The sequence below is a fragment of the Ceratotherium simum genome, chromosome 9, assembly GCF_057802395.1.
Source record: "Ceratotherium simum simum isolate JZ-2026a chromosome 9, ASM5780239v1, whole genome shotgun sequence".
NCBI lineage: Eukaryota > Metazoa > Chordata > Mammalia > Perissodactyla > Rhinocerotidae > Ceratotherium > Ceratotherium simum.
The window spans coordinates 42606688-43760120 of NC_141908.1; the positions used below are offsets into that span (position 1 = coordinate 42606688).

Sequence of the window (1153433 nt, forward strand, 5' to 3'; positions counted from 1 at the left end):
GGTGTTATGAGATGAATTGTGCCCCCTCCAAAAAAGATACATTGGGGTCCTAATCCCCAGTATTTCAGAAAGTGACCTTATTTGGAGATAAGGTCTTTAGAGAAGTAATCAGTAAAAAGAAGTCATTAGGGTGGGCTCTGATCTAATATGATTGGTGTCCTTATAAAAAGGGGAAATTTGGCCACAGAGACAGACACACATAGAGAGAAGATGATGTGAAGAGACACAGGGAGAAGATGACCATCTACAAGCCAAGGAGAGAAGCTTAGAACAGATCCTTCCCTCACAGCCCTCAGAAGGAACCAACCCTGCTGATCCCTTGATTTTAGACTTCTAGCCTCCGGAACCATGAGACAATACATTTCTGTTGTTTGAGCCACCCAGTTTGTGGTACTTCGTTACAGCAGTCCTAGCAAACTAATATGCTTTCATTCTCTACCAGGGCTCTGTAGAAAGAGTAGAGTTGATTTTCCTATAGTGAATAGTCATTGACTGTTGTAGCCAGCATCTAAGATGGGCCCCAAAGTTTTGTGGTATTTTATTATACATCAATAGATAACTAATAAAATTGGTAAAGAGGGCATGAATTTGTTCTGGAAACCCTAGACGTTTTCTCTGTGATTCTTCTATTGGGGCTTGCCAGAGGCTTTGTACAGTCTCTCTGGCTGTCACCAGCACTTCTACTATTGTGTGTGCTAGGTCATTAAGATCCAAGTATCAGGGCAGCTTGCACTATAGCCTAGACCTGGGGATCCCTCTCTTGCTCTAGGCTTCATTCGAAACAGATAACCTTAGAGGCTACTGAGCAAATGGGTTGGAGAAGCACATCCAGTTGTGGTATATGGTGCCTCCAGAATGCAAAGAGTTCTGGCAAACATTGTTTCCCTTTGTGATGGGCATGGAACGGGTAGTGACTTATCTTTTACTGTGGAGGGGATATCCTGACATGCTCCAGACCTCTGACTCCTTTGAAACTTTGCTTAATTTTCATGGGATTTATCCTCTACTCTGTGGTCACATTTTGTTTTACTAAAGCATGGAAGGAACTTGCTACTTACTGTGCTTGAGGTGCAATTAGCATAATGTCACTAATGTAATGGACCAATGTGATGTTCTATGGGATATCAAGATGCTCAAGGTCCCAGGAGACTATATTATGACAGAGAGCGAGAGAGTTGACATAGCCCTGAAGTAAGAGGGTAAAACTACACTCCTGACCCTTCCAGGTGAAGGCAAACTGTTTTGGATGGTCCTTATTAATTAGATTCAAGAAAAAAAAAGTGTTCTTCAGGTTAATAGCTCCAGATATTAGTACTGACTGTGTTGTTTGATCCAGTAAAGTTACCGCACTGGAAATGGCAGCTGAGATTGATCCATAATTATTTTCCATAACCCATCTTACTTTTGCACGGGCTGAACAGGGAAGTTAATTGTGTATGGGATAGGGAACCAGCATTCCTGTATCTTTCAAGTTCTTAGATAGTGACACTAATCTCTGTACTTGCCCAAGGATGCAGTATTACTTTTGGTTTATCGTATGGATGTGGAGGGACAGTTCAAGGGGCTTCCACTTGGCGTTTATATACCATAATCTCTCTCTGTGGATCAGGGGATAAATGAGCCAAGGAATGCAGGCAGACTCTAGAAGCTGGAAAAAGCAAGAAAACGAATTCTCCCCTAGAGCCTCTAGAAGGAACGCAGCTCTGATGACACCTTGACTTTAGCTCAGTATGACCCATTTCAGACTTCTGATCTCTAGAACTGTGAGATAACACTTTTGTGTTGTTTCAGGTCACTACGTTTGTAATAATTTGTTACAGCAGCAATAGGAAACTAATACACCACTGGACCACAGTGGTGTTTTAACTCTATAGAAATTAGAATAAGCCTCTGACCAGTATTTGAAAACTCCTGGGAGGTCTGGGCATATCTCTTTTCACAGGGTGTTTTCAAACTTAGCTGTATGTCACCCATCCTTCTAAAGAAGATTTGGAAGAAGATTTTAAGGTATGTACTGTGGCAGCATTGCAGGTTCCTTCCTCTAAAAGATCTGGCCTCCATTTCAAACAAGGCATTCTGAGTCCCTGAACTGATTTGAGCCTGGAAAGTGGATGAGAGGCCATGAATTTCTATTGTGGAAACTTAAGTGAAATTTCTGCCCCAGATCTAGAATTTTTCTGATTGCCTAAATCAAGCCATGGTTTAAAATGCTGCTCATCCACTTCATTCTTAGGTATCCCGTGATAAATGAACCACCACCAATGCAGATTAAACACTCTGATCGCCATGTTATGCCTGCAGCTGTTTAGGTTAATAGCCTATTTTAAGAACCTGAGTCTTGGAGGTGGGGTCACCTAGAGTGAGGTGTTGCCCTAGAAGGATGCAGCCAGTGTTAGATTGCAGCAGAAAGCAGATAAAAAGCAGAAGCAATAAATACTTTGGTCTCTTTCTCTTATTTCTCTTTAACATCTTGCTTGTGCCTCACACTGGCTGAATCCAACTAAAGGCAGAGGGTAAAGGAGCCTGGGTCATAGAGGATGCTATCTGCAGGGGTCAGCTTCCTAAGGCACTGGGCAGGGAAGATAAGGGCGAAGAAAGGATGGGAAGGCCCAAATGAAAAATAACCAGGGGCCAGCCCCGTGCGTGGCTGTTAGGTTTGTGGGTTTGGATCCTGGGCACAGACCTACCCATTGCTCATCAAGCCATGCTGTTGGGGTGCCCCACATACAAAAAATAGGGGAAGATTGGCACAGATGTTATCTCAGGGACCATTTTCCTCACCCCTCCCCCCCAAAAAAAGAAAGAAAAATAACCAAATAAGCAGCCCAACCTGGTTGTAGTATGTATTATTTGCTTAATTGTCTCCTCATAAAGATTGGAAATGTTCCATTTGTTCTTTTATCTTTCTCTTCCATCCTTCTCCTTCCAGTGTCCAGTAAAATACCTGGAACACATCAGTAGGCAATAAGTGTTGGTTGAATAAAGGAAAAAATGAAATGATAAACGAAGAAAAAATAACATCAGACCTTTCTTTGTGTTCTTGGGAGCTGGAACCAGAGGTGTGGAAGAAATGAGATCTCACATGTAGATAGAAGGGAGAGTGGGAGGATGGCGGAGGTGGGGGCGTGGTGATTTTACTCTCGCCCACGGCTCTGGAGGCTAAGGGAAGGAAGTACCAAGGTATTTATTTGTTCTTTTGCTCGGTGGACACCTGTCCTCCACCTGATTGGGGAACTTTGCCCATCTATGTGGGAATGACTTCCTGCTGCCCCAAAGCCAAACTTCACATCTCACCTCCTTTGAAGTCCAGGTCAAATCTCACTCTTCCTTGTTACCTTCAACATTAACCCCAGCTGTTTCTGTTCGTTTTTCTGCTTTCCCTACCAACTATAGTTTGGAATATTATTCTTCTTGAGGTAGAACTTATTTACAACAAAATTCATTTCTACCAAGAGATACATAGGTGATAGACAGATAGCTGGCTGGCTAATCCTATGAATTTAGATATATGGAAAGAAGAAATTTCAGGCTGAAGGAATAACTATACACGAAGGCTTGAGAGGAAAGCTGGAGGAGCTTTAGGGAATATCTGTTAGTTTCGTTTCACCAGAATATAAGGTATTCTAGAGAGTATATGGAAATAAAGGTAAGTCATGGATGTGTTCTTCAATTTTAAATTCAATATTCGGTATGTACTAGGGAGCCACTGAAAGTTTTTGCCAGAGAAAAGAACCCAATCAGACTTAAACTGGTTTCTGCTGCTTGAGTTTCTCTTCGTGAAGGGGATTTAGGATGGAAAAGAATAACTACACGGGCAACTGGATCTTCTTAGTGATATCACATGGAGGTCTTTGCTATGGGTGTGTCCAAAGACCTTTATTCTGGTAATATTCCTTGTGCTTTGAGGGAAGAAAGGACAGTAGTTCTAATCTTTCAAATAGAAGTGAAACCAAGTGGGAAGAAGTTTGAAGAGCCAGAAACTACAAGGCAAACACAGTCCAACAGGGATGGTCTGATGCTCTTTAGCTTCCTGGCTAAAAGCATAATTTTAGTGGAGGTATTTACATAGGCTCTACAGTGTCTTTCTCAAACTTTTTTTCTTTATTCTTTACCTTTCCCCACTCTGAATCTATTTTAGATACTTTTTTCCTAACCACTCTCCCATGAAATTTTTTTTTTTTCGTGAGGAAGATCAGCCCTGAGCTAACATCGGATGCCAATCCTCCTCTTTTTGCTGAGGGAGATTGGCCCTGGGCTAACATCCATGCCCATCTTCCTCTGCTATATATGGGACGCTCCACAGCGTGGCTCGACAAGCAGTGCGCCGGTGCGTGCCCGGGATCTGAACCGGTGAACCACGGACCGCTGCAGCAGAGCGCACGCACTTAACCGCTTGCACCACCGGGCTGGCCCCTCTCCCATGAAATTTTAATACCACAGATATACTCTATGTCTGTTTGTGTACTATATGTACTATATATATATATATACCTGCACTTCATACTAAGAGTAATATTTTTTTGCCCCCAAGAACCACTCCCTTGGAGGCAATATTGCCTTCATTGATAATGCATGCTCTATAGTCACACACAATTCCTACATGAGCGTGGCAATTACTCAGGATCAGCAGAATACCATTACTCTTTTAGAGTACTGTTTCCAGCATATGACAGAAATACTGAGTTCACTCTGGGAAAGCTAACCCCTGAAATCTTAATGCTGAGAGACTGAATATGCAAACAGACGATGGCCAGACCATATACGTCTATTGGATTCTGACTCACAACCTCTACAGCAATCTGCCCAGAGTGGTCAGGACTTGGTCAATGACTGTCAGCTTTCCTGTTTTTACCTTTGCTTCCAACTCAGGACCAACCAGAAAAAGATTAATATGCTCCCCAATCCAATCTTGTAAGATGCTCCCCTTCTACTTAGCCTGTCTCGTGTTTTCCCATGCCAATAGTCTCCAATCAGCATATTTGAAGGCTCTCCTTTTCACCATAAAGCACTCTTACTCTCCTGCCGGCCTTTGAGACCAAATGCCAAGTGATGCTGGCTGATCCCTTTGCTATAGCAAGCTCTGAAGAAGTAGCCTTTACTTATTCTCATTTGGGTGGTCATTGTTTATTTCCATAATATGGAATGGGGATGTAGCCATGGAAGACCTTACGCATTTAAACAGATACTATAGATAATAATTCTCTCATTTATCTGTTCCAGTGTTTCAGCAGCAAGAATGACTCATTCACTGATCTCTGTTTTCTTTAAGTACTCCAAAGGTTACTATAACATTATGTACCTTGTTCTTTATCAGCCACAGTATTCAGATGATGTGTCCACATTTTTTGGCTGACTACAGCAGTCATAATATTCAAAGATGCTTGGAAATGCAGGCAGGTGCTAAAAGACTTAGATAAGTCATTCAGTAGGAGTCTTATACATATAAAGACACTATTACTGAGTTTATTGAATTCTTATATGTTAACTTTGACTTTGATGTGGCCCAGAAAAATGCTCAGTGCTCAAATGACTACTTCTTGAGAATTTTATCACAAATGTTTGTCTCTTTAGAGTTAAGACTTCCTGTCACATCCACCAGTGTATTAGCATTAATATGTTGACAGTTAAACTAAAAATGATTTCAAGAGAAGCTGAAGGATGAATTGTGAATTTGATTAGAAGATTGATTCTAAATCAGGTCAGGTAGTTATGAGTAGCAATGCAAAGACCACCCAAAGTCTTTTGGATACAAACTAGATGATGCCATGAATATTGAGAAAAAAACTTCATCAGAGGCTCCTGAGTGGGCAGCTCAGGACTCTGGCTTCTACTAATGGAAAAACAAAAAATTTCAACATGCTAAATTCATTGTGTAAAATACAATATATATTTTAGACAACTATATTTTAGAAAATATAAAAAATATTTTGAGTATAACTAATTGTGTATTTACATTTGGCTTTAATTTAATCAGGGTTCATACTTATTGAGACACTGCTTTGCCAGGCAGTGTACTAGGAATATCATGGTAAACAAGTCAGGCCCATCATGGGGATCACAGTATTTACAAACAAGTTTATAATTGCTAATCCATCCAAGTTTCCCAGCAAAACTCAAGACCAAATCTTAGAGACGATTAGTCTTTACTTTAACTTTACTAAAAAAAAAAAAGCTTTGTTGGGGGAGCTGGGGGAGGATATTAGAATTTCCAGAAGACACATGGATGCACTGGGCTGTGGACCTGATGTTTGGAGTGTGCTAGTCCTCTTGGCTCCTTCCTGTAGGTGCCCATCCTTCTGTTTCCCTCCTAGGTCTTGCCGTCTCTTCTTTTTTATTGTCTCTTCTATGCCGAGTGTCCCCTTCAGTAATATCTCCTTCAAACCAGTCCCTTCAGGCAAAGGCCCCACCTTTCTACATCTTTCTCCTCCCTCAAACTCCATTTATTCTGATGAACAGACTAGATTGGAGGTTGACATATGCGTTTATCAGGACTTTTGAGGCCAGAAGCCTTTCCTGATTCTTAACAGTTGTGCCAGTGTTCCTGCACATACTTCCTTCACTGCCCTTACCACGTCACGTTGAAATGAACTCTTAACATTCTGTCTCTCCTCCCCTGCTTTGACTGTGGCAGACGTGTTTTATTAATATTTGTATTTCTAGGAACTACAACAGTGTTGGGTTGGAGTGAACTCAGCAATGTATCAAAGCCAGGAACACAGAAACAACTGCTTTTTCCAGCCACTCAACATACCACCTGGAACGCAGCATAAAGAGCAAAGATTTTAAAGTCCGAGAAGCCTGGGTCTGTCATCCAATTATTATGTGCTTCTAGGTTTTTTTTAACCTACTTCACAGAGTTGTGAAGTTTTAATGAGATAATAACCCAGTAATTTCAGCTACTCCCTGAGGCTTTCAAATTTATCTATATGTTGATGATGTGTCCACATATCTCTTAGTTGGGATCCCTCTGCTGGATTCTGAGCCACCGGGATGTCCTGGCCTGATGACTCAGAGGCCTATCAAATGCAAGTTAGCCAAGAGTAAGTTAAGCATTAATTATTGCTGGTATTATCCCTCCTCACCCCCCACCACACACACCAAGTTTGATCCTTTTCCATCATGGCCTACCTCAGTGAAGGTATCACCTGCCACTTTGCCCAAGCTGGAAACCCAGCCTAAATCCTAGTTGAGCTTCCAGACTCCAGTGCCATGTCCTGTAAGAGGCCTTGCCTACCACCTGTCCAAGTGAGGTGCTTTGCCTCTGTGCTCCCAGAAAACCTCATGCCTCGATTCTTTTTAACAAAGCACCTATAATTCTGTAATGTAATTTTCTAATGTAATAATAGCTAAGATTTATGGACCCCTGTGCTGGACATTCTTCTAAGTCCTTTATTTGTATTAGCTCATTTGAGCCTCCTAACAACCCCATGCAGTAGGTACTGTTATAATCCCTGCTTTGCAGATGAGGAAACAGAGGCACAGAGAGGTAATATTCCTTCCAGTATTACACAACCACCATTTGAACCCAAGAGGTCTAACTCCAGAGTCCATATAATCATCTACTATGCATTTTCATATCCAATAATCGCCAAGGATTTTGTCTGTGTTATTCGCTGATGTACTCCTAGTGCCTAGGATAAAGTCTGGCATGCCATAGCTGCTCGTAAAGTGTTTACAGATTCACTGAATGAATAAATGCTAATTCATTTGTGTCTCTCCCTTCTGAAGGGCCAGGAACTGGGTTTTATTCTGTTTATTCCCAGCAGCTAGCCTGGGACCTGGCACATATAAAATTGTTAAGCTTGTCTCTCTGCATAGGTTCATTGCCACTCTGAGTTCCAAGATTACACTTTGCCTCTGTGTTTTTTTGAGACCTTGCATCCACCCTACCATGCCATAACACACTTTACTGCATGTCAGTTTTCAGTGTGTAGGAAAAAATCTTGGTCAGATGCTGCTTGACAGCTGCAAAAACAGAGCTGCACCGGAGCCAAACAATTTTGTCCCTTAGAGAAGCAAGGAGGAGAGCCTCCTGCCACCTGTGGGTGTGTGGGTGGAGGCCTGAATCATCGAGTTCTTTGCATTCCTTACAAAAAGATAACTCAAAGGAATATTACACAACATGGAGAAATAGGAGGAGAAGAAGCAGAGACATAAAAATGACTAAAATGTTGAAAAATATGATCTACAGGACTAAAAATAGTTGTGATCAAGTTTGGAGAGGAAAAATCTGTGGATCAATGTTCCAGTGCCCTGAAGGGCCGTGCATGAATGGGCTCCAGTTTGATAGAGATTGAACAGATGTTCACAGGCCTCATGGAGGAGAGGAATGTGCAAAATGCCTGGACTGCCCTCTGAGGAGCTGAGACAGGGGAAAACGGACAACTTTACTAGGGGAAAGGCAGCCTGAGCTTCAGCAAAACCTTATGAAAGAATATCCTTGAGTCCACGTTGACCCAGGCAGAGCGGAAAGGGGTGCACAAGTAATGATGGTATTTCCTGGGTAGTAGGTGTATTTTACATTTTTCTTTTCTAAATGAGCCCTTTAAAAATCCCAATAGAGTTTTAAAATGCATTGCAGAATTTCTCTAGAAACTCTGAAACCTTTGGGTGACATGGGGTTGAGGGGGCAGGTCAAACTTTCGTGGTCATGCAAACAAACAAACCATTCTCATGTTCCAATCTCCGGCTCATTTGATGGCTAGCATTTGAGAGACAAGTTGTTAGAGGAGCCAGAGCGTGGGTGAGCTGCTTACTCAGGCTGTGCCTCATTGTCTTTTTTGAGCAGCACTTTGCAAGCAGCATTGTGAGGATCAAAGAGGTACAGAAAATAAGCCACACACTTACTAAAGGGCTCATAGTAGCCTCCACAAATGGCAGTGGATTTATCATTAGTATTATTTTTCACTAGCATTATTTTCTTAATTTTCCAGCTAGGATTTCTGAGGTATTGCCCCATCATGACAAAGGTTAATTAAGGAAGATCCCAAAGTTAGAAGAGCTTTTGACTAGAATGAAGGGACTGAATTTGTTCCCCAGATGGACTCACTGGCTAAAAGGGGATTGTGGAAAGTATTTTATTCAACAGTTTGTTCCACAGCCAGTGTTTGGGCTATTGAGAAGGGGGGCTGCTATGTAAGTGTATTGTGATAACGAATGCCCTGAGGGCAGAGGGGAATTGTGTAAGAAGATGTATTCTCTCATTCTTTCATGTATGGTCATCTTTTCTGCCCAAGAAGAATGTACACACTTTATGAGCAGGAACAATGTCTTCTAATTTGTATTTATAATCTTTTTTTTTCTGTCTCAGAGTTTTCAAGAACTGAGAATGTGCATATGGATAAAATAAATCCAGAAATTCAAGCTACTTGTATTGCTAAACACATGTAGAGTTTCATATAAATATAATTCATAAAAGGTATAAATGGCAAGAGTTTCTTTCTATTCAATGATTTTGTGCAGCACCTGGTATACTACCCATAGTGGCCAAATACAACAACCCTCACCTTGCGGAGACCCTCTACCCAGCAGATGTGACCTCCTTCCTGGATCTCAGAGGTTCAAGGATGCAATGTGCCTGCATCTGTACCCTTGAGGTCCTGCTGTCTTCTCCAGGCCTTACAGCTGCTTTGAGAGAGGAGTGACCAAGGCATTCTCAGTTTTGAGGGGAGTGAAATAAAACCACCTGGACAAACCAGGTTCTCTTATTAAACTCCATGTTTTCCCAAGAAGAGCCTCTATTTTTTTTCCCTATACACTATTGAAGGCATTGCTGGTGGACAATTTTCAGTAGCTTTCTCCTCCCTATTGTTTTGAAAGGCACTGATTAGTAAGTAGATCATTTATATTTAGCAATTGACGTTTGAAATTTTATTCAAACACAGGATTTACTGTAGAACAAATCAGTCTTCATTATTTTAGTGAAAGCCATAAACTTAACTGAAACATAACACAAAGTCAGATTTCTGGACCTCTTATCTACTCAGTCATCCCTGTGGGAGGTTAATTCTTATGGATGGGTGAACTACTTTTGGCAAATGGTTAATGGGATATATGTTAGATGGGTATTATTTCCTTTAGGCATTCACTTAATGGTTGGGTGACCATTTCTAATTCCTCCTGATAATAGAAAGGGGTAAGAAAACATGGATGGAAAGATTAGATTTGAACCATATGAAATTGCTGATCCTTGACCATTTTTGACCTACAGAATTATAATTTGTTACAGTACAACTTAATATATCTAAGGTTTGTTGATAAAATAATACATTCTGTACTATGTCCAGTATAAAATTGACATTGGATTAGTAACATAGTACACTTAAGAAGAAAAGTTCAAAAATTCTTTTAAGTACAGCTGCAAAATAGGAACATGATAATATGTTCCAGACTGTAATAAACCAGTAATTGATGAAAGAAGACATCATTATGTTATTTTGTACCCAGTAGTTAAATATGATTCTTATAATTATAAAAAATATGTTAGTTTACTATAAACCCTAAAGTCAATAACATTTTGTGAAACAACTCTTTATTGTGTTATTTGAGTTGGAGGTAAATTGTCTTAAGGAGATTTAGGAAATCTTCCTTTATCTCACTGATGACTATGTATTTCAACAAGAAATGCTTTAAAAATTTTTTAACTACTCTGTACATGAATAAATTGTGCTAACACATAGAATTAAATATGATTGATAATAATTTTAATTAACTTATAAAGAGAATTTCAAGAAAAAATGAAAAATTTTGGCTTGAAAAGTTCTGAATAATGTCCTAAAGTAACCTTGCTCCTTTATATTTTGGTCTCAGATAAAGTAATAATTCACAACTCTAAATTATACAAAAGAACTAATGCTCTTCTTCTTTTTGTGTGCACCTAATAGACAGTCTTAATAAAGGAGCTAATGAGCATCTGATGGCATGGTGCAGCATAAACAGAAGGAGGAAATTAACAGCCTCACTAATCATGGAGTAAATATTTTTATATGGAAAACAAGAAAATGCGAAATCATAGAATGGCTGCATCTTTGACTAGAGAGGAAAACATGGCTTCTCTCCTATCAATTATAGGAAGTTAGGTGATGACCCCTAACCTCTTCAAAGATAAATACCTTAAAATGCTTGAGTACTTTCTTACTAGAGATTTTCCCTTTAGATGCTGCAGTTTAAGATTCTTAAAGGAAGAGTTATACTTTAGAGCTCATGAGAAGTGTCCCTTTTCATCAATGGGGAGTGTTCATTTATAATTGTTTCCCAGGGAGTTCCATGTGATGGGCTATGACCAGTATTAATTGTTTTAGTGCTTTCCTCTCAATATTCCTGAGAAACCTAACAAAGCTTTATGGACAGCCCACAATGTGCTCTCCCTCCCTCACATCCAGTCCCCAGAACCACTCAGAGTGCAGGCCACAGCCACTTCTCTCGGTGGCTTCTCCTTGCTCCTTGCCCTCCTTGGTCCTACCCCCAGTCAGTTCTCTGTACTCTGCTCGGAGAGATTGTCCTCAAATGCAAGTGTGGTCCTACTGTTTCCAATCCTTTGAGCATGTCTATAAATTCCTTTGTAACGTTGCCTCCTTTCCCACCGTTCCTGCCCGCTACTCAGGCCTGCTCTTCATTCTAGGCCTCTGTTCATTCAGTACCCTCTTCCAGGAACTCTTTCCCCAGCAGCATCCACCATTTCCTGTACCTGGATAATCCCTGCTTGTTTGTGACGTCTCTGCTTAGATGCTGCTTCCTCCAACTCACCTTCCCAGATCCTCCAAATCTGAATTCCCCTAACACCTCTACCTCCTCTCCCTGTAGCAGTGACCATGCTATATTACCATTGCCCTTTTGCTTTTCTGAAAACCTCTACAGTCTGCAAGCAACTTGAAGGTAGGGCCTCTTGTCTGTCTCATTCACCGTTGTATTCCCAGGGCCTAGCACAGTGCCTGGCTCAGAGTAGCCACTGAATGTGTGTTTGTTGAATGAATGAATGAAGACAGACAGACAAACAGGCGTACAGATACACAATGGTGCTTTGGGAAGAACTCCTATCTTTGAAGAGCTTATAGTCTGTTTTACTTTCTGTACATTGGAAGACTATGTGGAAGAATAAAAAGAACACAGTTTTTAATTAGATCTGGATTTATACACCAGCTTTAAAATCTACCAGCCCTGTGAATTTGAGTAATTTATCTAACCTTCCTGAGACTTAACATATGAATCAGCATAGGGATAAAAGATGTCTACCTCATGGGGTTCTTGTAAGTGCTAAAATAAGATGCATTAAACACGTGCTATAATAAGCATGTGATAATGTTGGCTTCCTTCCTTTCCAACACGCAGCTCTCCTTCTACTTAACACAAATCTTGGCTCACCTTTCCAGTGGACTAGAGATGTTCCTCCCTCATGTATGTGATCACACAATTTTAAAAATCATATTGAGAAGAAGGTAAGAGTTTACATTTATTAAAAATAATATAAATAAATATAACACATTAAAAGAATATGTATATATCAAGAATTTTTAAGTGTTTAAAGCATTGTATGTCAAATATCCTATCCTGCTATATAAAATAAGTAAATTTAAAATTAGATTTCAGTGGGCAGACTCAGTTTTATGGTGTTGGGTTCAAATTTTAGGCTGCTGTGAAATTTTATAGTGCATCCTTTTAAATATTAATTTTTTGTAATTGAATAAACTCAAAATTTAAAATTTTGAATGAAAATTAAAAATAGAATTGTATTTTTAAACTTGGTGATAATGCTACAAATTTTAGATCAAAATTTTTTTCTAAATAATGGTAATTATTTATTTTACTTGACTATGTAATGAGTTAAGAGATATGCAGAAAAAAGATCTAAGAACTCCTTCATTGCTATTATTTTTTCAGTGAAAGCATATGCCCTAAACTAGGACACAAGAGAGTCGGCTGAGATAGCCTTCCTTCCACAAAATTTACAACCCAAAGGCTAGTTTTACATGTTTTCTTTGCCGGCTGGATTGTGGCTGATCATGGCCAAGTGTTTTGTTGCTGTCGGTTTGGCTCTTAAAGGAAACTGGATCCTGACAACAAAGTTCAAGAATTATTGTCGGCTTCTCTGCATAACTTAGAAGCATCTCCAAAGGCATATGTACTATTGCCCTGGCAGACATATATACACGAGTACAGTGTAACACCTCCATCCTCCATGCTTGGCAAGTTAATGTGGATGTTCATTTTTATAGCCGCTAACTTATTAGCTGTGGATTACGTTGTCACTTTGTGTGTTACATTTCCAAGCATAAGAAGTGTGAGTGAGTTCTAAGACATGTGAAATGAAGGATCAACTCGCAAAAGCTGGTCTTGAAGGCATCAGAGAGTAGGGATAAAGACTTCATCATGCGGTTCATAGAGCCTGCCAATTCTTTGATTGACAGCTCTCTGTATGGCAAGTCTTGAGGGATTGGGTATTTAAATCTTAATTACAAAAAAGTGTTACAGAATACTAAAAATCATTCAAGAAAACTGGAAGGCGTATAATGTAGCATTCCTCTATTAATCTCTTATACAGAATTAAATTTGATTGACAAGATCCATACAAATTGTGTAAAGGAATTTAGGAAATCAGTACAAAACTGAAGGGAAAATTTTAAGCCATGTGCCATGAATGTGTCCTATATTATAAATGAAATTGCTCCACAATTGTATACACAAAAGTAAAACAGACTAAAATAAGCTTTAATATAAGATATAATCCTAACTGGCCTAGAGAACTAAAATCTCAGTAACAGGATTGAAACAAACAAACATAAAATACAAATAGCTGCTTTGCTTAGGAAAAAAAGTCACAAGAAATTATTATAGAAAAAAAATTGGATTCCAGAAGATAAAAGTAAAACAACTGTAGAGAAAACATTTTAAAATAAAAATAGAACATTTAAGAACATCGTTTACGCCCTTGGTGTTCTTATCTATGCCATTCCCTTCTGAATTCGTAATTCAATAAATACTTATTAATACTTATTACTCTGGTCCAAATCCTTTGCTAAGTACAGAGAATATGTAGATAATGATGGCAGAGTCAGAGTCCAGTGGAAAAGCACTCATGAAAACAGGTCATAGCAATAGAATGTCATTCAAGTATAAATAAAAAGCCTGGATATCTTCTGTTCCCCCTGCCCCCATATCCGCTCTCCACCTTGCTTTTTTCCCTGGGAAGGCTGATCTGTATGGACTGTATCAATTGTTCCTTTGCCCTTGGCTTCTGGTTGGGTTCAGCCAATGGGGACCCCAGCAACAGATCAGAGGAAAGGTTAAGCATGAGGTGAGTTATCAAATCCCCCAGCTCCTTCCACAGTGGGCTGTCTGCATCCATTGACCAGTCACAGTTCCTTTCAGGAAATGTCCTCAAATTACCCTTTTGAATGTGCCAGCTGTTCCCTGCCAGGCCCTGACTGATATGCCGTGAGAAAGTAGAGGAAGGAATCCTTTGGGGAATCCAGAAAGACTTCACAGAGGAAGTGGCACTTGAGCTGAAGAATAGCATTTCCTGAGAAGATAAGGGAGAAGATCAGGGTGGCTGGAACATAGGGCAAATGAATGAAGTGAAGAAAGAAGCCAAGACGATTTTGGAGTGGATTGTGAAGTGCCTTGTGTTTCCTGTAGAGGTGTTTGTTTGGACTAAATCCAAAGGCAATAGGCAGTAGACAATAGGGTATTTTGGTGGGCTTTTAAGTAGAAGGTAGATGATAACAGTATAAAGGAGTGTTTCTCAAATCTAATTATCACATGCTTATCACATGCATCCTTTTAATGGAAATATTTTTTGAGGACTTTTTCAGGGTTGACAAATTATTTTTATTATGATATGTATCCTATATATATCAGCTTTAACTCATTATATATAAATTTCTTTTGCTTATAATTTTTATACAACTAAGAACCAAAATTAATTTACATAATAAATAAAAACTAACACATATGAATTCTAAAATTCAAATTAATATTAATTTAGTGTGAAGGATTATGTTTTGCTGAGATAAAACCATGAAAAAAAATAAAAGTTCAATCAACATGCCTACAATAAAACTTGTGTTTTATGATGATTCAATTCTTCTACTTTTTGCTGCTCAAACTATTGTGCATCTTTCATCTATACAACATGCTGTCAAGTCATTTGGCCTTCATTTACTATATTGTCTCCCTCAAAACTTAGCTGCTTAAACAATCATTTTATTATGCTTATGGATTCTGTGAATCAGGAATTCAGATGAGCACAGTGGGAATGGCTTGTCTTTTCTCCACAATATCTGGGGCTCAGCTGAGAAGATTCAGTGGCTGGAAGTAACTCAACATCTTCACTCTGGTAGTTGATGCTCTGAGCTCAAAAGTGTCCCAACTCACCAAGTAGAATTTGCCTCACATTTTCTGACCTAGCTTCAGAAGTCATGCAAAGTCGTTTCCATGGTATTCTATTGGTTACAGTGAGCCACAAGTCTACTCAGATTCAGGGGAAGGGGGCGTGGACCCCATGTCTTGATGGAAAGAATGCCAAAGAATTTTCAGCCACTTTGTACAACTGCCACAGACTATGCTAACTAATCTTATTAAACATAAACACAGATGTGGGACACTAAAAAAGCATCTTTTTTTGTTTATGTGGCAGTCATCTGGATGATCCAGAATATGCTTGTTGATGGAATAATAACTGGAGGGTTTTTTCCTTAAGCTCTAAGATTGGCAATTAAGTTCCAAATCTGAGGACAGATGGGTGGTAAGTATCTCCCATTTTAGAGGGCGTACTGTTAGGCATTAGATATACCATTTAGGATTTAAGAAATGGCCAAAAGACTTTGCTTTCTCCTTTCCCGTAGGAAGACAGATGCCATGAGGTCCCCATGGAGAAACATATAGGACTTGTTACTCTGACACCGTATTGCATGCTCAGCATGGCCGACGTGGCACTCTACCATCTGGGCATCTACCTATCTACTTCAACAGCCAATTACAGGCTACCATCCTGGACAAAGGGTCAATATTGAACACCACTTGTAGATCACTCTAAATCGTCTCAGTTCACCTCTTCACTGTTGTGGTGACCAGTTTCCACACAGACTTACCAGCTTCCCACAGGTGCAATCTGACAGCACCTTCCTCGAGACTCTTCAGTGTGCCTCTGGCTTACTTCTCCTGGGCTTCTCAGGGGCCACGGCTTTGGGTTCCTGTGAGAATCAGTTTGGCACTTAAGCATGCACAACCTGGTGGTGTGGGAAGATGAATGTCCTTGGAGCAGTCTTTGACCAAGTGAGTGGGAACTGATGAATCAACGCTTGCCTTGTTCATCACCTGGCATCATTCTAAGATGCATTTCAAAAGGGTCCCAAGAAGGTCCTATGTGATTAAACACCAGTCACTGATAATGCTGGTCAATTTGTAAACATATCTTTTCTTAACTTTCCCACCTTTTTGCTTCACTCTCTCAAGCCCTAATCTGGACTCATTTCCCAAATAAACTACCTGTATGTAAGCCTTTGTTTCAGGCTTTGCTTTCAGAGACCCAGACTATGACAAGGTTCATAGAACTGCTGGATGAGTTCATATGGCAGGTGCCCAAGGAACATTGTCCTAATCCAAAGCCAGTAGTTGGGTGAAAAGAGGGGTGTTGGAGAAGCCAGGCTGAGTATCCTGTGATCTAGAGGCCCCAAACTCTGTTGTTGCCTGTATTGGTCGTCTGTCCATTTCTGGCTGATGTGTTCTTTAGTGGCATGGAAACTATACTCTTTCAAGCCATAAATGTGTCTGTAAACTAGAGCTTCATTATCATTTAAAATACTTGTGTGTGCTAACCAGATTCCAAGATGGACCCTAATAATTCTTGCCTCCTCAAATACATGCCCTACATAGTCCTCTCTTACCTTGTACAGGGCTCACCTGTGTAACCAGTAGGATGCTGCAGAAGTGACGGAGTGTGATAACCAAAGCTAGGTGATGAAAGATATTGTGGCTTCCACCTTGTTCTCTCTTGGGTCACTTGCTCTGGGAGAAACCAGCTGCCATATCAAGAAGACATTTAAGAAGGTCTATGGAGATGTTCATGTGGCAAGAAATTGAGACCCCCTGCCAATAGCCAGCACTAACTTTTCAACTGTAATAGTTTCCTATTTCTGCTCTAACAAGTTACCACAAATGTAGTGGCTTAAAACAACACAAATTTTCAGAAGTCCAAAAACAGTCTCATTGGGCTAAAGTCAAGGTGTTAGCAGGGCTGGTTCTTTCTGGACACTCATAGGGGAAAATCTGTTTCCTCACCTTTTTCAGCTTCTTGAGGCCACCTGCATTGGCTCATGAGCCCTTCCTTGCATCACTCCAACCTCTTTCTTCGGTCTTCACATCTTCTACTACCCACCTCAATCCTCTTGCCTCTCTCTTATACGATAACCCCCTGTGATTACATTGGGCCCATGTAGATAATCCAGGAGTGGTAGATAAAGCCGTGGAGTGATGTGGAATCTATGGCTTGTCATACATACAGGTCCAGTGTTTATGTCCAAATGAAGACCAGCAGTTTCTGTGAGGAACAAGCATCAGAAGTAAACACGATCTGAAATGCCCACTAGCAAGTGGGCAAAGAAAACGTGTCTACATTTGAGTAAAATTTCTATGCAGATATTTTTCAGTGATTCGACTGCAGGAAAGAGCAGAAATTTCAAACACACCTGAAGTCTTTTTACTCATTAAGTATGTTGTTCAAGAACCACTGAGGTGCATGATTTCTGTACATACTGACTGCTCTACGTTTACAGAGCCAATAGCCCACACGGGTACCTGGCTACCTGTGTGCACGTGACGTGGTTGGGGACCAGGAGGTAAATAAAGGATCTTACTGAAACCAAAAAATATATATATATATGTATGTATGTTTTAAAAATAAATTATTGTATTATGAAAGAATAGGGTACTTTGTGGGAATGGTAAGTAAACCTCATCTCAAGATTCTTAATTTAATCATGTCTGCAAAGTCCTTTTTGCCATGTAAGGTAGCACATTCACAAATTCTGGGGATTAGGACATAGATACCTTTGGGAGGCCATTTTTCAGCCTACCATACCAACTATATGAGTGAGCCACCTTGGAAGGAGATCCTCCATCCCTAATCAAGTCTTCAGATGATTGCAGCTTCTGCTGACAACTTGACTACAACCTCATGAGAGACCTGAGGCAGAAATGCCCGGCTAAGCCATTCCTAAATTCCTGATCCACAGACACTGTGTGAGATAATAAATTTTTATAATTGTTGTAAGCCACTAAATTTTGGGATAATTTGTTACTGAGCAATAGCTAATTAATACAAAATGGAAAAGTTCAGTAGTATTTAAAAATCCATTCACATTTTCATAGGAAATAGTAATATTAGATTTGTTAAAGGAAAAAATGCCTTTTAGATTCTTTATAATTTCAGCTGTTGGAAATATTTGATTAGTTGCAAATAAATTATTTTAATTTTCTTGTCATCTATTTAAGTGAATGAAGTTTTTGTTGATGTCAAATCCCAAAGAATGTAAAGAGATAGTCATTTAAAAATCTTATTCAGGGCTGGGAAGGAGAGAGGAAGAATAGGGGATGACTGCTAACAAGTATGTTTCTCTTCGGGGTGACGAAAATGTTCTAAAATTAAATTGTAGCTATAGTTGCACAACTCATCAATATATTAAAAAACATTGAAAACTGCAATTTAAATGGTTAAATTATGTGGAATGTGAATTACATCTCAACAAAGCTGTTTTAAAAATTTTATTCAAGCATAACTAATCTATGAGGTTAGAAGTCAGGATAATAATTTTCCTGCTGTTGGGGGCAGTGAATAAGAGAAGGCACAACGTTGGCTCTGATGCTGGTTTTTTGATCTGGCTGCTGGCAATATGGATGTATTTTATCTGTGAAAATTTATTAGGCACTTACAATTTGTATGCTCTTCTGAATGTATATCATACTTCAATAAGTTTTACTTTTAAAAAAGCACACAAAGGGCCGGCCCCATGGCTTAGCGGTTAAGTGCACGCACTCTGCTGCTGGCGGCCTGGGTTCGGATCCCAGGCGCGCACCGACGCGCCACCTCTCCGGCCATGCTGGGGCCACGTCCCACGTGCATCGGCTGGAAGGATGTGCAGCTGTGACATACAACTATCTACTGGGGCTTTGGGGGAAAAAATAAATAAATAAAAAAATTAAAAAAAACAAAAAAAAGCACACAAGAAAGCCAAAATGATATTATATGAACCCTAGTTCTCAGTGATGTGTACAGAAGTTTGTAATTGTCATTGCTGTATCAAACAATGAAAGGGATGCTTAGAAATGAGAATTGGGACAGGGACAATGACTTTTTGATAGAATGTGGTTTACTTACCATTCCCATAAAGTACCCTATTCTTTCATAATACAATAATTTATTTTTAAAACATACATATATTATTGTGACATTTATAGAAATATATAATTATAATAGTTATGATAAAACTCTTGTTTAAAAAGAGCATGAGGCCACTTCATTTAAAAAATCTGATATGAAAACTGTGTTCAAGGAAGCAAGCTCGAGTTTCTTATTTAAAATTTTGGGAAGATTTTATTTGGACATTTTATGGAAATTCAATATTTGGTATCCTCCTTCATGCGTTGTGTTATGTTTTTGTCACAATTCAATGGCATAATATAAAGAAAATGTAATAAATTTTGCACCAATCCCCAAAACTCCTGGAGTTCATCCATGATATTCCTGAGTTTTATGAGTTTATGAAATATTGAGAAATCTCTAGGACCACGGTTTTCAAAATGTGGATGTCAAGAACTAGGAAGGGTATGGGATTTATCCTACTGCAAGTTAATTCGTTAGCCTGCTGCAGTGTCATAGATGCTGGCGGAAGACATGAGACTCTTTGGTCAGAGACAAAGAACAATCTATTATTCACAATCATAGTAGCAGCCAGAGTATCATCATTTTTGCACTATTTTTACCAAACCTCAGTTCCCATAGAGCAATGTGAAAAGTGTAAGGTGACGTTTGCACATGCAGTGGACTGTGTTACAGGAGAGGAAAGCAAATCTCTTATAATGGACATTATGATCTTTTATAATAAACTTTGCCCAAGAGGGAGACGTTATCTTCATTACATTTGACAGTAAACAAACCTGCACTTTTCTCTGGAGGGAGACGCTGTCTCTATTTTTCCAAGGTTGTTCACAATACAAACATCCTTGAAAAGACAGTGATCGAAGGTAGTTGGTGCCTATGCTTGCAAAGCATGCAGAAACACAAGAGACTGGAGAATTGTCTTCAACAACTGATGCAGAACTCTAAAGTTCCCTGAGATGTTTACCTGAGGGGTCAATGAGGCCAAAACATTTATAAATTATACTAAAACATTGTTTGCCTTTTTCACTCTTATCCTCTCATAAATGTACAGCGGAGATTTCCAGAGGCTACATAAAATGTGTTGATGTCATTACTCTGATGGCTAATAGAATGTGTGCTTCTGTATTTATGTGTTTTAAAAATTTTTCCACTTTAATTTCTAATACAGTCATTTCAGTAGACATAACCCACATAAACAAAAGCTCTTTGAGGTTCTCAATATTTTTTAAGAGGGTAAATGTGTCCTGAGATCAAAAAGTTTGAGAATTGCTGCCCCAGGAAAATTATCGGGGAGATAAGACCTTGGGAGTGCTGTTATATGTGATGTTAGTTCTTCCCCTCTCTGAGTGAGAAGGAGACTCCAGAAGAATTGCTTCCAGACATTGAAGATGCCCTAAGAACAGAAGATCAATATTTCTTTCCTGAGCTGTACGCCTTCTTAGGCAGTTGATTGCTGAACTGCTACTATCCTAATTTGAGCAGAAAGAGCAGAGATTTGGAGAAAGATGACAGGGTAGAGTGAAGAGCCAACCGTGCAATTGTTGGCACTCACACCCTTCAGTGTGGCAAGGGTGCATGATTTACCTCTGAGTCACTTGAACAGTTCGTCCAGTAGTCAGGCTTCAACCGTTTTGTCAGTACCCTACCGAAAAGGGCTGAGATGAAGAGGTTCCAGCAGTAGGAAGCTGTGGGGTAGATCACTGGAGAGAGGAGATGAAAGCTGCGGACGTGCTGGTAAATACTAGTAAATGTTTAACAACTAGCTCTCCAAAAGAAAAAAAATAGAACTGATCTGTAGTTTTTGCCAATTTGTGTAGTGTGAATTCTCCCACCATGGCTGATTTCAAGTTACCAATGGATTAACAACCAGCTCACAAAATTTCTGAAAATTTAGCGATTGGCCAGTATGAGCTGGCTCTGGAATACAACTAAAGAGATTGGAATGAGTTGAGCTGGATCAGATCTCCTATACCCAGAACTAAATAGTGAGGTGGGCTCTCCCACAAGAACAAACTATGTCCTGAACTTACACTGTGCCTGCAAAAGAGGCATCAACTAGACTTCTCCCACACAAGGGAGTAAATAACCAGTGTGGCCAAGAGAGAACCATAACAGCATCCTTTAAGTAGGACCCAATTATCCCTATTCCCCCACCCAACTCCCCTCACCTGAGTAGTGGAGATGCTCAAAGAAAGGTGAGGACTACACCTCTTGTGCCCTACAGGTTTCAGGCCATGCATCAAGCAGCATGAGCTGGGGATGGCAGGGGGAGGGAACCCTGTGAGAATGAAGTTTTAACAGGATTAAAATGGACTGGACTGGAAGTAATTTGAAAGTAACTGGAAAGGAGGGTTTGTCCTAGCGCAAATGAATGTGGCAAGTGAAGAAAAAAAACTGTTTCAGGTTTGATCTCCCACCAAGTTCAGACTGTTCGATAAATCAATTATGCTCATATTAAATTGATTTGAAGTTTATTGAAATAAAAACCAAAAAAGTTAATCTTCTGGATAACTCGCAGAAAGACACTGTATGAATAGACTGAAATGAGGAGGTGAGTTAGGAAAATTTTAAATGTCCAGAATTCGAAGTTGAAAATCTGATCTAAGGAAGTGGTAGATGGGAGGTTGAATGGAGATTGGGGCCAGATTGAAGAGGCAAAGTTACCTGACTGGGTGACCAGTTTTATAAGATGAACAAGAAACAAAAGGTGTCAAGATTGACTCCTATTTTCCAACTTGGAAGGCTAAACATAATTTTGTGTTTTTGGAACTAAGAGTTTTTTAAATTGGCATGAATTTAGAAGACATTATTTTACATGTATATTGAAGTTGGAAGGGTCCTATCTGAATAATAAACTAAGATAAAGATGATGAATATGTCTCATAGTGTTAACATTTATTAAGATTCATGCTAATAACATTGTTTTGCTTGTTTCAGAGCTTTCTATAAATGGTATCATATTCTGTTTGATCTTCTGAGACTTAATTATTCCACTCATTATGTGTGGTTGTAGTTCATTCATTCATTTCCACTGATGAGTATTCTATAGGGTGAATATATCGTAATTCATTTATCCATTCTTTGTTTGATGCATATTTGTATTGTTTTCAGTTTTGTACTATAATTATGTTTACTACTATGAACATTCTCCTGATGCACATATCAGGGATACAATGAGGAAGACAACAGGGTATTTAAAATGTTTTAATTCTTAAGTTGTGGTGAACTTCATAGGTGTTTATTTTATTATTATGATTTACAATTTACATATATATTATGTATATTCTTTTGTATGCATCAAATTTTACATTTTAAAAGAATAAAATAGTGCTATGGAGAAAATAAGTGGAAAGGGGAAATACAGAATGTCAGTGTCTAGAGGGAAGGGCTGCAACTTTAAAGGGGGTGGTCAGAGAGGACTCACTGAGCAGGTGACATTTGAGCAAGACCTGAGGGAAGTGAAGGAGCGGCCACGAGGAGATCTGGGGAAAGAGTGTTAAAATACAGATATCACGTAAAAAAGTAAAAAAGACGACTTTAACAGCTAGTAAAAAGACTCTGCAGGAGAGGTGAGGGGTGGAGTATCAGTTATAACAGCTGCTCCCATCCTTCCTCTGAAGTTCTCCCCTGGCTGTCCAGTTGAAACAGCTACTGCCAGTGGGATATACGGCCTCTAGAAGCAGATCTCTTCAGCTAGCTTCACCAAAGTGAGGAAAATCCCCTTTCCTCTTTGCTTCTGGGAAACACACGCGCGCGCACACACACACACACACACACACACACACACACACACCCTGGACTTTACCGGAATACATAAACATAGAAATGGATCCATTTACAAGACACATTCAATTTGTTCTAAAGAAAGTAAAATATAGCCTTAACCGACCTTGGTATCACTTCTGTTCTACAAGTCAAACCTGTCTGGCAAACTGTACCCAAAATTTCCTCCGTTGAATCTTTGGGCAATCCCCTGTCTTCATTTCTATTCTTCCTCATTTTCCCTCAGGCTTCACCTCTTTTTTTTTTTGTTTTGTGACGAAGATCGGCCCTGAGCTAACATCTGCCAATCTTCCTCTTTTTGCTGAGGAAGACTGGCCCTGGACTAACATCCATGCCCATCTTCCTCCACTTTATATGGGATGCCGCCACAGCATGGCTTGACAAGCGGTGCGTCGGTGCGCGCCTGGGATCCCAACCGGCGAACCCTGGGCAGTCGCAGCGGAGCGCGCGCACTTAACCGCTGCGCCACTGGGCCGGCCCCAGGCTTCACCTATTTAGGACTGGGACAAATAGCTAAATTGTGGGCCCCTCGCTTAGGTGAACAGGTGCTTAGTGAGTTTACAGATTCCTTTCTGAAGAAGGTATCCTTGTCCACAAAAAAACAGGAGAAATTTATCCTGGCATTTCCCTACATCTCCTTACATCACCTGCCCTGTGGTAAAGACGTTTTCTTCCATCCAGTTTACTCTTAAAAGTTTGATAATAAGCCTTACAGGAAAAGAGACTTTTAAATAAACTTTAAAGGGAGTTACTAAAATCATAATTGCTCCGAAAAGAAAGACCTAAGGATAAATGATTTTCCTTAAAAATACTGTAACTGGTACAGTTTTGTTTCCTTGTGCAGTCACGTGCCACATAACGACATTTTGGTCAATGACAGACTGCATATACACTTATCCAATGGTGGTTCCAGGAGGTTAGTACCATAGGGCCTACGTGTATAGTATGCTATACCATCTAGGTTTGTCTAAGTACACGCTACAATGTTCACACAACGACGAAATCACCTAATGATGCATTTCTCAGAACATATCCCCGTCGTTAAGTGACACGTGACTGTAGATGTTAAAAACTTCCCCATTATTCTCTTATAGCAACTAATATTGCTTCTATTGGTAATAAGACACGGGAAAGCTCATGCAACTTGAAGTCATCATAAGGAGCCCATGCATTTGCTGGTGGTGGAAAGATACTTTTGGCAAGAAAGCACCTGCTATGACAAATATAATCAGTGTATTATGCACGTGAAATTTAAACTGTACTTTCTCCAGCCACACCAATGGTGGAGATGGTCACCAAGTTGTGACCCATCCAGTGGGATTTCCGCAACCCCCAAGCTTTTGTCCCCTAGCTCCCAAGCTGATTCTTAACCTTGCCGTGAAAGCTAGTGAACTCAGGGCTTCCTTGGCAGCCATGACAGCCACTGTTGATGTCCTGGTACAGCTCTGGCCTGGATATTAGTTTTCTCTGTGATGGCTGCTGTCCTGGTTGCACTTGGACAAGACATCTGTTGATCTCTCTTCTTTCATTCAGCTGAGCTATGAGTAGCCTGTTCCTTGAGGATTGCCGAAAGCCTTCTGTCTTAGAACTACCACAATATACCTAATTTCAAAGCTTTTTTATTTTCTGTCTCACTCTTACAAAGCTGAGGGATGGGAACAGGGAAGAGGGGAAGAGGGAAATCTCCAGTGAAACTCTCTTTGTCCTCTGGATCTGCCATGGGGTCAGAAACTGGGGTTTGGTGACAGTGAAAGTGAGAACTCATTGGTGGGCAGAGTAGCCACCATCCAGCTAAGGTCTGCAGCAGTCAGGAGCATTGGGCATCATCCAAGAACAGTGCTGTGTGTTGAGTTGTAGCTAGAATGGCCTGACAACAGGCTATCTGGGACAACTTCAGTGCTGGCTAGAGATAACAGGTTGCCTGGTTCAAGTAGCTTGGAGAACTTCCTACCATGGGAGAGGGAGGATGAGGTTGGGAGTGGACAGTTGCCTACAATTCCTTCAGTGCTTTGGGTCTTGCTGGAACGCCAGGGGTACTAAGCAAATGCTGCATTGAATGGGATGATCTTTCAGCCCCAGGCTTTCCACTCACTTAATTTGTGCATCACTCACCTTAGTCTAACTTATATGACGGGAATAAGTGAACATAAAATAAAGACAGTGTTATTTCTTGCTCAGCTTACATGTTCATTGAGCATCGGCTATGGCTCAACTCGACATATTTTATCAATGACCCAGCTTCTACCTGGGGCGTGCAGGTCTACGGCAGGGAAAGGAAGGTAGAAGAATCATCCTTAAAGCTTGTGTTTAGAATTGGCACCAGGCCCTTTACTCACATTTCATGGGCCCAAGCAAGTCACATCGCCAAGCCTGATGTCAGTGTGACAAGGTCTGTTCCTACCATGGTAGGGGGAGCCAATATTTGAGAACAATAATACAGGTTGACATATTATGTGAACTTGAGCAAGGCATTTCACTTCTCTGAGCCTCAGCTTTCTCCTGTGTACAGATGATGGTGATAGCATTTTACCTCTCAGGGTTGTTTAGAAGGTAAAATGAAGTAATGCATTCAAATGCCATATAAGTGTGAGAGCTAAAAGAATTAAAATGCTGCCCCAGAATTGCTCTTTCTCAAATATTATCATCTCAAAAAGCTGTAGAATTTTTCTCTCTTCAATTTTTCATTCAATACAGGAAATAACCATAAGGAAAAAATACACATTTTCAGTAAAGCTATCTGTACATGTAAAAAGGTATCTTGTCAATATTGAAATTTTTTCTTAATTGTTACACTTCCAAAAGAGTTGTGTGATATAGCAAAACTTATTAATGTATGAGTCTTTCCACAGCTTTTGGCCCCGTCCCCTTCCTCCTAAAGAGAGTTTTGACTGAGATTGCTTGGTTTCCTCCCCTCCTGCCTTCCAAAGAGGCCCTGCTGTTGCCCACAGGTCATGTGGAATGTGTGTTGCAGAATCTGAGAATGAGGACAGGCAGCTAGAGCCTCAGGGTCGTAAGGAAAGCAGGTGAAATGACAAGGGCCTTGTCACGGGGAGGTGAGATGTTTTTCTCTTGGGAAAGGAAAGAAAAGCCTCTTGGAGCTGCGATCCTGGAGACTGCAAGTAGGGAGGAGTTTTTCTAGGTGATCTTAGAAAATGAGGGTATAGAGATGTGGAATGTAATGAATTTGACTTTGAATCAGTGTAAGATTACGTTTCCCTGCAAGCAAAGAAAACCTCTAAATAATAGCTTACGTAAGACAGACTTTTATTCCTTGGTCACTTTAAAAAGTCCAACGTAAGTAGTTCATCACCCTTATGGAAGTTCCATGACCATCAAGGACTCAAGATCCTTTTCTCTTCTTGTTACGCCATCCTCAGCGTGCTCTCCCATGGTCCAAAATAGGTTTTTCAGTTCTAGCCGAATCTTATGTGTTATCGCTAGCATAAAGGAGGCCTGCTGACACCCTTTAAGGAAATTTCCCAGGAGTTGTACCCAACGCTTCTACTTAAACTCATTGCCCAGAACTTAGTCACATGGTCACACCTGGGAAAAGTTTTATTTTATTCTAGGTGTCCAACCAAGTTAGGGGTTCCACTTTTAAGGAAGAAAAGGAAAATGGATAGTGGGGCAGATGACTAGCAGACGTCTCATATAGAAGGAAAATTGTAAGATGATGTTGTGTACTATGTACTTCAATATTTTCAACAGTCCTTGAAGTGGAGAACTTGAGTTATTTTGAAATAAAATCTTGGTTTTTGTACTATGTTTCATTGACTGTGACATAGATTTGGGGCTGAGTCACGTGAGCCATGGCTCAGTGCTCATCTGGCCACTACAGTCACTACTAAGTTCTTATTTCTACTTACCGCTCATGGCTCCTCCCACTGAAATCCCTTTCTGTTCCTACCTATATAACCATCTGTGAGCCAGGAAAGGACTTTCTCCCTATCATCCTTCCAATTTATTGAATTCCCCAATGGATGGCCTTGATTTCTTGTTCTCATACACTATGGAGACATATATATTTGATTATATTTACTCTTTCACCTTGTTTTATTCTTATACTCCTTTTTGGAAACTTGGGAAATAGATCAAATGATAGCACACAAGTATCATGGCCAAAAGCATTTCTCTGTTAAGAACCTCAGTGTTCCAGGAAAAAGCCCAGGGACCTCAGACTCTTTCCTATGTCAAGATGTGGTTTCTGCTCATAGGAGAATTTAGGAAATACTCTGTATCCTTACTCCTCTTATATAAGATTGTTAACATCGAAGTCCTGTGAACCTTACCCCTAGCCACCGTGGGGGAGGAAGAAATTTTCCTCTACCCTTCTAGGTTCTTCTGGCTGGTCTAAGAATTAAATTGAGACAGATTAGGAGAAAATCAAATTTATTTAATTTTGTATGTATAGGAACCCCACATACATGAGAGGTTCAGAGACAAAAAGGTAAAATGGGGTATGTATGTTATCTTGAGCTGAGGAATGGGATAGGGGCATGAGGCTTCAGAGGGGTGGAGGATAATTCATAGGACGATAAGAAGAGTAGATACTCACTCCTTAGAGGTTTGCGCTGTCATTCAGGTAGGTCATAAAAAGTTATTTCTGGTAATAACTCTTATTATGGGCAAGGTTTCCAATTTAAATTTTCTAAGGGAGAGGTAAAAGTTTCTCTTGAGCCTGTAGGGACTCGATTGCCTTTAGCTCAAAATATTCCACATGCCGAGTTGCATGTCTTGGGGAGGCCTATTCTGAACCCCTGCACCACCTTGATGTCTTCATTTTCATTTTTACGAAGTATCGTATTAGGACTCAATGCTAATATGCCATTCTTTTATGGTTGTCTTGGAAAGCCCAAGTTCCAGAAATAGGTGTAAAGATTCACTGTTCACTTTCCTTTCATCTCAGGATGTTAGCTATAAATATACTATATTATAATATAATTTTGTTGTAAAAACAATATATGTTCATTGTGGACATTTGGATAAGCATAAAGAAGAAAAAAAATTCCCACTCGTATCCTAACCATCTCAAACATGTTAATGAGATTTTTTCTATGAATTTCTGTGAATTTATATGTGTTTGTATATATGTGTGTATGCATGTGTGTTTTAAGCATAATTGGGAATATTCTACAAACATATACTGTTTATATGTTCTGCTTTCCACTTGAGCACTTTCCATCCACAAATATTCTTTGAAAGCATGATTTTTAATTGCTGCATGATACTTAGTTTTATATACTATTAAAAATCCATATCAGTAGAGATTTCAGTTAAGCTTTTTGTTGTTGTTTGTTTTTTAAAGGTGAAATGACTTTGGCAACCACTCGGCAAAGCCAAAATTAGTCGTCAGAACTACAACTCTTAGTTCAGTGTTTATTTAACTACTGTAAGTTTCTTGAGGTAGGGACTATGCTTGTTTATCTTGGCTAGTCTCAAAGATGGCCCCCTAACAAACGACACCTCCCTGCAGTCATGGCCTTGGGTAGTCCTCTCCTAGAGTGAATCTGGGCTTGTCCTGTGTAGGCCATAGAATTCAGTGGAAGTGAGGCTGCATGACTTCTGAGGCTAGGTTGTAAGAAGCTTTGCAGTGTGTGCCTTGGTCTCTTTGTGCTCTGGGGGAATTCATAAGTCTGACTACTTGGGGCTGCCTGACTGTAAAGAAGCCCAACTTGGCTTTGTGCATAGGCCACATGATGAGAGAGAGAGAGAGACTGAAAGAGAGAGAGAGAAAGAGAGAGATGTCTGGCCAGCCCAAGCTTTTCCAGCCATGCCAGGTGTAAGAAAACAAGCCAACTTGGGCATCAAGACCAGTCAAGCTTTCATATGACTTCAGCCCCAACCATTGTGTGTAAATACATAAGAGACCCTGCATAAGAACTGCCCAGCTGAGCCCAGTCAATCCACTGAACTATTAGAAATCGTAATGAGTTGTAGTGTTAAGGCATTAAGTTTTGGGGTGGTTTGTTATACAGCAATAGAGAATCACAACACTGTTATATTAACTCCTATATCTTCAGCATCTAGCCTGAGTTGTCATACTTGGTATATTGTAGACGATTGGAGAACATTTGATAGATGAGTAAATAAACTTACAAGATAATTTGTGCACAAACACACACGTGTGTGTGTATAATTGTGAAATTTCCCTTGGAATGCTAAAAAATGCCACTTTGTATTTTCTTGTTTTTTTGGTCTCCTTCCTCACTGGACTGGATCAGTGAGGACTGATTTATTATTTGTAAAACGGAGTAAAGCCAAATGTCATAAATATTGGATTGGAAAATTTTCTTTCAAAATCATTTATTATTTGGTTTGAGAAACTTGTTTTTTAATAAGTACAATTTGGTTTTGCTTTGAAACTTCAGAATTAAAAAAAAGAAGAATTGAACATACAATAGTCCCCCCTTAGCCACAGGGGATATGTTCCAGGACCCCCAGTGGATGACTGAAACCTCAGATAGTACCAAACCCTGTATATACTATGCTTTTTCCTATACTGTACATACATACCTATGATAAAATTTAATTTATAAATTAAACACAACAAAAGACTAACAACAATAACTAATAATAAAGTTGGCTTTGGGACCGTTATTAAAATAAGGGTTACTTGAACACAAGCACTGCGATACTGCTGCAGTCCATCTGATAACTGAGACGGCTAGTAAGCAACTATTGGGCGGGCAGCACATACAGCGTGGATATGCTGGACAAAGGGATGATTCACATCCCAGGTGAGACAGTGCGAGACTTCATCATGCTACTTGGAACAGCATGCAATTTAAAATTTATGAATTGTTTATTTCTGGAATTTTCCATTTAATATTTTGAGACTACGGTTGACCATGGGTAACTGAAACTACGAAAAGCAAAACCATAGATAAGGATAAGGAAACCTACTGTACACAAGGCTGTGGAAATGGTGTTGTGTCCTGGCTCATGTTGCCACTACAGTACAGGGAGGACAGGTGAGGTGTGGCAGTGGAGCCGTCATGGAGCCAGCGCAACCATGGCAGGCGCTTAGGTGGGTACATTGGACATGGGAACAAGTATGGTTTTACATGGTGTCTGGGACTTGAAATAAGAAGAAAAGAACTAGAATTGTTTTCTAACTTTCTTTGCCCAACCCTGTTCTTTACGCTCTTGTGGCAAAAGATGGGCTTTAGAAAAAAGAGCCAAGACAATAAGGGTGGAGGAGGATAGATGTGGAAAGAGGAGGAACGGGACACTCTCCTCAGTTTGTGCTTTCTCCAGGGAAGAAGAGATGGCAGCCATCACATGAAAAGCAGAGCACTGTTTCCTTTGTTCCCCTTTTCTCCCACTCCCCCCTCCCTCTGTAACCAAAGCACAGAATGTACTCCAAGTGAGATTTGGCAAAATAAGAAAGGACGTTAGCCTTCCTAGGAGTTGCAGAAAAGAACTGGGACCTTGACTGAGGCACAGAAGTGTGTTCCTGCTATGTCCTGAGACAGGTGCTGTGGGGACAAATTTGCAGGCATGGCAATGAGGGTGTTGGTATTTCAGAATCAGAGAGCCCTACTTCTTTGCTAAGACAGGAAATAATATGAAGAGGCCAGCACAGAGCAAACGCTCAACAAATCTTTGTTACCCCTTGTTGGTCAGACTGCAGCACTGAACACAGGCAACCTGCAAAATGTCCAAGGAGTGATTTGTAAGTACGAAGTATCATCAAAAATAAGGAGCATCTTGGGGCTGGCCTGGTGGCGGAAGCGGTTAAGTGCACGCGCTCTGCTGCCGCGGCCCGGGGTTCACCTGTCGGCCGCGCACCGACGCACCGCTTGTCAAGCCATGCTGTGGCGGCGTCCCATATAAAGTGGAGGAAGATGGGCAGGGGTGTTAGCCCAGGGCCAGTCTTCCTCAGCAAAAAGAGGAGGATTGGCAGATGTTAGCTCAGGGCCAATCTTCCTCATTAAAAAAAAAAATAGGGAGCCTCTTGTGCTATTGAATATCAAAGCGCCTTTAGGTATTAGAATAGTAGACCCCGAGATGGGCCCTGTCATGTTGTACAGGGCATCCTTTCCATCCTAAACTTGTACTATCTTGCTTCAAACAGTTAAAAACATGGCAAGCATAAGCAAACCTTAGAACTCCTACAAAGTAGTACCATGACCACGAATTTTATCCTGAGGGAAAATTTTAGTGGAAATTACTAGCACCCATTTGAGACTTCTATAAAAAAGACATGAAACACACTGAAAAAGGTGTGCCTACTTAGGTTGCTGCTGAATTTCTAATTCACAAAGGGGTATGCTTTTCTCAAGGTTGTTACTGAAGCCTGGCTACTTGCTGTGTACAGTTGGAGATACCTGGAGAGGCTCCTTCTTACTTTAAATTTTTTTTGAGTAACCTAATTCTGACTTCAGCTTCCAACATGACTCTGCTCAGATTATCCGCTTTAAACAGACAACCCACTGGCTCTCTCCTTTGTTCTCCCGAGAAATGAGAGCTCTGAGTGGCTTTCTGTGGTACGTGTTACTTGATCTCACCATAGAGCAGAGATAATTTTGCCTTATACAACTTCAAAACGCTCCTTTGATAAGTTGATTTTGGTTTCTTACTTAAATATTGAACCATCCAGCTTATTATCACTTCTAGTTTGTTTTTAAAATGGATTCTTTTTTCTCACACTCACTAAATTCATCCAAAGAGTGTCCGATTTCTCCTTAAGCAATTAAGAAAAGCCACCCAGAGTATTAGCTACAGGAAGGCTGAGAATTATGGTGTGATGCAATGACCTGTCCCCTCTGTCCTGGGGTCTTGTGCCTCAGTCCTACCAGGTCAGAATATTCCACTGTCAGGCCACCTGTGTGGTCTTATTGTATAAATGAGCCAGATTATGTCAGACCAATTCTAAGTGATCAAACTCAGCAGGCTCATTGGTGAAACAGTGGGCCAACTTACATAATTTACAATGAAAGAAGTGCTAGGTCAAACCACAGAGCAACTGCTGCTAATTGGGATATTCCATCATCTACAGAATATTTATTGGTATTAAGCCAAACATTCGTGTTGCTTCAAGCATAGCTTGAGAAGTGCTGAGTTAGACAATATGCACTGAAGCAATTTTATTAGCTTATCTCTACTTTAGGATTCAGCTAAGTATCATCTTCTCTGGGAAGCCCTCCCTGATTCTACAGCAGACTCCATTGTACCACTTACTCTCAGGGCAGTGTTTGAATTACCTGACTCTGTTCCCCATTGGACTGGGTGCTCTTCAAATATATTAACCACAAGTTTGGCTTTGAAGAGTAAATGAATGAGCAAATGAGTAAATAAATGAATGAATGAGTGCAGTATCAGATGTGTGTAATATTGGAAGAGCATTGCACGCAACAAGCTGGTAGCTGTATAATCCCATGACTTTCCCCGAGTAACGATGATAGAGGTTGTTGAGGAGAAAAAAAGGAGATAAGCTATCTTATTTTATTTAATAAACTTAAAATTGAGTGTCTACTTGGAGCCAAATGCTGTGAAAACATTACAAAGTGCTTAAAAATGATATCATTTCCATTTATTTCATAACAGAATTTGGTTGGCCAATTTCTCCAACTGTACCCTAACCCTAACCCTAACCCTAACCCTAACCCTAACCCTATACGCCACTAGGTAAGGCAGCTTTCCATTGTTCTCTAACATTCTGTTTTTGGATTTTCCAGCTAGGAGCTCACATTCTTTCATAGCTTACTGCTGTTACTACTTTGTAGCACTAGAACAATATGAAGGGTCCCTTAGGGAACCCGAACGTCATGTATTTTGATAACGTTACCTTATGATCATGCTTAGTTTAATTTGGACATAATTCAGGAAAAAGAAGAGAGGAAACAGAAAAAAAAGCTTCACAGATTTGTTTTTTAATAATTAAACATAATCCCTTAAGGAGAGAATGCAATTTTATTTTAATTTCTTATTTTAATTTTTATTACGCTATTATACAAATAATCAGAGTGCAATTGGGGTATAGAAAACAAATTTATTAGAAATCTGAATCTAAGTTGGTTTGGCAACTGGATACCAAAGAGAAATGTATGAAATATTTTCAAGATTTGGGAATAATCAGATTTTTTAAAAGTATGTATTATGCAAGTTAATGTTGACATGGCATTTGAAATGGTACATGTACTAATATATGACTTACAGGAAAAGTCAGGAAAAAATGGCGTCTTCACTTAGGAACAGCTAAATTTGGGAACTAACAAGAGTAGAGCAGATAATTCAGTTAGTTGTTGCACGGAAGAAACTTACAATGATAGAAACGCCATTTTCTTTGATAACCTTCCTATATTTTTCAAAATAACCCATAACATCATTTTGTATAATGGATGAGTTTCCTTCAGTGGTCACGTTTCATAATTTGTAAAACCTAAAAAATGCCTAAGCTCCTAGTTAGAGTTTTTGTTTTTGTGTTTCTTTTCTAGAGTGCCATGGCATATTAAATTGCTTTGGGTTGAGTGTTTTAAATTCCAAAGGATATGGCCCCCAGAGGCACTCAAACAAATAGGCAGAAAGACAGAGTCATTGGCCTCCAACAACTATTTAAGTCAAATAATGGATCGTACGTGATTCTGGATGAATTGTGGTTCTTAAGTGGTAAAAAGATTGCGTTTCAAAACTTTGAGGTGTTGGTGTCACACCTTCATTTTCACAGAAACCCTGATATAAATGGTGCATAAGTTCTGAAATCATTCCATCAGGCCAATTTAATGTACGTGGTTGCTGGAAGGGTAGCCCCAAATGTGAAATCAGGGAGCTTGTCTCATTGGTGAGTGTACCTAAAGTGTTGTCCGTGGTATCAGGGCTGGGTAGTCTCAATGTTCCTCCAGTCCTGAGGCTGAAGCCCCAAAGGGAGCTGCAGAGCCTTATGTGAAGAATGATAAAGGTTTGACACTGGCAAAAGTGCCAAAGTCAGGGCCTGTTTCAGGTGAAGAAGGAGGTTTGGGGTTCTGTCACTAAGGTGTTGTGGTGGCTGCAGTCCAGAGCGTTGGAGCTTTATCAGCAACACTAGGGAGGACTCTGGTGTCCAAGGGTACAGATGGTGGGCAGATGCTCACATAGCAGAAAGAGGACAGATGTGACTGGGGCGCATGTCTTTCAGAAGCTGTGTCTATAAATCGTGTTGTTGTAGTTACCACGGCTGTGTAACAACCCCAAACCTGGTGGTGTAAAAAACTCTTTCATTATGTTCATGAATTCTTTTTTTTTTTCCCCCAAAGCCCCAGTAGATAGTTGTACATCATAGTTGTACATCCTTCTAGTTGCTGTATGTGGGACGCGGCCTCAGCATGGCCGGAGAAGCGGTGCGTTGGTGCGCGCCCGGGATCCGAACCCGGGTCGCCAGCAGTGGAGCGCGCGCACTTAACCGCGAAGCCACGGGGCGGGCCCTGTTCATGAATTCTTTGCACACAGCACAGCAAAGGCAGCTTGTTTCCATGAGGTCTGAGGTCTCATCCAGAAGACTGGAAGGCTGGGGGCTGACATCGTCTGAATGCTTGTTCACTCACATCTCTGGTGGCTGATGTGGCTGCTGGTTGAGGGTCTTTCCTGGACTGTCAACTGGAAGATCTACACGTACCTGTTTCTCCGTGTAGCCTGGGCTTTCTCTCAACACAGTGGCTGGTTTTCAAAGGTAAGCATCTTCAGCAGAGCTGGGTTCATGGGCTTGTGGCCTGTGCAGTCACACAGGGCCCCACACTCAAAAGGACGCCGTGCTTGGTTTTGTCTGGATATTTTTAATTTTTGAATAAGGGTCTGCTCATTTTCATTTTGTGCTGGATCTCACAAATTATTTAGCTGGTCCTGATTGAGAGACAGAGAGAGAAAGAGAGAGATAGAGAGAGAGAGAGCTAGAAGCTGTATTGCCCTTTTTGACCTAGTTTAGAAAGTCAGACTTCCACTACATTATATTTGTTAGAAGTCAGTCACTGAGCTGTCTCATATTTTAAGAGAGATGAATAGATTCCACTGCTTGATGGGAGGATGTCAAGGTTCTGGGAGAGTATATGGGAACATAAATATTGCTATGGCAATTTCTGGAAAATACAATCTGCTGCAAATGCTCTGCATATATTTCTGTAGGTGCCACCTACTGGGTAGAGTTTTTATTTTGGATAATCTTGTGTAATAGAGTGTTAAAATTAAAGTTAGAGACTGAGACACCAATGTAATGTTCCATGGCCAGATCACAATATGCAAAATTTACATTCCACGATTTGAATCCCCTCAACCACTTTCAGATGCAAAGAGTTGATATGGAGGAGAATTTAGAAATGATTTGTTTGGAAAGAGCAATTGCTCCATCCTAGAGACTTAGTGGGATTATCTTCTTTACCCCACCTTTAGCAAGAGGAGACCTCAACAGGTCCATTTGGAGAGTTTTGAACCATGTTCCCTGCAGTTGGTATTCTCAGAGGACTAGTGCCCAACTTATACCTTAGAAAGTCAAGGAGGTTAACAGCAACAAGAGAAAATGTTATCCTTATTTTTTATTAAAAATCTGATTTTATTAAAATTTATTATTTATTACTATCATTTTATTTAAAAAATAACAGTTTTACTTTATTTATTATTTTATTAAAATTTACTATTATTTTTTAAAGATAACTTAATCAATAAGGACTTTATTATCCCACCATAGAGAGTAAACAAGGTAGGCGGCTCCAGGTTAGGGTTGCCTGGGCCATCACCAAACCCTCTCAGAGGCAATAGGAAGGAATCTGTTCCAATGGTCCCAGGGAACACTTGATTCTCTCCAGGAAAGGGGAAGACAGGTGCAGGGAGCTGTTTTCTCTGTGCATTTGGAGATGGTCACTGCAAATATTTGGATTCAGGAGGGATGGAGAGCTTATACCCCCAGATTTTAAAGGAGCAAAGGCATATTTTCTGTGGAGCAGATATGTGGGTCACTGGGGTGAGTGAGTCAATGTGGGTTTCTCATCGGTTTAGTTTAATAGGGCCCTAAAGGGGTAAAGGACCAGAAGCAGAAGTTGGAGTTGATACCAGATTAATTAAGGGCTGTAGACGCACCCACAACTAGGGTGACCCACCATTTTGGTTTGCCCAGGACTGGGATTTCCCAGGACACGGAACTTTCAATGCTAAAACAGGGATATTACCTGACAAACTGGGATAGTTGGTCACCTTACCCTTGACAACCCATAATAAGATGCATCTTCTGCCGGAGACAAGGGAATTGCAGGCGAGGGGTCCAGGAGAGACCCTAGAGAACACCTGTGAAAGTGTCCGAGAAAGACTCACTTGTAAACATTGTAAATATTTAAACAAAGTCAGTTCATGGAGGACATTTCCTAGCCCCTTACCATTTCTCTCTTTTCTCCTGCCTCTGACTCCAACCCAGAAACTGGCTGGCGAGCTGCAGGAAGGGCACTGGGAGGGAGGAGAGAAACCACAAGGCGGAGAAATTGAGAATAAGCCACCCACAGAGAAGCAGCCCAAGCAAAGGGGAAGGAGAAGGCTTAGTGCTAAATCAGTTCTAGCTTGTGATTATATAAGGTGTTCTAATTACCCAGTTTAACTCTATTTGTACTAAAGTGACTGTAGGATGTCCTTGTCCTGACATAAATACCTGAGAGTGTCTAGGAAAGTCCTGGGATGTGCCTGAGTGTTCACCCAGGGGCAAGGGACGGTCAACTCCACTGAAACATGTGTAGAGGGACTGGATCATAAAAAAACAGAGGGGCTGTGAATTTGTCATGGCCCACACTTGTTCAATCTCCATTACACTTGAAATTTCAAAACTCCTGCTTTAACAAAAAGGAACAAATTGCACATCAGAGAAATGATTTGTCAATTCTTTTACTCCATTTTTTAAGGATTATACATTTTCCATGAACTGTTTAAAATTCTTCAGATTCTGATCTAGTTTGATATAGGAAAAATTTCTACCCTTCACACCCCTTGTTCAGCCCCCAATAGTACCCAGCGGCCATCCCACTAGATGCCAAATATTTGCTTCTTCCTTAGGTCAAAGGATTCCAGGAGATAAACATTAGATCTTCCATGGAGAATTGTGGGTTCATTTATTCTCCGGGATGATTGTAAGAAATGACTCATCTTCCTCCATCTCCACCCCACTCCCTCAAGTCGGGTGAAATCACCTGCTCCTTCCACCTGGGTTCAGCTCAGTTTATCTGCTTCTACTTGAGTTCTGGTACCAAGAAAGTTCCCCTTTTTGCTGGCTTGTCAATATTGCTTCTTATTCCCACCCCATCCCTACACTCACCCCATCCCTACACTCACCCATTTCTAGTATTCAGTTGCAAGACGTGATGTTGATTCCCTGGTCATTCTGGATCAAGCCATCTGAAGCTTCTGACTCTGTTGCCCAGGATTTCTGTGTTAGCGCCTTGGTTGCCGCGGCCTAGACACTGCTTGGTTTTCTTGGATCTGGGTTCCAGTCTCAACTCTGTTAATAACTTTCAGTATAATTTTAGATAATTGTTTTGTCTTCTTGGAGCCTCAGTTTCTTCTGTACAATTGGGATAAAAATAGCTGTATTTCCCGGGGAAATTGTGAAGAAACAATAGACACAAAAGCCCTTTGTACAAATTAGGTAGTAAATATATGAATGGTACTATTATTAGTACAATCCAGTTACCCAGCTGGAGTTGGGGTTTCTAACCCTGCCTTTATCCTTATTTGTCTTTACTGCATCCCTTGCCCCTTTGCCTGGATCCCTGATCTTTAGGACCTGATGTCCTGAACGCAAATATCCACCTGCCCACCTAGACGATCTTCCTAGGGTCAGTGCCCTCCTATTGCATCATGCAAGGATCAATAATTCTCTCTCCTTCAATCCCGGATGAGCCTCCTGGGCCTTCTCTGTTTGGCTATTCTCTCTAACCCAGTGACTACAGAGACCTGTACAATTCCAATTCAACCAACACTCTTCTCCCTTCTGCCCTCATAGCAATCCTCCAGAGGAAAATGAGGAGAGCAGAGTGTTCTGGAAGCCAGATGAAAAAAGAGTCGTAAGAAGGAAGGAGTGAACAACTTTGTCAAATGCTGATAATCAAAGAAGGTGAGGCCTAAAAATTGATCATTGGATTTAGCAAAGTGTAAGTTACTGGTGAGCTTGATAAGAACAAATTTGGGGTAGTAACGGTAACAAAAGTTGGATTAGAGTAGGTTCAACAGAGAGCATAAGGAGCTAAATTAGAGACAGCAAGTATAGACAGCTCTTTCAAGGAGTGTTGTTCTTCTTGTTAAGGGAAAGAGAAGAATGGCCAATACCTGGAGAGAGAAATAGGATTAAAAGAGTTTTTATCAGTGAATACAGAAATAAAAGCATGTTTTTAGGCAGATGGGAGAGACCCAGTAGAGAGGAATCAATTGATGAAGCAGGAGAGAAGGAGAATTGCTGAGCAATGGCTTGAGTAAGTTAAAGGGGAGGAATTAGTGCACCATTGGAGGGGTGGTCTTTAGGAACGTAGATGGCTCAACCGTAGTGCAAGAAGGGAAGTGATGCACGTGCACACAGACAGGTGGGTAGGTGGATGTGAAGGGACTCTTCTGATTGCTGTAGTTTTCTTAGTTACATCAGAGGCAAAGTCATCCTCTGAGAATGAGGCTGGAGGAGGTGTTGGAGCTTGAGGAGAGAGGAGAAGGTAAGACATAGTCACTTAGGAGAGCAGAAGTGTAAATGATCTAAGGAACTACAATATAATTGCTGGACAGGGTTAATCATCCACATAACGTTGGTGATTATGAATCTAGATTGATGTCATCAGTGGATTTTTCTCTAGATATGTTCATCTGTGTGGGTGTAGGCACAGAGGAGGCAGAATGTTGCATATAACCAGGATTGGGCTTTATCCAAGAGAGTTTGATGAAGCAAGAGCAAGGCAAAGGGGCTGGGGACAAATTTAAAGGAGGATTATAATAAGTGACCATGGAATTTGAACTGGACAGTGGCGGAAGTGAGTGAAGATACAAGGAGAACCAGTGAAAATGTTGTAGAATCAATGGATTGAAAGTGTTTGTGGAGTTGAGGGATTGGTGGAATTGGAGTAGAGGAAATGATCTGGAAAATAAAAGGTAATTTTGGCAAGAAATTAGGCTGTTTAAAATTGAGATTATGGAAGGTTTACAGTTACTGATATAAGTCCAAGGGTATATCCATGGGAATGAGTGGCCAAGGTAAAGAGAAGGACAAGATCACTGAAGAGGGGAGGGCAAGGAATTGAGAGGACAGACATGGGAAGCACTGTCTATATGGATATTGAACTCACTGAGAAGTGTGAGAGGAGTAGAATTAGAAAGAGAATTAGAAAGCATTTTCAAAGAATAACAAGGAGTAACCAAGTAGTGGTGGGGGCGGTGGTGGGGTGGAAGTGTAGATGACTTCAACTGAATCAGTCACCTCTCAATGACATGCAAGTCTGGCTTAAGATGTTCTCCTAGTTTTTCCATATAGGCAAGTGGATAATGAGGGACCATTGTTTTACGCTAGCATTCTTATTCTCATCATTTTTCAGTTTCAGTTGCGTGGGTACATGAGTATTACAAAAGAAACAGAGAGAAGAGAATTTGGAGTAATAATAATTCAGTTACTTTAACCCAGCTAAGTAGTTAATCTCAAAGTGTTGTCTAGGGGGCCCCTGGATTTTCCCAAGACTTTTGTCAGGTCACAGCTATTTGCATAATAATGCTAAGATGTCATTTGCTATTTTCACTTTCTGTCTTAAGAGTGTACAGTGAAGTTTTCCAGAGGCTACATGACATATGATGGTACAACAGATTGAGTGCAGAAGCAGACATGAGAATCCAGCTGTCTTCTATTAAGCAAGAAATTAAAGAGATTTCAAAAAATGTAAAACAATGCCATTAAAAATTTTTATCTTTCTGTCTTGGAAAATATCAGGGTTTTTTTCCCCCATAAAAATTGTTATTTTTGTTAACTTGTAATGGGCTTATTCTTTTATTTTATTTATTTATTTTAAAATCCAATCATTTATTAAACAAACTTACTGTGTGTTTGCTATGTAATAAATGTTGAAGATTCTGAGATAATTTGTACAGCTCACTGGATGATGGAGAAAACAGATACAGAAACAAATAAAACACAATGTTATAATGGTGTGATATTTTCTGTCTAGGGTATAGCTACATTTCCCACTTTCTGTTCCTTCTTCCCAGAATGCTTCTCACCTCTATCCCCCATCTTCTCACAGCTGGTTCCTCATCATTTGAGGTCTCAGCTAAAATATCCCCTCTGCAGAAAGACTTCCTCACTCTATCAGATAAATTATCTGAAGTATCCTACAGCCAGCCCCCTCCACGAACACGTTTGAAGACACTAACGAATAGAATATGCCAAATGTGGTGGCTTATACATGATGACATGGTTCTCTTACCTAGGACTGTAGTGCCTATTTTGCTGGAGTTGCTCGCTCTCTCCTTTCCTGGCTTTGAAGAAGCAAGTGGCCATATTAGGGAACCCCACGTAGCAAGAAACTACAGGTGGCCTCAAGGAGCTGAGGACAGCCTCCAACCCACAATCAGCAAGACACCAAATCCCTCAGCCCTACAGCTGCAAGAAACTGAGTTCTGCCAATAGCCTGAGTGAGCCTGAAAACATATCCTTTTCCAGTACAACCTCAAATGAGGCTGAAGTCTCAGCCAGTCTTTTTTTTCAGCTTTATTGAGGTACAATTGACAAAATTGTAAGTCTACAATGTGATGATTTGATATACATATACATTGTGAAAGGATTTCCCTTCAAGTAAATTAACACATCCATAACCTCACATATTTACCTTTTTCTTTTTGTGTGTGTGAGAATATTTAAGTTCTAGTCTCTTAGCGAATTTCAGCTATACAATACAGTGTTATCAACTATAGTCACCGTGTTGTACATTAGATCCTCAGATCTTATTCATCTTATAACTGAAACTTTGTGCCTTTTTACCAACCTCTCCATATTTTGCCCACACCCCAGCCCCTGGCAACCACTTCTCTACTTTTGTTTCTAAGAATCTGACCTTTCTTTTTTTCCTTAAATTCTGCTTATAAGTGATAGCATGCAGTATTTGTCTTCCTGTGCCTGGCTTATTTCACTTAGCCTAATGTCCTCCAGGTTCACACATATTGCAAATGACAGGAATTTCTTCTTTTTTAAAGCTGAATAATATTCCATTGTGTACATATACCACATTTTCTTGATCCATTCATCCCTTGACAGAGACTCAGGTTGTGTCCATATCTTGGCTATTGTGACTAATGCTTCAATGAACATGAGAGTACAAATATCTTGTTGAGATATATTTTTGTTTACTTTGGATATATACCCAGAACTGGGATTTGTGGGTCATATGGTAGTTCTACTTTTCATTTTTGGGGGAAATTCCATAGGGCTTTCCATGGTAGTTTAGATTCCCACCAACAGTGTAAAAGGGTTCCCTTTCCTCCACATCTTCATCAACATTTGTTATCTCTGTCTATTTAATAGTAGTCATCCTAACAGGTATGAGGTGATATCTCATTGTGGTTTTGATTTGCATTTCCCTGATGATTAGTGATGTTGAGCATCTCTTCATGTACCAGTTGGCCATTTGTATGTTTTCTTTGGAAAAATGTCTATTCAGGTCCTTTGTCCATTTTTTACCTAGGTAACTTGGCTTTTCTGCTATTGAGTAGTATGAGTTCCTAGTAGATTTTGGCTATTAACCCCTTACTGGATATGTGATTTGCAAATATTTTCTCCTATTCCTTAGGCTGCCTTTTCATTTTGTTGATGGTTTCTCTTACTGAGCAGAAGCTTCTTAGTTTCATGTTGTCCCACTTGTTTATTTTTGCTTTTGTTGCCTTTGCTTTTGGTATCAAATCCAAAAAATCACCACCAGGACCAATGTCAAGAAGCTTACCCCCTGTGTTTTCTTCTAGGAGTTTTACTGTTTCAGGTCTTACATTCAAGTCTTTAATTCATTTTGAGTTGATTTTTGTGTATGGTGCAAGATGAGTCTGGTTTCACTCTTTTGCTTGTGACAATCCAGTTTTCCCAGTACCACTTATTGAAGAGACTAGCCTTTCTCCATTGTATATTCTTGGCTCCTCTATTGTAAATTAATTGATCATGTATGCGTGGGTTTATTTTTGGGCTCACTATTCTGTTCCGTTGGTCTATCTGTCTGTTTTTATGCCAATACCATACTGTTTTGATTGTTATAGCTTTGTAACGTAGTTTGAAATCAGGAAGAGTGATGCCTCCAGCTTTGTTCTTCTTTCTCAAGATTGCTTCAGCTATTCAAGGTCTTTTGTGGTTTCATACAAATTTTAGGAATATTTTTCTTTTTCTGTGAAAAATGTCATTGTCATTTTTACAGGAATGGCATTGAATCTGTAGATCGCTTTGGGTAGTGCAGACCTTTTAACAATATCAACTCTTCCCATATATGAGATCAGAATATCTTTCCTTTTATTTGTGTTTTCTTCAATTTCTTTCATCAATATCTTGTAGTTTCAGTGTATAGATCTTTCACCACCTTTGTTAAATTTATTCCTAAGTGTCTTATTCTCTTTGATAGTTATAAATGGGATTGTTTTATTAATTTCTCTTTCTGATAGTTTGTTGTTAGTATATAGAAATGCAACTATTTTTGCATATTGATTTTTGTATCCTGCAATTTTATTGAATTTTTTTTATTAGTTATAACAATTTTTTGGTGGAGTCTCTATGATTTTCTATATACAATAAAATGTCATTTGTGAATAGAGACAATTTTACTTCTTCCTTTCCAATTTGGATGACTTTTATTGCTTTTTCTTGCATAATTGCTCTGGCAAGGACTTCCAGTGCTACATTGAATAAAAGTGGTGAGAGTGGGCATCCTACAGGGAGGATCACAGCCAGTCCCTAAACGTACGTCAATTAGAAGCCTGACCCTCCAGCAGCAGCTTTCAAAGTTTGCAGATGGACCCCTTTTAGGGAAAGACTGGGAGACAGGCATTTTTCTTTGCTCCCTCTGTGCTGAGCCCTTGAGGGATAGCTGTCGCGGGTGCTTGAACACCTGTTAAGAACTGTTTATTTGTTTGCTGTATTCTTGAGAGTCTTGTGGATGCAAGCCTCGTTGGCTGTCAGAACTAGGTGTGTGTGGGCCCATCCATCAGATGAGAGTCTTAAAAGCCGGAGCACTAAATGTGGGTTCCAAACCCTTCACTTCTTGGGGAGAAGCTGGGAGGTGGGAGCACTCTTTGGAGTAGCCAATAATTTTCAAGAGGATAAGGGGGCCCTGAGACCAGAAGGTTTTAGACTCACTGATTTTTATCACTTACTGGAAGGTGACGACTTGCTCTCAGGGCAAGGAGGAGAGGTTGGACACGTGCAAAAGAAGCTGAGGTGGAGAGTCCTTTAGCAGTAAGCTTGCTGGTGACCGCAATCTACAACTTGAGATGTCACATCACCTCTCTGAGGGAACAGCAGGGAACATATGTAGAAAAAGTATCAGAAAGGTACTTGTTGAGCTCTGAGAGGCTTCCTAACTTTGAATAATACAAGAGCATTTATTTAATAAGTATCTTTTATGAAAATTGAGCAGTAAATCAATTTTTATATATAGGTATATGTCTATCTTTATACAAGAAAATGGTTTATCTTTGCAATCTCCATAAAGCCCATTTGTTTTAAAGGTTTAGAAGTTTGTTTTTTCTTTTCTGATTATGAAAGTAATACATGTTCACTATAGAAAATTCTGAAAAGTCTCAGGGAAATATGAATTTGTTGTAATTCCACCATCCAGAGAGAATGAGTTAGCGTATTATCTATTTCCTTCTGTCTCTATTTTTTAAACAAAATTGCTATCATATTGTATATATAATTTTACATCTACTGTATTTACTTAACCTCTTATTATGAGCATTTTCTCATTTGACAGTCATTTGAAATCATTATATGTAGTGGAGCAAAATATTCCACTGAGATTATACAATAATTTATCTAGCCAATCGGCTACAGTTGAACATGAGTTTCCAGCCCATTTTTCCTCTTTTATCAATGATATTTGAATGTGTCTCTCTCCATATACTCATTTATTCTGTACACATGCACACACACTCTCAGGCACATGCCAAGAACTTTGCATATGTTCTTGTCTACATCACTGGTTCAAAAATATTCGTTCTACTGAAGGAAATAAATATTGCAAAGATATAACCTCCTCTAAAATTAACTTATAAATTTATTGCCAATTACAATAAAATTGCCAGTGGATGTTTTTTTAGGATGATGAAATTAGCCTAAATTTCATGTGGATAAGTTAAAAGATAAGAAAGATTTTGAAATTGAAGACATAATTGACGAGTAATGGTGCTGATAGAAGATATTAAAATGTATTGTAAAACTAAAATAATTAAAACAGCATGGTTTTGTAATAAGGATTGACAGAGAAAATAATAAAATTGCCTGGAAATATAGTGTAGCATATATAGAAATTTAGTATATGATTAAAGATAGTATCATAAATAAGTAGTGACTCTGATGAATAGTCAATAAATGGGGCAAAAAGTACCATTAACTCTTTGCAAAACTATAAACAAAAACAAAAATAGTAAATCCCATTTCTAAAAAGCTAATTTGAAATAAAATTAGAAGGAAAGATTTATGGTGCCATCTAGTGGTGAAATGGGTAACTGCATACGTATTTCTTAACGCAGCATCTACTGGCAGAAATTTAAAACGCGTGGAGATTTGAGGGAGGTAAACTATTCATTAATAAAAAGATTTATACCTCACGCTTCACAAATATAAGGAAAGTTTTGTTAATCCTGATAATATGATTTTACTGTTTCAGAAATATTATAAATGGTAGCCTATATAGTGATGCTAAGTTAACATGTAAGATATTATGGTTGCAGACATTCACATAAACAAGCTTGCCAACCTATCATACATTTTTTTAGTAACACGATGAAACAAAAGAACTGCTTGAGAAAACGCATGCTGATTGGAAATTCATATATGAGAGTAGAACCTGCCAGTAGTTATAGCTTTGAATAAGAATACTTCCCCAGAAAACTGTTCTCTGGATTGTGGAGCCTGATGGAGTCCAGAGCTTGCTCTGGGCTTGTGGCTAGTGTGGCTGAGTGGTTCCTGGGCTTAATAGAGGCTTCAGCTCTCCTCATTGACCCCAGGTACAAGCTCCACACATGCAGCCGTCTCCACATTAGCTCTGCCTCCAGGCTCTCCATCAATCCAGCTAAGTTGCAGCAAGGACACGCAGGCGAGTCTGCAAAGCAGCCCTTCTATTTCTGGGAACAAGCCCTCTTTCCTCATCTGAGCGGCTGCAGCACAGCTATCCTGTTGTTGTGGACCTTTGCTCCCTGGCATGGTTCTTTGGTCAAGAGATGAGCTCCTAGACTGGGCCTGGAAATCCCCTCCATTGGCATTTTGGATTTAGGAATGAGAGAATTGGACCAGTCTGTCTCTGGGTTGTCAAGACTGAGAGCGTAAAATTCAGGAGCTCTGCGGGACCATTGATGGAACTGGAGAAACAGAAAGCACAAGTGGAAGGGACAAAGCCTGAAGGAGCAGCAATGGGAGATGGACGGAGTGGCACGTTGCTCCCATGCCTGGCTCTGTGGCTCCTATGAATATGTCTGCCCTCCGCTTAGCATGGACGTGCAGTTCCTCCTTGGATTCCTTATATGCCCAGTAGCCTTCTGATAAACTCTTCCTTTTGATAAAACAAATGTAATGTTTTTCTGTCCCTTAAATTCAAAATTGTGCTAATATATCTTTCGAAAGGACAAACCTGACCCGTAACTTTCGACGGCTGCTCGTTACCCTCACATCAAGTCCAAATTTTTTAGCATGGCCCATGAGGCCTCTGCTGATCTTGCCGGCCTCATCGCTGACTTTCCTTTGCTCTCTCCTTCTTCCTATCCACCTTTTGCCCTTCTCCTCCCCCCTCCAAGTTGCAGCCATATACAAAGACTCTCACTTCCCATACCAAGGAATTCTACCAGCCTCTGAGCCAGGCTGTTCCCTCTCCACGAACTACACATCCCACCCTCCTCCCCCAGCAGTTCCCATTCACCCTTCAGCTCCCAGCTTAAACATCACTTCCTCCAGAAATCCCCTTAAGTCCCCCAAAACTGGGTTGGTTTCTCCCCTTCTGTTAACACCATGTCCCTAACCCCATTACAGCTTTTATTGCTCTGCATCAAAATGGCCTGTTCAAGGAACTTACTCAAAGATGTAGGAAACAAACTGGTGGATATCAGAGAGGGGAGGGAATGGGGGGCAAAATAGGTGAAGGGGATTAAGATGTACAAACTTCCAGTCATAAAATTCATAAGTCAAAGGGATGTGAAGTACAGCACAAGAAATACAGTCAATAATATTGTAATAACTTTGTATGGTGACAGATGGTAACAACTTATTGTGGTGATCATTTCATAATGTATACAAATATCGAATCATAGGATATACACCTGAAACTAACAGGATACTGTATGTCAATTATACGTCAATTAAAAAAATGGCCTATTAATTTGTTTGTCTCTCCTAGGAGACTCTAAGCACTGTGAGGGAAGGGCAGAGTCTGCCTCACTGTTGCATCCCAGTGCTTTGTACATAACCTAGAATACAGTCAGCTCTCAAATATTAGTTCAATGAAAAAATGCATATACATGGAGAACCATATCTGTCATCTAAGTGAGAAACACTAAAGTCCGAGTGAGCTGTGAATCTTTTCAGAGCAAGGTGTCCGATTGGCCTCACTTCTGCATAGATGAGGGTCTGTAAATTTCTAATAACATTTTTGAGAGCTACTGCCTCCGATTTTAAAACCACACAAATATTTCTAACATATGAAACTTTCTCTTTTGCTAAATCGAAGCTAAATGCACATGAATCAATATAAGGATTATCTGTATTTTGTGGACATGGGTGGTCCAGACACCCACGAGGAGATAAATAAATGTTTGAGGTGGGTCCTTCAATGATTTTTACAACTGATGCCAATTTGGCAAGCTTGACCGGGCCCTACCAGTGTGAGGAACCATGATTTTGGTATGATGTTGGGGAATTTGTGGCTTCCATCTGCTGGTTATCTCACAAAATGTGGAGCTGAGAAAAATCACATACTGATTAAATCATAGAATCCCACACTTGGAAGGGACTTCATGAGATGATCTGGGCCCGCCTCCTGAAGGTCAATGCATAAATCATCTTGTGCAGATGGCTGTTTATACTATTTTTAAAGCTCTTTAAGGATGGAGATTACACAGCTTCCCTTGGTAGTCTGATCTTCATGGTCAAGAACTTCCTTTTTTAAAAAGCTCAGTTTCTTACTGCAGTTTGGCCCATTTCCTCTTTTTTTCAGCTTTCTGGGAATATGGAGAGTACATGATCAACCTTTACTGCTAATTATCTTTGGCCCACATTCCATACTCTTGCAATTAATTATTAAGATTTATGCTACCCACCCCAAGCTACACAGTTACAATTCCTTTATTTTTCAAAAGACTTATTTTTCCCTTCTACAATGATTTCTGTAATTAAAAATTTTTTCCTTAGAATCTATTCCGTTGCTCACTATATAAAACCGGTAGTAGCATTTCTGCTCAAGTCCTAATCAGCTGTAAACAAACAACAAAATTTTCTTCTTATCTTATCCCAGTATCATATCTGCTGTTTAAATTACAGCATTTCCTTTTTGTTTCTGGCATAGATTATGTTCCACAATAAATCTCAAGCCTTTTACTGTCAAACTGCTACTTTCTACATGTCGTATGTGTGTAATTTGCTTTGGGGATTTGTGGTAGGCTAAAAAATGGCTCCCCAAAGATGTCTACATCTGGATCCTCAGAACCTGTGACTATGTTACCTTACATGGAAAAGGGGACTTTGCAGATGTCATTAAAGCTCTTGACATGGGGAGATGATCCTGGATTATCCGGATGGACCCAGTGTGATCACAAGTGTCCTTATAAGAGAGAGATAGGAGGATTAGGGTCAGAGAGAAAAGAGACAATACGATGGGAGCTGAGATTGGAGCGATGCACTTTGAAGATGGAGGAAGAGGCCGTAAGTCCAGGAATGCAGGAAGCCTCTAAGAAACTCGAAAAGGCAAGGGAATAAATTCTTTCCTAGAGCGCCTGGAGGGAGTGTGGCCCTGTGGGCACATTGATTTCAGCCTACTGAAACCCATTTTGGGCTTCTGACCTGCAGAACTGCAAGGTAATAAATTTGTGTTGTTTTAAGCAACTAAGTTTGTGGTAATTTGTTACAGGAACAATAAGAAACTAATACAACTTCATTCATGAAAATATCTGTGCTCGTCTTGAACTTCATGGTTTTATTTATCAGACCACTTTCAGATTTATAGAGGTTTCATAGTATTATGTTCCCATCCTCCACAGCCACAAGAAAACCAGTGGGTGTTTACTAGGCTATTGATAACCTTAACTTCTTCGCGATTGTTTTAATATAATTTATGTAATAGAGGATTCCATTTAGTGAGAAGGTTTGTTGTGCCAGGTACTGCACTGTGAGCTTGGAACGTGCTGTCTCACTTAAGTGTCACAACAAAACCGTGGGACAGGGATTCTCATCCCCATTTTACTGGGGAAGTGAAGCAGCTCGGCCAGCCGCTGACAGAGCTGACAGTTAAGCCCCTGTCTGCCTGATTTTAAAGCCCATCTTCTCTCTCCCCTGCCAGTTAGCCTGCCTCTGCTCTGCGCTCAATTTCTCTAGCTGGGGTGTAAAATTGTTAAGAATCTGAAGCACCATAAATTTTCAAGGAAGATGTGTTACTATAAGTGTAACTTTCTTGGGGAAAAAAAATGCTATTTTCCTAGAAATGCCATGTATTTGTTCCAGATGTCAGAAGGAAATGATTTCGAACATCAAAATTGAAAGTATAATTGTTGGAAAAGTGAAAGAGATCACTGAAAAACATTGGGAGAAAAATAAGAACTCTCTCTGTCTTGGCAGGAACCTGTAATTTCCCTGGGAAAGTATCATTTATAAAGTGCAAAACTTCAGATTTAGTTTCCAGCAAAGTTATGGTTTAAACTCATGTTCTGCCCTGTGCAAGTTTCTGAAATTGTGTTGTTCTTCAGTCAGTTTTTGTTACCTAGGTAATTCGACAGGTTAGGTAAGGAAGATGCTATTTTATCTCTGTGCCCTTTTCCTTCTCTCAGTTCTCTCTGTTTAAAAGAGAAGAGAGTACAATTTCATTTTCATACCAACTATTCCCAACTCTGCTTGTCATGTGATCTGCCCAGGCTGGGAGGAGATACAAATTTGTTCTCAACTCCTCTCATCTTAACAAACCCCACCAACAAATATTCAATCAACCAACAACCACCCCCTGGTTCTACTAATCAGGCCTCTCCTTTTGCCTCTTTCCATCTGAAGAATTAGTAAGTTTTCTAAATTTTATATAAAATGTTCCACAAATATAGTGTCAAGTCCTACCCCTCTTCCAACCATACTGCTCCTATGTCCTTCTAAAGTATAAACCTTACAACTGCCCCTACTCCTTTTCTCTCGGGCAGAACTTGAAAGACCACAGTGGTACACTTATCTGTTCCCTTCATTTTCTTGTCTCTTCTTAATCTACTATAATTTGAGCTGCTTCATCATTCCTTTGTGGGACAAGTGTATTGGGTTCTTGTGGGGTAAGGGTGGGTATAGAAGCCAACTGGATATCTGTTATATGCACCAAAATAAACCTACTGTTCTCCCTCCAGCCTCTAAAATCTGCTCCTCATCCGGTATTTACTCTTAAGCGAAAGATACCATCTAGATGCCAAACCAGAAATCGAGGAAGCAACCTCCATACTGCCGCCTCCTATCCATGCCGCCCTCTTAATATTTTGCCTGCCTCTTCCTTTCTGTTCACTCTCAGTTTTTCAACTCAAGTCTTCATCATTTTTTGACTGAATTACTGAAATACTCTCCAAACTGCTGCTTCCTTCCACTCTTTAAAGTTGTTTTATGAGATTAGTAGTTTATTCCAGGTAAAAGAAGAAAGAAGAAAAGAGAAGGGACTGCTCAGGTGGAGGAGACCCAGATATCCATGTCCAAAGCAAAAGACATCCAGAGCAGTAAGATGGCCAAAGGAAGAATTAAAGAAAATGATAAGAAAAATTGAAATTAGAAGACAATGTGAGCATCACAGTGACTGCCCTAAAATGCATGTGGACTCGTGTGCTCCTAACACTCCCCATCTCCCAGAACACCATGGTATAATTGGACATGAGCAGATGAAATGTAGTCTATGTACGCATCTATTATGCAATGAGAGTTGTTAGGGTGATGAGAGGAGCTGAGTTTATAGAAGCATGACCAGAGTCACCAGCCATGGCTACAAAATAATGCATTACTATTACTACTATTATTATTCATTATTATCATTATTTTGTCTTCATGGGTATTTTATTGGGAAGTTGGAACACAGTAGCCTTTCCTTCTCATTCTCTTTCCTTATCGTCACTTCATTTATAATTTATTATGACACATTTAAGACATTCAAAAAGATATGAAGAATAATTAAATGAACACCCATATACTCACCACCCAACTTAAAATATAAAATTCCAAATACCATAACGATTGAAACACTGTGCTCAGTGCCCCCTTCTCCTCCTGACTCCCAACCAGAGGAAACCCGCTGTTCTTTCATTCCCACATGTATTTACTCCTAATGCCCAAATTACAATGGCTCTCACTCACCTAATGTGATATCTCCGCTACACTGCCCAGCTGTTGAAGATAACTTAGAAGTAATCCTTGATTCATCACTTTTTCTCATCCTGTGGAATGATGATGTGGGCTCACATACTGGGGAGAGGCAGTAGTGCACATTTCTTCCCAAATCTATGTCCAAATCCAAGTGTGTGATTGGCCACGGTGGGAGTACTCGCACCATGAACATTGGCAATAACTACAAAGCAAAGGTCTTCCTCCTATCCCCCCAGAGAACGAGTGTTAAATATTTACCATCACACTGCTGCTCACCTCCCGTATCCAATTAGTTCTGTTAGTTCTCCCTCCAGATTACATTTCAGATCTGCTGATTGAGCTAAGATTCAATATATTTATTGCTGTTATCACTCTCCCCAAGTTAACAATTATTCCTTTATATTATTTAACACCCAAATTATTTTCAAATTTTCCCAGTTTTATCAAAATGTCTTTCTACTGTTTGAATCAGGATCCAAATGAGGTCCACAGTTGCCTTTGATTGCTACGTCTTTACTGCGTCTCTTTTATTCTGTAACAAATCCACCCCCCCTTTTAAACAATTATCTGATAGAGAAACTGAATAATTTGTCCTATAGAATGTTTCACATTTTGCATTTGGTTCACAGCGTCCCCCATATTTCTTACTAGCTGGTATTTAGATTAAGAAGTTTTGTGGATTCGGGCTCGATTCTTTTTTTTTTTTTAAAGATTTTATTTATTCATTTTTTTTTCCCCCCAAAGCCCCAGTAGACAGTTGTATGTCATAGGTTCACATCCTTCTAGTTGCTGTACGTGGGACTCGGCCTCGCGTTGGACGGAGAAGTGGTGCCTTGGGGCGTGCCCGGGATCCGAACCCGGGCCGCCAGCATCAGAGCGCACGCACTTAACCGCTAAGCCACGGAGCCGGCCCTGGGCTCGATTCTTAGTCTAGTTCAGGGTAGTGTTTTCTACTGCATCGCTTCACGATTACTGGGTTTGGATGTTGTCAGCCTGACCCGTGCGTTACACAGTTCCTCATCAAATTTTCACCTAATGGTTTTTAGTATCTTTTGATGACGATTGTTGTCTGGATCTGTTATTTTATTAAAGACTGAAAAAAGGTGATTTTTCTAATTCTATAATTTCCTTTTTATTATTTAACTAGAATTCTACAAAAAATTTTTTCTCTCACCAACCATTTAGTTACTCTGAAGAACAATCTGTGCAGAAAAAGTATAACAAATACTTGCTTCTTTCTTTATATTTATCACTTTCTTGGAGTAATGGGTTGATATCCCAGCAATCTTCAATGATAATGAATATTTAAAAAAATATTTTACATAGAAAAAATTGTAAACCTACAAAACAGTTGAAAAAGTAGTACAATGAACACTCAGATACTCTTCACATTCTAGGTACACCGATTGGTAGTACTTTGTTACATTTCTACACTCTCTCCGTCAGCCGTTGAATATTTCCTTGTTTTCTGGCACAGGATGTTCCAAGCTCCCCTTACAATTTACATACTTCAGGGAAATCAAGCATTTCTCCAAAGAGCTCTTGATTTTTTAGTGGGAAATGGTATTTAAAATCATGCACATGCGTGCGCGCGCGCGCGCGCGCGTGTGTGTGTGTGTGTGTGTGTGCTGTGACCTTGTTAGATTAACATTTGTTAAGTAAAGCCCTGGGATATGGGATGGTGAGCCAAGATTCAACAAAAGACCACAAGAAAAAGTAAAATAGAGAAGTTTATTACTCATATGTCCTGGAGCAGGTACACGGCATGCCTCGTGAGGCCACACAGGGAGGTCAAGGCAGGGTTCAGGCGGAGAGAGAGTGCCGGAAGACCTGGGGCACATGCCTTTATTAGGATCCGAGAGTGGAGTGCTTTGGGGTTCCTGGGCTAAAGCCAGGTTGGTCAATTCAAACCAAAAGAGTGGGATTTTGGTAAACTTTGCGGGGTCTTATTTTAAGAGGCGCACAAGCAGAAGGCCTGGGAAGCAGGGAGAATGCTTATCACAAGGGCGGTTTGGGGAGTCCTATCAGGGAGTTACATTTACTTGTGACTCTGTTGGCTGTTATCTAGGGCATGCGCTCCATGGAGAGGCTAGTGTACTATGGAGTAGTTTTGCTAAATTCTCAACATATACATGTATAGGTACACTTATATATGTATATAGACACATATATGTATATAACATACACAAATATATAATTCATGTACGTGTATGTACACAAACACACATATATTCACGCACATATGCACTTGCTAGTATATCCACTTCAAATCCACATAGTACTTCCTCACCTTCCTATTCCATGTTTGCTTCTCTTTTCTCATGCAGTGTGAACCTGATCCCTAACAGTTTCAGAATTATTATACTAATAATACTACTAAAAACAAACCCATCTTTATGAACTGAAACTCATTCTTTTTTAATTTTTTGAAGGGCTATATAATTCCCCATTCTGTGGATGTATCTTGATTCATTCAGCCAGTATTCTATGGAGGAGTACTCAGGTTGTTTCTGATTTTTTGCAAGGAATGATCAATATCCACAAAGATTGTACATATGTAATTTTTTATTTTTGAGTGTGTATCTTCAGGGTAAATTTTTAGAACAGTGACTGTTGAGTCAAAGGGAAAATGTGTAAGTAGTTTTGGTATACTCTCAAATTCTTCTCCACAAGAGGTAATAAAATTTTGCATGCTCATCTGCAGTGTTTGGAAGACTGTGTACCCACACGTTTGTCAACAATGTATTGTCAAACTTTTGAATTAGAAAACATATCTCAGTATAGTTTTATTCATATAGGTTTTGCATATTTAAATTTATTTAAGGCACAATTTATACACAGTGAAATGCACGGATCTTACGTGTACATTTTGATGACTTTTGACAAATGTATACACTCATGTAACCCACATCACAATCAAGAAATAGAACATTTTCGTCACTTGAGAAAGCTCTCTTGTACCCTTTTCTACTCAAATTCCATACCTCCCTTCCCCAGAGGCAATCACTAAGCTATTCAACCACCATTGCTCAGTTTATACTGTTCTTAAACTTCATATAAATAGAATCCTGTAATATGTTCCATTTTGTATCTGGCTTCTTTTGTGCAACATGCTATTTGTGAGATTTATTCATGTTGCTGAATGTATTAATAATTTGTCCTTTTTATTGCTGTGTAATATTTCATTTTATGAATATGCCAGTTTTTCTGTTCATTCTTCTGTTGAGGGATGTTTGGGTTGTTTACAATTTTTTGGCTATTGTGAAAGCCATTAAGAGCATCCTATCATATATATACATATACACACACTTTTTTTAATGTCTATGTAGTTTTCCATTTTGTTGACATAACTTAATTCATTCAACCAGTGTCCTGTGGATAGATATATGGGAATTTAGGTTGTTTATAAAATCCGTTTCTTTTGGTTAATGTATATTGGGTAGGTGTATGTTTAATTTTATAACAAATTGCCAGTTTTCCAAGTGGTTGTCCCATTTTATCCTACCACCAGGAATGTATGAGACTTCCAGTTGTTCCACAACTTTGCCACAACTTTAGTCTACTGGATTTTTCAAATTTGATATAAATATATAATGCATTAATTCCATTTTACTGAATTTTTGTATGAGGATTGTATGTTGATTTTTGTCCAAGGCCCATGCAGCATGGGTGGGGTTAATGATAAAACTTTTTTTAGATCTCTTAATACGGTATATCACATTAAAGATTTCTTAATATTGAACCACCCTTGACAATTTTGCAATAAATTACATTTGGTTATAGTGTATTAATATTTTTAATGTGATGTTGAAGTCTATTTGCTGATTTTTTTAGGATTTTGAAATCAATATTCATAAATTAAATTAGTCCATAATTTTCTTTTTTTTCCTTCTATCTTTATCAAGTGTAGGTATCAAGGTTATACTCACTTTATAAAAAGAATTAGGACATTCTTCTTCTCCTTTCCCTCTAATTTCTGGAATAATTTATGAAGCATTATAATTACCCACTCTTTGAAAGTTTGATGGAAGTTCCATGTGAAGCCATCTGGACCTGGTGCCTTTTTCTGAGATAGTTTTTTGATACTATTCTCCATTTCTTCTATGGAAATTGGTTTATTTAAGCTTTTTTTATCTCTACTAGTGTCAATTTTTAAAAATTACATTTTCTTGGTGCTGGCCCAGTGGTGTAGTGATTAAGTTCATGCATTCTGCTTTGGTGGCTCGGGGTTTGCAGGTTCGGATCCCGGGTGCAGACCTACACACCTTTCATCAAGCCATGCTGTGGCGGCATCCCACATACAAAATAGAGGAAGATTGGCACAGATGTTAGCTCAGCAACAATCTTCCTCAAGCAAAAAGAGGAGGATTGGTAACAGATGTTAGCTCAGAGCCTATCTTCCTTACCAAAAAAAAAAAAATTACATTTCCTTTAACATTTTATGCATCTCTTCTAGACTTTCAAATACAGTCACGTATTACTTAATGACAGGGATACATTCTGAGTAATGCATCATTAGACAATTTTGTCATTGTGTGAACATCATGGTTTATAGTTACACAAATCTAGATGGTATAGCCTACTACACACCTAGGCAATATTGGACTAATCTTATGGGATCACTGTTGTAAATGCGGTCTGTCATTGACTGAAATGTTGTTATGCTGCGCATGGCTGTATATTTGTTCAGCATTTACAATAGTCTCATATCTGTTTTAATTTCATCTGTTTCAGTGGTTGTTTCCCAATTTGTTTTATTTTATATATTGTTGTTTCCTTTTTTTTTCCTTTTGCTGAGGAAGATTCGCCCTGAGCTGACATCTATTGCCAATCTTTCTCTTTTTGCTGAGAAAGATTTGCCCTGAGCTGACAACTGTTGTATTGTAATATTCCTTTTATATATTGCTAGATTTGATCCATTGATGCTTTCTATAGCATTTTTCACCTATGTTGAGTCAGATTGGTCTGTCATTTTTCTTTTCTGTAAAATCTCTGCAAGATTTTTGTATCAAGGTTATCCTGGTCTCATAAAATGAGTTTGGCAATATTCCTTATTTTCCACTTATTTATAAAGAGTTTATGTAATATTGGTGTTTTTTCTTCCTTAATGTTTAGAAGAATTCACCTGTTAAGCCATCTGGGCCTGGAATTCTTTTTTGGAAAAATTTTTTCAATAACAGATCTAATTTCTGTAATAGACAGAAGACTATTAATATTTTTCTATTATTTTTGTCTATTTTAGTAACATTTTAAAAGGAATTTGTCCATTTCATCTAATTGTCAAATTTATCAGGCATATAATTTTGTATAATATTTTCTTATCCTTTTATTGTCTATTACATCTTTAGCAATGTCCTCTTTTATTATAGGTGTTGGTAATTTTTCATCTTTTCTTCTTACCTGGTCTTGCTAGGGATTTATTAATTTTGTTAATCTAGTCAAAGAACCAAGTTTTGGCTTTGCTCATTTTTATTGTCAATTTTTCTCTCTTTCATTATTTTCTCCTATCTTTTTTTATTTCCTTTCTTTTACTTTTTTGAGATTTGCTGTCCTTTATTTCCAGTTTTAATAGGTAAATTTTAGGCTATTGATTTTCAAACTTTCTTCTTTCCTAGCAAATGCATTTAAAGCTGTATTGTATCCATAAACACTGCTTTAGTTATAGTTCCAGTTTGTATTTATGGTTTCTTCATTATCACAGAGTTCAAAAGTATTTTTTGGTTTTCTTTATGATTTCTTCTTTGACCCATAGTTTATTTAGAAGTGATTGCCTAGTTTCGAGCGGTTGTGAATTTTTAAGGTATCTTTTGTTTTTGATTTCTGGTTTAATTCCACTGTGGTCAGAGAACATACTCTGAATGATTTCAATCTTTGAAATTTGTTGAAATGTTTTGATCCAGGATAAAGTCAATCTTCATCAATATTCTATGTGTATTTGGAAAGAATATTCATTCTACTGTTATTAGGTGTAATGTTCTATAAATGTTAAGTTTATTTTATTGATTGAGTTTATCAGCTCTTACTGATTTTTCTGTTTGCTCTGTAAACTATTGACCAAGTTATTTAAATCTTCCACTATGATTGTGAATTTGTCTACTTTTAATTCAGTCATTTTAGACCTCATCTATTTTTGAAGCTATGCTTTTTGTTGTATAAAGATTTAGAATTGTTATATATTCCTGATGGATTGATTCCTTTATCATTTTTAAATGCCCCTCTTTATCCCTAGTAATGGTAGTTTCTTTAAAGTCTACTTCCTGCTATTAATATATCTATACAAGCTTTCTTGTGTATTTGCATATTATAAACTTTTTTAGTGTTTTTATTTTAACTTCATTTGTCTTTATATATAAAATATGTCTCTTGTAATAGTTGGGTGGATTTTTTTAATCCAGTTGGATGACCTTAGTCTTTAATATGAATATTTAGTTCACTTACATCTAGTGTAAAACTAGTATATTTGAGATTATATCTGCCATTTTACTCTGGTTTCTATTTGAACTGTAGTTGATCCTCTTTATTTGCTGATAGGGTGTATGTAAATTCACGTACTCACTAACGTTTATTTGTAACTTCAAAATCAATACTTCTAGCAATTTCACGGTCATTCGTGGACATACACAGAGTGGTGAAAATTTAAGTAGCTCTATGCGCACATTCCCAGTTGAGGTCAAAAAAAGTGATGCTCTGCCATCTTGTTTCGGCTCTCATATTGTAAATAAGTGTCTTGTCTGTGGTCTAGTTAGTTCCATGTTTTTCACATTTTTGTATTTTTTGTTGGTGATTTCCTTTTACATTTCCACCAACAGTGCACAGGGGTTCCAATTCTCTACAATATATTATTTTTAATAGACAGTCGGATTCTCTTTTTAAGATATTTGCATCAATGTCCATAAGTGAAATTCATCTGTAGAATTTTGTGCAATTTGTTTTCATATTTTGATATTAATGTTGCACTCATTCATTTCAGAAAAAAATTTACAAATTTTTATTCTTTCAGTATTCTGGAATAGCTTAAATATCATTGAATTATCTGATGTTTCAAGGTTAAGTAGAAATCCACTGTGGAACCATCTAGTCCAGGTGTTTTTTTTGTAGAGTGATCTTTTAAAACTCGTTCTATTTCTTGAATGGAAAATGGTCTCTTTAGTCCATCTATATTGGGGACAAGTTCAGTAAACTATATATTCCTATAAAGTTACTTTTTAGAATCTAAATTTTTAAATGTATTAGCATAGACATGTTCAAATTAGTCTCACTAAAAAAGAATTCCTTTACTTTGATAATTATTTCCTCTTTTTCACTTCTTCTTATAGTATTTGTGCTTGTTCCCTTTTAAAAAAAACTGGGTTTTTTCAGTCATTTGTCTATTTTCTGGTTTTTCTCCCAAAGAATTAGAATTTTTATTTAATTATAAGTTTGACTATTTGTATTCTATCTCATTATTTTTTGCTTTTTAATTAATTTATTTCTTTCATTTTACCTTTTATTTCTGTTTACTTTTAGTCTTTTTATAGCTTTTTGAGTTGCATGTTTAAACTATTTTCAATTAAATTTTTTATATATTACAAATATTTCATAGTAGGAATTTTCCTTTTAGTTCTACTTTGACAATATCCTTTAGATTCTGGTGTGTGATTGTTTCATTGTTGTTATTTTCTATAAACTCTGGAGATTTTGTATTATAATTACTTTTTGACAAAAGAATTATTTAACATTGTGTATTTTAATGTCCAGGTGAAAAGAAAGCTTTTAAAAATAATTTGTTATTCATTTCTAGTTTTATTGCATTGTGGTCAGAGAAGACTATTCGTATCATTATTGAGGTTTTCTCTGTGGTCTACTATGTGGACAATTTTTGTGAATTTTCCATGTGCTCTTGGAGAACGTGTGTCCTCTTTATCAGAATTCATAGTTCAATGTAAATCTCTAAGATCTACCATATTGATTATGTTGTTTAGGTCTTCTGTATCCTAATTTTTTGCTTCATTGGCTCTGTCTTGGGCTAAGAGAGGAGTGTTGAGATCTCCTATTAATAGTGTATTTCTGACTACTTCTCCGTGAATCTCATGTAGCTTCTGCTTTATGAAAGTGGTTGATGTGTTATTAGGTGCATAGATACTAATAACTGTTATATATCTTCACTATGATTCATAATTTTAAAGTGTCCTTTCCCTTACTTAATCTTTTTTGCTTGAGTTCTACCTTAGGATGCCAAGAGTGCAACCCCTGCTTTCTTTTATATGATATCTGCCTGGTTCATTTAACCTGACTTCTTTACCTGTTTATCTCCATTACTTAATCTTAGCTGTATAATTAAAGATATAAAATGCTTGTACAAGTCTTATGCTGAATATTCTCCAGTAATTGCTTTGTTGAGTGTTTTACTTTTATTGTATGGAATTCAGAGGTAGTCCAGAGTTTAGTAAACCTGCTTGAACTTAAATTAGGCCAACAAAACTCTGTACTACAAAGGTGACACTCAGTAAAATGAGCCTTGGGCATCTCAACCCTAACCGTGGTAATACATATGCCTTTTGATTTTAATTCCCTATGTAATATTCGTTCTTTCCCTTTTCCTTACTAATAGAATCCTGATTTTATATGAACTGCAATATATCCAGCTAAAGGACAATGTTTCCCAGCCTCCCTTGTAGCCAAGATGTGATCATGGGACACATTTCTGGCCAGTGAGACATAATTGAAAATCTGCTGGGGATTTCTAGGAATGTTTTGCTTTCTCAAAATTGGTGTATTCTCTTCCTGATTGTCAATTCTCTTTTCCTATGCTTCTTATTCTTGTTTTCCTCCTCCTCTTCCTCTTTCTTCTCCCACCCATTCTTCTCCTTTTTCTTCTTCATCTTCCCTGGAAGATAGACAGAAAAATGAGAGATGAACCAGCCATCTTTCAATCTTGAGGTGACTGTGAGAGGAAAGCCATTTGTTAATGATGGCAAAGCAGAAAGATAAAGACCATGAGCTATTACTGACATGTTTACCTTTGGACTTCCTGCCTCTGGACTTCTTGTTTTGTAAAAAATATAACCCCTTATTTAGTTAAGTCTCTGTGGTTGGGTTTGTATTACACACAGTTAAACATAATAGGTAACTAATATCTTCCAATTTATTTCTACAGTTACATGGCTTCTTACTTCTTCTGCTTCATTTCCCATTGTCATCCCTTAGTCTGCCTCTTGAACTTAAGGTAAGATTCATCTTCTCACGTTTTGATCTTTGGCATTCTTTTGGGCTTGATTCACATTCACTGTCTTATGCTTCCTTTTTTCCATTAACTCCAGCCAGGTACCAGTTTTCTTAGATGACTACCTCCCCTCCTTTGTATGAGCACATCCTATGGTTCTGAAGGCTGCTGCTTAGCTGGAATGTGCACAGAGATGTTCTCAGGCTTTTGACTTCAATATCATGGAACACGTATCTATTCAGCTTCTAAACCAAATTTCAGTTCCAAATGGAGCCCGTTGGGTCACCGGTGTGTACATTGTTTTCAGAGTGGAAAAGGTAACAATTTGCATAAAAGAAAGCATGGTGGACATTATGGAGTTGCATTGAGCTCCTTAGATCAGAAATGGGAAAAATGTAGTACTTTAATCTTAATTAAATACCTTAACAAAAGAAAACATGGTGGACGTCAGAGAGTCACCTTGAGCTCCTTTGATCAGAATTGTAAAACATATGATACTTTGATCTTATCAGTTGAATGCTTTAACAATCCACAAAGCCATCTCTTACCTAAAAAACAAGCAAATGAACAAACAAAAACCCTACTCTGAGAAAATAGTTGTGTGGCCTATGAGCCTCCCCACTCAGAGGCTTTGGAGGAAAACATCACGATTTTGGTTCTGGAGAAGCTGACAGACATAATCTTGATACATACAAAGGTAACTTCTGCCCGGAGTAGCTCTTTAACAATGATCTTAAGATGAGTACTTCAGGATCCTATTATTACTCAGACCTCATTGTAAGGTAAGTACAGAGTTATAAACAAAGATTTTTGTAAGATATGATAGTGATTAGACAATTTTAATCTTATTTTTTCACATGAAGCACTTAGGCCCAGAGAGCTTAAATTACCTGCTAAGGGTCCTACAGCTAGCACTAACCTTACTTAGATAACTCTAGTTTTAAATTTTCTATCCAACTCAGGAAATCTCATCATTATGTGAATGGCTGAGAGGATTATTACAGGTATTAATTCAAATTCACTCCCATTGATCAAAATATATAAATAATTTTTAAACTTTGGAACCTTATTAGTGGGTAATTGCGAACTTCTAGCTTACAAAAACACTTTAGAGATAGAGAAAGAGGATCCAACTCAAAGTGATATCAGCATCATGGTGGTGTAAGACATCCCTCCTTTTCATCTCCCTTTTTTTTTTTTTTAAATTTTTTGTTTATTGCAGTAACATTGGTTTATAACATTGTAAAAATTTCAGGTGTACATCATTGTACTTCTATTTCTGCATAGATTACATCATGTTCACCACCCAAATACTAATTACAACCCATCACCACACACATGTACCAAATTATCCCTTTCACCCTCCTCCCTCCTCCCTTCCCCTCTGGTAACCACCAATCCAATCTCTGTCCCTATGTGTGTGTTTATTGTTGTTATTATCTACTACTTAATGAAGGAAATCATACAGTATTTGACCTTCTCCCTCTGACTTATTTCACTTTGCATTATACCCTCAATGTCCATCCACGATGTCACAAATGGCTGGATTTCATCATTTCTTATGGCTGAGTAGTATTCCATTGTGTACATATACCACAGCTTCTTTATCCATTCATCCCTTGATGGGCACTTAGGTTGCTTCCAAGTCTTGGCTATTGTGAATAACGCTGCAATGAACACATGGGTGCATGTACCTTTACAAATTGGTGTTTTCAAGTTCTTTGGTAAATACCCAGCAGTGGGATGGCTGGATCATATGGTAGTTCTATCCTTGATTTTTTGAGGAATCTCCATACTGTTTTCCATAGTGGCTGCACCAGTTTGCACTCCCACCAGCAGTGTATGAGAGTTCCCTTCTCTCCACATCCTCTCCAACACATGTTGTTTCCTGTCTTGTTAATTATAGCCATTCTGACGGGCGTCAGGTGATATCTCATTGTAGTTTTGATTTGCATTTCCCTGATAGTTAATGATTTTGAACATCTTTTCATGTGTCTGTTGGCCATCTGTATATCTTCTTTGGAGAAATGTCTGTTCAGGTCTTTTGCCCATTTTTTAATTGGGTTGGTAGTTTTTTTGTTGGGAAGATGCATGAGTTCTTTATATATTTTGGAGATTAAGCCCTTATCAGAAGTATGGTTTGCAAATATCTTCTCCCAATTGTTAGGTTGTCTTTTCGTTTTGTTGCTGGTTTCCTTTGCTGTGCAGAAGCTTTTTAGTTTGATGTAGTCCCATTTGTTTATTTTTTCTATTGTTTCTCTTGCCCGGTCAGACGTGGTGTTTGAGAAGATGTTGCTAAGACTGATGTCGAAGAGCGTACTGCCTATGTTTTCTTCTAGAAGTTTCATAGTTTCAGGTCTTACATTCAAGTCTTTAATCCATTTGGAGTTAATTTTTGTATATGGTGTAAGGTAAGGGTCTACTTTCATTTTTTTGCATGTGGCTATCCAGTTTTCCCAACACCATTTGTTGAAGAGACTTTCTTTTCCCCATTGTATGTGCTTGGCTCCTTTGTCAAAGATTAGCTGTCCATAGATGTGTGGGTTTATTTCTGGGCTTTCGATTCTATTCCATTGATCTGTTTGCCTGTTTTTGTGCCAGTACCATGCTGTTTTGGTTACTACAGCTTTGTAGTATATTTTGAAATCAGGGAGTGTGATACCTCCAGCTTTGTTCTTTTTTCTTAGGATTCCTTTAGCTATTCGAGGTCTTTTGTTGTTCCATATAAATTTTAGGATTCTTTGTTCTATTTCTGTGAAAAATGTTGTTGGAACTTTGATAGGGATTGCATTGAATCTATAGATGGCTTTAGGAAGTATGGACATCTTAACTATGTTAATTCTTCCAGTCCAAGAGCACGGAATATCTTTCCATTTCTTTGTGTCTTCTTCAATTTCTTTCAGCAATGTTTTATAGTTTTCAGTGTACAGATCTTTCACCTCTTTGGTTAAGTTTATTCCTAGGTATTTTATTCTTTTTGTTGCAATTGTAAATGGGATGGTATTCTTAATTTCTCTTTCTGCTACTTCGTTGTTAGTGTACAGAAATGCAACTGATTTTTGTATGTTGATTTTGTATCCTGCAACTTTACCATACTCGTTTATTAATTCTAAAAGTTTTCTGGTGGATTCTTTGGGGTTTTCTATATATAAAATCATGTCATCTGCAAATAGTGACAGTTTCACTTCTTCCTTTCCAATTTGGATCCCTTTTATTTCTTTCTCTTGCCTGATTGCTCTGGCTAGGACTTCCAGTACTATGTTAAATAGGAGTGGTGACAGTGGGCATCCTTGTCTGGTTCCTGTTCTTAGAGGGATGGCTTTCAGTTTTTCACCATTGAGGATGATCGTCTCCCTTTTTAACAACTAAAACTCAACATCTATCCATGAACAAAAGTACCTCTGTGGGAGTTGTGGGATCCAGAACCCTATGCCAAGAGACCTGGGAGGAGTCTCACCCACCTGTGTGTCTGGTAATAGGCAGACAGACTTTGGTATAGTCTATGGAACCAGCAGGAGCCAGTGTCCTGCCCTTGGCTGTGATTGGAAAAAACCTGGAGTGTGCTGACTTGGGCAGACACCCTCAGGTGAGAGAGATTTTGTAGAAGTCCAGCCTTCTCAAGGGGAGCTTCCAGCACTCCATTTCATAAAAAATAAATTTAGACTCACTGGAGAGGGTAACAGGAACTTTTCTAACTCTGCCCCTGTTCTAAGGTGACACAGCTCCGGGCTGAACTAGCTGGTGGCAACCTCTCCCATGGGAGAAAGGGAGAGTGATGAGAGAGTGCCTGGATACCCTAGCTGTGCAGGACGCTTCTGGAGAAACCCATTTCTCATCAGCACCCAGAGTACTGAGGTGGGACTTCCATGACTGGGAGGAGAAAGGAGATCAGGAAAGAAGCAGACAAGAATATCAAAGGGCATTAAAGGGACATGGTTCCTGTTGATTGCTTTCAGGACTCTGGCAGAAACCCACCCTTAAGCCTTTGGGAGAACTTTACCCAAGGATTCCTTTATCAGGCCCACAGATACCTTCTATGCCCCAAGGGCTAAACCCATACCTCTCCCCACTCTGCAGCTGGCTCCTCATGCATGCTCCTGAGTGTGGTGGTAGGAGTTAGCTCCAGTAAATGAAATGCACTCAGAAATCAGATCAGGGTCTACGGGCAAGGGAAAAACCACAAACTTGAGCTGTAATGCCACCTTTTGGAAAACAAAAGATAAGTTTCCAGCAGCCAGCCTGGTGAGTTATAAGAACCAGAGAAGACATAGAAGCTTAAGAATTCTGCCACAAAAGAGAGCAAAAAGTGTGGAGCGGGTGTATCCCTACAAGGTCAGAGAAACTCTCAGATATATCAGGATCAATGAACAATATATCCCACCTGAAGTCAACTAGTACATATTTGAGGAGACATCTGCTTCTTCAGTCATGAAAGCAGCAATGCAAAACTGAAAAAACATGAAGAATTGAGGAAACCTGTCATTACCAAAAGATAATAATTCTCCAACTACTTAACTCAAAGACATAGAAGTTTTGTGATTTAGCTGGCAAAGAACTGAAATAGCTGTTTTGAAGAAACTCAATGAGCTACAAGAAAACACAGAAAGACAATTAAACAAAATCAGAAAACAATATAAAATGAGAAATTTTACAAAGAGATAGAAATCATAAAAAAGAACCAAACAGAAATTCTGGAGCTGAAGAATTCAAAGAATGAAAGATAAAGAAAAAAAGCCATAGAGAGCATCTACATCAAAGTAGACCAAATGGAAGATAGAATCAATGAGCTGGAAGGTAGGAACTTTGAAATAACCCAATCGGAGGAGAACAAAGAAAAAAAGAAAAGAGGAAAGAAAGCCTTTGAATTTTATGAGACACCATCAAAAGTAGAAATATTAGAATAACTGAAGTTCCAGAAAGAGAAGAGAGGGAGAAAAGGGAAGAAAGTTTATGTAGAGAAATAATAGCTGAGAACTTCCCAAACCTGGGAAGAAACTTGGACATCCAAGTTCACAAAGCTAATAGATTATCCTATTATTTCAATGCAAAATGACCTTCTCCAAGACACATTATAATGGAACTGTCAAAAATCAAAGACAAAGAAATAATCCTAAAAGCAGCAAGAGAAAAATAAGATTGTAACCTACAAAGGAATCCCCATTGGCTATCAGCAGATTTCTCAACAGAAACTCTACAGGCCAGGAGAGTGGAATGATATAGTCAAAGTGCTGAAAGAAAAAAATTCCAACCAAGAATACTCTATCTGGCAAAGTTATGAAGGATATGAAAGAGAAATATGATATATCAGTTCTCAGATTTCAGATTTCATCAGATATAAGAGAGAAATAAAGATATGAAAGAGAAATAAAGACTTTCCCCAGAAAACAAAAGGTGAGGGAGTTAATCTTCACTAGATCTACCTTCGAGAAATACCAAAAGGAGCTCTTCAAGCTGAAATGAAAAGATGCTAATTAGTAACGTGAGAATATATGAAAGTGTACAATGCACTGGTAAAGGTAAATATACAGTCAAATTTAGAAAACTCTAATTCTATAATAGGATGGTGTGTTAACCACTTAACTATAGTATGAAGGTTAAAGGAAAAGATAATTAAAAATAATTGTAGGTACTATAATTTGTCAACAAATACACAAAAAGAGGTAAATTGTCACATCAAAAATACAAAAGGAAGGGAGTAAAAGGGTGGAGATTTTGTACGTGATTGAAGTTGACTTGCTATCAGGTTAAAATGAACTGTTTTATCTATAAGATGTTTTATATAAGCCTCATGGCAACCACAAAGCAGACACCTAGCGTAGGTTCACAAAAGATGAACAGGGAATCAGAGCAGAAAATTAGAAAGGAGAATTAGAGCAGAAAAAGAGGCCAAGTCTTGGCTAATCCAGAATGGCTACTCTGATCTTTGTTGTTAAAGAAAATGGAGAACCAGGCACTCATGTGGCTCCTAAGGATGGGCTGAAACTGGGGTCTAAGACTTCAGTCAAAGCCTTAGATGAGAGATCTCCGGTTTCAAAATCACATGTTGGCAAAATGTTTGCTGCTCCATCAGCCTTACCTACAGCTGCTAGAAAGGCTTTGGGAACTGTCGAGAGAGCTATAGAAAAGTCAGTAAAGACTAGTGGACCCCTCAAACAGAAACAGACAAACTTCTCTGCCAAAAAGATGACTGAGAAGATTGTTAAAGCAAAAAACTGTTCCTGCCTCAGATGACACCTATTCAGAAATAGAAAAATTCTTTCCCCTCAATCCTCTAGATTTTGAAAATTTTGACCTGCCTGAAAATGCCAGATTTCACACATCCCCTTGAATGGAGTGCCTCTCATGATCCTCAATGAGGAGACGGAACTTGAAAAGGTATTACACTTGGGCTCCCCTTCACCTCTGAAGATGCCCTCTTCACCATGGGAGTCTTATCTGTTGCAGTCTCCTTCAAGTATTCTATTGACTCTGGATGTTGAATTGCCACCTGTTTGCTATGACTTAGATATTTAAGTTTCTTAGCACTTTACAGTTTGTGTGTGTATGTTTTTGTATTAATAAAGCAATTCTTTTTTTAACAGAAAAAAAGGGAAAATCACAAACTGAAAAAGGTAAGGAGAAACAGAGGAAAAAAGAAACAATTGAAATATAAAACAGCCATAAAGCAACTAATAAGATGGCATTAGTAAGTCCTTACATATCAATAATTACTCTAAGTGTAAATAGATTGAACTCACCAATCAAAATGTACAGAGTGGCTAAATGAATAAAAAAACAAGACTTAACTGTATGCTGCTTTCAAGAGACTCACTTCAACTTCAAGGACACACATAAGCTCAAAGTGAAGGGACGGCCAAAGATATTCTATGCAAGTGGAAACCAAGAGAAAGCAAGGACAGCTATACTTATATCAAACAAAATAAACTTTAAGTCAAAAATGATAACAAGAGACAAAGAAGGTCATTATATAATGATAAAGAGGTCAATTCATCACGAAGATATAACAATCATAAACATATATGCACCCAACATTAGAGCATCTAAATATATTAAGAAAATACTAACATATCTGAAGGGAGAGATAGACAACAATACAAAAATAGTAGGAGACTTCAATGCCCCACTCTCAGCAATGATAGGTCATCCAGACAGAAAATCAACAAGGAAATGCTGGACTTGAACCATACATCAGAATAAATGGACCTAACAGACTTTTATAGAACATTCCATCTAACGGCAGCAAAATACACATTTTTATCAAGTGCACATAGAACATTCTCCAGAAAAGGTCATATGATAGGCCACAAAACAAGTCTTAGCAAATTTAATAAGACTGAAATTACATCAACTATCTTTTCCAGCCACAATGGTATGAAACTAGAAATCAACAAAAAGAGGAAAGCTGGAAAATTTACAAGCATGTGGAAACTAAACAATACATTCCTAAACAACCAATGAGTTAAAGAAGAAATCAAAAGGGAAATTAAAAAAATATTGAAACAAGTAAAAATGGAAAAACAACACCCAAAACACATAGGATACTGCAAAAGCAGTTCTTAGAGGGAAATTTAAAGTGATAAATGCATACATTGAGAAAATACAAAGATTTCAAACAAACAACCTAAATTTACAACTCAAGGAACTAGAAAAACAAGAACAAGCTAAACTCGAAGTTTGTAGAAGAAAGGAAATAACAAAGATCAGAGCAGAAATAAATGAAATAGAGACCAGGAAAATAATAGAGAAAATAACAAAACTAAAACCCGATTTTTCAAGAAGGTAAACAAAATTGACAAACCCTTAGATAGACTAAGAAAAAAAAAAGACTCAAATAAATAAAATCAGAAAAAAGAGACATTACGACTGATACCACATAAATATGCAGGATCATAAGAGACTACTATGAACAATTATATGCCAACAAATTGGATAACCAGAGGAAATGGATAAATTGCTAAAAACATACAATTTACCAAGACTAAATCATGAAGTAGTAAATTTGAACAGACCAATAACAAGTAAGGAGATTGAATTAGCAATCAAAAACCTCCCAACACAGTATAACCCAATGGCTTCACTGGTGAATTATACCAAACACTTAAAGAAGAATTGACACCAATCCTTCTCAAATTCTTCCCAAAATTGAGGAAGAGGAAATACTGCCAAACTCATTTTAAAAGGCCAGCTTTACCTGATACCAAAGCCAGGTAAGGACACAAGAAAAGAAAACTATAGACTAATATCCTTGATGAATATAGAGACAAATATTCTCAACAAATATTAGCAAACCAAATTCAACAACATATTGAAAGGATCATACACGACGACAAAGTGGGATTTGTCCTTGGGATGCATAATTTAACATATGCAAATCAATAAACATGACACACCATATTAATAGAATGAAAGAGAAATATCATGTGATCATTTCAATAGATGCAGAAAAAGCATTTGACAAAATACATCCTTTTATGATATAAAAAAACCTCTCAACAAATTGAGTATAGAAGGAATATACCTCAACATAAATAAAGGCTGTGTATGACAAAGCCACAACTAACATCATACTCAATGGTGAAAGATTGGAAGCTTTTCCTCTAAGATCAGGAACAAGACAAGGGTGCTTACTCTCACCACTCTTATACAACATAGTACTGGAAGTCCTAGCTATAGCAATTAGTCATGAAAAGGAAATAAAAGGCATCTAAATTGGAAAGGAAAAAGTAAAATTATTGTCATTTGCAGATTATATGATCTTATATATAGAAAATCCTAAACACTCAACCAAAAAACTGTTGGAACTAATCAGTGAATTCAGTCAAGTTGCAGGATATAAAATCAACATACAGAAATAAGTTGCATTTCTATACACTAAAAACAAAATAACTGAAAAAAAAAATAAAGAAAACCATCCCATTCACAAGAGCATCAAAAATAAAAAAATATTTAGGAATAAATTTAACTAAGGAAGTGAAAGATCAATACAATGAAAACTGTGAGACTTTGATGCAATAAATTGAAGAAGACGTAAACAAATGGAAATACATCCCATGTTCATGGATGGGAAGAATTAATATTGTTAAAATGTGCATGCTACCCAAAGCCATCTATAGATTCAATGCAATTCCTATCAAAATTCCAATGGCATTTTTCACAGAAATAGAAAAAACAATCCTAAAATTTGTATGGAACCACAAAAGACCCCAAAAAGCCAAAACAATCCTGAGAAAGAAGAACAAAGCCAGAAGCATTACACTTCCTGATTTCAAGCTATACTACAAAGCTATAGTAATTAAAACAGTGTGGTACAAGCATGAAAACAGACACATAGACCACTGCAGCAGAATAGACCCCAGAAATAAACCCCCACACATATGATCTTCTAATATTTGACAAGGGAGCCAAGAACACTCAATCGGGAAAGGATAGTCTCCTCAACAAATGGTGTTGGACAAACCAGATAACCACATGCATAAAAGTGAAATTGGATGCCTATTTTACACCACCCACAAAAATTAACTTTAAATGGATTAAAGACTTAAACATAAGACCTGAATCCATAAAACTCCTAGAAGAGAAGATGGAGAAGCAGCTCTTTGATATTGGTCTTGGCAATGATTTTTTGGATACAGTACCAAAAGCATAAGCAATAAAAGCAAAAATCAACAAACAGGACTACATCAAACTAAAAAGCTTATGCACAGCAAATAAAACCCCAAAAAACAAAGAAATCAACTTAATGAAAAGGCAACCTAAGGAATGGGAGAAAATACTTGCAAACAGTATATTAAATAAGGGGTTAATATCCAAAATATGTAAAGAACTCATACAAGTCAATAACAACAACAACAACAAAAACAATCTAGTTAAAATATGGGCAGAGGGACTGAATAGACTTTTTCCAAAGAAGACATCCAAATGACCCACAGTGATATGAAAAAATGCTCAACATCACTAATGATCAGGGAAATGCAAATCAAAACCACAATGAGATATCACCTCACACCTGTTTGAATGTGTATCATCAATAAGACAAGAGAAAACAAATGTTGGCAAGGATGTGGTGGAAAGGGAACACTTGTGCTCTGTTGGTGAGAGTGTAAATTGGCGCAACCACTGTGGAAAACAGTATGGAGGTTCCTCAAATAAGTAAAATTACAAATACCCATGATCCATCAATCCCACTTCTGGGTATACATCCAAAGGAAATGAAAACAGGATATCAAAATGATATCTGCACTCCCGTGTTTACTGCAGCATTATTCACAATAGTCAAGACGTGGAAACAACCTAAGTGTCCGTCGATGGATGATGGATAAATAAGATGTTTCTATACACACACACACACATATATGTAACACACAAACACGTGTATATACATATATATAACGGAATATTGTTCATCCATGAGAAAGAAGGAAATCCTGCCATATATGACAACATGGATGGACCTTGAAGGCGTTATGCTAAGTGGGATAAACCAGACAAAGAAAGACAAATATTGTATGATATCACTTATATGTGGAATCTAAAAAAGCCAAACTCATAGAAACTTAGAGTAGAATGGTGGTTACCAGGGCCTGGGGGGTGGAGGAGTTGGGGAGATGTTGTTAAAGGGTACAAACTTGCAACTAGAAGATGAGTAAGTTCTGGAGATCTGATGCACAGCATAGTAATTATAGTCAACAATACTGTATTATATACTTCAGAATTACTGAAAGACTAGATCTGAAATGATCTCACCACAAAAAAGAACTGACAGTTATGTGACGTGACAGAAGTGTTAGCTAAAGCTACGGCAGTAATCACACTGCAATACATAAGTGTATCAAATGGACACATCGTACACCTTAAACTTACTCAATGTTATGTTTATTTTATCTCAAAAAAAGGAGGAGACAGAGAAAGAGAGTTGGCAACATTGCATACAGCAAAGAAAAATCTCCACCATGGCAATCAGCAGTGGACTGGCCCAAGATACTGGACATTGCAGGACGGGGAGATAAGAGTATGACAGACAAACTTAAATGTCTGCAGGTGCCAGGCAAGTGAGGTGTATAAATAGAGTGGGCCAGGGGAAAGTGCCTACATGTGTGTATTATGTGTGTGGGGGTGTGTGTGTGTGTGAGCATGCACAGGTGTGTCTTCTGCACACGTGTGTGTGTGTGTAGGGGGCACGATAGTGAGCCAGAGAGCATGTGAACCTTCCGAAGGAGGCAGCCGGTACTCAGCTCCGGAAGAGATTTGTTTTGTGTGTCTAATAGGCCTGATGGCCTACATTTTTAAGAGAAGTCAGAAATCAATATGTTTATGTAAAATACTTTGATTTTTCAATATTGGCTCAGAATGTCAAAGCATTGTACAGCCGTTCAAAACATGAAGTCATGTCTGGATACCAGATTTGGCTTGTTGGCTACCAGTTTGGGAAGAAGGGGTGTTTGGAAGGAATTGGGGCATGAGTAAGAAAGAAAACAGACAATGGTGAAGAAGCTCGAAAATTTTATTTAAGTCTATCTTTGATACATTGAAAGCGAAGCATTTTTATGACAAAAGTTTTAAGAAGAAAGTTCTCTTTCCCATGTCACCACTGTGGCTACCAGTCCTTCCTTATCTATTATTATAATGCAAATATGTTGTGATTGGAATAATTTATATGTACAAATCATATCATAGAAAACCCATTTCATTGCCAAGTTAAGCAGGTTAAGGTACTTCATCCAAAATAAGAAGAAAATAAGAGAATTCTGCACTTTCAGATTTTAAAGCTGACATTTTAGCAATATTTTGACAATGGTTTATTCCATTTACAATCTTTGGCTACATAGTATTAAAAGAAAATTTATTTATTGGCATGCAAAGCAATATGGCTTCAGAATACACCTCTTAAATTTACAGAACTTAAAATTTGAAACATCCCACGTGGCTGGCAGGTGATGTTGTGAAGATGATCTTGAATAGTGACATACTTACATCCTAAAAAAAAAAAAAAGATAGTGATTTAACACAGCAATAATACCAAGATGATGTAGTTAACCTATCCAGGAAATGTTTCAATGATTTATTTCGATAAAAGTTGTTTATCAATCTTTTCATCTTATAAATCTCTTAGTGTTGTGGACTTTTCAAATATTTGCATTAAAAGACAGCTTATCCTCAAGTTCTCCTATCAAGAAATATAAAGTGTATGAATAATTATAGAAAGCAATTATAAGCCATCAAGATAAGTGGTTAATTTTTGGTGTTTAGACTTTTACTACTATTCTTATTACATTAAGTATATAATACCATATATCCTGGTATTTAACTTTGTGCTAAAATGTATAGCAATTTGTAATGTGACATTAATATGTGAATGACTTGACATCTCCATGTTTTATTCATATCTGTGTTCCTAATGCCTCGTCCTGTATTAACAATCAGGAAATGTTTTTGGAATAAATGGGTGAACGGGTAAAACTGTAATGATCAAAAAGTAATATAATAATGTACTCAAATGATTCATCATGTTAATTATATGCCAAGAAAGTAAAGACTCTCTCCCTCGCATAGGGAACAACCTATAGCAGTATGATAATATTTATAAAAGTTTTGATGGTTTTCATAATGAATTAAAATGCAGTCACCTGTCAGTAATTTTGGTCTGAAGCAACCAGTTTATAAAGTCCCGGGTGGCAAGATTATCAAGAACTGTGTTCATCTCATCAGAGAAGGAGCCATCAGCATGTCTGCGGCGGAGTTCTTCAACGATGGTGACTTCTTCTGGGAAACTGAGAAAAAGAGAGGTGACATTAGTATTGGGTTAGACGTTTTAAATAAATGCTTATTGATTGCCTATCACTGGTAATATGTGTGCGGGTCATTGAGAAAACAATAAGTTTCTATTTACAGAGGATCTACTGTGAAAAGCCTCATAGAAACCTGCATGAACTGGTGCATGTTGGAAGGGAAATTATGTAGACAGTAAAAAGCAGAGCTGGGATCTGAAACCAACCCTGTATAATTTCATGACCCTTTCAAGATTCCAGCTGCTTCAAAGATTTTAGTATATTGGCCACACAGAGGTTTTTGAGACACTTCATTTGTCTATAATTCAGAAAAATGTATTATATCCTATAAAACTAGTGATTATCAGAACAGTCTTGCAAAGTGCAGTATTAAGGAATTAAACCTTAGCCTATAATAGATTTTCTCTTTGGTTTAATTAGCAGAATTTTTGGTATTTTTTAAAAATCCTATAAATATCCTCAAATGTGATTATTTTACCATCGATTTTGTAATGTTTTTAAAATCAGCAATAATACTAGTTCTCTTTTGTCTTGAGATCTCTTTAAGTCTCAGTAAGCTTGTTTTAAATCTCACTAAAAAAAAAATAGAGTTGAACATGAATTTTCTGCTTCTTATAATTCAAATGTCAATCAAAATGGTCATGAGAAAGTGGGGTGGTGGGCTGGCCCTGTGGCTTAGCGGTTAAGTGCGTGCACTCCGCTGCTGGCGGCCCGGGTTTGGATCCTGGGCGCGCGCTGACGCACCGCTTCTCTGGCCATGCTGGGGCCGCGTCCCACATGCAGCAACTAGAAGGATGTGCAGCTATGACACACAACTATCTACTGGGGCTTTGGGGGAAAAAATAAATAAATAAATAAAATTAAGAAAAGAAACAGTTGCCTTAGAAAGTGGGGTGGTAATTAGAAAATGGGTTTGGTTGTGGCAAGATTCAAGAAAGTACTAGAGGTATTACCTTCATTTTCAACTGTAATAATTTTATGGTTATCTATATGATAGTCCCACAAAAAAATGGGTATGTTGTTAAATATACAGATGCTTCCACATATCTGTATTGTGAAAGTCATTTCATTAAACATCTTAAGTTTAGTTCCTTTCAGTCTTCATCACATTTTTACCTGAGTACTTACTAAAACATAAATATATGTTAATCCTGTATGTAAACGTTTAAAATCAAACTTTAAGTTTTCAGCATTATTTCTTCTTTTTCCTTATTCCTGGTTTTCCTGGGACAGCCCTAGTTTATGCTTGTCTTGGTGTACTTATCAAAAGCACTCTATTTATTCTCAAAAGTGTCCTGGATTGACAAATTAGTACCGTAATTATAACACATCTAAAATGGGTGATAAAAATGTAACCTGTTTGACTCTATTATTAATACTCGCCACCAAAGAGAAATCAGACTAGACTTTTGTAGACTGTCTCCCACCACTAGGAGTTATTTCTTTACTTTGTGAGACTATACTAATTGCTTCTGTAATCCAGATCCATATATAGATAACTGTAGTCTAAGTTTTCAGCATCAAGTGGAAAAAAAAAATGTTAAATAAGAATGTACAGACTTACTCTCGCCTTCCTCGGCCTTTCACCAGCCAAGCAATGAATTCCTTGGCAGCTTGGCCTTCCAAATAAGAACTTACATCACTGGTAAAGGTCCCTTCAGCATGTCTCTCAAATTCATCATGACGTTTGGCAATGTTATTCCTGAAAGAAATGTGAAAGTTAAATTGAAGATCTGTCTCTTTAGCAATATGGTTCTCACCTATAAGCAGTGGCAGCTTTGGGTTCAGGATTCTCTGTAGAAGGGGCTTAGGGAGATTTGGGAGATGAGGGTGGCTAGGGGACTCGTCTTGAAGCTACATTAATTATCTGGATTGAAGGTTGATGGGAGAGGACTAACAACAACTAAGGGAGGCTAAAGGTCCACCCAGCACACCCATGTTCACCTCCCCTGCTTATCTGTGCCATTGACTATTAAAGCTGCATTTACTCCATGATCAATATACGTGGGCTATCCATTGTGCTATACTACTTGCAAAAAAGCAGCTGTTTGTTATCAGTACCTATGGGGTCAGATTTAGTTAATTGATTCAAGAGAAAACAAAGGACTATCTCAAAATGTCATCACAAGGACCACTTGATAAAAGATTAAAGGAAACGTGTGAAGGACTAGCCATGAGGAAAGCTAAGAAGATGACCCCATATCACCCTCAAGTGTGGGCAGAAGGCTCTGTGGAGGTGGTTGGCCAGCTGCCCTCAGTCTTCCCTGCATATATTACCCCTGGAAGGCTTCATCTTAAACACACAACAGAAACCGCCTGAGAGTGAGGATTGTTTTGCATTAGTTTACCAAGTTGTGGCATTTCCTTTCTAGGAATGAGGACAGTTGTTTTCATTTTTTCAGATTTGTGATTTCTCACATTTTACCAATGGCCCCATCTGTAGTCCTTAACAGGGACTCCTCCCAGTGTCTTCTCTGACCACGACCACCATCTTCTCTGCAGTTGTACCCTCCACTTTAAGAACTTTTGGTCAACCACTCTCTCTCTCCTATTCCTCCTGCTGGCTCATGTTCTCTTGCTTTCACTCTCCCTTCTCCATTCTATCCAGATAAATCTATGCCCTTTTCCTAATTTTTAGATTCCTTCAGCTACTTTGTATGCATAACTCCCCCTTGTGGGCCACTCTCCAAAGAAATTGTAAAATCCCACCATCTCTGTGAAACCCTTGCGGATGATTTCCTCCAGTAGCCTAGATGCAGCAAAAAACCCAACACTGTCAAAGTAAATCGAACATTAAAATGTATGCCTTATGATAGGCTTGTGTTCTTATTTGCCTTCTTCTCGCTTTATGCTGTGCAGCTAGGCTGTAATTTTAAATGTGTATCTTGGATTGTATTCTACAAGAAAAAGACTGCATCTGTTTCCATTCCTTACCATGATTAACTTGGCTAGAGGATACTTCGAATGTGATCACAGTCATGAGTTTGAACCCTACAGGAGAATGTTGAATTTGCTCTTATCTTTTGGTCAGAAATTAGATTCCAAACCTTGCAGATCCACAAAAGTCAGCTTCCAATTTTAAATGAGAATGCTCAAGAGAGTAAATATTGCTAAGAACACAGTTGGGAAAATAATTTAAAGTCTATGTCCCATTGGAAGGTGGGTAAGGAGTTTGGAGGGGTGAAAGGTGGGAAATCAGAGGCATAATACAAAAGATAGCATCACCAAGCCTGAAAATCATCAAAATTGAAACAGCTTATGGACACTATTTGGCGAGCACGATAACTTAAGAAAGTCCGGAGAAACTTTAGATATATTTAATTAATACATTTGTGTGCAAATTTTGGAACAGGTTCAGACTCTTACTTGTTCCTCTTGGTGTTCATCAACCATTGCACAAAATCCTGGGCACGCCTGGAGTCCAGGTACTTGCTGTAGTCGCTGGTGAATGTGCCCTGAGAATGGCGCTTGTCTTCATTCATTTGATCCAGATCATTGAGTGGGTCTGTCTGGGGAGCTGGGAATGATCTGTGGAGAACAGTGATTGGTGCAATTAAATCTCTCCTCAAGAGTAGACTCACTTGAGGAGCATCTTCTCTAAAAACATAGGACCATATCAAGCTGGAAGGCAGGTGCCTTGAGTATTTCCACAGGTTCAGAGAGACCTTAGCTAGCTATGGGAATGCCATAGCTTTATTAGAGTTGAATACACTCTGATTCTGAATTCTAATAACAGATTTTTCAACTGGCTTCTTTTTTTCTGAAAAAAGATTAAATAAATCTTTTTTATTTATATATAAAAAGATTTTTATTTTCATATAAAAAGATTTATTTAATCTTTTTCCAACTAATACATATACTCATGATTTTGCTAATAATGACAGAAGAGAACAATAACTTAAATATTTTAAAAGAGTAAAGAATCCCACGTCATTTGTTTGGGCAGCAAATTTATGTTTCCAATACTGTTTTGCATATATTAATTAAAAAAAGTAGCTCAAATACCTGATTATATGGTAGCTAATGGTGGAAGAGAAACAATTAAAATTTCAAAGAAAGACAAGAAAAAGCTCACTTGGTAATTTGAAACTGTATAGTGAATAATCCACATGCCAGTAATCAACAGTTGTTTGGCACGGTAAATAAAGGGAAATATTCAATGTGATTAATATTCAGAAATAGAAATGAGATACTATTTTTCCCTGTCAAATTAGCAAAGATTAAATACCGAGGAGGATCGTGTGAGAGGAGTATTTCTATATTGCTGATGGGAGTGTGCATGTGTACAACTTTTCTGGAAAGCAAGTTGGCAAGATATTATAAAAGATTTAAACTCATTCAAACCCTTTGACACAGAAATTCTACTACTAGAAATCTATCCTCAGAAAATAGTCAGAAACGTAGGGAAAAATGTTATTTGCAGCATTCTTTGTGGGAAAATTCGAAGAACTCAAGTGTCCAACAGAGCTAAATAAATGCTGTACATTGATGAGATGAAATAGTATGCAGCCATTAAATACATTTAATAGATATTTTTAATTATATGAGAAAAAGCTAACAACACAATGCTGAGAGAAAAAGCATGATACAAAGCTGCATAATGATCTGAGATATATTTATATACAATACAAATAAAATTTTTTGCATCATGAACATGTATGACTTTTACAATTAGCAAGAAATGTTATTTTTTAAAAGGAATAAAAAAAGAAAAAGTCGGTGTGAATAACTAAAATAATCTACTATGCAGTGTGAGTAATGCATGGATAGATAGGATCAGCTGAAGATTTCAAAGAGCTATAATTTCCCATGTAACACATTTTTCAACATTGCCCACCCCTTTGGTTATGAAACAACATACTCTGATCTATACTCCAGAAAAGGCTTTATCTCAATGATACTTTAAACATTTGAGAATTACGCAGAGTATTTACTCTAAATTGCCTAGACCTATTCACTAATCATAGTTTTCACAGGCTATATTCTAACCACAGTGCTATGCTAGTTCAAGTCTAAAGATTTAATACCTGGATGTCTCCTCTGTGTCCTGAAGGGAACGTTGCCAGCTGCCCTGTACCAGCATCACAAACAGTCCAGCCACAAAGTAGATGCTTTTCATTTTTGCTGCCTGTCAGAACACAGAGTCAAGGGCAGGTGAGGTGGGGGGAGACAGGCAACCATGTTTAAACATGTCAGGCTAAATTAGTTCGATTTTGACTCCGTAAATATTACAAATAGAAAGAAAAAGCCAGTTATCAATTTTATTCTGATTGTATTTCCAGCTTAATATTAAATAGTAGATTACATTTTTCCCCAGTTTTTTTGGTGGCAAAAAAGGATACAAAAGATGTGTACCACCATTAAGCTTTTTCATTAGTGTGGGACACTTCTGCTAATGATTAGAAGGCTCACTTCCAGACATGAGATTAAAAATGTCCATGATAAACATTTAAAATATCCACTCTAGATGATATGCTACATATGGTTAGCCTGAATGGCACCTTATCCATAATGCCACCCCCTTCACTATCAGTCTGGCTTTCAATTAATAGTCCTTCACTTCCAAGCATTTACATTATACTGCATTTCAACCATCTTAAAGCAGCCTCAGGCTACAACTTGGCATACCAGCTGTCGGTTCAGATGTATTATTCATTTATATTTTAAATAGTGTAACTTGGTCTAGACTTTGTAATTATAAAGCGGCCAACAGATTTGAGGTATTTTAGGGTGCTTTGACCTGTTCTAAATTAAAGGAAAAAAATCATTTTAAAGACAAGCAATTTGCAACAAGAACTAATGCTTCTGGCAACTTGAACAATCACAACTAAGACACTAAGAGATCACTGTCATAACGAAAATTAATTCTTGCTTCTGAAGTCTTGGAAGTCCTCAGGTTGTTCTATAATTGGACTTAGTCCAGGACATGTCATTCATTGCTATTGACACCCTAGACCTGGTTGTAGGATACACCTGGTTGCTTGTCCTTGTATCACAAGCAGATGCCCCGTGAAGACACAGGATGCCAATGACATGATGGTGCAGTGTGGATGGGGCGGGGACCAACACGAATGTGGGGCAGAACGTCCCCACAGGGCTAGCTCCTCTATTTTCTGAATGGAAACCTCAAGTCCAGTATTTGTCATGGACTTTTCTTTGCTTCTTTCAAGTCCGACCATGTTTACTTTGAGAAGTAGGGATTTCAATCCAAGTTTGATCATGCTTATCCATAAACAATTTGAATGAGTATTTTTAGCAAATGGCATTTGGTTTCAAATAAGGATTTTATAAATATTATCATTTTAAACTATCAGTCTTTTCTTTAACTTGCTAGCCATATTTATTATCTATCTTTGGCACTAAAACATGGAAACTGTAATACCTGCAATGGTTTTTTTTTTCTTTGAAATATTAAGTCCTTTTACATTAAGTGGTCAATTAGACAAAGTAATATAATAGGAATTACATGTTCATCCTTCTTCGTTCAGCAACATTAAATTAATTGTTTGGTGTTTTGCTATTCCTCAGTTTATCTAGTCAGTAAACTTTAGAAACCTTGTCATATATGTAGGTAGTGTCTCATGGTTATAATTCTTAATTATAATTCATCCTTTCAGGAATTTTGAAAAATTAAAGCAAACATTTCTTTTTGGGATTACATCGCTGTTGGAAAGTCAATTTAGTCCTAAATAATTCCTTCAATGCAAAGTCCCTAAAGGTTTTTGTAATGTCTTCTATTATGTTCTACGTAGGCAGATTTAGAGCAGGTGGTATTCTGCCACTGTGGGAGCTGATGGAAGAAGAAACAACAAAACAAAAGTGAATATTTGAAGTCCTCTACAGGCAGTAAGATGAGTTCTACTGAAAGAATGAACTGATTTTTAAAATTTCATTTATTTATTTTGTGAAAGTCTACAGAATTATGAAAAATTTAAGAATAAGTCTGGTTGTTTGAATACCACTACTGAGAAGGCAAATATTTATGTTATTTTAGTATCAGAATCTTATTTAATAGGGGAAGAATTATTTCCAATTACTTTCCCTCCCCTTTAGGTAGTTTAAGGAGAGAATCTCTGGTTTTGTAAGAACCACACAGTTCCACTCAGATTTAAAAGGAAAATGTAGAAACACTAGTATTACCTGTGTAGAAGGTCTCTTAGAAAGTTTAATCTTAGACCTAGGCAAAGTGACATTATATTATATCCCTATATATTGGTGTCGTAGGCCAAAGAAATACTTTTTAAACTGGTTAGCTAATTTCCTCTCATGGGTCCTTAGTATACGTGGGAAAAACACACCACTTAATCATTTACTCTATTGAAGATCTTTGTAAAAATGTTCTTTATCCTTAAGAGCTTAAAGAGGTACTTTAGAACAACTGATTTTTTTTCTAAAGAGATTTTCTAAAACTTCATTTCAGAATGTGAACATTTAGATTTTTATTTATTCCTATTGGTCCTCAATACACAGTAAATAATTATTAATATATAGTTTTACTCAATTCCATCCAAAGAATTCCCAATAATGGATATTTGTTCTCTGCACCAAATACGCTACGTCTTATTTACAAAAAGCCAATTTCATGGACTTTGATTTTTTGATAGACTCATTAGAAATTTGAATATTTGAAAGACGATGTTGATTCTGCTCTTTTGGAAAATGATAAGTTTTCATTGGTAAGGAGCAATTGCTGTTATAGCCTCTCTAAGGGACACATTTCTGCTAAATTTCAAAGCCGCCTTCTGTTCAAAGTAATATACACATTTATCAAATCCAAGGAAAAATATTTATTTTTTAAAATGTCACCACTTATTTTTAAAATGCAGTTCTCATAACAGTTAAATCTTGTAACAAGTACATTGATTTCAATCTTTTTTTCTGTTTTATACCTTGCATTGAATAATTTCTCCAATTCACTTTGCGGCTTCACTATGTTGAAGCATATGTAAATGTATTTTATATCACTTTTTCTTCTCAATTCTGCTCCATGTGTTATTAGTAATAGAGTATAAGATGAGAGAACGACGCTTTAATTCATAACACTCTGTCCCCGTAAAAATATTTAACTGTACCCCAAACAGGGTTTGCGATCTTACAGTCACTCAATGTTAATCTTACCTTTTGACACTGTGACGTGGAGCAGAGCAGGTGGAGAGAGAGCGAGCCCTCCTTTTGGAACTTTGGATGTGCTGTATCCTGAGCTCTGTACTTCTGCACAAAGCGCACTGCTTTTATATACTCTACCGCGTTGTTTAGCCTCACAGATATTATGCTGACAATATAAATTTCTCATCTGTGAATAATGGGTTTTTGTTACAAACGATTTCACTCGCCCACTCACTTTGCTCATCTGCATTCTACGCTTTTATTGGGTGGGACCTCAGAGACCAGGAAACTTTTTATTTACTCTCGTGCCTTTTTTTGTTGGGAATGGAAAGGGCAGTTTGGAAATTCACCTTTCACTCTCAGTCAGGCATGAAAATCACATAAGTACTCAGAAGGGAATTTTGAAGCTGAAGACTAACGAACTTAAAATTACGTAGTCCATGACTAACCCCACTTTCAGCCTGGGCTTGTTTGAGGGTCAAGTCCTTCTGTTTGCTATCGTCCACGCAAATAACCAATAACCATTCTATAGACAGGAAAGATAGGGCGCATTTTACTTGAGCTGGGAAGGCAGTCTCCACAGAAGGAGAAAACATTTCAGAGGAGTGTGATTTGCGGCACGATTATATATCATTTCAGAACAAAGAACATACATGAAGCATGACAGGATACATTGTTTTCCTCAAAGTCACAAGGAGATATTCTGCTGCAGTTTAGCACATATACAGCAGGTCAACATGACCCTGGTTTCTGGGAAGAAAAATTTACCTTCAAAAGAGTACTGATATTGACGTCAGAGGAAGGGAGGCATTTATCCCTATCTTCAAAGATTGCATCCTTTGCTTTGGGATAATGTTTGAAGCAGATGTACAATGCATGCTTGACAGGCTATAAGTCAGGCTGCTCTGGGAAAAACAACTTTAGGCCAAATCAGGTCTAAACCAGAATGGCTTCCCCATATACCTCAATATGTGAAAATTTATTATTATTTTCATCACTATTTACTTATGATGAATTTATCTGAATATAATCAATTCATTCTTTCATCTACCCAAATAATGTCAACACATACTTATTAAGAATCTTCTCACCCCCCTATATGGAATTAATTTGTATTATTTTGGTGGGGAATTTTAAAGAATATCAATTAAGAGCTAATGTACCATGTTGTAGTAAATTGGATTCAAGCAGAAATGATAAAGCAAAATGAAGATCAAACATCCAAGATAAGTGACGCTATAAGACAGGCTCTAGTATTTCTTTTTTCTTCTAATGGATATTTAAAGGCTACCTCTACTGATAAGAGAACCGGACACTAATTACAAAAGAATGAGACGTGAGGAAAACTGTTGTGATAAGATAAATACTGTCATATTTCCTGAGTTTTGTGATCTGCCACTTAGGACCTTAATGATCTATAGGATTTAGCAGATATGAGTCCAGTCGCATTAGAGAAAGAGAAAAATGGGATATAATCTGGACAGACAGCATGAGAACAGTGTCAGTGTAATTAGATTTTAGTCTGGCTGCTATCAGCAAGCTGTGTGACCGCGGTCAAGTCACATACTCTCTCTCTGCCTCAACTTCCTGATTTGTAAAATCAGAGGGTTGATTAAATGACTCTTCTAAAATAAAAATCTGATTCCATATGACAAAATCATCACAACATGTCCTAACTAGATTCCAATATCCTAATACCATTGACTGCGTGCAGAAGCTGATGACTTGTATAGAAGTAAATCATTGAGGCAGCTGGAAAAACATTCCCAATGAACTTAAACTGTTCAGTGGTGGATGGGACCCATTGTTGTATGTAGAGCTACTTAAGGGTCATAGAGATCAGTGCTCTGTGAAATTGGGAGACCTCAGGAAGGGGTTTTGTGCTGGTGATTAAAGCCTTTCTATTTAAAGTGTGGTTCAAGGACCAGCGTCACCTGGGAGCTTGCTAGAAATGCAGACTCTCAGGCCCAAGCCCAGAGTTACTGAATAGGAATCTACATTTTACCGAGATTCCCAGGCAAGTTGTATGCATATTAAAGTTTGAAAAGCATGGCTGTACAAAACACCCATCTCATTTTCTTCAGATCCTCCCTGGTGCTTGCTGGTATCTTGACCTGAGGACTGTTTTTTAGCACTACCAGCAGAGGGGGTGAAAAAGCAGAGAACGGTGGCCCGCCTAAGGGCCATCTGGATTAACACCTATAAATACAGTAATGACTTGAAAATGTGGATTAGTTTAATATACGATCAAATTCTTCTGCTCTCTTGCCTCAATCCTCATGAGTATGTTGACTATATTTTAGTCAATTGTTTGGCATTCAGTTCTATGTTTTTCCCTTTGCCTATTTGAGTAGATGTTTCTTCACCTGTCTGTCAGTCTCTGTCTGTGTCTGTTTCTCTGTCTCTCTTTTCTTTTCAGATGCTACCTGTTTGTGAAGCAGTCCTAAGATGGGAGGTCTGTGGATGGTGTATGTAAAGCCCTTAACACAGCGCCCGGCATCTCAGTGAATGCCACGCCACCCCTCCCCCCATATCTCACTACAAAACTTGTCTCTTTCCCTCTACTCCACTTGCTTTCTATTATTTCAGAAGTGACTATCCCAAGTTCTTTCAGGAAATTTCCTCTAGCTTCATCTCCAGACCATCAACACTGATGCTTGGGGGTCCCCAACACCATAATGGTAACCATTCTGAGAATGCAGAAGCACTAAGATCGCCACTGTATAAGGCACCGCTCCCCTCTCTAGGAGGGCAAAGTGGGCTCCTTAATGGATTTTGTATGATCAGAAATTAAGACAAACATCAAGTGCAGTTTGGACTTACGGTTCTTCTTCCAATGACTGTCCCAACACTATCCTCCACTTGTTCTTCAATTTCCATCATTGCAGTTATTCAGTTATTGAGATGTGAGGCAGGGAAAGTGGTGGCCCTGTATTTATATGGCTAGTGTTAAAAAGCTTGTCTGGAAGCAGGGAAGTTCTGCGAGATGTTATCTAGAGTTCTCCCATCAGGCTGCGTGTGGGGTGCCTGGTGGTTGCCGGGGGGGTATTGCCGCACGATAATACAATATGCCTTCCTGAAAGAGCAATTTAACTTGATATAAGTAATATAAAACATAATTATTATGTGAAGTGGAGTGCAAAGATGGGTATCGAGTTTAAGATAAAATAAGGTACTTGAAGATTTCTTGCTTTCTTTACGATGTTTAGGACCAGGGACAACTTCCATGGACTTACAACCTGTGCCATTGCATGGTGCTGCATGCTTAGAAGGGACCCCTGCTTGGCTTAATGCTCTACTCTTACCATCTTGAAATCCTTAATAATTTTTGAACAAGGGCTCCACATTTTTGTTTTGCACTTGGCCCCATAAATTATGTAGCGGGTCCTGCTTAGGACCTCATCTCACAAAATCATGGCATGTGGGGTTTTTGTATGTTTATTTTCCCCAGGTGTTTAGGATACTTGGGTTGAAATGTTTGAGAATGGCAAAGATCCAGATTCGCAGTGCACTCGGGTGGCAAGACTATGGGCAAGGGATACTCTTATGCATTGCTGATGGAGGTACACATCACAACACATTTGGGGGCGCAATTTGGCAATATTATCAAACTTACAAATACCTATAACCCTTGGCCTAGTAAGGCTAAAACACCATTCTGAAATTTAGCCCATATATATTCCTATATATATATGTAATGATGTAGGTACAAGGTTCTTCATTACAGCATTCTTTATAACAGTAACAGGTTGGAACCACTCCAAGGGTCCATCAATAGAGCAGTGTTTAGAAAAAGAATGAGGAAGCTCTTTATTCACCAATATGGAAAGGCTCTAAGATATGTCCTTAGGTGAAAATAGAGAGATGCATTATGGCTATATAGTAGGCCGCCTTTTGTGTTAGGAGAGGGAGGGGGACAAATACATATTTATTTACTTATCACTGCATTTCAAAAAATCGGGGGGCCAGCCTGCCCAGTGGTGTAGTGAAGTTTGGTGCGCTCTGCTTTGGCGGCCTGGAGTTCTTGGGTTTGGATCCTGGGTGTGGACCTACGCCACTCGTCAAGCCGTGCTGTGGCAGTGTCCCACAAACAGAAATGGAGAAAGCTTGGCACAGATGTTAGCTCAGGGCCAATCTTCCTCAACAAAATTACATAAATAAATAAAAGAAAAAATGGGAAGAATACACAAGAAACTAATGGAAGTGCTCACCTGTAGGAGGCAGTGTAGGAATGGGGTGCAAAGAATACTTCTCAATATGTACTTGTTATGCTTTTGAATTTTTTGACCACTTGATTTAATTATCTATTCAAACCAACAACAAAAAATGCAATTTAAAAACAAGTGACAGTACACCTACTTTGGGAAAAGGTTAAACTTGAAAGCTGAACTCACAACTACCCTTTGACCTAGTAATTCCACTTCTGGGTATTTTACCCAGGAGAAATAAAAACATATATTTACAAAAAGACTTGTACAAAAATATTCACAGCAGCTTTATTTGCAATAGCTAAAAGCTGGAAACAACCAACTATCCATCAACAAGAGAAAAAATAGACAAATTGTGGTATGGAGTTCATACAGTGGAATCCTACTGAACAATAAGAACAAAAAAGAACCTATAACTGATACTGGTATGAATTGCACAAATATTATGCTGAGTGAAGGAAGATGGGCACCAAAAACTGCATACTGTATGAATCCATTTTTAGAAGTTCAAGAACAGGCAAAACTGAGCTCAGAAAAAAAAAGACTCAGAACTGTGGTTGTTCCTTGGAAGAAGAAGGGCGAGGATAGTCTGGGAGGGAACTTTCTGGGGAGATGGAAATATGTATTCTATATTGTGAAAGGGGTGTGTGTGACCCAGGCATGTCCAATTGCCAAAATAGTGCAGCTAAAATATGTTATTTCAATTTATGTAAATTTTAACTAAAAGAAAAAATAGTAAAGTTAAAAAAGGGAAAAGGAGTGTGGGTAGAGGTATAAATAATACAGGCATGGCAGAATATTGATCATTGTTGAAATTGGCTGGAGAAAACAGGGTTTATTATGCAATTCTGCTTACTTTACAGATGTTTGAAATTTTCTAAACTAAAAAGTTAAATTAGAACTGTAGTAAAATAAGTGTGGGGGAGGGGCATTAGCACCAACTAATCAGTCACTTTGGAACTTAAGAGTTTGACCCTTCAGTTACTAACTAAGGCTAAAGTAAATGTAGTTGGGAGACAGGTGGCAGCAACAAGCTCGGAGGTCAGAGGGTAGCACAGGAGAGCGTGGGTAAGGGGAAAACTCTAATGAAGGCAGGGTGAGGAGCCACCCTTCGGAGGTAATGGGATAATAATTACAGCTCCCTTCTCAATCTTCTTCAAGGCCTGCCTGAGGGTATGCCCCTACTCTGTTACAGAAGACTCAGTATTAACCAGTAAAACTTTCCTTTTGAGTTTGAGGTCCACTTATGTTTCTCAGAGATAATCCTTCCACTATACCTTGCTCTTCCTAGGTTAGAACAGTATTCTCCATAACAAGGGTCTTCTGAAATACGTATGAGCCTTCAAAAGATAACAAAATAAATAAATAAGTAAAATAAAATAGATCATGTATAGCATCATGAGAGAAAAGTTGACATTAATTGAGATTTTTTTTAGCTTTGCAGAAAAAGTATGGAGTCATTTAACAATAGCCTTTGAAAATTTAAAAATTGAGTACATAGACTGTCATAATCAGATGCCCTTTAGCTCTCTTTGAGCGACTTAATGGGCTCAGGGGTCCAGGGGCAATAAAACTTCCTCCGGAAGTTCCGAGTTTGCCAGAGGATGTGAGAAATATCTTTACTGAGAGATATTTAAAAAACAGTTCGTGACCCATCCATCTGGAATGATTCTCAGGAAGCCTGCTGGGTGGGGGGACGATTTGGTAATAAGTTCAGTGGACAGTCTTCCCGCCCTGAGGCTTTGAGACCCTCTAGACAGCCCCGCTCACAGTCTGAGCAGGGGACCGTGTGGCAACATGGCTTTGCATACGTTGATTTTATCTTTTGCTAGGTCCCTGGTATAATGAGATGTTTAAAATTGTTCTAAGTTTCGGTTGTTATTTTTGTTCATAAAGGGAACAAGAAAGAGAAAGAAAACAAAATCACATTTGTACAAAATAATCTTATCTCATAATTTATAAGCAGAATATATATTTATATGTATAATACATATATATCATTGAATACATGTGTTATACTTCTATTTTTCGCATATTGTAGCTATAAAAAACAAACCATATGCCATTACATTTATCCAACCTCTTGCTCATCTGGAAAGACTTTTTCTTCAAGCTTCTAAGTGTCTTTAATGTAAACCAATTAAAACATTGCAATTTTTCAAAGGCTTCTGTAAAAGGAAGTAACTTCAGCCATTAGAAAATTAAAATTTGAAATCTATATACTAAAACAATGCAGAAAATGCAAAATGGTGTTATAAACGCTTTTTCCTATTCATTATGCCTTGTAATCAGACTTGCCCCCTGCCTGAAACTTGCTCAGTGTTGGCAACTTGTACTTTATTAGATATATTGTAAAGATATGCCCAGTTTTTTGGTGATATTGAAATGATATAATTATAGAGTGGAGAATAATGTATAAAGCCCTCTAGGCTATTGTCCTATTTTTTTTTTAATTTTTTGTTTATTGCAGTAACATTGGTTTATAACATTGTAAAAATTTCAGGTGTACATCATTGTACTTCTATTTCTGCATAGATTACACCATGTTCACCACCAAAATACTAATTACAACCCATCACCACACACATGTACCGCATTATCCCTTTCACCCTCCTCCATCCCCCCTTCCCCTCTGGTAACCACCAATCCAATCTCTGTCCCTATGTGTTTGTTTATTGTTGTTATTATCTACTACTTAATGAAGGAAATCATACGGTATTTGACCTTCTCCCTCTGACTTATTTCACTTTGCATTATACCCTCAATGTCCTATTTTTAAGTAGAGTTCAATTTATTACAATTCATTGTTTGGTTATTTTATTCTTCAAACGTAGAGAATTAATTTCTACAATTTCTTTTTGTAATACATTACCAAAAATAATTTATTTTTTCACTTAGAAATGATTCTACGGCCAGGAAGTCTTCAGTACTGTGTTCTAATCCTGACTCTTTCTTGCCGAAAAGTATATCATTTCTTTGTTGCCATGTTGTCAGAGGAAGTCAAGACTGATTTTTTTCACTTCCATTTTAATAAAAATCTTTTTCTCTTCATAGAGCACACTGGGGTATTAACTATGAGCCCTTTCTATGCTGAAGAAAGGTAGATTCTCCCTTTCTTTCTCATAAACCTGGTCCCTGATGATCAGCATCCTCCTCCATAAACACTGATCAGCCAAAGTCTAGAATTCAAAGACCATGGCTCTGATGCCTTATTTTTGTATCCCTTCCTCTCAACCCTCAGCATAATGCGCAGCAAAAAAGGTGATTCACTGAATATCTTAAAATTTGGGTGGATTTATTAAGCACCAATTTGAATCTAATGTTTTTATGGACACTTGTCCTACATAAATGTATTGTTTAGAACAGTTGACATTGATGAAAAGAATCAAGTATAAATTATAAATTCGGGGCTATATTTGATGAAACACCTGGATGAAAGCATAACAGCCTTTCATTCTAGTGGTTAACACAGAGTACCAACCACCTGATTAGGTGATTACTTTTTTTCATTTTTCACCTGGAATTCATATAAAGACTTAATTATAGGCAATAGATTTAGAAAATAATAATAATTTGAATGGAATAGAAAATATTTCTATTGTTTAAGGCCAGATTTTTTTGTACTTCGGAGATGAGGAGCAAGTCCCCTAAGATAATACAAATAGCTGCCATTAATTGAATGCCTACTAAGGAAAAAGCCTTCTGAATATATTATTGTCTAATTCTCGCAATATACAGTAAGTTAAATATTTTTGTCTTTGTTTTACAAATAATGAGACAAGGCCTTATAACAGGCAACCAAGTTGCTTAAAGCCACATCTGGGTCTGAATCCAGACCACAGTGCTTTTCTAGAGTGAGGCTCTGCAAAGCAGTGATGGGAGTCCAGGCAAACTCTCCCAATCTCAGAATCTGCCTTGACTGCTGTCTGAATCCACTCACAATCACCAGATGGCTAAGATAGCAAGACATCTAATGATTAAACAATTGGCAATTCCAGGTATTTTATAGTTTAGCTTTTATTTTTAAAGTGTATGATTCAGTGGTTTTTATTATATTCACAATGTTGTATAACCATCATCACTGTCTAGTTCCAAAACTTTTTCATCATCTCTGAAAGAAACCCTGTAACCATTAGCCGTGACTCCACATTGCCCCTTTCCCACCCCTTCCCAGCCCTTGATGACCACTAATCTACTTTCTATTTATATACTTGCATATTCTGTTTATTTCATAGAAATGAAATCACTCAATATGTGGCCGTTTGTGTCTGACTTCTTTTACTTCAGCATAATATTTTCAGGGTTGCTCAATATTGTAGAATGAATCAGTACTTCATTTCTTTTTATGATTGCATAATATTCCATTATACGTATATACCACATTTTGTTTAACTATTCATGTGTTGATGGATATTTGGGTTTCCACTTTTTCGCTATTATGAATAATGCTGCTATAAACATTTGAGTATAAGTTTTTGCCTGGTGTATGTTTTTAATTCTGGTAGGTAAAGTAGAATTCTGGAAGAATTCTAAAGGAGAATTTTAGAAGTATAATTACTGGGTTATATGATAACTATGTTTAACTTTTTGAGGGACTGCCAAGCTGCTTTCCAAAGTGACTGTGGTGATTCCATTTTTTAAGAATCAGATCCATGAGTTTTGGATATATCACACAATTGACTTTTCACTTTCTGCAGATTTCACTTTCTGCTGAAGAAGCTGGGGATATTAAAAGAACATTGGATTCAGAGCAGGGCATGGGAGTGGAACAGTTCTTGGCAAGAAGGAGAGCCCATTCTTATTATTTTCTCTAGATTGATGTGAAGACAGAATGGGAGGGACAAAGAAGGAGGCAGCCTGAGGTTGGGTATTTGAGAAAGTCACTTTGGAAGAGCTGCTGTCCTGAGTGCAGCTGAGCAGGAATTTAGAAGAACAGAATTTAAGAGTCAGACAAGGGAATTTCTGATATTTGAGAGGTCTAAGTGTTTGGAATGCTCATGAGGTATAAGGGATGGATCTGTAATGACTGAGGGGGGTGAATCCTCTGAGTTTCCTCTCTTCTGTGTCCAGAGTTGTTGTGGTGTGAATGGCAACTGATTAAAATAGGTATAACAAATTATAATGTTTTCTTTAATTGAGAATGAAAATATTCCTTTTATTGGCAAATGAAGATGGGTCAAAATAAATATTCATAAAGCACCCAAGAGCCTAATTTCCTGGAATACACTCTTCTTTTATATCAAAAACTTGAGTCTACTGATTCTAGAAATGATGCCATCATTATTATAGATTACTTTTACTGAAAATCATTACAAATGAAGTTTTTTAAAACAGATTTTTAAAAAATTTATTGAGATGAAATTCACATAACAAAATCAAACCTTTTAAAGTGAACAATTCAGTGGCATTTAGTATATTCACAATGTTGTGCAACCACCACCTCCATCTTGTACCAAAACATTTCCATCACTCCAAAATAAAACACCCTATCCAGTAGGCAAGTTCTCCATTTCCCCTCTCCCCATCCTCTGGCAAACACCAATCTGTGTTCTATCTCTATGGATTTAACAATTCTGGATATTTCATATAATTGGAATGATACAATAGCCTTTTGTGTCTGGCTTCTTTCAGTTAGCATGTTTTCGAGGTTCACTCACATTGTAGCATGTATCAGTACTTCATTTTTTATGGCTGAATAATATTCCATTTTATGTATATACCACAATTTGTTCATCCATTCATCCACTGTTTGGACTGTTTCTACCCTTTGACTATCATGAATAGTGATGCTATGAACATGCTTGTCCATGTATTTGTTTGAGAACCTGTTTTCAATTCTTTTGGGTACGTACCTAGGAGTGGAATTGCTAGGTTGTATGGTAATTCTATGTTTAACTTTCCTAAGAGCTGCTAAACTGTTTTCCACAGTAGACTAACTGTTTTATATACCTACCAGCAATGTACGAGAGTTCCAATTTACTCACATTCTTTCCAATGCTTGTTTCCTTTCTTTTCTCTTTTTTATAGCCATCTTTGTAGGTGTGAAGTGGTACTTCATTGTGGTTTTGATTTGCATTTCCCTAATGACTAAGGATATTAAGCATCTTTTTATGTGTTTCTTGACCATTTGTATATCTTCTTGGGAGAAAGATCTATTCAAGTCCTTTGCCCATTTTTTAATTGGCTTGTTGAATTGTAAGAGTTCCTTACATATTGTAGATACCGGACCCTACAAATAAATTTTTATATACATATATAAAATATATATACACACATATATATGCATATATATGTAAATATGTTTATTATACATATAAAACATATATACAAAATATGTATATAACATATATGAAATTCTTTTCCAAAAATGAATACAATTTAAATGAAAAAATTATACATTTTAATAAATTACACATCTTAACAATTGCATTCATAGTTTCCATGACTTTACTTATTTTCTGGGAAATATGACACAAGGATGATGTGAATATTGAGTAGCTATTTATAAAGTACCACAAATTTTTAACACTTTGATAATGATAAATTTCTAATATTTGTTAAGAGGAAATACCATGTAAAAGACTAAGTCTTTGCCAAAAAACTGATACTAGGGTTTCCTATAGCAGGTTTCAGTGGGCACGGCTCTTTCATCAAAGAAGATTATGCAAACAATATTTTATGGCTCCTGATATTGTAACTTGAGAGAGTAAATACTAAAAGTACTCCGGATATGTTGAAAGTGCTTTGGCAATCTGGAGGCACACATGATTTTTTTTTAACTCATACGTTGATAGGCCCTAACTAAAAACAAGAGAGAGATACAAAATGCTTATTTAACATGGAATCTTTTAAATTTTACTTTTGTTTTTCTGAAAGTCTGATTTGGAGAAATAAAACCTCAGGTTTGCACTTTCATTTTTCTTTATTTCTGGAGCCTCTGCTTAGGCAGCCGGAGTGCTGTTGGCAAGACACACCGAATGCCAATTTGGGGACCGTTCTTGTGTGATATCTTAGAAGCTTCCCCTCTATCTTGCCCCCTTTTGTAGCTCATGGCCATGGTGTGGGAGTTGGTAGGGGAACAGGTGTGGGAAGATACAGAGCAGGAGTAATGTTAGAAGATATCCAGAAGAAATACTGATAAGTGGAGAAGAGGTGATGGGAGATTGGAATGCTAATATTATTTTGAGTCCAGTCACAAAATTGGATTTACGTATTGGATGGTTTGCCTGTACATACACACAATTTTGTTGAGGCCAGAAACAAGGTGCATATCCTGTAGAAGTCACCAAGTTATAAGGAGGCATAAAATTCCATTTTCAAAGCCACTCTACAAATGTTTATTTAAGCAGTCACTTAATGGCTACTTCATTAACTGTACTTAAATCCTAATAATGACTGATAAGGGCCTGTTATTGGGGTTGTGTTTATTTATACTCTTTATTGAGCATTTGATTAATGACGATAATATGTAACAAAGCCATCTGAAAAGGCATTCAAGATACTCCTTCTGGAATACCTGACAAATCATACTGCCTGTATTACATGGAGGTGTGGTGGTGGTAGGAAGATCATGGTCCAGCAGACCTGAACCTATGAAATCTTAGGTAAGCTCCAAACTTGTAGCTCTTGTTCCTAATCAGAAATACACATACTTTAACTTCTAATTCACAGAGTTTGGAGAATTAAATGGAATAATGTATATGGAGTATTTGGTATGTAATTGACATCCAAAAAAAGGCAATTAAATTATTACTTAAAATAGAAATTGAAACCCGCAGGCCAAATCTGGCAACAGATGAGTTTTCTTCACTCATAAATTAGTTGTCAAGTGTTCAAAATTGAGACAGAGTTTACACTTAAAAATCCAGTTTTCTGGTTTCTCTTGACAAAAAACAGGCCAAGAAACAATAGGCCCATATTTCTACATGGCCACAGTTTGAACTAGTAGTTGCTATGCCTTTAGATGCACTCACCAGCTCACCAGAGTCCCACACTTAGGTTCCTGGAGACCTTGCTGAACCCCTCCTTGGTTTGCTTCATTCCTTCTGATTGCCTGGCTGGGCGTAGCAGTTGCTTGAGATTGGGAGCTCTACCCCAAAGAACCTGTTACATTTATTCAATACAAGATTCTCAGCTATCAATTTAATTCATATAAAATCCATTTCATCAAGGAAGATGGTGGATGGTGATGGTGATGGCAATTCCTTTGAGAATGTTATCATACCAGCATCAAGCAAGGTGTCATGGTGGGTCCTTGGACCTCACTTTTATCCTCTAAATCAGGGAGAAAACTTCAACCTTGGTGTTTCTAGGAGATATAAGATTGTTATCCCACCCCATCTTTACCAATAGAGCCTCAAAAGAGACCCAGGAGAGCTCTATATTGAGAGGAAACAGAAATCCTCAGTATAAACACTATAATCCCAGAAGATGATGAGATGCAGAGGAGAGAAGAGTGAACTAAAACATGAGGTTGACTCCTATTATCCAACTTATGGGCCTCAGTTTTTGGAAGATGATTTAGGGCTTAGGAATTACCTTGTGATATCCCCTAATGGAACACAGAGGAATTCTTAGGGCTTGCAAAGCCATGGATCCAGCCCTAACTAAAAACCTCTCTGTGGCATACAGAGGGAGAATGGAATCTCAGGAAGAGAAAGAGCTTGCCACATCACAAGAATTAGAATTCAGTTCTCTTGATTCTGTTTGGCAATTTTGCAGACACACAAGGCCACACTCAGCTGCATCCATGGGATCTTAGACAGTTCAGTTCACCCATGTTGAATGGTCAACGAGAAAAATATGATATAAAATGTACAACTTTTGGAAGATGTATTTCACTGGTTATTTTTGATGACTCCAAATTTATAATCTGCATTTAAAGGAACCAATCAACTAAACTTTCGGGGTTTGAACTTATGACCTACCTGATCAGGAACTGGAAACAATGTAAGGCATGGGTATCCTTGTTTCATAATGTGAAAGAAACCGTTAGTGATGGAAATATATTTATTAAGTAAAATATATTTTGAAAACTACTGTTTTTTTTTTTTAAATAAAAGCTTCTAGAGGAATGAACAGCATTGGAGAAATTTATTTGACTTTTTCCAGTCTGAACATTTTGTGCCAAACTTCCTTAGTCTGTCGTGTCCTGGAGATTCACCTAGAGGCAGTGAATATTGGAGGTAGGACAGCGCAGTGGGCTGTGTTTCCGTTTCCTAACCCAAATTATTTTTGTTTCAAAGACCAATCTCTTTTAGATCTCTAGCTAATATTCATGTTCTCCCTAACTCCATTCTCATGACTGTGGGCCACCTGCTGCTCAGGGATTTTTCTTTCTCTTCACTTTGAGGAGAAAACAGTAAGTTCCTATTACATACTAAGTTCCAGAAAGGGCAAGATCTGTTTCCACTTTGAGATCACACATCAGGATTCTAGTTTCATGGGCCCTCCTATCCACAGAACATAGGACTACATTCAGCAAATATTTATCAAGCTCCTCCTACCTTATTCCAGGGACTGTCTAGACCCTGGGTGCAGAGATGTGAAAAGACAGATGGGGTCACTGCTCACAGGGAGCTTATATTCTAATGGGGAAATAGGTAACAAGAGAGCAGGTACATAAATAAAATAATTTCCAATGTTTATAAGTGCTTTCGAGAAAACAAAACTAGATAATATGGCTGGAAGTCTCTGGCTGTGGTAGAAGCAACATTAGACCCAGTGACCAGAGAGGTTCTCTCTAAGGTGGTGACACCTGATCTGAGACGTAGATAACAAGGACACAGCCAAGTGAAAATTTGAGAAAACCACATTCCAGGCCCTGAAACAGGAATAAGCTTGGCCTGCACACATACATACAAAAACCAGAAAGGAGACCAGCGTGGCTAGAGTTTGGAGGGACGAGAGAGTGATGGAGAGAGGGCCAGAGCAGAAGGCCTGTGTGGTGCTTTATAGGTTGTGTATGAAGCGGGGTGAGTGAACTGTCCAATTCCTTCAACCACGCATTTCCCTGGCAGTCTGTCTTCCCCAAAGATGTTTCCATCACTACTGTCAAATGTTCAACTCCTCAGACAGGTATTGAGATACGGGGATGAATGACTCATTTAAGATAAAGTTGATGAGCTTCCTTGGACACTCATGACTTCTATATTGATATTCCTAAAAGGCCACGTTGTTTCAGGAAAAGACAAAGATTCATTTATAAAGTGATTGGTGATTCTGAAACTTATATTAAATTCACTGATATGGGAAAGAAACTATTGGCTTCAGATTCAGACTATTAATTTCTTGAGAATTAATTTATTGAAAATGCAAACTAAAAAGTAGTTTGCTTTATGTATCTAGCAAAGCCCTACCAAATACCTACTATATGCCAGACACTGTTAGCTCTACAAAGAACAACTAATTTAAACCTTCAAACAACCCTATGGGGTGGGAACTATTATTATCCCCCATTTCACATATAAGGAAACTGAAGCAGAAAGGACTTATGAAAACTGACCAAAGTTATGCAGCTGGTATGTCACTGAGCTGGGATTCAAACCAAGTAGTCTGACTTTAGTATCCATGCCCTTACCTATTACAGTCCACCACCTCTAAAATGAGTTATGATGAACATAGTATATTGAAAAGAATTGACATATGAGCTATCTTATATTTCATGTGAAAGGAAGGAATTTGCAATATTGCAAAGCATTACTTTAATCTTCTAAAGAAAATGAGAGAGTAGTATTGTTTCCTATTGGTATACAAAGCACGTGTATATATTAAAACGTCATTACTTTTTGTCATCTCTTTTTTCTTTTTGTTTTTGTCTTTGTTTTGTGAGGAAGATTAGCCCTGAGCTAACATCTGACGCCAATCCTCCTCTTTTTGCTGAGGAAGATTGGGCCTGAGCTAACATCCGTGCCCATCTTCCTCTACTTTATATGGGACGCCGTCACAGCATGGCTTGACAAGCGGTGCATTGGTGCGCGCCAAGGATCCAAACCTGTGAACCCCGGGCCGCCAAAGCGGAGGACATGCACTTAACCGCTATGCCACCAAGTCGGCCCCCTTTTTATCATGTCTTAAAGCTGGAAATTTAGCTTAATGCAATGTGATATAAGCAAATTTTATGACTTATCTAAAATTTCTATTATGTCCATGAGTATCTGAAAGGATATTTCAATAGCAAACTGAATATGTGTGAATGGATAGTAGTTTTTGAACATATAAATAATTTTTATATTATTAAAAATGTTTCATAAAGACCTTTATTTCAAAAATTCACCCTCTGTAACAGTGAGAAAAATTCCTGCCCCCAATGATGAAGGATTAGCAGAGATGCTCCTGTCTTTGCTTGTCAATGAACAGTACTTACGAAAGAAAGAAGATGAGTTGTCAAGCATTGTGGCATGACCTTAGCTTGATTACATCTCTCTCCTATTCATAGGGTACAGACTTTGGATAACCACAAAATGAAGGACGTAATGCTCTACCAATGAATATTTATTAAACATATACTATCAAAGCAACTTTTTAAGTAAGAAGAGTAAGTAATGGAGTATTAATTAGAGGCCAATAGAATGAAATCTTACTGCTCTAGTTTGCCAAAGACATTACCTGTATGTCAAAAAGAAGTGCTTATGACCAGCATGTTAGTATTGCATGCCGATAATCTGAGCAGGTGGTCATTAGAGACCTTTCCTAGGAGCCAGATCATTTGCCCCATGAATAGCTCGGTAAGGTCCAGGCACTTATTTCTCCCTGAATTCAAAATTATTCCACTTCAAATTGCCAAGGTACCTGTCCATAATGCCAAGGAAATGTTTTAGCAGTTCTCCTTTCACAAGCTGAGAATAATTTACTGTGTTCAGAATTTTTTTGATCTGTTTTATTGGATAAACTCAAAATATCTGCTTTATTAGATATATTTAAAATATCTGCTAGGTGCCTTCTTTCTTCTTTACAAACAGCATAATTGAAAGCATTGTTTTGGTAGAATCTTCTCAGAAGACCACGTAATCACCATTTAAATTAGCTCTAATTCATTTTACATTTGCTTATTTTACTGTTAACTTTCCCAGAATTGTATTTTTTTTTTTTTTTACAATTAGAACATCTGAATTTTAATTACATTACCATCAAGAAGCTCATTAAAGTCACTTAATTGGCAACATTTCCAAAAAAACCTTAGCTGGGTTTAATATATTTTAAAGAGTTACTGTCAAAGTATAATTTCACCATTACAAACAGCTTGGCAACAACATTTGCATAAAGATCTGTCAGTTTCTGAAAAATGCTCAAATGTTGGGAAAATCAGATTCGTTAAGTCGCCGTTGCTGAAACAGTCTAGATATGGAGAAATTGTCACATATATTCATCTTTGTAACCCCTGCAGTACCCACAATACTGCCATACACAGCATAGGTATTCCAAAAATGTTTCCTAAAGAAAATAAATCATACATTTTATACTTTGGGATACCTTAAAAAAAATTTTAAAACCTCAATGAAAGTTTCCTCATTTGTGGTAATTTAACAAAATACCCATTTTCTTGCTGCTTCTTTCTCACTCACTCTAAGAAATATTAGATGATGACTTAGATTTTAAAACAGATCTAAGGCCAGCACTGCAGGACTAGAATTTGAGATTGTTTTGAGATGGTATAACCTTTTGTGATTTCCCTCTTACACGTACTAGAATCCCGTCCCTAGAGTTCTGATCTCACTTGAACTTGCATTGTAGTTACTCATATTCATTTCTCACCTTTACAAGACTTTGAGCCCTGGCCTATAGACAGACATCCTGTTTAATATACACGTCTTTTTCTGGGGGGTGGGGGGGTCACCTCTAGTACCTAAAACAGTGGCTTGCAATTGCATTTGATGAATGAATGAATGAAAGTCTCAAGTTTGTGATATATGAAGGATGATTATACTTTGCAGCATTCATTAGGGTGTTGGGATATCCTACTCCCCAAATCTCGAATGCAACAATAAAATGTGGTAAATGATAGTTATCATTACAATTTGCTTCCTACAAATAGAAAAGGTAAGACATTTTTAAATCATCCCTTTTAGTTTGGTATTTTCTACTAAAATCTTTCCCCTTTGCACTTTATGTACCTTTTTTTTTTTTAAGATTTTATTTATTTATTTATTTATTTTCCCCCCAAAGCCCCAGTAGATAGTTGTATGTCATAGCTGCACATCCTTCTAGTTGCTGTATGTGGGACGCAGCCTCAGCATGGCCGGAGAAGCGGTGCGTCGGTGCGCGTCTGGGATCCGAACCCGGGCCACCAGCAGCGGAGCGTGCGCACTTAACCGCTAAGCCACGGGCCGGCCCCTTTATGTACCTTTTATCTTCCAAGCCAGAAGAAGAATCTAGTGAAGCTGTACAAAATGTGAGCATTTTTTAAAAACTGCCTCTCAAATTGCTACTTTGCTCTTCACTGCATCCTTCAAGTCTTGCGCAGTGTCTGGTAAACAAACAGACTCCATAAATGTTTGCTGAATGAATGAATAAATACATAAACACATGCTGACGGTCCTGAGGAGCACCCGGATGATTCTACTGGGGGTCAAGGAAAGCTTTATCAACAGTCATGTAGAAAAACTGAGTCTTCCGTGAACACAGAGGCGTTCACTCATTTGCCAATTGGTGAGCTTCAACCATATGCTAAGTTCCAAGATACGGTCTGTGAATACTCCTCTAGGACAGTACCATCCACTAGCACTTTCTGTGACGATGGAAATGTTCTACCTCTATATCTACAATATTATTGTAGACCGTGGAGAACCACTGGGGGTTTCTATAAGGGAAAATGATGCAATTAGATTCACCTTTTAGAAGTTGCCTCTGCGGCAGTGGGAACAGAGGCCTGGGGCTGGAGACTACTTCTTACACATTGCTATTAAACGCCAACTTTGCATATTCCACAAAGGCAGAAAATAAGTTGGAGTAACAAGATTTTCTTATTATTTGTTATTGCCCTGTTGTCTGCCTTGACGGAATACTAGGAAATGACTGTTGGTTATTCTCTTCTGCCTAGTGGGAGAGAGTGAATGATGAGAAAATTAAGAGGAAGTCTCCTGGGCTTGCCACAGAGGCTGCTGCAGGCAGAACAGAAAGGGAAGGTAGGAAGGAGCTTCTCTCTGACCCTCAGGGCAGCAGCATTTGCATGGATGTGGAGAGGAGGGGCTGTGGCCAGTCCCGAATCTGTGAGGGTGTAGCCCAGGCTCCCTGACTGCCACAAAGCATCCTTTCCTTGACAGGTGGGGTGAGGCTATGTGGCCTGAGTAGGGGGCACAATTTCAGAAAGCAGTAGTGGAAAGAGTGCTGGACTCAGAAATGTCTGAAAACTCCAAAGGAGTCTGTGGTCTGTGATCTTCGAGGTCCCTTTCTGCTGTAATGGTCCAGGCCCGGATTGGTTCTTCTGGCTATAGAGCATGAGAGAAGGCATGAGGGTCTTCTACCTACAACTGGGAAGAATCAAGCTAGAGATGGGGAGAAATCATCCAGGGCAATTCAGGGCTGGGAAACATGTCAATGAAAAGTCCCCTAGGTAGTGGCTTCATGGATACTTCCAATCTTCATTTAAAAAAATAGGGGCCGGCCCGGTGGCCCAAGCGGTTAAGTGCACGCGCTCCGCTGCGGCGGCCCGGGGTTCGCTGGTTCGGATCCCGGGCGCGCACCGACACACTGCTTGGCAAGCCATGCTGTGGCGGCGCCCCATATAAAGTGGAGGAAGATGGGCACAGATGTTAGCCCAGGGCCGTCTTCCTCAGCAAAAAAAGAGGAGGATTGGCGGATGTTAGCACAGGGCTGATCTCCTCACAAAAAAAAAAAAAAAAAAATAGCTTCTGGTCACCTGGTGTACATCTTTTTAATTCTGTGGCAATCACAGGGATGGCAAGTTGCCCATAAGTTTCTTGTTGACAGGGACAGTTACTGGCAGAGCATTGCCTTTGGGATTACAGGCATTATGGTTTTTTTTTTTTCTTTTTCAAAATTAACTCTATAATGTAGAATTAAAACCCCAGAAAAATCTCATAGATATAACATTTTTCCTCTCCAGCTACTGATGTCCATTTTATTTAATCTCTTGCGTTGTTTAGTTTGGTGTGGTTTAGCAATCTGAAGGCAGTTACCATTACTAATTCTAAAAAGGGATACAAAAATAGGAACATATCCAAATTTGGAGCATTTCTTAAAAGGAGCCTGAGTTCAAAATTCTGACTTTATCCTTATCAAATGCTTTTGGCAATGTTGAAGAAATCTTCTGGGAGAAATTTAATAAACATTTCTTGGAGGGACAGCATAGAGTGCAAACATCAGGGTGCCTCTATAAAATGCAATTCAAACTTGATTTCTGAACAATGCTTTTGCATACTCTGAGCTGTTCTTTCCAGCATTTGGAGTTTTAATTACAGAAATCCAAACCTGCTTCTAGATTCTTCTCCTCCCTGATCAGCCTAATATTATTCATGTACTTGCCTAGCACAAGCATTTCTTCCCGTGATAGAAACTGGAACCTGAAATTAATGCACCCAGACGAATTAATAGCACTTTAACTTCTGACTTTATTTTTTCCTCATATGAACAGGTGATAAAACACTGTCTGTGTCCAAAGCAGAAGGTATGGTTTCCTGTTCTCTTCTTTCACAGAGTACCAGAAAATGTAAACAATATTCAGGTTGAAGTTCTGAGTCCTAATTTTTTGCCAGCCTTTCGAATAACATTCATTTGTTTGTTTATACCAACATTTAACAGCATAAAGAATAAAACAAGCAAATGGTCTGAGGCATTTATATGAAGTGTTCAGATTGTGACAAGCTAGGATCTGCGTCGTTTTTAGTCTGACAAAGAAAAACATTGCTTTAGGAAGTGGGTCATGTGGGTGTACAAGTGCTTCGTGGACAGGCCGGATATGCCGTGGTTCTGGTCAGAGTACCACTGAAACACAAGGGAAGAAACCCGATTTATTCCTGCAGCCACACAGTGCATCTAGCTTTGACTTTTTTAGGCTTTCAGGACCTGATAATTTTTCTAATATTATGGTTGAAATTCTACCTAAGAATACTTAAATAAATAAAATAGTTATCATCTAAACATTTAGAGCAGGAAGATTTAAAGACCTTTTGTTAACCTTCACTACTGTTTCATATTCTTTAAACCGCTATTTTAGATCTTGGTGGCTGAGTTTTCACAGCGGCCAGCATCCTGCAGGATCGGGAGGCAGGCCTGGGGTCTAGGGCTGGTGCGCTGGGTCTGTTCCTTTGCTTTTCTGGAGCTTGGTTTCCTCATTTAAAAAACAAGGGGGTTGGATTCGATTTTCGCTAAAGCTCCTTCTGGCTCAAACACTCTATGAGGCTCTTAGCCTCTGAATCTAATTCCTCTCCGTTGCAGAAAATCTACAACACATATAACCATAAATACTCTTTATAGGAGTTAAAAATAGTATCATTTAAAAAAAAACCAGGAAGATGGTATTATGGATTTAAGCTTTATAATTGGAGAGATGCCGATAAGATTATTGTTTTCACTGAATAAAGATGGCTAGTGGTTAGGGTGTAATGCTCTGTGCTTATAAGTTGAATTTACTTTGGGGGTCACAATTAAAAAAATCAGAAAAATCTCACCTCACGCTTTGTAAATTATTTTTAAAAACACAAATTTCCAAAAGATATGGGTTTCCTTTTCTGGGTTCTTTTTCAACATAAGCAAGTGCTGGAGAATTTATGCTCGCTGAAGAGGGGGAAAGGCAGCGATCAGGGATTGTCTCCCTTGCCTTGGCTTTCGCCTTATTTTCCTCGCTGTTTCCATTTCCCGTTTCTTATGCAACCTGGATTTTACAGCTAGCTCATTCATTCATTCACTCAGTAAAAATATGAGCTTCTGTGGCGGGCCAGGCATGTGCCAGGCACTGAGAAAACAGAGATGAAAGAATTCTGTGACTCTGAGTGAAGCTGCATGACTTTAGGGAGCCTCTGAGGTTTCTGATAGCATTCTGCAGTTGCTTCTTACTGAATAAACAGAATCTTCTAGTTGCTTTGGGACTCCCAGGTTTTGCATCCACAGGCCACACTTATCCACATAAGATCACAGAGCTGTTGGATGTTTGAGCTAGAAGACCTTTTAATCTTGTGGACCCCTTTATTTTATATATGACTCAGTTGGGATCCCCAGTGGTGACATGGCTTGCCTAGTGGCCTTCAGGGAGTTAATGAAAGATCCAAGATTCATTTGCTAATGTTCTGCCTACTCTACCCTATAGCCTCTTTGTTAGATTTTAGTGAAAAAATAAAAAATAAGATTCCTCCTTTTAGCTTAGGGGTCTAAGGCCGTGAACATAAGTAAAACGAAATTATGTACCATTGCTTGGAAATCCACTTGTGCATTAACCAGAGCTTTAGCAATCTGTGCTGAGTTTTGAAAGTGCACATTATCTGCAACAAAGAGAGAGAGTTAAAGTGCTGCTAAATACCAGAAAGCATAGAGTGACATGTACTGCCTGGAAATGAACACCAACAATTATCTAGTCATGCAGTTGACATTGTCAGCAGTGAGTAATCACACTCATTTATGGAAATGTCCCTGACTCTTAGGTACTGACCCTGAGCATAGGCATAGGAGGATGGTTAATGTTTCTTAAACAAAGTGATGCTGGCTCAGTATTTTTATGTGTAAGAGTCTTGCTTAAACCTCACCATCTGCTGTTCCGTGGATGAGAAGATAGTCTACATTTCTGAAATATTCTGCTCTTGCCATCACAGTTGAATTCTGGAAAAGAGGAAAAATTAACATTTTAGTTGCTGCAAGTTCTAATAGAAAACTAGCTAAATCATTGTGCAATGGACTTAGCACCAATACCGAAATTATGTATTGCTTTGCTTGATAAATATTTAAGAGTCAGAGCAACACATTTTCATCATCATTTGCATTACTTCCATCTGATTCTTAGTTCGAAAAACTGAAAGTTTATGTGTCATATGTTACATATGAGTGAGACCTTAGGCATAAATGATGCCCGCTCAAGCTGTGTAGGGGTTGGCGGTGGGGAGGAGCATGGGGAAAAGGGAGGTTAGGGAAGACAGGATGGGGAAAGAAAGAATAGAATCCAAACGGAGTAAATTCCTTTCTAGCGAGGTGTTTTGCAGCTAACAAAAGATCATCATATTTGCTTGGAGACCCAGCAAATGTGTAAACTCTGAATGACTGCTTTAAAATTATTTAGCATATTTGAAATAAATTAATGACCTAAATAAACAGAAAATGCTTACTTTATAGTGCTTGAGATTATCATCCTTTGTTGGGAGACCCATGAATCGCTCTGTGTAGATAGATGCTATAAAATATATAAACATATGTTGTTTGCATGTGATATGTCATTTCATTAACCAACAAGACCCACTAGTTTGATACCTGCTCCTCAGTTCTCCCATGTGGAGCTGCTGAGGAAGGTTCTTCATTTCCTTTCCTGTAATGCTCCACGAAAGTCATTTGCTCTAAAATTTCCTTCACTAGGGCTAGAAGCAACGGAGGAGGAGATTATGGAAACAAGAGCACCTAACACTGGAAAGGGTTGATCTTCAGCTTTTTCACTTATATTCAGAGCCCTTCAGCAGGGAGCTGTTGAGATAGGAATGACCCCATGGAATGACCTCATTATATTTTAAAACAAATCACAGCCACCTCTAGTACTTTTACTGGTATCTTAATTAATCTGGGATGGAAAGATGTTCCTCAAATCTTCCTCCTCCAACATACACACATTTTTTTGTCCGAATAAAGATCCTCTACAAGTCACAATTGTCTCGTTTCTACACCAACACAGGGAAGAGGATCTGATGATAGCTAATTTTTGAATAATTATTAGAGATAATTCCAAAGAATCATCCTGCATTGATGTTAATCATAAAAATAGGCACACACAGGAGGTTTACTTCTCAAACAAGTTTTTTCATTCTTTGATTTCTGGAGCAATGGAGCTGGCAGCTGCAAACTGCGGTGTGGAGGTAAATTGCTTGGCCCCAGCCTGACTTTGCATAAGATGTACTTAAAAGCCAGTTATACTGCAACTATACACTTGCAAAAACACAGACTTAGCTCTGATTTTAAAGCTTTGGTTCAGCAGGGAGCACGAGGTTTCTGGGATATATATAAGATATATTGGATTTTGGAAGAGTCCTTCCTCACTCTTAAGATTTCTTTGGTTGTTGCAACATGATTATAATCAACCACATAAACAACCTTGTTTATACATTATATTTTCCCTGGTGATGCTGGGGTGAATTTTACTGCATAATTTGTTTTCCTAGCAACCTCAAATATAGAGTAATTATGTGTTAAATGTTTTCACAGCAACATTTATGAATATTTCCATACCGTAATATTCCCAGCTGGAGACTGGAGCCACTGCTATCCCACATTTGAAAAGACCAGTTCCCGAAGCAAGGGCCAATGATGAAACATAACCTCCGTAGGACTGCAGAGACATTGTTATGAGTCAATCCCAGATTTACTTTCATAAACTCTCCAACATATTTTTACAGCAACTCTAATCACGATAAGTGCTTATGGGAGGTGGGGGATACAGGTATGGTAGATTAAACATCTATCTTGCACCCGTGGCAGCAAGCTCCACCAGACATAACAGTAATTTCACCACTAGTAAATTATACATTCTTGGTGTGCTGATCAGAACATGGTAGGGGCAGTTTAAGAGATAGATATAATTGCAATTTTTCTGCAAAAACTTCTTTTTTTCTCTATATTTTTCCAACCAAAACCTTGCTAGAGCAAAACAGGATTTTACTTGAAAGAAATGCACATAAAAAGATTATTCCCAAGATGTAAAGCAAGATACTTCCCACAGTTTGCAAAAGTTCTGTGAGGCAGAACTTATATCTGTGTATTTACTTATTTACTTTCATAACAGAACAGCGGGGGAAGGACATAAGAACCTTTTGAATAGTTTAAGGCACGGCCAGAGTTTGTGTATAATATAGTGTTACGTATTCTATTTTGAGGATTCCTGGCATAGCAGCTCAAAGGAGGAAAAGCCATTGGTGTCTTTAAAAATCTTATATACCCTCCCACAAATTTAATGGAAAAACAAAGAAATATAAAAGGGGATACAAAACGCAGAGTCAGGAGTAGGTTTAGCTCTCATCGATTTTCTTCTCCAAGGAATCAATAGGTGATTCAGAAATGTGACCCTGATAACAGAAGGAGATGTCCACCCATGTCCCTTGGAAATTTGAACCTTTTCCTAAAAATGAGGAAATGAAGAGAGCAGCACAGCAAGGCTGCATCTGCCCCTGGAAGATGAATTTAGTCTGTATAAACATGCTGGGAGAGAGATGCTTCTCCTGAGAACATTGATTAAGCAGTGTTCTGGGACATGGATCCCCACAAAGTTGTGCCCTAGATTAGGAAGTGATTCGCAGTGTCTATTCTTGCCCCAACACAGGAACATCCCTATAAATTATAAGAGGATGGTGTGACTTTCCAACTAAGGACATGCCATTTTTTAGGATCTTCTTATCACAAACTTCTGGGAATCATTTCCCTCAGGTCAGGAGAGATCCTATCGCCTTTGCCACAGAAAAGTCAGTCTTTAAAGAGTGTGAAAGAATGAGAATGAGCGTGAGAGCTCTACAGAGCAAGCAAGAGACAGACAGACAGACAGACAGATGGTGATGGCAGCAGGTCAGTGGCAGGGGTCTATTCTTAATCCATGAAATACACGCAACGGGGAAATAAGATAAACAATCTTGCTGAATTCAACAGTTAAAGGAAGAAGTCTCTAACTAGTTTTGTTTTATGTTTCCAGCTCTGGGGAATTTTATTGAGGACCCTTGGCTACAAAACCCAGAATAAAAGAGGCAGCTCTAATTATACGTGGCCTCCTTTTATCATATTTGAAGGAGAACTAAAACATGTTTTAATAGGGGAAAAATATATTTAAAAAAAAAAAGGAACATTTGGGTTTAAAAATCATTTTGGTAAGAGAAAATTTTCTATCACATTCAAACTTTCACTTATCATATAAAAATAATTTGTTTTGATGAGTAGATTAACAACTATTACTGAAACAGATCTCTCCTTCCTTCTTAATTTCAGGTTCCAATGGAAGTAGAGTAAGCGTTAAGTTTTCGAAATATTATTATTGTTTACGGTTTTATTGGAAAAATGTGCTCCCTGCAAATAGCAATCCTGGCTCCTGCTTCTCCTCTTCTATGCCCCAGAACAGGAAAAAGCATGAAGCGAGATTTAAAGTAGAAAGCATTTACACGTAATAAAGAGGATTTTGGACATTCCTCTTCAAAATCTTAGAAATTGTTTATCTGTATCAACTCAGCGATTAGATGACAGTGCTCTATCTAAAGAAAATTCCATGTTTTCAGGAGGAATACAAATTGTGTCTAGGAATTTGTAAGAGCAAAACTAGTGCAGCAGTAGCACAACGAAAGAAGGTGTGCTTTAAATTCTCAGGCAGCTTAGAAAAGCTATTCTTATTGTAGAAACGAAGAGAAAAAAAAAAAAAACGGAGTTGACTTTTTTCTGCTCTCCCATGGGTGGGGCTCCAAGGCAGAGTGGGTGGCTGCTGCAAGAAAAGAACCCACGGAGCAGATTGGTCATGAGAATTCTAGAATTTTGTCCTTTGCACTTAGATGCCTTGCCATTTTGTTTAAATGAAGGGTATCTTTAAAAACATTCTTAGAAGGGCACAGAATTTCAAGGGGTTTATGGAACACTCTTGTGTGAGCCATAATGCATATCAAAACATTTTACCTACAGGCAATAATAACTAGCTAACGTTTGTATGGCCAAGGTTATTGCAAGGTTCTTTGTGGTCCCACACAATCTGTCTCGCTTCTCCTACCTCATACCTCCCCCTTGCTCACTGGTTCTCTTGAGGTTCTTTGAACTCTCCAAGCATGATTTGGCCCCAGGACTTTTGCAAATGCTGCCACCATCTGCCTGGAATGCTCTTTCCCCAGAAATTGGCATGGCTCACTTCCTCCCATTTCAAGGCTTAAGTCACAAAATAGTCTCACCTGTCCTTCTAATCTAAAATTGCACCAACCCTGCACCAGGCTCCTGTCATTTTTTATTTTGTTTTTCTCCATGGCACTTATCATCCTTTAACATCCTATACATTTTGCTTACTTTTCTTCCTTATTATCTTTCTCCCCAACCATTCCCACCACCATAAAGGTAGAGATTTTTGTTTGTCTTATTAATGAATGTATCCCCAGCACTGGGAATATGGCCTGAAACACAGAAGGGAATAGAATAAAAATTTGTTGAATATATGACTTTCCTATTAGCTCACCTAACCCTCACAATGACTTAGTGAGGAAATTATTGCTCACTTCATGATGAGGAAACTGAGGCTCAGAGTGAACTGAGAGTAGTTACAGAGTCACTAATCAGCAGAGCTGGAAGTCAAACCCAAGACTCCTGACTCTACAACCCATGCCATTTCCTCTATTCCTCTACACTAGGGCAACCTCATTGGAAAACCTGAAGGTCAGAGTCTAATATAGTCTCATTCGAGGTGCATTTGCCCTACTTTTACATCACTGATCACACATAGCAATTCAAATTGCTTATAATTAGTCACTGGAAGAGAAAGGAACTAAGATTAAATCATGAACTAATGCTTATTCAACACCACCTGGCTAGGCCTATATCAACAAAGCAAAGCCCATAAATGAGGTTGTTATTCTAATAATTTAGGCAAAACCCCTGCTGCTCTTCAAGTGTCAGAATAATTGCTTCAAGCTTTCTTTGCATAAACCAGGGTTTTGCAACTTCAGCACTATTGACATTTTGGTCTGGATAATTCTTTTTTGGGAGGGGCTGTCTTGTGCATTGTGGGATATTTAACAGCATCTCTGGCTTCTACTCACTAGGTGCCAGTAGCACACTCCCAGTTGTAACAAACAAAAATGTCTCCAGACCTTGCCAAATGTCCCCTGAGGGGCAAAATTGTCCGGCTAAAAACCATTGTCATAACAGACACTTCCTAGGCATGGTGCTGAGTGCAGAGCGGCTATCCGACAAGCAGCTAAAAACAGGACTCCTGGGCTTTGGTTTGTGTGAGCCAGAGAAACGAAAGGGTAAGATGAAAATGCCTCCTCTCCCCTTCTTAATCTGGATAAGAGAGGGAAATGTAGGATTTGCTGCTTACTGACCAATTAACTACAAAAAAAATTGTGCAGTTAGCTATAGTGTATCTCTCAGACCACTAAAGTGCCTAACACTTCATGGAAACAGACACTTCCTTGCCTGATATGGAACACGATAACAGCTAAATAACCCTCACGGTCATTCTCAGTGTCGTCTTCCTTCCCATCTCCAGTTTCCCCGTAGGTCCCTGCTTATTATGCTGTAAAAGAGGACTCAGAGCTGTAACCTCTTCCCACCCCCCTACTTCACGGCCTAAATTCAGGCCCTTGGTATTTGTTGCCGGTATTGCTGCTCTCCTAGCTCCTTGGCGCACTCCTCCTCCACCTCAGGCCATCCTTCACTCTGCAGCCAAGAGTGTCTTGCTAAGACACCAATGCCACTCCCTATTGACTTCTAGAGCGTTTCTCAAAGAGGTACTCATGGAATCAAATACTTTTTGGTAATACAGTATTAAACAAAATTTAACAGGAGTCTTTACTATTCCTTCAAAGAGCCTATACACACTATTATACAGAATTCATGATTTGTCTAATTATTATACCAGAGAATCTTTTCCCAAAAAATTTCCTGGTGCTAATAGAACACATTTGGGAGAATGTTGCCTTATAGGATTAAATTCAGTTTAAACAACATCATAGATTGTGAGATGGCCAACTATTGTGCTAAACATTTGAGAAACAAAGCTAAAAAAAAGATAAAGTCCATTCCCTTGATGAGCTTACATTCTCATGGGAGAAACCAATAGACGGACAAGATAGAACATGGTAATTCCTATAAGAGCAGTAAAAAGAGCTATTGGAAAACAAACCAAGTCACATCTGAGCTGGGTCTTAAAGAACAAGTACGAGTTTTCCATTTTGGAGTGAGAAAGAGGTGGGGAACGGAAGAAGAAGATGGACACTACAGGTGCAGGACACAGGACTTACAAAATCATGGGAATAAAGAAGCACAGACATAAGTCAAATTATTCACGAGGTGGAGGGAGAAGTGGAGAGAGATGAGACTGGAAAAATAGGTTGCAGCCAGACTGCTAAGGGCCTTGCATGGAAGGAAATATGTTTGGGCACTAGGTTGAGGTCAATGTGTAGCTCTAGAAAATATATAAGCAGAAAAGCAACATGGTAAGAATTGTGTTTTGGAACCATAACTTCATTAGCAAGATTGGAGCCTATGAGGCCAAAGCAGTGAGGCTAGTTAAGAGGCAATTGGAATAGTTAATCCAATACCACCCAACCTGTGATCCATGGACCAAAAGAATCAGCATTACCTGGGATCTCATTAGAAATGCAAACCTTGGGCCCCACCATGGAGTTCTGAATCAGAATCTCTGATGGTAGGGCCCTGGAAACTGTGTTTTAGCAAGTTCTCCGGGTGATGCTTATGCGAGCTACAGTTTGCAAAGCTCTGGTCTAAATTATATACTGAGACTTGAACTAAGGCCATGTCAGTGCAGATGACGAGAACAGATTTAGGTGTTTGAAGGTTGAATTAACAGAATTTACTAACCAATAAATGTCGGAGTCAGGGAGCAGTGGAAGATGCAAATAGCTCTGAACTTACTAATTTGGGTGCCTAGGTGTGTGGTGGGGTCCTTAATAAAGAAGAGGATTGTTTTAAAGTAGACTATAACAAGTTTAGCTTGGGCAAGTTAGGCTTGAGACCCCTGTAAGATATCTAGGAGAGATGATTAGTAGGCATTTGTAGTGTGGAGCTCAGAAGAGAGATGCGGGCTGATGGCAGGGATCTGGCAGTCATTATCATCTTTGAAACTACATGGATTTCCCCAAGGAAGTGAAGACTAATGAGAGTCAAGGCCAGACCCAGAAAAAGATTGACATTTAAAGAATAAATGGAGTGTAATGATCATGGAGATATAGAAAAATGAGAAGAGAAATATGTCACTGAGCCATGGATAAAGGCCACTCTCCTTTAAGTGGCCTAAAAGCCCTTCTGTTATCTGGCTATCTACCTACCCAGAGTCATGTCTTACACTTTCCTCACCATACACCGTAAGCTTCTGAAGTTTCAGGCATTCCCAACCAACTCAGAGTCCCCACACATGCCATATACTGTTACCTCAGGACCTGGGCAATGTTGTCTTCATTCTTCCTGGAATGCTGCATTACTAACCTATCTTCACCAAGCTCAAATGCTACCTAATTTCTGAATCTCCCTTCCGCTCTCACAGCCGGAATTAACCACTGTTCTGCCTGGTGTTCTCCACAAGTCACATCTCTCTTCACACATGAAACATTGCTAAACAATTGCTTTTTTGCTCTGCTAGAAGGTCAGGGCTATAATTTACTTTATTTCATCCCCTATAGAACCTAATGTAAGACCTAGTTAAGATCCAATAAAAATTTACTACGTTCATGAAAGAATGAATGAGTCAATGGTCAGATGGGTGGATTAATAAATATGGATTGGTCTTAAACTCAAAGAACTTATAAAAACGGTATGGCATTAAGGTGTTTTTCCTTCAGGACCTTCCGGGTCCTCTTGATGATTTAGGAGCTCTTCAAGTGTTGTTTCCATTGGCAGCCCACTTATTACTTTTTTCTCCCACACATGCTGTTAAAGTTTACCTCACAATCACTGCCATCTTGGAAAGTAAGCAATAAAGGGGGCCTAATATACTATTTCTTCCAGAAGCATTTGCACAGACATGGTGAGAATCTCTTATTGAAGAATTTCAGACTGATATGAATGTATTTTTGGGTGATGAGTGGGTTCCTTAAATCATCCCACATAGATGATTCTCTACCAAACTAATACCTAGAATGTTCTATAAATGAAATTAAAAGTTCCACTTTATAGTTATTTCAAAGCCTACAGTAAAAGCAAAGTAAAACTCTTAAGAGAAATGTTAATGATTATATGTAAGTGTTCAGCTTGAAATTTGAATCTTTCAAGGGTTTACTTTAGGAAATTTCATAAAAATGGATGGTGGGTCTTATCTGAAATATTTCACTATGAAAATATTTCATTTATTCTCACCCATTTGAATTCCATTCTGTTTAGATATTTAACATTTGATAGTTTTAAGAAGGACCAAATGGCTTGAAGTAACAACTTTCCACAAATTTCATAACAGCTCTTCATCTGGTCACTGAGCTGAGTTGAGCCCAATCCTGCAGATTCCCTTCAATATTGGGTTTCATTCCCTCCATCTTGTGCGGGCCGCTCTCAGAGAAAACAGCCAAGAAAAACAACCCAAGCACAAACGGCTGCAAATTGACTTGCAAATGTACAAATCCAGACCAAAAAGTGAAAGAGGAAATCTTCTTTGAAGGGTAATTATCATAATTTATAATGGGCAAATCTAAACTCTTTCCAATATTTCTCCAAATTTTCCAAGGACTTCATTGCCCATGACTGATAAGTTTTGCCACTTCTTTTTAATGCGTTTTTTTTTTTTCCCCCCAAAGCCCCAGTAGATAGTTGCATGTCATAGCTGCACATCCTTCTAGTTGCTGCATGTGGGACGCGGCCTCAGGATGGACGGAGAAGTGGTGCCTCGATGCGCACCCGGGATCAGAACCCGGGCCTCCAGCATCGCAGCGCGTGCACTTAACCACCAAGCCACAGGGCCGGCCCTTTAATGCGTTTTAAAAATCTGCACAGCTCCTCAAACATGGGAAATTATCTCCATGACCTATCATTCGGAAACTAAATAATACTTCTCTCCAGTTAGTACAAATTAACACTAGGTTTGGTAAAATAACTTGATTACCAAAAAAAAAAAAAAAAAAAGAAAGAATCGCAACAGCCAAGATATGACTGGGATAGGGTAGGTGCTAGGGAATCTTATTCTGAAAGTTCTTGTAATTTCAAACTTTAGTTTAGCTTTTCATAAAAATGAAATGATAAAATACAAAATAAAAGGTATATATTAGCTCTAAAGTAACAAAGAAAATTAAACCTCTGATGAATATGGTTCAGTTCAGTTTACTATAACGGCAAAAAATTAAGTAAAAATGTATCAATTATGAGTTAATTTGCTGTACAGAGAAGAAACTAAAAAATTGAAAAAAGGAACAAACACTTAGAGCCACCACTTTGAAGCCCAGATTATCCAAATTGACTGTTTCCATTGACAGATTAAATTATGTTGCAACATGAACATTTCATGAGAAACCTTACAAGCGAACACTTTAGAAAATGATGATTGCTGAACTGAATAACAGGCATAAAACATATAAAACAACTCACCCAGCCCCATATGGCTATTCTTTTTTCATCAATGAAACCCATTTCTATGAATTTTCTAAAGTAAAAGAAACAAATTTTTAGAATTTTAAGTGTGTAAACATGACATTTACTTCATTACACAAGCATATTTAATCCAAAGATTTAATAGAAATGCTACGTTTTCTTTGTTTAAACACATGCATAATAAGGCTGCATTTACAAATAATTAAGGGAGTATTATCATGTTTTCTGCAAAGGATAAAAGAATCCTTTAGTCTCCACAGTACCTCTACTGAGAGTTCTTTCAGGGCTGTAAGGCCGCGTATCCTCATTGTGTGGGTGAGTTACTTGGGACTCAGACAGGTCAAGAGACAGGCTCGAATATAACACAAGAAGTAATAGCACCAGGACTAGGAGCAAATTTCCAAATCCCTGTCTTTTTGGAAAAAGGTTTTTGTTGTTGCTGTTTTAAGTTTTATTAATTTCTTATAACTTTGCTTAGATGTTAATGATAATCGCCATCTCATTATTGGTCACATCCATCGGTGGAGAAATATCCATCCCTCTTCCATTTCATGGTACTCTCAATTTATCATGGTATGGATAATTATATATATCTTTTAAGATATAGACATGATTCATTTGAGCTCCACCACGGCAGAGCCTCCATTTGAAAACTATTTTGAAAATAAATCTCTCCTTAGGAGCAAGAGGCCATGCTAAAGGGCAACCTTTAAAAAGTCCTCAGGGAAGCCCTCAGAAATGTAACTTTGCGAAGTTGGTACCAAACAAGAATGTTTTAGGCTAATTTATTCCATGTCCCCTTGAGGGCTGGTGTTCTAGAGTATTGTGATTTATTTTGAGAATGGTTTGATGAAAACTCAAGAAACTCTCAGAGAAACAGAGGCAGTGGAATTAAAAAGCAAACTGGATGAGGCATTGCGGAGGCCTGGATGCAACAGTAACAAGAAGGAGGGGAGGAGACCAAAGTGACACACACGGCCCCAGGAAAATCCTATTTTTTTGTTCCTTTCAGTTATGTGAATGCCCTTTCTCATTCTTCTCTGGAAGTAGGATGGAGTGATTTTTATTAGTTGAATAAAGGAGTTTCTTAAAGGGATTTCACAGCAACCATTTTGCTCTTTGCATTGATTCAACAAGCACGTTTCTGATGCATAGAGGAGTTGGGCAAATGCCCGGGACAAACAGATGGGAAGAAGCCCCGTCAGTCACAGCTTACCCGACACTGATTCTGAGGGACACTGAGGAGTCTAGAGGGAAGAAATGCAGTAGCAAATGGAAAGTTGCTACCTGTGTGGATGCTGTTCATGGTAAAGCAGAGAAAATGTGCAGCAAATTGTGGCATTTCGGCAATTCTTCCACAAACTTCAAAAACCAAACGAAAGAAGAGAAGGTTCACTTTCTTTGCAAAAAAAATAATCTTGCCAGTAGTGCTTGAAGACAGTTCTGAGCCATAAAACCAATCGTGATTTTACGATCTCCCAGAAGCTAGCAATCATATTGCCTTGCATCTGGGGTAAAAGCAAATAACAGGTGATATATGGGAGCAGGAAATTCTTAACAACTCCCTTCCTAGGTTCATTCTGAAAGGATGACATTTACAGGAAATGATAGTGCAATAGTTAACAGGGAAATGAAACATAACACTTAATGTGGTGGGACGAGGTTAAAGGTTAGCTAGATAATCTGAGCACTTTGAGACCAATCAGGCTCTATAAAATTTACCTCCAAATTCTGAAGAGCTTTCAGGAGGGTTATCAGGAATACTGTAGATAATATGGTTAAATCAACCAAATGTTAGTAACAAATGAAAAAGCATGTTTTTCTAATTTGGGAGGCTGGACTGAACTTTACAACTTTTCTCTCATAAAAATGGCCCTAGACCCCGGCCTGGTGGCGCAGAGGTTAAGTGCGCGCGCTCTGCTTTGGCAGCCCGGGGTTCACAGGTTCGGATCCCAGGCATGCACCGACGCACCGCTTGTCAAGACATGCTGTGGCAGTGTCCCATATAGAGTAGAGGAAGATGGGCAGGGATGTTAGCCCAGGGCCAGTCTTCCTCAGCAAAAAGAGGAGGATTGGCATCAGATGTTAGCTCAAGGCTAGTCTTCCACACAAAAAAAAAAAAAAAAAAATTGGCCCTAGACCAAAAGTCAGTTTGGAAGCCTAGTGATCAATTATTATTCTATTTTGGAAATGTTCTTATTGATATCATGTATAACAGTATAATATGATATTTTTTTCTCATATAATTCTTCCTTACCATTAACCCTCAAGTTATATAAATTTCAAAGTTGTGGATATGTCAAAAATGCCAAAGATACCCCAAATGAGCAGAGTTGACCCGATAACTACTGTAGTTTTATGAGTCCCACACATGTACCATTTGCAGAGAAACCTGAATAAAATAGGTCCCAGGTTCACCTATGCTTTGACCTCACAAGCATCTCTGTGGAAGGATTCTCTTTTGTGTAGTCAAAAGTCGTGAAGTTGTATGGCTTCTTTTTTTTTCCTACTTTGCATTATTTGAATCTATTTATTGACCCTCACTAGTATTTACTGTTTCCAAATATGTACATATGATTTTATTTTGGTATGTAGAAAATTTAGACAGATTGCATTTTGTAAGAGATTCAACAGGACAAATTTCATTCTTTGGGAGGTATTTGAAGGCTACCATAGAGGGATTACAATTTCAATTCCCCAGGCCAGACATTCAGTGTCTGATTCCTAAAACACTTCTTGGGGAGACATATGGTTGAATTATTCCCAGTATTATCATTATAAATCTATGCCTTTTAACTTTTGTTTTCTCAAAGCATCAGATTCCAAGGTTTTCCTTTCACTTTTGCAGAATAATGGTTTCAAGCAAAGTCAAGGCCAGCCCCAATTGGCATCTCCACTATTCCATATGTGTGCTGCATGGGCCACACAGCTGCTCCTTGTTCACTAGAGTGTTTACTAAAAGCAATGCTGTCCCTTCAGAATGCAGGTAGTTTATCCACTTTGCAAAGATTGTAAGTGCACTGAAAGTAGAGATTGTAAATTGCACAATTTTACACAGAGTATATTGCACTGGCATGTATTAATATTTGACCAATTGTTGTTAAATGACTGACTAAATGAGTGAATATACGCCTGCTATAAAACAAGAAGACTTTCTTCAGGCTCCAGCCTAAAAGTGGCTCAGAGAAGGTAAAGGTAGCCAATTACCATGTCTGGCCCATCTTCAATTCTAAACACGAAAGACATTTATGTTATTGTGAAAATCGGTAGAATTTGTGGCTTCATGTCCTATACGTTGAACATCAGAAATAACAACTTTTGTTAAGGTCTGTACGCGGGTTACAGGTTTAAATTTTCATTCCATCCAAGGAACACATTAATAAGTGATCTGATCTGTTTCTAGAAGTATTCTTCTTAAATTTGAATTCTGCATTTTTGGCGGTAAATAAATGCATGAAAATATAATGATGTATTTTGTTGTTATGGGTGGTGGGTTATGACGATGAGATGATGATGATGATGAGATTGTTTTTCAACCAATGGCAAAACAAACCACTTTTCAGCTCTACCAACTTTGGAAAAGACCTAATTGAATTACAAATGAGGCATAATTTATATCTTTGTCTTTGATGTAGTCCCAGGATTACACGTCCTTGGGTTTATTGCATGGTTTAAATACAAATAGATGTGACCTACAGTGCCAAAACAAAAAACAAAAAACAAAAAACCCATAACCCCACAAAACACAAATTCCTTAAAGAATTAAGTCTATAATGCTGACAATTGTGTTAATATTCCCATTAAGGCACACCACAGTCTTTATGTGAGATCTCTTGGTGGAGTTTTTCTTTGAATTACCTTTTCTACATCTCTCTGTCAGGCAGAAGACTCTCCCAAACAAGTTAACAGTGTGGAAAGGCCAAAAATTTGGATCAGTAAGAAAGATGGAGCCTCCTAGAAGTTATGCGTGAATGATCCCCAATTTGTGGTTTCATGTCCTGTATGTCACTATGTATCTCGTAGTGTTATTTAATAATCTATTGATTTGTCATATTTTAATCAAATAGGCTTTGTTTTTAATTGACTATTTTGTGCATAAGTGTGTGTATATTACCGTTCACAGAAAGGAAGAAAAATTTGAAAACATATGGGTTATGATTACTTTTCTATTTTTGAGAATAATTACTTGTGAGTCTAACTAAACTCTTCTGCTTTGATCAGAGACAAAAATACAGAAAAGTGTTGTCTAGGCCTGGCTCCTAGCTGTTGAATACAATCTGTGTTGTGTAGGCTGCATTGAAATCTATAACTATTAATAGTATTAAATGGCATTAAGATGATAAAAGAAATGTACTAATGCATTATCTAATTTGCTACAGTGTTTGACCTTTAGCTGTCACATATGTATATACATCCATGACTAAGAGTGCAATTGGCCTGTGTTAGTTTTTACATTTACAAACTGCTATTCTCTAACTTCACTTATTCATATCGTAATAACAGAGACCCAATAACTATAGAGAAATATCCAGCAGAATCCAAATGTTTCCAAATAAGCAATAATTTTGGTGACTATATTCTTTATGTTTCAGGAAAAAATGACTGAGCCATAAATTGTAGTTGAGAAGAAGAACTCAGGTTATGAATCTGCCTTGCCTCTAAATGTTTTCTTAATATAATTTCTATTATGTAAAATGAATTTTTTCGATAATGAAAATAGGAAAACATTTTCATGCTAAAATAACTGAACTTCACAGCTAGCTTAACTACAAATTAATGCCTAACATATATAAGCATATAGTGCTGATAAAATCTTGAGCCATTTCTAAATTTAAAGGTAGAATCCACAGCATCAGCAAGTTCAGATATTTGGTTTCCTACAGACCATCCCTAGAGTTATACAAATTTTTCTGCTAATTGTGAGCCATGTTAATAAGTGAAAGGATATTATAATGACTGAAACATCAAAAAAAAAAGTATTTGTCATTTATCACTATAAGTTATTTTCTAAGCATTTATTAGCTCTTTTCCATGAATAAGTTTTTCTCATATTGGGCAAAAATATCCCTTTAAGACTAACGATAGCTTTAGATGAAGTTAGGAAAATAGACAAAAAGATTTAAGTCATTAAGGATGAAGAAACCCAATAGTGATTGCGTGACTTTTGTTGCATGTCAGTTTCTGTTTGAATGAGAAGGTGCTCACCTGACAGCTGTGATCTGGTCCTCAACTTCATAAACACCCAGCTTTCGATATACTGCATAAAGGAGTTTGTCACCTTGGAAAGCTGTTCCTCGACCATCCACCAAGGCAATGACTATCCCTTCCTTACTTGCAAGGTAAGATATCCAACTAATAGCGAATACAGACCTTACGCTCTGACTGCAGGGACCACCATACCTAAAGGAAAAAAAAAAAAGAATCTCTTATTCCTTTGTAAAACTCAACTTCCCATCATGGCCAAGAATTGCTTTTAGTATTTCTCAGTACATTTGTTTGACAAAATTTCAATAACAGCGGCATTAGAACTGGCTCAAAATCAAGAGAGGACCAGGCTTTTCCCAGAGGTTTGCTACAAGGAAGTTGTTTTGGGACACAGCCTCTCTTATTCCCCAAAACGGATACATCTAGGGTTGGCATTTCAAGGAATATGTGTGGGTTTTTCGTCATTTCTGCCACCTGCCACTTGCTAAAAGCAGGCATAAGATATACTAAAAAAATGCATGGTGTTTTAAGCAAATTGTGTGTAGGTCAGCACTGATTTTGGGTGTGATTCCACTAAATGCATTCCATTCCCTTATTTCATTTCTAACTCAATTACATAAGATGTTAAGATGATTTACAATATTTTTTTGGCTGCAATTTCTCTATCTCAAAGGTATTCTGACACATTCGGCAATTTGCCATACAAAGGAAATTCAACACAGCAAATGCAAGCAAGTCCATCTAAAATCTCAAAACTTCCTCAGTCTATTTTAAATAGCCATATTTTATTTACTCTGATTAGTTGAGGAATATATAAAAACAGCATCAATAAGAACTGTTACCAAGGAGAATGGTTTATTCTATCTCATAAGTGTGTATTCAATTCAACATATTTTCAGTAAATAGTTTTTACACCAAAGAAAATATTACATACACTTGAATTAGCAAGGGATACTTCTTTGATCTGTCAAATTGAGGAGGAAGAATCATCTTGTACCATAAAGCTTGAAAAAAAAGGAGAAAAATCTTCATTCCACTATACTGATAGCATTATTTATTTTCTTTAATAACAATAGAGAACACAAAATCAATTCATAACCAGCAAATTTTTAAGAATTGAGAATGTTTTAAATTCATTTTTATTACATATTTTTGTCTAATTTACAAATTACTAGAAATCTTGAATTATTGTTTTTCTAGAAGCACACACTCTAAAATTAAAATTAGTTAAGCTCTTTTTAAAAAATATCAGTGTTAAAATGGAGCTATGGAAAAGTATAAGATTAATCCTATTCACAAAAAATATTAAAGGTATTTTGTGAAACTCTACTGTTACAGTAAAATTGTTTTGATATTGTAGGATTTGGATTATAATATTTACCCTATAACATTTTTTAAAAAAGTAAGATAAATGTTCAGCTTCACATCCATAAATAAGAAATTTTTTAAAAATCTTACTAATTTCATCCACTTCAAGTTTCTTTATTTCCTCTTTAGGCAGCTGGATATTTTTCAACGCATTTTCCAATTCCTTGTTTTCTTCCAGGATTTTAATTTCTTAAAAAAATAAAATGTTCATTTTTAATGAACAACATTTCCATAAGAAAATTCCTTTCTTAAAATTCCTCTGGCTTTAATGTGGATGAAACTGAAACTGTATAAAGATTGCTTAAGGAGTTTCATATTGACAAGCATATTTTTAAACGAGTTTATGAAGTACGAGCTTATGAAGGACATCAATTATTGTCGCCTAAACTGTTCCTTACGGTATCGAAACAGAATCACAAGAGCAACAATGTTTTTATTCAGCCACATTTTCCCATCTCCAGCTTTTCTTTTTTAACGCAAAGCTACAACCTGAGTAGGTGACATTTTTTTATCATCTACTAAGAAAAAGAGTAATAGAAGTAAAATCTATATTGCTGAAACCTCAAATTTAAAATAATTATGTAGTTACAGAGTTTGTTTATAAATTTTCAATGTGGGAAGTCAAATATCATTTTTTTAATTTTTATGTCTATTTCTTTCTTAATCTATTCCTGTTGTACTTGGTTAATATAGGATATTCTTCCTTTTTTTTGGAGGGAGGGCAATTGAATTACTGTGTATCCTGTTCCTTTGAATCCTTTCTTTCACGGTAGTTATATATCTTAGCAAAACAAAAATATATCCACACTATGATCTCTTTCTCTCTTTCACCTTAAAAGATCTTCTAAAAAACTGTTGTTTATATTTGAGCTCAGTTATGTTTCACACTTTAATCTTTGAAACTGAACAAATCCATTAATCTCCTGATGCTGTAGATTGGTGGTATATGCAAATGAGTTTCTAGCAATGGAGGGAGGGCTTATTGTAAGCTTTATTTTAAACTAGAATTGATACCAGGAATCTTCTAGAGAAAAGTCAGACTTTCATATAATACGTGGAGTTTTTACCTTTATTTTTACAAGAGACTCTGGATGACTTCTGAGATATGGCAATTTCTACAAAAGACATCCTGTGGACTTCTCGTTTTTGTGCCTTTTTAAAAAGTGGTCCTTGAAGATAGGGAACTGGAGGAGTACTTGTAACTGCACTAAGTTTGCCAAACCACTTCCCTTGTAACTCTCAGTTTTCATATACTCATGGCATTTTGCTCCAACATGTTATATTTAATCTTAGAACAAATATAGATGTTTTGGTATGAGTTGTATAAGATACATAATAAATTTCATTTTAACTTTGGATAATCCATCGGGAAAGAGATACTTGTGGCATCTTAAAAATTAAAACCAAAAAAATAAAATGAATACACAATTCTAAGTACAATGGAGCCAGCTCTTCATTTTCTTTGTGCGAGTTCTGTATGCGGAGCTGTCGTGGGATAAAGGGAATCCTGTGGGGAGCCAGCACACACAGTGGTTATTTACTTATTTGGTACTATTGTTATCATTTTACCAACAGGTTCTGGAAGTCAGCGACAATCTGCAGGTGTTGTCAGATTGATTTGACTTTGACTCCTTTTCCATTCTGTTCCTAGCTGTTGAACTTTTCTGATTCATGACTTGCTGAAATGCCAAATTTAATTTAAAAGCTTACTAAAGCTTCTACATGTTTTTAGATGATAAGTGGGCAAGTTTCCCACCCCTTGGAGCAAAATGGAATTTCATAGGGCTGGGAGGAGAGGAAGGGGTGGCAATTGCGTTACGTGACTGCGTTAAAAGTCTATGACTTGGCAAAGGAGCGCCCAGTCCAGACTGCACCTTTTACCTTCTTTCCCTTGTCATTATATATTCAGTACTCAGCATACTCAGTACCTCGTGACTGACATGTATGTGTATGTGTTGTCTCTATATTTGTAGACTCTTCCTCATGATGAAATCAAGTGGTAAGAATGATGGATCATGTATGAGATTTTTGTTTAAATCATATTAACCACAATATATTGCTCATTAATTAAATTATGTGAAGAATCTATGGAAAAGCTGATAAATGAGTTCAATCAGTCGGATAATTTTAATGAGCACCTGCTGTGCCTGAAGTAACTAAGCCTCAACTGGCCCTCACTGTCAAGTGTCAACTCTTCTGGGTTTCCATAGCGCCCAGGGCAAGTCCTCTCAGTTATTTTCAAATGCCGTTACCCCACTTTGCAGAGAAAATGGAGCCATTGCATTATTTTCTGCAATGTCTACAAACTTTCACACAATTATGTCGTTAATTTCTTCATCCTGTCTCATCACAATGCAAGAAATTAATCCCCTCACCTGTCTCTGGACTCCGTCTTTTCCCAGCTTCTCAAGGGCCTCCCTCTTTTATATCCTCAACCCCTTTTGGTATCTTAATTTCTTCCATCAGCATTTGCCATGCTCAAATGTTTATCATCTTTCAAAAACAAAATTAAACCTCTACCAATCCCTTCCAGCCATCCTACCTCTTTCCTCTTCTCATTAGCCAGACCTATTGAAAATACTATCTCTTTTTATTCACCTCCTATGCAGGCCTTAATTTACTGCAATCTGGCTTCCACGTCCCCTGCTCCACTGAAACTTCTCTAACCAAGGTAACGCTAATCTCCTTCTTGCTGAGTGCATTGATTTAGAGCAAGTCTCACTTCGCTCTCTGAAGCACTTAACACAGATGACTACTCCCTCTCTCTTGAGATCCTCTCCTCCCCTGCCTTCCATGACACCACACTCTCAATGTTTGTCCTCCTCCTTCTGTTCCCTCTCGGTCTCCTTTACAGCTCATTTTTCTCTTTCTATTTCTCATGTTGGTGTTCCACGTGGTATTTTTTTTATTGAGGTATAGTTTACATATAACATTATATTAATTTCAGATTGCAATATAATGATTTGATATTTTTATATATTGTGAAATGATCACAACAATAAGTCTAGTTTACATCCATCACCATACAGTTTTTTTTCCTTGTGATGAGAACATTTAAGATCTACTCTCATGGCAACTTTCAAATATGCAATACAATGTTAACTATTGTTACCATGCTGTACATTATATCTCCATGACTTATTTATTTTATAAATGGAAATTTGTATCTTTTGATCTCTTTCACCCATTTCACCCACCACCTGACCCTCTTCCTCTGGCAACCACCAATCTGTTCTCTGTAACTATGAGCTCAGTTGTGTTTTTTTAGATTCCACATATAAGTGAGATCATATGGTATTTTTCTTTCTCTGTCTGTATAATGCCTTCAAGGTCCATCCATGTTGTCACAAATGGCAGGATTTCACTCTTTCTTATGGCTGAATAATATTTCATTGTGTACTTGTATATACCACATTTTCTTTATCCATTCATCCGTTGGTGGACACAGGCTGTTTCCAAGTCTTGGCTTTGTAAATAATGCTGCAATGAACATGGGGGTGCACTTATCTTTTAAATTAGTGTTTCGTTTTCTTCGGATAAATACCCAAAAGTGGAATTGCTAGATCATGTGGTAGGTCTATTTTTAGTTTTTAAAGTAACCTCCATACTATTTTCCATGGTGGCTGCACCCATTACATTCCCACCAACAGTGCACAAGTATTCCCTTTTCTCCACTTCCTTGCCAACACTTGTTATGTCTTGTCTTTTTGGTAATCACACAGCTTTATTCTAGGCTCACTCTCCACGCTCACTCTCCACTACCATCACCCACCTTCATTTTTCCCATTCTGCTATCTCATTCACTTCCATGGCCTTAGTACCCATGTCGTTCATAAACAAATTACTTCTTGATCATCATCTTCAGTCCAAACTAATCCTCAAACATCCAAATCCAAAACTATATCACTCCAGGACAGCTCTACTTGGCTATCTCATCAGTACCTCAAATTCAACATTCAAAACAAAATTCATCATCTCCCCAAAAACCGTCTCTCCACAGTGAATCTCCTCCTTCAGTAAAAAGCAGCAATATCGATCCACTTGACCAACTCGGACATCCAAGCAGCATCAATCCCTCCTTCATTTTTGAGTCTTCAGTTTGATGTAGCTATCATTACGAAACATTTCCCAACCCAAGAAACCCAGATGAGGTGCCCTGCCTATGTGTTTTCATGCCTTATTTCCTCTATCTTAATACTTTACCCCACTGCAGTGGGACTGCCCATTCACATGTTTGCTTTCCCCACTGATCTATAATCTCCTTGAGGACACAGACAATGTCTAACCCAGTATCTGTTGATTTTAAGAATCTAGTATCCAGCACAGTGGCTGACAATGCAGTAGGTGCTCAATAAATATTTATTGAATGAAGATTGCTGCATCAAATGCAATGGAAAATGGGTGAAAATAGTACAAATAAATAGAAGACACAGTATCCGCTCTAAAACCCAGCTCAAAACTTGTCTGGGCATTTATTAAAAATACAGATTCCCTAGCGCAATCTAAGATCTACTGAACTAGAATCTCTGGGGAGGGCCTGAGAATCTGTATTTGTAATAAATATCTCCAGAGAATTCATCGTCAGGCAAGTTTGCAAAACTGTGCTCTAAAGGGATTTGTAGTCTATTTCATGAGTTAGAAAACATATAAGTACATACGACATATATGAAAGTGACACGAAGACTGTACCTATTTTGTAAGTACTGGGTGAACTAATAAAGCTTTGCAAGCAGTACAAAAATTGGTATCTGGCAGGAATGTGAAAAGGATAGTAAGAAAGTGGAAATTCATGCTATAGGAAAAGGAAAGCTGACCTTTATTTTGCAGTCATGATAAAATGGGAATTATACATTTATGGTGATTTCCATTACAACAAAAGCTTACAGATTTGAAAGTAGTACTGCTTTAAAATTTCTCTCACTGAAGGTTGAGATGAGCCAAATTGAGAAATACAATCTGTTATTCTTAAAAGTATTTCATTATCAGACACAAGGTAAAAAAATCTTCCAAGTGAAACTAAATTCACAGTCCCATTATTATGAAGCCTGTCCTGTCCAGAGCTCCTGAGCTGACTCTGTTTTTGCTCATTACCTTATTTTCACCTGTTCTTGAGCCATTGAGCTGGCAGCCAAACTAATCCCAAAGCAGTCTCCTGACCTGTCACCAAAGCTGTCCAGGGATGATCGCAGGCACGAGTGTTGAAGTCCCGCATTGTTCCTAGTCTCCACCAACTTCAACCCTCTAATGCTGTTTAATAGTAAATCAAAAGATAACAGAGAACTGCAGGAAGAGTATCAGGGCGATTACACACTTGGATAACTCTGTCGAGAGCAAAAACAGTCGTCTTTGAGCTGTGAACTATTTTGAACCTATATCGCAAATACGGAATGGAGGACTGTCTCAATAGCAGTTGAAAATGGAAAGAACCTCCAAATTTCAAGGCTTTCATATGTGGCAATAGTGTGATGTAGCTGTTAAAACAAAAAAGTTAACATGAACTGGAGTTATATCTGGAATTTGTCTCCAGTTTGGGATGTTACAAAAAAACAGGAATTCCTACTTGGGAAGGAGGTAGTACTAAATATCCTAAGTTTCCTTCTAATTCTAAGCTGCTTTGTTTTTTATAAGGCTGATTAGGGAAGACAGGATTTATCCCTCTGATATAACTTATCTGTGATATGCTAGATTCTTACTGCAAATAATTATTAAATTTCATGTGATTGGGTTTGACTCAAAGAATATCCAAATCTATGTCATAATAAGCTATATGATAACAGGATTCCATCATAGTTCCCCTTGTTGGTGTGGGGAAACTGTCTTGCTTCCTCCGGTGTAGTGTCACTGAGAGTTCAGGATTTCTTTAGACAAGACAAAAGCATGCAAGAGAGAGTACCTTGATCGGTTCTGCCATCGTGAAGGGTGGAAATGGGGAGGCCTGGGCCTGTGCACAGGATGAAAACAAAAACGTGGCTTAGTTTTAAAATAACACCGTTTGCAATAACAACTGCTGGTAGCATTTGTGATTAGCGTCAACCTCAAGTACATCTTTTAATTTGGCAGCTATTTTTTTTCCGCAGAGAAGTAAATATCGCCTTTTAAGTCACATTTAAACAACACACGAGATCAGAATCCAATCAAAGAACAGACATGAGAGAAGAGCTGCTTGTGCACTTTTCCAAGAGTGCTCCTGAATAGTCAGGATCTAATTACACAAATGGACCCCAGATATATGGGATAAATGGGACATCTTCTGGGAAGATGTCATGTTATTTGGGCCAGTTTTAGCTGTGTCATTATTATCAAATAACCTTCACTGGTACCCAGATTGTATTTTTAATCTGGCTTCTTCGTTCCATGTTCAGTTTATTTTAGTAGGTAGAACCCAGCGTCTTTTTTTCATGTAATTAATATATGCAGAAATACATTTATATAGAATATGTTCCCTGTTCAAATACGCTGCAGCAGGTCACATTCCCCAAAAAACAGACCCAGAAGGAGTGCTGTGACCAGAAGTTTATCTGGGGTGGATATTAGGAGGCACACCCATGGGGGAAGGAGAGGAAGGGTGGGGCAGTGAAGGAGGGTGGGCCTCTGTACAGCCACAACACAGACATCAGCCAAACCCATAGGGAACTCTGGAGATGGACGGCCTGCAGAATTGCCTTGGATGGGACCAACGGGGCCAGGTTTTATACCCCAGACTGGAGTGGTCATTGGATGTGGCCTAGGATAAGAATAATCTCCAGAATGGGGGCTCAGCCACCAGCACTCTCAGCAGCTGGAGAAATGTTTGTGCAGAAAGTGGCTGTTTTAACAAGATCTAGAAATAATCAAACGCTAATTATCTATCACTTACTTGAACTATAGAGTAAAATAATACCTGGAAATATACTTTTAAAGGATAAATTTGCTCAGGTAGTCAATGGGTTAAAAGTAACAAACATGCAGGTTGGGAGTCAATGTTCATTTGTACTCCCGATGCTTCCTTCTATGTGGAGGGAGTGTCCTCAGAGTAGCACCCTTGGTCTCAAGCAAACGGAGAAGGAATGACCTTTCTGGTGAGTCCTGAGAAGACCCGGGTATGAGTAGCTCCTTCTGCCTTGTTCCTGGCTTCTTTCTTCCTGTGGAGAACAGGCTTTTGATCTGTTCCTCACTGCTATAAGTATGACAGTGCCAGGCCCCACAGGAGAAGCCAGTGGCTGTCCAGTTGTACCCATATTTGTGTGAGTAATTGTAGTTCCAGGGTGCAATATTAGGAAGCCCACACCTTAGCCACATTTTCGAACTAAAAGATAATAAAACTAATATAATGATTTCCTGCCTGACTCCTCAGTCCAACTTGGGAGTGAGGAGAAGGGATATTATTTATTAGGCTCCCTCAAAAACTGGCAGTTCTTTGTTGTGTGGATTCTCAGAATTTTATAGAATTTAATTTCAGAGATTTTCATTTTGGTCAGCTTTTCTTCAAAGTTATTAAAAGGGAAAGCACACATCACATTTTGGGTTAGAATGTAAGGAAATGAGACATGGATCTAAATTTCTAGACTTTAGTCAATCAGCATCCGCTCTATGGAATTTTCATGGATGTGCAATTCCACTAGTGACAATTGTCATATGTTTTGTGCCCAAACTATGAAACAAACTAATGATTGACTGCCCTTGACACAATGGCCCGAGGATGTGGTCCTAGAGGCATAAGCATCAATTATCTAGAATCTCTCCTTTGCATTGCTTTTGTTCCATCAGCATCATCAATATCCTTTTATCTATTTTAATTCTATTATCTGGAATTTACTTTCTCTCTTGGAGACTTTGAAGTTACATAATGAGGCTTTACTCTTAGTCCCAAAGGGAAAGATTTCAAGGTTTTTCCTATGATGGCTCAGTGACTCATTTTACTGGAGCTTCAAAAACACCAGACGATGTGATGCTTCCCACACAGTATATTTTTTGCTAAATGGGAAATTACCATACTGCCGAGGAAAAGTGAGTGTGGAAAAGTCAGGCGATTCAAGTTCTAGAAAGGACTCTTCCATCAACTTTTGATAAGATCTTAATCTTCACTCACTTATCTCTTCAGTGGGCACTTAGGCTCAAGTAGCTATTAGGAAGACAGTTATATAAAAAGTGATACAGTGATTTCAAAAAGCATTAAAGGATTGTACAAATGCAGAATGCATTTAATGCATGTAAATATAAATATAAATCCATGTTTGTAAGTGTAGGGTCTTTGATGTCTGTATCAGTAAATATATCAGCGTAAAAATTAGTTTTTTGGTAGACTTTGCAAAAGGCAGCAAAACTTTGATCTTCTCTAGTACCTATGTTCATTCAGCAAACATTCAATGTCTGTTGTTCAATAGCCATTCTTCTTGGCCTTATGATTATAAAGATTAAAAGAAAGTAGCCTTTGTCTTCAGGAGAGAAAGACAGACAACCAGATGACTCAGTACACTTAGTTCAATGATACTATGTTCCAGGCATGTAAGCTTACAATATATGCTGCATAAATACATAGCGTGGGTTGAAAAATGTTGCACATAACTTGAGAGGGACATTTAACGTACACCTTTAAATGCCATAACCACAATCAGCACATATGGTCATGAACAACAGTCTTTTGATTTTTCATAGATGCCACTGACCAAACATTTGTGAAGGCGTTGTATCAAACCGACATCTTGTGTCAGTTTGATGGGAGCATTTGGGTTAACGTGTTTATTCATTTCCTCATAGTCAAATGAGGGGGCTCAGGTTCTGGGGCCAGGTGACTGGACTGAGGGAAGTGGCATTGTCAGGGTGGCTTTCCTCTGGGAAGTTAAAGGGAACCTCGTGGTCCTCTGCAATGAGCAGGGATCTCAATCAGTCAGATTCCATTTATTCTGTGAGCTGCCCACCTCTACATGGGGAGTAGATACCAGAAACAGGAGAGTGGCATGTGTTTTGTTATAACCCCCTCTGTTTTCTGTTCCCCTGACAGGGAAATTCAGGGATTAACTGGGGAGACAGGACAGACAATGGAGGGTTAGATATTTCCCAAGTCAGTTTTCCAAATCCCCATGATGACTACCAAGACCCCAACATATCTCATGATCTACCGATCGCCTAACCTAACCTGTTTTATTGCTTTCCACACGTTCAAGATATACATAAAATGTTATGCATAAAATAAAATTATTTGGATAGAAATTATTCACTAAACGTACACATGGCCTAAACAACCAGGAAATGTTTAGTATATTTTATTGCCTATTTTTTAAAAATATTTGGATGAATTACTTATTGTTTTCCATTTTAGAAAGGACATACTAGGTGACAAAAGTTTCTTTTCCATCTCTACTGAAACTACATTTCAAAGAATTATTGGCCTCCAAGGGAAGGAGCTCAGGTTTCTAGGCCATTGTTCTTTCCCCTGGCTGTAGGACATTGACATTTCTCCAGGAAAATGAGGCTGAAGTCCAGCAACCATCTTATCAGAGAACACTTCTTTTTATAATATTGTTTGAATCCTGCTGTAGATAGCTGGTAGATAGCGTTTGCACACAACGTCATGGTGCAGTGTCACGTGGTGGGTAAGAGCTTGAGAGTTACAGTAACTGATGCTTATTCCCATCCCGGCTCTGATGCTTACCAGCAGCATGGATTTTTTGCAAGTTACTCTGTTTCCTCAACTGCAAAAAATAGAGATAATAATGCCTTCCTATGTTCCTTTCATTTTTTCCATAAGCATTAGATAAGATAACGTAGATAAGATGCTCACATATAACTAGGGCTCAATAACCTGTAGCTAAGGATTGATCAGATGGTGGTGACAAGGACTACGACAGTGGCAGTGGGATGGTAGTGGCTGTGCTATGTCCATGACCTACCGTAGCAGACAAGTGCGTAGTACTTGGCGTAGTCACTGAAACTTGCTGTGTAGTATTGGCACCTTTCTTTCCTTAGATGGCAAGTAATGCACTTCTTGCTTGGAGGATAGCTTCCAATGCTAATTCTAGGAGAAAATGAAAATAAAACTAAACTGAAATTTTGAGATTGTAGTTATCAAAATGTACTACTCCACGTAAAATGACTAATTTACATATTGACATCAAACCCACTTTATTTTTCTGATGCCAATGTCACTTAGAGTAGAGGGGAATCATTGTATTTTGGTGTAGCCTGATTTTCAGTCCATCTTTGCCCAAAAAGGCACAAATCCTGAGGGAGAAGCCCTCTGTGTTTTCCTGGAGTGGGAGAAATATTTAACACCTCAAGTGGGAGTGAGGGAGTCACTCCTTATAGCCATTACTCTCTTACACTTAACAAGTGGTTGTCAATGCATAGTTGTGCATCGTCCCATCTCTCTTTTTGTACTCCCACAGCAAAATGCAAGGAAAATCTGGCCATTTCACCAAGAAAGGGGTCCCTATTCTTATCATATATCTGGAAGGGGAAAATAGTAATAAGCAAATTGGAAATAAGAAACCATAGTTCTATGTGGCTCCTGTGTCTTTCATTCCTTTTGGCAGGAAATTTGGGCTCATGGTAGCTCTTCCTGGGAATGCTCCCTCCACACATTCTTACACAAGCCAACCTGCACCTATTACGTTGGGCCCACTCTCTGCTCAGCAGAGCCCTCTGTGTGGTTCCTGAATGGGGTGATTGGCTTTAATACACACACTTCCGGACCTTTGCCCAAACCCTCAGAATCAGAATCTCATTTGGGGCAGACTAGGTGGTATTATGCCAGGGTGGGGCAGGGTCGAAGGCCCGTTATGGCTGGTAAGGTTACCTGTCACACTGCCGTGTTCCTTCTGCAGCTGCCCCTGACCTTGCCTTGGGCATGGTAGAGGGTAGCCAGAGAGGAATTCTCCCCAACAGATAAGAAGCCATGCTCCAGGAGGGAAGAGAGGAATGCAGCAGAGGGAAAATTTATTTTCTCCATTACGCTTGGTATTCATGTTCATATTTTGGTGTTATCTTGGAAACATTAGGTAGGCAGTTAAAAGTAAAGAGTTGAGGTCAGCATGCCTGGGTACAAACCTTGACTCCAACAATATCATCTGCCTCGTAGAGTTGTGGGGATTGAATAAAATTACGTATGTAAAGCAGATAAAAAGGTGCCTGGCATATAGTAGACTGCTGGCCCACGGTAACCATAGTTGTTTTTTTTTTTTTTAGATTTTATTTATTTATTTTTTTCCCAAAAGCCCCAGTAGATAGTCGTATGTCATAGCTGCACATCCTTCTAGTTGCTTTATGTGGGACGCCGCCTCAGCATGGCCGGAGAAGCAGTGCACCAGTGGTCACCCGGGATCCGAACCCGGGCCGCCAGCAGCGGAGCCGTGCACTTAATTGCTACGCCACAGGGCTGGCCCACCATTGTTTTTATTTCCACACCCAGAAGGGGCTATTGAGGACCCTGTTCCAATCTCCAAGTGGACCACTGACTGAACTTAAACACTAATTTAGGTCTAGAGATAAGTTACTTTCGATCATAATAGACTTATATCAAAGTGAGCTGTACTAAAAGCAATCACACATTATGGGAAAAAATACAATGCTCAGTAAAGAGTAGGTATTTAATAAATGTGTGTTAAATGAATGAATGTCCTCAATTGCCTCTAAATTTAGTTGAAGGATTTAGTATCATGTTTGTACCAGCATTAGAATTTCTTGGTTTTTCTTTTTGAAAACGAACATTTTGAGTTGACTGATATATTGGGGGTGTATATTTTTTATACTGATGTGGTGTATAACATTCTCTGAATGTTTTATGTTAATTCATAAACTATTTTTATTATATTTCAGGCTTTTAAAAAGTATTCTACATCTCCTGAGAACCCTGACAGATTTTTTTTATTCAAATATCAACGTATAAAAATATTAGAGTGAATTGACATAAATTACCTATAGATATTCCTTCTTCCAGGGTAGCCTTCAAACTCGTTGCTAGAATAAAACCTGAAAATGTATTCAGAAATTATTAAATAAGTATTGATAACTAAAGGTGTAAAAACTGTTAGTACTAATACTGATGTAATAAACAATATAGTCCAACATTCATCTAATGAAACTATTTATTAATTGCCACTTATGTACATAAATCCCTGCTGTTCATAACTGAATTTTGTGTACTTACTCTGACTTTCAAATCACAGGAGAAAGATTAAATTATGCAAAGTGCTCTTTTTGATTATAAATATATTATATTCTAATTCATTAGTTACGAGCCACACAAAATAAACTAGGATATTTGACTAATATTACCCTTTTCCTTTTCAAGATTTGCAGTTTATTGGTTTCTCTACGCTGTAGTATTCAATTTTGTCTATGGTTTTGAACACATTTTGAATCTATTTTACAGAAGCCCTGACAGTAGATAAATTTGCTATAAGTCAGGAAACTCACCCACACTGGGGTACCACACAAAGGGGCATGTTAATTTACCCAAATGCAAACCAAGTCACAAGAAAACATACTGTTACTTACGTATCCGGGTCCCAGTTCTAACCTGTCTTAATATAGCCATGAAGTGGGAAATCCAATTTAGCGACATAATTTTCACTCCTCTGTTGAGTTCATCTGAATATCACAAAAGTAACTGTCTTTTTTTTTTCTTTCTTTCCTTTTTTTTTTTTTTTTAGGATGAACATAATAGGGTGTGAAAAGTTTGGAATAGAAGAACCAAAGTTTGGTTACCAATTTTTAATTCTCAGGTCTGTTCAGCAGCCCAGGTACTTCTATGTCCTCACTGACTTAAAAACATTGTTACTCGGGGCTGGCCCCGTGGCATAGCGGTTAAGTGCATGCGCTCCACTGCTGGCAGCCTGGGTTTGGATCCCGGGTGCACACCAACCCCACCACTTGTCAGGCCATGCTGTAGTGGCGTCCACATAAAGTGGAGGAAGGTCAGCACAGATCAGCACAGATGTTAGCTCAGGGCCAGTCTTCCTCAGCAAAAAGAGGAGGATTGCCATGGATGTGAGCTCAGGGCTGATCTTCCTCACAAAAAAAGAAAAAAAAACCTTGTTACTCCAAAATGAAAAGAAAACGAAACGGAATACAACTATTTCCTGGTATTAAATTTATCTTCTTAAGTGGCATCCTTCTGCATTTCTTTACTAACTTCACCTGACTCCAATCATCACTTGCACGTGCCTTTTCCACATTATCCCAAACCACCTGTGAATAAGCTACTCAGTATCTTTTCCAAACAGCCCCCTGCAGTTTTCTTGTTATGTCAAAGGTTTCACTGTCTTCATCTCTAACACTTACCTCAGAAGCCACTATCCCTATTCCCTCACAGCCACTAATTCACCAGTCTTGTTCAGCCTCCATCTGTCTTGCCGTCTACCTACCCTTCCTCTCCTTCGTTTAGTAAATATTTATTGAACTCTGCCTCTGTGTCAAACTCTATGTCAAGTGCCAAGGAAGCAGAAAAAGGAGGCATAGCTTTCCTCTCAAAGAGTCCATATTGTATTGCCATTATTCTAGTTCAGGCCTCTATCACCTCAGGTCTAGATTATAACCATAGCTGGGTCTTCCTGCCTTCAGTTTTCCTCTATGTCCTAAACACATTATGCCTGAAATTAATCTCCTCTCTGTCTTTATCTTGTCACTTAACTTACACTGGTGACTTTTTTTTCTTTTTGGTGAGGAAGGTTAGCCCTGAGCTAACATCTGTTGCCAATCCTCCTCTTTTTGCTGAGGAAGATTGGCCCTGGGCTAACATCCATGCCCATCTTCCTCTACTTTATACGTGGGACCCCTCCCACAGTATGGCTTGATAAGCGAGTGTAGGTCCGCGCCTGGGATCTGAATCTGTGAACCCCGGGCCACCAAAGCAGAGCACGCGAACTTAACCACTATGCCCCCAGGCTGGCCCCTACACTGGCGATTTTAATGGCTGCTCCATAGAATGTCCAAACTCCTTTGCTGACCATTCAAAAAATTCCATGGATTGGCAATAGGGTTCTGAGCAGTCCAGTGAGCCTAGACTATTGATCTTCCCCTCTTGCTCCTAGAATTCCAGCTAACGGTGGGTGGATTCTGAGCATTAAGAGCGTACCCTGGGTTTAGACTTTATTAGAAGTCAGGGAAAGGAACTGTACATTCTTGATTATAGAAGTTTGATCATAAAAGATTATTTTAAGATGGTTTATCTGGACAGTATACAGGATGGACTGAAAAGGGAAGAACTGGAAGAAAGAAGTCCCATGTTGAGGTTAACAATAAAAACTTTAGATTTAATGTGTTTTGGGTTTGAATCCCAGTTCTGCCACTAACTATGTGGCCTTGGCCATGTTAATTAAATTTCTGAGTATCAGTTTTCTCCTCTGTAAAACTGGTATAATCATTTCTACTTTACAAAATGTGGTACACAGTAATTGCTCAATAAATGATAGATGTTATAGATAATACTCTTCAACTTATATAACAGTGAGACACTACAAAGAAATTTCCATATCTGTGGACTTTTGAAGGTCACTCATTGCTTCAAATGCTGAAGAGTAAAATTTACCTGTACAAGTTACTATTTTAAAAATTTTATACTTTTTATATAATTACCTACCAAGTATCAGGAGAGAAATGACCACTTACTAAATATTCTTTCCAAAAGGAAATCATGCTGACTAGTTATTAAAGAACACGGAATCTTAATGAAATTATAGATGTCTGAACTAAACTATAGAGTAAGTGGCAAAAATGCTCTTAATGAAAAGAGCTGGTGCAGCATCAGTTGTACGTCCATCAGGGCCAATTAAAACCTGAATGGTGCATTAAGCTTCATGCAATACTTACAGTGAATCCTGCGTTACTCTGAATATATTTATGGCCTCCCACTTGCCACTTGTAATTTGAATAGCATTTTCCTATAAAAAGACAAACATTATGTTGTGTGAAGCCGAGCGTTATTTGAGCAACCTCAAGTGAATGATCTTTGAGGAGATAAATCTTGGAAGGAACGTACCACAGTGTCTTTGATATAGTGAATATGTTTGTAGCCATCCTTGTCACTAAATATTTTGTAGTATGAAATAGCATCATAGCTGAAAACTGGTGTTGAAACAAAGAACTGAAAGAAATTAACAGAGGTTATGTTCAAAAGAAAAACCAAACTAAAACTACAGATTTTTTTAAAGCAATGTCTAGTGATAATAATAGGAACCAGAATGCCTTGAATCCCCTACCTTCCATCACTCACATCTGAAATTCCATTCTTTCAGATAAACAGCTTTTCTAGTAATTCTAACAGGCACTTGCGCATTCCAACTACTGCTTGATCGCTACTACATACCCCTGGGTTTATCATGTTATATTTGATTGAATTTCTATGTTCTGATGTTATGTCATTTGAAATAGAATTAAAAGAATGCCAAATGAACGTTGAGATTTAACCAAGTCCAACTTCAAAATGTGCTATTTTACCAAAGTGTAACTCTCATTAAGGCTCCTAGCCCTTTAATTTTTGATTTGTCTGATGCCAAGCACCTAATGCCAATGATTCAATGAAGACATTTTAAAGATTAAAATATCATGGCCTGCTAGCCACAATTTTTAATGATAGGGAGGGACTTCTGGACTCAGAAAAAAATGTTAGCCAGGACAAGCAAGTGGGAGGTTTCCTCCTTGAGCTCAGGGACCATAGCAGACCTCATTGCTTACTCTGACCTCTTCCCAGTCCCCCACTGTCCCCCTGCTGGGAATCAACTTAACGACCTAAGAAGTCCCTGACACTCAGCTGTAGCGTGATCTGGAGCAGAGCAAGCCACGCCTCAAACATCCTGAATGGTGCAGATAACTAAAATCCTGCAAATGTCCTCACACCAAATTTAGGTAACAGTTTCTGTCATTAAAAAAAATAGACTCATCTTACATTTGTTGGCTTCTTTTTTTACCCTGGTCATTGGGTTGTGAAATGACAGTAAAGTGGTGAAAGACCTACATGAGGGAAGAGCTACGCTACATCATGCAGAGTAGATATTCCCATAAACAATCCCAAACCAGCTCTCTCTAGCTTGTGAGAGAAAGCTCTAGAGTGCTTTCACATGACTGTGAAGCAAGACTTCAGCTCCTTTAGAACTGACCAAGCGACAACAACCAAAACAATACCAGTATCTTTTAGCTACAAATACCTAGCTTGCTGGCATCAAGTCTGAGACCTACTTTTGAGCAAGAAGAGGGCAGGGGAACTCTCTGTAGGCCTCCTTAATTGGGGCCCCATGTGTCATCTGATACTTGATGCTTTTTGATAAAATTGATGATTATGATTGTGTGATATTAAACTGCAATTTATTTGATATGGTGTCTGTAATAATCCAAATAATGTTCCCCAAAATTCATTTTCTCACAGAACCTCACAGGTGACTGTTGTGGACTGAATATATCCCCCCAAAATTCATATGTTGAAACCCTACCCCCCAATAGGATGGTATTAGGAGGTGGAGCCTTGAAGAGGTAATTAGGATTAGATAAGGTCTTAAGAGTGGAGCCCCTATGAATGGGATTAGTGCCCTTATACGAATCACCAGAGAGCTCACTTCCTCTGCTCTGCTCTCTGCTATGTGAGGATAGAACAAAGAAGTTGGCAGTCTGCAACCTGGAAGAGAGCTCTCACCAGAATCCAACCATGCTGGCACCCTGATCTCAGACTTCCAGCCTCCAGAACTGTGAGAAATAAATTTCTGTCATTTATAAGCCACTCGGTCCTACGGTACTTTGTTACAGCAGCCCAAATGGATTAAGACAATGACCTTATTTGGAAATAGGGTCTTTGCAGATGTAATCAAGGTAAGAATCGAGACATGATCTTATTAGCTTAGGGTGAGACCTAAATTCAATGACTGGTGTCCTCATAAGAAGAGAAGAGGACACGAGGAGACACAGAGAGATACAGAGAGGAAGGCCATGTGAAGATGGAAGCCGGGATTGGAGTGATGCAGCTGCAAACCACGGAAGTCCTACGATTCCAGGAGCCACTAGAAGCTGGAAGAGCCAAGGAAAGATTCCTCCCTGGAGCCTTCAGGGGGAGTATGGCCCTGCTGACATGTTGACTTTGGACTTCTAGCCTCCGAATAGTGAGAGAATGAATTTCATTTGTTTTAAGCCACCAAGTTTGTTTGTTACAGCAGCCTCAGGAAATTAATACCGTGTCCGAAGTCTTATCACTTTGGCACAGAACTGATAAGTCTTTAACAAAATGAAAAATGGAATAACGAGAAACTGTTGTCTCCTTATATGATTCCCTTATTAGTTTGGTTAATAATAAGACCAGACTTGGTAGAAGTTTGTGTATTGAGACTAATGCCTCTAAATGAAATTGAGGACCAAGAGGCCCAGGAACAGGAAATTCTGATTTGCGATTTTGCAGATGGAATTTCATTAGCATAGTTCTGGCAAATCATTCTTTCGTTTTAGAATGAAACTCTGCTCTCTCAGCCAAATGATGATATACTTACTAGTAACCACATTACAATGCCTCCCTCTCACTTCTAAGGGTGAAAGACAAAAAACTGGCTCTCGCCGTCTTAACCACTAACATGGAACTGAGGTCACAAAATATTTTAAGGTGCCAGAGTGAAAAAATATTCTCCTCATATCTGCAGTTAGTTAAGAAACTTTAAAAGAGGTTTTGTTCTAGATTAAAACTTAAAATTTCATTTCCATGGAAAATAAAAAGATAACAGGGCAGAGTGTTATGTTTTAAGATATTAGAATCAGGCAAACAGGAAGAATATTTCTGCTAAGCAAAGACTGTTATCTTCTACCCTTTTATTGCACACGTCGAAGACAGCTGCTTCGGATGCGCAGGTAACTCGGGTGAGGTAAAGAGAGTGTGAAATGTTTCCGCATTCACTTTGCCAGAGCTGGGTCCCTAATGCACTCTGAGTTAAACGCTTCTTGCTGCAAGCCACCCTGGGCCCCAGATAAGCACACGTGACTAGGTCGTCCTCAGTTTTAACAAGGCCTCTTCACGGGTCCCCTTATCACGTTTAGATTTTCTGAGAAATTACTCATCTATGTGCAAAGCCATTTAAAATATTTTACTTGGAAGGTAAGATTATTTACCACGAGATAATTTCTTGCCACAATTGATAAATGACCTGAGGACCTACTTATCTAAGGCTGAGGCCTAATCCGAGTCCACATTTAGTCAAAAGCACAGACTTTCAGGCATCCAGTAGAAAATTCATTTTTCTGAACCACGGGATTTTTCCAGCCACCTAAAGGAGGTGTAGCGTATTGCTTAATTATTTTAAAATAATTTAAATGTAGCTTTGCCATCTAAGCATTATGCTTTTCGTGTTTGTTCTCCAAATTTTAGTGATTAAATACTAGATCCTTTGATGAAATTTCTCTTTTTGTCTGTTCTCTACAGGGCAAAAAGCAATTTATTTACTGCGAATTTGTTGTTATTCTTCTGATCAAATACCAAAGAAGTTAGGCTATTTTCCCCAAGTGAAGACACTGAATATCTCGTGCTGGAGGAAAGCGTGATGGGTAAAGCTCTCAAGAAACTATTTGCTAGTTCTGTGCCTACAACTAACAGGTCAATTACTCTTAGCGAGTCATCTAATCTCACTTTTCTAATTCATAGGTGACCTGCAAGGTCTTTTTCAGTTTAAATCTCTTTGATAAATTCTAAAGGAATAACTGCTCTAAAATTACTCTTTAAATTTATACTAAGATGACTAGCTTGTACACTTTACCTAAAAACCTCATAAATACTACTTGAACAAATATCTGAAAGACATTCATGTTTCTAGGTTGTTTCTGGGTAATTTTATTAAGTTACAGCTTTGATTATAGGTCAAAGGAAGCTATACAGCATATTATGACATATGAATTATGACTATATAAAGTTGTGGCCTGACTTTTCCAAAGACATATCAGAACTTATAAAATCTAATGAATGTCCTCTTCAAAGCCAGTTGCCTTGGGAGAGTGTGAACCTACTTTTGAAAGCTATAATTGCAAAGAGTTTTTGACAATTCCTTTTCTGGTATTTAGAGACTTTACTGACTATTGGATAAATTTTAAGAGCTTGAGAATAATACATAAGAAAAATAATTTTTCCCAATAGAATTCTAAAGCTACAGATATTACAATGATCTACAGCAAAATCATATGTTGCAGATAAATAATTCATTTATACACCAGATTTATTTTGGCATGACTTTTCATTTAATGTAGGGACCTCATCTTCCCTCAAAGGACACATATGTGCCTCCACTGAGAGTATTTAAAACAATGTTTTACATCTTCAGAAGACAATTAATGAATTTATTCATTCATCCATTCATCTAGCTATTGTTTGCTGAAATTGCAAGGCTGGTGCTATACAGACTGTAAAAATTGATAAGACACAATTGTTGACCTCAAGATGCTTAAAAATAGGAGATTTCAAAAGATGCATTCCAAAATGTTTCAGTGTTTTCAACGCTGGCAGCATTTTCAGAATAAATGTACATGGATTCCTAAGATCATGTCTTTGAGAAGATAGTTGGTATCATTGTTTATCTATTTATAAAAGCACATAGTTTATGATACTTTATATAACTCTAGTTATATTATCATCATGGGGAATACAACTAAAGGAAGTTTTCGAGTATTCTTTCTTCTCCTCATCCTTTACTGGAAATCTTTAAAATGGGAGTGATTTTCCAAGTTAACTTTCTCCTTTTCTCAAGTTTTCAAATGCTGATGTAGAAATTACTTTTCTGGAAGGTGAGCTTCTGATTGATCCAGAATCTAAAAAAGTCAGAAAATTCTATTCTTTCACTGAATACTCTTAATTTTTCCTATACAGTGGCAAAGAGTAAATTCAAATAGTACATTCCCACTTTTTTTCTGAATTACACTCCTATCCTTGTTACCTTGTTATTTTAGAATACAATTTACGTTTACTGTATATAGTTAATAAAGTAATAACTATTCTCTAGTTAATAAATAAAACCAAAGTATCTTTCACTGAAAACAGGGAGTAAATATATATAAACTAAAATTGCTGCATCCAGAAAACTGTACAACAAAGACTTTTTAATATCTCATGATTTTTACTTTACAATTTACTTTCTCTGTACCCATCTTAACTTTGAATTTTTACAAGACTTTTCACCTTAGAATTGACTTCTGAATTCTTTATTGTTCTCATATTATGGGTTAATGTGTTAAACCAGATCCTAGGAGTTTTCTTTTTCTTTGCATGTGTCCAAATCTCAGAGAAGTAGCCTTTTTTTTTTAACCCAAATGTTAGTTGAATTCAATCATATGGTTGTGATAAGTGGCAGCATCCACACAGCATTCACTTATTTTCTTTCCTTTTTTGTATTCTTTCATATAGGATATAAGATACAATTGATATTTCCCTAAAATATGATTTTTTCTACACTAAAAATCTTCATAAATAATTGAATAAACCTATTCAAAAAATTCAGATATAAATGATCGCAAACCATAACAAAACACACATTTTCCCATTTGATACCACTTTACTTAAAAACTAGAATGTATATATATATAATTCACTTATTCATTTCAGTTTATATAAAATTTATTATGAGGTAGAATGTCTCAATTACCAAGGATACCCAATGTATTTACTTTTCCTGGATTCAAGTGGCTAATAATTATTATTATTTTAGTCAGATTAGAGATTGTGTTCCCTTTTGAAAAATTATCTTCCTTCGTGTTTTTTACCTTGATATTTTTTCTATGAAAATTAGTGGCAGTTTGGACACATTTCAAATAGCCCTTTGATAGCGGAGAATCTGTCAAGTTTCATTAAAATATAAGGAAAAGATAGCAAAATCATACTCCACCAGCCCATCCAGTTCTGCTTTCTTCTATATGTTCCTGGGTCTAAAAGAAAAAAAAGATCACATCAAGCATGTTATTAGGAGGACAGTTTTTCCTAAATATAATCTAGGCATTTGAACCAGTTAAGCTGCCTGGTCAGAGTTTACCATTTCTAGTCAACTAACTTCACACTTGAGTTTAAGATGACTATATTCAAAATTTTATACAACAGCACTATTGCACACACATGTGTAATCTAAGGGCTGGATTTTATTGCAAACCTTTAACAATTCTGGTTAAATTTTCCATAAGGCAGTGACTGGAATTATCCCAGCATCTATGGAGGCCTGGCACAACTCAAGCATTTGGAGTTGTACAGGTAAAAAGGCATTTCACAGTGGAGTTTAGGTTCAGTTCTTTTCTTCATCTTATGAAGTAGCTAGGAATGTTAAAATTTGCACTGAATCTTACTTTGGTGTATATTTTAGCATAACACAGTGAATCACTTATTGAACAGATATTTAGTAAGCCTAAAAGGATGAATAGGCTTTTCTAGACAAATAATTAGAGAAGGAATATTCTAGACAGAATGAGCAGCATAGAGATCAGGCCAGTTTAGTAAACCACAGGTGATTGAGCATGGCTGAGTGGAGAGCACCTATGAGAAAGAGTTAGAAGATGAGGGAGAATGCTGACGTATCAGCAAGGTCTTAGAGAAGCTTTTATGCCACCCTAGGAAGTTTGAATTGCATCTATAGTAAATCCTTAGAAGTATTTCAAAATCACCATTTAGAAAATGTAACTGTGAATATGATACAGAGAAAGGATTAGATTTGGTTAAGATAGAAGGAGGCAGAGGAACCAATTGGAGGGCTATTGTAATGTTTGGAAAAAAGAATGATCAAGACCCAAATCTAGGTAGCCGTAGTAAGGATGGAGCAGAGAAGATATAGCCAGAGATATTTAAAAGTTCGCATCCTCAGAATGAATTTGAGGGGCGAGTTGAAAGCTCTGGTATAGACAGAAATCACCTAAAGGGAGCAAGTAGAGAGTAGTGACAGAAACCGTAAGATAATCAGCAACTATTTCCTCTTTTTGCTATGAATATTAGGCTGCATTTCCCAGGCCCCACCATGTCCAACTGGATGTGGTCATGTGATAAGTTCTAACAAATGGTGTGTAAGCAGAAGTGACTCATGCTACTTTTAGGCCTAACCTATAAAAACCTCTTGTACATGATCCTTCATTCTTGTTTCCATCCCCCAGCTGGATGTCGATGCTCAGATTTGAATAATCTTGGACTAGCCTTGGAAGCCACTGGATGAAGAAAGCAGAAATGCCATCAACTTGGGCTCTGGAATGATGTGTGGGGGAGAGCACTCCATCCCCCACCCCTCACCAATCCCCACTTACCTGGACTCACTATTGGTTGGTTACATGAATGTGCAAAAATTTTCTACTGAATTACCCCACTGAATTATTGGAGGGTTTGTTGCTGTTGTTGTTGTTATAGTAGTTAGCCTACCTTGCAAATACATTAACTTGGAGGATAATAAGATTTCTAGAGAAGTCAGAAGAAGAAGAGCTGGAAAGGAAAAGAACAGTCAGTGAAGGAGAAAGAGATCTATGAGAGAGTGTACGGTCATAAAAAGCAAAGAAATGATAAATTTTAAAAACACAATTTGGAATTTCTCCATAGAGATAGGCCAGTGCTTCAGAAAGAACAAGTTAAGACAAGACTTGAAAAAATAGTGAAACTTTTTTGGTTCATTATTTTTAGCCATAAAGATAAAATTAATTTTAATTTCCTTTTCAGAGAAGGAAGAATAATATGAAAAGTATTTCTTCTCCAAACTACAAATTTCTTAATAAATCTCATTAATGTAGCTATATTACAAGTAACTATTGCCAATTTTGAGTGTGACTCCCAACATGAATAAAATGTTGCCAGGTCACTTAACTTTAAATGTCATTTGATTTCAACACACACACACACACACACACACACACACACCAATCATGAGTACCGTTGCTAGAAAATTCAACACTCTGTTGTTCTTAAATCTGAAAATATGTTCTATGTATTTATTAGATTATTTTGAAATAAAGGTTGTTTTGAAATCCTAAGGTTATTCAAATCTGGTATTCTAAATTTAATCACTGTTTTGGGCCATGAAACTAAAGTTTGTATTCCAAGGAATTCCACATCTCATTGAATGAGCATCTTACATGTTCTGTCAGTTGAGATTAAAGTTGTCTCAGATTTTGACAAATTAGAATTTCAGATTCCAAAGCAGTCACAGTTTCTAAGTGCCTAGTTTTAAGAGCTAAAATTTGTATCTAAATGACTAATCTTGCAGTTTTAAACTAATAAACTTAAAGCAATAATTTCTAATACATAGATTCAACAAAAATTAGGCCAATGATTTCTAATTAACTAGCATGACCAAGATTATTCTGTATTTTTTTGCCTATGATACTTCGTTAAAGCCAAAATATTTCTGCTTTGTATATTAAAATATAAATAAGATAAAAACAAGCTTCTAGAATATTCCTTCAAAATTAGTCAAGCTTCTTCCAGACACAGTAGTGACTTACAAAATATTTTTAGCCTGAGTAATGTTGACTATTATAGTCCTGATATATTTCCAAACAGATTCATATGACTTTTCCCTTGCAAAACATAATGTTTTAATTTCTAAATGGAATTTAGTGATTTACTTTGATTGCTCTGTGCTTTTGTTCTTACTTTGTAAAATAGGTTTATTCTATATTTGGTTTAATGAAACATTTCTTCATAATTAGAAGTCTCATGAAATGTACCCATCAAATTTCCTATTTAAAGAAAACATTTCGTATTTCTTAGTCTCTAATATGAGTACTTATGAACAGGCTTATTTTAAAGCTTTTAGATTGGTGAAGTAGTTTTCTGACTCATTAATTCAACAGATTATGTTTGGATTTGAGCGATAAAAACAATTAAAACTCAACAATAAATCTGTGCCTAGTTTTCAAGTTTTTTCTCCCTAAAATTAGCACAGTATGGAACACTCTCCTAAGATAATAGGATAACAGGATAATTTGATCTCATATTTCAAGTCATGTTCTCAGTCATCCATTTTTGATTTTAAAATGGGAATATTTGGCTTCATTTTGATAAATATCTATTTCCTTTGGAATTTTTATTTTTCAGTTTTGACATTGAATAGAACACGCTGCCCTTTGCATTTTTTTCTCTGGTTCTTTTGTATAGGACTTGTCTATTTCCCTAATAGACCCATCTTATCTTTTCATCTTTATTATTTTGCTTTTTCTGACTGCCAGTTTTGTAATCTTAAAAAGATGGATTTCCATCCTAATTGAGAACTGGATATCTGATTTTCCCATTGTTTCATTATTTCATTTAGTCTTTTTCTCTGTTCGATTCAAAGGCAAAGTCATTCACGAAAACAGGAAATATCTTACTTATTTAATAAAAGTAATGGACCTGTGAATAAAGAGTGTTCTTTTTTTTGCAAAGAAATCAGGAGTTGAATGCAGTAATTCTGGCTTTATAATATAAAATATTAGCTATAAACAAGTCCCCACTCTTGTACTTTCATCTTCAAAAATACACCTCTGTGGTTTTAATATAACCTACCTTTGGACAATCCCATATCTGCCAGTCTTCCCTGAAATCACATATAGACAAGACTGAAACATTCTGGATTCTTTTTAGCCACTGCAAACATATTCGATCATCAGTAACCCATGTGAGCCAACTGAAATAATAATCACTGCAAATAATGAAAACAGACAGTCACAACCATAAACCAAGTTCATATTCAAATAATTTCTTAATTTCTGTTTTCTAAAAGATGTATTTTATTATTATGAAATAGTTATTCCTTAGATAAGGAAGGCGGAACTTTTCTTTCTCTGCAGAGAAAGTTTATACCTGCTGACTTTTAGAGAATATCTATAAGAGAGTTCATTCAGTGAATGAAATTATTTTATATTTGACTTTTCCCCCCATTTTGGATTTTTACATCCTAGGAAAGAATTTAAGACGTAAGGCCAAAGCTACTGGTCAGTCTAGAGGGGAAAAAGCATTAAACTGGTTATTTTGAATAGGTAAACTCAGTTTTTCATTTTTTAACTAGTTGAGAGAGAGCCAAGTGTTGGTAAAGGCCATCTTTCTTTCCAGGCAGGTTTGCGTTGGAAGCCGAGATTTAGTTGCGACCACAGTCAGGGTTTGAAATTCGGGTTAGTACGATAATGTGAGATGAGGTACATGAAGTAACTCAAATAGAGCTTGGCACCTAGTAGGTGTCAATGAATGGCAGCAATGATTGCTCAGCTCTGAGGATGAACTTGTAGATAGAGAAGATCAATGTAATTGAACCACAGATTTTTGGACATCAACGTAAAAGAAATCACAGAGCTGGAAGGGGTCTCAGGCTCAAATTCCGGCTTTATCTCATACTAGTAGTTATACTAACTTAGGCTAGCTACTTAACATATCTACGCCTCTGTTTCTGCATAAAATGAGAATAATAAGATTACCAATTTTAAAGGTTGTTGTAAAGATTTGCTAAGAGTGCTTAAGCGCTTAAGAATTATGCCTGCTACATAGTGAGTGCTCAAAAAATGTTAATTACTATTATATTGTTAGTATCTTACAGATGTTCAAACAAGCCTCTTGACTCCTTATATGGTGCTCTTTCTATCATTCCACTTAAAAAAACATGAATTTAGTTAAGTTTTCATCAACTAGATTGGGGTGGAGAATAACAGATAATTCAAAAAATTAAAGCCACTTTTGATTATTCAAGAGTGAATTCACCTTGGCAAGGCCCAGCAGAGGCCTCTGATGAGGTTCTTTTTCTTGTTAGTGATCAATCATTCAGCCCTGGCTGACTGTCCTTCATGAGGCAGGAGGAGAGGAGCCAAGCCTTGGCCTGCTAGGGATGGGAAGTGGTAAGTCCCATCAGGCAGGGCTTGGGAACTTCTCCCTTTTATCTCCCTTCAACCAGAATGACCATGGAGGACTGATGTGGGGCTGAAAGGTTGTGTCATCAGGACGAATCAGACAAGATCTACGTAGGGCACCGTTCTGGGGAAGTAAGAATGCTTCACGGCCACCTCTGCCTATAGTTAATCCCCAAACAGGTCGTTCTACAACCAGATTATTGAGAATAAACTGTATCCTAGTGAAAAATGCTAGTATTTGGAGAGTGTTGGCTTATCTTCTCTTGCTATGCATATGTGATAAGCATCAATCCACAAACCCCAAGTTGGAGAAAAAGTAGGCCAGACTTAAAAGAAGCCAGGCTGAGGACATATATGAATTTTACGATCCCTACCGATTGGTCCCAAATTCACATTCATGCATCTGTGCAAAGTATCACTTAGACTGACCACTGTGGTCATCTTTATATATATGAAAAGGGTGGCTATTTTAAAACCACTTTAAGAAAATTATTTGTCATTTTAATTTTGCTTGTATTTAGCTTTACCTGCCAATTTTATTTATTTATTTTTGTTTATAGTATACACATCATAAACTCACTAGAAAAGAAGTGTAAACCCTGATTAAGGAATTTCAGGGCCGGCCCCGTGGCTTAGCGGTTAAGTGCACGCACTCCGCTGCTGGCGGCCGGGGTTCGGATCCCGGGCGCGCACCGACGCACCGCTTCTCTGGCCATGCTGAGGCCGCGTCCCACGTACAGCAACTAGAAGGATGTGCAGCTATGACATACAACTATCTACTGGGGCTTTGGGGGAAAAAAATAAATAAATAAAATTAAAAAAATTATAAAAAAAAGAAATTTCAGTGTTAAAATTCAGTTGAAAAGGTGGGAAGGGTATGATATTAATATACCTCGAGGCTATCATTGCTGGAACTGGCACTTCTCTGGGACCTACATAGTCAGGGTAAGTGGCATCAATAATAAATACCCGAACAACAGGATTCTTAGCTCCAGCCTGCCAAGAAAATGGAGATATATAAGCTCATAAAATTCTAATTATCACCAACATCTTAAAGACACATTAGGAATTTAGGTATATTTTCATAAGCTAATAATGTTAACTATATTACCATTGAAAAAATTCTAATTATAACATGACCAGGAATTTCATTTCAATTTTTCTTGCAGGGCAATTGCAAATATTGTGTCAACCAGAGTGAAAACACATACTTTAAATGATTAATGAGGGAGCTTTGATTCATAGAGAAAAATATTTTAGATATGAAAATGCAGTTCTGTAATCAATATTCTGTTTTCTGACTTTCAAGACAGATATTTCCCAACATTATTATTAGGATAATTATAATAATCATTTCTCCATGTGCTAGGGGAAGTGCAGAGGGGGATTGATTTTGGGAGGAGAGTGTAAAGAATAAATAATGAAAGATACTTTTTGCTTTTACCCCTATAATTTGGTCGAGGACAATCACCAAAGACTCAGTCTCCTAGCCAGTTACATTACTACTGCTACCATTCCCAAAAGATTAGGGAAATTTCACCTCCAAATAAAGTGTCCAAGTGATTTACACTTTTCTCGTTTTGTGCTTTCTGTGCTATTATTCGCCCTAAATTTACATGACGGTATAGTTTATGCCCAGACAACTTCTTAGAGTTCCTGTTATTTTACCACAGAAAAAGAGAATCTTATAATTGCTAAAAAATTTAAATCCACAAAGTTGAGGGACATTGTCTTAAATGACTCCATGCTGTTTGAATTTCTCTGAAGAATCTCCTCCGACCTCCCGGTTTCACTCCAAGGTTTCGCTGGGACTCTTTTCTCACTTATCAGTCCAATGTCAGACATTTCAGCTACTTGAGTCTTAAAAGAAACATGCGAGTTTGGGCACCAACTTCTCTGTCAGTGTCAGTTACTCCTCAGCTCTGGGTTTCTTCATCTCTTCCCGCTCCCTTACACTCTCCCAAAGATCCAAGTTCCTTTACATCTTGGGTCCCAACTATCACACCTCTCACTTCCAAACATCTCAAGCTTTCAGATTTTCTACAGAGCCCTTGTGGGGTCTCCTACGTAAACACTCACGTCCTATCCATTGCCTTCTCTCAAATGACTTTTAACACAAGTATTAGACTATTTGGAATTTCTTTCTCTCACTATAGCCACTTTGACTCACTTTGGAATCCGCTTGTGCGTATGCACATCCATCTCATCTTTGTCACATATAGGGACCCTCTGGATCCATCTATGACAGTGTTCCCCTTGGCAAGTAAAAACAATAGGAACTAAAGGACAAAAAACTGCGTTCCCAAATCACTTGTGCAAGAGGAGTATTTATGCTTTGATCTTCCTCTTTCAGATTTCTTGTCTAAATTAAATTAGGGTACAATGCTCCTCCACTGTGACCTGGCCATTCTCCTACTGCACATACAAATCTCCTCTCTTCAGATACAGGACTGAATGAAAAGTATGTGCATTAAGAATTCTAGAATGTTTATGCCAGAAATTTTACAATCACACCGTGTCTGATTTCCTCAAGGAAGAATCTAGACTCACAAACCTAAGCTATCTTGTGTGTCCAGGAAAGATCATAACTCATGCCTACTTCTACTTGACAGGAACATTTGTATTTCCCAATCTAGTTTGCATTTACATGAGAATTCAAGAGGGAATTGCAAAACAGAACTTTACCCTGAATTTGGAGCACGAGATATGAAAAAATTAAAATTAAGTTAAGCTTGTTTTTCCTCCATGATCTAGACCATATGTTTTTCAAAGATTCTGCAATGGATTTTGCAAAGACTACTTCATCCAGCACAACCAGATGTCCAAAGCAACAGATGTCCACATAAATAATAGAACACAGTACAATGTTTGCCTCACAATGCACAAGGATAAGAAGCTCTCCAAACTTGTTGATCCCACCTCTATTCATGGTATTGGTTGCTCATTTTGATACCAGGAAAATGAAAGCATCTACTAAAAGTATTCAACATACCTTTGGGTATGGAATATTTATCGTTCTGGGATATTGTTCATCGCCATAATAGGAATAGGCAATAACTGGTATCTCCATATCATTAAATTCTGCATACGCCAAAAATTTTCCATTAGGAGACCACCAAAGAGCATATTTTGTAGCAAGCATTTCCTCTGAAAAATAAATACTAGCATATTAACTACAATTACAGCCTACTCTTAAAATCATTCTAAATGCTTCAAAATACATTGTATATAGCTATTTATTGACTGAAATAATTTCTTTAATGTGGATGTGACATATGTCATACTTTGATTATTAAAAGATAAATAATCTGGGTTTAGAGGAATAGTTTAACCTTATACCCCATATCAAACATCAATTAGTCTTGTTAGGATTTGACATTAATCAGAAATGTAATTTTTTAAATAAATTATAAACATCTCAACAATAATTAATTTTTCCTTTAGAGGCAGCTTCTGGTTTTTATAGTCACCTAAAATAGCCAAACAATGAAAACTGTAATTATACTACAGGGTGATACAAACATTGAAAGTTGACTTTGTCTCCTGGGAATATTCTTTTTAAAAAATCAATTCAGTTGTATATTTTTTAATAAAGGCAAGGACTAGAAGACCCTTAAAAGTCTGGTTAAGTCCTGGATCCTACACAACCTGAAAGAGGAGAAAATTCATGAAAGTATCAAAAAACTAACAAGATTTTCTCACAAAATAATATGGAAAGTTGTTTAGTTTTGGAAAAAAGATTTATTTCTCTAGGAAAAAAAAAACCTGAGAAAATGTGCTAATATGGCATCCAAGGACCATATATTTCTTGGAATATAAATTATTACTACCACTTTATAATGCTTATGAAAATAAATTCTACCAGTCTTCCGATAATAAGAATTTGTTCTTTCAAAACTCGTATGTCCTGTTCAGAACCTGGAAACAGCTGTCAGAAATGCCACCATTCATCGAAATAACATATCACTCATCTAAATTTTACTAAATGTATGCAACTATTTTCAATCAAAAGCCTAAAACAGCAGCAGTAGAAAAAGAATACAGCTTACCTTCATAAACCCAGTCTGGGATTCCATTAAATATTTTATTTTCTTTTCCATTATATGTTATTTGAAAAGGTGGGTCTCCTGGTCTTTGTTTCAAATAGATATTGTTTTGATAGACATATGCCTAGAAGTGGTGGCAAGTTAGTTAATAAAGAGAAATTCCATAAGAAATACAATGAAGTCTGTATATTTGTGTTAATTATTCACCTAATATCTTTAAAAGAAGTGGTAATCCAGATGCAAAAAAGACTCACAACTAAAATATCATTTTAATAGGTCAAAAAAACCAACACATTAACATCACTAATGATTTTTAAAGTCTATATCAAATAATTAATAACATCTGCTATTACATTAGTTGTTTTATTATCCAAATAAATAGTTATGTACATTGACAGAAAGTCACATAAATCTCTGAATATTAATAGCTAGCCAGATCTAATCTTTATTTAGAGTCCTTAAATAAGAGCTTGGACAAAATTTCATGTTGTCTGAAGCTAGTCTGGGAAACTTGTGAAAACCATATTTTTCCTGAGCTTTCTGGCACAACGCATCCTGGCTGAGTATAAGGATAAAGTTTTTGACTGCGATATTTAAAGAAGTCTATCCATGAGCTTGAGTTTTTGCTGAATTCTCAGATGGGTTTCAATTTATCAAAACTCGTCCCGTTTTTAACCACTAAAATAGTCATGATTTTTTTTTCTTTCAGGCAAGGAAATTTAACAAAGGCCAAAATCAAGTGGCTCCTCTTTTATTTAAATGATTAAACACTTCTATAATTTAAACACTTACTAATTTACTCCCAACAGGCGACCAGCATAAATACTGAATTGGACGAGGAAGCTCATTTCTTCTTACAAACTCTCTAGAAGGAAGAAAGACAAACAAATAAATAACCCTTGCTATTAAATGTCAAAAAAAAATCAGTATAAACAGAAAAGATAAACAAAAAATAAAAACGAAGGATCATCCTCTCTGCTTCTTCGAACCTAATGGAAAGAATGCAGCATCATGAGACTGGAGACACGGGATAGTAGTTACCGTTCTTCACTGGTTACTTAAAAGTCCCTTAACTTCCCTAGGTCTGTTTTCTGACCTTTATAGTGAGGTGAATGGATTAAAGATTTATAGACTGTGAAAGTGGGAATACCTCTAGAAATTATCTAGTGGAACCTCCTCATTTTATAGAAAATAAATGTGAAGTTCGAGAGATGATATGACTTTTTAAAGTCGCATTGCTGGTTCTGGGCACACTCCTAATTAAATCAAGTCTTTTAACCCTGAGGACTGTAAAATTTGTACACACCAGGCTGAGATGGTCGCTGAAGTGCTTTCCAGCTCTGAAATTCTATAATTGTGCTGAAGTTTAATATGTACTCTTCCACAGTCTCATTCACAAGCCCCATCGCTGTGAATGCATATGCATTTCAAATTTTTGAAAATAAGATGCCATTTGACAATCTCCCCAGGGATCTGACTCGAAATCAGAAAAGGAAAGGAACATCTGATCTCAAGCTAAACTGAAAAGCAGATCATATCCTGGGCAGTATGCCTTAAGCTTACAAAGTCTTCCTCCCATGGGGAAATTTCAAATATCCTATTGGCCAAAAATCTCACTTTGATGCTTAGGATCGGCCTACAAATACTCGATTCACTGACTTGCACTGTGGAGCTTTCGTAGTTCTTCAGCAAGAATGTGTTCAGATTTTTATAAGTGCTAAAGAGTCATAGAATGCCATGCTTAAGTTTTGACTATTATCTTCTTGAAGATTGTATTAATAGTTTCACGAAGAACGCTTTTGTGCAGACGCAAAACAAGACCCGCCTCCAGGGTATAATGTGAGGAGCCTGAAGAAAGTCTCCCTGGCTTTCCCCTCTAAAAAAGTCTCTCCAACCTGGACCTAACATATGCCTGACATTTCTATTTTTCCCATTCTTTTAAAGTCAGGACACCTGTGAAGACTTGTAACACACATTGCTTTGATTTAACTTAGTTGGTCATGCAGCATGAGGCCTAGTGAACAATGAGGGAACATGGCACTGGAGAGATCGGTTTTGATTGGAGAAAGAGTAATGCCCCTAGAGGAAGGAGACCATTAGTGCTGCAGTGGGAATCCTGACTGCCAGAGGGCAGTAGATGAGGACAAGGCCCCCGGAAGGTCTGGAACATATTGAAAGACATATGAGGGCACAGGCAAAGGAATGACCCAGAAGGAAGACATTCTTCATCTGGTTTACTATTCTGTTTCAAGCCAGCGTTCATGTTACCTTTGACATTGTAACACTGCCTTAGGTTTCCACAGGACTTGGAATCCTCTATGCAGTCACGTAGACAGCGCCAAACTGAAAATCTCAGGGCACAGTCTCTTCATGACTGGCACATCACCACAGCTGCCATTTTCTATGTTTTCTAAATAATTAACAGTATGAGAGAAAGTGGAGGAGGCTGCTTTACAAAGCAGCCTCTCCTCAGTATTCCTTTCCTTGCTTGAAACCAGAACCATCTTCCTTTTCTTTGTGGTAGATTTTCATAGACTCTCCAGAGGCACATAGAAGACTTGAAATTAGTGGTATTCAGTCTTGCCTTGAATCTTAACAAATTTGTCTTTCCTTACTTCCTAAATTATGCTATATTTACCTGATAAAAAAAAATCTGGCAAGTTAGATAGATATGCAGGAAAAACAAAAAACAGGGATTTGATTAAATTCACTGCACAAAAGCTAAATAATTAAAATGATTCTAGACCATAAAGCTTATATAACCTATGATTAAACGATTTGTTTTGTCATCTTCTTGGAATGCTGTTTAATTTGGTGAACCTCAACATAGGTAGGGTATGGAGAATTTCAAAATGATGAAAAGAAAAACAAGGAAATGATCAAAATCTAAAGAAATTGTACTGAAAGAGTAAGGTTTCCACCTCACTAGTCTAAAGGTTTCTTGAGAGTGGGGTTGGCGCCTCGAGCTCATTTGTATCTTCCCCGTACATGCTTTTCCATAGTAGGTGCTCAATAAATACTTCTTGAATTTGCTGATGATGTGGTTACAGAGAAGAGAAAGACTCCGAGTTCATTAGATGGGTTTAGATTCTACTTTACAAAGCAGTTTCTAATTCATAATTTGACGGTTTAAAGAGATCAGAGTTATTCTTTTCTGAAAATTTAAAAGAAGTAGATAGATAAATTTTTTTGAATTGTTGTGCTCTTGCTAGACAAAAGGGGAAATAGACCATAAGATTTTTCAATACCTCTTCAAGCCATATAATTATTTTTCCCTTTTATATAACAGCGAATAGGATATCACATTAAGATGAGTAACTAAACCAATTCATTGTCCATACTTAGCCAGAGTAATTTTTCAAAAGTGCAAATCTGATCACGTCATTTCCCATTTAAAACCCTTCAGTGATTCTCTATTGTCGTCAGAACTGGATCTAAACTCTTTGTAACGGTTTCCATATTATTATTTGGCCCATGCTTCCTGGTCCCAACTCCTTCTCAACCTTACACCACCTCCCACTAGTCAGTGTGCCCTCCTCCAATTTCAACTCAATTGACGTACTTTGAGTTTCTTGAACACTCCATGCTCTCCTTTCCCTTTGGGGCTTTACATACATTCCCTTTGCCGGGAATTGTCTCCCTCAATCTTTCATCTACTTACCTATTAATTTAATTTCTTTCTTTTAAATTGTAAATATTTCAAATAGTTAAACATACAAATAAAGAAAATAATACAATAGATGACCATTTATCCACCATCTAATTTGAAGAGATATTAACATTTTGCGATTTAAAAAAATTAATTTAAAATCAACTAATGGAGTATGTGTTCAGATACAGCTAATGCTGCATCTTCCTCCCTTTCGCTTCCTTCCAATGAAGTAGCCACTCTGCTAAAAATAGTATATCATTCCTATGCATGTTTTTGTTCTTTTACTATGTGTCTACCTCCATAAATTGTATATTTATAATTTGGTGTTCAAAAGTAGGGAAAATAAAACTATATTATGTATAGAAATGCAAAATATTAATCAAATAAAAAAACAAATATCCCCTACAAGTATTTCCTATAATTTCTTAAGTTTTATGGGTATACATGTATTGTAAAGAAGTAAGAAACTAAGATCTATAACAAGATAATGTAGTCTTAACCTCAAATAAGAATCAGAATGAAAAAAGTTTATATATTAGATTTAAATAGTATTAATAAACAAACATGAAGTTTTACCCATTTGTAAGGTCATAGATGTGATATGTTGCTGTGTAAGAATATCTCCAAAGCTGTCAGAAAGAAGAGAGGCAAAGACAAATTATGACTCTTAAAAATCTTATATCAATAATGTATAATCATACATTATTCATCATTCAACTGAAGGTTCAGAATTATAAAAGGACTATTTTCACAAGGCATTAGGAAGGATATGTTTCAATTCCAAACAAGTCTTCATTTAAAGAGTTTAACTGTGAACTTTTGTGTTGTTTGTCCAAGTTCCAGAACTAATCTCAGCAGTGATTCAACCCTCACTCCATAAAAAGCATATCCAAGACATTTCTTAATATAAAAAGCTTTCCTTTTACACAGTCTATCCTAAGAATTTTCCCTTTATGCTTTACCTTGATTAAAATAAAACCGCTATGATTCCCATGGCTCATAGGATTACCCTGCATCTGGGTAATTCATTATAATGATGCCCTTTAAAATTAGGTAAAGAGAATTTCATTCAATGTATAGTTTTGTTACAAAATGCTTGCCTTTCTTTGAGTATAGTTTTTTGTTTTTTAATAATGGAAATTAGAAAAATAAATAGGAGATATATAACTTACAACGACTCCCAAAAAAATCTGCTCTTTTCCTCATTGAGTATATTTCTGCTATGGTTAGTGAACAATGCAAGTATTATTTTGGATTTTGTTTCTTTTCTTTTTTTTTTTTTTTGTGAGGAGGATCGGCCCTGAGCTAACATCTGCCAATCCTCCTCTTTTTCCTGAGGAAGACTGGCCCTGGGCTAACATCCATGCCCATCTTCCTCCACTTTATATGGGATGCTGCCACAGCATGGCTTGCCAAGTGGTGCGTCTGTGCGCGTCCAGGATCCGAGCCAGCGAACCCCGGAGCACGCACACTCAATCGCTTGTGCCACCCGGCAGGCCCCTAGATTTTGTTTCTTAAAAAGTCTTTCAAACTTTTGGCAAAGAAGCTCCAGCAGGTTGAAACACGTCTTTCTGAAGATTGCTGGTGATCAGGACTTGGTCCATTGGAAAATAATCAGCTGACTGAACACCTGAGAGTGAAGATTGACTTTTCATTCTGTATATTAAGGGAAATTTGCAGATCGAGTAGGATATGAAAAGTGGCAGTTAAAACAAAAGGTTTTTGGTCTAAAATTAATTATTAGCAGTTTAATTTGATAGGAAATTCTTTTGTTCTTTTGCAAAAAAATCATCTTGAAGATGTGTAAGTAGAACAATAAGATGATTAATTTCACTCTATAATTTCGAAAATTCAGGAAGGGGAAGTTAAGTAAGGCTAAATGGTCTGGCTTGGTGCATACTCCTACAGTAGATTTTTGAAGACAGATTTAAACCCTGCTCAACCACTGACTGTATATTATCTCACTTGAGCAAGTGAGTTAAATGTTACATCTTGATTTTCTCGTTTTCAATAATGTTAAACATTCACAAGGTTAAAATACGTGAGAATTAACTAATGATTTATAATGTCAAATAGCTTTAAAAAATATAAGGATAATTCTCTCATTTCTGATGAATATAAGTGCTTCCAAATGAAGGTTTTTTCCTCTCAGAGAAAAGTAGTTTCTACTACTTGATGATAACCAGACAAGAATGCCAAATTCTGAATTATTTGTGTACATTTCAGTTATGCTTTTTGGGCTCATCTAGAATCCACATTAGCTTTTTGAATATTTAGAGATATAGATAGACTCTTTCTTCCTCTTATGTTTATAAACCAATCTGTGGGTTAGTAGGAGACATAATCAGATATACCCAAATTAAATAGTCAATACCTTTAAATAATCACTTTCTAGATATGCAAAGTGTCGATCAGGTGATAAGCCATAATTCGAAGCATTCACAGTTTTCTGAAATTATGAAGTTGATTAGAATACAGAAAAAAAAGAACACAAAGCCATATAAATTTGTAGTTCTAAAAGAATATTATATCATTGATATACTCTTATATACACATACTTTCAATGAAATTCAAAAAACGTTTATGAAGTACGTACTGTATACAAAGAAATTTGTTAGATACTATGGGAGGAGAATATGATAAGATATACTTTGTGATTTCAAGAAACTTAAAATGTTAAACTTGTAAATAAGTAACTTGCATTACGAACTAGAAATCTGTAAAAGAGGTATAAATCTAGCACTGCAAAAGCGTAAAGGAAGAAGTGCTCGAATCCACACGAATGGATCATTAGTTGCACAGGGGAGGGGAGTATCACTGACTTTAAAAGACTAGTAGGCTCTTGAGGGTGGAAAAAGTAGGAGGATGGAGAGGCCAGGAGGACAGACTAGCATGGCCCATATATCATAACTACCATTTATTGAGCATTTATCCCATTTTAGTCACTGTCCTAAGCATTTTCTAATGTTATTTCATTCAATTCTTATATTAACACAAAGAGTATTATTATTCCTACTTGACAGAGGAAGAAAATGAGGCACAGTGAAGTTGGTGTAGTGTAGAACCTTACCCAAGTTTCCATAACTAGTAAGTGACAGAGCCAGGATTTGAACCTCAGTTTGCCTGACTATAAGGACTGAGTTCTTAACTCAATTCTCAATCTCGTACCGTACTGCTTCCACAGAGGAGGGAAGATGCTAGCCGATTTAGAGGAGGCATAGACAGTAGTCCAGTGTGACTAGAAGAAAGAATTGGAGGAGATCTACAGTGGGGGATGGAGCTGAGAAGGCAGGTTGGGTCCAGATCTGGTGCTAAGAGTTTGGATTCTGTCCCTTGGTCAGTGAAGAGCTGGCAAAAGTTTTTGAGGAGGAAGATGGTGTTGGATACATACCATGGTGGTATTACTCAAAATGGTATATGATTCTCCTGTTTCAATATTATAGAGTATTATATTATCATCTGTGGATTGATGAAGATATTCTTGTCCTTTAAACAAGAAGGAAAACAAACCATGAAATGATCTTCCTTAACATGAAATACATTTACAACAAAGAGAAACCTCTTTTATTTTACAGACCTACTTTGTTTCTTCTCCCTGTCCAGTACATGTTGTTTTTTCAGATTTAAATTAATAAGTTGAGGGTGCAAGGGAATAAAGGATGCTTTTTTCTACTTTACACAAAGATGCCATATTTGCTAGTAGCAGCCTATTCTAACCAGTTCAGGGTGCTCAGGAATAAAATTGGGTTTTATCTGTGTTGCAAAGAGGATAAACTAGTTAAAAATGGTACATTTCTTTTGTAATAAAAAAGTACGTTTGGGTTGGGTTTGATTTAGTTTAAAACCTATTTTGTGTGCATTTTCTTTTCTAAAGAGAAAAATGAAAATATTCAATGTTTAGTGGCACTTTAGATATAAACTATAATGTCATAAACTATTTAGTCGACCTTACCATTTGTTAGATTAGACTTATTTGGCGACATCTTATTTTGAAAACCTGTATGCAAATATCAATTTTATGGCCTTAAAGGATTTGTTGTCAGAGTGAGATTTGTCCATTTCCCAGATTAACAATGGGATTTCTCTTTTGGTAAAATTCTCATGACCTCTCTTAAATAGGTGCGTATCTCGCATTCTGAAAAGCTATACCATGCACTCAGATTATTCCAACAATGCATTCTCAACTTTTACTTTTCTGCTAAAACTCCGAATGGCATCATTACCATTGGGTAAATCCAGTCTAAACGGTTCTGTCAAAAGCGCTTTGGAGGCCACTTGGCTTATCTAAACGATTGCTCTTTTTTCCTATTTCAACTGATATGGCTTCTGTTACCATAGAGATGTATTGGCACTAAAAACAAAAAACAAAAACATACATTTAAAAAAACTCAAAAGGTGAAAAAATAATTTACTTACCTGAAATCCAGTTTGGAAAGAATGTTTTATAAGAAAATGTCCCATTTAAAATATCCTTCAATGTGAGTGCTCTTCTTGTACTTTTTTCTGAGTTCTGAACTTCAGGGGAGGAGGAAACATATTATTACTAAAAAGGTTAATAACTCAAATAAATTCTAAGCCTGTCTCGATCTGTTCTTTCTCATATAATGAAAAGATCTGCCATTTGCTAAACACTTGTTTAACTCCTGTCTTAATAGCTACTTATCTCCCTCTTTATAGACAGGGTAACTGAGGCTTAAAGAGGTAGTTTGATTGCCTGGAAGGGAAAACTGCTTGGGAAATGTTGAGGAGTATGAAGGGTAAACAGGAGCACCACGCTGAGCAGTAGAGATGTTATTCTTTAGGCAGTGAAGAGATGTCAGAGATTTTGAAGAAGGAAAACGAGATGAGGTTCCAACAACTCCAGGCCTTGCAAAGCTGGGATTGCAGGCCATGCAGGTTTGACTGGAAACCTAGCCTTTTAAGCAGTTCACTGTATTCCCTCATTTCCTCACATATGTTTGCCTTAGATTTTTACTGATTTATTAAGGATGAATTTTAGCATCTCAGTTGGTCAGATGAGATCAGCCAGAATCTTTTCCTTCAGACATCTCAAGAGAGGCATTAATGAAGATTGATAATTTCTTATCTTGACAAAGGAGTTTTATAAAGAGAAAGAAAAGACCAGGAGAAAAGAAAACCACACCGTCTAGACACATAATCTTAGAAATTCCAAGAGTGGAGGTTTTCCATATAAGAGCTAACCTAATGTATCTCACAAACCACAAGCAAACTTCACCTATATTTGAATCCTCCAAAACAATTGTGTTTTTCAAACATGACTGTATTCTCAGAACAAACTCATTCTAGAGCCCTGAAACAGTCAGATCCGCCAGATGGGTAGTATAACAACCAACTTCCAATCCTCCTTCATATCCATATTGCCACTCTCCATCCCTCCCTCCTTACCCCTTCTCCAGGCCACCACTTCCAGAACCAAAACTGAGAAGAATGTCCTATACCTTAAATAGCATTTATGAATCTGGCTTTTGCCCATGTGAAAATAAAACTGTCGAAGATGAGAGCTGTAGCTTTCTCCTCCTGCTAAACTCTTCTATAGCTGTCCATAACTCTTAGGATAAAGGCCAAGAATGTTAGTCTGGTCCATAGGCCCTAGGTGGTCTGGGACAGCCTACCCCTGTAGCCCCTTCTTGTCCTTTTCTCACTACTTTCTAGTCTCCAAACACGCTGGGCTTTCTGTTCCTTAAACACTCATTTCTTTCTCCATGGCTTCTGCCCCTCTGTCCACCCTCTCCCTTCTCCTTATAACTTGTATTCAGCCTTTAGTGCTCAATACAAGAGCCACTTCCTCTCAGAAGCCCTTCCTGACTCCCTGGTGTGGGTTTGGTTCCTTTGTTATACATTGCTATATTCCATGTTCTTTTTTTTCTGAGCATTGGTCTTGGCTTGTAATCATGTATGTATTCAAGTGGTTATTTTATTAATGTTTCTCCACCTCCCACTGTATTCTCAAAGCAGTCACCAGAAGACCAGGGGCCATAGCTAGTTTTGCTCACCATCACATCCCCAGTGTCTAGCACATAATAGGCATTTAATAAATACTTGTTGAATGAATGAATACATAAATGTAGGACAGATGGATGGATGGATGGATGGATGAGTGGGATTTGTGCCCTCTTCTTTACAGAATATTCCACTACAAATTTTCTGTATGGCTTTGCTAAGTCAATCTCTGATATCACAGCTTGCTCACCTGTAATACAAAAGACTGGACTAGAAACTGCTGATAATCCCTTCTAGCTCTACCATACTAGATTTGAAATTTGAGGCTCAACAAGCTATAGCAACCTTGTTGTTACATAAAGGTACTGCCTTGTGATAAGAGCCAAATAACCAACTGGATAATAGCATCTTCTGTTATTTTAACTGATTTACACTGATGTATCTATGATCCACACACTTGATTAGGACCATGGATTTTTTTTCTTAATTTACTAAAAATTATTCTGGTGGCTATAAGAACACAAGTTACTGGTGAACCCCTTTGCAACCAGACACTAAATACTTAATAACATTAAATTATTCTATTTTTTTAAATAATCATCTTCTTATATTCTCTTTGCATCCTAAGTAAGGTTGTATGTCATGCAATTATTTATAATGAAAGTTCTTCTATTTAATTAAATGGTCTTGTGCAAAATTCATACCACTGATTTTGTAATTCTCATTCAATGAATAAGGGGCCATTTTACTACAATAGCTTTAGAATAATTGCTAAGTATTTTAATTCAGTTTTATTTAACTCTCCTAAGAGCAAATTGCAATCTGTTTCTACTGTAGTCAAGAGGAAACTCTAACACTATCTATCTATAGTGGAAATTATTTTCCATTTGAGATATATTTAATTTGCGTCTACACAACCCTGAACATCTAGATGAAAAATCTTACCATTTAGTGAATCCCTTTATTGTAAATATCAAAAAAACACTAGATAATTGTTTTTTTAAAAAACTTTTTTGAGATTAGTTTAATAAATGAATATAATCTTGGTGATGTCTTTTTTTGTCTAGTGTAAATAATGCTTTGATTATGGCTAATGACTTATATAATAGACTTTCCTATTTAATTATCCTTGCATATAATTTTCTTGACTTACAATTATGCTTAATGGAGAAATTCATAGCTACAATTAGTCTTCATTTTTATAGAAGATTAAATTAAGTAAGATAATTCAAGTGAAACATTTAGCTCTTGCTTGACACATGGTAAGCAGTCAATAAATATTAGCTTTTGCTATTATCATAGCTTATCAGGATTCTTCAAACGAATATTTTTAATCAATGTTTGCCAAAATAATCTGACCACTGGAACTTTCATTATTTTGTTTTTGTTTTTGAATATCTACAAAAGTCATGATTTGGAAAATGCAGTTTCAGATTAGACTATTAGTACATACAATTAATGTTTAATTTTATTCAAATATAATGAAATTTATCAATTGTACTTGGAACATTTTGGTTATTGTATAGCTCCATAACTGAAATATCAGTTATGATCATAAATACAGATAGTACTAATATTGCTTATATGGATAAATAAAATTTATTAAAGTCAAGAGTTTCAAATTATGTTTTAAATACCTACTGATTTTCCTTTTAATAATATTAATAATCATGCTGATCCTTATCAGATTTCTTTAAAAGATTTTAAATGTTAGTTATTTACTCTTTTAGAACCTCTAACCTAGATTATCCAGTAAAGTTACATGACAGTATATCTTATATTGCTTCTAGTAGTCATTTATTTTAAATGAGTATACAGTAGCTATAAATGCCAATAATCTATATAGAGAATTTAGCATATGTTGTGTTATGACTCAAAATACCTATAAAGCAATTTTAAACATATATTAATTGTACTACTAATTACCATAATGATAATAAGCCCCACTGGCACCCAAGAAGTGATGAGTGGATATGCAGAAAACATATCCAGAGGAGCCAGATGTATTTATTTGGAAATAGGGTTCATGGCACAGATTTGGGGTAGATGATTACTCCTAACCTCAGATGTGATGTAGCCAGGGCTTAGAAGGTATGATTATGCTGGAGTCAGTCTTGGCTCAGAGTGAAACCAAATTAAATGGGAAGAATTTAAATTAAACATTCTTCTCTTTCTGCTGAAAATGATCACGTGTTCATAAATGTAATGCAGTAATGTATCTGCTCTGAAATGTTGCATTAGGTTACATACTAAGAGATATAAAACATAAGGTTTACTTAGAATTTCCAATCCACGTTCTGGTTCTTTGTACATCTAGAAAGATCATAAACGTAATAATGTGTCTCAACACCATCAGTATTGACCCTATATCAGCCACCAAAAGAAATGACCTTCCATTGGGCTCTATGAAAATTCCATTGGCTTATTGCTATCTCAACACTTACCCAAATTTATTGAACATGAAACTTTTTTGTCTCTCTATTTATGTGAATTGCATAAGTCATAGGTCTTTACCCTTGAGAGTAGAGTGTGTTAGATTATTCTTATTATTATATGCCCGGCAGCTAGGACAGTGCTTGGCGTATAGTGAGAGCACGAGAAATATTTGTTGAATGAAGAAACAAATCAACTGGACAGATTTTATGTTAACTTGTTTTCACCAATTCTCTCCCAAAGATACACATGCCCTTATTCTCTACCTTCCTGTCCATGTTGTAAATTTCATGTATACACTCTTCTACTTGGACACACCTTCAGTTAAATATGTATCAAAATTTAGTCCTTGGAGTCACTTGGAATTCTTATTTGAAAAACAGATTCCTAGTCCTTATCTCCAACCTCCTGATTCAGACTCTCTAGGGATGTGGCCCTGATAGTTCTCATTTTTACCAAGCCCCCTGGTGATTCTTCTGCAAAGAATTCAAATTTAGTTATTTCACTGAATCTACTTGGTTCAGTGTACTCCTGTGTTTCTCAGTGGACTTGCTACTTGCCTATAAACCCGTGGTAGGTGGGTGGCGCTGGCCTGCTTAGGAATCCATACCTCATAGACATAGACTCCCCACATCTAAGTGTTGATCGTGGCTTTTAAGGAATGTTAGTGGTTTCCTTTAATGTTTATGCCTCTATTCAGTCCTCTTGCTCATTGTCTTTTGAGGCTATGTCCAAATGAACTCCTTTTTAGGTACATTCTCTCTGTTGATCCTTGAGGAATGGAGAAAGGGCAAGGGGATTAACTCTGCTCCAGATTAGATTTAAGCAAGATTGCAGGAAAAATATTGGGGGGTCATTGTTTTCTGGTGTTTTGAATGTGTGTGTGTGTAAATCAAGTATACAATGCATCTTCATGGCATCAATCACACTAAACAAATTCCAGTCACCTGAAAAATATTTCACTGATAATTATTGAATGAATAAATAGATTTTCATGCCCCTTCCAAATCACGTTTTAATGTTGAAATCTAATGTTTTGATTATTTTGGAAGTTTAGTATTGGCATCTATAATTTTTAAACTCTAAATAGTTGAGCAAATGTAGAAATGAATTCTGAAAGCATCTCTCTCTTCCATACATACTGACACTTACTTGATTAACACTTAATTCCTGACAATGCCCTTATATTCAATTTGGCCCATCTTTAGCACAGTTACTCATACACTGCTTATACATTCTAATTAACTATACTTTATTTGCATTTTCAACTTAGTAAAGCAAAGCTGAAAATTATTTCAACTACGAATCCAAGAAATTATAATTCACAGAAATAATTCACAAGTAAGTAGTGATTCACTATTCTCTTAATTCCTTCTTAAAACTTTGTGCTTCTTCTTTATTAGGATTCTGATTCTATTTCTGCCATTTAATTTTCTAGTCCTGCAAAACTGGGAATAAGTGTCAGAGCAGAGACATCTGATGTTAGCTCTAATATTCATCATAAACTAAATGAGAAAATGTGGTGCATTAAGTGGGCACACAAATGGCTGGCAGGTCCTTTTGTTCTCACTTTCATATTTGATTAGGAACTGATGCTTGTGAGGCCACCCCAAGGAAAATGACATGGACTCCCAGGCACACTGTGCCTGTGTTTCTGCTGTCTCTGCAGAGATGCTGTCTATGAGGAGGCATGACCTCCAGCCACTGCATCAGGCAGTGTTTGTTTCTGGAGTGAGCACCACAGGGTCAGGTGTGGAAATTATTGGGGTGGAAAGTATACTATTTACAAACTAATATTATATTTGGGCAAAGGCTGACAACTTTGAAAAAAATGGATCTGAGATAGCTTTAGACCAATAATAGGAAGTGTCATAGTTTACTAAGTTCTTATAGGTATCAAGCACTCTACATACATGGTCCCGTTAAATCCTCACAGCAACTCTCTGAGATAAGTACTACTGTTAACACCATTTTACAGGTCAAGAAATGGAAATTAGAGAGGTAAAGTCATTTGCCTAATACATAACAGAGCTGGGGTTTAAATCCAGCTCCATCTGATTTTAGAGGCTGGGTCCTTTATCACTATACTATGATTTAAAGTGAAAGCACATGTAATAAAACAACAACAACACACAACAAACACAAAAATAAGGTCAAGAACCAACCAACACACAAGGGTGTAGAATAATCATACCTAAAAATGTAGGTTAAGAGAAATGAGGCAATTTGAGCTTTGTCAAAGCAGAGTTCGCTATAAAGCTTTTAAGTCTGGTTGAAGAATGTGGTGGTTCCCAACTCTGAAAGTGAGTTTCCTTTGTTCTCTCTACAAACAACACTGAAAAATGTAAGTTATTCAAAGGAACTATCAGGTTTTTTTTTTTAAAGTCCATTTGTGTATTATGTTATTGTTGTGCTACATTATTTTAATTAGGGTGATTTTTTCATGCTCTAGAAAGCTTTGGAAATTATAGGATATAGACAACATAATGCATAAGAACATGAATGGTAAATGCCATTTCAGTGACCCTGAAGATGGAAGCAAACCTTGTCTATTTTCGAAGGCCTACTTTGTCTCCTCTGCTAGCTCATCTTCCTCTAATCTCTACTTTAATGTTTGGTGTGGCTCATATTGGTGTAACTTGGGGCCTGAGGAAGAGCCACTTTCCCCAGTCATTTCATTCTCCCAGGGTTTCTGTTTCATATCCCCAGGCTGACTCTCTCCCCGCCCCCACCACTGCCACACCTGACCCCCGCTGCATTTTCTTCTCTGTATTCCAGACCTGCATATTAAACTTCCTCCTTATCATCTCCACTTGCATGTCTCATAGGTACTTCAAAATCAATATGTCCAAAGCTAAGAGAAAAAAAATTCCCATGCTGCCTTTCCAGATTTCTCCAAGTCAGTGGCACTATCATCCATGTAGTTCCTCAATTCAAATACTTGAGAGTCATCCTCGACCTCCCCCTTCCACCACTGCCTTTATCCAACACCCAGGCCTAAACACTCTATCTCCAAAATCTCTCTGTTGTGTCTGCTCTTCTCCATTTCTACTGCACCCCCAAGGTAAAGCCATTACTCACGAGGTGGGCTATAATGGACGCCTAATCGCTCCACCTGTGACCTCATTCTTGATGTTTCATTTTGGTTTTGATTTACATTTTCCTAATGACTCATGATGTTGAGCATCTTTTCATGTGTTTATTGCTCATCTTTGGGGAAACGTCTATCCTATGCCCATTTTTAAATTGGGTTATTTGCCTTTGTATTATTGATTTGTAAGAGTTCTCTATATATTCTGGATACAAGTCCCTTATCAGATATGTGATGGGCACACATTTTTTTCCCATTTTGTGAGTGGTCTTTTCACTTTTTTGATGGTTTCCTTTGCAACTCAAAAGTGTTAAATTTCAGTAAAGTCTGATTTATGTACTTTTTGTTTATCGCTTGTGCTTTTGGTCATATCTAAGAAACCATTGCCTAATCCAAGACATAAGGATGCATTCCTATGTTTTGTTTTAAGAGTTTTATAGTTTTAGCTCTTAAATTTAGGTCTCTGACCCATTTTGAGTTAATTTTTTATGTATGCTGTGAGGAAGGGGGTCCAACATCATTTTTTGCACGTGGCTGTCCAGTTGTCCCAGCAACATTTATTGAGAAGGCTTTCCCTGTTAAATTGTTATGGCATTCTCATGGAAAATCAATTAAGCATAAATGAAAGGCTTTATTTCTGGACTCTCAATTCTATTCCATTGATCTATATATGTATCCTTATGCCAGTACCACACTGTTTTGATTATGTAAGCTTTGTACTAAGTTTTGAAATAAGGAAGTGTGATTCCTCCAACTTTGTTCTTTTTTTTCGAGATAGCTATTCTGGGTCCCTTGCATTTCCACATGAATTTTAGGATCAGCTTGTCAATTTCTGCAAAAAAGTCATCCAGTATTTGGATAGGGATTGCATTTAACCTGTGGATAAATTTGCAGAGTACTTCCACGTTAAAAAATATTAAGTTTTTTGATCCATAGACATAGGATGTCTCTCTATTTATTTAGTTTTTTTGTATTGTTTATTGCTAATGTATAGAAATACAATAGATTTTTACATGTTGATCTTGTGTCTTACAACTTTTCTGACGTTGTTTATTAGTTCTTGTAGTTTTTTAGTGAATTCCTTAGGATTTTCTATAAATAAGATCATGTCATCTGCAGATAGAGATAGTTTTACTTCTTCCTTTCCAGTCTGGATACTTTTTATTTATTTTCCTTACCTAATTGCCCTGGCTACAACCACCAATCAAATATTGAACAGAAGTGATGAGAGCAGACATTCTGCCTTGTTCTTGATCTCAGAGGGAAAGCACTGAATCTTTCACCAGTGTGATGTTAGCTGTGAGTTTTTTGTAGATGCCCTTTATCAGATAGAGGAAATTCTTCCTATTTATAGGCTGCTGAGTGTTTTTATAATGAAAGAGTCTGGGATCTTGTTAAATCCTTTCTCTGTGTCTATTGAGATGACCATGTGGTTTTTGCCCTTTTTTTAACTAATATGACTTATTGTCATAATTGATTTTCAGATGTTAAACCAACCTTGTGTTCTTGGGATAAATTCCACTTGGTCTTGGTGTACAATCCTTTTTCTATATTGCTGGATTTGGCTTGCTAGTATTTTGTTCAGGATTTTTTAAATCTATATTCATACGAGATATTGGTCTGTAACTACTATTTTCTATAACTTCTCTTTTTGTGACATCTTTGTATGGTTTTGGTATCATGGTAATACTGGCCTGATAGAATAAGCTGAGAAGTATTCTCTTCTCTTCTATTTTTTGGAAGGGTTTGTGAAGGATTGGTAATAATTCTTCTTTACATGTTTGGTAGAGTTTACCAATGAAGCCACCGGGTTGGGGTTTTCTTTTTAGGAGGTTTTTAAATCACTAAATCCATTTCTTTAGTTGTTATAGTTCTATCCAGGTTTTCTATTTATTCTTTTGTAAATTTTGGTAGTTTGTATCTTTCTAGAAATTTGTCCATTTCGTGTAAGTTATCTGATTTTTTGACATACAGTCTTTCTATCCTGTTCCTTTAAATAATCCTATTACAGTTTTTCTACCAAGTATAAAAGCATAATCTGTATTAAAAACATTTAATTTAGATACTAAGCAATCCTATTCTTTTTTAATTAATGCAATAAAGGTTAATAAGGATTATAAGTTATTCTGTTATTACTACATAATTTTTGTTACTTCACAAGGATACTGAAATGAAAAATAAGTTCTTTGCTCTACACATAATAGGCAATAAATTTTAAAAAGACTGATTAGTATTTGATTATCCTATGGAAAGGGTAGGATAATTTATGTCTATTTTCAATTTGTGCCTACTGTGTTAATTATTGCTGTATTTTAAGTCTCTGTTTGACTGTCTCTCGTTCTTAAAAACTTTTAGCCCTGATTCTACATCCCCAATTTGAGCTTTAGAACATGTAGTTCTCAAGGTATATTTATGACTAGATATTCTTATATAAGTTGTAACACAATCACTTCGGAAATCAGAGACGGGTGAACTCCTCTGCATTATGGGAATCATCTAAAGACTTGGATTATTTTCTAAATTATTTAAAAAAAAGGAGAGAGACTTTGCCAAGATTTATCTGCTGTGATTTTAAAATCCAAGTGCAAATTGGAGAAATATAATCTGCAAAGTTGATCTATTTACACTCAACTCAAAAGCTCTTTTATGTCCATGAACTTTCTGAACCTTTTCCTCAACCCTCTAGACTTCCCCATATTTCCTCCAAAGGAACAGTGAATAAACAAGCTTAAAACTCTTAAGATGTTTGAGGGAGTATGTTTCACAATTCTTGAATACTGGGAAATTTTCAAGCCCTGAAAACATATTCACATCTCCTTTGAAGATGATTTCTTCTCATCTTATTTTACAAAAAGTGATTGTTGAGGTTATAGTAGTAGTAACAGAATTAATAATGATAGTAATAATAACAACAATGGATTTCTGCCTAAAATATAGACATTCCAAATGACATTTCTTCTTACAAAATATTGATTTCTGTTCTATCTAAATTGTTTGTGACTTCGGATATCTTCTGAAATAAATTATATAAGACAATACTTAGCTAAGCAAGCAATCGCTATAAATTTTATATATGTGTGTGTATAATCATAAATACATATGAATTATACATATTTTACTATGTAAATTTGTTTTCATAATTTTGGCTTCATAGAAATCAGTCTCCTTTTGGTTCCCTGAACTTCCTAAAAACTTTCTTGCTAGTTGGTATCTGCTTTTCCCTCTGTGTTGAGGATTTATCCCCCAGCTTGTGTCCTCCCTCTCCTTAAGGTCTCAGCTCGAATATCATCTCAGAGAAGCTTTCATTGACCACTTTGTTATGGACTGAATTGTGTCTCCCCAAAATTCATAGATTGAAACTCTAACCCTGATGTGACTGTATTTGGAGATAGGGCCTTTAAGGAGGTAATTAAGATTGCATAAGATCATAGTGGTGGAGCCCTAATCCAATAAAATTGGTGTTCTTATAAGAAGAGGAAGAGACACTAGGAGTGTGTGTACACAGAGAAAAGGCCATGTGAGCACACAGCAAGAAGGCAGCCATCTACAAGCCAAGGAGGGAAGCCTCCCGAGAAACGAAACCTGTCTACCCCTTGATCTTAGACTACCAGCCTTCAGAACTGTGAGAAAATAAATTTCTGTTGCTTAAGCCACTCGGTCTGTGGTATTTTGTTATGGCGGCTCTAGGCGTCAGAACCCTCACTCCAGTTGTTCTCTATAGCACTTTTAGGAATTTGACATATTCTGTAAACTTGTTTGTTTACTTGTTTACTATCAAACTGCCCTTCCCCAAGGGCAGAGACTTTGTCATTTGTGCCCTAGACCAGTGCCTGGTATTTGGAAGGTGCTTAATAAATAATTGTTGGACAAACAACCAAAGTGTCCAGGAGCTACAGTGGACTGGACCTTGTGCTAATCTCAGTTTTTTCATATTCAGTAGATTGTTATTTTTAATCCCAGGAGGAATCCTATACCTCTTTCAATCCAAGGGTAAAAATCCAAATGTTATAGAAGTCAGGCAGATACTATAAATGAATATGGTACCCTGTGCATAATAAAATAGAAAGTTGTAGGGTCTATGACAAACTGGAGAATGCATTGCCCATCTAAAGACAGCAGCTGCATCTCAACTAACTATACCATGGGCTCGGTGTTGCCAGATCTAATATTTAAAAAGAAGCCAAAAATCTAAATTTTTATGTGAAATCTTCTGAGTTTTAAAAATTGGCAACTAATACCAATCTGTGTAAAACACTGCAGGCCCAAAACAACAACAGTAAGAGGAAACGTGTTTAAAAGTAAACAAGAGGACTTCAGGGAGATCCGAGGCTACACTAACAATGGTTCTCCTTTCAGTGAGAGGTGCTGGAGGCACCGCCCAGGAGAACTTGCAATTTCTCTGCACTGCATACCCCCTTTCTTTTTTTTTCTTTCACTCAGCTTTATTCTCCATGCCCCCTCAACTTCCTTTATCTTTCCTCTTCCTTTCTTCTCTTTTGCTTCTGCCTCAGAGCTGCCACTGTCCTGTATGAGTATCTTGCACACAAAAGTTTCTGGAAAATATCTGTTATTTTTGATCCAAGGAGGTGGGAATAGGAACAAGGATGATACCCAGACATAAAGATTTGCTACACTCAGAATTAAGACGAACTTTGTTGAAATTGAAACATATCACACAAGACAGTCTAGTCGCCATCTTTGTGTGTATATGTATATTAGGATGAAGAACACAATAAAATTCTAGCTATCACTTATAAACAGCTACCATGTTAGAAATTGTAGAAAAATAATAGCTAATATTTATTGAGTGTTTGCTCATCACTATGTGGGAACTCTACACTCAATAGAATTCAAGGAGAGAGCAGATAACTCCTATAATTCCTTTCACAAATGAATATCACAAATTTAGGTCCAGGAATTCAGAAACTATAAATCATGAAGCAAGGCCATATAGAATTTACTTTTGAAAGTCTGGAGCGTTTGTTGCTTTCCAATTCTAGTTTTTTGTTTGTTTTTTGTTCTTCTCACCTCTGTAAACCTCTTGAAATGAGAAGGTCTGTGTGTTTGTCTTTGGGCTCGGCAAAAATGAAGAGAAGGTGTGGAGCTTAGTTTCCACCCTCAGCCTCATTACATCTTCACACAGGAAGAGGGGTGATGTTTGGGAGGAAAAGAAAAAGTGAATAGAAGCAGGAGAATAGAAAAGGAATCAGTTGAAGAGGAGTAGGCTGAGGCCAAGGCGGATAGCCTGGGACTAAGGGACTAACCCACATGTGTTTCCCATTTGGTGAAAATAAACATGGGAAATTTCACAAGTTTCAAAAAGAAAATTGTCCCTTGTTTTTATTATTGTGTGAGTGATCTAAACAAATTTTTTTCATTTCACCACTACATTTTCCTATTTGTTCCTAAAATCCTGCCTAATTCCTCCACAGCTCTTGTAATCCTGAGGCTGCTGTTCCCGGGAGCCCCTCCCTCCGTGGAAAAGCCCCTTTCTTTTCTTCTCTCACTTAGAGCTGGTGGGAAACGACAGAAATCCTTATCCCTTATTGGTGGTGATGACCATGCATCCATACTGGGTTCTTACCCTGCCCCTCAGAGGGAAATCTAGACTACTGTACCTTTGTTTCAACAACTGGCACAATGATGGGCAGGTAGTTAGTGGGACTTACTTTATTAATATATAAATAAATGAATGAATGTTTCTTAATTGGGTTTTTAAGTTTCTCAAAAGAAAACTGTTCTTATGCTGGCGCATAAATCCTGGGCTACGAGGGCACTTAAGGCAAATGTGAGGTAATGGGATTTCTGAGGAAGTATGAGAAGGCCAACTAGAAGCTGTCCTTTCCAGGCACTGGGCAGACGCGAAAGTGAGAACTGGACCTGAAGCTCCAGACTGGGGATGGTTATGGAGTGGGGTGTGAGAAGAAAGGAGTGAAGTCAGAAGAACACATATAACAACAGGGCTGCCTATGCCACCGACTTCAGGGAAGGAGGGCTTCACTCTGGTCCTGCTCAGGAAAGAAGGGGAATGAAGAGTCCCATGTACAAGTTATTTAAGTGACATTCTAAGATCTTCAGCCAATTTAGAATAGAAAGTGAATGATACTATGGTAAAAAAAAAAAATTAGTTCTCAGCTTTTTCATGATTTTTCTGTTTTTGAATGAACAATAAAATTTCATCTAAAGTTTAGTTTGATTATTTCATTCCCTCAGGAAATTACTTTGCTCTGAAAGTTATCCTGTTAGTTGAAACAGAAAACTATGTTCTAAATGACATATGACTTTTATAATACATATTAGTTTATAGCATATATTTATGTGTATAATATACATGTCTAAACTTAGGAAGAGGGTAAAGATTGCGATTATATATAATTACACAAATGTCCACATGTGTGTATATTTATACACTATTTCCAAATGTATAAGTATAGTATATTTCTTATTAGAAATTATGGCTCAAATTCCAAAGTGCAAATGCAATCTATCCTTGCCTGTGGACACGGAGGCAGGTTCACAATAAAATCCACACGCTTTTGTTCTCCAAATATTTATTTCTGAGGAAGTGAAGTGTCAATTTCAAGTACTAAAATCAGAGCTAATTTTGAATGGATTAACATTCAACAGGACAATAGGACCTAATCCACCACCTGACAATTGCTGGTATGAGGTAAATATGTCCCCAAAACCACTGAGGTAAAACATTGGTCTGAAAATAATTTTAAATTGAAAAAGTATGAGAAATATGGTGCATAAAGCACATCTCAACAGCCTAAGAATAATTGTGTGCTAGCAGAGAGCAGGAAAAAGGACTGAAGATTAACACTGAAGATAAAAGAGCATTGCTTTCATCTTATTGGTTAATCTCTTCATTTTGTAATTCTGTGAAAATCTTATGAGATTTTGAATTTTTCAAAATATTTTTCTATATTTCATTTTTTTAAAGCAAAAGATCAAGACTCACACATTCTTTAGCTAAAGTCTTATCATTGATCTTCCTTTACTGTCAGTTGATTTTAACCAAAGATATTTCCCACCTTAGCTATCATAAGCTTTTAATAGTTATTAGTACAAACTTTTCCCCCTTCCCTAGACCCGAAGGCACATGACCTGTTATTACCGTATTTTTTTTCCTGTTTTAGAACTTGAGCTTCTTCTCTTCATAAATAGTTTTATAAAAACGTAATTCTCATAATGTCACCAGATTATTTATAGCTAGAGTCTTAATCTAAATTTAAACTAGCCACAATATCAGTCCATACCATCTTCTACTTTTCAGCAAAGTGAAATCAGTGTTAATCTAAGCCTTTTTAAAAGGATCGATTTATCACTAAACATAATGCTTGTTTAATAATATTTAGTCTTCTACTATGATTATTCATTGCTGCTGCATCTAGAACAGCAATTTCATTTTTCTATACAGCTATTCCTGAGATCTCTGTCCTTGACTGCCTTCCTAAATTTTTGGAAAGACTCCTAATAAAAAAACTCCGTAGGTTCTGTTTTAACTTTTCAATTCTTACTCATCTTTACTTTCCATGAGGCAATCCAATAATGAGAAGCGAAGTTAGTTAAAAATATTGTCTCTAAAGACCTTTCAGAGCTTGTAATTTAGCATGTATTTTGGGAGGATGTGGGGGTGATACAGAATAGTGCTTAGGTTTTTCTATTGCCGAAATAATACTGGAAATCCCTTCCCACCCTCGCCTTAAATTCCTCAGTATTTCTGGTTGTTCAACAACATATCTGTGTGCTTACATGTCTTCTTAGAAATAACAGACTTACTTCGGAAAATAAGCACTCAGGAAATGTCCAATCACTTGTGACCCTGTATTAGTGCACTTTCCAAGCTTTTCTAGGTAGATAGAGCAAATTAGAGTAAATTCTTACCTCTTAAAGGACGTAAGACAATGCACATTACCAATAAAGCAAGCACGGCAGAGGTGGCAACTCCAAACACAATTTTCAACCATCTCTACATAAAATTAAAAAAAAAAAAATTAGACAAATACACAATTTCTGCTAAATAGCAGAAATGGCAAGATTTTGTTTACACCCAAATCCTGTCTCTCCCTCCCCATAAAGCTTTTGATTGTCTTCCACTGATCTGGCTGTAATTGCTGGAATTCCTCCAGCTCTGCAAGGACAAATGTTTCTACAGTATATTTAGAACAATTCCCCAATCCCAACCCACTCCAGGAAGTACATACTTATGTACAAATCCTTACCTTCTAAACAATAGAAAACTTTGATTGCACTCAATTCAACTCGCCCTCATTCTTTATCGATACCTGAGGCCGCATGTACTAACCTTCATTTTTCCAGATGTTTTTGAAAGTTAGCTAATTCTGACTTCAGAGCGTGGGTCACCAGATCTGTGAAAACCGTTGAAAAGAAGCAAGTCTGTCTTCGTAGTTGGAAGCCAAAGCTAGGACAAGGTTTTTTCCTTTTTTTCCACGGACTTTTGAATACCGTGCCAAATTTCAAAAGATTTCTGTAAAATTAGAAACAGATTTTGGGGGCGTTCTTGGCCTTGAAACGAACTGCGAGTGGCTCAAGGGAGGTTTTATAGCCTTCTCATCCTTGTAAATTCTACACCAACATCTGCTTACGTTGACATACGGAGGTTTTTAACTTGTTTTTTTTACAAGTTCAAGTTTATGTTTCATTTTCTTCTAGAAATCACTCACAGATCACTTTGGCAAGCCACTGGGTTTTGTATAACCTTTCTATTTGCAACCAAAAGAAGAATTTAAAATAATACAAACTTCCAGGTATGTACAGTATACATATATCTAATTTTTAGCAGAGGGAGAAAATTAAAGCCACATAAGATTTCGTGAGAAATACACCACATAACTGCATTTTTTCTTCCTCCAGGAGATTATGAGGTACTGCAGACAGAAATGTTTTTCTTTCAGCACAATTTCTTTGTCCATATAGCACCATATGCACTTTCAGTAAATACAGAAGTTTAAAAATTCAACTGTCTAAACCCACGACTGCTTTACTTTAAAGAAATAAAATGCCATCTGGTGAAATTTAGTATGGGTTAGGTGTGTATGCACAGGCCAGAAAGATAGAAAGATCAGTAAGAATAATTTACCAGCAGACCTTTGGAAGAATGGAAATGGCTTTGCAAAAGTGATATTTTTCTTCCCTCTCAGAATATCTTCTGAGAACATTTAGTAATTATAAAGCCTTTAAAATAAATAAAAAAGCATTTGAAAAGAAAAGTAAGTCCTATGTACAATTTCATTTGGCTAAAGCTACATAATTCCAAAGCAATTGGTCAACTTGACAGATCAGTGAAATGGTTGACTGAATTAAAAAAATATATACACACACATACAACAGTTTCTTGGAGTATTCTGGCTGGTTCAATGCAATTCACTTGGATAGATTCTGTGGTTCCACATACACACAGTTGTTAACCCACTGTGTCTTTAGTTTTTCCACTAATGTTTTTCTTCTTTGGAAGTTTATAATATTCTCAACCTGACTGAAACAAACTTCATGGTGATCTTTCATGAATTGTTCATGAAAGGTAATGAGGAAATGTTACTGAAATCTGTTGCTGTTTATTTTAGTCAGCTGGTCTGGCTATCCTGGGAGGTTTTCTCCGGCAAACGGCAGGACGGTGGCTTGTGAACTTCCTCTCAGACATTCTCCAGACATCCCTCCCGGAATTCCAGCCTTATGAAAATTCTGTTGAGGAAAATGAGTCATTAAGCACTTACTGGCAGAGACATGTAGCCACTCCAGCTTCTAGATGAGCCTCCCTCCTTCGCTGTTGATGGGGCCAGCTTTTTACAAACTGAAGCAACCATTAGGAGTAATGTCCAAGTTATGCTATACACTTGTAGGCATCTCCGTGTGATTGTGAGATCCTCAAATCCAAGATAAAAGCCACTAGCCGGGTCCCAAACGAACTGCTCTCATGTGGGTCCTCTCACATTGATTGCCTTCTTTGGAAAATTCACACAGTGTGTTCTCAGAAGTTCTGTCCCAGTCTGCCAAAGCTGCAAAGTCCACGAGTACTTCTTAGTGGTTTGCTTCCAAGACATCTTTATATTCTGAAGAGAAACTGACTGTAATAAATGATTAGGGTGTAATTAAAATGGATACTACTCGCTTTAGCAATTAAAAATGCCCCGTCATGTGACTGGTCTGTGTACCACTTAGGACTGCAGCCAAGTCTGGGCGTCCACAAGAGACTCATTTGCCAGGTTCTGTGGAGAAATTGGGGTGCTTTAAGATGGACAAATTTAAGTTGAAACTATTAGTAAGGGGGAAAAATTATGAGACTGAAACATGTTTATTTAGTTTTGTTTGTTTTTTCGTTGGGAGGTTGGGTGATTCAAACTGTAACTTCTGGAAAATTCTTACTGGTTTGAACTGTTTTAAGAAAAATGAGACTGACTACAGAAATAAAGATATTAAGAGTTTTTCCATCCAATTTCATGAGTTTGGGATATATTGCTTATAACAGAGCTACACATGTCCATCCCTTTGAGATAATATGTAAATTTTCCAATTTTCATCCAAAGAGGGACTCCCTCAAAAATTTGGATTCTTTTAATATTATAAGGTCTTTACTGGCTTTTTCTTCCTTTATAGTCGAAATGAAAATGCTTATGCTAACACTTTTTTTAAACTTTAAGGAAATTGGTTACTGTTCTTATTTTGTACAGTTAGGTTAGTGTCCAGTCAACATTTTTGCTGGAAAAACAAATATGAATAAGCCACAGTCTGTGTCCTCGGGGAGATTTTAGTACAAACATGGCAGGTAAGTTCTTACATATTTGTTTCTTTTCCCTTCCTAAAGCTCTTGCTGAGAATGAACCTAAAGCTGGGTTTGTAGGAAAACCATCCTTAGTAGGAAAAAGCACCCTGACTGGTTGTTGATTTCTGCATGGACTCAGGAGGAGGGACAGAAAGTACACATAACACATGTTTGTACCCATTAATTCAAATCTAATTTTTGTCAGGACCAGGACTTTTCTCAAAAAGCAACACTGGATCTATTCAAATGTTACAAAAATGAAAAGTATGACTTTGGCTTGTAAAAAATTAAGAGCAAAAATTAGCTTTTTCCGATGGACCTTATAAGGCTTAATTTGGAATATGACTACATTCTTGTAATCCCACTGGGTAAGTTAAATATAAAGTAAATCCTTAGCTTACTAAGAGAGCTTTCTAGAACTATGTAGTAATAGTCATTGTATGTCCACCCAAAATGATTTTGATTTAGATGCTTTCCAGAAAAAACATTCAGCTATACATTCCTAGAGTGTGACGGTAAGACTATGCTGAAAGCATAAATAAGGATGTCGTTTTTTTTATTGGTGGTTAGGGAGATAAAGAAAGAGGGATGCATTCATTAACCAAAGTCTAAAACAGATTATTTAAGGACAAGTGACAAGTAAGGGGTGGGAGGGCAGGAGTGGAGCCAACATACGCCTTGATTTTACACTCTTTAAAATAAGAATTTTCTCCTAAGAAGGCCATGACTGCCCATTTGATTCCTCAGATTCAATAAACATTTCCTGTTCACTGTTATATACAAAGTGCTTTAATACATTATATATTTCATTTAACTCATACCAATATTCATTTTACTGATTAGGAAATGGAGCTCAGAAAAATTAGATAACTTGCCCAAGATTCCAACAGGACCCAGTGTTTTGGGTGAATTGAGTTTGAATTAAGTTTGCCTCTTTGTGATACTTCCTGAAGCTGATTCCAAAGAAATAAATATTTTTAAAAATTTTTAATTGATATCTCCCTGATTTTTCTATTGAGAGACATCTTAAGGGTGTGAAGGTGGATCATTAGAACTAAAATATGCACAATCCTCATGTCTTCAGAGGACATTGTTACACATCTCAAAAGACCACAGTCTCGGGGCCAGCCCAGGTCACCTAGTGGTTAAGTTCAGTGTGCTCCACTTGGGCAGCCTGGGTTTGGTTCCTGGGTGCGGACCTATACTACTCTCTTAGTGGCCATGCTATGCTGGGAGCCCGCACACTAAAAAATAGAGGAAGATTGGCACAGATGTTAGCTCAGGGCGAATCTTTCTCAGCAAAAAAAAAATAAATAAAAAAAAATAAAGACCACATTCTCACTCTACAGGGACATGTCTGAAATATTAACTTGGTTATCATTTTCTTAGAATTGGGGTCTAGTAATCAGAGTTATATAATGCCTGGGATTAAAAGGTCTTCCTCTGGGGACTTGTTTAAACTAAGGGATTCATCAGAATACCCATCATCAAAGAGATTTAGAGATTCAAGCTAGGAAGGGTCCTCAGATAGTAAAAGCTCATCATAACTATCACATCTAGAGAAGTGGCATAACATAGCATCAGTGAGAAATGAGACAGTTTAAACTATTTTTTGAATCTGGTCTATTTTCTAAAACCACAATTGTTACATAAGGGAGCATATGAAGCAAGATGCCTCTCTGTTTCTAATTGGTATCTACTACCTTAATAGATGTTATAATTAGATGTCAGTGGTTCATTATCCTATAATAATTAGGGCAAGTTCTCCTTGGAGGTGCAGAGTTAACTATCAAAGTTGAATTAGAAAAGCAACACTAGAGAAACAACCTGTTTTTTTGGGTGCTTTGATGCAAAAATGCAAATATTATATCTCCTTAGAAGTGGTTAATTCATAAGAAAACTGATTAAAGAGTATAAATTGAATGTTGAATGTATAAGTACCTTATACATTTTGATATAACTTATTAAAGCACATTGCTATTTCACTAGTATTTTTAGATTAGAGAGTATTATTACTACTAGCTAATGTTTATTGAACACTTATACTGAGCCTGACATTTTTCTAAGCCCTTTACATATACTATCTCATTTCATCCTGAGAACATTAGTACTATTATTATCCTCTTTTAAAGATGAGATATGAGTGCACAAAAAATTGAAGTAACTTCTGTGAAGTCACATACCTTATCACTATGTATTCATATGCTACGTAGGTGGTAGTGATGGGACAGGAACCCAGACAGTCTTATTCTAGAACACAATTTGATTGGTCTCCATGTTTAGGGTTCTGACAGGAAGGTATTTATAGGTACAGTGATGGGATGTGCAATCAAGGCTGGATCAAGAAGGAGGTGAAACAGAAGGAAGAAATTAGACGGGCTAGTAAGCTGGATACCTTGATGAGGCCAAAAGCACAAGTTTTAGTAGTAACCGAGTGATGGAGTGGGAAGTAAAAGAAGTTGTTGCCAGAAAGCAGCAGGTTTCACTTTAAGATTTCAGTTCAAGGAGCTGACAAGGCCTAGAGAGTGGACACAGAAGCGGTGGCTGAGGAAGAGGAAAAAAGTGAAGGTAGCTAGAGATATAGTTGGCAAAACAGTGAGAGGCTAGGGTGTCACTTGGGATGTCCATCTGGAAACTTAATTCACCCCAAATTATAGTGATACTTGGGGAGGGGGAGAAATACCCCGAGTTACACTCTAAACTCTTTACAAAAAGAGTTGGAGAGATTTTTCAGTTCAAGATGGTAGACTGAACATATATATTAATTTCTTTGCCTTCTGAAACTCCATTAAACTGTAAAGGGAGGAAAAGAATGAGACATACAACAGTGGAGAGAAGGAAGAGAGTATCATCAGTGGATAAAGCAGAACAGAAACGCAACTGTCTGGGACACATCTAGAAAGGAACTTGCGTGGAACAGTTCCAGAATTTAGATGGCATTTACCACTGAGGGTAGGCGAGAGAAATGGGGCTGAAAAAAGAGGACTAACTAGACATGCATATATGGACTCTCTACCTCTGGATCCAGAACAATCTGTAGATGGACATTTATCTAAGGCAAAAATAGGAGATTTAATTTTAAAAGATATTAAACTATTACTGGAGAGTACTAGAGGAGCTAGCTGGGAGTCAGTGCACCCGAGTTAATCCAGTCTGCCAGCTTAATGGCTTCCTGACCTCTTACCCTTAAGCAAAACCCATCAGCCAACAAGCCCCACCTGTGTACTAGATTCTCTCCATTCTTACTTCTGCTAGAAAACCAAGAATCAGTAGACAAAAATAGTAATTTTTTCTAAAAAAAGAATCAAAACTCTAAAACATGAAAGAAAAAGTAAAGATACTACAAAGAACTAATAAGAAAAAAAAAAAAAAAGACACTCAAGGAAAATAGAAAAAGTGACCATGGAGAAAATTCTGAGAAAAGACAACGTTTACTTTATTTTATCTTTTTTGATTGATTCAATTGTTAATGTATGCATATAATAAAATATTTGTAAATAATATTAAAATGCAGAAATACAGTCTATGATGTTAGTAAATATTCACAGTATATTGTAGCTAAGAAATCAGATTATGCAGCACACTCTCTTTTTGTTTTCCAGGAATGATTGCATTTGTACCACGTAAATCTTGAAAGACAAACACAAAATGTTAATGATGGTCACAATTTTTATCCTCCTTTGAGTCTGTATTTTTCATCTTCTTTATTTTTTTTTTAATTTTTTGTTTATTGCAGTAACATTGGTTTATAACATTATATAAGTTTCAGGTGTACATCGTTATACTTCTATTTCTGCATAGATTACATCATGTTCACCACCCAAATACTAATTACAACCCCTTACCACACACATGTGCCGAATTATCTGTTTCACCCTTCTGCCGCCCCACTTCCCCTCTGGTAACCACCAATCCAATCTCTGTCTCTATGTATTTGTTTGTTGTTGTTATTATCTACTACTTAATGAGGGAGATCATATGGTATTTGACCTTCTCCCGCTGACTTATTTCACTTTGCATAATACCCTCAATGTCCATCTATGTTGTCACAAATGGCTGGATTTCATCGTAGTATTCCATTGTGTATATATACCACATCTTCTTTATCCATTCGTCCCTTGATGGGCACTTAGGTTGCTTCCAAGTCTTGGCTATTGTGAATAACGCTGCAGTGAACACGGGGGTGCATGTATCTTTACACATGGGTGTTTTCAAGTTCTTTGGATAAATACCCAGCAGTGGAATAGCTGGATCATATGGTAGTTCTATCCTTAATTTTTTGAGGAATCTCCACACTGTTTTCCATAGTGGCTGCACCAGTTTGCACTCCCACCAGCGGTGTATGAGAGTTCCCTTCTCTCCACATCCTCTCCAACACACGTTGTTTCCTGTCTTGTTAATTATAGCCATTCTGACAGGCGTGAGGTGATATCTCATTGTAGTTTTGATTTTCATTTCCCTGATAGTGAATGATGTTGAACATCTTTTCATGTGCCTGTTGGCCATCTGTATATCTTCTTTGGAGAAATGTCTGTTCAGGTCTTTTACCCATTTTTTACTTGGGTTGTTAGTTTTTTTGTTGTTGAGATGCATGAATTCTTTATATATTTTGGAATTAACCCCTTATCAGATGTATGGTTTGCAAATATCTCCTCCCAATTGTTAGGTTGTCTTTTCGTTTTGTTGATGGTTTCCTTTGCTGTGCAGAAGCTTTTAAGTTTGATGTAGTCCCATTTGTTTATTTTTTCTATTGTTTCTCTTGCCCGGTCAGACATGGTGCTTGAAAATATGTTGCTAAGGCTGATGTCGAAGAGCGTACTGCCTATGTTTTCTTCTAGAGGTTTCATAGTTTCAGGTCTTACATTCAAGTAGAAGACAACCTTTAAAAAAGCTTAAATTCAGCAATCCCACTTCTGGCTACATATCCAAAGGACATGAAAACAGGATAGCAAAGAGATACCTGCACCCCCATGTTCACTGCAGCATTATTTACAATAGCCAAGATATGGAAGCAATCTAAGTGTCCATAAATGGATGAATGGATAAGGGATCGTGGTATATGTATATAATGGAATATTATGCAACCACGAGAAAGAAGGAATCCCATCTTTTGCAACAACCTGAATGGATCTGAAGGGCATTATGCTAAATGAAATAAGCTAGACAAAGACAAATACTGCATTGTATATATGTGGAATCTAAAAAAAAAAAAATCAAGCTCATAGAAACAGAGTAAAAAAGTGGTTGCCAAGGGGAAACAAGGAGGAGGTTGATAAAGGGTACAAACTTTCAGATATAAGCTGAATAAGGTCCGAGGATCTAATATAAAACATGGGGACTATAGATGATAGCACTGTATTGTATAACTGAAATTTGCTAAGAGAGTAGAACTTAAACGTCCTCACCAAAAAAAAAAAAAAAAAAGATAAAGATGTGAGGTGCTGGATGTATTAGTTAACTAGATGAGGGGAATCCTTTTGCAATGTATATGTATATCAAATCACTACAATGTACACTTTAAATATCTTAACAATTGTTTTCAAAGTTCTGAGAGAAAATGCTTGTCAAGCTATAATCTACTTAGCCAAGAAACCAGTCAAATATGAGGACAAAATAAGTATGTTTTCAGATGAGTAAAAACTCAGACAGTTTACACTCCCAATATCTTTTCTTAGAAAGGAACTTGAGGGTGTATTTCAGCAAAATGAGGGAATAAAGTACTGGAGTCATCATTCAGAGGAGAGCAAAGCTGAGCCCAGAAGTGAAGAATCTGGTCTTTGGAAACCAGAGACTAACATATGAGCCCCTGTCTCCAGCCATTTCTTAAGTCAGATCTATTCCTTTGATTAACTAATTTTTTTCTAAGTTTAGGTTGTTTTTCATTCGACTTGGAAACAAGAGTCCCAATAGTCACATAACTGATGGAAGTAATTGATAGAATGTAAAAGTAGAACCTTAAGAACATTCTCTACTGAGTAGCATGAGAAGTACTATTGGACCCACAAAAAATGAAATGCAATCTTACCAAACTGCTTATCTCAAAAGAATACTTACATAGTCACAATAGCTTAAGAGTGTTTATTGGTCTTAAATTTTTATAATTCACTATGGACAAATCACAAAAGACTTCCTTCTAGTCAGACATCATCAATCAAAATTATTTATTATTTATACATCAATAAAATTAAACTTATATGCAACAGAAGTTGGAAAGTGGAAGAGGATAAAGAAACACAGACAGAAGGGCAGGAAAATTCATGCCTTCATTTCTCAAAGCAGGTGGTCAAGAGCTCTCCTCTGTGATGGACAGAATAAGAATCGGGGCACACGTAGCAGTCCACGCCATGCCATCTCCAAAGGGTAGAGGGGAAACATTGTAGGAGGAGAATATTTACATTAGTACAAATAGTCAGTCCTATGATTTTTCACATGATTTCAGAAGTGTAAAAATTAAGTCTGCAAATTCATATCATGGATATTAGCTGGTCTTCTCCACTAAGCAGTCTCATACGGTAGGTGACATCTGTGCTCAGTGTCTTTTCTCCCCCTTTTGGAGCATTTGTTCCACAGCACAATAGAAAAAATGAGTAAAGGGCAAAACCAGGCAGTTTAGGCCAATCCACAAGCTATAAAATATAAAAATTTTATTAGAAAAATATAAACATAATGTTAAATGTTGCTAGAAATCAAAGAAATGCAAAATAAAATACCAAAATGGGATATTCTTCACTCATTGGATTAGCAGAGATTAAGAAATGGTAGCCCAGGTGCAGAGAAACAGGCACTCTCATGATTATCTGATGGTAGAGGAAAGTACTACCAACTTTCTGGAGGGCAATTTAGGAGTAAATATCAAATCTATGCGTCCCCTTTGGGATAGCAATTCTACCTCTAGGAATGTACTTTAAGGGTGACATTGGATAAGTGTACAAAGATGCAAATACAAGAGTATTGTTGAAACTCAACTTATGCTACCTAGAAACTGAAAACTATCTAAAAGTCCATCCAGAGAGAATTAGACAAATCCATAATGGAACATATAAAAATGAATGATATAAGTCTAAATTTGTTGACATGGAAAACTTCCACAATCTATTCCTTGGTATGTATAGTATGATCCCATTTTTGTGGAGGGATTTGGTGGAAGAAAATCTTCATGTAGGTATATACATAGTAGAAACTCTGGAAATACATGCCTCAGAGTGTTGGATCCCAAGATGGGGTATGGTGGGTTTAGTCTTTCCTGGAAGCAGAAAATAAAGGGAGTGTATTATCTATAGCATATTTACAAACAATGATATACCCACTAAAGTAAGCCTGCTTTTTGTTTTCACTACGTCCAGCAATTCTAAACAATTTTAGTGATTAAATACTCCTTCCTTCTGAAGCAGCCCATTCTATTCCCACCATATCCCACCCATTCCATCAAAGGCCAAAAGTGGTACCCCAGTGAGAAAATAAAATTAGATCAGAGGGCCAGTTGGTTAAGAAAATTGTATGAGAGCATATTTCTTTGTGGGAGTAAAGAATATTCCTCTGCGTATATTATGCAAAGTATATGAGGCCAAGTTGAAGACCTTACAATCTTTGTCTTTCTCTATCTGTACTCTCTCTACTTCTCCTGCCCCCAATTCAGCCTCTGATCTACTATCAGTGTAAGCCTGGGACTCTCCATTTACAAACCCACCAGCCCACGCCACAGATGCAGCCTTTTCCCTCTATCAATGTGCATGTTATTTTCTTGAGTCGTATTCTTATGGCAAATTTTAGTTTTAAAAGAGAATTGCTGATAATGCTATACTTTAATTTAAAATAATGAATATCTTAATTGTGGTGAATTCAGGCAGTTTGACAGACTGATGGGAAGGTTATGTAACTTTAGGAAGTAGATTTTAAAACAGTAAAGGAACTGGGAGAAGAGGAGATGGGACTTTTGGTAGCACATCTCATTCATATCTTTTAGGTGCCTACCTACAGCTAGGTGTAAGGCAGGCCAGGACGCTTAGGTTTTCAAGAGATAAATCATATGCTATCATGAAAAAAATTAAGTGGCCTGACCTGAGGTCTATGCAGTCTTATGTCAACACATAAATAATTTTTCTTATGAGTCTAGTAGATGGCATCCTGAAAGACAAAGAGAATGATAACAGAGTAAGATTTATAGACGAGAAAATAGGGAAGACATTACCAACACTGGCTCAAGTTCTCGCTCAAATGTCACCTTCTCAATTGAGGCCAAATCACTCATTTAAAATTGAGCCCTCTCGGGGGCCGGCCCCGTGGCTTAGCGGTTAAGTGCGTGTGCTCTGCTACTGGCAGCCTGGGGTTCGGATCCCGGGCGTGCACTGACGCACTGCTTGTCCGGCCATGCTGAGGTGGTGTCCCACATACAGCAACTAGAAGGATGTGCAACTATGACACACAATTATCTACTGGGGCTCTGGGGAGAAAAAGGGGAAAAAAAAAAGGAAGAGGATTGGCAATAGATGTTAGCTCAGGGCCAGTCTTCCTCAGCAAAAAAAGAGGAGGATTGGCACAGATGTTAGCTCAGGGCTGATCTTCTTCACAAAAAAAAAAAAATGACCCTTCTCAATCTCTAGGTTTTTTTTAGCTTCTTCTTCTTTTGTCCCCATAGATTTTACCACTTCCCAATATCCTGTAATATTTGTTTATTTATTTGTTTGTTATTTTTATTGCTTATTTCTCTTTCCCCCACATAGAGCTCCATTTTTGGTTTGTCACTCACATATCCCAACGATATATGGGAACAATCCTTGACATAAAATAGGTGCTTAATAAACATTGCTGTAAGAAGGAAGGAAGGAAGGCAGGGAGGGAGGAAGGGAGGGAGGGAGGGAGGAAGGAAGTAAGGATATAGACGATACGGAGCTCACCTGCAGCTCACTGTGGGCCCAAGCTAGATAATGCTCAAGGAGAGTACCTGCAGATGGGACCAGTAAAAGGCCAAGCTCACTATTGTTAAACAATCAGATATTAACCATTGATATCTAACGATGGTAATTTAATCCTTGTGCTTCTGCTTCAGGTTGCCTTTCAACATGAATTGCAGTTTTGTTCATTATAACATGGAGAATTAGTAATAGGGGACTTTGCTGCAGCTATTCACTTATTTTTTCCTGAGAACTAAGGAAAGAGTACCAGCTATTTATGAGAAGTATCTGTTTTATGGATTAGTGAAGTGAGAATTAGTTGAACTCCGTGTCTACTTCCTTTTGACATTCTAATTAGTGAAATTTCTTTTATTTATTTATTTATTTGTTTGTTTGTTTGTTTGTTTATTTTGTGAGGAAGATCAGCCCTGAGCTAACACCCATGCCAATCCTCCTCTTTTTGCTGAGGAAGGCCAGCTCTGAGCTAACATCTATTGCCAATCTTCCTCCTTTTTTTTCCCCCAAAGCCCCAGTAGATAGTTGTATGTCATAGTTGCACATCCTTTCTAGTTACTGTATGTGGGACGTGGCCTCAGCATGGCTGGAGAAGCAGTGAGTCGGTGCACGCCCGGGATCCAACCCGGGCCGCCAGCAGGGGAGCGCGCACACTTAACTGCTAAGCCACGGGGCTGGCCCCTAATTAGTGAAATTTTGATGAGTACCTAATCTAATCAATGCTGTGTTCTACTCTGATAATTTTTCTGGCAACTGTATTTTTAATATATATATACTCATATACACATATAAAATAGTATCATAATATTATAATTAGTTATAAGAACCATCATTTGATTAAATTCCAGAAATGCCAGAAATCTAGAAAAATCTTTGTAATGGGGTTCATGTGCCAGAATTATGGAACTATTTTTTTGACAAGTGATTTGCCATGCTCATGGTGGATGACTTGGTATAACCATCAATTCGAATGGCAAAGCTAAACTGACATAGTGAAAGAGTTGCACGGAAGCTAGTGGGCTCTGACAAGCCTGTGAGGCTGTCTGGACCACCAGGTGACAGAGGGATTGGGCTTTTCTTGTAATTGATGCAAATTCTGACGCAGCAAGTTCTCCCTTTCATGCTGCCTCCTCCTCCAGGCTCATACTGATGAACCATCACAGAGGAGGGAGTTGTGAAGGGTGAGGGAATCAGTAGGCAGGAGCAAGGAAGAGCAGGGGAAAGCGGATTGTGTGGAACCACACAATCTACTCAGGCCTTAACTTATTGTCCTACAATGTGATACCACAACAACTGGCCACAGTGAGGCATGAGCTCAAACCCCTGATTTCTCTCTTGGTGAACACCCAAGGCTAGAGAGACTAATTGTCTATGATACTTAGGCATGACCGTCTGTTCTTTTCTAACTTTGTTCCTACTTTCAAAGGAAAAAGGAACAAGAACTTTCCCTTCTCTGCCATTTCCTGATGGAAAGAAAAAAGAGAAAATATCCTTTGTTGAATGCAAGAAGGGCCATGCTTGACTACAAGAGGGCTCCCCCTAGTTTTGCTTATACTCAAATAATAGAAATATCTAATATGCACTATTGGATATTTTCACACATATTCTCAGAGCCTGAAGTATTATTTATGCCAGAATCTCTTTATCCCTACTATTCTTGCGTGTTTGTCCATCACTAATGGTAGAGTCTTTCTTTTGAAAAACCCTCAGTCATTGACCCCTCAGTACCATTACAGCATCACCATAGTGGTGTAGGGGAGGGGGAAAATCCCCCCTTCTACCCTTCTTGTGTTCTTATGGATGGACTAATAATAAAATTGACACAAGACCAGATTAACTGGAGAAAAACCAAATTTAATTAGGTGGACAGGAGAGAATCATGAAAATGATGCTCGGAGAGCGATTGAAGCAGGCAGTATATGTATCTTTTAGAGAAAGAAACAATAAACTTGTAAGGAATTGACAGGACAAAGAAACTTAGCTTTTGGGTACATAATTAGTGAGTAATTTAGACAGAGCTTAAGTTTGAGATAGTAAATTAATAAGGTTTGTTTATGCAGGCTTCTCAGTCCAGAATTCCCTAGCTCTGGAGATAAGATTGCAGGGAGAGCGGCTTTCACATGGGAGATTTATTTCCCGCTTTCGGGGAGAACAGAGACAGAAAGGGCAGGATGCCCTTTTTGCTTCTCAAGTAACTTTAATTCAAAATAATCAGTATGCCATTGTGGGATATTTTGGGGTGGCCTGCCCTGGGCCCCAACAGTGGCAAATCTAGTGTTTCATAGAGGCACAGAAACTTCCATGGCTTCAGTATTTCTAACATAGTCATATCTTAGTTACAGCCACAATAAAAATACCCAGAAAAAACATATTTTTCGTGACACCTCAGGAAAATATCCACCTGCTCTAAAATTCTTTTTCATTACGCTTCTGAATTTTACCAAGACCAAAGATGCAGCAAGTTTTTGAGGAAAAGAAACACTGTCTACCTTGCGTAAGATTTTATCCAATCTTTTCATCTGAATTTATAGACTAGAAAAGTTTTTCAGAAACACAAACTACTTTTAATCATGATGTTGCTACAGTCTATGCAACAATTAGGTAGTAGAATACTCCAGATATTAAACCAGTCATAAAAACTTCAGTAAGAGACCAAATCAGATACAGAATCAATGTCTCCTAGTTCTCAATTCAGGTCTAAGGACGGTTATCTCAGCCTATTTAGGAGACTTGAAGTATAGGGGAGGGGTGGGGAAAATAATGGGAATAATGCCTTCCTTCTTCCTGTTCCCTAGGTTTTAATGGTCTTAGCTATAACAATAATCAATTGATTATAACTTTGAAATGTCTAAAACAGAGCCATCAGAAGTGTTGTGCAGAATGAATTGTCATTAACCTGGCTGAGTATGTGTACATGTGTGTGTGAGACAGATGTAAAATCATCACAGAAGTCTAAAGCAGTAATAGTAAAAGCCAACATCCTCCCAGACAATAATCTCAGATGCTTGAGAGTCAAAGCTCTTTGTGTGGCAGACAAGCCCAAGTTTTAAGATGAGAGGGATCTTGATGTCCTCCCTTCCCATTCCCTTAAAGTTTTAAAGGCGTGGATCTGACTCTCAATTGAAGGCGTTCGGGTGCCTGGTGATGAACCAGAGAAGTTCTGGGAGGGTAGAAACTCAGACACTAGCATAAGGATATAAAAATTGTAGAGGAGGAAAATTTTTCCCTTCTAGGTTCTTTGGCTGGTCTAATTATCAAATGACATAAGACAGATTAACAGGAGAGAAACAAATTTAATTTTGTATGTACAGGAGCCCCGAAGATATGAGGCTCAAAGAAGTGACCAAAGAAGGCAGATTTTATACCTTTTTGACAAGGAAACAATAAATTTGTGAAGAATTGGCAAGACAAAGGGGTTTGGGCTTTGGTAGTAAATAAGTGAAGAAGTAACAAGGTTTGTTTATACAGCTTTCTTGGCCCTAAATTCCCTATCTCTGAAGATAAGGATGCCTTCTACCCTCCTGGTACAGGGAGGGTACTTTTCACACAGGAGGTTTATTTCCTGCTTTCAAAGGAACAAAGGTGGGTCAGAATGTCCTTCTAGCACCAGCTGTTTCCTAAGTAACTTTAATTCAAAATAATCAATATGTCAAAGTGGCACACTTTGGGGTGACATATTCTTCTCTCCTTCAATATAAAGACTAGAAAGGTGGGACTTCCCTGAGGAAGAAGAAAGAAAAGGAAGGCTAAAACTGCCTTAGAAGATGAAGCTACTGTACACTGCAAAACTGTTCTGCATCTCCACCCATACAGGCAGGTGCTGGAGAGCCAGGAAAAGTAAAGACTGCACTCTGTTGATGTGAATAAATGCATGGGCTATGATATCATGCAGTTGGGATAATCTTCTCATGCTTCAACCCAATGCTGTCGATGAATCCCCGTTTTGATCATACCACTTACACAGTTGTCACTTTGGCCTTTGTGAGAGATGCGATATAGAAAAAGAAAAATAATGAGAGTGAACAAACATGAAGAGAGGGAGGGTTAGAGAGAGCTCTGGCCTTGCTCACCTGTGGGGAACTATAATTATAATACACAGAAATGAGTCAACACCTGGCTCTTTCTTTTCCATCTCCTTGTTTCAAACACTGCCTATAATCTTGCCTTGGTAGAAGAGAGACTACTTGATATTCTCTCTTAAACTGAGTTGCCTGGAAACAGACTCTGAGATGGAGAGATACAAGCAGGGTTTATTTTTGGGGTGAGGTGGAGGGTAGAGAGGTTGCTCTCAGGAGATACACCTGTAGGGAAGTGAAGAAGGTAAGATGGGGCAGAGGAAGACGCTGACCCGCAGTACAAGTGCAAAGGCCTCGGTCTACCCTATAGGGACCTCAGGAGTGGGACGGCCCTTCAGAGTTGTCCCAAATATAGTAAAGGAAGACAGGCTTGTGTCCCTCATCAGTCAGTCATTTGGCTTTGGATAACACTTAAGAGGGCATAAGGTTAGGGAACGCAGTTCCCCTCAGCTCAGGGTAATACCCAGTGAGGGAGGCAGTTGTAAACTGTCAGCAGCCATATTCCCAGGCCCAGGGCACGCATGTCTTGGCCCTGAAGAGGGGATCTGGGCAAAGAACCATGGTGTCCATTATATAGTCTCACAATTAATTGTTTTATAAGATATAAAGATATGCTCAACCAGAAAGATAAGAAAACTTCAGAGAATTAAGAGAAAATAAGAGAATTCAAAGGTAGGTAATAACTTGTAAGACTATTGGAATTTCATGTTTAAACTGAATTTTATCTATGTCTTGAAAAATAAAATGTCTAGAATTGCACTATCCACTACAGTGGCCACTAGCCACATGTGTCTATTGAGCACTTAAAATGTGGCAAGTCCAAATTAAGATGTGCTAGAAGCGTAAAATACACACCAAATTTTGGACACTTAATAGGAAAAAAATAAGACGAAATATCTTATTATTCACTTTTTTTTTTTTTTTTTTTGGTGAGGAAGATTTTCCCTGAGCTAACATCTGTTGCCAATCTTCCTCTTTTTGCTTGAGGAAGATTGTCCCTGAGATAACACCCTTGCCAATCTTCCCCTATCTTTTGTATGTGGGACACCGCCACAGCATAGCTTGATGAGTGATGTGTAGGTCCACACCCAGGATCCTAACTGGTGGACCCCGGGCTGCTGAAGCAGAGCACGTGAACTTAACCACTATGTCACCAGGCTGGCCCCTTATTAGTAATTTTTATATTGATAACATGTTAACAGGATATTTTTGCTATATTGAGCTAAATAACATAAGTTATTAAAATTAGTTTCACTTGTTTCTTTTAACTTTTTTAATGTAGCTATTAGAAAATTTTAAATAAGTTATGTATATCACACCACGGTTTTGTTGGACAATGCTGGTCTAGAATAATCTCAAAGTCTGACAAAGTTGTTGTCTCAGCCTGCAGCCTTGTCAGACTGGAAAGGGCCACAGAAGGGGAGTGCAGAAACCCTCTCTCCACAGTCAGAAACTCATTTCCTTGGCCTTACTAGAATAGTAACCCAAAAACATCTTAGTTCTTGAAAGTCCAAGATATGACCTGGGCCGTACAACCAGTCTGCCCTCGTTGCTAGAGTGGGAATGGATGTAGGAAGTGCCAAGATTCATTGTGCCATCCTTCTTGGGAACCAGAGCCTCTGGGAAGTAAAGGCATTTGCTTTAACCACAAATCAATAGATTCTGACTCATTTTAAACCTTTGCCTCAGGACAAGGGAATTGTAACCATCACAGCTCAGTGATCAGTATGGGTCTACTAGGAAACAGCTGGAGTCCAGTGAGTAAGTCCTTGGGTGTAACGAAATAACTACCTCATATGCCAGGAGTCTGACCACATGTGGCACTAGATGAAGACCAGGCAAAAACATGAGTCATGGATCAAAAATAAGGTAATGTAAAAAATTACTTGTATTTATTTCTACCACCAGCAGGGCTGTACTTTTGTATTTGTTTTGTTTATTGCCATCACTTACATGCCAGCCATGTTTTCTCCAGCTCATGATTTTATTTCAATATCATCCAGAACCACTCATTCCTTCTGTCTCACTGCCAATGACCAAGTCCAGACTTTCATCACCTCAGCGCAGAATGACTGCAACCAGTTTCTTCCTTGATCTTTTTCCTCCTAATTTTTTTCTCTTCAATCTATGATTTCACCTGCTAACTTCTTGTAGATTATCTTTTTAAAACACGTCACTCCTCTGCTCAAAAAACTAGAATGACTTCATGTTGGATACCCAATCAAGCCCAGACTCGGTATGGCTTTCCAATAGATAGGCAAAATATGTTCATTTTTCTTTTTCTTTCTTCCTCATTCCCTCCATTTAGAATGTGCTTCCTACTCTTCTTCCCTTTTTAAATCATTTTAAAGAAATATGAATTGAACATCTAATATATGCAAGATATTATTCAAATTCCTTCTTCACTTTAATTCATAAGCTTTACTCATTTGATCCTTGACTTTTCTGAACTTATAATACCTATAATTTGTATATTGCATGATTGCTGTATACTCATATTTTTTCTGATAATTTTATGCTCATAATCATTGAACTCTCAACCAATTTGTTAACTCCCCAAGGTCAGAGATCACATCTTATACCTCAAATCAGAAAATGAAATGAATGTTTATTGAATGCTTTCTCTGTGTCAGTCACCATAAGATATCTTCAACATTTTTTATCCAGAATTCTCTGTATCCACTTTTCCTTGTGCGTGTGCTCTCCTTTCATCATTTCCATATGGCCCTGCCAGACCGCCTCGACTCCCGACGCCAAATAATACCGACTCAAGTATGTGAGTAGCAGATTTACTGGTGTTTTGGGACAATGATGGTGGAATTTCCACCGGTAATTACTACTTGGGCTGCAGCCTCCTGCTTGCTCCTGGGACTCCCTCTCTCTTCAACGTTTTCCCCCTTCCTCTCTAGCTCCTTCTAACTGATCCTGTTTTAGGTAAAAACGGTTTGGTTATCTCTTTGATTCGTGACCAATGGAGCCCTAAGAAGGCCTCATCTTCAAAGCTAACACAGCTGATGGGGGTTCTAAAACAAAGAAAGTTCTCTCTCTCTCTCTGAGAGATATTCTATGAGTTTTAAGTAATTTTTTTCTGTTACATACAATTTTCTCATTTAATCCTCTCAACAATCGATTTTACAGCAGCTAGCAATTAATATTTATTGAATGTTTACTATACACCAAGCATTGTTTTAGGTGCATTATCCATATTATCTCATTTAACCTGTACTATAAACAAAAGAGGGAGGTATTATTATTATTCACATTTTACAGGTTAGTAAACAGAGTGAAGATAAGTTAAATAACTTGTCACAGAGGACTCAGAGAGTAAGTGAAAGAGCCAGAATTAAAACTCAGGCAGTATGATTCCAGAGCCCAAACCCTTAACAACGTTGCTGTTCTGCTTCACAGAAAAAAGAAACTGAGACTTGAGAGATTAAGTGACCTGCTGTGGTAACACAGAGGTGACTAGTGTGGCTGAAATCCTTGCTCTGTCCACCGGGGGATGGTGTTCCATTCTCTGCTTTGTTTGGGAGAGGTTTGCTCTCATCCTGTTGATGTTTGTTTGTTTAATTTCAGTATTGTTTGGGATTTTTCAAAAAGATTCTATTTTTTTAGAGAAGTTTTAGGTTTACAGCAAAATTAAGAGGAAGGTACAGAGATTTCCCATACACCTATTGCCCCTAGACTTGCGCAGCCACCCCCATTATCAACGACATCCCCCACCAATGGTACCTTTTTTACAATTGGTGAAACAACAGTGACACATCATAATCACCCAAAGTCCATAGTTTACCTTAAGGTTCACTCTTGCTGTTTTACATTCTATGGGTTTGGGTGTTTTATATTCTATATTTGGACACCTATCCGTCATTACAGTATCATACAGAGTATTTTCACTGCCCTAAACCTCCTATGCTCTGCCTGTACAGCCCTTGCCCTCCCATGGTCCAATCCCTGACAACTTCTGGTTTTTCTACTGTCTCCATAGTTTTGCCTTTTCCAGAATTTCGTAGGGTTGGAATCAGACAGTACGTAGGCTTTTCAGATTGGCTTCTTTCACTTAGTAATATGCATTTACGATTCCTTCATGTCTTTTCATGGCTTCATAGCTCATTTCTTCTTAACACTGAATAATATTCCACTGTCTGGATGTACCACAGTTTATTAATCCACTCACCTACTGAAGGACATCTTGGTTGTTTCCAAGTTTTAGCAATTATGAATACAGTTGTTATAAATATTCATGTGCAGGTTTTTGTGTGGGCATAAATTTTCAACTCCTTTGGGTAAATACCAAAGAGCCATGATTGCTGAATCATATAGTTTGATGTTTTCACTTGGCTTCCCTAACAAGTACACAAAGTGACTTAACTGTGTATATTATATTCACTGAGATACAAAAGACAAGTCAGTCCTTTTATAAGATTCATCCTTAATTCTGCCTTTTTTTTGATTCCCCCATATCCAGTCCATCAAGAATCTCCTACCAATGTGCCCGTTTCCAGTTCCTTCCATTTCCATCATCCTAATCCATGCCAATCAACTAGTCTGGTGCCATCTAACTGCTCTTTCTGTCTTTATTTTGTCTCTTCCAACCACTTTTTCAGAGTAGCTGGAGAGTAAATCAATTCCTGTCACTCCCCTCATGAAAATCTCAGATGACTTCTGATTTCCCTTAGACTGAAATCCAACTTTAGATCGTCGCCAACAAGGCCCTGTATGACCTGGTGTGGGCCTCCTTTCCAACATCATCTTAGGTCACTCTCCTTACTCATCACATTCAACCACACAGGCCTTTTCTCAGTTCCTTGAATAGACCAAGCTCTGCTCATTTGGGACTTCGCCTTTGTTGTCGCTTTTGTCTGGAAAGGCTCTTCCCTCCACTCTTTAAGTTGGTTGTCTTCTTGTTTTCCAGGTCACCTCCTTAAATTTCACCTCCACTCAGAGTCCTTTCCTAACCTTTTATTCTCTATTATGCCATATTTGTTTCCTGTGTAATAGATTAATGAAAGACAATGAATACATCCATTGGAGAATGGATAGATGAAATAGATAAATCTTGAATACATGAAATGAATAGATCCATTGGAGACATAAAGCAAAAATACATCAAATAACTAGAAAACAAGTCTAAAGTAACATGTAAAACATGTTTACTAGTGTGCTAGATTAAATACATAATCTGTGAAGGAAGTCAAAACAAAGGAGAGAAGATTAACATAGGAGTTAGAGGTTTCTTGGAGGTAGTGAGACTTTGAAACACTGCATGGTTTTGGATTGGCAGAAATATTATGTGGGGGAAACTAAGAAATTCAACTTGATAGAAACAGAGAGGTTTTGTAGGAGAATAATAATAATAACAATCTGAGATCAGTTTGTGATGGACACAAGAAGTGACATGTTCATATAGCAACTGTAAATTGATGTCAGTAATTGTTTTTTAATGGAATATAGCAGAAATTACACTTAGTCCAATATTGCTGCCATTGCTCAAAGCTTCTTTGAATTGTACCCTGTAAAATGGCCTGGAGAGTATAATATACATTTTTTTTCAATATTCTGGCAAATATTTGCTCTTTTAGATTAATGTCATTTTTGAAATAGCCAAAAGTCATCTACAGCCAACTCTAGTGAATGAAATGGTGATATGTTGTTGTTGATATCTGGGGTCAAACATAAGGTCTCACTCTAAAGTAATGATCCATATCTACCTCTCTCTCTCTCTCTCTCTCTTTCTCTACCTACCTATCTATCTATCTATTAATCCTTGTATATTCTGAAGGTTTTACAGTTGAAGAGATCCCAAGACCTTGTCAGGAAGTATAGCATAACTGGAATTGGATACAGCTTCCTAAGGGGGAAAAAAATTATTACTTACAAACATGGGCTCTCGTGGTTTCTTTTAAAAAAAATCATTCTTCTGGCTTTTTTAGCCACATTTTTTACATAAGAATCTAAGAGCTTAGGTCATAATATTCTAAGTACTTTTATTGCATTTACAATAGGCAGATTACATAAAAGAAAAATGCCTTATTTTTAAGAATTGGCTATGTTGGCTAAGTTAGCCCTCTATAGGGGGTTTCTGTGCTCAGAACCAGAGTGTAGTGATTGTTTGTAAGAGAACAGGGCCTTGTTTGCTTTGGGATCCTGACAGTAACATTAATATGTCTTGGTGTAAAAATAAAGCAAACAAATAAAATAATTTGTGTACAACACTAAGGATTGTGCCTGGCACATAAAGTATATTCAATAAATGTTTATTCCCTTTCCATTAGTCATGTTTTGAAAGTTTAATATCCTCAATAGTTTTATTTTACTTTTTTCCATGGTAAACCATGTTTTGAACATACAGGAGCAGTGGAAGTGGTGGGCCTATAGGTAGAAGTTTAGTAACATGATCTTCCATGTAAGATAAGAAATTTTTGGTTCAGTTATTGGTATCACAAAACTGGCTGTTTGGATTCAGAAAATGAAATTATCTAGTTACAAAATACATTTTGTCCTGTTTCTAAATTATTTGGCTAAAGAACTTGTCACATGCATTTGAGTCATACAAAGCTTATACACAAAAGCAGTTGGATATTTGAAAATAAAACATCTTATGAACTAACTCTCATATTTCTTTAGATATTATTGTATGAGTCTGAGTCCAGTCTGGTGAGAGAAACCATATAACAATTTGAACAGGTAAAATTTAATACAAATAATTATTAACTATAATGAGATTGGAGTAACAGAGGATTAGCTAATAAAAAGTAAAAACAACTCTAAAGAATATGGAAATAGTAGATATATGAATCAGCTGCTTCCCTTGTGGCTGAGATAGAGCATCCAAGGCTGAGATGCAGACCTTATTGGAGAGGGCAATCATAGCTCACTGAAAGCAAAGAAGTGGTGGTGGTGCCCCTGGAACTTGCTGGAAGTCCACTTTTTGGAGTTTGCTGGAAATGTGCCCTCTGGGTACCAGAGAAAGCTGCTCATGGGGAGCTGTCTTACTGGAGGCACTCTACACAAAACTGTCTGAGGAGGCGCAGCTGCTGGCCACTGAGTCCTGCTGGCTGCCATGCACGGCAAGAGCCTGGGGCTGGAGAAGCCACCCATTCTGCAGAAGCTTGCCAAGAAAGCACACCAGAACCAGGAAGCAAAACCCTTTCTTTCCGCACTGTCTCTCTAGCACCCTCTACAGGCAAAAGTTAATGCACGCCAGCTGGCAAAGTAAAAACATTTAAAGGTTGTTTGATTTTAGAGAAATCATTTTGAGTTTTGGAGAGAGACAAAGAGGTGGTAAAATAGTTCTCATGTATAACAACTTGTTCTTTGGGAAACACAGAGTTAAAAAGATTTGAAAATATTTGTCTAATATGCAATTTCCTTTTAGACTTTTTTTCCCCATGCTAGAAATAAATATGTAGATTACTTTTTAGTTAATTTGGATGTTGATGTTGAGTTTCTTCTAAATTTAACAACCCCATCCTGAGAGAAGCCACATGCTTTATTTGGGTTACACTGACCGTAACATTTTAAAAGCATTTTGAGGCCATCAAATTTTTAAACATTCAGATTTTTTCCTTTTACATGTCAAAGAATAAATAAAACAGAACTTAGCCTAATATCTTGCACATAAATATTTATTAAATCATTAGCTTTATATTTATTATTTCTAATTCAGTCAGTCCTAATACTGCATGGGAATACTCTTATTAATTTCTAATTAGCCATTTTGCATTCATTGAAGCAAGTTTAAAAATCTTTACTGCTTTCCTTATGTCCCTATGTCCATCCTCATGTCCAAAGCCGAACTCAGCAGACAGCCTAGTGATTGATCCAGGAGAATGAATTCCATTGGCCTCCTGCTTTGGACAGTTACACTAAGCTGTATCTTTCATCTATATTTACTTCTCTCCTGCTTTAGTAGCAGCAGCAACAGTAGCTATCCTTCTATCTAAACTTAACTTTTTCCTCTTCATTTCATCCCATGCATTTTGCCTCAACACTTCTGCCCTCCTCTCTCCTTCTTGAGACTTGAATCTCTCCCTGTTTCCTGACTCTCACTCCTCAGCCTGTAAGCAGGCTTGAAACTTCGGATCGATCCTCTTTCAAACTTTTCCTCTCATCTTTTTCTCTCTTTTTCACAATGCCCATTTAAAGATCACCTATGCTTATTACATCCATTTCCTCACCTCCCAAAATTCACTTTTTGTTGAAGAATATCTAGCAGGCTCGCTTGGTATAGGTCGGTTTTCCTTAGCCCAATCACACAGTTCAATTGAGCACTAATTATAAAGCATATTAAAAAAAATTTTTTGGGCCGGCCCTGTGGCTTAGCAGTTAAGTGTGCATGCTCCGCTACTGGCGGCCTGGGTTCGGATCCCGGGCGCGCACCGACGCACCGCTTCTCCCGCCATGCTGAGGCCGCATCCCACATACAGCAACTAGAAGGATGTGCAGCTATGACATACAACTATCTACTGGGGCTTTGGGGGGGAAAAAAAAAAAAGAGGAGGATTGGCAATAGATGTTAGCTCAGAGCCGGTCTTCCTCAGCAAAAAGAGGAGGATTAGCACGGATGTTAGCTCAGGGCTGATCTTCCTCACAAAAAAAAAAGAAAAAAATAATTTTTTTTAACTATCCTAATAGTTGGACATTGTGAACAAAGATGTACATGGCACCAAATATCCATCCACCCCTCTGCTACCCTGGTTCCAGAGCACATTGTGATTGTCTGGGCATTCTTTTCCTCAGAATCCTTACAAGGTAATGACCTGACCTTCCCTTGTCCAGAAGATGACGCTTCTGGGCCACTTGGTGAGGCCTTTGTCTGGGAGAATGCAAGAAAAATAGGGTTGGCTCTCAAGGCATCTTTGTGTGTGTGTGTGAGGAAGATCGGCCCTGAGCTAACATCTGCCAATCCTCCTCTTTTTGCTGAGGAGGACTGGCTCTGGGCTAACATCCATGCCCATCTTCCTCCACTTTATATTGGAGGCCACCACAGCATGGCCTGACAAGCTTTGTGTTGGTGAGCGCCCGGGATCTGAACCGGCAAACCCTGGGCCACCGCAGCAGAGCGCCTGCACTTAACCACTTGTGCCACCGGCCCAGCCCCTTTCAAGGCATCTTTTGAAGAGGATGGCTGTGATAGAGCACAGGTATCTCACAGCCCTCCTCCCACCTCTAGCTCCATTCAGAGAAGTCCTGACGTCTCCCCACGATTGTTGTATCAGAAGTTGGCATCCTCTTTCGTTACTTTATTTCCTTCTCAGACCTTACAGAGGAGTTGAATCTTATTAATACTAGTTTAATTACTGTCTTGACATGAGAGCAGCCATGTTTGGTGGTTCCATTAACCTACAGCCACCAGCAGACAAAGAAATATACAGCTGCTTTCTGTGTGGCGGGAACTGGCCTTTCTCCCACGGAGATAGTTGCAATTTGTAAGAATTTCAACGTCCTTTGGGCGTCATGGCCTGGGGCAGACTGGCCATCTGTGCTGGGCTAGGACGATAACCAGGGAAAACAATGCACATACACACACACACAATTCCCGGGCTGGGACAATAGCCAGGAGGCTCAGTACACGTATGCCACTGATAACCATTTGTGCGTGGGAACACTGAATGCTTGCACTGTAAACTCTGTAACTACTTCTATAAACTGCTGGAAACCGAGGCGTGGTGAGTCTCACCTGTGGAAGGGACGCCTTGCCCAAAACATGTGATTCCCGCCCAGCCATGTTGATTGACAGGACTCTCCCACCAGTGGGGCATGGATGTTGTGAGTAACCGATCTAACGTGTTCTCTTTTCAGTCAACCTGGTGTTTTTCTTTCCGATTGATTTGTGTTATTTCCCTTCAGTCGATGTGGATGTTTTCCCTTTCCAGTCCATCTGCTGTTTTTCCTTCTCGTTATATGACCTTTCGAATCTGCTGTTATCTCAGCCAATGTGGATGTTTTCCCTTTCCAGTCGAGCTGATGTTTTTCCCTCTTAATATTTGACCTATTTGGATCTGTTTGCGGACTATCACCTTTACTCTCCTCAATATAATAAAATATACCTTCAGTCCATTTGTTTGGAGTGGAAAGTTTCTTTTATGTCTCCGATCGAAGCCCCGAACAACTCATAACAACTATTTTATAAACACTTGAGTAAATAAAATTTAGGGATATTTTTAAATCAATGTTTATATTATCTACAAAATTTTCTCAAACTTATTATACACTTTAAATCAAAAAATATTTTATTCAAACCATAGTTAGAATGACTTTTCTTTTTCTAACAGGAGGTTATCATAATATTTGATGGTAAAATTATCTTTTATGGATTGTCATGTGTTCTTTTTTCTTATCTCCACACTATCCATCCGCAACATCCCCACCCCCAAGATGGAATAACCCCAAAAAGAGCTTCGAGACATCTCCTGGACACTCCACAATCCAATGCAATCTTCTATCTCCATCCCTATTGGAAGTAATCTCTCCTTCCCCTCTCTTATGGCATTGATCGTTGTCTTCTGTATATTATCTTCACTATTGGGGAGAAGATCTTATGGACAAGATCATTATTTTACTCACTATTCTCTGTGTCCAAAATACAGTACCTTACAAATAGAAGGACTGAAGGATGTTTGATGAATAAAGAAATAATTGGTCATTTATTAGATGTATGTATATCCCTCAGTTAAATTTATTTTTCCTTCTTCCCTTCTCATTTCTTTGTCTATGTGTTTTAGTGTGGGTATCTTTTTATCCTCCTTGTCTCTATTTCATTTTGTTTCTATTTATTCCCTATAAACCTTCAGTTTCTCTTCTTTTTCCTCTCCTGCATGGAACACAACATTTTACATGGAATTAAACCTTTTGTTTGTTTGTTTCTTGCAGTTATTTGAGTTTTGCATTTTATCTCAAAATAAATGAGTGATAAAAATAAAACACTGAAATAAGTTGTTTATTACAAAATTTATGGAAACTTAATTGATCTTTCCGCATGAGATTAGTGGCTTTCAATGTAAAAAACTGTTTAGTCTAATTAAACACAAGATAAATCAATGTTTTAGAGAAAGATTTGGGATTCACTTGTTAAATGAGATAAATTTTTGAGAATTATACTAAATTGCAATTTTGAACTCAACATGTTATTTAACATGAATTGTGTAAAGCAAAGCCATGAAAATATAAACCTAGGTCAAAAGCTAAGGAAAAAAGTAAATTTAGTAGTAGAAATCTTGGTGTGGTACTAAATTGATACTAATGTTAGGTGAGAAACCCTGTCCAAAATAACATTAAATCAGTTGTTTTGGGGGTCAATTTAGTATTATACAAATCCTTACAGCTTGATAAACTATAATCATTTCCATGGCCTGTTAAGGGATTCAAAAAGAAAGAACTAACCACCTAGCAGTCCATTCATCCTGTGTGTATATAATAAAGTACATAAGCTTATAAAGACAACAGAAGACAGGGTTTGAAGGAGATATTTAAATTGGAAAAATGCTCACCCTTGGTTCATTGTTATTTTATATATGTAACTGAATTAAAATTTAAAATGTTTTTCATGTGCTAACATAATGTCCATTTTAAAAATTCGTATGTAAAATATTAATATATTTCATCAAATATATTTAGCTTAAATAGTGGCCCAAATGTATTTTAACAACTGCATGGTTAAATACTACTTCTTATGAACAGTCTGTTCCTCTTCCCATGGCCCCTCTAGGATTTGATCTTTAACTTGGATTTAAAAACTATGAACTAATAGGGCTCACCAGTGTTCACATTTCATCTTCAAATGAGATGCTCATGGAACGATTAATTTCACATAAAGAGAGACTTCATAATACTCTATGTGGAAAATATCTAAAAATTATCAAGACTATCTGCAATGCTTTCCATATGTATTTGATGTTTTATAACCTATGACCTAAGAAAAAAGTTTAGGGATTTAGAAACAAATAAAAGACAACCACCATTTATGATGGACAAAAATTACTGTTGACATGCTACAACCCAACCTCTCTCTCTCTCTCTTTTTCATGCAATTGCTGATCATGTCACAACAATATTATAGTAATATTCTTGAAGATGAAGACAGAATCTAATTAAAATTGTATCTACATAATAGACCTAGGCGAGTCCTATAGCCACTTAATAAATAAATGTTGATATTTATGTTGATATTGATACCTATCTTTCTGTTGCACTTATAAAAGATCTGGACACTAAATCTTCCCTCCAGCTACACTAAGTAGCATGTTCATAGAAACCATGTTTCATTACAGCTACTACTTTCTTCTTGAAATAAGCTGTCTAGGCTAAACATTGGACATGGCGGGCTCCAACCCTATTTATATCCTCCTTATTATTAAACATAGGCCTAAAATTTACTATTATTATGCTATACCTATAGCTGTGACTACTACAACTGCTCCTGCTACTATATTCTATCCATTAATTCCTACTATGCCAATTGCTAGGTATGTTCCATATAATATATGAACTCTCATGGCAGTCCCTCAAGATTGGTATTAATTCCCTAGAGTCTCAGAGAGAGTAAGTGACTTGCCCAAGTCACAAAGCTAATGAGAACCCAAACCCAAGTTTGCCTCACTCCACGCTCTCACCATAAAAACAAAGATATAAAATTGTCTATCTAGTTTGACTCATTAAGGAGACATGGACAAACTGAAGAAGACAGAAGCAGCTTGTAGCTATTTCAAATTAACTTCATAACTCTTAGAAGGAAATAAAGTAATTTTTATGTGTTTTTCTTTATTGCTATGACTCATGTAATTGTTTACCAGATTTTGGAAATGGGCATTTTATTATGCTCAGGGTGAATGAGTGTTACTTTCCGTCTATGTTCTCTCCATTCTGGTTCTGGAAACGTGAACTGTGCTAGATGCTGGGAAGTGACATTTGGGTTTTGTCTTTGAAGAATATAAATGATGTCTGCTGAAGAGGTGGTGAAGAAGGGCTTCTAACCGTGGGCAAAGGCACACATTTGAGAAAGGTTCAGGGTGACCAGGAAAGACTTTAGTAAGAGCGTTTGGTAGAAAATATCAATAACACCCAATAAACAATTTACTTAGGGATTGAACATTGCTAATATTTTCTCACTCTCTATTGCTCTTTCCCATCAGCTTATAAATGTGTTCGAGTCTCTTACATCTTCAAACCAACAATGACAATAATCCAAATTAATAACCAATAATTCAAATTCTTCTTGGCTTTATGTTCAATTGAATTGAAAACAACACCAGAAGCCTTCTTTTCTCTAAGAATAACACTCTGCCGTAGGGACTATCAAATTGCAGAGAGAAAATAATCCCCTCTTTTACAGCATTTTTCAGTTTCAACAGTCTGTTGTGACATGCACTAATCATCCCTTGGAAAACCATATCTTGTCCATTTTTGTATTGTCTCAATGCCTTACATTCAAGATATCTGTATAAACTGTAAATTACTGTATTTTAATTTCATATGGTCTGAAATGATCTCAAACTTTTTGTATAAAACCTTTACATTTCCTACCCACAGGTTGGCCAGTGGTCTTTTGGCTTGGAAATGCTTGTATTTTTAAATTTCCTGATACTTTCAGGCCTTTTGAACCTGCCTTAAGACATGACTGCAGCCAGTGTACCTGTTCTGTGAGACCCCTGCAGTGCCCTGAGCAGATATGAGCTCCCTTCAAATGCGTAATGTACTCGGCAGATATTTAGCACACAGCTGATATTACCATAAGTCTTTACACAAGGTCTTAAAATGAAAGCAGCCAGGGATCCAGAAGCGTGGACTATGAGAATGCTAGAGTTCTAAGGGACCTTTGATATCATTTAATCTAGTCTCATTTTCCAGGAGAGGAAACACAGGCCCTGTGAGATGAGGTTGCTCAGTCACTCAACTAATTGCAGGTTTTCTGGGGACTAAAACTCGGGCATTCTAACTGCAGACTGATGTCTATGTGTCATGAGCATATTTTATAAATGACTCTAAAATGTTACAATTATTAACCGTTCAGTAACTACCAATCGAAGTGCTGCAATTATTACAATTGTTTGGAAATGAAATACATGCATCACAGTTGGAGTTTTCAGGTACCATCACATATTAAATTTTATGCTATTTGAAACACGTACTTTAAAACTTTGAAGTATAAATAACTCTTCTTTATTGAAAAAAATTACTGGAAAACAGACGAAAAAACCTGATATTTGTTGACAGCTCAAAAACAGTGTACATATGTTACAGTAGTACATTTAGCTATTTTATACATTTAGTTTCTTGCATAGTTTCCAAAACATTCTAGAAGATAGCAATACTTTAAATGGAGTCAGCTGGAGTTTTAAAAAGTATTTTAAAAAAACTATAATCTTCTTTTGTCCTCTTGCATTCCCAAGAGCTCTGAGTGGTTAGTAGTCATCTTCGCTTAGGTCTTATCAAGTAAAGATTTGAAGCTGCTGTTAGATTGAACTTAATTAATCCATCAAACCACAGAAGAATTTTCTTTTCATTCCCTCCAACATTTTGCTTCCCCTAAGTCATAAGAGGTAACAGTCTCCCTGGAGCAGGCCATCTGTGAGACTCGAAAAGTATGGCTTAAAATGGTCAAGTGTGGCTCTGTCTTGATCATATGGCTCTTCCATTCCAAAAGAGGCTACTTGTCTACTTGGGAGAATGTTCTGTAATGCTTGACCCTGTGTCTATCTCTAAATGATCATACTTACTTCAGAAACACTGAAAATGTCACAGCCACAGAGAAGTTACTCTTCTGCCTGGAGAGGGGTAGAGGTTGACATTTTCTCTTTATTCTCTAATAACACCCAGCATCTGCTCCCAGCTAAATCCTGTGTGAACCCTGGACATCTCCACTGACACAGGTAATCTTGTACGTGTTAAAACTAGTCTAGATTTAGCCACGATTCCTGTTGCTAGGTAGTTTTTGAGCATAGTGTAATGTTCATGGAGGGAAGCCTGAGGAAGTCAGCCTTAAGCTACCTGATGCTGCTGCCTCATAACACCTCGCCTTTTATGGTGCTTCATATTTTTCAGAGTGCTTTCAGATATACATATATATCACTTAATCACTAAAACTGGGCAATTGGTGTGGGAGGCAGAATTCTAAGATGGCCCCCAGGATTTCTGCCCACTGCTGTATATGCCCTGAAAACTCCCCTGACCTTGACTGTGGGCAGGACCTATGAAGATGACGGGACAGTCGCTGCTGTGATCACAGTTAAGACTTCATCTTAGACTTGAGATATCACAGACTTGAGACAGAAACTCTCCCGTAGGCCTTGAAGAAGCAAATAGCTGTGCTGTGAAAGGGCCTGTGAGCAGGCCACACGGTGAGGGCAGCCCTAAGAGCTCAGAGTGATCCACAGTGGACAACTGGCAAGAATATAGGAATCCCAGTCATACAGCTGCAAGACAACAAATTCTGCCAACAACTTGATAGAGCTTGGAAGTGACTTTTCCCCAAGTGCATCCAGATGAGAACATCATCTGGCTGACACCTTGATGTCAGCCTCCTCAGATCCTAAGCAGAGGATGCTGCCCGGATCTCTGACCTACAGAACATGCGCAATAATAAACAGGTATTGTTTTAAGCTACTAAGTTTGTGGTAATTTGTTATGCAGCAATAGAAAACTAATAAAAGCAAAGGTAGATAATACTAAAACCATTTCACCAATAAGGAGACTGGTTCAGAAAGATGAACTGACTTGCCTAATTTTATTCTGACAATCAGTGACAGGACTGAGATTGGTACCCTGGATCCTCATTTATACTCCAGTATTCTTCCCACAGTACTATATTGCTCCACACTAATGAGTATTATTGGTAGATTTTCTTTACCCTTGCCAACAACCAAGATAGATAACTGAAAGCATAATATGCTGTCTTCCTCTATACAGCTCAACACAGAGTAAAGCAATGACTTTATTAATTCTCACATCAGTTCTGCAGTACAATAAAAACATTAAGCAAAATCATATTAATGTTCAGTTGATAATATTTTAAAAGAAGCTTGAATCAAATGTCAATCCTCATCACTAAACAAACAATATTCTGAATAGTCAAGACTGGGAAATACGATAGGTAATTCTACCCACTTTTTGTATTGTTTCTTTGGTGAATTATTTTTGAAAACCACTACAAAATTCCTTATTTTGAGACAAGGCAAATCTAGCCCTTTGTGCACCATCATCGTCCCCCAAGCCTGGAAAACAAAAGAGACAATGAGAGGAAAAATTAAATGCACATTCGATTAAGAATTCATTTTGGCGCAAAGTAAAATTAAGCCCACAGTAATTTACTCACTTGGCCACAGTTTTTGCAAATAATCTCGCCATTTGTTTGATAGTCTGCAAACTTGCTTTTCAGTGCTTCGTTTTCTCTCACAATGTAGAGTTTCCTAAAATTATCAAGGAGTAAGAAACATCCCTGAGAATTTGCAAAGAATCCAAATGCAGCCCATGGGTACGTGTTGTTGGACCTGAAGTGCATCCCCATGCTGGCATTATCCTACACCTCATTCCTTCTCTCCTTCCTGCCTCCCCAGATCATCAGGCAGATGCCCCCTTTCCACACACACCTCTCAAGGGGCATGCTGCCTTTTGCGGCTTCTTCCAAGACTGTTGATTATTTTAACTAGACTTCAGTTCAAAAAGTTGAGAACAAATATGAGTATACAGCAAACTGATGTGCCTTGGATCAAAATGACTTTGGGTCTTACACTTCTCCCTCCCTGACCCAGTGCAGTATATTTGAAAAACTGACATTTGAAACAGGGATAATATTTGGGGACTAAAAGTGGGGAAGTTCCGAAAAATAATGAATCTCATTTGTATTTTTTTGCAAGAACATTTACAATACAACCTGCCTCTCCCCTTATAAAGAAACTTAAAATTGAGTCTTCCTGGACTTACTTGAATTCTTGTGTCATATTGACATGGTGCATGTTTTCAATTACGTGGATATCTTCTCCAGTGCAGGCCTGCATACTGCAGTTTTTGCAGAGGAAACTTATTAATGATGGGTTATCCTTGTAATGCTTTGCAATACTTCTCCTGTTTTTCATTTTATTTTCCATTATACTTTGCATCTGTAATTCCCAAATCTGCATTGAGAAAAAAATATTCAATTTTTTTTCATAGTTTCACTGAAATAAGTCTCCTGGGATTCAGAGCTGTTAGACAGTTATGAAAACATACACTTGGTCCATGGTCTAGAAATAAAATAGTGAGGTAATGCCCCCTCAAAGAATTTAGTAGACAATCTCCTATAATCATGGAAATGTGGAACCCCTAAGTGTTCAAAAAACAGCCCATTCCATTTTAGAAAAGTTCTATTGTGAGAAAGTCCTTAGCAATATTCAACAAAAAAAAGTCTCTCCTTCTAAACTCCCCCCACTAGTTTTAATTGTGTCTCATAAAATAAGTCTAAATTTTCTTCCACATGGAATCTCTTTAAGAACTAAACACCGTTATTACATTACCTATAGTCTTCCCTTATCTGTGATAAGCCCTCCAGTTTCTTTCATCTTTCCTCATACATTGTAATTTCCAGACCCTTTCCTATCTTAGTCCAGACCCTTTCCTATCTTAGTCAATCTCCTCTTTACATATTTGTGGCAGAAACCACTAGTTCCCCCCACCCCGAGTATCCTTTCTTCCTAGGAACAGAACTATAATTTTATTTCTGAGTGGAAATATGCTAGCTAAATGACTACATTTCCAAGCCAGTGGCCTTTGAGACATAAGGAGATATTGAGTGGAATGTCCAGAAAGTCTCCTTACGTATTAGATAGCTGGCATGCGCACTTTTTGCCTTCTCCATCTTCTTCCTCCTTCCTGCCTAGAATGAGCATGCGGCAGTTGAAATTCTAAAAGCTATCTTTGACTTTGAGAATGGAAGCCAAATACTAAAAGGGCAGAGAAGAGAGAGAGAGAAGTCATGGCTTCCTCATGACATCATGGAGCTATCCTGTGGGTCTAGATTGCCCACATTCTTTATGTGAGAGGATAAGCCCTTAAGCCCCTGTACGCCAGGTTCTGTGGCTAGTGGCCAAACTTATTTCATAACAGAAACAATGCAGTTTATGAGAGACATAAAACTTGAGATAGACACTGGCCAGTTCTCACACCTACATAACATCACAGTAGAAAAACCTGCTTCTTAAATAATTTACCTCCAAACTGAACCTCTCATACATGACAAATTTATATTAAATTGTAGAGGAAGCCATTGTTTTCCTTAAGACTGAAGGGAAATTTTTGGTAAATTATCAGTGCTGATGAACAAAGCTGAATGGCCCATCTCTTTGGCTCTTGCTTCTATGTTTTAGGCCTTGATTCAAGGCAGTCATATTTAGCGCAGAAAAGAGAACAAAACCTTGCAAGCAAAACTGTGGGCCATATCATAGGTTAATCAGATAGGTACAAAGAATAATTTCCTATTTAAATTATAACAACATAATAAATTGAAGTATTCTGTCCCCTAAAAGTTTAATTAGGTTGTTCTTGCAAGATATTTATGGTTCAGTGAGCTGATTAAAAGATGATTTGGCATAGGACCACACACATGTGGGCAATTAAGAAACACCTATGAGTGCAACAGAAAAACTAAAAATAAACCAAGGTCAGTGTAGGGATATGTAACCAGAACACCAGAAACTAAAAGAATAGCTCTAAGATAGCGAAGAAGATAAAATAACTAGAGGGGCAAAAAAAGAAAAGAAATCATAATAAATACATGGAAGGCACGGCTATAATCAGTCTAAGTCCAAATAAAATGTAATAATGTGGCAAAAGTTGTTGGGTCAATGCCAGGGAAAATGTGTATAATCTTCAACTTGCTCCTGGAAGTCTGATTTGATTTTAGAAGATTTTAGTTATGTATAAACTCTGTATATGACGTGGAAAATAGACCTCACTCTATGTGTCAACTCTCATCATTTATTAGCAGTTGCCAGAACCTTGTGTTGAGAAGGATCCTCAGATCAGAAGAAAAGACTGCTGTGACCTGGTAGCAATGTGTGCTGGGGGCTTTGAACAGAGCAGTGGTGGCATGTACCCCACATTATTGCTATCCCTGCTCTCAGCCTATCTACCTGGAGTAGTTTTAGGAGTATAGGTCTCTTAGCCAAAGGAGACCTAAAATGGTAGTCCATTCTGGGGCCCCCAAAGGGACTGTATCTTGTTCTAGAGATTATCTGGAAAAATTAAACTCATAAACTCCAGAAACTATTCTAGAGTTTACCCAAAACAACTGGTTTTGAAACATCAATCTTTGAAAACATCCACTTGAGTCATTCATTTAGGACATTAAATGTAAAGCAATAACTTTCCAGTGGTATTGCAAGGCCACAAATGTTTGATTTGACACTACAAAATGTTTGGTTTGCCTTATATTTAAAAGGGTTTTAAAATATAAATTTGTGTAGAAACCTGGCCAGGAAACCTTGGAGTTGGTTATAGCAATGCACACCAATTTGAAAGCATCCCTTTCGTGAAACTCTATTTAGGGTAGAGCCAATTCCAATGTTAAGAAACTAACATTCACACCCATATGCAAGGGTGTGAATTTTCTTCTAAATGGATTGTTTGCTATTATAGTAGTTACAGTCTTTAATTCAGTGGTATGGGGGATTTCCTGAAATATTGTAGAAATACATTCTTCCTTCACTGCATTTCTCTCACAACTCAAATAACTGTTAGTAAATTGAGATGCAGCTACACGACATATTATGTATTTTCTTATCATTCAGAGCTAACCTCAATGTCACTCCCTCTAGGAGAACTTTCTCAACCACCCAATCTAAAGTACCTATCTAGTGACTTGTTTCATGTCGTCCTAGTCTAATTCTCCAGCTCTTATCTCTATATAATGTATTTCTTGCTTTATTTCTGTTTATTGTGTCTCCTCCTCAAATCTCACCATGTACACACAAGAATATAAGCTTCATACAGCAGGAGTCTATTTGTGTTGTCTGCCACCATGTTCCCTGTTTCTAGAACTTTACCTGGCATATAGTAGGCATTTCATGAATATTTCTGGAATGAAAAATTGGGCCTGTACAAACAGATTGGACCAAACCAAAATTACCAGATTGGGTTAAGCGGGTAAATTGCACTAGTCTTTCTGGATCAAGGGCAGCCTAATTTTATATTACCAAAGTTTATGGTTGGTTCCACTGGAATGGCTCCCTGATGATTTCTGCCCACCGAGGATCTTGATTCTTTGTATCAAGAGAGAGAATCTGGACTAAGCACAGCTCATCAAACTGGAACTTATAATTCAGCACAATTTTTGTCTGAAGACTTAGCCACAAAGATATCAATGGCAACCACAGGCAGACATTTTAAAGTGAAGACTAAATTCCAAGAGGGCTAAAAACAATACCTTATGAGCATACTCCTCTGGTCTCATATTTTGAACATGGTCTATAGCTTTATACATCATCTTCTCTCGGAAGTCATTAACTGTCTCACGTTCAACAACTCCTGAGCCGCTGTGGGCAACCAGGACGTAGGTGCTCTCATCAGCTCTGGCTCGACCACGGGCCTGAGAACATAAAGAAATCAAGTAAATGAAGGGCTGTCTTGCTGTGAACTCTCTCATTTTTGTCCTGGAATGATATTCATTGATCACTGTCCAAGCCTTCAAATGATCTCTCTATTTTCAGTGAAGTTAGTTATTATCCATTCTTTACAAGTTGGCTATTTGAAACTCAAAATGCACTTCAATGCAGAAACAATGTTCTAGAGTGATGATGGTTAGGTCCCCACACAGGCCCTCAAAAGCCTCAGTAACACAATACCATTCTATCTAGCCTTTTTGTTCCCCAGGACCCCTCTCTCAAACCCTGCGAACTATAATCAGTGACTTGCACTGGGGGACCCCACTCCCCTTGCCTGGTAGGAGGGATGAATGAGGAGAACGGGCATCTCTGACCTTGACACCAGGGCTGTGGAGTGTGCAGCTCCGTTCCTGGCATCCTACATTGGAATTTGAGCACATTTTCCCTTGAAAACATGCTCAACATGGTGATAAATTTCTCTAGTCCTCATTAGAAAATGATGTTTAGTTACCTTTTGAGTAACAGAAAATTTTGTGGCCTGGCCCAGGAACCTAACTATTAACTATAATATTATCCTCATGGAAAATGCACTCAGAGTAATAAATCACTAACAAATCAACTCCTGAAATACAATTACTTCCTAATTTGGTGACTGTCTGGTTATCTTAGTCTTCCATGACTTGCCTTCTATTGGAGGATGCAATTTAAAGTATTGAAGAAAAAATCCTTTAGTTAATTTTACAGGAAGAATATTATATCTATAAATCACAGAAATCCTGTATATACTCAACAAAAGGTAACAATTACATTGTAATATAGTGTGGGTAAGAGATAAAGTGAAATTGAATGAAAACTGGGACATCATGCTGTTTTTTCTCTTTTTGCATGTATACATCTCCCCCCCTCAACATTTTATTATGAAAAATTTCAAATATATAGCAAAGTTGAAAAAATAAGGGAAGAAAATGTAGAAAGAACAGAGCTCCCTAAGGTTTGGTGCGTCACTTTGTCAGACATTTGTGGGACCCTGTGCTTCAGATTCCTGGTCCAGCTGTGGGCTCACAGACATCTTAGGAATAAGGAGGCTTATTTTGATTCTTGTGGATGGAGCCAGTGTCATGTTCCTAAAAATCTTAGGACACAGACATAACAACCAAAGAAGAATTGTTTAAAAATACAACAGGTATCTAGTTGTCATATGAATTAAACAACAACATAAAAGGCAGTAATGCTCAGCTCTTTGAGATTTCTCTTTTTATTTTTATTGTTATAATTGACATATAACATTATATAAGTTTCTGTTGTGCAAAATAATGTTTTGATATTTGTATGCATTGCAAAATGCTTTCTCTTTTAGTAGGAAAACAGATACATTTTTAAAAGTGTGTGTGCTGTTTTACTAAAAGAAAACAATTAAAATAAGAACACAAAATCAAAAATTAACATATTAGAGGTATTTCAGTGTACCTGGACCATGGCTATTTCGTTAGTGACGAGACCATAACGGATAACGATATTACATTCTTTAATATCCAGACCTTCTTCTGCCACTGTGGTAGCGATAAGCAGATTTATTTGTCCTGTGCGAAATTTACTAATGACTTCTTTTTGTTCATTCTGTAGAAACATGTTAATAAATTAAATTTTGTGATGCTAAACACATTAAAATCTTCTAATTAGGAGAAGAAATAATAAATTACAACTGGTCAGTGTAAATCAAAGGATTAGCTCATACACGGATTTGCTGCCATCTGTTTTTGGCATTGAACAAAGACACGATGGTGAGACAACATTTGATTTCCAATCTGGGATTACCACACAATAACAAAAATATTTCCATCCTCCAGTCTGGAGGTGGGAAGATCATCATTTATGCCAAGGAAATAAATTGATGGGTGACTTGGGAGGAAAAAAGGAGGAGATGCTTTTAGTTGAAAAGAGGATAAGGCAAGGAGAAACTAAAATGGGCTTTGCTTTTCACTACATTAACTTCAGAATCTTTAACATTCAGAGAATAAGAGGCAGTGACACTTTTAAAGATTGTTGAGTTTTGAGTCAACAGAGTCATTCAAGCAAGAAACGTATGGAATATTCCTGAAAGGACATGTAGAAAACTGAAAACACTGGCTGCCTCCAGGGAAGGATGCTAGAAGACTGGAGGACAGTGGCGTGCCCTGCACCTTATTAATTTTGAAACAAGTATATATATCATCTGTTCAAAGGGATGATATAAATAAAAAGAAAAGAAAAAGTTATCAAAACAACTATATCTAAATTTAAAAATCTGAATTTTGAAAGTTAATATAAGCAAAGAAATTAAAATATGGACTCTGGCCCTTGTATAGGAAGAACGGGTGAGCATAAACCTAGCCTGATATGGCAAGTGTAGTTTTATTTTCATAACCACTCTCATCAAAGCTGTTGGTCCAGTCGGCCTTTGGCGCACAGTCACACTATCTTTTGCCCCCGTATATTAAACAAAAATAAACACGTCAGAATAACAGTGTGTTCTCCTAGCCCCTTCCCTTTCTTCTCAGAGGCAGTAGGTGTCTTTATTTGACTCCTAAATGCTGGGAATCCTGCAGAAGACCCCCTCTCCACTCTTCTCTGAGAATTTCTCCCTCTTGCACTCACATCCACTGATAAAAACTTATATGTCCTTGGATTTTAGTAGAAGATGTCTATGCCTTCATTCAAAGGAGTAACTTTAATAATGAGAATTTCAGACACAGCATCAGACCCTGAAGTCACATCAAGTAGATGCCTAACTCCTCTCCCAATGAGTAAGTCCAACTGAGTTTACAAAGTGAGGATGTGGGGAGTAAGAAAAGGGGTGTGTTCTATATTTTGGCATGCAAGCCCCAAGTCTGAAATGGATAAGGAGCAAAACGCAGCTTGAAAACACAATTTCCATTTGACCCTGTCTCTTTTCAAAGAGGAGCTGAGGCCACATACAATCAAAGTCATAACACTAAAGCTAACATAATAGAAACTTAAAAACAAAACCAAAAGTGAAAGACTATAGATGTATTACTTGTAAATATTAACACAGAGGCTGTGAGGCTGAACTTCAATTTTGCCTGTGAGCTTCCTGGAAGCTAGGACAAAAAAGCAAACATATTAAGTAAACTAGTTCTCATCTCAAAGAAGAAAGTAAGCTCCTTACCCAAGGAAAACAATACTTTCTCTGGCATAAATTTTAGAGGCAACTTTAACAAGAGTACATGTAGAGAGTATAACGAGAATTATAGTGGACAATTTCAAGAACTATTTCTTTTCAGCTAACACTAAAATAGATTTAATTTGCTCCATTGGACTGAATGATGATGACCATAACAGAACTGAAGTGCCCCCTTGTCCAGCAAGACTCAGGATCAATATGACTTCAGAAGAACAGTTTACTTTAACAAGCCATCATTGTTTCATCCATGTTTGTAATGTCTCCAAGTGCCCTTTTTCTCTCCCAAGTGTTTTTTTCCGTGCACACGATAAGCAATATAACGAAATGAAAACAAAATAAAACTAAAAATCTTAAAAAGGAACAGAAAATCTCTCATAGTTCCAAATCTCTAACATCAAATGTCTTAATTTTTCCAAGTTTCCTTACAGATCTCATCCTATGCAAACATATTTTACATAGCTCTAATTACAATGCACACATTTTTATGGGGATATGATTTTTCCACTTGATATTATATTGTAACTATTTTCCATTTTGTTACTAAGTTTAAATGTCAATAATTTTTGCAAAGGAAACTCAATTTAGAAAGTTCCTCCAAATATGTGAAAAAAATGACTCCTAGGACAATGCTTAGCCTGTCAAATACCACAGATTAGATCGCTGGTAAACTCATATTTTTTTCAAGAACAAATGTTTCATTATGTAAAATTATTTGTGGGGCGGTGAGAGAATTGATGAAAAAAAGACTACAACTAATTTGCGAAGAGCAGTAACAGCATAAGAAAAGAAATCCAGAAGGATGTTTATACCTGTGTCATGGGCTTGAACTCACTGCTGTGTCCAGCTCCAATCAGATGGTGGGCTTTGACTCCCACTTCTGCAAATTTTTCATTTTCAGTAATCCACTGGGAAAGGGCATATGCACTCTGTCGTGTTTTTGTGAAAATTATTCCTCGTGCTGATTCGTCAGTCCTTGTATAATGTTCCATTATGGTGTTTCTTAATTTGGTCAGTTTTTCATTTTCACGTTCTGTGTTTTCAGCCAACTTTTTCAATATTTTCTTGTTGTCTTTAAGAAATAATTAGTTTAAATTAGTAAAATACTATATGTGAATAATAATTACACTGGAAGATTTTATGTAATGATGGACTAAGATGTGGCTCAACTACAGTTAATCTTGTGCTATATCTAATGATCAGACTAGTTTAATAAATTTATTGCAGTCATCTTGACAATAAAACCAGATGACCAAATGATTGATTGTGATCATGCAACTTACAGCTAATCTGATCATATCAATTAGAAATGGCCCCAATGAGTGGGATTTCTTCCTTCAAAATAAAAGATTAAGAGGGCCTTTTGAAGAGCTCTTGAGAAGCAGTGGGTTTATGTCAAAGAGATAAATGCATGAGACCATGTAATAAATGTTACATAGATTCTTACCAAAAAATAAAGTCATGAGAAATCTATCTGTCTCTTCCAGTTCCAAAGGTTTCTTTTCATCACCATCATCACCACTCTCATCACTAGCATTTTCTAGGACTGCATACTTCTTTTCTTTCTCATCATTATAGAAACTTTCAAGGTGGTTATATGCATCAATCATTCGGATTGTGTCATTAATTTGTAGGGCCTCATTGTACTTTCTCAAATGTTCTGCACAAACACGGTCTTTGCGATTTCCTTCTTTTGCAGCTATGAAAGAATATATTATGTACAGTGAAATAATGATCAAACACACCCCCAAAAATTGTGCTGTTGACTTGAATATGTTTATGATACTGACTCCAAAATAGGCTTTACCTTGTTTTTGAGATGGGCAAGTTAAGACTTAAAATGTTTCATGAGCTCTAAGAGGGGGCAAGTTTTCCAGCTCCTAGACTTGTTGCTTGAGTTCTGCATCAGTAAGAATACATACCTGATCCATGCTGACTCAGAGGAATTGCATGAAAAACATATGAGTTGAGTTTGTGTTTGGAGATAGAGCTGTTAATATTTATCTTAATAATCTAAATATATAATAAGTGAAAGACTCTGGAGATAAAGAGAAAATGGATGAATTGGTGCTTCTTTCCTTAGAAAAGGAATTGTAACATGTTTATCCTTTTCCTATTTAAAACAGAGAAATTCCATTTGATGTTACATTTGCTTTCAGTTTGCTTGGGAATATGTGATATAGTCATCTGAAATCTTGGCATAAACGTGGGATAAACTGTTAGGTCAAAATCCAAATTACCTTTTTTTTCCATTTTAATGGCCCATTGTTCATAGGGTTGAGTTCCAAAATCTGACATTGGATTCATTTGGCAAAAAGTTTGAATCTTTGTCATTATTTGCAGAAGTTTGTCTTTAAATGGATCCTAAAAATAAATTATATACTTATTCTCACATGTTTATATTGTTAAAGGAATCATATTATGTTTGTGAAAATAATTTCCATGTTACAATAAATTTGATTTAGAATCTTTGTCTAGACAAAGTAACCAGTTAATCTCTGATCATCTCTTTGTACATTTATTTTTTATTAGTTTCTCTTATACCTCTACTCTCAAACCACACTCACACCAACACTGTAAACCCCTTCTGAAATTTCCAACTGAAAAATTTTACCAAAATAAAATTAATGAATGATATAAACCCGGAATGTTAATAATAATTTTTTAAAAAAAACATATTAAAGTAATGCCACAATTATTTAGAAAGCCTGCAATCCAATTTAAGAAACATTCCCCAGGGGCCGGCCCGGTGGCGTAGCTAGAGGTTAAGTTTACGTGCTCTGCTTCGGCAGCCCAGGGTTCTTGGGTTCGGACCCCTGGGGCAGACTGACGCACCGCTCATCAAGCCATGCTGTGGCAGGATCCCACGTACAAAATAGAGGAAGATGGGCACAGATGTTAGCTCAGAGCTAATCTTCCTCAGCAAAAGGAGGATTGGCAATGGATGTTAGCTCAGAGCCAGTCTTCCTCACACTACACAAAAAAGAAACATTCCTCTTCGAAGAACTGGTTTCAGTATGATTTCTACCAAAATAGAAGTTAAGTGGTAGAGTTTTGAAAAAAGTCAGAAACAGAAGAGTGCATACTATATGATTTCATTCATAGAAAATTCAAAATCAGTGAAAACTCAGCTTTGATGTGAGAAGTCAAGATAGTGTCTATCTTTGGGGGATGGTGACTGGAAAGGGCACTGAGGGGTTTTGGAGTGCTGACAATGTTCTGTCTCTTGATCTGGATTTTGGTTACACAGATGTGTTCAGTTTATGAAAATTCAGCAATCTGTATACTTATGAATTTCTACTTTTCTGTATGTGTGTTATACTTATTAAAAAGTATACCAGGGCCGGCTCCGTGGCTTAGCGGTTAAGTGCGCGCGCTCTGATGCTGGCGGCCCGGGTTCGGATCCCGGGCGCGCCCCGAGGCACCACTTCTCCGTCCAACGCGAGGCCGAGTCCCACGTACAGCAACTAGAAGGATGTGAACCTATGACATACAACTATCTACTGGGGCTTTGGGGGGAAAAAAATGAATAAATAAAATCTTTAAAAAAAAAAAAAAAAAAAAAAAAAGTATACCAAAAGTTAAGTAAGTTAAAAAGGAAGATGGCAGATTCTTTTTAAAAAATATCCTGAAAGTGTTGTGTTTAGTTTTTTTTTTAAGGATTATGAGCAGAAACATGCATTTAAACTTATCAAGTAAACATGAACAAGTATAGGAAAGGAAACTGAAGTACATTCAAATGTGCCAGTTCAGCTGGAATAGATACTACTTTTTTTCAAAATTTCAAGAAAAATCTATGGAGGTTGGTCACTAACATTGGTTTAGTGCCTACTACATTTCAAACATAACTACTATCCATTACACATGTTTCTTATCATTTAATCCTAGAATCTTTAGGAGATTCAATGATTTCAATAGATTTTCTTTTCTTTTTCTTTTCTTTTTTTTTTTTTTTTGAGGAAGATCAGCCCTGAGCTAGCATCTGTGCTAATCCTCCTCTTTTTGCTGAGGAAGACCGGCTCTGAGCTAACATCTATTGCCAATCCTCCTCCTTTTTTTTTTCCCCCAAAGCCCCAGTAGATACTTGTATGTCACAGTTGCACATCCTTCTAGTTGCTGTACATGGGACGCAGCCTCAGCATGGCCGGAGAAGCGGTGCGTTGGTGCACGCCCGGGATCCGAACCCAGGCCGCCAGTAGCGGAGCGCGTGCACTTAACCACTAAGCCACGGGGCTGGCCCCAATAGATTTTCAATGATTATACTTTTTATCAAGTACATATAGCTAAAATTTATCATGCTCTTAAAATTTTACGAAAGAAAGTATCAACATAATGTCCTGGCCATAACGTTCAAACTAACTCTGTCACAGTTTTTATACACTGTAGTTAAAACATTCCTTGCAAAAGCACAATTAAAGTAAATATTTCACTTTACCATGTAAGTATTTTCCTAAGAAAGTAAATAGGTAAATTAGGTAGGATTCCCACTATCATTGTCAGCTGTAATCTGGTAACAACAAAATGGATCTGTGGAATATCAGAAAACCAATCCTGGAATTCACCAAGAAAGCAAAAAAAGAATAAAACAATCTCTGGTAACCCATCTAGCTTAGCTGTTCAACCCTCCCACCCTCATCCTCCAAGGCTCATATATAGTAAACCAATTACTGAGCTACTGTTCATATAAACCAGAAGATTAAAAGCAGGATGAAAGAGAGAATTCACAGTAGTGCTTTGCTGCCTAATATCAATTAAAAAAAAAAAAAAAAAACCCTGCAACTTCTTTGCTAAAACTTTAAAATAATATTGTTTAGATAGTAGGTATAAAATAATCTTTGCTTCTTTCAGTTGAGTATGGTATCACCAATTAAATAAACATAAAATTTTAAGCACATACTTCTCTGGTGTCATCTGCAATTGCAAACTTTTTGCATGGCTCCTTTATTTGATCTTTGAGTTGATCAATATTTTCTTTCACGGTTTTTATGGTAGATGCATCAAGATTGGCACATATCTGGAAAAGAGACATTTTTCGATATTCAAATAATTACTTTTCCCTTTCAATTGATTCAATGTAGAATTCTTTTTCATGTAAGAAACAGACAGCACGACTTGCTAAATATAACATTTTAGTATTGCTTTACTGTGGATCTCATTAACCAATAACGTTTATCCTGATAGAGTAAAAAGGACCTTCTAAATCAAATTGGTAGATAATTCCAGAAAAGAAGTGTATTTATTTTCATTCCCTAAATTCCATTTTCCAGCTGGAAAAACTGACATGGAAAGAATATAGCAAATTGCAGAGATCAGCAGAGAATGGTTATGAGATGACCATATTACCTGAGGCATTTTAAAGGTCATCTTGACATCACTGGATTATATTACCACCCTCTTCTACACATAAAGTGTGTATGCTAGGAGTGCAATGCTAGGAGCAGCTGAAGCTCCTGTGCCTGGATCTAGATTGGAGTCAGTTCTTAATCCCAGTAATAAATTGTATCTTGGAACCAAAACTTGTACCTTTGTCTACTCTGCATGATTTTTACTGAATTCAACTTAAAGAAAGGGACTTAAAATACAAACGCAATTGCCTTGGTGCCAACACACATCTTAGGTTACTCTGAATTCCTTTAACACTTGAGATCAACAATAGCACTTGATGTGGTGTTATCATTTTGGGGCAGCTGACAAGTAATAGATCTTTAATAAAGATTCTCATATCTCCATTTTCCCATTTAATTTGAATACACAGAATATGAGAATCACACAGAATAAAAAAGACACGGTAGAAAATATGCAATTTTGAAACTCATGGAGCAAGTATGAAAATTAGAAACTTTCATAGTTTATGCATATTTCCATATCAAATAGATCGAGTTTAACAATAGGAGTAAATATTTAAAAGAAAGTGTTTCGTTTGTCCCAACTTTTCATTAATTATATCTGTTCTCCATAATTTTTGTGATATTGTTCCATGGCATAGTTATTTATTAAGGTATGTTACTGTTCTGTAGAAGATTGAGTATATTTACTTTAACTAAAGCAAACAGATTTCACTTCACTGATGATCACTGAATACCTTCTTTCATGCACTGCATGGCACTTGGACCTAACCTTACTTAAAAAGCCCAAGTAGCACTGGCATGTGTTTTAGCTTTGGTTTCTTTGGTTACACATAAAGCTAATGACTTACTTTTAAAATGTGTTCTTCAGCTTTGGCTTGCTTGTTGGCTGCTCCAACACCAGGCGAAGCTGTTAGTCCCAGGATCTGAGGTAGGGGAATCACTGGTTTGTTTTCTTTCTCGAGTCTATTGTTTTTCAACTTCTGTTTCAAATAACGCCTCATGATGTTATTATAGACTCCTTCTTTGTTGGTGTGATGGCATTCATCGATGATGATGAGGGAAAAGTCTTAAAAGAAAATTCAGATGGTTCATTCGTCCATACCAGCAAGGTACGGTGAAAAAAGTACCTTTAAGCTAGTCAACTGAGCTGCTGTGGGGATGTCATTTCTTGGGCAGAATACTGGCACAGCCCTCTTCTACTGTTTAAGAGGGGAATGTACCTATCCTAGTCACCTGTACATACAGAGTTCATGTATATCAATGAATATGATATCTAATGATATCATATTCAATCATATTCAATGATATGATAATATCTAATAGGAAATGATATTTCCTATTAGATATTATCTCCGTTTAATAGATGAGTTTCGGAAAGTTTATAGATCTAAAGAGTGTTATGGGATGGAATTCAAACCGTGGTTTATTCCCAAAACTCTCAGGATTATACTTTTGTTCTTTAATAAAATATTTAATTTTAAGTTAGTAAATTTTAATTTTTACTATATCAAATGAAAACAACACTATTTAAAGAGGGATTATTTTGCCTTGTTTTAACATTGCATTTCATTATTATGATTATTTATACTTCTTTCTCTTCCTCTCGCATACCTTCTCTTCCCATCCCCCTCAAAATAGAAAGCATTGTATTTTTATTCTATGGAGAAGAAGGCAGATCTAACAGGATCCACTAGCATATAAAAAAGAACATGTCAGTACCTACAAATAAGAAGTAAATGAAAAGTCCAGTGAGTGCTTGATTTAATAATGATATTCTTATGCAGAATAAAGTGATCCTATAAAAAAACTTATCAAATTTTTTGTTTGTTTCTTTCCCCAAGGAAGTAGAAGGGTTTAAATGAAAACTCAAGCAACGAAAGACAATCTAAACCAAAGTTCATCTTTTTTTAATCAACATGTAGAGAATTATTTAACTAATATAGCCTCTGTTACAATCACTAATATTATTACTAATTCTTCCTTTTCCAAATATAAACATTTCAACCAACCTGACAACTGGACACCAGCATCTTCTCCTTTTTCTGAGTTTAAAAGGGAGTTTTCAAGGATTTGAGCTGTACTGATAATAACGTCATGGGATTTGACAACTTCTGGAAATGATATTTTCAATTGAGTATCACCACTTAATCTAGTAATTCGATACCATTTCTTCAAAAATGGATTGAACTCTTCACGGAAGAGCTGTTCAACTAACGGTACCTTTAAAAATACCAAAATTAAAAAAAAAAAAAAAAGAGCAAGGTCAAAGCAAAAGAAGTATTGACCAAAGGCCTACTATGTATCAAGCATTATCAGAGGTGTTTACATTATCAGTTAATTAGGCATAACAACCTATCCATCATTCCATTCATTCATCTGTCAATAAGCATTTATTGAATGCCTATTAGATGTAGACATCGTATCTGGAACACAAAGATGCTTAAGATATGGTTGATAATTTTCAGGAGCTCAATCTAATTGAGCACATAGACTAAGACTAAACAAAACAAAACACATTATTGCAACACAATATAATAATTCTCCCATAGAAACATACAAAGCGACAGCAAAGAGGAAAAAACAACTGATTGCTCAAAAGACAGTTTTAGAAGGAATTTAAATCTTGTAAGCTGCAAGGAGATAAATTGAAACTAAGTCTCGATAAGAAATAAATTTTGAATTTGTAGAGCAGGGCCGAGCTACAAAGGGCTGTGAACACCAAGCAGAGTATTTTAAATTTTATATAACAGTTCACAGGACCCTTGTGAATTGTGTTGTAAAGTTGATTAATTCCTGTTTGTTTTGGGATCAGGCCAGAGGCAACATGTCTAAAGGATTGGAGGGAGCTGAGAACCAAAAATGAGGAGGTAAGGCATTGCCTAGGAGAACGGATGTGAGGTGAAGGAATGGACTACTGGAACAGCTTTGGTGGCTGAGAAAGAACAAAATAGCAAACAGGTTTGGCAAAAGCAGTGGAAACTGTTTCAGAGGCAACTAGCATTGTCAAGTGAGAATGTGTTGGTGTTGAGGTGCCTTGACCTGATTGGCGATTCACAATGTCTTGGCATTTGCTAACAGGTCAAAATGCAAATCTTCGTGAAGACTCTGACCTGCAAGACCATCACCCTGGAGGTGGAACCCAGTGATACCATGGAGAATGTGGAGGCCAAGATCCAGGATAAAGAAGGCATCTCCCCTGGCCAGCAGAGGCTCATCTTTGCAGGCAAGCAGCTAGAAGATGGCCTCACTCTTTCTGACTACAACCTCCAGAGTCAACCCTGCACCTGATCCTCTGTCTGAGGGGTGGCTGTTAATTCTCCAGTCTCGCATTCACACTGCCCAATGATGGCATTACTCTGCACTCTAGCCATTTGCCCCAATTGAAGTTTAGAAATTACCAGTTTCAGTAAAAGCTGAGCCTGTTTAAAATGTTAATAAAGGTTTTGTTGCATGGTAGCAAAAAAAAAAAAAAAAAAGTCCTTATGTCATAGTGTCTGCTGGAGGTGGCTGAGTTGACACCTCAATGCTACACATTACCAGTCATTCAGAATACCTCCTGGATTAGGGGAAAGGAATAAGCAAGCCATCTTGAAGGTCATATCCTAGAAGAATTTATACAACGGAAGCCCAGGGGTGTACACTGTGACAAATAGAGAGTTGGCAGGAAGAGTTTCAACAGCAAGTATCAAAGAATACGCATTAATATTCCTCATAATGTAACTCTCTGATAATGTGATCAGCAGTTACTTTTCCACTGGTCCGTAGGGTATGTGTTATTCACCTTTTATCTTGAGGCAAGCCTCACTTATGTGTAAAATGAGGGCTGGCTGATCCCTGTGGGTGAGGAGAAAGTGTATGAAGAAGTGTATTATTAGTAGAAATGACTAAGGCTTCCAAGATTGAAAGTGGGGGGATTGTAAAATGGAATCCATGAATTTCAAGGAAGCAAAGTGGACTTACAATCAATAATCAAGTTTGATAAGTGAAAGAAAATAACACAGGGTGGACAAAATAAAGAGAGAAGCTTTCAGTTAGTGCTTTTTTTTTTTCAAAGTAAAGTCTCTGATCTACCTGCCACAAAATCACATGAGAGATTCGGAAAATGCACAGTCCTGAGCCTCACCCAAGAACTACTGAATCTAGGGACCATCTCTGGGGACAGAGTCTTGAAACCTGCACTATTATGAAGCTTCCCATGCAACATTAAAATTTGAGAACCACAGCTCCTCTCTCTTTTCCACAAAGTCGGATTCATTTTTGTAGAACTATTCTTTTCATTCCTCTTATATAAGCATTTTTCACAGAACTAGAACAAAAATTCTAAAATTTGTATGGAACCATAAAAGGTCCCGAATAGCTACAGCAATCTTGAGAAAGAAGAACAAAGCTGGAGGCATCAAGCTCCCTAATTTCAAACTACATTACAAAGCCACAGAAGTTAAAACAGTATGGTATTGGCATAAAAACAGACAGATAGATCAATGGAATAGAATAGAGAGCCCAGAATTAAACCCACGCATAAATAGTCAATTAATTTATGACAAAGAAGTCTAGATTATACAGTGGGGAAAGGACAGTCTCCTCAATAAATGGTTTTGGGAAAACTGAACAGCCACATGCAAAAGAATGAAACTGGACCATTTTCTTACACCATACACAAAAATTAACTCAAAATGGATTAAAGATTTGAACATAAGACCTGAAATCATAACCCTCCTAGAAGAAAACATAGGCAGTAAGCTCCTTGAGATAGGTCTTGGTGGTGATTTTTTGAAGCTGACACCAAAAGCAAAAGCAATAAAAGCAAAAATAAACAAGTAGGACTACATCAAACTAAAAAGCTTCTGGATAGCAAAGGAAACCATCAACAAAATGAAAAGGCAATCTAATGAATGAAAGAAAATACTTGCAAATCATATACCTGATAAGGGGCTAATATCCAAAATATATAAAGAAGTCATACAACTCAATAGAAAAAAACCCAGCAATCCAATTAAAAAAAATGGGCAGACGATGTGAATAGATATTTTTCTAAAGAAGACATACAGATGGCCAACAGGTACATGAAAAGATGCTCTACATCATTAATCATCAGGGAAATGTAAATCAAAACCACAATGAGATAGCACCTCACACCTGTTAGAATGGCTATTATCAAGAAGACTAGAAATACCAAGTGTTGGTGAGGATGTAGAAAAAAGGAAATCCCTTGTGCACTGTTGGTGGGACTGTAAATTAGTATAGCCACTATGGAAAACAGTACGAAGGTTCCTCAAAAAATTAAAAATAGAACTACCATATGATCTAGCAATTCCACTTGTGGGTATTTATCCAAAGAAAACAAAAACGCTAATTCAAAAAGATATATGCACCACCATGTTCATTGCAGCATTATTCACAATAGCCAAGACATGGAAACAACCTAAGCGTCCATCAATGGATGAATGGATAAAGAAATATATACATATAAATATATATATATACACACACATATATAAAGGAATATTATTATCAATAAAAAAGAATGAAATCTTGCCATTTGTGACAACATGGATGGACCTCAAGGGCATTATGCTAAGTGAAATAAGTCAGACAGAGAAAGACAAATACCATATGACCTCTCCTATATGGAAAATCTAAATTTTTTTTTTTTTAATTTTAAAAAACTGAGCTCATAGATACAGAGAACAAATTGGTAGTTGCCAGAAGCAGGGGCTGGGGGTGGGAGAAATGAGTGAACTGTTTTTTTGTTTGTTTGTTTTTAGTTTAAATGAATTAAATAATAAATAATAATAAAGATAGAAGAAATAATCTGAGAAAGAAGTCAGAAGGAAAGATTCTGAGGAAGGGAATGGAAATCAAATTTAGCAGAAGGAGATAGCATGACTCAGAGGAAAGAAAGTCAGCCCTGAAAACAGCCACTCCAGCTACTTCTTGTGTGACTTTGGACAAGTTACTTAATCATTTCAATCATCTCAATTTACATGTTAATAAAATGAGCATAATGTTAACCTACGACAGAGTCGTTGTGACAATTAAATGAAATAGAGGCTAACATATTGCCTGTACTCAGAAAACTTCCCTGATATCTCACCTATCCTTTTTTCCCTTGCAGTAGAGTATGGCGGAAGGAGAAGACCAGCTAACCTCAGAGGAAAAGGGTTCAAGTCTCAGTTCTGCTGCTTATTGGCTGGATGATCCCTGACAGGCCAATTAAAGCCTCAGTTTTCTGATGGGTAAAATGGGGATAATTATGGTTACGTGATAGAGTAGCTGTGTGGAATTAATGAGATACAATAAAAATAATTATTATTATAAAGAGTAATACAATACTAATTATTATATTATTCATACACATCTCTAATTTCCTAGACTGTAGATCCTTGAGGACAGGACCTGTATTTGATTTGTCTTTAGATACTCTCACGTTGCTGAATGAAATAAGAATTTCTAAACCGTGAAGTGACATAGAATCCTGAGCTTCTCCCATAAAGGATGACTCAAGACCTTCCAAAGAAGCAGCATCTTCTGGTCTACAGAACAAGAAGAAGTTGTCACAGGAGGTAGCAGGTGTAGGAAATCCTGATACCCACTCTCGGTGGTGCTGACTTCCTACTGAAGCACACAGAGAAAGCCAGCTGCAAGTCTGACATGGCTAATTGGGAGGTGTGTGGTCCTCTTGGAGCCTTCTCCTGAGATGTGACAGAGTGCCTGCCAAGACTAATCAAACCCAACTGTACCCACTTCTGCTGAATCATATGGGGCTGCATTACAGCATCTGAAGGAACCTGGGATTCATCTCTCGTGATGTTGAAGCCCTAGATAGGAAACAGAAAGTCTGGGAACACAGGTGGTGTTTTCATTTCTCCTCGAATTTGAAGGCGATAACTTTGGAAAGGATGGAGGAAGGGAGATGAAAGTAAATGGCGTTAGGGAACAGGATTTCTCTTTTCTAGATCAAAGGTTATAATACCATGCTATTGGGCCAAACACAGAATGCAGGTTATGTAGACTTACTGAGCCAGAGATTCCCGACTCAGTCAAAAAGAATTAAAGCTGAAATTACCTTAAAATTCAAAGAAATGGGATAATAAAGTAGATAATTACTTTAGTAATTAGTAAATAATTACATAGAAGAACTAGTGTAGGGATTTCTAGTAATTCTTAGGGAAAAATAACAGGAAAGCAGGTCAGGAATTAGACTCATGTCCTTAAATGTCTACACAATAATGTAAAGAATATGAATAATTAATGAGGATAATTTAACATCTAAACCTGGCTGTAAATGTGGACTAACAGAATCATCTACATGCAATGGGATGAAAGATTTGTGACAAGAATATAGAATTGAGAGGAGAAGGAGTGATTACAGAAAGGAATGTGCATTAGACACAAATAAAAACATGAGACCTGAAATGATCATCAACATGAATGATATGAAGAAACAAACATAAGTATTTACATTCAGGCTCAAAAATTAACTGCACAAAAATCACTCAAGAGAGTTCTAGTTTAACAGATTTTCAAATGAAAAGGAACTGAAGCTTTTTAGTTCATGGCAAGCTCAAGAAGAGTCTGTGGGTGCCAGCACCGGTGACAAAGGCAAACCAGTCATGGGCTAAGTGTCACAACTCGTCTTTCCTACATTGCACTGATAAGACTATATCTATAGTATTTTTGTCCAGCTCTGGACACTGTGTTTTAAGAGGGGTCTAGATAAATGTCTTGAAAAGTAGGAGCACTCAGGATGATGGAAAGTCTGGAAACCATGTTATACGAAGAACAGTTAAAGCAACTGAGAATATTTATCCCATAGAACACAAGGAAAAATATCTTAAGAGCCACATGACACTGCCTTCTCTGTGAGAAGGGCTGTCATAAAGCAAGAGAATTAAGACTTATTCTGCATAATCACAGAGGAAAGAACTCCAACCAATGTGTGTGGATTCCAGAGAAACAGATTTTGGTAAATACATGTAGGGCTTTCTAACAGTGTCAGTTGTTCAAAGAATGGATCAAGCTGTCTTCTTAGAAGGGAGACCTCCTTTATATTAGAAGTTTCTCAGCAGAGGTGAGAGAACCACTCTGCAATGGACGAAAGCTGGATCCTGAGGGCCTCTTTTCAACTGTAATATACTATGATGCTGTGACCTGATAGGGAAAGTAAAAGAAGCAGACGAATAAAAAATAACTCCTAGGTTTTGAGGCTACATGCTTTGGAGGAGGTGATAAAGAGACAGAGATAAATAGGGAAGGAGAGCCCTCTGGGAGGTGATGAGGCTGAGTTTGAGGATATAGCAGAATATTCAAACGGTATTAAGAATGTCAGCTTAAGTGGTTTTGAATTCAGTTAACTTTGTTCTTTTTATGGATCTGACACTTAAGACGCTGTTCACTGGTGAGGGAATTCCATTTCCTTCGTTGTGAAGGTGATGAGAAAGGAGTGGGAGAAGAAACTAATATTTACTGAGTTATTCCTAGATTAGATAGATTATCTGGTTTAAACTTTAGAACAACTATATTAGATAGAATTATTTTGTTCATTTTACAGATGAGGAAACTAAAGTGAGAGACATTAGTAATTTGTCCAAAGTCAAATTACTGGTAGGTAGAAATAGTAATCAAAGCTAGATTTGTTTTATTCCAAAAGATAATATCTTTAATAAAGGGAACATATGACAGGCTATAGACAAATAAATTCTAATCATATGACCATTATCACAAAAGAAATAATAGTGGGCATACGAGTATAAAGGAGAGGACTTCAGACTCAGTAGACACATACAAAATGCATGTGGAAATACATGATGGAAATCATTCAGATCACGGATTCTGAGCACATTTCTTTAGTACTGAAAAGCAGGTTGCAACTAAAACTTTTAGCATAATAGAAACCCACAAAATATAAGAAAGGTGTGTAATCTATTACTATATTTTCTGTAAAGGAATAGATGAGAATCTAGTTACCATAAGTAAAGGAAAAACGATTGTTTCTGGTGATAGAAAAGTATATTCAATTTTACTCCATAAAATGGTAAAGATTAATATCTCCAATTTACAAATTTATAAATTAATAAACTCTCATTTATCTTAATAAAGCTCAAATAACCAGATTTTCTTTTACAGTGAAGGAGACACATACTTGTTTATGAAGATTGGCCTTCAAATACCCCAAGACATGAATTATTAAAGAAAAATCATAGTTGCATTTAATGTAACTAATATATATATCTTTATGATATATATACTGATATATGTAATCTTGAAAGTTAGTTATCTATTTTTCTATTTAACTAGATATAGATCAGTCAAATATTTACTTAATTTTCTCTTTATCTTCAAATCAAATTACATATATTCTGGACAAAGAGTACTTGCCACCTTTGACCAAAGGTCAATGGTTAAAGAGACTCTAAATGACAATATTTGACCCCCGATTCCAGTAATATTTTGAAATAATTTATCTTTACATGCCATGATGACTTAAATTAGTACCAGTTAACCTTAAAGAATATCTGAGTAAATATACTCTTTATACGTAAGTTACAGCTATTTGATTTAATGTTCTGGTCTTACGGAAAATTTTGTTTTAAAGGCTAATAACTTAGATATTACATATAACTGGAAAAGCAAAGATTTAAAATAAAATAAATTACTTATTTTGATATTACTCCTAATTAAACTAAATCTGTGTGATCCATTGTTCCAAATGTCATTATACAAATGCTTCAGAATAATAAAACAAAAATAAACAATGTTATATTATGTGCATTTTGAATACCTTATTGGCAAGGACTATAATTTTTCCAGGTTGGGATGTTTTTTTCTTCTTGTCCAGGTGATCCCTGGCAATGTAAACAGCCACTCTGGTTTTCCCACTCCCTGTAGGGAGGCATATAATGACATTCTTCCCCTCCAAGGCTGGTTGGGCAACTTCCATTTGGTAAGGCCTGAGCTGCAGTTCTGGCTCAGGGGATGCTCTTTCTGCCACATTCTCTTCATCTGAAGGAAGTTAAAAGGAAGAAAAATAAGGGAATGGACAACATAACTAAGGCTAGAAAGCCTGAAACTCTACACAGGCCTCTTGTGGTTTAAATTCCTTTTCATGTGTGGTCCAAACCAATCCATTTTCTATTTTCCGCACCAAATGGGTGTCAGCTCTCCGTTTGCATTTGCTGGATACAACTCAGGTGGTCTATCATGGAAGCAGCCTGGGGCATGAGGGTGCAGAGGGAGTGAATTAATAGGATAGAAGACTGAGAGGGGGCAACATGAGGGAGACTTCACAGAGTGGGCAAAGCCAAGGGGAGATCACAGAAATGGCTGTGGTGCAGGATTGGCAGTTAATGGTTCTTAATACATCAGACTTTCCATTCCTTTGTTGAGCCATTATGCCCTACTTGTTTCTCTTAGCCCTTCCACCTACATGTCAAGAGGAACTGGGAAAGGAAGAATCATTAGTCCTCCTTGATCTGTATTCTCTCTTACTTTTTATGGCAAAGATATTATAGCTGATGCTACTTTCCTTCATTTGAAAAACTCTGTCAGACAAACAAATACCAAAAAGCATATCTGTCTGTCTGTCTGTCTATGTATCTATCTTTCTATCTATCTCAAACATCTAAAAATGACCCAAAAAAGTCTCATTTTTGCCATTTGAGGCAACCAGATTAACCAGAAGCAATATTTAGAGAGAGGGGAAAAACTCCTCCCATGCTAGCCTTTAATTGGCAGGTTTTCATTGAAAGATGAAAAACAATTTTGTTGGTTTAAACTGAACTGTGACTAATTTTGCCATTTAGTTGTGAATTGTGATCTTTATCACTTCCTTATACGTATATATCCACATATTCATATTTTCCTGAAACTCAAAGCACAATAGATTAAAAACATTTCCAATTAACATAGATTTCTATATTTAAAATAATACTGACAAAGTAAGTACTAACATACATTAATTTTATGAACATTAGAATAAAATCATTATAATATATCTTGGTTTAAATATATTTTGTTTAGAAGTGGCCATATTTATCTATATTAGCCCAGGGGAAAAGATCTAAAAATGTATAACTTATCATGTGGAATGCAGTAAAATAAATATTATAACAATTTAAAAGCCCATCTTATGATTTATGTAACCACAAGAAAAAATGGAATGACAGCACTTATCAGTATTTCATTACACATGAAGTAAGTGTTCTTTCTCTTATCACTGATTGCAATAAAACTAAACTAACATAATCCCATTAACTTCAAAAAAGTTGCTGATGGTCCCATTTCAGCAACTGGATGATTCTATTTAACTGGGTTTTAACTTGTTGTGATAGTACTATCAGAACAGGTAGGAAAATTCACACCAAATACCACTTAGTAAGAGTCATCTACTAACCTGGCAGGAAATTTGCCTTCCATATGGATGACTAAGCAGAGATGCAATACATTTAAGTTATCATTAAATCAGCTGCTGATTCATTTAATAAGATTTTCAGGAAAAACTCATTGAAGATCATCAGCACTTAAAAACATACATTTACAAGTTTTCTTTCCATGCTTGTTTTGAACTCTACAGCAATTATAATAATTCATCTTCTATTTTATTTATGTAAGGTTCAAATTTATTTAAGAATATCGTTACTTCTCTCTTAACTGGCTTTTATAGATTATCAAAATCCTAATATTCCACCTATAAGCAACCCAAGTGCCCGTCGACTGATGAATGGATAAAGAAGATGTGGTATATATATACAATGGAATAATATTCAGCCATAAAACAGACAAAATTGTCCCATTTGCAACAACATGGATGGACCTTGAGGGTATTATGTTAAGTGAAATAAGCCAGACAGATAAAGACAAACACTGTATGATTTCACTCATATGTGGAAGATAAACAAACACATGGACAAAGAGAACAGATTAGAGGTCACCAGAGGGGAAGGGGGTTGGGGGTGGGCATAAGGGGTAAAGGGGCACATATATATGGTGACTGACAAATAATAATGTACAACTGAAATTTAACAATATTATAAACTATTATGAAGCCAATAAAAAAATCCTAATATGCCACCTATATTAGGAGAATTTATCACCTAACTTTTCCAAAAGAGCCATAATAATTGCAAAGGAAGATGTATTTTAAATTGTGTTTAACACCAAGATCCAGGAATTTACTTTTGCTAAGTTGCTACTTGATCTAGGAAGTTTGTTAAAAGTTATTAGCAAATTCTCTTTGTTTAACTTCACTCTAGGTACATTTTTCATAGATTTAAAAAATAAAAATAAGGTCCTGCTTTCCTCATAACAGTTGCATGTACTTTTTAAAATAATAATTTTCTTCTTCTGCTTTTCATGCTTACTGCTATATCCTTGGGTAAAAGAAAAAAAATAAAAAGAGAAATTGAGAGCAATTTTCTAAGTCTCTTTCCCAGGAATCTAAAACAAAGTCAAACGAGTAAAACATCAATATCACTTATGCACATTACATAGTTATTGTATTAATAAATTTAAGAAGAGTTAGAATGTTGAAAGGGCTATCGTGTTCAAAATTTAATTCTAGAACCAAATTCATGATGTTTTACTGCTACTTAACTAGTTAAGTATCACTAATTCATTCTGCAATAACTATTTACTGGGTGCCTATATGCCATGTCCTCCCAAGAATTCATCCTTGTCCTCAAGGACTTCAGAGTCTAGGGCATTATATTGCTGCCACTAAAAATATCTGGCTGTTAGATAGATAGGTAAATTATCTTCCATATTTTCAAGTCAAGTCTAGGAAACTTGATGGGTAGCCCCAAGTTTAAAAGAGAAGCACAGAGTGAATATGGAAAAAATTAAAGTTGGATTCATTGTGAGAACAGCATCCAAAGAAAAAGAACTGGGTGAGTGCTAAATATTCAGCCTGATTCTTGCCTTATCACATCCTCTGACATAGGGATGGAAGAATTTATCCACATAAGCAATGAGAAGAGAATTTTCTCTTCTCTGTCACCAGAAGGAGAGAACTGGGCTGATGTCAATGAGCCAGGAGCCAATTTCCTTTATGAAAAAAAAAATGTTTGGGTTTTGTTTGTTTGTTGTTTGTTTCTTTTTGGCTCTCTTTGAAAAGCTAAATCAATCAAATGCAATAATGAAAATGATATTTAAAATATGCACAGGTTTTGAATAACATTGTGCTCTTCCTCTACAACAAATATTGATTCAAGAACTTAAAATTATACTGTATCATATAAATGGTCAAAAACTGAAATCAAATAGGGCTTAAATAATAACATTCTATTGGAACTACACCATGTGGCAAATTTCATTCTCACATTGATTTTGACAGCTGAGTTATTCTTGGAGAGAAAAGGTCTGTCACTGCATGTGTTTGAAAGCGACAAAGTATTCCTTTACCTATAGTATGTAATCACGAAAAAATACACCATTCCAGCTGGACAAATATTAATAGGTATTACCTCAAAATAGTAAGAAAACGCTTTCTACATATCAGGTCAATGTGTATTGCCAAGAATATTGCCACTTTGTGAGAAGCAGTATATCTCTCTGAAAATGAGAAACAGAAAAACAAAAAAGCCTTCCATGGTATAATCAGAATATTTAAACTATGCAAGTACCACTAAGTCTATTTTACAAAGGCTCAATACTTCCACAAAGGAACATAATGTTATGGTATTGGGTCATGTCCATGATCTTTATGGCTCATATGTTAAATCCTTGAAGGTGGACAAAGGACAAGTGGAATAAAGTCCCTTTCATGTCAACCTCAAAGGTTAAAATACAATCCCAAACACTGTAATGCTTTTCAGTGATTCAATACGTGTTTAACAATTCACAATTTATCTAAATGTTTTTTTGGTTTGATTTCTACTTCATCCTATATCATGTACCTGAGGGAAAGGAATTTCAGCATTTTATAATTTCAGAATTTTACTACTCACTATGCAAAGTAATTCTTTGTTCCTAAGCACTGACCCCATCTAGAACGTCAATGGGTGCCCTTTGAAACTGTGTTTGTCTTCAAATGTATTTGCCTTTGAACATGTATTTGCTCTTTAAAAGTAGGTTGCGTTTAGATTTATCATGTCTTTCATGACACATTGAGGACTGAAAATCAGTAAATAGTTACATTTGCTAACAGCTCTAAATAGACAAAATGCCCTGCACATAGAGGATGTCCATTAAATATTTATTGAATGAATGAATATTATTGAAAAGCCCTTACTTAGACAAACAAAAATTAGGATGAGGTCCAGAAGCTTAAAGCAACCCATAAAAATGTTAAATATTAGCTAGAGTACATTTTGAGTTCTAGCATCAATAGCATTTAATAAAAATGTTAATGATTAAATTTAACAATTGTATAACAAGCATAGAAAAAACAAATACAATCCACAGAAATAAACACATGTCAAGAACTTAATAAACACTGACTAAATTAAACAGAAAATGAATTAACCCTTTTTAATTAAAATTAAAGTTATGACTGACATTTGGTGAATTGTTTCCTCAAACCAACTTGTTCTAAGGGATTTAGGAGCATTTTTGTGGAAAAAAGACATTTAAATAAAAGAGGTGGTACACTCCAATTTGGAAAGCTTTTAGGGCAGATGATCATCTTTATGTAAAATATTTTGCTCCTTTAGGCCTATCGTAGATCTAAATTTCTCTAATTCTTCTGACGGTGCAGGATAACCTGAAGCACACAATATTTTTTAAGTGTTTTCTACAACTCAATCACAGAACAAACAAAGAAGAAAGTAATTTGTTTCTTAATTTGCCAGTTTTCTACTGCTTCTTAGCTGGCCATGTTGCAAACATATTTTTTTGTTTGTGATTCATTAATTTTAATTATGAAATATTTTAAACATACAGACAAATATAGAAAGGCGTATAACAGACATCCAAGGACCCATCACCCATTCTTAAAAGGTGTTAACATTTTAGCTTAGTAATAATAATGGAAATGCACATTCAAAGAACAGAAAGAAGAGATTTGAAATCAATCAGACCAACAAAAGTTAGGAAATCTGATAATACGAAGTACTGCTGAAATGTGGGGATTGGGAAGAGGTACTCTCATTTACTGCTGGTGGAATATTCAACTAATGTGAAGAGCAATGTGGAAACACCTAGTAAAGTTCTCATTTAGTGATGGAAATATTTTGCAAACTCTACTCCTATGTAAGAGATATTTCTCCATATTGGAACTCTTTTAACTATATGTGTAATTTCTAGTTATTCATTTTAAAAAGGACTTTTGTCATTTGCAGTTATCTGCAGAGTCACACTCATCTTATTGATAGCATTAATTTTTTATTTAAAATGTATTTTAATTAAGAAATGAGGGTTTGGAAATAAATGTACCAAATAGGATACAGAATTTAAAAGCAGTCAGATTAATTGAAATAGATCTCATAAATAAAATAGATGACATGATTCTATGGAATATGGCATATGCCAGACCAAAAAGATATGTACTGGATCAAAATTAGAGAGCTTGATTCTAAGACTTTTGTAAGTTGTACTTTTAAAGAAAAGTGAATGGCAAAGTTCCAAAACTACTTCAACTGTAGAAAAGAATTGCTTTAATTGCATAAATACATTAGGGAGGGTATGAACAGCCCCCATGCTTTCCACTATATGGTGTCTTATTTCACACTTTTTAAGGTTTACACAACAGTTAGGCAGTACCTGAATCACTTCCCATGGTGCCTGAATCACTGCCCATGTTGCTGTTATGTCCAAGACTTTCATCTAAGCAGCTGACACTTCCTTCTGCCAAACTTGTGTCTGATTCTGCAAAGGAAAACATTTTAAAATATTTTTAAAATATTTCTGAGAATAAACGTATTTTAACTGCACACCTCTACAGCACACAGTACATACAGTTCAATGCAAGTGGGGAAGGCACACCCAGACAATTATGAAGAAAAGGTAAGAGTTTCTGGCAAGCTACATTTAAAAACTCCACTATGGATGAGCAGCTGCCGGGTAGTGAACCAAATACACATACCTACTTAAAGGAGCATACGCCCAGTATGAGAGCTAATGCAAATTTGTGAGGATTTTGACTTTTATCGTCTCCCTATATGTAAATTTTGTCCAAAAAAAGAAGATCGAGGCTTGATAATGTCATTTAAACAAAAAGCATAATATAGAAACCATTGAGTTAGTTGGTAGGGAATAAACAAAGCAAAAAAAATAATAATAATAAAGTACATGGATTTACTGATTAGTTATGAAAATAGCAGTTCAGTGATAAACATAACTTAAAATCTCATAAAGAATTTGCTAAAAAAAAAATCATTAAAGCCTGGCATTGCAACTGTACTAGAAGCTTATGCGAGGTTGGAATTAATTTTTTTTTCCTTATTATAATTAAATTAAGCTTCCATCAAAAAGTTACAGTTAATATGAGTGCCAAGGGCACACCTTTACTTGTAGTTCCCGATTTTCTGTTTTCAGTACTCAGTATCAATTCCTTTTGAAAATCTTTCCCTCAAGGGAAGACTTCTCTCCTTACAGTTTTTTTCCAAGGACTTATACAATCCCATCCTCAAGGATCAGAACTATTGCTAAACTGGTAAAAATAAATAAGGGATGGTTACAAATGTCGGCTTTGGAATCAGAAGGACTTGTGAAATTTGCTGTTAATGTTGCTCTGTGCCTAACTTCTTATTTAAAATGGGGCTGGTACAATTTATCTCATAGGATTTGATAATCATTAAGTAATATGAGGCACAACAACCTCTTAGCACTTTAGCTTAATTGCTCGTGATTGCAAAATAAAATAAAATTCAAGTAGTTGGTGTATTACTAGGGCAAGAGTTTCATTCAACAATGTTCTTCTTACCATTAATAACATTTCATAATACTTATATTTTTTAGATAACTATTATTTCTTGCTAAAGCTGCCAAAGGCACTAAATAAAGTATATTAAAGTAGTCTTTATCTATTTAAAGTTAGTCTGAGTGTCACACATTTAGGGCTGGAAATAGAAACGGGTGAAAAACAGACACACAGCATGTTATCAATAAAACTTCTCTGAAAAGAGACAATATATCACTCTTTAAAACTACAGCTATCTTCTCTTTCTTTAACTAGATATATTTCTTAAGTCAGGTATATTGAGGTATAATTTATATACCATAAAAATCACTCTTTTTAGGTGTATAGTTTGACAAGTTTGATGAACGTATACAGTTTTGTAAGCACCATCACAATCAAGATTTTTCCATCATACCAAAAGTCCTCCGAAGCCCCTATTAGTCAACTTCCTCCTGCTTTCCCCTGGTATTCAATGATTTGGTTTCTGTTCCCATAGTTTTATCTTTTCCAGAATGTCATATAAATGGATTACTGCAATATGTAGCCTGTATGTTTGCCTTCTTTAACTTAGCATAAGCCGTTTGAGATGCATCCATGTTATTATTTATATCAGAAATTTGTTCCTTTTTATGGCCGACTAGTATTCCCTTGAGTATCTGTGACATCTACGATATTTCCCTTCCAACTTGGATAAGCCTATGTGGCTTGGGAAATATAATGGAACTACAGCCAATGCCAATCAAATATGTAAGATATCTTTCTTAAAAGTTAAAAGAAAGCTGATAAGAAATTTGTAGAAAAATTCTCAATGGACATACATTCTGTTTAAGTATATTAGCACAACATAAATACACTAATGTGAAAATACTGTGCTTATCAGTTGTCATAGATTAGCTGTAAAACTCAGATTTGAGGAATCCCTTATGATCACACAGGAAAACCTGCATAACTCACTGAGAGATTTTAAATATGGCACTTTGCAATTCCCAGAGGTAAGCCTTGTTAGAAGCTCAGTGGCGAGTGTGGGATAGAACTGTCAAGTAGAAGAGCGTTTTGGGCAGATGTACTGATGAAAGGAGAATATGATTCGTAAGGAAAGGGCAAGGTGTAAAATGAGATGGGGAAAATGTCATTGCAAGGATAATTCTAGATCTAGAAATACAGGCCAAGCTTTTTGAGGCAAAAAAGTAAATTTTGACATGCTTTTCATTTATTGTTCTAAATGTAGAATTGAGAACTGAAGATAATACCAAAAATACTAAAAAATACTAACAAATATCTAAAATCTTACACTGTATCTCTAAGTTTCCCACTAAGTGTAATAAAAATGGAAATTATATTTGATTTTCATTTTATTTTCTAATCACTAGCAGTTAAGCCATAATCTTAAATCTACTTCATGCATATGTAAAGCCAAGATTTTTCCCAAGCTTTGTTCCAACATACATAAGGTTCAGGGAATTATTTAATGCAATGTGCACGAATAATTTATGAATATTAAAGTGGTTACCCAAAATAGGGCATTATTAATTAAATTTATTATCTGGATTATTTTGATCTAACAAATAAATATGCAATGTGTCAGAAAGACACTGAGCTCAGTGTTTTCACAGATATAATGTAAATTATATTTTAATCTGTCCACATCCTATGTGGTAAAGATCCATTATCATCATAGTTTTATAAGTGAGAAACCAAGGCTCAGAGAGGTTAAATGGTTTATCCATATCACACAGCTAGAATGAGAAAGAGCTGGGAGTCTCCATTTTCTGAATTCAAGTCCAGTATTCCAGTGTTTTTTACTCAACAGCACACATGGCTGATGACCTGTGTGAAGCTTTGTAAACAGGCAATCCAGTATCCATAGTGTTAAGTGAAATGAAAGGTTTTTTTTAAGCATATAGACATATTCACAGTAATGTCAAATTTTCTATCAATCTTGAAACAGCTTATCTTTCCAAGAAAAAAAGTTGGAGAGATTGTTTTATTTTGCTAACATTTCTGATTTCATCAATAGACTTTCGTTTACTTTACATTTAAACATACACACTTACACTGAAACTTTTTTTCTGCACACAAAAGAGAAACAATGCTATCTTTGTTGGACAAAATTAATTGCAATAATTCTGCTAGAGATCGTTATGAAAATGAAAGTGAACATATAGAGGTCTATTTCTTTGTCATTTTATGGATATATAATTCTCCAATTTCTCAACACAAAAATAATTTTGTTTCCTAGGCAGCAAATCCTTACACATTTGATATATTTTTTTGATTTCATAGAAATAGAAATACTAAAGGAAATAACTTTAATAATAGAAGAAAATATATTGTCTCTTTTATACATTGAGAATGTCTTCCGTGAGATTTTCTTCCTGTGTTCACTTAAAAAAATCACGTTACACACACACACACACTAAAAAGCCAGATCAAGAAAGTGCTTATGTGATGCCAAAATTAAACCAACTTATTGAGTTTATAAGCCAAGAATTCCTGCAATTGGTCTTATAGGATTATCTTGCTTCATTCTTTGTACTTTTCACAGTGTGTCAAACCGGACTTATGTCCTAATGAATAAAGTCATGTGTCTATGATTTTAAAATAGATCAGATAGAATAGAGTCAGTTGGAGGCAGGGTGTCGCCGTGAAAAGAACATGTGCTATAGAGTCAAACAGATCAGTCTCCAGATCTGAGTTCAGCCACTGCCAATAAGTGACTTAACCTTTTAAACATTTTTTAAATATGGGTTGTAGTTTCTACTTTCTCATTTATTGCAGGAATGATTCTGTTAGATCAAGGAAATAAATCTTGAAATGAAACAAGTCTTAAATTCTTGTGAGGTTGCTGCTTAAAGAAGCTTTGAATATTGGAGTTACGTTACATAATAAGTTTAGTTAACTTTTATATAGGTGTTATTTCCTCTAGGGAAAATATCAAAGCTAGCTATGAAACAGATTAGAAAATGCTGGAAATTTCTAATTGTTGAAGAAAAGCAGTTATTCAAATCAAACCCTATTGGAATGAAGGAAAACGATACTCATCCAGTCAAAAGACAGGATTTTCTGTAATAATTTTGTAAACAACACGAGAAAAGAACAGCTTTGCTTACAGTGATAGTAAGTGTCCAAGACCAGTCCATAAGCCACGGAAAAAACTGCCTCCTTTTGCAATCACATCTTGAATATCTTACTAATAAGACAGAAATATTAACTGAAATCTGAGAAATTTCATATTTAACATCTTATGGAACCTTAAATACTTTAAAATATTTTTAAACCATTTAGAAACCAAAAATATTGAAGTTAAAATTCAAATGAAAACCTCTCTGTTGAAGGCCTTTTTAGATTTATTCCAATGGAAAGTGTGCCCTCTGCTGGAAAATGCTATTATAACAATTAGTTGAGAAGTACATTGTTTATTCACCCTAAGAGCTAAGCTTTATCAGGTAAGATAGGACTTGGTTCTTACTTCTATTCCTGCCAGGTAGTATTCCTCCTACTTTCAGCCTAGATGCATTTCTCACTTCACAGAATATTTCTCCTTTCCTATCCCTTTTCCTCACTCTCTCTGTGGGAAACTGGTTTTGCATTACAGCAGGAAGCAGTGCACGGGGCCGGGCCTTGTGCCTATTGAGAAAGAAGAAGGGAACCAACGGATTCCATTTTCCTGAGAGGGAGCGCTTACAGGGTCTACAAATAGTCTACTTTCACTTGTCACGGTAATTTTATGTTTATTCTAGCTCTGATCTCGTGAGGCATTTTAACTTTACCTCTTTAGCTATGCCCATCTTCCCTCTAGTTGCATAATCCCCACAGCCTGGAATATCAAAGATTACCCCTAAAACTTCAAACATGTGTGCACGCATAGGCACATACATAAAGACTGCATAGGCTTCCTAAGCGTGCTTACTTTCTTACTACTAATAATACAAATTTCCTTTTCTTCTGAAATAACTTAATCCTTTTTGAGAGGAAATAGATGACTTTTATTTTCAGCTCTATGTATATGGATTTGTGCGTGCGCATGCACACACACACGCTCACATTTTGGTCTGTCAGATTTTGTTCTCTGTGCCAGGGAACATGTGTTCCGGCAGAATGGAGACAAGCCACCTCCACCCACCTTGCATATTCTCTCCTGGATCCAAGCTTCTAGGAAATGAGTTCCCCAAAGAGAAAAATCTCTCCTAAAGCCACAGGCCCACATGGCTATCCATGGAGCTCCTCTGCTCCTGTTTATAGAATTCATACTGCTGAAATGTTGCAGCCAGAATTAAATTTGAATTGTGTGCCATGATGTTCGCTTAAATTGGAACATCTATGCCGTTTGGCCTTTGGACCTGGGTCTCATATAGAAAGATAGTTATTAAAGTCTAGGGTTGTAGGGATAACCCATACCCACTAGAATGACCCATTCATTCATTGCCAGTCAGTAACAGAGGCAAAGAGTCCTAGAGTGGAATGAGTTACGAGTGATAAGCCAGATGACCACATGGGAGGTAAGTGTTGGCAGTAACAAGGTTTAGGGATGACAAGACAGAAGATGAATTGGAAGCCTCTTTGGCTGGTAGGCACACTTCAGGAAGAGCTATTCAAGTCAAGCAGACTTAAGCAGACCTGAGGAAAGTATAAGGAGCAATACATTTAAGGGTACCCTGGTGAATGTTCAACAGTCAGCTCTTTGGGGGAAAAAAAGCCACAATTGAAAATCGTGCCAATTTCATGGTGTAACTATTCCCACCCCGGCTGATTTCAAGTGCCCAGCGTGATGTCACCGAGTGGAGTTGGGAAGAGATGTGCACACTTGACTCTTGCAAGCCGCTCTGAGCCAGTTCCAGCACCCCAATGGATACCTTCCTCTAATGAAGGGCTTTCCTACAAACATTGTCTGAGATAATCACACATGCATTGTGCTAGTATTTCATAATTGTCCAAACAAGGAATGACAAATTTTTAAGAGCATTTTTTCACCTTAGGACAAGCATTTGTAAAGGTCATAGTTAGAGAAACCTATTAACTCTCATTGATCTTAGAAGACTTATCTCCTACCACTTTCCTCCACAAATATTCCCCTTAATCAAGCTGTACCTCTAAATCTTTGACAGAATTTTGCTGTGTTTATTATAACTTGATTGATTTTTATAGACTTTATTTTTCAGGGTAGTTTTAGGTTCACAGCAAAATTGAGCTGAAGGTACAGAGATTACCCACACAGCTCTTCCCCTCACACATGCATCGCCTCCCCCGTTATCCACATCCTCCAGCCTAAACTCTCTTGAACGTTCCTATACCTGCACTTTTGCTCGTGGTGTTCACGCAAGCTGAAATGCTGCCTGCCACTTCTGTTTACAAATCCAACAGAGGGCCTTCAAAGCTCAGACGAAATGTCTCATATTCTTCCTCTGGTAAGCTTTCTCTAAGTCTTCTTTCTTTCACAAGTCTTCTCTCTTCATTCTTTAATACTTGCACTTTTGCTATAGATAGATTACTTTTTCTCTTTGAGGGCGTGTAATGTATTTTCTTGAACTGGATTATAATTATAAACTCTTTGAGAGTGAGGACAAGACCTCAGTGCTTGATTCTCTCAATACAATAACATGACCTGACCACTCATTCTCTGATTTCTAGTCCTTATTCACATGCCAAAATAGAGAAGGTAAGGTCTAATAATCAAATTAAAATTAGAATCATCACCTTTGTTAAAACCCTGCTAAAAAAGCTTTAGGCTTGTAGCCATAAAAGAATGGCATGAAGACACATCTAGCATATCTTAGCTGCATATCAGGGAGATTTCTTTCCCCAAAATACCTATGTTCTCATTCCTGAGATATGAACAGTAACCCTCCTAGAACGACTGTGCAATTGTAGAACTATTATGCATATAACTGACCTAGTAGGTTTCAAATAAAATACAAACCTATATTATCCTTTAACAAACACCAATAGCAGCAGCAGCAGCAGCAGCATCTCTCTCTCTCTCTTTCTCAGCTCAAATTAGTATTTGCCTTTTGGATTGCCTCAGTAGTATTTCTAGTTCCCAATAATTAACGTAACTAAATTTAGAAAAATACAGAAGTAAAAGAGAGCTATCTTCATTCAAACCAATCCTGTAATAGTATGGCTGATTCTCTCACAATATTATTGTACACTGCTGTATCAATTGTCTTTCCCACTAAGGTCTCAAGTGCTATATGCTATTTACTTCTAGAGATTCTAAAAATCTCTAAATTTCTAGAGGTTACTGCTATAGAACATTATTTTGGTCCTCAAGTGCAAGGATAAATTTTGTAGCATTTTTACAGAAATTAGTATGGACCAAATCTAAGATTGGACTTTGGTCTATAAAAAGGCAAAACAAAACAACAACAACAAAAGTGCTATAACAGATTGGGCCAGGGAGAAGGAGGCTGTTTTATAAAGGTCAATGTTTAAACCCCTCCTACAGAACATGATCTATGCAAAATATATCCACAATATATTCCAAAGCATAATGTCACCGGATAAACCTCAGGAGTGGAACATATGGGGGAATATGAAAAAGAAGGTATTAAAGTCTGAAAACAAGCAGGTTGGTAAGCTCATTAGCTGGGGTGGAATTTTAAAATCTTCACGTGAACGAATATATAAATCAAAATATACACATGCATTCACAGTCATGCGCACTGCATATTCACACATGGCACACTCTACACTGTTACATTATAATCTCCACACTGGAACTGCGAAATTCTGTTTTCTTTATAAATGTAAAAGCGCCCTCTGCTGGCCAACCTGTGGTATTTGCATTTTCTAGTTTCACAACAGGGAGATGTCAACATCCAATGATGAAGTTCGGGGGATTTTCTGTGGAACTCTGCATCCAAGTAAGTTTATTCCAAATACAATAAATTTTATTCATTTTGAATCTCATTTACTTTACTTTTATTTTCTTATAGAGCATTAATTCCTAAAGCAGTATAATAAAAAGTTCAGTGTAAAATAACTACTCACTCACTGTGACAAAGCAACATCAGCCAGACAACTAAAAACGACTGTACAATCAATTTTACTTACCTCATAGAATTAAAATAAGCCATATAATTAAGTATTTGCTATAATTAAAATACTTTTAGTAAAAGAAAAAGAATGTGGGCTTTGTGTCCCTCTTTTGTTTTCTAGGGAAGTGTGTCCTAGAGAAATACTGAAGTTTTCCAATATTTTCTTGTTACAGAATCATCAGTGACTTCAGAAAGCACAACTATAACATCCAGCATTAAAATCCTACTAATGTGCTGAGAACTATTCAAATACCCTTTAGAAATTATTGTGCTAATCTGGAAAAAGGTAAAATAAAAAATCTTTTTGGTATACCTTAATTATTAACCACTTTTTTAATAGGAAGCATTTGGAGGGAAGAAGAAAGAAGAAATACGAGCCCCCAGTGTGGAGACATGATGAACTCACTCTCCAGAACTATCCACTGGGGAATTCTGATATAGCACTCCTAGGATGAAGGAGAGATGTGATTAAAAGTGGTTTCAAGGTGGGCCACTGTTATTAATGGTAGTGTGTCTCACCCATCAGGTGTGTTAAGGAGTAAAATGGGCTGAAAAACAGTATATAAAGAATCTTTGCATTAAAACTATAAATAATTAACATTGTGTGCACCAAGACTACCATGCACTAAAAAAAATATTTTAGAAATTGGTTCAGAAATAAAAAATAGAGAAGTCAATTTAAAATTATAAATAATTTGAATCGCATTTTTTTCTTTCTGCATATGAAAATTCATATTTACAGAATGTGTGCAGCTGAAGTAACAAGTTTCTTTCAATGCCACTTTGGTAACTGTATTTGAAATCTTAACCCAATATATTAGAATTCAAAATAAATGTTATATATTATCAATATCAATAAGATACACAAAACAAAATTATGCAAATGCATATTAGAGACTATGGAATACTTCCACATTTGACTGTTAATTCTGTCAAAGAATGCCTATGCAAGCAAAATTCTTCTACAGTAAATTTTGCAACAAAAATTTCAATCAAAAGAACTCCAATAACTTCTTTGGGCTAATGGTGATTTACAAGTTACTTATATCAGTAATTCTTAGTTCTGAAGAGCAACAAGAAAACGAACAGACACTTGGAATGATCCATAGCATCTCTCAGTAGCAGTGTCTAACCCCTAAAGCAAAGGCACCACGTTTTCATAAATAAGTTACCCTTTGTTACTGCTCTGGAAAGGGCCAGAATGGATTGGACTAACCTGCTCCCAAATCCACATAAGCAATCCAGACATCACAAGGATCTTACAGACTAGAAGATCATTAAAGTCTGTGAATTGGATGGAGTCCTCAGATTACTGTACAGCTTACTGTACTCTCACACGTTCTCAGACTATTATATATTTTAATAGTCTGTACTTGTCTTTCATAGCACTTAGTGTATGACTATTACAAAGCACTTACTGTGCAGCTATATAGTGACTGGGCTGACACACCCAACAGTTGAAAGTGCCGGGGGGCAGAAGTCATTTCTGTTTGCTTCCCCCCCACCACCCCCTGTATTTACGGTACTGAGCACTGAACACTACATGCCTGGCATAGGATAGGAGTTTGATAAAGACGTGGTAAATGAAAGAAGAGAAAGGAAGCGAGGGACGGAGAGAAGGAGGGAGGGAGGGAATCCAGGAGGGAAAAAAAACCCTTTCTGTCCCCTAAGGCCATTATTAAGATCTAGATTTTATTTTTTCCACAAGATACAGCTTTAAGTTTTATATTAAATAGTAGGAAAATAGAAATTTTTTAAAGTTTTGCCTTTAATTTTGTCCACTTGGAGACCGAGAATCCTCCATAGATAGATAAACTACAGGCCGACAAGACGCATTAGTCTGGCAACTTTCGATGAAAAACCCTCGTAGGAGATGCAGGATCATCTCCCAGCCTCCATCGTGTCTTCAGTCCTTTCTAGTGTGGATTTAGAAAATAGCCGGTAACCCACAGAGATGTCAGGTAGTCCCCCAGGGAAGTTTATTAAAAAGTGAGAACCCCACAGTCAGCTAGCAGATTTTGGCATTCCTATAGAATCACGATTTCTGAAGGAAAGCATAGCTGCTCAAATTGGAAAAAAAAAAAAAAAAAAACTCCAGAATTCAGGGTTAAAAGCTTCGCTGTTCTACACATTAAACCTTGCTACTTAAAGTGTGGGCCAGGAGCAGCAGTAGCTGCATTGCCCGGGAGCACGTGAGAAAGGCAGACGCTCAGGCCCCGCATAGGACCTACTGAATCAGAATCTGCAATTCAACAAGACCCCCTCCTCCGCTAGATTCCTAAGCGCTTCAAAGCTTCAGAAGCGTTGCATTTAAAAACAACAAACACCATAAACTAGGCCAAATAGCAGGCAAACTATCAAAAATATTGGTACTATTCATGACAAAAGATTGTTATCCTAAATATTTACGTAGTTCATATAAACCAGCAAGAAGAATATAAATACCCTAATGGAAAAATAGATAATTAACAACAAAAAGGAATGAACTTGTGAAAGATGTTTTTCATTAGAAATCAAAAAATTCAAATTGAAGTAACAAAATGCCAAATTAGAAGAGTTTGAAAATAACATCACCCACTCTCGTAGAAGAGACTTCTGGGCAATAAGCACTGTCCTACACTGCTGGAGGACATGGAAATTGGTACAAGTTCCTGCAGCGAAATTTGATATTAATTATCAAATGTATTAAATTTATAGAAATCATTTGATTCAGCAATTCCAATTAGGTAACATGTTTTTAAGAATTAAAGTGAGACATAAATTCACAGAGTTGTTGTGGCATTATTCACGTTGTAGAAATTTGGAAACATCCTAAATGTTCAACAATTAGTTCATCAATTATAATGCATCCAATGGATGAAACTATTATTCAATCTTTAAAAACCATGCTATAGGGCTGGCCCCGTGGCTTAGTGGTTAAGTGCGTGCGCTCTGCTGCTGGGCGGCCTGGGTTCAGATCCCGGGTGCGCACCGACGCACTGCTTCTCCGGCCATGCTGAGGCCACGTCCCACATACAGCAACTAGAAGGATGTGCAACTATGACATACAACTATCTACTGGGGCTTTGAGGGAAATAAATAAATAAATAAATAAATAAAATTATAAAAACCATGCTATAGAAGAGTATCTAATGAAATGCCATTACATATAAACAGCCAGGTACATAAAAAGACCTGAAGGATACATACCCGCTTGTTAAGAGTAATATATCTATGCTGGGGGAGTATGGGTGACTTTTTCTTTGTGTGTTTCCATGTTTTGCAAATTTCCTGCAATGCAGACGTATTACTTTTCTGAGTAGAAAACAGTAAACTTTGCAGTGGTGTGCTGGAGTCAGCTTATACTGGCTCACAAGAGCCAACTGTTAAATTTTCGGGAATTTTGTGAGCCAGCTGTTAAGCACAGCCATATAAAATGATTAAATTACATAAACTTACAATTAAATAAATTATATTAAAACAAAGGTAATAAATATTTAAAGCTCATCATTTCCTGATCATTTTACTAGATTTTACTATTATCTATGATGTTGAGACTATTTATGCCTGTGGGATCTGTACGGTGGAAATGCTACATGACAGTGTGCACGTCTCTTCCTACCTTTGTGTTCAGTGACATTACGTTGGAGGCTTGAAATCAGCCTTAGTGGGAGTAGTTACACCATGGAGTTGGGCAAATCAGGGCTTTTTTTCTTTTCTCCAGAGAGCTAGCTACTTGCTCAACATTTACTAGCACACCACAGACTCTAAGTATCTCTTGAGAAAACAGAATGTGACCCTTTTGGGGAGAGAGGAGAGGAGAGGATTCTCCTGTTATGAGCAAATTAGAGAGGGGAACATAAATCAGCTTGATTGTTCAGGGCTGTTTCACATCAAAAGGGTGGATGCGGCGGCATCTAGCTCGCACATCAATTAATTACTGCAATTCAAGCCAAGCCCAGTTTAGCATCTATTCATCGTCCTTTCTACAGCCTTGGTTTTGGTCTCTACAATCCAGCTGAACCTCTCTGAGACACCCCAATGTGGAAAACAGGGGAAAAGGTAGTGGCCTTATTTAATAATTAGACCTTTGGATGAGTCAAACTAATTAATGTATTTGAAAGTACTTTGACAACCATGAAATATAGGGCATGCTTATGATATCACATTACAAGGACCATGGATATCTTATAAAGTAAAATTAGAACCAAATGTGTTCATATTCATAACATATTAATACTGCATTACTTTTGAAAACATTTGTAGCCACAAAGAGGAATTATTTTAATTTAATCTACTCTAGAAAATTTATTTTAATAAAAATGTTCACAAAACCCGAAAGCCCCAATTTTTTCCCTCTGTTTAACAGATCCTGATGTCATCAATGCACCAACTGATTTTTCTGGAAGTAGCAATTAGCATATGTGAAGTATGTACACTTTCCAAGTACCTGAAACTACAGAAGAATCTGCATAAGACGATTCCAATGCATTATTCTCCATGTCACAGCCATCCTTCTCTGGACTTGGCTGATCTGTTGCTAGAAGCACTGGCTCTTTAACTTCCAGACCATCTTCTTGTAATAAATTCTCAGTTTCTATGAATAAAAATATTAGAATGTAAACAATAGTGCAGTGCAAGTTTTTATACAGTATACAGAATTGTTATTCTTATTTTGACAACAAAATGGGGGTTCCTAATAGATATTTACCTGAATACACTTAAATACTTAGAAATTCTAAACAGAATGTAAACTGTATTGCAATGCAAGTTTTTATACGATATAAATTGCTGTTATTGTTATTTTGAAAATCAAGTGGGGGTCGCTAGTAGAGATTTGCCTGAATATATTTCAACACTTTGACATTTTGAAGAGCTTGGAACATGTTTTTTGTTCTGACACAGTATTTTTATTTTTAATATGGACACAGTGAGTAATTCTTTTGTAATGATTAAATTTTATCTAAAAAGACAATATGATAAGTATTATGCTAATCACAAGAAAAGTGCGATGATTTCCTCTCTGACCCTCACCTTTAGGAAGGAAGCCACTCAGTGATACAAAGTCACATTTAAGGCTGAATTAATGAAAATGCAAATTGGTGATGGTTTTTCTTTAGCTTGTGTTCTTGCCATTTTGTTCCCTCGCTGTGCGTTCCACACAAGATGTACATATGCTTTAATGTCAGCCGAAATTCATGTATTCTGAGTTTCTGGAGATTTTTTACAATTCAATGAAATATTCTGCACCCTTCCTTTCTCCATCCCTCCATTTCTCCCTTTCAGCCTTTCCTCCTTCAACCAACACGGATTGAGTGTTTTCTTAAGGACATATGTGGGTTACAAAGGAAAACAAGAATTTCTGTCCTTGTGAAGTGACAATCTGTCAAGGAAGACTGATGTCATAAAGAAAATTTCCTCAAGTATCATTTGGGACTAGTCTATCTTAAAGAATAAGGAGAAAATGTGTCCTGGGTTTGGAGAATTTCCTGAAGAAAACCGTTATGACTTTGGACTTTTGTCTTTGGACAAGACAACTTGACAATATTTGCAGCTACATGTTAAGTTATTTTCGGGGCTTATAATCATAATGGTCAACTTATTTTGTGCTTACCATATGAGCACTTTACATATCTTAAATCATTTAATCCTCAAAATAACCCTAGGTAATAAGTAATATTATTATCCTCATTTCACAGAGGAGTAAACTGAGGTACCAGCGCTGGGAGGGCAAGTACCCGGCCAAAGTCACACATCTAGGGAAGTGAAGGAGCCAGGATCCAACAAGCATCAGGATCCAGAGTCTAGGCTTCTTCTGTATAGTCAGCTCCAGTCACCATAACAAAATACCATAGACTGAGTGGCTTATGGCACAGAAATTTATTTTCTCATAGTTCCAAAGATTGGAAGTCCAAGATCAATATGTCAGCAGGTTGGTGTCTGGTGAGAGCACTCTCCTTAGGTTGCAGAAGGCCACCTTCTCTCTGCATCTTCACATGGTGGAGAGAGAGAGAGACAGAGATCTCTCTCCATCTTCTTATAAGGCCACAGTGTTATCCAATTAGGGCCCACCCTTCTGACCTTTCATTTAACCTTAATTACTTCCTAAGGACATTATCTCCAGATATAGTCACATTGGGGGTTAGAGCTTTAACATATGAATTTGTGAGGGGAGGGACACAATTCAGTCCATAGTTCTTAACTACAAGAATAATCACAGCTAACTTTGTTCTGGTCATCAAGGCCTGCCAGAAAAATGCTTAGATTCCCATAATAAGATGTACCCCTGACTCCTCTGATTGGATTTTCTGAGGAAATGAGAAGTAAACTGTACTTATTTGGAATTAATTGGTCAGGAGCAACCCGACTGTTGGGAGGGGTGGTGAGAGAGTATAAGAACGCTGGGCCCCAGACAGAGATTGGCATTTGCCATCCAACCTTCAAAAGAAGCTAAGAGACCCCTTTCTACTCTGCTCCTGCTCCCTGCCCTCGGAAAAGCCTACATATCGGAGTCAACAACCATCATCACCCACTTTAGTCGAATGAGGGAGGAGCCCCAACTATGAGAGGACCCTGCCATGGGATCAGGGAGGGACAAAAGGGTGGTGGATAATTGGTGTCACTTGTTTTCTTTTCAGAAGGCCTTTCCCTGTTTATAAAGTGCTTGGCTTTGGCCAGTCAAAACGTGTGCATGGGCTGGGAGAATTTGGATAAACTAGTCCCTAAGCCATTCTGAAACACACACATAAAGGGCTAATCATAATACAAAGTTATGGCATACAATAAGGAAAGTAAAGGAGAAGGCATCTGACTACTGGATGTACGTGATGAGGTGTGTGATAACACAGGTATGATGGGATTTACTATATATACTGTATCTAGATTACTATTGTTCAAAGAATTATAATTTGAAAAATCACATTAAACTTCTAACAAGGCACCTTGTAAAGTGGAACTTAACGATATCTTAGAAATATGGCCAGACATGTTGTCAGGAGAATCTAGAAGACACTTTGAAACAGATCTTCTAGACTCTTTCTAAACAAGTATTCCACTGTACACAACTATAAAATGGGTAGGTACCCTCTATTTGGGGGGTGGATATGACAAGATCTTTTGTGATCGAAAAGGCTGCCCTTTCTAATATCCCTTGATACACTGAGGCCAAAATTTCCCAGGGAACAAAAAAATCTAGAGTGTAGCCATTTCCCTTTGAAGTTCAAGTCCTAGAATGTTTGTCATGGATGGAAACGGTCCCATGAGGTCATGAAGGGGAACTCATCATGAGAGGGTGTGGTCTGGACTGGGCTCCAGTTCATCCTTGAGGTGTGTGAAATCTGGCCCCATCATAGTATGTAACTTCGGCTGCAAGTCCCTTCAGACGGAGCAAACTGGCATTAGAGTTATGCTGTGGAAACAATGGCTGGGCCACAATGTATAAACGAAAAAAACCATAATCTTGATGTTGGAAGCAAGTGGTACCACTATGCACCCTCCAGAGAAGTGAAGCAAAATAAAGATGCTTCTGACCGAGAAGGACTTTTTATACAGTTACACTTCGCTGTGGAGACAGAAGCAGTAACAGTAGAAACCTCGGAATCTGCTGGTGGACAGATCATGGAATTACTGCCTGGCTTTTGAAAGCTAGATTGACCACCTTTGGCTGAGTAAGCCCCCCCTCCCTGAAAATCCTTAAATAATTCCATAGAGAAGGGAGAACTGCAAGGCCTCTTGAGCTTTTCACTTGTGGGGGGCTTGAACATATAACACCACACAGCCTTTGTTTTGGGGTGAAGTAAAAAGACCTTGTCCAAACATCTTAATTACATTCACTCCCCATAGTTCATTCGCACACAGGTCCATTAATGCCAATTTATAATATTTCAGGGTTTTTTAATACCTCATAGTAAAAATATTTGACTCTCTCTCTCCATATATATATATATATATCGATGTGTGTGTATTTCTAACTACTGGGCAAAATTAAGCTATTTCATAGAGTATAGTATAGCAACATAATATGCTGTTTAATAATTTAGAACTATCTGTTTTTATTTTGCATATGTAACTTAGAAAATTGTTTACTATGTATCTTACTCCATTAGAAAGTGTGGTATAGGGGCCAGCCTGGTGGCGCAAGCAGTTAGGTGAGCCCGCTCCGCTGAGGTGGCCCGGGGTTTGCCGGTTCAGATCCCGGGCACGCACTGACACAACGCTTGGCAAGCCATGCTGTGGCAGCGTCCCATAGAAAGTGGAGGAAGATGGGCATGGATGTTAGCCCATGGCCCGTCTTCCTCAGCAAAAAAAGAGGAGAATTGGCAGATGTTAGCTCAGGGCCGATCTTCCTCACAAAAAAAAAAAAAAAGTGTGGTATATGAGAATAGGGACTTTGGATGTCTCATTTAAGTCCATATCCCCAGCACCTAGAATAGTGTCTGGTGTAACGTTGGCACTCATTACATGTTAACTGAATGACTGACTGACCAAAGAACTGAATGAATAGAAGTGAAGTAAGCTTGAAATGATTATAATTCATTTAAGTCATTCATTACCAATTAACTTGCGATTTGTCTTACATATGCTATTTTTGAAAACATAGGATATATACTCTGAAAAGAAACATAAGATGGCAGTTCATATTAGCTTTACAAATAATATATGTGAAAGGGCTACAGAATGTTACTTTTATTATTATAATTAAATAATTTAAAAAACTCACAGGAGGTAATATTGAGGAATGTTGGCAATTACAGACCTTTTACCAAATTTTCAATAAATTCCTTAAAAATGTATATAAATGTCCAGAAGACTATACAGCAGAGTTGTAATAACCATTAACATATTTTCTTCCAGTTTATTTGTGTCTATTCAATGTTAAAATTATCTTGATAAAAATTTTAGGCAATTACTTTGTTTCTAAAATAAGATGAGTAGTGGAAAGTTTTGAACTAGGAGTCAGCTGCCAATATTCTGGCCCAGTCTGCTGAATTTTGAGATCTGCGGGAAGTTAATTTTTTCCCAGGCAGCAGTTTCCTCATTTGTAAAGGGAATAAAATCGATGATCTCTCAAATTGCTTTCAGTTTTGAAATTTTGATTCTAAATATCCTCCTGTTTGGCATTGTGTCTACGGCCTTCATTAAACTGTAAATCACTAGGGGAAATATACAAACGCATCCTTAGCAGAATTAGAAATACCTGCATTGCTTTCGAAGCCATTGGCGCCTGTTAGCTCTTGGACAAGTGCATCGTTTCCTGTTTCACTCAGAACAGTCAGAAATGTAGAAAACCAATTTTCTTTCTGCACGATCCTTTTCAGCAGCTCTCTTACACCTGATTCATTTCCATTATTTGCTGCAGCAGCAATCTGTTTTAAGAGAAAAGTAGAATTAGAGAAAATCAAACATCTCCTGAAGAAATTTAAACAGAAACTAGCCTTTAAAAAAGTTGAGCAATTAAGCATTAAATATAAATAAAGGCTTATTTTTCAAATACTAAAGAAAACAGCAATGCCACTCGTAGCAATTCTGGATTCTAGGGGGAAAAAGTCTCTGGGCCAGACCCCTTTTAAATATGCACCATTTTTTTAAGCTATTGAGATATTCAAACCTGACGCTTAGGAAATAAACGTTTTACCCCTGCCACTCAGAACAAGGGGTGCAAAGAAAGTGTCTTGAATTTCTAGCCATGCTATGTCTATTTACATCAATCTCTTTCTGTATTTCTAGGGCTTGCTTGCTTTTTTCTTTTAACCCCTGGAGTCTATAAATGGAAAATCAAACATTTCTTATTTGACTCCTCTTTCTTTACTCTGACCATTATGGAATAAGTAATTACTATCACAGATTTATATTCTTGCCTATTTAATATTTGCACTATTATAATTGCTATAACAAATTTTTCTTAAATTTGTGTTTACTTAATATCATGAGACAAATTTATTTCTATACTCCTTTTTGCATGTATGGGGCAAAATTATTTCTATATCCATTCATTACAATCTTTAGCCTTTACTTAATTTCTCTTTTAATCTAGTAAGTCTTTTGAAATGTGGATCACTTGTGTAATCATTACCACAGTGCATCTCCTCAGTTCTTAATACAGCACCAAACATTTGGAGAAAAGACTAATATAAGCCACATTTATACCAGAATGAAATTAGACAGGACATCACCAGCTTGCTGTGCCATTAGGCAAGCCACTTCATCTCTCTGGGCCTCAGTTTCTACATGTGTCAAATGAGACAACTGAAAATAAATTCAGGAATTCTCCATCCTAGCTGCACATTAGACTCACCTGGGGGAGCTTTAGAAAATACTGGTATCTAGGATCTACCCCCAAAGATTCTGATTTGTCTAAGTTGGGAAACCAGAAATTATTTTTTAAAGCATCTCATGATTCTAATCAGCAGCTTAGATGAGAAATACTGACATATACTCTCAAACGTCCTTCTCAACATTTGCCCATCTTCTACATGTATAATTTGGATTGTTTACCTAGATTAATTGTTTTCTAAAAATTTGTGCATTTTCTAGTCCTATAAATATATCCCATAACCTTTTAATGTCAGAAATTTGTTTGCATTTTTGGAACAACGTCTGGCACAAATTCAGTGTTAGCTATTATTATAGTTGACTAGGAAAAGCACCTACCTTTACTACTACCTTTCCTAAGTGGACACTACTCAGTACAAGAATATACAGCATGATTTCTACCCAATGGATATATTAGTCTTAGTTAATAATGTTATTATAAAGGCTTTGCACATATTAACCCAGAAACCCTGAAGAAGGTACCAATATTAACCCATTTTACAGATCAGAAGTCTAAGGCACAGAGAAGTCCAACAACCCCCCTAAGGCAATAAAGTTAGTAAATGGCAGAGGTAGGATCTGATCCCAGGCAATTGGCTTCAGAGGCTGAATACTGCCTTTTGAGCTATAATTATAGCTAATAATTGTCTCCAATTTTAAATTCATTTTCTGGCAAAAAGTGATTAAAATGACTACTTGACTTAATAAAATTTAAATGATTTCAATCCATCTCCCCCACAACATTTTCTAAGCAGATTCTTGCTCATTTCCTACCTTTTCTCTAACTTCATTAATCTCCTAATGGAAATTCTTTGTCTTCTCTGGTGTTTGTGACATCTTTATTATTATCTGCTAATTTAAGCAATAATTGCTAAAGATGTTAAATAAGACTGGTTTGAGCTCCTTCTTTTAACTCAACTATTCTCTGTCTTAATTACGCCATCCTTTAATCAGCTTTAAATCCATCTGACAGAAGTAATCAGAAAGAATTTCTCTAAAAAGAACAAGTGAGGCACTGTAATGAACACTTTTATTAAAAACCTAAGCATAATTATATCCACTAAATTTTCTTCAACTATTAATCAGTTAAGTTGATTTTTACTGTAGAATTACATTTGTCAACTTGCTTTGTCCTTATTGAGTTCAGGCATTTGAGGATCCTCATGCCATTATTTCCTACAAGTATTTTCATTATTTGAATGTGAAACTATGTATAATATTTGTGCAATTTTAGCAACTTTATCAAGATTGAATTTTTAAGAAATCTTCCCAGTTTGGATGCTAGAAAGTACATCAATTCCCTTTGAAGCAACCACACAATTTTTTTTTTACTTAATCTGTTCTCCTAAAGCCTAGTAAAGATATTAGATCCCAATATATAAACTCGATTACTGAAATTCTTCAGAAGTGAATATTTAGACTTGAGACCGCAACAGGACATATAATGATTCCCACTCATGTTCCTCCCCCACTGAATGTTTTCTCTGAATATGAAGTCATAAATGTCTATGGATACATTGTTAACTAGTTTATGGAATATAAAATAAATATGAATTTGTGGAGAATACAATTTAATGTTTTCATATTCTAAATTCTTTGACCTATGGGGTTTCTTTCCAATAGAAATCAGTGAAGAAACCAGTGATCTTTCCATTAAGCACTGACTTGCCAACACAATTGTCAAGTTTGATAAAAAAATGTTTTCTCTCCCTCATTACAACCTGAGATAGCTATTTAAATATAACAGTGATTTTTTAATACAGCAGAGCTAAATTCTCAGTACCAGTAAATCAAGAAGTAAAGCTCACATGTTAAAAACAAAGAATTTCAAAGAACTAGTTCCCCACAAAGAGTTGATGTCTTACCAATGAATATGTATTGTCATATTGACATAACTAATTTCTCATTAGTACTTTTTCTTGCTAATCAAATTCTTATCCATCCTAGTTTACCTGACCATACGATGAGCTGAGGGAAACTGACTCAGGTACACAACTTCATGTAGGGAGAACTGGACTCAGTTTCTAGCTGCACTGGTCCTAGTATCTCTGGTTCTTCTATGTAAGTGAGAGGTATATGCTTTGAACTGGCCAGGGCTGAAACATGCACCTCTCTTCAGCTGTTCAGATTGATATTAAGACAGTATGGAAATGTTTATATGATCACTTCTTTTCCAGAATTCATGGCTGTCTAAGTCAATGGATGTGCCAAGATGTCACTAAGCATCCTAAAATAGAGGCAGGTCTGTACAGGGGCACTCCCTTACTGTTAGGAGTCATTCTATTATAATGGTCTATAAAGCGATTCTTGTATTTATTGCTGAGTCTCCAGTATTTACAATAGTGCCTTGCATACACTGGACATTCTTTAATTATTTGTTAGAATAATGAACACTGATCAACACTACAACATAATCTCTGTGAAAGCAGAGACAATGACTGCATGATTATCCAATTTTTTCACCACTAGCATGGTGTCTGGCACAAAGATGTCACTCCATCAATTTACAAACAAAATGAATGAATAATCAATCAGTTAAATAAGTTTTTTTGGGTACATGTTGGACACAAAACTAAATCTAGGATCATGTTCAGAAACTCTGATGTATGGGGGGCGGGGACTAGGTGGTAGATGTGGAAATCCTAAACTAAAATAACAGACCAAGTGGAAAACGTCTACCTGAAAACAGGAAAAGAATTAAAACAAAATATTTTTTAGAAGTCCTGATTTCTTAGTTAAATGCTACTTTACACTGTCAAAAAAGCAAATTTGGAGATCTTATGTCCATCATTCACCCATTTCCAAATGCCTGGCAAGGCAATTCATTGTATCATGTGTTCTTATCTTTTATTCCAGACAACATTTTGGAAATAAATTCAATCAATCAATCCTTATTAAGCGCCAACCCTATACCTAGTCTTGGATAGGTTCTGGGAGCTTAAAGATGCAAGACATAGGTTTTCCTTCGAATCACAGTTTCATCCAGGGACTTTAAGAAGCAGGTCTCAATTTCAACATGGGAGATTTACCTAAATCCCTGAAACTTTAAATTCACAAGGAAATGTAACCAAATGAATGATAATAAAAGTCATCGTCATCATATTAAAATAGCTCTTTATTATTTATAAAGGTTTTTCATAAACATGATTTCTCATTTGTGTTCACTAAAACAAGTAAGAGGAGAAATTATTATTATGTCCATTTTCACAGTCAAACTTAGGATCAGGGAACTTAAATAATTTGGCCCAAAGTAACACATATAGTAGGAAACAAAGATAGATCTCAAATCCAGGTCTTGCATTCCAAATTCCCATTTGCTGTTATAAGATAAACATTCATCAATGACCCCCATATCAATATAGATTCTTCTAAACCTAGTGCTTCCTTCTCAGTGTCCTCCATAGCTTATTTTTGAGACTGATGATACATGTAAAATGACGGGTAAAAAATTATTCCATAATTACACAGAGATACTCTTCCTCTTTAGAGATCCTCAAATACATAGCTCCTCCATCTTTCAGAGCCTCCTTTGAAATATGAATCTAAGAGTTTGGGTTGTTTTAGCTTTAACTGCTACCAGTACACAAATGTCCCTTTACTCTATATCTTCTTTGTGTCAAATCCCTTGCATTACTGCTAGCTGCCTCCAAGCTTGCCAGAATCAAGAACTTGGATAAAATCTAGCTGGCGGAAATTCAATCCAGGCAAGACAAAAGTGATGCTGATAGGCAGAAGTATTTAGAGTAAATAAGGAGAAGTGCTGTTTCGCTGGCAATCGGGACATCGTACCCACCAAACATAAACAGCTTTGTGGTGTTACTGGACTCTGTTGCTTCTGGACTTCCTAACAGCTACTGTGGCTGGAAATGCCATCTTCCATCTCCAGCTGGCTTGAAGGCTGCATACTGTCTTCCAAATTAAGATTCTGCCACAGTGATGTACACATTTGTCATATCCAGCTGGACTACTATAATGCGTTCTAGCTGGTTCTCAATACACAAAACTACATAAACGTTACAGACAACAGCGTAAAGTAATTTACTTGTTGGGAAAACCAGCCATCAAAATTAGACGCATGCTTGGGTCTTTGGACAGGCCCCATGGCTGTCAAGTATACAAAGGAGCATTACGTTTAGTCACTAAAGACCAAGCCACATCATAGGCTGATGTGAGACCAATGCCCAGAACTTTGTAATGAGGATACAAACAATTGATGAATTAAAAAAAGAGAGAAGGAAAGAAAATTCAAAATCATAGCATGTTAGACAAAGCCTTTGACTTTTAGTCATGGGTTTATTTGCCTATATGCCTTTCAAAATAAGACTTATGACTTACAATCTTGAATAAGTCAGATTCACATAGGTCAACATTCCTACACTTCACAGTACATCCTCACTCATAGAAAAACAACAAACAATAAAACATTACATTAAAGTGTAAAGTCATCTGTAAAATTTACCCTGTCAAAATGCCACCAAAGGGGCCGGCCCAGTGGCGGTGTAGCGGTCAAGATCGCACGTTCTGCTTCACCAGCTGGGGGTTCGCTGGTTCGGATCCTGGGCTCGGACATACTCATCGCTCATCAAGCCATGCTGAGGCTGGGTCCCCCAACTACAAGGACATACAACTATCTACTGGGGCTTTGGGGAGAAAAAAAAGGAAAAAAGGAGGAAGACTGGCAACATATGTTGGCTCAGAGCTAACAATCTTCCTAAAAAAAAAAGATGGCTTGTGAAAAGAAACACTATTCCTTCACTAATATGAAAAACTGCAACCGGTGGCATATTTTTTTAACGAATTATCTCTAACTTTTGATTTGCAGAGAATGTTGAAACTTTGACTAAAGGGAAAAAGAATGTGTGTGTGTGTGTCTGTGTGTGTGTTCGTGTTCGATGTAATTTCCCCATTTGGACCAAGACTAAATGGCATAATGTATAATATAGACAAGATGTTGGCAAATTTTTTCTCTAAAGGCTAGATAAATATTTTAGGCTTTGCAGGCTATACAGCCTCTCCTTGGAGTACAAAAGCAGTCATAGTATGTAAATGAATGAGTACGGCAGTGTTCCAATTAAACTTTCTTTACGAACTCTGGAAATTTAAAAATCTAAAAACCATTCTTAGCTTTTGGGCCCGCAAAAACCACTACCAGGCCAGATTCAGCCCATAGGTTATGGTTTGCTAATTCTTGTTCTGTGGAACTATATTAAATAAGACAAAATTCCACACCATCAGGACCTAAATCCCTAGCTCTGCCACTGTCTTCTTGGGAGAACTTGGGCAAGTTATTTAACCTGCCACAGTTTCCTCATCTATAAAACAGAGTTAATAACATTAAAAACCCCAGTGAATTAGTGGGAGTATGAACTGTGATAATACATTTTGCAAATGATACTAATCACACATAATAAGTGTCTAGTAAATGTTATCTGTCGGTGGACATTATTATTCTAGACTTAACTCAGTTTAAGCCTATTCAGTGAAAAGATTAGAAAAATAGCCCTTTTGTGTTTAAATTTTCAAAATTATGTTTATAAGTGCCTAGACAGTCTCTTCTCAAGAAAGGAGGAAACCAAATTTACCCAAAGATGTCAAAGAACTACTGGGGCTTTGGGGGGAAGAAAAAAAAAAAATTAAAAAAAAAAAAAAGAACACTTGGAATGCAGCAAATGAAGAAGCAACCCCAAGTTGCAAATTTTGTCTAAAAATTAGGCTGGATCTGAACTGACACCTACCCGATTTCCGTCTTCAAGTGTCAACAGCTCCACTGCCACACATTTATCCAAGACATCTCTAACCAGAAGCTTGTCCACCAGGGTGGGCTGAAGGAGGTCCAGCAGTTGGAGACACTCATCATGAGCGTTCTCAGAGGATGGAGAGGGCAAGTCGGTGAGCTCGGGGTTCATGTAGCGGGCGGCTAAAGGGCTGCCTGCTCGCTGCAGGGCCTCCACAAATTCCCTAGCCCAGCCCGGGGGCCAGACCCCCTTCTCCAAGGTGCTCAGAAGCCCTTCAACTGCTTGCATGTTCCCGTTGGTGGCGGCCATCGTCTGAATCCGCTCCTTCACCTCTGCAGGCAGAAAGGTCAGGTAGTCTAGTACCGGCTCCACCTGGATGTACCTTTTCATCCTGGCCCTGAAGCACGAGATGAGAGAGCGGAAACACTTGTCTGTGGAATACCCATTCGCCATCTTTCGTTCTCAGAGAAGGGAGAGGATTCTCCCAAGGAGAGAGACGGGTTGCTGTATTTGCTCAACAGGTGGGATGCGGCGCCGCTGTCCGCGGCCTTGGAGTGCCAGGGTCTGCCGCGACGTGCGTGACAGCGCCGCGGTCGGCGCGGGGCCCCGCCGGTCGGCGCGCAGAGGCGCGGTCGCACCTGGGCAGGGGGCCGGGGGCCGGGGCGCGCCTGTGGGCAGCTGCGGGTGGCCGGCACGGCCCCTCGGGCTCTCTGCAGGGCTCAGCGGACGCGGGGACCAGGGCGCCGCCGCTGCACGCTCGGGTGGGAGCTTTGAGTCCAGCTTTCTGCGGGGCAGTTCTTATAGTTTGCCTGACTTTGGTTTCTGTTTCGATTCTCTTCTTCAGGACTTTGCAAACGTAACCGCCCGCCGGGCAGGGAGTGTCTGTCTGATCCAGGAGGAAACACCCTTTGGTAGGTTCTGGGAAGGAGAGTACTTTGGCCAAGGGCACTGTGGGAAATGGAAAAGGAAAGCGAATTCTCTCTCCCACCTAGTCAGACAGCAAGGCTCCAGCAACGCCAGCAAGTATTTTGTCCAACTTGCAGGGTTCTGCCTCCAAATTCAGATTTCTTTCCCACAGCTGCCTGGAAACACCCCTTGTCAGCAAAAACGTGGAGGGCGTGAAAGCGCGTGACTCGGGACTTCCCAGGCCAGGAGTAAAGAGAAAACTGGCACAGACTCTCCTGCCGACAGGAAGGAGTTACCCTTGGCTGGTGAATGCAGACAGGTTCTGGCCCAGCCAGAGTGGTAAGACTGCAGGGGACCAGTGGAGAGATGAAGCTAAGACATCTGTCTAGAGATGTGTAACCCCAGGACCCCAGGATGAAGTGGCCTCTGCACCTTTCTAGAATAAATCTGACCTCTTGTGGGTCTCCAAGAACTAACTCTTTCCCCCGGGAATTTGTGGGTGGGTATGAAAAAGAGTGACTAATGATCAACAGTTAACTTTACTGCCTCGTGCATAGATTGTAGTGTTTATTTGTGTTTGACCAGGGCCTGGTGACAGATGCAGAGGACTTTAATCACCAACTCAGTTTAGGAGGAAGCCAAGACTGAAGGTTTCTCTCTCTCAGCATGTAAGTTTCCCATATTTTTAATATACAACTTTCCTTTAATAAAACAAAACAAAATCCCCAACAACTTATTTTTGATATAACTGCCATTCTTTTCTTGGATTCAGTACAGCAAGTTTTGGCTGAAGCAGCTAAGAACTTAATTAGCAACTAATGTACCAACTTGTAGTAAACATCAACATTTGTCTATGTCATGAGGGAAAAAAAGACACCCACACTGAAAAATGGCAGCTTCATTTCAGAACAGGAGCCACATAAATGTGAGTTCTGCGGCCCTGGGTGACTGTGGGTGGTAGTGTGTATGCTTCATAATGAGAACTTCATGGTCCAGAATTATAGGGAGGTTGGAGCAGTCATTAGGCTATCAAAAAGATATATGTAGAAAAAGTAATCTATTAGCAAAGCACATTCAATGAAGTTTAAATAGGCCAGGGAAGCCTGGGCTATGCTGTGGACTAGATAAGAGAAATCTAGTCTTTGTAATTTTGGGGGCATACAAAATATCCAACTGAGTACTTTGTAGCATGTTGTCTAATTTTATTCTCGAATTGTATTATGTAGCTAAGCCTTTTTCTTCCCTGAAGGGTTGTAAACTACTTGAAGAAAGGACATATTTACACAGTAACCAGTACAATACTCAACAAATAGTAGACCCTCGCTGATTTTCCCCCTGAATGGGAGTTTTATTTGCCTTGACTGGAGCAGGTGGCCTAATGTCACAGACACAGTGAAAGTTGTTGAAGGAAATGGAACCTTGGCCTTGCAGGTTGGCCTAATTTATGCTGTTATTTTCTGTCTCTTCATGAACACTGCTATATCTTTACCGACTTTTGGGAGTTTACTTGGTACCTAGGTAGAAGATAATCATACTAGATGTTTCTACATAAGTATTCAAATTATTAATTTTAGTTATTGTATCTATGAAGATATCTAGAATCTCTCCCTCACCCCCTCAGGTGCTGGCAGGTTTCATTCAGTAGGTTAAAGCAGAAACAAACAAATCAAAAAAACATTCTGTGCCGTGGTACCCATTCTTCTATCCTTTAGTTTCAAACACGGGGGAATAAGAAGGGTTTGCTAGGTAAATATGGGGAAATGATGTCATCTTCTTAACACCTTAACAGGAATTGCTGTCCTGGTGAGAGGGGTTTCAAAGTAGAAGTTTAAATGTTTTGTGGTTAGATTATATCATTCATTCATTCAATCATTTAAAAAATATTTATATATGACCAGTGTTGCTCTAGGTGCAGTTAATAAACTAAACAAAGTTCCTACTTTTATGGAGTGCACATGCTAATGGGAGTGGGAAGACAGATAATAAATAATAACTAGAAAATATACAATGTGCCGGGTGAGGATAAGTGCTCTGAGGACTATGGTGAGATGTAGATAATAATACATACTAGTGTTTCCCTGGTTGATTTTCCATATAGATGCCCTCGCCTCACCCTCTCCATTAGCATCACTCAATATCCATCAGTAACAATTCATGTTTACTCTCAAGTAAGAGTCACTTTGATGATGAGGATTGAGTGATGAGGACTGAGAATGAGTGGGAGCACACGAGTTTTTCCTCAGAAAGGGAAACCTCTTTTCTAGGAGTCTACCATAATCTTGATAGGACCCCTTCTGGAGGAAAGAGGTTGAGGAAAAAAAATCCAAGCCACAACCTCTCAAAATGTATCCTTTTTCTTCACCTATATTTTTGCATTATGATTTAGTTTATTTTCTTCTTTTTGTTTGAATAATATTTTCCTCTGTCAAGTTTCTTCCCATAACTTTCATTTTCATCCTCCTTATTGTTTTCTAAATGTAAGTTTCTGTTTCCTTTCTCCTTTGAGATAGGAAATCTTGCTGATCTATATCTTTTCCTTTTTCTCTAGACCTACCTTTTTTTTTTAAACCTAAAAGAAACATTTTAGTGTTCATCATTTTTAAAAGTCACCCTTTAGCATGTTATTTTTTAAATAGTAATTCAGGAAGATACTAGATAACAGATTCCTGCTGTTATCCAACTTTTCGTTTGAGTTTTCTACAATTAACAAGTAGTACAAATCATAGTTGTCACTTCTTTGACAAACTAGAACTACAATTTAATGGCCACACATGGCAGTAATGTCTTTTCCAAAGAAAATGACAATAAATTTAGTTAAATGAGGAAATCCTTCTAGAATTGTTATTCTGTTTCTTCATTAATTTACTAAATTGCATCAATAAAGAGCTTACTCTGTGGCATTTAAAGTTAGATGCCCTTAACCTAGCAGTATAGAGTTGTGATTAAGCGTAGAGATTCTGAGCTTAGGATGTCAAATTTCTCGGTTGTAAGATGAGAATGATACCAGTACCATGTCTTAAGATTGTTCGAAGGATGGACTGTAAAGCACTTAGCCCCAGGCCTGTAATGTTATATGTGCCCAGTGAGTGACCACCAACATTCTTACCAACAATGAGTAAGAGATGACGCTAGTTCTCAAAAAATGCACAATTTCCAGAGGAAATAAATTAGTCATGCACATAAACACTATATAATAATTAGCCATGTAACTCAGTTTTTAGACAGCGTTGCTTTTTGCAAGAAACGGAAGCTGATAGGCTGATTTAGCAGAAAAGTTTATTAAAAGGATACTGTCATAGCTTTATATTTCAAAAACATAAGTAGTTCCAAAATAGAAAAATAAATTCAGAAATTCTGGCTGTTATTAGATCATGATACTCATTTCTTAATTACTTCCACCAATTCAGTTATAAAGTTCTGGTTTTAAATGTGCACATGTAAAAGCTTTTCTACATAACAAAACTGTTTTGACAAAAAAATAATCAGGTGTCAGTGGAAAATTTTTAAACATCCCTTTTTCCAAATGCTTCTTCTGTAGCTTAAGTGCTTTCAAAAACAGTTACTTGCACACTTATACATATTTTTGTTAAAACAGCACCTTTACCTCAAAGGCATAGATTGACTGTGCTTCTTTTACTTTATTTTAAAATAAATGCTTAAGAGCAAACTATAGTCAAATGTAGTTCGAGTTCCATTGTCTTTGCCTTGAAGTCATGGTTGGCATTTGGCTGGTAGATATTTGGGGGTTAGATGTCTCAGCCTGTGTCTGTTCTAACTGAGGGGTGGCTGTTCCAATTGCTTAATACTCACCCCCTACAATTAGTTAAAATATCTTTATTTAACCTCTGTTCTATTATAACCGGCAAAGTTTTGAAGTAGGATTATTGTCAAATGAGTTATTAAAATCAAATATTGAACCAATCTTTTGACTTGCTAAATCATAAAAGGTTAAACTAAGATTTTTAAAAAATAATAAAGCATTGTCAATTACAAAATATTTTTTATTATTAATGCACTAGATTGTATCAATTGTATTTAACAATCTTATTTTATCTTCATCTGATCCCTTACTGTTGAATTTTGTGAAGACTTTCTAAATAAATACATATTCATTTATTGGGGTCTCTGTTCAAATATTTTTACTGATAGGGATCAAGAATAAATTACTTGGAGACTACAGCTCTAGAGAGCCTCCCAAGGGGTAGAGGTTTGTTTTGACGTGAATACAGCCATGTTTGGCCGTTCATTGACCTACAGCCACCAGCACACAAAAAAATATAAAGCTACTTTCTCTGTGGTGGGAACTGGCCCTTCTCCCACGAAGAGAGTTGCAAGTTGTAACATTTCAAGGCTCTTTGGGCGTCATAGCATGGGTCGTACTGGCCTTCTGTGCCAGGCTGGGACGATAACCAGAGAGAACAATGCATGTACACAACTGCTGGGCTGGGACGATAGCCAGGGGGTTCAATGCACGTATGCCCCTGATAACCATTCGTGCATGGGAATACTAAATGCTTGCTCTGCAAACTCTGTAACTGCTTACTCTGAAAATTACTGATGCTATAAAAACTGCTGGAAACTGAGGCCTGGTGAGAGTTCCACCTGTGGAAGGGACGCCTTGCCCAGGACGTGTGATTCCTGCCCTGCCGAGTCTATTGACAGGACTCTCCCGGCAGTGGGGCATGGATGTTGTGAGTAACCGATCTAATGTGTTCTCTTTTCGGTCAACCTGGTGTTTCTCTTTCTGGTTGATTTGTGTTATTTCCCTTCAGCCGGATGTGGATGTTTTCCCTTTCCAGTTGAGCTGATGTTTTTCCCTCTCGTTATATGACCTATTCGGATCTGTTTGCGGTCTATTGCCTTTACTCTCCTCTATATAATAAAATATACCTTCAGTCCATTTGTTTGGAGTGGAAAGTTTCTTTTACATCTCCGATCGAATCCCCCGAACTTCTCAAAACAAGGTTGTAACGAATTTGAAAAGCAAAATTAACAAGAGTGGAGGAGAAAGATGCATAGGTGCAAAGAGAGAGAACTCTGGGAAAAGAAGGGCAATTTACTATTGGGATTTTGAAGTAGAACGTTTCAAGTTACTAGTATTGTTATTGCTTTGTGACAAATGTCAGTATACTAAGTTAACACATGGACAAGAATATATTTCATATCCTCTTGCAAGACATGCTGTCCAGCAGATTTTTTCTTGAATGGAATATTTTAATAAAATTCATTTTTTATTTAAAAAATAGTTTGTGTTCACTGTAGAAATTTTCTGGGGAAATCACATAATATTGAAGAAGGTTATTTGAATTACTTGTAATCCCATCATCCAGAGATAGGCATTTTTAATAGTTTAAGTGTATTTACTACCAATATTTTATTGTGTAAATATAACGTTTCAACGTTTGTTCAATGGAGAGTGAGCTGAGATGGTCTCAACTTGGGGAAGAGATCTCCAAGTAAGAGATCTCCACAGGGAGATCATGTTGACATGCCAAAGGGAGAAAGAGCCTATGAGAGATCCCCTGGCAGAGATGGCCAGGATATTTGGGCAGCCTAATATTGAATAACAAGTTCATTTCTGTGTTACACTTGCTGTACTGACCCTTCTTAGTCCCAGATCTTTCATAAAAGTCTGCCAATATAACAGGCTTATAGTTGTGGTGCTTTGGGTAATGAAGGAGAGGCAGTGGCCCCATGTGGTGGGGCAGGGCTGCGTAGAAAGAAAGTGTATCTGTAGAAAGTGAGACAAGGAGTATGGATTGAGAATTCCATCCAAGGGAAATTATGAGAGCATCAGCCCTGTAGGAATCCTCAAACACCTTGGGAACTGTGCCAGACTTACCGTGCTCTGCAGGATGGGAAGGGCCATCTCAGTAGGCATGCTTTCAGCTGCAAGGTAAAGAATGCCTGAATAAATGTGACCCAGCAAGAGGGATTGATTTTTCTGACATAATGGGAAGAGTCAGTGATTCATTGAGGTCAGAACTCTGGGATGTGTTCTGTAATTTTCTTGGTTTTATTCTCATGGTTGCAAAACGGCTACAACAGCTCCAAGCATCATTTCTTCCTCCAACTGCACTTAAAAGCAGGTTGTAGGGGGATGGAGCATAGAGTTTCTCCCATTTGCTTCCCCCCAACAGTGAAGAAAAGAGATGTCCCAGGAGTCCCCCCAGCAGAGTTTCTCATATATCTCATTGGCTGAAACTGGGTTGTGCCCACCTCCCCTAAAATAAAATGATACATCAAAAAATTCTGATTTCTAATAGTAAAGCATTGTTTGTCACAGGAGCTCAAGCCATTTTATTTGAATATTAAAATATAAAGATGACCCAAGGAAGGCTAGAAAACTTGTTTTCTAGGTGCTTTCCCTGTCTGAGCACACACATGACCCTTGAAGAACATCCCCAATAGGAAGTACCAAAGCAGCCACTGAGTTCCTGTGGTGGCAGCAGCGTGAGCTAGGAAGTTGTTCTCAAGTCTAGCTGCATATTAGATTCGTATGGAAAGATGTATACATTTATCCATTACATCAGAGTTTCCACGATTGGAACTTTAGTGTCAGTTATTTTTCCTTTCAATTCGAATTGTGACTTCACTCTCCGGCTGGAGTCAAGAACAAGAGATTAGACTGCTAACCTAGACCAACTGAGAGTACAGTGGATTCTCATTATTCGCAGTAGTTACATACTATAAAGTTGTTGTGAGCACTGAATTAACGAATGCTGAACCATTCTCCTGGGGAAATATAGAATTAGATTCCTGCGAGCCTCTGGTCACAACATTTCGAAAACCGATCAATACATACCTTGTTTTGTGTGTGTTTCTAAAGGCATCTTATTTAATATATAGTTGATTCATTAACATTGAACTCACAGTCAATAACACTATAACTCATGCCTGAATGAAGCTTATCTAACGTATTTTCTCTATGAGGCACATCATAGCCTTCCTGTGCTTAGAAGCACTAGATAACACTTCGGGGGGCCATGCTTGGGGGCCATTTTAAACAGTGAAATCACCAACAAAAAGTGCAAAAATGCTGGAGCCAGCCTGTTGGCTTAGTGGTTAAGTTCACATGCTCTGCTTCGGTGGCCTGGGGCTCGCAGGTTCGGATCCTGGGTGCGGACCTACTCACAGCTCATCAAGCCATGCTGTGGCAGGCATCCCGAATATAAAATGCAAAAAATTGGTACTAAATACATCATGAAAAGGACACTTGTTTACAGTATGAGAACTGAAACAAGAAGGCAGAGATTCACCTTGTTTGACCCCAGCTGGGAACATGCCCATCGGGCAAGTCAGCTTTTTGGTGCTCTGCACATGTCCACCAATGACTGTGAAAGCACCAATACTAATGATTTGGGGATAACAAATAAATTTTAGCAATAGTTAATAGTGAATAGTTAATAGTTAATAGTGAATAGTTTCCTTGTCTAACCAGGAGAATTTGGAAAACTCGATTGTGCTTTGAGGACATATTCCTCAATCATTTGTACTAATTCAGTGTAGCTAAACCTGTGATATAAATGAACATATATTTTCAGCAATTTAATAAGAGCGATGTTGTAGTTTGGAACATTCATCTGCCAAATCCATTGACCTAGGCATTGTCAAGCATTTGCTTAGAACAAATAAAACCTATTATGCATCATAGAAAATAAATATCTTCATGGCAATAGCCACCTTGGACACGACAGAATGTAAATCTCTAGCTTATATTTGGAAAAATTGGATCACATATGAATTCAACTAAAAAGGTCACCTAATGTCTGTAAATTAGAGAGAAAATAACAAGGACAGGAAATCTGAATCTGTGGGACTGGAAGAATTTTTGTTTACCTCGTACCTAACTGTTACCTGATGGTAGTTTTCCAACTTATTGGTTCAGCAAAGAGAATGAGGGACAGAGGGGGGTACCCCTATGTCATTAAAAAAAAAACTCTTGCTTACAGTAAATAACTGTAGTTTCTTCTACTTTTTATCAACCGTGAAGAGTGAAGTTAGGAATATTATCAGGAAACTCAAGTTCCACACCAAAATAAGCTCCATTGCATAGGCACTTTTATTGCAAGTTTATCATACCCTAGGTGACTAATATTTAAACTACTTTGAGGAAACTTAATGTGATTTAGTGATACCTTAGAGGGTGATGGAGAGAGGCTCCATGGGTGAGGCTCTGGGCCCCACCATTACTCCAAAGAGAGCAGATCGACTTTTATTGGCTTTACATTTTGGGGTTCCATGTTTTTGGACAGGTATTTGAAAACCTCTGTGGTGAGAGGTCAGAACATCGTGTATAAAGAATTCTTATAAAAATAAAAATACTGTATCTGAGCCTTCTTAGACTATCTCACATTTATATACACCCAACCAGTAGCAATATGAGTTTAGGCTGGGCAGCTGCCTTTACCCCATCAATTTCTCATAGAACCAAATATTAGAAAAGTTGGGCAAATTCTGGAACCAGTATACCATATTGTTGAAGGAGGGAAAGGGACTTCGATTATATTATGCCATTATTGTTATAAGTGAAAGAATGCATGAATAAAATCAATAAATGAATGAAAAGATGACATACCCATTTATTCAGACTGCAAATTATACTACATTTTACAAAGTAAAATTGTACTAAATTTTATAATTTAAATTTATAATTTTTAAATTAAATTAAATTTAAATTTTATAGTATTTTAATTAAAATATTTCCTGATTACTCCTAAAAGAATTAATTTTTTTCTCCTCTGGATTCCTAATTAGAATGTGTGTGTATATGTGTGTTGCATTTGCACATCTGTATGCTTATTTGTATTGAGGGTGTATAGATTTATCAGCTCTAGGAAGCTTGCATACTCCTTCCCAAACCCTTAAAACTAGTACAAAATTTTAGAACTTATTTAGCACAGATGGCCTTATTTCATTGATTCTTTCTCCCTTGTATGCAGTGAAAACCTCAAGAGGGACATATTATACTATGTGGGAAATTTTTAAAAAATCATAGAGTGGTCCAAATAATTGCTACAAATGATCTATTTAAAGATACTTCAAAATGAAAGATTTATGATTTTAATACATATATGAATATAAATAAAGCTGCAAGCATGGACTGGGAGTGATATCTGATTTTATACATTTCAGACATGTGATGTTTTTCAGGAATAGACTGCTTATGTACACATAAGTGGGCTGTGTGTTGTTAATTAGGAATTAAGGATGATATTAACATTTAATATTTGTGGAACACCATAACGAACTGTAGAGAAAACCTGAGCTTCCTCACAAAATGAATTCTGAAAGCTGACCCAGGTTCTCAGATGGGGCCAAGCACTGCCTGTGGCTCATTATGTTCCCTGAAACTTCAATGACAGTGTCTCTGAGGAGCCAGCAGACACAAAGCAGCTCAGGCCAGGTCCTAGACATTCAGCTGTGCCCACGCCTTTCTCAGAAAGGTACTAAGTGGGGAAGCCTTCCCTTGCTTCCTTCCTTAGGCTCCTCTTTACTGCTACCTGCCGAGGATGATGTTGCCTCTGCTGCCACCTTGTGGGGTTTTCACTATCAAATCTTAACTGTGTCAGAGCTGATTTGGCTGGTATTAAGTAAAATTGTAACTATGTACAATTATAGATCTTTTGACAGATAGCAGAAAAGGGAGGTAATCTATATTTCCCAATGGGAGAATAAAACCATGACTATAATTTAGCATAAACTTAAAGTATTTTATTTTATAAAAGCGGAGAACAACATAAAGAGAACTAATCGATCTTCTAGTAGGGAATATCCCCATTTTGCAAAGGAGGAACTGAGATTCACAGAAGTTGTATTATATTGCCCAATGTCACATTGTCGGCAGATGAACTTGGAGTCAATTATCAATCTCTAAAACATTTATTGCACATTTCCCTCGAGAGTTAGCATAGAGAATAATGACTAGAACCAACTGTTTTAAAATGTGGATTTTATTATTGTTACGGTATGATGAGGACAACAGATCAGGAGATGATTACCATTGAAAAAACAGTTTGTGGGCCTGCCCAGTGGCATAGTGGTTAAATTTGCACGCTCTGCCTCAGCAGCCGGGGGTTTGCAGGTTTGAATCCCAGGCGCAGACCAATGTACCGCTCATCAAGCCATGCTGTGGCGGCATCCCACATAAAAAATAGAGGCAGATGGGCACAGATGTTAGCTCAGGGCCAATCTTCCTCAGCAAAAAGAGGAAAATTGGCAACAGATGTTAGCTCAGGGCCAATCTTCTTTACCAAAATAAGAAAAAACAGTTTGTTACAGTTTGCAAGAGGAGGGGGCACAGCACACCATGCAGAGCCTTGCGGGAAAGCACCAGGGTCATTCAGGATGCAGAAGGAGCAAGGCAGAAACATGGACAGGAGCCTTGATTCTGGATTCCATGGGAAAGGCAAGGCAAGGCAGGGTAAGCAGGGCTAGAATTGACAGTCTGAATAATTTCAGTGGGATCTGGGACACAGGGGCTGCCCCTAGTTGCCTGGTATCTGTCCCTGGGAAGATTTGTGCAGAGCAATACTGTGTCTTGGAGTGTAAGAGCCAGAGAGAGGAGGTAGTTCAGAGCATGGGCTCTGGATTGGCTGGTTTGCCAATGAAAGGCACACTCCCTGGTGAGTCGTTTGCTCTCTCTAAGAATTGGCTAGTCCTGGGAGGTGTAGTCTCTCCCTGGTCAGCAAGTCTCCAGATACTAGAGCATCAAGAATACAGAAAATAGGAAAACATAGTTAATACACCAATTAACATATTCTCTTGAAATCAGAGAGTGTGTGTGAAAGAATGAAATCAGTAGAGTTAATAAACAGAAATTATCCTAACTCTGATATTGGTTTTAAATTATTATCTGCATAATATGGTTAGCTGATAGATAGTTTTCTATATGAATGTCCCCAAATATCAATCAGGAGGAAATATTGATCTAAATATAAATAAAATTGATCTAAATATCAGCTAATTTTTTTCATTATTGTAAAACTATATGATAGAGTTATAAGCTTGAAGATATATGTTTTGCTTAGTTAGTACTTCAAGGTTGAGATCATAATCGTTTAATTTTTCAAGTTTGTACTGAAAAAGCTAAATTTTAGGCACATGCTTTTACAATAGAAGTCAGTTTTCTTTCCTTCTAAACCGTTTTTACTTTATGTGCACATTTATTTAAAATAATGTACAGAAAGATATTTTACACAGGAATTTTAATTTAAATAAATATTTGATCTTTCTTACCCATATACCTAGATATTTGCTTTCTGTGTCCCCACCCACCCCTTTTCGGTACTTTCTCTTCATTTAATTATGTTTTCTGATATCACTAACTACTATTTCGACAATTAATGAGCAAACTGTAGCCCGAAGATTCTGTTGCCAGGTTACATCCTCCTTGCTCCCTGCTTCCCTTCTCCTGAGCTGGTTGCCATAGTGCCTCTTGTAATGGGGGGCTCAAGTCCATACTGGAATCACCGTGGCTGAATAAAAACCTAGGTTCCCTCTCATTTCCTCTCTCTCTTCTACATAGCCTAGTTGTTTGATCAAGTATTTGGATTTAATTAAAGAGAGATTCACCATTCAATATAATTATTCTATAAATACTTTATGTAATTTATCTGGATTTTTGCCTCACAGAAAAATTACATAGGCTGAGTCTCTAATTGAAGAGTTGTTAATTTTTGGCAGGATTGTAAGTGTAAGTTGTGGAATTTCTTTTTCTTCACTGTCTGGCATTTTCCACTTGCTTCTGAAGGTCCGTGCTCCACCGTCCTCTGCTTTGAACTGTTTCCTGGGAGGCTGACCTTTGTGGACTGCATCCATGAACTCCCTTTTCCTCTGGCTTCTGATTAGGATCAGCCAATGGAAGCACTGGCAGGACAGGGAAGAGTCATGTTGTAGTATTTGTTCCCTCAGCTCCCTTCCATCCAGTACATCATGCATCCTCTAACTAACAGTCATACATCGGATGGCCCTCTCCATACAGCTCTTCTCTCTGGGTTTTAATAATGGCTTCCTTGCCTTGCCCCTCAGCCTAAAAGTGGTAATGGAGCTTCACTGTTGCTTGCACTGAGATGCTATACCATCCCTTATTGGTGCCTGTTAACTATGTTAACACCTTTGTAAATAGTGACTTTGTATTACAATCCTTCAGTTAGTATGTTTGAGTGTGTCATCTGCTTTTTTGGTGGTTGGGGCAGCAATTGAGTTTTATGGCTAAAGGCCAGAAAGCAGAGCAAATATCCGAGGTAGGCTAAATTGAGCAGATCTTGGATGGTGCATTAACTGGGCTTGTTACACCCACCCAGGTTACTCCTGGCACCATCACTGATCATGGTTCCCCATCTATGTTAGTATATGTCATAATTCCTATCCTCAGGAATCTTACCAGGAGAGTGCCAAACTTTTTTCTTTTTCTTTTACTTCAATTTCTAATTTGGGATAACTCAAGCAATAAAGTGCTTTGTAGCTTAATTCTTAGATTTTAAGCAACTTAAAAAGCTCTAAGCATGGAACTTTATTCATTCATTTGTTCAAAACTACAGGAGCGCTGTGGGTTGTCAATTTCCAAACATGAAAATTAATCAGGTCATGTTTTGTTTTAAAAATATTTTGCAACTGTTTTGATCTGTGTCTACATCCACATTGCAACTTATTACCATCTTAGTTTCCTCTTAGAATGTAATTGGTGCTACTTATTTCACAAGGTGGTTGTGAAGATCAAATGTGATAATATTCAGAATAGCTGTAAAAAGCATCATGTGCTATATAAATAAATATATTGTATCATTTTAGTTTGACATTGACTGGGGAGGTGGGTAATCTTATCTTCACACATACACAAAATACCTAAGGATTAGTGTGGAAATGGGATTATCTCAGCTTTTAGCCAGTCCATCATCTATTTAAGAACTAGACCGCTTTTATGTTTTTGATTAAAGTATTTTTAGTTTTTTGTAACATGACTACTCTACCATGACTACTCACATTATACGCAATCAAGTTACGAACCAAAGGAATAAACATCAGCAAAAAAAGTATTCAATCAACATTATTTCATTTATATCTTTCCAGAAAGTCAGTTTTCTGAGTGTATGATCCCATGTTACCAATACAGAGTCGAACTGATATTCATCAGCATGAAACCTGCATTTAAAATTTAAGATAGGTATTTTTCCAATACTGCCTGAGTAACAGACTACTTTATTGAGGCTATTAATCATAGCGTTGCTGCTTTTATTGAGCATTAGTTGTGGACACATATTGTAGTCAACATTATATACATGGCATTTCTAAAGAGTTGCATTGAATCCAAATTACTTGAAGGGCTTCAAAATCCAAGTAAATATGTATATATTCAGAAACTATATCATTTGTCACCTTTCTGAAGAGCCCTGTTGACACCTTCATATATGCATTACTGTTTATTAAATTGCTTTAGAGTTTGTGCTTCTGCCAAAAGAGTACTTAATATTACTGGAATTAGAAACAGAAAACTGTGTTGTTGAAAGCTTAGCTGAATGAGGTCAGTTTATCACGTGGCAGGTCTCAGTGATAAATGATAAATAATATTTATTTTTGTCTTATTTAGGAAGCTTATTATTTCTCTCTCTTCTCACTAGTGGGCAGTAACCCTTAGGCATTTGCTGAAAGAAACAGTTTTGAACTTATAATGAAATTATTACTGGATGGCTTCATTTTATACTGTCATATTTTTATGCCTTATGCAAATAACACATATAGAGCCTTTACTATTCCATATTAAAAACACAATAATTTCTGGAGAAAATATGTTAGTTATCGCATGTGTATCAATTAAAACTATGGCATGAAATCTATGTGAATGTATTTTTGCATGAAATAGATAGATAAATACTAGGGTGGATCCAAGGTAACAACACAATAGTAGACATTATGACTAGGTGTCCCCTTTTCCTCACCTTTCAGATTTTGTGTGCTGTAGCCTGAACTGTGTCCCCCTAAAATTCATTTGTTAAAGCCCTAACTCCTAGTGTGATGGGGTTATTTTATGGTAATTAGGTTTAGATGAGGTTATGAAGGTGTAACACGAATGATGGGATTAGCGCCCTTATAAGAAGAGACATCAGAGAACTTGCTTCCTCTGTCTACCCACACTCGAAGAAGAAAGGCCATGTGTGGACACAGCGAGAAGGCAGCCATTTGCAACCCAAGGAGAGAGTTTTCACCAGACACCGCCCCTGGACCCTGCTGGCACCTTGATCTTGTGCCTTCAGTCTCCCGAACTGTGAGAAATAAATTCCTGGTGTGTAAGCCATCCAGTCTGTGGTATTTTGTTATGGCAGCATGAGCTGACTAAGACATTGTGTATGTAGTTTCTCAACCTACATGGATTTAAAGGTTGCCAGAATCATTTGCATATATAATAAGCCACACGTTTAGTCCACTAGATCATAGAGCTATTTCTATTATTCATTAACTGTTATGGACAATGATGTCAAAGAGGCATTAATTGCTGGGACCCCTCTAACTTTCATTACCAGCATTAGCAATTAATTTTCATTTTAGGGCCATTTTGGAGAAGCACCTTCCACCTCACAACCTCCCACCTCCCACTAAGTTCTTTGCTACTTCTCAACAGTTGCTGAATATGTACCAAGGGGAGCATAACAAGGTTCATTAAGATGCAGGTGCTGGGTGGTTGGTAGGCACCCTTGCTAGCTAAGCTGTTCGCTCCAGCCAGCCTCTTAGATCAACAACCTACTTGGCATTGTTACTTAGTCTCATAGGCATCTCAAATCTAACATGCCCAATATTGATTTCTGGTTTGCCCATTTCAAACAGCTCTTCCTCCAGTCTCCATCATTGGCAGAGATAAAGATGGACACTAGTTAAAGGGGTAAGGATGATTTTAATTGGTAATATACTATTAATAATAGGGAAATAGTAATAATAACAATAAGGAAAAGAGGCTGGTGTGAACTGAACTCAACTTTGATTCATACAGAGGTGACTGGGCGCTTTAAATAGAGAATGAGGGAATAAGGAAGGAGTAAGTGGGGTTCTGTGGAGTCAGGGTAGTGAAAAATTACAAAAAACAGGAAGAGGGTTTAGTCCATGTGAAACCCATCCAGGTTTGCTAACTGGTGCTTACTGAAGTTAGGCTCCTACCCGCCCACAGAGACTGGGAGACAGGGGCCCTGTCTTCAGGTGTTGGCTGGAACAAATAGTAAATTCTTTTGGCAGCCTTGAGTTTTCTCAGGTAGGCACTTTAAGGAGGGCTAGGGTCATCCTAGGGATGCCGCCTTGAGCTGTCAGAAACTATGTTAATATTTGTTCAAGGCTTTATAGGCCAGGATTAAGGCCTAGTCAGGCAGAGGGCTCAGAAGAACCTGACTAGAGTTTGGTCAAGGAGAGAATCTTTGTCACCACGTCATTAATGGGAAAATCCAAAACATCAGTAAATCCTGAGGGCTCTATCTTAAAAATAGAAAATAATCTCACCACTTCTCACCATCTCAACTGCTACACCCTGGTAAGTCACCATCCTCTCTAAATTACCAACAGATTGCTCACAGATCTCCTTGCTTCTACACTAACCCCCTTCAGTCTATTGTCAACGCAGCTGAAAGAGTGATCCTTTAAAAATTAGGTCATATCACGTCCCCCTAAGGCTCCAAATCCTTCAGTGACTTCTCATCTCACCTTATACCCAGAGTATAAAAGAGAGTCCTTACAATGGCCTGTAAAGGCCCACGTGATCTGCCCCAATGGCCCTGCTTTGTAACCACGCTTACAACTTTCCCTCTTGCTCAATCCACACCAGACTCTCTGGCCTCCTTGCTGTTCTTTAAACAGGTCATCAGCCTTCTGCCTTAGGACCATAGCTCTAGTTCTACCTGGAATATTCTTCCTACAGATAACTACATGTCCAACTCATTCATGAACTATAAGTCTTTGCTCAAACCTCACCTTTTTAATGAGGCTACTTTGAGCCTCCCATTTAGTACTACAACCTACTCTGTTACCTCCCTAGCCCTGCTTCTGTTTTCCTTTTGTTCCACAGCATTTATCATCTTCTAATATACTATATATTTTATTATCTTTACTTATTGACTTTTCTCCCTGATAGAATATAAACTCCAGAAGGACAAGAATATCCCTCCCCATCTTGGTGCAATTTTTTCTGTCTAAACTAGCACTACTTTATAGATGCTCAATAAATATTTGTTGAATAAATGAATTACTCTTTGTAAGTGAAATTTCTTAGTGATATAAAATAAGCTCCACTGATGTCTTTTATTAGCTGGTATGTCTTTTTATAGTATTTGGCATATAAATGATTTCTATGAGAGAGGAAGGCTCTGGCTCTGGAACTGAAGTTTGCTGAGAAGCAGTAAGACTTTTACTCTTCTTTTTCATGTTCCTATCTCCCCACCTCCCCACCCCCCTATTCATATAGACGGAGAGAGAAAATGAGGTGGCAACAGACAGGAAAGGGAAACATAATTAATTTAGTGTTTAGGTAAATGTACTGGTTAATTGAATATCTAAATTTATGAGAAGACCAAAGGCCTCCAAGATTTAGAAGAAATACCATAAGTAGACATAATCATGAAAGCTTTATGGTCACCAGAAAGCATGTATCCTATGTAAGATAAGTAACTAGATTGGCTAATCCTACTCAAAACCATGCATTTCTTGTCTATTTCTCTAGTTATTGGTGTGCAATTTTTCTACTTCTTAAACCCTTTCCTCTTACAGTGTAAATAATTTTTATTATACTTTGAAATCCTGTGGTTAGGGGTGGGAAGAAGGGGAAATGCATTGTTTAAGAGACCACATTCTGCAGCCAAACTGCCTGGGTTCTAATCTCAGCTTTGCTACTAACTCTGCAACTATGGGTAAGTGACATACAACTCTCCACCTTACTTTTCACATTTGTAAAATGAAGATAATAATAGTATATATATGATAGAGTTGTTTTGAGGAATAACACCTTATAACATACAGTGCCTGTTACATAGGATTCACTCTATAAATAGCTATTTTTATAGAATTATGGAGTATTTTCTGAAAAGAAAAATATATAATTTAAAATTGTTTTTTATAGAATACATTTTCATAAAATGATATTGTTCAGAGCCAGCCCTGATGGCCTAGTGGTTAAAGTTCGGTGCACTCCACTTATGTGGCCCGGGTTTGGTTCCTGGGCACGGAACGACACCACTTGTCTGTCAGTAGCCATGCTGTGGCAGCGGCTCACATAAAAGAATTAGGAGGATCTACAACTAGAATGTACAACTGTGTACTGGGATTTTGGGGAGGAAAAAAAATGATATTATTCATACAATACTTAATTATGGAAGCAAATTTTCATTACTATTATTAAAAAAAACCTATTTATAGGCTCATTTTAACTTTTAAATTCCTATATTTTTTATATATAATTTATAATTTGAAATACTAGGTTTAGAGAGGGAGAAACGCTGCAGACTGTGGTGCTGAAAGTTCTCTCTGTATCTCATATGGTAGTGTACAGGAGGTAAAATAATTTTCCCTTTACCATCTAAGTTCTTGCCTGAGAGACCTGTAATAAAAAACAGATTCACAAGAGAAAAAACCCAGAAGTTTACTATCATGTGTTCTCATGCATGCATGGGAAATACCCAGGGAAAAATGAGTAACTCTCAGAGGTGTCTTTGAATTCCAGCTTAAATACCATCTTCAGATAAAGAGGAAAGAAAGAAAGGTATGGGGGAGACTAGCTATGGGGAGGTTACCTGGAAAAGCAGGATAAACAAATGTAAGGTTTGTTATGCAGATTTAAGTCCCTGCCTTCTCCATTAATAAGGGTCTAAAGTTGTCTCAGAGTATTAATCTTTGTCCTTCCTGGTAGAGAGGGTTGGAGGGACTTGTAAATTTATGTCTTGCTTTTAGGCAAATAGAGGGAGAGCAGAGAGCTTTTCTTGTATCTGCTTCTCAATTGCCTTCAGGTCAAATAATCTTTATGCAAAGTGACATATTTTGGGGTGGCATATTCTGCTACCCTTCAGTAGGAACTTCCCTGGGTAGCTCTCTCAGAAAGAGATACATTGCTAAGAACTGTGAAGGATCTGATATTTTATCCTACTTGCATGCTAACAAGTAGCCTGCCACAGTTTCATAGAAGTTGACAGAAGGAATGAGATTCATCTGTCAGAGACAAAGAACTTTATTATTCACAGCACAACAGGCAGCATGAGCTTCAGGCTCTCATTGATTCCCCTTGCTCCCAAGTCCCACAGAGAGAAATGGAGCCACTAGGCAGGTGCTGCACAAGCAGTGCGTTTGTATCAGAACAAGGAACTCTGAGCTTATGAAAGTCCTGCTAGCAAACCTACCCAAACTTTGCCCTGGAGCGAGAGATTTTTTTTGTTATCCTGCAACAAATCTCTCTGCCCTTGAGGGAAATACTATCGCTATCTTTGAAACTATATGTGTAAAAATGCAAAAGACCCATAGAGACTTGACTTCCAACAAACACAAATGTAATGCATCAGTAAGGCTATTATGATGAATGGAAGATGCACAAAAATTCTGACCAGAGATTTAGACTAACATTCTAAATGTAAAACTCTCAATCCTCTCTGAGAATTTCTTTGAATATATAGTTAATCAATTAGAATAAAACTTTGCAACAATTTGTTTTGCTGTGTAATCCTTTATCCCTTGATGCTTTAATGAGTCATATATTCTTTCCTCTTATCAAGTAGGTTTTACCATCACCCTCCATTTATTCATTTATGCCAATAATTTAACCTTATTGGCTAAGGTATTTCTTTTTTTTTTTTTTTTTTTAAAGATTTTATTTATTCCCCCCAAAGCCCCAGTAGATAGTTGTATGTCATAGCTGAACATCCTTCTAGTTGCTGTATGTGGGACTCGGCCTCAGGATGGACGGAGAAGTGGTGCCTCGATGCGCACCCGGGATCCGAACCTGGGCCACCAGCATTGCGGCGCGCGCACTTAACCACCAAGCCACAGGGCCGGCCCTGGCTAAGGTATTTCTTATCATGTTAGAGGAACTAACGCACATTTTCTCAAGAGTGGCTTGTATGTTAGCAATCTTCCTTTTTCTCTGCCTCTTCCTGATAAAATTAGGTTTCACAAGGTTCAACATGTTCTTCTGTAAGGTAGCTGAGCAATAGTTACTCAGCTTTGCAAGGTTGATTTCCTCTGCAAATAGGTGGTTAACACTTTTTTCCCACATCTTTATTTTTAAAAAATGTTTTAATGGTTGTTGTACTCTTCAGAGATAACTCAAAATAATATCATCCTGGTCTCTTTAAACTAAAGTTACAACTCTCCTACCCTTTGGGGTGTGTGTGTCTGTGTCCTGTCTTTTCAAAGCTGATGCTACAAAATTCATTTGAGTTCTAGAGAAAAGCAGAACTACTTATTTACTCAATTACTATTACTTAATAAATCAAAAAAACTGAGCATTTAACTTTCCATCGAGTGATAAAAACCAAGCTGTTCTTCTCCGTGAGTATAATCAGGAGGCACATCTTAAGAGTTTGCCCAAAGGTTGAATCATCAGCAGGGTGATTCAGGACTCCTGTATATTACCAGCGTATAAATAGAGAATCATTTTTTAGCAAGTGCATGTCTCCTGCTATATTTGAGACATGCTTATATTAAAAAAAATGCATTGTTCATTTGAAAATGAAATTTAATTGGACATCCTGTACTTTTATTTGCTAAACCTGGCTACTCTAGACACCATTTATTTACCAAACAAACCACAAATAACCTTTCGGTAAAATTTAGCGTCAAGTAGGTTTTATTTGGCTCAGAAGCACTCCCCTGGGGGCAGAGGTCAAGGTTTCAGTTTTGATGATGTGACATCAACGCCATGCAAAAACAAAAAGTAACAACAAAAAGTAACTCTGCAAGTTTTGAAATGTATAGATGTGTATTTGGAAGTCCAGCTCAAAAGAGCAGAGGGGTAGGTTAAAGGAATTCATGGATGGGCAGTTTCAGGTTTCTAAAAGGAGAAAAGAAACCTTGGCTTGCAAGGCCTTTCCAAAGAGGGTGGAAATTACCGCGGCAAAGGCTTTTTCGCGGTTTAGTGAGGAGAGAGCGCGAGACCTGAGCGAGCCAATAGGAGCCGAGCAAGAAAGGTTTGGGCGCGTAAAGCCAATCAGAGACGAGATGGGTGGGACTAGACTCCGGGAAGCGGTGGCCTACGGCAGTGTGGGCGTCGAAGGGCAAGACTCAGCCAATAGGAACCGAGCAGGGCGGGGCCGGACTGCTGGAGAGGGCGGTCTCGGGGAAGTGAACCGTGCGGCAAGCGTGCTTTCAGCCCCACCTGCAAAAGCGCCTGCGCCTGCGCCTTTCTCCCAGCAGGGCAGACGCGGACTCGGAGGGTGACGGGAGCTCGCTCGGCTCGTCATGGCCTACCCGGGATACGGAGGAGGGGTGAGTCCCGAACACTGCGCCGCGGCCTCCGCCCCCTCAGGGAGTGGCGCCCCTACCGGCGGTGCCAGCGTGCCAGGTCCCTGCTTCCCTCGCTGGCCTCTGGTACCCGGCGGCGCCGGCGCTCCGCGCGGTGCTGGAAGCTGGGTCGGGGCCGAGCGGGGAGCCTCAGGTGTTCTGGTCCCTGAGGCCCCTTCCGCGCGTCCTTGTGGAGCCAAGGGTGTGGTGCGCTTTTAAAAATTTCTTTCCTGGAATGGAGGAGCAAACACTCTTTTCTTGTTCCAGTAATGTTTTGTGGTCCACTCCCCCCCGCCCCCGCTCCGTTTTGCTAGAGATCCTCTTTCAGAATTTTTGACCACTTCTTGTTTTCTGTCCTTTAAGTTACATACGAATAAATTAAGATATGCTAAATGTCTCCTTATCTTTACTGTTCTACCAAGGGCAGTCTGTTCTAGACTGTTTTGGGGAGGTGGGGAGGATTATTCTTCCTTACATAACTGTTTATCTGCATCACCTTTGAGAGGTGGAAGTCGTAATTGTAGTATCGTAGTGGCTTGCTTTTTCTTCTTAGAAAAGAGCCCAAACCGTCAGTATTTATGTCAGTGATCTCCAAAGTGGGATGAGCCCAGTTTGTTTACAAAATGGGCGTGCGGGATGATCCATTGGGGGTGTGGGTAGAAAATAATATATTTTCTATTTTTATTTCTATTTGTTTATACCTAGAAAGAAAAATTGAACTTTACTAATATTTAATATAGGACTTAACACTGTCATATGGCAGTGGTCTTCAAAGAGTTACTCAGAGCCTTGGGAGTACTTGGGAATTTTTTTTTTAAGAGAATGAATTTCCAGACCCTCAACATCCACACATACTCGGTCCTAAAATTATTTGCTTGAAAACTTGCCAGAGTTTCCCCTGGAGTCTTCCACTTTACAAAGTCTACCCCTCATCAGTCCTTAAACTTACTAAGGAAGTTTAAGATGCCTAAGGAAGATAAACCCTCCCTCAAAGATTAGTCAAGGTAGCATAAACCCAAGGGGCTTTTAAAATTTCCCTATCTTCTACATATTTTCACTAGGGTGAAGCTTGCTGTTAGAAAGTAAGTATTTTTATAACTGTTTTATGTTCTGAAGTCATATAGGTGGTAGAATGGGGTGGTGCAAGTAACAATTTTTCATTTGAAGAAGTTGCTACTTCTTTACCCACATTTTTGTCAGAGTGCTTGTATCTGATGGCGACTTCCACAACAGCAAAGAGTACGCCTGTATGTGTTGTGAACATTTAAATACCCTTTACCATTTATTTAAATGTAGCAGCTCTTTTCAGCTGTTCTCACGCTCATCGTTAGTAAATAGCTGGAAGGAAGAGTACCCTCAAACAGCTGAAGCATATAGATTAGTGAGACTGATTCTTTTAAATGTAATGGAAATATTTTCAGATGTATTGGATAAAATTTACAAATAAAACATATGATTTCTTTACTAGGAATATATTCATGAGGTACTTAGAACTGTTTTATAAATCACATTAATTATAGTCAGTCTGCCTCTTATTGTTTCCTAGGTTCTTTTAACAAAATATAAAATATGTTAGCTGATGGACCTATTTATTTTGATAGTATACTTTTATCTAATTAAGTGCATGATTCATCTCATTAGGAAATGCATTTCCAATAAATTTTGTCTTTCTTGTTTAATAATTGTTTATCAAAATTGTAATATATATATATTTACTTATTGTGTACTAATAAAAATTATAATCTAAGGAGAATTTTTTTCTCTGTTTCTCATGGCCACAGGAAATGAAACAAAATTCAAAATTTCAATTTTTATACATAGTTTTATTTTAGGTAAGTATGACAAAGTGATCAGTATTTTCAAACATAAAAATACATTTTAAGCATAAAAAACTTACACGGATGAGATATTCATGGAAGAAATAGAATAAAAGATGAGTTCAAATAGTAAAAGGAAAAATGTAAAATTTCTAAATGTTACAGAAGAGCCTTTTCAAAAATGGATGGGAGCAGGTATCAGATCATTATAGTGTGTAGATAACAGAGGATGCTTTCCAAAGAGTGATGTAAAAGTTTATTTGTAAATGTCAAGATTTACAGTATGTTGGGCATTGCATTTTTTATAACTGTTCCAACTTTAGATAAAAACTTCATATGTCAACATAAAATACGAGGAAAGGTATATAATGTAAAAAAAGTTTTTAGGGATAGGGAAGCAAAGTGTTTGAAGAACACTGACATAGGTACAGATGGTATCCTGAGGGATGAAGTGGAATTCGTACATTGGCCTCTCGTTTCCTTTCAGCCTATAGTGACTTATTCCAGTTTATATGTGCAGAGTTCTCTGGGGTTACAGATTAGATGATCTAGTTTAAAATAACCCTCACAAAATGGACAAGTAGTTTGAAAATTTCTGGGAAGAAACTAGGGATTGAAGGTAATACTAAAGATTTAAAAATGTGCAAAACAACATGAAAATGACATCACTGATACTTTTTAAGTCCAAGCTTTTCTTTAGTCACATCACCAGGTAATAACAATGATGATCTAATGATCAGTTTTGACTCATTTGAAACTATCAAGAAGACAACCTGAAATATGAATTTATATAAACTATTTTTAGAGGTTAACCTTGTTGGCCGGAGGCCCCAGTTCCCCTTCGCATGGGCCCTTCTGCATGGGTCTTGGGCTTTGTGCTGGCCGTGTTCTATGAGAGAGAAACAGAAGCTGCCAGTCCTCTTACAGTCTTAAGCCTGGAACGGACATGGTGCAATTTCTACTCCATTCTACCAGATGAAGCTGAAATAGGCCCAGCCCAGGTTCGAGGGAGTGGAGAAATAGTCTTTGCCTTTGCATGGGAGAAGTGGCAAAGAATTTCCAACCGTCTTTAATCTGCTCACTACTAGGCTCTCACATTTTTGGATTTTGGGGAAGTTAATGCTGCAAGTCAGGGAGGAAAGGTAGGTAGAAGGTCAATTCTAAAGACAGATTCTTCATATAATACAGCTTGCCTGACTGATTAAAAAACAAGTGTGTTGAACCCTCAAGACACAAATGGAGATGCCACAGTAGAGGATCCATACCGAGTCATTTGATACCACCTCCACATTAACTTTTCACAAATATCGTTCCGTTTAGTTTGGCTTCCCTTCTTATAAAAAGTTTTTCAATTTTTCTTTCTTATGTGAAGCTCAAGGTGGCAAGAGTCTCAATAAGCCTTCAATTCTTGGATATGTCCGTGGCCTTGATTACTTTCTGTGGAGGCCTGGGACCTCCATATAGCAATAGCAGAAGCCTCGCTGTTTGTTGTTGCTGTATGCTCTTAGAGCGAAAGCTGAGCTGGGAGTTTTGCTAATCTGGGTTTAGATTTGTTCTCTAAACAAAAGGTTTTGGCCACCTCGTTGAGCACATTTCCTGGCGCTCCAGTACTTCATACGTTTGCCTGTGACGACAGCCCACGCTGCAGCTTCTCAACCTGCTACAAAAGGCTCCCACCTTTTGTCTCTTCCCCCCCAGCTTATACTTAGAATTCTTTTCTCTTTTTGCCTTCTGGCAATCTCTGCTCATCCTTCAAGGATGCAGGTCAAGAGGATTTTTGTTCAAAATTGGATAACGAACCATTTTGATACTTCTTCCTCTCCAGACTCATAAAAATACTGAGTAAAATGCCTTTCTGCAGTATTACAAATGTGTACGAAGTTCCAAAGTGAAAAGAAGGGAGAAATGAGAGCTCTAGCAGGAAACAAAGGGATCAGCCTCTGAGGTCAGAGTCTATTTGAATCATGGTCTACTTCTTACTAGTTATTTGACCTTAACCAATTCAGGAAACTTCTTAAAGTTTCAGGTCCTCAGCTGCAAAAAGGAGGTAGTACTTTCGTACCTCGGAGAGTTGTTGAAAGATCAAATTACATAATAGGTGGAAAGTACTTAGAACGTACCTGTACCTGGGATATGAAAAGCTCTCAATAAATACTAGCTGTGTGTTATTGTTGGTATTCTTGTGTTTTGAAGAGGACCATTGTTGGAATTACCACTTTATTGATCTGTTCATTGTTATCTTGCTGTTTTAAAAATAAATATTTCCTGGCGGAGAGTGTTTTTCAGCCCTGTGCAGCTTCCCACAGTTAGGTCACAGTTTCATTGTATTTACCATGTATTCTTCAAATTATGTGCCTTGAGGTATACTACTACTTAGTTTTACTGTAGGTGACATTTTCTTATATTTTTTACTTTTGGTTTATTTCAGTGATGATGATGGTAAACACTTTTTAAAATTGTGCCTCATGTTCATCTGTTAGGTTAAGTGCTTAGAGGCTAGAGACTTCTTTTTTCTTTTACAGTTCTTTTAATGCTGGATAACATGTTACTGAACTGAATTATGTCCTAACGTAGGACATCTAGTATTTTGTAGCTAATAGCTTTTGTGATAGTGAATTTGGAAGCTTTCAGTAACACTGTTCTTGCTTTTCAATGGACTTCTCATAAATATTTTCTTTTAAGCCAACTTTAATGGGTAATAGGTAATATTTGTATTAATAACCTTCTCCTTTTTCACTCTTATAGTTTGGAAATTTTAGTGGTCAGATGCCAGGAATGCAGATGCAAATGGGACAGTCAGTGCCAGGAACAGGGCCAGCTGTGCCCCCTGGTGGATACCCCGGATACCCACCGTATCCAGACAGTTATTCCTCAGCAGGAGATCCCATGTGGACGTACTTCACTGCTGTTGCTGGACAGGTGAGCTGCTAAATACATTGCACAAATATTAGTTTTAAAAAATGATTGCTATTTAAAAGAAATGTCAACTCTTTTACTTAGTGTTTTATTTTAAATGTATATGAAATTTGTATTTTAAACTTATCTAGACTAATTTTCTTCCTGAGATCAGAGATGAGGGTAGTCATAATTATTTCATTTTTAAAAGTGTATTAGTATGATGCCTGACACAAACTAAAAGAGGAAACAGGGTGGTGCGTGGAGACTGAGCCAGAGAGGATTTGGACAAAGAGATCTACATGTAAATCTCCTTGAGGAAGCTGGGCCAGAGTACCAGAAAGGAGACTTGTAAATCATGGATGGGTCTGGGAGAGGGTAGATGGTGAAACAGATCAGGAAGAGGTAAAGAAAACAGGCCAGAATGGAGGTTCAAATACCAGACTAATGAGCAGAGATGGAGAGTCACACGTGAGTCCTAGTTACCATCCATATCTTCTTTTTTACTGGTCAAGAAAAATTTATTGAGTACTTAGAATTTTGTAGAACTCGGATAACATTTTTCCTTCATTATTCATTCACTTAAGTGTTCACTAGGTCCCGTATGCTTAGCTAGCAATAGAGCATATGCACAGAATTATTACATGTGGCAGACACTGTGTTTTGGCTACCCCAATTCCATTCACAACCTCCCTTTCCCTTTCTTTTCTGTGGTAGAGGTGGAAAGCCCAGTGCTCACCATCACAGACACCTTTGTAACTAGTAAAGGTAGCCATGTGCTATAGGACTGACCATGAGGTGTAGGTGCAATTTCTTTGGGATGCTTTCCTTTACCAAATGAGAAAGTCCTTCCTGAAAACTAGCATTGCCCTTTTGCTCCTTCAGTCTTCCTGCCTGGAAAGGGAACTTGAGGTATAGAAGTACAGCAGCTATTTTATGACCTTGAGGCAACAGACTTGAGATAAAGGCCTCTGGTTGGGGAATGTGGAAACATGTGAAGAGATTGATGGCATCATTAAATTTGCCATACAGTCCTGTTCTGCCTAGCCCCAGACTTCTTGTATAAAACAGTAAACGTTTATTGGTTTAAGCCTCTTTAATAGCATTTTCTATTTTTTGAAGCTAAATGCAATCCTGTTAATGTTATACCATTCTTATCTGCAAGGAACTCTTAAGTAGTATAATACTGGAAATAAGTCTTTTATCTATAACTAACTATATAATAAATCTATTTTATAAAATTACAATTTAAAACATAGGAACTGGATGTATATATTTAGAGACTTTTATTTGACTTCTAAACTATTTCAGTGTTAGCAGTTGTCAACAAAAATTTGCTATGTTTATACTATTTGACACTTTCCTTAAATTTTCCATAGTCTCATGCTTTTGAATAATTAAATGCCGTGAGGACATGGCCCTTGTTATTCTGCCTTACCAACTAGACACTAGGAATATATTAGTCATTCAGTAAATGTGTTGAATGGATGCATAAACTATCTAGTTGTCCATTTTTAGTCTAAATATTTAGACAATTCTTTTATATGTTGAATTTTGCTTAGCTTTAAAGAATCAGGTATAATATTAGACTTATGCATTATGATCCTAGAACCCAACTGTGGAATTCACCTCTGCAGCTGTATTCTTTTTTGATAGGCCTCATAATTAATGATGCTCAATGAGAAGGGTCCAGTTAAAGGTTTCTGCAGTGTCCCTTTTTATAGGATGACGTTTTCTGAACAGTAATGATTCAATCATCAGATGGTTTGGGGAAATGCTCGGTTGTGCATTCATAAATAGACACACACACACATACACACACACACACACGCATCTCAATAATACCAACAGCTTTAGCTTGAGTGTGCACACTGCTTGCTGTTTTCCACCCAGCAGCTCTATGAGGTAGGCGGGATGGATGTACCATAGATGGATCCATAGATGGATCAATGGCGATTAAGATTAACTGAACAAATAGAACTTGAGTATCATTTCAAAATGTTGCTGCCTATCAGTTAACCTTACCAATGGCATTGATTTTTTGTTAGTTATCTACCTAAAGCTCTTATTATTTAATTAGAAATTGCAATTTTCTACCACTAAATGCTATGTAATTTAGTTGAAGGTTTGTATAGTTGATCATGATCATCAGCTCAAACTGCAGGTAAAGAGATCCAAAATGATCACTTGGATTTTCTCCATATAGTTAGGAAGACATTGCTTATTAGTCAGTCAGTCAATTAAGATAACATGTTTTCACAAAATGTATGAAATTTGAGTATGAAGTAGTGTACTAGGAGAATGCTTTCTGATGGTGATAAATAACTTTTAGCAAAGCTATTCAGGTAGTTTTTCTGACTTCAAAAATTCTGTAAAAAGCACATATAAAATCAAATTTCATTCATTAATTAGATTTTAGATTTTTAAGTTTAATTCACACTGGAACGAGAAATTGTAATATTTTCAACCTTTTGAAATAGTAAATGAACATGAGCAGAAACTTTCAGAAATGACTGTAGTTTAACCAAGAACCAGTGGTAATTGTCTTCATTCTACCAAACAACTAACGTGCTTTGTACTAGATACTGTGCTAGGGTTGGGGATGCAAAGATGAATGAAACTCGAACACTGACCTAGAAGATCTCTGTCTAGTCAGGGAGGAAGACAGGTAGGAAATGATAATAATATAGGGAAAGAAGTGCTGAAGGTGAATGGGTAAAGATTATAGCAACACCAGGAACGTCCTCTGACCTTCACACTTGTTCTCTTTGCCTAGAACAGCACTGTCCAAAATAGATATAATGTGAGCAACAAATGCAAGCCACATGTGTAGTTTTAAAGCCTCAAGCAGTACACTTTAAAAAGTAAAAAGAAATAGGTGAAATTAATTTTAATCTATATTATTTAACCCAATAAATCAAAAAATACTAACATATCAATATAAAACTTTTTAATAAGATAGTTTACCTTTTTTCATTACTAAGTCTTGGAAATCTGGTGTGTATTTTACACTTGGAAGAACATCTCAGTTCAGACCAGCCACATTTAAGTGCTCAGTGGAACATATGGCTAGTGGCTACTGTATTGGACAGCTCAGGCCTAGAACACTCTTCTCACATGTCTGCATAGGTTGCTCCTTCACTTTCTTTCGATCTTTCTCAAAATTCACCTTGTCGGTGAGGCTTTTCGTAGCCATCTATATAAAATGGTATTTGCCGCCTCCACAACGCCCATGCAATGCTCCTTAGCGCCTTCACTGCCATGTTTTTTCCCTTAGCACTTACTACCATCAAATGTAATTTCTGCCTTATTGACTCTCTTCCACCACTGAAATGCAAGCTCTGTGAAGGCGAGGGATTTGTTTTGGACACTCTGATACCTAGTCCATTTAATGGTGCTTGAACATAGTAGGTTGCTCAATACATCTTTGTTAAATGAATGAATTTGTTATTCTTTCTAAATGAAAGATATTTGTTCATTTATATCTCTACATTTTCTTAACATACTTATTTTAATGATTGCTATATAAAATTAATTTCATCTTGTATGGATTTGTTCTAAAATTGTTGATTTCTTGTTGGCTGTCTTTCTGAATATTAGATTTTTCCACAGATTTTGGAATTTTGGTTTGTAAACTTATTTCACGTGGAGTTTTTGTTTATTTCCAACCTCCCTCTTTTTGTCTGCTTCCATGTCATCCCTTCCTCTCCTCATGCCACCCTTCCCTATTTGGTGGTTTTGTGATTGTCCCCACCTGGATAGTGTCCAATCAGAGTTCATCATAGTTCAGGGCTCCTGCCCGGTGGCGATGATGCAGATCCCATCAACAAGCTGGGGGCAGCCTGGTTTAGCATTTTAGTCCTGCTTTCCTGAGCCTTCAACTTCTCAGAAGTGATATCATCAGATAGAAGTCCGCAGTATGTTTTGCTTGTTTCGTTTTGCCTCCTGTCATGAGTAGGGAGCCCCATCCCACTTCCTGCATTCCAGCAGTGAGACACATTCCTGGATGTCGTGTGAAGTCCTTCGAAGCAAACTCCTTGCCCCTACTGCAGATCTGCCCTCCCTCTACTTCCTAGTTTTTGCTTCTATGTAATGTATCCAAACACAATTTAGGGTTGGAATTTAGTATATATAAATTAGCTTCATACCTTTTTTTTTTTTTTTGATGAGGAAGATTGGCCCTGAGCTAACATCTGTTGCCAATCCTCCTCTTTTTGCTGAGGAAGATTGGCCCTGAGCTAACATCTGTGCCTGTCTTCCTCTATTTTATATGTGGTACACCTACCATAGCATGGTTTGATAAGCAGTGCATAGGTCTGCGCCTGGGATCTGAACCTGCGAATCCCGGGCTGCTGAAGTGGAGTGCACGAGCTTAACCACTACACCACTGGGCTGGCCCCAGCTTCATACATTTTAAAAAATAAAAACTATTCCAATAAAGCAATGAGCCTCAGATATATTTAGAGAAATAAGTATATCTTCTTCTCTCACAATTATTTTCCTTCTTAGTTGCCACAGAAGGTCCCTTAACCTGCTGTTGTATTGCTAAGTGACTTAAGGTCTGGCTTGGGTGAGGCAAGTGAGAGACTTGCATTTAAATTTAAGGGGATTTAAAAAAAACTCAGTAATCACAATAATTAATGTTTTAATGCAATATTTAAAAAAAAAAATGCAAAAAAATCTGTGGTGAAAAATATTCAATTTTTAAACAAAAGATCTGACCTTGTATTTGCACCACTCACCTCATTTGCCTCCTGTTGATATTGACCCTGTTTAAGTCTATAAAGCCTGTTTGGCCTATATGACAATTTTATGTTTGTAAGATATTAAAGTATATACCAGTTTACTTATCATGTTTCAGTCTGCTTGTTTGGGGATAAACCCAAGTATTTAGTAGAACAACTTAAGACAAAGGATTTTATATTTCAGTGACTTTACTTATATCTATCATGAAAGTTTTATAAGATGAAGGGTTTATAGAAGATCAGAACTTATACTGCTCTGGGACTTTTTGATGAATTTAATGGAAAATTTTCTGAGTTTTATAGCATTTAATTCTCAACTCTGGTAAAATAATAAACTTGGTTTTTCATAGAAAGATTATACATTCACTTCTGAAGTACAAGGCGTATAAACAGACCATCATCCACCTGGTAGTGGTGCAGAGCAGTAGGGGGAGGGAACATGGGCCTTGCAGATAAATGAGCATGTAGGAATTTGATGCATGGAGTTTAGAGCTATTTTTTATTTTGTAGAAGAGGAAATAGTGACATGTGTTTCTTAGTTTCATTCCATTCATAAAGGGTCAACAAAGACTCTGAGTTTTATACTTGTTAACTCAAATTTATAATCACTTTTTCTGTGTATCTTTTGAACCTACTACTTTTCAATTTTGCTTTCTCTGTAAACTTTGTTCTTTCTATACAAAAGAACCTTTATTCTCTTCAAAGTTCCTTCTTCTGTCTCTCTGGAAGTATAGAATTAGAGAAAGGTCCTCTGTGCACTAAGTGGACTTCTGTATGAAATGTTATAGAGGAAGCTCATACTTGAACAGAAATTATCACCAGACCACATTGGATTAATTTCTCCTCAATTTAATTGGATTGGTCTAGAGTTTTAGTAAATTCAAATTTCTCTTTTCTAGACAGTTTTAGGTTTGAGCCTGTTGTTTGCACAATGCTTTATTTTGATAAATGAGAAAAAATTGATGAAGCTTAGTAATTCTAATTAATTTTATCCTCAGGTAGAATACGATTTCCCTACTTAAGAAAAGTTAAAGAAAAAATAATTTGTAACCATGTTATCTTTGGTGTACTGGAATATGGAAGATATTTTTTAAATTAAAAAAGAGAGAGAAAAGTCATTTTCTACCTTTGCCTTCTGTTTTAATAATTTGTAAATATTGTCTTTTAAAATTTCCAGTAATTAAAATTCCAGTAAAGTAAACTTTCCAGTAATTGACAACGACCTGGCATTTGTGTCATCATTTCACTGAGATACTATTGATAGTGGCAGCTGTAGACTTCATTCACTGTGTTTTTTTTTTTGTTTTTAGTGATGATTTCTTCTGGGGTCATGTTAGAAGTGTGTTTGTAGCTTTTAGTCGTGAAATATAATAATGGTTTGATATAATAGGGAAGTAGGTAATTGTTGGTTAAGTAAAAATTCCTTCTAAAGTCTTTATCATTAGAAGAAAAATTTCTAACCTAGCTCCTAACCTAAAAATATGGCTGATTTTTTTAGAGTATAATTTTCTACCTACAGAATTTAAAATTTTGTAAGCAAAATTCCAAAAATATGCATGACAGAGAAAAGGGCACTTAGCAACTCTGTAGGAAATATTACATGGATGGTCCGTTGAGAAGAATGCTTCTCAGTATTTTTTAATTCCTGTTAGAACCATTGGAATTTTTGTTATAAGGGATTCCTTACTAAAGATCCATAGAATATGTGTGTTTATAATACTTCGTAGAAGTAATTTGTGAAAGTTTTTTTTTTGTTTCTTGAGTCTCTTACAAAGTACATATTTTAAATTTACCTCCTTGATCCTTTCTCAGAGCTATTGTTTTGCATTTGTGACAATGTATGTGATATTTCCAAATAAATTACTCTGTATTTTTGTAGAAAATAGGATGAGGTACTGAAACATAATGAGAATATTCAGTCTGTTTCACTTCTGTTGTGGTTTCTTGTTTGCATTAAAAAATTTTATTTCCCATAATAAGTTCAAACAAGAATGTTTGGTCAATAATCAGAATAGCAGCAAAATGCAGGAGGACTCTAAAATTTTGCTGGGGATAATGGTGGGGAGGAAAAAGATATTTTCTCTTTCCAGTTAAAGCTTCAATATCCTTTAGAAATAATCTCCCCCAGAATGGACACAAGGGGAAAGTTTTTGAGACATTTCTGAACACATTTTAAGCATTTTTCTAACTATTTTAACTAGAGGTGCAGTGATTCTCTCAAGATATTATTTTGAGCTATTATAGGACAGAGTGATTATGCTGTTTTTCAGAAGTAGAGGAAATATATATGAAAGGCTTGAAAAATTAATATAATATAATTTGTGAAAAAATTATTCGTGTTGTGTGATGTTCTTTGCTGTCAATATTTATTTCTATAATTTTTAGTTGATAGAGTAATGTTTTGAAGAATGCATATTTATTGATTGGCCTAGAACAGCCAATTAGCATTTTACTATGCTTTTTATACAACTGCGAATTAAATCAGCTTATAATTATTTTTTAACAGGATGGTGAAGTGGATGCTGAAGAACTTCAGAAATGTTTGACACAGTCTGGAATCAGTGGAACTTATTCTCGTGAGATCTTTTTGTTTCCGCCCCCCGTTGAAATTGGAATAGAAATTCATTTTCAAACTTTTTTGTCCCCATACTTAAAATATTTTTAAAACATTATCACAGATATATATGTGCATAGTTTAAAAAGTCAAATAATTCTGCAAAGCTTGTTATGAAAATAACTATTCATTGGCCCTTCCTATCTCCCAAATGTTAACCACTCATAGAAGTATCATATTTATTTCTTCTTCCTTTCTTCTCCCCTCCCCTAAGGAAAAACAGTTGCTTCAGTTCAGAAGCTCATCTTTTTCTTACTTGGTCCATTGCCATTAACTACCAAATGATTTACCTACATCCAGTTTCATCTTACTATAGTTTGTTCATTGTAAACTAATGTTTCTGAAATGGACATATTAGAATTGCCCCTCTGTTCCTGAAAATCCTTTAGTGACTTCATTGGTCTAATCTTTAGGGTGACATTCAAAACTTTCATGATCTGGCCTTCATCTGCCTTTCTGATGTCATCATATGCCACTCCTTCACATATACCCCAAGCTTTAAGCAAATCTCTTACTCCGTCAAGTTTTGTGATCATAGTATATGCCAAACTTCTACTTAAACCCAACTTGTCATTTGTGTTAGGAAGCCCGAAGCTCGAAGTAATTGTCAGTTATTTTATAATTGCTTATCTAATTACCTAAATCCCCTTACTAGTTGTGAATAGTTTGAAGGTAGTAATTTTTATTTTAGTCTTTTTTTTTTTTTTTTTTTTACTGTGGATGCCTAACATTTGGTCAAAGTTTGTTGATGGAGTGATTGTGTATTTTTGGCAATTTTTAAATGTTTTGTCTTGAAAATAGAGATTGTCATAATTTTACATAGATAAAAATTGGGCAGACTCCAATTCAAATAATAGATATGTTTTATAGCCTTCAGTTTGGAAACCTGCAGAATTATGATTGCCATGTTGGATGTATCCTTGAATAAAAATAGTAAATACTAGAATGTAGAATAATTGCTTTCTGAATATTAAGGCAATTCTTGGTTGTAAATGACCATAGTAAGCCAGAGAGTTTAAAAATACTTTGTAAGATTCTGTTTGAATTCCATACTTTTCCTTCTTTATACAGAAGTCTATTTGTATGCTAAATATGGCTAACTCTCACAGAAACATACCAACAATTTTTTAGTCAATGATTTGGAGTTTTGGGTCAGGAAAATTCTCTTTTTATCAAAATTTATTTTTCTTAATAAAACTATCAGAGAGATTACACAGGAAAAATGGGATTTAGTGAATTCAAAGAACTTTGGGCAGCTCTTAATGCCTGGAAACAAAACTTCATAGCTATTGATCAAGATCAGAGTGGCACAATAGAGCCTCATGAACTGAATCAAGCCATTGCTGCTATGGGTAAGAATCTTAACATTCTTTAGAATCTATCCAGGTCATCTTTGTTCTTTGATCAGATGAATCTTAATTGTTGCAAATTGCTGAGTAGTAAAGAGATATATTATTTCACAAGCTGTTAACCTAGTTTGATTTCAGGGTTGTAGGTAAATTTTGACTTAAGACCTTTAAGAAAACCATTTATCTGTGATTTTTTTAAAGGTGGTCATTCATACATTCTGCTTGCTAAAATAGTTTATGAATTTCCTCTGTTGATATTAAATTTATTCCTCCCACTTAGTATTCACTTACCATTTATATATTCTTTGGTAACTTGGTAAGATCTCTAATTTGACAGCTGAGGCTTATCTCAATCAATTACAGGTCTCCATATAATAGTCTAGCTTTTCAGCAGTAAAAACCATGTTTTTTGTTTTTCTTCTTTTTCTTACATGGTATAGAACACACAGTAGACACCAAAATGTCTCAAAATGGGAAGTCTGCATTTTAGAATATTTTAAAAGAATGTATCTTTATTTTTATCATATCTCTGATAAGGTTCTCAGTCTACTTTCTTTCAAAAAGTGATAATATACAATGGTGTTTAATTTATTTACAGTTAATGCAGTTTTAAGTAGTTTTCTTAATTGTGTTTACCTTTGTGATTTTATTTATACTCATTTCTAAATAAAATACATTTGTAGGAAAATTAACTATTTGAAAGCTAAAATCTGAACCCAGTGCAAATTATCTTAAATTCCAATTTAAAGAAGTCAAAACTAGTGATTTGTTTTGTTTTATAAGTAGATATTTTAATTTACTAGATGGTCATTTTAGGGGCAATCCTGGCCATATAAACATATAGAGCCTTAATACCCAATGGATTAAACTTGGTCCTTAATTCAGCATAATGTTGGAAAATTAATATAACCTTTTGCAAAAATGAAAACCACCAAAGAGTTCACTTAGGCAGTTGAGTGTGACAAAGAGGTATTTTGGATTATTCAAATTGAAGATCTTCAGATATATTTAAAAATATTTATATTATTTTACTGAGAATGCTATGGGAAATCTTAAGAATTTTATCAGTACCACATCCAGATGATAACCCTCTATTCGGAAGCTCAAAATACATTTGCATATAATTACATTAGTTTGCATGTTTTACTTCTATTAATTTATATCTTTCCTTTCATTTACTTTTAGCTAGTTTCCTGAATTACATTTTATTATAGCTACACATAGAATTTTCTCCTATTGCCTTTAATTTTTATTGTTTTCCCCTTTGAATGAATTAGTGTCTTTTGTCTAGATCTACTAATCCAGTGATATATAAAGACAGTACTTCTTGGCCAACATTCTTCACAGTAAAATGTACATGTCTCATTAAATGCACAGGACCATCTATAGGGGTGCAGAAAGTAGAATATATTAATTTATATTTCTAGTTATTTTTATTTTATTTAAATTTCAGTTTTATGTATATTTTAAAATGTAAATAATCAAACAGTAGTACATGTATAGAATTTAAAATTAAACTAATACACCTGTTATGGGAGTGAATGATGCAAAATGCTTTACTGATAGGAGTACACAATCAAAAACTTGGAGACCACAGGCCTAGACAACAAAGAACCAAAGAGACAGTGAGAAGGCTGTAGTTGAGATGAAAGTCTGTGAAGAAACAGAATAGGGGATATGGGACAAAAAAGAATAACATTTTCCTATTTCTTGCCCTTCTGAATAACCATGTTGGTCCTCAAATTTTCTTTGGCCACAGAAGACACTTGTAAGTAACGAGAAATATAGTATTTGAATGATAGCAAAGATCACTGATAATCTTTGCTTTGATATTCTTTAAAGAACTATAAAATTACAGAATTGATGAGTGAAGGGGATCAAAAGGTACAAATTTCCAGTTATAAGTCAGTCATGGGGATGTAATATACAGCACGGTGACTATAGTTAATAACAATGTATTGCATGTTTGAAAGTTGCTTGGAGAGTAGATCTTAAAGTTCTCATCACAAGAAAAAAAATGTTCGTAACTGTATGGGGACAGGCGTTGACTTATTGTGGTGATCATTTCGCCAGTTTGGTCATCTTGCCTATTGATCATTTGGATCAATATAAATTTTTGAATCATGTTGTGAAACTAATATGATGCTATATGTCAATTGTACCTCAATAAAAAAACAAAAATAAATAAAATACCTGAAGAGTAAAAAAAATAAATAAAATTTCAGAATTGAAATATTGAAGCATTAAAACTTATGAAATACCCTAGGCATTATTTCAAAATCAAAATATCTTTTAAAAACACAAAAGGATAATTATTTTCTTTTCCTTAGATTTGACTTTATTACAAAGCTAGAATTGTGACATTTATGTACCACTTAACTATTAGTAATGAAGCTTTTGTCTGATCCATTTCATTAGGAATGTTTTTTTCCTAACATATTTTTATGGAATGTATTTTGAAAGTTATTTTACAACTTTATTAACAAGCATGCAATATTTGTCGTGGCGGTCTTATGGTGTTTAGTTTTAGAAGTTTTAATTTTATCAATCCCTTTTTTTAGGTTATAGATTGAGTCCTCACACATTAACTGCTGTTGTTAAACGTTATAGCAAGAATGGCAGAATCTTCTTTGATGATTATGTTGCTTGCTGTGTAAAGCTTCGAGCATTGACAGGTATTGACCATTTAAAAATGGGTACAGTATTATGTAGCTATTTTTCTTGAGTAATGTCTGTGGTTTTCTCCAGCAAGTTTATAATATCATGTGTTTTTCCCCTGTATTCACTATTAAATCTAATGAGAGTTGTAACGCTTTAATAGTGAAAAATTGTTATAGCTCTGTTTTGGAAAGTTTTCTTGATGTCTCAGTTGCCTGGGATATAAAATCACATAAGACTGAATTGAGTATGAAATTATTCATTTTTTTAGTTCCTGGGGACACCAAGTATTTGAAACTGTAGATTTTAAATTATAATAAAAACGTAATTTTTTTTGTTTAAAGATTTCTTTAGGAGAAGAGACCACTTGCAACAAGGGGTTGTGAATTTCGTATATGATGATGTAAGTAACCTGATATTTTGGTATTTATATTGTATTTTGATATTTATACTGTGATCTGGATGTGTTCATAGTTATCAAAAAAATTTAAGTGATCCCTAGTACCAATACTGGGAATAATATATTTTTATAGACCATATTCTTTTTCCATATTTTTCAACTGAATGCAAATATAAGAATCAGTTTTGGTACAAATACCAACTTGACTTTATATTAAACATAAAAATACTTTTAAATTTTATGACAGGTTTTTGACAGTTTATCTTCCAAAGCATTTTTAAAGGCAAAACTACTATTATTTTTATAAGGAGTAGTTTACTTGTGGTGATCTTTCTTCTAATAGAGATAGGAAATTTTCATCTATGATAGATTATGAAGCTGTTCATTTCTCATTTCAAATGGTTGCTATTAACCTGATTCCAGTGGTTTTCTTTTTTAACTGAAGCTATAGGAAAGTTATATTTCACATGTACTTCAATGTTTCATGGTTTTCGTTTTTTGTTTTGTTTTGTTTTTCTTATGTGGAAGTTAGAGGGTCAACATGACCCTGCTAGTATATACTGGTTTGAATTCTAAGCCTTGGAAACTTCAAGTTTCCCCTCCTTTGAAAGTGCTTACAATTAAGCAAAAACAAAAACCATTTTATTGTTACCAGCTGATGATTTTGCTTATGTATTAGTTTTTGCAGTGCACTATGACAATTTGAATATCTGGAATTTGAAAGGTGAAGAAATACTGTGAATTTTTCTGCTTGGAAGAAATGAACTGGATCCCTTTGAATTAACACTTTTGGGGCTTTTCCATATTCCTACCTGTTAAATCTTTTCCCTTTCTATGTGTTTTTACTTTAGCACACAGTTCAAAGCAATAAAAGAGATGTTTTTGTATTTGAGATATTATTGCTTTTAGAAAAGTTATTGCTCTATAGATATCTGCATAATGTAATAAAATATTGGTATGATTAATTGATATAAATATCTCCTAACCTTAATTTTTAATAATATAAACCTAGAGGAATGTACTTAGAAGATAGATTATATAGGAAGCCAAATGATGAAAGCCTAGATAAAACTAATGTATACTTATCTGAAGGTTGCAAATTATACTTTGAAATTTCATTTGTAGTTGGTGTTTCAGGGTGAGCTAGAAGGGGAATCCTGGATTTTGTGCTGTATTTGTAATAGGGTTTGTTCTTTGATCACATAATCAGAAAGCAAAGTCTTCACAGGTCTTTGCCTGTGAAGAAGAAAATTATAGTTCCTAAGATTTTATTTTAAATCACCTTAGGTGGACCATAAAATAATCTATATAGTGAAATAAGACTACAGGAGGCAATATTTTTTCTGTTTTCATTTTTGCATTGTATATTTTTCTTCAATGTTTTGTTGTCTTCTATGGAAAAAAAATTCTTAATAAACAACTTTTCTCTCTGCACTTTATTTTGTTAGTGAAGACATAGAAAACCTAAAATGGCATCTTTCTCTAAATCTAGGTTTTCTGGAAATGACACATATTTTTAATGAAAGGTCAACATTTAAATTTGTTCTGTTAAATTGAATTGTTCTTTATACATAATGTCAACTGTTTACAAAGTAAAAAAATCAAGTAATCTACCACTTTGTTTAAATGTTCAGAAATGATAAATTTGACTTTCTTGACAGCATTAACTGGGGGTTTTGGCATTAGTAAACCAGTAAGTCTTCTGAGCACGTCTGTGTAATGTGGGGTACAAGCATGGTAGGCACCACAGCAACATTTCTGAGTGGTATTACTATGGAAATTGCAAAGGGGAGTCACCAGGTCCTTGTCATTTAAAATCCCTGGTATAAGCTGTTATAATTAATCCAGCCCCTTTCTTGGCAAACATCTTAAGTCTGTCTTAATGAAGGTTTAATAAACCACATGTTTTTCTTATACTTTAACTGAATATCTTCTGGCTTAGAGGTGAATACAAATTGACATAATTTTAGTATGGCTGATGACCACATTAATATACAGTTTTTATAAAACTCTATGTTTCTTAAAGAATGGAGGATGAGTAGCAGTGTCAGGGAAAGGGAAACACTCCCTCTACTCTTCCTGTGTTCTTATCGCTAGACTAATAATAAAATTTACACCAGACCAGATTAACAGGAAAAAAACCCAATTTAATTGCATGTGCATAGGAGAATTATGAAAATGATGCTCAGAGAGTGGACGAAGCAAGCAGTATATATATATATATATATCTTTTTACACAGAGAAACAATAAATTTGTGAGGAATTGACAGGACAAAGAAACTTAGATTTGAGGTACGTAGTTAGTGAGGAATTTAAACAGAGTTAGGCTTGAGAGAGTAAATTAACAAGATTTGTTTATGCAGGCTTTTGGGCCCTGAATTCCCTAGCTCTGTTGATATGGATGCAGGGAGAGCACCTTTCACATGGGAGATTTATTTCCTGCTTTCAGAGACACAAGGGAGGGTCAGAGTGCTCTTCTTGTACTGGTTTGCTTCTCAAGTGACTTTAATTCAAAATAATATGCCATTGTGGAATATTTTGAGGCAGCCTGTCCTAGGCCCCAACAGCAGTATTTTGAACAAAACCTTTGATAAACTTATAGAATTTTAAATCAACCTTCACTTTTAAAAATTCTGGAAAGGAAGTAATAGTAATAGCCATTTTGACATTGATAATTTTATAAAATTAGCTGTCAAATTCATTTGGTCAGTTTTATAAAAATATGTGAATAAATAAGCCATATAATTTTGTCCTCTGGCTGTTAATTTTTTTTCACAAACATGTATTTGATAATGTGGGAGGATGTTAACTGAGCCATAAGAAAATACAGAATTCTGATTAGAAGTGTTGTAGGCAAAAGCTAATATAAACACACTGTATATCGTTCATGTTGAATAAAGGTGATAATGTGACACAGCAGCCTGGAGTCTTAACATCAGTTTATAGATGGTCCAGTTACTATACTGTTCTGAGGTCAGTTATAATTTTCCTTACTAAGAGGCTCATGGTTGGGGTAAAACTTTAAAAATGGCATATGGTGGGGCTGGCCTGGTGGCGTAGTGGTTAAGTTCATGCACTCTGCTTTGGCAGCCCAAGGTTCGCAGGTTCGGATCCCAGGTGTGGACTGATGCACCTCTCGTCAAGCCATGCTATGGCAGTGTCCCACATAAAGTAGGGGAAGAAGGGCACGGATCTTAGCCCAGGGCCAATCTTCCTCAACAAAAAGAGGAAGATTGGCAACGGATGTTAGCTCAGGGCTAATCTTCCTCACAAAAAAAAAAAAGAAAAATGGTATATGGTATTGTTCATATCAATTTCTGCCAAATGACACTTTGTATTAGAACTCTTTACACAATTCTCTAATTCATCCTTTTCTGAAGGTGTTCCTATATGACTTTTGGTCATATGAGGTCTGTGAAGGAGTTTCTATGGCCAAACATATCTGGGAAATTCTCACCCTCAGGGAGCTTAATAAAGCCTAAAGTACATAAAATCCTATTTAATTTTACTTGACCAAATTTTTTCCAAACTTTTTGACCACAGAACCCCTTTCTCTAGCAAAACTAATGTTCCGTGCCAATCCAACTTAATTGTCAGGCAGTTTTTTGCACTTTACGTTAAATAGATAATCTTATAAAAATATTAGGCATAGAGCATATTTTACTGGGATTTTTATACTGAAATGCAATTCACTTTTTTGATGCTTTTAAGATAATTGTTGTAACAAACATCCATTACTAAAGTAAAAATTAAACAGTTTTGTCACGAACATGACTAGAATATGAATATAGTGTGGTAGTTTGTACTGGTTAACTCATATCCACTTATGATGATGTAAATTATTGAAAAATGTACACTCTTAATGTTAAGTGCTTTTATTTATACAGTAAACATGTTTCCATGTCATTTTGAGAATTTTTTTAAATAAACATTCAAATAGCTTGCTGTAAAGTTTTGTATCATACAAAATCTGTTACATATATATGAGATGCTTCAGTTCAAATAACAGTGCAATAATTCACCTATGCCTAAAACTCTGCCAAATGATTAAATGTCACGTGTTGCACTTCTGTTTTGAGTGGGAGTTTACACATTTTAAATTACATCAAGGGGAAATCAATACTGTTGGAATCTTAATTTGGTCCACTTTAAATGTAATTTCAAGGACTGTGCTCATTTTATTTATAGGATGCATTCAGAAACAAAAAGTAATAAAAAGGTCGTGATATGTTTATTTCCAGAAAAGACATTTACCCTGGAAGAAAGTAGAATTTATTAATGTAATTTAAAGCCTATGTAATTAAAAAAATAACAAAAGTTAATTTGTAATTATTTAAGTAAAATATACAAATCAAGTTCACTTGTAATCTTATAGCATTACTAAACTGGACAAACAATAAATACTATTTGTCAGAAATGTGCTTTTCTTTGTCCTTTTATGTTTGACAAACTTATAGATGATATGTTTTCTATTTCCTTGTAGCAGTTTTCTGGGAAATTAATAGGAATAAATTTGTGAAAATATGATAAATCTAGCCAGTAAAATCCAAGACTTCTTTCAGGTTAGCATATTTTTCTTTTAAATTTTAAAATGCAACCATGGGTGTTTTATTACTTTGAATATTATATTAAAAGATCACAATTTTTTTGGACTTAATTCAATCAAATTTAGGTAGTGAATTAAGCACTTGAAATAAGTATACCATGCTAAGTTATCATCTAAGAGTATGTCTAGACTTCATAATAATATTAGATGATACCAAGAAAAAATAAATATTTAGAACTTCTGTTATTATAATGATGAATGCAGACAGGATTTTAAATGAATACTGTTCAGATGATTTGTAGTCTAGAATAGGGTCATAACATCACATATGTCCATTTATTAAATTAAAATTTTCCTGTAATTTAGAATACTGAGCACAAAACTACTTTCTAGCAAAACACTGGGAAACTTATGAAAAATTTATGTTTGACTCACTGTCAGCTCATTTGAATGCTGGGAAATTTTTGCTTTTAATTGTTTCTTGCCATGTCTTTTTCTACTTGTTTTAAAAACATATTTTACTGGCATGTAAAGGAAAGATCCTTATTTAACATTCCTTTTACCCAAGTAGCTTAGTAATACGCAGATTTGTGTTTTGGTTTGCAAGCATTCAAAACTTGGGTGTGCTTCTATACATCTGAATATACAGTAGGTCAATATTGGCAGCACTTCTATGCTACTGTGATGTGCTGTACAGTTAGGGAATGAGTAAGGTCCTTGCCTATGTGTTACATATGTTTTCAGGTGTGCCCTTTCTACAACGTCAGAGATGGCAATTTGGAAAGCTTACAGAGAGTGAGAATAATTGGGTAGGTCATCATTTAATAGCTATATTCAGACACAAGTATGCCAGGAATTAATTAGTACCTTCTGATACATGTGTGTGTTGTGGGGGGAGGGTCCCAACCCTTTCCTTTAAGCATAAAAATATAAATATGTCCTTTAAAGTTACATGCATACAGTCATTTGCAGTTTTTAGTTCATTGTATTAATCACATTTTATCTTGTTATGATTATTGCAATTTCAGAGGATAACCTGAACAGTGCTAGTTTGAATGCTCCAGAAACATACTAAAGATCCATACTCTTTTGAAAATCATAGGTCATTTGAAATGAGGATTAACTGAATTTTTGGATGGATATTTAATTTCCCAAAGCTGTCTAAATGCATTACCCCCAAATTTATCTTATGGCAAGAGACTTGAAGTTGTTAAATATTTAGCTTTTTCATAGTTTGATTCTCATTTTCTAATCGGCCTCACTTATAGCTATCAATACAATGCTTTGGTTTGGTTTTTCGTTTATCAAATAGGGAAATATTCTCTTGGTTTTTTAAACCATAAAAATGAATGGTGGAGAATCCAAACCACTAAACAGACCAAGCAGTCCCTAGCTTAGAAAATGCCACATTATGACCGACAAATTTTATTTACAAGTTTTCTTTGAAGATGGTTTGATTTTTTTTTTCTTAAATAATAGATGAATGATTTTAGGGGAGCAATTAAGAATGTATGAAACTTAGGAAAATGAAAATAATGTTATCTGGATATTTTCATTCTTGATGGAAAAAAAATGAATCAAGCATACATTATAAAAATTAGTTTCACATGTAAGTTAAAGCCTGTTTAGCCATCAGAAATTTTAAGTAATCAAACAATAAATATTTTAATAAATTACTATTGTGTTCTCGACAGGCAATAATAAAAAGTGAAATGTTTTTATGTTTCTTTAATTTTAGATTTAGTGCTTTTTACCACTCAGTCCAGCTTGCTAGTGTTCCAGTGGAACTCAGTAAAACTGTAGTAGCACTGTTACAATTATGTGATTTCATGAAATACATCAGCACCACCATGCCTAGATCTAGTACTGTACTTAGCAAAATGTTGGAAATAGTTGGCTTCTCTAACAAAAGTATCCTAACTAGCTAATGAGATTTACTTTCTTTTTCCCCAAAATAATTTCTTTTACAAATTCTTGAATTTTCATGTATAAATAGATCAGAAATTATATGCTTCATTCTTAAATTATGTATATATACTATATTTTAAATACAACTTGTACACTTTTAGCTACCAAAAATTTGCAACCATTTTTACATGAAATTTACATTTTTCTTATTTACAGTTATTTGTAGAAGGTTATTGCAAAACTAGTTGTGCAAGTAGATTAAACTGTCAATACCACATACCAATCTTTGAAGAAAATATTTGCTAAAAAATAAATATTTCTGCACAGAGTATTTCAAAAGCATCATGATTTCATGCTACATTATGTGCATAAAGACTAGGAAAAAGTATGTGTTTTGGTAGATTGTTTCATTACTTTTAAAGCATTCCAAGGTACTTACTACTTAACCAATGTGTGTGAGCTTCTTTATATCAGATGACTGACATTTTCAATTGATTACACATTATTTTTTGAAATGTATTATTCTTTAACTGGCAAACATTCTAATATACATTTTCCTATCAAAATTATAGAACGCAAATTTCAACTAAAAAGAGGTAATGTGCCTTTAATTAAAATCAATAGGTGCCTAGGAGTTTTAACTCAATATTTTTATATTATTTCTTTAATATTTGGAAAAAGAGTGCCATATAATTTCAATGCTATTATAGGGACATTTTGATGAGACTATGTGGAGGAGTTAATTATAAGATTAATGATCGTTGAATTTTACTCCCAAATAAAATAAGGGTGATGGAATGGTGTGGAATTTTTTTATATACTCAAACACTATAATGTCAGTATGAAAAAATAGAGTTTAAATGCTAACAGTTGTGATTATTTTCAAGTTAAAAACAATAAAATACACACAGAGGAAGTACAAAGAATATAAGTTAAACGTATAGTGCTTTAAAACCACAAGTGTACTAACTTATTTCGTGACTCTCAAAATACAAATTAATTAATGGAAGTCACAGATGTCATGACTATGATTTAGGAATTCATCTAAGTTTTGACATTAGCTTTTCAAGAATAACCATGTCAATATTGCCACTTATAAAAAAGTTTTATTGGGAGCATTTCTGTAATACTTCTTGCTATTCTCATTTTAAAGTTTGATTATGATTGATAAAACAATGAAATTGGTCAATTGATTGTATGTTTCTGAGTTCTTAACATTGCATTTCTATGGATGTTTTATTCTTCTAATCATAGTAATAACGTGGTAGTTTTAAATAACTTTTTGTTAGTCATCTCTCTCAACCTCCACTTAATAGTTTATATAAATAAGCCTTGTGATAATGTCTTTTCATGCCGTCAACTATTAATAATTCATTTCTTCCTGTGAATTTTCTTTTCTGTATTGCATATTCTTAAAGCAAAGTGTATTTGTACCACAAGAGCATGTAATGAATTATTGTAAGCTTGGGCACTGATCAATCACAATACCTAATACTTTATACAGCATTTTAAAACACGATCCTTTTAGTTTTTGAAAGGTTAACATCACTTCATTATAAGTTAAGTAGAACCACAAGAAAACAGCTTTGAATGAGAACACTTAAGAAGTGAGGGGGATGGGGGAAGCTATTGCATACCTAGAAAACAATTGCAATGCAAATGTATAATTTTGTGGATGTTGGACAAAGGCAATATTTGACAAATGTTGGGATACTATAGCAGAAGAAGTTTCCCTAACACTGGTGTTGTCCTACTCTGAGCAAATGGATCTTTGAGAGTTGTGTGAGGATCACTTTATAGATTTTTGTCACAGAGTGTAAATGGGGTCGGTGTTGGGTAGGGGAAAGAACAATGGAAAGTTTTTAGAACACCTAGGTAGTGCTTCTGCACTTCCGCCATAATACTACCATCTTGTGTGATGATGCGAAAGTCACATGATGATCTGACAGTTTTAAGTACTTTATGATTTACAAAGCACTTCCATATATATATTTCAGAGGCTTCTCCACACTCCTTCAAGATATTTAAGATGTTATCTCCATTTTTTGTAGTTTTGAATAATGGGGCTCACTTGAGGGTTTGCCTGGAGAGTAAGTGGAGAAGGTAGGATTTGAATTCAGGTTTGCCACATCAAGTCTCCTGCCATTTCCATCGTTCCACACTAGACCTTAGGCAGTTAAGCTCTTAGCTTAAGATCTGTATAATCTATCTGTGCAACGAGGGAGTGGGCCTCGATGCCTGAAAAGAACCGATACAACTGGAAAATCTATTTTCTGAAGAAAGTGTATTTTCTTTCAAAATTGTATTTGGAAAATGTATTTTTAAACTATTCGGGCACTATATCATGGATCTAAAGAGGGGCATCCACAGTGACCCAGCCTTTACAGAATACATGCCAGTAGTACTGAAGTCGACAGATCACCTTTGCAGAGTTGGCATTTAACATCGATTCAGAGTAGATATGTTTGCACAGTGAGATTCAGACTCTCACTATTATTATTGTAAATAGTATCACTTTAAAGTTATAAACCTAACAGTGCAAAATACAATTAAGAGAGAGAAAGCATTAGCTACACTTGCATTTTTCTGAATCAAAAACTTTAGTCTTGGTAACAGCCAATTGGTTGGAGACAAAGCACATTATCCCAAAGCTAAATTGCGGAAAATTGTTTTCCTGCTTCTTTTTAATATCATGTTCCCAGATGAGAACCCAAGAATCTAGCATTTTTTGAGTACCTAGTATGTACCAGGCACTTTACTATATGTTATCTCATTTCCTCCTCAAGTTCTTTGAGGCAGGTACCGTTATCTCCTTTTTATAGATTCAGGAAGACTCAGGGAGGTTAATTAACTTGCTTAGGGTCACACAGCTATTAATGAAAGAACTCGTCCTGAGACCCAGGTTGGTCTGACTGTAGACCAACATTGGTAAGTCTACACTGGAGAGTCTCAGAGTTTTTGTGTGCATCAGGATCACATGGAGGAGGGCTTGTTAAAAGATGATTACTGGGCCCCACCCTGAGTTTCTGATTCAGTAGGTCTGGGTGAAACCCAAGAATTTGCATTTCTAGCAAGTTCCCAGGTTGTGTTAGAGCTGCTGATTCTAGGACCACACTTGAGGACATCATCATCTTGTCTTCCAAGTGCCTCTGAACTCACATGATAGACACATTTGTTTTACTGCAAAAATATGGTTAGAAACCTAATAATATTTGAATTTTTATGTAATTATAAAAATTTTGATTAGCAGTAAGAAATCTACTTAAATATATTAATCTAGTTTGGGTTTTAACTGTGGATAAGCAATTTAAAGACTCCACTATATTATAAATTAGTCAATGTTGCATTCACTTTTAATAACTAGATCTACCGAATTCTTTTTTTTAACCATGAAAAGCATTCAGAGGAAAGATACTGTTGTTAATAATTATTATTTTAGATATGCTGATGAGGTGATAAATTTTATCCTTTGATAGTCAAATTTATGATGGGATTTTAAATAACATTTGGATAAGGTCATTGTTCTTTTAGGTATTTTGGAATCATTGCTAAAGATCAACCTCCAAAAGGACCTGGTAAGCAACCCTTCTACACACGTATTAAACCTGACACCGAATGCTGCTATGTGCTGACTTAGTTTCCATGTCTTCTGACTAGAAGAGTTGGAAAGTTCAGCTCTGATGACCAATTCATTATAATGGACTTAAGAAACTATGCTGTCCCAAATTTGCCCTGGCCTTCGCATGTTTGTTGAATGAGTGATTATTAATTTAAAAACCCTGCAAGAACATTGCTTCAGCATTTTTTATTCCTGGTTTTTTCATCAACTAATTAGAGTATGCGACGCCCCTCTAGGGTAAAATGATAAGTCTTAACTTTCAGCTCTCTGCCCAGCAATTAATAACAGCAGCAAAACATCTAACCCAAATAAACTTTAGATTTTAGATGGCGTTTTATTTAGGCCTGGGGACCGGGTAACATTTTTCGGTGGAAGGCAAAAGGTGTTATGTTAGTGCTTATAATTACCTAGGAGAGCAGTTGCTATACTGCCGTTATTGGCTGCAGCAGTTAAACCTGGCTCTCAGCAGGATCTTTGATGGAGGGGTCAGACTGTTTTTGCTACAGCCCATGGGGAAAGTGACAGTGATTTTAGGCATTAGATCTTCAGCTGGGACAAGGGAAAAATTTTGTAAATTAAGATAATTGCTTTGGTCATCTATAAGTCATTTTAACCATGGAATCTTCTGACATTTATGCCTGACTAACTGCATCTTCATATTGCTCAGGCTTTTTTTAAGCTAATATCCTGTAGGAAGAGATCTTCCTAATCTTGTCCAACCCTCTGAGACTTAGATTTTAATATCAAGCAATTATTTTGTGTCAAGGAATTAAGAAGAAAAAAGGCCTTGTTATACTAGAACATAAACAAGCTGGGTGCTTACACAGCATTCCCTATCTTCCCATTCCTTCGTGCTCAGTTTTTATTAAAAAGTATGGATGCTTTTATAGAAGTTTGAATTTTATGCATTCCATACCAAATGTCGCAGCTGAAGCATTCACTAATCAATCAGATCTAAATACCTCACCTGCCAAAAGCTCGCTCCCTACAAATGAACAGTCTCTGGTGAATTCATTCGGAATTTTCCTGGAACTTAGGCTGGCAATCCTTATGAAATTTGTTGCAGCTGCAAAAATGTGCTTAAATGTGGAAATAAAATCCCTACTTCGTCCTCTGAATCAGTTAGCCATTTCTGTCTCCCCTGCTAGACACCCATAAATGTTTGTTGAATGAGGAAAAGAAAGCATCAGTTAGTCCCTAGATTTGTATCTGCACAATACCAAATGATTGGGGAAGCTGATTAAAATTATTATACTTTTACTGAATTGACTGGTCATTTTGCCATACATACTTGGTCGCTTATGTTTTGGCTTTTCAAAAATTAAGCAGGGATAAGAACATGCCCATGCCTACAGATTGCCTCCCACGCTGATTATCAATTTATGTGACCATTTAAAAATGTATAGGGAGCAATTTAAGGTCACTTGAGTCATTTTAAATAGTGCAAGAGTTTTTGTAAATTTAAACAAATCGCTTGGATTTGAAACTAATATATTAGTGTCAAAGGTAAAGGTAAGTCAATAGATTATATTTCTATCCTGGAGAGATAGAAATTAATCCATTTCATATTGTGCACAAATATAATGTTTCTTTAAAAATACATGTGAGTGTAAGTATTTGCAAAGGATGAAGAAACTTTCGAAAAACTTCAAAATTTTGTTCAGAAGGAAAGGATATAATGGAGCAGTCCGTAATAAGTTTAAAATTGTACTCAAAAAGTAAAGCTTAACTAGAAACTGACTAATCAGAATCTTAACTTGCAATTTTTTCAATACCCTGATTTTATGAGACACATACACCCACCCACCCCCAGTCTAACAGTTGAAGATAGTTGAAGATATTAAAATATATTTCATTGTATGTTCCAGTATTCTGGGGTCAATATATATTCAGCCCAATCCATATATAAAAGATTTTCATTTAATCTTCGATTAGCAAACATGTTTGATAACCAAACAAAACTGAAATTTTATTGGAGTGTGTGCATTTCCTTTATAGGCAGGTAAATGCACATTGTTTTTCCACAACTGGGATTAGAAAGCCATAGAACAACATATACTTAATGGAAGCTAATTTTGCCATGCAAATTCATTAAAAATGCACATTTTTTGAAAAGAAAACTATGTGCGTCCATTCTTTTGATCAAATTCAGGATTGCCCTAAAATATGGATCAGAAGAAAGCTGTGGCTGTCAGTTTGTGACAGTCACATTTTAGCAGTTCTTAAGGAGACTCCATCCCACCCCCCCCAAAACAGAAAAATTAGAGAAACTTGTTTCTAAGCATTCAAGGAAATGTGCCAGTGGAAAATATTTTAGGTAGTTTGTGAATGCAGTTAGAGACAGGATTTAAATAGAAAGGCCTTTTTGTCCTCATTAATGCTGGCCTACATTCATGTATTTGGAGATGGCTTCCTATACTGTCAGAGCTTTATAACTCTAAAACTGTTTTTTTCCAGTGTGGTGGAATGAATGTAATTAACTATAAACATCTCAATACAGAAGGGTATCTGTTCTCAAAAGTGACTAAAGTTCTCTTTCTCCCCCTTGAACTACCGTGAGTTGAGGATCATCTGAGTTGCATCCATGAACAGTTTTATCCCTTAGTGTCTTATTTGCTTGGAAGGCATTTTCATAACAAAGTACTGGTTTAGTAAAAGCAGTAAATAGGAGTCTCCATGCAAGAGAAATTGGAGTTTCCTAACATGCAGATGATTTAAAAAATAAAAAAAAATAAGGTGCCTTGAGATGCTGGCAGTTTTAACATTTGGAACAAAAGAATTCTTATGTATATTTACATCCTAACTGCTCAATTATACCTTACAAGCTTCAATTTAGGAAAATATACAGTACTTTTGCATATAATGGTACCTTGTGAGCCCCTGAGTCAAGTAGAGAGGATTTAAATACAAAAAGGAAAACAGCCATTAAAAGCACTTACATTGTATGTGGAGTAAATGGTACAAAATGATTATTTCCCTGGAAGACCAGGATCAGAAACATGCCTATGAAGACCCAAGATTCCTACAGTGCTTAGGGATGAATCTGTCAAAGAAGGATGCCTAATTGGAGGAAGGTAAGTTTTTCTTTGCCTCGGGCGAAGCTCTAAAGAGAGATCACTGTCTTGTTTTACAAGTGAAGTCAAGTTGTCTTCCGAAGCTGTGTTCAGATGCACCCCACTTGAGAGGGATTCTTTGGATTTAAGTTTAGATTTTTCAAGGTCTAGAAATTCAGGGCACTGATAGAAAGAAAAGAAAAGGAAACTCGTTTTTATAATTCATTTGGACACATTTCTAAAATTACACTTATGAAATCTAAATATGTTTTCTTTCCCCATAAATCGGTATTTGATGAGTGGTGTTAACCAACCTTTCCCTCCCAAAGATGGGTCAAGACATTGGAGGTCAGGTATCAGTTAAATAATCCTAAACAACCATTCCAAGAACTTTAATTTTACTCTGAAGCCAGATCAGATTCTTTTTTTTTATATATACATTTTTTTTCACATTGAGTTTTCCAGATGAGTTTTAATTCAAAATTCAAGACAAAACTGGGATCGGAAACGTGGGTCATTTGTGAAGTAGGGAGTATAAGGAGGAGAGAAAAGAAAAAAAGAAGAAAAATCACCTGTCCCTAGTCAGAAAATATAATCTAAATCTACTGAAAACAAAGGACAAAGTACATGGTTTTGCATATTTGCCAGCCATTCAAAACTAGAGATAGATAAATTTCTACTTTCATATTTTAGAAAGATTTCATTATTTTTCTTCTGCACATTCCCTCCTGTTATTAATGTAGTTTCATTTCCCAGAACATTTTATACTAAATTCCCAAACTTCTAAAAAAGTTTTACAAGATTGTTCTGTAAATCCTAATTTAAATCGTCATTCACAGGTCCAATTTGGCCAGTGTTTAAGTAACTAAGAATGATTCCCAGGATAGAATTCCAAAGGAGTTAGACTTTTCATATTAACATAATTCAGAAGGGCCCTCTTAGAGGGCTTCAGAGGCAGGTTATAAAGGACACTTCAACATTCCTCCTCTTACCATCCTCGGGGTGAGAAAAGTTTATAGATCTCTGCTGATGGGTAGGGCACAGATGAGATTACCAGTCTGATGGCACTGGACTCTCAGGTCTTCTCTGGCCAGCTGCTATTTCTCCTCCCCTTCCTGTCTGACCCTGCCCAGCCTCTTGTCATGTGAGCAAATTACAGACCTTTCTCTGAAGCGCTTTCTTCAGAGGACCCAGGGCTATTCCTTAGCTTTCAAAGCTCTACCATATATAAGCTTAAGTAGATTGATCCTTGAAAAAAACTTTTTTCTTAAAAAATGCTAACATTTTAAGATCATTCTTCTATGTCCATTGTTCTCAAACATTAAATGAACATAAGAATCAGGGAGCTTGTTTAAAATGCAGATTACTGGGTCTATTCTCAGAAATTCTAATTGAGTAGAAACAAAGATGGGGATGAGAATCTGTATTTTCCACAGCACTCCTGGTGATTCTGATTCAGGTAGTCCCTGGAAACACACACTTTGAGAAACACTCTTGGTTGTACACTGTCTAAACTCACTTGTGAGGAAGGACTGAAACTTCGATGGGTCTTGATGGATGCTACCGGATGACTGGTTCTCATCAGGCCGATGACCGGTCTCTGATACTCTGCTCCTGCAGTTACCATACTGTAGGCTGGGGGGACCACAGTAGTTTGTTTCTGCAGTAGCTGTAAGATGGTCTGGATGTCAGCAGTCATCTGGGATTCAAGTCTGCAGGACAGACAGAAATGGGGGAAGACAGGCCTAAAAATAGTCCAGGATTGCAAAGCATTTGAGAAAATTCAGCACCACCCACAAACAGAGTTATAGCCCTGCTTTAAACAAGAAGGGCAGGAGAGGGAGCACGGAGATTCTCTCCTGGCTGTTGCTCACTTTCTGTCTCACTAATGCTTCTGATAAAGACCATTGCTTTCCTGTTCATTTAATAAGACCTTAACAGAAAAACAGCTGAATGGACTAGTTTACATTTTTACAATGCACATTGTATTAAATTTTTACAATTGTTTTATTGATTTCAAAATGTAAAATGCACTGGGAATCTATTTTTAATCGATAATTGTCTTTGCTTTTTAAGAAGGCTTTGCTCAGTTTCTTGTGAACATTTTATTTACTCTTTAGAAAAGAGATTTGGTAGCACATTTCTTTCTTAGTTGCAACAATTGGATAATTTCTTTTGTGTTTCTAATTTATATTACCTTTATTTTACCTTGCCTCTCTCCTATTCACATCAAGTATTGTGTATTAATCATTGTATTCTTTCTTTAATGTTAAGTACTGTTAAATGTTAAATTCCTTTCTCATCTACAGTTCGGGGCCTTTGGTATTTAAGAAACAGATCAAATGTAAAAGTTCACTTGCTTCTATGACCCACCTAGCTTGCAAAATATCAGTCTGATCATTTTTTCCCCAAAGCTCACAAGTAGCCAACTGGCCTGTTAATTTCATGCTCATTTTTAAGTTAAAATTCAAGGGAAAATAGCAAAATACAATAGGTCTGATTCCCCTCCCTTGCATGTGTTAACATCATTAAAAAAGAGAAAATTTTGTGGGCATAAGAACAAAAAATTTGGACCATATGCCTCTTGAGAAAAGTCTTCTTTTAACTTTCTACTTATTTGTGCTTACTATTTTTGTCTTTGAACGAAAAATGCAAAGAAAGGTAAATCTTACCAAAAATAGTAAAATCATAGAACTAATTTTGCCCAATTATATGCATGCTATATTTATGGAATTCAAAGTGGAGAGAACTTAGCCTTTGATTTGAAAGAGAACAAGAATAAACCTGAAAAACATGAAAAAGATCATTTAAAAATTTTTAGTTCTTACTATTGATACTACAAATCTTCCTTCTGAGAATCATAAGGACACATTATTCTTACAGGTTTTCTATATTTGATATATATAGCCATATAGCCTAGTATCTTCTAAACCAATAGCTATAAATTATACATGATTGTTCCTTGTAAATGTCAGAATCACACACTGAAAAGGGAAAAATTGAGTTATCAACTAGTTTATTTATCTACTTGTTGCCTGTAGGTCTGATCTCATTTTTTATGGTGCCAAATAAACTGAGCAGACTTGTTATTTTATGGTTGTGCATCAATTTTTCCTTTCACTGTTCAAGGCCCAGCTCAAATTTTATCTGCACCCAAAAATCTTCCCTTATTTGACCCAGGCAGAATTCATTTCTCTTTCCTCTGAGCCCTCAAAGAAAATTCTATGTTCAGATTTCATCATAAATATTTCTGAACAAATTTATCCTATCATTAACAGCATTTAATATTTAGTGAATGGCTTATACTTGTTTATTACATTGAATGTAAAAGGATTTGGGGATGGGGAGTGGAATAAAAACTTTATCAACAAATGAGATTCAAGAACCAATAGAGAGTCAAAAATTATCATAATGTGTTTGAGTCCTATAAAACCTTTGTCAAACAGCGTGGTCTCTGAGAAACAGCATCTGTATGTCATGGATTCTATCTATTTGAATAGTGTCTATGAGGAAAAAATCTGTTGCAAGATGGGGCTTCAGTAATTGCTACATGCTTCTGTGAGTGGGACCCACTTCACCTTCAAATGTGCAGGTGAAGTAACCGGTGCGGGGTGAGAACTGAGACTGTTTGTGTCAACATGACTTAGGTAAGACTGCAGACCACCTTTGTCAACATGACAGTTGTTTGTTCCGGGAAATCTTTGCCTGAGAAAAATAAGACTAAACAAATAAATAACTTTACTCCTTCAGGAAATTTCTATAGATGAACTCATTGGAGACAGCTGTCCGCTCATCGGAAGAAATAACTTGCTTATCAAACAAATTTTATTTATGCAGACTTGTTTCAAGATCCTCACCTCACTGTGTCCATCAATCTTGAACTATTATATCATAAGCTTTGCCTAATTCCAATCAGCTCCCCAGAAAGGCCCCCAGAAAGGGGACTTTGAAATGCCCAGACTCCGAAATGCCATAAATATCCTACTTATTTCCTTTCTGAGATATCACTTAGACTCTGTTAAGATGGCAGTCTCCCTTCCTGCAGTGATTTTGAATACTTAGTTTTGTTTTATTAATTGCTTATCTGATATTTTCGGTAGTTCGATGCAATGGATTAAACATTTATGCCCCCCCCCCAACTTATATATTGAAGCCCTAACCCCCAATGTGATGGTACTAAGAGGTGGGGCCTTTGGGAGGTGATTAGGTCACGAGGGTAGAGCCCTCATGAATAGGATTAGTGCTTTTATAAAAGAGACCCCAGAGAGCTTCCTTCCTTCTTCCACCATGTGAGGACACAGTGAGAAGACAGCCATCTATGAACCAGGAAGTGGGCTCTCACCAGATACCCAATTTGCTGGTGCCTTGATTTTGGACATCCTAGCCTCCAGAACTGTGAGAAATAAATATCTGTTGTTTATAAGCCACCCAGTCTATGGTATTTTTGTTACAGCAGCCTGAACAGACTAAGACACTCAACAAGTGGAAGCTTTAGTGAAGAATATTTTTACTATGCATAGATTATATTTTCATGTTTTATGACTAGGGTCTATTGGCTTAACTGGAATGGATTCTTCTGTTGAGACTACATAATCTACTTTACTCAAGAGGAATTACAAATAATTTTTTAACGTCTAGCTTGGTCTTTAAAACAGAAAAGAATAACCCAGTTTTATAACTTATTATTATTTTTTTTTGTCAATGAAGCTTACCAGAATACGCCAGCCGAAAATATGCCACTTGGGCACATTGATAATTTTGAGCTGTAGGTGCTTGAAAAACAGCATATGCAGGGAGAGGCTTTCTCTGAACACCCCTTATCTGCCTAAAGGCAGATCCTCCAAAAGGAGCACAAGTGTCATAAATCCTCTCCCCGAGAGCTTCATCAAGCAGGGGAGATTGACTCTTGTCACAAGAGAGGAGACTAGAAGTTGACATCACACTCAGGCAAACTTTGTCACAAATTATCATACCTCCCATCTAGTCTTCTAAGGGTCCACTCATCTTTCCTAAAAATCATTTCCTCTCCTCTAAGAGGCCTACATCCCTCTCCCTTTTCCATATTAAGATGGTATTTAATCCTGAATTCTAAGCCACCTTGGGACTTACTCATTTTTCCCTGGGCATCTCCCATGTACACATGAGGTATACATGTTAATAAACTTTTGTTTGTTTTTCTCTTGTTAATGTGTCTTTTATTACAGAGGTCTCAGCCAAAACTCAGAAGGGTAGAAGGAAAATTATTTTTCTTCCCTTACATCAGCATAGCTATACAACTGAATAAAATGAAGGTTTCATCCACTTATTCAAAGACCCACAATGTACCAGGCACTGTGTTAGGTGGGAAAGTGAGGAGAGAACATGATGATGAATAAATATGGACTCTGATCCCAGGTGCTGACAGGAGCTGACCACCTAGAAAGGAAAAATGAAGGAAGTGCATAAATTACCATAACACTAGGTGAAGCAAGTGCGCAATGCCGCACTGAAGGCACACAGAATAATTGCTCTGCGTGTTCTGCAAGGGATGGAATCATTACTAAAAGCTTTCACCTTCTGTGGGGCCTCCCTACTCAAAGTGTGGTCAAAGCTGGGAGCTTGTTAGAATATGGAATCTCTGCCAGACTCCAGACCTACCGACTTAGAATCTGCATTTTAACAAGATCCCCAGTTGATACAAATGCACATTAAAGTTTGAGAAGCACTGCTTTGCTATCAAGAGTTAATGATTTCTCTAAATAGGTATATCTGTAGGCATAATATATAAACATATAAGAACATTTCTTGTGTAAACCTTTAACCCTATGTATAGTTTAATTGGCCATTAAAGCAGAAAAGCAGCAGCAGCAAGGATGGTTCCAGATCCACCATTTATATTGTTTTTTATTGAATTGTGTACTTGATACGTGTATTTGGATGAGACAGATGGGATAGAAATTCACAGTTCTGCATTAGAACAGAAAGCTGAAGCTAAACAGGGTAGACCCAACTCTAGAAAGTGTCCCAGGATTCTCGCTCTGCACAGTTGAAGTCTGAACTGAGCTGCCCTCATCGTACTTGTTTTCTTTACTTTTGCTTCTAAAGTGGAGGGAAGAGGTTGTTGGAGATGACAGTACAGTAAAAATGTAGTATTTTTGATTTTAAATCTAAAAGAGGCTAAGCTGAGTCAGGCAATAAAATGTTTGTGAAAATATCAGAGATAAATAGAAAAAAGTTAGTCAAAAGAAAAGAAGCATGTCAAAGGACATACAGACGCTGGGAACATGCCAAAAGAGCTTTAATTGCAGTTTGGCTGTGGAAAAGTTTCATATAATAACAATTTGAAAAGCTAATGTCATAAAATAACGATTATTGTTATTAGTGGGCGGTTGCAAACCAAACGAGTCCTAGATGTATGTGCCCTTAAAAGTTTATATTTTCAGCCCTGGGACATATTGAAAACAAATGTTTTCAATAATCTTTGACTTATGCTAGCAGCAACGATTGGTACCAATGACAAGGCCACAAGGAGATCCTAAAAATCTCAATTTTAGTCCTGAGAAAAGGTCCAAATCATGAAATACAAAAATACATGTGAAGAAGGAAAATACCGTAGTCTTCCCTTATCCGTGATTTCACTTGCTGCAGTTTCAGTTACCTGTGGTCAACCATGTTCTGAAAATATTAAATGGAAAATTCCAGAAATAAACAGTTCATAAGTTTTAAATTGCACGCTGTTCTGAGCAGTGTGATGAAATCTTACACTGTCCCTCTTTGTTGAGGCTGGGACGTGAATCATCCCTCTGTCCAGTGTATCCACACTGCATACGCTACCTACCGTTAGTCACTTAGTAGCCATCTCGCTATCAGATAGACTATTGGGGTATCGAAGTGCTTTTGTTCAAGTAACACTCATTTTACTTAATAATGTCCCCAAAGCATAAGAGTAGTGATGCTGGCAATTCAGGTACGCCAAAGAGAAGCCGTAAAATGGGTCCTTTAGGTGAAAAGGTGAAAGTTCTCTACTTAATAAGGAAAGAAAAAAATCGTATGCTGAGGTTGCTAAGCTCTATGGTAACTTTTATTACAATATATTTATAATTGTTCTATTTTATTATTACTTATTGTTATTAATCTCTTACTGTGCCTAATTTATAAATTAAACTTTATCATAGGTATGTATATATAGGAAAAAACATAGCATATATAGGTTTCGGTACTATCCAGGTTTCAGGCATCCACTGGGGTCTTGGAACATATCCCCTGTGGATAAGGGGGGACTACTGTACACTCAGATGAACACCAATAATAGAAGTGAAATTCATTGTTAATCAAATTTTCCCTAACTGCAAGAACAGCGCTTTCTATTTGTATAGCATGTGGAGTCTCCACATTTGTTATCTTAGTCTTTACAACAGCAATGCAGGCAGGTATAAGTCAAAGAAAGAAACTGATCCTGGAGAAATTTAACTAACTTGACTCAGTCATCCCATAAGTAAAGTAGCAGAGTTATGACTTTAATCTAGGCTAACCAATTGCAAGTACTGTGCCAGTATTGTGCTAAAGAAATCACTGCTGTCCCTGTCATTCATCCATTCATTCACTCACTTTTTAATTTACTCAACAAACTGAATACATACCAAATGTCCTGGCAGTAAAGAAATGAGCAGTTATTTTCTCTCAGTCACAGGAATGGAAGAAGTTCAAGTTCAAAGACTACACATATCAATTCTTATGTGTTACACAGTATATATATTTATATATGTTATAAGAAGATCAATGTGGCTTGGTATAAATAGCAGGGGAAGAAAAAAAGCAAATGTATTAATTAACTAACTAAATATGCTTCTCTGACCAATAATAATTATCATGGCATGTTCTTATACTTTACTTAGGAATTACTGACTCTAAGTAAATGATTGTTTAAATTTTCTCCGGTATGTTTCAATTTTACAAGACTTGAATTTGGCACTTGGGAATGAGATATGGACCTCAGCACCAAGCGATTTTAAATTCAATTAAATTTCCTGGTAACATATATGTGTGTGCACACTCATTTTAACGCGTTTACTGTATTGTTTGAAACTGTTCAATTCTGGCATAAAGATTTAAAAAAACAATAAAAACAACAAACAGCATGCATAAAACACATAAGAAATATTAAGCAGATAGTAAGTAAACCAGTAGCTTATGTGGTATAGGCAAAACTCATAGGATGTAAGTATAGATAAGGAGTAAGCTAGTAGCTTGTTAGATATGGGCAGAATTCATAAGATCTATTAAATACAGACAGCATGCTAATAACCTGCAAGACATGTCAAAGATAGAATATAAATATGATGTAACAAACCAGAGTGTAGCATATGAATAGAAAGAGATGGAAAGAACAAGTTTTTCTCACATCACCTCTGGGTAGACAATTGTCACCCCCAAATTTGGTCACCCACTGGTGACATACAGCATAGGCTCATTCTGGCTCTCCATATGCTTAACTTACAAAAAGCCAATAAAACACATGGCTGTTCAGCAGGCTAATTATAGAGGCATAGCTGAGGCCAGGTGCACTTGCCTTACATCTTTGTGGTAGAGCAAGTATGTGTCATTGGCACAGGGGATTTTTTGTCTGTGGACCCCTTTGTGCAAACCTCAGCTCTGGTCCTCGTAACTACACCATCGGCAGAGAAGGCTGATGCAGCATATATGAACACTGGGTAAACTAGGATTCAGGGAATGTAGTACTTTTGCCATGCTTACATTTATAAGAAATGTGGTATTACCCCATTTGGCTCCCCTCATCTCTCATTGTGTGTTTCAAATTGATTTAGTAAATCCTGTGATTTGAGCATTTTAGGTTCATCCATGCTATCGATGTGACCAGTGGAATACTTTGCCTGGTGGTGTACCTGGATGCTACCTTTGAATCAAGATAAATTCCCACGTGAAACATAACTAAAGCAGCTAAATCATATTCATTCATATATTTTTTTCTGTCTTATTGACCAGTTTAATTTTAAGGAATCCATGCAGATTTGGGTTAAGGAGTTCCATCCTAACCAAAAACAAAATTAAAAGGGGATAGATTAAAGATGGGGGGAAAATGGGGAGGATCTGGACTTCAACTCTGTGGGATTTTCAATTCAATCACATTTTTGACAAGTTGACTGAATAAATGTTTAAATAATTTCATCGATACTTTTATTTTTTTTTAATTTTTTTTTTAAAGATTTTATTTATTTATTTTTCCCCCCAAAGCCCCAGTAGATAGTTGTGTGTCATAGCTGCACATCCTTCTAGTTGCTGTATGTGGGACGCGGCCTCAGCATGGCCGGAGAAGCAGTGCGTCGGTGCGAGCCCGGGATCCGAACCCGGGTCGCCAGCAGTGGAGCGCGCTCACTTAACCACTAAGCCACGGGGCCGGCCCTCATCGATACTTTTAAAAAAATGCCATTACACATGATTAAGTTACCAGAAACAACCAAAAAGCTTAAAAGAAGGATAAAAAGAGGAAGGATATTAGTCAACAAGCTAAATAAGAATTATTTTGAGGAAAAAAAAGGAGTTTTCTTAGGCAGCTGATGTGGTTAATACTAATTTTATGGCAAGTCAAGAAAAAAATAGGATTTATGTGGCCAGAAGTTTGAAGTGTTCTAAATAAATGCTCCTTGCAACACAGATTAATAATTCTGTCAACTTCTAGTCTTATTTTAAATAAGTCAGCATATGAGGAAACTATGAGATCTATTGCAGGAAAAATTTGCTATTTACAAAGAGTCAAGCTAAACCCAACTAAGGGCTTGGGTTATGTTCTCTTTTTGTCTCATCATTGCTTATACCTGTTAAGTTGTTCTTGAAGCAAATCTAGTCTTTGCTCCACTTCTCCGTATGTGAGGTCACTTTCGGTTTCAGAGATCCCCCAGGCAGCTCGCTGAAGTGCTGAGGGACTAGACTCATCAGCCTGAGTCCGGGCATTTTCTCGTTCCCAGACTTTTGTGTCAGAGATATCTGTGGGAAATAGCAAGATGAATGTCAACTTCTTTAGGTGCCCATTTGCATCAGAAACACAGAGACGTCCACAACACAAGCAGGAAGGGATTTTGAAGTATAACCTGAAGACAGAGAACCAGAGTGACTCAGAGACCTGTCCAAGGGCCACAACCAATTGATAGCTGTGTCCCACCCACCCTGACCCTGCCTGCTGTCTCCCTCACCATTTCCATATGAATAAAAACATATAGCCGGTTATGAGTCTTGAATACAATTTTGTCTTCTTTCTTTTTGTGCTAAGAGGAGACACGGATGGCCAACTCAAAACTCTGAGTAGAGAATAGTGATTTCGTGCTTTTATATTTAGGAAGAAACAGCACCATTTGTACTGCTTCCCCTCTGGTTTAAGATTTTAGGGCTCTTTCCTGCAGGATAATTTGCATACTTCATGATTCAAAATGGGCCCAAGGAGAGAGCCATGGAGAAGTACTGATCTTCAGGAACATTCCCTTAGGCCAAACCAACTCAAAGTAGAGCCAACGAACCATAAGCCGTTAAAGATGGGAAGGTCTTGAAAGTGCTCTAGTCCCATGACACTCTTCCTTTACATTCCTCTGCACTCTCCTTTAACATAGTCACATTAATTTCCAATATTCTTTCTTGTGGCTCTTTTATTTAAAATATTTTCATGTTACTATACTCTAAAGCATATTGCTTATCTCTTCAAGTCCACTTTTCAAATGCTCTGAGTGTCTGTTACGTGCTAGGTACTTTCCTAAATGCAGAGCAATTAAAGACGAAGAAGATATAAGCCCTGCACCTGAGGAATTCAGTCTAGCAGGGTTTAGGTAATTTTTCATACAGAGATTCATTTTCTGAGCTTCTTTTAATTTACTGCTTCTGCTGCAATCTGTGTTTGCAAGTTATCAATATTTGAGGGCAAATAATCTTACTTTTTCTCTCATTTTTGTCATATACTTTTGATGGCTTTTGCTATGCCTTCCTACCCTCTACATTTTATGTATCTAGAAAAGGGCTTAAAATGAATAAAAGGTTGGAAAACAAAACCCATGAAAAAGTACTAATGGAGTTTGGAGTTTATTTCAGAGATAAAGAAGGAGCGACGTCTTTTTCTCACTGGGAGGCTAGTAGGAGGAAAAGACTATCTGAAACTGGTCTTCATTTTCACATGGAAATAGATTTGAATTACAGAAAGTGATTTTGGTTTGATAGAAAGACTTCTTTTTTTTTGGACAAGTAGCTATAATTAAACACTGACAAAAGTTATGTAAACTCAAGGAATTTATATTCTAAGCTATTTAAAAAAGTTGGATAGGAAGTAACCAATTTGAGGAGGATTAGCTATGATTCTAAAAGCAGGGAACAGGATTTGTAGGACTTCTTGAAGTCCCCTCCTTTCCTGCCTTTCTACAGTCAGATAGCTTAAAAGCATCCTCTTTCTCCAAGTAGCAGACAAAATTTCCTTTCTTTATGGTTTTTCTATCACTATCCTTTTGTCATTGAATACACAGAAATTTCTCTAATGAGGTGCCTACAATTTCTGCCTCAGTTGGATGAAGCTATAAGAAAGAAATTAGCATATCCAAAGATAGCATTAGAAAAATATAAGGTCAGGGTTCCCTGTTCTATGGAAATGGCTAACAGACCTCAGAAAGCTTGCTATGAATTCCAAATGGTTCTTTGTGATGAAGGCTTCCTTAGCCTATAGGATCTTGGTGCTTTGTTTTAAAGTGACAGTATATAATTTCTTTTGATGTTTTACCAAACAGAACAAGAGGAAAATGAACACAGAAAAATGTTATTGCTGGAATTTCAAGAAATGTATCAGCAGATTTTCACTGAAAAGTATGATTTATTATTCACAGATATGTAACTCTATTTAAAATGCAAAACAATAATACAATGTTTTAGCACACTAGGTTTCCAATTTGGGAGCAGCAATGCCAAACAAACATTCAGAACACACATATAAATGATTTGATGAGACCAATGCTTGTCCCTGTCTAACCTCCTGCTAGCCGTTTCATGTAGGAATCTTTAAAGAAGAAGATCATAAGAACTGATAGGGAAGTTACATATTATGCTCAGAAGTTCTGTGCCAAGAAAGCTTACAGAATTTCTGCCTATGCTTAACAGCTCTCTCATTCTCAAATCATATATAATAAATTGATTTTTAAATAACAATGGTGAATCACATGCAATAAATTATGTAGGATTATATTTTTTCTTCAGTGCACAATTATGTTCTCCAGCAAAAATGAATAAAATGTAAACTATTAGATAGAGACTTCCTTGATTATAATTTACTCTTTTATTAAAATCTGGATGTGTGTGATTAGCTTGTTTTAACAGCAATATTAAAAAAAAGGCGTTCAATGGGGAAATCCTGGTTAGTGGTCTTAATCAAAACGAACATCCTTGTAGACACTTTCTAAATATAGCTCAGAAAGAATCTGCACTTGGTTGCCTTGGAAAATGTTGCTATAGTTGCAAGACACATTTCTGGGAATGTATGAACAGAAAGAAAACTTGCACTGTGCTCTGGATACATAATTTTCCTAGAGTCAACTTTCTACCTCAACTTAAGTAGAATCAGAGTCCCATTTGTTTTTTTCTTTTTAGTTTTGTCTGAAGTGCTTTTCTGTTGGATTCAGCATGACAAATGCCAGGAATGTGAGTAACTGAAATTTCCTATCCATGATCAAACTAACATTTGTGGAGATTTAGTCGTTCAAACTGCAGCAGCTACAGCCACACACTTACATTATTCAAATTCTCGAACATTCCACAGTACTTGACCTTAAAAAACCATTAGGGAATGAAATTTGCAGTGACTGAAGTTTTAGAATTCTCCATTGGTTGGTCCTATTAATAAATCAGGTTAACCACGTGTCACACTGATTGATGCTATATGACATCGATTATGTTTATTCAATCATCATGCATATTTAACTATGCATTTTCTAGGTAATTGTATATATTTGAATAGGGTTTGCATTGTAAATCTTGAATATTAAAAATTTGTAGATATTAAAATTATTTGTTAGAATACTATTTATTGTGCATGTAGAACAGCTAATTAAAAATAATTGGAAAAAGTGGCAAAGAAAAATATAAGATGAAGGGCATGAGAATTCACTGTCAGCGAGTCATTATAAAGTCTAATAAAATCCAAAAAATATATCTTTAATGCCTTGTCACTTGAGAATCTAAAATTCAAGAGGAAAACAACAAAAAGTACTTTTTAAAAAATCAGGGCCATATTAGGCTGACTTGAGGAGATAGTAGAGATGGTTCAGCAAGCTCTTCAGAACTTCTGACTTCCATGATACAACTTTTTCTATTTTTAGCACTTCCCAGAGTCTGTTTCATAAATAACTAAAATGAGACATTTGGTAATCATGTCTAATATTCCATTCTTCCATTGTGATAAATGAGGTACTATTTTCACTCACTTCATCAAGATTTTAGATTGTCCAGAGAAGATTTGCATATATTCTTAGCTTACTTCAATGTGAGGTCATGGCAGAAGCTGATTTGATAAGATAGGGAAAGAAACTTTGAAAAAAATGTAAAGCCTAAACATCCTAGATTCAATAAAACTTTTGTTGTCAAATATAGTCACTTTGAGTAATGGTGACGATGATAGGTAATATTTCCTTTGTGCCAAAATTTTGCTATCCTGCCAGGCCAAAAACATCCTATTTTTCCTTCATTTCTGTTATATTCTTTTGATTTTTTTGCTATACCTTCTTTATTGCTATGTTTTTATATATCCAGGGATATATTCAATGATTAAAGGGTGAGCAAATAAAACCTGAGAAAATGCTAAATCGAGTTGGGATGTTATTTCAGAGAAAGTAATTTATGCATGTTAACTTGTTTAATAATCGCAATTGACAAGTTGGTTAGAAAATATTATTTTTCTTTTAAAGATGTGCAAACTGAGTCTTCATGAGGTCTGTCAGTCACTTATCCAAAGTCATAAAGGGAGCAAATGATAGAGATGGGGTTGAAACCCAAGCAGTTGACCCACACCTATTCTCGCACCCACTTACTAGATAAATCTGAATAGATCTATAGATCTAGCTCCTGTTATGCTAAGTTTATTGTTCTTCTGTGTGACAGTTCTCAAGTTTTCCTGAGTTTCTCATCCTTTCACATCAAATCTGCATACATTAATCAAGCATTATTACACATCTCATGCATATTTTCTACCATAAACCTATATATTTGGGTATTCCTTTTGGTAGAGATGTTAAACAAATGTGTTTAAATGAGTTGGATCAAGAGAATACTTTATTTAGGGGCATTTTTCCCTATTTTCTGATAATTCCCAGTAAAATGAAATTCTTTTTGGGATTTACTGTAGAGTTATTGCATTGGCCTTTCGTGCTATAAAATGACAGGGTTCAGGGTAAGGAACAAGCGAAGAAGATACATATAAGAATCAACTGGTTAGTTCTCTTAAAATACTCATTGATCCCCTCTCTCCATTGGAATCACTACAGTAGATATTACCACAATGTTCTATGTGGCATTACATTAAGTCTGACTGGTCACAAAAACTCTCTTATGATATTGTTTGGGCATAATCAGTGTTCCAGAATCGTGCAAACACTTTGTAGATGATCTGAGATTTGAACTCTTTGAAAATATTTAATGAAATAGCAAAAGATTAGATTAATATGTGTCAGTACAGTTCTTCATTTGTGAAAAGTCACCATTTAGTACCGAAGAGAGAAAACCTGATTCCTGAGAAACTCGATTACCTTTGCAAGAGTGACTTCTTTTATCTATGTGAATTCTTCCCGAGATGGGCACTGTTTCTTCAAAATCGAGTCCAGCTGCTTTCCCTATTCTTGGAGGAGAATCTACTATTCCTGAAAAGAGAGGCTTTTGTTCATCGTCAATGGAGGAGATGAAAGATGAAGATCTGCTTTTTTTCTCTTCAAAGTGTTTCTTGGAACTCTGATAATTTCTTATGGTATCTACAGAGTCTTCAGGATCATTTGTACTGTTTGCTTTGCCAAAATCTATCAAAGAAAAGTTATTTTATAGAAAATAATCAAATGTGAGACTCTATGCATATTATACTACCTATATATAAACTACCTTTTTTTAATAGTGATGTTCTTTGAATAACTTTAACGTAGAATTTTCTATAAAACCATAAGAAAAGTTGTTCTCTTTTTTCCTATTGAAATTGTAGCTACTTAAGGAGACTTTTTTTCTTAATTCAAGGGACATTAGATTATCTTAATGAAATACATTATTCATTTCAAGATTAAAAGGTTATCTGTGACAGTAATAATGCTTACATCTCAGAAAAAAAGCTATAGGATAACTTACAACCTTATACATGCTCAGCAGTCAATTGTATTCCTAAAATCTGCTGCACTCTCTCTTTAAGGAAATGGAAAAGGGAGGGAAAATGTGTCCCAATTCTAAAATATTAGCACTATGCACGTTGTTGTTTGTTTTTAACCTTCGTGTCCTCTCCTCTGTGGCAGCCATTCACACATTACACAGGTCAAAACTAGAAGCTTCTGGTAGTAAAGGCTGGTAGGCTGAATTTCAGCCTTAGTTCCATGCATGTAATGGCTTCGACATTCCAGGCAGTTTAGTTGTGTAGCATATTGTGAAGAATATAAAGCTAAATACAGTAATTAAGGTAGATTTACCTAATTACAGTAAAGCCAGTAGTGCATATTGGCTGTTTTATACTGAAATGTCAGGATAATTTCAGCCCTGAAGGTTATGTTAGAACATATTTCAGTGAGAAAAACTCAGAGACAAATCTCAGAACTTGTTTCCATTAATGTCCTGGGGAGACGGTATAATTCTCCATCTGGTTACTGCTAATAACTAACCAATATACTCCAGAAGGTATATCATTTTCTAGAGACGTGGTTAAGATAGTGTCCCCATCTACTCTCTGCCTGGTTGTGCTTACTTTGTTATTTATAGAAGACCAAATGAACTGATTTAAGGCCACTCCAGAGAAACTTCCAACTGTTTTTTAAAATTCCCATATGGCAGAGAAATTAAACAGAGATTTTTTTCCTTCATTTTTTTTAACTATCGTAATTTAAAATATGAAAAGCCAGAAAGCAGCCCAAGGTAAAAATGGATAGAGTTTAAAAATCGGCTTCACGTGAAATTGTTATTAAAGAGTTAGTTTATGTTCTGTCAATTAAAGTAAAATGTAGCAAAAGCCGATTGCTTAATTTTTTCTTTAAGGTTTCACACTTGCTCAGTGATTTCATCATCGCTGAGAAGACCATGGACCTTTCCAACCTCAAGCATTGTAAACATCACTCATAACTCAATGTCACTTATATTTCTCCGCTCAACCACTAATCTCATTGGTTGAAAATATTCAGATCAGCCCTTCCTACACAAAACCTTTCCTCTCCTGTGTCCTTGACACAGCTCGTTAAGCTCCTAAACTTCATTCTTGTCATCTTTTTTATTTTAACTGCTCTTTTTCTGAAAATTTGATCAACACTCCCCACTTTATGAACATATTGTTTCACTCCTTAAAAAATAATAGTTTCCAATTTTATGCGAGTAAATTTTTAAAAAAAGAAAGGCTTCACTTTTCTAAATTATCCTCATAGCTGCTTCGTGAATTGCATCAGTCTGCCGCTCTAAGTAAATGTTTTTGCAGTTTGAGCACCAGTGGGATGTGAATCAGCTCAGGTTTCTCGTCTTCCCGAAAATGCTTTCCTTTTTTTTGGTAAGGAAGATTGCCCCTGAGCTAACATCTGTTGCCAGTCTTCCTCTTTTTGCTTGAGGAAGATTGTCCCTGAGCTAACATCTGTGAGAATCTTCCTCTATTTTGTATATGGGATGCCACCACAGCATGGCTTGATGAGCAGTACGTAGGTCCATGCCCGGGATCCGAACTCTCGAACCCTGGGCCACCTAAGCCGAGCGAGCAAACTTAACGGCTACACCACCGGGCAGCCCCTGCTGTCCTTTTAAACACGTTCATGGAATCTTTTCCAGCAGAATCACATGTAAACGGAATTAATCATTAATTCATATTCCTCCAATCTAATTATAGATAATGCTAACATGGATATTTGTAATGAATGTACATCACAAATTGTTAAACCACTTTGTCTCTTTGGCTTGAGAGGTCTTGGGAGTTCTTTGTAGATTTTTAAATCCTCACACTTGGTAAAATGTTCTGTCCCACCTACTACATGGGCCTCAGTCTTAGTTTACTAATTTATGGCTTGATTTTGGATGTTTAGGCACAAATTAATCAATTAACATATATTGTAAAGTTGAATTATAACTTGCTGATTTCAACTCAGGATAGGTATTCATAAAATGTTGTGAATGAGGGATTATTATTTAGTCCTGTAGTAAAATGGAGCAAATTATTTCATATATGTGGTATCTAAATCCTTTAGCAAAAGTTCCAGATAAAAGCAGGATCATGAAAGAAGAAGAAAAAGTTTGATATCCTTGCATTTTCCAATTCATAAGAGGAATTACTCCACATTTATCTCTGTGTTCATTGCCATTGGATGATCAGCCAGCTGCTTCCAGGAACCCAGGCCATATGAACAGTTTCTTTGATGCACTCCAACTACAACAATATTTTTCTGTACCTTACTAGATAAATCAAAGCTTCATACGCTATCACTTAAAATGAAAGGTGAAATGACCATCTATTTGTGGATTAAAAATGGAAACTGCTCAGGCTTAGGCTGGAGGTTGGCTGATGGAATACAGGAGATTGGACTGAAATGCATTATAATTAGCCTCCAGGTACCTCTAGATTTCCTTTTTTTTTTCAGGGAATGATTCACCCTGAGCTAACATCTGTTGTCAATCCTCTTCTTTTTTTTTTTGCTCCCCAAAGCCCTAGTGCATGGTTGTGTATCCTAGTTGTAAATCTTTCTAGTTCTTCTATGTGAACCACTGCCACAGCATGGCAACTGACAGACAAATGGTGTGGGTCTGTGACCAAGAAACAAAACTCAGGCTGCTGAATCGGTGAGAACCCTGAACTTGAACCCCTAGGCCATCAGGGCTGGCTCAGGTACATCTAGATTTTGATGGCCTGTTCCATTCCTGCCTTTTTCTAAACTGGACTATTGATAGACATTAAATAGTATCAGTTACTATTTTTTCTTAATGCTATTCTTATTCTATGTAGAAATAGTATTCTGAGGGAATGTTACATTTTCCCCTTTGCTAGAAGTGAGATTGTATAATCACTCCTGTTACCATCATTTTACAAAGAAAAACTTGCCCGTTTAATTAAGCCTTAAATTTGTTTTCCAATTTAGATTACTGAAAACCTTTTTTTAATCCCTTGTTTCTGCAGGCTGACTATTCATCTCCTTCCCTTTTCTCAAAGGACACAATTCTAAAGCATTTCTGATTTGTCTTGTGGGTGTCTCTCTGGGTTCAGAATGAATTGAAGAGCACAGAATATGAGTGTCCTGATGGAGTGGTTGATCCCATCCATCTTAAGAATGATAATATAAAATTCTTCCATTTCAAACAATTTGGGAACAAACTCTTGTGCTAGCTCCATCTTTTATGGAGTCTTTCTCTCAGATTAATTACTATTTTTATTTGTCAGACCCAACAGGTAGACCTAATTTTTGGTCAAAGAAAGGCATTTAATGTGCTGTCTCAGTATGTGAGTTTTAGATTTCCTGCTGGTGACAGTTTTGAGATAAGCTGGGCATTTTCCAGCCAGATGCATTTAAAAAATTCATTTCATTGGAAAATTGGAGTCTAAAATTAATTTCTTCATTTGATTTCAAGTACCTTAGTTTCTCTCTTTAAAGAATGTTGAAAGGCAACTAGTGTCATTTTCGTATACAAATATAAGATAAAAAATTTTAAACTATTTTAAAAATTAAAACAAAGATACATTTATATATTACTAAAATGGATAACAAGAGCTAATCATTTTTTGTTATTGGAGAAGATATTCCAAAGAGATGCCAAAATATAATACCAATACATTTAAAGGCTTAGTTTAATGAAATTGGAATTAGACCATTCCTATTCTATAAAAATAAGTTTAAAAAATGTATATATTTACTCCTTACTTCAATAACTTTTATAGAATTTAGTTTATTTTAGAGAAACACTTTCAAAACTCTGACTCTTAGATGACAATGTGAAATCACTAAACCAATATTACAAAGAAATAAAGTTTATTGCTATCCTTTGAAATGCAAGGTGTGATGAATTCAAGACATTTCCACTCTTATTTTCTGGAATATTAGATTTTTCCAGTTAAAATATATAGAAGTGTTCATTTCAATAAAAATTATATGGGTAGGGAAATGAGAAAATTGCAATCTTTCTTCCTTACTCTAGGGATATACGTATGTATCTATTAAAATGGGTTTCTATTTTTCATGACATGCGTGGCACCATCTAAGTTCAGTGGAAAGAGGATACTGAAGATTTTTTCACCTTAATTTCCATCCCTTTGGTTGGCACAGGCACATCTTTCACACTATTTTAATTTTTTTTTCCTGTTTTTTGGGCCTGTTACATTGCTATTCTCTTTGGCTTATTCTCTGCCAAAAGGTCATTAGCTTCCTAAATCAGCCATTAGTAGCTACTTTGGTACTGCATTTTCCGTCCACAGAAAGAGTTGAGCAGAATATTCCAAATATGTGGTCACAAAAGTGCTATCAGCAAAAACTATACGTGTGTGTGTGTGTGTGTGTGTGTGCATCTCATATGCCATTATACATGCTATTGTACTAATATATTATGTATATTATAAAATCCACACAACATAAAATTAAAAAAGAATATATTATTCCATAACCCAATGGATCATATTGGCACACTCTGAAGTAAGCACAATCTAACTCTGAAGACTACTTAGAGACTTTTTTTCAACATGTTCCAAATGGCTATACGTCATTTACTTCTGTTCTGTCCAACTATCTTACCAATGCTCATGGCCACTGAATAGGTCACTGAAGATTAATTTTTATTCTTTATTTTCTGTAACAATAACATTTACATTTCTATATCAGGAACTGTAGCACTTCATCCTCCAGTGACCCTAGTCAAGTTGGGAAGATCCTGGGCACCCCTATGCCAGAATTTTAGGAAGGAAAGAGAACTACTTGAAGATACTTTCAAAAAATACAAGGTGTCCTCAAGTTCGTACCTGAACTGACAACTCTCTCTTGTTGAGAAGTGAATTTATGTCCTCAGAAGAAATGTGAAGTTCTTTCATCAACAAATTCATTTTAAGAGATAAGTGATCCAATATGTTAAGCTTCTATTTTGTTCAAGTGAACTTGCCAGAGGTTCTATATATATCTTTTCTTTTTTAATATATCTTTTTGAATGTAAGCTCCTTAGCACCATGTGGTAGGCATGATTGGAAGGTTGGGGTGGGGGTGGGGAGTGGAGGACTGAAGGCTGAAGAGTTCCAGTGCCTCGTTGAGTAGGCAGTGAGAGGCAATGCAAGAGTCAACCTCTGACTGTCTTCAATGCCCAACCACATGTTGCTCCCTCTGGTTCTTTTTGTGTGTGTGTGTGAGGAAAATCAGCCCTGAGCTAACATCCATGCCAATCCTCCTCTTTTTGCTGAGGAAGACTGGCCCTGAGCTAACATCTATTGCCAATCCTCCTCCTTTTTTTCCCTTTTTCTCCCCAAAGCCCCAGTAGGTAGTTGTATGTCGTAGTTACACAACCTGCTAGTTGCTGTATGTGGGAGGTGGCCTCAGCATGGCCGGGCAAGCGGTGCATTGGTGTGCGCCGGGGATCTGAACCGGGCCGCCAGTAGTGGAGTGCGTGCACTTAACTGCTAAGCCACGGGGCCGGCCCCTCCCTCTGGTTCTTGATGCCTCTGCTAATTAATTCACAGTCATTAGTGCTCTTGGATGTCTGCCTTCAAGGTATTGTTTCACATGAGCAGTAAACTAACTCTAAAATAACCAATGCATTTTACAGGTAGCTTTCAGTTTATGTACCCCCATAATCATTTAGCATCAATTATCTTACAAAAGTTCTCTGTTCTTTATACTTACTTATATGTGTGCTTTTCTCCTAGATATTGATTCTACATCAAGAAGTATAGAATGAGTGGCCAGCTTTAGAGTATTAGATTGGAGTGATGGGGACTAAATTTCTTTCAGCAAATTTTACACTCACCTCTAGCACCTTGAAGTCCTAAATACTGGAATAACTCTCAGCCTCTGAATAACTGGAGTTAATTGTGTTTTCATATTGACCAAATCATCCTTACTCACTGATGACACACCAGGAAACTTCAAAAAGCTGCAGGCAGGCAAATCCCTTACCATCTACACTTTATATAAAATGGATCTCATAGACTAAGCCTGTGATTAAAGGAAAAATTTTCAGAATCAATAGAAATGTCTAGTTGCATGAGCACAATCTAAATTGTGACATTCTCTCAGGGCCTTATCAGGAGATAAAAACGTTAGGTTATTTAGCTTCAGAATGAGGAAACTAAACAAGATTGAAAGGAGATTTAATAAATCTTCAACTGTATGGGAAACATTATTATATAGACAACATTCTCAAGCTGTTCTTCATTTCCAGCGAGATCAAAATAAGAGATTAACTTCAGGATAAGAGATTTAGATTAAGTCTGTGGAAGAACAGCTTGAAAGTAATGGTTCTGATTTTAGAAAAAGTCACCGATATGGTGTGGTTGCATGTGTGTGTTTGAAGACAGGGAGATAAATTCCAATTGAGGGAATGATATGAACGAAAACACAGAAACAATTTATATGGAAGAGAGGGCAAGTTAGCTCACTTGAAATGTAGAGCAAGTTGAAACTGATAGATGAGCTCCTTAGGGAGAGAATTCAGGGATAAGAGAAGAGGGCCAAGAAAAGAACTTGAATTAAGAAGGCAAAAGGAAGAAGAGAATCAAAAGAATGATGCTCAAATTCTATTTAATTAATTCATTCTTTCAACAAATATTTGTTGAATACCTGCTATGTAGCAAGCACTGAAGCTACAGGTGACTAAATATTTCCCACTTCCATGGAGCTTATAAATCTAGAGGCAGACAACACTGATTAAATAATGATGCAAATGAACACAGAGGTACAACTGAAATAAATGCTGCAAAAGAGAGGAGCTGATGCGGGAAGGCCAGGTTAGGGTGGTTAAGGGAAGGGTGGTATGAGACAAGACTGAAGAGGTAGGCATAGATCCATCCTATTAAGGATTTAGGGAATGGGAAGTCCCTAGAGGGCTTTAAATATGTGGATGACGTAAACATAACTGCATTTAGAAAAAAAAAATCACAATGGTCCAGTGGGGAGAATAGGTGAGAGAGGGGCAGGTTCAACGTGGAAAGGGGAGCTGGGACGCTGTTTCAGTATTACGGCTTACAGATTATGGTAGCTTGGCCCAGAGTTGTGGCTATAAAGATGGAGAGAAGTGAACCCAAAGGGACCTAGTTTGAAGGCTAAACGGAGATGTATTGGAGGTAGCAATAACAAGATTTTTTGCCAGAGTTGATGCAAAGGTTGAGAGAAGGGTGCATCCTACATAGATATCTGGTTTGTGCAATTGAGTGGATTGTGGTGTCATTTAGAGACATGGCAACTCATGGAAAGACAGGCTTCCAGAGGGACATTATGAGTTCAATTTAGGAAATGTTGAGTTAGAGCTGCCTTTGAGATTTCAAGTAGATGGTTTAATATGCAGTTGGATATATGAGATTGAAGCTCAGATGGTCTGGGATTAAGATGTAAATACATACATCTCCCATGTGAGAATATAATTAAAGTATGGGTATAAATGAGATCACCCAGGGAAAGAGTATGATATAAAACAAGAAGAGAAGAGGACCTAGGACCACACTTTGAGAAACTCTAATAAATAATAACTGTTTTAGAAGATAATGATCCTGCAATTATCTTCAGGGAATTGGTAAGAGTAGGAGGAAAATAGGAAGAGTACAGTGTCACAGATGCCAAGAGAAGAAAAAGAGGGGAATTGGCTCACAGTGTCAGATTCTGTTGAGAGGCCAAATACATTGAAGACTAGAATGTTTTCTGGATCAATATGGGGCAAGAGTGGAGGCTTCTTCAGGAAAGCCTTCTCCCATCTGCCTAGGAACAATTAAATGTACCCTCATCTGGGTTCCCACTGAGGTGTGCTTATTCATGTTACAGCACCATTTGTATTTGAAATGATAGAGGGCGTGTCATCTCTCTTCCTAGGGAGGGCAAGGGCTGTTTTACACAATTTGTTTCTGAGAAATTGAGTAGCTCTTTAAAAATGTGAAATGTTAAATAAATATTTGTTGGATATATGAGTACAACATAAAGAATAGTCAGAGGGGAAGAAAAACCAAGAGAGGACAAGGAGTGAGTGGCAAGTAACTCAGAGAATTTGAGGATGAAAGAGATTAATACCACCTTCAACCATATCATATATGCATGTGAGGATTGAGCACTAGGCCTGTAACAAAAGTCTTCCCTCTAGAACACTCTGCTCAGAACTCTGAGGGGTAGTTATACAATTGCTATTGAAGGAAGTAAAAATTATATTAAAAATTAAAAAGTTACTACCTTAGAGACGGGCACCTCCACACCCTAAGGATTCCTGGTATAAGGGGGAACGTTTATCGATCCTGACTGACTCTATTCATGGAAGACTTGCCCTAAACTGTTCGGGGAAAAATTGAGAACAAGAGAGTGCTCCAGAGGGATAAGTTTGGGAGGGTTGGGGTGGAGGGGGTCCAGATGGGGACGCGTGTGTGTAACCTGATAATCGCTTCGCGCCATAGCAATTCGCGCCATAAAATGTAACTGTTTAAATGTTTTAAATTAGCCAATCATGTAAGACCGCGCCAACCTTTTCCCGCTTTGTGCTCCCAAACCCTATATAAGAATTTGCCCTTTAAGGTCCGGGGTCGACTCCTCTGTCTCCTGCGAGAGATACGTGTCGACCCGGAGCTCCGCTTAATAAACCTCTTGCGTTTGCATCAAGCTCGGTCTTCTGTGTCTGTGGGTCCGCGCCTTCCCGAGACTGGAGTTGGGGTTTCCTTTTTGGGACCCTACACTATTAATTGGCTTCCTTTTTTTTTTTTTTAAACCCATCTGCTCTATTTCTTTATCTGTGATGTCCTTGCAGATATCAGATGGCTTTGTTGAATGACATTGTTGAGAGCTATCAATCAAAAACCATGTTAGCTACTGAAAAAAAGCAAAAGATTTGCCTTCCTAAAGCCTGAATGAAGTTTACCCTTGAAATCAGAAGTATCATCAGTGTTTAAGTAAGAGCAAATAACCACGTGCTCTACATTTAAGCTTTAGAAATAGAATGAATTTACCTTTTTCTCCTTCACTATCAAATGACAGTTTCCTTCTTCGTAGTTTACAGTTGTCTCCTTCAGAGTCATTCATGGACTGGGATCGTAGCAAGAGATCAGCCTTTGTTGATGGAATGTGAAGATAAAATGGAAGATTATTCAATTTGAACATAATGTATTATCAGTAAACGCTCTACTGTTTCATATCACTTCAACCACTTTGAGACTGTATTAGATTTCAGGCAAATAGCTACAATACTTTGGTTAATAGTAGTCTCTAAATTATAAAATAGACTGATAGAATAATTCTAGTAGTTTGACCGTCTGATGGGGAAATCATAGTTGTAGAAGTTATATACCAGAAATGTTTGGGGATGTTGTTGTCAATACTTAGAGACAACATATAGCTACATGTAGAATGTATTTTATGTAACTTGGTAAAGTTAAAATAAAAATAATAATTTTAAAAAATTTGCAGAATCTGTATTATTGCAGAGAAAAAAGTGTAAACTAATTATAATTAGCTATGATGTTTAAATTACAGGGTAATGATTGCAAGGTTAAATTTCACAACAGTAAATATAAGGTTGAATTCAATAAACACTATGTTTTGAACCCTTTATTACTTTTTGTTCCCCGTTCCTCCTTTTCCTCCCTCTGGTTCACTGTGTAAAATATTATCCGTCTTGTAAATAAAAATGGAAGCTCTCAAATAAAACAAATGGAAGCTCTTGTTTTATTAATTTGGTTGCTGCCTAAGCTTTTTATGTAAAGAAGTTATCTCAGGTAGATATCTGCTGTTTTCCAAGGCAAAATCAGAATGAGGTTGGTGACATTAAACTGGGATTTGATAAAGTGCTGAATTAAAATCATTATAAAAAAACATATGCTCTTGATAACTTGAACCTTTTACCACCCAAATATTTTTCAACTTTTCAGTGTTTTGAAAAGAAGTAATTATGAGCTGCTACTTCAGGTTATTAAATGGTACCCTGGTGACCTTAAAAGTTTCCCTTTCTCTTTAAGTCTTTCACAGTACCTGGGAATAACTATAACTTCAGAGAGAATTAAATCTACTACCTTTTACCTAACTATTAACTTGAGGATCTTTTTTCCAGAGAGTATATTAGTTACCGTTAAAATACACTGACAAGTGTCAAAAGTCCAACATCTGATTTCTGACAAAAAAGTATTTAGAATTGGAGTTGGGGTTATGGGGCTTGAAGGGAAGGGGATAGAGGAATAACCTAGTGATAAATTGTGGGCTGCAACATAAAGTTCTACTTTCTTAAAATAGTGGTAGGTCACAAGGCCATGTTTTCATAGTGGAAGAGAGTGAGGGATAAAAGAGCTACACTCTCAAAACTCATTCTAGGTTAAATTATATATAGAATAATTTAAAATATTATTTCTATTAGACCATATGTTTTTCCTTCTGCAGCACAAATTTTGACTCAGGTATAAGCCTGATTAATTTATACTTCTATGATTTGGAAATTGTGTTAAATATGGACCTATACTTGAATGAGTTTAATTTTTTCATTATTATTGAAAAGACATTGCTAACCAATGTATGGTGTAAATAATAGCTGAGAGAATATTTTAACCTCTGTATAAGATAAACTCTTTTCGGAGATTTTCAATTGTCTAGAATCACCCATTTCTTACAAATAATTGGCACACTCAGTATAAACCAACACATTTTAAATAAAATATGTCATCCAAGAGTTCCTCAAAGGTCAAATTTAATTGACCTACTTAAAGTTATTCAATATATTTGAAACTAATTAGACTGATTTTCTTCCCTATAATTTAGAAATTCCAATATTAAATTGGCTTTGTCTTTCATATATTCAGAATTGGTCAAGTTTTGCTACAATATTTCACTTGATCTTTCAGAAGTATTTGTGCCATCCCAGAATAAAGTAAAATGTCACAAGTACAAAAATAAGCAGACATATACCTTTGCACTCTCATGCCTGAGGTTGAAAGTCAGCTCTAGGTTTGTGAGAAAGTGATCTGAGAACTCAGGGTACATATCCAAAACCTCCAACAAGTCTTCTCTCTGGATCTTATGCAAATCACAGTAGGTGAGAGCTCTTACATCTGCATTAGACTTTCCAGGTTTGGCATAAAGATGAACCATTTCTCCAAATATATCATTTTTTCCTACCAAAAAAAAAAAAGAAAAAAGAAAAAAGGAAAAAAAAGGAAGTAAAAGGAATCTGAATGTAAACTTTTCTTTCTAAAAGTAGAAGGGGACAACTGACCAATCCCTGAACCAAAGATTTCAAATATAAGACCCCATAGCCAACAGCCACTGGGTAGCAAAATTCTAGTGTCCAGTACTGACTGCCCCAGTCATGTTTGTTTGCTGACTGGAATTTTGCCTCTTAGCGCACTGGTCCTGGTATAATCCCTATTATTTCCTTGTTTTGATTCTTTGGCTAAGCATCTAGAATACAGCAAACATGGCTTTAGTCTGCTATGCCCTACATTGCTAGAAAAGGGTTTTGCCATGTGTTAGGTGTAGTCTGATTTTGTCAATTCAGGAATATGAGAAAGGCTGCGGTGAGTCAGATGCACGAATTTTCTATCTCAGGATGGTTTCTGGAGGTGACGCCCAGCATGGGGTTATGGTGGAACACTTTCAACACCTAAAGGACTAGGGGTACAATTTGAAAATGCTCTGTTTCCTTTAGTAACCACTGTTGGATTTGCCCTTAATGAATTTGTCCAATTGTTTAATAAATCTAGTTATATTTTCTCAACATATATTGTCACACTTTTTAACAATATGGCCTTTATTCTAACAATGTGTCCTTGCTCTTCTGCCACACCTGGGGTTATTTCAGTGTTTGGTCTCTGATGGGCCCTTTCCACCCCCTCTGCCTAGCCACAGGCCACCTGCTTTTCCAGACCTTGTTCAATGACAAGGATCATCATGACAGCACAACTACAAATGCTTCTTGAAGACTAAGTAGGTGCCAGGCACTGGGTCAAATGCTTTGGTGCATTAAGTCATTTAATCCTCAAAATAATCTCATGAAGAAATTACTAATTATTATCCAAATTTTGTGAATATGGAAAGAGGATTAAAATGGTAAACTGATTAGGTCAAGGTCACCTTCTCAGTTGGGTGAAGTGAAGGGAGGGAGAGAATAGCTACAATTAAATGCCATGCATTCTGACTCCAGTCAAAATCTTTACACATCTGATGTATTTAATCTCCTCCCAGTATTTTTCCTGCATGTCAAGGCCAGTTAGATTTTTCTGTTTCTAAATGTCAAGAATCTTAAAATTAGTACCTGTGGAATACTTATGATTAATAACTACTGATAGATTATTGATTATATTATTTTTAAAAATTGTCAATGGCAGTGTAAAATAGTGCTTTCTTACATATATCTTGAAGTTTCTTTTCAGATTTAGAAAAAACTCCCTGGATCTGTTAATTTAGTTTTTGGTAGACAAGTTCATATATACCTGACTATGGAAACTATCAAAGGCTGTTAAACAATAAAGTTCTAACTAGTCAAAAAAAATGCTGTAATGTTCTGATTTTGAATGCGAATTTAATGGAGAGAAATCAGATACCATATCTTTCCAAGAAAAACTGATATTGGAGAGAACGCATTAACTTTAGTTTAAATAAATACTTAGTTTTTCAAAAATAGAATGAATAATCATAATTTGGGAGGATTTTTAGGTGAAGATTTACATGGAAATGGGAACAGAAAAGGAGAATCTCTTGAAGTTATTTACAGTTTTAACATTTCCATATAGATATTATCAAGGAAAAGCTCTGCACTAAATTCAGCATGGGCTTTGTATTTTAATTAGCTTACATGACTGTAAATGAGCAAAGAGTGAACCAGTCAGCAAGTACAGCTTAACTACATTCTAAAAATTACTTATTTTGTGAAGCAAGAAGGCTTATTACCTTCCTGTAGAAGCTAGGGCTGACTTATTTGAAGATCAGGAATTCAATGAAGCATGCCCCTTCCCTCCAGAGTGAACTGTCAAGGCCAAATCTGGTGAAAATCCAACTTTACTGTGGAGCTGCTAAGTGATTTAGACTTTGTTTTGCCTGCTCATTAGATTGTAAATCAAATTGTGCATAGAGACAACTTGAGAAAAAATTTTTTAAAAAAGCTGTCATTATAATAAAATCATCAGAATATACAGGAATCATTCCAGCATCTTCATTCATGTATCGGGTCCCATGCTATGCTGTACTCCGGTTCTACACAGCAGTGAAGAAAAAAGACAACATCCTTGTCCTTTTGGATGTTAACATCAAGAGCTGAGTGAAAGGAAATCATTGAATTGCATGCTCATTATTTAAATGGACCTGAATTTAAGCTACAGGAAAAAAAGAAGCGCAAATGCTCACAAACATTGGGGTGGGTGTTCCCATGGGGAGACTGAGGCTTAAACCTACTGGTTTTAAGGTGGTAGGAGAGGAGAAGAGCTGATCTCATTTTTCTCCCTTGTTTTTCCCCATTGTCCTAATATTTGAAAGAAATGCTACAAGTTTGCACTGACTAAATTTATTTTTGATGAGGTAGCTTGGACAGATGGACTTTCTTTTGCACCCAAATAAGTTTAATTTATTACTAATTTTAATCTCCTCATCACCTTTATCCTTGGGTGTTAAGTTTATAGCTCTGTATTACCTAGGTAAGGACTCGTATAATTCTGTCTAATAGGACACAGCAGCTAAAAGGGCATGGCATACAGATGAAACTCATCAAAATACAAACTCAGTTCATGATAGGGCATTGGCACATGCCAGTAATTATGCTTGCAATGTATACATTTTATTAAAGGTGTTAAGGGATGGAGCGTGAATCCAAGACCCTCTAACATGAAAAGGTTTTTGTTTTCATATATTTGGCCTCAAATGTTTAAGTAGCTGCCAAGAACTGAAGAGAGTCATGGAAGTATTTACACATCAGAGAAAAAGTGAGACAGTCAGGAAAACATATTTTCTACAAGGTTAATTTGATTTGAATTGAATTTTAAATAAAGCTTTAAAATTACCCATCAATCTTAAATAGTACTCATAAATAAATAGATCAGTCTTCTTTTCTGTCTTTTTAAACTATGCATTGCACCAGCTAGTAACTGAATTTGTCACCATCCAGTTCTAAAACACTCACCCAGAATAGCTACCACAATGTCATCTTTGAGGATTTCGATGGAACCTCTGGATAAGAAATAAAGTGCAGTGAGGACATCCCCACAGTGAACCAGGGTGTCTCCTGGAGGTGCATGGGTGGTCTTGAACTTCATTGCCAAAGCTCTAAGGCAACCTTTACTTGCCCCCCGAAAGGCTTTGCAGTTTTGCAGCAAAGTCTGGTTGAGATGTAGACAAATATCAGCTTGTAAACACTCTGGGAAACCCTTTAGGACCTGAAGAAAAAGCATAAAGAGTTTCATACTACCAGTGCACAGGGTACCTCCACCTGAAATAAAGTATATTTCTTGCTCACAGAACCACAGGTGTAGTAATTGTCACCCAGGAGTTCTTACAATGTTTCTACCTTGCCTACCTTAATGAATACTTGGTTTGCTAAACATGTCAGAATTTTAATTCAAATACTTTTCTCTGAATTAACTGCAGGCATTCAGACTCAACACAAATGCTGTCTCATTAAAATGTAATGCCTACAACGTTTCACACTGCTTCTCGTTCCCTGCATTATGTTATGTAGCATCATACTGTGCACAGATATAATGCAATGTGACAATTAATAAGACATAACTAATGAAAGGTGGTACAACTAGAAAGACAACCTTTTGAAGGAATCTCAAGTCAATTGGATTGCTATCTGTGGTATATATCTTAGTTATAATTAGTAAAAATGATGATCCTGAAATAGCCATGGTATTTGTAAATGTCATATACCAGAGAGTGCTCTTAGCTAACAGTACTTGGAATACTGACGTTTAATATGCACATTATTAATACTAAATATTTTGATAAGCATTGGAAATAAAGAAAGGGAAGGAGAACAGCAAACATAATTTAAAAGTATAGTTCAGTTTTCAGAAATGGAAACTGTGCCAGAATTTACAATGCATACATGAAGCTTCTACCAGCACTATTGTTTTGACAACTTATTCAGTGACTAAATTAAAACTTGTATAAAAGATTAAACAATAGCTTCTGACAAGTGCTACTCAATTTAAACTGTGTAAAATATTAAGTTATTTTATAAAATTCCCAGTATACGGTGGGTCAAATACACTCATTTCTTGCTTCTCTGTATGTGTCATAGCTATTTTCGGTGTGGTATATAGATTTTAATTCTCATGGTGATTTTCCTCTGTCAGTAAAAATAGATCCATTTAAATATGCTTTGGGGTAGAGGGAGGAGGGATGATATAGTGCCTAATGATGTAATTTTAGGTTTTCCTACCGTTTTGGGTCAGCCTTGCTATTGCTGTCCAATATAGCTGAAAGTAATCATGAATTATTTTTATAGATAATTCAAATGTATGTGGTCCATAAAGGAACTTCAAATTAGATCATATTTGAATTAACTTGCAATTATTACTATTTTAAATATGAAAGCAGCCACAAGGATCTTGTTTCTGTAGGACCACTGTGTGATGCAATCCATCAAACTGACTGTGATATAATATAAAAGGATCAATGAGAGACCTGAAACACAACAGCCATAATTCTGATCTTGTTTCCTTCATTGTCTAGACACCCACAGAAATGGGTCAAGGGTGTTTTAGAAGAAAATCCACAGAATATGAGTTCAGATCACAAATTTGCCACAGGTTGACACTTGTACAAGTCACTTTATCTCTCTGTGTTTCTTTGCCAGAGAATAAGAGCCTTTATAATGTTGAAATTTGTTGTAAGTTACCAATAAATAGTGTGCCAACTAGTCAACAGTAAGACACTGCTCACCCAGCTCTGTACAGATGTAAATACTCAGATTTTTATCCTGAAGTTTCTGTATTACTTGGCTCAGACCCAAAAGAAATGAGCCTTCCTCTGAGTTCCTGGGCATTCATCTGAAACCTCTCCCCTTAACTGTAACTTACAGTCTGCGTCTACACAACTGGACTCTAGCCAGATTTCCTACTTGGACTAAAGATCTCTCAAAATAATAACTTTCCTAGTCTTTGCACATTTCTGCCTTTGGGGGCTGGAGTTCCTTTTCCTACTCTTTGTTGGGATCCTAAACAATCCTGCTCCTCTCATGGAACCAACTCTCTAGGTCGCTGATCCCTTCTATCTGTCTAAACTATCACATTGGATTCTTTGGCAGGTGATGCTAGACTGGAGTTAACCTAGGTTTGGACACTGTTTATTGAAATGGGGCCACTTTATTTGGGGGTACTATAGTAGGAAAAAAACCCAGTCCACTGGCCTCTTTGCGTATGATTTACTTTTTCTCCCTGAAGCCCACTGTTACGGCCTTAGTATAACTCTCAGATGTCCCCACGTAAATAAAGATGTAAAGAGCAGTACACCAAGTGACAAATTAGATACCCCTGTTTTTCTTTTAAGATTTGGCAGTAATAAGGTACAAAAAGGCATTTTATATTTCACGTAAATGGGGGAGATATTGCTACCATTTTAGTAGTTGGAATAAGAACATTGAGCTTGTAGCTGCTGCTTCTGGCATTTTCCTGAAGTTCATCAGTTATACTTTCTGAGTATAGCCTGGTTATAGAAGGAAAAATGGTGCACTTGTGTGTGTGTGTGCGTGTATGTACATACACATGGGTGTATATGCATGCTATGAGTTGGAAAATGCAGATGAGATAGAGATAGGAGTTCATTTCTCTGAGTGTGTTATACGAGCTACGGAATCAGATAAGCATGAGCTGAAGTCCTAGTTCCATCACTTACTTGTTGTGACTTTGGTCAAGTCAATGAACTTTTCTTGAGATTCGGTTTATTCTATTGCAAAAATAATTAATAATATCTATCTCACAGGGTTGTGCCCACAACTAAATGTGACAATGTATGTAAATTATTCCATGCATTGTAGGTGTTTCAATAGACAGTTTATTTCTGACTTTTTCTGTGCGTGTGTGTTTTTTTTGTCACACATATTTATTGTTCCTGAAAAACTGGTATGTTCTCCGTAGCTAAAAATTGAGAGACACAACACCGATTGTGTTCTCTCTTTGGTCTCTTTGGTGAATAGGAAATTCACCACTAAGTTTTGTGTTCCATTGTGTCAACAGAGTTTAAATATTTTGTGCTCCTTTGCCTCAACAGAGTCTAAGAATTCTTTTTCCTCTTATCTCTCTAACTTTTGTTTCCTGTTTCTGACTTGTGTCAAATTTTTTGGCTCTTGCACTTCAATTTTGACTGTGAGTTATCTTAAATTCTTTTTAAAAGTTGGAAGTTACTAAATCAATTTACGAATGTGTTCTTAGAATTCCAAAATTCTTAGAATCAGTCACAAAACTTTAAAGGACACTTGGGAAAGTTTTTCAACATCATTCTCTTCTCAAGTGTCCTTGTTAAGTGTTATCACCTCCTAACATTCATCCTATTACAGATGTGACACCCACTAGAAAAAATGACTTCAAGTTAGAGATATAATAAAGTTCCATGAAGAAGCCTCTGTTTGTACACGAGGGAGATACACAGATCTTGGCATGAAGAACTTGTCTAGATTAAGGAATTCTCTTGTGGTGTTAGCCCTTAATTGACTTTCTTAGTTTTCTTAAGTCAGTTACATAGATGACTCAAGTAAAACTCAATAGAAGTTAATATTCAGTAATTGAATCTCTTACTAGCCCAGAGGTTTAGATGCCCTAAATGAGTTAGCAGCTTTGGAATCTGGGTTATGCCTAAGTAAAGGGACTTTAAAAGGGGAGTTAAAAGAGAGGGAGCTGTAGTGGAATAGAGGTAGAAGAATATTGAAAAGAGTGGGAAGAAAGGAGTAGGTTTAAGTAGATATATATCCAAGGCACCGCTTTGCATTGATCCCAGTTGTTTTGCCTTCCTTGCTTCCTACTCATTGCACTTTTTTGGTCAGGTTTGGTTCCTCTCCTAAACTCCTTGACTTGGAACTTCCTCATTTAGCACTCGGATATTGGCATTTCACTGGACCTAACAGATCTGGCTACAAAGAGTAGCTATGTCAAGTACACAAGCTGGTTTACTGATTGTTATAATCATTTCCACTACACTCTACACAACCTTCTTGTCTGTCAAGTTCTGAAGCTCTGAGGGTACACAGCACCTTTCACTGTGCAGCTGGAGCCATTGTTTTGTTGAGTTAATCTGATTTCAAAGACCAAGGAGAATCGCCCAGAATCAGTTTCATGGGCGGCACCTTGGAAAAGTAATCCTTATTCTTTTAGCAAATCTTTATTAAGTATCTACTATAATCCAGGCACTATGCTACACATGGGAGCATAACAATGAATAAAACATGTTCTGAAAAAATACCTGGCCCTCAAGCCTTTCTCTAAACGCCCAGATTAAAAAAACTTTTAGTAAGTTTAACCAGAATTTTCCACACTTTGCTTTTCATGCCAAATTTGGACATTTATAATACTAATGGTTGTTCAAATGAACCCTCAAGGTAACTGTCAATTTAAGGTGAGTGAAAAGCTCTAATTTCACTTTTCTAATATTGGCTGTTATGGGGGCAGAGTTTTAAAACTTCCAGAAGTTTCAGAAAATTTTTTCAAGGCTGGCAGAAATCCCATGTCTTCATTACGGTAAAAGGCCACTCGAATATTTTATAAATGTAATACTAACTTTCCTTTACTTGAATTTATGTAGATAAAACTGTTTGGGATTCTCAAATTATGTCAGACAACTGAGACATTTGTTCTTTTAAGTGAGCATGAAATGCTTTCTGTAACTGTTAAAAGGAATCAACCCCATAGCTTAGTGCTAGAGGACACAAAGTTTAAGGACATTCAAACAAGAATAATCCAACAACTACAAAAGGAGATAGCAATGTTAAATCAAAGTAAAACTCTTTGAAGAAATCACACAAAGAGAGAGCAAAAATGGAAATAATTAGCCATTGCATAGTAAGCATCTATCAAACATGATCCGACATTAATTCAGAAATATTCAACTTTATGTTAAACTTCCCTCAAGTATATAAGCCAACACACACCTAATGGAATAAATATTACAATATTGTTAATATTTGCAATTACGGAGTGTGAGAATTCAAATTTTCTCTATACTGAGCAATGAATATAAAATTTAGAAATGAATGGATGCTGAGTTAATGTAAGCCTGCAAATTGTGACTTCATGTATGTGTGCACATCAAAATATTAGTATCATTAACTTTTTAATCAGTAAATCCTTAAATTTAAACTTACATATTTATGCTAATAAAACAAGTATACCATCCATTTTACGTATTGGGGCCTAAATGAAAAAGAAGTTTGGCCTAGATCTATGATAGACTGTAATTAAAGAAATGTGTCCTGGGCTTCAGTCAGCGGAGTCTGAGTAGAGGAATATCCTAATTAATGAAGATTTTTCTCTTTTTTGATGTGACATTATGTCAAGCTTCAAGGTGAGGCCTGCTTTATATTGAATTTTACTCTGAGAATAGTTCTTTATAATGAAATTTCAACATACTTTTGTCTTTTCACAGTAACTATATGTCCTGTGGGTAAGACAGGTGACTTACAGTCTCAAACCCATAATTCTCTTCTCCAACCACCAGTTTAAGGCTTCCCTTTGTTCCTGTGAGATAGCGTCCGTGCTCCTGGCCCCACCTCCATGTGATTAAAGAAAGGTGAGGGTTGCAGAAATTTATTTCCTTATTCAACTTTTACCTGGCTGCTGATAGATAAGGATTTCTAAATGAAGTTATATATTCACGATATATTGACAATAAACTCTATTATTTCTTCCTCAAATTTAAGACACAGGATTCAATGTTTGTTGTTTCTTAGTCTGGATTGCAAAACACTCTCTTAGGGTGGGTACACTTTCTAGGTTCTGTTGGAAGAGCATCAGCAATTGAGTTTTTACTAAGACTTTCTCCAGACTCCTTCCATAGTGTTTTAAATCCTTGTATTTGCTTTTGAAAAGAATCGAAATGTATTCTTTATTAGGTGCCCTCATCCAGGTAGTATTGGAAAGTGGATCTATGTTGTAATGAATGGTTTTTGATTTGTTTCACAGTGTAGCTGTGGAGGGGGACACTCCTCAAGGCAGGCTGAAAAGGGCATATTCAGAAAGACAGCCTGAGGGTGGTAAATGGTTCCTCTAAATAGTAAATTAATCATATGAACAACTTTGGTAACTGTGATGACTGACATTAGGACATTTTCTGGGGATATTCTCTGGGCTGTTAAATATACTTAAATCTTGACAAATTGGAATTAATCAAAACACAAATTAATAGTCCCTATGAAACACTAAACCTCAAGCATGATTATCAGATAGATTATGCAAGAAATATATTAAATCTTAAGTCTCTGCCCTAGAGTACAGCCTTAATATTTTACAGCATTTTCTGATTCTGATAGAATCAATGCCTTGTGGGCATTCGGCGTTTAATAAATCTTGAGCAGTTATAAGATACTAAACCTTGCTATTTGCTGTTTCTAGAAGCTAATGTCCTTCCTTAATGGATTCTATAATTTGGAGGTCATCCCAGATCATATTATTTCTATGGTTATGATTTATCATTAAGGAATAGGAAACACATAGTTTTCATGTTTTCTTGGTTATTACAAGTTTAATACTTCATGTTTAATCACTGATCTGACAGGTGGATTCTTTTAGTAGTTTTAAATATACAAATATACATAGCCCTAGTCTGAAGTTCAAATTGCCTTGTCATCTACTTTCTTATTTTACTTTCACATGGCTGATGAGAATAAAGAATTGTTTTATTGCATAAGACCATCATATCTGGCCAGATTGTTGGCAAAGCAGAGCATTGTGGAATCCATGACTAGGGGCTTTTATAAGTCTTGGGAAAATTAACTAATTTTCTGCATGTAACTTTTCAACATTTATCATATGGTTACACTATTTAGGAAAAATATATGAACAGAACAAAAACTTGCCACACATAGACAAGGCAAACAACATCATAAATCCTGAACCAGTTTTGGTACAAGTAAACGTTCCTTGAAAAATAAACAGAGTCTTCCCTCCTGCATCTTCCTCTTCCCTCTCCAGCAGCTCCTGCCCCTAGTTAACAGCGTAGCTGTGAGATGTTCCTTTGCTTTCAGAACACTTAAACTTTAACCTCACCCAAATGAAGTCTGAGCCAAGGATGAGCTGGAGTGTGGGTGATGACGTGCAGGCACAGGGGATTTATTGCTTTTACATACATGTCCTTGTTACCATGACTCTGGAATCCTTCTGCTAATTCAACAAAAGCCTGACTTAAAAAGGTGCATTAGGATTTCTGAAATCAGGTCTCAGGGGGAACCCTTGGATCCCACTAGGGTTTCTAAAGATAAAAGGAGAGATCTGCATTCTGAGAAGCAATTTCAGGACTCTCTCCTCAACTCCTCAGTTACTCAAGAGAGGGAGTGAGGAAAGGGATAAACAAAATATAACTATAGTGGAGTCTATTGGTTGCTTGGAAATAGTTCTTCCCAAATGGGTTGATTGTAGACAACCTAAGCTTGCTTGCAATGTAAGGAAAAGGAAAGTGTAATCTGCTAGGTGTTGAAAAGAATGATTTAAGTACCACCTTGTGCTTGATATACCATCTTGAGCTTGAATCTAGCTTTATGTTTCAGAAACATTTCTCATATATAATATTTTAGAATCAAATCTTTTGGTTGATTTGTCAACTTTGTATAAGAAATATAGAGTGGTGATTACCCCATTCTCATATATGAAAGCTGAAATACAAATGCATTAAGGAATTTTTATTTGTGGAAGAACTAAGACTCCAAATTTAGTCCAGGATTTCGTCAACTATTGCAACTTGCCATAGCTGTCTATCAAATTGGATTTCTAAAGTCGCTCCCAATATGTTGAGATACAAAATGTTTCCCATTCATTTTATTTATTGAGTTTTATCAATAAGTAACAAAGAATGGAAATATAGCATAAATGTCATTTTCATTTTGTACCACTTAGGGTTTTTGTTCCTCAGAAAGATTATCGCTAGACAACAATTCAATTGTTTTCTAAAGAAAGTGATGGCTGTATCAGCAATTGCATAACCTTTTGCAAAATAGCAAAAGCTTTCAAAATAGTAGAAATTCTCTTTCTCCACCTATCAGATGCCCCTCTGTAATATGTATTGATTCTTTTTACCCAGCCCTCTGAATGTTCCAGATACTGTTTTATCCTGGCACATTTCTACTTCCACCAATTGGCTTATAAACCAGCTAGCTGTGTATGTCCTGAAACCTATTTGGGCCAACTGTCCTTGTTAACGGAATTATATAATTCAATTATATCGCACATAAAAGAATAAAATATGTGTAAAGAAAGAGAGCAGGGGCCCCTCACCCTCTGAAAATAAAGCTAAATGGTTTGGAAAACCTTTATAAAGGTGAGTTATTTTAAAAAATGCAACCACAGATTGCTTTTGCATTAGGCGTGGGTGCTTAAACATTTATAAAAGTAGAAATTTTATATAGTCCATTAACTCTAATTATAATCCAAAAAATAAAAAAATTATTAAAAAATGACCAGAAAATCAGAAGCATATGGAAATTAAGAACCATGCTCTATGAGAAACTTTGGATTAAAGAAGACATAATTTAGAAAGCTACAAAAGGAGAACATTCCATACTAAAACCCATGGAACCACAGAAAAACTTGCATTGAAGGGAAAGCGTATAGTCTTAATGCCTTTGTTATTACAGAAGAAAGACTCAAACAATAAAAGACTAATACAAATGTTAAGAATAATAGGACAATAAAAAGAAACAAAAAAGAGAGAATTAATGAAAGCAAAAGTTGAAAATGAAAAGAATCGTAGCAAGAATAAATTAATCTAAAGGCTAGTTCCTTGAAAAAAATCCAATGAAATATATAGAAGGCCTTTCAAAGGCCTGTAAAGGAAAGAAGACAACAAAAATATACAAGTTTAGGAATGAGAAAGCAGATGGACCTACTGACACAGGAAAGACTAGATAAGCTAAAAGAATCCTACATACAACTTCATAATAACTTTGAAAACCCAGATAAAATGGATGAATTCTTCACAAATAGACATTACCAATATTGACCAAGGAAGAAACAGCTTAAGTAATTACCATAGTAGAGTTGGAATGGTGATTAAAGACCTGCTATTAAAACCACTAGGACCACATGGTTTTACAGATGATTTCTAACATTTAAATAGCATATAACTGTACACCCATATCATTATAAAATAGATGCAAAATTCTAAATAATTTACTAGCCAATAAAATCAATGAAGTATCAAAAAACTATGACCAAGTAGGATTTATTTCAAGAATGCAAGGATATTCAAAAATATTAGTCTTAATGGTGAAGCTATTTTCATTAAAATCAGTTATTACTATTCAAAACCGTTTTGGAGAATCTAGTGAACTAAAAAAAGACAATAAATAGTGTTTAAAAAAGAGAGAATAAATTTATCTCTCTTGTTGCTGATATAATTGCATACCTAGAAGATCCAAGAGTAAATCCTCAAGGGAAAACATCCCAAAACCAAACCAAACCAAACCAAGCTAAACCAAACTAAAGAAAAAGTCCTATCAGAATGAGTCAGAGAATTCGTTAAGGTGGCTATAAAGAAGATAAATAGTTTCACTCCACATTATCTATAAGCAGGTAAAAATGGAAGTGTGTAATATATTTCATTTGTTCAACTAACTAAGCTACATAAAATTTAAGAATAAATTTAATAAGAAAGGTAAGAATTTCTAAGAAGAAAATTATAAAATCTTATTGAAGAAGATTTTACTTTTTAACATCTAAACCAGCAATTCTCAATCCTGGCTACGTATTAGAATAGACATATAAAAATACTGAAGCTCAGACTTCACTATAAGCAATTCTGATTTAATTGTTGGAGGGTGGATCTGAAGCACTGACATTTGTTTAAAGTATTTCAGATGATTACAATGTGCAGCAAGGATGAAAACTTAACATTGAAATCTCAAAATTACGTAAAAATTAATGTGAAGTTCATAGGAAGGAAACGGTTAGCAACAGGCTTACAATCCATTCTCTATCTTTCCTGAAGAACATCCAGAAAGAAAAGTGACCATCTAGTGATGAGCATTTATGATCTGCTCCCAGCAAACACACTTAGGGCGTGGGGTAGTTCCTATCTATGGAGTGTTTTGAGCAGGATGTATCTAGTCTAAATTGGTTTTGGTAAACAAACTTTTTATCAACAGATTTATAGGACATGGCTTTCGGGAAAATGTCACGTAAGTTATGTAACTTCCGTACTATAAAATGTGAATGTTTAATGACCAAAAGAGTTTCATTCTGCTTAAATGTTATGTCATCACCTACATTGTTTAGGGACCTTCTGTGTTATATCTGAGCAAGGATACATGCTAATATGACAAGTAAGTATCTCCATTCTTTGCTTATGCCTTATGATTATAGATATTCTTGAAATTATTAATAAATCCTGATACTGGTTATAATTTCTGATTCTTGTGAGCCAGATTTGAGAATCTGATTTTTGGGTTATTTCGAAAGTCCAATATGGAGTTTGTTGTAAGTGAATAAAAATAGTTATATATTTTAAATGGAAGAATAAGTACTCTCAAGTAGCCAAGAAAACTAAGAAAAACAAGATTAGTAAGGGTTAACCTACCTTGTCAGACATTAAAGCATGGTATAAAACCACTAAGTACCAATTATTATTATATTGCCATAGGAAGGGACAAATGGAGCCAACTTGCGAGTAAAGATATGTATCTCAATAGATCTGATAATTCAATGTGCAGATAAGGTGGTATTTTAAATCAATAGAAAAAGAACGACCTTTAAATTCTACGAGTACTACCTTCTACTAATGTGAAGGAAATAGTTTACAAAACTACATTTCAAACAGATTACAGAATTTTCTTTCTAATCATATAACAAAATTTAGAAGAAAGTCTAGGAAACTACTTGTATAATCCATAGGTTTAGTGGGACCTTTGAAAAACAGGACAAGATCTCTGTTGACTTGTTGACCATATTTAAAAGTTGACTAGTTGGACCATATTAAAAAACAAAAGGGACTTTTACATCCAAAAGATGTCTTAAACAAAACCAACACATTGAAAAGAGATTAGGAATAAATTGCAATATAGATGACAGATAAAGCATTAATATCTATAATTTACAAAGAGTTGTTATAAAATGATAAGAAAAAGGTAACCAGAACTATGCAAAAATGCTATGAATAGGTAATTCATAGAAGAAACCTCTTGATTAACCATTTTAATTAATAACCTTGCTTTATTATAATGTTCTAGCTTCAGTGCTGCTGTTACCTACTGTTAAATATTAAGCTCGGCTCTTTGGTAAAGCAGGTAGAATTAAAGTTAGACTCTGGACTAAAGCTCCCATCTTAGAAAACACTCCCAAGGCCCCATTTTCCTAGCATCCACACATTGTGATTCACAGTGAGAACTAGATGATGGCTAGAAATGGACCTGAATGATTCAAATATAATAATTATGTGGTGGGAGTCTTTGGCTTATCTTCCCACCGTGGGATGTGTTTCTAACTACTGATAGGTTTCAGTTCTGTGTGTGTTGTAGAGCATTCTGATCTAAGAAGATTACCAATAGAGTGGGAAAAATGAACTACAGCACATATGTAAATAATTTAGTATAGCTCCCGAGTGTTAAAAAGGTACCATCTGAGGTGCTGGACCCCAAATAACGAAGAATCTTATCAGATGGTCCCTAAATTGAGTGCAGAGTTCTGCTGGAGGTGGCCCATCTTACCAATAGGAGCCCAAGATGCAAACTAAAAGGTTCTTTAGGAAAGAGGTGATTATTATACATTTTTTTTCATCCACACTCATCCCCATGGATAGCAATATGTCTAAACCAAGAAAAACAATTAAAATATATGTAATTTTCCTGAGTACTACTGGCTTAAAGCTATATGATCAATTGAGTTAGATGAACTACTTGTGCTTATTTTCAGCCTTAAAAAATGATTAAATGGCTAAAAAAATCTGACATACTGGGTGGAACATTTACATATCCATTTTTAATATAAATTCCCATGCCACTGGGAATGTCTCAGACAATTCTTCCACTGAAGAAATTATTGGACTTGTATTTTGGGAGAAATTGTAAATAGTTTGATTCCATTAAGTTTGATAAATGCAGAGTTACTTAATATTTGAATTAAGAGGGACTTAAAGTCATATTTTCAAAGAATATTTTAAAACTGAACTTGGATGTCTCTATATTTTTTATTATTGGCCAAATCTGTGTTGAATATTAAGTGATCTTAAACTGAATTGATTTTAAATTACTCCTGTGCTCCTATCACTCCAAAGAAAGTATTTGGAAACACATCACACTCTTCAACATAAGAAATTGTATTCTAGAGTCCTGTTCGAATAGTATCACTATTTTATTTTATTTTTTTAATGTTTGCAACTTTTTTTTTCTTTTTTTTTTTGTGAGGAAGATCAGCCCTGAGCTAACATCCATGCTAATTCTCCTCTTTTTGCTGAGGAAGACGGGCTCTGAGCTAACATCTATTGCCAATCCTCCTCCTTTTTTTTTTCCCCAAAGCCCCAGTAGATAGTTGTACGTCATAGCTGCACATCCTTCTACTTGCTGTATGTGGGACGCGGCCTCAGCATGGCCGGAGAAGCGGTGCGTAGGTATGCGCCCAGGATCCGAACCCGTGCCGCCAGTAGCGGAGCGTGCGCACTTAACTGCTAAGCCACGGGGCCGGCCCAGTATCACTATTTTAAAGAGTTAAAAAATGATTTGAGACATCATTTCCACCTTCCTACTAATGGAAGAGGAACATTATTAATAAATGGAGAAACTGAAGCACAGAAACATATTCATTGTCTCAGTGTGGTATTTCTGCAATGACTGTTCATGTGTAAAGCCTCAGGCCATGCTGTCACTATTTGTCTTGGCTCAGGAACCACTAAAGATCAGATCTCACTGTTGATGAGAACTCGCTTTGTACATAAACAGCATGGTGTCAGCTGTAGGTAAGTCCTTCTGGATGATGGGTGGAGACCAGGATGAAGTGACCATCACCATTTGTGAAACATGATTGAGCACATACCATTTGTGACCTGAAAATACCACCTGCCTGTCTTAAGCTTGATATTGTTCATGTCAGGGGGCTTCAGATGGTATTTATTGCTCTCTGTGGTATTTTTGAGACTTTAGGGTAAATAGCCTTGGTGAAAAACAGGAAGGGCGTGCGCCTTACCCTTTCTTAAGCATCTATTGTTCAGGCGCTGGTTACAGCAGGCAAGTATGTGTGTTAATAGATTTCTTGCTAGTGCAAAATTTTAATACCTATCCAGTTTCTGCAAAGCCAGACAATTTCTGTCAACTAATCAACATGCAGATGAAAATATCTTTTAAAGTGCATTGTAGACAACTACTATTTTAACTCAACTCCTAAATGGTAACTAGGTATGTCTTTACAGAAAATTAAAAGATGTCATCAGTCCTGAGGGTCATTATCATTTAAATGCAGGTTTTGGCCAATCTCTATGCCCCCTTTGCAAATATGTGGATTTACTTGTTAGGTCCCTTGGACTCAAGTGTAGAGAATGGGCATATGTCTTTCAAATTAGGCAATGTTTGCAATGCTTTCTGCACCTTGACTGCTAATTTTGAACCTACACTTTTTTGTTAGAATATTACTGGTCAAACAAAAAATATCAACCTAAATTGTACAAGCTCACCTAAGCAAAAATTGTATTATATTGTTGATATCTTTAAAGGTGTGAGTGATTTTATTTCCTGAAGAATTCTTAGATATAGGATCCTTGCCCAGTGGAGGGGTAGCCAGATATGAAGGCACCATATTTTTAATTATTTTACTACAGCTCTATGACTCTAATCAAGGTTTTTCATTGATCATATTTATCAACTTCAGTATATAAAGGATCACGAGGAAAAGGTAAGGAGGGATAAAAACAACATGGTGAAGACAAACCATGCTATTTTGTAAATGTTGCTTTATATTTCTGATAGAGTTTAATGTCACAAGGATTGTTATCTGAGTTGCTGAATCGTACATAACTGGAAGAGCTCATCATTACATTTCACTATGATATATCAAAACAGCCCATGGGTGGAGTAGATTTGAATGTGAAGGTCTGGCACAGATGAAGTCATTTAAATAAGTGGAGAGAATGGGTGCAACAAAGTTTTTGATGGAGTAAAGTGAGATCGTGGATGAGGATATATGGTCAGTATTAGCAGTTAGCAGTAAGTAGTAGTAGTAGTAGTAGGTGATGGTTAGTAGTTAGTAGTTAGGGTAAATAGTTAGAGTTAGACTACTCTGACAGACAACAGAGGAGCTGGAAAAGAGTCATGGAAGAAAGGAAAATCATGTTTTCATTAGAATGCTCTTTAGAAATCACATCAGCCCAAACAAGTACAAATTTCTACTAAACAATACGCCATTCTTCATTATTTTCTTTTCCAGCTTTGATTGGCTCTGTTTGTCAGGTCCATATAAGGGTGTGCTTTGTCACCCAGAGTCCTACTGTGATAGCAAGCATTTTTACCCTACTAGGTGGACTCTTGATTGAAATCTCTAAATTCTCCACCTCTTCGATTCTGCTCCTAGCCCACACCTCCTCCTCTCCGAGGACTTCATTTCGTCTCTGCTTGACCAAGAGTGAGCCATGGAGCCCAAGTGCCATCAAGTTTCCTCCTGTACTCCTCAAGGTCAACACTTTCACCCTTTCTCTTTTCTTTCTTGCCTATCTTGAAGGAAAACTAATCTCTCTACCCTGCTGAACAATTTATCCCTCTTCCTAGGTTCTTATTCCAACTCCTTTCTACGTCTGTCTCTCAAAATTTTCTCTATTAATGACTCACGCTAAGAAATATTCAATTGTTCCTCTTTCTTCCTAAAATAAGTTAAACAAAGTTGCTTCTGGCTTCCCTGCCTTAATTCTGCCTTGTGCTCTCCTACATATGAGCCTCTACTCTTGTCCTTGTTTTTACCTGAAGTGGTTCCCTTCCATTCTCTGCCATCAACAATTCTACCACCCACCTAGTCCAGTGGTTTTTTGAATAACACCCAATGCAGAAGCAGATGTTCTATAAAGGAGACTCAGAGGCCCACTACAGGGAGCAAGAGAGTGGGCAGCAGATAGGCTAGAATCTCCATCCTCAAACACAAAAACTCCAATAATAATAGTTTTAAGCATTTAGCATATTTGAATTCTGGTGCTTTAAAAATATTTGAAAATGACAATTTTAATAAAATTGCAGAGAGGTTAAGTGACTTGTTCAAGATTAGCGGCAGATTGAGGGCTAGTGCTCGAGTCTTCTGAATTCCTATTCCATATTTTTTAAATATTATTCAGGCATTACTAGGGCAGCATTTATAGGTAAGGGATAAAATTCTTCATTAAATGTTCATAAAGGCATTTCTTCCATGCCAACATAATTTTAAATTATGGAGTGATTTCTGTTATAAATGATTTATTTCTCTCCATCTAGAGTGACGTATAGACCATGGTTATCGGGGCCCTTCTTCATTCAAGCTAGGTTCTTGCATATCATGTGAAGAAACTTGATTCTACACTGACATGGAAGAGGATTTCCAGTTCTTGGAAATGTTGTAACTAAAATCGATGTTAGATAATGTTGGAAAGTTTCAGATTGGGTCAGAAGATAGCTTTGATTTGGGGAAATTCCTTGAGATTCTGTTCTAATCTGAGAAAGTATCTCTTCTTTCCTAACTAGTTAAATTTCTGGAAGTAGAAGAGAAAAGATCTTTCAGAATTGACCTATAGACATTTATGAGATAACTTTTACTATTCCTAAACCTGACATCAGATGCAAAACAACTTTCCTTTCACTATCTTCATTATCCTAACTCTCTTCCTTTTGCACTGTGAACCATCTGGTTCAACTGAAAGGGAGCCCATAGTGTTCCCAGAATGCTTTTGGTTCTGAAACATTCTGGCAATAGTTGTTTCATAAAAAGCAAATGATTCAGGGAATAAGGAATATGGCTGCACATTGTAGGTTAATTCTTTCCTATATTTCGTGATTTATCCAGGAATCAAATGTTTTGGGTTATGAAAAATAATTTTAGATCAATTAATACAATGTAATTGGAAATCTTGTACCTCATTTGGACATGGTTGAACAGTAAAAATGACCTGAAATGTTTCATGAGAAATTATATTTAAGGTTATACTTAAATGAAATAATGTGGAATGCTGATGTAAAATACAACAGTTTGATGTACTTTTATGTATCACAATACATAAATTTAAATCAATTTAGATTATTATGAAATTACAATTTAGTTAACAATAAACTAACAAGACACAAGGATTTTAACAATGTGGTTTTGGAGGTAAAAAAATCCACTGGATTATTTTTTTTTACCTCTTGATAAGTCTAAGAGTACAGTTGCTTTTCTCTAATCAGCTTTGTTTTGTTTTGCACATTGTGCTTAATAAGCAAGCATCTTCCATTTGTTGAGTTTTCAGAGTTATCTTGCACTTTGATTTTTTACTCACTTTGCAGTCACAAGATGAGAAATGTAGACACTGTGTACAAACAAGAAGGTCGTGCAAAGTCAAGCTCTCAAAACCACATGCAAGACTCAGTGGCACATGGTTTAGAGCTCACACACTCCAGGATCATGTAACACAGGCATGCAGATGAGAGGAAAGAAAAGCACCTACATCATGAAAATAGAGGATGATGAAAGAGAATGACATTTTCTTTGTGACAATTATCTAATGCAAACCGTATACCCATAACCTTTGCCAGAGTGGAGGAAGGGGCAGATAAGTGACTTTTTGTGGGGATGGGGAAACTGCATATAAATATTATTAGAGGTCAAGTCGTTGTTAAAGTTAAAGACTTCTATTCTGTACTCGGCCTCTTCCAGGGTATCTTCCCCATTTTCTTGCTTTGTATTTCCTCTGCTACGTCATGCAAAAAAGATCAGAACTAACATTGGAAATCATTTAACAAGCTCTAAACCTGACAGATAACAAGAGTGTTCTCCACAATTTACACGAGAATTAAATTGGATATAAATACCTCCTGTTCTTACCGGTGGGTGTTGTGATTCCATGTATTAAGGTGTGAAGCAGACAGGAAAGAGATAAATCTTTCATAAGTACATTGTAAATAGGCAAGTGGTATATAAACCATATTCATAGGTAATAGAGTCAAACAATGAAAGGTAATTAGTTGTCACAAAATAGACTTTATCACAAAAAATGGTCACAAAACTAGAGTTATATGAGCAGGGGATGTACAATAAATAATTGTTTTACTACTGCTATTGAAATAATCTGGCAGTACGGAACAAAAAAATTGAGTGACATGTGTTTTGATTAAAAATTCTTGACATTGCTTCTGCCAACCCAGCATTAGAGGATCCGCAACAGTTTCTGAATGCTGATATCTTTTTTAAACAATAATACAGTTGGGAATATATAAAAAGGGTCAATTTGTAGGTGCTTTCTCGTGAGATTAAAGTGATACGTTGGTAAGATCAACTTATCAAATGAATTTTCATGAGTAACTCTGAGATAAGTAGAAATAACTCATGGAATTCAGTTATGGTTTTATATGAAATGTGATAATTGATTAGCTCTTAAAATTACAATTTTTATAATGGCATGCCCTTAATTCTCAGTCAAATAAATCATCAACGGCTATGATAAACTTATCTGTATATAAAAACGTCTTTAAATTGGGCAATAGTTGCAATGCTTTCTGCACCTTGACTGCTAATTTCAAACCTTTGCTTTTTTGTTACAATGTTACTGGTCAAATTAAAAATGTCAATCTTAATTGCACAGGCTCGCTTATACAAAACTTGTATTATGCTGTTGATGTCACTAAATGTGAATGATTTTATTTTCTGAAGAATTCTTAGAAACAGGGTTCTTGCCCAGTGGAGGAGAGCTAGATGGGAGGGTACCATATTTTTAATCTTTCTTTAATAGGTCTATGATAAGCCATAGAATTTGTATTTATCATATAATTTGTCTTTAGTAATCAATCTCTGTAGCCAAACAGCTATGTCAAAAGAATGTGTGCAATTCTCCTAATAATAAAAAGAGCTCTTTGGAACACATTAATATTATTAATTGTGTTGATTTTTGAGCATTGATGGAGGAGGGAAGGGTTATGAAAAGTGATTGTTGATGTTGAATTTGCTTAAAAGTTATGAAGGAATCCATATTTCCCCCTTGAAAGGAAAGATGCATTAAACCAGGTACAGTAAAAGGGCAGGTAGTTAATTGTTTAAAATATAGAAAAATTGTCCTTAACAGAAACATGAAACTTCCTATCATAAAATCTTTATGACACACTTAAACTCCCTAATGTTTCCTACAGACCCTCAAAATGTCCTATTTTTTTAAAAGATTACTATTTGGGGGCACCATAGTTGTTACTGTTTACTTGCCAAATCTTAATGCACATGGGTCCTACTATTTTTTTGGGTGCTGGCAGCTAGAGCACGTCATGAAAGCCCAAGTCTCAGCTTAGCAATGTTTTCTAATCACAAGTGGGAACTCTAACACACACAGTTATATCAGTTTGCATCATGTTATAACGCCTTTGCCACACAGTGTAACTAGATATAGCACCATGCAATGCCATGAATTGAGAATGAGAGACTATCTCCAGGGGAGAAAATAAACATCCGAGGGAGAAAAACAAAAGCAGGGGGTTCAAAGCTGGTGAGACTGGCTTTTCCATTTTGGCTGTAGCTATAATGTCTGAGGTGCTTCCGTTTTGGAAAACAGAAATACATACCATGTTCATGTCAATGCCATTGGTGTAAGTCCACGCGTGCTGGAAATATTCTTCAAGTCGTTGCCTCAGAGGGTTGGGGATTTGGTGAAAGCGAATGAACTCTTTTACTCGCAGCATCTGCATGTGGTACCTGGCAGTTCCCGAGTATAGTCTTTGGATAATTGCAGATACATTCCCAAAAATGCTTGCATACATTAGTGCTGGATTGGATAAAAAACAAAGTTATGGGAGAAGAGTGCACTTGGGCATATTGTATCTTGACAGAATCTCAAGTATTAGATTTTTGATTATCTCAATCCAGTTGTGAGGATTTACCACTAGCCCATGGGGAAAAAAGAAGTTTAGCCAATACTGTTTTAAATTTTATAATTTTGATGATAAATATGGAGAGGGAAAATATCTAAGTTCACCATGGATTCTAAATTAAAGTAAAAACTCAGATTGTTTACAATATCAATCTGTAACCTGGAATTTGACTAGAGATAAAAATGCATTTAGAATAAATATTTTGTTTGTAATGTAATAAGAAGGTATGTCATGGGGTTATCGTAGATATGTTTTCTGGAAGTGGAGTTAAAATGTAAATTTTTAAATTGTCATTTCTCTGCCTCTCAACCTCAAACCTAACCTTATAATATTAAAACTCTATTATAAATCTTAAGATTATTTTGAATGCTGTGGATTTGCTAAAGAATGATAAATTGTTTTAAGAAACTCATAGTTTCCCTAGAGTATTTATCTGTATATAATTTTTAATCTATTAAAATTTATTTTTATAGTATTTCTGCATGAGAAATAGATATCTCTAGTTTAGAACATAAGACTATAGTTTTATTTTGTACAGAAAAATAGAATACATCTTCGTTCTTTCATCCATAGAAGGAAGGAATTGCTAAGACAACTCTTGCTATATAGTCAATACTTAGATAGAATACCGTTTTTAGTGCTTCCTGGGCTAAATCTTTATGATTTAACATAAGCTTTTTAAGCATCTTCTCTTTCTTTTTATATTTGTATTCAATTTCTAATAGCCCTAAAAAAATGCTATGCCCTGTACAGAAATTCACATCATGATACATCACCTATGTCTTGATCTTTGGGAGTGTGCCAGAGCCTTAGAGAGGAAATGACATGTTTAAGGCATTGCAACTGCAATGCACCAAGCAGGTGGGAAAAAAATAAACAGCTTGAAGTGTTTGGTTGGACTATATTCAGTCAACACATTTTTTTCCCCCCAACATATTAGCTCTATAAACCACTTAATCATTTTTGAAGTAGATTTTGGCCAGATTCAGGCTAAGTGTTTTAAAATGACTTAAATTCTTGGTCATCTGGTTTTTTTCCCATCTTATCTTTGTCTCTTGGTTATTATGGTCCTTGTTTATCGTAGATGTCCCAAGTAAGAGAATGTCCCAGAGAAGGGAGTGGCCATTTGTTTTTATCTATTTAAAGGGATGAAACTGGGGGAGATCTGTAGTGAGGCTGAATTGGGATGTGTGAAAGACAATAATTCTCAGTAAGATACACAAGGTGTTTAGTTTGTATCTTCCACAGAGAAAAGACTCGAGCCTAATTTGAGTAAATGAATAGTTAATTAATAAGGGAGTTAGCAATACTTGCCTGAAAGTAATTCCTGTGCTCTAAGGAGATTCATGTGAAAAATATATTTTACTCTCCCTAATTGTAGTATTGGAAATATTTATGCATACTTCTATGTCTCCAGAGTACCTATCATGTTCTCAGGAAATAGTTTAGTTAGTATTAAGTTCACTTGATTTAATCAGAGGGCACATAATCAATGCTAGTTATTTTACCTAAACCACATAATTACCTGGAGAAGAGTCAGGGAGAACATTCTTATTTTGTTTTTAATAAATACTGTGGTTTTATATCCATACTGACACAAAAATGAACCAAAACGTTAGTTTGGGTCACAAATAGGTATTTCCACTCATTGACAAGATGGCAAAATCTAGATTATAAATTCATGGTTGTATATATGAATGACATATATTTCTCTTAGAAAACTCTATGCTGATGGCTTTTTTTTTTTTTTTTTTGGTGAGGATGATTAGCCCTGACCTAACATCTGTTGCCAATCTTCCTCTTTCTGCTGAGGAAGATTGGCCCTGGGCTAACATCCGTGCCCACCTTCTTCTACTTTATATGTGGGATGCCTGCCACAGCGTGGCTTGATGAGTAGTGCATGTGTCCTTCCCTGGGATCTGAACCCATGAACCCCGGGTCGCCAAACCGGAGCATGTGAACTTAACCACTACATCACTGGGCCAGCCCCTGATGGTTTTTTAAATTATATAATGAAGGCATTTTTTTTTTTTTTTTGGAAGCACATGGAGCTAAAGGCTGTAAGCAAGAGAGAAGCACAAAATGATAATATTCTGTATACATTATTTTGTTAATGTATCATCTGGCATAAAATATGAGTCAAAAGCAAGATGGCAGACTATATATAGGTGTTTCTTTCCTCAACTCAGTATTTTATTTAGCTTTCCTTAATAGGGAGTTCTTATTTCATCAAAATGATTTACTTTAGGTTTTAATATTATAGAAATAAAATAGGTTTATCTTAAAACATCAGCATACCACACCCAAAATCTGATATGTTCACCAAACTCATGAATTTAGTTGAACATTGGGTATTAGCTGAAACATGCTAATAAAACAAATACACTTGCTTTTCTACCTATTAAAAACATTGTAACAAGAAATAAATTTTATTAATGTGTAATTTACATATAATAAAATGAATCCATTTTACGTATATAGTTCAGTTAGTTTTGACAAATGTATACACTTCTGTAAACGCAATCAAGATATACAACATTTCCATCACCCCAAAAGAGTCCCTTGTGTTCCTTGACTGCCTGCCAACTCATTTCAGACCCTAGACAACCACTGAGCTCCTTTATGTCTTTACAGATTAGTTTGCATTACCTAGGATTTCATATAAATAGACTCATAATGTGTATATTCATTTGTGTCTGACTTCTTTTGCTCAACATAATGTTTTTGAAATTGCTGTATGTATCAGCAATGTGTTCTTTTTTATCGCTGACTAGATTTGCCTCACATGGCTCTACCACAGTTTATTTCTCTCTTCTATTGACAGAAATCTCACTGTTTCTAATTTTTGGCTATTATGAATAAAACTGCCACGAACATTTGTGTACAAGTCTTTGTGTGGGCATATATTTTCACTTCCCATTTAAACACCTAGGAGTGGAATTGCTGAGTTGTGTGCTATGTTTAACTTTATAAGAAACTGCCCAAGTATTTCCCAAAGTCGTGTCATTTTACACTCCCACTAGCAACATACGAGAATATCAGTTGCTCCACAACCTTTTCAACATTTGATATTGTCAGTCTTTCATTTTAACCATTGTAGTGAGAATATAATATCTCATTAGGGTTTCAATTTGCATTTCCCTGATGACTAATAGCATCTTTTCATCTACTTATTAGCTATTCATATATCTTCTTTTGTGAAGTGAGTGTTTAAATCTTTTGCTCATTTTTAAATTGAGTTGTATTCTTATTAGGGGGTTGTAAGAATTCTCGATATAGTCTCAATACAAATCCTATTTTTAGGTCTAAGTATTGAGAATATTTTTCTTTCAGTATATCATTTGCCTGTTCCTTTTCTTAACAGTGTCCTTTGGAAAGTTGAAGTTACTAATTTTGATGAAACTCAATTTATCAATTTTTATTTTATGGCTCAGGATTTTTTTTTGTTTGTTTCAGTTTTGGTAATTTGTATCATTCAAAAATTTGTCCATTACATCCAAATTATCTTATTTATTATCATAAAATAATTCATTATATTTTTTTATCCTTTTAACGTCTTTAGGATCTGTAGCTATATCTTTTCTTTCATACAAAACATTGGTAACTTCTAACTTCTCTCTCTCTCTTCAATCTGATTGGAGCTTTATCAATTTTATTGATCTTTTAAAAGAGCCAGAATTTATTCCCATTAATTTTCTCTATTGTTTGCGTGTTTTTCATTTTATTAATTTTTGCTCTTATCTCTGTTATTTCTTCTACTTATGTTAGGTTTAATTTGCATGTCTTCGACTAGCTTCTTAAGATGGAAGCTTAAATCTTTGATTTTAGATCATTCTTTTTTAGTAAAAACACTTAAAGCTATAAGTTTATCTCTGAACACTGTTTTAGTTACTTCTTACCATTTCTTATACATTTTATTTTCATTTTCATTCAGTTAAAACTATTTTATAATTTTCCATGTGATTTTTTTTCTTTGAATCACAGATTATTTGGAAGTGTGTTAATTTCCAAGTATTTAGGAAGTTTCTAAATATCTATCTATTGTTATTTCATTCTTTAATTTTTCTTTTTTTACTAATTTCTGGTTTCTCTTGTGAGCAGAGAAATACTCTGTATGATTTAATACTTTTAAATCTATTGAGATTTCTTTTTGGTCCAGAATTCGATCTGTCTTGGTGACTTGTTCTGTAGTCCAGCATAGAGTCTGTCTTGGTAAATGTTCCATATATGCTAGAAAAGAATGTGTATTCTGCTGATATTCTATAATTGCCAATATAAGTTAATTGATAGTATTGTTCACGTCTTTTATATCTTTACTGATTTTCTGTCTACTTATTTTATGAATTACTGAGAGAAGAGTGTTGTAATTGCTAACTATAACTGTGGATTGTCTGGTCAATTTGTCTGTTTCTCCTTTAGGTTCTGTCCGTTTTTGCTTGATGTAATTTAGAGCTCTGTAATTGGGTGCATACACATTTAGGATTGTGGTGTTTACTTTATCTCTGGTAATAGTCCTTGTCCTGAAGTCTACTTTGAAATCAGTACTGCTCCTTCGATTTTCTGATGATTAGTGTTTGTACATACATATTTTCCATCTTTTTCTTTTACCTGTGTCTTTATATTTTAAGAATGTTTTCTTTAGACAGCATGTGGTTGAGCCTTGTTTTTTTTTTTTTTTAATGAGAATTTCTGCAGTTCAATGAGAGTTTAGATCACTTACATTTAATGTAATTATTAACATGGCTGGAGTTAAGTCTACCATCTTGCCATTTGTTTTCTGCATATTCCCCTTTCTCTTATTACGTGCTATCTTTTGGATTTATTGTTTTTTATTATTCCATTTTATCTTCTCTATTGGCTCGTTAGCTGTGTTGCAGGATTGACAATATGCATTTTAACTTACCACTATCTACCTTAAGTAATATAATACCACTTCATATATAATGTAGGAATCTTACAATATGCTTCCATTTCCCGTCCCATTTTTTGTGCTACCATTGTCATATTTATTACTTCTACATATATTATAAATCCTACAAATTCATTCTCATTATTTTTACTTTAAACAATTATCTTTTGAAGACATTTAAAAATGAGGAAAAAATCTTTTAAATTTACATACAGATTTACCATTTCTAGTGTTCTTCGTTCCTTTTTATAGATCTAAATTTTCATCTAGTATCATTTTCCTTTCACCTGAAGAACTTTAAAATTTCTTGTAATCTGCTCATGATGAATTATGTCAGGTTTTGTTTGTCTGTCACTTTTGAAGGATACTTTAATTGAACAGAAATTTCTGTTAATAGATTTTGTTTTTCTTTCAGCACTTTAAAGATTTTATTCCATTGTCTTCTGGCTTGCATTGTTTTCAATAAGAAATCTGTTACCAACCTGATGTTTTTCCTCTGTACATGATGCATCTTGTTTTTTCTCTCTGTTTTCTTTTAAGATTTTTTCTCTTTATCATTTGTTTTCAGTAATTTGATTATGATATGCCTTGGTGTGAGTTTTTGTGTATGTGTGTTTAAGGTCTTTCAGAGTCACTGAATTTCTTAGAGCTGTGCTTGACAGTTTTTATAAATTTTGGAAAAATTTCGGCCATTTAAAAAAATTTTTTTTTTCTACTTCCCTCCCCCATTTTTGGGAGTCCACATACACATTTGTTCAAGTGCTTGGGATTGTCTGCTAGCTCCATCATCCTTGTCAATTCCAGTTCTGGGTTTTTAAATAAACTAATATGACAACATCATATTAGTTTCAAGTGTACAACATAATGATTTGACATTTGTATGTATTGCAAAATGATCACCATGATAAGTTTTGTTAACATCTGTCATCATCGTTACAGAATTTTTTTTCTTGTGATGAGAACTTAGCCATTTTCAAATATGCAATACATTATTATTAACTATAGTCACCGTGCTATACATTACATCTCCATGACTTATTTATTTTATAACTGGAAATTTGTACCTTTGACTCCCTTCACTCATTTCTCCCACTCCCCCACCCTTAGCCTCTGGCAATTACCAATCTGTCCTCTGTATCTATGAGCTTGGTTTTAAAAAAAAAACTTTTTTTTTAGATTCTACATATAAGTGAGATTATACAGTATTTGTCTTTCTCTGACTTATTTTCCTTAGGATAACGCCCTGATGCTAAGGGCATACTCCATCCATGTTGTTGCAAATGGCAAGATTTCTTTTTTATGGCTGAATAATATTCCATTTTGTGTGTGTGTGTGTGTGTTTGAGTGTGTGTATATATATAGCACATCTTCTTTATCAGTTCTGAGTTTTTAAAAAAAATTTTCTCCTGCTTATGAGTTACATTTCCCTGTTTCTTAGCATATCAATTAATTTTTTAATGGATACTGGGCATTATAAATTTAACATTGTTCCTCACTGTATATTTTTTGTCTACCTTTAGAAATGTTGTATGTTGTTCTTGCAGGCAGTTAAAATACTTGTAGATCAGCTTATATCTTTTGAGTCTTGTTTTTTAAACTTTCTGAGGGCTAGACTAGCCCTAGTACTATGGCACTATTTTCTGAGATTTCTACTGAATACTCTTAATATTCAATGAACGCTTTCCACTCTGCTGGCAGGAACTTGAATATCTCCCAAAACTATGTGAGCTTTGAAAGTTGTTCAGCTTACAGTACTTCTGGTATTTAAATGCCAGACCTCATACATTTGTGACTTAGTATTCATCAGTAAACTCAAGGGGATACCTAAACAGGTTTCTGGAGTTTTTCTTTGTCATAGCTGCCTCTTCTCTGGTTGTCTTGCAAATTTTAGCACCTCAGCCTCCATAACCTCTGATGTTGTTTTCATAACACAGTGAGATCACTGTCATCTGTTTAGGTCGCTTCTCCTTTCAATATGGTTCAGAAAGTGCCTCCAGGCAGAAAGCTGAGGATACTATGGGGCCCATCTTGTTTGTTTTTCTTCTCTCAGGGATCAAACTTCTCTACTGTCTGTTCTCCAATGTCTGAAAACAGTTGCCTTATATATGTTGTTCAGTTTTCTGTTATTGAAAAAAAAATTTATAGGGGTGTCATAAGGTTCCAGTTACTCCATCATGGCTAGAAGCAGAAATCTAATAACTCTTTTTTTTTTTTTTTTCTGGTGAGGAATATTGGCCTTGAACTAACATGTCTGCCTGTCTTCCTCTATTTTGTATGTGGGATGCCTCCACAGCATGGCTTGATGAGTCGTGCGTAGGTCTGCGCCCGGGATCTAAACCTGCAAACCCGGGGCCGCTGAAGCAGAGTACGTGAGCTTAACCACTACGCCACTCGGCTGGCCCCTAATAACTTTTTTCTACATGTTATAAAAACAAGAAATTCTCCCAAGATGTTTGTGAAGCAGGTCAGAGATGGAATACATTTGCCTTTATTTACTGGATTATGTGTTTTTGAAATTAAATGTGTATGGTCACAATTATAATAGTTGAATAAAAATACAAATGTATATATTAGAACACAGATATAAATATACGAGCATAACTTGTATTACACTTATTTAATGGATGCTTAAATTTTATTTTAGTTTTCATCTTGAACTGTGTATACTTTTAAAATGAATTCCCTGGTCACTGTTCTCTGTACACATTCAACAATATAGTTGGTAACTGTCTTTGCAAATAGCAGCTTTTAAAACTGTGTCTATAGGCATTTGAGTTATCTGCATTTAGTTAGAGGACATTTTTTTTTTGATGAGAAAGATTAGCCTTGAGTTAACATCTGTTGCCAATCCTCCTCTTTTTGCTGAGGAAGATTGGCCCTAGGCTAACATCTGTTAGCCTACTTTATATGCGGGACGCCTGCCACAGCATGGCTTGATAAGTGGTGCATAGGTCTGTGCCCAGGATCTGAACCTGTGAACCCTGGGCCACGGAAGCAGAGCACGTGAACTTAACCATTATGCTCCTGGGCCAGCCCCAGATGACAGTTTTTAATGTTTAATTTTTAGTTTCCTTGAATTATATTGCTGTAAGAGAGAGGGTAGATTGCTTTGTTTTCTACAACTTGGCTCCAAATTTTTCTTTTAGAATGAAGATTAGATTTAAAGAAGCTTAGGGATGATGAGAGAGTTCAACCTGGTAACTAGACAAAATAGACTATAACTAGGATTAGTACATATACAATATTTTACATTATATTTTTGCATATTGTATTTTATTTTTAGGTTTAAATCAGGCTAGTCATAGAGCTAAGAAATATGTACTTGGTGTAGAAATATAACCAAACAAAGAAAACCAAAGCATTGTCTAACACAATTAGATATAAATGGAAATATCATGCATAGACATATCCATATCCATTAAATGGCTAAGCAAATTTCAGGGCATTCTCATTATTGTTAAATTTCAAGTCTTAATTTTACCTTTTTTCTGTATTTATGGCATAATAGGTCATGATAGAATTCTCCAGGAATATCTATAATCTTTTTCTGAGTGACATTAAGCTTTACATAATCCCATTTTGATTAAAGTTTGTAGGACCAAGTCTGTTATTCAAATAAAGGATGTTATGTGGAATATGGATGTATCTTACTCTACCCAATTAACTACAGTGTTTTCTCCTTTCTTAAAAGATGAAATTCATCTTCAGGAAACAAATATTCTTCTTAAAGAATCAATAGAAATGGCCTAGTACTGCATTTACAAGAGAAGGAAGGAAGGAGACAGGAAGAAAGGAAGAATAAAAACTGCTAATAATCCTCTGATTTAGGGATTAGAGATTGGGTATAGAGCAAGTAAAGAACTGAGTTTTCTTTAATTTAAAATAATTCACATGATAAACAACACTATGTCTATCACTTAATCCTCACAGGTGGTAAGGATTCCCAAATGGTGAACAGGTTATACTTCAGTTTTTAAAAAATTCTTTTTTGCAAATTCTAAGTTTCAAGATGCTGTTTTTGTTTTCTTTAAAAAAAATGATATGTATTTTTTCTACACAGGTGTTTAAGTAATTAAGAACAAACTTTTTTTTCTTTTCTTTGTTTGCGACCTGTGCCATTCAAATTGATAATCACTATAAAGTATTTACTAGCAGATGCAATCACAGAGTGGTTGGGACTGTTTGCTCTGAGAGATTCAATCTCTCTGGAATGAATTTTTCTTTTTTTTCCAGTAGGCCTTATTTCCATTTCCTTCTGGGTGCAACGCTACTTCTGTGTTTATAGCCAAGATTCAGCCTGAATTTGTAGAATATCTTAGGAGTTATTTAAATATAATGTTATTAAAAATACCAAGACGTATACGAAAAGTAAATTTTAAATACAGTGAAAAATAAACTGGGCGAATCTATTTAAGTTTTGTATATTAAACTTATCTAAGCACATTTCATTAGTCAATATGTTAACATTTAAAAATCAATTATTTGGGGGCCCGCCCCGTGGCGCAAGCGGTTAAGTGCGCGCGCTCCGCTGCGGCGGCCCGGGGTTCGCTGGTTCGGATCCCGGGCGCGCACCGACACACTGCTTGGCAAGCCATGCTGTGGCGGCGTCCCATATAAAGTGGAGGAAGATGGGCACAGATGTTAGCCCAGGGCCGTCTTCCTCAGCAAAAAAAGAGGAGGATTGGCGGATGTTAGCACAGGGCTGATCTCCTCACAAAAAAAAAAAAAAAAAAATCAATTATTTGGATCTATTCTCAAATATGTACACAATCTAAAGATGATGATCTTATTTAAGCTTTAAAAATCCATCATGCTTTTGTCAACTGTTGACTGCTATCAGCAAGATTATCGTTAGTGGTTCCACAGTGTGATTTTAAAAAAATATTAACATTAAAATATCTTTTTTTTAACACAGACTTTTTTCTTGTTCCAAAGAATATACCTTATAAATGATGCTCATGTTATTACCCCGTTATAGGGTAAAGGGCAAACACTTAGGCTTTGGCATGATGTCACAGGGAAAGGAATTTTTAGTCAATGACTGGGAAAAAAACACACATATAAGAGTACATATACATGTATGTATTGTGTGTATATATATACACATGAAAGATTAGCTTACATTTGATATCTACATATCTATCTATCTATCTATCTATCTATCTATCTATCTATCTATCTAATGTCTAGTAATGTAATATAAGCTAATCTTTCCCATTCTAATCTGGCTTCTGTTTGAAATAGAAAATAACCATTGGTAATAAATTACAGACAATTTTTTACAGCAGTAAAAGTGAACTGCAAATCTCACTCCAAGACTGATGTCACTCCAGTTTTACTATCGTGGTTTCCTGAGATCCCAAAAGAACTTTGTTGTCTCCCTTTCACAGAAAGAATCAGAACTGATAGAATATGATACCCATATATGAAATCCCATTCTCTCCACAATTTTCTAGAACATCTTTTGTCTTATTCTAAATGTTCTAGAGTTATCAATTTTGTGATATTATTTTACCCCAATAGATATCAAAAGAGAAATCTACTTACAGCCAATCAACATGACACAAATTGAAAAGATTTTCTCCGAATTGGTGTTAGGAGACACATTCCCGAATCCTACACTGGTTAAACTGCTGAAGGTAAAATAAAGTGCTGTGACGTATTTGTCTTTAATGGATGGTCCAGAACTTGAGTCACTGTCATTGTAACGTTTCCCAATTTGTTGTCCTAAGGAATCCAACCATCCAATTTTGTCAGTCAGGTAGGGCCTTTCTACATTCCCAATCGCATACCAAATGCAAGCCAGCCAGTGAGCAATCAGGGCAAATATGCACATTAAGAGCATTAGAACAGCAGCGCCATATTCCGAATATCGATCAAGTTTCCGGGCCACTCGCACAAGACGAAGGAGTCGAGCTGTCTTCAAAAGACCTATTAATGTTGTTGTCTGTGGAAATAAACACGGCATGGTCAGAAACAATTGGTAAACATTTCAGTGTATGTTCCTGTGAAACAAAGTAGGTAGAAACAGGTTAAAACAATATGGTAGCATTGAGGGTAACTGTATATTTGAATTAAGTATTAAGGTTAGTTTTTTTTTTTTAAATTTCATACTTGCTTTGGAAAATACTTTGAAAGTGTGTGGCACATTGATTCAGTATCTTGGCATACAAGACCCATGAGACAGAGATTCTATCTGTCTAGTTTTATGCTCTAATCAAGTGCCTTGCACATAGTGGGTACTCAGTGAATCATGCATTCACCAACAAACACTCCAGTGTGTTACTGATGTGCCTAGCTAGTGCCACACACTGGGATTATAGTGTTGCGCTAACAGACATGGTCACTTTTCTAATAGAAAGAGACAGTTGTGGGGCCCGTTGGGTTCCGTCACTCTGCTACGGCTGCAGGGGTTCACTGGTTTGGATCCTGGGTGTAGACATACACACTGCTCATCAAGCCATGCTGTGGCGGGCACCGATATACAAAAATAGAGGAAGATTGGCACAGATGTTAGCTCAGGGCCAATCTTCCTCACAAAAAAGAAAAAAAAAAAAGAAAGAGACAGTTATTTACTAGACAAACTGTCTTCTCCAACGAAGAGAAACAAGGTCTACTGTTATTGCAAAGAGATAGACATTTTTAAAATAAATAAATAATAAGATCATTTCAAAGAGTGAAAAGTGTGATGATGATAATAAAACACAGTGATATGATAGGGGGTCTTTGGGGGAATGGATTGGGATGGGTCCACATTAGAAAGGAAGGCCAAGGAAGGTCTTGCTGGGGAGCTGACATTAGAGTTGAGAAAGACCTGCATAATGAGAAGGAGCCAGTCAAGCAGACAACTGGGAAACTGATTGCATGACTGCATACATTCATTAGGCACTATATTTAAATTCATTTTTTCTTCCTAAATGTGTTAAATTGGTAAATTGTTTCTTGATATCCCAAGATATTACGTATTTTGCTTTGGGATGTGATATGTGTAACTAATTGCATGATTATTACTGACCAGGTATCTAATGATAGGACATTTTTTATATAATAACAGGATACTTAACTGGTTGTTTGGATTTGAAATCTGATAAGTACAAATTACAAGTTCATTTCTTAGGATTCCTACATAATGTCAACTATAAGTACCATATAATTCACAGGGCATATAATTATTCCATAGTTACATGGTGTTTACCAATCAATTATTGAGTCATTTTATGTGTTCATTGTTGGTGTTTATTTTGCAAAGTACCTCCAACTGTGTTAAGAAAACATATTTTAATGAAAGAAATAGCACAGAGCATAACTATCACCCTATATCTATTCATATTGACTTGGTGAAAAAAGAGCACTAAATATTAAGAAAACTCTTCTCATTAAAATTCAATGATAGGGGCCAGCCCCGTGGCTTAGCGGTTAAGTGCACTCACTCCGCTACTGGCGGCCCAGGTTCGGATCCCGGGCGTGCACCAAGGCACTGCTTCTCCGGCCATGCTGAGGCTGCTTCCCACATGCAGCAACTAGAAGAACGTGCAACTATGACATACAACTATCTACTGGGGCTTTGGGGGGGAAAAAAAAGGAGAAGGAGGATTGGCAGTAGATGTTAGCTCAGAGCCGGTCTTCCTCAGCAAAATAGGAGGATTAGCATGGATGTTAGCTGAGGGCTGATCTTCCTCAAAAAAAAAAAAAATTCAACGATAGGTGTTGCGGTTTTTTTTTCTCTTGTGTCAGAGTGGTCACAAGGGAAGGGGAGCTCCCTCAGCTTCCCCTGAATTCTTTTGTTAGTCTTGGAACTCCCTAGAGGTAGGAGGAGCTTGTGTAGTTGAGATGTGCTTATTATAATTAGACTCTGGTCTGCTCATTTGGGGAGGTGTAGAGAGATGAGTCTTCTGTTTCCAATGCTGAGTTATTATTTTTTAGTATGCAATAAAAAAAAGAGTTTTTTTTCCCACAAATTTAAAAGTATATCTCATCTCAGTGAATAAATGGAGAATTTAAGGTGGTATTAGGTGGTTCCCTGAGGGAAAAAGCTAACTTTCCACTGTTTGCATTATCAAAATTTTAGCTTAGTAGTTATGTGCTAGGACTTTGGAACAGACAAACTTATGTTTGAATTCTACTTCCATACCAGTGTGTCCCCTAGGATAAGTTATTTATTTAATATGAAGCATCAATTTCTTCATCTGTTAATGAGCATAGTAATGCCTCCTCACAGGATTGTAGATAATACCCAGTAAATGGTAGCTTTTTGTGTTTTTATTTGAATATCCCATATGCTTTTGTTTCCATCAGTAAGCAGGAATTTGTATTGTGAGATGGGTTGATAGAGCTTACTTATTTTCCAAATGCATTACTTTGATATCCAGAATTCCAAATGTAGGCTTTTCAACACTGGCCTTTCAGCCTCCGCAGGAAATGGCAGGGGTTTTAAAGACAAGAACATCATCTAGATGCTCTGACTGCTCAGACTCTGGAAACAAGAATTACCCTGGTTCAGTGTGTCTCCATTTCTACACTTCACAACTTAAGTTGTGTGTTTATTTTTCTTCCTAACTTTGTTACCTATTTACTTGTGTTTAGAAATCAGAAATATTTAAGGTTATTGTTTAAAACTTCTTGTCTTTGGAACAAAATTTCTCTCTGACCTCAAAATAAATGAAATGTAATGAAAATTCTCTAGATATTTGGTTAATGAAGTGAAATGCTTCTAAACAAATGAGCTGTTTTAATAACATTGGGATGAGAAGTACTAAAGACTCTTCTGGCTGCAAAGATGGTAGAGTAAAAATGATGTTATGAAAAGAAAAGGAATCAAATCTGCTGTGCATGCGACCTCCCTCCTTTCTGTCCTCCCCCCAAAGAAATTTCTGATGTTTTTTCTAGGATTATATCAAAATGAGGTAAAACCTAGATGACAGTAAGTTCTCTAAGCAGATAAATAAATATAATTTATACAGTAACATGCAAATGACATCTTTTCTGGGAAAAAAAATCTTAAGAAATATGGTACATGATAAACTCTCAACCCACTTGACATTATTCATACAAAATAATTGCAAAGGGAGATAGAGAGGGAGAGAGATTACTAAGCAATTGTTTTATCTCCCAGTTGCATCATAAGGATGAATGAATAATGACTTCAACGGTCAAAGCTATTCTCTTGTGATTCCGTAGCATGTACCCAAGCATAACTACATATGCTAGTTTGACAATGTAACAAATGACTTGGCCTTATTTCTGTTGTTATCAAGATGCTGCTAACACACCTGGGCATTCTTCCCTAGCTACAATTGCGTACAGCACATCTTGTAGATGACACTTAGGATTGCAATAACTCTTTTCTTCTTCATCTTTAAATATTTATTTAAAGATTTTAGTGCTTTTGCCTCAGATTACAGAATAGAGAGAAGAGATTGCACCAAAATCTCAGAGTAGACTAAAGAATGATCAATCTCCCCTTGCTTCTTTGTTGGAGACTATTAGTCCCCATTGTTTAGTTCAATTGACTATTTTTGTGTTATTTGCAAGTGAAAAATGGGACCAACAACTACTTTATAATATAATTGTGTTAACATCAGAATTTGGTTGAGTAGAATGTTTTCAGAATGCATGTTTATCTCACGGTATATCTAATTTCATGTAATATCCAGACATATTACAGAAATCTGTCTTTGTGGGTTTTTTTCAGTTTTGGAAAAATTGAAATAAAACTATCTTTAAACCCATCACAACAATTTAAAAAATAGTAGTGGTAAAAAATTTTCTCTTACATGTTATTTCTTGAACTTTTCACTGGTATTAGAAAAATACTATTTATTGTTGCTTTTGGTAGAGACTAAAAAAGCATAAAAGATGATTAGAGGTAAGTGTGACTGTTATTACGAAATACAAAGACATCATGATAACAAATAAGATACAGAAAGAGGTGAGCCATTTTGTAGTAGATTGAGGCAAGGTATTTTGTTTTCTAGTCCTGCTCATGAACTACATAAAGGAGACATAATGAACTTTAACAAGTCAAGTCTCCACTTCACCAGTACTCATGCCATCTCAGAACTTGACTCCTTTACTGTGATTGAATGATACTTCAAACTCTTTTTGCCTGAATGCCACAGTAAAGAAAGTCTACTTATTTAAGACTTTTATTTTTAATGCACTTTGTCAGAATTTTTTTTATGTAAAATGACTCTTCCTCTGGAAATTCAATTATTCAAATTTCTGGGTGGCTGATGAATATCATCCAATTTCAATTTTTTAAAAATGAGTCCACATCCAGAGTTTATTAAAGCTCTAGATACTTTTTTTTTTTTGTGAGGAGGACCAGCCCTGAGCTAACATCCAATGCCAATCCTCCCCTTTTTTGCTGAGGAAGACTGGCCCTGGGCTAACATCCATGCCCATCTTCCTCTACTTTATATGGGACGCCGCCACAGCATGGCTTAACAAGTGGTGCGTCGGTGCGCACCCGGGATCCGAACCGGCGAACCCCAGACCGCCGCAGCGGAACGTGCGCACATAACCGCTTGCACCACCGGGCTGGCCCCAGCTCTAGATACTTTTTTATACTGAAGTAGAAGTTAGTTTCTTTTATTAAGTATGACTTTCTTAACTAAACTTTATTTAAAAAACACATACTCTAAACAATTGCAATTTTGTTAGTATGTTAGATACTAGACCCAGACCCAAGAAGACTATGTGATTTTTTTTACTAGACATTTTACAATGGACCAGACGATATTCTCTCTCTCTCTCTTTTTTTTTTTGTGAGGAGATCAGCCCTGCGTTAACATCTGCCAATCCTCCTCTTTTTTTGCTGAGGAAGACTGGCCCTGGGCCAACATCCGTGCCCGTCTTCCTCCACTTTATATGGGACACCGCCACAGCATGGCCTGCCAAGCAGTGCGTCGGTGCGTGCCTGGGATCCAAACCGGCGAACCCCGGGTCGCCGCAGCGGAGCGTGCGCACTTAATCGCTTGTGCCACTGGGCTGGCCCTAATATTCTCTCTTAAAGTAAGTGGAATTCTTCTTGAAGGCTTGAAATTAGAATAGGTAATTTCTTATTAGTATTAAACAACTCTCTACTCAAGAATAAATTTGGCTACAGTTAAACTGAGAAAGCCTCATCAATAAGAGAAAATCTTATGCTCAAGAACTTTTCAAAATAATTTTGAAAAATAATTCTACTATTTTTTTAGTAAGCGTTTTCAAGAATCTTGCATTTAAAATACTTTATTTCAGAGGTTTACTCTCTAAACCTTTGCCTTTGATAAGTGGATAGAATTATTCTTTTGTAAGTGAGGAAATATAATTATGTAATCTTTGGTTTTGTCTACACTGTTGATAGAATGAATTGTCACTGAAACTTTCTACTTAATCCATCCTTCTATCCTGTTTGTCAAGAAATATTTAAGTACAAGTGGGGAAATGGGAACACTTAGTGAGTAATACATTTCATAACTCCACACTCCTGTTTTGCTTTAGATTTCATTTCAATTCTCTCTAAGCTCTGGTACTTGTATACACCATTTAATGAATTACTTACTGAATAAAACCCAATAATGTTGAACCTAGTTTCTAGTCTTTTGTTCAGCTTGAGTCACACCATTTCAATATTTCTAAGGATACATTCACTGATACAATCAAAGGGCTATATTTTGAATGTGTAAAAAACTCTTGGGGAAATCACCTACCTTGTCCTTCCTTTATTCATATCAAATCTCACAAGTTCCTTTACAAACTGTGGGTTTTAAAATGAAGGAGATTTTACAACTCCCTGGGAAACTCACTCCAATATTTAACAGCCTTTACTGTTGAGACACTTTTTATTTTGTTTTATAATTAAGATTCTATTTTGCTGCAATTTGAACTCACTTTCTCTTTCTTTAGTTACAGTAACATGGGAAACTTGTCATCAAATGATTCTAAATTGTAATAGGGAAATGTTACAGCAAATAATTAAGGATATTATATTTTTAAAATGGGAATTAGACTTGTTTTGAAAAATACTTAACTAAAACTTGTATCGTATGCCATCTCTAGCAAATTGTAGTCAATAGATCACATGTAAATGATGAATAAATGATCAACTTAAAGCAAAATATTTTTTTTTGATTAAACGTTCTTCTATTTCCTTAGTTCAAAAATTATTACACTGGGGATCCCATGTCCCTCATTTGTCACACCACAGATTTTTGGAGGCTGACCAACAGCTTCAAATACAAGCCAATGGAAACTTCTGCCTTAACTCTCAAGAATGATCTAGAGAGAGACACAGTTACTTTATGTGTAGACATAGATATGCAAACAGGTCTTCAAAATGTGCTTTGTTATTTAAATTTGAACATGAGTATGTCTGATATTTTAGAAATTTACTTCTAGCAAACTAATGACAGCTATTGTAAAGATCGCGTTTAGAAAGAATGTTGACAAGATGATCCGAGTTTCTATATGGAGGCCTGCTAAGTTTTTCCTTGTCCGTTCCATGATTCTTCTATCAGACTAGTGAAGCAAACATACCAATAGGAGCAGAAACTCCTCTTTTCTGTTAGAACTTTCCCTCAAAGAACACTGTATTTACTTAGGTTTCAAAGCCCTGTCTTGCCTGTATTCAGGATTCATGAAAAATAACAGTATAGTGTGAAAGGAGAGAGGTCAACAAAACAAGTAATTAATCAAAAGAATATTAATTTTCAGGGGAGGGAGAGGTTTTTGAAGCATGTAACTAAACAGTAGTCTAGATTATAACTGTTAATATCTCTGAAAGTAAGATTTGACACAGATAAGCAAAATATGGGAAAATTTGAGGCAGATAATGAAAAGTTGACTTTCTGGAGACTGAGCCAATAATATTGTTCCTTTGCATCAATGATATTGAGGTAATTGGCTATGGATGGCATGATGTTTGATGATAGAAAAATTAAGAAATAGAGAATCTTTCCCTGGTCTGTCTGGATGGCATTAACATCAGGAAGATATTAATGACATAGGTAAGCCCAGTTATTGCCAGTATTCATTTTCTTCAATATGTTTTTTTAACATTATAGAAGATCCTCTAGTTATTTATTTATTTATTTATTTTTTTGTGAGGGAGATCAGCCCTGAGCTAACATCCGTGCTAATCCTCCTCTTTTTGCTGAGGAAGACCGGCTCTGAGCTCACATCTATTGCCAATCCTCCCTTTTTTCTTCCCCAAAGCCCCAGTAGACAGTTGTATGTCACAGTTGCACATCTTTCTAGTTGCTATATGTGGGACGAGGCCTCAGCATGGCCGGAGAAGCAGTGCGTCGGTGTGCGCCTGGGATCCAAACCTGGGTTGCCAGTGGCAGAGCGCGCGCACTTAACCGATAAGCCACCTGGCCGGCCAAGATCCTCTAGTTATTAGTAGGTGATTTGCATTTACTTAAACTAAAAAATGATTATTTTGAAAAAATGAGCAATTCTGCTCATATATCTCCTTTAGTAAAAATGTATATGCCAAGCTATGCTCAGTGTTGCTAACATATATGTTTTGTAGATAAAACAACTAGATCCAAAATTTGAATATTTCTTCTTCTCCAGAGTTGAATGTAAATAACATTAAAATGTTACAGTACCTGCCATTTAGGGAAATTGGCAAGGAAGACATTAATGTTTAATTGACCTTGACAAAATTATTTTCTCTAAGGTCATCCACGATGCTGTGGTGCACAGAAGAATTCAGTTAAAATTAAGCAATTAATAAATCATGACTGTTTTTATGTTTAGTTGAAAGTCACTCCTTCACTTGTTTGTTTACCTATTTATTTTATAGAAATGTTCACTTGTGAGCACATGAAAATCCTCCCCTGGACTTCCTCTTCATCCCAGATAAGGTCTTACACCCAGATACCAGATCTTGTATATCTAGGCAGCAGAATCATTCCTGCCACTTTTAAAACTGCGAGTTTCAAGACTTTACCTCAGACCTACCAATTATGAATCTCCAGACTCTTTATAAGATTTACACGGAAATTGGTGCATATTCCTGATGTAGAAGCTTTGATCCAAACCAACGTTGCCATGATTGTATCTAATTTATAATTCAATAAATAATCTCATTTCTTTTTCTTAAACTCACATATATATCTTTCTAGTTGCTCATGCAGTGGCCAACTTGCCTACAGGCCATCTGTACTAGGATGACTAATAGGCACCTCAAATTTAACATGGCCCAAACAGGAATTTCTTCCCCATAAAGCATCTTCTCCTCTCTAGGTTTTTCCCACCTGAATAAATGCGTGACCATCTATAAAAGTTGCTTAATCCCCCTCCCCTCCAAATAGAATGTTTCAAACACGAAGAAAGAACAACAATAAAATCTTTGAACCATTGTTAATTCTGCTTTTTTTCTTACTCCTCCAACAATATTTAACCCATCAGCAAGCCCTAACAGCTCCCCTCTAATATATTCCTAATGTATCTACGTCTCTTCACCTCTATTGCTACCAGGCAATCCAAGCTGTCGTTGTTTTGTTCCTCTTACATTATAGCAAAGGCTCTCAAAGTAGTTACCCCGCTTCTACCCGGGCTAAGCTGTCTGTAGACATCAGCTGTGGGCTCTTTCAAAATGTCAGTCAGATCGCGTCATTCTCACCCGGAAGGCTACCATTACAGCCAGAATAAACGCCAAACCCCAGAGCTCCACGTGCTTTAGTCCCTGCCTCTATCCTCATATCTTAGCTCTCCATCCCTCACTCACTGCGGTACAGCCCAGCGGCCACTGGCTTTCTTTCTGTGCTAACATGCCAAGCTTGTTCCTCAACTGGGCCATTTTCACGAGTGTTTTCTTTTGCTTAAAATGCTCTGCATGTGGTTTCCTGAGGCTGTTTCTCCTGGTCAAGTCTCGACTCAAATGGCACCTCCTCAGTTGTCTTTCCTAATCTCCCCATCCAAATTAGCCACCCACCCAAGTCATTCTGCACCACATGCCTCTTTCTTGTCAGCTCACAAACATCTGGGGAGGGAAAACAAAAACAAAAACAATAACCCTTTCCTTCACCACCTGCAGGATTCCAACACTGCCCTTTTTCTGTCCTTTTATTACCAAGATTCTAGCAAGAAGGGGCCCCACTCGCTTCCTGTTAATTTCTGAAGCCACTTCAGTTTAGTTTGTGGCCAATATTTGATCCAATTAATGCCAACACATACTGAACTGACATATCCAATGACTTATTTTCAGTCCTCATCGTGCTTTATGTTCTTACAGCATTTGACATCCTTTTCCTCAATTTTCCTTTACTTCTTAGTGGAGTGAGGTAGGTAGAAGTCCTATGAGGCCTAGAGCAGTCTCCAACAACAACAAAATGTCTTGTGTATTATGTAACTTTTCAACGTCCCACAGTCATTTGTACAGGGGAAAAACAAATTTATAGCTGCTGAGCTTTGAAGCTGGGTTTTACATATAAACAGAAATTCATTTTTGCACATTTTAATATCGATTAAAATTTCCAGGAATTTAGCTACCATGTAAATTGAGAGATGATCACCTTTTTTAGTTTGTGCCCTCACTAAGAGTTGTTCACTGTTTGAGAAAATTACATCTTCAGTGACAACAGGTCTTGTGGAATTTGTATACTGTGTGATTCACAGCACGGCCATATCAGTCTACATTCGTCGTTATCACAGTCACAATGTCTCTAGGTGTGTATAAATGTTAATATATGCATATATATGCATATATACATATCTACCTCTATATATGTATATACATACATAAGCACACACATACATATATATTCAACCCTTGTGTTAAATACAAATATAAAGAAAGCTAATAATATTCAGTTTAATACTGGATGTATTGTTTAAATGTGGACTTCTTCATTACAACTAGGTACAAGCATCTGATAACTTCATTATATCATTTAATGTAGATATGTCTGAATCATTTATATATTCAACTAGATATTTTATCATGAACATTTCTTTTATTTCTCTTTTATATTAAGGATGGGTATTATATATTATATTTGTGAAATTATGTGTGTAAAAAGACTATATTATCTGCGACTTTTATTTAACAATAGTAAAAGGGGGCACTAATAAATTACCTGTTATATTGGGTCTGATGTGGCTGGGAACCAGCACTTTGTAGCTCCATGCCTCTAATGGGCTTCCCCTCTAACCAGCATGACCTTTCTATCTGGAAAACTTCCACTGGTAATCAGGAACTCCCCCTTCCATGCTTACATGTTCCCTTGTACACGGCACTATAAAAGCACTCATCAGATAGTATTCTATCTGCTCATCCACTGCTCTCCCAGCCGAGACTGCAAGCTCTCAGACAGTGGGGTTGTTGTCTTTTTTCTGTAAACCCAGGGTCTAGAACACTGGCACATAGTAGGTTCTTAATAAATGCTTATAGAATGAATGAAAATACTTGAGGAGGGCGTTACCATACCCCTTTCTGGAAATGGCAATATGAATTAAGTCAATTTTCATTAAAATTTGTAGAAAATTTACATGAAATTCTGGTAAAGCAGATAAAATCAAGCTACTCTTTTTATAGCAGAGGTGGATGGCTCTGAATCTTATCGGACTGTCTTGCTGTCAATCCTTGAGTGCCTCTGAGACTCTCTCAAGCATCTCCATGAAACCTGAGTTTGAAGAATATTGGACTAGATGATATCTCATCAGAGTGACCTCTAGCTTAATGATTTTGAGATTTGTCAATTAATTTTGGGTCAAAAATCCCAAAGAGATTTTTTTTCCTGCATATTTATATGATGAAACTTCCCCAATCAGCCCACGTGAATATAAGATCTCTTTTCTCTGAAACTATTTCTTTTCTTTTTTTTTTGTTAGAGACAAAAATGGATGCTGTATATTTTTAATACTCTTGTTACATGACTTATTATACACTTTTGGAAAAATTCTAATCTGAAATATCATTATGTACTGAAAAGCCTGATTATAGTTATATAATATAATTTGCATGTAAAAGGAGTATCTTTGTTGTCAGTCTTGAAAAATGTATGAAGTAATCCAATCCATCACTGGTGGTATTGTTATCCATCAAAGCTGACCCAGCCCAATATCTGATTCCTTATGCCCCTTCCAGACCCACCCCTCTGCTTGCTATCCTTGATGCCAACATACTTCCCCCTTCTCACTTCTGACAGGTGTGAGGTGATATCTCATTGTGGTTTTGATTTGCATTTCCCTAATGGTTAGTGATGTTGAGCATCTTTTCACGTGTCTGTTGGCCATCTGTATGTCTTCTCTGGAAAAATGTCATTCAGGTCCTATGTTCATTTTTTAATTGGAATATTTGTTTTTTGATATTGAGTTATATGAGTTCTTTATATATTTTGGATATTAACCACTTGTGGGATATATAATTTGCAAATATCTTCTCCCATTCAGTAAGTTGTCTTTTGGTTTTGTTGATGGTTTCCTTTGCTGTGCAAAAGCTTTATAGTTTGATGTAGTCCCATTTGCTTGTTTTTGCTTTTGTTGCCTTTGCTGAGGATACAGATCCAAAAAAATATTGCTATGACTGATGTCAAAGAATTTACTGCCTATTATTTTTTTCTAGGAGTTTTATAGTTTCAAGTCTTACATTTAAGTCTTTAATCCATTTTGAGTTTATTTTTGTATATGGTGCAAGAAAGTGGTCCAGTTTCATTCTTTTGCATTCAGCTGTTCAGTTTTCCCAACACTATTTATTAAAGAGACTTTTTTCCATGGTATATTCTTGCTCCTTTTGTTGTATATTAAATGACCAATTAATCGTGGGTTTATTTCTGGGCTCTCTATTCTGTTCCATTGATCTATGTGTCTGTTTTTGTGCCAGTAGCATACAGTTTTGATTACTATAGCTTTGTAGCATAGTTTGAAATCAGGGAGCATGATACCTCCAGCTTTGTTCTTTTTTTCTCAAGATTGCTTTGACTATTTGGGGTCTTTTGTGGGTCCATAAAAATTTTAGGATTATTTGTTCTAGTTCTGTGAAAAATGCTGTTGGTGTTTTGAAGGGATTACATTGAATCTGTAGATTGCTTTGGGTAGTACAGACATTTTGACAATATTAATTCTTTCAACCCATGTGCATGGTATATCTTTCCATTTATTTGTGTTTTCTTCAATTTCTTTCATCAATGTCTTATAGTTTTCAGAGTACAGGTATTTCACCTCCTTGGTATTTTATTCTTTTTGATGTGGTTATAAATGGGATTTTCTTAATTTCTCTTTGTGATTGTTCATTATTAGTGTATAGAAATGCAGCAGATTTCTGTCTATTGATTTTGTATCCTGCAACTTTACTGAATTCATTTATTAGCTTTATTGTTTTAGTGGAATCTTTAGAGTTTTCTATATATAGTATCATGTCATTTGCATATAGTGACAGTTTTACTTCTTCCTTTCCAATTGGATGCCTTTTAGTTCTTTTTCTTGTCAGATTTCTGTGGCTAGGACTTCTACTACTATGTTGAATAAAAGTGGCAAGAGTGATCATCCTTGTTTTCTTCTTGATCTTAAAGGAAATGCTTTCAGCTTTTCACTGTTGAGTATGATGTTAGCTGTGGGTTTTTCATGTATGGCCTTTATTATGTTGAGTATGTTTCCTTTATACCCAGCTTGTTGAGAGTTTTTATCACAAATGGGTGTTGAATTTCATAAAATGTTTTTTCTGCATCTATTGAGATGATCATATGATTTTTATCCTTTATTTTGTTAATGTATCACACTGATTAACAGATATTGAACCATCCCTGCATCCCTGGGATAAATCCCACTTGATCATTACATATGATCCTTTTAATGTATTGTTGAATTCAGTTTACTAATACTTTGTTGAGGGTTTTTGCATCTATGTTCATCAGGGCTTGCAATTTTCTTTTTTTGTAATGTCTTTGTCTGGTTTTGGTATCAGGGTGATGACCTGTAGAATGAGTTTGGAAGCATCCCTTTCTTTTCAAGTTCTTGGGATAGTTCGAGAAAGATAGGTGTGAAGTCTTCTTTAAATGTTTGGTAGAATTCAGCTGTGAAGCCATCTGGTCTTAGACTTTTGTTTGTTGGGACATTTTTGTTTGTTGTTTTTTGTTTTGTTTTTCTGTTTGTTGATTATTGAGTCAATTTCATTACTAGTAATCAGTCTGTTCATATTTTCTATTTCTTCCTTATTCAGTCTTGAAAGGTTGTATGTTCTGAGGAATTTATCCATTTCTTCTAGGTTGTCCAATTTGTTCATGTATAATTGTTTGTAGTAATCTCTTATGATCCTTTGTATTTCTGTGGTGTCGGTTGTAATATCTCCTCTTTTATTTCTGATTTTATTTATTTGGGTCCTCTCTTTTTTTTATTGATGAATCTTTCTAAGAGTTTACCAATTTTGTTTATCTTTTCAAAGAACCAGCTCTTAGTTTCAACAATCTTCTTCTACTGTTTTTTTTTTTTAGTCTCTATTTTATTTCTTTCCACTCTGACCTTTATTATTAATTTCCTTCTGCTAACTTTGGGTTCTATTTGTTCTTCTTTTTCTGATTCTTTTAGGTGTAAGGTTAGATTGTTTACTTGAGATTTTTCTTGTTTCCTGAGGTAGGCTGTATTGCTATAAACTTCCCTCTTAGAACTGCTTTTGCTACATCTCATAGATTTTAAAACATTGCGTTTCCATTTTCATTTGTCTCCAGGTATTTTTGTTTTTTGTTTTTTGCTGAGGAAGATTCACTCTGACCTAACATCCACTGCCAGTCTTCCTCTTTTTGTATGTGAGCTGCCACCACAGCAAGGCCACTGACAGACGAGTAGTGTAGGTCCACGCCTGGGAATGAAACCCAGGACACCAAAGCAGAGTGTGCTGAACTTAACCACCAGGCCACTGGGGCTGGCCCTGTCTCAAGGTATTTTTTGATTTCCTTTTTGATTTCTTCATTGACCCATTGGTTGGTTAGTAGCATGTTGTTTAGCCTCCACATGGTTATGATTTTTCTAGTTTTCTTTTTGTAATTGATTTCTAGTTTTATACTGTTATGTTATACTGTTATGGTTGGAAAAGATGCTTGATATGATTTCAATCTTCTTAAATTTATTGAGACTTGTTTTGTGGCCTAACATGTGATCTAGCTTGGAACAATGTTCCATGTGCACTTGAAAAGAATTTGTATTCTGCTGTTTTTGGATTGAATGTTCTGTATATATCTATTAAGTCCATCTGGTCTAATGTGTCATTTAAGGCCAGTGCTTCCTTGTTGATTTTCTGTCTGGATGATCAATCCATTGATGTAAGTGGGTGTTAAAGTCCCCGCTTATTATTGTATTACCATCAATTTCTCCCTTTAGGTCTGTTAATATTTGCTTTATGTGTGTAGGTGCTCCTGTGTTGGATGCCTGAACATTTACAAGTGTTATATCCTCTTGTTGGATTGTTCTCTTTATCATTAAGTAATCCCCTTTTTTGTCTCTTGTTGCAGTCTTTGTTTTAAAGTCAATTTTGTCTGATATAAGTATTGCTACCCCAGATTTCTTTTTGTTTCCATTTATATGTTTTGTATGTTTTCCATCCCTTCACTTTCAGTCTGTGTATCTTTAGATGTGAAGTGAGTCTCTTGTAGGCAGCACATAGATGGGTCTTGTTTTTTGTTATCTATTCAGCCACCCTATGTCTTTTGACTGGGACATTTAGTCCATTTACATTTAAAGTAATTATTGATAGGTGTGTACTTATTGCCATTTTAAAAATTGTTTTCAGGTTGTTTTTGTAGTTCTTCTTTTCTTACTCTTTATCCTTGTGATTTGATGACTTTAGTGTTATGTTTGTACTCCTTTCACTTTATTTTTTGTGTATCTATTATAGGTTTTTGGTTTGTGGTTACCAAAAGGTTTATATCTAAGAACCTATATATATAGCAGTCTATTTTAAGTTGATGGTCTCTTAAGTTTGAGTGCATTCTAAAAGCACTAATTTTGACTCACAACCACATTTTATGTTTTTGATGTCATATTTTACATCTTTTTATTTTGTATATCCCTTAACTAATTATTATAGATATACATGATTTTACTACTTTTGTCTTTCAACCTTCAAACTAGCAATATAAATGGTTGATCCACTACCTTTACAATATATTTGCCATAACCAGTGAGATTTTTTTCTTTCATAATTTTCTTATTTCTAGTTATGGTTTTTTTTTTTTTTCTGTTTAAAGAAGGTTCTTTAACATTTCTTATAAGGCTGGTTTAGTGGCTTGTCTGGGAAACACTTAGTATCTCCTTCACCTCCGAATGATAATCTTGCTGGGGAGAGTATTCTTATTTGTAAGCTTTTTCCTTTCAGCACTTTGAATGTATTGTGCCACCCCCTTCTTGCCTGTAAAGTTTTTGCTGAAAAATCAGCTGATGGTTTTATGGGTGAGGTTCCTTTGTATGTAACTAATTGTTTATCTTTTGCTGCTTTTAAGATTCTCTCTTTATCTTTAACTTTTGACATTTTAATTATAACATGTCTTGGTGTGGGTCTCTTTGGGTTCATCTTATTTGGGACTCTCTGTGCTTTCAGGATTTGGATGTCTGTTTCCTTTGTCAGGTGGGGGAACTTTTCAGCCATAATTTCTTCAAATAGGTTTTCTCTCCCTTTCTCTCTCTCTTCTCCTTCTGGGACCCCTATAATGTGAATGTTAGTATGCTTGATATTCTCCCAGAAGTCCCTTAATCTATCATAATTTTTTGAAATTCTTTTTTCTTTTTGCTGTTCCAATTGGGTGATTTCTACTACCCTGTCTTCCAGATAGCTGATCTGTTCTTCTGCTTCATCCTCATCTAATCTGCTGTTGATTCCCTCTAGTGTATTTTTCATTTCAGTATTGTATTCTTCAGCTCCGATTTGCTCTTTTTTATATTTTCTAACTCTTTGTTGAAGTTCTCACTATGTGCATCCATTCTTCTCCCGAGTTCAGTGAGCATCTTTTTGACCATTACTTTGACCTCTTTATCTGGTAGATTGCTTATTTCCATTTGTTTAGTTCTCTTTCTGAGGTTTTTGTCTTGTTCTCTCACTTGGAACATATTCTTTTGTCTCCTTATTTTGCTTACCTCTCTGTTTCTTTCTATATTAGGTAGATCAGCTATCTCTCCTAGTCTTGAAGGGATGGGCTTATGTAGAAGGTGTCCTATGGGACCTAGTAGTGCAATCCCTCCTGGCCTGGTCACCAAATCCAGGTGCTCCAGGTGTGTTCTCTGTGCAGGCTGTGTGTGCCTGCCTGTTGTGCCTGGGCTACAATTCCTGCTGGCATGCTGGTGTGCAGCACTGGCCCCCTGGGGCAGGAACCACTTTGGAGGAGTGTTGGCTGGGGCCAGGCCACAGGGAACACTGGGATTGGGTAAGTAGTGCTAGCAAGGTAGATGGAGAGGGTCAGAAATGGCTCCTGCCAAGGCTAGGCCAGCTAGGTAAAAGGAGAGTGAAAAAATGGAGCTCATTTGCACTTCTGTATCTGGAGAAATTTCCAACAGATCCCTGCCCCTCTGGCACATGCTCTAAAATTAGTCAATCAATTTCCTTCACATATAACCCAGACACTTTTCAAACTACTGCCTGTGCATTAGGACTCAGAGTGAATGAGTTTGTGCACACCTCCTTTAAGAGTAGAGTTTTGGTTTCCTATAGCCCTCCTGCTCTTCCTGACATAACCTGGTTTTCAAAGTTAGACATTATGGAGACTCCTCTTCCTGGTGCAAGTCCCCCTGGTTGGGGAGCCCAGTTTGGTTCTTGAGCCCCTCGCTCATCTAGGTGGACCTCCACAGTTGTGATATCCCTTCTGCTTGTGGATTGTGGCACTGAGGTTGTGGGTTCTGACTAAACTGCGTCTCTGCCCCTAATACCTGTCTCAATGTGGCTTTTTCTTTATATCCTTAGTTGTGGAAAATCTGTTCATCTTCAGGTCATTCTCAGTAATAATTGTTCTATATGTAGTTGTAGTTTTGGTGTGTATGTGGGAGGAGGTTAGCTAAAGATTTTCCTACACTGCCATCTTGATCTAATCCTGGTTTGATTGCTATTGATTAGATATCATCAGTAAATCAACTTCCCCTAGCAATTCTATTTGCCTATTTATCAGTTTACCCAGTCTTTGACTTCACTAAGCTGAAATTTAATTTGCTGTTGGTTTATATACTTTAAAATTTAAATGAGTGAGGTTTTACTCTATTGTTTATCAGTAAGAACTTATTTGGTGTGATTACATGGATTACTCGTTGTAAGAGACTCATAGAGATAAATATCAATAAAGAAGTATTTCACTTTCTTGCCTTTGAATTAAAAATCAAAGTTGAGTATCTAACATTAAAAGTTCAACTAGTTTAACAGTAGCCGATTTTTCTTTTTAGTATTTTCATGAGTTTCACATGTATTATCTCATTATAGTCTCAAATTAAAAAAACAACTTAAGAGGGCAAGGTAATATTATCATCATTACAGATGAGGAGAGTCAAACTTGAGATTTTGTCTAAGGTTTGCAGAATCTAGGACAAATGTATTGTTTCATTGCCCTCCTCTTAATTGACTCACAGTTTGACAGGCATGTTCTATAGGAGAGGATATACTTTTAAGCCTATTGGTTCCCATTGGTAAAGTAGGATTCTCTTGTCCTGAAGCCTTAATTGGTCAGGAAGCAACCATCTGCAGAAGGAATCTTTTATATTTGATCTCTTCTTGAACAACAAAAAAAGAGATGGTGAGGGGCTGAGAGATTCTCAGGTAGAAAAGGACTCTGAATTTTTAAAATTCAACACATTGAGGTTATCTTGCTCAACCTATCCCTAGAACTACTTTCACACCTTCTGTAAATCTTTCCACTACAAAATCCAGGAAACTTATTTACAACAAAAATTAGTGGCAATTAAATGGAGGGGACTTCAGAAGAACTTAACTTCTTTTGGATCAAAGAACCCTTTGAGAATCTGCTGAAAGTTATGGATTCTTTTTCCAGAAAATGCATTATACATATACCTGTTGGATTTCCTTAAAGTTTCCAACTTTATAAGGTATTGGGAACACAAGAAATATTTTCCAACCTAGATGTTATTTAAGAGAGTTTTGAACAAGACATTTCAGAAGATGCCTCTTCCATCTAATTTGAACATAAAACCAGTTCCTGCTATCTCAAACCACAATTATGAGTCAAGAAAGAAAGAAACATCTTCATCTTTGACAGTTTTAAACCCATGAAGTTAATATGTAGAGATTTTACATCCTGGGAATGTGCTATGTGCTATGAAACACTTGTTTCTAAGTTTAATTTGTTGGTCAAAGGATGAGTAGTTTTTAACATCTCTTGGCAAAAATAGAAAGAATTGTGAATTATTTGCAACATCAGATGGTTTCATTTCATTTTATAGCATTTCCAGTTAAAAATGAATTTCATCTGTGAGATATAGGAAGTTTGTAAGGCAACCATTTTTTTTTTTTTGCAGTTAAAATAGATTCACTTTCATAATTGCAATCTTTCAGAAAATAAGATTTTCAAACAGCTCTTACCTCATCAGAACCAGATCCAAAAATCAGCAAGTCGAAAGGAATTGCTGCAACCATGTCAATCAGGAACCAGCCTTTGAAGTAGTGTATTGCTATTTTGGCGGGATCACTTACCACTTCTTCATTCTGATTTACGTATGTTGTTCTGAAGTTTATTAGAATATCTATGATAAACATAATATCCACAATCAAGTCTACCACATTCAAAGGGCTACAGGAATAGCCACATTCTCGTCTTTTCTGTTCTTCTCTGTCATTGAGGAGAAAGGCTGCAGAGTAGGGAGTGAAGATAGCAGTGTATATGACCAACAGCAGAATAAGCCAATCCCAGACTGCCTTGAAAGGACTGTAGTGTAATATTGTAAACTTGTTGATGCGTGGCGTCTGCAGTTTATATTCGGGCAGGACATCTGCTCCTAAAGAGAGAACCTGCATACAGAAAAGAAAATCATATACTACATAAAAATGCCATTCATTAATTTCCAAACTTATAAAAATATTAAGGTAATTATACAGTAAAATCTATTAGAAAGGATTCATGTAATTGTGAAAGTATGTGTGAAAAACACATATATTCAAAAGAACCCATATAAACCCTCACTATGCAATAATATATTTGTCCCCAGAAAATCTTAGTGGTATTTCTTGATAAATATGGTTTTCACTGAAAAATAGTGAATGACACTGAGATACCAAGGAATGGTTACTAGTTCCTTTGCAACATGCTACAGCTAAGAAATAAAAATACATAGCTCTTTTTAGAAAATCATAAAATCAGTTTGATACATGAGTAACTAAGTTTTCAAACCTATGAAAGGATTGGCTGTAATGAATAGAAGCAATCTACTTGGATCCATGGTCATATTTAATTTACATATATTTAATTTATAATTAAACCTAGATGAATTAAACCCAACTCATTCAAATCTTTAATTAAAATTTTCCCACCTGCAATCTGTTTTTAACATTAGAAAAAGAGGCACAAGAGATTAAAATAAACACAAAGGAACCTTTTTGCTAAAAGCTTGAGAGAGTATTTTATATTCTGGGAGAACTATACTTTCACCCAAACTCCTCCAATACATTTTGAGAATTGTGAAGAGAGAATGGTGCAAGGAGATTTTCAGAATATTGATCTGGGAATGTTGCAAGATTTTTAGACACCGAGGAATACTTAAACTCTAAGATTTATTCTACTTAATAAGGCATTGGGTGGACTAAAATAGTTCATCTTTTAGAATCTTAGTTTATCTGAAAAAAGAACTGAACATTGTTACCCTACCCAGTAGCAAAGTTCACGAGCTTGTGATTTTAGACCAAGTTTCAAGAACAAAGGTCAAAACAGAAATGTCATCTAGGTACCCAGAAAATGTAATTAGCCTTAACATACAGGTTTTAAAGAAACATAAATTTTTGATGGCTGCACAAATGACACATAAAGACATCTTTTTCAGGGAGTGATGGGCTATAATCTTTTATTATGAATATCTCACATATATGTAATGTCCTTATTTCAAAGTTAATTTCACTGAGTAAATTTTTAGATTAGATTCTTCTAAACACAGCTAATACATTACCATCTTTGCATCAGAGATCTCAGGTAATCCCTCCTTGGCTAGTCAAAGAGTGTTATTTCTACATTCTTGGTAATTCTATCCATTTACCCTGATTATAACAATAAATTATCTCAGGCAAGTTTTAATTTTAAATCTTATTTTCGTTATCACATCTCAATTTTTTTTTCACTGATAAAGAGTTATGATTTCTATTTTAAAAAGAACTTGAGAAGTTAAATAACAAATCCAAATGAGATACAATATGACTTTTAAATATAAGAAAAGAATTCAGTTAAAATAGGCAAAGCTGTTTTTAGATAACAGCTAAACTGATTTAACTAGCTTTAAAGAAAATAATAAAGAACCTAACCATTTTTTCAGCCCAGAGTAAATTTGAACTACCAGTATATGGAGGAAACAGGGCTTTACTTGAAGCTATTATGAGAAATGACAAGAATTAATTATTAGTAAAAGAGCAATCTGGAAAATAAAGTGATTTCACTATTTAAGAAATACTAAAAATCCTCAGAATCCGAGATCTATATCTAAATCTATATCCATATCTATATCTATATCTAACTTCCAAAATCCAAACAGGAATAATATTTGGATAATTTATCAATTGATAAGTGCAGACTGATAGAACCTGGATCCTGTTATGCTTAGTACAGAAAACCAGTGTATGACATTTTGGTCTGGAAAGAGTGGATAATCTCAAGTTGTCATTATGTAATGTCCCTTTCTCATAAGCCAAGGACTACTCAGAATGTAGAAAATAAAATCCAAAACCTTATTTTGGCTTTTAAAATCATCTAAAATATGGACCCATTTTATCTTTCCAGTTCCTTCTCCCATTAGATTCCTCTATGCACACAGTGTACTCTGGCAAGACATAACTAAAATTTTTGAGCTGCTGAGATCTTCCCAAATCCCTAAATTCACAAATTTCTCACATAAAAAAAGAGTATACAGTTATCCAAAGAGAACAACAACCACAAAAAGATTATTTTTACAGATAGGGATATCTGTCTGAGCATCATGCTCCCTGCTTAATTGACATACTTCTGATGCCAGCCTCCCACATGGAGCAATTTGAATCCTTGTTTTAGCAGAAATATAAGTTAGAATGCGTACAGCAACTTGGAACTTCACCTGAGAAGTAAAAACTGTGGATGAAACTCTTTCCATCCCACATATGCAGACATTCATTTCATATGCAGACACCCATTTAACAGTTAGATGACTACTGTGCTAAGAGCTGGAGACTGAAAAATTGGGATGACACTGTCCCTGACATCACGGAGTTTATGGTCTATTGGGAGAGACAGACGTGCAGGAAAATGGAAGCCCTGCTGAGATCCACTTGACTCAGTTCCTGGGGTTGGTGGTGGTGCTGATGGGCGGTGGGGTGGTCTCCTTAGAGGACTTTTGGGAAAAAATGGCGCTTGAACTGAGACTTTGAGTAGAGGTAGAAAAGAATGCAGCTGGGGCTGAGGAAGTTAGAAAGGGAAGAATATTCCAGGTAGAGGGAACAGAATAAACAAAAGTAGGGAGGCACGAAATAATGTGTTGTGTGTTAAGGAATTAGAAGCTGCTTTATATTGCTGATGCATAAAACCCAAGAGAAGTGGTGGAGGACGGCAGTGGAGAGGACAATGACAGGCTGTGGAAGATCTAATGTGACACGATAGGGAACTCAGGCTTTCTCCTTTAGGTCAGGGTTTCTCACACTTGAACAAAATACAGGTTTCCTTTAAGGGAAAGACACTTATTGCAGAACCCCAATGATGATTTATATTATTTTTATTTATTACCTTAGGTAAATATGTACAAAAATAAAAATAGGTTAAAATGTCTTATGCATATATGTCTTAATATGACTTAGGGGTTGAATTGTGTACCCCGAAAAGATATGTTGAAGTCCTAACCCCAGTACCTGTGAATGTGAACTTATTTGGATATAGGGTCTTCGTAGATGTAATCAAGTAAAGATGAAGTCATAGTGGATCAGGATAGGCCTTGATGCAGTAACTGGTGTACTTATAAAAAGAGGGAAATTCAGGTACAGAGACACAAGGACACAGAGGGAGAATGTCATGTGACAATGGAGGCAGGTATGACTGCAAGCCAAGGAACACCAAGGATTGGTGGCAGCCACCAGAACCTAAAAAAGAAGCATGGAAGAGATCTTCTCTCAGAGTCTCCAGAAGGAACCAACCTTGCCAATACCTTGATTTTGTAGGTATTACCAATACCTTGATTTTGTCCCCAGAATTGTGAGAGAATAAATTCTGTTGTTTTAAGCCACCCATTTTGTGGTATTTGGTTACGGCAGTCCTAGAAAACTAATACAATACCAAAAACGAAAACAAATGAATTACAAAAGTATTTGTAAAACCAGCGAATTCAAACCATCATCACTAATTCAATATTTGGCATATCTGTAGGTCAAAAATGATTGCATTTTGGCTATTATGTGTGGTTTGATCTAATAGGGAAAATATTTTTCTGTATTCTAACCTCAATGCCTTTTTGTAAAAGTATGTTGTCAAAATAGTATTATAAACTTCAAAGACTTTATTACTATTTTAGGATAATCTAGTCTAATCTTTAATTCAAATTTTGCTCCTTCTAGGCTTTAAAAGCCAACTTAAACGGTGTTACTTGGTACTTTATAAAAGTTTTTATTTGAAGTTGAGTTTAGCTTTGGGGCATTATTGAATTCTACATTAAGTGATTATCTAATCAAATTAGCTCTGGAACTAGGATCAGAAAGGTAGTTAATTTATTATATACCTATTGATACCAAACCATTGAAATTGGGTATGTACAACAGTGGAGTGTGTTTTGATAATGCATTTATAGTAATTAGTATGGTACCAAATATTACAGTTTAAGTTCTTTCGACTTCTGCATGGCCATGCCTGTGTTATATGATCACTCGCTCATGAATATTACTAGCCAAAGGACTTCAAAATCTTTTATTTATACAGCATGCTTTAGCATCATGGGGCCTCATTGTAAATCCAAATGCAGTCATAGGCACTGAAGTCAGGTAGATGGCAGTACTCTATCATAAGGTGCCAGGAGAACTCACAGCCCTTTGAGAATATTCCTTTCCGCGGATTTTGGTTTGAGAATTGTTAAAAGTTACTAGGAGAGAAGTCAAAGTGGCCCAGTTTAGTTTTAGATAAATGCATCTGGGAATGGAATGGAGGAGAAACCAGAGGAGGCAGGACCAGAGGCTTAGAGATCAATTAGGACTTTGGTACTAAGAAAGATAGATAAGCGAGATCAGGAAAGCCTGTACTGGGAACAGGTGACAGAGATGGAAAGAAGGGACACATTTGAGAAATAAATGCTTCTCAGGGTGTAAGGATAAGGAGTGGGGAAACATTTATTTCTTTATGGTTCCAATAATGAGTCTTATTAGAGCCAGTCGTGGTAATATAAATCTCTGAAGGCTCAACCACATTTGGAAAATGGGAAAGAGCCCTAGACTTTAAATCTGAAGACCTGGGTTTGAATTCCAGATACGATTTTTCTTGGAAGTAATTTAATCTCTCTGGATCTCAGTTTTTTTTTTCATCTATGTGCTCGGGATAGTAATCTTTGTCCAAATTACCTATCTATACAGAGCTACCATACCACATCACATACTTTCTATAAAAGTAATTGATAAAATGGGAAATATTTACATAAAGTAATTTCATTATTGTTTAGAGTTCTAGGCTTAGTTGTTTAAATTCAGATTCAAACAAAACAACTATAACCAAAACATTTATGAACCAATTGGAGAAAGTTGAACACTGACTGGACATTGACAATATTAAAGAGTTGTTTCAGTTGTATACTCATTGGAATAAACTAAGCCAAAACACAGTGACTTAAAAACAATAATCATTTTATTATTCCTGATTCTATGGATGAGAAATTTAGGTAGGGCTTGGCTGGGCCATTCTGTTCCACACAGTGTCAACTGGGGTCACTCAGTGATTATCTGGTTGGTGGCTAAGCTTGTGTGGAGAATCCAGGAAGGCTTCACTCACATGTCCAGTACCTTGGTGGGGGTAGTTGAAAGTCTGGGCTCACTTAAGATGCTGGAACACCTGGGTCTTTCTATCTATCTATGTATCCGTAGATTTATATCTAGATCTACAGATATAGAAATAGATATATATCTTTAGATTATACTATATATCTATGTCTTTCTCTAGATATAGTTTCTATAAAAATGATATATAGTTTCTCCATATAATTTCTTTCCAGGAGCTTCTCCATATGGTTTCTTTAGCACTGTAGTAAGATGTTTTTTGTGGAGGTTCAGTACTCCCAAGAGAGAAGTGGAAACATCCAATCCTCATCAAGTCAAGGTCTGGAAGTAGTATAACATCATTTCTGCCATATTCTATTAGCCAAAGCAGTCAAAGCCCAGTCTAGATTCAAGAAAGTAGAGAAAGAATCTTTACCTTTTGATAGGGGAATGGCATGCGTGTAAAAGAAAAGAAATCTATTGTAGCCATCTTGGAGACAAGCTATCACAGGAATTATTGACGATTGTTATTTTTAGATGTGATAAAGATATTGTGGTTATGTTTTTAAACAATAGTCCTTACCTTTTAGGGGTAAATGGGGAAACAGTTATGGATGAAATGCTATAATTTTGGGGGCTTGCTTCAGCATAATCCAGAATAGGTGAAAGAGAAAAGTCTGTTTATATACAAAATTAGCTTTATGTTGATTTTTATTGAAACTGGGTGATGGGTAGACACTACTCTCTTTATTTTTATAACATGCTAAAATTTTCCATAATAAAAACTGAAAAAAAAAAGAATTCTAGAATCTCAGCAAGAAAGGTCTAAGATATTTGAAGGTATAATTTTTTCAATTATTTTATTGAGATCATTATGGTTTATATCATTATGTAATTTCAGGTGTACATTATTACTTATCAATTTCTGTATAGACTGCATAGTGCTTGAGGATACAATTTTTTGATGGAAAAAAGAACTGGCTCTACACACATCACAGGGGCTCACTCCTATCAGAATTGAGTTGATTTCTTATCAGGCAAGTTTAGATTCCTTTTTCTACAACAGAATGTTTACTTTGCTCCCTGCACACCTAATTCATATTATATTGACCTCCATTCAGCCACACAGACTGCACACAATGCCAGCTTTGCCCAACCTTGAACTGTTTGCTTTCATATTTCCATCAAATTGGTGGCTGGAACAATCAAGAAGATAGTCAGGCATGCTAAGTCTGCAGATGGTCATTTCTCTGAGTATACTTAGCTACATTGCTCAGCAAGTTAGATTAATATACGGCCGCTTTTCAGAGAATCATCAGGTTAGGCCTTTTATTGAAATACTTTTACTTTGTTAGCATTTCATATTCAAACTTCAAGTTTTCATTCTGGATTGACATAAGAAGTGTGTTTTTGCATTTTTTCCTCACAAAAATACCACTAAACACAATGTTTATGTTATTTAAGGTCATTTTTGTAAATATTTGCATTACATATCCCTTTTATAATTCATTTCTAGAAAACAATTGAGGAATCAAAAAGTTTCATCTGTTTATTTTAAAAAACATGACAGTAGAACAGACTATTATTATAGTCTCTTTTTGCTTTCTTGCAGAAAACTATATGAATTTAGAATTTCAGTACAATTATTTCTATTTCTCTTTACATTATTTTAATTGTTCTATTTCCATTTTAATAGTCAAAATACATGTATCTTTTATAATGTCACCTCATACTTCTTTGGAAATGGGATAAATGTATAAATAATAAGTCTCAAGTAAGTTAAAAGGAATCATGACAGAGCTTTAGAGCCATTCTGTTGGAAATAAAATATTAAATAAGTAAATATTTATTTTAAAAAGGTGAATAGGATTCTAAGGGGCCAATGATTAAAAAGAAAAAGGCTGCTACACAGTCTATTACGTTTCCTTAAAAGAGCCAACTTCTCCCACACATTTGGGAAATAACATACTTTAGAAAGATAAAACATGATTAATTGAACTATTATAAAGATTTTCTTTTAAGAGAGAAAGAAAAGAGGGGGGAAAAACCCTCACTGTATAAAAAAAGGGGAACTCCATGGTCTCCAAAAAGATGTTTCTATTTTCTCTTTCCTCAAACCACCAATTAACCGTACAGTTTAATACAGCCTACAATATAGTTATCCTTACCAAATACAGTTTTTCTTCTTGCCAGCACAACTGCTATTTGTTTAACCTCTAACAGTTAAGTGTTGTATAAAACCAAAATCTTTATATGAAACTGCACTATTTATTCAATGAAGATCTACTGTGAAAATTTTGTGCGAACACCAGGATTAATAACCACTCTTCTCTTTTGAAAAGTGCAATAGGGAACTATTAAGCCTTCTAGAAGATTACACAGTAGTTTTGGCAGTTGTTAAACTCCATGCTGAGGTGTTGGTAGAGACTACTCATCTGTTATTTATCCTTTACTAGGGACTTGCAGTTAACTAATAGTATTTTTAACTATTGGGAAGGGTAGTCAGTAACCAAATGAATCAGATAGATTGTATAGCATCAGGAAAGATGTAAACTCCTCTGGCTTTTCAGCAGATGATTTGGGAAACACAGCAAAACCTGGCAATTATCATTGAAACAGGCAACCCCAATGATGATTACTCAGATATTTAAATTAAAAGATGGAAAAGATTCACACAATAAATCAAATCTCTCACATAAGAAGTTTTTTTTTGACAAAATATTAAAATTAGGTAGTAGAATCACTGCAGTATTCCGTATTCAAATAATTTTCCTTTATCTTTATTTAAAAGTTGCTCTAGGGGCCGGCTGGTGGCGCAAGTGGTTAAGTGCGCACACTCCGCTCAGGCGGCCCAGAGTTCGCTGGTTTGGATCCCGGGCGCACAGCGATGCACCACTTGTCAAGCCATGCTGTAGCGGCGTTCCACATAAAGTAGAGGAAGATGGGCATGGATGTTAGCCCAGGGCCAGTCTTCCTCAGCAAAAAAAAAAAGAGGAGGATTGCCAGATGTTAGTTCAGGGCTGATCTTCCTCACACACACAAAAAAATTGATCTAATTTAAGAAAAAATGGAATTTAGGAAAAGGAGTATTTAGCACACTAATTCATAAGTAAGCCTTTCACGTGTATTCCTCAAAAGTACAGATGACTGAAGAACAGGCTTAGAGATGGGAGAGGGAAATAAAGGGTTTGGCTGGGATAATTTGAATTAGACGTGCCAGGTGCCAATAGGAAGAGGTGCCTGGCAGACAGAAAGTTTGGGACAGAGCTCCCAACAGAGTTGGAGCTTGATATTTCATCCTGCAGAGGCAGTGGCTGAAGTTCTGGAAAGTGGATTCATCTGCCAAGAGAATGTAAAGAGACAGTAAATCCACTGGAAATAACTAAACTGTGGGATGGAGAAAAAAGGCAAGGCAGTATTCCTGGGGCTTAGCACAGTACCTGGAATATACATAGTAAGCACTCAAAATAGTGGTTGAATGGGCATGTTTGTAGCTTAAAAAAAGAGACAATGGAGATGGCAAAGCTGAAAATTCATGAGAAAAAGAATTCTAATAGAGACAGCTGCTGGAATCAAAATTTGTGGTTCTCTCTTACATGGAGTAGAGTTGTTCCTAGAACGTGTCTACCTAGCCAAGAACTATATAAGCAGCCCCATCCGTATCTAGGTATTGCCATGTGACTGATGAGTAGCACTTCTTGGCCAAGCCTCCAAGAAGCAGGTATGTCTTTCCCTGCTCTTTTTCTCCTTCCACTGCATAAAGTCGGATGCTTCCAAGGCCTCAGGTCCTTAAATCCTGTAAGATGGTGGAGCCTTCAAATGTAGGAACTCTGGGTCACCAAATTACCAAGAGAAAGAAAATCATTCCCTGACAAAAATGCCAGCTTCTGCTTTTGGTTGATCATGAAATATACTATTGGGATAAGCCACAGTGATACAGGATTCATTGGTTCCAGCAGCTGTCATTACCCTGATTAATACTTGGATCTTTGATAAGACAAAGACCTCAAATAGGCAGAAGAGAAACATCAAGTCCATAGCTTATCCCATTCCTTCCCCTGCTCTCCCTTGAGGTTTAGTTTAATAAAGTCACATAACTGGTGTTAACAATGCCATGTGTCAATGTGTAAAAGATCAATAGAGCTGCATCTAAGTCCAGCAAAATCATGTGAACTAGCTTACCCATCAGTTTGGTGACTTTTTCAAGGGTGGGGTGAAGAGAGATAAAGAAGCACAAAGGAATGGATATATTCATGCTTATTTTGCTTAATCAAGCTCTTTCTGCCCAAGTGTCCCCAGAACCACTACCACCAAACCAAATGTAAACAGAGAAGATGCTCCTTTGGAGAGTGATGTGCTTTCTCCAACACCTCCTTCCTTAGGCTGCCACTGCCACCACTGATACTTGGGAGAGGAGATGAGCTGCCCTCCTCAGTGTCCTCTGTCAGTCTATTTTGGTTCTTTTCTCCTTTTTTACTTGAAACTTGGTGGATGGGATAACACTGTGACTCCTGAGAGTGCCTGCTTAGCTCATCAAAGCTTTGTCTTGGAGAAAGAGGATGGTTAATACCAAGTATCTTTCATGTTATTTACCAGGACCAGTATTGAATTATGACATTCAATTCTCACAACAGTCATTTGAGATAAGCATTATTATCTCTATTTTTATAGAGGAGGAAACTGACTCAGAGAGGCTGAATAATTTACCTGAGGTCTCAGAGCCAACCTTGGTATTATTAGCCATTATATTCTCTAACTTTATTGAATGACTATTATTTACTGAAGTCTTGATGGGCATTATCTCATTTAAATGCTACAATTTTACAATGTAGGTGTTTTCTGTGGGTTGAATTGTGTCTCCCAAAAAGATATGCTGCAGTCCTAAGCCCCATACCTGTGAAAATGACCTTATTTGGAAACAGGATCTTTGCAGATGTAATCCAAATTAAGATGAGGTCATATTGGATTGAGGTGGGCCCTAATTCAATGTGACTGTTGTCCTATAAGAAGAGAGGAAGAGACATAGAGACAGACACACAGAAAGAAAGCCAAGTGATGATGGAGGCAGAGATTGGAGTGATGCGTCTATAAGCCAAAGAACACCAAGACTGCCAGCAACACAGAAGCTAAGAGAAAGGCATGGAATAGATTTTCCCCTAGAGTCTTCAGAGAGAAAACATGCCCCTCCTGACACCTTGATTTCAGACTTTTAGCCTCCAGAACCATGAGAGAATAAATATCTGCTGTTTTAAGGCACCTAGTTTGTGGTAATTGGTATGGCAACCCAGGAAATTAAGACAGTGCTATTGTTTATTCCACTCTACAGAGGTGAAAACCCAGGTTAGTTAACTTCCCAAGACTGTCTGGTCCCATAGGGCCTGTGTTCTTATCTACAGCAGCATACCAGTATTCAATTCATTTCTTTACAGGGATAAAAGCCTGTTTTTTCTTACTATACATACTGCTTCCAGAAGAAGAAATTATTTTATAGGGTCTGTGTGAAAGTTTTCATAGTTATCAAAATGCTTTTAATAAAATCCTAATCACTTATGGCAAAACAGTGAATAAAGAGAATTATGTAGAACCACTTCTTGCCAAGAGCCTAAATGCCACTTGTTTAGATGGACACACATGTGTAGGACATAGAAAGAACAAAACACAAATGTTAGTTGGCCATGATGAGCACCAAAAATAGAAATAAAAAAAAATTTCTACTAGTTAGAAATTCACATTCTGTCAAATATCGCTGAATAGGCCAGAGTCTGGACTGAGAGAGCCATGTTATGTATCTCAGCTCTGCCATGGCATTTAAAAAATCTCCCTGAGCATCAGATTCCTTAGCAGCAAAATGAGGACAGCAATGTCTACCTCATAGGCAACTGTGCAATAAGTAAGATTGTATAACCCCCGTCTCCCCATAAGCATCCAATAAGTAATAATACTTTTATAATTTTAGGCATATTTAACTTGAACAGCTCAAAATGAAATTTAGATGAAATAACATCAATGTCAATTATAATATTGACTGAATCCAATTCTCTGGTGTGACCCTTAGAGCAAGTCAATTATGCAAAGACAGAAACCGCGGAAGACAGATGGTGAAGCCTCTTGGTTATGTATGTTTACTGGTAAGATAACAATTTTTCTTTGCTTATGAACATCTCAGTTATGCTATATTGGCCTGTGGGCCATGTGTAAAGTGGTAATGTAGGGAATCAACTATTTTTTAAAAGCCCTAAAACACTTTGAAAGTACTCAATTTAAGCAAGTGATACAATATTTTCTTATAAAAGCGTGTGTCTTGGAACTATGGAACATTTAGTTGGCCTGTCTGGAATGCTTATCATAAAGAAAATCAAACATCTGACGGGTAGTTGGAGAAAATTACTCTTGAATATCTTCGGAGATTGTGTGTATTTCTCTATTTTGCTGCAAGTAATGAAATTGTATTTCTTTAACATGAATTTGTAAGTATTTACGGAGTCCTTGTCAGTTTTAAATTTCGAGTATTCTTTCAAAGGGTACTGGAGAAATGATACATGCCACAAAATCAGTATAGATGATTCTGAGATTCTGCAATTCTATTATTTTTCTTATGTCACCAAGGTTGTTTACTCAATTACACTAAATTAGTGTGGTTTTACTGTGTTTGTATCATCTATAGGTCAAAGATTAATGTATTTTAAGGAAAGAAATCAGAAATATTCTCCATAAAAATTCCAGTATAGAGTTCTTATCACAAGGAGAAATTTTTTTCTTTTCTTTTTATTGTGTCTATATGAGATGATGGATGTTGACTGAACCTATTGTGTAATCCTTTTGCAATATATGTAAATCAAACAATCATGCTGTCCACCTTAGACTGATAAAGTGATATATGTCAATTATTTCTCAATAAAATTGGAAAAAAATTCCAGAATGATGGGGAAATGTAAATTTGTGTGTGTATGTGAACAAACACATCGTTATCTATCACAGTGTATTATCTTGGGATGTACAGGTAAGCTTTCGTGAAATCCTTTGAAATTATTTAAAAGAATTTAAGATGTGTGGTGCTGTTTGTTTCTCAGGAAATATGTTTTCATGTCATTTATTGGATTCTCAAAGTCATCTATGACCTACGAGTAGTTAAAAACCCTGACTTAGGACATGGACTTCTATGGGTTTATAAATCCCTTAGAATCACAAATACATTTATAATCATCAAGTGAGAGAGAGACAGAGGCAAAAGAATAAGAATAGGAAATGCTTAGAGAGAAGACGAAGCATACAGCAATGGAGTGGCACTAATAGGAAATGTCCTCAAAGTTACAGTGAAGCCAAGGATTGCATCTTGACTGAAGCACAGGTGAGCTGTTTGTCCATTATTGACGGAGATTTTCTGAGTATTTACAAGATGTACAGTCTGCTAATTCTAAGGCTTGTGCTTTGCTTTTAAATAACTTGGCTTCAAGGACAGTTTCTCATTCCTGCTAAATTTCCAAATGAGAAACGTCTTCTTGTCGAGGATTGAATACATTTGTTTACTAAGTAGCCTTAGCGACTGTGACATTCCTAGCAAATTTGTAGTTGACAATCTTACTTGGTTAGGCCATGTCTGATAATTAAGAGTCAGTAAAACCTGACTCTCACTGCAAGAATCCACTCAAGTCATTTATTTTAGTAGCAAGTTCTTGGAAGGCCATCATTTACCTCCTGGATTCGTTCTTTTTGGAGGTCTGACGAGCTTCATTAGGGACCCAGAAGAGCAATGAATAGAAAATGCCAGAATATCTATACGCCAACTCAATACAATATAAGAAGTAAAACAGGATGCCCTCTACAGAACCAGGTGTTAAATTACCTATTTTTCTTTTTTTTCTTCTTTCTTCCGTCCCTCCCTCCATCCTTCTTTCCTTCCCTTTCCTTCTTTTCCCTTCCCTTCCCTTCCTTTCTGTTCCTTTCCCTTACTTTCTCTTCCCTTCTCCTTCCCTCCTTCCCTCCTCCCATCCTTCCTTCCTTTCTCCCTTCATTCTTTACTTCCTTTCAAAATGAAAAGGTTTAACAGAAGTCAAACTTATGCAAGGAGGAATTATGAAATAGGTTATAGAGTTGTTTACTAGATTCTAAACTGCGTGATAGCCTTAATCATATTTGCTATTTTTTTGCACTTCAAATCACCCATGTCCGTTGTTGCCGACACAGTTAAGTACTCACTACATATTTTCTATTGGATGACTAACCTGTGACCCAAGTGGTCAAAAATTCATGAGAAGAAGGAGGCTGGTTATGTGATAAATTATTTTCTGTTGTTTTAAATTCAAAAGGTTCTATGAAAAATGTCTTGCCAGCACTCAGAAAAAGCCCTTAAATACGGTATGGGCTACCTGATTACTAAAAATCTAAATGTCTCTTCCATGTTCAAATAATAACAAAAAAACAAACAGTAGCAACAATCAAAAATGTAAAAAAAAAGCATTCCATGTTCAAAAAAATTACTGAATAAATCTGCACAATAAGAAAAAAATCTGAAAATGACATTAGATTTAATTGTGATATATTATCAGCTCTTCCAAGAGAGAAAATACACCACCAAATATTCTACTGAAAACAATAATGAATCTTGGAATTAATCTGACACTGATGTTCTCATAGTCAAAAAAAGTTATACCTGAACAATGGTTAGAATTATCAATGAGATAACTTTCTTTCTTTGATAACCAACTATCAATCAATTTTCTCTTTCAGTCATGCAGAAGAATCTAGAGTTCATTCAAGAAAATCACCTTTGATCTTTTAAGTACCTTAAAGCAATGGGCATATGAATCATCTGAAATAAATTTAAAGAAATAAATATGATATTCTTGCTTATTTAGAAGACTTGATGTAGAAGCATAATTTTGTACCAAAGATTCATTAGCTTCCTATTTTTTGTGCGTCACTTCACGGGGATAACTTCCTAGGAGGTAATTTCTCTTGATTCTAAATGGTCTTGAATTCCATTTTGGCTTATATTATACTTTTTACCTCATTAGAATTTTTTTACTTTGACATTTAAAAAAAAAAAAAAACTACTAAGATTTTTGACTCCTATCCATGTCTCCTGGGGGGAGGTATGAATCTGATAACACTTATCTGACACAAAAAGTATTATGCAAGGGACACAGAACAAATGAAAATCAAGCCAGTTTATGCTTCCTGATGACAATAACCTCTAGCCTAATAAATGTGCAATAATATGATTATCTCTACACTTCAATCTCCTTGATTTCTTCATTTTTGCAGTTTTTACACCTCACTGATTGATAAAATATGCCAGTTGTTTCAAATACAGCTAAAAACTGTTACACTTACTCTCTTGTTAGAGACATGAACACAAAAGATATGTGTTACTTCCTTTGAGACCTTTTATCAAATTTTACAGGGTAAACAGGAGCAATGTCTTTTAACATAACTCATTTCATAAATAACCCTTTTTACTAATTTTGCCTTATTGATACATTTGTTTAAACCTCTTATATATAGAATAGTCAATAGACACTCTTCTATACTGGCATCTAAATCAGTGGTTTCTCAACTCATGGATTTCACAGTCTGGTAAAATTAAAAAGCAATGGGGTGTATCACAGGGTTGCCAAGCTTTTATTTAATCAATTACAAATGTTAGGAAAAGCAACTATCTTTCTCTAGCACTATCATTTCATGAAAGTATGTTAATATAAAAAATCAGGAAGGATAAACTCTTAGAATAAAAGGCAATCATCTCAAGTGTGTAAATTCAGCTTTATGAAAATTTTATTATATGAATTCATCTTTCTCATTTTGTTGTGGACAGTATAAACTATGTCACCAGCAAGCACTGCCCTGCAGACCAGGGTTTGGAAATATTGTCATACACATTATCTCAATTATAAAATACATGGGTTGAGTTAAGTGATCTCCAAAATCCCTTCAAGTCCTAACATACTCTAAGTTTCCAATTGTTACTGCACTTTTTGTACTGTAAATTACTAGTCAAGAGTGGTTTCTGTGTTGGTGACATTGAATTCAAGCTCTATTGCGAAAGGGAAGATTTCCAATTTGTAAATTTATTTTTTTAAAGCATAAGGATGTATCCTATACACTTATTAGATAGGCAATTGCCATGGTAGTGTAGGACTTAATGGCGGCAGACCACTGAGTACTAAGATTTCTGCCCAAGTGTATTTCATGTTTAATCCAACTGTCCTTTAGTGAAAGCTGCCTCAGATCAATCATTTTGGTCACAAAGATATTATTCTGTGCAGGGACAATTCAGTGAGTCATGCTGAGTGCTAATGTGCACTGAAATCTGGTTAAGGGTATAGTTAGGACCTGACTATAATTCACCATGTCTATTAATATTATACATTGATCCAAAAATCCACTAAGTATCATGTAAACCTGCATTCTGCCATCTAGGCATGCATCTCTTTATCCCATTTTCATCTTTTTCTCTATGCATTTTAAGTAGCTATGGATCCGGAGGAGGAATTTACTTTTCTAGATGATAGGCTGTCCACCATTCAACAATTTTTGAAATCTATCTTCAATATTTCTTTTTATAGAGTGTTTTTTTGAACTAAATTCAACCTCTGAAAGTAATCAGAATTTACCCAGCATTACACAAAATCAAATTTAACATCTCATTAGTGTGCTGTCTTATCTCTTTAATTGAATGTATCTATTTCCTTGCCACTATAGGCTCAGTCGTTAGGGGCTAAGCTTATAACTGTGTCACCAACGAGTGTACAAATATAATATAGATGTGTGTATGTGTGTGTGTGTGTATATATATCAATGTTATATATATATATATCAATGTTGGGATATTGGCTGGAGTCTGAAAATAGCAAGGGAGAGAGACTACATGTTAAATGTGCTACGGAACTCTTGTCTGGCAATATTGTATCAGGAAAGAAAACAGAAGATATCAAAAACACATTTCTGTGATTAACTATACATGTTGTAGATTAGGAATGATTAGCTCTCTAGTAAAGCAAGTGGCAGCTCAGGCTGCCACCTTGAACAGTGTTACTTCACTGGTAACTAGTTTTATTTCCTCTTTTAATTTGAGGACTGATGATGGGCTTTAAGTGATTGCAGCTCAGCTAAAATACTCAAAATTTATCTACTTGCCAATAAATTTTAGAACAATTTAACCAGGCACTAATATTATAAATAAGTTGTTGTGGAATGAGGAGAGGTGATTCTAATACATTAAATGTCAAATAGAGTAATAGTGAATGATTTTAAATGGAGAAAGAATTACATACAAATGAAGAGATGCATTGTTTTATCAATCTTTGCTTATGTGTGCTCTTAAGGGAAAGAGGAGAATTACCATAACCAGCATGTCATTTCCAAATAATTCTGTTTGACTTCAGGATGGATTTCAGTTCCTTCCTCTGTCAGTAGGGGCTTTGTTCTGGAAATTCACAACATACTAAAAGAAAAACCATACAGTTTAAAGGATCCCACACTGACTGAGGGCTGGAAAGCTATGTAAATTGCCTGTCTTTAGGGAGGAGTTCAGTCAGCAGAAGAAGTTATCATGTCATAGAAAAGGTGGAAGCGATTCTTTCACCAAAGGTTGTGAAATCAGGATGTCAGCTGAGTTCTAACTGTAATCCACCATGCTCGATCAGCTAGTGAACTTGTATATTTATGTGCCAGGAGCTAACTCTGTCAGCTGCTGAGGTGTTTGGATGCTCACATCTCTTGGTCCTCTCTGTCTTGGAGTAGCCACTTAGGTAGTGGTGGGCTCAGCAGTGGCTCCATTTAAATGTGTTTGGTTATGACTCTTGGTAACTGTTTATCTTAAGGTGGAGGAGTCTGATTACTGGCCACCTAATACACTCAAGTTCCAATTAGAGAAGAAAAATTCAGCAACAATCTCAAAGCATTAAAATAATTGGGACACCAAAATATAAATAAAAATATCAACACAATCTGATCTTATGCCTTTTACTAAAGAATATAAAGCTAGTAAGCCAACACAACTGAAAATTGTACATTATCTAGCTTGCAGCTAGCTATTCCAAATTATGCAAGATTATCAACAAAATGTCTTGGCAGAAGAATTTAATTTAATGTCCCATTTATATATCTTGGGCTAGCTATTTATTCTTTGTTATAATGTATTTGAAAAGTTAAGGTGGCACGTAATGGCTAAATACTGTTATATTTTGTTCTGTACTGAAAAAGTAAGGTCTTGAGGACTCATACAAGATAACAACTTTGAGAGCAAAAGCATATTTTAATGTAATAGCTAAAATTTCAAGACATACTAAATGAGTAATGACTATTTTTGACCTTGTACCAGAAGCGCTGTCAGAGGTGGATCCTGCACTCAAGTTGCTCTTGAACTGACCTGGGGAATGAACGTGCAAACTAATAATTTTCATAAGATGTGCCAAGAGCCAGGCAAGCAGAATCCCTCAACTGCTGTGGGGCCATCTACGGACGCATGACAAGGGTGTTATTAGAGTAAATCTTAAAAGGTAACTGGAAATTTTTTTCAGGTGGAAATGAGATGCTTTTCAGGAATAGGCCACGATACTAGTAGAGCTTGGAGACACACTCATCAAGATTGTTCAGCAGGACAAGGGCTGTGGTCTTCAAGCCCTTCTATGTATAAGGACTACCCAGGAAGCGTGTCAAAGGCTGATTTCCTCTCCTCTGCCCTCTGAATCTAGGTGAGACTCAGGAATCTGAATTTTAACAAGTATCTAGAGTGAATCCAAAACAGTCTCCTGTGTATATATTTGTGTGTTTGTGGATGTGTGTGTATGTATGCTTGTGTGTGTGTTTGGTATGTGTGTGTGTTTTTCTGCATGTATGTGTTTGAGAGTGGGCAAAAGAAGAGGGGGCATGGAGATAGTGTGGATGGAGAGGTCTGTAGGGAGCATATTATGTGAAGTTGTAAATGCCCTGCTGAGGAATTTGGCTTGTGAAGCGATACAGTTACTACGAAGTTGTAGACTTCAAAATCCCAAATAACAGGAAGTCAGTGAAAGAAATATTGACTTTTATCTAAATTGTGTCTGAAGAACTGCAAGTGAAGAGAAGCATGTTCTTTGATCTAAACCACTCTTGTTTGAACAGCAGTCTCTTCAAAGCCGTAGCTGAAATATTCTTATGGAACCAGGACCTGGGGGTGAAGAGAGGAGTAAGTGAGAGTGAGAAGTAGTATCAAGAAATGGAGAAGAAGGAAAGAGACTGAATCAGTAATCTCTCAAATCACTCATTCGTTAAATCACTCAATCCACATGTACTGGGGACCTACTCTGTGCCAGTCGCTGAGCTGGGCTGTGTGGGTGTAGAAATGTAAGATTCATTCTTTCTCTTGAGGAGCTCACATTTCAATAGGGCCATAGAGAAATAAGCAGACAATGACAACACAGTGTGATAAGTACCATAACAGAGTTAGACATGTGAGTTAAGAGAGTACCAGAAAGGCCACCTAACTCAGAATTGTGTGTGTGTGTGTGTGTGCGTGTGTGTGTGTGTGTGTGTGTGTGTGTATGTATGTGTGAAGGTTTCCTTAAGGAAAGCTGAACTCCTGAATTGAGTATTTAAGCGGAAATGAAAGTTCTTCAGAAAAAGGAAAATGAGGAAAGGCTTGTAAGAAGTCAAAATCGCCTCCGTACTGTGGGTTGGTATAGTTGCACTATATTGTGTGACATGGCTCCAGACAAATTGGGGAAATTATAATAACAACCCACTCTTATTGAGGTCTTACTATGTGCTAGACACTGCAAAGAGCTGCACAAGGATAACCTTAATTAATTCTCACAATAATCCTATAAAGTAGGTATTGCTATTGTTTCAGGTTTCAATGAAGTAATTGAAGCCCAATGAGGTTGATAAACTTGCCAAAGGGCATAAAACTGATACACTATGGAGCCAGGATTAGAACCGAGGCAGCCTGGGTGATCTTACAGATCATCTAATACTGCCTTTATGCACTGTATATATAGGATCTTGCATGTCATTTTAAGAAGCTTGGACATTCTCCTGAGGACAATTAGTTGTTAAATGAAATAATCAGATTGTCAGTTTTTAAAGACCACTTTGCTCCAGCAAGGATAGTTTGATTGGAGGAGATCAAAATCAGTCTCTGAGACTAATTAGAGGTGGTTGTCATAATTCCAGAGAGACACGCTGAGGCTTGAATTAAGATAGTTTCTCAATGTGGTAGGCAGCCTCTATGATGGTCCCCAATGATTCTGCCTCCTGGTATTAAATGTTCTTGTGTAATTGCTTCCCCTTGAGCATGGGCTGGACTTATTGACTTGCTTCCAAGGAATAGAGTATGGCAGATGCGATGTTAGGTTATATAAACCTAACCTTTTTATAACCTCAATGTTAGGTCATAAAAAGACTGTAGTTTCAGTCTTGCCTGCACTCTCTCTCTTGGACTGCTGCTCTGGAGGAAGCCAGCTGCCATGGCATGAGGCAGCCCCACGTGGAGTCCCATGTGAATGAGCTCAGAACAGGATCTTCTGAGGCCAGCCACCAGCCTCCTAGTGAGTGAGCTTGGAAGCAGATCCCTCCCCAATCTAGCCTGGAGATGACTGTAGCTGTGGCTGTCACCTTATTGCAGCCTTGTGAAAGACTCTGAGCAAGAACCACCTAGCTAAGCCTCTCATCCAAAAAATTGTGAGATAGTAAATATTTGTTATTTTCAGTCACTAAAATTTGGAGTAACATGTTTCTCAGCAATAGAAAACTAATACATCAAGAACTGTCACCCTAATCATCATATATATCCCACAAGCCCCTGGAGACACTTGGTATATATGTGGCAGTTTGACACTGTATAATGATGCTATTTGTGTACAGAATACTATGTAGCAGGATTTTTCCAGAAAGGTATTACTACCTCTAATTGACAGTAAAGCCCTGATGAATTCAAATTGCCTTATAATAATCTATTTTTGTCTACTTTTTTCACAAAATATATTTTTGGCATTTTTAGTATAATGTTGGAAGATCTAGTAGTCAGCCCTCATGCCAGCTAACATGGTATGAGGTCAGAGAACGGGACTTGCATTCCTAGCCTCCACCCAGATTGCCCCTCACTGTGGATATTAAGCCAGGTATTTATCCCATATCTGAGTGTATGGAAGAAACCACAGATGTTACAATATAGTTGTCATTGTAACACATACTGTAGAGCCAAGTAGGTGACTTGAGATATACAGCAAATGCTTTTTGATATAAATGAGATTATGATGCACTCCTATAGCTGAATTTCATGACTATATAGGATATTTATAACCCTGGAATAACTGCCTTTCATTACGTGTTCTCCCCCAAATAGTTGACAAAGAAGGCAAATTTAAAATGGAGTCCTTGAAGACCCCCACCCACCCCTGGCATGTACTTTCTCATCCCCATGAGTCATGGGCTGTGTGCATACAGTTGGCTTAGATGAGCTGGCACCCTGGAAATTGCAGCAGCTGCACTAAACAATTACCAGCCTCTGACGGAGAAAATTTCCCATGGGGGACAAAGAGCCAGCTGGGCATTGCTAGTGCTTGTCTGGTGGACGTTTGTTAGTTTGTATGAACACTGAAATTCCCAGGGCAGCAATCAATGGATGAGATAATTCAGCCTAGAATACATTAACCCAGAAAACTGCAACTGGAGAAGACCCTTTCATGGGGGAACTCTGTGCCTTCAGCAAAGCAAATTGGCAAGTGTTGTCCTGAACATTTAGAACCTGGATGAAGCCTCTGAAGCTTGGCATCTTATTAAAGGAGTCTGGCGCCCACTAATGAAATTCAGTCTATCCGTCCTTAGCGTTCTCAGTAACCTGCTGAAATAATGTCCTTAAACTTTCCGTCCAAAATTACACTGAGTTTTATACACAGAACAAACTTCTAGTGGTAATCTTCCAGGACATATTCATTATACCAGAGGCTGTATCAAAATATTAATATTTGCCTGGATTACTCTCAGATAAGAATATCTCAGAGCACCTTAATACATTCAGTAATTCAGAAACGCTCATTATCTTGAAATTATCATTTACCTTGTTATAAAGACAGATGCTGAAACAAGGTGATTTTTACAGCGGATTTTATATCTTTAATGTAATATATATTTAAAATAAAGGTTATGAATCTTAAATTAATGAAGAGTTTTCTTACCAGTTCATTTTAAATGACTTCCATTTTGCTAAGCTATATATCATTTGCTCTGTATCTTTAAGATTATAGATTCAGTAGTACATTTTATTAATACATTTTAAAACATCTTTAAATACAACTAATCTTGAGATAATCGATGATACAGAGGTTAACCCCTGTACTACCAGTAGTAAATGATAATGGAGATAACATCATGTATCATTTCCTTAAGAGCTGAAGAAAGAATAACTTTCCAGAGAATATTTGCAAATTTGAAGCTTCAAAAACAATCCTGTTGTTACCTCTAGTAGAAACATAGCTTCTCGATATGTTAAAAGTGGTTGTGCATATGATTAAGTCCCACATTTGCAACACAAGCTTTTATCATAGCAATAAAAATGTGCCTTGGTCAGGAGCAGAAGATGTACCCCTGAACATCATTTACATTTCATTTCCCTTAGGACCTAGGAGATAGGACATCTAAGATAGGCTAGCTACAAAGACCTTATCATTCACTAGCGCCTATTAAAACTGATTTTTTTTTTTTTTGAGGAAGATTAGCCTCGAGCTAACATCCGATGCCAATCCTCCTATTTTCACTGAGGAAGATGGGCCCTGGGCTAACATCTGTGCACATTTTCCTTTACTTTATATGGGACGCTGCCACAGCATGACTTCACCGCGCTTCGGTCCGCACCCGGATCCGAACCTGCGAACCCCAGGCCGCCACAGCGGGTCGCGCGAACTTAACCCCTAAGCCACAGGGCCAGCCCCTTAAAACTGATTTTTAAAGATAAATTTCTGATGTCGAAGAGCGTACTGCCTATGTTTTCTTCTAGAAGTTTCATAGTTTCAGGTCTTACATTCAAGTCTTTAATACATTTTGAGTTAATTTTTGTGTATGGTATAAGGTAATGGTCTATTTTCATTTTTTTGCATGTGGCTTAGCAACATATTTTCAAGCACCATGACTGAGCAGGCAAGAGAAACAATAGAAAAAATAAACAAATGGGACTACATCAAACTAAAAAGCTTCTGCACAGCAAAGGAAACCATCAACAAAACGAAAAGACAACCTAACAATTGGGAGGAGATATTTGCAAACCATACATCTGATAAGGGGTTAACCTCCAAAATATATAAAGAATTCATGCATCTCAACAACAACAAAACTACCAACCCAATTAAAAAATGGGCAAAACACTTGAACAGACATTTCTCCAAAGAAGATATACAGATGGCCAACAGGCACATGAAAAGATGTTCAACATCATTCACTATCAGGGAAATGCAAATCAAAACTACAATGAGATATCACCTCACGCCCTTCAGAATGGCTATAATCAACAAGACAGGAAACAACTAGTGTTGGAGATGATGTGGAGAGAAGGGAGCTCTCATACACTGCTGGTGGCAGTGCAAAGTGATGCAGCCACTGTGGAAAACAGTATGGAGATTCCTCAAAAAATTAAGGATAGAACAACCATACGATCCTGCTATTCCACTGCTGGATATTTATCCAAAGAACGTGAAAACACCAATGAGTAAAGATACATGCACCCCTGTGTTCACTGCAGCATATTCACAATAGCCAAGAGTTGGAAGCAACCTAAGTGCCCACCAAGGGACAAATGGATAAAGAAGATGTGGTACATATACACAATGGAATACTACTCAGCCATAAGACATGATGAAATCCAGCCATTTGTGACAACATGGATGGACATTTTGGGTATTATGCAAAGTGAAATAAGTCAGAGGGAGAAGGTCAAATACCGTATGATTTCCTTCATTAAGTAGTAGATAACAACAACAATAACAAACCCATAGAGACAGAGATTGGATTGGTGGTTACCAGAGGGGAAGAGGGGAGGGAGGAGGGCGAAAGGGATAATTCGGCACATGTGTGTGGTGATGGGTTGTAATTAGTATTTGGGTGGTGAACATGAGAACATGATGTAATCCATGCAGAAATAGAAGTATATTGATGTACACCTGAAATTTATACAATGTTATAAACCAATGTTACTGCAATAAAAAATAAAAAAAAATAAAGAACAAACAAAACAAAACAAAAATAAAGATAAATTTCCTAACCGCAATGAGAAGAATAAGAGTGGAAGAAAAATGTGAAATTCTTGCCTAGGACTTGATAACAACTAAAGACAGTATCTTGAAAGTTTAGGAGCTTATGATCATTCCTGACATTCTGCAGATTTTCCTGCCATGATGTCTCTTCTTTGGGGTTGGCAGCTCTCATCTCCTAGCTTGGCCTCACCCTGCAGGCATAACAAGTGTTCAAAGCGTAACATGCATTTGAAGAGTAAAGGAGCAGGGGCACAGGAGCAAAGCCAAGACCCAGGGTTTGTGGAGCACAAAGTTGCCTGGCAGCCTCACCAGCTGCATTCTTATTCCTTTGGCTCTTTTTCCAGTTCCAAATCTATCTTCCCTGACAAGCAGACTTGAAAAAAAAGAGTCAACAGGGTTTTCCCTGTAGGCTTCAGAGATAGGATAGAGAAGGAAAGAATTTAAATGGAGGAAATTTTACTTTTTTTTGGCAGTCGGCGGGCTCTGAAAAAAAGCAGACTGTCCTTTCTATCTTCACAGGGAATAATATCGATGCACACACAAAGCAGAAATATTATAAACTCTACAACAAAATATTTTGTTCTAATGCTTCCTTATTTTCAGTCTCTTTCTATTACTGGATGAAATTTTGTTCAGCTCTTAAAAGCCAGATTTCATAATAGATTTAGGAAGGAGTTTGGCTCTACCTTGCCTCCTCAAACTATGCCTACTCTTCCTATATGGCCATCCATCCATCCATCCAGTCATCCATCCATCCATCTATTCATCTATCCATCCATCCATCCAATGTCAGCTGGCATTTATTGAGCACGTTCAATGTATCAGACACTGGGAAAACCATGAGAAACAAAAACACAGCCTCTGCCTTCATTGAGCTTACATACTAATGGAGGAAGGCAGGCAAGACACAAATAACTACACAAAGATTTGATGGCAATTGTGATGTGTGTGATAAATGATAAAATGAAGGCACTATGAGAGTGTAAAACTGGATGAATATAACTTAGTCTGGTAGGGGTGAGGGTGGTTAAGGAAGGCATCCTTGAGAAAATGGTATTTAAGCTGAAGTGGGCTAGGTATGGTGGCGGCACCTAGAGGTGAGACTAGAGACAGGTAGGGCTCACAACCTGGAACGGCCGTGAGGCTGCCATTCATTCCCTGGACCTAGAAATCCAGGCTTCTGTAAGAAGCGATCTCCATCTCCCTTTAATACTCCATCTCTTCCCATTTAGTTGTTCTTCACAGCTTTGGGAGCTTCGGTGGTTTTCCCATGTGGATGATAGTATTGTAGACTATTAGAGATAGAAGTGGGCCCACAAACTGTCCAGCAAGCAGCTGTGACCTGCTTAAGGTCACAGAGCACCATGTGTTACCTCAGTGGTGAACATCTTATAGATTTAATCTACTTGTTTGTCATAAAAATTTTAAGTTTAATAAGAATTATTTGCAATTAGCACATTGATTCTGTGACTCTTCTAAAGTAATCCTATAGCATATTTTGTTGGTTTCTACTCTCATAGGCTAAATATTTCCTTAAATCGTTTTGAAAATTCTCCCCTCCACCCCATCTCAACTCACTTTAGAGAATGTGTAAAACTGTTTCGAACCAGGTCACCATCTGAATTAATTCAAATTCAAAATTGCATAAGTCTGAATGAATTAGCTTTTTAAGGCTATATTACACACTGTAGTTCCCCACTTTCCAGTCCAGTATGAAGCCACAGAATCATGAGTCATTGCAATTTCTGGTGCTAATTTAATTTCAAACCTCCTGCTTGCCTTTGGTTTAAGGTAGGCCCTTGGGCAGTTTAAGCTCCTGACCTACTTCAGAGTTTCTTTTATACTCTGGAATGCAGCTCATTTTATAGAGCAGGTTAAACTCTAGAACAGGTCATTAATCATTGTAGCTCCCTGGGCTTTCCTGGTGCTTTCGAGAAGGAAGCAGAGCTGATACAAATAAAACATGTGGGGAATTTTTATTTTGAAAGCTTCAGATCTGTTCACAGAAATCAGGAGGGAGGGGAGAGAGGTACTGCTCTCTAAATTTAGGTAAGTGGGGATGACTCAATTACTGGAAAATGTTATGTTCCTCTAACAGGAATGGGAATTTGAGGATCTAAAAGTCTTCTTTTAAATTATATAAAAGGTCATTCAGTATTTTAAATTTATATCATATTTATTGAAAAATTGAATATAAATTATTTATCTTTTAAAACTAATGCTAATTATTTATTAGCTAAAGGATACCCTTACACATTGATGAAAGGTTTTATTTTATGTGATAGGACTATCAGAGCTTGAATTTCTAGTGAAAAGGCAGGCTTATGAACTTTATATATTCTTGTGGATTCCGAGCAAGCATATTTATTTATGACAGCAAATGATCAGTACCCAATGCACAACTCAAAACTCAACTGAATGAGCAATTAGCTTTCGCTATTCAAGTATAAATCAAGTAATAATACATATTTTGCTCCTTGTTCAATTTTTCTAGATTGGAAATGAAATTTATGTGTATACTCATAGGATAAATAAGCACTCAAGGGCATTCATCTGAGGGAACTCAAAAGGATGTAGCATAAGTTGGTATGGAGATAAAAAGTGTGAGGTCATGATGGCAACTTTTTTGAGACCAGGAGTGATGTTCTCATATACTCGATTCTTAGTTCCATTGCTGGGCCTTGGCTCAGCCTCATCCTCATCCTATAGCACCTTCTCCACTATTCTAAATGCTGCTCATCAGTCAACGCCCAGAACAAGTCTTCTCTTTTCCATGAAGTTTCTCCTGACCATGCAGATATAACCTTTACCTGAATACAAATAGAGTCTGGCCCATACTTGTCACCCTTTAATTATATACAGCTCTGTAGTATATTTACTAATTATGTCGTATATTAGAAATAGTCTCCCTACCTAAATTCATCAGAGGAAGTCGCTGTTGCACACTGCTTGTGCATAGCAGGTAGACAGTGTTTCATGTCACAGGTACACAATAAAGGATGTCTCCAAAGGACAGAGGCAGCGGAATTAAACTTGAGAAACGACATTAAGGAATCGCGTGTGTGTGTATGTGTGTGTGTGTCTATGTGTTGTGAAGATTGTTCCTACTTGCATGAAGACTGAAGTATAGACTGGAATCAGATCTCAAGAGCTGGAAAAAAATATTTTTACCTACCTGGGAATGCCTCTGTGGAGGTCTTGCTAGAATCCCTGCTAATGCCCTTTTTAAGGTTCTATTAACTCATGGCTTTTCATCTTTCTTAGAAGGGAAATAAGTGCAGGCTGATCCTCAAGGTAGAGAGATGGAATTTATTTTAATTTCTACTTCATGACAATGTCCTCTTAGATTTTATTTGAAGGTATTGCAAATGCAGCCTGATATTCTGTGAAGAATGATTTTGCCAAGGAGACCATAATTTCTCAAGGGTTTAATGAAGCTATTTCAAGACCTTAGGAGAGGGAAAAAAATCTCTAGTTGAAGGTAGGTATTACGCTAAGTTATAAAAAATGGAGTTCTGCTTAGTTAATATAAGAATTCTGTTTTTTAAGATATCTAGGCTTATTGAAATGCTACTGTTTTAAATAGACACCTGTGGTATATGCATTTTTCTTAGTTTTCCTGACCAATTACTACATTGAAAATGACTCAGTCTACAGTAAACACAGGAAGCCCACTACATTCATAAATTTATTTTGAATCACAATTAATGTTTCTTCTTCAGGAGAAGCCTATTTTACCAAGCCCCTAACATCTTCTGAAGGTGAAGAAAGGGGAATGATTACGGCAGTGGTGGTACATGAGGAAGGTGGGGAGGCAGGAAATTTGGGAGGACACAGATAGAACCAGCAAGTCTGCTTCTTAAATATATCTTTTCTTTCAACTGCCATCCCTTCACCTCCTTCCCCCATGTTTCCATCAATAAAAGATTTGATTTAACGAGTTTCTCCTTCAAGATGCAAATACATCCCAGTGAGAACAAAACTTCCAGTTTTCATGCAGCTTTTTACAAGAAACACTCTAACCAAATTAGCAACATTCAGAAAACACAGATTTTTATTACAAGAAGAAGTGAGGGAATTTATTTTTAAACAAACTCTATTTATAATTTACTTTAGAACATTTGGATAATCTATTAGATAGTCATCCATGATATGGAAGAAGCATTATTGAGCAGAATATACCCAGCAGAATAGTCTACCTTATAGAACTGGAAATTACTAGGTTTAAAAATCTCTCTGCTGGGGCTGGCCTTGTGTCTAGTGCTTAAAGTCACACACTCCACTTTGGTGGCCTGGGGTTCACAGGTTCAAATCCCTGGCGTGGACCAACACACTGCTCATCAAGCCATGCTGTGGTGGCATCCCACATATAAAATAGAGGAAGATGGGCACAGATGTTAGCTCAGAGCCAATCTTCCTCAGTAAAAAAAGAGGAAGATTGGCAACAGATATTAGCTCAGGGCCAACCTCCCTCACCAAAAAAAAAATAAATAAATCTCTGCACTAATGTTTGTGTGTGCCTTGTGCCTTCACTGCCCATGTCTCTAGCTGGCTAATATCCTCTACTTTCTTGCCTCCTTCATGTTTCAGTGTAGGCATTTCCTCCTTTGATGACTCCAGACTAGGTTAGATGACCCTTCTGTGTTCACAGATCACCCCTTACTCCACAGTATAACCTTGATTACACTTTGTGATGGGTTCGGTTAATCTTTGTATCTTTGCCCACTTGACTAGATGGCAGGGATGTGTTACTATTGTAACCAGATTTTCTAATACAGTGTCCTGTCAGAGTAGGCACTCCATACATATCTGGAGAATGAGAGAATTGTTTGCTGTTTTGCCTTGGTCCTGACACTGAGCATTTAAAGAGTGCTTACAACAAAGAAGATATTATTCCTGCTTGGATTCTAATTAAGGATCTATGACAAAGAAGGAACAAACAGTGTAGCCAAGAACACTGGCATTATTAAGTGAAAGGGGCTGGAAGTTGAATCCAGGAGACATTCTCTTATCTCCATTTAGAAGGTAAATATAGCAGAGTCTCAATCTCTTACAGTTCAGCCCAGGCTGGAACTCAAAACGTTAAAGGGATGGATATATGATGTCCTTATTCCCTCTTAGCAAAGAAGTATTATCAGAAGTTAGAATCTTCTCTTGTGGAGTGTCAAGAATGTACTATATGAAATGGCATTTTATTTAGCCTGGTTACCAATTGATGGGTGAGCACTGTGATAGGTTCTTTAAGGAATATTTTAAGAAGATGTTATAATCCTATTTCTCAAGTCATGGTTAGGAAGATGAAAGAAACTCATTATACATTCACACATACACAGAAATTATCTGTCTCTCTCTCTCTCTCTCTCTCTCTCTAATCTATCCATCTATCTACTGTCTATCTATCTATCATTTATCCATCTACCAAGAGATACAAAGCTACCTGGAAATAAACTGTTTAGTTGTGTGAAAAATAGACCAAGTATCCTTAGAATGTAAGGATGGGAGAGGTCAATGCAAGGTGAGAAGTCTGAGAAATTTACCTGGAGATGACATGGATCTCAGAAACGGGTAGGATTTGACATTCAGAGAAAAGAATGGCAATTGGCAAGTCTAGGGATCACTGTGAGCAAACCTCCAGGTCTTGTCATAAGCAGGACAAGTGGCACTTAAAGGACATCGTTTGTCCAGAGCAGCCAGTATGTGCTGGTGCGGAGTGAGAATACAAGAGGTAGGGAAGGGGGAAAGCAACCCATAGTGTAAGAGTGCTTTGGGAGAGGAAATAGTCAAGTGTCTTCTGCTGTGTGTGTATATGTGTATTTGTTTTCCAGGAAGATGAGAAGAGTTGATTCCAAAGTGTTAAAGTGAGTTCATGTGGGTTCTAGTGCAAAAAAGGAATTAACCCATTAAAATAAAGTTTTCTCTCTAAGATAGTGTTGGGAATAACTGTTTCAAACAATGCCAGTACTTTTAAATAGCTACGTTAGTCTCACTGGGTGAACCAGAATCAAGGCGTGCAGCAGGTCACTCAGGTTAAGCATTAAGCCAAAGCAAGAGAAAAGAATGATATTATTGATGTCTGCTGCTTTCTACAGCTACAGAATCTTGGGAAATTGAGAATATTGCAGAAGCAGGTTCTCATAGATTAACCAGGAATCTTTCCTTCCTCTACTGGATAACCACACTAAAAAAAATGTTTCCCTGCAAACTTCAAAGTCTATTCTTAATGTTTTCTGGAACACAAACCGAATGTCAAGTGCCAACAGAATATAATTATATCCCAGCTATTAGCAGGTTAATTTCACATGTTGTAACTAAAAATTCCTGGAACTGTTATGCAGCAGTAATTGTGTTCTGAGTTTATTCTTAAGAGTTGAGAATGGGGAAGGACTCCTTTTAATAAGAAATTAACTCTTCATAAGCTATGGAAATAAAAATAGAATGCAGAACAAGTAAAGTACATTTCTGATCTTAATATCTTCTCAAAATTCATTCTTGAATTTCACAAATTCTAAAATAGCTAATTTAATATTCCGTATGGGTGAGAAACAGATATGTGTGTTAAATACATAGAAAATATTTTTAAAAGTCTTACCTTAAAACCAATAATTTCAAAATTCTTCAATTACTGTGAAGAAGACGCCATGTTGGCTAAATAAGGTTATTTCCTTCACCCCTGAGACATATATGTCTGTATTTTGCAATATGGTCTTTTGACATGGATTTCAATTTTACCTTCAATGAAAGAGGGATTCTGCAATGTGGAATTACTGTTCTTGACAACATTTAGGAGTTCTACTTTTCAATGATAAAAATAATTTCCTAAGAAACAGAAGTTCACTGTTTTCTTTGTTACTGTTTTTTATGTTCTTGTATATTGTGTCTCTTTTTGACAATTAATATCAATTCTACATTTGAACCTGTTCGTACAAAAGTAGCATCAGTTTCTTTTTTCTGAGAATATTCTCAGAACAAATCAGTAATAGCCTAAATTTTAGTGACTGTGTTAAAAAAAAAAAGTTGTTTGCTTTCCCACAAAGTTAATTTTCTGTCTATTCTTGAGGCAGATAGTAGAATATTCATCTTCAAAAAAATAGCCTGTTTGATTACTTGGTTTTAGCTAGTTATGAAAATTCACTTCTGCTAGCAACTCTGAACTTTTTGAGCAGTTTATCTTGTGGAGAAGAGGAGGTTAGGAGGAGTTGCATCAGGATGCTGATGGAATTCTGGGACTCGGCAGTTTATATGGAAAAGAGAAGATACAGGAATTAAAATGGCCCTGCTCCCAAGTGGGAGTGCCAAGTGGAAAGAGCACTGGACTCCAAGTCCAGAAATGAGGATTCTAGTCTTGGGTGTGCAGTTAACAACTTGTGGTGCTCTGGATAATTCACTTAACTCAAAATTCTCTACAAAAATAAGGACTTGATCAGCAGAATCAATGAAAAACTTTAAGTAGTTTTGGTAAAGGAAAGCACAGAATAAACAACAGAACTAGAGCAAAGTTTAGAGTGCCTGACCCTTTCAGGTTCTTCAAAACACACACACACACACACACACACGCACACATACACACACACTCTCTCTTAAGAGAAAGCCAATATATAAAGCCACTTAGAATGAAGTTGGTCTTACTGAATCTGGGGGTGGTGTGGAGGTCCCAATGCTTCATCCCTTTGGGCCTCATCCTGCTTACTGGTACCTAGTACCCAAACAAGCGCAAGTTTCAAAACTATTGGAACAATTGCATTAAGACGGTTTTAGATTTTGTAAAAGAGATCTCCTCGAAGACAGCACTAGGGTATTTCTCTTTTTTTTTTTTTTTTTAATTTTTTATTTATTTATTTTTCCCTCAAAGCCCCAGGAGATAGTTGTATGTCATAGTTGCACATTCTTCTAGTTGCTGTATGTGGGACGCGGCCTCAGCATGGCCAGAGAAGTGGTGCGTCGGTGTGCGCCCGGGATCCGAACCCAGGCCGCCTGCATCGGAGCGCACGCACTTAACCGCTAAGCCACGGGGCCGGCCCAGAGTATTTCTCTTTATTACATCCTTTTTTTCTTTATCGTTGTAGCAATAACATGGTAAAAAAACCAGAGAGACCACAACTGTCAGAATGAATCCTAATCTAGCCATAGCGTGGGTGATAATTCTTTCCTTGGCGGTTTGATATGCCAGGGAAGATCACTGCATGGAAACGAAATAAGAACTAAGGAATCTGTGTCTCTGTTGTTCTCCCTGAACTTAAAAAAAATAGGGTTTAAAGATTCAGGATGGAACAAAACTTCCTCCAAGGTAAGACTCCTTCTACTTCCTTGCTCACTGATCTCTCCCCCTCTCTACCTTAGTGATCTAAAGGAGCAATTTGGTTTCAAAATGCAGACAAATTTGGGGGAATCTCTGTAAGAAACATATTTAAAATCTTAAAATGACTAATCGGAAGTCTGAGCTGAGGGGTCATTTTAATTTATTATATAAATAATATAAAATAATTCTAAAATGCAAAAATATGATAATGATCTCTAATATCCAGTAGTTTTAATATCTCTTTAGCTTTTGCTCACTTTCAAATACTAGGTTATGTAGAATGGACAGTAATACTTATTCTTTGGGAAATAATTTTTTTTTCAGTTAAATTTATACTGAAATCTCATGCTTGCAGTTGTCCATTTACTAGAACTAAAGTGCTCTGTTCATCTGGATTTATTCATTCATTTCTGTGGAAGGAAATGTAGGAAAGAGAAAGAAGTCCTTCTTCATTGGAAACACCAAGTAGGCTGGTAGGATCTGACCATGGTAGAAAAAAAAGGAGAGGGAATGAGAGGTAATATGGTAGTCAATTTTGGAAGTAATTCAGGTGCCTGCAGGTAGGAAAATTTAGGGGCCTGAAATCACTATTTTCCAATTCCAAGCTATGAATAATGGATATTGCTACGGGCATCATTTACAAATGACAGCATATCATCTGAAACAGGATTGTACAGCTCAACTGGTGGCTGCCAGTCAATCAAGAAATAGCCCTAGAATATGTCTCTCTTTTACATCCTATTTTTCTTTTGATTTACTTCACTCAATTTCTCCTATTGTTACTGTGACCTGAAAATTAAGATTGTATTTCTAACAATGACATGGGGATTTGTCAGCTTGACTCTTCACTTCAAATGTGAGAACGATGAACAGGCACCAGAGACTAGACCTGGCTGCGGACCATTTTTTAATATTTTCTGCCACATCTAAAAAGGAGAACTGAGAGACCAACAGGGCATAGAGGAGCCAAGGAAGTGTGGAAAACAGCATGGTTATGTGACCTGGTTCTCCTGGTTCACCTCATGCCACAGGCTACCTCATCTCTGTCCTCACCATTAAAGTTACATCCTTAATACCACCAACCTCAGGACATTGGGACAAGAGGCAGAAAAAGAGGGTTCTCCATTCTCTCTGTGGCCACTAAAATACTGCAGAAGGTCAGCTTTAACTACAGCACTCTCAGAAGAAAGACCTAGACACTTTTTCATTCTCTTCTCCATGACCCTGCATCCTAGGTTTTTTTCCCTTGCTACCAAAGCAATTCTAAAGGAGTAGGCTTTAAGATACAGGTGTACTTGTGACAGATATATTTAAAACAGAAAAGGAAATATAGATGATATTTAAAACAGAGAAGGAAATATGGATTGTATTTTCTCCAGCTCCTCTAAGCTGAGTTCTATATTTGGTACATGGTTGGAAAAGAAACCTAAGTGGACTTCACTAAAACAAGGAGGAAAAATGTACTTGCTGTTATGTACCGTCCCCTTCCTACCACTATTACCTCAGGCCTATCCCAACCTTCTTTCTTTCAAAAGTTTAAAATTTCTAACACATCCATTTGGGTTGAACATACAGTGCTCACAGTTATCTGTGAAAAAGCATTTTGTCTAGGCTAGTATTTTCTAAAGAATCTTCCCTCACATATGAATTCCTCAGAATATTAATAGGTGTTGTATATAAACAAATTGACAATTAAAAATGGGTCTGTCATTAAAAAAGTTCAAGAAATACTGAGTAAAGCAGAATTTTATAGATTTCTTTAATTTAGGGCTTCTCACAACTTTTAATGTGCTAATTTGCCATGTTAATTTCTGGGGACAGGAGAAGGTATTATTTGACTAAGAAGATTTTCTTCTAGGAAACATCTGTGAGACCAGTGTTCTGAAGAAGATACTTTGGAGCACTCCAGCCTAGGCAAACTCTTTTAAATGGTGATTGTTTCTTAGAGGGTTTGCACAGTAATTCAATATGGCAGTACCTCCCCCTGGACTCAGTAGCTCCCCGATGAAAGTAAGCCTGTCTCTCTAAATGATTTGTGTAAATAAGAATTAACATGTCTTTTTTAACAAAAATATTATAATTAAAATATCACAAGAATATATAACTGAACCAATAATCTCATTAAGAAACCTACAGAAACAGTTACAATGTACAATAACAATGAAGAAACATAAAACCTAGGTCTCTACAGGATTCTCTTTCCAGCTTCTTTACCTGCAGAATGAAAGAAACATGGGCTACATCCATGTTTCCCAAATTTGCCTGATCTTAATAATGTGGGAGTAGAGGTTGCAAATGGAATGGGGATTGCTAAAAATTCAGAATCCTCAGGTTCCGTTGAAACTTATTGAATTTCCAGAGGGTAGGAGGACAATGAGAGAGAGAGAGAGGTGTTCCAGGTGATTCCATTGATCAAGAAGTTTAAAAAAAAAAAAAAAACCCTGAGGAAGAAGATATCTAAGGTTCTTTTGAATTTTAAAATTTTTCGAAGATTAACTGCTTTTTAATGAACTCTTTCAAAGCAATTGAGTTTTAGAGAGTTTATTATCTAACTACATATTTTCCATGATAAATGTGATTTGCACAATACAGAGAAGTAAAGCTAGAAGGGAAAATACATTACCCACAATTTCACCACCCAGATAACCAATGGGAACTTGTATTTTATTTTATTTTATTTTACTGTCTTATTTGGGATTTTCTTCTAAATAAGATACCATGGTTGAATTCACTTCCCATCTCAAGAAATAGTTCACAGCCTCTTAACATTACAAGACCTGGGGTTGCTTGGGATTTAAAAACGCCGTGTCTTCTCTGGAATTTCTGTTTCTGATAAAAATCCTTTGCCTAATTCCTATCCTGTGAAACATGAACAATTTAGTGCTTCTGCCCACTCTCACTGGGCAACCTGCCGTGAACTATGTTTATCCCAGTCCTTAGGCAATAAGGGCAAATGTGCAAAGGAACTCTCTCCAGTGCTTCCTTTCTGTCCCTGGGTCTGGCTTTAACCCAAGGCTCACTACCTGGGGGGATAAAAACTGAACCATGCTGGCAACAGATAATCTGTAATCTCCTGTGTTTTGGTTGCCATAGCAACCAGCCTACTGCTATGTACACTAAATTATTTTTACCTGCCTCTTCTAACCATTTGTATTTTACTTCTTTACTTCAAGCATCTAGTTTCAACCTGGTTTCTTTGGCTGACAAAACTTTTAAAGGAGGCAATATTTTTTCCTCCCTTCATTCTAAAATGTGTAATGAATGTACAAAACCAAACAGATACTTTTTAAAAGTAATTATACAGAAATGCTTGCTCTATGGCTCTTAGTGCCTACCAGAATTTAGTACTGATATTGTTCCTTCATCATCTAGACTATGGAGAAGTATGACTTTTAGCTAATGAAGATGTTTTAAACTGAAATGAAACTGTAATTTACAATACGTCAGCAAGTGATGATCAGTTTTGACATACATATAGTATTTAGTGAAAATAGGTAGAAAATTAATTTGTTGCTTTTTTATTTACTTTGTTTATTTATTTTTTTTGGTGAGGAAGTTTGGCCCTGAGCTAACATCTGTTGCCAATCTTTCTCTTTTTGCTTGAGGAAGATGGTCCCTGAGCAAATATTTGTGCGAATCCTCCTCTATTTTGTTTACGGGACCCTGCCACAGCATGGTCTGATGAGTGGTGCATATGTCTGTTCCCAGAATCTGGAACTTAACCACTAAGCCACTGGGCTGGCCCCAATTTGTTGCTTTTTTAAATTACACACTTTCCTTTCCAAAATGGTGAACATCTTTAATTTACATTTAATATGTATATAGTATACAACATGCTTGCAGTAGTCAATTGTTACTAAGATATCTATAGTTACTTTTCATCTTTTCCTTATCATTGACTAGATTACAGAATATATTTATTTGCCCATAGATTACTAGAAAACATAATCCAGGATCTCAAAGCTTTGTATTCAATCAAAGACTCTTGAAGGCAAAGACCTTGACATATATTTTTGTATCACCATTGCACATAACACTTTGACTTACATTTAATAAGCACTCATAAAAATTGAATCAAAATTATTCTGATGTGTGCTTTACTCCTACTTGCAGCATCTATGTATATTGTTTTTCATTTCAGTTTGCACGTATAGACGTAGACCAAATCCAGATTACGGGGAAAACATTGGATGGGGATTTCTGTTTTGCTGCAAGTTTGATGGTATTCTACATATAACAGTAAGGTAATGGATACAAAACTAATGTCATATTAAATTAGAAGTGTTCAGATGCCATTTTGGATGCCTGCATTACATTTCAAATTTAATTTGGAATTTTGTGATTATTACTATTTCTGGCAGTTCAAGATGATCTGTACAGTTTTCTTGAGGTTTGCATGATGTTTATATTAGTTTAGGCAAGAAATGAAGCTTAGGAAAACATTTAAATCATATGTAGAAGTATTGTGAATTTTGATTTCTGTAATTTCAAAAGTGAAGAATCAATGAGGCTTTATAAAAATAACTACTGAAAAATAGATTCTTTAATTAAGTGTAATTTTTAATTCATGACCATGATATTGTGATTTATAATAAGAAATATATATTTGGTTTTAGTCCCTGTTCCTGGCACAGAGCTCTTCAACCCTTGATTTATTAATTTCCTGAGCGATGAGAACAATAAAGGTGTCTTTAGTTATGCTGATGAGGTGACTTTTGGAAAGGCCCTAGGTCACCTAAGGATGGGGGCTGGTCCAGAGGAACCAACCATGGGATTAGAGAGTTGGAACTTTTAGTCACACCCCAGCCCCGAACCCCTGGGGACAGGAGAGGGGCTAGAGGTTGTATCGATTGTCAATGGCCAATGAGTTCATCAAGCATGCCTATGTAATGAAGCATCCATAAAAACCCAAAAAGGTGGGATTGGAGAGCTTCTGGGCTGGTGAACATGTGGAGGTGCTGGGAGAGGGCGTGGAATCTCCACACTCCTTTCCCCGTACCTTGCCCTATGCATCTCTTCCACCTGGCTGTTCCTGAGTTATATCCTTTTATAATAGACTGGTAATCCTAAGTAAAATTTCCTCTGAGTTCTGTGAGCCACTCTAGCAAATTAATCAAACTCGAGGAGGTAATTGTGGGAACATCCAATTCATAGCCAGTCCGCAACCTGGACTTGGAGATTGGTGTCCGAAGTTGGGGGCAGTCTTGTGGAACTGAGCCCATAACTTGTGGAATCGGATGCTATCTCCGGGTAGATAGTGTCAGGATTGACTTGAATTGTAGGACACCCAGCTGGTGTCAGAATCTGAATTGGAGTCAGAATTATAACGACATTATTGTTGAAAATTATTGCTATATATAAAACCACTTTTAATTTGCAGTTGTGTTTGGAAGACATTTTTTAATACTGTCATTGAAGAAAGATTAGGACTAAGTTTATCCAATTTGAGGGAAACTACAGAAAGTGTTAAGAAATTTTGCATTATTAAGCCTGAGATGATAAGTAATTTTTTTAGCTTTATCGAGGTGTAATTGACATTAAAAAATTACACACATTTATAATTTTAAATATTAGCTAACAAAATGAAATCAATATTATCCCTCCACTATAAATCAATCTCCATTTCGAAAGAAGTACTGAATTACAAATACTGTTTGGATTTCTGTCAAAGTAAGTATAAATTGAGAGCCATCGAATCACATGAAGAAATAATGAGCATATTTACAATGGACAGAGTTCAGTGGAAGGTAAAAAGCCGTAACCTTTGAGCTCTTCTTTACGTCAGTAATATCAGTGTAATTTTGCTTTTCCTGAAACTGAGTGGCATGCCACTAACAAAAAACAAAATCCCTCCATACTAATCTAAAATCAGTATAAAAAGTGAGATATAAACTTAAATAAAAGATAATGCTGAAATGAAGCTCCCCTGTTAAGGATGAGTTTTTTCAACTTTTTCAAGAGTTTGAGGAGTTTTGGAGAAAATCTACCACAGTCTTTTCCTTATTTGTGTAGACTCAATTTTCTGATAAGTTACTACTAAACTTTCAGATTAAGACTTCCGGCTGTGCAGCCAAATGTTATGAGTATGTCCAAATGCTATGCTGACTTCTGAGTAGATTTAGGGGACAAATAGAGAAACAGAATAGAATCACAGAAAGGGTGTACTGGAGAGATTAAGAACTTCACTTTTGTAGTCCAATGACCTCAGTTTGAAGGCTACTGCTACCATTTCCTATGTGACCCGGGCAAGTTGCTTCCTCTCTCTAAGCTTGATTTCTCTTCTATGAAATGGAGATGATAATAATAGTACCAACTCATAGCACTGTTACGTGAATTAAAATTGATTATCTGTTAAACCCTTTAGCATAGAGCCTGGCACACAGTAAATGCTCAGTCAAGGTCAGCTAATACTAAATCTATCCTAATTCTATTTTCATGCCAATATTATACTTAAATGAATCCTAAATAATGAGAATCTATTCTGGCTTTAAACTTCTTTGCAGATTTCTAGATTCTATGGCAAATGTCTTTCCTAAGTCTCTGTGATTACTCCTAAATTTTCTTGAGAACTCTCCTTAGTGAAGCTATAGGAAAACTATACTTGTGGACTAGTAGTAAATCTCTGTCCCATCATCTGTTCTCCAGATTAAAATCTTCTGGTTCATTTATGTTCCTTCTTATGTCTTATTTTTTTATGATTATGCTATGAGTATCTATTAAATGCACCAGATTATTTCTCTTAAGTAACAAAGTAATAAGTTGTAGAACTATTTGGTCATTATTTGACCAGCACTGAGGCTAAAGGAAACTCAAACTACCTTTAGTTTCATAATATGATTTTGTAGCATTTATTACATTAGCACTTGTAAATGCTATTACTATATATTTTTTTGTTGTGTTTCTCCAAGTAGTTTATAACCTCTTGAGTATTGGTGCCAGGTTTTATACTTCTGTGTCTCTAGCGCCTACTCAGCACATACTGTGCATTCAGTGTGTGTGTGTGTGTGTGTGTGTGTGATGCTGTTAGTCTGAATGCCTATCTTCATCTTTACAATGAGCCATTATTGTTTTGTTCTCCATTTTTAGAGCCTCTCCTCCCCCACTGCATCTTTCTGGTGTGGTCACCAGTCACAAGGCTGCACTTCTTCCACCATAAGGATGACCACAGGACTCAAGTTGGCCAATCAGAGTCCACTTTCTCCAGAATGATATGGACACTGGAGGAGAGGAAGCCCTTCTCATCAGATCACCGACTGTGAGTGCTATGTGAGACAGAAGAATCTAAGGGCCTTGCTTCCATCAGAAGGGCAGCGAAGTCAATACAGAAGAAAGCATAGTGGAGAGAGGGAGAGAATGTCATCAGCTGTTCAAACAGTGAATGTAGCCATGGCCCCAAGCAGATCCACCCCTGCCCTTTTCAGTTATGTGACCCAATAAACTGCCCCTCTTCCTTTTATTTTTCACTTATGGTGGTACGAGTTGGACTTGTATTACTTGCATTCTGTTACAGCATGACTGATACAGTCTCACATGACTGGCCAATAAAGATTTGGAATCCACAGTGCCATCTTCTTAAACCCTCTGATATTCATATGCATACCTAGGGAGAGTGATCTAACACAAAATTTGTAAAAGTTGAACATGACAACAAAATAATACATTTTATCCTAAAAATTAGCATAACATTTGAACTAGAACTAGCCTTAAGAATACTGAAGTCATACAAGAGTGCAAAAATTTGGTTTACTTTTATTTAAAAGGGGACTGATATGCCAAGAATTGGATTCTCAACAGAACCATAATTGTATGATAAAAGCAGATCTTTGTTCTCCACCCACCCAACTTTTCTTCCAATTCATTGTTTTCTCTCCACCACTCCACTGGAATTTGGTAGGAATTAGCCAACCAGGGCCCTGCCTCTCCAAGGTGGATCCTACTACACGTCAGCCTATACCAGCTGGATTGTAGTTAAGGAAAAAAATCCACACCTTCTGAGAGTTATTTTCTATTTCTTCCAGTCAATAAAGAAGGTCAGATGGAATTTGACATAAGGAGCTGATGCACTCCAGAAATTTGGCCTGTAAGACCAGCCAATAAAAGGAGTCTCTGGACCTGAAACAGCAAGAATTAGAATCTTGCCTAAAGGGAGAATTTGGAAGGCAAGTATTTGCTTTGGGGATTTTTGATCAGCAGATTTACTCTTGCTTAATTCTCTCCAATACCTTCAGCCCTCCATTTCTGAATCTTTTAAGATCCTTCTTATGTGTTGTGTATTACTCTAAGCACTAGTGATACAGACCCCTCCTGCTTCATTCATTCATTGGTACTCACAATTCCCCAAGTGTGTCCCACACCAGACCCTGATTCCTAACCAGAAACTTCTCAAGCTGCAAAACTCATCTAAGAGTATATATTCCTCATCTACTGCCCCAAACTCCCAATATAGGGCATGTTTCCTCTCCAGGCACCCTCTGCACTCTGAGTTTACCTGTAGTGTAGTACTTCACACTGCATTGTAATGCCCATGCACTGTACTTGGCTGTTTCCCTCACTTCTCAAGGCAGAGAATTTGTCTTTTACATGAATTCCTACAACCTAGCACTGTACATACAAACTCTCGATAAATGCTTGTTGAGTGAGTAAACAAATATATGAACAAATAAATGAATAAAAACATGGTTCCTATTCTGAAGAAGCTCACTCTAGCTGGGCAGGCAAATAACCAATTGGCTAATTAGTGATTAGCCAATGTATAGTAGATAAGATCCAAATAGTGAGAGGGCATAACATGAGCAGTGATTAATTGTTCCTTTCATTTACGCCTTTTTTTCTTGATGTCTGCTCTATTGTTTATGCTCAGAAGAGTGTTTAAAACTCATTGTTGAATGATATATGAACAAAACCCTTATATCTTTTGAAGAAAAGATTACTATACAAATCCATTAAGGGAATAACACAAATAAGAACATTAGATAAAGAATACACTGTTGGCTGCCTATAGCAAACACATTGAGAATATCTTGACAAGGAGAATTTCCACACCGGCCTAACAAAGGGAATAGTAAAGTCTTTGGGTTATTATCAAGTTATTTTCTGTGACTAGGGAACAAGTGTGTTATATGTTGTGAATATGGGCATTCCAGAGATGGCTATGATCAGGAAACTAAACAAACACTACATGAGAAAATAGTTACAGGATCACCCTGCCTTCAAATACTTAAACAAAATTTCCAGAGGCTATGTCTGCGGGAGGAATTTCTCAATATTTGATCTCTACCTTATTTAGTCTGACTTGTGGACCATTGGAAGGTTTGTTACTAAGAGCTGAAGAGGGTGCTAAAAAGAAGATAGAGCATTCCTATTGATCCTCTTTCTAATTTCTGGTCTCAGCCTTTTTCCAGTCTGTCATCATTTCTCGCCAGAACTATAGCTGCATAAGTGTTCTATCTGTCTCCAGAATCTCCTTCCTATCACTGTATCTTTCACATTGTAAAAAAAAAAAAGTGATCCTTTATGAAACAAGATCCAATTCTAATCTTCCAACATCTTAAAAAGACTTTTTGCCTGCATCATACTTCTCCAATTGGGGTACTCTGGAGAGGGTACTTCACGATTTGGGTGAAGTATGAGAAGCTGTAGGAAAACTATGGGGCCTTCTGTGGGCCTCAGCAGTAAGTAGTTTAAAATATTTCTTAAAATGTTAAAAGAAATATTATAATATTGTGGAGCTAAATATAAAAGTCACAGGGATTTTAAAGAAAAAGCATGAGACCTTAAAAGAATGTCAAGCTTTTGATGGGAGCTGTTGCATTTACTCAGACCCCCAAGGCACTTATGTGAAACAGGTAGTGAAGAACTATCTAGAAGGGAGAGTTCTAGCAGCTCCCCAACCTGTTACAAGCCCCTGCCCAGCCTTGCCTCTCCCTGGCCCAGGAAACCACTTGTTCTCAGAAGACATGTAGACTTTTGTGTCTCTACAACTTTGTTCTTGCTATTTTCTCTACCTAGCATTCTCATCCTTTTCCTAGTCCATTTGGCCAACTTCTCTTTCTTTCCTTCCTTTATTCATTCATTCGTTCATTCAGTAAACATTTCATGAACTCCACTCTGCCAGGTGTCCTACTAGGCCCTGGCAGTATAGCGATAAAACGATCCTGCAGAGATGGTGAGGAGGGTAAGGGGAGGTCATACAAGAACGTTAACAAACAGAATAATGTTTGACTTTGCTTGTTATGTACTTAGCACTGTGATGAACAATTTCCACACATCACTCTAGTTAATTCTTTTTCCAACCCTGAGAAATAAATTTTGTCATCACTAGAACTTGCTTCTGTCACACAATAAATGGCACTTGTCTCCAGGGCGCACAACAAAATTACTTAGCCAGAATTAAAACACAAGTGCTGTGACTCCAAGTTATGCTCTTAAACTTAGTACCCGGTTTGATAAGTAACCTTCTAGATCCAGCTTAAATGTTCCATCCCACCTCTTTTTCTTCTCTGAAAATTCTTCCCTAACCTGCATTCCTGTATTCTTTATTAACACGGTTTCATTATGGCTATTTGTATATATGTTTCCTCTCACCAGGCTCAGAAAGTCCCCAGAGCAGGTGCCACCTCTGATTACATGTGCATCACCCTCTCCTGGCACAGTGGACCTGCCAAATGTGGCAGGATCTGGTGGGCTCTGTGGTGGACCAAGGGCATGAAAGCTTTCCAAAGATCGTACTTGACTGCTCACAGCCCTTATTGTGTGTTTTGTTTGGCCTAAAAAAGCATTTTGATTTAGTTTGCCAACTTCTAGAAATTAAGAGTTTATCTTAAATTCTGCATTTCCAGCTTCTTTTTAAAATTGGAAGATTTGGAAACATTGGTCAAGCATTCCTACAGGACCACAATTGGCTGGAGCTGAGTGGCAGCCATCTGCTTTGGAGGGGTCTTGCACTCTACAACTCGCTATGGTCCCCACTACTCCTGCTCTGCTACCATGCCTGCTTTATCACTTATGCTACTGGCAGGGCCCTAACCCTAATATTTTTAGCCGGTCTTCTGTGCAATTTCTAAAATCTCTTAATTTCTATATACCCATATGACAGTTACCATCCATAGATAACAGAGTTTTTAAGGTAAAAACAATTGCAAGTAAAGTTCAAAGCTATCAAAATGGTGCCAATACAACACAAATAACAGTAGATTATTAATTTACCACTGTTAAACCCAGTTTACTAAGTATAAATTAGGGAAAACGAAACGCCAAGGGTAGAAAGCCTCATTACTACATAAATATCAAAATAGACATTAGAGTACAGCACATATAATTTCTCATCTCAAATAAGTAGAGACTACTCAGATCCATTTACAATTGACTCATGGTCGTTACATAGCTATTTCAGCTTACACATAAGAGGTTATTTACAAACTACTATAGTGTTGTTTATAGTGATTATAATTACAGAAAAACTTTATTAATTCAAAATCTTCAACGCTTGGGATAGAGATTGGGGTCCAGTTTACCTTTATATGACAGGTTTTGAAAAAATTCGCTAAGCAAAAAATACTAGGTAAGTTGTTTGTAAAAATAACTATTTACTTGACACATATTTTAGAGTCATGAATTCCCAACAATGTAAGTGCATTGTAAGCGAAAGCTAGGTACTGCTTAGGTTGGTATTTTGCTATAATAAGTACAAATCATTTTTATCTACTTTTTTAAAGCAAGAGTCCTGCTAGACAGTGACAGTACCTTTTTACCCTAGTTCAACTTGCAATATTTATTTGAAAACAATAAAATATTGTTCTTATGAAACGTAATTGTTTTACTCTGACTTTTCATCATCTCAGAAAACTTTTTTCCCAAAGTCAATGGACTTATATCTGACTCTACTTAGTAGAGTAAGTGCCAAAAAGGAGGCTATAGTTAAGAGTAAATCCCAATTAGTCACCTAAAGCTGCAATAGACACATCCATTATATTAAGAAACCATGCTTTAATAATGCAAGAGTTGGCAGCAAAACAATAAATATCCAAACAAGATGAATAGCAGGTTAACCATCTCTGCAACAAAGGGAAAAGTACCTAGTTAGTCCATTTTTGCTTAGTCTTGTAATAGACAAGATCACACTCTATAATTTTATTTATCTGTTACATCAGAGGGTCGCTCAACATCTCAAGATATATTTGAGTATGAATAAATAGCTTACCTTTCTTGATAGTCATTCACAGGAAAAACAATGTGTTTTATGACACAGAAAAGAACATTAAGAACCGTTGAAATTGATAGTAAAATCGTGTCCTACCTGGGTAACTTTCTCTGTCACATTGTGTGTTCGATCTTTAACCTTGGGTGCAATAATGGTTTTATCTGAAGAAGGAGGGGATGTGTTCTTTTTTTCAGTTTTGACATCTGAAAAATTCAGAGTAAGCTGTGGAATCTTGTTAATGGTGCTGTATTTGTTGAGGTTTGAATCCGACGTGGATCCCAGGAGACTTGACTTGATATGATTAAAAGGCCCTAAAAAAATTGGAAAGTATTTGTAAAAGCAGTATCAGGAGAAATAGAAGAAGAAAGAGATGGTCCTGAATGACCTGCTGGTGATCCATGACCAATGTGACCCTGACTCAGGTGTGACTAAATGCAGCCAGCTGATACCTGAACACAGGGTTTAGGGTCACCGTCTGCCATAGGGAGTGGCATGTAAGTATCTGAGGATAAGATGGGGTCCTAAGTTCCTCCCAGAGAGCAGATGGCAGCTTTAACTGCTAATCAGCTTCTTTCATTAAAGGCTGGAATAGAAGAAAGGACTTCACTCCCTAATATTGGCCAAATTCTACCTCAAAGTTTCTCAAGAATTTCTTTTTATAATTCAGTATTACTCAAGGAAGGAATGGCCTATGGTTAAAATCATGTTGGCCATGAAATTTCTGAATGGGGTGTCTACCCTGCTCCAATATGTATTATTTCCCTGTCTGTGCAGTGACAAATGACAAGCCAGCTGGGTTCTTCATATGCTTCTATTACCTGTACGAGATGCTTCTAGAGCTTCTAGAAGAGTTAAGGCCAGATGGAGGAATTTCAGGTAAGGCTGAGAAGAGCAAATGTCTTTTTTCTTTTTTTTTTTTTGTGGACTCTAGTGAAAAATCTAGGATCCTGTGACAGATTTTTAAATCTATCCTTTCTTTTCTTTTTTTCTTTCATTTATATTTAAGACTGACTACTTTTTGAGAAAAAAAATAAAAACCATAGCAGAAGAATGCATTGGCAAACATAACTTGCAATGGAAGTGACCACAGCTAGGTAATAGGACATGTCTGGAGATGGTAGTACCTGGTTACCTTTTTATTTTTCTTCTTTTGTCGTGCTGTATATGAGATATCCAGAACTTGTTCATTTTATAGCTGAAAGTTTATACCGTTTGACCAACCCTAGTCATTTCTCACATTCCTTTTCTACAAAGACAATTTGGCAAGGTGCCAGGACTCCAGGCCCCCTTGGTTAGGGTGAGTACATTGACCAACTACATCTTCTTCTGAGATGAACCTATTGTCTGCTGCTTATGGAGAGTCAGAAAATGCTCCAAAGAGTTTCTTGTACAATGGGTAATGTTACTTATACCATTATGTAGCTCTTAAAAATTAGCATCAGGAAGAATTTTGTAAAAATCCTGAGCTCATGAGGGTTATACAGCTGTTAACTTTCAGCCTTAGAGAGTACTTAAAACATGCAAACTGTGTGAATGAACTTGCTAGTCAGTACATTTTGCCTTATGCTATTTTTTTCCCTGTTCAGAATGCAACTGATACATTTTATGGATCAAAATGTACTTTATGCACCAAGCAAGCTATAAACACTTGAAAATTATATTTATAGGTTGTGTATTTTGGACCACAACAATCAGTAAACTCAGTTCAAATATAATGCAAAGAAAAATATACTCTTCATAGTTCGTAGTTACCTTGGAGAAAAATCACACTATATTTGTTTATAAAAGTTTATATTTGCTTATTATAAAAGACTGAAGTGATTTTAAGAGAATTGTCACCTATTTAACAAACGCCGTGTTTCTTGAGTTGCATTTCTGTTCGTTCCCTGAGTTTTCTCCATGATGATGATGAAGTCCATCCAGGTGAAAAATGTCACTGAGCTCTCTGGGCATTTACCGCCCAGTAGGTTCTTATTTGCGTATAGATTCTTATTCTCTTTTCTATTTCTTTGACAAGGATAGAAATAAGAGCCAAGAGTGGCATCAAATTAATTTAGCCTTCAGCTAGATCTCTGACAGAAACCCTATTCTTCAGGTCTTGGTAGAAGTCTCCACGACACACAGCTAATTTATTATTATAACATATCCTAGATAGTGTTTCTTTTTTGCAGCTTTCTATGGCTACATTCCAGGCCTAAATCTTAATATTTAAAATTTGTATATTATTCTACGACTTCAGACTTCTTAGATACTGTCTTTTCCCCAACTTGAATGCCATATTTTCACTCCTTAAGTAATTTTACTGCACACAGGAACCTAGACAAGAGATTATAGAAGGTTGAGCTCAGGTATATAGTTAAACTGTGTTTAAAACCCTTAAGCCCATCTTTCAATTCTCTTTCTATGTCATCCTTCTATATGTTAGATTTCTGTAGCAGATTATCTACAGAGTTTTTTAAAAAATCAGATAAAAACGTGAATCATCTGTGATGTTAAGGCAGAAAGGCACTGTTAACATACTTTGTCCTTGTGACCAGTTCCAATAAACTCCACTGAATTGGCTACACCAATAACCATGTGGTCTCCACTATGTCGGTAGTTCACTGAGGGGGATTCGTGGAGGCATTTTTGGTTGTCACAATGATGAGAGGTGGCTGTTTTCTCACCTTAAAAAATTGTCCCATATGTCCCAAGGAGACATAGGTGAAAAGCCTTTTTATAATGATCTGAGTCTTGAACCTAACAGTTTCACATTTAAAGAGTATAATGTACTTTTAACACGATTTTAATATACACTGAATTCTACACAGCTGCAACTACCATGTAAACGGAAGATTTTACATTGTTTTGTTCAGAACTTTACTAAAAGTTGTTCACCATCTTGGAAAATCATGTCACGTGGAACTACACTACTTGTGGCATTTGAGCTGCCAATACAAAATTTCAGACTTCAGGTTACAGTCTGTGTTTGTAGCTGTTACATGGAAACATGTAAGCAAAGAGATTTGAGGTTTTTTTTTTTAATAGTGTTGGAACCAAACATTACTACATTTGTAGAGAATTATAGGAATCACACTAAAAATCATTAATGAAATTTATTTCAAAATTGTTTCATATTATTGTTCTTCTATATATGTAAAATGATGTGATATAATGAAAAGAAATCTATCTGGTAAAAACTAAACACTTGAAATTATTCGTTTGGGGATTGCCTACTGGTTTTCAGTCTCACTCTAATTACTCTCTAGAGATCTGCTACAACTTCTCCACCATGTCTTGATTGTCATTTCTTTTCCAATCTATTTTCTATTTCCCTTTGCTTATGCAGGCATACAGTCTGCAGGGTCTTATTTGAGGATGAATATATGTCCTGACGTTTAGTAGGATTTCTTTCTTCTGTGCAATTCATTACTATTGCGTGTCATCACACAGGGAATCATTCTGATCTTACGTTTAAAAGCAGGGGCCAGCTCATTGGTGAGAATGTCATACTTCCTCATTTTCTCCCCAATTTGTCTTGGTAGATTATTCATAATTCAATTTTAGTTATTTCTCACTTTTAAAATTCATGTATAAATAAGTCTCATCTGTTATTATTTATTCCAAGGATGATTTTTATTTCCTTATCTATCCATATTGCTGTTCTATCATTTTATCCAGCACGTATATGGACTGTTTTCTCATGTCTTTAATCCTCTTAAAGCCAAATTGTTTTCTTATGTCTGATTATTGTACTACGTCTTTTGGTGTAGCTATATTTGAACATTAATATATTGAGAGAAATATCATTTTATTATAAGCTGCTTTCATTTCTCCTTTATATGACAATTAAGGAATCATGTTGCTCTTTTGGGAATAGGTTAGAACGTCCCTGAATATTGTTTCATGTTAGGAAAAAGAGTATAACAAAATATTTGTTGAAACAAGGGGACACTGGGTCTGATAGGGCTGAGAAACCACTGGTTGACACATCATACTCAGATTTGGCCTCAGAATATTATAACTTCATTGCAGTCAGTATTTTCACTTTTCTTGTTTACTGGTGGAAAACCCTTTAAACTGTTACTCTACTCTATTTTCTTGTTAAGCTCTTAGTGTTAGCAATTTAATCTAGATTTTCTTTTAAATCTATACATTTAAAGAATTCAGCAGAACTTAAAATATGACTTAATAATTCACGCATGCTACTTAGATAAGAAACTTACAATTTATTTCAACCTGTATAACAAAGATCATTATGCTCTTTTGCACTGATTTTGAAGCAGATGTTTATATGCAGAAGTCTGTTGGAGTCTGCAACATGATCAGTGTTGGCTTAGTTTCCTCTAAAACCTATCTAAATTCTAATGAAAAAAATTTCCAACACTTTAATTAAGATGGGTATTAGCAATATCCTCATTTTACCAATTGTAAACCTAAGCAGACAGAATATGAGGCCAAAAGGGAACAGGAATCAAGGACTACTAATCAGAATACAGGGTTTCCTACCTCCTAGGTCTATATTCAGAGAGGCCTTGGTTCAGGTTTTAAAGGTGAAAGGCAGCCTCTCTGAGAGTGATCATGAACAGATGGGATTTAGGATTCTAATGAAAGAAAGGAGAACAATCTGAAAAACAAAGTAAATGAATTTAAAGAAAATAAATGGGCAGAAATAAAGGGAAATAATAGATTCAATAGAAAGGAATATAAAGCTCGAAATTATGTAGGAGGACTTAATGTTCTTTAGAGAAACACTTGCAAAATGGATAACTAGTTTAAATTTTCTAATATACTAGGAGGAGTGGAAAACAGGTAACCAAGTAGACTAAACCAACAGCTGGATAAAGTTCTAATATATTACAAGTGTCTGATTAAATATAAAGTAGGCCAGGTGCCAGCTACAAAGAAATACTCTGCATTTGGAGATAAAGCCAGAGGCTAAAGCAACAACTGGGAAGAATTTTAAAGATATTTAAAATTTTTATGATGAAGCTATTTAAATTTATCATGAGTTACAAGATGCTGAAGGAGAATATATTCTCTTTCAGATGGTGCTGGAAATATAGCTAAGGACATCTGACAAATTTTTTTTTAAATAATGCTATGTTTTTTAAAAGATCATTGCTCTTGAGGGGCAAATGGGACAAGAGAGAAGAAAACCAAAAAGATTAAGGTTACTTTCAAATCATCAGGCCTTTATACAATATTTCTTAGGGCACTGAGTTTATCTGGGTCAAGTTTAATAAAACCTAAATTGCTGAAGTGCTTTAACACTAAAGAAAATGCAAATGCAGTGCTTAGTAATTGGGTTTTATAAGAGAACACTGTCAAGAAGCATAAGGCAACCAGTGTAACACTTAGAAAGATATATAAGAGGTGATCATCAAATTATTTGTAGTCAATATCCATATTGTCTGTTTCAGTGCATGACATAATTTACAGAAAATAATTGTCACCATTGAAAATCAATTTGCAAATTCTTTTAAGATCACAAATACTTGGTAACAGCCAATGTAGCTTATGAGAAACAAGTTATATCAACTTTGTAAAAGCTGTAATAAATCTTGAGGGTAGTTTTGTTTCTGACTTACATGCCAGATTCATAGACAAGTTGGAAACTGAACATGCCATTGTCAACGGCATGCAGAGTTACTTGGGATAGTAAGGAGGTGGAAGCAATAGAGGGGTAAAATGATAGTAATGACTTATTTACCAATTTGGGTAAGTGGGGTTAATTTTTATTGATGACTTGGGAAGCAGAATGGGAAGAGAAACCACTAAGTCTGAGGTGAAAATCAGTTTATGAGTGATTGAGGTAGGATTAGGTTCACCTCTCACATATTAGAGAAGTTGTTAAAAAATATTATGCACACACAAACATATAAAGAGCATATGCAATCTATTTGAATTACTGTTCTCAGTCTTCGAATATGGGTTACACTTTTAGATCTCTAAAGTCTTATTTTAAAGAGTTAGAGTGCTAAGGGGATTTATTTAATTGAAACAATACTGATCCTAAGAAAGAAGGTTAAATGGAAATTATTCTGTTTTAGAAGAAAAGAGTGACTATCAATTTGCTGTTTTTGGACTGTGATATTATGTCAAGATTAGACATAGCCAGCTAGTATCCCTGTCCACTCAGGGTAGATGAAGGGAAAAAAATTACATTTCAGCAAGAACTATTTAGGCTACCTCTTTGTGTAACAGGCAGTAAAATGTATTTCCCAAGAAAGTCAAAGAACAGGGTGCTCTGGAGATAAAGATGCCTCTACCACCTGCGCAAGGGATTTAGACAATGCTCTTGTCTGAGGAGAACAAACCAGACGACATTGAAAACCTTTCAAATGCATTCCTAACTTATTTATTTTGGCAAAGATATGATTTTTCATTGAGTTAGTGAAAAAACTGTAATTACGTATTTGTATACACAGAAGTGCAGAAATTTGCTTTTTCAAATGAGTTTTAAAAACAAAGCCAAAAATATTTAAAAAGCACACAATGTATTGTCCCATATCTAATTAGTATATTAGTTGCTCTGTGAAAGTCTTAAAGAGCCAGACACTTCACTATTTTGTTAATAGTTTTCAAAACCAGAGCCTGAACAAATAATGGAGATTTTGGAGAGCATACTTACATTGTTTTGCACGTGTTATATCTAATTTGGGAACTTAACTTCATAAATATTAATATGTGAAAACTTTCTACAATGGTTTAGAGTTTTCTAATCCCAAATCCTGTCTTTGATGATTCATTTTTATTCAAAGACTAATGCTATTAAAAAATGGAGGGTTGAGGAAAAAGGGTTGGAGATGCAATGGATTAGTTTATGAGACAAAACCAAAATTACCGCAGTTTGAATGACAACTATGTGGACTACTAGTTTGGGAGATAAGCAAACTCATTTTTCTATTTATTGAGAAAAATTAGATTCATTTCTCACTGCATTTAGAAAATCATTGGAAAATTAATGTTTAATAATTTATTGCTAATCATTCCGTGCTAAAACCCGTCACATTTCACACAGGCAGGTTGGTGAGAACTGTCTGTATTCTATTTCTTGAAGTTATATTCTGAATTATATCAACTCAAATCACCACCCACAGCTGATACTAATTTGCTCCCTTTTAGAAATCTCCGTGGACGGGCCAAGGATAGGATAATCATGTAGATGAAATCCCATCCTGCTATTGGAGGTCACCTGCATAGACCCTTTTTGAAGTGCTTACAAAGTAAAGTTGGGATGGGGAGAAGATGCCGCAATTGCCCTTATAGTCAAATTACCCTGGACTGCTGACTAGAAAACATGTTGAGTTTCTAGTGCTACTAATTCATAACTATCACCAGCTCTGTATTAATTAACGAAGAAATTGCGGAATCAATGTACAAAACTTCACAGTGATCAGAGTAGCACTGACATATAGCAGAGGCCAAAACAGTGAATTCTAAGTAATGATGGTTACTGGTGGAGACGTGTCCATGCAACACACATGCACAAAATGAGTCATTGTCACCATATGCACACCCACAGCAGCCTGTATGGCCTATGTTAAAAGACTAAGCCTCAAAAGTTTTCAATTTGTTGAGAATAATATGATTATTATATTTTGCATATCTACTATGATATAGTAGAAAAGCAGAAGTGAATTTCAAATGTTATCCAAATCCAAATTTATCCAGAAGTATTGCCAGTTAAACATTACCCTGCAGTAGCTGTAGGTCATGCCAGTGATTTCACACTAATATAGAACACAATTAAAAACGATTTAAATGTAATATAGAAAAATAGAACATGACTATCATGCATGTACAGTTTACCACTACAGTAAGCTTAAAACCATACCCCCTGCCATCCAGGAACGTGAAACTAGTTTTAAGGAAACAAAAGAGGAACAAGTGAAGTAATGCTGTCATGTAGCACTTTGCTTATTTTATTTAATCTTGCACTGAAAAAAATTTTTTTTGGTTGAAACAGGCTTATGTGCCTCTTTCACACTGTAATATATTTACCTTGATATTTGTTTCTTTTCAAATGATTTAAATATTTAGGAAATGTACATTGTCAACCTAGGTTTATACTTCTTCCAGGAAAAAGGTGTTCATAATCATTTTGGTGACTCAGCTGAGAAAGTAACAATGTCTCCAAGAAAAATCAAGCCATGATGTCTCCACCAGGCACCTGGACTAGCTAAGGGCGTGTGATGTTGCATTGAACAGGGCATACAGCAGGCAAATTAACATGCCGAGTAAAGGGGCACTTGGAGCATCAGATGATGAAATTTGAGTTTATACATTACCTTTGACACTGCGACCATTGTCTGTTTTGAGCACATATGGATAAAAAAAGAGAGAAATACAAAAAGAAGACTAAAATTATGTTATATACACTGAATGACCTCTGTAAAAACAATTAGAGAAAACAGGATGTAATGATTGAAAATTTATCTTTGAAATTAACATTTTGTACAATTCAACCAAGTAAAATGCATATACTAAAAATAATACCTGCCATCATAAGTATTCATGTTCAAATATGTGAAACATTTATCTCACTTAATTTAAATGGATTCTAAGATACAGATTTTATAATTATGACAGTTTGGAGAAAGACATCCCCAGCTGCCTGCAGTTGTGATAAAAACTTTCAACCTTGTCAGAAGTCAGTTTTAGCATCGTTTCAACCATCACTTACAAAGAAAGACTACAGAACATTTTGCATGTAAAGTAATATTTTTTCATATAATTTAACCTAGTATGTTAATAAGGAAAAATGTTTCTAAGGCAATGGTTTACTTTAATAAACCAACTTGTGTTATGAATCATAATTTTATTAACTGTCCCTCCTACAAATGTTTTTCAATGTATATTTTGAAAATACCAAATAATACTCAGAGAGTTATTCTTAAGCAAAAATAATTGTAAGAAATCAGTGAGAGACTTGACTGTTCAAACGTAATGTGAAGTTTCTAAATTTATTCAGTGTAATACCTAGGATATTTAGGAAATTTATTTATATTAAAATGGGTTGTTTTCAAATCTCGGAATGGAGTGTTTTCAGATTTATTTTGAGATTAGCAATCTGACTCTGTTGCATATTTACTACTAACAAAATATGCATTACTAGTTTTGAAACAAACAAGCTTAAAATAAATGAAGTCATGTCAAAACCATTCAAATATATCCAAGATTTGAAAAATCTTTTCAACATTTGTTGACATCTATGCTAATGTATGCATATTTAAAATCTCGGGATATATCCTACTTGTTTCAAAGCTTACAACTGAAGCAATTTCAATAGTGTGGTATATTGAATTGCTGGTGTAGACATTGCCTCGGACAGAGATACACAAATAAAATTGTGACCTTACGTGACAACACTCCTCCCTCTTTGAGGGACCATAAAAAGCAAATAGAGGTAATGGAAGAGACCTTGATTACACAGAATTAGCTCCATCAGAAGCTGGGCCCGGAAATCACTAGTAAAGTAACAACTGCTTGCAAGTAGTGAAAAATTATAACTCTACTCATGAAATTACGTATAAAGATTTGCAAATTCCAACAAAACTGACCAAAAGTTGCATTATATAGTTAATGCTGCTTTGCCATTCTGAGGCAGGGCATGCAGTCTGTGTGCTGGTGACAGCTGAGACCTGCTTGTTACTCCTCCCTGACAACGTAAGTGCAGAAATTAGAGTAAGCATCAGCAGCTTAATAGAGTAATTTTGTCTGTTCAATCTAATAATGAAACAATTGAGATTTATATTTTGTATGTCTATTTATTTTATTTTATTTTTCTTGTAGTGCATTTTTATTGTATTTATAAATGTGTTAGTCCATGACAGGTTAGAAAAAAAATTCTGGTCCTTTACCACAAATGGTTTGAGAAGTACTGTTCTAAGGTACTTAATGATGTAGATTAAATGAAAGGATAATGTAAAATATTATGCACTAATATATTTGCAAATTATTGAAAGTTCTGTAAAGATAGCCTATAAAAAGGAGAAAATTTCTCTTCTTGACTGAAGAGACGAGATCTGAATTCAAAATCTAGTGCCTGTGTGATTTAACGTGTTAACCAGTTACGTGGATTCATAAAATTAAAACCAGTGTTAAAAGTTTTCCATCTTCCCTTATCAGGGGCGCGGTTTCTAAAATATATCAAATTATATAGCCTTAGAAAGTGTAGTTTCTGCTATGCTAATCAGTGATTTTGTAGCTGAAATCGCTCTAAGTCTGAAGTACAAAATACGCTCTGAATTTACCAATCGATAGCCAGACATTGACTGTAGCATCTGCAAGAAAGTGATACATTTTTTGGAAATAACATAGCTTGCATGGAGGAAGAAAATTGAGGATGATCTCAACGCCAGTGTTCATGTGTATAACCTTTACTTGGAAATCCAACAATATTAAATCATTCTTTCCCATAATTATAACGGTAGCTGTGTACTAAATGGAGACCACACAAAATCGAAAACAATAAAATTAAATCATGAAATCTGATCTAACCTACTCAGCACCACTGTCAAAACACAGGCTAAGTCTGTATCATGCACAGATTATGTTTCATTTAATATTCAAATTTACTGTTTCTGAATGCTATTATACTGTAACTCAGCTTCTAGGGAATAACGCCAATCTCTGAAAGGTCAATATAATTCCTAAAGACGACTACACTAACTGGACTAACTAAAAAGTATGCTAATCATTTGAATCACTGTACTGGATTTATTGTTGTTCGGTCATAGGATCTATTGCTCCAAGGTCAAATTTCAGAGCTTTCCTTCAGTCAGGAGATATTCGAGCTTGCCATTACTAGATGGTATAGGGCCTCAGATGATTAACCAGTTTGGGAATTGTCCTTGATTTTTTCTTTTTTCCTTTAGACCTTCTTTGGACTACGGATTAACATGGGTATATTAATTGCTCTTGTACCATATACAGCTTCTCAAACCTATTTCTTATAGAAAACTGTTCCTTCCATTTCTGTGATATTGATTTATCTCTCTTTGAGCTTTTTCCTGCCAATTCATTTTCTTTCACCATTTCTGCCTTCTCTACTTCAGGTGCCCTTTAAATAAAGATCCCCTACATGATTCAATCCTAAGATTTTGGTTTAAATTTCAGAGTGTCGGGGAGCAGATAATTCATTGTTTTCTGATGTGTGTGGTTTTGGAACATAATTCATGAGCACAGTCCTCTCAATGTCACATCAACATTTAACGAGTCTCTGCCATGAAATAGGCAATTGTGCTGGATACTAAGGCTGCGGAGCTAACTATACCAGAGCTAACATGCAAGAGGAGCTTTCAGCAACCTAATTATTTGTTTGTACATCTAATAGGAGTAACAGACAGATATATAATGTGTAATAAATGTAGAATGTAATAAATGCTATAATATATGTAAACACTGCTTTGCGCACTCAATGTGTGATATCATTTAATTCTTCTGGTTTGGGAACGGGAAATGAGTCCTTATAGCTATGAATAGTAGTGTGAGGAGGGAAAAGAACAAACTAAGGAAGCAAGAAAATGCGTGATACATTTTTGGGAAAAGGCAATTATCTTTGTGCAGGTTTAGAATAGAGTACATAGTAGGGGAGGGAGTCTTGCAGAGGCTTGAAATATAACTGTGGTCAGCTGGCAAAGTGCCTAGTACCCTATGCCAAGGAGCCCCGTGATCAGATTTTTGTTTTAAAGGGAAAATTAGCAGCAGCATGGATGATGATGAGCACTCACAGGAATAAATACCACAGAAAGGACGTTGGGCCTCTCCAGAACCCAAATCTATAGGATTCAGAAAAGTGGGACTGATGTATTCATGCAACAAGTACTCTGAATCTCGGACACCTGGGGAAAGTTCAGTGACTCAACAGAGCCCTCCTATGGCCAGGTTTCATGCAGCAGGAGTGAGGGAAGAAAACCATTGCATGGATGGATTGTGGATTCTGGAGAGAGGCAGTGCTGGGTTTGAAGGCTGGCTCTGGCACTCTGTAACTTTGGGCCAGTTATTTATTTAATATATCTATGCCTCAGTTTTCTCATTTATAAAATGGGGCTTAATGACAGTTCCTAACTCATAGGGTTGTTATGAGAATTGAATGAGAGTTAATGTGTGTCAAGCACTTACATTGCCCCACACACGTAAATACTTAAATGGTTATCCATTACCACGTTAATCGTGAATTGTTTTTGTCATTTCCTTTAAGCATCCCTACTTTCAATACTGGCTAGTATAAGATTGCAAACAAAAAGAAGCCAGGGAGAGGGGCCGGCCTGGGGGTGCAGGCAGTTAAGTGCGCGCGCTCCGCTGCAGTGGCCCGGGGTTCGCCGGTTCGGATCCCGGGCACGCACGGATGCACCCGCTTGTCAAGCCATGCTGTGGCGGCGTCCCATACAAAGTAGAGGAAGATGGGCATGGATGTTAGCCCAGGGCCAGTCTTCCTCAGCAAAAAGAGGAGGATTGGCAGATGTTAGCTCAGGACCAATCTTCCTCACACACAAAAAAAGAAGCCAGAGAGAAACAAATGAATTCTGAATTTGCTTTTCAAGTTGGTTTTGGTTGAGATTACGACTTTTTTCTCTAAACCTTTCCCTTCCCGCTACCTACGGCCCCCATCCCCAATCAGTTTAAAGCTTTCTGACCACTCAGTACATCATATTTCATACACCTCTTCCTTTTGGAAGAGTTGGTCAATAGAATAGTCCTGTGATGGTACACCACTCTTTCTGCCCAGGGCTTGACTATTTGCTGAATGCGTCAAAACTATTTATGCTTGATAGTGTCATCATCTAAGCATATCTTATATTAAGCATTAATTAATTAATACTCCATAAATTAGGCAGACAATGGTTATTATACTATTTCGGAAACAGATAAAGAAGCCAGAAGAAACCAAATTATTTATTAGGGTTCAAAAAAGAAATCAGTAACAAACCTAAATGTAGGACTCATATTTTTAATAGACTTTATTCATATTTCTTCCCCCAAGGCGTAAAGATTAATGTTGAAATTAAAAACAATATGGAAATTACCTTCCTTTACCCATTAATACATGTTTTCATATTTTAAAAAAAACAAACATACCTTCACTGGCGTGTCGGTCTCTAAATATGTTCTTGGGGTGGATGCTGAATCCTTCTATGTCATGCACTGAAGAAGCCCTCCGTATACTACAAAGGCTCTCCTTGGATCTGGAATGAGTCAGCTGGGAACTTGACTGCAGCATGTCAGGGTAGAGCCGGTCCCATTGTCTTTTGGGAGAGGAATGGTCAAGAGGTCCAGATATATTCACCAAGGGGGAACACTGGCTGGGCTGTATCAGGGCTTTCGTATCATCTGCTTCGGAGGGGCTGCAACTTTCTTTTGTAGGAGACTTAAAGTGCTTCATGGCTACTGAATCATCACTGTGTTTAGAAGAATCGATTACTACCACATCGGGGTCTTCTTGTGGTAAGGATTGCTTTCTGTATGTGAGAACTCTCAGACTAGGGAACTTGAACCCAAAAAGTTTCCCTACAGATAGAGAGGAGAGAGTATTATTACAAGACAAAGGATATATTCCTTAAAACAAACATTGCTGACTCATATATAACACCAAGTAAAAAGAATTATTAATTAATATTTAAGGCATTTATAGTTGGAATGTGAGATATTGTAGAAAACTTCTCTGAGACCAATATGAATTATCATATAAGTAGAAAGAAAGTAATCAAATAATTTTACAGTGTTTCTGATGGTTAGATATACTCCAGTGACATGAAAGCATTATTTGGATCACAGGAGGTTTTTTGTTCTAATAAATTAAAAACATATATCCACCATACATCCACTTTTTAAGGGAATTTGAAGGATGGAGCTCAGTTTAAAAAGGAAAAGAAGGGATAGAGCACCGTGTGTAAAAGGGACGGACACAGGAAAGATTGTGTGTGTGTGTGTGTGTGTGTGCTGGGGGCAGTTATTGTGTTGGAAGTAGGAGCGAAAGGAATAAGGTGGGGTTAAGGAACTGGCCTGACATACCTAGAATGTTTGTATTTTTGATAACATTGCTAGTCAAGTGTGGATGGGAAAGTGGGGTCAACTGTGTATGAGATGTTCCTCATTACATTTGGAATTCTTGAAAAGCTTTTGGTTTCAGAGAGATGTATTGTAAAGATAAGAATTTCTTTTTCCTGATTTTTTGTTTTTAAACCTGAGAATATGGCATGAAATGTTACACACATCTCAGAGTGGATGACATAGAAGGGCAATAAGTATAAGCATTAAAGGGTGGATAGTAAAAATTAAAATATTAGCTAATAAACACATAAACTCACTGGTAGTAAGAAATGCAAATTAAAACAAGAGGATATCATTTTCCGCTTTTCAATTTAGTAGTAAATGAGAAAAAGAAGCATAAGATCTAGTGCTGGCAAAGAATACTGGTGAGCATTCTGACACTTTGCTGGTGGGATTGCAAATTGCTACAAATTCTTTGGAAAGTCATCTTACAGTATGTATTAAAACAAAAAAAATACACTTTTCATTTGACAGAGCAATCCCATTTATAGGGTATTACAAAGGCAAAAAACTAGACAATCTGAATATCCATTAGGAAGAGGAAGGTTTAATAATTTATGGCATTTTTATACTTTGGAATCTTATGATGTTCTTTAAAAAACAGGAATATATATATGTTTTGATTAGAAAGTTATTAAAATATAAAGTGAAAAAGCAAGTTTCAGCTTAAAATGTTTATGATGATAGTATTTCATTAAAAATAATAAAAGCCTATATTTTTCCATATAAGTTGTATGGCAGTAGAGAGATGTGGAAGAACATACTCCAAACTTTTAATGTTGATTGGCTAAATGTGTTTGGAATTGGGGGAAGTATCATGTACTGCGTTCTTCTTTATATATTTCTATTGTTTGTTACATCAAGGATGCGTTCTTTTCTAAATTAAAGAAAACACTAATAAGATAGAACTTCTACCCCTAGAAGAACTAAAAAGAGAAGAGAAAGCATCCAAATAATATTATGTAATTCAAAGCTTTTCTAGGTATCATCTATAGGAAAATGCAGAGTTCCTAATTTCTATTGCCGGTGCAGTGGCTAGGTCCACATCTCCCCATGGCTTTACAATTACAGATTGCCCTTCTAGTCAGTTGGTGTCTTTGGGCTACAATATTATCTACCTTTTATATTCTTTAATTGCCATGGACACCATTATCTTTAATAGATTCACTATGAACTTTTCCTCAGTGCATTGAGGGTAGTTTTAAAACATGAAAGAACACTTAAAACTCATGAACCTTTCTGAATTTTATTTGACTATACTCTTCCAGTATAGTCTTATCTACACACATATTTTAATTCCACCTTTAACCCAATGACTCATAAATCTGTATCTCCAGCCTAGACCTCTTCTCTTAGTTCCAGACCTACATATCTAATGGCCTCATCAACATCTTCACTTAGACGTCTTAAATACACCTCAAAATCTCATAACAAATCCAATTTGGTGATGTATTCCTCCAAGCCCAGCCCTTTTTTTCAGTGAATGGCATTACAATCCATCTAGTCGTATAAGCCTGAGACTTGAGAGAACATAGTTACTGTTCTTTCTCACCTCCATCCCCCATATCCGATTAATCCACTAATTGTGTTCATTTAACCTCCTGAATGTCTTTTTAATGTTTTCACTTCTCTCATCTCTACTGCTCTCACTTTTATCTAAGCTACTATCGTGGTTCACCTGATTCTTGCAATAGGATGCTAATCACTTTACACATTTACATCATATTGTCCATGCTTTAAATAAATAATTTTTATCCTTTAAAAATCTCACTTCTGATCATGTAGACTATTGTTTAATCTTTCGCTGCTCCCAGTGACTTCCTGCTTTGGGGATGAAGACAACACTGTCTCCACTCTATACTTGCATCTTTCCTACCTTGCTCTCTAGGATCTAGCCATATGGACTTTTATTCCTCTGGAGGCCTATGCTTCTTTCAGATTGAGGGCTTCCTTTGTTTGATACTTTTTACTCTTCCTACTTAGCACATCCTTTAGGTCTGATCTCCAAAGTAATTTCCTTTGGGAAGCTTTTCCTTCCTTCTGAACTAGATTAGCATTCTTTTCATAGCTTTCACTGTAGTTAATAATTATACGCTTGTTGATTTTCTTTTCTTTTTTTACTCCTTTTGCCCTCCCCACTTCTCCTCCGGTAACCACCAATCTAATCTCTATATCCATGTGTCTGTTTGTTATTGTTGTTGTTTTTATCTTCCACTTACAAGTGAAATCATATGGCATTTGACTTTCTCCTTCTGACTTATTTCACTTAGCATGATACTCTCAAGGTCCATCCATGCTGTTGCAAATGGCAAGATTTCATCTTTTTTATGGCTGAGGGGTATTCCATGGTATGTATATAACGAGTCTTCTTTATCCATTCATCCGTTGATGGGCACTCAGGTTCTTTACAAGTCTTGGCTATTGTGAATAATGCTGCAATGAACATAGGGGTGCAAATATCTTTTTGAAGTAGTGTTTTCATTTTCTTTGAATAAATATCCAGAAGTGGAATAGGTAGATCATGTGGTATTTCTACTCTTAATTTTTTGAGGAATCTTCATACTGTTTTCCATAGTGTCTGCACCGGTTTGCATTCCCACCAGCAGTGTATGAGAGTTCCCTTTTCTCCACATCCTCTCCAACACTTGTTACTTATTGTCTTGTTAATTACAGCCATTCTGATGGGCATGAGGTAATATCTCATAGTAGTTTTGATTTGCATTTCCCTAATAATTAGTGATGTTGAACATCTTTTCATGTGCCTGTTGGCCATTTGTATATCTTTTTTGTAAAAATGTCTGTTCAGATCCATTGTCCATTTTTAATTGGGTTGTTTGTTTTCTTGTTGTTGAATTGTATGAGTTCTTTATATATTTTGGATATTAACCTCTTGTTAGATATATGATTTGCAAACATCTTCTCCCAAGTGTTAGGTTGTCTTTTTGTTTTGTTGATGGTTTCCTTTGCTGCATAGAAGCTGTTTAGTTTGATGTAGTCCCATTGTTTATTTTTTCATTTGTTTCCCTTGCCTGGTGATACATGGTATTCAAAAAGATACTACTAAGACTGATGTCAAAGAGTGTACTGCCATGTTTTCTTCTAGGAGTTTATGGTTTCAGGTCTTATGCTCAAGTCTTTACTTCATTTTGAGTTGGTTTTTCTATATGGTGTAAGATAATGGTCTACTTTCATTGTTTTGCCTGTGGCTGTCCAGTTTTCCCAACACCATTTATTGAAGAGACTTTCCTTTCTCCATTGTATGTTCTCAGGTCCTTTGTCAAAAATTAGCTGTCCAAAGATGTTTGGGTTTATTTCTAAGCTGTTGACCCCATTCCATTGATCTATGTGTCTGTTTTTGTGCCAGTACCATGCTGTTTTTATTACTATAGCTTTGTAGTTTATTTTGAAATCAGGGATTGTGATACCTCCAGCTTTTCTCTTTTTTCTTAGGATTCCTTTGGTTATTTGGGGTCTTTTGTTGTTCTATATAAATCTCAGGATTCTTTGTTCTACTTCTGTAAAAAACGTCATTGGGACATTGATAGGGATGGCGTTGAATCTGTAGATTGCTTTAAGAAGAATGGACGTTTTAACTATGTTAATTCTTCCAATCCATGAATATGAAATATGTTTCCATTTCTGTGTCTTCTTCAATTTCTTTCCACAATGTTTTACAATTTTTAGTGTACAGGTCCTTCACCTCTTTGGTTAAAATTATTCCTAGGTATTTTATTCTTTTTGTTGAGATTATAAATGAGGTTGTATTCTTTACTTCTCTTTTTGCTATTTCCTTGTTAGTGTATAGAAACACAACTGATTTTTGTATGTTGACTTTGTACCCTGCAACTTTACTGTATTCATTTGTCATTTCTAATAGTTGCTTGGTGGATTCATTAGAGTTTTCTCTATATAAAATCATGTCATCTGCAAATAGTGACAGTTTTATTTTTTCCTTTCCAACTTGGATCCCTGTTATTTCTTTTACTTGCCTTATTGCTCTGGCTAAGACTTCCAATGCTATGTTAAATAAGAGTGGTGAAAGTGGGCATCCTTGTCTTGTTCCTGTTCTTAGAGGAATAGCTTTCAGTTTTTCACCTCTGAGTATGCTGTTAGCTGTGGGTTTGTCATATATGGCCCTTATTATGTTGAGATACTTTCCTTCTATACCCATTTTATTCAGAGTTTTTATCGTAAATGGATTCTGTATTTTGTCAAACATTTTCTTGGCATCTATTGAGATCATCATGTGACTTTTATTCTTCATTTTGTTATTGTGGTGTATCACACTGATTGATTTGCAGATGTTGAATCATCCTTGCATCTCTGGAATAAATCCCATTTGATCATGGTGTATGATCCTTTTATCCAATCCTTTTATTGTTGTATCCAATTTGCTAGTATTTTGTTGAGGATTTCTGCATCTATGTTCATCAGCAATATTGGCCTATAATTTTCTTTTCTGTGTGTTTATCTTTGTCTGGTTTAGGTATCAGGGTAATGCTGGCCTTGTAAAATGAGTTAGGAAATGTTCCCTCTTATTCAATTTCTTGGAAGATTTTGAGAGGGATAGGTATTAAGTCTTCTTTGAATGTTTGGTAGAATTCACTGGGGAAGCCATCTGGTCCTAGACTTTTGTTTTTGGGGAGGTTTTTGACTACTGTTTCATTCTTCATAGCACAGATTCTTCTCTTTAGATTCTCTATTTCTTCTTGATTCAGTTTTGGAAGGTTGTATGACTCTAACAATTTATCCATTTTTTCTGGATTATCCTCTTTGTTGATGTATAGCTTTTCATAGTATTCTCTTATAATCCTTTGTATTTCTGTGGTGTCTGTTGTAATCTCTCCCCTTTTGTTTCTGATTTTATTTATTTGAGCCTTCTCTCTTTTTTTCTTGATGAGTCTAGCTAAAGGTTTGTCAATTTTATTTATCTTTTCAGAGAACCAACTCTTAGATTCATTGATTTTTTTAAATAGTTTTTTTAGTCTCTATTTCATTTATTTCCTCTCTAATTTTTATTATTTCCTTCCTTTTACTGATTTTGGGCTTTGTTCTTCTTTTTCTAGTTCTTTTAGGTGTACTGTTAGATTGTTTATTTGAGATTTTCCTTGTTTCTTAAGGTAGGCCTATATTGCTTTAAACTTCCTAGTACTGCTTTTACTGTATCCCATAAATTTTGGTATGTCATATTTTGATTTTCATTTGTCTCCAGGTGTTTTTTGATTTCTCCTTTGATTTCTTCATTTACCCAATTGTTGTTCAGTAGCATTTTGTTTAATCTCCACATTTTTGTGGCTTTTCCGGTTTTCTTCTTGTAGTTGATTTCTAGTTTCACACTTTTGTGGTCAAAAAAGATGCTTGGTATTATGTCAATCTTCTTAAATTTGTTGAGACTTATTTTGTGGCCTAATATATGATCTATCCTGGAGAATGTTCCATGTGAATTCAAAAAGAATGTGTATTTTGCAGTTTTTGGATGGAATGTTCTGTATATTTTGCTAAGTCCATCTGGTCTAACAGGTCATTTAAGGCCAATGTTTCCATATTGATTTTCTGTTTGGATGATGTCTCCATTGATGTAAGTGGAGTGTTAAAATCCCCTACTATTATTGTGTTACTGTCAATTTCTCCTTTTATGTCTGTTATTAGTTGCTTTATATATCTAGGTGTTCCTGTGTTGGGCACATAAATATTTACAAGTGTTATGTCCTCTTGTTGAATTGTCCTCTTTATCATTATGTAATGCCCTTCTTTGTCTCCTCTTACAGTTTTTGTTTTAAAGTCTATTTTGTCTGATGTAAATATTGCTACCCCAGCTTTCTTTTTGTTTCCATTTGCAAGAAGTATCCCTTTACTTTCAGTTTGTGAGTGTCTTTAGGTCTGAAGTGTGTCTCTTGTATGCAGCATATATATGGGTCTTATTTTTTTATCCATTCAGCCACCCCATGCCTTTTGATTGGAGCACTTAGTTCACTGATATTTAAAGTAGCTATTGATAAGTACATACTCTTGCCATTTTGTTACTTTTTTTCTAGATGTTTTTGTATTTCTTCTCTTGCTCTTTTCCCTTGTGATTTGATGGCTTTCTTTAGCATTATGTTTGGGTTCTTTTGTCTTTATTTTTTTGCATATTTATTATATATTTTTGGTTTGTTATTACCATGAGGTTCATCTATAATAACCCATGGAAACAGCAATCTATATTAATTTGATGGTCTCTTAAGTTTGACCTCTTACTAAAAGTCTTACACTTTTACTACACCTACACATATTTTATGTTTTTGATATCATATTTTACCTCTTTTTTGTGTATGTATTCCTCAACATTTTATCATGGAAATACGTATTTTTGGAGCTTTTGTCTTTTGACTTTCATACTAGCTTTATAGGTGGTTGATCCACTACATTTACTGTATATTTGCCTTTACCAGTGATATTTTTTCTTTGATACCTTTTTTTATTCCTGTTTATTTCCTATTCCTTTTCCACTTAAATAAGTCCCTTTAACATTTCTTGTAAAGCCTGTTTAGTGGTGATAAACTCCTTTAGTTTTTACTTGTCTGGAAAACTCTTTATCTCTCCTTCCATTCTGAATGATAAACTTGCTGGGTAGAGTATTCTTGGCTGTAAGTTTTTTCCTTTCAGCACTTTAAATATATCATGCCACTCCCTTCTAGCCTGTAAGGCTTCTGCTGAGAAGTCAGCTGATAGACTTATGGGGTTTCTTTTGTATGTAACTTATTGCTTTTCTCTTGCAGCTTTTAGGATTCTCTCTTTATCTTTAATTCTTGACATTTTAATTATAATATGTCTTGGTGTGGGCCTCTTTGGGTTCATCTTATTTGGGGCTTTCTGTGCTTCCTGCACCTGGGTATCTGTTTCCTTCATCAGGTTAAGGAAGTTTTCAGCTATTGGTTCTTCAAATAGGTTCTCTGCCCCTTTGTCTCTCTCTTCTCCTTCTGGGACACCTATAATATGGATGTTAGTATGCTTGATGTTTTCCCAGAGGTCTCTTAGACTGTCCTCATTCTTTTTGATTTTTTTTTCTTTTTTCTGTTCAGCTTGGGTGATTTCCTCTACTCCTTCATCCAGATCATTGATCTCTTGTTCTGTGTCATCTATTCTACTATTGATTCCCTCTAGTGAATTTTTCATTTCCATTATTGTATTCTTCAGTTCTGATTGGTTCTTTTTAATATTTTCCAATTCTTTGTTGAAGTTTTCACTGTGTTCATCTATTCTCCCAAGATTAGTGAGCATCCTTACAACTATTAGTTTGTGTTGTTTAACAGGTAGATTGTTTGTCTCTGTTTCATTTACTTCTTTTTCTGAGGATTTGTCCTGTTCCCTTATTTGGAAGATATTCTTTTGTCTCCTCATTTTGCCTACTTCTCTGTGCATATATCTATGTAGATCAGCTACATCTCCTGCTCTTGAAAATGTGGCCTTATGTTAGAGATGCCTTTTGGGGCCCAGCAGTCTACTCCCCTCTCTTCACCCATGCCAAATGGTCCAGGAGTATCCTCTGTGTGAGCTACACGTGTCCTTCTGTCGTGGCAGGGTTGCTCTTGCTGTAGTCACATGGGGAGGTTGGGCTGGCATCTGGGCAGGTTGGTTGTAAGGCTCAGCCATGTGTGGCTGCTATGGTCACTTTAGTGGGTGGAGCAAGCCCCAGCATGGGTGGTTTCAAGATTTAATGGCACACAACTACTGTTGTTTTGCTGTTAAGTGAATCAGGCTCCCAGTGTGGCTGGTTGCTAGGCTCAGGGGCTCACAATTGATGCAGGCCTCCAGTGCAGCTCCCTACTCACTCGACAGTGCAGATAGGTGGGGCTGGCCCCGAGTGTGGCAGCACACAATGGTTTTAGGCATTGGAAGGCAGGGCAGATCCCCTGTATGGCTGTTTGAATTGGCCAATGGCACAAGTCTGCTGCAGCTGACATGCCCCACCATCCGTGGACCCCACAGCAGAGTTCTGACACATCCTGGCTACATTGGCCTACAAGTTCACCGTCAGCTTGCTGGTGGGTGGGGCCAGTCCCTGGGGTGGGCTGCCTGCCCTGGCTGTGCTTGATTACCTTGGGTGCTCTAGTGAGTGGGGCAAACCCCTGGGCTAACACGATGGAATCTAATGGCGGCTGTCCACATCTGTGTCAGCACGACTGAACTAGGTCACAATAACAACTGCTACCAATGTTTCAGTCCTTGGGGGTGGTTGGCCCAACCACCTCCTGTCTCTCTGAGATGCATTCTGAGCTCAGTAAGTGATTCCCTTTTACCAATGGACTACGCGCTTTTCTTTCTGGTGTTTTTGCATTGGTTTCTGGAATGGATGAATCTGTGCTTGGGCCCTTTAAGAACAGGTTTTTCTTTCTCCAAAGTTCAATAGTTTGTCTGGGTGTATTCCCCACTGGTTTTCAAAGTCGGCAAAGCCACGTAGTAGGGGATCTTGTCTCGGTTGTGCTGAATCTAAGGGCTGGAATGCCTATTGTGGCATAGATCCCCTGCTCAGATCCCCCACTCCTCTGGGAAAAGCTTGGTACCTTTGAGATTGCTCCTGGCCATGAAGTGCCATGGCCAGGATATGGTTTTGTCCTCAGTAGAGCTATGTTTCTGCCTATTCTAGCCCTGTCAGTGTTGTCCCTTGTTATAGGGGTTCCTTTTATCCAGTTTCCAGATCTCTCTCAGAGGAAATTGTTCTACAGGTAGTTGTAGATTTGTTGTATTTATGGGAGGAGGTGAGTGCAGAGTCCTTCTATGCTGTCATCTTCCAAACTCTCATCAGAAGTCTAAAATCAAGGCATTGGGCAGGGCTGCATTCCTCCTGGAGGCTCTAGGGAAGAATTTCTTTCTTGTCTTTTTCAGTGTCTAGAGAATCCTGCAGTCCCTGGCTCATGCCCCTTTTTTCATATCATTCCAACCTTTTGCTTCCAGCATCAATGTCCCCTAGTAGTGTTATGAGCAGCCTGCTTCCCTCTTATAAGGAACCCTGTGATTACATCCACTTCGATAATCTAGGCTAATCTTCCTTGTTGATTTTCTGATTAACATTTCTCTCCTGTAGTGGACTGTAGGCCTCATAAGGGCAGGGCCCCTGTCTATTTTGCTCACCAAACCCCAGCTATGACACAAAGCCTGAGCATGGTAAATGAATTTCCATGAACAGATTCTAAACTGATAATGTGCTTCAATTTTGACTGTGGAAAAACTAGAATATTTAATTACTCTGACCAATTTAATTAGAGAATCTTAGCTTCCTGGAATTGTATTGATCCATATTTACCAAAAATGATTGTTTCAATAGAACTCAGTAGCTCATAGAAATGGTGAACTCTATACCATGCTCTATATACCTGATACAACTCTTATTGTTAATCTCATCTTTTTTCAGAGATTACTAATTACTACCATTCTGATTCTAGAGGATACACAGAAATGTTTTCAAACTCATCATCTAGTGAATTTTATGTACAATACCCATTACAGAAAATTTTAGAATTAAGCAGACTAATTTATTATTTTAAGTTTTAATTTGTGGGCTAATAGTTAACAGTGTAAAATATAATTGAAATAGAATACACCTTTCCAATAAAAGACATGACACAATGCACAATCTCCAAGTGCATTCAGCATTAAACTCTGGATTAATAAAATATAGATGAGAGTAACCAATCTGTACAAATAAGATTAAATAACAGTGCATCACGTTAACTGTTTTGCAAGCATTCTTACATAAATCTACTAACAACTTTTATACGCTCAAGTAAATCGCCAAGTTAAAAATCAGTGAACTGCATCAAAGTCATTTGATTAGGTTTTAATGCACATGGAATTGAGTTATAAAGCAGTTTACAAATCAATTCTGTAAGCTTATTACAATGCACTGAAGGTCAATGCCTACTTTTATTCATTTTTCATCAATTACATTACCCTCCTTTAAAAACAATTCACTGCCTTTCTTAATTAATGACCGTACAAGGCATTTAGTTTGCTCCTATAGTTTAGTCATATCCAAGGTGGTACAGATGGTCTTTTCTGCATCACTAGGTTCATATGACCATGTTATATTGCATTATAGATTTAGTTGTCTAACTGCAGTTCATCCGGAAAGAATACACATTGAGAATTTTGCTCAATGCTAGCACTTTCAGGCATGAAATACAAAACACAGATGAGTGTAATCCTGTTATGGTTCTTAACACTGAAAAACACCCTGTAAGTTAAGTCTCCATATTTTACTGTATTTGCTTTCTAACTTGAATAACCAAAATAGATACTATTTTTTTTGATCTACTAAATGTTTGATAAATCTGAAATAAGAACAATAGAATAAGCTTTTTTACAAGCTTTTTTTAACACATTCCCAAAAATAATTGTAAGTACCGATAAACTACTTACACGGACATGATTGTGTTTAAATACGCCATTGTCATCTAAGAGGATTTATGGTTTCTAACATAATGAACCTATAATTAACTACTACTACAATGTCTTTCTCAGGACATGTCACTTTTGTGAAGCTGCTGAATATATATTTTGAAGCTGTATCTTCACATATCCTGTGTCATATTTAACTAAGAGCTTTTAACTTCTCAACCAAGAAGACACGGGGACATTTCCATCATCTTTCTCTTTAAAAAGCCTAGAATTATGACTCAAATCTATATATACAAAGACATTAAATACTTGGCCCGAGGTTAAATAGGAAACCAGGGTAAAGTCAGAATAAAATAGCAGTTTCCTTGATTTAATTTCACTTTTACCCAAAATTTGGTCTTTTCTTGGGCCATAAATATCCATATGAGAATCTAATGAGAATCATAATTCACTCCTCTAAATAAATGTAGACGAATGCATCCACACGATTTTGTTTATGATCTCAGAGGTTGCATAACAAAATCCCTCTTCCCCAACCAAAACCCTTCCACTAACCTTCCCTAGGATCCCCTAGGATTACTCGACTCTTAATTTCCTTCCAGCTTTGAGTTTCTTTGCTTATATATTTACGCTAATCATAGTTCTCATAAAATTCTAATGACCATAACTACATTTCTACCCTATCTCCTGTGGTAATTGGACTTTAGAAAATGGTTTTACTAAACTTTTCCAAATTGAGAAGACCTCATCAATCTGAACTGTCATTTCTCTCTCTCTCCCTCTCTCTCTTTATCTCCTCTAGGAGCTGGTTCTCATCTACTAGAGTTTGGAATAAAACTACTGTGCCAATTTTGACCGCAAACAATTCTTCTAACTTAGGAATGAATATACCTAGGAATATTAGAAACAATAATATTCCTTGCAGAAAAACAAATATTTCTGAAAAATTCTCCAGGCATTCCTAATCATTGAATTTCTTCACAATTACAAACTTCTAATCATTCCTTTGGTTCAATGTCTCATCATTTCTACAAACTCTTAGAACTTCGATTATCTAATAATTTGATTATCTAATAAAACCCAGTTAAATATAAATCAGGAGCATTTTACTCTTGCTTGGTTCTGCTTAGTTGAATCATGGACTGAAAAGTAGAGAGAAACTTAAGTTCAAACGGGCATGTGGACTAGAGAATACAGTTGCAAAAGGAAAGGATGTATGTGTGATGTTTGGGGAAGTGGTGGATATTGTAAAAGCCATGAGCAGAGATATTCCTCTCACAAAGGATTAGGGGTTGTGGGAGGTGTCTTAGGTTAGATCTCTGAAAACAGACTGTGCAAAAGGTTTTATGGGGACTGTTCTCAGGAAGGGAGGAAGGCAGGATTGGGCAGAGGAAGTTAAATTGTCATGCAAATGCAACTGAAGCTTCAGCCAGTTCTGGGAGCTCTGGAGCTGGGATACCCCTGCAGAGTTATGCCAGATTAAAGTTAGGGTATCTGGCCTTTGTCTTTCTGTATCAGTCAGGCACTGGCTACAGCCACTCCATGTGAAGGGCCATAACCTTGGGTAAAGCAGTTCTCTGCCTTTGACTACAATTTCCAGTGGAGGGCAGAGCTGTGTACAATCAGCAGCCAATATTTCCAGCAGCAGGGCTGTCCCAACCCTGAGGAAGAGGTCTAGCTGAGTGGCAGAGTGTCCACTGTACAGATGGGGAAGAATAGCCAGCTTTTGATCTGAAAAAGACTATGATCTGAAGTAAGTCTAATATCAGCTATTAGCACACAAAATAAGGATTTGTGAATTAATGTCAATGCACCTTTCTAAAATCAGGGAATTCACAAGTCTGACACTTAAATTGGGAGCCTTAAAATTACTATGAGACTTTTCTCCAGCCAAATAGCTCTGGATGTGCAGAGAAACATGACTTTAATCTCTGAGTCAGAGAGAGCAACAGATCCAATTTGACAGGAGAAACAGGAAAGATAATTGACATATCTGCCTTTTCTTTTTAGGTAGAAATATCCAGAGAGACACCCTGCAAGGAGATGAGTCTTTCTTACTCCTAATTATGTAAGGAGTATATGATGTTGCCCATGGACTGCCAGAGTAACCTATAATATTGTCAAAGAAGGCAGTTAGACTGGGAAAAAGGACCATTCAGTGTGAATTCAGTACTGATCTGGCTAACCCGATTAGTGGGTGACAAATGGGCCAGTGCAGCTAGTGTGCTCCTGGTATTAGTGACAACAAAAGATCACCAGGGAGTCCATTGACCTAGTAAACCAGAGGACTCTTTAAAGGAACAGATGTGGTCAGTAATGCCTTGAAAGACTAAGACTCCTAGGCATTTCCTAGGGCACGAGATAGTAGAGAAAAATCAACATCTTACAATAAGGCAGTAAGTATAGGACCAAATTGGAATCTCTAAGAATCGTTGAGTCCTGACCCAGTAGCTCACGGCACACGGGTGTGGTTGGGGGAAGTTAGTGCTGTAGCAGGAGTGAGAGCAATCACAGGAGCTGCAGCGGCAGCAGAGAACTTCTAGACGAGGATCACAAATGCTGATGATATCTGAGTGACACTGCTTCCAACCTGGCTGGGTCATCACGAGAGCAAAGAAGCCGAAAACACAAGTTTGGGGTAAGGGAGATAAGGCAGAAAATCGGACAGGACAGTGGATTGCCTTTAATCACCCAAGGTTAAAATTCCCCAGTTAGGAGGGATTGGAAATGAAAGTAAACACATCAGTATTACATATACCTAGTTAGGTTTCTATGTTATAACTGCTTAATAAATCAGTGTATGACTTACAAATACTGTTATTTAGTTTCTCTTCAGTAGATTTCTTCCTTTTCCAAATGCCAAGTTGAAGAGTCCTTTAAGTTGTGTGAAAGTAATAACATCTTAACCTCTATTGACCCGGGATGACATGTAGTCGTCACATTGACAGGGACTCTCATGATGGAATATTCCAAACACAAATGGTACAAACACCAGTTACCCAAATACTGTGTGAATAGGGACTGTCCTTGATTTGAGTGTTGCTAGGTAGGTAACAAATTCTTCTAAATGATAGCAGAGTGCATGAGGACTCTCTTGTGTGGAAATGCTGATTTAGGCAGTCATTAACATTCATTGTTAATGAAGGGATAAAGCATAATTTTTTCAACTACTAGAAATTTTCTTGATCTTAAAAATATGTATTTTGCCCAAATCCTAGGGGTGCAACATGATATAAAGTTGACTGCAACCTCTGACTGAACTTTTCCCAGATTTCTTTTAGCAATCATGTCATGATTCATTTTTCTATATCAAATTTAATTGTTAAGAAGAGGAAACTTCCAAACACATGATAATAGTAAACATTAGTTACGTTGTAAAACCTTTAATTAAATCCTCCTGAATAACAGATTGTTTCTATAGTAATGTTTGCTGAGTGGGAAACTCTACATTACTACCGCAGCTCTTCATCTTTGAATTAAAGAATGACTTTCAGTTCCAACGGAGAACAGTACAAACGCTGTGAATGCCCGTTAATAAACCAGCTATGCAGAATATTTCTTTTTTCCTTAGCTTGAGTCTGAAAACTAAAATATAAATTTGAGAGAGTAATGTAGTTATTCAGACAAGTTTATATTTTATGTGTCAATTATTCAGAATATTGAGTCCAAATCATACGAATACATTTTTAGTGGCTTAAATTAGCTAGATAGTTGCCTAAATTACCAAATGTATTTTGTGTGTATAGATTTAGCTTCAATTGAAGCTTTTAGAGTAATTCAAACTTTTATTTTACTAAGTATAAAATAAAAATTCTCTTTTGATTTGGAGAGTATAATTTTAATCATTTTAAAGATAATGGAATCTCCTTTATAGTAGCCTAATAAAATTAAATGAAAAAGTTCACTTTTGAAAATAACTGTAAGAATAAGAAACTAGAGGAATGTAACTTTATTTTGTTTTTACATTTAGTTTCATCTAAAATTTATCTTTATAGTTTTATCTAAACATTAATTAACTTAGACCAGTAGTTCTCAAACTTTAATGAGTATCAGAATGACCTGAAAGGTTTGTTAAAATACAGATTGCTGAATTTCTGTAATAAATAAATCAGCTGTTCTGGTGCAAGGCCCAAGAACTTGCATTTCAAACATGTTGCAAGATGATGCTGATGGTCTCACACATGGAGAATCACTGACTAATGCTCATTTAGTAGGAAAAATAACAGATACTCAATATAAAAATAACTTAGTAATTCATTTATTTATATATTCTACAAATAGGTATTGAATACTTACTATTTGCAAAATGTTGGAGACACATGGAAGATACATTTCTGTATGGAGGGATATAGGTTGGAGATACATCCCTACTATAAACTAGTGCTGAATGGTTCCTGGCCACTTTAAATGAGGTAAGCATTCTCTAGTTTTTCACAACCCTCACCTCTCTCTATTTTTATTCCTGGCCTTCTTCAGTCATTTATGTTACTTGTCTACCAGGCAAACAGGTATGACCAATGTCATAGTAGAGACAGGTGTGCGGTACCATGATGTCACAGGGGCAGGAACAGGTAAATCTGTCTGGGTGAGTTAGGAATGCTCCACAAATGAAGGTCTTTTGGGGAAGGTATACCAGAGGAATGAAGTCACTCTAGTAGAGAGGATACCAAACAAAGTGGTATAAAATGTATGATGGTTTCAAGGAACCACCACTGGAATATGGAATGTGATGGAGCTGTGGGGTTGTAATGGGAGATGAGGCTAAAGAAGATGAGGCCATATCATGGGTCTTTGTATAATGCACAGGGTTTTGGAGTTTTATATTTTTAGGCAATAGAGAACCATTGTAAAGGATATAGATAGTGGAGTATTATGATCTGATGTACAGTGATATGACATGTGATCCTGAAGAAAGAGGCTGAAAGCAGGGATAACAACAATGAGATCATTGCACCAGTATAAGAAAGATGCGTTGAGGGCTTGAGTAGGCAATTACAGTGGGCTGTATGAAAGAGATGTACATGAGGTGTACTTGACAGAATTTGACCACTCTTTGGTTGGGAGAAGAGAGGATTAGAGAGAAGGAGAAGTTTAGCATGATGACCAGGTTTCTGGCTCAGGTGGCTTGGATGATGTCACCACCACGATGTATGAAGACAAGAGGTTTTGATGGAGGGGTGGATGGTAGCTGGAGATGGAAAGACAAGTCTTAGCTTGAAATGCAAAATCTTCCAGAAATGCTAAAATCTTCCAGACAAGACGTCCAGCAGGCAGTTGAATATATGAAGTTCTAAGTAATGAGAAAAGTCTAGAGAAAGGTATGGGCTGGAGATACTGATTTGTGAGGGGGTCTTTACCCTGTAGGTCACGGATGAGTCTGCCCAAACAGGTTGAACGGAGAAGATGACCAAGAAGAGAAGAATGCTAAGAGCAGCTTCTGGGGGATAAACAAACAGCATTAAAGAGTAGAGTAAGAAGAACAAGAAAATGGTGCTAAAATAGCAGTCACAGAGATCAAAAGAAGCAAAGATACATGGTGTCACGGAAAATAAAAAAACGGAGAGAAGGAAATCACATTTAGCAAGGTACATTCAATCAGAGGGCAACATAGAGAGCACAGCATAGAGATGTCAATTATGGTGGGCAGAGCAATGAAGGAAATAATGGAAACAAGAGAGTAGGTGTGGAAAATCCAAATGCTGATATGAAGAGACAAGTAACATGAATGAAGAAAGCAAGGTGTAAACAAACAATGAGAGATGAGGACTACAGCAAACTGGAGAGTGCATTCCCCATCTAAAGATGTGGCCAATATTCTGTTCCAGCTTGTTGCAAACGTGTGTCCAGATACTCATATTTTTCCAAATTAAGTCAAAGGTCTTAATTTTATGTATAATCTTCCAATTTTTAAATTTTGGCACAAATTCAACTAATTAAAACTTTGAGAAAATATCATGTGATATACACAGAATGTGTCTGTCGAAGTATAGGCTCTTCTCAGCAGCACGAGGATGAGCAAAAGGGAAAGAGCCAGTAGAAAATCTTGGTGAGGAGAGATTTTGAAGGAATGAAGGAGGGAATGGATTTCAAGTGGAGATTTGAACCTCAGTTAAGATTTGTCCCGAGGCATTGAGATACATTTGTTGAGGTTGGGCTGATTAAAGGGGTCCTGCCCGGGCCCTCCCCTCTGCTCTGAGGTGTGGGAGGTGAGGTTATCTGTGGGGACAGAGGAGTGGATTTGAGGTAAGAGTCATGAGAAGCCTAATGAAGGTTTGAAATGCTTGCTAAGGGAAAGAAGTGAAGGATTTGAAAAAAAAATTAGGATTTCATGTATAGTTTTGACATGTATAATCATTTATGAATTAATAAATGATAAAATGCATTACTTGTCTGTGAATAAAAATAACTTAACTTGGGCCTGTTTCCTTCTTGGGAAATGTTTCAAGTTTAGTAAAATGAGAATACTTCATGGATTTTTGAGAGTGATGGCAACAGTAAATTAAGTAGATTTAAATTTAAACAAAAACTTTTTTAAATTGAAAGAGGAGTGAAAGTGTTATTAGTTAAAATTTATTTGGGGATATGAGCTTAAGGTCAACTTTTATAGTGGCTCAAGCTGAGTCTGTTTTTTAAACAAGATAAAATCATAGAATGCATTCATTTTATGTTTGGATGTATATATATGTTTTTTAAATATTTATTTATTTGTTTATTTAGTGTGTGTGTGTGTGTGTGAGGAAGATCGGCCCTGAGCTAACATCCATGCCAATCCTCCTCTTTCTGCTGAAGAAGACCTGCCCTGAGCTAACATCCATGCCCATCTTCCTCCACTTTATATGGGACGCTGCCACAGCATGGCCTGACAAGCGGTGTGTCGGTGCGCGCCCAGGATGTGAAGCCGGGCCGCCAGCAGCGGAGAGCGCGCGGTTAACCGCTATGCCACGGGGCCGGCCCCTGGACGTATATTGTTAAATAAAGAAATTTTTGTTTAATTTAGAATCTCCCAATGTCTTAGAGAAATTTTTAACAAATTAAAATGTGTGCATGTGTGTATGAACCAGATTGGTGATCTTAGATTCCTGCTATAAAATAGAATGAATATAAAATTCAAATATACTTGTAAATAATTTAAAATGAAACAAAAATATTTTATTTAAAATAATAAAAGTAAAAGTCTCTTAATCTTGATGATAACTCTGAAATTAATAGTGTAAGAAAGAACACACAATTTTATCTTCCACATTATGCAAATATTTCATAGCAACAGATATTAAAGGAGAAAAAAATAGGACATTTTCCCATTGCTTTTAGTTCCTTTAAATGTGGCCCCTGGTTAGTTGGTAGGAAAAGTACAATTTTCTCTTCTGCTTGGTACAATTTCCGTCTTTCAGATTGCAGAGTCTTACAGAAACCATTAGTGAGAAAAAAATTTAGTTATATCTTTTATTTGGTATTTATATTTATTATGTAGCAACTATTGGACTCAATTGTGCAGTATTTATCAATTTGATAGTTAGACCTATCATAATAATACTCTCTCCTGTACTTGCTTCATTCGAGCGGACATCAGTCAGCTATTTGTGGCTGGTCCTATATCTTTGGCAGAGAATAAGTTTGTGAAAAATTAGTTCTTCCCAGAGAAAGCTGCTCACTTTTGTTGTGTAGGGTTCCTGATCCAGAAACTAGATATTTGTACTGAGAAATGATCCACTGCTTCATTCAGTACAAAACAAATCTCTAGGTTCCCAGAATTTACTCAGTCCAATTTATCATAATCCCTTTTTATAATCTATCCTTTCTATTGTGTATTTAGCTCCTTTTCTATTACTTAATCTTCTCAATTTAATAGTTCACTTCTTTTTCATCTGTTTCTTGTGTTGTCACATCACATTTTTTCTTTTATTTTGTCTACATTTCAGGAAAGGCAGTTAAATTTACAGAAACCCATATTTTCTCAAACAAATTTATCCTTTTCCCTGTTACTCTCACTTAAATCCCGACACTCAGGGGCACACACACGCACATATACTTACACATTCCTTACGTAGATAAGAAATTAATCATTTTAAAGGTTAAGGTGTTTCTGGAAATAAAAGGTATACCAAAATTTGATTTTATTGTATTTCTTTGTTTGTTTGTTTGTTTTAGTGGTCACCACTAGAACAACAATGTTTGAAATAACCAATATCACTATTTTACACAGGTAGTAAAATTATATTTAAGAAAAAAAAAATTAGCAGGAGTTTGCCAAAGATCAGAAATAATACAAATTAGAAATTGGATAGTATCAGAATCTACCAAGTCTAATTTGTCTTTCTATAACTTTTCTGCTTGATTTAACAGTCAACTCTTCAAAAACTGACACCAAGTAAAGGGAAATTTAGAGCATATAATGACAGAAGGGTATAATCAAAACCGATACACTGGTTGTAAATAATGGGCCTTGGCAACGCTCTGGAAACAACTTTATCTGCATGTTTGTACTTTCTCCAATGATTCCCTATGTGAGTGACAGCTGCAGTGTAAGGAAATCACTCATGTTCACAAAATAAGAAACAATCTCTATTGAATTTGCTATGACTTGTGCATGAGATGCTATTTTAATCACAGTATAAAGTTGCATAGATTACGTATTATATCCTGGGAGCCTACTGTATAGATTATCTTCCATTCAAGAAATCAGTTTCAATTCTCCATTTGTATTTCAGTTTGAAATGAATATTTTATTTTTAAAAAATCCCCTTTTTTGTGCCATGCTGCTGATACACCATTCCCCTTTTCACTTCCATCCAATTTGATGGACCATGCAAGACAACTATTCTATGAGAAAAATGAAGAATTTGTAAAGACAATGAAAAAACAAAACTAGGCATCCCCCAAAACAAATTATCTTATTGACATCTATGACCAAAATACAGGCTGACATTACCTAAAGTATACTCCCAGGAATCATTCAGTAATGACTGAATTTGTTAGTGGAAAATGTAAAGAAATCAACTTAAAGGAACAAGACTTTGGTATTACAATAGTTTTTTGCAGTGCTTCAATTTTGTTTCTAAATATGTCACCTGGGGGAATGACAAATTTGGTGATTTTGGTAGAGTTTTCCCCAAGTGTGAAATTGTTCAGAGTAAAATATTCAGAATATTGGAATCACACTACATTAATATATTTGTCCCAATATTGCTTTAACAGAATATTGTACTGTCATTTAGACATACCTGAGAAGTAACTGATCCTATAAAAAATTCTCAGTGAGGCATACATTTGATTTAGTTTTACACTTAGGTTCACAACATAGGCTTTTGGGACTGTGTTTTTTATTTTATGTGTATTTTGCTATCTGAATTTATATAAAATATAACCACTTCATTTTTCAAATATTAAAGTTTTGTGATAAGCCTTCTAGCTTCCCAGACAGATTAGGTATCTGTCTTCCCAATGACAGATACCTAAATTTCAGTTTCCTCATGGGTCCTCCTAAAAAGAGGATCAATATGGGAGGCAAATAAAAATACCCATAAACTATGGCTAAAGAGTAATTACAGAAAGAGACATTACAAACTTTAATTTACACGTAGGCAGGGAAATAAATGCCCAAGACCAGCAGAATTGGCTCAGGAGAGCACACTGCAATAGAGAATCAGGCAGAAATGAAGTGCAAAAGGGAAGTATAAAAGTTGTCTTGGAGTGATGAACACATATCAAATAGGGTTTACCCTCAGAAGAACAGGGCTCTGCACTGAGTATTTCTTACTCAGGTCTATGACCTGAATGGACAGGGCACTGGTTACTAGAGAGACAATAGAAAGTGGTTTGAAAAGTGCACAAGACCTCAGATAGCAGCCTTGGAAAAGCACTACTTCTTGGAGAGGTGGAGGGAACTCCAAAGGCGGAGTTGTCTCTTGGAGGCTGGGAAATAAGGAGGCAGCTGAATGTAAGCTCCTCTTACTGATAGAAGAGGGAATAGAAGAAACAGAAGACACAGTAAAAACAGGGAGCAGCATATATTTTAAAGAATAACCAAAAAAAAAACCCTCCCAAATGTGCAAACTCCTTGCAATGTATGAATGAGCCTTTGAATTGAAAAACTAAGAAAGCCACTCAAATAAGTCCCATTCTCTTTGCCCCTCACCAGATTTCCTGTTAATGCTGGCCCAGGAAATTCATTCATGAGTAGATATAAACAAGAAAACACTCGTATTTGTACAAAGATATAATAAGAGAAAAACAGAAAATGGGAATAAAAACATACTTTGTAGAGGAAATTATGCTAAAAATCTAGTTATGACATAGAAGAGCTATATATCATCCCAAAATGAATTAAAAAAAATTTAAACACATAATTGAAGATATGAAATAAGATTATGAATCAAGAATTCAAAAACGTGGAATAAAAACTGGACAAGAAGAAGAAAATGCAAAGCAAGAACTGAAAGAATATAGGCAATAAATTCAGGGAAGAAAAAGACAAAATCCTGTAAAAAATTAAGACCACATTACAAGCCAACCACAAGAATAAATGTTGGAAATGAGAGAAGTCAAGAAAATAAAACAGAAATAAAGAGAGAAAAAAGGACAAGAAAGAAAGTGATAGATATGAAAGGCAGGCAAAGAAGGTCTACTACATATTATTTGAGTCCTTGAAGAAGAAAAACAAACAAACAAAAAGAAGTAAAATAAATATTTAAAATTATAATTCAATAAAATTTCCTGAAATAAAAGATAAATTGAATTTATATATTGAAAGGGCCCGTCACATGTCTGGAAAAACTGACTTAGAATAGTCAAATCCAGATATATGCTGGTAACAATTTGAGACTTTAAAAGTCTGTTTTCGTTTGAAAGAGGAGTAGTATTAAAATCTCCTATTATTAGTTTATTTCTGAAATTTTCTGGGACCCTGGAAAAAATATCAAAATCACTTACAAAGGCTGATCAAGTAGGTTGGCATCAGATTCCTCACTGGCAACATTTGATGCAAGAAAAGAGTGGAACGATATCTTCAACGTTCACAGCGCAATAAAGTGTGGGCCAAATATGTTGTATTTACCTAGGCTGTCCTTCAAGGGTCAAGGCTGAAGAAAAATAGTGTTGAACATGAAAAAACTCTGAAAATATTTTACCCATGAACATTTCCTGAAGAGGATGAACTTTATCCAAGAAGTTATGTTTGGGGAAACTTTGGCAAAAAGACTAGTGGTGAAAAGACTAGTGGTGAGCACTGAATACATTTTGCTAGGAATTTAAGACCAAAACAAAAATGAGAATTATGTAAACGTTATATCTTCTGACAAGCTAGAAATACCACAACCAACAAAATAGGAGGAGGAGAAGAAAGAAGAAAATATAAAATAAGGTCATCCAGGGCCTTATTGGTAAAACTTGGGAGTCAAATAATATAATTTAAATTGACAAACTGAACGATAGAAGACTAAGATACTTAGGAGTGCAAAGATAAGCATTAAGACAGATAGTATTATTAACTAAAATTGCATGGTGGAAAAAAGGAGGAAAAGAATTACAAGTCAATTTTATTCTTGCTTATAGTAAGGAACTAAAATGCAGTGTCTGGGGAAAACGGAGAGAGATTAAGGACATTATATAAAATTTTCTTAGGAAGATAACTACTAGAAAAAAGTACAAGTGCTCCTGAATATCAAAATAAAAGCAAAAACAGGGCAAAACAAACCAAAAACAATAAAAAGAGAAAAGAAAACATAACATGATGAAGTACTTTGAGAGTGTATTTAAAATAGAATACGTTACTACTAAGAAAAAATGTTAGTTATATCAATAAATGTAAATACTTATTGTAGTTTCAAATTAAAAGAGAAGTGTTATTTTTTCTTACAAAAAACAAAGGAAAACCTAACTCCACAATGTACAAAAAAGACACAATTAAAACAAAGAAAGATAAAAAGGTCATTTAAAGATACAACATGAAAACGGAAAAAGAAAAAACTCGCGTCATGATTTAAGATACAGTGGAATTTAGATGGAAAATTATTAAGTAAAAAAGAAGATACCTTAGAGTGCTACAGGCTAGCTTACAGTAATAATATAAAATGATTTATATGACTATCTATGAAATGTGATTGTCTATGAAAAAGTGAGACAGCAGCAATATTCATAAAATAAGAATTACAAGAGATAGAAGGAAAAATAGAGAAAATACCCTAATAACAGAAAACTTTAATACACTTATTTTAGTCAAAGACATATCTAAAAGATGGAAAATAAGTAAAAATTTAGAAGACTTAAACAACATAATAATAAGGTAGAGTTTTCAATATACATATATCAACTTTTGTACCCTAATATTCTTGAATATCACCTTTTCATGTTCGAATGGATCATTCAAGCAAATTGATCAAATAATAAACCACAAGGCAAACAGTAAATTACAAAAGAGAAATAATACAAACATCATTTTATGACCACAAGACAATAAAACCAGAAATTACTAATAAAATAATACTTAAAAAAACAAAAACACACCTTTCCTACTGGAAAATTAAAAACTCTCCATGCAAAAAAACTCCAGTTAAAAACTATGAAAACAAAATTTGCACATTTTCTAGAAAAAATATAATAATATCACATATCTGAATTCATAGGGTACAGCTTACACAATGCTTAGAGAAAAATTTACACCCTTAAACTCGTGTATCAAAAAAATGAGACAATGAAAAAAAATTAATGCAACAGAAGAGAGGGAACAAAGTAAGCTGATAAAAAAGCTGAATTAATAAGGATAAAAGCAAAATTTTATGAGTTTGTAAACTAAGAGGATTAATACACCAATAAAATTTAGGTCCTTGGAAAGAAAAGTATCAGCAAATCAAAAATTTTAAATGCAGAAAACAAAAATAAACGAGCCGAGAAATGTCAGGAAGGAAATAACTATAGGAACAGAGGAAATCTGTAAAACATAAAAGACTACTTTGTATAATTCTGTTAAAATACATTTTTAAAATCTATATGAAATAAATAATTTTCTCAGGAAATAAAATTGAACCAAACTGATACTAGTTGAGCTGGAAAATTTGAATAGTCCAGTCTCTGGAAAAAAAAATTGTCAAAAACCTACTCCAGGGCCGGCCCCGTGAAAAAATTGTCAAAAACCTACTCCAGGGCCGGCCCCGTGGCTTAGCGGTTAAGGGCGTGCGCTCTGATGCTGGCGGCCCGGGTTCGGATCCCGGGCACGCCCCAAGGCACCACTTCTCTGGAAAAAAAAATTGTCAAAAACCTACTCCACAAATAAGCAGCGAAGCTAGATGCGTTCGCAGGGGAATCGCACCTAACTTCTAAAGTCCAGATGATCCCCAAGCTATTCAGATGGTTCTGTAGCAAAGAAAATAGAGAAGAAACTCCTAATTAGTTTCTGAAGGAATTATAACTTTGATACCAATACCTGATGAAATTGCACACACACACACAAGAATTACAGATCAGTTTCCCTCATGATCATCAATGCAAAAATCCTAAATTAATTTTAGGTAAACCCTATTGCATATTACAAAATGAAATACACCATGTTCAAATGCAGCTCCTTCCAGGGATGTAAGAAGGGTTCCATGTGAGTAACTCCATGAATGAAATTTACCATACAGATAAGAAAACAGAATAACGCACTTATATCCACAGATACTGAAAAGGCAATTTACAAATTTTAACACCCATTCTTAATAAATATAAGTCAAGGAAAACGTCCTTAAAATTATAAAATATGTACAACACAACTCACAGGTCATCATTTGAATTAATGGTGAACACTGGTGGCATTTACATAAAAATCAGAAACAAGGCACCAGGTTCACCATCAATTTCTTTTTAATGTCATGTTGGAGGTAATAGCCTGCACAATTAGACAAGAGAAAACTATTAGATGTTTAAGAATTGGAAAGGAAAATGTAAAACAATGTCTATTTGGTATAATAGAACACTTGAAAAACTCATGCGAGTCAATGTATAAACCACTGCAAATTAAGAAAACTTACTAAGATGGTAGGACATAAAATTAACATACTCAGAAAAAATCAGGAGCCTTAAAAATAATCAGAAGACATAATGAAAGAGAAGATTCTATTTATAATAGCAGCACAACAAAAAATTAAATGCCAAGTAGCAAATTAAAAAATACAGAAAAGTTTAAAACACTTCTGAAAGACACAAAAATTAGACTTAAAAACGAAAATACATATAATGTTCTTGTGCAGAATAACTGAACATCATAAAGATGCTAATTTTCTTCAAATTTACTTATAAAATTAATGCGAATCCAATAAAATACCAAAGAATTTTTTTCTATATCTAGATAAGTTGATTCTAAAGTTCATATGGAATATTCTGCAAGAAATAACCCCAAACACCTGAAAATTAATATCAAAGGGAGCATGTCATATCAGAGATTAACTGTATATTTAAAACAGTGTGATTTTGAATGATAAATAGACCAACAGAACAGAATAGAAAGTCCAGAAATATATTTAAGCACATAAGGAAGTTTAGTATGTGTTAAAGGTGGCATCTCAAATTATTGGTGAAAAGATAGACTTTCTAAGAAATGATGTTAGAACAACTGGAAAGCCATTAATTAATGGCTAAATGATAAATTAAATTTATATCTTGCACTATAAACCAAGCTAAACCTAAAATGGATCAGAGATCCTAAAAAGTAAAACCAAATAAGATCTAGAAAAAAACCCTGAATTTCTTTACAACCATGAAATGGTGAAAGCTTTTCTAATTATGACTCCAAAATTCAGAATCAATAAAAGAAAAGGTTGATAAATTTAGCCACATTACCAAAAAAAAAAAACACCTTTACATGACAAAAGTCAGGAAAAAGATAAAGGACAAATTATTTGCTGGGGGAGCTATCTACTGCTTACTCTACAATTTGAAAAAGACAAAAAAATTGAAAATGTATATGAGAAATGGATAGTTGAGAGAAAAAGAAATGTCCATAGTGCTTAAATATATGAACTTCACTCATAATAAGATAAGAGTAAACTAAAACTAGTTGAGGTACTACTTCTCACCTATCATAAAGACAAAAATCAAGAAAACTTTCACTCTGTTGACATGGCTTTGGGGAAAAGTTCTAATACATTGCTGGTGGTAGTGTAAAATTGTTTAACCATACGGAGGGGAGTTTGGCAGTATCTAAAAAGATTACATATACATTTACTCTTTGACCTAGGAATCCCACTTAAAGAACCCTACCCTGAAGATGCTTTTGTCTAGGAATACACATATACATGTATGAAAACACACATGCACAATTCATTCTGGCATTACTTGTAATAGTCAAAGTTTGGAAATAAATGTCCGTCAGTAGGCGACTGATTGAATGAACTATGGTATATCCAAGTCAAATGGCTTTGAAATCAGCTGATCAATTGTGTAAGGCACCAAAGGGTAACATCAGCTATGGCTTTATTTTACATAAAATTATTTTACTTAAAGTCAAACATATTTTGAGAAATGAATCAAAATGAAAAATGTATTAAAATTACTACAGTAGCAGAATATCAAGAGCATTATGTGTATTTTGCCTTTTACTTACGGTTTACAGTTTTGACTGGTAAGATTGGGTTTACCCTCTCTGGGGAGGCAGCATTTTCCTCATCTGTCACATATTCAAAATTAATGATGAACATCATGGCCACGCCCTCTTGGTTTTTCACTGGAATTATGTGAGTGTTACAAATGAAAGTAGATCCTAAGTAAATGAAAAATAAGTGTTAGGTCAAAAATATGCCTTTATTTTGAAGTATCAGTAATATTAAAATTCTAATTAACCCCTAAGAATTTTCTATCTTAAATGACCTCTGAAATTAAATAAAAAATAATTTGACTTTTTATTTTATATTTTATTCCATATTTATTTACAAAAAAGTGCACAAATTTTTCCAGAAAGACTTTACAGGAAAATCCACGTGCTCGCCAGGGAAAAGCAGAATATCAAATCTTATTTGTTTTCACATCCACCACTATAAAAATTAGTATAGAAAAAAAAAGACATATTCTTTAACTTTCTAGGAAAAACTCTTAGCTTTTCCTTATGTATTTTGATTGTCTGAATCTATATAAAATATAGCTGTATAAACAATGAAGATAACTCATCTTGTGTCATCTTGATTTTAGCGTTAAGCAAATTATTTCTTTTTTCTCCTTTTTATTTCTTGGACATAAAGTAGTAAATTATTGACTCTGTCTTAAATATATTCCAATAATTCTTTCCTTTTTTGTGCAAAATTGATAGTGCCCAAATTATAATGATTTTGTTTGGTTTGTAATCTGTTAGAAAATAAAAACAAAATAATTGTCTATGTTATTGTGTTAATTTGATCCCTTCAACTAGGAAGATGATATTCTTTAAAAAGCACAATTATAGGTCTAATAAGATACATTTTATTATAATCTTCTGGAAATGAAATGAACAAAGGGATGACTTAGTTTACAACTAACTACCACCACCCATCCTTGAACAGAAAACCTGACATCTAAGATTTTGAGAATAAAGTCTTCTTCTTTTAAAAGAAGCTGACTTCTTTTAAATCAACCAAGTCCTGACTTCTTGTACCTGACTTCTAGAACTGAGTATTCCCGCAAAGCGTTTTTCTCACATCTTTATCCCCTGAATATTTTCTTTAGTCATGGTGACAGAAATTTCACAGGTTAGGGATGTGTTTGGATTCAAAAGTACAGTAGTCCCCACTATCCGTGGAGGGGTGGGAGGAAATATATTCCAAGATCCCTGGTGCATGCCTGAAACTATAGATAGTACCGAAACCTATATGTACCATTTTTTTTCCTATACATACATACCTATGATAAAGTTTAATTTATAAATTAGGCACAATAAGAGATTAACAACAATAACTAATAATAAAATAAAACACATAAGATACTGTAATGAAGTTACAGTAGATCTTAGCAACCTCAGCATATGATTTTTTTCTTTCCTTATTAAGTCAAGAACTTTCACCTTTTCACTTAAAGGAAGCACTTTAGGGCTTCTCTTTGGCATATCCAAATTGTCAGCATCACTTTTCTTGCCTTTTGGGGCTATTATTAAGCAAAATATGCGTTACTTGAACACAGGCATTGTGATACCGTGACAGTGGATCTGATAACAAAGACAGCTAGCTACTAAGTGACTAACTGGCGGGTAGCGCATAGAGTATGGATATGCTGGACAAAGGGATGATTCACATCCCAGCAGGGCTGGAGTGGGATGGCATGAGATTTCATCACACTGCACAGAACAGTGTACAATTTAAAACTTCCCATTGAAATGGAATTTTCCATTTAATGTTTTTGGAGGCAGCTGACCACGGGTAACTGAAACCACAGAAAATGAAACTGCAGATAGAGGGGACTACTGCATTGTATCTTTTAAATGCAAAAACTTAAGGAAGAGTTCTCAACCATTTGGGCAATAGAGTGTATTTTGATTGCTTTCTTTTTTAACACTAGCTGGGACCCTCTGAATCTTGAGGAAAGTGATAGTTCAGTGTAGAGGCAGGAGCAGGTTGGGAGCGAGGTAAGTCTGCCATGAAACTTCAGAGGGAGATGTGGGAGAGTGAGAGGACACCAAGAGACTGGGGACAGGGGCATGGGCAAATAGCAGAAGAATGTAGTAGGAAGCCTCAGCATCCGCAGAGGCTGGTGGATGGCAGTATTCCAAAATGGTGTCCAAAGTCAGCTCTATTAAAAACAAAAGAAGTATGAGAAAACTCCTTTCTTTCTTATCCTTGCAACATGGCTCCTGGTTGCCAGAGCTGAGAACAAAAGCTATTGATAATATTGCTATAGACTCAGATATCACAGGCTGAAGGGCTTTTGAGGGTGGGCCTGGAGATCTAATTATTATTTATGAAATTATTTCTATGAGCGAACATGTTCTAGTTTCCAAGGAACTGATTTACAAATACACTTTTAGAACATAGACTCTTTGTAAGTTGAGGATGCTTATGTGCTAGTTATGATTCAGATTTTTAAAAGTGGATAGCCTCCCAGATTTGAAATTTAGATCTTATTTATAAGTAATTTCATATTTTCTATAAATGGGGTCATGTTTTTACAGATGTTGGAAAGTATGTTTTAAGAATGACATGCTGTACCTTCACAGTCTTCAGCTATATTTTTAATTCATTTAATAAAATAGTTAGCTAGAGCACGTGTCATAGTTACCATGGTAACAAACGAGATGACTTTAGTAAACAGAAAATAAGCAATTTAAGACTGTTTCATTAGAACTAAAAATAGAAGTGCTTTAGGCCAGGCATCACAATACAAATTGGTTAAACAGAGAGTCTGAGGAGATGCTAGAAATAGCCATTATGTATTTTGCTAATGAACCAAAAAGCATATTGATTTTTACCACTTAAATTGACATTTCCAGGATCATTTAGAATATCATTGTGAATTCACAGATTTGCTGCTTAGCAGTTTCAAATCTTTCAACGTTTGAGGTATACCGCCGATTGTACAACAAAACATAAAGCACAGATTTTTGAGAAATCAATAGATAAAAGATGTGGGGATAGAGATCTCAGGTTTGTACTACAGCAGAGTAATTTTGCTTTCCGTTAATAAGGGGCAAATCCATGTCTTTCGATATTATGCTTGTAAATTTACTGTCTAGTGCTAAAAATCATAAAATTATAGTGCTTTATAAAAAAGTTCAGCTATATGCATTGGCTCCATAGCATATTGAATAAGTATAATTAATCTGGGATTTACTGCCCGCTATCATTGTTTCCTGCACGTTTCTATTAAGCATATATCTCCTGTAAAGTCAACTGAAGACTCATATTTACATTTTTTTTCTCTTTTAGTTTTTGGATTTAATGTCTCCATCAATCTTCCATAGTCTCCTGGAAAGCAGATATTGAAAGGAGATACATGGAATTTAGAAGAGGAGAATCAAATACATTTCATAGATCAAAAACATTTTAGCTTGCAGAATTCTTCAAAATCTAACTTCTGTTAAGTCACTACTTTTGTAAAGTAACATTACCCTAAGAAGTTACTACTGTGTGCCCCTAAATGTTTTTCTTGAATGCAACATTGGGAACAAGAGAAATGGAAACATAAGCCATAAAATAGTAATCTAGCAATGAGAAAAGAATAGACACGTTCAATAATATGTAAATAAGGGAACTAAAAAATCTAGAAATAATAAGTTCAGAACTTGTTAAAATAAATCTTATATTCAAATGAAATTAATTATGTTTGCTAAGAAGAAGCTTATTTACAATAACATTATCCAATAATTATAAAATTATACATGCAATTATACTAATATTAGTTAGACTCAAGTTAATTTCCATGTTTTGTCTCTGGAATAAAAACATTTTCAAAGTGGAAAAGGCTGCTTAGAGGAACAGTGCTCATTTTAATAAAATGTCTAGAATGTTAATTTTTAACTGTAGCCACAGAACAAGCAAACTCAGAGTAATCTGAATAATTACTCCTTTATTAATAAATTAGTGGCATACTCCCAGCTGCATTTAAAAATAAAAGACCAGGCGGCCCCGTGGCTTAGCGGTTAAGTGCGTGCGCTCCGCTACTGGCGGCCTGGGTTCGGATCCCGGGCGCGCACCAACACACCACTTGTCCTGCCATGCTGAGGCCGCGTCCCACATACAGCAACCAGAAGGATGTGCAACTATGACATACCACTATCTACTGGGGCTTTGGGGAACAAAAAAAAAGGAGGAGGATTGGCAATAGATGTTAGCTCAGAGCCGGTCTTCCTCAGCAAAAAGAGGAGGATTAGCATGGATGTTAGCTCAGGGCTGATCTTCCTCACAAAAAAACAAAAAAATAAAAAAATAAAAATAAAAGACCAGGACTCTTCCCTTTGAGCCTCTTTAAAGACTACTGTTTGTATTCACAGGGCATCCTTATGTTCCCTGAAGTCAACAAATGTTTATTGAGCACCTAACATTGGGTGTTCTGGGTTCTCAGACCAGGTGAAGAGAAGACAGCAGTGAAAAAAACAAATCAAGGTTCTGCACTTATGGAACTTGTATCCTACTGGGGAGACGTAATAAACAAACACGTAAGTATCTCATATATCAAGTGAAAATAAGTACCATGAAGAGAAAGAAACCAGAATAAGGTGGTAGACAATAGCAGTAGTAAGGGAATGTTTCGCAAATAAAATGACATGTAATCAAAGACATAAAGGAAGTCATGGAGTGAGCCACGTGGCTCTGTGGATAAAGAGTGCACCTGGCAGAGAAAACTGTAAGTGCAGCATGAGAGCCAGTGTGACTAGTGCAGTGTGGTGGTTGTGCGGTAGGATGGGGTTGGAGAGTAGGTAAGGTCAAAGGAAAAGGAGAGCGCCACACCATGTGGAAGGCCAACGTATGGATTTGGAGCTTACCTCTGAGTTAGACAGGAAGGCATTGGAGGGTTTTGTGCAGACGTTGGCATGATTTGACTTCCAAGTGTTCCTCTGACTTCTGTGTAAAGAGTAGCTTGTAGGGGATGCCAGGATGGAAGCAGGGAGGCCTATTAGGAAAATTTCCCGATAGTATTGGCAAGCCGTGAGAGTGGTTTGGATAGGGTGGTGTTGCTGAAGGTGATGAGAAGGGGTCTGTTTGAATATTTTGACAGTAGAGCTTATAGGATTTGCTGATAACTTGGAAGGGATGTGAATGAATGAGAGTCCAAATTTGGAGGTTGAGGAACTGGAAGAATGGAGACGCCATTTAGTAAAATGAGGAAGACTGTGGGAGGAAGTGATCAGATTTTGCTTTTGTAAGTGAGAGATATTGCAGCATATTTATATACAAGTAGATTAATCTTTTTCAAATGATTCTATTCCATGTTTTGTTGCATAAAGTCCCATCTTTTAGTAAGGCTCAATAAAAGTCTAACTCTATTCCAAAACATAGTAATTTTCTTTGTTTGGCTTCTTGGCCAACTGCAATTCACTTCACTGTGAAATGATTTTCCATGTACTTAGTATTCATAGGTAATAGTGTATAGCTTATTGCTTGAGAATACCAGCTCTCCAATCAGACTGTCTGAATCCGAATCAAGATAGATTCAAGGCCAAGGCTCTATCCTTTACCTGATGAGTAAAACTTGGGTGATTTACTAAATGTCATGGCACCTCAGTTTACTCATCTGTACAATGGGGATAATTCCTACTTCATAGAATTTTTTTTAGGATCCAAATGAGTTAGTATCCATGTACTAGGGTATTAGAATAGGTTTCTCCTTGTCTCAGTTTTCACTGATATGATATGCTAATATAATAGATGCCAGAGAACTAAAGTGAGAATGACCCCATTCCATCCGACACATGCAGATTTACAAAGGTAATAGCTACAGAACCTTTATATCAAGAATGTAAAACAGCCAAGGAGTGGAGAGGAGAGTTGTGTGAGAGGATTTGAGAGGAGATTTCTATGGATAGTACTGGCCCATTGCTGTGAGTTTCCCTTCTTTCCAACTCTAGGAGCTGCCACCTTCTAAGGCCAGGCCTGATGAGGGCATCTTGAGGGTCCACTCCGGGACCTTTGAAATGTGCTCCCTGAGATTGGGAGACAGAGACGACAGGTATTTGAAAGCTAATGTGGATAAGTGGTAGGCCATAGTGGAAACTTAATCCTGGGGGCATAGAGGATTAAGAAGAGACAATCTCTCAGCTTCTGTGGCAGAGACAGTGGGCATCATTATTGGGACAAGTGGGTGCACCCAAATGTTGTTGGAAGGGCAGTTATAGTCAAGTCTCCTCGACCAGGAATGGGCACAAGATCTCCCTGGGATGAGAGGCAAGCGGACTCCAGAGGAAGAGATGGGTGGTTAACTACCTGATGCCAGAGGCCAAGGAGGGAAAAGGCAAGGAGGGATAGCATCAGTCGGGGAAGGGACCCAAAAGGAGGCAGAGTCCCAGCAGTGTCTCTGAAAGGCCCATCCTAGTGTCCGGGAGAGACAGTGTCAGCTCTGCCCATCTGCCAGACCCAGGCAGGGCACACACACCAGCCAGGTAAGAACTGTCCTCCTCCGTAACCTTCCTCCCTCACCTTCTACCTAGAGAGGAGCAAATAGCAACTGGGGTGTGGAAGAGGGCAAAAGGTAGGAGGTTGAAGCTGGCTTCCTATCACATTCTGACCTGAAGCAGAATGGAAATCGTAATTTTGGAACTGAGACTGTTTTTACAACAGAACATGACCAGAAGGGAAGAATCTGCCAAATCACCATCCGAAGGCAGTGGTCAATAACTCTAGTGAATAAAGTTCAATGAGTTGACAAAAAACAAAAGTAAGCTGCATTTTGTCCACAGTCTGAGTTCACACTCTTCAGTAGAACTCATACATACAAAGCTCTTAGATCAGTACATGCCATGGAGCAAAACTCAATAATGTGAGCTATTATTTTTGCCTCTTGTTGGAGGTTCTCCAGAGGGGCAAGTTAACTCTCAAGGCTGTCTATGCAATTTCCTCCAACCCTTTACCATTCTTGGAACCACAAGCTACACTGTTTGTTCATATTTTGGGGCACCAAAATAGCTGATTGGTTTAGCAAATGCCTCAGAGTTTTTAATTCCCCCCTTTCTAGTAGACTGGGGAGCTCTTTTAAGATTAAAAAATACCATTAGAGACCTGCCCTACAAGAAAAAAGAAACATAGCAACCTCAGGATACAAAGCCCTCATCAAAGAGGTAGCGTTGGTCATCTCGAATTGAAAAGCCTATCAGAAAAGCAAAGGAGAATGTTAGACCTTCTAGAAGGAGAAAGCTACCCAGTCACGAATGACTTAAGGTGTAGCCAAGTGGAGACACAAGCGAGGAGAAAGCAAAATTTGTACTTGGCCTTTCTGTATGTAATGTTTCCTTTTATTTCTTTCTTTCAGCACCTCTTCCATCTTCCTCTGCTCTCTCCAGGCCTCCAAGGTGAAATACTGTGAACGTCCTCCTATCAAGGAGGAGCATCACAAGATACATTAATTTCTCACAGAACTGTTAATGATATAATGTTACCACTTTCAGGAGAATTTTTTTAAGAAGAGTAGTGAAAAAGAGCAATTATCCAAAAATGAGCTCTAACTCAGCCTCTACATAGAAAAAATATTTTGGTTGGGTGGGTAAGACCTTCTAGATATCCTCAATTCACACCATATAGGTAACTGCCTACTGGTATCAATATCGCTGCTGAGCAAGTTGTGATCTAAAGAACAGGAGAGGACCACTGTGGAGTGCTGGAACAGGACTAGAAGAAATTTCTCTGATTAGAGAGTTTATCTGACATTGTTAAGCCATTTGATTATTTTTTAACAGATGTTATCCTACTTCTGATAAGAAAACTAAACACAACAGAGACTTCATCTTCACTCATGATTTACTCTCAAAATTCATCCCGAGATTTGCAGAAGAAGAGAGCAGTGAAAATATTCCATTTTATAGTACATTTATAACTAGACTGTAAGCTCCTCAAAGAGAAGATATTTTCAATCTATGCACATAGGCCTTAACACATAATGGGAAATCAATTAGTATTTGCTGAATTAATAATGACTCCTTTTAGTTCTCCCTAAAAGTGAGATAGTTCATGAAAAGCTGTCCACAGGAGGTGACCCTTGAGCTAGGCCAGAGCTGCATTTGTGACTGTGGTGGGGAGTAACCTGCAGTCTTAAGAGGAAGGACTTTTGAATTAAAAAGAGACCTGGGTTCTAAGTTTGACAAGTTATTTAGCTTCTCTGTGTTCTGGCTTCTTTCTCTGTAGACTTAGGACAATGTATTTATGCTTTAAAGTATTTGAACACTGAGAGAATACATTTAGAGTATGGTGCCTAGTACATAGTAGACATTCAGTAAAAAGTAGCTCATGGGAATGGAACATTTTAGCATGGTAGGTATAGAAACTGAATATGCCCAAAATGTTACTCTTGTAAGAGGCCAGGAAACACTGAGCCTAAGTTTTTAAGAAGGAAGTTCCATGGAGAAAAAACGCATGCACAAATCAAACCACTTTCACTTTAACAACTGATTACTCAGAAACCACTATGTGCTAAGCATTGTTCTAGGTACTAGGAGTTCAGCAGGGAACAAACCAGACTCAAATCCTTGCCACTGTGTAGTTTAGAGTCTAGTAGGCTTGGAGGAAACAGAAATAAACAAGTAAAATACATAGTAGATAAAATGATGATAGTACATAGACTATTGTGGAGAAAATAAAGAAAGGAGATAGTGAGTGCCAGGTGTAGGGGTAAGTTTATAACTTTTCTTCTCTGAGAAGGTCACATTTGGGTAAGGAATTGAGGAAGATGAGAAATGAGTCATGAGGATATCTGGGAAAAGAGGTAACAACACACGTACAGGCCCCGTTATGGGCTGAATTGTGTCCTCCGAAATTCATACGTTGAAGCCCTAACCCCCAACGTGACTGTATTTGGAGACAGGGCCTACAAGGAGGTAATTGAAGTTAAATTATGTTGTAAGGGTGGGACTCTAATCCAATAGGACTAGTGTCATAATAAGAGGAAGAGACACCAGGAGTCTGCACACACAGAGGAAAGGTCACGTGAGGACCCAATGAGAAGGCTGCTATCTGCAAGCCAAGAAGAGAGTTCTTACCAGAAGCCAACCTTGCTAGCACCTTGATCATGGACTTCAGCCTCCAGAACCGTGAGAAAATAAATTTCTGCTATTTAAGTGGCCCAGTCTGTGGTACCTGGTTATGGCAGCCTGAGCTGATTAAGATGCCCTGAGGCTGGGGCATGCCAGGGCAGGTGGCCAGTGTGGCAAAAACAGATGAAGCTGAGGGAAAGTGGTAAGACACGCAGGTCAGAGAGGCAACAGAGCAATGAAGTGGGGCAGGGGGTGCCAGAGGAAGTAGCGCCTTGTGGGCATTGCAATGACTAGGGCTGATGAGGGGAAGCCATTGGGTGGATTGAGAAAGGGAAATGTTAGGCTCTGGTTGCTGTAAAGACATGGACGAATGAAACATTTTATGTTAGTTTTTTAAGCAACTAGGTTTAAATAGACTAACAGTATACTAGATCATATCATATGAGCTAGGAAGCATGGACGAGGCTTGATCAGTAGGAGGTCATGTCCTGATGGCCTTCTATGTTCTTGGAATTCAGTCTTTTCGTGTTAGGGATATAGTGAATTGCTTTATACATGAGAGTATTTTCAGAAGAAGTATTTTAGTGTTTAGACTGAGGACATGGGTCGCTTTAGGAACTAATGATGTCTTAGAGAAGAAAAGTAATTTCAAAAGAGATGGGAGCTATTTGATTGAAGAGACGGAAGGCACATTTAAAACTACTTGATAACTCTCATACAATATCATATCAACAAGAATAAATGGAACAGGTATTTCCAATGAGCACGTATAGTCTACTTGGCTTTCTGGATTGGGTCAAACTTGACTGCTTGAGGGAGGCAAGTATCCTAATACCAGCCTATCTCTCTTATTTCACCAGCCACCTGCTTAAGCCTAAAGGAGTGTAGTGAAAGCAAACAGGAGGAACACATGTGAGCTAATAAAAACACTTTATACAGAAGCATTATTAACAAAAGGACTGAGCTGGCGAATTTGGCAGTGCATCTAATAATATATTAGGTCTAAACAAACAACTTTACCATAGTAATCACCAACATATACGGATTTAACATAACAATCACCAACATAACTAAATCACAACAATTAAGAACATACTTAGATAGTTGATATAGTTGATGGAGTAACATGGGACTAGAAGTACCCTTTCAGAATTTCCAGGAGAGATTGTATATATGCATTTCATTTGAAAAATGAAGAACTAACCTAATTTACACAAACCTGGTTGCCATGTTTACATTCTATGTGGTAGTATTAGCACTGTCTGAGACCCAACAGTATGAATATATTATTTTTAATTACTTCTTATTTAAAATGATTTTAAACACTCAGAAAATGGTGAGGTAGAGCCAGTGAGTAGCAAATTTCTTGGATGCGGATAGCCCCTGGAACTGCACAGACCTGGCTCTGCTATTATTCACTGAGGGACATTGGGCAGGATATTTCATCTCCCCAAGACTCAGATCCCTCATCTGTAAAATGAGGGAAGGAAGAGAGAGTACTCTGATTTACAGCATTGTTGGGAGGGGGAAACTAGATAATCCATGTAAAGTACTTAGCATGGAACCTGGTGCATAGAAAGGGAGCAATAAATGAGTGTTACTGTTATCGACTGGGGTGGGAAAAATCAGTTTCTCAACTTGAAATGGTGGTTAAATTTCCTTCAAAGGTTCTATGATAAAATGGAGTCATTCATCTCTTAAGGAGCTTCAGAGACGAACTCATCAGGTCAATTCCCTCGTCTTCAGATGAGAAGGTGCTTCAAACAGCATTTTGAACAGGGTGGGGGCTTATTAGAGGGAAGATCTTTTGATCACCTAGTGTCTAAAATATGTCTCCTTAACTTTGCAGTGACGAGGCCCTTGGTTTATTTCCTATATTTCTCCTGTCCCCGTGGACTCTTCTATTGCCTTTAAAAAGTATACTGTATACTAGATAACTTTTATGATAGAACTCAACATCTTTGGCAAGCTCCACAGTTAGTGGAATTTGGTATACAGTAGAAATGTCTGAAACAATGTTTATTTCTGGATTCGCTCTAGGAGTACCATGGGATCAGTATTTGAAAGCACATTTTAAGAAGAAGGATGATAATAGTTAATATTTATTGGGTGCCAGCCACTGTTCTAATGGCTTTACGTACCTTAATATCAGTTGCATCTTCACAAAACCTTAATGATGGTGGCAACATTATCATCCCTGATATGCAGATGAAAAGCAACTGTTCACATTTTCTCCTTTCCCTTGATCTTGAGGGCACTTCTTCCCCTTTGAATGATTGGGACAGAACGCTTGGGTTCCAATTCCTTCATTATGCCAAGACCCTGAATTCCATGATTTTTAAATCAGATATATTCTAAGAGATTTTTATCTTTTATAAGCAATGGCCTGAGAACTAAAACTCTTCCCACTTCTTTGTCTCAGTCTTGCACATTTCTGCAGCCATCCTGGCTTAGGTAGAATTCCCTTCTCCTGCCACCAGGGAGGCAGGAAGGCACCATGTACTTGCTGAGCCTGCCCCAGCCCCACATTTCATTTTAATCCATTCATTCCTATACTGCCTTATGACCATTTTCCATCTCCCCTCCTTCTTATCAGCTCTGAGCTTTCTAAGAATAAGGGTGCCCTACCGTGCTGCCTGGATCCCTATATATTATCTTTACTACTACTATCAGCAACTACATAACTGAATCATAGCTATTATTTTCTGAATGTCTTCTATGTGCCATATGTCTCTCATGAGAAAATTGTATCTCAGAGAAGTTTCTCAAGTAAGTAGTAGAACTAGGGTTTGAACTCAGACATTTCCAGCTTTCACTCTTTGTCCTACATCAATTTTTCCCAAAGAGTGAGATGTTAATAGATGTTACTGGAAAGGGCTTTCTGTAATTAATCCAATTCAGGAAATGTCCTCCTCTAGGAGATGCTCAGTGCACATTAGTGTATTAGAGGTTTGAGAAGTTCTGCAAAAACAAGTATATCTCTTTTGTTTAATGCAGCATTTCCCGAATTTATTTGACTCTGAAATCCTATTTTAGAGAAATTTGCGATAACATCTAGCTCCTTGGAATGTCATTGGAAAACAGTGAATAGTGTTATGCTCCCTTCCTGTTTCAAAGACATCCTTCTGAGAGGGAGGTAGGTAAATATCATAGGTCACCTAGATGTTTATTGGAGAAGGAGGAACTACAGGGAACGAGAGGCTGGGGCAGGAGAGAAAAGAGAATGCCAGAGGCCAGTGTCACCTATTCAATGTACTTTGCTTGGTATTGGTCATGGTCTCAGCTCTCAGAAGCCCGACTAAAATAGCCTTGTCATATTTGATCACAAATCTTGCAGCAATGATTTCCCCATAAGCTAACTCTAAGTTGAAAGATTATTGCTAAATATTAAAATACGATAGAGTGTTTCACATCCTAGGTCCAGTTCATACTGTTTGACAGAGGTCAGTTTTAGAACATAGCAGTCCTAATTCAATCATCCATTACGATTCTGCACCAGAAATTTCTTGAGATCACTCTGACATCTGCAAGGAAATATTTTCAACTGTATTTCCTCAGGAGTCTTTCCTCTTCATTTTCAAAATGTGGACATATGTGAACTTATAATTCTTTGTTGACTCTCCTTTCCATTGACACATTTCTGTTAATAATGTTTACGCTCAGGTATTAGGTTCTCTTCATACTTACAAACTTGATCATTGAAAAAAAGCAAGTTCAGCTGTTTTTCTATATGTGATAAACCACTGATAAATTATTTGTGGATTGAAATTAGAAAGAAAACTCGTAGATCTTGTCTGATTCATAAATCAGATTGCCTCTTACTATGTACTATTATGACTACCCACCTCCCAGCCCTGGTTCCTGTTTAATTGTGGAGATTTTTGGACTGAATTAGTGTATTAGAACATATGAGCTAGAGCAAGCTAAGGCAGATTTGTAATGCTGCATTCAGTATCCAGGCAAACCAAGTCCACATTTGTAATCAGGAACTTTGGAGCATGTGTGTGAAAATTTTCAATACTTTGTGATTTTTATGCCCAAGTAAGTATTTGGTTATTTGGTTCGATTTTTTTTCACAAGACATATTTATGTTACCACGCCTCAAGTTTACCGAAAGCCAGCCCACCCCACTAAACTGCCATTTGTTCAGTAAAATTACATCAACACTCAACTGATTGGGCTGACTCAGAATATGAGCAAATCTGCACATCGCCATGGTATGTGCACACTACTGTCAAGGTCAAACACAATTAGAATCCTGAGGCCAGCTACCACTGTGTGGATGTCATTGCTAACTGAGGCTGTCCGTGGCCATATGCATGGTATGCTCTGTTCACAGTGTATTCCTGATTGCTGAAAGGAACTGTATATTTTTTGCTCTCCCTATGTTTGCAACTTTGGAGCAGGAACAAAAGGTATGAATAATGTGAGTCTCTTCATATCTTAGAATGAGTAAAATATATTTTAAATTAATAAAATTTAACAAGAATTGGGTACCTATGGTATACAAGGTACTGAACCAGAAATTGTAGGGACATTTTATCAGAAGAAGAATACACTCATGAGAGTGTGCCTGAGAAGAGAACAAGTTGTTCCTCTCAGGGATGTGGAAGGTTTCACGGAGAAAGCATCATTTAAGCTGGGTCTAAAATGAATGTGATAGGTAGAAATTGGGAGTGGAGGCATCTCAGGCTGAGAAAAAAGTATGAGCAATGAAGAAATGTGGGGACTCTAGAGTGAAGTGAGTGTGATGTGTGGCTCCTTCCTGGGCAACAAATTTTATTACCCTCATGCCTGGCATTTCTTATTTTGATGACAGCAACAACAGCAACACATAGCTAACTTTTATTAAACAACTGCTATGTGCAGTATGACTCAGTTATGGTGCTGAGTCCTTTACATGCTTTATCTCATATAATCCTCATAAGAACCTTAATGAACTATATACACTAAATATCCTCTTTTTATAGAAGAGGAACTTGACTTCCCCCAAGTCACACAACTAGTCCGTAGGAGAGTCAGGGTTCTAATCTCGATGGTTTAAACAAGCCGGGGTCTTCACACCACACAGTGAAACTTTTATTTCTACTTATTTATAGGTGATACAAATGACCTCTGTCACACAGAGCTCTACATTTTTCCAGAGTCCGACTTCAGCACGTCTCTGCAAGATTCTTAGAGACACCCTCTACTTCATTCGACACAGAAAAAGGCACGTTTTAAAAGAAAAATCAAATCATTGAAAGTGGCTTAGGCTTCTTCTGAGAGTCCTCTAGGATGAGTGCAGACATTTATGGAGTTAAAATTAAGCTCTGTAGGCATGTCTGGGACAAAAAAGTGATAGAAGCAGAAAAAGGTGAAATGGAAGGTATTTCTCCAGGTAACTTAGCCCTTCCCTCTTCTCACAAAAATTCCTACCCTGTTTGACCACTGTAACTTGCAATTTTCCTTTTTATTTTTTAAATACCTAGACTATTTTTAGAGAAGAGCAGAGGGAGAAGAAAGGATGTACTGGAAACTAGTGACAACTGTGCTTCTTCTTCCCATTGGCAATGTTAGTGAGGAACACCTTCTCCAAGGCTTTGACATCAGGCTTTAGGGCATGTGGCTACTATAAATGTCCCCTGTCCCGAAGGCTGCCGCAAGTATGGGGCTGCAGCTGATGCAGCTGACGCCTGATGGCAGGGAGAGCTTTGCAATGGCTCATCTTTCCTGGATATATTTTTCGAAATACAGCTACACAGGAAGAGGGAGAGATGTTTTATTTCAAATTCACCCAGACCACATTTATTGTTGTTTTTATGTTTTACCCACACCAGGATTCGTGACCTATCCTAGTGCTTTTTCAAAGTAACAGAGTAGTGACTGCTATGGTCCAGCTGGACTCTGAGACCACAGAGAAAGATGCAGGATGGCAATGATCTGATTTGTGCACGTGGCAACATATGTTTATCTGAGGGGCAGGATGTACTCTCTGTGTCCATTAGAGGTTGTGTAGTGCAGTGGTTAAGCATAAAGCCTCTGCATCAGATAGTCAGGAGTTACTTCCTGGATCTTCCACTTTCTAGTGTTTGACCTTGGAATAAGTTATTTAACTGCTCTGAGACTCAGTTTCCCCATCTGTAAAATAGGGATGATGATGTTACCCACTTTGTGGAGTTATTGTGAGGATTAAATGAGCCAACATCTGCAAAAATCTTAAAACATTGCCTCGTATTTTGGAAAAAATGCTAGCTATTATTATCACAAAGGAATTATCAAAGGATTATTTTGAATGTCACAGCTGATAAGTCATTGACTAAAAGATAGAGCCAAAAAATTTTTTAAGTTGAGAGGAGGGGACAAAATGTGCTTGTAGTATACCCATTTCCCTTGTAAGCATTTAACTACCCATCCACACCCTATATTTCTGGTCCTATTGGCCTCTAACCATGCAGTTGCCTCACCAGAACTTGCCTTTACTTATAACCTTCTCTTGGGTCTTATCATTTATGAAAATCTACCAGGCCATATATTTACCCAAGGGTCTTGCCTAAGCACTTATTGACAGAGATACATGGGGCTTAATTTTCAGATAAGGGAATAAATCTCAGTTCGGGTGTCTGAAGAGTTTTCACAGATAAGGCCTATGCTCATTTAGTTTTACCCATGCCCAGAAATATCTTGGACATAAAAATGGGTTAATTCTATCAGTTGAAAGTTAACCCTTTAGCTTCTCTCAACAGGAACCTCCAATAACTCCTAAATACCAATCACTCCTTCTTTTGCCTGATGACTTTGAAGCTTATCAGTGACTCTATGTCAACACGTTATCTCTCATAGTTAATCTAATCCCACTTGATAGGAATTTCCTGGAGATAAAGTCCTATATCAGAGAAGTTTCTCTAAAGACGAAAATTTCAGGCACTATGGTAAGCTAATGGGAGAGAGATTTTAATGGCAATGAAGACTTGTATCACCCCTCAAATGGTAAAGAAGAACTGAAAGAAATAATTAAATCGAACACACTGGTGAGATTTCGATAGATATAAAATCACTAGCAAGGCTGATCTGTCACATATTATATTTTAGAAGAAAGAGATTAAAACTTTTAAGTTGAAAAGAATTAATTTCCTAGATTTCTTTCCCTTACTGTCATTGTAAATTGCTAGGAACAAAGAAAACAGGCAGTATTATATAGCAATAATGCTAACAAGAACAAGCAAAGAGTGAACGTTTTGTCATCTACTAACAACACTGGAAACACATAGTAAGAAGCTCCTGTACCAAAATTTCTATCGACAAGAAGAGATTGAATTGATTTCATTGATATTCTTTAAAGCTCAGCTCCTTCTAAGAACTGCACCTGAGAAGCAATCAGTATATCAGTGTCTCCGTGTGCATTTTCTGGAAAGTGTCCCAGAGAGGTGACATCAAGCTGCATATTAACGGGGAATGCATAAATATTTCCAAACTCATTTCAAAATGCAAGGTGATGTGGAATGCTTGGCAAAATATATAGACAGTAAGTGGTATTTCAGAGCCTAGCTGGAGGGAAAATAATTGAACAATGGCATATGCTGCTCCTAGGCCAAACCCTCTCTAGGAAGATCTTAATATGGGAGTGTAAGTAGTGTTGGTATTTGTGCTGGATTTCTTCCGTTTTGCTTTTCAGACTCACTCTCCATCCTTCTCCTCTTGCTCAGAATGGAGAGAAGGTGTTGAATGGACTCCCTTATCCTCTGGCTTCCAGTTGGGTTCTAGCCAGTGGGAATTTCCGGCAAGAGATTGGAAGGAGAGAGAAGAGAGATGGAGTATTTTTTCCCTAGACTCCAGCCCTACTGTGTTGTAGAGTCTTGGATTCATCCCTCACTTAATTTCATAGTTCCTGTCAGCCTTCAGCATATAGTTCTGTCTCAGGGTTCCAGTAATTATCACTCTCTGTGTTGCCCCTTCTAATGGCTCTCCACTATTATTAAGCCGGGTACACGGCACCATTTCTTATTGCTTCTCATAAACACTACCCACACATTTGTAAATTGTACTTTCATTAACTGTCCTCAAATTATCCAAATTGAGTGTTCCAAAAATATTCAGATACTGATTCATACAGGATAAAAATATTACTGGACAAGGAAAGTAAGTGGAAACTTGGTAAGCAGACATTCCATATTTGAAGAATAAAGATGTAGCAAAATACTAGGATCCTGAGAATCAGATGGGTATGTTAGATAAGATAAAAAGAACCTAAAAAAATAGGCCAGATAATAATAATATGGTAATATGGCACTACATTTGTCCCCACATAGATTGGCAAAAATCTTAATCAGGACAAAATATGGGTGTCAGGTATTTGGATAAGATAAATGACTTTCCAAAATTAAATTCCCTTAGAACTTTGAGGAGGATGAAATATAATAGATATAGTTCTGAGCAGTGGTCAGAAGAATGGCAAATTCTGCAGTGGTAATAGCATGGTCAAATTCAACATTTTAGTGAAAGTGAGGGGAACTAAAAATATCCATCAGAAGAGAGTGCTTAATGACAGAAAAGAAAACAAAGAAACAGCAAAAACTGACAGAAGATTTAAAACATTAACAAAAAATACTTATTAATATCCCAGGGAAAACTTTTAAGTCATTTAAAAATACCACAATATATTTCCAAGAAAATAACTCAACCACAAGCCCTGCATGACTAAGTGGCAAAACAATAAGCTTGAACGAAGAAAACAAATAAACAAAAAATTAAAACTTTTTTCCAAAACGAAGAAATTGTGAAAGATAATCAGGGAACCTAGTAAGAATCAAAGGTCAAGTGTAAAAAATTAAGCCAAAAATAATTTGAGGGGCACCTACAAAAAATTTCTAAGCAATTAATTAAGTTAAATAAGTTATTGGAAGATTAAAAAAAACAGAGGAGATGAACTGGGGGACAAATTTGATCACTGAAGGTATATTCAGTGTAGAAAAGGAGACTCAGCTAAAAATTATTCTACTAGTTATGGAAGAGTTCTAGAATCACCTTATGTAAGGAGAATGCATTAAATGTATTGTACAATAACAGTATAAATAAATCACCTCCCATGATCAATATTTAAAATACTCAAGTATGGTGCTGGTGCCTGAAGAATGTAATTTATTATTTTGATGATCAATGTGCTGGTCAATGTGATCCCCATTATAAGCATTTAAGAGGGATCAACAGATTAAAGCAGCGCTTTCATAACAGGCAAGCTGTTGGTAACAGTAATAAATTGTGGGATACTAAAACCTTGTCGAGAATAATGTGTTGGTGGAAAGGTGACGTTTTTCTGTAAGACAAACTCTGGTCTGTTTCATCTATTGGATATTTTTGAGTTTAAATAAAAAACAAACAGAACCAAAATGAAAAGAGAAGAGAAATAAAACAAAGGAATTGGAGAGAAATTGTTAGCTGGCCACCTCGGACCTAGCTTTGTGATAAGAATTTTAACACACCCATTAAATACTGACAGTGTTCAGGGGGCAGGAATTATTGTCTCCATTTTACAGAAGGAAAAAGAATAAAAGGGCTTCACAACTATGTCACTAACTGGCTAAGGCGGAATCCCCACAAAGAAGCAGAATCCAGACTCCTGCTCAGGTCTGTCTGGTTCTAAGTACCCTGTTTATTTCAGTAATTCATTTAGACTTTTTACTTTTTTGAAGAAGGTTAGCCCCGAGCTAACATCTGTGCCAATCTTCCTCTATTTTTTTGTATGTGGGTCGCTGCCTCAGCCTGTCTGACGAGTGGTGTAGGTCTGCGACCAGGGTCTGAACCCAGGAACCCAGGCCCCTGAAGCAGAGTGTGCCTAACTTAACCACTACACCACAGGAACGGCCCCCATTTAGACTTTTAAAAAATTCTTAACAGATATTTATCAGAGATTTTAGAAGGTTTTAAAAATTGAATAACAGTCTGATTTGCACAGTGTTTTGCAAAGATAAGGAGCTGATTGAAAACTAGGAAAGAAAAAAAGGATAGGAGCGATCTGGCATTTCTATGCCTAGGACTCATTAACGTGTTTGCTAGGCAGAATTCTAAGATGGTCCTCAAAATTACCTGCCTCTGGTGTACACACCCTGCATAATTCTAGTGACAGTGAATGTGATGGATTTGACGCTCACAATTAGTTTATGTTATACGGCATAGTTGACTTTAGGAAAGGGAGATTATCCAGGTGCACCCAACATAATCACTTGGGACCTTTAAAAGCAGAGAGTTTTCTCTGGCTGGTCACAGGAGGGTCAGTATTCTTTACTGCCAGCCTTGAAGAAAGCAAACACCCATGTTTGAACTCCTGAGAGGGGAAGCCCCTAGAGGCTGAATGGGGTGCTGAACTGACAACTAGCAGGAAAATGGGAACACAGTCCTACAACCACAGGAAATGAATTCCACTATCAACTAGTACACTTGAAGAGGACCTGAACCCAGATGAGAATTGCAGCCCCAGAATGATAGCTTCATTTTAGCCTGGTGAGACCTTGAGCAGAGAAGCCAGTCACACCATGCCCAGAATTCTGACCTCCGGAACTGTGAGCCAATAAATGGGCATTGTTTTAAGCTGCTAATCTGTGGTATTTAATCATGCAGCTATAGGAAATTAACACACAGCAAAAACTTCTTCTGGAATTTGTCTTATCTGACATTTTTATAAAAGTTCAGGCTATGGAACAGTAAAATTACAGGAAGCTTGTGCATATAGTAAAAGTTTGATCTGTGGGGAATACACTGAATGGAGATTGAGTTATGTTGATTGTGTGAAATGGCAGAAGTTTCAGAGCGGGTTTAAGGCAAGGCCTTTTAGGAAGAATTAATCTGGATGATATTTGCAAGATGATGAATGGGCCTCAACCAGCAATTATGATTCATTAAAGAGCTACAGTGAGCATTTTCATTGCTCCCTGAAGACATGGGCTTAACATGCTACTGTTGAGAAGAGCAACAACATTTCTGAGCATCCTCCAGAAGGGTATTGGAAACGAACTAGAAACAAAAGGTCTGGAAAAATATATATGGTTAATGTGAAGAGTTACCCTTCTTAACTAGACATCAGGAAACATGTAAGTGAAAGACAAGGTTCTCAGATGAGCAACTCAAATGAGCAACAGTTTTTCCTGAGGAAGTACATTTTACAAATATGCTCTTTATCTGGAGAATTAAAGATTGAGGAAATATTCTCAACATTTATTTAAAAAAAATAAAGGGATGGGGAGGACCCTGTGGCGTAGTGGTTAAGTTCGTGCGCTCCGCTTCGGTGACCTGGGGTTCGTGGGCCTGGATCCTCTGTGCAGACCTACATGCTTCTTATCAAGCCATGCTGTGGCAGCATCCCATATATTAAAAAAAAAAAAAAAAAATAGAGGAAGATTGGCACGGATGTTAGCTCAGGGTCAATCTTATTCACCAAAAAAATAAAATAAAATAAAATAAATAAAAGGACTGCAGAGAAGTTGTGTTGGCAACAATCTGAGAGTACAGTTTGTGAAGGGGATGCTTTTTCTTTCCTTTTCCAGATGCTTCTTTCCATATCCAGGAAGTTAGATTACTATAACACTCTATCCCTTTGGTCACCTTGCCCTTGGGAAGGCAGCATGATTTATCTGGTTGGTAAAATTGGGATGGTATATATGGGGCATGCTTGACTCAGCTCCTCCTTTTTATCTCTTAAGAATAAGCCTGACCGAAGAGAGCACATTTTCTCCTCCGTGTGTCTCTAAATGGGTAGATAAGGCTGTTTTGTTCTGGGGCTTACTGTAAGGAAGTTTAAACCTCCCCAAAATACAAATACAGTTGTAAAAGACTTTTTTTTTTTACGTAATAAAGGAGAAGTTTTGCTACAGCAATCATATTCTTTTGCCTTATTTTCCCACTAGTTTAAAGTTTGGTGTGTGGTAGGAAAAGAAGTGCTATTTATTGGGTCTTCTCAAAAGTCCTAACAATTAGAACAAGGTAGCTTCTCTGAAAGTTACAAAGAGAAATTCTAAAAATTGAAACTAAAACAAAGTGTAATTTTATGCATAATTGATAGTATATTTAAGAAATTTATTACTTCAAGAAGTTGTACAGGATGATATTAAAAAGGACTTCAGGGGCTGGCCCAGTGGTGCAAGGGGTTAAGTGCGCGCGCTCCTCTGCGGCGACCCGGGGTTCACAGGTTCGGATCCTGAGCACGCACCGACGCACCACTTTTCAAGCCATGCTGTGGCGGCGTCCCATATAAAGTGGAGGAAGATGGCCATGGGTGTTAGCCCAGGGCCAGTCTTCCTCAGCAAAAAGAGGAGGATTGGCAGATGTTAGCTCAGGGCCGATCCTCCTCAAAAAAAAAAAAAAAAAAGGACTTCAAGAAGGGTTTAATAAATATAATTATCATAAATTTAAAAAGGATTGGAGCTTTGAATACATCCTCACATTTCTGAGGTCATGTAACTGGGTTATTGTATCATTTTGTATAGTATCCCTGGTATATTTAATTAATTTGCTCATTATTCATGCAATGAGTCATTTGCATGACTAAACCCATTTGCATGACTAAACTAGTCTAAACCCATGTGTCATTTTTAATATTGAAGAAATCTAGCTTTGAAAAGACTTCTCTAGTCAATATATAAAGCATAAAAATCACCTTTAAATCTCAACAAGGAAGATTTACAATCCTAGTTCTTTTGTGTATTTTCCTTTATTCACTACTATCTTACAATTTGGATTTTTCAGTTACCAAATTCTTGATACAGAATGTGAATTTTACATTTCGTGATTCTTCTAGAAGTCGTTACAAGCACTTTAACAAATGGAAACAAATGACAAAGAGTAATTAATCTTGTAAACACAAATCTCCCTAGCAAGACAGGGAGGTCTAAATGAACAGCCTGACTAATTGGCCATGTTTGACATCTCATTCTCATAGTTAGCTGGACCTAGGAATGAGAAAGAAGCATGTTCTCTTCACTTAGAAAACACAGTTTAGAAACAATTGGTTTTCTTTTCTCTTTGCAGGAATTTGAGTGAAGGGCAATGTATTGGACATTTCCAAAGGACTCTAGCTACCCTTTTACCTGGCTCTCCTCAGCACTTTAAAAAGGATTCTGCTCTTTATTATACCACGGTACATTGATAGTCTATTTCATAGGATTCTATTGCATTATTTGCGTATGTTAACTTCCCAATTTGATATGCCACTCCTTCTGTTTGTTTATGCTTATTAATACCACATAACCCTTCTGTGCACAAAAGTTTTAATTCAAGGTTAATGAATAAATAAAGTTCCCATGGTTGGTTCTACCACAATCTACACGGCTACGATTCATACTGGGGTCAGACCTAAAGTAACTACATCAGTTGCATTTGCCTACAGCCTCCAGGTGTACTGCTGTATGATGTTTAGGGTATTTTGGGTTATCAGTGACTTAGGGATCCTAGCTTCAAGAAGCAAGTCACTTCGTCCTTGGCATAGCTACAGAGATAGTTCAAAATCATTATTAGAAAAAGCAATAGAAGGAAGGTATAGTTTACTCTGTACCCTTTGCACCATTTTGGAAGAATACAACTGGACTGAAAGCTTATTCAGGAACACCGAGGGAAAGGAGTGAGGATGAGGATTACAAAGAGAGAAAATATAATCATGTTTTTGTTCTCATCATAACTTAACACATTATGAATATTTGCATAACAAATGTTTCTAGTTAGTCACACTCTTCTTATCAAACTTTACATATTTGGCTACTTTATTGTGAAGAAATAAACTATGGGATTCTTCATCAGAACATACCTTGCTGGGAGTATATTTGTTTCCTATTGCTGCTATAACAAATTACCACAAACTTAGTAGGTTAAAACAACATAAATATATTATCTTAAAAATTCTGGAGGTCAGAAATCCAAAATGGGTTTTCTGGGCTGCGGTCTGGAGGCTCTATGGATGAATCCGTTTCTTTGCCTTTTACAGCTTCTGAGGTCACCTGCATTTCTTCTTTATGATGGTTCATGGACTCTTCCTTCATTTTCAAGCAAGCAATGTAACATCGTCAAATTTCTCTCTGACTATGTCCCCTACTTCTGTCACCACATCTTCCCTCCCTCTGCTTCTGGGGTCACATCTCCTTCACTGACTGTGACCCTCCTACCTCCACGTTATAAGGACCCTTGTGATTACATTGAGCCCACGTGGAAAATCCTGGAGAATCTCCCCATCTCAAGATCTTTAAATTAATCATCTCTGCAGAGTCTCTTTTGCCATGTAAAGTAATATATTCACAGGTTCTGGGGGTTAGGGCATGGACCTCTTTCCAGGGACATTGATCAGCCTACCATAGGGGATATCTTTTAATTAGGTGCCTTTGTCTGACAATACTTCTGAAAAAAGAAGAGTTCATACGACGTTGAGAATTCAAAAGCTTCTGGTAAAACATTTTATATGTGTATCCACATGACACCACGTACAAGATTTGTTGTGCAAAAATTACTAAAACAGCTAGCTCTCAGTGGGGACTCCAGAACTGCCAGATGAGAGGAGCTCACGGGTGGCAACTTGGTTGGAAGGTGAGGGCTAGGAAATTTATATTGGAGCTGTGTTTTTGTAGCAAGCTTGACATTTTTACATGGATTGTATGTTTATTTGGGGGCAGATCGAGGCCAGGGGCTAAGGAAACTATTGGAGTCAAATTCTTCCCTTCCTCCTCCCCTTCAAGCCAAACCCCTTGGCTCTACCACTGATAGTGTTAGAAAATTCTGCTTAAAGGAATGAAGGAGAAGAGACAAGACAGGCAGTTTGGTCCCACTGTGTGGAATTTCCTTGGAGTTAACACTGATTAAATAAGTCCCGCTCTCTTTGACATTTTATTTTATTCTTTAGGTCAATTCAACGTTAGTATGCCAATGTACCTCAGTTTCACTCAGTTTCTCAAGATCTATGATTTGATACCCTTTACCCAAATTCTGTCTGCCAGGTACTCATGTATATTTGGAATTTACTTAGTCTTTGATTAGAATTTTACACGACATAATACAATAAAATTTCTCTTTGTGACATGCTGAACTTAACCTTAATGTAGGCAGCTAGAGTTTTGAACTAAATTTGATTATTTAGGAGGTCTAAGCTTGACAATATTATAGGAATTTTAGGTTTTTCTAGTTCTTGTTGTCTTTATATATTGGTTTCAATAGTATTTATTATCTGCATGTAAATTGGCAGCCTCATGGTGTCTTTAAGGATTTAGAGGTAATAAAGCACTTGCCATACGATTATAAAATATTCTGATCTATTTGAGTAAAAATTTCCATACATTTTAGGATAATTATTTTCCAGTCTTCTTGTTTATAGGATCCTATGTGAAAGATGATTTTAAAAACAAGGAAGTTCGTTGCAGTGTTTTATATGCTAGCTCAAATTGTAAAATGAAATAAAAAAGTTAAATAGAATGCTGAGTATTTTTAACATGTATTATGTTGTTGATAAATTAGAATACAATGTGGCTGTAATATGAAATGAAGCATATTGCTATGTATTGTTATGAAACCATGTCCACATGATATAGTGAAGAGTTCAAAAATCAGCTTGAAATCTGAGCATTTATGATTCCATAAATTTTTGCTAAAAATGTATACATATAATTATGCATGCTTAGAATAGAATCTGGAAGGAAACACATTTATACATCAAACTATTACTAATTAAAACTAACACATTAAATACTCATCATATTCCAGGCTCTGTTCTAAATGTTTTATAAGTATAATCTTATATAATGCCACAGGAAGCCTATGAATTATTATTATTATCTTGACTTTATAGATAAAACCGAATCACAGAGAGATGAAATAACTTGCCAGTCATTTGTTTACCTAACACTATCTTTGGGATGTAAATATTCAGAGGACTCTTACCTCTACTTTGCTCACAGAGTATGCTGGAATTCTCAATAATGAGTATGTATTACTTTTAAATTATGAAAAAGAAGAAAGACATTTTTCATTTGGGAAAAAAAAATGATCCTCACAAACAAGGAAATCAGTTGCAAATACCTGGCTGCAATTTACCTGACATGATACATTATTTAAAATGTAAGAAAACTGATACTTGAAAACCTCTTATGAGTCTTCAAAATTCATTACTTTTGAAAATAAATTCAAATTAGATCCCAAAATCCCCACACAAATAATTGAATAAAAATGCAATGATTTTTTAGTGTGTGCATGCATGCAAATTCCTTCTTTTTCTAAAAATTAGTTTTCACAGTAAGCTTTAAAACATGTGGAATAATATCTTCATTTTAAAATTAGTTAAAAGAATTTTAAAAGCACATCACATCAATATGATGAAACTACTAAAGGATTTTGTTTAAAAATCATGCTGGGTTTAGTCAAATTGTATTAATGGATTCACAGAAAGAAACAAAGAACAAGTTATGCAGCAGATCGGTTGGTATTCTGGTTATCTATCGCTACATAACAAACCACTCCAATAATTAGTAGCTTAAAGTGACAACTATTATTTTTCATGATTCTGTAGGTTAAGTTCTGAGTTGGGTGGTTCTAGCTTAGGCACCTTCATGTTGCAGTTACATTTTGGTTGTGGCTGCAGTCATCTGAAGGCTGATAGTATTGGATGGGATATCCAAGATGGCATACTTTATACGGCTGGCAGTTGAAGCTGACTGATGGTTGAGAATTTACGTAGAATTATAAACTGGAATGTTTACATATGCTCTCTCCAAGTGGCTTGAGCTTCTCACAGAATGGTACCCTGGCTTCTTGAGAAAGCATCCCAAGAATGAGTGTTCAGTTGTGAGCTTTACAAGAGGCAGAAAGTGGAAGCTCCCAGGCCAACTAATGGCTGAGCCCAGAACCAGCATAGCATCACTTCTTTCATATTTTGTTGGTCGAAGAGGCCACAGGGTCCACCTATATTCAAGGGAGTAGAGAAATAGACTCCCCCTCTTGATGGAATGGCATCAAGAGAAGGGAGATAGGGGAGATATTGGTGCAGCTGTCTTTGGATAACGCAACCTGCTGCAGTTGATTAAAAAGCAAATTTCATCTAGTCTTTGCAAAATATATTTGAATTAAAAAAGTTACCATGTCACTGAGAGGGAAGGGTTAAATTCCTAGATATAGGAGCCTGGTTACCACAGGTGATCTCTTTCCCTTTAATAGTGATTATTATAAATAATTCTGGATATGCCACTTGAAATTTCTGACAATCCATTTCTCCGTCTCGGTTGCTTTTTTTTTTCTTTTGATTGTTGGTGATTGGGAAATGCAGATGTGCAGTGTAGGAATCAAGATTGGCAGTAAAGAGTGAATTCATAGAAATCATAAAACCATAAAAGATGTTTGAGTATAATTGCTGTTAATCTACAGAGTTAATAACAAAAGAGGGAAAATCATTCTTTCTATGTAATTGTAGTAATATAAATCTTTGTACCCAGTAATTTATAAAGACCTTTCATGTATATTTCCTGTTTTGAGGCTGCATCAAACTTTTTATGGATCAGGAACTTGAGGGATATGTAAGTTAAGTGATGTTCTTAAAGTCATATAGCTAGTAATGGGGATTAAAACACAGGTCTTCTGTCTTCAGGACCCTTCCCTTTGCATCACAGTACATTTACAGGCTTTTCTGTTTGAAAAGTAGATGAAGGAACAAGAATGAGAAGCAGCAGTAGGTGGGAGCGAAGATAGCCATGTAATTTTGGGCAAAGCTATTTACCTTTTTCACCTGGAAAAGAAATAAAATGGAAATGGTAATAACAGTACTTAACTTGTACAATCGCTGGGAAGATTAAATGGGAAAGTGTAATAAAGTCAAAGAAAATGTTAGAGGTTATCTCATACTCCTATTATGGCAATTATCATTAATACTACACTAAAAAGACAATATGGTACAGCAGAAAAAGCATGGAGTCAGACAGATCTAGTTTTTATTTTTCAATGTAATTGGTAAAAATTGCTACAATTTTTTAAGGCAGAAAACCACTTGGTGAGAATACCTTTCTGACATTAAAATTGCCTGGAAAATATTGTTGAATTTGTCCATATATTAGTCACCTTTGGTGACACTATGGAAAAAGCAACTTCCCAAATCTCAGTAGCCTACTCCAGAAATGGATTATTTTATGCTCCTGTTAAATGTAGACTAAGGCAGCTGAGGGTTGTCTGTGGCTCTGCTCCTAGATCCTTTATTCCAGGACCCAGGCTAAAGAGGCTGTCACCATTTGGGCACCTTATTCTTATGGCAGAGAGAAAATGAAATGACTGAACCACATACTGGCTCTTAACACTTTTGTTCAAATGTGATATATACTACTTACAGGCCCATTTCATTAGCCCAAGACATATTGTATGGTTAAGCTCAACATCAATGTGGCAAGGAATGCTTGATCTCTTATAGGAAGATGATTAAATAATTGGAAATAATAAAATAGTCTGTTATAATCAAAGATAGGGATCATGTGACTCTACACTGAAAGTTCCTGGAGGCAAAAAAACATATCTGAAATATTTTACAATATTTGTTTCTCACTGCCTAGTACACAACTTCATACACTGTAGGTACTCATTAAATATTAATTGCTGAATTCATTATAGAGGGAAAGATGAACATGTAGCAGAACCTTGCACTGTGACCCTTTATCTCCTCATGCTCCAAATTGAAGAAGCAATGATTAAAATTTAAATTTCTGTTGTTAACCTAGATGTGTATTCAAACATACTCAGAAAACGAATAAAGTGCCCTTTATATAATTACAATCATAATGAAGGAGAGCAAGCTATTACAGGCAATTAGGTCAAGTTAAAGTGGTTAATTCATTCATTCAACAGACTGGCTATCAGAGCCTTCTATTTGCCAGACACTGAACAAGGAACAGATGAATAAGATTCAGGTATAGTCCTTGCCCTTAATGATGTGTAGCAACACCTAACCAGGTCCACAGTAAGTTTTATAGTGAAAAGCTTTGTGGATTAATTTGTTGTTTTGATTTTAAGTGCCCAAACTAGAGTGAGGGAAGTATGTCTGTGTGTGGGTATGTAATTATTTTAGTAAAACTACTTTCTTTGAATAGTCCACCTAATCTAAAGAATATGGTAACTTTTTCTAATGTCCTTAAAAATAAGAGGTAGCATTGCACACAGAGATGTCTTGAAAAAGCCTCTTTTTTTTTTTTTTTTTTTTTTTTTGTGAGGAGATCAGCCCTGTGCTAACATCCGCCAATCCTCCTCTTTTTTTGCTGAGGAAGACGGCCCTGGGCTAACATCTGTGCCCATCTTCCTCCACTTTATATGGGACGCCGCCACAGCATGGCTTGCCAAGCAGTGCGTCGGTGCGCGCCCGGGATCCGAGCCAGCGAACCCCGGGCCGCCGCAGCGGAGCGCGCGCACTTAACCGCTTGCGCCACCGGGCCAGGCCGGCCCCGAAAAAGCCTCTTAAATCAGGAGCAAAATTATCTTCATATATTATGGAAAGCAACTATTTAAAAGTGTATTCATTAGTACACAGAGTTAGAGTTCAACCTTCAAACTTTACATCGTCTTGTGAAGAGGATTTTAAATGCTAAATTATTTTGATAAGACATATGTATGTGCAGACAGAACTACATATAGTGCTTTAATTGGCATTTTCTTCTGCAAAGAGACCATACTCAAGACTTTTCGTTTCCTTCCTTTTCTTAACATAACAAGACATATCTCAGCTACCTACCCAAAAGATATCTAGAAACTAGTGAGGGTGTAGGAGTACTGGTGGAAATAAAAAGAACGTTTCCAAACCTAACTTAAGCATTAAGCAAATATTGAATGTAAATTAATAAAACAAATTAGAATTTCCAACATCTCTTCCCAATTAACAACCTGTTTCATAAAACAGGTGAGGTTTTTGATGTTCAAATTGTTTAATATAATAAGTTATTAAAAATCACAAAAGACATATTAAGTCCTTGACAAAGCAGTTTTACATTTGAAAAGCATTCTTAAAATTGTCTTATTGCTTTAACTGTGGGATCTGTTTCTGTGGTAAATTGACAAGACGTTTGATTCTTATTGATAAAAAATAACACATGCTAGGCCTTTTAAAGTTACTAAAATTTGAGGTTATTTACCTAGGTTGATGTGGATGTCATTTCGGGAAGTTTACATGAAGTGCCTTTAAAAATAAGTGTTTTTCCTCCTCATATGCTACAGAATAATTTTGGAAATAAATATAAAGAAATTAAGTTATTCATCCTCCTGCACGCCCATGACCAAGTGAGGCCTATGCTGGTGGCAGTGGTCATAGGGACGCCCTTAGGATGCGTGCTACCCATGGTTCTCTGCTCCACAGCAGCTGAGCTGGGACTGTTTTTTCTCCCTAGTGTATGGGAGCTGGGTTTTACTCTTTCCAGTTGGTTCTCCCATCTCTCTACCAACACAGCAGTGCTTTTGATCTGAGTCACTTGCCTACCTTCTGTGGCATTTTGAAAGGCTTTTAACCCTGTCCTTCCTTCTGCCTGTCTCTCCACTTCCTCCAGAACTATAGTGAAACCCAATTCAGGTGACAATCAGAAGAATCCATTTTCTCCCTCAAGTGCAATTACTCACTGCAGCATAAAGCACTGGGTATTACACATATTGTGGGCTATGGTGCTATTGTATGTTTGGAGTCCAAAACTAAAAATCTGAAAAAGAGCCTTATCAAACTATATTAATTAGAGAGTGCACAGATCACGCATTGCAATGTATAAAATGTGATTAAAAATAAAATATATCTTTTTAAAAATCCTACTGAAATTTGAGTAGGATTTTGTGTGTCCCACTTTTTATGTGTCCTACTCAAATTTGGTGTTTTCTAAAAATGAAGTTTGCCTTGAAATTCTGATAACTTTAAAGCTCTGTCAAAGAAACCATTTTATAGATGTTGTGAGGTCTTGTGAATTATTTTAGATAAATTTTAGTCTATACACAGCCTAAAATAAATAAATAAATAAAAGAAGTGAATGGTTGGAAATTTATAAATGAAGATAAAACTAGTCATGCAGATATATATTTTTGGGGAATTCATACTTAACCTGAATTTTTTCTTTCTGGTTTGATCCACTAAAGGAAGATATACAAGAGAATCAGAAGAAAGTACATGAAGTTCTGATATAAAACTAAAATACAAAATAAAGTTCTTTCTTAAAAGAGTTGTATGAGTCTAAAAGAACAAATAGATGATTTACAGCTGGGAAAGGCATAAATGTCTTTTGACATCAAATGGTTTAAAAGTCAGAGAACTCTAGCATTTTAAAAGTCATTAAATTTAGGCTCCTCAATTAACAGATGAGGAATCTGAGTCAGAGAATTTAAGGAACTGGACTCCAGAGTAATATATAATTTCTAAAGAACTCAATTGCATGACCACGTGTAAAGAGCTCTATATCAAAGACTCTTAATGAGTCATTTGGAGAAAAATCAACGTGAAAGTCCACTGTGATCAGTAATAGCAGAATTAGTAATGAAAGTGCTGAATTATGCCAGAAGCTGCATAAAATATTCTCAATATTTACTATTATTCCTAGTACCAATAATACTATTTACAAAACTATTGTATTTTAGAATGTTTCAAAGCAAGGATGGATATAAAAAACAAAAGCCAATCTCTCTCTTAGTTTACCATTTCTATGACTTCACACTATGCAACCAAGACACCTATAACTATTTTATACTGTTATTTCCAAGTTGCCCAATTGGTTCTTTTGAGTCATTGTCATTTGTTGTAACTACAGTAAAATTGAAGCTTCAGATATGAACATAGAATGTGACAAGAAAACAAGTGGAATCAATGAAATGATGATGATATCTATACTGATGGGGTAAGGTAGCCTCCTAAAATGTGTCTGCATGGACTGTATAGCTGAGCTATGGTTATGTCTATATGAACAATGGGCAGGTAGAGGGTGTAGGTGTGTGCTTGAAGTATGTTTGTCACAAATGATATTTAATAGATGGAGTTTTGAATTATGTGAACACAATTTACAATGTAGAGTTGAATCACAGAAATGTATTAGTTAATAAAACAGGATAGAACTTGTTCTCATTTTTAAAAACTGATACCCACTGTAGGCATTAGTTATAGCTTTCTAAAATATTTATATTCTGACATATAAATTTGACCTTTATGTTAGTCTGTGATGAAGTTGATACTCTTTGGGGGTAAACGCCAAAAAACAGTGAGGATGCCAACTATAAGAATAACTCTTGCATGGCAAATAGCCAGAACATTGTGTTCCCAAAATAAAGTAAATGCCAAATTGCATTGCTACAAAATTTATGAATCAGTGAACCAAATTTTTCTGTGTTTGGAAGTTGACATTTCTGAAGCGTTTCTCTGCCATGTCAAAGTTTCTTGTGAATATAAGGCCTGGTCTTTGAGATGGCTGTGCTGAAAAGCTCTTTTCACCTCCCTGTAAGTAGCTAACTTCTAACCACAGCATCAGAACAGGAGCAAAAATAGCACACCAGTCTGGCCTTGAGGAGAATTCAGGAGAGCGGAGAGACTGAGGCTGAAAGGGAAGGGCCTGCTTAGCCAGGCCAGAGACAGCTGGGAATCAGCATGTGGCTGGGTAGCCAGCAACCAGGATTAAAAAGGGGACAGAGACAGAAGAGAATGTGCCATGCCCCAGCTCTAACCGTTAACCCTTGTGTATAAAAGGATACCTGCGGTATTCAATGTTAGGAGTGTTAGGCCTTTGAACTAGTGAAGCCAGTCAACTATGAAACAGAATTAGACAGCCTTGGAACATATAGTTGTAATGTCTATATCATACTTCCAACACTGAAACTGAAGAAAAACCAGATGAAACTAACGTGCTTTCATGAGCCGTTTGAACTAGAAATAATTTTATTTCCACAAATACTTGCGATTTAAAAATATTGCAGAGTAACAGAAGATTAAAGGGGTTGTAATCAGACTCTTTAAAAGGTGACTCTTCAGGCAATGGCTCATTCCATGATTCACCCTTCTTGAAATAAGTATGAGGCCATTTTTCCAGTATGTTAGTCTCGCAAGGGTGTCTGTTGTTAAAATGGAATGATTCTTATACAGCAACAGCTGTATATAAGCCAGCTTCATACTTAAAATATAGAATTAGAATAACATTTTTTTTACACTCTGGAAATATTGTTTTCACTGGCTATTGGATTTTATAGCATCAAAAATTTTGCTCAGTAGGAGATTTCTCTCAGATCTGTAATTTTTGTTTATATTCTTGAAAGACTATAATTATGCACCTAATTTATATTGAAAATCCATGATGTATAATGTGTGTGCTCCCCTTTTCTTTTTACTTTAAGCACTTTCCTTATTTTTATTCGTTTATATTTTTGCTATGGCTGCTGCTTTTGCTATGAAGTGATAGCAGTAGTTGCCATTGTTGCCGAAAAGAATCAGCATTTTTTATTTTTAAGTAAAAATGAAAACTTTGCCTTTGCCTTGCAATATACAGAATTTTAATCAAATTTTGAATTAAAATTTATTATTGATTTATAGTATGGAAAATTTTATTAAAATATTGTTCACATATAATTAAAGAGTTAGGTAATTGAGACAGGATTTAGTTGTAAGGATATGGATTTGGCAGTATACCAGACAGCTCCTTCTATATGTGCATATGCTGCTATATGAACATGGTACATATGTCTCATATGGAGATTGCATGTCCTCTGAACTGGCTGAGCAGAGACTCTGAGATGAGTCCAGGCTGCTGCAGGGAAGGCTAAGGACAAGGAAGTGGATAATTCTGGTGTTAGCCACCCAGGAAACAGATGTCAGTCCTTAGCTCAGATGTTAGAACATGGGAGGTGAACTTCTCTGTCTCTGGGCCCTGCTCACTTGAGCTGGGCTTTGAGGAAGCTGAGGGTGTTGCCAGGTAGTTGGGGAAGCGTGGCTTCTGCCAAGCAGAAGCAGCTTGCTGGGGAATCCCAAATGCAATGGGATCTTGCAAACTGGCTCTTCAACGTCTGTACTACTTTCTTTGTCTTTCCCATGTTGCTGTTCATGGGCCCTTAGCAAAGTCTGATTTAAATGGTCTAGCACAAAGTCAGCTCTTCTAGAATCCATCTTCGAGTTAGGTATCCACACTTGTGCCATACAGCCCAGTGTGACCATGGCAGTAAGGAAGAATGCTTGCCCTTGTGGAGATCCTACTGCTGTTGCTAATATTTGACGATGAGGGTAGGGTTTTGGTCTTTCTTCAAGCTGTCACTTACGTGACTCAGAAATGCAAGGTCACTTTTCATAGGATAACTATTTTCGACACTTGTAATTTAAGCGACTGCCACTAAATGAAAGATGGCATATTCACTGAGTTTAAATGTGCAGTGATAAGCACCTCCCAGGCAGGGACAACTGCCAAGGGTTTGAGTTTGATCTCTGCCACACACTATCAGAGGGAACTTGCTTTCTTCATGTGAGAACTCAGTTAATACCAGCTCCCTCGTGGGTGGGTGTCAGCATGAAATCATATGATGATTTACATGAAAGTGCTAGACATGTAAATGGTAGCATTTAGTAAGAACAATTGATAACAGTTCTAAGGTATGCAGGCATTTACATTTTAATTACTCCATCCTGTATTGTATTTCTTGATTAACACAATATGGAAATTTGCACACACACACACACATGCGCTCTTCTCAGTGGTGGTTTTATTTGCATGGCTTAGAGCACAAGGTGATTATGATTTTTCTAGCTAATCTAGGATGAAATGGTATAAGTCTATCAGAAAAAGAATGGCTTTGCAAAGATTCAACAACTTCTTGTGCTGTGTTCTTGAATTTCCAGATATGACTGCTTACCTACTATTCTTTAAAAAAAGAAGTGGGGCCGGCCCCGTGGCTTAGCGGTTAAGTGCGTGCGCTCTGCTGCCGGCGGCCCGGGTTCGGATCCCGGGTGCGCACCGGGGCACCGCTCCTCCGGCCATGCTGAGGCCGCGTCCCACGTGCAGCAACTGGAAGGATGTGCAGCTATGACAGACAGCTATGTACTGGGGCTTTGGGGGAAAAATAAATAAATAAAATCTTTAAAAAAAAAAAAAGAAGTGAAAACTTCTTTTCAAAGTTTATAAAGTTCAAACTAGAAAAACTAAACCTAGCATGCTGACTGTTGGATGAAAGTGTATAATTAGAGTTCTGCAAATAAGATCCTTTTAGATATTAAGAGATGACTTCATGGCATTGTCTCCTTATGGTTATAGGCAGTGTCTGAATCTAACCCTCTGTCAACTTACAAAAAACATTAATTCCTAGTTCACTCTTTTCTCCTTAACATTTTCTTGCGCCTGGTGTTTACAGCAATGATTTATTGTGGGATTATTTAAGAAATACATTTTCCAAATTAAAAACACAGCTATTCCTATAAGATACTTAAAAATTTACGTAGAATAAAGTTTTCATTGGGCATTCATTCTCTAATAGCAATAAACCAGTAAAATCCAAAATTACTTTCTTTCAAAACTTAAAACACATGTATTACTTTTTCTCTTCTATATCCTCCTCCTCATATATAATTCATTTTAAAACAATTGTTACCACATGTATGTCGCTTCTTTGATCCTATTTTTCCATTGCTCCTTTTTTATTTTTTTTTTAATCTCTGTTTCCAGAATTCCTGTGCTGCATGGTTAGGACTTGTATTTTTTCTACCTGACTTACCGATATGACCCAGAGAGTTTAAATGACTTGACCAAGGTTGAGAAACAAGGCAGAAATTTCACAGGGGCTGAGTCCCAGTTAAAAGCATTAGTAGAGGCCTTGAAAGATAACGCTATATTTACAGAATTCTCCTCAATGAATTTTCTTAGCTCTGCCAGCATGAAGCAGGCCAAACACTCTTGAGAAAATTGAGGTCCAGAGAGGTGAAAGAGAATTCACTAACCCCTAAAATTGCTTATACAATTGATCTGGTCTGCTTTCCTTTCTTGGAAAACCTTAGGAAGACCCTTTGTGGTAATTTAAAGAGACATTTACACAGGTTAATTTCCCTTATATATTGCATAATGTTTTATGGGTGACCTTGACCACTAATACTTTGTAACACTAAGGATGAGAAGGATTATTGGTTTAGGATTAAGGAAGTACAAGATAATATTTTTGCATCTGTAAAATTGCTACATGAGTCTACTTCTGAGGTTCGTTAAAGGCTAGATCCCCATTCTATTCATTTTTAGCATCCCCAGGTCAATATATCTTCTTCTGCATCAAACTTCTTATTCCGCATTTCATGAGCTAGAAAATTTATAATAGGCTTTTACAGTCTCTCCAAAACCCCACCTGGTTAAAATAAATTTAGCATTAGGTTAGACATGTTATTGGGAGCCGTTTTTATTTCTGAAGGCTAATTCAGCTCAGCGATGGATTAGTGATGGCACAACCCCTTAACCTCCAAAGTAATTTGTTTTTATGTTCTTAGCTTGGAATTGTGCCCTCACTATTAATATTTCATACCAACAAGTAGGGGCTTCAATATGTCCATCTGCTAGACTGGCATAATGCCTGCCACCCGTATCTGCATATTGCTGCTAGGAATTTTTTTTTTCATTTTGTCTTTTCTAGATGATCCTTAGACTAGAGTAACGTAAGATATATTTCTTTCCTGATCATCATTTAAGTAACATGTGCAACTAAATTACTTTGGGAAAAAAAGCAACTAATTAGCCCTAGGAAACATTTCCATTTACATAAGTTAGACAATATAGGCTATTTGAATAGATTTTAATTATTTAGTATATTCCCCCACTGGGATATAATGTATTCTATAAATAAATGTTGAAAAAAATTTGTAGCATACAAAAATATCATGATAGGAAGTACCAAAGGATGATAATTTTTACTGAATGGTAAAATAAGATGGAAAGGAAAAAGTCAGCATTACATTGCTGTATGAAAGATCTCAACATGTCCCATTCCATAGTCACCTGTTGAGTGGGGGCTTAGTGATCCCGATGCCATAGAGTGGAGACTTGTTCCCATGATTCTAAACACACACTAGGACACTGCAAATCTGAAGTCAGTCCTTAGTCTTCCAAGATCATTATAAGGCATGTGAAACTGTATTTATAAAATTTCATCGCCTGAAAAATTTTCTTGATATAGTTTAAGCTTGAAACAGTATAGTGGTTAGGAATGTACTGACATCTCGGATTCAAATATTAGCTTCTTTATTCTGAGGTGTGTGACCTTGGACAAGTTACTGAGCCTTTTGTGGCTCTGCTTCCTCATCTATGAAACACAAGGATAATAAAGGGTTTTTGCAGGGCTAAATAAAATAATGGCTATAAAATGCTTAGTATATTAAATAATTAATAAATATTAGCTTATTAGTTATGACTTTAAGTATTTAAAAGTCACTTTCATCTATCTGGGAACCATATCCTGCCATGTTAATGTTCAGAGTGAAGGACTGAAAGTCTTCAAAAAACATTGACCGAAGAGGCTACTGCTTTCTGGGAAGTCTACCAGCACCAACCCTTTCCTCTTCAAAAGAGGCATCTGTTGTTGGTTATTCTGTGTTTTCCCTTTCCATCATGTTTCACGGAGTTCACAAGCCTCATAGTCAGAACACTTACCTGGATGTAATGTCTTTTCTAAATCTATTTTTCTGTAAAGCATGGTCACCTTGTCCTAGTCCAATTTTATTTAGGGAGAGCATAATATCCGGGGACTTGCAGGTGCTCAATAATTGCTTCGTATCCATTTTCAGCTCATTTATTTATAACAAAATGAGAATGAGTCTTCCTCACAGACTCAGTTCCATATGGCTTACTCTGTGGCCACAAACTTCCTGCCTAAATTGAACTAGTTGTCTTGAAAATATGATCATTAAGTAAAAGGAAGAAAAAATAAGAGATTGTCAATTTACCACCTTATGTAAACAATATTTGTTCATTAATTCACTATTCATTTAACCAGGAAACACTTATTAAGTATCTAATAAAGACCAGGTACTTTTTCTTGAAGCTACAAAGATAAATAAGGCAGAGTCATTGCCACTGAAGGGCTTTAATTCTGATGAGCAAAGGTGAGGGTCAGGGAGAGATCATATCTGTAAACACCGAAGTGTAATGTTTTTGTTTTAGCAGCTATGAGAGAATTATATACTGAACACAGGGATACCCAAAGGAAAAGTGAAACAATTCTACCTGGGTGAGTGCCTTTGTTGTTCAAATAACGTTTGGGGAACATCGTCTTAAAAGATGAGTAGGATTTCATCAGCTGGATGAGGATGGGAGGATTCAGGCATTCAAAGGATATAGTCTGTTGATGACATGTCAATAGTGTAATTTTTCACTGAATAAAGGCAGAATTTATTATTATATCTGTATATGGCATAAACCCAATGCATACAAAAAACCAAGGTAACTGAAAAATATGGCCATTCCTTAGAAGGAGGATGATAATTACACTAAAATTATCACTTTAGCTATGTATGATACTCCAAAATAACTCTTTACACTCTGAAGTCAAAATGATATTTTTTTAATAAGACTGGAATTTACAAAGTTTTAGGGACAAGTGAGACATCTTCTTTCAACCCTCCTTCCTCCTTCCTTTCTGAATAACTCAGTCCAAAAGCCATTATATGAGGCTAGGCAAGCTAGGCATCTACATAAAATCGGGAGCTAGAATTAAGTAAAAGTGAGAATGGTAGGTGTTACCACTATCATACATGTTGATTGCCTGTACCCTCCATGAGGACAAGTCTTTTTTAGGCTTCTTATCCCTCATCCTCTCCACCCCCGGCTAAAAACAAGTATGGCTTAAGTGGAACATCCTAGTGATATGGTAGGAAATGTTATAAGTTATACACACTGTAAGTTTTACTTATTCATTTTTATTGTTGACCTCTCTTCTCTAGAAAGTAAGCTTTATAGGGTAAGTATTTTTTACTATTCTTTTCCCTGGCTAGAATAGTGCCTGGCACACAGTAAGACCTGAATAAATAATTTTCAAATTAAACAAATCAACAGAATGATTTGGACAATACAAATATATGTATGAAACAATGTCATTTATTTTAAGACCTGTAAGATATTACATTAAATACTTTGTATAATTTCCATTTCTCATTCATTAAATAACAGAAATATTATAATGAAGGAAAGGTTAGTAACATTTTAATAAGTATTTTCTGTTTGTTCAAAATTTATTGTTGGGTTGCATGATGAGCAGAGTCAATATTTAGGTATCTATGGGTAGAAGAATGAAGTTAGAGCTACTAGATAGTATAGAAATAAGAAGGAAATCTAAAAGTATATAAGAAATATGTAAAGGAAAGAAGTCTAGCCAGAAGTAGTGAGAAGAATGTAAAATTTTTAGGAATTTTTCTGAGAATTATTTTAAATAGAATCAAATGTAAATAGAGCTCAAACAGCATAAGAAATATGTATCTTTTTTGGCTTCTTATAGTACTTTATAATTTTTCTCAGATATTGCACATATGACATAAGTACAACTATAATTTTAAAAGAAGCCATAACTTTGGGTTAGGAAAAAATGTCATAAAAATACAAATATAGCCTAATAATTTTCAGACTTGATCTCAATAAACTCTGAACCTAATTCCTTTAAGAAATGTTGTGAAACGGTAGGGAAAAAATCTTTATATAAATTAACTTAAATATCTTAAGTGGCATCATCTATAGAAAGGTCAAAAGGAAAATTGTGATAGGAGATGGACAAATTCTGAAATCAAGCCATGATTGAATGAGAGGTAGGAATAATAGTTCATTCCTCTTGATCGTGGCAGTATCTAGCCCCCAATGCCTGATAAAGAAGAGCCAAATAAACATTTTATGAAGAAATAAATACAAGAATGAATGAAAGTTTCAGTTTACTAGAGGCACTATTAATAAAATAATTAAAACATAAGTAAAAAACAGGTGAAGATATTTAAGTTGAAATACCTTAGAAAATAGCAAGCTATACAATTACTTTGGTTGGGAATTTACAAATATTGTATTCATTAAATGCATGTTCACAGAGTTGTTATAAAATGTTTATTATTTTAATATGTCTTCAGAGAGGATTATTATTTTCTTCAGTTCACTAGATTAGTATAAGTATTTCTGTTACCTTTTGTTTTCTGTTTATGTTGTATAAATTTAAATTAAGATTAGCAAAATTATTCTGTCTTACTTTGGAAGAATTATTCAACATGTTATCGTGTTCAATAAGATTACTTAGCTGTTTTACAGAAATATTGCTATATATTTAATTGGCAGGCACCTTCTATGTTTCAACTTTTTAAGGAAAAGAGATACTTGTATCATAGTTCAATACATATGCAAGTACATTGGTGCATATATTCACTAGGAAAAAAGGCTGGTGAGGACGGGTTGCTATATAAATTATGCATATGTTATAAAAGAGCAGAATAAGCATATTTGTGAATTATGACTTTTCATTTCTTCAAATTATCATCAAACCTCTTACTCTTAAGTGGGTAAATGTTTTTAAGAATTTGAAATTTGTCTTAGATATTGGTATTTAATTATCTTCAATCACATAATTCACTCACTATTCATTGAACAAGTCTACAGAACACAGGTAGAACACATGGCATGGATATTCATATTTTTCATTGGACACTACAAACTGTATGCAATAGAGATTAATAAACGTGAATGTTTAATACAGTGCAAATGTTACTACTTGAGAGAGCTTGGGCTGTATATTCTGACTGTTCATTAATCATTCTTCAGGTTGACAGAAGAGCCTGTCTCAACTCATTATTTCAGGGATTTAATGGTCTCTTTTTAAATTTGGCATTTTTTTTAAGTCTTAATTTGTTCTCTTTGTAAAAAAAAAATAGAGGCACAAAAACTCAATCATATACCTGTTAGAGAGTTGGCTCAATAGAAATGTAATATTCTTTTATTATGGTCTCTTAATACAGTTGTATAAATGCACTTGAAATGTAAGCTATTTACTTAATAGGTTGTAATGACTTTCTGAAGCTACTCAGGGCAAAGTACCTTTTTTTGTTGTTCATGCAAGCATTCAATGCTTTGAGTGCCATGTGAACCCTCTAGAAGAAAAATCCCTGGATACTTTAGTAGTGTTTATCCCTTTGAGTTTTGGAATGAAAATATGGAAAGCTGGAGCTGAAAGGAACCTATGAGCTCCTCTTGCCAGTGTGCACATGATGAGAACAAAGCTGGGTGGTTGCTGTGATACCACAGCCAGTCCCAGCAGGTCCATGACCTGAAGCCCCCTCTTTGGAGACTCAGTTCCATGTTCTTTCCTTTACGTAGTGTTGTCAGGCTGAGTTTACAAAAGTAAAACATTGATTGTTTCTTCTCATGGTTAAACCGTTTTCAGGTAGAATGCTAAATGCTCAGTTAGATGAGAATGGTAAATATTGTATGAGCTATCCTTGGCATATAACATTGAAAGCCAGTGGAAGTGTTAGATATCTGAGGTTTTCAGTCCTTTGATTTTTCAGTTATTGTGGCAAAATTATAGAGCTCCTACCAGGCATTGCCTCTGGCAGCCCCAGCCCCCTCCTCTCCAGCTAAGTCACTTGGCAGGCAGGCTTAGCCCAGGATCCAGAGCTGGGGCTCTGACTGTGCATGGGAGGGTTTAGAGCTGTAAAGCCCTCTATTCAGGGACACGGGATCAAATCACACCTGCTGCTAGTTTGCTCCTGACCTTGAAGATCAAGTAGAATAGCTGGCTTTCTGCCTTATTCCTCAACCCTGGTTCCCTTTCCACGTTTACTCTACTCTTGCTTTCTTGTCTGAATCTCAGTCTTTGTAACTTGCTTTGGTGTCTCTTCCTCTAGGATAGTCTTCCACGGGGACTTCAGTCAGCCTCCATCTACTGTCTGGGGCTCTGCTACTGATAGACAGATTTGCCAGAGACTAACTGCCCACCTGCCTGGCTGGAATTCCTGACACTGTGCTTTGCTGCCTGTCGAATCACCCTCTTTACTTCTGTTGGATCTCCTCATGCCAAATGACGTCCAGGGCGGCCAGCTCTTGCCTACAGCCATGTTTCCTGCATGTTTTATTCCGTTGTGGGCTAGGCTTTCTCCCAGCACCAACAGCTGCGTCTGACACCCTAGACACTGATTTTCCCAGGGAATAGATAAAATTTCAGATTCTGGCCACTAATATCTGCCCCCTTCTGCATGTAACTACACTGCCTGACTACGTCCCAATGGCATTTCCAAATACATTCTTATGCCTTTTTTATGCAATAACATCTATTTGAGAATCGACTGGGAGTACAATATTTTACCCTGAAACTAAGGAGGTTATGCTTATGTGAGTTGGAATGCGAGAAATAACTATACTCAAAAAAAATCTTAAACAAATCGAATCACTACTTTAGTTTAAAAAAAAATCCAAAACCAGCTCACAGAGACATTTTACTTTTTCAGTTAGCCATAGAACTGTAAAATTAATTTAAACCAAACAATTATTTTTGCAATGCTTGAAGCATTATGAATGATCTTTCAGACAGCTGACTCACTTGCAGGAAATGGGGTTTTGCCACATAATTTGGCTTTGATTTAAAACTGAACCTGTCAGTTTCAAAAGAAGTCTGAATTTGGCAAAAGTGCATCCACTCTTTGCATAAAGAGAGGTCGTGGCTGCACACCAAGAAACTTCTTTTTTTTTCTTAATAGATGTGAAGAATTCAAATTCTCTCATGGAATTTTTTTCTCTGACTTTCACTAACAGTTGTTAAACTTTTTTACTCCAACACTATTTGAGGTTAAGGATTAGGAATTCTTGAAGCAAAAGACAAGAAAAATTGCTGCTCCTATGGCTTCTTTGCAAGTTCGCTTGAGCTGCGTAAGCTCTCTGGCTTTCATTTTCTCAGTCTGTAAAACTGGGGGGTTGGGGACAGTGAGAGGAAGGAGATGAAATGTCTTCCAATTCTAACATATCAAGATTTAAGCAGTCAGGGGACTCGAAATGGAACCTATTCCTTAATGGAATCTGTTTCTGAAAGGCAGAAAACAGGAAAATCTGGGACAGTTATTGAAATGAGCCACTCCTCCTTTCTATCTTGTCTTAACCTTTTCCCATCTCTTGTTTAAATCTATTTTTCCTCAACAATGTGCTCGTCCCATTCCTCCTGAAAAGTCTATCACAACCACAAAGATATTTCTAGTTTTTTTTCTTGTTTGCAAGAGGGTATAAAGAAAAAAAATGATGAATTATAGATTTTTAGAGCTAGCAGAGACTATGATGATGACCAAAAGAGTATTGCAAATAAAAGATAGAGTTGAAGAGAAAAGTGATGCAAAACAGAAAGAAAAGGTCAGTTTGAATTTGATCTGGTAGAAATAGGAAGAACAGAAGCTCTTTCAACCAGGATAATTTTTTATAAACTCCTCTGGCAATTTCTGTCCTCACTCTCCCTCACTTAGGGCCACATCAAATTATATTAACATCTTTATTTTCATAGATTGCAAAGAAAGCAGAAGGAGTCTTATATTGAGGACCCTGAAGAGGTTTCAAAGTTTCTTGCTCTGGAAACTTCTCTGGAAGCTAGCCTAGTATGGTGAAAAGAATTGTGGGTCTTAGGTCAAAAGCCTTGAGCTTTGGGCTTTGGACTCTGGACCCAGCTTCCCCATTCGTATGAGTTTTCCTGAATCCTAAGCCAAGGCGCTTAGCCTAATTTCAGTTGCTTCTGTAAAACTGAGAGAATATAACATATTCCTTTCCTCACAGAGTCATGTTAACTTAGGTGAGGAAGATTTCTAGGGAGAGTATTTTATAAACTTCAAAAGACTATATCAACACAAAATATTTCATTTTTTTTTCTCCTTAAAGTGAATTTGCCCAATCCTCACTAAGATAGCACAATTTTATTTAAAAGATGGTTTTCTAGAATTTTCTGCAAGTTCCCCATTAAATAAATCGAAAAAAAAACCTTCATATATTTATATTACCAATGTCAGCTTCTTCCCATGTAGACATTGCTATTTCCATTTCACAGTTGAAGAAATTGAGCTTAACAAGATTAAGTCACCTGCCCAAGGTCACAGAGCTCGCAAGTGGCTGAGCTCTGACTCCAAGTCAGTTTAATCTATGATTCTTCTACTAGGATACTGTGCCCTTTGTTCCAAGGAATATTGAGATGAGTCCCTATGCTACAATACATACCCAAGGCAATTGTGCCTGCAGTGATTCAGGTCATTTTCCACTGCAAGTGTTTTTGTGACATCTCCAAAGCATGCCACTCATTGGATATTTTCTTCTTCAGGCCTTTTCACTGATTTATTTGGTGCTGACTCAGCTCATCTACCAGCACTGAGTGAAATCAAGATTGGGAACAGACCAGCCAAAAGGCAGAGACATTTTTAAAAAGGGCTGGCTAGATTTTCACAAAATTATCAAGAAGGTAAGCATGGTTTTTACCCTCTTGCCCAAGGCCAGTCTTCACCTTTCTCCCTTTAGGCCTTTCTTTATTTTGATCTGTCCCTTTGAGAAATGATTCTCATAAGGCATCCACTTTTAATTGTCGCATCTTAGTGGGAAGAAATTCAGTTGATAAGCACTCCTGCCCTGGGAATATTCATTATCTATATATCTATAATTTTGATTGAAATAATTTGTCTCTAGATAGAAGAATTTCATGAATCAAATAAGTGAGAGAGAGCTTTTGATTGATGTGTGTGTTCATTCATTTATTGATTCACTCATTCAATGAGTGTCTTCAAAATGCCAGGTCCTGGCAAGACAAAGGTGAACAAAATAGACGTAATCCTTGTCCTCACAGAGCTTAAAGTCAAGTAAGGAAGACAATAAACAAGTAATTACAAATAAAATGTGATGAACGTTATGGCAGAATGTCATGAAAAAATACTGACCTTGCAAGTCTAGGGAGTGTGTGTGTGTGTGTGTGTGTGTGTGATTTTTGGAAAACACTGAGCCCTTCAACACTAGCTGAGGCAATAGCAAAGGAGGTGAGATGAAAATCACATTGACTGAACAATAACTTTATTAGTAAATAAATGTCTATTGAGTCAGGCAGTTAACATGTTATTTCAAGGTGTTTAAATATTTATATTTGTTCTGTGCTTTAAGCTTTCAAGTGTGTTTCCACATATATATTCTAAGTCCTCATCATGCCCCTGTAACGTAGGTATTATTATTCCCAATTCACAGAGGTTAATGACATGTCTAATATATGACAAACTAGTTAGTGACACAAGCAACGCTTCTGACCCCCAGGTATGGGGTCTTGCCAGTGTCTGAAGGTCAATTCAGTGCCCACGTGCGGCAGTCAAGATAGAGCACTGCACCTAGGACCTTAGGAAGCCAGAGCTCAAGCTTAGTTAGATGACAGTGGAAGAAGCAACTACAGTGCTTTGCCAACTTCAGGGATTTTCCGTGGGCTGACTCTGAAGGTGGCACCTGGAGAGGTCCTGCTGTCTCATTCATGGCTAGGAAGTGAGGGTTAGAATATATCCATTTACGAATGGAAAAGAGAAAAGTAACTCGTGAGGGTGGAAGTGGGAGCTACTTCCCTTGGTAAGCATCCTTTGCTATCATTGGGAAAACAAACGGACTTCTTATAAGTATGGTTCTTCCAAACTATTATTATTTTCAGTTCTACTAAAAACAAAAATTACATTTTCATTCAGGCTTATGAGATTTTTATGTATGGCAAGGTAAACAATTTTATGTTATGTCTACCTGTCTACTGCAATACCTACACTTGGACTCATTGGGTAATAAAATAATTCTATTTATTAGTAAAATCCAGCCATAGCATGAAGAAAATATATGTCAGGTTTATTTTTTCTGGGATAATTTATGAGACTTATGGTGGCTGCGTGAATTCTTGAGAGTCATATAAATTATTCAAGCAGAGAGCCAAGGCATTTTTCATTTGTGCTGACTGAGGGGGAATGAGGCTGGAAGGGGTACTTCACTGCTTCTGGGTGTGAAGCTCATCACTCCCAAGAACCAGGATCATATTCAATTATTCAACCGGTCACTTAGCTCCTTTGTGGGCTTGAGTCACTCTTTACTCCCTCCTGGGAAATAGAAAGAGAACATCAGTCTAAGTGCAAGGTTATTCAACTTTACTTTCTGTAGAGGGAGATGCAGTATTTCTTGGCTGATGGATGTGTATGGAAAGAACTGGCGCAATCCCATTTCCAAAGAGATAATGTCCTTCCTGTTCCTCTGCTATGTCAACATGAAAGTTCTGTTTTCCCCAGTTTCGGTGAGCAGCTTTAATCTCTCTAATGTCTGACATATCAGTTGCAGCACAGAAACCTGTAGGGCTTCTGGTCCTTGGTACAGTGAAACAGTTGGGGAGCAAGTTCAGGGATGTTTACAGATAAACTGCCCCTACTCAGCTCACTCCTCACACGGTGGGCACATCTGAAACAGGTTTAAGCCTTCCTGAAAGTCTATATATCTTATAATGGCAACAGAGGCAGTCATCTAATGAGGAACCCGAGCGAAGACAGATACATAGTGATTAAAGTATTTAATTACAGATAGAAAACATTTTTTCTCCAGAAAGGGTAGCAAATGGAAGAGTAAAAAAAAAGACAAGATTTACATAGAAATAATGATTTCTTATTTGTGAAATATTATGATAATGATTTTTAAATGATTCTTTATGGAAAGATAAAACTTGGTTTCTGTGGATGAAAAGAAAGAAGATAACTCCCTCATGAAGAGCTGCTGCCACTTCATGTAGTCGTTCTCCACCTTCATTCAAAGCAGGCTTGACTATAGATTAGTCACATGTACTCCAGGCTATTCTCTTGAAAGTATTCGGATAATGCAACTCTGTGACCTTTCCTGGCTTGTGTTATAGGCATCACAGCTCAAGGCTATGGAAGGTCTTTCTAAGTTATAACTGAACTCTTGTCCTCTGGCAGTGCTAACCTGTTTACATTATTTATAGCTCACTGTCTATGTCCATCACTTAGAAATGGTGTAAGTTGGTTTTCAGACAAAAAACATTATCAAGTGCCTACAAGGAATGATAAGACCCAGTTTCTGTCCTTCAGGAAGATATAATATCTCACAGGAGTGATTTTTTAATAAAAATGGGTATAAATAAATCCAAAACATGGAAGGAACTGTTACCCCAAGAAGTGAACCTTGAGCTCACTACACAACTAGAAATGGGAAGGGGTGCTTCAAAGAGGAGGGGTCCAGCACCAAGGTATCCCATTCCAGTCCCTCCCATCATAGTCCAATCCATTCCACTGCATTCAAGTCAACTTAATTCACTTCTATTTTCTTCGATACAACTCAACTAAAAAATCTTTAATTACAACAAGAGTTTCATGTGCTGCTGTAGAAACGAGGTCCCCTCTGTGAATATCAAGTATCTGGGAAGAGAATGAATGATTTTGGTGAGAGAAAGGGGACCTACTAGGTGAAGAGATCCAGCCATCCCACGATGATAGATGCTGTTGGAGAACATCTTTAGCAGAGTAGCTCCAGGAAGGATGAGAAGAGTGCTTGATGGGGGTAGGAGGCAGAGAGCACAGCCCCAAGCAGAGGATCCCTGTGGGCACTGAGGAGCATAGAGGAGAAACCTCTAAGATTCCTATGTAGAAATGGTCTCAGGGTGTCAATAGGCCTGGGTGATATTCTCAGGGAGAAAGAAGAGAGTGAGACTAACAGATTTTTGGAAAATGGTAGAATTTTTTTATATTGGCTGTGCACAATGAGAGTCATAGAATGTTTATTGATATTACCTCACTATAATTAAAGCTCAGGGACAAAAAGGATATACAGTAACATGATTTTCCCAAGTTTTGCAGAATGTGGAGTGACAGGATGGGTAATTGTGACAGGCTTCAGGCACTGTCACAATTTCGTAAATCCCTGGATATGTTCCTGATTTATAAGCAGAACTTCCATTTGATTTCAAATAATAGCGTTAAGGTCCTTATGTGTGACAGATTCAAGTCAATAGGCAAAATAAACCCAAACTTTAAAACCTGTTTGTTTGTTTGTTTTTTTTTAAAGATTTTATTTATTTATTTTTCCCCCAAAGCCCCAGTACATAGTTGTCTGTCATAGCTGCACATCCTTCTAGTTGCTGTATGTGGGACGCGGCCTCAGCATGGCTGGAGGAGTGGTGCTTCGGTGCGCACCCGGGATCCGAACCCGGGCCGCCGGCAGCGGAGCGCACGCACCCAACCGCTAAGCCACGGGCCGGCCCCTAAAACCTGTTTTTTAAAAAATTCCAATCCAAGCGTGGCGTACTGCACAACTTACTTTGCTAATTTCCTTTTTGTAAGTGAGGGAAGAGACTTTAATAAATCGAACAACAATGGATCACTATTTTCAAAACTGCATGAAATATATGAATGACTGAACAATACAACAATCACTACTATAACAGCTCAGCAAAAATAGAGCCATTGTTTTATTATATCCATTACCAAGGTATTTGAAGCATATTCTTTTGGAAGTGAGAGCTTAGTTTTTACTAAGAAGAAGCACTGCAGGTCATATCCCCTGCTTGTCCTTTCTAACCATGGAAAACTACCTTTTTGTCTTATTGCAGACCTTTAAGGATTTTTTTAAGTATATTTAAAGGCAGATTTTTTTTCCAAGATGAAAACTTTATTTTACGTAATGGTATCTTGTTAGATCACTAGACTGATTGAAAATTACTGCTTATTTTGTTGAGTACTATTTACGATTGTTAGGAGAAAATAAAACACCAAATGCTAGCAGTAATGTCATATATCTTAATTGATTGGAATTTGGTTTGATTTATAATTAAGAAAGCTGCAGTCGTCCAGAGATGCCTCAAACCTTTTTACTACAAAGGGACTCACTCGACCTTGAAAATGACAAGCAGTGATGAGATACTCACTGTCAAAGAATAACCTGCTGCGTTGGAATCTCTCTCGCTCCCCCTCACACTTCTCACTTGAGGGTGATGAGCACAGTGTCTGATTGAAGGACTGAGGAGATCTCCATGGACAAGCCAGCTTGCAAAGCAAAATGGGCAGGATAAACTGAAGGGCCACTTAGACATGGCTGGATAAGCATGGCTGCACAATCCTTCCCTTTGCAGTTTGCGATTTATGACAAAGGTGATTCTAAAAGGTCGAGATGATCTCTGCTGGGATAGGGTGTCAGACTCCACTTGGCCTTGCAAGTAGTTAGCTGGTCTGGTTTGGTTTTGGGAAATGTTAGGCTGAGATTTGCTGCCCCAAACAAGCTGCCACTCTTTTTTCGGACTGAAGGTCTTCTGGAGTCCCTTATTAAAATAATAAACCTGAGAAGCAGTATCCTGAGCTCTCGGATATGGTGTGACACTTTAGCGTTTAATACTTTAGTAAGGATTAGTAGGGATAAAACTCAAAATAATCCCTTTACGACTGGCAGGAAGCCCTGAGAGGAGCTCCCCTGTTTCACTATTTGGTTGAGGTTTCTGCCTTTTTACTTATAGAACCAGGCCAGGAACGCACAGCACCACGGCTGTGCAATCTAATTTTCCGTGACAGCTTCGAAGCCAGCCCTGCTGAAGGGGGTCTGGCTGAGTCACGCTCTTTGTTCCCAGGCTCCACTACTGCCTTGGCACTCTGAGACAATTGATTTGCAGGGTTTGGGGCAGATAAGGTCACTTCCTCCTTAGATTTAGAGCATAGCATTTCAAATGATAACAAAACTATTCAAACAATTGGACTCAGTTAGGGGACATGACTCTGACACTAATTAGCTGCGTGACCATGCATAGCATATGAAGCCTCGCAAAATCTCCTTTTCTTCCTCAGATTGAAGAGATTGAAGAGAATGTTCTATGATCATTGCCTTGGATATTAGCTGACACCTGTATCTAGAAAGTAAAACCAGCAACAACTCAATGTGAATTTGCTGTAATTGCTTGCTCATAAATCTTCCCACACTGAGTAGCATTTTAAATGTTACATTTCTGTTGCTTAGTAAGAGTGAGATATTTATTATCTATTTTTGGCATAAACAATGGAGACAAGTTCTGTCATAAATGATAAATTTCAAAATTGCATTCCGGGTTGTATTTTTGAAGTTTTAAATCACCCCAACTATTTAAACAAGTCTGATTGACTAATAGCTTTAAATTGTTTGTAATTAGTTACTACATATTTAGAGAAATTTTCATTTCCCAGAATCTACAGATGCTTCAGATAGGTGACTAGATGGTTAGTAGCGAAGATAGGCCAGATATTCGTTTGTTACAAAGAGAAGGTGGAGCTTTCCTACAGTAAAGAGACTGGGATTTTCATCATGCTTTCCATGAGGGGGAAAACTTAGATATACTTTCATGAGCATGTTACAAGTAGTAAAAATTGTTTTCCTTGATACATAGCAAAATATCAGTCATATTTTAGACATAGCTACATTTTCCCCAGAGTAATTTTGTCAGTATACAAAGCTTAAAGAGGTTGCAAGTCATTCTAAACTACCAACTTGTTATCCTTGTTAGTTACTAAGTACAATGTTAAACAAAATTCATCGACTATGATTAATATACTTGTTTTTAAACAAGAAAAACACCTAGTGAATTATCCAGTGTTGCCCTAAAATACTTTATTAAAATAGTATGAAAAACGTATAAAGACATAAAATTCAGAATTAATTTCAAATGTCCACAATTCTTAACATATTTACAACCAAAATGCATTTACAAGTTTAATACCAAGAAAAAAATAAAAAACACAATTGAAATGAATACCAGTAATTTAATATGATGGTTGATATTGCCTTGCTAGAACAAACACTAGCAGCAAGAATAGGACACTAATGTCTCAAGAAAGCTGTCATTAAAAGTAAAGAATCTCGCACTGGCCAGCTGATGCACATTCCTTTGTGGCATCACCCCCTTATGGGTCCAGAACCCATTGTTTGATACCACTGGGGCAAGATCTATTTTAGAATTCAAGTCTTTCATATTTTAGAAACAGGTAGTACCCAGTAATCAAGCACAGTAATATCTTTGCATCATAATATATACAGTAAAAGACATAAATAAAAACTATAAATAGCCTCATGTCCATACAGGTCAAATTCGCTAACAAATGAGTCAAAAGCATTTATATTATTTTTTTTGGCTTTCAGAACTTACTACATTTAGAATTATGGATACAGGTCTACAGGCCTCTACTGCAGTATGCTGTGTGATTATTTTTCATTCTGTAAAACCTTCTTTCACACAGAAAAATGTGATATCTTTTGATTTTCAAATATCATATATGTACTGAGTCCATCTCCATTGTTTTTTTATTAGCAATTTCAATATAGTTAAAATAATTTTTGTAGAGCATTCGCTAATCCCCAAGAATGCCCTTGAACTTCCAAGTTCCTCAGACCCTAGTTTGAGAAATGAACCAAGATCTAATACATTTGAGGGTGAAAAAGGTGGACCTCAGATACCACTTAAAGGTGATTTAGCTCTTAAAATACCAAAAGGAGCTCCTTACAGAGCAGTGAGAGTTGGTCTTGTGACCTAAATCCGAGAGCTATGGAAGGTGGGGGTGGAGGTATTTGAGAAGGTACCACATGCTGGAACCCATCCTTTGGTCTTTACATACATCACCTGGTGGGAAACCTATTATAGCTGAGGAATCAAGATCTCAAGTTCATACAGTGTTAGATCTCAGAGCCACTGCATTTTGCAGTGTTCGTGACCGGACTAATAGATGCTATTGCAGCATCAAGACTTTACCCGTCAATTATGCTTCTAATTTGCTCTATATAGAAAGAAAGGAGTAATGGGATGAGCATAAGGCCTAGGTTTTGCCCTAATTCTTTCTCATTTTAACTTTTTGTTTAGCTCCGAGCAAATCACTTTCCCTAATTCATCACCAGTTGCTTGATCGGTAAAACAAGGGCTCTGTCTCCTCGAGTGTTGCAGGATTTACTGAGAATATAGATGTCCACGAAAGTGCATTGTAAAGAGATGTGCTGTGAGAATCTAAGTGAATACTTATCAACCACCACCCTCTGGGCATGAGCCGAGATGAGGCTTTTCCACCTGGCCTGTGGGCTTAAGCTGATGTTGAAAACTACTGGGAGAAATCTTTTTCCTTGCTCTTTCCCTTCTCAACTTGTACTCACTCGGGGATTTAAAAGTGGCCAATTTGGAAACACATATATGACGACTTTCAAGTTCACACGTTTCTCGTTTTATATTTTCTTAACGTCTTTGAATTTTTTGTGTGGTTAGATCTTCCCATTGGTAGATGTAAACTCTTTTGGTCAGAATCTGTTTATTTACCTTTATATCTCTCACAGTATAACTTCTGCCCCATGACTGGCAAATTTCTTTCGTAAAGTAACAGTTGAGTAATTGCCTCTGTTTAATAGAATACAAGAAAATGAAATATATACAACTTTTAAAAATGTAGTATATCTAAAGACCCACTTTTTTCCAAACTGGGATATGTCTAATCACACATAGATTTTTATTCTAATAATTCAGAGATTTTGGAAGAAAATAAAATTTAAATTAATCTTTTGATAATGATTAATAAAGCATTTCTAAAATATCCTCTAATATATAACACACTAATAGTCTCTATGGAATATAAATGGGCACAACTGGATAAATGATTAAATAAAAAAGATAGAACTTGATAAAAGATTAAATAATGCACAATTTTATATGCCATATCTCATTGACCCACACAGAGCAAAAATTTTCAGGAACATTGTTAGATTAGTATTAAGCAAGTTAGAATTGTGTTGGAATTGATCATGTTGACAAGTTTATATCTATACCTATTTAAAAGAAAGGAATTATATGTATTACAGTGAAATGCAACAAATGTGTGAATTCATAGAGCCATAGAATGATTTGTCCATAATCTCAGAATATTTAAAAACGTTTCTCAGGAAATAAAATAGATTTTTACCTAACAATAGCTTTTCTTTTTAAATAAAATTTTTAATTTTCAGGATTTTCTTCCTATGTGTTTATGATTGGATAACTATTAATTCATCAAAGTATGATTCCTCTTTTAATTTGATGATTGTGGTAGATTGCAAAATACGGCCATAAATTCCTCCTGGCCTTATTTACACACCCATTTGCAATGTAACATCCCTGATCCACTCACCGAGGGGTAGATTCTCTTTCCCACCTCACCCTCCTTGAATCTGGGCTGACCTTGCAACTTGCTTTGACTAATAGAATGTGCAGGAGGTGACACTGTGCAACTTTTGAGGTGAGACCTCAAAAGGCCACATAGCGTCTGTTTTGTCCTTTTGGAACTCTGAGAGCACCAGGCTCTGAAGAAGCTTTGGATGAGGAATCACCTGAGGCGAAAGGTCCAGCCTCCTCAGCTATTCTAGCCATCCCAGCAGAGGCCTCAGACCTCTTAGACCTCAGACCTGGAGCCATCTCAGACGTCCTGCCCCCAGTCAATTGATCCTATGACTGTAATCCTGTGAGTGATGCCAGGTGAGTCCAGCCAAAGAACCGCCCAGCTAAGCTGACCCAAATTGCAGAATTATGAGTGAATTAATGGTTTTTGCTTTAAGCCACTAAATTTGAGATGGTTTGAAATGCCTAAATAACTGATGAAGTGAATAACTGATGTAATGATAATGATTTCCTTTCTGTTTTCATTTTCCCCCTAGAAATAGAAATTTGGGCTTTGAAATCAATACAAGACAAAAGTTGTAAGTTAATTTGAAATTAGAAATAGAGCAATATATATGGATTTCTTGGTACAAAAAATTTTCACCGTGTCATAAAAATCCAACGCAAACAAGAAACATGTGTATCCACTTTATTTATCAAGTCATCTATACTATACCCGCTTTTGCATACTTCCATCATCATCACAACCAAAATTTAGTCAAGACTGCATGTCCAATTTAAACCCTAATTCATACACTATGCACATATTTTTCCTTTCCGTGGAAGGAATAGCTTCATGCTCTTGCATCTCAAATTCTACTGCTTCAATGTTACTTGTAAGTAAGCTTTCAGTTGATATTGAATGAATTCATATACATGAATACTGTCATGGGTGGCTATAATCTTTGGCCTGTAATTTATGTATTTAATTTTCTGCTTGTTTATTATGCTATTTACTTCCTATTTATGAGTGATCTGACAGTCACATTAGGGAAACTCGTATAGGCTTCATCAAACACTTTGACTACAATGGTTTTTTAGCTGGGAAATATTTTAAGTCCAGATTTTTTTTTCTGGGAAACCGTCATTGAGATGTTAGACCCAAAGAAAACTTTCAGAATACATTATAATAAGGTTTCCTTTAAAATATTTTTTTACCTCCTCCAGTCTGTATGATATGCACTCATAATAACTTCCCAGAGCTATCACAAGCTTGCTGTGAAAGAACTAATACAGAGCTCATGTTAAAAAATTACTCAGATTGTTTTTAGCATCAATTTTGTTGTGCTTATAGCATTTAGAAGTTTTTTTTTTTAAAGATAAGGTAGCAAAAGCAGCAGCAAAAACACTTTTATTTTTAGTTATACGCACACACGTGCTGTGTCATCCGTACTCTCTCTGTGTTCCTGTGAGTCCATTTTCGTTTATATATATATTTTATAAATGAATATCTGTATATTCCTTTTCTCAGCTTTGTCCAGAAAAGACATTAGCGTGTGTAATGATAAATAGCAAATAAAAATGCATATCCTTTTGCACTGTAGTGACTGGTTATATCTATGGAGTATTCAAACATTTGCTTCTTACCACAATGTATGTTACTCCTCATTTGCCTGCCTTTGTATCCATAAGATGCCAAATTCATTCAGCTATGTCTCTATGTTTTTTCACACCCTAAGAGCACATGATGAGTCAGTATATATAACAATACTGGATAGCACAGCTGAGATGCATAGATGTTCTGCTGTATACACCAAAAACAGCATTTCCCAGGAAGCAGCTTTACATCTGTAATTGCTGCCAAGACAAGAAAACCAGTCACTGAATAGCAACAATGGTGCCATTGGCAAACGCTCCCTTCTTCCTCCCACTGCTCCTGCACTGAACGAGCTATTAAAAGACCATGGAACATACACAACTAAATCACTGTTGCATATGTATCTTATGAAAAGAGGCATTGGTAATGACGACTCAATTCCTAACCTTCTCACCTCTGAATGTTACTCAAATTATGACGCTTGGAAGAAAACTTAGAAAAAAAATTTAGAGACAGCACAAATCTGAATTTAGTTATTCCTCTGGAAAAAAAAAAGACAATAATTTTATGGTATCTTAACCCAACAAGTAATCTCTGATATAGATCCTGCTAGATTCATTATCACATATAATATGAAGCAGATCTAAATGTTTATGAATTTGTTACTATTAATTAACTGATTAATTAATTATGTTACTATCAATTATGTAATTGTTATTACTACAGTAATAGTAGCAGTAGTAATATGTTACTACTATATCACATATAACGTGAAGCAGATCTAAATGTTTATGAATTTGTTACTATTAATTAACTGATTGATTAATTAATTAATATGTTACTATCAATTAATATGTTACTATTACTATAGTCTTTTCCATACACTCCCAAAAACAAAAGTTGAGTGTTTATCAGATTGAGATATGTCTAATAAATTAATGAACATCTTGTTGAAATCAAAGTTGGCTTTCTTAATCCATTATTTATTAGGTATATTCTAGATTAATTTCTCCAACAATTATGATGAATTGTCAGTTAACTTGTTCATCCTTTTGCTTCTCCCTCCATGTGATCAATGGTAGCTATAATCCTAAACCTGCATTACTATGGTTAAGGAGTAAAGCTTGAGTATAGTAAAGAGAGTAACGAGAGAGTAGACAGGAAGTAAAGGACGCATGTGATAGACCATGTGACTTTTCTGACACCCTGCCTCACCCCAATCACATTTTCATGAGTAGATAATCTGGAGAGTTAATTTGGCTCCCTAAATATGGTCTAAAGTCTTCACATTTGAAGCTGTATGAAAGATTTCCTTCCTGTTTACCTCACAAGGCTGATGTAGATGTAAACACAACAAGAATTGTAGGTCGAGTGGCAATGTGGCCATGGAGCCCTAGAACTTTCTGGGCCAAACAACCCACTGTGGAGGCCATAAAATGCATTAGTCAGGAGAGTGGTGGGGAAGGTCCAGAAAGCTGGCCTCATTATTTATTAAACAAAATTTCACTTCTGAAGAAGGCCATCTCTTTGCTGTTTGTCAAATAGCAGAGTGTAAAATATTCTTCTCAGTAGCTTATATCCATTACTGTGATTAAGAGGAGTGTGTGTGCGTGTGTGTGTGTATGTGTGTGAGATACACATCATCAGGATTAGTGAACTGTGGTCATAACAAGTAAAACAAGTAGGAAAGTTCCAAAATCTTATTTTAAAGAAACAGATTCAGAATATTTTTTTAGCACTGAGGTTTCAAATTGCATTTGTAGAGCACAAGACTTCATATGGATAAATATCTCAAGCATAATATCAGGGAACATAGAAGAGACTGAAAGGGTGGCTCATCCTCTTCCAGTAGAGCAGCTCTCCTTTTATCTGTCCTAAACATTACGGGTTGGGGTTCCACATAGGATTCTATCTGAGGAACAGTTTCATGGATAAAATATGTTTTAAAACCATGCATATAACATAAGAAGGAATTAAATTTTCAGATTTCATATTCTGGCAGCTTTTGATACAAAAGATATCAATTATTGATTTGTAATACTATTACCACTATTACCTCTATTATTTAGCTGTGGTATATCTATGGGCACACCTAATCCATTAAACACGCAGTATGTTTTTGTTAAAGTATTTGTACATTAACGTAAGAACTGGTACATTGATGAATGAATGGAGGGAAATAAAATGCAAAATAAAGAAGAAAACCACACATGTGATGTGGATAGCTAGATTAGCTTATTCAATGCAGAAGGCATTAGTTAAATGATAAAACCCCAGATGGGCACTAAGTGAATAGCTTTGGATGGAATTGAGAGTAGAGGAAGAAAGGAGATATTCAATTACAGAACATGGAAGTGACTCGAGAGAAACTGGCTTTTAGACTTTTATGTAGAAGTACACTTGAAGATAGTTTCATCCCATCTAAATCAGAGATTTCGAAAGTTCCCAACCACAGCACGGCAGGAAAGAAGATGCCTTGTATGAGGCATTTATCCTAGTGCATTTGTGAGTGGGAGGAGAGCCACATCTCCTGAAGTTCTGGCAAGTGCAATAGCTGTGAATAGGAAAGAGCTAGCACAAATATTTTAAAAACTGCAATCAGAGACAAAAACAGAAAATGCCTCTGAGATTCATATTTTAGCTCTAACATAGGAGAGAGACTGGAGTTAAGGGATTCTTGATGGATCAATGCCTAACCCGACTTGGACTGGAAGGTGACAACCTACTTTCTTCGCACATTTGCCAGAGTAATTTTTAAATATGTAAATCAGAGCATGTCAGTAAAGTCCTCCAGTGGTTTTCCAATAAATCAAGAATAAAATTCAAACTCCTGACCCCAGCCTGCAAGAGCCATGATCTGGCCCTAGCCTGCCATTCGACCTCATCTCAACCACTCCCATCCGCACTCACTATTTCAGCCACAATAAATTTTCTGATCGTGGAACATGCCCAACCCCAACTCCTGCCCATGGGTATTTGCTTGTCCCTTTCCTTTGAACACATTTCCCTAGCTCTTTAATGGCTGGCTCCATGTCCATCTTCAGGGCTCAGATAATCATCTTCTCAAGGAGATCTTCCTGGAACAACCAGTCCACCTCCCCCAACAAGGTTATTTTCTTTATACATCACCCATTTATTATCTATATCAAATTATCTGAAATTATGTATTTCTTTTATTTTTACTTTTGGTCTATATTCTCACACTAGAATGTGATTTCAACAGGGCAAAGACCTTCCCTCACATGTGTCTCTGCAGACGTTATAACCGTGTCCAGCATATTACAACATACAACAAGAGCTCAATAATTATTTATTTTAAAAAATCAATAACCTCTAGTCACCTTTAACTGTTCCTGTTTTAGAATTCCACCTTTACAAGTTAACTTTTTCCCCAGAAAATTAAACAGCTGCATATATTTGTGGAAGACACAAAAGCAAAATGGCAACCATGTATGGCATGAAAAGAAATAGCCAGTCTTCGTAGTGATACAACTAACCTACATGCAGCTACTGGTAAGTGGCTGAACAATGAACTAACTCTCAGTGAGTCATCAAGTGACTTAGGTCTCATAGTTTTGTTATGTCACTATGTCAAAAATGGGTAACTGCAGGTATTTGTCACATAAAATCTATAGACTATCTTTTATCATTAAAATTAAAATTGTGTTTGGAACTTTTTTTATACTATAGAAGTAATTAAGAATTTTAATTTTCATTTTTGAAATTTCAACCCTCATTGTTAATAGTTTCTTTTCTCCTCAGTTAAGAATCAGCACACCTGTTATTCTCGTTAGCGCTCCTTTCTCTTCCTCTCACAGATTACACTCAAGTTCCAGTGTTCTAAGGCAGCTGGGTACATATAATCAGTCAATAGCTTTCTGAGAAACTTGTTTCAAGACTTGTGAACATTGAGATAATGGTGCAAGTCCCATGCAGAATCAATGGATTTTGCTCCACTTCTACTTTTTCCTTCTACTATATTGAACAAAGACAGAGAGAGACAGAGAGAGAGAGAGAGAGAGAAAGGCAGTCTTCGACTTTTCCATTTAACAAAAGCACTGACAAAGAAACAGTTAAGAATAGTGTGTGAGGTTGGTGGGGTGATTCAAGTCTCCCACAGCTGAAAGGTTACTTAATTCAGAGTTGTGCTGTTTCCTGATCTATTCCTAGTCTCCTGATAGACAAAAGTTTCACCCACAATCTGCACTCATCACTAGAGTTATATTAAGGCGAGGAGGCTGATGCATTTGTAAATACATAGGCAACGAAAGAGGTGGAAGCCATCAGAGGCACAGAGCACATAAGAACGGGAGAGTCCAGCCTAGTAGATATAGTCCCCAGGTGTGCGTGGGGAAGAATGGAAAAACAGTGAGCATACTCGTTTATTCAGGTCTTCTCCACAACTCTTCTTCCCACAAAATCTGGACTGCTTTGGGAAAATGGATGCTGAGCTAAAGGCAATGGGCAGGCTTAGCGATTTAACAGCAAGAACAGGTGTCAAGACTTTGGTGATCTGGCTCAACAGAGCCAGATGAAAGCTGCAAAAATTGGCTGCAGCTAATACTTACAATCTCTCCCTACAGTGACCCTCTGAGCCTTTATTTACTTACCAGAGAATTTAACACTACCTTATTTGTATTTCTGTGTTATTATAATAATGTTAATGAACTATATATGTATGTGTATATATGTACAGTTTTTATTTTATGACTCCTATTTATTGACTGTACTGGCAAACGTTTGCCTTGTCAATTTATTTATATTCTGTTGAGCTGGCCAAATCCACAAATAGAAAAGCTTCTTTCTTCTTGATATCAAAATATTGATGTTTCTGACATCTCATCAACTAATTCTACATCAGAAGCATATCATAGCATTTTGTAAATGAAATAAGAATATCTGCATCATATTTTCATTTTCTAGGCTTAGATAGATACATTCCATTTTTACCTAAATCATTTAATTTACTAATAATTAATGACTTAAGTTATATTTAAAGGAACTATATTATTAATAGTCCTGTAAAAGGCCAAATAGTAAAACTTTTAGGTTTTGCGGGCCACATAAGGTCTCTGTCACTGCATAATATATTTTTTTAACAATCCTTTAAAAATAATTCGTAGATCCAGGGTCATATAAAAAATAGGCTGCAGGCTGAATTTGGCCCATGGACCTTAATTTGCTGACCCTTGGCATAAGTAATGGAAATTATATTTAAGAATCTGCTTTGCTTCAACCAAATAGCTTCACTTTTTCTCTCCAGTATAATGGGCATACTAATGTAGGCAGACAGGATTGACAGGTCTTCTGTATTATGGGAGAGATGGCTCACTTTGAGAGTAGAGAGTAGGGATGTTAAACATTTCTAAATGCCCACAGCACTGTAGTCAATCTTAGTCTAGTCTAGTCCAATTTTAGAAAAAATGTGACCCAATTTAACATTGGTAGCAAAAATTTTTTTGTTTCCAGAAAAGTCACCCTATGTAATTCTGAAATGCCATCTTCAATATTGTTCTTTGGTTATTTAAGTTGGAGCAGGTTGGGCAGGGATAAGAATCGCCACTTTTTTCTGTGATAATATGATTTTCCATCTCTTTTTCCCTGCTTTCAGGCCAAATCTTCCGTCTTGATAACTAATAACAATAACAATAGGGCCATGTGCCTATTTGACATTTTTCAGTTTGCAGATTCTCATTTCTAAATGAAAATGAAGATTATTTCTCTCTGTTTTTTGTTTCTAATAATACCTGTCAAAGATTCAATCTCATAACCAAGGAGAGATAGTTGAATCAAATTACCTTCAAAACAGACCAATTTATTGACTCAATATATCCACAGATAAGCACTCAGATATTGCACACACTCATTCAAATGTTGCATATGCTTGTTCTAGTGTTATCTTTCCTGTCTTGTGCTTGCACTTAACTGGCTAATCCTATGGATGAAGGATGAAGGAAGGACTATGACCTTAGCAGCATCATTTTGAGCAGGCAGTCCTGTCTTCCACGACCTGTTGGGCAGGTCTTCTCTCATCTGGTGGCAGTTTTCTCTGGTTATATGGCATACATCTAGTTCATCACATTCCTAATTAGACTTCTAGTTTGGTGAAGGCCTTGAGGGGTAGGAGGGGCCATATTCCTATCACTGTCTTTCAGAAGAACTTTCCAGTTTATCTCACAGACATGCTAGTTTATAACTAGTGAATATTCCTCTCGGAACCACAGGCTTCATGCAATTGCTTCAGCCACTTTTAGTCTTTGTCAATCTCTCTCTCGTTCTCTTTCTCTCATACCCCACTCTCCTCAAACCAAGCAAGATTTCTTACTGGGGATGAGCACTGAGATAGGGCAAGGGAAAGGGAATATAGCCAAACCAAAATAACATTTTGGAAAATTCATTTTTTCCTACTATTGGAAATGGGAACATGTTTGTATATTCATTGTCGGATATGTAAATCGGGAAATCTAAGTTAGAATTCTGTTTGAGCACTGTTTCCCAGAGAAATATTCTAGTCAATCTCCAGCCTGTTTGTTCCCCCTGTACCAGTATTCATTCTCTCTTTTACTCCCTCTCTCTTCGTACTCCCATGGCTTGGACACAGTCAATATACTACAGATACCAACATGTCTCTCATGGTAAACAACAAGCTGCTGAAACCAACACTGAGCACACAAGTTAAGCTGTTCAGAGTCTAGCTGCGTGCTGAAGAGACTTTGAATAATTCCTTTAGAACACCTATAATGTTAATGTAGAAGTTACCGTATAATTTTTCTCTCTTCATAAGCTGAGGATATAACAACAGTGGTGGAATCTTGCAGAAAACTGACATTTTGATGTAAATTAAGAACACAGTGAGAATAATTCCTTTAATTACATACAGACTCATAGGAAGGATGTTAAATGTAAGCTACAGATATCCAAATGCATAAATAGTCTTTTAAAATAGCTAAAATTATTTTAGTATTACATGTGACAGAAAAAATCTCACTAGGTATTTAAGAAATGCAATAGTTTAAAATCATGGTAGCAGCTATAAATCAGCATATAGGCTATATATTTTATGTGCATCTAAACAGATTTAAAGGTTCCTTTACTGAATGATTTGGTCAATTTTTAAAAAAAAATGTTACCGCACACTGAAGAGTACCATGTGGCTATCGCTTCAGGTATTTATAATAATTAATGATGTTGTTACATTAAATTTGCCAAATGAAATGATTAATGGGTTTTGGTCAAAGGTCCTTTCTAGCATTAAAGTTGCGTGGATAATATAGACGATTCCCACACCAGTTTTTCTTGCTTTACACAATAGAGATATTATGCGGTATCAGCATTACTAAAGAATGTTACATATTCTTTGTGATGTTCTATATCAAATAATAGTAAAGATTTTATAAAAGAGTTTTCAGAGAATTTTATAATTTCTCAATAGCTGAAATAATAGCTTTGTAATCACTTATTATGAAAGGTTATATGACTCAAACTATTCTCACAAATTAGCATTTCTTCAAGGAGAGAAATTAAAACTCCACTTAAATACTATGCCCTTACAAAATCACAGAATCCTAGTTCTTTTGCACTGTTGGATCCAGGCAGAGCTGTAAGTCAATAGCCTAGATGGACACTATCTCTATGAAATAATGTTTCAAAATCAAATCAGAGTTTATAAACATACAATATCTTTCATCTTTTCTTATGTTCTAGATCCTTTGTGGTAACATATTTTCTCTTCATTTCTCTTTGTACATTAACCATCTTTGCACTCTCCACATTTCTAAAGCCTTCCTTTTATTAACATTTCCTAACTTTTTCTACTTTCCTTGTAATTATTTCCATCCTAGGTTTCCAGTTCTTTTCCAGGGTTTCCAAGCCTTTCTTAATTTATATATCTCGTTAACTTAAAAATGTTACTTACTGATTAATCTACATTTTCATTAGTTTTTTCACAAAATTATATATTATATTAAGTGAAATATTAGGTTATACATTTTATGAAATGTTACTCTATGTTACTCTGCTTTTTTTAGTTATACAATTCAGAATTATGCTAACTTTCTAATCAGCAAAGCAATGCTGATCGAAGTACAGCTTACCACTCACTGGGTAACCAGCAGCATCTGCTCAACTCACCCGTTTCAAACTTGAATTTGTGCAGTGTGAGGTCTCTTTAGTAGGTATGTTGCTGCACAGTTGATTAGGGAACTCAATTTCATTTGCTTGTAATCATTTTTCAAACTGTCAAGGTCATTTTTAATTCTAATCCTGTCTTCCAAGGTGCTCACCCATCCTGATGATGTGATGTACTTGGCAAATTTAATGACTACTCTCTCCAGCTCGTAATCAATCACATACAGAGATGTTAAATGCACCCGGGACTGTTCTCTGCAGAATATCACCTGTTACATGCTTAGGGGCAATGGTTCTACACTGCGTTATTTTTAAATTCTGGTGATTGCCTTATTCTTCACACTGGGCCTCCGAGAAAGACAAATAGAAGTCTCACTGAGTTAAATGAACCAAGCAGATACAGGAAGGTGATCACCCTTAGGTGGCATGTTCCCTCAGAGCACTTAACAAATTACGGCTCCCTGCCTTGACATTATTTCACGGACAAACCAGATAATTTGAGGGTGGAAGATTTTGCCTCCACTAGATTTACTGTTCTTATATTGCAAGACAAGCAGCATGTTGCCCAGTATTTAGGAAAATTTTATTTTGTCTTTATGAAAAGAATCGCTATCAGTGACAACTCCAGAAATGCTCTATTACTTTTGTGTAGAATAGAAATTGTAAAAAAAGTGAGCATTTCAAATTGTCAGCTCAGTATGGAGCAGGTCTGTGTATATGTTTTGGTTCAGGAATTTGGAATACAGGGCAAAGGAGATTAAAGTTTTAGTTTTGTATGGATCAACTTATTTTCAATAGAGAAAAGCTTCATTTCAAGATTATAGGCTAATCTTGAAATTAGCTTTGTCATATTTAATATAACTTGTGAATGAGTTCTGGGTCTCTGTTTCCTTAAATGTGGAATGGAAATTTGGACTAGATCAGGTGTGGCAGGTGGGTTTTACCTGGAGTACCAATTGACCAGAAGTGGTTGCTTTAAGTGCTCTCCCAGAAATTGTGAGGTAAATTCTATGTTTCATGGGGAAGAACATTCCACGGAGTAGTGATATCTCCCAGGGGGAGAGAAAAAGAGGGAAGAGGCACCATGTATACTACTTATTTTCCCTGAAATAGATGGTTTTAAAAGTCTCCTTTTGCTCTAAGATTCAATGAGAACTTAGCTAAATGGAAAGAAAAAAAAAAAAGAGTAACTCACACTCTTCACATCAATACTCCTGAGAACAATACCTGTTGGAGTTCTGTTCCACTAGCTAGTTGGAGAAGAGTACCTGTGTTCAATATAATCCAGTAAAAGTTTGTGACACATTGGTGGCCCTATTATCAAATAATAGGGCAAATGATGTCAGTTGACCAGAGGTCCCTTCATTTAAGATGAGTCTATTAGTCCACTCTTGTAGGTTCTAGGCATTTGACTCTAACTTTTTCCCCCAGTGCTCATTTGAGTATAATGCATCTGTCTGACTTCTCAATTTTTTAAAAAATATACTTCTTGCTGTTTTTTTGGTGTTTTTAACATTTCTCAGGCTAAATTTCTAAATCAGGGTACAAGTGTCCTCTAATGATCTTGCCATTATTCAATATGTACTTAAATGTCCCATTCCTTAACAAATCATACAATTAATCTCTTAACTTCTTGTTTGGATCATCAATGGTAAAGTTTATTCTAATTTGTCTTCTTTGAAGGTTAATAATTCATACAATTATCTGTGCAATAAAGGAGGCACGCAGTCATAGCTGATTAACTTTAAGGATTTTGGAGGACTTTATCTTATCAAGTTATATTAAATATGACAAACACTTGGGTGTGTGGATGCTCCCTTTGATGTGTTAAACATGGACTGTACTTTATTTTTCCTAATAGCCTTTTCACGACATGCATCTCTTTAACTTTTACAAGGAATAAACAGTTTGCAGCATTTTCTTTTTGAATTCACATTCTCTGACAGATTAAAGTCAAATTTAAGAAGAAAAGTGAGAATAGTTTTGTTGTGAATTTTCAAAAAACAACATTCTATTCCAAAATATTAGTAATCTAGATATTAGAAAATTAAATGCTACTGAGTGCAACTGGGAGAGGAGCTAGAACGGGAAGCGTCCACTAGAATGTGAGGGTTGTTGCAGAGAAGGGGCCTGGAGTCCAAGAAGGGGAAGGCACACATGGGAGAACCTAGTACAATATTTCGGAATAAAATGCAATTTCATTTTATTTTATTCCCCACCTCCAAAGTGAGTGAGGAATAAGGTCCAGTAAGTTTAATTAGAGATAATGAGTATGAGGCCTACAAAGAAATTTACAATGAGAGTCTCCTGAGTGACAGCCAAACCCTGACAGGCAAGCAGGCAGAAAGGTTATAGCTGAGGGCCCAATTAAACTGAAAGGCTGTTTCTCAGGTTTATCCAAGGAAACCGAAGGTAAAGTAGCTGGTGGGAAAACCCAAACCATGTTTGAAAGCGCACCAAGCTAACAGATATGAGGAAAGTCCTCCCCATGGCCTACAAAACCTTGAATGACCTGGCCTCTGGCTACCTTGTGAACTTCATTTCCTTTTTTTTTATTTATTTATTTATTTATTTATTTATTTATTTATTTATTTATTTATTTTTTTTTTTGTAATCTATGCAGAAATAGAAGTACAATGATGTACACCTGAAATTTTTACAATGTTATAAACCAATGTTACTGCAATAAACAAAAAATTTAAAAAAAAAAAAATAAATAAATAAATGAACTTCATTTTCTGCTCTTTTCCTCCCTCACTGAAATCCAGCCTTCTCTCTATTCCTAAACACCCAAACACATTGATGTCTTCGCAGGGCCTTTCCACTTCTCTGTTCCCTCGGCCTAGAGGTTTACTTGGATGACTCCTTCGATTTCTTCGGGTCTCCACTCAAATTCCATTGTTTAGAAAGATTCTCCCTGACCACTTGATCCAAAATAGTCCGATATCAGTTAGCCCATTACTCTGTATTGTTTTTCTTTATAATTCTTATCACCATCTGGTGTTTTTTAAGTTATTATTTTATATCAATGAATGAACGAAGAGGCCAGAAAAGGAGAAATTAGCAATGAGGGTAAAAGCTGAGAGTGTCAAAAGCTCAAGGAAATGTTGTAAAGTGAAGGGTTAAGTCAATCTTTCAGAAGTAAGGCATTGCAATGTGAGGAGAAGGTGCTGGGGTCCCTTTTTGTTGCATTCCTGTGGAATGGCATAGGGTTCAATCTGGAACCACAGCAGGGACAGAGTTGGACTAGTGCATCATCACATTCAAGAGATATTTTGAGAACAAGACCGGTAGAATTTAGGAGTTTGAGACTCTTTTAGTGTCAACTCTGTGATTTTTGACATGTAGAGTCTTGTTATTTTTTGTTTCTGCTGATTCTAGGGCTCAAGAATACAAATAAAGTAGACTATAGACATTACCAGTATGAAAATGTATGCCAAATTGTAATTTGACTTTATTATAATTTTGGGATATATAGATTTCAAGAAGATAAATTATGATGCAATAAAATAAAACATGGTGGTTTTACTGTTTATTTTTAAAAAATCTATACTCTGTGGGGGCATTGGTGATGCTCCCAAATTCTCATTTTGTTCTTAGATTTGTAGTATTTCTGGAAGATTAGTTTTTGTTTCTATATAAATGTTGTACTTTTATTATTTATATGGTCAAGTAGTTCTTTCTATTGTATATTTTCAAATATTTAATGAAAGATGCAAAAAGTGGTTGTGAAAATATTATTTTCATTATCCTCAAGAACGATAATAGAATCACAGAGTTTTGACATCTAGAGAAATATTTTCCCACATACTTCCATTTAAGAATCAAATAAACTATCAGCCTTCAGAAGATGTCTATCTCCTCCAAATCACTTTTTTTCCTACTCTCTCTGTGTTATATGCTTAAACTTTGTCCTTAGTCTGTTCTTCTCCTAGAATGGAAAGGTTTGGTCCCAGAATTCATAAGCTAACTTAGTACCAATTAATAATCTATTCTAGTATTGTGTTTACAAAAATATAAAACATATTTGCAGTGTTGCCTGTATTTCTCATAGATGATAGCAAAACACTAACAGTGTTAAAATGTATACCTTAAAAATAAAATCTCAATCCATATAGTACTGTAATTTAAATTATTAAGGAAGCTTGGCTTTTTAATTCTTCTTTCATTGACATTAAAATATATGAGTGGTAAACACATTCATTTAACTAGAGAAAGTTCTATTTTACACTAGGAATTCTCTTCCAAATTTGGTTGTTTCAGGAAGAAAATATACATTTTGCCTTATTGTGGCTGTTGACCTCATTATCTCTTTTAAGAATTTAATAAATTTATGTTGATTATGTATGGTCATGATTGGTGAACAAAAAAGATTGTAAGGAGTAGATGTGAATATTCTAGAAAATCTACTCTTTGGTTCAGTAATGGATTTGTTCATTGGTCCTAAAATTAAGAAAAATTGAGTAATTTTCCATTGAGAGAATGGGCATTGATTTATAGACTATTGCCATTCTACTTAGCTGATCCCACTCAATTCTATGGATTCAATGACCGTTTAGGTGTTAAGGATCCCCAAATCTATTTCTTAAGCCCAGACTTCTCTCTCAAGCTCCCATCTGCATATCAGACTGCCTATTCCACACATATTTCATAAACAGTATAGCCAAGCTGAACTCTTTGTTTTCCCTTCTAAATCTCTTCCTCTTTCTATATTTCCTATCTTTATGAAAGATGCCCTTAGCTGCCCAGTGACTAAAGCCAGAAATAGGGGAATTATTCTGGAAGCATTCCTTTTCCTCACCTTTGCCTCATTTCAAATCTATTTGATGTTTTGATTTTACATTCTCTAATCTTTCATATCTATCCCTGTTCCCTTTTTTTCAAGCTAAGGTATTAGTTGAGATTTTTTTGCCTTAGAAAAAAAGAAAATAACTATCACCTTGACCTGTGAAGCGAGAAAGAATCTCCTCTCCCTAATTTTTTATATTAAAAGATGAGTTTCAAGAGTAGTACTGATGAACAGCTAAAAATATTATTTTTATCTATCTGTACTCAAAAGTAGTAGTGCATAGGGAAAAAACACCCTCTAATACTTATTATTTCAAAAAGTAGTCCTAAAATATCATCAACTTATTATCAATGTTTTTACAAGCTACCATAGAATTCCTGATCAATTCTCTTTTTCCCACTAGAAAAGAGAAACATGTCTAATCTTACATGAAACTGAAATGAAAATTGCAAAGAAGAATTGCCTATGAGAAGCTTCTTTTTTGGGAGAGATTCAAAGTGTGTAAACATGCCAATCTCTCCTCATCCTGTGTGGCTGAAATGAATGAAGCTCAACACAGGCTTTCCACATACCTAAATTATTACTAGGTTTCTTGGGCTGAGCATGGAAAGAAAGCTCATGTAGCATTAATTACTGTCACAGAGTACATGATAGGGTAGAGTTCACCTTTATAGAGGCAGATTAATTTTGCTTTTCAATTTGGTCTGCTCTGTAGCTATGAAAAGATAAATCATTTCAGAGAAGATTTGTTAGATCTGATTAGGATTCTTGTTTTAGCAGCTATCAAACTTATAATGGTCCAGTGGCCAGCAGTAAACAGACACCCAGAGAGTTACAACTAGAAATCATTGGGAAAGGAAAATAGAATGCATTTTATTTTTCAAATCTCTAGGAAAAAGTAAAATCTCCACTCTTTTGAGAGAATTTCATTGTTGTGATTTCAGGATGCCTAGAAGGTGATAGATGTGAGCAATAAATTCTGCTTTAACGTGAATTTCACAATTATCATTTCTATGATGGAAAATATTTTAAATGTAAGAAGACATTCTGGTTGCTTAAAGTTTCAGTTTTCAGTGTTGACTCTTTCCCCTTGAAAGCTTGCACCAACCCTGTTACTAAGCTTTATAATTTGCTTTCCTCAGTATTGAAATAGACCCTGGCAGTCAGTGAGAAAAATTCCACAATAGTCAAAAAATCTGTGGTTCCATTTACAACTTAGACACAACTAGGATTCAGGATAATTATTTAAAGTTTACCACAGTTTATCAAGACTTTCATACTTCTCTGCTTACATATTAGGTGGACAGATTTTGTGCCACCTTAGTAAATTCCATGCATAGTATCTTTTTTTTTTACTTTATTTTAGTGTACTTTAGAAAGATTACTATTCTGTTCAGGACAGATTTTATAAGTAATGGCTGACTACATGGTAGAAGATCCCATTATGTATAAATAAACCTCTCTCACTACCTTTAAATTCTGTTGTTAAAGATTTATTTCTCTGGTCCATGAATTTTTTTCCAGATCTTTCTTAGCTGCTACTAGGTAATAGGTTTGAGCACATGGCATGGGATATGTGGCCTGGGAGAAAGAGCATACAGCAAGTGAAATAAAACTATGACAATGTACAAGTCTTTAGTGAGAAAACTGATTCAGGATTCGAAAGTAAAAGCCAAGCTTAAAAAAAAAACCAAAAACTGAATTGAGTTAAAAATTATTGTGTTAATTAAAATCCTCATTGAGTTAACTGACAGTAAATTAAAAGTTGATTAATTTTTGTCTTCATTTAATTACAAGGTGACATTTAGTTATCATTTTTTAAATTATTTTTTTCAACTCAGTGTTTTAACGCTTAAGAAATATTCAATTAATTGAAAAGAGATGGAAATGTAGTTGAGGATATGAACTGTTACTAGAAGCAGTGCAAATGGCTTATAAATGTGAAAAATGTTCCACCTCACTATTAATCGTATCAATGTAAATTTGAGCCGTGGACTGTTTTCTGCCTATCATGATAACCAAGATAAATACACAGTGCTGTTGAGAATTTCAGGCTCATACACCTGAGTATAAATGTTTAAAAATAAAAAAAGAAATCTTCCTGAGAAGAAAATGTGGAAAGATCATTTTTCAAGTTCATACATTTTGATTCAATAATTCTCCTAAAAGTCTATCTTATTAAAATAATCAGAACCTTAAACCAAAGATGTAAACAAAGACATCCATTAAAATGTTACTTTTAATAGGAAAAAAGCTGAAAACAGCCTAAATGTATGGCAATCAGAGAATGACTAAATAAATTATGGAACATTCATAGTTTGGAATATTATGATACTACCAAAATTGGCATGTTCCAAGAGTACATATTGACTTGGAATAACGTTTAAAAAGGATGATACTAAACCAATGTTACCTCAATATAAAAATAAATTTAAAAAATTAGAAAGGATGATACAACATTTAAATATAATGGCTCCAATTTTTAAAATATATACATAGATTAAAAATTAGAATAGAAATGAGTATATCAAACTATGAATAGTGATTATTTGTAGCTGGTGAGTTTAGAAATTATGTTTTATTCATGTCTTTATTTGCCTATGAACAAATATTCATTTTACAATTAGGAAAATTAATGATTTTGAAAATTAACAGAAGAATGGCTTGTATATTAACAGAATGCAAGTTGACTACATAGTTGCTAAATTTTGAGAAAGTGAAAACACTTTTGGAATAAAGAGAAAAAGTCTTGCATTATTATCTAGTTTTAATTTGTATCAAATGGACTTTAATGAATAATAATGTAAACTGCATAAAATTATTCTCTTTACTAAGAATATTTTAATGCTCTAATTATATACTTATTTAAGTTGAATGAAAATTCTAAACACATTATAGTTTATATGAATTACTTCCAGAACACATAATAATTACTATTTAACATTTCACATATCTTTGAATGAAAGTATAAAATTTTAAAGTACTAGATTTTATAAAAAAATAACATTTTGATCTCCTCCAAATCTAACAAATTCAGCCAGCTGGACAATATAAATACAATTACAGCATTCGAAAAATATAGACTGTGCTGCCTTACCAGGTTTCTTAATTCAGAAAACCTGTCTTACTCCTTTAGCTGTTTCTAAACCTAATAAATATTCCATACCTATATTTCTTAGACAGATTCATTCTATCATGTTACATCCCAAAGCTAGTTAGTATTTAGGGTTGTAATTGGTCTGGAGTGTTTACGACTCCATTAAAAAGGAGCCATATTTTGAAGATGGAATTTGACTTCCATGTGTTGACCATATCTATAACAGGGCACAAAAATGCATAGCTCAACCAGTGAGACTGCTTGGCACTGAGCAGATAGAGATTCTGTGTGAGGGGTTGATGGCATGATTAGCTGACAAGAAACACACAGGGGCATAATTAGATATTTTCAATTCCAAGCAAAATTTGTTTTCAATAGTGTTAAAGTTTGTGTTACAGGCACAGGATGATGCCAAACCCTGGGATTTAACAAGCACACCTCTAGTACGGACTGTAGCTGGGCATAATGTGGCCACAGTCCTGTACTCAGAAGCCATTTCCCTCTGATTTTCTTAGTGCAATTTCCCATCCCTCCCAGTGTACAAGTGGGGGACTCTGTGGAACTATAAAAATTCTTTTTTTTTGTTCAGCAATAGGAGGAAGGTATATTTCAACATGGCAGATTTTCCCTGGTGAATTCCTATTCATATCCTGACTTTAGTCAAATGAGCCTACCTACCGTCCACTGAAAATTTCATGCTTTCTTCTAACTCTGCCTTTGATCACACTGTTAACTCTACCAGGATTTATTTAACATCATACCCTCCCCACATGCGTTAGTGTAGCTAATTTTAAGTCACTCCTCCTAATCAACCTCTGAAGTTTTAGCATTCTATTTACCTTATATAACTGGCAATTCAGTTGTTACTTTCTGTGGCATCTTCTGAGCTGTATATTACTGTATGGTTTTACTTTGCTGTTTAAATGTTTTCCAGCCAGACTGAACCACTATTAGTTTCCTGAAAAGGAGGTGCACGTACTCTAACTTGTGGACCTTTACAAGCGCTATTCCCTTTGCTCAGATCATTGTCCCTCTTATTTAATCATGGCTGCACCACACACACACACAGAGTCTTCAAATCTCAGGCGAGACATCTCTTTTTCCAAGAAGACATTTCTATCTTCCCATATGGGAGGTGGTTGAGTCCCCTTTCTATATGAACCCCAAGTATCCTCTACTTTCCCTACTGTGGTCCCTTGAATTGCTTATTTCATCTTCTGTAAGTAAAGCCAGACAAGACTGTGAGTTCCTTTATCATTCATGAATAAATGAATGAATGAATAAATGAATGGTCTCCTCCAGTATTATTTAACTTTTCTTGTATGTCTTCTACACTTAATAATGAGGTTATAGGCTTGTTGAGGCTAGGGAATGTACCTTTTATTTTTTTTGAGTTGGCTATCACTCAGCATTTCACACATAATGAATTTTCAATACTTATAGGATTTTTTTGGATTGGATTTTTCCTTTGCATTGTTGTCCTCATATGAAGTCATAGAACTCTTCCCTAGAAGGGCCCTTAGAGATCTCTTAGTCCAAACTTTTCATTGATATTTCTTTTGGATTTCACTGTGAAGGTATTTTAGGTATTTTGGCCCAGAGGCAAGATGAGTTAGTTAAGGGAGAAAGTGCTAAGTGTGCATAAATGAAGTTAAGGCAAACTTCTTGCTGCTTTTTCCTTATTTTGAAGGGAGATTTGGCAGAAAGTAGAGAAAAGAGAGGGGAGAATTGGGGACTGGAACAGCAGCTCCCAAAAGAGATCCAGACACTAATGGCGAATCTGAAAGAGTCAAGGATTCAAATGTGTGGAGGATCAGGAGGAGGGTGTCACAGTGCTGTACGACTATAGGGACTGGCCTGGGGCTGGGACAAATGTGCCAGAAAGTTATAGTCTGGAAGAGTCTGAATCCAAATCTAATTCAGTCTAATTCTGGCTCAAAGTGGACCGTCCGTAGGAATGTTCAGAGTCTCAGCTATCCTTAGGAGAATGGGTAGCTCGGGGATGATTACACTCACTGTGTGTGTCTTTCTCTCACTAGCACTTTTATATAACAAAGACACGTTAAACTGAACGTCAGAATGAGCTTGGAAAGGGAAACAGAAACACGTCACCCAAAAGCTGGAAATAAGGTCAAGAGAGTGTGACATGTCCTTTCAATGTCATACTGGATCATTGTTCTTAACTGTTTGAAAAGTATATCATAGTAATATAACTTGAGAAGTTAGGGAGCCCAGACAAGGTCTCAACTGATTGCTCAGGATGGCATTTAGGTTTTTATTTTATGTACCACATCTCCTTTAGTAAACAGCTAAATGAGTTCTTTTTCCCACCAAGATCTGGCTGCCCACGTCATTTTCAAGGAACATTGCCTCTATGGAGTGCTGGTCTCCCAAAGCCTATGATGCAGGGAGATCATCTCAATTCACTAAAAGCTAAAACTATTCTGCCATTGAGCCAGAAAATTAAAGCAGCTAGAGAATTGTTTTTATATGTGTATTTCTGAAGACAACAAAGTTTCTCTAAGTTTTTATTTACGTGTGACCCACAATTTATCAAAACATCTTCTACTTTCCTAGTCCTGGTTTTATGCCAATATCATGCAAACAAAGCATAGAACTGGTGATTTAGCTATTTTTATCTTCATTCATCTTGTCTCTGATAAGGTATTGCTATAATAGTTGGGTTAATATCCTGAAAATTAGTAATGCGTTTTCTCTTTTGCCTTTCTGAGTACTAGACCTTCACCCTGCTTATGTCAAGGTAGAGAGTGAGAAATATGGTGAGAATTAGGATTTTTTATAGAAGGTATTAATAATTAACAAAAAAAAAGACTGTTGTGTGAGACAATAGGTTTAAAACCCAGGCTCAGTGAAAATACAATATTGATCAAAATGGGAAGATGCATTAGATAAATGAGGCAAAGGAAGACTCGAGATCCTACTCCCTGTGGGACCCCAAAAAGAAACCACGATGTCCTTCATCAATGAAGGTATAGCATATGAAAGTAAACTTGGAGGCACAGAAAAATCAGTCAGAGGAAGGCCCTGAGGTTGAACTTTTCCAACCATCTTCAGTCACACTTGGCATTGGTACAAATTTGAGAGCCAGGAGGCCTACCATGGGGCTCACTGTGGTGGCATTGGGGTGGACCACCAGGCAGAGGGACAAATAGAGATTGTGGCAATGATGCCAAGGTCCCCAACCAGAGTAAAAAGAAACAAGATCTTGAGTTACACAGGCCTTATTCATTACCTAAGGATTCTAGCAGGGTGAGCTACAATTAAGTGAACAAGAAATCTTGTTCTGTGATATGAGTAGCCAGATAGTATCACACCTCTTGACCTTGACTCTTGCCATCTGATACAAGGTTGTGTAAGACACATTCTGCTTTCCAATGCTTAGATGCCTTTCTAGAGAGAAACCAAGAAAGGGATAATGAGCTAAGAAATATGAGATATTAAGACATGTTGTTTTCCTAGAGAGAGTAAACATTACTTAAAGGGACTCATTAAAACAGCAGATCTAAAAAATAGCTGAATGGATTAGCCCTTATGTTAATGTTCTAAGACTAAGAAGTGCTTGAGGTTAAGGGGAAAGATAGTGATAGTAATGGGAGAAAAAAGAGTTATATTTTCTTTGCACATTTGAGCATAGTATGAGTTAAACCTGCAATTTTACCTCACAACAATGTATGGGATGTATACCAAGGAAGAGTAGCACCATTTCCTCTCCTGAGACACTTACCATTGAGTAGAAATCTAGATGGTGTTATTGTTTCCCTGATGTCAGACTTCTATCCCATATTATGCATTTGGCTTGGGAGTGGGACCATCAAGGAATGCTTCAAAAAGGAGGCAAAAATTGAATTGAGTCTTAATTTATAGGTAGGACTTGGGAAAATGGAGAAAGCTGTTACAGGAAGAGTGGAGGTTTGGAACAGACCTGTGATCAGGAGCACATATAGTGTGGCTAACAGAGAAGATAGAATTTTGCTTCCATTTTCAGTATTATGACATATTAGATAGTTTGAAAAACCCTATGAATACAAAATACCCAGAAATGTCCCATAAAATATAGCAAACATTCATTTAGACTCAGAACTGAGCTTCCAAGAGAGGAAGAGAACCAGAAATCGAAAGTGAAAAGTATGCTAAAATCCAAAGTGGAAGATGATGTAGACGTTACGGCTGCCTTGGAAAGGTTTTCCAATCTTGGTGACTAAGAGGACTGAGTATTAGTAGTTATGCAAGTTTGCAGCAGAGAGCACCACACAAAGCCAGGATCCATGAAAGAATATACCGTTGATGAAAAGTGGACTTGAAAAAAGAAAAAGAAAAAAAAAGAAAAAGGAAAAAAAAAAGAAAATGTCTCCTCTTGAAAATCTGTAATCATCAGCCTACATTCACATGGGTTTAAAGTTTAAATTCACACTCTGTAGGTGGTCTTGGAGACCCTCAATAGAAAATTACCATAAGTAATTGGTATTGATTGATATTTTACCAGGGCATCTGGCAGAAGGAAAGGAAATTTCTCAGGATTCCCAGAGTTAAAGCTCTGCCAAACATGAACTCAAAGCACACAATTACAAAACACAATAGGCTGAATTAGAAAAGTGCTTAATTAAAATTAGATCCACACGAATGCCAAATAATTTAGTTACCGAATATATAAGGTAAATACATATATTTAAAATGCTTAGAAAATAATATGTTGAAACATGAAAGAGAGCAATATCTTTTGGAAAGATACTCATAAATTTGAAAAGCACTTATAGAAATAAGAAATAATAATTAAAATTTAAAATCCAATGGAAAGCTTAAATAACAAGCTGCTCCAGGCACCAGCTGAAGAGATAACTAATAAGTAGTATGTATTGAAAGAATTACCCAGAATTTAGCACAGAGACACAAGATTAAAAATATGACAGGGAATTTAAGGGATGGAAAGAATGCATGAGAAGATTTAATATGTATCTAATTGGGCTTCTGGTAAAAAGATTCTATATAATGAGAGAAAGGTACTAGAGGAAAAACCACAGATGTTTTCTAAAATTGAAAAGCATAGATCTTCAGATCAAGGGAGGCTAACAAATCTCAATCAAGTAAATAAAAAGGAGTCCACAGCTAGACATATCATGTCAAAGTGAAACCGCGGAACACTAAATATAAGAAGAATATTTCAAAAGCACACTGAGAGAAAGGCAGATTTTCTCCGAAGACTATAATTAAAGTGACTGTAAACATCTCAATAGCATCATTAGAAGTCAGAAGACAGTAGAACAATTCTTCCACATACCAAGAGAAAATTCCGTCACATAGAATTTTATTCAAGAAAAGAATGTATATTTTGCTCAAAATAGCACTAAGAATTTGCCATCAACAGACTTGCAGCGAATGAAAAGACTTCTAAAGCACTGAAACTTCTTAGTTACTAAGAATAACATTATTCCAGAAGGAAAACAAAAAGCTCAAAAGGTATCAAGGCAAAAAAGTGGTTAAAATTTAGGTGATCCAAACAATCATTGATGGTATAAAACAATAATAACTATTAATTCAAATCACAAAAAAATGAGATGGAAAAATATACTAGATAAAAATAACATGTACCAGAGCGGAGAATGATTGCAGATAAGTATACATGTTCAATTTTTGAAGGGTCATCACTAAAAAAACAGAAACAGAGCATTTAAATTCTATAGTAGAGGGAAAATGAAATAGAAACTGAATAATCCCTCTGCCAAAGGAAAGTTTTAAATATAAGCATAGAAAAAGCAAAGTAAATAGGACACAGGAACACAAAGGAACAAAGACTCTTCCACACTTCTGGTGGGAATCTAAATCAACACAACCATTCTGAAGAATAATTGGCAATATCTTACAGATTAGATCATGCATACCCCATGACAAAACAATTCTATCCCAAGGTATGTAGACTAGAGCAATATTACTTAAGCTATCTATGGTTGAACAACTTGTTAAACATGTAATCCACTGCAGAACAATAATTGTGCAAAATACAAAATCACATGCACAGATGTAGCAATGTCAAATTGGTATAAAAGTTTTCAAATGCTCACTCTTGGTGGTTGTACTTACTTCATCATAGATAACTAGTAAATCACTGATTGACACTGGTCCAGACTACACCTTGAGTGGCACTACTCTATAGAAAGTTTTAAACACATACATAGGGAGACTATACCAGAGTAATCATAGTAGTACTGCTTGCAATAGCAAAACAAAACAAAACAAACTAAAACAAAACAAACTAGTTAAATGCTCCCCCAAAAAAGAATGGCTAAATAAATTGTGGAATATTTATACATCTAATAACATTTAGTGATGCAAATGAATGAACTAAAATTAAATGTATCAAAGAGGATAGCTATTAATAAAAACATAACATTGAGTGGAAAAAGCAATTTGCAGAATAATTTTTATATGGTAGTATTTTATAATACAGAATGATGCTATGTTTTCTTGAGGAATACTCATATTTGTAGTGAAGTACAAAAACGTGCATAGTAGTGACAAGCACCAAATCCAGGAGAGTTACTACTTCTGGGTAGTGGGAAGGGAAGAAAATGCTCCTGGGGAGCGTTCTTGAACTCTCTTTGTATTGTTCTACTTCCGGTGAGTAGCAGTTTCAAGTGTGTTCATTACAGTCATTATATCTTTTTGTATGTTTGAAACATTTCATAATTAAAAAGAAAAAAGATACATTGATATAAATATTTCTTAAATTGAGAGTTAAAAATTAGAGCGATGTGGTTTAAATGTCAGCAATCATTCAGATCTGACATTCTCTAAAGTAGTTGAAGAATTTTGTTTTTCACAGTTTACAGAACTTCAAATTGTGGACTGTTAATAACTCAAGCTGGCATAGGTATATTACCTGTGGTTTTACTTTGACTCATTGTCCTGAGTCCTACCCCTACACAAAGCAAGTGTTTTCTAGGCAGCAGTGTGCAGGCAGCCTGGAGCCCATCGGGGAGATTTTTACCGGAAGATTCTGATAAACAGAAAAAAGCACTCTGCCTCCCACATGGGGATGCAAGCTTAACTACTATACCCTTTTAATTTTCTTATTCAGCACTTCAAACATTGTCTACAGATGTGTTAATTGTAAATAAACAGGCAATTGCCATACTCTGCTGACTGTTTACACAAAAGAAAAGATATTAAAAATATATGGCTCAAGGGACTCAATTAACAACTTAAGTCTAGGGAGGATTTGCCTCAGTGGTCCTGGTGACTTGTGCATTCTTTGTTAGGATCTCCTGAGGCTTAAAAAATTTATTAAGGTTCTCAAATGTCAGGTATCCAAGCAAAGTCATATTCCTACCTTAAGAATTGTATTACCACTCTGCACACACAGAAAGTATTATCTATTGTTACTTTTAATTATAATTACTTATCATTTATGCAGCCCTCTCAATGCAGAGTAACTTAGAGTCATTTTATTTATTGTTAAGGTAGTAAAACAATGAGGTCATTAAACTCTCCCATTGCTTTATTGTATTTTTTTTCTTTTTAAAAGATTGTGATCAGCAAAAAGTTTTAGCTCTGGGAGAATGTTTATGAATGCAATTATAATTATGAATGTGCATGCAAAAATGTACAAATGACCTATACTTTAAATACACTGGCCAAAAAAAAGTGTCACTTCTTTTCTGGATTGCTTATAAGTTAGTTTTCAAGTAATTAACAAAATGATTTTCTATTTCACACTAAATTAGAAGTTACTAAATTAGAGATAGGAAAGTTGCTGACATGAGTTTCTAATACTATGGTTTTCTAAACTGCCTTCAGATCCAAAATGTTTAGAGTGGAAATCAGGCATAGCTCTTTAAAAATGCCAAAGATTCTGATTGTGTCCTGGCTTTGACAGGCGTGGCCTATCACTGAATTTTTCCACATTAATCAGATCTCCATTTCCAAAATTTCAGTTTATGACTTAGGGGGATAAAAGAGTGAAATTCAATTCCACTCAATCAATTCTAACTCCTATATATCAAATAAACCCTATGTTCCTTATATGCTAACCTATGTGGAGGCTGAAAATGGAGTGGGTGACTTAGCCCTCCTTACCTAGACTCTTGAAGCTTTCAGAGGAGACAACACTTGGAAATGCTAAATCTTTTAAGTGAAAAAATAATCACACAATGATGTGTCATATCTGGTGAAGGAGAAAAGTAATCTGGACTGCAGAAAACTTGGATTATTGTCCCTGTGTGTCACCAGTTAACTGTACAACTTTGGTCAAGAGTCACTTTTTAACCTCCCTGCATCTTGGTTTCCTCATCTGTAGTCTATACAGAAGTCGAAATATAATGATGTACACTTGAAATTTATATAATGTTATAAACCAATGTACCTCAATAAAATAAAAGAAAAATGAGAAAATCAGATTATATGATGTTTCAATTCCCTTCCAATCTTCCTACATCATCAATTTTCCTGGCCATCTTTTCCTTACATAGGATTAGTCGTTGGCCTCAACCTCACCTTCACACCAAGTTAGTGTGGGTGGCAGTTTGAAGCACTCTTATCTCTGAAGACAAAGGGACACTGAGAGGAATCTGAAGGAATAGGCCTTGCTAAGTTCCCCCCAGTTTACTACACTTAGCTCATACTCTTTGTCCTATCACATCCTTCTACCACTCTCGACTCTTCATCAAACCTGGCATAAAAACACTCAGATGTAACCATTTCTTCTGGTCTTCATTTCCTTGTGAAGTCTGTGGTGTCACGTAAAACTTATGTTAAATGAAACTGTATGCTTTCTCCTGTTAATCTGTCTTCATCAGTCTAATTTTCAGACCCAGCCAGAGACCGTAAGAGAGTCAAGGAAAACTATTTTTCCCCCCTACATCCCTAATACTGAATTTTATAACACAGATCCTACAACATCATTAAGATAATTATTATAAAATCTGCACTTGAAAGATCATTTTAGAGGACTCACACACACATACACACAAGCTTACATAGAATTTTAGTTTAAATGTATAGAAAGAAATCGTTAGTTAAAAAAAAAACTCAAGTACTGATTTGGAAATAAAACTATATCTAATTTTACTTTGGGAAGACAAAATAATCTATCTTACTTTTCAAACTCTAATCCTTTATAAACTGCCACATTTGCTTTAAAAATTCTTTTGTATTTTGTTTTTCATTACTTGTGGTCTGTAGTAATCTATGAGTTTATGGTTGCAGACGTTAATGAGTTGATGGGATCAATTAAATCTTCTCTCAAACTAACTGAAGTAGCTTGGTAAATGTCTCTGATTCTCTTCCATATGCACTAGAGGAGGTGTGGAAAACTGTCCAACACAGCAAACTGATTTTAATTAATCTTACATATTACTAATTCTAATTAATCGTACATAGATTAATTAAATGGGAACGCAAAAGAATAGAGTAGCAAGCTTAGGAGACCTCAGACCAGGCAGTGTTGCTATAGCTCATTAACATATTCATTCACACATGCTTTGATTCATTCTTTCAGTAAACATTTGTTAAAATTCTGGCATAGGTAAATCTCTCTTCTAGGCACTGTTAGGGATACAGAGATGAAAAGGAAAAAGTTCCCATCCTTAAGAATGCTATAATCTTGGCCAGCTTTTGCTGAATGTACACCTCATCTGTCTATCCATTCATTTATTCATTCATTCAATTATTCTTCCTCAATTATTATGTGTCAAGAACCATGCTAGGCTATTCCATCACTAACCATGGAAACTACAAGGTTACTAATTATTCACCTTAATAAATATGATATATTCTACTTTATTAAGAAAAGACCCAGACAAATAACAAGGCCTGAAAAGATATTGCTAAGAGAATGAGGACAAAATCAGGAAATATTAAAATTTCGTTTGCTGGGTATATCCTATGGTAGCACAAAAGATCAAGGGTAATATTGAAAAGTTCTTTGAGAGGAATTAATTAAATCTTTTATAATTCTCCCTAAGGATGGAAAAACAAGCAGAATTAGCCCTTTGGTCTAGAATACTCAATTCTTCCAAAAAACCAAATCCCTTTCCCTAGTCTCCTTCTAGAAAACCCTCCAAAATCAATGCCAGATGACAGCGGATCTATTAATGTTTTCCTCTGTGACAGCACCACCTGAAAACAAAATAGAAGACAATTATGACCTTCCTACAAAGGGATCCTGTTTATAGATAAGCCAATATATATCCTTATCACTGAAAAAATAATTCTTTTTTCTCTTAAGAATTTGCTGACAACTAAAGACTTTATTGGCAACTGCAAATTAATCTCCAGATCCCAGAAAATGCTAAACAGTAATTAAACCACCTTGTCCCAGAGATTTTGTTCCAGAGCATATAACTTGGCAATCTAATTTGTTATTTAGTAGTCGCCTTTTATTTATCCTTATACCCTATTTTTAAAAGAACATAAGGAATTTGCATAAATATCTAAATTAAGTATAATACTTCTGAACCTTTAAGCTTTTGGGATTTTACCACAGTTTGTTCTATGGAGGCAGATTAAACTATGAAGTGCTGAGTCCAAAGTACTGGGAGACCTGTGGCCAGTCCCCAGACCCACTGCTTTATGGTCAGCCGATCTTGCATTGAATCATTATATATTCTCGATAGATAGATAGATGATAGATAGAAATATATAGGTATAGATATATAGAAATAGATATTGGATTCCATGTTGGACACTATATCAGTGAAGATGTTGGCCTCCATGATCTCTAAGGTTCCTTCTAGAGATTTAAATGTCAACTTGATCCAGAAATTTTAAGATCCGTGCAAAATCACCTATGTGCTGTTGATTTCAAAGGTGTATTTCCTGTTTCTTTACACTCCTCCTTGTTGATTATTATGGGATGACACAACTTCCTCGGCTTGGCTTTCTTGACCCTTGAAAATGATATTTTAGATAGTGGGCTCCTTCTCTTTAAAATATTTTTCTGTCAATATTTAATCCCTGTAATTGACATTGCCATTTCCTAAGTTCTCTAGATTTACAACTCATATCTACTTTTGAGATCCTCTATCCATCATAATTTATTTTAAATCATTTAAAAATTCTGTCAACTACCACTCTGTGAGATTCTATGGATCCTCCTCGTTATTTGCATCCTAATCACTTAAGTAATTGTCAACTCATGTATATACAAATAGGAATACCTCTCACACTTTTTCCTGCCTCCCTTTACTACAAGAGTCCAGAAATCATAGAATAATCTTCCTGTTACAGATCCTCTGTCACATAATTCCTTTGCACAGTAATATACAGGAAATCTCTAATACCTAGCCTTAGTATGATGTATTATTTGAGCTGAATATTATGCTGGAACAGAAGGCATCAATTGAGATTGCTCCCAGTCAATAGGTACCTATGGTCACTCTAAACAGAAATGATCCAAACCTCTTTCCTTGCCTTCCAAATGCTTCCACCAATGAACTTATCCCACTCTCTCTTCCATTTCACACATATTTGTGTGTGTGTGTATATTGCTCTGATTAAGCAATTTTTTAAGTTACCCCCATAGGACACTGCTAATTTTGAACCTTGTAGCTTCTATAGAGGCAATTCTATAATTTCACTTTGTGATAGTTTAGTTTTTCCTCTGCTTTACATCCTGGGTAAAATCATTGTTAAAGTCAGAGTATATGCAAGGATGATCCATGGCATGGAGGACACTAAAGGCATGCACCTGCTGGCAATAATCTTCTAGCTAATGAAAAGCCGAACACATAGACATCCCTCTCGTCTGAGAATACTCCTTTGCTCGGCCACCCTTAGGAACCTCTGAATGTATCTCACTTTGTCTTCCAAAGTGGTGAAGAGGGCTAAAACATTTTTGCAGGTGTTCTAATCCTATATATGCTTCTCTGGGATTTTGAAAATAATTCGTGCTTAATACATTTGTCTTGACAACTGATTATACACTCTTAACTGTGTGGCTGGATAAAACCACACAAAATTATTATCTACATGTATATTTAAATCACAAACTTCAAATCAATTCAATAAGTATATATTCAGTACCTGCTCTGTGCCAGTGGGTGTAGGTATAGAAAAAGCAAAAAGATGAAATATTATTAGCTGGTTAAATTTCTCCAGAGGCTGAAATTTTATATAAAACCTTGTTTTATATAAATGTTGTTCAGTATAAAGGTTGTTTTAGCAAGATAGAAGTAGTTTATTTAGTTGGGTTTGTTAAAGAATGAGTTTGCATTATTCTCTGTATCATCACTAGTTAGATGCATAGTGCAAATACTTCTTTTGTGAGAAAAGTCACCAAAATACCAAAAGATAAAATTGCTACTTGAGTATTTTCCTTATGCTACTTCTCATGTGAGTCTTTTTAAAGAATATTCAGTCTATTTTCTCTCTTGATATATAGTTTGCTATTCTATTTCTGCAAAATGAGAACATTCTGTTCTATTCATTCTCCCACTTACTTTTAGAAACTGCAGAAAGGCTTAATTTAAACTCCTGAAGAAATTAACTGCCATTCTTATGCATAGTTATCAAATATATAACACTCCTGTGTCGACCGCTCACAGGAGTAGTGCTGTGCTGATGAGAGTGATCAGCTCTGCATTCATATAAAACATCAAGGGAGGGAGTATCAAAAGTGAGTCAGTACCATCCCTTCTTGTGAAGATATTCCGGCTCCGCTTCTGTGAGCCAGCGAGGGAAAAGATATTGGCCACCTGATCACAATGGGATGTACAGAACAGAATGGTTTCTTTGGGTCTGACATAACTATATTGGTCATTCTTCTACTGAAAATCAGTAGCAAGTGTCATCAGACATATCAAGGTTTTTCAAGGCTGGCAGATGTCAAATGAAGTTAAATTAGTTTACTCTTAACACAGGATAGTTATAGTTAAACACCTATGTGCCAAAGGAAGCTCTAGTGCCCCCATTGGTTTCAGTTTTGTTCTTTACTGGGGATGGGGTGAAAGATAAGCTTGATCTCTGAGTTTTCTTCTAGATCTAAAATTTTGTCTCTTAATGCCTAGACTTCTGGAATGCAATAGTAAATTCTCCAATTTATATTTATGTGTGTGCCACTAAGAGCCCAGTTGTAATTGGGCATAAAGCCTGGTTGTAGATCTCCTAAGAATAAGAAGTCCTGATTACAGAGGCCCAGAGAATCATGAGCTATCAGGGGAGGTGATTAGGAAACAAATAAAGAGGACTGTATGGAATTAGTGCACTGAGTCCTGGCTTTGTTTCTCATACATTTTGTTTCATGGATTTGTGTTGTTGTTGTTCCATAGATTTCTATTCTGTAAAATGAAGGAGTCTTAGGAGAATGTTTCACATTTTTATCCTATGATCCTAATTACTAGTGAAAAACATTAGTCCCAAAATGGAAAAGAGCAAGCAAACTTCTACTTCAGAGAAATTCCTGCATTATTTATGGCTGAATGGATAGAATACATAATATGATTACATAGAGTTTTTGTGCTCAAAAACTTCTTTCACATTATTAATTGTAAAGCAGTTTTCACAAAAAACTCCATGGATTATCTAGCTTTGTATTCTGTATTTGATAAGAGGTGATTTGTCCTAGGGCATGGTGATTTTCCATAACATTATCCTAGAAAAGTTGAAGATGTCTTCTCATATCTCTAGCTTTTTCTAGAAGCAAATATTTGTCAATCACTTACAGCTTACTACATTCAAGTTTTCTAAAATGTTTGTATTTCACTGAATAATTTGCATAGAGATACTACATATCCTAACTTGCCTCTCGTTTCCATTTTTGTAAATCTAAAATTGTTGAATATTAACAATTTTATATAGTTTAACTTAATGATGATAATTTACACCTGAGTAAGGTTTATATTATACATTTCTTTTCAAAGGATCTGATACGTCGACAAAAATATAATAAACTGGTTTGACTACAGAACTGCTTCTGTGTGTGGCTTATTAATACTGTGGACACACACTGAAAAGCACTGATCTAATTAAAACTCCTCTTACTGTGGTTTTGTGTAGAGGTCGTGAACATGGATCCCAGAGTTTGACTGCTTGGGTTCAAAGCCCAGTTCTGTGAATCAATCATATCACCTTGAGCAAGTTACATAACTTCTCGGCACCTCAGTATCCTGTAAAATGGAGACACTACTACCTTTTGGGGTTGTAAGAAATATTAAATGAGCTAACATTTATAAAATTCTTTGAATAGTGAGTGTACCTAGTTTATACCATGTATGTATTAGCTAATATCATTATCTTTTGACCCAATAATTTGAAGAGTCTTTGAGAGGCAGGATCACACATGGATTAGGAACAGGGATGTAGGATCAGAGAAATCAAGATTTGAATCTTTAATCCATATAAATCTGTTTCCTCATTTGAAAAATAGGAAGCAATAGTGCCTATAAATGCGTAGCATAAAACCTGGTCTATCATTCGCTACTGTGCAATGTTCTCCTTTTATTTATACATTCTTACCTCTCTAAACTTCCAGAGTCCTCTTCAAATTCTGATGTTCCAAAAAGTTCTTATTTATTTTAACTAGATCGTCTGTGATTTTATGGACTTCTGTCATACACATCTTCCCAGAATAAGGAATTGTAATTATTTTTAATAACTCCTTACGCGATAACCTTTCTATCCCCCTTACCAATTTCTAAAGCTTTTCTCCTAATCTTCTCTGATTCCATTGTCAGTGGTACAGTGAATCTTTTCATTGTACCAAAGCAAGTTTCAGATAGTTTTAAGCAGCATGGTGGTTAAACATGTAACTCCTAAGTTTAACTCCCTGGGTTCAAATCCTGGCTCTGTTAGTTACTCGTCCCATGACCTTGGGCAATTTCCTTAGCCCTTGAGGTCTCCATTTTCTCATCTATAAAAGGAGAAAAAAGAGTACCTGCCTCATAGCATCGTTGTGAAGTTTAAAAGAGTAAATGCAGGTAAAGCACTTAGAACTTTACCTGACACATGATAAGCCTTCAACAAATGTTGCCTATTAGTATTTTCTCACTTTAGGCGAGTAGGAGCTAGTACAGGGTGAGTGGAATGGTGGGGAATGAAGAATTTTAGAGGTACCTCTGGGTTAGGCAGAATCCAGGCATAGGCAGCAAGATCCCCTTTTAAAGAAAAAGATGCTCTATAGTTATTACATAATTAAAAAAATAGAATTGGGTAACCAGGAAAAAATTAATGTAAGAATATTCACAACTCCACCCCCCCACACACAGGGTATTGTTTAGCTTTCTAGTATTCCATTATGCGTTAGGACAATAAGCAGAAAGAGCTCCAGGATTGAGGATTACATTGGATAGCTTACACTGGAAAGAGGAAAAGCTATAACTAAAGGAAAGAATTTATCAAGAAAGGCAGGCGTAGGAGCTGAAATAAAGAGGCATAGACTGAGTAGTGGGCGAGGTGAAGGAGGAGGAGAGTCTTTGGTCACCTGGGGGAAAGAGGCTTCTAAAGAGTCTTGCTGTGGCAATCTTAGTACATATCTGAAATTACATAAGAAAAAAATATTCTTGTTGAACAAGTGGAGTGCGTTTGAATGTGAGCCTGCCACAGAGCTGGGACTTTGGGACAGTCTAGTTATATTCTGGTTAAACCTTTGACATATCCACTCTTAACTGTGGAGTGCTATGGATATGGGGAAATTTTATTTATATTAATTGTAAGTGTTTAGCTCAATTTTTGATAAAAATATACTATTCATATGGTACATAGTTTCAGTTACACTCTCAAATACAAAATTTTAATTGTGGGAAAAATGACTGAGCAAAAATGTCAGCAAACACAAGCCATTTGTTAATTAAGATAATAAACATTTAGAGACACAGAGTACCCACAGAAAGCTTTGACATATTTGGATGAAGGCCTTATACAAACCTTTAGTTTTATAGCTTTTGTAATACATGTCCAATGTCTCATAAAATAATTATAATGCTAATATTAATCACAAAACAAATTTTAAAAATGGAAGATCCTGCTATTTGGTAGAAAAGAAGAGTAGTTAACATAATAAAAGAAAATGGGAATTCTGAATGTCAAGAAGTAGACTGATATATTTGTTGTAATGGAAGATTCAAAATTTCTTTAACCTACAAAAATAAGTGATTGGCATTTGTAATATATGGTAATCTAAACACAGTTTAATGAGTAATGGATGCTGTGGCATAACAAATTCAGTCATAATGTCTGAGCTGAGATTAAATCACTGATTTTTCTGAACTGTAGGCTAGCAGCACTGTCATTAGAAATAGGTGCTATCTATCACTGCATAGACGAGTTCATTCTATACCCATTATGAATCATTATTAAAGATTTATATAATTATAGAACTTTAAAAAAATGAGAATTAATAACTTAGCCTGTATAACACCAATTGTAGACAGAAAGGCAATTAGTTGAAAAGTCAATTATCAATATAGGAAATACAGGGGAAATAAGCTGATGGAACTTCAATTTTTATGCTGGATTATTTCTCCAAAACCTCAAAAATGAGCTAACTTTTCTTTTGCTCTATGTGGTACAAATCAAAGAGAAGAATTTTAAAAAAATATATTGCCATTGAGCCCTGCACTGTGGAAAGCTGAAAGATCATGTTCATAGAATGTACTCAAATAAAAATATTTGTTTGAATGAGTGAGTGAATTCCCTCATAGTCCTGAGAGAGGCTTCTCAACCATATGTCCTCTTTACATCTTTGGGAAAGTTAAAGTCTAACCTCTTACATTTTGCCAGAGGCATTCAGCCTGGGGGACTTGATTTCTCCAGCATCTAAGAACATCAAGAGTGCTTTGCAATATAGATTTGCTCAAGGCTTCAGATTCAGGTAACAGCAGTTATTGTAAAGGTCTGTGATTGGTGGCTGATTTCCGCATCTATCTGTACTGCAATTGGTATAACAGAGAGGGTGAGATGGTGAATAAAATAGCATGTCTGACCCAGGTGAACATTTACTTATCCGTGCCACATTTAAATATAAGAAAAATATAAAATCTATGTACACTGAAGCTTAATTAATATGTATTTCCTTAAATAAATTATTTTCTTTTTTTTTCTTGCTTTTTTTTTTGTGAGGGAAATTAGCCCTGAGCTAACCTCTGTTGCCAATCCTTCTCTTTTTGCTGAGGAAGATTGGCTCTGGGCTAACATCCTTGCTCATCTTCCTCTACTTTATGTGGGATGCAGCCACAGCATGGTTTGATAAGCGGTGCGTATGTCCACATCAGGAATTAGAAGCTGTGAACCCTGAGCCGCCAAACCAGAGCACGTGAACTCAACCACTATGCCACTGGGCTGGCCCTTAAACTGTATTCTGAAACATGCATTGAAGCAAAAAATTTGAGATAAACTGCAGATTTTAATTTGTTTATGCACAATAAATACTTAGACAATCCATAGTCTATAGAAGTAATTTGAAATTCATGGCTAAATATTTTTTTAATGAAGTAAAAACTGAAGGATATGAGACTACCAGTGATTTTCATATCTCATTGCTTGTATAATGAAATTTTAATGTCTTTGACTTGGAATTACTCAGGAACTTGTGGTTACTTAGCGGTTGGCCTGGACTTTGAAGTAATCTGGCCATGACATCTGTCCCTGCATGGATAGATTTGGCTAATTGAATGACTGACACGGACAACACTTAAATTTTTCTAGTAAATAAAATCCTTGAGAGCAGAAATTGTATCTTTTTTGCCTCTTTAGTCTCAGAGTGTAGTAGTGACTCAGATATAATGATAATCAGAAGTTTTTAATCAAAAGAATAACTGATGTATTGACTTATACAATTTAGGGTAGTCACACCTGCAGTTTCTATTGTCCTTGCAGTTTCTATTGAAAAACTTCTTTGCAGTTTCTACACTGTGTTGGTAGCTTGAAATTGGCCATGGTGGGAGTATTTGCACTACAGAAATCAGAAAATGTTATATGTAAGGGATTTGACTTTCCAGAGCTGGTTATTAAGCATTTACCAGCACACTGCATTCTTTATAAAAATAAAGAATGATGAATCAAAGTTGTTATAAAATCAAGACACACATATGTGTGTACACATATTTCTCTGTGCTTCCAAATTTTAGATGATAGAGAATCTCTTCATGAGAGTATTGGCATTAAGAGGAAAATACATTTATTTCTTTTAAATGGCAAGCATTGTGTTGTAACATAAAGGGTCTTGAAGAAATGTGGCACTAGAATAAAAATCTTCTCTCCCTTTTTGAAACATGCCCTACCGGGATTACACGGAACAAAGAAACTAGATTACTGAAGCCATAGAAGAACAGGTTTTTCATCCTTCCCTTGCTCCAGGCAGAGATGTAATATTAACCAGAAACAGGGAGACAGTCTTCAGGCCAAAGAGCTTTTGTGATTCTTTAGTTTCTGGTGCCTTATCCCATCCTTGCCACACACCCTCCTTCCTCTGTGTGGGATGAGAAACACTCATCCTCTTTCTTTATGAGGAATCTTTATTCCCAGAGAGACTCCCTCACAGCCGCTTGTAGGTATTTCTGAACATGGGGACTAGTATACATTTTGGACCTCAAGTTTAATGAATGGCAGAACACATAAGGTTATCATCACTCTTGGGGTGTGGGATAGGGTCAGTAGCCATACGGCATTATAGCATGGAGAGTTGGAACAAAGTAAAAATCAATAACGCCAACTCCCTCCCTGCCCACACCCACACCATACACACAGGAATTTTCTGTAATTCCAGGAACTGTATGATGGTGTGGTGATGTGGTGGGAATATCAATTTCCCCCATGAGCCTAGAGAAGGTGGCTGGGCCAAAGCTGACTTGACTGTCTCACCAATGGGCTGCTGAATAAGGAAAACACTCTCATGCGAGGGCTCTGGTGAGTGTTCCCAAGTGGTTATGCTTCCATTAGATCGCTGACGTAAGACACTATGATTGAGATGCTCTAGTAGAAACACAGAGAGTCACATAACAGAGTTGGTGGCAGGAAGTGGCCATTGGCAGAGACTAGACTGGGCAAGGACACCAGCAGAGAAGTAAACAACTTGCAATTTCCGTGTGATCATTTGTCAGTGGATTCTTCTTCCCTGCTGCCCTTGCTGTTAGATGAAGTGTAAATGTAGGGCCTAGTGGGGCTTAGAATCTGGCATGAGCCAGAAGGAAGTGGAAAGCAAAGTTTAGAGGCAATGAGTGATGTGCTGGAGCCACCTTGGCTCTTTCAAGCTCTTGAGAGCTGATTGTGCACAGCTTTTCCCAATAGTGCGTTCAGTGACGTTGTGTTGGTAGCTTGAAATTGGCCATGGTGTGAGTATTTGCACTACATAAATCAGAAAATGTTATATAGAAGGGATTTTATTTTCCAGACCTCATTATTAAGCATTTACCAGCACACTATTGTTTAGAGTGAATTCTTAAAGACAGGACATTGAATTTTGAATAATGATGGAGATAAAAATACTGAATCTGAATTTACCCAAGAAAAGTTAAATTATAATCTGGAAGGGAAAGAAAAATTTTAGATTGGACTGATTTTACTGATTGAGATAAAATAAGTTGTCATTTGGGGTTTCAGGGGTAGAAAATGTCCAGGTGATGAGAACATCCAAGCTTGGTCATGGAGTGAATTACCAAAATGGAGTGGACCTGAAGGTCAATAGAATCGAGGCAATCAAGTATCTTCAAGGATTAGGGCCTGGAAAGGTCACCATGTAGACGTGAAAAATCACTCAAAACGGGTAAGAACACAGATATATGTAAAACTGAGTTAAGTTTTCCAGACAGTGCATTTAAAGTCCCTATGGGGGACCCATGTGTAAACAGACAAGCAATAGCCATAGGATCTGTGGATATACAGCTTGAGGGAACATGAAGGTTCAAGATACAATTCTTGGAATTACATTCATTGTTATGACGGGCAAAGGCATGGGCCTAGATGAGATTATCCAGGAAAAGATACGCAGTTAGAGAGGGAAAGAAGTAGGCTAAGGACAAGACCTGCAGGAACAACTAGAACTAAGAGGTGGGAGGAGGATGGAAAGTCAGGAAAGAACACTAAAAAGAGACATTAAAAAAGAAAGGTGCAGGAAAAGAATTAAGAAAATAAGTCACAGCCAAAGGTGAAGAGACTGACTTTAGCAATTAGAATTCTTTTTTTTCTAAGAAGGTGGCTGTTTCAGGCAGTGGATTGAGAAGATTAGACAATAAAAACACTGAATGCAGAATATCTTTTTAATGAAATGTAATGAATGCTGTCAAAGCAAAGGAAATTATTGAACATAAATTGGCAGTATTGGTGTAGTAATAGATTCTAGGCAGGTTTAAAGGTTGGGTCAGTCAAGGATAATGGCACTAGTGGGAAAATGATTTTTAAAAATTGAAGTTTCCCATCAGGGGTGAAGCTAGGCTGAAGTTTTAATCTTCTGGAAGGGAGAAGGTACAGAGTTGAGTGAGGAACCTATAAGCAACTCGATCTTGGTATCTGCAAGTCTAATTTCCAGATCAGATTCCTGAAACTGGGAGAGTCCTGGCATAGCTGCTGTGATTCTGAAGATCCCCGCCTGCCGCAGGACCTAGAGTCATCCCCATTCATGTTGAACCTAAGGTGAAAGACCACGACCAGATGGTGCCAACTGCAGTTGGACCAGGCAGACTCAGGTTTCATAGCTGGGCCTCAAGATCATTAGACTGGCAAACTGTGTAGATTTGTCCTGGTATTTTATTCATCTCCAACAAGTGCATTTTAGACAATTGAATTTTGTGGGCTGCCACCTAACTGTGTTGTGACAGAGTTTTACCGCACTTTCACCTGGTGGGGACTTCTAGGCTGGGAAGCTTGGCCCCCACCCCACCTCATTCCGGGTGCTACTATGTTACTAGTTCTGTGTATTTACATTACATTTTTTGTTAAACATTGAAGGAACTTGTGTTTTTTTCCTTTGTCTCTGGGTATCTTTCTATCAAACCACAGCTGCCTGTGATAATTGTCTGCGATAGAAATAGTTAAGATACGGTGGGCCCATTCTAGAAACTGGTCTAACAAAAGTCCAAAAACCTAAAGAAATAAAAATAAATAGCCTCAGGGCTGACCAGGTGGCATAATGGTTAAGTTTGTGAGCTCTGCTTCAGCGGCCCAGGGTTCATGGGTTCGGATCCCAGAGCAGACCTACACACCACTCCTCAAGCCACACTGTGGAGGAGTCCCACATATAAAATAGAGGAAGATTGGCATGGATGTTAGCTCAGGGCCAATCTTCCTCACCAAAAAATAAATAAATAAATAGCCTTTCATAAAAATTTGGAGAAAAATATTTCTGAACTGTTTTTTATCAATGGATAGATTCAATATCTAACTCCTAAGTAAGAGTGAAGTTGAAATAAATTCATAGAATTACTTAATTTTAATTTATAAGATTTTGTTAAAATATTGAATTCTCTAAAGAAAAATGTGCAAAGGAAAAAAAAATTTTTTTAAATCATCGAATAACATGAGTTCATTTCAGTTTCATATAAATTGGTAAATATAGCTATAAAACACCAGAATGTATCTGACACAGAAAAAAAACAAAAAAAGGAACTATAAGAAAAAACACTAGATCACAAAGAATCACAGAATGAATAAAATTAATAGCCCATTGAAAGGAAAGAGTTTGAAGTCAGAGAGAGTGGAAAAATAAAAGAGTATTAAGAATGTAAATGTAGTTTGAAAAGAGAAATATAAAATTAAAGCATTGCAAGGAATTCTGTTTCAAAATGGTTCTTTTTTTGTAAAAACATTGAGCAGAGTTTTTCTATCTATTTTCTACCACCCTGCTCCACCCATTTTTCAGGCATTTATCTCCCAGGCAAAAATCATAATTTCCCTTTTCCAATTGAACGGCCCTGGTGGGGAGGGCTCCCTAACCCTGATGAAAATTATTTATTAGAAAGAAACAAACAAAAAAATCATACTTAATGGTTAAATATTAGAAAAATTCCCAGTAATAAATATTAGGGATAAAACCACTATTCAAAACCATACATAGATTCTATTCATTTAAAGAAAAAGAAAGATAAGTAAATGAAGGTATAAATATTAGAAAGAAAAGGACAAAGCTTTTACTATTTGCAGATGATAAAATTATCTAACAGGAAAATCCATATGAATCAACTGAAAATTATTGGAAGTAATAAAATTATTCAGCAAGATAATAAGTTCACCAAATTCAATAGCTTTTCTATAAAGCAGGAATACTAAATAAGAAAATTTAATGGAAAAAATAATATCATTTGTAATAGCAGCAACAACAAAACAGAAAATGCTTGAGAATAAATTGAAAAAGGATTGTGTGATGACTATGTGAAGAGAACTGTGAGTTTATTGAATCTCACAATCTCTATTAATTAGAGAAAGATATCAAATCCCAGGATTTAAAACTCAATTTTTTTAGGATGTCAATTTTCCTCAAATTAATCTATAAATTTAAAGCAATTCCAATCAAAATCTCAAGATTATAATTATAGAACTTGATGAATTATTCTAAAATTCATATAAACAAATTCAAGAATAGAAACTCTCTTGTTTTGTTTGTTTTTTTGTGAAGAGGACTAGCCCAGAGCTAACATCTGATGCCAATCTTTCCCTTTTTTCCTGAGGAAGATTGGCCCTGAGCTAACATCCGTGGCCATCTTCCTCCACTTTATATGGGATGCCGCCATAGCATGGCCTAACCAGCGGTGCGTGGGTGCGCACCTGGGATCCAAACCCACGAACCCTGGGCCACCACAACGGAGCGCACATTTAACCACTTGCACCACTGGGCCGGCCCCAAGAATAGAAACTTTCAATAGAGAACAATGTCCTAAAAGAGATCAAAACATAAATCTATGGTAATTAAGACAAGGAGGTTGTCTGAAGGGTAAATAAACAGGTCAATGGAAAAGAATAAAGTCCAGAAAAAGAACTATGAATAAATATTAATATAGCTTGAGTAAATGGCATTTAAAACTTTTTGAAAAGGATCGAGTATTCAATAGAGTTATATAATCAATTAATCATTTAAAATGAAATAAAGTTAGATCATCTACAGTGCCCCATGCTAACAAATAAATTTTACATGGATTAAAAGTCCAAATACTAGATAAAAATGTGGAGAATATTTTTGTAATCATGTGGAGGAAAGTGAAAAGGAGAGGAAGACTTCCTAAGTAAAATGGAAAACCCAAAGCCATGAAGGAAAAATCTAATAAATTTGACTAAATAAAAATAAAAAATTTCTTTCTTATAAAAGATAGGAAAAATAAAATTCAAAGCAATAACTATCTTGGAAAATATTTGCAAGATTCATATCAGAAAAAAGTAATATTAATATTTATAATCTACAAAACTACATAGCAAGGATATTGACCCATTCTTATTTTTAAGCTACCATTCATTGAGCATTTTACTATGTTTTAGGTAATACGCTGATGTTTTACACATTTTCAAATTTGTCATGTTAACCATATGGGATATATTATTTCAAATTTTCATTTTAGAGATAAGAAAACATAAATTTGGGTTAAAAAATCAACCTAAGATTGTATAGTTATACATACCACAGCCAGATTTAACCAAGGTTTTTCATTGAAGAATTCCTAACTCTATGAACTTCTCTTTGATTGTGCTTATAAAACTTTTTTCACGGTTTTTTATTTATAATTTAATTTGTTCATATGGTTATAATGGTAAAAAGTTGAAAGATTCTATAGAGATACAACTATTAATTGTTACCTATCCAATTACTTTCTTCAACGTTTAGTATGCCTTCCCTGAAAAGGATAGATAACATTTTCTTCTTGTGTCTTGGTGTCATCTCATATAACCCCTTAATCCATCTAAAATTTACTTTCGGTATACAGTATGAGGTGAGGTGAAATGCTAAAGTGATTTTTTTCCATGCAGGGGGCCCTTTTCCTACGTTAAACTCTTATTTTTACTAGGGACCATTTTGAATTTGTTCATTTTATTCCACTTATTATGCATCTATTCTTGTAGCTAATATTACATTGGTTTACTTATTTCAGCTCCACAATTTCTTTTAATATTTGATAGAGAAAGCTCATTATTCTTATTTTTCAAAAATTTCCTGGGAATTCTCCACAAACCATTGATTTTGTAAAAGACTATGCTTTTCTACAATGTTTACTCTTCCCATCCAAGAACAAGGTATGCTTTTGCATTAATTTAAATCTTCTTAATATATATGTGATAATTTATATCAATTTGATAATTTTCTTCCTATAGATCCTTCACATTTATTAACTCTTTTCCTAGATCACTGATTTACCTTGTATGTGCGTGTGATGGAGTTGTGTGTGAGATGAATATTACTGTAGTTAAGGGGAGATTTTCTGTTGTATCTTCTCTTTATAGGTATTGCTGATTGCTGTGTATTACAAGGACATTGTTTGTTTTTCTTTAGTAACAGCAGTGAAGACTATATTTTTATATCATTCACATTCAATAACCATTTTGAGCACTAAGTACCAGGTTCTGTTCTAGGAGTATGAAGATATAGGTAAGACAGGAATCACTTCCTCAAATGCATGCAGGGCCTGGTCGAAGTGCCTGTAGTATTTATATCAGGGGCTAGGATTAATACACTTTGATAAGGGACAGAAAAATTATTGGTACCTAAGTAGAGTAAATGAAAAATTTTAGGAAATTACTCTAAAAAGCCAGACAATACTATATCCTTCAATATCCTCACAGCACTTAGCACATAGTCTTACCCTTAACAACAATTACAGCAGTAACAGCTACCATTTATCTCTTATGTATCAGGCATTACAATAAGGACTAAGAATAGTGTCATTAATCCTCCCAACAACCTATCAAGTGGGTGTTATAATCCCCATTTCACTGATGAGGGAGCTGAGTCTCAGAGGGTTTAAGGAACGTATCCACAGATACTCTGCAAATACCTGACAGACCCAGGATTCCAGCAGGTCTGTGTGCTTAGTGTTCTTCCATGATGCTCTGCTGTAGACACACAGTCAATGATTATTAGATAGATAAGTGATGTTTTGTCATTCCAAGCCAAGAAAGAAAAGACTGGTCACTTTTCACTAACCTGAATATGAGACTATGTTTTTTCCTTCGGGTTTCTTACTTGATGAAAGATGATAAATTGAGAGGGGGGATAGATAATAGTCAAGAAGTATTAAAATAGCAAATAAGAAAATTAACACCTTCTGTTCCTTTTACTCTTTTGCAAAATGTAGCACCACACTGTCCAATATGTGGCTACTTAATTTTTACATTTAAATTATTTAAAATTAAATAAAATTAATAATACAGGGCCGGCTCCGTGGCTTAGCGGTTAAGTGCGCGCGCTCTGATGCTGGCGGCCCGGGTTCAGATCCCGGGCGCGCCCCAAGGCACCACTTCTCCGTCCAGCGCGAGGCCGAGTCCCACGTACAGCAATTAGAAGGATGTGAACCTATGACATACAACTATCTGCTGGGACTTTGGGGGGAAAAAAATGAATAAATAAAGTCTTAAAAAAAAAAAAAATTAATAATACAGTTCCTCAGTCGCATTAGCCACATTTCAAGTGCTTAATAGCTACATGTGGCTAGTAGCTACCAAATTGGGCAGTGCTGAAAATTTCCATCATCACAGAAACCTCTATTGAAGTGTCGATTTAGCACACCGGCCCAGAGACCATATTCTGGAATTGTTCTATAATTTCATTTCCCCAGTGAATATTTAACATGCACCATGTGCCATATCATGCTAGGCATTGGATCAAAAACAAGTAAGACACAGTTTCAAAAAGTTTCTCAAAATCCAGTGGGAGACCAATGCAATGACATTGCGCTCCTTGGGAATAGTAATAACAAGTATAACAGTAATAATAATAATAGATCTCCAGGGATTATCGTATTTTTTCTGGTGTTGTTCTCTGCACAGATGTATAATTGTTGCCTATTCCAGGTTGATCTGGGTGCTATGAATTATCTATTGCCCTAAGATTCTAGGAGTTTAGTCCTGATTTTTGGCCTTAAAGTATTGCAAATCTTAGTGCTGACTTTATACCCACCCACACAGGCCCAGAACTGCTGCCTTGGCAGCATACATCTGAATCACAATTTCTGCTAATTCTTTTTAGATAATAACTGTGTCAGGAGTGATCTATTCACATCGTCTTTGTCTTTGTTACCTAACGAAAAATAGAAAATCTTGACCTAGAATTCTCCCCATTTCATCTTGTACAAAATAATCGCTGATAAAATTATCAGCAAAACAGCCCAATTCTTTACTATTAAGCATTTGAAATTTCTCTCTTGCGAGAAGCTGCTGGAAAGCCCTGTTCTCTCACTGTGTGTGAGAAAGCTTGACTTCCCTAAGAGTTTTCATCTGCAAGCCAGAGGGGCTTCTGGAAACATCTTGCTGTTAGAAAAAGCTATCAAATATGCCTCCTATGTAAGCTCTTTCTTTACGCACAGTTAATAAGAGTAATTCTGTTTCTCATTTTAAAAAATACAACAAAGATTCACTTCACTTTTGTTGGAAGAACCATGTCCATTTCATTATAGCTTCCTTTTTGCACTTACTTTGATTTTGGGTATTTTAGAATGCATGCATAAAATGTCTCTTTTCCAAACTCATGTTTAGTAGTATTTATTTAGCACATTTTCCCATTTGGCAACAAGAATATTTTATGGGGCGGCATTATTTCATAAAGATAGCCTAAAATTAGCCCTATCAAATAAGGGGTAAATCTTAGCCAAAGATTGAAACAAAGAAGAAATGATTAAATATATCTAAAACATCCATCTGCCTCTGAGGAAAGATTTGTCACTCAATGTTGTCCAGCTTTTACCTGAACCTTTCTGTCTGTTTGTAGGGCATTCATTACAGCTGTTGCCAAGTGCTGTCAACCAAAGGGCCAACACCGCGTTGATTGCTGCTTCCTGCTAGGTGTTAGACCCTCATTGTGTTTCCTAATCCATGCAAAATCAGCCTTGGTTGGTTTCTCATGTTCTCTTTTTCTCACTGTCTAAACTAAAGTTTTCTCTTTTGTTTCCAGGCATGGATGGTTCAGGGCTCCAGTATTTTAATGCCAAACAAACGACTGTTCGGTGAAAGCTCGGTGATGTGATCCAGTCATTACATGTTAGAGATATTATATCACACAGCACATTTTCAAATAAACTGACCGTGGTCAGTAGGTTTTTAGGTATTTTTTTCTTCACATAAATGGAAACAATGTATCCCTTTGACATGAATGGAAGCAAATAATCCTATTGGATTAGGCTATACATTCCTTGAGGGCAAGAAACACATCTATTCATTCTGATTTCCTCCAAGGGCCCGAGTCTTGCACTGTGCTTTGCAAGGCCAGCCTGATACACACTACTGAGTAACAGAGTTTGTCTTTGCCATTTGCAATTTAACTCTCAACCCTCCACCTTTCCCTAATCTATTCCTCACTTAATCTAGGGCCACCAGCTGCCCTCCTCCTCCACCCCCACTCCATTCCTCTTAATTATAGATCTTACAGAAGGGATCTCTTTTTAGAGAATTTATTAAGGCTTCAGTCAGGAGGACTCAACATTAGGACTTTCTTCCTTCTTTATTCCTCACAATCCCCCATCACTTTGTTTACATCAAGACATACCTTCTCTGTGCATTCTGTTCTGGTCTCTCATAGTTGATAGTGCCATTTTCCATGTTAACGGTTAGGAGGAACCCCAACCTTATGTTTTCATTTGGAAACTTCCCACATTTATGGCGTCTCTCTACATCACTTAATCCTTCCTTTATGTGACCTGGTCCTCTTGTCCCCTTGTGCAGGGCCTGTGGGTTGAGGCAGTGATTCCCCTTGCAGCTTGCCGGATAAGTATCTGCTTTATAGAATATCCCTTGGATTGTCTTGCACAAGTGGAAGAAATATATCAGAGAGTTCTAAGTGGACAAATACCTAGACCCTATTCTGTAATACATTTAACTAGTTAGAAAGCTCATGTGTTAATTCCCATCTGATCTTGGAGGAGAAAAATATGGTTGTAACTTATTGGTCCCTTTAGGCTCAAACATTAATATACTAGTTTATATGTAAATTGATGAAAAGTTTTAGTGTGTTACGTCTCTTAGTGCTTATATTTGCATTATCTTTAGATAGTTCCATGTGAGAATGTTTTAATTCAAACAGGTTACTGTGATGAAGGGAATTTAGACTCAAGGCAGCTTTATGGGAGAGCATTTTTAGAATAGGATGCACCTTTTAAAACATCATTTAAAGAGAAGTACACTCTAGCTACAGGTATGATACTTCAGAATAAAGTTCTTGGCTGGGGTTTATTTTTTATCTTGAAGTGGTAGTTCTAACATGATCTGGAGGTAGATCTGAATATTTCCACGTCCCTCTTCAAAGACCTAGGGTTATGCTGTAAAAGTGCTTATGGTCAGTAGAAAACCTCACAGGTGGCCAAAACAGTCACTAAAGGTGCATAAGTTCAGATTCTGCCTCACACTGGTACCCTGGGGAAAGGATTTGCACTCAATCATCACTTGAATCTTTTCTACTGATTTTGAGCACATTTTTCAAATGTTGATTTAAAAATCAAGATGAAGTCACCTTATATACATTGCTATTTTGGGTGCTTCTAACAGAAAATATGAATGACTTGAACATATAGCAAAATAGGTTTCTGCATTTTGAAAGCAGAAGAGCAACAACTTTTTAGCACTGTTACTGAATCATTGGTAGACAAGGTGTCATATCATTAATTAACTCTGAGGAGTTGCTGAAATAGTATAAAGAAAAGCATGAGTTTTAAAAGTAAACAGAGTTCAAGACCAAAAAAACAAAATCAAAGGAAGAGTTATTAAACATATTTGATGACTATCAGTAACGTGTATTAGCAAAGTGGAGTTACTCCCAAAGAATATGTGGTTCCTGCATACAAACGTTCACTCTCTGGTTGGTGACCCAATTTAGATCTAGAAGTATAAATTAATATGTTATTGAAAGGGTGCCAGATTAAGGTAAGTTCTGAATTTGAGGGGCCAATAAAAGGAGGGGTCCTAGAGAAGGTGGGTTTAGGCCAAGGGTTAGAGGAAGTGTATGGGAATTCACTGGTAATCTGTAAGCAGTTTTTAACATATTCACACATAGACATCTATTATCCACCTAAATCAGGTTTTCTTAATCTTGACGCTATTAATATTTTGGGCTGGGTAATTCTTTGTTAGGGGGGCTATCCTATGCATTACAGGATCTTTAGCAGCATCGTTGGCCTCTATCTACCAGATATCAATAGTACCTCCCTCCCCCAGCTGCAGCAACCAAAAATGTGTCCAGAAATTGCCAAATGTCTCTTGGGGTGGGGATAAGGTCATTCTCCTCTCCCCCATTGAGAACCACTGATCTAACTACATTATTACAGGAAAATCTTTCATTTGACACTTGTGGTCTAATAGTAATGGTAACAATAGCTAAAATTTAAATTCTTACCATGTATTACCAAGTATTTTGCCAGCATTATCTCATTCAATTCTCATAACTCTGTGAGATAGGTAGGCACTTTTATTATCAACTTTTTAAAATATGGAATTTAAATTTATTGAATGAATAAGTGTATTATACCATTTTGCAGATGAAAAAACTGTGTCTTACAGGGGTTATGAAACTTGCCCAAGGTAACACTGCTAGGAAGGGATAGAGCATGGAATCACACCTAGTTCTGACTAAACTCAAAGCCCATGCATGTAAGCAGTACATTACAAGATCTTTCAGTACAGCCTTTACTTGACCTGTTATGAAAACATAAAGAACTGACATAATAGCCAACTATAATGCTAAGATTTAAATATCAGAGGTTCTGAAAGACTGAATGCTTTCTGCCTAACATCAGAAACAAGGCAAAGATGTCCATACAGAACTGTTATTTAATATAGTGCTGCAAATTCTTGCCAGTGCAATAAGGTAAGGAAGGAAAATATGAGGAATCCAGATTGGAAAGGAAGAAATAAAACTCTCCCTATCTGTAGATGATATGATTGTCTACGTAGGAAATCCCAAAGAATCTGCCAAAAAAATCCTGAATAATTGAGTTCACTAAGGTCACAGGATATAAGATAAACATACAAAAATCAATTTTATTTCTATATACTAGCAATGAATAAAGATTAAAAATACAATGCCATTTCCAATCACCAAAAAAATTAAATACTTGATTAGTATTTCATGTAAATCTAACTTACATGTTTTACATGTAAATCATGCAAATCTAAACTTACATGATTTATAAATCTAGCAAACATGTATAGAACTTGTATGCTAGAAACTGTGCAATGCTGATGAAAGAAATCCAAGAAGATTTATAAATATAAATCTATATAATATGTATATATTATATACATTATATATATATTATTATAATATGTATATATTATATAGATTTATAAATATATTATTATAATATGCATATATTATATAGATTTATAAATATTTGTTAAAAATTATGAATATACGTAAATGGAGTGACATATATGGTCATGGATTGGAAGAATCAATAGTAAAGATTTCAATTTTCCCCAAATTGGTATAGAGGTTTAACATAATTCTTATCAAAATCCCAGCAAGATTTTTTTAAGTAGATGTAGGCAAGATTATTTGAAAATTGATATGGAAAGGCAAAGGAAGTAGAATAGTCAAAACAATTTTGAAAAAGAAAAATGAAGTAGGAAGGATCAGTCTATATGATTTCAAGACTTATCATATAGCCACAGTTATGAAGATCATGTGATATTAGCGGAGGCATAGATGAATAGATCAATGGAACAGAACAGGGAACCCAGAAATAGATCCACACAAATATGCCCTACTGACATTTTACAAAGGTGAAAAGCAATTCAGTGGAGGAAAAGTAACATTTTCAACAAATGGAGCTGAAGTAATTGGACAGACATCCCTAGGCAAAAAAGAAAATGAACCTCAACCTAAGTCTCACACTTCATACAAAAATTAACACATAATGTATTACAGGCTGAAGTGTAAAATGTGAATCTACAAAAATTTTAGAAAAAACATGGGAGAAAATCTTCAGGCAAAGAGTTCTTAGACTTGATACCAAAAGCATGATCCATAAAAAGAAAAATTGATAACTTAGACTTCATCAAAACTAAAAACTTTTGATAAAAAAGGCAAGCCACAGAGTAGGAGAAAATCTTGCAGACCACATATCCAACAAAGGACTAGTATCTATTACATATAAAGAATTCTCAAAGCTCAACAGAAAAAGAAACGAACAATCCAATTAGAAAGTGGACAAAAGGCATGAGGAGACATTTCACCTAAGACAATACACTGATGGCAAATAATCACGTGAAAAGATGTTCAATCTTACTGGTCATTAGGGAAATGCAAATTAAAACCACAATGAGATATCACTACAGATCTATCAAAATGGCTAACATAAAAAATATTGACAAAACCAAATGTTAGTGAGAATTTAGAGAAACTGGATCACTTATACGATGTTGGTGGGAATGCAAAATGGTACAGCTTCTCTGCAAAACGGTTTGGCAGTTTCTTAAAAAGTAAACATGTAACTACCATGTGATGAAGCAATTGCATTTATGGGAATTTATCCCAGGGAAATGAAGACTTATGTCCACATAAAACCTGTACATGAACGTTTATAGCAGCTTTATTCATAATAGCCAAGTCCCAGAAATAACAGATGTCTATCAACAGATGAATGGTTCAACTGTGGTATATCCGTACCATGGAATACTACTGAGCAATAAAATGAACTACTGATACATACAAAAACCTGGATGAATATCCAGGGAATTAAGCTAATACCAAAATGTTACATACTGTATTATTCTATTTATGTAACATTCTAAAAATGACAAAATTATAGAAATGGAGAACAGATTAGAGATTGTCAGGGATTAGGAAGGTGTTGGGATGAGAGGCAAGTAGCAGTGATCACAAGGGCAACCTAAGAAGTTCTAGTTGTGATGGAAATGTTTTCTACAGTGATAATATCCTGGTTGCTATTTTGTAGTATAGTTTTGCAAGATGTAACCATTGGGGGAAACTGGTAAAAGTTACATGGAATCTCTCTGTATTCTTTCTTAGAACTGCATTTTTTACAATTATCTCAGAATAAAAAAAGCATAAGTAAAAAATGAGAATAGAAAAAATGTCAGAGAGTCTGGAACATCTGAATAAGTTTAACAACTGGAAAGCCTTAAACATATTTTTTAAATCATTTCTGTTTCAGTGAAGCCCCAGTGGTCATTTTCTTTTATTCACTCATAAAGAAGAAGGACAATGATGTGGCCATGAAGAGTAGATCTTTCAAGTGGAATTAAAGACTCCTGAATCCAATAAGTTCCACTGGGTAAGGTATAAAGTATGGGATGTTTTGCCTTGATTAAATTCACTGTCTCAAGACCTACCCATTTTTACCACAACAAATCTGTTCGAGCTTCCTAAATAGCCATCATCCACAGTGATGGCTCCTGTCTGGACTCTTAAAGCACTCATTTATATGCACAACTCGGCTAGTATATTAATCATAGCAACAAATATGGATTGACTCTCCCTATACGTAAGGCACTGAACTAGAACCCAACCTTTTCCTTTTGCATTATTATCTTGTCATTTAGTTTTCAAGCTATTTAATTTTCATTGGTACATGCCTTTTTTTTTTTTTTTTTAACAAATAGATTGTGAGGCCCTAGAGGTTAATTCTTGTCTCTGAATCTTGTCTGTGTATCCATCATGACCATATTACAATGTCTCATACAGCATTTATTTTTTAATTATGTGATTAACTGAAAGATTCTCAATTTAGTCATTTGAGTTCTTTCTCAAGAAAAGGCATTGCAGGCTTTTGAAGGAGTGTATCATTGTCAATATTTGTATGATTCAGACAGGATCCGTTCTGCTGCCAGAACACTTCTGTCATTTGTATCATACTTTGGTGACTCCCAGGAACAAGAGAGCACCTGGCAGCAGAAACACCTGCATCAGTTTGCTGGAAAGCAAAATGTGCTTTAGGGCTGCAGTGTCACTTGCTTAATTTTAAAATCCACATCAGCAGGCCGCTGTTGTCCTGCTATTCTTGTAGAATGGAGAGTGGATAACCAGGAGGCTGGAGGACATTAAGTAACCAGAAAAGCACTAAGTAATGTACCAGAGATTCCAGTCTTTGTTTACTGTTATGCTGAAACAATTTACAAAACCAAGAATAGTGGTCAAATTATGGGCATTTGGGGAAGTGTAAGATGAAAGAATGCTTATGGTTTGAGAATTTTAAAACTACTTTACGGAGTGCCATAGAGAGAAAATAGAAATATTTATGCAATTAAAACTTGAAACTGTACACAGCCCAAGCTATTACTGAGAGAAACCTCTGAGTTAATGGAATTTCTTCCTTTGAAATATTTTAATGACTCTAAGAACTGCCCTTTCAGTGTTTTAATGGTGATTTTTATCAAATGATTCTAAACCAGCTTACCTTTCAAACATTGTATCAATCAGGGCAGCCAGCTGGCTCAGAGCATCCCTAACTGATGATCATTCAGACTACCGATTTTGTTTTAGAAACCATATTGAGCAATTTATCAGAACTTGTTTGCAAAAGATCTCTCACAATATGTTGTTTCATCCCAATTACACAGTACATACGGGTGTAAATTTTAGGGAAAGTATAGGTGAAATTTTATAGCTGAAATGAACATTATATTTACAGTATGGAAAACAATGAAATGGATTTAATTATTTAAAGAAAAATGCTTAATGAAGCAGATTGATATATTATCCGATAGGATTTGTCTGGATCTTCAAAAATAGTGGTTTTGATTCTCAGAGAATTATAGGGACATAATAACGGAAAGTTCTAACTAGTTCTTGTATGGCAGATAGTATGATTCCTCAGTTTATGGGCTTAGAGTCACCACTATACTGTTCTTTTTTTCTACTCACTACCTCTGCTACTGTACTTTTCTTTCTTGTCTGCTTCTCCATCTCCCCCATCACTTGTCCAGGTTTTAAGGAAGTTTTTTGGGGGTGACTTCAGGAAAAATAGACTTGAGAAAGTGCATGGCATCTGTGCTATTTACAACCACTCATTCAGTATCAGCAGTCTTTTGCTCTGAAAGGAAACTGTAGCAAGCTAGAGGTCATTTACAGAAGAAGAAATTGGTGGTAGTGTATTGTTTCAGTGTGTTAAAGTATTTTTTTTCAGTAAAGTAGTCCATATTAATAAAATAGTTAACAGTGAGTAATGATTCCAGGACAGTATCCAGTACTTTTATACATTGGATCTATTTGTTTTTATCAGCCAGAAAGTTCCCTTGGTTTCTATAACAATATATCTACAACGTGTTCTCACCAAAAGGGTGAGTTAAGCCATTCTGTCCTGAGAATGACCAAAAAGGCAGTTCAGTGGTTTGAAATATGATGAATATTATGGTTTATCCAAAGCAAAAATATAGGATTTTATTTATTTATATCTCTATAATTAAAGATAATAAGCATTCATTTTAATAATAACTTATAGTTAAGCAAAGTCACAATTCAGAATAAGTTACTTTTTTTTGTACTAATGTGTCGTATACCTGGGGAGAAGGAGCCACTTTGCTTTGCTTTTCTAAATAAACTGACACTAATTGCTTTCCTCAGAGGTCTTATTTCTTTAATGATTTAAATTCTTCTTCTTTGAAAACCTTTAAACATCTTTACAGCAAACACAAGCTACACCCAATGCAGTGTTTTATTAAAGGTCAAATACTGCTAAATATAGAGAATGTCTATTTGACCAGGGTTTCTTGACCCTAGAAAATAATCTTATAAATACAACTTAGTTGAGATGTATATATATTTCTAAAAATCATTACCATTTTGCTTATTCATATTTAACTTGTGGCTCTCTACAATTAGTAAAACTTTTTTGCTCTGTTTTACCAAAATCAATCTATTTAAGAAGATTTACCTAAAAAAGTCCTCACGGCATTACTATGCTTGATTGAGCTTTTATTTACTGAAGCATTTTTATAATCTGTAATATATATACTCAATTTCACCATGGAACAGGAGAACAACTCTCTGTGGCTGGGGTCATTTGCAATTTTCATGAGCATGTGCTGCACTCCATTATCTCTGTGACTGTTGAAGATGACATTACTCTTTTCAGATGTGTGAAATCTTAGAAAACTGTATCTAGAAAACTGAAAATTGATGGCATGCTATAGCCATGCACATTTCTCACCTATTCTCCTGGAGAGTGAGTTCGCTTGCAAAAGAAGAAGTCAGTTTGTAGGTTTTCCTTATGCATTGAGCATGGGTAGGATGTGCAACAGTATTTCATTGCTTTGAGCTGTCTGTCCTGTCTCCCAAATGAGGTCATACTGAGAGTTTCTGGTAACATCAGAGAATGTATAGTTTTCTGAAAAGGTTTTTACATTGATGCCCAATGAGTAAACTGAAACTTCTTGTATGACACATCTCTCAACTCACATGAGACATCTGTTTCTCAGGTTGACAAGCCAATGACAGTTATTTGCCCATCTAATTTTGGAAAGGCATAAATGAGTGGTTTCTAAACACCATGAAACCTCCAGAGGTTTAATAAAAAGATATGCAATCAGTGAGGTCAAAGTACACAAGGACTGGTTTTGTCAACTCAATGCATTTAGCAAAATATGCCATTTTTTTGAGGTTTCAAGCCCTAAAAAACAAGAGAAGGGTCCCATAGCGTTCCATATTTGCAAATCTACTTTTCTATGTTTTATGCTTATAGCTGGTGAATGAGGATTTCTGTGTGAGAGAGAGTAAAAGGTTTTACATGATCACATCTATTTCTCAGATATTTATATGATCCACAAGACTTATCAGAGAGGAGGATAAATTTAGCTGGTGTATTACATACTTCACGGAGCCCCAACAAGTAACTTATAGTATTCTCTCTTCCTCCTTTTTGCTTATTCTTTTACTGTTTGTTTTTTCTAGTGTCCCTTTGCCCCCACCTCACTCTATAGCAGAGTAGATAGAATTTCTAAAATGGTCCCTCCCCTCGAAGATGTCATGCTCTCATCCTTAAAACCTGGGATATGATGAGATATCACTCCAGTGACTGTGTTATGTTAAATAGCACAGTTGACCTTAAGATAAGGAGTTTATCCAAGGGACTGCTTGGTCTAGTCACATGAGCCCTTAAAAGCAGAGTGCTTTCTCCAACTTGTGGCAAAAGGGGAAAGCAGAGAGATTCAAAGTGTAAGAAGGACTTCATGGGCCTGGTTTGAAGATGGAGGGGCTGTGAAAGAAGGAGTAGGAGTGCCCTCTAGGAGCAGAGAGCAGCCCCCAGGGGACAGCCAACAGGGAAAGAGGAACCTCAGACCTACGACCACAACAAAGGAGCTTGGAAGAGGACTCTTTCCCAAAGCCTCCAGGTAAGAGCCCAGCCTGGGTGATATCTTGATTTCAGCTGTGTGAGGCCTTGAGCAGAAGAACCCAGCAGAGTCTATCCAGACTTCTAACCTACAGAACTGTGAGATAATAAATGGGTGTTGATGTAACCTGCTAAATTAGTGTTAATTTGTTACATAGCAAGTGAAAACATATGGCCTTTGTCTCAAGACTGTCTGTAGCATCAATAAATACAGAGGGGCTTCAATTGTAGCTTCCCAGAGTCAAAACACTCCTGGTCCCAAGTAAAAAAGATGGAGAACCTCAATCTATGTGTCTACCTGAGGCACATAGGGCGATGTGAATTAGTTAAGTAGCTCTGTCCCAAGCTCCCTGACTTTGCTCTAGTCTCCTAAACTCCCTTCTCAACCAGGACTCTGACAAGCATGTGTGTGTGTGTGTGTGTGTATTTGAGTGTTTTGGAGGGATAGTTATACATAATGCATACAGTAGCTACTCTTCTTACATAAAAGATTTTCTGAGTATGTTTGATGATGCTTTTAAACTTGTGAGAGGTCATTCCTAAATTTGTGTTGCCACAATTTGTACATTCTTCATATTGATACCCTTTCAATTTATGGTTTATGGTACATAAGACTATAAATGCCTAAGGAACAAGAACTAGGTTATATGTGCTATCATATCCTTGTTAGCTGGTAGTAGACATTAAATAAACAATTGTTGAATCAATGATGTTCATAAGGAGCAGTAAATCAGAGGTTAGAATGTAAGATTTGGAGTCAAACTCCAGAAGGCAGATTATTGGTCCATACTAAGTGTTTAATAAATGCTACTAATAAATTACCTATTATAAACCGGCAGTATTTCCCATTAACTAAACTTTAACACATGATACTAAGCCCTCCATGATCTAGCCTCTAATATATTTACAACTTTATCTCTCTCTCCTTCCTCTCATGTTTGTTCACATTCAAGAACATAGATCTCTGTGCTTTTGCCTATGTTTTTTCTCGGCCCAGAACATTCTTTCCGCCCAATTCATATCTTAAAATCTCAGTCATACTTAAAGTCAGGGGTCAACAAACTATGACCTCAGCCAAATCCAGCCCTCCACCTGTTTTTGTTCAGCCCACAAGCTAAGAATGGTTTTTAAATTTTTAAATAGTTGCATTTTAAATGGTTATATATATGCATACATAATATCCTTGATTTTGCCTCTTGGCCTGCAGAGCCTTAAATATTTACTAACTGGAAACAGGAAAAGTTTGCTTACCTCTGTTTTAAGTCCAGGTCAAATACCACCTTCTCCGTGTAGCCTACCTATATTCTTCCAACTGGAGGGGAAAAGTCTATATTTAAGTCTCTTTAATAGATTGCTTACTAACTTTATTAAGCAGTTACTTCACATTGATTTGCTTTATGCTACACATAAAATGCTCAGACATGTTTCTCCAGGTTTTGGCTGGACATGATTTTCACATGTCATTTTTGTCAATGAACAATTAAACACATAGGAACCACTTAAATATCAGAACTATTAATTCATAAATGCTATTGGTAGGTGATAGGCAGGGAGTGAGTGTTTATAAAATCTCTGTATATATCTGACATTTATTTGCACAGTATTGCTAAAACTAGGCCTGGAATTTCAGTACTTGTTATTAATATGTTTTACATATTTTTAATGTAATAGTGTATTAAACTGTAAGAAATGCTTGCATTTATTAGTGTTTAATGATTTTGTGTGCATTTGAGAATATATAAGAATTTTAAACTCTACAGTTTAACTTAAGAGTTTAAAAGTTTTAAAGGTGTAAAAATAGCTGAACCGTTTGAAAAAACTTTGAGAAACCACATAAGGAATGCTAACAATATATTAAAAGGAATCCAAATAGACAATGACTCTGAAATCCTGTGCATGGTAGGATGGGAAAGATGGATGAGAACTCTGAAAAAGGAATAAGCTAGTTGAATATGAGAAGACACAGCGAAACTCCTTAATATTGATCAAATAGAAGTATTGGATGTCAGTAGTCAACAAATTATAATCATCATGCAAGGCTGTAATTTGGAAAGTAATGTTACAACTAAGACATGTTGGAGTTGAACACATCAAATAGATATATGAAATCCTGTGATGACCAAAATGTTTTATTTGTCCTGCTGTCTCAGACATCTACTCTCCTATATAAAGATGCTTATAGGAGATACACTCAAAGCAAAAACTCGGAGGGAACCTAAATGGGAGAGCAACTGAGAAATGGCATTTACATGTGTGGCATCAATATTCATTCACTGCCTGGAAATGGCCCATATGGGTTTCAAATACAAAGCTAGATAAAGAGAATGTGTTAATATTTTATTAACAACAGCATTTATTACTAGAGGGTCAGTAAGTGTTAGAATTATTTGCTAGGCTGTCTCCTCCGCCATGATTTTGAGATTTTCTTGGACAGATAATACATATTATCTATCTCCATAACCTGTCTTATCATCGTTGCATAAAGTAGGTACTTAATAGGTATTTTTTAAATGAATGAAAGTATGAAAAATTAATTAATGAATTTTGAGTGAAGTTCTTACCACCCTTATTCTCAAACTGAGGTATGCATGTCCTGTGGGTACATGGAAGTAAGTAACTAGGGCATAAAATTCACATGGTGCTTCTTTCCAAAGCTTTAATTTTGATTAAAAAAATTGGATTAAAAACTCATGTATTATGCAGTAAAGTATAAAATTTGCATTAGTTTTGAAGTTGGAAAACAAAACTTTTGAGAAATGTATAGCTTGTGCAAGGGACTTTTTTTCAATTACATTACAAAGATATATTTTCACTATCTTCTGGCATGAGGAACATTTCGATGGGAAAGTTTGAGATGCTTTAACTTAAGTTATGGAGGAGAAGAGAAATAGAGAGAGATCAAACTGTATGTTGGTTTCTCTGAATTCCAAAATATGAAGTCCAAATAGAGCTAAATGTGATACGTAGTTTAGAACTCTGGGGTCTCAACTTTGCCAGAGCAGTGTCAAAAATTCAGAATCCTTGCGTGTTAGTTAAGATCTAGCACTTACTAGTTATATTAACATCTTTGAGCCTTGTCAATGTTAGGTGCAAGTTTATTTTAATTAAGTAGGTAACTAAGTAATGTATGGATGATGCAAAGTAGTTAAGAGCTTGGTTGTCAGACATACCTGGTTCAAGTCTTATCTTTGTCACTAACTAGAATTATGATCTTTGCCAAATTATTCTCTGTAACCTTTATTTTTCCTCATCTGTAAAATGGGTTTAACAGTAGTATATAATTCAAAACATTGTAAGAAATAGAAGAAATAATACATGTAGAGGATTTAGCGTGGTGCCTGGCATAAAGTAAGCACTGAATTAATCTTATTTATTAGCATTAAAAAATTACTTGATGAGGAAAAAGTAGTCACTCCTAAATAATCTGCTAATAAATATTGGCATCTTCTTTACAAATGTATGGTTTCCTTAGAGCAGCAGTGTTTTCACATAATGTTAATGAACGCTTAACAGCCTTTGAGATGCGTCCAGCTAATGTCTGACCTACTTATTAGGAAGGAAGCTCCAATAATCCGGCCATTAAAAAGCCTCTGTTTTCCTGGGCTGAGAAAATTGAATAATTGCTACTTTATACATTGCTATAGAATGATTTCAATTATAATAAAGTATTACAATCCTTAAAGTAGTTAATTGGTTATTGTTGCTAAATTTATCCTTTCTAGCTCATTGCAAATGTCTCAAATCCCAAGAAAAAAATATAATAAATGAATTTTATAAAATGTGCTTGTAAAGTGGATATTATCATTAATAATCATACTTTAGAGTATCTAAGATCAGCTTTAAAGAAATGCTACAAATAAGATAACATTAAAATAAGATAATATAATATATATTATTTACATATTATAATTGTGATAACATAATATAACTGTTATATAAATTTTAGTGGCCACACTAAGAATGGTCATAGCCTCCCTGAACTCTATAGTGTCCAGTGAGATCAAAATCAGATTATCATTGGCTTCCATGCTAACTATCACATTTTGGAAGGGATGTTGATAGAATAAAATTTTCAGAGAAAGAGGCCACAGAATATTTAAAGTTTGAAGGAAAGTTTAGATGAGAAATGGGTGAAAGAATTAAGAATGGGCAGGAGAGAAGATTCCCAGAGGGCCATGAGAGCTGCTATCAGAGTTGAAGATAGTTGTGGAAGAGAGAAGAGAATTAGTGTGATTCCAGAGGACAGAATAGGGATCAATAAAGAAAAGTTACAAATAGCATTGTTCAAAAATGGAATGGACAATTTGGGAGCAGCCTGGGGCTCCCTGTCCTTGGCAGAATCCCAGCAGGTACCAGATGCTCACCTGTCTGTCATGTTAAGTTGTTACTTCATTCGAATGGTGGGCTGTTAAGGACACTGTTCATTTTTTATAGTCTCTGATTTGGTGATTTTAGAACATTAGACAATTGAAGTTCATTTCTTCTGTGCTTGAGTATCTCAGATTTGTAAAATAAAAAGTGTTGGTGGAGTGGGAGTGGCCCTAATATTTGAGAATTCTTTCCAAATGTTACAATTCTATGAATGATTATTTTGTGAATTTTATTTAATGAAGGTGTAAATTAAACCACTTTCAAGGTGATTTTTTTTTTTTTTTTTGTGAGGAAGATCAACCCTTGTGCCACCGGCTAGCCCCAAGGTGGTGGTTTTGAGTTTAGATGATTTGACAGAACACCTGCAAGAATTATGTTTCAATGAAATAATATTACCATTAATAGTGTCCAGTCTCCGAAATGAAAAATAAATACTCATTTAAATTAAAATTTATTGAGCTGGGCCGGCCCAGTGGCATAGCTGTTAACTGCGAGTGCTCACTTCGGCGGTCCACGGTTCGCAGGTTCAGATCTCGGGCGCGCACCAGCGCGCTGCTTGTCAAGCCATGCTGTGGTGGCATCCCATATAAAGTAGAGGAAGATGGGCACGGATGTTGCCCAGGGCCAATCTTCCTCAGCAAAAAGAGGAGGATTGGCATCAGATGTTAGCTCAGGGCTAATCTTCCTCACAAAAAAGAATAAATAAATAAATATAAAATAAAATGTATTGAGCAAGAACACATGCTTCTATCATGCGAATTTTCTCTTCACCACTATTCATATAGTTTTATCTGAGATTAATGGAGAGATATTATTGCTTGAAAAATTTCCAATACTTTACGTTGCTAATAGGGAATTTCAGCCTCGCTATGTCAGATAACTGCACACATTAGTATTAGGTAATAATAAAAAGTAATAAATACAGAGTTCATGTTTCAGGAAGATGGAAATTTCATTAAGACTCTATTTCCATTATCAATTATTAAATAAATTCACCTGAGTGTTTTCTTCTCCTAACTTATTCAAGACAAAACCTTCTCAGATAAAGAGCATGTTCTTTGTTATGCATGAGTGGATTTTGAAATAAAAAGCACCAAAGCCTTTTCTTGTATGCTTAAGATTTCTTAGAGATTATATCTAAATAATTATGTCATAAGGCTTTTTGTCTCGAGAAAAGCACAAATCTCCACAAATGGTAAATGATCAGAGAATAAAACTACGCCAGAAAAACTTGAAAATGATTTTTACCTTTAGGTTTGTAATAACAACAGTCTAGTACTATTTTGCATTCAATGTATTTTTTAATATTCACTTATTATTTTGGAGTCATTTAAATATTAACTTTCTCCTGAGAAGTCACCTTGCCTGTGCATAGTAGTACAGCCTGTGTTTCCTTCTTCCGGGCACTGGCACATGAGAAGATTCCTCATGAGAACTCGATGAGACAATGGCAGAACCCAAGAACAAATCCTGGGTCTCAATTTCCCAGTTCTGCATTGAAAGTGTTCTTTTATTATGTGTTGCCATCAAATATTCGAACCAAAAAAAGGAAGGTGGAATTTTCAGAGGTTATTTGCTACTCAGAATATTTACTTCAAATTAAAAGGGATTCTGCTATCTCTCTTTGTTGGATTAGTAACAGAGCATAATTCAACATAGCTGCGTTTATGTTCATCTATACAATTATACAGCAATAACAATATATCCTTATGTTAATGACACAGGGTTATTTGACTGCATATTTATTTGTATAATATAATTAATACATTCTTAATATATTGGCCCTTTAGGTAAAGCCAAACAATGCAGTAAAGAGTAAAGGCAAAAAAGTAATTGCTCCCACCGTAATGTTCTTATAGCACTTAAATAACTAAAGAGTCTGACCTTCAGCATAATTAGATGATATTTTGCTCATTGCTCTTATGGATCTTTGGTTTGATTGTGGGCTCTCAGAGCACGGGGGCATTATCTTAAATTTCTTTGAGTCTCTAAAGCCTAGCACAATTCCAGGCCCATCGTGGTAATTTGTGAGGTCTTTAATGAATTTCTCATTTGGCTAAAGCTTGTGCACATTTCTCTACCACCATAAAGCATATAGGATCATTACCTCATATGTCAATGGAGATGCTTCATAATTGTTTCTATTTTTTTCCATACTATTATGGTTAAAAAGTCATTTTTTGTGTGTAAAGATATGTATGAAATAAAGACTTTTTTTATGACTTAAGCAGTTCATTTATAAATCGTTAGTGTGTCTTTTTCATAATTCAGAACCCAGGTGTTCAGTTATATTCTTAAGGGCTATGTTTCAATATATGACATCTATTCAGTATGAAAGAAACTAACAAGAAGCCTTGGCATATGCTGCTACCATGAGGGAAAACTTTTTCCTCCCTCTTCTCTTGGTCAACGTCTATTCATTCCTCAGACCTAGATTCAAACGTCACCTCTTCAGCAAAGCTTTCTCCAATCTTCCTGAGAAGATTAAATTCTCCTGTCAGTTCCTCTCACAGCACTGTGTATGTCTCCCTCATGGAACGTATCTCTGTTGCTGGTTTTCACCTTTTCAGTGTGATTGTTTATGTGATAACTATGTCCCTGTTAGGCTCTCAGCTGCACCAGAACAGAGGCCATGCATGCTTTTGTATTCACTCTCTTAGCATAATACCTGGCATGTGGGAGGCCTTCCATCAATATTCAATGAATGAGTGAATAAATAAACAGAGGAGCCTGTGACTACTCAATTGAGACTCTGTCACTTAGCATATGTAGGAACATATAACTAAGGCCATATCCTTCTCCCCCACAGTTCAGAGAAGAACCACACCATGAATAGCATTCAAAGACAACATTGAAAATTACAAACCATTACTTATTATCTTGAAAAAATGCATGATTTCATACTGAAGAAGGATGGCTGAGTTTTGGAAACTTTTTTGGAGGAATAACATGGCTCAAATGCATATTAAACATTTTCTATTTATTACAAAGTGAACTATGGCAATTTTTTTCCTGTATGCTCAAGATCAGTTCTGAAATATGAATACCTATGAAACGTGGGAGAGAAATAACTTAGTACGTGATTTTTGTCTACAGAATCTCAAGCAAAAGAAAATGTTTCCTAAGCACTTCATAGTTATATCTAGTTTTAATTAGGAAAACTCAAAGGCGGTGAGCATTAAGTTTTTGATGTGGTGGAAAGAGTTGAGACTTTATAATCTATCTGAGTGGATTTAAACCACACACTAGCTGTGTATTCTTGGGAAAATCTCCCACATTTCTAAGCCTTCAACTTCTCATTCTCAAAATGGAAATAATAATAATTCCATTTAGCAGGAGTTTTATGAGGATTAAATGAGATATTTTGAATAAAACACTTTGTATTGTAGGTACTTTATAAATACTAGTTCAAATTTTAATACTTTCATAATAATAAGCATTTATCAAAAGATTGCTTTTCTCTATACAAGAAACATTGTTTTAAGTCTCTTAAAATACACAGACTATTCAAAGAACTATAGACATCAAGGAACCTGGATCCAGGTAGCACGTTTCATTGTGTCTTTGGAATTAATGTAGCTGTAGATACCATTGAGTGATTCTTGTATGCCAACAGCTTTGCTTTATCTTATTGAATCCTCACAAAAACCCAGAGTTGTAATTCCAATTCACTTGGAAAAAACTGAGGCTTACGGGACAAGCCTGACTCCAACATCACAGACCCTGATCTTGTTGTAGTAAATTTCAGGCAAGCGCAATGCCGAAAGCTCCGAGTTTAGAATGTAGCGTGTTGAGCAGAGTAAAGCCATGCAACCTTAATACGTGTGCCTGCTGTTTGTGTATTTACACAGGTACTCTGTTGAACTCAGCAGAAGTTATTGATGGAATTTTTATGTTTTGAAAGCACCAGGATTCAAAGTCCTACAGGCCCAGTATATTAGGTTATAATCCCAGCTCTGCCATATATTTGCCATGAAACCTTGGATAATCTAAAGCTTCATCTGTAAAATGAGGATAAAAATATCTAGTTCACAGAGTTATTATGATTACTATTCAGATATTGTGTGTAAATTCTTAGCATGGTGCCCGATACATAGATAGTTCTCAATAAATGTTTGTCTTTAATAATGATAATAACAATAGCAATTGTAGTATATATCGTAATAGGAACAATTTCTTGATCAAGTAGTTAGCATAAATAACAACAATATAACACATAGAAAAAGATACACACACATCTACAAATGCACACCTGCAATCACATAAAATAACTTTATGCGGCAAGCTCTTCAAAAAGGATTCTATTGTACTGTATATATAGTTCTTAAAATATGAGACTCTACTGTATTTTAAATATTCCTCCTTGGAATTTGAAAAACCTGTGTGGATAGTTTAGTCTTTTGTAAACACAGTCTAGGAAGACTAAAATGATGCCTGTTTTGTTCCTGACAAATTTCTCTGGAGAAACAGAAACACAAACAATAAATTCACTGACTCAAGTTTCTATGAAAACTTAGTGTCAATCTTTTTATTAAAATGTTATATAAAGTCTACATAAACCATAAAATAGTATATGTAGAACATAACATTATCTATCTATCTATCTATCTATCTATCTATCTATCTATCTATCTATCTATCTATCTATCTATCTATCCATCTATCTATGTATCTATCTATCCATCTATCTATCCTCAGCATTCAAGGAGTGAGCATTCGGCGGTGGGTTTCTTGAATCTGATTCTTTTCTTGCTCTCTTGCTTGGCTTCCCCTTCTTATCCATCATTTTTATGAGAAAAGAAATCATAGACTGAAAGCATACAGGGCATACATAGAAGGATGAAAAGGCAGTGCTTTGCTTTAGTGATAATGATCAGGATGGAAAGACGAGCATAAGAGCTACAAATTATTTCTTTTCTCTTCCATTTCTTTCAGACTGTCCAGGCCTGTTAGTAGGACACTGCACTTTGGTTGGCACTTTGGGTGATATGGCATAAAACCAATAAATGAGCAGATTCCAATAATGGCGAAGCCTGTGGGATGTTCATTATGGAGCATCAAAAGCGAGGGTAAGGAAACACACAGGAAAAATGCACTGATTTGTTTGGCTAGATTCAGCTTAAAAGAAATCTGAATATTAGAGATGATTAATCGTAAAACTCAAGGGTTGAAAATTCAAATGACTAGAGATGAGAAAAATGGGAACAAGCCGGGAAGGACTATGGCAATTTGGAGAGCATGTGTCCTCTCTAAAGGTGCTAGGCAGCTCTAGCAGATCACTGCTAGGAAAAGGGATTCTTGTGCAAAACTTCCAATTTTTAAAAATATACTTTATTTTTTAGAGCAGTTTTAGGTTCACAATAAAATTGAACAGAAAGTACAGAGAGTTCTCATATACTCTCTGCCCCTACATACACACAACCTTCCCCATTATCAACATGCCACACAAGAGCAGTACATTTGTTACAATCAATGAACCTACCTTGACACATTATCATCCAAAGTCCATAGTTTACATTAGGGTTCACTCTTAGTGCTGTACAATTCATGGGTTTTGAGAAATGAATAATGACATGTATCCACCATTATAGTATCATATAGAATAGTTTTACTATCTTAAAAATCCTCTGTGCTCTGCCTATCCAGCTTTCTGTGCCCCTGAACTCTTGGCAACTACTAATCTTTTTACTTTGTCCATAATTTGGCCTTTCTCAGAATGTCATATAGTTGGAATTGTACAGTATATAACCTTTTCAGACTAGCTCTTTCACTTAGTAATATGCATTTAAGATTCCTCCACGTCTTTTCATGGTTTGATACCTTGGTTCTTTTTAGCACTGAATAATATTCCATTGCATGAATGTACTGTAGTCTATCCATTTACCTACTGAAGGACATCTTGGTTGCTTCCAAGTTCTGGCAATTATAATAAAGCTGCTATAAACATCCATATGCAGATTTCTGTGTGAACATAAGTTTTGAACTCATTTGAATAAATACCAAGAAGCACGATTGCTGGATCTTATGTAAGAATCTATATAGTTCTGTAAGAAAATGCCAAACTGTCTTTTAAGGTGGTTGTGCCCTTCCTACCAACAATAAATGAAAGTTCCCATTGCTCCTCATCCCTGCTAGCATTTGTTGTTGTCAGTGTCTTTGACTTTTGTCATTTTTAACAGATGTATGGTTGTATTTCTTTGTGTTTTAATTTGCAATTCCCTAATGCCGTATGATGTAGAGCATCTTTTCATTTGCTTATTTGCCATTTGTCTATCTTCTTTGGTGAGATGTCTAGAACTTTTGCCTGTTTTTTAATTTAAATTGCTTAGTTTTTCATTGTTGAGTTTTAAGACTTCTTTGTATATTTTGGATAAGAGTCCTTTACCAGATATTTCTTTCGTAACTATTTTCTTCTAGACTGTGGCTTCTTTTTTCAATCTCTTGACAATGTTTTTCACAGAGCAGGTTTTAATTTTAAGGAAGTCCAACTTCTTAATTATTTCTTTCATGGATTGTGCCTTGGTGTTATGTTTAAAAAGTCATCATCAAACCCAAGGTCATCTACATTTTCTCTTATGTTATCTTCTAGGAATTTCATAGTTTAGTATTTTACATTTAGGTTTCTGATCCATTTGGAGTCAATTATTGCAAAAGGTGTAAGATGTGTGCCTAAATTCAGTTTTTTGTGTGTTGTCCACTTGCTCCATCACCATTTGTTTAAAAGACCATCTTTTCTCCATTGGATTGCCTTTTCTCCTCTGTCAAAGATCAGTTGACTGTATTTGTGTAGATCTATTTCTGGGCTCTCCATTCTATTCCATGGATCTTTTTGTCTATTCTCTCACAAGTACTACACTGTCTTGAGTGCTGTAGCTTTATAGTAAGTCTTGAAGTTGGGTAGTGTCAGTCCTCAGACTTTGTTCTTCTTCCATATTGTACTGGCTGCTCTGTGTCTTTTGCCTCTCCATATAAACTTTAGAATCAGTTTGTTAATATCCACAACGTAATTTACTAGGTTTTTATTGGGATTATGTTGAATCTATAAATTAAGTTGGAAAGTCTTCCTATCTATAAACATGGAATAACTCTCTATTAGTTATTTCTTCTTTGATTTCTTTCATCAGAATTCTATAGTTTTCCTCATATATATCTTGTACATATTTTGTTATATTTATACCTAAGTATTTCATTTTTGGGGGAGCTAACATAAATGGCATTGTGATTTAATTTCAAGTTTCAATTATTCATTGCTAGCATTATAGGAAAGTGATAAATTTTTGTATATTAACTTTATATCTTACAACTCTGCTGTAATTGTTTATTAGTTACAGAAGATTTTTTTGTCAACTCTTTTAGACAGATAGATATTCATGTCATCTGCAAGCAAAGACAGTTTTATTTTTTCCTTCGCAATCTGAATACCTCTTTTTCCCCTTGTCTTATTGCCTTAGCTAGTATTTCCCATATAATGTTGAAAAGGAGTGTTGAGAGGGGACATTCTTGCCTGTTCCGAACTTAATGGGAAAGCTTATAGTTTCTTCTCATTTAGTATGATGTTAGCTGTAGTGTTTTTGTTTTTGTTTTTGTTTTTTTTGAGCAAGATCAGCCCAGAGCTAACATCCGTACCAATCCTCTTCTTTTTGCTGAGGAAGACCGGCCCTAAGCTAACAACTATTGCCAATCCTCCTCCTTTTTTTTCCCTTTTTCTCCCCAAAGCCCCAATAGATAGTTGTATGTCATAGTTGCACATCCTTCTAGTTGCTGTATGTGGGATGCCACCTCAGCACGGCTGGACAAGCGGTGCGTAGGTGCGCACCCAGGATCCAAACCCGGGCCGCCAGTAGTGAAGTGGGCGTACCTAACTGCTAAGCCATGGGGGCCAGCCCCTAGCTGTGGGTTTTTATAGTAATGCTTTATCAAGTTGAGGATGTTATCCTCTAATTCCTAGTTTTGTGAGAGTTTTTATCACAAATGGGTATTGGATTTTGTCAAATGCTGTCTCTATATATATTGATATAGTCATGTGATTTTCCTTCTTTAGTCTGTTGATGTGATTAAAGTCATTAATCAGTTTTTGAATTTTGAACTAGCCTTACATACTTGGAATAAATTCCAATTGGTTGTTGTATAATTCTTTTATACATTATTTGGTTCAATCTGTTAGTATTTTGTTGAGGCTTTTTGCATCTATGTTCGTAAGAGATATGGGTCTGTAGTTTTCTTTTCTTGTAATATCTTTGTCTGATTTGGTATTAGAGAAATACTGGCCTCATAGAATGAGTTAGGAAGTATTTCCTCTGCTTCTATCTCCTGGAAGAGATTACAGAGAATTAGTACAATTTCTTCATTAAATGTTGCAATTCACCAGTGAACTCTTCTGGGCTTGGTTCTTACTGTTTTGGAAGGTATTAATTATTGATTCAGTTTCTTTAATAGCTATAAGCATATTGTCCATTTTTTATTGTGTGAGTTTTGGCAGATTGTATCTTTCAAAGAATAGGTCCATTTCATCTAGAATATTAATTTTGTGGGCATAGAGTTGTTAATAATATTCCTTTTAATGTCCGTGGGATCTGTAACGACATCTCCTTTTTCATTTCTGCATTAATAATTTGTATCTTCTTTTTTTCTTAGCTTGGCTTGAGGCTTATCAGTTTTATTGATTTTTTTCAAAGAAACAGCTTTTGGTTTTGTTGATTTTCTCTATTGATTTCCTATTTTTAATTTCATTGATTTCTGTCCTAATTTTTATTATTTCTTTTCTTCTGCTTAGATTTAATTTTCTTTTCTTTTTCTATTTTTATTATTTCTTTTCTTCTGCTGTAGATTTAATTTTCTCTTCTTTTTCTAGTTTCCTAAGCTAGAAACTTAGGTTATTGATTTTAGATCTTTCTTCTTTTTTAATATTTGCGTTTAATGATACAAATTTCTCTTTAAACATTGTTTTCATGATTTGTGATTTTCACACATTTTTATATGTTATATTTTTATTTAGTTCAAAATTATTTTTATTTCACTTGAGATCTCTTCTTTGACCTGTGTTTTATTTAATCTCTAAGTGTTTTGGAATTTTCCAGTTATCTTTCGGTTATTGATTTAGCTAAATTCCATTTTGGTCTAAGAGCAGATATTATATGATTCTTGTTCTTTTGTGGTGCATCTTATGGCCTAGAGTATGGTATATCTTTGGTGCATGTTCCCTGAGAGCTTGAGAAAATGTGTATTCTTCTGCTATTGGGTGAAGTATTCTGTAGATGTCAATTATATACAATTGATTGATGGTGCTGTTGAGTTCCACTATGTCTTTCTTGATTTTCTCCCTGCTAGATCTATCCAAAAACTCTCAATTTTTCACTTTAGAAATTTATTCAATTATTTTTTACACACTGGGAAGCTAAAAAATACATGGTGTGAAACATGGTGGGCCTAAATCTAACACAACCTTTCAAATTGTCTATGTAGGAATTAAGACCAAGAGAAGGTTAAAATCCCTGTGTCCTAGAACTATTTCATAGTAAGACTAGGACAAGGATTTATTTCATTAGACACCAGTAGACTCCAGCCTCTCTCCACCACGCCAGGCCTCCTGACGATTCTTAACAAAAAGTTCTGCATAACAATATAACACTTTTTTTTGGCAAAGGGTCTATCTTACAGAATATTTTATAATTTAGTTTATTAATTTTTTAAAGAAACTATGAAAAATTAAAATTATTCTCACAATGCTTTGAAGAAAGACATTTTCCACAGACAAGATTGAATGCGACAATGCTATGATCTGAATGCCCCGAAACATACAGTGTTAGAGTACTGTTGCTATCTCCTGCCTACACCAGTCCACACGGAGGAGTGTTCAGTCAATGGAAGCACTATGGATCTTTACCTGCTAGTAAAACAAAATCAATTGTTACCCTCTACATTTGCAGAAGGTTACAAAAATGCTAAAAGTTTCTCTTTGAGACAAGAACTTGGAAAGGTAGAGCATTCAGAGTTGGAGGAAAAGACAGTAAAGAGAAATAAAGTTTATAAAAGATAAACGAGATATTAAACAGGAACCAGATTATGGCATCTTTAACAAAATAGAATGCAGAAATAAATAATCTTTAATTTTTTCTGATAACGTTATTTATATTTAAGAACATAAAAGGCCATTGTGTGTAATAGCAGATTGTTTATTTGAGAATTTAAACATCTCCATTCATCCAAGTCATGAATTTCTGGGTAAACTATGAGTGTCGATTATCGTTATCATGGAGGCTCAATGTCTGTGGTGAGGACAGGAAACTATGAATTGTAATAGAGAGATCAAAATGACTCTGTAAGAAGCTATTTCAGGTAATGAAAATCTCATAAATTTTATGGAACAAAGATCATGTACTACTCAGAAGGAGATGCTCCAAATTTAGAAAGGAAATGAGAAGCGAGAGTGCTCCAGCGACACTGACTGATGTTTCCAAAGAACTATTGCATCATTCCTCCTTTGGTTTCTGTATACATTGCTATAACAAGTCCTGATACTAAGTAGTTTTGGTTCCAGGTAATAATGATTGGAAAAATTTTATTTGTTATTGTTGTGTTCTTTTTTTACAATTTTAAGGAAAATTGGTATGCACTAAAATTCTGATTTTCCATGTAAAACTTGATAACTGAGTAAAATGTATTCCACACACACACACACACACACACACACACACACTATGAATTATATATATCTATCTATATAGATAGATATAAAATCTCCATATATATTTTTTTTTTCCTATTCTCAAATAAGCTTGTTTTCAGGTAAGGTAAATTGATGATGTATACTTGATATACTGGACAATTGATTCATGCGACCTCTTTATTTAATAAGCATATTTTATTTTTTATGCAAAAAAAAACGTTTGATCATTGTTTTCATTTGGAGTTAATAAATCCAGGCTCTTTCTTATCTCAGAGCCTTTGCACATGCTCTTCTATCTGGCTGGAACGTTGTTTCTCTCTTCACAGCTGATTCCTGTGGAGGTCCTCTCTGATCACCTCCTTTCTTTACTCTTAATAAATTATTCTGTTTTCTTTATAGTCCTTGTTTGCTTGCTTATTTAAAATTTGTTTCCTGTAAAAGTCTATAAACTCCATTAGAACAAGGACCATGACTGTTTTGTTCAGCATGATTGCATGTATAGTGTTTAACAACATGCCTGGCAAATATTAGGTACAAAATTAATATTTGTTCTGAGAATAAGTAGATACATAAATATGACAGAGTAGAAAGAGCACTGAATTTGATGGCAAGAGACATGGGTTCTTCTTCTATAATACCTTTCTATCTACACAGGCAAGTTATTTAATTTGTCTTGGCTTTAATTGTCATTTGCAAATATAAATAATAATAATAAGACTTCTCTTACATTGTGCTTATGAGGATTAAAGACAGTGGGTGAAAAGTACTAGCACATGGTAGGCACTTGATAAATGTAGCTGTGGGTAGCCTTGGGTAAGTCACAACATTCAGAGCTGCCATTTACTCATCTGTAAAATCAATAAATGAATTATTGTGAAGTTAAAATATAATTCCTATAAGCTCCATGCTTGGCACGGAGTAGACAGGCAGTAGATGTTTGTTGAATATGCATTTTCAGAAACTATATTCTCTAATATAGATTCCAAGACTCCTCATATAGCTTCATTTTATATTTTGGAGGAAAAATTTTACATTTGAGGGAATTTTTCTTGTTATGGTTTCATCAACATTTTTGTTATCTTTTCATATTTAGTTTTATTCCAAGATATGTTTTGATGACAATTTTGGATGATTTATTAATGACAATAAATTCAAGCAGAATTTATCTTATTCACTTTCAGAGTAACACATAATTTTGATTATCTCCAAATCCTCCTTTTTAATAGAAAGCTGATTGGTTTGCTCTTCCAGAAAACCATCATTAACTTTTTTGCCCACTCTGAAAATGTTCAAGAGAATCCAACAGTCAACTGTCAGAGAGAATAGAAATTGCAATGCAAATATAAACATTTAACGTGTGTAAGGAAGAGCTCTCTGAATAAACTTCGTCAAACTCTACGAGAATAACATCAGACAATATGATAATATAACAGAGATGAGATGGCTTAAATGTCTCAAAATGGGGTAGAAATATCTATGCGAAACACGTAATACAGTCAACTGAACTATGTAAATGGTTTTGAGCAACAAGGAAAGACAAAACAGAAGCAATATGAAATATAATAGCTTCTCAGGAATCTGTTAAGAATCACTCCCCTTACTGCAGACCCCATACAAAGCTGCAATGTTTTCTACCTGGCTTTATTAATCCTGTCTGACCTCATCTACTCATTTCTGCTGACTCTACCTTCTCTTCAAGACCATATCAGTACTATGGCCTCCTTTCTCTGCAAATTCTCCATATTGGTCCCCCTGTTTACAGTTAAGACTCCCTATTCAGTTGTGTCCTTACTCCTTGTTCTTAATCTTTTTCTCTTTCCATATCCTTCCTCTTTCCGCCAACTTTTATTCAATCACTTTTTCTACTTGACTGTTTTAAATTCAAAACACCCTTTAAGGATCTTACAAAAGCTATGGACTCTTTCCCCAGAGGAGTGTGTATGGAAATATAACCTGTCTTACTTGTAATTTTAGGGGCTTCTTGGACATCCTAACACCCAAACATGCATAAATTCCAGATGAAGAACACCTAACTTTAGCAACCTCCTTCCAATTCTCAAATCGGTAGCAATGGTTACCATTTATTGGGTAACTGTCATGCACCAGATGCTGTGCTCGATGCCCTCTATTCTTTGTCTCTCAACTTCGTGATCCCCATTTCACAGAAGATGAAGTTGAATGATAAAGAAGTCAAATAATTTGCTAAAAATTACACCATTAGTTTATAGTGGAATTGGGAGGTGAATCCAAGTCTAATTCTAAATGTGTGCTTTTCCCATGGCACCCCACTGCCTCATGACACTTGATGAGAAGAAGAATGAGACACAAAGAGGAAAAGTAATTGAAATACCACTGACTTACAAGTAATAAATTGGAGTTTGTGTAGGCTATTAGTTATTCCATATACAGTAAATAAATTCCATATAACTATTCATATAACATATCCATATAAATATGGAATACAATTATTCTGTATACAGTGTATAGCACCTTTTTATATAAAGATGTTAGGTGGTGATGGACGATATTGTTTTGCAGCCAGTATGCAGTGGAATATACATACTGGCTGTTAAATTTTGAAAACAGTATTTACGAATCAGAAAACATTCGGCTTTAAGTTTCCTAAATGCTTTTCTTCTGGATGATCTGGTTCCCACTCCTTCTAAAAGGACACCCAGCAATTAAGGGGTTGAAGCTTGTCACAGCAAGGCCCCAGCTATGACCAGTTCAGATTTGCAGATGTTAAATATTTTGAATATCACTCTTGGTTATGGACAGAACATCAAGAAGATGCCCAATTCCTCCCTCTGATCTTTCGCCATTCTTTTTCTCAGGTCACATTCAACTCATATTTTTCATCACCCACGAATACCTTTGAAAGTGTACTTCTATTTTTAGAAAAGCATTATGAAAAATGGAAAAAGGCCTTTGGATTTTGCTCATAATTTTGATCTATGTTCCAATCTCCTAAATTCCTCATTTCTTTCCTTAAATTCTATAAGAACATAACTGATTTGAAATAGTATTGAAAAAAATCTTAGTTCACACAAGTCTTGCCAAACTATAATTAGGTTCTTCCATTTTCTTATCTCTATTGTATGTAAAAATCAAACAAACAACATCTTTATTTTTATTATAGGTATACTGAATAAATCCAGTTACAATAAAGTATTTGGTCATGTACAAATCAGTTTATCTGCAACTAAGAATTTTTAAACTCATTTAGACTTTAATAAACAAAGTCCATTTTCTAATATCCGTCTAAAAATTTGATAAAGAAAAATATTCCAAATACTCACTGGAACTGTTAGAAGCTAGAAAAAGGGAGCCATCTCTAACATTCTATTTTTACTGAAAGCAACTCATTTTTGAGTTCTTATTAAGAAAATCTTTTATCTGTTTTCCTCTCTACTTTCTATTTTCCAATGTTTCAAAATTCAAGTGTTTTGCTACTTGGATCCCATCTCCTGATTACTTTCCTTTATTCTGATTCAATTAAACTATAACACGCAGGGAGCCTTCTTCACTTCTTTACATACTTTTCTCACGAACTTTAACTGGCTTCCTTACTCTGCCTTAGTCTCATGGAATTTGCTGCCTCAAAACTTTCAGGAATGTGATAGTGTATGTGGAAATCAGTATTTCTCAATGCATGGTACAAGAAAAACAATAATGGTATATAAAAGGTGTAAGAAAGAACAGTTTTCATTTTGACAGTTTTATCTTTATTTTAGTGTAGATTAAAAAACAAAAAACAAGAACTATCACATCAAGCATTTCCTTTCATGGAAATTATTGCTTAGAATGAGTTTAGGATAACAGCTACCCCTAGATTCTCCATTGCCTTGTGCTCCAGGGTACAACTAGACTTAAGTCAAATAGGGAGGTGAGCTACCCTTTGGTTTTCAATCACTGTTGTGTGCTCCAGCTTCCAACACTTACATCATCATGCCTCACACTTCCATTCACCTCCAACAGCATCAGAAGCCCAACCCTCTTAGATTCTCTGATATCTTATTGATGATCATCTTCCAAATCTTCCGAATGCTCTGTACAATCCCTAATAAATTCTACCCTTCACTCCTCCTCACTACTACTATCCTAAACCATTCCACAGTGCCTTTTAGAATTCTCATTGCATCCAAAGGATACTTCCCTCCTTCTTCAAACTCGTCTATGGTTTCCTTACTCTTAGTGAAACCTCACTCTTTCCTGAGAATATTGTTTCCCTCTTATGTTCAAATAGTATCCATTTTTTCCTCCCCACAACCCTTCCTCCATGCCTCATGTGCCTTAGGAACTGCCTTAGTAACGATGGGTGGACCTGGAGCTACAGTGGGTGTCCTCTTTGTTCTCTACTGTTACTTTCTTTCTCCGCTCCTTCCTTCTTAAAAAACCTTGACTCTTTTAAAGCACATCGTCAAACTTTACCATCCTTTACTTCTCCTCTTTATTGTCATCTATTAACTTCCTAGTCATTTTGTATCACTTACTGATGATGTCAGCAGCCAACTCCTGACCTCTTCTTCAATGTCCTTGGAGATTTCTACTGTCATAAAGATTCATTCTAAACTAGGCCTCTTATTTCCTAAAAACATTGTTCTTGAAAACATCGATCTTTTCTCTACTTTGGTCTTTAGTCACTGCCATGTCCCCTGACTTTTCAAGTTGAAGCTATTCATGTCTCACTTCTCCATTCACCTCCAACACTTCATCCACCCCACTCTTTTAGAAGAACTGTACCCTAGATCTTGTCATTACTCCAATAGCTACATCTCCTTCAGTATATGGGCTTTGATATCCCTCTCACTGACAATCACCTCCTCTCCTTCCAGCCCTTCTTCTCTAGCACATCCAATCCAACGGTTCCCCGAGCACAGTAAATCTCCCAATCCTTGACCCTACTTCCTGCAAGTCCTTCCTTACCTAGACTAGATTCCATGAGCCAGTACTATAATCACTCCTTTGAGAACATCATAACTACCTAAGCCCTTACTACTGCTGTCAAAATTGCCTAATAAAATCCCAACTCTTGTTAATCCAATTACTTGCTTACTCTACACCTGTAGGTGTACCACTACAGCTGAAAGTTGCTAGAGAAATTATGCAACTAGACTGACTAGACTCACTTTAATTTTATAAACACTTATCTGAAAAGTATACTCCTCACCTGGTTTTCTTCCTCATTTCCCTTTGCTAGTATCTTCTTCTCTACCAGGTCAATAATTGGTGAATTATTCCTGCTCTTTGTCCTTAGTTTTCTTCCTTTCCCTATGCTCATTCTCTTTGTAAAAAATCTCACCCAATTCAATGGCTTAAAACACAACAAAACTTTGATAATTCTCAAATTTTATCTTCATCTTAGACTTCTCCTTAGTTCTGGACTATGTGACTGCCTCCTTAATATATCTAACTGGAGATCTAATAGGCAACTCAAACTTAAAACATTAACAAAATAACTACTGTGTTTGAAAAAAAATGCTTTCCTATAAACTTTCCCTATTTTAGTAAATACCATCCTTGGAGTCAGCCTTTATTGTTCTCTTATTCACTCAGTCTATTACTTATACTTCCACATATATTCCAAGCTAACCCTCCTTACTACCACCCCTTCTCCAACCCTAATGCAACATTTTCTATGACCTTGTGTGGATGACAAAAACATTCTTACCAGTTTGCCTTTGTTCTTGCACCCTCCAGCCCATTCCTTATACAGCAGCCAGGAGGATGTTTCAGAAGTATAAATCAGATCATGTCACTCCCATACATAACACCCTCCAATAGTTCCACATTCTACTTATTAAAATATCCAAATCTCTTGCCATGGCCTGCATATTTTATTATTTGTCATGTACCTTTACCTTTGAACTTCTTGCTCTCTACTCACCTCTTTATCGTCTGTACTTAGTTCACCTGGCCAGCTTTCCTCAAACACTCAAACTAATTTGCATCTCAGGACCTTTGCAATTGTTATTCCTTCTCAGAAATCCTTTGCCTTTGAGTAAGTATCTGGCTCTCATCATTCAGGCCTCAATTAATATGTTACTTTCTCAGAACAACTGGTTCCAATCCCAGATAAACCAGGTCCTTTGGCCCAGGTAACTCTATCACATCATCTACTTAATTTTCATCGTAGCACTCACTGGTGTCGAAAGTTATTCTTTATACTTATTCTTCTTTGTTTTGTGTTTATTACCTTTTTCCTCCCACTAGAATGTAATAATTTACTTGAAGGCATGGATTCTGTCCTATTCACATTGTACCTTTAGTGCTTAAAACAGTGATTAGAATGTTATAGATACTCAATAAATGTTTATTGGATGAATCAAGTAGGTAGCATTCTTAGGCTTGAGTTTACTTATATAAGCCCAGTTTATTTATAAACTAGTATTTAAAAATAAAATAAAATTGACTTCCATTTTCAGTGTATATCAGAAAAATCTTATGATTAATGTTTGTTCTTCAAAACAATTCAAAATCTTCATTAAGTTATTGTAAAGTATGTTTAATTTTATTGCTGAGCTGTCAAGAAAGTAAGAAAAATACCAGAAGGCCAAATTAAGGGAAAGCAAGAATCCAGAAAGGTAACAATTATCTGAAGTTTGCAGTTACCTTGAGGGCATCTACCAATCCTGTTGATGGTGGGCTTAAGTTTCAACATTTGCTAAGTGTGTGAGGAACCAGAGATAAAGTCTAGGGTTTACCAAACTTTCAAAATCTGAAAAGACGGAATGCAGAAACTCAAAGAACTGTACTCCCAGTAAAACCTACTCAACAGAAGTAGAAGCAAATTCTACTCCACAGTAAAGAATTTGCCTTAAACTTGCTACAATTGGTGGGGGGAGGGGAGAATTTCCTTGAGGATTCAAAACCACAAGCCATGTCTGAAGTAGGGTTGGATCCCAAATTAATTGTTTTCTAAGTCATCTGGAAAACCCCAAGTACAGTATTAAAGAGATAGCAGACTTACATTTTCAGATATATTAAGTATTAGAACTATCATATAAAAACTATAAAACAACTATAATTATTATGCTCAAAAAGGAAACAAAGCATCATAAATGCATATGAAAATCCAGAAAGCTTAAAAATGGTTGATAAATTTAAAAAAAAACTTATAGAAATGAAAAATGTAATACTTGAAAGTAAAAACTTGATGTGTTAAACAGTAGATAAGAGCAGCTAAAAAAATTTTCTTTTAATTAGAATATAGATATGAAAAACGTAACTAGAAAGTAGCCTAGAGAGTCAGAGGGATTTAAAGTCTGAAAAAGAGATTAAAAATTATAGAGGATAGAATGAAAAGTTGTAATATATGTTCAGTTGGATATCCAGTAGGAGATAATAGAGAAAAATGAGTAGGAAATAATTAAAGAGATAATAGTTGGGGGATTTTCTAGAAGCATTGAAAGATGTAATTTTTTAAAAAAATCAAAATTAATCTAATGAGGGCAAATAAAAAGAAACCTACACTTAGATGCATCATAGACAAACCAAAGCCAAAGCAACCAAAACATATTATCTTCAGAAGAATGACAATAGTTTCAAAAGCAGTGATACAAGCCAAAAGTCCATGGAATGCATCTTCAAATTGCTGAGAGAAAATAACCTTCAATCTACAACAAGTATACAATCAGCTATTTCAAGAGCAAGGGCAAAATAAAAGGTTTTCAGAAAAACAAAATCCTAGAGTTTAATATTAAAGACACTTTGAAAGCAGTGGTTCCCAACTTGGAGTAATTTTTAGTCCCCCTCCTTGTGCTTCCTTCCCCCTCAAGAATATTTGGTGTGTCTGGAGCATTTTTGATCATCATAACTAGAGGCTGTTACTGGCATCTAGTAGGTAAAGCCAGAGATGCTGATAAATGTCCTATATTGTACAAAACAGCCTCCCACATCAAAGAATTATTTGGTCTCAAAAGTTAATAGTATTGAGGTTGAGGAACCCTGCACTAAAATAATGTTTAAATGTGTGCTTAAGAAAGAAAGACAAAGGACCCCAGAAAGAATGCCTACAATGCAAGGAAGAATCATTAGGAAAGGTATGCAGTCACAAACATTGACTGCACAAACAATATTTCAAATAATAAAACTGAATTACTGGAAAAGAATAGCATATAAATTAGAAGTTAATTAGCTTTCCGATGTCCTATTATTGCTAAGGAGGTAGGTTAGATGTTGATTTGTACATACTTCATCAAATTATGTATACATGTTTCATTTTCAAGGATAATCATAGATGACGTGTTCCAAAAACTAATGTAGAAAAAAGTGAAATAAGATAAAAAAACTAAAACACAAAGAAAGGATAAAAAGTCATCTAAAAAAGTGAGAAAAATCAAAAACGTAAAATAAGTTGAAAGAAATAAATCAAATATAACAGGAATCATGATAAATTTTAAGTGTAAAGACAGGATTTTCAGACTGATATACAGATGAAAGTACAGATGAAATTAAAAATATATGAACCAAATCAACCAGAAGAAAACTATCTGTATCATCGCAAACAATAAAGACTTAATATACAAACTGTATCTAAAGGTATTAGAGATAAAAAAGATCAATATACATGTTTAAAATTTTAATTCACTAGGAAATTATAAACATAAATGTAACTAATAGCATAGCGCAATAAACATAAAGCAGAAATTTATAGAACTCTAAGAAAAAATTATATATAATTAATGTTACATAGCTCACAAATACCTCAATAAACATAAAACAAAGAATAACAGAACTACAAGAAAAATTTGATCAATCTTTTATCATTGTGAGAGAGTTTAACATTCAGTATTAATATATCAAGCAGACAAAAATGCTATGGAGGGCCGGCCCCGTGGCTTAGTGGTTAAGTGGCCCTCTCCGCTACTGGCAGCCCGGGTTGGATCCCGGGCGCGCACCGAGGCACCACTTCTCCGGCCATGCTGAGGCCGCGTCCCACATACAGCAAATAGAAGGATGTGCAACTATGACATACAACTATCTACTGGAGCTTTTGGGAATAAAAGGAGGAGGATTGGCAATAGGTGTTAGCTCAGAGCCGGTCTTCCTCAGCAAAAAGAGGAGGATTAGCACGGATGTTAGCTCGGGGCTGATCTTCCTCAAAAAAACAAAACAAAATAAAAATGCTAAGGAGACAAAACATTTGACTAACACAAACAAACTTGATTTAATGAAATATGTAAAACATTGCACACATCCCTTTCAAGCGCACATGAGATATTTACAAAATATGACTAAATAGTAGGCATAAAGTAGGCCTTAGCAAATTCAGGAGGTTGAGGTTATGTACACCACATTTTCTGATCATAATGTAATTCCCTGAACAATCATTAGTAAAGAGATAACTTGAAAATGTTCATATATTTGAAAACTTTAGAAATTCACTTGTAGATATAAGTTATGGGTCAAGAAAAGAAAAAATAATGGAACTTAGAAAATACTTAGAAATGACTAATAACAAAAATAGCTAAAAGTGAATGGGATACAGCTGAAGTGATATTTGGAGGAGAAAATAATGCTTTTGTTAAAAATGAAGATTAATAAATTGAGCATCTAACTTAATTTATGAAAGTGCAACAGTTGCGAATGAAAAGAATAGAATAAAAAATAGTAATACTAGTATTAGTTCACACTCGTATTCCGATTATTGTATCTTGGACATTGTACTAAGTCTTTTATTTTTATTAACTTTATATTACTTTTGCCAATTGTGTGATGAATTATTAAATAGAATAGCAAGATATGATGCATATCAACAACAAACTCAAAGATCCTTCAAAAATAATAAAATGAAATTGACAAATTCTGGTGAGGTGTTTCAAGAATAAAAATATAATAATGAGCAGAAGAATGAAAAACAGGACAAAAATACTGATGCAATGTCTAAATAATAAGAGGATAGACCAAACAACATTTTGAAAACAAAATACAAATTTATATTTATCGAACTAATTCACAGTAAAATATAGCTTACTCAAATTGACTTAATAAGAAATGCAGAAAAGACAAGACTATAATCATTAAAGTGTTGTATCAATATTTCCACATGCAATGCAGAATGTTTTATAAACAATTCTACCAAACTTTATTCTAAAAACGGATTAATAAAATATTTGTTTTCTAGGGCTACAGTAATATTGATTCCAAAATGAGACAAGTACAGTAACAGAAAGGAAAATTATAGATCAATAACACTCATGAATATATATGTAATGATTCTATATAAGATATAGAAAATCACATCTAGTAATGTATGAAAAAGATGAAACAACATTATCAATTAGATTTATCCCCCAAATAAAAATTTAGTTTAACGTTAAAAAAATCAATATAATCCACCACATTAGCAAATTGTATTATCTATTTACAATTATTCACTCCCTTCCTACCCTGCCATACTTCCCCATTCCAGGGTCTAGGATTTGGTCATATGATTTATTGTGGCTGATAGAACGTGAAGAGATGTGACATACCATGTCTAAGAGGAAGGTTTAAATGCACTTGTATGATTTGGTTTTCTCCCTTGCATTTTTGCTCTCTGCCATGAGAACAGCATGTCCCAAAGAGGAGATGCTCATTGAATATGGCCCTGGGATTGCAATGACATTTGGAACTTAATCGATACACATTTGACCCACAGCAGTCATGTAACATAAGGAAGATATGAAAGTTTTTGTGGAATGCCACAGAGACACTGAGATTCTTGGTTAAAGAAGCAAAACTCTGTGTTAATCTCTGATAAAGGAAGAAAAATAATTTAATAAAATGTAAGACCTATTTATAATTTTAAAAAATCTTAAATTAGAAATTGAAGAAAATTCTTTTAAGATTATCCTCAAAAATTACATAAAATACTTATCATATTTTTTAATGATGAAATATTGCATACTTTAAGATCGGGAGCGAAAAAATAATGTTCACTATCACCATTTCCAGTAAATGTTAAAAAAAGTTTACCTAACCCTCACAGGAAGGCAAGGAAAACACACTGAACAGAAAAGGACTGGAAAGGAAGAATTTGCAGGTGATATACTTGTGTCCAAAGAAAATCCAAAGAATGTACTGATACATTTTTAAAGTTAATAAGAAAGTTTAGCAGGTTTACTGGATACAAATTAATGTAAAAATCAAGTAAATTTATATACACCAGGAAAAAATGTTAGGATATATAGCAAAAATAATAGCAACAAAAATATCAAATATTTAGATATAAATCTAATGTGATATGTGTGTGATCTTTATGGAAAATATTTTTAGACTTTAATGAAAGACATTTAAGAAGATCTGAGAAAATGGAGCAATATGCCATGTTCTTGGATAGGAAGAATCAATATCCACAGGATGCTCCTTCTACCTAAATTTAAACACAGAATCCATGTAAGTGCAATAAACAGCCTAACAAGTATTCTTTGTGGAATTTAAAATACTGATTTTAAATTTTTTATGGAAATGCAAAATCCTAAGAATGGCTTGGACACTGAAGAAGAAGCATAAATCTGGGGGAATCTATCCATCAGATCTCAATATTCATTACAGAGTTATACTGATTCAAAGATATGATAGCAGAGGGATAGACATATACAGCAATCCAACAAAATAGAAATTGCAGAAACATTTTCAAACATAAGGAAAATACCTATAGAATAGAACAGGCATGGCAGATCAGTGCATAAAACAGCAGATCATTTTCCTGGGAAAAATATGTATACCTACTTCAAAGTATATTCAAAAATCAATTCTAGGTGGATTAAAGGTCACATATGAAAAGCAAACATAAGAGATAATGTGAGAAAAAATTTTTATGAACTTGCGATAAGGAAAGATTTCTTTACCAAGACCCCAAAAGCATTAATCATAAAGAAAATATTGATCAATCTGATTACGTTATAATATAGACCTTCTATTCATCCAAAGACAGAGCAAAGAAATTAAAAGGACAAGCTACAAATTGGGAAAAGATATTTATAACAAATAGCTAACAAAAGACTGGATTGCAGAATATATACTAGTCTCCTACAAGTCAGTAAGACTACAATAAACAGCCTAATTTGAAAAATAGGCAAAAATGAGCATATATTTTACAGAACAGGATAATTGATATGTTAAGATATACTGTATATAAGATATATTAAGATATTAATAGATGATCAACACAATTAGTGATAAATGAGATGCAAATCAAAGCTACAAGTTAGCATTTTATATTCATTGAATTAACAACAATCAAGAAGTCAGATATCGCCAAGTATTGATAGTGTTTGAACCTGCAGGAAGACTTTAGACTTCTGAAGGAAGTGTAAATGGATGCAACAACTCAGAAAAATAATTTTGAAATAGCTAATAAAATTCAAACATACAAGATTGTTTCTAACAGAAAAAAATTAGAAAGAATAAATGTGTATTAAATGAATACATTTAATATATATATTAAATATATATAAAGTATAAATATATATAAAGTATAAAATATATATAAAGTATAAATAAATTGTTGTATATTCATACAAAGGGGCACCACTTATCGGTGAAAATGAATGAACTATATAAATCTAACAATCATAATTTCGAGTGAAAAATATATAGACAAAAGTAACATGAAGTATATTTCCACTAATATGAAATTCAAAAACATTCAAAACATAACAATGTATGGTTTACTGGTATCTTATAACTCTAAAGAAAATTAAAAGAATGAAAAACACAGCTGTACTATGGTGGAGGGGAGAAGATACATTTAAGTAGACTTCAAATGTTCTATTTCTTAAGCTGTGTAGTGGATACTTGGGTGTGTATTATTATTCTTGATAACTTACACTTTAAAATACTATTTTATACTTGTTAATCATTTAATTAACTAATAAAACACAAAGTTAAGCTAAGTTTTATATGGCAGAAATTATGAAGGTAGTATGCAAAGTTTTATAACCAACAACATATATCCATCAATTCTTTGAAGTTGTCTTTTACTTGTTCACTACCAGGATTCTATTACTGTATTAAATGTATCTCCAATAGCTCTTCATAATGGGATATATGAAGAATTGCATAGATAGAGATGTACAGATAAGAAAGCAGTACTTAATCTTGTATTTAATTTCAGTGTCTTTTCCTAAAAGACAAATTTTAAATTAACTTGAGTGCCTAAAAGTAGACACTGTCGGCTTGAAGATCTTATAGTAGTGATGCTGCTAAAAGGCTATCTTTCATTCCAGTAAGATGATTTATCTCCAAAGCTCTGTTCCACTCACAGGAAAGCATATTAATATTTAGAAAAAGTTCTTAAAGTTTTGAAGACAACAATGGATACTATCAAGGAATCCAGTAGGAAATCTCATTGAAGTCACCCCCAAATCTCTGTTAGACTGAAATAGAAAGCAACCTTATAGTAAAATGGATATACTTCACATTCTTATCCAGTTATGAAATAATTATCAATTTCAGAGCATTTAGAATGTAGGACTTAGGAAACCAACCAAGAGAAATGCCAAACGCTCCAGTTCCTCCTCTTTCACTGACATAGTTGTATAAGACAGTTTCTAACAAAAAAGACATGAAACAGGGAGGACAAAATTGAACTTTCACTAGCAAGCAAGGCACTTCCAATTTCTATTTCTGTGTCTAGGAGATGTGCAACTGCCAGAGCTGACATCCCCTGGAGTTTTTGAAGTAATTTTAAAAGAAATCCAGAACTAAATGGCTCAAATAGAAATACCTTGGAGACCTCCAGTAGTTACTACTGTCATGAGTTTTAAATTTGAAATAAAAATGAAGTCTTCCGAAGTAACTTCACAGAAAACCTTTCCTATTCTGTACTACCACATAAGGCTTCATTTTGTGATAGAATATTCACTTTCTTGTTTCATGTGTCTGATGTTTCCCTGAGAAAAATTACCCATTCCTTAGAAAATCTTCTAGGATATAACTTATGAGAAAACAAAAACAAACAAAAAAATCCTTTGGTATTGTTGCTTGAACATAGCAAAAATTTTTTATGTAAATGTAAAACATTTTCTAAAACATTACTCTATAGCACAAAATTATTACTTTAATCTGTTAACTTGTTTAACTGTGCCAAACAACTTAGTCAACTGAACATAAAAATCTTTGTATAAATGACTGAAATCATTGCACTCCGTGGTTCTTGTGAATTTTGACAGACTATATAGCAGAAAGTATAGAGGTCTGGGAATATGTACTCTGAAAATGTTTGTTTAACTGTTTGGTCATTAATTAATTAATATTCATTTTTGCAATATCATCATGTTGTTTTTTAACATTATATTGAAGTGTATAACACAAAAGAGTAAGCAGATTATAAGTACACAACCTAATGAATTTTCACAAATTCATTAAGAAACAGAATGTTACCAGTACTGCAGAAGCATATCCATTCAAGATATCTTCCCCCTAGATACTCTTTTATGCCTAGCTTCTTTCCCTCAATATTATGTTTGTGAGAGCCATCCATGTTGTTGCATGGAGTTGCAATTTGTTCATTCTTATTGCTGTGCCATATTCCACTGTGTACCACAACATGTTTATGTGTTCTATTCTGTTTTTTCGTGTTTTTTTTTGGTGAGGAAGACCAGCCCTGAGCTAACACCTGTTGCCAATCCTCCTCTTTTTTTGCTGAGGAAGATTGGCCCTGGGCTAACGTCCATGGCCATCTTCCTCTACTTTATATGGGGGACGCCTGCCACAGCACGGCTTGATAAGTGGTGCATAGGTGTGCACCCAGGATCCGAAACTGTGAACCCTGGGCCACCAAAGCGGAGCGTGCAAACTTAACCACTACGCCACTGGGCTGACCCATTTCTGTTCTATTCTTGATGAGCATATGTGCACTTTGCAATTCCAAATCATTATGAGTAACACTGATGTGAACACTCTTGTAGATTTTAGACAAACATATTATGTGTTTCGTGGAATTACTGGGTTATAAAGTACACATGTGCTTGGTTTAGTAGATACTACCAAACAATTTTCCAATCTGGTTTTACCAATTTATAGTCACACTAGTAGTTTTTGGGAGTTCTAGTTGCTCCACATTCTCTCCAAAACTTGGTATTATCAGTCTTTTAATTTTAGATGTTCTGATGGGGGTGTAGTAGTATCACTTTACGGTTTCAATTTGCTTGTCCTGATGAGTATCCATTCAATTATTGTCCATTTGGATATCCTTTTTTTAATGTGCCTCCTTAAGTTTTCTTGCTCATTTTTTATTGGATTGTCATCAAGTTATTTTGAGGATAACATGAGACACTATAAATGAAAGATCTTTATAAATTTGCAAGTGTTAAACAAATGTAAAGCATTTTTTATTAATTAATTAATATGTGTATATACATACATTCCATTAATGAAAATAAAAGACTGTATTTGTAAGTTTCCAAGAGGAGGATACGGCATGTTATACAAGCTCAATAAATGATAGCTGGTCTCAGTATAATTACATTATTTAACTTGAGTTTGAAGCATTGAGAACATTGCTAAGGATTGATGACACCTCTGAATGAGATGGATCTCAATATCCAACCAAGTGAAGGAAAAATTGTAGTTGATCAAAGAATTTCATCAACAATGAAGAGCTGTTTCCAACAAAAACCTCTTCATGATAACTCTGCACACATTGGGGAGAAGTGGCAATGTCTGAAATCTACCAGTAACCTCAGAGTGCCCTGGAAAGGCTGGCAGCCTGAGGATTATGGCTTCATTGACATCATTACACAACATATCAAACTCAAACGAGCATATTCTCAGAGCTTTGTCTGTCTGGATTTTCTTTAGAGCCTTAGAGAGTAAGAAACTTCTTTAATTCTTAATTTTAACAGATTTTGGCCATATATGCTGGAGTTAATTCCATATTGATTACAGCCAAGGAACTCTTTCAAAGTTCTTGCGGTAGGGCATATTTTCCTGGCACGTACTGGGCATATTTAGGGATGGGGGCAATATTAGGCTTACGTAGGATATTTATCCAAATGTGGAGTGAGTATAGTCTGGAGCCTTGAGACTGAATGAAGATGATGATTACACATTCACTTGACAATTGACCAAAGAGTTTGAAGTGAATACAATAGGCACTGGATGCCTTTGTAGGATATTTGAGTCCAGGAGTTTTATGTTCCAACACTGAGTTTAAGAAGTGTAAATACATGTTGAGGCAAAATTTGCAATAACAGGTCATAGGTTTGAAATTGGAAACAACAGCAGCATATAGATTATCCTGGAGTGCGAGCTTTCAGAAACAGAAGGGCTCTTTTTAGCCAAATTAATAAGAAGCCCTTGAGATGTAAAGGGAAGAGAAGAGTTCCATACAATAGGATTAGCAAACAACAGTTTCCTGGAACAGAAGTCTTGCTTGTACAGTTCTCAGTGTAAAGAATTCTCATGTAGCCATATTTTTAGTTATCTCAGAGAAACATTCAACAAGTAATATTGCAATATTTTCGGGTTTGCATGTGTAAGCTAATGTGTTTGTGTGTGTTTAATATATTAAACGCATTGGTAGATGATCGAGATATATTGTTTTAATTTAAATTATTTGCATGTTGTGCTTTGGGGAAGGGAGATTTCTAAAGCTTAAAAAACTCCCAGAGTTAAGACCTTCATTCTATATTAATACATCCCTGATGTGTTAATTACTGAAACACTCTGAGCAGTTGTTTAAAATATAGAAGCAATTTAGAGAGCTAAATACAGAACAACAACATCAAACTATAAATTTTCTTGCTTTTAAGTTATGAGCCTCACATTCAACTTTTTCTTTATGTCATTATCTTTATTTCATGCCCATTCAGTAACCCAGGAGTCATATGAAAAATACTTCATAGTGTTATTTTTAATTATCTTTCTTTCAGAGTGAAAACCAAGGCAGGGTTCAGGTTTGTGTTAATTAATCTTATGCCTTATTTATGTCTGCACCCCATATTTCTCAATTTTAATGACCTTCTAAAAGATCTTTCTGAATTTGATTTAATTTGCTTTTGAAAAGCCATTTTAAAAACTTAGTTGAGAACATTTAAAGTTTGTGGTATCTTTGGAATTTACATAATTTAAGAATATGGAAAATTAAAGTTTTGTTTACAGAGGTAGAAAACATGCCATAGTCAAACCTACTGGAGAAACAAAATCAACAAAGAATATAGCATCTTTCTAGATAAAGAACGGCAATATGTAGCTAATTGACATTATGCAATTTTAATGGCTTTTTGGTATTTGGTAATTTGACATTACAGTCTCATTATTTTGTGCTGACTCACTTTTAAGGATCAAAACTGAAAAGGAAGCAATTTTCACTAGAACTGTGCCATGACTGTTCCCAGAAAAGTGTGGAAGACAGGGTGGTGATCACATAGTGGGCCACCCTCTCTCTAACAATATTTTTATTCATTCAAGTAAAAGCAGTCTGGAAGTCTTGAGGAGGAAGAGAAGACAGGAAGGACATGATGAAAACAGCAACCTACAATCAGAGAAATGTGAAGAAATAGAAATAGAAGACAGTTGCTGTACAGGCTACTCATTGGTGAAGTGAGTAGAACTTGGGGAGGAATGAAAGGAGTTAGATTTACATGTTTATATATATACAATATAGGAGAAACTCAAGACTTCTTTATTTTTTTCCATAGCACCAACAGGATGTCTATGAAATTAGTAAACATATAAATAATCAGCCCCCAGTCCATCTATCCATCCCCTCACTAGCTATATATGGATCTGCAGTAACTGGGGGTTACAATGATGAATAAGATATGTCTGGATTCTACCCTCATGGAGCTTACAACATAGCAGGAGACTGCCATTATGCCAATAGGTATACAAATAATTATGTAATTATAGTCATGATTCTTTCATGAAGGTGAAGTTCTAGATTTCATGACAGCATTTACCAAGATTTATCTGGAGTGGGAGTCCAGGAAAAACAGTGTGGAATAGTGGTGAAGAGCCTGAGTTCAGAGAATCTTGGGTTTGGTTCACTTACTGGCTTTGTGACTCTTGGTTTTTAAACGTTTTAAGCCTTCGTGTACTCATTTTTAAATGACTGTGTTACTAGTATCTAGTTTACACAATTTCTGTAAAAATTAAAGAGACAATAGTCTGAAGAACGAAAGTTGGGAGATAAGATCAGTGAAAAGCCCATAGGACTTCGGTTTTGGTAATGTTACGTTCCCTAGGTTACGTAGTGGATCATGACGGATGACTATCATATTGATATATACCACCTATATTCTTTTGTAATTATCAAATTCTTTATACGTAATCTTTAAAAACAATTTCTAGAAAAGTTAAAGATAGTAAGATATCTGAAGACTTGTACATGTTATCTCTGCGGTGTAGGTTTATGGGGAACTTGCACTTTCTCTTTTATTCACTTCTGAGTAGTTTTAATTTCTGAAAATGAACATATAATATCTATTTTTAAAAAGACATAGAAACGAAAGAAAGACAAATAAAGAGGATAGGAAGTATAAAATGCTCAGCCCAGAGTATTCCTGTGAAGGGCTTAAGCAAGGGTGCTTGGACCACGTAGGGAACTTGAAAAACCAGAGTGTGGCTGAAGTTTAGGAACACGAGAAAGAGTGGCCAACAGTGGGGCTGCAAAGTAGAGAGAGGGCGCATCATGAGAGCCTTGTTGGCCAAGTCAAGTTCAGAAGAGGTAGTGTTTCAAGCAGAGAACAGACAGTTGTAAACACGTGCTAAATTGATTAAAATTAACTGGCTGATAAGTGCTGTACAGAGTAGACGTTCAGATCTATAAAAATTTCTATCAACTCTATGGTTCTCTAAGTCTGGAAGTCACTTTTTTTTTTTAAACACCATTGCTTTTTAAGTAAACTATGAAGTTTTCATGTATTTAATATCAGCAAACTCTAGGAATAATTTTCCAAGGGGGGAAAAACCCCCAAATTTTAAACCAACATAGGAAGTAAAAACAAAGGGGAACTCTGAGCACCATCTTGTGGGGTGACCCTAGCACCATCACAGCAACTTGGGGTGGTCCCCAGACATCCATCATTTCATCTCTAAAGTTATGCATGAGAACCACTGCTATAAGCCAAAGGACAGAGCTCAAAATTGATCCAGAAAGATGGGGCTGCCAGTACCCAACTGAAGGTACCAGTAGGGATAGAGGAGAGACCAGATGAGTTAGTAATTTTCACTAAAAAGAAGAGCAGATTGTGCTTCTCAAGATACCTTATTAGGGTCTACTTCACATTTCTCAGTGACATTCTGAGGTCACTCATCTGAAACTTTGCTCATTCATAATATATTCCAGTAACAATCCTTGTAAATCATAGTCATATTGGACAAAAGAAATAGTCAATTATACTTGTTACTCATTTTTGTGTCCTGTAGGTGCAACACATCTAAAATCATCTAACAATTATAAAATAATATGGAATGATAACAGGCAGTACCTGTCTTTAGTTACTCACTTGTTTTACTGATACTTGGTGAGTTGCTCTGTAGCGGGCAAGGATTAGGGATAATTATTCTATGTGATTATACCCTGGTCAATTGCCCTTTATAAGGAAAAGATTAAGTTTTTTATTTCTAATACTCAGTTTTTCGCAAGCAAGCGTCACAGATATATTTGTTTGTATATGGGAAAGGGGGTGCTTCCAAAATTCCTGTGTGAGAGTGTTTTCTAAAACTGACTTTGAATTTCACTGATAATCTGAAAAATTAAAATAGGTCTATACTTGATGATGTGGATTACCACTTTATAACTGGTACTGCCAGGGGATGTCCATGCCTCTGTTTATGCTTGCGTTTTTCATGAAGTTGATGCCACATGGTACTTTTGAAAATCTTTAAATTTTACAATTTGAAAATGGCGTAGCAGGGTAGGTAATTAAGGGCATGGGCACTGGAGCCCAACCTTTGGGCTTGAATCTTGGAACCACAATTTACATGCTGAATGACCTTGAGCAGGTTACTTACCCTCTGTGTGCCTCAGTTTCCTCTTCTATAAAAAGAGAATAATAATAATTCCTGCTTTGTAGTCTTATTTGAAGATTAAATAAGTTTATTTCATGTTAAGCATTAGAACAGTGGCCAGACATAGTAACTACATAGTAAATGTTAGCTATCATTATTAAAGGGAAAAGTGTGGACTTAACACATAAACAATAAATTCGTCAAAATAAAAAGCCAAATGGTGTCACAGAGTGCTATAAAGACAAAGGTTTCACAATAGTTCAAAAAGAGAAGAGGGTAGAAGTTGGGTAGTCATGGGGAATGCAGTATAAACATGCCACACACACAGACCAGGTCTAGGTGGCCTTCAGGGAGGAGGGTGGGATGGGGCACAAGAGAGGTGTCTGAGTTGATGGTGGGTGATATTCTGTTTCTTGATGTGGGTGATGACTATGTGGGTGTGTTCATTTTGTGATAATTCAGAAGGCTTTACACTTATGATTTGTTTACTTTAGGTATATTTCAATAAATAAGTTAATTTAGGTGAAAAAGAAGGTTCAGACTTCTCTCTCCGATCCTCCCTCAAAACTCATGCTTTACTAGTTAGCACCATATTAGTGCTGTTTATGCTGTGAAAGTGGTTTAGTTTGGATAAAAAAAGAAACCCCCAGAGGCGTGCCTGCTGGCGTAGCAGTTAAGTTCGAGCCCTCTGCTTTGGCGGCCCGGGGTTAGCAGGTTTGGATCCTGGGCGCGGACCTATGCATCACTTGTCAAGCCACGCTGTGGCAGCGTCCCATGTAAAATAAAGGAAGATGGGCACAGATGTTATCCCAGGGCTAATCTTCCTCAGCAAAAAGACGAGGATTGGCATCAGATGTTAGCTCAGGGCTAATCTTCCTCACAAGAAAAAAGAAAGAAAGAAAGAAATCCCCATTAGTGTTGCTGACTGAAGTGTTACTAGTTTTGTAGTTTTGTTTGGAGTTAATGTAAATTTAGATTTTATAACTACATGTGAGCTAAAAGCATAACAGGAGTTTGCAACTAGTTTTAAGTGTATACACGTTTAACATAGAGTTCAACTCAAAACTGTGATATTTTTTCCTTTAAAAGGAGTCTTTAGAAAATGAGTTTAGAAAGAAAAAGCACAAGAGATGAAGAAAGTTATGAAAATATTAACTCTTTAGCACTTGTCATTTGCTTTTTGTTACTGGAAATTAATTTTTCTTCGTTTTTTTTTTTTTCCCCCAAAACTAATTTTCTTCTTATAGGGATTGGCTGGAAAGAATTTATCCCCATGATTTATTCAGAAATATGAAGTCATAAAACTTTTGACCCTGCCAAGTGATGGGTCAGATCTCAGAATACAACACCGATGCCAATGCCCAGGGATTATGTGAAGCCAGAATGGAATGGCCAAACCTCCCTTTCTTCCAATTCGGTATGTATCCATTCATTGAAGAAATATTTACCTGAGTACCAACAGGTTCCAGGTACTATCCTAAGCAATGGAGAGTCAGGAGTGGTAATACATACACGTGGTGTACATAGCAATGGAAATCTGTTACTCAAGGGACATTTTTTATGTGTGTGAGGAAGATTAATTCTGAGCTAACACCTGTTGCCAATCCTTCTCCTTTCTGCTGTGGAAGATTGGCCCTGGGCTAACATCCATGCCCATCTTCCTCCACTTTATGTGGGGGGCCTGCCAGAGCATGGCCCGATGAGTGGTGCACAGGGAGTGGGGCACAGGTCCACACCTGGGATCCGAACCTGTGAACCCCGGGCTGCCAGAAGCAGAGCACACTAACTTCACCACCACGCCACTGGGCTGGCCCCTGAAGGGCCATTTTTAGAAGCATAAAGACTTGCTGTTGCTATTACCCACTTCCTGCCAATTGTAAGAACTGATTTAATAATAAGTCTAGTTGTTCTGAGAGGGAGAGAAGGGCTATAAGAATTTGGGAAATTTTGTACCAAGATACTTAGATCTAATATACCACAGTCATAGTTTAGTCAATCTGTATTTCAAGACTTGTGGAAACAGCTCTGGGTTGATAAAGTGACATTTATTTATTTTTCAGAACATATAGATATTATAACATAAATACTAGAAGAATGTTCAACAAAATATTCTCTATAGTTATTTCTGTGATGTGGGGTTATATATGATTTTATTTTCTTCTTTGTACCTTCTGTAGTTCACAATTTTAGATAAAGAGACATTACTTTTGTAATCAGAGGGAAACAGTAAATTGTAAATTACAGACCTTGAAACTAAGTTTAAAAGTGTCCTATAAACCTGCTTGTATCTGCAATGACCAATATCACAAAATTTAGGTAGAATCACAGAGAACCATCATTTCCTGAATGTTCGTTCTGGAAAAACCCAGACAATAAATGATTCGTCACTCAATACATTTCAGCTTACGAAAGACTTTCTTACATGGTGTCATACACTGAATTTGGCTTGCTTAATATATGAAAGTATAGATTTTTCGCATTCCTCTTCTCAAGGGCATGGATCAAAAAATAGTCACAGAAGAAAGATGATATTGAAACAGGAAATGTTGAAGCACACAGTTAAAACTTTAAGCATTGTTGGTAGGACAAAGTGTAGAAATGGTTTTCCTGCTGAATGAAGCAGAACTCTCTATTGCAGGGCATGACAAAGTGATGGTGTCTATTTATTTACAGGGAGACACATTACATTTCAGTATGTAGAGATTTACATCCCTCTCTGTGAAGCAAATTAGGATGTCAAGTTTCTTAAATGTATACCTGCCATTCGATATTCAAATAAAGCATGTAATTCCCTACTCAGTGCAGATATTTTAAAAATTAATATAATATCTTTAGATCTCAAAGTCAAAAATTCCTTATTTATAAAAATTTCTCTCTTAGAAATTATGGTATTTTACAGCTAAAAATAGCAAGCTTTCAAGTAAACTGCCCCAGTATGTCAGAATTCACAAATGTGAGACAGAGTCAAGACATGTCTAATAAGAGGCATGGGGTCATATAAGGAAACTGTTTAATTTCCTAGTATAAAAGGACCTTTCCTGCATGTCTAAATTCATTTAGACATAATATTTCTCTAATTCAATCATAGAATTTTCTGGTATTAACAAGTAATTTTTTAGTAACTTCTGGGTACCTAGAAAATTATTAGACAGTAAGATCAATATAAAAAATATTTGTTGACCATACCTTCAGTGAAGCAAGTATCTTATTTAAGAGATAAAATGTACAATTAGAAAATTAGTATAGTACAAGGTAATACACAATAAAAGGCCAATGGAACACATTCTAGTGACAGATGTATAGTAAGAAGACGATTTGTTATGGATGGTCAGAGGGAAATGCTGGAATTATTGGCAATGGCTCTGTGATGAAGCTGGAGCGGAGGTGGTGCTGGGAGGCTGGTAGATTTTCCAGGTGAAAACATTATATTAGCAAGAAAATAGAAGCAGAGGTTGGGGGGCAGAGATAGAAGTGCCTGGTGGGAGGGGGTATTTCAGATGCATTAGGACAGGTAAGATGAGGCCAGAGTGGAAAGTTAGCAACGCATACAGGAGGCTACTGAAGTCATTCAGGGAGGATTGTGCCAGGGCCTGGCCCACAAAACAGAAAGAAAGGGACAAAGCTAAAAATCAAGGGAAAGGGAAATTAATAAGCTGTGAAAACATATCGATTTACTCAAACTTTAATAATGATTCATTGTCACTGTCCAGTCAGGGAAGATGAAACAAAGCAGAACAAAACAATAAAAGAGGTGTCCCATGCTAAAACGAGAAGTCAGCTCACTAAATCTCAGCCTTTTCTTTTTTCTAATCAGGTGATTGATAATCTAACTACAGTGCAACAAAAACACTTCAGTTTAGCAGTTGTTCTCTGACGTTACTGCCCAGACTATAGCTCGTTTAATGGAGGAAGCCAAACAGGTCAAGGAGACTAAGACCTAAAGTGGGAAAGTACATTCATTCGAGATACTGGGAAAAGTTTTGGTATCTGGTAGCGCGATGACTTTACCTTCTGATGGGCATAAAAACGACCTTAAAGTTTTGCTGTCACTCTGTATACTCCTCTTTTATAGCAGAGGAGTTAAGCACTAAAACATTAAAAGCAATCTCCCAATTTCAAAACCCAAACTTAAAAGCATGTTCGCTTTCTTCTGTAGCTGGGGGTTAAAAAAACAAATTATCCAAGGTGGATAACATCTCTGCCAACCAGAGGAGTGAATATACCAGTTAATTTTTAACCTTGAGTTTTTGCTAATATCATCTCACAAACAAAAAATAATAATTTTTTATTAGCCAGGATTAGTGAGTGCAAACCGTACTCTGTTTCATTACCAGAGACAATATTACCAAACTTGGCTAGTCGTGCTGTAAATGTGTGTCATGGTTTGCTCATGAGCTGTAGCCAGGGAGACAGTGTGGGTCAGATTTTGCAAATCTCACTCTAAAGAGATGCAAATCAGTTCGGGCCTTAAGAAAGGTCTGGGAGAGGTTCATCTAAATATCCGAACAAAGTTGCGTGCTTTAAAAGAACAATCTCTACTTTTCTCCTTCGAAATGTTTCCCTAAATCCCTTCTGTAATTTCATATTTTTCTTCCCTAGTCCACCCTTTTCTAAATGTGCCTATGCCTTGTAGGTCCAAACCAGTTTCACAGACAAACCTGCCTAGGCTAGTACAAATTCTTGAGGGTCACCAGCCTGCCTGGCATACAAACAGCCTCAAATGAAGTTTCAGCAACTGCTTCGTTAGAGATGAACAATTTCTATTCATTTGAATCCTCTAGATCCCCAGTAAAGCCCATGTTCAGTATGGGAATTTTTTTTTTCCAGAAGAAAGTACTTCTATTAGAGTAGATGTGGTTATTAGCCGTTTTTAGGATTCCTTGTCTACATTTATCAGGGTCATCAGGGACAGGAAGAACCAAAAAAGTAGCTATCTTTCCCTGGTAATGAAAATGCCCATTTGGAAGAATACGGCTGGTAACAACCTCAGCCTTGAAACTGATTCTTTGGACCATTTTTCAGACAGTACTCTCTTCATTCTCCATTCTTATTTTCAAAACTGTGATGCTTTGCATTGCAATGTAGTTATGGGGGAAATGATGTGCAGGGCCAGCTAACACCGCCTAATACTAGTTCACGATGACTCCCAAGAAGTGAGGCTACATTTTCAGGACTTTTGTGAGACAGCGGTTAAACATAGCTATTATTAAACATTAATTTATATAAATTTACAATTAAATAAATTATATTAAAAACAAAGGTAATGAATATACAAAACATTTTCTAATTATTTTATAACATTTTATTCTTATCTAAGCTCTTGAGGTTATTTAGGCTGTTGCATCTGCATGGTAGAAATACTTTATAAGGTGTATTACTGCTCATTTCTTCACAAGAACATATTCAGTGATGTCACGTTGGTAGCTTGAGATCACCCGTGTTGGAAGTATTTACCACAAAAATTGGCAAATGTGACAAAACAGAGCTCTCCCCTAGAAAACCACTTGTTAAACATTTACTAGCACACCACTGGTAAGGACCCACTATTTTGAGGGCTGAGCCATGGGGCAGAATAAAGAATATGTTAATTTAAAATTCAGCTTTTTCCTGCGTGATAATTGGCAGATTGATTTTCTCTTAAAAGAGTACATTCAAAAGATGGGTTTCTAAGTAAAATGGCCTAGAAGCCTTTCTAGTAAATAAAAACTACTTGTGTACACAATCAGAGTTACTTTTATTGACCATTTCATTAAGAAATTTTTAATTAGAGCCGCCCCGTGGCTTAGCGGTTAAGTGCGCGCGCTCCGCTGCTGGCGGCCCGGGTTTGGATCTCGGGCACGCACCAACACACCGTCACTCTGGCCACACTGAGGCCACGTCCCACATACAGCAACTAGAAGGATGTGCAACTATAACATACAACTATCTACTGGGGCTTTGGGGGAAAAATAAAGAAAGAAAGAAAGAAAGAAATTTTTAATTAAAGCATATTTCACTGCATAGGGAAACAAATAAAAAGCAAATTTACTAGTGATAATTTATAATATGTAGGACTAATACTAAAGTTTTGAGAATGAAGTAAAAACTCATTAAGCAATTAGGAGTTTTAGAATTCCTAGCAAGCTATTTCATTGCATTTAGATAGGACTAACTCTATTTAGGACACTCCATTTAAAATCAATTCACAGTTTTCCAATGGAGTTATGGCTTATCAAGCAATTCAGTGCAACTCATCCTTTTTCTGTTATGAATTTTAAACATCATATAGGCATTCTTTAGGTAATTCTCTGCTTCTATGTCATTGTCTCTTTAAGTGCTAACATATTCGCTCCCAATTATGGTTTTTTTTTTCCATCTCAGCTGTCTACATTGCTATTTAATGATATGCTGTGTTTCACTGTCATTCAACAGGTGAGTGTAGGCGTCCTATCTCCCAGTTCTATAAGCTGTATAGTACAAAGAGCCCAGAGATGGAGTCAGAAAGATCTGGAATGAATCCTTTCTTTCCCATTTATTAGCTGTGTAACTTTTGAGCCTCCATTTTCTTATCTATAAAATGGGAACATGACCTGCTGTCTTGCCAGAGTTGCTGTAAACCTAGTAGCTGTAGTAATGCAATAATGCTCCCCAACTACCCAAGTCAATGTCTGGCACATAGTTAATTTTCCGTAAATAGTATCTATTATTAGACTCCTGTCATACTAAATACTGAAGACAATACTTAATTATTGCATTAAATTTAATCATTACGGTTATGTAGGCTTCTCTCTTATTCAGTAGCACAGGAATCTTAAAAACATATTTTCTTCTAAAAAGACAAACAGGATGCCTACTATAAGTAAATTCAATTCAAGAACTACGATATGCAAGGTTCAGTTAAATATGATTGTATTGTTTCCAGTTAATTCCAATTTAGTGCCCTTGTAAAGGAAACAGTGGTGTTTATCCAGCGGGCATTTCTTGAGGATTGTGGCATGTACTATTTAATCTAAAACTAAATGGTTTCTAGAGCTTCTATTTTATAGAGGAAATGTATAAACATTTCAACATGCCTTCCAAATAAAATATCTGAGGAGGATAAGGAAGATAAGGAATATGAGGAGGATAAGCATTACTACCTTATTCATAAGCAGGGGCTCTATGAACATTTGCCTTCTACAGGCATCCTAGGACTTTTTATTACACAATCCAACAAGACAGAAGAGGAGGAAGGAAAGCATTGTATGTCCTTAATATGGTAGAATTTGGTTAATACTATCTTCTCAAATAATTGGCATTTTAACCACACTTTTATTTAGGGAGAGGAAACTTTCACAGGAAAGTTCGGTTTTTATTATTACTACAGAGGAAGCCAATTGCCTATCCCATTTTCAGCACTACCCATTTGTTAGAATTTCTTGATTAGTTGTCTGCGCCCTGCAGTTAGTTGATATCAGGTCAATTTCAATTATTGTTTCTGCTACTTCTCACTGTTAATGGAGATATAGAAGCATTTGCCTGTTTCCTGAACAGACTTCATTCAGTGGTATTGTTTCCATCCATGAATGATAGTCCACAGATGGACTTTATAGATGGACTATTAAATCAAACAGCAACAACAGATTTTAAATCTCTCTAAATATCAAACTTGAGATGAAGTGAAAATACATCTTAACTATAGTAGAAAGCATGTTGATATGCCAAAATACATAGAGAAGATTATGTGGAGGTTTTCTCTAAATTATTTTGAACTATTTTATTTTTCTAGTACCATTCTTAGTCATTTAGCTTCCTAGACAATTGCTACTTACTTTGCTAAATTTCGTATGCTGTTTGTTATCGCTCTAGGCTAGTTGTTAATTTTTTTTCCTGCCTGTAGAGACCTTATTTTGAGTAAATTTTTACCTCTACGCTCAATTTGAAAACAGATCGAAGAGGCATTGTTCAGCAGGTAGAGTAAGAGTCCTGTCCCATCCCTGTTGAGGTGATATATGCACAATTTTCACTAATTCAATTTATTCTCCTATGAAAATTTTTGCAGTAGAAAACTCTTAAAAAAGATGAATTATGGGGAAAATAATAAATATTTTATATGTAATCCTTTATAACTGGAGTCAGTCCACTATAGCAAGTTCAAAAGTAATATGATCTGTTAGGTTATAGCTACATGTGGAAACACAGTAAGAGGTTATGTTTTTCATATATAAGTGAGGTCCATTTTAAAATGCCATTGCAATAAAGCTAAAAACTGTTCCTTGATCTTACATTTTCTTCACCCACCCTTTAATTGAATAGTAAACCAAGATTACTTGTACAATTTGGCAATCGCCTCCAAAAATACCCTTTATTTAACAGATAATCTCACATTTTCTCAAGTCAAATATTGCTATTCTTCTACCAGTTAATTAAAAATATTAGCAGTCATTTGAAAGAGCAAGAACCAATTCTGGCTTTTGAAGAAGATGTCAAATACCAATGTCCCTGAGGTTGTTTAGATTTGATAATATTCTCTTGATAACCTAAAAGAAAAATCTCACATTTTTTCCTCTATGATTTCTACTACTGCTGATTTATTGGAACAATGACATGACCAATTGTTTTTAGTTCTGCTAATATGATAGCTTGCATATCCTTATTATTAAGACCATGGCATTGGCATTGTCTAAGGGAAATTAATGTTGATGTGAACAACATTAGATTTTGTAATCAAAGTTGTACCATGGCTACAATGAATTGTGGATCTTAGAATCTATGTCAGACTTCTCTAAATAAAATCCCTTAGTGTAGCACATGCACACTCACATGCACACATGTGTGCACACACACACAGTTTTGCATCTGAAATGTCAAAGTGTTTGAGTACTTTAATAAAAATACAGTATACCAAGTTTTGAAAAGTTTGTGTGACAGTAAGGAACAGATTGTTTATTGCTTCATTTTTCTACTGAAGGCAGAAAAATTTTTCTACAATCTAGTAGGTACAAGGGAATTTCTAGATAATTTGATTTTTTTCTCTATTGATAATTTAGATTATGTGCTGGCATAACACCGTTAAGGACCAAAGCAGTACTTGAGGTGAGCTGGTAAGGGTTGAGAAAATTTCATATTTGTGCTTTATTTTCTGTCATCGGAAAAGAAAACAAATATTGGTGTTCAAGAATTAGGGGCCACATGGGAGAATTTAGAGGCCACTTCAAAAATAAATGTAATCCAATAAAAGTAAACATTGTAAAGTAGCCAGAACACTGCAAGTAATCCAGCAAAAGAAAGTGCGAAAGAGAGACATCGATAAGGAAAGATGTGCTAGAGTTCCAAAGAACTTGCAAATAATCCAAAGAAAAGAACTAAATAAGAAAATGAAAGAAAAACTGCATGGTCATTTATTTTGTTTAATTTGTAAAAAGGTAAATGAGCATGTTTAGATTATATCTACATAGGTAAGAATGACAGTCCACGTATAAGTATGCTAAAGGAGCGGCAAAATGATGTTTTTGGAAGAAGAGATTTTCTAAATAGTTTATCTCCATGGACTATTTGATAAAGGTATTTTACTTGTTAAAATTGTTCATTGAAAAACACATCCCAGAGCCCTTTAGCTTTACTCTGATTCTTCATTTTAAAAGAGCTCTTGAGGGCCAGCTCCGTGGCTTAGCGGTTAAGTGCGCGCGCTCTGATGCTGGCGGCCCGGGTTCGGATCCCGGGCGCACCCCAAGGCACCGCTTCTCCGTCCAGCGCGAGGCTGAGTCCCACGTACAGCAACTAGAAGGATGTGAACCTATGACATACAACTATCTGCTGGGGCTTTGGGGGGAAAAATTGAATAAATAAAATCTTTAAAAGAGCTCTTGAGTAAACTGACAACAAAAAATGACCACACTGGGCACACCTGCATCTGTAACACCTAGCAATAGCTTAAAGAAAAAAAGTTATAAAGGAAAGGAAGTGGCTAAATATTCAGGAGGGATATGGTTTGGTTAAATCAGTAGTTTTCAACCATAGCATGAGATTTGTGTTTTCTACAGGTCCCTTCTTATCACACATCAGAAAAATGTTATATATTCAAGAAGCATTAAAAGTGAGTAAGGTAACACTGAAGAATGTTCAAACCATATCAAGTCAGTGGAAGGTCATTTTCAATGTGTTATGTGCATGAACACATACATCCAATTGCAAATCAGAATAGTTAAGGAAGAGAAAAAACATTGATGACAGGAGGTAGATGGCCTTATGGTGCTTGGGAGATATTGGCAGTATATCTCATAGGAAAAAAGTTGGCTGAGGGGCAGAAGACTGTTGAGCATGAGGGGGAGAAAATATGACACAAAGACCTTATGAAGAAGATGACATTTCTGTTTTAGTGAGTGAAAAGAACAAGGACAATTTCCAAATCTCTGAAAAATATGTGGCAATATAAGGTGAACACGAATATTAAACTTTTCTCTTGTTAATAAATAAAGGAAAAATAAAGACTGGCTATTATCTCGGAGGAAATTACAGATAATAATGAGTCAATTAAGATATTATGGGTAGAAGAAACAGTATTCTATTGCTGTTAATTTTGAATGGTGCAGTGATTTCATAATTTAAAAAAAGCCTGTGAAGATTAATGAGATAGTGTTTTCAAAGTCCCTTAGAGAAAATACTATAAAGCCTAGCTGTTAACAAGTATCTGCATATTTTAATGATATATACTCTGATTCTGAAAGCATATTTGAGGAGCTGTAATAAATCATCTCCATTTTAACTCTCTTAATCTTTCAGTAATTTGTATTGTGTGTTATGAAGAACTCTCATCAGCATGTCAGAACTTGGGAAATAGTGGACAGACCTCTGGAGTTTGGAGGCTGTGCTTTTACAACTGATAGAGAAAAGGCATCTGATGTCATTGAGAAAGATATCCACAATAGGTCATTGATACATGAACTCAGAACTCAGATTTGCTTCTCCACCCTAACAGGAAGGTCAGCTTTCTATAGGGGTATTTCACTCTGGCAGACAGGCAGTGGGCACTCACAGATGTTTGCAACGTTGAACACTCAGAAACCCATCTGGTGTGTGTGTGCATGTGTATGTGTGTACTTGATACTCACATAAGGAGTCTGGGCTCTTATGATTCTTTAAGTCCCTCACTCAAGAAGCTGATGTTACAGTCCTTGGGAATGAGGATGTATTAGAGGCAATATTGTGGGTTCTTGCTCTTTCCAGGGATGCTCTTCCCAGGAGTGGAGGACAGGCTATGACAAAATAATTTAGAGCAGGTATGGAAGTAGAAGCCCACCTCCCAAACAAGAGATTGCCTGGAACCCAACTTCTGGCTAGCTTAGAGTAAAAAACCCTGTAATTCTTAAAGTTATTATTTCTCAATTAGTGGAGAAGATTTTTACTAAATCTAAGTATGCTTACTTTGCAGTGTTTTTAGATGCTTAATGATATTTGAAGGAATAAAATTTCATGTTTTTCCTTAGGAAGAAACTTGTGATTCCATTGTCTGTGTTATTTATGTAAGTCTATTAATTTTCTTTTTGCTATTAACTGGGGTATTTTTATGCCTCTATTTAATAATAATCAGTTATTGGATTTGGGGAGGATGGTGATGTCAGCAGTAGCATCATAGTTTTCAAATTTCTCTGAATTCTAACACAAAATTAGACATATTAACAAAATAGAAAAATCAAAAATCTGTGGACATTTATAACAAAACCAGGTGACAAGATATTCCCATGAACTCCAAAATACAAGTTTCTGAGGACAAACCACTGCCAGATACAGCCTATGGACTACTTGAATCTTTGTGGGAATAAGAAGAGGGAAGAAATACGGCATCTGAGGGCCCTGAGAACCCCAAAATAGTCAAGACATTTTTGCTAAAAGCACAGTGGGCCAAGTTGAGAAAGCAGTTGAAACTGAGAGTGGTTTTGCCTAGTACAATAGTCAGTGAGTGCAAGAAACTCAGGCTAGGTATGTCTTCAGAGCATAGCGGGCTGCAGCAGTCTAGGCCCTATATCTCTTGAAACTGATATCCCAGCGCCATACTCTCGGGAAAATTATCAGAGAAGAATCAAAACTGGCCTGGCTATTGATGAAGGGAATTCAGGACAGAGAAAGTCCATTAAAAGCAGGTAAGGGGAACAGCTCTAGGAAATCTTGGACAGCGAGCCACTATATTGTTTGGATCACTACAACAAAACAACAAATAAAGGGCTCTGTGTAGTCAGAAAAGATACCTTAACTGCTACCTCTTCCTAAAAATCTAGAAAGACAAATTTTATATAAAGGAATATTGTTCACACAATCTCTTCTTGAGGGATCTACCATAGAATGAGTTTCAAAGAAGTCAAATGATTAACAGAGGCAAAGAGATAAAGACTGAGGTGATCATTAAGCTATGGTTCCTTGTAGAACTAAAGACTAAGTAACAGTTAAAAAGGAAGCCAAAGGCTACAGATTTAGGTAATGTAGATATAATATTACTTAAAAAGGGAAGGGAGAGATAATATGTTAAAAAAATTTTATAAATGTTTTTAGGAATTATAATTATAGTAATATATATATTTAGAAAGCATTTATACATGTAGTACTGTTATTTTGAGTCAGTTACATACATAATGTGGTATAATCTAAATAAGTAATTACAAGTTATTATAATTCTATCATCTCCTGAGTCCTTTACTACTAGAATTTTTGATGTGGAAGATACAAAAGAGGTTAAGTAACAAATAATAATAATACATCCTAGAGTCCTGACATGAATGGGAAATACCCATAGAAATTCATGAGATATTTTATTTTTACAGATATATTTTCTAGTGCTGTCTACTGAGGAAGTGAGGAGACAATGATCAATGGACCAGTAATGAACATCCCTTGCACCCAAATTGTGGCCTTGAAATACCCGTTCCCACAAGAAGAAACCAAGACTTTTTAAGTAAAAGGCTGACTCCAGCTCTGGGCCAGGGACAGTATAAATGAGCCTGAGAAATCTTGGCATATCAGATATTGAAGAAGCTACCAACAACTATAGGGTCATCTCAAGAGGACTCAGGAGCCAAACTAAAGATGCCTCTTCACCAAAAATGGGACTATCTGAGCTTCAGAAAGAATAACAATTGTGATTGATTGAAATATTTCAAATATGTTTAAATTCATAAGATCATAACTATATTTAAAAAATCAGGGGCCAGCCCGGTGGCGCAAGCAGTTAAGTGCACGCGCTCCGCTGCAGCAGCCCAGGGTTTGCCGGTTCAGATCCCGGGCGCGCACCAACGTACAGCTTGTTGAGCTGTGGCGGCGTCCCATATAAAGTAGAGGAAGATGGGCATGGATGTTAGCTCAGGGCCAATCTTCCTCAGAAAAAAAAAAGAGGAGGATTGGCATCAGATGTTAGCTCAGGGCTGATTTTCCTCACACACACACAAAAAAATCTAATTGGCATTTGGAAGATGATAGGAAACCAATTCATTTTATCTTGAAAACTGATAAATAAATGGAAAGAATCAAGTATTTAGTCTTGGTTTTTTCCATTTAGTTTGTCTTTTCTATATGAACTGTACCACAGGTTAACTAAATAGAAAATGGGGGAAGTGTCTCTTCATAAAATTATTTCAATTAACAAATGAAAAAGAAATGCCAGAAGTTTGTAACTGCCAATAAATCAATGGATTTAGGCATTGAGCATCAATGACTGTTAACATCCCCAAAAGAGAGGCAACCAGACATTATGTGCCTCCTGAGAAAAGAATATACCACCACCCACAGTCTTGCCAAAGGGATAGAGCTGAGTCTGATCAAGCCTCTGAATCTAGCTGCCAACTTGCAGGAAATACAGAGGACAGAGAATCATATTGTACTGTACCATGAGTATGCAATCGGCAAAATGCAGACTGTGGGAATGCTACACGTCAAATGCCCTGGGTACTAGTATAAATAAACTATAGGAAAAATCAAGAGCTGGAGAGAGAACTTATAGATTGAAACACACTTTAAATTGAAAAAGAATGGACAAGGCTAAATAAGCTGTTTTCTGTGGATACTTGGACAATAAATCTAAAAAGAAATTCTAGAAATTGATTAATTATTAAGATCAGGGTAATGATTACTTAGGGGGGAGGAAAGGGAAACGGTTGATATTGGTGCAGGGTATGAAAAGAGCTTCTGAGACAAGTGATTATAGTTATATTTCTTATTTTTTTTTTTTTTTGCTAGGAAAGATTCACCCTGAGCTAACATCTGTTGCCAATCTTCCTCTCTCTCTTTTCTTTTTAACTCCCTAAAGCCCCAGTACGTAGTTGCACATTCTAGTTGTAAGTCCTTCTAGTTCTTCTATGTCAGCTGCTGCCACAGCATGGCTACTGACAGATGAGTGGTGTGGTTCTGCACCTGGGAACTGAACCCGGGCCACCGAAGCAGAGTGCACTGAACTTTAAACACTAGGCCATCAGGGCTGGCTCTATAGTTATATTTCTTGACCTAAGTAGGGGTAGAAGAATATCTGTCTTATAATAACTCATAACACTATACATTTGTTTTGTGTGATTTTCAGTACTGGCATTTTATTTTATAATAAAATGTTAAAAATAAAAGTAATAACTACTTGTCATTTTACTGTTGAAAAGATTTAATGAGTGGACAACTAGTTTTAGTTTACCTCAACTGCCTCATCTTATATTCCTGTTGTTTCTACTTTTAATCTCTTATCTCTGACTTTCTATCTAAGAAAAATAACTTCATATTATTTGTGTCTCAATCTCCAGGCATGACAAATAAGAATATTAATTTTCTCAAGGTAGTGCTAACAGTTTGAGTGTAAGATTTTAGTTTCCTAAAATTAATGCCACCCCATTACTCTCATAGCTTTCACAGCGCTTACAAATTAGATTCAGAGCTCACACTTGGGACAGGTGAACTGAAATCACAGCCTCTAGCTTGTCTTCTCTCTAATTCCCTCTCCCCAACCCTTGAGCCTGTTACTCTTCTGTTTTTATTTCAGACCCATAAAACATTTAATTCCTACAAGATGGTATTTTACACATATGAATGGAATGCTACAGATATCAATGAGAGAAAGAGTATTTTATCCTGTTAAACTGATGCCTCTGTCTGGAAACAATAACGTACCGTAGCACATAAGATTGTGGATGGAAAGCCATGACAACTTGTAAGCACTAAATCTCCCTTTTAATTATCCTTTCAGCCTGTGATTCTCTTCTGTGGGTCAGTGAAGACAAGTTTTTGTTTCATAGGAGAACTGTAATCTACCTTTTTTTACTTTCATTGCGTAAATTGTTCTTTCCAAGACTTATTAATATGCCATATTTTCTCAAAAAATCGTTTGTATTTTATATAACTCCCATTTCTCTTTATAATAGTTCAAAATTAGACACTCCTAAGAATCAATTGTATTTGAGCAAAACTCAAAGAACTGGATGTTAGAAAGAGCACTAGCTTTGAGTCAAACAGATCTGTATTTCATTCTCAGGTTCTGCATTTAGTTAGAAGGGAAATTACTTTATCTCCATGAGCTTCAATTTCTTCATCTATAAAATGGAGACCATAAGATCAACATCCCAAGGTTGCTGTGAAAGTCGAATGAGAAAAGGCATCTAAAATATTTCAGATACCCTCTAAATGATAATTATGCTCCTTTACCTGTTAAGTATTACGTTCTCAAGTTTATGTTTTATGCTAGAGTAGATTTAATTCTGAAATAGTTACTGGGCAGGAAAATATTTTCTTTTCCAGGCATATTTGCAGTTTTAAACAGGTTTAAACTTCTTCCTATCCTCATTCCCCAACAAATTTATTCTGATCAAAAAGATACAGTGGAACTGTATTAGATATGCATTCAGTAATCTACAACTTACATCCCTAAGTGATGGATTCCTTTCTTTATTTCAGATTCAATTTCTTTCCAAACATTTATATTTTTAAATTTGCTATATTTGTGATCTGTTTGAGATCTGACAATCTCTTTTTTATTTGCTTTTAACTTAAGACAGGCCGACTGACAAATGGATAGCCAATATTTACCTCTAACAACTTAAAAAAATGGTCTTTGTCCTGTTTCTGGTGAACACAGCTTCCTTTCTCTCATAATGGTCAAAATAAAATGAAAGGCTTCCCTTTGAACAGCACAGAAAGAGCCACTCGGTTCTACTTCTCTATGAGTGTGTCCCCCCTCCCATTGCCTCCACAGACCATTTTCTGAAGAAGTATGAAAGTGATAGGGAAAAGAAAGGAAGGCGAACAACATAACCTAGGAAACCAAGAAAAGAGAAATATATATATATATACACACACACGTACATATGTATATATATATTTCCACTGAAAACAATGGTGATACCTTGTCGCTATGACCAGTTTTTCAAGTTGGTATCTCCCTCTGTGCTATAATTCTAGGGGTGATGAAAAAGAACCCCAAACTTGATAAATACACACATATTTCCTTTCTTTTTCAAAAAAAAAAAATTTGAGAGTTCCTAGTGAATAAGTAAATACATCAAAAGTTGAGACAGACTTCCCCTGGCTGGAGCAAGTGTTGTATGGTGAAAGTGGGAAATGGTGAGTGTTGGGGGTAGAGGCATGATGGGGTACACCATCTACGAGGGCCTCAAGAGGAAGAGAAGAGAAGAGACATTTTAATATCACCGTAGGAAAAGATCAAAAGCAAACACTTTTCATCTATTTACAATTTGGCTATGGAGCCATGAGATGCTATTCTGAATCCTTGCTCATGCCGCAAGCTGAACAACCTCGCGAGTAGAAATTCAGAGAGAGATCCCCGTGGGCCAGCTTCTCTGCTGCCTTCCATGGGAAAGTTTCTAGACGGTAAGGACCATGAGTTGAAATACATATTTTGGTGTACATGGGAAAGGAAAGAGGGCTGAATTAAATGTGATGGAACTGCCATTCTTTGCTCTACCAGACAACCACTCCAGAGTTCTACATGTAAAAATGTAAATATTTGCAAGGAGTCTCTTCTTTTAAAAAAATCCATTACTTTATGACTGTCAGCATATTTGAAAAATAAAGATCCTTTCCAACTTCTTTGAAGCTAACAGAATCTGTTTCTTAGTGATTGTGTCAGAGGTTTAAAAACTGTTGCTCTCAGTTTTTTCCTTAACATTTAAGAATCTGTTTCTTTTTTGAGTCTGTCAAAGGCTTTTAACAAATTGGAAGATTGTTGCTCATTCAGTTAGGTTTTTTTTTTTCCCCGGATGAACATGATACAACAAATCTGTTTTGGTATCTTTAAAATCAGAGTTTTGGCTTATTAAAATAGTTAAATATTGGTTGCTCTCTTTAAGGCTTTGGGGTTGTTCTTTTGAAATGGAATTGTTATTGTGTTTGCCCTGTGTGCCAGGACATTGGTTTCACAACTAACTGAACCAACAGTTTTTCATATAAACAGATGCTCAGTTAATAAGAAATGACAAGCATATTGCACTCCTGGCCCCTTCAGAACTATTATAATACAGTCAATGAATTGTTACTAAGGACACTGTCAAAATATAATAGTTCTAAAGGAGTCCTTGGGAAACAAGAAAAAAAAAGCCATTCTGAATATTGCCAGCTAGAAATAATTAGGACACTCTCTTTCCTGTGGTTTAGCTTTTATTTATAGTTTATCTAATGTGAACACCTGAAATTATTTTTTCTGTGGGACATGCATAATAAAAATTAAGAAATAAAAAAAAATACACCAATAATCTGGTGTATCATTGATGAGTTACCTGGAGAATTATTATATTTAACAATTATATAAATATAATTATATATATTTATATATAATATAAATATATTTGTTTTTCATAATCTGTTTTACATCTTAGAAATGCTCTATAAATGCTTACAGACCACTTCCAAAAATTTAGCCTGGTTGAAATCCTTTTATATAATATTTTAGTCTCTTTAAAATAATTTTACTTACTATTTTCAGCACCAAAGTGTCCAGAAAAAAATGATATTGACAAAAGGGACCTGATATTCTAGATTCTGCTAGAAATGGCTATTTTGAGAACACAAAACATTGTCTTCAAAATTATAATCTCATAACCCCTCAAAACACCTCTAAAAGCCAATTTAAAATGAGACTTAAGGATTAGAGTTTAACCTCATAAACATTTAAGATCAAATTAAAGATTCTATCATGGTGCTCATTAGTATTGTATAATTCAGCCAATTTCAGTTTCTAAATGGCATTTCAAAGAGTTAAAATGTTATTTTCAAAATGTTAAGTCCCTTTAAAGAACAGCAAGAACAATGAAAAATATCAGCCAGTGTGAATCATAAACAGCATTCAATAAATTATCTTCGTCGTCATTGTTATTTCTGATTGTGATAAGTACAATATTCTCTTCGGAAATCAGAAAAAGCTAGATCTCTATTTGGTATCTCCCTCCTTCCTGCCAAAGTGTTTAATTCTGAGGCTATTACACTATATTATACATAGATTAACCACAGTAGTAAAATAAGTTGTATGATATCAATTCGTTCTGTCAAATAAATGACACACCATCAGGTAGAGACATCTGGTTCCCACCTTGAATATAATGTATCGCTTTAGTGCAATCAATGAAATACTGTGCCTTAAATGACATTACTCATCATTTGCTTGAATTGCTTAAAAATAGTCTAAAAATAATTGCAACAATTATCCCATGATAATCTGTCAAATAGTTAGTGCACTGTAGATGTGACAGGAAAGAATTCAAGACATGTGTTCCAATATTTTAAGGAAAAGAAGTCAAATTCCAAGTTAAATTATTCTTCTTGCATTTAAGCATTGCATCTCTAATTTTCCTTTCTCTCTTAGCACTCTGGTCATTAGAACAAGCTGATTTCTGTGTCTGGAGTACCCTCTCCTAACTATACTTTTGCCAGGTTAGTTTTCTTTGATTCTCTTTAGTCACACTAATTATAAATCTCTGCCTATTTTCTTTCTTCCTAATTAGCCTGAATGTTTCTTGAGGAATAGTTTTTGATTCAACTTTGGAAATCTAGGGTTCCCAAAACGCACTAGATCTTTGGAGAAACTCAATCGATGCTTGTGTAAAGAGTGCCAAAGTAGTGCATGAAGGCAGCAAGGATCTGGACTATCAGCAAGGTGGTATGAATGATAAAAAAAAAAATGCTGTATGTGATAGATAATAAAAAGAAGGAGCAGTTTTTATTCTAATTATGCATAGCAGTTGGAGGTAAATAATAATAATAGCTAATAATAGTTGGTGGTAGATATTACTATACACCATGCATTATGCAATATCTCATTTGATCCCCACAACAACCCATGGAGTGGCTACCATTATTATCTCTACTTTATATATGAGACAATTAAATTACAGACAGCTTAAGCAAACTTCAAGGATTTAAACATGAGAGAATATAACTGGCAGAAATATGAAATATTGGAGGAGAAAATAATTTGGATAAATATGTAATATCTCTATCATTATTTTATAGTAGATGTTTGCATTTAAAAAAACAATTTCAAATGATACTTCTATATTTAAACACAGATAATGATAACCTTACATATAATGTCTATATGATAGCAACCTCTTTTTAAGGAATAAGTGTTTTAAAACTGATGAAAGAAATAAAGGAGCATAAAACTTAAACTTTACTTCACAATTTGGCCTAGGACTAACATTGACTTTTTCTAGGAGGTATTACCTGTCACCATAGTCATCATGGTACTAGAAGGTTTACAGAAATCATTTGAAATGATAACTCAATTATCTTGCAGCTAGAACTTCTAGCACTTCCTAGGCACCATAGATGATCTGAAGAAAACGACAGAAATGGTAGAAGGTGCTTTAATCAAGTAATCAACCTGCCAACTGTTCAAAAACTGTATGTGAGTTTCTTGGAAAGGGGCAGATAAAGGAATAATAAAAAGCTTTTTATTAACATGGAAAAATATAAAGCTGCAAAATCAGTTTATAGTAATACTGTGACTTCTGCTACTGAAATATATTTTAAAGGGTTACCGTGAAAACTATGTTAGCAAATAACTATATATGTGAGCTTTTTGAAAAATATTGGAATAATATTTTCCAGAGTGGAAATATAGTCTTAGATATCCTGTTATGCCTCACTCGCCACTGAAATTATGTTGACTTTGACTAAAATCACATAATATTTCCTGTACTTTTGTTCCCCTCGAGAAATGGACCTGTTTACAGGGTAGGCAAGTGTTGCCAGATTTGAAAATTAAAAGGTGCAAAATAATGGTAAAGCATTATTCTTACCTTAACATGTTCAATCAAAAAAAAAATTCACTTAGAGAAGCAATCAAGTTATTGAAATCTCGGGGAAAGACATTATGGACATTACTTTTTCTTCCAGGAGTTTAAACTGATTTGAAATGCAACATTTGGTTGTACAGAAATTATAGCCTATATTTTGTGAGTTGGTTTGCGTTGGTTCAGGGTGAAAGTAAGGGTCGAGATTTTAGAAGCTTTTGTCTTTTGGAAGAGTTACTATTTTTAAATATGTGATTAAATCCACAGCCTCATGCAGCTAGAGTTTCTCTTCCCAGCTCCATAAGACAGGAAAAGAACCCCACTCCCTACTCAGCAATGGGAGAGACAATTTCTTTCAATCCTCCTTCCAGATTCCCCGCTCCTTTGGGCCTGAGTATTAGTCAGCTGTCTCTGAGATCATGACCCCCACCTGGCATCTCTAGATGATTGAAGCCAAAATGGCTTTATGGCTAGGCAAAGTATCCAAAGATACCAAAAACCTATATGGATATTTTTTCCTCTGCCCTCTTAATCAAAGTCTTATTTGAAGTAGAGTTGGAGGTAAAGAAGAAGTAATTGAGGGGGAAAAAATCTTATAGCAAGAAAGATTCTCATATTTTTGAAAATCTGTGTTTCGACAAAATTAGCATGAGTAAAACCTAAAATAAATGAGTTAAATTTCTTAGCACTTTTAAATAGTTTGTCATTATGGGTTTTTTTGGTAAATCACTATTCATTTGTATTATCATTCATTCTATTCACAAACTAAAGCTATATGGAAATCATTAAATCACATAAGAATCAAGGGAAAAATGGATGAAAACATTTCATAACAATTAGGAAATTTATCCCAAAGTAATCTAATAACTAAAAATTGATGAATATATTATAGAATTTACATACAGATTACATAGCATATTCAGTAACAGGGTTGTACTGGAACCATGACGTGCTCTATGCCTGTTCCTTAATCTAGAAACTAGAGATAATATCTAAGTGAAACCAGTTATGGGGTGGCATATTTTTTAAAAAATAGCAACTTTGAGAAACTAAAGGGTGTAGTAGCAATTCTATTATCACTAGAATCATTTTCAAAGAGATAAGATTTATAAATCTTGAGCTATCCTCCTCACTTGTGAGAAGATTGTAACATAACATTTGCTTTTTCAGAGCACCAAAACAATAAGGTGGATTCAAGTTCTTTGCCTCATGCCTCGAAAGGAAATTATGTCTAGGCATAACTCTTTTGTGTCTCATCCGGTATAAATCTGTTACAGTGTAAATTGTGAAAATGTGCTAGTGTTCAGGGATGTGTCCAATTAATGATCCCATTGTTATCCTTCGGCTGATAAAATGGACTATGTTGTATTATGAACGACTAGTAAAACCCAATTCAAATAATTTCAGATTTTAAATTAGCCTTTGGCCATCTAAAATCTTGCTGAGAGCATCCAGCAAGAAGTTGGTATTAATAATGAAGTCAGTGAATCGTTTTCTTATCAATGAATTTTGGGGACCAAATTGGAAAAGTCGTAAAAATGCATTAAAAATTAAGTTAAAACATTCTAAACCAACTGTCAGCCAATGTTTCCAGCTGGAACATTCATGATGCAATAAAATTAGAACATTGGAAAGAAAACACACTCTATACAAATGTACTTGATTTAAAAGTAAGACTTCCCATTTCAAAGTTCCTGATACTTTAGCCGAGCTTCTGCTGTGCGTACCCACAGAGGTCTACTTTCAAGTCACAGAAGAGTGCTTTGCTAAATGTAAAATCTTTTGTGCTTCATTATCCAAAGACGGGAAGGCTTAGGGAGCTTTGCTTGAGACCATGGTGCTTTGCTGCAGTTAGGATGACTTAGCCAACCAGTAATCCTTGGAAATATTTAAAATTCACATTTTAGCCTACAGAAACACTAAGAAACCAAGAACTTTTCCAAAAATGAAAAACTGGGGGAAAAACTATAATCTCTTTAAAAATGGCTTTAGGAATTTTGTAGATGATCATGATGATAATATGAATGATGATGATGCTGGTGTTGATGATGATGATCGGAACAGTTATCACATACTGAATGTCTGCTCTGTACTTCATATGCATGCATTCAATCCTCATAAAACTCCACAATAGACACCCCTGTCATCTCCATTTTATAGAAGGGAAGAGTAAAATTCAGAGATGTTAAGTAACCTGACAAGGTCACAGCCAACATATGGTTGAGCCCAGCTGGGAGCTGAGATATGCCTTACTACAAAGTGTTTACCCTTAATTATCCTACCATTTTACAAAATCGAGGGTGTTCAAGCTCCTCCAGAAAGTATGCTATCTGGTATCTCTGCAATATATCTTTATTTCAAAAGCCTTCAGAACTCTTCATAAGCTATTTGCCTCTAATTGCCTCCACGCACTGGAAGGCATGTCAGCCACCTCTGAAATGCAGCTGCCTGTAGGAGGCAAGAGGCTTGGAATAATGCTTGTCCACACAGGAAATAAAAACTGCTTAAAATTGCCTCTCATACTTAAAAAGGTAATAACCACAGTTAGAGGTTGGTCTGGTCATTTAAACCAGCACTTTATTTTTTACAATGTGTGTTACTGAGCTCTTTAATGAGCACAGTTGGAGTGGGAAAGCTTTCTATTTCTGAACGCCATGGAACATCTCCAGTTTCGGGGTGTTCCCTCACAGCACACTAGAATATGCATTCACTGAAGCCCAAGGACACAACTTATTAACACATCTTTTGACAGTCCATGTTTTTTCCCCTAAGAGGTTTCACTTTTAGAGATCATTTCTTCTTGTACTCAGAAAGGAAGAGAATCCAAATCCATGTGATTATAAAAACATCTAACTGATTTCATTTTTCTTTAGGTTTTTTTTAATGTTGGCTGTAAATTTGAGGTTACATTTGAAAACTCATTTGATATTCCTTTAGATTTAAAAGAGCAAGCACAGAATTCGTAAGTTCAAGAAAAGTAACAAGCACTAGGATCATGAACCTTTAAGAAGGCTTTGCCATTAGTCGATAATGGCCAAATTTAGATATCATTCTGCTTAAAATGGGAAGATATGGATTAGATAGTCTTTACCATAAACTATGTAGCTAGCACCCAACTGTCATCTGAAAAAATTTAATTGAAATAATTTTAAATATGTTTAAAAAAAAATGCTTCATTTTTAAAGTCATAATTTATTTCATTTAATTCCATTAAAGAAACATTGATCAAGCACATCTGTTGTACCAAAACAACAAAAGTAGGGTCTATGAAGGATGCAAGGATGAACAAGATTATACCTTGATGTAAAGAAAATGACATGATAGTGACATCATCTGACTCATCTGACATCATCTCCTTCTCTTCCTTACTCACTCTGCTCTGGCCAGACTAACCTCCTTGTGGTTTCTTGAAGAACCAGGTATTCTTCAGTCTTGAGGACTTTACTTTGCACTTACTTTCTTCTCTGTCCAGATATCACTTTCATTTAAACTTTCTTCAAACGTTGTTTTTCAGTGACACCTTCCCTCATTGTCCTCTTTAAAATTACAGCCTCCTTATCCACTTCCCATTGCTCTTGCCTACCTTATTTTTCTTCTTAGCTCTTATGGATTTTCAAATATAGTATAATATTTTCTTATATAATATATTGTTTGTGTACTTTGTATCATGTAAGAGCCACAGGGACAAGAACTTTTATTTTGTTTACTATTAACTTACTAGAACTTGGAGTAGGTTCTTAGAATATAGCAGGCATTTGTTCAATACATAAATGATGCATTGACTAGCTCAAGGTGGGGGTCCTTGGGAAAAAACAGTTAAAGACTTCAGATAGTAGCTAGACTATTATCAGGGTCCGGAGAAAGTCTTGGTTTACTAAAACTAAGGTAGGTCTAAACATATTTGTATATCAAGAAATATGAGGTAGGGACTAGAGAAAGAAAAAAGAATTAAGAAAAATGAAACCACTGATGATTAATTAAAGAATCAAAGAACACAGGCTCAGAGGCATAAGTAGAGCAATTAGCTTCCTCTCTAGGAGAACACTTCATCCTTTAAGATAGGATCAAAGGAGGAGAGAGAGATAGGTGAGAATAAAGAGGAACTTGTAAATGTTAGAAGAGTGGAGCTAAGGAAGCTCATTTTCTCCAAGGCCATTTGCCAAGGGTGAAGGATGTAGGGACAGAAACTGGGGACTTCTGGGAGGGTAAAAGATGGGAATAGCTGTTCAACAGAGTGCAAAAGAGAACTACTAGGGATAAGTAGAATGGCTTTTATGGGTAGTGAGATTTTGCAAGTGTATAATATGCACCTATAGAGGAGTCAATCAGCCACCTTATATACCCTCCCTATCATCCTGGAGAAAGACCAGAGAAAGAATATTGTGGGTGTCATCCAGGCCTAGGGACAGGGAAGATCAGAGTGACAGAATGCCAGATGGGACAGCTATGAAGTAGAAAAAGTGAGTATATCTTTAGAATTACCTAATATGGGTTTTAGCACATAGTATGGAAGCACATGGTAGGCACTCAAAAAAATGATTTTATGTTGTTATTGCTACTATTTAAAGACTCATACAGAGGAAAGAATCAAGGTTAGACTCAGTAATAGTAGCGTGGCAGTAATATACTGAAGCTCGTCATTAGTGTAGCCCTGATAATCCACGTGGTTCGAAATATGCTTCAATTTTATTATTTATAAAACAGGGATGATATTAGCGCCTATCTCATATGTTTATTGTGATGATTAAATAAAATTAATTCTAATTCTGGGGAAAAATATATGAAGAGTGATGAAAAACTGATACAAGTTTAAGATAAAGTATCTAAAACAGCATCTGGCTTTAAGTAAGCACTGTATAAGTATTGGCTTGAAAAAAAAGGGAACAATACATGATAGTGAAGTGTTGAGAATATCTGGATGCAGATGCTGATTCCTTGTTGTTGGTGATTTTCTGAGCAAAATCTTGAAAACCAAACTTCTCAATCCAGTGGTTACTAGCATTTTCTTCATGCCCTAATACAACTGAGAGAGAAGATGGGTAACCATCTGTAACAATGGTTCACTAAAGCAGAGGTTCTTTACTGCTCATGTAGAAGGTGAAGTGAGGATGTCAGAACACTTCAGTATGGCTGAAGAAGAGAGCATGGATGGAGCGTGCATGTGTGTGTGTGTGTGTTTGAAGTGTACATATATGTAGTAGCTTTGTATCCATAATAACAGACTAACTAGTTTTCCTGGTTTTTACTTGTTTCTTCTTTGATCGATCTACATTTTGATCACTGTGTTCATGCTTATATTTTCAGCACCTACAACAGTATGTGTGCCATATAACATGTACTTAATAAATATTTACTGAATGAATAAACTCTGTTGCCTGATTAGCTGTCTACAAGCTATGCCATCATCCCCTGGTCTGAGTCTTCTGTGTCTATTTCTTGTTTATATAGAATAAAATTTGAGCTCCTAAGCTTGGAATTCAATGCCCACCACATTCTATCCCTAACTTCTCTTGCAAACCTTTACTCCAGTCAAAAGATCTGTTCATACCTCTCCTAACGTCTCAAGCTCCCTATCTCTACGCCTTTGTTTTTCTCATTGTATGTGTTTAGAATACTTTTGCCTAGCTTACTAGTCATGATTCCCTCTGCTAATGCTCTAGTCATGCCCTTCCTATGCACTTTTCTGTCTGTCTCAATGCTTAGAGATAACTTTCTCTTCTGAATGTTTGTTGAACTTACAATCTGTACCTCTTCAGACTGTTCAATACATGCCAAACACCCAAAAATATGCGTTGCTACTGAAATTATGAAGGCGTACAGCTTGGTCATTCAACAGTGGATGTTGAAGGAATAAAATTGGGTCATTTGAGAATGGATTTTGAAGGGAACTTACCCTTCTGCACATGCATGATCATCAAACAGGAAAGATAATAAAAAAGAAAGAAAAGAATGAGTAGGAATATACTAGTTTCCAAGAGTGACAGCCAAGGATTTGCCAATCATGGAGCAGAGATGGTCAGATGTTTAAATAGCTTTGCTTCATAGTCACATGAAATAAATCTGAAGACAAGATTACCTCCAAGACTCAAAAGGAGCTTTAAAATTCAGTTGCTCAGAGTTAGCCCGATAAATCCTTTACAGACTCTAATACACTAAAATGGCTATTAGGATCACCATAGTAATTTGAAACAAAAACAATGTTAACCTGTAAAATATAAAACATGCACATAAGATATAATTAGACTAGTTTATTTCTAGATATTTTGACCAAGATTCTGGATTAGTTCAGAACTTTCTGTTTTTGTTTCCTTCTGATTTGCTGATGATTCACGCCTATCGTCAATCCTTTGACACTGGTACTATGGAGAAGCTGAGTGTGCCATGCGGTAGAATTGCACAAAGTGTCCTCATAGTCCAGTGCTTACATACACCCACTCAAAAAGTGCAAACATGTTAGCACTATAATCCATTAATATTTAGGAAAAGACACACGCCAATTTTAGTGTTTTGTCGGAATAAGGGTCATACACTCAAAGTCTTCAAGGCAGGGGACATGCATGAGCGCAGCAGAGGAGGGCAGCTACATAACACCTGCCCTGTATAAGGATGTGGACTGGTGTCAGGGATTCTGGAAAATGCCGTCAGAGCTGCCCTTCTGGAGCTGCTTTTACTTAGCTCCGGCCAATTTTGCCATTTGAAAATAGAGGCCTAGTGTAACTAGATCTTTCAAGTTTTCAAGAGAAGCTGGAAATCCCAACTTTTTCATGTGAAATTTAAAGATTTTAAAAGTTGGCTCAAATTCTTCTAAAATATCATGGATCAAACCAAACACGTCTGTGGTCCTGATATGGCCTGCAAACCACCATTTTTGCTTTGGATACCAACGGTGATCCTCTTTAGCATCACTTCAATTCAACAACCACATAAAAAACTTACCTGTAAGATGTTGAAAATAACCATTATACTTTTTATGATACATTTCCACATGCCTGAAAAATTCTTTATCTCAAAATAACAGGAAAGGCTTTGAAATGATATGTGAAAACCAAGAGGCCAGGGGCAGGAATTTTTAAGGGGAAAGATAAATTGCATGATATTCCTGCCCCTATTTCTTTCAGCACATGCCCTCTGGGCTGAATATATTCCTGAAGCAATAATCCAGATGTCATCTCTAGGCCTCCTGTATCAGCAGAGATTTTGAAAGGCACTGTATTTTTAGAAGTCTTGCACTGAGGCTGCTATTGACACCATTAATCTGTTGGTCTCTGCCTTTGCCAGGAAGGTACTGTGAAAATGGTCCCTGAGCATCAACACCTTGATACAGTGTAAAGAGGAGAAACTTCTGGCTTCTGAGAAACGGGTTATACAGGTAAAAGCCTTTTGCAACATGTATTGCTCAGCAAAAGTCACAAAACATTGCCACGCCTCCACCTACATCTTGCATTTTCAGTAACAGATTTCAAAGGGAATTTCATTCTTATTTTTTCATTAAAAGAACGACTTTGGGGGCCGGCCCGGTGGCTTAGCGGTTAAGTGCTCACGCTCCGCTGCGGGTTTGGATCCGGGCGCGCACCGACGCAGGACTTCTCCCGCCACCACGCTGAGGCCGAATCCCACATACAGCAACTAGAAGGATGTGCAGCTATGACATACAACTATCTACTGGGGCTTTGGCGGGGGGGAAGGGAGGAGGATTGGCAATAGATGTTAGCTCAGGGCCGGTCTTCCTCAGCAAAAAGAGGAGGATTGGCATGGATGTTAGCTAAGGGCTGATCTTCCTCACAAAAATAAATAAATAAATAAAAGAATGACTTTGGTGGGGCCGGCCCAGTGGCGCAGGCGGTTGGGTGCGCGCGCTCTGCTTCCGTGGCCTGGGGTTCACAGCTTCAGATCCCTGGCGCCCACAGACAGACAGCTTGTCAAGCCATGCTGTGGTGGCGTCCCATATAAAAGAGTAGAGGAAGATGGGCACGGATGTTAGCCCAGGGCCAGTCTTCCTCAGCAAAAAGAGGAGGGTTGGCATCAGATGTTAGCCCAGGGCTGATCTTCCTCACAAAAAAATAAGAACCACTTTGGAGCTGTGGTGTGGCCATGCAACCCCGCAGGACCTTTTCCTAATGACCGAAAGTCATGTTACTCTTCAGCACTTACCATAACTCAAAAATTGGAAAAGGGAAAATGTACTCTCAACTTAGAAGTCAGACAGCCAGAGTAAGTTCTGAATGCTTCTCACAGTAAATGTGTTTTTGTTCCTATAAAAGAAGGAGCACCCAGCAGAAGCCTCCGTTCCTGCAGTGAGCCAGGTTTACAATCGCTATTACCTTCAAAAGGAGAGGGAAAAGGGAAGAGACAAAAACAAACACACAAACACACACATGCTAAAGGCAATAAATACGAAAGGGTAAAGAGCCAGGAGATGACAAAAGGAAAGCAGTTCCTCACCCTCTCTGCCCAACTGTCTTTGTCCCTTTTCATTGTAGTGCATGTAGGTTGTTGCCTTTTCTCTTCAAAGCTTCACAACAGGGCATGAATACTTGGATCAAAGGGTGCTTTGCCCTCAAGTACAAGAATTTTTACTCAGCACCTTGATTGGCTAAATTTTTCACTCTATTGAGGCTTTTCCCATCATATTTTTAGTCTGTGAATTGTTGACATCTTTAGAATTAAAAAGCAAAGACAACAATTTTAACGTCAGCTGAACAAAAGCAGATTTTGAGAATCACAGAAAAGAGCGTCTGTGCTGCACACTATTTCCTCCGCAGTTCTAAGTGCACATGCTGGTGTTCTTTGTGAGACTGCCTCCCGTGTTACTTCATCATCAGTCTCGAAATCTACCCCCCCCCCCAACTCAGTGAAGCAGTTATCTACACTGGCAAAGAGCTCTAGAAGAGTCCTTCTCTGCAGCGCCCCCTACTTACTGCCGCCTCTCAATTTTCATGAACAACTGTCTTTTTGCTTCAGAACGGAAGAGTGGATGAGATACAACTATTTAACTGCACTCAGAGCGGTTTAAAATAGTAAAAAAATTGAAACAGACAGCTATTAGATTTTAAAACAAAGGAGGATGAAAGATTAAATGAACAAACATTCTCAAAATGTTCTTGAAATAGGTTAATACTTTTTAAAACGTCTAAATTGGCATTTTGTAGTACGCAAATGCCTTAATATTTCTCTTCTACTAAATTATTTGTTATCAGTTTTCAACATGTATGATTTAAATGACCATTTAAAAAGTATTCGAAGCTAACTTCAGCTTTTACATTTCAAGCTTCACTTAGCAGAACAGTTCCCTGAATTTTACCAAGCAAAAGAAAGATATTTCCTACTTTTTTTAAAGTAAAGGGGAAAGATGTTCATTCATATTTGATGCCAGTGAAATGCCAGTTGAATGCGGTTGTTGCAAGATGAAACTACCTGGTTGTAATCTCTCTCTTTTTCAGTATGTGGAAGGAAAGCTGTGTTTAGAGTTCAAATAACTGATTCAAGATGTTGGAATGACAATTCCTTATGACTAGAGCAAGTAGTCATAGATAAGACATCTGCTGTCAAGAGAAGGAATAAGATGGAAATTTCTTATTTTACCAGTTGAGATAAAGTGACTGGGAAGGCAAATTCTGAGACAAAGAAGTGCTAAGAAAACTGCTGTCTGAGCTGGAAAATCTCTGATAGGCAGAGGACATGCCTTGTGGCTTGTAGCTCTGGGCAAAATTAATGGCATTTTGATCCTAAAATGCACTGAACACCTGGAATCTTATGTTAGCATTGAGGATGAGCTAATTCCAAAGTAAGAAATGGAGGTGAGTTAGAAAGGAACTTAATAATTGAGTGTGAGGATAAAAGCAGAACTGTATAAAATTACTCATGCCAGTTTAGTGACTATTCATAAAATCAAATACAGAGATAAGTGAAAGCAGTTAAAAATTGAAAGACAGTATATACAAGCATAATGTTATGCTTGAACGTAGGGTTTAAATTCTGATGTGTAATTATTTAACAAAACATTATTTATTTAATTTCTTAAATAAGGATGAAGTGGAAAATGTAAATGTGAGCTAAACATCTAATGAACCATGCCTATAGAGTGATATAGCACCATTCTAATATTTAGAATCAGAATATCTAAGTTCTGCATGAGGCTGTTCCTTTTACTAACTATCTACTTATTTCTGAGGGGTTCTGTCTAATTGGAGCCTAAAATGTTAGGTTACAGCCAGCAGGCTCCAGCTGGGGGATTACAGCCTTGCTGCCTCTGACAGATGGGAGTATTGGCGGGGTGCTTCCAGAACTGGACTTCTCCTTGAGATGAATTTTGCAGGGAACAACTGGCCACTCAGACTCACATCAGTTAATTGTCCAAACCGAGCTGCAAGGACACTGCAGAAGGATAGTCAGCTAGTATGAAGCTGCAAGACTAAATAAAGCAAAAAACAGTGAGAGAAGAGAATAAGGTAGGAGTTAAACTGATGGAGCAGGTACATTATCAGTACTGTTAGTCGAAAGTCATATAATATCGCTCCTGAACCTTCCAAGTATTCACTGAAGGATCTTAGAGGAGTGACCCACATAACCATGCTAGACTTCTTGGGAAATGTCTGTTTAAAAACCTAAGATCCATATAAGTATCCTACAACAGGGAGTCGGCAAACTTTTTCTGTAAAGAGCCAGAGAGTAAACATTTTAGCTGCGGTGGTCCACATGGTTTCTGTTGCAACTACTTAACTCCGCCATTGTAGAGCAAGAGTGGCTCTAGGCAATATGTAAATGAGCATGGCTGTGTTCCAATAAAACTTTCTTCATAGATACTGAAATTTGAATTTCATATAATGTTAACATGATACAAAATATGATTCTTAAGATTTTATCTTTTTCCAACCATTTAAAACTGTAAACTTAACTTGTGGTCTGCATAAAAACAGGCCATAGTACAAATGTGGCACATGAGCCAAAGTTTACTGATCCATGTTCTAAAGTTATGTCACTCAAGACAGCTTTCTTATAAATATCATGATAATAATGAGAATGTCTATAATAACAGAATGTGCAAAATGTATTATAATTTACTAAGGGCCTTCAAGTACACCATTTCATCTTCACAACAACCCTATGTAATAAGTTGGTAGGGTAGATTGATCACATAATGGACTCAGTTCTTCAGCTCTCCCTGTATTCATACCCATTGCCATGACTTTGCAGCTCCTTACAGCAAGAGTTTGGAGTGTATTCCACTGCTCCTTATTCTGAGTTTAGCCATGTGATTTGCTTTGGACAACAGTGTGGTAGTAATTGTGACACAAACAGAGGCTTGAATAATGCTCTAATGCTTCCACTTAGTGCTTATCCCTCAGGATTACTATGAGAACATGCTGAAGGTAGCCTGCTGAAGGATAAAAAACATAGAGCTGATAAACAAAGTCAAAGAAGAACTAAATAAATGGAGAGATATTCCATGTTCATGGATAGAAAGACAGTATTGTCAAGATATCCATTCATTCAAATGTGATCCATAGATTAAATGTAACCCCAATCAAAATCCCAGCAAGTGGAAATCAACAAACTGATTCTAAAATTTATGTGGAGAAGCAAAAGATCCAGAATAGCCAACACAATATTGAAGGAGAAGTACACAGCTGCGGGACTGACACAACTCAACTTCAAGAATTACTATAAAGCTACAGTAATTCAAACCAGTGTGGTATTGGTGAAAGAATAGAGAAATAGCTCAATGGAACAGAATAGAAAGCCCAGAAATAGACCTACATAAATATAGTCAACTGAAATTTGACAAAAGAGCAAAGACAATACAAGGGAACAAAGATAGTCTTTTCAACAAATTGAGCTGGAAAAACTGGACATTCACACACACAAAAAATGAATTTAGACACAGACTCTTCACAAAAATTAACACAAAATGGATCACAGACCTAAATGCAAAATGCAAAACTATAACACTCCAAGAAGATAACATAGGAGAAAACCTAGATGACCTTGGGTATGGAGATAACTTTTTAGATACAATTACTATCTATGAAAGAAATAATTGATAAACTAGACCTCATTAAAATGACAAATTTCTGCTCTGTGAAAGGCAATGTTAAGAGAATGAAAATACAAGCTACAGACTGGGAGAAAATATTTGCAAAATACACATCTGATAAAGCACTAATATCCAAAATATACGAAGCACTCTTCAAACTCAACAATAAGAAAAGAACTCGATTAAAAACTGGGCCAAAGACATTAACAGACCTCACCAAAGAAGACATACAGATGGCAAATAAGTACATGAAAAAATGCTCCACAGCATATGTCACCAGAGAAATGCAAATTAAAACAACAATGAGATACCACTACACACTTATTAGAATGGTCAAAATCTGAAATACTGACAAGACCAAATGCTGGTGAGAATATGAAGCAACAAGAACTCTGATTGCTTGTGGGAAGGCAAAATCGTACAGCCACTTTGGCAGACAGTTTAGTGGTATCTTATAAAACTAACCATACTCTTAGATATGAGCCAGCAATTGTACTCCTTGGTATTTACCCAAAGGAGTTGAAAACTTATTTCCACAAAACACCTGTGCACAGATATTTGTAGCAGCTTTATTCATAATTGCCAAATCTTGGAAGCAACCAAGGTGCCCTTTAGTACGTGAAAGGATACATAAGCCATGGTACATCTAGACAATGGAACATTATTCATCGCTAAAAAGAAATGAGCTAACAAGCTGTGAAAAGACGTGGAGGAAACTTAAACGAATATTATGATGTGAAAGAAGCCAATCTAGGAGGCTACATACTGTAATGACCTTAATGACATTCTGGAAAAGGCAAAACTATGGAGACAATGAAAATATCAGCGGTTGCCAGGGATGGGAGTGGGAGGGAACAATGAAAGGCAGAGTACAGAGGATTTTTAGGGCAGTGAAAATACTCTGTATGACATTATAACGATGGATATATGTTATTACCCATTTGTTCGTACTTAGAGAATGTACAACACCAAGAATGAACTCTTAGGTAAACTATGGTCTTTAGGTGATTATGATATGTCAATGTGGGTACATCCTCGGTAAAAAAAATACACTGTTCTGTTGCGCAATGTTGATAATGGGGGAGGCTGTGCCTGTTTGGCAGTAGGGAGTATATGGAAAATCTCTGTACCTTCCTTTTAATTTTGCTGTGAACCTAAAACTGCTCTAAAAATATAGTCTTAAAACATAGGCACGCACAAACACACACACAGAGCAGAGCTGAGACTCCAATAACACCAGCCCCCAAGGCCATCCTAGATCAGTCAACAGCCAGGCAACCATAGATGTGTGAGGAAGCCCAGACAAGATCAGCAAAATCTCCTGCCAACGCATAGCTGATCTCAGACAGATGACTAAGCTCAGCTAAGCTCGGCTGACCCTTGCTTATTTGTGAGCTAAATAAATGTTTATAATTGTATGCAGCTTACATTTTGTGGGTGTTTATTAAGTGACATTACTGGAGCAACACCTAACTGATGTAGTAGGGTAGGTATTTTCGTCTGTTTTACAAAGGATAAAATTTAGCCAGGTTATGAGTAGAATTTGTGAAAAATTCTGAAACTCAAAAGAATTTCTGAGAAGAATTCTTTCAGAACCTAAATTTCTGAATTTCCCAGAGCCATGTGGTTAGTAATTGGCACTGCTAGAATCAGAGCTTAGTTTCTTTAATTGAAATCTAAATTCAAAGAAACACAGAAATTACTAAGATGCAAGAGACAAGCATGTTGACTATTTAGAAGAATGTACAGAGGCAATTTAAGAGACTTAAGATTATTTCTTAACTAAAGACCTATGTTTGCATTTAGTAGATTTACAAATATATTTTAAAGCAAACTGTGTAGACTTATTTACCAATACATACTCTAGTATAAGAGATAATCTAATTCAATTATTCCCTTAGGCAGTAAATGGGAGAGTGTTAAGAGACTCAGAAATCAGTCTTAATCTTAAATACTATAAAATCAGATCTTATTTAAGCCTTTCAATCTTTCAAATAAGTTCTGCTTAGATTGCAGAAATTTAAATTATATAATCAAGTCTACTACATCTTCTATGTCCAAAAGTAATATATTATAAAATGTGATCTAAAATATCGTTTTAGGTAAATGCTTTTTTGCAAATTGCTTTGTATGAAGAATCAAAGTCTACAAATAGCTTTCAACAAGTTCTACAATTTACCTTTTTAGACTGACCATTGCCTCTCACCAAAGGATTGATAATAGCTTTTTAAGTGGACTAGGGTATAAAAAGTTATCTGAAACAACTCTGATTACTTTTATCTGAAAATAATATATATCAAGTGCTAAAGTGGACTTATTTTGAATACGAAGTTAGAAATAGCTTTATAACTCCATGTGAGATCACATAGGTGTTTTAGAAAGCGACAAGGGCATACACTTCATTTGAGGATTACAAAGAAACTGCGTAAGACTTGTCTTTCTTTTGGGATAATAACAAATTTAAAGTATGTGGTGATGGGTTGTAGTTGGTGTTTTGGTGGTGAACATGATGTAATCTGTGCAGAAGTGGAGGTGTAGTGATGTACACCTGAAATTTTTACAATGTTGTAAACCAATGTTACTGCAATAAACAAAAAATTAAAAAATAAATAAAAAATAAAAGCAGTAGACAGAGAAAAAAAAAGAATAGACATCATCATTATCAAAGAGTAATTAAAAATTTATGAAGACCTGTCATTTGTCAGATATATAGATATATCTATTACCCTCAAATCCCCATTTTCAGATGAGGAACCTGAGGCTTAGAAAAGTTCGGTGACATTTAAAGAGTGGTGTCCCACCAGTAAACGGTGGAGCCATAGTTTGAATCTTATTAGTCTCTTCCCAAAGTTGTGCCCCTTCTTCTATAAGAGATTCCAGCATAAAATGGCCTGGAAATTAGAATGTCAAAGAGCCTTTGAAAAAGCTTAATAGCCAATGATTTCTTCCCTTATTGAGAAGTTCTAATAATTTGATACTTTACTGTAACACATAGTTACATACTGTATTAGCTGGTTAGAGTTTTATTACAAGACCATAGAAATGTAAAACATCCAGCAATCTAGGAAACTTAGAGATGAAAGAACATAAAGAAATTGTCTTCCATTTTATAGACAAGAAAAGTAGACTCAGAGGACATGTCATCTGTTAAAAAGTCACAGAACACAAAAAAATTTTTAAAAGTCTGAAGCCCAACCCAGCGCCTTTTCTATTTTTAAGGAAAAATACACTTCTTTTTGAATCTTTTTTTTTTTCTGGGAAAGATTCACCCTGAGCTAACATCTGTTGCCAATCTTCCTCTTTTTTTCTTTTTCCTCCCCAAAGCACTGGTATATAATTGTATATTCTAGTTGTAAGTCCTTCTAGTTCTTCTATGTGAGCTGCCGCCACAGCATGGCTACTGACAGACGAGTGGCATGGTTCCATAACCAGGAACTGACCTCGGGGCACCAAGTGGAGCGTGCTGAACTTTAACCACTAGGCTATCACCGCTGGCTCAAACAAAAATGCACTTTTTAATAAAATAAACATCAATCACTTAATTGGACTTCTAATAGGCCACTAATTTTCGGCTTTGTGTGCTGATCAGCAGCCATGGACTACCAAAGCCTTGTTCCAGGAAGGCCACGGCCAATCAGAACTTTAAGGAGAAGATTCATCTTTGACATAAGATAATATAATAGAAAAAAGGACTGAATATGTGGAAATCCAGCTTTTTTAGACATGTTTTGTCAAGGTCAATATTCTGCTTTGAAATTTTTAGAATAAGAAGCACAGGGGTGAAGCAAAAAAGTTGAAGAACAATAAAATCACTTTAAATTTGTTTTAAAAATTACTAAGATTTGTTAAAGGTACACACACACATGCATACACACACATTGAGAGAGAGAGAAAGAGAAAGACATGCCCCTAGAGGAAAAGATTTATACTGCAAAAATGTCCGATCACTCCAAATTATTTATAAATTTAACACAATTTCAATCCAAATTAATTCTAAGAATACATTTTTTAAACTTCTATTCATGTATTTATTTTTATTTTTAAACTTTTTGTTTTGAGATAATTGTAGTTTCAAATGCAGTTGTTAAAAATAATACAGAGAGATTCTGCATGGACTAATTACCTAATTTCTCCCAAAGGTAACAACTTGCAAAACTATGGTACATTATCACAACTAAGATATCACAACAAGTGATGCGGTCAAGATACAGAACATTTCCATCGCCACAGGATCTGTTGTCCTTTTTAGCCACATCTACTTGCTCCCACCCACACCCCGTGCCCAATCCCTGGCAAACACTTATCTGTTCTCCATTTCTGTAATTTTGTCATTTCAAGAATGATGTATAAATGGAATGATGTGGTGTGTGACCTTTAGCAATTTACTTTTTTCACTCAATATGATTACCTGGAGCTTCATCCAAGTTGTTGCATGTATCAATAAATAGTTCATTCCTTTTTATTGATGAGTAGTATTCCATGTTATAGATGAACCTCAATCTGTTTAACCACTCATCTGTAGACAGACGACTGTGTTGTTTCCATTTTTTAGCTATTATGAATAAAGCTGCAATGAAATTCCTGTACAGGTTTTTGTGTGAACATAAGTTTTCATTCCTCTGGGATAAATGCCCAGGAATGCAATTACCCGGTCATATGGTAGTTTCATGTTTAGTTTTTAAAAGAAACTAGCAAACTATTTTCCAGAATGGCTGTACCATTTTACATTCACACCAGCAATGTATGATGGATCCACTTTGTCTACATCCTTGCCAACTTTTCATAGTGTTACTTTTTCTTTTTTTAATTAGCCTTTCTGGTATGGGTATAGTGACAACTCATTGTGGTTTTAATTTGCATTTTCCTAACAGCTGATGATGTTGAAGTGGAGGAAGAAAGGCGAGGAATAAAGAATTCCCTTTAAATCTGAGTTTTGGTAAAAGAATATACATAACACATGAACACACACTCACACACACATACACACTCACAGACAGTGACATGACATATTCCAAGATAATAAGATTTATAATGTAAAAATGTCAGATCTCCTAAATTGATCTATAAATTTAACACACTTGCTACAAAAAAACCCCAAAATATTTTTTTTAACTTGGTAAAATAATATAAACTTTATCTGGAAGTGTAATAGACTAAGAGTAGACAATAAAATTGTGTTAAGGAGCAGTGATGCATAATAAATTTCCCTACAAGATACTTAATGTTTATAATGTTATTATATATGTAATATAATTTTAATGTAAAATTGTTAAAATAATGTCATACTGGCTCAGGAAAAGACAGTTCAAGGAAACAGAACGAAAGTCCAAAAACAGACCCAAGCAATTTTTATACATTTAGTATTTAAAAGAGATTGTACTTCAATTTAGTAATGAGATAAGTTTTTGCCTTTGAGAGAAAAATTAAAGTTAGGTCCACATTGTACTATACAGCAAGATAAAATTGAGATAAACTAGAAAACTCAATGTGAAAGTAAAGTCATGAAATATGATCTAATGTTTACTACAATGTTGAGTTGGAAACGGTTCAATTTACTAATATGTAGTCACATGGAAAGATATTCTCCATTTGCAGCCATAATTATTATTATTATTATTTTATTATGTTTATATCTCTGTGCTTAAAAGAATTTTTCCTTTAACAACTATGTAATACTTTTTTGATTATGAAAAAAGGCATTAAAAAGTTACTTAAGTTGTGTAGATCTTGAAAAAAGGGAGTGCTGCTTTAAAGGAGCTGACCCTAACAGTAAATCAATGGCAGCTGTTACAAGGAGGTGTTGAAAGAAATAACTGCATGGAAACTCCTAGTCATTAGCTAGAGCTAGGAAGGTAATTTTTTTAAGGTTTCCCTTTTTAATATGTGAGCATATATTTAAATCTTTTGTTTTTGGAAAGATTTAAGTTCATGTCTCCACTCTCTCTTCCTTCATTTAATATTGCGTCGCTGATAACACTATGTCCAGTGCTGTATGTGTGTTATCTTCTTTAATTGCCATGCTTATGAGATGGTACTATGGTTATCCCATTTGGCAGTTGGGGATCCAAGACATGGAGAGGTTAAGTAAATTGCACACAAACAAGAATTGATGAAGCTAATATGTAGGCCCAGGACGTTACTTCCTTCTCTATATCCCAGTCTGAGGAACGGTCCACCTCTCTTACCACCAGCCCCTGCTCATTTCTCTTCAGCCTCACCAGCACCTTGTTGTTTCTCACAGTCCTCAGGATCTTTACATTTGTTCCCTCTGATAGGAAAACATTCCAACTATATGCTTTCAAATACGTGATCATTTTGATTATACTGATTACACTGACTGAAATGATGTCTCCCAGCATACCCTTACTGTGCTTAATTTTTCCTCCTAGCTCTTCTCATCACCTGACCTTATATTATTCATATGAGTGTTTCTTGTCAGTTTCCCCAGTAGAAGGAAAGCACCTCTTGTTCACACCTATATTCCCAGGACCTGAATGAATAGATGAATGAGATACTAGCTGCTTATGGAAAATGAATTCAGTAGTACCTGAAAAAGACAACAATTATAAAAACAATCTCTAAAGAATGAAATCCCTTAGCTAACATCTAGAAAGAAGCTCTAGAAACTCTGGACACCTCAATATTTGATTTTAAAACCCCCCACACCACATTTAATGAAATCTACTGTGTGTCTAAGAAGCAATATGACTTGTTAAATGAAACATACTGGGATGTGCACTTCTAAGTAGTGTTTTCACCTCAAAATCCACCCCTTGACAGGCAGTGCACTGACCCCAGTGACTCTACCATTGTTCAGACATGTTTCTTGCAACAATTTTTTGTCATTACCTTCAGAACTTGTGAAAATCTAACTTTAATATACTTAACAATGAATATTTTTATCTATTGAGAGTGGACTTGGTTTTGGAAACAGCCAGAAGTCATTTAAAGCCCACTGTGGGAAACATGGTATGAACAAAGCAGATCTTATGAATTTTTAATCAAAAAAATGATGTGACTAGAACATCCTTTTCACTGATTGCTCATCAAGTGGCTCTGGAAGAATTTTTGAAATTGGATTGTGAGACTCATTTTGAATGTCATAGAATAATAGGAATCATGGTATTGACTCCCCAAATCATCATCTTGGATGGAACAACACTCTGTTTGATGTTTAAATTATGTGTTTGATTTATGTTTTAAAAATGCCAATCCATTTTTATAGTTAATATATACAGAGTTTAGAATGAAAAATTTTTTATCCAGTCTCCATGTATCCTTTAATTTTAAATATCTCTGATTCTGCATATGGATACCTTTTTTGTTGCTCTCTATAAAAGCATATTAACTAGCTAGATGGGTAACGTTATTTTGCCCAGTGGATATGTTTCTGACATTCTGTATAACAACCCAATTTTAAGAGTCAGAGAGTTATAAAATTTTAAATGTAGAAAATAAATTGGTTTTGGAAAAGGCAAAACTATGGAAACAGTAAAAAGATCAGTAATTGCCAGGGGTTGGGGGCTGGGGAAGAGAGATGAACAGGGTGGAGCACAGAGGTATTTTAGGACCATGAAGCTACTCTTTATGATACTACAATGATGGACACATGTCATTATACATTTGTCCAAATAGAATGTATAACACCAAGAGTGAACCATAACGTAAACTACAGACTTTGGGTGATTATAATATGTCATCGCAGGTTCATCAATTGTAACAAACGTACCACTTTGGTGGAAGATGTTGATAATGGGGAAGCTATGCACGTGTGGTGACAGGGGGTATACGGGAAATCTCTGTATTCTCCCCTCAATTTTTCCATGAATCTAAAACTACTCTAAAATCATAGTCTTAATTAAAAAATATATTTAGAAGGACACCTAAGAAAATACAGTTACTTCTAAAGAGTAAGGCTGGGAGCTGGGGTTGTTTAAGGTTGACTTTCATATTTTGCTTTATTCCTTTCCATACTATTCAAATAGTATGTTCATGCTTTTCTCTTATATAAGATTTCTAGGGAATGTTACAGACTTGGTAACGTTCGGTCTAATTTTCTACATATTTTATGTAAGGTGAACTTAAAAATTTAAAAGTTACATTAATAATGATGTTTCAGAAGGATTGCAAGTTACTTAAGTGCTTTCTAAATCATTAAAGGAAGATTAAATTAAGTTTAATATGGTTTTATGTCAAGCATATTTTATTATGTTCTAATGTTTTATAAATTTATTATATATATGTATATAATAGCTGATAACTCTCAATTAACCTGAACACCTCCTTCCTCAAACACTTAGAATAAATATAATTATTCAAAATTTTTAAAAAAAAGAAAAGAAAAGAATTGTGTCCATGATTTCCCACCTGTCTTTCAATTCAGTGATAATATCACTCTCTGAAAGAAGAGACGTCAGGAGACACAAGTTCTTGTCTCAAATTGGGAATATACTACCTGTCGATCTCAGAAAAGATACCTAATTGTTCTGGGCCTCAGTTTCTCCTGTGTCAAAGTGAATGCAGGACTAATCGCTGTAATTCCTTCCAGTCCTAGATATTCTTTTATTCCAAAGAAACTTATTGTAAAATATCTTGTAAAGTTAATATTCATCCTTCCTTCATCGTTTTTAGGAAAATGTAATAAGTCAGCATGAAACTGGGTAAAGTAACATAGCTTATTATTGGTGAGTACATGTTAAATGTGTAACACAGAGTGTTTTGTAGTTTTCTCTTAATGAATAAGATATTATAAATCTAAACCTTTATCCTAAAATGTTGAAATGTCAAACTGCTAAGTAACAAAGGATATTTATGAGAAAGTTTTTTCTGAAGTGAACTGACTTGCATTCTATTTTTTTCTAATATCCACAAAACATCTCTAATTTCTTAGGAATAAAGATTTCAGCATGTCTTAGCAAGAAACATTTTATGATATTAAAAAGAACACCCTGACTATGCAAATACCAGTTTTAAACAGACGGAGTGAAAACCCTAATATTTTTAACCTTGTTTTTAAATAGGAATATGTGGGTTAGATACTAAATACAAAACCGTGACTTCCACCTACTCACTATCCCAAATTGCTTGCTATTTTCAATCAACATCCTCAGGTTCAAGGAAAAACAGACAAACACAAAACTCCCAAGACAGAAAAAGTCTACCCGAATTTGCTGTCCCAACTTACCACACCCCTCCTTTTGTGTTAATGATCTTTGTTTGAATAGTTCCCTGCAAGTTTATTTATAACACAGTCTGCATTCTGCATTCGTGGATGTGTTTAATACACTAGGAGCTGTTAGCTATGGCCAAGAAAAAAGTAAAGCCTCAAATCCTGTCAATCCAAGTTTCCATTGCCTTACAACTATGGAGATAATGATCACAAGTGTATGCCTCACTGCTACCTTGAGATCTGTTTCATCAGGAAGCCCAGGAATCAAGTATTTTCATTTGCACATTGGTAGAGATGGTTTTGCATCTCTACAGCAACTGTTTACTGAAATGCTAGTCTTTATATGGCCAGAGGGAAAAAGATTCGTAGGGCAGATTTCTTTTTCAGTCAAGTACAGGAAATCAACTAAAATCACAGATTCTCTATAAGCTTTCCTTCCTTACTCCCTAGTCCTCAAAAAGCCTGTGATGTTTGATTGAAAAAAAAAGAAAACAACAAAAAAACGAACCATGGTGTGGAGAAATCGATTCTTCTGGAGTTACCCGAGACTTAATCTATGAGGGCAGTGGTGTGCTTAATAGGCATTTAACAACCAGCTCTCCAAAATATATATATATACACACACACACATGTGTACATATATATATATATATACACACACATACACATACATAAGTTGACTATAATTTTTACTGATATAAAGATTGTGTAGTGCACAATTAAAAAATAACAAAATAAACGATACTCTATTGTAAATTCCATATAGCCAATTGGTTCTTACAGAATGCTTTAGCTGGATTTTGCTGAATCCTGGTATCCATAGCCAAAATATGGTTGCAGTTGAAGGAATGTAGTTCTGACCTGAATGTTAGTTGACATTTTCATTTAAGTTAATAAATAAGATGAAAGTGAAGCAACTGTGTTATGTGTAGGAACTTCACTTGCTCATCTTCATATAAGTGACTCCTTTGTTGAACTGGATAATAGCTTGTGAAGGCTGGAAGAACATTTCCTCAATTTTTTGTGTGCTAATCACAATATAATGGCTACAGGCACTACGTAGTTTTACCTATAATCTGCCTTATTAGCATTCTACCTATCACTTTCTTAAATTTAGACAATTAACAAAACAATAAATTAAGTCTAGATTTATAGTATTTGCTGATTTCTGAGGTATAAATACTGTCACTATGAACTATTTCAAACTACTAGCATAATGCCAGGGAATGTGAAATTGGGAAGAAATACACAGAAGCACACAGTTATACAGGATTCCTCCATTCAGACAATAGATGTAAATAACCTAAGGGCACAGATAATAAAATGGAGTAAAATAATTATGGAGTGATGAGTTTTGAATTTTGCTTTTAATATATTTTTTAATTGTAAGTTTGTGTAAGATAATTTTTAATAATGGCTGATATTTAAAAATAGCTTAATTTTTAGTTATTTTTAACTAACTCACAAAATTCCTGAAAATCTAAAAATTAGCTCTTGTAAGCTGATCAAGCAGTGTCAGCACACGAGTACACATGGGGAAAGACATCTGACATCCAAAAAATAGACTCTACCTTCTCCTACTTACCCTAATATCTACATATAATAAAGACACTAAAAGACGCTAAGATTCTTTCCCAGCCGTGGTGCAGAGCCTTTCCTCTCAGGTCCCTCCCTTTCCTCAGCTGTTCTCTATACTACTTGATCACACAACCCAGTAGGGAAGGTGAAAAAAATAGAGTGGAATCAGGCCCAGCTATGCTTGAATTAGCCTGTTGGTTGCCTTGGCAGTTCTTTTTTTACTGGCTAAATTTCATAACATGTAATTTATATGCTTTAATTATTTCATACTTCAAATGCTCTGAGAAGTAAAACTTTTCACACTAAGTCCAAAGACACCAGAAAGCCCACAGTATCATTTATGGAAGTTAAAAAATTTTAAGTATTATAAAAAGGAATGATTAAGAATTTTCAAGTATTTGATTATCTTTATTCAAAAAACAAAATGATAGAAATGTTTAATGTTTCAATGAAAGAAAATTGATGGCTGAATAACTTTATATGCTACCAAGCAATTATACATAATTAAATTCTAAGAAAAAGTGAAGTTGATTGTGATATTGAACCTCTTAATCTCAAGTTCATGTGCCTGATGCACAGTAAGCCAAACACTGAGACATCAGTGCTTGAAGATGGAGAAAGGTTTATTTGAATTGGCCAAAACGAGAAGATGGGAGCATGGGTTTGCTCAAATCCACCTTAACAAGGGCAGAAAACAGGGGGTTTTATAGAGCTAAGGGGCTTGGCAGAAGGAGTTTAGAGAAACAAAGGGGTCAGTCCCGATAAGCCTCTGGCCAATCTGACTTCTGGGCATCAACAGCAGCTGGGGGCCTGCCCATCTGGGGTGATTGCAACCTCCTGAAGGAATTCTCTTTCTTCTGCGAAACAAGCTCACAAATCCTAGAGACTCTCAAGTCACCCCTCAAGTTAAACAGGAAAATAGCAAATGGACAAGATTCATCTATGTCTGTGTTGGGAACAAAGTTGAAAGGCAATCATGTTCTTATTGAATATCTACAGTAACCCTCAGGTACTTGGCTTCAATTGCGTTGAAATGATAAATAGTAATATTTAACATTTTCTTTTATTTTTGCCAAGTGTATATTCCTACCCATGACATTCTTCTTTATGATGACTCTGGAGCCCAGCAGTCAACCTTCCACCAGCACATAGTACTGCTATAATAGCTGAAACTACCAAGGGAACATGGGCACATTATCCAAAATAAACACATAAACACTACTCACTAAATGAAGCAGAATTTTTGGAAAAGAGAAACTAAGACTTTAAAATAAGCATAGTAAATATACTTAAATAGTTTAAGGAAGATACAACAATGAGGCAAGAATAAGAAGACATAAGATTTATATAAGAATAATCTCAGGAATAAAAAGTATGGTAGTTGAAATGCATACTAAAGTAGACCAGAAAAGTGCAGGATGGATAAAGCCAAAGTGAGCTGGAAGATCAAATTGAGATATTGTAACAGAAGACAGAAGAAGATAATAAGAAAATAGATTTAAAAGCTAATAGAAATGGAGGATAGGATAGGAAATGCCAATATCCAGATAATACAAATGCCCAAAGATGGTTAAAAATATAATAAGATTAAATTTCCAAGAATTAAAAAAGGATGAACTGTCTCATTGAAAAGATTCACAGAATGTCCATCCAATTGAAATAATCATATCTTCACACATGAAAGTCAGAAAATAAAATAAAAAATTGCAAAACTGCTTAGAAGAAAAGATTAACCACAAAGCTAGGAATCAGACTAATCAGATTTTCTTTTCAACAGCAACATGGTATACAAGAAACAAATGGAGTAGTAATTTTAGACCTTCAAAGTGGAAAACAAATCAACCAGGATTTTATATCCAGCCAAATTACCATTTAAATGAGAGGGCATAATAAAGATATTCTTATGTTAAAAAGTCTCAGAAAGTTTTCTCCACGAAGATTAATTTTTAAAACTCTCTTGGAATAAGTATCCAAGTGATAAAGGAAGTAAATATAGGAGGACACTAAAAGTAGAGGTGATAATAAAGTTTATTATTTTCTAAAATAGGAAGCAGCAAAGAAGTGACATATCGAATGTGTACTAATAAAACCCCAAACCTTTAATTCTAGGCAATATAAGTGTTGCCTAATTGGTGGCTGGAGAGGAAAGGGACAAGAGAGATGTGATAGCGTACTAAAAAATGTGTTTTTTAGAGGAAGATATGGATGGTGACAAATTTTAAAAATCCACAGGGCTAAATATCAGTATGGGTTTTAAGGATAACTACCATATGAACAAAAATAGAACAATTCAGTCTTACACAAGTTAAAGAAACTTGACCTAGGAGAAAAGAAGAGGGATATGGTAACCAAAAGGAAGTAAAGTAAACGAAATATATGAAAAAATTGGCAGAAATAAGAGCAATTAAAATAAATGTAAAGAGGTTTAACTCACCGACTAAAAGATAGGAAATTTCAAATTGGATAAGAAATATTTAACAATATTCTGGTTAAAAGAGATACACTTAAAACATTAGGATATAGAAAGATTAAAATAATAGAAAAAGATAAACCAGGCAAAAATGAACCAAAATAAAGTTAAAATTGTAATTTTAATATCTGACAAATTTAAAGCAAAATGACATAATAAGGAACAAAAAGAAATGAACAAAGAAGAAACAATAGAGAATATACAACTATCACAAATGTATAAAATTAAAATAAGTAATGCAATAAGTAACAATATTACAAGAAAAATAGATAAATTCACCAAGTACAGTTTAAAATTTTAACAATTCCTCTAGTAACAAACACAGACAGAAATATAAGTCATCTGAGTAATATAATTAACAAGCTTAAATTACTAGGTAAGTATAGAACACTGCATTTAAAAACAGAGGTGAGGAGAGATAGTGTGCACAGTACTGTATCAGGAAAAAGATACAGGTTGAAATAAAAATTAGCTAAGTATTCAAATATAGGAACTGTAAAGAAAACAACAGAGCAAGCCCAAAGAAACAAGAATAAAGACTATTATAAAGAAAAGGGCAAAAATCATTGAAATAAAAACAACAAAAAGCTGTAAAACAAAACACATGACTGTTCTTAAAACATATTAAGACAAACCTTTTGCAAGTTTGATAGGCGAAAAGAGAAGATACAAAGAACATTCATGAAGAATTACAAGAAAGCACTACAGATCTAGAATAACTTTTGAAAAAGTAATATGAACAAATGAACTCTAATAAACCTTAAAACCTATAAGAAATTGTTCCGTATCTCAAAATATTTAAAATACAAAAGTGGCACAAGAAGAAACAGAAAACTTGAACAGATTACCCATTATTAAAAATTGAAATGGTAAAGACTTCCTTTCTTACAATCCAGGATCATAAGGTGAGGTAATAAAACTCAAGGCTAATCCTTATTTTTACTAGTTCTAAAATATAAGAAAAGAGTGAAAGCTATCACTCACTTCATGAGGTTCGTGTAATCTCAACTGCAAAACTGGATAACAATAAAATGGAAGAATACCATAAGTCATTTCACTCATGAGTATATATGTCAAAATCCTAAAGAAAATATTAGCTAACTGACTCTAACAGTGCATGAAATATTATTTGAAACAGTTTAATTCTTTTTTAAAATTATTTTATTGAGGTCACATTGGTTTATAAAATTGTGTAAATTTCAGGTGTACATTATTATATTTCAGCTTCTGTATAGACTGCATCGTGTTCACCACCAAAAGTCTAGTTTCCATCTGTCACCATACATATGTTCCCCTTTATCCCTTTTGCCATCTCGCCACCTTTTTCCCCTCTGGTAACCACCAATCTGTTCTCCTTTATCTGTGTTTGTTTATCTTCCACATATGACTCAAATCACATAGTATTTGTCTTTCTCTGACTTATTTTGCTTAGCATAATAACCTCAAGGTCCATCCATGTTGTTGCAAATGGCACAATTTTGTCTTTTTTCATGGCTGAGTAGTATTTCATGGCTGAGTAGTACATTTCATAGTAATTCATATACCACATCTTTTTTATCCATTCATCTGTTGATGGGCATTTGGGTTGCTTCCAAGTCTTGGCTATTGTGAATAATGCTGCAATGAACATCGGGGTGCATATATCTTTTCGAATTAGTGTTTTCATGTTCTTTGGATAAATATCCAGAAGTGGAATAGCTGGATCATATGGTAGTTATATTCTTAATTTTTTGAGGAATCTCCATACTGTTTTCCATAGTGGCTGCACCAGTTTACATTCCCACCAGCAGTGTGTGAGGGTTCCCTTTTCTCCATCTCCTCTCCAACACTTGTTATTTCTTGTCTTTTTAATAATAGCCATTCTGACAGGTATAAGGTGATATCCCATTGTAGTTTTGATTCACATTTCCCTAATAATGAGTGATGTTGAACATCTTTTCACGTGCCTGTTGGTCATCTTTGGGTCTTCTTTGGAAAAATGTCAGTTGAGATCCTCTGTCAACTTTTTGATCAGGTTGTTCATTTTTTTGTTATTGAGTCGTGTGAGTTCTTTATATATTAATTCCTTGTCAGATATATGATTTGCAAATATTTTCTCCCAGTTGGTGAGATGTCTTTTCATTTTGTTGATGGTTTCCTTTGCAGTACAGATGCTTTTTAGTTTGATGTAGTCCTACTTGTTTATTTTTTCTTTCGTTTTCCTTGCCTGAGGAGACACGGTATTCAAAAAGATACTGCTAAGACAGATATCTAAGAGTGTACCACCTACATTTCCTTCTAGGAGTTTTATGGTTTCAGGTATTACATTCAAGTCTTTAATCCATTTTGAGTTAACTTTTGTGTATGGTGTAAGATAATGGTCTACTTTCATTCTTTTGCATGTCCAGTTTTCCCAACACCATTTATTGAAGAGACGTTCTTTTTCCATTGTATGTTCTTGGCTCCTTTGTCAAAAATTAGCTGTCCATACATGTGAGGTTTTATTTCTGGGCTCTCAATTCTGTTGCCTTTATCTGTGTGTCTGTTTTTCTGCCAGTACCATGCTGTTTTGATTACTATAGCTTTGTATTACATTTTGAATTCAGGGAGTATGATACCTCTAGCTTTGTTCTTTTTTCTCAGGATTGCTTTGGCTATTCGGGGTCTTTTGTTGTTCCCCTTCCCCATAAATTTTAGGATTCTTTGTTCTATGTCTGTGAAAAATGTCATTGGGACCTTGATAGGGATTGCAATGAATCTGTAAATTGCTTTCAGTAACATAGACATTTTAACGATGTTTATTCTTTCAATCCATGAGCACTGAATATCTTTCCATTTCTTTATGTCTTCTTCAATTTCTTTCAATAATGTTTTATAGTTTTCAGTGTATAGCTCTTTCACCTCCTTGGTTAAATTTATTCCTAGGTATTTTATTCTTTTTGTTGGGATTGTAAATGGGATTGTATTCTTGATTTCTCTTTCTGCTAGTTCATTATTAGTGTATATAAATGCTATTGATTTTCATATGTTGATTTGGTACCCTGCAACTTTACTGTATTCATTAATTATTTCTAATAGCTTTTCAGTGGATTCTTTAGGGTTTCTACCTATAGAATCATGTCATCCACAAATAGTGAGTTTCACTTCTTCCTTTCCAATTTGGATGCCTTTTATTTCTTTTTCTTGCCTAATTGCTCTGGCTAAAACTTCCAAGACCATGTTGAATAAGAGTGGCAAGAGTGGTCATCCTTGTCTTGTTCCTGTTCTTAGAGGAATAGCTTTTAGTTTTTCACTGTTGAATATGTTGTTGGCTGTGGGTTTGTCATATATGGCCTTTATTTGTTGAGGTACTTTCCTTCTATACCCATTTTATTGAGAGTTTTTATTACAAGTGGATGTTGGATCTTGTCAAATGCTTTCTCTGCATCTATTGAGATGATCATGTGATTTCTATTCTTCATTTTGTTAATGTAGTGTATCACATTGATTGATTTGTGGTGGTGAACCATCCCTGCATCCCTGTAATAAATCCCACTTGATTGTGCTGTATGATCCTTTTAATGTGTTATTGCATTTGATTCGCTAATATTTTGTTGAGGATTTTTGCATCTTTGTTCATCAGTGATATTGGCCTGTAATTTTCCTTTTTTGTGTTGTGTTTGTCTGGTTTTGGTATCAGGGTAATGTCAGCCTTGTAAAATGAGTTAGGAAGCATCCTGTCCTCTTCAACTTTTTGGAATAGTTTGAAAAGGATAGGTATTAAGTCTTCTTTGAATGTTTGGTAGAATTCACCAGAGAAGCTGTCCGGTCCTGGACTTTTGTTTTTTGGGAGGTTTTTGATTACTCTTTCAATCTCTTTACTTGTGATTGGTCTGTTGAGACTCTCCATTTCTTCTTGATTCAGTTTTGGGAGTTTGTGTGATTCCAAGAATTTATCCATTTCTTCCAGGTTATCCAATTTGTTAGTTAGCTAGTTAGTTAGCTTTTCATAGTATTCTCTTGATACAATTTAATTATTATTTATCAGTATAAAAGGAAATAAGCCTGTTAGCATTCTAGAAATAGAAGTGAATTTCCTTCATTTGATTAAAGCAAATACATACCAAAATCCTACTATTGCAGATTGTACAGGCACTCCTAGATAATGTTATAAGGAAAAAATAAATAAATAAATGGAGGCATCAAGATTGAAAAGTGATTAAAATTAGAATTTGTAAATTGCATGATTATGTAGAAAAACAATAGAATTAACAGAATTTGTAGGACAGCTTAGCAAAGTTGCTAGATTAAGTAAAATTTAATAAATATAATATATTTCTTTTCAGAAGTATGTAATAAAAAAGATGACATTCAAAATTAGTAAAAAAAACAAAATTCCTATAACATGTAGTAACTAAAAGCTTAACAAAGAATACTCAAACCTATTTAGAAAATACGTTAAAATTTTACTAAAGGACATAATAGAAATTCTGAAAAATAGAGAAACATTCCATGCTTTTGATTGGGGCACCTCTAATAAAATAAATATAAATTCCAACCAAATTAATCCATACATTCAATGAAATCACAAATCCCAATCTAAAATTCCAGGTGGATTTTTTAAAGGATATGATAAACAGATTTTAAAATTTATAGAGAAGAATAAAAGCCCATGAATAGCTATGTTAACTCTAAAAAAGAACAATGAGGGACTTGCCTAACTATATTGTAGAAAATACTCCCAAATCATAGTGATAAAAGTGTGATAAGGACACATAAATAAACAAATAGATCAATGAAAACACAGAGATTACAGAGATAGACTCCTGTATAAATGGGAACTTAATTTGTAATGAAATCTCCACAAATCAATGTGGGGAAAACAGATTGTTTGGTAGATGGTCTTGTTAAAACTAGCTCACTGTATGGAGAAAACAAACAACATCCCTGCTCACTAGACTCCATCTAGATTTAAAAAACGCAATGTAAGAGGTAAAAGTACAACTATGAAAGGATAATATAGGGGAATATCTTGTGACCCAGGCATGCAGAAGGACTTCTTCAAAAAAGCATAGAACACATAAAAGCACATTAATTAATCCCTTAGTTCCGAGGCTAGAGTTATGAAGGCTACAATCATAACTAAGGACCAATTCATACAGTGTCAAATACAAGTTTTTAAGTTTTACTGGAAGGATGTTATTTTTGATAAAGATTCAGTTGAAAAAATTAGAATGAAAAGTTTGCTAATAACTCTAATTTAAGTTATGGACTTGGAAAATGAGATAAAGCAAATCAACAACTTTGGAGATGTTATAGGTAATGATGAACATAGTAAATTCTGCCTATCTTATATCTTTCTAGCTGAGAAAAATAGTTGATTTACTAGACCTGTTATCATACTTAAATCTAATCTGTGTGTGTGTGTGTATGTGTACCACATAGTATTAAAAACGAATACAGTCTAATAGATGTAATGGCAATTGACTACATCAAAGGAAAGGGTTACTTCTCTTAAACGCCATGCAACAGCCCTGGAAAATACTTTTTTTTCATGACTCACTGAAAGTGTGTTTTATTTTTGGAATGTCTTCTGAAAAGCTAAGGTCACATCAGCCAACAGCTTGCTGATGAACATTTCTGTAATTTGAAAAAGAAAGCTCCTAAATCTAATTTTAGCCATAACTGTGGTTTTCTCAGTTCAATTGTATTTAGATTGGAAGAAATTTATTTCAAATTTTTTGATAACATGATAGATTTAGATACAACTTTAATAATGCAAACACAAATTTGTTATTGGTAATATACACTTCTGTACGTTCACATTGATTATTGCTTCCTACTGTAATAGTTTAATATATAGTATAAGTGAAATCACATTGATATAAAAGTCTTCCTTAACATTTTTCCAAATTACTTTTAAATTTAGAGAAGAAATATTTATTACCATCTTTGCTTATGTTTTTATAATGAATATTCTTTAGGGCAGAATTTCTCTTTAAAAAAATAATTATAAACAAAAATCTTTAATCATAGGGTAACCAGAAGCATTCTGGAAGATACATTCAGAATATGTTCATACAACTTTAATGCAGTCTTGTTACAAAAGGTACCCAATATTATCTGAGGCTTAATTACCTTGTCTTACTTCATCTCATGTCACTATACTGGAATAATAAAAGCACTCAGAGGTTATTTGGAAACAAGACACCATAAGGAAGAATGCGAGGTTTTCTTCTTTTTTTTCTTTAATTACTTCTAGGTCTTGTCTGGTTTCTTTCACACTGTGTATATAGAGCACAAGTGATTTTTTTTCCAGATGTACATTTAAAAACCTTTTTTAGGGGTCGGTCCGGTGGTGTAGTGGTTAGGTTCATGCGCTCCCATTCGGCAGCCCGGGCTTCACAGGTTCGGATCCCAGGAGTGGACTTATGCACTGCTCAAAAAGCCATGCTGTGGTGGCATCCCACATACAAAATGGAGGAAGATTGGCACAGAAGTTAGCTCAGGGACAATGTTCCTCAAGCAAAAAGAGGATTGGCAACACATGTTAGCTTAGGGCCAATCTTCCTCACCAAAAACGAACAAACAAACAAAAAAAACCCCTTTTCTATTATAGAAAATTTTGAATACATTCACAATTAGAGATGATAGAGTGAAAATATCTGATGCACTCAATATGCAGCTTACATAATTATCAACTCATTGGTAATGTTGTTTCGTTTATACCATTATCCATATTCCCAAAGCATCAGATTATTTTGTCGTGAATTTCAAATATCATATCATTTCATCTGCACATTTTTCAATACCTATTTCTAAAAGAATATTTTCTTGAAAAAAACAGCCCCAATACTATTATGATGCTTTAAAAATTAGCACCATTTCTTAACGTTATTAGATATCCAATCAATACACAATTTTCCTGACTTTTAAAAATTTGTTTGAATTGAAATACAATAAATTTCATTTATTGCATTTAGTAGGTATATATCTTGTCTCTTTTGATCTATAGGTTTTAATCTGTATGTTTTAATCTACACACTTGGTCTCCCTCTATTTTTATCCCTTTTGATAATTTTTTAAAACTGTGTCATTTGTTCTATAGTTTCCCACCGTTTGGGTTTTATTGATGACATCCTCATGATACTGTTTTCATACTCTGTTGTACGTATTTCCTATAAATTGATGATTAAATCATGAGATGCAGATATTGATTGGTTTTAGGTTCTAGCTATTGTACTACTACTTCTTAGATAGTGTTGTGTATTTTTATCAGGAGATACAGGATATCTGGTCATTTCTCTTTTTGTTATGATGTAAGCAACAGTTGATAATCTTTGATTAGATGCATTGTTCCAATAGAGGTTTCAAAAAGGTGTGATTTTATTTCTAATCACTCATTCTTCATTTATTTTTTAAAAATCTCTTTATCAATTACTGGGTTACCAAAGGTATAATTTATATAGAAAAACAGGATAAGTGTTTGAGTATTTCCCTTTATTTTCCAGTTTTCCAAATAATGAGTTTTTTACCTTGAATGGTGATGAATGATTTTTTTAAAAAGTATCATTATAAACTCACATTTAGACATGTTTCAATCTATGGAGGTTATTATTCTTTTTTATATTCAAATTGTCCCATCTTTGGCTAGTGGAAGCCTCTTCAATTGGCTCCAATGGCTTTTTTGATAGGCCCTCAGTGGTTTTAATAGTTCCTTACATTCTGACATGACTTTCTGGGCTCATATGCACATTTCCCACCCTAGACCTGAATGAAATCAGCCATTTCCCCAAGGAATGCTGGTTCGTGTTATCGGGAAATGATACTTAAGGACGATAATCTAAATATTGGGGAAGAGGCTTATTGCTGCTCCTGGATCAGTCCTCATTTTAGGGTTTGCTTGTTAGTGGACAAAGCTAGATTTTTTTTTTAAAGATTAAAACACCACGAGTTCATATAGATACTTTCAATTCAAATTTAGTACTACTGAGTTTTTACTTAAACTTATCCATCTTGTCTGTTTCTCCCTTCACCTACACCAAGAATCCTGGTTTCCAAAGATAACATATAATTACTTATGTACTTTATACTTCAGTTCACCTGCAAAATTCTTAGAATAACGATAGTAACACTATCAACAAAAATATGATTACTTTAAAGAGTACGAGTTTTTTCTTAAGGTTTGATTTTTATTTTGTCTTAGGGCATAGCCTACTAGGGATGTACAGCAAAATTATTTGTATTTTAAAAATCTTCTTTATTGAAGTATAATTAACATGCAAAAATATTGACCATTTTAAGTGTAGTCTAGTTTTGACAAAGGTATGGACTCCACTATAATTAAGACAAAGACCAATTCTATCACCACAAAATTTCTCATCTATCTCCTTATAGTCAATCTCCCCCTTGCCCACCCATGGCTCCAGACATCCATTGATGTAGTTTCTGTTGCTATAATTTTACCTTTTTGAGTATTTGATATACGTGGAATCACATTGCATGTAATCTTTTTATCTGGATTCTTACTCTCTTGCATAATGTTTTTGAGATTCATCTATGTTATTAGTATCTCCTTGTAGTAGCTGAATATTATTCCATTGTACGGATATACCACGTTTTGTTTATCCATTCTCTTGCTGATGTACATCTGAGCTGTTTCCAAGATTTTGGCTGTTATTAATAAATCTATTATAAATATTCATATACAAATTTTTATGAGTACATATGCTTTTATTTCTCTTGTGAAAATACCCAGGAGAGGTATTTCTGGGTCATATGGTAAGTGAATGATTAATTATACTAAAAGAACTGCTGAATTTGTTTTCCATGTCCATCAGCAATACATGAGAGGTCTAGTTAATATAGTTTCCAACACTTGCACTTATCAGTAGATTTTTTTCTAATTTTAGACATTTTAGAAGGTATGTAGTGATATCTCTTTGTGGTTTTAAGTTGCATTTCCTTAATAACTAACGATCTTGATAAATTTTACATGTGCTGTTTTGCTATTTGCATATCTTTTTTGGTGAAATATCTGTACAAAGCTTTTGCCTATTTTGAAATGAATTTTTTTTGTGTGGTGAAGATCAGCCCTGAGCTAACATCTATGCTAATCCTCCTCTTTTTGCTGAGGAAGACCGGCTCTGAGCTAACATCTATTGCCAATCCTCCTCCTTTTTCTCCCCCCCTCCCCAAATCCCCAGTAGATAGTTGTATGTCATAGTTGCACATCCCTTTAGTTGCTGTTTGTGGAACACGGCCTCAGCACGGCTGGAGAAGCGGTGTGTTGGTGCGCGCCTGGGATCCGAACCCCGGGCTGCCAGTAGCCGAGCGCGTGCACTTAACTGCTAAGCCACGGGGCCGGCCCCCAAAGTCGTTCTTTTAATGAAAAGAATAAGAACAAAATTCCCTTTGAAATCTGTTACTGAAAACGAATTTATTTGAGTTGCAAGTGTTCTTTATATTTTCTAGGTTAAAATATTTTATCAGAAATACATTTTCCAAAAATTTTCTCCCAGTGGGTGGCTTGCCTTTTTATTTTCTTAACAGTGTCCTTCAAAGAACAAAAGTTTAAAATTTTGGTGATACATTGCTTTCAAATATATAGTGAGAGATTTATACAGACTTTGTAGTTTTAGTTAATTTTAGTTAATAGACATATATTTTTATTTTATGGTTCATGTTTTTTTTGGTCCCATCTTAAAAATTTTTGCTTAATCCAAAGTTATGAAAATTTTCTCCTAAGATTTCTTCTAGAAGTTTTATGGTTTTACTCATATATTTAGGTCAATGATATATTTTGAGTTAGTTTTATTATATGGCATGAAGTAAGGTTCAAGGTTTTACTTTTCTGTTTTCTTTTCATACAGATATCTAATTATTACAGCACCATTTGTTTAAAAGACTATCCTTCCCCATTGAATTACCTTGGCACATTTGTCAAAAATCAATTGACTGTATATATATATATATATATATATATATATATATATATATATATATGTAGGTCTATTTTTCAACTTTATATTGTTCAATTGATCTATATGACTGTCATATATTCTTTATATCAATTTTCCCTATCTTGACTAATGTAGCTCTGTAGTAAGTTTTGAAGTCCTCCGGTTTTGGGATGTTTTCTGTTTTTTTTTTTTTTTTCTTTTTTCAAAGTTGTTTTAGCCATGCTAGGTCCTTTGCATTTCCATATATGTCTTAGAATCAGTTTGCCAATTTCTTTGAAATTGCCTATCGAGATTTTGATTAGGATGATACAGACTCTACAGCTCAATTTGGGAAGAATAGACATCCTAACAATATTGCATCTTTCAATCTTTTGTAGTTTTCAGTGAACAGTTCTTGCCACATATTTTGCTAAATTTATCCCAAGATATTTCACACTTTTGATGCTATAATATCAATTTTTAATTGTTTATTCCTAGTATTATGAGTTACAATTGATTTTTGGAAATTCGTCTTGTATTCAACAAACTTGCTAATCTTATTAATAAGTTCTAGTAAGTTTTTTGTCACCTGTATTTATAGACATTCTTACTTCTTTTCCAATCTGTGTACTTTTTATTTCTTTTCTATGCTTTTTGAATTAGATAACACCTCCAGTATCATGTTGAATATAAGTAATGAGAGTGGGTATCTTTGCCTTTTTTTCAATTTGGGGGAAAGCATTCAGTAATTTTTCATTAAGTATGACGTTATTTATAAATTTTTTTTTTTAGATACCCTAAAGTTTGAGAAAATACTATTCCATTGGTAGTTTTCTGTTAGTTTTTATCCTGACTAGGTATTGAATTATTTTGTGAAACATTTTTCAGCATCTGTTGAGATGATCATATGGTTTTACTCTTTAGCAATAAAATCAAGTCTATAAAATAAGTAGAATTAAAGGTATTAGATATGCAATAAGGAATTGAAAATATAAAAAAAAAAAGAGCAACAGAGTTTGAACATGAAAAGACTAATTTTAAAAAAATTGTGGAGGGCCGGCCCCGTGGCTTAGCGGTTAAGTGCACGCGCTCCGCTGCTGGCGGCCCGGGGTCGGATCCCGGTCACGCACGGACACACCGCTTCTCCGGCCATGCTGAGGCCGCGTCCCACATACAGCAACTAGAAGGATGTGCAGCTATGACATACAACTATCTACTGGGGCTTTGGGGGAAAAAATAAATTAAAAAAAAAAATTGTGGAAATCTATAGTGCCTAAAATAAGAAACTTAAAGTGTGGTTTAAACATGTTACCAACATAGCCAAACCAGGAAACTGGAAGATTTTGAGTGAAAAGACGTGGAAAATATGAAAGAGAAATTGAGAATCGTGGATCCAAATGACTCTAATATTTCTAGAAAGAAAGAATGGATAACGAGTCAATATTAAAAATGATTATAGTTGAATTTTCCGTATTTTTTGAAAAACATGAATCCCAAGTCTATAAGTACAGTAAGTTTGAAGCAATATTAGTAAAAAATACACACCTAGATACTTTGTTATGAAATTTTATTCTCTAAATGGAGATTAAATAATGATCCACACACAATAAAAAGTGGGAAAGTGGATAAAAAGAAACAAAACAAAAAAACCCTCAAGATAGATAGTTGAAATTAATCCAAATACATGAGAAATCTTAATACATGTATATGAAATAAGATTACTTATTAAAAAAACCACAACAAAGCTTATATTATACCCACACAACTGTATAATTGATCTATATGTTATCTATAAAAGCCACTAAAAAACTTAAGAATATATAAAAATCTAAAGTAAATGAATATGTATCAGGCATACACTAATAAAAAGGAAGTAGGGGTTATAGGAACAGTAACATCAGGCAAAATTTGTTTAAATGCAAAAGATAAGAGGGTCAATACATGATGTCAAGAGCAAAAACTTGCCAATATTGTAAGTCTAAACTTAAATACAACTAATAGTAGGGCCTCAAAATGTATAAAGCAAACATTGCAGAAAAAAAAAACCTGACAAATAGACAACTATAGTTTTTTAAAAAGTTATTAATGTATCAAGAAATTATGTATTGCAAAAAATTGACTATTTTAGCAACTTATTTGAAAAAACAATTGACTACTACAAGAAAAATCTCATGGCTAAAGAATTGGTAGCATACAAGTTGCATTCAATAACCACCTGTAATTAAACTGAAAATAATAATAGAAAACTAACTAGGAAAACTACATTTGGAAATTTTACAAAATAAAACTGCTTCTAAAAAACTTATAGGTGAAAACCAAAGTCATACTAGAAATTAGAAAATTAGAAGTAAATTTAAATATATATAAATCTTTTAAAAATTAAACACTACATATTAAATTTGTGGAATTAAATCCTGTGGAATATAACTAAAGTGCCATTAAGAGGAAAATTTATAGCTATAACTTCTTGCATTAGAAAATCATAAACTATAAATTAAATATGCTTGCAACACAAAAATTAGTGGAAAAAACTAGAGAAAACCTAATAAAATTTATAGAAATGAATTAAGCAAAGTGAAGAGAAGAGAATAATGAACCAGAATATCAAGAAACAATTAATAAAACCAATTGCTGATTCTTTGAAAAAGTAGTAAAATAGACAGAACTCTGACCATATGATCAAGGAAACCAGGGAAGGCACAAATAAACAATATTAGAAATGAAAGGCTCAAAACTAAAGACATAGTGATGTAATAAATATAAGAAAATACTCAATAAATTTCTATATTTACCTTTTAATATGACTAACATGAGAATAAATTAAAAGCCTGAATTACTAATGACAATTTAAAGAACTGAATCAGTAGGTTGAAAACTGCGCATTTCTTCCCAAATACCCTCCCCCCAAATTTGCCAATAATCTCCATATTGTTTTATTAGTAATCTCTACCAACATTTCATAAAGTATGGCAAAAACTAGAAATAAAGAGAGAAACTCAGTAATTTGTTTAATCAGTCTAGTATAACCTGATACCCAACCCTGACAAAGACAGTAGGAGAAAGTATGTTCGAATATCATTTATGAACACAGATACAAAAATTCTAAACAAAATTAAAGGTGTTGGAACAATTGGTTGTCAAAACAAGGAAGGAAGGAAGGGACTAAGGAAGGAAGAAAAAAGAGAGATGGGCTAAGCAAAATTGGATCTATCCTTATGCTATACACAAAATTGAAATGCAGTGAATTATTGACCTAATGCCAAAATTAAAAAGTATAATAAACAATAAGAGAAAAATCTATTACCTTAGAGCAAAAAGAGTTTCTTAAGTAAGAGGCAAAATATAAAACAAACAATTGGTAAAACTGACAACATTAGAATTAGAAACTTCTCTCTCAGAAATAGAAAAAAACTCAAAGACTGAGAAGACTATCGGTAATACACATTAACTGTTAAAGAATTTATGTCCTGCATATATATAAAGAGCCCCTTGAAATCATTAAAGAGATAATCTTCCCCAAATTGGTAAAGGTATGAATAAAGAATTCACAAAAGAGGAAACCTAAATGGCAAATAAACACTAAAAGAGTTCAAACTCACTAATAAGATATAATTGTGCATCCATTATATTGAACAACCTAAAAAGTCTGATAATATCAAATATTGCTGAGGTTGTGAAGCAACATGCTATTTCATCCACTATTGGAAGAAAAGTATATCTGTAGTACCCATTTGGAGAGTAATTTCGCAATATTTAGTAATGTTGAAGGTGTGTATATTTTTAATGTAGTAATTCTACCTCTAATTCACGTATATTAGAAAATTTTTGCACATGTGCACAAGAAGCTGCTTCTGTAACTTTGAAAAGATGAGCTAAAAGAAGAAAAAAAGAAAAGGAAAAAGAAAAAAAGGAAAAACAAATGTCTATAAACAGAATATTAACTAACAGTTTCTTGTATATTCATTCTACTGAATCCTCTGCAGTAATTAAAACAAATTAACTTGCACGATATGTATCAATATGGATACACAGACATGATATTGAACAAAAAGTGCACAGTGCAAAAGATAGAAACATTTTATAATATTTTATAAAACATGCAGGGCAATGCCCTACTATTTTTATGGATATCTGCTATGAATAAAAGTATATAAATATTTATGGATATGATCTACACCAAATTCAGGATAGTAGATTACCTTTGGGAAGGTTATGGAGGGGAGAGGAATAAAATTTGGGGGAGTTTTTTTTTTTAAGCTGAAATAATTGTGGCAAAAGTTAAATTTGACAAAGCTCATTTGTGGGTAGAAGGATGTCAGATATATTCTTTTTATTGTCTGTATTTGAAATATTTCATAATTACAAAAATATAAATATAAAAAGAGGCCTGTTGGTTTAAAAACCTGAACCGCTGACAGCTGACCAAATTGGCAGAATAAGGCACTTGAGTTTCCCGCTGAATGACAGAGGAAGCTAAAGCTAAGCAACTACAGACACTAGACAGATGCCAAGAGGGTTGACCAGGCACCCCCCGCCCTCCTCTGCAGCGGTAGGAACATCACTGCCACCATGGTGGTGTTGGAGGCAAGGTGCCCAGGGAGTGGGCAGATTCTACGACCACTGAGAGGGACTGTGTGTGAGGAGTATATAGATTTTCTTCTCCTGTTTCTGTAGCAAGCTGTTCTCCTGAGCTGATATCTGAAGTCAAAGGAACATTTGACTGATTATGTGACAGCCTCTGATGCAAGCTGTAGCAGAGAATGCCAAAAATGATCCAGAACCTTTGAAACCAATAAGTTCTATGTAGAAAAAAGGAAACCGAGAGTAAGTTAAGCAGGTACCAAACATATACAGATATTCTATTCTCTTATATCTTTCTTCAAAGGATATTTTCTCTTAGAGTTTATATGTTCATGTGTGTAAGTAGTGCTTCACACTTTTTTCAGTTACTAGTTAAAAGAGTGGATGATTTTAAAATCATAAGTAGGGATCCATGCAGGGAGAATTAAACTGAACGTTAAGATATAATGGAAGGTAGACTTGGGGATCTGATGACCTGGATTTCTAATTACAAGGTATGTTCACCTCAGCAAGTGACTTTGTTTCTTTGAACCTAAATATCCTCATTTGTAACAGTAAAACTGCAATTGTTAATATCCACCTCAAAGGATTACTATGAGACTTGGAAAAGATGATGAGAAATGGCAAAGAACTCTGTACAGGCATCTGGTACTTGTATTATGCCTATTACAAATAGGGATACAGCTAGATAGGCAGACAGATAGACTAATATGGATACATGATAGGTAGATAGGTATATAGGTAGATAGGTAGGTACGTAGATAGATAGATAGATAGATAAATAGATAGATAGACAGACAGATAGATAGACAGACAGATAGAAGACAGATACACACACATCCTGAATTGTGGCTAAAATCTTTCTCTCTAGGTAATTCAGTAATTCATTCAGGCCAAGTGACTCAAATCTAATAGTAAAGTAAAATATACTTGTATTCTTGCTATTAAGTATCTATGTTGTTAAATAATTAGAATATTAAATGTGGGGGTCAATTGTTTTGATAGAAAATTTATATTATCCCAAATATTAACTCATTTAACAAGATATTGAGCACCTATTTTTGTGCCATACACTCTGCTAGGTGATGAAGATACAAAGATAAATAAAATGTAGTATCTTCTCTTTACCTAAGTGTTCATACAGTTCAAATGTGGCCTTTGTGGTCTTAACTCTAGACCACAGCAAGGATTAGGATATTGCACAGACAGATGTGGGGAAAAGGGAGGTCATCATCCCCATGGGTCCAAGAGAGCACAATCTTTTTAGATATAAAAGGAAAAATGAAGTTCAATTAGCTTATTTAATTTACTGTGATTTCCTGATATGGCTATAAGCCTCTGTTTAACTTTAATTGTTCTATTGCCTGAATTTTACATCCAGTTAATATAGCTTTGATTTTTATGGTGCATTAATTAGAAAATTACATTAATGATGATGCCAGCCATCTTTTTAATTTCAAAATTTTTAAAGATTTCACTGTATTACAGCTTTACGAACATTTATAAATTCAAATTTAGAAAAAACTTGAAATACCATTTGATCATTGTTCGCTTTTATTAATTCTATCACTGTAAATGTTTTGTGTGATAGACCAAATCCCTCAGTTTCTACCTAAATATTCTAGACATGCCAGTCACAGAGAAATGGAGTCTCTAGAAGCTGGCGTTCCCAGACACAGAAAAAAAAAAATGGCCTACTCATTTATCATGTAGCAATATGACAACTTGCTTGATTGCTCCCTCTCAGAAGCTGCCAATTCAGGAAAGTGGAGGCATCTCCAGCCATATACCACAATCATTATTCAGAAACTGCAGTCAGTGAGCCAGATTTTGCCCAAACCATATTTTATTATTCTGGCATTGTGTTTTTAAAATAATTGAATTCATTGACGATGTTAGGAAATAAAAAGATTCTAGATAAAATTTCAGATTCACAGCTTGCCTTGAAAATTTGGCATGTTTAGCAACGGTGGGTGTCCATTCCTTCCAGCCCTGACATACTCTTATATTATACCTGGTATTAGAGCTGTAGGGGACTAGGACCTGTCCAGGAGCTGGATTTGGCTCAGAGAACTATGAATGGACACAGTCTTCAGTCCCCAGCTTCTTTTGAAAAACTAGATCTGGCAACACTGGGTCCACAATCCTGCATGGCAGCAAATAAACTAGGGCTGTGTTGTTGGTTGCCAATAGGGCCTACCATTCTCCATTGTTTATATCATGTCTTCTTAACACTCATTTACTTGTACCCACTTTGTTAGATGGTGTTATTGTTCACAATATTTGTTAGCTCTCCCTATTGCAGGCTTATTCCTTCCCAATCCATTGACATCAGGCTTGGCCACATAACTTACTTCAGCCAATGAATTGGGACATATGCCACTTCCAAGCAGAAGCTTTAAGAGCCATCATGTGGCTCTGCCTTCTGCATTTTTTTTCCTCAGCCAAGAGATCTGGTTTCCCCAGATGGCGGCTCTCCTTTAGCCTAGTCCCAGAATGAAGATGATAAGGAGCAGAGCTGAAGCAGACTCATGATGCGCATGTAGCGTGAGCAAAAATAAGTGATTTTTATCGTGTTTGGTGTCATTTTCTATCACAGCAGAGCTTAGCCTAAACCAACTCATATATCCCTCTAGCTCGTCTCGCCATTTTATTCTGTTGAACATTAGCAACAATCTCTTGCTTGCCTAAAATGAAGAGGCATTTGATCCAGAGATCTAAATCTGAATTTTTTGAAAAATGGAAGTATATAAGAGCATGGTAAAGTATCCAGTTGTTGTATAAAATAGCATAAATGTTTCCTCCTTAGTTTTATAATTTAGAGTGAAATGGATGTAAATTAAACTGAAGTCCCACCATGTGCCGAGTGTCTTTCATAGTTTACTTCATTTTGAGTGATCGACATTATTTAAGTGTAAAGTTACTGTTCTTCTCAGTTCTCAAAAAAGTAAGGTGAGGCTCAGAAACTTAGATAAGTGTCTGTATTTGAATATGTATATTTTTTAGTCCTAAGCTTATGTGGTTTTTTTCTAAACCCAATCCATTCTTGAAAATGTAGTTCTAGGATGTCTTACTCAAAAAGCTCTACTCAGTAATATGGCAGCATTTAAATTTTACCTGACTTTTGAGTACAGACAGTGATTCCTCCATGGATCTATGCCATCTCATGATAAAGTTTTATTCCCACCCCATCCCCCAGGATATGGATAAATGAGATAAATAGGAAAATATGGCAGGGTTTTTTCATAATGCTCCATATCATTCATAAAAAAAGGATTGTCTTTTATTTTTAGATTATGACCTTTTTATGTTTTTATTACAAAATGTGTTTTCCTATGAGAAATGATAATGGTCATAGATGTTGATTTTGTCTCATGTCTTTATCTGGAAACATCAAGGCACTGTGATGTCAGGTCCTCATTTTCTGTTATTACTGCAATTGTCCTGCCCTTGTGTAGTGGGATGTATTTTCAAACATGGAAAAACTGTGTTGTTTTTTTCCCTTATGATCTGAAAGCACTTCCCCCTGTGAAAACTAGACATCAGGCACTCCTTGCCTCAGGGAAAGATTGTTTAAACAGAAATGGAGTGTTTTGAGTTTTGAAATGAACGTTTAAAACTCATTGCGTAGATAATTTAGGAACACTTTTTTTTTAACTTCAAAATCATGGCTTTAAATATCAAAAGCCAGAGCTCAGTAGAACTCAAGACATAAAGCTTACATCATAAGCCATAGTCATAGAAAAACCTGTGATTGGTTGGAATCAATTTTTCTTACCATTTCTTTTAAATGAACAAATGAAAATAGGAACAGGAGAGAGTGGTATTAAAGGAAAGGAGTTACAAATGGAAGCAAAAACAGATGTTGATGTGAGTCTTTGAAAAGGAGCTTCGAACCCTGTTCCTTATACTGCCTTGTCTCCAAACCTGGTGTTTGGGAGTCTAAAAGCCAACTGATTATTTTGGGGATCTTAAAACTAACAGAATGTGTTCCTCCATCCTGGGAGATGGCAGGCCTTACAGTCAGTCTCATGTGGTATGAAACGGCAAGAAATGGCGGTTACACGTCTAGACAAGGAAGGCTTGAGGGAGGGCCCCACCAATCATTTCACAGCCTACAGAACCTTTCTTGAGAAGGGCTTGGAGTTAGTGAGAGAAAGGCAGAAGATCTGAAGGGACCTGTGGTCAGGCTAAGGAAAGTGCTGAGTAACTTGTGTGGTCCAATGACTTAAACATGGAAGGAATGGATATTTTGGGTCGATGTCTATTGGGATTGATGCTCATAACAAAAAACAAAAAACAGTACAAAATCTGTCTGTTAACAGATGTCAACCTGGGCTGGGGATGAGGACTCAGGACCAGGTTTCCATTCCGGGGTCCACTGACAAGGCCCCAGGAGAAGGAAAAGAATCCCTCACTGACTAAAATTCCTGATTGGACCAGGAAAACCCTGAATGCAATGAATTGCTAATTAAGTAGGATAGAGGCCCATGATCAAAATTAATTTCAGTTATAGAAAAATAAGAAAAGTTTCTTTTTCCATATATCATTTTAAGAAATCTAAACTTTTTGCCCATTACACATGAGCCCTCAAAATGTGAGATCTTATGGCTTTTGATGCCTGTTTTGTTGTGGACCCTATCAGATATGATTTACCTCAAAATAGAGGCCTTTATGGAATAGTGTCCTGTATAATAAATGACTCAAAGTGACTTGCTCTTATAAAGAAAAGATGAGAGGTGATAGACTGAGAAGGGAGTTGCCAATTGGAAGTTACTTAGACGGTAAGTGACGCATTTGTGGCTAAGGCATATTTCAACAACTCACCCATCATAAATGATGTGCTTCTTCACCAATAACGGGTAATAAAGTCACAGGAAGAGAAATGGGTGCGTTGGACAGTAGTGGTTAATCAGAGGAAGGTAGGAAGCACCAAGAAGTACCCTCAGAATTTAAAGAATGACAGCAAGAGGCGTTGGGGCTAGAAGACTTTGTAGGAGTTCTATTTTCTCACGTCTTATTATCTTTATTGTGTTTCCTCACAGTGATTGGCAATTAAAAACTTTTTTTAAAAGACCCGTGTTCCTATTTTGAGGATTCAGCAACTAAAGCAGCTTTGCTGAGGAGGGGTGGCCTTTTCAAGACCCAATTATATTCATAGATCCAGACATATAAAACAAAAAAAAACACCAGTATTATAGTTCTGGAAAGAAGATGCCCCAAACTCTAGCTTGGAGAGAAAGAAAGAGTCTCACAGAAAACCAGCTGGGGACCTAGAATCTGATCTTCTACTTAATAGTAAGATGACGATGTCTACAACTTCCCAGTGCAACATGAAGCCCATTTCCACCTTTCTATAGATTTATACCTGACATGGAGAGCCCAGGGAGATGAAACTGAAATCCTTTGAGAGGAAAATTGCTTTTATAGTTTCTAACAAGAAAAAGGATTGTTTTGGAGAATATGGTTTTTGTTTGGGGCCACCAAAATTTGGACAGCAAATATCCCCTCATTATTTGTGGCATCACTGGTGTTTGGTGAAGTGAACTAAAGATACATACTTCAGACTGGACTATTGTGTCTTCTTTGAGTCCATCAAAGACATCTGGGAAGGAAAAGGTAATCAAACCTAAGCGTTGTTGGGCTAGAGATTGTCTCCTGGGTCTGTATGGGGTGGTTTCCTCTGCCTGAGCAACGTGGGGACCCAAAGCAGTAAGTAAGGGCTTGTGAGCCCCAAGAGGAACAGCTGCTAATAGATTTGGAGAGACCCTGTTCATGCTCATGGATCAGAACAGTGAGAGAATGCAGCCTTGTGACTAGCACAGGCAAGGTGAGATCACTGGAGCAGGAAGGAGGAAATGAGACATGGCCACAAGGGCATTGTGAAAATGTGAATATTCCAAGGATTCTCAGAAATATTTGCGGGAGGTATCAAGTTTCTGTTATCATTCTGGTGAGAGATAAAATATACACATTTGGGCTACATATATTAAATTATATAAACCTCTCATGGGAAAATTATGTACAGAGTAAATAAAGTAATATTTGAAAATAAGACCCTGAAAATCACATACCGTATTTAAAGAAAACGATATTAATCACTGATGGAAACTACAACATCACAGACAAGAATAATGATACTCAAAGTCAAGCACAAACACACCCTGGGACTTTACTGACTGAGTTTAAAATATTTTGCTCACTTTATTTACTGCACTTTCCTATTGTACGGTCAAAAGGGTTGAACATAGGATGATACTACTTGGCTTTTAAAAATAGTTGTAAAAAGAAAACAGCTCTACTTTGTCCTTGCTACAGTGAGATAGAATATTTCTATGATAAGTTCCTTTTTAAAATTCTAAGCGTAAAGGCTAGTAGCCAAGCCATTGGTCAGTTCTGGTGACATGTGTTTGTGTGTATGTGTGTGTGCATGTGTGTATGCGTGTGAATCTATATGCATATATGCACATGCATGTACTGTTAGTCCTCATTTGCAAAGGCCCTACTCCCTCTGTGTGTAACCCTAGATGAGTGAGGTCTTGATGACCCTCCCTTGTTGCCGACCAAGTGGTCTGCCTGACCAGCATTCTTGAGCACAGAGAAGCACAGTCCTTATATATTAAGATGATCAGTGCCCTAATTTGACATTTTTCAAAAGACAAGTTCACCTTGTGGTTTTCATTAAATTGGGGTTCTATAGAACTTGCTGAAGAAGCCTTTCTAACTCAGTCAGGAGGTCTCTGAACTCTGTAGCTTCATGCTGAATGCTGCCTAATCTGACCCAATTCTTCCCTGGGAACAAGAATCCTAAAAGAAACACTGGAGCTGAGTCGATGCTAACAGAGCACACTGGACAAATGTTCAGAAACAAAGCTCAGAGCCCTGTTTGCTTTGTTTTCTGATATTTGTCTAGTTGTTTAGCAATTTCTTAGCTTTACTGAAACTAATCTATGAAATGAGGGTAACATCCACCTCATCTGGGCTCCTAGGAAGATAAAAGAAATGATACATAAAGCAGCAATTAATGCATCTTAATTGTCACGCCTCTCTTGTTGAGACCTAAACAACCAAGTTGTTTACCTGCCTCCACCCTGATATACGCTGAACTCCTCTGCAACATAACTTTGGTAAAAGCAGAACACCACTTTCATCGGGTATAAGTCAGGCCCAGCCTAAGTCCACGATCCTTCCCCACTAGATTCCCCCTCTGAGAGACCTAGTTCTGCCTCTACTTCTGGGTACTAACCCACCCCTGCGCACAAGCTCAACTTTCCCTGAGCTCCCTATGCCTTCTTCTGAAATACAGACTCCCATCTTTTTTGGGAGCCTCAGGGCTCCTCAGCCCCTGTGTGCTCCAGTTTTATAAATGCACTTCTGCTGTGATGCATATTTTCAATTCCTCTTCGCAAAGCCTCCTGTGTACTCCTGCGCTGCTCTTGGCTCTCTTTCCTTCCCACTACAACCACCCTGTCTCAAAGACTATGAACCATGCTTCAAACTCCCGCTAAATGGCTAAGGTCTGCTTCCCAGCTGATTTATCCCCAGTGCCAACTGGCTACCACCATTTCTGAGTGTTGTCAGCATAGATCCTTAGATGTCTCATCACCACGTTCTGATACACTTTTACTTTGTCTTAAATATCTTGATTGCCAGCCATATGCACTTGGGTGCTCTCTACTTTTACCTTGCTACCTGGGGCACCACGTTTTTTCAAGCTACTAGGTTAAATTTCTCCTAACTGTTTATGCCACTGCACCAGGGAGGACCAACTTGGGCTGTTGCAGGTGACTGAGATATTGCGACCCAGGTCTTGCATGGGGCTCAGTCATAAGGCAAGCCCCCAAAAATGTCCTAAGTCTGCCTTTGGAGTGCCTCCTCAATATTTTTCCACGTAGCCTGGTCTGGCTTCAAGAAGTAGTCAGAATGTCAGATCCCAGACAATTCCTCCCTGCTCCATTCTACTACAAGTAATTTGAGGTCAGTAGCCACATCTAAAGATGTGATCACCCTGATATAGTGAGAATAGACACAGCTATGAGGTATGGCATATTAGGGTGGCAGTGCATGGGTGAGGAAGGTTGGGGATTGAGTTGAGTCTCAGAAGTGTCTATTCATTAAAGCATTACACATGGAGAGAATTAACTGGACAGCAAAAACTAATCTAGACAAGGGGAGCCAAGCAATCCACAGACCAGTGGCCCAAGGAGCCACTATGTCAGGAGTGGCTCAGCAAATTCCGGCATGTCATTACCTAGGGTGAAGGGTGAGTGATTCCGGTTTGGTGGATGGTGCGCAAAAGCAGCAATAATTCAACAACAGATGATAATGTCAAGTCATCATTGCTCAGAGAGCTCTATCCCTTTGTGACCCCAGCCAAAAGCTGGACAGCAGGTGTGTATGTTGCAAGGGAGAGGAGTAAAGGGGAAGTGGGAGCTAAATACTCAGAGAAGGCAAAGACTTACTATAGAAATGGGTTTGGAGCAACGTCCCAGTCTTACATGAGGCATTAGGGAGCTAACAAAGCAGATGTGCAGGAGTCAGAAAGCATTGTAAGTGAAAGGCCAAAGCAATCCCAGGGCTCTTCCCAGGCACATCAGGCACTGACAAGGTTGGTAGCCCAGCTGGGCTCTAACCAGCACCAGATGGAGAGAGTGGGGACACTGACCTTCCTCCCAGACTGGAGGAAAGTGAGTTTGGGTCTGCAGGTGAGATTCAAGAGTACATCCAATTAAAGAGAAAGATACGGGATACAGAAAAAGTTACCGCAGTCACATCTTTGCTCAATGACTTTGATAACGCCTCAATAAGGATTGAATTTGAATCCTCAAACTCGCATCTCCAGCCTGTCAAGCATACGGCAGGTCCCAGCCCTCTCAGTTCCTGGCCAGATCTTTAGTAGTCACCTTCCAGCTCTACATCATGGCATCTAGTACAGTCCCTCAAACTTTCTGCTGTTTCTGCCTCAATGACTTTGCTCTAGTTCCTCATCTGCAATTTCCTTTCCTCTTTCTGTTGCCTTGCCAAGGTCTGCCAAGTCATCAGAAGTGCTATAGCTCTTATGGTCAGTGTGTAGCCATAAAGCACTTTTCTGTACTTTCCAGAATTGTTAGTTTGCCATATATGGGTGTTCGAAATCATCTCAAGGGCATGGATTTTTTCTTATTATTTCTTTGGAGTTCTCTCTGAATCTTAATTCAAAACCTTGTACATGATTAACCTTCAGAAATATTTGATGATTGACTAATTGACTACACACATCCAGACACAAGTTAACTTAGTCTTCTCAAGGTAAAATTCAACCAATGTTTCAGAGGAGGGGTGTTTGGTATTACACAATGGCAGACTGGTATGCTAGCAGTATACATATTAACATAGGTTAACATATGTTAATTAACACTTTATTTTCATGTTAAGTGAAAAAAATTAAAAGCAAAAGCATTTTTGTAGTGGAGTTGTTATGTATTTCTATATTATATACTAAAAGAGTTGTTATATATGTTATATTATTATATATTATATACCATATGCTCTGTGTTATATATTATATAGTAGATGTTATATATTTTACCCATCTATCACCACTGTTTTCCAACATGCCCATGGTTAATTGTAATTCCATGTTAGTGAATCATCTTAATTGATTTCAGCTTTTAAGATTCAAATTTTAAGTATGAAGATCTCAACTTTCATAATCTCTATTGTGACCCTCTTAAGAAATTTGGGTAACTAGCAGTTCATACCATAAAAATAATGGTGTTTACATTTCTATAGAGCTTTATAAAACACTTTACATTTCTCAAGACACTTTCATACATTAGCTCCCTTTACAAAACATCCACCCATTTTTATGATGCAATATGAAATGTGTATAAGATTCTGAAACTCAGTTTAAAGGTTAAAAAGTCTTGTTTTCTTGCAGTTAAGATAATTTATTTCCTTTGAAGCAATCATGTTGCCTGTGACTAGATTTATAGATGCTGAAAATTGTTGGATCTATTTTCATGCTTTGTTTTGAAAATATAGTTATTTTATCACCTGTGGTGGGATAATCAATGTTCAAAATGATTGCGTGGAGAATTCCAAATGTTATCTTTAAGACCAGGAGGTGATTTCAAGTCCTAATTATGACAGAAGTTCTGACCCTGAAAGCCACCCCTCCAGATATTTGCGTTGCAGAGACGCAGGTTCAAAGGATGAAAGAACCCAGAACTAGGAGTGGCATGAATTGTGAAGATCAAGGTGACTTGAAAATGGTCCAGAGCAATGTGTGTGATAAGAGTGACAGAAGGAATTGGTTTAATTTATCTTCTTACTTTGATCCTGTATTTGTTAATGGATGGTAGTAAAATGAGCTTCCTCTCACTTAATTTTTATCTTTTCATAGACTGTATAAGTTATAAGTTTTTCCTCACATTTCTTTTTTTTTGCTGGGGAAGATTCACCCTGAGCTAACATCTGCTGCCAATCTTCTTTTTTTTTTTTTAACATGAGCCACCACCATAGCATGGTCACTGCCAGATGAGTAGTGTGGTTCTGTGCCCAGGAACCAAACCCGGGCCGCCAAGACAGAGCACACTAAACTTAACCACTAGGCCATTGGAGCTGGCCCGTCACATTTCTTTATTGACTACAAAATAGAAAAATATTTTTCTTCTTTTTAGAAGTTAAAAGTTAATTTGAATCTATTGATTATATAAGTATATTTTGCATATTTAATCCATTTTGTTGTCTATGTGCTATTCTGCACATTGTACTTTTCATATTTTATTCCTTGGTAAGAATGGAATGCTTTATTTTTTCTTCTTCCCTTTTCCTCTTGAGAGCTAAAAATTTTAAAAATATTTCTTCAGAGAGAACAGAATAACATTTTAGACCAATTATCTGCAATTCGACTAAGTGTATGATTAAAACAGTACAGATGTTTTCATGTTAGGCCTCATTTCTTTCATCACCGTGCCCTCTGGTATAAATTTGCTACTACAGAAGACAACAACAGGGAGATTGAGAGACCTCCCTATGGTTGATGGTACACTTGAAACCTAGCAAAGACACATCTCTTCTTTGTGACATACGTTAATGGCTCTTGCAATAAGAATTAGAGATATGCCCCAATTACCACAAGTAGTGGAAGTTTATTGTCAGGATACAATATTCAGGAGTAAGAAACATCCCAGAAATAATACATTCAGGTTTTAGGTGAACTAGAATGTTATTCTTCACTTTCAGTAATCTGCCACAGGCTCTGATGGGCCAGCAGAAGCTCTAGTCGTCAGCCACATCTGGAGTCCAACTGGTCCTCCTGTGACTCTCTCACTAGTGGCTGTTTCTTCCTATTTCATCCATTCTTCCTGTTAAGTTCCATGATTTACATTTCTCTCTCTCTGCTAGTTACTACATCGCTCTATATGATAGAGTCTACCTTCTGCCTCTCTCTCTGTAACTGTTTACAGGTGGTAACTTCTGGCAAGTGGAACTTGATGGCTAGGGACCAGAGATGAGAGCCTTCCTATAAACTGTTTTTAGCATTTTAAATTTTGTACCTTGTATATTTTTCAAAAAAATTAACAAATTAATAATTTAAAAGAAGCTCTAGAGAGGGCAATTCCTATGATAACATCATGAGAAGGAAAAAAAGAGGGAAGAAAGGGAAAGAATAAAAAAGATGAATACATCGAAGATTAAAAAGGAAAACACACCAGAGGCTATTTTCAAAATCAAAACGGTATCATATAATATAGAATGTTGGCAAAGGAAAAATGGGAAAATAACAGGACACTAACTTACTAGCATAAGCAAAAACTTGCTTAAGAACAGAATCAGAATGCAGGCTCAATGACTGGACTAATACTAGACGCATCAAATTTCTAGTATGAAAAATAGAAGCATGCAAAATGTTTTAATGTGGAGACTCTAAACCAATGGACATTACTAGGGGCCAAAATTTCAGTAGTCGGGAGGAAATTGACATCAATGACAACAAAAATAAACATAAGAAAGTCTGACTATAAAGAGGTCTTAGAATTTACCTTTTGCCACTTTAGAATGCCAGTGCCTGGGCCACTCATGAAAACCTTAATCACAGAACAAGAATTAAGACATATTATCAAGAAGTGCATCTGAAGAGAAATAACATATTTTACAGCATTTCTTCACTTGTAGTACTAGTGTGTAGGAAGGACAAGCCACTGCCACAAGATTATGTAATAAATATCACGTTCATCTAACTTCTGGTGAAACAGATTTATTTCAAGATACTTTACAGATGCCAGGAAAGCTCTTTTTCTACTTCAAATTTCACATAATTCTTCAGTTCACCATATCCCCAAAATGTCGATGATCTAGAAGTCTTTAAGGAGGCTGAGCAATTAATAAAGAAGTAGGAAAGAAATCATCCTTACAAACGTATCCATTTGTCATGTTGTGAAAAAATTGACAAACACACCTGATTACTCATATTCCAAATCACAGAGAATTTAAAACACCACGAAGGTCTACCTTAGTAAATGCATTATAAATAGTCCCAAAATACAAATTGCCAAGGAAAATGTGATATTATTTTTATTGTATTAAAGAAATGCTAATTTTTGATAGTTTCTGTAAGATATATAACTGCTGCCAATACAACATATTGAGATTAAGCAACAGCCATTTTCTTTCTCATGATTCTGGTATTTTCCCCTGTATTCACTATAATTAAGTTCTCCCTAGGCAAACAAGCTTCCCTACTAGGCAGGTATTCCCAATTCCTCCTAGCTCCAATCACCACATTCTCACAAGCTCTGTCCTGACAATCTTAATTCTACACATATAGTTTTATTCTGATTTACAGAACTTTTAATTACCACAATAACCTGTGATTCCAGAAACAAGACTGGTGTGGCAGTCCTGCTGATATCCAGACCCCACTTAACCTTCCTGACTCCCAGGTAACCAAACACTTTGCAAGAGTAGTTGGAGCTACTGCTCATTGATTTTTTACCTATTTACTTTTTGACATTCAAGTAGCCAAAATGCTCAAAGATGCTTTGCCCCTTTGACATTAAACAATTGAATTAAAATTTGAGAATATCGTTGTACACCTCTTTGACTTTATGTGAACTTGACAAATAGAGCTTCTAGCCCTTTACAGACAGAGATGACATATAGGGGTCTTGTCAACAAGCATAAAACATGAAGCAATTTGACATAGTCTTTTGTCAGTTCAATCCCAATTCTGTTTTAAGCTTCATTTACCTTAACGAGGCTCACTTACCTCTACTCAACCACTGTATTTGACCTACCATTTACAACCGCAGCTTGACAAAATGAAAGTGTCACTACCCAAAAGCTTTTTTTGCTAAAGAGCCCATTATTTAGAGTGAATGAATAACCAAGAATATTAGATGGAATATCTAGGAAGTGATGTGGGTTAAACCCCTTAATTGAGATTTTTCTTTAGTTTGAAAATAAGAATCTTACCACATAATTTCAATAACAAATTCTTTTTAAATAAGAAACAATAAGTATGACTTCTATTGCCTTAACAGAATATTCCTTGAAAAAGCAACATTTCCCACAGAAGATATTTTCTAAAGGGACTAACTAGATATTAAACATAGAATAAAATAATATATAACAGCATACCATTTTGCACTTCTGAAGTGTTTGTTTAATCACAATTCAAGAAGACCAAAACTAAAAAAAAAAAAAAAGAAAAAATAGGTAATAAGTACTTTTATTCTAAGCATGCATTAGATAAAACATCTTCACAATTGTCTTTTCCTAGTTTTTGTCCTCAAAAAAAGAAGCTTTCTGTTTTTATTCTAGTTTCTTTACGTATAAAAAAGGTATTAAGGAGCACTTAATTGTGTTGTAGTCTTTTTCTTATAAGCTAATGTCTGCTGCCTCCAAGCTCAGCTAACACATTGATACTTGGAGCTGATGTAACTTTATAAAGACTATTGTTTTTCCATATGTAGAATTTGCAAAATGAAATTCACAAGCTTGCTGTTTTCTAAGGTAAAGAGTTGCTGTTCTAATTCTTGTATCTGGATATCTTTTAAAACAGATACATAACAATTATTTCCCTTCAACATCCCTTTCCTATGATATTTTGATTTTCAGATTTTCAAGCTAAAACTGCAATATAAATAAAGTAATTAATATTACTGAAAAAGGAGTTTAATAATTTTAAAGTCTCACTGACTTTGCATTTCAGCTAAATTATTCTTAACAATGCTATAGTAAAATTCATGGTCTTCAAATAGTAATTTCTCATCTTAGCCTGTAAAAAGATGACTGATTTAGACAATAACATTATGAGTGTTAATATATAAAAAGGAATTGGAGTTAAAGGTAAGAAACTATTTTTATCTTGAAAATATTTATAGTGAATTTGACTTCAGTTCCTGTGGGTTCTTATCCCTTGAGGATTTCTTTGAGATTCAGGTTTAAATGAACCAGAAAACTTAAACTCAAAACTCATCTCACACTGCCAAACTTTACATGGTTTCCGCCTGAAATAATAAATCAAACTTAAATTTGGTCCAGATTTGTTCAAAACTCCGATTTCATGAAATCACCAAGATCCTGAAACCTTAATAAAACTCGCTATAAACCTAAAGCAAGTATGTAAATCAGAAATCAGGTAAAATAGCAATAAATCCACACACTAAACAATAGATCTATCTATTAGTAAATCATCTTCGCTTGTCATAATTTCTGCAGACTATGTATGGGAACAGCATGGATAATTAGCATAGGAAATTTTAAAAGACAACATTTTAAACATTAAAAACCTCGAGTTATCTATGAAGCTTCTCAAAATAGACATGTCAGAATAAAAGAAAGAGAAAAAAAAGCAAAGGCTCTCTTCTTCATCTTTCTTGGATTACCAAGAAGTTCCAAATGATACTGTCATCAGCCATTAATAATTAACAGTTTAGGTTTTTCTGCCCACATGGAAATAATAATGGAGGCAAAGCAGCAAGGAAGGAAAAAAAAAGTATGCAAATTCTTAATCATTTTGTTGGATAAAGATATAAAAACTCCTATAAAAATATTCTTAATGCATTCGTTTTCAGAGTTTTAAAGTTTATCTCTAGAGTGCAGCTGACTGAGTATTCCATTGCATGGAGGAGGAGCTGGGTGGCGTGATAAGAGAAAAGTTTTAAAAATAAGGTAGCAAAAGAGCCATCTGGTATGAACAGCAACTGAATGAGTAAGAAAACTGTGAATCTTAAAAAGAAGCTTTATCTAAATGGGGGTTAGATTCTGAGGATTTAACATCGATGAGAGTTAAAAATAATAAAAGAAATCATCAAGAACCTTGATCCATTAGCACTGAAAAGGACAGAAGCTAGTATCTCAGTTCCTAGGAACTATTCCCAACAGTTTTCAAAAGCAAGTACATGTTCTCTACTTTTTGTGGCTGAGAACAAAGTGCTTGTGTTTTTATTGCTTTTTGTTGACATATTTAAAAAGTATTGTTTGTACATTCTAGTTGGGTGTGGGTTGAGCAGCTGGGAATCTGTGGAGTGACAGCAAATGTGTGGGCAGAACTGAACTTAACATCCCACCCAATAGGCTAGTTCAAGATGTTAGAGGGGCTTGCTAACCGAAGTCACCCTACCAGATGAACTGAATTTAAAGACTTAGAAAATGGAGCACACCGGGATGAAGGAAAGCTACCAAAGCTAACCAGGTAGTTTGATGTTTATAACTTATAGTGAGGAATTGGATTCTTGATATTCAAATGCACTCGCTATTCATATAATTCATTTTTTGAAAGGGATGGTGTTTTATATCATCACCTAGTGACTTTTAAGAACGACTTACAGTACTTCCTACAGTGGCCCAGAAAAACGATGGAGGAACTTATATCACATGTCTATCTTCCCTATGAACAAACACTCATTCAGATTTTTCATTCTTACCTTTCCTGACAGCTCTTCTGCAGATTAGAGATAATGTGGTTGGAGTGGTTGCCTGGGAGTCAAAGCAAATAGTGAACCTTGAAATGATAATCTTCGGATATCAACAAAAAACAGTTTATTCTGAAAAGTCTTCAAAAGACACTACACATGATCTGTGTAGACTTGCACAAAGGAAATGCAAACGCCTTTGGGCCTCATTATTTTACAGCCCTCAGAGAAATCCTATGGGAAAACACTTTTCAGAACGCGTTATAGGATTCCTCACACCATAAAGTTTTGTTATGGCTTCTGTGAAATATGTCTTAACTGTCATCACTGTAGTTCTTATTTCATATGCTACCCAGTGCTATCCAGATTAAATTTTTTATGTTTCACATATTTTTAAGCTAGAACAATAGTCCTTTTGCTGAGATGAGATATACTAGGTTTTTTTTTTTTAAGTTTATTTTATTTTATTTTTGTGAGGAAGATTAGCCCTGAGCTAACATCCTTGCCAATCCTCCTCTTTTTGCTGAGGAAGACTGGCTCTGAGCTAACATCTATTGCCAATCCTCCTCCTTTTTTCCCCAAAGCCCCAGCAGATAGTTTTATGTCATAGTTGCACCTCCTTCTAGTTGTTGTATGTGGGACGCGGCCTCAGCATGGCCGGAGGAGCAGTGCGTCGGTGAGCACCCGGGATCCGAATCCGGGCCACCAGTAGTGGAGCTCGAGCACTTAACCGCTAAGCCACAGGACCGGCCCAAGATATACTAGGTTTTAATGCCCTTCCCCAGATTCACTTAACTCTTCATGTTTCTGCCTAGCTGAGCTGTTTAATGAACAACCCTATTATGGGTATGTGAAATATTGAATACCCGTGCCAAGGCATGGATGACGAAAGGAAAATAGAAGACTCTTCATGCATGAGGGTTGTCTAAATGGAATAGTCAATGATTTAGCTTATCTTCTAGCTAGACAGGTATTCTCTTCCTCCCTCATAATTCTGTGTTTTTCTTTCCAAATTTGACCTTACCAGAGTAGAATCACCCTCTGATATTAGTATACAAGTAGCTGTACTCTTTTTTCAATAAATTTCAAAAGACTCCTAAAAATTGTAGATATGTGACCATGAGCACAAGAGACATGACATTAGCAAAGCAATACCTAACAAAGTCAAAGGCATCTATTTAATTTTCTTTTCGTTTCTTTCTTTCTTCTTTTTTTTTTTTTTTGTTTGTTTGTTTAATGGAGATCTACCCAATAAGAATTTTTGACGACCTTTTTTGAAACACACTGCACTAAATACTAAGGAGCATGGGAATGGGACACAATGCAGAAGACTGATATTATTCATTCAACAACTATTTCTGGAGCACATATTAAATATCAGGTACTCTTCTAGGTTCGTAGGGTTGATCAGCGAACAAAATAAACAAAAATCTCTGTCCTTGTGGGGTTTACCTTCTGCTGATAAAGGCAGACTGTAAACAACAACACAATAAAAATAATGTATAAGTAAATTTTACAATATATGTTATGGAATGTGACAAGTAATGTGTAAAACATTTAGCAGGCTAGGGGGCTCAGGAATGTGGGGTGACAAGTGTGAGGAGAGGAGTGAGTAGCAAATAGCAAATTTAAACAGTAAGCCTTTTCAAGAAGCTGACATTTGAGCAAAGATTGGAAGGAATTAGCCAGTCCTCAAGTTAGACGATCTCTAAGACACTTAAATTATATAGTTGGGCAGGAAGTACATAGATAGATTAACATGACAGAAAATATCAAAAAGCAATATATCTCAAAGAACAAATTAGAATATAGTGGGTCTCTATGGGTGTTGTGATTAGAATTTAAAGATGTTAATAAGGATTGAATGACGGAAAGAGAACGTTCCTGCTGAGAGTTGGGTAAAGTTTAATGGTAGAAAGAAATAAATGGTGTGATGGGAATGAGTACATCTTTTTAATCAGTAAACTTAATTTTATCCTACTGATGACCTGGAAGGACCTTCAAAATGGAGTTTTTCTGCTTTCAAACATGAAACTTACACTGGGGACTTATGTGAGCCTAGGAAGGTTAATCAGATTAATTAAAAGGAATGACAAATCTCGATTCAACCCATTCACATAGAGGAGATAAGGATGAAAACTTTAAAATCATTAACGACAGCAAATCAGCCTTCGCAAAGCCAGGGAGTCAAGAGAACACACTGGGACATTAGCTTCAGGGCAGTGGTGCCAAAGGAAGAAACTGACAATGGGATGGGATCGAAAGAGAGATCCACAAGCCTTGCTGTGTTCTGAATGGAAATACAGAGATAGTGCAGAGAATGTGTTGGAACTTAACTTTTAATCTCATAAAGTAGAAAAAAAAATCATGTGAGCATACAAACAAAAAATACTGGATAAACTTTAGCTTCTGTAGTAAAATAAATAGAAGACTTAGCAATTCTAGATAGGCTTAAAAAGAATAAAATATCAGTATTGGATAAACTTCATGCTATAATGAATAAAATGGTTATAGAATTCATAGAATTAATATAACTCAAAGTGAATGCAAGAGAATTAATATAATTTATAAAATATTTTCCAAGTTAAGTTTATATTTAATGAATGGAGTTATATAATACACCTATACTGGAGATAATTTAGAGGTACAAGAAGTACATTATGCCATTTATAAAAGTCAAAAGGCAGGTAAAAAGAATTTAACATTTTAGGACAGTTTGAATTATATAATTTTCATCAGCATTTAAGTTTTGTTTGAATTAGGTTTAGGGGATGTATGGAAGAATGTGTCACCTTGGAACTATTTTTGCTCAAGTTCTTACACATGAGAACAAGAAGGAAAAAAAGTTATGTCTCCCAATATTTTTATGGAAAATATGCCAAATCTGAAAAAATCTGATTGAAAATCTATACCTCATTTTTTTATGCTGTAATAAAAACATTTTTAAATTTTTCATCTAAAAAACTTTGAAATTTTCATCTAAAAAATTTAACTGGCTTAGTTTTTTTTCTCTGAACTTGCCAGGACTTAGTTCCTTTATATTCTACTTCTGGCCAAGTCTAAAAAAAGTCTAAAACCTACACAACAACATCGTCAACAACCAGTTATTTGCTGAGCACATGATTCTTCCTCCAAGACTCTTCTACTGCAAGCATAATATGGTCTCAGAACAGGAGTCCATTGGTGTGACACCCAGGTCCTCCTAATTTCTGGATGTCTCAGTGATACCAGTTCAACACAAGATTGACATAAGGGAAGCCATATCATAGAAAAGAAACCATGTTGTAACTTTGAATGACCTCAGATTAACTGACCCAGACATGCTCCATAGATTTTATGGCCCCTCCCAGCTGCTATAAATTGATAGCTTTGTTCTTTTGAGTTCCTTAGAAACCTGATGACCCCCCAGCAGAGAGTCTATGCTGATAGCCATCATCAGTGACAACTGAAAGATCAGAGTATAGGGCGTTGCTCAGGTCTCATGCATATCCAGTAAAACAAAAGACTATTAGGAACTAAGACCAGATGTTTGCCCCCACCTGGAGACCAGATGCTTCCCCCACCCAGAGACCAGCCCCCTATATAACTGGCCTTAGTAGTCTTTGTTTTGTAAGATGGTTCTTTTGGACATTAGTCGGCCATCTTCCCCCTTGCTAGAAAGCTACAATAAAGTCCTTTCTCTCCTACCTCTTTGCCTCTTGAGTGTTGACATGTCTTGTGGTGGGCAGATGACCCCCCCTGCCTTGGGCAGTAACATTAGGTTTCTTATCCTATGTAACATTATATTTAATTTTTCTCTTAAAAGGAAGGCATTCATCCTTTCCAAAGCATGAGTTAAAATGGAAATAGAAGTTCATAATAACTTTATACAGCTAAGCTACTTTCCACCAAAGTATTATGTCATCATTTAATGTTCTACAAGAAGAATGATGTATAAAAGAGGTAAACAAAATAAATTAGAGAAGTAATTTACTTTTTCCTGTTTATATTAAATCCCATTTAGCTTTTCTTCTGCTGTCTCTTTCTTGCCAAAATTTATATTTTCTGCATGTCAGTAAGATCTATTTTTCTATTTAACTGATGGTTATATTTACCTAAGATGGAGGCCAATTGTGTTAATAATCCATTATATAAAATATTACCTAAAAATATTAAAAAGAAAGTAATTCTATAACCAACTGAATTTTCAGCAGAAACAAATAACATTTTATAATGCTAAAATAAAACAAAAAATATCTCTAAAAACTAATCAACCAATGTCTAACTACCTAGGATCATGGAGAATACAGAGGATTTTCAAGAAAAACATACAACTCATTTGTTTTTTTCAAGTATTTACCAGCTTCTAGTATATACTTTGAATCTTTTAAAAATCAAGTCAGCTAACATCCTCTATATTTTTGTTTAATAATTTCCTCTTATCAACTTTTAAATAGGTCACTTTTCAACTGAAAACATAGGGTTAAAATAACTAAGCAGAAGTCACCTAAATAATTTCTCTGTTCAGGTAAGATCATACTTTGAAATAATCCCAGGTCAGGGATTTTTTACCTGTGATTTACGGAATCTACGAAGTTAAAGGGGAAAAAATTTCACCATAATGGCATTAAAAATTTCTTTGACTTTGTTACCAATAGAAAGTAAATAGTTTCATATCAACTATGATGTTGTAAACACCCCAAATGATCTTTTACACTCATCACCTTTGGTTTTCTTACTTAACATGTTATTGAAGAAAAATATATTAATATATCACAAATTTCATATTTTAAAACCATTTAAATAACATTAGTTTCCTATGAATTTTATTTTTTTGGTTTAGGAACATTATTCCAAGTTAGGCTTCACAGACTTCACCAGAATGTCAGAAGCACATGGCACAATGGAAGATTAAGAACTCTTGACTAATAATAGTCCATTCTAGCTTTATTTCTAAAAAATTCTTTGAACTCCATCAAGAATACATTTAACCATTAAAAGCCCACTCTGAATTTTACAAATGCTTATAATTTGGTCCTGATCTTCGTTTCTCGCTTCCTTGTTTGCTCCTTCTCTAGAATCTGAATTTTGAGCAGAGGGGCAAGGAGACTGAAAGCACTGGGTGTTCTGTTCTACCCAGACAGTGGTGTTAAAGTGAATTCAACCTTGGGTTGAGTAGGCAAAACCCTAATATTCAGTAAATTTCTTCTCAATTATGTTAGTTGAAGTTGGTTCTGTTGAAATCAAAAACTCTAATTCTATAATCTCTCAGTTGGCATTCTAGAGGAATTGCTGCAGATGGGACTATTCCATTTTATAATTTTTAAATTAGTTTGGAACAAGCTGCTCACTCTTCTATGCTAATAAGATTTCCTAGATGAATGACTTGGGGTTTAAGAATTATTTCTCCTTCCTGTTTAGTTTCTCTTCTTACTTCTTCTTCCTCTCTAAAAGCTTAACAAACTCATATAGTTGGTATGTAGTCAAGTTGTAAAAGTCCTATTTGCAGAATGAAGGGGAACAGAATTTGCCACCCCAAAATATGCTTCTTTGGAGTAAGGTTTATCTTGAGCTGATTATTTTTAAGAAGCCGCAGACACAAGAAAAGCTTTGGAAACAGAAGTTACCTTTTTGTAAGAAAAATTTACATTTACAAGGGAAATCTCCATTTGTAAGGGTGTCTCCCTCTCTGTACCAGGAAGAGGAGGATGACTAATCTCTAGAAATTTAGCAATGAAAAAGGTATGGACTTAAATTTGCATAAAAACCGTACTCTTGTTTACTGTGCTTTGCCTGATAACCTCCCATAACTGGCTCTCTCCACCTCCAACATCTTCTTTTGGCTTCAGCTAGAGATGGTACTTAAGATAGTGGTTTGGGCCGTTTCTGGGAGTTAGTTTTCCTGAGGGTTGCTCATGTATACAGGCACACATGTTATTAAACTTCTGTTTGTTTTTATCCTGCTAGTCTTGTTTTTTTTATTACATGGGAGTCTCAGCCAAGAACCTAGAAGGGCAGAGGGAAAATTATTTTTCCTCCCTTACAAGAGTAATAGCTTACACGTGTCATGAGTTAATAACTTATATTTTCCCCATCAATTTCAACTTAGACTGAACATTATATTAAATAACATTACTTGCTTCTAATCTTAAGGACAATCTATACAGATCATGTATATAAAAACATTTTCAACAAGAAAAAACAGTATCTAATAGAAAAGAATGATATTTATAATTTATTTATTAAATGATAATCTTATTTATTATTTACACTATAAGATTTTTAGAAATAGCTTTTCATTTCCTGGAGTGTATAACCCAAACAGGACAGTGCTTGCCATAACAATAAAGGATGAATTTGAGAAGGTAGAAATTGAAAACAGGGAAGGGAGAAAGGAAATTGTTGTGATAGACCAGGTGACAGAATTTTTAAACTGTACACAAGTAGTAGAAATGAGAAAAAGCAAAAAGGAAAGGGGAGGAGAAAGAAAGACATTGCAGAGAGTGAATCAATAACCTTGGCAACTGATTTCACAAGAGGGAGTAGAAAGTGTATGGAAAATCTAAAAAAAAATTAAGATTTCTTGCAAAAATGAAGTTAATGGATGGATAAGAAAAAGGTTTGGGGGAAAATGGTTGAAATAATTAGTGCAAATTTCAACATGAAGAGAGATTGAGGTGCTAGTCAGTTTTCCATGTGGAGAAATCCAAGTGATAGGTGAGAAACCAGGGCTGAGTGTATACATTTATAGATTACATAATAGATGTAATTGTTGAAATAATTAGTCCAGAAGAGTAAGTCTAGGGACAGAATCTTGCGGTATTTACATTTACTTTTAAGAGATTAGGAGATTTAAGAGATGGATAGAGGAAGAGCAGCTGGAAAAGGAGACAGGGAAGAGATTCAGAAGAGTCAAACCAAGAGAATGGTATTCCTTCAAATCCAAATGAATAAAATGCAAAGGAAAAAAAATGAAGCTATGAAGAAGCCATTGGATTCAGCACTTGGCAAACTTTTGGAAACTTGGGCAGCAGCTTTGGTAGAGTGCTAAGAACAAGAATCACTTTGCAAGGAATTTGTTTTGGCCAGAAACAAAGACATGAATTGCATGGCTACCAAGGTCTACATTGGGTGGAAAATCTACTCCTCCACTCTACATCTAATGATTGCCACAATAGCTGTCTCAACAGAAACAAGAAGTTTCTTACTATATAGCATTCTTCTTGTTTATGTTTAACATTCTCTATCATTATTTTTTCTCTAGACAAATAGCAACAAAAATTAAACCTTTTCCAAAAGAATCTATTTTCTTTTAAACAGAAGATATTTCCTATACAGTTGATTTTCAATCCTCCTCTTTTTTTTGCTGAGGAAGACTGGCCCTGGGCTAACATCTGTGCCCATCTTCCTCTACTTTATACGGGACCCTGCCACAGCATGGCCTGACAAGAGGTGCATCGGTGCGCACCTGGGATCCGAACCCCGGCCACCAGCAGCGGAGCATGCACAATTAACCGCTACACTACGGGGCCAGCCCCAAACAGCTGATTTTTAAATACATATTTATTACAAAATAAGAAACCCAAATTTTACCAATCTGCTTTATTTAATGTGATTTAATGCAGTTTTTCTCAGGAGCGTTTAGTTATAATCCCTGTGTGATACTGTGTGAATGTAGATTTGAATATATAGATGGTCACAATGAATAGTTCCCAGCAAAGCACATGTGGAGGAACTACAGTATATCTACCTTAAGATGTAATGACAGAAATTTCAGTCCACTTACAGACACATCCAAACAGACAACATCATTTCTTACTGACTTATGAAAATCTTTACCACACTATTTACATTATGACATGAAATACTAATCATGAGCTGTTATGAACTTGGATTTGGGGAACTAAAATCATCAGCATATACTTGGTAAATGTAAACGACAATCTTTAAGAAATCTAGAAGTGGTGTGTGCTACAACCAGAGCAGTAGTCCTATTTATATCTGCTCTATTGTGTTGAATTAGGAAAATTGAGATCTTAATATTAACAAAATACTAAGAGAAGTAGTTAAGAGAAGCAAGTGACGTTTTTAAATTCACTGTTTCATATTTTATTTTAAGGGATATGTCCTATTCTAATTATGTTAACCAAAATAAATCTGAGTTTTCATAAGTTAATCATCAATGAATTATATAATAAACATTAAAAAATATTAGTTTTATATTCAGTAGACTTAGACTGATAAGATTTTATATATCTTCCTTTCAAAATGAATCAAAATTTCAACAGTATGAATTAAACAGGAGGCCAAGCTTTTTTATAGAAAAAGCCAAAAGAGGTAGAATGACTTAGCAAGTTTACAACATTAGTAAGTCGTGGGTTTGAATGTAAACCATGTGAGAGCAATGGCCTTACCCATTTGTTTGCTGCTGTGCCCAGAATCCAGGACAAATCCTGGCATATATTAGAATCTCAATAAATGCTTGTTGTTGACGTGACACTTCTCCCACTTCAGTCTACTTTCTATTACATCCGAGGAAAACCTCATCTCTGCCGCTTTCAGTGGAAACTGTTAACTAAACTAAATTAAAATATTTAGAGGACTTGTTTTAAACAGCAATTTAATTTAATTTATATACAGGGTGTTTCTAAAGTGGAGTTTCCTCTTAGATAATGTAAATTCAAAAACAAACACCAACTAATCCTTTAGCTAAATAATCACAAAATGTAAATTAATAGAGCCTGAATCTATATCATTTTTTTAAAAAAAGTTTGAGTTAGTCATCAAAACGTAACCAGTGATAAAATTAGATCCTGTTTACATTTCACTGTAGAATTTACTTTCCACCATTTGGGAGAATATGAGGGAAAAAAATTTCTTGGTTTAAGATTATTTTTTCGATGTTTAATTTTAGTTGTGTATTTTTCATTTTTAGATTATTATTTTTTATTGGAATCTGAAAAGCTGTTAGAAAATGTGGAATAAATTACTGGGGTAATCGTCTGCTGTTTTACCATTTCCTTCTGGTGCCAGCTAAAATTAAAATGGGAATATCAGTGTTTAGAGATTTAAATGTTAGGCATGATTGAAATAGTATCATTTGAAAGAAAGGCTCCAGACAAATCTCTCAACGTGTATTGAAAAGGCAGCTGATTTTAATGACTACCCTTCAGGTTCCCCAATTAGTCTATTTAATGCATTTTTCTCTTTCCAAAAGTGCAGTCTTGATCAGACTACTGATGAAGTGGTATAGCTTTATTGCTCAAATTTAAATCTGGCAAGAAACACAAAACAAAACAAAATCTCCCTGAAATGACATTAAAATTAGCCATTTCCTCCTGCAAAAGTATAGTTCTAGAAGCTTTTGACCACAAAGGTATTTAAGTTACAAAAATTTCTGAATAAAGGCCCTGCAGTACAGAAATGATTATTTCTTCAGAACTCACTAACATGCTACAAAGAATGATGTGAAGGGATTTTCCCCTCTGTATTCTGGGAGCACATGATATCAGACCCTAGATTTCTCACAAGGTAGTAACTAGAGCATGCGTGTCTAGGACAAGAAAATAGCAGCCCAAGATCCTGTTTTTTGGGACAATTGTCAAGGTATACAGTTTCTCTAATAATTTAGCGCTTATCAGACACACTGCCATTGAGTGATATGTTTTGATGCACTCAACCATTCCATCCACATGATTTTGTACCACGCACTACTGAGACACCCTGATTCTCCATGAGCTCACTATGAGGGCAGAACCAAAGCTCAAGTCAGCACAATGAGTAAGACTGAAGTTTTTATATGCAGATCTAGTCCTTAAACAGAAGAAAAAGGACAACAATCTACCCTTTCTTTGTTGTTTCCATGAGACCCATTGTGCCTGGAATATAGTAAGAGCTGAGTAAATATTTGTTGAATAAACAAATGAAGGTTTATGTTCTAGGAAATATGGAACATAACACCTTCAGATAATGCAAAGTCAGGAAAATCAGGCAAATTCTTGCTCGACTTGAATTCTAGCAATAAAACTATGGCATTTCATCAGGAGTCTGATCAAGACTGCACTTTGTCCCTGGAAGGGGTAACAGCCTGAGCTCCTGGGCAGGCATTAATGATTGGGTGGGATCCAGCGTAAGCAGCAAGGTTATATTGGTATTGGAGGATACATTGTTTTGTCAAAGCCAAAATAAAAGTTATTTTTGATATAAACAGCAGGCCAAAAATGTTGAGGAAACTCATTAGCTTTAAGTAGTAACTTAATTTTAATTGCTTTAATAATAAATATTTCTATAGCTGTGTTAATGCTTTAGATTTCAAAATATATGCAACCAACTCTAATAAAACATTAAATTTCAAAGGAATTATTTCCTATACAAAAGGCTTTACCGTTGAATCCCCTTATGGACTCATCCTGTATACTTAAAATGTGAGTCAATTTACAGAAGTTTCAATAAAAACTAAAAGCAAACAAAATAAACATCATTGCCCTTTAGCTAAGCTTTGAACTCGCATGATTTGCTATGCACAGGGGGAAATTTAAGGATGCCATTATGAACTCATTTTGAGACCAAAGAAATATAAAGGAAAAATGAGTATTTATATAAAGAAGAAAAAGGATGATGCAAAGAATATTCAAATATAGTGTAATAGGCTGATCCAATGAAAATTTCTTGTTGAATGACCTAAGAAATTTTCGTCTCTTCGAGAAAAAAGGCGTGTTATTTTCCACTTCTTCCCAGATAGATAGGTAAAGATTGTGTCCGGGCTTCTTTTACCTCTAGGAGCAACAATTCTTTGTTTTTGAAAATTTAGATCTCTGAAGGGATTATTAAACGGTTTTTACCTACATAAGAAAGTGAATAGAGGCCTTGGGACTCCTGGATATAAAAGGAAGTTGCCCAAGCCAGAGAAATGAATTGGATTGTCTTTTCTGTTAATGGTGGAGACCTGCAACCAAGCCTCACACACAGGTCCTGGGAAGTGGCACATCTCCTGAGGAGGGTAGCTGCATGGATGATGTTGGAATCTGGGGAGAATTGCCCAGCATGGCAGTGAGGGAGTGAACTTGACAGAAGAAATGCCATCGTTCAAGTAGTTCTCCAGGATAAGTCAAGGTACATCTTCAGTGGTGACCATAATAGATTAACCAATGAAGTCTTCTCAACCCTTTTTCTTGGACTATGTAAGCCCTAGGGCCTCTACAACCTGAGAACAGTAAGGGCACAGTAAAGTGATTGCTTTTTGACTTATCACTGACATGAGTTTGAAAGAAGTTGCAAGCCAGGTTTGATTTAAGGGAGGGTGGGAGTGAGGGAAGGAAGGGAGGGGGGGAAGCAGGGAGGGAGGAAGAGAAAAATGAAAAAGAGCCAAGAAAGGAAAACTTTTAGAAATTTTAAAACCAGAGACCTTTGAAACATTTTAAACCTGTTGTAAATGTATCAGTAATTACTTTCTTCTAGATGATAATGAGTATTTGTTTCTGTTAATTGTTTTCAGCTTAGCTACTAAAATTGTCAAACTAGGCTTCAGTGTCCTACCTATTAAAATATTCAAAAGATGCAGAGTCCTGAAGAATCAACCTGTGTAACTTTGTATTTAGCGTTTACTGAAAATGGGAGATAATAAAGCGGCTTAAGTGGAAAGTGTCTTAGTATTTTCACAATGTTAACTAATTGTGTGGCATGCAGAAGATAATTTCTTAATGCTATAAATTAATATAGCTTATGGTAGCTAGATAGAACATTATTTATCTTAACAATATGTTAGCATAGTTTAGAAATATGACTCGTTTCAGTGAGAATATAAAGCAGGGGATTCAAACCCTTTCTCGTTTAAAAACAACTTTACTTAACTTTTTAAATGTCTCAGGTGTACACACAATAATTTGTTCTGATATATATTGATTAAGAGATAATTAGTGCCCCCAAACCATTATTCAGTAATTAATTTACATTTTTATCAATCCCAGCAACTCACTATATTTGAAAGAATTCACACATATGCAAGGCACATTTTTTATTCAGTCTTTAGATAATGCTTATTTCTCCTATGAATTTGTGGAACCCATGTAATAATTCTGCATCCCCTTAAGGTCTGTGATCCATAGGTTGGAAATGTATAAACAGTTACTTTGTAAAATGCAAAATACATAAATTTTTACTTGGGGCTCAGAGATATTAATTTTAAAGATCCCTCCATTAGTCCCCTAAATGGTATCTTCTGAGTCATATACCTGGTATTCTTCACGGGATCAAAAGTAGTGAGTCACTTGTCTTTAAAAACTAATTACACCAGAAATGTTGTGTCTGGTATGCTTACAAATAAGCTCAGCTTCCATATTTGATTTCACTGCATTTATTTCATGGCAGCATCTGCTCAACAAGGATTCCCCTTTTAAATGTGTACTTTATCGAATGCATAAATGCAGTCTTTTTGAACAGCACACTTAAAATGTCTCTAGACATGCATGCTAATAAAACTTCCTTAGGAAAATCAGCACAGGGTATTATTCTTTCAATTATGAACAATACATTATTTACATGTAGAATAGCAGCTAATTATGATTTAGATATCATTCTAGTTGCTTGGCAGGGATTTCTAAGTTTATGAATGCCTTCTAAAAGTTTCTCGATGTAAGAATCAGATTGATACATTACAGCAAAAATAAGCTTGTTTTTGTTATTCTATAAAACTGACAAAACAATTATCTTCCGGCCATATAATATTTATCTAATCTATCTATGTGTATTTGTCTTCTTCTACATTTTTACCTATACTTATATCAATGTATATATCAGCTGTTTGATTAGAGACCCGCTCAAGCAAGCTTATGAAGGGAGATTTAGCATAAGCAGAGGATAGATATTGCTGATACCTGCCGTGACCATCTATTGTCTGGTCTGCTCGGCATTCCTGCCATCTCCTCCCCTTGAAATGGCCCCCATCCCCCATTCTGACTTCAACGTTGCAGTTCCAAAGTCCCTGTGTCCTTGCAGTCTGAACACATGACCATACATAGCATAATTGGTGACTTTCTCAAGCTGTTTTCAAATTAGGACTAGGGGAGAGAGCCTGTTTCTCTCAAGCAACGGCACTGTGAGAAGTGAAATAACAAAGCCAAAATAACTGTTTCAACCACAACAGCAACAACAGTTGATATTTGTTGGGTTCAGACAGTCTACTAAGCACCTTAAATGTTTTACAGCAGCCCTATCATTAGTCACCACATTGTACAGGTGAGGACGCTATAGATTAGAATTGTTACCCAAGTTTTAGTGCAAATGAATGATGGTCTGGTACTTGAAGTCAGAAAGTTTGATCTTAATCTGGCAAATTTTTTTTAAATTATTTTTTATTTTACTGAAAAATGGGTTTATTTATTTATGATGAAGTGCATTCCCATGGTACCAATTCCTAAGCTATGAGAATGTACTGCGAGAGAACCTCCCTCTAGCCATCTAGTTTCTCTTCCCAATGCACCGATGCCGTGAGTTTATTGTCCATCTTCTCCTAGATATTTTGTATATACATCAGCAAATACATATATATTGTTTCCCTTTTGTTTAATAATTTTATTTATTTTTTCCCCCAAAGCCCCAGTAGATAGTTGTATGTCATAGCTGCACTTCCTTCTAGTTGCTGTATGTGGGACGTGGCCTCAGCATGGCCGGAGAAGCGGTGTGTCGGTGTGCATCTGGGATCCGAACCCCGGGCCACCAGCAGCGGAGCGTGCGCACTTAACCGCTAAGCCATGGGCCGGCCCTATATTCTTTCCCTTTTTTTTAAATCTTTTTTTTTTATTTTATTGAGGTCATATTAGGTTTTAACATTGTGTAAATTTCAGGTGTTCATTATTTTATTTCAGTTTCTGTATAGATTGCATCGTGTTCACCACCAATAGTCTAGTGTTTATCTGTCACCATACACACGTGCCCCTTTATCACTTTTGCCCTTCCCCCACCCCCTTTTCCTCTGGTAACCACTAATCAGTCCTCCTTATCCATGTGTTTGCTTATCTTCCACTTATGAGTGAAATCATACTGGATTTTCTTTCTCTGTCTGACTTATTTCCCTCAGCATAATGCACTCAAGGTCCATCCATGTTGTTGCAAATGGCAAGATTTCATCCTTTTTTATGGCAGAGTAGTATTCCATCGTGTATATATTCCACATCTTCTTTATCCATTCATCCATTGATGGGCACTTGGGTTGCTTCCATGTCTTGGCTATTGTGAATAATGCTGCAATGAACACAGGAGTGCATAAAACTTTTAGATTTGTTGATTTCATATCCTTTGGATAAGCACAGAGTAGTGGAATAGCTGGATCATATGGTATTTCTATTTTTAGTTTTTTGAGAAATCTTCATACTGTTTCCCATCATGGCTGTACCAGTTTGCATTCCCACCAGCAGTGTACGAGGTTTCCCTTACTCTCCAAAATTTATTTATTGTCTTGTTAAATATAGCCATTCTGACCCTTGTGAGGTGATATCTCATTATGGTTTGATTTGCATTTCCCTAATAATTAGTGATGTTGAACATCTTTTCATGTGTCTGTTGGGCATCTGTATATCTTCTTTGGAAAAATGTCTGTTCAGATCCTCTGCCCATTTTTCCATAAGGTTGTTCATTTTGTTGTTGTTGAGTTGTATGAGTTCTTTATATATTTTGGAAATTAACCCCTTGTCAGATATATGATTTGCAAATATTTTCTCCCATCTGGTGGGTTGTCTTTTTGTTGTTGTTGATGGTTTCCTTTGCTTTGCAGAAGCTTTAGAAGAAAATATAGGCAGTACACTCTTTGACATTGGTCTTAGCAATATCTTTTCGAATACCATGTCTACTCAGGCAAGGGAAACAAAAGAAAAAAATAAATAAATGGGACTACGTCAGATAAATTTGGCAAATTTTAATAGTACATTCCCCTTCTACCAGTGGGAGAAAACCTGAGTGAGAATGTAATACACATCACACAGGAATTAGACACGAGTGTCAGGTGGTATTTGAGTCTGTGGTTTCAGCTGCTTCTGAGATATGGCTATATCAGTGCTACAACTTCTACCCTTCCAACAGTTTGAATGTTTAAACATTCCTTTAATTCTGACAGCATCTCTCATTCTCCCAATAAGTCTCAACTCTTTCCTTAAGCTAGTTTAGGTTGGGTTGCTGATACTCCAAGGAAAGGAAGCATAGTAAAGGTGAGTCCCTCAGGAGTGTGGAGGATTTGGGAAGTCAATATACAGTGTTGATCTCTCTAGCTCCCACGGGCGTCAAAGCTCCCTTTCTTTACGCATCCCTCTGTCTTCTTTAGGTCTTTCCTCCTCCTCCCCACCGCAGTTTCCACTACCTACATCACATTTTACTTTCCATGGCTATGACTTTTCTGTTTCCTAGGAGTTTTTTTTCCTACACACTATATGATTCCCTTTAAATGGATTATGAAATAATATGTACATGAATGAGTTCTTGTTATAACATCTGGGAAGCAAATAACTTGAGCAAATGAAGATTTTTTTGGAGAGGAAGGGAGCCTAAGACTGGGGAAAGGGTAGGAGGTATGGGGAAAAGGGTTCAGCCTTCTGGAGGAGTGGGGAGAAAAGAAGTGGTTTTAGATTCACTCTGGTCTAATCAGCAGAGGAGGAATCGACAAAGACCACCCCATGGTACAAATTGGGAGACCTCCTGTCAATATTAGCAGTATTGTAAATATCATTCATTTAAGACTCATTCTAATGTCTCAAGTGTTTGTGTTTTGACATCCTTATGAACATTTGGGCTCCTTTAAGGGGGTCTGAAGAAAACTTGCTGGAGCCATGAGAGTTGGATTTTAGTCATAGTATCTCTGTGCCATATACTCCTTGTTTACACAATAAGTATACTAATTCTCAGCCTGTTCACCTTATAAAATTGTTGTGAGACATAAAATCATATAATTAATATTAATATGCTTAGAAAACTGTAAATATATAGATAAATATGGGACGCATGATTCTTAACCTACGTTTATCCAGAATAAGTAGTCAATATATTCTATGTATTTAAGAAACTATTATTTTAGCAGTTTTTTGAACTTGACTGAGAGGAAAGAAAGACCTTCAGCCACTAAAATAACAGATTCACTATGACAACTTGAAAGCATTTTGTTATACGATGGATAGAATAGGGATGGTAAGATCCATCACTGCTACTACAATTCTTTCTTCTTTCCAATTTTTTATCCACTCTTTCAAGTGTAGTCCAGGAACCATGTCCCAAGATCCCACCCAATTACACATTTCCCTAAACTTGTATAACTTTGTCTGAATTATACAAATTGACTTTCATAAGAGAATGAATGTACACTCCTTTAAGATAGAGACCATAGTTCACTTGGCACCATTCTGAGTACTCAATAAACACTAAAAATATTATTTCTGAGTCACTTTTTAAATTACCAGTTGGTTAGTATTTTAAAGAAAAAGTCTTTCATCTATATTCCTTCTTATATCAATTACCACTATACCATTTGCTTGCCATTTATGATATGCCAAGTAGATATTGTTTGTTCATTGCAAATAGCATTCATACACTGTTGATTTTTATTACCCAAAACTGCAAATTACTCACTGCAAGTTACACAATATGCTTCTTTCTAGTTTCTATCAGTAAATTGGTAGGAAATAGAGTGGTCAGAGCTTGATAGCTCAGCAGATAGTAAATGTTGGACTGAATTAGACAGAGGAAAGAAAGGAAGTATTAGGAATTGGGTTAAGAGAAACGAATGATCAGAGGACATTGGAGGGCTAGTAATTTTGCCTGAGCTAGGTTGATTGCCTGGTAGAAAATTGATCTGGAAAGAAAGCATTTGCAGAGGGAATGTTTTACATGACTCGTGCTTCTTTGTTCCCTCATCCGTTACATATTTATTCAGTACCTACTGGGTGCCAACCACTGTAAGAGTCTCCATAGATAAAATTCAGCTTTTTTGTCTTTAATCAGACAGATGCGTAAACAATGTGACAAGTATAATAGTGGATCAAGGAGAGCATAATAAAGATGCCTTAGGGCTTGGGTAGGGTGTGTGTGTGTGTGTGTGTGTGTGTATGAAATGTGTGTGTGTATGGGGGGGGAGTTTCTCTACCTGAAGGTAAGATTTTATACCAGTAGACAGTGTTCGTCAACTTTCTACTATTTTTCTTTCTAAATATCTGCCTTTTCCTTTGCTTATATTTTCCACATCAGGAGTGAGTAAATATTTTCCAATAATGTATTACTATGACTGTAAAATTCCCCAAGGTTTCATGTAAATCTCAAGTCAGAGAACTGTATGTCAGGAACTGGAAAATCTACAGTTAGTATGATGTTTCATTTTATAAAAGTTTCATTTTGTAAAAGAAAGATATCAACATCTACAAGAACCAGTGACACTTCGATTTTATGGCTGGTATGACCATAAAAATTCAAGGCACAAGGTAGCAATATTTTGTATAAGTATTAAGAAGGAAAACTTTTCCAAAGGAATATTTTTCTCCATTTAGCCTCCTTCATAATATTTATAATTTGACAGTGCTTTGCACTTTCTTTTCCAATTATCTAAATGTTGATAAAGTTGGTAAAATCTAGTATAAACTAGCAAGATTATTCTAAGGTATCATTAGAAACTGCTAAAAATGCAAACGATCCATAAATGCTTTTTAAAAAACAATGGACAAAACAGACTCATTGTTTTGCTTGAATTACGCCCAGGAATAAATAACCACTCCCTCTACAAATTACTTCAAGTACAATAGCTAGAACAAAACTCACAGGGGATAAACAATGTAGGCTTGGATATGGATACCTGAAAAATCAATTTATGAATTATTTTTCAAAAATTAAAGGCATTTACCCAATGTAAACATAAATATCTCCAAGCAGATGCAGTTTCAACTTTAAATTTATTTTCCCAAATTCATGATATTTTAGCATGTTATGAAGCATCATATGTAAGTTTACTCCAATCAAAATAAATTTACATTAAATAAGCAAAGAAAACCTAGTCAATGTGTTTTGGTTAGCTAGCATAATTTTTAAAGCTGTTATATTTTTAAATTTTTAGACATACGTAACCATATAAACATCAAAAAGATGTAAAAAGAAATTAAAAATATATTAAAATGTCATGATGCTGACTTGAATATTTACACTGACTTTATTTATTCTGTTTCATGTGACTAGGAAAGGGATATGGAAGGAGGAAAAGAAGACAGGAGAGCAGAAAATAGACGAGTCTGCTCCCAACACCAACATTCTATGATATGCTTACTTTTCAGAGTGCAAACTGGAAGAAAAAGAAAGCTTGAACAGACCTGAATTCAGGGCGCAGGAAGAGGAAAACGAATAGAAGATATAAATGTCAAAACTCCTTTAATATATGATACTTGAATCCTGGTATGTGTACAAGTCCAAAAAATATGTACATATGTATCTTCTTATCTATGTAAATATTTAAATAACCATCAGCTTAATTCTGACATTATGTTTAAGAATGAGAACTAAGATTGTCAAGACTGAGCGTGCACCCCTTGAACCTCACTCTGTTACAATTCTTCTTGATGGGTGTCAATTTTTCCAATTCTGTGGAGCTTCTAATATATGGTAGGTCCTTGGCTATGTGCTTGAGGGTCGTCTTCATAGCGGCTGGAGGTGATATGTCCTACTTTGTTGACATCACACTGTTTTCCTAACAATAGGTGTTTCTAAAGATAAGGAAAATGTTCATTGAATATAATGGAGAGTGTGTTTAGTACAAACGAGGAGTGGTTATATTTCTGTCTTTTGTAGAGTTGGTCCAATCTATAATGAAAGATGAATATATAATAAAAAATATAATGAATGAATTTCACTTATCTTCACCCTGATCACAAAATTCTCCATTTTTTTCTTTTACATCAAATGTTCAGCTTTTTATTCTCTTTTCCTCTCTTCCTCTACTGACTATTCAAAAAAATCTTAACATTTCATTTACTTTCCTATATTCTTTTTTTCTTTCTTTTTAAAGTATTTTTGTGTGTGTGTGTGTGTGTGTGTGTATTTATGTGTGTGTGACACAAAAGGGAGAAGGTTTGAAAATACCTGTGCCCCTTATTGATTGGAAAAGTCCACTTTCAACACTAGCCAATGTGGCTCACACTTTGCACATGTACCTTAACTTGGAACAAAAGTTTACGTAAAAGTAAACAAAACAAAAATATAAATAGAAGAAAAGGCTTGTGAATTTATGAAAGTCCTGATTATTAGTAAAAGGAAGGTCAAGAACATGGAAATGGAATCCCTTTTGTTAACTTTTCAAATCTGTCTAGCACCTCTTGGTTGTCAAAATATTTTTTCATAAATCCAAGTTCCAAACTGATTAGAAAATCAATGAGTTCCTCAACAATGAAACAAAAAAGCTTGGTCAGTAGAGATCTGTTTTTCAGTTTGGCTCTCTGTCTATATATTTTAGTTGGTTTTGTTCTTCTGCACATCTATGCTATTACAGAATTTTATTGATTTTTAAAATATAATCTGGTTAATTGTGCATATTAATCTCATCTGAAGATAACAGTTCTCAAAAGTGGAGTTCTTTCTAAAAAGCACTAACAAAAATTTCATGACACAATGATACATTATGGTTGAGACTGTGTCTAGTAACTCTTAAAAAGTTTAATCAAATATTTTTCCAAGGAAAAGGCTCTGAAAATGAAAACTGGTCTGCTTGATATAGATCTGAGTCAAGCTGGCTGCACATTGAGTTTATTTCTGATCCTTAATATCAATTAATATTTGTAGATTTACTCTGAAATACATAGCTGTACCAGATGTTACTTGACTTACACTAGACGTGCCTCAAAGGTGAGGGGCAAGATTCAGGTGAGCACATCAATGCCTACTTACATGTGTGGTAGCCTTTAATAAATTCACATCTTTCCACACATGAATGAAGAAGAAATACATATTTTCACAAATCCATCTGTAGGGAGAGTGCTTCCAGATTATGCAAATCTGTTCTCTGACCTAGGGTGGTCTCAAATTGTCTTGAGGAAATCTGGAAAAAGTTTCTCTCCGTGACCAATGTTATTCCTTCACTGTCTTTGTTTCCAAGGTCAATAGAACAGTGGAAACAACGAGAAAGTGGCAAGAGGAATATGTCAGTCAAAGAATAGTTGAAGAGGAAGGAGAGAAGTCTCACCCTGGGCTTTAATTTTGGTCACTCTCACTGCTGTCTCCTTTCAGTTTTCTGCCCAACATTTGAGCAACAAGATTAGAAAGCAATAGTTTTTAGACCATTTTACATCAATTTATTTTTGAATGAGTAACATCAAAAAATTCGAATGGTGCAAAAGGTATAAAATGAAGTCTCCCTCCCATCTATTGTTACCCAGCCACCCAGCGACCTCTCTAGAGACTTTTCATGTTTCTAGTGTGTTTGTGTGTGTGTGTGTGTCCTTTCAGAGATGTTCTAGGCAAATTACATGCACACACATACACACAAGCAGTCATCATTTTTATTTTTGCACAAAACGTATAATGCTTTATACATTGTTCTTCACTTTGCTTTTCAAAAATTTAACAATTGATCTTTATGATTGTTCCCTATCAGATTATAAAGAGTTTATGAGGATCTTCTCTCTCTCTCTCTCTCTGTCTCTCTAATGGCTGCCTCTTATCATATGGCTGTAAAATAATTTATTTAACCCATATTATATTCATAGGCATAAATATAATTTCTAATTTTTGCTGCAATGAATAACCATATAATCTTGTCATTCCTAGTGTGTCTAATTGTACCTGCAAGATGCATTTCTAGAAGTGAAATTACTCAATTAAAGGATATGTATATTTGAAATTACAAAAGCTATACTTGAATTGTCCTTTATAGAAGTTTTCCAATTTATATTCCCGCCAGCAATAGATGAGAGTGTTTGGTCTCCACACCCTTCTCAACACCATACACATACAATTCTTTTTCAACCTGATAGGCAAAAAGTGTTTTTTCAGGTTCTGAATATCTTTTTTCCAAGGTCTTTACTATGATTGTAGTTTCATTGTTTTACGTTTAACAATTGTCCACTTCAGAATTTGTTATGATGTAAGATTTAAGATGTACATCCATTTTTTTTCCCCAGATGGTTACTCAAATTGTGCCCTCACCATTTGTTAATGAATCCATCCCTTTCCCACAGACTTGGAAAGCTGCTTTCATCATATACTAAAACCTCATAAGTTATCGGGTCTTCTGAATGTTTTATCTTGTCCTGTTGACCTGTTTTCATAGTTTTATTTATAAAGTTTTAAAATATGTTTTAATAACTGATAAGACTATTTCCCATTCATCGCTTTTTTAATGCAGGATTTAAATGTGAACAAATTTTAACAGAGTTAGGCCCAGTTAGAAAGCCTACTTCAAGGTGTTGTTGGATCTCGAGGTTTATTTATAAAGGGCCATGCTATACATTTAAAAGTAAAATAGTATCCTACAACATTTCCTTGCCAAGATAAAATATTTAAGTGACATGAGGGATAAATAGATTTGTGTTAACAAGATAGCCATGATTTGTGTTAGCAAGATAGCAGATAGTATCCACGTCAAAATATGTTCCAAGTTTTAAATTACTGACTTAAAAACTAATTTTAAGTACCTAAATTATTGATTTAAAAACTAATTTGGGAGTACAATCAATTAGTAAATTGAAGGCTGACTACCAAGAGATATAAAAGTAAATGAAAGATATTGTTGGTAGATTAATCAAAACAAAACTTTATAGAACATTAAAATTGAGATGAAATGACTCGAATTTTAATTATTTGGGACAGGTTTTGTGAAGCTGGGTTTAATTTTGATAAACTGTGACGTATTTTCTACCATATGGAGAAACACAACACCTAGCATCACCCATTTACCTCTGAAGCCAAACTGTCCTATCTTTCATCCACTTCATTAGCAACCGTGGAATCAGCAGTCCACAGATTGCCTTCAGTCATGCTGCATTTGGCTCATGGGCATGGATATGGGCTAGGGATGAAAACTGAAACGAAAGGCAGAAGTGAAAGAGACATCATTACTTCATCAAGTAGAGAATGAGAGAGGCCCGTAGTATTTTTTAAAGGAGAATAAAGAAAAGTTAGGGGATGAAGCAACCAGGTTCTCCATGTCAATTTCTGTAGCCTTTTCATAAGCTTTGGCCAGGAGCAAGTCTTCTAGCTCTTGCAAAGTGTAAATGCAAGCTGAACTGTTCACTCTGGCACCCTCAGGTGCAGTCAAATCACAATCACCATATCTGTCCAAAGGCAGTCTGTACTGGTGCACAAAAGGAAAGGAGGGAGGGGGAAGAGGAGGGATTGGCTAGTGTTAAAGAGAGAGCTTTTCCAGAGTTCTATGGTTGCTATAGTAACAGCTTCTTTTGTTTGTACATATTCAGAGCAGCTGCTTCCTTTGGGTTTCTGGTGGCAAGGATATTATGGAGATAACTGAGAGGGAAAGAAGCACCACTCTGACTACGGAAAATTGTTTCCATAGTCAGATTATTCTTGTTTAACTGGGTTTAACTTTTTACTGGAGTTAAATGTAGGTTTTGAGTGTTGGTAACAAGATCTTTTAAAAGATGAATTCCACCAAGAAAAGACCTAGATGTATTGTGATCTGCAAGATATCTTGTGCTAACTTGAACAACACACCTCCCCTCTCCTGTGCCTTAAGGCGTGAAATTCACCATTCTCTTTTACCTGCTGTACTTGCAAACTGTATTGCAAGCTCCCCGGGAGGTATTTGTCTCCTGTTGAGAAAATACCCCTTCCAAATGCCCACAAATCCCTGTTCACCTTTCCAAGTCCTAATTAATTCCTCTAATTAGAGCTTTTTCTAGCTGCAACCATTTACAAAGTAGAATTGCTGCTTAAAAACAAATTTAATGAATATTCATAAACTAATAATATTCGCTGAATTAACCACCCTGTTTCCCACATACTGCTATTACAAGCAGCCTATTAAGGTCTTCTATAGACCTTAGTAAAGAAGGGCCATCTCCAACGAAAAGGTGGAGAGAAATATGGTTTTATTTTAAGGAGCAAATGACCTATCTCTCTCTCTCTCTATCTCTCTATCTATCTGTAAGTAATGAGGAAAAATACTGTTTTATTTTAAGGAATAAACACCCTACTGACATAGGTATATATGTATTTGTGTATATGTATATGTGTGTGTGTGTGTGTGTGTATATATATGTATATATATATTTGTAAATAAGTGGCATAAAGTAGAAACCCAAGGGGTTAAAAATATTGACGCAAAACACTAAAAATGGCATCTGCTGCTTGAGTAGTCAAATTTTGTCAATACAGTAACTTAATATGCAAATAAGCAAAGCAGAAGGCACAGATGTCCTTACAAACAAATTAATGTTGAACACAGGTATACTACTGAGTTTCTAACCCTTTGGGATTTTGGAAAAGAGCAACATGAAAGCAAAGTGATGCTCTTGTTTTTTATTAAAATTTATTTATCATTTGCCTAATGAGGGGCTTTTAAACTTTGAATTTTTAGTAAAATCCATGAAATATTTGGTTGGTTTGATTTGCCAGCTGCAGGTATTCACAGGTGCTACCTCTTAAGCCTTAGTTCATGGCAATTTGGTTACATATTTGCCTGAATTCTCACAACAACCCATTCATTTTATCCCGATACTGCATAAAATCAGAATGAGAAAACTTTGATTGATTCAAAATTTGATGGAGTCTAGAGAACAGTGAAGATGTTTAGACTATTTAATTGAATATAGAATTCCTGAATATTACTACTGGATCTCATATGCGTTCATATTTATTTCACTTATATAATAATGACATTTTTAGAATCCAAAGATTTTGTACTAACTTCAGTTAATTATAAATTACTAAAGGTGAAATTTTGCGTCTAAAGGTAAGCACAGATATTCCAATTCCAATTTCTCTGCTTTCTGACTGCTTGATTTGGGGCAAATTGTCTAACCTCTTTGAACATCAGTCTCACAAACTATAAAACAATAGTACTAGCACATTTGGGACATGTTTCTGAGAGAATCAATTAAGACAAGACATGTAAATTCATGCAGAAACTGTAAATATATGATACTGTTACAACAATATATATTATTATGAGAAATTAACCAGTTTTTATTTCGTTTCATCTCACAAATATGTTTTGATTTTCACTTTTTTCCTCTCCTATATTCTTGTATATTACAATATGATGATGATATCGAATGTCTTAATTTAGTCAAATTTTCTTTCAAACTTCAGACCTGAATTTCCCCAGTGTTTGCAACTGAAGTCTCGTTGATATCTCAAATGCATTGGATTCAAATCTGAACAACTCATTGCATGTTCCAAACAAATTTCTCCTCCCTCTGTCATATTTCTGATAAAGGCATTTTTTTCCAATTCCTAAAGTTCAAAAATTTTAGTTACCTTTTCCTTATATCCAGGTGATTAAGTTATACAGCTTCACAACTTGGAGCTGTCTCATGGATTTGAGCTTTCATTTTCATTCCCATTCAACTCTGGTTGAAATTACATATTTGTTCAGACTATTGTAGAGAGTCTTCAGAGCTCCAAGTTCCCCCACATACTGCAGACCAATTCCTTTTCCCAAAGCACAGCTTACTGTCTCCCTTAAATAATCAATGATTTCTGGCTTCCAACTGTTCAGCTGAAACTTCTTAGCCTGACCCTCAGGGCATTCCATGATCAAATTCAGCCTAAATGTTATTGTTATTTTCATTGCTCTTGTAAAATGAAACTTCTCATGATCCCCTAACATTATGCATGCATTTACAATTCTGCTTTTTGCAAGTCTATGCTTACTGTTTCCCTTGTATGTGTAGCCTTTCTCTATCCCAACTTCTAGAGGTCAAATGTCACTTCTTTATGAAGTTTTCCTCAATTCCCTTCCTCATATTAAGGTAGACCTTGTTAGTCTTCCCCCTGCCACTTACAGTTGGCTTTGCGTCATTCTTATTTTTGTATATTTCTGATTGCCTCTGCAAGATTTTTAGATATATTATTTATTCAATTTAGTGTTCACTATAGCAACTACTATAATAAACTTTAATATGGAAGGTATTTTAAATGAATAAAATTTCTACAAATTTAACAGTTTACACATGACTGTATAATTTCTGATCTATCAATAAAGTATGTCCCAGAATGAAACTTGGATTTTTTTCTATCCTTTTATCTGATTTCATACTTTGCATCTTCAGAATATCTCCATTTGAATATTTCATGAATAACTTTAAAATTATTTGTATAATGCTGTGTAGTTTACAAATAAGATTATTGCCTGCATATACTTAATGAGTAGTCTTTGCTCTTAAAAAGAAATGTACAAGAAAGAACAGCCCTTTTTCTCCTTGAAGACAGCTGATGCCTGAGATTGAGGTATCTATCTGGGGACCCTGGAAGTGGCCAGTTTAAGAGGATATGCCTGCAGGCTGAAGTAGAAAAGTATAACGATGAGAAGAACTAGGTCCATGATAAAAGAGCTGAGCTGTTGAATTACCAACCTTGGATCTGTTCTACCTCCAAACATCTTGTTATATAAGATAATGAATCCCTTGTTGTATAAGCCTCTTGTAATCAGGTTTTTTGTTACTCTTGGCCAAAACCATCATAAAGGAATGATGGCACAGGAATTCAGAGAAATGAGTTGATGATAGATGACGAGATCCCAGGGGGAGAGAGAGAGAGAGAGAGAGAGAAAGAGAGTATAGTCACAGTGACTTTAAAATTTTTATGAACTAGGCTATACTTCTATTGATTAGCAATTAATTTCCCTGTACTCTAAAATATATCCCTATTTTATTTGAGTTAATAAATAAATTTCAGGTTCTTAAATTCAAACAATCCCTAAAAAAGAAGACATGTATTATTACATTCAATCATCATGATAATAACGCTGTCAGTAAAAAATTAATTTTTCCTCCCTTTAGAGATGGGAAAACTGAGGGTTGCAAAGGTCATACCAGTAACCGGAGGAAGTATGAACTTGAACCCAGATTTTCTGACTAAAAAGGCTCTGCCTTTTCACCACGCTATGTCCTTCGTGTTGCATTCACTTTATTGCCTCATTATAGTCCTCTATTTCCAACTTCTCCAGTAACATGAATTATATCCCCTCTTTTGCTTCATAAAAATGAATCCTATTTTAACACTTTGTCTTTTTTTGGGTCTGAATTCATTCAAGCATAGTTTCTCCTCTTGGAGTATTTATTAAATCTCTTCCTTTTCCTCCACTTTCCATTGGCCACAAGTGTAGTTCAAATCAAGTGAGCACCAGATCAGCCAGCTCAGATACAGCTGGAAACACATCAATCTATTTTAAACTTAAGATCTTCAAAGCCCTATTTTAATCACATAGGATCAAGAGTGGAGACCAATTTGAACTACAGTTAAACTAAATATGACCTTATCTTTTATATCTCCAGCATTTTGCCTCCCTTTTCTTTCTCCTCTTCAACAAGTTCAGTACACAAAACATTCACTTAGTGTGTGCCAAAGTGAAAGATGCCGTCCTTGTCTTTGAGAAGCTTATACAGAGGAGGAAAGAGACAAACAACTCAGAAGAAAAGAGAAAAGCACCAATTTCCACTCTTTCCATAATCAGGAAAAACTGACCCCTACACATGGCTAGCCTGATCACTCTCCCTGGAGCTTTGCACTTATCTTTTTCCAAGTAACCAACTGTTATCAAGTTTCACCTCAATTAGATCAGTTCACCTCAATCATTACAGTGATCTTTTACATACAACTGTACTTGGTTAATTTTCCTATCATATCAGAATTCTTCCTAGAGCAGAACATGGTTATATTGCCTTAAATTAAACGATAATTTGTAAGAGTCAAATGATAGAGACAGTCTGTCCTCCAATACCAGAGGAAGAGTGTCCTTGAAAGAAGATAAGTAACATGTTGCTAAAAATAAAAAGGTATCTAAAATCAATATTTTCTACTTCCTAAACTAGGAATTTCTGAGATTATAACACCCATAAATTCATGAAATTAATTTCTAAACAGAGGAAACAAAAGAACAACAAAAAGACAAAAATTTGTAGACACGTCTCCTTGGAATTTCATTAATTTATTCAACATGCCTGTATTAATAAAAGCATTGTGGAAATAAAGACAAATAAAAATGATTATTATGCTTCCAGGAATTTATAAACTTGCAGAAAAGAGAACTTTTTCATATCAAGGTAAAATTTCTAAATAAACTCTTTGTGGACCCTTTAGCTACTGTTTTCCCTGAGTGTCATTATAGTAACTAACAAGGGCAAATTTAATCTGATTGACAGTTTCAGTGATAAAAATACCAAATATAATAAAGAAGATTACAGACTAAATATAGTTCAGTCAATATCAAACTAAAAGCTCTTTGAATATTGCAGTCATAAAGAAAGTATCTCTCTAAATAATTCCAATATGTCTTCATAAGGAGCAACAACGTTTTTAGGAACTTGTATCTTGCCAACTTGAACTGAAGATGTTGACAATGAAAAAAGAGAGAGTAAGAATTGTGTTAACTTATGACTCACAAGTAAAATGAAACAGAAAACATATTGAGAAACAAAAATAATAAAAACTTCCTAAATCAAAAACAAAACTAAAAAAGAGTAGAAATCAACTTTTTTATACCTATGAAATAACCCTTCATTTTGTAGCTGGATTCAAACTTTAGTTTTTCAGAGTCAGTGTCATCACAAAACGATAATTAAGATAAACCAATTCTGAGGAGTATCAGTATTTCAAAGATATCTACAGCCTTAATATCATCCATTTTGTTTTTAATAATAATAAAATGACATGATAAGCAGTAGATTGTCTTTCTTTACAAATACAAATACAAAAAAGGAGGAATGTATGACTATATTAAAGCCTTTAATGCATATCACCCTATTATTGGCTAGAATACAGTCTTCTCCTACTTTATGCCTCCTCTACATCAGGGAGTATTATCATTTTTAAAAATGTACTAGTTTAGTAAAAAAAAAAAAAAAAAAGAACTGTGTTTGTTTTTCTTTCATTAATAGTGAGTCTAATTTCAATTTGAACTATATTGTAACTTCTATTTCATTTCATCATCTTGGTATTTTACATAATGTTTTGAGTCTTTGAGATTACATTGTCATTGTGACTTGTTCTTTGTTGCACAAAAGGCTTTCCTCTCTCGTCTACCATGCTCTTCTCTCTACTCACATATTCTCCTTTGAAGAGGCATTGAAAATATGTGATTCTGGGCTATAGAATAGAAATTGAGTAAAAATGGTTCCTACAACAAGAGTAGCCATCACATTGAACAGTCAAATGGATATGGATGAAATGGATATTAAAAGGAAAAAGATGGAGACAAAAAAAAAAAAAAGGAGAGAATGTAAAGATGTATAACCAGGGAGAGTAGAGAAAAGGGAAAAAAGAAAACAGATTTTTAGGAACAAAATTTTTACGCTTTTTAGCCATTCATTTGCACTGCATGCCAGGAAACTCTGACCTTCTTGATGTCTATTAATTTGCTGCCATACAATTCTATTGTCTTATTTTTTTTAACTACTACTGAAAAGTACTAAAATATCAATAGTAGTATAAGTCAATATATACTTACTTTATATTGTCTGAAATAAAGTGCAGGGTTAGAGCCGGTTTAGAGTACAGGTCAAGAGTGTGGATGCTACAGTCACAGTGCCCAGGTAGAGACTTGGCTCTGCTCTTTACTAGCTCTATAACCTCAGACAAGTTATTTAACCTACCTTTGCCTGATTTTCCCACAGGACTGTTGTCAGGATTACAGAGTGAACGCATTGGAATGTGCATCAAACAATATGATAAATACTTGACACATATTGGCTGTCAATTATTAGTAAAGCTGAGATTCTTAGTAACAAAAGCTATGAATTTAGTGTTATCATTCATGTATTCAGCAGACATTTACTGAGTACATACTATATTCCAGATCCTGTGTGAAGTGCTAGGAAAGTGATATCTTCCTAATGAACCTTCTCCTTTAGCCTCGGGAGGTGGGGCTTAATATAGATACCACATGGGCACAATCCCAAGCGCTCAGCTTCACATCCAGGGAGGCCAAGCCATTGGCTAATAAAAGTGATCTGGGCCAAACCAGTTCCTCTCTGGGAAGTGTAATTAAAATAGTGAAAGACAGAGCCAATTATCCTTGAGTGATGAGCTGAAAGGATATATTGATTTGAAGACTGTATTTTGAACCAAATACAAGTGAAAAATGCTTGTAGCGGGGAGAGGGAAAGAGAGAGACAGAAGAAGCAGAGAGAGATGAGAGAAAAAGAAGAGGAGAGAGAGAATGAGAGAAAAGAAAGAGAAGGAGAGAGAGGGGTTGCAGAGGGTGGATTGGGAGAGAGAAGAGAAAGGAGAAGAGAAGACAGAAGCTTGAGACCATGTAGCCTCTGAAAGAGAGAGACAGTACCTCAGTCTAGGACTTAATTCCTCATTTCCTTTTCCATGGGGTATGACTGTGCTTCACTTCATAATCTTGGATGACAATGAGATTTACTCTCATATCCTTATAATATCTGCTACTGTTCCACTCTCACTTTTATTTGAGATATCAAGATGTGGTTTTGTTTCTTATTCTTCAAAGAGCTTTAACTAAAGCAATGCACAGCAGATGAACATGAAGTAACTTCCTGCCTTGGGTAGAGTATGGACATGGAACCAACTATTCTACAAGAAGTTTCCCAGATAAACCTTCCAACAACTATTATTTTTTTCTCTCTGTCTCTCCTTGTTCTCAATCTCTGTTGTTGGAATTAGTACTTGGAGCCCAGTGTCTACTCACCATCTGAGACTCCATACATCTAGGCTGAGTGATTTATCATATAAAGGGGTCCTGGAATCTTTAGGATCATTCTGCTGTTCACTAAACAAGTATCACCCATATAGTACTCTCTTCTAGTGGCATTAAAAGTGGGAGAGTAAATATTGAAGTTGAGGAGTCTACTATGTGTTGAGCATGTCTTATACAAGCTAAGCATTATGCCAAATACTTCACATATACTAACTATATTATCTCATTTCATTCTCCAGCAACCTTGTGAGGTTCATATCATCCTCATTTTATAAAACTGACAGACTTAGTAAAGTGAAGCAAACTTACCAATGGCCTTAAGGCCAGCAGCAGAGCCAAGATTTTAACCAGAGTTAAAATTCATGGCTCTGAGTGAATTCACAACAGGATGCCACAGAGAAGACAGGAACAGGTACTTTATTTGGTTCCTCATGTGAAACAAGGTAGACTAGTGACATAAATTGAAATTGAGTTGACATTGATTACATTATTATACTGAATATAATGCTAAGTTGAAGCAGATTTTAAATTACAAGTATCATTTTTCTAAGCCTGGTTATTGTTATTTGTTAAAATACAGAAAAGACTGTAACTTTGGCCAATATACCATCCTTTTTGATATGTGTTAGGTAAATGAATCTTTAAATAGAAACCCGATATATGCACTAAGAAAGATTCGAAATTAACAAAGAGTTCAGCAGTAAGCTTAAATCCACTGCCAATTGCTTAAAAAGATAAACAAAAATATACTAAAGACAGCAATGTACATGTACAGCAAGACTATGAATGCTCAGTGAGCCACCAGAGTACCCATCAAGGTGAAATCATGCTGCACGTTAAATCATGTTTGTATGAGAGATAAAAGATTAGCAATAAAATAAATACCAATGTCAGTGGTGCAGTAAAACATCAGAATTCAGGACAACTGAAAATACTTGCAGCATAAGAGGATACATGTCAAAAGAGACAGGATAAAAGAAGGTTAAAAATAATAAGATTTTTGGGGGAGTCAAGATGGCGGCGTAGGCAGACTCTGAACTCACCTCCTCCCGTGGACACAGCCAATTTACAACTACTCGTGGAAAAATTACCCCTGAGACAGAACTGAAAACTGGATAAGAGGAACTCCTGCAACAACGGACAATCCTAACTGAGGTGGAAGAGGCAGAGACTCCCTTCCGGAGAGGAAAAACACCGCCTTCACAAGCCGCCAGCGTCATGGCCGCCGGGAGCAGCTCACAGGTATGCACCCTCCCTGGAGGCGCGGGGCCCTGAGCCGGGGAGCGCCCTCCCCCCCCGCTGTGGGCATTTTGTGGACCCAGCACAATCGACACCAGTGGCATAATATCTGACTTTGCCTGCTACTAAAACATTGGGGAGTACCCCCAGAAAACCCAGTTCACAAAGAAACTAAAACTGGCTCTTAAAGGGCCCGCGCACAAACTCACCCGTTCCAGAAAGCATCCTAAAATCACCAGAAAGAAAGGTGCACAGTGCTTTGGTGACAAGAGACTCACCTAATAGGCCCTGAGTGCATCTCGGTGAGGGGTGAGACCTCTCCAGGGACTGGGACATTGGCGGCGGCCATTGTTGTGGCCTGGTGTGGGCGTGCTGACACAGACGCCATTGGAGTTCTCCCTGAGGCCTGCTAGCCCAGGGTCTGCCCCACCCACTAGAGCACCGATTTAATCCAGCTCAGCCAGGGCAGGCAGCCCACCCTAGAGACTGGCCCCACCCAACAACAAGCCCTCAGGCAATGTGTGGGCCTGCATAGATTGGTGACTGGATTCTCTGCAGCCTGGCAACTGAGCCGACTTGAGCGGGGCAGGGTGTGCACAAGGAGCGGGTGGAGAGTGTGGGGCGGTGGCGGAGTGTGTGGGGCTCCTGCCGTGGAGAGACTGGGTCTGCTTGGGGAGGTCGGGGAGCTCACACGGGGCAGGACTGTGTTGACTGTGTGTGTGGACCTGTGGGCAACAGGGCTTGTCAGCTGCAGAAGACTTGTGCTTCTCAAAGACCCACATAGGAGGTTTGCCCCACCTTCCAAAGCCTGAAACAATTGGGTGTTCCTGTGCCTGAGGCCAGCCCCACCCAGCTGCAATCCTCAGAGAGCTGACAAGAGACATAATAGGCTAGAGGCTTGCAGCAATTGTAAGGCCCTGAGCCTAACAACCTGCCACACTGGGGGCCTACTCAGTTAAAAGAAATACTGCAACACAAATGTGGTATTAGAACTTACAGCCAACTGTGCTGGGGTGCCCCACACCTGATAAAGAGACTGAAGGGCCCACAACAACTACAAGCAGCTGAGCATTACAACAGCTGGCCAGGAGCATAACTCAGCCTCCCTGGGAGCCTATAGGAAGAGCTAACAGGCCACAATAGAAGGACACACGTAGCCCACATAGGGGCCACCCCTGGAACATTGAGAACTGAGGGAAGCACACTGGAAGCCTCCTAAGGCATCACTTACATAAGGTCACCTATCCAAGAGCAGGAGACGTAGCTGACCTACCTAATACGTAGACACAAGCACAGGGAAAGAGGCAAAATGAGGAGGCAAAAGAATACATTCCAAGTAAGGGAACAGGACAAAACCCCAGAAAAGGAACTAAGTGAAACAGAAATGAGCAACCTACCTGACAGAGAGTTCAAACTAAGAGTGTTAAGGATGCTCACTGATCTGGGGAGAAGAATAGATGAACTCAGTGAGAATGTCAACAAAGAAATGGAAGATATAAAAAAGAACCAATCAGAAATGACAAATACAATACTGGAAATGAAAAATTCATTAGAGGGACTCAAAAGCAGAGTAGAGGATACAGAAGAACGGATCTGTGAGCTGGAAGAAAGACTAGAAGAAATTACCCAAGCTGAACAGGTAAAAGAGAAAAGAATTAAAAAGAGTGAGGACAGTCTAAGGGACCTCTGGGACAACATCAAGCGCACTAACATCCGTGTTATAGGTGTCCCGGAAGGAGAAGAGCGAGACAAGGGGGCAGAGAATCTATTTCAAGAAATAATAGATGAAAACTTCCCTAACCTAAGGAAGGAAACAGATATCCAGGTACAGGAGGCACAGAGAGCCCCAAACAAGATAAACCCAAAGAGGCCCACACCAAGACACATCATAATCAAAATGTCCAGCATTAAAGATAAAGAGAGAATCCTAAAAGCCGCAAGAGAATGTCAAGTTACATACAAAGGAAACCCCATAAGGCTATCAGCTGACTTCTCAGCAGAAACCTTACAGGCTAGAAGAGAATGGCACGATATATTTAAAGTGCTAAAAGGAAAAAACTTACAGCCAAGAATACTCTACCCAGCAAGGTTATCATTCTAAATGGAAGGAGAGATCAAAATTTTCCCAGATAAGCAAAAATTAAAGGAGTTTGTCACCAAGAAACCAGTGCTACAAGAAATGTTAAAGGGACTGATTTAAGGGGAAAAGAGAAGACCACAAATAGGAAAAATTATCTATTTCCACGATTAGAACGTAATGGCTACAAATGCACAAAAAAGAGGTTAGATATGATATCAAAAACATAAAAGGAGGGAGGAGGGGAGTTAAAGAGTAGAGCTTTCAGACAGAGGTCAAACTAAAGTGACCATCAATTCTGTATAGAAGAAGTAAGGAACAGAGAAGGACTACTAAAACACTGAGAAAAAAAAAAAAAGTTAAAAAATGGCAGTAAGTACATACTTATCAATAGCTACTTTAAACATCAATGGACTAAATGCTCCAATTAAAAGGCATAGGGTGGCTGATTGGATAAAAAAACAAGACCCATATATATGCTGCATACAAGAGACACACTTCAGACCTCAAGATGCTCACAAACTGAAAGTGAAGGGATGGAAAAAGATACTCCACGCAAATGGCAATGAAAAGAAAGCTGGGGTAGCAGTACTCATATCAGACAAAATAGACTTTAAAACAAAAACTGTAAAAAGAGACAAAGAAGGGCATTACTTAATGATCAAGGGAACAATCCAACAAGAGGATGTAACACTTGTAAATATCTACGCACCCAATGTAGGTGCACCCAAATATATAAAGCAATTATTAACAGATATAAAAACAGAAATAGACAGTAACACAATAATAGTAGGGGACTTTAACACTCCACTTACACCAACGGATAGATCATCCAAACAGAAGATCAATAAGGAAACATTGGCCTTAAACGACACACTAGAACAGATGGACCTAGTAGATATATACAGAGCATTCCATCCAAAAACCGAAGAATACACGTTCTTTTCAAATGCACAGGGAATATTCTCCAGGACTGATCACATATTAGGCCACAAAACAAGTCTCCATAAATTTAAGAAGATTGAAATAATACCAAGCATCTTTTCTGACCACGACGGTATGAAACTAGAAATCAACTATAGGAAGAAAATCAGAAAAGCCACAAATACATGGAGATTAAACAAAATGCTACTGAACAACGACTGGGTTAACGAAGAAATCAAAGAAGAAATCAAAAAATACCTGGAGACAAATGAAAATGAAAATACGACATGCCAGAATTTATGGGATACAGCAAAAGCGGTTCTAAGAGGGAAGTTTATAGCGATACAGGCCTATCTCAACAAACAAGAAAAATCTCAAATAAACAATCTAACAATGCACCTAAAGGAACTGGAAAAAGAAGAACAAACAAAGCCCAAAATCAGTAGAAGAAGGGAAATAATAAAAATCAGAGCAGAAATAAATGAAATAGAGACCAAAAAAACAATACAAAAAATTAATAAAACCAAGAGCTGGTTCTTTGAAAAGATCAACAAAATTGACAAACCTTTAGCTAGACTCACCAAGAAAAAAAGAGAAGGCACAAATAAGTAAAATCAGAAATGAAAGAGGAGAGGTTACAACAGACACCTCAGAAATACAAAAGATTATAAGAGAATACTATGAAAAGCTATATGCCAACAAATTCGACAATCTGGAAGAAATGGATAAATTCTTAGAATCATACAACCTTCTAAAACTGGATCAAGAAGAAGTAGAGAATTTGAATAGACCAATCACCAGTAAGGAGATCGAAACAGTAATCAAAAACCTCCCCAAAAATAAAAGTCCAGGACCAGACAGCTTCCTGGTGCATTCTACCAAACATTCAAAGAAGACTTAATCCCTATCCTTCTCAATCTCTTCCAAAAAATTGAGGAGGGGGGAAGCTCCCTAACTCATTCTATGAAGCTGACATTACCCTGATACCAAAACCAGACAAGTACAACACAAAAAAAGAAAATTACAGGCCAATATCACTGATGAACATCGATGCGAAAATCCTCAACAAAATACTAGCAAATCGCATACAACAATACATTAAAAAGATTATACACCATGATCAAGTGGGATTTATTCCAGGTATGCCGGGATGGTTTAACATTCGCAAATCAATCAATGTAATACACCACATTAATAAAATGAAGAATAAAAATCACATGATCATCTCAATAGATGCAGAGAAAGCATTTGACAAGATCCAGCATCCATTTATGATAAAAACTCTGAATAAAATGGGTATAGAAGGAAAGTACCTCAACATAATAAAGACCATATATGAGAAACCCACAGCTAATATCATCCTCAATGGTGAAAAACTGAAAGCTATCCCTCTAAGAACAGGAACCAGACAAGAATGCCCACTGTCACCACTCCTATTTAACATAGTATTGGAAGTCCTAGCCAGAGCAATCAGGCAAGAGAAAGAAATAAAAGGGATCCAAATTGGAAAGGAAAAAGTGAAACTGTCACTATTTGCAGATGACATGATTTTATATATAGAAAACCCTAAAGAATCCACCAGAAAACTTTTAGAAGTAATAAACGAATATGGTAAAGTTGCAGGATACAAAATCAACATACAAAAATCAGTTGCATTTCTGTACACTAACAACGAAGTAGCAGAAAGAGAAATTAAGAATACCATCCCATTTACAATTGCAACAAAAAGAATAAAATACCTAGGAATAAACTTAACCAAAGAGGTGAAAGATCTGTACACGGAAAACTATAAAACATTGCCGAAAGAAATTGAAGAAGACACAAAGAAATGGAAAGATATTCCGTGCTCTTGGATTGGAAGAATTAACATAGTTAAGATGTCCATACTTCCTAAAGCCATCTATAGATTCAATGCAATCCCTATCAAAGTTCCAACAACATTTTTCACAGAAATAGAACAAAGAATCCTAAAATTTATATGGAACAACAAAAGACCCCGAATAGCTAAAGGAATCCTGAGAAAAAAGAACAAAGCTGGAGGTATCACACTCCCTGACTTCAAAATATACTACAAAGCTATAGTAACCAAAACAGCATGGTACTGGCACAAAAACAGACACACAGATCAATGGAATAGAATCGAAAGCCCAGAAATAAACCCACACGTCTATGGACAGCTAATCTTTGACAAAAAAGCCAAGAACATACAATGGGGAAAAGAAAGTCTCTTCAACAAATGGTGTTGGGAAAACTGGATAGCCACATGCAAAAAAATGAAAGTAGACCCTTACCTTACACCATACACAAAAATTAACTCTAAATGGATTAAAGACTTGAATGTAAGACCTGAAACTATGAAACTTCTGGAAGAAAACATAGGCAGTACGCTCTTCGACATCGGTCTTAGCAACATCTTTTCAAACACCACATCTGACCGGGCAAGAGAAACAATAGAAAAAATAAACAAATGGGACTACATCAAACTGAAAAGCTTCTGCACAGCAAAGGAAACCATCAACAAAACGAAAAGACAACCTAACAATTGGGAGAAGATATTTGCAAACCATACATCTGATAAGGGTTTAATCTCCAAAATACATAAAGAACTCATGCATCTCAACAACAAAAAAACTAACAACCCAATTAAAAAATGGGCAAAAGACCTGAACAGATATTTCTCCAAAGAAGATATACAGATGGCCAACAGACACATGAAAAGATGTTCAAAATCACTAAATATCAGGGAAATACAAATCAAAACTACAATGAGATATCACCTCACGCCCATCAGAATGGCTATAATTAACAAGACAGGAAACAACATGTGTTGGAGAGGATGTGGAGAGAAGGGAAGTTTCATACACTGCTGGTGGGAGTGCAAACTGGTCCAGCCACTATGGAAAACAGTATGGAGATTCCTCAAAAAATCAAGGATAGAACTACCTTATGATCCAGCTATCCCACTGTTGGGTATTTATCCAAAGAACTTGAAAACACCAATTTGCAAAGGTACACGCAGCCCTGTGTTCATTGCAGCGTTATTCACAATAGCCAAGACTTGGAAGCAACCTAAGTGCCCATCAAGGGACGAATGGATAAAGAAGCTGTGGTATATATACACAATGGAATACTACTCAGCCATAAGAAACGATGAAATCCAGCCATTTGTGCCAACATGGATGGACATTGAGGGTATAATGCAAAGTGAAATAAGTCAGAGGGAGAAGGTCAAATACCGTATGATTTCCTTCATTAAGTAGTAGATAATAACAACAATAAACAAACACATAGGGACAGAGATTGGATTGGTGGTTACCAGAGGGGAAGGGGGGAGGGAGGAGGTTGAAAGGGATAATTCGGTACATGTGTGTGGTGATGGGTTGTAATTAGTATTTTGGTGGTGAACATGATGTAATCTATGCAGAAATAGAAGTACAATGATGTGCACCTGAAACTTTTACAATGTTATAAACCAATGTTACTGCAATAAACAAAAAATTAAAAAATAAATAAATAAATAAATAATAAGATTTTGAGGGAAACTTGATATCAAAATGGATTGGGATAAACACTGCATTCCTTCGCTTCGGAATAACCTGGGGGCATTTAGCCTTCTGCTCTTCTACTCACATATGTCTAATTGTAAGGAAGAGTTCTAAGAACAAAGTGATGTTATAGGTAAATATTTATTCCCTACTCTTAATGTTTCCAGGTGGAGAAACTTTTGCTACATTGAAACCCTTGGCCTTTCACCCCTCTCTTAAGTGGCAATGCTCAAGTTCAATTTAATAAGAAGTATTATAAGGTCCATTTACTTGCATCTAAGCTAAACTAGGCACACCTAGTTTTCATCAGTAATAAAATTGACCCAGCTATTAGACTCTTGCATCTAATTCTCAATTAGTTTCTAAATCAAGTAGGGAAGAAAAGGCTTTCCTTTTTACTTCCTAAAAATTTGATAGCTAAAACTGATTATATGCGGTGGGGGGTGGGGGGTGGGGAAGCTCTGTGTCTGTACAATATTTCCCAAGTCTTTAAACTGTAATTATGACCATTCGCGTATGCACAAGACCTCTTCATTGACATTTACATAAAAAAGAGTTGTTTTGCTTTATTTAACTTTGATTTTGTCATTTGATTGGTGGATAATATATAAAAACCATATAGAATGATCTGTAAGGATTAGAATGGCAAAGAGAGGAAAAATTTGCCTAGAGGAATTCTTGGGTGACTAGGTAGGTAACTATGTGAATCTAATTATGTCCTGGGATAGCTATCGAAAGGCAAATAGTGAAGTTGAAGCACTTATTAAAAATAAAAATAAATGTGAAATTGGAATACTAATTTTTCAGAAGAGAATAATCTGATCACATCATATAATTCTATTAAAGTGATACCAATTACAATAAATAATTCTGTAATGCTAATGAATCATTTTAATTTATTCTTCAGTGCCAAGGAAATTGATGTTATGCTAGAAAGCTTCCTACCTGAGCTTGTACATGAGGAATTGTCTGTCTATTGAGGAAATATAAAAAAAGATGATTGAATAAGAAGAAGAAATAGGCCAAAGTCAAACTAAAGTTTCACTTTTGACAAAAATGAAAATTAAATCTACTTTAATGTAATATAATACTTGTAATGATGGCCTAATTTCTATGGTATTTTGAAATATAACAACTTTATGGACAATAATAACAATAGCTTATTATCATTACAATTACCTAGTATGTCGCAAGCACAATGCTAAGTACATGGCGTCTCATTTTGACCTCACCAAAACCCTGGAAGGCAGACAACATTATTATTATTTTATTACATATAAGGAAACAGGCTGGAAAAGTTTATTTTCCCAATGTTACACGTGCACAATTGGGAGAGCTAGGACTCAAACCCAGGTCTCTTGGGTCTGAATTCTATGTTCTTTTCACCATGCTACATTTATTGCATTACACATTTCTAAAATATAATTCTGCATCTTCCCCTGTACTGTTTTCCTTTCTTAACTTGCCTGTTTCCGCATTCATTCACCCAGGCTCTTTAGGTCAGCCCTCAATGTTCTCCAACTCCCACATTCCATCAGCTCCCAAGTCCACATCTATCCTTTTCTGCCCATTCCCACCTTGGTGAGGTTCCCGAAACTTCTTTCCTGAAATAGTACCATATTTTCCTACAAATTCGTCCTACATCAATAATCACATTAATCTTGTTCATACATAAACCATTTTATATGTTCCACATAACCCATTTCATTTTTCAAGCAACTTGCAACGACTCTACTTTTTCCCTATGAGATTAGGGTAGGTAAACTTTTTCTATAAACAGCCAGAAAGGAAATATTTTAGGGTATGTGGGCCATGCAATCTCTGTTTCAATCACTCCACTCCATCAATGTAGTGCAAAAGCAGCCATTGACAGTGTGTCCACGGATGACTGTGGCCATGTTCCAATAAAACTTGACTTAGAAAAACAGACAGCAGGCTGGATTTGGTTCACAGACTATAGTTTATCAACCGCCGATACAGGATAAAATAAAAATAAGAACTTTCTCTTGTTCTTCAGGGCCTTTTATAGTTTTATTTCTATCTCAAATATTATTTGTTAATGAAACATTTAATCCAGAAAGTCAAATAGCTCATTGCCCCTACTCCATAGCCTTTCTTTCAGGGTCAAATTTCATGAAAGTATTATGTACATAAAACATTCACTTCCTTTCTGTCCTAATCTCCACCTTTCTAAACTGCATCCTGCAATCCTCCTTCTTTCGCCACCACTCATGTTGGAGATACTTAGAGTTTTGTAGTTAAACAGAACTGGGTTCATATACCAGCTTATTAGCTGCTTGACCTTGAGCAATATATTTAACATCTCTGATTCTAGGTCCTTTCATCTGCATTGTGAATATAGTAATATTATTGCTGTTGTGAAGATTAAAATAAACAGTTACATAAAATGTAATTTAACCCAGCTACGTATACATTGCAGGTGATAATAAATGTTAGTTCTCTCTCTTCTTTCCTCTCACTAAAGTCATCAATTAACAAATCTAATTGATAACTTATGGGCTTTTTTTAACTTGATTTTTCCGATTTGACAGTGTTGACCACTCTTTCTTTGAACTCTTTCTTCTCTCAGCTTGGACAGCAAGACCAAACTCCTTTACCTTCTATCACTCTGGCTGCTCTTTCTCAGTCCTCTTGGTCAGCTCTCTTTTCTCTGCTCACCCCTATATATCTTTCTGCCCAAAGTGGACTTTCTCTTGATTTTCTTAGGCCTGGCTCCTTCTTGGCAGATGGATCTCAATCGTCATCTCCCTGAGAGGCTTCTGTGATCACCTAATCCAAGTGAACCCTACAATTACTCTCTCACATCCACCTCTTTCAACTCTCTGCATAACCTTTGTCATTATCTGATATTTCTTCTGGTTTTTATTATGTTTCTTTTTTTATTATCTCCCTCCACTAACATGTAAACCTCAACCATCCATTCACCACCATTTCTGCAGCACTTAGAACAGTATGTGGCACACAGCATGTGCTCAGTAACATTTATGTAATTGGATTGTATGGACATCTTGATCATCCCTGGAGTTCTGCCCTTTGCCCACATCTCCTCTCACTATACAAGATCTCCCTGAACAAAATCACCCACTCCCAGAACACTAAGTACAAAAACTATTCCAGTCATGGGCCGGTCTTTTTTTTTCCCAGACAGCTAACTTCTTCCATGCCTCTCCTCTTTTCTCCCTCGACTTTAACTGCTGCCATAGTTATTGTTCTAAATTGTAAATCTGAACTCCTAACATCTTGGATTCAAACACTTCAGTGGTTCCTCACTGCTTACAGAACAGAACTCAGGCTCCTTAGTTTGTCAGATAAGTTCTGTGCCTTGCCTGGATTTCCAGTATTATTTCTTACAACTTGTTCAGGTAATAACAGTTCAATAAACTTTGATTGAGTTCCTAATGTGAATACGAAGACTGGAAAGACAGAGACCCTCTCTTCCCACAAAAGGAGGCTTTGCAGAAAAAAATATCTAAAGACCCACTAATCAAAGGAGAAGAGAACTGCTCTTTATTGGGAGCCAATTTGTTTCCTAGAACTGATCTCAGTGCTCTATACGTACAATTTTTCATTCAATCTTTATTGCAATGAGATTGTTATTATGTTATTTATCTGATGAAGAAACTGATATGTAAGTTCCTTAATGTCAAAGATTTTTATCTGTTTTATTCACTCCTGTTTGCCCAGCACCTTAAACTACAGTGGGCACATGGGAGATTCTCCATAAATATTTTTTAAATAAATGGACAATTAGAGAAGCTAATTAATTAGATCAGCATTACCTGATCAACAAGCAACATGCTGAGATACCAGTTAGGTCTAACTCCAAATTCTTTACTTTTTCATCATTATATACCATGAAGATGGGGACTGTGTATATTTTTTCATTATCTTGTTATCAGTGCATGCACAGAACTTGACACCAGGCAGATAACCAGGAAATATTCTTAGATAAATAATCTCACAAGGTTCTTCCCTACATGGAATAAATATCAAAAATATATTTTATGGGGGCCGGCCTGGTGGCATAGTGGTTAAGTTTGTGTGCTCCTCTTCCGCGGCTCGGGTTTCACAGGTTTGGATCCCGGGCATGGACTTACACACTACTTATCAAGCCATGCTGTGGCAGGCATCCCACATATGAAGTAGAGGAAGATGGGCATGGATGTTAGCCCAGGGTCAATCTTCCTCAACAAAAAGAGGAGGATTGGCAACAGATGTTAGCTCATGGCTAATCTTCCTCACCAAAAATGAAAGTATATATATGTATTTTATAACATGATCTAAAATACTTCTTTCAAAATTATTAAATCATGTAAATGGAGTTGATGGAGAATATATGGGTAAAATTCACATTTACCTCATTGTAAAACTGATATTTTAGATATTCACTTTTCAGACTAATACATGCACTATCAAACATCACTGCCTAACATGATATTCTGAAATAGGCATGACCCATGTGTCCACTATAGTAAACTTATCCATTGAGTTATGTGCATTTACTACTCAGTCAATTATTGACTCATTGAACCTGACATCTTATAGGACAGAAGTGAAATATATTTTTCTTTTTCTGGAGGGTATAGCTTCCTGGGTCATTCAATCCAAATTTTAGTACAACTCAAAAACTCTGTTGCCATCTTCATTACTTATATCAACTCTGTTTTAGTATATGATTCACTTTGTTTCATTTTGCTGACAAAATTTGTGGAGAAAAATACTTTTTTCAAAAGCCATAATATGAATGTTAATGTTAAGGAAAACAATAGCTTTTAAACAAGCTTTAACTAATAGTTTTAGATACACACATAATGTAATTGTTTTTCCTAAGAAGCACTATCAATGTAAGAACTGAGTTGTTACATGTGTATTTCTTGCTATAATAAATTTTGAATGGTTGCTCATACACTGCTTTCCACTTCTTAATCCAAAAGCCATTTCATTTTGACCCTCCCTCTACTAACCCATTAACGCATAGTAACCCGTACTAACCCATAGCATCCAAACTGTCTTGAGTTGATGATGCCACCTGGTGGCAGAAAACTGTCTGAACCAACCATGTTCCCCCACCGTCTCTTCTTCCTACTCAGAGAAATTCTGCACGGTCCAGTCTCACTGTTTTCCTCTTTCCTTCCTTTCTACATCTTAATTAATTGCACCATAAACAATCTCTTTCTCAATGTACTTGTACATTGTTCTAAACCCTCTTCCTCTTCCCTTCTCCATTGCCTCCATTTCCTCAAGGTGTATGTCTATTTTTTCCTTCCTTCTATTGCAATTGTGAGTTTAAACAAAACCTTCTGATGTATGGTTGATTAGCACATCAAGAGTGCTAGTGGTATAAATGTATCCAAGGAGCTGGAAAATACAAAGTTAAACTATGTGTTTATGAATTCATTTTGACAAAGAACAGCAAAAATGTCTCCCTATCTCACTTCCTTGTTTCCAGAAAAGTAATTTCTTTCCTTAGAGATAATAACAGTAGTCCTCCACAGACATATACACAGAAATATTATTTTCCTCCACAAAAATCAGCTTATTATTCAGACCTTTCTGTGCCTTGTTCTATTTCCACAAAAACATATCTTAGTGATGTTTTCATATAAGTACACAAAGAGCTGTCTCCTCCTTTTTAAGGGCTGCATAGTATTTCACTGTATAGTTGTGCCTTATTTATGTAACAAGTTCTCCATTGAAAGATTTTTAGTTTTTTTCCTAATCTTTTGCTACCACAAAAAACTATGCATTGTACCAGTGCTAGCGCAGCTGTACAATGAACACCTAGAAATAGAATCACTGAGTCCTAACAGTAAGGGCAGAAAATATTAACACTTTGAGATGGAATAAAGATAAAAACTAGTACCCTAAGTTCTGTGACAATGTCCAAACACAACTTTCAGACTCTGAAAAACCATATTTATCTACACCCTTATACTAATTCAACTAACTTTTTCTCAAGCATGGGGACACATGTTCTCTATTTCTAACCTTATGTCTGTGTAAAAGGTTTTGGAGTTCCAAACAATTGACATACAACTTTTGGGACAGAATATATTTGTAAGGATGGGATTTCCTGCAGAAGATATTATTTCAACTAATTATTAACTAAAAACCTTACAGTTACAGAATTTAAAAAGTGTACTGCCTCGATTTCATATGATTTGATTCCTTTTCAAAAGAAATAGCTGTTAGAATAGCTATTAGTCATGTATAATGACTGTAATAAACTGGTATTATGATGTTATATATTTCCTTACCATCATTGTTTAATTAATTTAAGAGATAATTCAATAGAGAGTATATCATATGTTTATATATCCAAACATGCCCATTATACACATAATCTGTGTATTATAGACTCAGAATTTTATAGCTGTAAAGGAAGTTAAAGATACTCTAGTTTAATATTCTCATTTTATACCTGAGGATACAGAGAGATGAAGTATTATATACAAGGTATATCTTCACATTTATAAATTTATTAATAATTTATAATAACTAAATTATTTATGAATAATATTGACAGTAGTGTGGATGTAATATGTGCTATGTCTTCGACATTGTGCTAAATGCTTTATGTCTATTACTCATCTAATCCTCATAAAGATAGGATCAATTATTATCTATCATTATTTAAACAGAGGAGGCTTAGGAAAATAAAAAAATTTTACAATGTTAGGCTGCAGTAAGAGGTAAAGCAAGAGACTGAATTGGAGTTGTTTATTAATATTAATTCATATATTTATTGTCTCTATATTTATTAAGTAAATCCATACATTTATTAACTCTCAACATTATTTATGCACACTCTCATGACATAGGAGAATGGAAACAGCTAAATGTGGCAGAAGAGAATGAGGAAGATAAAAACTGGATTGAAAGTGACAAAAAAGAAGGAAAAGAGTAGTGAAGAAAAGAGAGCTGTGGTGCAATAGCTGTTTTAAGATCTAGCTATATATGTTTTTTAAAAGCACTTTTTGAGCATGGGGTCCTTAAATATTAGTGGCTACACAGTCAAATTTAAGAAATCAACAGGCAGATCTAGACACTTGTCTTGAACTGTCCTTCCCTTAAGTTTCTAATCTCAAGTCTTTCAGATTTCATGCGGATCAGTTAGAAAAGTGAGCAAACCAGGGCTTCAAGAGGAGAGCAAATTCTTCCTATTGCTGGGAAAATTTCCTTTTGTGACTGCCTGTATAAGAACCCTGCAAAGGTAGAAATTTAGATAGCTAGGTAAATTCAACAAATATTCCTCATATGGGAAGTTTCATCATCAGTGAGATGAAAGTCAGAATGAAAAACTAACTGGAATTTAGATTTTTCTAGTGTTATTAATTTTGAAATATGGCACTTAAAATTACTCCTTGCATTCATAACACAAAACCCATGCACAATCCTTATGGAAAGACCACAAAATTTTGTGACTCTGATCATTTCATTGAATATATTTAACAAATACTTGTGGGGTTACTACTGGCTTACCCGTTCATCATGTGCCAGGCACAGCAATAAACAAAAGTGACAAAAATTCCTGCCCTCATGGAGCTTACATTTCAGTGTGGGAGAAAGATAGCACACAAAATACATGTGGAGTATATATAGTCTATTAGGTGATGAAAAAGACAATGGAGAAAAATAAATCAGAAAAGATAAATAGGGAGTCAGGGGTACAGTTTTAAATAAATGAGTCATGAAAGGCTTTTCTGAGAAGTTGATATTTGAAGAAAGACTAGAAAAAGGTGATGGAATAATTCATGTGGATATTTTGGAGAAAAGCATTCTGGGAACAGCAAATGCAGAGGCACGAAGGCAGGAGCACGTCTGACATTTCCAAGGAAACATGAGGGGACAGGGTGGCTGGAGCTGAGGGAAGAGGAGAGAAAAGCCTGGGAGATAAGATCAGAGAGGACATGAGGAATCCAATTTTCAAAACCTCTTAGGTCATCGTAAGGGCTTTGGCTTTACCATTGAGGAAAAATCAGAAAGCCTCTGGAGAGGTTTAGCGAAGAAAACACGCAAGTAGTAAGAAAAGCAATGATTCCAAGTGTGTTTCTCTTGCATTTTTCTGAGCATGGAACCCAGTCAGCCTCAAACAGAGACTGAATGACCCTCACCAAGGCCAGCAAAGGAACAGGCATCCACATACGAGCATGTGATGGTTTGTATCTGGGTAAGCTGGAAACTATGTTTCCCAAACCCTCTTCCTTCTATGATTGTCAACTATAGGTGACCAAAAGGGGAGCGTGTGTGAAATTTGGGAGGTGAAAGTGGAGGAGTCCGGTAGTCACTCCTCCATGAGAGGCATCATGGCCAGATGCTGTGATAGACAGGTGCAGAGGTACCTGGCGGGTTCCAGCCCATCCTAACTTTCCCCCACTCTGCATCTAGCATCTTCCCGGCTGCTGATCTTGTTACCCCACAGTGGCCAGGGCCACCACCAGGTGCTCCACTATGGAACCACAGAGGTGGTAACTTATCAAAGGCAACAGCTGCCTGCAGACTCCCACACAAGCTTCCCCTGGGCAGTCCAACCTGGTAGCTGGAAGTGTGTGGTTTCTTAGATTGATTGCTTCTCTGATGCTCCAACTATTATTTCTGACCTTCACTTCCACAGCTCCTTTCACAACTGTGTAAGTTCTAATTTCTATAATAAATTCCTTACCCTATAATACTCATTAGCAACTCTGCTCCCCTGCCTGGACTTGCCTGATCCAGTCCATTTACAGAAAGCTGTCCATTTGCTTTAACATTTGATAAACTTAGCAAATATTGGCAAGTTTTGGGAAATTGTAAAATAAAGTTAAGTCCCTTGCAGGACGTGTTTGGCTCAGGCCAACAATGTTTTGAGATGTTTTCAGCAAGGTTTTTCTGTAGCAGACGGAATGTGGTTTTATAGCCTGATCCAAGGTTTAAGGATAATATTTAATCCCAACTTCTGCTTCCTAATGCTGTCAATTTGGAAAATGAGAGCAGATGTTGACAGATATGTATTTGCCAGTCTGGCCCCAGCAAACACTCTGAAGGAAAGACAACGTGAGACTAGATTAAATAAATATCCTCTTTTAAATTTATTTTACCAATCCTTTTAGCTGTATCCCCTAAAGGTGACATCTCTAAGATGATGAATACAAAAGAGTGTTGTCATTAAAACTCAGCAAATTTTCTCTACTTTAATACCACAACCTTGAACATAAGATACCCACATTAAAGAGAATCTTTCTTCATGTTTCAGTTTGAAATGTAAATGAATGTCTGATTTTTTTATCAGTGGTTCCAGACTTCAGAGTTACTCCTTTCTAAATGTATTGAGTGCATTCTAGTTGCAGCTCAAAGAGGTAATAACTGGTGTGTTGGAGTAAAAGATAAGCAGATATCCTCTGGAAAAAAAACAAGTTTTGAGAGATTCTCTTGATTTTTATTCAAGCAAAACTTCCATTTAACCTGAATTTATGTTGTTTCTACAATCCAGTATTTGGATTTTGCGAAATGCAGACTGCCTGTAGAAGAGCAGTGGAAGTCTTCAGCAAATTAAAGATTAAAATATAAAAGATTTACGGTCTTCAATACTATAGATCCAAAGTCAACAACAATTTATTGAGCTAATATATATTAGAGATTCTCTATCACATTGTTTTATTTAATCCTCCTCACCATCCTGTGGGCTGATTTTACAGAATATGGAGGCTCTGAGAGATTAAAGAATTTTTCCATGTTCTTAGCTCCAGTGAATAGCAGATTTATTGTGTGGACCCTGGAATATTGACTACTGACTAGTGTTCCTTCCTTCAATCTCTGTAATGTTAGTATGGAAATAATAATACTGGTCCCAATATTTTATTTATTTCTCATTTAACTCTTACCAGAGATATGTTAATTCTCTTATCATCAATTATATAGCTACTGACATGAGCACTGAAGAATTACTTCTATTTGAGTGGTTTTGTGTTAAATTTTATTTATATTTCTTCCTAATTCTGTCAAGTAGTGGAAAGAGCTTAAGCCAGAAGACTCCAGATCCACCCCTTGGAAACTTGGCAACATTGGGCAAATGACTCTCTAAGCTTCATTGTCCTCATCCACAAAAATAGCAGGCAGATCACCTTACCCCTAGGATTACAGTGAGGGTCAAATGCAGTCAGATAGTCAACAAACGTTCAATTCCCTTCATCTCCTAAAGATCTCAGAAGACAGCACTAGTTGGCATACATTATTGTTTTGGAAAATTTCAGCAAACACTTAAGGGAAAAAGGAATCTTTGACAAAATTATCCCATGTTATCCACAGTAATATTTCAGAAGCTTTTAATTTGGAATAAAGTTAAGTCTGGACCAGTGGAGTACAATGCTTTTTAACTGCAGGTTAATCTGCACAGCATTATGACCAGCCCACGAGGGGAGGAATGGTGATGTTGTTCAGGAGAAAGTCATTGTCTCCTAGACCTCTTCCAACTCCTGCTCACAATCTGCCAGTAACAGCTGGTATGGGCCCAACAAGGATGGGCCCTGCTATGCAAAGAGTCTGTATTATTTCCTAATTTTATTTTTTAAAATCTGCCTAAAATGTTGTCATCTATACATATATCTCACTTTTGAAAGAAAATATTAGCTTGTCATGAAACAGCATAAACCAACAGACATCAGTCTTTTTAACTGCTATGAATCACATTAGCTGGAGATAAATACACCAGTTAGCAATGTCTGTGCTTAAGATTGATGGCCTTAAATATAACACTTTAATAAAACCCTGACTTTTCTATTAACCTATTATATCATTATAGATCTTGCTTAGTATGGTGATTTTTAGTATATTACCACCACTTAGCATTTTATATCAAAAGTTTTTCAACATTTCACTGATTTATTGATTTAAGATCATAATTTGCTGTTAGTTAGATATCATGACTTTCTTCATCGGAGTTTTTTGCAATCACTTAAATCTAACTTGCCTTAGACATTCAAGTGAGTGTGTTAAAAAGGAAGCCTTTCTGTGTTTGGATTTTCATTTTTTCTGGCTTCCATCACTATTCCCCATTCAGAGTGCAAGCGCAAAGATTTTTTTGTGTGTGTGGGGGAGTGGGTAGTATTTTTGTTTTTGTTGTTGTTTTTGATTGGCTTGTTTGGGGTTCGGGGGACAACTTTCTCAGGAAAGAATTGAGACCAGTGCTACTTAGAACCCGCTGAGAGTGGGCACTGAGTTAAGACTGCAGCACTTTTATTGGACTGTTAATTTTCTAATCATTTAATAAACTCCCCCTTTTAATGGTTCTGACAACCTCTATTAAAACTAGTGATATGAGTCAATATTCACAGAGTACTCACTGTGTACCAGGCTCTGTTCTGTGAGCTTGACATATATCAACTCCACTTTATTACAACTCCATCAGGTAGGTGCTCTTACCTCCATTCTATAGATGAGGAAACAGGCACAGAGAGAAGTCACCTGCCCAAGGGCATCCAGGGAGGAAGTCACAGAGCCAAAATTTAGACCCTGGTAGTGTGGCTTCAGAGCTCTCATACTTCTATTAAGAACAAAACGAGTTTAAAAACCCACATGGTTTTATAGCTTGTTTGAATAAATATTGGTATAATGTCTTTGAAAATGTTTTAAAAATTTTAAGTGTATTTAAAGTAAAGTATTTTTGAATTATGTTTTCATTTTAAGCAAACATTCTGAATATAAGCTACTGGACAACATAAGTGCACTTGAATTTACCAAACATGAAGTATGTTAATTTTGAGAATTATCTAGATGTTCAACTTTTTTTTTTTTTTTTTTTTTGTGAGGAGATCAGGCCTGTGCTAACATCTACCAATCCTCCTCTTTTTTTGCTGAGGAAGACTGGCTCTGGGCTAACATCTGTGCCCATCTTCCTCCACTTTATATGGGACGCCGCCATAGCATGGCTCGCCAAGCAGTGCATCGGTGCGCACCCAGGATCCGAGCCGGCGAACCACGGGCCGCGGCAGCGGAACGCGTGCACTTAACCGCTTGTGCCACCAGGCTGGCCGCTAGATGTTCAACTTTTTAAGCTGAATGATTTAAAGTTACTTGTTTCTTATCTCAGAATTGTGCAGGAATATTTCCATAACTTTAAAAAAACTTAGTCTTCATACTAGATGAAAATTCTATGGTAAAATAAAGAAAGAAAGATAGATAAATGTATAGCTAGCTAGCTAGTAGATGGAGGAAAGGAAGGAAGGAAAGGAGGAAGGAAGGAAGGAAGGAAGGAAGGAAGGAAGGAAGGAAGGAAGGAATTATTACTTATGTGCCAGGGACTAACTCATACACCTGATGTCTGCATGCAAAACCACTCCCTGTTCTTGCCCATGAGCAACAGGTACACTGCAGATAGCATCATCTTTCCCCTTCTCAAACACAACTCCAATAAGCAATGGGCTAGAAAAAGATCCTGAGGAATACTGCATGAAAGGTTAGAGCTATAGCTTCCATATATTCACTGTGGTACTCACATACTAACTGCCAGAATAATCTTCACAAGTATTTAACAATCACTGTCTTTATGATAGTTACTCTGTTTCTTCCATACATATATTCTTCAATACACTTATACTCTTAAGCCTACTTCTATTGCCTATATGTGAAAAGAGAGTCTCAAAGAGGTCTTATTTGAATGAATTGCCTGAAGTCATCATGCTAATTAGGCTTACCAAACCAATTTTTATTGTACCACTTATGTGTTCCTGTTATTAATACGTGATAATGCCTTCCAAAAAAGCCTAACTTCAAACTATAACATGGTTTAGGTCCTAGAAGAATTTGACGTGGAAAAATGACCTTATTAATATGTATAGAAACACATTAATTTTATTCCTTGCTATCCTTCAGTTTTAATAGCTTTAAAAGTTCTGATTCATGACCTTAATGCATATGAGTTAGTGAAATTACACTATGTATTTTTTCTTTTTAAGCTATTCATTGCACTCTTAACTATTTTGCCCCGTTAGTCAGTAATTAAGAACATGCTTTAGTTTTTAATATCATTAAAATGAATAAGTAACCACAAAATCTATATTCTTGGACAGTTAATTCATTTCATAGATACAAAGGGACTCATTAATTAGTTTTAGATTAAGGTTTGCCTTGCAGCCTTAATGATTTAATGATATATGATTCAGTAATTAGATAATACAATTACTTTCTATTAAAATCTTTTTTATCATCATGAAATTTAGTGGATATATTGGAATAAAATTCTTTAAAACTTTATACTTTTAGGAGAGTTTGGTAGTGAAGAGGGAGAGAGAAGAGTAGAGAAGGAAGGAGCAGCAACAATTATGAGGAATCTAGACTATACTGGTGTGGTTCAAATTATTTTTTTGATTCTAGGAACACCCCTTTTTTCAAAGGACATCCCACTTGGCGCTCATTTGGTTAAAGTAAGGTGAAGTCTATCCTGAGGGTAACTCCCACCATTGGTTCCTAGCAGCTCTTGAGTCCTATCTTCAGGACCCATGACCCACACTTGGACATTCACTATTATCTCTGAGAATATATGATTCCAAATCTAGCAAATGAGAAGAATGTCAAAGAAGTTGTAAAGGAGCTATTTACCTGCATTTAGATTCTGACACTGAGGGCTCATGAAACCTTCTCTGTAGAATAGGGAACAATTTCTCTTCATCTTATCTTGAGATGTACCTAGAACAGATATGTACATCTGTGGGATTCATAAACAATTTAAGATAATAATTTTGAACACTTTGCTCTGACTGGTTCCGTTCTACAGTCACAAAGGAGAATATCCTGGGTCATTTCTGTGAGCAAGTCTAAGAGCACAGGGTTATGGACGTGGTCTGTGCACAGAATCACAGACAGATGTTGGCTATTTTATTTCTGTGAAGTGAAAGAAAGAGGTGTAAAAAAAGGAAACAAAGAAGAGCGCAGAGTAAGAATGCTGCCTCAAAAAATAAATCTGAAGACAAGCACAACCAGGCTCAAGGAACAAACAAGAAAGTTGAAATTCTAGAATAAATTCATTCCATACCAACAACACCTATGTTTAGCTTAAATGAAAAGTTGTTTATGTACACCGTGACTAACAACAAAGAAAGAGCATGGGCACTGGAATCAGAGAGGCCTGGGTCTGAACCTCATTTCTGCCACTGATCAGCTTCACAACATTGGGCAAGTTATTTAATCTTTTTAAGTCTTAGTTTTCTTATCTGTAAAATGGGTATAACAATCTGGTATAAGCCCCTCAAAGGGTTCTTGAGAGGATTGAATGTGATAATGTACATAAGGTGCCAAAACAGAGCCCACCACATAATAGGTTGTAAGCCAACACTGTTTCACAAGAAGAACTACTGTCCATTGGTATCCAGCGAACCAGAGTCCATTGGAATTGCAATGTTTTGTCCAGTGAGATGCTCAACATTTGCCTCAGGTGAGCTTAGTGGGCTCAAGTAATTCCTAATGATAGTAAGTTTAGAAGTTTTCTCCTCAAGTAATACATGTAATACAACTGACCTATGGTCATACGCTATCCAGATTGTCTTAGATAATATAAAATACACGATAGTATTTCACATCTCTTATTATCAGGATAATATTTCTGAGGACAGGTATTACTGCTTAGCATAACGCCTAGGCGAACATTTAATAAGCCACCGTTCCCAAGCACTAGTAACTGTAGGGTGTCTGTAAGAGAGCTGTAACTGCAATAAAATAAGCTGTGTTCATGTTTGTTTGATAATCATCACTCGGGACTTTTTTTAAAAACCTGTGTTTTACTTAACCATGTTTTATTTTAAAATTTTGAATCCCTTTGTATGTAAAGTTGCAGCAGGAGATAGAGGGTCAGAAAACATCTCCTCCTCTGAACTGGCTTAATTTCATTCTAGTTAAACAGGTAGCCTTCCATGTCTAAAGCTCTGTGATAGGTGCCATAAGGATATGTAAATATTTAGGATGCATACCCGCCTAGTTGGATTACAATCTAGTTGAAGGATGATAGGGTAATATGGCAAGTACATAATTATAAGGCATTATATTGTAAATTCTCAACTATTGGAACTATAGAAGTTTGATAAACCCTAATCTCTGACAGCCTGTGGCCACCAATAACTGTAGTCTTTTGCTATGAACTTGAATTTGGTGTCAGATCTTCTCAACATGATGCATTGTCAAGCCAACGAGTCAATAATCTATTCGGTATCCCTAGATTATGACATTGGTGATTCTTGCTGGAAAACACACAATTTACCTAAGAGAATTGATCCACTCATTAGTAGTTATTAGGATATTAACATTTCTTATTTGAACAGAGAAGTCTAGCATTACTCAGCAGAAAGTAAGAGCTGTCATGGGGATGAAGAACTAGCATATCTTCAGGGGCCAAGTGACTATTATAAATGAGTGTACTGGGCTGGATGTGAAAACAAGGACTGTTTGGACTAGGGCTATATCAGAACAGACACAAGGGCATTCAAGTGAAACATCAAGAACAAAATGAAAGAAAACTGAAGGAATCTCTGGATAATTTCTAGCCCATGGGCCATGGTTTGCAAACTCCTGATGTGTGATGTATGTGTTGAAGGATGGGGATGAGACTGTCTATGCAGATCTTAAATGTGATAGCATGGTGGGTAGCTCTGACCCGCAGGGCGTCCTTGGGAAAGCCATGTGCACCAGAAGCAAGTTCACCATTTTGCCTAAAGCAGGGCCTGACTACACTCAGGCTGATAACTAGACATGCAGGCCAAGTTCTCTCTGGAAATTCAGCAAAGGTTAGAGGGAGATAGTATGAATTTAGGCAAAGTAATCAAGTGTATAACATTAAGGAACTGGAAGATTGAATTTTTGTATTAGTGGTCTATAGTGGCCCATTTCTGAATTAAAAGAGACGCTAATTCCGATCTTTTTTCCTACGTGATACAAAAAAGAAAACTGTGAATAATGACAAGAATAATAATACTATTTATAATGTGAGTTCAAGCAATCTCTAAAGAAATATAAATTTATCAGTTTTCAGTATGAAAAAGCTTTGTCCCCTTGTGCCCCCATATACACTATATATGAATGTAAATATAGTTTATAGCACATTTCTATTTTTCTTAGCAGAAACTTCCTTCCTAGAAACAGACTATTTTAACAAGAAAATGAAAATGGTTAGCCCTAAGGCTTTTTAAAGTTTACATCTTTTTTTCCCTGTGAATTTGCTGTCCCAGAGAATTGCTAAAGAAAGTATTGTGGAGCTAACACTTTTGAAAAAAATTTCAAACAAGCTAATTTTTGCCAAAGTTTTCATTTGCGTTATAATTGGTATAAATATAGTAAGATTCTTCAAGAGACACACATGAATTTTAGAAAATTATACATGGATATTTCGAAGTCTTCATTGTACATTCTACATATTGCCTGAGAGAATCTTGAACAACCTTCTAGGATTCATTTCGAAAAATTTTGTGTTTCCCTAGTATAGGAATATAATGACAGATCTAGTCCAAATGAATAGTAGTTGAAATTTTGGCTCAAACGAAAATAATCAACAATATATATTGAACTTCTTATGTTGCATTTGGTTCTGTCATTTCCTAAAAAAAAAATAGGCAGTATGAATAAATCCTTCTTTCAAAATGCTTCTTAAAATATTGTCTTAAAATGATATCATTTTTAAGATTCAAAAATAGAAAAACACCCCATAGAATGTGCTGGTGGAAGAGCTAGAACAATCTTTACACTGTTTTTTTCCTTATCAAGTGCTTAATATGTGCCAAGCACTACACTGTGAATGGAAAGTGGTCCCCACTCATAAAGAGCTAGCAATTCAATAATGGCGGTAGACATATAAACAGTAATTCTGTTTATAAAGTTGCTGTGGGAGACCAGATATGCTGTTTCATCACACAGGCCATGCATCTTGGATCTGCTACTTATTGGGCAACACTTGTAGACAACTCTAGCCATTTAAAATTAATATTGATATATTCTTTTTTTTAATGGTAGTAAGAACATTTAATATGAGATCTGTCCTCATAAAAAATTTTAAGTGTAAAAGACAGCTTTGTTAACTATCGGCATGATGTTGTACAGCAGATCTTTAGAACTTATTCATCTTGCATAACTGAAATTTTACACCCATTAAATAGCAACTCCTCATCTTCTTCTACCCCCCACCTCCAGCTACTGGCATCCACCATTCTACTCTCTGTTTCTATGAGTTTGACTATTTTATATATCACATATAAGTGGAATCATGCAGTATTTGCCTTTCTGTGACTGGCTTATTTCACTTAGCATAATTTCCTCAAGTTATGTTGTCGTGTATTGCAGGATTTCCTTCTTTTTAAAGGCTGAATAATATTTCACTGTATGTATATACCACATTTTCTTTATCCATTCATCTGTTGACAGCCATTTAGGTTTTCCACATCTTGGCAATTTGAATAATGCTGCAATGATCATAGGAATTCAAATATCTCTTCGAGATCTTGATTTCAATCTTTTGGGTAAATATCAAGAAGTGGGATTGCTGGATGATATGTAGTTCTGTCTTTAATTTTTTGAGGAACCTCCATATTGTTTTCCATAGTGGCTGCACCATTTTACATTCCCACCAACAGTGTACAAAAGTTCCAATGTCTCCACATCCTTGCCAACACTTGTTATCTTTTGTTTTTTGGTAATGGCCAATATTCTTGGTTTGCTTTCCTTACTTAAAAAAAATCTGGTTCCCAAACAATGACAGACAATTCCTGTATCTCAAGTTCTGGCCAGATAAAAGAATTTTCAACGGTCTCTAATTCAGCAAAAATGCAACTGAAAGAAGTAGGAATGAGAGAAAGTTTTTAGAAAGATACTCTTGCTAGAAAGTCTCAGTTTTGTCCTTGAAATAAAACAACGAGTTGAGTTTTAACACTTTGTTGATGATTTTCATTGATGGTCCATGTAAGAAATGAGCTCTCTCACCAGGTTTGCTGTTGGGTGGTATTTGAGCCGAGTTAGTTACATATCTATCATCAAAGACCCTCTGGGTGAAGACTCACTGAAGAACTTTTAATTTTTAAGTACCAGAGAGAGCTTTGCTTCCCTTGAGAAACAGATGTTTTCTCCATTTTAGCTGGCCCTTTCTACATTTTCTCTAAACTGTCAAGAAATTCACTGCCAAATTCAATGCTCAAATATAGCAATTGTGGGGTCTTAATGGTCTATATATTGTGGGTTTTTTCCTCCATAAGTCTTCCATTTAATTTTTGGAAAAAAGTAGAATCCTGTTTTAATTTTTGGAAAAAATATTTTATTATTCAATGCATACATCTTTGCTAAAGCAGTTACATGTCCCTTGTGGGGTGACATGGAGCATAGGTAATAATTAATAAATTAATTTTTTTTAAAGATTAGGTAAACATCGATATCATCAATTGTTATAACCTAGATCTGAAATTTGTAGAAGACTGTTTTAGGTGTCATTATAAATAGTTATAAGTAATCTTTCCTATGTTATCAAATAGTTCTATTCAAAAAATCATCTTATATTCATAAAATTAAAATTTATCTGAAATCAGATGTAAGGGTATATAAATACTCAAGTCCCCTTTTTCTTCCCTAGAATACTTAAACATTTTAAGGCTAAAAGGATGCCAAGGGCCAAATTTCAACCAATTTGTGAATCATAGCAAAACGCAGGTGCAGCTGGAACAAACTGCTGTCATACAAGAGGACATTTTCATGTTTAGTAAAACTGTTTGCCTGCCTAGTTTTCATTTCAAAGCCTTAGAAAGTTCAGGGCATCATCAATTATACATTTGTTTTTTCTGTATCTCTGCACTACCACTGCTTAATGAAGTGTAAGAAAGGGGCCTTTGTGTATAAATATAAAATACTTTGTTTCACATATGTACACACATATCTATATGTGTATATAAACATGTGCTATGAATAACTACTCAGAATGGGAGGAACGAACTCAAAGTCTTCGAATGTAAGAAAATATAAATACGTATACATATTTTATCTTTTATAAAAGAAATAGATCTCTTATCAACCTGTCATCACAACAAACAGTGGCAAGTGCCTGGGGGCATTCATGAACCCTCTGAAAAGAAAGACGGTTTGCTGGTGAAAACACTTGAACTAGTTTAGAGAAATGTCCAGGTGCAGCATGGTAGAAAATGAAAGTAAATAGCTTGCCTAGGGCTTTTGCCAGGTCATTTTAATGAAAGTTATGTTCACACATTATTTTTCTAATTTTTAGTTATTTTTGGTAAGAGTAAAACATGAACACATTCTTGTAAAAATATAATACCTCAAACGCAAGAGGCACTCCATTAATGGCCCTTTGAAGCATTTAGCCCACCTGTCATAGTAAAGAATATTATTTATTACTCATGATAATGGAAGAGAGCATTATTGGGTCAAATTAGTACATTTTAAGAAGGCATTAGTCACGCACATGAACAAGAATAGCACTTGTTAACACTAACAAAGAGAAAAGCTGCAAAGGTTTTTATTATTCCTTGTACTTTAGATTATAAAATATAATAATCATCAATGTGGACATGGATGTTGCACGCCGATGTGCTAGGCCTTTGATACCTTCATGATGTTTAAAGCTCTTTGAAGGACTCCTAGCTTCAGAGTAGTAGACGTAATCCTGTGTTCTTGTATGCGTGTCCTGTTTACTTAAAAATGTTGTCTTGTATCTCGGGGATCAGTGTTTGCAATGGCATGCTTTAAGGTAACAGTAGGTAACAAAGATTTCTTCTCGGCTTTTTCTTTCTTGTAAAAAAGGGAAAATGTACTCAAATAGCACATGCACATATTGACTTTTTATTTTACATTTTAATGTAAAATTCATGTTTTATTTCTTTTAAATCCATATTTAGGTTTATGCAAAGATGGAGACAAGGGTTGTTCATTTTTAAAAGAAGGAAAAAGCATTTTGATGTATTTGGAACTAATTTGATGAGTGTAAACATGTTTAGAGAACAAGTGCACAATATTTTATAGACTTGAATAAAACCATCCTAAAAATTAAATGAATAATAAAGGAGAAAATGTATTACTGGGAATTTAAAATACAAAAAAGACAAGCTTTCGGTTCTTACACTTTGCCTTCTCTCCTTACTTAAATATTTAAATTTAACTATTACTGAGGGTGCTAAAATTTACAACAGGAATAGCAATTCTCAGCAAAGTAATTTTCCTTTTCTTTTTAATTTTCAAAAGCAAAATCTGGAATAAAAAAATTAGTAAGATTCTGAAGTAATTTCTTGAAGCATCTTTTTTTCTTTCCAAGAATGTCATATCCAAAATAATTTAGCACCATAAAAGTTACATAATCATTCTGACATTCTCAAAAGGCAACACAATCATTTTTCATCAAAATGGATGAAGCAGAATGGGATGCCTTAAAACTAACACATTATCCTGTACAGCAATTCTTCTGTGCATGTTATGAAAAGTAAAAGCATTGCGGTCTATCAGACTTTCTTGCATCACAAGAAAGCAGAAATTGAGAATGCTAAGCAGTAAACTCCATTAAGACAATTAGTAGTAATATTCAAACACTAAGCAGGAAAATCTTCCTAAAAACTAATGATTTAATACAAGTAGTTGGTGGAAAAGGGAGCCATGATGGTGCTTTAATGAGTTCCTTACAGTACTCAGTACTGTACTTACTCAGTACTTCATCATGGCTCTGTAGTTAATTATTCACTAAATGCCTGTCAATGTACTGATATTTCAGCCTGTTAGTTATTTTATGAATCTGTTAGAAAGAATATTATTCTCCAGTACAAGAATATTATATTCCAGTGGTTCACAAACTTTAGTGTGCATGAGAATCATCTGGGGGGCTTAAATCAGACACATCTGGACCCTATCCCCAGCCTTTCTGATTCGGTAGGACTGGGGTGGGGCTGGAGAATTTGCATTTGTAATAAGATTGCCAGGTGATGCTGATGCTGTTGGTTCTAGCACTATTTTGAGAATTACTCTTCTGGTTTAATTAACTTTTGGTTTCTTTTCCAAAGAATGAGAGAGAGAGTGTCATGAAAAGTTTCCCAATACTCAAATGAACTGGGAAACCCTAAGCTGTTATGAATTAGGTAAAGCTGTTCAGTAGCACTCTAGCTAAAGGACAATTTTATATACTAGCTGATAAGACTAAACTCTATAGCATCTTCTAAATTAGAATCTTTAAGAGCAGACAACTTTTCTCTTCTGCCACAAACTATCCTTCCTCTCTCAGGTCACATTGTAAGCTGGATTTGACTTATTTGAAGCTTGCGTTTAATTCTCAGGTATTTTTACTTCAGCCTTCTCTGTGCTAGCATTGTCCAATAAAAATAGAATGAACGCCACAAGTGAAATTTTAATTTTCTAGTAGCTACAGAAAAAAAAGTAAAAAGAAACAGATGAAATAAATTTTACAATTATATTTTATTTAACCCAATACACTAAAAATGATATCATTGCAACATGTAACAAAATACAAAAATTGTTAATGTGATATTTTACATTTCTGTATTAAATCTTTGAAATTTGGTATCCATTTTACTTATAGCACATCTCAATTCAGATGCTAAATTTTCAGTGGTTTAAATTAAAATGTAGTTTCACCAAACGATAGTTTTGTTTAACAAAAAAATATTTAGACTGCTTCAGGTTTTTAATTTGAATTGAATTGAATTGAATTGAATTTAAAAAACAGAGAATAGAAAACTTAGTTTCTCACTCATACTGGTCTGATATTTATTTCAAGTTCCTCCTAGCTACATATGGGTAAGTGGCTACCATAAAAGACAGCACAATTCTATTTAACAACAGCATGGATCCATTTTTTTTGGCAGGAGAACTAAGAAGGCCTAGGGACAGGTGATTATATTAAGGAGCCTCCAAAATAGCCCTCATATTCTACTGAACGTAGTAGAAGAAGAACTGGACAGATTGAAAAGGAGGAAAACTCAGTGATGTGACGTTATCAAGCCAGACGAGGAAGGACTCTATCCTCATTGAAAATGCCTTTTGTTCGAATAATAAAGCATAGCTGAAAGTAGAACACTCAATGATCCCATAAAAATTACTACTCTACTGTATTTATTATTCTTAATTTCCCTAAGATTTCTATTTTGAGAACTAAGTGCTATTTTAACTCTGATATAAATAATTTTTACAATTCACACATCGTTAGTGAGATAGTCAATTTATTTATGAATAAAATTATTTATTCTAAACTTTTTTACAGACTTCTTCAGACGAAGAGTCAAATTGTTTAAAATGTGTTTCAATTTTAGATCAGTTTCCATAAATGAGAAATTTACTTCGATTAAGCTAATTTTAGAAATACATAAAAGGAAAGAGTAGGAATTTAAAAATAATTCTGGCATAGCTGCCATTGGTAAACTATCTTTAAAATAAACTTAAGGCATTTTTATTGACCTACCTCTGTGAGACATTTTAATTACATTTTAACATTGGATTTAACTCTCCATTCATAGAAGGTTATCATCCCTGTTTTACAGATGAGCAAAGTGACACTTAGAATATATAATTTTCTCAAGGTCACACAGCTAGTAAATGATCCTTTCTGCCTGTGGAGAAGCCTAAGCTCTTTCTACTGTAAGACTCTGGTACCATGAGATAACGCAGAATTTCGCTTTGTGAAGACCATTATTCATAGGACAACAATCTGGGAACTGAAATTATTAGCACATAATTCATTCTAATCAGAGAACCACCTCTGGAATCTTAGTGCCTGAAGACAACAGTTTTTACCTTGGTATATAATTCACATAACAATACTTAGAGAAATAAAGGAACAAAGGAATGTACTGGAACTTGGAACTAAGGTGAAGCTGTACTTCAGATCACTGGGGCTCTCTTTGTTCATGTTCCCTTGTCTTCATTTCTTAGTGTCAGGACAGGGGGGCAATGGCACATTTGTTAACATGCTGAAGTGTCTCCAATTATCTCCAAAAAAATCAAGAAATTTTCTTCAAAAAATATTTTAAAATCAAAGTAAGTTTATTTTACTTTCATCTCCCTTACCTTCAATTATACTATTTCTACGAATACGAGAATGGGAATACCTAAACTCATAGACAAAAAATTTTCTGATATCACTGCCTTAAAGAATTATGCAGATTTATAAAATTGTTCTAAACTAACTCTAAGTTTAGATAACTCAGTCTTAGGAATAACAGCTTGTCTCTCCATACATCATCTTGAATAGAGGGGTTTTTGAAGATAAAGTGCTATTTATAACCCACAGTTTATTGAGTTCTTACTATGCCCTCTATTCTGTGATATCAGAAAATAGTAAATACCTTTGAATTGTAAGTCACAAATTGTTACTGTAGTTTATAGATTTCCTTATCTCAGTAATTCATGGGTAGAGAGCAGGCAATTACCAATAGCTGTCATTACTGTTAATGAAAAAAGAAATGATTTGGCCTTGTAGTCCTCAAATTCTGCTATTCAGTGTTGCAATTTGCATTGTGTTTTAGGGCATTCTCTTAAAGTCATCAGTGAAAGAAATATTAGTAGTTTGAGACAATATAACTTATCTAAATAAAGCAATGATACTTTGTATTCCATTAGACATTCACTCCACTGGCAATACTAGACGTTTGAATGGAATTTGTGATTTCAGTAAAATCGAAGTTGTGGGAGTAAGGAGTATTATTTATTAACGAGGTCAAAACAGGGAATGAAAAAATGATAATTAGTAACTAGATTAATTCTTAAAACAAGCTAAAAGTGCTACCTAAACTAGCTGGTATTGACCATAACATAGATCACTATATAATCTATGTGTTTAAAAATATTCTATAGGAAATCGTTAAAATAAGGAACTATAGTATTAGAAATAGAAATTATAGCACAGAAGTAGAAAGTATGCCAATAGAAATAGAATTGTACGGAAATAGAAATAGAAAATGAGAAACTATAATAATAGAAATGCAATGAATGAATACTAAATGCTCCCATGCAAAAAATAAAAGATAAAGTAAAAAAACCAACAAAACAAAACAAAAAACTTCTAAAAATATTTACCTCTAAGAGTTAGTTTTAATAGGAAGTGGAGATTCTGAAAAGAAGCTTGTGATTTATTTGTATTTGTAAAATCTGAAGTCTGACATACTTCCACAGGTTGAAAATAAAGAAGACGTGAAGTGGAAAAGCGATTTTTCAATAGTTTATATACCATGGACTTTGAAACTATATTATTTATATTCTTTGCATTCAATCATCCATTCTTTTTTTCCCATTCTTTTATTTGTTTATTTAAATAGACTTTATTTTTTAGAGAAATTTTAAGTTCACCACAAAATTGAGTGGGAGATACAGAGATTTCCTATATATCCCCTGCCCCCACACATGCATAGTTTCCCACATTATCAACATCGCTCACTGGAGTGGTACGTTTGTTATAATTGATGAACCTACATTGATACATCATTATCACACAGAGTCTATAGTTTACATCAGGGTTCACTCTTGGTATTGTACACTCTATGGGTTTGGACAAAGGTATAACAACATGTATCCATCATTATGGTATCATATAGAGTGGTTTCACTGCCCTAAAAATCCTCTGTGTTCTGCCTATTTATCACTTCCTCCCCCTTAACCCCTGGCAACCACTGATCTTCTTACTGTCTCTATAGTTTTTGCCTTTTCCAGAATGTCATATAGTTGGAATCACACAGTATGTAGCCTTCTCAGATTGGCTTCTTTCACTTAGTAATAGGCATTTATGGTTCTTTCCTGTCTTTTCAAGGCTTCATAGCTCATTTCTTTTCAACACTGAATAATATTCCATTGTATGGATGTACAACAGCTTATTGATCCATTCACCTACTGAAAGATATCTTGGTTGCTTTCAATTTTTGGTAATTATGAATAAAACTGCTGTAAACATCCATGTGCAGATTTTTCTGTGGACATAAGCTTTCAACTCCTTTGGAAAAATACCAAGGAGAGCAACTGCTGGATCTTATGTAAGAGTATGTTTAGTTTTGAAAGAAACTGCCAAACCGTCTTCCAAATTGGCTACACCATTTTGCTTTCCCATCAGTAATGAATGAGAGTTCTTGTTTCTCTACAGCCTCACCAGCATTTAGCGTTGTCAGTGTTCCGGTGTTCGGCCATTCTAATAGGTGTGTAGTGGTATCTCATTGTTATTTTAATTTGCATTTCCCTTATTTGCCATCTATATATCTTCTTTAGCAAGGTGTCTGATAAGGTGTCTTTTAGCCCATTTTTTTAATTGGGTTGTTTGTATTCTTATCGTTGAGTTTTAAGTCTTCTTTGTATATTTTGGAAAACAATCTCTTATCAGATATGTTTTTTTGAAAATATTTTCTCCCACTCTGTGGCTCGTCTTTTCATTCTCTTGAGTGTTTCTTCTGCAGAGCATAAATGTTTAATTTTAATGAAGTTCAGCTTATCAACTCTTTCTTTCTTGGATCATGCCTTATATGTTGCATATAAAAAGTCAATGCCAAACCTAAGCTCATCTAGATTTTATCCTACAATATCTGCTACAAGTTTTATAGTTTTTCATTTTACGTTTAGGTCTGTGATTCAATTTGCGATAGTTTTTGTGAAGGGTGTAAGGTCTGTGTCTAGATTCATTTTGTTGCATGTTGATGTCCAGTTGTTCTAACACCATTTGTTGAAAAGACTATCTTTTCTCCATGGAATTGTCTTTGCTCCTTTGTCAAATATCTATTAACTATATATATGTAAGTCTATTTCTGGGCTTTCCATTTTGTTCCATTGATCTGTTTGTCTATTCTCTCACCAATACCACCTGATTTGAATTACTGTAGCTTTATAATAAGTCATGAAGTCTGGTCGTGTCAGTCCTCCAACTTTGTTCTTCTCCTTCAATATTATGTTAGCTATTCTGGGTTTTTGACTCTCTATATAAACTTTAGATTGGTTTGTTGATACACACAAAATAACTTGCTGGGATTATGACTGGGATTACAATAAATCTACAAATCAAGTTTGGAAGAATTGATATCTTGACAACATTGAGTCTTCCTATCTATGAACATGGACTATCTCTCCATTTATTTAGTTCTTCTTTGACACTCATTCTTTTTTTTCAACAAATATTCAGTGAATGCCTAGTATGTGCCAGCCGCTGTGTGAGGCTCTGGATCTATGGTAATAGTCTACTCCACAGAGCTTTGAGTATGGAAGGAATTCATAGGAGTTTGCTAAAAGGAGTCAATTTCTGAGGAGTAGGGCTAGGTTTCAAAGGGACATAGAAAGACTCTTACTTTTTTCTCTATACTATATAGTCAGCTCGGACCTTTTTTTTGTACTAGATTTTTTTTATTTTTTAAAAAGTATTTATTTTTTAACTTAGAAACTATCAATACCCATGTGAAGACCAGGTCAAAAGGAAATATAACAATGGAGTACAAATTGTAACAGATTTTAAAAATGTGACCCACCATCTTAAACTCTTTCTCCAGTTTACTTCCATTTTGAAATGTACCATAAATACACATGCACACACATGTGGACATGCATATTTATATGAGTATGTATATATACATATATATATATACATATATAAAATAAGAGAATCCTACTTGTATTTTTCATAAGGTAATCTTGAAATTAGTTTCCAGTCCCTAAGGACAAGCAGCTGTGCAACAGAAAACAGGGAGAAAGGTTCCAGGCAGTGAAGTAAAGGCAGCTGGTAGTTGAATTTTGCCCCAGATAAACCATCATGCTAGTCCTAACTTAGGTAGTCTAGTGTTTGCTCTGCAAGGTTCAGTACTTGGAGGGTGAGGGCTGCTCTATACGAATTAATGATTAGCAGGATCTCCTGATAGATTTTTCTAATCCATTAACATTTGAATTCCACAGAAAAATTTGAGTCAACATTTAGATGGATTCATTTTTGAGATCCATCAACTGAGAGTTAGTTTAACTTAAGGATGATTATTATCATTGACTGTACAGTGATATGAAACTAAATCTTATTAAACTAAATCTTATTAAGCCCTATGTAATGAAAGAGAGAAAGTTCAAAGAAAATAATTTACCTGGCAACTGTCACCACCCTTTTCTTGAGGCAATCTGAAGAAGAAATTTAAAAATTTGTCATAGGTCTTTTGACATTCTTTAGCTTCTTGTTTTTGGTGATATGAATTTGTGAAGAACTAGAGTTTTCAGAAGAAACTATTTCTCTAACTTGAAACACTAGGAAATATTGGAATGACATTTTAGCAATTCTTCTTCTGTCTCTTTCAAGAAGGTCACAGCTTTATTGATATGTAACTTAACCTCATGGAAGGTAACACTTTATTCAGTATTTATGACTCCTATAATAACTATCATTGCTCATTTTACTAAGAAACAAATGTCAGACTTGTATATCAAAAGCAAATTTTCTGGCAATATTTTGGGGAACATAATAAGACCACTGGATCTTATAAGAATTAAAGTTTTATAAAGTATCTTTCTTTTAGGATAACCAGGATAACCCAAGTCTAACGGTTTCATTTCACATAAACATTTCTAGATATTCTTAGGGCAGTAAATATATAAGCAAAAGATAATTTCTAAATTTTGCATGTTAATTGAGAGGAGAAGAGGTAATCTGGAACTAGAATAACATTAACTGATTTATTTGATTCTATGAATGTTTTAAAATTTGTGTGTGTGTGTGTGCTGAGGAAGATTCGCCCTGAGCTAACACATGTTGCCATTAATCTTCCTTTTTTTTTGTAATGTGAGCCACCGCCAAAGCATGGCCACTGATGAGTGGTATAGGTCTGCAGCCCAGAACCAAACCTGGGCCGCCAAAGTGGAGCGCACCGAACTTAACCCCTAGGCTACCATGGCTGGCCCTATAATTTTTTGAATGATAGAAATTCATGGATTTCAAAACTCTTTTGTAAATCATGCATTCTCACCTATTCTTAATATAATATACATCTCTATCCTAATAATAATGTCTATAGTACATCTATACTATAACATTCATATAATAGTTGAATAAACTGAAAGCAGCAGAGGTTATGCTTTTAACAGATTGATATGAAATAAGTTTATTATGTTACGAACACATCTCTGAAATGGGGGGAGGGTAAGGAAATCAAGATAAGAAGTGGATGATGGCAGAAAGTTTGTCAGAAATTTGTCATCATGTCACAGGTTACATGTTTACCACACACCATAAAAACCAAATGAAACAGGAAAGAGAACTGTTTCATGCTGAATTTAATTTGAGGGTAGAAGTAAGCTAATATTAATAGGAAAGTCATGTTTATATCCATGTTTGCTTATCTCATCCATCTTTAGCCTTTATATCTATAAGTCTCTGCTACCTTATGCCATCTAACTGATGCTAGATAATTTATGCCAGCAAGTTCCACTCTTGGGAGACTTCATGAGTAAAAAACTATTTTTTAAATTTAAAACACTTAGGCATGATTTTATGTGTGTCACTTTCCTTTTAAACTGCATATATCATAGCACAGAAAGTTGAAAATGAATTTAAATTTAGTTCTAAAATCTGATGCAATATGTGTCTCTAAAACTTAGTGTCCTAGTTTATCTTAAAATACAAAACCTTCCTTTCACAAATTAAAAAAAAAATAGCATCTCATAGTTGGTCAAATAACTAGTTATGCTAAAGGCCAAACCACCACCCACTTCCCCAAAATGAAGCATTAGCTCAAAACATTTCCTTTTTTATTTCAGAAACTTTTTTTATTTTTAAATAAAACATTTTAAAATCAATTTAATTTGGTGTAATGAACTTTCAGAGTTGGTGGCAGCAAATCTTATGATGAAAGACTCTTCTACAAAGAAAGTACAATATAGAAGCTGGCTGTATCTCTTTGTTCTCTATAACATTACAGAGTCATGTACCGATTACTACAAATGGAGAAAAGAACCCGAAGGCATGCATAATTTCCTATTTATTGTTCGTTAGACTTTGTCTCAAGTGTAAAATTTAGAAAAATGTGTCTAGTAGGTATTTGGCATAGTCAGAAAAGTGTAAAAAGGAAGACTGGAGAAAGGATTGTATTTGAAAATATTATAGACAAATAGAAAACCAAGAGAGAAACGTGATAAAATGGTTATGTGCCAGGACAGCATATTTAACAACACACATTCATTGCTCATCTAGTATATGCCAGAGGTTTTCACAAGCATTCTCATTTCATCCTTTTGGCAATTTTCTGAGGCAGGTTCTAGTGTTCCTGTTTTAAAATTAAGAAAGAGATGTTAAGGACTTTTCCCAAGATCTCATGGCTTGTAAATAGTAGAGCTAAGACTTGTACCTAGCACTCAGAAACCAAGTTCTTTCTGTATCATCACATAAATCCAGCAGTTTGAAACATGAATTAATTACAATCTTATTGTTCTATCAATTAAGAAAGAACTTAGTAGCTTTGCTTTGACCACTTGAAGTAAGTGCTATAGGGAACGCGGTGCTATTCTTAATGAGTTTACAAATGAGATAGAAAAGATAAAATGTACTATTATAAAACCATTATAAAGTCAGCAGAAGATTATAAGTCATCTTGTGTGGGACAGTTTAGAAATGTTGCCCTTCGGAGGAACTGGGAATTTTCAAGAGCTGAAGCTGGTAGAGATATCTTCATAACTAGAAGGTACTTGAATTGGAAAAACATGAATGAAAACTCAGAAATCTGAGTGTTTGTGCTTATAGGGCAGAGACAGACTCTTCTGGAGAAAGTCAAGTGGGTAGAGTATGAAGAGGTGAAAAATCAGAGCAGCTGGACCACTTCTAAATATGGGATCATGACAGGAGATCAATTTAGGGGATAATAAACTTCATATTTTAAAGGAAATACAATAGGAAAATAAAAGTAAATTATATGTAGTATGTGCAAATATCATTTCAGGAAACTTGTTTCAATTACGTGAGTGTATAGCACAGTGTGTGTGTGTATGTGTGTGTATGAGTGTGTGGTGTGTGTGCGCACACCTGCTAGGTTGCAATATAAAATATATTTTTTTCTGAGCGCATGGTTAAAACACTTTGAAAAACATCAGGCTGCAGAGTGAAGTTAGTTTATGGGAGACCCTGAAACTTATATCAGCTGAGAATCTAGACAGGAAGCAGAAAGAAATGGGAGGTCCTTGAATATTTTGAGAAAAAGCGACACAGTGAAAACAGGGCCAAAGTGAGATCAGCCTGCCAGTAAAATCCAGGATAATTGGAGTGAAGGTGAAATAACATTAGACGTTAGAAACTCATACTTGACTATGGGTGAAGAAACAGTTATACAGGTAGGAACTGAGAAGTCAAACTAAAGATGAAAAATCAACAATAATAATAAATAACTAAGATCTAAAGACAGTAGGAGATGAGAACCAAAGAAACAATCAGAGGGGCAGGGCATTGCAATATTAAGAAGGATAAGTAAGGAGAGTCGTCTAGAGTATATTCTGAAGAAGGGCAGGCTGACTTTGCAGTGAAGATACCCTTGGTGACCTTTGAGAGTGCAGTTGCACCATGGAAGCTGGGACTCAAGGATGGAGAGCGTGGTGAGGAAATGCAGAGAGATGGTAGGAAGAAGAAATGTAAGAATTCTTACGTGGAAAGAAGGGGATAGAAATTAGAGAGTAAGCAATGAGAAGGTAATAGATCTCCTCTCTACTCTCCCTCTGAAACGTAGGCAATATCTTTGCATGTTCAAGTCAGACAGGACAAAGACTACGGAGACAGAGGATTGGAAACGTTGAAGGCGAGAGGTAAGTCAGAAAATATGGCAGCCAGTATAGTTAACGTTAGGTTACTTTTACCCCCAGAACCCAAGCAGGCCCAGGAATAACTGACACACCCTAACCTTCAATTCAAAGAAAGGTAAGATAATCATGGATGAAAATTAAAGCCAAATTTCCACTCTTCCACTCTGCAGTAACAGTCGTCCTCATCAGGTGCATTCCTCTACTTTTATGTACACAATAGTATCACTAACAGTAGGGAAGAAAACTTTATTAGAGGGACTGTAAAATATCAGGCTGCCATCAGGGGTGATTGGTGAGGCTCATTAAAACTTGGTGAAACTTCTAAAACCTTTAGATCAACACTTTATGTTCACTATTCACTCCCACCAGTTGTTGGTGGGAGAAGCTATAAAGGCACTGAGAGACTCAATTATTTCCCATCTACTATCGACCACTGCTCATACAGCTATACAAATTCAGCAGTTCACTAAAATTTCTCTTGAGTCTGTCATTAGGAAAATTTGATTTTAATATTTGTATTCTCTTTTACATTTTTACACACCATATATGACAGAAGTATTTAATAAACCATGCCCTAGCATTATTTAGAACTGTGGAAGAAATCAGAATTGTAGTGAATTGTCTTATCAGTGATGTTTTCTATCTCTCTCAAGACTGCTCTAATATCTTCTAAACTTCATTTACTAAGAAACCTCTAAGTAGACATGATAAAGTAATTCACAAAAATGTTTAAGCTTTTTTCATTGAATAGCTGATATAGGGACAAACTCAGGTGTGCTGAAAAATTCAGCTACATTAAAAGAAATTGTGAATCAGTCCATCAATACATTCTTGATAAAAAAGATTTTTAAATATAAAAACCTATTATTTCTTGTGTGGGTGGTATAGTCGTCTACATTTCCTCCCAATAAGTAACTCCCCTCCCCCACATAACTAGTCTAATGACTTTTCTACAGGAGTAGAGAAAGAAATTCACCACACCAAGTTTTGCTGGTGAAGGCTTGCATTCAAGAATGAAAATCACTAAACACCACGTAGCCACTGGTAGTCTCCGTTTCAAGGAATTTTGAAAACCTTGGTGTGACACTAGAATTCTAATAAATATTAGGAGATAATGTTGTATTTAGCTAATAAATAATAGTTTCCTCTCATTCTAGACTTAAACCAAGTAGGCACCCTCGTTACACTGTTAATGCCGAGAAAATAATCCATATATGTAATAAATAGCATATACTACTAAGGCATATTGTAACATATGTATATGATATAGACATAAATGATAATTTGGTAATTACACTCAGTATAGCCATTCTTGTTAGTAAAATTCTGAGGTACTTCTGTAAACTTTGGCAAACAGCCACTAATCCTGGCTCTTTGAATGCTGCTCACGCTACCTTGACTGCACCAGACCCCATAGACCACCACATGATCCAGCTACTACAGGATTGTTCCTGGCACATCAGGGGCCTCCAGGAACCTGCTCCAGCCTACTCTGGCCATCTCCCTGCCTCTCTGGGAAGTAGTCTGTTGGTCTCTTTGGTATAAGCCCATGTCTTACAGGTTGATTAATATTTCATCTCTCTTCTCATGTAAGTAAAAAAACCAGCCAGATCATTATTATGAGTCTCAACTTTAGAACCCTTTATCTTCCTAAATACTATACATGCATTTGAGTGGCAATAATACTGAGTTTTAGTTTCTAATGAAAACAAGTAATATGATTTGCATTGAAAGCTACTTGGAGAATGACCCCCTCCCATGTGTAGATTTCTCGAACACTTCATACTACAACATAATAGTGAATGAGGAAAAGACTAGATTATTGAAGTATTATAATATAATAAAAGTTTCCTCCCTTTACCATTTAGAAATTAATTAAAAAATGATTTGGAGAAAAAGAAGCCACAGACACCTAAATCTTTAAATCTTAAATCCTAAATCTCAATATTATTATTTATTCTGTTTTAAAAAATTGAGGCAGAAATCCCTCAACATCACATACATGCAATTAGACTGTCAAAGCAACAAAGACATTATCTACCAAATGAAGGTAGCAGCAAATGAAATTGTGTATTTTGAAAACTCTGATCAAACACTTATCCTCTCAAGAGATGGAGTTTTAAAAAACTGAATGTTTCATTATTTTCCACAATTGGGCAAATTAAGAGCTCAATCAGCAGGGCAGAGCATGCAGGAAGAAAATATCATTAATTGGGGTTTCTATAATTGTCCTATCACCAGTGTCTTCTTCCACACAACTGGGCACCAAAAGGGCATGGGATGATCATAGTTTGCAGGATGGTGGTGTTTTGGACAGGGAGTAATCTCTAAGGATTGTATTCAACTTCTGAAACTGTACTCAGAAAAACACAAAAATACACAAACTCCAAAATCTAGCTGTGACTAGAATGTACTGTCCTCATTTAATTTTTTGTTTTCCTCCATAGTGAACATGAATTGTCTTCACGGCATAGCTATAAGCCTGGATAATATTAGCATTTCTTTTGGACACAAATGCAAACATTCTCCAAAACTATCTGCAACAACTCATTACCCAAAACTACCTGCAAGAGCTCATAAAACAGAATAAATCAAATTTACCAACTCCAATAGATCTGCATGCCATTTCATTTCTAATGCCCCTGTAGATGCTCTGTGAGAAGTTAGTCCCTCTCTTAGAATATTGCAATACCATTTTATGGCAAAGAGTGACGCTTTACTATTTTAATATACAGTACAAATAGCATCATCTCTTCTCCAGGGCTTAAATCAATTTATAGACTCATACACTTCACGTATTATATTGGGGGAAAAAAAGTGGCATTAAAGGTTGTTTAAAAAGCGCCAAAGAGCAAATGAAATGCTCGATGAGGAAATAAAAAGCTATATGATTGCTCAAACTCAGTGAAAAATGCTGATTTGAAAATCAGGCAAAGTGCTCCTCATCTTCAAGAAAAGGAAACTAAATCTTTACTGTTACTTGTAAGAATATTGCTTGTTTGAGAGCATGAGCAAGAAGACAACGCTTCCACTATATAACGAATCCAGCCCTGTTTTAGAAATTGAAAGATGTGGGTCCTGGTCTTGATGCCAAGTGAGCTTGGGCAGGTTGCTTGGCCTTGGTTTCTACAATTGTAAAATACAGGTTGTTGAAGGAAAGAAGGAAGGGAACAGGTAGGGAAAGAGGAAAAAAGGAAGAGAAGAAAAGAGGCAGGGAGGTGGGCTGGCAGGAAGTGGTTAGTTAATCAGCATTTTGGGGGCAGCGACTGGGCCAAGAACATTTTGCACACTCCCCAGAACGCATGATAGGTGATCCTAGTTCCTTACTATCTTAAAATTTTGTGATTCTGCAGCATTTCACCTCTAGATAATATTGTTTTAAACTGACTCAAGGATAGAAATGCCATTATCATTATTATCTTGTTTTCTACGAGGCTTAATCTAGTTACTTCACCAAAGAGATGAGGTGTGGAAGGCAAAACCGATCCCAAGAATTAGCTTCTACTTCTGGAAAAGTAAGTCTGTTGTTTGGAACAAAGACCTGTTATCTATGGAGGGGAAGTTCTTTCATCTGTGTAACTGTCAATAAATGGTTCTCACACAATAAGATATAGTGAATTCCAGTGCTGCTGCCTTTGTTACAGAGACAATTAGGGTGTCCTGTTATCCATTATTCATCACTCTTGCCTTAGCTCCAAATAGAACAGTAAACAGATCTAAGGAATAAATCTTCACACTGAAGAATTCATCCTCCCCGGATCATGGTGTCTAGTCTCAGATAACCCTCTTGAACTTGTGCTTGTCAGAGATTTCATTGGCATGTTTTCTTTCGAGGGAAGGAGGCAGCAGTCTTTCTTTTGTTATATATTCTTCTTTCTGTTATTCTCTCACTGCCTTAAAGCAGATTTCCGACCCTACACACTCTCCACTGCAGGTCCATATACTTGTTTTCTTTGCACTTCGCAGTTTTGGTTTCCTACATTTGTATCTTCCCTTCTTTTTTTTTATTTTTCCATTTCTGTTTCTGTTTTTTGCCTTTCCCAATAACTGAGTAGCAAATCTGAACTTTGTCTTTATACTTTGAAAATCATATTTTTTTCACAGAAAGTAATCTCCCCAAATATTTCAAATTTAAAGATCGTAGATACTAATCTAATGTTTACTACAATTAAATGAGGAGATATATCTTATCCTCCAACTTATTCTAAACATGCCAGTTCAGTTTATAATTAGAGGAACAGAGTTATCAAAGCAAAGCCTCTGTTTAAACTAGTGAAGTTTTAAAGATTGCAAATTCATAGAAGTGATCAGAATAATATAAAAAAAAGAGACATGAATTTTTTTCCCAATAAAGATATAAATATGTGTTCAATAATCTTTAGTGGTCTATCACATGACAAAATAATTAGGATACAGTTCAACTCTCGTTATGATAAATGAGAGCAAATATTCTGTCATTAGAAAAATCTTCTGAAGTGATGCAGTGGTATGTACACTAGGTTTTAGGTGTGGTTTTGAATTGATTTTAAGCCATTAAACTTAAAGAAGAATAGAAGAAAGAGAGAAATGCAAAACTTGGGGCAGAATGCCCTGATAGATTTTATGCATTCTGGGTAACAAAGGCACCAAGGGATGGCCACTGAGGAAAACTTGTTGCCCTTTATGTTAGTCTCAAAGTCAATAAAATGTTGAGTTTGCGTCTCAAACATGTCTATCTCAGCTCCAGGAGCCAAAAATAAACTTTTCTTCTAAGACATATTTATAAATTTAATAATATCATCCCTTGGGGGCAGCCATATTAATCCCAATGTTACTATATATTTTAACTTGTTTTTTTTCAATCTTCAAAGAAAACTGTGTCATTCTAGATTTCAGTATTTTGGTGAAGAAGAGAGGCATCTGACCACATGAGGAACACATATGTATCTTTTGGATTATGTGATTAATTTCTTCATAATCCTATTCTCCAGATTAAAAAATTCTACTTATAAATCTGCCCTACCAAAGAAACCCTTCCTACCATTCCAGCTTCCTTTGTTTACTGACCCACGTTGTGCTTTAGTAGAACTCTTCGGATCTGCATCTAAGAAAAAATGACTTTCATTAAAATGGTCATTTCTGCCCTTTCTCATAATAGAATCTTGAACACTACAAGTAGAAATCAATAGAGAGTAGCCTACCCTGAAGGGCTCACAGATTATTAAAGATCTGTTTGCCACTTAAATATAAAAATAATGCCCTTAAACCAAACTGAGATACCATTTACTAATGTAGGAAAGAATTAAATGCAATTGGTTTAGAAATAGTTTTAAGAGGAGGAAATATTGGATTTAAAATTATGAATTACCACTGTTACATGGGTAAAAGTGGGTAGAAAATAGGCCAACTTATACTAAAACAATAGATCTAGTTCCTTTGAGGCACTGCTAAAATCTGAGAGGCCACTGGTGAAAATAAACAAAACTAGCTGCTAATCAAAAGTATAACACTTATTTCCTAAATCTTGAAGATAAATCCTGGTTGGTGTTTCAGGATATTACTAATGTCTTTCAACTTTGAAAAAACAAGACAGAAAATGAGTTATGGACTGTAGAATATTAAATATAATACTAATTCCCCTATACATGAAAGTAAACACCCAGAATTTGAAGAATGTATTTCTCTTGCTGTATTTATTTAAGTCTTGCTGAAGTCTGTACAATGATTGTATGGTTACACAGAAAACAGTCTGACTCTGAAAGTAAAAAGTGATTTTATTAAATCGAGGGAAAATTTATGTATAGTGAAATGCAAATTTAAGTATACAAATTGTTGAGTTTGGACCAATATACGGACTCCTATAATCAACACGTCAATCAAGATATAGAATGTATCCATCACTCCCAAAAGTTCCTGTGTGCTCCCTTCCAGTCAATCCCTACTCCCTCCACCCCACAGGGCAACTCCTGTTTCAATTTCTATTACCATAGATTAGTTCGTTTATCCTAATCTTAAACTTCACATAAGGGAATTATATAGTATTTATTCTTTTATTTATGGCATTTTTTTGCTCAACATGTTTTTGAGAATCATTCATGTTGTTGCTCTTTTATATCAACAATTTGTTATTGTTTATTGCTGATTGGTGTACCACTGATGGCTATACCACAATTTATTTAACTATTTGCCTGTTGATGAACATTTGGGTTGTTCCCAGATTTGGGCTATTGTAAATGAAGCTGCTGTAAACATTTTATACAAATTATTTTCTGGCCATATATTTTCATTTCTCTTGGATAAAGACTTAAAAGAGGAATTGCTGGATCAAAAGGTAGGTATACATTTAATTTTGTAATGAACCACTAAACAGTTTTCAAAGTGTTTGTACCATTTTGTAATCCCACTGGCAATGGATGAGAGTCTCCACATCCTCACCAACATTTGATATTGTCAGTCTTTTAATTTTATCTATTCTGGTGAGTGTTAAATGGCATCTTACTTTGGTTTTAACTTGTATTTCCCTTTCCATGTGCTTACTGGTCGTGTATCTTTCTTTTGTGAAGTATCTGTACAAGTCTTTTGCCCATCATTTTCATTTGGGTTGTTTGTCTTTTCATTACTGATTTGTAAACATATATATATATATTTATTATATGCTATATGTTACATAAACACACATATATAAAATATAATTCCTTAGGAAAGTAAATGCACTGATATTTTCTCTCAGTCTATGTTGATTTTCACGTTCTTAATAGAATTTTTTGAAGAACATAAGTTTTTAATTTTGCTGATGCCCAATTCATCATTTTTTATTCTTATGGGTAATGTCTTTCGTATACTTTCTTAAAAATCTTTGCCCACTCAAAGCTACAAAGATTTTTTAAATTTATTTCTAGAAATTTTATAATTTTAGCCTTTACATTTAGGTCTACAAAGCATATCAAATTAATTTTTGTACATAGTTTATGTAAGGGTCAAGATCCACTTTTTTCCATATATTTTCCCAGTTAATCTAGTTCATTTGCTGAAAAGACTCACTTTTACCCCATTGAATTACCTTGGTGCCTTTATCAAAAATTAATTAACTATAATGTGAGGATCTATTTATGGACTATTCTGTTCCATTGATCTATTTATCTATGTATATGCCAACCCTCCACTGTCAAGATTACTGTAGCTTTAGAGTAATTCTTAAAATCAGATGGTTAGAGTTCCCCAACTTTGTTCTTCTTTTCCATGGTTTTTTTTTGGCTATTATATATCCTTCGCATTTTCATATAAATTTTTGAATCAGCTTGTTAATTTATGTCAAAAAAATCTGCTATAATTTTGGTTAGGATTGCAGATCAATTTGGGAAGATTGAACATCTGAGACTTCCAATTCATGAATAAGGGATATCTCTCCATTTACTTATTTATTACTTTAGTTCTCTTAATAATATTTGTGATTATTTTAGGGTAGATATCTTGCATGTTTTTGTTAAATTTATTCTATTGATGCTGATTTTAAGGTTTTTTTAAAATTTTATTTTCCAATTTTTTGTCAAACCATGTAAAAAGAAAAAGACAAGTGATCTAAGTTAACATCACCAATAATGGGACAAACTGACATTATAGGTGCTTCTGGTAATGCTCTGAAAAGAATATAACATCACTTTTACATTATAGATGGCAAAAACCCACAACTTGAATCAAGTTATGGGGATTCCTCAAACAAATCCAAATTGAATCTTCTACAAAACAATGAGCCTATACCCTTAAAGAATATCAGTGTCAAGATCGACAAGAAAGGTGGAGAAAGTGATTCAGATTAAAGGAGACCAAAGAGACCTGAAAACAAACTGCAATGTATGGCACTGGTTTAAATCCTGAATTGTTAAAAACAAATTAGTTAAAGGACAATATAGGACAATTGGCAAAATTTGAAGATATGGTATATTAGGTAATAGTATTGTATCAATGTAAAACTTTCTGAATTTGATAATTAAGTTGAAGCTACATATATGAATTTCCTTATTATTAGTCGATAAAATATTAAAGTATTTAAGGATGAAGGGTCATGATCTGTGCAAATAATTTTCAAATGGCTCAGCAAAATAAGTTAATAAAGTATGTATGCATGTTTGTTATACAGAAAACATATGTATGTTATACAGAAAATAGAGAGAGAGATAAAGCAAATGTGGCAACTTGTAAACAATAGCCGAACTTATATTAAGGTAATATGAGAATGCATTGTAATATTTTTGCAACTCTTCTGCAAGTCTGAATATTTTTCAAACTAAAAATTTTAATTAAAGTGATGATAGCCAAGTTGGACATATGGATCAATCTTTCCTGTACTTTTGCAAGAATAATGCTAATCTGGTTGCCACTTGAAAGACAGTAGTAAATTTTGCTTTTGAACTGCCAAAGATTTCTACCACGTCTAGCCCGTTAACCTTTGTTTGGAGGCAGGACAATGTTTCCCTGGAATAAAGAGTTGAGGAAGAAAGCAGTATAAAGGACAAGAAGAAATCATTCCTAAACCAGGAGCATGTGCTGCTCTTTTCTGTGACTAACTTTTCATTAAGGCTAAATTGAAAATAACACTGATTGAAAGCCTGTGAGTGTTTTTTCCACTCTAGTTTATTAAGTGAGGGAAACATTTTCAGCCAAAGATATGACCACTTACGTTAACGCAACTTCCATCTCCACATATCATATAAATTCTTCAATGTATTTATTCAAGTATTTCTCTATTCCATGAACTTTTATTTAGCAAACATAAAGAGAATGTGACATCATAAGTCAGTGAGAGAACAGACAGATAGGTGTGGAGGGTGTAATTTCTCATCCCTCTGTTTATTTTGCCCACATCCTTTCGGTAATGTTTTATCAGGGGCAATGACCTCAACAACCAGGGGTAATTTAGAAGGAATAGTTAGTTGAATCTGGAAGTGAAGGAGAATTTTTATAATTACTGTTATGCCTAGGGTTTTTTGTTTTCCTTTTTGGATTGTAGCACTGCAAAAGCTAAATTTCTTTACAAACTCAGTTTTCACAGACAAAGATGATTTCCTTTATGTTTGCATTGGATCCGGAAAAATACAAACAATATGAGAATACCAGCTGTACCACTTTCATTTAACTTTCCTCTGAAAAAAATTTCTTACTCCTTAATTTTGATTTTTTGGTAATTGCATTTTCTCTTTAAATTTGGAGGCATCAATTTCCATTTAAATTCATGAGCTCTAATAAGTTTACTTTGTATTGCAAATCTGAATTAATTATTTCTTAGTTGTTTTTATTAGAATGTGGATAACTTTCTGCTTTAATGCTGTTTGTCCCAACTTCTCTGGAGTTGTTCCTCCTACTAAATACACGTCCTTTAGATGACAAATTTTACACACCAAGCAAGACTAATTTTATCACAGGATTACAAATAGACTAACACATATGACTAAGGCCTAATCGAGAAGCTGGAAAAAAGATGGCTGTGTACAATCCTTGGTATAGCCATGCTTTAACAGATTCAAAGATAAAGATCCTGGGCTGGCCCGTGGCTTAGCGGTTAAGTGCCCACGCTCCGCTACTGGCGGCCCGGGTTCGGATCCCCAGCGCGCACCCACGCGGCTTCTCTGGCCATGCTGAGGCCGCGTCCCACATACAGCAACTAGAAGGATGTGCAACTATGACATACAACTATCTACTGGGGCTTTGGGGAAAAAAAAGAGGAGGATTGGCAGTAGATGTTAGCTCAGAGCTGGTCTTGCTCAGCAGAAAGAGGAGGATTAGCATGGATGTTAGCTCAGGGCTGATCTTCCTCACACACACAAAAAAGATAAAGATCCTTTATAAGATCTTTGAGGTCAAAGATATCCTATAAAGGACTGTTGACATTCAACAATGAACTCAATCTTTTTACTTTTAGTCCATTCTGCTCTCATGACTCACTGAGGTTCACAAAGTGGTTAAGGTTAATTCCTTTACCGAGAACCTTCAATGTGGTATTTATGGAGAGATTCATTTGTAGTCTTATTACAAAGAGGTCAGCAGGTGCAATATATTTTTTAGAGGAATTCTGACTCACTTCTCCAGATTGCAAGATACTGTCTTTGTCTACACAGTAAGCATTTTAGGCATCACAAGAATGAGTGGCTACATTTTGAAACTCGCTGGTTTCAGGAGCCCAAAAAATGTTCATAAAAAGTCTGCACTATAGGATGGTACACATTTTGAAAAACCTGATACACAGTGTCAGATAGAGGTTGTATTTAGAGTGTTCATACATCCAGTTTGTCTGGACAGTCCTGGATTTTTCCTGTTTTCCTGGTATAATTATTAATAACTTTCCCTTTTACTTTAAAAAGAATCCTGCTTTGGATAATAAGTTAATGGTCACCTTAGCTATGGTGCCTATATTTGGATATTTATATCAACATATTTTCTTTAAATCAATAGATTTCAATTAATTACACATCTTTGCTTTAAATAAGATTTATCTTGATTCCTACTAAACCCTGGGGGGGCGAGGGGTGGACTGAGCTTATACCTCACTGTGACTTGAGGAAATTCCACTTGCAAAATACACTGGTTTCTGGAATACCGTTATTGGAATTGCTGCAATATAGCTGAAAGACAGCTACGTACAGAAAAATTGTAAGGGCCCAAGTTGCTCAGGCTGCTGGCATTTTCAGGACAACCACACCTAAAATGAGTTTCAGCATTTCAAAATAGGTCTAAAAGATAAATTAAACTATACAGAATTTGATCGATGCCGTAATCATCAGGATAAAGTGCCTGGAATTTCACATTTTCACATTGGGGATGGGGATGGGTGATTATTCCAAGTCTGGAACAAGGGAATTGATAGCAAGCAGGCCCTTGCTGTGATATTATAACATCATTACTTCAAAAAAAGTTTTCTGGATTTTTTTAGAGCATGTTTCTTGGAGTCTTGAACAGAAGTTAGCACATATTACTTCTGCTGGAATGAAAATGAAAGGCCTGGGATTTCTCTTCTTTGTCTTTTCTGGGGATTTACAAGGTCAGGCTTCATCTTCATTCTTTATATTTTAATTTTCAAATTCTCTAACCTCAGATATTCCAACTAAAGTCTCTAAGCCCTCTCTTCTGGACATTTTTTTTAAATGTTACTAGTGATTTTTCAGATGCCATATAACAAGAATTTACGCAAATACTCTGGCCTATTTTTTGCAATTGAGATTAATTTTCATTTCTGTAGCTGAGCTGTAGCTCAACCAGATATTTAGCTTTATTTTCTATTATTGAAGAAAAATCAAGAATGATATTATAAAATTATTACTTGGTAAAGATTTAAAGAACAGAATCGGTATCCCTCACATTTTCAAAGAGTTAGATTAATAACAAAAAGTACTAAAAGAACTCTTTTAAAGGAAATATTCTTCAGAGGGAAATTCATCATTGAAGTTACTGGCATCCTCAAAGGAGCCAATAATTAAAACAAAATGTTGTGTAACTTACACTATACTCACACTGTTGTGAATATATTTAAAACAATGAATGTTGGTAGGTATGAAATTTTAGTAGGATACCTTCTGCTCATTCTAGAAACATGAACTGCAAAGAAACAAGTCCTGCAAGTGTAGAGCGAGAACTGAACGGAAGCCAGCTAACAGAGCAATTGAGTTTGAGCTCTATTAGTGGCATTCTTGCATAGTCCTTCGCGGGGGTGGGGCAGGCAGGGGAGGGGAGGAATTCTGAGAAGAGCAATCTGGGAATCCATAATTCCTACTGAGCCTCAGTTAAGTGACATTCATTATAAAGAACACCTGGAGGGAAGACCTGAGAATTGAGTCACAGCTAGAAAGATCAGATTACCCACGCTCTGCAAGTCTTGCTTAAGTAAGGCAGCCTAGGAAGAGAATGGTCTTTCCCTGCAGTCATTTTAGTAGTATTGTATTGGGATAAAGTTAGCGGTTCATCTAATAGTATGTTGGGTTTCTGTCACATATATTTCCTACATATTATTGTGTAATTTTGAGCATTTGATGCCACATGTGTTTCATAAGTACATTTCATTTCTGTTACATGGTATCCTAGCTGGATGTTTATTTATAAGTTTATTACCTTTCAATCCTACCACTTTGAATCTAAGCAAAACCATAAAATTTAAATATATTTATGTATATGTATTAATATTCAGTTGCAAACTACTGAATAAAAACTCTTTTCACCAATCAAGATTTTCATCATAGTTTACATAGATAATAAGAAATACCAAAAATAACTTAAAGTCAACTTATTAAGAAAGGAGAAAAAGTTTACAAAATGCTGCCAAGTAGTCAATAATTGGTACTAGTTTCTAAATCTGGGGCTTGGAAAACTGCCAGAAAACTACAAAAATGAAAACGTGAATGTGAAGAGCAGTTTTTGGAAGAGTGACTCTGGTGTGAGATGTGGCAACTAGTCTGGACAATCAGCTATTCGAGGATTCCCACTGCTCTCTAGTTTTGGCAATGCTGGACACCGTTTTCTTTAAATAACAAATTAATTCCCTCAAATATTTTCCACTGTGTTTTTCAATAAAGATTGTGGGTTTAATTCACTGATCAGACAATAAGATGCTATTTTTATTGAGTCAACAAAAATTTAAAAGAATGCCAAGTTTTACTATACAAAGTAAATGTGCAATCAAGTGCACTCTCTTTTGGGGTACAATTTGAGAAGAGGTACCAAAGGTTGATACACATACTGTTTTATCCAGCAATTATACTTCTAGGAGTAAACACTAAGGAAAAAAATAGCGCAAGATGGATGTACAGGTTCTTTGAATGTTTTTACAACTGTGAAAATTTGGAAACAATAAGATAGTGTTGGTAATATTTTATTTCCTCTAATGTAATGCTTTGTAGATATTAAAATAACTGACAGATTGTTCATGTGTTAAATATTATATAATCATTAAAACATATATGTAAAGGATAAATTTCTCAGTGAGGAAAACGGTACAGTTTGGCATATATAGTGCTATTCTGGTTTTGTAAAAAAAAAAAAAAAGTGTGTGTGTATTGGTGTAGAAAAATTATAGACAGAATACATGCCATCATTTTGACAGTGGCTATCTCTTAGGTTCAAGATGATAGGTCTTTTTTTTTCTATTTGTTCTCTGTATTTTCTAATTTTTTGACAGTGGAGTTAAACCTCTTTGAGAGAGAGTAAAGATATGAAGTCCTTGCGGAGGTGGGGAAATCCTGTATCAGGATGTGATTGATGAAGTGTCTGCTGATACCATACAGGCCTTACAATCCCATCCCATGACTCTGGGTTTGGGAAAAAGAATGAAATGTGTTGGGAAACCAATGTAAGTACGGGGCTGTTTTCAGTGTGTGGAGAAAGCAGAAAAAGACATCAGAATACTTGCAAGGTTTTATAAGTATTTTATCATGTGTATTCAACTAAGGAGATCCAGGGAGGGCTGGGACGGCTTGCAAACTTGCATATATTATTATCAGAACGTGTAGACAGATTCTTTCTTTTATTGACCTGTATGTGCCCCATCAGAATCAGCTGACTCTGTAGGCATTAAGGATCTGTCTGGACTGTCCTGACCATTCACCTCTCTCCGAGGCTAATTGAAGAAGGGTGATAGTTTTTCTGTCTTTTTAGAATGAGTTACAGGTTATTAAGTATTAGAATAAATTGCTTCATAATATATAAACCATATGACAGCAAGTTATTAAGTTACTCAATTAATAAGCAACATAAGTTGTTAATTTTTACAACTCTAGAAAAATTACTGGCACAAGATGTTGAAAGAATGAATGAGTGAATGAGAATTCTCTAGAATGTGCCAGATGACATTTTTCATCAATAAACAGGTGTATTCCTGGGTTCTTTTAAATTTTTATTTTTTGTTCTCCTTCTATTTCCTCTTTTTTTTAAATAAGGGTATTAATAAGTCCCTTCAAAGAGTTCAATGCTGAGTGGAAGAGATAAACAGACATAGAAACAAATTATTAGGAGATAATTTCATAAGTGTTCTAATAGAGATAAGGAAAAAAATGTTAGGAAATGTGGACGAGGTTGCCTGAGGGATTTAGAGAAGACCATGCAAAGGAGAGGATGGTAGCCTCTGGGAGGAGCTCAGAGACACAAGAGAGTAGGGTGTGTAGCAGGAACTGAGTCTGACATTTGGCCCAAGCTGAAAGAAATTGGAGGTGTTTTAAATAAACCAGAGACTCTCCACACCAGTAAATTTATGATTTCCCTTTTAAATACTAGTGGTGAACCTTGTCAAATTACATAATTTTGCCAGGAAATAAAAGTTTGTTGTGGAAGGAGAGAGGATAAGAACACAATAGAGCTTCTGCTACTGAATCAGACTACCTTATGAATTTTCTTCCAGACATCCTGGATAAGTACTAGACAAATAGTAGCCGAGGGGCCCTTGCCTAAAAATGCCCCCCAAATCTAAATTGACCATATAATTTACAGTCCAAAATAGGGACACTTGTAAGAGTAAAAAAGAGTACCATTAATGATTATGCAAAGATTACCGGCATACACTAGCTATCCTTACTCTACTGAAATCAAACATTCTGCCAGGTAGAGATTCATTTTGAATTGACACAGTCCAGTTTAAAATACAAAATATCTAGGATAAAGCTTGCTTCATTCACCCTTTGGTGTGAATTAAATTAATCAGATTCATACCATGGATAATCAATAAGAATCTATGATTAAGAATAGAATTAGGATGTATAGATGGGGTAGGGTGAAGTTTAAAAAGTGTGTCATTTAGAGGCAATAAAGAACAGACAAATCTAGATTTTAAACCTCATCCCCACGTTGCTGTATGATCATCAGTACTTACCTTTTCTGAAATTCAACTTAATCTGTAAAATGGGATAATATCTACTCCCAAAGCTGTCATGAAAATCAGATCAAGTAATTCATATACAGAACCAGTCACAGAATCAGACCTCAATTAACATTAGTCCTTCAGGAGAAGATCTAAATTGGGAGAAGGGCTATTGTCCATGAACTATAAGTGTGGAAATTAAAACCCAGAGAGCACATATGTGTGTATGAAAGACCTAAATAAATGTATCGCTGAAGATCAACTGATTAACACTATTAAAGAAAATGGATGGTATATATAGGAATTTTTAGCAAAACCAGAAGAAATTTTAACTAATATATCTGAGAAGTAAATGGGAATCTGATTAAAAATAATTCACACAATATATAATGTTGCATAGCTCTAAAATTGATTTTATTAATTGATGTCATCTTAATGAGTATATTTAAAAGCTTTAGGATTGTCATTTCAATATGTGATCTTTCTAGCACAAATAGATTTTTATTGTTTTTTTAACATATAAATACCTAATTTAGTTTGTCCTAGATTCTATCCTTTACTTGATCTTTGAGAAGTTGGTTATGAAACCACCACCAGTTTTATACTTTAATTTTTGTCATCACACTCATCATCTTGGGTCATTAATACAGATTTCACTGAATAGAATTAAGAAGGGTGTTGGGAGCACAGAGGTCAATAGTCAGTATGAGAAGCAACAGCTATTCAGCTATTACATGTTTCTCAAAGCCAATACTTCAAACAACATGAAAATATTAATGTTCTATTGAAATAAAGAATGACAAATAAAAGCACTCCTAATGACCTCCAGGAAAGGAGGAGAAAAAAAACAGGAAAAAAAAACAATAAAACCAGCAATGGTGAGTCCACCTCCTGTAACAATGTCTTCTGACTGGTCATCCTGGAGGAAAAAGCAGGTAAACTAAAGCAGTGTGGCCAGGGTGGCCTTGCCAGGCTCAGCCTGGCGTTTGAGATTATTTTACAAACTGAGCCAACTAAGTGCAGAAATGCACCCACAGTCCTCTCTCACTCCTTCACCCAAATTCTTACCCACCAAGCACCAGCCAAAGCTGTTTTACCCATGTTCACAGTAAAAAGTAGCGTGAGTCATTCCACAAAACACTGGAAACTCTGAAAAGGAGTTTGTACACTGGCAGACCTACTTTATCTGAGGAAAGGGCACAGGGGGCTGCTTCAGCCACGATTTGAGCTGTCCACAGAACGAGTACTTCGATTTTCTTAATTAGATATTTCATATAAGTTAAAGGAGCAAGAGGAAGATATGGAACGTTCAGTCAGTCCTATGGAAGGTGACAGGAGCCTGTTACTTGGTTTTCTCATAACCCACCTGTGACAAGTGGCAATCTGACCTTCTCAGTTGTTCAGTAATAGGGCAAATTTCCTCACTATGGTGATTAATGTCTTATTGCTGCCTGATTCTATTGCTTCTTGGTAGTTCAGTATTTTTGCTAAATGCAGAAAGCACAGTAAAGAGAGAGAAAACATTCAATTGACAATAATAATAATAATAATTTTTATTATTATTAATAAGGATATTCATTATTTTAGATTTAACACTTTCATTATTGAGCAACCCTGAGATCAAGCTTCATTCAATTGAGAATTTTCAATAAAACACTGAGGGATAAAATGTTGTACTACATACAAAATGTCAATACTGTGTAAATTGTGTGTTGTCAGTAGAGTAACTGTGTCAAACACAGCAATGAATCCAAATCAGAAAAGAACAGAAGAGAACTTTGGGTTTGGCTATTACATAGAGATTGTTGGGACACTAGTGAGTCATTTTGATTTGGTGGCGAGTGAGTGACACTTTGGTAACTGATTAATAATTTCTGATTAATAGCTTCTCTCTGTTTATTAAATATTTTTCTAGCTATTTGCATAGTTACAGGCTATGAAGATGATTTAATACTTTAGCTTATTAAGCAAAGAAATATGTCCATTAATAAAATTAGGGTAAAAATTTCTCTTAATATTTTAGAAGTGTTCTCAAGAAAACAAGAAAAATCAAAACATCACATTTTCCCATAACTTACTTTTCTAAGATCTTCTGATCTCAACCTGTTTCTTGTTTCTCTAACTCTATGGTACCATTTCTCATCCTCTCTTCATTCTTTGGGTGAATGCTAATTGAGCACACACTTCATACCAGGTACTCTTTCATATCTTCTGGATATAGAAATTAATAACACTTGGTATTTTCTTGGAACAAGCTTAAAAAACAGATAAAATTAACTACAATAATATGTAATGATATATGGCACACTCCAGGTGCTACATTGGAGTCAAGAACCAAGTGTTATAGAGGCACAGAGGAATGTTAAGGTAATGTTCTGCTGCAGGCGGTGGGGGCATCAGGAAGGACTTCACAGAGAAGTCTTTTGATTTGTCTTTGGAAGCACGATAACAGTTTCTTTAGGGTGGGAAGCTGAGGAAAAGGCAATCCATTCAGAAAGACTTTGCACTGTTTATGACAGATAAAGGAAAACTTATGAAGGGTGAGCAAAGTTTTGGTGACATAAAAGTGCATGGTTTCTTTGAGAAATTCTGAGCGGTCCAGTATTATTGGAACATAAGATTTGTAAGAGAAATGGAATTGGCAAGATATTCAACCAACTGATATTTATTGAGCATATGTTATGGGCAAGAAACCATGCTAGAGATAATGCTATATACTTTATGTATACAACGCATTTAATCAGCCTAACAAGGTAGATGTTATTCTCCAAATATATATCAGAAAAGGAAATTGAAACACCAAGACAGTAAACTTAGTCAAGTTCACCTAGCAATTGTCCGAGCTGGGAACCCAGCTGCTTCCTCAAAACATACCTTACTTGAAAACCCAAGTGAATTCAACTTTGAAGGGCACCAAGTACGCTACTGAAGAGTCTAGAACTTTATCCTGAGAGTTTTAATGAGTTAAGATAGATTTTCAAGCCAAGGTATGACGTAAGTACATTGAGCAGAAAATATGGCTAAGTTTTTAAGAGCTCAGGCATCACCACTTATGAGCTGTGTATGATTTGTCAAATTATTCAGCCTCTCTGGGTCTCAGGGTTCTTCTCATAAAATGAGGTTAATAAGAGAATATATCTTATGGGATTGTCGTACTCATTATTTAATACGCGAAATTCACTTACGACGATGCTTGGCTCCAATAAGTCATCAGTCTACGTGACTCTTGGTTCAGAGATAGCTCTCTGATGGCGCTGTGGAGAATGAGTTGCAGAGGGAGGGAAACTTTAATACTCAACACTCCAGATGAAGGATAAAGAGGGCTTCAACTTGGCAGTGATGGAAAAGTGTGGGTAGCATTGGGAGATATTTCAGATATAAATATTGCAAGGAATTGATGACTAATTTGGTTTAGGGAGGAGACAGGGAAAAACAGAAAATGACCCTGAGGTTTCTAGTTTAGATAGCCAGATGAATGTTGATGTCTTAACATTTCATACTCCAAAAGCATCTTCCCAGTGAATCAATTATCCTATGACTCTCCTGGCTGCTGACTGCCACTAATTGATTTAATGACTATTTATGGCAAAAAATTAAAAATAAAAACAATGTTGGAAGCCAATAGAAACCAGAAAAGCCAGTTCCTCCCACTAAGTCTAGCCTATGACTATAACTGACCTAAACTGACCTATGACTATAACCCCTAAACCAACCCTCTTCTCAAGGCCCTTGGCTGTGAACATAACAACAGTTATCTCTCAAGCCAGCAGACAACACGAGTTCTTTTTAGCACCAGAGCTGCCTAGAGGTATGGTGCTGGTAGGTGGTGAAAAGGGGCTGATGAACAGAGCCCACCCACAGTTTTAGGACATTTTGTTTTCACTTGGGACAATATGAAATAAAATTTCAAATTGTGAGGGAGAGTGTTTCTTCAGAATTCTTATTTTATCAACAAAATACAATTAACCAAATTTAAATTCTATACAATATCCAGAGTCCATGAGATGTTATAAAGTTTAGGTATGGAAAAGAAATGTATTTTAAGATTGCTGTTGTTACAATATTCTTTTGGATGGAGTGTGAAAATGTATAAACTGAAAGTTAAAATGAACACCAAACCAAATTCTAGGCAGGATACTCCCTGGAAAACTTCCTTTTTTTTGCTCAGGAAGATTCACCCTGAGCTAACATCTGTGGCCAGTCTTCCTCCATTTTGTATGTGGGTCACCGCCACAGCACTGACACTGATGAGTGGCGTAGGTCCACATCCAGGAATTGAACCCAGGCTGCCGAAGCAGAGCATGCCCAACTTAACCACTAGGTAACCGGTCCGGCCCCTGGAAAACTTTCTTATTGCTTGAATTATACACATATAAAATATACTTCTATTCTTCTCTATAAACTACCATCTATATCTCTACTACACAATTCAGGAATTAGGAGAGCTAAATATTTTACATGCCATATAACTTACATGAAGCTATTATAAAATTTATTTTTGGGCTATCAACACTTTAACTAAACTACATTGCTTCTTTTATTAAGTTAGTATTATGTATAAAAGACGAAAGGTGACAGGAAATACACATAAATAAGTTTATTTTAGAATTGAGGAATAGAGGAAGTGTGGTAATTAACCCTAAATTCTGTTCTCCATTATATGAAAGCTTCTTCATTTCATAGTCTGTATATTCTCTTTTCTTTAAAAACAATGTCATGAAAATATCTTGGGGTTTAGAAGATAGAAATGAACATTAGTCACTGTATAATACAAATATCCTGGGAAGGACAGTTTGTCCCCTCCTTTGCATCTCCTCCTATTGTTCTTCCCCTCTTGTTCCCTTAGAGAGAGGTGGCATTCGGTACCCATCTTCACCTTTATGCACAACAACACAACACTTTCTCTAAGGTCTTTCCAAATAACTCTTAGAGATGGTAGATTCAATGTCATCAAACCAAAACCTCTCTTGAGTTTAGTTGAATCAAACTCTGCCTTTGTACTGGTCTCAGCGTGACAGGTGCCCTGTCTGTATCTGGTTGGTCCCTGTCTGGATCAGGAAAGGATTTCCCTCAGCCCCTTCTCATCCTTTAGCTCTTTAAAAGCAACACAAAGATAGGGACATTTCTGAAGTGTGAACAAAATTGTCATTGTACTATGTCTGAAAGCTTAATGGTAAAAATATAGCGACACTCAGACATCTAAAAATAAAGCATTTTAAGTTCTGTTTTTCCTACTGAGTTAAGATTTTTATTTCTCTTGGAGAAATTTACTTTGATTTTCCAAATGTTTAGAGTTGCTTGATAATTAAGGTAAAAGTCACATATCTAAATATGCCTGAAGTGGTTTAGCACTTCAACTACTAGCTTTATTCCATGACATACCCCAAAGCAGACAAGCAATAATAAATTAAGGAATGAAAACTAAACTTTTTTTTTCTGTTTCCTTACTATTAACATCATCTCCAAACCATCGGCTAGTTAATAACTGAAGCGTTTGCTATTTCTCAATCACTAATGCTAAAAAGATGTTTTTAAAGTGAATGTATTATGCTATTAAAATACATGCCCATCCTTATATAAGCCTCAGCGTAATTATAGTTTTGTATAATTAGAGTTTCATGTCAAAAGATTTACAGCTTTATCACCTCAAGCAATATTTCACAGCTGCCAAGAATGATTTATGCAATAATGACTTAAACTGTAAAATAGAATCCTCAAAGGAAGGGCTGTCAAATATTCCTACTGCAAATAACTAGGTTTTTAAAAATTGATATTCTGATAAACAGCAAGTCCAATTGTACCTAGTCAAATGACATAAAGTAGCATGGTAGGAATTGTTGCTCCATAATGGTGATCATACAGCTCACCACGCACTGCGTCAATGTGAACTCACTGAATAGATCACAGGTTCATACTGCTTATATAGCCTCTAGCCACTTTTGAAAACAAGCTTTCAGAAATAATACCATGGTCATATTTTTGCCACTCCAGTATGAGTGATAGAAAAAGTGGAAACAGAATATTTCAACTTTTTGTTAATTTGCTCATTGTCCTTATTACATCCCTATTCATTTTCTTGTGAAACGCTAAATAAAGAATAAGTAAAGGAAGCGTTTACTGTATATACTTAAGAAGCAAGAACCTCTCAAAAGTAAATGACTTAGTAACAAAGAATTAAGGAAACTTTGAGAAATAAACCAATGAAAATGTTGGTGATTTTTGTCGCTCCCTGCTTTTAGAAATGTAGAGTGGCTGGTAGGTCTCTAAGAGGTAAGACTCAAAGCATTTGAACTTCACAAGCTCTGACTGATTCTGCAGTTGCCATGTGAATAAAACCTATACACTCTGAAGACTCTATTCAGGGTATCTGAACTAGTAGCAAAAATACAAGTTGATTACATTCACAGCAAATAAGTCTAACTGTGTCCTCACAATCTAAAAAGGTCATTCAAATTAATCTTTTTCTTTGGAAGAAAAAGAAAAAGCTTGGCCCATCACCTCATGTTTTCCATATCAATAAAAGCAAAATAGGAAGCATTTGTCATTAACTCTCAAGATACCCAAGCTCTTGTAGACTGAGTCACATCTGAAAATGAAGCCAAAAGAATCAAAATCATCACCAAAGACTGAAATTTATATACCTAAACAAGCTTCCAAATAAAGATTCCTTGCCTAAAACAGGGAGGTTTTAATTCATATAACCAAGCAAAACACTCAGAGGGAAACGTTTGCATTCGTCAATGTACCAGCATCTTCACTGCAGAAATTTTTACATTCATGCTTGTGATTCCACATTAAAACTCTTTTTTTAGGCTTTTTGAGATCATTTTACACACTCAGGTTGTACAAGTTAAACTAGGTTTCAAAACATCACCTTTACACTTGCAGTGTAATAGATAACAACTTCTATTTGAAAACATTGCCTGAAAATATAGTTAGTATCTAAGTGATCCAGACAGACCAGATTCATTTTATAGTTAAATTAAGTTGAAAAAATTCTGAAATGTCCTGGAAAACATAATGACCAAATGTGGACCAATATGCCCTGCAGTAGCCACAATATAGACTGTCAATGTCATGATAAATATTCAGACGGGAAAATATGTCAGACATTCAAATTATTCCAAAAGCCCAAATTGTTGGCATCAGATACACACACAAAAAACATGAGTTGCATTTGGGTAGTAAGAGCCTCAGTCCAAGAAATGCTTTCAAGACAACAGAGCAATTAGGCTATTTCTACAATGCCAACACTGCTCATTGAAAAGTGAGGAAAAATGAGAAGAACTTTAAAAACAATCTCTATGTTGGTTGATAATCGTATAATTGTCTTCATTTCAGATTATTCCAAAGTTATACATACCTGTTTTTCCAATCATACTTAGTTATGCATATCCACTCAAATTGATGTTAAGAAAAATCCAATAATTGAGAATTGTACATTTTCTATCATGAAATGTTTAATTACAAGAAAATAAGAAGAGTTAATCCTTTTCTCTGCTAGAATTTGTTCTCTGTATTTTACCAAAGGATGAGTCATTATATGATATAGGCTATAACACATCACTCATTTTCTCATTTATATAACTTAAGAGGTATTTAAAAATCTGACTAGATACCCCTCTGCCTCACTGATTTCTGTCAATGGAATAAAAAGAAATAAATGATAATGCAATATCAAAACTAACTGCAAGGTACATTTTTAAATCAATTTACCTTTAAGTCCTAATCGTCAAATATCATTGTGTGCACATTTGAGAATGTATTTACTTTAAAATGGGTATATCCGAATATTCATACAAGTGAGTTCACATACATATATATTGTGTGTTTAAGGAATGCATGTCCATTAAATGTGTATTTTTTTGAGAACTATTGTAAGTCTAACATATTTATGCTCCCATAGAAAGCCTGACAGAAGGAGGAGTGCCCTTGAAGCTGAGGTATGACCTTAAGTTTCAGATGCTAGTTTTGCTTCAGCTGTAAAAGTGAATACTAATAACTCCACAGTATCATAGTTCCTTTTTTCCGTTTCCTATTTTAGGGCAAATCTTGACTACATGAACAGCCTGTATTATTTGAATATACATAAGTTTACTAGACCAATTTTAGAAGTTGCTGTATATCATCCTTAACCTGGTATAAACATGAGCAAAAAAAAACAAGAGGTGTTGCCTATCAAATAAAAGCTGAAGAACCAAGAAACATTTGTTACTATAATAGATTTAGTTTCACATACACAGCTTTCAACAAGACTTTGCTTTCTGAAATATTTTCAAGTTCAAGCAAATAAAATTCTGTATTTGTCTCCAGCCAAATACATATCAATGCAACCAGTAAATTATTGGCTTTTATATTATTCCCTAGAAATGGGAGTGAATAAGATGGACTTGTGGCATTTTGTCCTCAGTGACATTAAGTTACTGTACTTTTGAAGAGTATAGAGTACATTTATTCAAAGAAGAAATTGTTCCTACTAGTCAACTAATAAGAGTATCCATATTTCTTGATTCCCAAAATATTATAAGTAAAGCATATCTCTACAACTGAATATTTGGGGCTTCTCTGCATATGAACTGTCAGTAATCAGTTGTCAAAATTTCATTTCAAGGCAATCAAACACAAGGAATCCTAAACAGATAAACTTTACCATTTTTGTGATAGTAGGTGACCTCCACTTTCCTCTCCTCTGACCCCAGCAATGCCTGGGCAATTTGGGCAATATCATGCCTCTTGGTCTCGGGCCCGTGGAGAAAGTCGCAGGTGCACGGCTTTTGCATGACATCTGGCCTGGAGAAACCAGTCATCTCGCAGAACCCATCGTTGCAGTAGATGATGGCACAGTTCTGCACTCTGGCATTTGCAATGATAAATTTTTTATCTGTAACAAGAAGATAGTAAGACATCTTTTAAAAAGCTTCCTCAAGATTCTCATAAACACTGGAGCAATTTGTTGCATAACAGATCTGAAATGCAGGGGCTTCCCAAATTGCTAACTGCCCAGACTTTTAAAAGAAAGAAAGAAAGAAGAAAAAACCTTAAATGTGAAATTAATGATCCTAGTAGTTTTAACAAAAGTACTAAGGAACTACTCTTCAAATTTCAAGAACGTAATTTCCCAAATAGTCCAGTTCTCAAGCCCTGTAACTCTCAGGGGTCCTAATGCACACTCAGACAGGCAGCTGGCCCATTGACATTTTCAGAATGCCATTTAATTGTAAGGTAAATATTTTCAAAGCCAAACAGTGACACATCCGGTAGCTGTCAAATTTCTCACTTCAACCTTGGCCCTGAGAGTACAACTTTCTCAAAGTAGTTGTTATTCTTGGTTGTGGGTTTCTCTAACCTTCTAGGACATACTACACACCTCATATTAAAAAATAAAGGAACCTAATAGCAATGAAACGATCTTACACTAATTACCAGTTCAATAACACAAAGGTTCACCTTTTTATGATATATATTTTCCAGAAGATAAAAATATTTACACACACACACATACTCGGTAAATATCACGTTAACACCTTTCACTTTTACTTTGGGGAACCTTGCAGTTTTGTGCAGTAGTAGGGATTTTAATACAAAGGGCTTGTTAACTTTGATCACAGATTATATTTACTATTTCCAGTTAGAATGTGAAGCAGGATGTACAAGTTTATTTTGTACACGAGGTAGTATATCCTCTCATCACTAAATGCAGTGCCAAAATAACTGCAAAATATACAGCATAAATGTGTTAATGTAGTTCTGAGGAAATGTTGAATATAAATTAAGTATAGGATTTAAAATTAATATATTTGTATAACAATAATTCATTTCTTATAGCTATTCCACGTGAGAATAGTTAATTTCTCTGCATTCAGTCTTTGTGGGATTTACTCATTACACTTCAATTTTTAAATTTCTAGATGGAAATTTAAGGGGATAAGGAAGGGACAGAAATATTCTTTTGAAAAATGAACTGTTTGCATTGGGAACCAGTGGGAATCAGATATTGCTTTTTCCAAATTATCCTTCTTGGGATATATTTGCATTGATTCCATGCAAAGTTTAGCTTCTAGAAACTAACAGCAAGCAAGCATCCCTGTCATACCACAGCCTTGCAATTTAACCAGGGTAAAATAGAGTTTGCATAGCCATTTACATCGCTGCTACAATTTCCATTCTCTTGTTCCAATAGTGTGCGCTGCCCTGCTCTTGACTTTCAAAAAGTCTGCAATAAAACAGCCTCAAAATGTAAACCTATGTTATACTAGTACGTTCCCTTTAAGATAGTAGAAGAGTAGGACATTAAGTAGCAAGGCAGATAATGGAGCAGTGGGAGAGGAGGATCAAATTGCCTCGTATCATGGAGACCATAATCTAAAATGTAAATCAAAATTAATATCAGAGGGAGAAGACTCCTGCTGCCATTCGAACCTCCTGGCTGGGTTTCACAGCCTCTTAACTTGACAGAGCCCAGAGTTGCCGTCTCCTCAGCTTGTAAGCGGCGGACGCCAAGTACACTATCAAAGCAGAAAACGAGCGAGAGAGAAGAGAACAAATGAACTTACTTTGCCCTTCGAATTTCCGTATGATGGTCCCCAAAAATGTGTTTTGTGGTGCCACATGCCCCCTGCGAACAGGCATGTTGACCCTGGTCTTCCGAGGAGCGCTCCCCCCGAGCTCTGGAGTTCTCCCGGGATCTCTCCTCGGCTAGAGCCCAGGCCAGCGCGAGAGCCGCTCTTTGTGGCAGAGCATCCTCTTTTGAAACCAGAAATCTCTTCCCATTAGCACCACTTCTAGACACCCGCTTTCCCTACCGGAGTCCAATCCATTCCCCTCACCTTCCGGAGGGGGCCTCGCGCCGGACTGCCGCGGGTGAGAGGGTTTGGGGGTGGGGAGAGGGAAGGAGGCGGGGTGAGGGGAGGTGGCGGGGGAGGGAAGGAGGGAGGGAGGGAGCGGTGGGGGTAGGGTGGGGTGGGGAGGGGGCGGGGAGTCACAAGGGCAATCGATCTGTTTCTCTTCTCCCAAACAGCGCCAATTTCCCAGTGCAAATGGGCTTAACCTGGCGGTCGCCCAGAGCTGCGAGGATGGCTGGGGGGGGGGGGGGGAGGTTGAGGGGGGATGGAAGACTTGTGCGGCTTTTGCAGGAAGGGGAGAAAGAAAAGGAGGCTGAGGGGGAGGGGGGGTTGACGTTTCTATCCCCGCCCTCTCCCCCTACACACACACACACACACACACACACACACACACACACACACGCTCCCTTTATCCCGAGAGCTTGGGCGCCGCCGCAGCTCGGATTACTCAAGCGTGCTTTAGCGGAAGCCAGCCAAGAAATCTCCAAAACTCAGTGACAAACAGCTACTCTGGGAAGGTGATCTCCACGGCCACTAGCCACAGGGCTCCATCCCTGAGCTCCTCACGCCTCGGTAGCTAAAACACCCTTAGCTGCAAAGAAAAGACAGGTGGGAAAACAGTCCCTCAGGGAGGACACTTTCTAAGCTCTGGTGTCGTTCAGAAGGTTGAAGATTGAGGATGAGCCACTTAAGGGTGCAGGTTTAGCCTCAAGGTGTAGCTCGGATCCCTGGGCTCGGCGGAGGTGGGCACTGAAGCCAGGGCTGAATTGGCACTCCTGTCCCTGGCCGACGCTGAGCAGAGCCTCCCGAAGACTGAAGGCTGCTAGCGCCACCGCTGAGCATGGCTAGTTTCACTGCTTGAACCCCTGAGGAGTTGCAAGGTTGGGGATGATTGGGTCTCTAGGTGCGGGAGGCTGTGAGAAAGATGAGAACGTAGAAGACTGTGCCAGCAACTGGTACAAAACGAGAAAATAGTTTGAAATGGGTGAGGCTGGGCGCTAAGGGGAAGGAACAAAAGGTGGGTGGGGCTAAGAGTTACCAGCCTTGGTGTGACTTCCCATGCCACTCATCTCCTAAATGCACTAGACACTCCATTCTGCTCTCTTCACTCACCATTTCTAAGGAATCATCTCGTTTAGGATGGAGAAGTGTTCAAGGGGCAGAATAGAGTCCTCTTGGTCCTTGCTTCTCAGAGCCTGCCAACAGGGGAATCTTATAGTATACATACACTTCTGTTCAAAGAGTCTTCCTGGAGACTTAAGAGATCAAATGTGACAAGCCATGCCAGGAGAGAGTGTTTTCTCAGTTGTTTTTCTAGTTTTTCTTGATTCTTTCCCCTTCATTTATGTTATCTCCTCCTTTAACCTAATAGTCAGCCCCTCTCCAGGCCCCTTTCTCTAAATGGAATTTGCCACCACTACAGCCTAAGAACTAGAACACAGACAAACTGCCTGTTTCCAGCTGGCAGTAAGTGTCCAGAGCCCCTCATCAAAACACGAAGTTGTCTGATAGAGTTTTGGGAGTACTTCCAGCCCATTAGCCTGCTTTATCTGTACTTGAGTCAGTCGTGTTCATATTTTCCCAGTTACAACCTCAAATCTGAAGTAAAAAAAAGCGAAGATGGAACTGAGAAGGGCCGAGAGGGAGGGTTAGATTAGGAAGGTGAATCCTGTGGATTGCAATAAATAACGAGAAAATAAATACAACGACTTTTATTTTATATTCCAGAAAATGCAAGGCAAGAAAAAAAATCCAAACAAAAACAAGAACCTAAGCAGTTCTTACTTTTTCATATCAGAGTAATGAGAATGAACCAGAAATGCTAGACATTGCCTGGGAACGTTGAATTTTCTGGTTAATTAGCTTTACTTAAAAAGAAACAATCTATGACACCCCTTAGGCTCTTACGGGAGCTCGAGCTTTTCTGAATCCGTACAGTTCCCTGTCTCAGAATATAAAAAGGCACGCTCCTCCAATGTACGGCTTTATTTTTTCTCCCTTTTCAATATAAGTAGATCATTTTGTAGTGTTCTCTAGCTGCAGCCAGGCTGGTGAAACAAGTTCCTTTCCCAGGTGCTAAACGTGTGGAGCTATCCATGGTGCTGACTCTGATTCCGCTGTTAGCAATTGCTCTCTGCCTACATCTAGCCACAGATAATAGAATTGCAAACTCAGGCAAGTGGCCCCCATATATTCACATACACTACTTGTCTTCACCGTATACCCACAGAAACAGAGAGTGCTATTTGCATCCAATTTCTAAAACACCTTATTTTTCTACTTAGCTTCTTAGCTAAATCGAAACTCAAATATGCATCAAGGAGTTCAGAGAAAACTGAACAACCTACATATTGTGTGGATTGTAATTAAGGTTTCATGTACAGTATAATGGTATAATAACACAACAGTAAGTTATGGCAAGGTTATATGGCAAATACTTGCTTTTTTAAAATCGCATGTGAATTCAGTGAATTAATATTGTTTTAAAGGGAAACAGGCATTTCCAAATGCAGTTTGAAACACAACATTTATCTGCCATATGATGAGATGTATTGACCTGCAGAAGATAACAGTGCATAATGTCTCTAGTTATGAGTCTGATATTAACTTTTACAGACAGTTGAGTCTAGAAACAATTGAATTCTACTTTAAGGGTGAAAAATCGTATTCTTCAAGAGGAAAACTGGCTTTTTGCTCCCTGAAGTACTTTCTTTCTCTACAACTTTCAGAGTAGTCTCTGTTTGTTTGCTCTGGGTAACTAAACACATGATGGTTAAAGTTCCATTGTCTGTGTTCATATGAGCAACCTCTCTGGGCTTCACATTTTTCCCAACCTCATTTAGCTCTAAGATTAGTTCTATTAAGGATTCAGTGTAAGATCATAGGACATTCCATAACCTATGTATTGTAATTGATTGATCTGAGCAGAAGATTAAAGGCATCCTGTTTCTAAATTACCCCAGTAATCGTGTTCATGCATTATACATTGGTACAGTGGAGACAAGTACATCAATCTATATTCAGCCAATAATAGAATCAAACCAGAGGATGGTAATCATGGCTGCTTGCTGGCTGGAAAATTACCCCTCCCCTCATCCCTGCTGTCTACAAAAGCGAACTTTAGATTTTCTGTTGAAGCCAGGTTTCATAAGTTTTTAGTATTTGGGGATTTTTTTGGAAGTCCAAATATTGAACACAGCATATAAGTTCAACTTTTGAAATCTTATCAAGTGTGTAGTCTAACACTCAACACAATCTACTTATGGGCAAGGACACAAAATGGATTCAGATATATTATTAAAATTACTTAATTGTCTCTGTTACTTTAAAATTGAGTAGTTTAGTATTTACAGTATGTTAAAAACTTTTAACAATGATTGCTACATAGTAAGCAGTCCATAAATTTCATATACACAAAATTCTATATATAAGTCCACAGAATTAATGGAGCCCTGCCTAAGAACCCTACATTAGAAATTATTTAAGTATCATACATTAATGCTTGAATCTTTAAGGAAACAGTAGCAACCATTATGGGCTATTTAAGTGGCATTCTTATTTTGACAGAGAATGAAAACTTTTTGAGATCAAATAAGCCAGTAATTTGTTTTACATTTTTGAAATAATGTAGAATATAAATCAATGAAATTAATGTGATGTTTTATCCATTTGGCAAAATTAGTTTAATGATCTGATGACCACAATGCAGCACTATAACCTTCTATGAGAATCCTGGGTATTATCCTAGTAACTGGGTCACATTTAACCTAAGAAACATCTGACTTTACAGTTCCAAGGTAGGCAAATTTTAGGCTTGTATTATCATATATAGCTCTAGAATATTATGAGAGGCAGAAATTTTGAGGTCATCTATTAAAACTGCAACATTTCTGTGCAGCATGTAGAAGTGAAAAGGGCAGGAAAAAAAAAAACTGAGTTCTAACCTGAAATTGCCATTTATAGCAGAAACTAATGAAAATAGTTAAGCTCTCTTGTTCATATCTTCCTTTCTAAAATCAGTATAACAATCCCCATCTTTCAATTTTGTGTAAAGAATAACTAGGAAAATGGATACAAAGTGCTTAGCACACACTCTGGCAGGTAGTGAACATATAAATAACAGCTGTCCTACCATATAAGCACTCTATATTTTTACAATTAACAAATTAATAATATTAACATTAACATATAGGATTTAACTAATTTAGATTGTTTGTGCTAGTTGGGTGTGTGTGTGTGTGTGTGTGTGTGTTTGGGGTATTAGAAGTAAGGTATAGAATGGAATCTATAGGTGAATCATACCTGTACTCATTAGTCTGAGTGACTTGGACTAATGCCAATGACCGTTCCTAATGTATTAACATGAGATTATCTAGGTAGAAAATTGAATATTCCTTCAGAAAATTTAGATCCTTTCCTAATGACATACTTTATATGTTGGTTTTAATCCAAATAACTATTATTCACTTCACTTGGGATTCTTTTATGATAACATACTCCACATTATAGTTTTTATCCAAATGGTTAATATTTGGCTCATCTCATTGATTATATGTGAATCTTACTGTAACATCAGGATCTTCTCTTTGAGGAAGAAGGTATTGGGAGACACTTCTCTAAAACATGCCACCTACTCCTGCAGAAAAGAATCTATTCACATCTGTATCATTAATACATTCATCAATAATTGACATATGAAATAGCTAGTGACCTGAGTTCTTATAATTTATAAAATTTAAGTTTGTTAAAATAAAAAAAATTATATAGATGTTCTAGGTGAAGATTTGATTGGGTGCATTGGTAAAGTGGGTCTTAGAAGACGAGTTCTTTACTCAGTTTATAAGTAATTTAGCGCATGGTTCAAAAATAAGCCAATTGTTATGCATCATACCTTTTTGAAGACTAAGATAGTGTATGAAATTTCTTTTATATAAGTAGGCCTTAAAATTGTTTCTTAATTGACAAATGCACTCTTTTCATTTTCCAGATTAATTATTTGTTGTATTCATTAAATCTAACTTGATTGGTCTTCATACCTTGTGGAAATATATATTTTTTCCCAGAATTACACTAAATTCATCACTTTTCTGAAAGAAATTCACTTTAGTTATGTTAAAAATTGTCTCTATATCTTTGGGCAGATTTATTCTACTATAGGAATTCTATAATATTTAAGCAAATCTGTATACTAGGAACCAGTCTTTTCCTAAAAAAATAATTTGGAAGCTATTATTTTGGCTTCCACATCTGTTCATAATAGAACAATGGGATCAGGATTTAACTTCTCACTTTTAACAACTATATAATTGGACAAAGTATAGAAAACAACAGTGTTCATACATTGAACAAAAAGAAGTATAGGAGACTGTTTCCTGAACAAAGGGCAAAGACAAGGCGAGCCCTATGATAGCCCCAGCTTACCAGCTAAGAGAATTTCCAAGCCACAGTGCATGGAGTAAAAAACCAAACAAAGCTAAATAAACTGAATTGAGGAGACAAAAATTTAGAGTGCAGGGAAATCAAGGCAGCTTGAATTTGCACAGCAGATTAATAGAGAGAAGGAAGTTGCATAGAAAGAAAGGTCCAGATATCTTCATTGGGGTCAGCTCAAGTCTTTGTCTATTACTGACTTGCATAAGTATGTGAGGAAACCACCCAAGACCAGAGTGAAAAACTAAGGAAAGGATTTGGCAGAACAATTACCAAAGCTTACACAGGAATGGCAGTAGTTGCCATGCCACTATCTAAAGTGAAAAACCTACTAATGCATGGAACATTTGCTATACTCTTTAGAAAGTTATTGCATTAACAGAGGGGTGAAATTAAACCTTCAGTAGAGATTTATCTACCAACCTCAGAAGCGAATCTCAAAAGGATTATACTGATATGCTAATTATGTCCCAGAACAAAAGCCAGTTATACTTAAAGGAATACAACAAAATCCAGCACACAAGACACAAAATAACAACGTCCAGCATCCAAAACAACATATCAGGCATACAAAAAAGTGGGAGAAAAATCAATCCACATAAACAACCAGAAAGGACATGGATGATTAAATTAGCAGAAAGGATATTGCATAGTTATTATAATTATACTGCCTATGTCCAAAAAAGTAGAGGAAAATATGAACTTTATGAGGAAAGAAATAGAAGATATAAGAAAGAAATGGAAGATATAAAAAAGATCCAAACCAAATTGTAGATATGTAAATATGATATGTAAAATGAAGAAAATAGGTTCAGTGAGATTAAGAGCAATTCATCATTGCAAATAAAAGAAAATCAGTGAAATTGAGGACATAGCAAGAGAAACTCCCCAAAATGAAACACAGGGAGAAAAAGACTGATTAAAAAATGAACAGAGGCCGGCCCCTGGCTTAGTGGTTCAGTGCACGGGCTCCGCTACTGGCGGCCCGGGTTCAGATCCCGGGCGCGCACCGACGCACCGCTTGCTCGGCCATGCTGAGGCGGCTCCCACATACAGCAGCTAGAAGGATGTGCAATTATGACATACAACTATCTACTGGGGCTTTGGGGAGAAAAAGGAGGAGGATTGGCAATAGATGTTAGCTCAGGGTCAGTCTTCCTCACAAAAAAGAAAAAGAAAAAATAATACTAATTAAAAAAAGAACAGCATCATGACCTGTGGGACAATATCAAGTGATCTAACATGCACATAATTACAGTCAAGTTGGGAAGGGAATGAGGACAAGAAAATGATTTCAAAAGTAATGGCTACATATTTTCTAAATATGATAAAATAATCAAAACTCAGAGATACACAAAGTTCAACAAAGCCCAAACAGAAGAAAAATAAAGAAAACCACACCAAGGCACACATTGAAATCAAATCGATGATAACTTGTGATAGAGATTTTAAAAACCTTAAAAACAATAATAAGACAAAAAGACACATTCTATACAAAGGAGAATTTTTGTCAGAATCTGTAATATATAATGCAGCAACACTTGATTTTAAGTACATCACTTAAACACTTGATGTTTAAGTACATTAAGTACTTAAAAAACAGCAACAACAAAATGAAACAAAACAAAAATGTGTCAACCTAGAATTCATTATCCAGTAAAAATTATCTTTAATAAATTATGGCAAAATAGATACTTTTTAAAATAAGCAGAGCAAAGAGAACTCGTTACTAGCAAACCTGGAGTAAGATTAATGTTAAAAGAATATCTTCCAGGGGGCCAGCCCGGTGGCACAAGCAGTTAAGTGCGCATGCTCCGCTGTGGTGGCCCGGGTTCCCCAGGTTGGATCCTGGGCGCACACCGCCCCGTGGCTTGGCAAGCCATGCTGTGGTGGCATCCCATGTGGAGTGGAGTATGTTAGACCAGGGCCAGTCTTCCTCAGCAACAAAAGAGGAGGATTGGCAGATGTTAGCGCAGGGCTGATCTTCCTCACACACAAAAAAGAATATCTTCCAGAAGGAGAAAAATCATATCAGAACCAAACTGCATTGACACAAAGTAACGAAGATCACAAGAAATGATAAATCTGTAGGCAAAATAAAAGACTTTCTCCACAATTTTTAAAAACTTTTAAAAAAGACAATTGAGTGTTTAAAGTAAAACCAGTAAGAATCAATTGTGAGGTTTATAACAGTATAGAAGTAAATAATATTACAACAAGAAAACAAAGGACGGGGGGGGAATGAAAAGTATACTCTTGCAAATGTATTATAATACTCGTGAGACAGTATATTATGCGAACTTAAAAGTGTAATAGGCTAAAGATGTATATTGTAATCCCTAAGGCAACCACTATAAAAAACAATAAAGATATATAGCTAATTGGCTGAGAGTAGAGATAAAATAGAATCATAAAAAATATTTCAAACAAATGCAAAAGAAGAGGAGAAAAAGCACCAAGAACCGATGGGACTAAAAAAAAAAGCTATGTAATAGATTTAACACAATTATGCCAATAATGATATGAAATGTAACTAATCTAAACATTCCATTTAAAAAGCTGAGTTTGTCAACCTGAAATCGAGACTATTATTCTCTATAAAAAATCCACTTTAAATGTAATTTGCAAAAATGTTTAAAGTTAAAGAATGGAAAAAGATATAGTACGCAAACCCTATTTTAAACAGCTGAAGTTATTATATTAGTATCTAACAAGGTGAATTTCAGAACAAGAATTATTACCAGGGATAGTGAGGGACATTGCATAATAGAGGCGTTAATTCATCAAGAGAATATAACAATCTTAGGTATGTATATACTTATAATGAGTTTTAACATATAGAATCAATAACTAATAGAAGTGATATATTTATACAATGGATACTATTAGGCCATAAAAAGAATGAAATACTGATTAATGCTACAACATCAATGAACATTGAAACCATTCTGGTAAGTTCGAGAAGCCGGATACATAATGCCACATGTTGTATCATTCCATTTATGTGACATGCCAGAATAGGCAAATCCCTAGAGTCATGAAATAGATTAGTGGTTGCCAGGGGCTAGTGGAGGGAGGAATGGGGAGTAATCTCTAAGGGGTATAAAGTTTATTTTTGGAGTGATGAAAATGTTCTAAAATTAGATTGTAATGATAGTTAGACAACTCTGTAAATATACTAAGAAAACACTGAATTGTACACTTTAAAAGGATGAATCTTATGGTATGCGAATTATATCTCATTAAAACTGTTATTACAAAATTTTAAACAAACAAAAAAATTATTAGAAGAAAAGGGAGAAATAGACAAGTTTATCATTATAGTTAGAAATTTTAACAGTCTTCTTTCAATAAAAGATAAACAAAACTTCAGTAAGGATATAGAAGACTTGAACAACCTTATCAATTAATTTAAGCTATTTGACATTTATTGAACACTACATCAGAGAGTAACAGAAATTACATTTGTTTCAAGCATTCATGGAACAATCACCAAGAGAAACAATCACCAAGATAAGCTCTATAAATGTAAAAATATTTAAATCATACAGTTTAAATTTTAAATTTAATTTAATTTTTAATTTATTGTAATTTTATATTAATATAATATAATTTATATTTATATTTAACTTAAATTGTAAATTTTAAATTCTAAATGGAATTAAATTAGGATGCAAAAAGAAAGAAATATAAAAAAAATCCCCCAATATTTAGAAATTAAAAAATATACTTCTGTATAACTGTTGGGTCAGTGCGGTGGTCAATTGATGTGTCAACGTGGCTAGTCCAGACACGTAGCTCCCAGTCATTCAATAAAACACTAATGGAGGTGTTGCTGTGGAGGTATTTTACAAATGTAATTGAAGTCTATAATCAGTTTGCTTTAAGTAAGGAAGATTATTCTGTACAAAAAGAATGGGCCTGATTCAATCAGTTAAAGGATTCTAAAAGCAAAACTGAAGTTCCCTAAAGAAGAGGAAATTCTGCCTGTGGACTGCAGCTTTAGGTCATGCCCAAGACTTCCAGCTTGCCCTTCCTGATGGCCTGCCCTACAGATGTAGGAATTGCCTAGCCAGCCAATCATATAAGCCAATTTCTTTTCCTTTCAATAAATTATATATATATATATTTCCATTATTTACCTATCTACCTATCTATCTAGAGAGAGACATATATAAAACATCGATCTATCTATCTCTATATCTATCTATGTAATCTATCTATCTATCAATCAATCATCTATCTATCTATCCATCTACCTATCTATTTATGTTCTTCTGGTAGAACCCTGACTGATACAGTCAAGAAGAAATTGCAAGTAAAATTAGAAGATAATTTGATTGAAAAATGAAAAATGACTTATCAAAATTGGTGAGATGCAAATAAGGCAGGGCTGAAGGGAAATTTACAGAATTAAATGCTCATTTCTTTTAAAAAAAAGAAAGTTATCAAATCAATAATCTAAGCTTTCTACTAAGGAAACAAAAAATATACGAATTGGGCGTAGGGAGGGAAATAATAAAGATAAGAGCAGAAGTAATAAAGTAGAAAACAGAAAACTATAGAGAAAGTCAATGAAAACAATAACTAACTCATTAAAAAGATGAATAAAATTGATAAACTTCTTGCCAGATGGATCAGGGATAAAATAAAGAAAACATAAATTACCAATATTAGAAATACAAGAGGAATCAATGCTTCAAATCTTATAGACATTTAAAAAATAATTTTTAAAATTACGAAAAACTTTCTGCCTGCAAATTTGCCAAATTACATGAAATACACACAGCCTTGATGACATAAATTTAAAAAACCCACTCAAAAAGAAAGAGATAACTTGAATAGCTCAATAATTATTAAAGAAAAATTAAACCTGCAGTTAAAACTTGCCTAAAAAGAAAATTCCAGTTTCAGATGGCTTCATTGGTGAATTATACTAAACATTTATGGGAAGAATACCAATTCTAAAGAAACTTTTACAGAAAGGAGAAGAGAGAAAATTCCCAAATCATGAGAAGAGCAGTCAGATACTACAACCAGATAAGGACATTACAAGAAATCTCAGAGCATTATCCTTCATGAACACAGATGCAAACCTCTCCCCACCCAAATTTTAGAAACTAGTTGTTTCTCTCAAAAATTTAAAGTTGATTTGATATTTAAATATCAATCAATGTAATTTACCATATTGACATAAAAAGAAAAAAGTGATATCAATACATGTAGAAAAAAATTGACAATATGAAATATCAATTCATTAAAAGAAAACCTCTAAGGTCAGGAACAGGGAAAGAAGTTCACTCACAACTTTTATTCAACATTCCATTGAGGATTGTGGCCACTGCAAAAAGGCAGGAAAAAGGAATAAAAAGCATACAAACTTAAAAGGAAGAAGTAAAACTATCTTTATTCATAGACTAAATGACTGTTTTGGCAGAAAATCCCAAGTAATTCACAAATAAGCTTTAGAACTAACTAACAATTGGGTTTAGGAAGCTTGCAATACACAAGCAGAAATTTAAAAATCAGTTGCATTTTTATATGCTAGCAATGAATATTTGGAAATTCAAATTAAAACACAACACAATTTAAAATAGCCTAAAGATTAGAGAATCCATATTGGGATACATTTAAAAATTATAAATAAAAAATACACCAAAAATTGCTAAACATTGCTGAGAAGACATAAATAAATGGAACGATATACAATCTTCCCAGATCAAAAGACTTAATATTGTTTAAATGCCAATTCTCCTTAGTTGATCTATGGATTCAATAGAATCATAATAAAAATCCCAAAAGAGTTTTATGGAAATTAACAAGCCAATTCTAAAATTTATACTAAACTCCTAATACCTAAAATAGCCAAACCAATTCTAAAAGTGCAGAACTAATTGCGAGGACTTACATTATCTGATTTCAATACTCACTATAATGCTACATTAATAAAGACAGTGTGGTATTGTGTAAAAATAGACACATAGATAAATGGAACTGAAAGGAGAGCTCAGAAATAGACCCAAACATATACAACTAATTGACTTTCAGCAAATGGGCCTAGGTAATTCAATGGAGAAGATAGTCTTTTCAATAATTGATGCCAGAACAATTGGAAGGCATATGGAAAACAAAAAGACTTCAACCCTTGTGTTATATCACATGCATACATTCACCCAAAATAGATCATAGACCTAAATATAAAAGCTAAACCTATAAAATTTATGGGAGAAAACATAGTAAAAATCCTTAGTGATTTTAGTTTAGGCAAAGATTTCTTAAACAGAATGTGAAAAAACCCCACATTATAAAATTAAAAAATGATAACTTGGAATTCAACAAAATCAAAAACATTTGTTCAGTTAAGTAAATGAAAAGGCAAGCCAAAGATTGTGGAAAATTGTAAGGCATATATCCAATAAAGTACCTGTATCCAGAATATACAAAGCCTTCTTAAAAGTCAATAGTAGGAGGACAAAAATCAATAAAAATTGGCAATATATTTGAGCAATCACCATGCTAAAGAAGATATAAAGATGGCAATAAGCATTTGAAAATATGGTCAATATCATTAATCATTAGCAAAACCGATCAAAACCAAAAAACACTACCAATTCAGCCCCAATAGAATGGCTAAAATTTAAAATATATGTATTTGACAATACCAAGTGTTGATGAGATTGTAGAACAGCTGAAACTCTCATACATTGCTGGTAGCAATAAAACATGGTACAGCCACTATTGAAATAAGTTCTTTACAAAAGTTATAAAGTTTCTTATAAAGAATTTCATATAAAATTAAGCGTATATTTTATTATATGACCCAACATAAGTCCAAACAAAGTCTTGTATGTAAATGTTCATAGTTTTATTCATAATAGCCCCAAATGTCCAACAACTAGTGAATGGATAAAAGAATTATGGTTTATTCACATAATTGGATACTACGGAATGAAATGAAACAATCTATACTGATACAATCAACAGTATGCATGAATCTCTAAAGCATTATGCTAAATGCAAGAAGCCAGTCACAAAAGAATACAAACTGTGTAATTCCATTTAAATAAAATTCCTCTTAAAAAGGCAAAACTATATTAATAGAAATAGATGAGTGGCCATGAAAGGGCAGTGATGAAGAAGAGGACTGAATGTAGAGGGGCCAGAGGGAAATTTTGGGGATGATTGAAGTGTTTTATGTCAGGATTGTGGTGGTTATATTTATCCAGTTGTAGAAATAAAAATGAAAATAGGAGACATTCAAGCTTTACAACTCATAAAATATTATCTAATAAGTAAAAGATTATATTTTTACCATATCTAATACAGTATATATAGACCCAATTATTTGTTGAATGAATGAGTAGTCTGAAGATCATTGTGTAACAAATTTAGTAAAAAAATTCACAGTGTATATTTGATATATTGGCACTAATAATGAGTCATTCATTCATCTGCTGAAAAGAAAACATTAAATTCCCATTGAGAGGAAATAACGGTAGGTATAATAGTTATAGACTATTAATTAACCATTAAATCAACATATATTCCCTTTAAAAAAGGCACAGATCTTATTATTCCCATTCAATAATGTACTAGGTTAAATTATTATAATAAAATGGTTTATTTAGTTTAATTTCCTTCATTCTATTTCTTGGGTCCAAATTTTAGATTTTTATCACTTCATTTCTGGATCATCAAATTATTCTCCTATTTCCCTGTTTTCAGACTATTATAACTCTAAACCATCCTACTGATTAGTACCACACTCATATTCTTTGAAACATCAACTTTTTATTGTGTCCATGTTAGAAACTTTTAATAGTCTTTTATTCTTGGATAAAAATCTAAGTTCTATGTATTATATAAAGCTCTCTATAATTATACCCTTCATCTATCCATCCTTATCTCCTACCATAACCCTGTAGATTCACTATCATTTCTAGCCCAATGCCAAACATTCTCCATAGTGTTTCATATTTCCTCTATCTCCACCTAATTTCTCCACAGGTTACTCAAGTCCCACTGATACTGAACCTCTTAATCTCAAGTTCGTGTGCCAGATGCCCAGCAAGCCAAACACTGAGACATCAGTGCTTGGAGATGAAGAAAGATTTATTCGAATTGGCCAAAATGAGCAGGTAGGAGCCTGGGTTTGCTCAAATCCACCTCCCCAAGAACAGAAAGCAGGGGGCTTTTATAGAGCTTGGCAGGAGGCGCTTCAGGGAAACAAAGGGGTCACTTGCTATAAGCCTCTGGGCAATCTGACTTCTGGGCTTCAAAAGCTGCTGAAAGCTGGCCATCCTATGATCGCAACCTCCCAGAAGGCATTCTCTTTCTCCTGCAAAACAAGCTCACAAGTCCTCTCAAAAATAAGCTCACAAATCCTTGAGACCCCTGAGTCACCCCTGAAGTTAAATACAAAAAACAGCAAATTAATTTAATATCTACAGTACCCCTCAGGTACCTGGCTTCACCACCATCTTTTTAATTCCCTGACTAATTTACTCATTGTTTTACTCTCCTTTTCTGAAGCCCATGTGTAATTACTCTTTGCCACCCATCAGGGCACTTTCTTTGCATTGTTATAGGATACTTTGAAACTCATTTAATTTTTATAACTTATGAGGTAAATATTCTTATTTTCGTATTTTACAGTTGAGAAAACTAAAGTTCAAAGAGGTTAAGAAACTTAATCAAGATCACATAGCTAGCAAGGAGTAGCGCTACAATAATGTCCATGGAGGCATGGATCTTGTTTTATAATAATTTGATAACTTCTGCAATTCCTGGTACAACATTAACATTCAATAAGCACTCATAAATATATTTTGAGTTGACTAAGTTTATTAAATTGTCTTTATTTTGAAGGAGGAATTCCAGTTTGTGTCTAACTGATTTTACAGCATATTTGAGTACTGCTCATGAGAAGATAGGGCTGCCCTACGAAAGTGTATTTGTGGGAGGGATTGAGGAGCCTTTTGGGAAAACATTAAACCTAAGTGGAAAAGTATAAAAAGTTGATTTTGTAACAAAAACCAACATCAAGGGAATGTATAAATGTTTCTGGCTACTACATGAAGGGCAGGGATCAGGATCCTATAATGAAGCAATTTAGAACTTTTTTCAGTCTTCCTCTCTCACTGACAGTAGTGGCATGTTCTCCTAGTTCTTAGAATATTTGTGTCAGAATCCAGAAATTTTATAACCAACTTTTTTGAGGCATAAGTGACATAAAATAAAATGTACTCATTTTAAGGGTACAGTTCAATGAGTTGTTTTTAAAAAAAGTTTTATTTTGAGATCATTGTACATGCTGATTCACATTCCGTTGTAGAAACAAAATATAGTGATCCCGTACACCTTCACCAAGTTGCTCCCAATGGCATTATATTTCATAATTATAGTACAAGGTATGATCTGCAGAGAGTGCAGTTATGGGAGCAGGTATCTCTTGTCATGTTAGGGGTCCCCAAGACCACCCTCAGGCTCCGTGATTCACTAGAAGGGCTCATAGGATTCATAAAGTTTTTACACTCGTTATAGTTTATTAGAGTGACAGGATACAGATTAAAATCAGAAAAGGGAAAAGGCACAGGGCAGAAGTCCAGGAGAATCAGGTGCAACTTCCAGATGTCTCTCCCAGTGCAGCCACATGGAGACAGGCTTAATTTTCCTAGAAACAACATGTGACCACACGTGAAGTGTTGCCAACCAAGTGAGAGTTCATCTGAGACTTGGTGTCCAAGGTTTTTACTGAAGATCAGTCACATAGGCATGCAGGGCCATGTAACTGACCTCAGCTACTCAGTCTCCAGCCCTGCCAGAGCTGGATGTCAAGCTGATACAGTATAAGCCTGAGGCTTCAGGCAAACAAAAACACTCCTATCAGGGAGGATATTCCAAGGACTCAGAGGTCAATTCCCCAGAGTCCAACCAAAGCCCAGTCCTGAAGACAGGCCTTTCCTGGGGAAGTGTAAGGTTTGAGAAACCCAGGTAGGTCATCTCTGGTGCTTGACTAATCCAAGGTCTCTTCAGAATGAACTTTCTTATGACAATATGATGGGCTATTGAAAGAAAGAACTGAGATCTGCAGAGAAAGCAATTCTTAACGGTAGTGATAACATCTACCAGAGATTATCATAGTGAAGGGACACTTATTGGCTGCACTAGATATCTGCAAGTGGTTTCTAAAAGTAGGGATGGGAGACAGAAATGGAACATTGTCCGCAAGCCTCATTTTTCCATCCCATTCCTCTTTCTTCATAGTCCTGTATGTGATTTTACTAACAAGTTTTAAATTTCTCCTTCTTCCTTGTAGACACATGTTCAGTTCCTTGGAGATCATGTATTATTTATCTCAGAATTCCTAATATTGGGTATGCCATCTGGGACATAGTAAGTATTCAATAAGTGTTTGTTATAAGAAAGAAGAAAGGACAGCATACAGGTTGAATGTATGAATGGATGGATAGAAGGCAGTCAGGATGCACAAAGGGAAGGAAGAGAAGCAGGCAGGATGGATGGTTGGAATTGAGTCAGGACAGGTAAGAAAGAAAGAGGAAAGATAGCATGAAATGGAGATAGGAAGGAGAGAAGATGAAAAGGTGACAGAAAGGAAGAAATAGGAGGAAGAGATGGAGGAAGCAAAGGAAGTAATAAGAAAGGGATGGAGGAAGAGAGGTAGGGGCAAATACAAGGAGAGAAAGGGAAGGAGAAAGGAAAAGTAAAGAAAGGGTGAAAGGAAAGGAGGGGTGGAAAGAAAAGAAGAAATAGTGGAAAGTGGAACCTTTCTGGAAGACGGCCATCCTTACTACTACACGATCCAAAACCATTTAAGACAGCACCACCAAAAATTCACACTGGCCCACCCCACATGACATGAAAGAGCTATCTTATTTCCAAATATCAGTAAGATTCTATTTCTAAATAAGCAAAGACATGTTTCATTCAGGTTGATATACAATTACATCTTACACTTGGTACTATAAAGGTGTCTAGAAACAATTTACTACAAACTGACATCTATTTTAATGACATTATAAAGAAGAATAGCATGTGCATAAGTAAAGTAAAATACTTGTTGGCAATATAAAATCAATTCCACCTTGAAACTGCTAAATGAAAATATATACATATTTGCAATGAAATAGCTGTACTTGACTATAAATCAAAGATAATCATAGTTGCAAGTGGTTGTTACTGTAACAGTAAAATCTAGGGCTTATACATACAAATGCATGTGTAGTAATGTTTGTTTTTAGTGCCCTCTTCTCGTCAATCTTCTCTGCACTGACTTTGAAGAGAACCTCCTGCCCGTGGAGTGAGACAGGAAAGGGAAGGAGGACTGTCGTGTCTCTCTCAGCTCAGTTTTACAGCTAAGGAAATCGAGATAGAGAGGAGATTTGCTTTAGGTCACAAAATGAGTTCAGCTCAATTCATTTTCCAGCCTTGTAACTGTCATGTGAATCTCCTGCCCTTACTAACTTCTAAAACAGACTCCTTCTTCCAAATATGTTAAATTTCTAAATTTGATAACTAATTTGAATGTTTCTTTTTAACCAACACTGCATCTCTAAGCCATACTGCACATTCAAGCACATTTTAGTAATGTTTTACAGCACTTTGGATCTTGAAATTCTTTGAGATGCTTTTATCCAGTGTGGACTGACTTAATCTTTTCAAAGACAAATTTCCATTTCTCTTTCTCTAATTTGTCCTCACTATTCTGTCTCTTGTTGGACAAAATATAATTATGAAACTGTATCACACTAATATTTTATTTCAAGCCTTCTGCATTAAATTAGTTTGCTGAATACTGTTAATATATTTTATACAGGGAGTTAATCTAAATAACAAAACTGTATTCCATTGAATTAGTCATTAGCATTGTTAGCCCTGGATAGAATTAAGCATTGGAAATAATTCTCATCTGCTATGTACATTCTTCCTACTATATTTTTAAAGATTTAATTTCTTACCATTTTTTATCTGAATTATTATTTCACAGCATAATGCCACATAGCAGCAAATCATACTGGATCATTTCCCCTGGCAGATCATTTTTCACTGTCATTTCTCATTATGCTGTCACCCATAATCTAAAGAATGAATTCAGGTCAAGAAATTCCTCTTTCAATTCTTTTTACTTTTGTTTCATGATATTTTGTCATGCACCATTATGGGCCAAATAGAGTTTCTTCTACCTTATCCTGGCAGACACTACATTATGAAACATGCTAAAAATAAAACTAGGAGAAGAAAGATGTTATACAGATGGGAGTTCTTTGCTCCAAATGATTGTTTAAATAGTCCATGAAAGAAACAACCTTGAGTGTTATCTTGTTCATGTGTGGCATTTTCTATGTTGAATAAGTTTCCATAATAATCATTTAGGATAGTTCTAGAATCCTTCACGTTTACAAAGACTTTCTAACGGTGTCAGTATTAAGCAATGTAACATTGGCATTCTCCTGGGAAAGTTCAGGTTATCTCATCAGCTTTGGCATTGCAACAAGACTAGTAAGTAATGGAGGAGGCAGTTCTCCGCATGGTGTGATTGGAAGTGTATCTGTTAGAAGTGCACTTGGCTACAAGCAACAGAAAACTGTATACTAATGTGCTTGACTTAGATAGAAGTCTATCAGTTTTATGCCATAAAAAGTCCTTGTTAGGGAGTCCTAGGCAGGACAGCTCAAGTATATGCCATGAGAGACACTGAATTATCCCATCTTATGCTTTACTATTTTTCTCGTGTTTGTTTCCTCATGGTTGCAAAATAGCCTCTAACCGGTATTCCAAGCAAGATGAGTTAGGGCAAAAAGGAAAAAAAAAACAGGGCAGAAAAGGACGTACCAGCTGAATCTGCCCTCCCTTTTTATTTAAATTACAAAAGTCTTCGTAGTTTCAGAAATCCCACCTACCAAACTATCCCTTATGACTCCTTGAGCAGAGCTATGTACGCATCACAGCCACCCTCGACTGAAAGGTGACTAGAAAAATTCTTTAACAAGGTGTGTTTGATATCTGAAATTTCTGCCACAGAGTTTTATACCTCTCTGCAAAAAATGCAAAGGTCCCAAGAAAATATACACATGATCAGGTTATACAATACCCTCATTCTATACTCTTCCTCACATAATTCTCAAAAGAAAACATTCTGACAAACACATTTTTATAAGATGTGTAGTGACCCAATACATTTCAGAAGCACTTAAATTTCCAATATTTAAATCAAAAACTTAATTGGTAATAGCAACATTTGAGGGATATAATAGAAAATTATTTGGAGGAAATTCTTTCAAATGTTTCATATATCCTGTTACCTTAAGGTTGAAATCACATTAACAGACCTACAAACACACACACAGAAAAACCTCTGACCTAGACTGTGATTTCCAAACAGTTTCATCTTCTTTCATTCTGTCTGTTATACTCGAGTAGCATAATGATTTCCTACTATTCTCACCAAAACTCAATGTCAAATGTTAATTAACCAAGGGTCAACCAAATGGTGACTCAATTGATACGCCCAGTATTTTTGCTGCTTTGTCAATCATGCTATGAACTGAACAAGATTGTGTATAGTCTATGATTTACTAATCAGAAAACACAACTGTAACTAGGGAAATGGAGAATATAATATATCCGCTGGTGCAAATGTTTTGACCATCTGTAATTGTACATAAACCTCTTTGGTTGTTAAGCTGTATAGCTCTAAGAGTCATTATTTTGGCAGTGAGTAAAAATTCAATTAAAGTTATAAAACATATCTGCAAATTCCTACAGTGAGTTGTTGGGAGAGACTAAATGGGCAGCATGTCGCTGTAATTTTAGTTAATTTTAGTTAATTTTAGTTAATTTAAGTTATACTTTTTACAAAGCTATGTGTTCTAACAAATAGTTTTCTCTGCTTCCACCTCTTTGTTTTTATATTTTATTTGGTAGAGTCATAACTCTCAACCAACTTTTAACTACATTACTTAAGAAAGAATAGTTCATAAAGTGCAGAAATTATTCACGGGAGACATGCTTGTACCTAGCACATTTGACATGCACCGGTATATATTTCAAAATATAAATAAAATTTTAAGCAATTTATTATTTATATTTTCTCGAGTGTTTTAAAAAGACTACATTAAAAATAGAGGACTGGTTTTAAAATATATGCTACATGTGAGTACATATCCTGACATCTTTATAGTTTACAAATATACATCTAAATGAAAGGGGAAGCAAATGACACTGATTACTTACCTTAATGAAGGTCCTGTGACTGAGCATCAAAGTTAGCTTTATGCTTTTGGGCATTTAAGGGGAAAAGATGAATGTGACCTGTTACATACTTTTTATTGTTTTTAGATAATTCAACATTTCAAGGTAAACCAATATTAATTGGGTATAAATTCTAAAATTAATATATCATGTGGTTATTTGTCACAGAAACACATACAAATGGCTACAGAAACACAAAATAAGGAGAGGAAAATTCTAGTCTGAAGATGGGGAAATAAGTCCTTAAAGAATTAATAGATAGATTTTTCTGCCTTCAGTATTTTTCACATCTACTGACTTATAAGAAACATTCCATGTAACATTCATGGTCAGAAAATTGCTTGGGGGGGGAAGAGTCAAGATGGCGGCGTAGGCAGACTCTGAACTCACCTCCTCCCGTGGACACAGCCAATTTACAACTACTCGTGGAAAAATTACCCCTGAGACAGAACTGAAAACTGGATAAGAGGAACTCCTGCAACAACGGACAATCCTAACTGAGGTGGAAGAGGCAGAGACTGCCTTCCGGAGAGGAAAAACGCCGCCTGCACAAGCCGCCAGCTTCACGGCCGCCGGGAGCAGCTCACAGGTACGCAGCCTCCCTGGAGGCGCGGGGCCCTGAGCCGGGGAGCGCCCCCGCTGTGGGCATTTTGTGGACCCAGCACAATCGAGACCAGCGGCATAATATCTGACTTTGCTGCTACTAAAGCATTGGGTAGCATCCCCAGAAAACCCGGCTCACAAAGAAACTAAAACTGGCTCTTAAAGGGCCCGCACACAAACTCACCCGTTCCAGAAAGCATCCTAAAATCACCAGAAAGAAAGGTGCACAGTGCTTCGGTGACAAGAGACTCACCTAATAGGCCCTGAGTGCATCTCCGTGAGGGGTGAGACCTCTCCAGGGACTGGGACATTGGCGGCGGCCATTGTTGTGGCCTGGTGTGAGCGTGCTGACACAGACGCCATTGGAGTTCTCCCTGAGGCCTGCTAGCCCAGGGTCTGCTCCACCCGCTAGAGCACCGATTTAATCCAGCTCAGCCAGGGCAGGCAGCCCACCCTAGAGACTGGCCCCACCCAACAACAAGCCCTCAGGCAACGTGTGGGCCTGCATAGATTGGTGACTGGATTCTCTGCAGCCTGGCAACTGAGCTGACTTGAGCGGGGCAGGGTGTGCACAAGGAGCCGGTGGAGAGTGTGGGGTGGTGGCGGAGTGTGTGGGGCTCCCGCCGTGGAGAGACTGGGTCCGCTTGGGGAGGTCGGGGAGCTCACATGGGGCAGGACTGTGTTGACTGTGTGTGTGGACCTGTGGGCAACAGGGCTTGTCAGCTGCAGAAGACGTGTGCTTCTCAAAGACCCACATAGGAGGTTTGCCCCACCTTCCAAAGCCTGAAACAATTGGGTGCTCCTGTGCCTAAGGGCAGCCCCACCCAGCTGCAATCCCCAGAGAGCTGACAAGAGACCTAATAGGCTAGAGGTTTACAGCAATTGTAAGGCCCTGAGCCTAACAACCTGCCACACTGGGGGCCTACTCACTTAAAAGAAATACTGCAACACAGATGTGGTATTAGAACTTGCAGCCAACTGTGTTGGGGCTCCCCACACCTGATAAAGAGACTGAAGGGCCCACAACAACTACAAGCAGCTGAGCATTACAACAGCTGGCCAGGAGCATAACTCAGCCTCCCTGGGCGCCTATAGGGAGAGCTAACAGGCCACAATAGAAGGACACACGTAGCCCACATAGGGGCCACCCCTGGAACATTGAGAACTGAGGGAAGCACACTGGAAGCCTCCTAAGCCATCACTTACATAAGGTCACCTATCCAAGAGCAGGAGACGTAGCTGACCTACCTAATACATAGACACAAGCACAGAGAAAGAGGCAAAATGAGGAGGCAAAAGAATACATTCCAAGTAAGGGAACAGGACAAAACCCCAGAAAAGGAACTAAGTGAAACAGAAATGAGCAACCTACCCGACAGAGAGTTCAAACTAAGAGTGTTAAGGATGCTCACTGATCTGGGGAGAAGAATAGATGAACTCAGTGAGAATGTCAACAAAGAAATGGAAGATATAAAAAAGAACCAATCAGAAATGACGAATACAATACTGGAAATGAAAAATTCATTAGAGGGACTCAAAAGCAGAGTAGAGGATACAGAAGAACGGATCTGTGAGCTGGAAGAAAGACTAGAAGAAATTACCCAAGGTGAACAGGTAAAAGAGAAAAGAATTAAAAAGAGTGAGGACAGTCTAAGGGACCTCTGGGACAACATCAAGCGCACTAACATCCGTGTTATAGGTGTCCCGGAAGGAGAAGAGCGAGACAAGGGGGCAGAGAATCTATTTCAAGAAATAATAGATGAAAACTTCCCTAACCTAAGGAAGGAAACAGACATCCAGGTACAGGAGGCACAGAGAGCCCCAAACAAGATAAACCCAAAGAGGCCCACACCAAGACACATCATAATCAAAATGTCCAGAATTAAAGATAAAGAGAGAATCCTAAAAGCCGCAAGAGAATGTCAAGTTACATACAAAGGAAACCCCATAAGGCTATCAGCTGACTTCTCAGCAGAAACCTTACAGGCTAGAAGAGAATGGCACGATATATTTAAAGTGCTAAAAGGAAAAAACTTACAGCCAAGAATACTCTACCCAGCAAAGTTATCGTTCAAAATGGAAGGAGAGATCAAAATTTTCCCAGATAAGCAAAAATTAAAGGAGTTTGTCACCAAGAAACCAGTGTTACAAGAAATGTTAAAGGGACTGATTTAAGGGGAAAAGAGAAGACCACAAATAGGAAAAATTATCTATTTCCACGATTAGAACGTAATGGATACAAATGCACAAAAAAGAAGTTGGATATGATATCAAAAACATAAAAGGAGGGAGGAGGGGAGTTAAAGAGTAGAGCTTTCAGACAGAGGTCAAACTAAAGTGACCATCAATTCTGTATAGAAGAAGTAAGGAACAGAGAAGGACTACTAAAACACTGAGGGGAAAAAAAAAAAAAAAGTTAAAAAATGGCAGTAAGTACATACTTATCAATAGCTACTTTAAACGTCAATGGACTAAATGCTCCAATTAAAAGGCATAGGGTGGCTGACTGGATAAAAAAACAAGACCCATATATATGCTGCATACAAGAGACACACTTCAGACCTAAAGACACTCACAAACTGAAAGTGAAGGGATGGTAAAAGATACTCCACGCAAATGGCAATGAAAAGAAAGCTGGGGTAGCAGTACTCATATCAGACAAAATAGACTTTAAAACAAAAACTGTAAAACGAGACAAAGAAGGGCATTACATAATGATCAAGGGAACAATCCATCAAGAGGATATAACACTTGTAAATATCTACGCACCCAATGTAGGTGCACCTAAATATATAAAGCAATTATTAACAGACATAAAAACAGAAATAGACAGTAACACAATAATAGTAGGGGACTTTAACACTCCACTTACACCAACGGATAGATCATCCAAACAGAAGATCAATAAGGAAACATTGGCCTTAAACGACACACTAGAACAGATGGACCTAGTAGATATATACAGAGCATTCCATCCAAAATCCGAAGAATACACGTTCTTTTCAAATGCACATGGAACATTCTCCAGGATTGATCACATATTAGACCACAAAACAAGTCTCCATAAATTTAAGAAGATTGAAATAATACCAACCATTTTTTCTGACCACAACGGTATGAAACTAGAAATCAACTATAGGAAGAAAATCAGAAAAGCCACAAATACATGGAGATTAAACAAAATGCTACTGAACAACAACTGGGTTAACGAAGAAATCAAAGAAGAAATCAAAAAATACCTGGAGACAAATGAAAATGAAAATACGACATGCCAGAATTTATGGGATACAGCAAAAGCGGTTCTAAGAGGGAAGTTTATAGCAATACAGGCCTATCTCAACAAACAAGAAAAATCTCAAATAAGCAATCTAACAATGCACCTAAAGGAACTGGAAAAAGAAGAACAAACAAAGCCCAAAATCAGTAGAAGAAGGGAAATAATAAAAATCAGAGCAGAAATAAATGAAATAGAGACCAAAAAAACAATAGAAAATTATTAATAAAACCAAGAGCTGGTTCTATGAAAAGATCAACAAAATTGACAAACCTTTAGCTAGACTCACCAAGAAAAGAAGAGAGAGGGCACAAATAAGTAAAATCAGAAATGAAAGAGGAGAGGTTACAACAGACACCTCAGAAATACAAAAGATTATAAGAGAATACTATGAAAAACTATATGCCAACCAATTCGACAATCTGGAAGAAATGGATAAATTCTTAGAATCATACAACCTTCCAAAACTGGATCAAGAAGAAGTAGAGAATTTGAATAGACCAATCACCAGTAAGGAGATCGAAACAGTAATCAAAAACCTCCCCAAAAATAAAAGTCCAGGACCAGACGGCTTCCCTGGTGAATTCTACCAAACATTCAAAGAAGACTTAATACCTAACCTTCTCAACTCCTCCAAAAATTGAGGAGGGGGAAGCTCCTAACTCATTCTATGAAGCTGACATTACCCTGATACCAAAACCAGACAAGGACAACACAAAAAGAAAATTACAGGCCAATATCACTGATGAACATCGATGCGAAAATCCTCAACAAAATACTAGCAAATCGCATACAACAATACGTTAAAAGATTATACACCATGATCAAGTGGGATTTATTCCAGGTATGCTGGGATGGTTTAACATTCGCAAATCAATCAACGTAATACACCACATTAATAAAATGAAGAATAAAAATCACATGATCATCTCAATAGATGCAGAGAAAGCATTTGACAAGATACAGCATCCATTTATGATAAAAACTCTGAATAAAATGGGTATAGAAGGAAAGTACCTCAACATAATAAAGACCATATATGAGAAACCCACAGCTAATATCATCCTCAATGGTGAAAAACTGAAAGCTATCCCTCTAAGAACAGGAACCAGACAAGGATGCCCACTGTCACCACTCCTATTTAACATAGTATTGGAAGTCCTAGCCAGAGCAATCAGGCAAGAGAAAGAAATAAAGGGATCCAAATTGGAAAGGAAGAAGTGAAACTGTCACTATTTGCAGATGACATGATTTTATATATAGAAAACCCTAAAGAATCCACCAGAAAACTTTTAGAAGTAATAAACGAATATGGTAAAGTTGCAGGATACAAAATCAACATACAAAAATCAGTTGCATTTCTGTACACTAACAACGAAGTAGCAGAAAGAGAAATTAAGAATACCATCCCATTTACAATTGCAACAAAAAGAATAAAATACCTAGGAATACACTTAACCAAAGAGGTGAAAGATCTGTACACCGAAAACTATAAAACATTGCTGAAAGAAATTGAAGAAGACACAAAGAAATGGAAAGATATTCCGTGCTCTTGGATTGGAAGAATTAACATAGTTAAGATGTCCATACTTCCTAAAGCCATCTATAGATTCAATGCAATCTCTATCAAAGTTCCAACAACATTTTTCACAGAAATAGAACAAAGAATCATAAAATTTATATGGAACAACAAAAGACCCCGAATAGCTAAAGGAATCCTGAGAAAAAAGAACAAAGCTGGAGGTATCACACTCCCTGATTTCAAAATATACTACAAAGCTATAGTAACCAAAACAGCATGGTACTGGCACAAAAACAGACACACAGATCAATGGAATAGAATCGAAAGCCCAGAAATAAACCCACACATCTATGGACAGCTAATCTTCGACAAAGGAGCCAAGAACATACAATGGGGAAAAGAAAGTCTCTTCAACAAATGGTGTTGGGAAAACTGGATAGCCATATGCAAAAGAATGAAAGTAGACCCTTACCTTACACCATACACAAAAATTAACTCCAAATGGATTAAAGACTTGAATGTAAGACCTGAAACTGTGAAACTTCTAGAAGAAAACATAGGCAGTACGCTCTTCCACATCAGTTTTAGCAACATCTTTTCAAACACCACATCTGACCGGGCAAGAGAAACAATAGAAAAAATAAACAAATGGGACTACATCAAACTAAAAATCTTCTGCACAGCAAAGGAAACCATCAACAAAACGAAAAGACAACCTAACAATTGGGAGAAGATATTTGCAAACCATACATCTGATAAGGGCTTAATCTCCAAAATATATAAAGAACTCATGCATCTCAACAACAAAAAACAACCAACCCAATTAAAAATGGGCAAAAGACCTGAACAGACATTTCTCCAAAGAAGATATACAGATGGCCAACAGACACATGAAAAGATGTTCAAAATCACTAACTATCAGTGAAATGCAAATCAAAACTACAATGAGATATCACCTCACGCCCGTCACAATGGCTATAATTAACAAGACAGGAAACAACATGTGTTGGAGAGGTTGTGGAGAGAAGGGAACTCTCATACACTGCTGGTGGGAGTGCAAACTGGTGCAGCCACTATGGAAAACAGTATGGAGATTCCTCAAAAAATCAAGGATAGAACTACCATATGATCCAGCTATTCCACTGTTGGGTATTTATCCAAAGAACTTGAAAACACCAATTTGCAAAGGTACATGCACCCCTGTGTTCATTGCAGCCTTATTCATGATAGCCAAGACTTGGAAGCAGCCTAAGTGCCCATCAAGGGACGAATGGATAAAGAAGCTGTGGTATATATACACAATGGAATACTACTCAGCCATAAGAAACGACGAAATCCAGCCATTTGTGACAACATGGATGGACATTGAGGGTATAATGCAAAGTGAAATAAGTCAGAGGGAGAAGGTCAAATACCGTATGATTTCCTTCATTAAGTAGTAGATAATAACAACAATAAACAAACACATAGGGACAGAGATTGGATTGGTGGTTACCAGAGGGGAAGGAGGGAGGGAGGAGGGTGAAAGGGATAATTCGGTACATGTGTGTGGTGATGGGTTGTAATTAGTATTTTGGTGGTGAACATGATGTAGTCCATGCAGAAATAGAAGTACAATGATGTACACCTGAAATTTTTACAATGTTATAAACCAATGTTACTGCAATAAACAAAAAATTAAAAAAAAAAAAAAAAAAAAAGAATTAATAGAATATTTGATGAGTATTGAGGGGGAAAGGTTTTAAAATTGATTAAATAGCCGACATTTCATATTTCATCAGATTCTTTATCTATTACATTTAATTGTTTCAAACTGTTGATCTTGTAACCTATGATCTACTTTTAAGAGGAAGCAACTAAATATAATTATTCTGGCTGCAAATAATGTAAATACCTCCAGATGCAATGGGAAGAAAGTGGTCTTGGAAATTTTCCTCATAGTGTCTTCCTAAAGGACAAAGCCAAACGGATTTATTGGTCTAAGTCAAAAACTTGGATGACCAAAGGCCCCCATACTTTCCAATATCTGCTTTTCTGTTGTGTCATTTTGTCTTTCTGAAATATCTTCTCCCATCTTAGACAAACACAAATAAAAACAAACAAAACCTCATTCTGCAGGGATCAGCTCAAGTGTTTATTTCCCCTAAAGCATTTCTCATTTATGTACAGTTAGTATCTTCTTAAATTCTAAGGTATAGGGACCTGAGAATTGCATTTTGCCTTGAGTTACAGTTCTTCTCCCCCACCACGTTTACTCTAGAACTGGGTTAGAAACTTCTTAAGAATATTTTCTATACCTTATATATCTTTTTATAACATAATGCTTTTTATGCAGTTGGTGTACAATAATAATAATTGGCTGACTGTCTGAAAATAATTGATAATGAATGCCTGTGCCTAAGATCCTGTCGGTGAAGACTCATTCTAAGTCCTTAAGTGTCTTTTTGTTCTGAATGTTGAACATTTTGATTAATAAATATCTACTGACCTTGAATACCTTGATAAAGAGGGTTTGGGGAAACTTACAGGGAAATAGAGAGTTAATCAGTCTTGATAAAAGGAGCTAACATATTCATAAGAACATCAAAAATTAATGCTTTGAAATGCAATTCTCATGTTTAACATCTGAAAAACTTTACACCTCCTGATGGAGCCATTAGCCTATCATGGAACAACCTGAAGAGACTATCTGAGCATTAAAATTGTGGGATTTAATGCCTAATTTTTACAGCAAAAAGATCTTCATCAAAGAAGTAATTCACGGGGCTGCACTAAGCTGGAGTTTGGCCGGAGTTGAGCTGAAAGCCAGAGTCCTCCGCATCTGTGGAATCTAGTTGTATCAAAGTATACTCGCATTCACTTAAGCTCTAGGCTTGAGGGCTCTAATCTGCAGATTAAATCTGTACATGTTCATCTACTATGAAGAAAACACAATAGGGATTTATACAAACAATGACATTTTTAAACAAATAATTTACTACAATTTTTAGCATTAAATTTTAAAAATTTCCACATATAACTTTTAAAGAAGTTTATCTATTATCTATTTTGTCTCATAAGTGATCTTTTGTAAATCAATAAACTATTTAGATGAAAGTTTTGGTTATGATATTTGGAATCTATCTGAGTGAATCTTTGGCATATAACAAAGTATTTTACAGTTCTGTCATACATACTTGGTATATGACACATGCAATCTCCATGAAACAGGGTTTTGTTTTCTTTTTATTGTGTTTACTATATCCTCAGGACTTGAAGAAGAGGCCTATCACATAGTAAGTATTTAATAAACGTTTATTTAATTAATACAATCACATAGCTTCTTTTTCTTGCATTAAACTAAATGTAATTAACAAGTATTTGTAAAGTGTATATTTATATAGTATTCCTATAGTTCTGCCAGGACCTCTGAATGCTTTGAATGATGCTAAAGCCCTTATTCTGATTGCCTCTACTAATCCATTCTCCAATATTTTCCACCCTGTTCTTTGCCCCAGGACGATGAACCACATGGATTACATTAATAGGACTCCCTTGCCTTATGATTTTAATTGGGTTTGTCAGTGACAGTACCAACCAGAGTGAGACCAAGGTATTTATTTGATTGCAAAGTCCCTTGAAAAGCTGTCTGTCTCCTTCAACCAATGGTCATTTCTCCTCTCAAGGCAGCTGACTATAGGTTACCATCTCTCCTTCTCGGTTCTGGTATCTACTTCTTCTCTCTTATGCCTTCTTGCTTAAGGATGGTATTAACTTACTGACACTATACTCAGACTATTCCACACTCCCGTATGCCTCGCCTATACCCACATCTTTGTAAATAGTCCCTTTGTAGATAAACTCTACTCAAATTATCTGACTTGGTGTGCCATCGTCATCTGTTTCTGGTTGGGATTCTGACTGATATAGCTTGAAACTTATGTGGGAAGACAAGCTTAGCATATATATTTCTAAACAGTATATAATACAAAAATATATGAATGTATTATATTATGTGATATAGACTATTAATATTAGAGAAAATTTTAGAAGGGAACATTTGGTAAGCTAAAGTGACCAGGAAAGGCTTTTTTGGAGGAGGATGGACTTGAATTATATTTGAAGAATGGGTGAAATTTGGATAGGGGGAACTGTCCAAGCTCAAGGCAAAAGGACCAACATGAACAAAGGTATAGGACCCCTCCTATATTTACATATACAGTTATTATTGATGGGACAATGAGGAAACTCACTGGGCTAAAATCAAGGTATTGGCAGGGCTGGTTTCCTTCTCAAAACTCTAGAGGAGAATCCATTTCCATGTCTTTTCCAGCATCCAGAGGCCACCAGCATTCCTTGGCTCATGTTCCTATTCCTCTATCTTCACAGCCATCACAGTTAGGCAGATTCCTTCTCATCCTGCCATCTCTCTGGTTCTCTATCTTCTGCCACCCTCTTCCACGTTTAAGAATCCCTGTGATGACATTGGGCCCACCTGAATAATTCAAGATAATCTCCCCATTTCAAGATTAGCTGCGTAGCAAACTTAATTCCATTCACAACCTTAATTCCTGTTTGCTATGTGTATTAATTTTCTAGGACTGCCATAACAAATTACCACAAACTGGGTGTCTTAAAAACACAGAAATTTATTTTCTCACAGTTTGGGAGTCCAAAAGTCCAAAATCAAGGTGTCTGCAGGGTTGAGTCCTTCTGGAGGATCTGAGGAAGAAATCGTTCTATGTTTTTCTTCTAGCTTCTGGTGGTTGCTGGCAATCCTTGGTATCCTTTGGCTTGTAGATGCAGTACTCAGTCTCTGCCTTCATCTTTACGTCACCTTCTTCTCTGTGCCACTGTTGTCTTTCTCTGTCTCTTATAAGGATACTTTCATTGGATTTAGGGCCCCCCCTAAGCCAATATTATCTCATCTTGACCCTTACCTTAATTATATATGCAAGGATTTTATTTCCATATAAGGTCACATTTTTGAGGTTCTGTGTAGACATGAAGTTTTTAGGGGACACTATGCAACCACTATGCTGCATAACCTAACACATTCACAGTATCTGAGGATTAGGATGTGGATATCTTTAAGGATCCATTATTCTGCCTACCAACTCGTCGTTTCTCTCCTGTTAGAGACCACAGATGTGAACCAAAGGAGAGGCTCTGGTGCAACAGTGTTATATGGCATGAGGTCTAGGTTACCTGGCCATACAGGTTATGTGTATTCCCTGCCCTTCTTCTGTCTGATTCAAAATTAACCACTTTCATCTTATGATGGATTGCTGCTGGGTCCACCTGATTTTATGACTTGATGGATCTGATAGAACTCAGCTCAAGATGATACACTACCTGGTTGCTTGATGTCTCCTAGTCAGACAATCCATCTCTATCAAGACCAGTATCACATCAGGGGCTATTTTTCAATAGATGTATACTTTTCTGCTTTCTCCAGAACCCCAGGAGTATTAGTTGTAATTCTCCTGCTGGAGCTTGCCATAAGCTCTACACAGCATCTTTTCTCATCACAGGTATCTCTTATATCAGAAGGTCTGCTGGGTCACATATCCAAAGTGGCAGAAGTTCATGTGTTGTATCACAGCCTCCAATGTATTTGTCTCTTTGTATTAATTTAGTCTGATTAATTGATGTCATTTATATAGTGGACCAAATATCATGTGGAATGTGCAAGTGGTTCACGTCCCTTTGGACTATATTATGACAGAGATTGAGGAAAGTAACATAGCCCTTGTGCAAGATAATAAATATATACCTTATTCATCTCATGTGAACATAAACTATTTCTGGTTCCCCTTTCCCATAAACGAAAAAGAATGGGTTTGCCAGATCATTGGCTGTACGCCTGAGACTATGTTAATCTATTCTAGCTGAGATACTACATATGGCTCCACAGTTGTAAATAGGCTATCAATTGGTCGATTTTAAGGTAATCTACGTATCATCCTGGATCTGTCTGATTCATGTAGGGATCAGACTGGAAAATTAAATGGGTATATGATGGGGATATTATCCTTGCATCCTTTAGATCTTTAAAGGTGGCACTAATCTTTGTCATTCTCTCTGGGATGGATATTGTTTTCATTCATTAGTTTGGCAGAGGAGGGTATTGGTAGTTTCAGCAGCTGCCACTTTGAATTCCCCACTTATAAGAGCTCTTACCCCACAGACAAAGGAACCAGTGTTACGGTTCTGCCAACCACCATGTGATGTGCCTTACAATTATATACTCACGAACATAGGAATGATCACCAGTTAAGTCTATGGACCCAGCTGACCCACTGTAAGCTGGGATTGGGTCAGGACACTATTTATTACCTGCTCCCACATAAACTTCTACCCTAATCAGGCCATGATGATGCTTCAGGCCCCTGGGTATCAATGTCAACTTTAAACCTGTGTCCAGAAGTCCTCAAAATGTATGGGCATGCCTCTTTTCCAGTGGATGGTAACCTGAGTAAATTTATATATGTTGCTTTGGGCAAGGACTCAGAGAATCATTCCTGTATACACTTGCCGTGGTGTTACTGGGTCCTGCCTCATGAGGACCCAGCTTTTAGTCCAGTCAATGGATTTGGGGACTAAGAACTAGGTCAGGTGCAGAAACTGGGTAAGGGAATTGTGACTTCTTATTGGTAGGTGATAGAGCTGTTCTCAATCTCCTGGACATTCATCCTTGTATAAACTGAGCAATGTTTTTGTTAGCTGCCCATATATTAATCATCTCCATAGCTCCCTGCATATCAGGCTCCTCAACTGTCACACCAACCTCTATTGGATGTTCTGAAAGACACGTACAAGAATGTTCACAGGAGTCTTATTTATCATATCCTCACACTGAATACAATCAAATGTGTATTAAAGGTAAAATGGATAAATAAATTGTAGCATATTAACACAACAGGATAATATGTAGCATTAATATTAAGTAAACTACAACTAGAAGAAATCATGTGAATGACTCTCACAAACATAACATAGATTGCAAGAATATGGACCCAAAAGAACACATATTTTATAGTTTCATTTATATAAAATTTACATACATTTATATAAATTATAGATATATATGTAAATTTCATAAATCTGACAAAACTAATTTTAGTGTTATGGATACATGCTTAATTAGTAAATCTGTAAAGAAAAGTAAAGAAGCACTTACCATAAAATTCAGGATGGTGGTGGTGCCGGCCCAGCGGCATACTGGTTGGGTTCGCGTGCTCTACTTAGGCGACCTGGAGTTCATGGGTTAAGATCCTGGGTGCGGACCTACACACTGCTCATCAAGCCATGCTATGGCAGCGTCCCATACATAAAGTAGAGGAAGATTGGCACAGATATTAGCTCAGGGACCATCTTCCTCAAGCAAAAAGAGGAAGATTGGCAACAGATAGCTCAGGGCCAATCTTCCTCACCACAAAAAAAATGAATAAATTCAGGTTGGTGGTTATCTTTTGTAGAAGGGACAGAGAGGGATTGAGAAGCAACAAGAGGGGGCTCTGGGTGCTGACAATGCTCTATATTCTTGACCTGTGAGGGTGTTAACAGGGATGTTTTCCAGTTATAAACAACCTCATTTAACGCTCTTTCCATGAGAGTTTCTCCTAAAGAAGGTAAAAATGTATTTACCACTAAGTTAAAGGAATACTACTCTTGACCTCTTCAAATAAAAATGTTTTGTGTTCAATTTTCAAATTCCATTTTCTGTTATTAAAGCTGAACCACTTCAAAAACTTTTGAAAATGCTGTTTGACATCAGCAATTGGGTATATACAATGTTTCCTTTTAAATCCTAGATCATAACATCCACTTAGGGCAAGCGATAATATGCTTTCTGTGTATTTTAAAATCAAACTCCAGGTATAAGAATTGGATTTTTACTTGTTACAAGCTGTAATTTTTTAGCAAGTTGAGTTTTGAAGGAGATAGAGCAATGACTTAATAAATGAATGTCTCATAGAAAATGGATATTAAGAAATATCAAGTGGTTTTAAAAAACAGAATATCATCCCCTCATTCTGTATGGCTTCATTTCATCTGGTAATTTGTTAAAAGGCAGTTTCCAAGATGCAAAAGAAGATAATTTATTTTTTTTCTTTGTTTCCTTATCTGCTTTTCAGTTTAGTGTGAAAAACAGGGTAGTGATGACAAAGGTCAATGCTAGAGGTAAGAAAAGCAATGAGATGGAAGTCAAGGCAATTGTGGACAAAAATTTCAAAGAAATCCATCCTGACACCAAGCCATTCTGATTATCGCCCCTTTTCAACTGTTGCTCTGAGGGTTCATATACAGCTTTTTAAATTAAATAGTAAATTCCTCTCCTATTTTAGAATGGCCAATGATTGACAGAGAGAGAAGAATATCAGAAGAGAAGAATATGATGAAAAAAATATGGAAATCTTGTAATAACTTCGATTAGCACCAGGCAACTGAGAGCTACCATTTGCTCACCCCTTCCTGGTCAGGGGCCTGGTCTCGGACAACTGTGGCAAACAGTAGGGAAGGTACCTGTCTTGACTATTGTTTGAAGCAGTGGTTCTCAAACTTTGCTGTGAATTTTAATCAACTGGAGAGCTCTAAAAGTATTCCAATGTTTAGGCTGCATCTCATAATAGTAAAATCAGAATCTCTAAAGTGGTACTCAGGCATCTCTAAGATTTAAAATACCACTGGTGATGCCAGATTTGAGATCTAGTGGTTTAAAGGAAATGATCGTATTTGAATTTAAAAAACTAAATATAACATTTTAGTGCCAAAGGAAACGTTTTAAAAATATTATTTTGTGTGTTTTTAATATTGTGCTTAATATAACACAAAAGAAAATAGTTAAGTCAAATATATGTTTCACCCAGCCATGTATCCTAGCCTCCCAAAGAAGACAATGTAAAGACCATTAGAATTATTCCTTAGATAACAAGAATGCTACGTGAAGACCCCCCCAGATCTAATAATAATCCCAACGGTTACAATTGTCTTCATGTTGATTACAACATCATATCCATCACACAGGCAGTGTGTTAGGTGCTTTATATACATTATCTCTGATCTAAAACATATTCTCACAAGATATATACTATTATTTCCATTTTACAAAAAACACTTTGACAGTATGTTAACTTTAAAGAGAGCTATGTACGAGCCAATATTGAAATAGTGCAAATTATCATCAACTAAACTTTGAGAGAGCTTCTTAGAATTTGAATGGGCTATGTATTAACTAGAAGTAGACTGTGTTCCATGGGGCAGGAAATCTGAAATAAGAATGATATCAATAAGATAAAATTTTGTTTTTCTCTCTTGAATTGAAGTCTTAAGGGAGGCAGTCCTGAAATTATATGGCAGCTCCTCTGTTTCAGGGCCCCAGACTTCTTCTAGTTTGTTTCTCCTCTATTTTTAGTGAATTGTCTCAGGATGGCTGCCAGAGACCCAACCATTACATTAAAATTCCGGGCAGCAGGAAGCAAAAAAGAACTGAATAAGAGTAAGCCCTTTCTCTAATGGCACCTTCTAAAAGTTTCACATAGCACTCCCACTGGGATCTCATTGGCCAATGTCTATTCACATATTCTCATTGGCCACACTTAATTTGGGAATGAAACTTTTTATCTGCATGGCAATGTGCCCATATAAATATCAGTGTCCTTCTTATTAAGGCAGAATAGCCAAGGGGATACTGGGAAGCAACTAATGCTCTGTCACAGACTAAAGGAGGAGAATTCTTACAGCTAGATGTACAGAGGTTGACAAGACAAAAGTGTGCTGGCATCACTGAGCCATGTGCATTATTTTCTGAGAGGCATTTATTATGTTGAAACATTTGTTATAGCGTGCTACTGTGTTTATTTCTTTTTATGACACTGGATAGGAAATATAGCCTGAGACAGTGGTTCTCAGTGAGCGAGATTTTGTCATTCGGCCCCCCTCCTCCCGCACCCCCTTTAATCTCCCCCCCATAACATTTGACTGTGTCTGGAGTCATTTTTGGCTGTCACAACTACAGGGGGTGCCTCTGGCATCTAGTGAGTATAGGCTCGAGATGCCAATAAATGTCTTACAATGCTCAGGACTATTCCCAACACAAAGAATTATCCAGCAGAGAATATCAATATTGAAGTGAAGACCTAGATATTTCTCTTTTTATTTTTTCTTTTTGTCAAGATGATGTCAATATCCAAAATGTCAACATCTACACCAAAAACAGCAGCTGCAATGACAAAATGATATTGTTGAGAGTTGGATTAAAGAAAATACACAACACGAAATAAAAATGAGTGTATTATTAAACAAATAGTAAGATATCACAAAATCAAAGCCTTACAGGGACGAAAGATACAATGCAAGTAAAGGAAATTGGCTTAGTGTAAGATGACAGATGGCAATTGACACTTGGCCTTGGTGACACAGAAGCCATAGTGGGTGACAGAGACTATCCTTAACGCCTGTAACTGAAGATCACAAGCCCTGTCCAAAGAGGAAAGCCTTTATTCATTTCTAGACAACTGTTACTGTATTAATTATCCTAGACTGCATAGCAAAGTACCACAAACTGAGTGGCTTAAAACAACAGACATATGTTGTCTCACAGTTCTGGAGATTAGAAGTTCTAAATAAAGGTGTTGACAAGGCCATGCTCTCTCTGAAGGTTCTAGGGGAGAATCCTCCCTTACCTCTTTGTAGCCAGCATTCCTTGACATTCTTTGGTTGTAGAGGCATCACTCCATCTCTGCCACATAGTATTCTCCCTGTATCTGTGTGTATTTCTATGGTGTTCTCCTTTCTGTGTGTCTGTGTCTCTGGGTCCAGATTTCCCTCTTGTTAAAAGGATACCAGTCATTGGGTTAAGGTCAACCTTGACCCTCATCTTAACTTGATTACGTCTGCGAAGTCTCTGCTGCCAAATGAGGTCACATTCATAAGTACCAGCAGTTAGGACTTCAATGTATCTTTCGGGGGACACAATTCAACCCACAACGGTTACCATGAAAGAACTTGGGCTTTAGGTTTTTCGGAGATTATTTTTTAAGAGAAGCTAGAAATTTAGCTTTTATGTTAAATCCTCAAATCGTTACAATTTGGCTTTTGAAAAATACATCTGTGGGCTGGATACAGCTTTTGGCTTTGTCAACTTGGACTTCTGTGTGGTGGGTAAAGAGAGTGTAGAGAGGTGGAGTGTGCCCTGCTTTTCCCTGTGGAGCCAGTACCACAAAGAACTAAGAAAGGTGATGATGGGATAAGAACTTTGGAGACGGAAATGAAATATAGAATTCCTGGGACATCTCTGAGGAAGAATTTTATGACTAATTAAAAGAAAAAACAATGAGTCAAAAATAGCTGTTCTGCAATGAATAACAAAAGAGTATCAACATACAGGATATGCATAAAGATGTTCTAGGCAAAAGTTCAAGTAAGTTTTCACAAACAGTATGTAAACTTGCATCCAAGGACTCATTTGCACAGATAAATGACTTTATGCATCATTGAAAGTAATGAGCTCATTCATAGATTAGACTTTTGGGATATAACACCTGCTGGATATTTAGTAGATATCTTAGTTTTGGTGATATGTATGCTAAAGGAGTATACAATTTCACTTCCAATCTGACATATTTTTGGAAAACATGCACCAAATATTTTCTATTTCTGAAAGATTTGAGCTTTCAAAGCTTCCACATTCAGAATTGGTAGGCAAAGTTAATACTTTTATTTTCAAGATCCATATGTCCAACCTTAAATGCAAGTGTGGAATTAACTCCACCTGAATCACATGAACTAAGAGTAGGAGAGGGTGCTTCCTAAGGAAACTACTATCAGAAGGATGGATGAATGGATGGGTGGATGCTAGGCTGGCACAATAACACATACCCCCATCCTTCTTCCCTCCGTCCCTCCCTTCCTTCTTTCATCCTCCTTCCCTTCCCTTTCTTCCTCTTTTACTTCCTTGCATTCTTCTACCGAGTGATTAGTATCTAGCTCCATTCTAAATACTAAGAATACATCAATAAAAAACACAGTCCATTACTAGAAGGAGATGAGTCTAGTGGCATCATACAGACCATTGCAAAACAGTATAATAAGTGACTATAGAGGCATGCATGCACAGAATGCAACGAAAGCAATGAAGAGGGACATTGGGCTGTCTGCATACGGTGTCTGGGTTGATTTTTCAGGGAGATAAGATTTTAAATATGTCATGGAATATGGGTAGGGGTTAGCCAGGTGAAAATTGGAATAAGGACTTTCCTAGAAGATGGAATAGAATACGTAAGGTATGATGAGGAGAATGAAACAGTCAGGTAACTTGCAAACAGTTTGGTATGGCTTCGTGTCTGTAGATGAATGTCAGGTGAAGCTGGGAAGCAGGTACCAGAACATATGCAGAACATGATAAGAAGTCTGGGTTTTATTCTAATGACCATTACATGGTTTTAATAAGGCAAGGGAGAAGAAATGAGTGTTGTTACAAAACTATAGGAGAGGCAGCAAGGAAAAAGAAGGATTGAAAGTTCAGCAAACCAGTGGAAGGATACTAATTAGGTGAGTTTTGAAGTGATATAGACAAAAAGTGGTAAGGGCCTGCGTTAAGGTCCCAACAGTGGTGATGAGAAAAGAGGTTGGGCTTGATGCAGCAAGAAGAGGAGACCACCATGGTTGAAGGAAAACCAGGAAAGAATATTAATGAGGCAGTGAATATGGTCCGTGTTTAATAAAGAAAGGAGTAGTAAAATGTTAGTGGGGTGGAGAATTAGAGCATGATGACTGAAATGTGTGCATCGAATTGGGGATGTTCCAGTTTAATGGAATGTTGAGGATAAATGAGGAAAGTTGCAGTCAACAGAGGCATTGATGAGAAGTGAGCAAGTGGAGATTTCCAAAACCACAATGATGAAGGTAAGGAGAGATGTAATACGTTATCAGAAGAGAGGCTTGAGGTGACCTGATAACTTTTTTTAAGATAGAAGGAATTATAGCATCTAAATATACCTAGGGAAAGAAGCAATGTACTGGAAGACATTAAAGATCAATAAGCCAGATGAATAGTGACAATGAAGAGATTAGTCTTGATTTTAAGCACCTTCCCACTTTATACACTTCCTCTCCCTCCTCTCCTGATTGTACTGTAAACCACAGCCTTATAGATAAAAAAGAAATTTTCTGAATCATTTTAGTGCTATTAAGAAAAGCTATTGCTTTCCACTTCCATTCTTTATCCATAGCACCAACTTTTGGCTCAGAAGAGAAATATTTGTGATGGGACTTCCAACTTGTATGTGTTTTTTATTATTATCTTTAAGAACCTTCTTATGCACTCCAGAATGAGGAGAAATGGCTCACTGAAACTACGGCCCCCTGTTGCTAAGGTAACTGATAAGACTGACATATGTGAAGGTGGCATTACTGGCATAAGGCCATATCTTGGTAGCAGAGTCCTCCAGCTATAACTTAGTAGTAGAGCGGGTCACAAGTTTCCTGCTAATAGTCACTGTGGCAAAGGCATATGTAAATAACACCAAAGGAGATGGATCTACATATGGTGTGCAATTCGATTTTTCTTTAATTTCTTTATGGGAAATGTAATTTAATAGCAACTGGTGCTGTGAAGGTGCAGATACTGAGTGTCAGGCAGATCTTATTTCCTCAACAATGGAGTCCAGCTTGCCTTCGACAGCTGTAATTGGCCTCCTCCGCCTGTTTGGAGTTGGGGTAAAAACATTACCTCTGAGTCCTTGGTGTTTTTGCAAGAAGAATGGAATGGTTTATTTTTCATTTATTACTTGTGACAGGAAACTAAAAGAGGAAGAGCTGGCCTGAATTCAGAAGAGACAGCAATTCTGGATGAAAGCCTCACCTCCCAGGAGAACAAACAACCATGATGGTGTGCATAATTCAAAGATCGTTTTGTAGTTATGTCAAACGTTTGGCAGGAGTCAAATGATAAAATTCTTTTAATTGGTCAGTTAAATGCCCACACCAGCTGCAATTATTTCAAATGGTTCCATGAATATAGAGCAACTCCATGAACACATGGCACCCCTAAAGCCTGCTTTCCCCCAAAGCCTTCTTTCCTGGCATGGAGGCTTAATTAAAATTGAATATGCTGGCCGGTTCATTGCCTGTTAAGGCTTGTGGCCAGTCCTTGCTATCAGATTTGCGAGTTCTGACAGCCTTTCACCGATGTTAGCTGCTTAAATAAAGTCTACACAAGTAAGAATGTCTTAGAGTAATTTTTTTTCCCTTCACTCACATCTTGCTATGTAAAACCATGAAACAGTCATTTGTATGCAAATATAAAAGGTTAAGCTTCATTTTCAGGCTCCTTCCCGCACTTGGATTTTAGGAAAGAGGACATGAAAAGTACTACTGGTTCATGAAGGGGAGATTATTCTCTTTCAGTTTTTGTCTGGTTGGAGAGAATGCCTCACTGATAGCTCTTGACAGAACTAAAATTTGGCATTTAAATCCCAAGAGTTAGTACACATTTCTGTGGGGAAACATTTGTGTTCTTATATCAGAGACTTTACTACAACTTTTTCTCTCCCAAAGTTGAAAGCTTTCATTGCCCAAAGTCTTTCCTGTAATTGTATAAATAAACTTTAAAGCACAAAACTTCGGCCACCAAATGATGACTTTGCTTATTTTAATTTTCTGGAATCAGTTCGATGTTTAATTCCATTAATATCTGCTTAATATTTAATGAAGGACTCAGTAGAGTGCATGGCATTTTTATAAACCTTCATCCTTATATAGTGAATATATAAATTTAGATCAAATCACAAGAATAAATAGATCCCAGCAGAAGATACAAAACAGAATCATCGTTTATCTAAATAAGGCCTTCTCCCATCAGAATGCCCTCATCTAGAAGTCTAACACCATTAGCAGAAGTCTGGGACTGGAAGGTTTAAGCCTGTGAGAGAAAAAGAAACCTAAAACTATGAATCCTTCAGTAACTCAATTGGCTTCTTGAGGTGTTATTCCAATTCAATTTGGTTTACTTCTATTAGAATTATTTAATATCTATTATGTGCTAGGTAGGAACTGTGCTAGGTACTGTGTATATAAATGTTAACAAATACATCCAATTGAGACAGATAACAAATACACCTCTTTGGAAGGGCAATTTAATTCATTAAAACCCAACTTTGTGCTAAACATTAGCCAGCCAACAACCTACCACAGCTTTAGAATTATAATGTCCAAGTAGAGAATGCTGTACACGTACCAGCTTAAAATGCCTTTGTGCAGCTGCTGTAAAATTCCTATCTGAAGAGCTGTTAAGGACAGATGGGAAAAACACACATGAGAGGCATAGGGACACCAGTAGTCACAGCTACACTCTAGGCATAAAAGCTAGGAATATTCTAGCAATAAATGATCCAAGCACATGGATTATGTCCTATTTATCTATATCCCCAAATTTTAATACATAATAGGTACTTAAAACACGATTGTTGAATAAATGAATGATTGAAAAAATAATTGAATGAATTTGTAGATTTGGTTATAGAAGTGGGTAATAAATTCCTAAAATCAGATAATAACTTTTTTTCTCCTTTCAATTCCTATACTTTAGCAAGTTACTTAACCTCTCTAAAGCATTAGTTTGCTTATTTGTAAATGACAATAAAAACCAGACCAACCCCATAGCATTGTTGTGAGGATTAGTGGGAGAATATGAGTCCATCATATAACAGTGCCTGGCACATATAGACTGAATTAATTTTAATTATTGTTGATGTTGGTCATTGTTTGTTAACCACAGCTGCACCATGTTATCATCTGGAGAACTTTTTAAAAATGCCCCAGTTCTACTTCCAGAAATTCAGTTTAATATTTTAGAGTGAGGCACAAACCTCTGTCTTTTAAAAGCTTCCCGGGTGATCCAGATGACATAATGTGAAGCCAGGGTAGAAGATCACAGTTGTAGGAGAAATCCAACGCCCTGCCCCTCGACATTCTCTTCTTAAAAGAACAAACCATTCATTAAAGCAAGACACCTATTTTGTGAATTAATTTTTATTTGTGCATCCTGTCATTCTCCATGTATTTCTGGGTTGAGTTACAATTAGGTGCCTTTTCTCTCACAGATTTGTTCACTTCTTGTCCAAGGTTTTTGTTCACTATAAGTAGACTACAGAGCTCTTGAGTCAGTAGCTTATTTTTCCCTGAAGATCAATTTTGAGTAAGAACTGAGTACTCCTGTCTCTGTATTATGAAATCAGAGAAGAATCATAGTGTTGAAATTCAACATTTGATGACTCAGGTTCCTAAAGACTGGATATTTTCACTTTTTTCATTTTTCTATCATCCTGGAGATATATTATAGTCTCTTTTTAGTAAGTCAATTTCCTTGTCTAACTTGTAGGCCATCTATTACAATGTTTGACTTTCTGTGATACTTAAACCCACGATCTGAGTGTGCAGTTTTACTTTATTATACCCCTCATGCCTGAGACTATGGTAGACCTTTCACTGTGTGCCATAACCACAGTTGTTAGTAAATCGCCATCTTTTGAAAAGTTAAACTTAAATGCACAAGTGGAACTTATTTTATAAAGGAAATGGTCAGTGATTTATTTTATAGAGAAAACAATTATCTTCAAGTTTATTTTTTGTAATTTCTATATTATATATCTGCTTAAAAACAGTTATATCTGTTTATGAGAGTTATAAATAAATATATTGAATAAAATATGCACCATTTCAGTATTTGCATAGAAATATGAAGTTTGTTTTCATTACATTTACTATTTCCTGGACTTTCAAAAAAATAATTGTACTCATTTTATCAGATTCTCTTACATCTATTACATAAATGCTCCTTTTACATTGAAGCCCTTTTTCTAAAATGTTAGCCCCTGGCATAGCCTGTCTTTTTCTTTCTGCAAGTCCCTTTTCTATATTTTTTGCATAAGGCACTGCTATCTTGAGAATGTTTTGGCCTCAGCATGTTACTGTAAAGTGGTTACTAGGTGACACTTTCTGTTTTTCTCCCCAGGCCATTTATTGCCCTCTCTAACATTCTTTTCTTAGATTCTGAATTGGTTAGACTCTCTTGGCACCCGGCAGTGTCTTCTCAGTTCTGAGTCCTGGCCAAAACCCACTCACTTTTCTTGCCTACAGCGATATATGTTACATAGTTTTGTTTTGCTTATGCGATCAGGGCATGTATACTGTTTCATTAAAACACACACACACACACATGCAAGTATGTACATTCACGTGTGCACGCACAGGAACACACACACGTACACACACACCATATCCAGGAATGATCATATATTTAAAGAGCTGAGTTTTTATTTGTTATATTGTGCAATTCATTCTTTCCTATATTAGGTAGATATATTCAGTTTGGTACAGTTCTGAGTTTCATTTGTTTGCTTATTTGTTTTATTAAACTTCTCTTGCACATCACTAGGAATAAAATATATGCTCATGTACTGGTTAGATGGAACCAAACTAACTAACTATATGTGGCTCTAGATAAGGGAACTAGATTTGTAAACATTAATAACACTTATATATTCTTCCCAATCAGTGTTAACATGGCAGCAATAAAGTCTTTGCTGGGTATCGAATAGGAGATGGGGTAGATTTGGAATTCAGGAGTAATATCCGGCAGCACATTTCTGGTAATCCATTGTCGGTTCAGTTTATCTTAAAGGACCTGTCTTCTGTACAAGTCTGATGATCCACAAGAATCTTGTGAGGTTCATGTTTTCTTCTTCATAATAGCTATTTGTAACAGCTACTATCTGCCAGGCATTGTGCTAGGAGCTTTGCATAAGTTGACTCTAATCCTCTTATGAAACTGGAGAGGAATGTGCTATAATTCTAATTTTTCAGCTGAGGGCATGCCATACATCTAGTAAAACTCAAGGCAGTGCTCTTTCACTCCTTCACCCCTCCTTGGGGCTGTATTTATAAACATGCCGAATTCCCTTAGCAATGTTACATTTCAGTGGACATTCAAAAAGCAAGGAAGAATTGCCCCATCATTTGCTGTGATGTATTGAAACAAATTCTGGAGTCGGAACACGAATTCCTAGTTCAACAATTCCTCACTTGATCAATTTGTTTCTATCATCTTTTAATTTATGAAATAGGAATAATTCTATTTTCCTCCCTCTTTCCCTCAGAAGAGTTTTTTTGAGAACCAGATGCAGTAGAACATATAAAGAAAATTGGGGAAAATATGGAAGTTGCTATGAGAGTAGAGTTTTAATGTTCTCATCATAACAACAACAAAATGGTAATTTTGTGAGGTGAAGAATGTGTTAACTAACCTTATTGTGGTAAATATTTTGCAATATAGATATGTATCAAATCACATTGTAATCTTAAATAATGTTATATGTCAATTTTATCTCAACAAAGCTGGAAAAATATAAAGCACTAATTTGATACTAAATATACACACACTTGTGGACTCAATTAATTCCAATATAGAAATACATTATAGTATGTACAAATAACTCAAATGGGATATCTACATTACATAGACACACGCATACAATTGTGACAAATGTGGAACCGTGAACTGAAACATTCCTCAAATAAAGAGTAGACCACAGAAGTCAACTCTGATATTCCATGAGATTCATTCACTAAAAGCATAATGAATTAGAAAAATTTGGCGAGAGACAAAGTGATATTCAGTATTATTATTTCCTTAACTACATATTAGTTTATAGGATATAATGAAATTTCTAGACATTGAAAAAATACCAGTCAACACTTGACTCTTTAGTGATATAATGGTTAATAAAAACAGAGTAGGTAGTAATGAAGACCAGACACTTAAGCTAAAAGCAATGATTTTAGTCTTGGGGATTTTAGTTTGCAAATGACTTAAGCCACTTAAGAGGTCATGAACTATATCTATTTGATTTAAAAAATGTATCTATTATCGTATATTTTCAAATATCTGATACTTGATTTCCTTTATCTACAAAGAGTGAAGCCACACAAAATAAAAACTTTTAAGGAAGTTTACCCTTGAAATTTACAAAAATTACTTAAAGAAAACCTTCCAAAGTTATACTTGAATAATTAAAGTAGATCTTTTAACGTTTTACTATTTTCATATTTTCTCATTAAAGATATATTGGTTAATCATTGAGGATTTCATTCCTTGTTGTTTCTCAGGGCTATGTGTGCAGTTTATTGAAAGAGCCAAACCTTAGATATGGAAAATGCTTCTTCTAGGAGTCTTTGAAAAAAGTCTGAGAACATTCGATTTTTATGCTATGGGAAATGACTTTCACCTGGTCAGTCATCCATCTTTGTTTTGCTGCCTTTTCTATACTCTTGCCACCAGGTGGCAGTGAGACAACACATAAGGTTACCATGTCATTTCTCACACTTTAGTATGAAATGGCAAAAAAAAAAAGGACTGAGGATACCACTGAATTAATCACCAAGGACCAGGTTGTTATCACAAGGATGCTCAGATAATATAGGAAATGTCAATTAATAGGTTTTACATACAATGATGTATGTAGAAATTCGTGTATGAACACATAATGAGGTATGAAATAAGTTTACTTTTATTTAGACAGTAGAATTGTTGTCAACTAATATATTTGCAATGATTGAATATACAGTACAAAAGAACAAACTACTTCTGAAATTAAAAAGAAACAGAAATAGCTAGAAATTCATGGCTATCAAAACTATTGCAATAATGCTCATAGCTAAAAAAAGCATTAAAGATCAAAGATCCAGACTTGTCAAGGTCCCCAGATACTCAGAAGAAGAGATGTAGATGTCTCTGCCATTCATTGTCTAAACATGAACACGTCTGAGAAGGAAAGGGGCACTATTAATAACATATCATGACCGCAACCAAGACTACCTGGAACAAACAGAACAATGGTCAACCTACAGACACAGCACTAAAACTAAGGTTTATTAGTCGCATCTTGATGCTTCTATATATGTAGAAAGGATTAAGAATAGTATGGGAAAGATTTCAATTCTATGATCCTTCCAGCCATGGAACATTCATATAGGAATCTGCTTCTAGTGGAATATGTTTCCTTTTCCCTTTACCTATGTAACTTCTCTTTTTTTTTCATATCTCAGGTGAATCACTACTTTTCTGTTTAAAAGGAAGACTTTCCTGCCTTCTCAGATTAAGTCAAATTTCCCCATTATAAGCTCTCCTCATAGTACCACAGTCCTTCAATCCAGTTATTATTTTAATGAGCTTTTGATTAATATCTGTCTCTATCGCTACACTTTAAATTCCATGTGGCAGAAAATGTCTAGCTTTGATCAACATTTATTCCCTAGCACATCTAATCTGGCATCAGTATATGTATATATGTGTATATCTGCACACACATATACATACACACATACCTATACATATATATATTTATTATTAACAAATAAATGAACATTTCATTCACTGGGAATACAAATTATAATAGTGGGGTTTTTTTTGCAAGGAGTGTATTTGGTAGTAACTGGTCTTCCCAGTTCAAGGTGAAAAACTGCAATTTCTCCTCTCTTTGCATTTTATAGAATTTTACAAAATTTCCTTATAAAGATAAAAATGTCATTTTAACAGAAAATCAAATACATCTTTAGAGGCAAACTATTCTCTATAATTTCTATGGGAAAGCACTTGGCTTCAGTTATGAAGCTGACCTTGTAAGCAGAGAAATTCACACCCTGCACAGCAGCTGTTTCACTTCCATATGGTGTTAACCTTAGGAACACCATATGGAAATGGCGTTCTTAACCATTTAGGTTCTTAACCATTAGGTTCTTAACCATTAAGATGGTTCTTAACCGTCTTAACTTAATGGACTTCTTAACGCAAAGTCCAAGGATGGACTTCAGTACTTTGCTGCTCACGCTGAAATTATAAGAGGACTGTGTGTGTGTATATGTATGTGTACAAGTGTATGTGTGTGTACTTTTTTACTAAAAAAGTGTATAATTTTCACTAAATTATTAAATAATTGTGCTTTAGAAGCATATGTTAGAATCACAACTAGGGGAGAAAATGTTACCACATCCTCATATTTAATTCAACCACCCCAAAGTCATACCGATGTTCTTGTGGTAAGTATATGGCTGTACAGCTCATTCTGGTGTGATAGTTATTTTTTAAGGTATCTATCTGATGGAAGATTGGAGACAACACAGGAAAAATTATACATTACTTCAAATATCAAGGTAATTTGAAATATTTTATGGCCATTATAAAGCTTTTATACTCTGGCGAAGTTGAACTATGAAAGGAACAAAAATTACCTTAGTTTTAGAACCAAATGCAAAAATACATTTATTGAGACTTTAATAACTTTGAAACTTTGGTAATTTGATTAAAGACTCAGATTATATTCAGTAAACTTTTTCTTCAAATGTAGTTAAAAAACATGATGTGTAATAATAAAGGATTGTAAATAAAGGTCCATCAATAGAAGACTGATTGAATGAACTGTGATATATCCAAAATAGAGTATTATGCAACTGTAAAGTGGCATGAGGAATAACCCCATATAGTACTATGGAGTGATCTCCAAGATATATTAAGTGACAAAAGCAAGGAAGAAAAAAATATGTAGTGTGCTGCCATTTATTTAAGAAAGGAAGGTTACAAAACTATATGTGCATTTACTTGTATTTAAAAAAAATAAGATAAACCAGAAAAAAAGTTTTAAACGTTTACCAAAAGAAACAAAGCAAATAGGGTTGAGAAAACATGGATAGAAGTTATATGTCTCTGAATATACTGTTTTTGACTTTGTAACCAAATAAATATATACATAATTATAAATTTAAATTAACTTTATTAAAACAAACATTAGAAAATATAACAAATGTACCTGTGTTTTGAGTTGGTGACATAAGCAAACAAATAGGATGTATTCCATAAAACATTAACACACAATAATGTGATTTTATGACTCTAAGTAGAATGTATTCTGAGGACAAAAGCACTGCATAGAAAGTTTAAACTGAGTTTATTTGTCATATTTTATGGTAGTCCAGTTATTTTTATTCTAAACTATTATGTGCATATTACAGGAAGCAAATTTTCAGTATGACAGAAAATGGGTAAAGATGAAAAATTAATGAGGTCATATAAAAAAAGTCTGAGGGCCAGCCTGGTGGCATAGTGGTTAAGTTTGCATGCTCCACTTCAGCAGCCCAGGGTTCGCAGGTTCAGATCCCTGGCAGGACCTAAGCACCACTCATCAAGCCATGCTGTGGCGGCGTCCCATATACAAAAGTAGAGGAAGATGGACACAGGTGTTAGCTTAGGCTAATCTTCCTCAGCAAAAAGAGGAAGATTGGCAACAGATTTTAGCCCAAGGCCAATCTTCCTCACCAAAAAAAGTTCTGAATTTTAATTGAAAATATCAGTATGAACTTCTATATTTTATTTTAAAGAAAAAAGAAAGGCAAATTATTTCCTATCTCTATTTGTTGAAAGGCCTAGAAAAAGCTATCAACCCCGTAGCAATGAACATGTCTAATGCCCCAATTGTGGTCTCTAAATACCATTTACCACTGAATCTAATCAGATCTCCTTTTAGAAATGGATAAACCTAGGTCTGAGTCAGGAAATGTTGGGAGAGGCCTGGAATATCCCATCATACCAGAAAACAAGGAAGCCATCAAAAACTGTGAGGGCCATGTAAAAAGATTCAGGAATCAACTTGAGAAGGTTCCTCTTGGCCAAAGATGGGACAATTTGTGCATCAATAAGAATAATATATGGAGGATAGTAACTGCAATGCATTAAAATTCTTCAAATATATTTAAATATGTGAGTTTTTAATGATACAAGAAAGAAAGAAAGAGAGAGAGAGAGAGAAAGAAAGAAAGAAAGAAAGAAAAAGAAAGAAAGAAAGAAAGAAAGAAAGAAAGAAAGAAAGAAAGAGGAAAAGGAAGAAAGAAAGAGAAAAAGAAAGAAAGGGAAAAAAAGGGACTCATTGGTCAACATCTTAGGGAATAGATAAAGGGAAATATTAATCAAAGTATTAGAATATAATGAATCAAGTCAATGATGATCAATAGCTTCTAACATTACCATCACAAAACAGAAGAACAAAAAAGATGAAGAGAAACAGAAGCAACATGGTAGACAAACATAATATCAATAATTACATTAAATGTAAATGAAAAGTAATGTACTTTAAATAAAAAGCAGAGATTATCAGAAAAAAGGAAGAACAAAACTATGTACAATCTATGAGGGATGTCTTTTAAACATAAAGCCATAGATAAATTGAATAAATTATGAAAACATACTTTTTTCAGAGAAATACATGCCGTTCCATTCAGATGGCCATCTTCTTCCTGTGAGTCTTCACATTGTCTTCCCTCTGTGCATGTCTGTCTTAACACGGCTATCTCCTTATAAGAATTTTTTATTCATTTTGAGTTAATTTTGTATGTGATGTGGGCAAGTGGTCCAACTTCATTCTGTTGCATGAGGATATCTGGTTATCTTATCATTATTTGTTGAAAAGACTATTTTCCTCTCACTGAATTATCTTAGCACCCTTGGTGAAAATCAAATGACCATAGGGGTCGGCCAGGTGGCGCAAGCAGTTAAGTGCGCATGCTCGGCTGTGGCGGCCTGGGGTTCACTGGTTTGGATCCCGGGCACGCACCGACGCACTGCTTGTCAAGCCATGCTGTGGTGGTGTCCCATATAAAGTGGAGGAAGATGGGCAGGGCAGGTCTTCCTCAGCAAAAAAAAAGAGGAAGATTGACAGATGTTAGCTCAGGGCCGATCTTCCTCACAAACAAACAAACAAAAAAAAGAAAATCAAATGACCATAAATGTATGGACTAATTTCTCAATTCTCAATTCTATTACATTGATGTATACGTCTATCCTTATGCCTGTATCAGACTCTCTTTATGGCTGTAGCTTAGTAGTAGGTTTTGAAATCAGAAAGTATGAGTCCTTTCATTCTTCTTTGTCAAAATTAGTTTGGTTATTCTGGGTCCCTTGAATTTCCATATGAATTTTAGGATCAGGTTCTTCTGCAAAGGAAACATCCAGGATTTTTGACAGGGATTGCATGAAATCTATAGACCAACGTGGGAGTGAATTACCTTCATAACAACATTAAGTCTTCCAATCCATGAAAACAGGTTATAACTCCATTTATTTAGGTCTTTCAAAATTACTCTGTGATGTTTTGTTATTTTCATTGTATATGTATTGCATTTCTTTCATTAAATTTAGTCTTCAGTTTTTTTATGCTATTGAAGTGAAACTGTTTTCTTATTATCATTTTTGGATTGTTAATTGCAAGTGTATAGAAATACAATTGATTTTTCTATATTGACCTTATATTCTACAACATTTCTGAACTCAGTTATTAATTATTTCTAATAGATTTTTGGGTGACTCCTTAGGATTTCCTGTATACAAGATCATATCTGCAAATTCAAATAGTTTTACCTCTTTCTTTCTAATGTAGATGTGTTTTATTTCTTTTTTTCTTGCCTAATTACCATAATGTCTAATACAAAGTTAAATAGAAGTGGTAGGACTAGACATTCTTGTCTTGTTCCTGATCTTAGGGGGAAGCATTCAGTCTTTCCTCACTAATTATGGTGTTATCTGTGGATTTTTCATTGATGCCCTTTATCAGACTGTTTTTTGTGAGGAAGATCAGCCCTGAGCTAACTTCTATGCCAACCCTCCTCTTTTTGCTGAGGAAGACTGGCCCTGGGCTAACATCTGTGCCCATCTTCCTCCACTTTATATGGGACGCCGCCACAGCATAGCCTGACAAGCAGTGCATTGGTGCAGCGCCCAGGATCCTAACCTGGAATGCCAGCAGCGGAGCGCGTGCACTTAACGGCTATGCCACGGGGCCGGCCTCCCTTTATCAGATTGAGGAAACCCCTTCTATTACTAGTAGAGTGTTTTTTTTTTTTTTAATATGCTCAATAGCTTTTGAATTTTGTTAAATGCTTTTCCTGCACCTATTGATATGATCATATGGCTTTTGTCCTTTATTTTATTGTTTTACTGTATTGCTTTGATTGATTTTCACATATTTAACCAACCTTGCACTCCTGGGATGCCCCTTGGCCACACGGTATAATTCCTTTTTTTTTCCCTGAGGAAGATTTTCCCTGAGCTAACTTCTGTTTCCAATCTTCCTCTATTTTGTATGTGAGTCGCCACCACAGCATGGCCACTGACAGATGAATGATGTAGGTCTGCGCCCAGGGAACCAAACCCAGGCTGCTGAAGCAGAGCACATTGAACATAACCACTAGGCCACCAGGGCTGGCCCTATAATCCTTTTTCATATATTACTAGATTCAATTTGCTAGCATTTTGTTGAGGATTTTTACATCTCTATTCATAAGAGATGCTAGTCTGTAGTTTTCTTTTCTTGTGATGTCTTTGTGTGGTTTTGAAACCAGGATAAAACTGATCATCATAGAATGATACTGGGCCATATAGAATGGGTTTTGGTATTATGGAAATACTCTCCTCATAGAAAGGAAGTGTTTTCTCCTTTCTTTGTTTTGGAAGAGTACGTGAAGAATTGGTGTTTATTCTTTAAATGTTTGTTTGAATTCACCAGTGAAGCCCTCTAGGTTTGGGCTTTTTTTTGTGGGTATTTTTTTCAATTACTCTTTCAACTTCTTTATTTGTTATAGATCTATTCATATTTTCTACTTTTTCATAAGTTAATTGTAGTAGTTTGTGTCTTTCTAGGAATTTGTCCATTTAATCGAAGTTATCTAATTCATTGGCATGCAGTTATTCATAGTATCCTTTTATAATCCTTTTTATTTCTGTAATGTCAGTAGTAATGTCCCCTCTTTCATTCTTGATTTTAGTATCCTGAGTATTCTTTCTTTTATCTTAGTCAGTCTAGCTCAAGTTTTATCAATTTGGTGATCTTTCCAAAGAATCAACTTTTGGTTTTGTTGATTTTTCTCTACATTGTATCTATTCTCTTCTTCATTAATTTCCACTGTAATCTTTATTTTCATTTTTTTCTGCTTGTTTCCAGTTAGTGTACCTTTTTTTTATAGTCTTAAGGTGAGATATTAGATTATTATTAGATTGTCTTCTTTTTTAGTATAGGCTTTACAGCTATAAATTTCCCTCTACAAAATGCTTTAGCTACATCCTGTATGTTTTCTATGTTGTGTTTTAATTTTCATTCATTTCAAAGTATTTTATAATCTGTGTGATTTCTTTTTAGACTCACTGTTTATTTAGGTGTGTGTTAATTTTCACATATTTGTGAATTTCCAAAATTTCTCTGTTATTAATTTCTAATTTTATTCCATTGTGGTCAAAGTATATACTTTGTAAGATTTCAATCCTTTTTAATTTATTGGGGCTTCTTTTACAGCCTAGCATATGATCTATCATGAAGAATGATCCATGTATACTTGAGAAGAAGTGTATTCTGCTAATGTTAAATGAAGTGTTCTATAATACCTGTTGGATCTTGTTTGTTTATAATGCTCTTAAAGTCTTCTATTTCCCTGTTTATACCTTGTGCTTAATTGTTCTATCCATTTCTTAAGGTGGAGTATTAATGTTTCCAACTATTGTTGTTGAATTGTGTATTTTATCCTTCAATTCTGTCAGTTTTTGCTTTACATATTTTAGGGCTCAGTTATGAGGTGCATATATGTTTAAAATTGTTATATATTTCTAATAGATTGGCCATTTATCTTTATTCTTTTTATCTCTAGTAACTTATTTTTACTTTAAAAATCTATTTTGTCGATATTAATGTAGCTACTCCAGCTATCTTATGGTTGCTGTTTGAATGATATAACTTTTTACATCATTTTACTTTCCACCTATTTATATCTTTGAATGTAAAATGTGTTTCCAGTAGACATCATATAGCAGGATACTGTTTTTTAATCCATTCTGTTATTCTCCACATTTTGATTGCATTATTTAATCCTTTCACACTTAATATTATTATTCATATATTTGGATTTATGTTTGTCATTTTACTTTTGTTTTTTATGTGTCTCATGTCTTTTTCCCTATTTTTCCTTTACTACTTTCTTTTGCATTAAGTGAATATTTTCTAGTGTAATATTTAATTCCTTTATTTTTTCACTATATTTTAAGAATTATTTTCTTAGGGCTCACCATATACATTTTAACCTATCAGAATCTACTTCAGATTCATAATAATTTATTTCCAGAAAGATATAGAAATGTTACTCCTATACAGCTCTATTCCTTCTTCTCTATTTGGAGCTGTTATTGTCATATATATTACATCTATATATAATACAACCCCTGCAATGCATTGTTATAATTATTACTTTATATAATTTTATCTTTTGAAGAAGTTAAGATAGAAAAGGAGACCAAGTATATATTTTAAAGTTTGTTATAGTTTACATTCTTATTTAACATTTCTGATTCTCCTACTTTGTTCCTATAGATTCAAATTACCATCTGATGTAATTTCCTTATTCCAATACAGCTTTGCTCCCCACCTCCTCTTTCGTGCGTGTATTGTCAAATGTATTTCATTTCTTTATTTTATAGGTCCAACAATTCAATTATATGTATATTGTTTTATACAATTGCTTTTAAAATTCGTTAAGAGAATACAGGAGAAGAAGTAGACATTTTTACTGTGCAGTCATCCTGGGATGATAGTGGTTTTAGTTGGTTTCTTTGAGTATCTTTTTTCCTGATTTCTCTGTTAAACTGTCTGCTTCTGTTGGTATCATACCAGTCATTAGGCTCCACTAATTGCCAGCTGATTGTCTTATTGTTTTCAACAATGGCCTGGGGCACAAACTGCTCCATAGTCTGATCCAATTAAACCCAGGCGCCTTTGCAGGGGTAGCTAATAAGGCCAGTCAGTGAGGTTTTTTCTTACCTTAGCAGGGATCTATCTTAACTGTCTTTTTTCCAGGTTGTCTCTGGTAAACTAGCTAACCCCCTGTTTCGCTCTTATGGAGTTACTAGCTTCTTAATTGCTTACCATCAAAATCATTATTGTTTTTAAGAGTGCCCTTAGGCTTGAACTTTTCCACACTCTGTTTCAAATAAATTAGGTTTCTTTGGGGATAGCTTTGGATCTCTCTGTTTTCTCCCTCTCCCCCTGGGCAAAATCTCTATAGTGGTTGTGGGAACAGTGGTCTGCTTCTTTAGGAGTGACAGCCTTTGTTTATAAGCAGTATATTGAGTTAGGGTGATAATTTCTGGTTTTCTTGGCTTGTCTCTCCCAACATGAAACCTCCACCCTACGAGCAAGATGGGGTATGAATGATTAGGGCACTGGTATCCTCAGCCTGGCATACTATCCTATAAGTGGAGGCTGATTAGAAGAAGGGAATCACCAACCTTTGGTTACATTTACCAGGAAATTAGCTTTTGCAACTCAAGGCTAGAGGTGGGGTATGAGAAATGCTGGAGGCATATCTCGCCTCCTGGAGAGATACAGTATCCCTTGACTAGCAGCTAAGAGGAGAGAGGGATCCCCCTTCCCATCTTGTTGGTCACACCCACACACAGTGGAGCTTCTATCACACTGAGATGGAACTTGAGCAGATTGTGGTTCAAGTTCCAAAGACTCACTGTTCTTCCCAAGATTTAGTAAATTTTCTTGAATAAATGTCTTCGTTTTCTGTATACATGTACAACAATTTCCAGAGACTTTAAACAGTTTTTTGTTTTTTTAAAAAAGTATATATATTTTTGCCTATTGTTTAGTTAGTGAGTGAGTCCATGGAGCTCCACAGCTGCAATTCTGGAGGTGGAATTATTTTAAACAATTTCCATTGATCTGTCTTCAAGTTCACTAATCCTTTTTTTTTCCCCATAGTATCCAATCTTCTTGTTAGTCCATCCACTGGATTTTTCTTTTCCAATATTGTAGTTTTTAATTGTAAAATTTCCTTTTTTAAAAATAATTTCCATTTCTCTGCTGAGAGTACTTATCATTTCACTTGACCTAACTTTTTCTTTTAGGTCTTTGAAGATGTATAACATAGCTGTTATGAAATTCTTGTCTGAATTCTAACATATGGGTTATCTTTCAGTCTCTGTTATCTTTTTTATTGATTATTTGTTATACTTTCTTGTTTCTTCACACGTCTAGTAATTTTTAAATTTATTTCTGGAGATTGTATGTGATACATTGCAGGCAGTCTAAGTACTGTTTTCTTCCTAGAAAATGTATGATGTTTTGTTCTGACATATGGATAAATTATGGGAAATGCTCTTGAAACTGTCAGTTTTTCTTTCATTTTTTTGTTTTAGGGCTATTTCAGTTCGTCCTTAGTCCTAAGGTATCACCTTTACTCCAGGGTGGGATCCTTAACCTAAAGTCTAATTGTTCTGGAGTTTCAACTGAATACCCAATGTACTCAGAGAGATCTCTCCACTTTGGACGAGCCAGAATTTCAGCAGCCTCAGCCTTGTCTGATCTCTGACAGTTAAATTCAGGTTTCAGTTGCACAGCATCTGCTCTCAGTTAAGCCTCAATTAGTTTTGTCCTGCTCTTGCAAACAACCCAGCCCTCATCCAGGACCACAGGAAAACCATAAGCTTGTTTCATCCTTGCATTGCTCCCTTCTCTTCATTGCCCTGTTGCACAAATTCCAGACACTTCAATGAGTCCAAACTCAGACCTCAACTCCTAGTAAGTTCCTCAACTTACTAAGACCTCTATTCTCTTCTTGGGCTCATCTTCCTTGTGCTGCATTCTAGAAAATTCTCCCAGGCAGAAACTGGGAAGAATTTGGGGCTCACTTTATATGCTTCTCCTCTCTGAAAGATCACAGTACTGCACTGCTTGATATTCAATGTCTCAAACAATGAACTACATTTTGTCCAGTTTTGTATTGTTTACAGCAGGACGGTAAATCTGGTACCAATTACTCCATCATGGTGAAAAGCAGAAGTTTCAGCAATTAGATTTTTAAAAAGATTATGTTCAAGTTCTTAGAAGAGTGCCTGCAGAAATAAACACTAAGTCATAGTTTTTGAATAAGGTCCCTATTTTTATTACTTTTTATATTAGAGAAATAAGCCTAGAGAACAAACTGGGATGGAAATTTAGAATTTCGACAAATTCCAGTAGCTCCAAATTGTAGCTCTGCAAGCTTTGAAAATTGTATTAGGCCCTCTAAGCTTTGCTTTTTCATTAGAAAAAAAAATGGAATAATATTTTCTTTAAAGGGTTGCTGTGATACTTACTTGAGGTTTTGTGTGCGTATCTGTTACATAAAATGGTAGAATTTTAGGTATTTATAAGGGAGATAACAGAGAAGAAAAAATATTTAGTGTGAGGGTTAAGAATGTGAAATAAGAATAATTGCAAGCCCATATTTGATCACAGCTCTACTCTTGCTAGTTCTGTGACCACAAGTTACTTAACCTTCCCAAACATCAGTTTCACATACAGCAAATGAGTGAAGGGTAGTATGTACCTCAGATAAAAAGTAGTATAAGCCACTTAGTTCAGGGCTTGGTACAGAATAAGATCTCAATAAATTATAACTATTACTCTGATTATCACTTCTAGTTGCTCTCAGAGAGCATAGTTGAAAATTACTTTCAACATCTATCTTGCCAGTCCAGGTTTCATCCTGATAATAGCATGTCTAAAGCCAAATCCCAGCAAAAAAGAAAGCTGCTGGTGTACCGCATCCCTGAGGAAGATAAATTCCACAGCTGCTAGAGGTAAAGAGCAGCCACAGCATATGGGCTGCGTATGGGCTTCAGCTGCCATATTGTCAGGGCTGCTGAAAGGGATTAAGCTGAGTTATGTAGAACTCAGGCTTGAATAAATGTTCCAAAGTTTCACCAAGGTGCTGGAGAAAGTGAAAAGAGACACTCTCACGTTCCCTGAGGAATAAATACGAAATTCAAATATTCCCAGACTGCTTTTGGTCAATTTATGTTTGATATTCCATCTTCCTGATTGATTATCATCGATAGTCAATGGCGACTATATTTCTTCTCCAGTTTCCACCATATAAAAATTTGCCAACCAGCCAATTGGTTAAAGCAAAAACATGAGTCATTCTTGATTTTTTTTCTTTCACTGACTTCCTGCCTCCAAACCACCAGCTCATGCTACTGACTCTACCTCCAAATGTATCCTGCATCCATCTATGCTTTCTGTATCTATTGCCATTTCCCAATACACCATCATCTCACATTGACAATTGCATTATTTCCTAGTGGTCTTTAGCACTTCTGCTCTTGCCTCCTACAACCCATTTACCACACAGCAGCTGGACTAATATTTTTTTAAAAAATAAATTATATCATGTCGTACTCTGATTTAAAGCCTTCTAGTGGCTCTGTTTTTCATTTAGAACAAATCCTAGCTCTCTACTAGAGCCAATAAGGCCCTTGAATCCTGCTGCTGTCTGCCTCCTTGATTTTGTCTCTCATCACTCTCCCCTTCGCTTCTAACGATTCAGTTATACTGAACTTTTGTTTGTGTTTTTCTCTGATTATCAAATACAGTAAACTCATTCCTGTTCTGGGACCTCTGCATTTCCTGTTCCCTATGCCTGGAATACTCTTCCCTAGAATTTAACTTTATTTTTCACAAAGCGAGTTGTTATGGTCTGAACGCTTGTGTTCCACAGAATCCATATGTTGAAATCCTAATCCTCAGTGTGATATTAAGAGGTGGAGCCTTTAGAAGTGCTTAGGTCATGAGGGTCAAAACCTCATGAATGGGATTAGTGCTCTTATAAAAGAGACCCCACAGAGCTGCCTAGCCTCTTCTACCATGCAAGGACACAGCAAGAAGTCAGCAGTCTGTGACCCAGAAGATGGCCTTCCCTTGACCATGCTGGCACTCTGATCTTGGACTTCCAGCCTCTAGACTGTGAAAAATAAATTTCTGATGTCTATAAGCCACCCAGTCTAAAGTATTTTGTTATAGCAGCCTGAACAGACTAAGACACTAGTTGTATTGGTTTTTGTCATTGCCATAACAAATCACCACAGACTTAGTGGCTAAAACAATACAAACTTATTATCTTATAATTCTGTTGCCCAAAAGTCCAGTAGTATGGGTTTCACTGAAATAAAATCAAGATAGCAGCAGGCTGCATTCCTTTCTGGAAGTTCTAGGGGAGAATCTATTTCCTGGTCATTTGGTTGCTGACAAAATTCAGTTCCTTACAGCTGTGTAACCAGACTGCCCATTTTCTTGCTGCCCATGAGCTGAGGGCTAGTCTCAGCTTCTAGGGGCTGCAGAATTGCTGGGCTCCTGATCCTCTTCTGACATCTTCATCGTCAGTAACAGCAGGTTGATTCCTTGACATGTCTCATTTCTCTGACCTACTTTTCTGCCTTCATCTTCTATTTTTAAGGACTCACGTGTTAGACTGGGCCCATCCAAATATTCAGAAAAATCTCCCAATCTCAAGGTCTTTAAATTTAATTACGTCTGCAAAGTCCCTTTTATGGTATGGTAACATATTCACAGGTTGTGAGGATTGGGCCACGGACACCGTTTGGCCATTATTTTGCTTACAACACTGGTTTATTCCCATTATCTGGATAGCAGCAAAATGTCACCTCCATAGTGAAATCATCTCATTCACACCACCAGTCATTCTCTACTACATTCCTCTAGTATATTTCTTTCAAAGCATATGTCATTCGCTGAAAGATCTTGTATCATTTATTTGCTTGTTTATTGTTAACTCGCCCCACTGGGATATAATCTTTATGAGGGCAGAGATGTTTTCTGCTTGTTCATTTTCTTATTCCCAGCACCCAAAATATTACTAGGCATATGGAAGATCTCAATAAATCATTTTGGGTTGAATGAATGAATGAATGGTTTTTTTTTTTTTTTTTAAAGATTTTATTTATTTATTTTTTCCCCCCAAAACCCCAGTAGATAGTTCTATGTCATAGCTGCACATCCTTCTAGTTGCTGTATGTGGGATTCGGCCTCAGGATGGACGGAGAAGTGGTGCCTCGGTGCGCGCCCGGGATCCGAACCCGGGCCACCAGCATCGGAGCGCGTGCACTTAACCACCAAGCCACGGGGCCGGCCCATGAATGGTTTTAACTATTTGTCATTATTTGAAACTCCATGATTGCTTTGGTGGAACTAATGCTATTAACTCTTGATGGGGTATACTATTAAATTTACTATCCAGTTATTTCCTGATCTATTCAAAGACATTTTTAATTCCTTTGAGCTGGTACAGCTGAGTCTCTGTATTAATTAAAAAGATTTTTGCATTTTTCTTTTCTTGACTCATACTACCCCAAACATAACTGAGAAATTTTATATTTTCAATTCACTTACTGTGACAGTAAGATATAATGCCTTTGTTACCAAACCACTTAAAACCTGCTCTCCTGGTCATAACTTCCCATTAAGTTTCTAAAATGATTTTGAGTTCTTGGATTTAAAAGTCCCCAAGTCAATGCAAAATGTTATTTTTTACTTCTTTGCCTAGAAGTAGCCTTAAAATTGCTGTAACAGCTCATGTAAATGTAAAAGTATATCAAATCTCTCTGGGAATAATCAATCCATGTTTAGTACAAAGGTTGACATTATTAAGTATTTCCTTAATACCTTGAAAATCTATTCTATCTCAGCATAAGAATAATTCTGCCTCTTACAGGTTTGTATCCTTGAATTTTTTATTTGAAAGCATGTTCTTTTTGCAAATGAGGAGAACTAGGGCTTATGAAGGTAAATGAACAATTTATATTTATGTAGCAAGTTACGAGCTGAGCCAGAACCGTAACCCAGGAATGCCAGCTCCCAGTCGAGTGTTCATTCCTCCACGCTCCACTGCTTCGGTGTGGTTGGGAAGCCTTGCAAAGAATTGCAAAGCCTTGTTTATTAATAATTTAAAGTGAAAAGCAAAAAAAGTCTAGATTTAATTTGTAACGTGGCGTAGGTGGTTGGAGGATTACTGAATAGCCTTTGTTCTTAATATGTAATGACTTTTGTCTTCTAAATGTCATTCGTTAAAAGATCAAAGCCCAGAAACTTCTAGGTTGTAATCGCAATCGTAAGACTAGTTGGCAACTTCAATTATAATTACAGGACCAACTCATCTCATGAATATAATTACTCTGGCCTCTATTATTCTGATGTGATCTGCAAGCACTCACAGGTGCAGGTGAGGGCCACAGAGCAAGCTGAGGCAGAAGGCCAGTTTGTTTGTGACCAGGCTTGGCCAGGGTGTTGCCGAGTTATCACACAGCAGCCCACACATCCACAAGCATACACAAACACAGCTGGCCTCAATATTTGCATTCTGATCCTCTTATATTGAACAATCAAAGGATCAAGCATGGTGATGGTAAGATTAGAAATTTACTCAGCTCAGTGTTGAATTACTGTCTGCATAAGGCTTCAGGTTATATGAAGTGTTGTTTCATTGTTTTTCTTTTTTTTTTTTTTTTTTTGTGAGGAGATCAGCCCTGTGCTAACATCAGCCAATCCTCCTCTTTTTTTGCCGAGGAAGACGGCCCTGGGCTAACATCTGTGCCCATCCTCCTCCACTTTATATGGGTCGCCGCCACAGCATGGCCTTGACAAGCAGTGCGTCGGTGCGCGCCCGGGATCCGAACCAGCGAACCCCGGGCCGCCGCAGCAGAGCGCGTGCACCCAACCGCTTGCGCCACCGGGCCAGCCCCTCATTGTTTATCTTTTAATTGAAATACATATCTATTTATGATCTATTATGTGTTCAGAGCAAGACCGTTTTGAGGATTTTTTTAATTGAGGTAACATTGGTTTATAACAGTGTGTAAATTTCTGGTGCATATCACTGTATTTCACCTTCTGTATAGGTTACACCATATACCCCACCAAGAGTCTAGTCGCCATCTGTCAGCATATGCATGTGCCCGTTTACCCCTTTCACCCTCCCCCCCACCTCCTTCCCCTCTGGTAATCACCAGTCTGTTCTCTGTATCTGTGTGTTTATCTTCCACATACGAGTGAGATCATGTGGTATTTGTCTTTCTCTGCCTGACCTATTTCACTTAGCATAATACCCTCAAGGTCCATCCATATTGTCACAAATGGCAAGATTTCATATTTTTTATGGCTGAGTAGTATTCTATTATAATATAAAAATACCACCTCTTTATCCATTCATCTGTCAATGGGCACTTAGATTGTTTCCAAGTCTTGGCTATTGTGAATAATGCTGCAAAGAATATTGGGGTGCATATATCTTTTAAAATTAGTGTTTTCATGTTCTTTGGATAAATACCCAAAAGTGGCATAGCTGGATCAAATGGTAGTTCCATTTTTAATTTTTTGAGGAATTTCCATGTTGTTTTGCATAGTGGCTATACGAATTTACATTCCCACCAGCAGCGTATGAGGGTTATTTTTCTCCAAATTCTCTCCAACACTTGCTATTTCTTGTCTTGTCTTGCTATTAATAATAGCCATTCTGAATGGTGTGAGGTGATATCTCATTGTAGTTTTGATTTGCATTTCCCTAATAATTAGTGATGTTGAACATCTTTTCATGTGCTTGTTGGCCATTTGTATAGCTTCTTTGGAAAAATGTCTGTTCAGAATCTCTGCCCATTTTTTAATCAGATTTTTTTTTTGTTCAGTTGCATGTGTTCTTTATATATTTTGGATATTAACCTCTAATCGGATACCTGATATGCAAACATCTTCTCCCAATTGGTAGATTGTCTTTTCATTTTCTTTGACGGGCAGAAGCTTTTTAGTTTGATATGGTACCATTTGTTTATTTTTTCATTTGTGTCCCTTGCCTGAGGAGACATATTCCAAAAGACACTGCTAAGACCAATGTCAAAGAGCGTACTGTTTATGCTTCTCTAGGAATTAGATGTTTTTAGGTCTTACATTCAAGTCTTTACTCCATTTTTAATTAATTTTTGTGTGTGCGGTAAGATAGTGGTCTACTTTCATTCTTTTGCATTTAGCTGTCCAGTTTTCTCAACATCATTTATTGAGTAGACTTTACTTTCTCCATTGTATGTTTTTGGCTCCTTTGTTGAAAATTAGCAGGCTATAATTGTGTGGGTTTATTTCTGGTCTCTCAATTCTGCAACACTGTTCTCTGTGTCTGTTTTTCTGCCGTGTCATGTTGTTTTGATTGTTATAGCTTTGTAGTATATTTTGAAATTAAGAAGTGTGATACTTTCAGCTTTGTTCTTTTTTCTCAGAGATGCTTTGGCTATTTGGGGTCTTTTGTTATTCTATATAAATTTTAGGAGTCTTTGTTCTATTTCCAGGAAAAATGTCATTGGGATATTGAAAGGGATGTCACTGAATCTGTAGATAGTTTTAGGTAATATGGACATTTTAACTATGTTAATTCTCATAATCCATGAGCACAGAATATCTTTCTATTTTTTGCATCTTGTTTTTCAATATTTTTCAACAATGTCTTATAGTTTTTAGTATATAGGCTTTTCACCTCCTTGGTTAATTTGACTTCTAGGTTCCTATTGTAAATGGGATTATGTTCTTGATTTCTCTTTCTGCTAGTTCATTGTTAGTGCATAAAAATGAACTGATTTTTGTATGTTGATTTTGTACCCTGCAACTTGACTGTATTCATATACTATTTCTAATATTTTTTGGTGGATTCCTTAAGGTTTTCTATATACAAAGTCATGTCATCTGCTTTGTTCCTATTGTAAATGGGATTATGTTCTTGATTTCTCTTTCTGCTAGTTCATTGTTAGTGCATAAAAATGAACTGATTTTTGTATGTTGATTTTGTACCCTGCAACTTGACTGTATTCATATACTATTTCTAATATTTTTTGGTGGATTCCTTAAGGTTTTCTATATACAAAGTCATGTCATCTGCAAAGAGTGACAGTTTTACTTCTTCCTTACCAATTTGGATACCTTTTTCTTGCCTAATTGTTCAGGCTAGGACTTCCAATACTATGTTGAATAAGAGTAATGAGAGAGGGCATTCTTGTCTTGTTCTTGTTCTTAGGAGGACAGCTTTCAGTTTTTCACCATTAAGTATGATATTAGCTGTGGGTTTATCATATATGGCCTTCATTATGTTGAGGTATTTTCCTTCTCTACCATTTTATCGAGACTTTTTGTCATAAATGGATGCTGAATCTTGTCAAATGCTTTTTCTGCATCTATTGAGATGGTTGTGTGATTTTTATTCTTCATTTTGTTAATGTGGTGTATCATGTTGATTTGTGAATGTTGAACCATCTTTGTATCCTTGGAATAAATCACACTTGATTGTGGTGTATGATCCTTTTAATGTATTGTGGAATTCAATTTGCTGATGTTTTATTGAGGATTTTTGCATCTATGTTCATTAGCAATATTAACCTGTAATTTTCTTTTTTTGTGTTGTGCTTGTGTGGTTTTGGTATCAGGGTAATGTTGGCCTTGTAGAATGAGTTAGGAAGCATCCTCTCCTCTTCAATTCTTTGGAAGAGTTTGAGAAGGATAGGTATTATATCTTTTTGAAGGTTTGGAAAATTCACCCGAAAAGCTGTCGGATCCTGGACTCTTTTTTTGGAAGGTTTCTGATTACTGTTTCAATCTCCTTACAAGTGATCAGTCTATTTGGAGTCTCTATTTCTTCATGATTCAGTTTTGCAAGGCTGTGTGATTCTAGGAATTTATCTATTTCTTCTAGGTTATCCAGTTTGTTGACATATAGCTTTTCATAACATTCTTTTATAATCCTTTGTATTTCTGTAGTATCCATTGTAATTTCTCCTTTTTGTTTCTGATTTTATTTATTTGAGACCTCTCTTTTTTTCTTGGTGAGTCTAGCTAAAGGTTTGTAAATTTTGTTTATCTTTTGAAAGAATCAGCTCTTAGTTTCATTGATTTTTTCTATTGTATTTTTAGTCTCTATTTCCTTTACTTCCACTCTGATTTTTATTATTTCCTTCCTTCTATTGATTTTGGGCTTCATTTGTTCTTTTTTCTAGTTCTTTTAGGTGTAACACTACATTGATTATTTGAGATTTTTCTTGTTTCTTGAGGTAGGCCTGTATTGCTATAAATTTCCCTCTGAGTACTGCTTTTGTTGCATCCCATTGATTTTGGTATGTTGTGTTTTCATTTTCACTTGTCTCCAGGTATTTTTTGCTTTCTCCTTTGATTCAATAGCATGTTGTTTAGTCTCCACATATTTATGACTTTTCCAGCTTTCTTCTTGTAGTTGATTTTTAGTTTCATACCATTGTGATTGGAAAAGATGCTTGATATGATTTTAATCTTCTTAAACTAATTGAAATTTGTTTTATTTCCACTAATTGAAATTTGTTTTATTTCCCAGCATATGGTCTATCTTTGAGAATGTTCCGTGTGCACTTGAAGAGAATGTGTATTCTGCTGCTTTTTGGATGGAATGTTCTAGATATATGTAAATTCATGTTGTCTTATATTTCATTTAAGGCTGATAGTTCTTTGTTGGCTTTCTGGCTGGATGATATATCCATTGATATAAGTGGGGTATTAACATCTCCTACTATTATTGTGTTTCTGTCAATTTCTCCCCTTAGGTCTGTTAATAATTACTTTATATACTTTGGTGCTCCTACGTTATTTAAATAGTTAGCATGTATATTAATAAATGTTATGTCTTCTTGATGATTGTGCCCTTTATCATTCTAAATGTCCATCTTTGTCTCTTATTATCTTTTTTGGCTTAAAGTTCCTTTTGTCTGTTATAAATTATAGGTATGGCTATATATGCTTTCTTTTGGTTGCTGTTTGCTCAGAGTATCATCTTCCATCCTTTCACTTTGAGCCTATGTTTGTCTTTAAAGTTGAGATGTGTCGCTTGGAGGCAGCATAATGTTGGGTCTTGTTTTTTAATCTATCTAGCCACTCTGTGTCTTTTGATTGGTGAATTCAATCCGTTTACAGTTAGGGTGATTATTGATATATGAAGACTTAATACTGCCATTTTATCTTTTGTTTTCTGGTTGCTCTATATTTCCATTGTTTCATTTTCCTTGTATTTCTGTCTGTGATTTGAGTTTGGTGGTTTTCTCTGATGTGTTTCTCAGCTTCCTCTTCTTTTATGATTTGTGACTCTGTTATGAATTATTGTTTTGTGGTTACTATGTGGTTTGTATAAAAGGTCTCCTTTTTCTGCTAGGATGACTTTGTTTTGATTCAAACTTTTCAACTGCTTGGAGATTAGAAGCCTTTCTTTTGTTTTTAAGTGGATGGTGCTATAGTGCTGGATTTTGGTTTCTCTTACCTGAGCTGCCTCTGGCTATATTTGAAGATCTACAGGTTCTGCCCTCCACCACCTCTATTTGGGGTGTCACAGGTACTGTTGTTGTCACCACCTCTGCTTTTGGGGGTTCACTAATGCCTTGCTGTTGCTGGTATCTCTGAGGTTTCGACTTTGCCACCAGGGGTACTGGGATGGTTGACACCTCAGTGGCATCTGGGATCACTTGAGTGGAGACCTCTACTACTGTGGTGGGGGGAAAGGAAGAGCGGGAGGGAGCCTGCTATGCAGGGCACCATCTCAGCTGTTGTTTATTACCTTGTGGTTGTAGGCACCACTGCAGTTGGGATGTTGGATCTCTGTGTGCACCTCAGCTTCTGCTATCAGGCTCCAAGCCAAGGCCAGGGGGCCTGGTATCACAGGACTCTTACTTTGCTGCTGCTCTGCTTCCTATGGCCACAAGCAGTGCTGCAGCTGGCTGGTTGGAGTCACACATGCGCTTCTGCTGCTGCCCATCAAGTTCTCTGGGGTTGGGGGTACAAAACCCCAGAGGATCACCTCTGTGATCCTCCTTTCAGGTTCCTCTATGTGCTCCAATTCTCCAACCTTTGAATATACCAATGTGTGGCTCTTTCTAGTGTCCTGGTGTGTTGTGTAATGTAGCCTTTATTGGGTTATGGATGTTTTATTTGCTGCAGATTGAAGGGGAGAAACAAAAGGATTTTCTCATGCCACCAAGATGGTGATGCCCTCTGTTTTGGGTTTTAAGATTTCCTTTCCAGGTCAAACAAACAACTCAACACTATTGACCACTCTGCTTTTTGAAATTCTATTCTCCTTTACTGTTCCTAATTTTTCTCCCAAGATTCTGCCTATTCTTGCTTGACTTCTTTTTCTATCTCTTCTTGCTCATTAAAATGCTGTTCATCCACAAGGTCCTAACAACCCATGTGGATTCCTTGGGCAAGCACAATTGATATCACCCATAAACTGTTTACTTCCTAAACTTTCTCTCATCCCAGACTTACCTTCTTCTTATAGTCTCAGTTTTCATTCTTGGCCTCATTAGCATGCCAACAGTCCAAGATGGATGTGTTAAAGCTACTTTGAACTCTTTGTTATGGGGTGAATTGTGTACTCCAAAAAGATATGATGTAGTCCTAACTCCTAGTACCTCAGAATGTGGCCTCATTTGGAAATTAATTCTTTGCAGATGTAATCAAGTTAAGATGATGATGTCATTAGGGTGGGCACTAATCCAATTTGACTGGTGTCCTTATAAGAAGGGGGAAGTTTGGACAGAGACACACAGGGGGAATGCCATGTGATGACAGAGGCAGAGACAGGAGTGATGCAGCTACAAACTAAGGAAGGCCAAGAGTTAATGGCTACCACCTAGGCAGAGGCAAGGAAAGATTCTAGCCAGAGTCTCAGAGGAGCATGACTCTACTGACACTTTAATTTCAGAATTCTAGCCTCCAGAACTATGAAAGAATAAGGTTCTATTGTTTTAAGATACCCAGTTTGTGGTCTTTTTTTACAGCAGCCTTAGGAATCTAATACACTCTCCTTCTCTCCCATCCTACAGCTTCTCTTTCCTACGTTTTTTTTTTGTTGTTTGTTTGTTTTTTGGTGAGGAAAATTGGCCCTGAGCTAACATCTATTGCCAATCTTCCTCTTTTTCGCTTGAGGAAGATGTTCCCTGAGCTAACATCTATGCCAATCTTCTGCTATTTTATATGTGGGACTCCACCACACCACGGCTTAATGAGCGGTGCATGGGTCTGCACCTGGGATCTGAACCTGCAAACCCCAGGCCATCAAAGCAGAGCTCGCAAATTTAAACACTACGCCACTGGGCTAGCCCCTTCTCTTTCTTACATTTAATTGTTCAGAATCTTAAATCTTCATGACTCCACTCTCATGAATCTTGCATTTATCTAATTGTGAGAAAAATCAGACAGGACTATTCTGATGCTTCTATTAATTTCAAACTAATTTTTTAAGCCATTAGATTTACTATCTACCACACAATGGCAAAATAAATGTTTTATACATAATCAAAGTGGAAAGGAATTGGAGATATTTCACTTGTGGAATTGATTCTAATAGTAAAACTCTTTATTGTTTATAAACACCCTTCCCCCATTTTTACCAATGTTTAAGCACATACAGGGAAGCAATTGTATTATGGTAATACTTTGAAATCACATCCCAAACCATTCATGCTGGTTGGGTTAGGCATTTAATAGTCTACAAGCAGGAGGCAAGAATTGCTGAGTTCTTGAAGACCCTTTCAAACCCAAATTCTGGAATTTTAGTTATGAGTTAAATATCTTTAAATGTTAAAGGCACTATAGATATTTTGTATATTTTAATCTTGCTGTCTGAAAAGCTTAATAATTATAATAAGACAATCGGGTTACTCATAGAAGTATATCAATAGCTCTGGATAAGTACGAAAGATGAAAACTCAAACTCGTGTTCCAGTCTGTTGATAGTAAATGCCATCAAAATGTGAAACTGCATGGCAACAAGTTAAGCAAACCTGGAAATGCTACTTGAAGTCCCACTGTAGAATTCAGGCAACGCCTTAGCTGACTCTTGTTCAGAGAAGACCTTTGACAAAGAGTCTCTCCTTGACCAAACTCTACTCAGGGTCCTTCGAGCTTCTTTTCAATTGGGTCTTGACCTTTGGACTTTCATGTTCATCTCTGCATTGACCAATTGTAGCAAAAATCTTGCTAAGTCAGTTTAGTCAGAATCCCCCATCCTCCAAATCTGATCACTTTCAATATTTAATGGGGTTCTTCATCTTCTACCATCCCCCTGGTGATGTCAGATCACTTGGCCTGCCTCCAGCCAGAATTCTTTAGGTATGTTTAGGCAGAATCCCTCCTTACTCCTCATGTTTCCTCTTAGTAATTTCTCATCTACTGACCCCCATCCTGCTCCTTGGCTATAAATTCCCACTATTTCTTGTTATATTTGGAGTTGAGCCCAATCTCTCTCCCCTACTTTCCCTATACCTATTGCAATAGTCCCCTCTTGAATAAAGTCCTCCTTACTCTCTTTAACAAGTGTCATGAATAATTTTTTCTTTAACTTCTTAAGGAAATGAAGTTGCCTTTATCATCAAATTTGAGATGTTACCCAGAAATGAGTTGAACCAGGAGTATTTACTCTAATGACAAGTTCAAATCAGTTGTGGTGAATGGATCATTTATTTATCAAAAAAATAAAAAGAATAGATCTACTTATAGATACCAGACTGAAGATAAAATTGTAAGCAAGACATATTAGGTCCCTGCTTTCCTGGAAATTATATTCTGATGGAAATCTAAGTTAAAAGGCATGGGTCAGTTAGGAAGTAGTTGAGTAGGAGAAAAAAAAGAAGTTGTTATGAGGGGTTAAACTTAGATTTGGTGGCTCATGTGGATCTTGAGGGTTTCAGCAACTAGAATCTGGGGAGTGTGTTCCAGATGATCTAGGAAGGATGCTGATAGGGAGGAGGAAAGTCCTGCAGGTAAATTTGACTCCTTAAAAATTACACCCAAAGCCCAACTTATGTCTTCCTTCTTTTAGTAGGAGAATTGTGAGACTAATGTAAGCAATGAATTAACGTAAGACATGATCCCTATCCAGAAGGGCTTTACTAAAAAAACCAAAAAACAAAAAAACTCTCAAAATTGATAATATGAATTTTTCTTAAAAGTCAGATTTGGAGAGTTATACCTTTTGACAAGTTGGCATCCTGCCCCTTCTTTGTTTATCTCAGACTCATTTGAATGAGTTTAACATTTGAATATGGAATTTAAAAGTCACAGAAATCAGAGTAGTAACAGATAGATATACAGCACTGCCTATGAAGACACATTACTGCCAGGCTACCATCAGCTGGTCGTGTGTTTTGACTTGTTTTCCTAGCAGTGAGCATGTATGGCATGGATGCACCCTTTCCTGCCTGACACATTTTTGAAGATTGGCAGGGGTCAGAGGAGTTAGGGGCTGGCCAGGGAGCAGCCAGCCTAGTTAATCCTCAACCTAGATAAGGAGTGGCAATTTGTTGACTATGGATCTTACATGGAACAGAACCTGGTTGTTTCATCAGAAACAAGGGGCTGAAACAAATGGATTTTGTATTCACACATGAAATATATTTGTTATACCTGTCTAAGCCACTCTATAGGTTTGAAGATAATACATTGGTCATGCTTCAAGAGTCTAGGTTAAATAGAGGTTGTGCATATTTATACAGCACTTGTTCCCTAAACTGGTAGAACTTTTGAATTAAACATGGATAAAATTCAACAAAATAAATTAAAGCAATGTGCAGTTCAGTGTACAGTGAACATCCTGGGCTGGAAACTAAGGAAAGAAAACAAAAGTAACCAAAATTATGTTAATAAGTGGCTGTGAAGATTTATTTTTCTGTTCATCTTGCCTATCAATGGGCTTACTTCTCTAATTAAGTCAATGCAGTAAATTAACACTCTCAATTTGCAGCACGGTATTTATAAAATTAGGCTCTCAAATTGAGACCAATTAAAGCTTCAGTAAAAGCAACTTGATAATTCAGCAACCTTTCCCCAACACCTATTCAGAATACTATAATTTAACCACGTTCAGGTATTTATCATCATGTGTTTATGTCTGACTGAGATTTCCTGCTCTTTATTATCACTTTTCCGTGGTTTCTTGGCTTGAATTGATAAAGAAAAATACAGAATGAAGACAGCTTTCTGCCCTCCTTTCCCTACCTTGTCAAATATTCATTTGGGAATGAACACTACTGGAAAAATAGGCAAGCATGGTATGAAAATCATTTGAAATCTGTAGAAATCATTCTACAAATTCTCTGACATCTTGCACTGTTCTTTTAGGAACTGCTTTTAATAGTTATGGGGTTAATGGGACTATTTAGTCCTGACACATGCTTGCTAAATTCAAAAGCTGCTTGACTTGTTATTAAAACCCCTCTTGGACCATTTTTCCCTTTCTCTTTTCAAAAGAATTTTGTTGGAGAGGAATTCTTCGAAAGTGGGTCTAGAGGGAAGAGTGTGGGAAACCTACAAATTTCAAGGTCTGAAAAATCTAAGTCTCCCAGCAACAGGGTCCTTATGACACTTTTAAGACACTCCAGGGAGAACTGAAGGGCTCCTTACCTAAATCTTGCCTCCTATTCCTGAATGCTTCTTCCAGGTCTCCCTGGAATGGCTCTGTCATCTCTTTGCAGTTCTCTGTACCATTGGTGCCTCCCAGACAATGCCTACCTGTGACTATATAACAAACCTGGCACTTCCCTCAGCTCCCTCTCTGCCAATTACTCCTGTTCCAGTGAGTTCAAAAGACAAACCTGATGACAAAATTACGTATCCCATATGCTTTTTCATATTTCATATTGATTACATCTTAAAGTTATATCATTTAGGCACTTAAATGTGCAAAAGAAATTTTGAAAAAAACATGAAAAAAAAGAACATTTACTCCAAGAATCTTAAAACCGATTTGAAATAAGACAAATACCATTATATTATGAAAATAATGCATTAATAAAAAGAGCTATATGCACACTTTTTATTCTGGTTAGGGCTTATGTTATACACTGTTGTATAAGATCAGGGCTAATCAACTTCTTTGATAAATTCCAGGCAGCTAATTCAGATATCCAAGATTCAACACATAGGACTCAATGTACTGGTCCATATAAACTTAATAAATGTGAACCTTAAAAACAAATATAAAATACGTTTTGGGTAATTGAATCTGTTTTTAATATACTTGAGAAATTTGCTATTAAATTATTCCTAGGGTGAATATTTCCATAAAAATAATACACTCTAAACAAATCTGAATCACAGTTTTTTTTTTTTTTTTTGGCAAGGAAGATCAGCCCTGAGTTAACATTTGTTGCCAGTCTTCCTCTTTTTGCTAAGGAAGATTGTCCCTGGGCTAATATCTGTTCCCATCTTCCTCTATTTTGTATACGGGATGCCACCACAGCGTGGCTTGATGAGCGGTGTGTAGGTGCGCATCCGGGATCCGAACCTGCAAACCCCAGGCTGCTGAAGCAGAGCATTCGAACTTAATCACTACGCCACCAGGCCGGCTCCCTGAATCACAATTTTAATCTATTAAATATGTATCAGGCAGAGTACCTTTCAGTGAAAAATAAATCTTTTAAAAATTAAATCCTTGTTGACACCAAAACTTTTCAAAGTTATCATAGGTGCTACTAAATAAACCCGATTTATTTTAAAGTTGCTTTTTCATTACAGATTGCCTACAAACATTAGTAAAGAAAAATGTGCTTGACTAGAAATGCTTGCCTAAAGCTAAATTATAAGGGACAACTCTCCCATTTTTTTTTTTTTTTTTTTTGCTGGAGAGATATCACGGAAAGCCGGTTGTCTTTATTTTAAATCAAAGAGGAAGAAAGTAATTTTATTTCCAAATTTAAAAATACTTTCTCTTGTCTTTGCAGTATAAGATTTTCAATAGGACAAATCTGATCCAAATCAGCTTATAATTCTTTTCATAAATGATAGAAAAGACACTTGACAGTCATATTTCTTGGTAATTAAACTCCACATGCAGAGGTGGGTATTCTAGTTTCTCAACCTTGGAAGTTCATCTGTAAATTCCTTCATGCTTCTGTGTCTTTTTTCTTAGAAACAGAATTTTTAAATCATTTCCACAATTATTTCTACAAATGTAGGTAAATAAAAGATGCCCAGTTCTAATCTTTATTGTACCATGCTGTTTATTTTCTTTCATGGAACACTAAAACTTGGTTCTTATTTAAAGTTTAAATAAGATTCTTTCCTTCAAACTCAAATGCCATATTGTATACTGAAAATAGCACAAATAAAGGAATTAAAAGAAAAAAATTTTATGTGAGAAGAAGGGAATTATCTCTGCCTAAAAGAGACTCAAGAAATTGCTACTATTTTTATGGTATTTGATGCATATTCATATTGGATATCTATTATAACATCTATTAAGTTATCATTTCTTAAAGTCATAGAATTTCAGAACTTTAAAGGACCTTCGAGCTGTCTTGTATAGCTCTCTGTATACCTTACATGAAACAGCCAAAGCCTAGCAAAAAGCAAGACCTTACCAGTATTTGAACCCTGAATTCCCAACTCTAGTCAATTATCCTCTCACAACAGCACAAATTTGTGCCACATACGAATAATCAGCATTGGAGCTGGCATTCATGGAGCTTCTGTCGCATGTCAGTCACTAGACCAAGCACACGATATGTGTTAGCATTTATAAAGTGAGATATTTATATTATTTAAGCTTCTATGCATACTTCAGAATAATAAATGTCAGTTTTTGTAAAAAATAAAATGAATGAAAACATGTATGAAGTATTCTTTCTGTAATCTCTCTTATATCCATCTACCTCCTCTACTTTCATTCCCTAGTCTAGCTGTTACTATACTTTGATTATCTCAGTGATTTCTTACCTGAGATCCTGTTTACAGTGTCTGTTCACTTCAGGCTATCCTACACACCACCATCAGGTTAATGTTCTCCAAATTTTGCCTGTATCAACCCTCTCCCTTGGCATTAATAAATACTCCTTATTGCCTTAAGAATAAAGAAAAATTCCTAAGTCTGGCATTCAGAGCTCCCCACCACCTGACGCAAACTCTGTCTCCAACTTTATTTCCTACTGTTCTCCAATTTGTACATCATTACAGTCTGTCTGATCTTTTCAATGTCTCTTGCTCATTTATTTATCTCTAGGATTCAGTTCCCCCATTTGAAACACATTCTCCCCTCTTCATCGATCTAAATTCCATCCATTTTCATGGTTCTCCTCAAGACTGACAGCTCCTTGGATCTTTATGCATTCTGCCAACAGACAATTATTTTAACTCTTTCTGAGGTGTCGTTTTCAAAAGTTCCTCTCAAATGTAACGGTGCATCAGTATTATTTGCAATGTTTGTAAAATGCACATTCCCAGACTCCATTCTAGATACTCTGATTCAGTAAATCTGAGGTAGGTCCCTAGAATCTGTATTTTTAACACAAAACTGCAGTAGATTCAGACTTTGGTAGACCTGGGATTGCATTTTTAGAAACATCACACAGCGGTTGTTATCTGGTTCATTTATTTGAATATTAATCACACACACGCATTTGGAGTTGGCAGATTTTCTATTTGTCTCTTTGCTTGCCCCAGTAAGACTGTAAATTCATTGAGGTGTTCAAAGATAAACTGAGGCATATTAAAAATGTTAAGAGTTTATTTGAGCAAAAATTAATTCGAATTGGGCAGTGCCAGACCGGAAGTGGTTAGGAGCATTCTGCTGACAGGAGCCAGGGCAAAGACTTACGTAGACAAAGTGCGGAAGCAAAGAAAGGAAATTGTTTGAGTGGCTATAGCTTAAACTTTAGTCAGCTGTTTGTGATTAGTTGTCCTTATCATTTTGATTTCATGACTTTGAGGCATTTACAGGCTTAGATTTCAGTTTGCTTATGTAGGCTGCCATCGCGTTAGAGCCACATCTGTCTATCGGCCTCCTTGTTGAATTAATTTAACAGAGGATACAGACTTTTCTATATTCCACACAGTACTCAGAATATGCATTAGAGCTGGTGCCCAATAAGGTGTACCAAATTATCCAAATAACATGTACTCATCACTGAATTATCTGAAATTATCTTATATATTTGCTTATATATTTAGTATCTGTCCTTTCTCATAAAATGTAATCTTCATGAAAGCAGCTCTTTATCTATCTTATTCACATCTGAATCCCAACAAGTGCCTAACGTAAAGGTTTTTTCTCAATAAATAATGTTTTTAAAGAAATGGGTGAATAACAGGTGAGTGTCTTTCGTGTTGAAATCGTTTTCATCTTCTAGTCACAGTTTGCGAACAACAAGAATAGGAACTATTTACATTATTTTGCCACAATTTTTTGTGTGTCCATCATCAGTTTGAAAGAAGTCCCTTCAGCTATAATGGATCGCATCACATAATAGATGCTATGATGTGTCATCCAGATCACACTTTTGAATGAAGAATATTTTCCCCAGCTGCTGGAAGATGCCTTCAGACATAGTCCTCTTTTAGAATTGCCTTGGTTGAAGAAAATTGTTCATTCAACTTCACAGCTCCTCCAGGGGAAGCTTGCATGCAAAGACTTATCAACAAGGGGGTAAAAACACCCCCCTGTCCCAAGTTGATACACGTCTGACATACTATTACATTTCCATAACTTCCTGTGGCACCAGGTTGGGCCTTTGTCAGGACTTCATCCCAGCTCCACTTCTCCCTCTACCTATTCATGTTTTCTTTGCTGCTCTCCCTCCACAAGTGTTGATCCTAAGAGCACTCCTTAGTAAACCTCCTCCTGCACACCAATCTCTATCTCAGAGTCTACTTCCCGGGGGAACCAATCTGCTGTCCTGGCAGAGGTCAGAGAAACAAGACATTGACTGAGATTTTGAAGCTGGATCACTTGTCCTTGTCTGGTGATGGAAATGAGGAGCCCATCGTTGATAGTAGGTAAACACAGATAGCCCCTGGGCATCAGGTAGCAGTGTAATTATTAACACTTTCATTAGCAGCAAACTGGAACGTCATACTGTGGAAGAGACTGCATTAGGTTGTACAGTGCATTAGACATTTGAGAATTATGGGAAAATAGTAACCCCAAAAATGTTGGAGTTGAGTTGCTCTATCAACCTCTGGAAAAAAATAATAAGCTAAGAGTGATTAATAAGCAATTAAAAGTTAAGTATGAAAGCTAGAGAGCCTCTTTAGTATAAAGATGCTCTCATCTCCTACAGCAAGAGGGCTGAGAAAGCTGAGAACCGGGCCCAGAACTGAATAGCAAGAGTATCAAGCTCCAAAATAAGATTAATTCCCAGCCAAGGTAGATGTGCCATGCCAAGGTCAGACTCTTGGTTGGGAAAGAATGGCACACTGACACCTGGAGTGGAGATAGCTGGGGTGATACACTTAAAAATCTTGAATCTCCAGAGTCCCCTGAACTCTCTCAACTTGCAGAAATGGCCCAATTAACCTTATTAGGATTAGCAGTCCTCTTTTGTCTAAACAAAATGCAGAGACCTCTTTCCTAAAAGATAACATGTCTTCAGAATGTACCTTCTTTCCATCTCCTGGCCACCAGGACAATAATTTAGGAAAAAAATTACAACAACTCAGTCAGGGAAGTGCTAGGCCTACTAAGGGGAAAAAGAAGAGATTATATCTCAAAGGGACACTAGGACCTGACCAACATGTACCAGCATGAGGTGGGAGAGTATGTTTGGGACTGGATGCTGAATATGCTGGACCAAGGGGGAGAGGGTAGAACACAAATTTGGGTAGTACTCTTCAAGAATACAGGATGTATCACCTTGGCAAGGACCCTGGAAAATGATGTGAACAAACACCTAGGTGGCACTTACTAACATGCCACTTAGGTGGCCCATTCTAAGTGAGGTGGCAATGTCAGAACTGCCATGGAAGACGCTGGAAAAAGAGATGAAAGTCTCAGAGATATGGGTATGTTAGAGGGGATGTGTTCTATAAGGTTAGACTATTCTGTTCAATGGGAGGGCCAGTGTGATACATCATTTACCAAAACATAATGAATATGCTGGTGAGACTGGTCCCAACATCACTGAGAATTTCACCTATTGCTCGTTTCTCTAGGCCAGGTGAGTGGAAAATATCATTACAGAACTGCGATCACTAATAGCAATGGGGATGATAGGACCCAACACAATGGAGACCAGGTGGCAGCATGTCCCTGTCAGAAGGCAGATGTTTTTCTTTGCCATAATGAGATTGAGCCTTGAGGTTGGAGTCAAGTCAAGGCACTAAGGAAGCCGAATTCATAAACTTATAGAGATAGTTAATAGAATATAGCATCCCAAGAGCAATAATAGATAGATAGCCAAAAAGTATATTACTCATTCTATAAAATCAATGATGAAAAATCAGGAAGCTGAGAGTAAGGGCAAATATATTGATAAAAAGTCACAATGCCTTACCCAGTTTCCATTTCAGGGTCAAATTTTGGACCTCAGATCCACTGACTGAAAAAGAGACTGAGTCACCAGGAAAAAGAGCCCTGCAAAGCCACAGCAATTATACTATGCTAAATATATAAAGCCACATGTCAATGATTCCTAAGTACTTTCCCAAGAGGACCGTCAGGTATTTATTCAGGTAACTGAACACTGGGCAAAGAGAAATGTCTAATCATTTCAAGGACTGTTGAACACAGGTCTGAGATTATATGATACCCTGAAACCTGAAGTGTATCATGGCCCTCCTGTTATAGTGGGATCATATGAAAATAAATAATAAAGTGGGTCCTGGTCCACACGTAGTTCACAGTGGATTCACTGGATTTGCAGACTCACCCAATGGTCATTTCTAGAGGTCTCAAATATATAATGGTTATATTTACTGCTTGGTACCATTCCATACATTGGGTTCTTGGCCTGTGGTATGAAAGTTATTAAGGCCAAGTGGAAATCTCTGAAACTGCTCCATCTGTATTCCTTACTAGGCTAGTAAATAAAATACAATATCCCATTGCAGAGATCACCCTTAAATTAGCATCACCCTTAAATTCCTAAAAACTGCAAGAGTAATAGTTGTCATCATATTTCTGTTTAATAACCAGTTTTGTCCCTGCAAAAAACAACCCCCCCCCCAAATAAAACCAAAAACAACAAATATTGAGGGATAAAGTGGATTGCTGTAAACTCAAAAAGCAGTAGCCTTGATTATTGAAGTGGTGCCAGATGTGGTATATTTGCTAGAACAGATTAGCTCGACCTCAGGAACTAGTAAGTGGCCATTGATTTGATCTGGTGAATGTTTTCTTTTGTATCTTTGTCAGAAGAAAGGAACAGACAACAGAATATATTTACAGTTTTTCTCTAGGGCTTTGGTATCTATTCAGTCCTCTGACATAATATAGTTTGAAGAAATTCAGGCTGTCTATCTCACAGAACATTATACTGCTCCACTATAATATAAATGATATCATTCTAATTTGACTAGATGAGCAAGAAATGACTAGCATGATGGAAGTCTCGGTAAGCCATATTAACTACAGAGAGTGTGAAATAAATGCTGTGAAGATTCAGGGGCCCACCAGGTTAATAAAAATTTTAGGATTTCAGCTTGCTAGGATATTCTCTCCAAACAAAAGGACAAACTATTGCATCTTGTGCCTCTCACTATGAAGAATGAAATACAGCCTTTGTGAGGCTATCCTCAGTAGAAGAAAGCTCCTTAGTCAAGTCACACGTCTTGTCAGGTGTGCCTATATCCAATGGCTGATCAATCTGAGGATATAAAGGCCGAACTCCTCCATTTTAATTTGAGACATCTCTGAAACACTGGATAAGTTCTGGAGCTCCCTGTGAGATGGGCTGAAATCTTGGTCGGGCCTACACCCTAGTTCAATTATGATTTTCTGCTTCCTTTCTCTCCCTTCCATAGGTATTGATCCTAAGATCACTCCCTAATAAATATTCTACATGCCGACCTCCATTTGAAAGTCCGCTTCTCAGGAAACTCACCTTTGACATATTGCTTATCTTTCTTTGGTTGATAAATATTAAGCCAAAGTCATGACTGACTGTTTTCCATGGGTTGGAATAGAAAAGAAGAGATAGTCAATAATCAGTCTTTATTCCTTCCTTTCTGTCTCTATTTTCTTCCTTCTTAAACTAGAAGTCTAGTCCTTTTCCCCTTGAATCGAGTTTACTTATCTTACCTGAAATTTGTAAGTAGAGGAACTGGTAGGCATAAATATCACCATTTATTTTAAAAACAATTTCCATCCTCATGACTCCGTCTTATATATATATAAGTGTCTCATATATATTATATATATGTATATACACACACACACACATCTTCACTTAGTGTATTTCTATGTTTAAAGTATCAGAGGCAGATAAAGTCATAGTTTCCAAAAAGTTGCTCAATAATTTCTGTGTTATTCTGGGTAAGTCAGAGTTTTTCATAAATGAAGTTGAATAATTTATACATAAATTTTGTGAGACGATTATTTCTCTCCTTCAACGGGTTTTGGAGTGATACTATTTAGGGGATTAATCTAATACTAGACAATATCTAGGTGAACTAATGTAACTAAATATAGTACATGATTTCTGATTCAAGTCTTTGGGCTAAGAATACTTATTTTTTCCATCCTTCCAAGGTCATGTGGAGAAAAAGCATGAGATCATTGGGAAACCACAAAGATAAAAATGTAAAGACATTCCGGGAGCTAGATAGAGACTGGCAAAGAAATTAGAGCAGATGAAATACCAGAGCTTAGTTTTCAAACTGTGCACTGCACAACTTTAAGACTCTCAATTCACATAGACCTGTGCAGTGTTTATGCAGAGAGGGGCCCTGGAGACAGAGACCCAAGATACCTATGAGTAGTTTTCCTAAATGATTTCTACAGGAGTGCCACATAAAAGTCACCAAATCCTAAGAGCAGAAGTAGGCCTTGGGGCCATCAGAGAAAGTCATTAAATAATTGATTGCAAAATAACTGAGAGAGTAACACTTTCCTATCTTGCACAGTAAAACGGAATGAAAGGATTTTGCCCTCAGTGTAAAACCCTGACACAAATTAAAGGAAGTCTGTATGTAATCTGTCTGGAGAGGGTTTGAGGTCCTACGAGGCAACTGGAGTTAAGGACAAGTCCCATTGCCGCAACAGATAAGAAGGAGAGGCTAAAAAGCCCAATGTGCCCTTGAGGGAGATAACTCATCCTGCTCCATCTCCAGAGCCAAGTCCTCCTTTTGGCAATTGTGTGGGTCTCCAGGCTCCCTGCCTATATTAACCAATCTAGTCATTCAACTAGTTATAAATGAGCAATCAAGACTAAGCAGAGAGTTGAGGACAATCAGCATCATAAGTGATAGCAATAATAAAACTGCCCAGGCAACAAATCATTAGAAGAAAAAGTAATTAAAATATATAATTAATATCTTCAGAGATTTTCAAATGGTATTGCATTTTAAAAATAAAACCAGGATGACACGATAAAGAAAAGAAAATCAAATAACAATTAAAAATTCTTGAAAATTATAATATGATTTTTGAAAACAAAAACAAGTGGTTTTTCTCATTAATAAAATAAACACGGCTGAAGACCAAGTAAGTGATCTGAACTAAAGAGGTTTCCTAGGTTATACAATAAAAAGATAAAGTGCAAGAAAGTATACAAGAAAAGTTACAATATGTGGAGGATAGACTCAAAAGATACAGAAAATAGGGTATAGGAAACAGGGTTAATGGAGGAGGGAAAACATTCAAGCAATAATAGAAAACTTTCTAAATTGAAGAATAGTATAAATACTTATGTTGAAAGGACCCATGGCATTAACGGAAAAATCACAAAATTAGATAAATCCTGAAAGATTCAAGGGAGAGAAAGAGGGAAATTAAAAAAATATATCAAGAATAAAAACCACATTTACATGAGAATTTTCATCAGCAATACTGAATAATAGAAGATAGTAGAGTAATATTTAAATTATAACCCTACAGTTCTATACCTAGCCAAATTTTGAATCAAGTATGAGAAGAAAATAAAAATTGGGGGACATGCAAGAACTCAGAAAATTTCTCATTGCATTATAGGACATTTAGCAGTATCCCTCGCTAGTGGGGGAATGGGGGGCAGAATCACCCTCAGTGAGGAATCACTGGTATCTTTGTATATATATGTGTATGTGTTTGTGTGTATGTGTGTGTGTGTGTACATATTCAAATCATTTGGCTAAGAATACTTGTTTATACACACACACACAAAAGAAAACACACATATAAGTATATGTGTAAGATTTTATATATATATATATACATTCACACACACATATATGTGTATATGTGATATTTTATACATACACAAACTATAAATAATATACAGGCAGATAGATAGATAGATAGATAGATAGATAGATAGATAGATAGATAGATAAACAGACAGACAGCAGCCCGTGACATCCAGGAACTGGTGGTCTGGTATTATCAGTTAAGTCTTGGTCTTGCTACAAGCTGGCCTGGCACTCATTGCTAGGCCTTGTTTTCTCCTGCTGAACATAAATAATTACATAAAATGTCAACATCAGAGAAGTCCACTCTGTGACCTTCATGAAATAAGACATTATCATGTCTGATCACAAACAAAACATGAACATTGTCTGAACCACAAATATGACAACATTCTTATACTCTGGCTAGTAAGAATGGTTGCTGCTTCTTTATCAATTATGGCTTTAGCCTCTATCTAGTCTTCTCTCCTCATAGAAAAGATTTAATAAGACACTCCATCATAGAATTACTCTCACTTCCTGAGAGCATACAATCCAAAGCAAAGCCCTACTTAAACTCTCCCCCAAATCTAACACACACTCAAATCCTATATTAAGTTCATTCTAACATCATCTCACTGAGACACCTCACAGTTCCCATTGGTATGTCTTTTCCCCGCGGCAACAAGTAATAAACCCAACTGATTCAGCTGCAGATACATTCCTGGTGATCCAAGGAAGAATTACATAGGCTACAAGCAAAAGATATTTGAAAACAACCCAAAAGAAATGAAGGACGCTAGAAAGGAAATAAAAGAGAAGCCATTAGCCTTTGCCTTTTAGAAGCTTCAATTACATAGGGTTTTTTTGCTGTGTTTATGGTCCAAATATTTTATTTGGTTGTACAGTAAATAGATGTATTTAAATGTGGCAATGAAAAATGTTATTTATTGGTTTTTAGCCTTGAGAAGAAACTTAGAAATAAAGCATAGTAGACTTGGGCCGGCCCCGTGGCTTAGCAGTTAACTGCGCGCACTCTGCTACTGGCGGCCCGGGTTTAGATCCTGGGCGCGCACCGACGCACCACTTGTCCAGCCATGCTGAGGCCACGTCCCACATACAGCAACTAGCAGGATGTGCAGCTATGACATACAACTATCTACTGGGGCTTTGGGGGAAAAAATAAATAAATAAATAAAATTATAAAGAATAGTAGACTTAACTATAATGATGAAACTGAACATATTGGTCAATATTATTAATATTGATGTTGCAAAAATAATCACATAGCTGCCAGAAATTGAGACATGGAATGGGGAAAATTTAGATCTAGGAAAATGTCAGTGGGTTAATTAATTTCCTCATCTTTCATAGAGGAGAATCGGTAGATATTGTTAAAATTGGAAAAAGAAGAAATAAAAGCCTAAGAATATAGTTGAGAGTTAAAATTACTACATGAAAAAATAAATCAGTAAAAAATGTCTAATTTGTGGCAGAGGAATGGAAGATGATCTAGATACAGTGAATTTTCATGCTTTATTTAAGGGAGTAAATGGTTACTATTTAATGTATACAAACGAAAAAATTTGTAAGATTAAAAGTTGGATTTAAAGTCATAGATTAAACTCAGTGTGACTAATAAAATGAACTTTTAGCAAAGATTGCAATAGCAGAATGCAGATGAACCCATGGAAAGGCAAATTTGGTTTCATATTTCATAGCTTTCTGCATGCACTCTTGACCATGTGTGTCTGTTACTTGTATAACTTTAATAAATAATGGTACATCCATAACACATAATACTTTGCAATAGTTAAAAAGACTGTTTACAAAATATTAAGTGAAAAAACAAGTTTGAGAAAAGTATGTGTAACATGATCTTATATATATAAATATATATAAAGTACATATTGCCAATGAATATAATACATAATGTATATATAGCAAATGTATATATTGTATATGTCTTACAATATACACACTTTTTAACAATGGCCAACTCTTGGAGAATGAATGGCTTGTGCTGGAATAGTGGCTGTGTGTATGGAGAGAAGTGAATGGATTTGATAGATGTTTCAAAAATTTATGGCTGTGTGATTGGATGTGAAGAATAAAAGAATAGCAAGGAATGAAAGAAAACTTCTAGCATTCTGGCTTGTGCACTGGATCATTCCAAGAGTTAAAGAAAAAAAATCATTGGGAGATGATTAGGGTGTTTGCTTGTCTACTAGTTCATTTTTTTTTTTTTCAGTGTGGGATGAACAATAATCAGTTTGATATTGAACAAATTAAATTCTAGTTTGTATGTAGTACATCTAAGTGGGCTTTTTCAGTGGGCAGCTGGATATACAAGTTTGAAGCATACAAGAGAAATTTGGCCTGCCAGTACAGAGGAGCACTTGATAGCTTATAGAGGCTTAGAGTGGGTACCTGAAGACGTGGAGTATATGAGATTGCCCAGGGTGATCAAGTGCACTGTCTTAGTCCATTCGGGCTGCTATGACAAAATACCAGACTGGATGGCATATAAACAATGCAAATTTATTTCTTACAGTTCTGGAGGCTAGGAAGTCCAAGATCAGGAGGTTGGCAGATTTGGACTGATGAAAGCCTGTTTCCTGGCTCCTAGACAGCCATCTTCTCACATAACCTCACATGGTGGAAGGGACAAAAGAGATCTCTGGCGTTTCTTTTATAAGGGCACTAAATCCATCAAGGCTCCACCTTCCTGACCTAATTACCTCCCAAAGGGCCCACCTCCAAATACTGTCACACTGGGGATTCGGTTTCAACGTATGAATTTTGTTTCAACATACAGAAATCAGTCTATAGCGAGGACCAAGAAGAAGAGAGGTGTGCAATCCCTGAGGCACATAAAGATTTGAGTTTCAAAGAGTATTTGATATAGTCAGGTCATGTAATCCAGAAGTGGGAGGGAAAATATTTAGATCTCTCCTTTCCTAGTGTATTAGACAGAGGCCTATCAGTGTTTGATGTAGGAAATTTGACCTCACACTAGAAGCTGGTTACACAGCCTCAGTAAGACTACTTCCTTGCTTCTGATGCTGGATCTTGAAATACACAGGACACAGACAGTCAGGAAGGGAAGATGGATGGAAAGTGGGGAGTCCAAGGAGTAGCTGGCACCTATGAGCACCAGCTGGCTGTAACTTTATGAGGACAGAGTGGAACTGCCTCCAACCTTGGTGAAGTGAGTATCCTGCGGGAGAAACTGGTACCCTTTGTCATGGAGCTAAACATGCCCCTGACTCAGGAGTCAGAGAAACTGAAGGAGGATCAAGGGAAGATGAGGCGGCTGTTGGCCTGTCTGCTACCCCATCCCAAGGTGAGCAAGATGATAAGCGACAACATGCATGGGCAACAAAAGCACCTGCCTTGACATGAGCATAAAGACAAAGTGGTTGCTGCTTCACTCTTGCCTTCCAAATCTCTCATGAAAATATTCTTGTTACCCACTCTAACCAGAAACATGCCAGGAATTTTGGGAAATGTAGTTCAACCTAGCCACATTGACACATTTAAAAGCTATCAAATCTAGTGATATAAAAAGATGTAAAACTAGTCATTAGTATCTTCTCACTTTCTATTGTCTAGTTCTCTTCCAATTCTTAGCCCACAAAGTCCCTAGGGGCCCACCTCAGGCAGCACCTGTCTATGCTTGTGTCAAATAATCAACATACAGCCACCTGACCCACCTCCATTTCAAACTCAATTTCCCAGTGCACCTTATCTCACAAGGCTTCAGGAAGTAACACGGTACCCCATACAGTGCTCAAGAAATGCTCCCTGACTCCTGGATGAGTGAGTGGATCTAGGCTGAGTTAAATCACATTAAAATATGAAGTGCTAATAACGATGCAGAAGGTAATGCTGAATAGCAGAAACAGCAGCAGAAATCCTCTCTGGGACTTGACACCTGTCTTTGAATTTTGGCTCTATCACCCCGGCTTTGGTAAATTACTTAACCTTTCTCTGAGCTTTTGCTCCCTCGTATCTTAATGTGATTAATAATATAGCTCATAGGGTGACTGTGAGAACAAAATGTCTATCAAAATGCTTGTTCCTTAGCAGTCACTCAACAGATATTAGACATTTCTACTAATTTTTGAAACCCAACAACAGACCTTTGACCTTTGACCCATATGCAGCTAAGTGAAAAATTCAGCTGGCTCATGAAGAAGTTCGTTTGTGGCAGTGGGTCACTGAGCAGGCGTATCAGCTCAGTCTAGGAGTATGAAACTCTACTTCCCCTAAAATCACCATTTCTTTTTGCTTTTTGACTTCTTCATGTATTTCTCTGAATCCACAGACCCCCGATGGGCAGTAAATTTTTAGTTTTTCCTTAAGAGCTACCACAGCCTAAGGGGAGTCTGGGGAGGGCAGATGACAGTGAGAGGAAAATCAGTGGTGTTGAGAGGCAGCAGGGACAATAACAGACATTTTTCTCTATGGGTCATTATTAAGTCATGGCCACCAGTAAAAATTTAACATTAGCTCAATGAGTATTTTCAGTGTGCTCCGATATGCAAACAGACTGTGACATGACACTGTTAAAATTGTTGCCTGGTATAGTCTCTGTACCAGCAACACTCTAGGAATAAAAAAGAAAAGGGACTGAAAGCAACCAGGTACTTAGAAATCAGTTGAAAAATTTCTATTCAGGTAAAGACTCCTTTGCCAGAGTCCAACCTGTGGTATGACTCTGTAATTCTAAGTTGAGCTGTATTTCACAATAAGTTTGTCATATCATTTAGTGGCAATTTGTTCTGCCTTCCCCAACATCACAAAATGTCATAGTCTTTGATTTACCACATTGGGTGCTTATTCATTTAACTTTTTATTGCTCCATTTTGCTTTCTGCTCCATTTTCTACCAGCATAGAAACCTATGTGCTAAAATAATGGGGATAAGAGGTATGGGAAGATGCCAAAATTCTCAAACTTTGACCTGCTTTACACACTTTTTTTGATAATAATCACTTGTTTGTTCTTTGTTGTGAAAGCTTTCAGACACTTTTATGAACCCCTACCTATACCACCACCTTCAGATACCTGGAGTTACAAAGATGAACCATGAAAACTGAGTAAGCAATTATCAGATTAGCTCATTCCAATATCACTGCTCTCTAGCTTGCTATATGGAATTTATAATAAAAAGCAACATTCAGATTTCACTAATGAGCTAGTTAGTTTGAGTTATAATTCTACGATGTCAAGGGTATAATTTCCATCTGGTAGATCATTTGTTTTAGAGATAATCAGAATTTATGCTCAACGGAATTGCTCCTTGGGCTAATGTGCACAAGTCCATTGCTTAAATACTAACAAAACTTCCTAAACTCAAGACTCTGTTCCTGTTCCTATGGGTTAAAAAGTAAGAGTCACATTTTAACATAGTTTTAGGAAATTCTTTGCCACATGTGAGTTTTTCTTTCTTTCTTCTTCTTCTTTTTTTTTTTTTGGTGAGGAAGATTGGCCCTGAGCTAACATCTGTTGTCAATCTTCCTCTTTTTACTGAGGAAGATTGTCTTTGAGCTAATATCTGTGCCCATCTTCCTCTATTTTGTATGTGGGACGCCGCCACAGCATGGCATGATGAGTGGTGCATTGGTGTGCACCTGGGACTCAAACCTGTGAACCCCAGGCTGCCGAAGTGGAGGGCGTAAACTTAACCGCTACACCACTGACTGGCCCTGAGGATTTCTTTGTCAAAGCAGCTATATAATTGCTGCCTTTCACATCTGAAGTCAACACTAATGATGGCTGATGCTCTCTGCGTGTGCAGCCATGCCTGAAAAGATCCAAGTGTGACTTATGTTCCTTCCCACACAGTTTACATATAAACCCCAGCTCTCTTAGGATTCTTCCCAATAGACTCTGTGCCCAGAATGCCAGAGCATCGATATTTCTTTCAAAGAGAGAGAGATCGAGAGAGACTTAAAGAGAGAAAGAGAGACAGAGAGACAGAGAAAGGGAGAGAGAGAACATCAGTTGTTTGGTATCTTGTAGACCCAAGAACCGAATACAGCTTTGGCTCACTGTCTGTGTCATATTGACTCAGTGCTGTGAGACTGGCTGTGTTCCAGGCATTTGGTTGTGGGACTCCTGTCTTGCCCTGGGGTTTTGAAAATGATCCCAGGTAAGGCTGATGACACAGCTGTGCAAGCGTGGTGTGTTATCTGTTATCTGTTATCTGTTATCTGCAGCAAGTCCAAGTCTGGCATGTGTTTTTAAAACGACAGAGACTGCAAGTTGCTTTGTGAAAAGGTAATATTTAAAAGTCAATGACATTTGAACATACTTCAAAAATGGAAAACGTGTTACAAACACAGCCATCTATGAAAAATGGAGGAGGGAATGTTTGTATAAAATCCTCAGTAAACAAGAAAAATTCCCAAATATTTAGGGACTCCCAATTGAACAGAAGAAATCAGATCTGTTACCAGATAACATCCAACCAATGTTCCAGACTCTTGAGGGTAACTTTTTGACTTAGAGATAGATTACTGCAGAGTTAAGGGCCTCACTGTATTCCCTCACATTGGAGTTGCCTACAAATGGTTGTTATGTTTCCCTTACTCAAAAGTAGGTCAGATCCCAGTATGCTTTGCTTCATTTAAATTCCAGCCATGTGGATGTGAGAAAAATAAAGAATTAGCATTTTCTCTTTCTGAAGGTTCATTTATCTGTACACTGTTTTGTCTACTCATATTACAAAGCAAAATTTAGTTTATACAAATTACGAACAAACTATCTTTACATTTCAGCCATCTCACTTAATCTACATTACCAATCACTTGTCATGAATATGCAAAGTGCATTTAGCACTATCACATCCTTTATGACATCTCCTCATCCTAATGCATTTCAAAGGACTTTGTAGAAACACTAAAATGAAAAGCTAATCACATACATGATTATACATTTATGCACATACATATATATGCACACACATACATACACACAATTATCTTTTTTATTTATTTATTTATTTATTATTTTTTGTGTGTGTGAGGAAGATCAGCTCTGAGCTAACATCCATGCTAATCCTCCTCTTTTTGCTGAGGAAGACCAGCTCTGAGCTAACGTCTATTGCCAATCCTCCTCCTTTTTTTTTTTTTTCATCAAAACCCCAGTAGATAGTTGTATGTCATAGTTGCACATCCTTCTACTTGCTGTATGTGGGACGCGGCCTCAGCATGGCCGGAGAAGTGGTGCGTCGGTGCGCGCCTGGGATCCGAACCTGGGCCGCCAGTAGCGGAGTGTGCGCACTTAACCGCTAAGCCACGGGGCCGGCCCCACAATTATCATTTTTAAAAACTGAATCATATTTAAAACTTTATACTCCAGGGGCCGGCCCGGTGGCATAGCGGTTAAGTCATTGAGCTCTGCTTTGGTGGCCCAGGGTTCACTGGTTCAGACCCTGGGCCCGGACCTACGCACTACTCATCAAGCCATGCTGAGGTGGTGTCCCACAAAGAGCAACTAGAAGGATGTACAACTGTGACATACAACTATCTACTGGGGCTATGGGGAGAAAAAGGGGAAAAAAAAGGAGGAAGATTGGCAACAGACGTTAGCTCAGGGCCAATCTTCCTCAAAAAAAAAAAAAAACTTTATACTCCATATTTTTTTCCAAGTATGTGTCATACATGGATACATATATCCATGATATGGGCCATCCACATCAGTTTATACATCTTTTCCATAGCTGGGTATTATTTCATAGTGTTCATGTGACATGAGTATCATGTTAGATATCTTCTGCTTGACCGCCCAGATCCTCTCTCCACCCATCTCTATCTTCCACTCTGGGGTGTCAACTCACATGGGTTCCCTCGCCCTCTGGTTCTGATTGAGTTCACAAATAGGAAGCCATGGCAGGAGATTAAAGAAAGGAAAAAGGGTCAGGGCAGGATATTTGTTCCCTGGCTCCCTCTGTGCAAGTTTGCCTCAGCCTGGTTGTGTCCTTCAACTGAAAGCCACTTCTCTCAAGGAGATCTCCTGTAATCTACTTTCCTTCTGAGCTTTGGTCAAAGATTTCTCTCCTTGGGCCCAGGGAGGGCAACAGCTCCACTCCAATTAAAATAAACTTGTTGAAATAGCTGTTGTGGATTCCCCACATACTGATCATACTTTAAAATACTACTCTCCTCAAATCATCATGACTTCTCTGTGTCCTTGGGACTCTGATAAAACTATTCAATTGTTCCCCTGCTGATAAACATTCAGTTTATTTTCAGTATTTTTCCTGAAATAAACAGCCTTCTACATATATTCTTAAATGCTTGTGCTCTTATTTCTATATTTGCCAAAAGGAGCAATGGTCACTCAAAGGTTAAGTGAATTTTTAATATTTATAGATATTTCCAGGTAACTTTCTAAAAGATTTGAAGTAATTCACCCTTGTTTAATTATTTAATTTATTTATTGATTTTTAACAAGCAATTTTAAATGCTTACTATATGCCAGACACTCTGTACAGGGCTTAAAAAATATTAACTCATATAGTCCAGTACATGAGGTTTCCCATTTCCATATATCCTTACCATCTCTATATTTTATTAATCTTTTATAATTTTTCCAGTCTGATGTGTGCAAAATGGTGTCTCATTATTTAAATTTGCCTTTACTTGGCTATTAGTGGGGTTGAGTATCTATCTTCTCTAATTATATTTCCTTTTCAATGAATTGTTCATTCATGTCTTTTGCCTTTCTATTGAGTGTTTATATTAATGAGACAAACTAGATTTAGAGAATTTGGATGAGTGGTTGGAATCAATAAAATTTAGTAGCCTTTAAAATAGACCACAATTCTCAAATTAGATAATTCTGTAACCACAATGAGAAATGAGATACTATTCAACTATACTAAGATATATGCTGCTATTATCCACAGCCAGTACTTATGCACTGGAGTGTGATCAGAAGAAATGCTTGATATTTTAGTGACAGAATATGAGACTATTTTGTAGATTGAGGAATTATAAAATATTTCATAAGAAATCATTTATAATGTAACTGATTATGATTGATAGGTGTCTAAAATGTACAATTGTGACTAGATCAAACTTGAAAAGGCCTTGGAGAAAAATTGAGTGAAACTCTTTAATTTTACAGATCAGGAAACTGCGTCTTCTAGTTACACAGCTGACTAGTGACATTCGAGTAGAAAGCTCTTATATTAACACAGAGTAGAAGATCTTACCTGCTTTGAGCCTTTGTTTCTCATCCCTAGAACTGGGAAAAGAGTATGAGTTCTTCCTGGCTGACGGCAGAGTTGGGCAGATAAATGAGACCATGGGAGTTCAAGTGTTAGAAAACTCTAATCCACAGTAGAAAGTTAACGCATTGCTTTAGAGTAAAACCAGATCTAGAACCCATGTGTTCTGGCTTTTCTGTTTCATTATTTTTGCCCAGCACCGTGCTGCCCAATCCGGGAAGTCCTGGTCATGGGCATTTTGTAGATCCTGGACAACTTAGGCACAGGCATATCAAATACTTCTTCAGGTAGTCTGTAGTTCCCATGATCCTAGAAATCCTCCAATTTGCAAATACCTAACTTTTCTGTTTCTTTACTTGGGGTTTGGCAACAGAGGTAATAGTCAAAACAAGCATCTAGTATTTTTAGCTAAAAGGTGCCAGATGAGAAATAATTACTTTCAAGGGGAAAACTTAAGTCTGCATGCTTGCTCACACTCCAAACGTATTGCTTCTTTCCACCATCACCCTGCTACCTCACATAAAGCAGTTAGATGATGACAGTGCAAAAGCTCTGGCCCTGCTAAGAATAAGTTATGCTAAGCAAAAGTGGATAATAGTAATGCAAGGCCATATAATGAGCTGCATCTGATGACAGACTCATAAAGCTGTTTCCAATAACAGTGCTTCTTATTAATGAGAATTCAGGGAAATGGAATTATTTTCAAACAACTAAACTACAAAGTAGTCAGATTTTTGTTAGATGTGTAGTCTAGTCTCTGGTTTTATTTGATTCTTTATTTAAAAATTGATGATATGCATTTTTTTCTACTATAATTTCTGAGGACTGGAGTTTGCAAATTAAAAATCTGTATAGTTCAACTATACAGAGAAATGACCATCTTAACTTTGGAATATCAAAATGCATTTTAAGGTAAAGTATTACAGTAAATATATTCTATCCAGGGGCATAAAGGGTATTTCATTTACTATGTTTACCTAACAAACCTGTGTCAGTTCTGGTTCTGGGTAGGATGGAATAAGAACATTCTACTCTGTCTCTCCTACTAAATGTAACTAAAATCTCTGGATACAATGCATGGAGAAGCCCTCTGAGGACTCTGAAAAATGGAAGCAGATGGATTGAAGAAGGAAACCAGAATTTGAAGTACCACTTAACTGGAGGGGAGTTTCCCATTTTATTCTTTCCCTGGTGATTCCCAGACTGGACTCAAAGGAAACTTGAGCCCTGTAACTGATCTCTATGTGCAGACAGAAAGAGTGCCATGGGAAGGCCTCTGTTTCTGGTCTCAAGAGTAGGAAAGAAAGCCCTGATGGGTCAGAGAGGGTGAAGGAAATCTATGTTTTTGTTTAATCCATCTTCCCCTGTCCAGCCCCAGGCATTTCATGGAAGTGGGGGCAGCAATGGAATCAATAGTTGAACAGGCACTGAAAAGTCTAAGAAACGTGAACCCTTCTCTCTGTCCAGAAGAACTGTGGTCTTAACATTGTGGAGAGAATCTTCATTGCTTTTTTTTTTCTTTCTCCATCCTCTCATCACTTTGTCTCAGAGGCAGTCACAGTCATTGGAAGTATGCAACAGAGTGGAAAAAATAAAACCCTGGCTTTCTTGCCAGAGGGCAGGGAAGTGGGGATCCTGTGAGGTGAAAACTCACTGAGGCGGTAAGGAGGAAGAATAATATAACACATCAGGTGGCATTATCCTAGGAATGTAAGGCTGAATTAATGTTCTAACATTAATTAAAGATTAGAGAATAAAAAGTAGATGATATTATCAAATGATGCAAAAAATTTTGACAAAATTCAAATTCTGTTCATGATCAAAACTCTCAGCCAACCAGGAAAAGCAATGAATGTTTTTCAACTGATAAAGATAATCTACACAAAAAAATCCACAGGTAACATCAGATTTAGTGGTAAAAGATTATTGTAAATAAGATTAGGAACAAGGCAAGAATGTATGCTGTAACCACTCCTAGTCAACACTATTGGATGTCCTAGACATTGTAATAAAGCAGGAAAAAATAAATAAAAGCCATTCATGGAAAAGAAAGAATGAAATTGTCTCAATTTGCAGATGATGATTGTCTATGTAGAATATCTGAAGGAATGGACAAAAAAAAGACTCCTAGAACTAATAAATGAGCTTAGCAAGTCATAGGATACAGGGTCAGCACACAAAACTGTATCATATTTCTATTTTCTAGCAATGAACAATTAGAAATTAATTTTTTGAAGAAAAAAATACCATTTACAATGGCTCGGAAAAGTATTTAGATATCCATTTTTAAAAACAGAATCTGAGAGGGGCTGGCCTAGTGGCACAAGCGGTTAAGTGCGCTCACTCCACTGCAGCAGCCCGGGGTTCACTGGTTCAGATCCCAGGTGCGCACCAACGCACTGCTTGGCAAGCCATGCTGTGGCGATATCCCATATAAAGTAAAGGAAGATGGGCACGGATGTTAGCCCAGGGCTGGTCTTCCTTAGCAAACAAAGAGGAGGATTGGCAGATGTTAGCACAGGGCTGATCTCCTCACACAAAAAAAAAAACAACAAAAAAACGGAATCTGAGAGATGACAGAATTCAAATAAGACATAAGTAATGTATATAGATTGGAATACACAATATATTTAAGATGTTAACTCTCCTCAAATTGATCTATAGTCCTATAAAAATCCCAACAGTATTTTTTTATAAATAGAGGCAAGCAGATTCTAAAATTTATATAAATTGTCAAAGTATCTAGAATAGCCAAAACAGTTTGTGGGAAAAAAGAATAAATTTGGAGGAGTCACACTACTTTAAGTCTTATAATAAAGCTACCATTTCTAGACAGTGTGATATAGGTAAAGGAAAAAACATAGATCAAAGAAACCACATAAAGATTCCAGAAAAGGACCCAAAGAAATACGACCAATTAATTTTGATGCAGGCACACAGGCAATTCAATAGAGCAAGGATAATCTTTTAAACAAATGGTGTTGAAACAATTTGACGTCCATATGAAAAAAATGAACCTTGACCTCACACCTTATAGAAAAATTAACTCAAAATGATCCATAGAATTAAATATAAAATATAAAACTATAGGGGCTGGCCCAATGGTGGAGTGGTCAAGTTCCCAGGCTCTGCTTTGGCAGCCCAGGGTTCGCTGGTTCAGATCTCAGGTGCAGACCTACACCCCGCTTATCAAGCCATGCTGTGGTGGCATCCCAAATATAAAGTAGAGGAAGATGGGCACAGATGTTAGCCCAGAGCCAATTTTCCTCAGCAAAAAGAGGAGGATTGGCAATGGATGTTAGCTCAGGGCTAATCTTCCTCACCACAAAAACAAAACAAAAATATAAAACTACAAAACTTCTAGAAGAAAACACAAGAGAAAAATTTTTGTGATGTTGAGTGAGGCAAAGAGTTCTCAGATATGATATCAAAAGCTTGTTTGATAAAAGAAAAACACTGATAAATAGACTTTCATTAATATTAAATTTTGTCAAGTGAAAGAAATGGCTAATAGAATGAAAAGACAAGTTACAGACTAGAAAAAAAATTTGCAAATCACATATCCAACATAGGACTTTTATCCAGAATAAAGGAAGAACTCTCAAAATTCTGCAATAATGAAACAACTAACAGAATTAAAAAATAGGAAAATATTTGAACAGACTCTCCACCAAAGAAGATATACAGACAGCAAATAAGTTTATGTAAATATACTCAACATTGTTAGCCATTCAAGAAATGCATATCAAAGCTACAATGAGATATCATCTCAAACCTATAAGAACGGCCAACATGGGGCTGCCCCAGTGGCATAATGGTTAAGTTCACAAGCTCCACTTCTGCAGCCTGAGGTTCACAGGTTTGGATCCTGGGCATGGACATACACACTGCTCATCAAGCCATGCTGTGGCGGTGTCCTACATATAAAAAAGAGGAAGATGGGCACAGATGTTAGCTCAGGGCTGATCTTCCTCACACACACACACACAAAAGAATGCCCAACACACAAACACAATGACAACAACAAAAAGAAAACCTAACAATACCAAGTGTTGGCAGGGATATGGAGCAACAGAAATTCTCTGCCAGTCAGAACACAAAATGGTGCAATCACTCTGGAAAATACTTTGGTAGGTTCTTATGAATATAAATATACCTTTAACATGTGATCCAGCAATCACTCAAATTTGAGCATATGTTCACAGAAGTATATGCACACAAGCATTGCTATTTATAATTGCCAAAACCTCTAAGCTATCCAAATATCCTTCCTTGCGTGAATGGATAAACAAACTGTGATACATCCGTGTAATTAAATACTCTCAGTAATAAAGGAACAAACTATTGATACATACAATAACATGAATATGTGTCAAAAGCATTATGATAAATGAAAGAAGACAGTCTCAAAATGTTCATTAGCATGAAATTCTGAAAAAAGCAAGACTATATGGATAGGAAACAAATCCATGGTTGCCTGGGATTAGTCATGGGTGGGAGTTTGATTACTAATGGGCAGTCCAAAAGAGGTTTTTTAGATGATAGAATTGTTATGTATCTGATTGTAATAGTGATTATTTGGATTTATAAATGTGTTAAAGCTCATAAAATTTTAGAAGAAAATAATGTCAATTTTACTTAAGTAAATTTATAAACAATGATAAAAATATTTTACTACAATTTTTAGTTGCCTTTCTTTTTAGGCTGTCAGCTAGAACAAACATTGTATAATTTTAAACAATGCCATTCACAAAGCCAAAAGAAAAGAATAAAATTGTGCCACTCATTCTAAAATGTTGTAGACATTTCATGGTGTATCTTCTATAATTGAAATCTTCTTCAGCCAGCCCTGACGGCCTCGCTGTTAAAGTTTGGCACACTCCACTTTGGTGGCCCAGGTTCGGTTCCCAGGTGCAGAACCATACCACCCATCTGTCAGTAGCCATGCTGTGGTGGCAGCTAACATAGAAGAACTAGAAGGACCTACAACTAGAATATACAACTATGTACTAGGGCTTTGGGGAGAAAACAAAAAAGAGAGAGAGAGAGAGGAAGATTGTCAACAGTTGTGAGCTCAGAGTGAATCTTTAAAAAAAAAAGAAATCTTCTCTATCTTCACTTACGTGAAGATTTCTACAATACTGATTAAGGATTATGGAAACAAATTCTCTAATTCTCTGTTAATATATCGATGTATCAATGTACCAATGTTAACGTGATCCATCATTGATAAATTTAGTGTGTCTACAAAATTATCCCTTCTAATTTTTAACTTTTTTAAAAAGAAGGATAATGGAAAGACATAATCTATGGCATTGTATCATAGGAAATTGTTTACCCAAAAATATCTCTTTTGCACCATTGCATTCATAAAAATTGAGATAAAAATTTGTAATAAGAAAGATTTGAGCTTTCTTTAACTAAATTCCCATGAAAACCAGTTACGAAGGAAAGATAGATATATACCATATTTTTATAACTGTTTCTTAAAGAGAGCATGGTTTGAATTTTAAACGAGTAGTCTTTAATATTTGACATTTGGGGAAATCATCAATACTTAAATTTGTAGCTTCTATATATTATTGTGCCAGTCTTTTTGATGTGTCAATTTGGCTAGTCCCCAATTATTCTTTAAAACACTATTCTAAGTGTTGCTGTGAAGTGTTTGTAGATGGGATTAAAATCCATAATCAGTTGACTTTAAGTAATGGAGATTATTTTATATAGTGTAGGTAGGCCTGATTCAATCAGTTGAAAGGGGTTAAAAGCAGAGCCAAATGTTCCATAAAGAAGAAGAAATTCTGGGGACAGCAGCTTCACCCTCTGCCTGAGAGTTCCAGCCTTCCCTTCCTGATGGCCTGCCCTACAAATTTCAAACATGCTTAGCCAGCTCCCAAAATGGTGTAAGCTAGTACCTTGCAATATATCTCTTAATGATCAATATGATCATCAAGGGCCCGTCCTGGTGGCGTAGCGGTTAAGTTGGCGCACTCCGCTGTGGCGGCCCCGGGGTTCGCAGGTTCGGATCCCGGGTGCAGACAGATGCACTGCTTGTCAAGCCATGCTGTGGTGGCGTCCCATATAAAGTAGAGGAAGATGAGCATGGATGGTAGCTCAGGGCCAATCTTCCTCAGTAAAAAGAGGAGGATTGGCAACAGATGTTAGCTCAGGGCTAATCTTCCTCACACACACACACACACAAAAATATGATCATCAATATCAATCTTTTAATGATGCAACATATCTCCTACTGATTCCACTTCCCTGGTTTAACCTTGACTTACACAGTTATGTGGATTGTAATTACAAACATAACATTAACCACTGATATATAGTTTAAGATTAATAATTACATTTCCTAACCTTGATGAAAATACTACAACATCTTAGAAATTAATTAAACTCAGAGATTGTTTCTTTGCTAGAAGGTATTCTGTCCATTTCATGAATATTTCTTATATCTACAGTCTGATTTTTCTCGGGTCAACCTCAATAGTTTCTTAGCCTGTGGAATCTTACTTGTTTTCATGTTTGATACTTAAGATGTTTATATAAACATGTGTATACTATTAATACATTAAATTAATATAAACATGATTACGGACTTTATTGGTAACCCATTGTTCTTAAATAAATATGATGGAGATTTTTGTTTGAATCAAAGAATATAGAAACTAGGTATTTTGCAACCTTTCAAAAGCAAAGTATGGCAATCCACCAACACCACCAACACTACAATAAAGCCAGAGGCCTCATAGAAGGCTGACGTTTGTTTATAAGATGCCCTCCAGGAAGAGTTTAACCAGAAATAATTCAGAGCTTTCCTTGGAACTTTGTTTTTTCATTTTTGTTTATGAAAATGTCGCTATCATGCCTCAGAGCCTATGGTGTTAGAAATGATGATGTTACTTATCCGGTCCAGAGCTAACTCTTTTCTAAGCATTTAACAATGGATGATGGAGCAATCTAGTGAGGTTTTTGCTTCTATTCTTCCAAGGTTGTTTCCAATTTTAAGTTAACCCCATTTTAAACAAGACTTTTTCTTAGTTTTTTTTTTACTTTCCATCATAAATGCATTTTCAAAAGTCACATCCTTGTTAAACATCCTCTATTACTCATTAGATCAATGGCATATTTTTTTTTTTTTTTTTTTTTTGCATATTTGGAACACATGGTTCAGAAGGATAAATTCAATCTATGCTGCTAAGGGGAGGATGACAGCAAGTTTCCTAACTCACTGAGTTTTTTGCACTCTTTCCTTAATATTAGCTCTAGGCAAGGTTTTATGATGCAAGCCAAGGAGTTTCTTCTACTTTAACCCCATGGGCCATATTTCTGATTTGGTGTAGCGATGACATTTGATCAGATGTTTAAGCTCTAGAGTTTTCATCATAGAGCTAAAAAACAGCCTTGAGATCAACGCTGGAAGACGCCAGCTGAGTGGTATGAATAAATCATGTAGTAGTGTATTGATAAATATACACTACTGAATATACAGACTTTAATATCAAGATATTGTGGCTGGGTTTTCAAACATCAATGCTGGAATACCATCAATACTGCTATAAGCTATTTTTCAAAATAAGAGCCATCATTTTATTAACATTAGTAACCATATACTTAAATTGTGTGCTTCAGAGCACTAGCTGATTGCCTTTGCGGCCTAGAGGGATACTGTTACCTAAACTGGGAAGATAAAATTCATTAGTAGTATAGTAGGTTTTTTCACCCAACTCTGAAGCTTGAGGGATTTTAAATACAGCCAGAAGCAGAAGGTTCAACTGAACAACTTAACAGTCATATTCAGTGGGATAAATTTGATGTTGCTATCAGGGGCAACTCACTTCTGTGTACAATTTTTTTTTCATTGTGTCTTCAGTTTGCAGAAATAAGAAAGCACTTGAAGACCTATGAACTGTATTTTCCAAAGTAGCTTAAAAGAGCTACTTCTTTCAAAAATCATTAGCTTTTCTTCCATGCAATCTATAGCTATTAAAGTCTTTGAAAACAACTTTTCAATTATATGGATGAGAGGAAACTGGCAAGAGTCAAAATCCATTCTTCCCTGGCTCTCTACCCATTCCTAAACTATTTCAGACAGTAGAAATGTTCTTTTATTTTAGAACACATGAGCTCTTTGCAAATATTTATTGTTGAATGAAATGGCACAGAAGGACAATAGTGTCAAGAGATTTATTGAAAGTAGACATCTCTTGCTAGTCAGGCAAGGTGTCCCAGAGGAGTTTGGCTTGAATTGAACCTTAAAATCCTGATAAGAACTGGGCAGGCAGAGGAGATAAAAAAATATAGTTTTTTTTTAGCATAGTGGTCAAAACTTACTTTACAGTGTATCAGGCTGTATATTTCAGACAATAAGGACTTATAAAACCTTTGGAAAACTGAAGAATAATTGTCCCCCCTTACTGGCATTCAAATCAAAATGAAGAACCATTTAGGGAGACTTTGACTTTCAAGTAAGATGAAGTAATTTGCAAGAGGTTAACATTCCCAATGTGAACATCAAGGAAAACCAGAAAAATTATAAAAATCATATTTTTAAAGGCATCAGAGAGCTGTGGATAGAAGGAAGATTAGAGGGGCTAGATTTTTAGAGAAAATATTCAGAGGTGGGCTCAGAATTTTCAGCTGTCTTTCCCCTGGGAGCATGTGATAATCTGGAGTGGGATTTAGAGCCTGAGGATCTGGGCTTTCTTCAGAGAGAAAATCAATAAGAATAGACAAATAAGCCAACAGAGCTGTTAGCAGTCATCCAAGACTGGAGACTTAAGTTGCCTGAAAAACATGACCAGCTTCTCTCATAAGAGCATAACTTAATTTATAGATGGGCAGTGTGAGTGGTTAAATAACTAAGCTAGAAATTTTGCTAAATTTTTTACTGAATATTGAAGTCTCATTGTCAGAAGAAAAGACCATAAAAACAATTTTTGAAGGCACTAGAGAGAGTGGTGAACTGACACTGACATTCTACCATTAACTTTTCTTTCTGGGGATATTTGCTTATTCTGAGTACGGCTAGATGTAGAGAATCCAGGCCCAGCCCCTGGCAGAGAGTTTTTGGGAAACTAAGAAATGAGCAAGAGTTTTGCCATTCAAACATATAGCCAGACTTCCTCATAAGATAATTACCATTCAAAAGCTGCACAAGATAAGACTAAGCAGCAAATCTCTGAAAAGCAAAGCAGAAATTCCAACAATCTCCCAGAGGTGAGAAGAAAAATGTTTTCTAGGCCCTCAATTAAAAGCTTTTGGTGAGCACACCCTAAGAATAGAGACAAAGAGATAGATGGAATCTCCACAAAAATCCAATGAAGTTTTGACCTGGCTCCATTTCTGATTGGATTAAAGTGATTGTTCCTCCATTTCATTTCCTATAACCTTTATGGTGAAAAAATGGCATCTATAATATGAACCTTTATAGTTTTTTATGTACAGTGTTAATAATTATATAAAAAATTAATAAGCATATAGAGAGATAGGACCATATGGTCAGTAACCAAGAGGACAAACAGACAATAGAATCAGACTTTCAGGTGATCCTCATATGGGGATCAGAAGTCAAAGATTTAAAAATGACTATGACTAATATATTCAAGAAGTTAGACAAAAGATGAAAAAATTGGTAACATATGGAAAAGTTCAATGTACTACAAGAATAAAATGAATATTGTAGAAAGAAAAACACAACATATGAAATTAAGAAAACAATGGATGATTTTCACAGAAGTTTGAACAAGTACAAGGCAGATCAACAGGAAATATCCAACTTGAAGCACACAATAACAACAAAAGAGAGTGTAACAGACAGGAGGAAATCTGTCAGGAAGTCTAACATACATGTGAATGGAAGAAAGGAGAGAGATAGTTTTAAAGAAATGTTAGCTGAGGATTTTTAAAAACAGATGAAAACCATCAACACATAGATAAAAGAAGCTCATCAAACCACAAGCAAGAGTTTAAAAATTATAACTATGAACATTATAGTCAAGTTGCTGATCACCAAAGACAAGGAGAAAGTCTCACAGTGGCAATCAGTAAAAAAGACATTATTATCAAAAGATCAAAAATGAGACTAACAGATGACTTCTCATCAGAAACAAAGGAAGTTGGAAAGTAATGGGTTGATATTTTGAAAGTGTTAAAATAATTGTTAATCTAGAATCCTTTATCTAGTAAAAGTATTCTTCAAAAATAAACATGAGATAAAGATGTTCTCAACAAACAAAAACTGAGTACATCATCAACAGGCAGGAGAAGACAGGCAAAAGGAGTTCTTAGGCCAAAGTGAAATAATTCCAGACAAATAAATGGAATGTGTAAAGGAGTTAAGAGCACTAGAAATGGAAAATATTTGGATAAATATATATTGATTGTATAAAACAATAATTTTAATGTTTTATGAAATTTATAACAAAAATACAGATAAAATGCGTTACAACAATAATGTGAAAATGGGAGGTGGATTCTTGAAAGTAAAGTATTCTAAGATGCTAACATTATAGAGAAGCAAAATTATTAATAACTTGTATTAGATGGTAATAAGTCAAGGATAAATTTTTAATCAGTAAGCACTAAAAGAGTAATAAAAGAATGTATAATTCATGAGGTAATAGAGAAAATGGAATAAATAAAAATATTATGCAAAAACAAAAGAAAGCTTAGAAGAAGAAACTGGGCCAGCTCAGTGGTTCAGTGAAGTGCAGGTGCTCTGCTTTTGAGGCCCAGAGTTCACAGGTTCTGATCCCGGGCGCTGACTGACGCACCACTTGTCAAGCCATGCTGTGGTGGCGTCCCATATAAAATAGAAGAAGATGGGCACAGGTCTTAGCCCAGGGCCAGTCTTCCTCAGCAAAAAAGAGAAGGATTGGCATTGGATGTTAGCTCAGGGCTAGTCTTCCTCACACAAAAAAATAAATAAACAAATAAAAATAAATAGAAGAAACAAAGGCATAAAGAAGACATGAAATAGAGAAAACTAATAACAAAACGATAGATTTGAGGGGCCGGCCCGGTGGTGCACGTGGTTAAGTGCGTGCATGCTCTGCTGTGGCAGCCCAGGGTTCACTGTTTCGATCCCAGGCACGCACTGCCGCACCTCTTGTCTGGCCATGCTGTGGCAGGTGTCCCATATAAAGTGGAGGAAGATGGGCGTGGATGTTAGCCCAGTGCCAGTCTTCCTCAGCAAAAAGAGGAGGATTGGCAGATGTTAGCTCAGGGCCAATCTTCTTCACACACATACACAAAAAAGATAGATTTGAATCCAACTGTATCAGTATTTTATATTAAAGGTAAATGGACTGGATATTTTAATTAAAATACTATGCTTGTTGGATTGAAATAAAGAATAACTCTATTTTGCTAAGAAGAAAAACATTTTGAATATAAGCACACACAGACATGGTGAAAACAAAAAGATAGGAATTAATGAATCATAAAAATACTAATAAAAAGAACACTGGTATATTTATACTCATAAAGAATGTAGGCTTTACGGCAAAAAGCACTACCAATTATAGACAGATTTTTTAATCATGAAGAGATCAATCAACCAGAAAATGTCACAATCCTAAATATATATGCAATAAATAACACAGATTTTATATATATAAAGCAGAAAATAAGAAACCTAAACAGACAACAGACAATTCCACAATTATAGAGGAAGAATTAACAGACCTGTCTCTATAACTGATAGAAGAAGCAGTAAGGGCAGAGAAGATCTAAACAACACACATAACAAAACTTGACTAAATTCACACATACAGAGCATGGAACACAACGATGACATCATTTATATTTTTTGAACTGCACAAAAATATTCACCAAATTAATCACCAGTTAAGTCATAAAAAAATCCTTAAAGGGGGCCGGCATGGTGGTGTAGTGGTTAAGTTCATACACTCTGCTTTGGCAGCCCAGGGTTCACCAGTTTGGATCCCAGGTGCAGACCTACACACTGCCCATCAAGCCACGCTGTGGCGGTGTCCCACATACAGAATAGAGAAAGATGGACACAGATGTTATCTCAGGGACAATCTTCCTCAAGCAAAAAGAGGAAGATTGGCAACAGAGGTTAGCTCAGTGACAATCTTCCTCACCAAAAAAAAAAAAAAAAAAACCTTAAAAATATCAAAAGACTGAAATCACTTAGAGTATACTCTCTTACCACAGTAGAATTTAGCTAAAACTAAATAATAAAAAAGAAACTATAATAACTCAATAAGCTTGGAAATTCCAAGTAATCTATATGTCAAAGAAGAAATCACAATGGAAATTAGAAAATGTTACAAACTAAATAATAATGAAGACACAACACGTCAAGTCTTACTGGATAGAGCTAAAGCAATGCTTAAAAGGAAATGTAGAGTCATAAGTACATATAGTACAAAAGAAGAAATATTAAAAAGTCAACTAAGAAGCCATCTCAAGAAACTACCAAAAAATAAAAGAACAGCAAATCAATCCTCAAGAATGAAGAAGAAAGAAAATAATAAGGATAAAATTGAAAAATCATTGAAATACAAAATAAACATACAACAGAGAAAAATATCAAAAAGTTGTTTTCATTTAGCTTTTAATAAAATTGAAAAACCCCTAGTAAGACTGATTAAAACAAACAAAATACAAATTACCTATATCAGCAATATAAGAGGAGGCATCAGTATAAATCACCCAAATATTAAAACTAACAATTTGAATGAAATTGAAAAATTCTCTGAAAACCCAGCTTACCAAACAGACTTAAGAAGACATTTAAAATCTGAGTAGTGTTAAATCTCTTAAAGAAATTAATTCAGTTTTATAATCGTCCCACAAAGAAAATTCCAGGCCATAATAGATTAACCTATGAATCCTTCCTAATATCAATATTACACAAAATCTACCAGAGAATAGACAGAAGACATTTCTACCTCTTCATATGGAGCTTGCATAACCTTGAAACCAAACCCTACAAAGCTATGAAAAGAAAAGAAACTTATTGACCAATACTCTCATCCATCTAGTTCAAATATCCTAAATAAACTACTAAAAAATGAAACTCAAAGCTATTGAAAAAAGGAATACTTCAGGACTTAGCAGAGTTTATTCCAACAAATCAAGGGTATTTTTACATTTGGAAATCCATCAACATAATCCACTACATTAACAAAAACATAAGAGGAAAATTATATAGTCATCTAAATAGAAACAGAAAAGTAATTTGGTAAAATTTAACACCTATTTTAAGTCTTAATAATGAGAAAATACAAATTAAAACCACAATGTAGTATCACCACACAGGAGAATGGATAAAGTTAAAAAGACTAAAGATACCAAGTGTTGGAGAAGATGTACTGCATCGGGACTTCTCACACATTGTTGGTAGGAGTGTAATTGGGTACAAAAACTTTGAAAAACTGACAGCACACACTAATGTGGAATGCACACACACCCATGACTCAGCAATTCTGTTCCTAGGTATGGACACAACAGAAATATGGATATATGTTCACTAAAGACATGTGCAAGAATGATTAAACGGCACTGTTTGTAATAGTCTCTAACCGAAAATTACCCAGTGCCAAAAAGTTGAAGGGATAAGTAAATTGTAGTATGTTCATATAATGGACATATAATTTCACATTGGTTCATATAATTTATGAAGCAATGAGAATGAACCAACTATGTCTATAAGTGCAATATATATGAATCTAAGAAACATAATATTAAAAGAAGATAGCTATAAAAATAATACGTAGTATAAGATTCCATACATTTCAAGTTCAAAGACAAGCATAACTAATCTATGCTTTCAGAAGTTGGAATGGTGATTACCCTGGGTAACAGGGTAGTGACTGCAATGGGACATGAAAGGGGCTTCTGTAGTACTTGTAATATCTTGTTTCTTGATCTGGTTGGTGGTTACACACGTGTGATCAGTTTGTGATAAATCATTGACCAGCATACTTATAATTTAAGTACTTTTTCAAATATGTATTATACATCATTAAAGTTTATATGTCTAAATCTATAGTATTAGTTATCTATTGCTGATGTAACAAATTAGTGCAAACTTAATAGCTTGAAACAACACAAATTTATTATCTTGCAGTTCTGTAGGTCAGAAGTTTGACTTGAGTCTCTGAGCTAAAATCAAGTTTTCAACAGAGCTGTACCTCCTTCTGGAGACTCTAAGGGACACTCCAATTCCTTGCCTTTCCAGCTTCTAGTGGCTGGAAAGCCCACATTCCTGGGGTCATGGCTTCCTCTCTCCATCTTCAAAGCCAGCAACTCGCCAACCCTTTTTCTGTCATTACATTTCTTTCTGACTATAGCCAGGAAATATTCTCCACTTTTAAGGATTCACGTGATTAGATTGCATCCACCTGAATAATCCACGAAGATCTCGCTATCTCAAGGTCCTTAACCTTAATCACATCCGCAAAATTCCTTTTGCCATGTAAGGCAATATATTCACAGGTTCGCAGTTCCAGAGATTAGGATGTGGGCACCTTTAGGGGACCATTCTTTTGCCTCCCACATATGTATGTATGTGCTGCGTGTATTTATATATTTAGCAAAATTTCACTTGGGGTCTTAAGTCCTGATCTAGCTTCTTGACCACATTTTGTAGTAGAAGAATATCTATGGATTGCGTTCCAGATTCTGGGTACGTGACTGTGTAAATTATTTTACTTAGTTTCCTCAAATGTCATATTACAAGGCTAGACTAGTTGATCTCTAAATTAACTCCTCATATCTAAAATTGATATAACAATATTAGTAACATAAAGGACTTAGATTTTACCTTTCATTTGAATAATTTAAAAATATAACTTTTTAGTCAACTGTGAATTATTCAGTATGGGAACAAGCAAGTCAAATATTTCACATCCCATCCAGTCATCCTTTGCTACCCATCATGTTTCTTGGTCTCTGTCTCTCAATTCAAGACATGAAGATACACTTTAATGATTACAAAGGTACAATCGCTGGTCCAAAATATGTGCAAAAGATTTTAAATCCCAATATAAATGATTTGGGGAGGGAGGAGTGATCATCCCAGATCATGAATATCTTCAAGATAGCTCCACATCTATTGCAATTCAGGGAGCAGTCTACCTCCATTCTTAAATGTGAATGTCTATATTATAAATAAGTTGCTTCTTATCATTATACTTCAGTTGTTATATGACCTCAGTTTAGACCCCAGAGGGTTCTAGCTTTCCCGGAGCCCTTTTCACAGTGGCATTTTGTCTGTCACTTGTCAACCTATACTGAGTAATTACAGTTGGAAATGTCTCATATAAAGCATGGTAGGTGATTGTCCAACCTGAAATGCTAATATAACAGCATCCTAATGTTTTATTTTATCTTTCTAAGTGAGACATGTGCTCTCCTGGGGATCACTGGAGACTTCTATTTCTGGTGCTTAATGCTGGGACAGCATGCACTCTCTTCAGGAGACTTCCCATTAAATGCAAAATGACTTTTGTTTCTCATCACTCCACATGACACAAGGGTTACAAAAATGTACTCTACATTCTGGCATATCCTGTTGTGAATTTTCTCACCAAGCTTGTTCAATTCCTCAGATCATTAATCTTATCTTCTGGAGTTCCGATAGCCAAGCGGGTTTTCAATGTAGCCACTGTGGTTGACTTTCTTGCTAAGGAAACCAAAACCCAAAGGAATTCCACCTCCACATTGAAAATAGAACAGTACATTGCTTACATTTCAGTCTGGAGAAGACTAGAATAATCAGAAAGGACTTATTCAACCAGGATAAGGTGGCTTGAAGGTGCAGCTTTAGAAATTTTAAATCTAACAAATCTGTTAAGAAGTAGTCTAGGTTGGTTAGTAGGGAATTTGAGAACATTTTGTGTCAACTCAAAATCGCTTCTTTTTTCTGTTTGTTTCTTAAGAGATTATACATCAATTCTGTATTTTAAGCAAATGTAAAGGAGATATAGTGCTCGCACCTGGATTGCATCATTTCTAGATTAAAATAAACCAAGCTGCAGGAAGATGTTAAAAGAGTGGAGTTTATAGAGATGTTGATACCTTCTTTGGGTAGTGATAACAGGAGTATGCAACCTACTTTTGGCTCTTTAGGAGTTTAAATAGAGTTCTCCTTCAAGTAGCCTTCCTCCCACATTACCCTGTGTTCTGACTTTTGAGAATGGTGTAATTAGCTTGTGTCACTGCTATGTGTGACTTTGGTGTCAGTGTAGTCTGTAAGACACTAAAATGAGGTTTGTGTGTAAACAATCAAACAGTCCCAGGCTGCTGTATTAGGAAAGCAGCTCTGCCAAGAAAACAAAGAAATGGAACAGAAGAGCCAACAACAACACACCTGTCCATGAGGCAGTCAGTCTTGAGTCATAGTCTGTATTTTTTGCTCCAAAGCAGTGGCAGTGAATGCATTCAATGTGTTAGGCATAAATGGAATTGTGAGGGTACATTTCATGATTTGGGAGAAGCTTATAAAATAGTAAACATTAAATTCTGGAGCATAGGATTAAATATTACTGGGTCTCAGCACAATGTATGTGTGCATTTGTGCGTGTGTGTATCGGGAGAGGGCGGTTGGGGAGGCTGAAGGGAAAATTAAATATTTAAGAATTCCATTTTTCCCCAGACTATCATTTATTAAGATATTTCCACCTACACAGCAAAATATATATGTACTGGAACTCAGCTACTTTTCCAGCAGTCCTATTTATGTAGAAAAAATAAACAATTCAAAAATTTTAAAAGGTATATTGGAATAGAAAAGAAAAGAAAAACTATATTCTTGTGAAACACTCTATAGATGCAAATGCACAGAAATGTTTAATCTTTATATATGTATAAAGAGATTTATTTATTTATATATCTTTTTCTTATAACTACCCTTAGCAAGTACTACTTTCCATGTGCAGAATAAGCTATGTGTTTTACATACATACATAGCTGGTCTCACAATGCTCTTGAGCGATAGGCATTTTGATCCCATTTCAAGAGCGAGGAAATAGGGCCGGCCCCGTGGCTTAGCCGTTAAGTGCTCGCTCTCCGATGCTGGCGGCCCGGGGTTCGGATCCCAGGTGCACACTGATGCACTGCTTCTCTGGCCATGCTGAGGCCGTGTCCCACATGCAGCAACTAGAAGATGTGCGACTATGACATGCAACTATCTACTGGGGCTTTGGGGGAAAAATAAATAAATAAAATCAAGAGTGAAGAAATAGAGAGTTGGAGAGTTGAGTGACTTGCCCTGGGTCATGCTAATCAATTAAAATGTTGACTGATGACCTATAATATGTTCATAAATATATCTTTTGGGTTTTATTCAATTATTTCCTTCAGATAAATTCCTGAAAGTTGAACTGTTGGTACACGGAGGAAGAGGTGGGGAGTCACTATATTAAAGATCAGGATTTTGTTATTTAGAACCTTATGTTTGTACCAGCAGTATAGGAGACTACCCATTTCTTCACATCCTTGCTAACACAGAGTATTGTAATGTTTTAAAATGTCAATTTGAAGAGCAAAAAGATGTTGTATCTTTTTATTTGCATTTTATGTTACAGAAGTTACATATTTACCTTACAAATGTACAATGGCCAATTTTATTTATTTTGTCTTTCTTTGTATCCTACATTTATGCCCTTTGCATAATTTTCTACCAAGTAAATTTATCATTTGCTTAGTGATTTGATGAAATAATCCTTAAAATCATTTAATATAATATGCAAAAAAAGATATGCAAGAAAATTTTGGAAAAAAAAGAACAATGGGGAAATTTGTTCTTTTAGATATTAAAAAATACCACAACTGCTACTTTGATTGGGAGTCACTAATTTATTCGACTTATAGATTAATGTATAGGGTATTAACATCTTTACAATTTTGAAATTTCTAATTCAATAACGGGTATTCAATGACCTCCATGTATTCATTTTATTTTATATGCCATAGTAAAATTTGCTTTGTTTTACTTATTTGTTTTGTTTTACTATAAATCTATAGTATTCATACGTTTATTCCTAGATAAATTATATTTTTGTTGCTGTTGTAAATGGAATATATTTCATTATATTTTCTAAGTACTGATATTTTTCACTTTATAATTCATCATCTGAATTTTATTTCTGTCATGTTATTTTGTTTTATGAATGTATGTATGTATTTTTATGGACCCACTTTGTCCTTGTCTTTTGTCATAAACTATATGGCATAAACTAAATGGACTTGATAGATCTAGCAGATACGACTGACATTATTGGACTAAGGAAGGGATAAAAGAAAGGAAAAGAAAGAGAGTGGAGGAAAGAAAAGGAGAGGATAGAATAACCTATAAGCAAGCAGGGTCATTTTTGTTAGTTGATAACTGTATTGGAAATTGTGGATTTGCTTTTTCTTGTCACATAGAGGTGGATGGATACCAAGAATCTCTCTGGATATTTTCCTTATTCTTACATACAATCATAGCAAGTATAGAAATCCTTGGCCACTTAACCTTACAGACTTGTGTTTGCAATGTAATTATCAAGGACAAACACCCTTCTAGAACACAGGTCTCTTCTGTTAAGCACTTGATAATTGGAACTCCAAAAAATCTTTATAGCTGCATTCTTATATGATTTTTTTGTGCCCTCCCAACTTCCTTACCAATAGTAATCATTTAAAAATACTTATAAGATGAATGCATGAAAGAAAGAAGTAAAAAGTTTAAGTAAGTTGTCACTTTGGGGTATAGAAAAATTTCTTTTTCTGTGGGCCTATAAATGTTTACTTCATGTCCAAAGAAATTTTATTGTACATTCCATCTGCAGTAACTTTCCTATCAAGGTCTGCAGGCTTGCAAAATACAGTCAGCTTCAAATGGTTGTAGGTTCTCTGACCCCAAAAACCCAAGAGGCTTAATTCCCATTTATATACTAGGGATTAGAATTCAATAAGTTCACAATAGTCTGGAACAAGAAGGAGAACAAGATTGTGCTTGCTCTAAATTTAGATCACAGAAGCATGGAATTTCAGGGTTTTAAAGACATTTAGAGTGTCTTTAAATTTCAATTAGCTCATTTTACCATTCCATCTAATATTTTCAAAAGTCTCGTTGTCTTATAAGATTTCATATCAGAGAGACTTTAAGAAGCTCTATTTTGCCCTCGGCTAGGTTTTTAGTTTCTTTGGTGAGCAGTGAGGTTATTTTATATTTCTGCTCAATATTATTGCATTTAGTACTAGTAGAGTGGCTGAGAGCAAGGTCCAGGAACTCCACAGATGTTACAACTAGGGCAACAAAAGAAATGATGAAAGCTGGAAGCCTCGTGTAGAGACGTATAGGAGACAAGGTATCAGTTGGACATTTAAAGAACGGGCAGACTGAGAAATGAATTGGAAAGCAAATCTATAGAAAGAAAGACAGGGTGGATATATAGAGCATTCCTTTACGATCAAAGGCAGTTATTCAAATATGGATAGATTAGACAATTGATTATACGAGGTTTAAGTTTTCAGCGAAGGACAAGGTTACTAGCCAGATAATAAGTGGAGACTGGGGATATTAGATACAAAGGAAAATTGGTTCATGGTCGCAGAAGGGCATGAGCTTTGAAGCCAGTTAACTCTGTGAACTTGGCCAATTTGCTTACTTTCTCAAGTTTTGCTTTCATTGAAACAGTTTAATAAGAGTACTGCCTACCTCGTAGAGTTGATGGAAGCACATCAAGTGGCTGCACATAGTACACACTCAGTGAAGGAAAGTGGTTATTATTTTTAAGAGGCTTGAGGGTACATGACAGAGTCCTGATGACTGGGCAGGGTGAATGCTGTTATATTGGAACGAGAAGTGAGAAAGAACCATTTCTCAGTGAGTATCATACTTTTCTAGTTTGACTTGTCCTTTATGTGAATAGAAATATTCTTTAATCTGGGATGGAGCAAAACTTGCTAATGGCAGTTAAGTAGTCACTATAATGGTTTAGCAATCACAACTAAGTGGATTCTGGATGCCTTAGCCACCTTGCAGATTCCTTATCATTCATCTTTGCTCAATCACAGAGGTACCATTGATTGGAATCACAACTATTCTAATTTTTGAAATAGAGTAGAATGTAATCTCCCACCTCTGCCCTTCAGCAGACCCCTCAAGAGGTGTCTGCTATTTTTCTCACATCCACATCAGATGTGGATGCTCCTGCCAGAATTTTGAGTGCTGATTTCAAGCCATGATTTCTCTATTTCCTTGTAACAATACTCTTTTGGGGTGAATAATATCAAGACATTTCAGCCTTCTGTCATCCTCATTGCTGTCATACACAATCCTATTGTATATATATTCCTTATTCACTGGAGATTTTAGTGCCTGGCTGTCTTCTTTTCCACTCCAATCCTTCCATCATCCTGGGAGATATCTGCCTCCACAAAGACAACTCATCCAATTGCCCAGTCTCCCAGTATTTCGATCATAACTCTAATAACCCTCCCTTCACTCTACTTTAGCCAATGTTTTTTGGATATTTTCATCTACTGTTTGCTGTTTTATCTGTCTACAATCTAGTTGATGATGCTGATGAATAAATTTCACAAAACTGTACAAATTATAATTTTATTGTTATCATCCCCAAAATTGATCCTCTATGCCATCTGATAATACTGTTATGATTTCTCAATACTTTAATATTTCTCAAGATTTCCCATGATTTGGAAAGCAAGCCATTCCAACCTCCAGCCCTTTTCATCGCAAGACCTTTTCCACTCTTACACATTCAATTTAAACATCTATTTCCATCTAAGCTGTTGGTCTTACAGAGAAAGTAGAACATATAAGATAAGCATTCTTCCTCTAGCTATGACCAAACTTAGAGAATTCCTTGCATATACATTCATCTTTTTCTCCCCCTTTCCTTTTAAAATACAAGTCTGTCTTCTTTCTTGCGGATGGTGACTTTCTCCATTTGATCTTGATCTTGTTTTCTCCTGACTCTTCAGGTTTATAAATCATTTTTTCCTCTTTCAATACCCCCTCTAGATTTGAATATTTTTTAACTCTAATATATCCATGCTTAAAAAAATTCTCCCTTGAGATTTTTTCCTAGCTGCAGTGTTGTCTTTATCCTCTTTATTCAAGAAGAAGTTATCCATTGGGTTCTCTGCTCTTAGTGTATTCACTTTCTCCCCTTGCAGTCACTCCTCAATCCGTAATAATTTGGATTTAGCATATCCAACTCCACTGATATTGTTCACATTAAAGTTACCAACAGCCTATTTGTTGCTACATCCAATAAACACTTCCCAGTTTTATCTTCCTTGATTTCTTAAAATACATCTGGCATAATTGACTCCTGCTTGAAAGAAATGGTCTTCCTTTGTCATTCAAGCCACCACATTTTCCTGGTTTTCCTTCTATGTTTCTGGTTGTTACATCTCAGTATCTCTTTTAAACACACGTAGGATAACATAATATAATATAGTATAATATAGTATAATATAATATAATATAATATAACATAATACAGCATATTTCTTGGATATTAAGACTCCTGTGGGTACTGTCCTCTTTAATCTCATTTCTTGCTGCAGCCTCACTACAGCCTTTTGCCCATACTAGCCCAATACTCTGAACGCTACATACTCTGGCCTTCTTCACTGAGATGAAAGTCTATCATTGGGACCTCCAAACAAGCTGATCGCTCTACATTGATTATCCTTGCTTTTACTTAACTTCTACTTGTTAATTATGTCTCAGCTAAGCTCTAAAATCCTCTGGAAAACCTAACTTAACCTCAATAAATGCCCCTCCAAAGTGCTGCCAAACGTCCTTCTATTTCTTCTTTCTTATCCCTTATAACAATGTGTCTAAACTGTTTTCTTTTCTATTTTCCACTTTAGACTCTAAGCTCCTGGAATGTAGAAAATATATTTACCATCAAATACTAGAACATAGACTAGTGCATAGTATAAAGTAGGTGCTTAATGAATATTGGTCAAACTGAATGAATCAACAAAGCATATCACGAATATATATTCTGAAGAATTTAACATTTAACCCTTGAAGAATTACAGATTAAATTATTAAATGCATTATTTGTAAATACTTTGAAAATAAAGTGCTGATGACTAGAAGGCATCATGGATTCACAAAGAACAAGTCATGCCCTATTTATTGGATTTCCTCTGGCAGATGAGAATGCCCTAGATGGAGTGCCTAGACTTTTTGGTTTGGAATACTTTTGCTTCAAAAGAATCCAATAATTTAGGTTTTATAATCTCTTATATCATTGTGGGCAAGATAGTAAGATGAGGTCAAATATAAAAAAAAAACGCAGAATGGTGATATTTCTAATATGTCTCTGGTACTGCAGAGTTAGCATTTGGCTTTGCTTTGTTCAACAATTTTACAAATGCCTTGGGGAAGTATATGGAAGACAGACTTTTTTGTAGTAGAAGCAGTAGAATGGAATACTTGCAAAGCATTCCAACAGTCAGGGTGCTAATTTCTGTCAGGGATATCCTCGTCAGTGAAGGTATTTCTGTCTTGAGTGGGAGGTTGGCTATATAATTTCCAAAGTCTTTTCCAAATTTAAGATGTCATGATTCTGTGAAGTATTATCATCTCAGGATGTGCTGGAGATGCCTGTATAATCCGAGAATGTCCTACATAGAACAAATTACAAAGTGTATCACTGACAAGAGAGTTAAATGTATCATCTTGTGTCTCTGGGACTTTTCAAAGAATTCAGGACAAAAAGAATGAAACTAAAGACTCTACATCATATAACAACAGATCTTAAGGAGATATGTAGAAGACAGATTCTTTCAAAATTCATGCATTTTTAGGTAATAAAACAAGTTTCTATTATTCAACTATTACCTATAAACAAACAGAATTTACTTGAGAAATACTCAATTATTTGAAAAATCCAGTTGTGAAATAGAGTTGGTTTATTTTTTCAATTTTTATAGTATTTTAAGTACTTTTGAAGTTTTGCTGTTGTTATTGTTTTTGCCACCTACAAAGCTGACCTCTCTATACACCATCACCTTAAGCACCAACAAGCCAAATGGAGCTTTTATATGGTCAAATTCATAACCTCTGTGTTTTCAAAATCCTTTTAAAGGATAATGAACCCATACTGCTTTAGAATTTAATGTTATTTTCTATCTTCAGTAAAGACAGAGGGTTCTCTCTCTGTCAGATATGATTTGGAAAGGACATCAGAGGCCAAGGAACGTTGTTGAGTTGGATAAGTTCCACTGATGAAAAGGCCTAATTGAGGGGACTGGCTAAATTTTAGTAGGCAGTATGAAAGTGAAATGCTGCTTCCAAATGGTGTTTGAATAATTATATCCAAATAAGAAAGCTTTTTGGGTTTCACTTGTGTGACCTTTTAAGTGGCAAATTGTCACACATTTCAACTGAGCTAATGTTTCACCAAATCAACTCATTTGAGACTTCTGATCACAGTTGAATGATTGACGTACTAAAGTTAATAAGAAACAGTTGCCACTTCTCAGTTATTTTTTTGGAATAACTCCTGCATTGGACTTTTTCTATCTGTTCCATGGCCAGGACTCCAATTCAGACTATTATTGCTCTATGTCTGCTCTACTGTGATAACTTCCCAACTGATCTCCTTCTCTCCAATTTCTTTCCCCTCCAATCCCCGTTCTATATGATTTATCAAGTCAATTTTCTACAACACTGTTCTGATCACAAATAACTCCCCTCCGTAAAAACCTTCAATGGGTCCCCACTGTTTACAAAATAAAGCTCAAACTAGTCAGCATGTGTTCAAGTACCTAAACCTATCTATCCCTGCCAAAAATTCCACTCCTATCAAGTAAATTATTTAATGAAACTATCTAAAGATTCTGCCTCTAAGCATTTAATGACGGAATGCTTTTCCCCTGGAATGTTACCTTCTGCTTACACACATTCACAATGTTCTTCAAATTTTCTTAGCCCTTCAGATTGAAGAGATCTGTACCTCTTTGGGATTCTTAGAGCCATTATTATCTGAACAACTCTTCATTGTGCAATTAATCTTTATCTCATGGCGTTCTTTCTATTATTATATTTGAATTTTATTGTTTCTTATCACCTCCTTATGAATTTGTTGGAGGTAAGAGAATATCTTATCCCCTTAAAATTACTGATTATAGGGGCCAGCCACATGGCCTAGTAGTTCAATTCAGTGTGCTCCACTTTGGCAGCCCAGGGTTTCTTTCCCAGGCACGGACCTACACCATTCATCGGTGGCCAAGCTGTGGTAGTGACCCACATACAAAATAGAGGAAGATTGGCACACATGTTAACTCAGGGTGAATCTTCCTCGACCAAAAAGAGGAAGACTGGCAACAGACAGATGTTAGCTCAGGGCAAATCTTCCTCAGAAAAAAAAAAATCATTGATTATATAGGGCACAGGGTCTGTGATGATCTTCTTGGCCTCTGTTCCTGTAAGCTTCAAATAACTACAGCTGAAATTCACATACTCTCCATTTGCAATATCATCTTTCCAACCCTTTGTTTAAACTCCAACTTGGGGATTATAATATGATTCTTAGTCTGGGGAAAGTTAGAGGCCCAAATCATTAGTTCAATATTATCGAGTCATTAGAAGGTTATCTTCCTAATTGTGCGATTCTTTTCTAATATATGTATTTTTCTCCTATTACAGAAGGCTAAGCTCACATCTCACTCATAATCATTGTTCACTGCTCTCATCATTCCCCTAAGACATTGACAGGTTTTCTAGCTCTATCTCCATTTACAGGCTATTCTGGTCTCTCTCAAAACTGACTGGTCCACCTTGACACATCCTGCCTAGTTTTTTTCAGATCCTCCATATACTGGCTAGTTCTGCTTCTTCCTCTAAGCCCTAATTCTAACAGTGTCTTTCATATAATAGATTTTAAATAAGTATTAGTTGACTCCTCTTGATAGTGAGTTTTGATATTCTCCTACCAAGCCTGCCAGTCTCCTTGAACACTAACCCAACAACACACATGCATGCACATATGATATGATCTCTAGTATTGTTCTGTGACTTGAAGCTTGCAGCTGAAAATTAAGCAAAGGGTACGACCAAACTTCTAGAATAATATACTAGTTAATGATTCTTTTTCCAGCTTAATCTCCTGTTCTCCTTTTTCTGTTACTGTCTCTTGAGAGTCTTTCTCCGGCCTCTGTGAAACCATTTTCCACTTGATTTCCCCACTTTTCTCACCAAGAACACAAAGCCTTTAGTGGGAAAGATATGAGTTTAAAAGTCATATTGTGTGGTATGTGCTTTATAATTTTGAAGTAAATTTGTAAAATACACTAATTCTAAGAGCAATGTTTGTTCTAATCAGAAATGAGTTGCTCTTCTCTGATTGTAAATAATGTATTTTGCAAGTGACCTCAAGTGTTTCAGTTCATGAGAGTCATTAAGTGCACTGACACTGCTCTGTCATTTGAAGGTCTTAAAGAAATAGGTTAAATGATCTTGGAGAAAGGAGCTGTAGAAGAGACTCTAGAACCAATTTGTAGTTAAACTAGATTACTGGCTTACCCTGATTGCACAAGAGAATCACCTGAAAATATTTCTTAAATATTTTTTATGTCATTATGCCATTTAATTGATTCAAATATGCAGTAAGAATTGAGAACCAGTCAAGATCAATTAGTTAATTAAACTTAAAAGTTAAATTTCAGCCAGAAATTTTCTTATTTTATAATTTTATAATTAAAACTGTATTTTTAAGTACTAATCTTTGCATCCTAATACATGTGTAAATTCTATTAAAAGCCTATAGTAAGCACTTAGAATTAAGGCAGACATCAAAACCAAAATAGCAATATAGTTTAGCCAGGCCCCTCAGAACAGTAGAAACTACTGGATTAAAAGAATTTTTTGTTTCAATTTTAGTGGGCTAGAAAAAGTCACTTTTATTTCCAAAGCAAGCTTCTATTGCTAATGAGAAGCTTACTCAGAATTTGGATTTGTCAGGTATTATTGTTCCTTAACATTAGAGATTCAGTCTCCTCTTTGGAGAAAAGCACTTGCGATTGGATAACCATTCATTGAGTGTCTTCTAGCTGTCCAGGACTCTGCAAAGTCTTATATAAACATGAGAAGTGTATGACCCATTTACATCTTCAAGAAATTTGTTGGAAATAGTAGAGAGCCAAAATTTACATATATAAAACAATTATGGAACTATGTGAAAAGGTCTTATGATTAAATAGAACCTAAGACCAGAATGTGTGTGTGTGTGTGTGTGTGTGTGTATAAAATGGATGATCAAGAAGAGAAGGGACCAAAGTTTAAGGGTACCACGAACAGTATAAGGAGTGAGTGTATCAGGTGAAAAGAAATGGGGTCATAGACAATAAGATGGCTAGAAAGAAACTAGGAAAATGAGAGGAAGGAAAAAAGAAGCACAGGGAAAGGAGTGGTCAAATGTTACTAAAAACTGCTCCTTTTTGGTGAATAACCACACATCTGCAAAACATCTGGAAGACTATCATGCTCTGACATACTGAGATAACTTGACCTAACAATTTCAACTCTCAGTCTTGATCTAAATCGTTGATGAATTTAGATGTGACCTCAAAATAGGGGTACAAACTATAGACCTCAGATTTTTTATCCATCCATTTTCATGTTTCCCACTATAATTGTTACTATTCGGGTAGAACGGAAATGGTAAATCAGAAGTCTCACAATCTAATCCTTGATTCATCGATTGAGTGATCTAGGTAAATTATTTCTCTGGGTCTCAGTTTCCTCATTTGCAAAATGGGTATAATAATCCTATTACCTAAAAGGAAATGGTACATTCAGTTATGTTTAGGTGATATATAGGTTATAAGAATTGATTGAAATAATGTATACAGCATGATGGGCACTGTGCTTAGTGCATTATAAGTATTGACTAGATGATAGCTCTTATTGTTGTTCTTTAATATGATTATTTTGTTAATAGACATATTGTTTCTGAATAAACAGAAGCAATCTTGTAAAGTGGGCCTATGGGCTTACGGAACAATAAGAGGAGAATTCAAAATTAGCATGTATTTGAAAACAGGCACCTCATAGTCATCTTTACGTCAGTGCTCAGCATTTTAATGTTACGTGAAATAGGCCCACCATACAAAATGTTCTAAGTAGAAAGCCACCTTTATCTGTGAGGCTAAGAGAACTACATTGTGCACTCCAGGTTTTTTCCATTCATTTGCTCAAAGATAAGCAGCAGGCTATTACTGTTTTTTGGGGCTGTCTTCAGAGACTATTTCTAGCCACCACTTGTGGGAATGCTTTATGAGATGTCAGCGTGTGTGAGAAGAGATAACATGGTTTGTCATGGGCAGATAGGCCATATTCTGCTGTAAACTGATGGCTTTGTCTTTTATCACTGTCACAGGCTTATTTAACAAGCTGTGACTCTGTGGTTCATCACAAAGGAAACTGTCATCCCCAGACACGTGGCCTGAACATCCTTTCATCTTCCATGCCGGTAGGATCTGTCATGTGACATCAAGCAGACCAGCAACTGCAGATGGACCACGCAGGCTGCAACCTGGTAACAAGGAAGGTTTGTACTGGCATAGATCCAGGGTTTGCACCTTTGATTAGATTACGTGGATGAGAAAAACATATGTAAGCTTTTAAGTTGTGTATGCTGATAATATGTCATAAATATCACTTGAAAGGAAGTGGTTCAACCAGTTGTGGTTAGGTGATAATTATTTATCGTGGTGTTATTCTGAGTAACTGATAAATGAATTAAGAGTGATTTGCTCCACCATCCCTACACTTTAACAAACTCTTCTCATTGCTAGGTATTAAGAACATTTAAATTTTTGAAACAACTTTATGGCTTTAATTATAAATGGCCCTTCGAAATTGTTGGCAATTGGTTAATACCTTGGTTTTATGTGTATGTGTAGCAATTGTGTAGCAATTCTGCAAATATTGACTTTTCCACTCATAATATCGTTTAAGAAATAACAAATCCAAAGATCTAAATAGAACACTGTTTAACGTTTCTAAAGGAGCTCTGTGGCTGAGAGCTGAGGGAGACGCTTAGTTACAGCCCTCTCACTAAGCCTGTAGGACATATATTTTTGGCTATGAAAGCTGAGCCTGTCCTGCTGAGTTCAGCACATTGTCTGACCCTGGAACATAGTATTCTGCTGTAGCTGTGACTTGGCAGATCAGATTAAACTACTCTGGGGACATTAAAGTATAAATATCTCATGGGTGCCCTCATGGCATTGAATTTAAACTAAAACATTTAAAAGTCTCAGTTATTTGTTCTCACTGATGATTTCCACCTTTTTACTCTTTTTAAATTTCCGTGTTTTGCAAAGTCATCTCTCACAGAGTTTAGTTTTGTCTCTTTGCTGCTGATGTTTTCTTGGTAAATCCAAGGATGTTGAAAGCTAAAATCTTGGCTGCAAAGATTTAAAACTACAGGGTGAGGAATCCATTGGTCAAAAGACGTCCATTATGAAAGGAAATGATTATTAAACTGAAGGAAAGAGTTTTTTAAATGTGAGAATGTAGATAATGATCACATAGGAGAGAGGGAACTTAGGACCACCATGCGTACTGGACAAAGGCGGCCGCACAAAGGCACCAGCTGGGGTTGTGAGTGGGGACTCAAATCTAGCCGGTGCACAGCTCAGAAGCAGCATGCCCATGGGAGGGCATCTGCCAAAAGGGACAACCTCTTCCTAATCACTTACTCAGAGTGAGTAGTTTTTCTGCCTGCATAAAGATATCAGATAGGCTAGCAGTGGCCTTGGATAAATAAAGGCAAGCATTTAACAAACAAAATATTTGCTTACGCAAAAGAGTTACTCTAAATGTCTGCAAAACTTTGAAAAAGAGACGCTCAGAATTTCATAGAAAGTCAATTGTAATATTACTGCAAGTATTTAAATAATATAAATAGACTTTCTAAATTTCAGAAGTTTTTCTTTTAGAATTTTAAGTTTTTTTGGTAAATCTATATAGTGGCTAAGACTAGGTTTGATCCTTCTTGGTATTCCCTTTGAATGCATGGGAAGTACTCTCCATAAGCAGATATGAATATTTATTTTAATTAATAAATCTATCTAGTAAATTATAATTTATCTTGATAAAAGAAATGTAATTAGCTTTGGTCATAATTACATTTCAGGTTTGGCCTTCCCTGCTTCTGTCAAGTTTGGCTTTCAATTTTTGGATAACCACAAGTTTTTCAAACATGATGGTAAGTGTATCCTTACTACTTAACTATTCTTTCAAATATGATGGTAAGTATATTCTTACTACTTTTTGGATAAGTAAAAGTTTTTCAAATATGATGGTAAGTATATTCTTACTACTTAACTACTTAACACAGGGTAGAATACCTTATGGGAATCTTTGGTTATAATCTAGAGTTGGTTGAAGGCCTCTTTGTTGTCGTAGGCAAATAATTTAACTCTTCTGTTTCAGATTAGGTAACAACAAATAAGGCACTAGGGCATTTTCTCCAGAGGATGGAGTACACTCACCAGCTACACATATAGTATTCACCCTCTTTTTTTTCTTCAAATAATTTGTATGTAAATATCAAATATGCGATAATCAGATTTTTTTAAAAATAGGGTCCAGATAAAAAGTTTCTATTTGTTAAACACAATATACCATATAAAATATCAAAAATAGGAACCAGAAGAGCTTAGTTTTCTATGGTATCTTGATTCTACAGTGGTCTTAAAGAAGAAATCATATAGAATTAAAGGAAGAGCTGAAGAGTCTATATATACATAGAACTCCTATATTTAAAATTCACATGTAATTAATCATGTGGTCAATTAAAGTCAGTTAATTCAATGAAAAAAAATTATTTGACTGATTCTTTCATTTAATTGACAAAATAAAATCTTTGGATTTAAGTTGAACAGCATATGTGAAAGATAATGTTCTTTACATTTAGAATCCATGTTCTTTACATGTAGAATCCACGTTCTTGCACCTAGCAAAATGTGAGTTAAATGAACCACAAAGATGTATTCTATTCAAAATATCTGTTCAAATGAGGATTCACACCTGGCATAAATTTCTTCCACTTTGGTTTACTAGCAGACTCACATAGTGCAAATGATATATGAGATAAAGATGCAAACGAGCAAGCAGATGTAGCTTCCCACTGGGAACTAGAATTCCCTAGTTCCTCCCAATTATGCCTCCCAAGTTTTGTGGTCAATGTACCTTATGCAGAACGAGGTTCCTGGCAGGTCAGAGAGCTCATAGCTCATTGCTTTTTGTAATATCAGGTTGGGTGAGTGCCATGTCAATACTCAAAATTCTACCTACCACATATAAAACAATTCCTTCCTGTGCTTCAGGTTTTATTTCTTACAGTGTCATTGAGCCAACAGCAACTCTGGCCATGAGCTCCCACACAGAGCCTGGCATAAGTTAGATGTCCCCCAAATTTTTGTTGAATTGACTCATCAGAGTTTAGGCTATTCACTAGGGGCATCTCTGTGGGATCAGGCTGATCTGGTAGGCTCCCATGGTTATAGCAATCTTTGATGCTACAGGTCCTCTGGTAGGAATTAAGAAACCTGAAAATAACAAATGAGCTGCTTTATTGCAATTTTTATATTTTATAAATTAAATTTAATTTATAAATTAAATTAATATAAATAAATTTATATTTCTATTTTATAAATTGCAAATTTATAATTTCCTCACTTCTCTTTTGCTTCACACAGTCCATCTCAAGACTGTAGCTAAAAGATCATTACTTTGTTCATACTTGTCAGTCTTTAAATAGAAGTACACTTTATATTCCTTGAAATTAGATGACATATTGGTTTTATTTCCAGAGAGTGAGTTGTGACACCTTTGATGGCCAGTTTTTAATTTTCCTCCCTGAATTCAAGTCATTATAAAATGAATCAGATAAGAGCAAGAAAAAATTGCTAGAAAAGTATCTTGGAAAGCTTTTAAGAATGCTAAATATTCTCAGTTAGGGGTGTCCAATAGCATTGCTCATAGGGTGAGTATTTGTGATTTACTGAGAGATTAGGCAAGATTTAGCCGATCACCAGTATAAATCTATCACATTGATAACATTAAGAACAAAAAAATTTTTAATTATATTTTCTTTGATATAGTTAGCAAGTTCTCCAAGAATTTTACAGGACATTATTTTTTATTAAAATATTAGCCATATTACTAAAACTAAATCTAACTTATGATTACTGATTTAAACTAAAACCCTAACACATTAATATCACAGTTAACACAGACTTCTCTGAAATAATATGACTCAAAGAATTTGGATGCTGCCACACTGCCATGAACCCCAAAGTGTGGCCTCCAGAACAGAAGTCCAACTGGAGACAGCCCCCACGAGCAGTTCAGGAGAGGCTCAGTCACAAAAATGGCAGAGCTCTATTTTCAAAGGTTACATGACAAGTTAGAGAGGCTAAGTGATATCTTCCATTGAGTTTAGAGCTTCTTCAGTAAGTTATGAAAATTGTATAATTTGATCTCACCAAGTGAAATAAAAGGAAATTTTTTTAACCTTAGTTTTAGTTTTTTTTTTTCTTTCTCATTTTCAAGATCAAATGAAGGCTTCTGGCTCCCATTTCAAATTACCCAAGCTTATGTCTAGTATATAGAAAAAATAGCAGATTTGTATATGAAGCAGCTTTTTTAAAGTTGTTATGCATGACCATGTTAGCTCTGCTTTCCCAGCACAATAGCTTTTTGAATATTTCATAGCTATTTTTGAATTGAGTCAATTCGCTGACATCTGTCTCAGAATAGTGAGCATTTTGTATTCACCTCATCTGTGTTTTCTAAGCTCACACCTCTTTTATTTTTCCTTGAGGAAGATTAGGAATGCAAAGATGAATAATTAGCCTCCCTGTCTACCTGTTTTGTGGCAGGTAGGATGCTTGAATACTGCATTTAATTTGTAAAAAGCTTTAACGAGAACATTAACAACAGCAATTTATAAAGCACTCCACTCAAAAACAGAATCTGGGATGCAGTACATTATGATAAACAAAAATGAACATGTGCACATGCACAGTCAACAGTGTGTGGACACACATACATATACATACACACACCCTAAACTGGAACACTGACCAGAAAAGGTAAGCAATAGAGGGGAGCAGGGCGTGTGAGCAGGGGGGTATGAAGAGAAGAGAAAGGCAAAGCAGAATTAAAATCCAAAAAATAGTACTCTGATAGTAAAATGAAATTTGCCTGCCTGTGTTGTTTGCAACGATATGCACAAAATCAAATTTAAGTTAACAGTATTCTATGTGAGGGTTATACTCTTGTACATTGATTATTTCCAATGTACCTACCTGTGCTCAAACCAGCCAATTTTATGAGTTCTGCCCTCATGAGGATTATAAGACCCCACACTCAGCAAAAATATGTAGTGAAAAAGTTGCTAGGCTTAGAAGCAGAAGCCTCAGATTCTAATCTCAGATTGGACACTGCCTGATTATGTGACTTTTCATAGCTATTTAACAGAATCATGTTTAGTTTCCTTATTTATCAAGGAGGGAGAGAATATTTTGAGATTTAAATTATGTGTAAAACACTTTAAAATATATGAAATGTAGTAAAAATTACAAATAGCAAATATGCATGCAAATATATAGATAATTGTAAACATATATAATTGCAGGTATATAATGGCAAATGTATAATTGCAAATACATAACACTTATTAGCATATATATACACAGAACATATAGAAGTACAAATACTTAAGTTAGAATTTTCATCTTGCCTTTGTATGTGTGTTCGTGTGTGTGTGTATGGAATAATTAAAGTAGGTCTTGGAAATATTTACAATAATCCTGATTAAGTGAGAATAAATTGAATATATTTTCAATATGGAACAGTCATGGAAAAGGTCAAGGTCATTCCTATTTATTTTCCTATTAAATCTATGGTATACAGTCTGAGCAAGTTGTCTTTTTAATTTTGGGAAAAAAAAACAGATAAAATAGGAAAGTCAAGCAAAATAATTCATCTTTTGTTTCTCATAAAGGGCAAAGAAATTCAAGTCCCAGAGCAATATCAGAGAAGCAATTATAAGTTGACACTTAAATAAAAATAAGTAGTTAGAATCAAAGAGAACATTAATTGCAAATAATTAATTAAATCACAAAATGAAAACTCTTTTTGAGCCACAAAGAAACTTTTGCTTTCTCTATTAAGTAAAATTTTCCATCTGAATAATAACTTCTTTTAACAAATCCTTATATAACAAACCAGCATATAGGCAAAGCGAAGGAGTATGTGTTTATCTGTGTGTGTCTGTGTATATATGTGTGCATGTGTAACGGCAGGGTGACAGTGGCAATTTATGCACCATTTATGAGCAATAATGAGATTATTTTATTTATTTCCTCTTAATCCTTTTGAAGTCAGAAAGGCAGATGTAAGGAAAACCAAACAAAATAAAATAGTTTCAGATTATTTTGTATGGCAGTTTATGATTGAGTTCTAATTCTAAAGTGAGTAATAATAACGGCCAGATATCTAGTAACTAACTATAAAATACACATTTACTGTCTATAACACATTTAGTTTCAAAGACACTATTTTTTAGTGGTGAGAGGAAGTGTTTCCTAGAGGTAGCTAGGCCTTTGGGAAACCCAATATTTATTAATATTGATCAAGTTTACCATCTGTAATACCTTTACATAATCAATAAATATTTGTTGAATCTGGAAAGGATTGAAGGAAGGGAGAAAAGAAGAGGAAAGGAAAGAAGAAATGGGGGAGGGAGGGATGGACCTACTTCTAGATATTTTTGTGCTTGGATTCTACCAAACAGAGATAAATATAAGAAAAACAGTGGGTCTCTGGAACCTAATGTTAAAAAACACTTTTCTGGATATTTCCTTTCAATTCAATGTTTTCTACATCTTCATTATTCATTCTTCATGAGAATGAGAACAGCTGAAGCATTTCAAGATCCTGTATTCAAGGAAAGTCTCAGGTTGTTTTGTTTCTTAATACAGGAAAATGTACAAATATATTTTTACAACAATTTGGAGATTTTTGAAAACACTATGCAGAGAAAAAGCATTCAAGTTAAACAGAACAGCTCAATTCTGCAGCAACATTGTCGGTCAATCAAGTTTTTCATTACATCTAAGAGCTACCACATCCTTTGGGAAAGGACCTCACCTTTGCATCTTTTGACATATTTAATGTTGGTTTCACATTCTAAGGCATTCGCTATTATTTTGGTAATTGTAATATTTTATTTACAGTTTCAATACCATAAGAAAGAATTGGTATGCTGAATCAAATAATATCTTAAGAATAATTTCACTCTACATGGATGGCTGTTTCATTAATTCACTGAGCTATAATGGGAATATTTAAGGTTTTACTTTCTTTTCTTTTCTTTTCTTTCTTTTTTTTTTTTGAGGAAGATCAGCCCTGAACTAACATCCATGCCAATCCTCCTCTTTTTGCTGAGGAAGACCGGCTCTGAGCTAACATCTATTGCCAATCCTCCTCCTTTTTTTCCCCAAAGCCCCAGTAGATAGTTGCATGTCATAGTTGCACATCCTTCTAGTTGCTGTATGTGGGACGCAGCCTCAGCATGGCCAGAGAAGCGGTGCATCGGTGCACTCCTGGGATCTGAACCCGGGCCACCAGTAGCGGAGGGTACGCACTCAACCGCTAAGCCATGGGGCCGGCCCCTACTTTCTGTAATAATGATTAATTTATTCATTTAAGGAATATTATTTTTCAAATACCAAGAATAGTATCCCTTAAGTTTGGTCTAGGTACTTGAACCACGTTAAGCCACCCAGGGAATGTGTTGTAGTCTCTCAAAACCAAGAATTCACTCTCTCTAACTATAGAATCCCATGCTCCTCCTGGCTGCTGGTGTGTTTTGGTTGTTACGTTTTGTTCTTCCCATTCCACTTCTGACTTGTCTCTTTAGGTTTGGGTTGCCAGAAAAGACAGGTGGTGCATGAAGTTTACTTAAAACAGTGCCAATTTTAGCTCTGCAGCAAACATGGGTCGAATCGTGTGGAAAGTGATGCCAGGGTGGGAGAGAATTGAGTTAGAAATGGGCATGATCTTTTTCCGTCTTTTGGGTGCATTTTAGCATTTCTTTTTGTTCTGCCTGGATAAACAGTAAACAATCTCCTCTCACTTTTTCACAGTATCATATTGTTTCCTTATAGCAATATATAGTATTCTATGTATTATTTTATTTGTTTGTGGATTGTTCTCCCTCCAGAATTCAAGCTTTATGAAAGCAGAGAGTATGTTTGCCAAGTTCACCATTGTTCCTCAACACCTAGCACAAGGTCTTGCGTATGGTATTTAACCAATAAATATTTGTTGAATGAATAAAATGAAAAAATATGATTGGGTTGTTTTTCATTCAAAAATTGTAGAAAAGAGGTAGAATCAAAAGCATTATACCTGGGTCTTTATGCCCTGGAAATTTCTTTGTTGTCGTTGAAAGGGGGAGGTCAGGAAGATGCTTATTAAGAATAGTGAAGTATTTTCTTTGCATTCTATGTTTGATTCAGAAAGCCTGATACTGTTAGAAAAATTTCATTTTCTAACCTACCATGGAATAACATTACAAAAGCAAAGAGACCAGTTAGAACATTAATACAACAGTCCAGATGAGATGGTAACTTGGAGTAGACTGGCAAAGCAGAAACAGGAGGAGGTCTGGGAGGAAGATGCTGAGATAAACTTCTGAAGTTTAGATTAATAGATTGTATTATTGACATATTCTGTGCGAGGCACTGTAACATGGCATCTCAGTTAGTCTTCATAACACTCCTGTGCAGTAGTAGCTATTGTTATACACATCTTACAGATGAGGCTTAGAGAGCAGAGTGACCTAACCAAGGTTACATATAGCTAAAAAGTGAAAAAGTTTAAACATAAACAGATCAGTGGTAGGTCAATTGTTCTCAACTAGGGGCAATTTTGCTCTCCAGGGACATTTGGTAATGTCTGGAGACATTTTTTACTTTCACAACTGGGATAGGGGCACTATAGCATCTGATATGTAGAGGCCAGGGATACTGTGAAGGACAACCTCCATAACAAACAGTTATCTAGCTCAAAATGCCAGTAGTGCTGAGCCTGAAAAACCTTGAAATAGATGTGCTCAAACTCTAGGCTCAGCGTTCTTACCACGTCACTGTTTTCTCCTCTGATGCCAATAATGAACCCATCAAAGTAATAACATGGAACACAGTTTTTGAGATACCGTGCAGGATACATTAAGAGGGATGGTCTGGCCTAGCACTCAAAACAGAAAGCATCAAGTGGAGAACTACTACATCATTGTTTATTCTACACATTTATTAAGTCCCCAGCCAGCTGTCTGGGGATAGATGGAGTTGAACAAGTAAGATTCAACCCTTGCTTTCAAGCAAGAAGAGAACTCATTGTGTCCATGTGTGTATGTGATACATATGTATATATCTATACACGTTTGTATATAGGTATATAGATATATAGAAAATAATTATATAGGCAGCATATGCTGAGGGCAAGCATGGAGTAGGTAGTAAACAGAATGCTTACCATGTGCCAAGTGTGCCTATGAGGGAGATATTATCATCACCTCCAATTTACAATGAAGAAACTGAAGCTCAGAAAACTTAAGTAACTTTCCCAAAAATCACGCGTTAAGTTGTAGAGATGATATAGACCCAGTCTCCTGGATCCAAAGTCCTCGCTGCAGTACACTTGTAATGACTGTAATATATTTATACTGCTACTGGCCGCAATAGGAACTCACAGGAAAGGTACTTCTATGAGAAGACTACACTGACTTCAGGTGGGCTTGTAGGAAGGGAAGACCTTAATAAATTTAGAGGAGCAGGAAAGCATTTCAGAAAAATGAGAAAGACTAGGAGCTAGAAAGATGCTTGCTGTATTTGGGAGACACTGGCTAGAGTAGAGAGTATGTAGGGACGTAGCAGGAGACATAACTGCAGAGGGACCAAAAGCGTGTAGCATACGCTTGGCAGGTGACCTCACTCCTACTTCAATGAAAAACGGGGTCTTCTGGTGTAGTCTACCTTGCTCTCATTTCACTATTCCTCAAACTTCAATATCTTTTCTCACTTGTTTCTTCCTCCTTAATAAGGCTGATCCCTCCATGTGTGCTCTAGACCAGTGATTCTCAAACTTTAGTGTGCACAGGAATCAAGTAAAGAGCATGTTAATACACAGATTCCAGGGCCTCTCCAGCAGAGATTCTAATGCAGTAGGCCTGAGGGAGGGCCCGAGAATTTCCATTTCTGCCATGCTCCCAGGTGATGTTGATGCTGCCATCCATGGACCACACTTTGTGTCATACTGTATAGCTCCCATCTCCTCCTGCCTCCTCTGAAATCTTGCTCTATGGAGGATCCTTCTCTACAAAATATGAGCTCCATGAGGCCAGAGACTATGTTGAGTTCATTGCTATACACTCAGAACCTAGCATAGTGTTAAGTAGAAAAAAATATAATTAAATATGTATATGTGTCAAAATAATGTATTTTCTTTTTTTCCATGAGCATCTTCCCTGCTTCCTGTAAACATATTTGGGTTTCCCTGTCCAAACAAAAGTTTTCCTTTGCCATTACTGCCATCTTAAACTCCTGGATTAATCATGTTAAGGTCAAGTTTCTATTGCTAGAAAACGAGTTACAAAAATGTATGGTGTTTAGAACTTTTGGATTTTGGAATTACAACAAGAGTCTATGGACCTGCAGGGTATAGTGGTTTCACAATTTAGTAACTGTGTATATTGGACAAGTTTCTCAACCTCTCTGACCCTTAGTTTCCTCATCCACAAAATGAGGCTAATACTAATTACATACCTCATAGGGTTATTATAAGGCAAAATTGTGTAATATATGATACAGCTTGACACAGAATAGGTGTCCAGCATAGAATACATGCTATGTAAGAGTAAGCTACTAAATTACTTTGTTTAGTTTCCAATATTAACAGGTCCCCCAAGAGGTAAGTAACAAATGACAGAAATGAATACCTGCCCAGAGAGACAGGAGTGTCAAGGAAGGAACTATAGGTTGGGGAGTCATCTACAACATTGTATAATTGCAGCTATGATTTAAGGATGCTACTTGTCAAGAATCAAATGCTGGAGTGGACCAGGGGCAGAAGTTCAGGCAATCAGAAATTCAAAGGGAGAACAAAAAATTGTTTCCAAACCTTAACAGGTTGGAATAGAATAGTAGAATAGTAATAGTAGAATACAATGAATAATAGAATAGTAATGAAAAGAGGAAAAAAGGAGAGAAAATGAACATACTATCACAGAAGAAAAACAAAGTATAGAATCAAAGTACCAAAGTTAAAGATAAGAAAAAAATAATTTTTAACATATCTTAAAAGGACCTCAATTTGACAGTATGCTTTGTTTCTACAGTATTTCTAAAGTTGGCCTTTTCAGAATCAAATATTTATGAATTATCTCCTCTATGCCAGTCATATTCTCATGAATCATTTCTTTGACACTTACGGACACCAGTAACTTAGGAATTATTATCCCTATTTTTACATATGAGAAACTGAGGCTTAGAGGTTAAATAAAATAATTAACAACTGATGGGGCTAAGATTTAAACTGAGCGCTAGCTATTCCACATCTAGATATTTGACCACCTCATGTAATAAAAGAAAGAAAAAAAACAGTTTTCCAAGAGTGACACAAGACTTACATCATAATTTTATATTCATACTATTTCCCCTTCCCGGAAAAACTTATTTAGTCTGCAATCTACTCCATTCTATCTTTCTCCAGTAAAACACCTCTGAGCTGTTCTTGGTAATGTAAAATAGGTCTTCTGCATGTGCATCTCCAACGGATGTGGATAGTATTGTCCCCACATCTTATTTAACCTGTCAGTAGCGATCAACCTAGTTTACCATTTTCTCTTTCAGAAAACATTTTCTTTCATGATGATTGTGATGGCATAGTGCTCCTCTTACCTCTCTAATTGTGCCTTCTCATTTCATTTCACGTTTCATCTCCTCTAGCCAAGCTTTAAATGTTGGCACACCTTAGGGCAAAGTTCTAGGATGTCTTTTATTCTTGCTCTTTACTTATTCCTTACAGAAAATTTTACTCAATCCCATGGCTACAATTACTATCTATTGGGATTTAACAAATTTCTTTCTCTAGGCTGCATTTCCAACAGCCTAGTAGATATCTACATTCAGACATCTCACAAACCTCTTAAACTCCACATCTCCAAGATGGAACTCAGCATCTTCCTCCCAGACCTCCTCCTGTTTCTGCTTTGCCAGTCTACTCCAAGTTACCATCTCATCTGGACTGTTGTATTAATGTTCTAACTGGTCTCTTTGCTTTTGTAATGTTATTCCATGGTAGGTTAGAAAATGAAATTTTTCTAACAGTATCAGGCTTTCTGAATCAAACATAGAATGCAAAGAAAATACTTCACTATTCTTAATAAGCATCTTCCTGACCTCCCCCTTTCAACGACAACAAAGAAATTTCCAGGGCATAAAGACCCAGGTATAATGCTTTTGATTCTACCTCTTTTCTACAATTTTTGAATGAAAAACAACCCAATCATATTTTTTCATTTTATTCATTCAACAAATATTTATTGGTTAAATACCATACGCAAGACCTTGTGCTAGGTGTTGAGGAACAATGGTGAACTTGGCAAACATACTCTCTGCTTTCATAAAGCTTGAATTCTGGAGGGAGAACAATCCACAAACAAATAAAATAATACATAGAATACTATATATTGCTATAAGGAAACAATATGATACTGTGAAAAAGTGAGAGGAGATTGCTGATTGTTTTATAATGGTCAGAAAAGATACTTCTGAAGAGATGAATCTTGCATAAGAGCCAGTTAGGAAAATATCAGAAGGAAAAATATTCTAGAAAGTAAGAAATTTATTTACAAAGATCCTGATATGGGAAAAAACATAATCTCTTCATGGAACTGAAGATGACCAATATGATGAGTAAGTTAGATCATTGTGGTAGATTGAATTATTGGCTCCAATTCTTCATCCTTATAGCCACATCCTTTGGCATGTAATGATGCATTTCCTCGCACTAAAGGCAGACTGTATCCCCACGCTTCTTGACTTTGGATTCAAATATGTGACTTTCTTTGACCAACGGAATATGAATGGAAATGGTAATGTGCCAATCTTGAATCTCCTTACTTTGGCTTCTCCCTTGCACCTCTGCCACCTCCATGAAAAGAACATGCTTTGTCTAGCCCACTAGTCTAGAAAGATGAGAGACACATGAAGCGGAGCCATCTGGCTAATTGGTAGACCTTCGGTTTGAAAACAAAGCTGTCCAGCTGAGTCTATCTAGTCCACCCAACCCCCAGCCCATGGATGCATGAAGAAGCCCAGCCAAGATCAGCAGAGCCACTCCAGCCAACCCACCGACATGTAAGAAACAAATTCTTGTTATTCTATGCCATTAAGCTTTTGTACATGTTTGTTATGCAGCAATAGCTGGCCAATATAGTTGGCAAGGTAGCTAAGACTAAATTAGGCCTCATAGAATACTGCAACATGTTTTGATGAGCCAGAAATGGAGATAGAGTTACTGTGGCCAGGATGATAAGAAAGGAGAAGGTAACAACAAAACAAAACGGCTGAATATGGCGTCTTGAAAGCCAATATAGAAAAGTGATACACAAAGGAGGAGAATTCAACTACGGCAACCTAATTCCAATGAGTGAAATAAGAACTAATAAATGTCCACTGGATTTGGAAAACATTTGTGATCTTGACAAAGGTAATTAAATTGACTTGTAGAGGGATAATCTGGAAGGGATTGGGATGAAGAATAATTGGCAGATGAAGAAGTGGCGATTTTATCTATAGTAAACTCCTTCCTCAAAGATATATTTGCTCTCAGTTTTAAGTAAGGTAAATCTTTCTTTTTAACACATACTACAGTAATAAGTTTGTAGCCATGTTACTTGAATTTAAATTGAACAGTACCTCCAGATTTCTTAAGGAGTCAAAGTGGTTTCTTAAAAGAGTGTACGTTTCAATGACAAACAAAACATGTTAAATTATTAAACAGATATTCAGAACAAGTTATATTAAAAAGACTATACACATATTTGTATATAATAAATCACAATATATATGCATATGTACTATATACTATATATACACTAATTCAATTTTTATAGTAATGAAGAAAGCTTAATATACATTACCATCTATATATTTTAAGTGAAGCACCTGTTTTGATCATTTTTACAATCTAATGGAATAAGGAGAAAATTCTTATCAGGGAAAAAAGCAGCAAAGAAATTTTCACAGAGGGATGAAACTATGTATGGAACAAACAGTAAACAGTGAAGAACACTGTAGACTGATGCTGAGATTAGTTTAAAGGCAAAAGATGTGAGAGGTAGTTTGAACATAGAGTGACAAAGAATCCTTAAGAAAAAAAAAATAACCATACAGATTCTGTTCCATCAAGGCAAACAACCACAAATTTAAGTTAAGAAAGATTTGCATTCTGTATCTAATAGGCCATTAGAATATAATGTATTCGTATTGAGAAACTAACAGAAAAATAGGTCTTGTTTTTTACTAGGTAATATTTTTCATAAAACGTTCAGGAATAAGATTGGATATGTTTACACATATTTTTGATGTGGGAAAACATATACTTTAGGGTGCCAAAGCACACCCAGTCAGTTGGTAACATATCTTGCTTTGAAGCACAAAACCTTTATCTTTCTGCCAGATCTACAAATCTTTCTAGCATGGCACCTCTCCAGTTTGATAGTTATTTTGTCAGCCTGCATGCTAAAGAGGTAGAATCTTTTAAACGGTTGGAAATCAGATACAAGCCCATAACTGATACCTGATGGATGGAAGATGTGTTAATAATTGAAAAATGAAAATGACCAAATCCCTGCATGCAGTTACCGAAAATATCATCTCCTCTTATAGCCTGGATACGTGAGCATAAAAGCAGAAATGCGAGGAGAGAGACTCAAGAGGGAGTGATAGGTGATGAATATACATAGAGTTAGACTGTAAATACCCTGGGCAGAATAATAATTTGATATCCCTTCAAATTGATATTCTGTATACATTTGTTCAACGTTTATTTAGTGAAGTAAGGGTGAGTGGCTGTGAGAAGTGGTTTATTTGGTTGTCTGTTTTCCACTTGAGGGGACTATCTAATGGAGTGAAAGTGAAACCAATTTAAAATTCCTGATCTTTATGGAGAGATCAGAGATAACAGACACAATTTTTTTCTGTATGTGACAACCATGGGTTTGCACTGTTTGGATCTCCCTTCAAAAAAATCTGCTGCAGAGAGTATAGTTGACTGAGTTTCCAGAGCACCTTTGTTCTTTCATGGCAGCCACAGTGGGCCGTGCTTCCCCTGAGCTTCCGCCAGCAGTGATTGACAATGGTGGGTGTACCAGACCCAGGCCTCTTCTGTCTGACAGAGAACTCCTCTAGGGAAACCTTTTCTGAAGGCTCCTCATCATCCCAGCCTAGATTTTCAGTTACATGGCAGTCTGAGTCTCTTCCTATCAAATTCTCCTTCTTTCCATCTCTCCTTTCATAGGTGTCAAGTCTGCAGTTAGAATCAGAAATAGATTGAATTGGCATGGAATGAATAAAAATATTCATTTACAGTTTTGCCCAGGGCTATATGAACTCTCCTGTTTTCTTTCATAATATAGTCTGAAGAGATCTGTACCTTCTATTCTCCAGACCATGACATTGATCCTTTCATTGATGACATCATAATGATCAGGCAGAATAAGCAAGGAATGTTTAGTACACTGGAAGGCTTGGAAAAACATATGAATTGAAAGAGCGGGGATTTAGCCCTACGAAAAATTGAGAGATTCAGAGACCTACCATTTCATTGAAAGTGTTAAAGCTCCATGATTAAGGGCGTGTCAAGTTATTCCTTCCAAGTTAAAAGACAAATTACTGCTTTGCCTCCCCTGTTACAGAGTAGGAAGCATAGCACCTGTCAGACATCTTCAGGTTCTAGAGACAACACATTTCAACCTTGGGAATACTTCTCCAGCCTACGTACTTTGTGAGATGGAAGACTGCCAGCATTGAGTGAGGTATAGAGTAGGAAAGGGCTCCACAGACGGTCCAGATTGTCTCTTAGGCCATAATATTTAGTGTTGGAAGTGTTAATGATGGGAAAAGATTCAGTGTGGAATTTATGACAAGGCTGAGTTAGAGACTCACCATGTAGCCTTCTGAGGTTCTGGAGCAAGGCCATGCCATCTACAGCAGATAGTGATTTTCACTTTTCAAGAAACAGTTCCTGTTATGTTATTGGGCCCTTGTAAGAGAGAAAATGCTTCACCATTGACCGCCACACTAAGTGTCTGGAACCGTCCCTTATGACATGGACTCTATTGAAGCCCTCAAGTCATGTAGATGAACAGGCCCAGCAGCAGTCCATCAGAAAATGGAAATGGTACATCTGGAATAGAGCTTGAGGAAGACCTGAGAGCACAAGTAAAATGCATGAGCAGATAGCCCAGCCACCTATATCACCCATCAAGGTGCACAAGCAACCATCCTAGTTCACTCCTACGGTCTTTTGAGGGGGTTTCAAATGGCAAGCTCAAAGAGTAGGAAAGAGGTCAAGTGTGGTTTACTAATGAGTCAATAGGGTATATGGGTGAAAGCTTAAAATGAACAGTGGCTGCAATACAGCCATATTCAGGAATGGCCTTGAAAAACATTGGAGAGGGAAAATCTTTCTAAAGGGTATAGAGAATGGTACACCGATTATCCATTTCACGTGGAAGGAGAAATCATCCAAGGTAGTGTAAGTTCAGTGCCCTCGCCACCCAGTCAGGAGCCTGGAAGGAATAAGACTGGAAAATTTGAGACTAAGAGGCATGTGGACAAAAAGTGTGAAGATTTTTGTCTTATACATTAACACTCACCAGAAGCATGCACCACATAAAAGGCACTGAACAACCATGAAGATAAAATGACTTGAACAGCCAACATTAGCCGGTCTTCACCCTGGGCCACCCCAGAAGTGGTATAGTGTGCATTTGAACAGAGTTGCCATTGTAGCATAGACAGAGGTTACTCACAAGTCCACTTGCCAAGGCCAATCTAGATACTGCTGCCCCTCAATGTCCAACATGTCAGCCACCAACGCAATTAACGTAACACAGTTCCTCAAGGAGACCAACTGGCCGCTTGATGGAAAGTTAACTACACTGAGCCTTCTGTCCTGGAAATGCCAGGGGTTTATCATCACAGAGATCTCTCTTCCAGGTGTGTATTTGCCTTTCCTACCTACAGAACTTTAGCCACAACAACTATCCATGGGTTTAGGAAATGCCTGATCCTCAGGCATTAAATTCCACACAACATAGCATCCAACCAAAGGACTTACATAGAATATACAAGAGTGGACCTCTAATAATGGGATCCACTGGTTAGATCACATACTGCAACACCAAGAAACATCTGATCTCCTGTAATATAGGGATGACCTACTGAAGACAATGCTCAAGTCCCATCTTGGAAGCAGTACTCTACAAGGATGTGGTGCCTCATTCAGGACTCAGTGTATATACTAAATTAGAAAACTGAACATGGTGCTATGTTCCCAATAACAATGCATTGATCTGAGGAATGAGGGGTGCTAGTAGGAAGACCCCTCTTACCATCACTCCCAAACAGCTACTTAGGAAATTATGCTTTCTATCCCTGCAACTCTGGTCTCTGTGGGATTAGAGGACATAGTCTCCAAAAAGGGTGCATTCTTGAGACACAGCAAGGGACACATTGAACCTCAAGCTATAGCTGCTGCCATGGCTCTTTGGATTCCTTGTGACCAAGGGCCAGCAGGCAAGAAGAGTCATCATCATATTAGCAGGGGTAATTGATCTTGATTAGGAAGAGGTGGGCTGCTTTTACAAAATGGTGATGTCTTACTCAGCTCAGGATGCCATAACAAGATATCATAGACTAGGAGGCTTAAACAACAAAAATTTATTGTCACAGTTCTAGAGGCTGAAAGTCTGGGATCAGAGTGCCTGCACGTTGAGGTCTGGTGAGGGCTCTTTTCCTGGCTTGAAGATGGCTCTCTTCTCAGTGTGTGTTCACATGGATTTTCCGTGATGCATGGACATGGAGAGAGATCTCTCTTCCTCTATTTATAAGGCCACCAATCCTATTGGATTAGGACTCTACCCTCATTTAACCTTAATTACTTTCTAAAAGCCCTCTCTCCAAACACGTTCACATTGGGGGTTAGAACTTCAGCATATGAATTTGCGAGGGGGCACAGTTCAGTTCCTAGCATTTGATGAAGAAGAACATATGTGAAACCCAGATGACCCACTTGGGTGTACCTTAGCACCTAATTATAACTGAAAAGGACACATGCAGCAAACTCCAGCTTGGAAAGTTAGAGATGTCTAACTTTTCAAAGAAACAATTGATTCTGGAGTATAGAAAATACAAAAACATATTAATGTTTGATGAAATATGATTTTTTTGTAAAGCCTAATGGAAATACATCTCACTCCTTTATCTGTCTAGTTATAACATATTTACATTAGCATTTTGAGTTAGATTTGCAGGGAATGTCTTATTTATTTATTTTCTTTTAATTTAATTGAATTCGATAGAGGTTAATGGAGGGCCATCATCTGGTCTGTTGCTGGAGAATTAAAAGTCAATTATTTCTGATGCTCCTTCTTTTTTCCAGGGTTAGATAAAATGTTATACTTCTCTATGATGATGGCCTTGGTACATAAAAATAATAATAATAATAAATCATCAGTTTACAAATCACCTTTAACAATTTGTCCTTATAGTCACTTCCTTGTATCTCTAAGCAGATGACCCCTGATCACTCAAAATACACAATTGAAAATGGGGCTCCGATCCTGAATGCATAGGTTTACTACAAAGGGAAGGCTGATAATACAGCATGGTGGGTCAAGATGTAACACAACGCCAAAAACAAAATCAATCCAATCACGAGTCTCCCCACAGATCTTCAGCACTTACCTGAAGCACAAGGGCATATGTTACTCATTGGAGTTTAGGCAATATTGATTTTTTTCCTTCTAAAATGGTTATTGATTTAGATCATTTATACAGCATAAAGAATTAATGTGTGGGTGGAGTATATCTGGTCTCTAAGATACCCAAATTCTTAAAAGCCACAGCTGCTAAAAATATAAATACAGCAAATATGATATACTTGTCATACCATATGATGGGGAAACTCAAGGATATTTGAGTATAATAAATCGCAAAAGTTCAATTTCCTTTAGAGGAATGAATAACTATTACAGTCTATGCAAAGTGTGCAAGATTTAAATCTATTAAAATTGCACATTGAGGAGGATGAAATCTACTTTACATTAAAAGTATCAATTTCTAAATTTATATCGTTAGTCTTTGTGAATGTTAAGCAAATCATCAGAAATTCTGAACTAACAGTGGGAGAGGAACAATGTTGGGTAGCAGATGTGATTTATTGTCCACAAATTAAAGCTTGCAAGAAATGTCTTATTTCTTTATTTTATTTTAATCTAATTAAATTCTATGGAGGTCAAAGAAGAACCCTCATCTAGCAGGCCAGCTGGGAAATTAGGGCTCAGTTATTTTTGGTGTTTCCTCTACTCCAGAGAGTCAGGTAAAATACCAAGAGGCTCATACAGTGCATTTGAGGGTAATCCTTCTGGTGTCCTGCTCATGCTGGTTATCATGGAGATGCCCATTTGTCTTAGCCAGCAGGGTCTCTTGAAGTCCTCAGGATCCATTGTCCCAGTAGAAAGTGGGACATGGAGGTCGATGTTGGGTGGTTTCTGCCTTGAATGAGATGGTAAATAATAAAAAAAATTTCACCCATTATGGCCCCAGTGTGTGATTGCAAAGAGTAGACAGACTTGAAGACGGAAAAAGGATCAGACACACATGTCCTTGCTTTCCATCTTTCAAGATGGAAAATGAAGGATGTGAAAAACAGAATAGGAGAAACACCTTGAAATGGAAGTGGGACTAGGGTGCATTGGCACTGGCCAGTGGCATATTTTCCTGAGAAAGCCGCAAACCTCTAGGTTTAGCTCAACATAGTCACATCTATCATGATGTAGGATTGTATAGCACTGGCAGAAAGAAGTGACTAGAAAAGCCGTTTAGAGACTAAAATATCAGATTGGCTTGAGTTTACTGGACTGAACTACATTTAGTTCAGTTTTTTTTTTTTTTCTGGAATGCATGTATATGGGAAAAATATATACAAAATATATATGTAAATATATATAAGAATATATGAAAATATATTACAATTATATATGTAAATATATATCTATTGATATATACGTATCAGTGGAATGGATGTAAATGTAATGTGGTGGTGGGACGCTTTAAGGAAGGTTGGAAAAGTTAAAAGAAATAAGCAAACTATGTTTTCTGTGTACATCTGAGTATACGGTATAAATCTGTGATCCTCTTAACAATAACATGAAACTCTAGGACATAGCCATGACCTTGAATGATGACTATAAGGCCAAATTATAAATAGATAGTTTGTTTATGATGTTTTCTCTTCTCTTGGCCACCCATTGCTACAGAGAATGCTTTGGCTCTCTGTTGTGATTTATGCTAACCTAGAGATTTTCAAATAATAGGTTCAGATGTCACCCATTCCAGGAGGATTTGCATTTATTAGTGAACATCTCAGATGTAGAAGGTCTTCCAAGCCAGAGAAATGAATGTTTAATTTTCTGGAAGCACTGTGAGGACTTGGTTAACAATAACAGCAAAAAGTACTAATATTTATAGAGCATTCACTATGTGCCATGCACTGAGCTAAATTCTTTGCATATTTTCTTTGATAAGTCTATTAGCGTACACCAGTAAGGTAGGAATAAGATACTTTGGAACAGAAAGTCATCCTATGATATTCAACTCATATCAGTTTGTGGTGATGAACTTCAATGCAGTCTCCTCTGCTTTAAGTAGCCATATTTGTTGCCAAGAGTTTGTGAACAGAATCAGTTAATTGGTATGTGCTATATTCTTCAGCCATCTGGCTACCTCAAGGACAAAGAAGAATGGGTTTTGACGAAAGCCTTTGTCAACTATAAATTCAAGTATCTCTTCCAAGTCATTCAACCTTCTGTAAAAGATAAAAGGCACGAGACAATTGAGGAGATGATTCTACTAAGGCTATTGCAATAGCAAGATTGTTCATTAATTCAGGACAGTTTTATAGAGGCAGGTAAATGAGAAAATTATCAATGAGTCTTAAGGGAGTCCTGAAGAAGGTCAGACATGGGTTTAATCTGAATCATTGAGGATAGTTGGGGGTGGAGGTGAGTCTTTTTTTTTTGGAATATGATAGAGGGAAGGTCCTTTGTAGTTAAGATAGCCATTTCTGGAAACATAAAATGGTGAGGACATTTTAGAAAAGAAAATGGTGGGAGGATTTCTTAACTGTCACTGTTTACGGGAAGCACATGACAGATAAAAATTAACAGTTTCTTCCTTTTTCATACTAATGAAACAAAGCTATGGAAAAAAATATATATAGTGTAGTGTATGTTTGTAGCAATTTCCCCAACGTTCTTGAATTCAAGCAGAACATAAAAAATTACACACAGCGTTTATGTACAGAGAATCCTTATCATCACAAAAAATTCGTTAACTAAACTAAAAGTATAGTAAAGGAGTATAGTATAAAATAAATAAGAACAGGATTTAAAAAAAGAATAGAGATAGATTTAAGAAAATTTTAAATTTATGAAGATAAATTTGTGAAGACAAATTTTAAATGTATGGAGATAAATTTAAGAAAAGTTGCAAGGAAGAAATAGAGGTGGAGAATGGGGCAAGAGTAAACTGCTAGTGATGAGTTTTCCTTTCTTTCCATATTAAGTAATCCCCATTAGCAGCCTAAATATGTAGAAAAAAAAAATATCTACGTAGAAGATAGATAGATAGATAGATAGATAGATAGATAGACATATAGATAGATAGATCAGAGTATTCACCTAAAGAGGGAAGAGAAAGCTAGAGACATTGCATCTTAATATTATTTTAAAACTCAAAAAAAAAAAATCAAACCACCTGCTTTACCGTATGGACACTTGGTCAACTAACACAGTTCTCACTTCTCAAATTTTAGTGTAGGATTTCTTACAAATGATATTCTGGCCCTCTTCCTAATTACACAAATGTAAACACCTGCTATTATACTGAGGCAAATTAGCAATTAGCAAAACAATTAAATCAGCTTGGCTTTCCTACTGTGTTCATAAAATTCTTCAAAATCAGCACAAATGTTTAATCACTGACAATAAGCCCAATACTGTGTATCTTAGTAGAGGTGATGATTGACAAGAATGAATCAATTGCTAAAGACAATACAATATGAGTGAGGAGACCTCATGCCCCACTGCAGCCTTTCCTGGCTTCTCTCCTTTCCAATTTTTTCTAAATGAAGTCTTAAGGCTGGCATTCACTTTTTCCACATTTGTTCCTTTCTTTAAACGTGTCCATATCTATTCAGTCTATATAAGTAACTTATTTTTTCCTCTCTTAACATGGAGCCAGATACCTTGGTTTGAATGAACTATCCGAACTTGGGGAAATTATAGAATCTCTTCAAGATTCAGTTTCCCTGTTTGTGAAAATTGGGGAGACTACTAATTATCACATATGGTTATTGTGACGATGAGTAAGATAACACATAAAATGTGCCAAAGAGTGATGACATGTGGATACTCAGCAATACCATTTGTCTTGACCCATCCTTTCTTCCATCTGTTCCTTTCTTTTTGATAAGACACCTTAAGTTTAAGGAGCCATTCCTACAAAGAATGTTCAAATTGGTCTCTTCCAAATTGGCAAGAAACCTAGTGGTTGAGATTGTATGTCATTGATTCTGCCCTGAAGATTAATAATCAATCAATATCATGAGTATCACTAATTTCCATCACAACCGCCAAGGTCAATGTCAAAGCCATCACTGTCACTATTCCTTGAGAGCCTACTACTGGGGACTTCAGGATTTATCTGCACCACATATTATATTTTTATGCCATGCTTGTTTATCTCTTATCCTACTTGTTGGTTCTTCTCTTTCTCTGAGAACCTTATTTTGTAGCAGTAAAGGGCAAGGAGAACCGTTGAGGCAGTAAGTTGCTGCAGTTTCTACTTACCTATGCTGACTCACAAATGCTAAGAACGAGCTTCAGTCTTTCAGGCTGTGGAATATAGTTATATCCACTTTCCATATAGTGAATATAACATGGTTTTATTAAGAATTAATGTACTTCTACTGGTTGTTGCTGTACCAGTGGGAGAAATGACAAGCACTGCAGTGCCCAACACATCCTCAAGTATGGATTCAACATCATTATGTACTGCTCTGGTCCTTTTCCATTTAGTGATTTGCCTCTAATATTTCTCATTGTAATACCATTATCATTTTTACCCCAGTTGGCTCACTTTCATCCTTTATGTCTCAATTCAAATGTCACCTCCTCAGAAAGGCCTTCCCTGAATCCTCTCTAAAGTAACTTCCTCCAATTTTTCTTTCTCTCATGACCCTGGTTATTTCCTACATAAAAATTATCACCATCTGTATTTATCTTGCTTGCTTGTTGTTTGTTCATTTATTTACTTGATTGTAGTTTCTCTCTCAAATTAGGAGATATGCTCCATAAAGGCAGAAATCTGTTGTCTTAATTTATTCCCCCCCAAAATTAGAGCCTGAGACAAAGACTTGGGAGCAAGGAGTTTATGTGAAAGATGATCCAATGAAGCACAAGGAAGGGAGTGGGAGAAGCAAGACAGGGAAGAGGAAAAAGCCAATTAATCTGTCTGTTAACGAGCAAGTCATTGATTGGCCAATTGGGGCTTATTCTTCTGGAGAATTTCTGAGGAACAGAGTGAAGAAAGTACAGTCAGTTCTGATATAACGTGGCATATGTGTTCCTAAAAAAATCACCGTGCTATACAAAATCATGCACTAAAAACCACAGGGCTTATGGAAAAAAACGAAGTTAGGAACACAGTACTCAAAAACTTCACCAGTCACGCATAAAAAAGATAGAATTCTTAACTGTGGGAGCACAGCGTTACACATGTTAAATGGGTAAAAAATACATAAAATCTACAGTAAATATGGCACTTTATTTTGAAGAAGTCTTGATGTTTGCTTGTGGAAGGGCATACTGGAAGGATGCAGTTCATAGTTATTGCAAAGTGGTAGAAGAAGAGTTATGTGAAATCTGTTGGACAGCTGTAACTCTGGGTGTGGCTGGGTGTGGCTCATAACATACATGGTGCCCTGGGGTCACTGGTAGATGTTCGAGGTGTGTGCATGTGTGCATGTTTTTGTGTTTGTATGTGGCTTTGGTCAGCTGCATGCTGTTTTCTGCATTCATCTAGATCAGAGATTATCACATATTTTCTTAAAAGATCAAATAGTAAATATTTTCAGTATTGAGGGCCATACACACCCTACCACAGTCATAGAAAAGAGGTTTGAAAAAATGGACATGTCCAGGGTGCTCCAGTAAAATCTTGTTTACAAAAATAGGCAATGGGCTGGAATTTGCCAATCCCCAATTTACTGTTTCTCATGGAAGAAATCATGCATAAGCAAACACAAAATTTGGCTTCTGCTCAAATCATTCTTTAATATATTGATTGTGTTGGAATGAATTCACATTTTCAAGACAAGCATTATAGCAGAATTGATTGAACCTCAGAATTTTCCTATTGAGGGGATTTCTCCTGATAATGCTCAATTCCCAGTTCTTCTGAGCTGTCCACTGTGTGGGATGAACCATTTCCTGAGTTCTGGAGAAAGCTTAATGTTTAGACTGAGAAGCAAAGGTGCTTGAGTGGAAAAGCTGTCAGCCTGCGTGGGAACTGTCCTCTACTGCCAGAGGTTGGGGTGATATCATTGCATCTACTCCACTTGTTTGTCTAATTCTCTGCTGTATCCTCAGTGCCTAGAATGCATTAGGCACTCATAACAAATTGTTTGCCTAGGCCATGGGGTCCACTAACCAAGGAGACCAGGAATGAAGCTAGCATGGTCCACTGTCCATTCTTAATTGAAACCTTTACTCCACGTGGTCAGACTTAATAATAGTCCCCAGAATGCTTCATTTTCATGGTTATAAGAATGCAGAATCTTCACAGTTCCTTCCCACTCTCTCTTGTGTCTTCCTACATCTTACTAAGACCTCTTTTACTCAGTCTATCAATTTGGCATACTCTACTTCTAACAAGTCAACATACAGTTTCAAGCACAATAATAACATGATTATATATTTCTATCTCTTGCACTAAATGCATTCTATATAATTTTTCTTAATATAGTAAATGTGCCTGCTTCAACATGAAAGATTTCTCATTTAATCAATAGTAGTGAGCAATGTCTCTGACCTTTAAGTGGTAATGTGCCTTTCACAGTGAGAGCAACAGATTTTCTAAGAGAAACTTAGTTAATACTAGAATTTTTCTTACAAATGGGTTGTTTGGATGGAATTGTATCCCTCCAAAATTAATATGTTGGAGCTCTAATCCCCAAAATGACTATATTTGGAGATAGGGCTTTAAGGAGGTAATTAAGGTTAAATGAGGTTATACGAGCAGGTCGTAATCCGATAGGACTGTTGTCCTTAGAAGACGGAGGAAGAGACACCAGAGAGCTCTCTCTCCCCACACATGCCCAGAGAAAAGGCCACTTGAGGACCCAGCAAGAGGACAGCTGTCTGTAAGTCAGGAAGAGGGGTCTTACTGTAAACCAGCTCTGCTGGTACTTTGGTCTTGGACTTCTAGCTTCCAGAACTGTGAGAAGATAAATTTCTATTTTTTAAGCAACTTATTCTATGGTATTTTGTACGGTAGCCTGATCACACTAATACAGGGGTATTTAGCACCAGGGAAAAAAAGAAAACAGGTAAAGAAAGATTTCTAAAATAACAAAACATTCTTAATATTAAGGGCTGTCAGAAGCAACTATGAACCCTAGCAAAATAATTCAATAAACATTTATTAAGCCCTGAATCTAGCAGACTTTGCTGACTGTTTTAATCAGAAGTCAGTGTCTATCTCCACACCCCCCACCACTACTTTTGCTTTATTTCCAGCATAATAGGGCTCCTACTAGACAGATAAAGAATTAGAGAAAAAATATATGAAAAATTCAAAATGTTTGTGTGTGTTAGTTTTATCCTGTGGCTTTCAGCAAGGGAGAGACAATAGAGAGAAATTTAGCCCAAGGAAGGTTGAGCTGAAAGGAGAAAGGGAAGAAAATGCAGCCTTGAGAAGAAAGATGCTTTCTGTCTGTAACAGGCCTTCCCAGTAGACTGAGTCCCTTCATATCGTGCTTTTCAGGGTTTATAAGGCCAATTTCTCTATCCTTGAGCTGAAGCTAGTGCTTTCAGAGAATGAGGAAACAAATGATTTTACAGAAAATAAAATTGTTGAGAGTGAGATCCATGCCTATTCTAGGGTTCTCTCATTAGGCACTCTCCACCAGACAAAATGCACAAACTTGGTTAACAAGAAAATCTGATTAGTGGTTGTTATTTCCTGGACTCGAGGAAGAGTCCATTCAGCTAAAGGTTAGACGTGGGAAGAACATGGAGTTCAGTGTAGTCAAGGAAGGCACCTAATGACCTGGCAACAACTTGTGAATGTTCAATCCTAAGGCCACCAACTTAACATCAACAGGAAGTGGACTACTAAAGTAGGGTAGACATGGAAAGGGTCCTTCTCTGTTATGGTCGTGGAGGACGATGGAGAAGGAGCCTCTTCCTTGACAGCAGAACCATCTTCTAGAGTGGCTAACACAGAAGCCTACTCCACCGGCAGGCAAGGACTCTTAACCATTTCTATTTAGCAGGAAATACATGCTATGGAGAAGAGACTGCTGCATTTCCTATTCTGCTCTTTTTTAAGCAGGTGCCTTTCTTATAGGCATTGTGTTTCTGTTCCACCATTTTGTATCCGGTGTTGTGGAGGTGGAAAGCACCAGACCACAAGGTGCCTTACTCAACTGAGAACAATGTGCTGGCCATAGCCGCCTCATCTTGGGCCAAAGTTTGGCCTCTTATTGTGCTTTCCTCTTGTTCTCGTCCCTCTGAGAAAAAAAAATCCTATTGTACAGCATAATCAAGGCTGTTACTTAAGAGAAAGGAATTGCCTATTTTTTGTAGGCAGATCCTATAGACTTTTACTGTGGAAAATACACATAGTGTAAAAACTAACCATTTTTAAAGTGTACAATTTTGTGACATTTGGCATATTTGAAATGCTGTACAACCATCACCACTATTGAGTCACAAAACATTTTCATCACCCTAAAAGGAAATTTCATACATATTAAGCAGTTACTCACCATGCCCCTCTCCCCCATCACATGGCAACCACTAATCTACTTTCTGTCTCTATGAATTTGCCTATTCTGAATATTTCAGAATTGCCTTTTATTAGGTTGTTTTCCCCTAAGACCTATTCAAAGAAGGAAAAGAAAAATTTAATAAAATAGTAAAAGCCGAGATAATTTTAGAGCTAGAATTCACTAACCACTGCAAACTAATCAAATTCATTATATGTGTCACACCAAAACTATTCAATATATGAAACTCAGAAGATTCTTTTTTTTTTGCAGTCAATATCATTATAAAAGTATTTTTAGGAAATTATCCATATTCAAATAACCTCTTGATCTTACTTTTTCTTGTGTCATCACAAACAGAACTTGAAAAAATTTTCTTTACTTATTGAGGTAGGGACCCTCACTGACCTTCATCTAATTCTGTCTGATGACCAGACAATACTGAGCGATCAGAAAGCTCCTACTGACAGAAAAAACTATTAGGTCCTTTAGAAGAGTCTTTAGTTCAAAAGAAGATGACTTCTTGAAATACAAAGAAGTTTATTCTTATTAAAAAAGTTGTTTAAATAAACAGAAAAATAAAACACATAATTTATGTTCTCAGTAAGGTTCAAAAAAGATTTTGCCTGTTTGAATTATAAGCAAGTAGTATAAAAGTATAAAAATGGGGCTATTTGGATTCGTGAGGAATTTAAAGAGAATTTAAAACAAAATTAATATATTAAAAAATATATATTAGTTTTACAGTGAATTCTGCAAAAAATCAAATTAGTAAAAAGTTCAATCTCAAGAAATTTCCCCAAAATTGAAAAAGAAATAAAATTTTAAAAATAAAGACAAAAATTGAGAATCTTGATTCTGCAGAATCCATCCTACCAAAATAGAAATTTCAAACAGTACCTAATAGAAATAATGGAATAAAAATCATTGTATCTAAAGAAAGTTTGGAGAATAAGATGTATCCAGGTGGAATTTTTGAAGATTAAACATGAGTAATCTTATAAGCACATGCATTTTCTTCTGTCTGAAACCTTCTGGTTCCCCTATCTCCCAACTGCCAATATTCCTAGTTTTTTCCATCTTTCAGTTCTCAGTTTCAGTCATTATCACCTCAGCAAGCCTTATCTGACAACATTAATCCAAGGTCCTTCCTAGTATTTTCTATCACAACACAGTTTCGTTATAGTCAGAACATTTTTCTTAAGTTTTATTTTTATATATATATATATATAAAATATATATATAATATATATATATATATTTTTTTTTTTGGTGAGGAAGATTGGCCCTGAGCTAACACCTGTTGCCGATCTTCCTCTTTTTGCTTGAGGAAGAGTGGCCCTGAGCTAACATCTGTGCCCAGCTTCCTCTGGGTTGCTGCCACAGCATGGCTTGATGAGTGGTGTAGGTCTGCGCCTGGGATGTGAACCCGTGAACCCCGGGCTGATGAAGCAGAGTGGCCGAACTTAACCACTACGCCACCAGGCCGGCCCCTTATTTGTTTTTAACGTATTCACCTTTTTATTGTATGTTTTCCCACTAAACTGTATACCCTTGGGATTATGTGAACTTAAACTTGTTACTTTTAGCCTGTTGACCAGCACTATGTTGAATTAACTCTTTGTAAAACCAAATATTTATTGAATCAAGAAAGAAGAAAACGAACACAGTGTTATATTTGCGGATTAAAGTGACAAAGAATGGGAAAACGGTGGACAAAGGATTACGCTCATCTTCCATAAAGGGGAGGAAAATATTACTAGTTTGTTACTGACATCTATGATTTTATGATAATGATAGTAATAATCATAGTGCTTTACAGATTGTCTGTATCACCTCAAAATTCATATGTAAACTAGGAAGAGGGGTGTCACCAGACACTGAATCTGCCACACCCTGATTTTGAATTTCCAGCTACCGAAATTGTAAGAAATAAATGTCTGTTGTTTAAGCCACCCAGTCTGTGGTAATTTGTTACAGCAGCCCAAAGGTTCTAAGGCAATTGCTGTCAACTATATAGCGCTTACAATGTGCCAAGGATGTAATTATATATACTCATTTAATTCTGAAAACCAACCTACAGGTAACATTATGATTCCTGATTTGCAGATAAAAAAACTGTCACAAGTTAAACAACTTGCCTAAATCACATATTTTGGATGCATTGAAGCAAAGATTTGATCTTACTCTCTACATTTCACAGTATAATGTTGGCTTATAAATTTCACAGAAACGCTTTAAGGAAACAACTTACGTAACTAAAAAACATGTGACTAACTTTGAAATAATTCCACAAGTTAATAATCAAATAAGAATAAGACAACTTATATAGAAAAAGGAATAGCTAGGAAGCACAAAATAAGAAAAATACATACCAAAATTAAAAATTATAGCTTTGAGAAAGCAGATCTGTTTCTTCAATTCATTCAGTTGACAAGGATTTTTGAGTACCTATTATATACTAGGCAATATTCTAGGTCCTGTGTGTAGAGCGGTGAACAAAACAGACAAAATCCCTTCCCTCATAGAGAGTGCATTCCACAAATGCCAGATGATCAATAAGATAAATTGAGTAAAATATGAAACATGCTAGATAATGGCACATACTAAAGACAACACGTGTAAGGAGTATTTAAAGAATAGCGAGGAGGCCAGTGTAGCCACAACAAGGAGACTGGTCAGGAAATCTGCCCTTGAAGTCAGCAAGTTACTGAGGAACCAGGATATGTAAGGCCTGGTACATTAGGGTAGGAATTCAGACTGCTTCAAAAAAGCCCCCCCAAAACTAATGATAATCAGCTCACAAGAAATATTTAAAAAAAAAAAAAGAAAGAAAGCGTAAAAATGAAAGGATGTGCAATGGCCTAAAAGTGGAAAAAAGAAAGCAAAAGCAAAGCCTGGCCTCTCCCATAGCAAAAGAGAACTCCAGGAACAAAACAATCATGTTAATCAAAGCAGGTCATTTTATATCAATAACAGTATAAGCCGTAATGAAGAGATATACATTAAGATGTTGAAATACAATGTGACATTGACAGAAATACAATTGCAGTGAGAGATTTTGAGATACTGGTATCGATCAAAGGGTGAAGAAGTAGAAAAAAATGGAAATGATTTAAACAATGTAATTAATAAAGATGCATTAATAGACATAATCTCTTTCTATTGTGCTCTTGATAGACAGAAAACCCAACTGAAAATAGCTGCCCCCTAGGATAGATCTGGCTTCAGAGGAGTGAAGGACTTAGATGATATCTACAGAATCCATTCTCACTGACTCTTGGCTGGCTCCCCACACGAGGATTAGGTATCCACATGCTGATGAAATGCCTGATTCTCATGCTGCGGAAGACAGCATGTCTTGCCCTCAAGAGTCTCTCCTCTGATTTAGTCACAAGTATATGGCAAAGTAATGTGATGAGCTGCTTAGCCAGGCCTGAGTCAAATTTCCACCTCTGGGAAAGCAAGTGGACAGATCAACACTGCGATTCTACACAAGGCTAAGATTGGGGGAGGGACTTGTTTCTCTAAAAGACAATTGTGTTCTCTTACCAGGAAAAATAGAAATGGACACTAGATGCCAAAACACAGCACACACTACTTGGCTCTACATGATTTGGTTCTAGTCTGTTTCTCCTACCACTCTGTACCTTGCTCCAGTCAACCTGGTCTCCTTCCCATTTCTGAACAGGTCATATTTATTCTTAGTTTGTGGATTGCACTTACTGTTGCGTCTCCTCAGAATATACACTCACTATTCCAGCTGACTGGCTCCTTCTCCATCTTTGGGTCTTGGTTTGGACATCATCTCTTTAGATAGACCTTCTCTGAACCATTCTCCATGCTCTACCCTTCTTGGTTTTCAATATACAACTCTGTATATTTCCTTCATAGGATGTAACACAATCTGAAAATCTATTTATGTGTTTATTATCTGTTTTCCTCTTTTACTTATATTAAGTTTCATGAGTACATACCTTATCTGACTTGTTCACTGCAGTTTCGCCAGGACTTACAGCAATGCTTGGTACTTGAAAATACTGGTTGAATTAAGAGGTTGATATCACTTTTTGTTTTTTCTTTGGTGAGGAAGACTAGCCCTGAGCTAACATCCGATGCCAGACCTCCTCTTTTTGCCGAGGAAAATTGGGCCCGGGCGAACATCCATGCCCATCTTCCTCTATTTTATATGGGATGCCGCCACAGCATGGCTTGACAAGCAGTGAGTCAGTGCGCGCCCAGGATCCAAACCTGCACATCCCGGGCTGCTGAAGCGGAGCGCCCACACTTAACTGCTACGCCACCAGGCCGGCCCCTATATAACACATTTTATATTATGAAAGAATAAAATCTCAAGTGACTTTGGAATATTTCTAACAATAATGATGTCTAGTTTTAATCTAAAAAGGAAACTTCAAAATGTTTCACAATTGCTTTTTGCAATGAAAAAAAATATATTTTACATTATAAAGTCCAATAGAAAACTGTCCTGGTTTCCTAGGACTGCTGTAACAAAGTACTACAAACTAGGGGCTGAAGCAACAGAAATGTATTGTCTTACAGTTCTGGAGGCTGGAAATCTGAGATCAAGGTGTCTGCAGGGTTCGTTCCTTCTGAGGGTTGTGAAGGAGAATCTATTCCATGCCCCTCTCCTAGCTTCTGGTGGTTTCCTAGCAATCTTTGGTGTTTCTTGATTGTACACGCCTCACCCTAATCTCTGTCTTCATCTTCATGTGGTGTTCTTCCTGTGCACGTTCTGTATCTTCATATGATGTTCTTTTTATAGGACATCAGTCATATTGGCTTAGGGTCCCACGTTACTCTAGCATGATCACATCTTAACTACATCTGCTAGGATCCTATTTCCAAATAAGGTCACATTCTGAGGCACTGTGGGCTAGGACTTCAACATATAAACACAATTCAACACATAACAAAAACCAACATTACAATTCCAGAATATTCAGAAGAAAACCATACTTTCTGAAAAAATGTAAAAGGCGGCCAAAGCTGAACCTGTCACTTTCTTTTTTTTGCTGAGGAAGATTCACCCTGAGCTAACATCCACTGCCAATAGGCCTCTTTTTGTATGTGAGCCACCACAGCATGGCCACTGACACACAAGTGGTGTAGGTCTGTGACTGGGAACAGAACCAGGCCACCAAATCAGAGCACAATGAACTTAACCACTAGCCAACAGGGCTAGCCCTGTACCTGTTAATTCTTAACTTGTAATTATATCATTGTGAATATGAATAATTAATATAAATGACATAGATATTCAATTCAATAAATAAACAAAAGATGAATAAAAGTACTAGGGAAAATATTAAAGATAAAATGTAAAAAAATGAATTAACAAGGGATGAAATTGCTATGTAAATGAGAATTTTTTCACCAAAGAATATATAGCCATTTGAAAAATCTAACCAAAGTAAAATGCAGATAATACAAATAAAAACCAGCAAGAGATGTAACAAGAAATGTAGGCAAGATATTATAAAAATTATAATTGTATATTATACATAATTATACATAAAATATTTTTCAATTGGTATAAAGTGAAAAATTTTCTATAATTATATATGTAATATATCAATTAGATTTATATATATACTATAGAGTATATATTTATATAAAATGTATTTTTATTATATATGTTTATAGATACAAGTATGCATATTTACATATATATAGAGAGAGAGGAAGAAAGAAAACTTGCATAGATAATAACAGAGCAGAATTTTAAAAAATCAGATATCAATTAAAAAGTAGTCTGCAGGGCTAGACAGTTTTATAAATAAATAATACATTTAAACGTTAAAGTAGCAACTAATTCCAATGATATGTAATTGTTCAAGTACAAATAAAGGTGTGCAAAGTGTTTATTTCATAACTTGGTTGTCTATAGCTAATTGAATATCAGGTAAAGGTACGTATCAAAAGTAAAGTATCATTAACAAAGGATACAATTATCTATCTAGAAAACTAAGCAATTGTAGATTAATAAGAGAATTCTGTAATTCCCTGGGCACAAAAATATCAGAAAATTATTAACTTTCATTTTACTAGCAATGACCTCTTAGAATATACAACAGGTATAAAACAAAAACAAGTTTTTTCAACACAGAGAGGCAAATTGTGGGGAACTTATATAAAAAAATTACTTCTGTCAAAGAACTTTTGAGTCTAATTTATTGGCTTAATTTAATAAAAATCAAAATCTTGACCAAATATAGCTTCTGATTGAAGATGACAGATTGAACACATATTCTTTCTTCTGCTGCCTACTAAAATCTCACAAAATACAAGTAAAGAAAGTTAAATTTAAAAAGCCAAAGAATAGTGGAGGAGAAAACAACAACTAACTTTTGGAAGTTGGAAAGCAGTTGAAAGAGGAGTAGTAAATTGGCTACCCTAAGAAAGCTAAACTCACCAAAAACTAATATCTAGGAAGCAGAATGTAATGTAATTTGCACTACTGAATCCTAGAAAGTCTGGGATAGGCTGCATTAGGCAGCTCTGTGCAGAGAGTGGAATGAAAAATTAGTTGAACATCAGTTTGATAAGATTTAAATACCACAGCTCTTCTTTCTTATATTACAAATCAAAGCAACCATTCTATCACAGCACCACTGTAAGAGAGAATTGTTTTCTAGAGACATTGAACAAAGTCTGGCTTATGGGACACCAGCTGAGGCCAGGGATATCCTATTGAAAAGAGGAGAATTAAAGGAACATTTATATAATAATCAGTAAGCTATCCTTCCCCCATATAAACACACCCACAGTCAACTTCCCTCATTTGACATCCACCACACTATCCTGCAGGCTTACACTCCCTTATCCCCTCTTCTCCTCCAAAAGCAGTAACTTTTCTGGGAAATCTGAGCAGCCCGAGTGCATATCTAAAGGTACAGCTGTTGTGAATCCTGCAACCAAATAGCCCAACTCAGTCATCACCCAGAAAGGTCTAACAGTCATAAGCCCTCTCCATGGCATGGAGATCCTAATCGGCTTTCAGTGCCCACTTTAAAGAATGAAGAGACAGCCATGATCACCAGATATTTAAAGGAAGCTTCTAATGGAGAAAGATAAAGATCAGAAGACATAGTAAATGGCAACTTCAGAAAACTAGGAATAATGCAGGGAAAAAGCAACTTTAAAAATAAATCAGTAATTAGGGGCTGGCCCGGTGGCATAGCAGTTAAGTTTTTGTGCTTTGCTTTGCCAACCCAGGGTTCGCCAGTTCAGATCCTGGGCACAGACTTACTCTCTGCTCACCAAGCCATGCTGAGGCAGTGTCCCACATAGAAGAGCTACAACTCCACAACTGTGACAGACAAGTATGTACTAGGGCTTTGTGGAGAAAAAAAGATAAAAAGAGGAAGATTGGCAATAGATGTTAGTGCAGGGACAATCTTCCTCAAAAAAAAAAAAAAAAAAAAGCAGTGGAAGCCATACTTTTAAAAAAAAATCATTAATTACAGAAAAAAATAAGTTTATAATGTTAAAAAAATAGCATTGTAGCACAACAAGAAATATTTCTTGGAAACTAAAAATACAACAGAAATAAAAAGAATACTAAGGATTTGGATTGAAGTAAAATTAAGGAACTTACCCAGTATGAAGAATAAGAAAAAGTAAAAAAAAGAAGAAATCAGAAGAGTAAATGAGTTAGTCTGAACAATCCAACATCTGAATGACTAGAATACTAAAAAGTCAATGAAATAAACTAAGAGTAGAAAATTATCAAAGAAATGTAAAGAATGCTTTCCAGAACTCAAAGACACAGGTTCAAGAGTGACAGATACACTGAGAGCCAGGCAGAACAGATGAAGTGACCCACACAAATCTATAATGTAATGAACTTTCAGAAAACTGCAAACTAAAAAATCTTAGAAAGCTGTCTGGGTGAGGAGGGGAAGAGGTCATATACGAAGGATCAGGAATGAGAATGGCATCTGACTTCTCAACAGCAGAATCTAGAACACAATGGATAACTAGCTTCAAAAGCTTAAGGAAAAATTCCAATCCAGAATTCTTCACCCAGCAAACCTATAAATCTAGTGTGATGAAATAATAAACACATTTTTGACACGCAAGATGCACAAAATGTACTTTTTATACACTTTTTCTGATTGTAAGAGGCACTTCATCTTTCTGAAGCATTTAGGCAGAGGAAGAGATCAGAACCTTTTCTGGTTCTGGTTCTAGAAAATCTAACAGAGCAAAGAGGTGAAGAGCACCCCCCCACTGATGGGGAAGGTGGACCCCAGGCAGACAGCTGTGAAATAGCCTTACTGAGCTGCCAGCCCAGCGAGGAGCAAGGTGAGGGGCTCCAGAGAGGTGTCTCCAGGAGCATAACATTGAAAGTAAATCTGATGTATTTGAAAATAATGACAGATAAAAATAACTTTAACAATACGATAAAATAATATTGTAGAACAACAATAACAAACATTTCTTAGAAACTAAAAATGTTATAACAGAAATAAAAAGAATACTGAGGATTTGGATTGAAGTAAAAATGAGGAATTTGCCCAGACTTTCCAAATTAGGATGCTAGAAAAAAGAAAAAAAAATTTACTACTGCTATGGTAAACAGCACAATTAGAACACTCACCATGTCTTCCTGTGTGTGGGGAACAGTGGTGTCCTCAGATTAAAAGGTTCGAATGTGAACATTATTTTAGCAATGATCATAATCTATTTCAAGTATTCAGGAATTATTTTAAATATTTTGAATGAAATTTATTCTGTGTATCAAACACTATGTAAACTCATGATGAAGTATTTATAATGAAAAAAATTAAATAATTGAGGAAAAGGATACAGTTGTTAACTTCAGGAAAAAAACACATTTGTACAAAAAAATAAATGTGACGTTTTAGCTATGAATACTGTTCACATAGTCACAATATAGTCCTTGAATATTGTTCTAACCAACAATTACAAATTTACTGTATTAAGGAAATGAGAGAATAATGAGAGAGAGAAAGGAGCACGGGGAGAAAGAGTGTGTTTATCAGGGAAGAGACAGAAGAATCTTATTTATATAGTGAATAGTCTGTAGATAATGCCTAAAACCAAAATAAGAAGCTACAGTGTAAGCAAATTTAAAGATCTGAAATTAATTATGTACAGAAAATACTAAAGAATTGAAGATGTATTTCTCTTGGGAGAAGGAATGGGGATGGAGATGGTGGTAAGAACTAATTTTTTCTCTCATATACCTTGTAAAACTATTTGAATTTTTATATTATGTGCAAAATAAAAACTAAATCAAAACATTAAAGAAAAATAAACTGTCAGGAGTAGCTGTTTCTAAGTTAAATACAACTATTTCTCAGTTAAAGGGCTGAGTTAAAGCACATTAAAAAGCTATAACAATCAGAAGTGTGATATTGGTTAAGAATTAAAAAGCATATAAGCAAAGATGACATATGTTATCCAAACACACACACACACACACACACACACACACACACAGCCACATATCAAATGGAAAAATGATGTTTGTTAAATTGGGTATTTGAGAAAAGGAAATTCAATCAAGAAAATAAACTGTACTGTGCCAGAATTGACTTGCAATTGAGGCTATGTCATGAGAGAGGTACAGCAGGCAGATTTTAAAAGAAAATTTTCACCTTTCAGAGCCAAAGATGCGGCCCAAATTAACAGTCAGGTATTATTGAGGTAAATCAGGAAATGGAAACTTGCTCTGAAGCCAAAGAAATGTTACTGGTGTTAACAAGTCCTAAGAGAAATGAGATAGATCCGGGTCACCTTTTAAAAGACTCTACCTTACCTGTGAGTGGAGAGTTGTTAAGGATTCTAAACAGATTTGGACACATGTAACACATCAAAATAAAATTTGCATGTAGTAAAGACAAGTGTAAAATGAAATAAAATATTGGTGAATATTTAATTGATCTCTGGTGGCAGAAAGACTTTCTAAGTCTCTAAGCAATGGAAGAAGTCAACAAAGACTAATAAATTATACTCTTTAAGTAAAATTTGTGTATATCTCTATAATGCATATTATAAACAAAATGGAAAAATTAAGATGAACATTTGCAATCAATACGACAAAGGTTCATATGTATGTAATATTCAAAGAGGTCTTACAGACAAGAAAACGTGAATGGCCAGTAGATGCTGGGAAATTTTTCAACTTCAAAAGTAATAAAAATGTAACTCGGGCCGGCCCCGTGGCTTAGCGGTTAAGTGTGCGCGCTCCGCTGCTGGCGGCCCGGGTTCGGATCCCGGGCGTGCACAGAGGCACTGCTTCTCCGGCCATGCTGAGGCCGCGTCCCACATACAGCAACTAGAAGGATGTGCAGCTATGACATACAACTATCTACTGGGGCTTTGGGGGGAAAAAATAAATAAATAAAATCCTTAAATAAAAATGTAACAATTATCCTTTCAGTAAAACTTATACTCAGAGTTGATGAGAAATCCAGAATACATATTCATTTTCTTATATACTGGTAGACAGAACATTAATTTTGTTTTTTTTAATAAATGCAAAAGAATGAAAGTAGACCATTATCTTACACCATACACAAAAGTTAACTCAAAATGGATTAAAGACTTGAATGTAAGACCTGAAACCATAAAACTCCTAGAAGAAAATATAGGCAGTACATCTTTGACATCAGTCTTAGCAGCATCTTTACGAATACCACATCTACTCAGGCAAGGGAAACAAAAGAAAAAATAAACAAATGGAAGTACATCAGACTAAAAAGCTTCTGCAAGGTGAAGGAAACCATGAACAAAATGAAAAGACAACAAACCAACTGGGAAAAAATATTTGCAAATCAATTAGTAAGGGGTTAATTCCTAAAATATACAAAGAACTCATAGAACTCAACAACAAAAAACAAACGACCTGATCATAAAATGGGAAGAGGGTTTGAACAGACATTTTTCCAAAGAAGATATACAGATGGCCAACAGGTATATGAAAAGATGTTCAACATCACTAATTATTAGGGAAATGAAAATCAAAACTAAAATGAGATATCACCTTACACCCATCAGAATGGCTATAATTAACAAGACCAAAAATAACAAATGTTGGAGAGAGTATGGAGAAAAGGTAACCCTCATACACTCCTGGTGGGAATGCAAACTGGTGGAGCCACTATGGATAACAGTACAGAGATATCTCAAAAAATTGCAAATAGAGATACCATACAATTCAGCTATCTCACTACTGGGTATTTATCCAAAGAACATGCAATCAACAATCCAAAGAGATTTATGCACCCCTATGTTCATTGCAGCTTTATTCACGATAGCCAAGAATTGGAAGCAACCCAAGTGCCCATCAACTGATGAATGGATAAAGAAGATGTGGTGTATATATATACATTGGAATAATACTCCACCATAAAAAAGAGAAAATCATGCCATTTGCAGTAACATGGATGGACCTTGACAGTATTATGTTAAATGAAAAAAGCCAGACAGAGAAAGACAAACACCATATGATTTCCCTCATATGTGGAAGATAAACACATGGATAAGGAGAACAGATTGGTGGTTACCAGAGAGGAAGGGGGTTGGGGGGGTGAAAGGGGTAAAGGGACACATATGTATGATGATGGATAAAAACAAGACTATCAGTGGTGAGCATGATGCAATCAATACAGAAACTGATATATAATAATGTACACCTGAAATTACACCATGTTATAAACTAACATGACCTCAAGAAAATAATTTTTTTTTTTTTAGTGAGGAAGATTGGCCCTGAGCTAACATTTGTGCCAATCTTCCTCTATTTTGTATAGAGGACACCGCCACAAAGTGGCTTGACAAGCAGTGCATAGGTCCGTGCCCAGGATCTGAACCTGCGAACCCTGGGCTGCTGAAGTGGAACGTGCAAACTTAACCATGATGCCACCAGGCTGGCCCCTCAATAAAATAATTTTTTTAAGTATATAATTTTGTTTTTTTAAATCTCAAAACTCTTTTGGAACATCTATCAAGAACATTTAAAATGTTCATACCCTTCTCATCAGTCAAATGCCTAATAATCTATCCCTAAGAGATAATTTATAAATGCAGACAAAGATTTATGTAAAATATAATACTCCTTGCAGTATTACAATGACTAGTTCAAATTGGCAAAAATCTAAGTGTTAAGCAAAGCAATCTTTAAACACATTGTAGTAAAAGTATATGACAATTTTTAATAATTATAAAATAATCTGTTTACAAAGATTTTAATGACAATTTAATAAGTAAAAAAAGTAAGAAATAAAATGTATATTATAATCAAAAAGATAGATAAGTGTTGATGAGTATGTGGAGAAGTTGGAACCCTATATATTGCTGGTGGAGACGTAAAATGGTGCAACTGATTTGGAAAAAAATTTGGGTGTTCCTCAAAAAGTTAGACATAGAGTTACCATAAGACCCAACAATTCCACTTCTAGGTATATACCAAGAGCGTTGAAAACACACATCAACACAAAAACTTGTACATGAATGTTCACAGCATTACTCATAATAGTCAAAATGTAGAGGGGGCCGGCCCCGTGGCTAAGTGGTTAAAGTTCTAAACGCTCCACTTCAGTGGCCTGGGTTTGCGGGTTTGGATTCCGGGCACTGACCTACACCACCCGTCAAGCCATGCTGTGGTGGTGATCCACATACAAAATAGTCGAAGATTAGCACAGATGTTAGCTCAGGGCTAATCTTCCTGAGCAAAAAAAAATGTAGAAACAACCCAACTGTCCATCAGTTGACGAATAGATAAGCAAATGTGGTATACTCATGCAATCGAATATTATTTAGCCATAAGAGAAAGTACTTACACATGTTAACAACATGGATGAACCTTGAAAACATTACGCTAAGTAAAAGAAGATAGACGCAAAAGGGTCCATATTGTATGATTCCATTTATGTGAATGAATAGGCAAATCCATAGAGAGAGAAAGCAGATTAGTGGTTGCCAGGGGCTGACAGAAGCGAGGAATGAGGAACGACTGCTGCTAGTAGGTACAGGGTTTTACAGGTACTTTTGAGTAACGAATAATTTGTGGAATTAGGCAGTGGTGATAACTACACAACTTTGTGAACATATTAAAAACCACTGAATTGTACACTTTAAAAGAATGAATTTTATCTCACTAAAAAGTGAAAAATATATACTAAGACTAATTTCAATTGTTTAAAACATATATCAATATATAAAATATATTGAAGTATTCTTGTAAAGAATTAGAAGAATTATTGTAAAAACATACCAAATTGTTGATGAAGGATATTTCTAGGTCTTGGAATTTTATGGTCTTTGTTATAAAGTTTGATATTTTCCAAGTTTTCTGTAAAGAACACAGGCCTCTGAAGTCAGAGAAGGTCAAGTCAGAAATATGCTAATAATTAGGCTTGTGTCCTTGGGCAAGTTTTATAATTCCTTTGAACCTCAGTTCCTTATCTATAAAATTAGGACAATAATGTTATATGCCTCATACAGTAGTAAATATTAATTGAGATAGACATATATAAAATAAATATCTTCTGAAGTATAAGTATTCCAGTTACATAATGATTATAAAATCAGGAAATGGCTATTTCCTTTTAAAAAGCATTTTACCTTAATTTGGTGACTTCATTTGAGTCTGTATCTCTTGACTTCAGTTTCTTTATGACTTCAGTTTCATGTTTAAAATGTGAGCATAGGATTAGATGTTTACTAAGAACCTCTTGTGGTCTAAGGAAGTCATGATATAAATACTTCATGTTAAATAACTAGAGATGTTTAAAATGTAGACTTAAAATGAGAGTGAAAGAAGTAATTAACCATTAATAAATGGCTGCAGAAGCATAAATGTGGGAACACAGCGGCAACGCCAGGCAATTACTGAGGAGTTTTGGATGCTTGTGACTGCCCCTAGAAGTAAAATTTACAAACTGGAGAAGAAACTAGTTAAAATGGGGTAAAATATAGTGTCAATTAATATTTTTTAACCCTACTTGGTATCCCTTTGAAACAATAGCCTTTTGGAAGAAAACGGTGTTCTCAAGCTTCTGACAGTAGAAGGAGACCTCCCCCCCATTTCCTTTCATTGAGCATGTTAATTTGGAACACTTCCCCCCCCCAATCCTGGCTCTCCTGGGGAAGAATTTTTTCTCAACGTACTGATCACCTCTCTTTGAGTGGTGAAGGTGAGATGATTTGTCTGATAGGTAAATTTAAGGCAATTAACCAGGCCTGCTTGGCTAACCTCTGCCTTCCTTCCTCTTGGGAGCAAGCTGTCTGCCGCAGAGACACGCATTCCACAACTCCTGCAAGGGTGTTGCCTCTTTGGGGTGGCGGCCTGGCCCAGTTATCCAGGGTTGCCAGCAACCTACAGGGCAGAGGTAATGGGGATATTAGTCTGCCAAATGAACAGACCTGATACCATACGGTGATCTGTTCACTGTCAGTAACAAAGGCAATATTTTAGCTTCCATGTTAATATTCTTTTGTTTTACTTCTCAAATTGTTCAGAACTCGGTAGAAAGGAATGATGCTATTTATGGAGGACCTTCTGGAAATCCCAGCAAGTATACCTAGTGGAAGGAAGCAAGTGATGAGGAAAGATGGGAAGCACCGTATAATCCACCCCTAAACACAACTGGACCCACCATCACAAAGTTGCTTTATTATCAGTTAAGAAAGGTAGAAAAGGCTTCAAACAGTCAGCAAAGAGCATTTAACAACTGAGCTAAGTTAAATTAGCTTTACACGCATCCAAACCAATAAGGCCTCAAGGTAGATTTCCAGATGGATCATACACTTACAAGCTATACCTTAAAACTTGTTTAGCAAGAAGATGACATTTAGTATACGCATTTAGTAAAGGGAAGGAAAATTACGGAAGTTTTTATCAATAAGAAGGTCACAATAAAAGGAGTATGCATAACTTCACCTCAAGCTTAAACCAAGCCCAACCTGAACAAAATAGGAAAATCACTGTTTTAGATTGCTTATTCCCTTTCTTGTTTATTTTCGAATTGGCGTTTTCATGCAGCTAGAAACAGAGCAGAATTTTGCTTTTTAACAAAAGCAGATAATAAAATATATATTATGATAAGGCATGATGTTTTTAGCTTGTCTTTTGCCTTTAATTCTCATAAGTCTACTGATGTGGAAATTCCATAGAAATAAATATTGGTTAAATATTTTTTTAAATGACAATTAAATTCATCTAAGGAGGGTACAGACTTGCTCATGAGATAATGAATTTCTCATCATTCCCAGAGTCCAAGTAGAAGCTGAATCATTAATCATCTGGTAGGGATGACAAGAATTTCCAACATAATGGTCAACAGACACTCTAATCTCTTTCTCTCTTCCCTATTTTTAAAATTTGAATTTATAGGTATTTCATCATTTCTACCTTAATCATTGTTTAGGAATACTAAATAACAACCATTTTTCACATCTGTCAAGCAAACATTTTTTAGAACTTTTTTTCTTTTGATAACTTCTAACTATGGAAAACCCTTTCTCACTGTACACACTAGTTCATCCTTGGCTTTATACACTAAGAACGTTTACTTTATTTAAGACTGTTTAATATCTTCTACCTGGTTGTTTTAGTCTCTCGTTAGTAAGATGGTTATACCATCTAGGAATAATTTATTTTAACATGTAACTACAGTCATGAGCTCATAATCTCATACTGTTAGGAAAGTGAACAAATTGTATAAATCAATAGTGTTTTAGTCTACACCAATGCTGGAAAATGTACAGCAAAAGTGTTACTGGACCAAATGTGAGCCCCTTCTTGGGAGTTAAATTAAACTGCACCAGAAGTAGTTGTTTCACAAAATTGAATTTTTACTTGCGGCATGCAGCAAAAAAAAAGATGAAGACCATAGACAGTAATTTCCAAAAGCTATGGCCCCTCGAGCACATGGAGGTGGGTATCTTTATTTGGGGTAGGGAAAGAATAGTCAAAAGGGAAGTTTCATCATCGCATGTAGAGGTGGGCATAAGCTTGCTCATGTATGGTTTGAAATCATGCATCTACATACATTGCATGACCTAAAAATGCCTGCTTCAACCCTCCCAGAGGAAGGGAATTTACGATGTTAATGAGGGCAGGTTACTTCAGTACAACTCTCAGCCTATCTGTGCTAGTGCCAGTCTTGTGGTTACGGTCCGGGCAGGCCTGGTCCTGTTCAGCGCAGCTGGGTCCATGGTGGTTGTCGCTTAGAGCTTCCTCCTAGAACACAGCTGAAAACCGCATAAGCTCAAGGCCCCAAGGTGTTAGATAAAGGAACACCTGCACCTTTCAAGAAGACAAGAGAATTAGGCCAAACATAAAGGTTAGATTTTTAAGCAGGATAAGACAAGTGGGTTAGGGCCCATGTCTGGTGACAAAAGGGCTGCCATTGCTAGTCCCTTGACCCTTAATCCATTACTCTGTCCTCTTGAGACAGAACGGGCCTTTGACATCCTACTCAACATAGGACAGTAGAGAAACAATGTCAGTGGAGTCACGTTGGCCCATAATCAAGAGATGAAATCTAGAGTGCACATCATGCCAAACATCTAGTAGTACAATTTTTTAAAATCGAACCTTATTACTGACATCACCTCTAACATACAGCTTCTTAAATGTTTCAATAAATTTAGAGAATTTGAACAAGATAATAAATGTGGTTCTAGCTCTGGCAAGCAGCACTTTGGCAAGTGGATTACAACAAATGGCATGCACCTGTGAATGTTCAAAACTATGAATTGAATAAACTTCATCCCCCTAAATCCAAGGAAGCTACAGCCTAAAAATGCCATATTGCATGTGGCATTTGCATGAAAAATATTCAGTCACTTTACATAAATGCAACTTAAAATTGAGCAAATATTATGGGGGACAGACAGGTGACAGGAATAGATGATTTAACCAAGACATACTCAATCATATTTTGCTGTTGATTAATTTTATAAATGCAATTGCTATTTCATAAGTAGCACAATTATTTTTAGGTGTCTTAGATAGAATTATGTGTTAAACTATTCCAAAATATAAAATAGAAGAGTTACTAACATTCATAGCAAGAGATAAGAGCCAAAACATAACTACAATCCTCTGTGTTCAATATACTGCAATAAGAGTTCAACAAGGTATAAATTACTGAAAATTGTAAATACATTTTAATAGAAGCACCAACAAGCACGATAAATATTAAGAAAGATGAAAACCTGACATAACAATTCCCCAGGAGGAGCCCATAGTTGGATATGTGCACCTTTCTTCACCCAGTGTATGCCATGTCTCTTTGTTTCTTGAACCAGTAGGTGCAAAAAAATACCAGGAAGTCCAATATACTCTACCTGATTTATAAGCAGGGAGGAAATATTTGAGAGTAAACAGGATTTGAAAAGAAGACTTGTACTTAGCAACAGAAGGCTAAGCACAAGTCTTAGCCTTGTACTAAGAGAGTGTACCCAGAGAGTGTGATGAATTAGACAGAAGGACACCAGCAAGACACAACTGAAATAATAGACTGAGGAGGTGGAGGTGGAGGTCAGGGAGAGAAGGAAAGTGAGAGGCAGAGGATTAAGAGATAAGAGAAATACACACACATGTATACACATTACATGTAAAATAAATATTAATAGACACTCATTTCCATCTTCACAGAAATGCCATAATGAAGCCATATAGATAATGTCCAAATATCTTATGAAATTGACTGGTACTGAAAAGTTCTTAGCCATTACCACCTCCAGTTACTGTTATTATTTTAACTGTATTTCAGATAAAAATCCAAAAATAAAAATAAACACTATTAGGAATAAAAATATGTATACAAATAAAAAAGAAAAAAATATAAAATTTTATGTATAACCAACTTAATAACATTGATTTTTTTCTTATAGATAACATGTATTTAAAAACTGAATTGCATAATATTTCTGGTGTATTTGGTAAACAATGTTGGGTTGAAAAAAATAAAGAATACTGATTTACCCAATGGGATATAGTAGTTTAGCTTATAGTAGCTTAAAAGACCATAATTGTGCATATAGTGCTTAATGTTTATCTTTTTAAAAAATGCTTAATTGTGTAAAAATATTTTCCCAGAAAATTACTTTTTAATCATCCTAGAGGCAGCCTTTCCATTCATTTGCAAGTACAATAAGAAAAGAAGGGCTTAAGAACAAAAGACCAAGCTTAAATAATAGAAAAGGTAGGCCACAATGTGGGCATAGTTGGGAAATTCAATGTTTAGGCTGAGATGATTATTATTTTCTTCTTTGAACCTAACTGTATTTCTATTTAATTCTATTTGCTAGAACAAATTTTATAGGAATAGCTATAAGGAAGAAGTGATTTTGATTCCTGAAATTATGTATGGAAGAAAAAGAAATTTGCTCTGAAATCACAGAGAACAAATTTGACTTTATGAAATCGAGCCTCCTCAGTCAAGGTGAACTAGCTTGTTACTCTACTCTGTGACAGTTAAAGCTGTATGCAAGTATTTTACAGAATTTAAGAAAGATTTCGAAAAAGAACCAAAAATGACATCTTTGGACACCAGTAGTTCCTCACGAATATCCTCTAAACACATTCTTGTTATGTGCTTAGCAAATGCAGCTGCACACAATGATCATTGCCTGACATTTCATTATTGAGAGAAAAATTCTATTAGTCATAAGAAGAGAAATCTTATTTTTCACAGAATCTAATAAAAAATTTAAAAGGTCATTATTATTTATTTCTCCTTTGAAGTTTTAGATATAGTAATTGAAGTTGTTCCGTGTGGCCTTAGAATTAACAAACTTGGTGTGAGACTCAGTCTAAAAATTAAGTTTTAATGTTGGGCTATAAAGCCAAATTTTGTATTTCTTCGACTTTTTCTGTTTTATCAGCTTATATCATAGTTGATTTGGACTACTTTATTCCTAACATTTATTCAAATAAAAACAAAACCAGATTGCTAATACTCAAAAACCCACTGGAAGACACTTTACATACACCATTCTAAGAAACCAGTAAATTACTACCATTTATGTTTCCTTCTATCTTCTTATTCTTTACTTGGTCATTTTCCTTTACTTACAAATATAAATTGAGAGACCTTTGATTTTGGTATGGTGGAGTAGCTTTCATTGGTATAACCTAATCCTCTCCCAGATAACAGTTATAAACTCCAAACAAAACATTTTTTAAAATAACTATTTGAAGGCCTGGGAGATCAAATAAGTAGAGACATAAAATTAAGGGGAATTATATCTTAAAAGTGAGTTTCATTTTTCTACTAAAGCACTTTCCAGTCCACATGGCATGAGGTGACTAGAACTCAAGCAGAAAACTGCTGTCTCAGTGGCTTGAGGTCTCAGAGGACAGAGTTCGGGGCTGCAGAGTTCCTGGAAATTGTGTGAAAATTCTGGAAGGGAAGAGGACACTGAAGGGATAGGCTCCAAATCTGTGCATAACCATCCCCAAATCATTGACTGTTTCCTAAACTGTCCATGCATGGAGAAGACTCTAATGATAATGGTGGAAAACATCAAGTGGAAGGCTGAATTAGATGGACAGATATCTCAGTTTCTTCCCAGAGAAAGAAGATAAAATTTTGAGTTTGGGTTATTCTCAGTGAAATACCACAAGATCATGCCTTAGGACTATAGATGATGTAGCAGGACTAAAATATATATCTTGAACAAAGATAAAAACAAAACAGATCTCTTCTAATAAAGTGTAAAACCAAGACTCCATAGTTCAAGGTTAACAGCCAATAATTTAGTCTGAAAAACAAAAATCAACATTCTTTAGAGGAAGTTAATGGAATCCAGAATTTCTATTAAGTCTTATCTGCAATATCTAGTATACAATAAAAATGATGAGATACATGAAAAAAATGTGGCCAATATTTAAGAGAAAAAATAGTGAATAAAAACAGATTCTAAGATAACCCAGAAGTTGGAATTTCCAGAAAAGGACTAAAAACAGCTATTAAAACATATTCAAGAATAAAAAGGGAATTATTATAAAAATGAGTGAATATATGGAGGATCTCAGCAGGGAAATGGGAAATACAAGAAATAGCCCAGTGGAAATTTTACAATTTAGAAGCACAATATCTGAAATAAAAGATTCATTGAACTGGATCAACAGATAATTGGAGATGGCCAAAGAAATGATCAACACATGTAGAAAATGTTCAACAAAAATTATCTAATCTGAAAAAAAGAGATAAAATATGACAAGAAAACAAAAGAGCCTCAACGATCTGTGACACAAAATCAAGTGATCTATTGTACGTAATTGGAGTTGCAAAAGGACTGGAGACAGAAAATGGGACAGAAAAAATATATGACGATATAAGAGCTGAAAATTTTCAAAATTTGGTGAAGAATATAAACTATAAAGAGCTTAGCAAATGCAAAGTAGGATAACACAAATAAGACCATCTCTAGACACATTTAGTCAAAGTGCTGAAAACCGAAAGAAAAAAACATATGTTACAAAGAGAGATACAACTCTAGAAATGATGGCTGAAATTTCACTAGATATAATGGAGGCCAGAATGTAATGTCATCTTTAAAGTGATGACGTTAAAACCAATAGTAAGGAGGACTTCCACTCTGGCAAGATGGAATATATGTACTTTTCCCTACTCCTTCCTCTAAGTAAAACTAAATTCCTAGACATTATATATATATACACACATATATACACACAGATACAGAGAGAGAGAGTGCAATGGCATGAATTTTGTTCCCTCAAAATTCATATGTTGAAGCTCTAACCCCCAGTACCTCAGAATATGACTATATTTGGAGATACAGCCTTTGAAGAGGTGATTAAGTTAAAATGAGGCCATTAAAGTGGGCCTTAAACTAATCTGACTGGTGCCCTTATAGGATGAGAAAGTTTGAACACACACACACTTGACATGTGCATGCACAGAGGAAAGCCCTTGGGAGGACACAGCAAGAAGGCAGCCATCTACAAATCAAGGAGAGAGGCCTCAGAAGAAACCAAACCTGCAGACATCTTGATCATAGACCTCTAGCCTCTACAACTGTGGGAAAATAAATTTCTGTTGTTTAAGCCACCTGATGTCTAGTACTTAATTATGACAGCCCTAGAAACCTAAGATAGATAGATGATTGATAGATAGATAGAGATATAAATGTGTGTGTGCATGTGCGTGTGTATATGTGTGTGTAAAACTTTAACTCTGAAAGGTAGCAGGAAGACGGTAGACTAGCAGGGACCTCAGAACCTAAGGGACAACATAGTGGTGAGATCTATGGGATTCCTTTTTGCTTCATATCCCAGATTTGGAGGTGAAGAAGCTGGCAGCCTAGAAATGCTAAAGAGTGAAGACAAAAAAGCCCCCATAAAAGCCTGTTCTCTCTAGCCAAGGGACTGGGAAAGAGCAATCTAGCAAGACAGAAAACTTTTAGACAATAACGAATTTACTTCAATCAAAACCACTGAAAAAACTATGACCACACCCCATCCACACCAGCCAAGGCTAAGTGGGAAACCAAGACTCCCACTCTTATGAGGCTGTGATGAAGTGCTCCAACAACCCCCTGATATAGTATCAGAGAAGGTCAAGTAAGGAGTTAGGATTTTCACCTCCACAAGCTGGTAATGAGCCCCCCACTAGAGAGTTAATGGAGACCACAGCATAGACTTTCACATCCACCCAACAGTAAGAAGACGCCCCTCCACATTGGTATCATAGCAGGCCTAGTGGGCAGTCAGGACTCTCATCCAGCAGTAATGAGGCCGTCCCCATCACAATGTCAATGGACTCCACATGGGGAGCTCAAACTCACATGCCCACCAAAGAGTAACATGGAGCCGCCACTACCTTGGTTCTCAATAAAGGCCAAGTGGGAAATTGAACTTCTACCTCCATCTGGAAGTAATGAGGAAACATTCCCCTACTTTCCCTGATGGAGCAGCGTCAGAAAAAGCCAATTAAACCAGAAGTTTAAATAAGTTCCAAACTCTCAGAACATAACATGAAAAAGTCCAGATTTTAATTGAAAATCACTCCTCTTACCAAAAACCAGATCCTAAACTGAATTAAAAAAATGATATCAAGACCAAAATGACAGAAATGTTAGAATTATCTGACATAAGGAAAACTGGATGAAACCACAGAGAATTATGCTAAAAGTGGGAAAAAAAATATCTCATAAGGTACATACTGTATGATTCAATTTATATAACATTCTTGAAAACACAGTTACAGAAATGGAAAACAGATTTGTGGTTGACAGGGTTAAGGAGAGGGTAGGGGCAGGAGAGAAGTAGGTGTGGCTATAAAATGGCAACATGAGAGATTCTTGTGATATGAATATGTTCTGTATCAGTGGAAGCCTTAAGAGAAAAACTGAAGTTTCCTAGAGAATAAGGAATTTGCCTCAGGACTGTAACTTAAAAATCTCACCTGAATTTCCAGCTCGTTGGCCTATTCTACATTTTAGATTTAAGACTATATCAACTCTGGTCTTTTATTTATTTATTTTATTTTATTTTTATTTATTTTTTTTTCCCCCAAAGCCCCAGTAGATAGTTGTATGTCATAGCTGCATATCCTTCTAGTTGCTGTATGTGGGACGCGGCCTCAGCATGGCTGGAGAAGCGGTGTGTCGGTGAGCGCCTGGGATCCGAACTCGGGCCGCCAGTAACAGAGTGCGTGCACTTAACCGCTAAGCCACGGGGCCGGCCCTCAACTCCGGTCTGAGCATGCAGATTTCCTACTAGTTAGCCCTCACAATCACATAAACCAATTCCTCAAAGTCAATCTCGTAATACATCCTAGTTATTCTGCCTCCCTGGAGAACCCTGACTAACACAGAGGTGTATCTAATAAGATGATGATTGTGATACAATGGGATCATAAAAAGTATCCAATAACCAAAAGAAGACGGGAAATGAGAAGAAAAGAACAGAGAGCACATGACAAAAAGACCACGCCGCCTAGGACCCCTGGTGCAGGTTCATGTGGGTCCTGCAGGCATGAGGCAGGCATGGCAGCATTCTAGCAAGCATTGATTTGGCCTCTGAACCAGGTTGTTTTCCAGATTCACACATATTATACCTCTTTGGCATTGGAGCTGTTCTGATGCGTGGAACAGGCTGTACTATTAATGACACGTGGGACTGGGACTACAATAAAAATTATAGCTCTGGGAGAAGGATCCCTACTTCTTGTCATCACCTACCCACTAATAAAAAGAATTACATACTGTCCTCAATTAACCTTGGCCTTGGGGTTGACTTTTAATTGAGGAGCATTCCTTGGATGGTCTGACAACCCTATGATCCATCTGTTTACCTGCCTCTTTTTTTTCTGGAATTTTACATGCACACTAATATATGATGCTATTATGCCTATCAGGACAAAAGAGATGATGTTCTGATGGGTCTTCAGTCCATGGCACTGCAGCTCAGTGAGAAAACACCAAGCAGTGGCTCAGTGGCTTCAGCGTCATGATACTGGAGGCACTGAGCCTGGTGGGAGTGAACAATGCCTAGACCACTCCCTCTTGCACTGCTCTGGCTGCTGGAGACCAAGTGGCTTATCAGATTTACCCTCCACACGTCCACAGACTTGAGGATTATAGAAGTAAATTTACCTCCAAACAAACAATAGGACTAATAGTCTTTTAGGGATTGTCCTTGGGAATTTCTGGAAAGAAAAGAAGGTGGACAAAACAAAGAAAAATATAGACAATAAAATAGGAAATTGGCAAATGAAGTTTATCTAGGAATTTTTTTGTGTGTGTGTGAGGAAGATCACCACTGTGCTAACATCTGCCAATCCTCCTCTTTTTTTGCTGAGGAAGATTGGCCCTGGACTAACATCTATGCCCATCTTCCTCCACTTTATATGGGACGTTGCCACAGCATGGCCTGACAAGCAGTGCGTTGGCACGCACCAGGGATCCGAACCAGTGAACTCCAGGCCACGTGGAGTGCGTGCACCCAACTGCCTGTGCCACCAGGCCGGCCCTATCTAGAAATTTTTAAAGCAAATTTTTACAAAACATTCTTGGGTCTTGTTACCACATAATTAGATTTGAATAAGCAATCTATTATAATACATTAAATAATTAAGAATTAAATGTTGAAGATTTAGAGCATTTTGCTTGAATTTTAGTCCAACTATTTGCTAGCAAAATTATTCCCCTACCACAGAAACCCAGGACTCTTCAGGATTTGAGATGACCTTGAGTATTTAAGTTGATGCATTCTTCTGCTCATTATAATTCTTCTCTGAAATAATGAGAATTATATGAGTTTCAGCACTTTAGAAAAAAAATTTCATGTGTATTAGAATACACATCTAAAGGATATCTCTTTAGGAAAATAGACTTTCTTTTTAGGGAAAAATAAAGCTGCTATGGAAAATTGGGACTTATTGTTCTTTATTGTAAACTTTACTCACTGCCAAAAACTATAATTCGAGAAACAATTCTGCTTTTTTATATAGAATGGCTATATGAATTATTAGATAAAGTTTATTGCAGAGGAAGGAATGTTGTGAAGATAAATAGTGATGTTTTGTAATGCTAAAGGGTCAATTCATAATTGAATTGGATGAAAGTGATCAAAAGACACAAACTTCCAGTTATAAGATAAATAAGTACTGAGGATATAATGTATAACATGATGATTATATTTAAGACTGCTGTATCGTATATTTGAAAGTTGCTAAGAGAGTAGATCCCAAAAGTAGATCATAAGGAAAAAAAGCATATTTTTCTTGCGTCTTTTTTTATATCTATATGAGATGATGGATGCTAAGTAAACATTGTGGTAATCATTTCACAATATATGCAAGTAAAGTCATTATGCTATACTCCTTAAACTTATACACTGCTGTATGTCAATTATATCTCAATAAAACTGGAAAAATAGGTCAATTCATCAAGGAGGCATAAAATCCTAAATGCATATACACCTAATCATAAGCCTTCAAAATATATAAAGCTCGATGAAAGGATAAAGAGGATGTGGAATACATAGGCAATGGAATACTACTCAGCCATAAAAAAGGCAAAATTGTGCCATTTGCAACAACATTGATGGACCTTGAGGGTATTATGCTAAGCAAAATAAGTTAGAGAACGACAAATGCTGTATGATTTCACTCATATGTGGAAGATAAACAAACAAACACACAGATAAGGAGAACAGATTAGTGGTTAACAGAGGAGAAGGGGTAGACGGAGGGCGAAAGGGGTAAAGGGGCACATATGTATGGTGATGGACAAAAATTAGACTGTTGGTGGTGAACACAATGCAGTCTATACAGAAACTGAAATATAGAGATGTACACCTGAAATTTACACAAGGTTGTAAGCCAATATGACCTCAATAAAATAATTAAAAAATATATATATATGTAAAGCCAAAGCTAGCTTCAACAATATCAAATGCCTTATTACCTACTGGATAGACTGTAAGTCTGTATTTTTCTATTTCTACCCCAAATGCATGGGAATGGGTAGAGGGGGAGGCACTAGTGAGGTTCATATTTCTTCTAGCAACGTGGATTAGCGTAGTGGCCAGATCTGAGTGCATACTTGGGGAGGAAAAGTTTGGGTTGAAATAAAAGGAAAGAATGTCAAATAATCACTGAGGGTAAATGAGTCAAAAAGGAATTATTTATAAGGGAACATCAAACATTATTTTGGTACCTTGAGAAAGACTTACAGCCAAAAAATAACTTTCTTTCTTAGCTTTGATTCAGATGCTTGTAGGGATGATACATTTTTTTCTGTTGATACTCCATCATTACTAAAACAAAATGCCATGATCTGGGAGACAGCATTAAGCAACATCATTATGGGAATGGCTTATCTCATATGTTTTGATGAAACAGAAATCCTCATAATGTCTAAATGGAACAACACTAACATGGTATGTCTTTTGGCTCTTACTTTACAGGCTATATTTACTATTGAGACCTCAAATGGGATTATATCTATGGGAATTTCTCTCCCTAGGTCAAACCTCAGGCACCTCTGTTCTATATTAGGACTGAATATCACTGTGTAATATAAATTTTGATGAGCTGTTAAGAAAAGGTTATAATGGTAGAATGCCTTCTCGCTACTTGTGTAGTATGTCACAGTGTTATACAGCAATACCTTTAAAGAAAACCTAAAAGAATCTGTGAGTTATTCTTGATTGATCAATACATAGAGCTAACCTAGTGGTATAATGTAGTAGAGATACAATATCTGGAATTTGGAGACACTACCTATGAAGGACATTCTGGTATCCACAAAGATATATAAGAGTACTCATTTCCCATATGACTTAGTCCTGGGAAATATGGTATTTTTGGTTACAAGTTATGTTTCCTAGTTACACATGGGCAATTAGCACACATTGGGAACAACATACATGATGGATAAAACAACATTTACTACTAGATCAAAGAGAGTTTAAGGGGAAATAAGAACAGACTCAGGAATAATCAGATAAACAGAATTTGCTTTAATTAAGAGAGTTCTCAGAGAAAAAAGATCTTACAAGAAAAGGTAGCTTGGGGAGTAATCAAATTCCGTGAAGTAGACACAAGATTGCAAGCTGTTTGGTCTGATAATGCAGTTTTAACTAAACAGTTTTTACAAATGGAACAAAGGTAAGACAACATGCCCAAACACAGCCGTGAGAAAAAGCTTTGTACTATAACTCAAGCAGGAGTTTTAGGAGGTATATTGGAGGTAAAATGGAGGCAAAAATAGGCAATCTCATTGCCCTGGCATACCACTGCCAAAACACAGGTAGCCCAGTCATGCAAAATATATGGATTCCTTAATTAACACAAGTTTCCAAATGGGAGTATATTTTACACCAGTCTTAAAAGCTCTGGCAACATCAATAGATTGGAATAACAGCCCAATTTCACAACTTGAGAGTATAGAAAAATTTTAAATTTTACATGAATTCTCCCAAGAGACAGTTAAAGGGCTTTCTTAAAATACTCCTTCTATTTGAAACCTATCTGGATTTGATCCTGTTTGATGAATGAAGTTTTCTTCACACAGAACACCTAGAACTCCATATTTCACTGAGAGATAGCCTTTGGTTATTAATCGCGTACATAATAATATTTGGCACATAGGAAATTGTTATTTCTGTTGGGAAGTAACAATAAATACTATAGTCATGATTTATGATCTGTTTTTTATCTTTTTATAATTCTCTTTTTAATATTCATAATAATGTTGCAATTTGGTACAATACTGAGATCGTTGGTAAAGTCAATTTGATAGATAAGACAATAAGACTTTTGAAAATAGAGACATAGTTGATAAAATGTATTGGAAAATTGAGTTAGAATCTGCTTAGGAAGTAATCTCAATGGAAGCTTATGGGCCTGAAGAGGACTTAGAGCTCATTAATAATGGGTTAATTATTTATTATAAGCTATAAGCTTAAGCTTGTAATAAAAGTTCAAATTGCAGTAAGCAAAGATTGTAAGAGAATAAAGTGGGTGCAAAAATCTGATAAAATTTTCACAGAAATTATATGTTAGTTTAGTTTTCTTCTTAAATAAGTACCTACACCTCACTGGTGCAGTGTGGATTCATTTTAGCTGGTCTGGATTGATCTCATGCTTATCTCCAGTGCTACTGACACTTGTTCAGTGCTATGGAATCTATTATAAAGATAAATACTATTCTGTAACCATGGGTCTGTGAGTTGTTTCAGAGCAAGATTTAATATCCTGACAGCATTGTTTAGAAATACTAATTGAATTTATGATTTGCACCTGGTTTCAGTAAACGGTTGTAATAGGGGCTCCAATAGTTAAGGCTGGTCACACAGTAGAGTATGCCTATAAAATCAGCATACTTCTAGAAGACCTTCACCGTGATAGACCTTGGGCTTCCTGGTACTAAGGTGCTTTGCTTGCAGGCAGGCTGGTAGTGGTTTGAGACCTTCAATGATAAAGTTACTTTGTGAGTAAAAACTGTTTGAGACCTGTGAGTCCTTGTAACAATTGAACAATTAATTTGATTAATGTGTAATTAACTCAGTTGTATATTCCAATACCATTTTCTCAAAAATTGATAGAACAAGTATAAAGATACAGGTGAACTGAACAACACTATCAACTTTGCCAAATTGGCATTTATAGAACACCTTATTCTATGTTAGGTGAAAAACATTCTTTTAAAGTGTACACAGAACATTCATCGAAATAGACCATATTCTGGTCCATAAAAAAATCTAAATAAATTTAAGAGGACTGAATGCATACTAAATATGTTCTCCGAACAAAACAGAATTAAACTTAAATTAAAGAAAGACATCTGGAAAGTTCCCAAATATTTGGAAATTAAACAACACAACTTTGAAAAAACCCATAGTCAAAAAAGAAATCATAAGACAAATTATAAAATATTTTGAAATGAATGAAAAGGAAAATAACAAATACCAAAACATGAGGCACACAATTAAAGCATTGTTTGCAGGGAATTTTATAGCATTAAATTAAATCATCATTTTATGAAAGAAGATGAGTTTCAATGCAGTGATTTAAGTTTCAACTTAACAAACTACAAAAAATATCAAAGTAAATCCAAGGTAAGTAGAAGTAAGGAAATGATGTAAGCAGAAATCAATGAAATGATGAAGTAGATCAATGAAATATAAATGAAGTAGAAAATTTAAAAAAATAGAGAAAATCAATGTATTCTAAAGCTAATTCTTTGAAAAACAATAAATGGATAAATAAATTGATTTAAAAAAAAGAAAATACAAATTACTAATATCAGGGATGAAATTAGATACATTACCACAGACATTAACCGATAATAAGGGAATTTTATGAATAATTTCATGCCCATAAATTAGACTACTTAAATGAAATGGACAAATTCTTTGAAAGACATAAATTACCAAAACTAAATCAAGAAGATATAAAAAACCTAAATAGCCTTTTATCTATGAAAGAAACTGAATTCATAATTAAAAACTTTGGAAGAAAGAAAACTCCAGGCCTAGATGGATTCACTGGTGAATTTTATCCATCATTTAAGGAATAAATAATGCTACTTTTACACTAGCTGTTTCTGAAAGTAAGAGAGAAGAGAGCACTTCCCAATTCATTTTATAAGGCCATCATCACACTGATTTCAAAATTGGACAAAGACATTACAAGAAAAGAAAACTACAATATACCTCATAAACATCAACACACAAAAAACCTTTACAAAATGTTAGAAAATTGACTGCATCAACATATAAAAGGGATACTACATCATGATCTACTGAGTTCATCCTAGGAATACATGATGAATTTTAAAACCAATGTATTTCACCTTAACAGACCAAAAAAAAAAAAAGAAATGGTATGATCATATCAGCAGATTAAAAAAAAGCACATGAAAAAAATTCCACATGAATTGGTGATAAAAATTCTCAGTAAACCAAGAATAGAAGGGAACTTCTTGAACTTGATAAAGGAATTTGCATAAGACCTTCTTTTAGCATCATGCTTCATAATGAAATACCCTAAGATTGGGAATAAGGCAATGATGTTCACTCTCACTATTTTCATTAAGCATAATTCTGGAAATTCTAGCCTGTGCAATAAGTCAAGAAAAATAATAAAAAGCATCCAGACTGGAAAGAAAGAAGTTGAATTATCATTATTCAAGATAATCTGATCATCTGTGTAGAAAATTCTAAGGAGTATACAAAAACTACTAAAATTAATAAATTGATTTATCAAAGTTGTAAGATACAAAGTCCATGTAAAAAATTTACTTGTATTTCTATATACTTACCACAAACAATTGGAAATTGAAAGGTAAAAACAAATACCATTTAAATTCATAAAAATATATGAAGTACATAAGGGATAAACTTAATTTGTGCAAGACAGACCTATATTCTAGAGATTACAAAGAACTGATTAGGGAATTATAGAAGACCTAAATAAAAGATATGTATTTTATTATATATTTATTTACATATATAGCTCTCATGTTTGTTGACCAGAAAATCTAATATTGTTCAGCCATTCATTCTCAAATTGAAATACAAGTTTTGATGTAGACATTGAAAAGCTGTTTTTAAAATCTATATATATATGCACAGGCCCGCCCTGTGGCTTAGCAGTTAAGTGCATGTGCTCCGCTACTGGTGGCCCAGGTTCGGATCACGGGCGCACACCGACGCACTGCTTCTCCGGCCATACTGAAGCCGTGTCCCACATACAGCAACTAGAAGGATGTGCAACTATGACATGCAACTATCTACTGGGGCTTTGGGGAAAAAAAGGAGGAGGATTAGCAATAGATGTTAGCTCAGAGCCGGTCTTCCTCAGCAAAAATAAAGAGGAGGATTAGCATGGATGTTAGCTCAGGGCTGATCTTCCTCACACACACACACACAAAAATAAAATAAATTAAAAAAAAGATTAAAATAAATAAAATTTATATATAAATGCAGAGGATCTAGAATAGCCAAACATGTTTGAAAAAGCAGAAGAGTTGGAGGACTTACATTACATGAATTCAAGAATCGCTCTAAGGCTGTAGTAATTAAGACAAAGTGGTGTTGGTTTAAGGGTAGATATATAGATCAATGGATTAGCATAGAGAGTCTAGAAACAGACCCATACATATATGGTCAATTGATTTTCAACAAAAGTAACTTAATGGATGAAATGATAGTTGTAGTAGGCTGAATATTGTCCCTCCCCAAAGATGTCCACACCTTAATCTTCTAAATCTGTGAAGATGTTACCATATGCAAAAGGGACTTCGCTGATGTTATTAAATTAAGGATCTTTATTTTCTGGGTGGGCCCAATGTAATTATCCAGGAGGACACGATGTAATTACAAAAGTCTTTATAAGCTGGAGGCAGAAGCTTCAGAGTGAGAGAAAGCAATGTGATGAGGGAAGCAGAGTCAATAAACTAGATTGGACAATGCTACACTCTTGGCTTTGAAGCCAGAGGAAGTGGCCATAAGCCAAGGAATGCAGGTGACCTCTAGAATCTGGAAAATGTAAGCAAAGGATTCCTCCCTAGAGCCTCCAGAAGGAACCAGCATTGCCAACACCTTGACTTTAGCCCAGCGACACTGATTTTGGACTTCTGACCTCGAGAACTATAAGATAATATATTTGTGTTATTATGAGCTACTACGTTTCTGATAATTTGTTACAACACCAATAGAAAACTAATACAATAGCCTTTTCAACAAATCATACTGCAATAATTGGATAACCGTATTTAAAAAAGAAACCTCATATTTTGCCCTACATCATTATAAATTTTGAATAAAATTGAATAACAAATCTAAATCTAAGGAGCTAAAGATATACTTGTAGAAAAAAAACATAGGAGAGAGTTGGATTAGGCAAATATTTCTTAGATAGGATACAAAATCATGAACCAAAAAAAAAAGATAAATTGGACTTCATCAAAATTAAAATATTTCGCTCTTTAAAATATGCTGTTTAAAAATAGGCAACATCTTTTAACAGATACTTTACCAAAGAAGTTGTCCAAATAGCAAATAATCACATAAAAAATGCTTAACATCATGTTATTGGAGAAATACAAGTTAAAAACATTAAATAGCACATCATGGTTATTAAAATGGCCAAAACAAACCAAAAAACCACTTACACACACACATAAATGGCAGTACCAAGTATTGGTGACAAGGTAAAGCAACTGGAACTCATATATTGCTGGTGGGAATTGTTGGTTCAAAAACTGGCCTCCGTACACAGAGTGCAAGGAGAGACTGAAGAAATGGGCAGGCCACTCCAGATTGGTAGGTAGCAGGTTTAATAAGCAAGGGAACTTACATACCAGGGTTGTCTTGGGCAGCCCACAAGACGAGTAGATATCCTCACCAGCCTGCTAGAATCTTAAAAGTTTATGTATAGGCCTTCATTGGGTTCAGTCACATATACAGTCCACACGATCTCAACACCACCTTACTCTCTCAAGGTATGTCCTTGGAACAGCTCCTAGTGTGGGGATGGTGGGCAGAACCTACATTCCAAGGACAGAGTCGGGGGGGACAAGCCTCTGATTTGTCCTGGTCCAGCTCAAGGGTCAACCAGTAGTCACGGACTTTTAATGACATCTCCAACACTCCACCCCTCGTTACCGGTCCTTATAATCTCACTTACCCCCTTCCTTCTCAATGTGCCCTGAGCAGGTCAGCAAGGGGTCTCATTAGCATGGAGATGGCTTGTTTGGCGGCTATCTGGCTGCATTGGAGGCAGATACCACAGCAACAATATAGGCACATGCAAGAGAAAATGCAGATTAAAACAGTGATTCTCAAAATAAGTAAAAATTTTTTTCCACCAAAGCCCCATGGTTCGAACCAGTGATTTTTAATGTCCCCTAGGCTGAGGGTCAAATCACTCAGGGCATTCACTGGTGTCCTCATGTGATTTAATACAGATGATACATTAGCAGACACATCACGTATGAACACAACATTCTGTTTGGATAATGGCACAGGTGTCCCCTCGTGAGGCAGTAATAACGTCCAAGGCCATTCTATTTGGGAGGACAGCTTTTCCCATTAGAGACATTTCTGTGTTCAGTAAAGACAGGCTTTGCTGGCTACCATTTAAGGCTTGCTGGGTGAATTTAGTAAGGGCTTATATGTGTGCTTTAACATCCTTTAGGCTAATAGAAGGAACAAAGACGGTGGTCAAATGATCATACTAGTAGAAAACAGAATGTGCCCACCTGGACTTGAGGAGAGGGAGGTTGGCAGCTTTAGGAACTTGACCTGGGTGTGCATACCATACACACTGGCCTGGGGAGGGAGCACTGTCACGCATGAGGAAATGGGCGAGGGCTAGATATGTCAGACCAGAACTCCCACCTGCTCCCCTCTTTCAATGCTGCGTGTTCCATTTCAAGTATAATGTATTTCATCAGGTCCAGCTTGCAATAGGACAACGGGATCTTACTGGAGATTAGTAGTTCCCCCTCACCCAGGAATGTAAAGTAACTCACCCACCACAGTGGGATGTCCCATTGCAAATTTCAGTAAGTAATGCCTTTCTCAGGCATGATGGGGCTTGGTGTTCTCCACATTACAGCCCATTGATCCATGGTGAGGGTTGGAGCAATGGCTGTTTCCTGAGATTTCCATACCTTTATGGTATTGGGTGTCTCGGAGGGGGTCCCCAGTCTGGCATACGGGGCAATAGGCTCTACTGGTTGATCAGTCAAATGTATTGAAGCCTGGGATGGTACCTTAGTTCACCCGGCCAAGGTAGTTATCTGTTAGTGATTTAATCTGCTGCTTTAATATTCCATTCTTCCTTTCTACCAACACTGCTACTTGCAGGTTACAGGGGAGATGGAACCTCCACTCAATGTCAGGTACTTTTGTCTAGTCTTGCACATCATAACCTTTGAAATGCGGCCCCTATTCACTGTCTATTCAATGGGGGTATCTGTACATGGTACTCATCTTCTCTAATCTCCTAACGGTGGCAGCCTGGTTTGCATGGTGACAGGGGAGAGCTTGGGTTAGGCCAGAGGCAGTGTCCACACAAGCCAATGCATATTTAGAACCCTCAATCAGAGGGAGGGGCCCAATATAATCAATTTGCTAATCCCTCACTGGTTGGGAAATCTGGTGGATGGCCCCAGTTGCCTTGGGCATTGTTTAGAACACACAAGGCATGCTTTTGCTGGATTATCCAAGTCACTGTATTTCAAAGGCAATCCAGCATCCTTGGCAATATGCCATCCCACCTGGGTGCTATGGTGGCTGCTCTTTCTATGCACCCAGTCTGCTGTCTCTACTGAAGGGTCAGTTGCTAGGGATCTACCTGAGCTAGGGGATCAGCTTCCTGATTCCCAGAACGTATCAGTGCCTTATGAGCTACGACACAGAAGACAGTGAGGACTGTCTCAGTCTCTTGCGGGTGAACCCAAATGTCTTTGCACATATCCTGACCCCACAAAGCTTATTTATGATCATCCACCCCTCAGCTTCTGGTTGTCCAAGCCATAAGGTTAATCCCTTTAGAACAGCTCAACCATCTGTGCAAAGGATTAACAACCAGGGTCATGAGTGATCACCAGCCAAACTTCTCTGAGTTCAGCCCACTGCCTGCTGAGGTTTGTTCCTGTTTCCATGCAGATGGTGTCAGCGTTAGGCTAAATAGCAACTACAGTCCGTGTGGACAGATTGCCCTGACTAGATCCGTCTGTATACCAGGCATCAGCAGGAATTTCCCCTGTTCCCACTCCACAGGCCACAAGGGCCACCACAGGAATAGGGGTGGGGGCATTTGGAGGATCTACATATTCTGCAGGGCCTAGCAGCACCCACATTTCTAGAGACAGTAGGCTGGTGGACAGAGTGCTCCTCTGCTACAAATAAGCATGCCATTTAGTCAAAGTGGGAGTTTGAGCCATGGCAGAGGGTGGGTGACGGAACATATTCTCAACCCACCCCTTGATAGGAAGGGAACTTTTAGCATGATATGCTGTGTCTTTGTGAGAGACTTTACTTGGAGGAGTGCTGTGTACAGTGCTAGGAACTGTAGCGCTACGGGAGTATATCGAATTTCTGCCCACTTCCAGAGCTGCGGCCAAAATCCTAGGGGTACTCTTTCCCTTTGTTGTCTCTGCCAGAGTTCTCAACCCATATCTTCTGGAGTCACAGATACATCTAACTCAAATGGTAGCCCTGCTTGGGAGATGCCCAGAGCTTTAATCTGCTTCACTAGTATTTTAGCCTTCTTAAAGGCAGCTTGCTGCTCTGATCCCCACTCCCACATGTGCTCTTTCAGGTGGTATAAGAGACAGAGGCACTGTGCCAGGTAAGGACTAAAAGTCCTTCCAAATCCCAAAATCCCTGCAAAGGCTTGCACATATTTCATGTTTTTAGGGGTTAGATAGGCTTGCATCTCATCAGTTACAACTTCTAGAACAACACCCATCTTACTCAACCAAATGACTCCCAAAAACTTTATGGTGGTGCTTGGACCTTGAATTTTCTGTGGGTTCATTACCCATCCTCTTGCTCAAAGATGTTCCAGTAAAGTCTGCAGGGTGTCCTGCAGCAGAGGCAAGTCTTCACAGGTTAACATTATATCGTCAGTGTAATGGGCCCATTTTACTGATGTGGGATAGAGGAGGGACAGATCTCAGGCTACCATCCCATGACACATGGTGGGGCTGTGCAGGTAACCTTGGGGGAGTATTGAAAGGTCCATTGTTACCCCTCCCATGTGAAAGCAAATTGATCTTATGACTCAGTGGCTAGAGGTGTACTGAGAGAAGCATTTGCTAAGTCTGGTACAGCATGGTACACTCACAGGACCGTGACCAAGGTATCTAAGATGGTGGCCATGTTGGGCACAGCCCATGGATGAGGGCACCACCTTGTTCAATTCTCAATAGTCCACAGTCATCTGCCATGAGCCATCTGGCTTTTTTATTGGCCATACCAGGCTGTTGAAAGCACTACGGGCAGGGCATACAATACCCACTCGTTGCAGTTCTTGGATAGTTTCTCCTATTTCCTTATCCCCCCACCAGGGCAATGTATATTGTTTGACAGTTACTACTTTTCGTGGGGGCGACAGGCTTACTGGTTCCCAGTTGGTGTTCCCCCTCAGCACTGGTTTGATTACTCTAAATGGGAGGCAGAATTCACCAATAGAGGTTTGGATTTTGACCTTGTTGGATATCAACACCCAATGTGTTCTGTGGTATTGGAGAGACTAAAATCTTGTATTCTCATGGGGAAAAACATCCAATTTGCAGAGTCAAAGAGAACTTCCTGGCCATAACTGTTTGCCCTCTGTAACCATGAATGGTGCTGAGGGGTCCAGAAAACTTCTGGGGGTTACATGTATTAGAGTACATTCAGCTCCAGTGTCAACCAGAGCCATCACTTTTTGTTTATTTCTGGGGGACCAGTGAATAGTAAGCTCAACTTGAGGCCTCTGATCACCTCCAATGGCCCTCATCTGGAGTCAGTCTTGGCCTGTATCCTATATTCAGGTGTGGGAGGCACCCAGCTCAAATAGGACTGTATCCCTGAGGCCTCTGCTGAGTCAGTGGGGCATCAGGGATGGTAGGGCAAGTGGGGTAGGTCTGAACTGTTGTTCAGGTTTTAAGGCTTTCCATAGGCTGACCAACAACACAGCATTGGGTTGCCAGTCTATCTGTTCAGGTCGGGTCCTGGCAGCAATGAGATCAGACCCCATTTGCTCCTGGATTATTTTTACTGGACCCTGTATGCCTATTAGGATAGCCTTTTGGTTTCCCAAGCTTCCTCTCTGTCTTGGGTCTTTCCCACAACTGATACCCATTTCTGGGATTTGTCAGTTTCCCCCAGATCAGCAATGGATTGCCCAACATCATAAACGTCTTGTCCCACAACTGGGCTCAGCATGAATGTGAGCATCCCATATCAGGTGCTGGGGTTGGACTGGAGTAACTTGGCTTTCATTCCTGCAGTGAATGTGGCCACATCAGGGACTTCAAAGACAGGGATGTAGAGTGCCTGTCTCATTCGCAACTCCTCAAGAATTTCTTGTACCCCCTTTATAGATTTCCAGGGTCTCACTTGCCCAGAGAGATGCCCTTCATTTGGCCAAGCCTCCCTGCCAGCTAGAATAATCCAATCTATAAGGGAGTGGGTTCCCTGAACCCCCAGAGCACCATGCATATGCTGCTGGAGGGCAGGGTGTGTGGTGGAACACATTTCTCTCCCTCCTGCCCGGACAGAGAAATGCCATCGCCAGCCCCCATCCCCACTCTGTATCCCGTAGTTGCACTAACCATGCCTGGATAGTTTCCCTGGCCTTTGCTGGAACTTGGCGGTTAGATCAATAAGTGTAGCAGGTGTATATTCTCATCGTGAACGTTTCCTGAACCGAGGGCTGCCCTGCTGGCTGGGGTGGTGGTTGCTGTGCTCTTGCTTTGCTTTGTATTAGAGGTTGGTGGGCACAGGGCCTTTCGCCTGTTTCACTGTCAATCACCACAACATTCTCCTCTTCCTTCTCCTCACTTTCCCAGGGATTCTGCCACTTAGCATCATAATCAGGCTTTGTCACAAGTGCTCAGACCTTAATCTGTGGCAGTTTGTGCCCTCCTAGCTTTGCAAAATGGCAATCTAATTTCTCCAATTTATTATACTGTTCTCCCACCTTGTCTGCCAGCCCTGAAGCTAGCAGAGTAATGGACAACTGCGTGTCCTTCTCTAACCTCAGCTCTTCTTCCAACTGCCTAACTCAAACTTTGTCCTCTAGTTGGGCATCGGGGGCCAGCCAAACTGCCCGTAGTAGAGGCCAGCCCACTGCGGCAGCCATTCCTTTCCCTTCTTTGCTGCAGGGCACCACGCGCAGTTCCTCCAACAAGCACTTTAGACCAGCTAGTGTTTTCAGGGGTCCTTGTTCTCATGTGGCAGTCCACAGGTATCTAACACACAGGGCACCTCTCCCCACATAGACGTTGATGGCCAACTTGGGATTTCCCCCCAGAAGCCTCTTTCCCAAGACCCATTTCTTCAGTCTCCTGGCTGACTTGCCAGTTGTTGGCTCACAGACTGGCCCCTGTACACTGAGGGCAAGGTTAGACTGAAGAAAGAGGCAGACCACTCCAGTTGGGTAGGTAGCAGGTTTAATAAGCAAGGGAACTTATATACCAGGCTTGTCTTGGGTGGCCACAAGATGAGTAGATCTCTGCGCCCACTTGTCAGAAACTTAAAAGCTTGTATAGAATCCTTAACGGGATTCAGTCACAAATACAGACCAGATGGTCTCAACACCTTACTCTCTCAAGGCTATGTTCTTGGAACAGCCACTAGTGTGGCAATCGTGGGCGGAACCTACATTCCAAGGACAGAGGAGGGGATGGGAGCCTCTGATTTGTCCTGGTCCAGCTTTCAGGTCAAGCAGAGGTCATGTCCTCTCGATAACCTCCTCCAACAGGAATACAAAATGACACAGCGACATTGGAAAACGGCCTGGTTCTTTCTTATAAAGTTAAATATACTTTTACCATACAGTTTAGCAATATAAATCCTAGCTAGTTGTGTAAGTAGAAAAATGAAAATAACTTTCCATAAAAGATTTGTACTTGAATGTTTGTAACAACCTTATTCCTAATAGTTCCAAACTGAAAGAAACCTAAAACATCCATCAACTGGCCCATGGACAAACAAACCATGGTATATTCATATAATAAAATACAATTAATAATATTTAGCAAAGAAAAGCAGCAAACTACTAAAGGTCAAAATGAATGAATTGTAAAAGCATTATTCTAAGTAAAAGAAGCCAGACACAAAACACTACACAATCTGTAACTCCATTTATACAAAATTCTAGAACAGGCAAAGCTATAGTGACAGAAAGCAGATCAGTGTTTGGCAAGGAGTCGTGGTAGGGAGCGATGTTGACCATAAAGGGGCATGTGGGAAAGGTTTGAGGTGATGGATATATTCTATATCACGATTTGGGTGATGGTTACATTACTGTATATGTTTGTTAAAACTCGTTGAATTATACACTTAAAATTGTTAAAAGTAATTTTATGTAAATCATATCAATAAAGTTTGATTAAAAAATGAACTGCTAATATACTCAACAACACAGGTAAATCTCTAAAATGTTATGTTAAGCAAATGAAATCAGACACAAAAGAGTAAATACTCCATGATTACATTAATATCATGTTCAAAAAAAGGCAAATAATCTACAGTCATTAAAAAATCAGACAGTGATTGTTTATGGGGATGTTGGTTGACTGGATTCTTATACCAGAGTATTTTCTGGGGTGACTAGAAATTTTTTTGTACCTTTATTGGTATGGTGGTTTCTGTGGTGTATATTTTTATCACAGCTCATCAAACTATATACTTTGGGGTTTTTTTTTAATTTTGCAGTGTGTAAATTTTACCTCAATAAGAAAGAAAGAATGATTTTTCCCTACTTGGACCCAAACTAAAAGTGCACAATTTGGCACTTTCTTATGGTTTCTTACCATACCATTTATTTCAGGAGTTATCAAAACACTCAGTTGTTCCGTGGTTTGCACATTCCAAATGTCACAAACAGAAAGTCACCTAGATGAACATGCTAAACCAAAAATCTACAACTTTCAAATTCTCTATTTAACCTCTTAAGGTAAAATTAAATTGTAAGCGTGCCTGAGGTCATCTCTTTCTAGAATCCACTGACCCTGGATTAGCCTCCTCTGAGAACTGGGCACATTTTATTTAAAAACAACATATCTATATATGCAGACATGTTGTTTCTGCATTAGTCTTTCTGTGAAGGGGACGAAATCTCAGACCACTTGTAATAAAGGAGGGCTATGGTATCTACTGAAAAACTTTGCAATTAAATTGGGTCTACCTTTTAGAAAATTTCAATCACCTATACAAACTGTTTCTATTTAACATAATATTCACTATAACTTGCTACATTCTCTTTACATTATATATTTTTTTCAATTCTTTAATTCTTTGTTAGTTTAAAAATAAGGGTTTCCATTTATAAACCTGCTTAGAATTGGCAACTATGTTAATCCATACTTTAGTTGTGTAACAAACTTGAATCAAAGTGGTTTAAACAAAAAAGAAAATGTTTTGGGGCCGGCCGGGTGGCGCAGCCAGTTGGATGTGCGCCCTCCGCTGCGGCGGCCCCGGGGTTCGCCAGTTCGGATCCCCCGTGCGTACCGACACACTGCTTGACAAGCCATGCTATGGCGGCGTCCCATATAAAGTGGAGGAAGACGGGCACGGATGTTAGCCCAGGGCCAATCTTCCTCAGCAAAAAGAAAGGAGGATTGGTAGATGTTAGCACAGGGCTGATCTCCTCACACAAAAAAAGAGAATGTTTTGGCTCACCTAATTGAAGATTATGTAGTATAGTTTCAGATGCTGATGATAACAGCTACTCAAACATTATCAAGTTTAGATCTCCATCTGCATCTCTCAATTCTGCTCTCTTCCATCTTGTTCCCCCCCCCCCCCCCAGTCAATTCTCTTCCCAGTGGTGGCCCTCAGATGTTTGATGCCGGTATCTCAGTAGTTCATGTAAAAAGTAATACCGGTTTCTCTTTCTTAATAGTTTCAGCAAAATTTCCTGAAATGACTGCCATTGATCTGGCTTGGGTACATCTCTGAACCAATTACTGTGGACAGGGAAAAAAATTCTATTCTTGGCTAAGGCATTGGTCATGTGCTCATTGCTGGAACTGAGGTATAGTTAACATGTCCCAACAACATGAACTGAGAATTAGGGAGCTGTGATTTTCAGAAGACAAATCAATATCATTCTAAGGAAAGTTTGGGATTAGACACTAGTCAATCCACAAGCTTAACAAACAAAACAAAAACCAACAAACACAATCTATCCTCTGCAGTAATTGAACAGTATGCTTAAACAAATCCTTTACACAGCGTTGTTGCTTAAGAAATATTTGTTCATTGAATGAAGCACTTTAATGCTTACTTTTTCTGTGTAAAGTAATGTTGCTCTTAAAATTGGAATGGTTTCTCTCCAGATAACCTAATCTTCCTAAACTATAGAGAGTTCTTCTGGCATAGGAGTTTTCTAAGGGAGAACTATGAAAATTCCTCTCTTTTGCATATTTTTCTTTCACTGATGTATTCTTGTTGTATATCTAGTAATTAGGACCAGTGCTGTTTCAAAGAGGCTAACTTCGCTCATTCCAGTAAGGCTTTGGAGAGCAGGGCTGGAATAAAGCCATAGAAATGGCCTACCATGTCCTCAAAGATCAGTGACTTAAGACTTACTGGCACAGCACGTACTCTGTATATTTTATTATTATATATTAATTATTGTATATTTTATATATTAATATTATTTTATATATTAAAGAAAAAAAGAGATTATACTGAATCATACATACTCTATCTTCGTTCCTTTTGTTACCAAAAGTAAAGTTTTGCCAGAATACTGGTCAGGATTAGGAAAATGGTGGGATTTTTCCTCTATAAAACTAGTCGAACTAGTTTGTTACCCAGTGTCTTGACTTCATTATCACAAACCTCCAGGTGACCAGGAAAATATTTTTAAAACCAATAGTAAAGGATATCGGGACTTTGAAACTAGAATTCTGACAAGTAGAATTATTCTGATCTCCACGAACATCCTTTTCTCTTAACACCGGGTTTTTGAGAACCTTACCTTCAAGTGTGAGCTTGAGAACCGTACCATCCATTCTGCCCCCAGTACTGGGGATATGATTCAAATCAGGCCAATGAGATTTTAATCCAGCCATTGGTTGGAAGAAGAGCAAAAAGCCTCCTCTCTTCTGCTGGATGAGAATGAAAGCTTTGCTTTGGATGCTGCTGGTCATTGTTTTATGGCCACAGGGAATATCATGCTGAAGATCAGAGTCAACAGTGATAAGTTGGGTAAAGAGATAGGGAGAAAAATACCAGGTCCTTATTCGAGTTGCAGAATGAAGCCTCACTTGAAGCAATATTAGTTCCAGGAGCATTTGCTTTGAGGAGTCGATAAATCATCTTTATTGTTTAAGCCAGATTGAGCAGATTTTCTGTAACTTGCAACTTAAAATATCCTAATAGATTCAGGATTCATATTAACAAGTAGCAAGATTTATTAATAATTTTTTTTAAGATATGAAAAATCAAAGCATGATCAAAGATATGTCACTGAACAATATGTCAGGGAACCTGGGTTTTAGTCTCTGATTGCCAAACAAGCTGTTAGATTTTTCTAGGTTTACAGTCTTTAGTAGTCACATAGGACCAAAATCCTATCCCGTACATTTTTGAGGCTCAAAATCACATAACCTACAAAAAAGCCTTCATAATATCTAAAGAGTTATCAAAATGCAATTTAATATGATGCTGATGCTAATGAAAGACTAACACAAATATTTTAAGAACACTCTAGACCATTTGGATCTGTCTGACCACTTATCATACTCGGTTTGCACGCAGTGAGGGCAAATTTAGGCCAAGTCTCCATCGACAAGAAAAAGCAGAAAATGAGGTCAGTTCCCCAGATAATTCAGATAGCAAATTCACCTGCTCAGGGAATGACCTAATTCCCTTCACTTCACTGGTCAGTCGCCTCCAAAGGCTGCTTTGCTTTATCAGTAGGGATACCTTATTACCATGTCCTGCCCAAAGAGGAGAGGGAGGCACAGTCCTTTCTCTTCTCTTGACCTTCATTCTCTCTAGGTTTCCAGATTCACGATGGTCTATTGATAACCCCACATCACCTTCATATATAAATAGAGGCTAAAAGAAAATATGAAAACCAACTAAGATAAAAGAACATTTAGTATTGAATCCCAGCAAGTTTTAAAACTTTGCCTGGACATACAAAGTGTGTCTAGGACCACCAACATAAAATTCATTCAAGAGTGGTTATTAAATTCCTTAGTTCAGCCTCCACACCCATAGATTCCTGTTCAGTAGGTATGAGACAGAGCCCACGAAATTGCAATTTTAATGAGCCTCCCAAGTGACTTTTAGGCACACACATGTTTGAGAAACATTAACGCAAGTCAGGTCTTATGCTTTTCCACCCCTTTCTAGCTAATTATTTAGTCTTTATAGCTGTTTCTAAAGCTGATTCTGTCACAGACCTTTTCTGGGTGGGACAGCGGTCTAAAATAGTCTTAGGAGATAGTTTAAGTAGTTTCCCATCGCAAATGAACTTTTACATAGGCGAGGGGGCCTCTACTGTCATGACCATGGAGAAAAATATACAAGCACTTGTAGCTATATGTGAAATTGATGCTTTCTATAGGAGACCTGGTATAACACATATTCATGCAGAACATGTTGAGCAATTGGGCATATTTAATGATAATATACTCTTTGCCATTTTAAAACAACAAACACAATCACATGAGTTCTGTTTTTAAAATAGCAGATCCCAGTTACTTTGCCTGTGAGGTTACTCATCCAAAATTTTTGTGGGAGTTTTTAGCACAGACATATTGTACATTCATGGCACCAGGTTATTTTGGCACAATTACATCAGATTAAAGATCCACTGAGACATCCTGTAAAGTCTAGATAAAATAGCTCCCAATATCTGCAACTGTCAATGACAGAGCTCCAAATGCTCACAGCCTGCAGAGCAGCAGTAACTTATATAACATTCTACCTACAACTAGTATTTTGGCAAAGCACTACAAATACTAAAGAATGTATCCAAACACTGTAAACTAGCTGTGTAGAAGTAAAAGAAAAACATGAAACAAAACAAGTATAATCACCTAAGTCAAAAACATCCAGCTTCCACATATATCCATTCTAAGAGAAGGAAGGAAGGAAGGAAGGAAGGGAGGAGGGAGAGAGGGAGGGAGGGAGGGAAAGAAGGAAGGAAAGGAAGGAAGGAAGGAAAGGAAGAAAGGAAGGAAGGAAGAACAAATTCTAGGTTTAAGATAATATTATTATTTTCCAATATGCAGACAAACATATAAAAGTAATTTAATTGTATCGACAGGAACAAACTTTTATTTGGGCTAACAAATAGCTCTGAAATATGTATTTTGCCAGTATCAAACAGTTTTTGTATCTGATTCAAACCCTTTGAATCATATAAAAAATTTCAAGTGCTGTGTAACAAATCTGATCTCTAGATGAGTGAGAATTAATTTCATAATAAGGAGCAATGGTTTCATCCTATTTCCTCAGAACTCCCAGGACTAGAGCATAATTAAGCCCCATCTGCAGATATTGCTAACACCCTTTCTGACCATTTCCAATCATTTTTTCTTCAAGTGTGGGCCCAGTTCCTAAGATCCCTGTCTCAGCTGCCAAGCTGGAAGGAGAGGGAGAGGGGAGAGAGGGGAAGGACAGGACTAAGTGCAAACAGGTTTCATCTTGGAGTGAAGTTAGATTAGCTGTAGTTGGTTCAGCAAGCATATCCAATTCGAGCACCTACTTTATGTCAGAACCTACGGTAAGAAGACAGTACAGTGAGATACAGTCTCTGTTATCAAGAAATTACACTCTGGTGATGGAATTCTCCTTTCTGTGCTCCACCTTAGGATAACTTGACTCCAATCCTTTGTGTCCTGAGGTTCAGAGGACTTTTTCTTTTTGATAATCTTCTCTCTCTCAAGTTTTTCTTTTTCTCATCTTTTTGTTTGTTTGTTTTGAGAAAGATTGGCCCTGCGCTAACATCTGTTGCCAATCTTCCTCTTTTATCTTTTTTATCCCCAAAGCCCCAGTACATCCTGTGTATCATAGTTGTAGAGTTGTAGCTCTTCTATGTGGGATGCTGCCTCCCCATGGCTTGACGTGCGGTGAGTAAGTCCGCGCCCAGGATTCGAACCGGTGAACCCCAGGCCACCGAAGCAGAACGCACAAACTTAACCTCTACATCACCGCCACAGGCCGGCCCCTGTTTTTCTCATCTTAAGAACTGCCTTCCTCTTACCATTCCTTTATATACAATTTTTTTAAGAGAAATCATTCCTCAGTGTTTGTAATACTTAACCTTCTCTTATACTTTGACTTCTGCTCTCATCATTTCATTAAAATTACTTCCATCAGTGTCCTCAATTACCTCATCAATGGTAAATTTTTTAGTATTTATCTGAATAACCCTCTGCAGTCCCTTTTATACCACTGCTTGATTCATTCTTATAACACTTATTGAGTGTCCGTTAAAGTCCAGACATTGCCTCTGGTGCTGGGGATTCAGCAGTGAACGAGTCAGGAAGCGCCTTGCTCCGATGGAGCTGACGTTGTTAAGTGAACACTTTGTTTAGTTATTCATAAAACTCCTTTGCTTCAGTGAAACCACATTATTCGTCCTCCTTCTACCTTTCTGACCTTTCCCACTCAGTTTCTTGTATGATACCTTTTCATTCTATCCATAACTTAACCATTGATGTTCTTTACAAGGTTTTGCCATCAAACTATTTTTATTCTTTCTTTTCATTCTCTTCTGATGTGATTCATCCCCTGTACTACCATTTACTGATGCTGACTAAATTTCTATATCCAGCCTTGAAATTTCCTTTATCTTCAGATTTTCATATCTCAGCTGGAAAGTTCTACCTGCATCCCTTGAAGAAGCTCCAAATTAATATACCCGAAGCTTACCTCATCCTATTCCCCTGCCTCCAATCAATACCTTCTCCTGCATTCTCTGTCATACCTGGTGATGTCATTACCATTCCAATCTATGCTAAAAATCTTAGAAAATCAACTCTGCTTTCTCTTGGTTGTTTTCATCCTCTACATACAATTAATCATCAGAAGGAGGCAATTTACATCTTTAATATTGCTTGAACTCTTCTCTACTTCTTTCTTCATCATCTCTCTCACAACGTGAGTAAAATTTGGACATTTCTAGCCTGGACTATGGCATCACCCTCCTAATGGGGTGATTGCCTCAAATTCGTCTCCCACACAAGATCCACATTAATTTCTCCACTTAACACTTTGGAATACTACATATCAACCAAAATTCAAGTAAACAATTTTTGATACACAGTAGGTATGTAGCAAATCTTTGTTGAACTGGATTGCTCTAGACCATGGTAAATTATTTCACGCTATAGCCTACATATTTTTGATAAATAGAACATGTACACATACAGAACAAAACAATAAAATGTCATATACTAAATAAAATGGTGGTACATGGTTACTAAATAACCATTTTAGTTCTGCCTTTAAGCTCTGAGGAACAAATTCTAAGAGGAATAACAAGCCACATAACATGAATTTGTTCAGTCAGAGTCCCAAAGCATGCAAATTTGCCTTCAGGACGTAATTTATTCATTGGGAAAAACTAGCCAAATTCATGATGTTTTGCTATCAGACCAGAAGTAGATACTACTTAAAAAAAAAAAGTTGGGATTTTCCTACACTTATTTTAAAGAGACACGTTTCTACAAGCAGTATATTTTATCAATTAAGATAAGAAAATTTGGAATCACTTTTGTACATCAAATATTTTCAAATAAATTATTCATTCATTAATATTCTAGAACATAAATGGTAATTTTTAAAATATTACTAGTATGTGGATGGCCCAGCTACTTAATACCACAAGCCTGTTTTTTATATATAAACATTAACAATAACAAAATCACAGAATTCATTACATAATTTAAATGAAGCTCATTTTGTGTTTCTCCTTTCTGAGCTACTCAGCTGCCCCCTCATTCTTTTATACTAAAGATTGAGTTAATTGTTTATAGAAATTACTTCTGCATTTTTCCCCAAGTTCATGTTATTATTCTTCTTCAGACTCTTACTAATACCTTCTTCTTTTAGTGGTAATTTTTGTGTAAGTAGTTTGAGTATCTTTTTTATGTATCTCCTATATGGTGAAATTGTATTGTGTATATTGTCATTCTGATGATGCTGTCAATAAATGGTGTGTATATTTTGAAAGTATAAATGATGTGTCATCAGAAAAGCCATTAATGCTATCTAGCACATTGGTCAGCAAAATTGTCAGGCTAAAGGTTGCCATATTGAATTCTGGAGGTCATTCAACAAACAATGTCCCTTGTATTCGATATGTTAATATTACCTTCAGGAGCAATAATGTGGTCTACACTTCACATGAGGCAAGCTCATTCCTATCATAAGGTAGAAATCATCTAGAGTTGTCTATTCAATGAAGCCTCCTGAATAACATCTTTTTTGGTATACATGTAGCATGTGTAATTCTGGATTCTTAATGGGGCAAGATTTTCTTCCCATATCACATTAACATATATTAATAAAGATCCTTTCAGGGGAATCCTATGAACATTTGTCTTACTGTTTTAAACACATATGTGTATATGTATATATATATGTTTTAAGTATATATGTTTTAAACATATATGTATATGTGCATATATTTCAAGTATATGAGTTTTTAAGGTAGAGAGAAACATAACCAACAGTCCCTGTGATATATTTACAACATCTGAACTTGGGTCCACAATTATTTTTTTGTTATATAATTTCCCTGAAGGAAAAAAAAAACAAAGACATTATACAATTAGAAAATATTTATTGTAGCTATGACTCTATCCTCTAGTAACTTGATATTCAAAAGACAGTTGAATGGCTAACATATAGATTTCACATATTGTTGCTTCTTGCAAAGTTCAAAAAACTCATTTTCATTTTCTTCCATACTGCTGGAATTAAGAAAATGTATAACATTTTTTATTTTAAGTCTAAAAACAATGTATTCATTTAATATATCTTTGCTGATAGCAGCATCTTTTGCTGGCCTAATGTAAGATATTGAGACATTTTCACTATAATGACTTTCCTTTCAATTTAGTCAGGAGTCACAGCCCTTCAAGCAGAGTGGCCTTCGTGTGTTAGGATCTACCCCAAACCACAGGAGGGGTTAATGCCAGAGCCCAGATGGAACCCCAGTGCTGTTGTTTACACAGTGGCATTCATTACCAAAAGCTGTGGTGTTAGTTCCCTTCGGTTCTAAATACTGTCATTTTCTTAATGTTCCCTTTAGAAAAACCCTGGGACAGCAGCATGAAAAGGCTGTATCTGTTCAATACTGCCGAACCTCCCCGCTTGTTAGGTTCATGTGACAGGCTTGGTTGAATATTTATCTGTGACTAATAGAGACCTCTTTTCTAGACTCCAATTGACTCATTACATTTTGAAAAGGCAGTAATATTGACATCCCAGTTACCACCTCTGGGACTGCTTCTCAAGCTGGAAATAAAAGTGTCTGCTTCTCTGTTCGTGTTAGACGCACCTGTGTGGAAAAAGCCATCGAATAAGCAAAGGCCTTCATTTGCTACTTTTTTCAGATTCGTGTAACATGTCAATTTTATTTCTCACTACTACCCTGACAAAGAAAATAGAAGCACTGGGTCATCCATACGCATGGTGTGCTTCAATGCTTCCAAACCTTGCTCAAGGTTTCCTCTGTTGGGGATGCTCTTGTCTATATGTTCATAGGCTACTGATTCTTGAAGGCCCAAATCAAATGTCACTCCACCCATGATACCTTCTCTGAGCTCTGCGCCACAGCAGAATATACTATTTCTATCTTCGGGCCTTCCACAGGGTTTTATCTTTACCTGCCTTATGGAATGGACTGTTTATACCTTGTGCAACCCATTGCTCTTGTTTTAATATACATATCTAGAAATTTTTTACTTTTTTCCCTATCTCCTTTGGATTATAGTTATTATTGTCCAAATATTATCCACTCTTCAAAACTGTAAGTTATATCATCACCAAAACTGATAATGTTTATTTAACTTTCCCTGGGAGCAGTACATAGTACCAAGTGCTTCATAGTATCTCATTTTATCCTAACAGCAGCTCTGTAAGTGATTTTATTACGCCCATTTTTAAAAAAGGAGGAAATCAAGATGCAAAACATTTAAGCATGTTTCTCCAAATGCCCAGTAATCCAATGGTACAGTAAGAATCCAGAGCATAGTCTCTGAACTACTATACCATGTGCCTCTCTCTTGCAAAGAATAAGAATTAAAGTTCCTATATTATTTAATTAATGCCATAGAAGTTAAATTTTTTTAATCATTTTTATTTACATGGGTAAGTTTTCAGGATTTTTTCATGTAATCAGCGCAAAACTTTTCCCTGTAGCTAATATAAAGCCATGATTTTCAAAGGGCCACTGTGTTAGAATCTCCCAGCACTAGTTAAATTGCAGATTCCTGCTCAGTTTCCTGTACCTACAGAATCGATTTGTCATGGGAATGCAGGTTTACAAGCTTCCCAGATGAATCTTACACACTTTAAATTTTGTGAAGCTCTGGTTAAAACAAAATGCAGGGTGTTTTCTCTTCTATCAATTGTGATGGGAGTTGACCTTTTCCTGGTTACAGGCCAGCATTTGAGCTTGCAGGCTGCAGGCGATGAAGTTACTGCTCTGGTACAGGACGCTGCACCTTGCAGCTCACGCTGTTCAGCTATGCAGGGATTGCAACGTAAAGTATCGTCACAAGCAGCCTGCCCCCAGATTCTGTGCTCAGACTCTGGGTGGTGAGTGTAACTAAAGCAGAAGCTTCTCAGAGGCCACCACATCTGCCATGCTCATTGACCTGTGACCTGAGGAGAGAGAACAGGTTTGAAGAAAGCAGCAGAGGCTTCACATATTTACCTTCTAGCCAATTCTGTGAGAGAAGACAGTCACTTTTTTTTAACCCCCAATGACTTGTTTGTGTTAGTCCTCAACTCTTTGGTCAAGATGTTTTTTGTTTTTTTCCATTTAGCTTTTCATTTATTCAACAAATATTTAAGAAGTGCCAGTATATGCAAGGCACTGAAACAAGAATGAGGAATTAAAGGTGAATAAAATACCATGTTTGCCTGGGAGGACATGTAGCAACTAAGCCCAGGAACAATTACATTACACTTTATAAGAAGCCAAGAGAGGTAAAACTGTAGGGTCAATGAAGTCAAGAAAGTCTTGCAAAAGAAAAGGAAAAGTAGAGGAAATTGCAGGTGCAAAGAGACTGAGGCATGACATAGGGTGCTTAGTTTAGTGAAACTGCAAGGAGAGGTTAGGGCAACACTTCCTGAAGCAATTTAAAACAAATTCTTCATTTTATTACCAATTAAAATGGAAAACACATTTTTACTTTTCTGTATCATAGGCCTACTTATAAATCCTTCAGATTCTTCTTTGTTTCTTTTTTCTTTTCAACATCCCTCTTTGCAAATTGTTCTTCTGATTTTCCCTTTCATTCAAACTGGTTGGTTCAAGATCAGATACATTTTAGAACCTGTTTGATAAGGTTGACAGGATATAAAGAAGTCTTCATGTGCACATTACGCTCATTTGTTATAGGTTAATTGCCCTACACTATATTGCTGACTTGTATTCATTTGAAGCAGATATCAAGCAAAGTGGAAGCCTATTTGAAAGTAAAAAAATAAAATAAAATTGTTCAGGGTCTATATCAAGAAACTGAGATGATTTAGATAATTTCTGAGACTATTGCTAACTTTCCAGTGCTATGATTCTTGAATCTATTTTTAGGATCTATTTAGGATCAAGGACAATTTAATCACCTCTATTAATCTGTGGTAACCAAAAACATGGGGAGTATAGATAACAAAATCCCCAGATAATCTTAAAATCAATTTTAATCTATTTCTTACTCAACCTTTTACCAAAACCTTTGAGAGGAAAAATTGACAAATTTTTGTTTCATCTCTCTTTCCCTCCTCTTACCAGTACAGGATAGATATATTATTAATGTGAAGCAAAATACTAAGAAAATGAAGGCAGAGAAGTGTAGTTGCAGCAAAAGAAATAGGTTCTCTCCATATTGGGCACTGATAGTGAATAATCAAGAGTAAACTCCTTTCATGCACCTTATTAGAAGGCCTGCCATTTGCTAAGACAGTGATTCACGATATTGGTGTACATAAAAATTACCTGGAGAGCTAGTTAAAAATATAAATGACCAATATGCAGGAGATCCCAATATAGTAAATTTGGGGAGACGGTTGGGCAGGGCTTGGGCATCTATAAGTTTCACAAGTTCTGCAGGTGATTATGATATAAGTCAAAACTTATGAGCTCCTCTGCTAGGAAATTATAATGATCAGTAATAGCAGATTCCGTAAGTTTTAGCTAATCAACTCAAGTGCAAGATTAGGTAAGGACAGAATTTCAATCATCTGATTTTACAGACTCTTTTACCAGACTAAACTAGTGAGTTGCTTGAGTTTTGTTTTGTTTAATAAATTTTCACCCAATTGTTTAGTTCCATCACAATATATAACTTTCTTTGTTCTGTAGAGATCCATCATGACTTTGGAAAATTTTAAAATATAGGAAAGCTGCTTCTTTTTTTTCTTTCTTTCTCTCTAGGTTTGTAGTCTATATTTTCTAAATAGTCTATATTTTCTAAATAGGCCTTCACTCATATAAGGAGACAAAGGGAGTTGGTGCAGACTTTTCAGATGTCGCCGGTGCTATAAAAAGAAAACACAGTACTATGCCTTCCTTGGGGATCATGATGGATTTTCAAATGGCACCCAGCCATTGATCAGCTGGCTCAAAGACTTCATCAGGGGCAGAAGCCCAAGCGAAAAGAATCATCAGTCTTGATATGTCCCTTGTGCTCAGCAAGAGGCGAATTGTTATTTTCAGTTTGTATATTCCCATGATGTGTATTGAATATCTGAGCAATGAAGTGAATCAAATTGTACACACTCAGCATGCTTGCCACCAGGCATGTGTAATCCTTTAGGGCATACAATGATGAAAAGTTCAAAACGGAATCCCAGAGCAGCCCAAATAAACAACTAACTGCCAATTTCCTTAAAGATGGCAAAAGGACATCCCACGGTGATACACTTGAATTTGGTTTCCAAGATAATTTTCCAATAACCAGTCTACCTTTGCAGAGATATTAAAGACACGTTTTTACTAATATGAAAGCCTGGAATTAAGAATAAAAATAATCTTTTTTTTTTTTTTTTGGTGAGGAAGATTAGCCCTGAGCTAACATCTGTTGCCAATCCTCCTCTTTTAGCTGAGGAAGATTGACCCTCGGCTAACGTCCGTGCCCATCTTCCTCTACTTTATATATGGGATGCCTCCACAGCATGGTTTGACCTTGCCTGGGATCCAAACCTGCGAACCCTGGGCCGCCGAAGTGGAGCATGCAAACTCAACCACTACACCACAGGGCTGGCCCAAAGAATAAAAAATAATCTATTTTAAAAAAGAAACATAGTAACTGATGAAGAAAGAATGTTATGTTGAATAGGATTGCATGTCTTTTGCCTTTCCATATAAACTTTAGAATCAGTTTATCACTATTGACAAAACAACTCCTTGGAATTTAGATTGGAATTGCATTGAATCTATAGATCAAGTTGGAAAGAACTGACATCTTAAGTATATTGGTCTTCCAATCCATGAACACAGAATATCTATCCATTAATTTACATCATCTTTAATTTCTTTAAGCAGTATTTTGCAGTTTTCCACATGTAGATTCTGTACACATTTTGTTAGATGTATGTCTAAGTGTTGGATTTTTTGATACTGTTGTAAATGGTATTTTTTTTTTATTTTAAATTCCAGTTTTTCATCCCTGGTACGTAGGAAAGCAATTGACTTTCATATATCGACCTTGTATCCTGCTACCCATCATACTCACTTATTATTAGCTCCAGTAGGTTATTGGAAGGTTCTTTGGCATTTTCTCCATAGACAATCATTGAATCTGCAAACAAAAACGGTTTGATTTCCTCCTATTCATTCTGCATACCTTTTGTTTCTTTTTCTTGTCTTGTTGCATTAGCTGGGACCTCCAGTATAATGTAAAATAGAAGTGGTGAGAGTAGACATTCTTGCCCATGTATTTTTCATGTTATGCATGACATTTAGTCTCAATTCTGACATATTATTTTATGCTTTAATTGATGTAATATTCATATAAATACATATGTATATGTATCATGTTCTATTTACAATAAATATAAAGAAATTTTTTTATTGTTTCATTTGGTTTTTAGGAAAGATTCTATTTTGTTCTAGCAATTATCTTTATAATTTTACCTGTTAATGGTGCCCTTAATCTTTATTTTTCTTAGAAAATCTTTTACTGTCTAGTCTGTCAGTTTTAGATGGTACTCACTGAGACTCACATATACAACAGCCAATTACCTTTTTCAAATTTCACCTTTCTCACTCTCTCCTCCCATTTTACTGGAATTCTTTCTCTGTAGTCAGAATATTTAAATGCTATTCTCTCACCCATTACCCTATTCTTGTGTTAGTCTTTGATTTACAATTAAATATATTAAATAGTCACCAGCAATCCATTTACCAAGGTTTTCTTGGTATGTCTTGGTTACATGAACTCATCCTGTAGTAGATTCCTCATGAATGACTCACAAATACAATGGTCCCTGGGTTCTTGCACAGTTGAAACTATTTGTCTATAGTCTTGATACTTTAAAGACAGCTTGACTGAATAAAAAACCTGAGTTAACTTTTATTGCATTGAATATTTGGAAATGCTGCTCAACTGTTGCTTTGTGTTGTATGTTGCTCTTGAGAGGCTGATGCTAGATTAATATTCTTCCCATTATAGGTAATTTGATTATTTTGTTTAGAGGATCTGATTATTGTTTTCCTTAAAGTAGAATCGTTTTACTAGTATATTTCTCAGTCATTTGTTTTTGAATCATTTTCCAAGTACAAGATAGGCCCCCTCAAAATGTAAATTTAAGTTATCTTTTATTTCCAGATAGTTCTCTTGGCTTCAGATCTAAATATTTATTTCTGTTCTGTTTCTTTTTCTTTTCCAGTAACTATAATTTTATAAAGAGCAGATTTTTTTCTTGCCTGTCTGGCATTTCATCTACTTTATCTTTAAATTTTTTACCCTTTTAAAATCTCAAAAGAACTCTATTGATTGTTTCCCTGCCTTTCCTCAAAGTCCTTTAGTAAATTTTTATTCCAATCTATACTCTCTTGGGCACCTTCTAATTTCCTCTTCATTTCCTGGTGACTTTGTCTTTTTCTTCAGTTGCTTTTCTGAGTTTGATTGACATTCATTGCATTTTTTCCCGTGCTTTGTCCTTTTTTGGCCATTAGTTTTTAAAATTTTTTATTCAGGGGCCAGCCCGGTGGCACAAATGATTAAGTGTGCGCGCTCCACTGCGGCGGCCCAGGGTTCGCAGGTTCAGATCCCTGGGGCGTACCAAAGCACCGCTTGTTAAGCCATGCTGTGGCAGCACCCCATATAAAGTGAAGGAAGAAGGGCGTGGATGTTAGCTCATGGCCAATCTTCCTCAAGAAAGAGGATTGGCATCGAATGTTAGCTCAGGGCTAGTCCTCCTCACAAAAATAAATAAATGAAAATAAAAAAAATTTTTTTGATTCAATGCGTTTTTAAAATGATAACTAAATGCTTAAGACCATTTAATTCAATTTAAAATGTTTATTACAGTGTTCTTCTCCTTCCTTATTGATTTTTGGAAAGTATATTTATCATGGGAAATATTTTAATTTGAGATTTCTGTTTACTTTTTGCAGTGCTTAGTGTTGAATTGGGTTGATTTTTTTTTAATCCTTAGCCTTTCGTTGATAATTTTCCCGGCTCAGGAGTGCCCTCTTCTACCAGTATGATAAAATACGTTTTAAAAATTGGTTATGTTGGTGATGGTAGGGATGGTGGCAGGAAGAGGGGAGAGGTGGTACGTCCTGTTTGTCTTTTGTTTCTGTGGGATCCTTAACTTTTAATTCTTCCTCTTTCCTTTCACTGCCACCTCTTCTCTATTTAGCAGATTCTCCCCAGAAGCAATGTTTCCCAAAAGTTAATACCTCCAGTCCTGCTTATTTTCAAGCCCAATTCTTACAGCTGGTGTTTGGAACCAAGTCGTTGATTTGTGTTTAGTATTTTGGTACTTACTGTTGTAATGTCTCTGTCTGGAGGTGATTTTGTCTACTTTCATCCGCACCTTCTGTTCCACTCTTCTTTTTCATAGAATCCTTTAAGTTTCCCTTCCCTCGTTCTTCGTATCTATGGACTTTTCACCAACCATGAGAGCTTGTTGGAATTTGGTTTTTATTTCTCCATTTACAAGTAATTAAAAGTCCATAGTATTCCCTGTCCCCTAGTAATGTCTGAAGCAGCATCAATAGTATTTTTATCAGTGTTCTTTGCGGCAGTTTTAGAGGCTGAGTGGAGGCATTACTGCAAGTTTGAAAGAGAGGCATTAGGGATGCAGCAGTAATTGTTCCAGTTGATGAGCGACTCACAATAAGAAAGTGGCGGTGGAATTTAAAAGTGAAGGTGGATTCAAATTGCGCTCAAAATGATAAGGACTGATGGTGAATTTCTTAAACAAATTGTGTCTCTACTTAAAAGAATTGTTATGTATGGACTGAATTTTCTATTCACCAATAACAAAATAATCAGTTCATGGATTAAGACAGCCTTGTAGCAATGCTCAATAAAGATTCCATTGGTCACGGACCTTCAGGAATTCTAAAGGAAGTACTATTGAAACCGATTATAATACCATTATATCATCATTTCTTGATTCATTATGCCAAATTTTCACTTGCTATTCCCATTTTCAACAAAGATTTTTTTGTTTTTGATTTAATTAATTTGGTTTAGTTTAGTCAATGAATTGTTTCAATTTTTACTTATAATTTAATTATTATAGACCTTAAAGACATAAGGTATGATGGAGTTTTGGTACTGAAAAAGTAAGGTAAATAGGATGGAACAGTAGTTAATATAAACTGCCACCAGTATAAATCATCTGGAGAATTAAAATAACCTACTAAAGTTATTGTGAGAATTACAAAATCAATAAGCATAAAATGCTTGGAATAGTATCTAGCACTTTGTAACTGCTCACTACATATTAGCTATTGTTAATATTTTATTTATTTAATATTGTTAATGTTAGTAAGCTGTACTAACTTTGGTTTTGTTTACACAGCTCTGCTTTTGGATACTGCTAATAGCACAAGTGGCCAAAAAAAAAGTATTTTTGTAGGTCATTTCCATCTGACTGTGGTCAATAAAACCAGAAATATCTTCAGAAACTCTCCATTTTTAGAGTCTAACATCTAAAACTGAAAGAAGTTTCCTGAAGCACCTGTGCTTTTTTTAGAAACAGGGAGCCTTTTTTGAACATGCAGAGGGAGAATATAAATATTTAGTACAAAAGATAAACATGCAAATGCTTCTAACTTTTAAGTCATTTCATAATAATCCTTTACTAGAATGTATGTTTCTTAGCCCATTGAATTAATTATTGACATCTTCTTTGTTCTACTGTGATATAACCATGAAGACAAAAAGTTTTTCTCAGATGCATATTGAGCTTAATAGTTACATTTTCATGGTTACTTAAACGGTTCTATCCTGGATCCTTGCCATCATACCCTATCAGGGTTTAGTACTTTGTTAAAACCTCCTAGGTGGTACACACACACACACACACACACACACACACAGATATACACACACAAACACACACACACGCACACTCTTTGAGGGGGCCAGGTGCAATAAATAATCTAAATCTTGGGCTATAATGTGTTTAATAGGACTGACAGTGATTCTGATACCATCACTAGAAGATGTGTGAAAAGTAGGACAGAAGCTTGGACACTAAATTCTCTTTCTTGTCCCTCTTACTTCCTGCCTAATAAGCCAATAGGAATATATGAGCTTAAGTGCTTGTTAAAGACTGTTGAGTAGAAGAGAAACTGACATAATCAAAGGAGATAAAATCATTGGACAAAACTAGAAATTTTGAGTTCTGAGAGACCCCAGAAGCTCTGTTCAACTTGGAAATCCTTGGGCCAAGTTAACTTCAGTATGCTCCAATTAGACAAATACCTATCATATTAGCTCCTACTTGAAAAGATCTGTGACCTTTTAAAAATTTTGGGAGAAGATAATGGAAATAGAGGTAGAAGCACGGAATAAGTAGGAGAAAGATAAACGAGGAAGATGGTTCTGTGAACCATAGTCTGGATTCAGACCTGCCTATATTTCTGTCTAGGAGAAAAGGATGCTGGCCACTGAGAAGAAATGCTCTAGTCTTTAGTTTATAAAAGTGTATTTGTACACCTTTGAGGGAGTACCAAGAACTAGGAATGTTATCTCTGGTTCTGAAGGATAGACCTTGTAGTGTTGGGTAAGTTTGTGCTTACTAATGGAGAAATAAAAGAACACCACTTTCCACTTCTACTTCCATGCAACCCCAAGAAACTCATCCATGAATATCAAAGCCTGCTTCCCTTATTTTGCCGGAGAAAGTAGGGAGCTGTACTGGGGAGAGATGAGCACAGCAGACTGCACGTGGAGGCCCATTTTCATTAGCTGCAGCACTGGCAGTGGTTTACACACTTCTAGGTGCTTCCTAACATCTGTGAGAATGTTATAGACCTTAATGAGTGGTGATAAATGGTAATAAATGTTAAAAAGAAGTTGGAAATCGTATGTGATATTATAAACTAAAGGCTTTGGTAGTTACTATTTGTAGGTGACAGGGTACTAAATAAGGATGAATTCAGATCATCATCCCATGTAAAATGCAAATAAAAGAAAACCCTGCAATGGAAAACAAAAATGAACAAATCATACATTTGGCAAATAAATCATATTTGTGACTAAAATAAAAATATACAAAGGCATATTCGACAAAACCTTGTTATAATGTTACCATAGGAAATTATTAGGTGAATTTCAGATTTCATTTTTAAAGACTTAACATGAGATTTATTTTGATTTAAAGAATTTATAACTATAGAATATATAGTTGATTCCTTATAGGACAATGTAGCTCACATCACAAGTTCAATTTAAGCCTTGAATTTGTAGTTAAAATACAAGAACGTTGCTGAATGTCCTCAATCACCACTTCCTTGCACTTTGGGGAAAGAAAATCAGAAGAGGTGGTGGGTGGGAACAGATGCTACTTAAGTAGAATTCCACTTGGGTTATTTTAAGATGTAAATCCTCCTCAATCTGAATTTATGATTAATTTTCTATTTGTGTGGTGTGATATTGTTGTAGTTGAGAAACAGAAATTTGGCCAACAAATGTTCAGAGTAAACTATATATTCTTTTTGAATATGCCGTTAGTTAAACGGCTTTTGATAAATTGCCCAACTTTGCTAAGCCTCATTTTCTTTCATTTGAGATGGAGATAGTTCTTTCCTTATTTCCTTACCATATTGTCATAAGAATTCAAAATTTATCTACTATACATTTGAACTTTCATTGAAACATTTTGTTTCAAGTCCTGGTAATAAAGACTGAAATGTAAAGGTTAAAGTTATCCCAGCTACCTTAAAAACAATTACTGAGTTAATTAATTAGGACACATAATCAAGTGTTGAGAAAAGCCATTTGCTTTTATTAGGAGTATTACGAGGTCATAGAGCTAACTAGGTTTGAGTCACTAGGACAAAATAAAAATCTACAAAAAGGTCAGTGAAGCTCAAAAATTGAAATAGAAATCCCAAAGTGTTTTTATAAAGGTAAAGAAGTAGGGTTCAGGGGCCGGCCCCGTGGCTTAGCGGTTAAGTGCGCGTGCTCCGCTACTGGCGGCCCGGGTTCAGATCCCGGGCACGTACCGACACACTGCTTCTCTGGCCATGCTGAGGCCTTGTCCCAAATACAGCAACTAGAAGGATGTGCAGCTATGACATACAACTGTCTACTGGGGCTTTGGGGAAAAAAAAAAAGGAGGAGGATTGGCAATAGATGTTAGCTCCGAGCCGGTCTTCCTCAGCAAAAAAAAAAGAGGAGGATTAGCATGGATGTTAGCTCAGGGCTGATGTTCCTCACAAAAAGAAAAAAAAAAAAAGAAGTAGGGTTCAGTTCTACATAGGTAGACAATAGGGGAAAGGACCGATTTAGGGGCTACACTATAGAAAATTTTTAAAAACTAAAATTGTACAGTAGGGAATACAAGAGATTGGCAAGTCTACAAAATTGAATCCATTAAATCTTGAATAAATTTAAGTTACTGGCAAGATTCTTGAGAAATATGTGCACTGTATAGCAGAAATACTATAGATGCACCAGATGGGAAAGAGCCGAAGAACATGAAAATTAACTGAGTGGAATCATACATAACTGACTATGAGCTAATGAGGGATCTGTCCTTGGTAGATGGCTGTGGAAATAGAGGCACACTCGGATGAGGAGACTCAAGGGGTTGCAGGATATATCTCGACCTGGGTATTGGATGTATGGTATCTTATAATTGAAGGGATGCAGCAGTGAGGAATCACAATCAATTTGGATCAGGTGAAGTAAAAGAAAATCATTTCATTTGGGACTTTCAGATTTTACGTCGGGGGTAGAAAACACAAGTGGGAAGGTATGAACAGCATTTGGAAATTCAACTGGGAGGTCTCTTAAGTGTTTGTACATATACTGGACTTAGTGATACAGGCTCTTTACAGAGAAAAGCAAAATGTTCATCAGCTATTGGTGTCAGCGCTTAATCTGACATGTTCAATAAATACTTATTTTGCAATTACTTTGTATCGGGGCCCTGAAGTCTCTGGGCACAATATGAAATATTAAAGCCAACGTTTTCACCTTTCCATAGGCTGTTACCTCCTGGAATGCCTTTTCTTTTGCATTCCCCTTTTCAAAACAACAACAAATTGTATGATTATATGGGGTGTGAATTTTGGTCTACAAGTTCATGTCTATAAGAACTATATTTTATATCTAAAATTCTACTCAATTTTTATTTCAAGCCCCTATTCCGAAAAACTGTATGGAAATTTAATTTCAGTAGTTCTTTTGGGTCCCATCCCCATAACCTGGGGTAGTGTGTCAATTCTTAGAGTTAATATACAGTGCAAAGGTGTAAGGGAGGGGGTGGGTGTGGGAATCCAGTTATTGCTTAAAAGAACTCAACTTACATCTCAATCATATGATAAAACTAAACTTAAAAACTGAATATTAAACAGGTTACAGTGAAAAGTATATTTTTATTCCAAGAATTTTGTTTTACAGCTGGTAACAGAGAAAAGAGAATTACTAAACTTAGCGACATTGGCATAAAAATAAAAATGCAGTCTATAGACCAAAATAGATCCAACCAGGGATCTTTGTGTACATTTTTCTGATGCTGGAAATAACTGCTGTTTCATACTTCAAGTTATATTGTCCAATAGATATTTCAGAAATTCAAGTTGCCCCTGTGTTTCCACTACTCTTTTCGTTTTCATGGGTTCTGTTCTCTCACTTTAGCTGAATGCATTTAATTATTTGTCACATTAGATTATGTGTATATTTGTATTAGTTTATGTGTATATTTATTAATTTATGTGATAATATATATGTACATGAGGTATATATAGAGATAGAGATATATATGTCTTATTGCAGGCATCTTTTCCCAAGGTGAATGAAAGCTGTACATTCTGCAAAGACAGATGAGTCTCAGTAGAATCAAAGAAACTTGAGCTCTACACTTAGCCAAGATCCATCTAATTTTCTCAAGATAACATATAAACTAAAACACTCCAAACTTTTGATGAATGACAAATATACAGTTTCTTTTATAAATTACAACTGACAATATTTGCTTCTTTAAACTCTTAAATGCAAGTACTGTATATGTTCATACAGAGTGAAAAATATATTATTGTTGCATTATACATATTTGTCAATTTTTTCTTTGAACTCTGAGAGAAAACTTTATTTTATCTAGGATCCCAAATCATAAGATCCTTCCTCAATTTTATTGCACTACACAAAGATAAACTGTTTAATGAATATTCTTATATTGTTCTAACAGATTCTGAAGTACTTTCAAAATTAAAGATTAAAATATTATTAATACTTTACATATTTATATTATTCATTTAATATGTGCTATTTTTTTACCGTGTTTTATTGTAATCATCAACATTAGAAAATAAATTTATCCAACTCTACCTGATTAAGGCACAATATTCACAAGAATGAGTATTGGGAATGGACTTTTTAAAAGCAAAGAAAACATGGAATGAAAAGATTTAGGAAGATTAACAAAGATATGTAAAATGTTTTAGAAAGTAATGATACTGGTGGCATACCTGTTAGTAAAATAATATAGAGTTCAAGTGCAAGGTGACAATATACTAGGCTCAGTTAATTGAAATGGAATGCAAAGCAAAGGAGAGCCATGGGAATTTGGTGGCTGGACACCCTAAATTTGGCTGGACATCCCAAATAGGTATAACCAAATTAAATTATTTGGTTAATCATAGTACCCCATAAAACAATTGTTCATTAGTCCTTCAGTAGTGACACATGTTTCTTATACAAAAGATATTGATAACAATGATGCACAACACTAAAATAAAAACATAAAATTAATAAAAGAGAGAGGAAAGTAGACCAATTTTACTTATGAACATAGATGTAAACTTCCTAGATAAAATGTTACAAATTGAGTCCAACAGTATACTAACAGACTTGGTATTATAAACAAGTAGCTTTTATCCTAAGAACGTGAGGGTGAGAGAGGAATCAAGATGGCGGCGTAAGCAGACTCGGAACTCACCTCCTCCCGTGGACACAGCCAATTTACAACTACTCGTGGAAAAATTACCCCAGAGACAGAACTGAAAACTGGATGAGAGGAACTCCTGCAACAACGGACAATCCTAACTGGGGTAGAAGAGGCAGAGACTCCCTTCTGGAGAGGAAAAACGCTGCCTTCACAAGCCGCCAGCTTCACGGCCGCCGGGAGCAGCTCACAGGTACGCAGCCTCCCTGGAGGCGCGGGGCCCTGAGCCGGGGAGCGCCCCCGCTGGGGGCATTTTGTGGACCCAGCACAATCGAGACCAGCGGCATAATATCTGACTGTGCCTGCTACTAAAGCATTGGGGAGCACCCCCAGAAAACCCGGTTCACAAAGAAACTAAAACTGGCTCTTAAAGGGCCCGTGCGCAAACTCACCCGTTTCAGGAAGCACCCTAAAATCACCAGAAAGAAAGGTGTACAGTGCTTTGGTGACAAGAGACTCACCTAATAGGCCCTGAGTGCATCTCGGTGAGGGGTGAGACCTCTCCAGGGACTGGGACATTGGCGGCGCCCATTGTTGTGGCCTGGTGTGGGCGTGCTGACACAGACGCCATTGGAGTTCTCCCTGAGGCCTGCTAGCCCAGGGTCTGCCCCACCCGCTAGAGCACCGATTTAATCCAGCTCAGCCAGGGCAGGCAGCCCACCCTAGAGACTGGCCCCACCCAACAACAAGCCCTCAGGCAACTTGTGGGCCTGCATAGATTGGTGACTGGATTCTCTGCAGCCTGGCAACTGAGCCGACTTGAGCAGGGCAGGGTGGGCACAAGGAGCGGGTGGAGAGTGTGGGGTGGTGGCAGAGTGTGTGGGGATCCCGCCGTGGTGAGACTGGGTCCGCTTGGGGAGGTCGGGGCACTCACACGGGGCAGGACTGTGTTGACTGTGTGTGTGGACCTGTGGGCGGCAGGGCTTCTCAGCCGCAGAAGACTTGTACTTCTCAAAGACCCACATAGGAGGTTTGCTCCACCTTCCAAAACCTGATACAATTGGGTGCTCCTGTGCCTGAGGCCAGCCCCACCCAGCTGCAATCCTCAGAGAGCTGACAAGAGACCTAATAGGCTAGAGGCTTACAGCAATTGTAAGGCCCTGAGCCTAACAACCTGCCACGGTGGGGGCCTACTCACTTAAAAGAAATACTGCAACACAAATGTGGTATTAGAACTTGCAGCCAACTGTGCTGGGGCTCCCCACAGCTGATAAAGAGACTGAAGGGCCCACAACAACTACAAGCAGCTGAGCATTACAACAGCTGGCCAGGAGCATAACTCAGCCTCCCTGGGCGCCTACAGGGAGAGCAAACAGGCCACAGCAGAAGGATACACGTAGCCCACATAGGGGTCACCCCTGGAACTTTGAGAACTGAGGGAAGCACACTGGAAGCCTCCTAAGCCATCAGTTACATAAAGTCACCTATCCAAGAGCAGGAGACGTAGCTGACCTACCTAATACGTAGACACAAGCACAGGGAAAGAGGCAAAATGAAGAGGCAAAAGAATATATTCCAAGTAAGGGAACAGGACAAAACCCCAGAAAAGGAACTAAGTGAAACAGAAAGGAGCAACCTACCCGACAGAGAGTTCAAACTAAGAGTGTTAAGGATGCTCACTGATCTGGGGAGAAGAATAGATGAACTCAGTGAGAATGTCAACAAAGAAATGGAAGATATAAAAAAGAACCAATCAGAAATGAAGAATACAATACTGGAAATGAAAAATTCATTAGAGGGACTCAAAAGCAGAGTAGAGGATACAGAAGAATGGATCTGTGAGCTGGACGAAAGACTAGAAGAAATTACCCGAGGTGAACAGCTAAGAACGTGAGGGTGACTCAACATTAGGGAACCTCTGAGTAATTAATAGTTCCAAGGAGAAAATCAGCATAAAGAATTTGACAGATTTTTAAAAATGCTGTCAGAAATCGAAAGAAACTTTTTTAACTTGTTGTATCTTATTGAAAGGTAGAGGGTTCCATGTACTAAATAGTAAAAGCAAAATTGCGTAGTATCACCACCATATTCAATATATATGAGAGGTCTTAGCTAATTCCACAAGAAAACAAAAAGAGAGATAATTATTGGAACTGAGGAGAGACATCTGTAGGTAGATTTTTCCAGCCCCCAAAAGATAAAATTTACTGCAATAGAGAAAGCAGCAAGAATGTGAGACACTGGCAATATGTGCTGAGAAAGGACCATCTATGCCTGCCCAACATGCTAATCAGAGGTGATCAACAGAATTTCTAGATAAGTTTAGCAACCTGATAGCAGGAAAGGCCTGTGTCCCATTTCCTGCCTAGGGACCTGAGGGGAGGCAAGTGGCCTCAAAGTGCTCCATGTTACCCTCGCACAGCAAAGTAGAGTAGAAATGGCTACCTGGGGCTGCCTACGCAAATGGACCTATTCCAATCTCAGAGTCTCCATGGACCCCAGTAGAGAAGCAGGAGCAAACAAGCATGTTTCTGTATGGCTGAGAGTGAACTGATTATAAATAATAATGAAAGCCATTATTCCTGAGTATGACCTGATACCCAGTGGGAATGTGATCGTCTCAGCAGATATTGTATGGAGAGGTGATGACCAAGGAGCAGTCTTCCTGCTGATGTTATAATGTTACTTAAGCTCTTGGAACTTAAAGATCTCTGAATCAATTGAGGAATGCCTGAATTCACTGAGTTTACCATGAATTGAAAAAAATAAGCTTTCCATTACTGGAAAAAATGAAGATATATATGGAGTTCAGGTATAAAAAAGCAAAGAAAACATTTTTTATCCACAACAAAGTTTATGATGTATCTTTATAGATTCATACATACTACCTGTATTAGTTCCTATCTCTGTATCTAAATTTTTATATAGAATATTCATCTATGTACAAAAACACATACACGCACATGAACAGAAAAATATTTGAAAGGGCATATAACTAATTATTAACTCTAAGGAGAGAGAAGGAATTATTGAGGTAGGTAGTACGCAAAGGACCTACAGCTTTTTACTATATTTATTTTTATCATTTGGATATTTTATGAGGATAAATATTCATGTTTGACTTGTTTAAAAAGAAAGTAATTAAAAATAGCCACTATCTCAAATTTATAGTTGTGTAATCCATTGTTCTCTGAGTTTAAGAGAAGGTAGATTTTATAATTAAAAAATAGTGAACAGACAAAACATTTTTAATTAAATATTAGACACTTTTGAAAGTTATAGATTTTTCCAGGAGCACTTTACAGTAATCATGTCTGTCTCGCACTGTAATGGATATAATAGCTTTGAGAATGACCTCTATTTGTGTTAGCAGAATTCCGTTTCATGTATTTGATTCAGAATAAGACTTAAAGCAGTGCTTCTCAAACTTTCATGTTTGAGAATGGTGACCTTATAAAAATGCAGATTCTGATTCAATATATCCGGGGTAAATCCTGATAATCTGCATTTCTGACAAGCTCCCATATGATGTCTTTGCTGCTAAGGACTCCTAAAAACAGCAAAATATTCTAAATATAAAAATTAAAATTTTAATTGATTAATTCATATGTTAGTAAATTAAAATTAAAACAAACTGATAGATATATGTTTACAAGTATCCAGGTAAATTAAATTTGCTATTTTTATCAGAATGTTTGCCCTAGTGTTGTAATATCTAACTGACCATGGAATTGTATTGTATCAAAGATCATTAGGCTGTCATGGTAGGTTTCATTCAGGATCGATTAGCTGCAAGTAAGTGAAGCAGGAAAGGAATTGTTTGGAAAGGAGTGAAGTAGCTCATAGAATTTAAGGAAAAACCAAATCATTGAATCATTGGGCTTGGAAATGCCTGGTCCAAGGCAGCTCTCAGGATCTGGGAGGAAAGAACTGACAATTTCTTCAGGGTGCTATCATGGTTGATGCTTTCGACATTGTTCATACTTCCAATTCCAAGGAGAATGTATCTGATCATCTGCACTTGGCTCTCCCAAAGCAAAGTTAGGGTGCTGTTAGAAGAAAAAGAAATAGAAAATGGGTGACAAAACAACAGACACCTACAGCGTCATGATATACAGTTTTCAATTTGCCAGGTTACTGAAAAGGTAACTAGACCAAAGTGCTGTGATTCATTTCATTAATACCAAGAGATATGTCCTCAAATGTGTGTGTGCACATGCGTGTGTGTGTTTTATGAAATAACTATGGAAGCATCCTTGTTTCTTTAGAATAGCTGTATTGGATAGATTTTTAAATGCACATTTTTTCCCCACATTTCAACATCTTTAAAACCAAGATGTATCTGATAGCCTATGACACTAGCATTGGGACATAGTTTGATTGGAAACATCATTTTTTTTAGGGACACAAAAGTGATGATGCTTCTTATAATTTTGGCATCTTGTATTTGATGAAATATGGTGGTGATGTTGTAAGGATTAAATGAAATAATGTAGGTGAAGCACAAGATTGACGTCTAGAAAGTACTTTATAAATAGTATCCATCATAATGATAGTGTTGATAATGATTATACATTTGCGTGAAATGCCTTATCTTGTTCCAGAGCACAAATCCAAATAGTTAGAGAAATCTTACCAGTATAATTTAAAACATCACACTAGTGAAATTCTGTGATCCAAATTATTTCATGAAATGCAAGGAAGATATAGGACTATCTGACTTCTTATTCAATAAAATGCACAGAACAGAAATTGTAAAAGGGAATAGACAATGGATAGTTGCCAGAGAGAAAATAAGTGTTTGTACAGTCAAGTTTTTGAGATGGGCTGGGGATTCAAAAATATTGCTAATCTTTCTTTGTACACTCTCTGTATAAAAATTTCCAGTCTTAAACTTTGGGACTAGGAAAAAAATGTTTTTAAAGAGTGATTAAACAACTAGTTTATACTGCGCTCCAAGCCCCTCTGAAGAGGAGATGCTGACCCTGTGTGAGTTCTTTGTCACTAGTGGGCAGAGGCAAATTTCCTACCATTTGAGCGAAAAACTGGGCACTCTTTCATCTACAAATTAGTTTTAAATGAAGATTAGATATGTTACTTGTATATAATAACTTCTAGAAAAACAAATCACTATGTGTATAGAAATAGCCAATAATATCAGACTATAATATTTCAGTTATCTGCATTTCAATTGTTTTTCACTTGTACTTTCTGTAACAGATAGTGCAGTACTAATTGTAATATAGTTAATGAAACATATTTCTGAAAAAAATTTTGTGTGAACTTAGTATTTATACAGGTTCTGTTTTCCTCCAGCAATTCGCGTTATGCTTTCATATGAGGAGTCAATTAGTAAGGATCCATTGCTTATTTTTTTCATTTGTGGCTATTAGTTTTTCTCTATATTATTTTTAGTTTTTCTAGTGCCTGTTATAATAGCCGTGTAGTGAAAAATGTCTGTTAACAAACTCTACAATGCAACAGAGTAAGTAATAATTTAATGCTACTTCTTGGGTAAATTCTTTTATACAATAAAAATTTTTGCATTTGTAATATGCATAAATATCTTGTAGCTTATGAAAAATTCCATAAAATTGTTTGAGCAATATTAAAGATTTTAAGAATTTATTTATTTGCTCTTCTTTTTTATGGAAAATATATCAATTATGGACATAGATTTAATATAAACTATTGGTAAGATCACAACACACACATACATCTATGAAGGCCAAAGTATGTATTTATGCAAATAATTTATACATATTAGTACCCGAAAAACAATTTGATAGAATCAATAAAATCTATAAAAATAGGAATTGAACTCATATATAAAATTGGCCATATGAAAAAAGAGATACAATAAAGTATAAACTATTAAGCTAAGTTAAAAGGGCAATTAAAAAAATAGTAGCACTACTGAAAGAGGATTTTATAATTTCTCTTTCCTTTTGCTGTGTAATTACAATCTTTGAATTTAAGAGAGTCTACAGATTCAAATCAATATCCATTTCTTCCTTAAAATGGCCGGTTTTTTTGGCCCTGAGCTAACATCTGTTGCCAATCCTTCTCCTTTTTTCCTTTTCTTCTCCCCAAAGCCCCAGTAAATAGTTGTATGTCATAGTTGTACATCTTTCTAGCTGCTCTATGTGGGATGCTGCCTCAGCGTGGCTTGATAAGGGGTGCATAAGTCTGCGCCCAGGATCCGAACTGGCAAACCCCAGGCCACCGAAGTGCAGCACGTGAATTTAACCGCTATGCCACCAGGCTGGCCCCCAAAATGGCCATTTTTAAAGGAAAAGAACATATTGGTTTCACTTTTATGAATAATTCTTAAAACTGCCAAGTTTTGAGAGGTATTAATTTTTTTTTTTTTTTTTGCAAAAAATGCACACGAATAACCTATAAGCAAACCAACGAATAAACTATAAGCAAACCAACAAATAAAAACCTGGCAAACCAGATGGGTTTACCTGAACCTTCAGTGCTTTAATTCAGCCAAGATCCAAAGTCATTATCAATTTGATTTAGGTGTCTTGAATATTTGAATATGAAATAGTGGAATTTTGCATGAAATCCTAAGATATTAAAGACAGTAAACAAGATATTATATTTAATGAATTCTATAAAAGTGATTTAGAGGCACCTGCACTGTTCCCATTGTAACTTGAGAAGCGTGTGAGTGACGCAGTATAAAGAATATGCAGTTTAGTTGTGTTTTCTAAGGAAGTAGCTCATAGAATAAAAGTCAATAGTATTGTAATTTTGGTATCAGGATCCATTTCTAATTAACAATAGGCAACAAGTTAAGCATCAATACTTATTTGCAGGTGAGAACCCTGTATCTGTAACATGGTACACAGAGAAATATGAGCCTCAGTTGGTTTTCATCTTAATGAGTTCGACTCCAGCACACCTGTTTCTCATAACACAGTAAGAGAGTTATAGCAACTCTGAAGGACAGAAAGAGAAAAAAAAAGTCAACTTTGCTGCAAACTAAAAGGAAGGTTGCAACTCTCCAAGGGCTTTACAAAATATCTCACAATTGTAATGGAGAAAGCATTAGTTTAGAATGTCTCCATTTGTCAATGCAAATGTAAAATGAACTGTTAAAAGCATTGTGCTTAAGAGCATTTCAGGTATTAAAAATTTTGTCAATAAATAAACACAAAATGATTTTTAAAAAATTTTACAGCACAAAAAAGAATGATAGAATCCAATAGCAATTTTTTTTCCCAGATACCATTCTGGCGTCTTTATAGAAGTCTTTGCACATATATATTCAATTATCTTAAGTTAAATTCCACATTGACCATTGTTTTCCTTACACGCTATTGGATTTGTAATGAGCAAGTTGCATTAAAATAACCTAAATCACAATTTCAGACAGGTAGGTCAATTCAAATTCTCTGTCTCTTTTCCTATGAATCTTAATATAATTGTTTTAAATATTATTTATTGAAATCCTATTGTATGCCAGCCACTGTTATAAGCATTAAACAGGCATTATCTTATTTATTTTTGCAATAATTCTGTAAAGTAACTGCAGTTACGTACATTTTACAAATGAGAAAAATAAAACAAAGAATTTCTTAAATTGCCCAAGGTCTCAGAGCTATTAAGCAACATACTCAGAATAGTAACCCAGATCTGTTAATTCCATAACTTGCATTCTTAACAACTGTACCTCTCTATAACATTTACTCAACTGACAATAATTTAGGTATTTAAAGAACACACTCCAAAATTTCATTATTGGTGGAAAACAGACCAGAGTTCTACTCATGGCTTTTCAAATTATTTTTTTGTTCTTGGACAAAAGTCATTTTTACTGTCAGAGACTATTAAAAGGAGCAAGAATATCTTCTTTGTGTACTTTTCAGAGTTGTTATAAGAAATGAAGGAGTTGGGGCCGGCCCCGTGGCTTAGCGGTTAAGTGTGCGTGCTCCGCTACTGGCGGCCCGGGTTCGGATCCTGGGCGCGCACCAACGCACCGCTTCTCTGGCCGTGCTGAGGCCACATCCCACATACAGCAACTAGAAGGATGTACAGCTATGACATACAACTATCTACTGGGGCTTTGGGGGAAAAAAAAAAGGAGGAGGATTGGCAATAGATGTTAGCTCAGAGCCGGTCTTTCTCAGCAAAAAGAGGAGGATTAGCACGGATGCTAGCTCAGGGCTGATCTTCCTCACCAAAAAAAAAAAAAAAAAAAAGATGAAATGAAGGAGTTAATGCATGTGAGAGCACATTAAATGTTGTAAAGTTTTATGAAAATGTATTATATGTAATTGTCACACATAAAGTGATTCTATGTCATTAAAACTAGATATTAGTTTAAATTCCTTATGACTTAGGATCTTGGGAAAGAGAAATTCTAGCCTGTTTCAGGAGATAAACTATAAAACAGACAGGCCATTATCCTGTACACTAAACCCAGGAGCCTTCCTTGAAATCCTGGGGCTTTTCAGAAAGTCAGAGAAGATAAATGTATTCGGAAATGGTGAGGAGTGTGGATTCACTGGGCCTTAGTCATTCCTGAGGTGGGCTTTGTAATACTTAGATACATTAGATTAGCTGTTTTGTGGTAACTATTTCTGGGTTCCTTGTATGCAGAAGTAGTGATAAATTACAATGCCCTAAAAACTGATGTTTCTAAATGCCATCTCCTAGAGGTCACTATATATACACTTTGAAGCATCCAGGTGACATCCTGAGGCAGTTTTCATATCTCAAGTTTCTTTTAGAGAAGGATTTGCAAAGTCAGATGCCCAAGTGACATGCAAAACAGACCAAGCATAGGGAGCAGAGTGATGTAAGCTTCAGCTCATTGTTGACGCTAAGGATTTCGGGCCCACTATTACCAGGTCCTCCAATTTTTTAAAAAATTGTATTTTTTTTCCAGCTTTATTGAGATATAATTGACATTCAACATTGAGTATGTTTAAGGTGTATAGTGTCATGATTTCATACACACACATATATTTCAAAATGTTTACCACAATAAGGTTAGTTAATCTTTCACCTCACCTAATTACCATTTTGTTGTTGTTGTTATGGTGAGAACATTAAAGCTCTACTCTCATAGCAACTTTCAAGTATGCAATACAGTATTGTCAACTGTAGTCACCATGCTGTACCTTAGGTCTTGGAACTTATTCATCTTATAACTGAAAGTTTATACCCTTTTACCAACATCTACCCATTTCCCCCAACCCTCTCAGCCCCTGGCAACCACCATTCTATTCTTTGTTTCTGTGAGTTCAATGTTTTTAGATTCCACATACAAGTGAGATCACACAGAATTTGTCTTTCTCTGTCTGACTTATTTCACTTAGCATAATTCCCTCTACATCATCCATGTTGTCACAAATGGCAGGATTTCTTTCTTTTTTATGGCTGAATAATATTTATATATTTATAACACACTTTCTTTATCCATTCATCCATCAACGGACACTAAGGTAGCTCGGATCCTCTAATTTTTAAGAGATGGCAGAAACTGGTTCTTTGAATGAAGCCTTCCCAATTTTTAAATGTTAGAAACTAACTCAAAATTAAAACAAGACAAAATAATTCTGCTTATGGGATTCATTTTGCAGTCTGCTGATTCATAATCTCTACATCAGTCTTTTATGGTACAGTCTTTATATTATTCTCTATAAAATACTATCTCATTATTATTTGATACTTATTAACATCATGTAATTCTTCCCACTGAAGGTAACCTTGAAACACATTTTCAAGAGGGCACAGTTCAGCAGCTATTCCCAGTTATTGTCAAAGGAATTCTTTATTTCTGGTTCCGGCAGAAGTACCAGCTTTTAGGTTCTATACTGAACTCAGGCTGCCTTAGGGACTGTCTCTCCACTCTTTCCTCCCTCTGCAGCCTGATTACTATGTGTAGATATGGCTGGGATTTTGCATGTTTACGTAGCAAATGCTTTGCTGAGAATAGCTTAAATTAAACACAGGGTCTAGAGATGCTCAAGTGTACTTGGTCATTGCTGTGGTAGAGGGTTACATTTGTTTTCGTAAGCTTCTGTAACAAAGCCGGAGACTCTCTAGCAATTACGTAGACCAAATGTCTGTGCACAGTGGGATGCTCTTGCTAAATTTAGAATGGCACAGGACCAGCTTCTCTGTAAATTCCCTGGTGCACTGTGACCTCTCCTACAATAGAAATAATACTTCATGCCCCTGTTGAAATGATGCTGTGAAGAAAGGGGAAAAAGGAGATAAAGCATTTGAAATATATTGGGTTCCATAGATATAAAACCGTGATGTAAATCCAAAGTGTTAGTATCAAATGATAGGATAATTATATAAAGTTTTCTACCATTTGTTCCAGCTCTTAGATAGTCATTCTAACTTTGACTTAGTTTTCAAACTCTATGCCACACACTCGACTTCTTGTTGATGAGCCATCATGAAAAGATTGAGGCAAGTTCTGGTGGAATTTTGATTAACATCTCTGTGTGGGATTTCCCAGTAGGAGCTGGGAGAGGAGCAAAAAAAAGAAATATAGTCTCTTGAACCCATGGTCACTTCTGTTAATTTTCTAATTTCCACCTTGGAAGGTCTTTGCAGATTTTACCCTCATGTTTCTTTGAAGGAAGCTTAACGGTGTACTAATTGCAAAGATGTCACTGGTGTTATTGAAGTTTCAAAAATTAGGTCAGCTTCCCAACATATACTGCGCTTAATGTTTCTTTCTAAAGGTTAAAATACCTTAATCGGTTTTGGTAAGAGTCAGTTTTAATGCAGATTGACAATCCAAAGCTGGAAAACTATGAGCAGACCCCCACTTTCAAGGGGAAGTTTAAATTGATTTGAAAAGTGACAAATTTTAAATATGGCACATTTATTAAAAACACGTTTAACTCTCAGCAAACACACAACCCGAGGTTATAATTGGAAAAACATAATTTCCTTTCAAGGATGAGGAAATCTAAATATCCACTCACAACAGAGTGCCTAGAAGAAATACTATTTTATCATCAGCAACTCATGGATTAGAAAAATATTATTTTCGACATAATTTCTCTGGCTTTTCAATTTACCTTATCAACTTCAAAAAATTTAGTTTCTAGTTGAGGGAGACATAGCAGAAGGCAGTAAAGCAATCTTGTTATAATCCTTGTGTACGCCTGTGTATATCTGTGTTTGTACTGAGAACACATGGTCTTCAGATTTTAATTCCATTTTGGGAAAAAGACATCAGGTGCCATGAAGATAACTACCAAACATTGAGGGTCAGATGTACCAATTATTAAAAGATCGATGTGACTGTTTTTAATCTCTAAATTAAATTTCAAAATCTTTACCAAGTAAAATTTCTTTTCAAGGTGTCTTGAAAAAATAGGTATGGACCATTTTAAACTCTATTTTTGTTATTGTGTCAGCTCTGTTTATAACCCAAATCTATATTTTAACTCTTAACATAAGAACCAAGAGAGCATGAAACCTAGAATAGATTCTCTAAGGTACTTCTAGATCACACTAGAATATCAATACTGCACTTCTTGGTTTAGATACAATATATTTTTTTCTGACAAAGCTTTAATGGACTCTTTAGTCTTTGTTATGCAAAGAAAAAAATAAATACGGTTTATAGAGAAATTTGTTTATATTACATAATATATATACAAACACGGAAATACAATGCTATTTCCCACAGTATGTTTGTGGAGCACTAGTTCTATCATGAAATGCTACGAGAAAAAGAAAATCAAGAATTAAAGAGGACTCACAATGTACATTACTACATTAAAGGCTCTGAGAAGTCTTGCAATGAATTAATCTGTTGCTCTTTTGTCATCGATTACTTTACACATGATGTGATTGCTTTGTGAGCACCTGTGTAGTGTAGCACAGTCAACGATCCATGCTTGGAAAAAAACTGATGGCCAAATAATTACTTAGGCGATGGAACAAATATAGATAAAACAGTGTTTTCTAAACTTTTGAAATAGGAGTAGAAGTTAAGAAAAAACTTTAAAGGATTTTTTTGTAGGGCAAAAGGGTACTACTTTTTTGCACCCATGAATTTATTTAAAAAGTTCCAAAAAATTAATTAAAAAAAATAAAAATGTCCAAACATGGCCTGTAAAGAAGGGAGAGAGGAAAGTACGATTTTTTCTTTGCAGGGAAATTGAAATACTGAAAAAGAGGGATGGGGATTTTTAAAATAATACAAGAGGCCCAAAATGGAGTGGCTTATACTAAGCCTCACTTCACAGAACCAAGACTTAATTACAGTTTCAGCTCTCCTGGAAATGGAATCTTAAACCAGTCAATCAAGAACGGCTTAACCAATGCTAGTTGGGATTCTGACTGATAGACCCCAGTTGTCCCCTAAAGTAAAGTGACCTTGCAATAACCAATCCACATTTTTGTCTCATATAACTTCCTTGTTCCTGCTCCCATCTGCCTATAAAAGTTTTTCATTTTGTACAGCTCCTCAGAGCTCCTTTCTCTCTTCTAGATCAGATGCTACCCAGTTGGAATCAATTTTTGCTCAAATAAACTCTTAAAATTTTTTATGTGCCTCAGTTTATCTTTTAACAGGATAGAGTTCCAAGGTAAATCCATGTGAATAAATTCTTTCTGAGAGGTAAAAGGGTAAAGAAAACTATGTTGAAAATTTTAAAATAGAGACCATTAATTCTTTTTAAAAAATGCAAAAAGCATTTTAAACTATACTAAAAATATACATAAGCATCACATACTTTAGAGGATAAAATGTAAGAAGGGAAATATATCACGATGAGAGGTTGAGAAAGACAGAAAATTTAAAGACTAGGAAAGTGTAAGTGTAAAGACTAAGAAAGAGGTGCTCAGAAAAAAGAGATGAGTGAGACGGAAAGATGGAGATCTATAGAGACTGAGCAATTTCTATGGTTCTAAAATACGTGTAAACTACTATGGTTTCAGGCTGTGAAGCAGTTGAGCTCTGAACTTGGGGGAAAAACAACTCCCACCAGATTCCTTTGAAATGGTAATTAGCCAGTCCAGCTTTGTCTGCAGCTCACCACTTTCTCTATGTCCTTCTCAGAAAAAAAGAAAATCTCTGAATGAGGCAGACACAAAAAGCTCAGTAGGAGAAAAAGTATTTTTTGTGTTTCTCAGGCAGGGGCCAGAGAATTCTGAAATCAAGTTAAGGATGAGAATCTTATTTTGAGAAAGTTCTAGAATGAAAAATAAAATGGAAAGAAAAAAATATCGAAAAGTGGAAATAAAGAAAACCAGAATGCAAGTCTACTGAGAAATAGTTTGGTTTGGAGGAATGAGTTTTAGAAGAGGCCCTACCTTGCCTATCCATATTAATGTCTCTTACTACTCCCCGGGGCAAATCTTGGGCTCCTCACTGGCAATGCAGTATGATAGTGTTTGAAATTCAGGTAGTACCATTTATTAGCTGTGTGATCTTGAGTAAATTTCCTAAATTCTTTATGCCTCCATTTTCTCAACTTTTAAATGGGGATACTAACATCTACTAATGGGGCTGGTCTCCTTAGTCTAAATTTGGTTTACTCATCACCATTCCCCTGCCTGTCGAGTCCTTTCCCACCTATTCTTGAATGAACATGTTTTCTATGCTAACATATGGAGGTCATGTTTCACCTTTTCCAAACCACAAAAATCATTTTCCTTTTCTTACACTTTGTGTGTGTGTACTGCTTGAGATAGCACTGATGCATATATTTCTCAATGTTCTTGACTTATTGTCGTAAATCTCTTTTCTCTAATCAGTCTCAAAATGCCTTAAAGTTGGCCTGAGTATTGTCTGTTCCTTGAAAAGTGCGGTCAGTACAGGTGAGGAGTGAAAATAACTGGTTCTTAAACCCCAGTTTCACATCAAGGGTGATTGGAGGTAGACTATAAGGACTTTCTGCTGTATTTTATTCACTGGTGCTCAATTAACTTCTATTCAAAAAGTGTTAAAGCTGAAAAAATTTGGATTTGGTAGAATTCAACTAAAAGCCATTGTTTGAATATATTTTATTTCTTTTTAACAAATCTGAAATATGAACACAAGAGCCTGGATTCTCCTGCAGTTGAAAAGAAATAAAGATATTGTCTGAAAACACTATTAAAGGATCTACTTGCAGGCACTACCTGAGCCTGCAGGTAGGGCTTTAAAGATACAGTTATTGCTGTGCTCAGCCAGTGTTAGAGAATTTCCAGCGTCTATCGCTGCTGTAGTTTCATGGCAGCGCAAGTGATCACCACCTTTTTAAATTTCTTTTCCAGCACCCAAGAATAAAAAGTAAATGAACAAACAATAAACAAAAAGTACAAAGTAGTAAGGTTCACTTTTCATATTAGTTATCTAAGATCTATTTCTTCATTGTTTTTTCTTATAGAAGAGGGGGTAAAAAAAAAATCCAGAAGTGTTATATGGCTGACTTGTGGTGTGATGACTCTATTGTACTCTATTTTATAATCATAAGATTCCTGAAAGTATATGCAATTCTGGAATAGAAGGGAATTATAAAGTTTAATTTCTCCTTTCTATCTTTTTATTTTCTTTCTTATGAGAGATGAGTTAGAGAAAATCATTTGATCAAGTGCAAGGCTTCTACCCATGGGATTAAACATTATGTAATACCAGTTTCTCCCTCTTTTAGTAGATGTCTACAATACTAGTAATAAAATCATGATTTTCCTCCTATACTCACCCAACCTAATTTCTGAGCAAATCCTCTACCCTATTCTCTCTCAAAATTATTTTGATTCTGAATAAGCTTCTCTTTTTTTGTATGTTTAAAAAATATTTTATATATGCATGTATTTTATGGTTAGAGAGCAAGAGTTTTGTGGGGCATTCTGGACCAAATTTTGGTTGGTCCTGGGTAGACAGAGATTCCATGTTGTGGGAGACATTGTTTCAGGTCCTCTTCATCCCTGGATCTGATAGGTATCAAAGCAGTAATGAGTTGTCCCCTGATCAATCCTAGGCCAGCAGAACAGTCTTAGCAAGCTGCTCCCTTCTGCATGTTTGTGATTTCTCTTTTTGTGTGAGGAAGACTGGCTCTGGGCTAACATCCGTGCCCATCTTCCTCCACTTTATATGGGATGCCGCCACAGCATGTCTTGCCGAGCAGTGCGTCGGTGCGCGCCCGGGATCCGACACGGCGAACCCCGGGCCGCCGCAGGGGAGAACAGGCACTTAAACGCTGTGCAACCGGGCCGGCCCCCTGTTAGTGATTTCTTTATGGTTATCAAAGACGACCTGTACAAAACTGCCATCCAGTTCTCTTGCACATTGATGAAGTAGGAAAACTCTCACTGACTCCTTGTCCATTGATCCTGTTTATGTCACATCTACTTGGCTTCTGCAGTCATGACAAAACACACAGGGTTGCCTGCTTCCAATATGTTTAATGTTTAATCCCTAACTCTAATAATGCCACTGGGATTCCCTAGACCATTTTTTGTTTCTATTTTATGTGCCAAGGATCTCATCCCTGTTGGTGTGAAAATACAACCTGATACCATTGCGTATGCTTTAGTTTCCCTGTCTCCTTAACAATAATATTTGTTCAAGAATATTAGGAAGCCAAGTGAGGACCAGAAATAGTACAAGAATTAGAGGTAAGAGAATTTTGCCTTAGAGCTTGGAGTTCTTACAAAATGATGACGACAGGGTTTCCAAATAAATTCTTGACACTAACAAAGCATTGCATTCAGGATCTGTTGTATTTGTTGTTGTTACTGTTGCTCCGTGTGTGTGTATTTTCTTTTAATTGGCCTAAAAGTACTTCATCGGAAATTCTTAATGGATTCTTTAAAAATATCTCAAGAACACTTAATGGTATCCTGAACAGAAATTCAAATCAAATGATTTAGAAGAAGATTAACCTTTTCATGATCCAAAAGCAATTTATGTGTTGAGTATTTTATGGAACTTAACATTTCAAGATGAGTTCCTGACATTTGACAAATCTGAAACAAGAATGATTTGTTATCATGTGTAACTGTGCGATATTCCCTTCACTAGATGATATGTAGTTTCATTCATTAGTCATCTCATCTTCTTTCAATGCCATTTGTTCATTTCAAAATGACCGTTTTCCTTTATTTGTATTTGAGGGGACTACTGGTTTTACCTGTTATGCTCTTGAGGTAAAGTATGTTCAAATGGCCAATTTGAACTAATACTAGTACTGAATAGTCACTATAGACTAAAATCAGCTCATACAGTACCTGGCAAGGAAATTGCAAGGATCTTACAATGTTATCTCAAAATACTGGCATGGTAAAAATTTGGCTATTTTTACTGACATATCCTCAAATCATTGCTTACAACAAATCAAATAAAATATCAGCTTCTTAGTAGATGGTAACAGTTTTATCAATTTCAAGAAAGTGGAAGATTTTGAAATTTAAAATATTTCTTCCTGAGCACCATGATCTATTATGTTTTAGTACTAAAAAAATTTTATATCAAAGCTTAGGTTTGTTTGTAATCTAAACTCAAATCTCCCAAAAGTAGGAGATCTCTTGCTCACTATGAATCAGGATTAAAAATCTTACATCCATTATAATATCCAATCTTTATAACAACCATATGAGTATCATTATCTCCAATTTATTTATTTCATAGATGATAAAGCTGAGGCCCAGAGAGAATTACTTAGTTGTAGGTGGTAGAACCATAATGAGACACTAATAATGGGGAAAAATGAGACAAGTCACCATTGAAAAACACCAGAGAATGATTTCAGCTGGGTTTCTTAGAGAACTGCAGATTTCCTATCACTTCTATATTTGTGCAAGTATTATTTTATACACATCATTAGCATAGAGATGGTCTATTCTTACTAATGCCAACCTATTTTCATTTCACTGTTGCAATCATTTTGAAAACTATTTCTAGTAAATCTCTCATTTAAATAGTGATAATGACTAGAAATATTCCATATGACTGAACTTTTGCAAAGGAAATGTAGAAGAGACCACTCTCTTGTTCAGAATTTATAAATGTTGGTCTTTAGTCAATATATAGAGAGTAACATAACAAGGATGGCAAAACTAAACAATTCTACTTCCTATTCATATAATACTTTAATAATACTAATCAAGAAAAGGAGAACCAGCCCTGATGGCTTAGTGGTTAAAGTTTAGTGCGCTCTGCTTCGGGCAGCCTGGTTTCCTAGGCACCGGACCACACCACTCGTCTGTCAGTAGCCATGCTGTGTTGGCGGCTCACATAGAAGAACTAGAAGGACTTATGGCTAGAACATACAACTATGTACTGGGGCTTTGGGGAGGGAAAAAAAAAAAAACAGCCCAGCTCCTTTAAAAAAATAAAAAATAAATTTAAAAAAAGAAAAGAAATATATAAATATCTTATGACAGAAATTTATGTTATATCAAAAATTCATTTCTTAATTGCCTGTTCCTTTGTTCTTTTTCATTCTTTTAAACTATAACATGCCTTCTTTCCCTGGAATAAATTATATATACTGCATTAATCCCAATATATTTCAGGAATATATTGTCAAAATTGTTTTACTGTAGTAATTTGCTTCCAACTCATTTTTAGAGGATCCACTGTTAAAAAGTCTAAATCATTATTCAGAGTGGACAATAGACATGAATAGTCAAACAACAAGTTCCCCAGGTGATTCTAATGTGATGGTTTAGCAATCACTTCTCTAGATAATTTAATTTTACTATTTTGCTCCTTGGTTGACTTCTAATTTGATTTTTTATGGTTTTAGAAGTGATTTGGGTTTTTTTAATTATGTGGATTACCAACTAATTATAATCATATTTGTTTACATTGGCCAGGTAGATTATCATTCTATTAAGGCATAGATTATAATTAGAGCCCTATTAGGTAACCAATACTGTCCCCCAATTTTTCACCAAAAGCCTTATAAAAATGTTGTTTATAACCAGAGAAAGGACACTAGGAGTTTGGCAAGATCGGGGCAAATCCATGGTTACTGACGGATTAGTAATTCAGAGCACATGTTTTATCAAAGTTTCTCATCCCTGTTTTCTGAATACTACCTTTAAAATCTTACCATGTTCACATCTCACATATTTACTCACATCTCACTATTTACTTACTATTTTCTTTTAATTGACTCACTTTCTAAATTCAAATACATAAGGAAATATTATATCACTACTGTAAAAAGAAACTAGTAACATTGCCATAAATAGGAGATAATTTTTAAATAAATGGAATAATACAAAAATAATGCTTTTAAATCTAACTAGATACTGCTGTCTGATACGTTAGGCTTTAAGCCTGGGGCTTGCTTTCTCTTTGTTAAAAAGGAAGATTTGCAACTAATAAAAAGTGTTAAATGTATACTCATACAAAATGAGCTATGTAACACAAAATGAGCTATCAAAGTGTACCTCAAATAATTCATAGTAGTGACCAGACTTGAATTTTTGGGGTCGGTTAAAGTGCCTCAGAATCTGAACCTGAGAAGACAGTAAGATTACTTTCACTACAGGAAAAAAAATTTCAGGAAAAGAGACGTATTCCTCATTACTCATAAACATGAACATTCAGAGTACCAGAGATGAATTTAGGATTATAACCTATATTTCTAATGTATACTTCTATGAATCCTTTGAATCACATAAAAAATAATATGATCTTCAATTTCTGGCTATATCGGTGAGTTAAAAAACCAAAAACTTCTTTTTAAAAAAACACAGAAATTCTTTATAAAACAGTACGAACATCCTTTTAAATGCCTAGTTAAACTTTTGAGAAATAAAAACAAAACCCTAAGGGGTAAGAAATAAAAAGAAAATTATCTGAATGAGTAATAGAAATCCAAAGCTGAACAGCTACTGTTCTTATGATGGAAAGAAACAAGGCCTTGAGGCAGGTAGTACGGTGAGCTGAAACTGAGACATTCGCATGAAACAGAGAACCTCCATGGAGCTACTCCCTCAGTGGAGGATACACTAGAAAAAGTACTCTCTTTGGCAATTAAAAATGACAAGAGAATTTGTCTGTCTTCACCTCAATTATAAGTGGAAGAAAAATGTCCCTCCTGAGAATTCATGGCCAGAGGTGTTTTCATACAGTTTTAGGCCTGGATTTACACTACTTGTAAGTACTAAGAAACCCTAAGCTGAAAACTTAGTATGATCCCAAGTATCTGGAAATATCAAGCACAAATCATTTTTAGAAGAATATACCTCAACCCAGTCTTACAGAAGTTCAATAAATAACTGAATATGAGCTCATAATTCAAAATGATCAAATGTACTGAGAAATAAATCACTGTGTATAAGAGTCAGCGAGTCAGCAGAAACAACCACCAGCAGAATTACGTCCAAAATATTTTTGATTTTAGGAAGATCAGATATAGCATATGAAGTCAGTGTGTTTAAAATTGAATGGGACCTGAAAGCATGAACAAGGGACAAGAGACTTTTTAAAAGTAGTCAGATATTAAAACCAAACCAAACCAAAAACAAAACAAAATAAAAAACCACAAATAGAATGTCTACAATAGATGTAATTATTGAAATTAGTGGATCACATAAACATCAGGTATAGACAGAACTGAAGATAATTAATAAATAAAGATATTAATCTGAAGTCTAGGGAAGCAAAGGGATAGAAAACATGAGATATTAAAAGATAAAAATAAGAACATCTAATATATTTCTTTTCAAAATTCTAGAAGGAGAAAACAGAATGCGAGAGAGACAATATTTGAAGAGATAATGGCTGAATATTTTCATTACCTGAAGACACGAATTCTCTGATTCAGGAATCTCAAGAAAATCCAAACAGAAAAAAAAAAAAAAAACATTGGCCACATCATGGTGAAGCTGTAGAAGTCCAAAGACAAAGAGAATGTCTTTAAAGTTATGAAAAAGAAAAGACAGACTGGAAACAACCAGCATTTAGACTGACAGGCAAATTTTCAACCACAACAGTAGAAGCTAGATGTTAATGGAACAATATCTTCGATTTGCTAAAAAAAATAACTGTAACTTAAGACTGTAAACTTACCTTAACTTACCTTTAAGAGTAGGATGAAATACATATTTATATAAAACTAAGAGAGTTTACCTTGAATAAAACCTCATTAAAGAAACTTCTAATAGATATACTTCAAGAAAAAGAAAAATATTTAACGCAAGTTTAGGACGCAAGACAAGAATGTGCAAAAATATTGGTAAACATATGCATAAATCTATATTAACATTGACTCTATAAAAATAATAATTATTTACTTGTGGTGTTAAAAGTAGAGAAAAAAATAAACGTAGATACTTGACAAAAATACTATATAAGACAGAAGGAAATATTCAGGTTAAATAATTCTCTGTTCCTTATGTTGTTGGGTGAATAGGGTAGAAACAACAATTAACTTTAAACTTAGTTCAACATATCTGTTAAAATGCAAAGGATAACCACTCAAAGAATAGAAAGAATACACAATTTTATCAGAAATGGCTGGAGAGAAAGAGTGTAAGAGAAAGGAGTTCACCAAACACCAGTAGGAGATTTACTACGTCGGTATTCTAATGAAATTTTTTTTCACACCTTTTCTTCCTGGGTTGGTAAGATCAGCATTTTGACTCTGTATGCTGAAAAAAAAATCTGTTCCTGCTTTCACTGGCTGCAGTTGATAAGCCCTAGAACTTTCCCTGTTGGCCACTTCAACAGCCACTGAAGAACAAAGATTATTCTAGCCTTAGTACTTACCGGCTTTCAGAATTCCACAGCATATAATTTTGGTGGAAATTTTTACTACTTTTAGAGTATAGTTATAGACAATAAGAGTAGAGAGTGTTTAGCTACTTCTGATTTCCTTGCAAACCTGATTTTCTCATTTTCTCATAAACCAATTCTATTTGTAGAGAGTGTTTAGCTACTTCTGATTTTCTTGCAAACCTGATTTTCTGATTTTCTTATAAACCAATTCAATTTATAAGAAGAGCATTATTTTTAGGCTTAAACATTTGGTTCCTTGTTGTGATTTGTGGTAGGCTGGAGTTGTGAAACCAATGAGTGTCTTCACTCATATCTTCTTAATTATTTTTACCAAAGAGCAACGCCAGGGAATTTTCAGATCGTCTAATCTCAAAGTTACTAATCAGTAACTTTGGGATTTTTCCTTCAGACCAAGGAAGACAGAAAATGGAGTGCGAGAATCCAGCTTCTTCCTAAAACTTAAGATTTAGGCTCAAATCAAGTCAATTTCCAAAAGTATTAACACTACTTTTCACTGACCTTAGTAAATTCTTTTCTTCTTCATCCCACCCTAAGAAAGCCTAAAAGTAATCCATATTTCATGGATGTGTAGATAGATCAGTTTGACAAACTATTTTCAAGGAGCAAGAGTGAGAGAGTATAACTCAAGAGCACCTGCCAATTTCGGGGACTGCATTATGACTAAAGTCTAGCAAGACTTTTTTTCCAGAATATCAGAACTACGATGTTGCTGGATCATTTTGGATGATAAAGGGACAGAAACAGAAATTAGGGCTTTGTGAGTGTAAACAAGTATTTAAACACAATCTATAAAAGGAAGTGTTGACCCTTAGTGCCAATGGAAATAACCCCAAGTGAATGATGCTCATTTACAGGCTGCTTTATAAATATTTGGCGTAGCAGGAGAAATAGTCATCCCAAGGATACAGAAGGCTCTTCTTTCTGAATGGATTTATCTTTCTAGCTATTAGCCTTTCCTAACCACCCAGCTACAGAGGGAGGAAAGCCATAAATGCTGACCAGGCACGAAAAGGGCCAAGCTAAAAATAAAGTTTCTTGAAATATATAGAAGCATGTGATGCCCAGAATTTCAGACTAGACATAATATTGAATGAATTAGGTTCTCATAAAAAGGCTGAAAATATATGTGACAATTTCACATGCAGCTAATGAGAGAAGAATGAGAAAGGCTGAGGGGAAGGAAGGTTGTCGTTGGCAGGCAGCCAGCCATCACTGCAGAGCCTCGTGTAGCAGCCCAAGCGATTCAGCAATAATTAATGCCACCAACTTTATTGGGCAGAACTGGTTATGCTTATGCTGGAGGAGTGTGGGGCATATGTGGAGAAAATACAGGGAAAATAGACCCACTTTTTTGCTCGTCTCACAGTTAATAGCATTAAAATGAAAAACTTTTTAAAACATATTAATGCTTGAATTCTGTCTTGCTGGCTGCCTGAACACAAACAGGAAGCCCCGCTCTGAGTTTTCTATAACATGCAAAGAGAGCATATTGTTTTCATACACGTCCAGAAAGAAATGGGTTTTAATGTCCAAATTTTCAAAGTAAATGTGTTACATATATAGTAAAGGTAAGTTCTTACTTCATTGTGTTTAGCGAATATTTTCAAAAGGGTGGGGGTTTTTGGTGAATTATAGATCAGGATTTGGATTGGTTAGTGTATAAGTTTGCATATAAGATTTCAAAGAAATTGTGTTTATCTAGTCGTTGAGGAAATAAACATTCCTCCACAATGAGAAGCAGCTCAGCTCAGCAGGAAGTGTGGGAGTGTATGAGCACTTCATGGATGGGGTGTGAGGGCATAGAATCTCATTTCAGGAGCAAGGAAACAAGCTGCAATGAGAAGGTACCAGAGGTGTGAGAGAGGCGCCCGTCAGAGCACCCCACTGGAGAGGGGGATGTTTTGTGCCTAAGTCCAGTCCAAAACTGAGCCTGAGAGATTGTCTTTGCCAGTTCTTGTGCGGTTCCTAAGCTATGCCTCTAACATCTAGATTAAAAACCTTCTCTATTTCTTTTAACAGAAGAAGCACAGATAGTAGCAAAGAAAATTCCAGCACTAACATTCTTGTTATTTCAAGCAGCATCTCCATTTGATGCTGTATGTCTTCAGCTAATGAGCACCCGACTCTTAATATTTTACAAAGAAAAGCAAGTCAAATGTGAGATTGTTAGTGTGATATGGCTTCTGGCTTCCTATATTTCATAAATAGACTATTCCTGGGTTTTAAATTATTTTGTCTAACTGGAGCTCCTTTTTATTTGCAAACATACACACTAGAACCTAGAGAAAAATGTATCTCCTGAAAAAGTGAACCGAAGCTTAGAATGGTCTTGCTAAACCAACCTAGAAAATAATTTAAATCATATAGATGTAGATCCATATCACAAGATACTATTCTGTTTGTAAAAACAAAGTTATAGCGTAATACTCAATGATATTTGGAAATTGCATAGTGTTAGGCAAAAAGTAGTGCACAAAGAAGAAGCCAAACTAAAAAAAACAATAAACATACAAAAGAGATTGGAACAACATACACTGAAATATTAGGAAGAGTTCTCATGGGAAAGGGATTGATGGCGGTTTTAATTTTATTCTTTGTATTTTTTTGGCCTTCCACAGTGAATACTTATTGTTCTTTATGTTATCACATATTCAATTCATAAAATCTATTTTTTACTTTCATTTTAGCACAATCACTAATTATGTTCTCATAATGAGTTTTATATAAAATGTGTTCTGTTATCAATAATCTCCAATTAGACCACTTTCCTGAGTAATTTTACTTCTTAGATAGTTCATTTACAGCATTGCAATTTATGCAAACTTCTTGCTGCTGAAGTTGAAAACAAGTCCATATTTAAATTTTTCCTCTTGACCCAATTATGCCTACTTTTTTTCTTTTTCTTTTTTTCAATCTATGATCCAATCAGGGATCACGCATTGCATTTAGTTGTTACAGCTCTTTAGTTGTGCACAATGTAGACCATTTCTTCTGGGGTTTTTTTGGTAATATTTTCGAACATTGACATTTTTAACACCTGGGACAATTGTTTTGCAGAATGTCTTTCAATTTTAATTTTCAGATTATTTCCTCCTGATCAAATTCATTTTGTCAGAAATGTTGTATGGGTGACATTGCCTCCTTCTCAACACATCACATTGGGCGGCTTATAAGTCAGTGTGTCCTATTATTGGTGATACCAAATTTGATTCCTTGGTCAAGGAGGAATCTGCAAGATTTTGTCATTCTTAAGGATGTTTTCCTCTTTGAAATCCATAAGTAGCATGTGAAGTAACATTTTGAGACTGTGTAAAAATCCTGTTTCACAGCAATCTTTCTTGTAATAGTTTTAGAATCCATTGATGATTCTTGCCTGAATCAATTATGACTATGATGATGATGTCATAATTCCATCAATCCTTCTATATTTATAGGCTGGCATCCTTCTGTAAAGAACAATTTTCCCTTTTCTACTCCTTTAAAGTTTTTTTATTTTTTATTTATCTATATAAACTCATGGATTCTTTTTTATTCAATGTACTATGAAACCATTTATGTCGTTATTCATTTTGATATTCAATTGTGCTAAATTGGCCAGTGAACACCCCTTTAAGCTAGCTTCTGCGTCCTTTCCACATCTCCGTCTGTTTTGGAGTGTTTCTTTACTTTTTGTCTGGCATGTTTCAAACTTGTCCCTGTTCCACTCTTAGTCACTTCTCTAAGAAGCCTGGTTTCTTTTAGTGGGAAATAATATAGAAAAAACAAGATCTGGGCACTGGAAAGCTACTGGAATTCTAGGTCCTGTCAATGGACACTGTTAAGAAATGCATAGGAAGTTAGCATGCTATGCATTAGCTAGCAATACGATCTAGCTAGCTAGCTAACTAGACAGATAGACATAGAAATTTTTTTTTGTCAAGAGGCTATACTGATACCTCTAATACTAATCCCACTCCACAAAGTTCTTTCTCTCCTTTCCTATTCTGTATTTGTGTCTCACTTCTCCCACTGTGAGAACCTAGGCCCCAATAGTATCAATATGTTCCTTCATTTGCTCAATCTTAAAATACACACAGACACTTCTGGAATTGCTTCATTCCTACCACTACAAATATCAAACCTACTACGTAATGTTTTCCCTCAGTTTTTGCTGTTGTTTAATTTTGTCTTTAGAGCATAACTCACCGAGAGTGTACCATCAGAGAGCTATGTTCAAAAATGTGTTAATTCTACTTCTGATTAAGTGGATTAATCCTTCTGTATGATTATGTTATCAGTATTATAGTGCTACATTCCTTTGTTTCCATTTGTTTTGCATGTTGGTGTTTGCTTCTTTTGTATCCTTTTTTATTTAATTTATTTTAAATATGTGAATTATTTACATAGTTTACAGTAAATTATTTACATAGTTCTACAGTAAAAACGTATCGTTAGAAGAGTCTCACGCTCAACATTTTCCTTTCTGCTCAATTCTCATCACTCCTGTGTAGCTGTTTTCTTTAGTATCTAGCTGTTCCTTGCTGTATTTCTTTTTCTCTTTTTGGGAGGAAGATTAGCCCTGAGCTAACATCTCTTGCCAATTCTCCTCTTTTTGCTGAGGAAGACTGGCCCTGGGCTAACGTCCATGCTCATCTTCCTCTACTTTATGTGTGGGACGTCGCCACAGCACGGCTTGACAAGCAGTCCAAGCCAGGGATTTGAACCTGCGAACCCTGGGCCGCTGAAGAGGAGCACACAAACTCAACCACTACGCCACCGGGATTGCCCTGTAATTCTTTTTTTTTTTAAATAGCAGTTAAAAAATGTATAAATGAATACTTTATTCCCCTTTCACTCTTAAACAAAAGATACTGTAGTAAATATATTTTTCCCACCTTGTTTTCTCCACTTTGAACTATATCCTGGAAATAACACAGTATAATTCACAGAAATCATCCTCATTTTTACTACATCTGCTTAGTTGTCCATTTGTGTGGATTTACATAGGTTATTCAACCAATTTTCTATAAATGAGAATTTTGTTTCAAATAATTTGCTATTAGAAATATTGCTGCAATAAATATCTCTGTGAACATTTGCGTTGTTTTGTTTTCTTGGAGATGTATTTTAGGGGTAAATCTCTAAAAGTGAGATTACTGGGCTAAAGAGTAATTTAATGTGTAATTATTTTTTAGCTATTGGAAAATTCTTTTTCACAATGGTTTTATGTTTTTTTATTCCATGATTAATATATGAAGGTACCTGTTGCCACACAACTTCAGCAACAGTGTATTGTCAAACTCTTGAATTTTTGCCAATCTGATAGATGAGCGAAGGTATCATGTGGTAATTTTATTTAGTGTTTCTCTTATTCTGAGTGAAGTTGAGTATATTTTTGTAAGTTCAAAGGCCATTTGTATACTTTCTGGGAGAAATCTTTATTAATGTCATTTGCTCACTTTTCTAATAAGTTTTTGATCTTTTATGCTTGTTTTTTTAAGCATCCTTCTTATATTAGGGATATAACACCTTAATATGTAAAACATGCTGGAAATATTTTCTCCGATTTTTCTGAAAATTTGTCTTTTTTCCTTCATTCATGGTGGTTTTTATGTTGTGCAATTTTTATTTAGTTGAAGTTATCGATCTTTTCTCTTGCTTCTCAATTTTGTGTCATATTTAATTTATATCACAAGAAAAAAATAGTTTCAAAAAGGGCAAACACATAATGGCCTATCTTACTATAAGTGTTTTTTTTTTTTTTAATTTCAAAGTGCTAAAATGGTCATTTGAGCCAAATAAATTTCTTTCTGATCAATATTTGGTAAAGATAGGGTTTTCCAAAAAGGAATAACCTTTTCAACCCTCACGAGTCACCCATGATTAATGCAGAAGCAGTGTCTGTTGAAGCCAACCAAAGACAAGATAACTACATTCTTGCCTGGTTTTATATATATATAGAATATATATATAAAGTTTATTTCTGCAGTTTTGCCACATTTAGTCCAATTAGATCATTTATGCTTAAGAAAACTTCAGAAATGCCTAAAAGATGTCTTAGTCTTAGATGATTTGCTCTTGTCATTTTGCCAATGTCTTGATTCCTTTAATTTGCATCTTAACCTGAAAAGGAAAAATGAGCATTTGAGATATATTACATGACCGAAAAATTTTAAATTTTCAATTATTTAGCTTTTTATTTTTGACCAAAATCACATAATGTTGTAGACGTGTGTGTTTAATCTCATAATTTTATGGCCAGAGGTTCTGTTCCCAGGATCCCTCAAAGTCCATCCATTCTCTTGAGGAAAGTCCTTTGTCTCTGGATTTGGATGTTTTTATTTGTATATGACTAGACCCTCAATCAAAAAGGGTTATTTTGCTTCCCAGTAACGGGAGTAAAAAAATGCAGTTGCATGAGAGCCTATGGGGAATTCATGTATGTATGAATACAGCACAATATAACAAGAAAAATTCAAGACTAGGAATCAGAGAGTGAAGCTACAGTTGTGGTTCTGTCATTACATCTTAAGAGCTTGGGCAATCAATCTCTGGTCTACAATACGAACATTTATTAAATCTGAGAGTTGTGATTGCTTAAATATTTTCCAAATTGGAAACTTCACAGTTCTGTGCTTTTCAGCCCTCCTTAAGCAGCCTCTCTCCTCGCTATTCTGTCCTTAATTCTATCTGAACTTCCTCAACTACTCATACTTCCTAAATTCATAATGCCACACTTTTTCACTAAAATTCTTCCCTTTAATTTCCTTACAAGGCCACAGAAATATTTGTATAGTGGACACAGATTTCCATATCCCACAACAGTTTGTGTTTTGCTTACCAGTCTGTATCAACTGCGTACTGACTTTGACAGACCTGATTTTTCTAGATCAACTACCCAAGACTTGGCATATCTAGTTAAATGTGTGAGCACGTGTATGTGTGTGTGTGTGTGTGTGTGTGTGTGTTTGTATGCGTGCATACGAATCCGTGCGTGCAAATAGCTGAAGGCATAGATAGGTATGTGATACCATGTGAAGCCTTTATAACTCAGAAAGATACTATGATGAAGTCTCTTAATCTCCTTCAGATCTGGGAGAGTGTGTACAACCTGACCTACAAATCTGGAAGGGTTAAACATTGCCACCAGTCTAATATGCTCCTTCAAATATAATTGAGCTAGTAATCATCTTGCTCTGTAAGATAGCTCCCAATAGTGGAGCTTTCTTACTGTCCCAAGAAGCTTAGTGGTCATTCTGGCCACTGGGTCAAAATGATTCTCCTTTTTATATTACTCTATATCAAACTTAATTTTAGGCAATGTCCTGCTAAGGGGAAGTTTTCTGAACAATAGTACTTGGGTGGATGCACTTCATCATTGTAACAATTTGCAAAAGGTAGCTTTCTGTACTTTTATCAAAAAATGTAGTAATAGAAGTAAAATTTGACTGAATGGTCTATAACACTCTTTAAGTCCCAAGAAACTAACTACATCGATATATATATATATATATATATATATATGTCTTTCTTACTCTCTCAAGAGAAAGCAAATTTATAAATCCTGTAATTCATCTAAATTCAGCTCTAATGATTTAACCAAATGCCCTCCACACATATTTTTAATACAGAGAAACAGAAACTGGAAAGATTTCAAATTTAGCTTGTTTTATTCTTTAAATTGCCATTCTGTATATTTCTAAGGTCAAGAACATAAGACCTAGGATCAAGCATATGCTTGTTTGACATCTCAAAAGTGACCTGCATTTCAGTACAATTAGATTTGTAAAAATCATATCTCTATAAGGACATTTTCTACTTTAACTTGATTTTTATGTATGTGCAAAGTTTTGGATATGCATATACATATATATGTATAACGTATCTGTATATGTCCATATTGAGCAGAGGCTGTATGAAAGAGATATTTAATCTAGGGATATGGTTTCCTAGTAACAAGAATCACATATAAGTTCTTCAAGGAGCTCCCTGTCTACACTCATATGCCTTCAGTGTATTAGCAAGGCAAGAGCTTTTCAGAAGCAGCTTCACTTTCTGCACAGGACATCCAACAATCAAAGTAAGGGTGCAACTGTAGGATAGAAGAGACATAGTATAGAAGTTAAAAAAAAAATAATTTAATTTAAAAGGAGGGTTAAATAAATGGAACTTATAGCTAAAAAAACTAAATGATGTTCATCTTCCATTTTTTTCCAGAGGATAAACCAAACTAGTTCTAGGTTGCAGAGGTAAAAAGCTATTTGCAAGTAAATTCTTAAAATTTGTCCTCAGGCCTGATATAAACATTGGAGGCTAAGAGAGACAAATTTTAGTCTAACATTTACTTCAAAAATTGCACTTATTGATTTTTTTCCTACAAAATATTCCCTGCTCAAGTGCAAATTAATTGTTTATATTAAGCTTGAAGTTGATCAAGATTTAAAAATATAAACATGGATAATAGAAAACAATGAGCCAGAATGCATCTTGTTAACTATACCAGGTGTGAAGCAATGGAACATTTAGTAGTTAGGATACCCAAATTCTAATCTGAGCTATGTCAATCTATGTGATCTCTATATGCTACCTAACCTCTTCCGAAATTTATTTTCTCATCAAGTTAACCAGTCTCAAACTCAAAGTAACCATCAAATATACTGTGTTACTCTGCATTATATCAAGAAGAATACAAAGTATTTTTGTACCAAGAAGGGTATTGAGATCCAAACCAGAATTAGATGGGACCCAATTAAGGAGATTGCTATGAATTAGTGGAAACAAAGTTTTACTGGGAGGGAGAATATGTGTGTCCAGGACCTGGCTCCTTCACCTGCTATTGGAGTTTTATTTGGAAAGTCACCATAATCCTTTTAAGATTCTAATCTTGTAGTCAATAAAATGGAAACCCTGACATGCTACTTCAGGGGGTGATTAAGAAAATTAAAGCTAGTAAACATATGTGACTTTTGTTTGCAAAGTATAGAGTTTTTTATGAATGTGAGATGTCTTTAGGGATAATTATTTATGTTGAATAAATATAGAGGTCCTTTCCCAAGACATTTAATGATGTTTTAAGTAAGCAAATTAATATAAACTATTATAGAGCTAAAATGCAAGAGTGACATCAATAGATATTAGAAAACATATTAGCAACTTCAGTAAATACTTGTATAAAGATGACTTGAGATGCCTGATTGCCATCTTCCAAGTATCTGTTTGTGTAAACTTTAGTATGCTCGTTGCATAATGACTAATATACTTTAAACTAACAACATATCTAATTTCTGAGGTTCTTATTCATTTGTTGTACCAACATTCACATAATTAAGAGATAAATTGCATGCAAATGAATTTTAGTGAAATGTTTCAAAGACCTCTTAGTTCACTACTAATTTGAAAATCAAGCAAATAAAAGTGATGGAAGCCTCTAGCTTCTAGCAATGATGGAAAAACTTATAATGGACTAACTGATTTGCTGCAAACAATTATAAGCTATGAACAAAATATAAAATATAAATACTTAAAGTAACTGATGAGTAACAAAAACAAGCACAAACTGGAGGAAGTTTAACCCCAAAAGAATAGAACCATTCTGGGTAACATCTCCATATATGTGGTTTTCTGCTGAGGGAACTCTCAAGTCCACATGGCATACTGTTGACAGAACTTAAGAAAAAAAGCTACTGTCTTATTGGTTTAAGGAGTCAGACAATAAGATTAATGGATCTAGCAGTGGATAGAATGTGAGGGGAGAATCCCAGAAAGGAGAGAACCAGAGAGACTCTGCATATGAACCCCTCTCAAATCATTGACCCCTCAGCTCTACATGCACAGAATAAGACATCAATGAATCCATTCAGAGAAAGCAAGACCTGGAAGCCTGAAAGAGTTGTACTGAGATATGAGTAGCTGTCCACTGCTGGGGAGATAGGATTGGAATGTGAATCTCGCCATTTAGAGGAAATTAGTAAACATCTCAGAGTCTCCATTGACAACATAAGGGTCACACCTTAGGAGTAAAGACTGCATCCAAAGACTAAGGGGTTTGCCATAAGACTTGAAGAAAGGAACAAAATTTACCGCTCTAAGAAAGCCTAAAAATAATCCTCTCAAAGATCAGGTAAACTGCATGTAATTTAACTTTATGCTTGTACAAAATTTAGCACTTTTCAGAAGAGAGTAACAGATTCTTGACTCTCTACAATATATAATGTCAACTACTAAAAAAAGAAAATCCCAAATATGTGAAGAAACAAACCCACGTATGACCCAGATATTGGAATTAGCAGTCAGGATTTTAATATAATTATTATGAATACATTAAAAGAATTATAGAAAAATATGGGTAAATTAGCAAAACGATGGAAAATTTCAGAAGAGCTCTACAACTGTAAAGAAGAAACAAATGGAAAATGTAAAGCTGAAAAAACACAATATCTGAAATCAAAAATTTATTGCTTATGATTAACAACAGATTGCACAAAACAGAAGAATGGATCAGTAAACATGAAAACAAGTCAATAGAAATTATCCAAACTAACCTACAGAGAGAAAACTGACTGAGAAATATGAATAGAGCTCCAACAGCCAATATGACAGTATCAAATAGCATAACATACACGTAATCAGAGTCCCAGAAGGGAAAGAGAGACATAGAAAAAAATATTTGCAGAAATATTGGCTGAAAATCTTCCAAATTTGATTAAAAAGAGCAACCTATAGTTGCAGGACAATCAGTGAATCCAAAACAGCAAAAATAAAGAGGGAAATGCACCTAGGCATTTCATGGTCAAATTGCTGATAACCAGAGAAAAATTCTGAAAGCAGCCAGAGGAAAAAGAAAAATTATATACAGTGGAATTGCAGGAAAACTATTGCTTACTTCTCTTTGGAAATGGTGAAATCAGAGGACAATGGAATAATACTACAGAAATTCAGAAAGAAAACAATCTACACCAGGAAAAATATCATTAAAAATGTAAGGCAGAAAAAGATATTTTCATGTAAACGAAAGCTAATAGAACTTGTCACAGCAAATTTGCACTAAAATATCGCTAAATAAAGTTCTTAGACTCAAGGTAAATGACTTCCAAGGAAGGAAGATGAACATTAGAAATGGTAAACATGTAAATAGATACAAAAGGATATTTTTGTATCTTTTCTTAAATTCTTTAAAAGTAAATTGACTATTTAATTTCAAATAATAACAAAGTATGTGATATTTAGAACATAGGTAAGTAAAATTTATGACAAAATAGAAGAAAGAATAGGAGAGATATAAAGGGCGCTATACTGTATTAAGGCTCTTTATATATCTATATTTATGCATATATATATATATGCAATGATTTAATATAAATTCCTGGTATACTATCATTACTAAAGGATGCATATTGTAATCCTTAGGGCAATTTGGAGAAATATTGTCAAGAAAGACACATTTTCTTGCCCCAAATTGTAAAAGTAATTTACCATTCCTCCCTATCTTATTCCTTTTAGGAAGAATAACAATTTATTTAAGAAGTATTAAATATTTATATATAATGAAAAAGAAAAGGTTTTCTGTTCATTTGATCCTTGATAAAAGTCAGAGAAAACTTTTCTTCCTGTCAGTAGACATTTCTGAAGAAGCTCTCCATGTTGCTACAAAGAATAAAGGGTGGAGTAAAAAAAAAAATTATCACAATCTTCTAGAACCCACTGTTGTGTTAAAAATTTTATGTAAAAATTTTTACATAACTACCAATGTAAAAATAGTAATTCCAGATCTTCAAAAAGAGGGAGGCCTATTCATTGGAGTGTTATAAATAAGGAACATGAGTAGTGCCACCCCAACATCTCCCTTCATTTCCCACCCTTAGTTGAAAGACGAGATATTCTCTTAGACCATTCTTAGTTTAAGACAAGATATATTGACTATGGATAGAAGATGAGACACAATACCTCTTGGTCTTCAGCATCTGTTGCTAATTCAAAACACAAATTTAAGGAATAGAACCAGGTCTCAAAGAATCAAGAAAATAACCACAATGGACTTAATGTTTTTTATTCGCTCTTGTCATCTGAAGCTAGGACTTGTTCTTCACTGGATCATATTCACTAAGGTTCCCCATCTGAAGTAGGGAATTACTTCCAAGTGATTTATTTATAGAAGAGGCTTTTTCACGAGAAAGTGATCACAATTATTTACTGATAGTAGAAATAGCACATTTTCTGGATGTTTCTCGAGAAACGCTTGCTTCAAAAATTTGTTTGACAAAAATTGGAAGAGTCAATAAAGGATGAAGCTCTCTTGTCAATGTCTAAAGGGCAAAAATTATTTAAATGGTTAAACAGAGAGTCCCCTTGCTTTAGATAACATTTCATTAAGTAACTGTGTCAATATTACATTATTGAAGGTATAGCGCCCTCACACTCTTGCGAGAAGATAGACTGTGGGAATAAGTTCCAGATATTTTCTCAAAATGATATCTAAAATTTCCCCAAAGCCTAGAGAAGTGGGAACTCGAAACCTATAAAATTTTAAGTGTGAGTATAAGCAATAGAAAGTCTCTATATGGCTCTAGTAGAATGTCTGATTTTGAAGTTCACAGATTTTGTCGAGCCTACTAGAATACGCTAGCTGCAAGCTGCAGTCTCAAGTTGCAGCTTCATAAATTGTTGAGTAGACTTTGGATGGAATGATTTTATATCGTCTATCTGAACACTGGGAAATTCTTGTCCAGAAAACACTTAGTTTTTGGTGTAGTTGGTGTGAAATTATTCTTTTTAAATAATTTCTTAAGTACATTCCAACTTTCAAGAGTAAAGAAATGTGATTAGTGATAATATTCTTAGTCTATCGTGGAACATCTTAATTCAATATATTTTAAAACTAAACTAATTTGTTTAGCTGTGAACTAAGAAGAGATATGAGCCAAGACACAATTACAATTTACTCCATATAAAATGATTCACTTATCTTTCAGTGAGCCATTTCCACCTACTCTGATTCTGGTAAAATATTAAGGTGCAGACAGTAGAAGATACAGAAAAAAACCCTGAATCTATAAAGTTTGAAATAAGAGGTTATGTTTATGGACATGAAAATAGAGGGAAGATTATAAATGTGATAAAAAATCTAATATATCTCTTCAAAGTGAATATGTGTGTAGGGAGGGAGAGGTGTTTATTGAAAATTAAAACAATATGTGCTTATCATAGAATGCCTTTTTAAAACACCGCAAATAATTTTTTCAAGTAAGAATCACCTCAAATCACATGATGCAAACATAATCATTGTCAACATTTTGGTGAGGAATCTGCCTAGGCTCTTTTACATGTGCACACACATGCACAGTAATTTTAAATAATCAGAATTATACTCAGTAAGCCTTTTAATAATATATTATTTTCCCAATAATATTTTATAGACATATCTCCACCATTCATTTTCATAATTGATTTTTCAATAAGGCGAAACAAAATCTGTCAGTAAATCAGTAACTGAACATCGCCTGATATATAATAACCACTTGGTGAATGCTGGCTAATAGCATTATAAACTAGTACTAAAAAAAAATAAACTGAAAACATTGCAGATGGCAAAACAAAAATCATTATTTAAAAGTTTTATCACTCAAATGTTTTTATATCTGATGGGTTTACCAGGCTTCAGCTGGGGAAAGGCTGAGGGTTTAACAAATAAAGAGAGATCACAACATGGCAATAAAATTATATGAAATAATTTACGTAACTATCATTAGATATTTGTACTTGTGTTACCTGAAAGGTGCCATGAATCGCATCCCAAATTTTCTACTAGGAATTTTGTTTTAATCTACTGGGGCTTTGGGGGGGAAAACATGGTTTGTAAAAGGGTATTAACTATGTTGCTTCCTCTGAGTTTCCCTTGGGACGTTGACTTATAAAAGGTTTATTTTTATTTTTAACTACTTAGCAGGTATTGTCACAGGAGAACTTATGTCCTATTTATACAGGAACAGAACTAGTTTTAAACTTCTCACAACATAGTTGTTCAGTACGCCAGAAATCATTAGCAGAAATTGTTACAAGACTGTCTTGCCCTAAAACCTAAGAGGTTTTTAGAAACAACTAACACAAATGGTGGCAAACTTAAGCAGCAATGAGACTTTTACAGATGCAAGTTTGACTACAATTTTGAATGGTATCCGACTATTCTTTAAATGGCTATTTTATATAGAGTTCCTCTTTTAAAAAGCCTAAGAATATAGCATTCACTCATTCTTTATTTCATTCGTCATTCTTTTACTCATTCAATTATTCAATGACTTAGTAATAATCAAATATTTATTGAGACCTGACCATGGACCAGGAATTGTTGTAGATGCTGTGGATGTTACTGTAAATAAGACAGATATGATCCCTCAGATCACATGTTTAGAGTCTAGAAAGAAAAATGGACAAATAAACAAGTAATTAAATATAGTGTGAGAAGAGTAGGATATTATGGTAGCACTTATGCCCTTAACAGAATATGTGGTTAGGGAAAGCTTCCTAGAACAAAAGGTTAATTAAGCTGAAACCAGATGATTGAGTAGGAATTTAGTCAAGTAAGAGGAAAATAGGATTGCTTCATGTCAAAGGAAAAGCACATATGAAGAACTAGAATCAAGAGAAGAGGTTGAAATTAGACTGAAAACATTTCTAATATCTGGGATCAAATGTTCTGGTGGGTAAATCACGAAAGAAGAGACTGAAGTTGTATGCAGGGCCCAGGCCATAAAGACCCATGAAGACACAGACAGAGATTTGAGATTCATCTTAACATCCATTGACGGTCACTGGAGGATTTTAAGTAATAATGTGCTGTGAGCAGTTTTGGATTTTTAAAAAATCAGTTCAACTAAGTTGCAGACAACGATTTTAATTTGAAAATATTTTAATAAACCTTCTGACAGAAAACAATAGCCTGAATATATGAGGCAGCAGAGCAGAAGAAGAGAAAAGGATGATTTCCAGAAGTTGTTGATTAGATGTGACAATCAGGCAGGCATAGGACGGAGACAGCATGCTAGTCAAGTATTTATGTGAGGATGAAGACTTTTAAAAAAAAATTAGGTATAATTTTCAAGCAAGATTAAAGAATCAATATTAGGAGTGGAGTTTGAAGAATTATGACAAGTGCACAGAGGCACGTAACCACCAAACCAACTGAGATACAGCCCAGTGAGTTTCTTGATGCCCATTTCTATCAAATCCCAACCCCAAATGTAACTGCTCTTCTGATTTCACCAGTTTAGTTTTGCTTGTTCTTGAACTTCATATAAATGAAATTATACATTGTTTAGTCCTTTGCATCTAGCTCATTTCACCTAGCAAAATGCTTTTGAGGTTATCCATATTGTTGAGTTTATCAGTAGTTTATGCTTATTCACGCTGGGTGGTATTCATCACATTTTATCCATTCTGGATATTTAGATTCTGGTGCTGGATATTTAGATTACTTTCAATATTTGTGCATTATGGGTGGAAAACTGATATAAGTAAATACTTAGGAGAGTAATTAATAGGTCAAAAGTTGGGTGTACATTTAAGTTTATAAGATAATACCAAACTTTTTCCAAGTGATTGTAACATTTTACGGTATCTGAAAGTTCTACATGCCTCAAATCTTCTCCAACATTTGGTATAGTCAGTCTTTATAATGTTAGCCATTCTAGTGGATGTGAAGTAGTAGTTCAATGTAGTTTAAATTTGCATTTAAGATAACTACTGATATAAGCATCTTTTAATATGTGTATTTGTCATTCAAATATCTTCTTTCATAAAGTGACTATTCAAAGCTTTTGTTTATTTTTACTGAGATATTTCTTTTATTATTGAGTTGTAATTTTTATATTTTCTATATTTCTGATGCTATTTTCTGTTTATTCATTACAAGCATGTTTTCTTTTATTTCATTAAGATTAGTTATAGTAGATAATTTACAATTCTTATTTGACAATTACAACATCTGGGTCATCTTAAGGTGGGTCACCACTAATTGCCTTTTCTCTTGAGTATGGGTCACGTTTTTCATATTTATTAGTATACATAATTTTGAGTTGTATCCTGGGCATTAAAAATTATATATTGGAGACATTCTTGATTCCTCTCTATTCTCTCTAGAGTGTTGACTTTTTTAATAATTAATTTTAGTAATTAACTTGATTGAGCCAAAATTCCAAGCTCTTGTTTCTCTGACACAAGTGAGAGCTAAAATCCATCAGCAGGTCTTTTTGTTAAATCTGAGCTGCTTGCAGTCTGTCCTATCCATGTGTCATTCAGGCACCAGCCAGAGATCTGATCAGAGGTTATATACATAACTTGGAGCTGCCATTATCTTGTCTCAGCTATTGCAATTGCCCATATCTTTACTCTCTATTCCTCTAAGCCAGTAAGGTTTTTAATCCAAGTTCAGTTGCCCTCTGTGGTATCAAGTCCAATCTTTCTTCAGGAGTAAAGCTATGAAAAACAAGAAACTCACCCAGGGTGGTCACTTCTTCCAAGAGTTTATTCCCTTCCAGTTTCTTCCTGCTTTTAATAACTCAATGTTTTCAGGTAGTTTTTTGTTTTGTTTTGTTTATTGCTGAGGAAGATTCGCCCTGAGCTAACACCTGCCACCAATCTTCCTTTTTTTGGAATGTGAGCGACCACCACATCATGGCCACTGACAGTCAAATGGTATAGGTCCATGCCTGGGGACTGACTCTGGCTGCCAAAGTGAAGTACACCAAACTTATTTATATTACTTACTTGCTTATTACCTACTTACTTATATTATTTATTCCTATCTCTTTCTCATCATCATTTAAATATGCTTAATTCTCTCCTATCTTAAAAACACTTTTTTTTTAGGCCACCAGGGCTGGCCTTAGTTGTTTTTTTTTTTTTTTTTTTTTTTTTAAGTAGAATCTACTGTTATCTTTAGGAGAATTGATTCAATAGAAGCTACTCAGCAATTACTAGACAGGAAACCTGCAGGCTTTATTTTGAGCTTTGCTAGAGCAGGTCTGTTTTATTTTTTCTTTTTTCCTGGGGGGAATACCTTAGTCCAAGGATGTAGCTTTTACTCCTAAGGTGTGGCCTTTCTAGGGTTTCAAGCCTGAGTTGTTTATCAGGACACTCTAAGTTGCCAGGATTTCAACTCTTTCTTCCCTAAAGTGAGCAAAAGGTGAAATCTCTACTTGGCTTTTAGCCTTCTACCTGTTTTGTTTTTATATTGGTTTGTTTTTTCACCTTGGCTTTCTGCAGTTCTAGAATAATCCATATTTAAGGAGAGCTTATACACAGACATCAGGGTTCTCCCTTTTGTGGGTCCCTCCTTTCAAAAATTTCCACTATGAATTTCTAGCCACTCTTGCAGCACTTGCTTTCTGATCTTCTACTTCCCAGGCACATGACTTCAGATTTCCACTTAAGTTCTAGCTACCCCATGACACTGGGACTCCAAAGTGCCCTCAGTGGAAAAGCCATATAAATGTGAATCTCACTGTGTTTTTCTTCTTTGTAGGGTTGAATCTTTTCCAGTTCTCCCTGCTTTTTGTCATGTTTCACAGTAGTTTTTTATGTTTCCACAGTTTATATTATCTCTAGGAGGATTTTTCTGATGTAAGCTACTTAACCATTAGTGAAAATAGAACACATTTCCTTTGTTTTTAAGATAGGAGAGAATTAAGCATATTTAAATGATGATGAGAAAGAGATAGGAATAAATAATATAAGTAAGTAGGTAATAAGCAAGTAAGTAATATAAATAAGATACAGGATAACAGGATTGAAAAGGAACTAAAAACAGAAAAGAGTGCTTGAGAAGGCAGAAGGGAAAAGAATACAAAGTACAGGAAAAAGGCTTAACCATTCCTAGTGTACCAAAGAGGACACTTTTCCAGTTTAAAATTGGAGGGAATGAAGAATATTGAAGGAGAAAAGTTTGTAAAATAGGTGGCAGAAATAATATTAACAATTATAATTGTAATTTATATAATTTAAAGAGCACTCACTATATACCAGTTACTATTCTGAATACTTAACATGCACTATTTCATTTAATCTTCACAATTCAATGAAGAAAATTCTTTTGTTATCATTATCATCATATAGAAGATAAAACTCAGAAAGGTTAAGTTACCTGTCCAAGGTCATATAATAAATAATGGAACCAAGATTTGAACATAAGTCTGACTCCAGGATCCGTGTTCTGAATGGCTTTGCTATAGGAAGTCAAATGATTAGGGATTATGTTTGCTTTATGAAGCTCTCGTGTTAATGCTGAAAATGAGGGAAAGATGCAGTGCCAGATATTTCAGGAGAGTAAAATGGCAGATCTGAAGAATGGGAAAAGGTAGCAAAGTGGGGAAACACAAAAAGATTGCTAGGCAAAGCTAGGGGTTCTGTTGCAGTGAAAGATGAAGAAATATGGCCGTTTTGTGTGTATGCATGATTATCTCCAGCAGTGCTTGGCAACCAGGGTGTAAGGGAGAGGTAATCAGGGGTTGTTGTAAGGCATTTGAGATAGGTTGATCTGAAATTTGGATTTTGCCATGTGGGTGTGACAGAAAAACAATAGGCCATGAAGATATGGCCAAAGAGTAGTTAAAATGGTAGACTTTAGCTGGCTAGGGAAGGGAGTAAAGACAGAAGAATATAGGTAGAGAGAATATAGAAGAGACAGGGGCCTGAAGATCAAACTGTGGTATAATAGAGGAAACTGAATGAGAGAGCAGAAAGGAAGGAAAGTTTTGGTCAGAGAGAGGGATGTTTGAATTTATTCTTTCAAAAGAGATTAATTTATTTTCAGATAATGATATGGCCAAGCTATATGCATAAGCTTAGGTGTGTGATGTGTCATTTGAAATAAGAGGATCCAGGAACTGAGAAGGCTTATGATTGGATGAACTATTTGTGTCCCCACTGATACAAGTAGGACTTAGGGTAGAAGCAAGTCTATGAGCCATATGCTAGGAAATTGGTAGTTAGGAGGACACGTAAAAGTTCATAAGTCATATGAGATATGCCTCAAAGGGGAAGATTATTTTTCTTCTGCTTTTGTTTTTTGATGATTTTTTCTTTTCTTTCATTAACTAAAGTCCATAGTTTACATTAGGATTCATTGTGTTACACAGTTCTATGGGCTTTGCCAAATGCATAATATCATGTATCCACCATTACAGTATAGTACAGGATAGTTTCACATATCTAAAAGTCTCCTGTGCTTCACCTATTCATACCTCTTCCCCATATATCCTCCCTCTTACTCACACCCTCCCCTCCTTTTGTGACCACTGATCTTTTTGCTTTCTCTATAGTTTTACCTTTGCAGAATGTCATATACTTGGAATCATACAGTATGTAGCTTTTTTCTGATTGGCTTCTTTCACTCAGCAAAATGCATTTGTTTCCTCCATATCTTTTTGTAGCTTCTGAGCTCATTTCTTTTTATTGCTGAATAATATTCCATAGTATGTCTGTACTACAGTTTGTTTATCCATTCTCCTTGTGAAGGATACATTGGTTGCTTCTGGAATTTGGCAATTATGTAAAAGCTGCTATAATCATTCTTGTGCAGGTGCCTATGTGGATATATGTTTTCAAATACCTAGGAACACAATTGCTGAATCATATGGTAGTATTATATCTAGCTTTGTAAGAAACTGCCAAACTGTCTTCCAAAGTGGCGGTACCATTTTGCATTCCCACCAGCAATGAATGAGGTTTCCTGTTGCTCCATATCTTTGTCAGCGTTTGGCGTTGTCTGTGTTTTGGACTTTGACCATTCTAACAAGTCTGTAGTGGTATTTCATTGTTTTAATTTGCAATTCTCTAGTGACATATGATGTTGAGCATATTTTTATATACTTGTTTATCTTCTTCAATGAAGTGCCTGTTCAGGTCTTTGGCTCATTTTTTAAATGAGTTGTTTATTTTCTTATTGTTGAGTTTTGTACATTTTGGATAATAGTCCTTTATCTGATACGTCTTTTGCAAATATTTTCTCCCCATCTGTGCTTTGTCTTCTCATTCTTTTGACAGTGTCTTTTTCTTGGTAGTTTTTAATTTTAATGAAGTATATCTTATCAATTATTTCTTTCATGGGTCATGCCTTTGGTGTCATATGTAAAAAGTCATCACTGTACCCAAAGTTATCTAGATTTTCTCCTATATTATCATCTAGTAGTTTTAAAATTTTGCATTTTAAATTTAGTTCTATGATCCATTTTGAGTTAATTTTTGTGAAAAGTGTAAGTTCTGTGTCTAGATTCATGTTTTTGCCTGTAGATGTCCACCAGTCCCACCACCATTTGTTAAAAAGATTATCTTTGTTCCATTGTATTGCTTTTGCTTCTTTGTCAAACAACAGTTGACTATATTTGTGTGGGTTTATTTCTAGGTTCTCTATTGTGTTCCATTGATCCATTTGTCTAGTCTTTTGCCAATACCATACTATTTTATTTATTGTAGCTTTATAATAAGTCTTGAAGTCAGATCACGTCAGTCCTCTGACTTTGTTCTTCTTCAGTATTGTGTTGGCTCTTTGGCATCTTTTGACTTTCCGTATAAATTTTGGAATCAGTTTGTTGATATTCACAAAATAACTTGCTGGGATTTTGACCGTGATTGAATTCAATCTGGAGATCAAGTTGGAAAGAACTGACATTTTAATAATATTGAGTATTCCTGTCCATGAACATGGATATCTTTCCCTTTATTTAGGCCTTTGATTTATTTAATCAGAGTTTGTAATCTTCTTCATATAGATCTTACAAGTATTTTGTTAAATTTATATGTTAAGTATTTCTCTCTCTTTTTTTGAGAGGGGGGTGCTCATGTAAATGGTATTGTGTTTTTAGTTTCAAACTTCAATTTTTCATAGCTTGTATGTAGGAGAGCAACTTTTGTATACTTATTGATACACATATTGACTTTTATATACTTATCTTGTATCCTGCAACCTTACTATAATCACATATTAGCTCCAGACAGTTTTTTTGTTTGTTTTTCTGCTTGTTTTTGTGTTTTGTTCTTTATTCTTTGGGGTTCTCTACATAGACATTCATGTCATCTGCAAACAAAGACAGTTTCATTTCTTTCTTCTCAGTCTGTATTCCTCTTATTTCCTTTTTCTGCTGCATTAGCTAGAACTTCCAGTATAAAGTTGACTAGGAGTGATTAGAAAGAAAATCCTTGCCTTATTCCAATCTTAAGGGGAAAGCATTTAGCTTCTCACTATTAAGGTGTTTTATAGTGTACTTTATCAAATTGAGGACATTCTCTTTATTCCTAGTTTGCTGAGAGTTTTTATCTAGAATGGGTGTTGGAGTTTATCAGATTTTTTTCTGCATCTATAATATGATCATGTGATTTTTCTTTTCTAGCCTATGGATTTGATGAATTATTTTAATTGAATGTTGAGCCAAGCTTGCATATTTGGGATAAATCCTACTTGGTTGCGGTGTGTAATTCTTTTTATTTATTTTTTTTTGGTATAAGAATGTTTATTATTACTTATTTAAAAACATAACAGTAAATAACTTAAACGTTCAGCAATATCAGATGGATAAGTAAACTATTTTATCCGTATGATGGAATATTATGTGTCCATTGAATAATCAAGATCTATTTTTGACATGGAAGTATATTCATGAGATATTGTTAGTTTAAAGTACTTTGTAAAATATATATATGGTCTAATTTTTTTAAAAAGTAGACATTTATAAATTTTCATAAGAAAAAGTCAGGAAGTATATGCATAAAATACTAACTAGTTATTTCTAAATGTTGATATCGGTAGTTAAAATGTTTTTTTACTTATGAATATTTCTCAACTTTTCTGAAAAGAACATGTATTAATTTGGGGAGCAAAATGGGGGAAAACAGAAACCCCTCCCTAGTGCACTTAGTGCTTTTATACATTGTTGAATTCAATTTGCTAATATTTTATCGAGGATTTTTGCATCTATGTTCATGAGAGATATTGGTTTGTAGTTTCTTGTGATGTCTTTAGTTTTGGTAGTAGAATAACGCTAGCCTCATAGAATGAGTTAGGAAGTGTACCATCTGTTTCAGTTTTCTGGATAAGGCTGTAGATAATTGGTATCATTTCTTCTTTAAATATTTGATTGAATTAGCTAGTGATACCACCTGGGCCTTATACTTTCTTTTTTGTAAGTTTATTGGTTGTTGATCCAATTCCTTTAATAGACATGGGCCTGTTCAGATGGTCTATCTCTTTGTGTGGGTTTTGGTAGATTTTGTCTTTCAAAGAATTGGTTCATTTCACCTAAATTATCACATTTGTGGGTATAGAGTTGATAATCATATTCCTTTATTATACTTTAATATCCATGGAATCAGTAGTGATGGACTCTCCTACATTTTTGATATTAGTAATTTGTCTTCTCTCTTTTTTCTTAGCCTGGGTAGAAGTTTATCAATTGTATGTTATTTTCAAAGAACCAGTTTTTTATTTCTTTGATTTCCTTTATCATATTCCTGTTTTCAATTTCATTGATTTCTGCACTAATTTTTATTATTTCTTTTCTTTTCATGTTTTAAGCTTATATCGGTCTGCTTTCTCTAGTTTCTTAAGGCAGTAATTTTGATTATTGACTTTAAATTTTACTTTATTTCTAATATATGCATTGAACGTTTTAAACTTCCCTCTAGGCCTGACTTTTGCTGCATCCCACAAATTTCAATGTTCTACTTTCATATTATTTTTTTAATGGCTGCCCTAAAGTTCGTAGTATACTTTTACAACTAATCGAAGTCCACTTTCAAATAACATTATACCTCTTCATGGGTAGTGCAGAGTGTAACAGAGTATTCCCAATTCCTTCCTCCCTTATAATATTGCCATTCATTTGTTTATTCATAAGATATAATCATCCAATATGTTGTTACTATTATTACTTTGAGCACTTATCTTCCAGATCAATTAAGAATTTTTCAAAAGGTTTTATTTTACCTTCATTTATTCTTTCTCTAATGCTTTTCTTTTCTTCATGTAAATCTGAGTTTCTGACCTATATCATCAGAACTTCTTTTAACATTTCTTGCAGGGCAGATCTACTGATGACAAATTCCTAAAGTTTGTGTTTGTCTGAGAAAGTCTTTGTTTCTCCTTCAGTTTTGAAGGGTAATTTCACAGGTTACAGAACTCTGGATAGGTGATGTGTTGCTTTGTTTTGTTTTGTTTTGTTTTGTTTTTTCCAAGGCTTTAAATATTTCACTCCTTTCTTCTGCTTGCATGGTGTCTGAAGAGAAGTTCAATGTAATTTGTATCCTTGCTTCTCTATAGATAAGGTTCCCTCCTACCCCGTCTTCTTTCAAGATTTTCTCTTTGTATTTGGTTCTCTGAAGTTTGAATATTATATGCCTAGTTGTACGTTTTTTGGTGTTTATCCTGCTGAGGGTTTTCTGAGAACCTGGATCTGTGTTTTGATGTCTGTCATTAATTTTGGAAAATTCTCAGCCATTGTTACTTCAAATATTTCTCTTACTCCTTTCTCTCTTTCTTTTTCTTCTGGTATTCTCATTACTCCTTTTGTAATTGCCCCAGTTTTCTTGGATATTTTATTCCCTTTTATTTTAATTATGTTTTCTGTTTGCATTTCAGCTTGAGAAGTGCTAATGACATACCTTCAATTTTACTGATTCTTTCTTTGTCCATGTCTAATCTACTAATTAGCCAATCAGAGGCATTCTTCATTTCTGTTACAATATTTTTTATTCTTAGCATTTTCTTTTTATTCATTCTTAGATTTTCCATCTTTCTGCTTGCATTACCCTTTTTGCATATTGTCTATTTTTTTTCACTAGAGCCCTTAGCATATTAATCACAGTTATTTTAAATTCCTGTCCTGATAATTCCAAAATCTCTGCTGTATCTGAGTCTGGTTCTGATGTTTGCTTTGTTTCTTCAGACTGTGCTTTTCCTTGCCTGTTAGCAAGCCTTGTAATTTTTTGTTGAATACTGGGCATGATATATTGGGTAATAGGAACTGAAGCAAATAGGCCTTTACTGACTGGTTTCATGTTTATCTGGCTAGGAGTTAGGCTGTGTTTAATGTTTGCTATAACTGTAGGTGTCAGAGGTTTCAATTTCCTCTAGTGTCCTCATTTTTTGTTAACTCTGTTGTCTTTGGATTTTCCTCAAAACTTCTTAAAGAAATTCTATGTCTCACAACTCTCTTAGATGTAATCTACTGCAATTACATGAGATTCCTGATGATATGATGTGAGGTATTGGAGAGGGGAAGCATTCTATAATCCTATGATTTGATCTCCATTGGTGGCGGGGAGGGGGCAGAATCTCTGGGTTATGACCTTCAGTAGAGTTTCTTAGCCTTTTATTTCCCCACTTAAATGAGACAAGAAGGCCAGAGGGGGCTGGAGTTGGCTTATGGCCCTTCCCTCAGGTGAGATGAAGCTCTGGTAATATAGTTTTCCTTGAGGACAGACCTTTATTAAGAAGAACAGAATGCTCTAGCTGTATTTGAAAATGGTTACTTTTCCCCTCTTCCTGCCTGAAGCACAGAAGGACATTTCTCTAATCTTCGCCATGAGAACCTGGGGGGGGGGGGGTTCCTGGATGTAAAACTAATGAAAGTGGGGACATCCCTATGATTGAGCCTCCACTGGTTTTAATTCTGAAGCTAGCCCACACTCAGCTTTCAGAATTTCGTCAATTACCATTTAAGTGCTCCTACCTGTCACCAGCTCCAGTGCCTTCTGTTTCCAATAAACTGTGATTCTCTTTATTCACCTATCTCTACAGTGTTTGGGCAGTAATTTGCACAGTAAAGTCAATTCTATGATTCTAAGAAGAGTTGTTGATTTTCAATTTTTGAGTTTTGCTCATGTTGTGAGCATGGGAGTGACAACTTCCAAGCTCTTTACATGTCAGAGTAGAAAACTTTTTTTGATGAAGGAAGAGGAATAATGATCCAGAAGTGGCCAACTATAGCCATAGAGTGGCCCCATTTCCTGACTTTGAAAGTCTTTTATGAGAAGCTAAGAAAACCCAATATTGTTTTCTGTTGGCCTTACTCAATATAGGGAAAACTGGGGAAGTTAGAGAACTCAGAGGAATGGATACTTAATGATTCCCTGTACCATCTCTAAAACATTAGCTATCTCAAGTGAACATTTGGCAAGTATTAAATCACAGTCAATTCATGATTGAATTCTGTGACAAGTGTCTGAAGTGCCAATATTCCATGTAATTAATTAGAGAGATCCATATGCTTTAGATACTAGATGTGTGAGTGGTAGAACTGGCACTCTGTTGAGAAAATGTTAAAGTATAACGTGTATTCTTATCTAAAAGGGCCCTTCCATATGGACAGAGTGAAGATATACACATATCAGAGAAGGTATGTATGATCCAGTCACCGTGCAAGTTCTCATTTATTATGGCAGGTAAGCATGCAGCCAATTCATTTAATAGTCATAAAAAACATATATATAAAACAACTTTCAAAACAAGGGGCACACACACGCAAACTTTGTTTTTACTCAAATATTTTATGAAATATTTAGTTTCCCACAGAGGGTCTAAACCAGCCAGCGTACAAGACTATCAGAGTACCAGTTGGAATTCCTTAAATTACTCATATCTGCCCTGTACTCTAGGGGAAAATCAGAATTTTTTAGTGTACCATACTCATAAACTTATTTATGGCACTATTTACCCAAAAGTTGAAGCTCTTTATTCAAGTCATAACTATGTCATAATGCTTAGCACTCATAAAAAAGCAAAGAGAAAAGTATAAATAATGCTGACATTTGTAGAGCACACTTCAGTAATTTCTTACACATGACTTTCATGGTGCCTTATCTCATTTAATCCTCACAGCAACCTTTCATGGTAGGTATTATTTTCCTCACTTTAAAAAGGAAAAAATTAGTATCGATATGAAGCAATTGTCATTTTAAACTTGGCATCCAAATAGTTTCTTTCTATGGAATGAAAGGTTACAAGATGGTACATGATGTGAAAAGTCTCATATTTTTCTTGACCAGTTTTCTGGTGAGATGAAAGTAGAATATAGCCATGATCAAAAAAGAACAATAGAAACTAGAACTTGCTTGATCTTCATCCTTGAAATATAAGCATACCCATGAAGGCAGTACACATACTCCTTAAAAGTGCAGATTTTAAACCTAGACTCACCTGTTTTTGAATTCTGGCTCTAACCTATACTTACTTCATGACCTTGGCCAGATTACTTAGCCTCTGGAAGTCTTTATTTTCTCGTTTGTCAAATAAAGATATTACAGGTCTATTTTCTATTTGTCAAATAGAGGTAATAGAGTTAAGGTGGAAATTAATGTATATAAGATACCATTTTTATATTAAAAATTGATAAATACAGGTTATTAATATTATTGATATGGAATCTTGCAAAAAAATACTTCCTTTCTTCTCCAGGCTTGGTGAATGTACCATTTATATACTTTTCACTTCCTTTTATTCATTATTTGATAGGTATCAAAAATCACAGATAAGTTAGACAAAGAACAGTGTTATATCTTTTCTCTAATTGTTCTTTGTAGCATTGTGTCTTTAAACACTATGAAAGAAAAAAACCCAAAATTATTCTATTTGTTATTCACTGCTTTTTATCTCAATAAATGCTTTTTACCTTGCATTTAGAAACAAGCTACAAAGTACTATTGATGTCATAAAGCTAATTTATTTTCCTAATTTTTTTAACCAAAGAGATAGTTGCTTTGATTTTGTATATGCAGAGAATTCAGGTTCTATTGCAAGCATGTGATTTATAAAATGAAGAACACGTACTTAATTTCTGAAACATTTATTACCTTAATATTTTCACTAAGGTTGTCTAAAAAAGAAAGCTTAAAAAAAAATCTTTGTTGTAAATAAAAAATTAAATCACTATACAAAGGTTGCTAAATTACTAGTAATCAATTGAGAAAATTACACAAAATATCAAGCTGACTCCAACTCATTCATTTTATTTGTATTGAATGGATATTCCTTTTCCTTATTTCATGCTACAATATAGACAAATCATAATATGCTTTAATGAGCAAAAACTCTATGAATATAGTAAATAAAAACTGAAACAATATTCCTTGTTGGTCTCTGAATCAAAAATCTGAATTTGACAAACATATTTTAATGTAAAGGATAAAGTTCCAAGGTGGTTTAATGAAAATGAATTATGAATTAAACACCTTAATTATTTCTTAGACCCAATTGAAAAATAACTTTAGTTTAAAATTGATAATTACCTTATATTTCTCTGAATAATCAATCAACATGACTTTCCAATACAATTTTAATATAACAGATGAGATTTTAAACTATTTAGTTATACTGCATCATGTGCTCAGTTTTAACTTGCCTCTTTAGCCACAATTAGATAAGAACTTTACTTTAAAATTTAATGTTACCTTATGCTTCACAGCATAATCAATAAATATGTCTTCCAATATTAGTTTTGGAAAATAGACTTTATTATCAGAGCAATTGTTCATAAGCTTTGAATTTAAATTGTCTTTTAAATTAAATTATTACATTTCTTATTTGTTATTTGCATAGCTAAATCAAGTTAAAAAGAGATGTGATCAAAATAATTTGCTGGTAGCATAGAGAGAAGTAAGAAAATGAAAACCTAGAGGAAAATGTGGTATCTATAGCAACAGACTTAGTATAAATTAGAAGTCTTTTTTCCTCCAATTCATAAAGAAAACAGTATGTCAGTTATCAAACCTCAATGGTAACAACAAACATGTATCAGCATCTACTCGGTGTAAGACACAGTACTAAATACTACCTGCCAATCTAGCTGGGGAAAGGAAACACACATATGACTTGGGTGAAGAAAGCATACTGAAGAGCAATGGGGTAAAAGGTAAGAAATGTTGTATGAAGACATATTGTGGAAGAAGTTGAAAGAGAAATGTGACATTTATTGAATGCTTACAATGATTCAGACACTGTGCTGAGTCCTTGACTTCACAAAGCACATCTTCAATTCATTGCTAAGGAAGCAGAGGTGCAGATGGCTTAGATGATATTTTTCGTACCAGGGTATAACATCTGGACACAGATAATGGCCATCATTCTCTGGTTTTTTGATGTTAATCTTATCACCCAACTAAGATGATGCTTACTTTCTCCACTGTACAGTTCCTATAATTCCTTTTGTAACTATTAACCAATATTTGGGAAAATAAGACAGTGCAAATATCTTCTACTTAGTCAAAAATTTCTTCTAGATTTAGCATACATTGATGATTCTTGCCTGAACTAATCATTACTATGATTACAGTCCTGTGCCACACAATATTTTGGTCAATGACGGACCACATACACGATGGTTGTCCTATGAGATTAGTACCACATAGCCTAGGTGTGCAGTAGGCTATACCATCTAGATTTGTGTAAGTACTGTAGTGGAGGAAGAAATTTTCTTCTACCTTTCTAGGTTCTTTTGGCTTGTCTAAAAATTGAATTTATGTAAGACAGATTAACAGGAGAACAACAAACCAAAGTTTAATAACATGTGTACATGGGGGAAACCCAGGAAAACCAAGTAACTCTGTCAAAATGGCCAAAGCCTTCATTTTAAATACCACCCTCAGCTGAAGACAAAAGAAGATGTTGGAGGTGGAGAGAGTCAGAGACTTCAAAGGGAAAGAAGGAAATTTACAGGTAGGTGAAAAGGAGCAAATGTTTGGAAAACAAGTGTTTGGCGACACAGAAACAGAAGGATACAAAGGGGAGCCCAACAAACAGGCTTTTCTAGGTTCCTCCCCATCTACTACTACTAGTTCACATTATGCCAAGGTGACAGCTTGCTTCCTGAGACAGGTTTTTTTTTTTAATCTGAATTCTTTTAGGCAGTGAAGGAGGGAGGTAACAAGAAAAACTCTCTGAGTCTTTTGTTTCTTAAATATAATCAGCCTGAAATAATCCTTATGTTAAAGAGACACATTTTGGGGTGAAAAATTTTGTTCCCTTTCAGTACACTCTATGATGTTCACACAATGACAGAATCACCTGACGACATATTTCTCAGAACGTATCCCCGTCGTTAAGCACGAATCCCCACGTATAGTCACGCATTAAGCAATGTGTGACTATACGTGGTTTATTTACTTAACTTTATGTGGTTACAAAACGATGATTTCCTAACCCTAGCATTCTTTCCATATTTGGCAATTAGCTCTTCTGTAATGATCCTTTCCCTGTAGAGCCACACCACAAGAAGATATGGCAGATTTAGTAGTGGTATGGGTAGACTGGTATGATAGCTCTACAAGGGGAATGGACGAATGAAAAAGTAAATAAATGAAGAATAAATAGAACAGCAAAAAATCAGGATGCCATGAGCCCTGAGAAATACGTATAATTAAGAAGAAAGAGGAAGTGCAGGAAACCTAAAATAAAAGGATATGCTATCAGAATGATAGGAGAAGAATCAAGGTAGTGATCACAGAGTTCGCAGCATAAGGGAGATTCACAAAGGAAAGTTTGGTCAGCAAAACAAATATAGTCTACAGGTCCAGGCAAATAAGAAATGTCATTAGAAGTGGCAATGAGTGGAATATTAGAAAGTGAGCACTTTTCAGAAGAGTGGGGTCAGATGTAAAATTGCAGAAGTTATAGTTGATAAAGAGAAGAATGAAAATATTGGAGTATTGACACATTTTCAGTGAAATAAAAGATAAAATTTGGTAACTGGAGGTAAGCCAGAGGGGCAAAGGAAGGATTCATTAGTTTTTTTTTTTTGGTGGTTGTTGTTTTTTTAAAAGAGGAAAGAAATACCATGTATTAAACTAGGGGAAGGAGTGGCTGAAGATAGACAACAGTGCAGTCAGGTATAGAAGAATGTCCTCAGGTGTCAGGAAATGATGGGATCAAAGGCAACTGATTATGGGTTACAAAGATCGCTACACCTTTCCCTGCAACTATTTTTTAGAAAATGTGAAATTAAGTTAAGGAGACCAGATCCAAGAATCTCCATCCTTTCAATGAAGCCAAAGGTGAGTTCATCCACAAACAGTGTGTGTGTGTGTGTGTGTGTGTGTGTGTATAAAATCAGTGAGCTTGGAACTTGGGCAAAGGATATAATTACTTTGGGGGTTTCAGTAGTAAATCAGCAAGTAGGAGGACTCCTGCTGAGCTGGTCTATGTACTCCATGAAATCTGCATGGTTATCTATCTTCCTCTGGGATTACTTTGTGATCCAAAACAAGAATAGAGAAAGCAGGTATGAGATTAAAAAGCCAAGGATTTTTTTTAAAATGTGGCGAGAAGAGGAAAGAAATAGATGAACATGAAGTTCAGGCTGATAATGAAGTCCCTATTATCTCAGAATGAGTAACCAGGAAAATTCAGATAATTTGAGATACAGGGCAGTTCCTTATGAGTGATGTGGTTATGGTGCAGATGGCTGTTTACATTTATAGTGCGTATAGCTGTGTAGATATGTGTGGTTATATAAACAGCTAAATAATGTAAGGAGGTAAGATATTCTTTATTTCTGAAATCACACTAATACATAGTGTACTATGCTATATATTCAGAGAAATGGTTAATTTTAAGCAAAGACAATTGAGTCAGTGATTCTTACGGCCATCCTACCTCATCTTCACTTTCCTCCCTACTCTTTGCTAATCTTTCATTTATCCCCCATCCAGAAGAATGGCAGGAAGACCACTGCTGCCAACTGCAGACCATAGATTGGGACAACTTATAGGTCACTTTTACACAGAAGCTCTCCTACATTACAGCAGGAACAATGAAGCTGGAATGCTGAGCGTGCTATCTAATACTGGGAGTTAGGGTTGATTGATACTTCAAATAGTAATTGGTTTTGGAAAAATGTGGACTCACCATAGATTTGCTATACACTGATGGATGTCATTACCTCATTAGGAATAGTAGCCCATTAATTTCATTTATGAGTTAGAAGGAAACAAATGAGAATCTCAGACAGAGAGACATGAAGCATTTTCACATATATTGAAAGACATAGCTATTTCAACAGGACAAATTGGGAATTAATTTTAGCTATTAGAAGTATTAGAGAATTATATATAAAATTTATTTTTTCTTTTTTCAGACTATGAAGTAGTATTTATATTTTGTAACTACGTAGTTTTTTAAACCTCTAAGTAATTTTTAAAAATCACTAAAGTAAAATATCTTTAGCTCTTCAGGTCCAGAGAACTTCTAGATATGAAGTACACTTGCTAATTGCAGACAATCCTTAAATATTATTACTTACTAACTGGTTCTTGGGTATACTGGGGAAATGATATAAAAAATTTAAAGTTTAAAAAATCAAAATAGTACCATTAACATGTAAAGGAATAAAATTGGCCCAGGGGAGTTGACAATAGTTTATGAAAAATTCCTGATCCCAGCAGCATCCCTTCCTCCTACCTCCCACCTCAAAGACAAGAATAAAGTTAAATCAGAACATCACATAGACAGGTATATCTCATATTCTAACAATCTGAAAACAGTAGAACCATCACTGAAGAAAGAGTATTTGCATACCATCTAGTGGTAGCTTTAAAAAATAGCAAAAGTGTTTCCAGAAAGTTTTTGTTTAAATTGGAATAGTGTATATGATTATATTGGACCCAAATATAAATCCCCAAACCCGTCATTTCACAACTTCAAAAAATAAGGTGAGGAGTGGCTTGTTTACTCCTGACACACCCACTAATATACTACCATAACCTAAAAATAATTATTGCATAATTGTGTAATACTTTAAAAGGTATCAAATATTGTGACTTTGCAGTTGCTGCACCATTTTTGTCAGATATTATGTTTGTTCTTGAACTCCATCATACCGTTAAAAGGGAATGTTCTTATGCTGAATTAAAAGTTTAAATGAAACTTCATTTTTTTTTATAACAATGGACAACAAAATAGAACAGCCAAAGCTTTTATGTTCTTTCCACAGATTGGGATTACGTTGAAAATAGAAACCTTCACATAATGACTTCCTCTAGGGGAGATGGACGGAGACGGTGGCTAAATGAACAGCTCTCCAACTTCTTGTGAGTGATGTCATAATGCAGGTCAGTCATATGGCTTATCTCGATATTTTTGAAAAAATAAGGTAAGTGTTAATCGTTGAAACATGGAATGAGAGGTTTGTGAATTCAGATTTTCTTAGAATAGCTTGGGGCCGAAGCGTCCACATAATAGACTGTAGCCATCATTCCCAAAGCCAGTGCATAACGTACTGGCAAAGAAGGCAGAGATATTGCTTCCTGTTGTACGCAGAGTGTGTGGTGAGCAGGAGGTGCCTGTGGCAATGTGGCAGTCAGGAACAATGCCACATGTGTTCTGCTGCCATAGAAAAGTTAAAGGGCATGCGGAATTCCTAGTATATTCACTTGAAATGGATCACGCTAAGAAAAGGTAGCTGAATTTTATGATAAGAATAGAATGGAGCACATTAGTGGGGTCCTCAGTTGGGGGTCTACATAATTGAAAGGGGAATCTGCCTTAAGGTTGAGTCTGTGTTGGGTAAAATGTGCAGGGCAGAGGTGTTTTCATTTTTTCCTGCTCAAAGCTCTAATCAGGGAAGATGGAAAGAACATAATGCTAAGATAGTCTTGCAGCTTTGTGGTGTGAGCTGTGAGGGATTGAAACTTGGGCTGTACTCATTCTGGCTTCCTTCAAAGTGAGAGGCTTATGGTATTCACTTACTTTCCTAAAGTGTTTTGGTTCAACTATTCATTTTTGGAGTTGATAGTATACAGTGATGGTGCTCAGGGCAGGCCACCCCAAGAAGCACCACTCTGGTACGCAGATTATTTCAAGCTGAAGACAATAAAGACTCAGAAAACTCAGGAAGAACATTTGAGTTTACTCTCCCAAACTGCCTAAAGAATTTAAAACAAAAGATCTGTTTCAGGAAGGAGTTATTATCAAGATGGCTATAATAATAATGTAAAATAGATGTTACAATAGGAAAGGCACCAAGCCCCTCTTATCAAAAATTCTCTCTCTCCCTGGCCACATTCTCTATAGGTGGCCCTGAAAAGAGTTGTCAGACAAACATTTGCATATCCATCTCCATGCGAATTGTCTTCTTCCCCTCTGAAATCCCAAACCACTACCCACCCCCAACACCTTCCTCGCCTTTAGCTACAATACTTAAGCAAGCAGCTTAGACAGAAGGATGAGCTGCTCATTTCTGAGTTTCTCCCATGTATACATGTTATTAAACTTGGTATTATTTTCTCCTGCTAATCTGTCTTGTTAATTATTTGGCCAGCCATGAGAACCTTAAGGGAAAGGGCAGAGGGGGATTCTCCCTCTTCCCCCACAACAATAACAGAATTCTTTTTTAACATACAGCCAAGTGAGCAATTTAGGTTACAGAAAACCAAAGGCCCATATTTCCCCTGTGTTCCCCTTGGCTTTCCCCAGAAAGCAGAGCTTGAAACAAGGGCTTGTGTACAAGTGGCTTATTTTGAAAATGATCCCAGAGAATAGGAGTGAGAGGTCAGAAAGAATGAAAATGAAAAGAAGGGCAAGTCATTACAAGTATGTGTTCTTGAGAAGGTCCCCACTGTGGGGAACTGGCCCTCAGTCTTATGGGGAACCTCTGAAGAGCCATATAGTATCCATCTCAGAATAGTCTACTTGAGAGACAAAAGTAGAGAGCATTTACACCATCAGTGGAGTCTGGTTCTTTACAATTCAGAGTAAAGGAAGACGAGAAATTTAGAGTAGGGAAGACTAAAGAACTCAATTATGCTGAAAAAAGTGTGAGATGGAAACAGATCTCTATTCACTAAAAGCGCCCACGGGAACAATTTTCCCAGCCCTCCATGTTCTTTATGAGGCTGCCCTTAATCTCCATTCATATTTGATGCTTTTTACTGCTCAGATGACTCCTCTCCATATTAGGTTATTTGGGAGATAGTGGAGGAAATTACATAAGTGTAGCGTTCTATATTATTTTATTTTCCTCTATCTTCTGCTGACAAATGGTAGTTCTTGAATAGTTTCATGAATGAAGGGATTGAGACCTAATTCCACCATAACATATCTTCATAACATGGGCTGACGTACTTAACCTGAGTCTGATTTCCTATCAAATTTTAGAAAAATAATATCTACCCTGTAGATTTGAGGCTTAGTAAGAGTAATATGATATAAAATATATGAAAACACTTTCCAAGCTGGAAAGTTTTCAAATATAAGCAAGTATGCTCTTATGCCATTTCAGCCTTCTGGTATCTAGTGTTCTCCTGGTGCACAAGCATTTTCTGCAAATTGCAATAAAGGGACTTTCTAAAACTTTCTCCAAATAGATATTATTTAGCCAAGAAACTCGGGGCTTCCCAGACTTCAGTCAGAATCCTCTTTTTCTCCCACCATGCTCAACACTTATGGGTTATACAATAAAAATTAAAAAGCAAAGTGCAGCCTGTCCTAATAAAGGTCACTATTTTCTTCCAGAACAAAGCATTCAGGGGCCATTTGGGGGTTTTCCCTGGCATTGAAGCTGGATCTGTGACAGACTGAAAATCTCTGCTCAACACCCACGGTGCCGAACACTCCACATTCTAAATATGTAGCTGGAAAACTTCCCAGATTGTACATCTGCCTCTCTAATTTACACCTCCAAAGATGAGGGGGAGCAAGGAAGAGGTGAGAAGCCTTAATGAACTACTTGGAGCCTTGCATGTGCTGTGGGAAACTTCAGCACACGCCGAAACCTGGCTAGATGGTAAATAAATATTTGAACATTGAGTTTCAGTGATGTCCGTTACATTCCAACGGCGACCTTGCCTTCAAAGAGTAACCAAGAGTCCCTTCCCCTCTTTTTTCTTATCTTCTGTCTGTCCTTCCAAGATACCTCCTGGGTCCCATATTGGACTTTCACCAAATTTTCCATTCAATTGGGTGCCAAAATGCTGGTCCCAGCATGATTGGGGACTCCTTTTATTATCACATTTTGGGTCTTCTTTCCCACACTGTGGATGCTGCTCAAGTAGAAACTATGCCTTTATTGGGTTCAAATATTTACCTTGTAATAAAACCACTAAGACACTGAAATCTACAGGATAGTGCTGGCAAGAGCATATAAATTCTAAGATGGCTGTAGTGAAAGAGAAACAAAATTTGTAGAGAGCAAACTGTGTACTGTTCCGTCTTAACTAATGGTGCTTCTCAGCAGGCCATTCTTGCAGTCCATGGCATGAAATAATAATGTGCTGCTTATATTTTGGAGAAGGACTTTTGATTGTGATTAAACTCAAGATAACTCCTAATATGGCATTCTCCAAATTATAGCATAGCAGGTTATGCCTGCCTTATCCACATCAGAAACACTTCTTCATTCTTACAGGGGTTCTTAACTTAGGGTCCATGAACCCAGACAGACTGTGGATAGAATTCAACGTATTTGTGAATGTGGATGGAAAAAAATTATATCTTTACTTTCACTAATCCTGAGCAAATATTTAGCACATGTTTCTAAAATAAACAGAGACTACAAACTTCAGTGTTATTAGCATAACCTGTGACTTTATCACCAACAGAAATTACAGATATTTTCATTACAGGTTACAGTTTTTACATGTGCCTCAAATAACATTTAGATTCTTCACTTCTTTGAATTAGGGTAATTATTAGAACTACCATCAGATATTGTTATTTTATGCATTAATAAAGAAGTACATATATTACTATATGAAATATGTATTTTAAATAACTTTATTTCCATACAGTCAGTTTCAGTTACATTTCTATGTATTTTATTCCATGCACTTAAAAATAATATTCTGTGAAAAATGCATCAGACTGCTAGAGGGGTCTGAATGAAAAATACGCTAAGAACTCCTATTAGACCTACATCATACTTTCTGCTCTGGGAAGCCTCTACAACTTCTCCAGGGAGAGCTCCGCACATCAGTCTTTCTGCATTCACTGCATTTAATTTGCAAATCATAACTGGCACTTCTCACATCCACTCACGTGTCCTGCTCCTCCAAACACTGTGAGCTTCTGGAGGGCAGAGACACTCTCTCCAGCATAATGGCTCTAGCATAAGTGGCACTGGAGCTGGACTACTTGGGGTCCAGACCCCAGATGACTCGCCTAACCCAAGATGTGTCACCTAACCCTAGATGCATCAGCTATTAGTGCTGTGACACTGGACAAGTTGCTCTAGTTTTCTCAACTATGAAAGGAAGATAATAGTAGCTACTTCTGACATTTGTTCTAAAGATTAAATGAGTAAAACAGAAGCAATGCCTAGAAGATAGCAAGCACTCAACAAATGTTAGCCGTCATTATCCTCATCTTTATTATCTGCAGCAGCAGCAACTGTTGTGACATCTTCCTTAGAGGTGGTGGTGAAAGATGTGGTAGCGTTAGTAACATCTTTGCAACGCCAGAGTCTAGCACGGTACCTGCCTGGCACATAGTAAGCATTCAATGGATGTTTGAAATAAATGAATGTTGAATAAATGAAATACTGAAAGGATTTTATTTGCTTTCAAACAATAAATAATTGGATAAACCTATAACTCCAAATCTGAGAACACAAAGCATATACATAAAATTACCAATCAACCAATCAACAAGTAATTTATAAAGTCTGTGCTATGTGTTCAATACTACACTGTGTGATCCCAGGTCCTTTTACAACTCTAAGGAATTTATAATTTTGCAGGTTGAAGAAAGAAACAAAGTGCTCTCTCACACACACACATGCACACACACAGGAGCGCACACATGGGATGAATAAAATGCTAAAATGCAGTCTTTTGAGATGCCTCCTTGAGGGAAGGGGATGACTGCTGACTCTATGAATAGGCTTAATCATTTGAGTTTAGCAGTCTCAAATTCCATCCCATGACTGCCCTCCTACCCCAACTCCCCATATGCACTTCTTCCTCACCCATTTCATAAGCATTACTGCTTACCACCTGACCACTCCTTGCTCAGAGAATTATCTCTTCTACCATAAGGAATTCAGACTGTGAAGAGAAAAGAGGGAGATAATTCCTAGAGTGGGTGTTATGCAAAAGGAAACAGAAGGAAAAGGAACTATAGAGGAAAGAATTTGGAGGAGCAATATATTTGGAATCTGTAATCACCTGAGAAGAAAATGTTATTGAGACTTACCACATCATCTTAACTCAACATTTTTTCAGAATGTTTAGTAGAAAAGTTCTTCAGTAGACAAGTTCTAGTCCTGAGTCTGTCACTAACTATCTTCATGATCTTTATAATCCTTGACCTCTGTCTTTTGGAAAATTTATTTAATCTCTCTGGATTTGAAATTTCTCCTCTGTAAAATGAAGAGCTCTAGATGATCTCTCCAGTCCTTTCTGTCACTAAGCTTTAAGTTTATGTCTCTTTGTTCATTTTATTGTATCTGCTATGCAATGATTCTTCAGTTTTCCCTTGCTCCTTTAGTATAGGCACAACCTTGTACCATTTACTCGTCTATGTAGAAATGAATGAGTGTAAAACATTTGCATTACAATAATACACAATATTATGTGTTATTTATACTTTGAATTGTTTTGATGTCATTTTTATTTCCTAAAACAAATTCCTTTGGATAATTCAAACTCAGGTAAGGAGATAAAAGTAATTTATATTCATAGAGAAGCTCTCCACTGAAAAGTCCTGGCAACTACCTCTGGTCAAGACATAAAAAAAAACAAACTATAGTCAGAGTATATAATTTACCAATTCCTGAAACTTTAAGAATGAATTACATCAGTTGACATTACTATTTCCTTGTTTATTTTTTATACCGTATTTCCTTAATTCCATATACACGCATATACATTTTCTCACACCTTTGGTGCCAACTTCTGGACAGAAGAGAAAGATGTGTTGTTGTCTTGGCTTGTTCTTATGTCAAATGTGCATAAAAAGAAACTGAACAGATTGTCACTTCTAGTTATTAGCATTGATAAAATTACATGCAGCATATATTTGTACACTTAAAAGTAATTTAAAATGTTCTTTGAAAGTTTTTACTATAATTAAGTTTTGAAATAAAACATAGAAATACAGTTATGACATTTAAACATCTATCACTGGAGAAAAGACTACATTTTTACGGGGTTTTTTTGTTTGTTTTTGAAGAAACAACCAAGAAATTTTCAGAACTTCAAGTTGCAAGATATTAAGTTGTACAAATAAAGTTCTATTTCACTTTGCCATTGAGACTTATTCAAAATAATTATTTGTCACATACTAGGCAATGCAATTAAAGACCCCTACACATTGCCAGATCTCTATAACAAGATCACGGACTTCTCAAAGATAAAAGAACTTATGATCCATTTTGTGCATCATGAAGGTGACAAATTTGCATCCTTCAATGTTTGACTTTCAGAAGATGTTGTGTGACTTTCAGCGATTCAGTGAAGAAATTCAATGAAGAAAAAAATTAACTTCAATTTTAATGAAATAAGAAATAGCTAAATATTTTATCAAATATACCTACAAATTATACTGCCAATCTTAAACCTGTTAAAGGTATTATTTCAAAAGCACCAGTTATGAAATAAAGTGCTTCACTTTGATACTACATATTACCACTCCTACCATCTTGTATCATTTTTAAAGACAGGTTACATGAGAATGTATGTATTTTCTTTCTCAAATATATAATTATACTTTCATGAAAAGTGAATATAAGGTTTTTGCACCAATACCAAGACTGGTAATATTTTTCTTGAATATTCGTAGGAGATGTCTCTAGTTAACAAAACTAGTCGGTAAAATTTTGATGGGTTCCATGAACAATCAATTCATCCAATCAACCAAAAATAAGTTTAGGAGAATGTGCTACAACATACTTTTTATTCCTGATGGTATAGCTACCACTTTTAAGCTCTTAATGTTTGGACAAATTGTTTTAGAGAAGACCTAAGGCAGTAGTTCTCCACATGTGGTCCCTTGGCCAAAGCATCAGCATCACCTGGAATTTGTTAGATATAAATTCTGATGTCCATCCCAGACATTCTGAATGAGAAACTCTGGGAGTGGGGCTTAGCAATCTGTGTTTTAACAGCCCTCCAAATGTCTCTGATGCGTGCTGAAATTTAGAACCAGTTATCTAAGAAAAGAGTATGAAACCTATAGGTACTGAGCTTTTTCTTCTGCTGCCTTATGGTAAGATTAAGAGGACATCTGCACCAAAGCTTGCAGAATGAGCGCATGATAGAAATAAAATACCCCAAATAGCTAAAAAACATCAATCTTTGAAATGGTGTATCAGAACTGAACATGATAAAAGGACAGCACGTTGTAGAAAAACCTTACAACTCTGACCCCAGAGTGTTTCAGGGGAATCTTTAATTCGGAATGTGAAAAAGGTCTAGATGGAATCTTAGATGTTTCTATTGAAGAAGAAGCTAATATTTAAGTCTAGGTATAATTACATATTATGATGGGTTAGTAATTGTGCATGTACGTTTAATATGGTGTTCTTTCTTCTCTAGAAAATCTATTAATAGATTGTAAGTATGTCATAATAGACACCATATTAGAACTGATAAATTATTATAGGAATTACAAAGCAACAAATCTATATTAAACATATTTAGATAGATTTCTTTACTGCAAGAATTCTCAGAGCCTTTGAAACTATAAAACTTATTATGAAGTTCCAAGAGGTTCATAGATTAGCTTGATTTTTAAATCTTGACCACAGGCCCCTTTTATTTACAGAGAATTTTGGTGGGACCCTGATTTCATTAAATTTCCTTTGGTAAATTTGTTCACATAAATAAATAACAGATTTATTATGGGTTATTATTAAGGGAGATAGAGATGCCAGAGATAAGGGTAAGGCACTTCCTAATTAGCTAAGCTTTTTGGCCTGACCTCATATAGAAAAAGGATAACCTCGGCCAAACTTTCCTTTCATTGATGTGTTTTGTCAGAGATAGAATTCTGAGCTGGATAGAGAAGAGACTGATTCAATTTGACTGGTTAAATTTCTGCTTAAACTGTGAAGAACCATCAGGAGTTTCTCTGGGCAACTAGCGCTCTAAATAGGGTGTCCTAAGTAGTATAGGGGACCGACTTCATTGGCAGATATAGTACGCTAATCCTAGTCTCCGTGAGTGCTCAGCATGCCTCCTGTCCTTATGAATCATTTATTTCTAGTAGCCCCAAGAAAAGCTAAACCATCCCATGGGCTGGGCCTCAAATCTTCATCATTTCTCTGGTTCTACTAACCATAAAATGTCTTAGTTAATAAAGTGTTTGTTCGTTAGTTGATAATGCAAACTAATTCAACTTAAATATCCAAAGTGTAGTAACACATAAATCATAAAATATTTTCAGTCTACATATCAGTTGACTAATAAAACAGAAAAAATATAGATTAAATAAGGTATCTAAATCCTTTAATGAATATCTCATCACTGTCACCACCAAACAAAACAAATCTGGAAAGCATAGCTTTGCTGATGTTTTAGATAATACAGACTGAACTATGCTTAATGCTATCAAATTTATGGAATAAAGGTTTACCTATGAAACTTTTATTTTCGTGGCATTATGATGACATCCAGTGGCTGCCTCTTTAAATAATATATATTTAGATACTTTATACTTTTTGAATAGAAAGTAATTTAATCTTGTTCTGAAACTTGTTCTCTGTGCATTTCCAGGCTCTTATATAAGAAATCTATAGTTTCAAAGTTCACTCCAGAGGAAAGATAAAATTTGACTAGGAAGAGCTGTATAGTGAGCAAATTATTCCCAGCTTCTTTCTGTCTTAATAGTGAATTCACCCTAAGGGATAAATATGACAATATAGTTTAATTTCCTCATTTTTAGTTCTCCTTGAGGCTACTCTTCCTTAGCACCTAAAGAGAACTTCAGAAGGGCTTTATTCTATGTTGTTTTAATTTCATTTATACTGGTCAATTAATTATTTACTGGTGACTCAGTCTCAGTTTATATCCCAGCTATTTTCCTTACAGTCATTTATTGCTTCCACAAAAATACTCTTAGAAAACCTTGGGACAGCCTAAACGGATCTGCCCTCAAAGAATGTATTTTTAATTTTTTTTTTCTATTTAGAGAATTTTAAAGGGGTTACCTTAGCAACTGCTGCAAAGTACATATTCCACTGGGATTTTGTTAGTCTAACTTTATATAGCACTATAATGTTCACACAGCACAAGAATGTGGGATCATTTCTTTACAAAAGGAACTTTCCATCTAGGTCATAGATATGTTTCTCAGAGAAATTTTCCTTTATGACTTCACAGTTTTTCCATAATCATGATTCACTTGTTGTTTTTATAATTCCAAATAAATCTTACCCTTTTTTTAAACAAAGAATTTGGAATGTAAGAAGAGGATGGGATGATAGAAGGGATAACAATTGTAGCTTTTGTTAAAATGTTAAGGGTAGAACAATAAATTAGGGGAAAATATCTGAAATGATGGATAAGATTCATGCTTATGAATCACATGACTCTTTGAGAGAAGAAAAATAATGCTCAAATTTTTGTGTGATTTTAACCCAGTTAGGTTCTGAGATTACTTGGTTAATGATCAAAAAAGCAAAATAAGTGGGAAGGGGAGTTAGTCATGTTTTAGCCATTTGCAAGCATTTTACAATACAATATAAAACATATATGCACCTTATATATGATATCATCTATACATATTATATATGTAATACAATAAAAGCTACAATAAGGCTTTAGGAAGAGAAAATATTTATAACTGTAGTTTTAGCTTATAAAAAACATCACACCATGGGGAGATGTTGGTCAAAGGGTACCAAGTTTCAGGTATGTAGGATGAATAAGTTTAGAGATCTAATGTACATCACGGTGACTATAGTTGATAATACTGTATTGTATACTTGAAATTTGCTAAGAGAGTAGATCTTAGGTGTTCTCACCACACATACGCACACACAAAGGTAACTATGTGGGGCGAGGGATATGTTAATTAGATTGACTATAGTAAGCATTTCACAGGGTGTATGTATATCAAAACATCACATTGTACATGTTAAATATATACAATTTTTATAATAAATATATATCCTCAAGTTGAAAAAAGAATCATGCAATTTTTTTTTTTTTGGTGGGGAAGATTGTCCCTGAGCTAACATCCGTTGCCAATCTTCATTTTTTGCTGAGGAAGATTAGCCCTGAGCTAACATCTGTGCCCATCTTCCTCTATTTTTGTATGTGGGACACCTCCACAGCATGGCTTGATGAGCAGTGTGTAAGTCCATGCCCAAAATCTGAACCTGTGAACCCCAGGCCACTGAAGTGGAGTGCGCGAACTTAACCACTATGACACCAGGCCCCAGAATCATGCAATTTTAAGTTACAAAGTTGGTGATCATGTTTCAAGAGTTAAGCTATTTAAAGAGCTGATAATATATACAATAAGACCTCATTTATCTACTATTGCTGGGAAACATAGTATTCTTTATAAATAAATTTTATAGTTAAAGCTTGGTTTGCTAAATGCCAAAATGATGTGTGTTTGTGTGTGTATTTAGTGGGAATGTCGCAAATATATTACATATACTCTTGCCTTGGTCTAAAACCTTTAGTGCTGCCCCTGCTGGGACATTGAGAGTCAGAAACAAATAGGCTCATAAAGAAAAATTATTCCCAAAGTCCAACGCTGGTTGCTCGTCAGCTGATTCTTTTTGTAACAATGATAAAAGCTTTCATAAAAGAAGTTTTTAAAAATAGGCATTATAACTAATGAATATATATTATATACATATATCAACGTCTTATATAATATATAATTACATGCGTGGATATATTATATATGTAAAATTCTTATCAGTTTTGACTTTCTCAATCTTCATTCCACTCTACTTCTACCTCAATCTGAATAAATATGGAAGCATTTATTGGACATATTTGTAAGGTACTCTGTAATGGAGTGATTCCACTAAAATACAAATAAAGGGAAAGACCTTTAGGTTGCGTTGATTTCTTCATGATTCCTGGGTATAGTTTTCACTGTTAACCGTGTTCCATACTGGAACCCAGTCATCCCTTGATGAGCTATTGGGTTGTTGGAATGACCATTTGCTCCCCACACTTAAGACTGGAACTGCTTGGCTTTTAAAGTATTTATTGCTGCTTTTCATAGTTATTATATTTCTTGGTATTTTTGCTATTGATTATCACTTTTCTCAGGCTGCCTTCAGCTATATCTCTCTCCTTAGTTCTCTAATTAATTACGTTATCCTGCTGTGAACTTGGTAATTGGAATAAATCTGTTTGGATTGTACACAAATTTAATAAATATTTTTTAAGCAGAATTTTTGTGTAGAGCACTATGCTAAGCCATTAACAAAAAAACAAGGTGTGTAAGATATAGATGTCTGATATATAGCCTCTTTCCTTAGGTATTTTTTAAGAGTTTATTTTTTTAGAGCAGTTTTAGATTCACAGGAAAATTGAGAGGAATGTACAGAGATTTCTCATATACCTTCTCCCACACACATGCATAGCCTCCCCCATCATCAACTTCCCCCACCAGAGAGGTACATTTGTTACAATTGATGAACCTATATTAACACATCCTAATCATCCAGACTCCACAGTTTACATTACAACTCACTCTTGATGTTTTACATTCTGTGAGTTTGGACAAATGTATAATGACATGTATCCATCATTATGGTACCATACAGCGTATTTTCATTGTCTTAAAAAGCCTCTATGCTATACCTATTCATCCCTCCTGCCTCCCTCATCCCCTGTCAAGCATTGATTTTTTTTTTACTGTCTCCAGTTTTGCCTTTTCCAGAACGTCACAGAGTGGAATCAAACTATATGTAACCTTCTCAGGTTAGCCTCTTTCACTTAGTAATATTCATTTAAGGTGCCTCCTCTTTTCATGGCTTCATAGCTCATTTCTTTTTAGCATTGAATAATATTCCATTGTCTGGATGTAATACAGTTTGTTGATCCACTCACCTACTGAAGGACATCTAGGTTGCTTGCAGAATTTGGCAATTATGAGTAAAGCTGCTGTAAACACCCCTGTGCAGGTTTTTGTTTAGACATACATTTTCAACTCCTTTGGGTAAATACCAAGGAGGGTGATTGCGGAATTGTGTGGTAAGAGTATGTTTAGTTTTGTAAGAGAAAAGCAAACTGTCTTCCAAAGTGGCTGCACCATGTTGCATTCCCAGCAGCAATGAATGAGAGTTCCTGTAGCTCCATATCCTCACAAGTATTTGGTTTTGTCAGTTTCCCTAATTTTGGCCATAGTGATATCTCATTGTTGTTTTAGTTTTCATTTCTTTGATGACATATGATGTGATCTTTAAATTTTTGTGGTCTATATTTCCCAAGCTATTGATTTCAATATTTCTCTCTCTCTCATCTGTCTCTGTCTGTCCATTTCCTTCCACAGAATCACATTTACTTCCATTGTTTCAGCCATCTCTTCTATATGTAAGAACACAAAGTTTTGAGCCAGCCCTGATGGCCTAGTGGTGAAAGTTTGGCACTCTCTGCTTCAGCGGCCCAGGTTCGGTTCCTGGTTGCAGAATCACATCACTCATCTGTCAGTAGGCATGCTGTGGCAGCAGCTCACATAGAAGAACTGGCAAGACTTACAAGTAAAATATATAACTATGCACTGGGGCTTTGGGAAGGAAAAAAAGAAGATTGGCAACAAATGTTAGCTCAGGGTGAATCTTTACCAGCCAAAACCAAAAAAAAAAGCCCACAAAGTTTTGAGCACTTGTAACAAACTCTAAGACGATTGAAAAATGTAAAATTTTTTCTCAACTAGAGAATTCCAACTTGAGGACTTCTCAGGATATTGTCTTTTTCATAAACACCGCTTGATATGGTTATTAACCAATTGTGCTGGTTATTGGCTAAAAAATCTCAGAATTATTTTAAAATCTATGCTCTACCTCAACTTTCAAATCTAATCATGTTTTGCGGAATCACCTCTCTAAGGTCTTTTATACCTGTATCTCACATATATTCCTTTATTTTTATTCTCAACTGGATTTTTTTTTTACCTGGAGAACTGGCAGAGATGGCAGGATTGGCCAAGGCATCACAGCTGATAGGGTTCAGAGCTCTAGCCATTGGTCCACATTGCCTCACTTTAAGATCCCAGCACCTCAGAGTTCTTTTTCATTTTCCTTTGTTCACATCTATTTTCCAAAAAGTTGGACTTCGTTGCATTGTGACACCTGGATAAACTCCTTATAACTAAAGGAATTTCAGAAGAAAACTGTCTCACCATTCATGTACATGTAAATTTACACATACAATGTAAAATTAAGAGGCCAGTTAAGGAAATATTGTATAGAATTAATGAGAAATGAGTTGTTTATATTTCTATTTAAAATTCTTCCCCTAGATTTGTGTCCTGAACTGACAGAAGGAAAGACTGCTATTCATATAAGAGTGTATCAACCCTCCTCAAGATAACCTCTACCTGTTTCTCCATTCTCATCTTTCTTGAAATCCATATGCACCACCTATAACTAAGGTAAACAGTTACTAGTCCATATTCCCTGCACTTTCTTACCTCCATGGTTTTGCTTATGCTGTTTCTTGCCTGAAATGCATTCTTGATCAATCTAAGAACCATCAAATTAATTTTTTCTTTCCAATTTCAGCCTGTCTTGATAATTCCAGCTCTATTTTTTCCTAACTGTCATCATCCACATATGTCTTATCTTTACTCCAAGAATAAATTCTTTTTTTCATTAATAAATATTTTTACTGAAAAATATTATACTTATAGAGAAGTACAGATATCATAAGTATGTACAGCTTAAAGAATAAGCAACAAATTGACAATGATCTAACCAATCTGTATAGCAAGAACTAGAATATTACTAGCATCCTGAAATCCTCCTTTATGTCATCTTCAAATCATTGTTCCCACCCTTGTTGCTAAAGTGAACCATGATCTTAACAGCTAACCTCAAATTTAATTTTATATTTTTATGAACATCATATAATGTGATCATAGTGAATGTATTTAAGGCTTTCACTTCTTTTGCTCATTATAGTTGTGACATTCATGCACATCATTTTGTGTAGCAATAGTTCACTTGTTTTTCACTCCCGCATAGTATTCTATTACATGAATATGCCCAAAATTATTTATCCATTCTAACGTAAATGGGCCTTCGAGTTGTTTCAAATTTTCAATCATTTCAATATTGCTGCTATAACCTTCTTACACATGCCTTTTGCCTTTTGGTGAACATATGTATGCATTTCTTCTGGTTATATACCTTGTAGTGTATTGCTATGTCATAGAGTAGTCATGTACTTGGCATTAGTAGGTACTGCTAAACAATTTCCAAAGACCTGATACTAATTTATGGTCCATCAATAGAATATGAGAACTTCAATGGCTCTGAATCCTCACCAACATTTGGAATTTTCAGTCTTTTTAATTTTAGCCATTCTGATGTATGTTGTGGTATCTCATTATGGGCTTAATTTATATTTCTCTAATGGCTGATGAAATTGAGCAAGTATTATACATTTCCTGACAATTTGGATTTTTTTTCAAAATGCCTGTTCAAGTCTCTTGCTCATTTTTATATTGGCTTTATATCTTTTTTTTGTGGATTTGCTGGTGTTTTTTATATATTATTCAATGAGACCTTTGTCAGTTTTAGATTTTCCTACTCTCTGGCTTGCCTTTTTACTCTTCTTTTTAAAAATTGTGGTAAAAAATTACATAACATCCTTTTTACTCTTTTTATAATGTTTTTAATTGATTGGAAATTTGTAGTTTTAATGATTACTACTTTTGTACTACTTTCAACACTATTTTTTTTAAATTTACCTAGCATAAGTTCATGAAAATATGCTTCTATATAATATTCTAAAGGCTTTATGGTTTTTTTTTTTTTCCTCAAAGCCCCAGTAGATAGTTGTAAGTCATAGCTGCACATCCTTCTAGTTGCTGTATGTGGGACGCAGCCTCAGCATGCCAGAGAAGTGGTGCGTCGGTGCACGCCCAGGATCTGAACCTGGGCCACCAGTAGCGGAGCGAGAGCACTTAACCACTAAGCCAGGGGCCGGCCCTAAAGCCTTTATGGTTTTACATTTTACATTAAAGCCTTTAATCCATATGTAACCCTGGAATTTAATTGTGTACATTATGTGAGATGGTGGTCAAAATCTTCTTGCCTCTGTATATTTATTTTACCCAACACCAAATGTTGAAAGATCTTCCTCCTTTCCACTAGTATGCTGTGTCATATTTACCATAAATCAAGTTTTCATATATATGTGAATCTGTTTCTAGACTCTCTATTCTCTTATATTTGTACAATTTGCCTATTCTTTTGTCAGTACCACATTGTCATAATTCTTTTTCAATATTAGCTTCTATTCTTAGCTCTTTATATTTCCATATAATTTTCAGAATCAGTTCCTTCTATTTACACACACACACACACACACACACACACAAGGACTGCTGCTAGTCTTTTGTTTAGGATTGCATTAAATCTAAGGTTATATTTGGATAAAATAGACATATTTATAGAGCATATTTTTCAGTAGTTAGATTCTCTTTAAACTCATTTCACTAATATTTTAAAGTTTTTCATGGAGAAGTATCATGCACATCATTTGTTAGATTAGGTATTTGCTTTTTTTTTTCAGTAGTGGTGGTAGTGTATAGAAATTAAGTGAACTTGCTAAATTCATTTATTAATTCTAATAGTTTAACTATACACTTTTTAAAATTGTGGATAAATACACACAATATAAAATTGATCATCTTAACCATTTTTAAATGTACAGTTCAGTAGTGTTAAGTACCTTCACATTGCTGTGCCACCAATCTCCAAAACTCTTTTCATCTTGCAAAACTAAAACTCTATATCCATTAAACAACTCCCCAGTTCTCCCTCCCCCAGCCCCTGGCAACTACCATTCTATTTTCTCTCTCTATGAATTTGACCACTCTAGGTACCTCATATAATTGGAATTATAGAGTATTTGTCTTTTTGTGACTGGTTTATTTCACTTAGTATAACATCTTAAGGGTTCATCCAGGTTGTAGCATGTGTCCAAATTTCTTCCCTTTTTAAGGCTGAATAATGTTCCATAGTATGTATATACCACATTTTGTTTATCCATTCATTTGTCAAGGGACACTTAGCTTGCTTCCATATATATTTATTTTTTAATTTTTGGACACATAATTATGCTTCCAGCAAATAAAGCATTTTATTTATTCCTTTTTAATCCTCATAACTCTTATTTTTTTTCCTTGTCATACTGCACTGGCTAGTTTCTCCAGTACAATATTGAATAAAAGTGGTGATAGAATGTAATCCTTCCCAATCTCAGTGTAGGAAACATGATGTTTACTGTAGGTTTTTATAGGTACTCTTTACTAGATTAAAGAAACAACCTTCTTGTCCTAGTTTGCAAAGAGATTTTTTTCCCCCAAATCGTGACTGGGTATTGAATTATATCAAATATTTTTCCACATATTTAAGAAGATCACATAATTTTCACCTTTGTTTTATTAATGAAGTTAATTATATTATTTATTTTTCAAACTGTTAAATAATATTTTATCATTGAAAAAGCCCAATTTGTCATGATATATTATAGTTCTTACATTTTGATTGACTCAGCTTATTAATATATGTTTAGAAAATTTTCATCTATGTTTAGGGAAATTAGCCTAGAGTTTTCTTTTCTAATTATCACCATCTTGGATTTTACATCAAGTTTTGTTTCCTCATAAAATGAGTTGAGAAGGGTTCATTCATTTTCAATTTTCTGGAATAGTGTTGTCTCCTCTTTAAATATTAGGAATAATTCTCCATCAAAGATTTCTATTCTTGGAGTTTTCTTAGTTGAAAATGGTTAATTATAGATGGCATTTCTTTAATAAATGCAGGACTATTCAGATGTTCTCTTCTCCTTATGTCAGTTTTGGTAATTTGTGTTTTTTAAAGATTTTGTCCATTTCATCTATATTTAGAAATATCACGTATTATCATAAAGCTGTTCACAAAACTATGTTACAATGTTTGTAATATCTGTATGATCTATACAGTTATCTCTTTTTTTTTTTCTGATATTGGTATTTTATGCCTTCTCTCTTTTCTCTGCAATAATCATTCTAGAGGTTTAACAACTTTGTTACTTTTTTCAAACAACCAGCTGTTGGCTTTGAGGTGTTTCTATATACTATGTTAGCTGTCTATTTCATTAATTTCTGCTTTTATCTTTATGATTTTGTTATTTCTTTCTTTGGTTTAATTATTTTTTCAAACTTCTTGAGATGGATATTGAAATCATTAACTTTTCAGTCTTTATTCTTTTCTAATACAAGCCTTTAAGACTATGAATTTCTCTGGAAGCATGGTTATAGCTTTTCTCCTTTTTAGGTTATAGCTGCATTACATAAATATCTATATGCTCTATTTACATATCCATTCAGTTCAAAATATTTCCTAATGGTCTTTTTATTTCTTTTTGACCCATGGTATATTTAGTAGTGTGTTCCACAATTTCCAAATATTTAGAGCTTTTATAGTTGTCTTTATTATTTATTTTAGTTTAATTTCACTGTTATAAAACAATATACTCTGCAATTTCAGTCCTTTGAAATTTTTTGAGGTTTCCTTTATTCCCCCAGCATTTGGAATATTTATCTAAACCAAATATATCCTGTGCCTTCAAGGAAATCTTGTCTTCAGCTGTGTGCTGTTAAATTCATGCCTTGATTTCTTAATTTCTGTTATTGTATTTTTTACAATAGCAGATCTAGTATTTCTATTTGACCTTTTTCATTTCTAGTGTTTTTCTGATATGCTTTGCATTGTCATACAAGTTAATGACAAATCAAATATAATGATCTTCTCTAGATCTGTTTCTATTTTCTGGGGTTTTTTTCTCTTGAACTTTTTCATATAATTTGTCTTCTCCTTATGCCCAGTAATTTTTATTTAATGCCAAACATTGTGTATGGAAAGGGTATTTTCATCCTATAGACGATGTTGTGTTCTTCCAAAGGAGGTTTAAAATTTTGTTTCTGGCAGGCTAGGTTAGGGGTGAATGACGTTAAACTTTAATCTTATTGTTACCTAGGTGTTGTTATTTGTGAAGAATGGTCTATTTCCCTTCATCCTTACTTCTAGGTTGTAACTCTTCAAGATCTTCAACTAAAAACCTGAAGTGTTTTCTCAATATTCTCTTCCTTGGTCTCTTTGAAACAAAATTTTACCCCATCAACCTCATGAAATCGCCAGAAACTCTGTGCAATTTCTCAGGATCTAAGCTACCATTTGCTTCCCACTTTTCAATCCTATCAGATAGTACATGTTAATTGGCATTACTACTACCTCAAGAGAAAAAACTTGCACTAAATATTGGGCTCACCCTTCTGTGTTTCCCTTTAGTCCTTGATAACCATCCAAAGCCTAAATATGTCCAGATGATTTGTCTGCCACAAACTAGTCTCTCTTTAACAGAAGTGGAAAAATGATTAATAGTTTCTTGAGGGCAGATTTCATATGTGCCCTCAATTCTCCACTTTAGCACAATATCTTGCAGACAGTACATTCTCGAGAAAAGATTTTGAATACATCTCCACAGTAATAAATAACCATTAGTTAATTAATACTTTTCTTATTAAATGTTAATTAAATAAATATTATGTGATCACTGAGTGAAATAATGCAAGGCAGTACAAACAATTAATGATCTCTTTCTAACTACTTTCCTACTTCATCCATTCATAGTTGAACCAATGTTAATAGCCTTTATATTCTCTCTTATCCTGTGCCCATACAAAATTATGTACACGTATATGCACAAACACAGAGTTTGGCTTGTTTGCTTTTATAAAAGTGGATCTTTTTTATTCTTACTTATTTATCTTAGTTAAAAAATACCCTGTTTTGCATCCACGTTAACAAAAAACAGATCTGATTTCTTTTTTTATCACTCTTAACAATATGTAATATGAATGATATCAGTTTAAACACTCACACCAACCAACCCAGCTAATTTTTCCTGAGATGATTCAAAATTTCTATTTCAGGTTTTTATTAATATTTTTCCTCATAATGTTTCTTGAATAATTTGAGTCTTTAAAGCTTTTATTTCAGAAACATAGTCATTTTCAATAGATAAGTAGGTAGATAGGTAGGTAAAGAGAAAGAGAGAGAGAGAAAGTGATGGATTGATTTAATTCTCAGAAAATTTTCCTCTCCTATTGGTCACCAACTACTCTGAAATCTCTGTTCTGTTTCGATTGTCATTTAATTATAATAATCCCTTGAGTATTTTCTTCAAATGAGATAGATTGGAGTATAATTTCTGAATCATTTTCTATTCCCATAGTTTTGCCTTTTCTAGAATGTCATATGGCATTATCCAGAAAGAAACTCAGTAGAGTATGGAAATCAGAGAATTGTGCTCAAGTTATCCTTTTGCTGAAATTCAAATTGGTGCTTTCCCTTAATTTATGGAACATGATCAGTGTGCGAATCCATCACTTCTCTCACTATAAGAGAAGTTTCCAATTTGTTCTTTTTAATTACATCTTGATCAGTTAGGAATATTTTCCTCCTATCATCCCATTCCTAAACAAGTCCTTACAGTCTAATTAGAGATACATACAAACACCTCTAGGCCACCTCTAGGACTCACCTCTAGGGTGAGCAGGGCATCAGGCATATTTTATATTTTATGTAGGACCTTTCTTTATCTACAACATGATTTTGAAATGCATTTCAATATTCTTGAGTCTATATAAGGTATAGTGATTTATTATCGAGATTTTTTAACAAGGCACATATTTACTTATTGGCACACATAATGATTCTTTGCAGTGTAGAAACAATCTCTTTCTCATCAAAATCATGCAAGATTTTTTTGTGGGTTCTATATTGTCAAATGGCTCTTCCTGGCTAGCTTCATATTTCCAATATTTAGAAAAGGGGGGTAACGTTGTTATTAGTCATAATGCTGTGACCCTTTGGAACTTGTTTGTACCAAACAATATAGATCTTGCCTTTGTAGTGTCTTAATACCGTTAATTTAATGCCATTTACTTTGTTACTTATGATGCCACATATCCATTATGCTGCCCATGAATACTAGTTTTTAATAGCTCTCTAAAAGTTGTAACTGAGCATCATTGATAATATCCCAGTGTATGCAGGAAAATGTGACAATAATTCATCTTTTTGTCATGTTAAACTTCCTCTTTGGGATTTCATAACATAAACTGCACATCTTCCACCTGTCTCTTCTCTGTAACACATTAGGCTATAATTACTGCGTTCCTAGGATGTGATCTCGTTCAATGCTTTCCCCACAAGGCTGTAAGCAGAGACGATAGGGAAAGGCCCACAGGAAGAACAAAAAAAAGCATCCTATTTGCACAGGAAATATCCAGCTTACGGCCAAAACCAGGATAGCATGATGTTACCCACGGTTGAAGGCAAGAGAAAAAGCAATGGTCTTGAAAGCCCTCAGAAAAGATAGGTGTGGCGCCCTCCAGAGGACTACCTGACATACAAACTAGAGCCACTGGAGCAGATGGCATGACAGTCACAAACTTTAACTGTAAGGACACAGATCAGTTGAAAGTGAAAGGATAGAAAATGATTTGCCATGCAAATAATAATCAAAAGGAAGTTGTGTAGCTATATTAATATCAGTGCAGAACTTAAGGCAAGGAGATTTCTAGTAATAAAGTAGGACATTTTATAATGATGAAAAAGTTAATTTAGTGGGGAGATATAATGATAATAAATGTGTATTCATCTAATGAAATATCTTCAAAGAATATTTCTGCTTTGATTATGAGTAAAATATGTGATTATAGATTTACCATTGAATACACCCATAACGTTTCTAAAAATGATGTGTTAACCTTGACCTTTTAAGAATTTTGAGAAATACGTTATTTGTTACTCACCTCCCCACTAATATAATTTTCCAACCCCTGAAGTGAGAACTATTAGCTTAAAAGAACACATCCACTTTGAGTCGCTTAGAGGCTATAGGCTGTAATTCATGTAATAGCCACCAGATGGTAGTGGTTGACTACTTTAAAGTGTACACTGAACAATTAAAACCTCTTCACAAGTGTCAATATCAAAACAAAGGTATGGAAAAAGTCAGTCACTTCCTCTTTAACACCATAACTTAGTTATAGTGTTACAGAATAATTATTTTATTTAACCAATATTTTAAGACAGTATAGGTTGATCATTGAGCAATCAAGATGTGATACAATTCTTGCCTTCAGGGAGATTATGGACTACTGGGACATACTGATGAGCCCACAGGGAACGACAATATTGTGTGATAAGGAATATAGAAGTGAGGTACAGGATTCTATGTGTTCAAATAACATGTACACGTGATCTGGCTTAGATCAAGGAAGGCTTTCTGGAAGACGTGGTTCTCTAACATGCGATCACAACCATCTGATGAGAGCTATCAACTACAGACAAAGGTTTCAAAGAAAACTAAAGGATGATAAAAGTTAGCTGGCAAAATACGTGGAAAGAAGAGTACTTCAAAAAGAGAAATAGCATGTGCAAAACCCAGAGTTTTTTGAGGTATTAAAAAAGATTTATTATGGCTGAATGCAGGGAATCAAAAACTCAATTTAATTGAGCTATGTAGAAACACAATCTGAAGCAATATTTAAAAGAATCATAAGACTCCCAGGCCCATGCTGTTTTGCAGGTGACTTTTACCAGACATTTAAGGAATGAATAATTCCTCCTAATAGACTTGTTCCAGTAAACAGAAGGGGAAAAAAGAAGCTGGAATAGCCAATTAATTTTATGAGAATAGTAAAATCCTATTAAAAAATTAGATATAATAATAAAAGTGCACAGATTTAGGACTTCTGGTTTCCAGCCTGGCACGTGAGGACTTTAGAAGTCACGACTCCATCCTAACAAGTAAAAAGCTGAACAAATTGAAAAATCAACAATTCTTCTTAGATCCATCAGAGAAGTGAGGCTACAGGGCAAACCACTGCCTTCATATTAGAGAGACAGACAGGCAGATACAGAGAATCACAACTTCCTAGAGTAGAAATCCGTCAGAAGAAACCTCCCCATGAAGGCTGGACTGTAATGGACAAATTGCTGGAGGTTCAGTGTGGACAAGCCTAAGAGATAAGTACTCCAGGAGGACCTACTCAGAGGAACCCAGCCATGTTTTTATGAGTTTTGACTCCTGGAGCTCTAAGAGATTCACTGTAAGAACCTGTGAGATCAAAGAAAATTCCCCTTGGACTTCCTGCAGTGGGAAGGGAGAAGTAACCACTTTGAAAAGGCCTGCCCTCAAGAGAAACTGTTCTACCAGAGCTTAACCTATTGGAGTTTTATCAGAGCCTAAACAACCTGAAGGAAGCCAGATAGAACTCCAGCAGCCTCTAGCCATCCTGTACTACCTAAGGGGATGAAACAAACTGAGAAGCACTTGTGAAGTTCACAGCCCAGGAACACATGCTTACTAAACGACTGAGACCTAGTCATATGACTATACAATGCTCCTCCTCCCCCAACGGTTTACCACTATGTCACTAAAGGTCTATTTGCCACAGTTCTGTTTACCCAACACAACATGTCTGCCTTCCACAAAAATTACAAGATATACTGAAAGGCAAAAAACAGTTTGAAGAGGCAGAGCAAGCATCAGAACCAGACATGGCAGGGATGTTGGAATTATCAGACCAAGAATTTAAAACAAGTATGATTCATATGCTAAGGTCTCTAATGGAATAAGTAGACAACACGCAAGAACAGATGAATAATGGAAGCAGAGAAAAGGAAATTCTAAGAAAGAAAAAGAAATGCTAGAGATCAAAAACACTGTAACAGAAATGAAGAATGCCTTTGATGAACTCATTAGCAGACTGGACACGGCGGAGGAAAGAATCTTTGAGCTTGAAGATATGTCAGTAGAATCCCAAAACTGCAAAGAGAAAAAAGAATGAAAACATCAGAACAGAATATCCAAAAACTGTGGGGAAACTACAAAAGGTGTAACATACATGAAATGGGAATACCAGAAGGAGAAGAGAGATAAAAGAATAGAAGAAATATTTGAAGCAACTATGTTTCTTTCCCAATTCCTCACTCCATGACTCAAATTCTAGACTTTACTCTCCACTGCTCCAATCAATAGCACATTTTTAATTGATAAATTTTGTCACTATTTTGAAATGTTTCACCAAAGTGTTTCAAAGGCAGAGTCATATTCATATTTTATTTATTCAAAAATATTTTATGTGGTTTGAAAAAGACCTTTTTCTAATATGTGAATTGAAGTATGTGAACATTTTCTCCAGGGAATAAATATTAAGTGACTGTTGATTACTCATTTCATTAGTTGCCTTTACAAAACAATGAAATTATTTAACTTGGACTTCTCTTAAACATTTGCCAGAACGTATGATCTTTGTACTTTCTGTATTTGTAAAAATGTTAGACATAACACAGCATAACAAACAGCATTGGCAAGGGGTTGAAGAGGAAAAAGAAAGTTAGTTAATTAATTTAAAAAAAAAAGTTTTTCAGAGCACTATAAACTTGACAGGAAGCAAGTAGGGGGATTCTGACAATAATACTCAGGGACGCAGTCTCCCTACATCCACATCACCTTTGCAAAGATTCTCCCTCTGAGGCCACTCTCAATACCAACACCCAATTCCCACCCCATACTTGATTGGTGAGGGATATATTTGGAATTTCTAGTACATTTTATCCTTTTTTTTTTTTTTGGCCTGGCATATATAATCACCTACCCATGTTTATAAGAGTCCAAATATGTGTCTTCCTAAAACATAATACAGCTCTAACTCTAGAAACAGCTTCAAAAGTATTCACCTCAAAGACTCAAACCAAAGATTTGAGACTCGAAGGAGCAACATTTCTCAGAGTTCACAATCTCCAGGTTATATCTATTCCTTTCCCAGTTTTTTTGTTTCTTTTTTTGCAGGGAAAGATTCGCCCTAAGCTAACTTCTGTTGCCAATCTTCCTCCTTTTTTCTTTCCTTTTCCCCCTAAAGCGCCAGTACATAGTTGTGTATAATTGTATGTCCTCTGGTTCTTTTTTCAACGTGAGCCGCTGCCACAGCATGGCTACTGACAGACGAGTGGTGTGGTTCGGTGCCCAGGACCTGAACTTGGGCCACTGAAAGGTAGCGTGCCGAACTTTAACAGCTAGGCCATCAGGGCTGGTTCCAGTTTTTCTTTTTTTGACTGGATTCATGAAAAGGCCTCACTATGAAACTCTTAATTAAAATTTAATCTCTCCAATCCAGGAAAATTGCAGCAAGAATTAGCATTTACAAAAGGAGACTAAAGAAAGAGACTTCTTAGAAAGAAATGAATATTGATTGATAATGGGACTAGAACAGATACTACATACTAGAACATAGAAATTTTAAGGCACATGATAGGATCAGCATATTTTCAGATGCATCCATTTATTCAATCACTGCCTCAAATGAGAGAGAATTCCTTGACCTGCCAATTTGGCTGCTCCAGGTTCTTGCTGGTGGGAGGGTTCTTATCTCCAGTTTTCTTTGGAGGTACATCCTGGGAGGAGCAGGACACTTTGAGCTACTGGCATTCTTTATATATTTTCTATACACCAAGGGCAAGAAATCCTTGGTTTAAAGAGAAAAAAAAAAAAAAACACCACATCTCTCATGATAAAACTTGGAATTTTTCTCTATAAAATTAGTAAGTGCTTGATTTCCTTTAGGGCATTCTCTTGGCTATAAACTTGTGTCAGAGATGTTGTCTCGAAAAACTTCTCCTAGGATCTCCTCACCACGAAGAATAGTTAGAAATAACAGACCCTTTCTAAATTTCTGTTGCTTGGCAGCAACTTGGTTTCATTTTTGTGCTTTTAATGTATGTTTCCTCAGTGTGCTGATGAAAAACATATTTCTATGGTGCCATTATTCCCTAACATGTATTAAAATTTTGTTGACGTCTCAGGATGCATTATAAATTCCAAACCCAGACCCACAATAGTAGGGACGTAAAAAACCCATAATGTTTGTTAGGGATGGTTCATGGTGCATTATTATTTGGAATTGTGCAAGGCCCTTCCCATGTTTTATTTAATTTGATTAATTTTTCTTTTTATCCCCATCCAAGCCCAAACTCCAACATGTTTAATATATGATCTTATAGATCTATGTATTCCTACTAGAATATAAGTACCATGAGGATAGCAATTGAATCCTTACTCATAGCGTGTATCTGACATATGTTGGTTTGCTGGTTGGCTTGTTCAGAAGAGAGAGGGAGAGGAAGAGAGAGCTGCCAAGACGTTGAGTATAGTGGCCACATCAGTTTACACTCCCAACAGCAGTTCTTGTTTTGAGCACTTGGAAAAGAACTTCTAATTTTTTGCCAATCTGAAAGCAGTCTTGTTTTCTCTAATTACTAACAAGCCCGGCATCACTTCAGATACCTGTTAACCACCCAGGCTTAACTTCTGTAAATTATTATTTCTATTTCTATTATGCCCATTTTTTAAAATTGAGTTTCCTATAATTTTCTTGTTGACGAGAATTTATTTATGACAAATATTAAATACTCTTCTGATTTGGGGCATTGCAAACATCTTCTCCCAGTCTTTGTGTGTTTATAGTGCAAAGCAAGCATTGTTTTTAATGTAGTCAAACTAATAACTTTTCCCATTATATATTGAGTTTTCACGTATTGTGTAAGACATCCAAGTATCACAGCTTTGGAAGGTTATTCCAAATATTATTCTAATAGCTTTATAGTTTACCTTTTAAATTTAGGTCTTTAATCCATTTGGAGTTATTAAAATGGTATAAATTAGGCATTCAAAACTACTTTTCTCCATGTAGTAAGAAAGTTTTCCATTACCATCCATAAGAAAATCTAGCCTTTCTTCACTAATTGTTATGCTACATTTCCCGTATGCCAATTTTCGATGTCTATGTGGGTGTACACATGGAATTTCTTTCCATTGGTCTGTGTGTCAGGTCCTTCTCAAGTATAGCATTGCATTTATTTGTGAAAACTTTTGATTCATTCAATAGGAAGTACAATTCCTTTCATTTTGCTGTTTTTTTTTTCAAAATAGTTTTAGCTATTCTTGGTCATTTATATGTCTATGTATATTTTAGAATCAGTTTATTGAATTCTTTCAATATCACCAAAATTTTTATTGAGATTGCCTTACATTTATATAGATTATTTCAGGGAAAATATTAAATAGTTCTGTTCATAAATATAGTGTATTTTTCTAATTTTTCAAAGTTACTTTTATAGTGTTTCCTTCTTTTTTTATTACTTTGGATTTATTTTCATTCTCCTTTTCAATATTTCTGATTTAAATATTTAATTGACGTTTTAATTTTTTATTGTTTTCAGATATATATTTAAAGCTATTACTTTGCTTTTTTTGTGTGTGTGTGTGTGTGAGAAAGATCAGCCCTGAGGTAACATCCATGCTAATCCTCCTCTTTTTGCCGAGGAAGACAGGCTCTGAGCTAACATCTATTGCCAATCCTCCTCCTTTTTTGTTCCCCAAAGCCCCAGTAGATAGTTGTATGTCATAGTTGCACATCCTTCTAGTTGCTGTATGTGGGACGCTGCCTCAGCATGGCCGGATAAGCGGTGCATCGGTGTGCAGCCGGGATCTGAACCCGGGCTGCCAGTAGTGGAGCGCGTGCACTTAACTGTTAAGCCACGGGGCCGGCCCTACTTTGCCTTTTTAAAATACTGCTTTAACTGTGATCCAGAAATTTGACATTGAGCTGTAAGTAATTATTTCTCTCATGACTTCTTCCCCATCTCAAGAAGATTTTTTACTTTTTTAAGTTTCCAATTATATAATATTTTGTATTGCTTTTTATTTTTACTTTTTTTTTTACCTTTATTATTTCTTTCTTTGAATTTATTTTTTTAGAGCAGTTTTAGAGATGCAACAAAATCGAGAGGAAAGTACAGAGATTTCCCATATACCTCTGTCCCCACACGTGCATAGCCTCCCCATTATCAAATCACTTACCAGAATGGTATATTTTTTACCAAGCATGAAACTACATTGACACATCATAATCACCCAAAGTCCATAGTTTACCTTAGGGTCAACTCTTGGTGTTATACAGTCTCTGACTTTGGATAAACATATAATGACATATATCCATCATCATAATATCATACAGGGTATTTTCTTTGCCCTAAAAATCCTCTATGACCTGCCTATTTTTCTCTCTCTTTCCTCCCTACCCCTAGCAATGACTGATCATTTTATTATTTCCATACCTTTGTCTTTTCCAAAATGTCATACAGTTGGAATCATATAGTATGCAGCCTTTTCAGATTGGCTTCTTTCATTTAGTAATATGCATTTAAGTTTCCTCCATGTCTTTCCATAGCCTGATAGCTCATTTCTTTTTAGTACTGAATAATATTCCATTGTCTGGATGTACCACACAGTTTGCTGATCCATTCACCTACTAAAGGACATCCAAGTTGCTTCCAGAATTTGGCAATTATGATTAAAGCTGCTATAATAATCCCTGTGAAGGTTCTTGTGTAGACGTAAGTTTTCAGTTCCTTTGGGTAAATACCAAGTGACATGATAGCTTGATTGCATGGTAAGAGTATGATTAGTTTTGTAAAAAACTGCAAAATTGTCTTCCAAAGTGACTATATCATTTTTTATTCCCACCAGCAATAAATGAGAGTTCCTGTTGCTCCACATCCTCACCAGCATTTGGTGTTATCGTTGTTCTGGATATTGGCCATTCTAATAGATATGTAGTGGTATCCCACTGTGTTTTAATTTTCGTTTCCCTGAAGACATATGCTGTGCAGCATCTTTTCACATGCTTATTTACCATGTACATTTCTTCTTCGCTTAGTGTATTTTTCACGGAGAACATAGTTTTAGGGGAATGGCACGTCCATGCTACCTTGGTGACCTTGCACATATTCATATAGGCAAAGGTTTGAAGTGCAGCTTATTTGAGTCTTGGCAGTACACCTTATGATCTTCCGGGGATGAGAGAGTGTGGGAGGCCTTTAAGGAGCTTCTGTGAGGCCATTGCACACTCATCTCATTATCTTCTCTGGAAGGTTGTTATGAGACAGTTTCATCATTTACTGAGTCGGGTGAGTTATGGGGCTTTCTGCCTCACCACCCTCAGTATAGAGCTGCAGGATACAACACACTTAGCTGCAGTCTAGATTTGGTTCCTCAACAACAGAATATTCTAACGACTTGCTTTGTAGTCATTTGGTTTCTTTTGTTTCAGAGTTGTCCTTTTTAGTGTGTTGAGCACAGACTCAGGGAGCTAGCATCTTTGGCTTATTCTTCTTTTTTACTGTCCATGTAAGTAGTAAACTCTCTAAATCTAAAAGTGGCTCATTGTTTCTTTACTAGTTGAAGTTGTCAGGCCTTGCTTTGTCTTTTAAGTGTTTGTGAACCTCCATGATATTCTTTCAAACTTAATATTTAGTATAAATCCATTTTTGTCAATATTTGTGTATGCTCCAAAAGAATATATAACCAGATGTAAAGTCTATAGATATTAATTTGTGGTTTTGATTGTAAATGCCTTTCATCCATGGATCAAGTTAGAAAGAATTGATATTTTTGCAATATTGAGAGCTCCAATCAATAAACATTGTATCTCTCTCCATTTATATAGGACTTCTTTAATTTATTTCAATAATATTTGTAGTTTTTGATGTAAGAGTCTTACATATTTTAATCGAATTTTTCCTCAGTATTTCATAGTTTTTATGTTATTTTAAAATTTTTCATTTTCTGTTTATTGCTAGTATTTAGAAATGCAATTAATTTTTGTATATTTACCTTGTATCCAGCTACCTTGCTACATTTAGCTACCTTGCTACAGAATCTGTATTTTCTACACACACAGTTGTGCTATTTGCAAATCTGATAGCTTAATTTCTTGCTTTGCAAACTAATGTCTTTTTGTTCTTGATTTCTTATATTGCTAGGATTCTGGTACTATATTTTCTGCCTGCAGACATGCATCCATATCCTGTTCTTGATCTCTAGATAAAGCCCTTTCAATAATTCACCATTAAATATGATATATCCTGTAGCTTTTTAAAAGACATTCTTTACCAGATTGAGAGCTCTTTTCTATTTCTTGTTTACCAAGAAAAATATTTTCTAAATTCAATTGCATTTCAAAAAACATCAACTGAATATTTGCTAATAGGAAATTATTATTTTGGAGTATATGTGATAAATACATTGTTACATTCTACAAAATTCCCTATATTTTAGTGACACATTCTGAAATACGTACAGATGAAATAGTGTGATACTAAAGATTTGCTTTGAAATAATATGAGAGAGGGAAGTGGATGCGTTGTGATTGATGCAGGATTGTCCATAGGTTCATGTTGGTTGGGTTCTTTTTTTTTTTTTTTTTGGTGAGGAAGATCAGCCCTGAGCTAACATCTATGCTAATCCTCCTCTTTTTGCTGAGGAAGACTGGCTCTGAGCTAACTAACATCTATTGCCAATCCTTCTCCTTTTTTTTCCCCAAAGCCCCAGTAGATAGTTGTATGTCATAGTTGCACATCCTGCTAGTTGCTATATGTGGGACGCAGCCTCAGCATGGCCAGAGAAGCGGTGCATTGGTGCACGCCTGGGATCCGTACCCGGGCCGCCAGTAGCAGAGCACGTGCACTTAACCGCTAAGCCACAGGGCTGGCCCCAGGTTGGGTTCATTTTAATATTCTATTTCTTCTTTTTTTTTTTTGGTAAGATTGGCCGTGAGCTAACATCTGTTGCCAATCCTCCTCTTTTTGCTGAGGAAGATTGGCCCTGGGCTAACATCTGTGTCCATCCTCCTCTACTTCATATGTGGGACACCTGCCACAGCATGGCTCAATAAGCGGTGCATAGGTCTGCATCCAGGATTCAAACCCACAAACCCCAGGCTGCCGAAGCGGAGTGCACAAACTTAACCACTACGCAACCGGGCCAGCCCCAATGTTCTGTTTTTAAATACGTTGAAAATCTTCTACAATAAAATAAAGTGAAATTGAAAAAAAATTTTTGAAATGAAAATTTTAACACTTAGTTACTCAAAATAAATGTATTATTGGCGCTGGCCCCGTGGCGTAGTGTATATATGTATATGTATGTGTGTATGTGAGAGAAAAGCAGAATGAGAGTGAGTTTATGATACTTTAATTCAGTTTTAAGTTTAATGTATTAAACTTCCAAAGCTTTACTTTCTTCATTTATAAAAAGGTCATAAAACCTTCAATGAATTATAAAGATTAAATGAGACACTGTGTCTGAAGTTTTAACATCATTTTTAATACGTATGTGTCCAATAAAATTGGTCTTTAATTTACTACTGAGAGGATTCTAAGCTTGGCTTCAAGTCAAAACATCAGGAGAAAGTTTCTCTTTTGGTGCATGTGAAGAAATCCTAGTAACTTGTAGCTTTCTCCGGAATAGGTATAGTAAAGTTTGAATATAGATAGTATGATTTGCTATACCAAAGCATCTCTTTTCAGAACAGGTATAGGAAATGCATACTTAGTTATGTTTCAAAATCTTAGTCAAACTCTTCATGAGTCTCAGGTTAAACTATGAAGGATTTGGAAGGATCCAAGGAGTTGAACTCAGAAATTTAGACCTCTTTTTCTCTTTAGTGCCACTGGACCAAACTTGGAGCCTGATTGGGAGTAGGGTTGGGGAGGAGACAAGGCCTTCAGAGGCACACTACCCTTTCTGTTGCTGTCTCCAATTACTGACCAAAACACAGAGGTGGTGCGGGTGCATAGATTTAAAAAAATCAAAATATCCTCTTTAAGCTTGTATAGATACATTTGGAGATATAGGATTCATGTTTAATATAAGTGGTCCTTTTATCTATATGCTTAGTGTTTCACTGATTCTTTTTTTTTTTTTTTTTTAAGATTTTATTTATTCAGTTTTTTCCCCCCAAAGCCCCAGTAGATAGTTGTATGTCATAGGTTCACATCCTTCTAGTTGCTGTACGTGGGACTCGGCCTCACGTTGGACGGAGAAGTGGTGCCTCGGGGCGCTCCCGGGATCCCAACCCGGGCCGCCAGCATCAGAGCGCGCACACTTAACCGCTAAGCCACGGAGCCGGCCCTCACTGATTCTTTTAACTCTACCTCAAGGAAGAATTCTGATTCACTCAGGCCTAAAAGGGCTTGGGAATATGGAAAAGTGTTTGAGAAAAATCACATTTTACAGATGTCAATTTAGAAATCATCTAGTCTAAACACCTGCCGTTGTAAGTGAGGAAACCATGGTGCAGAGAGGTTAAGTGCTTTATACAAGGTTGCACAGCAAGTTAACCACTAATCATAGAATCATTAAAAAGAAAAGTCACCACTACTTTAAAGTCATACTTGAAAAAATTTAGAGCTGGATTTGACCTTTGAAATTGCCTTGCCATGCCTTCTCATCTTGTGGGTAAAACAACTAAGGTCCAGAGAGGTTAAGCAGACCTGGAATTTGAGACCACACCCCAACCACCATCCACTCTTCTCTCCATGCTGTGTTGCCACTACTTTTTCAAATATGTCTGTGACACATTACTTTTAGTTGGGAAATATAATTTATATGGTATAGCACACGACATAACTGTAATTATGTCCACAGTTGTTTTATTAGTATGATTGTTTTAGAGAACTACATAGTATTTACAGATATTTCAACTAAAGAACTACTTCTGCCCTATTTATTGCTTGCCAGGTGTAGTCTCCTTTCTGGCCAACCTCTTTTTATTTCTGTTCTTCACCTTACTCTTCCTTTAAAAAATTCCCCTTTATATGGTTACCATGGCAATAGCTGTCTTCCTCTTCAATATTTTCCAGTCATTTGAAGCTATTTGCTTTATGGGATATATACTAAGCATCTTTAATTCTTTGGGGATACACCCACCTCAAGTGTTACCATTGAATTTATATCTCCCTGTTTCCATTCAAATCATTTTCCTTACACTTAAAGCTTAACACACCCATACAATCTTGATTTTAGCTGTATGTCACTCGTTATACACAATCTCCGATAGGTGTCACTATACACCATGTATTAAAACAAGCAAAGGTAAATGCCTTTTACTCAACAAATAGACTTTTTGTCAAAACTATATTTCTTTATGGCTCATCAGATTATGACTTTCTATAGTTCCACATATAATAGGTCTAGGCTGACGTTGTTAACAATTTACAACAACATTAACAAAACAAATGGCTTATACTGAGATCTTCACTAAGTAATGTATACACTGCCCTTTATCCTGATGTTGTACCAGACAACAAAATTAGGAAGTGGAGAAAATATAGGAGGTTAAGAACTGTATTTAAAGCAGGAATGTTTAGTATTTGACTTTCAAGTGGCTTGTGCCTCTTTTACAAGAAATCTCATTGGATTATTTCAAATTAGACTGAAAGCAAAGCAGTGGTCACATGTTTTTGTGATGAATGGTGATGGCCCGTTGGCTTTCACTCAGAAAACAGATTCAAGAAAATCACTTTTGTATGAAATTGTGAAAGGTGTCTTCAAGATCTCACTTAGACACTCCATTCTAGGATTGAGAAACTGAGTTTTATAGATGATAAACGGCCTGGCCAAAGCCACGAAGGACAGTCTAGACAGAACTAAGATTTCCATATCCTTAGTGGTCTTATATGAAGACCACTTAGAAATGAAGAACTAAGCTGATCAGCCTAATTAAGAAGCCAGAGCAGCCAGGGAAGGAAAATGTGCACAGCAAGCCTTGTACAACAATTTTGTTGACAAACAAAACCATAATAGTATCTACTATTACTGAGCACTTTATATGACAGTTGTTTAGGGATCATCTTGCATAATCCTCACAAGTATATTACGTACTGCCTATTTTTCTATTTAAAGAATGAAGTTGTGTGGTGGTAGTTATAAAGCATGATTTCTATGATAGTAGGAGAAATTGTGAATGGTCAGAGACATAGAATAATAACAATAATGATAACACTAGCAATATTTATTGAACACCTACTATAGGCCAGGCAAAAATAACAAAAAAAGTAACATTTATTGATCACTTACTATATACCAGGCATTGTGTTAGACTCTACACAATCACATATGTCTGTTATTCTTAAAACAGCTCTGAAAATAAACACTATTATTATTTTACATAGGGAGACATAAAAGAGTCAATAAGGCAAGTAAATTGTGCAACGTTACCTACCCACTAAGAGTTGGAGCTAACATTTGAATCCAAAACCTAGGCAGTATAATGCCTCGCAGATGGCACTAGGCCTAGGAGAGATTTGGGGTCAGGGGAATATATTTATACATGCATATAAATATGTGTATATTTAAATTTTTTCATACACATAGACATAATTCAATACAAAATTTAATATGTAAGTTAGTTAATTCTACAACTAGGGAGTTGATTATAGGAAAAAAAGTCAAAAACTTATGAACTAAGCATCTTAACCTATAATTTCTTTGGTGGTCCTAGAAATGAAACATTCTTGAGAAACAAAGTAAAGGAAGGAAAGGAAAGAATGATTCCTCCCTAAAAAACAAGCTTGTAAAAGTCTTGCCTTCTTCAGTGAAGGATAACAATGCAGGTGGGAGGGGATACAGGAAAGAGGGAACAGCTATCTAAAAATCCAGTGTTGACGCTCAGGTAACAAAAGTGATGATTTTGGATCCTCTGAGCAAAAGCCAAAGTTGATCAAAAGGAGGAAGGCTAACAAAAAGTGGCAAAATGCCTATTTTATATTAGCCATTTCAGTAATCTAGATTAAGTTAACTACACCACAAATCACTAAAAGACACAAAGGTCAGTGCCACTTAGAGCTACTGTTCGGAAAATTAGTTCTTTTTATATCATTGTGTTATTCTGAGCAAATTAGTCAATACCTTTCTTTGCACCTCCGTTTCCTCATCTGTAAAGTGAGGGTGAGGGACAAGATCACCTCTAGCGTTTCTTCCAAACTTCAGAACCAAGAATTTTAGAGTATTGTTGCTGTTGTTGCTTAATGTAAAAAAATTATGGCAATTGATTGATTTAAGCAATATCCTCCATTTGTTTAAATCCCCAAAGCAACTGGTTCATACTCCTTTGAAGTATTGATTTGCAGGATTTGCACATATTGTGAGGATGTGTCATTGTTTGGGCTACATCATTAGGAACTACCACAGCACTGAAACAAAGGGGTGGAATAAAGACGATTCAAAAGCACAGCAAAAGTTTAGGACAACCGTGCATTGAAATGCTAATACATAGCTCTGAATACACTAAAGGGAACCGCAGAACTACTTTGCTTACTTCTGGCTAATTATAAATCCGTCAACTTTTGTGCCTCTTTTTCCTCCTCTCTAAAATGCTAAGGGTATCTGCCTCATAGAATTGTCCTGATGATCTAGAATGGTGCTAAGTGATCATCCTCACCATCATCATTATCTTAAATATTATCAATATTACTGCTAGTTTATTCATCCTGTATTTGCTTATCTGGGTATGAAGTGGCTAGTTTTAAAAGTCATCTTTGATATCCAGTTACAGTGATCTCTTTTGCCCTAGTCTGTCTGGTTTTCCTTTTCCTTTTTCTTTCTTTTTTGAGTCATAATCTCCAGCAGATGAGACTTTTAAAAATCTTGTGGAAGCACATTCAGGAGAAGAACGTCAGTTGATTAGATTAATTCTGTGTGTGTGTGTGTGTGTGTGTGTGTGTGTGTGTGTTTAAGGTAGTACTTTATTTTATTTTATAATATGTATTCACTTTAATCTAGTACAATTGCCAGACTCCATGGTTACAGTCTTATTCCAAATTAATCCAAATACTTGCCTAGAAATGCATTTCCTCACAGAGGTAGGTGTTGTGAATTCTCTGTTCCCTTTATATTACTGTGAGGTGATACTGACTGTACATTTCTAGTTTTGCTTCTCCCCTCTCCCTTCTTTTTTCTCCTCTCTCCCCTCTTTCTTCTCCTTTGTTTTCTCTTTGAAAAGTTATCACTATATTTGAGTCGAAGGCATTGGCATTATCTGGGCCACCTCATCAGAGAACAAATCAGGTGGCTGTTTCTGTTTAATTTCTGGAGTCACTCCAAAAATAATTCTCTCTCTCCTTATCTAAGTAAATCTTTTTCCCTTCTCCTGACAAAATTCCAGGATTAGAAATCCATTTTTCTGTGTAAATCAATAACCTCTCCAGGCCATCTCTTTCAAAATGAACATACTCAAGGGAGTGTTCATCATTAAGCTCTTAACACCTCTGTGTGAAAGATTTTCGTCAGCTGTTTCCCACTATGAAAGGACAGCTTGACCCTGCAAGCCAGGCTTGGGTTGTGTGGGGCTGTACAGACACCTAGGCTGAAAAAAATGTGGATCGTCTTCAGAAAGGGAGAGAGGTGACATTTGCATACAATTCAAATGTTTCTAGAGCAACCTCCATAGGAGCACTTTTAGGCACATGCAGCATACCCTTTTCTAATTGAAATGCCTCTAAGATGCAAAGTATAGAAGAAGAAGAGTTAGAGACTATATTTTGTCCCAGCAGCTGCCCCAATAGTTCCCTCAGGGCAAATAAATCCCAGTTATGAAGGCAGAAACAGCAGGTGAGTGGTGAGGCATATGTGTGGGTACCATGTTGGGGATGGCGGCTAGGTGAACAAACAGGAATCCAGGTTCCTGGAGCCAAATCCCACCTCCAGTACAGACAGGAGACACCCATGAGAGGAAGGTTTTAGCCCCATATGTTTGGACACAGTTTTTAGAAACCAACAGCAGAGCAGGTGTGACACAACATAAGCTACTCAGAATGCTGACTTTCCACACATTTGAAAGCGGACACTTAAAGAAATAGCAACAACTGTCTATTTCTATCTCTACAACTGTCTTCCTTTCCTGCATGCTACAAAACTTGCCTTGTTCTCAAAATTTCATAAAAACAAGGTAACAGGGCACTCTGCTTTCCCTTTGATCTGCACCAACCATGCAAATCAGCCTTCTCTTAATTTCCCAGGACCTGAAGCCAAGCCAAGCCAATGGGAGGCTTACAGACTGTACATCTGCCCTCTTTTCCATTGTGTTCTTGGTTCTTTTTCCTGAGAACTGTCAAAGAAGGCTGCATTAGCTGTAGACAGATGTCTCTGTTCTCTCAGCTTATGCGGTGTAGAGAAAGAAAATTGGGTGAAATTAGAAAGCATCAATGGAAATTAGATTTTTGTCTGGTGAAAATTTTATCAAACCAATACACAAAATTTTTTTTCACGTTTGGTCTAAGTTAATATACTTTTAAGCCCTTCTTTAGGATATTACAAATTAAAACAAACAAGTTAAAATCTTACCGCCAAGAGTAACTGTTGGCTAACGACATTTGTGTGCAAACTCTGCAGAATCACTGCTAAGGGCTCAGCCAGGAGTTGTACTTACTGTTTCCAGATCCACAATCCTTTTCTGATTATTCTTAAGAGGCTTTTCAGAAAAAAATAACTTCATTGTCTAAGATTCCAGCACCACCTGTGAGCCCAGCTTTTTCTCTCGTGCATAGATGAGTACTTTGTATTATGGACATAATGTCCCTCTGCTTACCTTGAGAGAGTAATGTTCAAGGGGTTGGCCCTGCAGGCAAACGAAACACCCTGTTGAAGCAGTGAGAGTTGCAAAGAATAACAGAACTGGGGAGAGATTATGTGATTGTATCCTATAAGTTTTTTAAAAAATGCTGTTTGAGCACATATAATACAGAAGTTCAAACCCACGTTCAAACATATATTTCTAAATTCTGACTCTGAAAAAGTATAAAAATATTTAAAGTTAGTCCCATTTTCCTGCTAGGTTGGGTAAAATTTGAGCAAGAGATTCATTGACCAGAGATATTTTTAGATTATCTTATCGCCCTTGGAGTCTCTTTTTATGTTTTTTATTATTTATTTATTTTCTCTCTCTGCTAAAGGAGATTCCCCCTGAGTTAACTGCTGCTGCCGATCTTCCTCTTTCTGTGTGTGAGCTGCCGCCACAGCATGGCCACTGGCAGACAAGTGGGGTAGGTCCACACCCAGGCACCGAATCCTGGCTGCTGAAGTGGAGCACACTGAACCTAATCACTAGGCCACTGGGGCTGGCCCTGGGTCTCTTTTTTAAAACAGTTTAGGGGCAATAAACGAATTTTCACTTACTCACTAAACCTAACTTGTATGACTTAAAAATAAGAAAAAAAATTTTTTTCACTTTTTTCTCTGAAAATTCCCACAAAGACCCTCATTCAAGCAGAAAGAAAATGGGTAGTATGTTTGTATATCACCAGACAATTTGCCAATGACTTACATGCTGTGTTTCTCAACTCTCTGAAGCTGGCAGGGCAGGATAGGTACAATACTATTTTCTCCAGTTTATAGGTGGAAATAAAACTGAGGTTCAAGGAGGTGACGTGCCTAGCACAAGGACATACAGCTTGTAATTGGTGAAGTCAGACATGAATGCTCGTGTATGTCTCCCAATTTTCTGGTGAGTACGTAAATGCTGTTTCATCTACAGAATGTGAGCACTCCTCTGAAGAAAGCTGTCCCATACTGAGCTGCTCCCTATAGCTAAGCCACTATCTTGCAACTGTTACAACAGTGTCATGATTTTATCCTCTAGCTGGGAGACCAAAAGTATCCATTTTCCTCCACGTAATGTGGGAGAGAGAGTACCCGGGAATTATGGTGTTCCTGAGTGGTGACACAGGGCCTGCCATGACCTTTCAGTGAACTTGAGCCTGTGCAGCAGGTTGGGGAGCCCCAGAGTGGTCAGGTGACCACATCACCATCTGCAGTTCTGGACTGGTCATCTGGCCAGTGCTGACCTTTCGGAACATGATATGGCGAAATCCAAACCCAGAGAGTGGCTGGCAGGCAAAATCTGCTCCTCAATGTCAGTTTCACTGCTGAGTCCTTTAATTGTCCACTACAACTTGTAAAGGGCCCATTAGGCTCATGCTATGAACCTCCCATTTAGCATTAATGGATAATCAAATCCTATTTGATTGGAAATACTTTTGTCTTAAATGTATTTCCTTGATAATTATCAATACCTCACACTTTAGTAACATAAACTGTAATAGAATGGCATCCCTTTATAAGACTGACTGTAAGAGACTAACAAGTTGCTCCATCAAGAAAATATAATTTTATTAAAATTATATCCCCAAACCGCATAATAATGATATATATTTCAATGGTGTTCCAGTATATTTATATAGTGGATTTTAATAACTGATTCTCTAGCAACTTTTTAAAATACAAGGCTTAAATTATTTTTCTTGTAGGAAATTGATCTCCTTCCATCTCATATACCCTGAAAGTTTACCAGAACTTTACCCAATGATCATTCATTCACCAAAAATGTATTGAGCATCTGCAACGTACTATGCTGGGCTACATACCAGAACAACAAAGATGAATAAGACCATGTTCATGAGGATATTGCAACTTAGCTGGGATAAAAGACCTATAAAGATATAATTATAAGGCAATATGGAAAAGAAAAAGGCTTTTTATGCATATGGGATCACAGAGTATATGAGGCTGATATCTTCAAGAGTAAAAAGTTAAGGAAATCTTAGAACATGTTGAATTTGAGCTGCTAATGAAAACCTAGGAGGAAATGACTAGAAGACAAGTAAATCTCAGTAGTAAGGTTAAGCTAGTGTTATACATGTTGGAGTGAGCTTCGTATAAGCAATAATTGAAGCCATGGAAGTTTGTGACAAAAAAAAAGGAAGTTCAAGGAGAGACCATTGAGGAAAACCTTCATTTATGGTATAGAAGAAATTAAAAATAGAGAAATAAAATGTAAACCTTAACAGCACATTATCATTGCCACTAGGGGAGGAAAGAGTTTGAAAGGTAGTGAAACATAGTGAAGTTATCATGATACTTGAAGAGCTAACAGTAATAACATTAACCAAAAACCATACAATTTGGAAAACCCATTGTTCTTGATTTGAAGTTGAATAGCCTGGGTGCGAGGTCCCATCTAATGCAAATTTCCCTTGGATCCAGAGGCAGTAACTTATTCAGGCCAGACCTCACTTACCTTAAATCTAAAATAAAGATAGCATGTGAAAGCTCTAACTACCTCCCTTTTCATGAGGTACCTGGGTGTGAGAAAATGGGAGTTTCTTGAAAAAAAAGCTACTATGTAAATTTAAGATGTATCGTTGCTCTAAATGGCCCATACCTATTTATAAGACTAAGACTATGGGAAGTGAAAACTCTTATCTAAATAGCCAGCAATTATTTAATTATATGACAGTCCATAAGTTATATATATCCACACATAACATGTTCTTTAAAAACGTGTACCACATACCTCTAAGGTAATTCTCCAAAGAGGCTATTAGTCTGTTGTGTCACAGGATATTATGTTATTAATAATACACAGATGAAAGAAAATTGTCCAGTTAATGTGGTTAGCTAGAGACACAAATTGAGAGTCAAGATTCATTGGTTCTATTTTGAGCTCTACCACTGACTCTGAGCTTTCAGATGTCACATATTCTTCAAAATAATATTGATCCCTCACAAGCGTACAAGATTTTAAAACCAGGTAATTTTAAAGTTCTTTGAAATCTTCTGAAGCAGCAGCATTAATTCTTTTTCAATTAGCAAAGGATCTTACAAGTTTTCAAAAGTGTCTGTCAGGTGTGTTCTAATATGCACCCACATTGCAGAGAAGGGCTTTGAAATATTTTACATTTAGAGGCATTTTGAAAAGATGAATTTACTAAATGAGCCATGAATTAAAATATCATGAACATGATCTCATTTGCGAAAGGACTAAGATCTGTAGTATATATTTAAGCAACAGTTCTAATAAAAAGTAATAAAGAAAATATAGCGAGTATGTTTTAAAATAAATGCACACATTAAGTGCAAACTTTTGTGAAATATTAAACTAATGTTATTTTAATTTTGAGACAAATTACAGTAGCAGAGAATGTCTGTGTTTTCAAAGTTAATCAGGAAATACGGTGTATGGAACTTAAATGACTGACCAATTCCCCATGAAGTCTGCCAATTAGAGTCTTGTATGGGTGTGCTATGGATCCAGGAGTTTTTGTTTCACTTCTGTTTCTCTGTTGGAGTTATTTTCAAGCTGTCAGAGCTTGGGAAGAACTTGGGCTTTGGTTTTTTTAATACCTTTCATTTTCCTACATGTAGTCAAGTTGTGAAAATTGAAACATGATAAAACTCCATGGGACATGACATGATTCAGTTCACGTTTTGACTGTGTAATGAGCCACAACTTAATACCAGTAAGACATTAAGATAGAAAAGATGGTGATTACTAGGAAAAAAATTATAGAGGGACGTATGGATAGCCAAAGAATGTCATCTCTCTCTTAAGGTTGGTTGCATTAGGGTTCCTTAAAATTGCTTCAAAGGAAATGGAGGATAATTCCTACTGTGATTTATATTAGGAGATGTTACCAACAGCAATAATATATATCAAGTTTAAAATTATATATTATATATAACATATAACAGATATTTTATATATAATTATATATATAACTCTTACATAAATATGTATAGATCATGGAAAATATATACCTACACACACACAGATGTATCCCCAGATATCACAGAATATCACAGAAGAGTATTTAGAATTTCTTAAGCAATTAGTACTTCTCCTGAATTCATGTTGTTCATTCTTTTTTATTATTTTCCTTTATATTTCATAGACAACCATGGCAGGATTTTTAGTTTTCACAATTTGATAATAATAAACTACTTTACTCTTGGAAATGCAGCTCCTGTGAGAAGAGAAATAACATTCTAATAATAGGCAACATTCAAAGCAAGGCCTGTCCACTCTTATCCCGTTTGATCAGCAGACATTTGGTCCTGTTCAAACGTCCATAAGACATTTGGTCCATAAGATATTTGGTTCACGCCAAAAGGTCCTTGACATTTGGTCCTGTTCAAAACATCCATGAGCATATTCAGTCCCTGCCAAATGATTCTGGACAGGACCAAATATCAATGACCTTTTGGCATGAACCCAATGTCTCCATGACGTTTTGGACAGGACCAAATGTCCTGCAAGGTCCCTTTTCCTCTATCACTTCTCCTGTTCTCTCTTACTTTATGCTCCACACACCCATTCCCAAACTTCTTTTCTCCTGAACCAATAAGAATTTATATAAGTATTATTAGAGTGTTAGAATCTATTGATGGAGTTTGGTGAAAAAAGACAAGGAAAATTCACACTCATCTGCAAGATTATTATTGCAGCAATTTTAGTACTCAGATATTAGCAAGAAATTGGATATAATCTGTATTCATCTATAAGGGGTGGGTTAAACAATGGTACAGTCACAGAATGGAATATTATTCAGTTTTGTGGGGAACTTTTATAATACTGAAAGTAAGGTCAAGACCAGTGTATATAATATACTACCTTTTGTATACTAAAGGGGTTAAACTACTGAATCACATTAATATATTCTTAATCACATTAATATTTTCTAGCATTAACATAAACTCAAAGGATAAGAAATAAATTAATAAAAATGATCACTATGGGAGTAGATGGGGATGGAGCAGCAGTGAGAGTTCTTAAAATACCTTTTTATTTTTGAGCCATGTGAATGCATTACCTTTTAATAAAAATGCAGAGAAGTACTTAACAAATGTTTGTTGAATGAATAAATGATTGAATGAATTTGAAGACTCAAAGCTGGTTAGCTATGCTGACAAATTAAAAACAGCTTATTTAATTTCCTTAGCCATTGCCACTGTACTCTGAATCTTTACTTCCTTAAAACTCAGTGGACCAAGTTCTCATTAAATTATATAATTCATTCAGAATTCTACCTTGTTCTGAAGTACCTTGATGCCTGTACTTTATTTGTATTCTTTAAATAGAGTTTAAGCTACTCTAGAGTGGAGATGATCTCTTGTGTTTATTTTCATTCTTTCTCCATCATCTCAGATAAAACCATGATCAGAGCTAACATTCAATAAATCATCAACCTCTATAAATTCTACTAATGTGTCATATAAGTGATACTTATTATAGGACATAAAATTTAGGTATCTTTTATCTTCATTCAAATTAATTGAGTCATATCATTTTACAATGATATGAGTCCTGGTGATATGTCATATATTCAGAAATAGTGGCTTTTGGATGCGTTCCAGGTCATGATAAATCCCCAGTTTCCTTTAGATGACCAATTCCAGTCTGTGGAGGTAATTGATAGTGCTTTGGTGAACCTCAGCCCTCACACCGCTGTTATGGATCTTCTCTCAGAGTAATATGCCTTTATTTTCCTTCCTTTCTCTTCAGGGGACTTGAGGTGTTTCCCTGTCACCTGGAAGCATCATTCTACCACCACCACCACCAAAAACAAGCAAGCAAAAAACAAACAAAAAAGTTGACTAACTACTTTTGGCCAATTATTAAAACTCCTTTCTAGCATAAGGTGTAGTGTTTATTTTAGGAAAAGTTTCTCAGTTTCTATTTAAAGTCCTTTGCTTTGCCACCTGTCCCAGAGGCTTTCTCTTATGCTGCCTTAGGATCCAGGCTCACGAGAACACCTCACCGTGAGGCCTCTTTTTCACTTCCTTATTAAAAAAGGTCCTTTTTGTCTATTTATTTTAAAAATTCCGACTCTTGCTTTAGAATGAAGAGAGATGTGCACAGTATTTGATTTTAATCAAGGTAATGTTAAGCAAGTAATAGGCACACAATAATGAATAAATAAATAAATTTAAATTTATATGTGAAGGCTAATTGTATATAATACACTTAGTTATCAACAAAAATTATCATTGGAAGTATTATCTCCACTTATTTAAGCTAAATCCTCTAATAGATATATGTGAAGATGAATAAGACCTATAATAATATTTTTTAAATAAATAGAGGTGGAAAAGCTCTTTGAGAGTAGTATTTGAAAAGGGTACATTTGCAGACATTTGGAGAGTAAAGTTCCAAAATCCTTTATGGAAGAGACAAGGTTTCAACAAATTTTATAACAATTTAAACGGATATGACAATAGAAAAGATGGAATGACCATTCTATATAGGGTTTTCTGTAGATTCAACTGGCTGGTTAAATGCATTAGACTGAAAAATTCACTGGAGCTGAAATAGAGAAAAGTGTGATATAGAGGGCACAAATGAGAATTGGATCTAAGATAGAGACTACAAACTTGAAGCCACAAATGTGTTTCATTTAGCTCACATTGAATTAGTTCCAACTCCTACAAATCGGAGATTTCACATAAGAATCCTATTTTCATCTTCTTTTTACAAAGCACAGGGCAACCCTGGGAAGCTTGCCCTCCTGGCAACCACTACAGCTAATTAAAGGCTGTCTACTTTACATGGGGCATGCTTTCTAGAGTTCCTCTTAATTCCTACTTGGCTGGTTTTTCATTTAAGTTACTTGTGTGGGCCCTGTAGACATCTGAGTTTACAAGTCCTTATTTAAAGGACTTTGTGTCTTTCATCAACTAGATGGAACCAGTATCCCTTTCCGTCTGAATCTATGTCGTTTCTCAGTTGGGATAGTAAGTAGTACTCAAACCAGGATAACTATCATTATTATCAGGAGAGCTTGTTAAAAACGTGGATTTCCATCATCTCCCTTCAGTAAGCGTAGTGGGGAGCATGAGAGACATATATTTAACAAGTGTCCAGATGATGCTAATGAATCTATTCTCTAACAGACTTTGGAAATCACTGAATGGGGATAGAGCAGCAAGAACATTTAGTCAATTCTTGAATGTGAGAAACTGAGCCTAAGCTGTTTCTAATTTATTCGCAAATGTGACTGTAATAGCTTTGGCTCCTTGCCAGTGGCCCTGGGAATCTTGAGCTATCCCGTTGGGTACTCTGATAATGGATGTTACATGAATACTGAATATAAATTTAAAGAAGCCTTATTATCATTTTTTAAAATACCTATCCTCTATGCACCAAAAGCCAAATATCAGAGGAGAGCTATGTCATTGTAATTAACCATCGCTGTCTATTAAGTCCTCGTCATTGAGAATTTTCAAGATGGAGGATATCTAGTCTAAATCTTTCAGATGAGAACATTTAGGCCCATGGAACTGACTGATTCAGGGTTACACCTTTCTGTAGTGGTAGGATTGGTCTGCAACTCCAATCTTCTGGTCTTCTGATCTATGTTTCACCACAATGATTTATACTGGGTACAAAGGATAGGTTATGACATATACATTCTAGGAGACCAGGATTGTGTAGAGATGGCTGAGTTTGGATTTACAGTGGTATGGATTATAGCTGTTGTTAATTCATTCTTCCACCTTCCACCCCTTTCAGGCATAAAAAGAACTCAGTTCTGCAATTTAGGCTACTTTTACTGACTGAAAATATAAATTTAAGATTCATACATATTAGACATTAAAACATATAACATAACATTATTTTCTCAGTAAGGGATGAAGCAAGTATTTTAAATGATTAGGAGTAATTTACAAGTACGAAGTCAACTGTCTTACTAAAATAGAAATAAATTTAGAGGTTAAAATTGGTAGATTAATGTAACATTCCCTACGAGCCACCAGATGTCACTATTATAGGCCTTATGGATCACCTCGTATCAAGATTATTAGAGATTTTAGCTTCAAACAATACTAAGAATTTTGAGTTCATGATCATTGTGTGTATTTTGCAAAACATTTTTATATATCAGATTCCATTATTACTTTTTTATAACTCTTGCTGTATAGAAAGAAAATGAAATCAAGAAATAAGAGAGATTGTCCTCAGCTCACAAATATAGACCCGGGCAAAATCATCTGAGAAAGATGAAACTCTTGTGCAAGTCCAGTTTATCCCCTAAATCTGACAGTAATGAATTATGTCTTTGTTTAGAACTGGAACTTTAATGCAATAGGCTATTTTACATAATTAACTCAATTAAATTTTAAAACCAGTAACTACAATTTACAGGAGTTTAAGTAGATGCTAAAAGGAATAAATATGAATAGGACGTGAAAGTTCTTGTCAAGGAACTTAAAATCAATTGGAGACATAAAAACAAACTAAGGGAAAATAGAAAACATATGGCAATGAAATGGAAGGAAAGTGTGCTCTTTAAGTTAGATATTGAAAAATTAGAGTCTTTTAGAAGGAAGAGGGAAGGAAGAAAAAAACATTAAAAAAAGACACACAATTGTGCAAGTACACAGTATATTCAGGCAGGAAATCGTGTAACTGAAGAGTAGGAATTAGGGTGAATAGCAGGAGGTCTTGAGTCTGGGAAGGTGTTAGGCCTAATTGATGAGGGATTTTGAATGGACATACTGTCCTTTAATCTTCAGATCATAAGGATCCACTTGATTAATAATTTTTGATAAAAGGAGTCAGATGATCTAACTACTATTTTGCAGTCACTGGCCACATGACTGTAGGTGCATGGATGGGAGGTGCAAGAGACTAGAATTAGGGAAGCCATTGAGGAGGCTCTTGCAATAATGAAATGCCCTGGCTGGGAACAAAAAGGGGGCATAATGTAAAGAAAGTGGATCCCTATGAGAGTTCTAGAGGCCATGGAACTGTCGTGCGAATTTTGGCCTTTTAAAAAGTTTTGCCGCCAGACTCTGTGGGAAGGATTTTTCAGGACACCTGCTAAATTCTGTCAGTGATGGGATTGGGGGCTTTTTATTTATTTTTTTCAATTAAACAAAAATGCCAGGTATTTTAAGGGCCTAAATCCTCTAAAGATTTATATCATTATCGGTACTACTATTATTAATAAAATATCTGCAGTTGTAGAATATCTAAAACTAACCCATAGAGATACTACTAAAGCACTGTAATTCCTATAAACTAATGACTCCAAATACTACAAATCAGTAAGAATCAGCATTTGAATGTAAACAAAAAAGTTGATTGACACGAAATCTTAGGACAATACTGAAATACCTTCTTCCTCAAAATCTGTCTCCAGCTGTCCTCCCACAATGCCTGAAATACCCACTTCCCAACCCACTAAAGATTTGGTCTCCTTAATTAAGGTATTACATTTCTAGGACTGCATTCATCCGTGCAACAAACATTGATTGCCTACCGTGTGTCAGGACTCTGCAGGTTCCTGGGGATACAAAGATGAATGAAATTAGATCCCTGTGTTCAAGGACCTCATAGCTTTACGAGATAGACAGGTAAATAAATAATTTTCGTACAACTTGTAGTATACTCCTGTTTCTTTAGGAACACAAAGGAAGAATGTATTAACTCTGGAGAAGGAGGGAGTTGAGAAAGGGTGCCCAGGAAAAGCGATGCTCGAGGGGTCTTGAAAAATGGGAAAATCCTCAAGGCTAGGACGAGCCTAGTGAGATGGCACCATATGGAATAAAGGGCCCGTAGGAAGCTATTAAAGCAGCCCATTAATTTGTTGCTGAAATGGACAAAGTGAACTGACCATCCATCCCAGTTTCCCTGAGACAGTCCCAGTTTTGACTTATTGCCCCCCTTTTACTCTTAAAAAAGTGCTAGTTTAGACAATAATTTTATTTATATGACAAAACATATAAATAAAGCCATAGTAAAGACAGCTCTCATTGCCATGGTCCCTGTTCATTCCCTGGTCTGGGAACCACACCATCCGTCTCTCAGCTATGTGTTGCTGTGATGCTGAAAGCTATGCCACCAGTATTTCAAATACCAGAAGAGTTGCCCATGGTGGACAGATTTCAGCAGAACTTCCCAACTAAGACAGACTAGGAAGAAGGACCTAGCCATCCACTTCCAAAAAAAATGGCCATGAAAACCCTACAAATGGCTGTGGAGCATTGTCTGATATAGCACTGGAAGGTGAGAGAATAGCACAAAAAGACTGGGCAGGGTTGTGCTCTGCTGTTCACAAGGTCACTAGGAGTCCGAAATGACTCAACAACACTAACAACAACAAAAAGACAGCTGTGAGCCAATTGTCACCAAGACCAGTAAGGCAAATAGGTACAAGGGACAAGATATAGTCATAATGCTAGTTATAATGGCAGAATTGACAAGGAGTCAGCGGCTAGGAAAGCCAAAAGAAATGGAATGAGGATCAAGGTACTGAAAGACTGCTCACCTGAAACACGAAGGAAGTGTTGGCATATTTTTCTAACGAGACGTGGGGAAAAAAGGAAGATTTGGAACTAATAAAATGCAGTGTTTAACTGGAGAGGGTCGGGAAAGCATGAAAGGCGTTATATATCTTACTAAAGACTGTAAAATAACAGCTAATATTTATTCAGTGTCTCCTTGCTCTAGGTATTGTACTAACCACTTGATAAGAAGTAACCTCATTTATCCTTACAAGAACTATATGAAGCATATGGTAATCATTAAGGATGTTCACTGAATATTTCAGGCTCGTCTCCAACTTCTGAGCATTTAGTGAGATTTCCCTTTATGACCTCCTGGGGTTGAGTAGGATCATATGACCAGTTATAGCCAGGAACTTGTGAGCAGAAGTACAATTATTACCTGTGGGCTGAGTATCTAATCCCCTGTGTGAGTCTCCAGAGCTTTCTTTTCCCTCTGTCTCAGCAACCAGAAATCTGGATGGTGGTCACTCCATCAACCGAGGCCCTGCAGTGAGGAAGAAAGCAACATGGAGCAGAGGCCCCAGCGGACACTGAGAGACACATAACATGAGCAAGAAATATCTTCTGTGATTTTAATCCCTTGGGATTTGGGGGTTTGTTAGTAGCATAATATAGCCTATCTGGATTGGTATGAGAAATGTATTATTTTTATACCCATATTACAAATGAAGAAACTGATGCTCAAAGGATTTAAGTAACTTACCTCAGTTACAGAGTTGGTAAGTAGACCAGCCAAGATTAGAACCCAGCAAGTCTGAGCAGATGTAAGCCTGTGGACTCTACTACTGTACAGTGTTGAATTTAAACACCTAACCTTAACCCTGTTTATACTAAATGATTTACAATTCTGATCACATCCTTTTCCCTTTGTTTCCTTCTTTAAATTAGGTCATTATATCCCCTTCACCCAGCACAGACACAGAAAATACTCCAAGAGCAAGCAAAAAAAGAGAAAACAAACTTTAGGATATTTGTCTGCTTTTCTTGACTCAGAAGTGAGGCTCCAATCTCTAATGAATAGGCAAAGGGTGGTAGGTACATGCCATGAGCATTGTGGAACAGTTAACAATGCACTAGTAGTATACCTAAGAACAAGGATGGGTACTAAAAACACAGAAGACAAAAGTAGGAAACAGAAAGAGTTATATAACAATATCATTTATGTTAAAATATATGCACATAATGCAATATACATTTTTCAAGAACACAATATAATAAAAAGATACACATTCCAATCCTTGCCCATTCAGGGAGTGATGAGTGTGGTCAGGGAACAGGGATAAAAAATAATTTAAAAAAATAAACAAATCAACAACGAACCAACTCACCAAGATAGGGGACTCACATATACCCAGGATATAATGTTTTGTGAACTGATAATGCGAATAGCTCAACTTTGTTTAAACTTCAAGTTTAAAAACAGAAGCGAAAACAAAACTTCACAAGAGCCTGGAGTACTAGGCCTTCCCTTCGCGAGTTTCATTTTCAGACAATAATCATTTTGTAGTAATTTCAAAGGAACATACTACTTGAAAAATGCAGAATTTCTATAAAGAATAAGAATCACGGATATACAGAATGTGGAGTGAAAAATCTTGGCAAATGCAAATTGCCTATCCAACTGTTAAAACTGACCCTAGTCGTCTACTGACGGATCAGACCCTCCGAAAAGCATAAAGATCTCCACAGAAACCCTTAATTATCCTATGCTCAGATACAGTCATTCCTTCTGCCTTGGTGCATCATTGATGTCCATAATTTGTCTTTCTTTAGATGTTAATTATTGTAGGTTATGTATAGATTTGTGGGAGTCTGGCAAACTTAAACACCAGGGAATTAAAGTTACAGTCAGATGCATCTCAATGGCATTGGGGAGTTTTTGCTCCAAGGTGACATGAAATGTGACAGGAGCTGTGTCTCAAGCTGTTTGTCTGGCCAGACCTGGAGATTTGGGAGGCTGGTACCTGCTTTTATTTATTCATATGGAGGGTTACGGAATACAGATGCCAGTGCTGACTGTGAGTTAAAGAGAAGAGAGGATAAGAGCTTAGGCTTAACCTACAGGGGACTGGAGGAATAAAGAGCCCCAGAGTCCAGCGTGGAGGAGAGAGAAGAAAGGGGAGGAAGAAAAAAGACAGAGAGATCAGGCCTAATGAACCTTTTCCTGAAGTCCATAAAAATGGGGAAGTGGAGCCTCGGAGAGCAAGACCAGGCCCAAACAAAGCGGGGATAAAGTGGATCAGCCACAGTGTCACCAAATTTGTCAGGAGTTCAAAAACCAGCAAATCAAAATCCGCAGTGAGAAAAACACTCATGCAGAGCCATACACTATCATTATTATCAAGGTGAGGATATGACAGGAAATATAAGAAGCACCTACGCATACACATACACACATGCTCACACACGCACATACACAAATCTTTGTTGCTCGCTCAGAGAAATCTGAGCATAGATTTTTATTATATTTAGTGGTGATATTCTAACTTTGTAAAAGGAAATGTGGTTATACACTCTCTTTTTATTTCTATGACTGAAAAAGCTGAAAGTGATGAAAAGGCTTTCTCCTATTATGAAGGAGTTAACAATAAAACTCATTGATACCCTTCTTTCCTGGAAAGTGCTGAGGAATCAAGTTACAGAAAATGCCGGGCTTGGAAGTTACCTCAGGAGAGCAGCAACTGAAGGGAACCTGGGCAGTGCAAGCGAAAAATCTCGATATTTACTAGAAGTGTGAAGTAAATGTATGCATTCAGGAGGAGCCAGCTAAAACCACCTCAATTCTGCACAATTTTGATTATTGAGAATTGCTGGCATACCACAGCCAATTTTAATTAGAGAAAACGTATGTTCTTGTAATATTTGATTTGTAAGCAAATGTTATTTTGATTTTTTTATGAATATCGCATTGTGACTGAATAAATTATCTTCTGGTTACATTTGTATAGTAAAAAAAATTGACTATTTGACTGTCTAGACCCTTACTCTACAAAGCATGAATCATTGTGGAAATAAAATGCCTTTTTCTTTTTTTACAGTCTCCCTTTTCTAAATTGTTTCTATGTCTTTATATCTGTTTAAACATTGAGCTTGCCAAGAATGACACATTTTCTTGTATAAGCTAGAATTAAAATATTCCCTTTTAGAAACTTCCAAATACCAAGGAATCATACTAAATACTCACACATAATGTTGCATCATTAATGTTGCATGTGAATCTGCTGGGAGACAAGACACAAGTAGCATGTCCAGTAACATAGAGGCCAAGAGAGACTTCAGAGATGGCTAGATCTCAGCTGGACTTCTCTCGAGTGACTTACTAGCTGTCTCAAGTCACAGTGTTCCTGGAGGTAATGGAGCTCCAGGTAATTTACCTAGAGCTTCACAGGTAAATGCTTAAACATAGTATGGCAAAAGACACCTATCACAGTAGACAGGAAGACTTGAATTCCAATCCTGGCATCACCACTCTTTTTTTTTTTTTTTGTGAGGGAGATCAACCCTGAGCTCACATCCACGCCAATCCTCCCCTTTTGCTGAGGAAGACCAGCTCTGAGGTAACATCTATTGCCAATCCTCCTCCTTTTTCTCCCCAAAGCCCCAGTAGATAGTTGTATGTCATAGTTACACATCCTTCTAGTTGCTGTATGTGGGACGCCGCCTCAACATGGCCGGACAAGTGGTGTGTCCATGCGTGCCTGGGATCCGAACCCGGGCCTCCGGTAACAGAGTGTGTGCACTCAACCGCTAAGCCACGGGGCCGCCGCCCCCTACTCTTATTTTAGCAAATTAGCTGAAGGAAATCACCAATCCCTTGAGAATTGTTTTCTCATCTATAAAATGATTTCTAATAACGGTCATTTTTAGATTTAAGATTCTATGGTTTTAGTCTTCTTATCTGTTTCTTTGCATGACTATGATAATTTTTTATGTTAAATTTATATTAAGAAATTTTCCAAAAAGTCACATTCAAGGAAATAATGTGTCCCCTCTGACTCTGTGTATTAGAGAATGGAAGTTTGCAATTGTGTTAGTGCCCTGGACATCGTACGTTTTGAATTAAATATGTGGAGATTGATACTTGGTAGAATTCACCTTTATGCTGTGCTCTGTTCTTCCTTCCCACCCCGTATAAACATTCTCCTGGTACAAGAGGAGCCTATGCCAGATTTCAAGAGGATAGAGAACAGAGAGGGGAAATTTCCCATCATAGGCAGAGACATTTAGGAAAATGACTCATCTAATCTTCAGCAAGTGTTCTTCAGTCTACATGAAAATAGTTAAGTGTATGGAGACCAGGATCATGGGTGGTGCCCCAGCAAGTCATGCATTCATCATAAGGGCCTTTATACTTTGGAGGCTAAAAGAATCCCTGTATCTTAGAGAAATGAACATCTTTTTGTAGCTGCTCTTGTTTAAATATCTAAATAACATCTGAAATAATTGAATTCAAAAATGGACAGGGGGATTGATAAATCAGTTTTGAAAATTTGCTAATAAAAATCATGATGATAACAGCTACCATTAATGTGATAGCTCCTATGTGCAAAGTCCAGGCACTTTACATATATTATTTTTAATTCTCATTAAAACCCAATAAAAGAGATATTTTGCCCCTATTTTATAGAAGAGGAACCTGAAGCTCAGAGAAGTTCAACAACTTGCCCAAGTTTATAGAGCTTATAGGAATTAAACCTGGATTTAAACCTGCTTTTTCTGACTATATAGTCCATGGTTTTTCCACTCTTCCACTCTGCCTCCTTCCCACAAAATTACAACTATATTTTATGGATAATACCTTCATGGCAGAACCTTAATAATCTAGTTAATATGATAGATCACCACTTCAACATTTTTTTACTAGTAAAGATTAGTTGTCCTTAAAATAATACCGAGTGCATTTCATTTATTTCTTCACTTACTCAACTAATACCGACTACCTGCTCTGCAACGTGCTACTATAGCCATAGTGGGAACATCAAATAGGAAGTGAGCAGAGCCTAGAGTATTGTAATAAAAGCTAAACATTATTACACCAGTTATAAAGAATAGCTAGCAGTATAGAACTTAATAAAAACGAGCAAACAAAAAATCAAAATAGGAATTTAGGGGAAAATGCTTCAGTATAGAAGGTGAAAACCAGTGTTCTGAGGACAGATAAATTACCAAAATAGATTTACTAAAATAAACCGAAATACTCACCTTCAACTAAATATTAAAAACTATGCTATGAGACAAGAAAAGAGCATTTTGAGAAGAAAACGTTGAGAAACGAAGAGACTACCAAAAACACGGTAGACAAAACCACAATGGAAGCATTAATTAGATGACTGTCATTTATCTAAGTGTAATGTAAGCTACCCTCTTTCATCAAAAATATTTTTATAGCTATTGCTACTTATTTTCTGCGAAAGCTGATGCAAGAGAAATAGGAAAACTAAAAATTATGTTTTTCTAGCATTTTTATATTTATGTAGATTGAAATGCAAACACCAGTTATAAAGAATAGCTAGCAGTATAGAACTTAATAAAAATGAGCAAACAAAAAATCAAAATAGGAATTTAGGGGAAAATGCTTCAGTATAGAAGGTGAAAACCAGTGTTCTGAGGACAGATAAATTTCCTTTCTTTGGAGTATTCTAATTGTATGTAGAAAACTTTTCTAATTCCTGTGCATAAGACATAAATATCAAATCTAAATATTATATTTAAGAGATATTAAGCCAATATTTTCTAACAAGAACTAAATGTGCTTGTATTATTGGGTAGACAAGGGAAATTTTTATAACCAGCCACTATTCTCTGTGCTTTTATTCTGTGAATGCCATTTTTGTAAATATTATTTATTATGAATTATAGCAAATGGAATGATTATTTGCACAAGAAATAAATGAGTACTTGGGACTTGGTTTAAAGGCACCAGGCATTTCTTTTGCTGCATGCAGCTATGGATAGAAAGACTGCTTTTTTCAAAATTCAGAAGATGAAATAATACCAAAACCTAGAAATTGATTTTAGAAAGCTGTCAGAACCCAGGGGTGTGGGTAGAAAAAGGCATTCCCTGCATTTTAGGTTACAATGTTCTGACACCTACAAGCATCTGACTTAGCAGACTTTTTTTTCTAAGTGGTGCTTAAAAGTGTTGGTATGGAACATAAGTAGATAATGCAAATATGTTACCGACCCCTACCAATAGTTGCAATTATGCAAATTTTAAAACCTTCATCTTTTATAATTAGGTGTAGTGGGCTTATGTAGTTAAGTTCTCCACTGGCTAGCTCAAATTCCCTAATCTATTGAGCAGCTTTCCTCCTAAAAATAATGCACTTCAAATAGACAAAAATATGCTTTCTGCAAAGGAATGATAGAATGTTTATGATGAAAAGGAAAGAAATGACGTCCTGAATAATTGCTGGTGACAAATTCCTTGTTTGTCATTTAAGAAATGTGTTTTTATAAGAGCTGAGATTCTTTGACAATAATTAAGCACATTGTTGAATTGGTCATAAGAGTATGAAATTTTAATTAATATACTCAAACTCTCTAGAAATGAAAATTTTTTGACTTGAGTGCTAGAAAGGAAGAAGGCTGCCTATAGCAAAATTTACATAGAATCTAAAATTATTCTTAATAGGTAAATAATTTGCATTAGTTATTTACTATTGGACACAAAGAATTTTATTACCAATACCATAGAATACATATAGAATGTATAATACCATTATCAGCACATCCCACAATCATAGGAAATACAAAGTTTTCAGTAGATTTATACATATATACCATATATATATAAATTGTGTATACTTGAAACATACATTAATGTTTACATATAAATATAAATATTTATGTATATATATAAACACACTAAATCTTTTGTTTCATTATAATAAAATCTGCAGAGGCAGGTTGGTAGGTCTAAGTTTTTAATTAAGAAGTTATACTGAGTTGAATAAGTTGGAATTTGAGAATTCTACTTTTATTTCGGGGATATGTCTAGTACCTTGGTAGACAACACTCTAAATAAATTATGTATGCTATCTTTATTTTCTAATTTAATACCAGGCTGTATTTAAGAACATTAAAGTCATTCGACAGGAGGAAAAGGAAAGTACAAAAAGCCAATTCAAGCTTATTTTCTCTTAAATGAATCAGTCATTGAGACAATGGAAGCTAGGAAAGAAACAGCTACTGTGATTCTCTAGGAAAAAAGTAATATTCAGTTGAAAGCAACCAAAGACTTGTAGGCTGAGACACAATTTTGGATACTAGCTTTAGAAATAAGGCTTGTAGTTTATTGTCAAAATTATCTTCCCCAAGCATTTTATCTACTGGCTTTCCAGTAATTAATGGAAGGAGATCCAATTTGGCTGGTGATTAGAAAGAGTAATCAACAGTTAGTTCAAATAATGAAGGCTTAGATATAATAAAAAGACTTGCTAAAGAAAGATTTGATCAGTTCCTATTTCAATTATTCCCAAAACAATGAATTCACAAAACTTTATCTATTAAAATATTAGTAATTTGTATTCATTTTAAAGATAGATGTAAAAAAATGGAAACCAACCAATGCAAATTAACTGTAGTTACATTAGAATGTAGATACCCTTGTCATGTACATTCTTAGATTACAATTACTTTAAAGGAACCATGCGTTGTTCAGTTCTACCCTTCTATTCAGTATGGAATCTCTCTGTTCCCAATACTCCTTTTCATGGCCCCAGTGGATTGACCACATTTTAATAAAAAAAGAATACACTAATTTGCAACAGAGTGAGCAGAAAAATTGACTAATGGACAAGATTATTTAAAAATATTTATTTGCTACGTATTTCAGTACTTCACTAACTTGAGATTAGGGCAAAATTATTCGGATTTACTTCTGCATGTAGTTTAGCACCAAGAAAATTAGTTTTTGACAACAAAACAAAACAAAACACAAAACAGAAAAACCGGATCATCAACACAAGGTGGCACTATGGACCAGTCTCTTAGAAGTCAGAGTTTGTGTTTAAGCATTTTCTGTCTCATATCTCTGAGACTGATTCATATAACTCATCCCTCCTAATTTTGTATCTAATTTTTTTTCTTACAAATCTGGTAATGAAATGGGGAATGGAGTTTTCTTAATTTAAAGAAAAATGCAAATTTGGAGGTTACCAATGGATATTTTTATATAATTAGTAACCACAAATTAAACCTCTAGGTATCCCTACTATATTGATAATTTGTATATATATGGTCCCCACTTTTCTCTGAGAGGGACATCATGCATGTATTCCTTTTCTTATCGTTTCATGAATGGACTCCTTCTCTGCACTAACATAACCATCTCCCTATTCTGGTTTGCCTAGAATCTGATTTCTTTTTTTTTTTTTTTTTTTTTTGTGAGGGAGATCAGTCCTGAGCAAACATCCGTGCTAATCCTCCTCTTTTTGCTGAGGAAGACTGGCTCTGCGCTAACATCTGTTGCCAATCCTCCTCCTTTTATTTCCTTCCCCAAAGCCCCAGTAGATAGTTGTATGTCATAGTTGCACATCCTTCTAGTTGCTGTATGTGGGACACGGTGTCAGCATGGCTGGAGAAGTGGTGGGTTGGTGCATGCCCGGGATCCGAACCGGACTGCCAGTAGCGCAGCGCGTGCATTTAACCGCTAAGCCACCAAGAATCTGATTTCTTACTGATTTCATCACATGCATCACATACACAGTTACAAGGATCATTTTACTGAAAGGCCATTTTCATGTCACCACTATTTCTATAGAGTATTTTCTTTCAATCTGCATGTTCAGTGAACATCCCATTGTGTATTAGTTTAAATATAAATTCTTAATTTGATATTCAATTCCATCCCCGTCTTAATTCCAAGACACTGGTGTATACACATGCACACACAGAGCTACTTTTTCTCATCTCTCCAGCCAGCCAAACAAGTCTCATCATCTATCATTTAAAAATCTTATGAGAAAACAACTATTAACAAACCTAAAAGGAGAAATCAACAACAACACAATAATAGTAGGGGATCTTAACACCCCACTTACAGCAATGGATAGATCATCCAGACAAAAAGTTAATAAAGAAATATTAGACTTAAATGAAAAACTGGACGAGATGGACCTAGTAGACATATACAGAGCACTCCACCCAAAAACAGCTGACTACACATTCTTCTCAAGCGCACATGGAACATTCTCTAGGATAGACCATATGTTGGGAAACAAAGCAAGCCTCAATAAATTTAAGAAGATTGAAATCATAACAAGCGAGGAGAGGAGACAAGATGGCGGCGTAGGCAGACTCTGAACTCACCTCCTCCCGTGGACACAGCCAATTTACAACTACTCGTGGAAGGATTGCCCCTGAGACAGAACTGAAAACTGGATAAGAGGAACTCCTGCAACAACGGACAATCCTAGCTGAGGTGGAAGAGGCAGAGACCCCCTTCCGGAGAGGAAAACCGCCGCCTGCACAAGCCGCCAGCGTCACGGCCGCCGGGAGCAGCTCACAGGTACGCAGCCTCCTTGGAGGCGCAGGGCCCTGAGCCAGGGAGCGCCCCCGCTGCGGGCATTTTGTGGACCCAGCACAATCGAGACCAGTGGCATAATATCTGACTTTGCCTGCTACTAAAGCATTGGGGAGCAGCCCCAGAAAACCCGGTTCACAAAGAAACTAAAACTGGCTCTTAAAGGGCCCGCACACAAACTCACCCGTTCCACAAAGCAACCTAAAATCACCAGAAAGAAAGGTGCACAGTGCTGGGGTGAAAAGAGACTCACCTAATAGGCCCTGAGTGCATCTCGGTGAGGGGTGAAACCTCTCCAGGGACTGGGACATTGGTGGCGGCCATTGTTGTGGCCTGGTGTGAGCGTGCTGACACAGACGCCATTGGAGTTCTCCCTGGGGCCTGCTAGCCCAGGGGCTGCTCCACCCACTAGAGCACCGATTTAATCCAGCTCAGCCAGGGCAGGCAGCCCACCCTAGAGACTGGCCCCACCCAACAACAAGCCCTCAGGCAACGTGTGGGCCTGCATAGATTGGTGGCTGGATTCTCCGCAGCCTGGCAACTGAGCCGACTTGAGCGGGCAGGGTGTGCACAAGGAGTGGGTGGAGAGTGTGGGGTGGTGGCGGAGTGTGTGGGGCTCCCGCCGTGGTGAGACTGGGTCCTCTTGGGGAGGTCGGGGCACTCACACGGGGCAGGACTGTGTTGACTGTGTGTGTGGACCTGTGGGCAACAGGGCTTGTCAGCTGCAGAAGACTTGTGCTTCTCAAAGACCTACGTAGGAGGTTTGCCCCACCTTCCAAAGCCTGAAACAATTGGGTGCTCCTGTGCCTGAGGCCAGTCCCACCCAGCTGCAATCCTCAGAGAGCTGACAAGAGACCTAATAGGCTAGAGGCTTACAGCAATTGTAAGGCCCTGAGCCTAACAACCTGCCACGCTGGGGGCCTACTCACTTAAAAGAAATACTGCAACACAAATGTGGTATTAGAACTTACAGCCAACTGTGCTGGGGCTCCCCACACCTGATAAAGAGACTGAAGGGCCCACAACAACTACAAGCAGCTGAGCATAACAACAGCTGGCCAGGAGCATAACTCAGCCTCCCTGGGAGCCTATAGGGAGAGCTAACAGGCCACAATAGAAAGACACACGTAGCCCACATAGGGGCCACCCCTGGAACATTGAGAATTGAGGGAAGCACACTGGAAGCTTCCTAAGGCATCACTTACATAAGGTCACCTATCCAAGAGCAGGAGACGTAGCTGACCTACCTAATACGTAGACACAAGCACAGGGAAAGAGGCAAAATGAGGAGGCAAAAGAGTACATTCCAAGTAAGGGAACAGGACAAAACCCCAGAAAAGGAACTAAGTGAAACAGAAATGAGCAACCTACCTGACAGTTCAAACTAAGTGTTAAGGATGCTCACTGATCTGGGGAGAAGAATAGATGAACTCAGTGAGAATGTCAATAAAGAAATGGAAGATATAAAAAAGAACCAATCAGAAATGACGAATACAATACTGGAAATGAAAAATTCTTTAGAGGGACTCAAAAGCAGAGTAGAGGATACAGAAGAACGGATCTGTGAGCTGGAAGAAAGACTAGAAGAAATTACCCAAGGTGAACAGGTAAAAGAGAAAAGAATTAAAAAGAGTGAGGACAGTCTAAGGGACCTCTGGGACAACATCAAGCGCACTAACATCCGTGTTATAGGTGTCCCGGAAGGAGAAGAGCGAGACAAGGGGGCAGAGAATCTATTTCAAGAAATAATAGATGAAAACTTCCCTAACCTAAGGAAGGAGACAGACATCCAGGTACAGGAGGCACAGAGAGCCCCAAACAAGATAAACCCAAAGAGGCCCACACCAAGACACATCATAATCAAAATGTCCAGCATTAAAGATAAAGAGAGAATCCTAAAAGCCGCAAGAGAATGTCAAGTTACATACAAAGGAAACCCCATAAGGCTATCAGCTGACTTCTCAGCAGAAACCTTACAGGCTAGAAGAGAATGGCATGATATATTTAAAGTGCTAAAAGGAAAAAACTTACAGCCAAGGATACTCTACCCAGCAAGGTTATCATTCAAAATGGAAGGAGAGATCAAAATTTTCCCAGATAAGCAAAAATTAAAGGAGTTTGTCACCAAGAAACCAGTGTTACAAGAAATGTTAAAGGGACTGATTTAAGGGGAAAAGAGAAGACCACAAATAGGAAAAATTATCTATTTCCATGATTAGAACGTAATGGATACAAATGCACAAAAAAGAGGTTAGATATGATATCAAAAACATAAAAGGAGGGAGGAGGGTAGTTAAAGAGTACAGCTTTCAGACAGAGGTCAAACTAAAGTGACCATCAATTCTGTATAGAAGAAGTAAGGAATAGAGAAGGACTACTAAAACACTGAGAAAAAAAAAAAAAAGTTAAAAACTGGCAGTAAGTACATACTTATCAATAGCTACTTTAAACGTCAATGGACTAAATGCTCCAATTAAAAGGCATAGGGTGGCTGACTGGATAAAAAAACAAGACCCACATATATGCTGCATACAAGAGACACACTTCAGACCTAAAGATACTCACAAACTGAAGGTGAAGGGATGGAAAAAGATACTCCACGCAAATGGCAATGAAAAGAAAGGTGGGGTAGCAGTACTCATATCAGACAAAATAGACTTTAAAACAAAAACTGTAAAAAGAGACAAAGAAGGGCATTACATAATGATCAAGGGAACAATCCAACAAGAGGATATAACACTTGTAAATATCTACGCACCCAATGTAGGTGCACCTAAATATATAAAGCAATTATTAACAGACATAAAAACAGAAATAGACAGTAACACAATAATAGTAGGGGACTTTAACACTCCACTTACACCAACGGATAGATCATCCAAACAGAAGATCAATAAGGAAATATTGGCCTTAAACGACACACTAGAACAGATGGACCTAGTAGATATATACAGAGCATTCCATCCAAAAACCGAAGAATACACGTTCTTTTCAAATGCACATGGAACATTCTCCAGGATTGATCACATATTAGGCCACAAACAAGTCTCCATAAATTTAAGAAGATTGAAATAATACCAAGCATCTTTTCTGACCACAACGGTATGAAACTAGAAATCAACTATAGGAAGAAAATCAGAAAAGCCACAAATACATGGAGATTAAACAAAATGCTACTGAACAACGACTGGGTTAACGAAGAAATCAAAGAAGAAATCAAAAAATACCTGGAGACAAATGAAAATGAAAATACGACATGCCAGAATTTATGGGATACAGCAAAAGCGGTTCTAAGAGGGAAGTTTATAGCGATACAGGCCTATCTCAACAAACAAGAAAAATCTCAAATAAACAATCTAACAATGCACCTAAAGGAACTGGAAAAAGAAGAACAAACAAAGCCCAAAATCAGTAGAAGAAGGGAAATAATAAAAATCAGAGCAGAAATAAATGAAATAGAGACCAAAAAAACAATAGAAAAATTAATAAAACCAAGAGCTGGTTCTTTGAAAAGATCAACAAAATAGACAAACCTTTAGCTAGACTCACCAAGAAAAAAAGAGAGAAGGCACAAATAATTAAAATCAGAAATGAAAGAGGAGAGGTTACAACAGACACCTCAGAAATACAAACGATTATAAGAGAATACTATGAAAAGCTATATGCCAACCAATTCGACAATCTGGAAGAAATGGATAAATTCTTAGAATCATACAACCTTCCAAAACTGGATCAAGAAGAAGTAGAGAATTTGAATAGACCAATCACCAGTAAGGAGATCGAAACAGTAATCAAAAACCTCCCCAAAAATAAAAGTCCAGGACCAGACGGCTTCCCTGGGGAATTCTACCAAACATTCAAAGAAGACTTAATACCTATCCTTCTCAAACTCTTCCAAAAATTGAGGAGGGGGAAGCTCCTAACTCATTCTACTGGCCGACATTACCCTGATACCAAAACCAGACAAGGACAACACAAAAAAAGAAAATTACAGGCCAATATCACTGATGAACATCGATGCGAAAATTCTCAACAAAATACTAGCAAATGGCATACAACAATATGTTAAAAAGATTATACACCATGATCAAGTGGGATTCATTCCAGGTATACAGGGATGGTTTAACATTCGCAAATCAATCAACGTAATACACCACATTAATAAAATGAAGAACAAAAATCACATGATCATCTCAATAGATGCAGAGAAAGCATTTGACAAGATACAGCATCCATTTATGATAAAAACTCTGAATAAAATGGGTATAGAAGGAAAGTACCTCAACATAATAAAGACCATATATGAGAAACCCACAGCTAATATCATCCTCAATGGTGAAAAACTGAAAGCTATCCCTCTAAGAACAGGAACCAGACAAGGATGCCCACTGTCACCACTCCTATTTAACATAGTATTGGAAGTCCTAGCCAGATCAATCAGGCAAGAGAAAGAAATAAAAGGGATCCAAATTGGAAAGGAAGAAGTGAAACTGTCACTATTTGCAGATGACATGATTTTATATATAGAAAACCCTAAAGAATCCACCAGAAAACTTTTAGAAGTAATAAACGAATATGGTAAAGTTGCAGGATACAAAATCAACATACAAAAGTCAGTTGCATTTCTGTACACTAACAACGAAGTAGCAGAAAGACAAATTAAGAATACCATCCCATTTACAAGTGCAACAAAAAGAATTAAATACCTAGGAATAAACTTAACCAAAGAGGTGAAAGATCTGTACACCGAAAACTATAAAACATTGCTGAAAGAAATTGAAGAAGACACAAAGAAATGGAAAGATATTCCGTGCTCTTGGATTGGAAGAATTAACATAGTTAAGATGTCCATACTTCCTAAAGCCATCTATAGATTCAATGCAATCCCTATCAAAGTTCCAACAACATTTTTCACAGAAATAGAACAAAGAATCCTAAAATTTATATGGAACAACAAAAGACCCCGAATAGCTAAAGGAATCCTGAGAAAAAAGAACAAAGCTGGAGGTATCACACTCCCTGATTTCAAAATATACTACAAAGCTATAGTAACCAAAACAGCATGGTACTGGCACAAAAACAGACACACAGATCAATGGAATAGAATCGAAAGCCCAGAAATAAACCCACACATCTATGGACAGCTAATCTTTGACAAAGGAGCCAAGAACATACAATGGGGAAAAGAAAGTCTCTTCAACAAATGGTGTTGGGAAAACTGGACAGCCACATGCAAAAAAATGAAAGTAGACCCTTACCTTACACCATGCACAAAAATTAACTCCAAATGGATTAAAGACTTGAATGTAAGACCTGAAACTCTGAAACTTCTAGAAGAAAACATAGGCAGTACGCTCTTCGACATCGGTCTTAGCAACATCTTTTCAAATACCACGTCTGACCGGGCAAGAGAAACAATAGAAAAAATAAACAAATGGGACTACATCAAACTAAAAAGCTTCTGCACAGCAAAGGAAACCATCAACAAAACGAAAAGACAACCTAACAATTGGGAGAAGATATTTGCAAACCATACATCTGATAAGGGCTTAATCTCCAAAATATATAAAGAACTCATGCATCTCAACAACAAAAAAACTACCAACCCAATTAAAAAATGGGCAAAAGACCTGAACAGACATTTCTCCAAAGAAGATATACAGATGGCCGACAGGCACATGAAAAGATGTTCAAAATCATTAACTATCAGGGAAATGCAAATCAAAAGTACAATGAGATATCACCTCACGCCCGTCAGAATGGCTATAATTAACAAGACAGGAAACAACATGTGTTGGAGAGGATGTGGAGAGAAGGGAACTCTCATACACTGCTGGTGGGAGTGCAAACTGGTGCAGCCACTATGGAAAACAGTATGGAGATTCCTCAAAAAATCAAGGATAGAACTACCGTATGATCCAGCTATTCCACTGTTGGGTATTTATCCAAAGAACTTGAAAACACCAATTTGCAAAGGTACATGCACCCCTGTGTTCATTGCAGCATTATTCACAATAGCCAAGACTTGGAATCAACCTAAGTGCCCATCAAGGGACGAATGGATAAAGAAGCTGTGGTATATATACACAATGGAATACTACTCAGCCATAAGAAACGATGAAATCCAGGCATTTGTGACAACATGGATGGACATTGAGGGTATAATGCAAAGTGAAATAAGTCAGAGGGAGAAGGTCAAATACCGTATGATTTCCTTCATTAAGTAGTAGATAATAACAACAATAAAGAAACACATAGGGACAGAGATTGGATTGGTGGTTACCAGAGGGGAAGGGGGGAGGGAGGAGGGTGAAAGGGATAAAAAAAAAAAAAAAAAAAAAGGCAAATTTATTACCTACTTTAGTGTTTTACACAGAGAAGGCACATAATAAAAAATATTTATTGAATGAAAAAAAAAAACAAAAAACAAAAAAAAATAAAATAAAATAAAAATAAAAAAATAAAAAAAATAAAAAAAAATAAAAAAAAAAGAAATCATAACAAGCATCTTTTCAGACCATAAGGCTATGAAACTGGAAATGAACCAGGAAAAAAAAACTGGGAAAGTGACAAAAATGTGGAGATTAAACAACATGCTACTGAACAACCAATGGATCATTGATGAAATTAAAGGAGAAATCAAAAACTATCTGGAAACAAACGAAAATGATAACATACCATATCAAACCATATGGGATGCAGCAAAAGCGGTCCTGAGAGGGAAACTCATAGCGATACAAGCCCACCTTAACAAACAAGAAAAAGCCCTAATAGGCAACCTTAAATTACACCTAACAGAACTAGAAAAAGAAGAACAAACAAAGCCCAAAGCCAGCAGAAGGAGAGAAATAATAAAAATCAGAGCAGAAATAAATGATATTGAGACCAAAAACAGTAGAAAGGATTAATGAAACAAAGAGTTGGTTCTTCGAGAAGATAAACAAAATAGACAAACCCTTAGCCAGGCTTACTAAGAAAAAAGAGAAAAGGCTCAAGTAAATAAAATTAAAAATGAAAGAGGAGAAATTACAACGGATACCATGGCAATACAGAAGATTTTAAGAGAATACTATGAGAAATTATATGCCAACAAATTGGACAATCTAGAAGAAATGGATAAATTCTTAGACTTATACAACCTCCCAAAATTGAACCAAGAAGAAATGGAGAATCTGAATAGAGCAATAACAAGTAAAGAGATTGAAATAGTAATCAAAAACCTCCCAAAAAATAAAAGTCCAGGACCAGATGGCTTCTCCAGTGAATTTTACCAAACATTCAAAGAAGATTTAATACCCATCCTCCTCAAACTATTCCAAAAAATAGAGGAAGATGCAACACTTCCTGAATCATTCTATGAGGCCAACATCACCCTGATACCAAAACCAGACAAAGACAATACAAAGAAAGAAAATTACAGGCCAATATCGATGATGAACATTGATGCAAAAATCCTCAACAAAATATTGGCAAACCGAATACAACAATATATTAAAAAGATCATACACCATGATCAAGTGGGATTTATACCAGAGACGCAGGGATGGTTCAACATCCGCAAATCAGTCAACGTGATACATCACATCAACAAAACAAAGAATAAAAACCACATGATCGTCTCAATAGACGCAGAGAAGGCATTTGACAAGATACAAGATCCATTTATGATAAAAACTCTCAATAAAATGGGAATAGAAGGAAAGTACCTCAACATAATAAAGGCCATATATGACAAACCCACAGCTAACATCATACTCAACGGGGAAAGACTGAAAGCCATTCCTCTGAGAACAGGAACGAGGCAGGGCTGCCCACTCTCACCACTCCTGTTCAACATAGTACTGGAGGTTTTGGCCAGAGCAATTAGGCAAGAAAAAGGAATAAAAGGAATCCAAATAGGTAAGGAAGAAGTGAAACTCTCACTATTTGCAGATGACATGATTGTATATATAGAAAACCCTAAAGAATCTGTTGGAAAACTGTTAGAAACAATCAACAACTACAGCAAAGTTGCAGGGTACAAAATCAATCTACAAAAATCAGTTGCATTTCTATATGCTAATAATGAACTAACAGAAATAGAGCTCAAAAATATGATACCATTTACAATTGCATCAAAAAGAATAAAATACCTAGGAATAAATCTTACCAAGGAGGTGAAGGACCTATACAATGAGAACTACAAGACATTATTGAGGGAAATCCACGATGACATAAAGAAATGGAAAGATATCCCATGCACGTGGATTGGAAGAATAAACATAGTTAAAATGTCTATATTACCTAAAGCAATCTACAGATTCAATGCAATCCCAATCAGAATCCCAATGACATTCTTCACAGAAATAGAAAAAGGGATACTAAAATTTATATGGGGCAACAAAAGACCCCGAATAGCTAAAGCAATCCTAAGAAAAAAGAACAAAGCAGGAGGCATCACAATTCCTGACTTCAACACATACTACAAAGCAATAGTAATCAAAACAGCATGGTACTGGTACAAAAACAGACACACAGATCAATGGAACAGAATTGAAAGCCCAGAAATAAAACCACACATATACGGTCAGCTAATTTTCGACAAAGGTGCTAAGAACATGCAATGGAGAAAAGAAAGTCTCTTCAATAAATGGTGTTGGGAAAACTGGACAGCCACATGCAAAAGAATGAAAGTGGACCATGTGCTATCGCCATTCACAAAAATTAACTCAAAATGGATCAAAGACCTGAAGGTGAGACCTGAAACTATAAAACTCATAGAAGAAAATATAGGCAACACACTATTTGACATTGGTTTTAAAGGAATCTTTTCGGATGACATGCCTACCCAGACTAGGGAAACTAAAGAAAAAATAAACAAGTGGGACTTTATCAGATTAAAGAGCTTTTATAAGACAAATGAAACCAGAATCAAGATGAACAAACAACCAACCAGCTGGGAGAGAATATTTGCAAAACATACATCTGACAAGGGGTTGATCTCCATAATATATAAAGAACTCACACAATTGAACAACAAAAAAACAAACAACCCGATCAAAAAATGGGCAGAGGAAATGAACAGACACTTCTCCAAGGAAGATATACAGATGGCCAATAGGCACATGAAAAGATGCTCAACATCACTAATCATCAGGGAAATGCAAATCAAAACAACACTAAGATACCACCTCACGCCTGTTAGAATGGCTATAATCACCAAGACAAAAAACAACAAATGTTGGAGAGGATGTGGAGAAACAGGAACTCTCATACACAGCTGGTGGGAATGCAAATTAGTGCAGCCTCTATGGAAAACGGTATGGAGATTCCTCAAAGAATTAAAAATAGAGATGCCCTATGATCCAGCCATCCCACTACTGGGAATCTATCCAACGCACCTGAAATCAACAATCCAAAGAGGCTTATGCACCCCTATGTTCATTGCAGCATTATTCACCATAGCCAAGAAGTGGAAGCAACCTAAGTGTCCCTCGACTGACGATTGGATTAAGAAAATGTGGTATATATATACAATGGAATACTACTCAGCCATAAAAAAGACAAAATCGTCCCATTTGCAACAACATGGATGGGCCTGGAGCGTATTATGTTAAGTGAAATAAGCCAGAAAGAGAAAGACAAACACTGCATGATCTCACTCATATGTGGAATATAAACCAACACATGGACAGAGAAAACTGGACTGTGGTTACCAGGGCAGTGGGGGTGGGGGGTGGGCACAAGGGGTGAAGGGAGTCATATATGTGGTGATGGACAAACAAAAATGTACAACCCAAAATTTCACAATGTTAGAAACCATTAAAACATCAATAAAAAAAGTTAAACATAGATTTACCATATGACCTAGCAATTCCACAATATATCACTAGGTATAAACCCAAGAGAAATAAAAACGTATGTCCAAGCAAAACTTGTATATGGACATTCATACCAGCATCATTCATAATAACCAAAAGGTGAAAACAACCCAAATGTCTATCAATGGATGAATGGATAAACAAAATGTGATATATCCATAAAATGGAATATTATTTGGCCATAAAAAGAAACAGAGTACTGATACATGGTGCAAGATGGATGAACATTGAAAACATTAGGCTGAATGAAAGAAGCCAAATAGAAAACTCCCCATACTATATGATTCCATATATATGAAATGTCCAGAATGTGCAAATATGGTCAGAAAGTAGATCAGTGGTTGCCTAGGGCTAGGGGTGGAGGTGGGGAGGTTTGAAGGGTGATAGGAAAGAGTATCAAGTTTCTTCTTGGGTTGATGAAAATGTTCTAAGATTGATTGTGGTAATGCTTGTACAACTTTGAAGGTACCAAAAATCACTTAATTGTACACTTTAAGTGGGTGAATTTTATGGTAAATTGTACCTCAATAAAGCTCTTTAAAAAAAAGAAAAAAAAAAAATCTTATGAGAATTCCTTCAGATGTAAGTCCCTTTTCCTAACACTTGTGAATCTTCCCCCCTAGAACCATTGTTCATTAGTGTCAATCAGTTTCTTTAAATTCCTTCTCAGGGCTCATCTTCTTGAATAAGTCTTAATCCATATTCCTCCAGTACATAAGCCTACCTTTTGTGGCACATTCATAAACACTATTCTTGTGTGAAATATTCAGAAAATATTTAACGATAGACATTTAAAAGCATGGTCTATAGTTGGTGGGGCCTATTTTTCTATTTCTCTTAAGAATATTATAACTATTATTTTGTGCTTCCCAATATTTCAAGCATATGGTATAATACATTTAGTTATTGCTTGACACAAATTCAGGGAATAAATGTGTGGGCCCAATTCTTCTAATAGCTTAAAACCGTTAATACTAACAGATACACACACACCCATAAATATATACAAACATATTTAGGCAATAAAATTTTTTAAATTGTGAAATACATATATACCAATATAAATAAATTACAAATATTTAATACAAGCCTCAAAGGTAAGCATATTTAAAGGTAGAGTACAAGAGTCAATATTGCCATTTAACATTTATTGAGGTTCTTAATCATGAGCAGTACTCAACAGAATACAGAATTAGATAAAGATCTGGTGGAGCAAGCTTCCTAATTTCTTTTTTTTTTTTCCCCAAAGCCCCAGTAGATAGTTGTATGTCATAGCTGCACATCCTTCTAGTTGCTGTATGTGGGACGCGGCCTCAGCATGGCAGGAGAAGCAGTGCGTCAGTGTGTGCCTGGGATCCGAACCCCGGGGCCGCCAGTAGCGGAGCGCGCGCACTTAACCACTAAGCCACGGGTGGGCCCAAGCTTCCTAATTTCATTTCTGCTGTTCAAACAATGGGGACAGCAGCTAAAGACAATAACTCAACTTCTAAGTGTGAAATATTTAAAATCAATCATCCACACAAATTTTATGTATCATAAACTGCATAATTAGCACATGTAACCACAAAACGTTTTGGATATAAACTTCTAAGATGATAGATGAAAAAATCATGTATCTTTGCAGAGTTTCTTTTAAATATAGTTACAGATATGAATTAATGCCACATGCTGAAAATGGCATTTTAATTTAGGAACATTTTCCACTCTCAGATTCCATGAAACAATTTTATTTAAAAGCTTCTTATGCATCTTCAACATCAATTTTTTTGCTGTCAATTGAGTCGGATCTTTGTCCTCTAGAAAGATTTCCTAGAAAGTTTTACCTTCTTGTTCAGATAGTTTATTTGATACAGAGAGTTCCTGAATCAATATAGAATGCTGTCATTGGAATATTTATCCCAATTATAAGTTCCTCTTTGTATAACATTAGGAAAGTTTCAGATTTTTGTTGTTGCTGTTGTTATTTTTGTCTGTTTGTTTTTTAAGTAATGGATTTTTATAGTATGTGACCTCTATAATGTCATCAGTGACTCTCTTGCTTTTTAAAGTGATCTATAAGATTTATGTAAAATGGGATCTAATGCAATCAGGAAGTTTTAGTCCCAAAGATAATAAGTAAACGTGTTTGACCCCTTAAAAAATATATAGAGATTTTAGGTAACTTCTATAATCATCCAAAACTAACACTAATGATGGTTATTTCTGACTAATTTGCTTTCTCCAAACAAACTTTGGAAGAAGTCACTTATATGTTCTCTCTTCTAAAGGAAAATTTTGGGGAAAAACTCTTTGTATTTAGATGTATCTGATCTTATTTCCCCATTGTGTTCAAGGAATACATTCCAAAACAAATACCATGTAATTTATGTTGGCTGAAATTAGAGTTAAGTTTACTATAATCCGTGTATATACTTTTCATTTGCATCAACCTGAAAATATGAAAATAGTTGGGACAATACACACAGACAAAGAAGTGGCTACTTGTTGAGCTATTACAGAGGCAATGAAGTGCAGTGATTCTGTGCACTTACTCTGGAATCAGCCTGCCTGGTTTGAATATCACCTCCACCATGTACTGCCGTGTGATCTTGTGCAAACTGTTACATGTTCTGTACATCAATAGCAATGTCAATGCCTACTTGATAGAATTACTTAGAAGATTATATAAGTTGATGCTGTAAAGTACTTAGCCAGTGGCTAGTGTCTTGTCATAGGGAATGCTACAAAAGTGTGTATTAAAAACAAAAACTAATAAATAGGCATTGCAATCATCTCTTCTATTTGCACATACTTTTGTCTTTTTTTCTTTCTTTTTAAATTCTGTATGGTAGAAAAGATGTCTATCATTGGAGACTTTTAGAGAGTGGACTTCCTTACTCTCATAGGCACTGCATTTAATCACTTTGTCTATTGTAGATCTTACCCTCTTTTCATTTCTTAATTTCTAAGACTTTCGTCCTTTTCAGTCACGTGGTGATTTTTCTAACGTGATTTTATGTTGACTTTGCTGTTTGAGGTATTTTATCTTTTCCTGTTTCTACCTTAATTCTAAGTTTCCAGTTTCTCACGTTAAATTCTAGCATTAATTTTATTGAAAAAGTAGATCATGTGGGCATGTTTTGTACTCTTTTAAAAATTTAGTAAATATTAATTTAAATGTTTTAAAATTGAATTAAAGTGTAATTCTGATTCTGTTCAACTTAATCATTGACAAAATATTTTTAAATTCTGCTTACACTTAAATTTATTTGAAGGGAACTTTTAAATATGAAAAAAATAATTTCACCTTTCTCAAGCGCAAGCTAAATTTTAAATATTTTCTAAAAATATAATTTATTGTGGAATGAAATTCCTACTGAGAATCCTTCATGCTCTGGCACATTCTAAAACTCATCAAATTTATTTTCCAAATAGTTAAAATGGTAGAATAGGTTTTAGCTGAAGAGTAAAAAAAATCTCGGAGCTATAAAAGTGGTTCAAAACACCCTTGTTAAAATAAATTTAGCACATGGACAATGAGTAATGTTTCTTTTCTTGATGTAACAAAAACATGAAGGTTTTTTTGTCTGTATTATAATCACTGCTCTCCTGTTTAAGCAAACAACTAATCAGGACAATATGTACTTCAGACACTCAGATAGATAAAATCACCTTTGCTTAGTTCCATTATGATCCAACATCCTTACTAACTAGCTTCTCCAAAGCACTCCACAATAACTCTCCATCTCTGCTATTTCCTGGTTGATCCTTTGTTCAGAATGTTGTCTGGATTCCACAGATTTTAAAAAACAATGGCGCTTTTGGTTTATTATCTGCCAACAAACACGCCTGTCAAACAACTAGGCAAGCCAGTGACATTCTTCTCTGACATGCTTAGATTCAAATTGATATGGTTTATAACAAAGCCACTAAATATTCAATGTTGGATTACAGTTGTAAATGGTCTATTAAAGTGACAGGAACAGTCAGTAAATAAAACCAATGAATTAATGATATCCAATCTTCCAGTTCTTTTTCAAGCAACTCAAAGTGTTGACTTTTGTGTATTATTACTTAGCTGCTAAGAACTTTCTTTTATTCCACTCTTTGTTACAGGATATGTAGCCAGACTCCTAGAGTAAGAGGATTGCATCAGGACAACCAACTGTTCTTCACCTGAGGTCAATCGGCTCTCCCAAGGCGCTGAACCACTAGAGTGGCCCATATGACGTGAAGCTGCTGAAAGGGAACTGGAGCGGCGGCAATGTGTCCTGAGTCCACAATAATGCAACTGATTAGCGGCCTTTACTTCTTTGTCCTATATTTCTAGGCCCTGTCCTCAGATGAGCCAATTTACCCAGAGGGATGGATAGATATCTGGCTAACAACTGTTCTTGTATCTAACTCAGTCTTAATTAAACCCTTAATGGCAATCATGAAAATCTCCTTTCACTGGTTGGTTATGTAATTGCAGACACAGAGAATAAAAGCTTAACTATAATTGTAGGCCTTCTTGCCAGCTGAATATTGAAATGTGTTAGTATTGTGATTACTTAATGTCCCAATGTGGCTTGTCGCCAATACTTAAAGTACACTCTAGAAAACTGTAACAAAAAGCATAAACAAAGCTTAATTCTCTAATAGCATCTTAATTCTGCTTACATTGAGAATATATAAGCTTTGCTATTCTGAACTTAAGCCATGGCACAGGGTAGATCCCTATAGAAACAAAGTTTGAACTGAAGAAATATTATAAAGGTCACCCATCTGGAAATAAAATCATCTGATTATATATCCTGGCTCTTGCCTTTGCCAAGTAACTTTCATCATAGTCCATTTTGTTACCTATTAAAGGTGTATCAATCAACTATTTCCACTTAAGAAAACATTCCAACACTCGGCGGCCTAAAACGGCCATCGCTTAATCTTGTCCATGCGTCTGCCAGCTGGCTTAGGTTTGGATGATCCAGGCTAGGCTCAGCTGGGCTTGGATAACCTTGGCTCCAAGATGGAAGTTGGGTCAAACTCGTCCCCAAACGTCTCTCATCCTCCTCGGAGTAGTGCATTTCCTGGAGCATGCTTTTCTCATGGAGAAGGCAGAAGGGCAATGGCAAGCCCAACTACGCAAGTATATTTCAAGTTTTGCTTATTTCATATCTACTAAAATCCATTGGCCAAAGTAAGTCACATGGCTGAGCCCAAAGTCAAGGGGTAAAGAAATATACTCTGCCTCCAGTTGGAGGAACTACGGATCTTGAGGATATTATACTAAGTGAAATAAGTCAGACAGAGAAAGCCAAATACCTTATGATTTCACTCACATGTGAAGATAAAAACAACGGCAACAATCATCTAGATATAGAGATTAGATTGGTGGTTACCAGAAGGGGAGGGGAGGGAGGAGGGCAAAAGGAGTAACAGGGTGCATGTGTATGATGATGGATGGCAATTAGCCTTTGGGTGAAGAACACGATGTAGTTTACACAGAAACTGAAATATAATGATGTACACTTGAAATTTATATAATGTTATAAACCAATGTTTAAACCAATGTTACCTCAATAAAAAAAATAAAATAAAGAAAAAAGAAAAGAAGATAAATTCAGGGATGGGCAAAAATTAGAATCAGTAACTGTCTACCACAAGGACTAGATCAGTGGTTTTCAAAATATGTCCATGTGGCCCTAGAGTTTTTTAAACAAGCCTCCTCTGCAGGCAGAGTTATCCGATTCCTACCCAACCATAATCTAGAGAATGTATGTGTTCATCTCTTTTATAGTTAATTCTCAAATTTCTATAGACTGATTATCCATTTTTCAGGTTCGCTGTGGTGAAAATAATAAATGAACTCTTTTAAAAAGTTTTAAAAAGTAAATTACGATTCAGCATCTATATGTAAGAATTCATGCATTGTATGGAACTACAGAGTAACCAATAATTGCCGTGTGGTGTCTATAGCAACATAATAGACCAAAAATATAAGTAGTTCCAAGTAATAGTACCACCTCCCTTTGCCAACAATTCACTTTGAGAATGGAGCAGGGGGCATGGCACAGGGTTCACAGCAAGCAAAGGAGAGCTTGAGCGTTTCCAGATTCCAAGACTGTGATACTTGAACAATTAAATGTGGAAAGAAGTTATAGGAAAGTGGAGAGACAGAACTGTATCATTGCTGTACTCTTTTCTGTTCTAATTTTATGTTAGAAGTGAATTGAGGGGCCGACCAGGTGGCGTAGTGATTAAGTTCCCGCATTCCACTTCAGAGGCCTGGGGTTCCCCGGATCAGATCCTGGGCTCGGACCTACTCACTGCTCATCAAGCCATGTTGAGGTGGCGTCTCATATAGAAGAGCCACAACTCTACAACTATGACACACGACTATGTACTGGGGCTTGGGGGAGAAAAAAGAAAAAATAGACGAAGATTGGCAACAGATGTAAGTGCAAGGCCAATTTTCCTCAAAAAAAAAAAAAAACTTTCAAACTTGAAAAAAAAAAAAGAAGTGAATTGAGTTAATAAACAGGTAATAGTAATAGACAATTTTTAACAAACACTAAATTTTTATCCTCTTTTGTCAAGTAATTTGTAGGCTCGTGAAAGAGCTACAGGGTTCCTCTTCTTCCTGGGAATACATCTAGAACACATTCCTCAGATTCTATTGTAGTTGGTGCAGTGGTGTGGTGGATTTCTTGCCAATGGATTGTGAACAGAGGTGATATGTATCACTTTTTAGACCAAGGCAATTAAAAATGTGTATACTTTCTACTCACTCTCTCTTTCCCCATCCAGCTACTTAATGCAGAAGAGAACAAAGTCCTAGAAAATGGTTGAGCCATATAAGGAAAAAAAGCCTATTTCTGTGAAGTAGAACTCCACTGCCAACCATATTAAATTTTGATGTTTGAAAAATAAATCTTTATTGATTTAAGATAGTAAGAACTCAGAGTTGTTTGTTATAGCCGTTAACATATGCTGACCAAAAGAGAAAATGATGCCAAGAAAGGTGTTGTTAATATAAAATATCCAAAAATATTCAGCAATAGGCTTGGTGAGTGGGCCATGTGTAATGAAGAACCATCAATATTGGAGGCCAGTAGGCTGGAGGTCCTTGATATTCTTTTGCAAAATATTTGATAAAACTACTGACATGATACTTTGGAAGGCAGACCTTATGCCATTGAGCAGGCAGCTCTAGGAAAATTGTTTGGAAAGAGGCACTGTGTGTTTTAGATAACTATTGGTGACTTTGGCAAGGTATTAAATAAAATAGATGAGCTATAGAAATAATTGGTTGGTTTACAAACAGAAACTAAGCTGAGAAGATTAGAAGTTCTAGAATTTGCTTCTAGACATCAAATAGTAAGAGCTAGAGTGGGAAAAGATTGAGCAATGAAAACTTAGAGAGAGTTCTCAGTTGAAGACAGCAACTCGGCCATGGCAGAGATGAGAGTTTTTTTTCAGACGGCCTCAAGTTAGCACCTTTAAGTTGAGGCAGAGAAGCAGGAGGGGAAAAGAAGTAAGAAGTTAAGACTTGTCTAGGAAGGAATATAGTTACTGGCACATGGATTTGATTAGAAGCAAATATGTCTCATTCCCACTATGTTTTGTCAAATCTCAAAGAAATTATGAGCCCAGGCTAAACAGAGCCTTTGATTGTTCAAGGTGTAAGACAAATTTGGGGACCCTAAGCTTACTTCTCTAGAAGCAGTCTGTAAAAACTGCACAGCTTCCAAAGAAACACACTCCCCAATGCCCACTCAGATGTGGTCATGGAGAATAACTGAGAAAGAATAAGCTCCCAGAGGTTAGAGATAAGTGACACCAAAAATAATGGGTAAATAAATGAGTCCCTTCCAGAGAACCCCATTAGAGCCTACATAAAGCACTAACTTATCAACTGCCAGGGCAGGTGACATTCAGCATGTCTGCCCATTGGGTATGGGAAGAGCAAGAAACTTGCCTGTTTAGATCATAGGTCCCCAGAAAAGAAGGAACCACAATTGGACTGATAGAGAGTACTTTCTTTCATGTGGATAGTCCAGGCTTAGCACTAGATGCAAAGATTAAATTGAGTGTTCTCTCTTGAGGAGAAGGGGGTGTGTGTTCTCTATGTTTAGAAAAAGAGATAGTTAATATTTCATGGCTAGAATGGGTGACTATGGCACAGGTTGCTAGTTCTCACAACTAAATGTGTTCTTTTCTTCCTGGGCACATTGCTAGACCAGATTTCCCAGATTCCCTTGCAGTTATGGAGAACTATGCAATTGAGGCCAAAGAAAGTAATGAGATGTGATATATCATTCCCGGGTTGAGGTGAATAAGAGTGAATGTGCCTTCTCCCTCATCTCTTTTCTCATCCATACCATTAAATGCAGAGAAAAATGAGGCCCTAGGAGATGGTGGGGCCACGGGAGGTAAGGACCTTAGTCTTTCAATGACAGCATGGAGCAAATCTACATTAAATGATAACATGGGAGAGTAATAAACTTTTATTGTAGTAAGACTCTGAGGATCTAGTTTCTTTTGTTACAGCAGTTTGCCCATCCTGCTGTAGTGTTTATAAACCATTGCTTTAAAATAAATTTTATATTTTAGGTTGATATCTGTAAAATTGTGAATGTGCTTCAAATATAGCACTTCATTTTAATCAAGTTATCTTGTATTAAATCCATTTTGTAGCATATTACTAGTTATGTTTATTTTATAACTTTACTTTGTTTTTGTTTTTTTTTTATTTATGATTTCTTTCCCATCAGGTTAATTTTTACATACTGGAATTCTATGTTAAGATATCATAGGAATAGTGGGGTTATGTTACTAAAAACCAAACTAATTGAATCTGGGATTCTAGTTTTATATGTGTAGTGCACAGTGGCATTCCACTTGTAATTAGGTAATCTATTTATATGGCAAGCATAATTTTTTAATGCATAATAATTTCTATCCATTTCTGTGGAATATATCTTTACCTAGAAAAGGAGTGCTAAAATTGGAGGAAGAGTGGTTGTTAAACTAAGATGGTATTACTAAGTAGCGTGTGGGCACACAACAATTATTTTTAATAACATCAGATGTTCACGCATTCACAATTTGGAATGGAACTCCTCGACCATTCTAATACCTTATCTAGTACAACCTCTTCATTATTCAAATAAAGAAACTGAGCCATAGAGCAATGAATTAATTTTCCTAGGTTCACAAAGGTAGAAAATCGAAGGTCAGACTTAGGAACCAGATCTCCTAATGCCTAACCCACTGCTCTTTCCACTACAGCAAACTTCAATCCATTATGTATTATACTTTGGAGAAACAAGTTTTGGTTTTTGTGAGTCATGATGTCTATTAAAAGATAATATTATAATTTTCTTCTAAAATTAATGTATATATTTAATGAAAATCCAATAAAAATTCCAAAGGTATGATTTTAGAATCAAATATATTTTATTAGAAAGATTAAATAGACATTAATAGTTAGGAAAATGGCAAAAAAAGACTAATGATAGGATATTTGCCGTACAAGGTATTAAACTTTACTATAAAATTACACAAAATGATGTGATGATAATATTAGAATAAACATCGGGTCAATAATGTAGAACAAACTAGTCTAGAAAGAGACTCTGCAAAGGAGTTCATATATTGCGAAAGAGGCAGTATAAAACAGAGGAAATAAAATCTGTGACGACAGGTTCCCACTCTGTTAGAGGCTAGAGAAAACATTGGTTTCACTGAACTTGGTTCAATTGGTTTCAAGAGTTGAGAATTTGGATGAGATGTTACCACAGACTCACCATTTCTTCTGTGATAGAGGTTAACACAAGAAGGTCAGAATACCTCCTCCCCTGCCTCCAAAAAATTGCTAAGGAATAAAGGACAATAAAACCTGTTTACTAGTCCCTCTGTAGGTGTTCAGAAAATTCTCTCTCACAACATGTACAATAGCCCAGAGAGGATTCATCCCTAATCTGTGTAAGTCCTAAGAAAAATGGATATACTAAGCATATAAGGAAATGAAGAAGTCACAGCAGAAATATCAAGGGCTTTTAGAACACAATCATCAATATTCAATTTAATGTAAAAGCAAACAGTCTGGAAAAATATTTACCAATATTTTATTTAATATGCAAAATAAGGGGTTAATATAAAAAAATTCCTATAAAATCAATAAGAAAAACACAAAGCCCAATAGGTGAGTGGAGAAAGGATGTGAACAAGAGATTCACAAATGAGTAAATACGAAGGTTCTAATATATTATAGTAGAGAATGTAAATTTTTACAATATTTATAACAAAATGTTTGAAATATATACTGCAAATTTTTGAAAGGTTGAAACATTTGACCCATTAATCCCGTTTTGGGAATCTATTCCAAAGTAAACATTTTTAAAGAAAAAAGAGAGTAACATATTGCAGTCTTGTTGGTAAAACTAAAGTTATAAATTGATTTATGTTGAAATCAACCAGAATTAACCAACGTAGGAGAAATGTTAAATAAATTGCAATGGCGTATTATGTAACTTCTAAAATGAGGATGGGAAGAGTTTTAATAATGTTTATTTGGTTGAGTAGTATGGAAATACTGATAAAATAATAGCACAGGTAAAATGTGGAAAAATTATGTATCAGTATCTCAATTCTGTGGAAGGATACATGCACAAAAATGACTGGAAGAAAATATTTGCCGAGTATAAGAGAGTCAATATTGCTAAACATTGTAATTATGAGCGGGTATTAATTTCTTTTTTATGCTTCTTCAAATTTTCAAAATGTATATTTATTACTTCAACAAGCAGACAATTTTAATATTCTTGCCTCCCCCCACAAGACTCTACACACAAATATTATCAGAGTTAAAAGCTACTCAGCCAAATAAAAGTTGCATGTCGCTATATTCTACTGACCATTCTATTTTTAGTTATTAAGGCGATACCACAAAATTTTGCAACTGATTTTCTACTTTCAGGTTCCTAAAAGTCTTCTTTAGATTAAACCAACAGTTGCTTGTATAATGAAAATTCTTCCCTCATTCTTTTTTTATAGTTGAACTTCCACTAAAATTGTATTAATTACCATTCTCCTTACTGAAATATAAAATTTGAGCCGTACACGGGGTGTGAAACATGTGTTTATCCAATCCCTATTGGTCCCTTCAATCTTTATCACATTGTTTCAAAGAGATTAAGACAACCACATCTGCATCTTATTCTTATTGCTCTTCTGATTTCCTCAGGTTAGAAAGTTTATGTGCAAAACCTCTAAATTGCAGTGAGGACCCAGAAAGGAAATCTTCTATTACCGACAACTGGCAGTCTGGCAGGTGGGAAGAGACAGAAAGAAATTTTTCAAACTGGTATTTACAGAACCCTTTAATAACCAATATACCACTAGTATTGTTTCTAAGACCTCTTGCATGACATTGGAAGCAATAAGAATTCCAAAGTTTAGAATAATTCACAGCTAAGTACAATCTCAAGGCCAGCTATCTTTTATAAAATGTATTGTGGTTATTAAGATCATTTATATAAATTGAAGTTTTAAAAAGTGTATGTCATAGAAAAAATAATTTGGTGAGATATTATCTGTTGCTCTGATGGAATGAAAAGGTGTTTTCTCTTGCTGCTTAAACAGAAGTAATATTTGTTTTTAATTGCAAGGCTTCACAGAGCTTTTAATAACTTAACGTACATCCTAAATCTTTCCCAAACTTAACACATTATTCTCACCCTGAACATTCATTTTTAAAAATAGCCTCACTATGTGTCCTTCAGAAAACGATTGGAAAATACTTATCCTGATGATTCTTTTACTACTACTTTTAATGTAAAGATATATTTTTTGCCAAACTAGAACTTTTCTCAACAATATGATTGCAAGTCAGCTAAGCTTGAGATCATCTATTGCGCCCACTAAAAATGACTATAAATATTGTGCTAGTTTTTCTGTCTCCCAAGAATAGCCATACACTCTGGTCGTGATTTATTGAGAAGATAAATGGGAAAATGTGGAAGAGAAAAAGAGACGCCTAACTTGGTTCATGGAGATGGAAACAACTTTCAGAATTCACCCACAACCACCTAGCCAGCCTCCACGGAGAACTGGACAATCATTTAGGGTAAAAACAGCTCTAGAGAATCAAGGGGTCCCCTCAGCACATGTCACCCTCTTCTCCCTGCTTTAGTGTTCCACATGATGCCAACTCAGTCGTTCTCTCTCTGTGCATCTACAGCTCCTGCTGTCACTTGCAAGCTGACCCTCATTATTCTCCTCTCTATTGAGGCGTTTTCTTAACCCTGAGTCCTACATCCCCATAGTTTCTGCTTACCGCTTCCTTTCTGTGCATCTCTCAGCAACTTTACCCCTCTATTGTCTGCAGCCTTTCTTTGAATGTCCCATTCAAACTTCACAAAGGAGATGAAAATCTGATTGGCTCTGTCAGTCTCATCCATTTTAAGGCAACCCAGTTGATAAAAGTGCTCTCGCCAGGACAACATACACTCTACTGGCCAGGCTCTATGTGGGTGCATTTCTGTACAGCACACACTCTGGGACCAATTGTATATGGTAAGGGTGGTGACGTCACCTAAATAAGGACCCTCTCTGAGGGAATGAGGAGTAGCAGGTACCTTGGAATCTCCAAGGAAAACCATGAAACAGACAGATGGCTTAGGATGCCCCTGTTTAGTATTATTTACATCTACTTTTGTACTGCATTTAGTATATCCTTAACAATCTTATATTTTTCATTTGTATATCCTTATGAGAAATTCAAAGTTGTCCTAGCTTAAATTTGTATAGAGTATTGATAAATGCCTAAGGGCAGAATAAGCACAGTAGTTGGGATCCTCATTGAAACCTCAGTAGAAAATGTAAAACTAATTTGAGACGTCTGCTGTAAAAGAAATTGAAGGTGTTTCTGAGGGAGATCCAGTTTAGTGAACAAATGTGAACCATGAAATGGGGTGATCAACCAGTTGCTTGAAATAATGCATTGATTAGGTATTCTTATTAATAAGGTAGGAACTCTTATACTTCTAGTAGTGTTTTTGCTGCTTTGAATTGGAGACGTAGAAAGCCAGGTCTGGAACTCAGGAAGATCATTTCTTTCCTTAATCCTTACAGGAGAGTAGACCAGAGATGTTGAGTCTGTGAAGATGCATTACTCTCCAACGCAGGACGTCAATAAGGCATATGTACTGAAACGGCTTGGAAACCATCTAAGGCCAAGAAAATGACAAGCAGGGAATGTAAAGAGGCTTGTGCTCTGTCATCAATAGTTTGAATGCTCGAGAGAGGTCAAGACCCATAAGATTAGCCCCTTCTTCTGTCAAACAAAAATTGAAAGGCTGGTTTAAACTGTGCTTTTATAATAGCACTATAAAGTAAGGTCATTCTTCCACGTATGCCAATAAGAACATTCACATCTGCAGCAATTTGTGCTATGGTAAGCCATAAAAGCAAAAGAAAGAGCACTTGGTCATATATATTCTTGGGGAACCTGAATGCCCAGAATCAATGAAACAGGAAAGTCATTGAGTGAGCAAGAACACATCTTGAAAAAGTGGCCATGGCATTGGAATCATGTTAATTGAGTTACTTCTCTGGCTCAATTTGTACCATTGGTGGTAACATTTCCTCTGAGGGTGCTGGTGATTGATAATGTGACCGACAATGGTAAGCAAAAGGAGTGCTTCTCTTCTAGTGGCATTAGATGTGCTTCTGTGGTGTTGGTGCTTACAGGCTCCATTTCTTTAAGCCTGGTAATTCCACAGTCTCTGCACTGAACATCTGTGCACTGTATGGACCCTGATATGAACTTAAAAAGGTAAAGATGCCCATCAGTCTACCATCTTCACCAACCTAGATCAAATCAATGTTCATGCATAATGCAAATTAAATGTTAATACAATTATAATTGCAAATACAATTACCCTAGCTATCTAAATTTGGTAATTTATTTATACATCAACCAATGGAAGAACATGCTTGGCTATTTCTCAAAATATGTAATGCTTCTCAATATCAGGCTTATTTGGAATTATTCTATATTTATGACAAATTTGACAGACTTTCAGTGCCTAAAATAACTAGCATGCTTTCAGATGCCAAGATTTTTTACACATAAACCTAGAAAGGAAATATACAAAATATTCTTTCAAGGGCTGAGAAGGAGTTTTTCACAAATTTATTTAAGACATAAAGAGTCTTTGATAGTATCTCTAACTTAAGACAACTTATCTGAAATGGCTTCCACATGAGGAATATCTGAGAAACATTTTAGGAGCCTAACAACTTATTATTCTCATTACATTTGGTCCTATTGGAGTCATATTGGAGTGAAGTTTGTAAAGGAAGCAAAAAGATGACGCTTTCAAATTGTTTTCCAGATGACTCTTTATAAAGTGAGTAAGCAGCTTTAGCATAATTCAAGCTCAACAGGTATGAAGAGCACAAAACAATTCAAAACAAGCAGCATTGTTGCCCGGGATAACAGTCTTTTAAGAAAGTCAAAGCAGTTCTGAATGAATTGTAAAGAAAAAAAAATCCTTCCAGTGATCAGAACACAGAGGGCTGTGGTTCACTGGCTCTGTCTCAAAGGACTCAGGAAACTGGGAGGGGCAACCACTTTCCACACTCCACAGGCCACATGGAAGCTTGGCGGATGAAGAAAAATCCCCAGGGCTGGTGACTGGTCAATTACGAATTGTAATTCAACTGTCTCTACAGTTGCCGGAGAAACCAGCTTGGGAACTGTGGTACCTTTTGAGACCTGACTAAAGAATGGCCATGGTTAGTTAGAATACAGTGCTAAGAACAGTTTGATCCATGTGCTGAGCAGCACAACAAAGGCAATTCCTTGGATTTACCAACTGCTTTATTAGTAAAAAGGGGAGTAAAAATATATGGATATATCAACATATCGCAGCTCCCTAGTCCAGAACGAACTGCTTCTGGTGTTAAACTGAAAAACTGATACTTCAGAGACATGAATCTGCCACATTTCAAGGATATGACATCTACTGAGAAGGAAAATGTGAAAACAAAACAATTCCATATAGCAGGTAAACACCTTGACACATATGAAGACTTTCAATCATGTCAAACAGTTTTAAAAACGTCCACTTTGCCATCCCTCTCCAGATACTTAACGTTTCCTAACACAAGAATAGAATAAATACAAGAAAGAAATCAATACTCTACACATCCAAACTGTTCAAGCCTGCCATTGCAATCAAACTTTCTTCTTTTCTCTGCAAAGAGCTCAGAGGTAGTTTCTCAGTTCAAGGATGAAACATTCTCACCACTCCTTCTCTAAATATAAATATAGATAACAGAAACATTAATTTCCTGAGTATTTAGCTGAAGAATTGTTTTTAGTTGTATTCTCAGCAGTGGTTTTTTTCTAGCTAGATTGAATGATTCTTTTATAAATGACCTTGTCAGTAAAGCCCCTAATAATTGGTAACTTTCTAATAGTTAGTAATTGGGAGAGAAGGCCTTTCTCATGATTTAGTGAGAAATAACTTAATGTAGACTTTTTAAAAAGGATTATTTTCCTTGAACTCTAAGACTCAATGAAAGCTGTTAAATTAGCAGCCCTGGAGGCTGGAAACTTCCATTTAGTTACAAAACCTGTAGAGCAGGAAAAGCTTTCGTAGAAGCCCTGGAAATGGCAATGAAGAGACTGTAACCTCCAAGCCCAACTGCTGTAGGCAGGAGGGTTTTTAACAGATCCAGTTTGGGCAATAATTTGGGGTTTGGATAGGGAGCATATCTGTCCAGAGTAAGGGCTGTCCATTAACTCATTTCCAAGAGACTATCTAATTAGCGTCTGGTACCAAGTAATCTTCTGAATAGACTGGGTGCCTCCTCTTCCAACCTGCTTCCCAAGTCACTGATGTTTTCCACATTCCTTGCCTCTCCTGCACTTTAACGTGATTTCATTAAAATCAAGCTGGGTTCTTTTTCTCTCTTTGATGATCAGTGCTTCTTCACGTAGTATTCGGGGCCTTTATCCTCAGACATCCTTGCAGTCACTGGCCTGTTCCCCCCTAGAACTCTCATGAATTTGACTGCTGGCTCCAGAAGGCTGGAACTTCTGAAGATGATATTCATGGTTGAATGGCCTGAAACTGTTAAGTCTTTTGAAAAGAATTTCTTAATATTTATTGATTTCAAACAATGTGCCAACAGGGAAGGCTAGATTTTTCAGCACTTTTATTTTTCATGGGAAAAAACCCACAAGAATTCAGTGTATAAAAATCAGATTGTCAGTTTTTACTATCAAAAATTGAGAGAATTTTTCTTTGGTTGATTTAAGATATGTCAGTATTTTTTTCTAAACACTTATTATTCTGAACAAATGACTCATGAAATCATATTTTAGCAAATTTATTAACGTAAGGGGAAAACAACTGTTTATGTTGTTAGCTATATTCAATAACTCCTTGATTCTGCTTCTTGGGTCATACATGGCATATAAAATTTGGAGGTCATAAGACAACACGTATTCTACTATTCATGAAAAATATAATACAGTATGCTTGCTTATTGCCTTCATAGAGTTAAAAGTTTGAATGTTTTAATTTTCCTTTAAAATGTTCTTCACTGGAAACTGTTTTTCCTACAAGAAAAGAATATGGAGATTTATCATTTGATTAAACATTTTTTGATAGGTCCATTATATGACTCTATATAGTCAGATTTCTCCAAGAAAACCAAATGCAGTTGAGGAAAACGTTGAATATTTACTCTGTGGTTCACCTATATGCACATGATGTTTTTTAATATACGTATCAAGATACCAGAAGGCAGAGATTATTCCTATTTAATTATTTATAATCATAAATTTTCTTTGGATAGTGTAGACTTCCTCTTCTCTCCTATAGGTAGTAATATTGTATGTATATATGCATATTGCAGGGAGAATGATGATGATGATAAATATAAGTAGGACCTAGACAGGAACATTTGGGTTAATAAATATTGACTTGTAAATATTGAAAGTGCACACAAATATTAACATCTAGGATGGTCATCCTATCCCTAGTTTGACGATTACTGGAAAAAAAAAACTTTCCCTTTCTTCCCCTATTTTTATTTAGGTTTATATTCTATATTTAAAATCTCAACATCTTAATTTTCTTATGACAAGAGCATAAGATGTATTCCGGTAAGTGATGGGAAGTATGGCTGGAGAAGCAGACAAGACCTAGTATACTGGGTTAAGGAGTTCATGTTACATCTCATTAGCAGTTGTGAAATATTGTGCAAGAAAGTTACATATTCACATTTTCACTTTATTGATTGATTGATTGATTCATTGATTTTTTGCGAGGAAGATCAGCCCAGAGCTAACATCTGATGCCAATCCTCCTCTTTTTCCTGAGGAAGATTGGCCCTGAGCTAACATCCGTGCCCACCTTCCTCTACTTTATATGGGACACCGCCACAGCATGGCTCGGCAAGTGGTACATCAGTGCATGCTAGGGATCTGAATCAGGGAAGCCCGGGCCGCCACAGCAGAGCGCGCGCACTTAACCGCTTATGCCACCGGCCGGCCCCCTCATTTTCACTTTAGAAGTATAATTCTTGAGTCAATGTGGAAGGTTGATTAGAATGAGAGGCAACAGGAGGTAGAAGTTCTCCTACTATAGAAGATAATATTCTAGATCATAAATTGTAGACTATAGTAATTATAGACTAAACTAACGTAAGCAAGAGATGATGAAGGCCTGAAATAAAGAATAAGGCGTGGAGAGAGTTAGAGTGTTTAGAGATATTTGAGAAGAGTCACCAGACCTGATGACTCAACAGATATGGGGTGGGAGTGAAAGGAGGCTAATCTCAGGTTATGACTTGAATGACAAGATGGATGAGCATGCCGTGGAATAAGGTGAGGGAACCAGCAAGAGGAGGAGACTCAGTTGAGGAGGACAATAAGCACTGTTATGGAGATTTCAGTGGGAGATGCTGATGGAATATCTATATGATAGCTAATAAAGCACGTTGAATAAAACTTTGCTTCCTCATTAGAGAATAGACACATTATTAGGGAGTGCTTCATTGAAATATCTTGCTGTAAGACTTCAGTGTTTGTTCCTAAGATCTCAACAAATATGCACTGGATTTGGAAAATCAATGAATGCATAAAGGAATGAATACATTCACTTTGAAATCTCCTGTATTGACTGCAATTATCTCTGCATGTCTATATCTCCCACTAGCTGTGAATTTCTTGAGAAGACGTCCTTACATTTCCAGAATTTAGCAAGTGACCAGTGGATAGAAAATATTCAATTAGTGCTTACTTGTTGACAGTATGAATTAATTAGTGAATTACTGAAGGAGTTAATTAGCCACATTGTCGCACAGTTTATTGTTTTGGGGGGGAGTAGGAGAGGCAATTTAGGTAAGACATCATCTCTTTTCAATCCCTGGGGCATTTTATTAGTTTGCTAAGGCTGCCATAACAAAGAACCACAGAATGGGTGGCTTAAACAATGGAAATAATTATGGAGGCTAGAAGTCTGAGATAAAGGTATTGGCAGGGTTAGTTTCTTCTGAGGCCTCTCTCCTTTGCTTGTAGATGTCTGTCTTCTCCCTGGGTCTTCACATGGTCTTCCCTCTGTGTGTATCTGTGTCCAAATTTCCTCTTCTGATAAGGACACCAGTCACATTGGATTAAGATCAATCTTAATGACCTCATTTTAATTTAATTATCTTTTAAGACCCTATCTCCAATACAGCCACTTTTCAAGGTAGTGGGGTTAGGACTTCAACATACAAATTTGGGGAAGACACAGTTGAGCCCCAAACAGGTACCATTTGGAATTCCTGGAATTCATATGGTCTCTCCAGCAATTTACAGACATCTTGAGTTTCAGACCCCGTCAGATATTACCAAACATCCTGACTTACAATCCCCTTAATGTTTATATCCTTAAAATTCTCTAGTTCCTTGGTATTCTATCATTCAATTGGAGAATATAAAATCGTTCATTGAGATAACTACATGAATTTCTAAATACTTTTCTGAGTACAAATTTAAAGTATCTAAAGAAGCAAAAGTATATTGTGAGGACTGTATATTCTAATATTTTGGAGAATCAAAAATATCATGACAATACTCTGGATTCTTCAAAGGGTCAATATAATTATTAGGCTTGTTTTCTGTATTTCAATAAGACAAGAACTCCTATTTTTGAAAACAATAAACAGAGCAATTAAAAATACTTCTATAAGCAATGTTCTCATGTTAACGATGAAACGTGACCTTGGAAGCCAGGGTTTATTCTGAAGAACTCATGCCATGCCTTAACATTGTCCTCAGGGCAGACATTCCCAGTTATGTTGAAGTTTCAGACGCAGAGCTACTGTACTGACTCTAAGACAAAGGTGAGGCAGGAGGGGAAGAGGAAAATCAGCCCTGCTGTATTTGAAGAAGACAGGAAGCCAAAGCAGGGATATGACAGACTGGGTGAGCCTGTGCCCTCCACTATTCAAACCTCGTATTGTGGACAGTGTTCCACTTAGCTGTCGAAACATGTGGGGCTCAGGAGAGTTATGACATTTAATCTCCAATTTCTTAGATCCCATTTTGACCTTAGGTGCTAAGAATTCTTCTCTTTTTCCTCAAATGAAGCAATGCAAGCTCTTGGAATCCAGAGTTTTTTCTATTAAAGGAACCATCCTACTATAACTTGTGAATTCATTATATCTCTGTAATGAAGAGCTCAAACTTATTTTTTCATTAATGTAAGAGGTTTTTTTTGCATCTAATTTTGCAAATAATGCAAGCTTTGGGAGAAGTATTCTCTTCTTTCATTCTACTTTAACCTGCTCATTGGGCCAATCTAAAATTTTTTTTTCAATCCTTACCCATTTTACATAAACTACACTCCGTGTAGCAGCAAGATCGATCTAAAATCAGCATGTACATCAGATAGGAGAATACCCACATAGAGTAATTTATACAGGGAGGCAGCTGAAATGCCTCATTTAAATGTCGTGGAAATGGTCTTGCTTGTCTAGCAACTGGCTGTGACACGGGTTAGGAGGAGCTTATTTTCTGGCCCCTCATTTTCTCTCTCTGTTTGACACTTTCTAAAATCTAACCTTTAACACTGCTTTATCCCAGCAACACAAAAGAAAAATCATTTCAGACTTAGGTAACTCCTTCAAGCCAAAACATTTCCCTTGTAAGTTAATTGCCATTTGCTAGAGTAGATCCGGTCTAATATGCCTCAAGGCAATTTGTAGGCTGTTCAACATTGTCGTTCATATTGCTGCTCCCTGTCTGTATTCCCTATCTATTAGGAACTCAGTCTGCTGGGTGCACAGGGGCCTAACTGTCAGAAACAAGGTTGGGCACAAAGGCTCTGATCAGAATTCTAAAAAGCATGAATTTATTTCTGTTTATTTTAGACTTTATCCGGCTCTGAAAAGTCCAGGTCAAATTGAAGCAGAGGTTCATCTAAGTCCTGTCAGCATAAAAATCCTATCATTGATTTTATAGCTTAATAATAACTGATGATTTTCTTCTCTTATCTTTAAATTTTCCATATTCACAAAGTTCTTTGGGGTGGCCTCTTTGAAATCTTTAAAAAATAAAACCTTCTAAATGACTAACTTTTATAAAGCAGAGGACAATCTCTGCTTTGCCCTACATAGATCATAGAGACCTGTAGCACGCAGAGGAGAGGCAGATAACTAGGAAAAGGGACTGCTAGGAAAAGGGACTCTTTGGGAAGTTCCTCTGACTTCTGAGACCCAATCAAAAATGCAACTGACTGCTGAATTTGAAAGCCCCAGCCAGGTCATCCTCATGTTGTAATAAGGAAGTCTTTACATTCTGATGACCATCGTGTTAAGCCTTGTTTGTACTTGGTCATCCTTACAACATTTTCACAGTTCATCTGATTAAATATTTGGGCCACATTTAACTCTGCACCCACTTTCTCCAGACCACAGTGTTTGATCATAGATTTATAGATCATTCAACACAAGCAACAGCTATTTCACCAACAGCCTTGCTGTCATTAAGCAGCAGCTACTGTCAGAAGTTCAGGAACAGGCCCAGCAGGATGATGAAAAGAATCAAGACACAGTGCCATCCCAACTGTCACAATAGCAGAGAGAAACATCTGGTGTCCAGAACAGCCTGTAGAAAGGGCACAGCAATGGCGGGCCTGATTCTGTTGGATTTTTGGAGTAGCTGCCCCCACTTCTCAGCTTTATCTCAAGGGATAAGCCGAGGAATCCCATAAAACTCCACAGAACACAAATTAGAAAGTTAATTTGCCAGAAGTCCCATGGAATCAACAGTCTCAATATCAAAGGAGGTTTTCCAGAAAACAGAAAAAAAAACTTCTTTATAAATGTAGACTGAGAGAAAAAAATTGTTTAGTTACAAAAAAAATTACTTTAAAAACGCATATCTTTGCTTCATTGAATCCATATTCATAGTGGAAATGAAAAAATCTCTTGTTACATATTCATCTGTTACTTCAATTTGCATCATCTCTTGATATAGCTATATCTTCATCCCTAACACTAGTTCCTATCATAGTGATATTGTGAGGACTAAATTAGAGAATACATGGAAAGTGTCTTGAATGGGGCCTAGAAGAAAATAAACCTTCCATAAGTAGTAACTTTTTTTTTATTCTGAAGAACAAGGAATAAGTTTTCACAAACTTGAATTAAATGGTACTATAGTGGGGCTGGGCCCGTGGCATAGCAGTTAAGTGCGCGCTCCGCTGCTGACAGCCTGGGGTTCGGATCCTGGGCACACACCAACGCACCGCTTGTCAGGCCATGCTGTGGTGGCATCCCATATAAAGTGGAGGAAGATGGTAACGAATGTTAGCTCCGGGCCAGTCTTCCCTCAGCAAAAAAAGAGAAAAAAAAGAGGCGGATTGGGCATGAATGTTAGCTCAGGGCTGATCTTCCTCATGCACACACACACACTAAAAATAAATAAATAAATAAATATTAAAAAAATAAGGTACTATATTGGCAAGTACCAAACTTCCAGGCGATACAGTAGGTATTGCTACCAAAGAAATAGATTGGATTACCGAAATCTGTTTACTAATCAGTTCGCATGGATTCTTTCACAAAATGTTATGGGTTAGTGATTAAGGCTCCAGGCCAGCCCACAAAATCATTAGCTTTTATGAATTTAAAATAGTGTAATCTTTCAGGGATGGGAATAATTCCCTCTTAAATATATCATATTTTTAAAATATCATTGAATAAAAATAAATGTTATTGTTAGTATTATGTATCTTTAATTTTGATTCTTGAGTAAAGCAGCAAATATAATTAAAAACAACTGAGAAGAAAGTGAAGTCTTGTGAAAATTTTACGTGGAATACATTCAAGGGCTTTTGGGGGTGGATTACTTTTTTTTTTCTATTTTAACTATGACAAATTATTCTCCTAGTTTTATGTATTTCTTTTCCTTTTATCCAAACTTACATTTGTGTTTCTCCAATAAAAGAAATGAGTTGTTTAATAAAGATAAGGGAAGAGTAGTATTTTGATTACAAATAGGACCCATGTCTTACTTAATTTTTTAAATGCCAGTGCTAACACAGAGTTGTAGATTTTATATATATATTTATATCTACACACACATATATTATATATATTTTTATAATATATATACTTATATATAATATATACACATATACATATATATACATGTCGCCTATACGTATATATAATATATATGTGTATTTAGTGATGAGCCCTTAATAAACTACATTAACTAAATAATGAAGAAGGAAAAGAAGATGGAGAGAAAGCTTTTTTCCTCTGGTAAGCAGGCAAGAACAACAGACAACAGAGAGGAAGGAAAAGCTAAAATTATATGAGTTCTTAACTGTGAAAAACTGAGAAACAGAGAAGTATAGTATTTATTTGATTCTAATGTAAAGAAATAAAAGAACTATTAAGGGTCAGAATATCATATACTAAATAACAGATAGTATCATAGGACCTTGGCAATTTAGCAGTTCTATCAGTTAAAATAATTTGCAACTGCAAGTAACACCATGGCCACCTTTCAAGGGTTTAAACCAGGGCTTCTTAAACTTTCATGTGCATACAAATCTCCTGGATATCTTGTCAAAGTGCCTGTCTGATTCAGTAGGTCTGGGGTGGGTCCCGAGGTTTTACATTTTACAAAGTCCCAGATGATGTTGATGATGACCACACTTTGAGTAGCAAGGGTTTGAGACACATTGTATTACTTAACTAGTATTCAGCATTTATTGTTGACCGCATGAGAAGTCTGGAGTCAGGCTATCCCATGGATAGTTCATGAGCTCAGTGTTATCATCAAGAACCCAGAGTAATTCCATCCTTCTGCTTCAACATCTCAGCATTTTTTGACACATTACTCCTTGATCACACATAGCTGCTGCAGCTCCAATCATTAAGTTCTCACACAACCACGTCCAAGGTGGGAAGCATAGTGACATGCATGAGAATTTTATAGTACTGTCTCTCTCCTTTTACCAAATAAGAAAACTTATTTTAGAAAGCTCAGAGCAGATTTCCCCTAATAGCTAACTGAATCATGTGACCATTCCTATCTATAAGAAATATGGGGAAAGAAAGTAGCTAGACTTTTCAGTCTCTGTGGTGAAGGGTGGACAAGGGAGACAAGGGGTTGAGAATAGCTAAGTAGCCAATAAACAAGTCATCTATAGGAGCTTTTGTTCTGATTGCGCCTTGGGTGGGGTTGATGATCTCAACTCCTAAGTGAAGGAAAGAAAGAGAAAGCATCAATTAATTGATTCTATTAATAAATTTTCATTAGCCCGTTCTTCATATTTCAAGGAATGTCTGTATCGTATTTCTGGCAGAAGGTGACGGATAATTTAGTATTATCTATTTTAAATTGCAATGTTTAATGCAGTATAGGTTTAAATGAGGTTTGTTTAAAATAAATTGGATTTTCCTGGCTTTTAGCTAATATTTTTTATCACTCTCCCTTAGCCTGTCAAAGTATCTTACTAAATAACCCATTTGACACAGTTGTACATTGGGAGTATGAGCTGTTCTATAGCTTATTTATTCACAAAACACATAACAAAAATTGAAATCAAAGGCGTGATGAGGAAGCACAGTTGTTGAAATAAACAGAACAGATGGTTAGAACAAATTACCTGCTATTTCAGGTGATTTTAACTCTTTAGGTATTTGTTGAGGGAAAATACACAATTCTCAAAATGTTTCAAATAATTTATTTAATTTTGTGGTAAATAATTTTTTATCACAAAGGGGAAACTCCAAAGAGAATAACTTTATACATGATTGATATCTTTTAGGAAGAAGTATAAAGAGAAAAACATAAATGCTCTAAAGAAAAGTAGTAAAAACTTCAAATCATAACAAAGTATCATTTTTCACACAAATAGTTTCACATAAAAGTTTCATATAGTAGTTAATGATCTAACATCATTCTTTGAAACAATTTTGTTTGAAGAATTTAAAACCTTTTAGTGGCTAAAGAGCTACTCAAATAGAAGTTGTCAATGGAGGCAGAGCCTCTCAAAGTGGTAGAATCAACCTAGATACATTCTGATCTTTTCTCAACTTTGCAGGTCAATGAATCTTCTTTGCTAATTGATAAGATTCTAAGGAATTGACTTATAAGAGAGTTATAAAAAGAAGAATGTTAATTTATGTATTTTCATTGACAATTTCAACTTTCCACTAACTGAAATGCTCATTATGGCAAAATAGTGTTCACTGTCAAGACAGATATGATGAATGATTAGACTAGACTAAAAGCAAAAGATATTTGATTTGCATGGAGACTAGAATTATGCCCATGAAAAATCTTGATAAATTATCCCTATATTTTAGGAAAAATCTTTTCTCTGGTTAAAGAAATACTTGTGTTTGCCTGATGCAGGCACCACAGAACAAACACTAACAATCTCTCTTACTTGGCTACCATATTCTAGAATCAGTGCATAAGTCAGGGTAGGATAGTTTATGAGTGATAACCAACAACTCTAAAATCTCAGTTATCTAAACCAGCAAAGTTTCATTCTCACTAATGCCACATGACCATCTTTACATGTCAGAGGGTTCAGCTCACTGTAGGCACTCACAAAACTTGTGTGGTGGAGGTTTCATTTCAACCACGTTTCTAGGATTACAGAAGCAGGGAAAAGAGGGCATGACAAACCATATACCAGTTCCTAAGACTCTGCTTTGGAGTAAAAATATGTCACTTTCTACCTGGAGTTAGCCACACTGCAAAGTCTGAGGCACAGTCCCCAAGACTATCCTACTTCTGACACCAATTGCAAGTTTGGGGAGTTTTCAAAACCATCCTCAAATTCGATAATTTGCTGGAAGGACTCACAGAACTCAGTGATAACTATTTTACTAACGGTCACGATTTATTATAGAGAAAAGATACAAATTAGAACCAGCCAAGGAAGAGGCACAAAAGGTAGAGCCAAAGAAAGTTCTAAACTCAAAGCTTTCATTGTCCTTATTACACATTAATTCCCAGCTTCTATGAGTAACAATACGCATGAAGTATTGCCAAATCAGGAAGGTCACACAAGCTTTGATGTACAGAGTTTTTATAGGAGCTTTATTGAGCAAGCATAATTGATTGATTAATTGCCCATGTGGTTGAATAGTCTCCAGCCTAATCTCCCCAGAAGTTGGGCTAATAACACATGGTCCACATTGCCTAACATGAGTCACCTTGTTAGCATAAACTAACAGGTGAGGTCCAAGGAGCCCATCATAAATAACAAAGACATTCTTATTACTAAGGAAATTCCAAGGATTTAGAGATTACCTCCCAGGATCCGGGGACAAAGGCCAGATATCTCTTTGGAAAAGGTCAAATTTTTTACTACACATTAACCATGAACGACACAGACTTAGCCTTGACCTTTTTGGAACTTATAGTCTATCAACTTGAAATTCTTTGCAACCAAAAGACAAAGATATGGCCAATTAACATAGAAGAAGTGAAATAATTAGCAAATTATCACTGGTAACCATCATCATAATTTATTAAAGTAAGAAACAGAAATGGATGATAAAATATTGGTAAAAATTTAATGTGAAGCAAGATATTTACATAGTTTCAAATTATATTCCCACAACAGACTTGTTAATTACAAAGAGAAAAAAAATATTTCACATTGGAGAAATACAACAGCTGTCACCTTAACCAAATGATCCAAGTTAACATCACACTAATTTGACAATCAGTATCTTGTACCTTCTGATAGGATGCACTAGAGACAAACATCACTTCTTTGGTATTACTACGAAACTCTGTAATCTGAGTCTAGCCATGAGGAAATGTCAAACCCAAATTGACACCATTCTTTAAAATAACTGGCCTACACCTTTAAAAAATGACAAGGTTAAATGTCAAAGAGAGATCGAGCCACATTTAGAATGGCAGAGAAAGGACCTCCAAAAATCTGCTCCTCCAAAAAGTCAATGAGAAGACTGACTGGCAAAAATTTTGAAAATCAAACAGAATAAACACCTAAATGCAAATGCTAAAACTATAAAATTCTTACAAAAAAACATAAGTGTAAATCTTCATGACCTTGGATCTGGAAATGGATTATTAGATATGACACTGAAAATATGAACAAAAAAAGAAAAAAATAGAATTCATCAAAATTAAATAATTATGAATCAGAGGACATAATTAAGAAAGTGAGGATACAAAATCAAGATACAAAAATCAGTTGCATTTCTGTACACTAACAATGAAGTAGCAGAAAGACAAATTAAGAATACCATCCCATTTACAATTGCAACAAAGAGAATAAAATACCTAGGAATAAACTTAACCAAAGAGGTGAAAGATCTGTACACTGAAAACTATAAAACATTTCTGAAAGAAATTGAAGAAGACACAAAGAAATGGAAAGATATTCCATGCTCTTGGATTGGAAGAATTAACATAGTTAAGATGTCCATACTTCCTAAAGCCATCTATAGATTCAATGCAATCCCTATCAAAGTTCCAACAACATTTTTCACAGAAATAGAACAAAGAATCCTAAAATTTATATGGAACAACAAAAGACCCCGAATAGCTAAAGGAATCCTGAGAAAAAAGAACAAAGCTGGAGGTATCACACTCCCTGATTTCAAAATATACTACAAAGCTATAGTAACCAAAACAGCATGGTACTGGCACAAAAACAGACACACAGATCAATGGAATAGAATCGAAAGCCCAGAAATAAACCCACACATCTATGGACAGCTAATCTTTGACAAAGGAGCCAAGAACATACAATGGGGAAAAGAAAGTCTCTTCAACAAATGGTGTTGGGAAAACTGGATAGCCATATGCAAAAAAATGAAAGTAGACCCTTACCTTACACCATACACAAAAATTAACTCCAAATGGATTAAAGACTTGAATGTAAGACCTGAAACTCTGAAACTTCTAGAAGAAAACATAGGCAGTACGCTCTTCGACATGAGTCTTAGCAACATCTTCTCAAACACCACGTCTGACCGGGCAAGAGAAACAATAGAAAAAATAAACAAATGGGACTACATCAAGCTAAAAAGCTTCTGCACAGCAAAGGAAACCATCAACAAAACGAAAAGACAACCTAACAATTGGGAGAAGATATTTGCAAACCATACTTCTGATAAGGGCTTAATCTCCAAAATATATAAAGAACTCATGCATCTTACCAACAAAAAAACTACCAACCCAATTAAAAAATGGGCAAAGGACCTGAACAGACATTTCTCCAAAGAAGATATACAGATGGCCAACAGACACATGAAAAGATGTACAAAATCATTAACTATCAGGGAAATGCAAATCAAAACTACAATGAGATATCACCTCACGCCCGTCAGAATGGCTATAATTAACAAGACAGGAAACAACATGTGTTGGAGAGGATGTGGAGAGAAGGGAACTTTCATACACTGCTGGTGGGAGAGCAAACTGGTGCAGCCACTATGGAAAACAGTATAGAGATTCCTCAAAAAATCAAGGATAGAACTACCATATGATCCAGCCATCCCACTGCTAGGTATTTATCCAAAGAACTTGAAAACACCAATTTGTAAAGGTACATGCACCCATGTGTTCATTGCAGCGTTATTCACAATAGCCAAGACTTGGAAGCAACCTAAGTGCCCATCAAGGGACGAATGGATAAAGAAGCTGTGGTATATATACACAATGGACTACTACTCAGCCATAAGAAATGATGAAATCCAGCCATTTGTGACATCATGGATGGACATTGAGGGTATAATGCAAAGTGAAATAAGTCAGAGGGAGAAGGTCAAATACCACATGATTTCCTTCATTAAGTAGTAGATAATAACAACAATAAACAAACACATAGGGACAGAGATTGGATTGGTGGTTACCAGAGGGGAAGCGGGGAGGGAGGAGGGTGAAAGGGATAATTCGGTACCTGTGTGTGGTGATGGGTTGTAATTAGTATTTTGGTGGTGAACATGATGTAATCTATGCAGAAATAGAAGTACAATGATGTACACCTGAAATTTTTACAATGTTATAAACCAATGTTACTGCAATAAACAAAAAATTAAAAAAAAAAAAAAAAAAAAAGAAAGTGAAAAGATAACCCACAGAATGGGAGAAATATTTGCAAATCATATATCTGATAAGGGATTAGTATCCAAAATATATGAAGAACTCTTACCACTCAACAATAAAAGACAACCCAATTAATAAATAGGCAAAGAACTTGAATAGATACTGCTCCAAATAGGATATACAAATGGACAACAAGCACATGATAAGATGCTCAACATCATCAGTAATTAGCAAAACGTAAAACCACAAGGAAATACCGGTTTACACTCATAATAATAATAATTATACAGAAAATAACAAGTGTTGGTAAGGCTGTAGGGAAATAGCAACATTTTTACATTGCTGGTGGGAATGTGAAACGGTACAGCCACTGTGGAAAACATTTTGATGGTTCCTCAAATAGTTAAACACTGTATTACCATATGATTCAGAAATTTCACTCCTATGTATATAACTAGAATAATTAAAAACAATGACTCAAAAAAATACTTGTACCCAAATGTTCATAGCAGTGTTATTTACAATAGCCAAAAGGTAGAAAAACCCAAATGTCCATTAATGGATGAATAGATAGAATACAGCACATGCATACAGTGGAATGTTATTCAGCTGCAGAAAGGAATGAGTGCTAAAAAATACTACAAGGTAGATGAACCTTGAAAACATTATGCTATGTGAAAGAAACCAGATACAAAAGGCCACATATTGTATGATTCTATTTATATGAAACATGTAAATCCATAGAAACACAATATGAATTAGAGATTTCCGGGGCCAGGAGTGGGGGAAAATGAGGATTAATTACTTAAGGGGTAATGATAGTCTCTAGGCATTACACCTTTAGATGTAATGTGATGTTCATGCCAACACATGGTTTCACAAGGCTGCTCCCAGCCAATGACTAAGTACAGCAGGGTTACCAAAACCAGACCATTCCTGCTCACTGAAAGATTTTCCTAATGGATAACTTTTACTAGGGAATCCCCAGCAAAGTGGCAAGAACATTAGCAGCACTGCACTGTAGTCTGATGCTCTTTCTCCCCAATCTGTCCTTCTTTCTCTCCTTTCTCAGGTATTAGACCTACATCATCATCTGAAGGCTCTTCTTGCCTACTCCTTCTCCTTTCCCTTTCTCCTTCACATGTCTTGCCCAAATACATCTCTTGCCTGTCTACTCTCATCTTGGTGTCTGCTTCTCAGAACTGACAGAGGCAAACAGGACTGGCCTACTAAGACAGGTGGGATGTGGGGACCACAAATTGTCCCTTGCACAAAGTGTTGACCCAATTAATGAAGATTTCACTATTGTGACTTGGGAAAATATTCTAGTAGAAGAGAAATTCTTATTGGTACAGTAATTCAGGCATCTAAAAATAAGAGGAAAATAAAGCCTACAAGGACAATGGAATTGGCTGGATATTACTAAGTTGTATTGATGTCCTCCAGAGGAATAATGGGAAACTGAGGTCTGTAACAAACATTTAAAGGCTAGGAATTAGGGCCACAGGGTATATATGGTAGCCTATAAATAGGCCCTTATTTCCTACAGTGGTAGAACAGACACGGCTGATGATCAAACACAGGATCTGATTGTAAGGGTAGCAGAACTCCAGAGACACTTAAATACTCAGTCAAAGCAAGTCTGTTATACTAAGGTAAGAGATTTGATAAGGAAAACCTGAGATCCTACAACGAGATGGTGACATCTGGATGGATGCTCCTAAGGTTTTGGTTCTACAACCTTTTAAATGCTCAGAGATTTCAGAAGTGGCCCAATCCTTTGGTGTGAGACTAGCACTTACCTCATGCTGCAAGAATCTGCAGAAGACTCACCCAAAAAGCAAGTTCACTACAGGAGTTGCCCTACCTTCTCACTTAGCTACCAAGACAATAACTTGCATTAAATCTCAACATAATCAGCTGTGGAGCTGCTAGACTTGAGAAAGGAGAGAAGAGATGACAACCTGAAGTTGCTGCAAAAATTAACAGGCATGTATTGGCAGTAGCTAGGGGAATACCCCTGGAGTTAGATCTTGAGGGAACTTGATAAAGCTTGCTAGAATGTAAGATTGAATAAGCAAGATACCATTGACTTGGGAGGACTTCTTTGGTAAAAGGGAAAACCTCAGGGGATATGGCACACTTGCCTCTTGAATGGTTTGAGATGTTAACCGACTTAGATCTGAGGGTCAGGGGTGTTAAACAACTTGTTCTAATTTATTCATTTCATAAGTAGCAAAGGCAGAAGAAACCAGCTCTTCCAAAAGCACTAGTCTAATGCCTTTACCACTAAGATATAATGAAGGTTAATTTGTATTGAGCACATACCATATGCTAGGAACTGTGCTAGGTTCTTTGCCTGCATCATTGAAATTTATTCCCAGAGGAACCCTATAAAGAAGGTATTATTAACACCCTCGTTGTAGAGATGAGGAAACTAAGGCTTAGAACAGCTAAGCAGCATACCCAGTAAATAAGAAGCAGTTTATGGGTCTCTGATTCAAAGCCCATACTGATTCAATACCCTAAATTGATTATTTCATATTATTACTTGACACTCCCTCCATTTCAGGCTTTTTGCCAGAGACACTTCTTGACCCATTTCCAAGGAAAAGCAGGAGAGGAAAGTAAACCAAAACTCAGAGTACACTGAAGGAGAGAATGAATAGAACAAACTTGAGATAAAAACAGCATTCTTGTATTAAGGACTACTAGCTAATAGAGGAAACATGTTGGGAGCAAAGCCATCATCATTTCTATTTTGAGAAATAAATCCTTTGCTTGGCACCTGCCCACTCATCATAGTTGGGTCTTCTCAGACTGTAAGTACCGCCTTACTCCATCCAGATACTCATCAGAACCACCTTCTTTCTTCTAACTTACTGTTCCAAACGTGTTGACCATTGTCAGACCACTTTCTATACGTTCTTCATTTGTCTATTGCAATCAATGTCGAATGGATTGTAAGATGCTAGAGGGCAGGATCTTGGCTGTTGTAAATACAACCTAAAACTCTACCACAATTCTCACAGACAAACATTCCACATACACATGAAAATACAGAAACACACCTTTTAAACTATTTGGATGGTCTTGATCATTGAATATCTCCCCATTTTCTGCAGAAAACCATGTGACATATATCTTCCCATTCATCAGTGCCACCCAGTATACCATATCTCCACCACTGTCTGTTCTATTTCCTGAACCCTACACCTCTCATTCACAGAGTACTAGAATCTTGACCTTGCAAACATTCAATAATTTAATGCTTTCATGACTTTCTCCATGGTTTTCTCTTGGCTTTAAATACCCTCCCAGCCTTCTCTAAATGTTAAATTCCCACTTACCCTCCAAATTCAAACCTTTTCTCATCCTCCTCAACCATAGTCATTCAATCCCCCTCTCCCAAATATCACAGTACTTTGCCTATATATCCATTACAGTAATTAACACACCGATTTCCATTGAAGTTAATGCTGTACAAATCTTTGTTTCCAGTTTTTCTTTATTTATTCAACAAATACTACATGGCATTTCTTGAGGGCAGAGACTTTAATCTTACCTGATTTTGTGATCTTTTCAGCTCCTAGCTTCATAAAACTAAGAAGTCTTTGTTTATCTTTGTAATACTACCACTAACACATCGAATTATTAATTAGAATAGTAATATCTATTATCATGTACTGAACAACTATCATGTGCCAGACATTTTAGCTATCTTATTTCAAGGTATCCTTAAGAAAAAATGTTTGGAGTGTTGATTACGAAATTTCTTTAATAGGTAAATAAAATGAGTCTAGGAGAGATTAATTTGCCTAAATTCACGCAAGAATTAAGTGTCAAATCCGGGATTTGAATCCAGTTCTGTTTGAAGAGAAAGTCTGTGTTTTTAATCACTATGTGCATGGTCTCTCAAAAAGCAGGTACTCAGAAGTGGTGATTTAACCGAATGTTAAGCTTTTCATAAATGATAATTTATTATTAAAGAATTGAATGAATTATGAGGAATAAAGCACTATTTTTGGTGCTAATGACAATAAAAGAAATACACAATTCCATCTCAAGTTATTAAGATTTATTACATAAATAGCCAACTTTCAAAACCAAAGCACTTTTTATAAACTAGACACATCGGATCATTACTACTTCTTGACTTTGGGATCCCTTTAAGACAATATTCTAAATATTCAGTTGGAAATAAGAATAAGACAAAAAGATGACAATGAAGAAATTGGGGAAAAGTAGTTAAACTGTTAAAAAGTAGGTTATACAATCCATACAAAGACCTCATCAAAAGACAGAGAAACCATTCAAGGACTACATTAAGTAATAGGGTTAAGAAGAATATGGTCTGAAAAAATTGAGTAGCTTCTAATAACTGTAAGTACATGAGTTTCTAAAATGCCATACATAATATCCATGAAATTATGTTGCATAATGTAATAACACGTTATGCTACCATTAACGCATTATAACTATGTCATTTGGAAGGCTAATTTTTTTGTGTAAAACCACTTAACTACATAAAATTGAAAATAATGATTATTGTAACTACTTTCACATTTCATCTTTAGAAGTTCAAGATTAAATACTCCATATGCAGTTATTTTACAGTGATGCGTATTTTTATGGAGTGGTCATCTAGTGTTCTAAGTAATAATTGTCTTAAAATTCCCCAATACATAAATCATAAGATCTTTTCACATATTATCATTATGAGAAGTCAAGGTAAGTCACTTAGCACCTACTTAATAGTGCATATAGAGCTGATCATAGAATTTGGATAAAATCTGAAAGAAATCTACAAGTTTCAAGAAAAAGCTAAGTATTAAGAAGTACATGGCCATTATAGCTGCTTAATATAGTTAAGCCCAATTCTCTTAGAAGCATCTATTCCTTTAAAATACTGATATTCACAAATATTTTAAATTTTTTTTTAATGAACTAATTTATTTTAGGGGAAAAATATCCACCCAGATTGGTTTTGTTGAGATTCCTTTAAAAAAAAAAAAGAAAGAAAGAAAGGAAAGGGAGGGGAGCTGAAGTTTTATGGGGTAGGCACTGTATTTTATATGCAGGATTTATCCAAATCCATGTAAAATGGGCTATTATTTCCTCTATTTTTAGGAATAAGAGGACTGAGACTCAGAGGTAAAAATCTGCTCAATGTCACAGAGCTAATCCATAGACAAGAGAGGTTTTCAAAATATCATGCAGCATGTATTCAATCAATTAACTTCACCTGAGCCTTTATTAGATATCAGACATGGCTTTAGATGCTGAAAATTACAAAGATGTCTAAGATATGCTTTCTATCCTTAAGGATCTCACCACATAGTGAAGAGAGACAGATAAATAAGCATATACTTGTAACACGATAAGTAATGTTAAGGACCCATTTTTAAGACACTGTGAGAGTTTAATTTATGAAGTCTTCCTGTAATACGGATATCATGACTAGGAGAACAATAGATTATGGAGAGTAAAGAAAGAAAGAAATGCATCTTCATTTAAACTTGTCCTTATAGGTTTTTATTTAACTGCTATTTTTCCTTATCTTCTTTCTATTTTATGGCTACTTAGGCTTGAATATATGATAAAAACTATTCTTTGTGAGCAAAGAACCCTGACAGTGTGCCTGATAACTATGCTACATAATACAGTTGTCATTTACAAAGCAAATAACTTAGGATTTTTTAAAAATCCCAATTGTTTGCCTTTAAGAATAGGTAAAACTGTGTAAAGGCTGGTGATAGAGTGTTCAAATGGAGATGAGGTGGAAGAAAGCCTAAACATGACGCAGTTTGATGGGCAATACTCTTACCCTTGTCATTATATTGCTCTCTCCAAATCTCAACCACCAAGATTTCATGCATCTTTTGCATTAGGGCTTCCTCCTTGAATAAAATCATAGATGATCCATATATTTAAGATATGAAAGCATTACAGACAGCCGTGTACATTTTCTACCAAGTTTAAACTTACAATATTTATCAGTTATATTAGCTATATTAGAAATCTTTAAAATTGCTTATTAATGTATTATTTTCATGGATTTATGATTGAGATTCTTCATTCTATTCTTTTATTTTCCTCTATCTTGTCATTTCTTTCTTGTTTTCTTATAGTTCTGATTATATATCAAACCTATCTATTTTTCTCTTTATTATTTTTTTCTTTTCTTTTCTCTTTTTTTTTTATTGGAGTTGGCAACATTTCCCAATTATTATGAGCTGCAAATTTAATTAACATGCTGTTTATTTCTTCTTCCAGATAATTAATAAAGTTATTAGAGAAAACTTGGATGAACACCAAACACCCCACCAGACAACTCCCCTAAGTCGGATGCTCTGCCATTTATAATTACCTTTTCTTATGGTCCTTAAGCAAATTTTCAGTGCTCTTTCCGGAGCCAATTTAAATTAATTTGGAGGGAACTACTTTAAGAAACACACCCACCAACTGTTTCATAGTACCTTCTTAGAACTTTGATTCTATAAAATATTTATACTTTATTACTCATGCCAAAACTATATTAATGAAATTGAACATTTAAGTACAGGGAGAGCAAAGTCTGAGAGTTCTCAATGAGAGAGCATGGTCTCAATAAACATTTAAGACAAAGCTCTAATTGTATTATTTATGAGTTAAATGAGAGCATGAAGGAGGCATTTACTTTTCACCTTTTGCGCTACTGATTTCCCATTTCACTTAATGAAATTACTAGCTGATTTCAACTTTTATTAATCATTTTTCTGGCATATAGTGTGTTCTATAGTAATATATTTAAAAATGATTAGATTTTTGCCAAAATTGAAGAAAAGTTTCAAGAAAGCGTTACATTAATATCATTTTAAGAGTTTTCAAGTGTAAAACTGTAGTGCTAACCCAGGATTGTTCTCATAATTTTAAATTTATATAAGGCAATACATCCAAATTTAAATACTCTTCTTAGGTTTCTACATTATGTGTTAACGTTTGAGTATAATATTATTGTATGTGTTACCATCTTTGAATCTTACTATCATAGAATTTTAAAGCTAGAAGGTATACAAAATAATTAATACAACTTTCTTGTTTTATAGGTGAAAAAAAACACTGAACTTAGAAATGGTAAGTACTCCAGATTGATCAATCTTGTAGTGTTCCACAGAATCACTCTCCTTTAACCAAAACTTTAGAGATTCAGTTCTCTTAGAGATAGATATTTATAAGTCCTCATTTTCTGGACATGTTGATTGCGGCAGCAATCCAGAAGACCATTGTGTGTGTACTGTGTGAATTATGTAGTGGACTTATATCTTTTCCAGAAGCCAGGGAAACATCAGAAGATAGCATTGTAAATGAATGGCATTAATATAATTAGATTGCTATAACACAACAAATCTATAGTACGTGGAGTTATAGACTGCCTGCTCAATTACTGGAAACAGACAGATATGCCAATGATCATTTGTCATAGTTAAATTCAAGCTAAGGGTATTTATTAATAGAGGAAAAGTTCCAGGAACTCTAGAAGCAGGGCCAATAAAGAATCTTAACAGCCAATAACCCCTTCTGGTGTCTAATCACAATAGGCAACCAAATATAATTTAGAGGTTTTAGTTAGTTTTCTCTTGTCATAACTCGCTAAGCAATTATGGTTACTTAAATATCCATAACAGACTAAAACATTTCCAAAAGAAGTAGCTTTGATTTTCTATTGTTAAACTTATGATACTATGTTCAAAATGCATTTTTCCTTCCTTTTTCCATGTGAGAGCCCAATGTCATATGTCTAAATGAACTGCATAGGACTTTGATATTAAATAAACAGTTTTCCTTAAATGTGAGATTCACACTTGCCAAACTCTTCTTCTACATCCCAATTTTCCTAAGAATGTACTAATTTTGAGATCATAAGATGTGCTCAGATAATTTTCACTTACAGTTGTATCCCAGAATATACATACAGTACTATTAGTTGCAAATTTGATAATGCAAATTCTATCCCTCACAGGTGTCTAATATCATACTGGAGATCTATTTCCTTGATGTAAAACATCTTCCAAATATTCAGAATTTAAATTATTGTTGAGGAAGTTATTAAGATGTAAACCAACCATATCATTCAAGACAGAGAGCTGAGCACACATTTTAACTACCTTCTCTCATTAAGACTGATTGAATTGACTATAAAGAAATATAAATGTGAAAAAACACTTTAAAATTCTGAGGTAGAAGCTATAGGGAAGGGGAGGACAAGAATATCAGAGGACCAATCATTTTGTAGAATTTCTTAAAAGTGATAGCATATGGAATCAAACCTAAGTATAAAGAAAGACCAGCAATTTTAAAAATTTTAAATATTATATAAGTATATATACATATATTTATTCATATACATACATATATATATATATATATATATATATATATCCATATATACTCCCAGAATAGAAAATTGATTCTTCAGACTAGAACCTTTTAGTATTGACATGTGGAATGGAGTGATATGTGGCAAGTTTCTTGTCTGCTAGACAAAAATGAAGCCTTTGGATTGTTAACAAACTGTACCCACTCACATAGGCTTTGTAGTCAATCCTCTTAAATCAGGAGAGGGGCCAGCAATAATAAGAGAAGCCCACATGAACTACTAATATTAATCAATCTTCATTAATAAATAAAAACTAATCACTAAAGAATCGTAACACTTAGGGAATATCAGCAGTTTAAGAGAAAAAGACTGAGATAAAGTAACAGAAAGACTAATATCAGAGGAAGGAGAGAAAAATTAAAAGAAGGAAAAGAGTTGTTAAAAGAATTCCAAAGGTAAACTCTCAAAGAGCATTAGAGACATTGCCCCATAACACAAGCTGTTATGAAAAAGGAGCAGTCAGAGAACAAGTCATAGCTCCTGAAATTGAACCGACTGCTGAAATAATAATGATAATAATAAATATAATAATAACAGCAATTTACTGAATTTACTGAAAAATTCCCTGAACATAGAGTAAAATATCAAAGAGATTGAACACTTGAGAAAACGTCAAGAGACACAGAAGACAAATCTAGGAGGGCCAATGTTTTTCTAACAGGATTTGATGCATTCATTAGCCAAATATACGTTGAGTGCTTCTTATGTGCTACATATTGTCCTCATGGATTTTGTCATGGTACTGCTTAAGAGAGAGTTTGCCCTCATGGAGTTTACATTGTATTGGAGTAGATAAACAATACTCAAGGCATTCCAAAGAGAAAGAGAGAGAAGAGAAAATATAGGAGAAAAGAAGAAATATAAGTAACCAATAGAAGAATATTTTCCAGAGCTTCTAAATAGAAAGTAATTTAGAAGTAAAATTATTAGAAAGTAATTCTGAATCTGAAATTTTATACACAACCTGGTGGGTGAAGTGGTATGTTGATAAAAGCTTAACAACAAGCTCTCCAAAAAAATAAAAAATAGCCAACTGGATTTGTAGTATTTGATTATTTTTATGGAATAAATACTCCCACCCTGGACAATTTCAAGCTACCAATTTCGAGTGAGGTCACAGAATTGGGAAGAGATCCTAAAAAGTCAGCATTTGCAGCAGGGGGGTGGGGGGTGACGGCGGGGTGTACAGTGAAATAAAGAACATTTTTTGAAAATGCAAGGCCCCAGTAGTTTACCACTCATCTACTCTTTCTTTAAAAAAAGTTAAAATGTTCCTAGAAAATGAAAATAAGATCTAAGAAAGAGGAAGATATGAGATCCAAAACATAGTTTGTCTTAACCAGGAGTGCTTTTAGTCCTAGAAAGTAGTTTGTTCAAATTCACCATGCATCCAGTAGTATAAAGAGTATATATTTCTATTTTTAATGAGAAAACTATATAATTAGAAACTCTAGCTATCCAAGAAAGTCATATCCCTAAAGTTTTGGGGCATCAATTGAGTGTAAGAAAATAAAAGGTGTTTGACTTTGACATTTAGATTACTCCTCTTTAAGAGAAACAGATTTAGTTCAAAAAACTCTTTCCGCTTTTCTGCAGAACCAATTACTACATATTGCATTCTTTACTGAACTCATTATTATTTTCATAACAATAATGTATCAAATACTATTCATTACCAATTTTCAGAATTAATCTAGATACAAAGAATAGAAAACTAAATTGCGCTAGACAAATATACGTAAAATATATTTTCTTATGCTATATAATTATTAAATATATACTATATATTATATAATATAAAACTGTACTATATAAATAAATAAATATAGAATTGGCAATATAAAACTAATGACACAATTAACAAAAGTTGGGAGGGGGTAAGAGAAAGAGGGATGAAGAAAGAGACAGAGTGCTAATGTCTTCTTATGTATAGGGGAGTTATATATAACACCAAAATGTTATGGATCAAGAAGTAAAAGGGTAAGAATAGTATTCGATTTTTAGGGGTAACCCATATAACTAAAGATAAAAATATTAATTCACAAACTTTGGAAGAGTTTAAGAAGAAGAGAATATCAGTGAGCTAAATTTCCTGTCTTTCTCAATGAGAAGCCAATAGAAGTCACTTATGATTGATAGATTAATAGAACTGAGAGCATAGTATGAAGTGTTATGGAGGAAAGCAGCAGGAAGAGTTGATAGAAAAACTCACTTTTAATTTTATGTCTTTCTGTACTTTCAAATATTTCTTTTTAAAGTGCAGTTACATATATAGGAAACATAATTTCAAGCCAAGGAAACTACATGGAGAAGACGGCAGCCAGTCTCATGGAATTCTCTACGCATTAGAAGCAGTATCCCATGGTGAGAGATCACTGTTCCTTTGCAGAATATTGTCAATTTCAGCATATACATTTTGTTGTCTGCATCATGTAGCTTGACAAAGCCACACAAAAAGGTGCCTTATGCTCAGAGTTAGCTTGTATCTGGTATAGAGAATGTACACAGTAAATATGGATGAAACACTTGATTTCTCCATTACTAATTACTGTGTAAAATATTTCTAAAACACAAGCTTCCTTCCTACTTTATGTTATCTTGGAGGTTTAACAAACACATACACAAACACACACACACACACTGAGTTTCCTTAAAGTGATAAGCCATGGAATTACGCCCAAGAAGAAAAAAGGAAAAAACTAAACTGAATTTTATTTTGATATGTGCTGATTTGTTATTCAACCATTTGGAATTTATGCTACATGACTTAAAAGAAAAAAACAAGATATAAGTATTTGGGAGTATAATAGATCAGAAGGAGTTGAAAAAACGTAAGTTGAATATTTAACCTCAAGAGTGTGGCTTAAAATGAACTTTGTGAAACAAATATACATTATATAAAATTGACATATTTTTAGAGTTAAACATGACATGTCATGCTGTTTTGGAGGAACAAGTTTTTAATCTTATTAAAAAATACTAGAGACATGTATATAAATTGTATTATCAGGAGTCAAAAAATCAAGGTAAAGAAGATGGCCTTGGACTGTCTACACTCAGATATTTAGTCAGTCATTTCACAATCACTTATTGTTGTGCTTAACTTTCAATATAATGCTTACCTTTCAAACATCTCCTCTACAAACCTTTAAATTCCCAGACAGCAAGCAGTAATATTTTATTCATTTTTTGAACAACCTCAACATGTAGCAGATGTGTACAAAAAAGATAGTTAATAAATATTAATTAAATAATTACCTGAGTTCCACACTACATTGAGTAGTATAGGAAATATAAAAAAAATTAAGTCATTTTCCAGAATTTGATACAAATTAGAAAAAAAAGAGAAATCATGCATATACATTAAAAAATTAGAAAATATTTCTAAGAGAAAACATGAGAAAGAATGGCCAGGCATACCTCAGTTTATATTTGAATATAATAAGAAGTTTATATTAGAGAAAAATAACTACAAAATACGTTACTCTGGTAAGATTTTGTACAAGAGAGGGGACTTTTATCTTAAAAGTGAGCAGAATTAGTCATGAGGGTGTGGGTGTGAGGAAAAGGTCAGAGAAAAACCTTTGGGGCAGGAACAAATATGTGTAATTGGTTCGGGGAGCTTATGTTAGAAAACAATGAGAAATCATTTTTAAGAAAAAGTTTGTAACAATTTTCTACTTTTTTCCTTATTAAATAGAAGACATTTTCTGCAGACCCACACTTTGCATGAATTCTCATGAAACACAGGATTTACTTTGGTTTTATGTTTGTTGTTAGTCTGTGGAAGGATCTGTGCTTACCTGGGAAGTATTGCAGCGTTGTTCAACAGTGTTTCCTGAATATTGAGAATATATAAACAATCTGTTCATAGGTATACAATTTCTTTGGTTATTTTGAACTGTTTAAATCACCTCAAATTTGGGGAAAAAAAATTGTTTTAGGTGTTTCTTCTAGAGAGGAAGCATATGCTAGTGCTTAGAGCTTAGATTGTTTATCAGACTACTTGGGTTAAAAATTCCAGCCACTTACTGTGTGACTTATGACAAATAACCTATTTGTGCCTCAGTCTCCTAATCTGTAAAATAAAATAAGAATAAGTTTATTTAACTCACAAGGTTGTGGTGAGGTTTAAGTGAGTTAATATAGGTAAAGTACTTAGAACACTGCTTGCCATGTAGTATAAGCAGATCACAAGAATAAGCTATTATAGTATTTATTTGAAAATAATAATGTGCTACCCATGTGCAACTAAAAAGAACTTTAAACAATCAAAAAGGTATACATTGAAAAATAACTGTCTCATCTCTGACAGAGTTCCTTCTCCCAGAGGCAACCACTATTTCCATACCCCCATGTATCTGTATTCCTACCCAAGAATCAAGTAGCTCTTTCTACTGTTTGTCTTCTTTTCATGTCTCTCAGAACATCTTACGCTTTTAGTCGCATAGATTTTGAATGTTTCTCTTTAGATTTACTTCTTGGTGTTATGTCTTTATGTTAATATTAAAAATGACAACTTAGTCACTCTATTTTCTGACCCAACATACCCTTAGTACGTGAGAAATCTATTTACTTGCATATACTAACTTTCATGACCAGCCAATATACTGAATTCTCCTAATGTTTGTGACTATGTTCAAAATTGTCCAATATTATTTTTATGTGTGATAATGTTGCTTTTGCCCAACTAAAATTTTATTCAGATCCCTAGCCTTCCTGATTATCCTCACCCCATATTATGGCTGTCTCCAATGGAATAGAGACATTCCATTTTCCATTGTGGAATCATGGACTCCAAAGTAGACAAGTCATTCTATTAGGATATGTAAAAATATCAGATCTTGCAATTAAATTTATTTTAATCTAATAAAACAAAAAGAAATTATGGTTTTTTAGAGATCAATACTGGCCCAAAAGAGAGAGAGGCTCATTGCTATGAATTCTATCTTGAGGAAAGAATGGGGTTCCACAGTGAGGTTGAAAGAGATGGCCTCACACAGTTGTTTGCCTTCAGTATATTGTACCAAATTGCAGTTTTCTACTGTAAGATAAAAAGTGCAGTTTTATTTTCATAAAAGCAATTCATTTAAAAAGTAGAATCTTTAAAGTAATTTTGAAGGATGTGAAGAATGCCATGAAAATCTTCGCTGGTTATCTTACAAGAAAGTTCTTAGAAGAAACTTGTGTTTTTATTTTATAAAAAGGCAAGTGTTGGGTTGGCTGGTGGCATAGTGGTCAAGTTCGTATGTTCCGCTTCGGTGGCGGCCGGGGTTCACTGTTTTGGATCCTGGGCGTGGACCTACTCACCGCTCAAGGCATGCTGAGGCGGCATCCCACATAGAAGAACTGGAAGGACCTACAACTAGGATATACAGCTATGTACTGGGGCTTTGGGGAGGAAAAAAAAAAAAGAGGAAGATTGGCAACAGATGTTAGCTCAGGGACAATCTTCCTAAAAAAACAAGGCAAGTGTTCCAAATTTGTTGATGATGACAAATGGCGCCAGTGGTACAATAACCAGCCGTGTTATTTTTTTTCCAAAAAAACCCACACTCATTATATCTCTGTAAATAAAGGTGTTTTTCTACGAATGACTGATAAAGAAACTTCAGTTGAAAGAAACATACAATGAAAATGAATTTTGAAAATAGATATTTGGAGATGATTTGTCATTCTGGGTTTTTGTGGCCAAAGTGATGTGTCTTATATAAAGATGAATGTTGGTCCACTGAAAAAGAGAAAAAACTGGCAATGAGAATAGTCTAACGTGTTTTGAAATCTCCTAAACAAAGAATTATAGCAAAGTTGAAGCTATCCATTAAAAATATTAAAATGCCACTCAGTCCAACTAAATGCAAAAATAATTGTCATCAGACAGGTGGAAATTTACTATCAACATTCAAATGAAATATCTGCATATTTTTGGATGGAATTTAAAAATCAGCATAATGATTTCATAAATGCATTTCTTTCTTAACTTTGTGAGATATTACTTCCAGCTACGGTAACAATTAAAACCAAGTATCAAAATAAACTGAATCTAGACGCCAGTCTTTGGAAACTGCTATACCACCAAGAGTTTAACCAAGATTTCCAAAAATAAGGAATCATATCCAATTATATATAATTTACTAAAGTATTATAAGCAATACCATTACTAGAAGCAATATGTTTTGTCCTAATAATAAATAATTAAAATATTTTCTTTATCTTTTCTCATCCTTTTTAATATTCTCTTTATGTGTATTAAAAATATATATATATTGAGCATAGTAGCACAGTTATATAATTTATATATGAATGCAAATATATTAAGGATACTTGCTCAAATGTTGTACTGATAGAAGTGGGAAATATAAAAATTCAAACTTGGTGTAAGGCACCAGTCAATGTGATACTTATATAATAGGACCCTGGTGGCTCAAAGAGCAAACATCTCTTTCCAGGGGCCTAACTTCCCGTCAGGAAATTCCCTGGCTTAGAGAAGAATACGGCTTATCTGTTGGTAGGCTAAGACAATATTGTGCTTTGCTTGCATTTCTCCACAAGCTCAGATTTTGAGGAAAATAAAGAGAAAGGAGGGCAGGTTTTCTTATAGTTTCAGTTTTATGATTTATTTATTAGATATTTATTTAGGTTCTGAAATATTTGGCCACTGAGTGGCAAAGAATATTCTAGATCATGATCATATTGATCTAAAATAAGAAAAAATTTAAGGAAAATTGTATATTTAAAGTTTATATGTGTTTTGACAAACAGCTGAGATTAAAAGATATAATTTTATGCTAAAACAAAATTTTACATATAAAATATAAAATTCCAAATGACAATGACAATGTTACACCTACTGTGCCCCTGGACATTTCAGCAGTCCTTAAAGGAACATTCCACAGTATTTCAAGATCACTTCTTAATAAGAAAATACTATATTAATTAAGAATTTATTCTTCCATTAGATGCAGATACACGTAGACTGAATTCCACAAACATCATCTTAAAAAGAGACATTTTTCTCAATCTTTTATCACTACAGACAGTGAAATTCTCAAAATATAACTTTTTAGCAGTAGCGGGTTATATTCATGATGTGCATGTCATTTATGTTTATAAGTTTAGCTATTTTTTCTCATTCCTCCTTGGTTATAAGTTTCCTGAGAGCAAGTAGTTGATTTTTACATGTTGGGTAGCTCTGTACAGAGTTGAGATTTGCTCAAAAACTTTTACTGGTTAGCCTCCATTCTCCCTACTCTTTTGGCAAGTTGTTTACCAAATAGAGACTTAAAATAGGGTACTTGGGAGTAAACCACGTTTGAGAAGGTAAAGATTTCTTGGTGACAAAATTTCAAATCAGGCCTATTATAATACAGTTGTTACCTCAAATATGTATTATATTATTTGTATTTCTGTTTAGTGTTTACTTTTTCAAAAAATTGTACTTATGTGTAGCTCAATGCCTTTGGGGCCTCATAAATTTCCTGACAGGAAACACGTGTTCAATCCCCTCCCCACACTGTGAGAATTGGGTTCAGAATTCAAGCTCTCTCCTTGCACCATATCCAACAGTAAGAAGGGTTCAGGGGCTGAGATGCAGGTAGATGCTTCTGATTTCAGCTCTGTTAGCTGTGAAGTCAGGCAAATACCTATCTCGCAGGGGTATCCAGAGGATTAAAAAAATAGATTTTTATAAAGCTCTTTGGAGATCCTTGGATAAAAGGAGCTGCCGAGGCACACAGCATTCTTATCTCCCCAGTCACCACGGAGTCTGCGATTTCCCATGGCATGTTGTATCAACCTGAGAAAAAGCAAGGGTGAGCTGTGGAAAATAGGAACACTGGCAACTGGAAGGGACAGATAGCACTAGCCCATGTCAACCGCATGGACTGCCTCCTGGGACACCAGGAGATAGTCAGGATTATAATTAATGGATAGGGATGTTGATTCTCTTTCTGGGATAACTGTGGCATTGCAAATTGGTGAAATTACACAGTTTGTAATCTGTAATTTTGTTTGACTAAAAAAAAATTGACTAGTAAAATAGCCTCTAGGAAAACTCAAAGGAAGCATATCATCAAAATGTGTAATGTGAACAGCTTAGCATTGAACTTGAAAGGTATCCTGCAGTTAACTATTTCATTTATAGGCCAGGAATTTCTACAAACCAAGGTAAGTAAGCGTTCTTTATAAAGATCCTGCTGGGTTTTGCCTATGGATAAAGATGTTGAACAAGGCATTGCTAGAGGGAGAAAAGTCTTTAACTTATGCCATACATTGTTTTATGTGTCAAAATATATGCCATATTTTGAATTCCTTTAATTCAAATAAGCCATATTTTGGCTTTTAAAAAGCTATTAATTTCAACTGCCTCATTTTATAAATACCACCTCTGAAAAGCACATATTTTTCTTCCCTACAGAAAAACTAATTAGGTATTCCACATTGCTATTATATGACATAATGACATTAATTTCTTGTAGATAAGTGGCAGGGGGAGTAAGGTGATTGGAGGAGAAATCCTTATTTCTTTTTCTCTGATGGTGCTAGAAATCCCTGAATGACAGTAAAATGCAGGGACTAAATAAAAACATGGGGGTAGAGAGGGAAAATCAATAAATATCTAAATTATTTAAAGAAAAGCTACGAGCGGGTGTCTTACTGTCATGCATCATACCCTGGATCTGAGCGCAGACAGGTGAATTGTCTCCAGCCTGCATTGGTTTGGACACTCGCTCCAGCATGCTCATTAGCAGCTCCGAGTCTAGGCTCCCTGTTAGTAGAAAGGCAGGAATCACAGCAGGGAAGTTATATCTCAGGCTTCTCACATTCCTGCTCTATCTTAGCAAAGCTTTACAAAGCCTTTTCTGGCAGCTCATTAGTAGGTGCACTGATGCATAAGAGACAGTCATTAGAAGTGTTTTTCAACATTGGCTTTTGATCAGGTGACTAGTAGCATCGTGGAGACATTTACTTACATTGTTTTCCATAAGAGATTCTGTTGCTATATTGAGAATGACATACATGAAAATGTTGAAAACTAGCTTGACCTTTCTATGACAAAAGGGGAGAAGAAAAAGCAACTCCATTAGTTCCCTGAATCTTGCCTTTATACTGTCAGCTATGACGTAATAGATGCGTGGACTGCTCCTTCAGCAACTGCTCTCTTTTAGCTTTAATAATCTAAGCCAAGTTCAAATCTATCATTTGATTTAGAGTTATGAGAAGGGGGACACTGTGGTAGCAAATACAAATAAAATATCATAAGCTTTATAGAGTCTCTTCTAATGCTAGGCATCTGTTTTTTCACCATAAAGACTGACTTTCCAAATAAGGGCAAAATCTATCATACACAGCCTAATACAGGATTGTAAGAAGTTAGCAGACCAATTTCAGTTGGTTGATTAATCTCTAAAGAGAGCTTCCATTGTAAAAGGTTTTTAACGCTACAGGGACAATTTTTTTTATAAGTAAAAGTGTAAGACACTATATGTGGAGAAAGCTTATGTGGTCAAGTGAACTCCTGTTACAAAATAGGACTGAATTTGTTGTTCCTTTAAGAGAGCTCTATTTATAAAATAAAGCAGATTATTATGGGTAATTGTACTTTTGCTAATAAATTTTCTTTTCATTGATGATTATCTTTCACTACCAATATTCTCTCCCCATTTCCCCAAAATGTTGACTTTGTCAGGCCTTAGTTTGGTGAGAATTTTTATTTCATCAGTTCACAGAGTACACATTTAGCCTTTGGTTCCTTATGAACAGAAGAAAATCATGTTAAGCACATACCCCGACATGTAACTTAAAAGGATGAGAAGCTTTCTTTTTCAAACTTTACTGAAACAAAGTGCATCAGCTTAATCAGGTCTGTTCTTGGCAATGTAGGAACATGACATGCCAATTACATAAACTTTCAACTAAGTGAAGACTCCTGCTGACTAATTCAGTGTTGATTGTTTTCCGCTACTTGGCTTTGACTGCTTGTTAAGACTTAAGAGAAAAAAAAAAAAGAGGGGATGGGAGAGGGGGTAAAAATTGTAGGAATTCTCTCCTTCCGCCCAACATTCTTATGATCGCCAGCAATTAGTTAAGCTTCTTGGCGGTAAAATGACAAGATGGAACTTGACCAAATACAATGTGTGGAACTCACAGGCATCTGCCCCAGCTGAAAGACATTACAATGTTTGTTAACCTTACGGGTCATTCCTGATTCACTTCTGCAGACAGAAAACAAGATTTATATAACACAGATCAATACTGCCCTAAGACTTTCGCCATTGAGGATGCTAGATTGAGGCACTTCTCTTTATCAGTTTACCATGACACTAATGTATTTTGCCTGTTTTGCCTGGGCAGTGATGAATCTGTTGGCAAGAGAAAACAAATAAGTTTTGTTGTTGAGAGACATGTTGTCCATGATTTGTCTCAGCAGACATGCCAACTTGCTGGCCAATTCATTTCCTATTTAATTTAAGTGGCATATCTGTCTTCCCCTTTCAGGTATGTCTTTTGTCTACTGCACACCCACACTGGCAGTGCTCTGAGAGAGTTTGCAGTAGATCTCTGCAACTAGATTGACACAGCAGAGCCAGGAACCCAATCTATAATTTTCGGAAGAATCTCTCTGAAATTTAGAGCCACCGTCTCACCCAGTGTCTGACACGAAAGAATATGTTAGCAGCATTTTACAAATAGTTCATGAATTTGATGCTACTTCCAAATTATAAATATGGCAAATGTCCTTTTCAAAATCAGAGCTTATTCCCTATAAGGAGAAATATTTTGTTTACTGTGTGAGAGCAAGCATTATTTAATTATGAAATATATGTGACATGATATGAAAATATATTATGATATGTTATATGAAGGTATACTTCCTAATTTCTTCATTACCTCAATTAGTTTTACTCAATCCTCTTACCTTTAAGACACGGGATAATATTTAAATACCAGAGGAAAAAACACAAGGTGATTCATTTTAAAGGCAATGCTTATATAGTTTAATTTTAAATAAAGCTGCTTTTAAAAGAAAGATAATGTACCCTATCACCAGACACCCATGACACCTTACTAAATATTAATAGCAAAGCCAAGGAAGAAATGACTTTACATTTCAAATCATGACAAAGCTGACGCTCTAGAAAAATGTGTCAAGTGGTGAAACCATAACATAGGAACTCCTCAAACTCTGACAGTCCTTAAGCAATGGAACAGTTAACACAGCACAGTACATCCACAAATGTGCCAGCTAAATCTCTGTGTCAGAACACATTAATTATAGCAGTCAGTTTACCTTTCTCCTTCATAACGTTTTTGATTAAAATTTCACACATTACAATGATATGTGTCTTTTCTACAAGCTGTGAAATTTACTCAGCCATCAATGGGTTTGAATTTTGTTCCTAAGAAGCTTATAGAACATAAAAAGTTGACTTATGATCTCTGAATAGTGAAATCAAGGACAGTTTCTTTTGGATAGACTTAGAATCTTATACCAGCAGTGGTGTCGCAGAGCAAAACATTCATTAGTAATATTGTACCCCCAAAAGCAATAACTTCTCTCTTAATATGTTGGCTCAAAATTTATAACTGCAAGGCTTAATTAAGCTGTAGATTATGTTTTGAAAGGTATAGTCAATGTAATGAATCCCTGAAGATGAAAAATAAACAATAAAAGATAATCAAAACATTTATCTATTTAATGGATTTATATAGTTGTGTTGTAAATGTTATTTAACAGATGTGTAAAGATTAATAAAATAATGCAATGATAATGGTGAACACATTCAAATCATTACTATCTAAATCGACATGCAATATTTCTTCTATGTTAACTCTTACAACTGCAGAATACAAGTTTATAAGTCTATCAGATTGAAATCCAATTATTTTTAAGGGTGAAGCACTATAATTTTAGATTCTATACTTTTCTGATTGGTTATACAACATAAGACTGTTCTCCACTTAAAAATCAAGGATTTAATAAAGTTAGTAACCTTGAACCAAGATTTCTCCAGTGTTACATCATTTATCGAGTTTAAGGATTTCATTTACATCAGTCATGTGCTGGAATTACTCTTCTTGAGGGATTCTGTTCTTAATAATTACTTAGAAATGTGAAATATGAGTGTGCATGTGTATGTTCATATATACACATACAAAAACACATACCTAGCCATCCTCCTAACTACACAGACACACATATAAATTCCACCTCCTCTGGAACTGCTAAAGAAATCAAACATTAATATTTTTTTTTACTTAAAAATACAATGAATGCCAAACCTTTTTCTTATTGAAACAAATTTGTTATTGATTTATTAAGCTCTTCAACTCCTTTATT

The 1153433-nt window shown here is 36.1% G+C and overlaps 6 protein-coding genes, 3 long non-coding RNA genes and 3 pseudogenes across 19 annotated transcripts; 6 read left to right on the plus strand and 6 right to left on the minus strand.

The window, feature by feature from the left end:
• Window positions 1-4572: 4572 nt before the first annotated feature.
• Window positions 4573-5896, plus strand: LOC147916280 (eukaryotic translation initiation factor 3 subunit E pseudogene; annotated as a pseudogene).
• A 60095-nt stretch (window positions 5897-65991) lies between these two features.
• On the plus strand, window positions 65992-66597 carry LOC101392001 (securin pseudogene; annotated as a pseudogene).
• A 6106-nt stretch (window positions 66598-72703) lies between these two features.
• On the minus strand, window positions 72704-81062 carry GCG (glucagon). The gene is made up of 5 exons (XM_004428263.3): window positions 80988-81062; window positions 77897-77997; window positions 76236-76397; window positions 74434-74571; window positions 72704-72851 (listed from the first exon to the last, which is right to left on the minus strand). Exons 2-5 carry the CDS (start codon window positions 77986-77988, stop codon window positions 72704-72706), a joined length of 540 nt encoding a protein of 179 aa, XP_004428320.2. The 5' UTR covers window positions 77989-77997; window positions 80988-81062.
• A 19932-nt stretch (window positions 81063-100994) lies between these two features.
• Window positions 100995-172080, minus strand: FAP (fibroblast activation protein alpha). The gene is given in 25 exon segments (XM_004428261.3): window positions 100995-101125; window positions 102545-102618; window positions 102880-102952; window positions 103453-103517; window positions 104558-104657; window positions 112586-112640; window positions 117794-117988; window positions 118728-118797; window positions 119252-119350; window positions 125055-125102; window positions 129031-129155; window positions 131054-131107; window positions 133949-134019; window positions 134118-134222; window positions 139964-140008; window positions 143586-143721; window positions 145809-145912; window positions 147909-148063; window positions 148966-149086; window positions 149755-149827; window positions 153191-153243; window positions 154989-155063; window positions 156006-156100; window positions 157031-157129; window positions 171990-172080. Coding segments are annotated over 25 exon segments (2283 nt in total). The 3' UTR covers window positions 100995-101023.
• Window positions 172081-202004: 29924 nt separating this feature from the next.
• IFIH1 (interferon induced with helicase C domain 1) lies at window positions 202005-257696 on the minus strand. The gene is made up of 16 exons (XM_004428259.3): window positions 256863-257696; window positions 250013-250181; window positions 245267-245413; window positions 232663-232767; window positions 226748-226968; window positions 218976-219186; window positions 217815-218032; window positions 216516-216632; window positions 213859-213982; window positions 213066-213317; window positions 212431-212690; window positions 209908-210057; window positions 208263-208424; window positions 204788-204978; window positions 204180-204273; window positions 202005-204078 (listed from the first exon to the last, which is right to left on the minus strand). Exons 1-16 carry the CDS (start codon window positions 257313-257315, stop codon window positions 203899-203901), a joined length of 3054 nt encoding a protein of 1017 aa, XP_004428316.2. The 5' UTR covers window positions 257316-257696; the 3' UTR covers window positions 202005-203898.
• On the plus strand, window positions 220045-220280 carry LOC147916281 (ubiquitin-like). Its single transcript, XM_087434944.1, is given in 2 exon segments — window positions 220045-220234; window positions 220237-220280. Coding segments are annotated over 2 exon segments (228 nt in total). The 5' UTR covers window positions 220045-220050.
• Window positions 257106-261788, plus strand: LOC147916282 (uncharacterized). The gene is made up of 3 exons (XR_015553208.1): window positions 257106-257383; window positions 257707-257773; window positions 257941-261788. It is a non-coding gene; the product is annotated as an uncharacterized LOC147916282 (long non-coding RNA).
• A 16275-nt stretch (window positions 261789-278063) lies between these two features.
• GCA (grancalcin) lies at window positions 278064-296134 on the plus strand. The gene is made up of 8 exons (XM_004428258.3): window positions 278064-278207; window positions 282785-282958; window positions 290186-290255; window positions 291164-291207; window positions 291498-291645; window positions 294204-294317; window positions 294645-294703; window positions 295380-296134. The coding sequence occupies exons 1-8, from the start codon at window positions 278181-278183 to the stop codon at window positions 295404-295406; spliced, it is 663 nt and encodes a 220-aa protein (XP_004428315.1). The 5' UTR covers window positions 278064-278180; the 3' UTR covers window positions 295407-296134.
• A 10224-nt stretch (window positions 296135-306358) lies between these two features.
• KCNH7 (potassium voltage-gated channel subfamily H member 7) lies at window positions 306359-801641 on the minus strand. Of its 9 annotated transcripts, XM_087435301.1 has the most exons (17): window positions 717098-718273; window positions 686977-687028; window positions 684686-684736; window positions 683089-683133; window positions 470047-470202; window positions 443124-443552; window positions 430155-430369; window positions 385754-386179; window positions 366808-367207; window positions 356046-356245; window positions 337293-337545; window positions 334091-334296; window positions 332149-332248; window positions 322583-322846; window positions 317639-317807; window positions 309346-309538; window positions 306359-308009 (listed from the first exon to the last, which is right to left on the minus strand). In XM_087435301.1, the coding sequence occupies exons 5-17, from the start codon at window positions 470141-470143 to the stop codon at window positions 307743-307745; spliced, it is 3219 nt and encodes a 1072-aa protein (XP_087291427.1). In that variant the 5' UTR covers window positions 470144-470202; window positions 683089-683133; window positions 684686-684736; window positions 686977-687028; window positions 717098-718273; the 3' UTR covers window positions 306359-307742. The 9 variants fall into 9 exon arrangements, with proteins under 9 accessions (XP_087291427.1, XP_087291428.1, XP_087291422.1 ...); XM_087435302.1 differs by lacking the exons at window positions 686977-687028; window positions 717098-718273 and adding an exon at window positions 778777-778835; XM_087435296.1 differs by lacking the exons at window positions 683089-683133; window positions 684686-684736; window positions 686977-687028; window positions 717098-718273 and adding exons at window positions 778777-779007; window positions 801525-801641.
• A 71372-nt stretch (window positions 801642-873013) lies between these two features.
• On the minus strand, window positions 873014-985435 carry LOC147916283 (uncharacterized). Its single transcript, XR_015553212.1, has 3 exons — window positions 985309-985435; window positions 955968-956048; window positions 873014-873256 (listed from the first exon to the last, which is right to left on the minus strand). It is a non-coding gene; the product is annotated as an uncharacterized LOC147916283 (long non-coding RNA).
• On the plus strand, window positions 897921-947553 carry LOC147916284 (4-hydroxybenzoate polyprenyltransferase, mitochondrial pseudogene; annotated as a pseudogene).
• A 1154-nt stretch (window positions 985436-986589) lies between the features above and the next one.
• On the minus strand, window positions 986590-1094632 carry LOC147916285 (uncharacterized). 3 transcript variants are annotated; one of them, XR_015553211.1, is made up of 5 exons: window positions 1094474-1094632; window positions 1085074-1085178; window positions 1083668-1083691; window positions 1004525-1004611; window positions 986590-988836 (listed from the first exon to the last, which is right to left on the minus strand). It is a non-coding gene; the product is annotated as an uncharacterized LOC147916285 (long non-coding RNA). The 3 variants fall into 3 exon arrangements; XR_015553210.1 differs by lacking the exon at window positions 1004525-1004611 and having other exon boundaries at window positions 1094474-1094625; XR_015553209.1 differs by lacking the exons at window positions 986590-988836; window positions 1004525-1004611 and adding an exon at window positions 1007950-1011626 and having other exon boundaries at window positions 1094474-1094625.
• Window positions 1094633-1153433: the final 58801 nt, after the last annotated feature.

Bases quoted from the DNA above. Each gene is read 5' to 3' on its own strand.
- GCG (XM_004428263.3), bottom strand. From the start codon at position 77,988: ATGAAAAGCATCTACTTTGTGGCTGGACTGTTTGTGATGCTGGTACAG. The intron at 74,572-76,235 runs GTAAGAGTCTGA...CATTTCTTTCAG, and splicing joins ATGAACACCAAGAGGAACAA to GAATAACATTGCCAAACGTC. The intron at 72,852-74,433 runs GTAAGTCTGTAC...TCTTTTTCTCAG, and splicing joins AAAGGCCGAGGAAGGCGAGA to TTTCCCAGAAGAAGTCACCA.
- IFIH1 (XM_004428259.3), bottom strand. From the start codon at position 257,315: ATGGCGAATGGGTATTCCACAGACAAGTGTTTCCGCTCTCTCATCTCG. The intron at 212,691-213,065 runs GTAAGAATCTAT...TATTTCTTAAAG, and splicing joins TCTCATGACTTTATTTTTTG to ACAACAAGAAAATATTGAAA. The intron at 210,058-212,430 runs GTATAAACATCC...ATGTTTCTACAG, and splicing joins AGTTCAAGCCCATGACACAG to AATGAACAAAAAGAAGTCAT.
- GCA (XM_004428258.3), top strand. From the start codon at position 278,181: ATGGCCTACCCGGGATACGGAGGAGGG. The intron at 278,208-282,784 runs GTGAGTCCCGAA...TCACTCTTATAG, and splicing joins ACCCGGGATACGGAGGAGGG to TTTGGAAATTTTAGTGGTCA. The intron at 294,318-294,644 runs GTATTGACCATT...TTTTGTTTAAAG, and splicing joins AAAGCTTCGAGCATTGACAG to ATTTCTTTAGGAGAAGAGAC.
- KCNH7 (XM_087435295.1), bottom strand. From the start codon at position 780,755: ATGCCTGTTCGCAGGGGGCATGTGGCACCACAAAACACATTTTTGGGG. The intron at 779,008-780,679 runs GTAAGTTCATTT...TTCTTGTTACAG, and splicing joins ACGGAAATTCGAAGGGCAAA to ATAAAAAATTTATCATTGCA. The intron at 367,208-385,753 runs GTAAGAGCTGTT...TTATTTCCACAG, and splicing joins TTGGATCTGGTTCTGATGAG to ACAACAACATTAATAGGTCT.